This window comes from Ischnura elegans, chromosome 5 (assembly GCF_921293095.1).
Source record: "Ischnura elegans chromosome 5, ioIscEleg1.1, whole genome shotgun sequence".
Classification (NCBI taxonomy): domain Eukaryota; kingdom Metazoa; phylum Arthropoda; class Insecta; order Odonata; family Coenagrionidae; genus Ischnura; species Ischnura elegans.
Genome location: NC_060250.1, coordinates 11,581,117 through 12,681,674, shown reverse-complemented (window position 1 = coordinate 12,681,674; position 1,100,558 = coordinate 11,581,117). Strand labels below are relative to the sequence as shown.

General features: G+C 38.8%; 5 protein-coding genes, 3 long non-coding RNA genes and 1 pseudogene across 14 annotated transcripts; 3 read left to right on the top strand and 6 right to left on the bottom strand.

Annotated features, from left to right (window-relative positions):
- Positions 1 to 181,579: 181,579 nt before the first annotated feature.
- LOC124158505 lies at positions 181,580 to 208,129 on the bottom strand. Its single transcript, XR_006864818.1, has 3 exons — positions 208,066 to 208,129; positions 182,125 to 182,300; positions 181,580 to 181,948 (listed from the first exon to the last, which is right to left on the bottom strand). It is a non-coding gene; the product is annotated as an uncharacterized LOC124158505 (long non-coding RNA).
- Positions 208,130 to 248,271: 40,142 nt separating this feature from the next.
- On the bottom strand, positions 248,272 to 251,076 carry LOC124158503. 2 transcript variants are annotated; one of them, XR_006864816.1, is made up of 3 exons: positions 250,359 to 251,076; positions 249,535 to 249,677; positions 248,272 to 248,623 (listed from the first exon to the last, which is right to left on the bottom strand). It is a non-coding gene; the product is annotated as an uncharacterized LOC124158503 (long non-coding RNA). The 2 variants fall into 2 exon arrangements; XR_006864817.1 differs by having other exon boundaries at positions 250,363 to 251,076.
- Positions 251,077 to 273,872: 22,796 nt separating this feature from the next.
- On the bottom strand, positions 273,873 to 286,598 carry LOC124158502. 3 transcript variants are annotated; one of them, XR_006864815.1, is made up of 6 exons: positions 286,490 to 286,598; positions 286,261 to 286,396; positions 286,038 to 286,166; positions 276,053 to 276,658; positions 275,774 to 275,964; positions 273,873 to 275,510 (listed from the first exon to the last, which is right to left on the bottom strand). XR_006864815.1 is itself a non-coding variant. In XM_046533625.1 (4 exons), the coding sequence occupies exons 2-4, from the start codon at positions 286,127 to 286,129 to the stop codon at positions 275,877 to 275,879; spliced, it is 786 nt and encodes a 261-aa protein (XP_046389581.1). In that variant the 5' UTR covers positions 286,130 to 286,396; positions 286,490 to 286,598; the 3' UTR covers positions 273,873 to 275,876. The 3 variants fall into 3 exon arrangements, 1 of the variants encoding a protein (XP_046389581.1); XR_006864814.1 differs by having other exon boundaries at positions 273,873 to 275,964; XM_046533625.1 differs by having other exon boundaries at positions 273,873 to 275,964; positions 286,038 to 286,396.
- A 1,033-nt stretch (positions 286,599 to 287,631) lies between these two features.
- Positions 287,632 to 292,137, top strand: LOC124158501 (small ubiquitin-related modifier 3-like). 2 transcript variants are annotated; one of them, XM_046533623.1, is made up of 4 exons: positions 287,632 to 287,733; positions 287,926 to 288,061; positions 288,142 to 288,270; positions 290,404 to 292,137. In XM_046533623.1, exons 2-4 carry the CDS (start codon positions 288,044 to 288,046, stop codon positions 290,599 to 290,601), a joined length of 345 nt encoding a protein of 114 aa, XP_046389579.1. In that variant the 5' UTR covers positions 287,632 to 287,733; positions 287,926 to 288,043; the 3' UTR covers positions 290,602 to 292,137. The 2 variants fall into 2 exon arrangements, with proteins under 2 accessions (XP_046389579.1, XP_046389580.1); XM_046533624.1 differs by having other exon boundaries at positions 287,728 to 287,819.
- Positions 292,138 to 299,522: 7,385 nt separating this feature from the next.
- On the bottom strand, positions 299,523 to 303,142 carry LOC124158499 (heat shock protein 83). Its single transcript, XM_046533622.1, has 8 exons — positions 303,028 to 303,142; positions 302,761 to 302,910; positions 302,560 to 302,678; positions 302,314 to 302,472; positions 301,458 to 302,229; positions 300,982 to 301,363; positions 300,453 to 300,886; positions 299,523 to 299,951 (listed from the first exon to the last, which is right to left on the bottom strand). The coding sequence occupies exons 2-8, from the start codon at positions 302,908 to 302,910 to the stop codon at positions 299,784 to 299,786; spliced, it is 2,184 nt and encodes a 727-aa protein (XP_046389578.1). The 5' UTR covers positions 303,028 to 303,142; the 3' UTR covers positions 299,523 to 299,783.
- Positions 303,143 to 303,235: 93 nt separating this feature from the next.
- LOC124158500 lies at positions 303,236 to 305,119 on the top strand. Its single transcript, XR_006864813.1, has 2 exons — positions 303,236 to 303,655; positions 303,746 to 305,119. It is a non-coding gene; the product is annotated as an uncharacterized LOC124158500 (long non-coding RNA).
- A 7,649-nt stretch (positions 305,120 to 312,768) lies between these two features.
- Positions 312,769 to 342,492, bottom strand: LOC124158498 (phosphatidylinositol 3,4,5-trisphosphate 3-phosphatase TPTE2-like). 3 transcript variants are annotated; one of them, XM_046533621.1, is made up of 11 exons: positions 342,408 to 342,492; positions 329,047 to 329,253; positions 328,308 to 328,535; positions 325,976 to 326,092; positions 323,208 to 323,427; positions 320,640 to 320,782; positions 316,764 to 316,995; positions 316,148 to 316,354; positions 314,944 to 315,039; positions 314,366 to 314,439; positions 312,769 to 312,982 (listed from the first exon to the last, which is right to left on the bottom strand). In XM_046533621.1, the coding sequence occupies exons 2-11, from the start codon at positions 329,250 to 329,252 to the stop codon at positions 312,868 to 312,870; spliced, it is 1,638 nt and encodes a 545-aa protein (XP_046389577.1). In that variant the 5' UTR covers position 329,253; positions 342,408 to 342,492; the 3' UTR covers positions 312,769 to 312,867. The 3 variants fall into 3 exon arrangements, with proteins under 3 accessions (XP_046389577.1, XP_046389574.1, XP_046389575.1); XM_046533618.1 differs by lacking the exon at positions 342,408 to 342,492 and adding an exon at positions 329,601 to 329,703; XM_046533619.1 differs by lacking the exon at positions 342,408 to 342,492 and adding an exon at positions 329,388 to 329,581.
- A 9,789-nt stretch (positions 342,493 to 352,281) lies between these two features.
- On the top strand, positions 352,282 to 375,033 carry LOC124158497 (annotated as a pseudogene).
- A 60,537-nt stretch (positions 375,034 to 435,570) lies between these two features.
- Positions 435,571 to 1,095,599, bottom strand: LOC124158495. The gene is made up of 8 exons (XM_046533617.1): positions 1,094,090 to 1,095,599; positions 512,992 to 513,238; positions 504,518 to 504,782; positions 475,643 to 475,867; positions 453,392 to 453,591; positions 444,786 to 444,985; positions 442,844 to 443,053; positions 435,571 to 437,129 (listed from the first exon to the last, which is right to left on the bottom strand). Exons 1-8 carry the CDS (start codon positions 1,094,151 to 1,094,153, stop codon positions 436,783 to 436,785), a joined length of 1,758 nt encoding a protein of 585 aa, XP_046389573.1. The 5' UTR covers positions 1,094,154 to 1,095,599; the 3' UTR covers positions 435,571 to 436,782.
- Positions 1,095,600 to 1,100,558: the final 4,959 nt, after the last annotated feature.

Sequence of the window (1,100,558 nt, the reverse complement as noted above, 5' to 3'; positions counted from 1 at the left end):
ATGATCGCAATCTCAGTACTACGAAATATAAAACTACAATGGATGCGGTCTTTACAAGACATTTAAATAGATTTGAATCAAAATTGTTCATTTCTTATTTTAGCTACCATAAACCTATTGTATCAGTTTTACAAATTGATGATGATGGTGCTGGTCGTCAAGATGGTGAAAGTCTTGTTCAAACTGTACATGAAAGTTAACTTTTCAAAAGTATAAAATGTTTTATGTAAACTAGTTTTAAAAATATTGTAAAATAGTGCAATAAAAGCATATTACATTGTAACATAAATTATAGATGTAAAAATTTTGTACGGTAAAGAAATAAAAGCATATTATACTTTAACAAATAAATAATGTTACTTTCTATTCACACACATCGTATTTTTAATATTTATTTAATAATAAACAGACTGCTGAAAAAAATAATTTGAATTTTTGTTGAATAATGAGTATTACTGGAAAAATTAGTTCTTTAATAATATTAAATCTATATAAAAAATAAATGGATAATAATGATTTCAGTTTTCACTTCTGTCGGCCAGTCCCACGACTGCCCCGTTTTTTTTCTGTGGTTCTTTTTCAAATGGTAGGTAAAAAATGATATTTTGTAATTTGAAATCAACGTAGAACCGTGAAATAGAATGTGATTATCAAACATGGAGAACATAGCTATCGCTACTAAAATCATTTTAATCCTTCCGATGCATCATTTTTCATGAAATATGAATTATTTATGTAAACTATGAATGTTTTAACATTGTTAAGCTTTCAAAATAATTATATTGTTACTCTAATTAGTGCTAAACGTATGAAAATCCGATGACGAGATACACTCGTCATTGCGCGGTTTGGCGTCGCAAGTTCATGACGAGCTAAACTCGTCATTACTCCCGCGAGGGGTTAAGGCCGTTTTACACGGGGCGCGTACTTGCACAATCTTACGTGCGTACGAAGGCGCAGTCAAAATTGCGTCGTGTAAAGCGGTGACTTGCTAGAACACGTGCGAGAATGCGTGGACGTGAGATGGCAAAATAGATCATGTTATAATTTCGTCCATGCATTCGCGCAATTCCACGCCATTTTAGAAATTATTGCAGCTCTAACCTGCGCAATTCCGTGCCTCGTGTAAAACGGCCTTTAAACCTGATTCACGCGATCATTTTCTACGCACAGATAAAGGTATGGCGACAATGACGATTCGATTGATTGATTATTGAAGTAGGGATAACCGTACCTATTTCCACCATATTTATGGCGTCGAGTTTTCCACTCCTGAACAGTTAGGTGAAATACGGCAGCAAATAATCAGCGAACGAGACCAAAGGCATATCGTGCGACGCCATTGAGATTTGTAATAAGAATCATCGTAAACATCAAGTATGCCTCAAATGACGGTGAGATACAGAAACCGATCGCTTGAGCTGACAGATTTCCCTGTCATTGAAAAGCATAGCTGAAATGATCGATGAAATTGCTCCCGAAAAATGATTGTGTGATTGAGGCTTTATCCAAGGTGGTTATCGCCGGTTTTGATAAAAGATTCGTGATGTTATGCTACTTTTGCTGCTATTCCTGAGACGCCCGAGTAATCAATCGTTATCGTCATTGTCGCCATACCTTTATCTGTGCGTAGAAAATGATCGCGTGAATCAGGTTTAAAGGCCGTTTTACACGGGGCACGGAATTGCGCAGGTTAGAGCTGCAATAATTTCTAAAATGGCGTGGAATTGCGCGAATGCATGGACGAAATTAGAACATGGTCTATTTTGCCATCTCACGTCCACGCATTCTCGCACGTGTTCTAGCAAGTCACCGCTTTACACGACGCAATTTTGACTGCGCCTTCGTACGCACGTAAGATTGTGCAAGTACGCGCCCCGTGTAAAACGGCCTTAACCCCTCGCGGGAGTAATGACGAGTCTAGCTCGTCATGAACTTGCGACGCCAAACCGCTCAATGACGAGTGTATCTCGTCATCGGATTTTTGCCCTAATTATGTTTTTCTACGGATACTAAGATGACATTGATTACCTATGCAGAAACAAGGCCAGGAAGTCAAGAAGTAAGCATGATCTTAATGCATTTTGTTATCACCGAGGCTTCGCAATATTTCCCTCTCTTCAATTTTGGATCTTATTTAAGGAGATCATCTCAACAGCTCAGAATATCATCACGGCTGATGCGAGCATAGAGCAATCATAATAAGGTTCATCTGTAAAAAGGATATACATTCAAGTCTTCGGTATAAATCAGTGGCTATAGTGGCCCTACAAAAAGTTAAAATTGCATAATTTTATGAACTCACTTCACTAAAATATTTTGAATTTTAAAGTAGTACAAAATGAATCATTTCTTTCATGGTCAGTCAATTAGTTTCGCTACATAATCCCTTTTAATACAGACTATCATTAAAAATCTTTCTGGCGTCATTGAGATAAATTTCCACATTGAGGATCGAAGGATTCATTCTTGATTTTTCGGTGCTGCTGCGTGTCTCGGTGCTCAAAACAAACGAACGTTTTCTCCTCCGTTGAAGGAGACATTAAAGTCGAAGTTCGACGCAGTCAGGACATGAAGATTCGTCGAAGCAGCGAAAATCAGTAAGAATCTTCAATTTTGTGAACAAATATTTTCTCCTTCTCCTAACCACGACTTTTACGTAGAAGGATTCTCAACTCGGTCCCTTGATGTGTTTTCACCCACCGCGCATTTTAATAAGGAGACTCCAACTTTTATAGGGCTAGAAAACAGTCACAAAGGCGCAGAATACAAATATAACATTTTTATGAAAAGGAAAAGAAATGGGTTAACATAAGTCGCCACTTGCGTGTGATAGGCAGATCAATCTGAATTTCATGGAGAAGAAAGCAATAGTTAGGGTTTTTAACCGAAACACATATTCGTGATTGTGCGAATTATCAATTTTCGATGTTACCTCTAACGAATGCAACAATTACATGGAATATCCGAATCACGCGGAGAAGTAAGTTATAATTAGGACTGTTCACCAAAATGAATACACGTAATGGTGTAACGTATCAAATTCATTAAATTTCAATGCAATTCACCTCTATTTTAAGTATTATACATATATTTTTTCATTATAAATCGATCGTCCTCGACTTATCACCGTAGTGTTCTTGAAAACCCGAATAAAATTCGCCCGATGTGGCGACAAAAATTAAGCTTCATTAAGAATGCTCTGAGGCCTAATGTATTTTGTTCCCAATGATTCTAACAGTGGAGTCTCTAATATCTCATGACTCCTTCGGTTTTTCCCTTCCTCTCAACCTGCAAAAGCATTATTCAATAATCTAGGCCATTCCACTCTCACCATTACTGTTCGAAACCAGGAATACCACGTCACTTTCACGTAAATTTTTCGTCATTCCAGATTCGGTCCTTTCACACGCTCACTTCTGACTTTGTGCCATACCTTCTACTTTCGATCATCGCAACTTCCAGATATCCTGTTCACACAGAAATGTATGCTTACGACATTATGCCGAAGAATGTCCTAGGAGAAGATTGAGGGGAACACACGTATGAGAAATATTTGCGGCAGAGCCCTGAAGGATTCGTCAAGCGTGTGGTGGTAAGGTATTCGATGAAATAGTAAAGGAGAGGTGCCATTTCTCACTCGTCAGACCACAACTTGAATACGCAGCGAACGCATGGAATCCAGCGCAGAAAGACTTCATCCGTGAACTTAATTAAATGCAAAGGTAAGCTGCGCGATTCGTCACAAATTGCTATGGGCGAACAGACAGCGTTACCCTAATGTTAAGCGAATTAGGCTGGGAGCCGCTAGAGACTCGGTGGTTGCGCCATAGACCTGGATTTCTTGAGAAATTGAGAATAAATGTCTTTCAGAGATGCAAAGAGAACATCATATTGGAACCCCACAACAATTCCAGGTCCGACAGAAGCGATAAATTAAGAGAGATATTTTGCCGAGCAGATAGGTATATTGTTTTCCCCCGATTAGGGATGGACTTACATAAAAGGTGGAGGGAAGTTAGTAAGCGCATTCTCTTTTTTTACGGCCAGTGTACGAACATCCCCCGCCACACGCCTGTTGAGGCGTCTTGCGGGGTAATATGTATATGTGGTAATGTAATTGTACACAATGTATAGGAAGTGAATCATTTGATACGCCCATATTGTGAAGTAGAAAAAATTCCCAAAGAAATATTTATTTTCTACAACAGATTGGTGTATACTTTAGAATAATAACATGATGCGGATGTGCAATATTTCTCTGGAAATGCATTCTGTTGATCCTAAGATAACTAGGTACGACTTTGAAAATTAAAACTCAAATTTCAAGAACATTACATGCATCTCGAAGTCCTCTATGTCCTAACATTGCCACTATCAATGGTTAAACCCCTTCCCCGGAATGATTAGTGTATGGAGAGAGATTCCAGGAACAAGTTGGTGCTTTTTGAACTTATGTAAGTCTTTTATATTTCATTATTTTTTATTCAATGTCACTGCATCACATTAAGTCGCAGTGAAAATTGAAGATTGTAAATCATTGCAGAGCTGACATCCCGATTCACCTTGATGCAGTTGTAAGAAATCTTAAAATTTCGTTCTAAATATAATAGCGATGTACAGGACTATATTTCATTCATTGACGTAAGTATTAGCATACAATAAGCATCAGCTGTAATACAAAGAAATTGGGAAAACCAGAAGATCACTCTTTTGATGAGGTTAACATCCGATCCATATGCTGGTACAGACGAACAAAAACATATGTTGACGAATCGCGCAGCTTACCTTTGCATTTAATTAAGTTCACGGATGAAGTCTTTCTGCGCTGGATTCCATGCGTTCGCTGCGTATTCAAGTTGTGGTCTGACGAGTGAGAAATGGCACCTCTCCTTTACTCTTTCATCGAATACCTTACCACCACACGCTTCACGAATCCAGGCTCCTTCAGGGCTCTGCCGCAAATATTTCTCATACGTGTGTTCCCCTCAATCTTCTCCTAGGACATTCTTCGGCATAATGTCGTAAGCATACATTTCTGTGTGAACAGGATATCTGGAAGTAATTTAATCCGGTGAGGTGAACCCAAGAGCAGGTGGTTTGCATGTGACTAAACAAAACCTCATCGATAGAAATCCTCATCCAAACCTCAGGAAGGATATCCTCACCCTTTAGGATAGAGAAGACGGAATTCACTTATCCGCTGGGGTACCCAAGTGCGGTGTCATAAATAACCAAAGTCTCATCAAGAATATCCTCATCCAATCCATTTGAAGGACATCCTAAGCCCCAGGGTCTAGCTTCTTCAAAACGCCTAACTTTTTGATCAGAATGTTGTGTTTTCGGTGGTTCAAGAATAAGTTGGTCAGTAAATAAATTACTTTCGATTTTAACCCGGCGAAAGACCCGAATACGTGGCAAATAATACGGGGAAACTGTGTGGGCGAGGGGGAGGAGGGATGGGAAGCGAGCATCGCAGAAGGTGAGGGCGAAAAAGGAGGAAAGAAAGCGAAGAGAAGAGCCAAGGACGGTGGGAGGGCGAAATAGGGTTCGAGGGGTTGAGGACGAGCGGGGGGACGGAGGGCGGGAGGGCTGCGACAAGGGCGGGGGGGATGAGGGGGTGGAAATGCGTGGAAGAGGTGCGCAGGAGCAGGGAGGGGAGGGAACGAAAGGGTCCGAGAAAGTAATGAGTCGTTCGTGAATGAATCGTTCAACCGAACGACTCGTTGGAATGCACCGAACGAATTGAATAAGTGAGGACAGTGAAGAGAAATTATTAGTGGGGCTAGTGATCAATTTGAAAGGTGGATAAAGTGAAGTAGAATCAACCAAAGATTGCTCGTTCATGAACGATTTATGTTCAGCGGAGTCAGACTATGATAAATTTGAACCGAAAATTACAATGAGAACTGGAGGTTTATTTCTGTTTCGCAATTTTGAAAGGCGGGGTGAATGTTGGCAGGTTTTGTGGCCGATAGGAATGAATTTTCAAAGCCGTGAACTCATATTGACTTAGTTTGGTACACATTTGACGTTGATTGCATTAAAATATAGGTACAAATTTTCCTAGATGTTTCATGTGTGATGAAATTGGAATCTCTTGGATCCTTTTCTGCATTCGTCATGGATTCGTGGATTTGGTTCAATCCGAAGAAACGAGAATCGCAATGAAGAATGAACTATTACTTTCCCGGCGCAAAGAATGAATAAGTTTCCTCGGGTTTTCTGCCGGATTAGATTGTCAATTGTTTCGTTTCAAACGTTTCGGGGTCCCACACTAGGTGCCATGAAGGTGGCCTGTAACTATACTTACAACGCAGTTCTGGTCTTTTCTCATTTTTTGGCGCCCATTTCCGTTCTCGAATAGCTTAAAAGTTTTAGCACTGCCACACATCAAGGCATATTAATCATTTGAGGGTGAAAAGCGGTTTCAACCAATGGGAAGAGACCACAATTGCGATTATAATTATCTAAAAAGAATATTGGGCGGATCTACTGTCTGTAAAAAAGGCAAGATACCCGTGTTTGAGGAGCTCTAGCGTCTAAACAAAGCTATCGATTTCAATGCAACAAAAAGCATACGAAAGAGAATTTATATTTACGTTGTATCATGTACTTTAAAAATCTTCGGCAAAATAATATTTCCTGTACTTAATTTTTTCTCAAAAAAGTACCCGTTTTATGCGCGTAAAATCAAGTTGCCCAACTTTGAGCGCTTTGCTTTCCCGTAGTTTTCGTCCCTATAACTTGCAATTTTGATATAAAGAAGCCACATGTATTATTAGCAGTTTTCCGAAAACAAATTGTTTATACTATAAAATTTAACAGAGTTGTTGTAAACAACGCAAAACTCTGCTAACTTCGAGACCAGTGGGTCAATTGAAAATTGATTGGTACCGTTGTATCCAGTAGTATGATAGTAATGCATACACGTAGATCATACACGTTAAATGTAGAAAGCGAACGTGCCCCCGTGCCCCCAGACCCTTAAAAAATATGCAAGATTTTTAATACGGTCCCATTATCATTGCGTTCGTTTTGTATTACGAGGCCCAGAATAAAATCCAGGACACGGCCTTGTATGTGCCCCCCACCCCCAGAAAGAAATCCTAGATCCGCCCCTTCTACCGATTAAAATATGTTTCCATGGAGAACTTAGAAGCATTCTGGGAGCCTCCCCTTTCTTCATGTACTTCCCTCTTTAATTCACAGTCATTCTATCTAAAAATCCTATTCGCTTCCTTTCTCTTCCTCCGTTACCTAACATTCTACCCTATAGCACGGTTTTCAAAATCCCCGCCCCGCTCAGTACTCCTTCCATCCATATCTTCTGTCTCCTACGTATCTCATCTGGAAGCTACTTCTCCTCACCCACCATGACCACAACTGCGATATTACCATAGTACTCTACCGATTAGGGTAGGTTTCCATGGAGTTCTTGGGAAGAAATCTGGGTTCCTCCCTCCCCATCAACCACTTCCCTCTTCAATTCATTATGAGGCCTACTCCCTCTCATTATATCTAAATATTCTATTCTTTTCCTTCTTCTCCTTCGTTTATCCAATATTCTTCCCTCTAACACTGTTTTCAACATACCCTCCCCGCTAAGTACTCCGTCCATCCATACCTTCTGTCTCCTCCGTGTCTAATCTAAATCTGCCTCTCCTCACCCACCATTTCAAGCATTTCATCGTTCCTCTTCCTCTCGGTCTAGTTCACCTTCTCCATATCCACATCTCGTATTACTCCAGTCTTTTCTCGCCCTCCTTCCTAAGTGTCCGCGTTTCTGCACCGTAAAGCGCCAACAAGAATAAATATAGTTCATGGTTTACAAGCCGCCGCATAGAATCTTTAGCGGTTCTCTCCGGATAAACGAAATTCTCCCTCTTTTCCGTTTTCATATTCCTCCTCGCCCCTTACGAAATAACTCTCTGCTTCACAGTCTCTCCATCTCTCAACGCTCTCTGTTCTACCGAATCCCATCCTTACTTAACTCCATAGCTTCAAAAATTCCTTCCCTGGACCTATTTTCCTCTGCAAGTTACAAATCCTCCTTAAAATGCCATCTCAATACCTACCATTGCCTAATCAATAGTGCCCCTTCTTATGTTAAAAAAAATTTTCTGTTAGTTTTTACTTATTGTGCTATTGTTTGTTATCTTTTAGGTATTATTTATTTAATGAACAGCCAATGTAAAAGCCTTTGTGCCGTTTTTGGTGATGAAATAAATAAATAAATCATTCCCTGATGAAGAGGACATTGTCGAACCTTGAACCTTTGGAGAAAATGGTCACTCTCACCCGGATGGAAACTTAATTCGAAGTATTTATATGATTTCGTTCATTATGAACGATGTGAAGAATCGAATCATTGTCATGAATCGAACGACGTGAACCGAATCCTCGGAATGAACCAAAACTCCCACCTCTAGCGTGGAGGGAGGAAAGGATATTGAGATGGAGGGGTGCGAACCCTGGGGAGGGTTCGCTGCTATGTGGGGGCGGCGCAAAAGAAGAAGACGAAGAAGGGAGAGAGAGGAAGACACCCGGTTTGAAACGGAGGAGGGATGAGGTTCACAACGCACACACTTTTCTCGTCGCAGGCGAAGAGATCTTCCTCGGCCGCCTCGGGACATGGTTTTTCGAAGGTTTTTCACGCCCCCCTCCCCCCAAACCCTCCATCGCCCCCCACCACCCCAGAGACAACCTTATATGGAGCTGCGTAGATTTACACGCGAAGGCCAAGAGAGAGAAAAGCATCCCTCTCCCTTTTTTTATATATAAATTCGGTGCGTACGAAATGGGAGGATAATAATTGTAGGGCTTAGAGAGAAGTGAGTAGGTACCCCTCATTTGTACGTGAGAAGAGACTTTCTCCAGCGCCGACCCAGGCAAAATCCTTGGCACTTTTCGCGAGGAAAATAAAGCTTTGTTCACTTTCACACTTTATTAAGACAGAAACCGGGGCAGAGTGCGTCGTTTCAAGGGATTTTAAAGAATTATTTTGTAAAGGTATAGGTGACTTGACAGCGGATTAATGAGCTTGATCCAAGGTCGAGTTAACTAATGTAAGTATGAATCCCAGCACATAATGAAGGCTATGCGAGGAAACTGGGATTGCTGTATAATACGAGGAAAATCGATGGGTAGCTGCTACATGGTCAAAATCGATTTGAAATGTTATATTTCATGTAATACGTTTAACTTTTGTAAAATAACGTATCGATTATCTTCCTCAATTCAAGGCTTTTTAAATTATCCATTGCCTGTATTTTTATTTCCTTATTGATGAATAAATGGCGTCTAACGCGATGTGTCAGACGCCGCTGCAGCGGGAAGCCAGCTACACTCAATTCTTTTCTTTCTTAGAAGAGATGTTAACACTCCAATTTTTTTAAACCTGTAAAGTAGGCTTTTACCTACAACATGTAACAAATTGAAAAATCTTCATTGTCAAAAGTCAATGCGAAATTTGAAATCTGTTATAAACAATATTAAAATGTGTAAATTTAATAACATTATTCATTAAAAATTTTCTTAGACTAAATACCTTTAAAATAAGCCATTGCATACTTGTATATCATAATTATTTCCGGAGATGTTACGTCTAATGCGCAGAAGCTTTCGTAAAAACTCCATTTTACGACATTGAAATATCTTGTTAAACGTTGCATTATGTTCGAAAAGACTTTGGAATTTTCGTTTTCTAATCAAATGAAGACGGTTTGCCATATTTTGTCGAAATTGGAGACCTAAGGGACAAACACCTGGTCGAATTCTGGTGGAATGACCCATGTAAATGAAAGTGTTCTAGCACTCACGGTAGAGTTACATGGAGCATTTACGCATTAGTGCAGCCGTCTCCCATCACGTCATGAACATCCCTCTTCAGTTCACAATAAAGCCTATTCCCCGTTCATTCTACCTATACGTCCTATTCTCTTCTTCCTCCGACCCCGCTTGCCCTTGACATCTAACATTGTTTGCAACTTCCTCTCCCCGCTCAGCACTCACTCCAAAACCCTCCGTCTCGTCCGCTCCTCATCTAGGAGTATCGATTTGAGTGCATAAAAATCACCACTGAACTCGTTTCACATTTTCACCTTGATTTTTCCCAATGAATCGCTTTAAAGTCATCCTCAGTATCTTTTTGACCCGATGATTACGAGTAATATATTTATAACTCATCCTCTAACCTGGTGATTTTTCCATCATAAAAATAATTCTCCGGAGTGTTCCAACTGTATTATATAAAACTAATTATAACCTTAAAATTGGTAGAATTCTGTGAAACGAATAAAGTAGCCCTCTCTATCTCATTTCCCTTTCATCATTGGTTTCCATGGAAGAGATTATCTCCTCTTGCAATGTTCCGCGAGTGATATTTCCAGAGATTTCTTGCGCCCTCTGAGCGCTTTGAGCGTTTCACAAGGAGGATCAGGGGATCATCCTCTTACAAGGGAAAACGAAAGAGGATCAAATAATTATATCCTGCCAGTACCAATTCAATTTTAACTGGCAAACATGATTTTCCACAAATGATTATATTTTATTTTATATTAATCCTTCACAAAATAGGGGGGTGAACAGTGTGTTCATCCCTTAAAAACTTTTCCATTAGCTACCATATCATCAAAAATAACTCAATAATTCAATGTCATAAAAAACGAAGAAAAATGGTTATTTTAATATTTTTTAAAGTTTTTTTTTTTTTCAATTTTCACCCCCTAGATCTTTTCAACCCTAGTGAAGTTAGTCTCTCTCTTGACCCTGATAGCCTTAAAAAGTCAGTTTTTTTCAATCAGAAGAAGATAACATTAGTAAAAGTCCCTTGAAGAGCGATAAGTTTTGATAAGGTGTTGTTTTCTCCAATTTAGGGGTTGCTCGTAAAAATGGAGGGGTGATAGAAAAAAACGGAGGTCATTTTCGGATTCAGCGACCCAAAATTAGCCAGAAACACCCTAAATTGTTGCCAGGCATTTTTTGAACTATTTTTTTGCAGAACAGTGTTACCTGATTAACGGCGTCCATAGAATGGCAAATACGGATTGCCGGAATCTTCCGGGTTCTCCTTTAGGTCAGGTTTTTCACGGCCGACGTTTCGATGCTTGATCCGTGCTACTTCACCAGAGCAGGAGAGTGTTGACCTGAGGTTCCGCTCGTCTTCAGCTGGACACTATTCTGCCCTAATAACGATGCGAGAGTCTAGAATCAAAACGTCGGTCATGGAAAACCTGACCCGGTGGAGAAACCGAGAAACCCGCTATTCAGTATTTTATGCCGCACGATATAACTTAAAATGAACTTCCTATAGATATTACTATGTGTGAGAGTAGACAAAAAGTGATATATTTTGAAAAAATAATTAGAATGTTGTTTTAAGAGGTACTGAATATGACACACCAGGATTGTCAATTTTACAATACGTAAGAATGCTTTCCCGGCGAATATTGTCAAAAAACCCCGAAAATGTTTTTTTTTAATTTAGCAATATTTTTTCCTCTCGTGCAACACATAAGTATAACATTCCATGCGTAAGACCATCACTCCCTAATGCCAAAGAATTCTTTTCCGTATCTGCAGCCCATCATTGTTCCAGCAGCGAAATCGATGCGCAGATAATTAACGCCCAAAGATTTTCGCGGTTCACCACGAAAATGACGCAGTGATGTCGCCGATATTGACTGGTTGCAGACAAATTACAATGCGCTTCCCTGTGTTTTCGCGATCAACTATGAATGTCCACTTTATTACCATCGCTGAAAAAATGGGTTTTCTTCGCGTTCCGATTGATAACCCTCCACGCTATTCCCTCGCATTTGCTCGGTACATATTTTATCGTTCCCTACATTATGTATGTGCCGTGATTGACCACCTCTTCAATGAAAGGAATTTTTTAACTTAAATAGGCGGCGGCTTAATGGCTATTTTTTCCATCAAGCCTTCGTGAAAGTCAGCTCTTTGTTTCATGCATACTTTTCCTTTTTGGTAATTTTAACGGAAAGCACGTTGAAAGCTGGAATTAAAGTATTTGAGTACGAAAGGCATCAATAGCGTCTAATGATAGTCTTTATCCCTTCAATTTCCCATCAACGCATACTTTTTGTGGTAACGGGTCAGAAAGTTCTTTGTTCCCAGGTTTATGTGGCATACTGTTTCTATCGAAAATGAGAGTGAGAAGCACTCATTTTGGTTCTTTCTAATATCGTTTCTTTATTACGGAGGCATTATCATTATTGATTTCTTTATTATATCATTTCGTCAATTCTAATATATTTTATAGGCGAATTTTTTTCACGAAATAAACGAAAGAAATAATGTTTTGAGGTTAAAGCTCTTTCTTTAATTTGAAAGATCTGAAGAAATCACAATAGCAAATACCTTTAATGAGGGGACCTACTACAACGCTCAATGTTTTTCGAATATCTCATGAGTGATTTTCTCATTCTCTTCGAGGAACAAACACATCGTTTTCCAATATTCCAATTTACATGACTGAAAATTGGATGGCTGTATGCATAACCTTATGCAGGAATGGGAGACTAGACGAAGAGGAATTGAGATTTTATCAGGTAAATATCGAGCCTTCAATTTTTCGCAAAAATATTTCTACGAGGCACACCAGCAGAAATCACAATTCGATACCTCCACTGAAAAAACGCTCACCTCCAAGCTTGGAGAATAGGAGGTGAGCGTAATTCATCAGTTTTATTTAACGTGACAATTATCCTTTGACACGTTATGGATAATGAGTCATCAACATCGGAGCTGAAAGGAAATAATGCGGATTTGGAAAAAAAATTCAAGTAGAACATACATTGCAATCCATGAACCCTTTCTAAAAAAATGAATTTAGAAGAAAACTTTTCAACTAATTTGTTTTTTACATTAAAAGTTAATAGCAAACTACTTTTCATGATTTAAAGAAAGAGCTTTCCGCACTTCTTCGGCTTAATTGCAAGAAACAAACATTATCTTGCAATATGCGCTAAAGAAAAATTGTTCAATCCTGACTCAGTGAATTTGAAAAATAATTAAATAAAGTTATTGGATTTAATTAAAACATAAAGCTGAGGATAGGCTGCATCTTAAAAACCCTTGACTGAAAACTTGGCTCGAAACGAAACGTGAAACTTCTCACGCCAGGAATATTCCATGGGACACGCAACATTAAGTTCTACGCATAGTAATAATAATAATATATGTTTTCCTCCATACATATGTACAATGTATACATACAGGTAATTATTTCCATTCAAGGAATTCAGGTAGCCTGAAAGTCAATACTCCTGTTATTAGGGTAACTTCGGAACTCTTAAATACGGAAATGAAAAAAAAATTAAAACCAAAAATACTAATAACCTAAAGAAGAACATTGAAGGAATTTAGTGCGTAAAATAATTTAAAAACTGTACTAACTGCAAAATGAATTACAATGTAGATTGTTAAATACGTATGAAGTTAAGTATAATATACTTACGCAATAAATAACAGACCCTAATTTCAATTGTATGCGGCGTTTTACAACGTTTATTGATTTTCAAGTAGTTAAATTAGTTTGGTGATGTTTTTTATGCAGTACAACTATGAAAGTCGTACAACTGAACGTCGTACAATGGAGAGTGACTTCCCATAGAAAGGCTTGCATATGCGGCGGAAAACCCCACTTCCGTCGTACAACCGGGGGAGTCGTTCAACTGAAGGCTGATCAACTGATGTTCCTCTTTTAGGATTCCACCAGATTAAGCCTGAAAAAAAAACCCCAATGATTCATTTCCAATGTGGCCTTCACACCCCGCAACTACATCACGCCCGGAGCATTGAATGCGGCGGTCGTGGGACGACGTAAGCGCTGCTGACAGGGCCTCAGGCGATCGCCTCGTCCCATTGTCAGCCGGCACGCACGCACGCACGCACGGGGCAATCCCTCACCGAACTTCTTTCGACTTGGCCACAAGAGCAGCCGTCGTGACAGCGGAGGAGATGAGAATCCGGGGAAAGAGATTGGAGGGGAGAGCCCGAAACTGGAGAGAGATACTCTTTTCGCCCGGGAAAAGAGATCCGTCCCCATAGAGACGGAGGAGTTCGCAAGAAATGGAGGAAGAGAGCGTTGTTGGGCAGGGAGGAGAGAAAGGAGGGAGAAACCGAGGGACACAATGGATAGAGGGATGGATAGTGCAGCGCAGTGGCGGTGGGAAGAAGGATCCGACGACGCGCGCGGAGTGAATGAGGGGGGCGGAGGAGGGGGTGGCAGGTGCCATTGAAGCCCCCCACGGCCAGGGTTCAATGCACGAAAAGGATTTCCAGTCCTCATTGCTCCACTTTACGCCAGTGGTGCGTCAAAGCATGTTCACTGAGCAGCACAGTTTGTGTGCATGACCTTTTATGATCACTTGGGCACCGAATTTGCGTGTCAAAACAAATACCTAATATTCATAATGTGATTATTAGGTACCTATTTGTTTTGCCTTTACTTTTCACTCTTACATAACGGTCCGATATTATTATTATTATTACGTCTTTCATCCGATATTTTGTACTTCCGAACGCGTAATTTGCTGCCGCAATGGTTTTCCCGATGATAAAGTGTGAAATAGAACAAAGTAATTTTATTTTATTCTATGATGAAGCAATTCCACAAAGTATCGCCTGAGACCGTGTCTTATAATATGATTATTTGTTCTAATCCACTAAATTTTTATTGGTGATACAACATGTTTCACCGCTAAGTGGCACCATCATGTAAATTTAGTTCATAGAATGTTTCAGCACCGTCATGTAATCGTGAGTTTGTTTTGTCGTCGTTATTTTATTAACGGATTACACAATTATGACGTTTACTCTACCTTTTTGTTTAATGTGAATGCAGTGACTCAGAAAAGAGGGAGGTGGATTGTTGACATAGATTTTCATTGCATATGGTTGTGACTAGGATCTACGAAGAATCTTTTGATTTAAATGTGTTCACGAGTATCCATTTTCATTCCTTTGGGTACTGTATGCACGAATTCTGGGACGTAATCGCTCGCATGTTTTTCCTTTAATGTGCTACCCAAATTGTTGAATTGCTTCACACGCTCTAGTTTGTGCCAAACTACTTTCATGTTTAGCCACGTTTTCCCATAATGGTATACCTGAATTCGATTCGATTGCTCACAACGTTGATGTCGCAGTTATGCAATAATATACTTTCCAAATAATGCTGTTTTCATACATAACACACTTTCAAATCCAATGTGCCTAAGTCACGTTGAAAAGCCAATTATTATGCAAGAACTTTCTTTTCAAATAACACTTTTCAACTGCATTGCAATTTTGATTCAAAGCGTAAGAGAATGAGACGTCTTTGTTCAATGTGGTGAAAAATATTTACCCCTGAATAAAAGTATTACTTAGACTAAATATTTTGCTTAAAATACCAGTGTTTATGAAACTAAAACCATATACATATTATAAGCGTCATACCCTAAAGCCATGAGTAATTTTTACTTGGAATTTACAAGGCAGAATGTCATAGGAGTTCATCTTTGTGAAATTCAATAGAATCGCTCGTGTAGGCCAAGGGTAAGTTTAAGTTAAGTTTTTCATATACGGATAAAAACTATTTATATTCTTCCTTACGTTGTATTAATTTATTATATGAAACTCTATTTTTCTTATGAGTCGGAGATTAGCGTAAGTTCTTTATGTCGTGAGCTATATATGAAAGGTCCTACAGCCCTGCAGTGCCAAGCAGAGAAGAGTTCAGATGAGCTGCTAAAGAAAACTTTTTACCACAGGGAGTAAGTATAATTATCTATCTCTGGCCTATATCGATGGAAAAATAACCGAAAAAGTTTTGTCATGGAATAACCAATCAACCAATAAAACCTCATATCCTTCATCATTTACAATGCATTATAATGCATAACAGCAAAAAATACTAATTTTTGAATAATCGTCGCAATATCCTACTATGTCCTTTATCAGGAGCCTCCCTGACAATTTTCAACTCGGAATTATAATTGCGAAAATTATAAATTGAGCACAACTTTTATTACTTTCGCATGATAAGAAGGAGGTCTATTCGTCTCATCACTTAATGAGCCTCAGGCATCTTAATTGCTAATTAATATCTGCGGCGGAATAACTTATTGACATTAGCGCTCCCATCCGCGATCAAAGCCACGCCAATGGGATAAAACCATCAAATCTGTACCGCAGCGCTTTGGGGGAAGAATCCGACGAGACAAAGGCGGAATTCCGAGGATACAGCAACGAGAAAGAGAGAGATAGAGAGAGAGCAGGAGGAGCGCCCTTGATTAGCGGGGTGGGATGGGGTTGGGGAGGGTGAATAACATCCCCCCTCCACTGGATGACGAAAAGGCCAAAATTGGAGGCGTGCAAACAGAGAGGAGGAAGAACCGAAAGCCGCGGCGCGGCGTCTTCTTCTTCCTTCTCTCTTATCACTCCAGTTGAAAACTCTCCCGTCTTCCTGAGCTCCCGTCTCCTCCTTTGCATACTAGTCCCTCATTCTCTCATGTCAGACAAAACCTAGTACTAAACGCGTCCAATACCAAGTTATTACCAATATAAATCTTTCAGAGCGAAAATATCTCTATTATATACAGCCCTTGAGGTAACTGACTCACTCATGGATACAAATTCCCGACCACTTCCAGAAGTGCTGGAGAGCTGAAATTTGGCACGCGTGCGGGGAACCCGAAATGATCCGGAGGAAAAATCCGAAAACCGGAAGTTTCCGCCACGTGTCGTCGCCAGGACGACAAAATGGCCAAAATCGGGCTTTTTCCGGGGACCGTCTTTCGGTTTTTATTTTACTGCGCGCGAACCGTTCGTGCCACATGGATGTTTAATGCATTTTTCAAAAGCTGATAAACGTGGGCACGTAATTACGTAATGTTGTTAATTTCTTTTCAAGAATATTGCAGCCAAAATGGCGTCCAAAAATTCGTTTTTCTATTAAAATTTCATAACTTCCGCTCCCTTCGACTTAATTTAAGGTATAGGATAACGAAAATGATTATTATATATGCTCATAACATAGTCTACGAAATGTAGGTAACGTTTTTCTTTCATCGTCCTTGGTTACTGAGAATAAAATTAAAATATTCCGAAAATCACCGAAAATTACGGTTTTCAAAAGATTAACACAAGGTTTTGTCAATTTTAACTCAACCGATTTCTTTCAAACTTTGTAGTTACATACAGCTTTGCATTGTCTTTCAGAATACATAAACATTTTAATAATTATTTAATGGATTTAACCGCGAAAAAATAAAAATGGCGGGCACTGCTAACATTTTTCAGGGACTGGTTTGCTTTTAATTGTATTACTTTCGAAATATGGATGTCATAGGGCGCAATTCTTTTAGACATGACAGTAAATGAATGTGACTATATAGTACCGTCATCTTTTAACCCCCCGAAACCCCCTAAAAAATTAAAATTAGCATATAAGTAGCCTTGTCGGCTACCTTTCGTCACAATTCCGCCGCTTTTCCAATCCTTACCACTCATCGCTACGGAATTGATGTGGACGATTGATGACCGCTGGCAGTAAAAACCTATAAACCCCCGGTAAACCCACATACACCCCCCCCCCCCAAAAAAAATAAAATTTTCAAATAAGTCTACTTTTTCGGTACTTTGCGTGACTATTCCACCGCCCCCAACGACTCATCCCCCCGAAATTTATGTGAATGGATGGTGACCGCCAGGAGTACACACATTAAACCCCCGGTATCCCCGTGAAATCCCCCCCAAATGTAAAATGTGTCATTAGGTCTCCTATTTGGGAACTTCTCGCAAACATTACGCCGCACTACCCGTACCCTCTGAGCCCTAGATCCGGAATATTTGGTGAGGGCGAGCCACCGTAAACCATACTGGAAAAAATACCAGAACACCCCCGATTACCTCCTGGAACATCGCAAAAAAAAAAAATAAAACAAATTTAAACTCGCCTTTCCGAATAGTTTTCGACACAATTTAACCGGTGCCCCTACCACTTATTAAAACCCCCGATAACCCCGTGAAACCTCCCAAAACATTTCTAATAAATAGCCTCTCCAGGGAAAAGAATCGTAAGACCACTCTTCCGGTCCCCTAGGACTTATCGGCACGGAATTTATGAGAACTATTAGTGACCACTGGTTTAACACAAGTATAAAACCCCCGGTATTCCGTAGGAACCCCCCGAAAAAAAAATGAAAAACTTGCCATTAAGTCTTCTTTTATGGGTACTTGTCGCCACTATTAATCCGCAATGCACTACCTTTTACAATCATCGCTACATGATCACTGTGGACTTTTGGTGACCGCATGCATAACACATTAAAATCCCCGAATCCCCCTGGGCACCCCTCTCGGTGGGGAAGACCATTTATAAGGACTAGGCGGAGCAGCCGCGGGGGGCTCCTCAACCCCAAGGCGGCGAAGCCGCCCCACAACGAGGAACTGGCGTAGGCGAGGGGGGGCTTCAGCAACCCTCGGGCGGCGTAGGTGCCCCAATGTTCTAGCGGCGCAACCGCTGTGGACTCCCCCCACCTCTGGGCGCCCTCTGGCACACTAAACCCCCAGGCGGCGAAGCCGCCCTTCAGCGAGGAACGGCGAAGCCGTTCCGAGGAATGAGTGGGGCACCTCCCTACCCCCTGGCCGGCGAAGCCGGCCCCTAGCCGTGTTGAGATTATTCGAACTTTAAAAGTCTTCGAACGACCACAAATGTAGACGGCGAAGCCGGAACCGGGGTTTTAAGGGGCGGAGCCCCTTAACGAGCGCGCGGAGCGTGCGAGTTATTTATTCTACAATCCACCCTGTATTAATTATAAGGCATAAAATAGATTGATTGGGTTTAACCTCTCCACAAAACACGAGACACACCATTACAACCCGGTATCGGGTTGGTGTGGTGGCTAGAGTGTTGGCTTCCCACCCGGCGGGCTCGGGTTCAAATCCGAGCGGTGGCAGAGAATTTTCAGAGACTGCCCGATCCCTGCTTGAGTGCTGTGTGGATGACATTTCAAGCGCAATACTCCGTCCTTCGGCTGGGACGTTAAGCCGTGGTCCCCTTTGCGTCTTTTGTCAGGAGCAGGCTAATGCCGACGCCGGGTTTCTCTCCACCTTTCCTTCCCTACCCTACCCTCATGGCGCAAATAACCTCAGCTGTCGGTCGCCTCCTCCACGTACCATACCTACAATTAAAAACACTTCGGAATTACAATGGAAAAACCAACACTACAAATGCAATATCTAAAAGAGCAATAACGCATCTTACACAATAACTCACGGAAAACAGCCAAATAACTTTATACCGCCACAGTACAAGAATCACGCCACAATTCGATTACTAGCAATAGCAGGACATTCCTACCAAAATTGCGATGCGTAATTTTTAAATTACACAGATAAGGGCAAAAACCTCTAAATTTTATCCCTCACGTTTTGTAATACACTTCATTCTTCAATACCAAGGAGATTTTAGCTGGCTCTTTATAATCAATAGTTTGAAGCGTAACTTGGTGCAATTGCTTCATTTTAAATAAAACAAAATATCAATGTCAAATATTCATATATTATATTGACTGAAATTACTTCGTGTTGTGAGCAGCTCAGTAAGGTTGCTGCTATGTTGATGCGCGCCCAATCTAAGCGGGGCGAATGCCATCCACCCCACACCCTCCCCCTCTGGATGACGAAAAGGCGAAAATTGGAATCGCGCAAACCGAGAGGAAGAACCGAAGAACGCAGGGATCCTCTTCCCTCTTTCCGCCCCAAATGAAAACTCTCCCTGCGCTCCCGCCTTCTTCTCCTTCGCCCGCTCGTCTTTCTCCGCTGCCTCCAATTTAGCCGGCGATAAGCATGGGGACACGGAAGGGAGAGAGAGAGAGGGAATCTTCGCCAGGGGGAGCGAGCGCGCGTCTTCAGATGAAAGGTATCTGCAGGGGGACCTTGGGGACGCGAAACGCCGCAGTTGCGCTGCTCTCGTTTCGAAAATACGACTGATAACTGAGCTAATTTACCTTCCAGTGGAAATACGAAGGTAACTTTTTAAGAAACAACCGCGGACTAGCTGGCGGTGAACCTTTAAAGAAAGAAACCCCCTGTGAACTCATGCGACCTTGTCCTGGATTCCAGGGATCCTGGTTCGAGTATTATGGATCAAAATTCCCTGCAAATAGATTGGCGCCGCAATAGCTATCGTTGAAAAATCAACTTCATTCCTCACGCCACATTATTCCTAGTGCCCGTAGAGACGACACGACGGAAATTCAACACTTTATCGCACGAGAATGTTTTATTGTAGCATTTCGTAGTCTAGTTAACTGACTTACCATATGTCATGTTAGATAAAATAATTCCTTTGCCACTTAAGTACCCTCTCTATTACAACACGATAATTCCTCAATAGGTTTTAAAACATTTGTTTACGTAGCAGATGAACATAGTAACGCGTGCATTTGTTTACTTTTCACAGCAAATGTAGATACTGAGAGTGATTTTTTCATCTTTTTTACTTTAATTTATTTTATTTACTTGCTTATCCATAAGTGGTTGGCATTCTGTGACTGAAAATAGCATAAATATGGACCACAAATAAAATTGGGTATCGCCAAATTAATCTGCCGTTCCAACAACTTATGGGACTGGCTTGCTAAGGAGGACATAGAGCTTGGGCTTGGTAAAAATAATGATATTCGAGACAGAGTATAAAAGTATCTGTGACAACAATTTCAAAGAAAATAAAAATTTAGATTACACCTCCTTTTTTAGCGAATTACCAAGATTTTTTCGGCCGGTCAGGAGTAACCTGAATGTAGTGACTGTTTATAGTTTCTTCTCAAAGTTACTGCGTCAGAAGCCACGGGAAAGGATAATATACCGGGAACAGATCGTTTGACACTTAAATACTTTTAATTCTAGAGAACAAAACAATCTCAAGGTTTTCCAAATAATAAATAATATCTTATGACTTTTTTTTTGGTGCGTGTGAGGGACTTTTGGGATGAAGACACTGTGATGATCTTCATCCATCAAGAGCTTAGCAAACTAGAATTCAAATCCACCCTGACCTAGCTTCTCCGGTGTTCCCCCACTCTAGTAGCTATAGAGCTTCCTGTTTGACCAACAGACACCACTGAGTATCCCTAACCGTTACAACAAGTAAACACCACTCCATACATTTTCATATGAGCCTTATCTTTGGAATTGATTAATAAGCTGAGGAATATTGCTCCAACTCTTTTCCTTTCCTAATTCTGAGAAAATTGATGCAAAAGAAAAGGTAACTTTATCAAAGTTTAGGTGAAAGAAAATTTTGATAATGGTTCTCTTTACATATGCAAAAAATTCCAAGTTGAAAGCCTAAGTTTTGTGCGAAGCAATTTTATTCCACTTATCGCGATGTGGTTCCACAAATTAAAGCCTCAGAATGTGGTATAATATTATTTTTGTCTCGGCTTGAAGTAACATTAGCCCCGAAAATGGGAATCGACTCGCTTTCGAAACGTAGGTAGCCACAATGTAAACACTGATCAGGTGGAAAACATGAGAAGTCCTCCAAAATAATTTATAGCTTCTAATTATCTTTATTTCTTTCACGCACGACAAAATTCGACTCTTAAAAGGCTATCAAACACAGAAACTTCTTTTTCCACCGATTTAAAAGGAATTTAGTTACCACTATATACATCTGACGTAATTCGATTTCAATTACATAATTCATTGACGAACAATGAAAAAACCTTTATTTTCTTAAGCAAATCTTATCGCATATTACAGGACTGTCTTGAAGATACTATTTCAACCTACATTCAAGCAAAGTTCTTGCTGTATTTTTACTAAGGGCGTTTAAATATGAATCAACTGTGTGAAACGGCCATTTATGCATGTACCAGAAATTAGCTCATTAATTTGTGTTCATTCTTTTTTCCTTTGTCTGAATTTGCCTAAGAATGAATGTAATTTCTCCATAGCTATATTGGTAATTCAATATATACTGGAAAACCCAAAGGGTTTCACTACAAAAGTAAGCTGAATCATTTTATCATAATGAAAATATATCTTTAAATGCATGTAATCCTGATGAGATATTTGGACATACATATATTTTGTGTAGGGAATTTTCTGTTACTATTTTGTAACTATTCCTTAGAAGGAAATCACAAACCTATTGTTGCCAAAGTGTTTTGTGACAATAAATATTATTATTATTGTTATGTTTTTGTTAGGTGACTTGGTTATATTAGTTACTTGTTATGTTGTTAGGTGACTGATATTGCCTATAATATTGCGAAATAACTCACTTTGTAGTGTTCCACAAAACATTTTCATTATGATCTTGGGTTTCAACTACTAAAAAGCCATTATCAAGTTATCTAATGATAATAGAAGTCGAAAAACTATCTGATAGTTGTAACCCAGGGTCGGAATAATAAAGTTTTGTGAGTTATCTCACACGAAGATATGTGGTTCCATGAAGTGTAGCCAGAACACTTTATATGTATAATTTTACCTTAGTAGTGATGTTAATGTATCGAACGATCAATCTTATGGCCCCTGAAAACCTATCGCTAGAGCTATCACTCTCAGGGACGGAAAGAAAATGATCGTCTTATTCAAGGCTTTACTATAATCTCTTCCTCGGACAAATCCTCCTCCCCGATTATGTCTGACAAGTCTGCAGAAAAAAACTGTTTCGGAGAATTTAACCCCTTCCACTTAAATTAATTTATTTTCTGAATATCGTGCTCTATTAATTTTTTCTGTGGTTATTTTAAATGGAATGGTAAGTATTGAAAATATATTTTGTAGTTTGAAATAAAAGTGGAACTAGTAAAAATGATTATTTTCTCATATTGTAAAGTATCGAGTTAATTTCATCGAAAAAACAGCGATCGCTACTCGTATATAATCATTATATTATTTCCATAGCATCATATTTTATCAAATATGAGTTCTTTATTTACATAACGGATGTGTTTACGTCGTTCCACTTGCAAAATATTTATATTTTCCTCTAAAAAGTGCGAAAATTATGAGAATCTGATGACGAGGTACACTCGTCATTTTAGCTCAATCGTTGTTTTAATTGGCTTAAGGACACGCACTTCTACCTTACGGAGAGGGGACTTTGAAAAAATTCGAGAGATGGTTTGCCGGGGAAATAATCTGCAGTGGGGGACGGCGGCCGCGCGAGTGCAAACGTGAAGAGAGTATGTAACTCGACTGTGGGAAGAGCTGGAAGAGATGAAAGGGAGAAAAGAGGGTGAGCGTGGGAGGATACGTTAGTTGAGGGAAAGGAGATAAAGGGAAGAGAAAGAAGTGAGGAAATGGGGAGAGAGTTATGGGGTGAGCACGAAAACAATTGTGAGCGAGGGTTTTTTTTCATGCGAGGAGGGAGGAGGAGGGGTTGCTGTCGACGTGAGGGAGGAGATAAAGACAACGAGATAGATGTGACCCCAGGGTGGAGCGAACCGAACCGAGGAAAAATATAAACCCAAACACACACACACACAAAGAAATATATGTATACAGTGAAACCTCGGTTAGCGAACGCCTCTGTTAACGAACAGTTCTGATGAAGACCAAACATTTCGCTAAAACGTTTCCCCCGATAGCGAACAAAATTTAGGTTAGCAAACAGATGTGTAGCGGCCATGTTTTTGTTCGGTGCTGTGCGATCCCAAATTGATACAAAGTATCAGAATGTCTACAATAGTAAGTCTACAAGTAATACAATGTAATGCAATACCTATAGAGCCTGTAACTTTCATATGATAGCGAGTCAATAGGAGCTAGGAACCAATGAGGAACTTGCATGGGTCGTAGATTGCTCTAAAAACTATTTTGAATAAGTGAAATGGATACATTAGCTCGCAAAAATACCTTCAGTTTCTCCATTCAACGTCAAAAGAAATAAAAAAATTGCATTTAAAATCGAGAAAAATTTCTCTGAGCCGACCACTGCGCGAAGACACCCGAGCGTTGCCGAGGCCAGGCGTGACGTCATAGGTGCCTAAACAACCGTAGGGAGTAGGGAAATACGCTGAGCGCATGGTGTAAAAATTTTTTTGAGGGAGTATTTAGGCGTTCATCGTCACTTTATTTTGTTCTGTTATTCTTGGGAAAGTTTTCCTATTGCTATTGTGCCTAGATTATTACTTGGGATATTAATAATGCGGCATCGGGATGATGAAGTACCAGCGTTTCACTTCGTATGTTTTAGTGATCAGAAAAATGGATGATAACGTTGCCACTCGTTCGAATAGTACACCTGAAATCCATCTGCATCTACATAATACCCCGCAAGCCGCCTAAAAGGCGTGTGGCATGGGGTGTTAGGACACCAGTCTTTTTTTAGGACACCAAAAATTGATGCCACGACCCTCATGAAATTTGTTTAGGCAAATTATTGCTATACGTCGGCGGCAAATCGAGTTGTAAAAGAAACTTTTAATACTGGAGGATAACGATCGTAAGCTGTGCTGTTGAATTTGGCAACACCGAATTAACGGAGAAGGTAGTCCTATACGTCCTACGGTACGAATTCACAGCAAAACAGTCTGCTCACAATCCACGTGTGAGATCGCGAATCGGTTCCGCTGCCAACACACACACAAGCTATAACCTATTTCAATAATATAGGTAAATCCATAAACAATACACTAGCATATACCATAAAAATATAGTGGGAAATAGGCAAATACTCTTATCAAAAACTGGATGTCACTGTCACATTCTTATATTCATCACGTACAACTTACAATAACAGAACTCGTTATGATGAAAACAACTATTTATTCACTGATTTAAACACTTAAATTAGCCCACACAAGTGACACAGGTGACTTTTCTCACTACTATTCGTTGAAATAATGGAATAACAAACTTCACTCACAGTTTTTATTTCAATAGCGTGATCGTGAAATGTCATATCTACGGTGAACAACGGAGATTAGCACGCCACTGACAATTTTTACACTACTGTTAGACATTTATCGATAGCGTAATAGCACTTTTTACAAATTCAATCACGATGGAACACTGATAACTCTTGGCCGATATTTTTCAACCTTGTCAAACTTTGTGCATTACAACCACTGGCACTGTGATTATTAGTAGTAGCTTAACGGGAGATGTCACGTTGAAAATAACACTATTTTGGCACAAAAATGTTCCTAGATGTCTCCAATCAGCGATCAAAAGTTGCATTGACTGGAATTCACCCCATAATACAAGCACATACAGTCCTAAACGACGAATTCTCCGGTACCTACGAATAAACGGATGAAGTTATTGTATATAAAAGCTAAGCGGACATTAGTAAACATCAAAATCGTTCTAATTACATACTTAAATGAATGATATGCCGTCGATAACATCAACTTACAATTAACGTATCCCCCTTCCAACGGCCGTGGCTCAGACTACTACAACGATGTTACTTACAATTAGATATTATAAAATATTTGGTTTCACTTCTTCATTTTTATATTTTATGTCCTTACTCAAATATTAATATTATAAATAATACAAAATATGAGGCTTTCGAGTCTCTATTGTCGGATATTTATCTTTAAATAGAAAACAATCAACACGTCTCACAAACGGAGCTCTCACAACGGCAGGCAACTATTACAAACAATCACAACAATAGCTTCGTGTGATGTTTAGGCACCTTTGACGTCATCAAGGCTTCGTCGGCAGTGGCTTGGGGGGTGAGGGAGTTTTTCCCGCGCTTTAAAATTCGTTATATTTATCATTAAATATCTCGCGAAGGAAAACTCAGATTTACATGCGGTTTTCTTTGTTGTATTCAGAAAATAATTTTCTGTCCACCTGTGAAATAAAAAAAATTCATGCACGTTCCCCATTATTCCAATTGCCTTTATTTCTAATGGGGAAAATTGTTTCGGATAGCGAACTTTTCGGATAACGACCAGCTTACCTACTGGAACGGATTGTGGTCGTTTTCGGAGGTTTTACTGTACATTTGAGCGTTAGTGTAGATAGCTAACGTGCCCATACAGAATAGAGGTGTCTGCAGGAGGCGTTATTGGTTATACACCTCCTATTGTTGGCAGGTGAATGTATGAGGTCCGCCATATTGTTCCACCACGGATGAAACAGATACACTTACGAAATACGACTTGTTACTTTCCTGGCAAATGACATCCAGGAACTGCTCTCGAAGTTTAAGCCGGGTTAATGTCTCCATAGCCTCCAACGTTTCGGCTCTCGACTCGGGCACCGTCTTCAGAGAAAAGAGTTCGGAGTGTCACGCACTATTTCATGACTGACCTCTTACATAAACTAGACTGAGAATCTCTGTCAGACCGTAGATTGAAAAATAGACCAAACCTTTAACGTTAATTCAAGAGCAGTGCATTATATGACGAAGTTAGCCATATCTTACGAACGTCAACATAATACTGTAGATCATATCATATATAATATGTGAGATTGGTTGTAGTGCCGATGGATTCAGAATGTCGATTTTTCCGCGATGGATGAGTGAATACATAGGCCGCGTTAGGACTTACAAATAGATTAGTTGACTTGTAGTGTAGACTAACTTATTTATTCTTCAATGTATGATTCTGAATGTTCTTATTATTTCTAAAAGCATGTTTAGTATTATAGCTTTAATGACAGATAACCTTAATGAGTAGTCGGCAAGTTTTGCCTTCGAATGAACGTGGTCGTATAATCTGTTAGTATGCCTAACGTTTTTTGGACCGTGTGTTATGAATGTGGGAATTCTATTGCAAGCTACATGCTGGTGATTGATCACCCCCCGCCAAACACCCTTGAGGTGGCTCGTAGGGTGATATTTAGATGTAGATTGCCGGTCAGCCAGTTTACATAGAAAATGAAATTTGTGCGCATATATTTGCGTTGTTAAGTGTGGTTTGCATGAAAAACTAAACGTAAATCTAACAATTTGGCAATTAATCAAGAAAATATTTGTTAAAATATGGAGGCATAAACAAATTGCAGTTAAACAAATATTTATCAGCTGACATTTGATTATTAATTATTAGTTCGTTTTCTTTTCAATATCTTTTTATTAATTTTCTTAAGCCAAACCGTTCTGTACTTTTACCTTTGATTATCTTTTTTATTTGCTTTTAACGGAATGCAAGATATTTTATCATATTTTTTCCTTATTTTCGAAGATAAAAAATTATTCAAGCATCTAAGATTAGAAGTAGCCTTGGACGAGGGATAGACTCGCAGAGGACTAGGTGTCGAGAGTGATTACAGGCCATTATACGTATTTGTCTCAGTCAGACTCCTTGTCTCAGTCAGGTGCTGCGTGTGCTTGGCTGATGTCTCTTTCGGCGTTTTGGAATTATGATGATCAGGATTTCTGCGAGGAGTATTCAAAGCGGGTTTTCAGCTGCCACATTGTGTAAGGGCCTGAATCTCTGCTCGCATTGTTCTTCTCCAAGCTAATTTCCATGCATTATTCACCAAGCGGTCCAGCAAACCGGACGAGCAGTCGAGTATTTTGATTTCGCAAAAATTATTTGTAGGTCGAGTTCAATGCAATATTCAGCCATGACAGACCTGACAGAATCGTGAGCATAGACATTAACCCAGCCGTAAACCTGAGAGCTATCCCTAAAAGAAATAAGCATGCTCATCACATAAATACGGTTATGATAAATTGATAGTTTCTCTAAAGGCAATACCACAATCCGTTTTCTCCACATATTTACTTGACGAATGAAAGTTAGGTAAGTTGATGCGTAGTTTTCCGCGGCGTTGTCTAGATGATGTCTCCATGCTTCTGGGTTTCACCGCGTGGATTTTCTTTGCGACGACAGTTTCTCCGGTATGCCAACCGGCGTCTTCAGGTCGATGTCGGGATTCGATTTTTGGTGACTTATATAGTGCATTCTTGGCGCCATTTTTTCATGCTGGATGCTGATTGGTCCACCTCCTTTTTTCTCGTATGACCCTCTTCCACGAGTTGTGGAGAGGGTAGCCGTCTTCTATATTAATGTTTTCAGGTGTCTTGAATATTTCAATAGTCTCAAGTTGGATAATATAATAGCGGATCCCTTCCTCCAGTCCTTCTACGACTGTTTTCACCAGGCCGTCATGAGAAAAATGTTTACAAATATTCAACTGCTTGAAAAAAGAATCAATAATTTGTTATTTTGATGAGATGCATGAGGTGAAGTACCTTCTGAATGCTTCGGAAGTCTCAGATTCCAGAAAATTGGAATGATGAAGTATGAGCTACTAATTGGCTAAAGGGAATGACTAAACTGAAGACAGGAAATCCAAGTACCAATTAAAGTCGGCTGGATAAATATAGGAAGCGTGGTAGCCTAGTGGGTTGAGCGATTGACTGATGTCGAGGGGTCCCGGCTTCAAATCCTGGGTGATCCCTCCGAACAGCCCCAAACAGAATTCTCGAAGAGCGAGGTGACACAGGAACAACCCTCTTCCCTGAATGTGTGGAATACACGGGTCTTTTCCATACTTCGGGGTGAACTCTACCCTCACATAACCAAACCAATCACTAAAGCCGTATCCCAACTCGTCAGTCATTGGAGATCATGGATTTCGGCGGCCAAATTTTGCGTAGCCAACCCAAAAAGGAGCATGATGTGGAACATCCTAACGCAGGTGTTGCCATCTGCTAGGCACGAAACCAACTAAAAAAGGGGAAATACGGAATGATTTGAAAAAATGACGCAGGAAACTTTTCCACAATATATATGTTGTTGGTAAACTTTTCTCGGGATTCCCACCGGGTTAATGTTTTAATATCGGCAAACGTTTCAAGTACCGTCTCGGCACTCATCTTCAGGGCTGAAGATGAGTGCCGAGACGGTACTAGAAACGTTGGCAGATATTAAAACATTAACCCGGTGGGAATCCCGAGAAAAGTTTACCCACATTATTCTCCGGGAAAGCATTAAATCATATTTCAATATATATGTTGCTAACGTTAACGTAGGCATGTCTCGTGCAAGTGATTTAAGAGCTTCGAATTTCGGAGAAAAGCATTTTCTTATACTTTTAGTATCTTAGGAAACCTTTATATTTCAGGAGTAGTAAAGTAGGGGATATTTTTTAAAATTCGCAGCTTTAGTGCGATGTTTAGCTTTTCGAGTTTCTTCAGTCGGTAGTTGTTCATTGTGTTCCGGAAGTACAAAATACTTCCCTTCATTGGCTGCCATCTTCCTCTTCCTCTAATGTCTTTCAAAATACGATTTCCACTCTTTCAATCATGGGAAAAGGATTCACTGGTCTATGCACAAATCTTGCGGCCAAGGTGGGTGCCCCAAATACCCTCCCTTATGCTGCCTAACGCTAAGACACCCTTCCAAGATGGCGTCCAGCCCAAATTCTGGGATTGGGGTACCCAACTTGCTAATTGGGATACGGCTTAAGTAAGTGATGAAATATATCAGTTTTTCGATTGCCTTAGGCAATCGTTAACTGGGAGGATAACAGGTTATAATCCGCCGAGGGCTAAGCTGAGAATGAGCAGTTTAAAAAAATATATGGGAACTATTCCACGCACACGCTTAAGGGAAAAATAGCTCAGGCGAATGGATCTCTACTGGCGGCCGAATCGGCAAAAAAAACTTAGGTTGAAAATGATGTAATTCTTTCCCGGCGATTTATTTGCGTGAAGACTTCTGGGGAGTAAAACCTGCCGAGTTAATCTGCCGTTCCAAAAACTCTAGGGACTTGCTAAGGAGGCCATTGAGATCAGACTTAATAGAAACACTTTAAATCGAGACACGGGATATAAACATAGCAATTAGTAGAATCCCATTTTAAAGAGAAAAAGTTGGAAAACCTAATTTTTCACCGGATTATACGTCTTTGTGGCCGATCAGGTGTAACCTGATTGTTGTGTTGTTTATAGTTACAGCTAAGTTTTGTTGTGCGGCCAATCTTACGCATTCGCCCCGATGACGATGCTCGAGTCGTCCGTTGAAGCGTCGGTGATATGCAACGAAATAAACCCGTGGAAATCCCGAGAGAAGACTTCACGCGAACTTCTGCTGGTTCGACTATACACAGTGCCCTCACTCACACACACAAAAAACGTCGAAAAAATGGCAAAAAGAATGGAGCATTTTTTTATTTGCTTCACCCACCGCCGTGCTTCCCAGCCTTTCGTCGAGTGCCACCCTTCCCATGATCCTCCTCTCACCGTGACATGATGCTACTTAAGCACTCATGAACATTGAATGCTTGCAACGCAGCCGCTCTTGTTTTAGAGATCGTGTGTTTTTTTGTTTTTTTTGCGAGTCGCGGAAGAGGATAAACATTCGTTCGTCCTATGTATTTTTTTGATATATCGAAATCACATATTCCTTGGCGAAAATCGATCCGTATGTTGGTTCGCAGAGACGGAAAAGAGTGGCAGGTACGGCTGGAGGAACCGAGACCGGATTTGGGACGCCCGTGTTTGATTTCAATCCATGCCGAGGAAGAGATACGTAAACTGGTAAAATTTTGAAAGTTCTTTTCGTGTGAATAAAATGGAGCCTACTGTTTGTTCACGGGGTATGTAAAAATTAAATGGAATCCGTCATCGCTTGTCCACCAATCAACTCGAGATCCTACATGTATGTTTATAAAATCTGTGTGATATATTTTCTTAATAATAACAGCAATACTGAATGGTAGGTACTTGATCAACACATGTGCCTGTTTTCCTGTCCTAAACTATACCGAAGTATTACAATGTCACCCCGCTAATGTTCCGTAAAACCATTTTCTGTCTACATATGCACCTCCAAACGACTCAGGCAAATAAGGACTTAAATTGCTATTACAAAGTTTGCATGAACAGAAACTAATTAGTGAGTTTGTTAACTTCACCATATCTTATCATACTACTGGTACTATTTGCAACATAGTAACGAGACCTATATCTGAGTCATTTTTATAGCTAACAGCGGATCTCTGAAATTTTTGTATCCAAAAAAATTATACTTCTGATAAAAAACTATACGATGCTTGTATTTTGATCGGCATGATAAGTGATTGACTGCACTTACTTATTCATTGTAATATGTCCCATTTATCTTCTTCCCAATAATAATGCTCGTTGCCATAAGAGACGTTTTATGCTGCAATACAAACTAGAAAAAAATAGGAAAGGGATTTATTGATATGTGGTTGCGATAAAAAAGGAAAATAAATATCGTGTGAAGATTTTTGCTCTCGGCGTGCCCTTGAAGGTGAATCCAAAATGGTATACCGCTGGCCGGTGCGCGATTATTGGTATGGTATGGTATTTGGAGTAGGCGACCGACAGCTGAGGTCATTTGCGCCATGAGGAAAGGGTGTGGAAAGAAGGGTGGAGAGACACCCGGCGTCGGCATTGGCCTGCTCTTAATGGCACCTAGGGGACCACAGCTTAACGTCCCATCCGACGGACGGAGTGTTGAGTTTGAAATGTTCTCCACACAACATTCAAGCAGGGATCTGAAAATTCTCTAGCACTGCCGGGATTTGAACCCGAGCCCAACGGTTGGAAAGTCAACACTTAAGCCACCACACCAACCCGATCCCCTCCGCGACTATTTCCTAGAATAATATTAAGATGATTGAAGCATGTCAATAATTATTTTATTTATCGAATGGGTAAACACTCTCTGGGCAAAATCCGGTACGACGTACTTACGTTACCGAAGGATTCATTGAAACACACCAAGGATCGCGTCATTTATTACTCATTTTTAATTTTATTTTTTATTCATTTTTTATTTTTCATTTTATAGTTCATATTCGAAATTTATTCATTGTGACCTCTGCAGTCTATTTATGATACTAAAATACATATAACTAATAGAAAAACTAATAGGCACCTGCTGACAAGCCTTGAAAGGCTTAGCGGGACCTAGACTTTTTTTTTCACATTGTATTTTCTTGTAAATGACATTTCATCTTTGATTAATGTTATAAGTTTTTGTAAAATTTCTAATCTCTGCAATAAATATTATTTAAAAAAAAAAAAAAAATATTTACTGTGCACGGCGATTAAAAAAATGTCATCGATTTACCTAAAATTTACGGCATGCTGATGGAGCGTTTAATCATTTTCAAATGATCGAGGAAGCTTAAATATATAGCAGTGCATATCATCAATCCCCATTGTGCCAATTGTTACTTCATGTGAATCAAATAAAACATTACAGAGGTAGTTATTGCATGGCATTCACGGGAGGTCGCGCAAACATTTCCTCGTATGACAGAATATTCCGTTTATTCCTATTGAGAAAAAAATTATAAATTTTTGCTGAAACTAGTTTTGAATTCTTGATAAATTACAGCTGTTTGTATGCGGAAAGTATTTTTCCAATAAATAGAGTGCATAAATCTGCATTAAGAGCCTATTAAAAACTGAACAGTAAGGTTTCAAATACCAAATCTCAATTCATTGCGTAACATCCTATCACCCGATGGGTTTCAAGTTGTCGACAGTTATTTTAATAGTGGAAAAAATTATTATTTCAACTTTATTGCGTATAATGGCTTCTATAACAATTGAAATCATTTGAAATATCGCTATTTCTTTTTCTGCCAATTTACGAGTATATTCACGCAGTTTACAAAAGCTTTTAAAATTTTAACATGTAACCAAAGGCTATCCTAATCCGAATTGCTTATAGAGGCTTCATACAAAGTTCATGCATTACGGTATTTGACAATAAGACGTGCTAAAAACACGATTAAAACAAGGGACAGGAATGTATAGTGTGCATTGTAACCAATTTGTAATAAGCGTAAATTTCTCCAAGTACTTCTTTCATTACTCTTTTATCTTTTCAAGATCAACCAAGGTTTTAGGCATTCAATTCATGTATGTGATAATAATTCATTAATTCATTCAAAAGTATGTGTTATATGAAATTTTGATAGCTTTTATCAAAAAAAATATTTCCATATCTTTTAGTTACTATAACATTCTAAACAAAATAGTAATACAATAATAATAAAGTTGAGTGCATCGTCAAGTACTATACATTCGGGTAGTGGGACGCCCTACGCCAAAAATGTTGAGTGGAGAATATGCTGAGATTCAGTTACCGTCCACACTCTGGTCCCCGCAACAACTCTGTTTTTTTTACCATGAACAACAATGAAAATTTGCTTTCCCTTCACAATCTAGACAATACTTCCGTTCCATAAAAGCTGACCTAGCATGCAAGACCAGGGAAATTCAAGATACATGATGGAAACCAACCTTACTGCTCACCCCACTGATGCCCAAACAACGCAAAGAAAAAATGCAATTTAGGGCCGGTTGTAATGTCTAGTTTTTTTCGGAGCATAAAAATCAGAGTTAGCATATCTTTCACTTGAAGTCGCCTGTTAAACTAACCGTTATCCTGAAATACTTTTGATTACTTTAGCTTTAAAATACTTTTAAGCCAAGGTAGGGACTGTTCCGGTTAACCCTAACTAGGCATTATAAAACTGGCTCTAAATGTGCTTTAATTTTAAACGAGGGACATGAAATCAAGTTCTCGTTGTAATATTATGTTTGAATTTCCGTCATCATGTTTCGAAGATTCGCCTCAAACTTTAAAAAAGCCGGAGTACATATAATAGAACACGAAGCAGCCAACTTACACAGCGATAGCAAACGCATAAAACTGAATTAATGGTTTTAATGCGTAGAGGGTGGCGCCCTGAGTCACTTTCCCCACCCTCGACCTCGCCGACGCTCTTTCTCTACCTCGCTCCCCAGACACCAACTCCCTCCCTTGCTCCCATAGCGACGCGGAAACCGAATCTCAACCGTCCGCCTTCGTGATGCATTTGGATTCAAAATCAATTTGACACTTTCTGACTATGCCTTGGGCTATTCGTGCCAGGCAACACCCCCAAAATTCCTCCAATAGCAATGAGTAAGAAGCAGTGCACCGCTTTCGGTTCTTCTTCAAAGTCCTCATTCCGCTATAGTGAAGTACGAATGTCACAGCTGTTCGATTAGCATTGTGAGACGGATGCCCTGGTGCTGAAGACTAGAGGTAGGTGCAATACTCCTAATGATAATTCCATGTAATTGCTGTATAATTAATCATTATGTTCGGAGCGCTAGGTTACAAACAGACATGTGAATGAAATTGTCGAATTGCAAGTCCTTCGCGATTAAGACTCCCGCATCTGGAAGCAGCCCATGAAACTGTTTCGGAAGCTCACCCAACGGGTAGAAGAAATAGAAATGAGTGCCTAAAAGAAAGAATCCTTTCAAATATATGAAAAATATACTTCTCATTCGAATCTAAATAAATGAGACTAATTATTTTCCATTAATTAGATAGATGGCGCTTTTGTACATGTGTGCTATTAATTCATCACCGTCTTGCATTTTACCTCCCTTAATGGGTAATAACGACTACACTTTTATTAAGTATATTTAAACAGATTTCAAATAAAAATTTGTATTTGTGATATTTTCTTGCTACAGTGAAGTCACGCATTGCATTCATCAAGTTCCGTACGGTGGGCTTCTAAGCAATGCTGTTGTAAAATATTACAAAAGTCGACGTGAAAACATGAAATCTGACGAATAATGTATTCTAAAAATTAAAAATTATTCACAATATCCTGAAACCAAAAAAGATGAAGTAATGGATGCTGAAAGTGTGAGAAAGACATAAGAGAGGTCATTTATATTTTCCAAAATTTATGGAAAAAGTGAAGCAAGAGAGGCTGATTTTTTTAATCCCTGAATTATCGCATTTAGAGCTATCAAAAATTTCGATGTATAGGTTATATATATCGGTATATGACTAAATGTATATTGAAAAAAAAGAAACTTCAATATATTTGCGATGTCCAAGTGCACAGCGGATTACGCAGTGGTTAATATTTTTCTGTATCTTATCTCCCCAGTTTTTGATTTTGCCAAATCTAATCAAATATTCAGCGAAACGATATTTCGAAAATAAATTCATGCATGGAAAACGGCATGATTGAAATTGATATAGTAAAGGAAACCACTCGTCAATTCAAAACCTGAAAAAAAAAATTCCAACTCCAATTGAAGCCATGAACTCACAAATAGCCTTAAGTCCAACTGACGGGTATTTAGCGTTAGGTAAAAAATTATAATATACAGTTGGCAATAAGATACAGCCACAATTCATGTAGTTTTTCAACCCGTATTTTTGGGGTTTGATTCCCTGGATTTTGCAGCAAGGACTGGTTTAATAACACATTTAAAATTACAAATTTACATGAGAATGCATGAGCCGAAAATCTTTGTGAAAATTTACCTCTTGACCACACATATTTTACGAATGTTTGATCATGCTATTAAACCTGTTCCAATTTTGTTTAGAATGGCTAATTAATTGCTTGAAATAGCTCCATCATGAAAATAGATTTTAAAGAATGGCTAACATTTGTATGCATTATATGCATTTTAGCTAATAAATAGGCATGAAGAAAGGTCGGTTTAATTCATTTTTTGAGTGACAACTTTAGGACAATTTCTTGTCTTCCAGATATTACGAGAGGGGATTGAATAATTCAATTCATCAACCGATTGGATGAAAGTACAGGCTCCTTTAACAAGGTTATATCGCCCCGTCCATTTCGAGCCGTCAGCCACACAGGGTCGGCGACGTTGTTAGCGGAATGCGTGTCTCAAGGAAATAATGTGATTATTTCTACTGTGTTGCCCAACGGCAGGATGAAGATTATCCAGCTATACACTGATGTGAGGATTTCAAGTTGGCCTCATGACTCCAAAGAAGTGTATTCTGAAAGAAAAAATTCGAACTCGGCGAAAGAGAGAAAATATCTCTAGCACGGGTTAGAATTTTGGAAAGATTTTGCACAGATTCGACGCTATGTCATGTTCTTAAGTTATGCACAATATGAACCTGCCTCTACCCTAGTTACTCAGATAATTTTATCGCGAGAGAGAGAGAGAGAGGGAAGAAGAAGAATAGAGAGAGGCGAGAAACGAGCCGTTAGGAGGCGACAGAGCGGGAGATATAGAGGTCTAAAAAAATACGAGGGAAGAAGTAGCAATGTGCGCGGAATAAGCGCCATTTATTTTTTTCTTTTCCCGGCCTGCGATGCCTCAGTACCTAACCCTCCACAGCGTGCACACACTCACACACCGAGTCAGGGGAGGATATATACTACAGGAGGCACACACAATGACAGCATGACTTGGCCTCTTTCTAGGTCTGTCTGCTTATTGATCAAGAGGGTGGGGGCAGGGGACTGCAGGAGGGAGGAGGAAAAGGGGGGGAGGGAAGTGAGGAGGGGGGAGGGGGGTTCAGAGAGCCGTAGGGGAGAGAGGAACGTGGCCCGATTCAAAGTGTTCCACACACAACATCGATGCTTCGCCAATGTCCTGCCATTCGCAAACTCAAACTTAAAATGCATATCACTACGCGTCATGCTGTGAATTCCCATCACAATTTTCTCATTTCTACCGAGAAGACGGGAAAACTTAGTTGGCCACATTATGAGGTATGATGGCCTGATGAATAAATCGTAGAAGGACAGGTGCAAGGGAAGAAGGGCAAGGAAAGTCATTATGGAAGAGAATACGGCCGAAGTAGTACGCAAGTGCTCCATGAAAACTTACCTTCATAGGTAGAATAGCTTAATAATAACATTCTCCTTTGGATAAAGCCACTTGAATTAAACTGACTTCTCTTGTTTATCAGTATTGTCAGATGTACTGAGAGCACCCTTATTACTCCAACCCATTTGCTCTCATATACAAATTAAATCATTTACAATTACACATTGGACACAGATTTTATTAAACGTATCTTAATAGCTGAGAAAAATACATCAATCAAATAAACATTCTAAGATTCTGCTCCCATGTTTCGTTTCTTTTGGGGCTGAGAAACATAAATAATAACTAAAATGTTGTGCAGTGGAAGTTCGGCGTATAAAAATAAAATATAAATAATTGAACATTTCCACAATTATTATAACGCGGCATACGCATCACAATTATTGTGGAAAAGTGCAATTTTATTTTATTTTGGAACGTAGTCAGCTGTATTGACCATTTATTTAAAAGAATTACCAAAACGTGAACGAGCAGAAATTCTTATCATAAATTCCGTATTGCGAGCAAAGGCACAGGTTTTAAAAATTCTCTTAAAGAGTGAATAGAGTGTATTTAGCAGAAAGATACCTCGGCGAAAGGGGTGTATCGATAATTATTTGTAAAAGCATCGTATTGGGCGTTGACGTAACTGATGGGCAGCATCGATGTGCCACCAAGTATAAATAGAATGGGGGGTAGAGTTGTAAAGTGGAGTGTTGGCTTGGGGGGTGGGGGGAGAGAGCGTGCGACAGCAGCAGCGAAGGGATTTTGGGGGGGGGGGGTGAAGGTGGGAGGGGGACGCAATAAAAACCAACGGGTGGAGAGGAATCTCGCGAGGGATATAACTTTTTTCTCTCTGGCTTTTGCAGGTATCTTTTTCTCTCTCTCTCCGGGACAAAACGATCTTTTTATCGGCGGATCCAACTCAAAATTCCGATGCCTTTGTTGCCGCGGGGGAGTTAAAAAGAGACGAGGAGAGTGGCAAGCAAGCGTCCGTGTTGATAGTGTTCCGCTCGAAGATCGTTAGGGACTTGAAGTGGAAAGGAGAGGAGAAAAATAGGGAAACAAATCCGACCATTTCGGATCTTCTTCATTCACCACCCGCTCGCTCGCTCGCTTGATATGCGTCTTCATTCCGGCGCATGGCGTCAGCCACATCAATTGACGAGCGAGCCTTGATGAAAAAAGACATTTCTCATTGCTCTATACTTATCATCACGGTGCTTGGAAAAATACATGTACTACCGCGATCTGTACATTCGCGTCATGCCTAATTTTCCTCATGCCGACTTGTAGTGCCTCTGGTGGTGAGCCATTATAGATCAGTATACTTAACAACATACAGTGCAGCATGACTGAACTTGCAAGGCTAATTCAAGTTTGAAATTTTCAAACATTTCCAAACTGGGATTTTTTCTAGCAATGGCTTTTTTGTCGCAACATAGTTATCCACTCTTATAACTTTGAGGTTCTCGCGTGGATCCCCAATCTTTGAACAGGCGCAGGAGGTACGTGATGGTATATATTTCAAACGAGGGTGGACCAATTGCTTCAAGAATTTGCTTGATATATTAGTTCTTATGTGTTCTAAAGAATGCTGAATAAATATTGTAACTTGCTAAAGGTCAATTAACACATTAAATCAAAGCATTTTACTGCGGCTTTAATCGCTCGACGCTTGGAGCGCCGCCATCGTCTGATCCACAAAAAGGGGCCCGATTGTCGTGACTGTGATTCTAGCCCGCAAGCCGCAGGAATAGTCGCATGGCGAGGGGTGTTATGACAAAAGTCGCTAACAGATGAAAGGAAATGTGCAGGATATTCGCGTAATAAATTAAACTCCTTGTTCGAGGGAGGAACGAATTCCCCACGTTCCGTTCACCAAAATATCTCTTTTAATTGATCGATTTTTTCGGACTTAGAAATATAGTGAGGTTATAATTGTAATATGATGTTCTCTGTGTCGCTCTAAAAAATATCTCTTTTTTTAATTGCTCAAGCAGTCGAAGCCTAGCGTGTAGCCTCAGAGTCCGTAGCGGCTCCCAGCCTTATTCGTTTACAATCTGTGGAACGCTTTCTGTGCGCTCGCAGCAGTATACATAATTAAAAATACATACATTACGATATATCACTCGTTGAAATATTCTTAAAATATTTATAATTCATCCCGTATTGAATCTCACAGATAGGCAGCTGAATTTTGAGGGAAATGGGACAGTTTCATACAATAATTTTAACAACTAGCAGTAGCAGCAATAATGCCAAATATGAGGAAACGTCTCAGAAGCTTATACTGCTTCATATAAAATTGTGCGCCTGTTACCAAAGCCGTAAGATATCCACGAGCCTCGATTAAATATTTTGAATAACAATAAATTTGAGTTGACATTTACGTTTTAGGTCATAGAAACTAACTTCGATTTCCTCATCAATAGAGGAATGAAACAAGGGAATATCTATAGCCCCCGTAAATGCACAACATGGTGGAAAAAGATTGAACAGCGAATAAATTTATAGATTAAATAGGCAAATGAAATGCGTTTTCCCAGGACATCAATTAAGGATTTGGACGTATAAATAAGGGAACAAGTAAATTGATACTTCTGACGGAAGTTAAAGAGGAGGAATTGCAGTAAAGCCATGAAGTTAAAGGGTCCCAAGAGAGCAATTTCAGAGGCACCGTTCCACTTTGTCGTGACAATGACGTGATGGAGAAAAAGCGAAAAAAAAGTCGCGTTTCCATCCCAGGAATGCACTTATACAACCAGACCATCCCCTTGGTGGGCAATTTCCGCCGGAACGTCGCAAACAAGGGCTGATGAAAACAAGGAATGGGGCAGTCATAATTAAAAGAAGGTCAGGAAGCAGAGAGTAGTATGTCGCACCGTCAACTGTTCGACGAGCACCACAGCTCTCCACGAGACTCACTATAGATTTTGACATTTTTCAGTACTTCCGAGACGTATGAGTAACAACCATGGTGACGGTTTATTCACAATTTTCTGCCAGAGATGGATTCACTGGAATAAAATTTTCAAATAATCTTTAAAAGCTCTAAACAAATTTTTTCAGTCCTAACTCTCCTTTAAGACATTCTAGGAGTAAATAGGACGTACAAAGTCCAATAAATCTTGAATGCTAATTTCAACCTCACCAGATTGTACCGATAGAGTGCCAAAAGATAAAATGTATTGGTGTTAAATACTAAAGTTTAGGACATAATTGCTGGAAAAACGATGTAATAGATTATTTCTTAGCCCAAACTCTGTACTTGTTTATTTTTATTCATAAAGGTAGACTTTAACAAGCTGATCGGCACAATATTAGCATTTTGCACGCCTTGATCATAAGCGGAAGCTGCCTAATTAAAACTGAAAATTAGAATATTCCAGCGTTTATAGAGGCATATCAGTTATTCTATTCATCAGCTATTTTCAGTATATGCAAAATTAAACATAACATATGATGATGAGTATTACAATTATGAAACTTTGTTCCATCACATACGCATTTTTAGCGATAACCTTCAGTTTTGAACCTGTTTATGCATCTTGAAGTACCGAACTTGAGGAATGTGTAATGATTTGCATATTTACGCAGCTTATTTCACCGACAAGCCTTTCAAACTATTCCGATGACGTATTCACGTTTACGTATTATTAAGAATAGATAATATATTAACTATAATGAATCTTCGAGGAGTGTAGAGTTTGAATCTATTTAATCTTGAGACAGGTAGAAATCACAATAGAATGTTGTCTACATCTTTTTGGACTAGAAAATTATTCACACAAATTATTCACTTCACGAAAAAACGGGGATCATGGTATTCTAAAAAGAGATTTTAGAATAAAAAAATTACAGTCACCCAGACAGGAGCAGCCCATGTGACAAGTACAAAATATAACGAACTATTTAATACTGGATATCCATTATTTTATTTGGTCATCAAAGTTCCAATGTTTTGCGTCCTTACTAAATATAAAACAACATGCTGAAGTTGATTCCGAGGGTTTTCAATTTTTTTATAAAATTCTACCCTTGAATTTCTAATATACTACTCCATTGGGCTTTTTCCACTATGTTCATCGATGTTTAGCTTCTTCAATTCTTTTGATTTGTACGCTTTTAAATCATAAGGAGAAATAAAATCCCATGACTTCTGCAAATGAAATGCGTGAAAAAGCACATATTAATGTATCAGAGGAATTTTTTTTCTTCGGAGTATCAGTATAATTATGGAGAAAAAAAACTCCCCATTCTTCAGCTTTACTCACCATAAAATCTTCGCTTTGCAAACTTTCTCGTTTCTTTCATTATAAAAATCCGCTATCAGAGTTAGTCGATAGAGTTTCGTCCATTTTTCTCCAAGATGCTGTAATAGAATCTAGATCACCCACAACAATTGAGCCGATGGTATGACCAACCTATAAGATTTAAAAAGTCAACTACACTCGGGGTACGTTGTGATAATAAAATCACTCCAAGATTGAGTTTGTGGCAGTATTTGCCTTTTGAATACATGAAAATTATGACACTTTTGCAATCCCACGAGCCCAAGTAGTTTCAGGCATGGAATAGTGCAGATGGCTTGCTTATTATGGCTGATTTAAGGAAGAAATAATTTTGATATTACCATAATTTGTACAGAGCTAGACCATAGAGTAAGTATATTACTCTATGGCTAGACTAAGCTGCAGAGAAGCTTTGTATCACTTACCCTCACATTCTTCCTTCCTTTCTATTGGTTTTCCGCATCTGTATGTTCCTGAAATTAAGAAAATTACTTCCATTTTCGAAGGTTTTTTTTTAGAAAGGTTTTAGAAAGGAACGAAATTAGAACAGGGGCTATATATATCTCGAAAAACTGAAAATATATAGTTAGTTTAATAAATAGTTCCTTGTCAATCCTAGGCTTCGTGGGTTTCCGATTTGTACAAGGAATAAATACAATAGTGGGATGCATTACAGAAATATATTCTATTATGTTCCAATCGATTTTCAATAAAAATTACATGCATATCGAAAATGTGACTTTGAAAGATACACCGATAAAAGGATACTGATCGTTCATATACTATGCACTGATTTTCAAAAAATAATTCTTTTGACTAACGTCGTTTGACCGAAATCGGATAATATACATTTCCCCCTTACCATTTCGAGAAAACTAGACCATCATGTATGTGATGAGATTTTTTAATTCCATGAAATAGGTTTAGTAACCCTAATCAGTAAGAAGTTCCTCAATCTTACTTTTGGTTATTCGCTAGCTTTCCTCGTTTTTATTCACTTTCCTCTCAATAACAGAATCCATGGTATTCATTACAGGGACGCACCCAAAGACGTCTGCACCTATCACGTAATATTTTATGGGATTATTTATTTTTTTTTTTGGTAGTCAAACATTGAATGAATATTTTTCATCGAATTTTACACATTACGTTAGGATCCGATAAAGTAATATGTTGTATTATATTAAAAATATTTATTACAATAATATAAATGTTAGTAATATACATGTATCAAAATTGGATTACCAAAAATATATGTAGATATGTTAATATTCTGGGTTGTTTATAGCCATCTCACTTCATAAAAACTTAAAGCCGCAATAGAGAATAATATTCACTGAATATAAATAGATTTGTTATTTTTGTTCTCATATTTATTTTTATTTTACTACAATATTATTTATGATGTTATTAGGAGAGCTAATGAAATAGCCCTAAACTATGAAAGATAATTATTAACAGGGCAATTTTAAGTAAAAAAAAGCCTAAATATAGGAATAATTTTGTAATGAATGATCATGTTTCGAGGAAAAAGGCTTGAGAATTCCGGAAATAATTATTAAGGTTTCAATGAAAATTGTTTTTCATAATTCAATTTTTGGTGAAAAATAATTACTCATAAGTTATGTTTTTTCTTTGAAATAATCACTTTTTGATGGTATTTTGTTTTTATTACAATTGCTGTTTTGTTTCTTATATGTTGTTTGATAAACAATCCACTTAATGTACAAGGCTTTCTTCAAAACTAGCAACATTTACGGTTATATTCTTCAAATGAAAATGTTGTATAAGCGGTCAAAAAATGTAAGTACACGTTCAACTAGAAAAGACAGATCTCTTGCTTGAAAATTGAGCGAATGGTTGATAAATACTGTACTTAATGTACAAGGCTTTCATCAGAAATAGCAACATCAACCGTTATACTATTCATATTTAAAATATCGCATTGGTGATAAAAAAAATGCAGGTACACGTTCAACTTGGAAGGAGCTTTCCCCCGAAACATAAAGGACTTAAACAAATGCTAGTCCCAACTTCATTCTTATGCGTAAACGGCTGGTGTCCTAAGACCCCCTGCCACACGCCTTTTGGGTGGCTTGCGGGGTATTATGTAGATGTAGATGAGCTAGAGCTCTTGCACGAAAAATTGAGCGAATGGCTCTGTTTTCCGGCCTCTAAAATGAGCTAAACAGGTTATATTTCGCTCACGCGTATTTACACGCTTTCGTTTTCAGCAAACGCTTTCATTACTAGGAATTGCGAATGCCGACGTTTTGTCTGTAAGTAGGAATGTTGGGTAATTGGCAAGGTTTAGGCCCGGCGAGCTACCAAGGTCTCCTCCCCATTCCAACAGTTCACCCGGATCCCCGAACCTGAAACAGTCTAATTGACATTCACAAGCTTCCATCGTGGAATCCGAAACCTCCACCTCCCAAACCATCCGTGTGGAGGGTGAGCTCGCTTACAGCTTCCGTCCCCAAAAGGTCCTGCATAATTGGAAATCAACAATTAGAAAAAATAAAAGAAAGGAAGAAGGGAAAGTGAAACGAATGCTGCGAACGAATAAAAGGAGAGAAGAGTCGGGGTTAAACAAAGGTCGAACGCAATAGCATTATTCAGAAGTTGGCGGGGGGAGAGTTAAGGTGCGGAGGCATGGGTTGGGTTCGGGAGAGATCTCGTGTGCGTGGGACAGGAAGAGTGGTGAAGTAAGGTTGGAAGTTGGTCGGAAAGGAAAGAGGAACGCCGCTCTAGCACACGATACATCGACACGCGCGATATAGAGAGGAGATAGACAAATATTTCTCACGTATCTCCCAAACCGAATGCTGATGTAGTTAAACGAAGTTTTCCGGACTTGGGGCCAAAATTCTCAAGTTTGTCAAAAATAATCACTACGAGTACGTGCATCCATACACTCCATAATAAGGTGAAACTCAGACTATTTTCCGGAAAAAATAGTATAAGAGATATTTCATCGAAGCATTTTGCAAGCCATGTTCCTTTTTTTAATAATTTTGCTCAAAAATATATAATTCTATTTCCTTGTCTTTTTACTACATCAGGACATGTACAACAGGATGTATGCATTCATACATTTTATATTTTTATATACGTATAAAATATATATATTCATAAATTTTATGTGGCAGGAGTTCTCACTTACAAAAAAAGAAAATTTCACACAGGAATCTGAACCGTATAACCGTTATTTTCTGATCCCACCAGCAGGAGAAATCATCAGGGATCACCTAAATCTCCAAACTGTGTTTGTTTCTTTGTTGGTTCAAAGCTTTATCATGACGCAATAAATATTATTATAATATTTAATCGCAATGCAATACGGCAGGCCAACATAAATTAAATTCGCGAGGGAAGCCAATATAATGCCAACTGTTAATTAATACAACTAGACGTTTATTTTTTTTAATCCGAGATAGATAATTGAGTAAGATCAGTAGCAACATATTACGATGGCTATAATGATGGTTAAAACTGTTATATCATGACAAGGCTCTTTTTGATTAAATAATATTGTTAACACCATGATCTATATAAGTGTTATTATAGTTATTAAATCATTTTGGGTCACTAATAAGAGTACTTTCGGGCAGTTTTAAACAAACCATTTGTACCAGCCGAAAGTGTAGGCATGGAATAGAAAGAAGTTTACATATTTTTCTTTTGATATACATTATTTTGGTATTGTGTTCCATAATTCCAATCTGATATTCCATTGCAATGAAATTAAAAGCCTGATAGACATTCGATGGGATACAAATGGCAAAAAGCCCTAGCCTATTAACGGCCAACTCTTTTAGTAACAGCAAAACCTAAAGCGGCTAACTCGGGCAACTTACATCAGAACGTCATCTTATTTCAACTCTTTACCAACAGCCTTCTCCCAGTACCCCTGTTCTTACATCAAATTTTCTCCATTATGATAGTAATGCAGCGTAGCATGTCTTCCCATTCAATGTTACGCCTCAAGAGTAAAGAGTTTTATCTCCTCATCGCCATAAATATATGACAGTGATTGCTCAACCACCAGGCTTCCTCCAGACACCACATCATTTACGTGGCAAAGCAATGGTTTTATCAAATGATTTACATTGTGAAGGGTGTGAAATCAAATACTCAACGCCAAGAAATGATTAGCGATGCGATGCAAAAATCACTGTGTAAAATACGATCGTAAATTATTGGATGCATTACCACAGAACTCATCGATAAGCGAACATTGTCACGTATTGTCACAGAAAAAACAAACCATTGTGATTCAAACCGAAGGTTGGTTTGGTTAGGTACGGTCACTCCAACTTTTCTTCTCCTGTTGTCTTTTCCTTCATGGTGAGATTTTGCGACACCTAGGTACTGTCCAACATCACGATGAATGGCTAATATTAGTTTCTGATGTAAGTTTTCGCGGCGTTCAGGATCCCAGAAGGAATTTTTTTCGGAAACGCATTTTCGAAATCCGTTCGCGTTTTTATTTTGATGGCGACATTTCACCAACTGATCCTCAGTCCAGGCTGAAGTTCACTTTAGGCGAAACGCCGCAAACCGAATACAACTCGTACGGAATCCGGAAATCTACCCTATTGCGAAGCTAGTATTAGTGTTTACATAGAGTTATCATAAGGAGATCGAGGTAGCTAAGTCAGTAGAGCGTTCAAAGCGGTCCGGGGTTCAAATCCCGGATGGCGCTCCCAGACAAAAAAGAAAGAAATGGCCCTCCTACCCTGATTGATATTCGCATGCGTGTGGCCACTGTCGTTTGAATAACCCACGCGCACTCAATGTAGCAGGGCCATTACCTTTCCCTGAGTCATCTCGAAATACGAGGATTTTGGAATCATCCAGCATCCTAACGCTCCATCCACTGGGCTACCATGCCACCATTTTTCTCGGTTTAAAATTAGCTACTCATCATCGAATTGAAAAAAGTGCCGCAAAATCTCAAAGGGGAGGAAAAGTCACTCGAAAAAGAACGTCCACACGCATGCGAATATCAAGCAGGGTAGGAGGGCCATTTCTTTCCTTTTTGTCTGGGATCCGGGATTCGAACCCGGGACCGCTTTCTGATCGTTCTACTGACTTTGCTACCTCGATCTATTAATGATTAGCACTATGTGGAGACTATCCAGCGATTTGATCGATGTATTTTTCTTCCTCATAGGAAAATCCTCTAAAATCGCTGGCACATTTATGGCTTTGCCTGGTTTCGCTATTTAGTTGGGCCCTTTTTGCTTCTATAGCGTTAAGTTGTTTTTCCCCGTTCAATCCCTTCCAACCCTATCCTACCCCAGAGGCGTCGTCGGGCTCCTATCGCGGCGGCGCCTCTTTCCTTTTTCCCTCCTCTCCTCTTTCCTTTTCCCCGGGTGATCGGGCGTATAAGTCTCTGACTTGGTTCCCGGCCCCGGTGCGTTGTATCCTCGAAGGGCTCCCCTGAGCCATCATTCTCTCTATGTGGTGACTAATACTAGCTTCGCAGTAGGGTAGTTTTGCGGATTCCGTACGCGTTTCATTCGGTTTTCGGCGTTTCGCCTAAAGTGAACTTCAGCCTAGCCTGTGGATCAGTTGCTGAAATGTCGCCATCAAAATGAAATCGCGAACGGATCCTGGAATTCTACTCTCCTGCGAACCTGAACGCCGAGAAAACTTACATCAGAAACTAATATTAGCTATTCATCGTGATATTGAAAAGTAGGTGTCGCAAAATCTCGCCGTGAAGGGAAGAACAACAGGAAAAGAAAAGTTGGAGTTCGAGCGAGAGAAAAACAGAACGCAGGAGAGGAGGAGTGAAAGGATGCAGGATTAGTAGTTGGTGGGAAGGAGGAGAGAGAAGAGTAGAGAGAGAGAGAGAGAAGCTTGGGGAAGGAGAGAGTCACAAGCCATTAGAGGCACAGTGTGGACGTGAGTTGAAGAGAGGGGAGAAAAGAAGGAGAGGTAAGAAGGGTTGGTTATCCAGGAGGAAGGATGAGGGAGGGAGGTGGGTTGAATAATACTCGTGCGAGGGGGATAATGGCGGAGGTGTTAAGCACGTAATGAGGGTGAAATGGAGGGAAGGGAAGGTGCGACTACGATCAGGGCTACAATCAAACGAAAGGACGAAAAAGGATTACATTCTATGCCTTATGTAAAATCTAGGCTGAAAAAAGGGTCCGTCATTTTGTGACATTATTGCACTGAAATGTAGATGGAAATTTATTTATGGCGATTTTCGATTTAACTCCCCACTGTGGGATGGTGGCAATCGGATTGCGCAATGTGCGTACCTGTTTGATTTACTTATGCCAAAGTCATTAGCTTTGCCCAGAGATATATATTCGGGTTGCAATAAATACTTCGATACTAATCTTATCACTAACCTGAGAAGCGATTTATATTGTATAACTGAATACTTCAGGCTTAACTGTGAGAAATATTTCCATCATGGAAAATAAAAGAATAACCTTGATAAGGTTTACTTATATAACATATAGTTTCCTCTTTTATTTTCCATAATATATACATTATCCTCTAGGCTGTACTCCAGAAGGGTAAGCTGGAAAAAGATATCACCGCATATCAAATTCACCTTGAGACGGAAAGTTTTGCATTGATGTCAGGATCCTAGGCACTATAGTACGAAGATAAATTATACATGTAACTGGGTACTACATTACTACCCAAACCGTAAACTTCTGTATTCTTCAAAAATTCAGCATGAAATGGAAAACAAGAGCCTATGCGCAACGAAGGCATTGAAATTGCTAGTGTCTTAGCTAGTACCTACAAAAAATAATGTCTTATTTTTGTGGGCATCATATTTTTTTGAAATATGAAGCTTACTGAAAGAGATTTATGCTTCAACGATTGCCGGTAGCGATTTAACAATTTTTAGCTAGGATACCCATAATCAACCCACGTTTCTGACGGCATAATATGGCAAAAATACATATTTCGCAATTTGAAAATAGCATTGGCCATTTCTCAAATGCTTTTTCGATCGTGCACTGGTTCATTCTTACTTTACTCCGTGTCTATCTGCTTCTGAACCTATTTCCTTCAAAAGTGGACAAAGTCTCATTCTTTCCTTCAATCTTAATCCACTCACTTTTCACGCTGACGCAGAAAAGACAACTTTTTCTCGGTGATATCATCTTGGGGAGAGGTTGGGGATGAAGAAGAAAAAAAGAGTGAGGAGGAGCGGGTCGCACGCAGGTAGAAGCGATGTGTAGAGAGAGAGAGAGAGAGAAAGAGAGAGAGAGAAGGGAGAGTCGTAGAGAAAGATGGAGAGAGATGGGAGGAAGGGAGGAAAGTTTGCTCGTATTTTCACGCCATCTCCCGAGCGAATGTTTCCACAGCGCATTATTCCGCTGCCGCAGAAGTAGGCGAGGGCGCTGTGCAAGAGAGTTTGGAGAGGATTGTTAGAGGGGGATAGAGGGGGGGGGGGAGAAATGGTCCCAAAGAGGAGCCGTAGGGTGTGGGGCGAAAGGGGAGGAGGAACACGACCAAGAGGAGGGAACGGGGTGAAGATGGCGCATTCGTCGTACCCCCCCCTGGGATAAATGCTCTCCCAAACACACACACACACACACTTTCCGCCTTGGGCACGCTTCCCTATCCTCACCTCTCCACCGTAATTCGGAGGATTGCAAGTGTTCTCGCCTAGCATTATCTCAAGAGGAGGTGGCACTCGCTCACTCAACGCTTCGAATAGAGGGTGACAAGAGACTTCTAAGAGGGGTCACCACTAAAAATACCTACTTTCTTCCCACTTTTACATGAAGAAAAGAGCCTGATTATTCTGATATTGCTCAAATTAATGGAAGACCACTCAAAGAATGCAAGTTATGGTAGTGAAATTTAGAAGTGTGTGTCCCTAAGGCAATTAAAAAAGAATTTAACTTTTCATTTTAGCTATTTGCCAGGTCCACCTAACTTAGTTGAGATATAATAGTAGTTTTACAGTGTTATTGAATTTATGGGAGATGAATCTCCAGAGACTCAAAGAGTTTATTTTGCATATGTAGTTTTTATCACTGTGATTTAAAATAAATCATATTATTTACCTTTATAATTGGCATTGAAAATTATTTATTGATGTAAAAATGTGATGGATAATATAACTGCTTGTACTGAAACGATTATTTCTACTATGTAAGTAAAATTTCCTTTAATTATGCAATATATACATGAATTTCTTGATTTGATGTGCCATATATTGGTTATATTTTTTTATGCGTCCTATCAATCATGGCAAATAAAACATTTTTATTGTTATTGTTTTTGGTGTTTTGGTTGCGCCGACAACAAAGGGAATTGCAACCGTGAAAATTTCACCGATTTATTGTCATTTCAACTATAAAATGAATAAATATTATACATTGATATTTTATAAATGAAGAAAGTAAGAGACTTCAAAACTTTTTTCATGTGAATTTCAATTACAAGTCCCTTCAGTTGTAATAAGGATATGAAAAGACGAAGGCAATCAGAACCGTTGATCAAGATACAAGCGTTGAAACCCAGCCCGTTGCGAGCAAGCGAATATTGGTTACACTCCATCAGAATATATCACACAAGCAATACGATGAATAACTTCAACGACTAAAGGCTCTACTTCAAGCACGAAGGTAAGTATTTCGAGCGTACTGCTTTTGGATTTTGTACATTAATGCTTAAAAATGACCATATCTCCACTAATCGTCCACATAATTACGCCAGAAAATTTTCATATACTAGTTTTTTCAGTTCAGAGTATTGCATGTGTTTGCTTCTACATAATTCTACTTAAAGAGCTAGCCGCAGCAAAGAGAACATAATGTATGCAACTTTATTTTTTTTGTTTAACTTTACCTCATACCCAAACAGTTTCTATTCTTCAGCGTCATTTTCATTAGTCATTAATTGTATTTGCAATAAACGACATATTTCCACAGATACACTTTCTCGGAAACCTTTTTCAGTCGGTCAACGTTAACGCATTGACAGTAAGTGCAAAAAGTATTCATTTGATAGGAAAACCAAAAGGCCAAAATAATTTTGTGATTCGTGCAAAAATTTACAAGATATTTAAATGCTTGGGATGGACGGATCCAGGATTTTTATCCTTGATTTTCGGAGCCGGATCTTTCGGATCGGATATTTTCAGATCCAAATGCATTTTCAAATTCCTGACGCTGAGATTCTCCCGATGATTGTTCAATCTCTTGGGAAGAGTCACACTATGTGCCAGTCGTATTTTGCCTCTTTTATTTTCCACGGTTGAAATTCTCCTTCGTAACCTCTGCGGGAGCTTTCAAACAAAACAGTTCATAAGTAGGACAAGAATAGCATGCAACGGCACATTCGAAGAGGGAATCGGAACTCTTTCCACCCTTATGGGGCGTTGCATTCACTGAAGCTATTATTTAAAATTTCGGATCCAGATCCGATGTCTTCCGCGACTTTGTATCCGATGTATCCGATCCGACCATCCCTAGTAAATGCTGTAAAAATAAAACTTAACGAAAGCGTCTTCGCATCACGCGTCATTTCTCCGGAAATGGGGAATAAAAATATGCAATGGCTCATTTTAAATTTCTTTAACTGAGAAAGTTAACTTGAGGATTGTTTCATGAAATTTAAACAATTTAATTAAGTGTAAGTGCAACAAATTAAAATTTTCAAATTAAATGCTGTCGATGTAGTTGCCCCTTCCATTTTCCCATCTTTATCCTGAGGCCTCCAATCAAAAATACGAGTAAAAAGGGGCAGCTAGTTGCTTCTTACTTGCGATCATCTCTGGTCCAGGGCCTCACTCTCCTACCCCTCTCACTCCCGGACTTGCAAGTACTCACGCGTCCCAACAGGGGCGGATCCAGGATTTCTTTCTGGGGGGGGGGGGGGCAACAAGCAAGGCCGAATCCAGGACTTTGTTCTGGGGGGGAGCACAAAGATACTCGTAATATAAAACGAACGCAATGATAGTGGGACCATATTGAAAATCTTGCCTATTTTTAAGTGTCTGGGGGGGGGGCACGCCCCGCCCCCTAGATCCGCCTATGCGTCCCTACTTTCATTTATCCCATTTTTTCCAGTAGCCTTTTGTTACTCGCGTCATTTCAATCACTTCACTTCTTGTCCCACATTCCAGTCTGTGCTCCTGTATTTTTATCCACACCATCGTCTCCAGATTTAATTCGCTTCTAAGAAACGCCTACATGAAAAACTTGATGTTTCTAGTCCAGAACCGATTTCTAAAAAATATTAAAAGTTACCCTATCTTTCACCTTACATGTTTTATCTTCCAGCCTCTCGCCCATTTATAGCGCAAAGTAAGTTTAGGGCTGAAAGAGGACATGTGCTTATACCTCGCTAATAGATCGACTCAAGACCTCATTCGATTGGTATCATACCCTCGCAGTGATTCGTAGGGGTTGTTCACACTAATGATGAGCGATATATCGCAAACTGTGATTGAATCACCGTTACTGAAAAGAAGCAGTCACTGTCGGTGATTGAATACTCGAAATCTGGATCGCTGGATTCGGTGAAGGCTGCTACCAAGTGATGAGCAATATGTCGCTACCTGTGATTGAAGAGAAGTAGCCGATCACTGCCGGTGATTAAATCACTAAATCCTCGAAATCACTGCGACTGTGAATATACTGAATATATCTCCGGTTGCTACCACTGCTACCAACAGGATGTCTTATTAATCTTTTATGATGAATAAGGCATTCTTAACGAAATATACCGCTAACGGTTTGAATCATGATGGTTACAATATAAAATACCTTATAAAAATGCCGACGGGATTTTAATGATTGCTACTTATCAATTCCCTTACCATATCAAATTTACTTAACTATCGTAATAAAAACTCAGATTCAGAACGATTCCCTCAAAAGAAAGTATTTAGCCTAATTTTCAATAACTGTATTATTTCCTTTTGAGGGGAGCTCATTACTTGGAATAGGAGAAAATAGCAGGAATAGCAGCGCCACAAATCACTTTGACTTTTTGAGTTTATTCTCCTCGGTGATCGCAATCACAGTTAAGAATCACCGTTACTGATGGGTATCAGTCAGAGGTAACGAAGTGATTGGAAAAGCACAGTTCCGCTCATCACTATGTGCTAGTTATATTAGTTACTAGGACATAAAGAGTACCTTTAACCACGCTATTCTGAGCATTAAAAAAATATAAAACGAAAGTAAACCATCAATGCTTAAATAGGACATCAATGTTTAATCATTTTATGGGAGAAATATAGCTTATTTAATAATATGCTTTTAAATGAGTCGGGTAAAAGTTAACCCTAATTTCTGTAATGATTTCATCGTTTGAATTTTGAAATCAAAACATATGTTTTCTTTCGATTACTACATTTCATTTATCCTTAATGCATAGTTATGGAAAATGAGCGAGAATCATCTCTAGCCATAGTGCTTTGGATGAATTTTTATGCATTGAGTAAAGTACTATCGAAACGAGTATTTCCATTTCTGAGTGCAGCCACTTCCGTGATGCCAGGACTAAAATGAAAGAAAAAACATCCTGGTATGATTAATCTCTAGTCAGCTCTGAAATTCAATCATGCGACCGTTGCCCCTACCATAGAGAGCGCCCTTCAAAGGCTGCATTCCGAATGTAAACCTTGCATGATTGGCGTTAAATTTAATCAAATGCTAAGCCGGGCAAATGTTCCTCCACTCTTGCCTCCAGTTGCTCGAGTGTAAACCCGGTTCTCATTCGAGCGTTTGTTTTGAGGGTTTTCCCGGACCGGAGTGGGCAGGGACGGAAAGGTTTTCGTCCCGAAAGAGGAAAGAGTCAGGTTATTTGCAAGTGTTATCAACCCATAAAAACCGGCGAAAGCAAATTAATGAGGCGTGCCAACGAAAAGAAGAGGAGGAAAAACGATGACCTCGGCTCCCTCGACGAGGAGGGGAAAAAAATCTGAGCCACGGATAGCCCGAGATGTAAATCATTTGCCCGTGTTTGAAATCGTGCTTTGCCTTCATTACGGATTGTAATTCACCCCACCTCCGCTCTGCAGACGGGTCGCTCTGACTGCGAGTCCACAGTCGTTCTCCTAGTCCCAAAAACTGTATGCACTTCTCTTTTATGCAATGCTCTCTCCGCTCACGAAAATACCATCGCGAAAATTTTCCAATAGTTCGTAGTTTATCGCCGGAGGGTGTTAAAGCTCCAAGTTCCAAACTTCGAAATGATATTCCGGGCATACGAAAAATTCTCAGTAAGTCAGACTTTCTGGGACAGAAAAGTCTAGCATAAGTCGTACACCCGATGGGGTTGAACGCTTTACCTCAACAAGGGGAGGCCATAAATGAACATTTTTTTGTCACTCGAAATCTCCGAGGGGAGCTGGAGAGATAAAATGAAAGGAGAATTCTTGGGAAAGGAAAGAGCCCCGAGAAAAAAAAGGCGGGATGATAAACTCAAGCTTTTCTCACTTCTCAAAGGCCATAAAGCTAAGGTAAGTAACTGTAGTTCACAAAATCACAAAAATACATTTTCTTAGTTACGAGGTAGTACTATGATTTGATTATTTCAGTTCACAGTTAAGGAGACAATCGTTTTTCGATACCTCAAACAAAATTTTTAAGATTGATCAATAATTTATCATTAATAATAATTTCAAAAGCAACGGCAACAGAGTAGTAAATAGATAATTTTTGACAAAATACTCAACGAAGCAACGAGCTTTCTAAGTATTATGTGGAGCCTTAAGCTTAGGAAGTCTTATGAAACGGATTTTGTCTTTTATTTAATGAGATGAGTTTCATGTAATATGTAATTAGATAGCACAGACGCGATTTTCCTTCAAAATGAAATTGTTCCAAAGAAGGGCAAAATTAAGCTAAGCGACTACTTTTGCGGGGCTCCATAGTGAATTGAGTCGGTATATATCTACTGCCAATATTCAACGAGTCTGTGTACCAAGCTATAACTTCCATTAATGGTATCATTTCCTTTTCAAATGGAAACTTCATTGTTTTCAAAAGAAGAAGATCATATTCTGAATTCTGGCTCCGCTCACGAAAAAAAAACATTCACTATAGTCGCACCAAGGAGTTACATCATTTGGCTGTTTTAAATAGGTACAGCCAATTAGAATCCAGGGAAGTCCTTAGATGCCGGTTGAATAAAGTGGGGTAAAGTGCCTTATGGTCCCCCTACTAAACAATTATGGCGGCTTTTATTGGCATCAGGTGATTGGGTCAGCATCGATGAGTAGAGATGCGGTAAAACGCACTTTCATTTTTATTTTATCGCATTTTGTAGCCTCTATTATTATTTTCATAATGAGGTAGATGACGATAAAATGTACTGAAACACAGTTATATGACAAAATACAGAATATTATAAATAATTATGTAATAGAACAATAATAAATTAAGGAATAGGGCATATAGAGGCGGAGGTGTAGCTTGCCCGCTCCCACTTGTAGTTCGCGGCCACGTAGAGTCCCACCCAACTAGTAGCTGGCCAGTCGCTCACATGCTTTAAAGCGGTGAGTGTCGGCGGAGCATTTAAACTGCGCTCGGCACAAAATGTACGAATTTAGCCGTCGAAAAGGTAAATTTGCGTAAAAATATCATGAAAGTCCAGTCATCGCATCTATGTCGCATTTATTTTCGAACATCGCATTTATATCGCATTTGCGATTTTCACGCATCTCTATCGATGAGTTTTAATTTACTTACTGAGAACGTGAGAATATTTAGTATTGTGTATTAATATACGCAGCAGAACATCAAATTGGAACCAATTAACGCCGATGACAAAACAATTTCACATCATCAAGTTCCACGGAATATAGATTTAGTAATTGGACTAGAATTACCAACTTGCACATAAATAGCTCACACAAGTTCGACTCAATAAGTTCGCGATGAGAAGTAAGCTCTCTATAGTGCAATAAAATACTTTCCCACTAGAAAAGATTTGTCAACTTTGCGGACTTCACCGAAATTTCACTCACTATTTGGTGCATGCTATTTGCTCTTAAATGCTCATAGCTATCCCACTCTCTGTAAGGGAAACACGGAAATGGAATTACGAAGCCTCTACGAGACAGCATGGTCTCCAATAAACTTCCAAGTAATTCTATTTTTCTTATATTATCACCCATATACATATTTGACCCATCATTACCAATCTGAATAAAAGCCATTTTAGAAATAACGAAGGTTTTAACATTGTTAAGATTATAGAACTGTCAAAATATGCATATAACGTAATTATTGAGGCTCTAAAAGGTGCGTAGATATATGTTTCCTTTGGTACAACCAATTGTTTAAAGGAGGGAGAAAATCACTAAATCACCATGGAGCAGAGAAAATCACTAAATGAACCGTCGATGAGCTCAGATACTCAGTCGAAAGGAGTGGAGTCCTCCAAGAGACTATAATCTGACAATTAATTCCTATGAAGGTAAAAAAATAGGACGAGAGCGAGTCAATGCACGTGGGATCAATTACGTGTTCTAAGGCCAACCATTTTATTAAACGTGTATTCAATATATTTTTAATTAATGAAGATTATTTCAATCCGTAAGCTCTATTAATACCAATTCAATTCAAAATAAATTGAATAGGAGTTGTAATAAATGGAGAAGTCAAATAACTATTTTGGACAGAAAAAATCTTAACTTTCACCTAAACCTTAGCCGATTTTAACCTTGATATCATGATACCTATACGTTAGCGGGAAGAAATTATGTGAATATAGCTTTTAAAAAATATCATTTGCAACATGCAATAAACCTCAAGTAAAAATTCAAATGTCATACTACCAAGCGTAATTATTTGTGGGATCCACCTCAGTCATCCATCCACTCCCGAGTTCCTGAGAGGATCTTAATTGACAAACCTGTTCTGGATAATAAACAACCCCTACGGTGAGCATTGGGCGTCAGGAAGTAAATATTCAAGCAAAAAACCGTGAACATAAGGAAGGTAGAGGACTCATAAAAAATCCTCAGTGCCATAAACAGCTTAAATGATTATCTAAACTGACTATCGACGTGAAAATAACTCTTCAAAAGTAATAATGTTCTCACTCATAATAAAAGCTAGTAAATGGTTTATAACAGCCCCGCAGAAACCCATGCGAACAGATAGTACGGATATGGATCGAACTAACTGAATGCTCATCATGAAGGGCTGGAAGTTTTATGGCCCACACGAGCCGCAATCTTTGACGAAAATTTCCCATTCATTATCCCCGAGATGACGTCATTCCCGGCCAAGTAGCGTCTCTTTCCCATAATCCTCCGACAATGTGGACCGTTCGCCAACCTGAGTTTCTCCTCTCTTCGCTGCCTTAAAAAGGGCGGACGATTCATTTATTCTTTTTTTTTCGCTGGCAGGAGAGAGAGAGAGAGAGAGGGGATTCATTGGCGAAAAGGATTAAGTGGGGGTTATTAAAACCACATTTCTTGGGACGGCGAAGAGAGGGGGAGAGGGACCCCTGGTCGGGCAGATATGGGAAGGAAAGAAGGGTGTGGCGAGAGGGTGGATATCAGGAATTGGGGGGGGGGGCGGAATGAGACTCAGTCGATCGCATTTGAAATTTTTACTACCGGTTCCAATTAAGTAAAGCGATTAATGGTCTCCAACCCCTTCCCTCCCCCCACTCGCTCTCCTGCTCGGAAAAATCCACCCTCGTGCGTCCCACACTCCATCCCTTGAAATCCAACTCACCCCCTCCCCCAATCGCTACCCGCTATCCTTCACCCTATGCCACACCCCGATTTCTCATCCCCCTCCCCCACCAACACCACTCCCAAAATGTATTTCTCCAACCCCTCCACCAAATGTAATCCCCCACTCCTTTAATCTTCCTCTCGACTCCCAAAGACTAAGGATGCGTAGCGCGAGTCAGCTAGCCATGAGGAACAGTGAAACCTCCACCAATAGTACACCATATGGTTTATAAGGTTCCCAGGAGAATAAGGAAAACATTAGGCATTAGTGAATTATAAACACTGTCGAGGTAAATAGTTAAAAAAAACTATCAGTGCAGAAACGGGGACTTTTTTCATCGCCGTGAATCCTGAAGAAGGAAATGCAACCATTCTGAAACGTTGGGTCCAAAGTAATCGATACCCCTGCGTTCGAAGACCGTACAACCAAAAATTCCAAAATATAATTTTTAAGCCGCCTGGAAGCAATTGCATGAAAAAATGAAGTTGGAATATAAATTTCACTTCACCCATTATATCATATATGGTATACAGTTATAAACTAAATTATTATATAGTTATTTTGTTTTAAGCATCAATAGCGGGCGTGATTTGGCGGAAATCCTTTATGGTAAGAGTCAAAGGAATTAAAACTTTGCTATTTCCACATGCTGTTTAATTCTTTACGATAATGATGCTTGACACTGGTACCTTGATAATGTTACTCAGTACATGTTAAAACAGCAAAGTCATAACTCCTTCAACTCTTATGATTGTGTAAGCATGCAAGAGAAACTAGATGTTGACAGTTCAAAGGAATACAATCAAAATGCTCTCTGGCTTTCCTTTCAGCTACCCTGAATCCGTAATGTCTCCCCTCTTTACTTCTTTTCTCTTCTCTCATTCTTATTTCATCTTAGGCGAGCAGCTCCGAGTGAGATCCGGTCTCTGACATTGATTTTGTCATTCGAGTGCGAAGTCAAGGTTTCTTTATGATATAATACTCACAAAACCAGTCACACGCCATTTCGTCCAAGCATATATTTTCATCTCATATTATACCAAAACAGTAATTGGAAAAGGGGTAGTATGTCATAGAAACCATTAGCCTTCTGCATTATTCCATATTTCAAGCTCACTTGATCATCACTAACTGTAGTCACAATCACAATTTATTCTTAATAATATTATCACTATTCATCACATAAATATGGTATTGGTGATTTCAAAGTAAAATGAGCAATTTTTCAGCTAAAAACATTATATCTATCCATAAAATGCGAAAGGAAAAGAAAAATCGGTCAAAACAAATAAATAAATCATTTATACGGCCATCCGATGACAAAATCCCACTCTCTATTTTGAATGGAAATAATTTTTAAAAAGCAGAGACTGAAGTCAATGCTTAGCACAATCCTTAGCTGCTAATAGCACATGGACCCCATGTGTTTGAGTACCCTGAGGGCCAGTTATATCTTAGATGCTTTAAAAATATTCTCCTTGGAATAATGCAAAAATGTGCCAACTGTCACGGTCAATGGTGAAATGGTGTGGGAGTCTATTGATCTTCTGAAAGCAAACTTACTATTTCATATAAATAGAATATATATTTTTTATATTAATATATAGGTAAACACAGATTATTATTAATAATGAAAACACATGTCTCTATCCTCATTTCATGAAGACTCTGATCAACACTATTAGTAGTAATCATTGTCAAAAACGTGATCACAATCTTTTTTAAATCGGTGTGGAACCGAGTTATTTTACTTTTATTTATTTAAAGTTTACTCATTCACTCATTAAATTATAATCAATACCTGACTGTAAGGGATTAATTTCCGTAAGAAATGTACATGGAAATCTGATAAGTAAATTATACAAACAAAGTTAACAGTTTTTGGAGGAAACAAAGGGTGAAATGGACGCGGAATTACAGCGAAGAAAAGGAGGATGGATACAATACGCTCAATATGGCACGGTAGGTTGAGGAAAACCTCAGTTAGAGCAATAAAGTGATAAAAGCAATTGAGTTAAAAATAAAATTGAACGGTCAAAGCAGAAATGCTAAGTATAAATTCAAAAGAATCTGGATACATCAAACCGTAGAGAAGTAAAGACATTTTCGTAGGATAGGGATACGAGTAAGGCTATGGTTTAATCACAATATTTTAAGTGGCTAACCTTCTACCGTTTGAATTAGTACCTCAATATCTACATCCACAGAATACCTTAGAAGCAACCTCAAGGGTGTTTGGCAGGGGGTGAGTATACACCAACATGCATCATGCAATACGCTACGCCTTCGTAGTCATCGAAGAAAAGGCCATAGCACGTGCACAGGCCAGCAGGTGGTGTGAGGTCTGAGCGAGTATCAGAAATAGGGACCTCAATTTAATATCGAGTAAGTATCAAAATCATTCAATATTAATCCGAGTAAATGTATAAGTTCAAGTAGAGCAATTTTGCTTCTCGACCTAGCAAAGTGAGAAAATATTCGAGACGTTTCACTCGGTAGGTTTTAAGTACCTTCCTTCAACGAGCACGCCGAGGATAATCGTCAGTGAACACTCATTTAAGAAATAAATAAGGATTTCATGAATGAAGTATTCTGAGGATGCTTACAGCTATTCTTAGGACCAGGGAAGGCTAATCCATCTCCCAAACTCCTCCCACTCTCCGCTCCCTTCCCGGTAGATGGAAACAAATGATATTACCATCCCTTGCGCTCCAACCCTCACCTCCTCCCAAACCCATCCCTTCCTCAGCCGCTTCCGAGTTTCGGGGGGGGGGGCGTGTAGGAGACCCTGCTCGCAAGTGGGAGAGCGAGTGGTTTAACTCCATCTCCGCCTCTCTAGTAGGTTTACCCTTTTCTCCTTTCGAGCGAATCAACAGGGCGTGGAGTGGTGCGGCCGAAGGAGAGAGGGAGAAGCGATGCGGAGCAGGGATGGAAAACAAGGCAGAGAGCACACACATACACGCATGGAATGTCGAGGGGGCCAAACGGGGGAGCGGCGGAATGACAAAAGCCTCCTCGGCGGGCGTCGCGAGGGGGGGGGGGCGCATCGCATCGCGGGAGATGATATCGCATCGAGGAGACGCCGCATGCCGCAATGCAGCCGAGCATATATCGAAAGGCAGGTTCAGAGAAAAGAAGAGCGAAGTATTTGAAATGGTATAATCCACTTAGAGCAAGTATATATCGAAAGGTAGGTTTAGAGAAAAAATGAGCGAAGTATTTGAAATGATATTATCCATTTCGAGCAAGCATATTACGAAATGCAGGTTCAGAGAAAAGAAGAGCAAAGTATTTGAAATGATATTATCCATTACAAACAAGCATATTACGAAATGCAGGTTCAGAGAAAAGACGCATTAAGCATAGAAAAATCCCCGATTATGATGAACGAATTCAATGAAACGTCGACGTTATTTTTGAAGTAAACATTTATTAATATAAAACTGAACAGCACTCCATAGAGGATATTTTTACTAAAGTATTCTACCGATTAAGGTAGGCTTGCAGGGATTATTTTGGCACAAAGTATTCTGGCAGTCTGCCCTTCCTTCATGGATGTTCTCTCTTCAATTTTAAATTAGGCCTACTCCCTTCCATTCTTTCTAAAAGTCCTACCCTCTTTCTTCCTCTCGAACGACCACCTCGGAATTTCAATACCACATAATACAATTTTGAAAGCTCCCGCGCCTCACGCCTCTTATATTCAATATGTTCTTTGAAAGAACGCAAATCCACGCGTGGGAACTCTCTGGGGTGGGTCAATCGGTAAAACCCTGCGGTGTTTTTAATCGATTAAAGCACCGTTGCTCTACGAGATTGCTTTTGCATTTTGTATTATTTGCACCCGTTAAGCTACGAAATTTGATTAGAACGCAAAAGTTTATAGTAATAGTTCCATTTCATCAGATAATCTGCTTATTCGGTGAGCACATTTCGACGAAAATGAACTATTCAACTACTATGTTGGCCCTCCAATATTGCCACTATATTGCCTAAATTCCGTACGTCAAGGGGAAATACCCTTAATCTAGCCCATGAACGTCAAAATCTATTTTCTCCCCCAGCTTGGATGGTTCAACTACATTTAATCATCCTGAGGTGACAAATTCAGGTGTACTTAAATACCTTAAACGCAATTACACGTAATTTCCCATGAAATATATTTAGAGAACATTATTAGCTTTGCGGACTTGTTCTCACAAGCAGAAATAAAGAAATAGCAAGCGATAAGACTCAAAACTCAAACGTACAAAGGATGGCGTAGCCCACTCCTTCGCATATAGATTAGACCTCTTTCTTTTTCCCTTCCCTGTACCTTGCACCACCAACGCAGGAATGGCCTTTGCTCCACTACTTCGAGGATGCTGTGCTCCGCCTCACCCGACGACACACAACACATAAAAGCTCCTTGTCGACCAGCCTTCGCCCTTGCAAGGCCTTCGGTCCGAGCTAGCCTATTGTCGGCGCTTTTTCATTTTCCGCATTGGAGGTGTGGTTTGGAAATGTTAACGCTTCGGCGTCAATCCGGGACTTAAAAAAAAAAAATGTCTCCCGGGATTTTTCTGTACGAGACTCTTCCTCTTTTTTTCCTCAAATTATGTTTTTACTTCCTTTATTATTTATTGAATGGAATAGAGAAGTACTTTGTACAACCATTTGAAGTGTGGGTTTGGATCTTTCTCCACTCTGCGCTATCTTGAAGCCATAATCATGGCTGCAGTGCTGGGGAAACCAATTACTTGGTTACGGGATCACAAAACGAACGATAGCAGAAGTCGCTTAAATTGGCTCCCTGCTATTCATTACTTACCGTTTGAATCTCTCTCATAACTTTGTATGCTTTACCCCACCAAATTGGTCAAAGCAATACAAAATTATATTCAAGCTCACAGGTAAACGAAGCATTCCATAGTTTGCGACTTCCAAAACAACTGCCAGTAGTCGGAAATATCGCTAGAATAGAAATGCACTCTTAATATTCGCACCACTGCGAATCGTATCTGCGCCGAAAATTCGGCGAACTCATTCACCGTGTAAAGCATAAGTTTCAAGCGATCATGCGCATGAATTTCAAATGCTCTCATTAATATAACTCTCGGCGTATAATGATTCATAATTTTAAACCCTTCATTTGAGAATTGAGAATGAGAACAAAATTATTTTTTCTCATTGCTGTTTTTGTGGGCACTTTGATGTTCTTCCTCCTCACTTAGAAGCTTCTTCCTGTCTGCCCCACGTATGACACTTTGCAATCGCTGTGTCTCAATGGTAGGATAAAGATATTCCAATTTATGTCTGATGATGATGACGATTACTCACTGATAACCGACTCGCTGTTACAATTTTAAGTATTATTAAAGTATTATAAATACAACTAGTAAAAATGGTATGACGAATTGCCAAAAAGCATAAATGTTTGTAATTGCAAAGTTTTTTACATATCATTATGTTAAGTCGATTCCTTGAAGTGACACCCGAGACAGCGAATTAATAAAAAGTGTTATTTGCAAAATGCATTAGTCTACGAAGATTAGAATAGATATACCGCAATGTAAAAGAAGCTCAGTTAATTTTACGCTGATTATATCTTAGCGAGGCATTTCCAACCCATTGCCAATAAACACATCGATGCCTGCTTCGGAATATCATACGTTCCCGGAACAGGGAATGTATGCGAGGAGAGCGTTGGAGAGAAAGAGGGAGAGGCGAGGAGGGGGGCAGGTATGAGGTGGAGGGGAGACGACAGAAAACAAACGACTTTATCCGAGAGGAATTGATAACCGTGCCGAGACCTCCCCTCGCGTCCAATCAAGTTACGGTTGGCAGTTACGGCGAAAATGCAGAGAGCCAGGAGGACAGAAGGGGATAAAAATCCCTTCGACTTCCCGGCGTAATTTTACGAGGAAGGAGTCCACGATCGCTTACGAGGGCCGGGGGCTATTCCGCAGCCAGGCTCTGCGACCAATGGACGAGGACTTCCTGCTGGAAAACCTTGGCCGTCCGCTCGCTGCTCCGTCGTTCCGGTCTCCGAAGATGACCCCTGGCTGCGAATGGAAGTTGGCAAGAGCAACACCGCCCACTCGAATACGTCCTGACTTATAGTATCGCAGGCGGATTAATAATCTAATCCCAGCCGGAGGACTCTGTGGAAAGCAAATCGAATTCAGTTCCCACTCCCACCAGTTAGGTGCCATCTCGAGATAACTTACTAGCATCGTGTCGGTGCCTTCTGTTAACAGTTAGATAACTCCTCCACGGTACTACCGAGCTATATTTTGTGATCATTTACAGTTTATCCATATAATTCAGGTGATTTTTTAATACGGAAAAGTTACCTCAGAGAGCATATCATTTACCTAATGCCAGGCCATAAAATAGCATGAAAGTAGGCAACACGAATGTCGTTTAGTGCCGAAACTTTTTCGCCCAGTCATTAGTGCCAACAGAATAAAGAAAAAAACTCAATTTACTCAGGTGCTTAACTGAATTCAGGAAGCGTTAAACCCAAAACACCGAATACACGGGTGACAGTTAATTCCAAATCCAATACGCGGAGGAGACAGTAGCGCGTTTAGTGACAATGACTGGGAGGTTTTTGGTGATGGAGGGGGTTCAAGCATTGCCAGCGTCTCCCAGTGAAATTTCCTTTAGATGTGCCCTGCCTAACCCAATATTATTATTGCAGCTCAAAATACCCAACCTCATTCCGTTATATCGAATATTCCGAAATCGAAGCCATTTATGCCCTACCCCCCACCATGATGAGAAATGTTAATAATCTATTCGCTTATAATACCGTTCCCTCATCAAGTCTGGCATTTCATTTCAACTTCCTCAGTTAAATCGACATCTCAAGTGCAGGCATAGCAGGCCCTTGCCTCTATTCAACTTGATGCAATGTCTTCCGTTTTCATTTTTATATACTCAACGAACAAGACCAACTTCCGTTTCCTTTCCAAACGGTCCAGACGATGCACTATGTACCTAATAGTATGTACACTATGTAGTATGCAGTACGTACTGCACAGAGTATGTACCTCAGCACGTCACTGCACTCTACATCAACTTTTAGTTCATTTCAATATATCTCTGTCCAACCAACGTAAAGTATCAATTTTCAGTCTCCTTAAATACAGCTCAATAGGAAATTGGTTGCACGACTCTGAATAAAATATCATGTAAAATATTCATCATAAAAAATATCATCAATTAAAATATCTCGTTAACCTGACCTGGGGCCGTATTCTGTATTTCGTCGGTACCCTACCGGTCGGTTTCCCTTCCCAGCCCACCGACAGCACATTATTCCGTACCGACAACGGTTTCCGTACCGACGACGGCACTTTCAGCGATTCTGTATGGTCGTCGGTTTCAATCCAGTCGGTACGGTTCCCCCTCCTTCTCAAACAGGGAAAATCCGAATATATCCGAAGTCAGAAGTCATCTAACGGTTCTCCACCAATGAAAGAAGGGTAAAAACAAGTGAAGACTCATTGGCACAGTTTGTTGTCATCATTCTCAATCTTTTTATTTGCGGAAATTACGACTTATTGCTAGATTAAGATAAGTTGTTAACAGTGCTTATATAATGTGTGGTAGTAATGCTGTACCTACAGAATCGAAGGAAACAATATTACAACATCACAATAAAGTTTGTATGCGATGGAGATTGTTGATGCTGGAATGAATTATTGAAACTATCCTTAAGATCGTAGTTTCATTTTTTAAATATTGGTTCCGTATAATGCTATTTATTCATGATTTGGTAATACAGTTGTCATTAAGTAAGTTCCGTCTAAATGTTATCAACGGAAGGTTATGCCATTGGCACCGTAGCAGACGAAAATAACATACCATGGAACGTGAACGTAGGATGCAAATGTAAATGTCATATTAGAGGAACAAGTTAGGAAATTGTTATAAAAATATGGAGCTGGGTGTAATTAAAAGAAGTGTAATGACGAGGAAGTAAATAAATTGTGATTGGGTGAAATACATATGTATAAGTTGCGCATTCCAAGTGAGAGAAAATGATAATATTGCGGTAAACCTCATACTTATTAATAAATATCTTCTTTTATGGTCAAGGGAATCAATGGCTGACAATGAAATGAAATATAGTTGCCTGTTACTAATGAAAGAAACTGATACCGTTGTGGCAAACTTCATACTTAAATAAAAAGATCTTATTTCTATGCCGAGAGAAACGCCAAATTGATGATTGAGTGAAATAACAGTCGCCTATTCAGAGTGATATAAAGTGATAACACTGCGGCAAAACTCATATTTAATCAAAAATATCTTTTTTATGTCAAAGGAGCAAAGAAATGATGATAGAGAGAAATAAAGCCTATTACAAGCGAGTGAAATTTCACTTAAGTGGTAACATAAATGAGAGAAAGTCATTATATGTTAGCAAACCTCATGTTTATTAACCATTATCTTATATTTCTGTCAAGGTAATTAATATAGATGATGACACAGTGAATTATAGAGGTGGTATTCGAAGGGGCAGAAAAAGATAACATTGCAGAAAACCTCATTATTTACTCGGTGATGAGGTAAAAACAAAATAAAACGTACAATGCGCACCGGGGAGTTCATGAAACCCACTAGTCGGTGGCCGTATCGACACCTTTTTGCTGTCGGTACGGCTACCGACGATCTCCCGTCCTCTCGTCGGTGCCGCACCGATCGGGTTCGTACAGAATCGCACGACTTCTTACCGGGAGTCGGTGTGACGTCGCACCCGACGAATCGGTGCCGCACCGATCGGTTTGGAGTTACAGAATACGGCCCCTGAAGAGGTTTGAACTCCCTCGCAACTTTGCCTCGCGATCTCAGGGTGAACAAACGGTGACTTACGCCAGCGTCGAATGCGCAAGTGATCTTTCGCATTCAATCCAGGTATCTTTCGTACCGAGGTGAAGCAGAGGCTTGTTAAACACTAATGCGTATGGATATGACGGTTATAGAAGCATTGTCATCAATATTTCCTCAACACAAGAGTTTAAATATGTGCATGGGAAAAAGGCCGAAACTGAAAAACGGACACAGAGCAACGAAGCCTCAACAAACATGAGGTTTATTCCCGGGGAGAAGAAACCTCTTCTTATTAGAAGTGGCACTATTGACCCACAAACATAGGCTCCTGGATTTGCGACCGATGGATTGCGTTCATCACGACCGACCAGCAGCAGAGTCAACGACGATCGCGGTTTTCCTCTGTCCTCCGGGAAGCCAAACAAACTTCAGTCGATTTCTGCTGAGACGGGTGAGTAAAAGGTCAGATAAGAAAACATAGACGCAGAGAAAATTTGCGTGAAAGGACTGAGGGCAACTGTTGCGAAATTGTGATATTTACACTCAGCTATATACGGGACATGTCATTCACAGGTGCTCGGTATATTGAAGTAGGTTAAATCTCCACACATTACGTTCAATTCAAATGCGGATAACATTGCATTGCTTCCAGGGAATAATCATGCAATTACGTTCTGTACTCCGGCTCGACCTTTGAGTGGTTGAAGGTAATGAGGCATCACACGCTGAATTAAAAAAATATGGTTTTACATCGAGTCATCACGGTTCAAAGCAATAAAATAGCCCCGATAAACGGAGCGCTCGTGTTTACTCGAGAGAACGCTTTCCACGAGGAAACAGGAAACGCTGGGATGGTACATGAACGAGAGTATTTACGTTATCCCAAAAGCAAAGCCAGGGATTTCTGTAAGTACCATCAACTCGGGTTTAACCTTGGCTTCTCATATTCAGAAGTAAGCTTACCTCGTCTATTGAACAGATTACGTACTGACGATCAAAAATCACCCAGTAGGCTACTCATGCACAAGATATTCACATTTCTATAAATATACTGAATGAATTTTATTTTTCTGGCCAAATAGATTTGGCAATACAGAATTCATTAGTGTAGGAGCCAGAGTTTAATAGCTTTTACGTAATTAAATCACTTAAGACTGCTGATTAGATTGAGATATGAGTCGTTTGCTTCAATGAGATTAAATTACCAAAATGATGATCCAGTAAAAGACAGTGCATAAATACAAAGGAAAGATATTAATGGATGTAGCGAGTATTTGTATTAATACCTTTGGTTTTCGGAATCGCGGAATTTAATAAAAAATCATCAATAATCTCAATGCATCATTTAAAATATTTTCATAAGTTGCATTAAATTTATGGAAAATTTAAGATAATACTTCTTGCTAAGTTATTTTCTATTCGCTAAGAGCCAATTTTTTAAATAATTTTTTTTCCATTTTTATTTACGGTACGGCGAATACAGGTGCATCGTATACCATAGATTAACCAGAAGTTTACAAAACCACAGCCAATTTCTACTTGTCAAAGTACATATATGATTACAATGAATAATATGAATACACTATTCAGGAGGGAGGAGTTATCAGACTTTCCTAAGGACTGATTCTGAAAAATTCTTAGCCATAAATTAAACTCAAGAGATACCGGTTAACACCGAGATACCTTAATAACAAATATATAATTTTCTGAAGAAAATCTCAAATATCAAAAACTCACGATCCTATGAGCAATTTATTTTTCTTATGCTTGTATGGGCTGTAATTAAATGAGATTTCGTTTAAAAAATGTCGTAATTCATTATTTTGCTATAAAAGAAGCATATAAAAATAAATATTTGTTATATAAATATATTTGTTATAAAGAAATTCTTCGACAGAAATGCAACGTTTGAATTAGAAGTAAAAATACTTAGTCCGGTCACGTCGAGTTGTACTCTAAAATTCTTCAAGCCCATTTAAATTTCAATAAGCATCAGATACACTCAGGGTAGATGGAGGTCGCAACTCCTTAGTTACTGAGCTGTGGCGACGCAAGCAGTTTCTTGGATGTAAAATTTAAGGTTTTCCCGGCGTATAGATGGAAGAAAAATTTCTCAGGATTCCGACCGGGTGTGGTTCTGGGTTAATTCTCCCAACGTTTCAATGGCTAAGTCTGCCATCGTCTTTAGGGGTTCACTTGTAGTTGTTCGAGCCGACGAATGTAGCGGTGCATCTCCTCCCCGTAGAGGCGTAACTACAAGTGAACCCCTGAAGACGATGGCAGACTTAGCCATTGAAACGTTGGGAGAATTAACCCAGTACCAAACCCGGTGGGAATCCCAAGAAATTTTCCTTCAAGTTTCTTGGATGCACTTTGCAGTTATCATGAACACGGTTTTTCCTTAATATCGAGCCTTGTCGACATTTTATTCGATACTCTGAATTTTCAAGGGCATCCAATAAGTATAGTCGGGCGAAAATGTGCGATTATAATTGTCTGAAACAATTAACCGTAAAATGGGTGAGATTGTTGATACTCGCCCAAAGCTTTCGATTGATTAAGCTTAAATATTAATTGTTTCAGAAATAATTCATAAATCATAATAGCAAATTTTCGTATCGGTTCGTATATAACGTGGTTCAAAGATCTCTGAATCGCTCTGAAACGTACATTGCCCAAACGATCTAAACTCAGCACAGAGTATTCGAGTCTTTAGCCACTCCCAGCCTAATTAAATAAAAGCTTCTTAATGCTTTCTCGCTCCTAATTTACCATTCTTTCGAGAAGCGACTCCAGAAACAATTTCCTCTATTCTCCAGGTGGCCAGTGGAGCGTCGAGTTATTATTGCCTTCTACCCGAATCCCAGTCCAAAGATCTGATGGCAGCGATCTGCGGAGAGAGTGGCTCATACCATGGCAAGGATTCATCATCCTTGCCAATGACCATTACTGGGGCTTCGTGATTTACCGATAGAAGGCAGCATGATCGATAGTTGGCGCTCCGATATATCCACAAAATGGTGCCCAATAACGCGAGGGATTAGGGGCGAAACCACTTGAACCACCTGCTTCACACCATCACATACATATATCCACACATTATCCAACAAGCCACCTAAATCAGCGTGTGCTTTGACACTTTGCGATCTCAAAACAACAATAGAAGATTCCAAGTCATTATCTCACTGAATCCCTCGTAGCATTTATAAAAGCCCTATATTTACGCGATAAAAGCAAATTGATATGCTTATCCGTTCGGCAAATTCTATCTGGAACATTATCCTTTCTGTCACACCTGGAAATATTGTGAGTTTCTCAGATATGATGGTGAGTATATTTTTTGGTTAGGTATGTCTGAAACAATTAACCGTAAAATGGGTGAGATTGTTGATACTCGCTCAAAGCTTTCGATTGGTTAAGCTTAAATATTAATTGTTTCAGAAAATTATAATAGCAAATATATCACCCACAGTTATGGAGTATTGCAGGAATTACTAAAAATAATTACGTCTCTAAATTATTAAATAATCATAATGAAGAAGAGGAGCTTTGTATTTGAGTCACTTAACGTTTTTTCTTGGTGATAGCGAAGATTTATGAAGATAAAATGGATTGACGGAGTAAGTTATGAGGAAATGCTAAGAGGAGTGGGAGAAAATAGAAAAAGTCTTCTGAAAACCCTCATGAGTGCTCAAGATGTCCTGATGAAGACAATGGGGAACTTGCATGAATTTTTTTTATTTCACAGGCGGACAGAAAATTATTTTCTGAATACAGCAAAGAAAACCGCATGTATTTCTGAGTTTTCCTTCGCGAGATATTTAATGATAAATATAACGAATTTTAAAGCGCGGGAAAAACTCCCTCACCCCCCAAGCCACTGCCGACGAAGCCTCGATGACGTCAAAGGTGCCTAAACATCACGCGAAGCTATTGTTGTGATTGTTTGTAATAGTTGCCAGCAGTTGTGAGAGCTTCGTTTGTTAGAGATTTTATATTTAAAGATAAATATCGGACGATAGAGGCTTGGAAGCCCTCGTATTTTGCATTATTTATAATATTAATATCTGAGTAAGGGCATAAAATATAAAACTGAGGCAGTTAAACCAAAAATTTTTTAATACCTAAATAACATCGTTGTAGGAGTCTGAGCCACGGCCATTGGAAGGGGGATACGTTAATTGTAAGTTGATGTTATCGACGGCATATCATTCATTTAAGTATGTAATTAGAACGATTTTGATGTTTACTAATGTCCGCTTAGCTTTTATATACAATAACTTCATCCGTTTATCCGTAGGTACCGGAGAATTCGTGGTTTAGGACTGTCTGTGCTTGTATTATGGGGTGAAAACCAGTCAATGCAGCTTTTGCTCGCTGATTGGAGACATCTAGGAACATTTTGTGCCAAATTAGTGTTATTTTCAACGTGACATCTCCCGTTAAGCTACTGCTAATAATCACAGTGCCAGTGGTTGTAATGCACAAAGTTTGACAAGGTTGAAAAATATCGGCCAAGAGTTATCAGTGTTCCATCGTGATTGAATTATAAAAAGTGCTATTACGCTATCGATAAATGTCTAACAGTAGTGTCAAAATTGTCAGTGGCGTGCTAATCTCCGTTGTTCACCGTTAATATGACATTTCACGATCACGCTATCAAGATCAAAACTGTATGTGAAGTTTGTTATTCTATCATTTCAACGAATAGTAGTGAGAAAAGTGACCTGTGTCACATGCGTGGGCTAATTTAAATCAGTGAATAAATAGTTGTATTCATCATAACGAGTTCTGTTATTGTAAGTTGTACGTGACGAATGTAAGAATGTGACAGTGACATCCTGTTTTTGATGAGAGTATTTGCCTATTTCCCACTATATTTTTATGATATATGGTAGTATATTGTTTATGGATTTACCTATATTATTGAAATAGGTTGTAGCTTGTGTGTGTGTTAGCAGCGGAACCGATTCGCGATCTCACATGTGGATTGTGTGCAGACTGTTTTGCTGTGAATTCGTACCGTAGGACGGATAGGACTACCTTCTCCGCTAATTTGGCGTTGCCAAATTCAACAGCACAGCTTACTCTAATGTCAACAGCACAGCTTACGATCGTTATCCTCCAGTATTACAAGTTTCTTAATTACATCTCGATTTGCCGCCGACGTATAGCAATAATTTGTCTTAAAAATTCCATGAGGGTCGTGGCATCAATTTTTGGTGTCCTAAAAAAAGGCTGGTGTCACCCCATAACACACGCCTTTTAGGCGGCTTGCGGGGTATTATGTAGATGTATTTCAGGTGTACTTTTCGAACGAGTGACAACGTTATCATCCATTTTTCTGATAACTAAAATATACGAAGTGAAACGCTTGTACTTCATCATCCCGATGCCGCATTATTAATATCCCAAGAAATAATCTAGGCACAATAGCAATAGGAAAACTTGTCCAAGAATAACAGAACAAAATAAAGTGACGATGAGCGGCTAAACACTCCCTCAAAACAAATTTTACACCATGCGCTCAGCGTATTGCCCAACTCCCTACGGTTGTTTAGGCACCTATGACGTCACGTCTGGCCTCGGCAACGCTCGGGTGTCTTCGCGCAGTGGTCGGCTCAGAGAATTTTTTCTCGATTTTAAATGCAATTTTTTTATTTCTTTTGATGTTGAATGGAGAAACTGAAGGTATTTTTGCGAGCTAATGTATCCATTTGACTTATTCAAAATAGTTTTTAATGCAATCTACGACCCATGCAAGTTCCTCATTGGACGAGAATAAGGCGAAGGATGGCCTCGAATGAATTACATGGAACAAGTTATCAAGGACGCATAAAAAATACGCAGGCATGAAAAGGCTAGCAGATAGCACAGCGGAATGGAGAGCTGCGTAAAACCAACCTTACGATTGTTGACTAAAGATGATGATTATGGCCACAACAAATAGGTTCTCCAGCATATACATTTTTTTTTCACTAAAAAATTTATGTATTGTTCAGGTTCTATTGGCAACACTATTCTTGGCGGGTGCGCTTCTCGACATTTCAATCTCTTTCGAAAAAAGAACCAACGGGGAAGAGAAAAAACATTTTCACGCGATGCACCCTTGACACGGGTTCGCATTCCGGAGTAGTAGGGGCCGTGTGCGATGATATTGACGCCGCTGCAGCGAGAGAGGCTAAGGCGAGCCTTCATGAGAGGGAGAAGCTCAATCCAGTGAAGAGTGGCGCCTCGCGTGAATAAGAAAAACAAAAGAAGTGGCTTGCTCTACTTAGCCTAGATCCGGTAGAGCGAATGTTTAAATCCCTCCGCAGGAGTACCTATTCAACTTTTTAACTTAACATGAAACAATGAAAGTTCACGCTATTCACTAGAACTGAGATACGATACAAAATAAGGGAGGGAACGAGGAAGTAGGGCCTGATTCAAGGAGGGGATGGAAAGAGGAATCTGGCATTATTCGGTTGGGAAATCGAGCATGACGAGGATGTCACGCTGTTATTTACACAAATCGGTCCCAAGGCCCACGAACTTACCACAGCCACAGCGAATAGACTACATCAGAAAATAACCTACAAGCAGCTTTAACGACAAAATGATGCGATTGTAAATCTGGTGCTAGGAATTCGGATTCCCAACTGTATTTTCAGAATTTATTTTTCACCTCTGGGGAGATAAAGCGGGTATGGAGAGAAGTCAATCCATTCTCGGAATAGCGACAATTTTTTTTTTTTTAGAATTCCAGGAAAAGCAAATTTTCCTGGTTTGTACCGTAATCCGCTACTTGTTTTTTTTTAATCCCTACTGAGCGGAAACTAAAAGACTCGTGACCGCTCCTCTGCGCTCAAAATGTTTTCCCATAATTCCTTTCTGCGCACGCCCTGCTATACCTGCGCTCCAATCCCAATAAAGTGATCGTATCTGGGGTGTTAGACTCATAACTCAACCATAGTGTGAGTTCCAACCATCAGACGCTATTTTGAGTGTTCCTACTTATAATATTATAGAAATGCTATCACAACGTAAATGATACAGTTTCCGGCGTTATACGGTGGAAATCTTTGATATTCAGCTTAGTAAAACCACTTGTCTGTTTCCATACACTTTTATTTAAACCGACCATGGTTTCGGCAGCTCGTGCCATTATCAAGGTACATAGCCTTGGGTGACAGCCTTTTTTTATAATTTTGTACATATAATTTTTTGTTCATATAATTTTTGTTTTCATAGGCTTTAAATAAAAGTGTGTGGAAACAGACCAGTGGTTTTACTAAGCTGACTATCACAACGTGTTTCGTTATTACGCCCGTTGAAGTATCAAGCGAAGCGATTGAGTGTAAACAGCAATACGAAGGACAAATTGTACACAAGTACACTAGACACAGCGAAAGACGTCGCACCAAGAAGGTGCATTTACACTTGATAATTTAATAACATCTACATACTACCCCGAAACTCAATAGCCATGTGGTGGGGATGATCTGCGCATTCAAGCCGATAACAGGCGTGTGGTGATAGCCTTTAAATTGAAAAGGAAATGCGCGTGCTGAGTTCACGAAGCATTTATGGAAGGTCTTTATTGCTCGGAGGAATAAACGAATTCCTATTCCTGCCTGCTTGGAAAAATGCCTCTTAGTATATTATTTCTATCAAACCTAGCAATATAGTGAGGTTCCATGATGATGTTCTCTGTGTTAATGTGAACGATCTAGCCTTAATTGCTCTAGCAATCTAACCCTAGAAGGTAGCCTCCGAGTCTCTATCAACTTCCAGTATATTTTTTTTAATCGCTTCAAAGATTTGTAGCACTTACTGCTCGCTCACAGAAGTATTTGACGATTCGAGCAGTTTTGAATTGTTTCTGTTAACTTCACCTTTTACGTCTTTCTGCGCTGGATCCCATATAATAATCGCTGCGAATTCAAGGTGTGGCCACCATTGCGAGAGAGCATCTCTCTTTACCTTTTCTATTCGGAAACCTTACCACAACTCGCTTGATGGGCCCTAGCTTCTTCAGACCCGGCCCAAAATATTTCTAATGCATTTTACCAAAGGAAGATTTGAATTTATTGCAACTCCAACAAGAAATTAAGGAAAAGGCTAGTGAAGAATCTTATCAGGAGTGGAGCGCTTTAAGGTGCAGAAACATGGACACCTAGGAAGGAGAACGACAGATGACTGGAGGCGTATGAACTCTGGGTGTGGAAGAGAATGAAAAGGGTGAAGTGGACAGAGAGGACGAGGAACAACGAAATGCTAAGCATGGTGGGTGAGGAGGGACAGCTTCCAAGTAGGTATATGAGATACGGAGAAAACGTAAGTTATGGATGTAACGAGTACTGGGCTGGGAAGGGGACTTAAAAGTATTGTTAGAGGGTAGAATGTTGGGTAAACGAGGGAGATGGAGGAAGAGGAAAGGATTTACAGATAAAATGAACCAATGGGAGTAGATATTATTGTGAATTTAACAGGTTAGTCCAAGAGGGGAGGCCGCCGGAATACTTCTTAAATACTCCACGTAAACCTACTTTAACCCTTTATAATCCAATGTTGCTTCTAAGCAACGTCAAAAATGTTTAAACTTCCATCTCTATTTAGGAAGTATCTAAACTTCCCATTATTTTGTGGAGTAAATTTTAATGACGAAATATTTAGCTGCCACGATACTTATAATTGAGTGCTAAATTTTCGAGTTTTCAAAATGAAAAATCTTCAAATTTGATTTCTCCCATAATCAGCTCTGTGTTAGAAAGGGTTAATCGGAAGAATACTTTAACAACAATACGCAAGGATAAATAAACCTATACGGCATACCTTTCAAGGCATAATGGAGTACAAGTAAGTGTGCGTGTGGAAAAGGGAGGTGGATGGAGAATGGGATAATGCGAAGAGAAAAGTGAACGTAGGAAGATGAGAGGGGGGGGGGGGAGAGCACGGTGGCTGGGAAGCGCAAGGGTAATGGATTTGCCGAGGAGGAAAGTGGCGCGGGGAGAAGCACTCAAAGCCGCGTACACTATTTCCCGAGGAAGCTGAGTCTGATTCCATTGGACCGGGACAATAGGTCTCTCGGAGCACGGGATAGGTTTTGTACTGCTACCTCTAAAGTCACCCGCGCAGAACACATTATTTGACGCTTTACAAGCTGAAATGGAGACGGTGGCATGCGCAAGAAAACAATGTAAGGACTTGTCTCGAAGAAGAATGTCGTTGCCTCGGGTCGAGATTCACTGTATCTGTGGACAAAGCAATGCCCTCCCTGCGCTCCCTGTCATGAGTTTTCCTGGCCAACGGCAAATTATACGCCCACACAACCACGAAACGCGGAAAGAAGGAAGAAATATATGGAACGGTCATAGATACTTATATTACACGCAGTTAAACTTAATTATGCATGCATCACAGTCTCATCGCTGCAAATCGTTAATTAATGCTCAGATCTGTTTTCAAATGTTAAATGAAATGTTTATGTTGAAGAGAATAGCAGATGGATTTTTGATTGGCATAATTCGATAGCTCACTCTTGAATACATTCCTTATCTAAGGCCAGAGTTAATTTCAACCGATTCAGCCATTGTACCTAGAGTGGACGTTCGATAAATTAAAATGACAGTTAGTAACATTTTTCCACTATTATTCTGTGGAAATAAGACTTTCGGAAATTGCTGTTACCTTTCGTTTCAATACGCCAAGCTTCTACTCTATCACGGCTGAATCGGTTGAACTTATTCGGAATGCTAGTTTAGCGTATCAGGCCAAACTCTACCTGGATTTTTCAGTGAAATTCCGTAAAGCTTATAGTTGTAAAAAAGTGCAGCTACATTTGAAAGGCTAAAATTATTTGCGTAACATGTAATGACTATGGCTTATGTATTTTGGTGGAATTGAGGATAGTACCGCTACACATGCGTGCGTATCATCTCCCTAGGACCTTGTGTCTACACGCGCGTGCTCCTTTCACAGCGGCTTTCACCCCCTCCCTCCCCCTTCCTATCCACACAGAGCTATTCTCTCTCTCTCTCCCTCTCTCTCTCTCCCTCCTTTTGCTTTTTCTTCCAGCCTTCCTTCTTTCGCGCATCATTCGCTCCAACGCCATCTCCGCCACTTACTCCTCTCCTCTCCTACCTTTCTCCTTGCTCTTGCTTGCCCTCCGTTACACTCACATTCCACCACTCCAGCACGCCTGCATCTCATTCTACAGTCCCTCGGCAGACACGTGGACAGGAAGTTTGGGGTCTTTATCCTACTTCTCCCCAAAAATTTTCCCCCTGTAGCGATTACCTTCGATACATCTGCTGAGAAGACCACTAGCCAGGGGCACATATCCTTGGACACTAGATATGGTTACATTGTATGATGTCTTCCAATGATCAACGATGAAAACAACTTTTGATCACTTTGCAATCGAAATGTGAGTGAATAAAATTTATGGTTTTCTAATGTGCAAATTGAAAAAGATACATTAATATCGGCAACATGTATAACACCCAAGTTCACCCCTAAGCAAATTTCAGGCTGCTTGGCTGCCCCTTAGCAAAGGACACATGTTCCTAAACCGTTCTCACAATCCGTATTTGAGTCCCATTCACCAATCTCTTTCCCACGCTGCAACATAGGATTCTGCGAGGAGCTCTTAAAGATTATCGCTTCTGTGGGTGCTCCGAAAATCTGTTTCTTAAAGCTTTCACTTTCTCTCAAAAAAATCTTACGACCTCGAAATTTATAAGCGTAAGATCATCGACGGATTGAGGTCGTTTTTTTTGGGGGGAGGTCATAACTTAACTAAGAGGGAGCCGCTAATCCGCAGGTGCATTTACGAATATGAAAGAACAGCTTTTCCAAAAAAAAGTGGATTTTCTCAGAATTTGAGCGAGAAAGGAGAATAATACCCAATCCTCAACGGATAATGTTGACGATACTTGAAGATAACTTTGCAAATAATCATAGGAAACTATTCATCATTCATAAGGAAAATATTCATCATTATATTGACAGCAAACTTAGGCTGAAAAACTCTGTTAAGAATGAAGTACCTACGAGCGGTACCCAGTAGACTTTAAGTCTTATAGCCAGTGCCTGAAATTCAGATTTAATCCCAAGTAGCTGATTAAATACCATATGTGTATAAAATAGCAAAACTTACGATGTCCATCAGTTATGCATGCATTTCCATCAGATGCATTAATAATTATGTCCTTTAAATTCTCAAGAAAAAACTTCGCCGAATGTGTACGTCATCTTAGACACAACTTTCGTTCACCTCACTATTTTATCTGTGGTCCGTCCACCCAGGATACATTCCTGGAATCGATAAACCCAAATGCCTCTCTAAAATAAAAACAATCACTGCCCCAGATCTCCACACCTCATAATATCCACCTTTGCTGAGTAAGGGGTCGTTACATTCGAAATTCCGCGAGGGAATAATAGTTTTCAGAGTAACTAGGCTGGTGTTTTACGACTGTTGTTATCCAGCGGAACAATACCCTTCAGATCCTCACGTGAATAGCGTTCGGGTTACGCAAACGACCTGCGGGCGGCCGAGGCAGGGAAAAATGGCCGCCTTTTTAATCTCCGAACGCAGAATCGAGCGAAATATTTACAATTATTGTTCCAGATGAACCGAGCGCAGCTCGGTCACGGGTATTTTCGCCCGCCCACACCACAGACGTGCGGACAGAGATGGCCTAGATATTTTGGTTCCATTCCCGTAGCAAACATCCCCGCAAAAAGTAAGCAGAACGCGATAAAAACGAACTCAGCTGAAATTTCTTCATCGCGAAGCGAAAATTCCCTCCATTGACGCTCTCGCATATGCGATCTCACGTGTTTGCGATCACTCTGCTTTGCTGCATTACTTTCGAAGCTATTTTTTTATTTTAGAGTATCGGGGCAGGTTTCCAAAGTACGTCCGCATATCCGTGCGCTCCATAGTACTATATAAGAGCGGCTAGCGTCCCCGGGGCGTAGCCACGGATGGGTTTCACGTCAAGGATTGGCAACGCTGCGGAAAATAAAAGTCGTAGTAACTTTGGATCCACGGTCCAGAGGCAAACAAGATAGTCTCTCGCTCTCGTGGTCTTTCCCCATCGTCCACCCACCTACCCCTCACCCAACCCCACCCCCACGGTGCCTCCGCTATCCGTGGTCGCTGATTCCGGTCAGGGGCTGCCTGCCCCCTCCCCGCGGCGGCCCTTCCACGAATTATCCCATAAAAAGTGTCATCCCGAATAATTAATAGTCGGCTCACTTTGGTCGCAATTTTCGGGAACTCAGCGGCGCGGACACGATTCTTACTTTTTTTTATTCATTGTGGACGACCGAATTCTAATTCCCTCGCCAATGGTTTTAAAAAGGCTCGCCTTTGTGCCGTATCGATCGCTTAAACAGCCATTCATTAAAGGGCGCATTTTTTAGGATCAGATGAGACTAATGCGTCAGCTCCGAAGTCATAACATCCGCTACTCCCACAGAGCATAACTCAGCGAAAACCTTCGCCTCCTTTCAAATGATAATTAAGCAAACGTTCCTTTGTGCGATCAACAATTTGTAACCATTTTCAAGTAAAAAAATGTACACATTTTCTATCTCAAGTAATGGACAGTTTTATATTGAAAATAAATGCATAAATCTTAGACGTTACATGTATGAGTGGGTTGGTAGCCAAGGGGTAAAATTGATTTCTCTTTCCTATACAGAGTTAGTCACAGAAATTAGGTATAGAAATCAAACGAGATCAATTAGTTACTTAGTAGTGCATTTGATTTTCCACTTGATGTCAGCACAGAACAGAGACTCACTCGTTTCCCTTGGCAACCAAGTTTTTGTGTATTTATTCTAGCAATTAACTTTACCTAACTCTGTTGCGAAAAACATCACTTGTACCCCTTGGCTTCCAACCCACACATATCGCAACTTAAAGGATCACCGAATTAATCATGGATTTTTGTGAAATTCGATTCGCGACTTAGGTGATAGAAGTCAAATAATCACCTCCGCCACTGAATTTAAAGACAGTCCAAAATTTTTTAATATCTGTACCCTATTGCTGCATATGGTTTCACGCATAATTAATGATAATCTAAATTTTTGTAGACCTTTTCCCGAGCAAAGTATCTACCTGGTACTTGGTTATGTAAAAGGAGAACAAATCCTGTTGGATTGGTTTTGATTCAACTTCATTTGGCAAAACCTTTTGGACGGTGTTTAGCATGAATTCCGATTGGATTTAATGGGGAACTTGCATGAATTTTTTTTATTTCAAAGGCGGACAGAAAATTATTTTCTGAATACAACAAAGAAAACCGCATGTATATCTGAGTTTTCCTTCGCGAGATATTTAATGATAAATATAACGAATTTTAAAGCGCGGGAAAAACTCCCTCACCCCCCAAGCCACTGCCGACGAAGCCTCGATGACGTCAAAGGTGCCTAAACATCACGCGAAGCTATTGTTGTGATTGTTTGTAATAGTTGCCAGCAGTTGTGAGAGCTTCGTTTGTTAGAGATTTTATATTTAAAGATAAATATCGGACGATAGAGGCTTGGAAGCCCTCGTATTTTGCATTATTTATAATATTAATATCTGAGTAAGGGCATAAAATATAAAACTGAGGCAGTTAAACCAAAAATTTTTTAATACCTAAATAACATCGTTGTAGGAGTCTGAGCCACGGCCATTGGAAGGGGGATACGTTAATTGTAAGTTGATGTTATCGACGGCATATCATTCATTTAAGTATGTAATTAGAACGATTTTGATGTTTACTAATGTCCGCTTAGCTTTTATATACAATAACTTCATCCGTTTATCCGTAGGTACCGGAGAATTCGTGGTTTAGGACTGTCTGTGCTTGTATTATGGGGTGAAAACCAGTCAATGCAGCTTTTGCTCGCTGATTGGAGACATCTAGGAACATTTTGTGCCAAATTAGTGTTATTTTCAACGTGACATCTCCCGTTAAGCTACTGCTAATAATCACAGTGCCAGTGGTTGTAATGCACAAAGTTTGACAAGGTTGAAAAATATCGGCCAAGAGTTATCAGTGTTCCATCGTGATTGAATTATAAAAAGTGCTATTACGCTATCGATAAATGTCTAACAGTAGTGTCAAAATTGTCAGTGGCGTGCTAATCTCCGTTGTTCACCGTTAATATGACATTTCACGATCACGCTATTGAAATAAAAACTGTGTGTGAAGTTTGTTATTCCATTATTTCAACGAATAGTAGTGAGAAAAGTCACCTGTGTCACTTGTGTGGGCTAATTTAAGGGTTATCAGTGAATAAATAGTTGTTTTCATCATAACGAGTTCTGTTATTGTAAGTTGTACGTGATGAATATAAGAATGTGACAGTGACTTCCAGTTTTTGATAACAGTATGTGCCTATTTCCCACAATATTTTTATGGTATATGCTATTATATTGTTTATGGATTTACCTATATTATTGAAATAGGTTGTAGCTTGTGTGTGTGATGGCAGCGGAACCGATTCGCTATCTCACATGCGGATTGTGTGCAGACTGTTTTGCTGTGAATTCGTACAGTAGGACGGATAGGACTACCTTCTCCGCTAATTCGGCGTTGCCAAATTCAACAGCACAGCTTACTCTAATGTCAACAGCACAGCATACGATCGTTATCCTCCAGTATTACAAGTTTCTTTTACATCTCGATTTGCCGCCGACGTATAGCAATAATTTGTCTTAACAAATTCCATGAGGGTCGTGGCATAAATGTTTGGTGTCCTAAAAAAAGGCTGGTGTCCTAACACCCCATGCCACACGCCTTTTAGGTGGCTTGCGGGGTATTATATAGATGTTGATGAATTTCAGGTGTACTATTCGAACGATTGGCAACGTTATCATCCATTTTCCTGATAACGAAAACATACGAAGTGAAACGCTTGTACTACATCATCCCGATGCCGCATTATTAATATCCCAAGTAATAATCTAGGCACAATAGCAATAGGAAAACTTGCACAAGAATAACAGAACAAAATAAAGTGACGATGAGCGGCTAAAAACTCCCTCAAAACAAATTTTACACCATGCGCTCAGCGTATTTCCCAACTCCCTACGGATGTTTAGGCACCTGTGACGTCACGCCTGGCCTCGGCAACGCTCGGGTGTCTTCGCGCAGTGGTCGGCTCAGAGAAATTTTTCTCGATTTAAATGCAATTTTTTAACTTCTTTTGATGTTGAATGGAGAAACTGAAGGTATTTTTGCGAGCTAAAGTATCCATTTGAATTATTCAAAATAGTTTTTAGAGCAATCTACGACCCATGCAAGTTCCTCATTGTACAAGAGTAATTTTATGGAAAGTTTAGCAGCAACGTATTGTGACACCTTAATCATTCGAGGCACATTTGAAGGCTTCGAGAAGATAGTCTCTCGCTCTCGTGGTCTTTCCCCATCGTCCACCCACCTACCCCTTACCCAACCCCACCCCCACGGTGCCTCCGCTATCCGTGGTCGCTGATTCCGGTCAGGGGCTGCCCCCTCCCCACGGTGGCCCTTCCACGAATTATCCCATAAAAAGTGTCATCCCGAATAATTAATAGTCGGCTCACTATTGTTGACTTGTAATATGTATTCTAACTCCCTGCCCTCACCCTGGAAGAAAATTAGTCGTACTCAAGGTTTACTCCCAAAGAGAGGTTTGCTTACCTTCGCATCAACCCTTTATAACCCAATGTTTCTTCTGAGCAACATGAAAAATGTTTAATCTTTCAGCTCTATTCAGGAATTATCTAAACTACCAATTATTTTGTAGTGTAAATTCTAGTGCTGAAATAGTTAGCTGCCACGATATTTATCATCGAGTGTAAAATTTTCAAGTTTTCAAAATGAAAAAACTTGAAATATGATTTCTCTCAGAGTCAGTTCTGGGTTATTAAGGGTTAAGAGCCCCTATGTCCTCTGCGGTGAGACACACTCAGTTCTGGCATTTCAGTCAAGGCCAGGCAAGAGAGGCCCCACCAGCAGATATGCTACCACCGCCGCACGGTATACCACTTGGCATCATTACCACGCGCTATCCTTTGCACCAGGGTCTGAGGGTTCATTTGAAAATTCCGAGCCCGTCGAGCGTCATCTCCTAGTTACTTGAAATACACATAAGATCACTGTGAAGCATCTACACGCGTTTTATCTTAGTTTTTAATGAAACCTGACGGGAACCATAGCATCCAGGGCTTATTCATTATTAATCGGCATAGCATGGCAATGATTTGGGTCTTATGTATAGAAACTATTTATTAAAACCTGTTATCATAATAAATTAATTAAATATACAGGTACGTATCAAGTACAAACGCGGAATAGTACTATGTCTATCGCTGATTGCGAAAGAAAATCTGCATGAAAGGTACCAATATCACCAGTGTAAAGTTGTAAAAAAGGTATATCTACATAAAATTGGGGAAAATATTAAAAATTCCCCTCAGATAAATCACAGCACGTATGCCGAAATAGAGTCGAGAATGAGGTCTCACTATATGATAATTTAAGGATCCCTTCCTCGCAAAAATATAAATATCATGCTTAGAGTCTCAACGTGAATCTTGAAGGGAGGTATACTCAACGTTAGGATCAGCCAATCGGAGAATGATACCTCCATCTTTCGCCACCAGTGAAGATGGACAGGAATAAGTTATTGACAGTGTAATCATCAGCTAGTCGTCACTCGCAATGCACGTTTATGAAGGGAACTAACATGCTTAAGAATACTGAATTACGGTCTTGATCTTTTCTTCTGACCCAACCCCTTATGATATAATGTCAATAATTAACTTACGCTACACCGTGAATATAGCTTATGCCTAGTGAATTAGTCTCACAGTCTAAAGCACAATATGGGGAGATACTGAAAATTATTCCTCTTCATATTCTTATTTTCTTTCCCTGACATTCATTGCTTGTTCTGTTAAATTAAAAATATTATATGCATAATAAAATAATACATGTTCATTCAAAGTTCTACAACACATAATGCATATATATTGGAGGATATGATAGGAGATAATGATTTTATCCAATCTACAAGAAAAAAAATACCTGGCTGAGGCTGGCGGATGCAATTTTTAAATTTCATTAGATGATTCCAAGTCATTAGCAATTGATGATATGATATGTATCCGAAGGTGAGAGGGTTAAAAGAGGTGAAATAGCGTAACGACATAATATCCCAATATGAGTGATGCATGATGTATTCGTTAATTTCCCACCCACTGGGCGCAGTAATGATAAAAAACAATCCACTTTTTTCATTGACTAAATCCTGCATTTAACATTGGAAGTAAAACAGGTCGCGCGGTAATTAAGCACAAAATCTAGTTCAATCGAATAACTTTCTTCATGCGGAAATATGAGGCATTATTAGGAGCAAAATATTCGACCAAACAACGGCGCAGCAATTTAACCACATTAAATCCGTGCGTGTTCCCTCTTTCTGCTCCCTGCATATCGTCGAGAGCACACGAACAGCAAGCAGGTTTAAAGCCAACCAATAAAGAATTGGCGCGTTTTCACGATATTTTTGTTCCGTTTGCTCCATTTGGAACGGCCAATAGTAAACTAATTTCTCGCAGCCTCGCTGAATTCCAATTATACCCTAGTTTGGGCTTACTTCACTAAATTAGCTCCTTTTGTTCCGCGGCGACACTTTTTTGCGGAGGTGGAAATTCAGCAGCGGAGCTTCATGTATGATTAACAAATGATTCAGACCCTCGTCATTTCACATGAAGAAATTTATTCCCGGATCGTTACGCGGTGTAAACACTTTTTCAGCCGGCCGCATTTAATTTTTTTCCTCCTCCCATCGGACGATATCGCCTCCAGTGTTTGCAACGACACACAGGCGACGGAAATTGACAAAAGCAGGCCAAAATCTCAATAAGGGTTTGTTTTTTTTAGCGGGGAAATTGAAAACATGATTTTTAGTCAATACATTACACATTTAAATTAGTATGCATAAATGTAAACAAAATACATAAATGTATACTAATTTAAATCGACTATTTTTTTAAACAAAATACGTGGCCAAAATGGTGAACGAATATCGCAACTTTCGTAGCATTGTAATCAAACCAAAACTGCACAGTTTTCTTAAAAGGTTAGACCCTATTAATAATCATGGAAAATGGTGAAATAATTGCTGTATTTGTTGCAGATAGGATGAAAAATGGCAAGCCCTGATTATCGTCGAATTTTTGTGTCTATGTAGGATTATAAAAAGACAGGGTCACCGAGTTATCTCGAAATATGTACAGCGCAAGTTCAAACAATGCCTATCGATTGTAAATCCGAAGATATCAGCCGCGACGCCGAAAATAAAATGAGATTTTTCGATCGTGCGTCCGGAGCGTAACATTAATGCGCTTTGGTTTGGTTGCTGACTGCATGGGGGGATGGGGGGGGGGGGTGCGGGGGAAACTTCTCCCTCCGACGGGCTAATAGGGCCCATTATTCGCCCCTGAATAATGTATCCATGCAGCAAAATAGCCGGAGCAGTAGTGCACCCAGCGGGATTACATCCCAGCTCCTTCCGCAACGTGTTCCCATTCCTCCTCGCAACAGCGACCCCCCCTCCCTCCCGTTGAAAATGTTCTCTCTGCTCCCGTCCGCTTTGCCAGGGCCGCCAACCTGAGACCGCAAAACTTACACCGAAATGGGAGGAAATGTTAGCAGGCCGCCTCCTCGGAATTTCCCGTTGTGGTGATTAATCCCAAGTCCTTTTGGGAAGCGGAGAGAGGGAAGAGGGCGAGTCAGGAGGCAACCAATGGGATCGCGCAGAGATCGAGAAATCTTTATGTCCCTCGCCGAAATGCATCGGTGTTGATTTTCTTGTGCCGCTTGAATTTTTCACGGAATGGTCCTTCCTCCGACCATAACCACGACCCTCTCCGCCACAACGTGTGATGGGCGTCGGTTTAGCACTCGCCAAGTTCGGAGCAGCCGGGGTTCAAGCGGGAACGCGATACTATCACAGAGGAGAAATAGACACATTTACTTCAGATGTAACCATTGAATAGTTTTTACTCTCCTTGTCTTAGCATCTTACTTTTTACTAGAATAGCTTCATGACCGTTAGTCACGATAAGTGAAGCCAACTCTTAAAAAAGAAACACTTGAAGCGCTTTTCGTTTTCAAGATTTGCAAATGGAATAACACGACCGAAAACAATATCCCATCAGAGTAAATATCTATCTAATGGCGTCTCCACGACTGGTGAGAATTTGTCTTTGTGACAGCAATACAATATTTATCGTCAAAATTATAATAAAAAAACACAACTCAAAAAAGAGCGAAAAGAAAAAGAGGTGCTTCAACACTTGGGCAATAATTGACAGCAGCGGTCTTGCTAGAATTATAGATCGCATCCCTGGAGCGTTGAAATGCAATGGAACACTTGTATCATAAACCATGAGATTCACAGTGGAACATTAAGCATCCATTGAGAGTTATTTCAAACTCAATCAGGTGGAATTTTAATTCATCATAAAATTAAAACTTGAGGGCAATTTTCCACAAATGCTTTAAGTTAACTTCACGACCGATTTCAATGTATTGCGTATTATATTTTGGTGTTTTACCTTTTCATGTACCTAAAGTAAATAAAAAACTTATTCAAACCGGTCGTGAATTTATATCAAAGTATTTGCGTAAATATGCCTGGAACTATAATACACTGATTTAACAGTCAACTTTGAAGTAGCTAAATCGAGGCGGTTATGAAAAATCTCAATTTCCGCATGATTTTCTGCTGATTTTTTTCTGTGTTGCCGGGAGATATTTCACGAGAGGCGGGCACCGTTCTTCTCCGTGCATCCTTGTAACGGGAAATCTTCAAGAGTGAGCAGCACGCGTTTCAGTAGAGCCGAATGGGACGATTAATCCTGGAGAAGTGGAGAGGAAAAAAAGAAGCACGCTTCGGCGCACGAGCGAGGCTAAACCACCATTTTCTTCCCTTCAAGTCCCGAAACTTTGCGAATCTTTTACTGGCCCGGTGAAATTTCTCTGCTCCCAAGAGCTTCCAGCGCACACACGCACAAACACACTGTCCGCGGCGTGGCAACCGCTCCCACATCCATCTTCCTTGTCTTCCCACGCACTCGACTGCTACCGCGCGCCGCCGTCTCCCAAGTTTGGGGAACAAGGCTCGCGAGCCCCACCGAATACATAGCCACCTGGGCGGTTGAATTACTCTCAAAGATGGCACACCACTAATTCGCAGGGGGTCTAATTTCTCGGAAGCGAGCGCATCCTCTTAAGGCAGACAGAGGTTAGTCCAAGCAGGGTTGCAATCTCTAGTAATCATTGCAATTCGTTCATTTCGCTCTGCAGTGCTGAATAGAAATCCGAACGTTTCCACAACTCAACATCGGCATTTTATCATCTAGGTTTACTCCATCGGTTAAGAGACGCTCGCGTCGAGAATTTGCGAATTACTCCAGCCGTCTCCCTTCCCTTCACGGAGCCACTTCTTCAATTCACAACAAGGTCTACTTCCTTTTATTTTATCTAAAAATCATATTCCTTTCCTTCCTCTCCCTCGTTTACCAACATTCTACCTACTAACACTTTTTTCAACATCCAACACCCACTCAGTACTCGATCCATCCATACCTTCTCTCTTTTCCGTATCTCATCAAGTGACTGTCTCTCCTCACCATGTCCAGCACTTCGTCGTTCCTCCTCCTTTCTGTCCATTTCACCTTCTCGATTCTTCTCCACAACCACATCTCGAATGCCTCCAGTCTTCTCTCGTCCTCCTTCCTTGGTGTCCATGTTCCTCTACCTTAAAGCATTTAAACTTAGGTCAACTTATGTCGCTGATTTTCCCGGAAAGCATAGCTGTATTATCTTAAATCAATAAATTTTGCTGATTGAATGAACATAATTTTATGCCCAATTTGAGCACGATAATTTTATAATCGTTATTTATTTATCATATTTTTAAGCCCAATATAAAAGAAATTTGAGTATTTATATACAAGGATTAAAGTTAACATTACAGACAACAAGAAACTTATTTACGCGGAAACGGAAGGAATAAGTACCTTGAACCTCTTTGGACGCCGTTTTGCGGGATAGGTATTCAGTTGGGCAGAATAGTCCGATATTAAATGAATTGAATTAGATGAGCATAACTATGCTACCTTAAGAAAGAAGCATGGAGCATGCGAAAAAGCTATGAAAACTGACAAATTAGGTCTTATCTGAGCAGTCCACCACATCTACGAAGCAAAATGTAAAAAAAAAACATTTCAGTATTAATTGCGAAGAACTAGGTGCTTTGGAGATGAATTTCAGCATAAAGAGATTGGTGAAAACTAAATTCCCGAAATTAAGCTTTACACACCTAGCAAGCTTAAATATTTTTGTCATGAAACCTCAGGGCGTGGAACAATAGAAATATTATCAAAAATTCATCTTCTAATAGCAATGTGGGCACTTACTCTTAAGATTCTTGTATTCATTGCAAGTCAGAAATTTAAATCTTTTGCTTAGCCCTTGCAGTATCTAAGGACGGGATTAATGTCTTGTTTCCTCGGTATAATTATTTTCCCTTACCTACTAGTATACTTTATTTTATTTCTTCTTGTTAGCTCCCAAATACCATACTTTTAATCTAATAAATTGGCACTCGTATTTAAATCAACGATCAATGGAATGCTGGCTTAGACTGGCTCTTCGGTTGAGGCAAACGTTACCAAGAGCAGCCTCGATTCCAATGCGGGGAGGCTATCACTCGAAGCGATTTGAATTTTAGTGTAGTTTCTATTATTTTTTCATACTCTTCATGATATCTATTATGTTGCAAAATAAATACGCGCATTTCATAAAAAGTTTGATACCGATTGTGCACAAACATAGGGAATTATTTATCAGATAATCTAATTGTCAACCAATTAAGTACCTAAATTGATCATTTAAATTATCTTTCCAGCGCATGTCTCGCGAGACATCTCTGTGAAGAAAGAGCCTCTATCGCAGCTTCATCGTTCCGAGCTGTCATTGTCAACCGGATTGCAATGTTAAAATTTCATCACTAAATCATTAAGCAGAATTTTTGGAAGTCATTTGTAGAACAATAATTTTACGGCTCGTTTAATTACGGCATTCAATCCAGTGGAATGGCCCAAGTCAAAGGAAAGTCTTAAGAAATTTTATATTGTTTAGTTTTGAGAGATAGGTATCTAAGTCGTAGACTGGAATTGTGATGTTAACCGACGGAAAATCAAGGCGTACAAGTATTAGCCGAATTATGAGACAAGACTATCATTCTTACTGTGGCTCGTGTACGCTGATGAGATGGCAATGCAGGTATGGGATGACTTAGGGGTGGGAGTTAAAATGGAGGAAGTAAGAGATGTTCGCGGATGATCGGACGTTGATTAGCCCGGTCAGTGAGAGGATTATAAGCTCTGGTTGTTTTGGCTGAACTATTAGAGGGATATGGCATGAAAATAATTCACAAAGATACCAAAGTCATGTGGTGCTGTTAAGGAATGAAAGGAAGAAATGTGAGTGAGCCTTAAAAATAATTGATGAGCAACAAGTAGATCGGAAGGAGCAGGTCAAGTATTTGGGCAACACATCAGAGGAAATCGTACACGGCAGTGGAGCATTCAAATAAAGTAATAATATCAAGGAAGATGCGAGGCGAATGATAGTACTTTGGTCGTTAAAATATATCGTCTATTGATCATTAATTTTTTAATTATAGGTCACTGCATAAGAAACAGGCAATATTTTTTTTAACTCTTCTATACATAGTATTCATTAAAGTTTCTATCCTATTCCTAAAGCTCATCAATTCTGATTATAATACTTAAATAATAATCACTTCCATTACCAAAGGAACAAAATTGCTTACGGAGAACTCGTGCTTTCTCTCTTTCCAATACCCAATATACGAAAAGTAGAAAATATTCTCTCATATATCCAGTTGATACAATGTCGTTGCTATGACGTCTCCACTTCTCATACAAGAGCCTTGATCTGGAAATGGTAATGCTCACCAGGGCAAATCTTGTTGACCCAACTCTTGAGGTGCATGGACTACGGTTGAAGGCTTCATGGCACTCCCACTCACTCGGCTGCAAAACAAACGATTCAACAGACGTAAAACAAGCTACCACAATGGCAAGTCGAAGCGTCCAAGGTTATCAGCACTGTTTTCTTATCTCGAAGGTAAACTGCTACCGATTTCGCATCGAGGACATTATGATAAACAAGCAATGCTACAATTGATAAATAGACGACACTTCCGTTGACTTAAAATCTCGGTATATAAAACCGTAAACTCTAAATGAAATCTATTTGTACGCAAGGCACTCAAGGAAAAATATAACAGTTACCTCACCCATATATTTTTTGGTATGAGCATTTCGGAAACAATGATTCACAAAGTACACCCAGGAACTTAAAACTAAAAAGTATTTACAAAACTTTTTTCGGAAGTATACAGTTCTCATACACGAAAAAGAGAAATTGTAAATATGGATCTCAAAAATAGGAATTGGACGAAGGCTTAAATAAAGATTTCAGACGGCTGAACACAGTAAATCAGTTTCCATAAAATCTGAATAAATTAACCTTAAGAAATCAGATCTTTACTTTCGTATTTTCAATTTAACGCAATTAAAATTCAAAAACTAGGCAGAGTAGTAGCTTATTTCTTCCATTTCATCCTGAAATCCTATTTGCAGATAATTTTTTAAAGTAAAAGCCAAAATTCTAAGTCTTCATTGATTATTCACACCTGAAAATATTACGCATTCAAGTATAATCAATTCAGAGAACTTCCGTTGTTGACACATGAAAAAAAAAACTTTCGAACTAGCGCCACGGAGTTTGGGAGCTGGGAATATTATGAACGGTCACTTTCCCTAATTTCTATTCGTTTATACACCGAAACCTCCGCTCTGAATTTGAACGCGTTCGCCGCTGAATATTCATTCGCCCCGTCACGCAAGAGATGCAACCAGCCACACCACTCCCCGACGCTTCCCGTTCCACTTTTATTCTTTTTTTTCTTGTTTGCGGCTCACGAGGACGTAAGCGCGGGCTCCGCCTAGGTACTGCACACAAACACGACACACCTCCGCCGTCTCCCCTTTCCCGCTCTGAAATTTAACGAAGCCATCGGCTCCGCCCACGGATTTCCCGCGGGGCACCCCTGCACCCTCGCAGGGAGTTGAGCGCCCCGTTAAAGCAGTTAACAGTTCTCGAGTGCGGCCCCTCGGAGTCGGCGGCGTGGCGCGGCTTCCCCGGCCGGCGATGCAGCGGGAATACATCGCGAAGTCGGAGAGGGCAGGCGGATTATAGGGAGCAAGGGAATGTGCTTTATTGCAGAGCATCGACTTCGTTATCGCGGTCATTCTGGGATGTAATATCGACCGCACCAAGTTAGGCGCTGGTTTTATGATGCTCAAGGGATAGTATCACACATGGAAAGGATGAAAACGTGCAGGGATCAAATCAATACTCACCATCATAAGTCAAAAATCCTAAGATTGGCTTGATCGAGCTCTCCATTCCGCTCTCCTATCAGGTAACCTTTTCATAGCTACGTATTTATTTTCTTTTACATCCTATGTAACTCATTCGAGGCCGTCCATTGCCATTCTTCCCTTCCACCCGTCTCTCGGCGATTGTTTTCATCAGGCCATCCTGACCTATAATATAGCCAACTAAGTTGTCCCGTTCTCAACCTAGGGTTTTTAGATGAACTCTCTCTCCTTCATTTTGTTCGGTACATTGTTTCCCGAGCAGAACACATGTAATGGCTTCTCATGAAAAAGCCATTGAACACCGGGATCTGCTCGCATCCTGCATCGAGATAAGTTTTGCTCATTCAAAGCCGCCTTCACGCATAGCATGCAATGTAATATTGCGCTTTTTTATGTTCTACAGTGGTTCATAACTAGCTTGCTTCTTTTAAAGGTGAAAAATCCGAAAGTAACGGATATTTTGTCCGACAATGAAGGAGATATCGGACTGGGAAATGGAGGACGAATCGGAAGAAAACTCCGCATTGTGCGTAGATATCTTTGACAGAAAAAACACATAATATCCTAATTTTCTCGACCCAAGCTAAGTTTTCTCACGTAAAGCGAAATCAGTAACCGAGATTCCTTTCATGAGTACTTCTCACTTCCGAAATTGGAACGCAAGACGTTGGAAATTAATGCACTGCAAATGAAAGCTATCGCATTTACTCGATCCATCATTTACGTGATCCAATACAACATGGAGCGATATGATGTGGCAGTGCATCGTTTGCAATGCAGATGTTTCACCCAATTCGATGTCAAACAGAGACACGGCGCGGCCCGAAGGCAGGAGTGGACTTGATAGAAAGGGTGTTGAGGAAGGAACGGACTTCGCAAACTCGCTCGCTCACCGCCGCAGCAGTAGTTCCACTACACGTATGAATAATATATCACGGGCGCACCGCATGCGGCAGCTTCTCACACACACTTACAGTCACTCACACACATACTCAACAACACCGAACTGGGTCCATGGATACGCTTCGAGATCTCCCTGCCGCATCCTCAGCGGGGAAAGAAGGACTTAACCCAGGTTTACACGCCGAAGATGACTGCTCAAACGACGACGGCGATACTCGAATCGCGAGTGCGAACAGCGACTGCGAAAAGAGCACCTGATCGATTGAGGTCTCGAATCGATCAATGAGCGAAGTTGAAGCAGTTCAACTTTGATGACTACGGATGCATCGATTGATTCAAGTTCACACGCAAAGAATATAATAATAATTTATTTTTATGTTTGTATATTTACCTTCAACGCCCCGAAAACAGTGCATTTAACGGGGGAATAAAACGAATTACTGGGCGATCAAAACCATCCATGTTTTATGTAGGAGCTACCTACCAAAGCAGGACTCGAACCCGTGACCTTCGGTTTGGCAGGACTGTATATTGCTTTACCTCACCACCTGCAGATTGCTATTCTTTACTTAATTTGTTAATAAGGTTCAACGGTAGGCTAAAATGTATTGAAATTTTACCATAAAGAAATCTAAAGAAGAAATATTTTCTACTCCGCCACCGTCACTTCTTTTGTTTCTCTACTTATGCTGTCAACAAATGCATTGGCACTCTTGGGACACTCAGGTGTTTATAGTAGTGAGGAGATGTCGCTTCGAAGCTGCTTCAATAGCATTCCACAGCGTCGTGCGAACCAGGCTTAAGGGAAAGAGGGAGAGGGCATGTCATACATGGGTTTTGCGGCTATTGGTGAGATTCCGCCGAAAACCAACGACACCTAGGGATATCGGAGAGAGCGAAGACGCTGATTTTGCTGTTTGTGGCCGGGAGATCAATGGCTTACATCCATTCCTCCGCCCGAGTTTCGGCGTTGGCTTTGCCCAAAACTTTTCCCCCTGACCGCTCGGCGCCGACGGAGAAAATAGCTGGACCACACCGTCGTCTACACAAAGCTCACGGCTGCACCCTCCCCCCACCCACTGCACTTCTTATCATTCTCCATCATCATGATATGGCCTGCGGAGTACTTACAGCACACATGCCGATCGGGAGGAGAGTGCATGGCCGACTTGGGAACCCTTAGCCATTAGCTTGAATTGCACTACTAATATGTATTCACACTTTTTTGAGCACCTGATTGGTAAATATGTGTATAATCTGATAATATTAGTTTTAATTCACCCGTGCAGTCACTTTTTCTCTTTCACAGAAGACACACGGAGTGTAGATACAGGAACCCCCGGATAGAAAGCATTGTCTACTTGGAATTCCTACGTCACCTCCGATTGCCTTGACTTAAACCAATGAACGTATGTACACTCTTTATTGAATGTGGTGCGTACATGGAAATATTCACCTGGTTTTTGGGTAGGTACCCAAAGAATTTACTCGTGGGATAAAGTTTTCTCCATAGAGTTCCCAATAATTTTTCATACACGAAGAATTTACGCTGTGGTTCAAACAGCAACGACCTGTACTAGTTGTCATTTTTATCAATTAAACCTTTAAACACTACAAAATGCCACTATTTCTGACAAAAATCACTCGTTAAAGTAAAAATCATTGCAATTTACTATTGAGCCGAAGTTACAATATTGATAATTTCAACATACACACGCGTTTCAATTTACAAAACATTATTTGGCAGTTAATTAACAATCCTTCTGGCCAGTATGATGTAGAATCTCTACTGCTCCTGTCTTTGTGAAAGTATATAGACCAAGCAAAAAAAATAAATAAAGACGGAGGAAAATTAACGATAAACAATTTAAAAAACTGAAAACTTAAAAATAATACGTGATAAAAGATTTTGAAAAATGAATTCGGATTCTGCTCGCCTAAAGGCGTTTTAACTAAAGGCATTTCTACGGCAACTAATATCAATTTATATGCTTATTAATTGATATTGATACATGGCATACTAGAAGAAATATACTCGTTGAATATTGTAAATATTCATTAAGAAGCCGTAGCCACAGTTTCACTTATTCACTTAGCTAGTCGTTGACGTAACTCAAATGATATTTGTGCCATAGATTCCTAACGTTCAGTTGCAACATTTAAGGAGGGTTAGGAGTATTCCAACGGTTTATAGCACGCGACGTTGGAATTACCCTGCACTTAAAGAGAAGTAATCACAGGTTCACACTCCTCTCCGTAGATTACTACAATGGGAGAACTCAGATCATCACGTGTGTATGCAGGGGTGCAGCGAAAGAGGGGGATTGTCGCGTAAAACTCCCTCCCGATGCACTATAAAAACCTTCTATTTTTAGCATTTGATGAGGCCAATAATGACTCCCGAATCAAACACTGCAGAGGGATTGTGAGGGACAGAGAGGCCCGGGAAAAGGAAGATACAGAGAGAAATGACGGAAAGAAGGTGACGAAAATTGGACGGATCTGATTATATGGAGATTGCGAAATTTTTTAATTCTTCAAGTAGGGATATATATAATAAAACAGAAAAAATAACATCAATAGGATTCAATATCTGATAAATTTAAATTTTATGAGCAATTCACATATTAAAGCGACGCAGGGGTGGACCGCCAGACATACTATAAAATACACTCGAACCCTTGAAAGATACTCTTGGATATGCTCCAGAGACCACTTAGATATTATCACAGTAATTGCAATTCATATTGAACCTCACACTTCAAATAATTATCTGCTTGAGATCTTATCAATCTGATAATCATTAGTAGTTTCTAATTACAACAGATTTTGAAAAATAACTTTAAATAGTCTATAATTTTAAGAGATATTTTACAAAGACATCATAAGTTCCTCATCTTGTGAGCATTGAGTTTTTATTTGCATTGTACATAAATGTAAAAGTACTTTTAATTTATGGAATTAAATACTATAATATTATTTTGATTTCACGCTTCATAAAGAGCGGTCTAATGGGTGATTGATGGTACAATAAAGAGGGAAAGTCTCCAAATTAAAATCCACCTCAGATGGCACCTGCTAGCCAATGCAAATTCGGGGAAAAATTACATTAATTTATTCACGTCCTTCGTAATTTATGAATAATCTTATTTATATGCCGTTATTTAAAATGACAAAAATGAACAAAGAAAAACACATTTTCGCTCAAAACAGTGAAGGAGGCATTTCAAGCATTTCGCTTCATAAAATATTTTAGCACCCATTCATTATGACTAGACTTTGGTACACACCCGCCAAGCTTATTATTTTTATCCTTCTCCAGTTACTTAAAATAAATAACCCCTTTACTTCGCTTTAATTTGTTTGCTACTCAAAATCGACCTAATTATTGGCTTTACAAACAAAATTATTGAGAGAGTATGGTCATTTAGGGCCGGCCTTAGAGTCGTTTCAAAGGAAGGCTTCCAGAATACTTCTAGCGTTGCAAGCCCAATAATAAATAGCCTTAAAATAAACGAATTTCCGATAAATATATTATAATTTAAAATGCATGAAAGCCACATGGGGTTTACAAAATTTCCCACCCCAGTTTATTTGCGGTTATATATTTGTGAGAACCTTGACTTATGCCTGAGGATGACCTCACAAATGGAAACTGGTCTCAGAAAAATTTTATATGGGATAAAAAAGTTTTCGCGTATAATTTATTCATATTTTATTTATTTAAGATATATTAAACTAAGATTCACCGGACACAATCGAGTAAATCTATTTTAATATTATTATTACCAAAATTATTAGCTTCCTAAACATTATCTTTTATTATCAAGAAAATCTCCTTATTGAAACAATAAAAAATAAGGAGAATTTCCCAAAATTATAATTAGCAATTAAGTTCGTCCAAAGAGCTGGCACACCTGATTAAATGTGTGAGTCAGTGGAGAGTTCATGGGAGCTGCTGCTGCTTTGAAGTTTGACATAAAGACGGGGCAGTCGGTGTTGTGGGGATGAAGAAGGGCGCCGCCACCTGAGCGCCAATCAGCTAATTCCGAATACGCTCCCTCCCCACCCCCGCTTGATTTCCGATGGATCAGCGAGGCTAATAGCTTTCTGTACCTAAGAGGCATTCCACGTTGTTGTGCATCCAAGATGTGTTTTCCACGAGGGCAATCAATTAAACCCTGACAACCCTGGTGGGGTGGGGCGTGAGCATCGCTCGCATCATCCTCCCGGCCGCGCCATTCCTTATTGGCCGATCGATCACGTCGAACGCACGGAGTCTGCACACACAGCAGCCGCGAAAAGAAAAGATGCCTTCCATCCAAGTCATCCACCGCAAGCACCACCTTCACGGATAGAACTTCATCAATAAATCGTTATCAAAATTAAGAAATTAGTTATTATGGCCTGAAGATAAAGGCATCAAGGATAAATAAGATTAAATTATGGTATGATTTTGGTTAAGGTTCTGGATTAAGGATAATTATTTGACCATTTGGTTCATAACTTCAAGTTCATGCTTCAACTTCGAGCACAAATGATAGGTACATCCCTTTGAGGCATTTGGTATCACGATCCATGTGACTCACAGAAAAATTGCCTAAACAAGCCACTCTTATAGGAGTCTATCCCACCTATCTAATTTCTAATCCTGAATATTTATTTCTTTAACCAATGTCAAAAGTTAGAAAAATATTTAAATGTAATTTTTTTATGAAAAACAAAAAAGTAGTTCCAAGAATAATGGAATAAATAAAAACAACATTTTAATCCTATTTACAATACATATTTGACCATTTGGTCCATGATTGGTCCCGGCTGAAGGGCACTGATGATACACTCCTTTGAGATAGTTGGTATTACTATCCAAGTGATTTATTGAGGCAGTGTTCAACGAATATACATTGACTCAATAAGCCAGTCTTCTAAGAGACTTTCCTATGGCTTGAAATCCTTCTAATATTAGTTTTTTAATAACCAATCGCAAAAAATAAAAAAGCTTAACTGATTATAAATTCTCTAACAAATAGGAAAAAACTACCACTTTGCTACAAAAAATGATAAAATATTTAAAATCCACGGCAATTTTTTTCGTCATTAAATCACTTGTAATTGTGACGAATATTTCTCGGGTTTGCAGCCAGGTTAATGCTTTTATACAAGCCGACGTTTCGGGAGACAACTTGTCTCCCATCCTCAAGGCAGTGTTACTTTATGGAAGTCCAATTTTTCACTTGTAATTGCTTTAAAACTGTATATGTGATGAACGTAAACTAATGTCCAAGAATGCTGGTTTTCATTTTAATTTTTTTTAAATAACCCAACACTACACTGGCAACACAAATATGCGGTGAAAAATCAGTTACTCATTTAAACAGGCTGGTTGGGGTGAATGAACAGACTCAACGGAACGACAAATACAGCCGCCTGCTAAGCGCGATAATCCTGAAAGTGACATGATTACTTTAATTTTTTAACGTAATTATAGTGCTCAACATAAGCTGTCAATTTCAATTAGCTCAAAGCACGAACAGAATGGCTAACCCAATGGAAGGGTGACCATTTCTCTCGGAGAGCCTCATTCCATACTTTCTAACATATCTGGTGCACATTTTTAAGGGTGACATATTTTCTAATGCATTCCATAAACCCTATAAAATTAAGAAAAAACTCGAGGGGGCAACATAAAAGGGAGATCTTTTCACTTCGGATACGACAACATACATACCCCTGCCTTAATGATTGATTTGAGTAACAATTGCCTCAGTTGATTTGAGTCGATAATTTGCATAAAAATCGAAAATACGAATAAAATTCCTGAATAAAAATTTTGTTACAGAAGCAAGATAAATTATATATTGCCGTCACAGTATGCAAAAAATGTTTCCACATTCAGGTTGTAAATTTATTCATCCACGGTTACTGACAAGCAATAACAATTGGTAACGTAATTGAACTATTGAGAAAAATGAAATGCTAATACCTCTATATTTGAAAATATGAAATATGTTTCACCCAAAATTTGATTAAAAACAGCTAATATTTAATACCAATCAACTCAATTTATGCATCTACAAAAAAGGGTGATTTTTAATGTTTCAAATTTACTCTGAAATAAATGTGTTATTTAAATATAATCCTTGCCAATGAGGTTAAGTCTTCCATCGAATTTTTTTCAACTTATCCCATACTTGCAGAAAAAAATTGGACAAGTATTCTCCTCAACTATTTCCAGTAGTTTTGATTCCAATAAAGATGTTCCGCGGGGCTAACCGAACGAAATTTATTAAAAGCAGGATAATTTTATCAAAGGCATTCAAAATACCAATGGGGATTTCGATTTCAAGTTTGAAATGCGTATCATGTTAATTTCATTGATGTCATCGCGGAAACTATTTTCCGGTTTTATCGAGATCTCATTTATTCTCAAATCGATTTAACCATGCTATTTTCCTCGTATTAAATCATTGATGCCCCAAATTCCATTCCAAATCGCTCCTTTTTTAGCATGAACCCTGCATAGACTTTTTAAAATGTGCTATTGGTGGAAGGGAAGCGTTATCGACATTAAACCTTCACGTTTATGCGATGGTGCAATAGGTTCAATATTTTCCGTGATTTGGGATTATATTAATGCTAATAGAATATTTTTAATTAAAATCATTTTATACTTTTTTTGCAATTTTATACCAGTGCGTGATAGCGAGAAATATTATATTCAAAATATTAAAAAAATTATAAATAAATAATATAAAAGCACGCTGAATACTACCAGAATTTTTTACAAAAGCTTCATTCAGGAAAATACAAAGATAATCATCAAGAGTTTAAATGATTGAAATCACTGCGAGGGGTTTTGATGAGATTAATAACGTCGCAGAAGCAAAAGCTAAGTCACAAGCGGAATATTTCAGGAGCAGACGCAGTGGTTAGCCCGCCACCCCGTTAAGCTTAGAGTGATGGGTCGGGGAGGTTGTAAAACGCCTTTCACCTCCCATACGTACCGTTGTGACGCGTTTATCACATGCATCATCCACGCTCCCTCACGCCTCGTTCCGCGTTTTAAGCCGCTGCGGGAGTCTGCGACACCGACATTGGCAGCCTCATCCCTTCAGCGCTTTACTCCTACCATGTGCCTGGCGAATGGGCGGACCCGTCAATACTCGCACCCCACGGCACTCCGTGCGGCTGTCCCGGGTTCGTTCCTCCCCCGCGCCGAGTTAGTGCTATCGACCTCCTTCCTCCGCTCGCCCTAAAGGGTCCCATGCCCACCGAACAAACCCCTCACAGAGGCGATGCCCCTGCAGGAAGACTCAAAGCGAGGATCAAATCATTTCGCTACCCTAGGTGTGAAAGAGAGAGCACGTCGCGGCCGTGCCGTGATAACAAGTGGGACAACCAAGAGGAATTCCATCCCCTTAAAACTTTATTCATGCTGCCATTCAGGACATGCATGTTTATGGGTTTTCAAAAGCGTCCACAGAGCGGCGATGAGAGCAGAGACAGGCACCAGGCCAGATAGACATTGCTTTCGAGAGGAGCTTGGCTGGTATGCAAGCTGCGTGTGCTGGTAATTTGTTTTGGTCAATTCGCACGTATCGGACTGTTGATTTCATTAAAGCATACATTTCGTTTGCCTAGTGCTGAATGTTCTATTCATCGTTTAGTTATTGGTAGACTTTAGGAGGCGTAGCAATTTCGAAAATAGGAGTGACTAGTTGAGTCGTCAGCAGATATATCGCGGGTTGTCGTACAATTTATTTTCAGTTTTGCAGATGAGAATCTGCATTAGCAAAAACATTGACAGGTTATGAATTAAAATAGTTATCACGGATATATATATATCGATTATCAGCCCTAACTATAGCTTATTCATCTGTGAAATACAAATCGATCTGCCCTCAGAAACACGAGGGGCGAATTTTGAAAACCAAATTTAATGCGCGATTGTTGACATCACATTAAGCCTTTGACTGGAGAGATCTCCACTGTAATTTTCATATATCCGTGCAGCTGACCGTCGAGGGCACAATACTCTTAGAAAAATTTTTAAATGAGAAAAGCTGACCTATTAACGAGAAATTTCAACGAATAGGCTTAAAAAACGTTCTAAAATAAAAATAACCAGTTTTTAGAGTGGAAATGTTGATGATCTACACCAATCGCTACGAAAAATCTAAGGTAAGGAGTTCCAAAATTATCACGCTGTTCTCCAAGTAAGTCAGATATGAAGTAGCTAAATGGGCAGAGAGTAATATTATAGATTTCAATTTGTTCGAAATTGAGACTGAAAAGATGCAATAAGTCTTTATCAAGGGGGAATTATTAAGAAGACTGCCCAATTGATTAATCAATTAAGCGGTAAAATTTCACTAAATCACTTCTTTCAGGCTAACCATCCATTTATTTATATTCTTATATCTGCATATAATTTTAATTGTCGTGTATCAAAATTTTATTAAATGATGATGCAATTGACAGCTTACTAAATGCACAGAAAATATCGATTACAACGGCAATTTTCGATATAGTTTTAAACTTACGACTCCGTAACCTCAATTTCTTCAATTTATTAGAAAATTTAACAGGAAAAATTATGAGACTTCTCATTTCAAGCTTCCCCGTAAGCCATGGATCTATTAAAAATATTCAAGAGGATCAAAATAAATTTAAATATTAAATAAATCTAGATTTTCTAGTCTTTATAAAAATAATGCATTCTATCCTGGAAGGAAAACACGCAATCGTCGTTTTTTATGGCATATCAATGCGGTTAACTTTATAAGCAATGTCAATATTTTACTAGATTCCTAAAATCTTCCTTGTTTTTAATAGCCATATCACCGTGTATTCCAAATACTAAAATAGTATATAAAGTTGCATTTCAGAAAAATTTTCGGATAATTTTAGTCAGAATATTGTAGTGAAAACAATAAATTACAGGTTATAAAAAACAACATGTCTTCAGGCATGTGGGTGCTATAAAATATCCACACCTTTCACCGTCGACTGCCTCCATCTGGACCATCGCATTGAGCGCCACCTATTGAAAAGAAATAAAAAATCCACCATCACTAAAACACAATATAATTCCATATTTAATAAAAGGAACTGGCCACCGTACTCAGAATGTGTGAAACTCACACTCCTGTAGATTATTTCGAGATGAGCTCTACCCTCACCTATCCAAACCAACCTTCAGGTTGAATCACTGAGTGAGTGGTATAAAAAATGGTACCTCTTGTTAACATTAAAGATTTTTTCATTAAGGTGGATTTTAATCCATTTATCATAAAAATATACCCAGAAAATACGAAGAATTTGATATAAAACTGACCGTTTCGCTGGCAAATATTTGTTGCTCCTTCTTAATCGTCATTTAAAATGCAATGGAAAATAGTGCGAAAATTAAAGTGTCAATGCAAGAAAAATACAAAATGCTTGAATTGATTGAAATAATATTTTTGGAAACGACAAATACTTATACCTTAATGGCGTTAAAAAATCCTTCCGCAAACATATAGGTTAAAAATTACGGTTGTTAGAATGATACTTGTGGATAATTCAAAAGCAGAACATAGAAAAAACACCGCCATAATTATAAACCACATCTGGTTATTTTAGTCGCACGCATTAGGATTCCATAACAGAAACTTGCTGCAACTGGCAAATAAATTCATCCTCAAATTTATGAGCATGCATATGAAATAGCCATTCACCATTAATGCTCAGGAAAAATGTTTTAGCTCATAAGTGATTCACCCAATGAAATCAAGTCACAACCACACATCCTTTTTTTTCAGGACATTCATTAGGTTTTATATTTCATCCGAATGAGAAAAATTAATTTTAATGGGGAAAATGCTAATTAGAAGTGGCCCACTAAATTATCATCAATACAAGTTCATAAGCACATTTTGGTACAGGAGACATGTGAATAACAACGCTTAGAGAGGAAGCTAGAAGCATATTTTCATGGATAATAATGAAAAAACTAATGCGTGGACAAGTTTTACATGATAGCAGAAATCGATGTTTCTACACAAACATTTATCGCTTCATCATTTATTTTGATGGCGTGCTTCCAAAAATGGTAAATAAGATTTCACTTACTTTATTTAGCGCATAAAAAGTAGCAGAACGCTATCTACGTAAAAAAATTCATTAAAAATAAAAAAATACATGATGACCTAGAAAGATTAGGCGTAAATAATTTCAAGTAGTAATAAAAAAAGAAATTTAGGAGAGAAATATTTGTTTTTCAGCAGAAAAATATAGGGAGAGAGTCAAATATATCCATCCAATAGGTATTCAAACACATATGGAAAGTTCTACATTAAAAAGTTGTACGACAATGAAGTATCTCCATTGTTGATAAAATTAATTAAAATTCAATATGAACATGCTAAACGGCACGAAAACATTAATCTGGATTTTTAAAGCGATTAGATTTCGCGTGGCGAATAGAATCGTTGTTTTATTCATCAAATCTGCTGATTTCTATGAGTCTCTTACTTTCTAACCAGGGGCCGTATTCTGTATTTCGTCGGTGCCGCACCGGTCGGTTTCCCTTTCAAGCCCACCGACTGGACATCAAACCGTACCGACAACGGATTCCGCACCGACGACGACACTTCCAGCGATTCTGTAAGGTCGTCGGTTTCAAACCAGTCGGTACGGTTCCCTCTCCTTCCCAAACAGGGAAAATCCGAATATATCCGAAGTTTCACGTGTCTCCACCAATGAAAGAAGGGTAAAAACAATAGAAGACTCATTGGCACAGTTTGTTGTCGTCATTCTCAATCTTTTTATTTGCGGAAATTACGACTTATAGCTAGATTAAGATAAACGATATTGGATAAGTTGTTACCAATGCTTATATAATGTGTGGTAGTAATGCTGTACCTACAGAATCGAAGGAAACAATATTACAACATCACAATAAAGTTTGTATGTGATGGAGATTGTTGTTGCTGGAATGAATTATTGAAACTATCCTTGAGATCGTAGTTTCTTTTTTTAAATATTGGTTCCGTATAATGCTATTTATTCATGATTTGGTAATATAGTTGTCATTAAGTAAGTTCCGAATAAATGTTATCAACGGAAGGTTACCCGTAGCAGACGAAAATAGCACACCATGGAACGTGAACGTAGGATTCAAATGCAAATGTAAATGTCATATTAGAGAAACAAGTTAGGAAATTGTTATAAAAATATGGAGCTGGGTGTAATTAAAAGAAGTGTAATGACGAGGAAGTAAATAAATTGTGATTGGGTGAAATACATATGTATATAAGTTGCGCATTCCAAGTGAGAGAAAATGATAATATTGCGGTAAACCTCATACTTATTAACAAATATCTTCTTTTATCGTCAAGGGAATCAATGGTTGACGATGAAATGAAATATAGTTGCCCGTTACAAATGAAAGAAACTGATACCGTGGTGGCAAACTTCATACTTAAATAAAAAGATCTTATTTCTATGCCGAGAGAAACGCCAAATTGATGATTGAGTGAAATAACAGTCGCCTATTCAGAGTGATATAAAGTGATAACATTGCGGCAAAACTCATATTTAATCAAAAATATCTTTTTTATGTCAAAGGAGCAAATATAAATGATGATAGAGAGAGATAAAGCCTATTACAAGCGAGTGAAAGTGGTAACATAAATGAGAGAAAGTCATTATATGTTAGCAAACCTCATTTTTACTAACCATTATCTTATATTTCTGTCAAGGTAATTAATATAGATGATGACACAGTGAATTATAGAGGCGTATTCGAAGGGGCAGAAAAAGATAACATTGCAGAAAACCTCATTATTTACTCGGTGGTGAGATAAAAACAAAATAAAACGTACAATGCGCACCCACGATTCATGAAACCCACTATTCGGTGGCCGTACCGACACCCTTTTGCTGTCGGTACGGCTACCGACGATCTCCCGTCCTCTCGTCGGTGCCGCACCGACCGGGTTCGTACAGAATCGCACGACTTCTTACCGGGAGTCGGTGTGACGTCGCACCCGACGAATCGGTGCCGCACCGATCGGTTTGGAGTTACAGAATACGGCCCCAGAACCTGTAGGAATCCGCATGAAGCAGTAGTGGATACAAAAATGCGGGATTCCAAATTCTTACTCGTTCGATTACTGCCCATTGGTTATTTACAAAATAGGGGCGGTTTTTCAGGTATTTCATGAATAACCCACCAATCCCGGAAACAGATCCCGGTCTCAGCGTGCGCCCGCCGTCCAGCGCTTCGCCATCCCAGGGACGGATTTGAAAAAAGCAAGCGCGGATCCGGCCAGTAGAAGAGAGAGGTGTTAACCTGCGATTTCCTCCGACCGGATTTATAGTGTACGTTTCCCAAGCACCGATGGCTGCGATAGCAACTCGGTGACTGTCACGACAGCCAACAAATGCATAATTTACAGCTCTTCGCTACTTGATCACAATGTTCCATCATATTGTTATGGCTGGAGTCTTAAGCGTCGTCGGCCGGGTTTATATGAACCTCCCAATGAAGCTGTTGGGAGTAATTACTTATATGTATTAGTTCTGAAATCAGAAGCAATTCTATTTCATATATCTTCAGGTATAATGGATAAGGCTTGGTAGTATAATGCAAACATAGTCAAAGTAAAGTTACTTTCACCGGAGAAAATTTAATTGACCATTAATGAGCATCAAAATCAGCTTTAAAAAGCTTAAATATAATCATCCGATATAATTAAAATGCTTGGAATTAGTCAAGGAGTGTTCAGCCGAATATGCAGTTTCTTTACATTCTGCACTGACACTTGCATGTGATGGATGATATTTGGAGGAATATATAAGCTTGATAGGCGCAGGAACGACTTCATCATTTTCGTCCTCTTACGGTACATACACGCTTATAATTCACACTGATGATCGCAACCGCACGAGCGCACACGCACCACGAGAGGGCGAACAACATATTCTTTACTTTTCAGGAAGCATTTGCTGCCACTAGCCGGAAATTAGGAAAAGGGTCACGAATAAAAAAAATAAAATTTCAGAGGGATCTACCCTGATTGCTCTAGATGATTGCTAATTAATAAGTGTACTGGTGAAGGATTAAGTGCTTTGCCGGCGAATTTGTTGATGAAGTCTTCACGGAAAATCAGCCGGGTCAGGATGGACATTGCTGCCAACGTCCTTCAATGTCCTTCTAATAATGGCCTTTTAATTCACCCTGAAGATGATGGCAGAGAAGGCCATTAAAACGTTGGCATCCTGACCCGGCTGATTTCCCGTGAAGACTTCATTGACTGTACTGGTTGCTATTTGCGAGGTGAACCCAACAGATGGCAGGGCTAGACAGGGGAAACGCAAGAGATTCCTCGCCACTTTCTGTGAAGTTGTATACTCTTTTGGGGAGGTACACCGAAAAGACTTCATTTATTGAAGTAATGGTTTCAATTTTTCAACGGATCGCAGTGTTTCTCTCGGAGAGGAAAACAAAATGACCGCAGGGTATCGCGCAGAGCAGGGGCCTGTGGAAGCACGGCGCGTGAAGGCGTCACGGTCGGCTGCGGCCGCGACCGATGAGATGCGGTCCCTGCACAAGGGCCCGGGGCCTACAATTGATCTTGGCGCTTGGGGTGTGTGAAAGGCCATACAGTCGTCGCTCCTTACTGCCGTAAAAATAAAGGATATAGTGAGGAGCAGCGTTGAGGGTCGTGCGGTGTAAAATTGCGGGGCGATAACGCGATTTCCGTCGTCTCGCGACGTACTACACCCAACAAAACAGAGTGCATCGCCTCGGGACCCAAGGATACAGCGAGGGAGGGCGGATCAACAATTGCACGGCACGTTCCAATTGACACTTCCCTGCGTTGACAATTCAGCGAGAAGATTGCAAAACTCAAATTTTAACTCAGAATACAGGTTCCATTTGGCTAAATAATGAACTTTCCATGCTTTTAAGTAAGAATACTACCAGTGATTATAATCTGAGGCTTCAGGCGAGATGGAGTGGAAACGGAACATAGTGAAGAAGCAGGAGCAATTTCGACAATTTAAAATATTATTGGTACTACCGGTTTCGCTCACAGCATCATCAGGTACAATATATCAAGGTGTCCAACGTCTTAAATAGGACACACCCCCATCCTTCCTTTCCTATTTAAGACGTTGCACACCTTGATATATTGTACCTGATGATGCTGTGAGCGAAACCGTTAGAACCAATAAATTTAAAATTGTCCAAATTGCTCCTACTTCTTCATTACTACGAGTGATGGTTTAAAAACTAGATTTACAGGCAAATGTCGCATTAAAATTGACTCCCTATTTACCCGCGTCATTATATGTAATAACACCCGCAAAAATGTTTAGTGGCTTTTTCAACTTGATAAAACCATTAGTAAGATTGGGAATTGTTGTATTTCCACCGGGTTTTATTTTGACACGGCGGGTTTTGTTGATACAAACAATATTATAGAGTGCTATGTTCGTAACATCGAAACGCGTCGCGTTAAAATAAAATCCAACGGAAATATTGCAATGTCTCATTTAAATAATATTAAGAACTTCCACCCCATCGCGCCTCACATCATACAAGATATTGATAAAACCAGCTTTCCATAGATCTCAGAACATAAAAATAATTTAAAAGCTTTATAATTTAGAGCATTTTCTTTAGTATTTTGGTACATAAGAGATAAAGCAAAGGATACGAAGCTAATAGGATATTTAACAGTATAAATTTGAAAATAAACCATTCAGGCCACGGATTTTTGTTAGCAAGTGTTCAAATTAAAATAACCTTCATTTGATAAATTCATCTTTTGGAAACGGTCTCAATTATGTGTGATGCTTTTCAATCAATAAAAAAAGTTAGAACACATTGTGACTCAAAAGGGACATACTGAACGAATATATTAGATATTCGAGATACTTCTAGTACTTCCAAGCGTAAATCCAGTTTAAAAACGGATTACATTTGTAATATATAAAAAATTAAGGGACAGCAATATATGTAACCAGTAGAATGATTTTGGTTCCACCAATTATTCAGAATAAAAAAATTGGTCACCACTATAAGATAAAAAGAGCCTGATTTGAGCCGGAGACTGTGAAAACTGACTCCAAATATTACGAAATTATGGGATTCATTGAGACATTTTCTGATGAATTCGACATTCGGTATTCATTTACTATTAAAAACCACTATAAAATTCAAACCGGAGTAGAGGAGGAAGAACCATTAGCTAATTACAGAACAATATAATTTATTTATCTCTACTTTGCTTGCTTTAAAGGCTTTCCGTTCGAATTAACTTTCATATTTTCGCATGGCCTCACTTCAATTCAATTATAATTTTGACATAATGCATCACTCAAAATACATCAACTTAGATTTACTTTCATAAGCATAAATTTAATGCCTAGGAGTACAGCTTTTTAAATTAGCTACATCAGTATATCATGAGGTGAAAAACGGAAGTAATGAACTAAATATAGTGGGGTAGTTGGATAGGACATCACGGGAGAAAATTTAACATGAAATTTAAAAGAAAATCGGCTACCAAGCAATGAATATTCGAGGCCAGTACGTTTCAACCTGCATACGTTTCCGGGATTTTTTTCGCAATGAGAGAAACAACGCGGTTGCATACGTGATTCTGAGCCAACCTTCCGCATCGCCAGGTTATCAACAAACGAAAAAAAGCGAGCACATAGCCACACAAAGGGAGTAACGCGGCGTGACCTTTTTTCATCGGGCTTCTTTCTCGATGTTTTCCGCGCTCCATTCTAAACTGGCACGAGCGATGTCGGTTAGCGGGCCTTGGGTGGAACGAGACGCTAAAAGGTTTCCGCGGCGAATGAACGCAACACGTGCATCTCAGAGTGGCTGGGGCGCCATCAAATAGCCTCCTCCCTCGACGGACGAGTGCCTGCCTGCCATACGAATGTGTGCGGCGGTGAACTCACTCCTCAGCCAACCCACATTACAAATGCCTCTGTACGCATTGTAAAAAAATACTACATACGATGGAGAATTTCAGCGGTTCGGTGAATTTTCCTCACTCTCTTATTTTTTCGAAATTGTCAATCCACTAAAATACACACCGGCGATAATCCACATACTCCCTAGCATTTACACCTGCTTCGAGAGCTCTTTGAGCCACGGAAATTGGTACAAACCGTAGATAAGATAGCAGTACGTAAGTTTAACAATTTACCGCAAATTGACTGGAGAAAGAAATCTAATTTAAGATAAATGCATATTGTGCGAAAAATCCACAGAGAAAAAATCATTCGCCTTACGAATGATTTTTTCTCTGTGGATTTTTCGCACAATTTGTGCATTGCGGGTGACTCCCGTAAAAGTTATCACCGCGGCTAGTCCCGGTATACTTTAAAAAATAAATGCATATGTTTATTTTTCAAAAACTTATGTTGTTTTTAATTCGCTCAATAACCCCCAGAAAAGTCACTAATTAAAGATGATCACTCGCTACTTAAATTACAAAAATGGTAATGCTTATAAACATAATATTAACGTTAGCAATATGTTTGACTTCAACTGCATCATATAGGTTCCTACTGTTCATAATAGCTGATGGTGGCGTGTAAGCAACGGTAGTTTCTTTTACTGGATGATAGCATTGACTTTGATCATTGATGGTGAGATAATTACGAGGAGAAAGACATCATGGATTTTTTCACAGTAAGTGTAGAAATGCTACAGGAGGCAGTTTGTTAGATAAAGTTTGGAAACGAAAAATTACACTCAGAATTCGTTGGAATACATTACTTCTCTTTCTTTATCATGGCCATAACTTAAGTCACTTTCATTTTACTTGTTTCCCAATAATTTTATATACACGGAATAGAGGTCACCAAATGGAAAACTAACTAAAAGGGAAATGAAAAATAGCAGCATTTAATCGAATTAAAATAAACCTTTACGGTTTAAGTTAAAGACTTCTGGAGACGCAGTGTCTTCTCCAACTGTAAGATCAAAAATATTAAGAAACGGCCTCGGAACTCACTGATCAATGACTCAAAAAGAGTTTAGTCAGACGCGGACTGGAATTTGATAATTGAAAAAATGATTGAATTTTGTCAGGAAAAATATTTTCCAAAAGTATTTAAAAGCCTGAAAAATACGGAAAAATCAATTATTTACAGAGTGCTTCCCCCAAGAATGGCATGAAAATTACTTATGTGCATATCAATACATTTATTCATGCATACAATCCTCGTGCGAGAGAGAATTCTGCGCTCAATTGTGAAATTACAATGCACATTGACTTAACTGCAGTATCCCGGTTTTTGTAGATCAATAAAGCTAATGGTGGCTAATCCATCTGAGGCATGATTATCTCATTATCAAACTCACAAACAACAATGCACTAAATTAGAAAATTTTGCGTTAAAATTTTCTAATCATTTCCAATTATAACTATTTCATAATATATCACATTCCCGTGCATGGCTTTCACGCAATGAGTCTGAATGAAAATATTTTGTCACCGGGAATGTAGACATGAGCGTAACTTAAAGAGTACACATATTTCATTCCACGGATATTTGCCGATGGAACGTTAATCATGGGGTGAGGTTGACAAGAGTAAGAATCACTTGGCTGAGATTTGGAATGCGCACTCGTCATCCCCCGGGGGGGTGGGGGAGGGTAGGGGCTCATATTTTCACTTGAGCCACGACATCCCGATTAGCGAGGCAACATTACATTCTCCGAAAGTGGAAGGGAGGGGCGACCAACTTGGAAAATTCCTCTCCTTCGCAAGGGAAAGAATGAGCCGAGGGACACTCTCAGCCGCCCCTAGACGCGAGATTTCCCCTCATCCCTAATTCAACAGGACTAAATAGAATCCTCCTCCCCCCCCCCCCCCCCGATTTTTCCCTCTCTCCCCACTCTCGCAAAACAAGAAGAGCCCACGGGGGATATCCATTCTTGGAGACCCGCCCACGACATCTAAATTAGCGCCAAAATTCAATTCCCGGACTCGGGCGTCACGATCCATCATCGGGAGCGGGCGATGAATCCATCCGAGGCATAATCGTGGCAGCACGCCGGGCGGAGCCCTATCGATCCATCGCCGAGATTAAAGAAGGACCTACCGGCCGCCCTTGCCCGCCCCCCCCCCCCCACGACGCCCGTGGGCACGTCCAACACGAGTCATATTTGTTTAATTGCGTTAGACGTTGAAGAGTGGCAGAGAATTGTTGCAGTTTGGTGCCTGTCGATGCATTTCAACCTTTGGTGAAGATATAACATGTGCGTTAAAGTGGTCACACGGTAGAGGCGTGGAGCGACTTCAAACGTACTTTCATGTTTAACCATCGATATATATAATATAATAATATAACTTTACTCCATTTACATTCAAACATATTACATCAGAAAACACTTTAACAATTGTGGAATATACAGGTACCCCTTATTGAATAGTTTTGGGGCTACCACCTTACACTTTTTGTACAGGTCTGGTGCAAACATACATGAAAAGAAAAATTATTTCTTTGTATTCAGCGATTTTTTATCTTACCGATTGCAATCACTTGTGATACTTCAAAAATGTACACATGGATAACTAACTTTCTTACATAAATGCTTAAGAATTACATACATACAATGTACTATATATATTAAATAGTTATTTGATCAATAAACTTAATTATCGGCTTCAAAATTTTAAAAAATTAACATTGCAAATAGAAATAAAACCTTCCACCGTTTATTGTTTTTCTGAAAACCACTAACTAAGAATTAAGAAGAAGAAAATAAGAACTAACGCAATATAATTTTGAAACTGTGCAGCTGAAGTCGCTCCTGCGAAGAGCGGAGAATGAAATGTACCATTTATTACTCTACCATCAATATCATTCCTCTCATTTGTAACAATCATAAGAGCACTATTGTTTGTTATTTATTACGCTAGTAACTGATTTCCCCCTCCAATTGGGTGCTTGGCAAACCCTCGACGCGAACAATTTTGAAACATCTTTGTTCGCTTCAATTTCTTCGCCATCATGTAATTATGGGTTTTGAAAGATATAATTTAGAATACATATTTAAGAACTTGGTAGTATCAGAGATAAATATTTTCTTTCGACAGCTTTGGATAATTTTAATGGGCTGTTAATCGCAATCAAGGACCTAAAAAGCTCTAAATAACAAATACACTACAATTTAAGACCATAATTTTTCCAAAAATACAAAATTTCCTATGGGGAAAATTAAGAATAATATTCAAATTTCTTACCGCTTTCTAAATCCTTGGAACCAAGTGGCCTTGCCTTATTGTCAGACGTTAAACTAGCTGACGGACACTCATCTTGCGGAGCACTTTGCTATCGTCAACACCATCAGGAAAAGTGGAAAAGTCTGTTTCAAGCAAGCGTTCTATTGAAGGCATTGCAAAAGAAATATGCTTATTGGGAAAAATGTAATTAGCTTTCCCATGAAAAGCCTGTCACACCTAGCGTAAAATAAAATCAACGAATAGAAGTTCTCAGGTAGGCAATGTCCGGGTAGTTCAAATTTACTTCCGTCATTATTTCTATCAAAGGACGGAAGGACGATGCCTTCATCCCCATGCCGAGAATTTTCTTCCCGCACAGAATTTTCAAATTTATTGACTAATGAGTTATCCATGTCACTAGGATGTTCACACTCTTCCCTAAATAAAAAAAGTTTCCTCCGATATTTTTTCCCGCGAGGTCATTGACGTGATACGTCTGCAGAAATTTCATTAATACGCCCAACCATGTGTTTTTTATTTAAGGCTGCATCGACATTTTCCCGGAGAATTTTATTGCCATCCTTTACGACGTCAACAGCTCTTTCCGGTAGCTCTGCGTCATACCTGCGCGCGCCGCGCCAAACCCTCACCGGTCACCCTCACTTAGTTGCGTACCACGTCGTTCGGCGGAACTAAACTAAGTTACGCTATGCGTTATATTGCCCGACATAACTTCCGCACTTCGACGATATTCTCCAAAACGATTGGTTGTAAATGTGCCTTTTGATGGAATGCAATAGTAATCCATTCACATACAACCAGAAAATTGCATAGCAGTTTCTTTCGCGCAATTAAACTCGTCGTGTAACTTCCGAGTCGAATAAAGATTACCCGAACGTATCGTATTTAAAGGAAATGCCACTCATTGTATCATCTGTAGGTCCTGACGTCTGATTACCTTGAAGTAAAACGCAGAATTCAGAAATTAATGTAATGTACACCCAGCAGGCGTATTTGCGCGAACTCATCCCTTCCTCCACGGGGATATGCGCGTTTACAGTATCTTACGGGGGTGTGCTAAAAGCTGTTGATTGGCCTAAAAATGTGATAGAAAAAGTCTCACCTTAATATTATATCACTAACCCGTGCCCCAAAGAGAATTTTTGGAAAAAATACAATTTTTATCAAAAATTCGTAATATTCCCCACTTAAAAGAAAAACCATGCTTTATAAACTTAACTTTTTCTTTAAATAAGAAGCAATTTTACTGTATACAAGTCTGTAAATACAAAACGGAAACATACGGCAATACTTAGAAATTTTATTGCATTGTAGTGTTGCATACCCTTCCATTTTAGTTGAAATATTGACGCTTAAAAGCATCACAAACTCAATTTCCCAATACTTTCCAATTTTTTATTTTAAGATCTGTAAAATTGGAAGCTATAGATGTTTTAAATATTTTTCTTGACATAGGTTTAGACACATCAGCGGAATTTACCACTATTTCACTGTAAGTGTACTCCGGCAATTGCAAGAAAAAAACATGCACGTACGATCGCTCTAAAATGCTCGCCCATTCTCATCTTTATGAAATCATTCCTCAAATGGACAGTTGGCATCCTTCCCTTACCAGTCTCTCCTTCGCTCAGTTAGGACCACGTTCCATTGCTATGGGCGTTGAATCTCCCTTCCAATCATTTGCAGTGGTAGTCTCACTTGAAGTGGGTGAATATAGATTTATTCCCATTGTGCTTTCTATAAAATGTCAGAAAATATTTTATAAAGAGCTAAATAAAATACTGATTTCATAGCGCTGTGCTAGCTAAAATATCTGATTCAGTGATCAGAATCTTCGCAGGAATTGGGTTGGCATGGTGGCCAAAGAGTTGGCTTCTTGCACATCGGGCCGGGGTTTAATTCCAGGCAGTGAAAGAGAATTTCCAGCGATCGCGTGATCCATGGTAGAGTTACGTGTGAGGGAGACTCCTAAGGCAACACTGAATCCTTCGGATGGGACGCTGAGCCGTGGTTCCTTTAGCGCTTATCAGCATGGGCAGGGTAATCCCGATACTGAGTTTCCCTCCATCCTTCTCACATGGCTCAAGTGACCTTAGCTGTTCGTCCCCCTCCAAATACCACGCCATAACAGAGAAACATCACTAATACGTTGTAAAGGAGAAACGTACTTTCGATGGAGCTGCTGCAGCTGAGAGTTTAATGAGAGCAAGTGATACGCTTCCCGAAAGGGAATGCTTCGCGACGATATCGCGATCTTTAGGTCTTAGGTAATTAATACAGAAGTCTAAATAAAGCTGTTCACCACTATTCCGTATTTTCCCTTTCAATTGTACCCCGTGAGTTTAGGCAACCCTCATCACGTTTAAGTCTTTAAGCTCAAGTCTCGCCTTTACCTCCGTGGAGCGGCCGTGGCGTAATAGACTAAAACGCACCAATTTGACTCGGAAACTGCAAAAATATACATGACCCTCGACTTAAAACCTATAATATAATAATTCAAATGTACTTTAAAGGTCGCATATTAAGTTACATTTATCTAAAATCGACTATATCTGCTAGTCTGGTGCTTTGCTCTCGACATGTCCATGCTCTACGGGTTACACAGCTCAAAGCAACCATCACGAAGACGTATTAGTTGCTAAATATTGTTGACCATATCCTGAAGAATATAAATGCTCTTCATAAAACTTCATAGTTAAAAGTTGAAAATATGACTATTGGCAGGTTTTTTTCGAAACGGGACCACTGTGCGCTGTGGCATATCTCCACGCTTAATTCGCGAAACTACGAATTACTGATGGGAGAGGGTATTAAGATATCACTGTGGCCCACAGATTAAAGACGATGGAAGAAACACTAAGAAGAATAAATTGACGAATAAATATTTAAGTTGGCAAAGATCCCAAACAAAGTGCTGAATTGATGCTGCTTACACATAATTGGAAGCAGATTTCTTTTGTAGAATTCAAATCTGGATAGTTTTTAAGGTTCGATTAACTGTAACGGATTGACTGTTATCTGTTCCTTCAGGGTACTATTTCACCATTTAACTAGCCATTTGATGATATGGTGTTTGATGATGATATGATATGATGATGATATTTTCACTATATTTGCTAAGAATTTTTACCTTTAGAGACCGAAAGAGATTTTTTATTATAGACTCTGTAATTACATGAGGGCAAACAAGGGGGCAGAAATCCTTATTTCTTTTCGCTAATTAAAAATATTTTATGGGCCAAGTAAAGTTCACAAGGCGCATTATGATAAGAACCATAGCTTATCCTCTTTCTCACCTTGAATTTCCTTCTTTGGAGAAAAACTTTACAAAAAATGGGAAGAAATATAAAATTTTTTCAATGACAACGCAGTCTCAAATAAAATGCTGGAAGAATGCGTTGCTGCAATAAACGTTCAAAGGTGATTCCTATTTTGAAATTCAAAGAAGAAAGTATTTTAGGATCGGTGGGGGTAAACAGATTTATAGCAAGTTGCAATATTTTTACCGTTATGATGCTGCTTAATACACAATACCTCACGACCTTCCCTCCCCGCGGCTGTCCGGGGATCGAACGCCGAGAGGATGGTTGGAGATAATCGCACTCACATACATACATCCATTGATATGAAAGTGCCCTGGTAATGCATTTGGTCGAGCATTCGACGCGGTATCGGAATGTTCTGTGCTCAAGTACCTTTAAGCATTTAAGCACATTTTTACCCCCTGATTTTCGGCTTCTACCTTCTTCCACGTCATCTTTGTCCTTGTCTATTATGCGTAGTGTGTTTCCTCTTATCCTTTTATGTGTATCCTTTCGTTATCCACTTATTAATTTACATATATTTCAGTAAAATAAATAATGTTTAAGGCACATATACGATGGTAAATAAATAATGGGCTTTAATAAAGTAATACATTTGATAAAAATATTTTCAATGGAATTGTAAAGCCTGATTTCCCAGATGAAATTAAAAACTATTGCTACAATTTTATAAATGGGTATCCAGAGCCGGTGATAAGAATAAATTGGAGAGAAGAGGGATTTTTACGTGCCATTTGTCACCATTTATTTCGTTAAACCCTTCTAATACATCCTCGTTATCTGGTTGGTGCACATTGCGGATGCCTCAGCATAAATATATCATTATTTTTGAAACAAACCTATTTCTTACATACCAATTATCATCTCATCATTACATCATTTCATTCATACACATTTCAAAAAATTCATATTATAATTGAATTTCGGGATCTAGTTTATTACTTAGAAATTTACCGCTTTCTATTTTATGTCACGCATGTGTATTGGCAATGATCAATGTGACTTCACTCTCTCCCGGTAAAAAAATTCGTGACAAATATTATAAAAAAATGATTTAAATCAATATCAGAAACCGTAAAATCAAATATTATAATCTAAAACGTCATGTCATTTGTTTTTTTTGCATTCCATCTGCCGCTATTTCTCTATGAAAATTTGGTGTAGTATGAGTTGCGGACAGTCAAGGAAATGTAACTGGATGGGGAAAACGAAACAGCTCAAGAACGGCTCTACTATGGAGGCTCTACTCCCTTAGTTACCGAGGACTTCAAGCAACTTACTTTCTCTTTTCCCTCACATCAAACGCTTTCATGTTTAAATAAATAAATTTCAGAAAGAGTGTATGAGGCTTATCACATCAAAAGTTTCCTTAGTGCTTAACGTATTTGTGTCTGAATTTACTCTTAGCTCTTATGCTTCAAGAAGGTTCCGCAAAGAGAAACTGTGAAAGCAAAGGCCATCATTTGCGCTTATTAGATTACCAACTCAACAAGCACCAATGAGAAACAGTTAGTTTACTAACCCTTAACATTCCACATTACGGGACTCCAGGTCGGAAAGAGTCATGAAGTCGCACAGTATTAATTTAGTTTAATATTCAACGGTAACATTAAAATTTTCCACCCCGTGTGTGACGGGAATCCATCGATATAATTATGTATGCGCATTTTCCAATTGACGCCATTAGCTCCACATTGTGTATAATGTTTCTATGAAATATTAAACTTGATGACTGATACTTCTGTGGAAGAACATAGACACATTCGTTTAAAAAACAAAATATTTTATCGTCCATTTTATTTCTTCTGCAAAGTTTCCATTGTAGCCATTTTCCGCGAAATTACATAAAAAATATTAACGCGCATAACAAGGCATTATACACATTTATTTTCATCCACCCACGAAAGCTTGACAGTGCTGGTGAGTGGAAAAGGGTTTTTAGACCCATAATTCCGGTTGCGATTTAGTGCTTTAATGGAGATGTTTAATAATTAACGATTTTAATTTATTCTAAACATTTAATGCTGAAATTTTCTCTCAGCTTAACACTTACTTTACTTTTACTTCTTACTTAACTTTTACATTACCTCTTTCTGTAATACCTAACGAGAGAAATATCTAAGAAGCTTTTGTGCAAAATTTCGCGAGATGTATGAAAAAGAATATTTTCCTTCCTCAAATTAGGTTCCCGAAGTGAGGGACTAATCCCCTCTGACAATGAGTGTATCCATTGGCTTTCGGACGGAGAGAAGATCTCTAGTTTCTGAGAAAAGCAGCGAAATAAGAAAGCATACTGGCGCATAATGTAGCCGACGACGATAAATGGAGTGAACTCTTCTAAATGGAGGCATGAGATGACAGTGGTCACTAGAAAAATTCTGCTGCCAATTCAAGTGAATAACGTTGCATAAATGGTTACTACTCCACAAGTAGACAGGCAATAGAAATAGTTGAAAATTAATCGTGAGATGTAGCAGTTAACCTGTATCTTTCAATTTTAATCTTTTGAATTAAAATCTACAATAAAGACCTCTTCTGTGAAACAGCTTCAACACAAAAAACACGACTATGGACTCCAGGTTAGGGAGTGTATCATTCTTTTATGTGCGCGTAGAGATTGAAAATATGGAATTATTTGGATGATGGGTGACCTCTTAAAGTCAGATATGGAGTAAATTCGAATTCCTACATAGATTTGATACAGATTTACCCGGAGAAGAAGGTCTATAAGCATTAGGTCAATAAATTAAAATATATATATTTCTTGAAAAGAGAATCTATCGTAAGTTGATTTCGTTAATATTCCCGCAATCTTTCTTTACGATATGTAAATTTTCTAGCACCTTGTCCTTCCCCACATTTATTAAGAGAAACTTTTTCCCTTGGAATGTTTTCTCAGAAGTTTTCCTACTTAACGAATGCCATTTATTTTTATGGTTTCAGAGTGTATCTGGGTATTTAAGGCAAGCAATAGGTTAGTTTCAATCAATCATTTCACCAGCTTCATAATATTTATGTTAGAATGTTTTTTATCTTGTTCACCTTTTATAATATTTTTAGATTATCTGTCTGATCATAGGTGACTGTTTTTTATGAATTAATAAAAAATTTAAGGCCAACGTTTCGGAACTTTATTATTTCATTTTCTTACTTTTCAAGGCTCTCATACAAATAAAAACCTTACTTGCTTTATTGATTAATTTATAGAATTTTTTTAAATATTAGATACCTATACTCCATGGAATAGCATGCAAATAGTAATAGTTATATTGTTGAGCCATGAACCAAAGTACTTCTAGCATGGGTAATTAAGAAAATAAGTATTTCCCTTACTCTTCCACCATGGCTTTCGGCGATGATCCTCTACAGACGACTAAGATAAGATCGTTCTCTCATCTCAGTAACGAAACGAGCGAAAAGTGCTTTTGGGAATGAAGGAGAGGGATCTGTGGGAATCGGGATTTAGAGTGACGGGATGGGAAGCGCTTGCTGAGGGGAAGAAGAGTTCGCCGAGAAAGAAACGAGGAAGAAAAATGTCTGCGGGGGCGGAGTGAGATTCGTCAAGCTGCTCAGCGACGTGGAAAGGCTCACGCCCGCCGCCCCTGGAAACTGACGTATCTGCGATCATGAACAAAAATGACGGCGCTTGTGTTTCTGCCAAGATGGCGGCGGAGCGCACGGATAAAAAATTGAGCAAGCGCCCGGCCCCCCTCCCACCCGACTGTTCAAGTGACGTCATAATCTAATACAACCCCTGGTTTACAGTGTGAGCGCACCTTTCACATTTGCGAGAAGCTTACCGTTTTCAAAACTCCTCATGCAACTTTAAAAAAGCGCATGTTAACAAGAGATTTGAGAAATCGCTCTCCACGCTTCAAAAGAAATTTATGTCACCGACCTGGATTTCAACTCAAACAGTCGTTATCAACGTGAATCCACTGCTTAAGTTGAAGCCGAGGTCGACGAAACAAGGCTCTGCGAAACTTCGCAGGGTGATATCATTACTATATATCGCTTTGTGGATCCACAAATTAAACTCTAAATATGTCCCATAAGAGGAAATACCATTTGTTTTTAGTCCTGTCGATGTTTTGAAAAATTACTCTTCATATGCGAGAAAACTTAAATGTTCCATTTTCAATCAACAAATATATTCTATTCAACAAAAGAACATAACGTAACTTAGCCACACCTGCTTTTTTATCTCTTTGATGTATTCACCAGCCTTTCATAGCTTTGATAAGTTTTTTAAATAATTGTTCAGCAACATACTCATATACAACTAACACACTACAGATTTACAGGATAGAGCGTTGCTTAACGGGTCTGCTGATCTAAGGGCCAAGGGTTCAAGTACGAGAAAAACAGTCAACCGCACCTTGACAAGTTCTTGCGGTGCAAGGTGGCATTGGACACTGACACATTTACCCTGAATTCGCACGTCAGTCGTCCAGTCCGCGGTGAACTTCATTCTGACAAATTCAAATCACCTTGACGATGAAGATCAGAGAGTGATACGTTTCATTGTGGATGCGCGACCCGTTTTTCATACAATTCATTAATTATTACGCAGCGTAAATGATATAAGGAAGAGTGCTATTAGCAACTAGACAAGTTTTTGCTGCCAAAATAGCAAATTAACTGATTAAAAATGTTATGCTGCAAAGTGCAATTGACTTTTGAATGAAAGAAACATTTGTTGCTTATAAAGTTGTCGATGAGAGGCTGAAATGTCATAAATTAATACCTATACTAAGAAAACGATGGAAAATTTGACAAGCATAAATGAGCAACTTCAACGTCATGAAATGCGAAAGAATCAACGAAGAAATCCCTTATTTTATTTCAAGAGAGGCAACATTCATTTCTGTTAATTTCAGGTCGACTTAATTTAGCGAAAATAAATCAGGCCCACGCGAATCATTCGAATGAAAATGAAACTACGCACGAAAGAGAAAGAGAGCGGCTTTCCATCAAAATGAACACATCGCTCCCTCGGACCACAATTCACGATCTTAAGTCATTCGGAAAAGAAGAACGCGACGGACTGCGTCACTTGATGCTCAAGATGATGCCCATCACGAGCACGCGAATTCCGATTGCTCCCGCAGAAAACTCGCTGAAAGAGGCAAAAACTTCGCTCCCGTCCCCAGGAAGGAGGCAAGTGAAGGACGCGATGGCGAGAAGGGACGGGGGCGATGCCGGTGAGGAGACAGGCGGCCGGAGAAGCGCGGTTGACGGACGGGCGAGGGCTGACGTCGGGAGATATGGAGGGTGACGCAAGGCCGCCCTCTCCTTTTTTGTCTTCCCAAACTTTTCCGACACTGACAACGTAAGACACAGCCACCCCCCCTCCTCGACCTCCTTTTTTTTATCCCTTCCGTGGCACGCATTCTTGCCCACTGAGGTAACCGAAATGCTGACGCTCGTCCCATGAAGCGGAAACAAAACCCTGTTTTTGAGGACAGTGGAGGGTTTCCGCTGCATAGAAGTTAAAAAAGATACCCTCAGATCAGCAGGTTTTTATGATAAATTGCTTTATTTCCCAGGGTGATATGCATTCCAAAACATTTTTGAGCAATATTGCTCATAGGTCAAACATTTATGACCACAGAACAGTTGAAAACTCATTTTAATGCGCGTGAAAAATATTAAGATGATAAATAATGATTTACACCAGTTAGTATTTCCAATTAAACGAACAAACCTAGATATTCTATAAAACTCAGTTGTCATAATTACACATGAGCAAAACACAGCACATGAATTAATGCATTGCCCTGATCTTTTCAAATACTACCATAACACATTTTACAACATCCCAATAGATGCCTCATAAAGACAGTGGAATTGACACAATGAAATATTCCAAATAGGAACTGCAGTGACATAGATCAGCAATCCAGCAACCAAACAGTTCCCATAACTAGTATCCAAATGTGAGCTCCAATTAAGTGAATGTGTGAAGAATATCAAGATAGAAACTATTCCTCTTATGGAAAGTAACGAGAAGAAAGCTTTGATTAAGGGTAATTATATTTCAGGGACAACTAGTATCAAAATCTAATAAAAATTACCCCAATTTCGCTTTGCTTTTACATTTTCTGGACACTAGACGCGACGGATGCCGAGTTTTCCAGGGCAATTGCACCATTCCCTGAGTATTCGAACCGAAGGTATTCCAGGTTTTCCTGGATTTCCAGATTATCGGACACACAGGCAATATAAAATTTCGAGGCGGATATGCTGAAGTTAAGGACAGAAAGAAGAACGAAACACTACTCATTAAAATCGCAACATATAAGTGGTGGCCCAGAAGATAGAGCTTTGGGCTATTGATAGAAGGGTACCGGGTTCCAATCCCGGGTGAAGCTGTCACAAACGTCAAAACCTAAGTCCTAAAAGTGCGAGGGCTCCCCACCTCCGACCTACGAAATTCATTCAAATGTACTTTTGTCTGAATGTCAGTTTACTCTCTCTTATCCAACATAAACCACCGTTGAATTCTTGAATTGGTAGTGAAATATGTTTATTATATGAAACGGGTACATTCCTCTTATAAAATTCCATGAGATACCTCTTAAAGTCCAGCATCAAATGGAAATGTGAACGTCTTTTCCAACACAAACCTTAAGGTTATGTCCAGGCATCTCCGAATATTATAAATTCAATCTTTCCCGTATTATAAAAGAGCAAATAATAATTTTCCCATATTTCAATGTTAATCACCAAGTACAATGCTAGGTGAACGGTGAAGATACCGTTTCGCTCACATTAAGCTTGAATAAATCTAACTAGCGGTAGTAAATTAAATGCAATTGTGATCAGTACAATAATTACGCTAACAAAAGATATAAGGATGAAAAAGTAAATCCAGCAATTTAATACGGGACAATACTTTCGTATTCCAGAAGAAAATATCGCTCAATATTTTGTGAGGTAGTTTTGGTTCAGAGCAAAATTAGAGCAAATGTTTAATTGATATACAAACTCGTTTAAATGAAACTCAAGAACCCTTTACCCGAAACATTAATAAACATACATTATATTTCTCATCGAACATTCTCAGGCGCTACTGCGAATACATTAAAAAAATCATCTGTAAGTAACAGATACGTGCTAAATAATTATCACTGAAATCATTTCACTCGCATATGAAGAATGATTACGATAAATTTTTTATGAAATTTTATTAATTTTGGATGAGTTTCAACAAACCACCGACATATTCTATAAAACTCAGCTGTCATAATAACACATGATCAACACAATGTACTTGTACAGTAATTATCACATTATCCTGATCTTAGTATAATAATACTAAATAATCTGAAATAGCACCATTACGCACTTCAAATTTTGGATTTCAAACTAAGCTGCGTGATAATCGCTATTATATTTTCAAAATGGAGCTATTAAGACTGAAATTTTCATGATTTCTCAATGAATTTTATCCTCCATTTCCGAAAATGACAAGGGAAGCCGAACATAATAGAATTCACCCGTAGCGCATGACCACAGTATAGATAATTCAGAAAATTCAATAAAAGTGCCACAGCGACGTATCTCTCGTCATTCTCCACATATATACGGTAAAAATAAAAAGAAAGCATTAGGAGCAAAAATTTTAAATTTGATTTAGCACACGCTAGAGATATAAAGGCCAAATTACGTTAGCAATTTATATATATCCAACCCTTTCAAAGGCAACCTTTTCCCATAACATGCAATGGAACGTACTATGATATTTATATTAGCGTGAAAATGAAACGCTAATCGTGCATTTTAATACAAAATCCCACAGGAAATTATGCCAAAATCCAAGGATTGAAAAGTCGGAAAAATTGAGGGGCACAAAGATTATGATATGAAAGGCAAATGAAGGCCGAGGGGAGCGAGAAACCCAAAGGGCACTTTTCCAGCAAGCCATCTGAAAAGGTCCGAGCGTCGGGTGCAGCTGGTTGGACCAGGAAATGGATTTTCTCTCCGCCCTAATTGAGGTGGAAGCGTTCACTCCTGCATTTAACGCGCGTAAAATGGCTGTAAGAACTTTCGGGAAAATCGAAAAAAAAGTGAAAATTATGAACAACTCCATAAGGGATATCTCGGTAAATTAGGCTGAAAAAATTCTGAATAGCATTAGGACGCCGAGGTAGAAGTTTCAAGACCACATTTTGCAAAAACTTTTGGCCTCGTTTTATCAATTTTACAGAATCCGTAGCCGTAAAGCCACTAAAAGCACATCATAATATAAGCCTAAAATCAATGGTTAATCATGACCACCTTCACTCTAATAATAATATGCATTGGGAAATGACAGATGCGAAGCAGGAGAATGATGTCAATGAGAAAAGATTAGCTGATGGGATAATAGTGGAGGGCTTCGTAAAACCAATCTCGGTGTTGTAGCAATGAGTATTTCACAATGTTTTAAATCAATGATTGTGTGAAACAATCGGCATTGATATTGGGCTGCTCTCAATGAAAGGTTCCGAGACCTCCAAATCTTGACGTCCTAGTTGACTGAAAGAGTACTCTAAATTTATGATCCCAAAGCGCTAATTTCAGCGGTATTCGGCATTCAAAATAAACATTTTTTCTTCGAAATCGCGGGTCTTTGGCATATCACAACAAGCTTTTTCGTAATTCCCACATCAAGTAATGGTGAATCACTTTCCTTGAAAGTAAATCAAAATAATCTTCAATCCCATGGTTAGTCTCGATAGCTTCAATTGCATCTTTTTAAAAAATCTCATAAAACACTTGAAATATAATAGTATTACCTTAAGTAAATTAAGTAAATTCACGAAAAATAATTTGTTATTGCGGCATTTCATGAAGATGTATCAGAATCATTCCCAACTACCAATAACGAAGAAAAAATACGACTAATTACACCCATGCATTCTGATTAATAAACTGGGAGATCGAGAGAGGATAAATCATTTTTTCGTGCCTTCCTTGCTCCTCTCCATGCTAGAGTCAGAAGCGAGATCAACTTCGTCGAATTCCCCTATGCTCCGCAATCAGAGAGAAGGATAACCCAGCTCCAACTTCGGAGTCTCGTGGACGGATTCTCGATTCCTCGCTCGCAGAGCCCTCTCTGCAGCGCTGCGAAAACAATACTTTCTCCGTGCCACGTGTATAAATATAGATGGAGAAAGTAATAAAGAGGTCCGCGCGAGAGAGGAGACTACGTGACCGGCGTGGAGAAGAAAAGGGCGTGGGAGGGGGGGGAGAGACAAAGGGGGGTGCAGGAGAGAGAGGGTGTGGCGCCGCAGGGGTGGGAACGTTTGCCCCCGGGGGCTGGAAAAGGCAGAGGAAGGTGGCGGATTCATGAACCCAGTGAGGATGTGGAATTAATGGGCGCCATTCTAAGGGGGCCAAGGGGTGGCGAGGCTGACTGATAGTCGAGATTCAGCGCTGGGTCGTGATATTAATCCGGTATTTGCAGAGGGAGGCGATGTGGCTCATATCGATTCAAATCGCAAGATATCACAGCTTCATCACACATCTATTCTGCGTTTGGCAGTCTGCGGTCAACTACTCCTTTCTGCACCAATCTCATTCTTTTTAAACCTTGATCGCTCTTCTTTCAAACTTCCCGTATAACTCATTCATTATCTCAAGTCACGTTCCCTCTTGGGAGTTAATGCTTTCAATGAGTGGCCAATATTCTATTTTTCAACGTATTCCCCATTTCAGTTATCATCATACCCTGCCACTTATATAATGCTGTCTCCTCAGATCTATTTCAATCAACATCCAATGGGAAAGAAGGTGTGTTTCATTGCTCCAACTATCGAGGATGCCAATAACATGCACACCAGCGAGCGATATACCTTCCACATTGTCGCTCTTGTTTTCAATAAATCCCTGTACAAGGTCACAAACTTTCGTAGTTCATGATAAGATAATGATTTAAAAGAAAAGCAATCAAACTTTATCTAAAATCATGTTTTGAACTTTGAACCCTTTATCTAAAATCATGTTTTGAACTTTGAACCCTTTCTTGAGGCGCATTATCTATTTTTTAAATATTCATATCGACCTTTTCGCGTATTGACATTTTTTATCAATGGAAATATCCCCCATCCGAAGGCAAATCGATTTTTCTTGACTCTATTTTCGTCGAAAATTTTCATATCGCAGCGTAGTAAGTATCGCATGTCGCACTCAGCACATCACCAATCTTGTATCGCTGGAGGGGACGGATGGCTTTTCCAGGGTATAAAGAATGAGAGCGGCCGGGGGAAGAAAAACGGACCCTGGAACGTCGACAAGCTCATAAACACTCGCCAAACCTTGGCAATTTTCTCCACCATGATTGAGCGGAAAGGTGGAAATGGGGTGTTGATGTGCCCGAGGGCCGATGCGACGAGCAGGGCCCAAGTGTTTGGGGCGAGGGGAATTGTGGGAAGGGGTGGGGAGGCGGGCGAGGCCATTTCGGCTCCGAGGGGCGCGATTAGGATAGGCTCAGAACAAAGTCATTCTCACGCAGCACCAGCCTTGAATGATTGCTAATGCGGAGGACATATTAAGTGACAGGGGCTGCAGGCCTCTCCCGCGCACCCAAGCTGCAAACCACCTTCGTCACACTGCCTTGCATAGCTCCATCATTGCTTCAGAGAGTGGTGCCACCGCCAAACATAAGACTAAGTATGTATCACGTTCTCTCAATTAAGACTCCCTCGCAATTCAGCCTGGATCGTATTTTCAACTTACGTAATCGAGCGTCAAATATTTTGCCTATTGCTCAATTTTGCATATATTTAAGAGGCTGCATTGAGCTCATCAATTATAAATAATCAAATAGTTGCATTAAGCTTGGCCGAAGATATTTCTCTTTTTCGTCGCTATCTTTAGCTCTACACCTAAATTGAGGATGTAGGTTGGTAAACTAAGGAGATGGAATAATTATGAAGAAGCAAATTGTGTTTTATAATAAAGAGTGTCTATCTACGCATGGATATCTCATTGTTTAAGGCATAATTATTTCCAAGGTCTCTCTCATAATTAGCAATCAGTTATAGGTGAATAGGCAACAGAAGGGATATCGATGTCTAAGTTCAAACAACACATCTCAAAAATAGCAACTTTTTAGGAGAGCAAAAGAAAGATTTATTTTTTTAATTGTAAACTTAAATTAAGAACCAAAAATTCATAGAAATGAAAAAGAAGCATACATTTGCAAACAAAGAGTTGTTTTTTCTTGAATTTGATTTTTTTAATGTCATTAAACTTTGTTTCAATTGCCTGTCTCAAACCGGGCAAATTTTGAGATGCGCGTCGTTAGAACTTAGCCATCGATATGTCTCTCCTCATTTTTACCGCACTCCTGAAAATTCATTTTTATGTTCTTTTCCTACATTCACAAAATATTTAATCCCCAAAGGTTGCCTACATTAAAACTTATGTTAACGTTCCAGAGGCCAGATCTAACGAATTCCTATATTTCCCGGTTAAATTAATTTTTTGCCGCCCTTCACTCACATGGAAGACCATTTAATAGGAAGCATATTAATGGGGTTAACTGGAGAAGAGGGGACAGAAGTTCGACAGCAGCAGTTAAATCATGTACAACAAGCGTCGGGATGCTACTCGGATTATTATCAGCAAAATAAATGAGATTGGTTCGCCGACTTACCCATTAAGCTAAGAAATACTCAAATTATGGAATTACTCAACTCAATTGAGAGATTGGTAACTTTTAATCTCCCTAGTCTGCCTTAACATTACCCATTTGGGTTTAATGGACATTCTGCCCTGGAATAATATCGGCTTAAAAATAAATTCACTTTATATTTAAGAGTTCATCAAGAGTTTGCAAAGGTGCAAGATTCGAACACAACACCACACACAAAAATCTTAAACGACTAAGAATTTTTCCAAGGAACCCAACCGTAGATACTATTTCCAGAATTTTACTTATAAAAGATCAAGAAATTAGAGGGTAATTATTCAAATATCGTTTATGAAAACAGTCTGCAGCCATTGTGCTCTTAATTCAACATGCACTTAACTGAAGAGGATGCATGAAATGAAATCAAATATGATTTACCGAAAAAGATGATTGCTGAGTAACTGGACACTACTTATGGGAGAAAAGATTTTCTATCCTATGCTTTTTATGATGAATCCAAACACTAGTGCCACAGAATGCATATTCAGCAAAGATCAGAAAAAAATATTAGCGGCCATGAGATTATTTGAATACATAATGAGACTAATTAATACCGAGCCTCCAAACTCTCTGAAAACACGAACTTACGCAAAATGTTTTACGCAGGCAGTGCGACAATATATCCAATAAATTGGTGGGTTAACTGCAGGAGAATCGAGTCGTCAATATTTAATGAAGCCAGTAATCAAGTTTTTCCACGGATTCACGGCACAACCCCGAATTACAGAACCATATCCCTGAGCATGCATGATCTAGTTAGAGAGATCGAGCCTCCCGAAATATCGCTTAGGCCTGAATTATGAGGCAAGCGGGGTCAATCAGCAATCCACTTCCGGTCCTATTTCCACTAATGGACACCAGATTGCACGCGCGGCAGAAATTTTACCAGCTATAAACTTCGAAACCGAATTACACAACCCGCCCCCTTGAAAATTGCTGAGCCCGATTATATTCTAGGCAAGAGGGTATTGCCTTTTGACCCGTATGGATACTAATGGACAAATAATGAATGATGCGACTCAAACTATTAGCAATCAGTATCCTTCCCTTAAAGGCATCGTTGATCCATGTCTGATCCAGAATGTCAAACCCATATGGGCGAACATAAGCATCATTTGAATGGCGAGCACAAGGAAATGGTCTTAGCCAATTATAGGCTTGGTCACTCAGTGAATTGGGAACTTTTGCTATTATTTCTGGTTTAGCCTTTATATTGCACGCGACAGATGTCTCTTTGAGGAAAGTTTTTGAAGTAGGTCATACCGTCGAGATTATTTAAAAATTTCATATGTAAATACCCATCGGCTTAGACCAAAACTTGAACTTTCGGATTTGGTATAATAAAATAAATGTGTGGTTGTTGAAGAAATTATTCAATTTTAAATATTAAACGTTTATTCACGAAAATATATTTTTGTTATATCCATCTATCTAATATATCCCTTGGCGCCGAAATATTTTTGGCAGCCTCAAAATTTACTCCTATCACTTTCATTTAATTTCCAATGAAGATTTCGCTGAAGCTGGAATCTAACACATACAGGGTAGACTAATTCCACACTCTCTCACGTTTAGTATTTGTTTAGTGAGCCATTTTTCCGCATTTCTCCGACCCTTATTTTCCTGAATAAACCAAGAGTATTGACAATGAAGCTGCAATGTTGAATGCAAGCCAAGTTGAATGCAGAACGAATTTGAAATCAGAATCTTAAGCTCTGATAACGAGATTTTTGTCCGCGTTTACATCAGTAATTTGGGAGTAATTTGTAATAATTTCACTTTGAAAAGTAAGTGGCGTAATTAAGGTGAGTACAACGCAAACTTATTATCCAAATTTTTTTAAATGGCGATCCATGCTCTGGTTTTGGCTAGGCACGTGACTTAGCATGAAGCATGCGCCTCTGGAGGACAATGGTGACCAAGACTCCTCCCTCGTCTGAAGGGGAGGGGGTGAAGAGAAGAGATGGGATTTTGACGCTTGGCACATGGTAATGTGACGCCTCTTTAATTTATGCGACGTTGACAACTCGAGCCAATCCCGTTTGAGAGACTGTCCCCTCCAAGTTCCCCCTCACCTTCCGCTGCCTCGATGAACGTGGGGACTTGATTTTTTTAGAATGGTTCCAAAAAGAGGGAACGCCGACAGAAAATCTAGAGAACCAGTGCCTAGGATAAGTGTTGAAGAAATAAAATACCTATTATATTCTTAATCTCCTACTCCTGGACGATACATCTATTTAGATTTCCTGAAGTTTCCAGATATACCAGATTAAATGCAGCTGCTGTGATTCCTACGTCGGCCAAAAATCACGAGCACTGAAATGCCGAGTCCAAGAGCACATAAGGGCCGTAAAAAATAGACATTTCACCCGGTCAGCGGTGGCGGAACACCAATGGAGTGGACCGACACACAATATTGACTTAGACAACGCCTCTCTTTTGAACAAAGAAGGCCGCTACTGCCCGAGAATAATCAGGTAGGCAATTGAAATCGCCAAAACAATTAAGAACTGCAACCGTGAAGACGAAGAATACCCGGAAAAACTCTAAATATCATAAAAGAGCATGTCTGCTTGTCTGTCCGCTACACGTCTCCATGCGGCTGCATTGATTGCGACATAGTACATGGGTGCATCTCATGCTCCCGAAGCCCATAGTTCTACTTTAAATTGCCTCGAACGCTTCCTTTGCGCCGTTATCCTATTACCGCTCGCTGAGACACGTCTGCGGTAGGACATCCTGTCGAGTAGGTACATCTCATGACAGGCTCAAAGGTAAAACATAACTCAAAGGATACCCTTGCCTATTAATCCTCTCGGTGCAAATTTTATTGCAGTACGCGGAAATCGTTTTTTCCATATTTTGCTGTTCAGCATCTTCCGCTCACCGTCTTACTCAGGCCAGCCGTGGGATTCATTAGAGAAAGGGTCAGGGTAATCATAATTGCGTGTACTATACGGTCACCATACCTGCTTTGTTCCTTTACCTAAAAATCCTGCTATGTGACACTGAATTCAAAGTTTCCTACTTCTCTGGGTACTAGCCTTCCCTAGCATCACTGGGTGGCCAGATAGTACACGATAAATTCGACATATCTCTGGAGAATTCGGTGATTGCTGTTGTTAGTGCAAAGTGTTGTACATTCGAAGACAACAGTCCATAAATAAGGACATGAGTACATCGATCACGTTGATTCCTGATCTTCAATGTTTAACTTAGCTCTTCACCAACTTACCTGAATATTTTCCGGTAAATCCCCTGATGCATTGAATGGGGCTCAGATAAAAAGATAATGGCAGCCAAAGTGTTTCGGTGTGATGAGAATGCCTAAACAGAAGACACTTTTCTCAACCTTCCCTACGGTAAAGAAAATTTAAAGTGCCCGAAGATAATGATTGAAGCTTTGCTACATTTTAATGAGAGCAAGGGAGGAAGGATACCTCGCACAGCTGATCGTGACGCAAAATAATAAATGTCGATTTCAGAAAACGACCACCGTGAGTTTTGATAGCACCCTAGACGCAGAGTTAGAGATGGTTGGGGTAGATCATATCCGTCACATTTAGTGGAAGATAAGAAAAGACTATAAATCAGATTAACAGAGGAAATTTTGGGATACTATTCTTCCCATTAGCCTAAGTTGGATGCGATCGGAATTAAGTATTACTACTTCCCTCTATGGTAATAGGGAATTCTTATGAATTGCATACAGATACCACCTGACATAGGGCTGCTGTAGGACCGCATGGGGCCAGTTCAAACTCGGGCAACCAATAAGAATGGAAAAGAATAAAACTGAAGAGCGTATATATATTTAAAAGACATGCTGCAATTAAAAAAATAAAATAAAAATGAGACAGAGTAAAAATAATGCGAAGAAAACGTGGCGAATTATTATACCATCTCGGTGATATAAGTTATCCCGTTGCCATAAAAGGTGGTTGTAACAGAAGGATCTTGATATTTTTAGCTGATTTAAATTTGATAATTTTGATTCAAAATACTCTTACATGTCTTGGAATAAAATTAAGTGGATTCGATAATATAGAGAGCTACTTCAGGCTTGATACGGTGAAAACATTTTGGTTAATTGAAACCAAAAACAAATTTTCTACTTATACTCCAATTTCCTTTCCACAACTGATTTCAATAAATATTGTTGACGTATTGACCTGACGATAATAATATAATTACTGAAACTGAACTTGTATAGGAAATAGCAGTGTTGTCGTAAATAGCCAGTAGGTTTTTATTTAACAATATGGTCTAGATAAATCATTTTTACCTCTCATCAAAAAGCTGTAGAACTAATTTTGAATGAATTAGGAAAAATAATGGTTACGTTTGAATTCTTTTGATGAATCTATTGCAATGTACTTAATCGAAGGAAAATTTCAACCAACCCTGTTGTGTGCGAATGGACTCTAATATGGAATATCAAGTCTCAAATATCCTTCAAATCGACAATTTCTCATTGACGGCAGTCACAATTAAATCTTAAAAACATAACATAACAAAAAACTTTCAAAAGTTGGTCAACTGAGGCCAAATGGTAAGTTAAATATTTAAAGAGCCAGCGAAGAATGAGATTTGACAATAATAGGATAAATGCATGACTTAGAGATAGGAAAATCAAATTGATTCCTTAAATACAATAAGGGATGTCAGATTTAGAATTACTGATAGGTTAAGAAGACGTGCTTGAAAGAAACTTTTGTCATAATTGGCCTCTGAACTTTACATTGAACAAAGCATCGATTAAAGAAACTCCTGATTATTTTAAAAAGTCAAGCAGTTATTCTTGTTCCATATCTCGATTGAAAACTCTGTCACTACTTTTAAGTTACGGCCTAGAGGTAAAGTTATACATCCTCATTGTCCTCTATTTCTCAATAAAGTCGTCAGTATAGGCCACAATAATGAGAAATTCATACATAGTCACAACTAAAACTTCAATTTACCCTTATTTTGTTTCCGTGATCGAACACAGGCTTTAGGTATTTTCCACGTCTTAACTCAGACTCTGGCTCCAATGCCCTTCAAAACCATATTACATAGAACTCGTCAGAATACAGCTTAGGTTTTTTTTAGTTTTGTGAAAGTTTTAGGTCAATTTAACACGTTTTGCTCCCATTTTCAGCAGTAACTGAGAGCTAAGATATTTCAGAGAGCGAATCAGGGAGAAGAACGGTAAGAGAAGAGCAGGCGAGACGTGTGCGATAAATCAACGCGGAGCGAGAGGTTTTTCACCCGAACAGAGGAATTCCTGGGAGATGGGAACTTTATCGGAAGAGATCGAGGGAATTCACGGTAGGGCGGCTTCCTCGGCACCACGAGGACGAAAAGGAGAGAACGGGAACCATAGAACCAGAACCACGCTCTTTCCCGCAAGCCATATCAATAGGCATGTGTCGGGGGATAGATGTAAGGACACCGAACGTATACAAATAGACGAGAAGTGAAGATGGGGCAAGTTGAAGTCGTTTGATGACTGAGTTTTAATCGTTTCATTGTTCGAATAAGAAACTAATTCCAATCCCTATCCGTTCGGCAAAATATATCTTTTATTATACCGTTTCCCCCTCAAAACCCTTTCGGAATTAGATTGATTACTTCAGGAATACTTGCCTATCGGTTACTCGCTTCTCCATCACGTCACAACTCACGAAAAAAGGACGTTCGCTTTATTTTGTAATAAACTGGAGAGAGGATGGCTGATTGGGGAGGAATTTTCACCGAAACTTACCTACATTTCCCTTCCAACTTTTTCCGAATTCTTTCAATGAATTGCGATTTCAGGCCTCGGTGAACTTTGCATAAAAAAAACTGCCCGCCTTATGGTAGAAAAGCAGCAACTTGAATGATATATGTGTAAAACATACTTTCTAGGAATTATTTTCATAATTTTTCATTGAATGTCACTAACGTCATAGATTGCAACAGTTTATGCCAGCAATTTGTGATGTGGAGTCAGGACAAAGTTCTAGGATTCGAATTTCAATTTCTAATACGAGGAGCACATTTTTGCGCAAATATTTATTTTTGCGTACTTGATACCGGATGGCAGGATTTTATCCTAAAGGCTGAAGTAACGTTTTCTCATAGTCCATAAGATGCAATAATGTCTTCTGTGTGACTTTTATCGGCATAAAATACTTTTGGCTTCATATCAAGTTCTCCATTTGTCTCTTCAAAATTCTTGGCCGTTTATATTACTCATTCCTACACTGGAGACATCATTTTTGGGCTTCAACAGCATACATAAATACTAATCATTATTCAAATTGACATAAACAAGGCCCATGTACTCAATAAATTACTGCTTTTTCAATGGACGTACGAAAGGGACAACATATAAAAATCAATAACTTATTACAATAGCTGAATGGAAAATCCGTAAGTGCGTAAACAGGAAGACATGCACCCTATATGCTTAATTTATAAAATATAGCTTTCCTTCTTTCGTTCCATCTTCAAAAAAATAACACTGGTAATTTTTGTGCTATAAATTTAAACTAAGTATCTTTTAGACTTAAGCGGAAGGAAAATTATCGTTTCACTGGTGCAATGACTATTTTAATTTTTTTGGGCTTGTCTCTGTTGCGATGGAACGCCTACAGCAGTTTTCAACGTAAGTTTGAATCGTAAACGCTTCCCTTTGTAATTTATTTTGTTCACAGATAAATTCTTCCAGCGCCAGATCCCATACGCTCGGCGCCGAATCAATGTATGACCTGGCGAGAGCGAAAAAGAAATCTCTTTCGCTTTTTCCTCCGAAAACCTTCCCACAGCGTGATCGACGCATCCCAACCTCCTCTGGGCTCTGCCACGAACATTTCTCTCGTATTCTCCACTTATTCGTTTGAAGTTATCGTAACTCCCAGATCGGAGAGAGAGAGGCGGTGGCCGATGGCTGTTATTCCCTCATTAAGGGGGGCTTTCTAGGATCGAGGGAGCTGAGTTTAAAAGGGAGGAAGTGAGAATAGATCGATTGGACAGGGGCCGCTGCGTGGGAGGGATAAGTATCGCTGAAGAGAAGCATCGTTTAATGGATGACACAGCCTCCCTCTCTTATCCAATCATTAATATTAATAGCTCTATTCTTCCTCGGAACCGCCGTCGCCGCCGCTGCAGAGCTTGAGTCAATAAAAAGCAGCCGTCACTCCGCGCCCGGTGCTCGTCCCCTCCGTCCTTCATGATACGCCCTCCTCACTGCACCCCCATTTGCCCTCCCACCACCCCATGGCCACCAGCAGGCCAAAAACCTGCAGCAACACAGTATTGTGCCAACGGACTACTCCCAAGCTGTCGCCCGTATTAGGTCATTGCTCTTCACAACCTGACTGGGGACACCCTGGCAAAATCCTATCGTCCACATTTAAATAAAAAGTAAGGAATTGCGTTGTGTTAGAGCAGTCTAAATTCAATTGTCAAGTCTTCCTCTGAGAAAGGAACCAAAAGCTGACCGTCCATACTGGACTTAAAATTCCAGAGAGTGCTTCAGACTATGGTCACAACACTGGTCAGGTAGCGGAACTCCGAAGAAATCAGAACAGGACATTAAACTGTTCAAATTTCGTCCTTGTTTTTCATATATCCTGAAATAAAATGTCACACTACATATAAAACTCCGGAGAACCTATTCTCAATAAAATCACAAAACATCAGATATTGCCAAAATTTTTATGGAATTATGACTCGGCGCTTAAAAATTCCGTAAAAATTTTACTTTCGCACATAGATACATAATACAATCTTTTAAGCTGCAATTTTGAGTAGAAATCAATCGCGTAAATGAAAATCATCCATTAGTATAATTTATGTAAAGGCCATAACTGAGTCACGCCGTCTCGTCCTCAATCTCCCCCATTATGTGGCACTCAGGAAGACACTATGCACACACTATTCAGATAACAGTTACATACTCGATTGTTCGGTGTTTTTTATTTTGTTATATTAAAGAAGCGTAACCACATACAGCAAAGGCGCCAATCCACAGTGGCAAGATAACAGTACATAAGTTTTAAGAAATTCACACACATATAATTGAAGATTTCAAAGTAAGTTCTTTCATTATAGACCTCAGTGTTTAGCCCGTAACTAAGTTAAAAACACCGTAAGGAATCGATCGATCGTAAGGAATTTATTGAATGATATAATAAAGAAGCACAAATTTAATTTTAATATCCATTGCTGAGTAAATAGTAACATAGTTACCACACATTGGGAGAGTATTATTATCCATAAAACAATTATTCTTTGTCCCATACTCGCGGTCTCCGCGTTATACAGTGCTCCTAATTTTGCTTCAATGAAGAGCTAAAAATGCTGTACTTCATTCCTGTTTTGCATATTGAGCATTAGGGTCACGTTTATGTCAATTTTAAAAGCATTACCACTCAGAAAGTTATCTACTTCGAAGGAAAAGTATTCTGCACCCTCCAAAATATAACCGTTCAACACATCATAATGCAAATTGATTTCTTAGATAAAGTTTGAGAGCAATCTCTGGAGAGACTTTTTTCGTCGCAAACTGAGCAATAAAGAAAATAAGAGCGCAAACTCATTTAATAAAACCTGAAATTCATGATTAAATTGATGCACATGGGGCATTCATTTTGAAACATCGATAATAAATTAAATAATTTATTAACTCAAATAGACGCACGAAATCTAATGAAAAACATTCAATTATTTGGCTAAAATTTCCGCGATGGAACATTAAGAGCATAAATATGGTATAAAAACATTATCATAGATGCAAAAAGTGGAAGTACATTAATGAATTTAAAAATGTTATGATTGATCAAAAAATATTTCATCACAAAATATTAAGATCACCTTCAGTAAATTTTCGACGTAATAGCCTCAGCGATTGAGGAATAGGTAGTGCCTGAGGGCAAGGTTTACTATAAGTTCTTCACAGAAGGTTGCCGCCAATGACTTTCAATTGTTTTAGAATATTTCAGAAGCTCATTGTTAGAAGATAAAATACGAAATTAAAGCACTAAATTTTATTCGACGGTAACCGATTTATTACAGGTCCCTCAAAGTGAACCCGAGAAATTCCGGTATCTTCCCGAGCGGTGATAGGAGGAAATGATAAATGAATCGTTACAATATAAGGAACCAAAACAGATATAATAAATAAGATGGACCTCTAGTGGAGGTGATTTTTCTCGGAGGGGTCAAATAGGGCAAAACTAGCAAAAACTAAACAAACCGGTCGCATTAATGCAATAATTCAGACCGAACAACGGGAACTTAAATCATCCATTTTTATTCCTTCAGACTAAAGTTACCATGTCTCAATATCTCCATGTAATTGAATCAAACAGAAACAAGCTCAAACAGTAATATCTTATAGGATTCACTCGCAAAAAGATTCCACCCAAAGGCTGGTTGACGGAAGACCTCGGACTGAGCCCCAAGGCGTGTGAATTCCACACATATCTGGTAGGGAGTACCTATTTCTTTCCTTTTATCACCTCGCACTTCGAGGTTATAGATTTAGGATTCTCGAAGGCTTCACCCGCAATCCGAACCCAGGACCTTTCGATCAGTAGCCACGCCTCCAGTTTAGTTACTATCTGCGATGTATCTGAAAAATTTCCTCTCGGAAATTAGAAATAAAGGAAGTAATATCTTCCAAATGCGCTAATACTTATTGCTTGTTCCCATTAAGCACATTAATTGTATTGAGGATGAAGATAATAATTTTCATGGAGAAATTTCTCTTTGAACCCTTTTCAGGCAGACATCTCTTTTAACATGCATGTTAAATATAAATAAAAACGAGACGGACATCCATTGGGGTTCCTATTACCTTCATCAGGATAAAGACAAAAACCGTCTACACCATTGTACGGAGAACAGTAACTTCATGCGAAGTAATATTTTTCCCGACAGGATAACAATTGACATATTTTTAAGCCTGGCTGGACTAAAATGTCAGGACCTCCGACTGATTTTCCTCTTTATAATCATTAACATGCCATGTAAATAAAGATTGTCGCCAAGCTAATTTTTAAAAATTGGTATTTCACCGTAAAACTTCCGCAGTTATTACGTTGCCAAAAGAGAGAGGGATTAAGACCCTTCACCAAAATTTTATGAGCTCAAGTGAATAACGAAGCAAAATTTATTGCAAACGAGAATGCCAATTATATGGCCCTTATTTTTTGCCGATAAATTTCAACGCTGTGCCGCATAAAGTTTATAGATAGGAGTTAAGTTTTGAGAAAGCAAGGGTTTCCATAATCGTAACCATAACCCTAAACTACGATAACATTGTCCATGGCTAAACGGTGTCATTGAAAACTTGTGTGGTACTAAAATCATTGATTAATATTAAAATTTATATGAGGCAATACTAGTAAAACTTTTATCCAGTAAAAATAATAGGTGCGTTTTTATACATACAGCTACAAAATATTAACGCTGTCTCATTTTTACCGCTTGTGCATTTATGAGGAGCTGTTATTCGTGGCATTACCACTGTAGACAATAGAAAAATAACACTTCGGAAATTACAGAATACTGTTCCAATAACTTTTTTGTTTGTTATTGAATTTAAAACCAAGGTCTGTTTAGATATGTTCTCTGAGATAAGATATAATCTGTTTATTTTTCTGCATTTATTTAGACTACATCTTCCATAGCTAATGATTTTCAGCCTGGTTCCAACGTATCCTCATCCTTCATTGAGCAGAATTCTCAAGTACCTAGTGGAAGCATGAAATCGTGATTGCTATAATTTCTTTCATCGTGCAAATATTTTCTACAATCTCATTATTGCGGGCAAGCCAGCCTCAAAAGCAAAAAATCAACTTGTATTAAATCTATAGAATAAATATATAAGAAATATTCACATAATTTGAGATACACTAAAAATATTGGAATTGCAACACGGTAATGATTCTTTACAACACAACATTGTAATGGGGTCCTGAGTTGCGATTAATTCAGCTGAAATGGAACATTCCCAGGCATCGTAATTAACAGAGTCAACCTGCTTCAAAGGTGTAAGTTAGTATGAAGTATCAGTAAACTCAGGAATGTGACCTGTCACGAGACGACACTGCAAGGAAAGCAAGTACGTCCAGATTTCTAATTCTGATGAGACGGTTGAAGTATGACCATTCTTAAAAAATGGGCTAGCTATTCAAAATTCAGTGGTGCGTGGTGCCTGGCTAAATTAACGGAAAAATTAGCCCGGTGCATGGTAGATTTTCAATTAACATGTAAACTAGAGAGAAACTTCAGAACGCGAAATATAGTAGTCACTTTTTTCATGCTCTCTTCATTCGTGTTTTTTTCGCTCGGACCGTGAATAATGGAAGGGGGCATGTCGGGACTAAAATAACAAGTACATTTCATGGAATTGAGAAGAAAACTCTAGAAAAGACATCAGCTCAGAAGTAGCTCAACCCTATTTCGATACCTAATGTAGGGAGGTTTGGTATTAGTTCTGCAGAAGATGATATAAGACGTCAATTACAGGTAATTTTTTTTTCTAAAGACGCCCCAAAGCTAATATTCTTTATGCTGAATTATAATTTAGAGCTAAATTTTCTAACAGCCTTAAGTTTCGCCACCTTACGAAAATCTAGATCATATATAGTATTATCCACGATGGTGACATGTGGGTTAGATTCCGAATGCTTGCTAATGAGAGATCCGGTGATACGAGTGGGAAGAGCAAGCCGTTATCCTTAGTAAGGAGGAGGGATGATGCCAGGGAGAAAGCGTGGATATCCCTCCCCAGCAACCTCTCCTCTCTACACGCTACAACACGCCCTTTCTCCACCTTTCTCTCTCTCCCCCTCCGCGCACTCGCCCACCCTTGCGTCTCTGTTAATTTATAAGGCCACGGCCTGCTACTTTTTTAATGCTTTGGGGAGAGCGTACGGGTAGTGCTATTTTTTTGGCGAGGCCCTCTTAATTTGTTTCTCTGGGAAATGAAAAAAAAGTCATTCACTATAGAGCCACACACCTATATGGCAGCGAGGTTGGCTGCGTTGCGAAAATAATGGCAGGCCGAGGAGGGGCAGAAATACGCATAACATAATGCTTTTGCAAAGTACAAAGTCTTGCTTGCATAATGTATTCCATACCATTCGTTCATAACTAAATCTTTGTTTTTCATCCCTCTCGCCCTCACACCGATGTTCAACTTTTTCCACCATTCCTATTCATAAACTTTTTATAAAATATGCGCATTTTGCGTCCCGACGCCTCTTCAGTGCTTATGCCGGGTCTTTGCACGCATTACGCGTTGTCACGACAATATTCTCGTCTCGTCTGCTCCGTTAATTACGACGTGCCTCCGGGAATAAATATGTATGCGCGCGAAGGGCCTTGTAATTAGAAAAGCTATGACCCTAATATTTCTGCCGGCATAACTGGAGATACTAAACCCAGTACCAACCCTTCGCCTCCCGCTTCGCTTCTCCGATATAACATTCGCATCGATTATTGAGGCGTAAGTACGGACGTAAAACGTGTCATTCTTGTGAGGTATTACACACCCCTAACAACGCGAGAAAGAGAAAAGGCTGCCGAAGTTCTTTTCTTTTCCCTCCCCAGAGAAACTATGATCTATCGCTAAAGACGCATTAGTGTTGGCTCGAGGGATTTAATTACTAAATGCACACAGTGAGTCTAGCGGAGGCTTTTGGGCGGGTCGATAAATGAGTCTTTTTAGAAAGGAGGCGCCGCATTTGGGATCGGTCTCTCTGCTTGCTCCACAAGCTGTTAATAAGCGAAGTTTTTAATACTTGGCTCAGAATGCTGCCCAAGAGAGTTTCACTATGGTGGAGCGGCGGCTTAGGGGAAACGCGGAGTTGGACGACAAAAAAGGAAGAAGAGCGAAAGGAGGGAAGGGGGCGGGGGTTCGAGGCCCTTTTGCACTACACCAAGGGAGCGCTCAGCTTCATTACCCTCCTCCGTCCGCAAAAAAAAAAGAAATTAAGACGGCGCCAGTATTCCTAGTCTTCCCGCCATAATAGCCGCCGCCACCGCTTTGATAACTTCCTCGCCTCTTTATTCCGCCAGAAAGCGAAAACTCAGATGGGTAAACTGTTTTCGGTGGCAAAGGGAAACTTCGATGACAAATATGAGTCGTTCTCCACTTCCTCAACAATTACTTCAATTGCGGAATTCTTCTCGGGTTCTCAACAAGGTTAATTTAGTTGTACAGGCCGACGTTTCGGAAGATGATTTGTCTTCCATTTTCAAGGCGTGTTACCCTATAAAAGTCCAATAGGGTGGTTTCCTATTATTTTTTAATTGCCTAAATGGAAAGATTATTACTCCTGGAGTACGTATTTCACGCTTTAAGATTTTTAAATGACGATATCTATTTTTCGCGATTAAATGAAAAGTGAAAATTTTCAAGCGCGCGAAAACGCGACGGTTGCCGGGAAAACTCCCTAGTGACGTCGTTCTGGTTCCCGCTGCCGCAAGTGAGGTGACCTGGGGCGAGGTTTTGAGCGCTGATACGACGCAGGATGCTAGCAGGTAGCCGAGTACCCTTAGCTGGTAGCGCTTGGCTTAAATAAGGATTATTAATACCTTATCAAACGAGGAAAACTTTCCGACCTTGGCCAGTTTTAATAGGTGATTACTAAGACATGTTTCCCGCAGCTCTGTGCCTCATGCATGCATTGGTGACCTCAGACGATGTATAACTCCTATCTACTCGTATAGAAACTAGGTCCCTGTGACGTCACGTGGAGTGGCATCGCATGGGCGCCAATCTGGCCTTTTTCCAATGAGGATAAAATTGACCCTTACCATTCGTCTAAACTGGGATTTCTAAAACCATATACTTTTTATACTATGAATACACTAATGGTGGGTAACGAATCGCAATCAATGCCTTTCGTTTTTTTTTTTGATGAAGGAAACTACCATATTTCACACTGAACCGAATCGACCGTTTAGCGAGCTCAAAAATAAGGCTCAGGTGTCGTCCGATTGGCTGAAGGTCGTTTGAAATTCTTTATGCGCTTCCCTTATGTTTTTTATGCAGCTAATTACAGGTCTCCATGTATTGCCAAGATGTAAGCCAGCATCGCGATTAAGTTTTTGGGATTGAGGCGGATCCCGATGTCGGAGGCGGTTCCAGAAGCGTTGTGCGCTGCAAAGAATTTTTGCATCTCCCCATCTGATGGCATGGTCTTCATAAAAGCTGTTTTCCGTCACGGCCGACTTCTCTGGTTGCGATGATCTGAATTGCCTTCAGTGCTCTTTCAGCCTCGTCTCAATCGTTCGGCCTGTCTCCTCTACATATTTTACCGCATTCACTAAGAACCTGATAAACACCTTGTATCTTCAGGCCGACAGGATCTTTCGCCCCTCACAAATCGGTGCCTTAATTTAGGTGGTGGTAGATGGATGGCTTTGATCTTATACCGTGGCAGAATGTGGTGGATCCTACCACATATGGTTGACACATATGGTATTAAGGCTTTAAACAGCAGTTTTTCAGGCGGCTCATCGGGGCAACTATTTTGTTTCATGTTTGATCTACTTTGGGCCTTAATAATTTCTTGTTTTCCATAGCCGTTCCGTAAAAATGTTTGTTTAAGGCGGTGCTCACTATCTTCGAGAAGCATCAAATTTTCGGCTTTTCTTTTCTACTTCTACCGCCTCTTCTTTTTAATATATATTACCCTCAGACTCTCTCTCTCTCTCACTCTTCGCTCTTTCCCTTTTCTTTACCTAGTGGATCAATTATTAATTATGTGCACATAAATATTTGAGTTACACTATCATCATATGTGCCTTAAATATGCTAATTAATTGGCATAAACATACAAATATTGAAGCTTTTCAAGTATTTCTTTCAACTGCTATGCAAAGAGCCGAAAATGAGCAATTTTTTTTATCCGATTCCCCAAAAATGAGTGCATTCAATGTTAACTGGGAATTCTTGATGGCGTATTACTGAAAACTTCCTAAAAATTACTCCAGTGATACAGTGATTGCATCGACTGAAGTATTCAATCACAGTAAAAGATATTCAAATCCGCAATGCATTTAACGGTTGGCTAATGCATTTCCCGCAAGAAACACTACAAGAATGAGGTCAATGGCAGTTTTTAAAAAGTATTTCTTGATAACTTCCCATGCCGCTTGAAATTTTCAAACTTACTGCGATCGAGCTCATATACAAACACATATTACTTCAAACGAGCTGAAAGAATTTTATTTATCAGATGGCCTCGGAACGGAGGGGCCAAGATTTGCTCACAGCAACGCTGATAAATATTTCAAAGCACACATTCGTTCTATCTGTACCAGGTTTGCTGAGATGAAAGAGTCACGAATATTCCTGGAGTACTAAGATTTCCGGCTGATCATTGCTCCATGAAATATGAAAAATACAGCATTATTACAGAGGCCATAACCCACTAAACATTAAAATTCGTATTACAAGGAAAGAGAGGAGAAAACACACGATCTCACATAAAGTAAAAGCTCGAATCAACTTATTCGGATTGTTTACTATGATTATGTACTTTGATTTCAGATTCCAATTTTGGGAAACAAGCCCCGATGAGATAACTAGAGTACTGAAAATATCTAGTGAAGCGATTTCTCCTGAATATTTTTTATTTTATTACATTAGCTTTATTTTAATTGGTAAAAACATTTGACACGTTTTCTACGCCATCAAAAATTTGAGACTTTTAATTGATTTTGCAAATTCCACAAAAGTAAAACGTACAGTGGAATTTTTTTTAATTTTTTTCATTCAATAATGACAGTAAAGCTTTTCAAATGTTAATGAAATTACACAAATATGCCAAAATTATTTGAATTTTTACAAATTTCCGTCGTAACAGTGGTATTTGGGGTTTAAAAAGACGAATAGGGGGTAGGGTGATCGATGATTTGAGCGACGTTCGATCAGTTCGATTTTATGAGAGTCAACCTGTGATACAAAAAGGTGAAGAGGAAACTCCAGTAGAAAGAAAGTTAAAATACAGCCACATTGGTGTATGCTTACTTCTTGGAATTTATTAACACATTTGATTAGTGGGTGGTTTATATATAACGGAAATTCTCAATAAAATAGGGGTAGACTGTAGGGATGGACGTACCATTCGAAATCTGTACATGGCGCGGACTGAACACGTGAGGATAGCCGGTGGATAATCGGGGTGATAATCATCGATCCAGGATATAGAGATAGGAAGAGAGACACATAGTCCATCAGAAAGACATGGCTTTTGAATTAGGAATTCTAAAGTGTGCATGATATACCCCAGGATGGAGGAGATTAAAATAACAGCCAAGGAAAGAACCCTTTCTTGAAAAGAAGCCATTCTTGAAAAGTGCATCTTTCGTACACGAAAGAAAATGTGACTCTGGAAACGATTACACTCTTATTTGAGGTATCAATTAGTGAAAAAAAGTGCTGCTTGGATATAAAAAAAGGGTTTCGAATATGCAGATCATTACTATTTTGGGTTTGGGGGAAGAAAAACAGATTATTATCCTATGGGGGTACAAAAGTTTAAGAACATATTTAAGATAGGGTTCCAGCAAGTAAATTCTACAAAAAAAATTATGAACTTCGATACATTTTAAGAGATTGCGCACGTAATCGCTATCTGAATGTATCAGAGAGCAAACATTTCAGAAATGAATCTGACAAAAGGAGCATATGATCATAAATACATTCAAATAACAAGAAAATAGAAAAAACTTTTTAAAATTTTTAAAATATAAATGACTGACAGAATCAGGATTTAAAACTGCCTTTGAGTATCTTCATTCGCTAATAGGTCTCCTTCATTCGCTTTGATAGGGTATTATCCTAAAATATGACATAAGCGACCCTCACGCGGTATTCATGTTTTCCTTCTCTAAGGTTCAACAGCCTGGCAAATTCAAGAACAGCTGAGCGAACATTAAATTTGACAGGTCTCGTTTATCCTAAGTGCGAGTTTCCCAAGGAAGTTAAAAAATATAATCAGCCAAAGTACGAGGCATTAGCCTCTGCCTCTCGGAGCGAATACAAATTTCCAGTTCCCATCGTGACTAATTTCTTCTGAGATCCACTTAGGCAGCGAAGGAATGAAATATTTACTCATACTAAAACACTCATTTCGTGAATAATAACGTAAGACTATTTTTTTAATCATTCGCTCATGACAAGTTAATTCCAAACCTACTGTTTAACATGCCAAGAACGGGTTACATTCATTCGAAATAGAATACGGAGAGTTAAAGATCATTAGGCACAATAGGTTGGGAGAATTAATTAGCTAAAATGTTATGCCCTCGGCTTTGAAGACTATAAATTTGTTTTATTCATATTTACTTTGCCAAAATAAAGAATTTTTAGGATGATAGTTTAAATCATGATTTCTTATTCATCGTGATGGATATAGTCTCTTTATTCTAGTCAGAATATATTCCCATGTCAGAAAAAAAGAAAAAGGTGATTTTAATACGAGAAATTGGCCTATATATAAATAATGAGTTAAGAGTTTTTAAAACATTTGTATTCAACTCTCGCCCATAGCCAGAAAAATCAGTAAGCCTCTAGGTCGATATAAATCGGCATTATGGCGCCATTAGTCAAAACTGTTTCGTTCATAAGAATTTGGCGCACGGTGCTGAAAAAATAATATATATTCGAAGTAGCATTCACGGTGCAAACTTTCAATTCTGTGGACTGGGTCAAGTATTTGTATTGTAACACAATCTTAACCTTATTTCTACTAACGAAAAAATGGCCAGGATATCAGAAGAGAGCTTTGTTAATTTATTCCAAAGAAGGGCAACGATCTTCAGGGTGTTGCACCATTTATTTCTTCTCTCCTTATTCCTTAGCATTGAGCACGAAGGAAGTAGCTCCAAGACTAGAGTGCGAAGCTCATCCAAGTTTGACAAGGAAGCGGATCCCCGCCTACACGCAGCTTCCATGAATTGCTAAGGAGGATCGTGGGCAACGAGAATATTCATTTGGCGAGGAACGGGAAGTGCCATTTGTACTTGAGAGAGCTAATGCGATAGTGCGGAATGACGAGAACCTGTCTCCCAAGCCACAACGATGAATACAAACTCATCACAAGCACATCATTTGACCTCAAACAAGTTTTTAATCCATATTTTTTTCTCTTAGCTAGCCAATTGAGTAAGTAGAATGAATTAAAAAAATAAAACTTATCATATCTTTTTCACGGATAATTTTCGTACGATTTACTCCGAGTCAGCCATTTGACATATTTATTACGTTTCAACTGGGTATTCCACCTCAGGCATCTCGTTGCAAAGACACGTTCTTCACTGAATATTTTTCCGACATTTTCTGCCCTGAGAGACTGAAGCACCTGCAGAGAGGACAAGGCTATGTTTCTACATGCGCTATTTATAATTTCAAGGCCTGGCTTACTTGACTTACATTCGCGAAGAACCCATAGAAATTCTATCCTTTACTTCACCCTCTTTCCTTTCTTGCTCAGAGGACTACTGCGAAAACGCATTTTTAGTAGCCAGGGATTGAGAAACCTGAAATTTTCAGTCAATATTTACAAACATAGGATATAAGTAAGTCTTAGGTGTGTACTTGACACAAGTAACAATTTAAAATATGAGGATGCATTAATTCAACTCAACACAAGCTCGTATATCAACATTTGAAAATGATATCTCAATATTTTTTCAGATTTGAAAATTTTATATTTTAGCTATTTTTAGGATGAGTCTAATCAATGCTCCCTGTAGATTTTCAGAAAATAGCGTAAATTTTGTACATGAATAAGCATTACGTTAAACTGATACTTAGGTTGTAAATTTTATAGTGATTAAACTAGTCGCAGCAATATCAAACGCGCTCTATAGTATCTCCGATTTCTCATCTTCACCACTTGAGAGAAACCTCGAAGGTAGCCAGTCCTTCGCGCCGGCATGCTTAATCCCAATATTGATGGGTCAAAGTACATTTTGGCTTGGGGAGCACCATGTTACAGACAAAAGTATAATGCCCCATTCATAGACGTATTTGTGGGTGTTTTACTGCTATTTGGTGTCCTTTCATGTTTTATCTTTCATATCTGAAGGATGTTAAAAACATAGACATATATTCAACAAATTTTTTCCAATTAAACCATAAACCATCCATAGACTATTGATTGAGACACAGTGGCGGTCTTGGAATGCTTCTTTGCATTAATAGGCCGACATAGCTTGTCAGAGTTACATTCACGAAGAACCCATCAAAAATTGTATCCTTTCTTTTACCCTCTTTCCGCTATTGCTCTGAGGAAAACTATAATAAACATAAAAAATAATTACAGAGGAATAAACGGGTGCTCTATTTTATTTTCCATCCTTGTCACTTTGTCGCAAACATCCTACTTGCCCCTTGCTGTATGATGGCCCAATTGAAGACGCTTTGGTCATTCACTGACGGTGCATTCATATTGTAGCCGTCCACGAGAGTCGAAGCGCGGGCTAGTACCACCGAAGCGTCTCATTATTCGTCAGTGCTATCGCCCCTATTCGTTTAAGTTGATGACTTAATCAATTGCTAATTTAAATTAAAAGGAATAATCAAAAGGGTTATCAAGAGTTAAGAGTTGTTGATTAGTTACAGGAAAGATATATCAGTTAAAGAGACAACAACGACGTGTATAATTTGAGATTATTTACATTAATACTGTGTCTAACAGTTATTTATGGAGCAAAAGAAGAACTATTTCCAATATTCATATCAGTTCCCCTTCTTTCCGAGGCAATAATTACTCACTCAGTGTTTTGACCGGAAGGTTGGTTTGGGTAAGTGAAGGTAGAGCTCATCCCAAACTCAGCCACAGGTGTGTGAGTTTCACACACTTAGCAGTAGGTGGACAGCTCCTTTCCTTGGGCCACTTCGCTCGTCATGCTTCTTTATTTCAGGGTATCCGAAGAAGTCGCCCGAGGACAGCAATGATTGTTGTTGTCAAGTAGTCGCCAAGTGAAAAATACGTGTGTTAATTTTTTCATATTCTACTCGCACACATTCAATTTTTGTTGAATTTGATAAATTCCTTAATGCATTTTTAAATCCAATAAAATCTGCCTAAGTATTTATAAATATTCGCTTGAGTTATTCGATACCTGGCACAAAGGACAAAATCTATCAAGATCTAACTAAAATCTACGTTCGAGTTTAAAGTATACCGGGACTAGCCACGGTGATAACTCATACGGGATTCACCTGCAATGCACAATCGTGCGAAAGGTCCACAGAGAAAAAAATCATCCACCTTGATCCCGGACAGATTGCGAGCAGATGCCCATTGCAGAGGCACAATGGATGCTAGGGCATAAGGATGTCCCGTTTGTTTTTCATAGGTTTTACCATTTTAAAGCACAAATACTGAGATAAGTCTGGTAATAAATAAATTTTACCTTCAAACTTTTTTTTGGCCTTGCACTCAATTCATATCGGACATTGAACCACTGCTATATAATGATTGTTTGAGGTTTGCAGCAACAGTAAGTTCTTCTCGGAATGTTTTCAGTCTAGTTACGCCATATTGGCCCTGGGAGGCTATGGAACCACGAGGTGCGGCGTCTCACCCGTAGAGAAAGGGAGAGACGCCGCAATGAACTTCGGAACACATGCCGTATTTCTCTCATGCGATATATACGCCGCACAGGATTAAAAATGATTTCAAATGAATTATAACACATTTTCAGCAACGTTATAACTGTTTTAGTGCGTATGCTAGCATTAAACATTTTTGCGTTGTGCAGTATTTAATCATTTGCACGCGTATTTTGAACATTACTATGCTAAGTTTGTAGGCAACACAAAGTTTTGAACTTAAATAAATTGTCTTAACTTATTTTTCAGCTTGTATTTTGGAATTATTAGAAAAACTCCTAAATTAAGTTCCTGTTGACTGAACTTCCTAGGTTCAACTTCTATTTTTCAATAAAAATTAATACACCCATGTTAGTTAAATTTCTTGGTTTTTACATATCTATGATTATAATATAATGATATAAATATAGCTCTATTTCTACGACCTGCATTTCAGGTGCTTTAAAATCGTCAACATGTACGATTAATTGAAAAAATAGTTAAATATGACAAAAGTATTTGCATATTTTATTTTCCTCTGAATTTCAATAATGCGACAATTTTTCTTTTTTAGTGGTGCTGCAGAATACAGAAATCAGTATTAGTCGGTTTTAATAGCATGCAGCGTATCACCCAAATAGGTTCGGAGTGTTATCCGCAACCAACATACGGGATAGACGCCGCGAGGTAATGTTTTTACAAAAATAAGTCTTACAGCTAAGAGAAGAATGATATAAGTATATGTTTTTGTGTCTACGTCAGAAACATGATTAGCCACCATATTTACTGCTTCGTTTAAGCGGAGAAACAAAGTAGGACAAAATATAGTTATTTTAAAAAATGTACGGCACCTCTCCCTAATTATTACCCTACGCCAATGAAACATTCAAGGGATGTATTTTAATTTCGTAGATAAGGGCTTGAAAACAAACAAATTAGGGAGCCAAGGGAAGCTGTGTAAATTTGAGGAAAAGAGAAGTCACATCTTAAGACCGAACTGGCTCTCAACTTATCTCTGGAGCTTACTTCTCGTGAGGTAATTGATACTCGCAGGGGAAATGAAACCAAAGTCAGATGCATGGCAGTTTTTTCATAAACAGCTCCTTACGTGGGAGGGAATCTTCAAAAACTAGTGAGAACTATATTAAAGTGAAAGGGAATATTATTATTAGGTTATTATATTAATAAATATACATAAAATATAATTTACAAATAGGGACTAAATAAATCATTGGAACCATTTCATTCATATTATTTAGGCCGTTAAATTATGTTTTTCACTGCCGAACTATAGCTTCAAAATAAGCTCTTTGATTATAAAAAACTACAACAGAGATAATTTCAATTATGGCAGCACGTAAATATTGCTAAAATTTTATTGAGATATTCTCATCTCTCTAATTAAGCGTTATTAACCACAATTCTAATTGAAACCAGAAATTAAAATTTTATCCGGTGTTTTAGCCCTATAGGAATGATGAACAAACAAACAGGATCGAAAATATCGCCCGACCATTTTAAAATTCAAAATTTCCAGTTTCTACATCAATTGTTAATCAAATACAAAATAAATACAATATTACATGAGCAAATATATTACTTTTTTAAACGGAAAAATATGAGCTCGGCATTATAATATTAATGCGCCTTCCCGCATCGTTTTGAATTCAACGCAGAAATATGGGTCTGAGGCTAAATTCAGTTTGATGATCATCTCGCGCTATGAGCAGGAAAGCTCAATAAATAAACGGCCCACAATACTGTGGCGAGCCTGGAAATAACGCAAGCACTTCTTCTATTCTGGAGACACGAGTGTTTAATTTGAAAATACCTCAGCGAGGAGGGAAAGAGTCACGAGTGCAGCTGATATTCGGCCGCAACGGCGAACACACTAATTTGAGTTCTTTGCAAAGAATGTTAAGGAGCGCGAGGCTTGCTCTCCGACCTCACACGAGTGGCGCTCCGCACTCGTCATTTGTTTCCTACGTTTCATTTATTTTTTTTTTCTATTTTCCGCGCGGCGGCGACACGCGAGCGAGGACGGATGTGGCTCATGCTCAGCCTCCTCCTCTGGGATTTGAGCAAGGAACACGCTCCGGCTCGGCGAGTGTTTACGTTTGATTAGCAAGAAGCGTTGTAGTGCACTGACCACGGCGGAGCGCAGAAGTACGACCCTCATGTACACGTAATGGGCCGACACCGCAACCGATTCCGCCGGCCAAGTAGGCCACCTGCAACGGGGACAAGCGAGAGGATTAATGCGATGGAAATACCTCCATCCTGAGCCTGCAATCCCCCCCCCCCCATGATAATTCGCCCTCTTCATACTCTAGAGCGGAGAAGCTTTTCTCAGAATTGCGGCAGATTTCCAACTCTATAAAATTCTTACAGCTCCTGTGCTCCACCTCATGAAAACGAAGGCCTTCCGTATTTTATTGGATGCCAGCACACTTATGGTCGTGGTTCACATTATTCCATAACAATTAAGCTTTATTCACTATAGATATTACAAAGCAGCTGTCTTCCGAGCACTTGTAGCGCCGTCAGTAAAATATATACATAAATTCGAATGGACTTAAATGAACTAAGAATCGTCCAAACATATATAATATTTTTGTGCGTCATAGTCTTCAGCTTTGGCATGAACAATAAACAATCAATTTCACCTGTCGCCAAGCAAACTCATCACCTTCTTTGGGGCTACAAAATTCGAATTCCAGTTACAAACAAGACAGAAATTCAAGCATTGTAAAGTTGACAGATTGTTTTTTTACCGAAACGCAAGATAAAGGTATTGTTATATTGAGCGTAGTCAAGAGCACCATTTTCCATTACAGATAATACCACCTAATGTTTGCATCAAATTACTTCATACCCAGACGAAGTATGCTGGACGATTGGGAATAATTACCAATTTTTTCGCTCGGAAAAAGGGTAATAAATAGAATAAAAGACTGCAACCGTATTCCCTACCTACTGATAATGGGCATTTCCATGAAAATGTCAACTTGATATCTCATGTTAAAATTAAGACTGGAAATATTTAATCTTGATAAACCTACAGCTAAATGATTTAATTTTATGAAATCAGTATTTGAAACATTATTCAGAGCCTTATTAAAAATTTTCAAATTATACATCGATTCAGCGAGTTTTGAAGAAGTTTGAAATCATTACACGTAGGAGGTTGACCAGGGAGTAATTCCGTCACGTTTTAATTTTGGGCTTATTTTGAAGGTATTTAGATAGTTAATTTTGCTTCTGTATATGGCCATCACCTTCATAAATGTTTTTTGATCATGCATAGTTATAGGTTTGACCTTTATTTTTGTATTTTACAATTTTATCGAAATATCCGGTTGCATATTTTTCTCTAACGGTAATTCCGTCACAAATGACACTGCCCTAATACAAGTAAAATGTTATGAAAAGCATTATATTTATTTTGCTCTTGACCTCTTGTTCATATTCAAACATGAAATCTTGAGGTTTTTGAATTTTCAATTGTATTGCCCATTAAAGTACGAATTTAACTTTTAAAAAATAAAATATAGTGAAAGCACTAACATCTACAGCTCAAAATTTAAGCGAAAATTATTTTCGCCAAAGACAAAAAAAGACTGAAAATATTTTAGGAAAAAAAACATTTTCCCAAGCAACTTATTCATTCAATTCTGTACTCTAAAAACAATTTCTGCCCAAGTACTCCAAATTCATCATCTGAAAATGGATTTATCAAATACAACACTATCTAATATCTATCTAATACCCCATTCCATGGAACTGTTTGTATAAAAAAATATATTCACAAATAACAAACATTTTCAAAAAATAGACTACAAAATAGCTCATTAGAATCATAATACTACGGACAAACTTTTGTACACGAAGCTAAGAATCGATAACCACTTAAAATTTTAAATGTAACACAAAGTAAAACATCTGTTGCCAAAATTGTGAAAACTTTGATGGGGCAAACATATAAAAACCTAAAAAAATATTATATTAAAACACAAATCATCTTTTAAAAATAACATGCAGTTCTGTGCACTTAGTAGCCATGGAATGAACAAAATCACCACTTTCTATTTTGTTTAGCACCAAATTTTTAGCTACAGAATGTAATTTATCAAAAAGATTATTTAAATAAATGATTCATCTATGCACACAACCAAAAAATTAAAAGTAATAAAATATTGACAAAGATGATGTAAGAAAAATATATTGTACTCTAACTAACCAAAATTGATGTACCTATTTATAAAAATTATAAATATTATGCTATAATTTAGCAGCTATCAAAAGAAACAATACGTCAACAACAAGCACGTCACACAAATTTTCTTAATTTACTTATAGCTACCCAATTTTCGTAATTTTTCTCAGCAATATCAGGCTTTTCTCATCTGGAGAGAGATGGTTTTGTGGGGAGAAAGGCATGAAATTTTCTAATGGAACCCGAATGTTTTATCGAAGAAAAATACCTAAGAGACCACATTTGTTGGTAGTGCCATGAATTTCATTTCTGTACATAGAAAAAACATCTTTAAGTTCTGCCCATGTTTAGCAGTGTGTTACAAAATTTTACAAACAAACCTCAAATCCGTATTGAAATCAATTGAATGAAAAATTTTCCGATAAGTAGGAAAAAAACTCCTAAAACTTTCCTATATAAGCCCTTTTCAAACAGAAAATGAGAAAACAAATAATAAAGCATTTATATATCAAGAACAGATTTGGCTGTAAATCCACTAGGGAAAGTACCTCTTTTGATTCAGAAATATTAAGTGGTGCCTTCAAAAACAAGTTTTATCAATTCCAATCAAGTACACATCAGGTAAAATTACCTTAGTTTCTCTGCCAAGAATAAAATTTCCTTTCTGGGCCCTAAAATAAGCTATATCAGCAGAAAAAAGCATTCAAAGGGAAAGTAGCATTTTTACGCTTCAATTTCGTCATAAATGATCCTAAACGTACTTAAAACATCATAAAATTACAAGGTTGAGTGAAATAAATGCATTTTACGGGTTCCGCTTAATCATCAGCTACTTTTTCACTTGACGTAGTAGTTTTTCTTAAATTGCATATACCTACGCGCAAATGAGGATGAGGTCAACTTCCTCCATCTCTCTGTCTGCCAAGTTATCATAAAAACTTCCTGCCTGAGTTTCCATCTTTAAGTTTTTCCTCTCGTTTTGGTAAAGTTTGAGAAATTTTAGAAATCCTCTCTTAATATTCTGCCTTACCAATGTCATCCTGGACATCAGGAGTAAGCAACTGATATGTTATCCTGGCCCCTCATCAACTCAACGTCGTTGTTCCCTTCGACCTTTCAGAGAATTGCGTTATTTTCCTGATTTTCTCACCATTTTGGACGCCAAAAACCTTTTAGAGTATAGTCATAGGCAGTAAGATCTTTATGAAAAACATGGCTTTGAGTGTGATACAAATAAAATTCCACTCCCGTAATAAAACATCGAGTTTGATACGCGCCCCGTAAACATAAATTTACTGTTTCCCGCCCTACTTAATTTACCACATAAGAGTGAAAAGAGCAAAGCTATCTCGTAAGCATCGTCGGATGAATGGGCCACCGAAATGCGAGGGTATACTCTTTGCTTCAAAAGGGGTCTCGTGTCTTGAACGCATAGCAAAAAAAAGAGCAGAGCAATAGATTTAGTGGAAGTGAATGTGTGGGCTGAGAGAAGCGCTGGATCACCAAAGCTGCATCGCAACTCAGCGTGCACTATAACACCAGAACATCGATTACGCGGGACGATTTCGCGTCCATTCTGAGGCCTATGTGCGCTACAATGATATTTTGACGAAAATATATAAGAACGCTCATTCTAGTCCATTTATTCGCGTATTTCAATGAAGAGCCAAGTAATACTCAAGCAAGAATGGCTAGTTTTTGGTAATTTTGGTAATTACGAGGGATGATTTTTTTCAACTTCCGATAGCTCAGCAAGAACAGCACAATACAAGCGACCGGTGGGTACTGCGCATGTAGGGCAATTTCGCGTACTCCGCACCTCACGCTCAAGTCATTTCTGACCGTTGTTATTTTAAGGCACGTGGCAACCTCATTAACTACACTACCTCAATTGATTCTCCCTCCAAGTGTGCACTGCTGAGAGACAGCCAGAAAACCCGCCGAATGTGTTCAGTATTGACATGTCTTGACTTTTATGACGTTAAAATAGAATTTTTCTTTAATGCAATGTGGCTAGAGTGTGAAACAGTGTGAAAAATTACGTTCATTTTCATTCAAAACAAAAGAAGAGACATGATAACTTCTGGTTTCTGACTGAAGAGTTCTGATCCATGACAACGCCCGTCATCTCAGCGCTGATGTAGCCCAACTGCTCCTTGAGCAATTTCAGTGGGACATTTTCGATCACCCGCCGTGCAATATCGACATAGTGCCGTGTGACATTTTAGGCTGAAATGAAAATTTGGCTACGAAGAAAGTATTTTCAAACGGGCGATGAGCTTCAAGACAAAAGCATGATTTTTTTGTGTCATTGGCGGCAATATTCCATGAAGAAGGTATAATAAATCTTGTCCACAGGCATGACCAATTCCTCAATCCCCGAGGCGATTATGTCAAAAGGACACCACAAGAGTGGTCAACATTTAGCAATGAAATCATTTTTAATTAATCACTCCGTTATCTCATCATAACCCATCGGAGGTTGAAAATAAAACGGCCCTCGTATATCTTCAATATGGTTTACATAATGTGATTTCTAAAACATTATTAGTAGCGCCACACGTTTTAAGCGTCGACTAGTGAAAACACGACCTTGTATTCAGCATGTATCCCAGCCTGACGATGGTATTTCCCAAAGTCCTGAGAAAGCATTTTCTGGCGTGGTCCCTGACACACTTAAGCGTATGTTCTTTAAGATAGGGTACCGTAAAAATTATAGCTTGTGCCAGGATAATTTAAACTGCTGCTAAAAGTAGCGCATGCCCGGGTAAATTTTGACGACAGGGATGTTTCCATACAAAACATTTAAATAAATAAACTAAATGTAATAAAATCTTCAATAATTATTATTCATTTAATATTGGAAGAATTGAAATTTTTAAAAAATATCTCTGACTAAACAGTAAAAACAATTACTCTGCTTATCTTAAATTTTAGTATTTGTATAACTTCGCGACGCTATATACGGATAGGAATTGCCAAACGATGAATAAGATCTAGGATTTACGAGAACTGGAGGAATTAAAAAGGTGTGTTACACGATAAAAACCTTCGTGACAAATTAAGAGAGAAAATACCAGTATTAAGAAAAAAATGCAAGAATGAAAGTAAGAGAGCTGCATTGACGAGAATGATGTGATGAGAAAAAGGAGAGTGAAATTCAATTGACACCGAGAGAAATTAAATGAGAAAGGAAAAAAATAATGAAAATAAAATTAAGCAAATAAAGATTCAGCTGTATTCAATGCAAAAAACCGAAGTATTCATTAAATATTGGTTATTATATAATAATTAATAAGGTATAATGAGATAAAAAAGACGCTAAAGATATTGAAATAAGTATTTAAGTGTTTGATTATCTAAAATGATCCGTAAATGTAAACTATTTTCTATTAAGATTTCCATTTTTGGATAGCCGTCACGAGCTTTCTTCGCGGGAAAGTAGGCAATTGCTCGATCAAAGAAAGATGATGATAACACTAGAGAAATAACTCTCGAATAATACGTAAATTTCCCTCTTTGGCGATTAATTCCATTAATATGGTAGATGGTAAGTGAATGCAAATCGAACTAAATATAAGCCATTCAGAAACGCGCGGATATCATCAGACTCTCGTAAGATTCTGTAGAAAATATTAACCTAGTAAATTCACAAAATATAAACGTAATGGAAAATCTTCGACGCCGAAAGCAACATTTTATTTCATCGCCCGTGGTACCCTTGACACTGCGGGAAATAATTTTGACGGACTTCCATTAACGTGCGACACACATTGGTTAATCAATACAAATGACTTATTTATGAGGCAGGGGGCTCAGCTCTCCGTAAACATGGGCTTCATTAATGGAAATGTATTGTATGGATTAAATGAAAGTAGAATAGCTTTCGATATGCAAATGCTTAACCAAAGTTACATTAATTAAAAAAGATAAAAAAATCGGTTCACACGTTTTAATTAAAATTAACAATGCCTGAATGTTTAAAAGAATACGGTTGGGAATTACCAGTTCATCAGAGGCTATGATAAATTTATTTAAAGACCTGCTTTCTTTCTCTCCTTTACCCATGAAAAAATTCAACATCATCAACGACAGAAGGTATATAGCCGTAGTTTCATCTAAATCATAACGTAATCATTAATAGATACACTAAGTAAAAAAAAACCACTCCATCTGTTTTAGGTATAAATTTTAGGGTTCAAGAGCTTAGTAATTGCTCACTTCGTGAGAATCTCGTATTATCCGTGGAGTACAAATAAAAAATCCCCTTGGTTTAATAGCAACGGTATTAAGAACAAAAACTGGTGGCATACGTTTTCTGAAATTACTTCCGAAACACATAAAAACAATTACTTTGCTTTACAAAAGAAAACATAATATTGAAAAATCATGAATTTACAAAATATTTATTGGAAAAATGAAGTACTTTTATTATTAAAAGGGTTAAATTAGTTTAAAACCTCTACTTAAGTGCCCTGTTTTTCAAAACTTTTCCCCCTGATTTTGGACCCCCCTCCCCCAGAACGAAATTCCTGGCTACTCCACTGGAGATAACAAAAGACGAACCGAATATTTCTTTCTTTGCGCAACAGGTTGATATGACTAATATGACCTTAGTGATTCTAATTGAGGATGCGTGTTAGCCTAGTAGGTAGATCCTTTGGCTGCTGATCGAGGGGTTGCAGGTTCAAATCCCGGGAGAAGCCTTTGGACACCTCCAAACGATAGTAATTCTGGAATTGCGAGGAGGCCCAGGGAAAGGAACACGCCCCCTACTGTGAATGTGTGGAATTCACGCATCTGTGGCATAGTAATAGCGTAACCTCTACTTTCACCTAAGAAAATCAACCTTCGAGTTGTACCACTATTACGAGAATGTTGTTCAAACTTCCCTCCTTCCAGTACTACAGTAAATGCGGAAACTCCATTTCCGAACTGCGGTGAAAGTGGCGCTGCTCAATTAGTTGCTATTCTATTGGATTCGACTGTACGTGATGTTAACGAACTGCCATGTGTCATTCAATAGCCCTTCAGCAAAATTATTATCCCAATGCGAAATCAATCAAACGAATGCCAGCTGCGCGACTTCATCCCTCCCAATATTACCCGAATTTCCGCCTGAGGCTTACAGGTCGCTTTCCCCGTACTCTTTATTTTCTCATCAAGACTCCACCTGTAGATCTCTCTCATCGGATTTCCATCCCACTCGCCCGAAATTACGTTCCTTAAGATTCCACCACCCGTCACGAATCGCTCGACGAGGTAATCCCTTCATCGTCCTCATCATTCCGTGGTGGCTCCACTTTTATCAATGCTCTGTATCCATACGTACGATTTTAACCGGCAGTCCCAACCTGTGGTAGGTAAATATAATTACTTCTTACATTAAATGATCCATCACACTGAATTACTCCCATTCCCTGGCTAACAAATCGGAAAATATAATTGTTAAATCCTGCAACATGGAGAGGACAAATCGAATAAACAGTCCTATTTAACAGTACCGTTGTTGCCTCAAAGCTGTGGAACGATTTGCCGAAACATGTGAAAGGCAATGCATCACAGGAAATATTAAAAAAAAAGGATTGTCACCCACCTACTTTCTGGCGACCCATGAATACTGATCACCATTTATCTGCTCATTGATGTGATTAATACCTATTGTTTTGTGAGAAGTAGCAATTTCGTTATTTTTTCATTTGTTAAGCTAAATTTCCTTTTTTAAAGTCGTGTTATTTGTTTCTTGGTATTTTTAATGTTCGTTTTTCTGTTAGAAAAAGAAATTATTCTTTTTCATTTCATTGTTAAATGATAAGATTGTATATGTCTATTGGTAGCAATGCATATGACCACTTCCTTTATTTGTTTCCATATTGGTTTATTACTATGCTAATTGTACTGCGCACCACTTTAATAATTTCTAAGTTTCAAGCGTTTATAACTCAAGCTTTTGAGACAACACGATGCTCCACTACCCTGTGAGTCACTAATAATACTGTAAGTCACTAGTAATGCCGAAGTCCTACACATTCAAACAGTTCTGCAAACTATAACCAGTGATAGAAAAAGTATATGAATACTACAAGAAGCTTTGCTTATTGTGTATATCTCTCGTCATACTCATGATATTCCATAGAATTACACTCCGTAATTAATTAAATAAATAATCACTCACGGGATGCATTATTTCTAGCTGTAACCTATACTGCGTAGGTGACTGATTATATCCAAATCGCAATAAATGCAAAATTGAAAGTTCGTGCAACAAATTTTTGATTCCATGTAAGTACAATTTGTCTAATGAATTTATTTGAGTTTCAAACTTTAATCAAAAACATTTCTTTACTTCAATTACGGTAATAAGTTCATGCTCTCATCAGCTAGAAGAAAATAAATTATCATTGAACAACAACCAAGAAAAGTAATAATTAGGAAATAGACGCAGAGGAAATAAAAGTCATAAAAGATTTTTATGGTTGGAGTCCACTCGGCTAAGAATGATGAATGAATTCAAGCAGAGGAAGACAAGAATTCCAAGACGTCAAAAATATAATTATGCGACACAAGAATATGGGAGGAAATGAAGGATACGCAAGATGATGACGAGTGGCAGGGGTATATAGAGGGCCTTCTTCGACTCAATGAAATGATTGATAGCCCCAGAGGATGATGAAGATGGAAATGATGAGAAGGGATGTTTTACTGATGTGTCTGTAATTCCGCCGGTGGAGAATACATAATTCAACGATTACTAATCAAGGTTTCAATTTCTTCACAATTACTCTAGGATGAAAGTACTGTATTCAGTCAAAATAGACCACTGATTCGACAGGTTTTGAACATTATCCTAAGCACAACGAACTAAGAATAATGGAATACCTTAGCGTTGGGTAAGTTCCTTCCGCAAAGTGCGACCAATAACTTTTGACGTGAAATCACGACATTAAAGGGCAGAACTGTGTTTTGGTAGAATCATTTCGCTCTTTTATCACTACCACTCCAATTTCTATGCAGGCATTTCTTCAATTTGTTGGTTTCTGCCGTGAACGCTTAGACGATCTAAATTCTATTTAGATTCAGGTAGCGTTTTTTCTATCACGTCACGTTTCGATTGAGTTACCAACTGTTAATCCATGCTTACTCCATCAATTATGTATTTCCTTTTCGGTACTTGACCATTTTGTAAGTGATGGGAACCACAAAACAGGTTCTCCTTAAAGTTACCGACCTAAATTTACTCCAGTACATATGTAATAAAATTCCTACACTACACCTTCTTTGGAGTGTTAAGCAGTTAATTATCAAATTATTATTAACATCATCATTACTATTATTTTCATCATTAGTATAATCATCATTATAATTATTGCTATAATTTCAAAACTTCAATTACGAACTTATTACCGCTCCTTATTCCACGACGAAAGCTAGGGTGCCGATCATCATCATCATTACGATGATCGATAAAATATAACGAATGAGGTCAACTAGCTTATGTAGATCTAAAGTTAAAAACACGCACTAATTATTTTCAACGACTTTATAACACTACCGCAAGTGCTAAATTAATGTCTTTCCCTAAAAACTATTTTTTCAACAACTAGTTTTTTTTTAATAATCTTCGCCATGGAGGCCTAAATATATAATAAATTAAATAAAAATAAGTAAAAGTAAAAAAATAAAATAATATAATGAATAATAAAGGTAGCTGCAGTTAGTTTTTTAAACCATGTAACAACGTATGTATCACTACAAATTGAAATTTTAACTGGCATGAGTATCGCATGACATTAATAAATTCCTTTTATTACACACGCCTTTTAGCAAGGCACAATTGCTAGTTCAACCTATTTTAATTACAATGTGCTGACGTTTTCATTCATCGATTTCAAAGCTTAATGCGAAAGATTGTGCTGTATTTTTTGTGTCTGCATCTGAAAACGGCCTCGACGACGTTAATTCAAAATCGCGTTAATATTTTTTTTTCAAATCTATTTTTCAAAAGCCAAGTAGGATCTTTTGAATACTCCGGTTGTCGTAACTTGTGCAATTACGACTGGAAACGGGAGCTCAAAAGTAACCATAGGTACTCTGCTTAAATGGATCGAGCACCATTGCAAGCGAGGATCGCGCGCTCGACTAAAAATAAATGGCTATTTTTCAAAAGCGGAATGGCTAGAGAGGACTCTGAAAGGGATGGAAGAAAAAATATAATGTCCTCCGGATTATTATTTAATGAAAGGGCTGAAGATTCGACACGAATTTTTTCAGTCCCTTTTCCAGGCAGACGTGAATATTAAAACCGTTAAAATATTACCGGAGGAGGGAAGCGTAAGGAGGAGTTGAGAGGGGGGGATGGCGTACAGCACGGTCAAAACTTTCCTCCACCGCCGGCACCCACCCAGGCCTTCCCCCGCACCCCACACATCCACCCACACCCCACCCCACAACCCCCTTTTCCATATCTCTCACGATAGAATCCCAGCGGGGCAGTTGGCGACACGAGCCCCTCGAAAAGCTGTGTGGCCGGCTGGAATGAGCGACGACTCGCGCGCGTTAAAGGCAATATGAGACAACGGCATTGTGAAAATTTCAGCAGCGATGCAGAAAAGGACGGGGATGGTGGGTGGGGGGAAGGGGGTTAATTCCACGAGGCGATGAAAGACCACGAAGCGGACAGGAGGGGAGGACTTTGGGTGACCGGCACGCCGGATTACGACGAGAGACAAGAGTCGCTTTTATCGTCATCATCATTATTACTATTATTATTTCTCTTTGTTCGGCACGGTTTGTTTCGGAGTGAAAATATTTTGATATCGTCGAGCACTGTCGTCAGGGCAAAGGGAATTTTCCGCAGGAAATTCCGGGCGACACTAAAACAAGCTTGTCAATAATGAAAAAAAAGATTTTTTAAACGTTAAAAACAATTGCCTCCGCATGTGGAAGCGAGAGAAGAATTTTTTCACAAAATGGGATTGGTTTATTTTCCTCGCCGTTCCCTCCAGCAATTCAACTCTCCGAGAGCAGACTTTACGAGAAGAGGCATCGCTTTAATCCTCAATTTGACTATATTTTAGCATTTTGATACAACCTTCTCAGATGCGAGACAAAATATTTTCGCCTATAATTAAAATAATTAAAGCGAACAAACTTTGCATTAATCCACCAATTTATTTTCGTGGTACGACTAGTTTCGACGCAGCGGCGTCATCCTCAGGTACCAGAGAGATTTTCGCCTATATACGCACCAGCTGTATATCAGTATAAAAATATGGAGGCGAACGGTAATAACAATGTTTTAGGTTGGACAACTAACGACATTCTTAGTACTGAAGAAAAAGAGAAAAGACCGACAGTGAAATTTTAAAGGAAATCACACAATAAACGCCCATGAATGTACTTGAAACTCTAATTTTTCATTTGAGGCTTCTTCTCTGGTTCTCAACAAAGTTAATTCAGTTGTGTAGGCCGACGTTTCGGAAGACGACTTGTCTTCCATTTTTAAGGCGCGTTTCTCTATACATGAGCAATTTCACACTGAACCGAATCGACCGTTTAGCGAGCTCAACAATAAGGCTCAGGTGTCGTCCGATTGGCTGAAGGTCTTTTGATATTCTTTATGTGCTTCCCTTACGTTGTTTATGAGGCTGATAACAGGTCTGCAAGTATTGCTAGGATGGAAGCCGACATCCCGATTGAAATTTTTGGGATTGAAGTGGATCTTGATGGCTTCCTTAATTATGACAAATTGGACTTTCGTAGAGTAAATGCCTTGAAAATGGGAGACAAAATATGTGTTTCGAAACGTCGGCCTATACGACTGAGTTAAGCTGGTTGAGAACCCGAGAAGAATTCCTCAATATAATTCACCAGGAGAAATTATAATCGTTTAATTATTCCTTTTTTTCTGCCGTAGTTTTAATGAGCAATTGTACACTTCGTTCATTTCATAAATTTATTCTAATATATTTATAAATAAATTTATTCTATAATAATCATGAAATAATGCGAACGCTCAATTTTCAGTCTATTTCAAGGAGGCTAATGGAGAATATTCAACGATTCTTTTACATGTTGCCACAAATCCAAGTATCCAACAATGAGAAACACTGATAAGAATAATAGTAATAGAATTTCGTAATAGACATTAGGTACCTGATAAAACTTTAAAAGGAAATATCACCTGTTTAGGAAATAAATTGAAGAGCTGAATCAAACCAATCTTGGCAGATTTGACCAATGATAATGTTGAAAATACGAATAATAATGTTAGAAAGCATAGATAATAATATATTAATGAGAGTTTTAATTACTAAACACGAAAAATATTTTGAATCAATCCAAAGTTTTTTCTTGCACGTCACTTTGGCCTCAGTCAGGAAGAACAATGTGAGCAGAAAAATGAAAGTATTATTACATTATCCTTTCGGATTTTATCCCTAAATTTCACTTTAATTATCATCAGAAGGGAGAGCTCGCGCACATGGTTTACAGTACAATCAAATGCACTGTTAAAGACTATTTCCCTGTTCCCACCGGAAAGGGTTAAATAATTATTTTGTAACAGATCCACTACTATTTTCTCCTATGGAACGAATGTTGTCCAACTTAGTTCTTTTCATACCCTATATATTAGAGTCAAATATCAATCAAAGGTTAATTAAGCATCATCATGCAAACTTCATCTATATAAATTGTTTCCATTTCCTATAATAATACGGAAGCTCAGAGTAAGGAAGCTCAGAGTAAGACCAATCCTTACTCTGAGTACGGAAGTTGCGGTAACAACGCTTTCCCGGGCTTTTCGTCACCGCGCAACCAGCGTGAACTCCCTTGCTCACATTTTGTTTGAGGTTGTGCCGCATTCATGCGACCATAGTGGGATACACAACATTTATGCAGACGATCTCGGTAACAACCAACGCGCATTCACACAACAGTCGAAACAAATAAATACCAATTCACCACAAATTACTTTACTTGTAGTTCTTGAAAATCACCTCCACTAAGCTAAATCTTCTTTCCCGATCCATTTTCGCTCTCAATTACTCGAAATGATTATATTGCCCTTCTCTTTATACTCCATTTCTCCGCTTTCGGTCGCGGCAGAAACGCTGAAGATGATTAAGTGGTAGAGTAAACAAGGACTGATATCTCAGAAAGAATGCACATTCAGACCATGGTTACGGGCTACCACGGTACGGACCTCCGTTACGACCGAGGTTGTGTGAGTGGAGCAGGAAACGAACTACTAAATCACCAAAGGATACACAGAAAAACACAAAAATAGCACACATTATTATACTGACGAGCATTAATTTCCCACTTGCACAATTCTGTATTGTTTTTGGGTAAACTTGAACTTTATAAAACCGCTTGAATGAGATGTATCGCGATTTTAACGAAGAGAGAGCTCTTTTTAGAGTGTGTTCGAACAAACCACCAAATTTAACAACCCATTGAGCTCTTTGCACACTACACGTTACACGCATGACTAATAAAGAAGTAATTTCATTGCAAATAAAGCATTGTATATGTTTAATTAATATCTATGCTAAAATTCTGAAAGTTTCAAGCACGCCACTTTTCGATTAAAGTAGCTGTTATTAAGTGAGTGAAATACAAGCATGATATAACCGTTGTTTATATTGGTTTCTCGTAGTGATATAATTCACCTGTCCACAGCAAATTCTAATATTCAAGTAAAATAGTCTACAGCTTCAGCAGGAACAATTTTAAGAGCATCTTCCAAAAATATAACGATGGAAATGAGTTTTCTCAGATGGTAATCTCCGAAAACTAATAGTAAATTCAGGGTGCATCGTAAGTCATTTTCTCGCAATATCTACTATCTCCACGGTCACAGGCAGCTGAAAGGCGATAGCTTTTCAAGCTGTATTCACAGTTAAGCCAAGGACAATTGCCAGCCAAAAACAGTCAATTCAGTCATTCAATAAATATAAGCCGGTTACAATCAAAATTCGCACAATGTTTGCACCGACAGGAGAGCACAGATTATTCTTCCGCACGTAAAACAAACTATACGAGAACATCAAATTAGACGTCGAACTATTTTGTTAATTATTATCTTCACGGAAAAAGCAGCACACGGCGAGCGAGATATGGTAACGAGGTAGTTTGGGGTCGTCGCCCCAGCCCAGACAAACGCGCCCTTTCAGACGCCGCCGCACCTGTAACGCACGGCGACCGTCCGTGCTCCAAATGAAGCATCGTAAAGAGAAAAAAGACGCCGTAAGAGGGCGAAATTTGCCAGTCTGGAGGAGAATATTCTCTTTTCTTCATCTCACGAACCGTGAGCGCTAGGTGTCGTGCAAAAGAAGAAAGAGCCCGCAGCCCCTCCTTGAGTTTACTTCCTCAATTCAGAGTGACTCCTCCGCGGGGGTGAAGGAGAAGAGCAGATCGCGGAGGCGGGGCCAGCTAGAGCGAAGGGAGGGGAGGCGGCGCAGAGGAAAAGACGTAAATTTTTTTATCGGAAACATTTCGTGGACGTGGCCCCGGGGTGGCAGTGGTTAGGGAGGAGCGATATGTACATCGGTATTCCGGTATATTTTTCCAGACATATCGATATATATCGGCATATTTGCTGATTCCTTAGGCAGGCATTTGGTATTATTTTCTACTTACCATTCTGCGATGCATTTCATAATGTAAATGTTATGCATCGAAGTCTAGTGAGGAATTTAGTTCTCCATGTTATTTTGTAGAGATTAATAGTTGAAAATTTACTCCACAAAGGTAAATAAGGAATAAACCTTTCATAATTTTTACTATTCAACCATCAAGTATTAACAAAAGGTATTCCGATGACTGCTAATTTCCGGGTTCTTCAGCCGCGTCTGTCGTTTTTGGTTGACAACAGTTTCGGAAGCCATCCTGCTTCCGTCTTCAGGTCGAAGGTGAGAAGTTTTCATTTTTTGCCGTCTTATATAGCACTGGCCGATCTCCTCCTGTGCGCTGATTGGTCAGAACTCTCTTCCAAACGTTGCTGATTGGGTAGCCGTTGTCCCTGTTAATATTTTGTCTTTTGTAAATTTCAATTGCTTCCCTGATTTGCCTTGGGTAGTAGCGACTCTCTTTTGCCACTATCTTCGCTTTTTCGAATTCAATGTTATGGCCGGCCTCACTCCAAACATGCTCTGCAATGGCTGACAAGTGCAGTTGTTTTTTATTGGTAGCTCTCACATGCTCCTTCATCCTTGTCGCCATTCCTCGGCATGTTTCGCCAACATATGACTTTCCGCAGGAGCATGGCACTGTGTACACGCCTTCGCATAGTGCCTGCGGGATACGATCTTTTGGTCCAGGTACAATGTTTTGTATCTTGGTCACGCAATTGAACCTTGTGACCACGTCATGCTTCCTTAGTATCCTAGCAATGCATTCTGACACTCCTGCTATGAATGGAATTGTAAGCCGTGCCGTAGGTTTGGTCAATTCCTCCTCCTCTGTGACCTGGCGTTCTTCAGATGGTCGTGAGTGCATCTTTTTGACCTTAGCGGCCCTTTTGAGGACCATTTTCCGGTCGTAGCCATTCCTGATTAGTGCTTTGGTCAGGTGCTTCTTCTCTGAATCTAATGATTCGGAGTCGGAAATGGTGAAGGCTCGGTGGAGTAGAGATGTTACCACCGAGGCCTTCTGGGCGGGATGGTGGTGTGATGCTGCGTTCAGGTATCGGTCCGTGTGCGTTTCCTTTCTATACACCGCATGTCCAAGACTGCCATCGTCTTTCCTCTTAATCATCACGTCCAAGAAGGGCAACTGGCCTTCGCATTCCTTTTCCATTGTGAAGCGGATCCTTCGGTGTTGGTTGTTGAGATGTATTAAAAATTTGTCCAATTCCTCTGCACCGTGTGGCCATATGATGAACGTGTCATCAACATACCGAAGCCAAAGCTTTGGTTGCTTGTGGTAGGTATTCACGGCCTCCTCCTCAAACTTTTCCATAAAGAGGTTGGCCAACACAGGGGAAAGGGGCGAACCCATTGCTGCTCCGTCTGATTGTTCATAATAGTTGTCATTCCACAGGAAGAAGTTGTTCCTCAGGCAGTGCTCCACAAGCTTGGGGAAGTCCTTGGGAATTCCTGAGCTTGTCAGCTTTTTCACAATATTAACAGGGACAACGGCTACCCAATCAGCAACGTTTGGAAGAGAGTTCTGACCAATCAGCGCACAGGAGGAGATCGGCCAGTGCTATATAAGACGGCAAAAAATGAAAACTTCTCACCTTCGACCTGAAGACGGAAGCAGGATGGCTTCCGAAACTGTTGTCAACCAAAAACGACAGACGCGGCTGAAGAACCCGGAAATTAGCAGTCATCGTGAACAACGCCGCGGAAACCTACGCACGAAAAGGTATTCCATCCTCTTGAAGCATTCCTTTCACTTAAACTCAGTACTTGCTTGTTGAGGTGCTAATCCTAATGGGCACTGCTACCACCTTCCCATTCTGTAAACCAATGTGGCATAAAATAAGATGGCCTTGCTTGGAGCGAGGGGTCAATAATCTAAAAAGAATTCAATCTGATTTTAGTGGAAAAAACCAATGCTCCCAAAACTAATATTTCAAACAAATACCAAACTCAAAAATATAAATTAATAAAAATTAAAGTGCCTGTTTACCACTCGTTTCATCAATATGCTATGTGTCATTCAACCGTGCTTCGTATTTTAGAGAATTAAATTTAATAAAAGAAAGATACTAGGAAATAAGAAAAAACAGTAGGTTGGTGTAAGAAAAAAGGCACGATTATGTACGTAATGCACCCGTATTAAGGTTCACCGGTTTATTTTTATCGATGTACCCATCGAGCATTCCATTATTTTTTTAGATATCGGATCGCGATGCACGGGCACATTTTATGGTACCATACATCCATGGTGTGCGGCCAAAGGGTTGTAGGATCGCGGGGAGGACGAGAGCCACTACAGGGGAGGGGATGGTCACGTGACGGGCGGCGGGGGTGGGTTTTTAGAGAGCGAACATGCTCATGAAATAATCAAACGACACCCGCCCCCCTCCCCAACCTCCGACATTTTCCTCGCCACATTAAAGAAGTGATGCTCTTGCCACGAAGCCCTCCCCCATAATGCAATATAAGAGGAAGGGATGGGTCCGTATCGGCCACTCTCCACAGGAAGGAGAACGCCTTCAACACGCACAGATCTCTCACGCCGCGTAGTCCACAATTTCACGGTTCAATTTTTCATAGAGACTTCTTACGAGTTTCACCGCCCACTTCTTTTACGACAAGCCTACCACATCATCAGAGTATCACTGGGATCACAACTTGGCCTCTAGTGAATTGTACCTTGCAAATTATCACCTAGGGCTGTTCTTGTTTGCTAATCAGCAGTGTGAATTCTTAAGGCATCGTGTCCATAGAAAATGTCTTCCGCTACATATTGTGAACAAAAATTTATATGTACATTAAAATTTTTTGTGAAAATCACTCTTTAAGGATAAGGAAATCCATATAAAATTGGCGATGCAAACTTTAATAAGCTGTTGGACAATTGAAAAACTGAGGATTCGCGTAAAATCTCAAATAAGATACAAATTTCTTAAAAAGAGACGTAATATAACAATTTTAGATACAATTGTTGAGTAGCAGCGATGTTTTACTAACAACAGCGATATCGAGAAAAGATATCTGAAGTATTGATTAATGTCATGTCACTTAAATACCACCAGTGCTAAAAAAGCATAAATTTAACTTAAAATGTGCATTTCAGGGAAAATTATTCAACAGCTGTGACAGATATTTCAGTACCTTAAGACATCGTTCGAAAAGTTTGATTCTGCACGAAATCAAGAAACTTAACTCCAATATCATAAACAAATAATTGATGATCAAGATTTAATCAGACACTTAATTTAATCAGCTTATTATAATATTGATGGAATTAACTTGATATTTCAAATATCTGCTGACCATTAAGTATTTCTCTAATGAAAAACAAATTTCTTAATTACGTAAAATTTGCATAATTGGTGCGTTATTCCGGACATAAAAAATGCGGTTACTATTTTATAGTTACCACAGCTATCGGTGTACATAGTATGGTAAAAATTGGCTTGGAACGAAAATTATGGATCTCGAAGCGAGTCAGCTAAAGGGAGCAAATTTCCCGATGACTTATTACTATTTGCTACTCTCATTAATTAAGAAGTCTCCTATAAGCAGACATTACTGAGTTTTTCTACTCCCAATTGATAAAGGTGAACGAAAATTTCATATAAACATTGTAGTATCTTGAATGCAACGTCGTTAACTTATTTTTCCCTGAAGTTTTCGAAAAATTATCCTGAGCACAAAAATGTTGTTAGGGTAATTTTAAGTAAAGAATAGAATGTAACTTCCTTTAATTTCATTGCGTTTTACTCGATATAGTATAAGGGGACCAGGAGACTGATTTTGGGATCTAAGTTTCTGACCCGTAAGGCAAGAATTATCTTTTGAAGAGATGTCATACTTTTCAAAGGCAATATAAAAAATAATAGTAGCTTTACAATTATAAAAAAATGGTACGGAGGATTTGAATGAGGTTAGATTTGCTACATTTCATCATTAATTTCAATAACGGAGTGCTATGGTAATCACAATAACGTAGTGTCGCAGAAAATCATTAATAGCCAACCAAATATTTCGCTGAAAACAAATTAATATCGCCAAACAAGTGATGATAAGGTAATATAAATAAAATCTTACCAAGCGAATTTATTGACAGAAATGAATAAAGGGCAGTAGACATACCTAAATTACGCCGTCAAAAGCCTTCGTTGTCATTATGCTCTCGATCAAACCATTTCCGAATTAAGGAGAGTAGTAGGAGGCTTCGCAGAGACGGATTTTCAATTTTGGACATAAAGATCTCGTGACCTACTTCTACTGAATACTTTTCCCAGATAATTATTTCGTCAAACCATAACTCGGTAGGGACATAAAATAATTTATAAACTAAACGGACACTCAACGGGCACATTCATACTCGTAATAAGCGGGTACAGGTCGCACCACTACGAATGTGTGTACCGTCCGCTATTATATAAAGCTAAGTGACTCTGCACAGATTGTGAATTCCACATTGTGGAATCCACAATTGCAAAATGAATAGGTGTGGATATTGACACACCTTCCGCTGACTGTATATACCACAGGGCGTTTATGTTTTTAGCACCATCAAGACACTATCATTACTTCATTCTTGTAAATATAGATTATATATAATAATAGAAGCCTTCATGCGGTGTGCTGTATTTGATAAATCCTGAATCGCATCTGATTAAAATCGGAGAGTAACCTGCTTAAAAGTAATTTCCGTGCGTGTAAATAAAATAATTGAGACTAAAAGGACAGGAGCATGTACCCGAAATAGTAGTGATGTCAAATGGACATCGATTATTTATCTCCCACTCCTCTTCCCTTTCTCATATTCAATTTTTTAAATCTAATATATTTCGCGACAAAACAGGATGAATCTTCCGTTAATAAAAGTCGAGTTTCCACTCGAATAAACATTCGAAGTCATAGTGGTTGATTTTGGAAATTGTAGTTTTAGAGTTTTTTATCCATCATGGCAAACTTAACTCATTGACGATAAATTACACTTTCGGTGGGAAGATAATGTAAAAAAGAATCATACAATTTTAGGCAAACGGGGTGAAGTATGCATGGCTAATCCTTCATCCTGCACTTCCCCCATCATGTCCACCTTGAGAAATGCTCAATAAGCGCTCACCCTCGACGCTCTGAACTCCAGTTCCGCGCACGTTTTCAACTTCATCATCCTCACATGGCCAATATCCTTTTGTCCACCTTCAAATCATTCCATAAATACTGTGCTCGTATTTTGCACACCTTTTCTGCCTTACTAAGAGGCATAATAGTTTTCTTGATAATATCATTGTGGGAGAAAAACGAGAGGCCATTTCAAGAAATTGGGGGAATTCTAAAACTGAGAATCTCTATCACTTAATTCTAGAAAGTTAAGCTTTCCACTGCGAAAACTATATAAGAAAGCTGGGCTGTGTAGAAGACATTGCCACTATAAGAAGTAAGGCGAAGTTTTCATAAAAAATTAATTGGTGATAATACATTTCCGATTTTGATCGCCACTTTTGGAATTTGGCACAGAGTTAAATCACGGAAATTCAGAGAGACATCAAATTCATAGCAGATTAATGGGGCAAGGCAACAAGATTAAAAACTGCTGACGGTATTCGAGTAAGGGCGTAGACAACAAGTGATGAAAGCAGCGCTATACACAATAATAGATTATTTTTATAAATTGGCATAACTTAACAATAATTCACAGAAGGACTAATTTGATTAATTGAGATAAATGAAGAAACTAACGAGAGCTTTGATCGCAAATAAAGTGGGTGAAATAATTGAGAATTAAGCCATGAATTACCTTGGGAAAAGTAAAGAGAACCATAACAACGGTGCAGGCTACACATATCAGTATTTTTTAAATTTAAGACATCGATGTGAAGATGATATAAAAAAAGAGTTTACTTTCCGGTTCAGTGGACGGAAGTCTTAAAGAAGCGCTATAATGCATTGTTCACGCCTGCAAGGTAAGCGCCGTAGAAAAGTATTCATAACCTTAAACCTGGGACATGAAGCGAAATACGATAATCGACCTCAAAATGGTGAGGAAAGTAGGGCGTTCGTAATCAATTATAGGTGCTCCTTTTTGCTCGAAGTCAAACTCTGTTAGCATAATTATTATTAAACTTTATAAGAGCACGAGTTATTTCTTCTGCGGAGCGCACCATGATAAATTGAAGATGCATGATCCTAAGAATAAAAATCAAAAAATTGACAAACTGCATATTTTCCTCAATATTCTCTAATACTATAACGCGCGACGACCTGACTGATTTATTACCCTTATAATTTATGTTTACACCATTTAATGATTCAAAAAAATATTTATACATAATCATTAATTTCATCCAATATCTCCACATTTAAAATATAGCAGGCATTACAGAGTTATCCAACTAAATATTATATAAAAATCAGTGAAAACAGGCAACTAAGCGATTGAGTATTCCATTTCTTCCCCATCAGCTAGAATTTACTTTGGCAATTGGATGCCATGATTTCTACATAAGCAATTGAATAAAATCAATCTATTTACATCAAGATCACAGAAACATTAGATCAAGTTTTTCTTTTTGGATAAAATCAACAATATTCAATATGTTAGGGGCCCCATAGTTGTCAAATCGATTTAAATTTAGCATTAAACTTGCAGAGAGAAGTTTTAATTCCCTTCCTTATTCATCATTACTGACGCCTCATTACACAACCTTTGCGTGCATTTTAAACGAACGTGAAATTTTGGAATTCACTGCATGAAATACTAACGAAGAAGGCTAAGGTAATGCGGTTTTGTGAAGCATCGCGAGCGAGGAAAATGAGACTCAAGATAAAAGTAGGTGGAGAAACTTCAGCAGGTAGAGCAATTCAACTACTTGGGCAGCATATAGAGGAAAACGGACACAGTAGCAAGGACATCAGGAAGCGAATTGCACTAGCAAAGGAGGCGTTCATGAACAGGAAGGAGCTTCTGAGAGGATCGTTATGCAAGAGTTTAAAGAAAAGGTCAGTGAAGAGTGTGATCTGGAGTGTAGCTCTCTACGGTGCGGAAACGTGGACACTGAGAAAAGAAGACGAGAGAAGATTGGAGGCATTCGAGATGTGGATATGGAGAAGAATGGAGAGGGTGAAATGGACGGAGAGGAAAAGGAACGACGAAGTGCTGGATATGGTGGGTGAGGAGAGGCAGCTTTTAGATGAGATACGGAGGAGACAGAAGGTATGGATGGACTTAGTGCTTAGTGGGGAGGGGATGTTGAAAATGGTGTTAGAGGGTAGAATGTTGGGGAAAGAAGGGAGGGGAAGGAAAAGAATCGGATTTGTAGATAGATTGAAAGGGAGTAGGCCTTACAGTGAAATGAAGAAGGCAGTGCTGGAAGGAAAGGGAGGCTCCCAGATCACTTCTTTAGCACTCCATGGAAACCTACCTTAATCGGTAGAATACTGTAAATAAAATAAAAACTGCATAAAAGCATTCATCAGAGTGGGCACATACAGATTCCCTTGAATCCCTCTTTAATCACCATTTTTAGCAAAAATATCTCCAAATACGTTTTGGTAATTATTATTATTGTTTCAATCAGAATAAATACGCTGACAAAATTACAACCCTCGCCAGTCATATGACGGTAGCTTAAGAATGCCATCTTTGAAAGATATCATATTTATAAAATATCTTTTCAAAAAATTTGGCATTGGCTGAATAATTACATCTTCCAATACAATCAGCCATAATTATATCTTGTTTCAGCTCTTTTATATCCCGTTGATATGAATTGACCCTGTCATGCTAATGTAAGTGAATTATGAAAGCCCAAAAAAGTCCGCTTTGAAATAGGAAGACACTTATTGTTCCAAAAAAACGGCATCTAAATATGTGACACCGGCCTCGATAGCGGCGGGGTAATGTCCTCACCTACCAAAACGAAAGTCACGGGTTTCGAGTCCAGCCGGGGTAGGTTGCGCCTATCCAGGACATGGCTGTATGTGATCGTGCTACATTGTTATTCGTGAACTTCTCCAGCTGTAAAGGCCTTAATTGCACCGTTTACGGGGAGATAAAGATAAATAAAAATGGAATAAAAAATGTAATATCGTAAAACCTGAATTTCAGATAACTGGTTCGAAAGTATTGACTTTAACTCTGGAACTGTATCACAGAAGGAAGGCGCAAGGAAAGTGACCTCAAAGCATATTTCCTTGGAGTAAGAGTAAGGGAAATAATAAACGACATTGATACTCGCCAAGGAATTCGGAACAAAGGGAGACTGATGATAAGGGAGAGCAATGAAGACGTGGGGTGGGGGGTGAGGGGGATGGTGTCCTGAGGGCGGAAATAGGGTAACTGAGGGATGGGCTGCTCCCCTGGGAACCTTTCGACCTTCTCCTCCCCCATCCCATGCCCTCTTCATGAAGAAAATCGACCTTTTATCCAAGAAATGGTGGTGGGAGGAGTGAGTGGAGAAATGAGAAGGAGGAGGGACCCTTTCAGAGTGAAAGAATGAGGTTAGCGGGGTGTATGCGTTGAACGGAGAGGAGGAACCATGGAGAGGAGCGCGGGAGATGGATGAGAGGGAAGCAACTCAAGAGACGAACGAGACGGTTTCCACCCAGAAGATGGAGATCAGCCTCCCTAAAAAATTGAATACCTACTTGCGAAAATTACGATTAATAATCAGGCTTTGAAGTATTCCAAGCATATATCTTATCCAAAAGTTTGGGAGATAAAATAGTAAGGAGTTCATCATGGGATACCTCTGTAATTTTTATTAATGTTCATATTAGATAATTCAGGATAAGAATTACCTCTCATTCATTTTTGTATTTAAAGTCAACACATCCTGCGGAAATACAGAATTCTAGTTATTGCTTGTGGTATTTTTTGTTACTCTGCCCTAAAAATTAACTAATTTGGGATCAAAACTTTTCATGATTATTTAATGAACGCGTATTCCTCAGCCATAAGTGTATGTTTTTAAATGTGCTCGGCCTAATTTGATGTTATAACTGAATTAAATTTGTATATGAGAGCAACTGGGCTGGGTGAAGATTTAATCGTCAAATTTGACCCACGATAAGGAAAATCAAAACAAGTCAAGTTTTTGTGGAAGATTACAAATATTTAAAGAACGAAGATTCATTTTGAGATTTGTTTAAAGATTGGAATTTGGATTGTTCTGCGTCCTGTGGAAAATTACCCATACGCCTACCAACTTCTGAACCGTTGCACCGAGTATTACGAGTAAAAGGAATGTGCATTGGTGTGAATGCGGCTTCGAATGTGATCAAGGGATTCGCGCCAGAAACCTCAAGATGCTCGCGTTCAGTGCCAAAAGAGGAAGGTTGGTTCGGATGATTGAAGATAGAGCTCAGCCCGGAACAAGCCACATTCGTGTGAATTCCTCACATCCTAGACACCGGAGCCAGTTGTTTTCCTTGCACTGCCATGAAGTTTACTCGGGATAACACTAAGACTTCACTCAGAATTGAACTCAGGGACCTCAAATCAGCAACCCAAGAAATGAGCCCTTTATGATCAAGGATCATGAATATTACATTAGATCAGGGGTCTCCAAAATACGGCCCGCGGAGGGCTTTCATCCGGCCCGTGCACTCGTTTCAAGTAGCGCGCGATTCTCGCTCGTTTAACTCTGTGAGACTCCGCTAGGAGCATTGCAGCGCTGTACTGCTCGTCAAAGTCGCCTTCAACTGTTCGTAAATGAGAAATACGCCACCGGATTCTTCAGTAGACGTTGGTATCGAATACTTCAGTCATCGGCAAATTTGCTATCCGTCCCGCGGGGCGATTCGGAACTTGGAATGTGGCCCTAATGGCCTAGTAAATTGGAGACCCCTGCATTAGAAGATTCTCCTGAAGACCGCAAAATCTACAGTCACCCACCGCGCAGTCAATGGGTTCACACTCTCAGCACTGACAATGGAGCGACATGGGAATTTCGCATCGGAATAAAGTACAACAAGGAATTTTGATGGAAATTAATTTTCCTGATGATTTAATCAAACGAAATCATAAGATTCCAATGCATTACCCTCGGGTGAAAACAGTGTATTTGGAATTAATAAATTGGGTATAATTGGATCGCTCAGCGATCATCACCGCGCTGCGGATCTATTTAAAAATTGAATACAAAGTGCGCGAAGGGGCAGCAGAGGATGGGGTTGGTGTAGTGGCTAAAGTGTTGGCCTTCCACCCCGTGGGCTCGGGTTCCAATCCTGGCGGTGGCAGATATTTTTCAGAAATTACCAGATCTCTGCTTGAATGTTATGTGGAGGACTCAAACACTCCGTCCGTCGAATAGGACGTTATGCCTTGGTCCCCTTGGCGCCTTTCGTTAAGAGCAGGCTAATGCCGATGCCAGGTTTCTCTCCGCCCTTCCTTCCATACCCTTCCCTCATGGCGCAAATGACCTCAGCTGTCGTTCGCCTCCTCCAAATATCATACCATACCAAGAGGCAGCATAAATGAAGCTTTTACGGAACGAACTGGGGCCTCCTATGAGCAGGCCCCTTAATTATTAACGACAACATCACCATGGTATCAATTTTTTTCTTCCGCAGGCGATTAGACGGAGCGAATGAAAAAAAAACTCGAAGTTGCCGCCCACTTTTCACGACTTGGTGACGTCATTCGAGTTTCGGTCCATTTATTTGATCAGGAAAACTCTTTCGCAGAGTCTTTCAATCGCTTCTGAGAGTGTGAACAGCAACGAGCCACGCGAGGAACAAGCACTAGACCGAGGAGTAGCGGGGGTCGCGGTGACACTATGACCGCTGAACATGAGTTCGTGACGACATTAACTTATCTCTTATATGGTAAAAGCCTATTGAATTATCATCGCGAATAGCTCGAGAAGTAGGCATCGAATAGAAAAACGGAAAAACCCAAGTCTCTTTATTACCACGTTTTAATTAAGTCACATTTTTATCTGATTGCTTGTCCGTCCGGGAAAATCTTACAAATCTAATGTAACCCACTTCCTAATTGACTCCAGACTCAAAATTTTCAGTAGAGATCAGAACCAGATTATAATGCATTCTCACGCTATTTATTGTTCTTCAGAGACAATATGAGCCGCCATTTTCCACAGTTAATGTCTGTATTAATCGCTCCGCTACAGCATAAATTTTATCGATTTGCGATGATTCAAAACTGTTGGACTCAGATATTCGGCGCTAGGCAAATGTAAAAAGTTGAGTTTGGAAATAACACAAGAAATTGTGGATGTAATAGGTTGAAAAATATAATATTAAAAAACACGCTTTGTAACAAAAATGGAGCAAATACTGTGTTAAATAAAAAATAAATTCCAAAACACACATTTTCATTAGAACTAAAAAAATTACCCTGCCTTGGCCCAAGATCCTACGTTTAAATGTTACACATAAAGACTGCATGTTCAAACCAGAAACGTGGTGCCGAACAACTTCAGTATCTTGTATCAAATTATTTCTCTGCAAGTACTACAACTAAAATATTAAATATACTATGATGAATTTATATCGATAAAATGTCAAATGTAAAAGTATGCGCGCCACATTTATCGTTTTGAAATTGTATTCTTTTATCTTCAATGTTTAAAATGGGGTCTTATGCCAAGATGTGCTGATTTTATTCTTTATAGTTCGAATAAAAGCGCGGGTTTATCAACAAATTTTTTAGAAATTTTTTCAACGCTTTTACTAAATCTATCACAGTAAAAGAAAATTGGTGAGCATGGTCCAATGGAAGGCGAAGATGACCAACGATGAGTCAAAAGCCGTGCGCTCTTCACATCCGAACGGACACTACCCAAGGTCACTGAGCTCAGTGGGGTTGGAGGTTGGATCTCGGCTAAATTCCAGATATTCGCACTTTGAGAAGCGCTTCGTATAACAATTGGACAACAGCACGTTTCCACCTATTTCGATCACGACGAACACAAAAATCACTGTCATCTGAACAAGCCTAGAAGTGACATAATCCAGATGCGACCAGGACGACAGTGATGCTCGCAAAAATCTAACATGCATTAGAGGATAATTAGAATTGTTTTCGCTCCGCGCATATTTCATTCGGATTTCAAAATCGCCACTAGTGGCGCCACCGGTCATTTACATCAACTTTTCACGAGGAAACACACGGCATTAATATATAACTGAGCCAATAAATCATAATAAAATTCGAATAAAATTCGTGCGAAACGGCAACAGATATAACGCTTAACCGCCATGTTCTTGGCCCTCCTCTTAGATGCTCTATTGGTACGTTAGTTTCCAATTTTTATTGCAAGAGCGTGGTTCACATTGTTATTAGCCACCACATCACCCGATACCATTTTTTCCCCTTCCGCACGCGAGTGGTCGGATCGAATTGGGAAGGCCAAGACACCGCAGCGATGAGGTCCCCCCCTTCACATCTGAACGAACACACCGCAGCGCTCTCCGCCACTGAGTTCAGTGGGGTTGGGGGGAGGGCGCGAAGTGTGGGGTCGCGGCGAAGAGCGGGTGGCATGTGGCCGGCGGGAGAGAGAATGGTGTCTTTGCGGTCGGGACGCTTGGCTGCCGCTCCCTGCGGGTGCGGTGCGGAGCCAGGGTGCAGAAAGAGTGGGAGGGTGCTGTGAAATGGGTTAGGACAGCCCACCGTCCTCTCTGCTCCCGCACATTTTGCCCATTACCCGCGAGGCGCGTCCGAAATTCGAGCACTTGAACCTCGTTAGAGTTCCCGTTCGGAAATCCGTCGTAATTGAAATGGTAGTGGCAGGAAAAGTAATTACATGCATTTTGACACTTTTGTCACAAAAGAGTGGTTAATAACAGCACCACTATCACGACTGATCCGTCAATATAAGTAGGATTTGGAAATTTAATTAGCAATACCGAGCAATCGTCGCATTTGGGGGACCAAAAGGCAAGGTATGTCACCAATGTGAAATCATTTCGTAACCCTAAAAACTTGCCTTTTGAAAAGCGATTCCTCATTTTATGAGCGATATGGCACCTCCCTCCTGGTGACTAACTCTGGTTAAGTATTTAAATGTCGTGGAAGATTGTTGCGGCCTCTATTTCCTAACATTAGAACAAGGGTCTTTTTTAAAGTCTAATGAAATGAAAAGCGCTTGCATGGAAATGATTCTTATAAGGATTTTTTTAACGTAATTTTATCCCATTTTACTCTGCGGGTCTGAAATAGACGAGTAACATAATAATAAGTATCCGTGAAGATTACAGGAAAGCAAGTAGGATTCTTTTCGAATCAAAATTTTTTTTAATTATTTACATCTTCCATGAAAACATTTTTAAAGTTTAACCAGACATATACAGAGTTTTCTTAGAATGAAAGAAAAAAATTACGAATACTAGTTTTATGAATATACTTCATTCCATTGGATTTGTGATTTTTATCTTGATCTTTTTGTTCGATCCAATCTTTCAGCGCAGCGATCAACTGAATGCGACCAAACGAGAGTGATATAAAATCTCTCTTTAATCCTTTTGTCCTTCCCACAATTTGCTTGATGAATCCCAATCGCTTTAAAAACAGGGCCGAAAGGGCTTTGGGGGCGGCGGAGAAGAGGGTCGCGTCACCAAACCCCACTCCTCCTCCACCCTTCCCTCTCCCGCCGCGAGTTGAAGAATGCGGGCAAAAGTTATGCCCGGAATCCTTGCCTTCCCCAGTTGACTTAACGATGACCCCCGCAGAGGATAATGGGGTCCTCGCCGAGGTTTGCGAATAAATGGACCGTTTCCGGCTCGGACGTCCGCCCCCCCGCGGGACCATGGACCCGTGCAGACACGGCACGGTTCATCGGAAATTTCGGGCCGTCCGACCGCCGCCGAGCGTCTTGGAGGTCGTTTGCCCCATCCACCCCACACGTGCATGTGGGGCCCAAGAAGACGTTTGATTTTTTGGTCGTCAATACGGCCTGGATTAAAATATTTAAGAAGGATTGGTGTACAGCTTTTTGCCTTTGATATGCTTCTACGTCATGAAATTTACTTAAAAACGTTAATTCAATTTAATGATATGAACTTAATATGATATATTTCTATCTATGTCGGAGAATTTACACTGATTTCCATTCCATTTGATTTTGATCTAGACAGAGCACAAAGTAGTTTGAATGCACTATTTGATTTAAAAAATAACATCACGTAATCATGTAATATGTAAATTACATTTAAATTAAAAACATTTGTAAATTAATGTAATATGTAAATTACACACTAGCTCTGCCATGCATAAATGATGTTGGTAACCACAAACAGGATATCCTTTGGGGAATCTATGCTCATATATATGAATCCCGTAAAATAATATGAGTACTCGTACACTAAATTAAAATGTAGGAATAAAAATATTATTATAATTATTTATAAATTGACATGATGTGAAACTTACGCTCACTCCAGATAAGGGACATATATACTTCTCAAATCTTCTTTCCACAAGTCAATTAACGATATTCTAATGGGCATCGCTCATTCACAGGAGACTATTTATAAGCTTTATTTTCAGTTCTGTCATTTATAGGACTTCGAATTGTCTCCCATACATTGGGTCTAACTATCAGTTATCTGAGATAATTATTTAGATATAAACTAAAACCGTGCTGGAAATGATTTCTGTTATTTTAGACAAATGTAACGTCCATCCCATGAACAAGTAAATAAATTGCTCAAATTTCACCAATCTTTCACCGAGGTCATATCGATATGAACCAAATTTTCAAACGGATTTTGGTAGATCCCATTGATCGAATCTGCCTGCCACACCAAATTCGACGAGGATGTTTTCCATTTCTTAATTAGGGTTTCATTTATAAGGCAATAGATAGTAACAAATAGTTTACGAATTTTGATTGTATTTTCCAACAACAGGCTAAGGCAACTCTTTTAAGGACCTAGATGTAATTGCACAAGCCAAAAGCAGAAGAAGTATATGGGTAGATCATGAGTGGAAAATAGGAGAAAATTATACAACAGGAGGTGTATCAGTAGGCATGCCAAGAAGAAAGGGGCCTTTGGGACAACCTAGACTACGCTGGAAAGACCGGATCAGAAAGGACCTGAGATGAAGAGACGGAGAAGAGTTGTTGATGAGGCCACAAAACTTCTGAGGTTTGAGTGGCCTATTAGCTAATATAAGACTTTATTTTCACTATACAAACCTCACATACTTTTCAAAGCATCATTTACATCTATAAAAATCCAAGGTGTTGTGTATTATAGAGAATAACATGTATGCTAAAAGATTTTATTTAAATTTTGATATCAAGTAAGCGGCTCAATTTCCCATATAAGACCGCTATGAACTTGACTTCGTTTAGCTCTTTTCAATTCACAACATAGGAAGAGTTTCGTATCCACCAATTTTCAAGAAAAGCTTCTTCTTTACATCTTGACATATGAGAAAACGAGGATGTATCAATTGTATCATCCAGAAATCCAATTGAGAACCTTTCAAAACATCTCAAGGATGACGATGTGAAAGAAATGAAGTATTTTGGGAGGGAAAAAATGACTAAAGTCTTCAAAATGCAATTGCGCAAATTTTGAAAGAGAACGTTGAAATAAGGGTCTAGCTCCAATATATACCATTGAAAAACACCAGCGTTACCTCTCAATCATCGCCCTATTCATACTAGATAAGCATCTTTGAAAAGATTCAAATTGAATGAGAGGCGATGTTTGCATGCGGTTTAAGTTGTTAGTCTTCCCATTGAATCAAGGAGAAAAAAAAGATGAACGAAAAATGGGCCAGCATATATCGACATTAGAAGCGTGGAGGCAGGGACATTCCGACAGTTGAAGGTGTTTCAGAGAGATTCAAACAGAATGGATTTCTTGCCAATCACATTCGAACTATATTTCCCAAAGGATTAGAGAACAAGCTGTACTGTTTGCAAAATTTCAGAGGAATATTCTCGACAATTCAATGATAAAACAAATTTTTAATTGAATTATTTAAATTCATACGGATATTTTGTGCAACTTCATATACATTTTTATGGGCCGTTTGACTGGATTCACCACATAGCGGAATTTTCAGATAAAAAGAAATTTTTTCTGTGCGTTGATCAAAAATTTAATTAAAGAGTTACAAATGCATGAAAAACAAAATTTGCGTGCAAAAATAATCATAAAAAATAAATTATTTTATACAAGAGAATAGACGAAGAGAACGGGATAATAGTTTGTGAGCAAGCCAGGTTGGATGTTGCCGTGTGGTTACATTACATGTTTTTATGAACTCAGATATGAATAAGATGGGCTGGGGAAAAAGAAATTGCAAAAAAATATCCCCATAAATATAAGAAACTCTCATGAAATGAGGTCTACTATGGCTAAACATAAACTTAATTCAAAGGCACATTTATCAACTCTAAAAGTGCTACTCCAATCATTGAAGGCAGAAGAAAATCATAAAGTATTCAGTCACAAAATTACATTAATAGCTACCTTTCCCAAGCTCACATTAGAATAGTTTTCTGAGTGCCTACAAAAAGCATTAAAAAATTGAGGCAATTTTTTCAAGATGTCTAGAAAAGAAATCTACACAGCAAAAATGAGACTTTTACCGTAAAAATAATACCATAAATAAAGAAATTCTGAAGTAGCATTTCCCCGAGAAAATAGTAGGGTACGCAACATCAAGTAATTTGTATGCAAAAAAAGACTCAAAATCAACGGTGGAGCTCGAACGAGAGAAAATAGGACAAGTAGAATCATCCGATTACTTTAGCACTCGTATTTCAAAGGAATGGAAGAAGTACCCCATGCATCAAATGAACGACGACAAAAGGTAAGAAGCCGTTTCTCATTAATTTCAGCTTATTACTATGCTCAAAAAAAATAGGAATCCTCAAGAGAAATCAGTAAGAAATCTATCTTTAAGGAACAATATCAGGTAGATGATAAAAAATTTCGACTTTAAAAAAACGGGTCAAAGAATAAAACAACAAATAAGTTACTCGAGTAAGAAAAGATCGCTAAATGGTATATAAAATAAGATTTAAGCTTATAAGAAGCGAGAAGGTGCACGAAAGCCTAAAGAACTCTAAATATAAACTCGCAATAAACAGACAGCGTACGCAAACTCAAGGTGAAGAGTTATGAATATTTAGGAATAACTCAATAGGGGAGTGAAAAAACTTTGGAGGAAGTGCAATTGAAAATAATGAGAAAAGTACATAAGCCGAAGTAAAGGCTATAAGGAATCAGTAAGTAAGGAGTTATAAGCATGAGGCATAGACATTAAGACGAATTAGTTCCACTGTTATCGTAGTTGAAATGCTGACATTTATTATGGTGATGAGCATTAATTTAATTAAATATAGAATAAATTACCTGCTGGCGTAAGGAATTACAACGTCACATACAGGAATGATCAACGCCCTCCTACGACTACAATTTACCGATTTCCGTCGCTTCCAAACGAGAGATTATTCCCACACTTAACGTCGCATGCCTCATTCCTTGCAATTCGCGACATCTGCCATGAAAATTTAACCATTTATCGATTTTTTCTGTCGTAAGTTAGGAACTTACTTAGAACTCTATTATATTCGAAATGTTATGAATTAGGTACAACTATGTAGTGTCCTTTTGCTCCACAGCGATGGGAGAATGGTGGAGAGTAGAACTATGGTCACATTTTTTCGTTGGAATACCATTAGAATCTCGCATGATATTAAGCTTCAATGACCTAATGTTGGCCATTAAAGGCTGAATAATCGAGAAAACACTTATCTACCTCAGATATTCAGTTCAAAATACTAATTCATTTTTCCAAGTGGAGTTCGCTTTTTAATAGCCTTCGAAAGAAAGGCCCAAAATATTATATTCCTTATGTGTTCCTCCGCGGCTACAAAATCTGGCCAGAAAAAGAGTTTCAAGTTCGCACGTGTGAACTGCACCGAGAGCGATTCATAACGCATTTGAGTCGATGAGCTGGTTTGAGTTTCATTGGTTATTTTATAGAGGATATTCTACATACTATAACCGTAAAATGCACATTTTAAATTGAAAAGAAGGAGAATAAGAGATACCTGCGGCGCCTAACCATCATAAAGTTATTCCGTGGTTATAAAAAATTCCAAAGACGTTTTTAATAGTTTCAACGATAAAAGTGGATTGCTTACGGTAAAAGGCCAAGGATCACGGGCCCAAAGCATTAGATGGACAAAAATGAATAAAAGTTAGATATCCAATCCATAATAAACAGAGATGACAAGCTGTTTTCGTGCACTGGAGAGGGATCACATTAAACATAGGCCTGTCAACTCGGATGGCAAAAGTCTTTTTCCCCGGATAAACAGCCGATCGAGCAAATGTGTATTTTGGGCATTTCTGAACGTCCACTCGTGCGTGATAGAGTGTCGCTGGAGAACAGGGTGAGTGATCGAAAGGAAGAGTGAAAGGAGATTCACTGAAGATGGGAAAACGTGGAAGAGTCAAGTCCCCTATCTCAGACCCCAACAACGTGACGTATTACAAATACGCCTAAGACTCCGAAGCTGACCCTGATTTGAGATGAAAGGTGGGAAAGTTACAAAAAGATTAACCGATTAAAGTTAAAGTTAATCTCGGTAAAAAACTAATTAGTGAAGGTTAAAATTTACTTTTCTAAAACATGCAACGTTTACGTTAAAAGTTATTTTTCGGTTAATTAAACGACTAAATAAAGTAGCTTTTAAAATCTATTTCTTTGAATGGTCTCGCGTCTGAGAGTGCTTTCCGAAGCTTAGGCGGCTAATCCACTCAACCCCGCTTTAGTTTGAATGTATTCCCCTAGGCCTATCCATTTAATTCTTGCACAACTACTTGCCATATTGAATTCTGAGATACCGACCTTTTTATTTTCCTCTTTAACTATTGGAAAAACCTTCGTATCCAATTACGAATACATCGAAATTCACCAAGAATTTACAAATAAAATTAACTGACGTTAGTTTTGAATCCATCAATATAACCTTTAATGAATAATTGGTAAAATTTGCCTTGGACAAAAAGTAAGGAATAAATTAAATTCTTTACAAAATTTTAACGGTTAATTTAACCGTTATTTTTATTTAGCTTACTCCCAAATATGGTGTGACATATGATTATTATTCAACACACAAATCAGTCTATTTCCAATGATAGAGAGCATAAGTAAGGTGACCAGACGTCTGGATTAATTCGGACATGTCCACCTTTCTAGATGTCCGTCTGGTGTCCGGGCGGATTTTTTAAGCTCGGAAAACGTCATCCTTTTAGAAAATCATGATTATATATTTATAGCAATCTGTTAAGGGCCATTCAGAACTTCTCAAAAATTCTAAATATTTCTTAAGAATACCAGGGCACAATACAAATGCAGAAAGGGTATTTTCTCTAATTTCATCTCAGTGGACTACTGAAAGAAACAAATTAAACATTTCCTTCGTAAAAATTTATAAAAGAGTTGTATTAAAAATTCAAAAATTGCTTGAAAATATTATATCCACAGAAAAAATATACAAAATCATAGAGCTAATAAATTTTTCTTGTTCTTCAATATGAAATATTCCCGTTATTTTTCAAGTGCCGTACCTTTTCTCCCTTTACCCCTTTTTTCATAGGGCGCTGTCCTCTTTTTCACCTCTTGGCATCTGGTCACCCTAAGCATAAGGAGTTGTAAATATGGTTTAAGAGTTTACAGCAAATTTCTTAGTTTGACGACAGAAGTTTAAGCCGCATTAGCAGAAGCCGCATTTGCAGAATCCAATCTGAAATTGTGATCCGAGGAAATATTAATAAAAATTAGGGAATTCACGGAAAATACCACAAAAATTAAATGATCGTTGTCAAATATTTATAATCACACATTTTTTCTGAGTGAGTGCACTTTCACTTAATCATTAGTAATCCTTCATATACTTTCCATGTCGCCTGACGGAAACATTAAAAACCCGCTTAATAGTTTTCTTCTGGCTTAATATTGCTCCGACACAAAAGCGTATCGCATTGCTTAGAAACTACCAAACCAGTGAAAGACAGTCCATTATCACGTCCATTCCATTAGTATTAGTAAGCCTGCGAAGGAGCTCACAATGGTTACATTACTGTTCATGAGGGCATAACCTCCAACACTGGAGGAAGGTCATTATCCCCGCCCTCTCCCACCATCTCGTGGGACTAGGCAAGCTGCTCCAACCCACACGGAGAACTTCCGATAGCAGTCGTCCCTGCTGGGCCAGCGGTTGCTTCCATAGAATGTAGTTGAACTGGTGCGACGGCACGTTCCCGTGAACCCCTCCCCGCGACTCCAGCCACCCTTCAAGCGCTGTAATGATGAGCCTTATCCGCTTTCATAGTCTTCCTCAGAACGGATATTACTCGACGAATATTCATCCTCCCTCCTCCTTACTTTAGCTTCCCTCTCGCCGAAATTCAAAGTCCCCGAACGGGTATTTGAACAGTTTAGAAATCGCTTGTGTAACTTACTGCAATAATCAAACAGAAATGAATCATACTATGCCGCATTAGGTTAGTGACTGCATCTGCACGACTACTACTAAAAAATCATAAGTCCTTTGCTTAGCACTTTGAACTTTCTAGTAGTGCTGTATGTTTGGGAAACTCAAGTGACTTTATGTGTTCAATAGACTAGTTCAACAGAGTAATTTCATTGGAAGGGAGACTAGTAAAACCTAAGATGGAAAAAGAATATATACACCTACATGATAACGCTAAGTTTGGCAAGTAAGTAAGACACAAAATAGAAAATGTTCACAAGTTACAAAAATTTTATACACTTTCGGGATTTAAAAGCCAATAATAAATCCTAAAACGAATCACACTAAAATTAGCAGTATTTATACATGGCATTAAAAACCAATTATTATCGCATTAGACCCTCAACAAAATATAAGAGTTAGTATTCACGTAGAAAATATCAACCATTTAGATTGAGATTTGGTAGCATTGTTTTGTCGGTGCAGTGCATGTCACACATGTATTTTCTCCACGTGAAAAATATTTCAATTCAAGCATACGTTTAAAAGATGTCCATTTTCCCAGAAATTAACAGGATTTCGTAGGAAGAATCCACTCCGCTTGCATTTTATTTCCAAAAATAAGACGACATACACCTATTTCCCTCGACAGAAAAAAAACAGTTTTATACGAGTAAAGTTAAATGTATCGATAATTTAAATCGTATCCGCCATACACAGATAAATTTAATCATAATTTACGAGCTGAGAGGCTAGTTATCCCAACTGCGGCTAAGTATTCGTCGACCTATTCATTCCCAATCATTGGAGATATATCGACTTCAAACTACGCCACATTTTGCTTTCTTGCCCGCCTCAGCGAAGACCAATTTTCGCACAGCCGCGTCCACATTTCACGGTAATTTCCAAACTTCCTCGGTCCGCGCCCATTCCGGCAGTTTTAATAGAGCGTTAACAGGAATAACTACGAGGTTTATGAGGCGTGTTGATCCGAACTTATAAAAGGAAAGGAACGAAAGAGAACCGTAAGGGAGGCCCTTTGGAGGGGGTGAAGATAGAGGGACGCCCGAGGAGATGGGTGGGGAAGGAGAGAAAGAAGATCCAGCCGAACCATTGCTCACACCCTTGCCTCAAAGACTTCGACCCCGAAAGATGGAGGGGATGAAGGTGAGGGCAGCGGTGAGGGGCAAATAACCTTGGAATCATGCGGCACACCGCCTCAAAGGAAGAGTTTGCACACGGTAACAACGGCGGTGACGGTAAGTAATGCGAATTATATCTTAAAGTACTTCATTACGGTAGTGCGACATGGACGATGGCAGCAGCGGAGACATCAAGTTTGGAAATTCATTTCTTCTTTCAGCACTTGCATCAATCAACGTCTTTGAGCCACGATCAACAGTAGTAATTTTACTTGCATGCAAAGGTTATTTTACAGATGAAGCCATGCCCGTAATTTGCTAATAACTAAATATAGCACAAACTTTGACTTATAGTTCTAGCAATGACCGCATGTTATCACTAAGAGGGAATATTTAAAACTAAACCCTTTGTCCCGATTGTTGGCGGATGGACAAGTGAATGCTAGTAACTAATATGCGTGTTACGCGTCTAATAATGTTCGGAGAGCGCAACAATATAGTCATGCATATTGCGGAGAATACAGCTCCAGTTAACTTTCGAATGACTTTTTCTCAGAAACGGTAAATCTTAGAGAAAAAAGTAAAATGACAATTTTGTATATAATTTTGTGATCTACAATTTTGGTCAAAGCAATTTTTGTCATAAAACTAACCGTTTGGCCAAAAAATGCAAAAAAAAAACTCATTTTCGTGACCTTTGGCCTTGAAAAAAATCTTTTGCACACACGGGATCGATGGGGACTTTTCAGTATTTCATTAGAGCGGTATCCTTAATGTTCATACAAATTTTCAGCTTGTTGGGAATTTATGAAAGGGTCAATGTCAATTTTGACTGGGCTATTAAGTGAGTGAAGATTTTACTTTTAAATGCGTTCAAACTCGTGGAGTCATTTGTATTTTTTGGGAAACTTATTCCAGATGCTTAAGCCTACAACTGAACGGAGTTTTTGAATAATGTCCATCCTGCTTGAGGTCCATATATATGAGATATTTCGAATCAATACTGGTAACAACATTCAATGCCTCAGTGCGATGCAAAATTAGCTGCAGTTCAACGCTCAAGACCTCACATCGTTCAGTATTAAGTGGGAAGAAGAGAACTAGCTAGGAGAAGGCAACGCTGAAGATTTGGTAGCTACGAGTGGAATGTTATCGTCGAGAAGGAAAAGGGACGCGAGAGAGGGAGCAAAATGGAAACGGCGACCCAGATAGGAGGTGTGCGGGAGCGCGAGTCGAGAGGAGCAGATGACGCCGCTCCTTCCGCTCAAGTCTTACGACTACTGAGATGAACATCGACACACGAAGATAATGTATCAGTCCAACTGAAAACCAAGAATACATATTAAAACGCGTTATCAATAAGAAGAGTGGCTTACTTAGGAGGTAAAATGGTCCAGATGAAGTAAAATGTGCAAGAACTTGGAAAAATTGCAGCCCAAATGGTATGTCCTCGGGTCACACCACACACCAGCGAGGCGTCACCCTACGTACGTACTCGAATCGATCTTACGGTAGAACTAGTGAATACTTATGTGGTATTTATTAACTAATATGTTTCATACTCTAGATAATTTTTATTTACGCCAAAGAAACTCCGAGGACCAAGCGGCGCTAAAAACTTTATTGGACTTATCATCTTAAAAAACGCAAAGTTTTGGTAAAAAACGCAACAGTTTTGAGAATAATAAACAAAACAAACTCCAATGAAAAGTTAATTATCATGGTTTGCTAGGGTTTATGCTTGTATGTTAAAATATTTTTTGGCAAAATATATTGTATGAAAATTTTTCCTTCGTTGAGGTGCACATTTCCTAAACTAACGAATTTTAGGCGACTAGCATATTTACACTGCATGCCCCATGTTTTACGGGTTCTAGTTACCAGCGTCATAAAGGCAAACACCAATTTTTCATTGTGAATTGTACATCAACTTCTGAATCCGAATTAATCTCTCAAAACTTCCTAACATAAATTCGAAAGAATGAATTTTTCCTCGCCTTTTTCGGTTTGGGACAACAGCGTGGCAGATCAGGACGGGAAGGAACGTGGTGAGGCCACAGAGGAAATATTTACAAGATGGAATATCGACTTCCTCTCATTGGATCAAAATCGAAATGGCTTGGTCCGTGATCACGCGATGGGTCTGATTGGCCCACTACGAAGAAAACTTTTTTCATGTGTTTTTGACTTCGATTTAAAATTTTATTTTCACTAAATTAAACCCTCTCGAAGTAGGGGAAGCATCGAGATTAAAACAAAATCTATTTCTTATTATTTCAATTTATATCAATTCCATTTCCTTAAATTATATTGAAGTTGGAAGCTTCATTTTTGGCATCGGGTTCTGGTTACTGGGTTGCCATATTTGAATTCTCTTGTTCCTCCAAATCTACGAACTAACTCGAAAGCCGCCACATTAGGCGTTTGGCGGGGAGTGTTAAGACATCAGCCAAAAAAAGAAAAGGGAATTCGCATAATGAGTCCAAACTAGCATTACTTTATTTCATTTTCCTCCTTTTTTGTGTCCTTTTCTGTATTGTTAGAGGCAAAAACGAATTCCGAAATCTATCCGTTTGGCAAAATATGTCTCTTCACTGATCGTTTCAGCTTACTCTGATGCTAATTTTATTTCCACTGAATTTTAAAAAATGTGTTGAAGTAGAAGCACCAGGATTTTAATAAAATTTATTAGTAGGTAGGTTTATTATTTTCAAACTTTTATCCCATTTCCCTGAGGTTGAATGTATTGCATTTGAAGTTCCAGGTTCCGCCTCAGCTTTTGATGACTGTGCAGTAGGGCGTTCGCAAAAAATCAATGCATGATTTTTTTCCGCGAGACCCTACTAAAAGTTGTCCAATGGTCTAAATATTATATTAAAAAAGCTTCAACTCAATATAATGACGTTAAAAAATATGGGAAAAGTTTACAAAAATACGATTTTTAGCAAACAAAAAGGAGTTATTCCTTAATAAAAGGAGAACCATTTATCGAAGGAGCTAAATTCATGAGCCAATGTGCCATTAAATAGTTAAGTTAGTTCTTTTTAAGTTTTCTTCAACGAATATTTTTTATAAAACCGATAGATTTGGCATTATTTATCATTGTCCAGTGAAGGTCGTTGAACACTAGTTGCATACCCTGTAGAATAACTTGCAATGCATGGGACGAAACAATGCATTAATTATTATAGTATTCTACCGATTAAGGTAGGTTTCCATGGAGTGCTTAAAAGAATTCCGTGAGCCTCCCCTTCCGTCATGCACTTCCCTCTACATTTCACAATAAGACCGACTGCCCTTAATTCGATCTAAAAATCCTATTCTTTCCTTCCCCTCCCTCGTTTACCTAACATTCTTCCCTCTAACACTGTTTTCAACATCCCCTCCCCGCTAAGTACTCGCTCAACCCATACCATCTGTCTCCTCCGTATATCATCTAAAAGCTGCCTCTCCTCGCCAAAAAAATCCAGCACTTCGTCGTTCCTCCTCCTCTCCGTCCACTTCACCTTCTCCATTCTTCTCCATACCCACATCTCGAATGCCTCCATTCTTCTCTCTTCCTCCTTCCTTAGTAGGTATCCACTTTTCCGCACCGTAAAGCGCTACACTCCAGATCAGACTCTTCACTAACCTTTTCTTTAAATTCCTACACAGCGAACCTCTCAGAAGCTCCTTCCTGTTCATGAATACCTCCTTTGCTAATGCAATTCTCTTCCTAATGTCCTTATTACTGTATCCGTTTTCCTCTAACGTATTGCCTAAATAGTTGAACTGCTCAACCTGCTCAGGTTTTTCACCACTCACCGTTATCTTAAGTCTCACATTCCTCGCTCGCGATGCTTTACAAAACCGCATTACCTTAGTCTTCTTGTGATTAATCCTCATCCCATACTCCTCGCACCGCTCGTCTAACGCATCCACTAGAGCCTTCAGTCCCCTCGCTGACTAGCTGACGAGCGCCTGATCATCCGGGAACCTTACCGATTTAAACATCATTCCTCTCACTCTCACCCCAGCTTCCAACTCGTCCCACGCTTATCTCACCATTTCCTCAGAGTATACGTTAAAAAGCAGCGGCGATAAAGGACAACCTAGTCTCACTCCCCGGCCAATACTATAGCCCACCCAGATTCTCCGTCCGCTACCCTCACTTGCGCAGTCTGGGGCATAATTCTTGGGAAAAAAAACATCTCAAAATAAATTCACCACAGCTTACCAAAGGTGTTTTCCCATTAAATCAATGTATATGTTACTAAGGTGAACCAACAGTTGTTTTAAAATAATTTAACTTTGATAATTGATCCACTATCAGCAATATTTAGAGTTTTTAAGGTGGGGCCATGTCCTTCCAATAGCTCTTTCGACAAAATATCTGGACACTGAGTCCAACTTGGTACAAGTATCCACCTATTATTAACATCCCAAATTAATATGTCTTCAATTACTGGTGAGTTGAGTCAGTGTAGTTTACTCATGGTTAAATAAATATATTGACGATTTTGTCTATTTTGCACACTTTATTAGGTACAACCTCGACCGGTTTCCCGGTCTCGCGTCATTTTCAAGGGAATTTGGAGGTATTTTCTCGACCGGTTGAGGGTGTGGAATAGAAAAGGTCTTCAATATATGTATTTATTTCACCATTGCGTATAGGCAGAAATGTAGACATGCGCAGTCTCCTTGAGCGCTCTCGTACATTTTCCCACTGGGAGTGAGGCTGGATGCATCACGAGAAAGGAAGGCGCGAGGACCAAGAGGTCGAGAGGATGAAGAAGAAGAAGACAAAAGGAAAGAGATGGAGGGGAGGGAGCACAAAAGATCCTTGCCGAGTTTGTTGAGGTTTGCGTGAGGCGAAGTTCGTCGTCGAGCCACGAACAATTAGAGGCGGACGGAACAATCGGAGAGGGAGAGAGAGAGAGATGATGAAAGGGAAGAGAGGGAAGAGGAGGAAGGTCGAGCGAAGGAAACTGTGGAGAAAGGAACTCGGCAGCCTTCTTTGCTCTCCAGTGAGATTAACCGTTTTGAAGCGGCGTTCAATGGGGCGGAAGCGCTGGGCCGGGTGCACGACCGCCCAAAGGAAATCTCCTCTTTGTAGCGAAAATTATCTATCCCCTTTGCAATATTAAAGCTCAAATTTAATCAGGCAACAAATAATCTTCAAGAAATATAAGCGGCCCAAATAAATATCAAAGATTCTTAATGCGGCCACTTTGTATCTTCAAGCGAATATATCGAAGTTTTTAAAAGATTTGGATTTCGAGATTATCATAAGAATACATTAGAGAGATATCATAAATAGATATAGAGATTATCATAAACCAAAATTATTCACATAAAGATCATAAATCTTTAGGAGTTTAATGAAGTGTGGCCAAACCTCCATGGCTATTGGAACCACGACGTTTGTCACATTAAATAAATGTTTCCTTTCCTTTAACTACCTGGATTTTCGGATATTTATACGATATTAAGATTTTTTGGGATTATATTTAGGATTCATTCCTACAGGTTACTTAAAATTCTCCTTTCAAGTGAAAACGTTCGGAGCATTTAGATTAAAGGGCTTACCTTAATCCTTACACATCCACTTGACGGAAACGGAGAGATCTGTTACAAAAATAACTCCTCTTCCAAATATCAACGCCTGAGCCTGAAGTAGGAGCCAAAAAAATCTTCAAGGGCCATAAAAGAGCAAAATCACAAGCTCTAAGTCCCTTTATGTGGCTCCTTTGTGACTATCTGCGACTCGATCGCCCCAAATTGGAGAGGCACTGAAATTCGGCAACGATGTAACTTACGCAGCCCAAAAGATCTTGATAAGAAGGGTATTATACCTCGAGGGGGAAGGCATCTCTGCATGCAAATATGAGCAATTCCGCATATTGCCCAACCCTTCAATTCACCTACTTCCCGTGATCAATGCTGCAATCCATTTTCAACCCGAAACACCATGCATTCCAAAAATTGGAGTGCAGTCACTATCTCAATTCATGCCATCGCCGTGCCAAGCACCAATGTAGTTCATTTCGTGTAATTACCACAAAGTATTCATTTTATATACCGGAGGATGCTTGCTACACATATTATAGAACTGAAATAATAGAGAGCCGATAAAGAGCCGTTCATTAAGTGGAAAAAAGGATCCAACAGATTAATTAATTTTTACTACCGGCGAATGTTTGACATGCTCCAGAAAAATATCAAAATAGGGAACATAGCAAATGGTTACAATGAGAACTAGGATGTTCTCGAATCGTTCAAGAATAAATCCCACAGGGAATAATGCTAAGCGCTCCTTAAATCCATTATTGGGGGAGAATTTGGATTCAGATAAACCTCGCGACACCATTTTGCCGAAGCCCACTTATTACGCAGATTCCATCTCCTAAATGCAGACGTATATCAAACATATTTCCTTTATAAAAAGAGTATCCACTTCATATATTTCGATTCAGTGTGAAAATGCCATAGTGATATAAAAATGTAGGCATTAAACTACCGGTAAACCTTTGCCCCATAAAATATGCTCTCCACGTGATAAATTTTCATAACGGTGTCCAAAAAAATGTCATCGTGGTGAGTGAGGCAAGGATGGAGCCAAGCATCGCAGGGGGCTGCCATCGTGGCTCGGGGGCAAGGTTGATTTATCACGTCTCCGAAAACGCGGAGTAAGAAACTGAAAGTCTCCATCTGACCCGCAACGTTCCATGCATGGGCATTGAATTCGCCATCCTTCATCCTTAACCCAATTTATTTGGTTTTGAATTCACGAGGGAACGAAAAAACTACGGGAAAAGAAGCTTACTTCAACGCAAGCACTCTTATGGTCCAGGATAATATTCGACTATTTATGGAGCGTATAAGCAATAAAGGCGTGCATCCTGCCCCCATTTCATGTCTACAGCGTAGAGAGACAAACTCTCAGTCCCGATGCGACAAGATTACGCATTCTCGAAGCATTATTCAAGAGATAAGATGTTCCTTCTCTCAAATCTCGAAGGTCTAAGAGCTTGGATGAAGTAATATGCTTCAAATGTTTTGCGTTATAAAATGCGCGCATATCGCCAATTTTTATTTACATTCTTTGATTTGTAATAAAACACACTGTGTGGTCCTGGTGTGAAATATGCGTTCCAAATTGTCCCAACATCTAGTCATTTTCTTGAGAAAAAAATAATTACATTTTGTAAGATTCTCTTGTGATCTTTCATATACACAAAGAGTAATTATATTATTTCCCGATTTCAACAAGTTACCACCTACTTCGACTACGCTACATAATATGTTATTTTCTTGGATAGCAACAAGTGGGTTAACAATACACACTCTGAAATGCTTCCATTCAAGCTCAATGCGGTTAGAGATGCTTTGTCCCAGGCAGACTTAAATTACGCAGGTGAATAGTAAATTTCCTGCTAGAGTGATTTCACGGCAATGCATAAAGGGCTAAGTACTTAAACCGAAAAGCAATATAATCACAACATATGAACTCCATACCACAGTTTTAAAAATTCGCCACAAGAAAATGAGATCCAATTTAACTCTGACATAAATAATTCCATTAGCAGGGTAGGCAAGCATGAGCAAAAATATATATTCGAGCAAAACTTAAGCAAAATAATCTCCATGAAGAGTCCTAAAAACTGTCTCCATGTGTAACAGCCCCTTTTTCTTGTATTTTTTCCCCTGAACCAGCTCCCCTTGAAGGACACAAGGGTCGGAGGATCTGACCCAAAAGAGCACCCGCATTTCAACCCCAAAGCATTTTTTCAGTTTTCATAATTCCACATCAAAAGGTTCTCCAGCGCCGTCGGGAAGCGGGTTCAACCCTACGCGTGTTACGCACTAGTAAAAGCATAATTTCGCCTTGGGACAGAGCAGAGAACGATATTGTCCCTGATTTATCCCCATGTCAAACACGCCGTCCCGACCATTTTTTGTTTCCTTCCCTTTAAGGAGCATCGGCTGTGTGTGGCCGGATCGACCCAGCCACGGATGCCAAGGGAAAGTGGACCGCAAAACGATTGTTTATTCCGGAACTATCTCATCCTCTTGTACGATAATAATCACCGTAGTGAAAAGGAGAGACGATACAGAGAGAATCTAATAGTGACGGCAATGATAATAAGGCTTCGTAGGCAACGCCCTTTGGAGCTCGTTGGTGCGTGGAAGGTGGAGGGGTTAGAGAAGGCGCAGCCTGGCTGGCGCCCTCTGTAGCGCGCATGCGCCATGATGCAATCGCATATTTAATGCTGCTCCCAGCGAGTGAAATAGCATTTCCGCAGGAAAGGATGGGTGGCACGGCACGGGAAATGAACTTTTGAGAGATTTACGTCTGCATCGCAGAATTCTTTCTTTTTTGCGGAGTGTGTGTATTCATTTCCGACCAAAAAATCCAAAATAAAAGAAAGATGGGAGAAGAGAAAGGATACCGAAAGCCAAGAGCATTTTAAATCCATCGTGTAGTATTCATAAGCAGTGGCGTGAAGTCTCCGAGAGCTCAAAAACGAAAAATATTTTCGCATTAAATAGTTGCTGCATACATTTCCCTCGCCTTAGTAAAATCATATCTGAAAACTAAGCGACAGCGAGATAAAAATGGAAGTACATTATACGACGCCAGGAGGACGAATTAGGTAGGTACAGCTATTTTTGGGTCATTGAACGGCTTTAAGTCAAAAGATACACGCACTGCAAATTAACAGCGCTATTGTTGATGTTCAAGTAGAGGACGCTGAGTGCAATGAAAGCTACAAAGGAGAAGCATGAATCTTTCACGTATGTTAGGTATCTTTGCACTTATTTCCAATTTATGGGAGCACAACTAATTTTATATTTTAAAAGTATTTTTTTCAATTATGTTTTAACTTAAATACAACTTTGAAACACAAAATTATGATAACATTACATAACTTATTAGCTCTTTCAGAACTGAAAAGAATCATATTCCGCGCAATGGATCATTTCAAAGAAAGATTCAAAAAATTATCAAATGATTTTTCTTAACAAATTTTAGTTTCGAAAAGGAGGGTGTGAAAATGATGTCCAGATACATACTACAAGTGAGGAAATGTATTAAAGCGTCTCCAACACGTGGCGTCGGACTTGATTATTTCTCAGAAGAGTATTAATTTTTTCTGCCGAGGCAAAATGGGCGCAAATAATATAGACGTATAGCAAATAAGTTAGCGCAAAATACAAGCATAACCATAACAAGTATTTCCAGGATCCCATATGACTGATTAAAGCATTTTTGGTGCACGTGAAATACACAGTGGTTGCAGATGTGTTTTCCATCCTTTGTAAACTGGGAACGTAATTTGTATAAAGACCTATTATACAAGAGTGAAATATAATACTGCTTCGGATTATCAAAACATCTCAGCGCTTCAGTTTCGTCCTCACTGCAAAGATAAATATATTCGCGGGAGCCGTGTCTATTCCGGAACTTCATATGCTGCCATTACATCTCAGTTTGGTTTAGACTTCAAATTTAATTTGCAAAAAGTTATACTTTGGTTTATATTAATTTTAAAATCCATTTCTTTGAAGTTTTTCGCCATTTTTGAAAAACAAAACATTTATTTCCCCCTGTATTTAAATCCAGGCCCGGACTGGCCCGCCGCGGCGCGCCGCCCGGTCGGCCTGGCGGCAGTCGCCGCAGCACATTGCACCGTTCAACATAAAACCATCTTGAGGCCATAGTAGCAAATAGTAGCAAGATTTTTCTTTTGATATAGAATCTATAGACTATATACTTTCAATTCGCGTCAAAATTTCCGGGGGGCTCGGAGGTGCCCAAAACGATTTTGCTATTTATATTTCAAAATTCAAGTAAAAATAGCATAAAGTTTAAACATTTTTATTTCCAACTATAAAACTATGGAAATATAAGAAATCACCAGTAGTTGTACACGAAGGTACCAATTTATGCTCTGTATTTTTTTAAAGTTCATAAATTGTCTGAAACCTTCTTTATATGAAGGTGAACTTCTCTAAAAATGAGTGATTTTACGCGTCAGGCGTTTTTATCCCGGATGACTCATGTTTGACCATTTATACAAACTACAATGAGCCACAAAATAGTCGTAGTACTAGCCAGTATCATAGATCAGATAGTGTAGAATACGAATAGTACCTTCAAAAATTCCTCCAAAAAAGTTGAAAAAATGACTTTCGACCAGCTTTTTCCGATTTTGAACCACTGTGCGCCGGCCCATCGGCCCGTGGGCCGGTGCGCCCTTAGACCAACGTGGTCTAAGAGTGCGCCCTTAGAAAAATGCGTTCCTGCGCCCGCAAGGCGCAAGTACGTCTTTTCTAAAAGGTGCTCCAGTCAATTAAAAACCCAACACTTGTATACAAAAACAACTTATACTGACAATACAGTAACTAAGACGACAGCGACATGCCATGATTGCAATGACACGCTGCGCCATTGCTAAGGTTTGCGCGTTACGAGACAACGTTGACAGCTGTGGCGGCGCTGAATGCAGACCTATGATGCAGACGACATGGCGCCAAACGAGAGGCGATTGTTCTTCGAGTTTTTCCAGCGGCTATTAGGGATTGCTCGGTAGGGTGTTGCCTATTTTTTTATATTTTCTCTGATTTTTAATTTCTACCTCTTAAAATATGCTCTGAGGTGCAGAATGGATATCCTAAAAATTTCAGCTCAATTGTTTAACATTTAGAGGTCACTCAAAGAGCATAAATGCAATAGCATTAAATATTCCCGATTTTTTGAAGTAACATCATTTTCAGGGGTAACGCACGATTTTGCAGATCATTAGAAACAAAATTCGCTCCATTTTAACGTCCGCTCAACAGTTTTCCAGGAAAACAATACTTTTCCGCGAGCTACAGCAGCGCGTCACACCCCTGACGGCGAGCTGGTCGCTCGCAGGCCGCATCACGGTCAACTGATAAGTCCTGCGCCCCTCACTGCCTCACGCCCCTCCCGCCTTTACAAGCGAAAGTCGGATTAAGAATGTAGGAGTCGAATACTATGTTGGCGTTTTTCATACCGAGTGTATGCTGTAGTTTACCCTTTAAAATAACTACATCACCGTTCTTCGAGCCTAATTAATGATATAAAAAAGAAATTTTCATGTTAAGAATTCAAAAAATATGATAGACTGAGAACCTAAGATATGAAAGTAGTTAATTTGCGCTTATCGAATCAATTGAAAGTGCTTTAATATATTCGCTAATCTCCACTCTTCAACGCAGGCGTGAACAATCTCAGCAGTGGCCCGGCCACCCACTGGCACCGGTGAGCTATGGAATCTTTAATGTTGTTTTTATTTCATCAATCGGCCATGAGATTAATAGAACCATTTAATGTCGTAATATGCTAAATAATATTTACTTACTTTATTCAACGAATGAGTAAATATTTCCTTTAGTAGACAGTAACCCCTGTTACCACAACATAGCAACAACAGGAACCGTTGCCGCTCCTCTCGCGCCAAAGCCCAAGGCATCAAAGATCAGTGCAATTTGGGGAGTAATTAGGATTTTCCTACCCATCTATCTTCCCTTCTATCTACTCGTCATATCTTCTCTTCCTCTCCACTCGACGCGCCAACTTCTCTGACTCCTCACTCTCTATTAATTGCTAGATAAGCATCTCATTATTTAGCAAGCCAAGGCGCGTTATAGCTGTCCTGGTAAACCAATTCCACCCCAAACAGCCAGTTTACAATGCATTTCATAATGTGCATTTTTCTATGTCGTGGGAGATTAGTTTTTTCGTGCTATCAGAAACTGGAAACTAATAATTATAAGAAAGTTTTTCTGAAAGAAAAATATTTTGAAAACACTCTTAGTGCTAACTTAGTATCTTTTGAAGCGGATATCCTGGTCGCCTCTTTATTTTCAAGAGCACTTTATCCACATCATTTTGAATAACTTCCAGAGCACTTACCGCGGCAATATCAAACAACCGATCCAATTTTTCATTCAATTCCATGTCATTCGTTAGCTGTTGCATAGGTCGCCGCCAAAAATAATTATTGAATTATTACAGCTCACTGCACAGTGCCACTATTTTAGATATTCCACGTATTTCTTGAATGATTTGAATTCTCGACATAATACTCCTGAATGGAACCACGAATCTCATCGTTAGTCTCGTATTTTGCACACACTCCCTGTTTCAGGGTTAAGTGGTGGTGATAGAACACCTGCAGCACTTCGCGAATCAAAGGCAGCCTTTTTTCGCGAAACAATCGGCTATAGCTGCTTGGACACCGATTAGGAACATTTCAATATATTTGCGTGCGATAAACACTATTTTATCAACAGCGAGCGCCTCGACTCCGAAAATTTGCTCTACGCCATTCAAAATCCAAGTGCGATTAGGCTAAAGGGGGCGTGAAAAACGCAAACTCGGGTAAGAAAACAAACACATAGTTGTCTCTAAACATCATTCTCCATGGTTCCATCTATTCTGCCTAATCTCAACGAAAGTCTCATGAATTTATTACAATGCAAAACAATACAGGCAACTCCTCCCTTCTTCCACCGACTCTCGTTAGGGAAGGCGCGAGGGGGAGTAATGCAGTGAGGACTTATCAGTTGACCGTGATGCGGCCTACGAGCGACCAGCTCGCCGTCAGGGGTGTGACGCGCTGCTGTAGCTCGCGGAAAAGTATTGTATTCCTGGAAAACTGTTGAGCGGACGCTAAAATGGAGCGAATTTTGTTTCTAAAGATCTGCAAAATCGTGCGTTACCCCTGAAAATGATGTTACTTAAAAAAATCGGGAAAATTTAATGTTATTGCATTTATGCTCTTTGAGCGACCTCTAAATGTTAAACAATTGAGCTGAAATTTTTAGGATATCCATTCTGCACCCCAGAGCATATTTTAAGAGGTAGAAATCAAAAATCCGAGAAAAAATAAAAAATAGGCAACACCCTAGCTTGGCCTCCCGGGCGACAGAGGACCAGTACTACTCCGACCACTGCCACGAACAGTCCTCCATTGTGAATAGTCCACGCCGAGCGCCGAAGGCTGAAGTGCAGACGTGCCGCCGCAGCCAATTTGGTGAGTCAAATAAGATATTTTGATAGAGATGTGCGAATAGTATCCGCGAATACTCGAATATCTCAAATACTAGAAATTTAATTAAATCCCATTTCAGCCGCCAAATGATATTTAAATGACCGCCTTTTTCGCATATTATCATTCAATAATTTATATCTTTTATGATATACGACCAGTATCGTTGAAAATGTTTGTGAACTTGCGTCGTATAATGCGCTACTATATATCAATTTTTCGAGCGATTTGAATAAATATTTATTATTCTATGTATCTCCTTCCTTGAACTATTGAATAAAATTTCAGTTTTGAAAGATTTAAATTTGGTTTCGAATAAGCCGCGAGACTTCTAACATTCCATTCATTTTCAAAACACAATCAAATGATTTATTTTAGTTATTTGGGGTTGAAATTTTCATTATAGTTTGGATACCGATGCGATAGGTTTACCCGTTTCGCCTACTTGAAAATTTATCACTTCGCCCATTTCTCTGACTTTATTCTCTTATTACCGTATCATTTCATATAGGTAATCACGTGTTAATGTTTGAAACGTGAACATGTGAATATTCAAATGATTTTATCTTACAATTAGAAAATCTGCTTTCTGCGACATGATTTGAAGCAATCCAAACATAAGCCCACTGCATTTTTTTCACACCAGTACACGCTGTCTCTTCATTTCCCATATTAGGCACAAACTGCACACCTCCTTTGGGACTTTGATTTCTTCCCAGCTGCAGGAATTTTCCTTAAGAAATGCATTTCTGTGAGTCTTGGTACTAAATTGTGTAAGAAAGACGGCCCTATCCAAACAGTCCTTATGAAGTTGGATATTTCAAAAATATTACCTCGACCAATTGCACGCGAAATGATAAGTGCCAATTTTTTATACGTGTTTTTCCTGTGAACAACGTATGAATTTAGGACTGCGGCATTCAATAGTTTCCTAAATAACTTCATACACCACTTTTAATGGCCTTTTCTTTCCATTAGGTACGAATGCAATATCAGGTCCTTGAAATTCACCCCACCAATGAATTTATTTTAAGCTAACGCACAAACAGACTTCCGAGTCTCTTTTTTGCCTTTCAATACTATCCCCTTTTCGAAGGATCCCCAATGGGGAACTTGCATGAATTTTTTTTTATTTCACAGGCGGACAGAAAATTATTTTCTGAATACAACAAAGAAAACCTCATGTAAATCTGAGTTTTCCTTCGCGAGATATTTAATGATAAATATAACGAATTTTAAAGCGCGGGAAAAACTCCCTCACCCCCCAAGCCACTGCCGACGAAGCCTCGATGACGTCAAAGGTGCCTAAACATCACGCGAAGCTATTGTTGTGATTGTTTGTAATAGTTGCCAGCAGTTGTGAGAGCTTCGTTTGTTAGACGTGTTGATTATTTTATATTTAAAGATAAATATCCGACGATAGAGCTTTGGAAGCCCTCATATTTTGCATTATTTATAATATTAATGTCTGAGTAAGGGCATAAAATATAAAACTGGAGCAGATAAACCAAAAATTTTATAATACCTAAATAACATCGTTGTAGGAGTCTGAGCCACGGCCATTGGATACGTTAATTGTAAGTTGATGTTATCGACGGCATATCATTCATTCAAGTATGTAATTAGAACGATTTTGATGTTTACTAATGTCCGCTTAGCTTTTATATACAATAACTTCGTCCGTTTATTCGTAGGTACCGGAGAATTCGTCGTTTAGGACTGTCTGTGCTTGTATTATGGGGTGAATTCCAGTCAATGCAACTTTTGCTCGCTGATTGGAGACATCTAGGAACTTTTTTGTGACAAAATAGTGTTATTTTCAACGTGACATCTCCCGTTAAGCTACTACTAATAATCACAGTGCCAGTGGTTGTAATGCACAAAGTTTGACAAGGTTGAAAAATATCGGCCAAGAGTTATCAGTGTTCCATCGTGATTGAATTGTAAAAAGTGCTATTACGCTATCGATAAATGTCTAACAGTAGTGTAAAAATTGTCAGTGGCGTGCTTATCTCCGTTGTTCACCGTAGATATGACATTTCACGATCACGCTATTGAAATAAAAACTGTGAGTGAAGTTTGTTATTCCATTATTTCAACGAATAGTAGTGATAAAAGTCACCGGTGTCACTTGTGTGAGCTAATTTAAGGGTTTATATCAGTGAATAAATAGTTGTTTCCATCATAACGAGTTCTGTTATTGTAAGTTGTACGTGATGAATATAAGAATGTGATAGTGACATCCAGTTTTTGATAAGAGTATTTGCCTATTTCCCACTATATTTTTATGGTATATACTAGTATATTGTTTATGGATTTACCTATATTATTGAAATAGGTTATAGCTTGTGTGTGTGTTGGCAGCGGAACCGAATCGCGATCTCACATGTGGATTGTGTGCAGACTGTTTTGCTGTGAATTCGTACCGTAGGACGGATAGGACTACCTTCTCTGTTAATTCGGTGTTGCCAAATTCAACAGCACAGCTTACGATCGTTATCCTCCAGTATTAAAAGTTTCTTTTACAACTCGATTTGCCGCCGACGTATAGCAATAATTTGTCTTAACAAATTCCATGAGGGTCGTGGCATCAATTTTTGGTGTCCTAACACCCCATGACACACGCCTTTTAGGCGACTTGCGGGGTATTATGTAGATGTAGATGAATTTCAGGTGTACTCTTCGAACGAGTGGCAACGTTATCATCCATTTTTCTGATCACTAAAACATACGAAGTGAAACGCTTGTACTTCATCATCCCGATGCCGCATTATTAATATCCCAAGTAATAATCTAGGCACAATAGCAATAGGAAAACTTGTCCAAGAAAAACAGAACAAAATAAAGTGACGATGAGCGGCTAAATACTCCCTCAAAACAAATTTTACACCATGCGCTCAGCGTATTTCCCTACTCCCTACGGTTGTTTAGGCACCTATGACGTCACGCCTGGCCTCGGCAACGCTCGGGTGTCTTCGCGAAGTGGTCGGCTCAGAGAAATTTTTCTCGATTTTAAATGCATTTTTTATATTTCTTTTGATGTTGAATGGAGAAACTGAAGGTATTTTTGCGAGCTAATGTATCCATTTGACTTATTCAAAATAGTTTTTAGAGCAATCTACGACCCATGCAAGTTCCTCATTATAAATAACAATACCACCCACAGGAAGTACACCCGATGAGAATTTCAACACACTGCCTGAAAGAAAACCACCGAAGTAATGAGGGAAGCAGGATATCAACTTGATATCAACAACTGCATTCCAACTCATTTGATGAAGCTGCAAGCATGAGTGGTCAATATAAGGGCGTTTCAGCCAGGCTGCAAGAGCAGATCCCACACCACATTCATACGTGGTGTTATTCCCATTCCCTAAACTTGGTTATGGTAGACACATCACAAGTTGTGACGGCTTCGATTTCGTTTTTTGGCTTACTGCAGCAAACTCGAGTGTTTGTAAGGGAATCTCACAAGAGACTAGATATTTATTTGGAGCAACATCCAAGTTATAGGTTGGGTGCTATTGGTGCAACTAGATGGAGATCAAAGAGTGACGCCACTTCCAAGATCTTTGGCTATTTCCATAACTGGATGAAATTGGCGGAATATGAAGGAAAACAACCTAAAACTGTGTACATAGAGTTGATCATTTCTCTTTCTATCGTGGCAAATGCCCAAGAATTCAGTTCCAAAACAAGAAATGAAGCAAACAGTCTTCTTCAAAAGTTTTTGTCGTTTGAAACAATCCTAACTGCTATGATGTTCTTGATTATTTTCAAATCAACAACGCCTTTGTCGGACTATCTTCAAACAAAAAATTTAGATTATGCACAGGCTTGGAATTTGATTTCATCAGCTCAAGACAGTCTTAAGAGAATAAGAGAAGAGTTTTCAGGCATTGTCCATGCTGCAAAAAACTTTGTCAAGTTCATGTCAAAAAGTCTGATTAATAAAATCGAAGAAAATCCAATTTTGGATCAATATTCCAACAACATCAGCATAGAGAGTGAATTGCCAGCCAGAAGACAGAAAAAAAACGGAAAAAAATGCCAGATGAAACAAGTGATGAGGTCGTAGAAACTCCATTCAGCAGTGAAGAGAGTTTTAAAGTTAATGTGTTTTATGTGGTTGTTGACCAAATTAACGCCAGTATGGCAGCAAGGTTTTCTGATCAAAATCGGGTTTATCAAGATCTTTCATGCTTTGATCCTGTAAGATTCTCTGAGTTAAGAACAAATGGAATACCAGAACATGCATTGGAAAAAATATGCTCTGTGATCCCCAACATTGACAAAGGCAAGCTCCAGGAAGAACTGGAATCATTTATTGAGCAATGGCCAATCTTTAATATGAATTTACAAGACCACTTTCAGAAGAATTCCAGTGACATTGACGTGAATTTAAGTTCTAAATCAGAAGATGAAGATGAAGAAATAATTTGGTCTAAAAGCAACAACAAATGCCACTCCTGTATTAAATGTGCATACAAGATACTTTATCAGTACAATATGTACTCATTAATGTATCCGCAACTCCATAAGGCTTACAAGTTCTTTTTAACAAAACCGATGACCCAAGTGAGCAGCGAACGTGCATTTTCAAAGCTGAAGCTCATAAAATCGAGAATTCGTTCATCCATGAGCTATGAGAAATTGGAAGCTCTCCTCTTGATGCAGTCGGAACGAGAATTAGTCACAAAGATAAGCAATGAAAAAATTATAGATGAACTCTGTTTCCGAAGCAAGGAAATGAAGCGCCTACTTTCCTTCTGATAATTAAAGTGGGCTCCAAAAAGTGGCCTTCACAATAATTAGTTATAACTTCAGTTTTCAGGGGCTGTTTTGTATTTATACAAAGATATGTTTCATTTTGTATTAGTTTTATTTCATAGAATTTCATATTTAGAATATATCCATCTTAAGTAGAAGCCAATTACACATGATCATTTGGAGTATTCGCTTGTTAAATTAGCGTACCTTCTATCGCATACGCGTTGTAATAGCTAAATAACTTTTTGAAACCATTGCAAAAAAATACCCTATTTTTTCAAAATTTACTTTTTAAATTTCAAAGCAATATCCCACAGCACTACCCTCAGACTGCGCCCTTTCTTAAGTTGAAGGCAGCGCCCTTTTAGAGGTCCCAGTCCGGCCCTGTTTAAATCACCCACTTTGTAAAAAACAAATCACCCACTTTGTCGAAAACACTATGAAATGGATCTATTCTAATATCGAGGTTAGAAAGCTATATCCCAACTTCGTCGTTCCAATTACAAATACTAGCAGTAACAAAGAATGTTCAGAGACAGCACGATTCTTACTTGAGCGCTGTGTGGAATGCACTTCAATCTGGTCGTCACAAAAGACGTTTTACCCTTTTCGTAAAGAGCTTGAAAATTCTGACGCTGGGTTTTTCGCCATCTCTCCCTTTCTCACCCTACCCATTGGGCGTCAATGATGTTAACGATGGATCGCTTCCCACAAATGCCTGCGAATACCTAGCAACCATTATCAGAATGGCTTCAGCCAATAGATAAACACTATTTCAATTTAATCTAATATTTTAGCATATTGCATTGAAAGTTGAAAGAGAGAAAAAATTCCAGTATTCATTTGTAAATTAACTAAGTCATTGAGATAATTTAACAGAGGATATACTGAGCTTAATTGCTTTTTAATGATCATGAAGGTGAGATGAAAAATTAATTGCATTATATTCGGGAAAATTACAAATAATGAGAAAATAATTGCTATAAATTTGGAGTTTATTTGAATTATGTGTTCTGAAACTGAACAAAGCAAATATACCGCTTGGATGCGTGCCTAAACAATCACTTTTTTTAATTTATTCTCTGCGCATTTATAATGAATCGAGGTAAATTAAATGGTGATTTTGTTCTGCCAAAATAAATGCCCCTGACGCCTTTCATTTACTTAGTTAAACATGTTTATCGGTGTAACCTTTTCAAACAAATGCCTTTACTAACTAAAGTGAGCGGAAGATTTATTATTTGAGATACGAAAATCTCCGAGAGAGGTGGGTGGTCCCGTCTGGATTTTTGGTCCCTCTCCAATGGATGTTTTTAATCGTTCACTGTTAATTAATGAATGTCAACCGCTGCAAAAATCCATATTTCTGATGTTTTCGGGGCCAATGGTTGGTAAAAAGTAAATAAATATTGATTGGCGGATAAAAATTCACATAAATAATGGCCTGCATACTTAATTATGACAGATTTCCAATTTTACGTGAATATGGCAAAAACATGAGTTTGAGGGGGAAAATTTTCTTGAATTAATGTTTTTATTGGTACTCCTTGAGGAATAAATATAGTGTAGTAGAAAATACCAGTGAGAGTAGTAACTAGATCGAAAGATGGGCTTATTAATACCTACGTATGACAGAGAGAAGGCTATTAAATTCAAACGTACCATACTTTCCAACGAGATAGACGTCTGTACGTCCTAGAAGCGAGGACTTGAAAAGAGCTCTAAAAAACAATTGCTCAACGGTAACAGTACGAAATATTTATTGATCCCCCAGGTACATATCATTTCTGATTATATCCGATAGCATAATGCTTCCATTGAAGATCAAGACTCAAGAGCATTCTCTCCTTTCAAAGGATTCTCAACCGGCTACTTCAGCGATCTCATCATGGAAACGTCCTTGTAGCTATCAGCACGACGGTAAGCGATGTCGCTTCCCCTGGATGACCCTTATAAATGGCGCGGAAGGAAACTAACCCACGCTAAGCTATGAATTCTTTATGGGAGAAACTCGAATGCTCTCGTGCTCACCATATGTCTGTCGCCTCCAAATTTCCTAACGCTTGCGAGATGTGTTCAGAAAATAACGGGAATTAATTTCACTCTTGTACCGCAAGTTTGGAGGGTCCCAATGTCATTTTTTTTAATTTTGGTACATACCCCTGAAGTATGATAAAATTTTCAGCTATATTCATAGTTTACTTTGTCTGTGGCAGCCGCTAAGGTTAGACGTGTTTTCACGAGCTCGGCAATTTTCGGTTCACACTTCATTGCTTGTTCGTGAAATGTTGGCCAAAACAACAACGTAACGATGCCCCAGCCTCCATATTCGCCAGACATGGCTCCGTGTGACTTTTCCCCATTTCCAAAAATAAAGAGAACCTTAAACGGTCGTCGTTTTTCAAGCACAGATGATATTAAAGAAATCGCTGACAGAGCTAAAGGCGATCCCAAAAATCGAGTTTGAGAAGAGTTTCGAGGATTGGAAGAAGCGCTGGCAAAAGTACATAGTATCTTATGGGAATTACTTTCAAGGTGACAGCATTAATGAATAAGAATAAATATTTTTTTAAATTCCCGCTATTTTCTCTACACACGTATTTCAGGGTTTGTAGGCCGAGGAGCCATTTGTTTCCTTAACCTAGAACGACTGAATACGGCTGCAATTCTATTACTCGCCTGTTGAAGGTGTAAAAATTATCACTTAAGTTTTTTTTACATTTCCTGAACCCTCTTCATCCTAAATCATTCGCATCCTTTTTTAAATCATCATTATCATTTCTAAAACAAGTTCATGCGAGAGTATTTACTACAAAAACCATTTTAATAGCTGAAGAAAAACAAAATAAACGAAATCATTTTACTATAATCTACGTTTCAGAGGCTTTTTGCTATGAGAGATTCTATATCCCACGTAAAATGAACTAGTGGCGTGTATTACCATAAGATGAAATCATTACGTGAGGTAATCATTCAATCTTTTGGCAAAGAAAGAAAAAATACTTTAAGAGAGATATTTTGCCGAACGGATAAATATACCAATTCGTTTTTCCACCGAAACAGTAAAGTAATTTTTAAAAATGCTAAGTGGGACTTCGTTAGATCCTTTCCTTTTCATTTGTTAACCGCTGGTGTCCTAATACCCCCCGGCACACTCTACACGGTTTGCGGGATCGTATTTAGCAACGGAGTGGAGTACAGGAGAAACAGGTAGGTTCATAAATTCTCTCCTTGGCTTAAACTTCAAATTTTCTGCTTAATAATGTGACTTCAAATGGGGTCACTTCTAGAAGCATACGATTCAAAGTACTTTTTTAGGTACAACCTACGAATGAAAAAAACGGGAGCTAATCCAAAATATATAAAAAATCTAAATTTACGAAGACAAATCTTGGTACGATCTTACAACGCAAGGCACACAAGTTTCACCACCAGATCGTGTTCAAACTTCGCAGTGTCGTAGAATATGAATTTTATAGAGATACGTATTTTTGCCCAGGTGTACAATGGGCCTAAGTTTTAGAGGTGTAACTTTGAAATTAGCCGAAAAAAACTTGTATCGTAGTAACAAGGGAGACACTTGTGATTAAAAATTAGCTTTGGAATGCGGATTACAGACCTGACCACACACACACACAGGATTTCGTGCCTTCGCAGCGCTGCCGACCGTTTCTTTTTCACTGTGTGATATCCTTCGCTGTTTACTGGCGTTTCACGCCTAAACACTGATTTGCAGCCTACTAGATCAACTACTGCTGGTCTACATTGCGTTGTAACTTGGATCCTATCATCACATACACCGATTTACTACAAGTGCCAATACTTGTGTGATTTCCACGTCTTGTCGTCGGTCCACTGCTGCTCGCCGCGGCCGGTCCCTACGGCCTGGGCGGCATGGACGCCCTCCAAGAGCGGGTCACGACCTCGGAAGACCCTGGGGTCATCACCACATCCACCACGACTGCCTTAGATTCAATTATCACACCTACCTCTCCCATAACCGAATCTCCTGTCGCCAATTGGACCAGCCAGAACCCCTCCCCTGTCACCGCTGAATCCGGAGGGGGGTCTCATCACTCCCGAGATGTCAACTCTTCATCCACCACAATTCTACGGCGTTCAAGAGGGAAACTTCAGGTAATAAACGATCCAATAACTAACATTAATCGCCACCAAGTACAAGAAGAAAAACCTTGCCCTTCAACTTCAGCTAGGGATGTATTACTTTCCCAGCCCGTCACGTATGCGTCCAAGGTCGCAGCTCCGACCAAAACCTCCGTCAACCTCTCCCACGCCATGAGTCACGTTACTAAAGCCGTAAACAGCCCTCAAAATCCGCCCAGGTTCTTTGCCGACCCAATGCTGCCGAGCAATAAAACTGCTATCATTCTCCCCGCAGTTCCTAACACGCCACTTTCTGAGTATGTTTATGTAGTAGGCGATCTTCTCGGTGGTGGACACTCAATTACTCACGCCACCAAACTTTCCCATGACAGAATATGCGTATTGCATATACCTACGAACGGAAGATTTAGTAGACAAGCTTTTAGAGCATGGAGGACTGACAGTGAATGAACAATTTATCCAGGCAACACATCTACATCTGCATAATACCCTGCGAGCCACCTCTAAGGTGTTTGGCAGGGGGTGATCAATCACCAGTATTCAGCATGCAATTGGACTCCAACATGCACACCACACGGTCCACAAAACGTCACGCATACTAATAAATTATAATACTATATGATGTTAGAAATAATAATAAAATCAAGAAACAAGCATTAAGTTTTATATAGGTTAGTTGGCTACACTACAAGTCATGCAATCTATTTATGAGGTCTATCGTTGCCGTTATAATCTCTTATTGATCGTGGAAAAAATGACATTCGGAATCTGTCTGTTCTACAATCTGTCTGTTCTACAATCTATCTCTCTCATTTTATTTATATGATCTGATCTTCCGTAGTATGTTGGCGTCCGTAAGATATGGTCAACTTCGTCAGAAAAGACACTGCTCTTGAATTTATCTAAAAGGTTTAGTCTATTTTTCAATCTACAGTCCGACAGAGATTCCCATCCGAGTTTATCTAAGAGGTCAGTTACACTAACAAGACTATCGTAACGACCTTTCACATACCTGGCAGCTCTTCTTTGCACGCGTTCTAACTCTGTTATTAAGCCTTTTTCATGAGGGTCCCAAACACTGGCAGCGTATTCCAAATGTGGTCTAACGAGGGAAAAGTAGCTTATTTCTCTCACTTTGTCGTCGCACTTCCCTAATATTCTTTTAACAAAACCCATTTTACGATTAGCTTGACCGGTTATTTCTCGAATATGTTTATTCCACGATAGATCATTAATGAGTCTAATTCCTAGATATTTTACGGATTCAAATGTCTCTAATTGGGTACCCCGATTATATAGCTACGTTGTAGGGAATGGAATGTTGTCTTCTCCGCAGACTAAACTATCGTGGGCGAAAAGCGCTAACTGGGTTTCGCACGATCTGCTTTTCCTGAATCCATGTTGAGTTCTCATTAATAAGTTTTGCGCGTCTAGGTGTTTCATTACCGAGCTGACTACGATGTGTTCAGGGACTTTGCATGAGATGGACGTTAAAGATGACGGCCTGTAATTAGATGGCTGTTCCTTGTCTCCACATTTGAATATTGGTGTTACATTAGCGATTTTCCAGTCATTAGGTACTTCGTGTTGCTTAATGGATTCACTGAATATTATTTGCAAGTAGGGGGCAATTTCTGATGCTAGTTCTCTATATACGCGAGAAGGGATTTCGTCTGGACCAAGTGATTTATTTGGACTGAGCGATTTCAATATATTTTCTATTCCGTGCGTACTAATGTCAATAGGCGGCATCTTTCGTATGCAAAGATTGTCAACGGTGTCGGGTGAGTTCTCGGAAGGCTCGGTGAACACGCTCTTGAAGTAGGAATTTAATAAATTGGCTTTATCGCAACTGCTTGTCAACACGAGTGGTAGCCCAGTCCGTAAGGCTTGTATTCAGCAATGTGCCACCAGAGGTGAAAGATTCTGACTTACTATCGCTCATAGCGCATGCCGCGAAACCAGTTAGTCGCGTGATCCCTCTTCTCATTAGGGCTGAAAGGGAAGGATATAAGCATGTCAAAAGCTTCAGACGACAAGTTTATATAGTGTGAAAGCCAAACACATGGCTCCCTGACTCCTATCTCGTCACGCTTGACGGAAAATTTTTACGAGTCTTTCTTAATTTTGACGATGATGCCTGCTATCACTGCAAGGGAACAGGGCGGTGATTCTCGTTCTCCTTTCGCTCGGGTCCCCGCTTCGCTACGGCAACTCGAAGCGTAGCGAAAATTTTCCCCGCGATTATTCTCGTTCTTTTCGCTCCTCCTATCGCTACAGTTCGGGTAACTTCGTTCTCTTAGCGAAATACTGTGATGTAGGTAATAAAGAATACCCGTAAGTGGATAATTCTCATACCAACAATTGAACGCGAAAAGTGAAACAAACGAAAGTCGGAATTGGAAAATCGAGTGTGGAGTATGGTGAAGGGTTTGTTTACGTTTGTTTTGAAGTGATGGTTAGCCTTAAAAACGAAGATGAAGCCAATATTTTCGGTTTTAATCGTTGACGATTAATATGGTCAATCATCTGTGTGTCGTTAAATAAAAGTACTCGCGTCGATTTGTGAATATTTAGTAAGTAAAAGTGTTAATTTTATGAGTGCTGCGATACGAGTGAACCATAAATTACACGGAGATAATGAATGACTATTTGTGGATCGAATGAAATTGGAGTTCCTTTGCAAGAAATAGTGGTAAATTAACCCTGTTTGTGCTTATTGCACGGGAACGAAGATTCTCATTTGTATTGTGAAACCAATTGAAATGGCTTTCTATTGAGTAGACCACCAGAGCGATTTTAGGCTACAGTGTAATCATAATGATGATAAATTTTAATCATACTTTTGCAGTAAGATATATATTCTTAGCGTAAGTTTGGCCCCTACGCTATCATATCATCATCTCTGCGTTCCTTACGGAATTAAGAACACCTTTCAAGTTGTGAATAATCAAAGCCTTTCCTGTTTTCAAAGTACTCACCATGGCCATAATTTCAATAACAGAATTTATAACCAACCACCGTCTAATAGACAAATTAATCTGTGTTCATTATAAATGATAACGTGCAGAATGACTTCTGTCACACTGAAGATGTCATTGTTATGAACAATTAATTCATAAATAATTCATTGTAATTCCTTTGATTATTTTGTGTTTTTATAGAAACATTTTCAGTTTTATTAAAATGTTCACAATAAGGAGGTATCTTTAGGCAAATGCCACTCATGTAACAGACACGAAGAGAATTGAGCCATATAATAGTCAGCTAGCAGCAGATATTTCATAACTTTAAATTATCTCATCTTATTTTCGACTATATATATATACTGTTGAAATCCATAATATCTGGCAAATAAAATTTAAATAAGGCACAGAACTAAGTTTAAATTTCTTCATTAGAGAGACAAAAACCTGTTGAAACTGTTGCACATACTGTGAAACGTTAGAAAATATCAATGATTCTGATAAATATTCTGAAATATTGTTACTGGGTAATTTTTACTTACCGCAGATTGTGTCCTGGGATTTTTTGGAATCTAATGATTTAATGACTAGAACATTAATAACTCCACCTGTTAGAACTCTACCATATGTGTTGCGGATATCATTCACCTGCTTAAGCTGTAGATAGTATTAGAAGGTATTTGATAAACTACTTGATTTAATTTTTACCAACACATGTTCAGTGACAACTTCCCAGGAATGCTGCTCTCTTCTTAGTTGTGACGTCTATTATCCTGCACTTAATATTTCCTGCACTCTTAAGAGTCACATGAAGTATACGGACTTTGTAGTGTCTACTATAACTTCAAGAAATGTGATTTTGTCTCATTGAACAATTATTTACTGAAAGTTAATTGGTGCAATAAACTTGAAAAGCTCTCTACTAATGAGGCCTTTGATCATTTTTACTCAATAATATATCAAGGTCTACAACAGTTTACTCCAATTACAACTATTAAGTCCAGCAACTATCCCCATTGGTTTAGCTATGAACTAAGAAAAATGATTAGTGTAAAAAAGTCACTTTATAAACAAACTGGTTTACATTGTGATTATGTTAGATTTTCAGAAATTAGGTCTGAATGTGCCAAATTGATAAAAATCTGTCGCAATAGTTATATGTCTCAATTGGAGGCATCAATTACTGGTAATATTAAGCGCTTTTGGAGTCATGTAAATGCAATAAGACGTACGGGTAGATTACCAAATTTAATGTGTTTTCAAGATCAAATTGTTGACTCGAGTGAAGGGATAGCCAATTTATTTGCTAAATATTTTTCATCAGTGTATAGGAAACATGATAATGCTCCTATTCCAGGCTACTCATTACATTCTTCTTTTACTATAGCATCGTTAATGATTTCAGTTAACGAAATTGAACATTAACTTGGTAATCTTGATCTAAACAAAGGCTCTGGTTCTGATGAGCTTCCTCCCCTATTTTTGAAGATGTGTCTAACCCCATTACTGTATCCACTAATCATACTTTTTAATAAATCCCTCAGTAGTGACATCTTCCCTGACTCCCTAAAATCCACTTACATAATACCTGTGCATAAAGAGGGTAAAAGAAATATTATCTCTAATTATCACCTTATTTGCCAAACTATCAGTATTGGCCAAAGTTTATGAATCTCTGGTTGTAGATAAACTTAGTTCTACTACAGCATAATCATTCCAGGAGAACATGGTTTCATTAAATGTCGCTCTACTTTGACTAATCTTCTTACTTTTTAAAACCATTTGCTGAAAGCTATGGAAAATGGTACTCAAACAGATGTCATCTATATCGATTTTCTAAAGCATTTGACTCGGTCAATCAAAAAGTTCTCCTGGTGAAACTGAAGTCACTTGGCTTTACAGGCACAATAATTACCTGACTCGAAAGCTATTTATCTAATAGATCACTTGTGGTTAATATTAATTCCTCAAAATAAAAATTTTTTATGGTACTTCTGGAGTTCCACAAGGCTCTCATTTGGTTCTGATGCTTTTCAATGTGTTTATAAATGATATCAAGGATGTCCTTGACCCTGTTTCTTCTCTACTCTATGCAGATGACCTAAAGATTTTCCAAACCATTCATTCTGAAATGGACTCTGTGTCTTTACAAAACAGTCTACAAAGGCTTGAAAAATGGTGTAGTCTCAACTATCTGAATTTGAATATTAAAAAGTGCTATACTGTTTCCTTCCATAGAAAAAAAGCCATTTCAATTTCAATACAAATTAAATGGAATTGCTCTTTCACAACAATCCCATATAAAAGACTTACGGGTAATATTTGATTTCAAGCTTAACTTTCTGCAACACCTCAATTATATTCAAGCAAAATCGTTTAGAGCTCTAGGCCTTATTTCAAGATTTGTTAAAAACTTTAATAGTATTGAAATTTACAAAGTGCTGTATACATCTTTAGTCAGATCAAACTGTGAGTACAGCTCTGTTGTATGGTCTCCTTTCTATGTCTCTCACATTAATACCTTAGAGTCCATCCAAAGGAAGTTTGTTTGAATGGTTTCGATAAAGTTTCGACTATTTTATAAGGACTATAGCTATTCTGCCATATTGCCTTTGTTTAATGTTCCATCCATGTTTAAGCGGAGACAGTGCTCTAATATTATTTTCCTTTATAAGCTGTCAAATAACCTAGTTGATTCCCCTGTCCTATTAAGAGAAATATTCATGAAAGTCCCTTCTTACTCCACTAGATGTGACACTCTTTTTGACATTAGCCATCAATCACACAACTACACCTACTTTTCCCCATTGCAGCAAATAATGCGTGACGGCAATTTAGGTCTCAAGGTGGACCTATTTTTTGATTCTTTACCTTCTATATTGAGGTACCTGAAAGGAATACCAGATAAGATGTTACCTATTACATAATGAACTATTACAATATGTATATTTTTGTCACTGTTATGATATTTTATGAAGAATTTTATGCTTTGTAATTGGGCCTTGGCCCCTTAATTAATAAAATGTGAAATATGACACCAAGTAGCCCTTACCATTGAAATATAAGGTGAAATATATTTTGATACTGGCAGTCAATAGTGTAGTTGATAGGAAACAATGAAGATACACTTTTGTATGTTCCACAAGAGTTTTAATACCGACCCAGGTTTCGACAGTACACTATGTCATTATCAAGGTGAATATACACAAGACTTGGGAGCTTATATATACCTTAGGGAAGGGTGGGGGTTAAGATAGGGAGGAGGTGGTGATGGTGGGAGGGGGAAGAGCTAACGAGGATATAGGTTCCTCAAGGTCAGTGGGTTTACTTGCTGAGTCCAGGAGAAAGTGTAGTTGATATTGTATTAGGGAGGACAGTGAGTCTTAATGGTAATGCCATTGAGAATGTATTCATTGCCATCATAAAATTGAATTGATGTTCAGAAATCACTGATTATGAACATAACTTCACAGTCTAAAATTAAAATTAGAGAAGAATGAATAAAGTTTGAATAACTTATGCATAAGCCTACCACAGTTACTTCAAGGGCTCATGGCCGAGTAAACTTGCCATCCAATTATGTACAATTTGCAGCAAACCTTTCATACTTTACAAGTAGGCTGCATGTTGTTGTAACAATATGCATCTGTAACAAAATATTGTTGCTCTCTTTGGCTCATAGCTTGGGATGGGGGGTATATTCTTTATGTAAAGACCATTTTTGCAAACCTTGTGTTAGAATAAGTTTTAAGTGCTATCGTAACTAGACTTCATATCTAATCAACTATCAAAATATACTTCAATTTATAAAAAAATCTGTTTAAAACGTATCTAATCAGAATGAAAGCATTAAATTTTAACTCTCAGTGGTGTTTATGGATACCATACCATACATGTGATACACATTTCCTTTTATTCTCAGCCCACAACATATGAAGCTTTCATTGACCATGTTTGAAATATTTACCTGAGTACTAAATTATACAAAGACAGTAGTGGATCCAGGATAGGGACAGGTGAGGTTAAAATTCCAGCTGTAGTGGGGGTCGGAAAAAAATCACCATTCTATCTAGTGTAAATTGGATACCCAAGGGGAGTAAATTGGATAGCCCCCTCAGCTCCCCCCCCCCCCCCCCCCCCAATAGATCCGCCTCTGTACAAAGATAGATATTTATATAGCATTTAAAGAATTTTTTTGTATCAAATGTAAAGCATAAGGATTCCATGATGATGACTCCTTCATTGCACCTGTCTTTTTGGGATATGGGTTTTCAAAGGAATTATGTTGTTACCTGTAATTTTTTTACTACCTACTTCTGGGGTCATTCTTTCAAATGCTGTACCAAGTAATCTCTGAATGCACCACATTGACATCACTCACTTATAATTAATGTATGTGCTTCCATTATCATAAATGTGATAATATGAATTCCTCACAGAATTTTATCGCACCATGAAGTTTATCGCACATTTATGAAGTGATTATAGAAGCAATTTCCCTCACATCCACTCCACTTTCATAGATCTATTAAGGCAATTTGCCTTTGTGACATGATCATAGACTGATTCTCATTACATTCGTTACAGCTATCATGTTAAAATATATCTCCAGCAATGCAGATCGGGGCGAGACAGATAGGGAATAAATAAAAAGAGGACAATTACAGGGAAAATCACAGCACCTAAGTGCAAATAGAAGTCTGGTTAAGAGATATGGAGTAAGGTTTAGTATGCAACTGGTATTTTTGACCCAGAAGAAGGATAAGAATAGAGGTATACAGGAATGTATAGATAAAATTGACAGAGGAAAAGAAAGTAGGAAGTGCGATAAGTGAGGCGAGGGAATTATTGCAGGAGATGAATTAGATATAAATGATGTAGATGAAGTGCACATCAAGCTTGAAATGCTGACAACAGTGATTAAGGTAAGGATTTTGAGTAACAAGCAAGGACAGGGAGATAATGGTCCTGGAATTAATGGGAGAACTATTTATGTTACAAAGAACTATGTCAACCTCAATGAGAAGATCACTTCTAACAGTATGTAATGGAATGAGATATCTAGTCATACATTGTTATAAGTGTTGAAGATATTTTACCTAATGTATTTTTGAACTAGTGTACTCATTAGTGATAGTCCAATGGATGGAGAATGAAAAAATTAATAAAAGCTATGTATGGGATTGAAATCCCAAGAAACTAACATGTGTACCAGATATGTGATGTAAAATGTCTGTTATAGGAATATGTCTTCGCTTATCCTTTTGAAACTTATTAAACTTATTAGTTAGTTAAATGTCGACAAGTAGTAGTAAAGGTTAATATTTTAGGAAGAAACCACATTAAGAATTCCATTCAAGACTTTGAAAGAGTTATTAGTAAAATTAGACATTGCAATATTTCCACTGAGTTTTATTATGATAAAACTCAGTAGAAATATTACAAAGTCTAATTTTACTAATATGAAGAACTTCCACCATATCTTGCCCAACATCATACAACATACTTTGAAAATCTTATCGATGAAAAATTATCAGTGGTCACTTATGAGCATGGAAAATAATGGGTGTTGAATGCAGTCATTCCCTGTAAATTCAACCTCATTAGCAAATACATAGGTACACAGACAACAGCTTTCCCCAATAGCCAGAGTAGCCCAGCTGGCTCAATATCATAAGAAATACACCTGATTCTGATTGTTTCAAACATTCTGTTAGCAGACAATGCTTTAGAACCTTAATATAATAGTTCCTTGATTAATCTGACTTTAATGATCTAGAAGTCTTCAGGTGTAAGGGTCCAAATTCTCTCCTTGAATTAATTGGCTCAAATGTGTGGAATAAAATCAAACTTTTTCAAGATAAGTATTGATTTGTTTATTATCACTATATCAAAATATTCAAACCTGAAATAAGATATCTAAGTATTAGTGACCAAACTGGCACTCTTATGTATTAACCTGAGGTATCTAGATAGGCACCACTGATTCTATGACTCTGAAGCTACTTTTGATGGTAGATAATTTGCTATGTTTTAATAGTACATAACCTGTGTTTGGCTACCAACAGCATTTATTTTATAAAGTCACTATATTTTCCGTTGAAGGCAATACATTGGAACATCCAGAGAAGGGAAGACTTCTCTTGCTTAATGTGCCTTTCCAAGTCTTTTTCCATCAAAAGGATGAGAGATCATTACCTTAGTCGCAAAAGGTACAATAATTAGTAAACTTCAGCACTCTAAATACTCATTTGCCAAACGAGTTCATTTATAATTAATATGTCAATTGACATATGAATGGTTTACCATCTTAGGAGGAAATCAGTCATTCTTACTTTTTTTACCCATACGAGCTGTATTGGCTGCATCAATTTACATTTTTCAACTTCCAAGGAAAACTCAAACAACATCTTCTATATACTACGTACGAAATGTGCTAAATCCTTTCTTTTTCACGTTATCTTTCACTTGCCACACTCATTCCCATATATTTATCATCAAGAAATACCAAGCCGTACGCCACATATTGTTATTGGAGTTACCTGCAATTTTTATTGAAGTACTTTGACAAACATATCCTTTGGAAAAGGCAATAGAAAAACATTTTAACAGCTTACCCCCTTTCACTTCATAACATATATCCTCACAATTAATTATGAATTCTATAGTGATATTGGTGATATCGCATGCTAGTAAATCAGAATGCATTCAAACTGTCTTCGTAATCACCGTCACATTTTGAATTCGTTAATGAAGTCAGCAAAACCAGGTAATAATAGATTTCTAAACCCACACTCCTGTTTCACCTCCTTCCTTTCCTCCGATATGTAATTCTAGAATTTTTCACCAACTCACTTCGGCTGGCACAAAACATAACAAACGCCTCCTTCGGCACAAATATTGCATACCTTCAACATTTTCAGGGGTTGATCACACTATCTCCGACTGCAGTCCACAAAATAGACAATTTTTTAATGGATGGTGATTATTATCAAACTTGAGAGGCTTGTAAGGATCTAGTAGCGTATAACCCACTTTAGATCCCATCTATTGAATTACGTAGAACGATATGACGGGTTAAACTTCACACAGATTGTACGCCAAGCATTTGAATAACAATTAAACTATTTGGGATCAAAAATACAACATAATGATGGTGTATAGCTGTAATTAAATCACGAGTCGTTCTCTCATCAATTCTTTCGCCGAGTCGCTAGAGCGACTTCACTGTCGTCGTTAGCAAAATTCGCTCTTGGCGAATGTTTACATTCGATAATTGCTCGCCAGACAGAACGAGAATAACTTTTTCGTCGCCAGAGGAACTAAGCGAAGCTTATCTGGCGAAATACCTAACGAATGAAAACGAGAATATGAATTTAGTCACCGTTCGCCAATTTTTCCGATAAATCGCGGTTGCTATAGCCAGAAAGAACCAGAATAGACCCCCAGGTCACCATGCGGCTGCGTGCCCCACTTTCCTCGAGAGGCCTTCCTCTCAGCAACAGGAGCGCAGTCGAACGGAGGAATCCTCCCAACCTCAGCCCCAGCAGAAACAACCACAGCCCCCTTCGATAGAGTCAACGCAAACGGAGAGGCAACGGCTAGAAGACGCATTCGCTCTCCCCAAACCTCTTCCTTGGCACCTTCACCTGTGAGCGATGTCACTCACGTGTCGCCCTCACCCTCCATTCACCCCTCCCCATTAATCACTCCATCGATGGTGAGGAATATCATCCAAGAACCAGAAACACCCTCCATTTCCTCCACCCCGCTGTTATTCTCAGATACTGAGTCCACCTCCACCCAAGAACCAGCGCACAGTGGGCTGAAATCGAAAAAAGCTGGACAAAAGTCCAAAATGACGTTTTTTGAGATAAAGACTTCAAACTTGGCGTAAATACTTATAAATGATTACCAACTATAGATGTATATGCCATTTTACATCAATACGATCCGTTACTGAGATACAGTGGCCCAAACATGACCAACTTTTTAAAAACACGCGCGGTCTCGTTTTTCTTCAGAAACCTTTGAATTTAAGCAGGTGGTGTTGCGTTGGCATGATTTTTATGGAATAAAAAACGCAATATTCCTTTGACTTGATGCTTTGCCTATACTTTCCATGAATTTTGAAGATTTTGGTTTCCGTTTGACTGGTTTTACAACGCAAAATGGCGGACCCGTTTTTCACGTGAAATTTGACATAAAGTAGACATTATCTTTCGTTTACGAAATATATAACTCAGGAAACTCACATCACGGTGTAAAGAAGAGATTTCTTAAGAATGCTAAGCAGAAATCTTGGAAAAAAGTCTGCGACGAAGGAAATGAGAGCGATTTTTCGATCGCGAGTCAAGGCTGAGCTCCACGCCGCGGGACCCTGACGCTCGGTAACCGAGGTCGATGTTTCAAGTTTTTTGAAACTTTATTCTAGAAAATCGTCATTTTAAGCACAGAACCTAGTCATTAATGACCTAAAACACTATACTCATGACATTAGCAAGGATTATGGATCGACCGAATTGACCATTTAACGCGTTACTCGAGTGGAAATGCTTGGGATTGGATATTTGTCGGAACCATTCCACGAATAAGAAATATGCTTCGGGTATTGAAGTAGGGTTAAAAGATTGACTTGGAGAGAGAGAAAAACAAACTGTTTTCGCGAAATGCAACTACCGTTAACATTTTCCATTTCCACCCTCGCCGAGGTGGTTCGCGTGGAAAATGGCGTTTTATGACGACGCACAGCCTTTGAAGGTATTTAACAGATCGCTCAAGGGTTTTTAATTTTTTAATCTGACCAAGATGTATGCAATAGGGGAATGTTTTAGTGAAAATGAAAATACCGTTAAATTTAAACTCATTATTTTTATATTATTATAAAATATAAGATGAAGAGGTAACCTGACCAGGTAAAATTTCACTTTCGGTCGTCCATCTTAAAGACAATATACGTGGGAGCAAGTCCAATAAATGAAAATTCAGAATCAAATCATACATATGTATTGGAAAAATGTTTGATAATGTTTGGCTCTATCCGTAAAGGGATATTTAAATAAAAATACAATATACCATCAATGGAAATCCATGTATTACCTTAAACTTACAAATAAAATCAATCCGGAATCATAAATTGCGATATAAATAGAAAAGATGTATGTCACACATAAATGTTCTTCCTTAAAGTTACTGAATTGTATTTATTTTCATTCATAGAGTTTCTACCATCAATCCTCCGATGAACTTATTCCGTCACTAGCGTCTGATCCCTCTTCTACACTACCATAAAAAATCAGCAGTTCTCTTTAATCTTTTGGTATTTCCTTCGGTCTCCTCGGACTTGATACCAGGATGGTGAAAAGAAATGTATCAGACCTTATTAACAGTCATTTAAAAAGGTCTTCATTCGTGCCCTATCTGGATTGCTTTCTGTTGAATCTCAGGCGGAATTTACGCGTGTCCTTATTCTGGGCTCGTAATGCTTCTTCAGAAAATTTTCCCATAGGAAGAATCAACTCTTTTGCAAAATCGCTTCTATGCTGAAGCTCCTTATGTACCGTGGTTGTTATTTAACACCAGGGATACATCTTAGTGAATAACTCTGCAGTTCTCTGGCAGTAGTCCGAGAAAGCTGTATAATTTAGAGTTATTCCACTTGATATTGCTCTCAGAATGATGGAAAAATGTTTGATTAGGTCAACATTGATGCCTGTACTTATGAAAAATTAATTTTCTTCTGATGGTACATTACACTTTCCTGTGAAAACATATAATTTAGATGAAGTATTTAACCATTTCATTTGCAAACATGCGTGAATGTTACACTTGCTTTACAGTGCATGGGTTACAAACGCTATTGCAGTCTACATTTACTCAATTGCCCGTCAAATCAGCGGCCAAGTCTGGGGAATCGAAGAGACGTCTTGCGGTATTACCGTCATTCAAGTTCCCTGATACAGGCCTTGGAACATCAACAATAAACCCCATCCTTCCTCTAAAAGCATTCTGAAATCTAAATTTTCTCTCTATAAGGAGTGTTTTCAGGTATTCTCGGGCCTGTAAAGAATGTTAGCCGTAATTAGTAGGCATTTTCACCATTGAACTCGATTCCAGCTTTGTTGTATTCTTCCTTACCTACATTTTTTTTTAATTCTATCTAGTACGATATGTGTAGCACACATTAAAAAAATCGGATGTAGCAATGTGAGGTTGATAATCCAAAACAATATTTGGTCACACCTACAAGTCGATTCTATATTGCCCTCCAATCATTCATCTCCATAGTTGTTGATCCGAATATGTAGCACTAAAATCTTTTATTGCTCCAGTAATATTGTCTCCACATTTTTTCGTAATTAGACCAGAATCTCAACTTAAGTAATTCACGGAGACCATCTAGAGCAGCCTCGTAGCTCTCAACATTTAATCTCAGCTACAAAAAATTCAACAAGTGTATTTTTTATCTTGATGCAATTCCCTTCGTTTCTAATAATTCATTAATAAACTCAAAACGAGTTTCATAATGGTTTGAATACATTTGTACGTCAAAAAGCACTCGAAACCCTGCGAGGTGAATCGAAAATTATAAATATATGTTAGAGAACACGAATCATAATTGCCATGGTTACTGAGAGGCAAAAATAGTCAAAATTCATAAGTAATTAAAAGATTTCATTGAAATTGTACTGTAACAAACGCATCTTTGAAATGAAAAGAATAAAAAAACTCACCTTACGAAATTCAAGCTGGTAAATCAATGCGCCGTCAAAACGAACTTGACAATCACACTACTGAACGACACGAAACTAGGAGAACTAGAACGGCACTTCTTCACCGATTTCAAAATAATACTGCAAGTTGAAGTATTTTTGTAGAGAAAAGGGAAAAACCCTTGAAGAAGAATCTGTTAAATACCTTCAAAGACTGTACGTCGTCATAAAACGCCCTTTTCCACGCGAACCACCTCGGCGAGGGTGGAAATGGAAAATGTTAACGGTAGTTGCATTTCGCGAAAACAGTTTGTTTTTCTCTCTCTCCAAGTCAATCTTTTAACCCTACTTCAATACCCGAAGCATATTTCTTATTCGTGGAATGGTTCCGACAAATATCCAATCCCAAGCATTTCCACTCGAGTAACGCGTTAAATGGTCAATTCGGTCGATCCATAATCCTTGCTAATGTCATGAGTATAGTGTTTTAGGTCATTAATGACTAGGTTCTGTGCTTAAAATGACGATTTTCTAGAATAAAGTTTCAAAAAACTTGAAACATCGACCTCGGTTACCGAGCGTCAGGGTCCCGCGGCGTGGAGCTCAGCCTTGACTCGCGATCGAAAAATCGCTCTCATTTCCTTCGTCGCAGACTTTTTTCCAAGATTTCTGCTTAGCATTCTTAAGAAATCTCTCCTTTACACCGTGATGTGAGTTTCCTGAGTTATATATTTCGTAAACGAAAGATAATGTCTACTTTATGTCAAATTTCACGTGAAAAACGGGTCCGCCATTTTGCGTTGTAAAACCAGTCAAACGGAAACCAAAATCTTCAAAATTCATGGAAAGTATAGGCAAAGCATCAAGTCAAAGGAATATTGCGTTTTTTATTCCATAAAAATCATGCCAACGCAACACCACCTGCTTAAATTCAAAGGTTTCTGAAGAAAAACGAGACCGCGCGTGTTTTTAAAAAGTTGGTCATGTTTGGGCCACTGTATCTCAGTAACGGATCGTATTGATGTAAAATGGCATATACATCTATAGTTGGTAATCATTTATAAGTATTTACGCCAAGTTTGAAGTCTTTATCTCAAAAAACGTCATTTTGGACTTTTGTCCAGCTTTTTTCGATTTCAGCCCACTGTGCAGCGCCTCGGAATATAACCTCTGAGCCTTTTGCCCCTTCTGACTTTCCTCTCGTAGACGCCGATTCCATGCTACTCTCCTTTCCGACTCCCTCAACATCATCCCTCATTGATAATGCCGCCAATCTCAGTCTACCATCTTCTCCTCCTCATCTGAAACTGGAAGCCCTAAGAATTCCAAGAAGAAAAGGAAACTGGGAAAGAATCCAAAGTCTCAATCGACTCTTCGCGGCTGGGTAATCAAGGCAACAACTCAGATGATCAGGATAAGCTAGAGATATCAATTGCCTCACAGGACGTCAACGTCATAAAAAGTATATTCGACGAAGCAGGAGATTCGATCTCCATCTCCTGTTCCCAGTTTCTCAAGTTCCTAGACCAAACAAAAAGGAGGAGGGATCCCTTAAAATGCAGTGAAGAATTTTCACAATCAATACCAGAGATTCAATCTTCACCTTTTAACGCTAGCGGAAAAATCTCAAGTGTCTAGAGCACTGAGTGTGCGTCTGGCGAGATTTCACGCCAATATAAGGAAAAAAAACTTTCAGCGCGTAGTTAGTCACAATCTTGAGAACGATTGAAGAGACAGATTTTTGTCTAATTTAGCCAATTTCTAAATCATGGAAAGTCTTCATATCACCACACTGAACGTAAAATCTATAAGAAGCAGCATCAAGTGGGCCCACTTAATCACTTTTCTCGATCGAAATAACACAGACATCATTCTACTCCAAGAAGTAAACACCGAAAAACCTCCTTTTCACGTAGAAAATCTAGATTTTCTTTTTTTCTTTAACGGACCTACGTCCCAATATTCCGGGACAGCTATCGGTGTTAGAAAAAGCCTCCCCAATCTTTTTCAACCCGTAAATACTGAGATCTATGAAGGCTACGTGCAAGCGATCGAATTAAGAAAAGCTTTTCCCCCACTGTGCGTCATCACGGTGATAGTGTTTTACGGCGCACATTCAAACGAAGAAATTCATTGAACGCTCTGGACGATTATTGGGATATTATACCAGACTCCCCTTTAAAAGCTCTAGACAAAATATTTTTAGCTGGCGACTTCAATGTTGTACTCTCAAAGGAGGACAGAACTAACCATCAGGAAAGAAGACCTAAAATGGAAAAAAACTTTGTGTGCCATCATACAGAAGCACAACCTAGTAGATATTTGGCCGTCAATGCATCTAACCGACAAAGGACACACCTTTTATGGTCCCAACTCCAGTTCTAGGCTAGACAGAATTTATGTTAAAGCCAATCAGCTACAATGGGTGAAAAATATAAAACTAATTGAGTCTTTTTCTGACCATAAAGCCCTCACAGTCGAGTGTCGACATTCATAACCTATCTCTAAGAGACCGTATTAGAGATTTGACAATAGCTTTCTCCTGGACACCTAATATGTAGAGAGCATGAAATCAATTCTGAAAATTTGCGCCTCTCAACTGGGTAAAAATTCGAAACTATCTTCGATATGGTCGAGAATTAAATATCTGATAAGAGAACATACGATGGACTACAAGAAGAGAAAACTTAAAAAATACCTTAATCTTTTCTACTCAAAAGAACAAATGGACATCGAAGCGGAAAAAATAATTAGTTCTATCGTGTGGGAGCAAACAGTTCAAATGGACTCCCCTATAAAAGGAAAGCTGGCCAAATGGGCTACAAAATGTAATCCCAAGCGTTTAACCTCCCTGCGTATAAATGGAAAGATCAGTAATAACGCAAAAGAACTCCTTACATAATGCGCAAGAAGTGCTCAGCGGCATACACTCGGAAGTGCCCACGAATACTCAGGATATTTTTAACGAAGATTTATTTGACAACCGTTTGCCTGAAATAGAAAATTTGGCCCTGGAAGACCAAATATCAATTGAAGAACTTGCTGTCGCCATGAGAAACCTAAATAAAAACAAGGCTCCGGGTTTTGACGGCCTAACACCGGAATTCTACCTCACATTTTGGCATGAGCTGAAGGACCCCTTTCACGATATGGTGGTTAACGCCCTCGAAGAAGTGTGTTTCCTCCATCCACCACCTTAGTGGACATCACTTGGCTGCATAAAAGAGGCGATCTTCTATATCTATGTGACTGGAGGCCTATTTCACTTCTCAATACAGACTAAAAAATAATAGCAAAGGCTCTCTCCACGCGGGTTTCAGCAGTAATGGATAAAGTGATATCTTCGGAACAAAGTTATTGCGTACCTGGTAGATCAATTTTCGATGGAATGGCTACAGTGAGATATAGTGTCAAACATTGGAACGAAGAAAATGAACCCCTAGCTATAATATCCCTCGACCAAAGCAAAGCTTTCTACCGAATATTCCTCTCCTTTCTCTTTTAGAACGATGAGAAGTATGGGCTTTGGAGAGAAATTCATCAAATACATCAAATCTCTCTACAGTGGAGCCAAATGCGTGATTAATGTTAACAACTCACTGACGAAAAAGATCCCATTCTTTAAGGGGATCAGACAAGGATGCCCTCTTTCAGGGCCCTTGTACTCCATTGCTTTGGAGCCCCTGTTAGCTTCGCTGAAGAAAACACCCAACGGAGTGAGAATGCCAGCACTGGACCCAGAGTTACCACCATCCACTGGGAAATTGCTAACCGTCAGTGCGTATGCCGATGATCTGGTGGTATTTATAGAGGATGATGAAGACCTCAAAAAATACTACCCGCCTTCAACAGATACGCAAGTTTCTCAGGAGCCGTCCTGAATGAAGAAAAATCGAAAGGACTCTGGGTGGGATCCTGGCGGGGAAGGTCTGACTTCCCTCTAGGTTTCTCTTGGAGCAATGAGTCCCTTAAAGTGCTGGGTATTGAGATCTTCAATGGTGTCGACAAAGGGAACGAGGTCAATGAAAAATCCATTTTAGAGGTCATTACGAAAGGAGTCAACCTATGGACGCCCAGAGCTGCTGCACTGTCACTCAGGGGAAGGGCATTGGTATGCAATGGTTTTATAGCCCCGAGAATATGGCATACTCTCCATTCCTTTTGCCCGTCGGAAAAAATATTAAAAACTATCCAGTCATTACTAACGAACTTCGTTTGGTCAGGAAGAAAGCATTGGGTGAACAATAGAACAGTGACCGCCCCAGTTAGGGAAGGAGGATTAGGTCTGGTCGACGTCAACACCAGACTGCAAAGTTTCTTTTTCCAAAAGGTGCAGCGACTAATATACGGAGATGATACCTCTCCCTGGCATTCATATGCGTCCTTAAGGATAAAGAAAGTCTTGAAAGAGACTGATGTAATTAAAGCCCTACTAACTCGATCCTATGACGTTAGCAAAAAAAACAGACCGGTACTACGAAAATCTCCTAACCTTTTGGAAAAATGCACCCATACTCTCTGAGCAAACCACGCAACGCAGATGCAACACGCAATCAACTCCGACCAGAAGTCTATTTATATACAGCACCTATCAGAAGAAATTACTCGACCTCCCAGTCAATAAAAGTGATGTCTATAGAGAAGTTATATACGGAAGCCGCTCCCGCGAGTGGCCCCACAAATGCAATCGTACCGAGGATGAAGTTCTATGGCGGGAGTTTCGAAAATGGCCGTCATTTGGACACAAAAGTGATGTGGCTTGGAGGATAGCACACGGAGCGGTGGCCAACACAATCTTCCTGGAAAAAGCCGGCATGAGGGAGTCATCAGACTGTCCATGGTGTGAGGGAGAAGAAGGGACGACATATCACCTCACTTTCGACTGCAGTAAAACAATGGAAATCTGGAAGATCATAAAGAAAATAATCAAAAACTCACAGGAAGACCTAAAGTCCTGAGGCAAGAAATATATGCAGGATTGAAACCCACAAAAACTGGAAGTACAAATATCGCCATCAGGCTTGCTAATTTCGTCATTACCACAACGAAGTTCGTCATTTACAGTGAAATTACTCTGTTTCTTAAGGTAATTATTACTGATCTTAACATTTTAGAAAAGCTAAATTCAAAAATAAAGAAAAGAATTGAAAGAGAGAAAAACTTCAGCAAAATAAATGGCATCCAAAAACATTTTGATTCCTTCTGTGGTTTGAACGAGGTTCTCTTCATTCCAAGTGTGGAGAGAATAGTTCCTATCTCTTCCTAATTTTCCAGCTAACACTACATCACTTCTCCTGGCGGGCTATCAAAGGCGCAGGGGGGTGAGAGCTTGCGGTAACCAGCCCCTTGGAATCGCTCCCCCCGGTGCCTGCCCGACGGGAGTCAGAAGAGGACCACGCAGCCACGGGGAAAGGAAAATATGAAAATATCAAATGATGATAATGAAGAAAAAAATGATGATGATGATGATGATGAAAAGTAAATGAGGTGACGATGAGAGCATAAAAACTATCAAGCCTTCTACCCCAGGAATAAATAATAATAATAACACACACAGATCGTTTTCGTTATCATTCACATTCGCGGAGTCTTCTAGACCGTCGCTAGGCTTGAGGTAGAGTGTATATGAGAATATCCAGTAGGTATATCGTGGGTTGCATACAGTTTGGAGTGGTACAAGTTCTTTATTTCGGTAATATTTTGAGAACTAAGGCCGATTTGACGCTTGACTAAAACTGCGGACCCCTTTAATTTCATTTTCAATCACACAGCGAAGTTTGAATACGAATATTGGTAACATTTGGGTACCTCCCCTTGCTAAATGTAATTTGTTGCAATAGCACCACGCAACAAGATGCTGAAGGAGTCCCCAATGCCAAAAACTGTCACCCTTTGTAATGCCTGATCAACCATTTTTCGCCTTCAGAGTCCATACCTCACCCACCGCCCAACAAATAGTAACAGAGATAACACAGATACGGATCATAATTTCGCCCTTCTTTCTCATGCCCTTCGGAAAACGAGCCGATCATGAGGCTAAATCAGCTTTCATGATAGTAATATAAACAGGAATTAGCCATTGCCGAATTGAAAATACAGTGGCTGAGCGTAAACTCATATTGTTAAGACAAGAAGGGGAAACGAAATGTACTCGTCCACTACTCTAGCAAATACCTCAAACAGCGACAGGATTGACAAATTACATTTTAATCGGAGAACGGAGAAGATAAATCAGCATGCTTCCTCCCCTTGCCATTCAAAATAACTAACTTGAGTTTGAACCTATTAAAATTCAAATTGAATAAAGACGTCTACCAAACTGTCAAGCATGTAGACACTGTGAGTTAAATGTACTATAGATTTTACAGTCATACGCCATAGTCTTCGTCTTAATTACCCGGTATTTGGTGACATCACTCTCATAAAAATAGCACAATTTTAATCCACGCACGAGATGAAATATTTTGGTACGATTCAACCGTGAGGAATACATAAGATCCACTGAATAACATTTGCATAATAAAGCTAATGAATGAGGAAGTTACACACCGTTGAAATATTTAAATTCACAATGATACCAAATTCTCTGGTATATCACTTCTGATAGCTGTACTGACTTCCGGTAAAATAATCTGAATTATGTTCGACGAAAGATGTTTTTATTCAGACACAATCAGCAAAAAACAGAGCGCAGTTTTCAGGTGAGTTAGAAAGCAAAATCATTAAAAACTTGACGAGCAGCAGAATTAATTGCTATTTTCAACTTATTCAATAAATTTCTCACCCTAGTTATTCAACCATAATAGAAGCACTCGTCAGCGTTAAACTCAGCAAATATGAATTTCCCAAACTGATTTCTGTTTGCTGTGCCGTGTGGGTTTATTCCCCACGGCGCGCCTCGGCGTAGCGATAGAAAGTCTCCAACATTATATAATTTTCAATTTCCACTGCCACTCTAGTGGCAGTTAAGCGGTATATCCCGCTAGGATTCCTGATTTGGACCGATGAATTAAAGAAATTTCTACTTCATGTGTGCTTAACTTCGTGTTTTCAGCACCAAGCGCAACAATTCAAGCTGCGAAGAATAAAGAAGAGGTCTTGCTCATTTTGTACTTTGCAAGATGTAACCGCACTGAAGAGTGGATTCTTACCGATGAAATGTAACTTTCCTAACTACTACAAATGAGAAAGTATGCTAGAGTTAAGTGATATTTCATTGTTGTTATAACAAGCAGCAGGTAGATTTAGAAACTTTAATGAACTACCTACCAAACTAGTATAGCTAGCCAGTAATCCATATTCATGCACGTAACCTAAAAAAGTAATTTGAAAAGAAGCTAGCTGGATAAAAGTGCCCGGAACGAAAATATTCAAGAAAATAAGATGTGGAGATGACCTCTAGATATTAGAATACGAGTCGTGACTTCACAAACAAAAAGCATTGGTGGCATTCCCAGATTGACAAATCAATACCAGAGCAGCTTCTCCAGCGAGTACACATTTCGCATAGATACCTACTGTTTTTATTTACAATGGATGATTGAAAAAAACCGCATCTGCAAAAATTAAATTGTAAGGAAAAGTTAATTCAAAAATCAACCCCTGAAAAGTTCGAAATGGAATCGATAACATTTTCCATCATTTGGATGATTTATTTTACATTTTTTACAAGATATTTATTTTCCTCTTCACTTGACTCATTTTAATTTGATCCATTCTTCATAAGAATATCAAAACATTCAGCAGCTGAAATAAAGAACCATCCCACGACTATTTTGTATACAATGAGGTTTTCCATATCCCTTTCACATGAGATAATATTAGGTTTGACCCACAAATTATTCAAAAATTTACTTAGGAACGCTGTGATTCATTTAAAAAATATTATAAGCTATATTAATTGAATAGAATCTTTTAACATAGGAGGGGAAAATGAAGCTCCACGTCACCAGAGTTATAGCTCTCGCCGCGAAGTCCATAAAATGGGGCTCTTTTTTCAATTGTAACGCAAATATATAAAGTTAAAATGCAAAAAATGAGACCAATCATCAAACGCTGCATCAAAAAACCTTTATGCTACTCCGTGCATTCGTCTTCGTCCAATCATTTATTATGGAGGTATAACCTTTCAAACACGGGTCGCTTATATTTTATTACGGACAGCAGACTTCGTCTAAATTTTCATCTGGTTTTAGGTATCTCCCAGTGGCGGTTTGCCCATAAGGACTCTCGGACGCCGCCCCTCCCAAATATTTGAAAAAGTAAAAATAATAAAAATCTATTAATTTATAATTATACATCTGATTAATCAAAGTGTTTTTTCAGTCCCATACATCGAAAGTGTTGGAAAAACACGAAAAGAAATAGCGCGAGAAGTTCGTATTTGTAGCCGTGGGGCGCTGGCCAGAACGTCCCAATCCATCCCCATGCAGTTATATGGAGAGTGGTAGTGGTGGGGGCCGCTGGTGCTATGACGCGTCTAACGTTGTGTCTTATGGAAGTCTTGGGACGTCGCGACGTGGTTCAAAATCGGAAAAAGCTGGTCGAAAGTCATTTTTTCAACTTTTTTGGAGGAATTTTTGAAGGTACTATTCGTATTCTACACTATCTGATCTATGATACTGGCTAGTACTACGACTATTTTGTGGCTCATTGTAGTTTGTATAAATGGTCAAACATGAGTCATCCGGGATAAAAACGCCTGACGCGTAAAATCACTCATTTTTAGAGAAGTTCACCTTCATATAAAGAAGGTTTCAGACAATTTATGAACTTTAAAAAAAATACAGAGCATAAATTGGTACCTTCGTGTACAACTACTAGTGATTTCTTATATTTCCATAGTTTTATAGTTGGAAATAAAAATGTTTAAACTTTATGCTATTTTTACTTGAATTTTTAAATATAAATAGCAAAATCGTTTGGGGCACCTCCGAGCCCCCGGGAAATTTTGACGCGAATTGAAAGTATATAGTCTATAGATTCTATATCAAAAGAAAAATCTTGCTACTATTTGCTACTTTGGCCTCAAGATGGTTTTATGTTGAACGGTGCAATGCGCTGCGGCGACAGCCGCCAGGCCGACCGGGCGGCGCGCCGCCCGGTGGCGGTATTGCTAGCACGAGAAGTTTTCCGAGGAAAGGTGCCAGGTTTATTTCATGTTATAGTGCTACTTGGTTTGCAATACGGGATCTATTTATAATAGATTTTTCATTCCTTTAGTGCGTTTAGGGCTTTCCAGTAGCCCCAGCGTATGATATTTAGTGAGGCTCGACATTCATCAGAAATAATCTTTAGAACAGCAATAGTGACGAATATAATCGAACTTATGGCCTGTGCAACATATGTTTCAAGAATTTATGGATTTTTAACTTTCACAATATCCAGAATACCCTTTCGTCGTCACCCGTTGGGGAAGGGGACTCTTCAAATGTATTTCATAGCACGCTAATTCACTGGAAGCCGCCGCACGGTCGATAATGATTATTATTGCCAAAAAAAAGGGTAGCGCCCGGCCGCAGTTTTCTTGCTCTTCAACGAGGTTTACCTGATCTCGTCTTTGTCCTTTAAGTTTGCTAAAGTGGAAGCTAAAGTGTTTAAAGTGTGCTAGGAATATTTTTCTCTCAGACTACCCTCAATGTCGCCGCATACCATCTACCAATATGGAATGGTCAACTAAGGAGGAATTAAGATACGGAAGGGACCGAAGGCCGAAAAAAATAAAACCGCCAAAGGAATGTAGGCGTGAAAAAATCCTAACCCTAAGAGTCAAACCTCATAATTAAGATATAAGATCCTGGCAGGTCTTCGAGGTTCCGAGAACCAATGAGTGGCAATGCCTGGACGGTCCATGCCTTCTCTATCATTGCCACGATGAAAGAGAAAGGAAACGATGAGCCAGAAAAGCAGATGATAATGATGCACAGAGAAAAGCATTCAGCGCCCCCACACAGAACGCACAATCGCTAAGAAAGTACATAAATCGGGGCGTGAGTGGAAGAAGCATGAGCATGGGCCATGAGCGTCCGTCAGACGCTGCTCAGAGCAAGCATCCTGGCATCAGCTGGAAAAATATTCGAAAAATACGAGCATACAAACAAAGGCAATTAAGAAGCACAGAAAGAAAGCAGGCAGATATGTCTCGCCCGCGCACGCTCGAGGCATGGCATTCAGAGGACTCAGACGGTGCATCGCATTCGCTGAGAGAAGGACCACGGGCATTTTAAGTCACGCCTAAGGCGTTAACAACGCATTTGCTATAGTCACAAATTCATGAGTGAGGACAAAGTTTGAGTGTGTGCGAGTTATTTAGAGATATCCTTCGTGAATTTTTCGCTTTGAGTAATATTGAGTTCAGTCCGAAATTAGTCGAACTACGTGATCGATGGAAGGGATAAAAGGGACGAACATAAATATCCTTATTTATGTGATATCCCATAGCCTTAGTCACAATATTCAGTAATTTAATTAAACTGGAAAAAAAATATTAAGAGAAAAAGTTAGAATGCCTAAATATTTGCTTTCAATCCTTGTACATACCTCACCAAACAACTTGAAGGTCACTGATGCGACTTTCATCTACGCCTTGCCTTGAGGGCATTGACCATATTGTATTTATTTTGAACTGTTAAGCAAATTCATTTAAAAAATTAAAGTATCGTAGATTATGCATAAAAATTTTAACTTAGGCAGAACAGATAAAAATTGTATACGAACACAAATTACCGTTGCTTTAAAAACGGTCAACTTTAATTGTTTATATAATTTATAAATAATATTAAATTTAACAAATAACAGTCACAGATATGAAAAAATACCTCGATTTATTTGATGCGTATCAATCTTCACCTTGAATGAATAATTGAATACAATATCTATTTTTAATATTTAATTGTTTAAATAATAGGCCATTTAAAAACAATAATATCAAAGATACAACAAAAATAACTTCAAATTCGTATTCAGCGGACAAAATTCTTCTAAATAGCTTCTTCATAATACAACAGTGACTACGAATAAGAGCGGTAATAATTTCGACCACCTTTTTTCGATTTTGAACCACTGTGCGTCGTCCGAAAATGCGCAGAGCGACGTGTGAGTTGACATCGCTGCGCAGGCCGGCGGGCGTATAATTCTGGCGTCTACTTGGTGCTGCCACAGAAAATGGACGTACGGAATCAGAATGATCACTGTACTGGGTGTAGTTATACGATTTTAATTTTTAATTACTGGTAGGTATTGCTACAGAAAATAAATTATCCCATTATGCTTGCGTTTTTTGGTGTTTGAATTCCGGAACACATAAAATCCAACCATTTAAAGGCCGTATTGATGTAGGAAAACCATTCTCGAGTATTTGCCACAGTTCTATTATGATTACGGATTTCAAGAACCTTGGGGAAACTAATATTATAATGTTTAGGCCTGAACAATGTATTCATATCTTCCCGATGTTTAGAAATGCGGTACCTATTTTTCAGATAAATTTATCAAAAGACCTGCAGTATTAGAAAAAATCAGTTAACATTCCCCACTGATTTATAATTTAAGAAATAGGCGCGTGCGTGATAGGGTGAAGGATTAAACATGATTTAACCCGTAAAATGTGACTTTAAATAGAGTCATTCAATGACTGTCAAGAAGTGCCGCGTACAACGCACCTTTTGTGTGTAGGTTCATCATTTTTCTAGCCGTCCTTGTTTTTTTAGTACATGTTCACCTAATTCCTCAGCGGCAGAGCGGTAGCTGTCTGACGGAAAATGTCCACTTCGGTCTGATTTAAATGGCTTCGAAGAGTTCATATCAGTGCGGAGATCCTTACAACTCCTATCTGTGGCTCAGAGTCGTCGTCTTTTACGATCTAGAATTTATATTCTATTATATCATGGCAATGATTTCGAAGACATGGTTATTCCAAATGCGACCCGTTGGCGTCTCGTGTGTTTGCCACATATGAATCTTAGACTCAAGGAGATGGTCCGTGACGTCCTTGTTTGTTTGAATGCCTTTGCTGACCTTAAATTCGTCCGTCAGCTGAATCAGCATTAGTAGACCACGACTTCTATCTCCCTTGAGTCGTCCTTATAGTAACGGCAAGACTCTCGGAAGGAACGGAGTGAAATGAGTTCAGACATCATTTTCGAGGAGTTAACTGTGCGTAATTGCCGATTAAGAAGTTTCTTAGCGCTGTGTGTACATTCAAGAAGACAATTTTGAATTAATCAACAGTGCTCGTTTTTTTTAGGGAAATATAGGGAAAAATTGTCCCAATTCTGTGTCCAGGCACCTTGTTCTTTTTGGTCGTATTTTTCGTCGGCCTATTTTGTGTCGTCCCTTGTTTATTTATAGACTAGTGCCCTTGCCATGCGTTCAATGGGAAAGAAATTGTTGTCCGGCGCTGATTTCAACGAACTTGTAATTGATCACTTTGCTGGACAAAAGGAAAGAAGGATGGACTTCTGCAATATAACTAAAGGCATGTGAGTATTTCAGATTATGTTAAAAATGTGTGAGAAATGTTTAATTATTGATTTTAAATCATACTGTATTCAAGAAACAACGCGAACACCGCCATCAAAGTGTACATCTGCAATAGCAAAGCGCGCGCATTCTAGTAGTGTTTTTTGCCTAGTGGAAGTCTGTGACACTCCCCTCCCTCCTCAGGTGTTATAAGTGTCATTGCTACCTAAATCATTGCAAATGTTGTATAGATTTGACAAATAACGCATTATGATTGCAAAACGAACAACAGAAGTGTATTGCGGGCATATCCGCACGAAGAATGTAGGCGCTAAAACGTATTTTCGTTTGTATTTGCATAATATCGCAGCAAATATATTTTTATTCTTCAAGATCATTGATCAGTATAATCGAGAGTCCGGACTAAGCCGATCCGTATGACCGAGAGTCTTCTGCATTTAGTATTTATTAATCAAGCCTTATTAGGAGAACTAGGTATTTTTGTTGAAAAAAACGGAACATATGGCATCACAAAATTTAATTCCTAGATTGCCGTAAAAACTTAATAAAATACACGAAATATTAAAAAATTATGACCCCCCGGTGGAGTGCGCCCCCCCTAGCATTTGACTCACGAGCCGCCACTGGTATCTCCATTACTCATTAATCCCATAGAATGGCATCCGTCACTTAAAGAGACGCAAAATAGCTACCGACATTCTCTTCATTTCACATCCGGAGTCGGAGAGGAGATTTTATCTTATCTCCGCGAAGAGCTGCTCTGCGCTCTGCTACAGACGCCGTGAGCTCTGAGACGCAGGGTTGTCGTCCACGGCGAGGCATGCAGGCACGCTAAAACCACCGCCCGACGCTAATACTTGCCAATCAATCGGAAGAGCACGACTCCGAGGGATACTGAGCGGCGTCACACACCGCACACGTCCCAGAGGGAAGCGCCGGCAACAGCGACGTCAAGATGGACGGGTCTCCCGCAGACCCAAAGGAGTCGTAACGCACACGGCGAAGGGGGAAGGAGGAAATGAGATAGTCGACGAGTCCCCCACCGACAAGGGAACTGCGGGCGGCGAGCAAGACGTAGGGAATGCAGCGCACGAGCTGCAGCATCCAGGCAGGATACGTTTGGATCCGCGAAATGTGTGCCCTCCAACACAGCAATTTTATCTTCACATCGACGCTAGGGTGCCTTTACTATCGGTTGCGAATATTAACCCGTCAGCAACCAAAGATTTATTTGTTTCAGAAATTTTTTTTTTCTGCATTTTAATGTGTGTGCAAAGTAAAGGTTCATTTTTCCGGTGAGAGACAATAAGAACCTGCCTTTGAACATGAGACCTTTGATTCACTGGGAAATGAAATATAATATATATGCGAGTATTTCTCTAAATTTACTTACATAAGTTTACTTTAAATCATGGTTGAAGGAAATTGCATTCCAATAAAATTCGGAGCTGAAAATCTCAATCATGCGAAACGGCAACTAAATCCGCGCAGCCATTTGTTACAGTTAACGCTAACGCTTAACGGTCCAATACGGATATTTTTACTCACCTGGAAATACGCCCATCGGATGAAGTTTAAACGAAACAGGCTATTCAATTCTAATGCATTCCCTCAAAAAACAAAGCCATTATTTCAAGGCAACCTTAAAAAATAATGTATTTATCATACAAAACGTATCTCGCAAATAACTTAACTTGAAGTAACCATAAGGGGAGCCACCACCAAAAGATCATGAATCTACTCATTATGAGACTATTGTTATTTTAATATATTAAAAAATGAATGGTTATTACCTTTAAGATCAAATCACTCCATTTAAGACACTCGGCATCACTGTCCCGAGCATTTTTGCATTAATTGTCCATGAATCAATCACTATCTACTTGTTCGATGACACGTTTCTTTAAGTTTAATTTGTGTCTATAGTCTTCCACTACCCGCCAAAGATATCTGAAAGTTTTATGCATCTTTCTAATATGGTGGCTTTTGGCAAGACGGATATGGGCAAAACGGATAAGTATTCGTTTCGGAGGAGAGATACAACTTTGAATTGACTGCCATATTTTATAACATGGAAAAAGAAGTGTGGAGAGTAGCACAACTACCACTACCAATCTTTTACCTGTAACAAGCAAAAGAAAACTAATTAGTGAGCAGTGCGAAAGGGTCCACTAACCACTGTTATTTGCTGCTGCTATTCAGCCGGTTGCTGTTTTCTCATAATTTTTGCAAATGTTTTAACCTATTTTGGCACATATTGATCAATTCTACGTTGTATTTTTTAAGGCTAGTTTCTTTGCGTTTATATCCCCAAAATCCCATGCCGACAACTATCCACAATAGTTCATCGACGATTATCCTGATCTCTGTGAAAATGAGGTACCGGTAAGGTATAAAATGCCTTTATTATTCCACCATTCAGGAAAAACAGAAGGTTGATCGAAAGCAGCACCTTCGGCGAGATTCACACCACTGCAAATCAGACCCATTCCAGCTGTGGCCGCTCCCAAAACAAAAATTAAACACAAGAGTCAGATATTCAGAGATATTGACGTCCACTTCTGTTAAAGCTGAGCACGCTAAAAATATGATAAATTAAAGAACAAAAAGACAAACAGAGCTCAATTTTCGGGACGCAGCAGAAGCAATAAGAATAAAAAGGCCATATCAGATTTCTTTAGCTTGGCAGGTACTGAAAAATACAGTGAGCCGATTATCGAAGATAGGATATAGTGCAATCAGTGCCAAGGATGGTCACACGAAAACTGCACCTCTCATGCAGTCAGTTACTTCTGAAATGATTGTCAAGACTAATTTTTAAATTTTCGAGGTATCCTATTTTCCCTTATGGCGTATCCGTTTTGCCCGGACACTACGGTACGTTATATTTGTACGTAGTTGGTACGTTTTTATTTAAGTTCTTATTTTTTATTAGATGAGTCCAAAGTTTGCGGAACAAAGTACTGATTAATAATGAAGAAAATTTTTTTGATCATAATTGTATCTTTTGTAACTGTAACATAATTGTAACTTTTTGTCTTTACTTTCCCTTAACTTATGCTTCTTTCCCGGGCATCCCCAACGTCAATGAAGTGGAGAGTGTAATAGGAAAATATAAATCAATTCAGTTGTGTTAAAAAATAATTGAGATTGAGACTCTTAAGTAGATTGAAAACTGATAAACGGAAACTGTATAACTTTAACTGAAAATAGCTTGAATGAAACTATTCAGCTTTGATTGAAAATTGATTAAAAATATTCAAACCAACGGGTCACCGATAGAGAGCATGGAGAGAGGACAACATGAATAAACATGTAGGATACCCTCTTCATAGCACACTGAAAATGAAGGGGGTTCTTCGAGAAAGAGGCAAAATTATGTTGCATAAAAATTCCTAACAAAAATACCTTTCATATTTAGGGCTATCAAATCTCCACTCGGCACTCGACCTGCAGTATCTGGTTGGAATAGACTATACCAGCGTCAATTTCCATGGAATCTCAAAATACCAAGGTCATGAAATAAATATAATTTGCTTCTTAACAGCTGCTTAGTCAGAAATAAATTCTGCGAATAGTAAATAAACGTTTAAAAAATTTCTTTAGTATTAAGAGAGAATTTTCCACAAACTAAAAATTACTCGTTGGCCGACAAATGAAACTTAACAAGAAAGCAATATTTCCTGTCAGCTACATAGAATGAGCGATTTCTTAGTAAATCAAAATATTCAATAACAAGAAAATTTTTAAAATTTATATGACAGTAATAATAATTTCATTTATTTTCGTGAGCACCAGGCCCATGAAAAATTAGCTATGCATCACTTTTTCAATTTCAGAATCGATACATGAATTAAAGAAAAGACAAAAGAATGTAAACTCGAACAAATATAACAAGCTAAGTTTCCGACTATCATTAAGAGATGCCCTTACAATGGCAATCAAACGCCTTCTGTTGTATGTGGGCTTTCTCATGAATTTGGTTGGAAAGCGCAGGCCTAAAAACACTTTGAGGTATTCGTGAAAGCGCATGCCTGGATCCGCAAGAAAGCAACATAAACCCCCCCCCCCCCCCCCCCGATTGACTATGTAATAGACACCCATGTTATAGGTTACCGTAAATATCAGCTTTTACGATCCTTTCGTATGACGAAACCTGGAGTAGGAGGATTCCATTTTAATGTATGCCCTAAAAACTCCAAGGCCAGACTCTCAAGTCGTTCGATACAACGCACCTGTGCACAGCCGACATAATAGCCGACACACCACCTGTGCATGAAAATTAAAAAAATAATTGCGAGATTTAGAAGCATTTTCAGGAGTAATACATAAAATCTTGAATTTTTGGAAATATATAATTCTCCTTTTGAAAGTAGTTTAGCCACTTTGGTTCTCGATTAAAGTTAACCTATAAATATTAAATGAATTTAAGAATACTTTTGCACTTCCTTCACGCTTTTTTCACCACATGTATTAACTCATTGCCTCATCAGATGAAATGATGAATATATTATCATTAAATTCGTTAAAAAAAGGTAAGTTTTAGGTTAGTCCTTTTTTTCTGGTTAGGTAACAGCAATCTTTCGACACATAATCACTCATTCACTGCTAATGGATGCACAGGTGGCCATTTCTTCACTCAATACGGGTTGCGATAATGATATGAATTAAAACTGATGGTGGGCATAGGCTATCGATGTGCTCTCAAAGAGTACATAAGAGCGGCAACTTCCGCGATCGAACAAGGCCGAGAGGTTAAAAGCGGTCACCGAGGGATGCCGTTTAGAGAGAGACAGGAGCATTACTCCCACCCAATAAATGGCAGCTGAAAACTTGAAAAGTATGCAGGCACATCAAACGGCCAGTATCAGCACAAGGGGCCTCTACATCCATCTCGCATATTTATTAAATCTAGAGCAAGCTCTTAGCTGCATTTCAATAGTATCCTTTTGATTACTTTCGCTCAAAAACAACTCTCCCATCAACGAAAATGAAGAATGACAATCTAATTAATGAAATATTCCAGAAATACCCGTTTGCATTCGGATATAGACATGAAAAATTGTAACACATAGGTTTTCAGAGGACATGAAAATCGTGGAGGATTAAACACGTCTTAAAAACAACATTTACTAATAAAATAATCTTATCTCGATAATTTTAACATACCCCTCAATGGAATACAACTTCCCCCTCTCACATTTTTAGACATGTATTTATGACAGCCTAATATTTGATTCCTTTTGGCGAAGATAAGACAAAAAGGACCTCATTTTTTGCTACGCCTGGTAATGTGGGTAGGCTTTAGCACTACCCTAAAGTTACCTGACCATATATACTTATGCCAATCGAATTTGATTAGCACGTTTCTAAAGCCATATTTCCTCGCCAAAATAGACTGCAAATGGCAGTACCTCCAGAGCGACATCTCGCTATTGCTATCAAAACAGAAGAGTCCCAGTAGTGGCAGTGCACTTCAGACCGGTAGAGGTATAAATACAAAAGAAAAAATGGTTGCGTAGGAGAAATAATTCCGTCTCCTTTTCTTTATGAGAAATGGGAGAACGCAGAGTTCAAGAATGAGAAGAATCAATGGTGGTTGCAGGATTTCCAGGATACAATATCCTTCATTCCCGCCTTACTCTAGTGAGCAGCTATGCGCCAAATTCAAGCGAAATATTGGATACCAAGCATTAAAATTAGGTGGGTAAGATTGGTTACTGGTTAACATCGATGAATACGTCCAGATGACTCGCACGTACTCATAAATGGGTATTTATTGAGTATCCATGGATTTAATTAGAAAAAGGCGCGATAACTTGAGTTTAAACACGGTAAATTGAAAGTTGTGCACAGGGAAAAAACAGTTGTATAAGATTTTCTCCTGGGCAAAAATATGCTATCGGTCCGAGTTGGAGTGTTTTCATACTTCACAGATAAACCAATTCACCGGCAAAACTCTACTCTATTTCTTTATTTTTCCTATCAGACACTAAATGAGAATTAAAATTGGTCACGGTGTCCAAGTTGCAATCCCAAACTCGTATGTTTGGTTTCAATTTTTTAGTACGGTAGAATCACGTGAATGGAGTTTTCTGTACACTGCAAATCTCTCTCGGCAGTCTCACGATTCAAAAAAATGTACACTAAAATTTTGATACGTAATCGAATGAACAACTCGCATTAATTAGTATTCGACACGTAAAAACAGAACTGCTCCACCACCCATTCCAAAACCTACATTTAACTTTTCCCACGCCTTTTTTATCATTTCCCGGCAACATCTTGGATACAGTTCGCCGTTTGAGAACAGTTTTAATGAAAGTAAGAATATCAATTTCGATATTTTACAACCGCGAACGTACTTTCTCCTCATATTGTTACGGTATAATATTGATGTGCGAGTAGGACTTTTTGACCTCGAGTCGAGTGTCGAGTCGAGTATGGTAATTCTTGAACTAGACAATACACACTGAATGCCCCAACATTTTCTTTCTATTTTGAATGCTTCGCTTGATGTGAAAAGGAGAAGATAATGAGTAACGCTGAAGGTAATTGAGTCGCAATTAGGAGATGAATGAAAATTAATGTGTCTTGAACAGTTCCATAAGCACTATTGAAATTAATTAACCTCTAGTAATATGTCGTCAATATATGTATCCAAACTAATCAGAAGAACCCTCAACAAAGATATTTGTACAATCGTAATTAATTTTGTATACGTAAATGCACCATGTAATAATTGATCCTTTCAAATTCTCATGCAACATACTCAGGCAGCAAGTTTTGACGTCTCCATGTTACATTATTACTGCCTGCAGAAAAATGTCTTTCGCAACACACTTGTGTAGCAGGGCAAGTACTTTCTTTCCAAAGACGCTAGGTTTGGGAACGTTGAGAAGTTTTATTAAAAGTTATAAGGTGCTCGGGGGTAACTGGGGCATGGGTAGATTATATGCATATTTATGAATTTTGAGTTTATCAGGTAGGCACACCTACTTCTTCTTCTTTTGTTCCTTGAAGAATATGCCTTACCTCATTTGGAGCCATTTTGTGACCTAAGGCTGCTATGGAATTTTAGGTTGGAGATTTTTCAAAGCAACGATCTGTAACAGTGAGATTTGCTGGTTTTCATTGTAATGTGGTGAGTAATTTCATTCTATTACCTACTTTAGGATAAGCATGAAGGTTGATTTAATTCCTGTATATGGTTGTTATCACCATTAAACTTCCGGTAGATTTTGTAATAGGGGTGCTCCAGTTGCCTCAAAATGTTTTCATAAATGGGGTAACTGGGTATTGACGGACTCAGTTACCCCAACAGTTAATAAGAATGAAAATTATACGGAGATATTTATTATGTAACTTTCTGAATCTAGCTCTGAAATACCTTAAAATTCCTTTAACAAAACCTCTTTGCTCAGCTGCAGATAATGGTGCGAAAATACAAGGAAAATTCAGAAGGGTGCTGGACTAACCTACTCAATTGACGATCTTTAAAATGCTGTAAATGATATAAAAATCGGGAATAAAACAACTTGTAGAGCAGCATTGTTTTATCCCATTTCTAGGAGTACAGTCCAATATCATGTTTATGAAACTTGAGGGAAAGGGCTCATATCTCAACGCCCAAGTAAGGGAGGAGGGTATGTGGCTTCTTATTTCTCTGCTGCTGAGGAAGAGGAATTTTCCAATGCAATAAATTCTATGGAAAAAATGGCTTTGGCCTTGCTTGTGAAGAGGTATTAGATATTTTACAGTGTTACATTGTCCTAAACAAACTCGATACAAGATAAAAAATCAGCAACCTGGCCCGGGCTGGTTTTTCTCGTTTCGAAATAGAAATCGCTTATCCGTTAAAGTTTCCTCAAAGCATTCAGTACTCTCGTTGCGACCAATCTAATCCTGGAGTAATTTGAGATTTTTTTTGAAAAATTAACGGATTTCGTTCAGAAACTTGGTTTGAAAGAGAAGCCAGGCCAACTATTCAATTTTGACGAGACTTCCTTCAGTCAAGATCCCTCCAAAACCTATCGGCGATATTAATTAGAATATCCAACGCAAAACAAGCACCTCTGGAAGAAAAAAACACAGCAACATTGCTTTGTGTTTCTGGTAATGGTATGATGCTTCCTCTATTATGTGTTTTGAAAGTAAAATCCGCGAGGTCTCCGTTACTGTCCTAATATAACGGCCTTAAAATTCATATTTATTAAAAAAGCTGCATAAACCAATACTTTACCCCAGTCACCCCGGAGCACCTTATCAACGATTTATATGGTCCTTGAATATTCATGGAATTTTAGTGGACGAAGCGAACGAACTATAGCACTTAGCTCTAGCTTTTTAGATCAAAAAAAGAAATTTTCTTTATTTCTTACTTCGTTTAATGAACCATAGCAACAATTTTCTGTTAGTTCAGGAGTAAAACTAAATGCAACAAAGGAATAAACAAAAATTAACATCGGACGTCATTAGTGCTCAAAAAGGCTGAAAGATGGCACTGCTTGAGACGTCAAACACCGGGAAAAACCGGCATATCCCGCTAAAACCTAAAAGTTGCATTTTTTCCATAAAAATCCTCACAATGTTTACGTACTCCCTCGACGTTTGAGTAAAGAAAGTATGATAACGTATATAAGTATCGCATAGGAAAGTATGAGCGATGCTGTGGTCCACTCCGATTACTCCAAATACGCTGGCGGAAGACGGTCAGAAGCCGCGGCTGACGATAAGGTATTCGGTACCCACGTCGACTACTACAGTGGTTGACGGCTACGCATACAAAAGCTGAAACTCCTTGGCCAAGGCATTAGAACGACTTATCAATTTTATTAACGATATTACTACATGGAGTTTTATGGTAGCGCTCTCTGTCGGCAGATTTCTGAACATACTGGCCTCCACAGCTCTGTAATCGAAACTACTCGACTCGACATTCGTAATACTACTCGAATCAATCGAGTCGAGGACCAACTACTCGACTCGAATTTTCGAGTACTCCCTGCATCCCTACGGTATACGCCTTTCTTTAATCAATTCAAACCATGAAATTTCCGACGTGAGGAGTACGAGGTCCTATGCCTCAAAAGTCAAAAAAATTAATGAAGCTCCTTCGGCCGTAATTAGTTTCCGCACACCTCGAGGGCAATTGGGACCAACTTTAGAAAGATCTGCCACACCAAATTCTCTTCCCCGCTTGGCGTCATAAACTCTTCCCTCAATAACGAGCATCGCCCGGCCGTCGCCTCTAAGTACCTGCTCCAACCACTCATTCGGTCCCCTCTTTATACCTGCCAGAAGTTTACCCTCTTTACGTACGAAGCAAGCCGAGTACCGCTCGAACGCTCCCCTCTTCGTTCACCACAACTCTTTCTTCTCTCCACCACGCTCTAATGGCTGGAGTTCACTTCCATCTTTCTTACGCAGAGCCCATGTTTCTGTACTGCAGTGGAACCTCACTTGAACTATCGTCAGCAGTACGGCTCTCGCGGTTGTATGACGAAAGTGGATTTGGACGGCGCACAGTGGGGCCAAATCCATAAAAGGTGGCCATAATTAGAAAAATAAAAGTTCGGGGTTATGATTTCTTTTTACATGGTTGGGAAGACGCTTATTTGAGCTGCTGAGAAATAAGTTCGAGAAGCAGGTAAGTGTGCACCACTTCGTAAAAATCACTTTCAAAGTGACAGGTGCGCTGCTGGGATACATAGTCTCCCTCTCGCTTCGAAATACCCTCATCTTCTAGACTCCTCCTCAGCTACCCAATTGGCTAAATTTAAAATTAAAAAAATAGAATCAACGCAGCAATGTGCATAGATAACAAATGTTGCTTTACCATAACATTGAAACAAAATTAAAATTATTATTAACATAAATATTAACCAATAAATTGCACCACTTTTATTCAAAAATAAAAATACGAACATCATTAAGTTATATAGCAGCGCTCTGCAGTGCTCTTATATAGTTATATTATTGTAGCCACAACTCTCGGCTATCAAAACAAAAAAAAATTAACCGCCCCAACCCGCCCCTTCGTAAATTAATAAAGAAATACGTAAGTAACCTCCAACCGTATGGACGCCGAAGCGCGCAGCTCGTTGACACGTTGCATGCAGGAGGGAGCACTTACTTTATAATCAGCGTAACAAAATGAGTTCTTTTGCAATAAATTGACGCAAATAAGACTCAAGACAAAGTATATACAAATTTGATGCTATAATATCTCGTCCAGTAAAGAATGCTATCCCTAATGTAGTTTAACCACGTTGCATACATGGATTCGAAATTTCGAATGCTGCTTGCAAGTGGCTTTCAGAATGTAAGTTAAAACCTGGCAGATCTGCAATACAAACGCTAAAAAATTGGTGGAGGAGCCTAAGAAGGAGAAGGACTTAAAAAGGAGCTTAGTTTAAACCGGCCAAAGCAGGTGCATGGTAGTAGTAACGACAACACAGCTCGAGAACTCTGAAATTTCCGCCAATATAACAGGCCTCAATTTGGAGCTTCTTCACAGATTTAATACTGCTCTACAAGCTGTCTTCTGGCTATAGAATAAATATAGATATCTGCGAAGTGTATTCTATTTAAACAGCACGGCTATTGTTGAATTATATCACTGGTTTTGCATGCCAACAATGTTTACCCTAAATACTGTTGCACGAAAGGAAGGCCATACAAAATTCATTGTTACCAATCGGAAAAATGTCAGAGGAAGCGCAGGAAGCGTGCAACAAACTTGAGGAAATTCAGGGAAGATTTTACCCGAAAGTGCTCGAGGAAAAAACTGTAGTGGACTTCGTCGTGAGATTGATGTTACATTCCGACTCGATTATTGTAAGCCAGATTGTGATGCGGTCCAAGTCATCGACAGTTTTATGTTCCGGAGCCGTGAATATTTTTTATGAATCCTACCTGATAGAATCAGGATCTTCATCGGAATCGGTAGACGATTCTTTGGATGGAACGAAGTCTGATTGAAATTTGTGTTTACGTTTATGAGCCTGTGTGCGCAGCTGTTTTCATATTCAACGTAGAAAACCTACTATATAATAATGTGTGATGTAAATGTGTTTGTTAACTTTTTATATATTCTTATGAAGACATCTAAGTTATTTTTTTTCATTTAATATTTAAAATAATAAGTGGGTTTATTCAATAATGCAGTTTTGTGCTTAGATAATTATTCATGGGACGAATTAGAGACGGATTATATTTAGTGTTTGCATTTTTTTAAGTGAGTGGTCGCGGGCCTGTTCATATTCTACGCAGATTGACTGTTATACAATAATTTTTTATAATTTCTTTGCTACCTTATTAAATTTCAGGATATATTTTTAAGCCATAAGTATGTTTACATGCTTATAACGTGTACATTAAGATACATGTAACAATATCGGAAATTAATTCGTTTAGAATGTTTGAAAATTAAAAATAGCCATAAAATGATGATATTTATTTAAAATAATGCATAAAATTATTAATCGATTGCCTTAAAGCTTTGAAATGTATTTCATATAATTTTCAAAATCAGTTTTATATTCGTATAATAATATAATTAAAAATATTCCCCCCTTTTTACTGGACACAAGGAAAAATTAATGTATTATTTTAGCAAAAATTCCAATTTTTTGGAAAAATATAAATTTTATTTATATTTCAATATCATACTCGGAATTAGCGACCTCGAAAACTGTTATATTCCAAATTTCAAACACATTACATGATATTTAATAATTATGACCACCTTTTGAGCATTTGGCCCCACTGTGCGGCGTAAATTCATGCATTTCTATTGGAAGCGACTGTGAATTGCACGACCTTCGGATGTACCACAAAATAAGCCTAACTACACCAATCTATTTACACGTAAATTAATCTTAGTTGCACGACGCGACTAATCTACTGACATGAATGTCGCGCGTCCAGTAGCCTTTCGATTACTTCACGCCTTTCAAGCCAACAGTATCAATCAAGGGTTATGCCAGGATTAAGCAGCCTATCCCCACCTTTATGTTTATATTAAAGCCAATAGTCTGATTTTATTATGTTTTCCATTTAATTATTTAGGGTAGAATATATTTATTTTACCAAAAAGCCCATGATAAGATTAATTATCCTCATTTATTCCAAAGAAGCGAGCCAACTGCTTCTTTTATTTTATTTGCGCTTTGAAGAAAAAATATTTATCGGAACTGTTCAATACTGAAAATTCGGCAGTGACGTAGAACACAATACATTTTTTTTATTTCTGCTTTTATTCTGAGAATTTATTTCTAAACGCCAGATATCTTAAGCTGGAATAATATCGTTTGTCACTTAAGATTTTCTTGAAATTATGTTAACAAGACTTCCCAAAGAAAGACTTCTCACTTACACGATTCTTTCACTAGAACAATTTTTTTCTTTGTATTTGGAAAGTTGTGCGACTGAAGTTATATAGCATCACGAAATTTTATAACCCACCTTAGCGTTCTATTAACCCTGTCCAACCCTGTCCATTCATTATAACACTCTCGGCATTAATTTCTGTGACGGCTTCATCAATTGTTTTCGGTGTTTTAAATCCTATAATTTCATCAGGCATACTTAAATAAAAAATTTAAAAGACAGGTACTTTTCCGTACTGACTAGTAACCAATGGCCTCGGCCGCGTCCTTTTTCGCACATTTTCTTACACGCCGAAGAAAAGCAATGCCCGTAAGCCGGACTACTTTTTTATTAATTTGGCTTGTGTTAAAAATGGCACGTAACTTTTCAAATGGATGAGTATTAAATAAACAAGAAACGCTAACTACGGTAGAAGCTCATGAAGTAATCAATGGATTTCACTTCGGGAAGGCCAAAACCCTTTCAGTGGTTTTCCGGATTTCGTCGCCTAATTACGAATAGCTAGTAATTATTGATTGCACTGTTTTCTGTAATTTATAATCTATTAAGCCCGATAAAATTTGACAAGTAGCACTCATTACCACTCCTTTGGGTCATAAAATTTCTAAAACAGTGTTCTATAGAGAACAGGTTCTCACCACCAATAGAGTATTACATATTCCCCCATACTTCGTATTTCACAGTCCTGAAATGAAGTTTTAGGATGATCCAATGATCATGGGAAAATGAGGAATAAAATACTTAAAGGTCACGTAGGAGGGTATTTGGAGGAATAATGAACCGAAAAATCAATTACATTTCATGAGATCATCCTTTTAAAAGTTAAGAGAGATGCTAACCATCAAAACTCGCCTGAATAAATCGAGTACCAACAGTATTATCATCATAAATTAATTAAAGTAATTCACGATTAAAATAAAATTAACAGTAAGTCTCACTCTTTAAAATCCGTTCGTACGGCATACGTTTTGTCAAATATGGTGAAATTGACAAGTAAATAAATGTAACAGACTAAAATCGACTAAAATAAAGAAATGCAGAGAATCGTCGCAACAGCCGCTGAGTCGGTAGAGAGGTAACGGTAAATGCAATTGGACGCAAAGGCCTCCCACACAACTTTCAGAGAGTCTGCCACGACTACCTCCAAAATGGAGTCGACGAAAACGGCCCCGGGACAAAATCCAATAAGGGATGTCTCGCATCAATTTTCACGTAATTTCGCCCCATTTTTGTCCTCCCTTTATTTCCCCGGCTTGCGAGGTGGCCAGACGAGGAGAGCGAGGATGGGAGGGGTAGCATTAAATCCACTGCACATGAAGGTAAATGCCGGGGCGGGGACGACTTAAAACTCCTCTGCCGCCGCCGTCCCACGGGACAAGGGCGGCGCATCTGCATACGAGCCGAAGCGAGAGAGAGAGAGAGGTAGCTCGGGTCAAGATTTAGTTGGCCCCCGGTGATGGGGCGGTTAGAGGGGGGGTGGGTTCTACTCGGAAGTATCCACTACCAGAGCACACTTGTACGCACCAGGGATAAGCAAGATAAATGTGCCATGAACAGAAGACATTTGCGCGCTAAACATAAAATCACTAAATTCGCCCGCCAAATTGTCTCTGGGGGGCTCACCCTCTCACGCAACACAGTCCTGGGGGGTTGTGTTTGAATCGCTCGTAATAATCTCACCCACTCACCATCACGAGCGGTCCATTACGAGTGGTCACCAACACGAAGGGTAATTGGTGTGTTTGAAAGTTTTCGTCTCGAAGTCGTATTGGAGCCTTCGTAATGAGATGGATCACGAGTGGTGGTTGTGGCAACGTTGTAATTTCCTTCATTTGTTTACGAATTCCTCAGTAGCGCGGCGTGAATTTAAGTAAACAAAGACGTAAATATGAAGGTTATCGCTGAGCATAAATACATGCTTCTGCAATTCATTCTGAAGGTACACTATATAAAATGAAACGTATTGCGACATTAATGATTAATTCATTATTAATAAACCATTAAGCGTATTAGTTATTTATATTTACGTAGCATTAGCCTCTTATTCTTCCATATATGATCCATATTTTTCGGTAAATGATAGTTTTCGTATATAGTAATTATTTTTTACGGAGTGATTAGCTTAAATGAGACGTAAAAATAACTACTTACTCAAAAATAGAAAAATATGTAGCATCGTATATGTTGCTGATAAACTATGCTTCCATAAATTGCCATTTAAGAATCTCATAACATTTGTTGTGATTAATAAATTTTCCCTCAGCGTTGGCAATATTTGAAATCTGCCTCTATAGTAGCGTGTTGCATGCGTGAGGGCACCCAGACTGGGAGTGAAGCCCTTAAATTTAGTGAGCTTAATCATATTAAAAAACGTATGATAACACTGATAGGGAAGAATGCGACACACGGGCATGAAGACTTGCAGGAAATACTAATCGTTTTCGATATTGAGGTAATACTAACATTAGCGTAGCAGACCCCAAGTATAACTAAGTTGAGTATGTCACAAAATAGAATCATTGGTTATTTCAGCAACAGAATTCATCAGAAAGCCATGTAGATGAAGAAAAAAATAGTCAATCTGTAGATTCAAGTAATCTTTCTTCCTTTGACCCGATCCCATCAACCTCAAAATCTCCTTCCACATCTACTAAGAGTGTTTCAACACTTATTTCCACTTCTAATCCACTTTCCATAATTATTCAGACAGTCTCAATTTCTAATCCCCACTCAAGCTCACTCCCTCAAATCAAACTACCACACCAAGCACCATTGTTTCAATTCTAAAGACGAGGCGGACCACCCTAAAGCAAGTCTTGCATAATATCCCAAGAGGAAAAGCTTATACAGCCTGTATGTGCGACTACATAGTATGTGCAGCAAAATGGCCTAACTTATGTGACCATTTCCTCTTGGGATTTTAGCCTGAAATTAGCTCTGAGCTCTATTTTGTGTTTGTGTGAACTTTCCAGCATATTGTTTTTCATTGAAAGTTATTCTGTACCATAAGAATTACTACTGCTGTGCTGAATCCACTTTCCATAACCTAACACTCATACATGTTTCTCCCTGCACATTTTAATCAACTTTAATTATACCAAGGGCAAAAATTAATGCTGGAAGATAGGAGCAATGAGAGAAATGCCCATTTTTCAAAGTTCAAGTTGAAAAAATTCCAGTAATGAAAAGAAAATTAGAAGATGAATAGGAATGGAGGGAGGTTTAAGATGTGAAAAAGATAAAATAGAATTTGATCTACATAGGGGATTTAGTATCCAATAAGACCTGCAAGAATATCCTCAAAGCAGTGCATATATACTTCATGCCCAATTCTAATTTCTTGTAATTAAATAGGGGAAGAAACACAATATAATTGTTACGAAAAATGTACTCTCCTATTAAAAAAAATTCTATAGCCTCTTGCTTAATCCTATTGGTTCAATCTACGACTCATCTTGGTTTCTAAAGGATGCTGTTATAAAATTAATTCTATTCTAATCCATTAGCTTTGTCACTATTATAGGTGAACATTTAAATTTATCTTATACAAGGTCAAGGTTATATAAAAAATAGTATCAGTAACATGCATCTTGGCATTGAATTGTCTTTATTTTCAAAGAAAAGTACAACACACAGTATCGTTGATGCACTGCAATAGAAATAACGTTTTTTAAGGAGTTGGTATACATCACATTCATGGATCACATTAATGTAAAGTTGAGAAAGTACAGCATATCATAGAAACATAAAATGTTGTATGCCATAATTGATTTATTATTGAATATTGAGTATTAACAACCATTATGGATGGAAAACCTATGATCCTCATTAATCACTTTCATAAAAGACAAATAATGCAAGCAATCATCAAATTTATGAGTAATTCCATTCCCATTGGCAGAAAGTAATCTCCGCTGCATACCATTGTGGACATACCTACACCTAAGTAGGGAAACCAAATAGAAAATGAAGCAGGAATGGTATAAGCTAAGGAAAAGTAAGAAAAAGTAGCAGTTGAAGGAGTAAAAACATTGCTTTTACCACATGGTGATTAATTTTGTCTACCATGATCTCATTACAGCTAACCATTTTAAAGGTCTCACATTGAACATGTTACACTGTAACGAAACCATGGTCAGACACAATAAATCACCATATGGAATTAATAAAGTTTTTATTCATTCATCTCCTATGATAAAGCATTTCCACCGAGTTACACCCACTACTATTAACTATAGTAAATAAACCTAGACCACACATGAAAGACTGTCATTCAGACTCCTGCTTATTGTACAGTGGGTGTGCCTTGGGAGGCTCAGTATGAAGAGGGCAAAAAAAAAATGTTTCAGCACATTTGAAAAGAAAAATTGGCTTGGACATCAAAACTGTTGGTATTGAAAACCAATGTTTGTTGGAGAACCCTAAAAATTGATTTAACTGTTTGGATTAGTTTTAGATTTTGGAAGATGGGTTCAGTGAAACAAGGTACATACCAAGCTTGTTGTGATAAAAAGTCACCAAGGAGTCAAGCAGTTTATCCGGCAATCTGAAGGCCTGGTTACACGGTACATAAACACATAGTTAATGAGTGAAATCATGAACGATTTTGGTGGAACAGAACATATACAAATGCATGAACCACATTAGAACAGGTTCTATTTTCTGTTCCTGCGTTCACACAAGTCTGGTGGTTATACAGTGCATTTTCATGTTCATTCACGCATTCAATCATTTAAGCATTAACTTGTGCATGTTAATGTATCATGTAACGAGGCCTTTACAGATGGTAGACTTCCTAGTAGATCTAAGAATTATTATTTATACAAAGATTCAATTCTGAGAAAAATGCACACCAGAGTATTTCCATAAATAATTCGTCAACCAAACAACCACTGAACAGCATCCTTTGGATTAGTATTTTAAATGTTATGATTTAGTAGGGGTTGTCCAGAAGCCTCACCCAAATTTGAACCTGGGAGAATCTGGTTGAGTCAATCTGAAAAATTAAAAATATAACAGTAACAGAAAAGCAAAATATCAAAACCTTCAGATTAAAAAATTGAACAGAAACCATTAAAATCAAAGCAAGGTAAGATGAGTCAAAATAATCTTATTCTAACATGCCTCCTAAGGCTATTCATAGCTATTTGAGGATCTATTGCTTTGGGGATATATTGCTATAAAACATAGCAGATATGCATGGTTTCAATTTGTATAATCATGGATATATAATAATTATATTCTATTTCGGAAAACCAGTTAGGTAAGTCAATGTAAGAAGCTCATTAGGCTACTCATTGACACTTAAAATATCATTCAGCAGGTAATGGGTTACAATGTAAATTTCTAAAAAGTAATTGACCCTAGTTGCTTCAAAATAAAATATTATTAAATCACATGAACTCACCACTTGCATATTAATCAAATGATATATGTTATAATTTAAATAATCCCTTTCCTTTAACACGACATGATTTTTTTGGAGATGCCACCATGGCAATGTGAGTTCCATCTATTACTTTGATTTTCATAGGGAATACATACATCACATATAACCAGTAAAAACCAACCACTTAATGCATGACGCATACATACTTGCCTAAGAAATATAGCATTCAGTGTACTGCGTTCACTATTCACGGATGTTCATAAATTTTTAAACTAAGTTAGTATATACCTACGCCAGCGCTATGATATTGAATTTGGGCTATGGTCCACGGTCACCCATCGTTAAATAGATAGTCATTTATAGTTTTTGTCACCTCTTCCACACTCCGGCACAAAAAGCTTCTCTCCATGTTCATTTATGCATCATAAGCTATGTATGACACTTATTGTCCAACAGCATTGACGGTAAGAGTAGCCAATACCTGTAATGAAATGAGTGTTTATCTTGAGGCAAAGTTGAACATTTGTCGACACACACGGTTACATGCGCGAGTGAGAAACAACCTTAATGTATTTATATGGTTATCTATTAGGCTATTTTAAGTTAGAGATAAGCTAATATGTAATGAGGCCCATGTTACACAATTAAATACAAGATACCAATACTCGGAATTAGTAACATGTGTTTGTGCAATAAAACTATAGTAATGAACGTCCCGTCTACATAAACTAATGACCGAGGATATTTTTCGCAAAACTACCGTTCTAATACGAAAGATCAAAGCCAAACTTGAAGAACAATAAATAAACTTATCCTAAAATAGCGAAATACGGTAACGGAAGGACATTAGCACTGTTAAAATACTTTTAAACGAATTATTTAGGATGAACGGTAAAACAATTCAATTGCACTTATCGAGTCTGAGTAAATAATCATTCCAGCAAGGCACAATTTGCTTATCAACAACCAAAAGTCGGCTCTCCACCACATACCACTCCCTGCAGAAATGTTGAGAAAACAACAAGTGAACGTATTTATATTGTACGCGCTTTGCGTACGGCAGTATTTGTTTTGGGGGGAAATTCAAATACACCAATTTAAAATTAATGTTAATATGCCAGCACATCGCTTTTCGGAGTTCCTCATTACCTTTCTTTACATGAAACATGATCTTTTTTAATGATTTCTTAAACATTCGCACTCCAACTTAGCAGAATAATGTTCTGAATTTATTAACATATTGCAAGTTAGAACAGCGGTAATAAAGTTAGGCTTATTCGCGTTTCACATCTTATTTAACGTTGGATCACCACCATAAATCGCTGTAAAATTTCTATTAATAAAAAAATATATATTCATGCATGAAACTTGTGTACTTACTTTGTTTACATTACTTACAGCTGATGTCCGTGAAGCTTCGGAGATGTATGGCGTCAATCAGATTTTGGGTTCAGCGTTCATTGAGGCGAAAAAGGTTTCTGAATTCCTTCTCACTCAGTTCAAAGGCGTCTCCTCTTCTCCTGAAATTACACTGTGTTCTCTCCGCAGTTAAATCCTCGTCGCCAAAATTCTCATGCGCGTACATTAACATCATGAAATCCGCCATGTTGTTTACTTGGTATCCATCGTAGTCAATCCTTCGTAATCATCCCGACCGATAGCTACCGAGTCAGATAATTACGAAGGGTTTTTACGAGTGAAATTTTTACGAGTGATTCAAACACACCAAAATCCCGAATCGCTCGTAATTGTACCACGTGACTCCTTGGGGCCGATTGTGTAACTTTACGTTCGAACGTAACGATCCGGTTCCCGTGGAATTTAGATCAACAACTCGAAAACAATTGAAGGAGCGATTGTGTAACTTTACGTTCGAAAGTATTCCGGCTCTCGATCGAAAGCATCTCTTCGTCAACACATCACTTGGCGATAAGGCTATCGAATCGTTCACAGGTGAGGTTTGGGATGGAATTTAAATGTTTATTACCTTTCATGGCCACGTTTTATGTCCTTTTTTTTGGGATTAAGTGAATTATGCAATCAATTATATTCATAAATCGCAGTGTTATGTTGTTGATTACGTGAATTGTAGTGAATTGACATTAATAATTGCAATTTATGCGTATTAGTTCACTATGGTATAAAGATGAGCATGTTTACATTTGCTTCGCTATGTAATGTGTGTGCAATTGAAATGAAATTATCTCATGTGGAATTAAGTGAATTAAACATTCTATTTAATTTATACATCATTGTGTTATGTTTTTAATAACGTGAATAAGTAGTGAAATTACATCGATAACTACAATTTGTACGTGTTAGTTTACTATACGATACAAAGATGAGGACGTTTACAATTGCTTCGCTATGTAATGTGTGTGCAATTCAAATGAAGTTATCCTTTTTGTATGCTTGATTTAAACGTGGTTCCACTATAGTATATTAGGTAAATTATAGTTGTGCTATAATACATTGCCAAATTTATATTCTCTACGAGGTTTAATTTAATTCGGATCATCGGGCGGTTATTGACAAGTAAATGATTTAATTTATGTATTCAAATAGTTTATTTTAACTTCTCAATGACGTCGTAAATTAAGTTGAATTTATAAGGTTTATGTACTTCAATTAATGTCTCTGATGCGATATGGTTTCCTCAAAAAGGGTAAATTTTCGAACTGATGTTCGGGTGTTTGAGACGAGAGGAGATATCAAAGATGACTATGCATATTTGCTTTTTCTTTCAAGTAATAGGTGAAAGGTTTGTGATGATGAGAATGTTTTTGATTGAGAATATTAACGTACTTATTTATTTCGTGAGTTACATGCTTTTTTAACTGTTTACCTTACGACTTATTATTAAGACGTTGTACTAATTCACACTCGTCAGTTTTTATTTCTTGCAAATATTCAATATTCTGCGGCATTGCTCCTTGCAGACACACAAAGGCGAAGACGAGAGCCTATCAATATCGAATATCCGTTCATATATTTGATCTAAATGACTTTAGTCAATTACAAATGATACAAGTTATTATTTAGCGAATTGCAAAAGTAACGAAACGGAGACTTACCGCGGCATTTCTAAATAGTCAGCGATATCTAAGTAAAAACTACTTATCCCAAATATCAGCTACGCTCCAACGAAAAGGAGGAAAGGAAATACTGAATTGAAAGAGATTGATTTATACGCAAAGTTAAATTCTTTCATTAATATAAACTTAATTGGCCAATTGTCTCTGAAACCAATATTGTTAAGTTAGTTTCGCTATTCAAAACAACCACAAGCACTCTCAGCCTTACTGCGCATGAGCAGAAAGAAAACAATCGCGTAACGTATTCCCAATTCCAAGTAAATATGACAACGTCGTAACTTTCGATTGCTTGTTGACGATCGTCCATACACAATCGCACATACGGCTTACGTTCGAATACCGGGAACTCAATCGAGAGTGAACGGATCTCTAACGATCGTTCGAACGTAAAGTTACACAATCGGCCCCCTTGGTTACGTGCTCGGAATAATTACGAGCGATTCAAACACAACCCCCCTGGCTCACATCTTTTCCCAGATTTTGAAATTCAAGCATTAAGGTAATAATAATAACTGGCTAAGAATGTATAAACTTGTTATGGACGAAAATTTTCAGTTTAATACTAAAACTTTACTGAATATGATATCATAATTTAAATTTTTACTGGAAAATACTGAGTACTTATCCATTAAATAACCTAATCATTTTTAAATTAATAATTCATTGATTTGAGCTATGAGAAAATAAGCAAAATTAAATACTGTCACAAAAAATATCTAGCAATTATTCGCACAAGAGCGCGTCTAATATTCCGGGAATGAGCGATAAATTTATCGCTTTAAAGCTTTGGAGCAATGACCTAAAAAAATACAACTCCCCAATGATTATTTTTTAACCAATCCCATTCGAAAAGAAACTATTTTAGGGAAAGAGGAGACCCCAGAGCGGACGCCGTGTATGATTTTTTGTTTTCACTCACTTGCCAGATACATGGCGCACATATTTATTCCAAAAGGCTTTCGCGCCGGGAGATAATCTGTCGTTCATAATTTCACGGATTAAAATAATCTTCAGTCACGGGGCAGGTACGTGCTCAATACTGCGAGAGAGCATCTCGTACCGAAATCCCATTAAAATTGATAAATCTTTAAATACTTCATGCTATGAATCCATTCCACTTTCAAAAGTCACTTCCATTACTTTACTCCATTTCATACGCAGGTATCAAACAAGAGGTGAAACCGCAACCATAACTATACCAAGAAATCAATTATTCAATTCACTCTTTAGTATATTTAAATGACCTGTATTTCTTTAAAACTTGAGAATACTTCATCAAAGAAAAAATGAGTACGTTAACCTCTGTAAAAACATAAGCCTCCTCTTACTAGTCATGCCCGGAACTGTGTTGGATTCAGCTGCGTTCAAGGCAGTCTCATAGCTTCGACTCACCTGCGAATGGCAGACGGCTTGTTCGAAGTCAATTGAAAGTCATTAAGATATGACAGCGAAGTACTGATCAAAAACACGAAAAATATCTATCAAAAATGACGCATTCTTAAGAAATAAAAGATGCTATCTGCGTATGTGAATATGTAACTCCCACAAAGGCTAAGCTCAACTGACAATCTTCCACATCAGCTGACAATGAGAGTAATCCCAATGAATTTTAAGATCGGAAATGGAGATATAACGTAAAAAAATGAGCTGATTTAACTTTGAAAATTGGTAGTACATTTAGCTTACTGTGGTATAATTGAAGGGATTTCTCTGCGTGCGTAATACTGTCGTTTCCAAAGTCTTTGTACAGCTCTGCTCCACTCACCAGCTGAATGAATTCTCACTCACCAGCTGAAAGGGGATTTCTGGGCAAACTCTGTAGGTTAGGCACACGATGCACAAGAACGCAAACCCTCGCTGGAAGAGCCTTCCGTCGCCGAGAGTCCGTGTGGTGCTAGCGCGCACCCGAGGTTCCTCAGCTCCACATTCCCTCCGCCGCACAGTGTGCGGAAATCGGAAAAAGCAGGACAAAATTTTGAAATGGCTTTTTTTGAGTTCGAAGTTTGAAATTGCCCATGTTAACTCGAAAATGACTGAACTTCATGGAAATGTACCTGGTTTGACATGATTCTTACCCGTTATTGAGATGCAGAGGCTTTCCCTTTCACAATTTTACCGAGAAATATAGTCAGTTTATCTTTGTGAGTGCGAAAGGATATCAGTGCTTGTGCTACGGAAGCGAAAAACCAGGGTTTATTTTCCCTAAATCGCGAAATTTCAGAGCTAAGGCCGAACCACCCCATGTAACGAAGGATATCTCGGAACGATAAAAAGGTATGTTTTTCAAGTAAAATATCTCACTTAGTGAATGTGCGTGCATTATTCAGGGAATTTTATTCCAATTGCGATTTCCTTGTACGGTGATTCAGGCTGTTGATATTTCGGATGAAAAAAATGGAGCGCATGAAAGTAACCCGCAAATAAATTCATGACGTTATTGTTTATGGAAGTGGAAATTCGTTGTCTTTAAAACGTAAATTGGCCTTTCGATATCTTCACCCATAAGTTAAAATTGGGAAAAGACGTGAAGACAAAGGAAATTTTGAAGAACGTCATAAACAAATACCTTTTCAAGAGGTATTTTCGGAAATTGGAGGAATGCAAGAGAACTAGCGGCAAGTTTGAAATAATATTTCGATGTTGGCTAGAGGATTAACCGTTCCCAAAATACATGCATAAATCTCTTCTTGAGACTCCTTGCTCAGGTTGGTACCTGTATTTTTTAATGCATTCGTATTGAATTTTCCACCCGAATTTTTTTTTTTTTTTCCTACCGCTCGATCCGGCTTTTATGCCACGCCATGGAAATATTCGAAAGAGTGATTGATGCTAGGCTCAGACAAATTGTTCACATCACACCCAACCAGTGTGGATTTGTAAAGGGGAGTGGCACAACAGATGCAATACACGCAGCTAGGCTGCTCTTGGAGAGGCACCGAGAGAAGAACAAGCCAGTGCATATGTCTTTCCTTGATCTGGAGAAGGCCATCGATCGCGTGCCACACGACCATATCTGGCATGCCCTCAGATCTCACAACGTCCCTGAAGTCTACGTGTCATGGGTGAAGCTTCTCTACACCAACGTCACCAGCTCCGTCCGTTGCCCATCAGGAATATCACCGCCTTTCCCAATCACTGTTGGCGTCCACCAAGGATCGGCCCTCTCTCCGCTCCTTTTCATCCTGTGCATGGACACACTCACGGCCTGTCTCCAAGAATCACATCCTTGGTCACTACTGTTCGCCGATGATGTCTTCCTTGCCAGCACCACCAGACCCGAATTACAGCAGCGAACTCAACTATGGAAGGTACGACTCGACAACTATGGGTTGCGATTAAACATCAAGAAGACTGAGTACATGGAGTGTGGGCCTCAAACCGATGGCACGATCAGCATCGACGGCGACGACCTTGAAAAGGTCGAGAAGTTTAAATATTTGGGCTCTGTCATCAGCAACGATGGAAGCACAACCGCCAACACACGAGCTCGAATCAATGCAACATGGCTGAAATGGCGCCAAGTGACTGGCGTATTGTGCGACCGTCGAATGCCCGAACGATTCAGGGCCAAAGTATACAAGACCGTAGTCCGCCCAGTGGCCCTATATGGAACAGAATGTTGGCCAGCCACAGCAAATCAAGAACAGGCCATGCATGTCATGGAAATGAGGATGCTGCGATGGATCCTAGGCATCTCCCACTGGATCACATCAGGAATGAAGACATTCGGAAAAGAATGGGAGTTGCATCGATCACAGACAAGATGCGGGAGGCTCGACTGCGGTGGTATGGGCATGTGGTGCGTAGTGATGAGAACTCCGTGGCCAAAACAGCAATGCGGCTGAGTACTGAAGGACGCCGACCACGAGGACGACCAAAGATGCGCTGGCTCGACAAAATTAAGGCGGACATGAAGACCATCAACGCCACGCCAGTAGACGCCCTGGATCGAGCCAAGTGGAGAAGGCTTTGCAGAAAAGCGGACCCTGCAATAGCGCGGGACAAACGCTAGGATGAAGAAGAAGAGATTGAATTTTCCACACGCGAAACATTTTGCCCTTAGCTAAAATGGGAGATCTTTTCCGAAGGCTCCTCCTTACTTCGGATCCTCTTATATCAATAGATATGTACGTGGAAATGTTTCAAAGGATTACTTTTACTGGAGGAGCCAATTTCAGATCAGGACAGTGACGGTTGGGAATCCGATGAGAACTGGTAGTGGGCTGGTAAATTTATTCTTTATGTTCTCTTATGTTTTATGCATTTATGTTAATTTATCACGGTTAATAAATTATTTTAGGTGTTAAGTTTTCAATTACATTTTTTCAATATATAAATCGTTTGCTAGGTGATTTCTTATGTGTGTTCTCTCAGAAAAAATGTTGACACAAAGTTCAACTGTTAATAGACAAAATCATTAATGACGTTTTAAGTATTTTTTTACGTATTATACATGAAAAATCCAATTAATTATATTTAATGTGAACTTTTTACTTTTATATTGCTAACTATTATTTTCAATGAAATGTTTCATCTCTACTGAAGCGGTCCGAATAGTCGATTTTTGATTTTTTCAATTTCCACGAATTTGTTTAAAAAACTCTCCGGGTCAATTTTACGGCAAAATATCATTATATTCCTGTTAAATAGCCACAATAAAAATAGATAGAAAGATTTCATCGAGATAATTATAAAAATATGGAGGATATGCTTTTTGGCCAGCTTTTTTAGATTTCAGCCCACTGTGCGCCGGGGCCAAAGGTCTGCCTTCCTGTTTCACTCAAAGTTCTGCAGCCCCATCGCAAGCCGTCCTCCATGACTCTCGGAGACGCAAAGCTCTTTCAGCGGGGATCAAAGTTTTTGTGCATTTTGCGTCAACCCTTGCGAGTTTTTTTTCGCCCCATTCATTCAACTGGTAAGTGGACTGTATATGGACACTGACTTTTGGAAACGATAAAGCATTTAAAATCTTATCCCACTGAAATTCTGTGCTCCTTTAAATAATGAGAGGAAATAACGTATAAATCGAGCTGATCGATCTGACACCGGAAAATTTCCAAGGAGCGAAGTCAAAGAAGATGGGTTAAAAAAAGATCTCGTGAATTCGAGAGCTCGCGACGACTTCAATTGAAAAAGGAGAAAATATATAGACATCGATTTAAATGGAACATAACTACATGGAGTTCAGGAATTTGGATTTGCAACAATAACTAGAAGCATTAATGAATAATCTAGGAGATACACTAATAAAATAACTGTCCATAATTTGCCTTATATCATTTAAGGGATACTATTACGCAATGGTAGTGAAACCTTTGGAGATGAGTACTGTGTACTTTCCGAGTCATTAGAGAGAGGAAGGGCGGGGGGGCAGTGGATGGGGAACGAGTGGATGGGAGTTTTCGGAGGAGAGCACCGGATTTGCATGCAAGAGAGGGAGGTCCGCCGTGTAATGGCGGCGGCAGCGTGTTAGGGCCTCTTCCGAGGGGGGATCCGCTTCTCTTCCCCTCGCTCAAGAGACGGGAAAAGTGCGGGAGGGAAAAATAATAATGAAACTCTCTCGAGGGGACGAGCGCTCACGGGGGCGAGAGGTACACGGGAGTTGGTAATGAGAGGTTTTGCGGGATGAGAGGAGAGAGGAAATAAGGGGAGCACCGAAACTTGCCCACCCCCGCCAACTGAAGGGGGAGAGGGAAAAGAACGAGAAAATTAGACGGAATAATGGAAAAAATGCCACCTCGCCCGGCGCCAGAACAACATCTTCTTGTCGCCTCTCACTCCACGCGGAGCAGCGTGTGCATGTTGCAGGATGGTGGAGAACGGGGTAAGATAAGCCCTCGGGTGCCTCGAAACAACTGCGTGCTGGCGAGCGGAGAGTAGAAATGACGGCGGAAGCAGGAGACGAGGAGGCGTGCTGTTGTTTTCCGGCCGTCCTCCGTGCGGGAGCACTGCTGCCAGGAAGGAATAAAGGCGAAGTGTTTATTAGGGTGGTCGCAACGGGCGTAGAGCCGTGATGGAGAAAGAGATTCCGGGAGAGACCATGTCTCGCGGGGCCTTCTCTCTCCCTGGGGCCTCGAGTTTCGCGGACTTTCGACCTGTCACGTTGTCTTACGGAAGAAGGCTTTCCTCCCAAGACTCCCAAGACTTCCTCGAGTTTTTCCAGGTCAAATTACGATATCGCGTCCGCTACGACGACCTTGCTTCACCTTCAATCAATACACCCTTTGATTTTTCATTTTTCGCGTTTCACCGCGTCCAGCTTTGCCGCTGACAACAGCTTCGTCAGTGGTCCTCCCGGCGTCTTCAGGTCGAAGTTGCCGCTCTGCGTTTTTCTCAGTCTAATATAGCCATTCTTTGCCGCCTTCTCCTCTACATATTTTAGTCATGGACAAAAAAATTAGAAGAAGAACTATTTTATACGGAGAAAAACGCAGAACAACTCCTTCGACCTGAAGATGCCAGGAGCATCACTGGCGAAACTGATGTCAACAGCAAAGCTGAATGCGATGTAAACCGAAAAATGGAAAATCATCATTCACTCCAAGGAACCCTGATAAAGAACAATGGCCCTTTACTTTGGTATCCAACCCAGGAGTATAAGAGCCTCGGTGACACTTTTACCGCAGTGATGCGCGAATCCTTCGAGTTTTCGCATTGTGGCGGCATTATGAAAAATTAGACACCAGCGCAGGATAATGCTCGAAAGAATATTATTTTAATTTTAAGATCATACTCGATTTTTTGGCGGGAAATTAAAAATCTAAACTAGTCCACTTCCTATACAGGTTAACAGCAACAGCATGCCACGGAGTTAATAAACTAGAGGGGATTCAAATGACGAGGCTGCAGGAATTTTGACTACCAATTTTCTCTACTTGGATTTTTAAGAGCTACGATTGCTTGAGATAGTCGTAGTTCCTATTCCGTCCCTAAGAGAAAGGAGTTATTGAGGAATCTATCCCTCTTCCACTCCATTTGTGAGACAGAATTCTACCTCCCCCCCCCCCCAAACTGTAATTTTAGGGAGGAACTGAGTAAAAATATAGTTTCCTCATTTTTACATTTCCCCGAGCGAAATATTCTTCGTATAAACAACTTTCATGATTTCTGGTTGGCTAGTAGAATACCCACTCAAGCTTGACTCCTGAGATATTGCATTTTAAAATAAGGGAAGAGAAAAATTTTCTAAGAAGTTTTGACTCAAGAATAAAATAAATCAAACCTTTATAGTAGTATTTCATCACGTTAAATATGTATATCTATGGCCCTGATAATACGGGAGACCTCAATCAAAAAGTCTAGGATCTTCAGCTCTTATAATCTCCAATAAAGCACACATTTTTACGCTATCCCAATCATTTTCAGCGATTCGCATTCGAGGATTAAATCCAGCGGGTTAGAATTTAAAAAAAATATATTGAATAAAATTATCTCTTTCAAAATAGGAGGTCGAGTAAAAATGCTCTCAATCCGAATACCATACATGGTGCAGTAAAATCCACGAAGGACAGAAAAACAGTAAATAACTAATACCTCTGTACCAGTCATTTATACCTGATTTTTCTAAATAGACTCAGAGAATTTGTGCCTAAGCAACATGTACTCTCTTTCAAAAGAGACTATATCATAATGTATGGCAATAAAAAAATTGAAACCAATTGTTTCAGGCGTGACGTAGTGGAAGGTATGCAATCAAAGTAATTTTGCTACTTACACTTAATATTTCTTAATTAATATTTCACACTAAGGTTTCGCCAGTGCTGGCATCTTCTAGTACACTACTAATGACGCAAAGTGAACTTGATAATGCCATAAGTTGCTAAAGTGGAATTACTCAATGCTACAAGTACTGAGGAAGAAACAAAGTAACCTTGGTTTTATAGCCAATAGAAAATTTACCAAATATTCAGCCAGAAAAAATAGACCAAATGCAATATATGTTGTCATAGGATTTAATAGCAATTCCCAATAACTTAATTCCGGAAAATATTTGACACCAGTTACTCAGCTCCAAACTTAATTACATTTTGGTCTGCTTCCACTATCTCATGCCCAACCATTTAAAGCGAAAATCAAATGAGAATGCATTAGTATTCCATGATTTCTTCTTCCTAATCGACTTAAGTTCATGAAAATCCCCAGGATTAATGGCTCTACTAGGGTAGCGCTCAGTGAACTCGGCAGGAGCTCTTCCCACTCTGAGAGCGTAAACATCCACTTATCATCATCATAAGAGTTTAGAGGATGAAAAATCGACGAAAGTTGGCCTGCTTAGAGAAAGGCGGCCGTGATGATGAGTCCGGTGTGGAGGATGGGTCCACGGCCAACGGCGAGAATTTAATTATAAAGTTTGACGGCCGCTGATGTTTTGAAAGTGCTTTGCTTTCAAAGAAGCTGGAACATCTTCTGTTATTCTAAAACTCCGCCAATCCCTTCCATGCGAAATCCCGCGTCGACGGCGCTCATCCCTCCGCAAATCGAGGAATTAAACTCGAACCGAGAAGGATTAACGTCTCTCGCTCTCCTCCGCCCGGCCCGTTTAAAAATTGAATCTAAGTCGTCTCGGCGTGAGTGGGAGATTTTCGAGGGGCGTTGCGGAAATCCCGGGTGCTTTCCCTTCTTTCGTGCTCCAAAACACTCCCATAACTTGGGCGAATAGTCTTAAAAACGAGGGCTGCCACGCATGCAAAGCGGCCGACCGGTCACGTCGTAGCTCGGGCCGCGTCATTAACGTCACGGGCCATAAAACTAGGAACTATCGGGTACAGGGAAGACAGAATCGCTTATGATACATCTAGCGAGTGGGATGGACTGAATTCGTGATCGCGCTTCACAAAGGGATTTCCGCGCCATTTCACAATGAGTGGAAACGCTTTTGAGCTGAAACCGTGGACCACAGATGGCCATTTTTGCATAAGTTTGCATACGAAGGGATATCAATTACGAACATCCCCTTTCACATCCACTGAAGGAAGCATGTTTTCGGCATCACAGAAGCGGGAGTGACTAATTGATTGGTATATTCATATTAACAACGAACAATAAGTCACGAGAATAAAAATATAAGTAATATAAATAAGGAAGTCCATCAGCTCGTTTAGTAAAGCATTGATTAATCAACGAGGTAACGGTGTGCAGTACAATTCCTCGTGTTTTACGGCTGCAGAAATTCACTCGCCATCTTAAAGCCTTTTCTTTCCCGCTTTTGTCGCCAGAATTTATAATAATATTTAAGAAACAACATTTATTATATTTAATTTAAGAATCTAATGGGATGCCGCAAAACTTCTTACCGTAATCTTCTCAACACTCCTCTGTCCACTGAGCCATGGCTAAAAATAACATTAAACGGCTAGTGAGGATTTCTCATTACAGTTTATTTCATCATCAAAAATCATATCATTGCTTCGTCTATACATCACAGAGTATGAATATAATACTTCATTTACGGGAAAAAAGAAAACAAATTTTACGACCCCTATGAGCCATCAATAATTTACCTTCGTCTTTCGACAAAGTTCAACTTCTCTTCGCGTCAACGAACTGATGGAGCTAGTTACTTAATCTGTACCCCGAACCACTTCCGCGAAGTCCTGTAACAAGCTATCGGGAGAGCAGCCTCAAGTATGCAGCCAGAAGGAAGTTGGCTTTTGTCACTGCTCCTCATCATCGGAGCAATTGAGTTACTGCAGCCTGATGGAGTTCGCGCAAGGCCATAGGTGCACAGCTACACGACCTGATGACATGAATTATGACCCAAACGGTAAGTTACAAAAAATATTCAAGACTCTCAAGCAACCCGAATAGCTATTTAAATAAAAAATAAACCATTTATCCTGACGGTAAAAGACTTTAATAAAAAAAACTTCGCAGTTTTCTGATCACTTTTCACGGCCGCTCTCGATGCGAGGAAACCAAACATCGAAATCGATCATTAAAACAATTTTTAGTACATTCTAAAGTTGCCCCTTTTAAAATATCATCAATTTCTATGAATTAAGCATGTCTGCGATCTCATATTGAAACGGAAGCAAATTTTAGACTAAATCTCTTATCTCATTGAAAATTTTTCATGGGAAGATCCTTTTCACCAAAATAACAGCACACAAATCCCGCCAAGAACGAAAAACCGAAAGCAATATCCTGCCATTCTTACTTTCAAAGAGACGAATTATTAATACAAAACAAATATTATTGAGAACTTATCCCAACAAAGAAAGGTCAAGTCTGCAACACTGCAGGCAATAAAAACCGAACAGAATTAGATGAGATAAAGTGACATCCGCTGTCCCACGAGGATGCGCAATCGGCTCCATTTGTTCATTATACATAAGAATATCTGCTCCCGAATTAGCAGTGAAGTACATGTACTTGCGGACGACGCTGTTATATATCGCGAAATTAGTAATTACTCTGACTTTGAAATTCTATCCTCAGATTCACACAACGTTCATTCGAGGAGCCAAGAGTAGGGACTAGAATTTAATCTGAGCAAATGCACGGCAGTACCTATATATCTGGCGTAGGTCGTCCAACAATACCCATGTTGTATCGTATGTAAATATTTTATATGTTGTTGGTTGTGTTAATATGTGGGCGACAGACATATGTCACATATCTGGGAGTTACCGATAATTTCATACCTATCGTGGGGAACACATATTTCATGGGAAATATTTGTGGCACAGCCCTTAAGCGGCTGAGATTCATTAAGGGACGATATTGTGGGACGATTTTTCGATGAAAATGTGTAAGAGAGGAGCAATTTCTCAGTCATCAGGCCATACCTGGAATACGCAGCGAGCGTATGGAATTCGGCGCAAAAATACTTAATACAATTTATACAATATACTTAATACAATAACAACAATAATAAAACTTAATTGAAATACAAAGGAAAGCTACGCGGTTCCTTAAAACCTTCCACGAGCGAACTGAAAGCGTGACACAGCTTTTAGACGATTAAAGCTGGGAGCCGCAAGAGACTAGCGGGCTACGTGCTGGGCTTAGATTCCTTGAGCAATGGAGTGCCACGGATAACATCACCTTACAACCTTGCAATATTTCTAGGTCCGATATGAAAAGATAAATTAAGAGGGAAATTTTTCCCAACGAAGAGGTATAGGAATAGGGTAGTTTCCTTCACCAAAGAAAACGAAAGGCATTGATTGCGATTCGTTACCCACCATTACTGTATTCATAATATACAAATTATTTGGTTTTAGAAATACCGGTTTAAACGAATGGCAATGGTCCATTTTTATCCTCATTTGAAAAGGGTCAGATTGGCGCCCATGCGATGCCACTCCACGTGACGTCACAGGGACCTAGTTTCTATACGAGAAGATAGGAGTTATACATCGTCTGAGGTTACCAATGCATGCATGAGGCGCAGAGCTCAGGGAAACATGTCTTAATAATCACTTATTAAAACTGGCTAAGGTTGGAAAGTTTTCTTCATTTGATAAGGTATTAATAATCCTTATTTAAGCCAAGCGCTACCAGCCAGCAGGGTACTCAGCTACCCGCTAGCAGCCTGCGTCGTATCAGCGCTAAGCCTCGTCTCAAGGTCACCTCACAGGGCAGCGGGAACCAGAAATACGTCACACGGAGAGATTTCCCGGCATTCGTACTTACGCGTCGCGTTTTCGCGCGCTTGAAAATTTGCACTTTTCATTTAATCGCGAAAAATAGATATCGTCATTTAAAAATCTAAAAGCGTGAAATACGTACTCCAGAAGTAATAATCTTTCGATTTAGGCAATAAAAAAATAATAGGAAACCACCCTATTCATTTTTTCTCCGAACAATAAAAGACTTCCATTAATGCTCGGTGGGAGTCAGTACGCATATCTCCTTTTTTATAAACGACTGGTATCCTAACAATATTCTCCTATTAAAGCTGCTAGCGTGGTAATATTTATATGTAGACGTAATTCGTAGTACTTGATAAGCGTTTAGTGTGAAATTTCCTACATGGGATATTGAATAAAATTTAGCAGGACTGTAACAGGCATAAAATTCTAAAAATAGCTCGCAGGCCTTTCCATTTCACGGCGCTTAGGAAAAGAAAACGACTGTTGGAGGAGGTTAACACGCGTAATCAGAGTGAACCTACTGTTAGCCCCAGCCAGAAATAAAAATGCAAGAGCACGTAAGAGGGATGATAGACGAACTGGGAGCTGAGAGGATGCGAGGGGGGGATTGGGTTGGTGGAGTGTAGATGCGGGAGCAGTGGGCTGGGGGCACGAAAGAGCCCGCGGGGAGGGAGGGGGGTCTCTTGTCGGGGAATTGATGGAACGACGGGTGGGAGAATAAATTGGGGAGATGACGAGGGAGGGGTGGAAACTGAGAGCGGAGGGGGGGTGGGGAATTTTTCGGGGAAGAGAGTGAGGTAAGACTTTTTAGTGGGCCCCGAAGATTGGACGGCTTAAAAGCCTCGCTGGAACGACGAACTCGGGAGGCAGTTGAGGAGGATATATGTATGGAGGAGGGATCGGCGGTGCGTGAGGGGCCCAGAGAGTGTGTTAGCACTAAAGACTTGATCGAAATTTCCCTTACGGTTGTCGGTGTTAAATGATGGCCGCTTTATGTACTCCGCCGCCGCGGAGCAGAGCGGGGGTGTCGGGAATTAAGTGAGTCTGGGCCGGATAGACGAGGGAGGAAGGCGAGGCAGCTTTTTGTCGATTTCGAAGGGAGCGAAACGAGGGTGTGAATGGAGGTGCTCCTTCCTGCTCGCCTCCCCCTTGCTCTTCATTGTGATATCACCAAGATGGAGTGCCATTACGAGGAGATTCCCCAGGAAATAGACTCGCAGGGCCTAATTCCTGCTTTCAAGGTCGCCGCGGTGCAACATAATTCCCCGTCCCAGTCACCGAAATCCCGTGACTAATAATGAGAGAGAGAGAATATGAGCAAGTAATCTCAAAGACGTCACGGCAACGGGACCTGAAATGCGACTGAACGGTGATAATAGGGTAGTTTCCTTCATCAAAGAAAACAAAAGGCAATAATTGCGATTCGTTACCCACCATTAGTGTATTCATAATATACAAATTATTTCGTTTTATAAATGCCGGTGTAGACGAATGGCAATGGTCCATTTTTATCCTCATTTGAAAAGGGCCAGATTGGCGCCCATGCGATTCCACTCCACGTGACGTCACAGGGACCTAGTTTCTATAGGAGAAGATAGGAGTTATACATCGTCTGAGGTTACCTATGCATGCATGAGGCGCAGAGCTCAGGGAAACATGTCTTAATAATCACTTATTAAAACTGGCTAAGGTCGGAAAGTTTTCCTCGTTTGATAAGGTATTAATAATCCTTATTTAAGCCAAGCGCTACCAGGCGGCAGGGCACTAGGCTACCCGCTGGCAGCCTGCGACGTATCAGCGCTAAGCCTCGCCTCAAGGTCACCTCACCGGGCGGAGGGGGAACCAGAAATACGACGTACGGAGAGATTTCCCATCATTCCTACTAACGCGTCGCGTTTTCGCGCGCTTGAAAATTTTCACTTTTCATTTAATCGCGAAAAATAGATATTATCATTTAAAAATCTAAAAGTGTGAAATACGTACTCCAGGAGTAATAATCTTTCGATTAAGGCAATAAAAAAATAATAGGAAACCACCCTATTTGTAAAATCATCAAATATCTTATTACCCATAACTCCACAAAGTGAACCCAATAACTCCACAACCTGAAGAGTAATTCGAGCGGACGAAAAGGGACTGAATGAAAATTTAGTTTATCTTATTGGCAGGTCATATTCATTGCATGTAACCTAGAATAATCGTTAAAATGAAAACAGTAACTCTTGAAAAATGGAATGCAAAGACTTTAAAAACAATTAAATAAAATCAAATGTGGAGCATTGATAACAAAAAATAAAAATTTGGGTAGATAATATTTCAGAAAACAGGGAATCTACAAAGATTAATGGGATACATAAAACAGTGATACAACCTAAGATACCAACAGAGAGAAACAAGAAGAGTTCAAAACCGGCAACTACAGTCAAAGAACTTGACAAACTCTCCAATGCTTTTTACATTAAACTATCATCATGAAATTTTGAGCTAAATATTTGTTGACTACTTGAAATCAAATTAGTTATCCTCTTAGCTTCTTAATTTAGCCTTCAATGAAGGTCTCCTCTAAGAGAAAAATAACTTTAAATTTTTCATCAAAACATAGTGGGAGCCAGTTAAAATCTCATATCAGAACTACTACTAGAGACTTGGTACATCACCACCAAGAACTTCTTAGGCAACCTCCGAAGTTGTGCTTCACGGATGCTGAATGAGCAACTGCTCACAGGCAGCAATAAGAAATACCTCCACTCTCCTCCTGGGACTTGCAGTTCAGAAATACAGACAGATATAATTAGATGATGCCCTCCAATCATAAAATTCCACTCCAAATCACACCATGCCATTCTATTTGAGGAAAAATCTTTTTCTAAACTGACAAGCTCTCCATATGTATGCTGTGGATTTCAAAAATTAAGCACTAAAACATTCTGAGTATAATATACTTAAAAGTACCTGAGGTAGGCATTATGTAGTGGAACTGCAACACAGCTTAAATAAAAGAGATGGCACTCATTCACAAATATATTGAGTAAGGTATGTACAACAGTGGCACAGCGAGGGGGGGTTTTGGGGGTTAAACCCCCCCCCCCCCCAGAGCTCAGAGAAATATTTAAGTTTTACCCATTTTATTTAATTGGATTGATGTTACTAATAGAACAGCGTAAGGATAAATAAAATATCCATCAGAAAGCCGTAAAGCTCACCATTTTACACCGTTTACCTTAAAATTCTGCAATTTATTAATCTCGCACCTGCCGCTTATCCTGGTGGGTATTCCATACCCCCACACACCCTGGTATTAGTTGCTCCTAAATCCCACCCAGCCTTAATTCCTGGCTGCACCCCTGATGTACAATGCTTTTCAACCACAAGACAAAGTGAACTTGATAATGATCTGACAGTCAAAATGCGTAGTATGCAACTCAATAAATATGTGAAAAGTGCCTTCTCTTTGTCATGAAGTAAATACTATATTCTTCATTTAGCCGTCTTAAATACCAGCTACTACCATTTATTATTCAATAAATGGCATTCCTCTAACTGGCCCCAACAAAATATGCCCCAGAAGAAAGGACTCACTTTCTCTGCCTATCATTACATTCTACAAGGATCATTGGACCACAAGATGAAAGGAGAAACGCTTGAGCTTCAATCCTTATGTAGGCTACCTCCAACTTATCGATCATGTGGTGCTCATCATGATAGGGGCCAGTTTATTTTTCAAAAATCGTTCATTCCACCCATACTCCTCATTCCACCCCACGACAAGCGATAACTCATAGATATGGCAAAGGAAAGTGTCATCAGCATGTATCAAAACAATTACACTGGTCAACAAAAAAAAAACTTTTTTTGCGGTCCTAGACATGCTGTTGGGTGATCCTTGGGGTTTTTTTCGTGTTGATTCCAAACCTGGAATCAGATTTTTTCCATCACGTCTAGTTTTATTATGACAAGCAGATTAAATAAGGACTCAAGGATGTCTAAGTAAATAAATCCTGATTTTCAAAGGTGTGAAAAAATAGGTACTTTCTTAGGATCTTCTCACATATTTAACATCTGGCAAGTCCCTATTCAGTGTCCAGCAGAAATCTAATAGCATGTTTCTGAATTTTCCGTTATGCCATTCTCCTTGTTTCCATGTTAGTGATTAAACACTCACTGCGTTCATCACTCACAGTGCCGAGGTTTGGTGGAAAAAAGTCAAGGTGTGAGTCGTGAAAGTGAATCTTAAGAAGTCTAAAAAAGAACATTTTTGGATCCAGGAATGAGTGCTTTATATTCCAACTAATTTTTTTTCAAGTACCTAATTTTCAAAATTAAGAGTATCCATAACAGAGAGAACATCATTGCAAAAAGTAAAGTATTTTTCTTGAGAAAAACTAATTTAAATTCGTCAAGGCGAGATCGATGCATAGACATTTTCGTATTTGGATCCAGGAATTTCCAACACTTTAATCATGATCCTAAGATTTCACTTTGCTTTCGGGACAAATTCAAATCACACCCTAGATCATTTAAATCCACTCTTGTTATAAAATACAGTCCATCAGATGTACTCAGTCCAAAGTTTGTGATCTTCCAAATCTTTCATTCTCTTGTTCTTGATTACTTACTGAATCTTCACTAAGATTAACATAACCGATTGGTTCCAGTAATGCTTTTAAATTTCAGAGTGAGGGACCTGCAGTATCACTGATCCCAAGTTGTGTGGATATTTTACTGTGTGTTTTAACTATGGAGAAATTCCTTCAATTTTTCAAACAAAAATAACAGCCTGAAAAATGATCCTCAGGATCCTGCCAAATCATGGGGAAGGCAAAATTCTTATGATGTTTCACATCAGTCCAACCAGTAAGAAGCCTTGCACGGGTGCCACACATTACATGGGGAACCCATTCTTTATCTTGGTGAACCAATAGACAGTCAAAATAAAGCTTATAACCCTGTCTCAAAAGAGGAGTAATGTTCCGCCTTTGAGCCTTAAAAGAAATTTCACCGCACACGTACCAAAAGTCATCAGGATGGTTCACGCACTATCTAGACCTGATGAAAGCTAAGCCACTACAGAAAGATTACTATGCAGTAAGCTGTAATCTCCTGCGAGCAATAAAATAACCAAACCATCTTCAGAGAAAAAGCAAATGTCTTCCCACACAGACAGTTGGTCATATACTGATGTGAAGTGGCAGCTGATTCAGCATTACTTTAAAAAATGATATGATAGTGCAAATTTAAACATTTTTGACAGGATAAGTAGGCATAACATCATAGGATAGCATGTTTTGGCAGGAAACTTCTCTTTTCACCGGCTCATGCTAACAAGATATTTAAATGAATTAAATTGCATATATGTACCTTTCGTAAAATTAAAATTACACATTAAGCTGTCCTAAGAAAACTAGACGTGGTAGAAAGAGTCTAACTACAGATTCAGAATCAACACAAAAAATACATCTAAGATCACCCTACAATGTCTCTAGGAGAAAATTTATGTTGACTAGTGTTATATAATGTTGAGTTATGCCAATCCACCATTGTTGGGACATCTAAATTAGATTCCACTGCATTACCTCACGCAACTAAACTCCTTTAATATTAACTCAATAATTTTAGTTTTCCATTTTTTTAAACCAATTTGTTACTTAGGATCTATCTGTTGTGGTGGCTGGGTTCTAGGCTTCCTATTCCAATAGACTATGTATATAGATTCAAATCAAGTGGTGGAGATTATTTCATGGAGCCTCTACACCTACATCACTAATGCAGGAACAGCAATTCATCCTTATACATAATGGGGCGTTATGCTAATGCCTTTTCCTAAGATCAGACAAATGTAATCACAAGATTTAATGACAGGGATGACCTAAAATATTGATCACCACATTCCAATGTCAACACTGTTTGCATTTTTTAAAGTAATCATCATTTTGTCCCTAATTTACACCACACAAAAACCTTCATGGCAAACTTTTCATAATGATTTAAAAATTTTCTTGTGAAAATGAAGAGTTGAAGATAAATGAAACAAACTGACTATGTATAGAACTATCCTATAAGGCTCCCACCATTGAATCAGCCTCCAAATGAAAGTTAGAATCTTTTGAGAAAAAAAGAAGATACATACATACACCATACATATATTTAGTCTCTCCTTACTCAACTAGGGTGAACTTCATGTTAGGTAATTAGGAACACATGTTTCACAAAACCTTTAAATAACAGGGATTTCGTCACAATAAATTAAACCAAGCTGGAGCTATGTGTGTATAAGGTATCAAATTTTCTCACACATAACAAAAATATCCAAACTATAGACACACAGAGAAATTATCACTGGACAAATGTTGGCCAGAAATTTTAATAATACTTGGATATAAATAAACAAATCCTGAGTTTTCCAGTACATATAGAAGATAAACAGAATGCTGGTTGAGCCATGTTTCTGACTCCAAATGGAAGCCTCTTTTGGCTTGGTATGCATATAGAACTTTTGCCTTTAGAAGCATATATATGGAGTAGGAGAAATAATAAGGAAGAAATTCATCAGATGCTACATATGTTCCTCCATAAGAGTGAGGTTTGGACATTGACAGCAGCAGACGAGTCAAGAGTGGAAGCATTTGAAATGTGGTGCTACTGAAGAATGATGAAGAAAAACTAGATTGACTGAGTACATAATGAGGAAGTGTTAAGAAGAAAAGGAGAAAAGAGAAGTCATCTAAAAACCTTAATAAGAAGACGGGACAGCTTAGCTGGCCACATTATTAGGCATGACCTGATGAAAACAATCGCAGAGGGACAGGTGAAAGGGAAGAAGGGAAAGGGATGGCCCCAACTCAGTTGCACCCAGACCAGTGGCAGAGCATGAATTTAGTTTTAGGGGAAGAATCATCCTGCAACATATGCAACCCACAAGGCTTTGTTTTCTGTGTCACTAAGCATTTGAAACTCCATTAATATAATCCAAATACTAATGAATAGGCTTCAATTGAAAGTATATAACCATACATAAACATATAGTAAAGTAACCATGCACAAGTAAATACTAAATATTGAATCTCAGGTATCATTATTTCAGTAGACATTAAAGAAAACATTTTCAGTTATTTTTTGCCTCTAGACTAAATTTTTCTTTCTTTTGAGAAGGGAATGCGTAACTTACCTGATCAAAAGACAATGGTTCCCTATCATAACAACATATCTTTGTTAAGATCATGTAAATGACCAATTTTTCATTTTTTCAAGAAAATTTGACTTTTACATTCACACAGCTTAGCCACAGAAAAAATAGTTAACCCATAAAATTTCACAGATATAGACTTCAAGGCCTGTTGCCAATGGGGTAGTTTCCTTCATCAAAGAAAACGAAAGGGATTGATTGCGATTCGTTACCCACAATTAGTGTATTTATAATATACAAATTATTTGGTTTTAGAAATACTGGTTTAGACGAATGGCAATGGCGAATTTTATCCTCATTTGAAAAAGGCCAGATTGGCACCCATGCGACGCGACTCCACGTGACGTCACAGGAACCTAGTTTCTATACGAGTAGATACATTTTTTTTTTTTATACATTTTTTCAGAGAGTTTTACATCGTCTGAGGTTACCAATGCTTGCATGAGGCATAGAGCTCAGGGAAACATCTCTTAATAATCACCTATTAAAACTGGCTAAGGTCGGAAAGTTTTCTTCGTTTGATAAGGTATTAATAATCCTTATTTAAGCCAAGCGCTACCAGCTAGCATGGTTCTCAGCTACCTGCTAGCATCCTGCGTCGTAGCAGCGCTCAGAGCCTCGCCCCAAGGTCACCTCACTTGCGGCAGCAGGAACCAGAACGACGTCACACGGGAGTTTTCCCGCATTCATACTTAGCCGTCGCGTTTTCGCGCGCTTGAAAATTTTCCCTTTTCATTTAATCGCGAAAAATAGATATCGTCATTTAAAAATCTTAAAGCGTGAAATACGTACTCCAGGAGTAATAATCTTTCGATTTAGGGAATAAAAAAATTATACGAAACCACCCTATTGTTGCAACGGATTCATTTTGTCCTGTTATATACTTGTGCAAGCACTTTGAGTGCCATGCCACAGCATCCATCCTTTGCTCCAGCTAATGAGCCCAATTTTAGCTTCGAGGGTGTTTGTGTGGTATGGGAGTTGCTTATACTGCTAATTTGTAGTTAATTTGCACTCATAGGAAAACCATATATTGCATCAAACCAGCGAAAAATTTCTCCTGCATAGAGTGCTGAAATGTTTAGGCATCCTACTGCAATGGACTTAGTTACGGCTTTGTTTCCACATGCATTTATTTCTAAAATTCCCCTGAATTTTATAAAGTGGTTTGAATTCCATTACATTCAAGCAGACTGCTTTCAGAATTCACCCTGATACTTGATGCTAACTTCTTTTCTACCAACCGGCTCTAATCCCTCCATCAAATTATGGTGCCAATCCTGCAATGTTCTTGCAATGTTTATTGTTTCTTTTTTCCAAATAATTCCCAACATGGTATTTATTTTTGACTTAAAATGGCCTAATAAATACAATTTTACTTCTTTTCAAACTGGTCTGCTCCACCATTCCTTCATCAACACACACTTTGATTTAGCAGCAATTACCAAAGGAGACGCCAAAAACTGACCGTGAAGGTGAAATACAACTGTGCAAGTGACAAAATTTTTCAAGATACATCTGGCAATGTATAGAAAGATGTATGAAACACCAAGAAAGCAACTATCAAGTATGTACCACTTATACAAGAATTGCCATGGGAATTAAGGAACCTGGATAGGGAAGTAGTCTGCGCAGTAGCCCGGAAAGCCAAAGGTCTGTGGTTCGATTCCCAGTCCAGGGGAATTTTTTCTCATAGCAATTCTTGTATATTTCACCGCCATTCACACAGCAGGGTTAGAAATGTTACACATATCTGCCACTTGTCAAAAGAAGTCCCACCTGCTTTTTGTGAAAAACTCATAAAAAACTCAGTCAAAAAGGCACTAAAATTGCAAAGAAATCAATATTTTTTATCATTGCATCTTTACATAAAATGGTTTCACTGATAGTTTTAGAGAAATGAGTACCTCAGTTTTTGTTGAAACAAACTTAATTTGAACATCAAAAGACACAATATCAGTTTAATAGCCAGATATCATACGTAGGTTTGCAATACAACCATGACATAGTGATTATTGCCATATGAATGTGAAATTCCATCATATAATAAAATTACTGGCCATTTTTTTCCACCAATATATGTACTTCAATATCCGTAAACATGTAAAGAAGCCAGCTAAATATGGCAGGGAAAAAATTCCAAAATTTTCTTGAGAATGTGTGTTCCCATATATATTATAATTATACATTTATTTCAGAGGAAAATTCAAAAATTAGCTTTGTAAATCCACTCAACATAATTTATTCTATCTTCTAAAGTACTGATTACGCATGGAGAGACAAAAATTGATGAGTATGAACTGTAATAGCCTGAGTGTCTACATGGTTGTAAATTCTAAATTTTTTTCTGCTTCGCCAAAACTTGAGGAGTTTGGGAGATTGAGAATGGGCACTGTAAGCAATACAACTCACATGATATGCGAATGGTTTCGGTGTTGTGAAGGATTTGAGTAAAGGAGTGCCAGGGGATAGGTGACCCTGGGCTAGAGACCCACTCAGCAGATGTACTGCGGACAGTAATTAGAGAAAACATTTCGGGGGGCTGAAGTCTTCAAAGCCCATCACCCTGGCCATGTGACTACATATAAGACTTTTGACTGGGACTGGTCTATAAGCACAGTGAATCTCTGCTTCCTCTCAACATGCTGTATAAAGGGAATCATAGCTCCGCATCAAAAAGAATCATCTTTTGAGGGTATAAAAAATGGCACACCTAAAAGTGTCATTCTAAGGTACCTTGAACTTATTAGGGTCTAAAAGGCATGAAATGTATTGATTATCACCCTTAAGCCTTAATCCAAAGTAGAGAAATGTCAAACGCACCACATATTCAGTCTTATTAAATGAAATCAACAGGTCCCAGTGCTTCCAATAAGAGAGTTGCATTTAATCTTAAAGAGCCAGAAAGGCTTATGCACAGATAGTGTGCCTTTATGAGATGCACCCACTACTCACTACCACTAGACTACTCAGGAAACGGATGAAATATCCTCTCCTTGTGGGCAATATAAAGCAGATACAAATAGGAAAAATTCCTGCATTAAATATTTATTACTTGTGAACTCCTATTACTATTATTATTTTCTTTGCATATTATTATCATTTTTTTTACTATTTATTCCCACTTACAGTAGAAAACCACTTGTTTATTTCACACAAAAAATCAAGGGAATAGGACTTATTACCTATACTTCTTATAGCGACACTTTTCCACTGACTCTAACTCAAAAAACCTATCCATCAATGATGCTGCTGAGGTTATGTTGTCAGCTTCTCATCACTATGGGTTTGAGTAGACATAGCTTAATAATTTCATCCTAACATACAATTTTCCATGAATGCCCAGATGATGGACATAGAGGAATAAAGCATTAATTAAACAAAAAACATATTAAACCATTTTTCATGAGGGGGAAATATAAATCAATTTACTTTACCATCTTAAAGTGGCTCCAAAATAGTACATATGTATCTCATGAAATCAAAATATAGAGAGAAACATGGATGTGTCACATAGCATAGGAGGACGATGCATATATTAGCCACCACATACAATTGATTAAACCTGTAAGAATCATTAAAAATTGATTTTGGCAAAGAATAATCCCAAATGTGCATTTCTTCAATATCTACTGAATGAGTCTATGGCTAGGTGCCAAAATAAATTTTGAACAATTCATGCACTATCCCTGTGGCCAGAGTGAACATGTAAAGGTGACATGGACTTTAACAATGTTCCACATCCTAGATGAAGATAGTTACAGCTATGAAACATATTTTCTTTGCTAAGATTAACAATATATTTAAATATGGCATGCAAGCACCTACTCTGCAGTAAACTTGGTCCTTCACAAGTTCACTTCATTTTTCCTCAGCCCAATGCCCCTTTGAAAAAGGGTGCAGGGACCATTACAACAACATTAACTAATTTTCAACTGTTGATCATATTGCATAACTGTTTCGGTTGAATTCCATATTGATATCGATGATCTTGACAAGGGTGCTGATAACACGGCCTTCTAGCACATAGAAAAAAGAAGTGGAGATTTAATTATTCATTAAATTTCTGACATAAATATTCAAAGTACTTTGCCAATAATTACTCACTGGTCCAGCCTGTCCTCAATCATTTTCGACAGTTTTGAGCTGGTTGAATAATTTTCAACTGGGTAAAGTGAATTATTCAACTCTTCACGCATAGGATCCCCTCCCACACACCCACTCCAGCCTTTCAATCCATGCACATCTCCTGGAATGTACCCTCTCATTGAGCGCTCTTTTTTATTTGGAGAACATTTATCTTTGCCTATTACCAAGGCTGTTCCTCTTCCCAGAATATTTTCCAAAAGAGAACTATGGTACTGGCCAACACAACGGGGATCTGGTAATGTGGTGTCACCATATCTCTTGCTTGCTTCCGGAATTTCTAGCTTGCAATAACAACATAAATTTCTATTTTCATTTTGTTTGTGGCTCTCTAAGAGGTTTTGGCCCTTTTCTTGAGCTAGAAAATGGAAACCACAATGACCAGGAAATTTACATTTCAAAGTAGTGGGCTCTTCTATGTGCCTGCATGAGCACGGCTGGTAGCATTCGATGCATTTACAATTCTTCATGGAGAAGTCTTCCATGCTCCAGCACTGCCAAGGCCACTTAGGCTCATGCCTCCCACCCCACCAGAATGGAGGCAGGTGAAGAGCAGGCGAGTATTCCCTTCAAAATACAGAAAATTACATTTCTCAAAAAATGACCATGTTCAATTGAATATACATCAAAATCCTTTAAAGAAATTCAATGCATGAATTTAAGATATCTTTGTTCAATGCAGCATCATGAGAATAATAACAGGCAGATAATGGCTTAAATTTCAGTCTCCAGACAGGTGGTAACTTTTTACAGAAAATCAATTTATAATTTCAACTTATGATGCATAATCCCCAACAGCACACATTTGGATATACATAATGTATTTATATTGTATTTTCATGGGTCACATACATATTTATTTTTGTTATGTATAACATGTGTAATACATATGTATTATTGGATGTATTTCCTTTGTATTCATACATATGTAAAAGTGGTACGTGTTACACGATAAATACATTTGTATTTTTGAAATTTGAATACTTATGTAAATGTGGTCAAAAATACAAATGTAAATATCGTGTAACACTTGCTACTTTTACATATGTATGAATACAGAGGAAATACATATGTAAATGTGGTCAAAAATACACAAAATATACATTATGTATATTTCCTGTAATTTTTGAGAGGTGGATTTTCGTGGCGTCTAGTAAAATGTTCAGAAACATTTCTGCAGAAATAATATGTTCACTGCAAACGCCAGATTTCCTCATTTCAATGATCATTCATCCATTCGAATTTATACCCAGGAAGCTTAAAAATAAATCATATACTGATCGATGTGAGCAAGGGTAGTATGGCGACCATATTTATGTTAATTTGTAAATGCACGCGAAATACAGACGTATTACATATGTAAAATTCAGTTTCCATCCGCGAAATATACACATGGAAAATGGTTCACAATACATGAAAAATACAAAAAATAGTTCTTGCACAGCGCAAAAGTAAAAGCGAAGTTTAATTTTTTAAACAATATTTTAAATTAACTGTTTAAACAAAAAAATTAAATTCTCAATTCTGTCGCAACAAGCTAGGGAAGTGAGTGGGAGTGATAATCTCGTTAACAGTTAGCTCGGCATTTCGTTCGAGACTACGAGAACGTCAAGAACGTGCTGTAGGAGGAACTCCGGCTACTGATGTATAGTTAATTTTATATTTGTTTGTATTATTATACGTATTGGAAGAATTGACATAGTGTTTTAATCCTCGATAACCGGTGCGTGTGGATGGTGCGCTCAAACCGAAGCTATGTTTTGCTGGAAATGTGCTTCAATCCCGCACGTTATTGCGATTCGTGCAAGCCAGCTCCAACAGTTTCCTGTCACTGGATAATTAAGGTAAGGTATGATTTATCTTTTATTATATTGTACGCATAAATAGACTACATTAATTATGTTATTTGAGTATATTTGGATACAACTACCACATTGACCACATTGCGCCAATAGAGGTAATTATTTTGTTTATGTTTGGCTATTGTTTTCCTTTTTTGTTGAGTTATGTATCGAGGAGACTGGTGTCCATTGAAATTATATGGTAAAACATAGTAATGTCAATCTTGTACGTATAAATTAATAGATTATGCGTCGTATAGTAATTCCGTGCTTCGCGGCTGAAGTTACATTTTTTCTTCTCTTAATTAAGAGCAGAAAAAATTGTTTAAAGGAATGTTTTCGTTCACGTGTAAGTTGTTTTATCGCTGTTTATTACCACAACCTACTGTATTGTAGTTCTTGCATTCCTAGTTATCCTATGCTTTAGTCATAACATCTTTGACCTTAGACTTATCAGCGTAGCCTTGTCACTAATAGATTCCTCGAGGTTCCGAGCGGTTTTGCCCTCTACTTCTAATTATTTAACGAGCAAGAAGTATTGGTCGTGTAATATCGGTTCCCTTAAAGCAAAATGTAATATTTCTTTCATCTTGAAATGCAGTCAATCAAGGTGCATTTCGTCATTATTATTAACACAAGATAAATACGTAATTTTCATGCGAAAGTTTGTCATTATATGTAAGAAAGAGGTGCGTATGGGCCAAATTAATTAATTATAATTTTATTTTCATGCTCTTTCGCGCATACCCAGGAGGCGACGATGTAAATAGCTTGGCCTGGACAAGAGGAGAATGGATTACGGAAAAGACGACGAAGCAAAGCCAGAAGACCAGGTGGAATTGTTAATACCGAGGTAAGGTTTGAGGGAAAAAAAATTTTTTATCCATGATGGAGAGGAATCTTAAAGTTAAGCCTGAAATTATCGGTTATGTATGAAATTTATTTGTTTGAAAATTTGATATCACAAGTTTATATTTTTTCAGTGTGAATCATCCGATACTAAATCATGGTACTAATAAATTAGTATAATGTACTAAATAAGCATACCAATGGATTCACGTTTTCCCTAGTTAATTTATATTTAAAAGTAGTCATATGATCTTTTCTCATATTTCTCATTCTTCTTAAGAGAAAGGCTATTAATTTTGTAAAATGAAAGCATATCCCCAAAATATATGATTTCTCAAAGGACAATGTCAAATCTGTGCTAGCTGGGACCTCGACATAATTGGTAAATGAAAAGATTTAAAACTTATGTCTGGAACCTAGCAGAGAAGCCAAACTTTCATTTGCATTCAGAATACAGAATTAGTACTAAAATTACAGACTTCACAGAATTCAAATTGAAAGGCCTTGAGCTCCTATTCAGATCTTACAAAAAGATATATTTTTGCATGACTTTTAAACTTGACTTCTTCTTTTCTCCTTTCAGAAAGTGGTTAATTGTGCAGAGTTGGTTTCCTGAATTCAGGTTTCTTCTTGTGCAATGGGTTACAACGCTTGTTCCATGCTAACATTTTTTTCTATTTTCCAACTCAAACCATTGTTTGTACTTGATTTATCTTTGTGCCATTTTTTTAAACTAAGTTTCACCTACTGTTTGCTGGCCCTTAATGCGTGTTAGCAATATTCATGGCCGCACTTGTTCTTTGTATGAATTATTTTATTTTTCTCTTTGAATAAATGTTTTATTATCTGTATGTTCTGGTTTCCTTATATTTATTCATCCGTTTGATCCATATTGATATTAAGTGGATGTGGGTCAGAAAATCAATATGTATAATTCGTGTACGAGGGCCTGCAGATACATATGTATATTACATGTAAGGATATTCAGATTTCCAATTTGTAATACGCATGTATACATCCATCCTGAGGGACTTTTGAGCCACTTTTACGTGAAATATACAGACGTAATACGATTGTATTCCTTTGTATACATATGTATAAATCATGTATGGGTATTCAGATTTCCAATTTGTAATACGCACGAATACATACATCTATAGGGACTTTTGAACCACTTCTACGTGAAATATACCGATGTAATACGATCGTATTCCATCTTATACATATGTATTTGGGCACGTATTTTTTGTGTATTATTGATGTAATACAAATGCCGTGTTATCTGGGATAACTTTTAGACTCCTACCCATACAATTGGAACCTGACAACCAGTACCACAATTAAAAATGAAGGATTAATAAAGACAAGTCACACAATAACATTACAAAATACCAATATACTTTTTCCAGAAATGTTAAATTCTTCAACAATGTCGATTTCAAATCAAACCAATTATTATTCTTCAAAATTTAATGATCAAAGATTTGCAGTCTCTTTCTATGCAGCAGTGAGACCATATTTTATGGTAAAAAATGAAATATGAAGATGAGAAAAAAACTTGGGAATCAACTGTGTAATAGCTCTTGGTAAATCTTTACAGAATCACCAACAATTCACTCTTTGGCTCACAGGGCTAAAATCCAACAGCAGGAAAAGGTTTCCACTTTTCCTCATGACCAGGGGAACAGCTGTAATTGTTCAAGACTGATTCCTACACGTACCCAAGGACTCAACCAGCAATGAAGTCATTGGCTTTCCTAATCATTCCGTGCTTGAATAGATCTCAAATGAGCCCCCAAGGATTTGAACCTGTCTCTTACAAATAGGGTAGTTTCCTTCATCAAAGGAAACGAAAGGCATTGATTGTGATTCGTTACCCACCATTAGTGTATTCATATTCACTAAGTATTTGGTTCTATAAATCCCAGTTTAGACGAACTTTAATGGTCAATTTTAACCTCATTTGAAAAAGGCCAGATTGGTGGCCGGTCGCCAATCTGGCCTTTTTCAAATGAGGTAGAAGTGAAAAGACACCAGATAATCTCTGAATTCCCTTCGGGTTTTTACCGAGTCCATTGGATTTTGGCGACAACAGTTTTACTGACACTGCAGTCAGCATCTTCAAGTCGAAGGAAACAGTTGAAGCCAAAAGCCAACGGATGCGGTGTAAACCCGAAGAGAATGTAGAGATCATCTGATCAACGCTGAGAAAATCTTTGAACCTACATTGGATGCCAGATAAGTCAGAGTGACATTTGGTTATTACCCCTAAGAGAAAGAGAGCAAAACATGTATGTACTAAACCAATTTTTTGTTCCTCCAATTTAAAATATCCCAGAGGTAAAACAGACAGCCAATCAGATATCTTGGTCAGAGTGTACAAGTCAAAGATGGCTGCGGACAACCGGAAAATGGCCATTTTAGCAAAAGTTAACTAAATCGTTATTTTTCATCGAAGACACTCGGTTCAAAGATGTACTTGATTGCTTGATTTGCAGGAGTGCAATGAAAACAATCATTTTTTGATGATCGGATTGATTGATTGATTTTCAAATATGCAGTCAGAGAGGTCACTTTTCGGGAGGTAGGCTGGTAGGGTCGAGGAGACAGTCCTGCGTGGGTGAGCTGGTCGAGGATTCAGGGTCCCGGATTAGCAACCTTTCGGAGTGCTTCGGCGAAAGTGCTGACTGCATGGCAGGGACGAAGAAAAAGTAAGTCCACAGCAGTCTGCCGTGCGGACGTACTAGGTACGTTCACAGCAGTGAAAGGGTTAATGACAAACTTTACATGTATTTCTTATGTAAATGATTCAGGGCCTCATGGGCCCTGCAGAATAAAAACTATTTTACATCCTATTCTCAGACCTACTGAATATACACACAATTTCATTGGAGGAGTTTGGCTACAAAAAACTGTGACACGAGAATTTTATTTGTTACATAAGGTCTTTTAGGACCATTTATGGCAAAATAAAGGCCATTTCTCTCTCTCTAAAGATGCCTATTTTACTTTTTGATGCTTTTTTCTGATGATAATGGCTATTAAAGGGCCTAAAAATGAAATATTCTTCTTAAAATAACCAAATTTCTCTTTATTGTGAGGCTAGTCTGTTATTTCAATTTATTTTCAATAAAGTAGAGTTCTACGTAGCATCTTATAATCAACAGATGCTACAAAGGAGCATGTTCCTCCATTGGAACGAGGTTTGGATGTTGACAGTAGCAGAGAAGTCTAGAGTGGAAGCATTCGAAATGTGGTACTACCAAATAATGATGGAGATTAAATGAATCGACGGAATACGTAATTAGGAAGTAATATGAAGAATGGGAGAGAAGAGAAGTCTTCTAAAAACCATAATTAGAAGACGGGACAACACAGTTGACCAAAATATGAGGCATGATGTCCCAATGAAAACAATAGTAGAAGGACATGTGGAAGGGAGGAAGGGTATGGGAGAGCCCCAAATGAGTTACACACGTTACGAATGATATAATGGAGAAGAAATACTTTACCATGGAAAGGCTAGAGGTTACGAGAGCAAAATGGAGAGCTGCGTCAAACATGCATGTAGGAAAATAATCCATAGTTCATACTATTAAATTAGGAGTACAAAATAACAATGAAAATTTCATGTGATGTGTAGCTGAGATGGCTTCGGCTTCTTTCTTGTCACTTACTTTCCAAGGCACCACTAAGGGATGCTCAGATAAAAGAGATACTTGTGGATCCACAGCCAGCATTGATATCATTGGGAACATTGCAAAATTCTTCATTATTAGTCCCCCATACATATACTCAACAAACAGCCTCAAAAATAAAATTTTAGGATAGTTTTGATTCTTTCCCCTCTTTTCTATTTGAGACAATGAATCATAATCAGGTGTATTAACCCTTTAGCTCCGCGAGCGTCAAAATTTTTCTGCTACTGTGTGCGGGACATGAGCGGGGAAGATGTTTTGCCGTCGACCCAGGGCGTGTCTAAATGGTAGTGGACCCTCATAATCCGGGACTCGCCACCCTACCCCCTGACGACAGACCATGAATACAATTGAGCCCTTTCTAAGAATCATAATTGGAATTTAAATATTTGAACGTGGCTTTTTGTAAATCGAATGTAAATGAATTTTTCCCCCAAATTTTGCCAGCATGATATTTTTACGTGCAATTTGATATCAAACAGTAATAAAATCCATTGATTTTTAACCATATTCCTGGATATTTCAACCACATTTCAGCCAATTTGAACTTTGCAAAGCATTTCACACGCATATTTGGATGTGGCAGGTAAATGTAATGGATAATAAACTTTATAATAGGCCTTCTTATAAGAAAATATAGTATTTTTTTGATCTATAAATCAATATCTGAATGATAATCTCTGAAACAACCTACACATAGAGCTTTCTGACAGTCTCTGCACCAAAATCATGTGTCTTTTCTCTTTTGATCCTTTTCTTTTGTGTTTTTACACACGAAACATACTCTCTGGGGTTTTTTTCTGCTCTCATAATCAGATATTTTTTCAATAAAATGCCTAGCCTTTAATATTTTAGGGACGTTAGCACCAGCCCAGAAGTTTTCTTGCAATATTGTGTCGTCCGTTCCTAAAACACTATATTTTTTTAGAAGCTGATCCATTTCACTATCCATAGTGGAAATAAATGAAGAGATTCACAAAATATCTTTCAAGTAGGTACTGGATTAGGAGCAAAATAACACCACCGAAACTCTGGAAAAACTTAGCAAAGATCAATAGAGCATGTGGAAAAGGCATGATATTCGAAGGGAACCCCATTCAGTGGGAAATGCAGAACGAGATTATAATACTCAAAGGAACGAAATTTCCTTTGTAATTACCCAGGGGTGAGAGACCCACCACTGAAAGTATAAGAAAGCGAGACCAATAGTTTCAAATACATTTCCCCGGCTAATTGACAAGGACAAGATAAATAAATTCCTAGGAAAGGCAAGGATTCGGATTTGTTGGAATATTTTTATCATGAATGTGCCGTAGAGAGAAGGGAGCTCTCTCTCGGAGAAGGGATAATCCGGGGAGGGGTTCCTATGGTGAGGGTGCCCAGTCCTCGAAAGATGCCTTTGTGCTCTCTGCCATTAGGTTTGGCTGAGATCAAGCAGCCACGGAAAGGATGGCAATAAAATCCCACGAAAAAGAGAAAGTCTGAAAACATGGAGAGGGATGACCACGGCAAACGTAGGAGCTATGTTTGCCACAGTCTACCAGGAATGTAGCAGATACGTTCATAGCAACAAAAGGGTTAAAATTTTAACTCACACTGAAAAAATATTTTTTCCTATTTTAGTTTATAGCCCAACTACACATAACCCAGTTTTGAGTTTGAAGAGTTGTTTCTGTTTTTCTGTACTGTTCTGGTTCAGTTTTAAAATAAAACAAATGTCTCGTTCGGAGTTTTATTACCCATGAACATCCAATGTAGTAGTCTTTGTTATTCATATTTTTACCACAGAAAATCTTCAACATATACACTACATGTTTCAATAAAAATTGACAAACTTAAAAGCATTATATTCAAGAATAAAACAATTGTACATGGTTTGATGTTTAAAGTAAATACTAAAAATTAAAGATCAATGGAACAATACCAAATGTTGATTATAATCAACCGAATCTGTGTTAAGGTAGATGGAATTTTATCTCATTCTGTTAAAACATACCATAGCTTAATAAATGAGACTATAGCATGGTGGTACTTGTGTCTACTTATATATAACATCCATAAATTTATTCGGGTTACTCCTACTTCCCTTTGATAAAATTACTATCAGGCTACACTAGATTAAACATACCTAACATCCACATATTATCTACAGAAATTAACCTCTTCCCTACGCAGGGCTTGATTTCACGACCTGAATTTTCTGATGCTAAAGATGGAAGGCCGGCTTTTCACGGCTTGAATTTTTCGATGCAAATGGCCAAAGGCCGTGTTTTCACGGTTTCGCGGTATAGCATGCCAAGTGGGTCCCAACCGCCATTAGGGTGCCTCGGCGCCAGAGGTCCGACCCTTTCCTATTGTCCGTGTGGGGATTACCTCGGCCCATTCTGGCTCTCAGTGTCCCACTCAAGGAAGGTGCTCATGATCACTTATTTGTTTATAAGGTGGAATAACTAAAAACGTAAATGTTGCATTTTTTTAAAATCAATGCAAGGAGTTACATTCTGGATGTTCTGCTGATTGGTTCCAAATTTTAAACGGAATTCTAGCGTTCATATTAACGGAGTTGATCATCACCTAGAACAATTTTTGGAGACGCTAAGGTTAGATGTTTAATTGTTATTTTTATAACGTACTAGCAAGTTTATAGGAGCGATATTGTAATGATTTACATCCAAAAATATACATTACTCTGTTAGCTACATTCTAAGTGTACATTTGCGGTGAAATTCGATAGAATATCCGATTTAACTTCTATGAAAAAAAGCCCTCGTAATGTAATAAAATTTGATTCTCTCAGTTCTTTGTCGTGAGCCAAAATTACAGCGGCTTATAAACGAATTTCGCTATAAATACTGATTATTGCATATCCAAAAAATTCGTAAATTTAATGTACCAATAGGGAATATTTTACGTAGACACATGTTGTGAGAAGCATTCCATACCATTGCAGGAATAAGAACTGCTCTACCCAGGTAATTACTCTCATATTGTAAGTACTCTCACTGGTGTAAGTATTCTCCTACTGAAATATGTACGTGGAAGATGATAACCTCACTCTTCTCGGAAAAGCTCATTTGGCTATGATATAGTGCCGTTTTGCTGAAAACCCTAAAAATAACCGTAGAACTTCGTTCAAAAGTTCTACAGGAACTGCAAAATGAAAGGAATACATTGATGAACTGACATTTAATGCAACAGTAACAATTTAAAAAATTAAATTTGCACTGGCAACAATAAACTGACCGCAAAAGTACGCCGGGATGGGCTGCCTTCGGGGAAAAGGGTCGAGGATTATATTTGCTCAGTAAGGGGAGGAAGCAATCGCTATAGTCGACTACCTGGTCAGTCCCAAGCCAAAAAAAACTCCGTACGGAGCGAAAAAGAAAATCTCAAACCCTTCGTAGAGCCAAAAGCAACTTGCCGCGAAGGAGCTCGGCGCTAAAAGGTTAAGAAATAGCATACAACTTAAGAAAATCTTCCTATATAACTCAACCAAAAATATAAATTATTAAAGGATATAGTATGCCAGCAGAGAGAGTTTGTAAAAATTAGAAATACCCATCATTGTTGCTCTCGGATCTTTTATCCAAGGATAGTGGCTTCCGACATAATCCTTTTATTTTTTTAGTTACTGCTTCTCTGCAAGCCATAATGCGAATAACATTTGTGTTCAATTTTGCCACTTTCCTAAAAAATTATATGAATAGGAAATCATTCCAAACAGTGTCAATTCCTAAAATATAAAACTTTTAAACAATTTAAAACTTATGATACACGTAACTCTGAATTTTTAAGGTAATTTTGGCCTCATTATCGTGGGCCGACGGCCATCACCACTTTTATCGCGACAGGTTCATTATTGAAGTGACAGCCACAGCAATTATCCCATGAGGTTTTCCTTATACCCTCATTTTGTCCTGAAAATTAAAAAAAAAAAAATTAGTATAATCATCCATGCATATAATAAATATCCTATTTAAGAGATAAATTCAATAAGGGGCTCACACTACCTGCTACTCTAGTAATTTTGAATCTCCTAGGAAACGAATTCACGAATTCAACAAACAAAGGATGTACGAATTCAACAGGCAGGGCCAAATGCGAATCGTTCCGGGAGTGATTTTGGCATAAATACTCTACACTACTTTATCGTTATTTTCGTTATTTTTCGTCGCAGAAACACGGTTCAAAGATGTACTTGATTGGCAGGGGTGCGACGAAAACAATCATTTTTTGATGATCGGATTGATTGATTGATATTCAAAATGCAGTCAGAGCGGTCAGTTTTCGGGAGGTAGGCCCCCGCTGGTAGGGTCGAGGAGACGGTCCTGCGTGGGTGAGCTCGTCGAGGATAGGGTCGCGGATTAGCGACCCTTCGGAGGGTGTACCACACCCATTCCGGAGGTACCTCATGCTCCATGGGCCCAAGAAACGAATTTCAACCTTTTCGCCGCATGTGAGGAGAAGGTTTTCGGAGAGAACAGCAGCGAATGGGTTAAAATCTCCACATAGAATCATACTTAGGAGGAAAACGAACTAAGGGGGGAAACGTTCTAAGGAGGAAAACGTACTAAGGAGGATAACGTGCTGAGGAGGAAAACGTACTAAGGAGGGATACGTTCTATGGAGGGAAATGTTCTAAGGAGGAAAACGTTCTAAGGGTGAAAACGTACTAAGGAGAAAGACGTACTAAAGAGGAAAACGTTCCAAGGAGAAAACATTCTAAGGAGGAAAACGTTCTAAGGGCGAGAACGAAGTATGGAGGGAAACATATATAGCTATGACGGGATCCATTAAAAGTTACTAATAAAGGAGATAGGAACAATCTAAATATTAATTGATAATTTTGTAGAGGAATATGCCTTTGTTGGAGGATCCTTGGTCGTGCAAGAGTTTTCAAATTAACTAGGGAAAGAATATATGAAGTGTTGTAATCGGACAAAGAGATTAATAAATCGCAATTATTTAATTTGAAAAATTTATTTTGGACACGTTCAATCCGGATTGAGTCGATATTATAATAAAGTGACCAGTTAGCAAAATATTCCAATTTGGAACGTAGCAAGGAGACATATCTACTGTCTTTACCGCATGAATATTGCTAAACTTTAGACAGATTCCCATAAAGAAACCTACATTCTTTAACGTTTAATGCGCGCGATAGCGTTGACGGCGGCGACAGTGGTGATATATCGGTGATATGAATAACTACGAGAAACAAAGAAAAGCTTGAAAACAAGAAGGCGTCTGATATGTAAAGTATTTCTTCATTTCATTGACTTTTAGTTTATTATTTCTCTGTAACTCTTGCTTTTAATCTTTTCTTTTAGTGTCCCAAGGGTACTTAATATTTTTAACTCATTATTTACGTGGTTGATAATTTATATGCTGTCATCAACACCTCAAAATAATCCGAGGTAACTGAAATGCTTTCGATTTATTTCAGGGTTTCAATGTGTTTTGAAGAGTTGCTGTGCTCAGCATTCAAATATATTTTTCGGTGTGTGTAAATATTTAACATCAAACTGAGACAGTGATACGGTGACGGAGAAAAGTAACGAAATATGTCAGAAGACAAAAAGGTGGCTATAATTTTGAAATGGTTTTGAGTAAGTTGACAAGCCCGTTAAGAATACCATATTTCATTGTTTTTTTATTTCAGGATGTAGTCCAGCCCTCAGTAGAGCATATTAACCTTAAGGTTCTTGGTCAAGATGGGTCTGTGATCCAGTTCAAAATAAAAACACGCACCCCTTTGAGGAAACTTATGAGAGCTTATTGCATGCGAGTGGTAAGTCCGCCGCCGTGGCCGAATCTTCTTACTATTTTGTATTAATTTTGTGTTACGTTATCTTAAAATGAAGTATCATATATGATTGTCTCAAGAGGAAGCTTGAGCGAGTAACTGCCCAATTACCATCCGTTACTTGTGAGGTCTGTGTATACATACCGGTAATTGGTTCAAATAACTGATAAACCGTTCAGAATGTTATTGTTATCTATTATTTCACCAGTTAATTCTCTGTGATTTAAAGGCGTTGTCAGATTTTTGGAAAAGACTCTCTAGTAACACTGATACATTACATGAGTAACTGGTGGTAATGGACTACTATATCAACAAAATTCATTCAAGAGAGTAAGGTCCCACTGACCGAAATATCCCTTCAATGGCTTGGAATTTGTTTCACCTCATTTGAGGGAGATGACCAAAGAAAACATTGTAGGATAACTCTTTTCAGTTAATGAATGGAACAAAATGAACTGGGTACTTTATCTCGAAAGGTCTTAAGTTTCTAAAGTATGTTGCATAATAGCGATCGCTGTTATTTTTCAATTACTCAGAAAGACGAGGCAGTGGCACTTCTCAAACTTTTAGTAAAATACATTTTACATTTTTATTGGAAAAACTTGCTTGTGAGTTTGTAGGGTTATTTTGTGTATATCTTTTAATAATGTCTTCTCATTGTAATCCATTTGAATGGGATGGTGAACCATGAATTCAGGATGTTTCAAAGCTTTTAATAAGGAGAGGAATTCATTCTGAGATAGCTTTCAGAATTTTGATTTTTAAATGAAAAATTATTTGTTCATGAAAATAGCTTTACCTTGAATCAGTTCAAGTCTAGCACAAAATAAACGGAGGAATAAATGGTTTAAAAAATTCTCTATTATCCTCAATTTTAATTTCTTCCAAATAACTCTATACAGCCAAAAATTTCTAATATTTTATGAGTTGCTAAGTACTGTAGCCTTTTCTTTGTGTATTCTCTTGTTGGATGTAGGCTTATTTGCCTCTTTCTCTGCATTGTATCATTTCTTGAGGGTCCTCATTCAATATTATTTATACAGAGTCTGAAATATCCCACTGCTCTTCAATCAAGAGACTTATCAAAGTGCCATTGTTATTCAGTCTAAGCCTATTTTGCTTTGGAGTTAAAGAAAGCTGCTGTGAAAATATGAAGATTTTTGATTCCATTCCTTTTCATTAAAATCCAATCTGTCCCCCAAGGGTGGTCATTTTACGGAGGGATTTTAAAATTTTGCTCCAACTTACCTGCACTATCGTTTTAGAAAATAAGGGCAGTCATGCGTTTGGTCTATAATTCTGAAGTTTCTTGGTTGTCCCTTTTGTACATTTTGATGACTGCAATCTTTCAAGCTCACCTAAATAGTCCACCACATAGGATGGAATCGAATTGTTTGCGTTGAACTGTCTCTTTATGTATAAACTGAGTTTCTGAGCTCCACTGTTTCCCATTTTGCAGTTCCCTCATCCTATTCTGGGGGTTCGCCCATCTTCTTCATCCCATTTCCCACTGGAAGCATTGTCCATGTTATCCCTTTCTCCTCCTTAAAACACTCCTTGCCGCGTGGCCCACACCCAACTGCCTCCCCATGCTTTACTATTTTACATGCCACACATTTACTATTTTTCTTCATTTTGCAGATTCCACTATTCTTTGAAATCAAAAGTTGAAAACACAACTTGGTGTTTCTACACTATAAATTTTGTTTGTCTTTGAATAATAAAAATAGGAGGGCTTTCATTACCTTCAATACAATTTTGAAACTAATACAATACCTACCCATAAAGTTATCCCCAGTGATATGCATTTTTAATAGAATGAATTTACGTTTTATGAACTTTCATTCTTGAACAAATATTTTTTTAAATTAAAATGAACTCTTTGAGTTTCAAAAAAAAACTGGCCTTACTTAATAATAATTGGGGTATAAAATTTGTCGATGTAAGGATGAATATCAGATTATATTGAAAAAGGTAGAAATGATTTTCCTTTCATTTCGTTTTATTACGACCAATCGAGTTGTTATTAAGATGAAACTCTTCAAACTTGGTGTGTCACATGTTTGCGAGAGCAATAGTCTTGTGTATGTGCTCGAATGTAATTGTTATTATTTTCAGGGTCTTGCTAAGGAGATAGCACGTTTCCGTTTTGATGGGCAGCCTATTACTGAAGCAGACACACCGTCTCACCTAGAGATGGAGGATGGTGATACAATTGAGGTGTATACCCAACAGACTGGGGGCTCTTGTCCCGAAAAAATTCCCAGGAAACAATTTTTTTCAGTATTTTGTACTCTTAGAAAACGATTGACATGATGCAGGTTAAATCCAAGCAAATTCACCCTCTCATCAGCCACTATTCTTGTATTTGACTGATAAGTTTAAGTGTCATTGTACATAAAATATCGTAATGGGTCCCATTTTTGTCATATTTTTTGTTCGTCAAAGCCCATTTAGTGTGTGCATCCTTCCTAACTGGCAGAGAATACAGTTTCTTATGTTGTAATAAGGAAATGTATCATCTTCGTTTCAATGCCACAGAAAGCGTTACACAGGAACTGACAATGTCTGCATGTCAGGCTTTTATGGGAAATTTTATTATTCTTGACTAAATTTTGTTCTTCTAGTTCTGTTTTTTATAAGGTTTTCATCGTTGCCTCTTTGAAAAATGAGGTTTCTTTCCTGTTATTTAATTGCATGAGAATTCTTGACCAATAGGAAGTGATGTATTGGCCTTTGATGTATGTTGACTTGATTTGTATTTTATGAAATTGGAGGTGTCCCCTACTTTGTTTCAGAACATTTGTTTTTATGAACTGTATCGGTGCTATGGTTTGGGATTTGAGTATACCAGCAAGGTTAAAAGAATATGCTTGCAGAGAAGTATCCACTAAGCAAAATTTTATAAAAGCTGATATTGCTTTTGTGTACCTATAGCTTTGAGTAACGCGTGTCTCATGAAGTGAATTAATATGGTTTATGATGTACTCATCACTAGATTTTTGGCTCATTTCATATCCTTGTTCTTACTAAGGTAAGTGAACTAGCATGAACAGTAATTTGCTCCCAGTGGTACTCTTAGTGGTATGAAAGGAATGTTGAACATTCATCAACATCCATACCCAGATGGCATATGAACCTCAAAGTCACATCAATTGTCAATATTGTGTTGTGAAAGTTTGTGGCCAATTCTATGTAATCTCGTTTTGCAACGGGAGCAAATTCTTTAATGTGGGGTGTGATTCAGGGATTTGATTTTATAACATGCCCAAAATCATGACCTTATTTTGTACCTGTGACTTTTTTTTTTTAGTATTTGTAAATCATTGAGTACAACATTCTGCTCTTGTGCTCATTAAATTTTAATACTCGTCATGTTTTACCTGTGTTGTCAGAGTGTCTTCAAAAGTTATGAGTCATTTTGTGAGTAGCAGAGTGTCATGCAAGTTCTGGGACCACTTTTTTGTTCCATGTTCTCTGACCTTGTATATCTTTTTAAATTTGTTCCTAGATTGTGAAATTAGAAATACCCTTTGTAGTGAAATGGCCCAGCAAATTCATAAGTTTTATCTTAATTTTGGTCCTTGGCGGTGGAATGAGTGAACATTGAGAGTGAGGATTCTCTTTGAAAATAAACTTGTCATTTTTTTAAGTTGTGATGCAATACTTCCTAAGTATTGAAAACTAGAAGAATCATTCAGAAATCATAACATTCTGAAGTGAAGTAAGTTTTTTATCCTTGCCTTATCCATGGCAAATTCTTTGTATGTTTTACATACATCATTTTAACATGTTGATTACTTTTTATGAAATAAATTAAGGAATGGTTCTGTATTTGTCATACAAAGATGATTGGTGGTTTTTATTTCCAAGTATCAATAGTATTTTCATCTTAAATATGTAGGAAATTCCAGCAACTATATCTCTTTCTGAGTATGCAAAATAAATTTTTGAGCCATGGGTAGGCCTCTTAATCAGTACCAAGGTAGGAAAGAGTCACTCAAGCAAAATCATTGTACAAACTAGGCAATTCCCTACAATGATAATAAATTCAAGATGAAAAGTTAAGCGAGGGTAAAATTTTAGAACAATATGAGAGTTGGAGCAAGGGACAATACAAAGCAGGAGATGGGGAAAGAGGAAATAGATATTTTTTTAGCTGTGTAAGGTCATGTGAAAGAAAAATAGGAACTACTTGGATGATAGGTTGACTGTAAAAATTCAGGTTTATTGGAGAGTTAAAGCATTTACAGTAATCTATATATATAAAAGAAAGTCGAAAATCATGTTAGTTAGAACACTTATAACTCGAGAAAGGCTGCATCGATTTTAATGATATTAGGTTCTTTGGATTCGTCTCAGCCCCGAATAACATATAGGACATTAAAAAAAGGATAATTTCAAAAAGAAATTCATCTCTTTCTTAGTGATATGTTTTTAGGAGTTAGTAACGCAACAACAATTGATAAGTCAGTCAAAACTACAAATTAATTTTTTTTTTTTTTTTTCGTTTTTACCAATTTAATGACTGAACTTTGTTGCTATGTAACATTTAGTTCCTAAATATATTCAAAATATTGAAATAGTATTTAAAAAATTTGATTTGAGCTAATTGTGAGCCCAGCTCTGATAGGCTCTTCACTACTGTGTTTGTAAACAAATCTAAGCAATTGTTGACAAACGGTAATGTCCATGTTGCATTCGTGATAATAATTAACAAATTGCATGGTCAATCTTTCAGTTTTTGTGATGTTTGTGCTCATGTGCTAATGAAAACCCATTTTTTTCTCATGATCAATTAAATGTGGTATGTTAACGAGTCGGTAAACCATCCGCTGTATTTCTTCCTTCTCTTCAAGAGCACAGCTAGGAATTAAGGATAGGGGGGTTTTAGGCGCAGCTAATACTACGGGTCTTTAGGGTATAGAAAACTCGCAGAGGTAAGCGAGAGGTGTGGGGGCCCTCCCCCAAACATTTTTTAAGATAAATGGTTCAAAATAGTGGGTTTTGTGGCTGTGTGAATAGTTAAATATGTTTTGTTTGTTACTCATCCGTCCCCAGATATTAGTAACATTTTTTTAATAGAAACATTCTCTGATATTTGGGGGGGTTTTATCCCCCAAAAACCCCCCTCTCTGCGTAATTGCTTCGCTTCGCTATATATTTATTTAGCTTCATCCGCTTTTATGTTGCGCCTGAAAACAATACAAAAACTGCTGTATATCAGAAGGTGCTTGATGCAAGACATAAAACCCGAATGTGTAGGGCACACCATTGTGCATTTACGCATGCATCATGTTTGCGCAGTGCATTTTTTCCATACAGAGATACTATAACTGGTGTGCCTAAAGTCATTTGATACGAATGCTGCTTCATAGGGGCTTTTCTTACACGATTTTGAGCATCAGTCAAGTGTCGGTCTGGCGTTGTGTTAACCTGCTCCGTGAACGGGACAAGTTTACGCAACAGACTTGGACCTAAAAATATTTTTTTACGGTTAATAATACAAATAGCCAACAACTGAATACGTATAATTTTTATTTCATTAACTGCTTTATAAAACCACAATGCCCAAAATTTCTTAAGCTAAAACATAAGAAAATTCATTGGAAAAAATCCTTGTAAATGTGCTCCGATCCACCCTATGTAGATTCAATAAAGAATATGTCTTTCTGACAAACAATTTTGATACTAATTCAGGTAGTTTTATTGAATTTGTGTCCTTATTTTATTATAATAAATTAAACATGATTAAAAACGATACAGCCGCTCATTATTTATAAATGCTGTAACTAAACTGTAAGTTCATTGATTATTAGGCGGTACGAAGTTCGCTGGGTCAGCTAGTATGTTATATTGTAAACCTTAAGCCCTGATGATGCAAAGATAAAATTTATGAAATGTGGCTAGAGGATTGGTTGATATTTCTTTAAATACATACATACATACCTATCTCCAGTAACATCAATGTATGTTTATTCATAAGGTAAAATATAGCAACTGAGATAAAATAGGATGTGCTTTGGTGAGGAATGGTTGGTAGGTTAATAATTTGATGTGTGTAAACAAAGCTCATCCTTCTCATACGGCTGTGTTCTAAGTTTACATACCAGCTAGCAGTTGTTTCGAAAAAAAATCTAGTGGGTGTATGATTAGCTGCATTAATTTGGAAACCCAGCATCAATAAAATCTTGGAATGATGCAGGACTAAAACGTGGCATTTGGGGTAGGGATTAATTTAAATTGAATTGGAATATGTATTTGGAATAGCAAAGGAGCAAGAATGGAGTTTTTCCATACAGCTTAACTAAACTTGCTATTTTAATCTTAAGTAGGTTTGACTATTAATGGATTTATCATGCTTGTGTGTTTATTCTTTCCGGTGGCATGAAAAAGTTTAATGTGATAACTCCACGTCTATTTCGAAATATTCATCATCACTGGTCAACAATCCTAGGATTGGTTTGACGCAGCTCTCCACTCAGTTCTCCTATCAGCTAATCTTTTCACTCCTACGTATTTCTTCTCTTTCACATCTCTCTTTACTTGTTCCATATATTTTGTTCGAGGTCTTCCTTTTCCATTCTTGCCTTCCGTCTGTCCTTCGACGATTGTCTTCATCAGGCCATCATGTCTCAAGATGTGGCCTATAAGGTTGTTCCGTCTTCTTATTAAGGTTTTCATGAGGCTTCTCTTCTCTCCTACCCTTCTTAGGACTTCCTCGTTACTAACTCGGTCGATCCATTTGATTTTCATCATTCTTCTGTAGCACCACATTTCAAAGGCCTCTATCCTTGCTTTCTCCGCTGCGGTCATTGTCCATGCCTCACTTCCGTATAGAAGCATACTCCAGATGTAGGTTCTTATAAATTGTTTCTTTACATCCATATTTAAGTTTCCCGCTGTAAGCAGGTCTCTCTTTTGGTGGAATGCTCTCTTCGCCTGGGCTATTCTGCTGATAATTTCTTTCTTGCTTCTCCCGTCACTAGTTATCTTGCTTCCCAAATAACAGAATTAATCCACTTCTATCAGTTTTTGCCTCCCTATTTTAATGTTGGTCTTGACTTCTTCTCTTCTGGTGCATACTAAGATCTTGGTTTTCTTCGTGCTTATTTTCAGTTGATATCTACTCATTACCCTACCCATATTAACCAGAATATTTTTCAAATCCTTCTCTGTTTCTGCTATAACGGCTATGTCATCGGCAAATCTTAGCATGCTTATTTTTTCTCCATGGATATTCACTCCCAATGCCTTTTTCAATGTAAACGTTGAAAATTACGGGTGACAATGTACAGCCTTGTCGCACTCCTTTCTTAATTCTTGCTTCTTCACAGCTGGGCCCTGATTTTATCACGGCTATTTGGTTTTTGTATAAACTGTGGATGATTCTTCTGTCATTATAAAGAACCCCAATTTCCTTTAGGATTCCAAGCATTGTGCTCCAATCCACGTTATCAAATGCTTTCTCTAAGTCCACAAACGCAACGAATGTTGGCTTGTTCTTTTCCATTCTCTTTTCTATGAGCAGTCTTAGGGCCAATATTGCTTCCCTTGTGCCTTTGTTTTTCCTGAATCCAAATTGGTCCTCATCCAAGTACTCTTCTGCTTTTCGTTCTATTCTTCTATAGATGATCCTTGTCAGTATCTTTGATGCATGTGTAGTAAGGCTTATGGTCCTAAAATCTTCGCACTTCTCCGCTCGTTTCTTCTTAGGAATAGGGATTATAATGTTCCTCTCGAAATCCTTTGGTATCTCACCTGTCGTATACATTTCACTAATGATTTTGTATAGCTGGCTCAACGTCTTCTCTCCTGAATTTTTGATTAGTTCTGCAGGAATGTCATCAATGCCAGACGCTTTATTTATCCTGAGGTCTCTTACAGCCGCATCAAATTCCGATCTTAAAATTGGGGCTCCCATGTCATCGGCATCCACTTCCCTCTCGTTTTCGATAGCATTCGTTCTGAGGCGACTTCCTTTGTACAAATCTTTCAGATATTCCTTCCATCTCTTCCCTTTTTCTTCGTTTTCAATCAATAGTTCTCCGTTTTTGTCCCTAAGGGTATTACATCTTACGCCCCTTTCCTTAAAGTGGTTCCTCACTATCCTATAGGCGGCCTCTACTTTTCCATGTTTAAGATTGTTTTGCACGTCTTCGCAAATGCTTTTCATCCACGTTTCTCTAGCCTTCCGCGCTTTACGACATATTTCGTTCCTTATCCTCTTGTAACGATTCTGTCCTTCCTCTGTTTTCGCAGCCTTGTATTTTCTTCTTTCTTCAATGAGATCTAATACTTCCTGCGTGTTCCATGGTTTTTTCATAACGACTCTTCTTTTACCAAGAACTTCCTCAGCTGCCACCTGCAGACCACTTCTAATGGTTTTCCAACTCTCTTCCCTTGGTTTGTTGGTCGGATCCTCCCCTATTTTATTTTCTACAGCCTCTTTAAAAGCCAGTTGATGCTGAACCTCCCTCAATTTTTCAACCTGCCATATTTTTTTCACGGCTTTCTTCAACTTTTTAAATTTAAGGTGGCATTTCATCATAACTAGGTTATGGTCACTATCGATATCTGCCCCTGGATAGCTTTTGCAGTCCTTCACCTGGTTCCTGAATCTTTGTTTCACTAGAATGTAGTCGATTCGAAATATTATAGAACTTAAAATGGTTTTATTTTGCACTGTTCACTCTGTACCTACTACAGAATAATGATTACCTGGCTTCCTGAACATTCATGTCAAGTACACATTCGCTCAATCAGAAGATGGTATTCATCAAGGCCTCAAGAGAGATATGATAAGATAAATTTTGATTTGCAGGAGGTTATAGAAGTTCATGGAATTTGAATTTTTCGTTAACGCTCTGAAATATGTTGCTTACATTGAAGTAGTAGCCCAGCCATTGGAAAAAAGCATGGACATTAATTGTAGTTTTAAATTTTTTCTGAGTAATTTTCTTTTTAGTTTCAAGTAAAATATTTCCTCTGTTTTCTGTCTGCATTTTTTCCAATTTTTTGTGCACACAGGTGACTGCAGAATATTTGTAAATTTGATTGTAAATGACCCCATTTCTAGTTGCATGCGATTTACAATCCCCTGTGTCCTCACCAGATTCTAAATCTTACGGCTTCATATTGATTCATAGAAGCTGGCTCATTGACATCAAAATTATCCAATCAGGTACTTTTTCACAAGATTCTTATGTTTGTGATAGTTCCTAGTGTGATTTGCAGATAACCCTTCCCCTTTAACCTCTCTCGTGAGGTGAAAAATTAGACGTGAACATGATGTCACTTGTTGGCCTTCAGTAATGACCCACGTATCAGCCTTTATATTTCAATTATTCCTTGCGCTGCATATAACCTCTAGGTTTAGAACACAAGGGGAACATTCATTATCACTAAGGAGAGTAAATGCAAGATGTGACTGAGTGTTTTATTGATGGTTGATGTTTGAAAAAAATCAAATACTACTTTTCCTCAGAAACTCTCATGAGACTACATTTATTTTCCTTAAATTCCTTATCTTCTTCCTTTATTTTGATATTAAGTATGCTGCTTGAATTTCCTTCATTGCATTACACATTCCTCTAGCACATTTTTACTTTTAAGCTTAGTATATTATTAAGAACACGATCCCTAACATTCAATGTGATGCAAGGGGGTTTCAAATCCCTATCTCTTCTTCATTCAATTAATCGTTACCAAGTTACATAAGTTTTCATCTTAGGAGGAATTATTTGCCAAAACCCAAATCCAGGGTTGAATCCCAGTCGAGGCTAATGCACTTTTTATCTGGTCCTAGTTATCTAATATTTTGTTTGCATCCTGGTAAGTAGCAGTATTTGCAGCATTATATATCCAGAAGCCATTTTGGGGTATGGTTTGTAGATTTTGATATTCTCAATGTGTTATGAGATGAGATTAGAACTCGATTAAAATATTTTAGCAAATTGAATACATCGAGAAATGAGGTAATATGAATTCATCTGCATAATACCCTGCTAGCCACCTAAAAGGTATGTGGTAGGGGGCAGGGGTGCAGCCAGGAATTAAGGCTAGGGGGGGTTTTAGGCACAACTAATACTGGGGGGTATAAAATAGCCGCAAGGATAAGCCGGAGGTGCGGGGGCCCTCCCTCAAAGAAGTTAAATAAGAGAAATGGCTCAAAATAGTGAGTGTTACGGATGTGTCAATAGTTTGATGCTTTGTCTGTGATTCATCCGTCGCCCTAATATTAGTAACAAAATTTGCCATATTAAAATATTTTAATAAAAAAAATTCTCAGAGCTCTTGGGGAGGTTTTATCCCCCAAAACTGGTAGGTGGTGTTAGGACACCAGCCGTTTACACTGAAGCCTTTCAACCCAATGAGCAAGCCAAGCCAATTCATGTCTCCTCATCTCAATATTCGTGTATCTGAAGAACATAATTGGGCAACTTACAATTGCTTCAGGATCAGATGAATTATTTCAGGGGACATTTGAATGCAGTTTTGACCAATCTTGTAGTTAATGCTCAAATTCTCTTTATTACTTGGAATTTTTCCTACTATAGCATCACATGCCATGGAGCACACATTTTCATTGAATGCTCTTCTGAATGAATAGGAAATTAAACCTAGGAATAACAATCTGAGTTGAAGAGCTATGAACGTCTACGATTTGATTCAGAAGTACAGTCGATGCTATTTGTTTCATCAACACAATGTTGAATTTGAGCATTAAATTAGTTCTGCAATTAAGAGATAGACTACTTGATTACATACTACAGCCAAGTACTTAAAGTAGGCAAATCCTGTGCACATCCCAGCAATAGTGGGTTTGAGTATGGTCCAATCAAGTTATGTACTGAAGTAGAAATCTCTTTTCAAATTAGTGCAATGCTACAGTAGAGTAAGTCTTTTCTACCAATTGTCTTCATGAGTCAATTTCCTCAATAACTCTGCAATCTTTAACTGAAGATAGGTAATCCATCTACAGGGCAAAACCTAGCTGAACAGTTTGTGTGGAGTTTGAAGCCTTACCTCTCTGTATCAGTAGCTACAGATGAAATAAGGAATATTAATTTGCAGAATATTCTCCAATGCGTGCCATCTCCTCCCACTGCATCTTATATGAAGAACAATTCCAAGAGAGAAATTCCCACTCCAGTTTGATTCCTATAAATCACCCACACTACACGTCACACCTCTGATAGAATTTTTCAATGCTTAATGGACACAAAATCACAATATATAAATAACGCTTTTATTAAGATGAAACTTTAATAGACATTATATGTCATAAACAGCAATTAAATAAGTCTCACTGAGAATTTCACTTAAACATATTCACAGACAACTCACTCAAACAATAATGGCAACTAGTACCCACCACTTCTCGGGCCACACAATGGCCAACTGGGCAAATACTGATCAATGAATGAACAGGAATGTGAATGAAAGAAATGAAGATGAAATTGTAAAAGTAGTCCACATTAAGCACATAACACAGCCTAATCCACTTCTTCCATTCTTGAAGCATCTTCAGCATCACCTTCCAGTGCTGGCATCTCCTCATCCTTCTTCTCGTCAGAAGCACCAGCAGTCATCTCCTCCTCGGCATCGTCTTCATCAATTCCAAGACCGAGCTTGATCATCCTGTGAATCCTGGCAGCATGGACCTGCAATTTGGAAAGCCACCCATGGTGAAGATTAAGAAATCAAACCAAACATTACACCCTTGAAGCACCAAAGAACTAGCCACCAATAGAGCATTACTATAGGAAATCCACGACATGAATTCTTCAGAGATAGACTACTTGAGTACGTACATATAAAATTTTTGAACAATTTCAGACTGGTAGTTTTGTTTAGAAAGAAGAATAATAAACGTAAATTGAGCACAATTACTAATCTCCGGAAAACATTTCATGCTTGTTTCGACGTTACAAGCTCATTAACACATTATAAAGACACGAATTTATCACAATTTTCAATGATTTAAGATTGATTACAATTTCATTACAGACTACGTCCAGCTGGCGTTCTACTACCACAAAACTCAACACGACCAATAAAGACCAAAGTATATCCAGTAACGACGGTACCATTTAAGACTTAAAATCTAAATCTCCTAAAATTAAAATTGGAACATACCTCCTAAAATTAAAATTGGAACATACCTGAGGATCCTCGAGAGAAAATCCTGAAGCCAGCAGGGCAGTCTCAAACAGGAGGAGGACGAGATCCTTAACAGCCTTGTCATGCTTGTCCGCTTCAACCTTCTTCCTTAGAGATTCAATGATGGCATGATCTGGGTTTATTTCGAGATGCTTCTTGGCAGCCATATAACCAAGCGTTGATGCATCTCTGAGAGCCTGTGCCTTCATAATTCTCTCCATGTTAGCAGTCCACCCATATTGAGATGTGACAATACAGCAGGGAGATGCGACTAGCCTGTTCGACACGACAACCTTCTCTACCTTCTTGTCAAGGATGTCCTTCATGACTTTGCAGAGAGCCTCCAATCTGGTCCTATCCTCTTCCCTCTTCTTCTTCTCCTCTTCGTCTTCGGGAAGCTCAAGACCCTCTTTGGTGACTGATACCAATGTCTTTCCTGAAAGGGATATTAAGTAGTTTTAACTTAAACACGCCATAAAGAAACCTAATAAAAAAGGGCCGTGCGCATACTATACATGCATGACTACTTACCATCATATTCCTTCAGCTGCTGCACGACGTACTCATCAATAGGCTCAGTCATATACACAACTTCGAAACCACGCTTCTTCACCCTCTCCACAAAAGCAGAGTTGGCTACTTGCTCCCGGCTCTCCCCAGTGATATAGTAGATACTCTGCTGGCCTTCCTTCATCCTACCAACATATTCCTTCAATGCGCAGGCCTCATCCCCTGATGCGGAAGTGTGATAACGGAGGAGCTCGCTAAGTTTCTTGCGGTTCTGGCTATCCTCATGAATACCCAACTTCAAGTTCTTGCCGAACTGCTCGTAGCACTTGCGATAATTCTCTTTATCCTCTGCAAGCTCTTCAAACAGCTCCAAGCACTTCTTCACCAAGTTCTTCCTGATGACCTATAAAACATTCACGGTAAAAATCAGATTACATTGACGACCACAAAATTTCAATTGTCAAGAGAAATTCAGACAGTTAATCAAGGTTAATTACCTTAAGAATTTTATTCTGCTGCAGCATTTCACGGGAAATGTTAAGTGGCAGATCCTCAGAGTCCACCACACCCTTGATGAAGTTGAGGTACTCTGGGATGAGATCTTCACAGTTGTCCATGATGAAGACCCTCCTCACGTATAGCTTAATGTTGTTCTTCCTTTTCTTGTTGTCAAACAGATCAAACGGTGCCCTCCTTGGAACGAACAGCAAGGCCCTGAATTCCAATTGCCCCTCCACCGAGAAGTGTTTCACAGCCAAATGATCCTCCCAATCATTGGTGAGAGACTTATAAAATTCGCCATATTCTTCCTGGCTAATGTCATCAGGATTACGAGTCCAAATGGGCTTGGTCTTGTTCAACTCTTCGTCCTCTGTATACTTCTCCTTAATTGTCTTCTTCTTCTTCCCCTTCTTGTCCCCACCTTCTTCCTCGTCATCTTCAACGTCTTCTATCTTGGGCTTCTTATCCTCTTCTTTCTCCTCTTCCTCTTCTTTCTTCTCCTCCTCCTCGTCGTCAGAGACTTCCTTATCACGCTCCTTCTCCACCATCAATTTGATGGGATAGCCAATGAACTGAGAATGCTTCTTTACCACATCCTTGATTTTCCTTTCCTCTAAAAATTCTGCTTGATCTTCTTTCACATAAAGGACTATCTTCGTTCCCCGCCCCAATGGCTCTCCCGCATCCGGGCGCACGGTGAATGAGCCACCAGCAGACGACTCCCAAGTGTACTGTTCATCATCATTATGTTTCGACGTTACCACGACCCTATGTAAAATGAAGAAAACTAATTAATAGTGAGCACATTTTAAGGACCTTGAGCAGACATGTTCGAACACGTTTCAAACTTACTTGTCAGCGACCAGATATGCAGAGTAGAAACCGACACCGAACTGTCCAATCATAGAAATATCGGCTCCGGCCTGCAAAGCTTCCATGAAAGCCTTAGTGCCGGACTTGGCAATGGTTCCAAGGTTGTTCACAAGATCGGCTTTGGTCATACCGATTCCGCTGTAAGACAATACGATCATGTTACTTACAATAACTCTGACCACTGAGATACCCATTCTACATTCAGGAATCAGCTTCCCTACTTACGTGTCTATGATGGTCAGCGTGCGATCATTCTTGTTGGGGATAATCTTGATGAATAATTCTTTGGCGCTTTCGAGCTTCGACTGATCCGTAAGGCTCTCGTAACGAATCTTATCGAGGGCCTGTAAAGTTATTAGTACAATTAGCAATTACTTCAAAAAAGTACGACTAAGGTTCAATTAAATCACTGGCAGCACCACTTACATCTGAAGAGTTAGAAATCAGCTCCCTTAGAAAAATTTCTTTGTTCGAGTAAAATGTGTTGATGATCAACGACATAAGCTGAGCGATTTCAGCTTGAAATGCAAACGTCTCCACCTCTGCATCGGACTGCATCTGAACGTCCTCCGGCATCTGTAATGGAGGAAAAGCACCTATAACCATCTACAATTCCTCTGCTGCTGTCAAGAACCAACCATTAAATCTCATCAATAATAACACAAACAAATACAAACTTCAAATACAACTTACTCTGATGAGATATCTCTCTCAACAACGTAACAAGGGAACACAGAACCACTGGAGTATCCACCAGCGACCAAGCACAGCGAATGCTGAATCAAATATGACACCGGGAACTGGCCTCGCTCATGTATAAAGGCTCGCGGGACGATCTTTCTCGAAATCTTGAGTTGGTCTGCACTTCCGGTTTAGGCTCCTCCCACCTTCCAGAATTTGCTCTCAACCTAAAGACTATTTTCTTTACAAGTTAAAATAGCAATATAATTTCTTGAATGGTATATTTAAATTATAAAAGCTCTTATTTATCACTTTTTAATTGTTTTTTTGTAACTTTAAAGGAAAATGACTACAAGATTTAAATTTTTTAAATGTATAAAACAGCTATGTTCACTCGTATATTCTAAACTTCCGGTATTGACCGAATCTTTCTGGAAGTTTCTCGAAAGTTCCAGAGTTGCGGCGGCTATGGATTTTGTGGACATGTGCGCTCTTCACAATGTTGCCAAATTTACTTTTATGACACGAGTTTAATTTTCAATTCTTTATTGCAATTATAACACAAATGAAGAGTTTAGCGTGTCATTAAGTGAATCGGAAAATCTGAATGAGCATTTCAGAAAAATATCCGGGCTTTCAAGTGAGGAATTCTTGGCTAATTTTGTGTGAAAAGACATGTTTAATTTGTGCCTTCACTTTCAACGATTTTAACGACTAAATGCTTTTTTAGTGACGGCTATCATGCCCTGTATTTTAATTTGATGAATGTTGCCGACTAAGAAATGTATCAGGTAATTAAGAACATGTATGTTTAATTTAGTCGTGCTTTTTTCGCGACTAACTCGGACCCTTTTTGGGGTGTCAATTTTCTTCTCAAGTTATGCTTTTCTGACTTAAAACATGAAAATATAACTAAGTAAATGTATCTATCCGATGAACATTAACATTATTAGTTATATTTTTTCGGATAATCACCAGATTACTGTCTCCTTTCTCATCAGTCTCTATTAGCTCTTCGATGATTTGAGAGTAAACTAAATGTGTGTCAGTAGAAGATAGCTACTGTGGAGTATTGAAATTTCACTTCTTATCATTCCCAACATAATTCGTGATATTCCTCTCTTTTAACAGAAGAGTTCTCGGAAGGCCATGCTTATCCCTCACAGGGTGTGATCCACCGGTTTCATAAAAAAGTGTGCTGTTTTTTATGGTTACTTCTCTGCATGCTTATTGGGCTATCTATCGTTGAGAGGATTCCCAATTTTCCATGATTTAGATGCGTGTTACATGTGCATTCGTGATGTATTTCATATTTGCGGGATTGGGCAAAATCTCGATTGATTTTGATGGCTGACAGTGGCCATTGCGTGTACAATTAAATTGTACGTTTTGATTTTGCTTCGTGATATCCCTTTGTGTAAGGTTTCTTGGCCATAACTTGATTTTTTCCATCATATCGGTCTTCTGGATTATTCTGGAACCATTTCTAAGGCACATTGGCTTCTTGCCGTGCATATTAAATTTTAAAATCTACGTTTCGTCAGTTGATTTTACGCTACCTATCATGTGGAATGATGAGAATTCACTACACTCTCAAGAAAAACTGCATCCATTTTATGGATATAATGACCTACTTTCGATGCCGCCTAGAACATTCACGATTACATCTCTGCATTGCGCATGCCTTATAAAAATATGTAATATTGGAAATAGGAAACCGTTTGTCGCCATAGTTCCCCTGACTTTCCTTTTTGGAAGTATCAGAATGCAAAGTTGTTGTCGCTGATAGTTTTGGCCGGGTGTCGGCATGTTACATATTCCGCTCCCTGTCATTGTGGTAGCATCATTTCACAGAATTAACGTGAGTAACCCCGCCGGCCTTGTATAATGCTTCCCACCTCATCCTGAACTCGGCGGGAAGGAGGAAACGAAACGAAGTTAATTTTTGTTTAAGTCTTATGATCTCTGGATTTCACGCATTCCTCATCGATCTCAGTGTCGTAAAGTAACCTTCACTGGCCTATGCTTAACAGTATATACTGTTAAACATATGTCATCAGACCCCAGCATCAAACTTTATTCAAGTGTCAATTTATGTAAAACATTCAGTTTTAAAAAGGCCTAGTGTTTCATGAATTTCCCCTGTAAAGCTTCAACACAATCATTTATTGGACATTGTTTCACCCAAACCATCTTAGTTGGTTCCCTAGTAGTTGTTTTTCTTATAGAGTGGATCCCAACATGATAAGTGCTAGGGGTGCTGCGCTTAAGTTTGCATGGTCACCAGTAATAAAATAACAGCATAAATCTCAACCTTCTCTATTTTTGTGTGAAACTGATGTATAGGTACATAGTACATACACATGAATAATGAAGGTGGGGCATAATGAACTCTTTCTCACTTTTCAATCTCCAAAAGATAAATAGTATTTCAACCAACTTTCCTACATGTATGAATTGTTTGGATATGGCTACCGGTGTAGTTTATGTTTGTTCTCCTAGCCAGAGTGTGTTTTTTTATCTGCCGTTATTAGTTCTTACAATTATAATCAACAGATTTAGGCGTTACTTGGTGGAACGATGAGATATTCATGGTTAAATAAAAAACACAGTACTGTTCCACAACCTTATAATTTTGCAGTCTACTAGTTTCAACGTTACAACGTCATTATCAAGACTCTTGTCTTGATAATGACGTTGTAACGTTGAAACTAGTAGACTGCAAAATTATAAGGTTGTGGAACAGTACTGTGTTTTTTATTTAACCATGAATTTCTTACAATTAGTCAAGAAAGATTCTTTGAGTCAGGTCATAAATCTGCAATAAAGTTTACTCTTTTTGTAGAAGCCCTCATTTTTGTTTGAAAAAATGTCATGCCCTTATTTTGTGTTCTGATGTGATGTATGAATGAATGGATATGTCTGAAGCAATGGAATTTAGGCTGTGACGGTTAGCATTTCCAGGTTACGATGCTCTCAATAGTAAATATGACTTTCACCTAGAATTACCCCAATACCACACCCGGTGGGAGTCCCGAGACTCAACGTTACAACGTCATTATCAAGACTCTTGTCTTGATAATGACGTTGTAACATTGAAACTAGTAGACTGCAAAATTATAAGGTTGTGGAACAGTACTGTGTTTTTTATTTAACCATGAATTTCTTACAATTAGTCAAGAAAGATTCTTTGAGTCAGGTCATAAATCTGCAATAAAGTTTACTCTTTTTGTAGAAGCCCTCATTTTTGTTTGAAAAAATGTCATGCCCTTATTTTGTGTTCTGATGTGATGTATGAATGAATGGATATGTCTGAAGCAATGGAATTTAGGCTGTGACGGTTAGCATTTCCAGGTTACGATGCTCTCAATAGTAAATATGACTTTCACCTAGAATTACCCCAATACCACACCCGGTGGGAGTCCCGAGAAATTTTTGATCAATAGATGTATATGCCGGGAAAACCTAAAATTTTACATGACTTGCACCAATTTTAGTAGACATCATCTTTCAGGAAGTTCTACCTTCCATGCTTTCAGTTCCCTATTGAGGTGCACATAAGGTTTCTCTCCTGGTGAGTAGGTAAATGTTTGACCCTGCTCTGCATATTCAGTATTTAATGCTACGTTATTTTCAATGAGGGGGCAGCTGCCCTGCCTCTCTTAGTTATGACTCTGAATTTAGAGTGTATAAGGACTTACACTACTCATTTAAGGTTGTAGATTATATCTTGGAATGTTAGTCTTTAATTTTTTTCTAATTAAAAATCATACGAGGCAAAAATTTCTGAACCTTATTATTCCATTTTAAATGCCATCATGCTAAGAGTTGTTTATGTTAGTTGTGAACAGGTGCTTAAAATAAATCGTTGTGTTTGGGAGCAGCAGTCTCCTTTTCTTAAAACCTTGCCAACAACTATGTTCTTTATATTTAGTACTATGGACAGATTAGCCTTTGGAGTTAATAGAATTCAGTGTAATGAATCCGGCGACCTAACATTAAATCCAGTCCCGTACTAAAAGTTTGTATTTTTGGAAACTGACCTTTGGCTTAACATTTTGGTAACCATTTGAGCTTTGCATGAAAACGTTGAAAATGGAACGATAAAAGTTCAGTTACCTTGGTCATAGATTATTAAAAATAATAATTAAAAGGCCTATACTCCAAGAAATAGTTTCCTAACTTATCAAAGGTCAAGGAGAATCGTTCTATAAGATGAAATCTCCTTATAGTTTCCCTTTTATTTTTAACAACTTATTAATTAACTAATGGTGGGACTTCTGCGTGGATACGAAATTAGTGTAACTTGATGAGAACTGAACCTTGTTGAAGCATTATGAGGAGGCATTGCACATGTAAGTGTTTCAACTCTCCCCCAGATTAATCTTCCACAAATTCTCATCAGCCAGACTTTTAAATCCTTAGTGTGGTGCATGTATAATTTCACACTTTCCTCTCTTTACTAATGAACAATCTTTGAATTTCTTCTCAACCAAAGCCCTGAGGAAGTAGTAAACAGAAGATAGGATTGCTTGCCTACCATCTCCTGAAAAATTATGTTATTCCTAACTATATCTTGGGGTGGATTCAGCATCAAATTTGCCAGGGGGGGTCATGACTTTGGTCCAGGGAGTATGGAATACCCCCTGGGAGAGAGGAGCATTTTTAAGGTAGGGAGTAGAATTGTGTCGTTCGTGAATGAACCGTTCGAAATGAACTATTTATGTAGAAGATTCAAAGCCAAACCACTCAATAAGACAATTAGAATTGGGCTTGCCTGTGTTGATGCTACCCACGAAAGGCAGTTAATTATCATTATTATGAGTAACAGCTATATAGATTGGTAATAAAAATGAACTCTTCTCCTTTACTACCATTGACTTGACAAGTAGGTATGCTGATTGCTAATTTTGTTGAACTTTTCTTCTATGATAAAATCTTTATCACAGAGTAATCAATTCTACAAGTATTCTGAAAATAGCAGTGAAATGAAAATTCTTGAGGTATAGAGATTTTTAAGATGGAATTAAAATGAATTCCTTGTTCTCACAGTTAAATCTTTTAATAAGTGTAATATTATTTATGAAATAGTTGCATGCGATGGAACAGTTATAAATTTTCTATAATCTGACTGATTGAACTTTGTTTTGGGATTATTTACATTAAATGCATTTCACAATAAATTTAGGGTGGACTACTATTTTTGTGTAGCATAATATTCAGACAAATTGAAGAGGTTTTAAAACCTGAAAACAATTTATTAAACATGACATTAAAATAAAAAATAATAATCAGTAGGAATAGTTACCTCTCTTAATATTTGAAATGCTAGTAACCGATTCACATGGATTTGAGATTCACACGGATCATTTGGTTCATTATAACGATTTAAGAACCAAATCATTGCCACAAATCAAATCCCATGAACTGAAATTCCCTCCTCAAGTAGGGGTTGTTACCATTCACGATAAATACAATACAAACTTTCCTCATGTTTGGGACTTGTAAATTTGACTTGAACTTGTAAAAATTAAGAATTTTTGATAAAATATGGGGATGGGTCATGACCACTCCCTCCCATAAATCCGCCCCCAATGTGTTGACTTCGTATTTACTTATTTGGTGGCAAGACAGACTAGAGAAAATACATGCTAGAATGTTCTTCTGTCTTTTCTAACCTGCTCTCCCATGCCTACCTTATTTTTTTAGCCCAATTTTTTTTATGAATGGAACAATCAGTATCTCCCCTCTCTCACCCAACTATTATCTGTTCATTTTATGTTTTGTGGGTGAGCCTTCGTGAGAGCCCGGACACACTCCGAGGTTTTCGCTGATGGGTAGGGGTAGTACCGAGAGAGAGAGAGATCAAAAGCGAACTCATGTTGCCAAATGCACACAGCAGCCCTAGTTTGTAGCTGAAAACATGCGAGTCATGTGTGACCACAGTTATTTTGGGCCCAGTGCCGAGACAAAATACCTACTCATTCGGAAGGTGTTGAGGATAATCCCTTCTCAGAAGCCCATGACATTGCCAGCTACCACGCTCAATGTGGCACTGTTGGTGAAAGGCATGCTTAACCCTCAACCACCTGGCGAATATTTTTGTCACACAACCACCTACCTTGGGTCTGTCAGACCTCAGAATAAAATAATGCAATTCTCTAAAATGCTCGCAGAAAGATTTGGTTTTTAATCAATAGTCGGTTTTGGAGCATATGAAACTATGTACTAAAAATTAAGAAACATGAAAACGGACTTTATTTTTTGCCTAATCTCTTTTAAGTGTAAATAACTGGTATTTTAAGCTTATACACGCACATCTTTGAAAAATTAAATTAAAAAAACTTATCGCGTAGTATAGAAATTTCTTTGTGACTTTGTTACAATATTTAATGAACAATGAACTTAGAAAAAATATTAAATTTTAAATAAAATTAAAAACTCAACGAAATTGCAAACTATTAACTTAGAGTTTTCATGGCAATGAAAACACAGCTTTTTTGAGTATTTGAGGCGTATTGCTGCTTTGAATTCGAAACACATGTATTATATTTTGCGGCTCTTACTGTATTGTGCAACAGTTTTTGTGGACCACCAACCTTTCATCTGCATTACTGCTTCTTGGACCTCCTGATAGAGTGGTCAAGTCTCTATGGAGGATGCGTAGTATATCAATCCGTATATCACGCTGCAATTTCACATTGCTTTCACGACGTTTCATGTAGTCTCGTCAACTGTTCGGGACTGTTTCTTCAAAAACTTTAACCCGCTTTCAATCTTTTGTCCTTTTATATGATGCTGTAAAAGTCCTTTATTGTGAATACTGTGAGACTGATAACCTATGAAAGCAAATCTTGCTGAAATAACACTTCCTCCTTGGTCTCCTTCGAATGCAAGATAAAGGTTATTTTATCTTCAGATGAAAACTCTTTGTCTTGAATTAAATTTGAGGAAAAAATATCGTGGGATGATAAATTCTGTTTATTGCTCAGCAAAGTTCTCTCTTTGCAAACAGAATTGACCTCAAAACTCTCTCCCCAAACATGATCTAGCCCAATATCAGACTCCATATAGCTATTTGTCGTTAGGTAGGTTTTCATCAACTGACAGATTGTTCTCCAACTAATTTGCAATAGAATCATCAATTGGAGCCATTCTTAACTTTAAAAAAATGACAAATAAATAATTTAAGAAAAATCACATAATCACCTAGCATGGGTCTCTCAGACTCAACGAACCTCATGTAATATGTATTTGTTTTTCACTAACCTCTGACAAACGTGTGTGACCCCGGCAAGCGGTTGTGCAACACTAAGGGGCGAGAGGAAAAGGTACAAGCACGAACAATTCAATACAATAATGGGGTACCAAAGTATTTATGATTAAGTCGTTGAGGTCTGTGAGGCCCATGCTAGAGAACGCATGAGGTTTGGCAACACTGCTCCACAAGCAGATTCACGATGTTTACACAATGGAGGTGTTTACACAAGTGACTGAATTTCCGAAGTGCTAGGCTACGCCTACTGTCTGTTGATTGGCAAATGGAAAGTCACGTGTCAAGAAACTTTCCCTCCCCTCACCGTCACTTTAGCCACATCAACTCACCCACAAAGAGAAAATAAACAGTCTATTACCTTCTTAGCTTGTAAGCAGTCGTATTCCAATCCTTTGAGGATCTAGGCTGTCCTATTATCCTCCCATTGCACTATGGAGACTGGATAGGAGAATGGAAGGATTATAATCAGTGTGGGTCAATATCAACCAATTGCCTTGGTGTTTGGTTACAAGTCAAGTAGAAAATTGCTAACGAACTTCATGAAATATTTGTTTTGTAGATTTTGGCCCATGAAAATTTTTCACCTATTCACCAGATATTCCACCAATTTTCCCTAAGTTGTTGGGATCCTCTCTGCAGGCCCTCAAGAGAAGGGCTGGGAAGGCATTACTAGGTTTATATACCTGCTCTGCCCCTTCTGGCAGAAAAAAGGATCTGGCCTCATTGGCTAATTTTTTTCCACCAGTGGGAGACTTGCGATCTAGGTATCACAGCTGAAGGGTTAAGGATTAACAGAAGAAACAGCTAAATCTGCAGCATAAGTGGTGTTGTTTTTCTCTGCCCCCCCCCCCCCCCAGCCCTAAAATTATTTTCCGTTTTGGCAACTACCTGCTGTACAACTGCCAAGGAGCCCACCCACTCCGTGGCACATGTCCTCTTGACACTTTTTCTATACTTGCAGTTAACATTACCCGAGGGAACCAAAGACAATGATGATGATTCAAATTCCCCTCTAGTTGACTGTCAATTATTATACAAAGGCCATAGGTCACTGAAGGTTGAGCCAGATAACAGAGCAATCATTGTGCCACACAATGCATCTTATGATTTTTCCTTTGCACATCTTGTTAGGCCTTCTTCAATGATTCACAGTTGGTGGATTGTGAAATACAATCTAAGCCCATGCTAAGTCTCCAAGCACCCCCATCCTTTCAGGCGTCCCCCAAGGCAGTGTTCTCGGACCTCTTCTCTTTTCCCTCTTCATTGACGATATTACGAGCTGTGCACTTTCTAACGCATGTGGAATTCTCCTCTTTGCAGATGACTGTAAAATATTCAAAAGAGTTGAGAATACTTCTGACTCTCAGTCTTTGCAGTCTTCCCTTCATTCCCTCGAGGCCTGGTGCCTTCAGTGGCAACTCAAAATTAATACAAGCAAATCAAAATACATACCCTTTTCTTTAAAACGCACCCTCAATCCTCATAAATATACTATTTTTAATGAAATTGTTCCCATAGAGTCCACCATCAATGACCTGGGTGTTACTTTCGACCCCAAACTAACTTTTCTTCCTCACCTAAATAAAATGAAAACCAAGGCCATGTCAGTCGTGGGTGTTCTTTAACGACTCACTTCTGTTACTGATCCAATCACCATGAGAGCTATTTTCACCGGTTGCGTTCTCCCAATCCTCGAGTACTGCTCCGTTATTTACTCCACTGCCAGCCCCTCCAACCTTAAAATTCTTGAACGCCCAGTTAATTTCTTTATTTCAATAGTCCGACACCGTGTACCTCACCTCCGTAATTCTTCTCGCTCTGAAGTAATGTCTGCCCTATCATTGGTCCCACTATCCTCCCGAAGGAATTTCCACGATATTTCCTTCCGATCTTCAGATATGCTGCCTTTCTTTTCACTCCACATTCCCACCCGCTCCGTCCGTAATAACCACCTACTACACCAACCTAAATTCCATCTTTCTCTCTCTCAGAGATCACTTTTTTACAGACTCCCTACCTCCTTCAATTCCATTTCGAGTACTCACCCTTCCCTGGATCTTTCAATGCCCATAAGATTATTCAAGAGGCAACTTCGAAAAGCCATCTACTGAATCCCTTTTTTTTCTTTTTTATATCCTTTTTATAGTTTTTTTTATAGTTTGTATTTGTTAAAGCTGCAGATTTTATGTTTTGTATTCAATGTAAAGGCCATTATGGCTGTGTTTGAATAATTTAATAAATAAATAAATAAATAAGACTGCAGGCGGCTCATGTTAGCCCCCTTGAGAGAGCAGAGACTTAGGTGCCTGGGTACGTTGCAATAATATCCATTTGCAGGAGAGAGATAGATGACCTCCCCTCTCTTAAGTAGGCTCATGCCATGCTCAAATAGGCAGAAATTTATTCTGCACTTCAAGCTAATTACAATGGAACAAATCTAAGGTTTTTAGGTATTATACAGCAAACAAAAACTAGCATATTTTGCAAAAACAAATTTATCAAAAATGTATAAAATTTACAACAATGTAATAGGAACAGGCTCATGCAATGTGGCATCTTGTATAATTTTGATTAAATTAATGTACAAGTTCAGGTTTTTCAAATAAAAGTTCTACAGAGAATCCTTTCCGGAATGTTTTCCAAGTTTTCCGCTTATGGGGATTATCCAAATCTTCTCTGGCTAGATATAACCTGAAATGCATCAACATTTTATTAACTTCATTTCTATGGTTCTATCTTTTTTATTGTTATTTCTATCTTTCAAATGTTTTACTCTTTAAAAGAATTTTTTGATTCAAATTTTTAAAGGAGTGGAATGAGTGATTAATTTTAGTTACATATACCATTTGTTAATATGTATTTTATCTTATCTTGTACATGCACTTTGCGTAATTCATTGACGTGCCTTATATTGATGCACAATGCTGTTATCAATCTCTGGGCAAATACATAAATGAGTACCACACATAATTTTTAGGCTAGAGTGGTTCTCTCTTTTTCCTTTCTAGCTGCCAATTATTCAGAAAATGTAATGTATATGTTAAGTAGTAATTTATTTTTCAAAGAATGGACATAATATATTAAATCTTCCATCTTAAAACTAAACCATAAACAAGCTGAATAAATAAAGAATAAAAGTTTTAAATACCAGTCAAAGAAGGACATAAAAACTAAACTGAATTGTGAAACACCAAAAATATAAGAAAAAGTAGAGATGTAAAAGTTAGGTATTAGATAGTTATTGGACATTTTGCATTGAACAACTAATTGCCTTGACCTGGGAAAACCAGTAATTATTATTGAATTTTCACTGCCATAAGAAGGAAGTGGATTCTCCATAAATTCTTACCCATTGTAAGTTAGAAAAAAATGCTAGTTAGTACATAGTTAATTCTTTTCAAACCATCAACAATGACTTTGAGATACATTTATCATCTGGCATCTGTGCTGCTTGTAATTAATTTACCATGGAATTAAGCCTCAAAAACTTAGAATTATTCTTAAATTAAATATTTTCAAATTTTTGACACCCTATTAGAAGCCAAACATCTTTAACATTGATGTTTGAAACATAGGCAATCCTCACTAGAAATTGGTATGTGTAATTTTGGGATAGGATGATCACTCTTATATCTGCATATACTTTTTATTGCGTCTTTCGTGCATCTAAAAAAATCAAATGCATTACAAATTGTTTGCGGATAAGCGACGTTTGTACATTTTTATGGAATATTTTATTTGGTGCGACATGATTTGACACAAAGGCATCGTTGTTGAGTACAGAGATATTTAGTGAACAGTCCCCATACGTTATTTGCTTGGAACCCATTATAGTCCCCATATGTTAATGAACAGTCCCCTTATGTTATTTGCTAGGAACAAGGGGGAAAGGTAATGGAAAGGTTGGGGTGGAAGCCAAATATATATATCAATTTCATTGCATTACAATTCCTTTAATGGTAGAGGGAGGGATTAATTGGACATCAATGTATAAAATAAGCACTTCTGTAGAGAATATTTTTATAATGATGTTAACTTATACTAAAGACACAATACATATAACTATTTACCTACCGGTTATTTTCAATGAATGCCGTATGGAACCAAAAGTAGAATGGAGCATTTTCATATCCTTTTGGGATACTTTTCTGAAAGAAGAGCAATGCATCACAGATAAAGAAAGTCATAAAAGAAATGAGGACAAGAAATGCTCATCTTGCCCTAGTCATCTCAAATGCATCTAATTCCAGTAAAATTCCTCCAAATTACTGAAAAGAGCAGCTATTCCTTAGCTGGTACCACTTTCATACCCTGCTGTCTCCTTCACCTTATGTTTTTCTGTTTCAGAGCAAGTGATCTTCAAAGCTGTGAAGACCGATACATATTATGGCATGAACTCCAGACTGGATAATTAGCTCTTGCTTTTTGGCCTCTAAAAATTACCAGCCTTTAACTTATTAAATTAATATTCATTTAATACAAGTATTGCTTCCTGTGAGGCTTCCCATCAATTTATATTAAACTTATTGCTTAGCCTTAGCTTTCAATTTTTATTAAACTCTTTGCTTTCAATTATACTTAATGCCCTCCTACCAAACCTAATGCTTCAATCTTGTTTTCCTAAGGTTTTAATGATTGAAAATTTTACTTACAGATGAGCATTGGAATAGAAGTCTTACATCTTCAGTTAGAATTGGGCTGTTGATAAGGTGGATTTCCAATGTGTCCTCTTGAAAATTGTGATTCACCTGCAAGAAAATGGTTATTGCAGCATTAATTAATAGGAATTCTATACCTATAACTGCATTACATATAAAGAGAATGTTTGCATTATTTTGTGTCACTCCCCTGACTTGAAGATTACAAACTAGAGGAGAGGTATGGGAGATACTTCTTAGCATATCTTTCTGGAAGGTTTTTTAAACATTCATTTTGCAGCAATCACATATTTCTCCATTATAATTTAGTAAAACTGGTCAGTTTTACTAAACTGATGTGGAAAGATACAAATAATGGTAGGGGCATCATCTACACATATGAAGAAATTGATTTAACAATTGCAACTTATTGACTTGGCATTCCAACTCCATTGGCAACCAATAGGTTGGTTGTCTTGTTTATGGGTCAATCTGTCTTTCATTCTTTGCTCAAATAGAATTCACAAAGTAATTCCATCCTCAAAATATCTAGTTTTCTGTGCTTAATGAATACATAGAACTAGGCATTAATTCGACAAAGTCCAACTTGTCTTTCACACCATAAGACCTTCCTCATGTCTTATGCATTCCCCTATGAAAAAATTGTATAAAACTGTTTCAAATTTTTATACATTGCCATGACAATGTATAAGAATGTATAAAAATTGGAAACAGTTTTATATTATTTTTTCATAGGGGTTTGCTCTCACCATGGGAAATAGCCGAATCTGCAGTGATCTGTAGATTCATTGGATATGCAGGAGAGATCAGTCGAAATAATTGAAAGACTGATAATCCATTCATAGCCATTTTATTTAAAAAATTTACTTTCATATTTACGGTTATTTATCTCTGAAACGTTAGGTCCCATTTCTCTTTGAAAAACTTGTTGTTTTGCCGTAAAGCACCAGAAGTATATTCCACTGGTTTTTCTACCAATGGGATGTGAACACATGCCCACAAAATGGTTTTCATGCAAATGCAAACCTTGAATGATAATTCTGTATCCATTTTACCTCTCTGGACCTTAGTCATCCTGTTCCGCAAAAATGGTTGACATTTTCAAATACACTGCTGTTTTAAGTTACGATTTTGGAAATATTCCAGTATAACTGAGGTTCTAGTACCTCTGACACCCATCATCATTTCAATATCTTACTTGGCAATTCCGAAATGATCCCATGTCAGCAGTAAACACCACGTTATCTCTTCCTAATGAGATTTCCACTGAAAAATCAGATCCAGTTCCATTCCCAACTCCTGCCATTTGGTCAATTTTAATGGAACGCAGAATGAGATTCTTTTTAGGAGGTAGCTTGCCACCCCATTGCTTTAGAGTTTTTTCAAAATACCGGACATAACGACTCTGAAAGAAAAGGCAAGTAGGTGTCATTAGCCGCCATTAACTTCAGAAACCTCTTCGGCCAATATTCCTTTATTCTTTTTTTATAATTTTTTTTAAAGTGATAAAACTAGAGCACAGAAAAAAATCTATCATCAACAGACAGCAACTCATATTGCAGTGGCCAAAGTTTCATTCATCCCGCCAAAAATATTTAAGTCTAGCTACTCATTGGCTTAAATGACAACGTATGTAGTCAGGAAAATCTTAATGCCAATTAATGTTGAGTAGATTACATCTTCTAATGCTGGGAAAAACAATTAAGGATTCCAATGGGGATAATAAGTTTTTATAAGGTACATTTTTCTTGAATACTAACAAAATTAATTCATGAAGCACAGGTAAATTCAACGATAACATGATTTAAGATTACCTGACTAGGGGTCTCCACTCCTTGAAATATGCTGCCCACCTCCAAATCAGTTCGTCTGTCTCCAAAATAAGTTAAGCAGTCATCTGCTGATGGTAGAAGTCCAGCCGATATTAGCCAGACACACACCATTGTCCCAGTTCTTCCTTTCCCTCCCTTGCAATGCACTGCTATGACATTCACTGGGTCCTCATCTAACCATCTTTTTACACTATCTTTGAATTCTAACATTTGTCTTCATCGTTCATGAAAATTAAGATTTTAGTGATAATATTTATCGCACACAAGCACAACTTAATGGCCTCCTCATGACACACAGTAGAAATGATTTCCCTCATGGACTGCATGGGATTAGATCCTTTTAACTATAAATGTACATAATTTAAATTCCTTAGCTTCAAAGTTCAAAGGACCTAGAACTATGTATGAAACAGACAAGCACCACGAGATGATAAAATAGGCCCCCAAGCTGTTAAAACCAGATCAGAAATTTTAACCTACTGTGGATTCAGTACACAATCCAAGGTGATTTTTCAGATTTTTTTAAAATTTCAATTTTGTTCCTTTTGCTCAGAGTGTAATTAGTCAGGAAATTCAATAGCGTATTCAATAACTAAACATGTTTTTTACAAAACCGAGATTACAGGCACTGATGCTCTTAAACTGATTCCTCATTTGGAAATAATGCAGATCCAACATACTGAGGAATTCATTTTGCCATCTGTCCTCCAGAATGGATTAATATCATAACACAAGGGTCTACTCTACGAAGATTTATTAATTTTAAATGCAAAACTTAACTTCACAGAAGAATTTAACCATTTTCCAAAATCTGCTTTTCCTTCAATTTCAGAGTCAGAGAAACTCAAAAAAAGAAATGAAACAAAGAGTACCAATACGTCTACATAATACTACACTAAATTCTCTCAAATATTTTGAAAAAGGAGAATACAGTACACTCCCAATTATCCTAATGGCTAATGACGGGGAGAGACAGCACAAATAATCGGAAAACATGGATAACTCAAACTTTCACTTAAATGTCTTGCAATGTTCATTATTATTATAGTACATATTCTACCGATTAAGGTAGTTTCCATGGAGTACTAAAGAAGTGATCTGGGAGCCTCCCTTTCTTTCCAGCGCTACCTTCTTTAATTCACTGTAAGGCCTACTCCCTTTCAATCTATCTAAAAATCCTATTCTTTTCCTTCCCCCCCCCTCTTTTCCCTAACACTCTACCCTCCAACACCATTTTCAATATCCCCTTACCACTAAGTACCCCCCCATCCATACCTTCTGTCTCCTCTGTACCTCATCTAAAAGCTGCCTCTCCTCACCCACCATGTCCAGCACTTCGTCGTTCCTCCTCCTCTCCGTCCACTTCACCCTCTCCATTCTTCTCCATACCCACATCTCGAATGCCTCCAATTTTCTCTCGTCCTCCTTCCTTAGTGTCCATGTTTCCGCACCGTAAAGCACTAGACTCCAGATCAGACTCTTCAATAACCTTTTCTTTAAACTCTTACATAACGATCCTGTCAGAAGCTCCTTCCTGTTCATGAACGCCTCTTTTGCTAATGCAATTCTCTTCCTAATGTCCTTACTACTGTATCCATTTTTCTCTAACGTACTGCCTAAATAGTTGAACTGCTCAACCTGCTCAAGTTTTTCACCTCCCACCTTTATCTTAAGTCTCACATTCCTCACTCGTGATGCTGCAATTTTGGTAGCTGAAAAACCGTCTTCACGAAATCTTCCGGCCAACATTCCTCCTCATTGATCCTGCGTACTAGTTCGAAAAACCTTTTCTTATCTTCCTTCCATAGATTCTTCAGAAGCTCACATGGGATATTTGGCATTCATATCACGAATTGCATTCTCTATTTCTGAATCTAATGTCCCTGGCCCAAGATTATCCTCCCCCACTTCACTTTCATCCTCTAAAGTCAATATCTCCGGTCTGTTCTTTCCTTCATGGATATCCTCCACGTATTCCTTCCATCTACTCTGTACCTCTTCTCACTTGGTTAGCATCCTTCCATCTTTAGCCTTAATTTTAGGCATGGTTTGCCATCTTTTGCTGCCCGATAGCGACTTAACTTAGCCATATAACGTGCCTACCTCTCCTTCCATATGAAACTTTTCCATTTCCTCAAACTGTCTTTTCCTCCAAGCCCCCCTTGCTCTCTTAGTTTCATGTCGTAATCGATTATTAATTTGTTCTACTGTCAACGTAACCAATTGACTTCTCAGCCATTTTGACTATTCCCATTTTAATATTATCCCATCTTTTCTCAACAGTCTTCGTACTTTCAATCTCCCGTATACTAATGTCCACTAGTTCCTGATATTCTATCCTCATACTCCCCTTCAGGGCTCCTACGTTCCATTTCTTCGCCTTCCTAGCTTTCATAAGTCTTTTGAATCTTATGTTACATTTCATAAGTACTTGGTTGTGGTCTGAATCCGCATCTGCTGCTGGGAAGCTGTGCCAGTTTTACACACTATTCCTAAACCTCTGTCTTACCATAATGTAGTCTATTTGATATCTCCCTACATCCCCTGGACTTTTCCTTGTGTACCTTAGCTCTTTATGATGTTTGAACCACGTGTTTGTGATGAACAACTTGTTTCTCCTGTGAAATTCTGCTGCTTTCTCACCTCTGTCCCTGACTGAAGCGTTCCACTCCCCCATCACTATCAGATTTTTCTTACCCGGTGTGTCTCTAATTATTTCCTCGAGCTGTTCATACACCTCATCTACTTCTTCCTCCCTATGATTGCTAGTGGGCATGTAAACTTGGACCACCACAAGGTTGGTGGGCCACGCCTCAATTTCTACCACCAGAATCCTATCGCTTACCTGGTCTATACCAACCACACGCTTAACCATCTTCCCGTTTAATACTAAAGCTACCCCATGCTGGCTTTCCTCCCCTCCACTATATATAACCCTATACCCATCACTCCAATAGTCCCCCCCCATCCCTCAACCTCACCTCGCGTAATCCTAAGATCGCTATCTATCCTCCCTTTAACATTTCCCTTGTTATATTTTCTAACTTCCCCGCCCTTATCATAGTCCTCACATTCCACGTCCATACATTTATAGCCGACTTCTTCTTCTCCATCTTCTTAGTCTTCTTTTCTTCCTTCTTCATTGCTGCTCCTGGTGATGATGATAAGTCTCTGCAAGGATTTAGCGTGTTTACGACCCCAAGGACCTTGCCAACCTTGCTGCCGTGACCGACACCCGCCCTTTGCGGACGGGTCCTTGTTGATGAGATTCCGAGGCTCATTTGGTTGTACTCCATGTTTCCAGGGAAGAGATAGTTGGTAGGGTTTCCCACTTCCATTGCAACAGTGTTTTTCATGTGACACCATCACGTGGACTACCTTTCGTCTCGCTCCTACCCTTCCACCCCACGTAGTCGCGTCTCGCACAAGTTGCCCAGGTTGCAACTGCTGTGGGACGTGTATCTGTGATCACGGAGCGCGGTTGCGCACTGCGAGGCTTGGAAAACAGGAACACAGTGCTCCCGTGAATGCAGCTAGCGCGGGATTGCTTCCGTTTAATGAAGGGGATTCTAAGGGAAATAATAAGCCCGGTGTATCCTAGCAGTAATGCAGTAATTCCTGATAGTTTTGCGTCGGATTTTATTTTTTTTAAAAAGATCACGAAAGAATTGAGCGTGAGTGAAAATCATGCACAGATAATCCACAACCTGGATAAACTGCAGCCGGATAATAGGTATTCTGCTGTATAAGAATTATAAATCAAATTCTACAATCATAAATCATGGACTATGAGACATGATAGAGCTCCCTACAGATTCAACCCATCAGTACATATAATAAAAATTAATGTGATCTTACCGTAGAGTAGGCACATTATGGTCATCTATAGAGTATCTCTCCACCCTTCCATGAAAGAATGAAGTATCATATGATCGCTCACTGCACAAGTTATAAACTTTGTAATGTCCTTCATGTTTAGTGTCCAGAAACCTCGCCACTTCCTATGGATAAAGTTGACAGTCGTTTATTATTCATGCAAAATTTAGTCCAAGTAGTAATCTTGGGGAGATATTTCCACAGCAAAATTTCAACAAGGTTTGGCATTCCTAATATATAATAAAACGAAGGAAAATTACATGCTATAGGTACTGGTATGAAATAAGATGAGCTAAAATAATCAACTTTGAAATGAACATTGTTATGTAATTATGTAAAATCACAAATGTTCAGTATCCAGGGAATATGATTTTCCATTACATATAAGGAGAGTATCATCTAAGATCAAAAATTTATATTTAAAAGAAAATCCTCTGATGACCACTGTAATGATCAAATACAGGACCTTCAAATTATATAACTTTTAAGTAGAACACCATACCACCCCTTCATCATTAGTTGAGGGCATCTCATCTTTGTAATATTGGCTTCATTAAGGAGCACCTAGATTTTAAAAAGCCGGAAGATGGACAGCATAAGTAATATTAAATTGAAATCTATTCGACCTACATCCATATGTAATGGAGCCCAAATTGTAGCCCCCTTAACCCTTTGCACTGAAATGACGAGACTAGCTCGTCATGAACCTCCGTTGCCAAATTGCGGAATGACTAGTGTAGCTAGTCATCACATTTTTATAATTTTAGCACTAATAAGGGGATTAATATAAATACTTTGAAGCTTTAACAATGTTAAAGCATCCATAATGAACAACATAAAGAACTTATATGAGTGGTTTGGAAGCCAAGGGGTTCAAGTGATTTCTTTTTTCTATACACAGTCAGGTACAGAAATTAGGTATAGAAAGCGAATGAGAAGAATTAGATATTTGATATAGTGCATTTGATTTTCCACTAGAGGTCAGCATAGAACTGAGACTCGCTCGAATCCCTTGGCAACCAATTTTTGTGTATTTCTTCTAACAATTAACTTTACCTAACTCTGTTCAGATAAAAATCACTTGTACCCCTTGGCTTCTCACCCCCTCATATTTCATGAAATATGAATCATTAAAAATAATGATATGATTTTATACAAGTAGCGATAGCTGTGTTCTCCATGTATTTAACTTTGCAATACAGAATAATAATAAGAACTTTTTATTTCACTGCTCTATGTTGATTACAAACTATAAAATACCATTTCATTATCTAACATTCCATTTAAAAAGCACCGCCAAAAAATAAATACATAGAAGATAGGAGCACAATATGCATAAAATAAATTTAAGTGGAAGGGATTAACACTTTCGCACCAAATGCCGCTCATATGTGGCAAGGATTTTCTTTGCAAAAGAATGAAAGCCGCTCATGTGCTACATCAATTTTCCAATGCAAACAAACCAAAGTCACATATATGCAGCACACGGTTGAGGCAAGTGACAGCCGTGGACACAATAGACCCAGGTATGTGGTCATCTCTCAAGGCCCAACTTAGCGCAAGCCCAAGCCCTTCCTAGGCCGCCCAGATCGACCATTTCCTAAGCCCTTTTCGCTGTCACCCATTGCTATTTGCAGTGTTTTAAAAAAAATGTTTATTGCTTATCTGATAAATCTAAAGTTAGAAATGAATTCTCCTTTTTCGCTTATCACATGGAAATTTCAAACAGAGTTCTTGCATTTATATCAACAGTTCAGTTCCACATAAGTCGATACACAATATAAAAATACTAAAAATCCATTAATATGAACATTAGAACTTCACTCATAATTTCTTCAGGCTCAGAAAAACACAGGGAATTCATTTCACATATTAAAAAAATTACGGGAACAACAAATATTTATTTATATAAAACACAGCTATTTCATTTAGTTTACAGTGGACTCACTCCATGAAGGAGTCTTTTAATCCTTCTAGGGTCTCGGACAGTGGGGGAGGAAACGGATTGGCATCCCGCTGAGTTGAGTCCCCACCTCAGGACGGGTGCAAACCTCTGCCTTCCCTCAACATGAGAGAGTTTTCTACTGGGGAGTGCAAAACATTTTCAAGGGACTCGTTTAAGGAATGCTAATTTCAGGGGCGCAGCTAGGAATTAAGGCTGCGAGGGGGTTTAGGTGCAACTAATACTGGGGTGTAAGGAGGTATGGAATACCCACCAGGATAAGCGGTAGGTGCAAGATTAATAAATTGTGAAATTTTAAGAGAAACGGTTCAAAATGGTGAGTTTTATGGCTTTCTGAGGGATATTTTATTAATCCTTACACTATTCTGTTAGTAATATCAATTCAATTAAGTAAAATGGATTCAACTTTAAAATTTCTCTAAGTTCTGCGTGGGGGTTTTAACCCCCAAATCCCCCTCGCTGCACCACTGGCTAATTTAATTACTTGTTGCATATCAGTAATTTTCTTTAACAACCCCAACCTTGGTATGTATCACTTTTAATCTAGTTTGGATCTTGACAATGAATTTATTCATAGAATAATTTACCTTTATTGGATTTCTATACATAGACATCCACCCACTAGAAGGAAAACTCATGGCAATGACTCGAGTTGTGACGTAGGTGAGATCAAGATCAAAGCCATCCTTTTGGTAGCGCCGTTTATTTTGCGACACTGCTTGCCTCAAACCTCTCTCAAGGTTTCTCCGCTCAGTAATGAGACGCACCATTCGCACAGTTCGGAGCAACCGAAGAGCTAATAACATCCTGAAATGCAGTAAAAGACAGTTAATGATCAAATACAAATGTAAACAGTAAATTCACAGTGAAAAGGCAACAACAATTGCACCAGAAGTTAATCATTCTCTCAGTAACTTTAACCTGAAGGTTGGTTTTGGATAGGTTAGGTAGGGCTCACCTCAGACGTAGCCACTGATATGAGAATATTCAGGATTTGAACCCGGGACCCTTGGATCAGCAACTACCCACACGATCCCATCACACATTTATAACAACTTTGATTCTGACAAATAACACCCTACCACCTTCAGATCACAAAGGATATCAAGAGTTCCATGTAACCTCAACACAAAGTCCATCCAATATAACATTTCCCTGAATATATGTAAGGATGCTCATCAGTTTTCCCAAAAAGAACCTCATATCTTTTAAAAACCTCGCATGTAACATTCCTCTGTTCTCCACAAACTGTTAACAATAATTTCAAGATTCGCTTGTAACTTCTGCTTGTCTAATGAATCTCAAAGCTCTTAAATGGCCCCTCAACTTCAATTGTGGAATATCGTGACAACCACCCTTCATCATCCCCCTATTAATAATCTGCTCCCCCAACTTGAAATACATATTTCACTTCCAAAATCGGTGCGCACTTGGTGACCTCAGGTTTTTCCAATGAATAATGAATGCCATGACTAATTCACAAACTCCTGACGTTCTCCTCTTCGTCCCAACCCGTTAAACACAGAACTATTCTCTTCCATCTACCTCACCACTGTTTATCTGTGATTCACAGATCCCTTACTTACAGGCTTCCTTTCACCATCAATTCCCTTTACACTAATACAGTTTACATATCTATTTGGCGATGCAGTATTTGAAGGAGGCGACCGATAGCGGAGGTCATTTGCGACATGAGGGAATTGTAAAGAGAAACCTGATGTCGTGCATAAGCCTGCTCTTAATGTAAGGCATCAAGTGGGCCACAGCTTAATAGCCCATCCGAAGGACAAAGTGTTGCACTTGAAGTGCCTTCCACAAAGCCCTCTGGGATTGGGTTGGTGTGGTGGCTAGAGTGTTGGTTTCACATCTCCTGGGTACGGTTTCAGATCCCAGTGGTGGCAGAGAATCTTCAAGAAACCTCCTGATCCCTGCTCAAATGCTGTGAGGAGGAAACTTTAAGCAAAACACTCAGTCTGTTAGATAATGGGACATTAAGCCGTGGTCCCATTGGCAACTTTCATTAAGAGCAGGCTAACGTCGATGCCAGGTTTCTCTCCACCCTTACTTCTTTCATGGTGCAAATGACCATAGCTGTCGGTCAAATCCTCCATATATTATAACAGACCATCCATTTCCTTATTCACAACCGCCATAAACAAACTTTCTCTCTAATTCCCCTTCTTCTGTTCCTCCTCCCTCCATAATTGTCACTGTGGATGTGGTTGTCAATTCAATGGTTTTATTACATAGTATCTCTATTATACATTTAGTTGTTGAGTGTAATATGTTGTTTTATTTCATGCTATTTTACTATTTGATCCACTGTTTAACACCTAATTTAAAGATCTTCTTTGACGTGCATGGATTTCATGTTGAATAAATAAATTAATTTTCAGCGTACTTATCAAAGATAATAGGCAGATTCCGAGTTGCTTCTACACCTTCAGATTATTTTTTCAAAGTGAGGGTGCCATTAAAAGAGAAAATGAGAAAGACAAGAATTGACCCATTGAAGCCAAGCATATGCTATGGTAGCAGGAGATATTCTAACTCGAAAGGACAAGTGTAAGGTGTAGTCGCCAATCAGTGAAATGTCCCGCTTAGCACATTCAGCACAGAGCACGCCAATTGACGTGGTCCCATCCAAGCCGAGATACGGAGCACGTCAATTAAAGTGCTCTGCAGGTCGGACTTTCTCCGCCTCCGTACGTGACTAATATCCACTTTCGAGTCTTCCGATTGTATGCATGGCCTTCAGCAAGCTTCCTTCTTTCGACTCGTGAGCGCCATTTGTAAATAGCAGTATTTGAACGGAAGTTATGGCACAAAAACCACTTTCTATTTTTCTTTCTTATTTTATCGGCCGATTCTGTTGATGTTCATGAAAATCGGGCCCGCATTAAATGTGTTAATGCAAAAACCATAAGGCCTAAATTAAGAGGAACAGGAAAAAACAAGGAGTAGCTAACTTCAGGGCTTCTAATGGGTGGTGAATCTACTTTAAGAAAAGACACCAAATAACTTTCCAAAAATTATCTTGAGAGGATATGAATGCCAAGTAAGAGTTAACTCAGGCACATGGCTGAGGGTTAGGGGGAGCTTCAGCCCCTACCCCCAACAAATTCTTCCTTGTGGTGACAGTATATTTTCACTTATGGCTGATATGAATAGGGGCGCATATTTTCCTGGTTTTTTATTTTTTTTCTGACAAGAGGTTAGGATTTTTCTTGCTGATTGGAACTTTAACACCCCCAGAACTGATTTGAATCTGGTCAGTAGCCAAAACTTTATCCACTTTGTAACCATACTCTCCTTAATGAACCAGAAACCGTGCAATTAAACAAAAGACACTTACTTGAAAGGTCGTATAGTGCTGGACTCAACAGCAACATCAACAATGGTTACAACGAAAGTAATTGCTACTACAGCTGTATCGATAATATTGTAAATGGAATCAAAAAATTCTTTCCACCTGTAAAATGAGTTGAGATTACAGATAGGTATGTAAAGGAAAAATTTATAATCAATTATGAGATAAGTAGTACATATAAATAACAAATAAATATAAACATAAATCTCTTTGAGACCCTAACTCCCCTTCCAAATTTGGAGAATTGGCAATCCCTGATTTTTAATCGAACTTGTCCCTTCCCACTATTTAAGCTTGAATCACATGATAACGTCCATTTCTCTGATGGATGAATCCATGAATAGCTTTTCTGAGGCCATAAAAATGGTATCTCACAAGCTTCCATTTTTATCATCCCCTTTTCCATTATTTTTGCTATTCCCCTCAAAGTTCAAAACCTTCATTTCACAGCCAATAATGGTATTCCTTTTAGCTACCTTTGGGTTCTACTTCGCTATGTATTTTTGGGGAAACATAAGGTAGCATCCTCAATACAGATAAAGGTATAAGGATCTCTATCACAGGAGTGATCTCCGCAGCTACCCTCTCCGCAACGTACAGAAAAAATACTATTTTGTGATTCAGACTCGACTGTTTGAGTCCATCCACCTTCCTTTCTCTTTAGCATGCACCACAAAAGAATTAATTCTCAAATAATAACTCTCGTTAATGGAGTCCATAAAGTACCTAAATGAATGGAATGAAGTTATATTATTTTAGTTTGAACGATAGGGTATCTTATAACAGCAGGACAAGAAATCCATTACAAACTAAGGAAGTTTGTTCCCAGGCCACATTCTTAACCACTTCAGGGTTTGATTCGACGTGAGCTGCCATTTAGGAATGCAGGACTAGCTCATTAGAGGTTAATGGGCCCTTCAAAACCAGTACCAATATTATTAACCCTTTCGAGACGGTGGAGTTTTCGTCTTAGCATGACTGCTGTACTGAGCTTCAAAAGACTTCTTTCTCATGGTACCGAGCATTTTTGGAGGACATTCGTTAAGAAGGGTCTCGCGGAACCTTTTTCGACCCCTCCCCGCTAGGACTCTGCATTATCTCAGACTGCGAGAGTAGTTGTGCTCCCTCTTTTCCGGGTTTACGACCATACCTGCGGCATTGGTTCGCGGTCAACTTATGTATTGCTTATATGTATTTAGCAAAATGGATAATTGTTACTTGCACGTAAATTGTAGACTTTGAATTGAATTCCTCATTTTTTTCTGAGTATTGTCAGATTTTAAAGGAAATTCTAAGGTCAATATTAATGCATTTAATGCAGCAACAATTTCCATGTTGATGTTTATACATAACTTGAGATATAAGTTAACATTTATTGTAGAATTTTGTTTAAAAACTGTAAACGCAGCTCTAAAGACAAAAAAATTCAATTTTTAGTTTATTTCTTATGAGAAATGAAGAAATATTTATTTCGAAAACTAACTCGATAAACAATTGTGCAATCGCTGTCCCTTACCGCTAAGAGGGGTTATAAAAGACGAGGGGTCAGGGCACCTGCTCCCGGATACCGAGGGTAAATCCTAAACCCCGCAGAGTTGGGTCCCGAGACAAATACGACATAAACCCGCGACCGTCCTAAAAGGGGGAGAGCTAGAAAACGTATATATATGGCTTTCGTTCCCCTGGCCAGGAAAATCTCACAGGTAAATATACAGCCGTCATCTCCCGGGTCAGGAAATGTCCACACGTGTATTGTAGGGAAAAGGTTAAGAAGTATTAGGCTTTTCTCTTGACTAAAAAAGCCCAATTCTATGGATATTCCTCAAGTTGAGAGCCGGGTCAGATTATTCATGATGTCTGACAATTAGGCTTTTGACTCTGGTAATGTCATCAGGCAATGATGTCAAGTGACTGCCTCAAGCACCAGTCCTATTTTAGTCTGGTGGTTGGTTGCCTAGATTAAAAGCATATTGAAATAACCTTAAAAAGAAAAATCTCAACTGAGACTTGTCCCTTTTGTCGGGCAGCCAATGCAAATCCATCAAGGCCATTGTTCAAAAGAACAGGGAAAAAAACAGAGCAGGACAATAATGAACAACCCAACTGTGAAGGACCCTGGTCCCTCACAGTTGGGTTGCAGCATGGCCTGCAGGCTTTAATTGGAGTAATACGAAGGCAGTCATAGTCTACTCCGGCATCATTCTTTGATGGCGGGGCGGACTATAATAATCTTAAATCTCCAAAGAATAATGTTCTACCCAAGCATTGTTGTTTGATATGTCTAGAAGCAGTGATAGCAGAGTGCATTCATACTCACCCTAATGCAAATATCCTGAGAACTATCTCAACAACAAAATAACATGAGAATATAATTTCAAGAGCTGTAAAAACTATATTCCGAACAGGAATATCTCCTTCAAAATTTCTGTCCTTCAAGCTTCCTGCTACATCAGTCACAGCCAAGCATAAATCAGTTATTATGAGGATGTTGGTCACCAGTCGGAAATACAAACCCTCGACAAATCTTCTCAGCTGGCGATTAAAACTGAAATAATAAAATAGTTCATATCAATAGAATGTTCTGCATGTAGCCAATGATGTGAAAATAAAAGTGGATACAATAACATATGGAATATAAATATTACTTTGCTGATATACATTGTGACTGCATATTATCTCAAAGTGAAATCTTACACCAGCTATTCAGCACTATCGTTACAGAACACTGAAAAACAAGCTCTTTGTAAAGATCAGTTTACATTCCCAAATATATTTAGGATTATGAAGAGAACATTTACTATTGTCATCGTCATCACTTACATGAATTTGATCTCTAAAAGAGAAGGGTCAAGGGGACTTAGGGGCTAGAAGACTGCAGAAATAAAATAGGTAGCGAACCAGGTACACGATTATATCATCAGTAATTTCAATCGAAAACTGAAAACTACTTCATGCTAATTTTTTATATGCCAGAGTCTAATTCTAGGTCGAGAAATTGAACGGTGGCAATTATGCTTTAACTGCAATAGCTTATAAAAACAAAGAAATTTACTTACGAGCCATCATCGAATATGTCTTCATCCTTGAGAATATAATCCTCCGCGTTCCAAAAGAAAACCGAAGCTCTCTGAATGGTTTCCTCTCGGCTGGATACAGGACTTATGGAACTATTCATTTCCTGAGAAATGTTATCCGATGCTTCCGAACTGGGTTTTGCCTTAGACTTCTCCCCTTCTTCTTCCATTTTCTGATACTTCGGCATCCTTGAAAGAAAATTTCAAAAACACGCTTCCGTATGTAACCTCAGACCCAAGCATTAGAAGATCACCCGTTTCCCTCGATATTTAGCCGCATGTACGATGAATAAAAAAATCAGGTAAACCGTTTAATACCCTACTTTGAACAATATTGTGAACTATCAATCAATTTAGTCGGTGAAAACTTTGTAAGTCAGGTTAAATATCCCTTTAGATTGTGATGTTTTCAATGACAACTACTAGATATACAAATATGTTCACACAAATTAACAACACGCCATCGATTAGAGAAGTAATCGAACGAGATGATTCATCAAATAATACAGTAGTCTTATGCACAGATATTTATTTACGTGATTGTTAACATTTGGAGCTAGCTGCCCTGTTAAAGTGATTCTTGTTGACACGACCCCGAGATTGACACACCCCCCCGAGTCCTTTCAAAACTTTTGAGAAGAGATGTCAACGCCACCTTTTTTAATATTATATAACATTCATGGAATGCTGTTTTACGAGTTAATTTTTTTTCCTATTTTTCATCACGATACTTTGACATTTCACTGGAGAAAGGACCGATTTATTTAATCACTGTTTCAGTTAATAGATTAAATTCTTAGTTTTTTCTTTATTTCATGGAATAAACCCGGGAGATTCAAAACTTCTTAAAAAGGTGGCAAAATGTATTGTAGTCTAGAGGCTGTTATTTGCAATTCAACTGTAGAAAATTTTCATCATCTGCGAAAAATTGCCATTTTTTCGATTTCAAATTAAACTTCTTCTTGTCATAGAGTGGGCAAATTAAGGAGCAAGGAGAAGTTTTATTAATGATGCTCGTGTAAGTCACTTGAACAAAATACCATATAAAGGAAAAAAATGTCAAATTTTTCGCAGATGATGAAAGCTTTATACAACTCAAACACCAATAAAGGTAATTAACGGTAACGGACATTAATTTACTTTCTGTAAATGCTATAAACATCACTCTTTTTACAATTCTTGCGCAAAAACAGACGTATCCTCATGTTACATATATTTTCTTTCCGAGCCGGTCGGTTAACTTGAATGAGAGTGTTTATTCGATAATTGAAATCGGAAGAGAAACACATTTCATATTTTATTTACAAAGATAATATATTACAAAAATGAAATTATTACATCCCTGTGCAAAAATTAATGAGCTGCAAAAGTCGCACAAGCATATCTATTACCCCGAAGTTCCAATCACTATATTTATGTCTAAATAAATGATTGAGAATTATTTTTTTCTCTACCACCATTTCTGTAGTAGCATTCAGCTGATATTTTGGAGTCCACCATGATAAAGTGTCAGAGAGAAAATGGGCTTGAAAGTGACTGATGCGAAATGCACCTGTTGAATCGATCATGTTCCCATATCACCCTAAATTTTTTCCCGACCCGCTTGGAAATAAATGTATAATGTGAGGAGATTACGTTTGGTTTTACGTAAGAATTGTGAAGAGAGTAACGTGAATAGAATTTTCATGAGGTAAATTAAGATCCTTTTGGCTAGGGAGTTTTCCCATTGGTTGGAAATTTGATTACAAAGACGCAAACGAACGAATTTTAAAAATTGTGGTAAAATTAATAAATTGATTATAATTCAAATTAAAATCTGTGGAGTGGGTGAGCGAAAATTATTGCTAACAATAAATAGAAATATTTACTGGCGGGGAAGTTCATCTCGTCCCTCTCCCATGCAGAGTATCTTCATTATTCCCGCCACATCTTCACTATCGCTTAAATATTTGCATAATATTATTGAAATGAGACATTGCAATAATTTCACTGGATTTTATTTTAACAATACACGTTTCGTTGTTACAAAAAAACATTATCAAGTGCAACATATGTCTGATATGACTTAAGAGTTCTTCCTTTTATACGTCTTGGTGCTTAAGGGGAGTGGGTAAGACGGAGGATGGGGTTTGAGTGTCGAGAAGTGGGGATGTTGAAGATGGTGGCAGAGGGGGTCGTTTAGGGTCTCGGAAGAGGAGCAGGGTGGGTGTGGGAAGAGAAAGGTTCCAGGTTGGGTGAGGGTACCACGAATGCCTTCACTATCTTCCTAAACCTAAGATCGTGCTTCACTATCTTCTTTAGCGTTGTGGTCTTCCAGATGGAGTCCTCGTCCAGATGATCTTCTTCTCTTGGGAGGTCGACCCCGTGTCCTTATTCTATGGTGTGAAGGAGGGAGGGGGGAACAGCGTTTGGGTAAGGTTGTGTGTAAAGGGTTTATAGAAAATTTAAAAAAATAAACTGGATTCCAACAATTTTTCGGGGTCAAAGGGGACGGTTGGAAATCTAGGTCCCACAGATATATAATTATATATATGTGTCTGGGCCCAACCCCCATTTTTGTGGAGAAATGGGTTCGGTGAAGAATGTTTTTTATCACTTCATGGATAAAATTGCTATTTTATGTGTGTCTCGGTCCTTGAAATTGTATGGTCAAAAATGACGAGGGAGAATGAAATAGATTTTCATTCATCAGGGGAGTGTTCTGATTTTTTAGTTTTTGTATGTCCATGATTTCCAGGGCGTATAAATTTTTTCCCTTTTGATTCTAACTGAGTGATGTTGCTTGTAACAACGAAACGCGTCGTGCTAAAATAAAATCCAACGGAAATATTGCGATGTCTAATTTAAATAATATTAAGGACTTCCACCACAACCTGCCTCATATCATACAAGACGTTTGGATAATACATTCAGGTCTCTCTAATTCAGCAGATATTGCGCAAACGGCGACCATGACCGTGCCGTACCAGCGATGGAGGTCTTGCAAGTCTTTTTTGCTATCGATAACGCGGCTTTAAGTATGCGCCTTAACACGCAATTGCAGATAGTGAGTGACTGTTTAGTCTCAGAGGCTCAGAAATACGGGAATCGACCTTTGCGAGAAGGCGTGAGGAGAAAGGCATGGCCAATATAAGACAGCATCATGCAAGATAATAATGCTGTAGATACCTCAAATATGAATTAAAATGGCAGGTGTAAAGAGCGGAGAGAAAAGAGTGTTCTATTATTTCAGTCCTCTTATCCTATGACCGTGCCTGATATCGGGTACATTTCGAATAAATGCTGCCGAGGTCTCAACTCGTTGAATTTATGTATAACGGCTTTAAATTAGCACTTTGCCTTTCAGAATGAAGAGAGACCACCCGGCTGGAAGCTAGGAAAGCCTTTTTCGGACCCTGTCTTTCCTTTGAAAAATAAACCGTAATTTTTTATAAATTCGCCGAATGCGTTTCAAAATCTTTTAGTAGAGTTTTAAAATAATAAACAAACGACAGAGAGGGTACTCTGACCAGAAAGGAAATAACTTCATTTTTAATTTTTGCGATTCATAAATTGCATCTCTCGAGGTTTCATTGGCATAATGAATGGGTTATTTTACTATATTCATATTTTTAGGGGCATAATATCTTATATTGGGACGCTTTATCACCGATAGGGTAGTTTCCTTCATCAAAGAAAACGAAAGGCATTGATTGCGATTCGTTACCCACCATTAGTGTATTCATAATATACAAATTATTTGGTTTTAGAAATACCGGTTTAGACGAATTTCAAGGGTCAATTTTATCCTCATTTGAAAAAGGCCAGATTAGCGCCCATGCGATGCCACTCCACGTGACGTCACAGGGACCTAGTTTCTATACGAGTAGATAGGAGTTTTACATCGTCTGAGGTTACCAATGCATGCATAAGGCACAGAGCTCAGGGAAACATCTCTTAATAATCACCTATTAAAACTGGCTAAGGTCGGAAAGTTTTCCTCGCTTGATAAGGTATTAATAATCCTTATTTAAGCCAAGCGCTGCCAGCTAGCATGGTACTCAGCTACCTGCTAGCATCCTGTGTCGTATCAGCGCTCAGAGCCTCGCCCCAAGGTCACCTCACTTGCGGCAGCGGGAACCAGAACGACGTCATACGGGAGTTATCCCGGCTTCATACTTAGCCGTCGCGTTTTCGCGCGCTTGAAAATTTTCACTTTTCATTTAATCGCGAAAAATAGATATCGTCATTTAAAAATCTAAAAGCGTGAAATACGTACTCCAGGAGTAATAATCTTTCGATTCAAGCAGTGAAAAAATAATACGAAACCACCCTATTCTGTTCATTTCCCACGCGTGCTTTGTATGATTTTCAAACTATTTACCTTTTGATTACTAACTACCTGATTGATGACTAACTACCTGATGGATTTCAAAAAGGCATTTGATAAAGTACCCCACGGAAAGTTAATAATAAAACTGAAATCTTATGGTCTAGACGAAGATGTCATTTCCTGGATTAGAGAATTTTTGAGCGACCGCGTCCAAAGAGTAGTATTAGACGGTGCAGTCTCCAATGAGGTTAGAGTCACTTCTGGCGTTCCTCAGGGTAGTGTCATTGGCCCACTCCTATTCCTTCTTTATATAAAGGACATTGGCGAAGTAGTGCAGAGTAAGTTACGATTATTTGCAGACGAAGCTGAAGTTTACAGAGTAATCCATTCCAGCAAAGATATAGATGAACTAACGAATGACCTTGCTGCTATCCAAGCTTGGTGCGATGCTTGGCAGTTAGAATTAAATTTGGAAAAATGCGTCGTAATGAATTTCTGGAAGAAGAATAACTCCCTACAGCGTAACTATATCCTTCGGGGCACGCAGTTAAAGGCAGTTGAATCCGTGAAATATCTAGGGGTTAGACTCAATAATGATCTATCGTGGAATTAACATATTCGAGAAATAACCGGTCAAGCTAATCGTAAAATGGGTTTTGTTAAAAGAATATTAGGAAAGTGCGACGACAAAGTGAGAGAAATTAGCTACTTTTCCCTCGTTAGGCCACATCTGGAATACGCTGTCAGTGTTTGGGACCCTCATGAAAAAGGCTTAATAACAGAGTTAGAACGCGTGCAAAGAAGAGCTGCCAGGTATGTGAAAGGTCGTTACGATAGTCTTGTTAGTGTAACTGACCTCTTAGATAAACTCGGATGGGGATCTCTGTCGGACCGTAGATTGAAAAATAGACTAAACCTTTTAGATAAATTCAAGAGCAGTGTCTTTTCTGACGAAGTTAACCATATCTTGCGGACGCCAACGTACTACGGAAGATCAGATCATATAAATAAAATAAGAGAGATAGATTGCAGAACAGACAGATTCCGAATGTCATTTTTTCCACGATCAATAAGAGATTATAACGGCAGCAATAGAACTCGTAAATAGATTGCATGACTTGTAGTGTAGCCTACTAACCTATGTAAAACTTAATGCATGTTTCTGAATTTCTATTCTATATTCTATTTCTAACAGCATATAGTAGTATAGTTTGTTATTATACGGGACGTTTTTTGGACGGTATGGTGTGCATGTGGGAGTCCAAATGCATGCTGCATGCTGGTGATTGATCACCCCCTGCCAAACACCCTAGAGGTGGCTCGCAGGGTATTATGTAGATGTAGATGTACCTTTCCAAAGAAATCCGTTGAGATAGTTGTGTGGCTTGAAGGCAGAGCACTACGGGTATCACGTTGGTGTCGCGGCTAGAGTGTTGGCTTCCCAGCCCGCGGGCCCAGGTTCAAATTCCTACGGTCGCGGAGATTTTTTCAGTGACTGCCCGAATCTTGATTGAGGTCTTTGCAAAGGGCATTTCAAGTATGTGCACTGTGCAGCACTGAACGTGTTTACTGAATCGAGTGCTAGCTATCCTCCCTAAACTAATCCTTATTGTATAACCGATGGTTCATTTCTTTGGAATTTACCCTCGCAAAGGATTGCTGGAGTCAGTTGGCGTCAGGCACTCGACAGAGGAAGTCGAGCGGTTATCAGTCAGTATCAGAGCTCAGTTGACGCATATCAATGTGGAAAGGCACGCAGCCGAAAATTCGAATCAGGGGAAGTTTGGATTGCATGCGAATTGGCTCTGTTGATATTTTTTATCAATTGAAACGCAGTGACATACAGCAGCTAAGTTTGAAACGTGATAGCAGGAAAGTTTGACGGAAAATTCCCCAGAGCATTAAGAACCCTTGCACTATCATAGCCCCACCTCCCCTCGCCCCAAGAATATAGTTTATATAGCTTTAATAGTATAGCTACATAGCTCTACTATATAGTTTAAGCTTCTACAGCTTGCCTACTGAAATATGGGTCCTTGCGTGAAGAGTTATTGGAATCGCCACCATATCTGGAACTACATCCGATCCGTTTACTGCCGACGCACAGTGGGCTGAAATCGAAAACAGCTGGCCAAAAACCTCAAAAACGAATTAATTGAGGTTTTCAAACTTGGAAGAAATATTCTCAAATAAATTGTTTATAACACTATCGTTCTTCTTTACTATCCTTTATACCTACCTAAAGGAGGATTTAAAAAATCTTGTTAAATCCAAACTTATTTCCACTGTTCTAATACTCTACGCCGTAGCGTTGGTGACATTCTACTCCAAATTGATTTCCTCGTGATGAAATTCCACTTAATATTGTATGCCGGAGGTTCTGCCAGATAAAACATTTCCTCCAAGTGAACTACAAAATTTCCTCCATATTCTGCAGTTGGATTTTATACCAAAATCGCTGGATAAATGCCCTTGACATCAAGTAAACAAAAAACGTAAGGATATATAATATTACGCTAGACGGAAGTGACAACGCGACGTTTCGATGTCCGACTCGGCCATCGTCTTCAGGGCTATGACGTCCTCACCAACTACCTCTCGAGATGAAATTCACATATTTTTGGCTTAGTCTGGGTTAAACTCTACCTTAGCCTATCCAAACCAACCTACGATTTAAATAAAGCACTGTGTGAAATTATATCAGTTGAATTAAGTATACATAGGACAGATCAAGAGGGATTTAGGGAAGAAGAGCTTCAGGGAAGTAAAAGAAGTGGCATAGGAGAGATAGAGAGATATAGATGACTGCAGTACACGGATCTTAGGAATGAATGAATGTAAATAGAATCAAGTTCATGCCCTATTTGTCATGACGCACTAGAGCACGGGTAGCTTCCGAGATCGTTGTGCTTGCGCCGACGGGATGTTAATTTTATCCTCAAACTTGGAGCTTAGAAGAAAATGCGTCGAGGCGCAATAGACCACGTCCTTCGTCTCTTTAGCTCGCGTGGGAACGAGGAAGGAAAAATGCCAACAAGAAGCACGTATGACTAGACATGTGCATGAATTCTGAATGCTACGGCACGCGTGTGCGGTGGCTATACGTGTCCGAAAATACCTTGGTGAGGTGAATGTCATGGACAGTAAGCATGAATCCCTGGGACCAGCAATATGTGACAATACGGAAAAACAACAATTGCGATTTATTGGCTAAAAAATCATAGTTTTTCCAAGCATTACCGACCATGAGGAAGGGGTAAACGATATTATATAGAGTTGACACTTTGTGCCTATCATTTTTATACCGTTTGACCCCCGTCCCACGTCGGATACTGCGGAGAAAATATTTTCCCACGTTCATATTTTGTGACCATCCTTATGCGGTATGTCTGCAGATATACAATTTCACGTCTCAAACGAAAATAACCTAGCGTCCATGAAATAAGTTAACGCTCTTTAGCGTAAATAGATGAATATATCTGCAGAAAATTTATCATGAAAAAGCTTTCAATTATGTATTATATTTCAAGGAGCGTATGTAAGACAGGTATGAGACCATTCTTAGCGTTCAAAGCTACAGAACAATTTCCTTTTCGCGATCCTCTTCGTCAGTATAACATCGCTTAAACTCTAGATATAAGTACTGTTTTCCACATTTTCTTTAATTTTTAAAATTTCACATGGACACTGAAAAATTATCACGGAGTGTTATTATTTAAAATGAAGCATCCTAACCTTGCCTTAATGTTTCCTCACTCCTTCCTCTCCCCCTAAAAGATAGAAAGCCTCTATACCTTGCCTGCTGATGGAAGGGTCCCCGTTTCTATTCCGGGTGGGGTACCCCGGACACCCAAAAAAAGCCTTACTGTGGATGTGGTGTGGAAGGAACTCGCCCCCTACCCTTAGATGTGTGTGAAAATCTCACATCTTTGGCTTAGTCCGGGATGAACCCTACGGTAAGCCATCCAAACCAAGCTACTTTTTAAAGCATTGAGAGATATTATGTCAGCAGCATTAACTATACCAACAATGCTATCTAAGGAAAATCGTAGAAATTTCCTTCCTCATAGGAAATTTTTTCCTTTCTGTAGAAACATTAAATCATGGTTTCGCTAGTAGTAGGCCCTGGTCACTCCCATAGCGGCGAGGGTATTCCATATCCCTCCCTTCCATCCCTATCCCTATCCTTATCGCGGCTGCGCCTCCCTCCTTTTTCATTCCCTTCCACTCCCCTCACCGGAAGCGCGGGCGTATCAGTTGTAGTACTGGGTCTCTTTTTCATGATAAATTTTCTGCAGATATATTCATCTATTTACGCTAAAGAGTGATAACATATTTCATGGAAGTTAGGTTATTTTCGTTTGAGATGTGTTTGAAATTGTATATCTGCAGACATACCGCATTAGGTTGGTCACAAGATATGAACGTGGGAAAATATTTTCTTCGCAGTATCTGACGTGGGACGGTGGTCAAACAGTCTAAAATTGATTAGCACAACGTTTCAACTCAATATAATATCGTTTAACCTTTCCTCATTGTCGGAAATGCTTGGAAAAACAATAATTTTTGGCCAATAAATCGCAATTGTTGTTTTTTCGCATTGCCACATATTGCTGGCACCAGAGATTCATGCTTTCTGTCCACGACATTCACCTCGGCAATATCACCATTATCTTTGTAGCGAAGAAAAGACACAGCTGCATGGTTATACAGACTGCCGGTTCTCCGGGCTGGTAGAATTGAGTGCAGCCTTCGGTAAAAATCAAAGATGATTATAAATTTCATCATCGTGCGAACGAGACTTACAGGAAGTCCGGAGTTCAGGCGAGATCCCAAATTTCTGGCTACGTGCCAGCCTTGTTCCTCATCGTCGTTCAGCGTGCGTTAGCCCGTAAATTCACTTTATGATTTTGAGGGGAGTGGGAAGAGGAGGCAACCGCCTCATTTGGAATCTGCAGTAAATGTGACATTGTTCTACGGATGAGCGGATTTAGGAAGGGGCAGAGGGTCACGTGACGCTTAAAATTGACAAGATTTTTAATACGGTTATCATTACGTTCGTTTTTTTGTGTATAATAGAGCACCAATCCTTTAATATCATATTAGTACCGCTCACATTAAAATAAAGAGAATATTTCGTTCATTAATTGTTGCATGTTAAGTTTCCTTGGTTATATTACACTATTACCTATACCACTTCTTTTTTACATAACGCGACCCGCGTTTCGATGAATTACCACCATCTTCAGGCGCAAATTATGATATATTTATCTTATTATTGTTACCTAGTTACCTGATGAATTCTAAAACGGAGGTCAGAATAGGGGAAAAGGATGGGTAGGTAAAGATATTCATTCATCAGAGTACTGTCCTGACTTATCCAAGAACACTTATAATGGAATACCATAAAGTTAATAATGAGTTAGTGAATTTTGTTGCATGTTGTTTTTAATGTCAAGTACGAGAAGATTGTTTGCCTGTCAGACCCTTGAAAACAATCCTGAATCCGCCCTAGGTACTACGTGCGATCAGTGCAAGGGCTCGAAAGGTGTGATCAAGCATCTTTTCTTTTATTGGGGGGCAATCGAAAACAAGTGCTTGCTGGGGGGCGTGGGTCAAATATGGTTCTATATATACATATAGCGGCGGAGTTTTGGTTTACGTCTGGTATGGTATGGTATGTGGAGGAGGCGACCGGCAGCTTTAGTCATTGGCGCCATGAGGAAAGGGTGGAGGGGGTCTTGGCGTCGCCATTAGTCTACTCTTAACGGAGAGCACCAAGGGGACCACGGCTTAACGTCCCATTCGACGGACGGAGAGCTGTACTCGCAGACCCTTCCACAAAGCGCTGAGTGGACATCTGGAAGTCTCTGAATCATCTCTGCCACCGCCAGGATTTGAACCCGAACCGCCCGGGTGGGAAGCTAGCATATCAGTAACCACGGCAACTTGATCGTGGCTTTAGTCATTATAATTTCAGTCCATTGAATGGAAGGGGTATCTGTGCTGGGCAAAAAACATGCTTATATTTGCGTCTTTTGGTAGTGCTGGAAATGAATTGCGTGTATTCAATAATATCCTCCGGGCATGCAGGCAAAAAGCGGGAAAATATCCATCTAGTTTTCGTGTTATAAAACAGTGAATGACGCTTGCTTCACACATTTTGAAAATTCCGAACGAATATATATACATTGTTTGTTCCTTCAGATATCAACAGAAATATTTCACTCACTCTGATACTCCCAGTAATTTCTTGCTGTCGTTCCTTTCTTTAACTCATGCACGAGAAATTCGCAACATGCATTTGTCTACAGCTAGAATGTCGAGACTGAATATCAAATCGATGAGAAGGCAAAGAAGCTAAATTCATGCCCAAGTTGCACATTTCAGATTTTCTTGGCGATACCAAACTGACTATGCTAGTGAGGAATTTTCATGAGGCGACATACTGGGCTTATCAGTTTCCAAGTGGTTATCCGATGGCTACGGCAGGGACGTTTTTAATCGGTCCCAAAAGGCAAACCTCCTTCATATTGTGAAAGAAAGCGTTTAAATGAGCATTTTGCAAGGTCAAAAGGTTCCGTTTAAAACTAAGGTAATAATTATCCTGATGTCCGAGTAATTATGTCCAAAACTTTTTCTACGTGGAAAACTATCCTTTTTTCCCATTCCAGGTGAGCTGCGGAGGAGACGGAAGGTTTGAATGGAGCAAGTACTGAGCGGGAAGGGGATGTTGAAAACAGTGTTGGAGGATAGGATGTTGGGAAAACGAGGGAGAGGAAGAAAGAGAATAGGATTTTTAGGCAGAATGAAAGGTAGCTGGCCTTATTGTGAATTGAAGAGGGAAGTCGAAGGGGGCTATAGCCCATAGGGTTTCCAATATTCACTTGATAAAATGGCATTTTTGTTCAGTTGTCGGATATGCAGGCCGCTCACCGAGACCCCCTCCCCTTGTCCCTATCCTGGATCCGTCACTGAGCACATTTGCATTATTATGCAGGTGAAATACAGGCTGTGGGCCCTCCCTCGTGGGGGTTGGGGGTCACCGCCACGGGTGATTTCCACCCGCCGACCCTGGTCAGTCCGCCCCTGTCCGTTCTCCTTATTGCCTTTCTATTTATGCTCACTTGCCTGGTATGTGGTTGCATGGGCAAATATATATGTTCTATTCTTCCTTTAATCGGGATCCTATGAACTTTTCGGGGTCTTGTGCGCATATCTCACTGAAATAATGAATGTTACCATTTTTTTAATCGTGAGGAAAACCGCCGTGAGTGTCTAGACAGGCGACGACGGAAACCACCGCTCTTGACATCACAACAAAACCTCCACCTTCGTCGCAACAGTGAGATAAATGCAAGAGATACGAGGTCAACGCCACCAAATCATCTGATCCTGAATCCGATTCCGAAAAAATTTATTTCGGGGAAAGAGGAGAACTTCATACAGTAGCGTAGCGAAGGGGCGGGGGTCCGGACCCCCCCAGAAATGTTACAACACAATTAATTTGCTTCAGCTTAAAAGAAAAAAAATGTTGAAATATCATTAATTTACAAAAGATTAATTAAAAAATGAATTTCTTTCGATTATGAAAAGTATTAAAATTATTTTAAAATCCTCTACTAAGTACACTGTTAAAATAAATCCTCCTTTTAATGGACCCCCCCCCCCCCCCCCCGAACGAAATTCCTGGCTACGCTACTGACTCCATGCCTTTCGCATTTCGAATAATTTTCCGCGTGTGACCCCGGATTACTTTCTATTCGCTATCTCGTTCTGAAGAATGTCTGGGACCGACTTGCAACTGCAATCCTCAGCTAACACATCGCCAATGCTCATTTCCGTAATATTGACTTCCCTCCCACTCAATAGAGGCAACGAATATCAACTTTCATTTGAATTTAACCAAAGTCTCGCATTATACGTGCATCTTTCTGAGCTCAACCTCTACTCAAAATTGTGCGCAAAACGTCACGGTCCCACGGCTAAAGCCTGCTTAATCCATCTCTAACGTCACTTGGTTAAAACCAAAAAATCAATGGCCCTCTAAAGCAGGGGCGCAGCTAGGAATTAAGGCTAGGGGGGCTTTAGGCGCAACTAATACTTACGGGTGTGGGGGTATTGCATAACTACCAGGGTAAGCAGGAGTTGCGGGGGCCCTCCTCCAGAAAATTTTGAAGAATAACGGTTCAAAATGGCGAGTTTTACGGCTTTCTGAGGGATATGTGATAATTCCTATCTTTATTCTATAAGTAATACTGATCCAGATAAGTAAAATGGATTCAACTTTAAAATATCTCTGCGCTCTGGGGGGGGGGTTTATCCCCCAAAACCCCCCCCTTCTCTGCGCCACTGCTCCAAAGCAAACTTTACTCCGCAAAGTAAGATGCCTTGGCATTTCCAACGGCGGGTATTCGAAAGAGCCGGATTGGAATCCCGGGGAAGGTCGGCTTGTAGCCTAGGAGGGTGGGGGGCTGTGCGGTTTTCGGCCCCCAGCCCTGAAATTTTTTGTAACCCAATGTGGTGGCTTCTCGCGGTACATCTGCTGAGGAGATCACCAGCCCAGGGGGCACTTCAACAAAGACACTCCATTTTTCGATAAATTTGCATTTCGTATTCTCTCCCACCATATCACTTCGGCGGAACATATAGGTATTTCTGGCACAAGAGTTTAAAAAAATTCCGAAAAATCAGATTGATGTCGGAAACTAACGCATTTGAAGACCAAAGTATTATAATGACGTCTGTTTGTATAAAAAACACCGATGACTAAAAAAAACTCATCACGGCAATAACAAAATTCGAAGATAATTAAATAAAATGCATGCTTTCCGATGCGTGCGATTGGTAAACAAACTATCAGCACAGGAAACACGCATAGCACCCAAATACACCAAGAGGAAAATTTCTATCTTGGTAGGTCTGGGAAAATGAAAATTATTTTGCCCCTTGTGGAATTTCCGCAACACCGTCGCGTGAGTGTATTTACTATGATACTATCGCGGGTGGCCAATTAAATGGGTGCACTTACCAGCGGAGCGTTCAACCACATCCTTCGCCGCTCCGGGTGCAGGTGAATCTCGCCGCTCGCCGCGGGGGCGCTTTCCGCTCACCTTATCAGCTCGGCAAACAGCGATGCGAAGGCGCGTCCATGACATCCGCACGCCAAGGTGCTCCTGGGCGATTTAAAGCGAAAAGCACCATTAGACGGACGGGGATAATTATTGACGTCACCGTGGTGAGCTAACATCCATCGTAATGGCCCGCGACTTCCGCGCTCTCCCGCAAAAGCGATCGAAAGTTTTAGAAATCGCTATAAGTATGAGCGCGGTGATTGGAAACCTTATGACGTGGTGAAGAAAGATCTGGTGCTTTCCCAGCTGAATAAGGGTTATGATTACTCATAATTCATACCCTCATGACGAGAAATGTTTCGGACCTTGAAACGTTGGAGAAAAATGAACAGTCTCACCCAGATGGAAACCCGGGAAAACCTTATTGTGGTTACCTTTTATGTTGACTAGTACAACTGGTTTCGACGCATTCATGCGTCATCTTCGGGTATGCCTCAAGGTGCCGGGGTAGCGGGATGTTTTACATCTGGTGTAAGCATAGACAGGGGCAGGGACGGGGAGGAGTGGTTTTACTCATGCAAGAGGGATGGTACCGGGGAATGGGCGCTATACTTGGCGACGGAGGAGTCACCGCTCGAGTAGAAGTTGAAGAACGCAGCGAAGGCATTCTTTCAGGGGACCTCTCCTGCAGAAGTCGACAAAAATGCCGTCCTCGGCGATGTCAGCCACGACCACCAAGACCACCACAAAAACATCAGTGTCGTTTCAACCTCAAGATCCTTCACGTCGAAAGGAAAGTACGACGGTTGGATGGATGTCGAACGGTGGGAAATCGCCAAAGTGAGGAAGAGAAAAAAAGATGAAAAACAACCTGATGAATGATATTTAATATCAAACCCATTTCCCACAAGTTGATTTTTCACTTTCTGCCCCATTCTCTGGAATCGCTATCGTCGACCGATTTTGTCAACAGGCGAAGCCAACCACCAGCCGCCGTAGCGAACCAAATAGAACTCAATCAGGCGGAATGAAGAGAAAAGACACAAATCAGCTTAAGGGGAATTGGTTTGACATTCAACATCATTTAACGGGTTGTTTTCATTAGTCTTCCTCCAAAACCTATCGCTTGACACGTTGGTTGTCATGATTGCCCGAGGTTTAACCCTATGACCTTTGACCCCCATTGTGACCCTCGGAGGTCTAAAAATCAACACTACGGATCTATGAACTGCTTAACCGACTTTGGCACCCTTCAAAACCTATGGTTTGACACGCTGGTTATCATGATTTCCGGACGTTTAACCCGATGACCTTTGACCCCCATTCTGACCCTCAGAGGTCAAAAAATCCACACTACGGATCTATGAACTGCCTAACCGACTTTGGCACCCTTCAAAACCCATGGTTTGACACGTTGGTTGTCATGATGGCCCGACGTGTAACTCTATGACCTTTGACCCCCATTGTGACCCTCGGAGGTCAATTAGTGAATAATAAGGGTTTTTGGACTTTACCAATGACTTGGGCACCCTATAAAACCCATGGATCGACACCTTTGTTGGTATACTATTCTTTTTGCCACCTTTATGACCTTGACGGTGACCTTACTGGGTCAACAGTTGAATTTTCGTGAATAAAAGTATTATTTTCGGGTTTCTCGTGTCCGAAAACCTAAGAATAATCATCTTGGTCAATGAAATTCAGACTTTTTTCTATCTCGATTTTTTAAACATTGAAATTAAGGCAAATTTTGGTTTGGACCCACATTGTGAGGTCAAAAGGTCAAAATTGTAAAAAAAATTTTACACTCAACAAAACTTAGGACCTTTTCCCATAAGTACATATGCTAATTTTAATGAACATTGCTCCATGCAAAGTTACTAAATTTACAGGTCAAAAATGACACACGACCCTTGGGACAGTCTGTATTTTCAAAGCCCGGCGAAGAATGAAAACGAGCATAATTTCTATTTAAAAAGTTGCAGAACTGTAATTTTTTGAAGCAACTAATTTGGTTTTTGCGTATTTCCCTCCCAGCCATATTAATCTAAGTTTAAATTATATTGCGGAAGTAGCAAGGAAAACAGTGTTTTGAGAGTTACAGGAAGGAAGTGTGGACACGGAATCAACTCGCACACCTTCCCATTTCATCACTTCATCAGGAAATTATGGCGTCTGAATACACGAATTTATCTTTTTTTTAAATCTTATCATCATTATTTTCATAAATCGGCCTTCAATTTAAAATTCGGCTTATAGTGTTCGATAGAGGGTAAATTCAAGAACTCGCCGCGGTAAGCAGTTAGGCCCGCGGAAAGGCTAGAATTTGAAATGGCGCTGGAAGTTGGGTCACCGTGACGTCAAGCCAATGGGAGCCCGAGTCGCGAATGAGGCAACCTTTACTTTAAGAACCTTGGGTTTCCGTTATAACTCACTATAACTCCATTCTTAATTGGTTAACCGCTTTTGCCATGCTGAAACTCGGAATAATTTTACATATCAAAAGAATTTCCATGAAAACAGGCGAATCGAAACTCCCAGCTCTGATCGGAGGCTTTTTGGCTTGAACAACCTGACAAGTCTGCAGTGGATAAACTAATAAGTATCTCTCGGGACCACAGGATGAAAAACTGCGAAATACTAATCTGCCGTTGCAACAACTCCTGGGACAGGCTTGCTGAGGAGACCATTTTGATCCAGCTGAACAGACATTTTTCACAATAAATTTCGTCAAGACACGGGATATAAACTTAGCAATTTATGGAATTCCAATTTAAAGCAAATAAAAAAAATGATATGTATGATCGTAGGTTTTCTCGGCGCGTCAGGTGCAGAAAAGTTTATCGGGTTTTCCACCGGTTGATGTTTTCCATGGCTCCCGGCGTTTCGAACAGCGACTTGCTGTTCATCCTCGGGGGATCTTCCGAAGAAATTCCGGCGTCGGCAGACATGTAAAACATCAACCGGTGGAAAACCCGAGCAACCTTTCTGCACAAAAATTATATATCTCTTTCTTTTTATTAAAATTTCGAAGTTTCTTTCGACCAATAGGGAATTATGGGAGAGGGAGCCTGATAGCTGTAACTATTTATGGATGCAGCTCAATGACTTTAATCAACTTTCTCAAATTCAATTCCGTTACCTTGAAGGCGATGAAGGAATCGTTCGTGGAAAGTTTTGATGATCTATACATATATTAACCCGGTGGACATCCCGAGAAAGAGTGCCGGATTAAGAACCTTGAGGCCCCAAAGCAAGATAGGCAAAGAGGCCCCCAAACTAACCTTTAGCCACTCCATCAAGGCAAACTTCTCCCCCCCCCCCCCCCATTATTCTGTTGTTGTCAATTTACTTTAGTGAAAATTTTAAACCTGACACCGTAAAACGCGAATATAAAACTGTAGTATTATTTTATGTATGCTTTGTAATTTGTCCTACCCCCTCACCAATCCAAGTTATGTTTTACGAAATTTGAAAATGCACATTAACAATAAATTTTCTTGCTATTTCAAATTAAATTTCAATATCTTTCTTCTGCCTGCGGTCGCTTCACTCTAGTGCTAAATCCGAAGCTGCCTATAAGGCTTCACCAGAATAATTCGCCGGGAAAAAATTAAGCCATATTTAAATAGTTATCTCTATTTCCATGGAAATACCCTTTTAGTATATTGGACTCGCACCCTATTTCACCGAAACTAAACCACCGAAAGGCCAATCCCGTCTATAGCAAGGCTAAATACCCCCAGCGATAAGTATCTTTGGGGCTAAATCGGGAGCGGGGGTAACCTAAATTGAAGTGGCGACTCTTTCGATCGGATATCAACCGCATGTGCGACAGGTGGGCTGATAAAATTAAGAGTACCATCGGGTTCCTTATTTCTCGACCCTCCATAAAGATACGAGTTCTGCGTATAAACAAGACTCTATTCGGCTAGCCATTAAGGGCTACCACCGAGTTTCCATATACTTCCCCTTGAATTAGACTTATCCTGACCGTTTTTTTAATCATGCCTTAGTATTAAATGGGCTCCTTCGTTAGGATTAATTTATTTTGCTGCCAGAGTCAAGTTGTCTGCGTATGAAAATTTTTTTGTGTTAAAATATTTTTATTTTGCATTCATTCATTGATTGGTCATTTAATACTGAGATTGGTTGACTGCAGCCATCCGTCCCACACTATATGAAGCTAATAGGGTGGTTTCCTTTTGTATTTTTTATTGCCAAAATCAAAAGATTATTACTCCTGGAGTACGGATTTTACCCTTTTACATTTTTAAATGACGATATCTATTTTTCGCGATTAAGTGAAAAGTGAAAATTTTCAAGCGCGCGAAAACGCGACGGCTAACTAAGTATGAATGCTGGGAAAAGCCCGTGTGACGTCATTCTGGTTCCCGGCCGCGCCGTGTATATCCTCGCCTGTAGGCGAGGATATACACGGCGCTGCGATATATCGCCGCTGCGATGCAGGCTGCTAGCAGGTAGCAGAGTACTCTGCTAGCAGATAGCGCTTGGCTGAAATGAGGATTATCAAACGAAGGAAACTTTCCGACCTTAGGTAGTTTTAATAGGTGATTATTAAGAGATGTTTCCCTGAAGTATGTGCCTCATGCATGCATTGGTAATCTAAGACGACAAATTGACCGTTGTCATTCGTCTAAACTGGGATTTGTAAAACCAAATAATTTGTATATTATGAATGCACTAATGGTGGTTAACGAATCGCAATCAATGCCTTTCGTTTTCTTTGATGAAGGAAGCTACCCTATTGGCTATCTCCCTCGCATCTCTTTGCGCTTTCTCCTTTATTTCCCCATGTATTTATTCCCGGGCATTTCTCTCGAGGGTTTTCGCTCTGATTTTCCATCAAATACGAATACATTGTGCCTCAGCTTGTGATCAGTCCAATTTTGCCTCCGTGATGGTGGTCTCCTCAGCGGATGTATCGCGGGCAGTCGTCACAATGGACCGCGAAAACAATTAAGGGGAGGGAAGGTAGGTTACTTTAAAATTAATCGATACCGGTCGTGATTTGAAATTAAAGTATTTTTGTGGAAAATTGCCGGGAACTCTTGGTTTACAAACGCCTTGATCTGGTTGATGCCTCCAAAATTCACGACCAGTGGATTCACAGATGCACTCACCATCCTAAGATGTCATTTTCCCCAAATAGATTTTTGGTACAAGGATTTCTCGGTGCGGATACGTTGGATGCCGTTTCGAATTCCGGTCAGAGCGAATGATTTTTCCTCTGTGGAGTTTTTTTTCACTTCTTTTGCCCTCGAGTGATTCTGTAAGGCTTAACCGATCTCGGGATTCGTCAAGGGTGTCGTGGGCAGATTTTCGGATGAAAAAATTAAAAGAGAGATGCTATTCTTCGCTCTTTCGGCCACACCTTGAATATGCAGCGAGGGCATGAAATCCGGCGCAGGATTTATTCCGAAAACTTAATTAAATGTTAAAGAAAGCAGCACGATTCGTCAAAAGCTGCTACTTACGTAAACAGCTTACGGCTTACAGAAAGCGTTGCATAGACGTTAAAGAATAGGGTGTTTTGGTATTATTTTTTAATTGCCTAAATCGAAAGATTATTACTCCTGGAGTTCGCATTTCACGCTCTTAGATTTTTGAATGACGGTATCTATTTTTCGCGATTAAATGAAAAGTGCAAATTTTCAAGCGCGCGAAAACGCGACGGCTAAGTAGGAATGCTGGGAAAAGTCCGTGAGACTTATTTCTGGTTCCCGCTGCCGCCGTGTGAGGTGACCTTGGGGCGAGGCTTTGAGCGCTGATACGACGCAGGCTGCTAGCAGGTAGCAGAGTACCCTGCTAGCAGGTAGCAGAGTACCCTGCTAGCAGGTAGCGCTTGGCTTAAATAAGGATTATTACTACCTTATCAAACGAAGGAAACTTTCCGAACTTAGGTAATTTTAATAGGTGATTACTAAGAGATTTTTCCCTGAGCTCTGTGCCTCATGCATGCATTGGTAATCTCAGACGATGCAAAACTCCTATATACTCGTATATAAACTAGGTCCCTGTGACGTCACGTGTAGTGGAATCGCGCCAATCTGGCCTTTTTCAAATGAGGTTAAAATTGGCCATTGCCATTCGTCTAAACCTGGATTTCTAAAACCAAATAATTTGTATATTATGAATACACTAATGGTGGGTAAGGAATTGCAGTCAATGCATTTCGTTTTCTTTGATGAAGGAAACTACCCTATTGGGCTGGGAACCGCTAGAGACTCGAAGGCTGCACGCTAGGCTCAGATTGTTTGAGTAATTGAGAAAGTATATCTTTCATAGCGACACGGAGAATATCATATTAAAACCCCATTATATTTCCAGGCACAACAGAAACGATACATTAAGAGAGATATTTTGCCGAACGGAGATGTATGGGAATTCGTTTTTCTCCCGAACAATAAATGACTTTAATAAATGCTAGGTGGAACTTCGATAGAGCATTGTTATTTAGGGCTGGTATCCTTACACCCCCCGCCACTCGCCTGCTGAGGCGGCTTAAGGGGTGGTTGATGGTTCGTCTAAGGTGATTCCTATGAAATTTTCACTGCTGCCTGGAGAGGTGACCTTTATTCGAGCATAGATAGCAGCAGTTAAGTGATGCCACATGAAAGAGTACTTCACGGACTCCATCGGAGAAATATTGTCTCTGAGAGGGCGAAAAATCTCCTTTAAAAACCTCGCGTGCCCCGCTCGCTATCCATATGGCCCGACCTTATCTCGCCCGCACCGAAGTTGGCAAATAGAAAAATGATGGGGCTTGAATCATGACATGCGTAACACGATATTTCGGGGCTGCGGTCTTTCAGCCAGCGCTTGATAACACTTCCCCCCACCACTCCTCCCCCCACATTCCAACTTTTACAGTAGCAGGTGCAGTCTGCTGAAAACTCGATGGCCCTGCGCGGACGTCGATTTTGGGCATGGGCGAGTCAATTTTGAAGACTTAATTCTGAGGAGATGGTGGGTGAGACGTGGGGAGAGCTGGAAGAAAAAAAGTGTGGAGAATATGATGCGGATGAGAATGACAATTTAAAACAGCAAAGTTCCCGGATGATCAGGCGTTGATTAGCAAGTCAGCAAGAGGGCTGCAGGCTCTAGTGCAGTGGTTCCCAAAGTGGGCGCTACCGTCCCCTGGGGGGCGTTGCTGTATGTCTATGGGGGTGAAAAGTGCCAAGGGGGCGGGAGGGGGGCGCCGGAGGGTCCTGACAATGTGACAAATGCGAAGGTTCCGTAACCTTCCTTTTGTCTTAGTTTTCAAGCTTCGCTTCTCGAGTTTACTTTGTTTCCCGCGTATGGAAGTAATTTAAACCATATTTTTTCTTACATTTTAAAGTAAGAACTGTATGAAAAATATTTCCAAGCCTTTCTTGCTCGAGGGAAACGTTTGAAGGGGTTTAGTTTCATTTGGTCTATCGTTGATAGAACCTCACGACACAGAGAACTTAATTATTTATTAGTCATTTAATTAGTCATTGCTTTTTAATTTAATTATTACAATGTTCCTCATTTGGTTAATTAGTATATGATTCTGATTATTATTTTAAATATACCGATTAGGGGGGCGTTGAGAATAGGTTTATGGATCCATGGTGGCTCGAAAAAGTTTGGGAAACACAGCTCTAGTGGGTGCGTTAGACAAGATTTTCGAGGAGTATGGCATGAGAATTACTCACGTGAAGACCAAGGTTATGCGATTTTGTAAAACGTCGCGAGCTTGGAATTTTGAGACTCAAGATAAAAGTAGTTGGGAAAAAAAGTTGAGCCAGTTAGAGCGATTCAACTATTAGGGCGGTGGTGTGATAGGACAGTTAAAGTGATGAAGCTGCGAGAAAACATCTTGGTGCAAGTCATCTCCTATTTATGGAGAATAAAATGCCATTCCCGTGTACAGTGAGTATCCTTTGGGCTATCTCAGTATCAAGGCCCTTATCTGTAGCTGGCTAGTAAAAAATTAGGCGGTACTCACCAAAAATTCCAACAGCTGAACATGTATTTTACATTCGGCCGCGAAGGTATTTTAACCGGTACGCTTATATGTAACGAGTTTGGATTTTAGGGGGTACGCCGTACCGGCCCAACTACAGCACTGGGGTATCTTCTTCCTTATGGCACTTAAATCACGCGTTAGGGGAAAACGGATACAGCAGTGAGGGTCATCAGAAAGAGAATTGCGTTAGCAAAGGAGACGTTGATGAAAAGGAAAGGACTTATGAGATAATCGTTGTGTAAGAAAACGATGGTGAAGAGTCTTATCTGGAGTGTAGCGCTTTATGGTGCGAAACAAGGACACTTAGGAAGGATGACGAAAAGAATGGAGAAGGTGACGTGGACGGAGAGGAGGAGGAACGACTGGACATGGTGGCCATCGCTTTTTTCGTCGCTTTCCGGATTTACAACATTATTCCATTAAAAGCCGAACGTGGCGTTCACTGGAGATATCGCGCGGATGGGACGGAAAAAAATTATCGTGTGATTCAGGCTCAGCATTCGCTGCATCCTTGAAGCTCTCGATTAAGAAAGAGATGTCATAGATAAAGTGATGAAGCTTCGAGAAAACATCTTGGTGCAAGTCATGTCATGGGCGTACCCAGCGAGGGGCAGGAGGGGACAGCTGCCCCCATGGGCGGATCCAGGATTTCTTTCTGGGAAGGGCACAAGCACGGCCGTATCCAGGATTTTGTTCAGGGGGGGGCACAAGGATACCTCGTTATACAAAACGAACGAAATGAGAATGGGACCGTATTAAAAATCTAGCATATTTTTAAGGGTCTGGGGGGAGGGGGGGGGGGGCGGGGGGCACGTGCCCCCGTGCCCCCCCCCTGGATTCGCCTATGGCTGCCCCCCCAGAAGCAAAAATCGCAAATATCTCTAAGGAAAATAAATTTTTCCAGGAAATAATTTTAAAAACTTATAAAGAGCTGTTACAGTTTCCTTAAATGTTGATTGCATTCACCTTTTTCATGCTTAAATCTTACCTAGAACTTGAACGAACATGGCTTGCCCCCCCCCCCCCCCAGTTTTCATCCAAGGTTCGTCCTTGAGTCATGTCCTTTTCATGGAGAATAAAATGCCAATCCCGTTTACAGTGAGTATCATTTGGGATATCTTCTTCCTTATGGCACTTAAATCACCGTTTTACGTGCTTTTGGTTCAGCGTCTCAAAACCTGACTGTCTGAATCCGTCTCTGAAAGCGTTGGCGCTCTTGTCAGGAATTATATCCCTAAGGCTGAGAGGAATCTGATTACTTGGGTGCAGATGATGGAAAAGGAAGCATATGCAAATTTTGATTTCAATTTTCCGGAAATGAACAGTGATGACTTGTTTTATCATATCTCTCTAAACTATTTTCTGTCAGAATTTTGAGAAATTCCAATATTTAATAGTAATTAGATCATTTTATAGGAAACACGTTCTGAATGTAAATATTTCAAATAAAGGAAAAGTTGAAAAATATTATATAAATATTTAGGATTTTGTATTCTACAGTATTACAAATAAAAAAGGAATGATATCGATTAAAATGAATTTTTTTTTGTGATTTTCAAATGTTACCGCCCTTTGTTTAAGGTCGATATCGATATCGTAAGCCTAGAGTAGCAATTATATTTAGGATTTTGAATATATTGAGGTTTTTTTCATCAAAAAATCCTCGTTATCTATTTATTTGAATTGAATAAGTCGTGTATTTGTATTATTTTACTATCGATTGTCATCGTCCGAAACTCAGCGATCTACAGTCAGCGACTGATGAAGTGATCAATCGTAGAGGGTCGAAGTACCGCTGGGTCGATGGATGCCGATCGAGAGATCACACCGGTCGAGATGGTCAAGGTCGGATGCCGGTGATTATTGTACAGGACGTGTGCTAATCTGTGTGAATTTAGGAGCAAGCTAGTGTTGTTGTAATGCGTTAAAGTATATTCCAATTGGTGAATATTTTTGTTTGTAATAATGGGCGAGCCGCAGCTGATTGAAACTGTTCAAGTACCCGTTGAAGCCTCTAAGCAAGTAGAAATATCTTTGGTGGCCGACGAACGCCTTTGGGGTGAACACCAACCTTTCGATCCAGTCTCACATGATCTTCCAGCAGATTTTCGGTTAACAAAATTTGCTGATCTGCGTGGATGAGGCTGTAAGGTCCCCCAGGCAGTTTTGTTGAAACTGCTGGAGGGGATTGAAGCCGATGCTTCAGAAACTGCCGGTGGGGAAAAGGGGATAGGTATGATGCAACTTGATGGATTCTGTCGCTCATGAAGTGATTCTTATGGCACAATTGTGTGTTATAATCGATTTTGGATTCAAATTTAGTTTTTGTATCTTTGATCATTCTTTTCCAGGTATTGGGCTAGATTCTTCCGTCACACCACTTAGACACCCAGGTTTATTCCTGGTTCAAACTGTTGATTTCTTCTATCCCCTTATTGACGATCCTTACATAATGGGTAAGGGAACTGTTGACTTAGTGTGTGATTTGTATTTAATGGTCAATTATTTCCTTTTGTTTATTTATATGTTTTATAATTTAGGGAAGATTGCGTGTGCCAACGTTCTCAGCGATGTGTATGCATTGGGAGTTACCCAGATTGACAATATGCTAATGATACTTGGGGTGTCCACCAAAATGACGGAGAAGGAGAGAGATGCCGTGATTCCATTGATGATGAGCGGCTTTAGGGTAGGTGGTTCTTTATATTAGTTTCAAATAACAATGAGAATATACCTCATGCATGGAAAAATTTGTTCAGTCACTTGTTTGGGAAGAGGGAAAATGGATTATTAGCATTAACATATCGCTATGATATCTGCATCGGTATTCTATTTTATATTTTGTCATTAAAGTTTCTCATGTTGTACATCAGATACTCTCAAATGTAATTTGCAAGTAGTTGATGTTAGTAGAGCAATTAAACAAACGAAATGAAATGATGAAATCGGTGATAGTGAGTGTACCTTTTTACGCTCTACCATGTTCTGCTGATTATACCCTACTCTACTTGTGAGTGGTACTAGTAGTATAACTTTCAAGTCTCAGAGTTATTTCATGTGGAGTTGGTCACTCTGCAATTTGGCTACCTGTTTTCTTACGTTTGTTTTCATTTTCACCTGCTGACATTGTAATCATAATTTCGTATGGATCAGTTTCTTTCTCATTCCTCCAAAGCTTTATTTTGAATATCATGCTCGCATTTTGTGATTAAGACCAGCAAATAAATTTGAAATCCTCGAATCCTGCATCTTAACATGAAGAAACTTAATAGGTCATGACTTTCATTGATAAAAGGGACCTTAAGGCATCTCATAAGTGCATAACTATCAAGAATCTAAATTCGTGTTTACCTGATGCATTTACCTCTGTGGTTAGATAGTTAAACATATTCACCATGTGTACACCGAAAATAACTCAATTGCATATCAAGGAAATAGCCCCTTGTGCGAAATCCACAGAGAAAAATCATTCGCCTTGACCGGGATTCAAACCTGGATCCCCCAATTTCCGGTCGAGTACTTTAGCCAGTTAAGCTAAGGAGGCGTCATTCTCCCCTGTGGAAATTTGAGGTCTAAACTGGACAAGGTAGTATCCAGGGGATCCGGATTCTAATACCTGTTAAGGTGAACGCTTTTTTCTCTGTGGATTTTGTGCTCAATTTGTCCATTGAGGGTGACTCTGTGAAGTTATCACCGTGGCTAGTCCCCTTATACTTAAATGAAAAAGCTCCATTTGGCATTTAGTTCGTCAATCCGAGATCTTATCCAGCCGCATACTTGCATGGGTAAATGCTTCCCATAAACAACCTATATTTGTTGGATAGAAATGTCTGTCATTACTTTGTATTATTTTTCCATCTTGTTTTTAGGATGCTGCTCACTTGGCTGGGGTCAAAATAACTGGTGGGCAGACTGTTATGAATCCATGGTGCACCATCGGTGGAGTTGCATCTTCCGTGTGTGCTGAAGGAGAAATCATCATGTGAGTTTGTTGGAATCCTCACGGAATTTTATTGGTTGGAAGCATTGGACGAAAATTTTGCTAGTTCCTTGTGCATTAATATTAGGAAACCATAAAGTAATTAATTTCTTTAGAACCAATGCTATGTTGATAGCAAACCATGCGTTAAAGTGGCTTTAGTTTTCCCTCCATGGCAGGGTTGGTAACAATTAATTGCACATTATAGGGTTCAGGTTCAGTTTGTTACCTATTATTTTTTTCAGCCCAGGAGCTAAAAATTTATTTGTCTTCCTATAGCTTAAATAAACTCTTATAATATTGGGTGTTTTGCATCAATTATTACATTAGACCCTCGTTATTAAGAAAAATCACCGGACTGAAAAACCGGAGGTTCGTATGAACGTTTCTGTAAGGAATCATCGAAAGGAAGAAAAACATACTTTGTCAAAATTTCCTCTCTTCTATCTCCCGCTCTTATAATTTTCAGAGTCAAGTGTATAAAATACACGATTAATTTATGTGAGAGACCTCAATATATGAAGATGTGTTCCGAGACTTTGCTGGTAAGTTGATAAACCTATACAAGGCATCGAGGAGAGTGCTTATCCTGCAGAATGCAACACTGCATAACAATCGTACGTTAACTCACAAGAAGAAAGAATGGGCGAAACACTGAACAGTTCCCGACTTCACAACTGGTTAAATGATACTTCGTTCAGATTAAGCCCAAAGTGTGAGTTCCTCTATGCCACCTCGTGTCGCATTGGCAAACTCCAAAGGTGCCAGATTTGAAATTTTGGGCGTACTTGAATTTTTCTAATGTTCGTATCTCTGAGAGTTCGTAAATCAAGGAGTAGGAAGAGGAGTAACTGTACGTCCAATTTACGAGAGTTTATGAGTGGGTTACCATAATTCCACAGGTATGAAGCTTATTAGGTATTAGGTTTAGACGGTATTCCAGCAACAGTTATAAAGAAGTCAATCCTTACTATCAGTAACCATATATTATTTCTTATTAATGAGTCATTAATACTTGGGATATTCCCTAATGCTCTCAAAATTGCCAAAGTCATACCTATCTATAAAGGTAAAGGCTCTAAGCAAGAAATGAATTCATACAGGCCTATTTCTCTATTGAACCAAATTGGAAAGGTATTTGAAAAAGTTTTCTATGCCCGGCTGATTTCATACCTTGAAAAAAAACAACCTTCTCCATACCTCTCAGAATGGGTTCAGAAAATCAAGATTACATCCACGGCCACTTACTTCTTGGTGAACCAAATTCTATCCAACCTAGATAATAAAATTGAGACACTAGGCTTATTTTTTGATTTCTCAAAAGCGTTTGACCTAGTAAACCACCAAGTACTTTTGAATAAATTAAAAAGTTACGGGTTAAGAGGTATTCCCTACTTGTGGATAAAATCTTATTTGAGTGAACGCAGCCAACATGTTGTCTTGTCAAAAAATGGCTCTCAGTTTGTCTCCCCCGAAAAAGCAGTCACCATTGGCATTCCCCAGGGCTCCATTCTTGGCCCAATTTTGTTTTTGATATATATTAATGATCTACCTGAAATAGTGAAATCAGTGCCAGGAGCAGAACCTGTGTTATGCGCAGACGATACCAGTACATATTATTTTATCAGCACCTTCGGTTAATATCCTATCACAGAGGGCGGACCGTGTCACAAATTTATTGTCTGATTGGTGCCTCCAAAATAACTAATACTGAATGCCAACAAGTCTGGTCTAATACACTTCACCACTAAGAACAAAGCCGCTGCTCCGATTTCCGTGGACGTTGATGGTAACTGTATCCCGCAAATCCTCAGTACACAATTTCTTGGACTAAAATTGACCCATACCATTTCTTGGGATGAACACATAAACAAACTTCGTAGTAAGCTAAGCTCATTATGCTTTCTTAGAAGAAGCATAAGGAGGACAGTAAGTCCTGAAGTACTGCTAGACATTTAATATGGTGAATTTTATACGCAAGTGATGTTTAGCATCCTGTTTTGGGGTTCCTCTCCCCATGCAGACATTATCTTCAAGTTACAAAAACATGTAATAAGACTTAAGTGCCACGTTTCAGTGCATACACCATGTCTCCCGCCGTTTAAGAGACTTCGGTTACTGCCAATTCCTAGTTTTTATATGTATGCTGTTTGTGTGTCTGTCCAAAAAAATCTAGTAGACTATGTGATGAATGATAGGATTCATAACTATAATACCAGAAAGCATAAGGATTTTCACCCAAATTTTGTTAGGACTACTATTGCAAAGCATGGACTAATGTCCATGGGGTTAAATATTTACAATCATTTACCCCAGGACCTCAAAATTAAGATAGGTACCGCAGTATTTAGGAAAAAGGCGTTGAACTTTTTCCACTCCAAAATGTTTTACTCTTTAAAAGAATTTTTTGATTCAAATTTTTAAAGGAGTGGAATGAGTGATTAATTTTAGTTATATATACCATTTTTTAATATGTATTTTACCATGCATGTACCATGTATTTTATATTATCTTGTTCATGCACTTTGTGTAATTCATTGACGTGCCTTGTATTGATGCACAATGCTGTTATCAATCTCTGGGCAAATAAATAAATAAAAATTATGTATATATGATGTTGCGTGCATATTGAAGTATCTCCTACTGAAGAAAGAACCATAAAATGATGCTCTTGGGCCCAATAAAAGAAGTGAGCTTAAACGTAGATCAATGATGACAACGTAGCGCAGTGTATATCCACCTAAATGCTGTAGCTATTGTGTTGAACTTCGTAATAAAGTTCGTTTTGTAACCATTGGGATCAGGACTGAGGTTCGTAAATTCGTAATAGTGAAAATTTCATAGTAACATTTCTTTTACTATGGATTGGATAGGCCTTTTTGTCGGGACCAACGATTTGCTTTGTAATAACGAGAACTTCGTAGTAACAATGTTGGTATTAATGAGAGTCTTCTGTGTAATAGGAATTTTAGGTCGGAAAATTGACCATTCCAGTCAAGGCATATATTTCTCATATGGCTTATGAATGGAATGAGTGTTTCAGGTAATTAAATTTTCAACGAAACAGGGAATGCACTTCCTTCAATATTATTAGGTACTCATTGCTCTTGGAGAAATCAAATGATGAAATAGCTTGGATTTTGAAAACATTCCAAAAGTAAGGGTCTTATATATTTATTTGCTTTGATGTTTTTTATCTTCTTTGCTAGGCCTGGGAATGCTGCAGTGGGTGACGTCCTTGTGCTGACCAAACCTCTAGGAACCACTGTGGCAACGTTGACCTACCAATGGTTCCATGCCCAAGGCGAGCGCTGGGGACGACTTCGTTCTGTTATCACTGAAAAAGATTGCAAGCTTGCGTATGCTAGAGCCATGTCCTCCATGGCTCGACTCAACCAAACTGGTAAATATAGTTTTTTTTATCTCTTTCAGAGGACATTTTGTGTGAGGGTAAACTAATGATGTAGTGCTCATTTATGAGCAATATTAATAGGCTAGGTGCTGTATGTATTATTGAATCTCTTGCTGAACTCAAGGTTTATGTTCGGAATATGTATCGCACGAAGCATATTTGATGTTAATATCAGTTTACAGAAAAAATGGCAATAATCATGAATTAGGATTACCAATAAAATCGGCTTCGCGGTTCATAGCAAAAGTTAGCCTTTACTGGATGTGTCATTCCTCTGTCGAAACTTAACAGCAAACTACAGGACTCTAGAAATTGAATATGAGTTGAGTTGTTTCTCAGCTGCATCAATCTCTTTTCCAGACCGAACTTCTCGATTCCATGTCATTCAAATGTTATTTTTCATTCTGAGTTGTATTCTTCCATGACTCACAGTTAGAACTAACACAACACGGTTTCTAAGCACATTTTAGACATATATGCCCTCCAGGTGATCAATGACTGAGTGGGCCAGTGTGCATACCTTTACCTCATCCAGGTACTTTATTTTTTTGAATGGCAATCTATTGAGGGTGATTGTGCGAAATGTTATGCCCTTTTGGTCCGTCAATGATGGCAGCACAAGGGAGAATGGTCTTCAGAGAAGCACAACAAGTAATCAGCACATGTTTGCTCTTTTATTTATTTAAATTTTTTCAAGCAGATGCCATATTAAAATTTATTGCATACAAAGAAACTTCGATTTAACACTTTTAATACAGGAAGAAAACAATAAAGGAAAAAACTGTGCCACCATTGCTGGGTGTAAAGCAGGATAATAAATTACCCTTTGAGGACCCTCGTGGGCGAAGGACCTGCTTCAGGCATGATGGGAAAATAATGAGCCTGCTGGATATATTTTCTTTTTTCTGATTTCATTGTTCTGTATTGGTCTCAATATATGCAAAGTTGTGGTAAAAGTAATCTTGGTATCTTGTAGTGTCTGATAGGGGTATTATTCAATGATTTAAATTTTAAATGAATCATTCTTTTGTGTGTTATAATTGCTGTTTATAATCAAAGTTATTTATAGTATTGCACTCTTCATTTCTTTTTCAGTGATTCCCTAATTCTCTTTCACCATAATTTCAGTGTATTTTATTTGTTAAAATAAATTATATTTAAAGGGTAAACCTTTTTACAGATTTAAAACTAAAAGATTTGAATTGATTTCAAGCTGGTCTTAGATTTGTGTATCATGATAACATGAACTAAAAGAAGATAAGTTATTGAAATTTAACAATCTGAAATTAACAGGTATTATAGAATTTGCACATTGGTGGATAATTGCAATACGGTAAAACCTCGCTTTTACGCCCCACAATTTACGTTTTCCCACAATTTGCGACATTTTCATTAAGTTACAATGATTTCCACATATCCACAGAGTTGTGTCTTCCCTGTATTTACGCTTATGATACACTAAAAAGTCCACCGTTTATGCTAGGCCACCAGAAGGAACATGGTGGAATATTAGGGACCTAGAATTTTCGCGGTCGCGAAAATTCGCGAAATTCCTTGATTTTTGTGAAAAAACGCGAAATTCCTTGATGTCTGTGAAAAAACGCGAAATTTCTTGTTTCGGGCAATTAATCAAGAAATATCTTGATTTGAAACAAGTAGTGATGGGTCGATTCCAAAATTTTATCGATTCCGATCCCGATTCCAATTCTGACATTTCGATTCCGATTCTACCGATACCGATTCCATCGATTCTGGTGCCATTGGCTCCAAGAAAAATATCACTTAATTCCAGGCAACAAGAAAACCACTTAAAAATATTACTCTGTGAAAGAGTCAGTTGACAAAAGCATCTTTCATATCAGCACTATGTAATTAAAATATAATAGTTAAATTTCAAAACAGAACATACCTGCAAAGTGGTGTTACATGATGGGTATTACTTTAGAACATTGGCACTCATATTTATGTATCCAAACTACAAGGGAGAGCCCTGAGTACATAAATTTTCATAGCTATAACAAAGATTACATACTACGTATATGAATCATGTAATATTTGCCCCTTTCAAATTCTCAAGCAGAAAAAACAATTATTCTAAATGCTCAGCCAGCAGGTTTTGACGTCTCCATGTTACAGTATTACTGCCTGCAGAAAATTGCCTTTTGCTACACACTTGTGTGATTGGGCAAGTACTTTCCTACCAAAATTGCAAGATTTCTGAGACTTTGGAATTTTTATTAAAAATAATATCAACGATTTTTTTGGAACTTGAATCTCCATGGAATTCAAGTGGACGAAGCAAACGAACTATAGAACTAAACTTTAGTTTTGTAGAGCCAAAAAATTCTATACTTCTCACGTCATTTAATCAACCTTAAAATCTCTTGCTTTTTTAAGTTCAAGAAAGAAACTAAACGCTACTAATGAATATCACATTGGACGGACGCAGTAAAAAAAAGGCTAAAAGAGCCTTGTGGTGTGAAAACTCCCCCTTCCGCGCAACTCACCTCGGCGAAGGTGGAAAGGGAAAAAGGGTATCAGTTTTTGTCTTTCGCGGAAACAGTTCATTTTTCTCTCTCTTAAGCATGCTGACTAAATATCTTCACTTTACTTCAATACTCGAGGTATATTTCTTATGCGTGGGATGGTTCCGAAAAATATCCAATCCTTAGTATTTTCACTCGAGTAATGCGCTAAATGTTCTAGTCGATCTATACATAATCCTTTTTAACATCCTCATTTTAGTGTTTTAAGTCAATGAAGACGATTATCAATGCTTTAAATGACGATTTTCAAGACTAATGTTTTAAAAAACTTGAAAAATCGGCCTCAGTTACCGAGCCTTAGAGTTCTGCGGCGTGTAGCACAGCCTCGACGGGCGATTGAAAATTCGCTCTTATTTCCTTCGCTGCAAACTTTTTTTCCAAGATTTCTAATTAGTACTCTTTAGAAATCCCTACTTTATATTGTGGTTCAAATTTTCCGAGTTATATTTTTCGTAAACGAAAGATAATGTCTACTTTATGTCAAATTTCACGTGAGAAACGGGTCAGCCATTTTGCGTTGTAAAACCAGACAGATGAGAGCCAAAATCTTCAAAAGTCATTGAAAGTATAGGCAAAGCACCAGATCAAAGGAATTTTGCGTTTTTTATTCCATAAAACTCATACCAACGCAAAACCACTTGGATAAATTCAAAGATTTTTTGAGGAAAAACGATATCTCGCGTGGCATTGAAAAATTGGTCATGTTTGGGCCTCTGTATCTCACTAAAGGGTCGTATTTATGTAAAATGGCATTTATATCTATATCTGGTAATGATTTATGAGTATTTACGCTGAGTTTCAAGTCTCTATCCCCATAAAGGTCATTTTGGACTTTATTCCAGCTTTTTCCGATTTCGGACCAGTGTGCGCCGGGTAGGAAGACGATCGGCCGCCGCCGCTGGCGTAAAGGTATTCGGCGCCCACGTCGACAACTATAGTATATTCGTCAAGCTGAAACTACCAGGCCAAGGCATTAGAATGGCTTATCGGCTTTAAAAATTGCATTATTACATGAGTTTCATGATAGCGCTTCCTGTCGGCAGATTGCTGGACCTACTAGCCTCGAAAGCTCTGTAACCTTAACTACTCGACTCGACATTCGTAATGCTACTCGAAACGTTAGAGTCGAGTACCAACTACTCGATTGACTTGAATTTTCGAGTACTCACCCATCCCTAGAAGATATGTGTTTTGTTATTACGATTACGTGGCGCAAAAATTCGAATTACTGTTGGAAACGTGGTCGTATATTTTGTTGTTTGAAGTACTACTGGTATCGGAATCGATTTTTCACCTAGGCAAGTACTCGTTTTTGATTCCGGTTCTTGGTCGAGAATCGAGGAATCGAAGAATCGAGGAATGGAACCGAACCATCACTAGAAACAAGGAAACGTGTAAGTTGATGTTTAAAATAATCAGTACTATATCAAACCCCCGAAATCATTTCTGCAGGTTTTTTTTATGTTCATACACTTCTCAATTCCACTAACTGGCGATGAGTATCTATCAGAGAAACCTTTTTTGTATTAAAAAATCGAATTACTGAGCGTAGTTCGTACCTGGCGGGCGAGCGCAGCAGAAACTCTAAAATAAACGACTGCTACGCAGCGACGGAGCGGCCCAAGGTCACGCATACGATTACTACTATTCCACGGCCACGCTATCAAAATGCCGAAAGTTGTAAATGTTCGTTCACGTGCCAGTGACTTTAAACGTGAAGGCTTGTACACGAGTGACTCTTCCAAGTTAATTTGTAAATATTGTAATGTACCAGTGATTTGGGAGCGCGTAGATACAATTAAGAATCATATAAGTGGGGAGAAACACTGCAAACTTTGAGAAAAATCAGTGGGTACCAAAGTTCAGGCCAGTTTACCAACATCTTTTGCAAATGTTGAAAAAAGGAGGAATGCAAAGGAATATTTCGGTAGAAAAATAGTGGAAACTTTTTTGAGGGCCAATATCCCTTTAGAGAAAACTCAGAATGAGTATGTTAAAGGGTTCATTAATGAATTCATTGAAGGAGCTGGTGATATGCCGTGTGTACAGCAGATGGGGGAGAAGTATGTTCCTTTATTGTCTGAAGAAAAGAAGGAGCTAAATAAACAAAGACTTTCGGGTAAAAATATAGTTGAAAAATATAGTAAAAATATATTAAAAGTATAGGTAAAAATATAGTAAAAGTATAGTTTTTCGCAAAAATATAGTTGTTCTATGTGATGAGACCACAGACAGAGAAGGCTCGTGTGTTTTTGTGGTACTCTTCAAAATTATGGATTTAAGTGAAAAATATGACCAGCTTGTTGGAGGAGTGCACTATTTAGAAAGAGCAGATGCCAAATCGTGTAGCCGAGCAATACTGGACAGTCTTAAACTGTATGACATCCACTTCGATAATGTTGTTGCCTTTGTTTCAGATTCTGCTCGCTACATGGCCAAAACTTTTAATACCCTTAGGGTCATTCTTGGGGATCATGTTATAATTATTCAATGCTGGGATCATAAACTGAATTTATTGTGTAATGTTTTCATGAAGCACTTATCAGAAGTGAATGATGCAGTCTCGAAGGCAAAATCACTTTTCCTAAATGCAAGAAAGAGTAGACATCTGTTTAAAACATTCTTGAGTGAAAAGTACAGTGATACAGAAGTGACATTATTCCCTATGTCAGTGATAACTAGATGGTCATCGTGGTTTAGATCAACATTTTATATAGCTGACCATATTAATGATATTGTTCACTTTTCAAAAACAGAGGAAATATTGAACTGTGGTAATTCTGGAGCGGAATATTTCTCTGGTCTTAGTGAAGATGAAATTAAAGTGATAGAAATACAGGCCATAAAATTACCTAAAAAATATAGGAATCAACAGCAAAATCAGTTTTCATATCCTGGAAAAATCGAATTTTTCCCCATTTTATTTGACGAATTTTTATGACGAAATCTGAGAATTTATTTGACGAAATTCCTAATTTTTATTTGACGAAAAATCTAGGTCCCTATGGATTATGCAACACTACCAAACAAGAAATGAAATGGAAATTGGCAGATAGTTTGAAAAAATTAGCTAGCAGAAGACTTTTGAATAGTAACTTTTCTTATTTGTCCTAAATTCAATGGGTAAATCAGGTAAAACTATAACAATTTACTGGTTGTATTGGTTCCCCAAATGCCTTATATATTATGTTATGACTGGCAATTATGTGGTAAAATCATTAAGGATATCTATCTGCCATCATAATATTGTATTCTGGGAAGAATGTGGCTGTATTTAACTGAAATGAAGGGATGATATGCATAATATGTAAGAAAAGTTACTATAATTCAAAAGTTTCTGCTTGCTAATTTTTCCAAACTATCCGCCTATTTCCATTTCGTTTCTTATTTGGTAGTGGTGCATAATCCACCATGTTCCTTTTGGTGGCCTAGCATAAACGGTGGACTTTTTAATGTATCATAAGTGTAAATGCAGGGAAGACATAACTCTGTGAATATGTGGAAATCATTGTAACTTGATGAAAATGTCACAAATTCTGCCTGTGAATAATTCTACTTTACTGGTAAGCATTATGTTCTGGAATACAGCAGACTTCCTATTATCCGGGCTGCAGATTATCTGTGCATGATTTTTCTCTCTCGCTCAATTTTTCCATGATCTTTATAAAAAAATAAAATCGGATGCTAAATCACCGGAATTACTGCATTAATGCTACGATACACCGGGCTTGTTATTTCCATTAGAATCCCCTTCGTAAAACGGAAGCGATCGCATGCTAGCTGCATTCACGGGAGCACCATGATCCTGTTTTCCAAGCCTTGCGGTGCACATCCGTGCTCCGTTATCACGGATACACGTCCCACAGCAGTTACAACCCAGGCAACTTGTGCGAGATGTGACTAGGTGGCGTAGTGCCTGACAGTGTAGTTTCCGATGTCGAGCAGTGGTTTTGAAGCATTCGTGCAAAACACGTTATTGTATCTGTGATCTCACAGCCTCCGATGTGTGGCTGTGTGAAACCTGGCCTTACATGGAGCAGTAATAATACAAGTACAACCATGTTATCGCAGCTAACAAGATTGCGAACTGGCGAAGAAAGCTCTCATCGAGTCTGGGAAGCCCCCTAAAATAACAGAGTACCTGCATAAATAATAATATTTTGTTTGTTTTAGGTAAATTATGAACATTACAAGACGATTATGTGAAAGTTTGGGTTATCCGTGTTTTCCGATTATTCATGCCGTCTCTCCCCATCATTAGCCATTAGGATAATTGGGAGTCTACTGTACATAATTGGACACTAAGTTTGTATTCTTAGTCATTTTCATGATGATCTACACACTTAGTTTTATTCTCCTCTTACATTATGACGTTCTGCCATTAATTTTTAAGTTATTCCATACGAAATCACTTTTTCTCTGATTTTTTACCGTGACAATGTCAGATAATGTGAACAAAAAAATGTCCCACAAATGAAAGCGGAAAATTTTGTCACTAGAAGACAAAATAAAAATTTCAGGAATGGATGATCCGCAGGTAATGTTCACACATTTCTCTTGCCAGAGCCCTTGGAATTCCAATATCCACATTGAACACTGTTGTTAAAACATGCCAAACCATTCAAACCAGTGCAGTGGAAACAGTGCAATGATGTGAAAAGACGTTAGTTATTCAAAATATGATGAACTGGAAGAAATTCAAAGAACTTGATGACTGAATCACCCCCCACCACTTATGTAGGGTCGACTGAGAACGCATGTAGGGGCTCTTGTTATGTAGGGATGAATATGTAGGGTCGAATAAGAATATTGCCCCAAGTAAATGAAATTAAAATCTGAAAAAGAGAAAAAAACTTCTGTGGTGGTTAAATTTTTTAATAAGTCATTGTGATTATGCATGTGCTTCATTATTTTTCATCATCATTTTCAGCTGCTCTGTTATTGCACAAATATCAAGCCCATGGTGTAACCGATGTCACTGGATTTGGTTTACTTGGTCATGCTGAGAACTTGGCTCGTCATCAGACTAGTGAAGTGTCTTTTGTTATCCATAATCTACCAGTGATAGCCAAAATGGCTCTTGTGGCTAAAACCTGTGGATCATCTCTGAGGCTTCACCAAGGGCTATCCCCTGAAACTTCTGGTAAGATGTTCTATATTTCACTTATTTCATTAGATATTTTGTCTTATTTGTACCCAAGATAATTTTGTCAGTTTTTAAATTAGGTAACATCTTTTTCACTTGTAGGGTACTATTATCAGAGACTAAGAATTATGGTGAAAAATATCTTTTTATTACATCACAAAAAATCATAATTTTATCATATATAAAATGGGTTTGAAGGTTTCCTCAATGCCATTAGAAATACGGACCACCCTAGTTTGCATGTGTATTCCCAATCTAGACATGAGAGGGAGCTATGGAGAATAAATCACTGCCACTAAACCCATTTTGGCCATTAACTGTGACAATTATAGCATTCAAGGTTATATTGATGAGGTGTAAAGTTAATGTAAGGAATTTTATGGTTTTGCGATGTGTGACAATAAGCAACAAATTCTGAGCGTATGCAATCTGTATGTCACCCAAAATGTCTGCCTGGGATGGTGCACGCTCATTCTTGGTGTGACATCTAAGGAAACAAAGGTCAGAAATGAAACATGTATGAGGTGATATACTACAAATGCCTAATGAGTTGTGTAAAAAACAGAAAAGTGATAGAATAATCCGAGAGTGACTTCATCTTCAGTTATGTCCGAAAAACACCCAAAAATACCAAAATTTCTAAAATTTAACTGTGATGTGACACGTTTTCCTGGTATCCGATAGCAAGAATAATTTTCACGATTTATCTAATTCTAACAAAATCGAACAAATCTGGGTGGCATCCCTAAAGAAATTCAAAAACTTATTCGAAATAAGGACCACCGAAGTGGCGCATCCATGTGGTGGAGCAGTCATTCAAGGTGCGGATTTGCTGCTTCACCCATTGGTGATATATCAGGAAAGCAAAGATCACTTTTTGAATTGTTATATGTACCAAAGTGCACAAAAAAATGTACTTTTATTTTCTACCATGGTTGCTCTTAAGACGACAATATCATCAACATATAACTTCACAAAATTAACGTCTCATCCTTAACCAAAAAGAGAATTTTTTTCCTCATTATCTTTATAAAAACAAGGCATCTGAGTGCAGCTATGCTAGGAATTTGGCTGATTAAATGTGTTAAATACCATAGCAGTCATTGATATGCATATATGCACTCTTATGTAGAATGTCTGGTCCATTGTTGTCTTTGGCTCATCTTAGAATGAGATACTAGCCATAAAATGCATCCTTTCGGAGGGAAGAAATAAGTCCGGAAATGAGGAACCACTCTTACCCATGAATGGTGACATTTACAGAGATATATGAAACGTTCCACAGCCTCTGGCTGTAACCTCTCTTGGCTGTAGTCACTTGGTCAATCAGCAGCCGGTCCAACTCGGCATGTCCCTTTAATCTACCCCCTGGGAAAGGTCAAAAACCCTCTCATCAACATCCCACACATCATCTCCTAGGGGTCAGTTTGGAGGGACATGCGATGCTCACACATAGCTCAGCCTTTAGACCCACTCTCAATACTTACGTGCACATTCACATGTAGTAATGGATGATGCATGCTACATTATGTCCATCAAATGCTTACCTCATGTCAAATTTGCTGCAGTTTTTTCTGCTTTTTACGTAGAATTAATATGATCTGAGTGGTAGATGGCTGAATTTATTTCGCAACCAACTCCAATATCTCACATTATAGGGTTTCTCACTCAGGGGTCAGATCAACATTTTGCGGAAGAAATACCTAAACATGAATTTTCTGTGTAAATTTCACGAAACCTAGTAAACTTCACTGTATAATTATGTATTGGGGAGCATGGCAGCCTAGTGGGTAATGCATTTGGTTGGTGATCTGTCAGGGTTTGGAATCCTGGGTGAGGCCTTCGGAAAACCACTTAACAATCGTCCAACTGTGAGGGTTTTTTTTTCATTAGGTAATAATGATTTTATTTGTATTTTTCACATCTCATTATGTTGCCTCATTGATATTATCTGCAATTTGTTACCATCATGCAAGCATTAGTTAATTATTCTTAAAAAAAATCTTCTTCTTCTTCTTCTTCTTCTTCCTTCCAGGATTAGGCTACTAAGCCTGTTCCGGCTCCACATCACCATCTTTTCCTTGGTCTTCCTATACTTCTCTTGCCAAATGGTTGATATTCCATTGCTTGCTTTGGAATTCTTTCATTTGGCATTCGAAGTAAATGTTCCTTCCTTCTATGTTTGTAGTCTTTTAGTTTGTCAGTGACTGCTTGGACACCCAGTTCATCTCTTATTTGAGTGTTTCTTATTTTATCCAATACTAGCTGACCCGGCGAACTTCGTACCGCCTAACAATCAATGAACTTACAGTTTACTTACACCATTTATAAATCAATAGCGGCTGTATCGTTTTTAATCATGTTTAATTTATTATTATAAAATAAGGATATAAATTCAATAAAAATACGTAAGTAAATGAGTACCAAAATTGCTTGTCAGAAAGACATTTTCTTTATTGAATCTACATAGGGTGAATCGGAGCACGTTTACAAGGATTTTTTCCAATGAATTTTCTTATGTTTTAGCTTAAGAAATTGGCACTGCGTAATGATTGCACTGCGATTTGAAATGCACTGCGTAAACGTACTGCATGCGTAAACGCACCACGGTGAGCCCTACACATTCGGGTTTAATGTCTTGCGTCAAGCACCTTCTGAGAAACAACAGTTTTTGTTTTGTTATCAGGCGCAAGATGAAGCGGATGAAGCTAAATAAATATAGCGAAGCAAAGCAGTGACTCAGCGAGGGGAGGCTTTGGGGGATAAACCCCCCCCCCCAAGAGCTTAGAGAATTTTTTTATGAAAGATTTTGTTATTAATATTAGGGGGACGGATGACTAACAATCAAAACATATTTAACTTTTCACACAGCCACAAAACCCACTATTTTGAACAATTTATCTTAAAAAATTTCTGGGGGAAGTGCCCCCACACTTCCCGCTTACCTTAGCGAGTTTTCTATACCCTACAGACCCGTGGTATTAGCTGCGCCCAAAACCTTCTATCCTAGCTACGCACTTGAAGCGAAGGAAGAAATACAGAGGATGGTTTATCGACTCGTGAACATAGCACGCTAAATTGACCATGAGAAAATCATGGGTTTTCATTAGCACATGAGCACAAACAACACAAAAACTGAAAGAATGACCATGCGATTTTTTAATCGTTATCACGAATCTAACACGAATTGTAAATTGAATACGTTTAAGCTCAAAAGGGCATATGAGTTGAGATCATGGAATCTACGGAATGAGGACTTCCTAACCTTTGAATTTTCCTTTGAGTAAAGTTGCGTGAATCACATTCATCACCAATTTTTTTAATGATCAAACACGTTCCGTTGGATAGTTATGGTTGGTTTAGGCTTCGAAAGATCATGAGCACAGAAACTACATTTTTCTGTAAATCGTGCCTTGGTAAGCCAGGTACGTCCAAGGACTTAAAATATTCAGAAAGATAGTTGGTGATTTCGTCTTCGTTTGTTACACATTTAAAAGATTCGAATCCATGCAGAGTACGAACTATTTGAATTTACCTCGTTTTAGTCATCCACATCTTCGTTCTTGCTCGCTAAATCAACCATCTTTGATTCTTTTGGTGATCAATCATATTCTGGAACTCTTTGTTGATGAGCTCACTGAAACTAATTTGCAATCATTCCAAGGAAATGAGTTAAAACTACTCGATTCCTCGTCAGGAACACGGACATTACCGTTTGTCAACAATTGCTTGGAGATTTGTTTACAAACACAGTAGTGAAGTGTCAACTTGAGCTGGGCCACGGCTGGGCTTACAATCAGCTCGAATTAAATTTAAAAAATGTAATTTCAATTTAATTAATATTTTGAATATATTTAGTAATTAAAATGTTAAATTGTTACTAAATTCAGTTATTAAAGTGGTAAAAACAAAACAAATTATTTAATTTGTAGTTTTGACCGACTTATCAATTGTTGTGTTACTATAACTCCTAAAAGCATGCCCATAGGAAAGAGATGAATTTTTTTGTGAAATCATCCTTTTTTTAATAGCCTATATGTTAACCCCGCCTGAGACGAATCCAAAGAACCAAATCTCATTGAAATCGGTGCAACCGTTCTCGAGCTATAAGTGTTCTAACTAACACGATTTTCGACTTTCTTTTATATATATAGATTGTGCAGCCTTTTACTGATCTTAAAAATTTCATTTCAGACGATTCTATCTGCCTTAATTCCTTCTTTTTCGGTACCCAACATTCTGATCCGTAGAGTACAGTAGGGATTGCCATCACTTTGTAAAATTTTATTTGTGTTTCTTTTCTTGTTTTGTTCTTTAGAGTTCTTCTAATAGTGCCACATATTCTCTGGAAAGTGTTAACCTTATTTATAATATCTTTTTCCTCGTCATATGTTATGTCGCATCCTAAGTACTGGAAGTGCGACACTTGCTCCAGGACTTGATCCTCAATAACAATTTTTGTTCTTATCGGGTTGCTTCCTAAAAATGCCATAGTCTTTGTTTTGGTTTTTGAAATTCTCAGGTTGTATAGCTTGCTCAACTCGTGTAGTCTGTGTACTGCCATCTGGAGTTTGTCCTCTTTATCTTGTGTTATAACCCGATCGTCAGCAAACAGCATTGTATTTAAATATTGAGATGGTCCTATTTTTATGCCTGGTGATACATTATTCTCTTTCCACATTCTTAGAACGTCATCTATATATGGATTAAACAAGGTTGGGGATAGGTTGCAACCCTGTCTAACTCCTCGGTTAATGATAATTTCTTGGGTGAACTGTTTCCCTGTGTCAATTACAATTCTGGTGTCTCTGTATAGACTCTGGGAAGCTTTTATCAGATGTCTAGGAAACCCTCTTTTCTGCACAACTGACCATAAAATTTCTCTATTTACACGATCGAATGCCTTTTCAAAGTCTATGAATGCCAGATGCGTTTCCAGATTGAACTCTCTTCGTTTTTGAATGATTTGTTTTAAAGTAAAAACATCGTCAATGCAAGATCTTCCTTTCCTAAATCCAGCCTGTTCTTCTAATAAAATGGTATCAGAGATAGCTTGTAGTCTAGTATTTATTATTCTACTGTAAATTTTATATGCAGTATTTAGTAGACTTATACCTCTGTAATTCTCTGGATTATTTCTTTTTCCTTTTTTAAACAATGAAACAACCTTAGCCACATTCCAATCCTTCAGGATTTCAAGCTTTTTCCAACACATGTTGTATAGATGGAGGATTCTTATTTGTAGGGATCTACCTCCATATTTTATTAGCTCTGATTCAATTCCATGTATGCCAGCAGCTTTCCTATTTTTTGTCTTATTCAGAGCATACTCTAGTTCTTTCAAGTCAATAGGGTCTACGGGTCTACTCCTATTGTTTCCTCTGGAGTGCTGATCGTACCATCTAATGTTAGATCATACCATAATCTCCTATAGTGTTCTATCCATTCTTCCTTCGGTATAACATTTAGTTGAGCAGTATCTTTCTCTACTTTGTTGAGCTGTTTCATCAGTTTATATGCTATTTCTTACCTACCATGAATATCATCTTCTACTCCACTTATAAATCTATCCCATGATATCATATGTGCATTCTTTATTATTGCTTTCGTGCGGTTTCTGACCCTGTGATATTTTTCTTTCGTTTCCTCTGCTTTTCTCTGTAGGTATTCTCTGTATACTTTGTTTTTATTTTCGATGGCCTGTGCTATCTCTTCGTTCCAGATTTTTAAACCCCTTTTCCGTTTATTTTTATTTCTGGTGCCCAAAACTTCATTAGCTATTTGTAAAATAGCTTTCTTAAGATTTTCACATTCCTTATTGATGTCATGTTCTGGTTTTATCTGTTCGAGCAGTTGTGTAATCCTGTGTAAGTACAGTTTTCGAATACTACTCTCCTTCAAAAGGTATGTTTTGAAGATTTTCTTTACTTGACATTGTTTCTTTTCCGTATTTTGCTTTTTCCACCTTGCCCATAGTTGTATTTTTGCCTTAACAAGGAAATGATCGGTGCATATATTTGCTCCTCTGTATACATGTGTATCTGTTATCCTTGAGGAAAATTTTCGGTTTACAATTATGTAATCAATTAGGGATCGTTGACCCCTGGCTGACCAGGTGAATTTATTGATATCTTTTTTCTTGAAAAATGTGTTTTTCACTTTTAATTCGTTGAAAGTTATAAATTCTCTTAATTTACTTCCATTTTGGTTCAGAAGGTCTTCTCAATGTACTCCAATCAATTGTGGAATTGGCTCTTTCCCAATAGGGTGGTTTCCTATTATTTTTTTATTGCCTAAATCGAAAGATTATTACTCCTGGAGTACGTATTTCACGCTTTTAGATTTTTAAATGACGATATCTATTTTTCGCGATTAAATGAAAAGTGAAAATTTTCAAGCGCGCGAAAACGCGACGCGTAAGTAGGAATGATGGGAAAAAGTCCGTGCGACGCATTTCTGGTTCCCCCTCCCACCTTGTGAGGTGACCTTGATCGAGGCTCTGAGCGCTGATAGGATGCAGGATGCTAGCGGGTAGCTGAGTACCTTGCTGGCTGGTAGCGCTTGGCTTAAAAAAGGTTTATTAATACCTTATCAAACGAAGAAAACTTTCCGACCTTAGCCAGTTTTAATAGGTGATTATTAAGACATGTTTCCCTGAGCTCTGTGCCTCATGCATGCATTGGTAACCTCAGACGATGTATAACTCCTATCCTCTCGTGTAGAAACTAGGTCCCTGTGACGTCACGTGGAGTGGAATCGCATGGGCGCCAATCTGGCCTTTTTCAAATGAGGATAAAATTTGACCCTTGCCATTCGTCTAAACCGGTATTTCAAAAACCAAATAATTTGTGTATTATGAATACAGTAATGGTGGGTAACGAATCGCAATCAATGCCTTTCGTTTTCTTTGATGAAGGAAACTACCCTATTCTAGCATTAAGATCACAAGCTATTATTAAGTAGTCCCTGTTATTTAACTTCCCTATTTCTTTTTGCAGTTGCTCATAGAAAATCTCCGTTTCTTCCTTTTTCCCATCTTCAGGTGCATATGTTCCAAGTATTGTTAAATAACCCCTATCAAATTTGAGTCGCACAGTTATTATTCTTTCGTTTATGAAAGTGTATTCCCTGATATTATTTTTCCATTTTTTGTCTATTAAAACACTCACTCCACAACATGCTCTTTTATTCTGATCAACTCCACTGTATATCATTACGTAATCTTCCAAGTCTTTTGTCCCTTTGAGTTTCTTCTTTGTTTCAGTGATGACCGCCATATTCACTTTGTATCCTTTAAGGGTGTTGTTAAGTTCTAACTCGTGATTGCCTAAGCCTTGTACATTCCATGTGGCTATGTTTAATATATCCGTTATACCCGTATTCATGTTCTTACTTTTGCCTAGTCGTCGTCTGTTGAATCCTAACCTGTTCCGAGGCTCTCTGTGAAGCTTATGAGTTAAAGAAGGTTTTACATGGGCAGGTTACCGGCCTGTCGCATAACCCCCAACCTGGAGGACCAGTGGGCTACACTTAGTCAGTCCCCTACACTTCGACCTGTCTGGCTTGGGTGGCCCTACCAGGAGCGTACGCTCCTGGTAGGGCCACCCAATTTCGCTCCTATGTAATTTTAATGTTTTAGATAAAATTTATTGCTTATGTAATTAATTAGTCAAGACCTTGTGTGCTAACTTGCACTGCAGGAGCGGGTAGAATGGTTGTGTTTTTACTGAAATTCACTGTTCCACTACGCTAAATGTAGTCATAGAATTACCCATAGTTAAGTGTAGTATCCTTTAAGTTATGTTTCCCTTTGAGTGAGTCAAGAGGTTTGCCTATCCGGCAGGATGGCAAAACAGCAGAAATTGTACGTAATGTGACAGAAGGTAATGAGAAAACTACACAAAGGACCAGTCGGGTGCAACCGAAAGTAGCACTATGGGGTTCAGGAAAATGAGATGCACCAGTGCACTCTGGTTGCAATCTGTGGAATCATGCATAATGTACAGACAAAGAGACATCCTCTTTTATACATTTAAATGACCAGTAATTATCGATGCCATCTAAAATACTCTTGCTTGGGTGATGAGACTAAATATTCAGGATTCAAATCACTGATGTTAGCAATTGCATAAATATCCAAGGTGGCCTTGAGAACAGTGGTAAAATGTGAACGAACAAATTTCCATAATGCTATCTTATTTTTAGGTGGTCTGCTGATATGCTTGCCCAGGGAGCAGGCTGCAGAGTATTGCAAAGAAATAGAAGCAGCAGAAGGCTACCAAGCATGGATCATTGGAATTGTGGAGAAAGGCATGAGAACAGCGAGAATCATTGAGAAGCCGAGGGTTATTGAAGTACCATCCAAAGAGAGGGAGGGATTCTTGTGGTAGAGGCGATGACCATTTTGATTTCTTGCTCAAATAAAGGTGCACTTTTAGTTGAAACTTTTTATTAGTTTTAAAAAATATGTTCAATGCATTTAAAAGGAAAATTTTGAAGAGATTAATAATTAAAAGGACATATGTTAGTCTGTGATGATAATTATTTTACTGCAAGGAAAGACTTTTTATTTAATTTCTCAATCTTTATTGGGAGGAAGGGATATTAGCTTTGAACTCATATGGTTGCGTCATAGGGGTACATATTATGTGTCAGTTATTCATTTATGGGTTGAAAAATAATAACAGTGCGGTTGTCTCTATCATGCATTGATGATAATAAAGGGGGTATCTATGATTAGCTTTGCAATAATGCCAATTTGAAATCCTTAAATAGTCTATCCCGTCAAATACTAGCGTAAATTATTCAAGTGAGATCATTATTTTCACTGTTCCTGCAATAAATATTTCCTCCTTACTTAATGGTCAGTTAAACTATAGATTCCCTTTTGGATAATGTCCATTTTGATGGAAACCCCTGTTTTTGGATCTAACTTTTGTCATGATTGAAGTGATTTTGACTTACAGTTGAAGCAACTCATCTAGTGTTATTTTCTGCCTTTATCCTCTTCCCTTTTTTGTGCTTCATGAAGGTTCTTTCAAACAATTTTTCTAATTACTTTAAATCCTGTTATGGGAATCAGCTATTTACGTTACTGGATAGTTTGAGCGATAATATGATCACAATGGTGGTGATTGCTGAGGCAAGGGTCTGCCTCAAAGTTTTTGTGTTGTTATTTGCTGGATGATGAATCAACTTAAGTGATGTCGGGACCATTTATGTTTATTGTCATATTCCCAATATTTGTGATGCTTTCAGGTGAAATTTTTCACCTCATGGAGTGTTTGTACTTCATGTATGTATTTGTTAATTTTATAGTTTTAAAGAAGGGCTGTGCTGAATTTGTCATGTTAACTAAGCTTATGACGAGCGTGAGACAAACTTGAATCATCAAGGCCTTACTCTTCGAGGTTTTCTTGGTTATCATGGTAATCCTAGTGTATGTTTCGCTGATGTGCCTTCAAATAAAACAACTACAATCAATCAGGAGAAATTTTTTGTGCCAAGTGATACTTAATTTTTATGTCTCATTTTTATTTTATTTCGTAATGGAAAATCTGCTTATTATGTTCGATAGAGGCTCCAAATTATTTGTGTGTACCTCAGTAACATACTTCAATGCAGCAGTGGTTGTTTCCATGTTTGTCATACACTCTTCACGCTATGTTTTCATATTGCATAAAATATTTCAATTTCATCTGCATTTTGCTAATACAATCAAAAGTTGTTGAACTGAACTGAGTGTATCATGGATTCTAGAAAATTAAGTGACTCTTATGATAGAATTACTAAATACAGTACTCTCTCGATTATACGAAGTCAGTGGGACCGGAAAATTGGCACTTCGTAAAATCAAGTTTCGTAATTTCAAACCTTTTTCATAAGTCACGAAAAAATGTTCGCTTTTGTTTCTTCCGCCCTTTTTTTTCTTTAGTGGCCTTATTTAAATGTTTTCGGTGGTTATTCACGGTAGAATTCTTAGTAAAGGCTTTTTGTTATCGATTTATGCAGTGAAAGATCGTTAAATAATTATACCACCATAAATTTCTCATTTCTTGTACATACTTCAATATCAACTATCAGAAATTCCCGACCTGTTTAGAAAACGTAATCAGATAATGAATTGCAAAGTTAATTATAAGAATTTAATGTTATAAATTTGTGGTTAGGAGCGAATAGAAACTATTAAGTAAGCGTAAGATAGATATTTGTTTCCAGCACCCACGGAAATATTAGCGGCAGCCGGCCTAAACATACTCTGAGGGCCTAACCGCCATTTATGTCGCCCTCTATCGCTCAGTGATGAGAAAAAAAAAGAATAACGAGGGCCTTAACCCGTTTCCAAAATAACCTTCGTAAGTTAATATTTCGAGTTACTCCGTATTTTCAGCTGAATGTGCTATCTTTTCAATTAGTTATTTTCATTGAGATTCAGTTTCGATCATAAATTACGTAGGATATGATTATGTTCTGGCGAATATTTGAAGTAAATTCTGTTTGAGTTCTCCGTCCGGCTACTGTGCTCCATCATCTTTGCAGACGTTGCTATGAAAGACTTTATTCTTCATCAGGACCATATTCTTCATGCTGGGTGTGAAGTGCTATGTTCATATACATAGTATGTCTCTCTTATTTTATGCCGACAGGAGCAAGGTTCCAACCGGAAAACGACAGGAGAAACATCTTCCATTATCAGAGAAGTAAAGAGAGAACCTTATTATCCACATTGATTGTTTTCCTACAAGAGACGTTTCATCATTTCTCAACGTGTGTGAAGTATTGGTTCACTTGCCGGAATTCCCTAAAATGACACGCAAAAACTTGTACCTTCACCTCATTTAGTTTTCGTGTTCCTTTCTCCGCCGTTTAGAAAGTTATGCAAAGGATCATTGACATAGAGAAAAAATTTTCTAAGTTTTAGCACTAAAAAATAGTTGCGCCATAATCGTAAATAAATATAGTGTTGAAAGAGCAAAGAAAATAATTTAAATTGAAAAGTCAGCAGAGAAGAAGAGAGACAATTATAAGCACGGCACCATTTCCCCGATAGTGGAAGATACTTCTTCAGCCTCTCTCCGGTTAAAAACTTACCCCCGTTGCAGGTAAAGATGAACCATTACCTTCTCCACTGTCAGAGAACTTTCCCAGTGGGGGGGGGGGGGGGGTTGAATAAGAGTGGAATGAGGAAAGAAGTGTGGTCAGCATATAACGAGGGGTGAAGGGGCAGGAGAAAGAAGGGTGGGGAAAGGGCCTTCAGCTCTGCCTCAGTCTACGTTTGGGGGGCGTATTTTTTTACGACGCACTCAAGCTCAGTCACCTTAGGGAGGGAGTGAATGGGAAATGCAGGGGAAGGGGAGGGGTGTGGGCTGCGTAAGGTGGGTGTCAGCAAGATCTGCAGAAGGCCGCAGGAGGGAGTAAACAAAGACTTGGAAAGAAAGATCTCTCGGCATGGGAGAACGGGGAGGTGCGCGAGAAGAAAGTTCATGGTTAGAGTTAGAAGTGCTTCTTCATTACGAGTAGCCTGAAAAATAAGATGGTGGTAAATAGAGCCCAATACTTAAGATATTTAAGTTGTTTATTCAGGAAGGCTAATATATACACGAAAAGATATTGCCCAGAAAAATCCGTTATTTTTTTGCTTTTTGCCCTTCTCCATCGCTGCTTCCACCATGGTTTCTCACTTGCATAAATGGGAATTAAATTGGGGATCTAAATCGTTAGCTAGATCAAAATATCTTAATGTGTGGAGGGCAGCGAATACTTCTTTTTTATTTGGTGAAATTACTTCCTCACTTTCATCTTCGTCGTCACTGCTATTATGACTAGTCCCGGCCGCTGCTTCATCCGATGTAGGTTCTGGCGCACAGTGGTCCCAAATCGAAAAAACCTGGCCAAAATTAATAACGTCGCAATTTTAGCTAAAACAGCAACCAAATTGGATGTCTCTTACTGATTTTGATCGTCTGAATCTGATTTTGGCATTATTTTTACGATTTCTCTTCATTTTATCATTATTTGAGCTGTTATTATTTAAACAATTTTTAGAAAATCTCGATATAGATGTCATTGCGATTGGCGATAACTTGGTGTTCATGGAGAGCTTAAAATAGTATAATTTTAATGTAAAAGATGCATAAATTGTTGTTAAAACCCATTATAGAATTTACGACATGAAATTGGTGAGATTCGAACCCGCGACCATCAGCATAGTTGGTAAGATACCAAAATCGGAAAAAAATACTCACACTCACTCATTTTTGGCTTCCATGTATTTGATAAGTCACATAAGATGAAATAAAATGACTGATATTAAGAACATTGAGGAAAATATTGTTCGAATTGCAATAAAATTGCTTTCATTTATCACAAAGAACAAATTTAAAAATAATCGTCGTCCAATGTCACCCCATCGGACTCATTGTCGCTCTGCGAATCACTTAAAATTAGCAAATTTTCACCTCACCTGATAGGCTGGCCTCGTTTTTTTTGTAACTCCTGATGTAATTAAAATGTATGATTCAGATATTTAAAGGAGTCTTCGAAAGATATCTTCATAATTTAACATTCTTGGGTATTTTCTTGTATAATGCTCTCGGAATTTCCTCACGTCTATGTTCCTGGCCTCCAATTATTCCTCCGTTAAAATTTCAATTGTTAGAAAGGATTCTTTGGAAATTGCTGTTCCATGTATCAGCACTTTATGTACCATGAGCAGAATATAATACCAACCATAATCGATACACAGCTCAGCTATTTCAATGCAATACTGGCTGAAGGCTTCATTATTTATCTCATAGCCGCAGGATAGAGATTTTAATATCACTGAAAGTCTATGAATAAGTCTTTCATCGATACCTGTCGTGAAAATTACAAATCACATTAATAATTACATTTCATACACATAAAGCATTTATTCGTAGATATTTCAAAATTATGGAAACGGGTCCAATATTTCTTACTTATTGATCATAATTTTATATTTATACGTAATTTCATCTTGTCTGGAATGAAATCCTGAATTAAAACTTCACTTTTAAAAATATGATGATTGAGATTAATGAGTAATTATTTTTATACACCGCGTATATTTGCCGACTGTGCATGCACGGTAATCATTTGCACTCACTAGATGCGAGAGGGAGATATTTATATGCTTCTGGAGGGAATTTCATTTCCTTCTGCAACCAGCTTTTGAACATCTTGAAATGCTCATCTGTCCTCAAGCTTTGATTCCACTTTCTCAGGTATTTCGAGAAAACATTCTTCGCACAAAACGTGTCAGAATATTTTTTGCGTGCTTGATTTCATTCAGTCGAAATCTTGTTTTCAAATATTCCACGACATATTCTTTCTTCTTCGCTTTTTAATATTCTTTTCTCTCTGTATTTTTATTGTACACCGAAAGGTACGAAAAAATTTGCGGCACCCATAATTCAAATTTAACACGAGTATTTACGGCTGAAACGATGAATGTGATTTCTAAAAGTTCTCTATTTTTAACCAATAATAAAGCGGAAATTATGAGTTGACATTGAATAAAAGATATACAAGCTTATATAGACTTGCCTCTTGAGTTTCCGGCATATCCTGAAATTTGAATGCCAAACATTGGCAAACCAAGTGCTTTAATTATCTGAACAGGAGAAGTTTCTTGAGTTAGCCGTGTTAACACAGTTTGGAGCACAGCACTTTTTCACTAAGAAATTCATTGCGTAAAACTGAGTGGGAAATATTCACCACATCCATGCAATGGCTCTGGTGAGGGAGGCCGTCATCCTCATTCCATTATTATTAAAAAATGAGCTGGCAAGATTCACGCTCCATTGGTGGGTTTAGACGAATTTTTCCCTCCGAATTCAATCCTATCTACGTCTATGGGCTGTTGAAATGATTCTGTGAACAATTCTTGGCATTAGGGAGCATTAATTTCTCTTAGCAACAAGACCTTATTTCGGAATAACGTGCTGACAACGCTGTACAGCATGTAGAGGATCTCTTCTCTATAAAAATTTTTGCAGGAAAGTTTTGCAGAAAAAAGCATCTTGTGGTTACTCTAAGGTTCTCGCATAGTGACTTAAGTAGTCACTTTAGATCACTCATAATGTTTCTCATTAAGAGCATGAAACCCGGCCCTCATTGGTTTCATGAATATTTGAAGGTGAGTGCACAAACGAGAAGTGTGCATACGATAGGAGTTAAGCACTTGATTTATGTAATCGTACAGGATGTAGAATTATGCTAAGTACACACCATGCAAGTTTGACCACCGATACCGGAATATTTGAGCGATAATGCCACTGTCTCCCGCCGGCCAGCCACCCTCAGCGGAGCGGTGCACCGTTCAACTTAAAACCCTCTAGATGTCTGATAGGCAAGTATAGGCAAGATTTTTTTTCTCCATCTTATTGTACATACTCTTCCAAAGGATTCAGCATAGGAATCTTCGAGGGGCATGGAGGGGCACAAAACTATATCGACGCATTGACTAAAAATAGGCCCAAAGATAGCTAACATTATAAATAATTAAATATTGTTATAATAAATTGTGAAATGAACAAAAAATACTACAATTTTGTGAAAAAATATGCAAACCTACCGCATTAAAATTGACGGATGAATCCCATGAAATTAAAATAGTCATTTATTAACTTAAATTACCCTAAAATTGACTATATCTACGCCTCGGGCGTTTTAGGCTGAACGTGCCCATGTTTGACGGGTTACACAGGTCAACATAATAATCACACAGACCTATCAGGTACGAAATATTATAGGCCAGATCCTGTAGAATCCGAATACATAATTCAAAACTTCCTCGTAAAAAGTCGGAAAAATGCCTTCTGGCCAGCTTTTTTCGATTTGGGACCACTGTGCGGCGTCGCATTGTCCCAAGCCTGGATATCATTGTCTTGGGCAATATAATTGTTTGATGTTGCGTGCTGTGCTCATCCTGCTTTGTCCAAGTATTTTTCAAAATCATCTTTTAAGCCTCTATAATCTCCTCCGCAATTTCATCCGCTGCAGCTTCCTGAAGGTATAACGTAACGAATCAACCATAGCCGTGATATTATAGCGGTAGAATTTCCAGTAGGCTCGTTGTATCAATTACCAACCTCTAGAACATGCTCATGATGTGCTATCAAAGGGAATCCAGCCGATTTCCAGCAATTTGCGATTGTAGGGGAGGAAATCAAGTACGTCTTTGAACCGTGTTTCTGCGATGAAAAATAACAATTTTATTAACTTGGCCATTTTAGCAAAGTTAACAAAATCGTTATTTCTCATCGCAGAAACACGGTTCAGAGACGTACTTGATTGCCTGATTGGCAGGAGTGCGATGCAAACAATTATTTTTTGATGATTGCATTGATTGATAGATTTTCAAAATGCAGTCAAAGCGGTCACTTTTGGGGTGGGAGGCCCCCGCTCGGAGGGTCTTAGAGAGGGGCCAGCGAGGGTGAGCTCGTCGAGGAAAGGGTCCCGGATTAGGGACCCTTCGAAGTGCTTCGGCGAAAAGTAGTCAAGTAGTCTTTGAAGTACGTTCACAGCAGCCTGCCTTGCGAACGTACCGCGTACGTTCACCGCAGTGCAAAGGGTTAAGTAGGAGTGTACGAAATACCTCGCGCGACCTTCCTCACATGTTAAACTACGATGTATTATCGATGCGATGTTAACGAATAGGCACGTAAATAGGGGCATTATGTCAGTCGCGATATTTTTACTGAACTCCTACTTTCCCTAAATTCCCACCGTGGGGTTTTAGGCGAACCCTTTCTCTCCAAAGTTGCACTATCATTTACGATTTCACACTTTTGATGGACCACAGTCGGAAGCGCTGATTTTTTTGGCTAACTACGCCGGCGTAACTAGTTTTGTTGACAAATATTTTGCCGTAGTTCGTATAAACGAATGCCATTTGCTCCTGGGGACCGTGCCGAGGTTCGTAATTTCAAAACATTTCTTATAATCGAATTGCACCATGTATGTATTTAGCATAGGCTTTTCGCCGGGACCGCAATATCACTTCGTATAATCGAAAACTTCGTAAAATCCTGCTTCGTATAATCGAGAGTTTACTGTATGTATTTAAACTAGGGATGGGTCGAATAGTAGATTTCTCGAATTCGAATATCGAATTCGAATATCAAATCATTGCTCGAATATTCGAATACCTCGAATTTCGAATACCTCGAATACTAAACTATGAATGTGAGAATGTTTGACTAGGTCGCCTATGCAGCAGGAAACCCAAGATTTTGGTGAGTAATTGTGATTGCCTTTAAAGGATTCAAACAGGAATTTAGCTGATTAATGGAATATTTTACTTTTATGTAAACAATAGGGTAGTTTCCTTCATCATAGAAAATGAAAGGCATAGATTGTGATTCGTTACCTACCATTGGTGTATTCATTATATACAAATTATTTGGTTCTAGAAATACCGGTCTAGACCAATGGCAATGGTCAATTTTATCCTCATTTGAAAAAGGCCAGATTGGCACCCATGTGATGCCACTCCACGTGACATCACAGGTACCTAGTTTCTACACGAAAGGATAGGAGTTTTACATCGTCTGACGTTACTAATGCATGCATGAGGCACACAGCTCAGGGAAACATGTCTCAGTAATCACTTATTAAAACTGGCTAAGGTCGGAAAGTTTTCTTCGTTTGATAAGGTAAGGTTTGGTAAGGTATCAGCGCTAAGAGCCTCGCCCAAGGTCACCTCACAAGGTGGGAGGGGGAACAAGAAATGCGTCACACGGACCTTTCCCCATCATTCCCACTAACGCGTCGCGTTTTCGCACGATGGAAAATTTTCACTTTTAATTTAATCGCGAAAAATAGATATCGTCCTATAAAAATCTAAAAGCGTTAAATACGTACTTCAGGAGTATTAATATTTCGATTTAGGCAATAAAAAAATAAAAGGAAAGCACCCTATTTGAGCATTACGCCAAAATGCTAAGCCCCCGTCGTATTTCTTCGTCTTTCCGGCATTTATTTTCCTGCGTAAAATGCTTAAATAAAGTCATAAATATGTCGTGTTTGGTCTTATTCTTTCTTAAAATACGCGCATATTACTAATATTTCAATCCAATAAAAGTGTAATGTCAATTGCCGAAAGTCATTGATAGACACCTTTCGGGCTAGTAGATGACTCATGCAGCAGTTGACCTCCAGTAAGGGGGAAATTCGAAGCAGGTAGGTAGAAAAAGGTCAGCGGGTGAGAAAAGGGGGTGGGTGCGAGACACGTTATTATTTTTCTCGCGTAACTTGATATTTTTTTCGAAGCTAAGGTCTTCGTAATACGATCCCTGCGCGAGGTATGATCTTTTGTTTGATATCGGAGAAGAGGAAATCGTCAGAGTGGGTGAGGCTGGGTGTGTGCTGAAGGGAGGGGGATAGTGGAGATCGTGGGAAATGCGCCAATGTCACCATCCCACGGCACTGAGTTCCTCCTTGTGGTAGTTTCATCTCCTGGGGAAGATTCAAAATAATTGCCTGTCGTTATTAGCCGCAAAGGAGACATGGTAAACACCTCGTCTTATTTTTATCAAAAGACGAATGCGTGAAAATGGTCAGTGGGGGAGAAAGAGTGAAGGGTGAAACGCGATTCTATTATTTTCCGGTAACTTGATATTTTTTTCGAAGCTGAGGTCTTCGTAATACGATCCCTGCTCGAGTCGGGACCTTTTGTTTGATTTCGGAGAAGAGGAAATCGTCGGAGGGGGTGGGGCGAACGCTAAATGGACGGGGATAGCGGATCGTGGGAAATGCGCCAATGTCACTGTCCCACGGCACTGAGGTTCTCGTGATGGGGGACACCTGGGATTTTCGGATTTTTTTCACCCGATCAATTTCGGTTCCCCACGTCGAACTCTTTTCACCGCTCTAACGGCTCTAACCCGCGAATTTGATATAGTTCGTAAGGTTGCCTAAAACGCCGCTGCATGCACTAAACTACTAAAGTTCTCCTTTTCCGAGCCAACTACCAACGACGAGCGAGCGACAGTGTATGACGCGAAATTCAAAGTATTCGAGGTATTCGAGACGGCACCTTTGGCATAACTATTCGAGATCTCGAATATCGAATACTTTCTGGTATTCGAGGTATTCGAGTATTCGCGGATACTATTCGCACATCTCTAATTTAAACTATGGATCAAGGCGTTTGGTAGTGAGCAGTGTAGTGGATGAGTGAGTATAGCCGTTGATTACTGAGGAAAGGTTCCTGGTTTCAAGCGTGAATGAGACTTCTTGTGCAATTTTATGGAAATCAAAACCTAGTGAAATATTTCTGGTGACTCGTGAAAAGGAACAGGCTCCTCCTTGAAATGAATGCCTTGTCGGTGAATCCATTATCTACCCTTAGCTATCCTGACCATCCATCAAGTTAACCCACTGATTGAGTGAAGATTTTCAGAATATTTGTTCATATATCATTACTGGTTCATTAGATAGCTTTATATAGAATTCCTACTTTTATTATTAAAATATTCTACTGTTAATGGTAGGTTTATATGGAGCATTTGCAAATCATTTTGGCAATCTTCCATCATCACGTACATCCCTCTTCAAATCACTATAAGGCCTACTTATTTTCATTCTGTCTATTAATCCTATTCTTTTCCCTCCTCCTCCTTGCTTACTCAGCAATCTACCCTCTGACACTGTTTTCAACATCCCCTCCCCGCCCAGTACTCGCTCCATCCATACCTTCTGTCTCCTCCGTATCTCATCTAACAGCTCTCTCTCCTCACCCACTATGCCAAGCACTTCGTCGTTCTTCCTCCTCTCCATCCACTTCACCTTCTCCATTCTTCGCCACACCCACTACTCGAATGCCTTCAGTCTTTTCTCATCCTCTTTCCTCAACATCCATGTTTCTGCCCTGTACAGTGCTACACTACCGATCAATCTCTTAACTTGCCTTCTCTCAAATTCGAACATAATGATCATCTCATTAGCTCTTTCCCAATCATGAACTCTTCAATTAGATGAATAGAATTATTTCCCACTTGGCAGTGTTCTATAGTGGGCAAGTTATGGGATCCGGTGAAAAGGAAGGTAATAAAGTAAAACAATTTGTAAAGTATACAAAGTGTAAGGAAATAAACAGTCAAGCACTTACCAACCTTGAAGGTTTCAAATGCTGCCAGTAAAAAAAATACTCCCAAATTTGTGGAGCTCTATTATGTAAACAAAGTAACTGATTTCGACGCAATGAAAATCATAAGAGTGTCCTTTTATATCAATGTTGGTTCACTTGAAAAAAATCCTCCAACCTTTTGTAAAGTGGTCGAAAAAATTAATGTAAATGCTCTGTCATGTGATTGTGGCCTACTCAGTAACTAGTTGAAGACGTCCGTTGCCAAAATTTTGTCCTCTTGATGTTCTCATACAACCGGGAATTTTGAAACTACATTCTCCTCTTACCAAAAACAGTGGTATAGTAGCAGTGAGAACGCATAAAGACCCACCCACAAATTCTACCTCAAATTTTCCAAAGTTTGTTTTTGCCAAAATCTGACTTAAAATGGAGTTAATTCTGGCTAGGATATGTGTGAACACAGCTGATATTTTGGATATTGAAACTGATTAACCCTTTTGCGCCGGATGTTGGGTAGAGGTGGGCATTTTCATATGTAGAAGACCTGATGTTGGGTTTAGCTGTCGTAGATATTTCAACGCAAACAAGTGGAAGTTGGCTCTGGCAAGGAAGTTAATGGAAGTGACCGCTGAGGTAGCAATTGTCCGATACATTCGGGCCCAGCCTGAGACCCAGCTCAGGGCCAGTCCTCTGCAATTAAGCCCGACCCTACCACTCATTTATGATCATCCTCACCACAGAAGTCCGTTGCGAAGTGGTTTTACTGTCAATAGTTTTTTCAGTGATGTATTTTTTTAAACAACAATTTTTTATGCATTGAAATGAATTCTTCGTTTTGTTCATTGCATTAGTAATTTTTAAACAAAATGTCAGCTTTGAAAATATTGAACTTCCAGACTTTTAGCCTTATTACCATGTATTTACTAATTTAGTTGTTATTAACACTAGAAACCCGATTAAAATTCCACAATGCTTAAAAAATTGTTAGTAATTCTTTTAGAAAATTAAATGATTGAAAATCAAATACAATGTTTGGTTAAAAAAACACTAGTAATGCTATTCCGTGGATTCGTGCAATGACAGGGTTAGAGGGTACATAAAGGGCAGTGGCCGGGGGTAAGGGGCAGGCACCCCATTGAGCTGTGTCCCAAATCTGAGGGATGAAAACACCCAGGCAACTCACCCCCCAAAAAGAGCTCCATACGGAGAGGTTTATAATATTCTCATGCTACTCGTAGCATGAAAATATTTTCCAATTATAGGCGCCAGCAGGAAAGGGTTAAGAGAACATACGTTCCAGTTGTGCACAGGGTATAGTACATATTATGCCATGGACCAGAGGTTCTATGAATGCAATCTTGGTGACAAAAGATTGGATGCTGCACACCCACTGTGGACTTTTCTTGACATTAGAAACTTAGCAGAACCTTGAATAAGGCGGAGAAGATGTCCTACAGCTATTGAATTCTTAAGTGGTAAGTTATTTGTTGAAATTTAACTCCTACCTTGCGTAATCATTTGGATTGTTGACTGTGTAGTGAATTTGGGCTAACGTTTCTGCATCATCCAGCCTTTCTTTCAGTACCCCTTAAATAATGACTGCAAGTGCAATGTGTCATGGCTTCTGTTTCCTCCCCCTATTTTAAGGGAAATCTCCTTACAGTTTGCCTCGGCAGAGTGGAAGAAAATACATATTTAATATATCTTGAAGCTTTGGAGAAATCTGTTTTCGATTCAGTATTTTAATACTCTGATGCAATATTTTATTTCCATTAATGCATTCCAGTAATTACATTGTAATAGTTTAAAATACTTCCACTGTTAGTAAAAGCCAGGTAGAAATGATTTGGTTTTAAGAAAATGTTGATCGCAAAATTGAGGGTCAATAATTTCTTTCATGCAGTGCCCAAAGCAATGTATCAACTTGATCATCAAGTGATTGTTCATGTTGTAAACATGCTCTAATAAAATATTAAAATCGATCTTTGTGAACCTCTTAATGTAACAGAAATTTATTTTTAATTACAAATGATCTCCAAGCCCTTGTAACAACAAGAATAGAATTAAAAATAGGAGCTTGATAATGAAAGATATATCTGAGCTTAGCTGTAAATGACTTACAAAATTCTTTAACCTGGCATCAAGCGAGAATAGGAAAAATTATTTAACGTGATTTTGATCAATAGCCAGCCCATTTAGTGAGAAAAATTCAAATATTTCTGAAATTTAATTAGGTGGGAAGTCACTTGGTGGAAATTGACTCCGTGATTGAAAAAGTAGGATTAATTTTATTTTAAGAATTTTTTCCGTTTTTATCTAAATGTAATTAATATTCGCCTAGGTTGGCTTCGGTAGAACTTGTGGACTAATAGGGTTTTCCATATAAATGTCAGCCATTATCTACTGACTCGTGGATCAATTTCCTCCTGTGCAAGCAGAATTTTTTCTAGTTCAAATCCAATCTTTGCTGTTAACTTTTTTTCGAACCTAGCGTAATTCCCCTATTTTCACTAGAACACATACGCTTTACCATATTGCCACCTGGCTGTCTTCTTTCTTGTATCTGAATGGCTTCCCACAAATCAATTATGGATTATCAACAATTCATTTCATTTACGTTTATTTTCTTTCAAAGTAGTCTGCTCCACCAGTTCATCTTCAATGCGCATTTCACTTTTGGCACCTATCACATGTGTAAAGGTCTCAAGAGGGAGAGGAGAAATATTCTGCTATACATGACGAAAATCTTTTAGTATGTATTCATTTGGTGGCTTACCGGATAGACAATGGCAAGATTCAACCAAACACTATTCATGATTCAAGAAATCCCTGATAAAAATAAATTCCTCCATGGTGGGTAGCCTCCATTTAGGGTATTTCAGAAGGTAGTGCTACCCTTCATCAAGGTTAGACTTGAGGGTATTTTAGATCATCGGAGGGTAGGCCTTACCCAGGGACGGTCTGGGGGTCATAATAGAGCCCTCCTTTCTGGGGGTAATCAGGGGTCCTACCCTGGAAAATTTCATGCCAATTTTGACACTATTCTGGCTATTAAAACCTAGATAAAGTTAAATAAAAAAATAGCAAGCTCGTGAGAAAAATTACCTAGGTACTATGAAAAGTGAGAATTTAACTTATAAAATTTAATAATATACTATGGTTCTATTATCTATTTAGAGCCATTGTTTCTTGAAACTGCGCTGAAATCTAAAGAAAGGACTAAATAACCTTTTCGAATGACCCCTTCAAAAAAGCATCTGGTTCTCTTTTATCTTCTGACACATTTATTTTATTATTTTTACATAATATTTTTACATTAAGTATGTAGTAAATATGTCAACTATTCAAAACGCAGAATTTTATTACAGAAAAAGAACTTTGGTTCAATCTGAGGATTTTTTAAATTCGCCTTTTATGTATGCTACACGGTATACGCGGGCGTTGTGGGGGGCCCCCTATGCTCAGGGCCGACCAGACTGCCCCTGGCCTCACCCATCGTGGAGAATGGACAAAGGTAAGTTATCCTCAACGGAGGGTAGACGAAGGGGAGGGCTACCCTCCATTGAGTTTAGAAGTAGGGTAGGAATACTATCGCGTTTCACATCATATACAGAGTAGTGCATGTATTTCAAAAGTGTAATAATGTATTTGCATGTATCCCGATTCTTCAGGCAGTGGTACTCTACATTACCAAGAGCAATGGATAAATATCCAATACAAGTTTAACAATTTCACTGAGTGTTTGCCTAGTTTCCTTGGCATTCAATTTCTCAAGCAGGTCTCTTATACTTTTTTTACATGAAAGGCAACACAGACTTTAAAACACGACAAATAGTGGAATAATGACTGCCAAAGTCATGGGACAGAACCTGCAGGGAATCATGAAATTGAATATCGTGCCTCTTTATTGGATAAGGAATATTGGAAATTCAGCTTAAACAGAGAAATAGTTGCAAAGAAAGGTAAATCAAATTGCATAATATATTCTCTTCACAGTAATATATTAGAGAAAGGTAATGCTTTACTTATTTTTTTGCTATATTTTGGGTCGTACCGGATACTTTGGAACTTAAAAGAAAATCAATATCAGATATTGAAAGATGTATTAAATTGAATCGCAAATTAACATAATTAGATTAGAGTGGCATTTTTTGTCGCGAAAATTCCCGCTCATAAATAAATAGATTGTTACTAACGTGTACCATCCGAAAGTAGGAACTAATGAAGCAGCTTAAAACGCCAGCGTTAATATATATTTATTATACTTCGAAATAAAGTTAGTTCCTTGATAATAAGAACATTTAGAATGCTATTTAGGTGTAATTCACTTTCGTCAAAAATTTAGGCGAAAGCCTAAATTTATGTTCACTCTATCACTTAATCAATGGTTCAGATGAGAAAAATTTCAAGATTGAAAACTCAGGGTTTAGGTGGTTAGAGCCTCGGCTTTCACACAGTGGTGCCGAGGAATTTGCCCTGAAATGGGGAGGTGGAAGAGGCCGTGTTATGTACTTACATCGCACACAAAATAACGGGCATTGGGAAGTGGGGCCTAGCCGCCAGTGATATCAACGCGTGGAAAGTAGCTGGTAACGGAGCGATGAATAGGCCTAATCATGGGCGGATCCAGGATTTTTTTCTGGGGGGCACCAAGATCCGACTGGCCAACGGTCTTCTCATTTTTGGAATTAAAAATTACATAGAGCAATTACTGTACGAAATAAATTTTTTATATCTAATATAAAAGTTATAAATGTGAATAAGATGCCTACAAATATAATAACGACAGTATTGTTATATGTTCCCTTAAGACAGCTTATATGTATTTAATTATTAAATCGCGATCGATAGCGGATGAATCAGTACGGATTATTTTCATCTTTGCATGGGATGCTGTATGTCGCCCTATTGATTTTCTGAATTTCGCGTCACGCCATTTCGGTTCGCTGCCTTCTTTTTTTATTTTACTAGGGATATAGCTTTAAATACCTGAATTAACGTGCGAAAGTAAAGTACCCTTTATATTTAACTCTATTACTCATTACAGAAAACAAAGCGAACGTAATGATAACGGGACCGTATTAAAAATCTTGTCGACATTTTAAGCGTGCAACTTCTTCCTTAAATCCGCCTATGGGTTTAACACCTCACAATAGTTAAAATTATAGAGAAAATAAGTTACATTTACGTGAATTGGAAGTATTCCTCTCCTAAATGGGCCACATAAATTCCCTGCAGTTGATTATTGCTCTATATTAACATTTTCGCCCCACAATATTTACGGTAATGGCAATATATATGCTATGAATTTTTCTCAGACCTTCGACTGAGTTACACGCCCATCGAAACGCAGTTGCTCACCCGGAAAGCATCAAACACTTCTCAGTTATCGTAAGTTTCAGGTTTTTTTGCCCAACTTGGTGAGGTCGTTGACTACTCGAAAATGTTCACTCAAATTGTAGAAAATATTCATCAAGAGGGACAAAGGATTTTGAGGGATTTTAGGATTTTTTTTGAGAATTGGCATGGAAATTAGTGTAATTCGACACTTTAATGAACACGTAGAGGGCATCGCACGGGTGGTACTTCAGGGTTTGGGAGGGTTACTTTATTACCTTTATCGTTATTAAAATCAGGGCCGTAGTCCGGTAGCAGATTAAGGGGGAAGGAACCACCCTCGCAATTAATAGAAAAATTGATAACATTGTAATCTTTCATGTGGATTAGCAATGATAGTTTTTTTCTTCCGTTCCGTTTGAACAGCTTAGTAAACTGTGTTTAAAAATAATTGATGAATACCGCAAAGCCACTTGTCTGCGCACATCAGACCTTAGACGCAATTTCACCGAGAGGCATTGCACACCACCAATGCGCCATGGATATTAATGAACCCCCTAAAACAAGGATTTTAAACCGCACCTACCATAGCCATTAAACTTTCGTGGGAAGAAGGAGGAGGGGTTTATTGGGAGGGATTTCGCATGCGACCATTCTCTCCAGCATCGGAGAGGTATCGGGAGGGAGGGGGGTTGAGTCTTCCCCCATCGCAACGACAACCAACTAACCTCTAACTCTCTGCTGGTAGCACGCCTGACCGACAATCGGGAGATCCGGGTTCGAATCCCGGCTAAATCAAATATTTTTTCATGGCGAACTTCATCCTTTGGCCTCTAACTTCATTGAAACACTAGGACGAAAAACGCATACTCGTATATGTGGATGGTGTAAGCTTTATCCTAAAAATGCTTAATGTACGATAAAGAGCTACTCATCAAGTGAACCACAAACGGATGGAAATCCATCACCAACACGAGAACAGTAACGCGATAGAATCTTAACGTTGGTACAGCTCAACCACCCACTTAAGATGCAGCAAATAAACGCATTTGAAAAATAATCGTTTTGGAGATTTCAGGCTTTTTAACGAGAGCAGATAGCTGATGATTTTTCGTCCGTTAATTGCACTGATATTTTGATGACGAAATGACATCTCAAATGCTAACATCTTTCAAATGTCTTTTCATTTTTTCTCGGCTCTTTCCGCCTTAATGATAGAACCAGTGAAATAGCACGAACATTTCCATGAAATCGCCTTCATGGCCTTTTTTTGAGTAATTTCATTTAATCAACTGCTATTCCACATGCATTTAATATTGTCGCATCCCTAGGCACCAGGACCCTGATTCCTAGGGAACAGGACCCTGAAAATCGGGATCGCGGACCGTCCGGGCTACAACCGGGGGAGCTCGGGAGAAATCTGAAGACTTCAAAACACATAACGGATCTATTACCGTCAAGAGCTCGAGTCTCTCTCTCTCTCGTCACATGGGAGGCTAGTGCTCCGCAGGGTGCGTTCCAACGTTGGAATAGAATGCTCGCCCTTTTATACCCGGAACGCATCCTGTTTTGCACTAGCCCTAGTCGCGCGACGGAAACCAGGCGCAGGCGCACTGCGTGCGTCCGCACCGAGGACTCTCCTCTCTGTCCGCACTCACGAGCCGCCACGAGTGCGGATGGACGTCTACGGACACAACAATATTCGTACTCAGGTCCACGGCCATCCGAAGTGTTTCTCCTTCTCTTCTTCGTAGCCTCCTTCGCATCATCGACTGTTTTCTTGCACAAACTCCATAACCGCTGAAGTAGAAGGTGATCCCGACGAAGAAGGTTAGAAATTCTTGTGAAAGAAACCCAAGAAGTTGGACTGAAAATCAATGGCGATAAGACCAAATTTATGTCCTTCGGTCGAAACCCTGATAACCCCAGGAACATTACAATTTAGGATTGAAATATTTAAAGAGTAAATACTTTAATATGTAAATACTTTGGCACCATAATCAGCTCAAACAATAGTGAATCACATGAGATACAAAACAATGAATTCAACCAATTGAATGACCTGAACGAACTGCTAACATCAAAAATTTTATCCATCAGAACCAAATTTAAAATTTATAAAACCGTAATAAGACCTATCCTTCTATATGGAGCTGAATCATGGGTTATCGACAAAAGAACGGAAAAGAAATTTATCGTCTTTGAAAATAAAGTGCTAAGGAAATTTTTTGGACCAACAAGAGAAAATGTAAGCTGGAGAAGAAAACGCGACAGGGAAATCAGGGACCTTTTCGACTCGCCAGACGTCGCACCTGAAGCAAAGAGCCGCAGATTGCGATGGGCAGGGCACATAATACGAAGAGAGCAAGAGGCTCAGGTAAAACAAGTACCTACCCTGACGGAAGACGAACTCCAGGAAGACCGAGAAAAAGAAGGAAGGATAAGGTGCTGATTGATATGGGGAAAATGGGAGACAGCGAAGCGGATGCAGAAGTTAGAAACCCTAGTGAAAATAAAGTATGCAGAAAACCGTGCAGAAAGTGTTCAAAAAGTGTTCACAGAATTGTGAAAAAAGCGTGCATGAAGTGTGCACAGTATCCCAAAAGTTTGCGAGAAGTGTGAGGAAAGCGTGAATTGGGACTACTGAAATGTGCAAAAAGTGTGAGAAAAGAGTGCAGGAAGTGTGAAAAAAGTGTGCGTAATGCCCTAAAAGTGTGAAAAGAATGTGAGGAAAGCGTGAAAAAGTGTGAGAAAGGCGTGTAAAGAGAGTGAGAAAAGATTGAAAAAAGTGTGCATAGTGTCCGAAAAGTGTGAGGAAAGCGTGAATTGGGACTACTGAAATGTGCAAAAAGTGTGCATAAAGCCCTAAATGTGTGAAAAGAATGTAAGGAAAGCGTGCAAAAGGTGTGAGTCAACTGTCTGCCTCCAACTCTCAAGAGTTGGAGGCAGACAGGGAGGCAGTTGGCGAGGCTAAATACCAGCTAGGGGGTTAAGTATCCATCCAGCCCCATTGCGGTCCATTTTGAGCTATAGTACAGTTCCAGTCATGTTATTCAGCCCAGTCACAGTGCAGTCGGAGCTCTAGCTCAGTTCCAGCTTAGTGATTCAGCACTGATAAGGTACAGTTCTTCTCAAATTCCAGCTGCCATAGTACAGTCTAGCACAGAAAAGTTTACTGTAACTGTGCTAAACTCAGGGTTTAGTCCAGTTACAGTGCAGATTAAGTGCAGTCACAGCACAGCTTTTTTGTATGGGTATACACTATACAAGGCTATGGGAGTATGTAAGTAAGCAAGTATTTACCCCAACAAATGGTTACTTTAAGGCAGGGAATACCTAAATTTGCATAGGATTTGGGTTTTGATGACGATTTCACTTTGTCTTATTCCATGTTCATTGTTAATTCCAATCTGGTGCGTAAACAGTATCATTCTATAACTCTGATAAATCAGGCTTCTTGTCAATTCAATTGGGTTGATAATATGTAGAAAGAAGATATTGAGACATGGAATTCCTAAATTTGCATATGATTTGGGTTTTGATGGCGATTTCACCTTTTGAATTTTTCCATGTTAAATTTTTAATTCCTATCAGATGCGTAAAAAGTGTCATTCTATAATTCAGATTAATCGCGCTTGTTGTCAATTCTATTGGGTTTATAATATATAGAAAGAGGACATTAAGAATTGGAATTCCTAAATTTGCATAGGATTAGGGTTTTTATTGGAATTTCACCTTATCTTTTCCATGTTAAATTGTTAATTCCAATCAGGTGCGTAAAAAGAGTCATTCTATCATTCTGATAAATTACGCTAATTGTCAATTCTATTGTTTTGATAATATGTAAAAAGAAGATATTGAGACATTGAATTCCTAAATTTGCATAGGATTTGGGTTTTGATGACGATTTCACCTTGTCTGTTTCCATGTGAAATTGTTAATTCCAATCAGATGCGTAAAAAGTGTCATTCTATAAATCAGATAAATCACGCTTCTTATTAATTCTATTGGGTTGATTTTATGTAGAAAGAGGATATTAAGACATTGATATACTAAATTAGCATAGGATTTGAGTTATTATGAGGATTAGACCTTATCTCTTCCTCTATGTTAAATTTATAATTCGTTTTAGGTACGTAAAAAGTGTCATTCTATACACCCGATAAATCATGCTTCTTATTAATTCTATAGGGTTAATAATACCTATATACCTAGGGGGAGGATATTTAGACATGGAATTTCGAAATTTGTATTGGATTTGGGTTTTTATGAGGATTTTACCTTATGTCTATTCCATGTTTAATTTTTTATTCCAATTAGGTGCGTAAAAAATGTCATTCTAAAATTCTGATAAATCACGCTTATTGTCAATTCTATTGGGTTTATAATATCTAGAAAGATGATATTGAGACAAATAATTCCTAAATTTGCATAGGAATTTGGTTTTTATGAGGATTTCACATTTCGTCTTTTTCCATGTTAAATTGTTAATTCCTATTAGGCGCATGAAAAGTGTCATTCTATAATTCTGATAAATCGCGCTTCTAATTAATTCTATTGGGATGATAATATGTAGGAGGAGGATATTCAGACATGGAATTTCGAAATTTGCATAGGATTTGGGTTTTTATGAGGATTTAACCTTATGTCGTTTCCATGTTAAATTTTTTATTCCAATAGGGAAATTGCATACTTTTTATAAACAGTATGCTGAAATACTACAGTAAACACTTAGTACCGCAAGATACTTTTTTCCGCTAAAATTTCAGTTTATACACTAGAAAATGACTCCCAAAAGTCACCCGAGTTTCGCGGGCTAAAAAATACCGCCCCCACTAATCTTATGCCCGAGACGTCATAGTTCAGTAGGAGTCCAAGATCCAAGCCCAGTACTGCAGGTTTGGAAGAGCCGCGTTGCGTTTAAAGGAGAACATGGCTGAAATAAGGAAAAATTACAAAAGGTGCATTGTTCCTCTGTGCAATAACACCCCAGAAAAAATTTTCGCCTCCATTCCCACGGAGGAAATTAGAAAAAAAGCCTCTATGCATGCCGTCTGTCGGGATGAGCGTTACGGAAAAATAAGAGTATAATCATAGAGTAAGTATTACTTACTTACTCTATGGTATAATAAACGGAATGATAAACCCATGTGCTATGTGAGCGAAGATAACTTTAATATAAATAATATTTCCATATTTCATTGACTGAATGATTTGAAACTGAGATTTTTCGGTAATTCGGCCGCCGTAGAATAAAAACTCAACTTCTCAACAAAAATCGAGATAGGTGTTTCTCGATGGTTACGATGGACTCAAATTATTTATGGCTGTTGTTCAATTTCAGTTACGGAAGGACATAGGAAATTCCATGATGTTTAAAATCAAGGGAGGAAATATGAAAATATAGAGCAACGTTGATCCTCATGCATTCGAGTGCCAGCCAAGAAGACAGCGTTTTCTTATACTGTCGGCGTCAAAATGATGTGCCGCTGTACTTTGCAAATTTATATCCTGGCTTCACTGCATGCTATAATAATGAACTATACGTCACTTTAAAGGAAATTTTATCCTAAATTCTGATTTATTTTATCACAAAAAAATGGAAAAATGTAGACACGGCCAGTGCAATGAATGACTCCGCGCACCGAAAAATTAGCCGTTTTATCAACTTCATGAACTTTGCAACTCAAGCTAAGGAAAACTACTACGTCTACAGCATTCATCTTCCACATTAATTTACACTCATCAGTGCGGATTAATAAAATGGCTTTTGGGTATTTTTAGAACTTATATTTTGTTATAAATTAATGAAAATATTTAAACATTATCTTGTCCCATAGTTTACCCCGAAAGATAAAGGAAGTTGTAGATGGAAAAAGAATGGAATCCAGAGGTGGTCACAAAAAATGAATCGCAGCATTCTTTGATTTTATTCTACGCCGTTGCTTGCTTTTCAGAAAAAGTTGACTCACAAGAGGAATGCTCCGCGGCCCTTGATTTGGAAACTCTAGAGATTGAGGAAGACGTGTGGATCAGCAATTTCCATTTAGTTGGTTGTCAGGATAAACCAAGGATCCAATTAAAGGTTGTCAGGCCATCGTAAAAAGATAGGACTGATGTGCACCACAGGGGAAATGGGGTGTTTGAGGGAAAGTCTAACCCAAAGTTTCCCAAAGAAATGTGCAGTTCTATGTTGATCTTATTTCCCCAGTTAATACCAAATAGAAATTGGATTGGGATGATATTTTCACCACGGGTTCCAGTGATAGTGAGTGTGCAGGTGATCATGGTTATCGTCGAAGGTCATCCCTCTAGGATTTCCGATACGGAATTTTTAAGTGACAACCGATCGCAATGACGATGAGCTCGCCTTTAGAGTAGGTTTCAGATATATCGAGAGAAAAGCTCCCAAAATGTATTAAAGACTCTGTTTGGAAAACATTCACATTTTAATGCTACTTTAGGAAGGATTTCATTACAAAAGTAACTTCTTAACACCTGAAGACGTTGTGTTTATTACATTGATCGAAGTGCGATTGACCGATTCTTTCTGCAGAATAGGAAGTGGCTTCGGGGTTTTTGAGTCACAAGATGGTAGATTGTGTTGGAAGTTCGTCTATATTATCGCTACTAAATTGAAACATTAATCGTCTGGCTTCCTCAGAGCTTCCTGTCGCCCTCCAGGCAAGGTATTTTTAAGTTGAAAGCATCATTGACTGCTTCGAGCTGAAAAATAAGTTCACCATAATACTCTCTACCGGACTGCCAAAAGAATACACATTTCACATGAGTATACGCTTTCGCCAATATTATACGCAAGTCTCACTTTGTTATGAACTATAAAACATTTCAGATGCACATCAGCTACCTTTCCATTTCTTGGCATCGACTTTCGGCGCCGACGAAGTCAATTAAAATACCCTGTTATCATGATGGAATCAATAACAGGAAGCTTGATAGGATCAGCCTAAGAATAACCATATTCCTTCATCTTTACGCAATTTATCGCTTTCAATGGAGGAGAAATAGATCAAATAATAGCCCTGAAGTCACATTGGACAACTCCGATACGTCTGCACTTCAATAAATGAATCATAACCACGCCGTCGCATGTATTCAAGTATGCAACATCTACTATGGCCGTGCCGCCGTGCCTCCTCGTACTGAACTATGACGTCACTTTTCTACCAGCCAATCATCGGGCGTTTTCGCTTCTCACTTGAATTTGAAAATTCTCGTGAACTTTGATGCATTAAATATCGCAAACCACCTCATAAAATAATAAAAAACTTTCACCGAGGTATGCAAACATATATTTTTATATAATTTTGGGGCTATTGATTATATCTGAATTATATGCAAGTTCCCTATTAGGATATTAAAAAGTGTCATTCTATAATTCTGATAAATCACGCTTATTGTCAATTCTATTGGGTTTATAATATGTAGAAAGAGGATATTGAGTCATTAAAAATCTAAATTTGCATATGATATCGGTTTTGATGAGGATTTCACCTTTTGTATTTTTCCATGTTCAATTATTAATTTTAATCAGGTAAGTAAAAAGTATCATTCTATAACTCTGATAAATCAGGCTTCTTGTCAATCAATTGGGTTGATAATTTGTAGAAAGATGATATTTAGGCATGGAATTTCGAAATCTGCATGGGATTTGGGTTATTATGGGAATTTCACCTTGTCTTTTCCATGTTTAAATGTTAATTCCAATAAGATGCGTAAAAAGTGTCATTCTATCATTCTGATACATTACGCTAATTTTCAATTCTATTGTTTTGATAATATGTAAAAAGAAGATATTGAGACATGGAATTTTTAAGTTTGCATAGGGTTTGGGTTTTTATGGGAATTTCACCTTGTCTTTTCTATGTTAAATTGTTAATTCAAATCAGTTGCGTAAAAAGTGTCATTCTATAATTCCTACAAATAACGCTTCTTCTCAATTCTATTTTTTTGATAATATGTAGAAAGAAGATTTGAGTCAAGGAATTCCTAAATTTGCATAGGATTTGGATTTTTATGGGAATTTCACCTTGCCTTTTCCATGTTAAATTGTTAATTCAAATCAGTTGCGTAAAAAGTGTCATTCTATAATTCTGATAAATTAAGCTAATTGTCAATTCTATTGTTTTGATAATATGTAAAAAGAAGATATTGAGACAAGGAAATCCTAAATTTGCATAGGATTCGGGTTTTTATGGAAATTTCACCTTGTCTTTTCCATGTTAAATTGTTAATTCAAATCAGTTGCGTAAAAAGTGTCATTCTATAATTCCTACAAATAACGCTTCTTCTCAATTCTATTGTTTTGATAATATGTAGAAAGAAGATATTGAGTCAAGGAATTCCCTAAATTTGCATAGGATTTGGGTTTTTATGGGAATTTCACCTTGCCTTTTCCATGTTAAATTGTTAATTCAAATCAGGTGCGTAAAAAGCGTCATTCTATCATTCCTACAAATAACGCTTCTTCTCAATTCTATTGTTTTGATAATATGTAAAAAGAAGATATTGAGACAAGGAAATCCTAAATTTGCATAGGATTCGGGTTTTTATGGAAATTTCACCTTGTCTTTTCCATGTTAAATTGTTAATTCAAATCAGTTGCGTAAAAAGTGTCATTCTATAATTCCTACAAATAACGCTTCTTCTCAATTCTATTGTTTTGATAATATGTAGAAAGAAGATATTGAGTCAAGGAATTCCCTAAATTTGCATAGGATTTGGGTTTTTATGGGAATTTCACCTTGCCTTTTCCATGTTAAATTGTTAATTCAAATCAGGTGCGTAAAAAGCGTCATTCTATCATTCCTACAAATAACGCTTCTTCTCAATTCTATTGTTTTGATAATATGTAAAAAGAAGATATTGAGACAAGGAAATCCTAAATTTGCATAGGATTCGGGTTTTTATGGAAATTTCACCTTGTCTTTTCCATGTTAAATTGTTAATTCAAATCAGTTGCGTAAAAAGTGTCATTCTATAATTCCTACAAATAACGCTTCTTCTCAATTCTATTGTTTTGATAATATGTAGAAAGAAGATATTGAGTCAAGGAATTCCCTAAATTTGCATAGGATTTGGGTTTTTATGGGAATTTCACCTTGCCTTTTCCATGTTAAATTGTTAATTCAAATCAGGTGCGTAAAAAGCGTCATTCTATCATTCTGATAAATCACGCTTGTCGGTAATTCTTTTGGGTTGATAATTTGAAGAAAGATGATATTGAGACAAGGAACTCCTAAATTTTCATAGGAAATGGGTTTTTAAGAGGATTTCCTTTTGTCTGTTTCCATGTTAAATATTTAGCTATAACCTTTCGTTTGCGTAAAAAGTTTCTTTCTATAATTCTGATAAATCACCCTTCTTGTCAATTCGATTTGGTTGATAATATGTAGGAAGAGGATATTGGGACATGGAATTTCTAACTCTACATAGGAATATGGTTTTTACTAGGATATCATCTTTTGTCTTTTTCCATGTTAAGTTGTTAATACCTGTCGGGTGCGTAAAATACTGTCTCTTTATAATTCTGGTAAATCACGTTTCTTTTCAATTCTATTGGGTTGACAATATTTAGAAAGACGATATTTAGTTATTGAAATTCGAAATTTGAGTGAGCATGGATTTGGGTTATTATGAGGATTTTTATCTTATGTCTTTTCCCATGTTAAATTGTTAATATCTCTAACGTGCGTAAAAAATGTCATTCTATAATTCTGATAAATCACGCTTCTAGTCAATTCTATTGGATTGATAATATTTACAGAGAGGATATAGAGACATGGAATTTCAAAATTTGTATAGGATATGGGTTTGTATAAGGATTTCACCTTGTCTTTTTCCATGTTAAATTGTTAATTCCTATCAGGTGCGTAAAAAGTGTTATTCTATAATTCTGATAATTCAGGGTTCTTGTCAATTGGGTTGATAATATGTATTGAAAACGATATTTAGGCATGGAATTTTGAAATTTGCATGGGTTTTGGGTTATCATGAGGATTTCATCCATATGTTATTTTCCAGTTTAAATTGTTAATACCCTTAAGGTGCGTAAAAGGTGACATTGTATAATTCTGTAAAATCATGCTTCTTGTCAATTCTGTTGGGTTGATCATATGTAGAAAAAAGACACTGAGACATGGAATTTCTAACTTTGCATAGGCTTTTGTTTTTAATGAGGATTTCCCCTATTGGGTTTTTCTATGTTAAATTGTAAATACCTCTCAGGATCGTAAAATGTGTCATTCCATAAGTCTGATAAATAACGCTTCTTGTCAATTTTATTCGGTTGATAATATGTAGAAATAGGAAATTGAGACATAGAATTCCTAAATTTGCATAGGATTTGAGCGATTATGATGATTTGACCTTATGTCTTTTTCCATGTTAAATTGTAAATGCCTCTCAGGTTCCTGAAAAAGTTTCATCTATAATTCTGATAAATCACGTTTCTTGCCATTTCTATTGGGTTGATAATGTGTAGAAAGAGGATATTGAGACATGGAATTTCAAAATTTGCGCAGGATTTGGGTTCTAATCAGGATTTCACCTTTTGTGTTTTTCCATGTTAAATTATTAATACGTTTCAAGTGCGTAAAGAGTGTCGTACGTGAATTCTGAAAAATCACGCTTCTTGTCAATTCTATTCCTTTAATAATATGTATAAAGAGGATATTGAGACATGGAATTTCTAACTTTGCACAGGATTTGGGTTTGTATGAGGATTTCACCTTTAATCTTTTTCCACGTTAAATAATTAATACGTCTCAAGTGCGTAAAAAGTGTCATTCTATAATTCTGATAAATAACGCTTCTTCTAAATTTTTTTCAGTTGATAAAATGTACAAAGAGGATATTGAAACATGGAACTTCAAAATTTGCATATGATTTTGGTTTTATGAGCATGTCACCTTTTTTATTTTTCCGTGTTAAATCATTAATACGTCTCAAGTGCGTAAAACGTGTCATTCTATACTTCTAATAAATCAAGCTTCTTATTAATTTTATTTGGTTGATTGAATGTAGAAAGAGGATATTGAGACAGAGAATTTCTAAATTTGCATAGGATTTGAGCGATTATGATGATTTGACCTTATGTCTTTCTCCATGTTAAATTGCTAACTTCTATATCTTGGGCGTAAATAGTGTCATTGTATAATTCTGATAAATAATGCTTCTTGAGTATTCTCTTGGGTTAAAAATATGTAAAAAGGAAAATATTGAGACACGGAATTCATAAATTTACATAGGATTTGAGCTATTATGAGGATTATTGACCTTATGTCGGTCACCTTTTGATATTTTCCATGTTAAATTATTAATACGTATGAAGTGCGTAAAATGTGTCATTCGATAATTGGGATAAATCACGCTTCTTATTAATTCAATTGGGATGATGAAATGTAGAAAGACGATATTGAGACATTGACTGTCTAAATTTGCGTAGGCTTTAGGTTTTGATGAGGATCTCACCTTATTTCTTTTTTAATGTTAAATTTATAATTCGTATCAGGTGCATAAAAATTGTCATTCTATATTTCCGATAAATCACGCATCTTTTTAATTCTTTAGGTTGATAATATGTAGAAAGAGGATTTTGGGACATAGAATTTCTAAATTTACATAGGATGTGGGTTCATGTGGATTTCACCTTTTGTCTTTTTCTGTGATAAATTTTTAATACCTCTTCGGTGCGTAAAAAGTGTCTTTCGATAAATCTGATAAATCACGAATCTTGTCATATCTATTCGGTTGATAATATGTAGAAAGAGGATATTGAGACATGGAATTCCTAAATTTGTATAGGATTTGGGTTTTTATGAGGATTTCACCTTGTGTCTTTTTCCATGTTAAATTGTTAATTCCAATCAGGTGCGTAAAAAGTGTCATTCTATAATTCTTATAAATCACGAATCTTGTCATATCTATTCGGTTGATAATATGTAGAAAAAAGATATTGAGACAAGGAACTCCTAAATTTGCATAGTAATTGGGTTTTTATGAGGATTTAACCTTTTGTCTTTTTCCCTGTTAAATTGCTTATTCCTATCAGGTGCGTAAAAAGTGTCATTATATAATTCTTATAAATAAGGATTCCTGTCAATTCTTTCGGGTTGATAATATGTAGAAGGAGGATATTGAGACATAGAATTTTTTAAATTTGCGTAGGATTTGAGCTATTATTAGGATTTGACATTATGTCCGTCTCCATGTTAAATTGTTACTCCTATCTGGGTCATAAAAAGTGTCATTCTATAGTTGCGATAAATCACGCTTCTTGTCTATTTTATTGGGTTGATAATATGTAGAAAGAAGATATTGAGACATGGAATTTTATAAATTATCATTGGATTTGGGTTTTTATGAATATTTCACCGTGTCTTATTCCATGTTAAATTATTAATAGGTACGTCTCAAGTTCGTAAAAAGTTTCATTCAATAAATCTGATAAATCACGCTTATTGTCAATTCTATTCGGTTGATAATATGTAGGAAGAGGAACCTGAGACATGGAATTTCTAAATTTACATAGAAGACTGGTTACATGAGGATTTCAGCTTTTGTCTTTTTTCATGTTAAATTATATAAATACCTCTCAATTGCGTAAAAAGTGTCATTCTAATAATGAAAAATCAAGCTTCTTATAAATTCTATTGGGTTAATAATATGTAGAAAGAGGATATTGAGACTTAGAGTTACTAAATTAGCATAGGATTTGAGTTATAATGAGGATTTGACCTTATGTCTTCCTGTATGTTAAATTTATAATTCGTTTCAGATACGTAAAAAGTGTCATTCTCTAAACCCTATAAATCATGCTTTTAATTGATTCTATTGGGTTGATAATATGTTGGAGGAGGATATTCAGACATGGTATTTCGACAGTTGCATAGGATTTGGGTTTTTATGAGGATTTAACCTTATGTCTTTTCCATGATGTTAAATTATTTATTACAATTAGGTGCGTATTTTATTCCTAGGTGCGTAAAAAGTGTCATTCTATAATTTCGATAAATCACGCTTATTGTCTAGTCTATTGGGTTTATAATGTGTAGAAAGAAAATATTGAGAAATGTAATTATTAATTTTGCATGGGAATTGGGTTTTAATGAGGATTTCATCTTTTGTCTTTTTCCATGTTGAATTGTTAATACCTCTCAGCAGCGTAAAAAGTGTCATTCTATAATTATGATAAATCACGTTTCTTGTCAATTCTATTCAGTTGATAATATGTAGAAAGAGGATATTGAGACATGGTATTTCAAAATTTGTATAGGATTAGGGTTTGATGAGGATTTCACCTTTTGTCTTTTTCCATGTTAAATTATAAATACGTCTCAAGTTCGTAAAAAGTGTCATTATATTATTCTGATAAATCACGCTTCTTATTAATTCTATTGGGTTGATAATATGTACAAAGAAGATATTGAGACTTGGAATTTCTAAATTTTCATAGGATTTGGTTTTATTAGAATTCCACCTTATTTCTTTTTCCATGTTAAATTTATAATTCGTATCAGGTGCGTAATAAGTGTCTTTCTATACTTACGATAAATCACACTTCTTATTAATTCCATAAGGTTGATAATATATAGAAAAAGGATATTGATACGGAATTTTTAATTTTGCACAGGATATGGGTTTTTATGTCTTTATGTTTATGGTTTTTATGTCAACTTATGCGTCTTTTTCCATGATAAAAGCCTAATTTCTATCAGGTGCGTAACAAATGTCATTCTAAAATTCAAGTAAATAACGCCTCTTGTCAAATCTTTTAGGTTGTTAATAATGTAGACATATAATATTGAGACATCGAATTTCTAAATTAACCAATGATTAGGGATTTTAATAGGATTTCACCTTATGTCTTCTTCTATGTTAAATTGTCAATACCTCTCAAGTGCGTAAAAAGGGTCATTCCATAATTCTGATAAATCACGCTACTATTCAATTCTACTCCACGGGCCGTGGTCTGGGGGCGGGGTTTGAAAGTTTGGAAATTAATGTGCCGCGTATAATGCACTTCGTAATGGGGTCTGAACCATTACAATATTGACACATGGAATTTCTTAATTTGCATAGGATTTGGGTTTTTATGAGGATTTCACCTTTTCTCTTTTTCCATGTTAAATTATTAATACGTCTCAAATGCGTAAAAAGTCAAATTCTATAACTCTGATAAATCACACTTCTTGTCAATTCTATTGGGTTGATAATGTATAGAAAGAAGATGTTGCGACATGGAATTCCGAAATTTTTATAGGATTTGGGTTTTTAATCAGGATTTCTCCTTGTGTTTTTTCCATGTTAAATTTTTAATTCATACAGGGTGTGTAAAAAGTGTCATTCTATAATTCTGATACCTCACTCTACTTGTGAATTCTATTGTGTTAATAATATGTAGAATGTGGATATTGAGACATGGAATTTACTATGAATTTTTTTTTACAGGATTTCACCTCATGTCTTTTTCTATGTGAAATTGTTAATTTCTATCTGGGGCGTAAAAAATGTCATTCAATAATTCTGATAGTTCACGCTTCTTGTCAATCCTATTGGGTTAATAATATGTAGAAAAAAGATATTGAGACATGGAATTTCTACATTTGCATAGCAATTGGGTTTTTATGTGCACCTCACCTTTAGCCTTTTTCTTTGTTAAAAATATTAATACCTCTCAGGTGTGTAAAAAGTGTCATTCTATAACTCCTATAAATCAGAATTCTGGTCTATTCTATTGGGTTGATAATATGAAGAAAGAAGGTATTGAGACAAGGTATTTCTAAATTTTATAGAATTTCAGTGTTTATGAATATTTCACCTTATGTATTTTTCCATGTTATATTGTTAATTCCCCTCAAGTGCTTAAAAAGTGTCATTCTATAATTCCGAAAAATCGGGCATCATGTTTATTCTAGTGGGTTAATAATATGTAGAAAGAGGATATTGAGACATGGAATAAGCAAATTTGAATAGGACTTGGGTTTATGTCAGGATTTCACCTTATGTATTTTTCCATGTTAAATTCTTAATTCCTATCAGGTGCGTAAAAAGTGTCATTCTATAATTCTGATAAATCACGCTTCTTGTCAATTCTATTAGGTTGATGATATGTAGAAAGAGGATATTGACACATTGAATTTTTAAAATTTGCATAATATTTTGTTTTTATGAATATTTCAACTTGTCTCTTTCCATGTTAAATTGTTAATTCACCTCAGATAAATAAAAATTTTCATTCTATAATTCCTTTGAATTAGGCTTATGTTCTATTCTAGTTGGTTATTTTTATGTAGAAAGAATATATTGAGACATGGATTTTCTAAATTTGCACAGGATTATGGTTTTTATGAGGATTCCACCTTATGTCTTTTTCCATGTTAAATTGTTAAATGCTCCCAGGCTCGTAATACTTAAGTGTCATTCTATAATTCGGATAAATGAGGCTTCTTGTTTATTCTTGTAGGTTGGTAAATGTAGAAAGAGGATATTGAGACATGGAATTTTTAAATTAGCACGGGATATTGATTCTTATGAGTATTTCACCTTATGCCTTTTTCCATGTTTAATTGTTAATACCTCTCAGGTGCCAATAAAGTGTCATTCTGTAATTCTGATAAATCGCTCTGCTTGTCAATTCTGGTAGGTTGAAAATGTAGAAAGAGGAGATTGAGACATTGAATTTCTAAATGGCACAGGATTTGGGTTTTTATGAGTATTTCACCTTTTGTCTTTTCCCATGTGACATTGTCAATATTTTTCAAGTGCGTTAAAGGTTTCATTCTATAATTCTGATAAATCAGGATTCTTGCTTATTCTAGTTTGTTGTCTTTATGTAGAAAGAATATATTGAGGCATGGAATTTCCAATTATGTACAGGATATGGGTTATAATGAGTGTTTCACCTTATGTCTTTTTCAATGTTTAATTGTTAATACCAATCAGGATTTTAATCTCGTTGCGATGTTCTTCTTCTTTAGGATCCTGGAGATCATCAAATGCGTGGCAAATATAAACCAGATTATGCCAAAACCAAACGACAAGATTCCAAATAATCTCAACGAAGGGGTATACTGCATACCATGCTCATGCGGTAAATCATACATCGGTGAAACATGCAGATCCATGAAGATCCGCCTGCAGGAGCACAAGAGGGCCTCGCAGAACAAGAAGGAAATTCGACCTCTCAGAAGTTGCCGAGGATGCATGGAGTGAGCCTGGGCATAATATAATATTTGACGAAGCGAAAATCATTGCAAAAGAAAAGAGGTATACCCCAGGCTGATAAGGGAGGCTGTCGAGCCATTGAGAAAAATTTTATGGAATGAATGCGAGATACTGCCATGGCGTGAAACCGAACTTTTTTTTGCCTCCAACTGGGTGGCTGGTGGCAGTGTCCCATTGGACGCAGATTTTTAAAATGCCTTGTTTTGACACTTTTTTCAACAGTTATTCCCATAAAAATTTGGCGACCCACGCTGATGCCTCAGGTCTCAGGATAATGGGAAGTGGCATGGAAGTGAAATATTATTTTGTGTGTTTTTTTATTACATGTTATTATTTGCATTTTATTACAATTTTTTGCTATGGTTACGAATGTATACATTAGAAAGTTTTAGGCACCAAAAATGAGAAAAAATGATTTAAAGTACACCGGGACTAGCCGCGGTGATAACTTTTACGGGAGTCACCCGCAATGCACAATCGTGCGAAAGATCCACAGAGAAAAAATTCGAACCCGGATCCTCCGATAACCGGTCGAGTGCTTTAGCCAGTTAAGCTACCGAGGCGTCATTAGATATTTTCGGACACTGCCTGTCTAGTGCGGCTAGTCCCGGTATACTTTAAACTAGTCTAGAGCGAACATCCCTTGTGTTCTATGTCCGGGCCTGCTCTCCGGCTGTGGCGCTGTGCGCACGATTTGGACTGCTTGTGGCATCATATGCTCAGCAGTCCAGCAACACCTTGTCCGGTAGTGTCCGAAAATATCCACAGGGGAGAATGACGACTCGGTAGCTTAACTGGATAAAACACTCGACCGGAAATCGGGGGATCCGGGTTCGAATCCCGGTCAAGGTGAATGATTTTTTCTCTGTGGATCTTTCGCAAGAAAAAATGATATTTGAATGTTGTGTTTTTTGTTTACCAGTGCCGGAACAGGTTAACAAAACCAAGACACCATTGGGTAAGGGTACTAAAATATCACGCTCAGTGGTCTGTACCGATAATTTACGACTTCATTTTTTCCATAAAACATCATTAAGGAGCAATGTTTTGTCGGAGTCTTCCGTGGCGTACAGAATTTCTGGATTTCTCCATTTTCCGGGTTATCGCCGCGTTTCGTTGAAAGAGGTGACGACAGTTTCGCCAGGATTCCACCAGGCGTCTTCAGGTCGAAGTGGTGCTTTCGGTGTTTTTGCCGAGTATATATAGCTCTCCCTCCTGGCGGCCGCGGTGTTGTTGGCCGGTTACCCTTGCTGCTGCGCCGTGATTGGTTGGATTTCTAAACACTCTCTTCTAGGCGTTGGTTATATTGTATCCGTCTTCTCTATTGAAATTGCCAACATGCTGGAAAACTCAACTTACAGAAAATTAGCATCGGATCCCACTGCTAAAACAGAGAGGAAAACCAGGGAATTAATAAAGAAGTCATCAATCCCAAAGGAAGAACAGAAGCACCTGTTCCAATCTGCCGCCAAGCCACCAATACTATATGGATTATCCAAAATTCACAAAGAAGGGGTTCCTCTCAGACCAATAGTCAGCCAAATAGACGGACCGACGTATCGACTGGCCAAACATCTCGCGCAGTCACTTACCTCTTCGTTCGTGAGAGACTCAATCCATTTCGTCAAAATATTGAAGAAGACGACTATCACCCCCAACGACATCCTGGATAGCTTCGACGTTGCATCACTATTCACCAGCGTCCCAATTCAAGAATCATGGATATCATGAAAGAGCTCACAACCTCCGGAATCCCTGAGGATTATCCCCAACTGATAGAGCACTGCCTACGAAACTCATACTTCCTTTAGAATGGAAGTTTCTTTGAACAATGCGAAGGAGCAGCAATGGGGTCCCCCTATCTCAAGTGATAGCAGACATCTACATGGAAATATTCGAACAAATGGCGATCGGATCCTACGAAAAGAAACCCAAATTATGGCTAAGATACGTGGACGACACATTCGTAATTTGGCCGCATGGACCCGAAGAACTGCAGAGTTTCCTGAAGCGTATCAACTCCCAACATCCAGCAATACAGTTCGCAATGGAGATGGAAAAAGATCGAAGAATCCCATTTTTGGATGTGATGGTGAATAAGAGGATCGACGGGAGTCTCGGCCACGAAATACACAGAAAGCCCACCCACACTGACCGCTATCTGAACGCTTACTCACACCATCATCCATCCCAGAAGGCTTCACTGGTGGCAACACTATTGCACCGCGCTTACAAACTCTCGGATGCAGAATCACTGGCCAAAGAAAAGGAGCACCTGATGACGACCCTCAAGAGGAATGGATACAACAGAGAAATGATCCTGAAAAGGACTGCGCACGTAGAGAAACACAACAGGACACTAGGCAAGGAGAAGCAGCCAAATGATAAGCCATAAACATACGCTACCATCCCGTACGTCAGCGGCACAAGTGAAAAGATCTCCAGAATCCTAAAGAAGAAGAAGAGCGTCGTCACGAGATTCAAATGCGTGAAAAAAATAAACCAGCTTATTCCAAAACCGAAAGACAAGATTCCAAATAATCTCAACGGAGGGGTATACTGCATACCATGCTCATGCGGTAAATCATACATCGGTGAAACATGCAGATCCATGAAGATCCGCCTGCAGGAGCACAAGAGGGCCTCGCAGAACAAGAAAGAAATTCGACCTCTCAGAAGTTGCCGAGCATGCATGGAGTGAGTCTGGGCAAAATATAATATTTGAAGAAGGAAAATCAATGCTAAAGAAAAGAGGTATTACCCAAGGCTGATAAGGGAGTTAATAGAGATCATCAAAACGCCCAAAAATTTTAATAGAAAAGACGGATACAATATAACCAACGCCTGGAAGAGTGTGTTTAGAAATTCAACCAATCGCGGCGCAGCAGCAAGGGTAACCAGCCAACAAAATGGAGAAATCCACTGATTGTATTTCCAAAATTGCATTGATATGTTTTTTATGTGCATTTCATCTATTTCTTCTTCCATTTCAAATTATAATTTCCCATCTGCAGCGTAAAGAGTGTCAATCTATTAAACTATTACATTGGGATTTCGCTTCACGCTAGTGGGTTGATATTCTGCAGAGAGAGATTATTGGGACATTGAATTACTAAATTTGCATATTATTTGGGTTTTTATGAGTATTTTTCCTTATGGTTTTTTCCTTTTTAAATTGTGTTTTCCGCCCTGGTGCGAAAAAAGCGTCAATCTATAAATCTTTTCCATTGGGCATTCTCTCCACTCCAGTGTGTTGATATTGTGAAAAAAGAGGATATTGGGACATTAAATAGCTAAATATGCATAGGATTTGTTTTTTTTTTAGTATTTCGTCTAATGCCGTTTTACATTACAAATTTTTATTTCTCCTTTGGTGCGTAGAAAGCGTCAATCTATAAAACTATTCCCTCGGGCAGTCTCTCCACTCTAGTGGGTTGATATTGTATAGAAAGAAGATATTGAGACATTGACCCTACAAACACAGAAAGGATTAAATCTGTATTAAATACGTATTTTGAAATCCACGAAATCTCAATTATATCTAGATTTAATCTGTTGCAAAGGTGTTGCTATGTCCTCTTTTTCTCATATTATATCTAGATTTAATACATGAAATATCTTGCCCCACAATACAGATTTTTCAGGGATTAAATCCAGATTTCAGTATCTAGATTTTCCAGGGATTCATTATAGTACTGCTTTTCATTTGAACTTTTATCAAGGAACCTTTGCGTTACAATTGATGAAATATATTGAGGAAGCTTCCCTGAAGGGAAAACCCTCTGACCACCACAATAAGATCTCTACCTATTCACCCCTTAGCTCCAACAATAATTATATCATCAAGCACCCAATAAGCAAAATCTTTAAAAATTAACTAACCACTATGCAATAATTAACTGACTTGAAGGAAAAAGATTGTTTATTTGGATTGAGAAAACATGACTCATAATAATTGATATTTTATTAAAAAGGTACAAATATCTATTTATATCACATACAAATTCCAAGCATTTCAAATTAAAGTGAAATTAATAATTTATTAATTCAACTAGCTTTTAATGTGCCCTTATCAATGTCATAGATTTTTAGGTGGAAAAATACATTAAGTAACCACTTCGCAATAATACACTGACTTGAGGAAAAAGGTTAATAATATGGATTAAAAAACATGAGATAGAGTAATTGATGCTTTATTAAAAAATCACAAGTATTTTTATTATCATTATATATGAATTCCAAATTACTATGAATCTAATTGATGTTGAGCATCATTTGCCTCCTCCTGCCCCTTGCACTGGCCTGCCACAGCCAGAAAGGGAGGAAAGATAAACACAATATACTACATATAGAAGTGGCAGGTGGATAAAGTGAAAGGCTTTGCAGTCAATATAAAATAAATTTTTAAAGTACTAGTTCAGGGAGAAAGCAGATCAATAAAAACAAAGGCATTGAAATCAACAAACATGACGACACTCACGGCAGAGTTAAATGCTTATAATACAAGGTTAAGATAGAAAGCAGATTCATAAAAACAAAGCCATTTAAGTCAATATAAGTGAGCCCATTGAAGTCACAGTTTAACCATGGGCCCAATAACGGTCACTCTAGTGAATTTTTAGGGAGAGAAATGATAAAATTTTTATATTGCAAGGTTCAGTTAGAAAACAAGTTCATAATAACAAAGCCATTGAAGTTAACATACCTGAGTACACTAAAAGCACAGTTCAACCATGGGCTTAGTAGGAAATAAGTTAATGGAGAAACCAGGTTCAAAAAGAAGGAATCTGAAGAGAATTATGGAAACGGAGTTCAGACTTCAGGGTTCAATAAGCCCACCGAATAACATTGAGAAACGAAAAATTTCTCCTCGTCGTCGTTTTTGTTGCCAAGACCATCCCTCATTACTATTTTCAGAGGCACTTTACAAATTGAAACATTGCGATACAGTCATAAAATGAAGCTCATAATGAACCAACGTAATAGATAAATGTGCACCAACGTAATGGAATATAGTTTTAAAAAAACTATGCATGTATATTGAATGATAAAGTTCACTACACACGGAAGATCCAGGTTACTTTGAGGTGCAAATACGATACTTATGCACGATGGATATTAAGGAAAAATATAACAGATAATGGAGCAAATAAACCATATGCAGCTCGTGTCGGTCAAAACCAGTCGTTTAGTAACAATAACAAAACACACTTTCACAGTTCATCACTAATGTTTCGGCCATTTTGCAAAATTACGTCACCCACGCTAGCGCCGCTAGTGGCGCAGAAACTTCGGAAACAGATTTAATCCGTATTTAAAAAGGATTTGGAAATCTAGATTTGATGTATTTTGAAATCTCCCTGAAATACAGATTTGATCCTTTTTGTGTTTGTAGGGGAATTTCTAAATTTGCATAGATATGGTTTTTTATGAGCATTTCATCTTATGTCTTCTTCCATTTAAAATTATAATTTCCCATTTGCAGCGTAAAAAGGGTCAATCTATAAAACTATTCCATTGGGCTTTCGCTCTACGCTAGCGGGTTGATATTGTGTAATAATAATAATAATAATAATAATAATGAACATGAAAAATATAAATATCTTGGCATACTGCAGAACACTCAAATCCCACAGAAAGAAATTAAGGAAAAAGTCACAAGAGAATATAAAAATAGGCTTCAACTTATACTTAAAACGCAGTTAAATAGCAGGAATACAACAAAAGCCATAAATACATTTGCTGTTCCAACTTTAACGTATACATTTGGTGTAATTCATTGGACTAATACGGATTTAGAAGACCTAGATAGATTGACAAGGAAAGCATTAACAAATTACAAATCACATCATCCAAATGCTGCTGTCGAAAGGTTATACATTAAAAGAAAAAATGGTGGTAGAGGTTTAATACGCATTAAGAACCTACATTACAGAATTATAGATAAATTTCGAAATTACTTTTTCCAAAAAGGCGAGACGACTAACCTCTATAAGTCAGTCGTAAAAAATGATGATAAAGCAACACCACTCCAGCTTAATGTCAGAGACAAATCAATAGATGAAGAAAAAATAGAGGAGCTAGAAGACACATGGAGAAGCAAGCAAATACATGGCATTCATCACAAATTTCTTCATCAGGAATGTGTAGACACCTCACTATCAAATGCCTGGTTAAAAAGAGGTGAGCTATTTAAGGAAACGGAGGGGACAATGGTAGCCATCCAGGACAGAGTAATTGGTACGAAGAATTATAGGAAATATATAATCAAGGACGGAAGCGTATTAAATGACTTATGTCGCAAATGTAACGCAAAGAGTGAGACGATAGAACACATAATTAGCGAATGTACGAATCTAGTAGGTAATGAATACACCAAAAGACACAATAATGTCTGCAAAATTATTTATTTAGAAATAGCGTATGTTACCGGATTAAAAGTGGATCATGAACCATATTACATATTTTCACCCCTGCTACAGTGCTGGAAAATGAAAATTACAAATTATACTGGGACAACACAATTTACACAGACAAACCTGTCCAGCATAACAGACCGGACATAATCTGGATTAAAAAAAAAGAAAAGCAGACCTTTATAATTGAAATAGCAGTTCCGGCTGACCACATAACCTTAAGAAGAAATACGAGGAAAAGAAACAAAAATATCAAGACCTCGCAAGGCAAATAAAAACTATCTGGAAACAGGACGTGGTCACCATCATCCCCATAGTAATATCATCAACAGGAATAATACATTCATCACTAAATTTTGGAATTGAACAATTAAAAATTAAAAGAAACACAATATATAACATTCAAAAATCTGTAATACTGGATACATGTAGAACAGTTAGATTGTTTTTAAATGAATTGTAACTTGAGGCAGCGTCTTGGCAAGGCCCGACGCTGGCAGACCTCCAAGTAAATCTTGTGGAATAAAGAAGAAAATAATAATAATAATAATCTTTATTGGTCAATAGTATTCATTAAATACACAGACCTCGTCACAGATGAAATTCAATTGCACATACATAGAGAATGTACAAGAAAAGATAGTCGCAGTTCATAGGCAGTGTACAATTAATAAAAATAATAAAAAAAAGGAATATAATAAAAAATATATGAATATATTAGAATACAATATCACATGTGTTAAGAGTAAAATATTCACTGACAGAATACAATGGCTGTGAGGCTAGCCATGAGTGAATCACACTCTTGAATTTGGTCAAGCTAGCCATTCTGGCTGAGATAGGGAGATGGTTAAATAGCTTGATACCTAAATTATGTATGGAGAATTGGGTTTTGGTTAATCTGCACTGATTTAGTGATAAGGAATTCTTATTTATTAGGCTATGGTTATGAGTTGTACTTCTTATAGGGAAAAGATCAAGGTTTTCTTTCATATATAGTAAAACTCTGTACACGTACATACTGTAAATAGTTAAAATGTTCAATCTAATAAATAGTGGGCGACAGTGTTCACGAGATGGAGAATTAGTTAGTATTCTAACTGCCTTTTTTTGCAAAAGAAACACTGATTTTATATCAGGGGCACTACCCCATAAAAGTGTAGAAAGTGTAGAAAGAGGATATAGAGACATTGAATTTCTAAATTTTAATAGGATTTGGTTTTTAGGATTTGGTCGTCTCTCGAACCCCAGTATCGTCTCGGTCTCGAGTCTCGGACGAGACCCGCGTCTCGTCTCGTTACCCCCAAAATTCATTTTGCACCATAAAATCCGTTTCCTTTCCATACTTATTCGCAAGCCATTAATAAAAATGTACATATATCTGGACAACAATCACGTCAATGCTTGTAAAATTATTGATTTTATTGGTACAAAATGAAATAACTCGTAGCTTAAAATCAGGGGTGGTCTGTGGTAATTGGGGGCCCTCGGCTAGAGCTCATGATATGGACCCCCCTTACCGGAGGATTCGCTCGCCTCCACTCCCCCGCACCCCCCGGAAAATTTTAGGATTTCGCATGCCCGGAAAAGGATTTTGACGCTATTCTGGCTTTAAAGTACAAGATAGCAATAGCAATTAAGGTCAATTCTACACTCTTGACATTCTTTAAATATTGCTGATATTAGACTCGATGCCGAACTTGAATGCAAAAGTCTATCCGAGAACTCCATTCAAGTGGCAGATGAGTTAGGGTTTGGAATATCAACACGGAGAACATTCATACGTAAAAGAAACGGAAAGCAACGCGTCTGCAGAAAATCCACAAGAATAGTTCAGGAGATCAATTTCCTAACTTTTTCGGATCATTTTATTTCAAAGATAGACTTAAAATAGACGCCAGAGGTTTCCGTGGAGTCCGTCCTCTCGAAGGCCTCATTCCCTCCTAACTATCAAGATTCGGGACTCGTCAAAAACTGCTGCTGGTGTACAGAAAGCGTAACACGGATGTTAAACGAATTTAGTTGGGAGCCGCTAGAGACTCGGAGGCTGCGCGCTGGGCTTAGATAGCTTGAGAAATTGAGAATGGATATCTTTAATTGTAAGAGCGACACGGATATCATCATATTAGAACCCAACTACATTTCCAGGTACGACCAAAACGATAAAATAAGAGAGATATTTAGCCGAATGGATGGATGCGGGAATTCGTTATCTCCACCGCACGACAAAGGACTTAAATACATGCTAGGTGTTATTTCGTCAGAACATTTCCTTTATAAATGGATACGGCGCGCCGCCGCGGCGGGTGTCCTGACATCCCCCGCCACACGCCTATTGAGGCAGCTTGCGGGGTAGTAAGCAGATGTAGATGACTACCTACCATAAAACTTTTACTAATGAATCGGCTTACTACGTGAGCATAGTAGTCTTTATTTATGAAAGAATTAGTCTTGAAAAATCCCATATATCTTATATCCTCAAACCCCTTCGGCAGACCCCCGCCCCCCCTCTCCTTTGGTCCAAACTTAGATCCGCCTCTGGTATCAGGTATATCACGGCAGATTTTGCAGTAGTAGATTGTATCTTTCCTTTGTTTGCGTTTCGTATACTTATTGAAAATAGAAACTAAGCTCACAAATAATTAAAATACATGTACAAAACGAACTAAAAAATGAACGCAATTGTTAAGAGAAGAAAAAACCGCACGGGAAGTTGATTCGAAGCGCGTCACAAGACGGTATTTTTCTAACTATTAAAATGAAAATACGAATATTCCAATGCACTTGCATCGGTATATAAACTCTCTTTGTGTAGTAAACCGATGCAGGAACCACTGTTCTTGTTCAGCCAAGCACGGACGTTTTTGAAATATTATTAATAGAGAAGAGTTTTTTCTTCTTCTCATTTCTTTTCGGCGCACCACTTTCGTGAACACGTTTCTTATTAACACTTCAATTGAGCATGAAACCCTCTCGCTTGTCAAACCAGCATTCACCATTGGCATTCACTGAACTACTAAGGATTCTTAAGTATTTCGCGATCTATCTGAGTGAAAAAAGAGAATATTTGTGCTGTGCGCGCGCAACCTTCCCCCTCCAATAATGCTTCCTTCCCTACTTCCAGTCCTGGGAGACCTACTTATGTTAGCGCTGATTCCCACGGTAATAGATACCCCCTTGTCAAAAAATCAGACAAGTGAGATGTGTAACTATACCCGGACAAATTATCTGATATTTTTTCTGGATGAATGAATTACTGTATCCACTATCTGCGGGAATATCGGGTTTCGCTACGGAACTGAGATTTTGGGAAGAGTGGACGAGGGAAAAAAATGGCATGTCAAATGATCCGTAGTTGTCCCCAATATATATACTGAAATATACAAGGTCACACTTGCGGTTGCCACCGTGGTCTCATCTCACGAAGGATATTCACACGAACTCGTCGTCGAATTAGGCCTCAGCGTGGGACAGGAAAGAGAGAGAAGAGACGCCATCAGTCGTAAGTCCTCTGAATGGCAATTCTCTACTAACCTCCCTCATAGCGTTATAAATTTTATGCACTATGTCATGTATTATCGGTAATCCAGAGGACTCTGGGGGCTCCCTGAGCTCGGGGCCCTCGGTGATCGCCGACCAGGCCACCTGGCCAGACCGCCTCTGCTTAAAACGAAAAATTTCTAAAAAGGGAATGTGTTATATTCTACGCCTCACCTCGTTAGGGAATCTCTTTTGTAGTTCATTACTGAAACCATGAATGAAACACACGAGTTATTTGTCAACGGTGGTGTCCGCCATGCCACGGGAAGGGCGCGAGGTAGACTACTACGAACGATCGGGAGAAGAGGGGAAAGGAGGGGAGGCATGAGCGAAGTCACCAATCGCCTTTATTCTGCAACAATGTGCATACATAACACATTCCTTCCCCTAATTTTTGACTTCCATAACCAAAAAAAAAAAAAAATTGTAACATAATACATATCTATGATTATACAATCAGCACATCAATCACATTCAGATAGGAGAAAGAAAATATGATTTCACAATAAACCACAGAGAAAATAACTAATAATAATTTCACAGACACACTCTTACAAGTTCAACCGAGAGATTGGCTTTCTCTCTCTAGCTGGATAGCGACGTATTGGGCTTTTTGAAAGTTGCACTTGTTCAACCACCTGATCAGCTGATGTTAGGGGCACCCCTGCAGTGGATTCACCCGATGTTTTCTCCACAATGGAAGTGTTCTCTTGTGGTGGTGAACCATGTACCATGCCCATTGGTGATTTAGGCAAGTCATTACTTGGTACGGTACCAACATCATTTTGGAAAGGCAAATCAGGGCTTTTGACATCAATTCCGTCTAACCAAGATTGGACGCCAATCAACTGGTTAATATGGCGCTTCCAAATGATGCCGTTATCCAGTTGGACTAAATATGACACTGGACTCAATATCTTTGAAATTGTGCCATCTATCCATTTACTTTTGCCTCTATAATCTCTACAGAGTACCGGTTGTCCAATGCATAATTCTCGGGTGTTATGCACATTTGAATTATGAGTTTGCTTCGTCTGACTATTATGAACTGTTTCTTGTAAATTGGGTCGGATCAAATCTAATCTGGTTCTTAAATTACGATTGAACATAAGTTTAGCAGGTGTCTCTTTTGTAGTGCTATGAACTGAATTCCTATAGGCAAACAAGAATTGACTTAATGCCATGTCTGCATTTTCTTTACCCAATAATATACATTTTAAGTATTTCTTGACAATTTTTACTGAGCTTTCAGCTTGCCCATTACTAGCTGGATGGTAGGATGGTGTGAACGTATGTCTCACTCCATTCTCCTTCAGAAATTGGTCAAATTCACTAGACGAAAAGGGTGGACCATTGTCTGTTACACAATGCTGCGGAAGACCAAATCTTGAAAATATGTGTCTCAATTTGGAAATGGTTTGCTTTGCGGAGGTGGAAGTAACTTCTTCTACTTCCAACCACTTGCTATATGCATCCGTAATAACCAGATACATTTTGGCATTGAATGGCCCTAAAAAGTCTAAGTGAACTCTTTGCCAGGGTGTCTGTGGGTATTCCCACACATGCAACATACTTTTCACTGGGTTTTGCCTCTGTGATAAACGCGGTAAACAGGAATTAGCCAGTTGTTCAATATCAACATCAATACCCGGCCACCACAAATATGATCGAGCTAATGCTTTCATTTTTACGATGCCTAAATGGCCAATATGGAGCTCATTTAAAATCAATTTTCTTAAGGATTTGGGTATTATGACCCGGTGACCCCACATTAAGATATCTTGCTCAATGGTGAGCTCACTAATCCTTTGAAAATACGCCTTCAAGGCATCATCGACATTCCTTGGCCAGCCATACAAAACATAGCCTAAACTCTTACTCAACTCAGGGTCCCTTTTAGTTTCCACCCTTACATCCTTAAAATTAAGGGGTATATTACTCTCCTTCAAACACTGTAAGTAAGTTCCCTCACAATTTACATCTATCCACTCCTTTTGATTTTTGGGGGGTTGCGTTAAATCCTGTAAATTCAACGGTAGTCTAGAGAGTCCATCAGCTGGTCCATTATATTTAGAGGGGACATATTCAATATCCAAATCATAACCTGATAGGAAGGGTGCATTACGCTGTAGTCTACTGGCTGCATAGGCTGGTAAGCCTCTCTTAGGACCGAAAATAGATAATAAAGGCTTATGGTCAGTGACCAGCGTAAATTTCCTACAAAACAAGTACTGGTTCCACTTTTTGATACCAAATACAATGGCTGTTGCTTCCTTATCAATCACTGAATAATTAAGTTCATTTGGGGTTAACGTCCTGGAAGCAAACCCAATAGGTTTTTCACATCCATTAGCTTGAATTTGAGTTAATACACTTCCTAAACCATAAAAACTACTGTCTGTGTACAACTTAAGCGGTAGATCTGGATTGTAGTGAGCTAGGATGGGTGCTGATATCAGCTTTTGCTTAATGATCTCAACAGATCTTTTACAAGGCACACTCCAAACAAAGGGTACATCCTTTTTTAACAAATTATACAACGGTGCTGCAATAGAAGATAGCTTAGGCACAAACTTAGAGTAGTAATTAACCAGGCCTAAAAAACCTTTGAGTTGGGAAACATTTTGTGGAATAGGTGCTTTAACAATAGCTTCAATTTTGCTGGGTGAAGTCTGAAGACCCTCTTTACTTAGTACATAACCTAAGTATTCTACTGATTTTTGAAAAAATTGACATTTCTCTTTGCTTACTGTCAATCCATGGCTACTTAATCTAGAAAACACTTCCCTTAACTTGGTTAAATGATCATTCTGGTTTTCCCCAGTTATGAGAATATCATCTAAAAAACAAACTACTCCCGGTATTCCCTGTAGCAACTGCTCCATTATCCTCTGAAAGAGCCCAGGAGCGGATGCTATACCAAAGGGCAGGCGATTAAATGCAAATAGTCCTTTATGAGTGCTAACAGTGCACAGCTTCTTAGAAGCTTCATCAAGTCTAAGCTGGGTATAAGCTTGAGACAAATCAATCTTTGAATAAAACTCCCCCTTTTGTAAACCGTTCAACAGATCCTCTATTCTAGGGATTGGAAAACGATCAATTTCCAGGTATGGATTCAAGGAAACCTTAAAATCCCCACATATTCTTAACTGACCATTCTTCTTTAAGATAGGAACAATAGGCGTCCCAAATTCACTGCTTTCTATGGGAGTCAAGATTTTATCTTCAACTAACCTATCCAGTTCTTTTTCTACCTTTTGCCTCAACGAAAAAGGGATTGGCCGGGGTTTGAAAAACTTTGGCACAATATTAGGTTTTAAGTTTAGCTTAACTGGTTCACCCTTGTAACATCCCAGTTTGTCTGTGAAAACAGCAGGAAATTCATTAAACAAACTCGTTACTATCTTTTGGGAACTGATCTTAAGCTTACTTGTCTCGTCATCTTCCACCTGGTTCACCATCATTGGAATGCTGATGGTAACATGAAATGCCTTGATCCAGTCACGACCCATTAAAGGATTTGCACCTGTTTTGAGCACAAAAAGATCAAGAGTTTTTTGCAGATTATTATGTTCCACATTAACAGATAGTTTACCAATTCGTTTGATTTTCTCATTAGTATATGAACTCAAAAGCAAATCAGTAGGCTGCAAGGTAATATGATTGAAATATAACTCATAAAATTTCTGAGATATTACTGAGACACAAGCTCCACTGTCCACTTCAAACATCAAGGTTTGACCTTCTACCTTTAAATTAACATGAATGGGTTTGACTCGTACTTGATTGATGGACATTTTAACATTTTGCAAGTTAAACACGCCACTCAAGTCAAAATCATCATCGTCATTCATATCAGTTTTGTCCTCCTCAACATAATGTTGGCGATCTTTGGCAAATTTAGTACCCTTCTTTTGTACATGCTTTGAACATTCAGCCTTAGGTTTCTCATAACATACAACGTTTGATGGCGAATTAATAGACTGCTTCTTACAAATACAAGCCTTCTCCAAATGGCCTTTCTTACCACAGTAATGACAACTGTTGAAGGGAAAGGTTAGGGTTGCGATATTAACCTCGCCTCAATTAACACACTAGGTATTTTCGACCACGTTTATTGCGATGGTAAGCGATACACGTGTTTAATGTCTCTCACGCGAGATAGTCCATCTCCATTGCCCTCTCGTAAGCGTCTCTCTCTCGCGGCGCCTTGCTGGCGCTATCTTCCGCGTACCCTGGCGGCAGCGGCAGGGACCTCAGGGTCCCAGGGCAATGACCTCAACCAGGTGCTGACCTTGGTGACGGCGCTCGTAATGAAGGGCTCCACCACATCACCCCCCTGGCAGTGAGTAACCCTAGCGTGGAGAAGAAAAAAAAAGGAAAAAGAAAGAGAAAGCAGAAAATTGGTCAATATGTGGAGGAGAAAAAAAAATGGAGAAGGTTAGAGGTGGTAGTCCAGCAGATGCTGTGGGAAACGGACACGCCTCTTAGGGCGGCCACTGGGCAGCGTATATTCTGCCCCTGGAGCTGCGGGTGCAGGAGTTGGCCCATCAGCTGGAGGGATGCTGGTAGATGGCAACACCTGGGTTGAAGGCTGCCTCCTGGTGGTCGGAATGAGGATTTCACTCCTCTCCTCAGGGATGATTGGCTCCTCGGAGGTGATGTAGGCAGGTTTCAAACGGTCAATGGCAATGTTCGCATCACGGTTTGGCAAACGCACTTTGTAAGTTTTACCATCCCGCTGTAGGACCTTGTATGGACCGTTGTAAGGGGCCTGAAGGGCACCGTGACTTGCGTCATGACGCACAAAAACGTGTGATGTTGATGGCAGGTCCTTAAAGATGAAGGCATGCCGTGTGCCATGGCGTGCTGCTGGTCGAGGGCTTATGCCTCGAAAGTGCTCCCGGAGCTGGGAGGTGAAATAGGTGGCGTTGGGGGTGGGGCCACTGGTTGGGGAGAGGAACTCGCCTGGAAGTCTTAGTGGTTCGCCGTATACGAGCTCCGCTGGGGTGGCTTGAATATCCTCCTTCAGCGCAGATCGGAAACCCAAGAGGATTGCCGGCAGTACATCCACCCACTGCTGCGTTTGGTGGCAGCGGATGGCAGATTTCAATTGGCGGTGGAAGCGCTCCACCATACCGTTTGCTGCCGGATGGTATGCTGATGTCCTCAAGTGGACTGCACCGGCTATATTGGACAGCTGGCGGAAAAGGGCACTCTCAAATTGCCTGCCTTGGTCCGTGGTAATTCTCTGAGGCATGCCGAAGCGGGACAACCAATCCCGAAGGAAGGCACGTGCCACAGTTTCGGCGGAGATGTCCTCCACAGGAATGGCCTCCGGCCACCGTGTAAAACGGTCTACACAGGTGAGGCAGTAACGGTAACCACGGCAGATGGGGAGGGGACCAACAAGATCTATGTGTATATGTTCAAATCTCCTTCCTGGCAGAGAGAAATTAGAAAGAGGTGAGGATACGTGCCGTGTGATTTTAGATCGCTGGCAGGGGATGCAGGAACGAGCCCACTGGCGGCAATCTTTTTTGATTGATGGCCACACAAAACGAGTTGTCATTAATTTGGTGGTGGCTCTCACTCCAGGGTGTGAAAGGTTGTGTATCGAGTCGAATGCTTGGCGACGGAAAGCTGGTGTGACATATGGTCTAATGTTTGAGGTAGATGTATCACACATTAAATGTACACTGCACCCGGGGATTGGCACTTTCTTGAGAATTAAAGTTGTTTCAGATTTGATAAGGGAGGCCAGTTCCTCGTCAGTCTCCTGGGAACGGCCTAGTGCCTCAAAATCAATACCACGAGCCACTTCCTCAATTCGGGACAAGGCGTCCGCAACGATATTGTCGGCCCCCGCTACATGACGGATATCCGTTGAAAATTGGCCTATCAGGTCAAGGTAGCGGAATTGCCGGGGTGAGCACTTGTCGGACTTTTGTTTAAATGCATATGTTAATGGTTTGTGGTCCGTGAAAATCGTGAAAGTTCGCCCTTCGAGCATATGTCGGAAGTAGCGAACTCCACGGTAAATGGCCAATAATTCCCTATCGTATGGGCTATAATTCTTTTCTGCAGCATTGAGTTTTTTGGAGAAGAAACCCAAGGGTTTCCAACCGGTGTCAGTTTGTTGTTGCAGAACTGCCCCCAGGGTAAAATCCGAGGCGTCGGTGAAAAGGCCTAGGGGGAGGGAGGGAACTGGGTGGGCGAGGAGGGCAAAGTTGGAGAGGGCGTCTTTGCACTTTTGAAATGAGAGGCGCAATTCGGGCGTCCATGTGATCTCGTCCTTTCCTCGCACTCCACCACGTAATAAATCATTGAGTGGCGCCTGTAATGACGCCGCGTTGGGTAGGAAACGTCTATAAAAGTTGACCATACCCAAAAACTGACGTAACTGTTTGATTGTCACCGGCTCAGGAAATTCTTGAATGGCACTGACCTTGTCTTTTAATGGCTTTGTACCGTCAACACTTACGCTATAACCTAAAAATGTCACTTGTGACACACCAAAAACACACTTGAAGGGATTGATAACGACACCGTAATCACTAAGCCTAAGGAAAAGTTCGCTTAGGTGGCGCTCGTGCTCGTCCTCGTCTTTAGAGGCGATCAAAATGTCGTCCAGATAGGCGTAAGTGAAATCTAGGCCTCTGAGCACCTCGTCAATAAACCTTTGGAATGTTTGCGCCGCATTGCGGAGTCCATATGACATAAAAGGAAATTCAAAAAGTCCAAAGGGTGTGGTGATGGCGGTTTTGGGAATATCTTCCTTGTGCACAGGAATCTGGTTATATGCCCTTACTAAATCTATAGTTGAAAAAATTCGGGCTCCACTAAGGGAAGAGGAAAAGTCTTCTATGTGAGGGACGGGGTAACAATCGGGTATAGTGCGGGCGTTCAAAGCGCGGTAGTCACCGCAGGGGCGCCACTCGTTACCTTTTTTCGGGACGAGGTGGAGGGCTGACGACCAGCTGCTGTCTGAACGGCGGGCGGTACCCATTCGCACCATCAACTCGAATTCCCTCTTGGCTGCTTCGAGCTTATCCGAGGCCAGGCGTCGGGGTTTACTGCATACGGGCTGGCCGGGAGTGGTGCGTATGAAGTGCACGGTTGAATGTTTTGTCTTTCCGGGGGTTCCTGCCGGGCGAGTAATCTCCGGGAAACGGGACAAAAGGGTGTGGAAACGGGACTCACCAACAACCGCTTTTATTTGGTCCCCGGAGTAGACGCCGATGCTACCGATGGCATGCAGTGAGGTGGTGCCATCGATAAGTTTGGCGTTTCTCACGTCCACCAAAAGTCCAAAATGGGTTAAAAAGTCGACGCCAATGATTGGCTTCGATACGTCGGCAACCACAAAACGCCAAGTGAAGTCACGACGAAGGTTAAAATTCAAATTTAAAGTTTCCCAGCCGTAAGTGTGAATAATTGAGTCGTTCGCGGCGAACAATTGATAATCTGTCCGCGTCCGTGGTCCTTTTACATATGAGCGCGGATACACTGATAGGTCCGCTCCGGTGTCCACCAGGAATTGCACCTTAGTGCACACGTCGGTCATGAAAAGGCGGCTGGAAGTAGGGCAAGGGTCGGCAGCCGCATTTACAACCTGCCCGGGATGTTTTCCGGAGTGTAGGAGCAGGGGGGAATGCACTTGTGAGCGTCCTTGCCGAAGCGCCAGTGGTACCAGCAGACATTCGGGTCGCGAGGGCCTGGTGATGTAGGGCGTGAGGCACTTTTTCGGGAGCGGGAACGGGATCTGTGACGGCGATAATGAGGGTGCCCCGAGACGGAGAGTGCGCCTACCTGCCTGGTGAGCTCGTCCATTCTGGCGATGAGGGAGGCCATTATCTGCGAACAGCCTGCGGCACAGGATTGAGAGGTGGGGGCAACTTCACTTACACTGAGGGAAGGGGGAGGCGTTGCACGAGGGACCACTTCGTTTATGCGGTCCGCTAAGGACCCAAGGGCGTTGAGGTCTGGGGCATCGTGAGCCGCTAAAATAGCGTGCAAATGGCTCGGTAGACGTGAAAGCCACAGCGATCTTAGGAAATCGTCCGTGACGGAGTTACCCGCTAAATCCCGCAAATGTCTCAAAAACTGGGATGGTTTCCTATCCCCCATCTCCTCATGCTCTAAGAGGAGTTTTAATTTATGCTCCTGCGATGCGGAGAGTCTTTTAATTAATTCACTTTTTAAAGTATTGTACTTATCAGAGGTCGGAGGGCACGATATAATGTCTTTTACCTCCTGCGCGTAGCGGTGATCTAGCTGCGAAACCACGAACCAAAATTTGGTTTCGTCCTCCTTGACGCCAGCAAGATAAAATTGTCCTTCTAGCTGGGAAAACCATAGAGAAGGCTCCTCCGGCCAAAATGGTGGTGCTCGAACGGCGATGCGGTCCGCGCCGGGTTGCGATGCTGGTGGATCGGGCATCTTCACAAACACAATATAATAAACACAAAATAAGGAAAACTATTTACACACGCACATAGCACAGGATCACAATAAAAATATCAACTTAGAGACTTGATGGCCAAGGATTCGCGCGATGTCGGCGGCATGGCTAACGGAACTCGGCGTGGTCGCGCACATGGTTCGAAAAAAGTTTTTTTTCGAGAAAATAATTCGCGCCGGGGGTCACCACTGAAGGGAAAGGTTAGGGTTGCGATATTAACCTCGCCTCAATTAACACACTAGGTATTTTCGACCACGTTTATTCGATGGTAAGCGATACACTTGTTTAATGTCTCTCACGCGAGATAGTCCATCTCCATTGCCCTCTCGTAAGCGTCTCTCTCCCGCGGCGCCTTGCTGGCGCTATCTTCCGCGTACCCTGGCGGCAGCGGCAGGGACCTCAGGGTCCCAGGGCAATGACCTCAACCAGGTGCTGACCTTGGTGACGGCGCTCGTAATGAAGGGCTCCACCACAACTGTAACTTCTGAACTTACAAACATTAGTCGTGTGACCACTTTTACCACAGCAAAAACAATTCACTTCTTCACTTCCGATTCCCTCCTCACGGCGGAAAGGACGTTCCTGCCCCCCCGACTGCTTCGGGAAATGCTGAGGACGCCTTGGAGTTAATGCCTGAAGTCTAGATGATGTTGCCTGGCCGGCCGTATGATGGTAGGTCAGGGTAGATGAGTCCCGGTCCGCAGCCTCCAGTGAAGTAGCCAACTGCACCGCTTTCTCGAACGTCAGCTCCAGTTCCCCTAACAGACGTTTCCTGATAGCCTCGTTACGTAATCCACTAACCAGACGATCTCGCAGATAGTCAGAAAGCCTATTACCGAATTCACAATGAGTAGACAGTTTTTTTAGTTGTACTAAGTACTCAGCCACCGTTTCATAATCGTGTTGATTACGTTGACTAAACTTATATCGTTCAACTATGAACGATGGTTTAGGGCTTAAATGCTCCTGTAACACTTTCACTATTGCCTCAAAAGACTTAGAACTTGGCTTTTCGGGTGTACATAGGTCTTTTAACAAATTGTACGTTTTCACACCCACGACCGTCAAAAGAGTACTGACTTTCTTTTCCTCCTTAATGTCATTACATTCAACGAATAAGTTAAATCTTTCGATGTAAGATTCCCAAGATTCATCTGCTCCCTCAAATGGGCCTAAAGAGCCTATAACGCCATGTGCCATTTTTGGATATCTTTGATAATGACGCGCGTACCTTACTACGCGTAACTCACTATAAAGTTCAATGTCACAGTCATTTGCACACGCTCTCCATTACTCGTCGCCAATTGTTATATTCTACGCCTCACCTCGTTAGGGAATCTCTTTTGTAGTTCATTACTGAAACCATGAATGAAACACACGAGTTATTTGTCAACGGTGGTGTCCGCCATGCCACGGGAAGGGCGCGAGGTAGACTCTACTACGAACGATCGGGAGAAGAGGGGAAAGGAGGGGAGGCATGAGCGAACTCACCAATCGCCTTTATTCTGCAACAATGTGCATACATAACAGAATGTAGCCCCAAATTAAATACTGAAAAATCCACAGAAGGCTTAAGAAAATAAACGTAAAATAATGTTAACCCCTCAAGCGCAGCGGGCATTTAATAAAATCCTATCCCAGCGGCCGGATGAGATTTAGATAACTTCGCCTTTTTGGCATGCTATCATTCAATTGTTTATGATTTTCATGACACATGATCAGTATCGTTGAAAATTTTTGTAAACTTGCTTAATATAATGTGCTTATTAAAAAAGAACTCTAACGCGGTTAAGGTAGGTTTCCATGGAGTACTTGAGAAGAATTCTGGGATCCTCCCTCCCCATCAACCACTTCCCTCTTCAATTCACAATAAGGACTACCCCCTTTCATTCCATCTAAAAATCCAATTTTTTTCCTTCTTATCTCTCGTTTACCTAACATTCTACCCAGTGGCGCCGACTCCATAGGACCTGAGGGGGCCCGAGCCCCCTCAAATATTCGTTATGGGCGGGAGGAAAAAATGTGTCAGGCTTGTCGATTTTCCCCGTAGTGTCCAGATATCCAGCTTCGAGTCATCAGGGTTCTAATGTTGATCATATGACTCTTCTAAAATTCTTAAAAAACTTTTAACGCACTACTTATAAATTTCCCGGGGCCAGATTCCCGATTCGGGCCCCCCAATACTTTTTGCAAGTCGGCATTCCTGATTCTACCCTCTAACATTGTTTTCAATATCCCCTCCCTGCCAAGTACTCGCCCCATCCATACCTTCTGTCTCCTCCGTATCTCATCTACAGTCTGCCTCTCCGCACCCACCATGTCCAGCACTTCATCGTTCTTCCTCCTCTCCATCTACTTTACCTTCTCCATTATTCGCCACATCCACATCTCGAATTCCTCCAGTCTTTTCTCGTCCTCCTTCCTAAATTTCCATAATATTTATAAGCGCTACTCTATGATAAATTTTCAAGCAATTTTCATAAATAGTTATTGTTTTATGTATGTATCTCGTTCTCTTAAGCTAAAGTAGCTGACCCATATTGACATCTCAAAAGCAGAATGGGCAGTAGTTTTCAAGATAGTACAGTTGAAGAAAGAAGTTGATATTTAGGACTAAATCGTCAACTCGCTGGTTTGAAACGGTATATCATCGAAACATTTAAAAAAATCTGAAGGCATAAAATCACTATGGATATTATATTGAAAATAATTAAACATTTCTTCAAAAAGCAGAGTAATTAGTAACTTGGCCGCAAATCAAGGGATATGGGTTCAAATCCCGGTTGGGGCAAATGATTTTTCCTCTCAGAAATTTTGCACAAATCTGCAAATAGGTTTTTTCTAGAGGTTTCTGGCCCCTTTTAGAATGGACTGCAGGAATAAATGCCAATCAGATGATCCAGTATGGACTTTTTGATTAAATGGAATTTTTGCTAGCAAAATAAGACAAAGGAAAGCCAATTGTAGTTATCTTTTTAAATAGTAACATCCTCAACACAATTCAGTGACATTATGCTAAATATCCTCACAAACCGCGGAAGATATATTATAAAGGAAAAGGTACATAGTTATTTCAATTACCATCCGTCTTTCTGCGGAGATAATGTGCTCTCCACAATTAGAAATGGGCCATCATTTTCCCCTCAAGCAAAATATAAGAAGGATTGCAAGCCGCTGAGCGATTCTTTACACACATGCGAGTATTAACCAAGATATTTTTTTCGTAGGATTAAGCACTAAAAGTTTCCTGTTTAGAAAAATTTCAGTTTTCGCAGGATAAATTTTCCAAGGTTATCATCGCAGGAAACAAGGAAAAGTAGTCAGCCATTAACACTCCCTAACATGGCTCAGAAGTCACGCTCTTGTATTAAAAAATTGACATTTTGGCAAAAATTCTTTTTTTATAGTTAGATAATTTATCTAGAAGTTTTTATTGAATTAAATTTAAAATGTAATACTTACGAAAAAAGTAATATTTACCTCATCTCAACAGTAGGACATAGTTTTGGGGTTAAAGCTATAAAAAATACTAATGCAAAACATACATCTGTATTTCGAGACTTTCAAGATTCTCGTGGAAGTGATATCGTCTCGTCTCGTCAAAAAGTGGTCTTGTCTCGAATTCTACCCAATGGTCTCGTCTTGAGTCTCGTGGCAACACTATGAATGAGGCATCACTCTAACAGGACTCTATAGTATCAGTGACGACTTTTGAAATCCCATTTTTATGTGCGGTGAGGGACAACACATTTAAAGGCCAAATTGACTCTCGTCTGAAATATTTGTACTCATAGCAAATCCGATAGATAGGGCGTTGAAGTTAGTTGTATACGTGGTCGATGGAAAGGTGGGTAAACCACAAGACAATGGGTATGCTCATTTTTTCCCCTATAAATTTGGTGCAGATTATCTATTTTGAGATAGTTGGGTTCCTTATGATAGTATATTAATGGAGTTAATTTTTTCTGTTTCCTTTTCATGAATCTTTTTCTAGTTCAATTTTTTCCCAGATTTGCGTTTCCTTACATTATATTTCTTAGATTTCTTAACACCTTTCTTTATAAGTATGTTAGATTGTTAAGGTGTGATACCCTGAACATTACATTACCCAATGGAAATAGATAAGCACAGCAGACCATTGAAATGCAAAAATCATGATATAATTAGGTAGTTGTTTCAGGTGTGACATTATGGAATCTACTTAACTTTATGAAGAGTAAAAAATACATTGTAATTCCTCATAAATATTTAATGTGTCAACTGCGTTTTGACATGGTGCGTACAATCAATGGCTTCAAGCAAATGAGACAGATAGAGGATTTCCATTTAGAATATCCTGATTTTAGCTCAATACCCTATCCGTGATTAGAAAAATATTTTTACGGGGTAAAGAGAATGGATCCGCAAAGAAGGCCATAGAACTTCTCCTTGATGAGGAGGAACTTTTAAATATGTTGAAAGAGATAGTAGAGGGGAAAATTGTAAAGGAACAAGCTTTGAGAAATTTATTTCACAGCCATGTCAGTGCTCTGTCAATAGATAAGAGATAACTACCCTTCATCGATTTTTACACATATTTACTTATTTAATCAATTTTTAACTATTTATTTATTTATTCATACATAGCATTGGGAATAGGAAGGGATGCACGAACTTACATTCATGACTTGAACGTGCGTTCAGTGTGGAGCCAATATAAGTGGGCTCAGTTGTCTTTGTTTATGAATAAGCATAATCCCAACATACTTCTCATACAAGAGGCTGACACTGACTTTCCCACAATCCATTCTTTGCCGAACTACACTTTTTGCTTTAGCACACCTCTTATTGCTCATGTCGGTGTTGCCTTTGCGATTAAAAATAATATTGGAATATCTTCTCTTTTGACTGAGGTTATTTTCCCAGGTCATGCTCTGGGTTTATGTATGATTATCTTTACCCGTCACACCTTTTTGCTAGTGACCCATTATGGGCCTCATGATTAATACCATGCAGTAGAGCTGGTACATGAGGTGAATAGGTACATTGAAGCTGCTTTAATTTTCACAATCAAGAAACTATAACATTTGGGTCGTGGTAGGGGGAGATTTTAACTGTACCATGGTTCCTTTTATAGATAGATCATCTGGAATGAAATTGAGGCAGATGATTAATCAACATCGACTTGGGCAGTGGCGCAGCGAGGGGGGTTTATGGGGGATAAAACCTCCCCCCCCCCCCAGAGCTCAGAGAAATTTTTAAGTTAAATCCATTTTACTTAATTGCATTGATATTACTTATAGAATAGTATAAGAATTTATAAAATATCCCTGAGAAAGCCGTAAAACTCACTATTTATCCTAAAATGTTTCTGGGGAGGGCCCCCGCACCTCCCGCTTACCCTGGTGGGTATGCCATACACCCAAACATCCCAGTATTAGTTGCACCTAAAACCCCTCCCAGCCTTAATTCTTAGCTGCGCCCCTGGACTCGGGGATTATCACCGAGGTGTACATACTGCATGGAGGCTGGATAGATTTTATATGACGCACACCAGAGTGCAGTCAGTGCATGAAATATGCATTGAATCCAGCTTTTCAGACCACAGAGCTGTGTCAATGCCCGTCATCATTTCAGATAGGAAGAAACATATTCCTTACTGGGGATTTGATAATGCTTTGCTTGAAAATGATAAATATTGCTCCTAAGCAAAGCTATCGATCAAATCAATAGTGGACACACAGGTCCATAAAAATCCATGCATAGCTTGGGAGCTTCTCAAGCATGAAATAAAAGAGCATGCTATTACTTACAAAAGAGGATTATGAATGAACTTATCTGTTGAGACCGAAGAAGGTTACTATACTCGTGAGGCAAAAGCCATTGTGGCAAGAGCCGGTTGGGAAAACACCCTCAGCAACACACCTGGCCAAATGGGCTTCTGGAACGCAACCAAAGCTAATCCAGAAACTAAAGATTGATGGCCAGTGGGCTGACGACCCAGAGGCATTGGCAGCTACCTTGTGTACGCATTTAGTAAAATTTTTAGGCCAAGAGTTAAACATCTCAGAAGACGTCTCAAGTCAAGATAATCTTTACTCTACTCTTGGTCTCTTGATGTGATGGAGGAAGATAACTCTTTTCACTTGGATGCTCCTCTAGAACCCAGTGAGCCATTTAATGCTCTCAAGGGTCTCAATAAAAACAAGTCCCCTGGAATAGATGGCCTAACAGCAGAATTTATTTAAAATTCTGTAGGGATAATAGGAAAGCCCTTTTTCTCCATGTTGAATGCGAGATCTACACGAGGAAAATTGCCTCGTTCTACATCTACGGCCTTATACTTCTAATGATACCCAAGATAAAAAATATTGATACTCTAAATGACTTAAGACCTTTGTCAATCACAAATTGTGATTACAAAATCATTGCAAAATGTCTGTCCAATAGGTTGTCTCAGATGATTTCCACAATTATATCTGCCAAGTAATACTATTGTGGCCGGGTAGAACCATATTCGATGCAATTTCGACAACACGTGATATTATTCGATGCTATAACAAAAGTGGTGAACCTCTGGCTGTGCTATCCTTAGACCAGGAAAAGGCCTTTGATAAAGTCTGCCAAAAACATCTTTTCTGGATATTGACCATGATTGGTTTTGTTTCTTCATTTATTAATATGATACAGACCTTGTGTAATGGTGCAGAATGCATGGCCAGGGTGGCTAATTGCATATCTACTCCATTTCCATTCAAAGTAGGGATTCATCAGGGTCAGCTCTATGCTTTTCAAGTCAGCTTTTGATCCTTTCATCAGAACGCTCAAAGCTGACTTGCAGCCAATTGAAGTAGGGAATATTATGAAATCCAGAATTATATGTACCGTCTACGCTGATGACATTAATATTCTGATCACCTGGGAATGCAATTTCAATAAGGTGTTAAGCATATTTTAGGCCTTTTCAAACATTTCGGCGGCTAAGCTAAATCTCAATAAATGTAATGGTGTCTGGGTTGGTCGATGGAAAACCCCGGCAGACTGTCCTCTAGGTGTTACATGGTCGACTAGAGGTTTGAAATGCGTTGGTGCCTGGATTGACACTGACCCCGTACGCGGAGATGCCAAAGTTTAGGAGGAAATAGCTGTAAAGTTAAAAGAAACAATGAACAGATGGAAAGTGAGAGTTGGTTCAATGTCCTTGAGAGGGAGAGTTCTTGTTTGCAACCAGTTTATTGCTCCAAGAATATGGCACTTACTCCAGTGTTTCACCCCAGGATCAGCCATGGTGAGGAGACTACAATCATTACTGGTGGACTTCGTGTGGAATGGCAGGAAGCACTGGCTTCCTGCAACTGTAGTGACTGCCCCCATAAACGAAGGTGGTCTCGGGCTCGTAGACTTGGCCACAAAAACAATGGCATTTAGATTCCTTACAGCACAACGTCTATTATTAGAAAAGGATATCAGCCCTTGGAGAGCTCTTGCATTGCGAAGAATGGAAGCAACCTCGGGCACTGGAAATACGTACGCTCTCCTCTCTGGAGCAAAAACAATCAACCCTAATCAAACAAGGGGCAATTATTACTACATATTCCCTTTTAGAATCTTGGAAATCTTTTGATGTACAGCCCCTGATGACAAGTAATGATAGAGGTTCTGATCGGCCTTGTCTGACTGGGTGGCCTCCTCCTGATTTAATGCCAACCTTTGTGTTTCACAGCAAGATACACAAAGTATTTATAAAATTGCCTTTAGTCAAATGAAAAGCATTCAAAGAAACTTTATACATCTAAAGTCCAGAGACATAGCCTCTGAAATCAAAGGAGTCTGATGAAAATGTGCATTGTTTGGGGATCAGAGGGTGGCCAACCCTTGGTTTGGATGCTGATGTGTCATGGAGACTCTGCCATGGTGCGTGGGCGGTTGCAGCCTTCCTACACCATATTGGAACAATTCGGACATCAGCTTGTCCCTGGTACCCTGGTTAGGAGGCTACAGCCTGGCATTTGACTTTTCTATGTAGGAAAACGTGTTTGATGTGGAAAGTTGTCATATAAGCAGTAAAATCACTCAGTCTGGATAAAAGCAAATACCGCTACTTTACTTGTGTTCAGGTTTATCCAGGCAAAGCAGATTCGATGCTAAAGGAGTTACAATAGCAAATTTAATTGTATATCTAGCAAAATCAGCTTTGCACCACGATGTTACACTGCATTTTAGAGAAAAAGTAGATTTTGTGAATTACTTAGCTTCTTTAAAAAAGAAATTATTGAGAAGGCTAAAGTCTGAAGAAAGCCACCACTGGGCTAATGATTCAATGATAGAATATCTAGCCTTTTTGGGGTATAAGGATTATCTCATAAATTCAATGACTGGAGAGTATAACAGAAAATTCTCTATAATTTAGTTTACTTATAGTAAAAGAAGGCAAAAAATTGCTCTTTAAGAAGGGATTTTAAGTTATTGGAGGCATATCATTACTTCACTTGATTTGATGCTTGGAAACTAAGCATTCCCATTCTTTGAGAGTTATAATAATGGTAAATCTAAGCGTCCTGGTAGCGCAACTGGTAGAACACCTGGCCAGATCAGAAGGTTCTGGGTTCGAGTCCCAGTCAGGCTGCATTTTTACCCTCTGATTTCTGACTTTTTTCCATCTAGCACAGCACCATTGTCCTCGCCATTTTCCCATTATATGTTCCTATCCCTTTCTTTCCTTACCTCTGAATTTTTCATCACCTCCATCCACAAAAAGCCCACCAACCATGAACAATACCTACACTACACCAGTTGCCATCCACCTAACACCAAACACGCAATTCCCTACTCCCTCTCAGTCTGTGCCCATCGCATCTGCAACAATTCACTATCCCTGCACCGAGCCACACAGAACCTTCACCATGCTCTTCTTAAACGAGGGGTATCCAGAACCCCTGCTTAAAAAGAGAATACTTTTCCCCACGCATCAAAAAAGATAAAAACTGGCAAACTTAATCTCACCACCACATTCTTCGCAGGCAGTCAAAAAATTAAAAAAAAAATATTAAAAGATCTGTACCTTATCATTAGTAACAAACAAAACCACAGCCGCTCTTCTTCTATTCTGCCCTTCCATCGCCTACAGAGGAGCTCTTACTTAGGTAACATTTTAAGATCCACCCGCCCCCTCCTCCACCACACACTCCCCCCACCTTCCTCCCTGTCTCCATGCAACCGCTTCCATTGTAAATACCCTGCTACGCCCCACCACCTCACCGCAGTCATCAATAGATCCTCCTCCACACCGTTTTGTTCTTCCTTCAACATTGTTTACAGACTGTATTGTAATTTTTGCCCGTCATATTACACAGTAGAATGTACCACACCCATTTCCATCAGAATGAATAACCATTGACAATCTTTCAAAACTGCCCCCTTTCTTGAACCCATCCTCAATCACACTGCCTCACATAACAGTTGTTTGGACAAATGTTTTTCTCTCACCTTCATGGAAGTCCTGCAAAAGAGAGCTACAACCATCGAGGTGAGAACTAGGGAGATGGCCCACATCTGGGTCGAAAAGGCATTTGAACATCCCGGGCTAAATATTGCCCATTAACCTACCACCAGAGCCAACCCTATCCCTCCAATCCCTTCCCCCTTCTTGGAACTTCTTCCACCTCCACTACTTCACCAAGGAGGACAGCTGGAGGAATTTCCCCTGCCTACAGACGTTCACCTTCGGCACCGAAGATAGCGGGTCATCCCGTTGAAACGTCTGCTGGTTATCGTGAGTCTCTTTTGTTTGTGTTTCTGCGTTATTTAACATTCAATTTTGTCCGTTCTTTTCGATCAGCCATATATATAAATATATTCTTGAGAAAAGGGCACTACGCACCGTATGTATATAACTGATTGAACGACAAAATTTACTATTAAAAATAAAACACAGAAACACATAAAAAAGAGACATTCTCATAAACTAGCAGACGTTTCAACGGGATGACCCCCTATCTTCCGTGCCGAAGGTGAACTTTTTCAATAGTAAATTCTATACATTTATATACACATTGTATTCATCGGGTTATCAGACCATAAATTAAAATTCATAAATGTTAGATTGTGTGGACTTTGAATAATTTCAGTTTTTTCATGCACGTACCAGCTAAGTTTTTCTATATAATTGGATTTTGAAATGGTAACTGTGCCTCCTACGCTCATCAGTTGGTGTGGTGTAATGGTTATAGCGTATAGAGCAACGGATGCGTAGGTCTCACGTTTGGTTCTCCCAGGTATTATTATTTTTTCCTTCTGCCAAAAGTATAAAGTACTTGTATTATGCTTTGTATCTTTACTGGCTAGTCACTTGCAGTTGTTCATTTTTTTCTATTTATGAGAAAATCTGTTATCAGTTGTTAAGGTCTAATAAAGACTTGCTGAATTTCACTGGTAGGCTTTAAATTCTTGTCAGAATGAACAGCGTAGCATGTGTAGTACGCCGTTCAGCCGCCTTTGGCGCTCCAACAGAAGCGATGTATGTTATCTGAGATATTTGATGGCATTCCTTACATACTCTTCCCTGAAATGTTACACATGCCTTTAGCTTACGCTAAACTGCTTATCAATTTTTTCCATTGGAAAACTATAAGAAAATGAAAAGGAGACTTTGTTGATTTCCACTGATTAATTTCGTCCGTACGACATGTTTCCAACCATAGTGGTCATTATCAGGTAATGATACTTGATAAAGGTACTTGATGATGACCTCTATGGTTCGAAACATGTCGTACGGACGAAATAAATCAGTGGAAATCAACAAAGTCTCCTTTTCATTTTTGAGCATTAACTTCCACATAGTGGAGCCTAATACCATTGAACCATAAGAAACAGATAACTCTCTTACTTTCTGGGAGTCAATAATTACAATGATAATCAGGATGTGAGAAAAGAAAGAAATACAATTTATTTTGTAACTTTATTGTATATACAGCATTGAACTAGGTCAAGCCTGACCTGCAGGCTGCCTTGAAATTTGATCATAACTTATTAATACCCCAGCTGAAATAAAAGAAATGTATAATTTTCCGAGGGCTAATTTTCATTCCTCAAGTTTATTTAGTTAGTTTGCCTGCATTGCTCCAATTTAATTATCTATTGGTCATATTTAAGTGATTACAGTAACGCAAAGTGTGTGAATATTACTGAGTTTGAATTTGTCGCTGAACCCTTATTTTAGCAAGGAGGAATTTTGAGATGAGCATAGTCATTGGGCATAATCCGTTGGAGTGCCTGCTAAAGAGTCCTCGTTCAGCATGGGAGGGGACCGTCAGGTGGAATATTCTCAGCCTCACTGATTGGAAAATCAAATGAGTGCCACTTTTGAAATCTCATAGTAGCACACCACTAGCCACCTAGAACTAATATTTTTGCTCCTCCCTATCAGGGATAAGTGCCCGCAGGGAAGTATAGGGGCCAAAAACACAGCTCTGAGATTTGATTGAGGGCCCTCCCTTAGCTGCTGTGTAGGGGTTTCATTCAGGAGGAAATTCCTCAGCTGTTGTATTAACGCTCTTGTGAGCACTCACTTCCCCTGAATGTATATGACTAATAGGTTGATCAGTTTTTATGGGGGATCAGGACTTGTCACAGGAATTAATGTTTGTGGTGGGAAGAATGATCTTTATTTGGAATTTATTCAAAACCAATATTCTGAATTTACTCAATAGCTTCCTAAGTGGAAGGGCAAGCGTTCTGGCAAAAAATATATCAATTGGTTTCATGGCATTTTCATCTATTACCATCAGCACTTGTTATCCACGGACGCAATTTTACCACCCGTTCACAGTGTACATCTACAAAAGATATATTCTTCTAATTTAAATTCTTTGATACACGCAGATGATGGCAGTTAATGTTGCATGAGCTAATATCTGGGCTTTTTTTGTGCTTTCTCGTCTACATTTTCACTATTTGGGTTAACGCTTTTGCCACATTGCATCAAAACCATTCAATGATGATGTTAGCTGGATCAGTCAGGCGATAAGTTTCAAATGGATTATAAAAGTGTTAGTCACATTTATTTACACACACACTGCTCATAGTCTTTATCTTGTTTTGAGTCCATATCAGCAGAAATGACGCACTTGCTGCAGTTAGTTTCCTACCCTGCCGCTTCTTGAAGTGATAGAAGACTTTGGAAGCATTGTCTCCTGCACATCCTCCACAATTTTTTCACAGTAAGGGTCTGCTGCCGTCGACCAGTCTCCGCCTCTTAAACACTTTGTTGTTGCAAGATGCCTCTGTATTGGAGGGATCTGGAATCCTTCGGAGCATTTGTATTGGCAAACAGTTCCCACCGGCACAGTCTCCCTTTCAGTGCTGTCCTCTTCATCGTCGCACGATATGGTTCCGTCAGAAGGAGCAAATGGCATGGCACATGTCTCCTCTTCGGTAATGTCAGAATTCGTCTCTGCTGCTTCCTCAGGCAGGGGTGAGGGATCTAGAACATTGGCAATTAGCAAGAAGTCTGAGATTATAAATATATTCTTTCTATGTCTACAACATTATGGATTCTGGAGGATTTAAGAGCGTGATGGAATTAAAGACCTTGATTTTGTTCAAAATATGTACATATATGTATTAGCAGTTAATGGTTGCTTTACCCATATATGGCTAAAGGTGCGAAAATGCACCATTTTTCAATTAATTTGTGAAAAAATATCTACCCCATTATTTAATAGTTTTTCCATGGTAAATTATTCATTAGATAATAAACTTAATTTTAAAACCATTTTCTTTTAAAATTTTGCTGTGGTTATTTAGTTAAAAATTTTCAAGTTTACTAAATTTCTTGCACATGGAGGGCTATCAACTTAATATTTTTTTACAAGTGCACTGAGAATATTTATGAATCCTAATATGTACTAGTATGTGCTTTGGTTAACATACCGTGAAAAACTAAAATCTTTTTCTTTTCCACTGTTTTATTTATAACCACATAGAAACACATAAGTTAGTATCTAAAATCACTAAATAACCATTCATACTATAAAAAACCCTTTTATTTATGAAAACTAGGAAAGTGTTTTGGTTATAAGGGTTATATATACACATAAGGACAAGGTTATATTTTACCCAAAAATATGCATTGTGCCTATTACATTACCTGCACCTTTTCCTTGATACCTTTTTTTCAATATGACCTACATTATCTTCTTTAGTGTCTGTTAGTAAAGAATTTCGAGAAGGTTTGTCTTTTTTCGGATTTAATGGTCCTTCTTCATGTACTTCTTAGTGATTGCCATTACTGAATTGGTCACCTTTGATTGACGTTAGAGCGATATATGATTTTTGAGAAATCAATTGGACACATTTTGCACCCACTAGCCTTTCTATAGATTTTCCATTAATTAGTAAACACACTATCCAGTAAATTGGTAAACAATGACTACCACCAATTTTTCCCTCTGATTTTTTGATTCTATAATTCGCATTTGTATTATTGCGATATATACTCCACCTATGGGCTTATTGCAATCCACAATGACAAGAAGCTGGGGAATCGTTGTCTTTTCTTTCTAAACAGCTAAATCTATTTGCACTTCCTTAATGGAAAATTGACAATGTGTTTCCGGCCACAATTACAACAGAGCTTTCATTCCATTTGACCACGGACAATTCAGATTCCTTGTCAAAAGCATAATCAATTGAGCCTCGAGGTTTTTTTCCAAGAGCTTTTGAGTCTTCAAGCAGGCACTTTCCAATTCTATTTTCCCGAGCGGTTCAAGTTGCAAAGGATAGCCTTTCCTCCAGTGTTTGGAACAAGGGACAGGAAGAAGAGAAGTTGTCAAAAAATAATCGATGCTGAGTAGTATCGGGAATTATTTTCAAGAAATGTTAAATCACAATAGCACCTAATCTTACCTTCACTCCATGAGGGTTTGACTGATTTAGCCCCTCCATACGAAAAAAATTGGATGAGGTAAACATCTGAAGAGCAAAGACACCACAATTTGAACCCAAATCGAACCAGTTTATTTTTTATGAACATTTTTGCTGAGCGGCATCCAAAATACAGAGCCCATTGCTCATCCATGTTAAGGTTATAAGTAAAAATTTCAAACTGGAAAAAATTAGCATTCAACATAGTAAATATATTGGTCTCAGCTTTGCAAATTTGTCCGTTTTGTTGAGAAAATAGGTGGATATTTCCCTTTATATCTTTCTGCTCATAGTTTGATGAACTAATTCAACCCATTTGTCTTTATAATATCTTTAGACAGGTACATGTCCTCTTGCATGAGCACAAGATACCCAGAGAGAATCAAAATCTCAAAAAACTTTTAAAAAGTCTGCAATACTAATTTTAACCCTTTTGCTGCTTCAATAGATTTTTCATCGGTTCCATTATTTTGCCTATTATCCAGAAAAAAATGAATTGAATCATTCATTTGACGTCGCTGAATGTCGCCGCACGAATGGACGTAGTTCCGCTAGAATTTCGAGCAGATGACAGCACCTACGACCGAAGGGAGGGTTTTTCGAAAACGTAGATATTTACCCGCATGTCGTGTTGAAAGGAAAAGTTTTTTGAAAGTCGTGGAATATCCCCGCATGTCGCAGGAAATAACCATAATGTTTTTTGCGGGTATTCCTGCTTGTAGCAGCGAAAGGGTTAAACTAATGCCTATTACTATCAGTAGCATACTTTTTTTGAAAAATATACCATTTCCTCCCAAACTTGTCATCAAGAAACAGGAGGAAAATGTCAGATGGAGACATATGCCTCCAAATTCACATTTTATTTTTGAATCATATTCCTTCTCTTTAGATATTGGACGGCACGAAAACTTAGCATCAATATCCTTTTTCCATTATGGAAAATTAGTCTCTTTTATCAGATGACTGGATACCTTTTTTTTTAGGTACAGTGGTTGGTTTCCTTCTTCCTCTTTTGCACTCAGCCGGTGATCCACTATGCCATCTCCTCGATGCATTTCCAATATTATCGCGATGTCATTGTTAATCGGCTTCACAGTTCAAATGCTATCATTGATGTCTTGTACATTAGTCAAGTTGTTAACGTCTAGCGGTATATAGACAACATCCGTGGCTTCAAACATAGAATCCATGGTTTCCTCTAAAGTGGCCAAGATATCTAGGGTAGATGTGTACACCTTTTACTATCCATCTGCAGTAGTCTTGGAAATTTGATGAAATGAAAAAGATGATTTTTTCACTCCTAGGTTGCCTTAAATGTTGATCTTGAAGCTGTAGGATCACCCAGTTACACCTGTCATACCTTACAAATGTGTGTAGACCTATATAGGTCATATGAGGACCTCATATGAGACTAACTTCTTGAAGCTTTCTTCTAGAGTTGGAAGGTAAAATCCATTGATGTCTACATAGCAGTGATCCATTTCTGAATGAACCGGCACTGTTTGAGAAACTATACATAACACACAGTGAAAAACCAACAGGTCTCGTGGCAGGGAATCGAGCTGCTCATTAGTACACAATGACTAAATGAAGCCACATTTTAGAAGATGACTGCTGTGAGCAGTGGCACCGACTCCATGGGGTTTGAGGGGGCATGAGCCCCCTCAAAAATTCCTTATGGGTGTGAGGAAAAAATGCATCAGGCTTCTTGATTTTCCCCGGAGTGTCCAGATATCGAGATTCGGGTTATCAAGGTTCGAATGCTGATCATATGCCTCTTCTAAAATGCTTAAAAACTTAAAACTCACTACTTATAAAATTTCCCAGGGCAAGATAACTGGTTTGGACCCCCCCAACATTTTTTGTATGTCGACATCCCTGGCTGTGAGACCTATTAGATAATAAAATAAATTTTATGGTATTTAAAACCCAATAGTGCTTAAATTGAATCACTGAATAATTGCAGGGTAGTTTATAATATTAGTGACCAAGGTTTTTGAGATTTCACACTCTGCACAGTGCCTCATTCCTAACCTGCCATACCCCCAAACGCCAAAAGTGCGAAAATGCAGCATTACATACAAGTGTCAAAATTGTACATCTCTAAATATATTATTTGATTTTTAAAAAATCTGATTGATTAAGCATTAATGGTACATTTATAGTACGTACCCACATTCCGCCAAAGGTGCAAAAATGCACCATTATTTTTCTGGTATAAATTAATTTTTAGGGCCTCAAATTTTTCAAAATTTCTTTTCTAGTACCTATTAAGACTAAATATGATGATAAATTTAAAAATGTCAACCGAATATGAGCCTCGGCCGTTAATGGGTTAAACAAAAGTTTTCTATCCGTGAGCCACCCACCTGTCTTTACATCATTTTTATTCTCAACCTACCTTCTTTACGCTGTGATTAATGTTATTAATTTGTCAGTCATTTGGCGCAATAAATTTGCATTACAACACTATACATAACTCTTTCAGATATAGAAAAATTGAAATACTTGTGTCTACAGCAAAAGCAAATTGGAATATTCTAGCATTATTGACCTCAGATGCTCATTACATTTTTTCTTCTAAAAATAAGGGTCTGAATTCTGGAATTCCATTTTTCAACTATCTGCTGTTTGAAATAAAGTAACAATGCTTATAATAGGATGTTTCATTCAAATTAACTGGATCTAATAAAGGACTAAAAATATTGGAGACCTGGGTTGGTACATACGTGAGAGGTGGAGTAAGAGTTTCATGTCAAATTTATTTTACCTTTTTTTTTTATCTTTCCTCAAATTTGAATGAGATTATAATAAATATAATATTAAATAAACATATTCATCCCATAATTAAAGTGGTGGATAATTCTACTTATGAATTTAATTGTTCTTCTTGAGATCAATATAGGATCTAAACTTAATTTCTTTAGGACTTATGGTAACCCAGTGAGAAATGGGTGGTGGAATCCACGTGGAACCCACGTGGAGAATTAACGTGGATACCACGTGTTTTTGGTCGTGGAATGAACGTGGAACCCACGTGGAAATTTGGTGGAAAAATTAAAACAGCAGTAGGTGCTGTCCTAAAACCATTAAAACCTCAACCACTCTATATCTAAACCTTCTATATATGTGTCTACGATTTTTCATGTGCTCTCATGGCTGCCTTTCCACGAATTATATAAAAATAGAATGTGCAATACATTTTCACATAACTAGCGTGGTTTCAGGATGATAAATGACGCAATGTCACCAGAGCGTTAAGTTCCACAAATTAGAAATTCTGTTTAACATTTTATGATATTCACCACAAATCCACTTGAAATCAACGTGGATTCCACGTGGGTCCAACCACTCAATATCCACCACCACCAAATATCCACCACTCAACGTGGATTCCACGTGGGTTCCACGTGGATTCCACCACCCATTTCTCACTGGGAATATCTCTAAGAATCTGAATCATTGTGTCTAACCACTGGAATTGTTTCATCTTTAGTATAAAGCTCAATTTTATTGGTTACTGATGGTATTTCTAAATTTAGATTAACTTGGAGTTATAGGTTACTGAATGAATTGAATAAAGAACAATACCTTAAGTTGCCCTGCCACAAATCTCGAGAATACCTTGCTATTATTATTATATGTAGCATGTGGGTATTAGAGGTAGAATGGTGACAAGTTTGGAAAATGTAAAGCTTGTGTATTATTCAATTTCATTTGGATTTCCTCAATGCTAACTTCCAGGCGATAGAGTTGGTAGGCATAATGGAATTGAGGCTTTAAGTTAATTTTTTTTCATGGTCTCCTTATTTTACCATTGCTTGAGAGTGAATTAAAAATAGTCTGTTGCACTCGTCATCTTATAAAAAAACCACTTTAAATTAACGTAATCGATTTTAATTGAGCCATAGTTATTGAGTAGATGTAAGCAGTGATATCATGGCAAAATTAGCAGTGCCTGAATGCACTTCCCTAAACTTTCTTTAAAGAGAAATATTACTCTGTGTGAGTTTTTTGTTACAAGTCATAATTTATATTTTATTACTAAATTCTTTGTGTTGGTTACGAATGTATAAATAAGAAATTTTGAGGCAACTAAATTGATAAATGTGTTATTTGACCTTTGTCTTTAGTTAACCAGTGTCAAAATGGCATTCCTGCCCGTTCTGGCACCATGACACCACTGTAGATAAGGGATGTGTTGGGTGGTGAAGGAAGAGCATTACGCTGAAATGTCACCAGCATTGGGGGATGAGTGGAGAGTTTGATTACCTTCCAAGCACTCTGGAGGCTCATGAGACCATCCCATCAGGCCGTTGACATTCATCATTTCACATGTCGTTTCTTTGACGTCTGCAGGGATGTATGTTGACTTGGAATTCTTGCTGATGCATTGAAACTCACACCTGGAGCCCCATGCTGTCTCCTGTGAGCACCGAGCCCTCGTGTTCGGTGGGAGAAGTAATGGCTTGCATCTCTGAACTGCAATGAAAGAAGAATAGCTCAGTAACATTTGAAGCTCTGATTTAATAATTACAGAAAGCGAGCACTATTGCATGATTTTTACCATAATTCGAGAGGAGACAATGTGATCTCTCTGAATTCAACAGAGCTAAAGAGGTTTTACTGTACATGGTAATTTTCTCTAGTTTTGCAAACCTTTAAACTGTGTATGTAGTAAGGGATGAATTTAGGCTGTTGTTTTGGGGGCATGAAGTTTATTACTTTCCCCAGCACCTTAGTGATTTGCTTTACCTCTCAGCATTAGTGCATCTGAGGTCTGATGTGCGGAGAAAAGTTGCTTTTAGACATTCATCAATTAATTTTAATCACAGTTGGTTAAGCTGATGAAATAAAAACTTTCATGGGAAAGCCATCTTAAAATTACCATATTTAAAATTTTTCCGGAAATAGGTAATAGGGAGCAGCCCCCAAACCCCTCTCTAATTCTACCATTGTGTATAATATGGATCTTCCAGTTCCAGCCAAGGTCTATGTGGGCTTCACGCCCTCCCCCGAAAAGGTTTTCCATTATGGCAAATACCCGAAATACATCCACAGAGGATATCACCAGCTCAGGGCACCTCTGGAATCCGGGGGGGTTTAGGTGCAGCCAATACTGGGGTGTGAGGGGGTATGGAATACCAACCAGGATAAGCGGTCGGTGCGAGATTAATAAATTGTGGAATTTTAAGATAAATTGTTCAAAATGATGAGTTTTACGGCTTTCTGAGGGATATTTTATTGATACTTACACTATTCTATTAGTACTATCAATCCAATTAAGTGAAATGGATTAAACTTAAAATATTCTCTGAGCTCTAAGGGGTTGGGGTTTTAACCCACAAAACTCCCACCTTGCTGCACCACTGCCCTTAGGCACTCAAAATGTATACCTAGATGAGATTTTTCATACAAATATTAATAAATTTTATATTTTAATATAAAAGTTATAAATATATAGATATTAATAACTTTTATATTAAATTTAAGAGTATATGTGGTAGAGTAATTGTTGCATATTATGTTTAATCCCAAATACGAGAAGATCGTTTGCCTGCCAGACCCTGGTCATCCCCACCCCCAGAAAAAATACTGGATCCACCCTTGGTTTAGACTGTTCTTTTGGTAAAAACCCTAAAACAGTTATGTATTTCAGCAAACAAGCAAACAAAATTTACACCTTATCCAATGAAATGAATGAATTTCCAATGAGTGCGAAATGACAACAAATCGCTCATAAAGAAGGCCGCAAACTTTCAAAATAAGGATTGGACTTTCCTCCCCACAGGCCCTTGGGGATAGGGTTGATTGGGGATTACAATAGCTTTTTACCTGCTCTACTCTTCCCAGCAGGAAAGAGGCTGTGGCCTTTTTGGCAAATTTTCCTGTACAGAATTGAAGACTTGCATTCTAGCTATCACAGCTGAAGGGTTAAATGAATGATCATGAAGAAGGAGCTTGGATGAATGCTCAGTAATTATTTTATTTAGATGTTAGAGCTTTTTTCTATTCCTTTTATTTGGTTTTTTGGAGTAAAGTTTACCTTTTATTCCAGACTTTGGTTTTTCAAGGCTAATTTTATGTGTGGGTGCCATAGCAAGAGTTTCCCACTGTTGCTCATGCTTTACGCTGCTTCTTTTCTATTTATATGTGGTTGTAATGAACTTATATTTGATATATGATTGCTGCTATGCAAGTCATTATTCTATACCTTTCACAACCATGGTGACATGACAAGTTTCCAAGGCCCTGTTGTTATGAATGAGTGTGAAAACTGTCATGTGCCTTCCTTCCTGAGCCAATGTTCCAAGATGTGGACCCCAGAGTACTTCCAGTCGGACGTTGTCACCGTCGTCTTCCACCAGATTGCTGCTGGATCCCCTGTGCTCGTCACCCTGAAGACCCCTGGATCTAAACAGGCATTGAAAGAAAGGAGAAGCTGTGGTGAAATCTGCTGGAAAATTATGCTCTTGCTGTGCAGATTTATTGGCTTTGGTCACTGGGATAATTCGTTAATTATACATCATATAATAAGTACAGTACATTATTGTCGATTAAGATAGACATTGAAAATGAAGAAAATCTCATTATTCCGTTAAAAATCCATTGCCCACTTAGCGAGGTATTAAAAGTGAAAAATTAACGCTCTTCAATCCCTCCATAGATAAGTTGACTGAGTTCATACCAATCAGGGAGGTCAGGAGAATAAAAATCAAGACTGCAAGTCATTGAAGTATGAAGAAATTTGATTGTAAGTAAAGAAATTTGATTTGCATGATTTTTAAAAATCTAAGTTTTTTGAGCTTAGACATATTTATTTAACATTAAGTTTTTATTTTGGATTATGACTGGAATGGGTAAAATTCCTGGAACACATAAATTTTTAGTTCATATCATACCTGTTCGCATGTTTGCACAACTCCAGAGGTGCAGCAAAGAGATGAAAATCATGGTTGAAAGCATGGAGTATTGATGCATAAAATTGGGAGGAGTTTTGTACCCATTATGGTAATGTGTCATGGGGTATTAGTGCTGATTTTGATGCTTTCACAGGCTTGGGATTTGGCTGCTCATTGTTAGGCAATCACTGCCATAATGACAAGCTTAGGATAAATTTCTTTTCATGTGATTTGCATGATTATTATCAATCTAAGGTTTTTAAGCTTAGACATATTTATTTAACATTAAGTTTTTATTTTGGATTATGACTGGAATGGGTGAAATGCCTGGAACACATGAATTTTTAGTTCATATCATACCTGTTCAAATTTTTTTACAAAATCCCTGAGTACAACTGCCTTATTTGAGTGTTTGAGTATTTAAGTGTTTGATAAAAAGTTTGCATCCTTCAATCAGCAGTTATCCCTAAATGAGTTAATGAGCCGAAACTCTAATGACAACATTGCATCATGAAAAGTGGTCAGCAACTCATGTATTGTTTCATTTTAAAATTATGAGGAAAAAGTTGAATGAGGAAAATTATTTGATGTAACTAACCTTTCCCTTCCAACTACCAAATTCTTTCCTGAATCTGGATATTTGGCTCAAGTGAATGAAAGGGAAGCATTCATTTTTGAGGAGCAAGAAATTGACATTCAGGTGCATGCCATGTGATGTGCTGAGAGATTTCGTCTGACATTTCTTGACACACCGCTGATTACTTATTCATGAGAAATATTTTGATGGGATGAAATAATTCAATGGTCGGTCATTTATTCATGGGAAACAATTTCCAATGAATAAGTGATCAGTAAAGGGTCACCAAGCATCAGCCCAAATATCCCTGTGCAGGCCCTCTCCGTTTCTACTTCAAGTCAATTTTGGTATTTGGGCTGCACATTAACGAAAAATAGATTCAGCAGTGAGGAAATCAAAGAGAAAATTGCATTAGCAATCATTAGAAAATCCCACCCAGCATTAGAGCCCTGCAGTAAGCTATTGAACTGTTGGTAGCAGAATACCTGACTTGGTGGGAAACCAGAGAAGATTTCATCTTATTAGTTTGCCAGGAAAAACTTAAGCCAATAGAAGTGAGAGTTTTGGTCTATTTTGAGGATTCTATCCACATGGTTTGCAGTCATGACAATGATTCGATCCTTCAAATCGTTCATAACGAAAGAAATCGTAGAAATTCTTTGAAGTTTCGATTGGACCAAATCACAAATCAGTTAGGCATGGGTATGGGATCCAAGTGATGTTTCATTTCAAGGACTTTGATTTTTTCAGGAAATCAGTGTGTTTTAATTATTTTGATCACAACCAAATACACTGAATTAAGAAAAAACCACTTCACCATGATGAGATGTAACTCCTTTCAAAAACCAACCTGCATTTCCTGTATCTACCATGCCTTTAAACATAGCAAACAAAGATAAACCTCTTGTTCCCCTAGTAATTTCCTGTTCATGGTTCACACAACGTCTAAATCTGCTAAGATCTGAATCCACTGAATCTAAAGTGTTCACGAAGAACAAGTTATGCTTGGTGGATTGGCCACATCATCTAATTCTCTAGTAACTTAACCAACCACAACCAACTCAACTGCATTTGGATTCATTACACTGTTCTGCAAAAAAATAGTTCAAAAAATGCCTGGCTACAATTTAAGGTGTTTCTGGCTAATTTTGGGTCGCTGAATCCGAAAATGACCTCCGTTTTTTTTCTATCACCCTCCATTTTTACGCAACCCCTAAATTGGGGAAAACAACCCCTTATCTAAACTTATCGCTTTTCAAGGGACTTTTAATAATGTTATCTGCTATTGATTGATAAAAACTGACGTTTTAAGGCTATTAAGGTCAAGAGAGAGACAAACTTCACTGGAGATGAAAAGATTTAGGGGGTGAAAATTGAAAAAAAACTTTAAAAAGCATTTAAATAATCATTTTTCTTCGTTTGTTATGACATATGATATGGTAGCTAATGGAGAAGTTTATAAGGGATGAATACACTGTTCACCCCCCCTATTTTGTAAAGGATTAATATAACATAAAATATAAGAGGGGAAGGGGGGTATATGAGTGGCATAGGAGGGGGTTTAGGAGGTGGTATAAAGAGCTGCCACAAAAATCTGGAATATGGGTTTCCTTTAAAACAGTGGCATATCCAACAGGAACCGAAGGTAAATCGTGGCCGTTGTTCGGTAAAACAACCATTAAACTTGTCTTCGACGAGTCGAAGAATAGCCTCCATTGGTCAGGATCATTCTTAATTGCTAATTTCCTCATCAGTCCTTCAATATCAGTGCACAAAATCAGATCATCAGTTTCATCATCCGTTGAAAAAAATTGAGTGAGGGTTGACTGTCTGCTTCTGTGGTTAGAAACATTCATACTATTGGCCAAAAGATTACACTGCTGCAAATGTGAGCCAAGAGGTTGTGCTTTACCCTTTGGTAAATCTTGTATTAGATCACTAAGGTCCTTGTGTTATGGGATGAGGTGCCCGTTTTAACTAGTCTGGGGTTCTTCTACATCAGGTCTGTATCTCGATTGCCAGGACCTGCTTCCACTTCCGGTGTAGCTTCGTTCACTAAGACATAAGAATCATCGAGGGTGCTAGTAGCTTGAGCTTAGGGATAGGAATAGCATCAGTATGCTTCACTGGGCAAATTGCTGACGGTAAATTCAGATAAATCATTTTAGGATTGTTTTTTTAAACCCATAGAGTCGGTTTCGGAAAAATAGCAATTCGTTAAATGGCAAGTGGGTTCAACTCAAACATTCATTGGCACTCCGAAATTTAGGGAACGATTTTCTCAGTTTAGCCATTCACGAAGACTTCTATGACAACCACTGCAACAGAATTTAGGGGCCCACGATTTGCCTTGGTCACCAATTTTACACCCAAAATAAAGTTCATAAGATTTTCGCACAATTGCAGTCATTGCATTCCTTTGGTCTTTAACACATTCAGTGCGGATGACATATATATATGTCATGAGGGCTTTTTCACTCAGGCGGATGACATAAATGTATGTCTTTGGGAGTACGTTTTTCCGCTGGTCACTAGGGTGCTCCGAGCGCGCCTAGCGTTACTTTTTCACCCTCCCGCAGTTCGGGAGTGACTTTACACCATTGCAGAAGTGTCCGTTTCTAGTTCTACGTGTTCCTTCATTTTTAGTGTTTTTTTGTTTACTTTACTGCTTTTTTTGGAACAATTTGGCAGGTTGAGATTTTTCTTTTCATTTCCTTCGTCTCTTTTTCATCATTCATATCGTAAATATCATAATCATGTCTTACATATGGATTATTTTTTTTAATTTGTTTTTTTACCTTCATTTTTAATTTATTCATATTTTATGCGCTATCACAAAAATTATAATTAGACTAACTTTTTTATTAAAGATATTTATCCCCGTTTCGTACTCACTACATTATAAAAAATGATCTTAGTGCGGTGCTTCAGTTAATGATGTTATATTTGAATTTCTTTTGCTAGGAACATTTTTTATTAATGCAAATTACGTTTATCCTGGGTGATTTTTTTTTGGTTCTTTTTCCTACTTTTACGGCATACTTTCCCATTTGTTTCCCTAGTTCAATTACCAATCCTCCATTCATTTCGATTTTATTTCATTTTCTGAGTTATTCATACGTGTTGGGTTAGTTGCAGATTTTCTTCCTTTTCATAAAAAAATAACATATTAATGGCGTATGCAACACTGCATTACATTATCTACAGTATTGGTCTGTATTTTTTTACTCGTTTATTTGTTTCCTTAGCTTTGTAAACGAAATTGCGGAAAAGAATAGACTCAGAGGTATTTTAAGCATTACGGCATTAAACCATTATTTATTCCCTTGAAATAGTATTTTTATCTTATTTTTTAATTTATTCATAACTTATGTGCAACCACAAAAATTATTATCAGACTTAGTTTTTGTTAATAACATGTATTCCCGTCTCAAAACTTACTATTTTATTCCAAAATGTTTCCATGTGGTCCAAAAGGTCGTATTTTATACTTTATTAATAATTTTAAAATAATTATTGCAAATTACGTTTTTTTACATAATTTGGGTTTTTTCCTAATTTTACGGCATATTTTCTCAGTCATTGCTCCGCATCAATTACTTGTCCTCTGATCATTATGGTGTTTTCATTTTGTAGGTCATTAATACATTCTAGTGTTAGGTACAGATACAGTCTTAGTTTTCATAAAAACTAAGGTATTAATCACATATGCAACACTCCATTACACAAATTGTACTATTTTGCTGGATAATTTTTAAGGCTCAAGGTTGGAGTCCCTCCCTACCAGCGGCACTCCCAGAGATTATTTCAACTTGCAAATAATATTTTCTTTGAAATAATCCTCTCATAGACGGAGAAAAATGCAGAAAGCATTTTCCTCCGAAATACTTCACCAAGGACCTTCACTAAAGGCATAATGGATTGGAAGCTGTTGGACAGGGAGAACTGGAAACTTGGCTGGGCCTTCTTCTCCACATGGGCACAATTAGGTTTAACACGATTTTTAACGATTGGAGGTCAGAATTAGTGTGAGTACCGATATTCGGGAGAAAATGTGCCGTGATAGGTTTTTAGGAATGATGCAGGCTCTTCATTTCTCCGCTAACCGTGAAGGCATCCGTAGGGCAGTGACTGCAATTTGCCCAGAATGTGAAGGTCAACCAGGGCTCTGTCTAAGGTCTTGCTTTCAAATATATCATAAAAATTTGTGAGAATTTTTATTGAAATGTTTCAATTTTGCAATAACTCTGAGGTTTAGAACAGAAACATATATTAAAAAAATGTTTATCCCATAAATTTATATTTTTCTTGCCGTTCATTGTGTGTTCTACTTCTGTGACTTGAAAAAATTAAATCTACGGCCGTTGAAACAAAAAAAATACACGTAAAGACTAATTCCAAGATATTTCTGCCATTAACCCAAGGAATCAATGGTAGAAGAAGTATTATAAACGGAAATATGAAAAGTTCACTCCTTCATACAAGGAAAAATTGCATGTGTGTAATGCGGGTTGCGTGAATTCTCAATTACTGGTGACGGGTGGCATACATGTATGTCATTAGGGTTTTTTACAAATTGCTTGAAATAGAAACAAAAAAAAATTGCAAATTCTGTAGTATTACTTCCAAGACCACCATTATGAAGGAAAATCACCCATCCGTCACTGGAGGTTTCGGTGAAAATATCATCCGCATTGAATGTGTTAAACACTAAATTTCCACAGGTGTTGCAAAATGAATTGCGATGATTTTTACAGGATCGCTGAATGATTGCGAGAAAACACTTTATCGCTCGCAAAATAACACGCTAAATCAAACACACGCTAGATTAATAAAGAAAGAACTTGGAAGATTATAACCCGACACGCAGGAAAGAGTGTGACGCAGTGAATAGATCACTGGTTTATTTCATAGATGAACATCAGTTAGTGCGACTGCCAAGACACTTGAAGGCACGTTAAAACGTGTTCAAGCGTGTCAAAACATGTGGTGAGTAACTTTTACAGTCTATTTCCCAATTTTTCCCAATGTATTTACAATGTATTTCCCAACGTTTTCCAATGTATTTTATGGAAAGGTCTCAGCTCTTACTTTAAAAGTAAGGAGGACAACGAAGTCAAATCATGAGCCCCCAAATGCTGTTACAATAATATTTTGACAAACCTGATTTGTGTTCAGATTTTTTGGCATATCTTCATACCACTTCCAAGAGGGGAAGGGGGGTATACGAGTGATACCACTCATAAACCCCCCTTCCCCTCTTTTATTTTATGTTATATTAATCCTTTACAAATAGTGAACAGTGTATTCATCCCTTAAAAACTTCTCCATTAGCTACCATATCATGTGTCATAACAAACGAAGAAAAATGATTATTTTAATGTTTTTTAAAGTTTTTTTTTCAATTTTCACCCCCTAAATCTTTTCATCTCCAGTGAAGTTTGCCTCTCTCTTGACCCAAATAGCCTTAAAATATCAGTTTTTTTTTTTCAATCAAAATCAGATAACATTAGTAAAAGTCCCTTGAAAAGCAATAAGTTTAGATAAGGGGTTGTTTTCCCCAATACTGGGTTGCGTAAAAATGGAGGGTGATAAAAAAAAAACGGAGGTCATTTTCAGATTCAGTGACCCAAAATTAGCCAGAAACACCCTAAATTGTAGCAGGGCATTTTTTGAACTATTGTTTTGAAGAACAGTGTTATTCATCATGAATGACTTTACTCATTTTGAATGATTTCAACAGAAATTCATGATTTATTATTGATCAATTCTTAGTGATTAATTGGTCAGTATCCAATGCACCCCTATCATGCATAAGATGAGATATATTTATGTTTATTTTGTATTATTTCCCTGTTTTCTGTACAGATTTAATAGGTAAGTACATGTAATGTTATTGCGTATTCTACTATTTCAATGTGAGGTAAACCAAGAAGAAGGACCATAATTTTATCATGCCAATGCATGATGATCACGGATGCCGACTTACAAAAAATATTGGGGGGGGGCCAAACCAGGGGTCTTGCCCCTGGAAATTTTATAAATAGTGACTTTTAAGTTTTTTAAGCATTTTATAAGAGTCTTATGATCAACATTAGAACCCTGATAACTTGAATCTTGATATCTGGACACTCACGACAATTTTTCCTCACACTCATAACGAATTTTTGAGGGGGCTCGGGCCCCCTCTGGCCCCATGGAGTCGGCGCCACTGATGATGATCCAATGACTAATAGTCAAAGGGGGCCCTTTTGTATATATTTTTCCATTGACCTCCAGCTTTTATTTCCTTTGTCTCTTGAAATGTGGGAAAAAATTTCCCTTGCGTTTCCCTGACAAAAAATGCTATTCTCTCAGACGTTATCGCAATAGGGAAGTTTCCTTCATCAGAGAATACGAAAGGCATTGATTGCGACTCATTGCCCACCATTAGTGTATTCATAATACACAAATTATTTGGTTTTAGAAGTCCCAGTTCAGACGAATGACAATGGTCAATTTTAACCGCATTTGAAAAAGGCCAGATTTGGAGCCCATGCGATGCCACTCCACGTGACGTCACAGGGACCTAGTTTCTATACGAGTAGATAGGAGTTTTACATCGTGTGAGATTACTAATGCATGCATGAGGCATAGAGCTCAGGGAAACATCTCTTAATAATCACCTATTAAAACTGCCTATAGTCGGAAAGTTTCCTTCGTTTGATAGGGTATAAATAACAGTAGCGCCGACTCCATGGGGCCTGAGGGGGCCCGAGCCCCCTCAAAAATTGGTTATGGGTGTGACGAAAAAATGTGTCAGGCTTGTCGATTTTCCCCTGAGTGTCCAGATATCAGGATTCGAGTTATCAGGGCTCTAATGCTGATCATATGACTCTTCTAAAATGCTTAAAAAAACTAAAAACTCACTATTTATAAAATTTCCTAGGGCAGATTCCCGGTTTGGGCCCCCCCAATATTTTTTGTAAGTCGGCACCCCTGATTAATAATCCTTATTTAAGCCAAGCGCTACCTGCTATCTGCATCGTATCAGCGCTCAAAGCCTCGCCCCAAAGTTACCTCACGCGGCGACAGCGGGAACCAGAATGACGTCACTCAGGGTTTTCCCAGCTTTCATACTTAGCCGTCGCGTTTTCGCGTGCTTGAAATTTTCACTTTTCATTTAATAGCGAAAAATAGATATCGTCATTTAAAAAAACCTAAAAGCCTGAAATACGTACTGCAGGAGTAATAATCTTTCGATTTAGGCAATAAAAATAGTAATAGGAAATCACCCGGTTAACATGGCGCTCACGAGGGGTAGGTGGACATTTTGATGGTGCTATAGTGAATCAGTTTTACCTTCCTCCGTGTCTGTTGACGATCTGCCTCCTCGCCTTCTTGCCCCTCAAAGCCTTCCGCCCGGGGCATCGCCTGAAGTTCTCGGGCAGCTTCAGCACCGCCTTGGTCTCTCCGCGAGCCGCAACCAGCGACACCTTCTTGCGAGGGCAGCGGATGCAGAAGGACTCGTCGCTAATCCCTTCGGAGCTGCTCGTGTCCACCTGAAAAATCGCCCAGCGGTGAAGATCAATTGTGGGCTCGAATAACATCAGGTATTCACGATTACGTTCCGGTTTATTCAAGTATACCGGAACTAGCCACGGTGATAAATTTTACGGAGTCACCCGTAATGCACAAATTGTGCGAAAAATCCACAGAGGAAAAATCATTCGCCTTGACCGGGATTCGAACCCGGATCCCTCGATTTCCGGCCGAGTGCTTTAGCCCAGTGGCGCAGCAAGGGGGGATAAACCCCCCCCCAGAGCTCACAGAAATTTTTAAGTTAAATATATATTACTTCATTGGATTAATATTGCTTATAGAATAGTGTGAGGATTAATGAAATATCCCTTAGAAGGCCGTAATAATCACCATTTTGAACCATTTATATAACTTTTTTTCCTACGCAGGGCCTCCGCACCTCCCGCTTACCCTAGCGGGTATGCAATACACCCAAGCCCCCCCAGTACTATTTTCGCCTGAAACCCCCCTAGCATTAATTGCTAGCTGCGCCCCTGCTTTAGCCAGTTAAGCTACCGAGGCGTCATTCTCCCCTGTGGAAATATGTGGACTATAGCGGACCTGGACTGCTTGTCCCATAATATGCTCAGCACTCCATACCACCTTGTCCGTTATAGTCCACAAATTTCCACTGGGTTAATGATGCCTCGGTAGCTTAACTGGCTAAAGCACTCGGCCGGAAAACGAGGGGTCCGGGTTTGAATCCCGGTCAAGGCGAATGATTTTTCCTCTGTGGATTTTTCGCACAATTCGTTTGGGTTTTTTTGTCGCTAAGGGGGGGGTTTATCTATAGCCGGCCTCGGTGGCGCTGGGGTAAAGTCCCCGACTGCTAACCTAAATGTCGCGGGTTCGAATCCCGCCTTGACCACCATCCAGGGCATGCATGTTTGTGAACGTTAATCAAGTAAATTGTAAGAGAGGACAATGTCGTCCTAAATTCGCTTGAATAATAAATACGAAATTACTGTTATCATTTGGGAGCCCAATTGCATGCTGCATACTGGTGTTTGGTCACCCCCTGCCAAACACTCTAGAGATGTCTCGCAGGGTATTATGTTGATGTAGATGTAGATGCTCGCTATATACATCCGATGATAGCATAAAAATCGTGGCGTGCATCACTGATATCATTACTAGCTTGAGTTACCGACTTCTAATAATAACTATCATAAAAGTACTCTGAACTCTCAGTGCGTGCTCCTAATATCCGTTTAGAAACAACAGTACTCGGTTTGAAAGCTTATTACATCTAAGTAAAATATTATTGCGCGAAGACAAAACATCGGTTGTTTGGAAAGCGTGTTTTTTATACTCTCGATTGTTGAAGTAATATTTTTTTAAATCTTAGCGATTTAAATCTTATGTTCTTGCGCCAAGGTGTGATAAATAGCCCAAGTTCTCGACTCCGCGGTGGAAAGTAAACACTAGGACACCATTAAAAAGGAATTTCGAGTAATCTTCGCATGTATTCCATTATTTCTGTCATAATTCGTCCTCCGTTTGGCACTCCTCGATTCGAAATACATACAGTGTAGAAAACGAGCAGAGGCACACTCTCGCGGTTGAGGGGACGTGAGGAGACTTTTTTTTACTAAAATATAGTAAATGGCACGGTGTACTGAGATATAATATCAAAATAGATATGTCTTGTCTACAGTATAAAGTTACAGTATAAAGTTTTTTATAAGTCCATTTCTTTGAATTTTTGACGAAGTTATGTATGAAAAATGGTGGAGGCGCGGCTGACCCGACCGTAATTTTGTCAAGAATGGCAAAGATGGTAATTTTTAAGTTGGTTCACTAGTGATACTCAGTCAGTATAGTGACAGTATTTATTTCACCAGATTAACGAACTTCTCTAAAAAAGTTGATTAACGTTTAAAATTCGGCACCGCGGGAAGTAATGATCCTCGCCCGCTCCAAATAACGACCTTAAACCGCCCAGCTGGTACTCTACCCATGAAAATAAAATAATAATGTCTTTAAGAGGTTTATCTGTAACGTATAACTCTGTCTGCAACTTCTTCTCTTGTAATCTCTCTCAGTCGTCAATAGCCTATTTCTGTTTTTTCTTCTTTAATGTCCCAAACCTATCCTCCATATGTTATCATACTCACTACCATTAATGGTAAGTACAATTGTTTTTTATATTCTTACTTTCGTGTTTCTGTCAATATGTTAGTGCCATAAATTGTAATTTAGAGTTTTTATGTTAGTCATTCCCTTCGTCATTGTTATTGATATCTTAGTAACTACTTCCGCTCTCATCCAATATCACTTCTAAGAATTTTGAATGAAAACACTTTTCGTGGTTAAGAAAATGTAAGGCAGCCAAAATTGGCTGCCTTAAATTTTCTAACCCCTGCGGAAACTCGAGAAAAGTGCATTCATTCCATTCGCCGGGAAAGTGATAAATCATACATCCTAAGTACTGTGGTTACTTCCTTTACGCTCTCGTTTCATACTGGTAGATCTAGTGTTTCTTCACTTCCAATAACTTAGTATTCTATTTTGTTTTTGTTAATTGTGAGCCCATAGTGCTCATACGAATCCTTAAGTTTTCATTCGCCAAAATATCAGAATCAGCACCATTTATATTTGTGACTAATGTATTTTACTGCGTCCACATTCTTCTAATTAGTATCATCTGGATTAGGCTGTTAAGTACTGCTGCAATGACTTTACCACACATCTCCTTCATGTGATTCAGCTTGAATTTTCGCTCGAGAGGGTTTTTAGAAACTTCGCAAAAAAAAGCGATGTGTACGGAATAAATATTAATGCAAGTCGAGGGGAAAAAATGGGCGAGAAGAGAAAGTCCCACAGCGAACGTGCTATCATTCCTCGGTTTTTGGTTTTTGCCTCTCGGCGGCAGCACCAGGCGCTGTATTATTGTTGAAAAGGACTGCGCGTGTTTTGGGAGAGAGCTGTAAAAACATAGAACATCACTGACTTGGAAAAACCGAGGCTGTGTGAGCGAGACGCGTTGGAAACAGCGAATCGGCAAATGTACCGTTGCCGCGATACCGCTGTTATTGGTTCGAAATTGAAAAGTAAAAAAAGTAAAGAACTTGTTTGCAAATGGCGTCGGTTTTGGAATTGCAAAAAAATGCATAAATCGGGAATACATTGTATATTCAGGGCAAAAATACCACCGTTGGGATGAATTCGTCGCTATAGGTGTGCGATGGTGAACGCAATCGTGGATTCCCCCGGTCATGACTTTTTTTTATACCGAAAGGCGCTTTGTGGGCAATAACCTGTTGGGTTAAGTAGACGCAGAGGAAAAGAGGGAATTCGCTTAGAGAATGGAACATTTAATTTGCATTCGAATTTCGTTCCCTTTTCTGCGTTTAAGAAGAAATATCTTCCCAAGAAATTTTAATTAGTTTTATGAAATAATAATTTTGGTAACTCCACTCAACTTCGAGGAGAAATTTGACTACATTGACCCTTTAGGAAAGCTATTAGGACGAAATGTGGTAAATCGACCACACTTGATTACGAGAACGAAGACCCCAAAGTCCTATTGTGGTACATGAAACGGTTTACGAAATATTGCAATGTTGTAAAACGTAAATTTTACGAAAGCGTTTTTGCATTCGGCGTCATAACTCCGCAAATAAGGAAAACATTAAGACATGCAACGGATCATTTTAATAGTTTTTGCATTGATGAAGATTATAAATGGATTATTGAATAAAATTCAAATCATTTTGATAAGTTTATAACCTATTTAAATTAGTAGTTACAATAGGGTGGTTTCCTATTATTTTTTTATTGCTTTAATCGAAAGATTATTACTCCTGGAGTACGTATTTCACGCTTTTAGATTTTTAAATGACAACATCTATTTTTCGCGATTAAATGAAAAGTGAAAATTTTCAAGCGCGCGAAAACGCGACGCTTAAGTATGAATGCCGGGAAATATCTCCGTACGTCGTATTTCTGGTTCCCCCTCCCGCCCGGTGAGGTGACCTTGAGGCGAGGCTTAGCGCTGATACGTCGCAGGATGCTAGCGGATAGCCGAGTACCTTGCTGGATGGTAGCGCTTGGCTTAAAAAAGGTTTATTAATACCTTATCAAACGAAAAAAACTTTCCGAACTTAGCCAGTTTTAATAGGTGATTATTAAGACATGTTTCCCTGAGAACTGTGCCTCATGCATGCATTGGTAACCTCAGACGATGTATAACTCCTATCCTCTCGTGTAGAAACTAGGTCCCTGTGACGTCATGCGGAGTGGAATCGCATGGGCGCCAATCTGGCCTTTTTCAAATGAGGATAAAATTTGACCCTTGCCATTCGTCTAAACCGGTATTTCAAAAACCAAATAATTTGTGTATTATGAATACACTAATGGTGGGTAACGAATCGCAATCAATGCCTTTCGTTTTCTTTGATGAAGGAAACTACCCTATTCAGATGAAGATTATAAATGGATTATTGAATAAAATTCAAATCATTTTGATAAGTTTATAACCTATTTAAATTAGTAGTTACAATTCAGATGAAGATTATAAATGGATTATTGAATAAAATTCAAATCATTTTGATAAGTTTATAACCTATTTAAATTAGTAGTTACAATTCAGAGTTTCAATAGCGTATACAGGAACACCCAAATTTCATTTGCAGTGTTGGAACAAAAATTGTTTAGCCTTCTCTCATTTGTGACTGTGTGTACATTTAATTTGTTCAATTGTAAAAGTGACCGCCTTAATATATTTTGAGTAGTTAGCAGATGCAATAGGTGAGATGGAAAATAGACTACCATAAAAAATCCGAGGCATACCTTGGCTCATATAAATAAATGGATTTTTCCGAAGAGAAGACATTATGGAAGTGGGCATTTTGAAGTGCTCTAACGTTTATTGTAGGTTTACACGTAGTGGTTGGCGAATTAGCTGAGCTAGACCAGGTTGGACACCTGACGTCATTTCCAAATTTGGCCTATTCCTTTCGTGCTATCTAAAAATCCTATTCTCTTCCTTCCTCTCCTTCGTTTACCCAACATTGTATCCTCTAAAATTGTTTTCAACATCCCCTACCCGCTGTATACTCGCTCCGTCCATATTTTCTATCTCCTCCGTGCCTCATCTATAAGCTTCCTCTCCTCACCCACCAAGTCCTGCACTTCGCCGTTACTCCTCTCCGCCCACTTCACCTTCTCCATTCTTTACCAATCCTCTTCTTCGAATGCCTCGAGTCTTCTCTCGTCCTCCTCCCTAAGTTTTCATTTTCCGCTCCGTAAAGCGCTTCACTCTAGATCAGGCTCCTCAGTAGCCTTTTTTAAAAACTCTTGCATAACGATCCTCTCATAAGCTCTTTTCTATTCATAAAATCCATATTTGCTTACGCAAATCTCTTCCTCATTTTGCATTAGCATTTTGAATAGGGTCCGTAAATTAATATTTAATATTAGTGACGGTACTAAGAATGTCGAAGCAATATTACTATGGTCGATGATGATGCTGTTTTGTACGCAGCCGGGCAATGATGGTTAGAAGATCGATCATGGTGTTATCCCAGCTATGCGACAACTCTTCCTTTGCGTAAGTTTTGTATTCAATATTTACTAACAAGGAATTATTTTGATTAGCCTACATTTTTTTAAAATATCTAAAGGCATTTATACAAACCTCAAGTTTTTTATTTCTTCTCATATTTAATCATACTTTGATTCGTCATCATCGCCGGTCAATAATCCAGAGATGCATTTGACGCAGTTCACCACTCAATTTTTCTCTTGAGCCGTCCCTCACTCTGAGTGTCTCGGCCTGTGGTCTCGGCAGTGCAGTTTGGCGGGTGATTTCATCATCCACCATAGTTCCGGGCAAGACACCTGTCAATGGGGACCTATGATATCTGGGGGCAAATGGGCCCAAGATATAAAAAGCGACGTAGTCCCACGAGCACTGGGCATTTTTGTTCCGGTGACTCTATCGTCGAGGGTTCAACGCTGAAAGAGACAGAACCGGATAGACGGACCCAGGGCGACTTCTTGAAGACCATCGCTGCCTCCGCAGTCAAGGTAACTATCTTCCCTTATCTCTCGAGTCTGGTTGCTTTCAATGAGCCGGATACAATTCGGGGTATTCATTAACGACCGTTATTTTGTTAATGTTTATATATGTAGAAGATGCTGCCTGTTCGATATGCATTTCCATGTGGCTGCACGGATTGCGAGAAAGTTAGTGAATATGGGCATCTCGTACTCCCGAACTCCGTGGTGCTACTTCCAATTGTGTCCATCGCGTCTTTTGCGTCATGTTCTCATTGCAGTTCGTTACGTCACGTCATACAACTTCTGCGGTTGGGCATCCTGACGGATAGGCACATCTCTCGACACCAGTGGCGCCGACTCCATGGGGCCTGAGGGGGCCCGAGCCCCCTCAAAGATTCGTTTGGGGGGGCGGAGCCCCCTCAATAATTCAAGAAAATAATTATGCTATATTATGCTTTGTGAAATCACAAAAATATATTGGTAATTTTTATTTCCCATATTTGATGATAGTTACCTTTTAAAATAAATTCAACAATGTGTTAAAACAAATAATTGTAAGGTTAAGCAGGTTAACTGAATCAAGTGGTGTGAATCATGGTAGTGTTTGGGTGCTGCGACACACTTTGAATTTAACCTCTTCCCGGGGCAAGACCTTCGATATGGGCCCCCCCAATATTTTTTATAAGTCGGCGCCCCTGCTCGACACGCTCAAAAAGGAAACGTTAAAATCCTCTGTGATCATGAAATCCAAGTTCCAAATTTCCCACTTCTCTGGTTGCTATCCATCCCGAGCAACGCCGGGTGGCCTGATAATAATTCACATTTGTTTTTCAATCGGTTTCTACCTCTTAAACGCCACCGCACTTCGCGGGTCTTTACGCACGTTTCACTGTCATCCGTCCTTTTCACACCTACGTGTTTCTTCTCCTTCAAATCCTTCTCCATATATTTTATTCGTGCTATTTCTTTTCCGTTCTTGCCTTGCAATTGTCCCGCGGCGATTGTATTCATCAAGGCATCATGCCTCAGGATATGGCTCATTAAGCTGTTTCACCTTATTATTAATGGCTATTACTTCTGGATAAATTAATGTACCTAATACCACATTAATTGTCTAGTCAACGAAAATTATTTCAAGGAGAAATTAATATACTAAAAATAAAGTTATTGAAATTTGCCACAAAAAATGGCATCAGTATTTCTTTCTGTAGAAGTTGTAGTTTATTGGTTACAGAACAATACAGCAGCGAAGGGCATTTCATCTCTTTGAGGTAATCTTAGGAGATAGAATAGCCATTGATATCATGGTGAATAGTGAGCTCAAATACGAGCTATTCGTTAATGAATATTCCTTCATTTTTGGAGTTTATTTCAGGAAGTTAATCAGGGTTAGAAACATGATGCACGGCAAGATCATTTTGCCTCAATGAAAGTTACCAACCACCACTACCGAGAGCGCCAAGTTCAAATTGCATGTATGCCATAAATCAATGGGTAGTTTCATTATGTTCATTTTATTTACTCAAGTTGTGGTGTACTCAGTCGTATGATATGGTGTGATCAGCGGAATAATAAATGGCAGAGCACTCTATGACGGAATGCTGGAAATTATTGGATGCTTCGTGTAGGATCACCAATTAATCGTGATTCGGCAAGTGGGCGCATCAGTTTATGCGTAAGCGGTTTTGGTTGCTTTTTTTTTTTAAAGTTGGATGTGATTACGTTTTTGACGAGAGCCAGTTTTCGGTCTACATGACGTTGCTTTCTCATTAAATGCCTGCTTTCCCATTAGCTCATCACATGTAAAATCATTCTAATCGGCTTGATTGGATTTGATTTGGATGAAAATTTCATCTGCCTCGCATTCTCCGTGCGTAATTCAGTGTGTATCCTATACGCTTGATAAACGCCAAAATAATTATCGATAGCAATCCAATGGACCGTGGTGATTTCTTCTTCGCTAACATTATCAATTAATACTCATAATTTATATATTTTTTAATGGAGCTCTTATACGCAGCGATGTTATGTAATGAAGTAAAACTAATAGAATTACTGTTAGCGATTACATATTTGGTAATATTTTCTAGTAATCTACTCCAAAGATCGTGCGGGTAATCGTTACATTTCAGTAATAAAAAATGAAAATATGAATTCCACATGGTCCAATTACATTAACCTCATCCATAGGTGTAAGTGTTTTTCCAGGGCATATTTATTTATTCTTCTATTGTCAAAATTCAAAAATCATCATTATTAGTTAATGCAGTGGCATTAAATAATAGTTAAAATGCTGTTTCGCATACTAGTAGTCCCTCTCAGGGAAAATATCGACAGTGATTGCATCATTTATTGGAGAAAAATTAAATGTAACTGTAATCGTAATCCTACTAGTTACTTTTTCAATGAGTAATTTCTTGCGGTATTTGATTTCAAACTGAACTGTTTAATTGTTATTGAGCCCGATTACATTTTGTCAACACATTTCCCGCCATTGGTTATATGTATCTCTGCCTTAAATATCATCCGATAAAATACCGTCTTGCAAATCTTAGCAGTATTTATATAGTGCACTAGCGATAACTATCTGTTGAAAACCAACGGATAGTGAAAACGTAAATATGGCTCTGTTGTTATCAAAGGAGTGGCAGAGCATAATACTCAGGAAAATTTATGATTGTTGCAATTATCGAGAAAATTACATTGGATAAACAGATTGAAGAAAATGATTGATTCAGAGATGTTGTGGAAAAAATGAACGAAGTTCTTACTAACTTTTCAGTGAGGAACTCAGCCTGAACTTAAAATTTATTCACCACAATATCAGTTAAAATTTAATAAATCACTTTTGAGTATGTTTTGATTGCAACTTGCATTTGCTTAAGCCTGGTTACTAAGGTTAGTTTATATATGATTGGGATGGTGCGTAAATTAGGATCTAAAAATGCAATAGTAAGATGAAAACGAAGCTTAGAGAAAAATTAAGAAAAATAAATAAGTACTTTCTCCATGTAATAATTTGAATTTCCTACCAATATCTTGAGTGTAAGTTACTCAAAAAAGCTAAATTTAAAATGTTTTTACGGTACACAAATTTTCATATTATGGGAGTTATGGTACAAATGGGGTATATAATAGTGGGAAGATTTTCGAATGAAAAAGCAAAAGAGAGGAGCTATTTCGCACTCGTCCGGCCACAAATTCAATCTGCCGCCAGCAAAAGAGATTCGGTGTAGGAAGACTTATTCTGCGAACTTAACACGTTAAACACGGGGTATTTAAAGTCCTGGGAACGCCGATTCTGGGTGGAGGTGTTGAGATTGGAAATATGTGCCTACTAGGGCGTAATGCCATTTGGTTTAAACATGGTTAAAAAGCTAATGCTTAGAATATAACTTTACCAAATCAAACGTTATGATGCACCAATTCATTATGAATAACGAACAACAACTGAAAACGTACTAACGAAGACATATTGTACGCTTTAAAATTGTTTAGGTTGACACGCCTAAATGACGAGAATCTTCGTGTTCCATCCATAAAACAATGACGAGAATTCTCACCATCCGTACGCAACGCGTTAATAAAATACAAATGAAAGGTGCGGGAATCATCAAAAACTGCTACAGCCGCAGATAAAAAATTACACAAATTTTTAACGAATTAAGATGGTAGAGACAGGGGTTGCGAGCTATGATTAGATTGCTTAAGAAAAATGAGAATATATATCTTTTAGAGCGATACGGAGAACATCTTATTGGAGCCCCTCCATATTTCCAGGTCCGACAGAAATGATAAATTAAGATATATATTTTTTGTCCAACGGATAGGAATGGGACTTCTTTTTCCCCCGCACGATAAAGGACTTTAATGAATGCTGGGCGGAACTTCGATAGAGCATTTCCTTTTTATGTGTTTGCGACTGGTGACATAACTACCCCTGCCACACGCCTATTGCTGCCGTTTGCGTGGTTGTATGTAGATGCTCTAGATCAGGGGTCTCCAAAATACGGCCCGCGCACTCGTTTCAAGTAGCGCGCGATTCTCGCTCGTTTAACTCTGTGAGACGCCGCTAGGAGCATTGCAGCGCTGTACTGCGCGTCAAAGTCGCCTTCAACTGTTCGTAAATAAGAAATACGCCACCGGATTCTTCAGTCGTAGCCTACTTCAGTAGACGTTGGTATCGAATACTTCAGTCATAGGCAAATTTGCTATCCGGCCCGCGGGGCGATTCGGAACTTGGAATGTGGCCCTCGTGGTCTAGTAAATTGGAGACCCCTGATATAGATGAAATAGCCCTGAAAATTGTGTCTCAAAAAAATTATTTTCTAATATCACCTTCATATGGCTAAAATTCCTGAAAATGTCACGGCTGTATCTTCATTGGGCTGGGTTTTGTGATGATTAGTGAGTGAATCAATCAATGAGGGCACGCTGTTTGACATAAGAGATTATTCTGTACCTAATCTACCCACGGTTAAAACTGAATATCGGGGAAATGTCAGGGAGAAGTAGTTATACTCATTCGGTTGTACTCAATATTCGCTTTGTGTTGATCAAGTTCAACCACACCAATGAATGTTGGTATGCTCCATGTACCACGCTGGAATCAGTGCAAGTTTATGCTCGAACGTTTCTCGTGCTCCCGAACTTTTGCGTAAGCACCTGCATGCAAGCGATTAAGTGGTAGGCCGATCGAAAATGAGATTATATAAAAAAATGGAATCAATGATGGGTATTAGCGTTTGCAGCAGCGAGCTTTTGAAGGAAGACGAGGAAGAATTCGGATTTCTGGCTTCAAACGAAATTGTTTAACCGCCACCAGGATTAACGTTGGACGATGAAATTAAAATCCGCGCCGATAAACTCATTCCACGGGGAGCGGGAAGAGAGCGGTGATTTTGTTTTTTCTCCCTTGGCTCGGCTTGAAATTTTGTTCCCTCGATATTTGATGTTGTTTTATTATTTTCAATTTTAACTGGTTACTTTGATGTCGGTGTTCATTAGATGCCAGGCAGCGCGGCAAAAATGTTCGCACCGGCAAGGCAGCAAAACCTCTGTGATTTTGAGCTTCGGATTTTTCCGCCCTCCAGTGGGTATGTGTTCGTTGGGTGCCTACATGCACATTATTTTTTCTCGGAATTTCATTAGCAGAGCGCGGGAGAAAACTCCGAATGCGGGTCACCACTTGATTCCGGATCAGGAGGCGATGATGGCGTTTCGAAATTAGTTTAAATGCATGGGAAAACGATTGCCCGAATCTGAAATGGACAGAGAGAGATAAGGAGCAAACGGATGAGGTTGGAGCTGTTATGTTGGAACGATTTGGAGTTAAGGGCTATTAAGTTTCGTTTTCAAACTGTCAAAAATTGTCAAAAAATGTCTGAGTTAACGAAAAAGACATGCTGAACTTTTCCACAAGTTCATTGCGAACTCCACAACTCGTTTCCACAGTTAGGTCTGCACTACAGTGTACTTGAGATTGACATAACGGTCGAAATGTGTTCTACGGTACGAAATAAACTTGTGAAAAAGTGCTATTTCGTTTTTGTTACTTCAGTATGTCCTTTCACTTTATCTCGCCTGCCTCAGTCATTCAATAAAATTTCTCTTGGTTTCCCTCGCTAAAAACGAATGGCTTCAATTCCGAGAGCCACAACAGTTATAATTAATCACATTTTTTATTCAACCTAGTTCAAGATTAATTTTACCCCTACTGTGTATCAGAAACGGTTAAAATTGAGGCCTGACAACCTCGAGAGAAAACAATGCAATGAATTCACGTATTACCTTTCATTTTTCATAGGCAACAATTGCAAATTTAATCGTTATGAATTGCATACCCAAAAAAAAACATTGTATAATTGATTAGCGGATTCGGAAGTCGGTATCATAGGTCATATTCCTCATAAGGCAGTTTTTTTCCTCTTAGGACACATTCCTTATATGCCAATTGGCCAATCACATGCCAATACTCAAGCTCTGAATGCCTCTTTCAAATAAATTTCATTGTTAAAAACCTCATAAGAACACTAAAATATTTTTCTATTATTTGCGTATTGAATGAAGAGCCTTGGCTTTCCGTCTATAGTTGAAGCTGCCAGTATCATGTGAATCTCATGTAAAATTGTTCGTATTTAACGGCTTCGATGTGCCGCGAGAATTAGGAACTAATTGCAGTTAAGTGTCCTCGAGTTTTGAACACACACGAAAACTCCTCTTTATTTTGAATATATGTCCACATTTTCTTGTCCTGGATCGAGGAACGCCGTCGATACGTACAATCTGTTTGAATCATGCAAGCACCCGGGCTGCGAACCCGGAATAATTTAAATCTAGCCAACCATATTTCTCTCCATTTCAATTGATAAGTTATGGAGCGCCTCCCTCACTATTCTCAATAGCTACGCATTCTGTGCTTCTCAAATGCATTCCTTATAACTCTCCTTAGAGCAAAGAATAGGAATTACTGCTCTACAGATGAATTATTAAATCAAGTTCCACTTTGTCGAAGATGCTTCTAGAAATTCCTTTCATCTCCTTTTCCGGTGAGATAAACAGCCGTCATCATTCACAGGAATAATAAATAACAATCATCTTTAAATAAATCATCTTTAAATATCTTCTTCTCTAAATCTTCTCTCCTTAGAGCAATGAATAGAACTTACTGCTCTACGGATGAATTATTAAATCAAGTTCCTCTTTGTCGTAGATTCTTCTTGAAATTCCTTTTATATACTTTTTCCGTTGAGAAAAACAGCCATCAACATTCACAGGAATAATAAATAGTAATCATCTTTAAATATCTTTAAACCTTCTCTCCTTAGAGCAATGAATAGAATTTACTGCTCTGCAGAAGAATTGTTAAAACAAGTTCCACTTTAGCGGAGATTCTTCTAGAAATACCTTTCACCTATTTTTCCGGTGATAAAAACAGCCGTCATCATTCACAGGAATAATAAATAATCATCATCTTTAAACAAACATCTTTAAATAAATAATCAAACAAGAGAGCACCTATTTGTTTATTTATTTCGTCAAAGGAGACCCTTTAACACCACGTTTCTTTTCTGTGGATTGGAGAGTACGCGGAAGTGATTGAAATGAAGAGCGTTGGAAGGATGAGGGAATTATTTACGACCATTGGCAACGTGTCTAAGAGCGGGCACTCATGATCTCAAAGGAGAGGAAGAGTAGCTTTGAACAACCAAGCAACCATAACATTTTACATAAATTCCATTAATAAGTGTACAGATTAAAAAAATATAGTATTTGTTTCAATAATAGATATCGTAATTTTTCTAATGAAATTTAATTTGAAATTTTCTAATTTCTTGGCTTCTAATGGCTAGTTGACTTGCAGCAAAATATCGGGACCGTTTAATTTTTTGAAAATTTCTATTCATATGGACACTTGATTCACATTTATTCGTATAAGAGATTAAATTTATGTCGGGATGGAAATATGGAAAAAAATTATCTACTCAAATATAATCAATCCGGAAAAAGAAACTGGTAAAAGTAACTTATATGATTTTCAATAATGGTTCTTAGCATAATCTTATAAGTCAGACAAATGACGTTTTCGCAAATACGCTATTAGATGATACCACTAATTTCCTTTTTTAAATATACCAAAACACCATATTTTGATATCGTAGACAACATTAAAAGTAAATACTTCCGTGAAAATAGTTCTCATCGACCTATAGTCATCTTTAACCAAAAGTACGATCCACTTCAGACGATTTCTGTGAGGTAATTTCTTGTCTTTTGCCGGCACCTGTCGCATATAAAGGTTTCTGGAGAGCGCAACCTATTGGTCTGAACTATAAATGACCTCTGCTCTTGAAGTACTTGTGAAATACGTCAATATACGAAGAAATCCTAAACACACCTATAAATGAGACCAATTGAGAACCATTTTTTTGCGGTGGCGTCCAAAAAAATCAATTGTGAGTGAAAATATATAAAGAGGTTTGAAGGAAATTTGGGTGAAAATACTAGTTTTTTTTCCTTCCAAAAATATCCGCAAGCATACGCAACTGTAGGAAATAGAATGGAATGAGAACTGCGCCATGTGCGGTGGGTTTATAGTCTTGAATTCGCCATTTAGGTCGGCCGTAAAAAATCGCGTATGGATCTGGTTGCTCTCAGCTGGAAGAAATCGTCACGTTCCCCGGGCAACGATGTTTTCTGACGGTCGTTTAAGTTGCAATTCGGACGGGTGTGGAAGTATGCACTTGCATGCTGCAGTGACGTGGTGGGATACGTATATATTCTCCCTTCGGTACGGCGTAGCAGCTGCTTCCTATTTCAAATCGCACGTTCCTCAGTTTTTATGAGCCATTGGTCGCAGTGCGTGCCGCAGGTGACGTAGGCTTTGTTCGTTCCATTCGCAGCATGTCTCCATAAATCATCCACGAAGTTGTAGTTTAAGTGGATTCCAAAATAACGCGAATCAACTTAGCCTCGAGCTGTTACCAGTGTGTGAGTGAATTATTGAAATCAATAGCCGTGGCTTAGGGTAAGATTGGAACATTTCCTCTCATTGTCAAAAATCATGTTTTTTTATTTAAAATTCGAAAAAATTGGGGAATATTGACTAATTATCCCTATACAATTACGCTTATATTTAACACTTATATTTTGGTAAATTCATGCCGAGTACTGATAAAATTAGCTTTAAATACGATAAAGTCTTTTATGCAGTGACGAAATAAAATTTGTTTGAAGATATAACTTGAAAAGAGAACATTTACTACTCGTAATTTCAAGGGCCAAAAATACTTAAAAGATTCTCTTATTAACTTCAATTAATGATTTCGCGTAAAAATAAGATACTCTACTCTCTCGTTACTGTTAATGGCTTTATCACGTCCTAGGCGCCTCGTTTACAAACGTTATCCATATTTATATTATTCGTATAGGGGATATTAGAACCTTTGACAACTTTGGCATTCTTGGACATTTGGAGAGGCTTGTTAATTTTAAACGTAGCGAGGTTAAAACGGCTTTACAACCATATTTTCTCCTGCATGTTGAATTATGTCACTAATACCTCTGCGAATTGAGAGTTTTTTTTTTAATAAGAGAGAAAATTTTAATGTGCAAATATATATTCACTGATACGAAAACTATTACCAGTGTTGATCAAGCACGAGCATGACCGGAAATCACCACAAACTAATTTGAGATGGAATGACTTAAAGCTTGCTTTGGGAGTTCTAAGTCGACTAGCAAACTGTCTCGTACGGCTAACTCATCCGAACGTACTCTGCAGTGAGAGCAGAGACCATTTCAGAACCACTTTCGAAAGTGGGACCAATTTTTGTACGCATACAGAGTTGAATTGACCAGCTTTCATAGAGGGTGAACTAATCGTTTTAAGAGGATGTTTGCTGACTTTTTTTTTTCTTTTGAAGCGGTTGTTAATTGCGAAAATCTCTTCGCACGCGCATGGTTTTGATTTCGTCTTCTGTGCGGTGTATCGCATGCCGAAAGAATCCATTGACCCGCTCCCAATTTAATTGATGAGCGAATTGGTGCGTGCGTACGTTTTACGCTCGGGCGAAAAAGAGGGAAGATCAGTCGAGGCTTTACGGTCGGGAGGACGTCGCGATGTGCGTGTCTACAAATTGGCCTGCGTGGAAAGAAGATATGAGCGGCTTTTGAGATTTGTGCGTGGAAAAGGGTGCGTCGGACTGGCCTGAATGGGAAGGCAAACACTAAGTAGGTGTTGTGTACGCGGGCGTTGATTTGAAAGCAGTCGGGATGGACGGGTGGATGTCCGTGGATGAAGGATGTGCGAAGTTGAAAGGGAATATTAAGAGTGAATAGCGGGAGGGCGAATTCGGGAGAGGGCTGTATCGAAATGTTGAAACTCTTGCGTAGGAATGCAAAGCGCGAGATGAGTTTTAAAGGAAGCGAGAGGAGAAAAGCAGATATTTGTGTGCCGCGCGTGTTGAGTCTTCCGTCTGTTCTACATCTACACACTCCCCGCCAGTGGCGTAGCCAAGAATTTCGTTCGGGGGGTGGGGGGGGGGGGGGGGGGGGGGGGGGGGGGGGTCCAAAACCAGGGGGGTAAATTTTTGAAAAACAGGGTACTAAGTAATGGGTTATAAACTAATTTTAACACTTTTCATAATCCAAAAAAACTTCATTCGTTAAAGAAATATTTTGTAAATTCATGATTTTTCAATATTTTGTTTCCTTTTATGGAGGAAAATAATTGCGTTTTTATACTTTGGGAGGAGGAGAGTCCGGACCCCCTGAACCCCCCCTGGCTACGCCACTGCTCCCCGCAAGCTGCCTCAATAGGCGTGTGGCGGGAGGTGTTAGGAAACCAGCCGTTGACCTGTGTGAAAAGAAAGGATGATATTCGCTGTGAAAAAACCGTTTAGCTTAGTCGGAATTCGAATACGGGTCTGCCGGTTGGCGGTAAGGTATGCTGCTAAATAAACCACGAAGCCATCTTCATCCAAGGTGAATCTGAAACTGGATTTACTGAACTAGGTATTGACGTCCAGCCCACTTCGTGGTAAGGGAGACGGAGGTCGTGCTTACTAAGCTAATGTCGGTGAGAAAACTCTTCTTGGTTGATATTCTACGACAGAGGTTTTTTATTGCTACGCAGATTTAATACACACATTGTAAGTGTTTTTACCGAGGCCTAGAATCTATCAAAGACTTTGATTGTTCGAAGAGGAAGCATTTCTCCTATTTTCCTACCGGAAAAATCCCTGTAACTTAACATAGCTCGGCAAAGTACAGTCACTTTCAAAAGTTTTAGGACAAAGTTTGTGGCGTCACTTCTGCTTCCCGAGGAATTTTAGTTTCCCTTACTCTTACTGCTTTTCTTGGTTACTCACCGAATATATTTCGTTTGCGCGTGAGGATATATTCACTCAGAGATGTTACTTGCATATTGATCCTTCTGTTGCGATTTACGTCGGATTTAATGATCATTTCTTGTGCATTTACTGCGTGCCTTCCCCAGTATTCACTGTTGGTTTATATTTTAGGCATTATAAAACTCTCTTTCCAAGCAGTGGCGTTGGCCTAGTGGAGTACTCTCTCGACTGTGATGGTAATTGCTGTAATGTCGAGTCCCCGGCGCGGAAAATTTTGCTCTTACTAATTTTTTTCATGTCGTTCACTAGTTTTGTATTTCTTTATATACTTCGAATCGTTTTAAATTCGCTGCAACAACTTTATATACTTTTTTAACTAACTATAATGAGTCGTACAAAAGTTAGGAATTGGCAATGTGTTGTCCTGTCCTTTTTAAGAGTGGGTACTTTTAAGGGCAAGGGATTCGGAAAAGAGGGTCAGTCGGTGGTAAAGGGCGGATTAAAACCAGTAAAGCGGGTAAAGGGCGGATAAGAGTTTGCGTTATTGAACAGTTATGAAACTGGTGCAAGGAGTCACACATTTCGTTTTATTATTAGGAACTCGTTATTCTTTTTCGATTAATATTTATCTTAATTATTTGCTAGAACTCAGTTACTTAGCATTTCCTTTTGTTGTTAGGTACTTGTTATTATTTTTCGATTATTTTTTATCTTAATTATTTGCTAGAATTCGGTAACTTCGCAGTCTCCTCGGTTTTCTCTGTTGTGCTGTCAGATTTGAAAATTTATTTCCACCTTTCGAGCGCATTTTGTGATCCTCGATATTGGTCAAGTAATTTAACTTTATGTGTGTCGCACAAAGGTTAAGAAAAAGACTTCGCTGTTCCACAAAATAAAATATATTTGCGACCGGTTTCGATACAGCGTATCGTCATCTGGCAGATCGCTGTATCGCGGAGTTCCACCATGTTACGCCAACCACCATCGCATTTTTATGTGTGTCATTATGTGATGCCTTAGTTGAGTTATGTAGTGTAAATAGACTTCATAATCATTACATACTACTTCACTTGAGTTTCAGGTAGAATGTGTCCTCTGACTCTCTATTAATGCAACTATCCAACTAATCTATCAGACCGGATTCGTTCAATTAATCGGTGGGCTAAAAAAAAAACTTGTTGATTTCATACACTATTGAGAAGCAAAACCTAGAAGGCCTGAAGATCTCACCACTTTTTGTAGTGACACACCTTTATATCGTAATTACGTTAGGTCGAGAGCATTTTTGGGCATTTCAAGAATCATTATTTTTGTAACGACTTTAATTAATATAGCTTTTTGCATTTTAGAACATTTTTATGGAATTATTTAAAAAATCCATAACGTTTCCTTTCCCATTCTTGATCAATCAGTTCGTTGATTCGTTTGCCATCCCTTTTCCCTTCCGTTTCGAAAACTGCGCGCGATAATATCTTCATTACGTAAAAAGACTACGCCAAAATAACATGATAAACCACAATTCAATACTGAAATTTTATTTTTAAAATGTTTTTTATTCCCAAATACCGAATACAGATCATATTGAGCCATTTTATATTGGGCATTCGACAAGTTTAACAATTAATTACACGAACAACCAACCTCTGGATAAGGGAAACCTAACCAGGTGGGACTCGAACCCGCGATTTCTTGTTTGGCAGGCGAGGACTTCACCCAGCCGCCACCTAAGTCTATAACATGATTTTGACGAAATGCCTGCTTACATAATGTAAATAATATCGTCAGCAATTTCGGAAAAGGTGTGAACTCATAAGGACCTTCGCATCCACAGGCCTATGTTTTCAGCGCCTGAGAAAGGAACACGGCCCCCATAAATTGGCTTCTGCTATTTTTAATTGGCTCGCCGGCATTTAGGTGTCACGTATCAACTCCGACTGAGACCCCTGATCCAGCGACCCGTATCATATTTTTCATGAGTATCAAATTTCTCCCCGGAGTCGTCGGGGGTGAAGTTGGGAGGGGAGTTGCCTTTCCCCCCCCTTTCTCTCCCTCGAGGCGCTTCGGCTTCGGTCTCCATGTCCCGGCGCTGCGGCTAGAGGCCTTCGTGAGCCGTTAAGTTGGGAAATTCAAATGCTAGGGCGCCCCCTTAATATACGCACCTTGGTCCCACATTTTCCTAAATCCACCATTCCCCACCCTTCAGCCCTCATTCCACCCCTCTAACGTTTCACTCCCCTCAGTCTTCCCCCAGCAAAAAGCCTCTTGCACCCCAAATAACTGCTCGCTCAGGTTTCGTGTTACGAAGACCACAAATCATTCGAAATAATATATCATGTTACAAGAGAATAATAGAAACGTGTTTCACCCCTCCCCCTTTCTCGCCAATTAACCTTTTTCAGTCAACCTTTTTCAAAGCTCCCAGTTTCTTGAGGCCAAAAAAATGAGTCGCCAAGTGGGCCAAAAGTGTCTAACCATGTCTTTCGGCAAATGATGAGGTTTCTTGATTGGATTGAAATAATCGTATTGTGCGCAAAATTCAGAAGAAAATGACTCCAAACACGGTGTATTTATGACATTTTTGAAGCATTTTAAGCGCGGAAGTAGTTCCCCGTGAAAAATTAAAATTGGAAGTGATGGAAGTGGAAATGGAGAGTAGGAATGGATAGAACTCGGAGTTAAACAAAAGGAGAAAATTTCACTGAAGTCTAATAAAACCGCATAGCCCTTTCTTCAAGTTATGAAATTATAAAAAAAGTTACCGGAGGCATTTTCTGATGCATACGGTGAATTTGTTATAAATGAAAGTCTAATTCTGTAATTTTGGTTATTGACTCTGAACAGGTGAGCAACCGCGTATTGTTTTGTTGACGGAAGAAGGTTTTTCTATTTCAAATGAGGGCGCTTTTGTTGATTTGTACCATCAACCGGTCCAATAACGATGCATATTACTCTCCTGTTATCGTTTATACCATTTTCAATAAATAGATGTAGAAAATTCCGCATGCATTACAAAATACCGTTAAATTGACTTGACCGGCCCATTTCAATATCTTCGCCTGAATTATTAGATTAGAATTAAACATATTATTACCTTGGAAATGGTTTTAAAACCATTAATTGGCATTAACTATAAGACAATTAATTTAAAAAATGCTCACATATAAATGGGGAATTGATTTGATATTAATACAAATCGCAAATTATGGAGATAATATTTAAAGTGAAACATTTAATAAACTTTTCATGGCGAATTTCACCCTAGGTGCACAGAAAATCACATAATATGTTAAGATTGCTTACTTAAAAATTGCAAGATGTTTACATACAACCGTTTAATTGCGTGAAAGCACGAGTATCTTTTCAAAGAATGAATATTATTTTTAAGTTGATTAGGGTTGTTGGAACGGAGGCCACTACTATTCATTGCTAAATTCTGTCTCCCTATTAAATAAAAGCGAACAAACTATGTATAAATCCACCAATTTATTTTTGTGGTACTACTAGTTTCGACGCAGCGGCGTCATCATCAGGTACAAAGGCTATAAAGAAACAAACATCCTTATATATCATGTGGTATCGGGAGGAAGAAGGTAGGTGGAAGGGGTGGCTGGGAAATCTGAGGTGTGTGATTGGGCGTTGTGGGAGGGTGGTGAGAGTTGGAGAGGGGTGGTGTGTGGAAGACCGTTGGTCGGGAGTAACGGAAGGTTTTTGGTGACTAAGGTAATGACGGGGGTGTCCGTGGGAGTGGGGGAAGGGGAAGGATTATGGGTTGTTGGTTTTTCCGTGAGGTAACCAACAACCCATAATCCTTCCCCTTCCCCCACTCCCACGGACACCCCCGTCATTACCTTAGTCACCAAAAACCTTCCGTTACTCCCGACCAACGGTCTTCCACACACCACCCCTCTCCAACTCTCACCACCCTCCCACAACGCCCAATCACACACCTCAGATTTCCCAGCCACCCCTTCCACCTACCTTCTTCCTCCCGATACCACATGATATATAAGGATGTTTGTTTCTTTATAGCCTTTGTACCTGATGATGACGCCGCTGCGTCGAAACTAGTAGTACCACAAAAATAAATTGGTGGATTTATACATAGTTTGTTCGCTTTTATTTATTAGAATGAACCTCCACAAAGTTGAGCCTGTTACGATAGAGATTCTGTCTCCCTATATTTAAAGACCATTGTGTCAATGACCACTCATTCGATTTAAAAACGAAGTACACCACAATGTTAAAGAAGTTTCCATTCTGAGTTTTCTGATGACACGCAAACTATTTTGTTACCGATAACTATTTCCTTATGCGTTCAAAAACAATTTTAGCAAAATTTTCTGGTTGTCGCAAGGGTGCATAGCGTTTGCGGATTTGTTGCAAAAAGCGGATTGGGATGTCAAAATACCTCTGGCATATGTCGTACCTTTCTGAAGGCTTTAATAACCGTCATGTGAAGTTTCATGTTATTGCGCTCACTTGTTTGTACGAAATTGATTGATTGAAAAATTCGTTATTTTCAGATCCGCGCACTCGTCCAAATCGCCATTCGGACTCTTTTCTTGCTTACGAGTTCGTCGTCACACATCCGTCAATCCGGAGGGTTCATACCAGTACCTATGCAAAATCTAGGAAATATTTAAGGGAATAAAAATCGGGTTTGGGAGACCTGGAGATGAGATACATTTAATGGATATGTCGGGTCAATTGTATTATTGTCATGTAAAACTTCAGGGGCCCAGCGGAAATGAGAAAGTCGTGGCTGAACTCGCGCTGGATTGATGAGTTCGAGCATTGACGTTAGTATTTTGTTTCCTTTCTGGCAGGGTATCCCACGGTAGCACCAACTTTGCAACCCTGGACTTTATTTATATTACTATTAATTTACTTGATTACCACTACTCGACTTCATCTTTTCACAGTATATCTAGCCGTTTTTTTCTGTAAAATCCTTAAACATGACTGCTTTCCCAATTATATTAAGTCAAGGGGGAAAAATGAACTGGAAATCAGGAAAAATTAGGAATTCATAAAATATGAATTGATAATGGATAGTTTGTATGGACCTCCTAATGATATACTTTGTTAGTAGGTCGACATCGTTAGCCATATATTTCGGGTGACGAGTGCTGTGAACTGCAGGAATGCTGGCACGCGTAGATAGGTAACATACCTCGTTGTCGATGTGTGGCCTTCTTCCTCCGATTCTCTTGGTGACCACGGCGGGTGCCCTATCCCCATTGTGGTGCGATGAGGAGGAGGATGGAGGTGGGGGGCGCTGGTGGTGGTTATTGCTATTGTGGTGGTGTTGCTGCTGTTGAGAGGGGTCGTAGTGCCTCGAGTAAGTGCTGAACGTGCCTGCAGGCCACACGGAAGTCCTTATCGTCCCGCTGTGCGCCTGCGACGTCATGCAAAAGAAAGAAAAGAAAAACAAAGATTAGTTAGGATCGGACGAGAAACTAAGCACACGTCATTTTCGTGAAATATTAAAAAATATGATCTTCTTTTATGGAAAACTCTGCAGAATACTGTTGCAGAAAAGTTTCTCGGGTTTTCCACCGGTTGATGTCGTCCATGTCTTCCGACGTTTCGATCAGCAAGTCGCGGATCGGAAGACATGGACGACATCAACCGGTGAAAACGCGAGAAACATTTATGCAACTGATACGCCGGGAAAACCTAAGATCATACATCTGCAGAATACTCTTCATAATGAAACAGAGGTAGTAATTTATGTTTAATGTCATAACAACCGATCTGAGTGTCGTCGGTTCAGTGCATTTCTCTAAGAAAAAAATCCTTTCGCGGTTGGATATACATATAGTTGAAAAGGTGGGAGGGAGAGCTGATGAAAGAGAGAGTGATGAAGGGGTAGGATTTCGTCGGGGTAAAACAAGGAAATGGAAGGTGATTCACGTTGGAGTAGTGCTTGTGGGGAAGTATGAGCAAACAGGGTATGCGGTTAGCTGGAAGCCAGAGGGTTGTGGGAAGGGCGATCACTGTATTTCGGTGCGAGGTAAATGAGTGGAGATATTTTTCGTTGTATAAAATTTTTTCACAATGTAAAATTTCATGTTATTCTACATTGCCCAGGTAATAAAATTGGCCAGTTACTATTTGAGTATTCTATCAATTAAAGTAGTTCTCCATATAGTATTTAAGAGTTATTCTGGCAAACTCCCCTCCCTCCATGGATTTCCCTCTTCAATTCACAATAAAGGCCAACCCCCTTTCATTCTATGTGAAAATCCTATTCTCTTCCTCCCTCTCCCTCTTTTACCCAACATTCTACCCTCTAAAATTATTTCCAACTTCCCCTTCCTACGCACTTGAAGAACCTAGAAGATGCCCCTCCAAGCCGTGCCTATGAAATGGTATTGAGCTGCCATCCAGGTTGATATTATAGCTGTTTGCTATTAACTTATAGGGCTTAGTTTTTAAGTTTGCACGAGATTTTGTAATGTGCCTGTTTGATTGATGGGTACCAGGAGCCATTAAAATTCATTTTTCCTGAAATACACTTCACACGGTCATAAATGAAGTTTATGTCCGCAGCATCGCATCTCCAGGGTGCATTAACAATGATCTCCAATTTCATTCTCATTAAGTGTTACGATTGACACATTGTAGTTGACATTTGCTCCATGATATGAATTAAATATTCCAATCTAAACGTTAACCTCCTCATGTAAGCTTCCACGAGTGAACAGATATGTGATAGTGGTCTTCCGAACTTTACTTAAATTACTGTTATTTAAGTTTTTAAACTTAATAAATTTACTTAAGTTACTTTAAATTTATTTCGGACGACGGTTGCGCCGGCATTGTAAACAGCTTCTTCAGGTCCTTGAAATCTCATGCATCCCTTTCGCCGCCGTCTAAATTACTTCATTCATAACTGTCACAAAAATTATTCGCAAAACAGAATCTAACCTCACATTCAAAAATTAACCTAAACTCCATTACATACTTTGTTGCTGAACCTCCTGCCTGTTTGGCCTATATAATAAATGCTACATTCATCACCTTTAACTTTATAAGTATCCCTCCTGTCGGTAGGGTCATACAGGTCTATAAAATTTAATAAAATTCTTCCTACTGTCATAAGGTCATAAGGAGATTTGTAAAACCACTTGGTATAATTTCTTCAATTTCTATTATTGTTCCGATGTAATCCTTAGTCGATAGAACTGCAGAACTCAATCTGTCAATAAATTAAAGCTTAATGGTTGCGGTTTTTTAAATGGCCAGTTAGTTCTGGCGATTTAAATGAAAAAGATAAAAAATACAATTTTTTTGCGTAGAAAAGGAGAAAAAAAAACAAAAGTGGAAATTACACGTTGAAATACCATTTGAAGGATCTCCACATATTTGTAATCAAGTTAGTGTCGTTTTTCAGATTAATAATCCATTATATTTTTAAGTATTTTACCGATTAAGGTAGGTTTACATAGAGTATTTAATAAGTATTCTGGCAGTTTCCCTTACCCTTCAGGGATCTCTTCAATTAACACTAAGGTCTACTTGCTTTCATTCTATAAAAAATTATCTATTTAGATAAGGCAATTCTCCTCAAGGAAATAAAAAATTCATGTTCTCCTCAATGGACAGTCTTAAAAATTAAATTCATAATTGATGTTTTAACTTTTATTTAAATGCATTGATTATGATGAGAAAATCAGGTGTTTTAATTCACGGTTTGAATTAAACTGTTGCCTATTTGATGATGCGGCTCGTCTTCTTTCAACAAGCTGGCGTCTTGGCTTAAAAGGTCGCTGACCCCCAGTCTAGAGGACTCTGTGAGGCTGATTACCTAGCGAATGAACGGTGGCATAGAAGTAAGGAAGTGAGTACCTCTTGAAGGGGTTTGAGGTCCCGTCGTTTCTTTTCGGTCGAGACGCACCTTCAGGGACCGCAGTTAACGGCCTTCTCCCCCAAAACCATTCGTAGAGCGTGGCGGTGTAATTTCAAATGGTCTCCCCCTCTCACGAGTGAACACAAATGGAATTCCGGGGACACGGTGACATTTGCATAATTCGCCACCCCGCGGGAATGGATCCCGGACGCCCTGCTAGCAGAGAGAGGGAGAAAGAAGGGAAAAATGAATGAGGCTGCTCGGTCCATTTGGAATTCGGATCCGTCGTGAGATCGCGTCAATCTAATTCCCGACTCGTTCCGTGGTCGTTTGAAAGCGCTTCATCATGTTGCTCTTTCGCGAGTATTCACCGAAAACATGTTGATCTTCATGGACGAGCAAAATTCATTGCTAAAAAGGTTTCACATTAGAGTGGCCGTAATGTGTGGGAAAGTATATTTTTTCTTCATAATATCTGCCGTTTCAAAATATCCTCTCTAAATGTGTTACTTAAGTGGTTTAACATAGAAGGATTACCATTTAAAAATTAAGTCGGCACAGTACGAATAGTAAAAGGTGCCAAAGAGTAGAATAGTAGTCTGAATGAGAGGAGTAGTCTGATGAATAATGCAATTCACAAGGCATCAAGGAGTAGGCTTGGATTGACGTTGTAAAAGCTTTTAAATCTGATAACGATGACTTCAAAGCCTTATGTTAATTTTTTTGACATATTTTACTTTGGAGCTGTTGTGTTTTGTTACCTCATTCAATGTATTATTCTTAAAAAATGCATAATTTTTTCTGAAAAAATATTTCTCTTCTACAGTAATTAGTGCAGTAATACGACTAGCGTGCCTGTTTTTCCACTTATTTTTGTGGGCGGATTGGAATATTCATAAAATAGTTGCGTGCCTCTATCGCATTCGTGGAATGCTTGAGAAACTTAGAATATATATATTTCAGAGCGGCGAGGGAAACATTACAACAGATCCTCACTAATATATTTCCAGATCCAACAGAAGCAATAATAAATCTTCATCATCATCATAAGTCAACAGTCCTAGGATTGGTTTGACGCAGCTCTCCATTTCTCTCTCCCATCCGCTAGCCTTTTCATTTCGACGTATTTTTTCTCTTTTACATCCTTTATAACCCTTTGTCCTACGTAACTCATTCGGGGCCGTTCCTTGTCTTTCTTCCCTTCCACCTGTCCTTCTACGATTGTTCAATAAATATTTGCGTGATATTTTGCGGAATGGATGGTAGAGGAATTCATTTTTTCACGAACAATTAAGAATTTAAAAAATGCTTTGCGGAACTTCGTACTCGCATTTTCTTATATTTTTTGTGAACGACTCATATCCTAACAACTCCCGCCTCTCACCTGTTGAGACGGCTTGCCGAGTTGTATATGTAGATGTAGATATAGATGTAACTCTGACTCATGCTCCGTGATATATTGCGTTATTCTGTTTCCAAGCTTGAAAGCGTCGACTGTGAACTCCATCATTGCATTCTTTCTTTTTCTTTTTTGCGTTTCGCCCACAAATGTTTTCGTATTTGAGTCCAAGTTCACCGCTATGATATAAGCTTCTTGTGATTTGTGTTTACCAGGGGCGCATCTAGAAATTAAGGTTGGGGGGGGGGGGGTTTAGGTGCAACTAATACCGGGGTGTGTGGGGGTATGGAATACCCTCCAGGATAAGCGGTAGGTGCGAGATTAATAAATTTCGGAATTTTAAGATAAATGGTTCAAAATGGTGAGTTTTACGGCTTTCTGAAGGATACTTTATTAATCCTAACACTATTACATTAGTAATATCAATTCAAATAAGTAAAATGGATTAAAGTTAAAATTTCTCTGAGCTCTGGGGGGGGGGGTTATCCCCCGAAACCCCCCCTCGCTCCGCCACTGGTGTTGTTTACCTTCAATTGAAAAGGTGGAAAAAACTTCATTACTCATTTATCGTGAGATTTTTCCACATTGGTGACTAATTTTATCTTACGGGCTGGTACCTATTTACTCTTACTATCGACTGTGATACAGCTTAAAAAATGGAAAGGAACCGTATTTTATGTTTTCCATCACGTCGCTCACCTCCTCATTGAGCTATTCGCGGAAAACATTGACGGCCTTGATCCTCCCGCAAAAGAGTTGAGATATGTCATGATCTCATACCTAGGAGTTGTGGAAAGAGATATTCTGGGTAGTTGTAAGTATGAATTAGTCGTACCCTGAGGAATGAGTGACTTTAACAAATAATGAGTGGAATTCAGTTGTCAAATCATTCCTGTGCACACCGATATTTTTTTGAAACGGCTGGTGCCCTAAAATATTTGTGTTACCTTTTTAACCCTTTTAGTGCCAACCGATTTTACTAGGTACTATGCAAAAAGTGCCGAGGCATTTTTGCTGATTTTGCAGTAGGTTAGGGAAAAAAATTAGATCTCAAAAACATGTAAAGGTATATGTTCAAAAACTTTAGTAAATCTTTATTACATGTGGTTTCAACTTTTTATTATATTATTTGACAAATTTTTGGTAATATGAGTTAATTTTATAATTTGAAGAAAATAGTTACTGTTGAAATAAAATGAATATTGACAATTGTATGAGTAGTTAATTATCAGCATCTAAGAGTGACATTGCATGAGGAGTGCTACCGCGCTCCTGGCACTCTTAAGGGTTAAGTAGAGAGATGTCGATTGAGATCATGAGCAATACCTTCGTTCCAGGGAAAATCACCACTGGTTGTTTTTAGCGTGGCATCAGGGCACTAAAAGGTTTCGGGCCGTTCATTTTGAATGCCACCTTCTAATTCGTTGAATACAAATGAGAAGATATTCCCGTTGCTAAACGGAAGTGAAGTAAATAAAGTGGTTTCATCTCTCTTTTTGCTGTCAAGTTAAATAATTAATTACTACTATGAGCTTAAAAATAGATTTTCCCTACTTTATCCTCTATACGCATATTTACAGTGGATTTTGTGCGTTAAAATATGGCACGAATTCGTCGAGTGATGTCCATTTAGTCCATCCTTGATCAAATATTGAGTCCATCAGCAAAATTATTTGTGATTATATTAGCAGGTATTATTATTTGATGGTTCGTGTAGTAAACTTTTAATTTACATCTAATGAAAACTCACGAACCAATTTTATAAAAAAACTCACCGTTTTAGCCACGGAAATACCTCTGTTGTGATCGGAAATGGTGATTTCCAACATTTAATAATACCTACCCAAATATTGCTGGCTTCACCATGACCGTATTCCATTTTAGTTTTTGAAAATGGACTGTGAGATTGCAAATGCGTTTAATTACGCTAATAGCGGGGGATGACAAACGCATCAGCAATAATTTTAATTGGCTGATGTCTCGTCATTTTGGTGACTCCGACGATTTTGATGACTTGGTAAGAATTGAACTCTATTTTTGCCCTTTGCCCTAAATTTTGCTACGGCAGTTATCGATTTATGAATCTCAGTAACCCTTGGACTTCATTTCCGAAACACCAGTGGAACCCTGAAATTTTATTGGCAAAATTTTCCAAAAAGAAATCTAATGTAATTAAGTGATTTTGAGGGGAAAATAAGCATTTTCGTATTCGTTTTCGATTGCCGATGGTGGCAGCACTATCACCGGCGGAGCGGTAATCGGGTACCAACAGTATTTCGTGTTGACAACTGTGGTTATTTAATATTGAAATTTAGCGATGGGCTCGATAATGCAGTATAAGTGATAACTCGTCTGCAGGATTATCTCTCTACAGTTGTTTGATCCAAACAGGTATATTCAGAACGAAACCTCACGAGGATACATTTTTGACCTTGTCTGCGAAGAATGTAAGCCTCAACGCTATATATAAGTAAATATTAAAATTTTCTCCTAAAAGGTTTAAACATATTGTTAAATGCCCCGGAAGGACAATGAACGTGAAAAATCCATTCAAGAATGAAATTGTAGAAAGAGTTATATATTGTGGCGATACAATTACAGATATTTTGTCTCCACTTTTAATGTGACGTTTCTATTTCATTATTGCAAGTTTTTTAAAAATCTCCTTTCCTCTAATATCACCTTTGTTTTTAATTCTATGCTAATAAAAGAAATGATTGCGGGAATATGTGTTGGAGTCATCATACTGATATTCTAATAGCCTATTGGTATAATATAATCACAAATAATATCGTTGATGGATTATGTATTTGACTTAGGATGGACCTAAAAGGACATAACTCAATCAATTCGTGCCATATTTGATGCATAAAGCACTTAATAGTCTAACCCTCAGCTGATGCATCGGGTCCTTGGGTATGCAGGTTTCCACCCTCTACAGTTGATGGTTCTTTGAATATATACGTAAGAATCTATGAATTACCAAAATGTTTACGAAACACTAATATATCCCATTGATTTTAGTTTCGGACGGAATGTAAATATGGCAATATTTGAATATCAGTCTCAACGTGCTCTTTGCTTTTACTTCAGGACTGAAGTTACTTCCAGCGTGGGATAAAACTCGTATTAATGAGGATGAGGATCAGTGTTGAAAAATTCGAGACTCTGGGCCGGGTAACCGCCGGATGTTGGACGAATTCACGCTCTCACTTCAATCAGACGAATTCACAAGGATTCACTTGAATCTCTAGCATGGGAGGAATTCTTCAACTTAGGTAGGGATCGTCTCAACGGAATACCCCGTCATGTTTTTAATTCAAACTTTCGAAATCGCTATACACACATTGACGACGCCAGGGTTATGAAGTCGTTATGTGGTAGACTCATTTAAATTGAGTAAATATTTTCGTTGTCATGAAGTTTACACATTTGGTACATATTGTGTATACCATATTTTGTGCATCTCTTGCTTGTTCTATTATATCGCTGCGATTTAATTTTGTAATTGAGTTTTTTGCTGTTGACACTAGAATGTAAAAAATAGTTTGCGCTTATTTGTTGCATATTTCATTGTCGAGCAACTTCATTAAAAGTAATACAATAACATCACAATATTAAAATAAATTTTTCTAAAAAAGGTTTTTCTCGCGACAATTTTTCGGTAACCTTTGACGTAAAAACATTTTTGTTATGATTTCCCATCATTTTCTTTCCTTTTCACAATCGCAGCGCTACCACCGGATTTTAGTGGCAATTTTTAAAAACTAATCTGCATGTTTAATTTTGAATTTTGATCAAAAATCAAGATATATTTCCAATCACAATTAAAAGTGCTAGAATACTGCAATGTCATTTGGTTCTTAAGTTAAACAGACAATGTTAGCATGATGGCTAATCGGATAGTGGGCTAAAATTGAGTTGAAAAAGATTTGACACGGAAAAGTTAAGAAACAGAAAAGCGAGTTTATAAAAAGGTTGTCAAATGATATCCGTTGCTTACTGGATTCTGTTAGCACGCACAGAACGCCTGTATGGGTGAGTTCAAAACTCACCAGAACCATTCAATCGGTTTAAAGAGTATTAGACCCACATGTTTCCGTTATCTGTGCAAGTGAATTATTTGCTTGAAATATTGGCATGAAAGCACGTGAAAATATTTTAGCGAGCTATTCAGAGATATAATATGATGAGAACCATTTGCTGCAAAAAGCCAGACATTTTTACTTACAGTATAGCAAGAATTTGGCCATAGAATTGATTCCTCAAGTTTTTTTTAGTTGTTTTGCCTTATTCACTAATTGTTAGTCTTTAACCTTTTCAAAATTTGAGAAAGTGTGAAATGATCTTTATGTTACTCGATGCTTTATGAAAGTAAATTTTTCCATTACAACATCCTGATCTTAACCTTTTTATGTATCTAAAACCGGCAATAGTGTTGATATCAGAAGTATAAGTTTCAGAGGTGGGGGAAAGTTCGCGATGACGGACAAGCCAACCCTGGTGATTCCAGATACAGAACATAATTTTACAAATGTTTATAGCTAGATAAAGGAACTGAAATTATGCTTGTCAGTAAATTTATTGCAATATCATTACCAAATTAATTTTAACAATGAGAATTAGCAACAAAAAAAAACGAATAAAACAACATTTTGCCATCCTGAGGAATAGCCCAGAGTGGGAGCTCGAAACGTCGGGTAAAATGGAGAATTTAATGCGGTGGCATTCCCGAGAAACTTTTACCCTCTGTGTTAATATTATTTGGACATTGCCTCTGTGGCCACCTAACATATTTTTCTCACTCTTTTCGAAATTGTGTGTGAGGTGATATAAAACTATTTCAAGTAATTCAGCGACTCTGCCTCGAGGATCTCTCGAATTAGTTTGTTACATCACTCAACTAAAAAGGATTGGAGTGGTGGTCAGTATGCAAAGCGAACGGGAGATGTCGATAAGCCGGGCTGAAGCCGTCCGGTCCCCCGAGCATGGCTGACTCCCATGTGTTATATACAGGGGTCACCAAAATACGGCCCGCGGGCCGGATCCGGCCCGCACACTCGTTTGAAGTAGAGCGCGATTCTCGCTCATTTAACTCCGTGAGACGCCGCTAGGAGCATTGCAGCGCTGTACTGCACGTCAAAGTCGCCTTCAGCTGTTCGTAAATAAGAAATCTAAGAAATACGCCACCAGATACTTCAGTAGATGTTGGTATCGAATACTTCAATCACCGGCAACCTTGCTATCCGGCCCGCGGGGCGATTCGGAACTTGGAATGTGGCCCTCGTGGCCTGGTAAATTAGAGACCCCTGCATTATAAAATGGGAAACCGCGCGGAATTCGATTGCGGCGTCCATAAATACATGGCGGCGTCCCTCACTCTGAGGGTGTCGGTAGAGCAGCTTGGCGGATGGTCTAATTATCCGCCACAGCACCGGGCAAGACACCGGTCAATAGGGGCCCGAGATACCTGAGGGCAAATGGGCCCAAGATATATAAAAAGCGGCGTTGTCCCGCGAGCACTGGGCGTTTTTCTTTTGTTGACTCTATCGTCGAGCGTTCGAGGCTGACAGAGCTGCTCCCTCTGCAAAGGCGGACCCACGCCACCTTGTTGAAGACAACCGCTACCTCTGCAGCCAAGGTAACGACGCGACGTACCCAAACTCCCTTTCTTCCGTTATATCTCTCGTGTGGTTGCTTTCCCTGAGCCGTTTATAATTCAGGGGGTATTTATTCAAGTATACCGGGACTAGCCACGGTGATAACTTTTACGGAGTCACCCGCAATGCACAATTTGTGCAAAAAATCCAAATCTTTTCACGATTGAACCAATACATTTTGAGGTGAAACAACTGTCTTCTGGGATACAAAAAAAGTTATATTCCAAGTCTTAACCTCATCCAAAATGTATGGGATGAGATAAAATCATATAGCGCGATTTCCCATTGATTCAAACGGAGTGCAAACCTACTAGTAGAGGTTTCCTTCTCAATATGGCCAGATGCGCAATCCCTTGGATTCACTTGGTTACGGGGTGTCAGATTTCCATTGTTCATAGCTCAGTGTTATTTGATATTTCCTTAAACGTTCGATAATAACCAATTTTCAACTCCTTGTTATCAAGTCTCAGCGTGATGTGATGCAATTGCTTGTTGAAGCAACTGAATTACTGTTAATGGTTATCTTTGGTATTTTTCGCAGGAAATCGATGCAATAAAAGAAACTAATTATTACTCGTAATCTACTCCAGAGCTCGTGAGAATTATCGTTGTAATTGAGCGGTCGGTAAAATGGCGTAGCCAGGAACTTCGTTCCAGGGGGTCCAAAACCTGAAGTGAAAACTTTCGAGAGACAGGGTACAAAGTAGAGGGTTTTAAACTAATTTTAAAACTTTTCAAAATCGAAATAACTTCATTTGTTGAAGAAATATACTGTTAATTCATGATATTTCAATATTTTTTCTTTTGTGAAGGAAAATAATTGCGTTTTTATATTACGGGGGGGGGGGGGGGGGGGAGGGGCGGAGGGGGAGAGGGCAGAACTCCTGGGACCACCCCTCTGGCTACGCCACTGTAATTGAGTAATAGTTACAATTACTCAATTACAGTGGCGTAACGCAACGCAACGAGTAATAAGAAATCAGAAGGTAAAAAATTGAATTCCACGCGTACTGATCGAAAGTTCGCGTACAGTTCAAGCTGCATTAACGTCATCCACAGGTAATAATGTTTGTTAGAACATATTAATTCATGCTGAAGAAGACTATAACAAACATTTTTATTATTATTTTATGCAAAAAAATAGCTATTTATATGTAGCATTGAAGTAATGACTGAAATGCTGGTTTTCATGATGTTACTCCGTGTTTGAGAAAATATTTGCTACGATTGCAACATGCAGAGGATGAGAGTTAATAGTGACTGTGACCCCACTGGTTACTTGGTCAAAGACTAATTTGTAGTTGTAATTTCATGTACAGTGTAATTTTCATTGAGTACGATTTCATTTTGTCAATGCTTTTCCCATCACTGGCCTCGTTTTATTTTTAAGTTTTTCTTCCAATTGACATGTTCCCATTTTCCAGTCTCACGTATTTTCGCTTTTCTCGTCTCGTCTGTTTTCCAACTTTCATCATCGTCCCCAGCATTTCCAGCGTTTATTTTTACTCTTGTTGCCGTCGTCATCCTAGCTTTTTGCTCATATCGCATTCACCTTGTCCTAGTAACGTTTGCTGTTGCTGCTCAAGGCTTGTTTTTGACGAGGGTTTGTTTTTCCCCGCTCTTGATCCTCACGTCTGTTTCAGTGAGGAGGGTGTCCCAGTTGCTGGCATACAAATATTTTTTGTGACTCAAGTTCATCATTCACATATTTCATGTTAGGGGACTGTGTAGAAGAGGCCTAGGTCCGTCTCTTACAAGTTTGATACATATTACCCTTTTTACTCGGGCGCATTTTAAGCGGTTTAAAAATGTTTATGCCTAGCGCGGCAATGATTGTAGAGCGATCTCAATATATCCTCAATGTTTTCAATGCTGATTGACAGCTCAAAGTAAATGTCCAAGAATTATATGCAAAATTGTTTGCCAACGATTCCATACATACTTAATATGTATTTCAGGGTTTATTTGCAAAGATTTGTTCACTGAGAAATCTCATAAAATATCAGTAAATTTTATTTCAGCAAATCTCAGTAAATTTAATCTGAGTGAACAAGTCTTTGCAAATAAGCCCCGGAGAAGATATAAAATATGTATCGAAATTTTGGCAAACAATTTTGCATTGGAGATGTTAATCCACATTAAATAATTGAGGTCAAGAAAAAGAAAAAAAGAAATCGAAATATCTTCAATGGAGTATTCCGTATGGAATAGCATTGGAAGATTACAAATTTGTTAGATGATGTCATCTTGAATGTAATATTTTAGTTTGGTATAATGATAATTATAATTCCTTTCCCTGGATCGCTCCGCTGTCAACTAGCGGCAGTTGTTAGTAACCCATAAAAGTGGTTGGTGGGTGACAGCATTTTGAGTGGCTCACTGGAGGATCCTGTGTAGTAATATCCGTGTATTTATACAATCATCTTGCAGGGGTTGAAATTGTGGATGAATTGTAATTACTTACCTTAACGGTATATATTTTTCAGCTGATATTTTTGATTTCATAATCATAATTTATACATCTATCTAGGGATTAAAATTGCTGATAACTTCAGGCCTTACTTTGTTAAACCTCTCCATTGGAAATTGTTTCTATTGGATACTCCTCTCTATTGGAAACAAAGAAATAAAACTTTGTAAGGTTCACTATTATTTTAATATGGGCACCACACGGGTTTCGTAACGTGGTTACATCTTCAGGTGACTGATCATCAGTGGCGCCGACTCCGTCGGGCTTGAGGGGGCCCGAGCCCCCTCAAAAATTCGTTATGGACGTGAGGAAAATATGTGTCAGGCTTGTCGATTTTCCCTAGAGTGTCCAGATATCGAGATTCGAGTTTCGAGGGTTCTTATGTTGATCGTATGACTCTCCTAAAATGCTTAAAAGACTTAAAACTCACTACTTATAAAATTTCTCGGGGCTAGATACCCGGTGTGGCCCCCCCAATATTTTTTGTAAGTCGGCATCCCTGCTGATCATACATGCATCTGCATCTTACATTAGATGCATGCAAGATCAGTCACCTGAAGATGTAACCACGTTACGAAACCCGTGTCATGCCTATATTAAAGTAATAGTAAACCTTACAAAGTTTTATTTCTTTATTTCCGATTGAAATTGCAGAAATCAAAACGATGGAGGCAGCCGCGAAGCGAAAGATGCAATGCAAAGGCAAAGAGGGAATTGCACTTTTGAGTAGATTATTATGGGACCATAAAATATTCATTGCAAAAATTATGAGGACAAAAAATACAAAAGTGAAAATCATAGTGATTTACAGCTGTAAAGAATGGAAATAACAAAAAATCACGAAACCTACCCTTGAGCACGGAAATAGAATTCTGGTTAAGAGAGGCCGGCAAATCAAGAAAGAGAAGGATGAGGAATTTATGAATAAGGGGAATAATGGTACACAATTGTAGACGGAATTAAAATATAGCTACTGAAGTGGTTGGGACATGTTCAACGAATGGGAAATGAAATATTCCCGAAACAAATATTGCAGCGGAACTCCAAAGCGGAACAGGCCAAAGAAAACCCGTTTACATGGGGTGAAGAAAGAATTGAAATGAAATAGAATTGAATGAGGAATTGCGCAAGGATCGGGAGGCATCATTAACAAATACTTTAATGGATATCCCCTCAAATTATATGCCACTGGATCTTCCTAACACTTCACTTATTTTGGATTTGGTGGTCGCATCGGGATTAGTAATCGTCACTGCCACCGATTTGATTGAACGCGCTGACCTTCTGCTTAGTCAATATCCATTCAGATTTTTGGGAGTACTTTTTCTTATATTATCTTGCATACCTGCCGTTTTTCACCTAACGTGGTCGGGTGTCAGCGGCACCTATTACTGTAGGGTTTATTTTGATTTCTTATATACACAATTTGCTGATCGATGACATATATGCCTAAAATTTCGAGGGTATACGATAAGTCTAGGGTAAGGTCTTCTTAATCTACCCAAAGCAGTTTGTATTGCTCCGTCTTTGTAACTTATTTCGGCATGGCTCCTGATATCTCGGATTTTTTGAATTGCACTAAAAATTCGTCAGCTTTTCTTCCACGAATTTGTCGTGATTTTGGTAGCGCCGGTAGGGCTTAATGAATTAAATAAATTAATTTTTCAATCTCTTCGCTATATTTTCGAATTATATTTATTTATTTCTGATTCTAGAACGTACCGACTCGCTTTCATATTTATTGTCTGCCTCCTCGAAACTCTTTTTCTCTCCATTCCTTCTCTGTTACTTTCCCTTGCATTTTATTTTTTTAATTTCGTCCATCTCTCCACTTTCTCCTCGTCTGTAATTTTTCATCCGCATTTGTACGGGTCAAATGTTTTCTCAATCAATGGCTGGCGCCGTCCGAAGCCGCCTCTCAAACAGCACATCGATTCGCTCCATTCCAGGATATTTGTACTTCGAGGGGAGAGACGTGAAATTCCACTCTTCCAGCCGTCCCCCTTACCCCCTCTCCCCACCCTGCCCCCACCCTGCCCCCATCCACGCTCTCCGGACCTCATCTGTTTCCCCGTTGCCCTGGATTCGCCGATTTTCATCTTCTTTTCGCGGCCGCCGATATTAACTGGCCTCCGGACCGGAGTGGGCATTAGATGTGTGTGCCTCGCTTTGCCACTTTGCTTCCTCTGAGGGAACGGTGATGCCAGGCTTGGAACTTACTGGCTTGCGTCCATTTTTTCCGAGTGTGACTTTTTTGGTAAAAAAAATCGAATGAATCCGGTGTCAAAATGTTTGAATAGAACTTCCGAAATCTTGATAATGACAAAGAAATTTACAAATTTAATAATCCGCCAGTGTGACTTTATTTTTGGGCTGATACGCTACAGCATGAAGATGAATATTGGCTTCTTAACCCAATGCAACTTAGGTTTGGTGCCCAATTTTAATAGGTTAGCTGACTTAATACGTTTCTCCTTTACTTTATCGTCTCTTTGACTAAAGGCGACTATTCTGTACTTGGACTACTACGGTATTTTTCGGAAAAAACAATTTGATTGGCTTATTTCAAGCAGAGATACAAATAAAAAATGCGAAGTTGATTTTTGGCTAGCCTACTGAATACTCTTATTACTTAGGAGGGATCTAAGTTCAGTAAATTAATCGTTTTGAATGTGTACAAGCCTGTATATTGACACGAAGCCAATATTGTTCATGCGGACACCTAGTGAGTAGAGCCCTCGACCTGGCTTGAAGGGTCGCGGGCTCGAATCCTGAGTGAATCCTTCGGGCAACCCAAACAAAAATCCATGAAGTGCGAGGTTGCCTAGGGAAAGGAGCTGCTCCCCTACTCTAAATGTATCAATTTCACACGGCTGTGCCTCAGTTCGGGGTGAGCTTTACCCTAGCTTTTATAAACCAACCCTTGGGTTATGTCACTTACCGAATGATTCATCTTAAGAAATGTCTCCTTCTCTATAAGATGGTAAATCTGTCCCTTTAAATAAGTGAAAATCATTTTTTTATTTATCTAAAATTCTTGGCAAATGTTCTAAAGGCCGCTATACCCGGTGAATGATCATGCTGAATGATCACGTGATCATTCACAGGATCATGCGAGAAAAATAGAACATGTTCTAATTTTCACTGAATGATCATGCGCAAGAAGGTTCATTCGCGAATTGTTCCGTCATACACGGTGAATGATCATGCGCATGATAATGCTGAATGATCATGCGAATGAAATCATTCGCCGTGTATAGCGGCCTTTATAAAAGATGTGAATCGGTTTGGGTAAACACAGACCTATTTATTTACACAGGTGGACAAGTTTTGTCGGATATTGCAATTCGAACTGAAAAAAGGTGCCAAAAAAGAGGAACTCTATGCTGGGCATACCGGTACGGAGCCTCTATTAAAGTATAGAGGGAATAGCAAATCATTTTAACCTTCCCACACTCCCGATTCCCGGACAGGAAAATTCCGCGCGCATAAAAGAGCTTTACTTTTTGTATTTATTTTTTTCTTCTGTATCGACTTAACATATGTTGCTTGCCGGCCTCGGAGGCGGCGGGGTAAAGTCCTCGACTGCCAGACCGAAGGTCGCGGGTTCGAGTCCCGCCTGGCTAAGTTACCCTTATCCAGGGCATGGGCGTGTGTGAATGTCCTTCATTGTTAATTGTTAATTCCCCATTGTAAAGGCCGTAAATGTGCTTTTTATGGGGTAATGGAAATTTATTAATTAATTAATTAATATGTGATATTAATATCAAACCAATAAATACCTGCCGTCATAAATTTTGAATCAAACTTTCGTAATTAAAACACAAAATTTGTCCATCATAATTTTTCGAGAGAATGAGCGTATTTTCGGGCAAAGTACATTTGTTTGGTGGTGATGAATGGCATTAAAAGTTGAGTGTGTCACATTCAACTTTTAATGCCAATAGAGTCCATTTTCAATCAATTAGTGGACTACTCGATATACCGTCATTTCTATCTTCGCCAACCAAGAATGCCACGGTATGGGTAGGAGAAAAGCTTTCTTCGGGATGTTCCGAGCGGAAACGGAAAAATGTGAAAGTGGGTCAGGAGTCGCTTACTCTGCCACTGCATGCAATAGTGGCTTAGAAGGACTGAATTTAGTCAAGTAAGTGGTTAAAATGATCGTAACTCATATATATTGAGGTAGTGACTAGTAGTGGCTGTGAAAATGCCTCTTTTTTTTAAAAAAAAAAGGTAATCACAGAGTGAATAAAAATGACATTTATTTTTTTTTGCCGAAATTTTGATACTTTTGATACGACGAATATATTAGTAGGAGGTAAGGATCAATTACGTTGAAAACCTTATTAGTGATATTTATGCAAGTTTTTCCGGGTATTACGACTCAATCCGAGAAAAAAATTGCCAAAAATCGCGCGCGCGGGGGGCCCTGGAATGCTGGCTGGGAAATCTAACAGAAATGTGGATTGTGGATTCCACAATGTGGAAGTGTGTAAGGGAGATTCGACGGCAAAGAATCAAAAATCCCGCAGTCTCGATTTCCAGACCGGAAAAATTCGCGCGCCGAAAAGAATTTTCCTTTTTTTTTGTTTATTTTTTACCTCTCGAATGATGAATCATACTCGCACTGTTCTCCGATTCTTCTCTTCTTCATCTTCCCCTTTTGCCATTCGACCTACTATTTTCGTTCTAAGAGTTTTTCAAGTACGACAGATGGCCCTTACTTCCCGTATATACATAATAGGTATTTTTTTCTATTTCCGTCTTCTATCTTCAATTTATTCTGCGCATTGGTACTTTAATTGCTACTTTCTACGAGCATTCCCCTTTATACATAGTATATTTGTCTCTGGAGCTTAAGATTCCGTTCACGAGTGCTCAGAAGGTAAGTCGTGAGGATGTGTAATATAAAACTTTTCCGGATAAAAAAAATTGAAATGTTGACGTGTGATAAAGGAGTTGTAACGTCTTTATTGGCGTTTCAGAATGAAAAATGGGAAAGACTGGTAGATATTCTCGAAACTATGAGAAAAGGCTCTTGGGTCCCCACTGTGCAAGTGTAGAGATTTCGTGTTGAGGTGCCTCGGGGTTCATGTTTCAATCACTATCTCCATTTATCTTTAGTGAACGATTTCAGGAATAACTCTTGAAATAAAACTATATCTGTAATCCTCTTGCATTATTTCTCTTCTTCTTTACAATGTTTGAGGAATTTAGAGGAAAAATCTTCTGATGGCCACCGTACATAATGAAATTGATGGAAATACATGAACAGAAGGAATTTTGTTGGAATTATAGGCAAGAAGTAGCCGGAGGGTAAGGGATACATGAGTCACAGATAAGCGGTAGTGAGGTAGACCGAAAAGGGGCGAGTTACGTGTTTTACGCGAAGGGACACGGAGTCGACACACCTGAAGTGGCCATTCATGATTCGGTGGAAAAACCTGATGTCACTAAGAGCTTTCAATACCTGCGATAACTTCGTAAAGGAACTATTTCAATTCAGGAGAGAAGGTCATCATTGGCTAGATTACGTACAGAAGGGCAACGATTTTTTGAATTGCCATGGAAGAAGTTAAGAGGAGCTATTAGGAGCTTTGAGGTTCGTGAGACAACCTGAGGACCATATGGGCGAATGGAGTAATCTATCAGTGGAAGAACACAGCCGGAAAAGACAGATTTAAGAGCTAGAGGACTTTGCATTTCTGTAATTTAGTATAGCAGTCAAACTAGAGCCATTGGTTTCGAAGAGCTATACCTGATAAGAGAGAGAGGGAAAGGTGAGCGTGGAGTGAAAAAGAGCTCCTAGATCGCTGTGGGATGTAACTTTTGGAATTGGTTGGCCAGAGAAACTATCGGAAGAATATGCAGGATTAAAATGCAGTGAAAAAAGTCAGGGATTTGGATTTTAGCGGTTCCACCTTAATATTTGTGGTAAGATCAAAATTAGTATTGATCCATTTACCTTATCTACTAAATTTAAATATGATAGCATCAGTTTTAAGGCAGTGATACCCGCGTCACCAAAAAAAGACTGGACGAGCGGTAGGCATGAGTCATGGTCAAATATTCTCCATGGATTCTGGTTTTATTTCAGGTCGATCAAAAGGTTTTTCATGCTTGGAATTTAAGCACCAATGACATCACGATTTTTGACAACTTTTATATGGTTTTACTGCGTAAATATCCTTTCATTTCCAAACAGTTTTAACATTTAAATTGGAGGTTATATTGGCTTATTTTGACACCGTTCGATATGTGCCATGAATATTTAAAGGCAGAATAAATATTAATTGATTATCACTTTCCCATCGCAATTTTATCCTCCCATCAGCGACTATTTTTCCCAATAAGTCAGCCTTTTAATTTCCGGGCAATTCTCTCAAAGCGTATGTTGTGGGCATTTATTACAAATGCCAATGATGAAAATAACGATGCATCCAAGATTAACCCGAAGGGCTTAACATTTTATTCTGGTAATTTTTGGCTTGATAACGCATCATCGTTCACTATTTTGTTTGAGTTTTAATGGTGTATTCGAATAAATACTGAAATAACTTTTGTTTACTCTGGTGGTTGTTTTACAACCTTTTTTATGCGTGGGATGCAATAATTCCATCTTTGTTTTTCCTAGCAGATTGATCAGCTTATATGCTGATGCCAATTTTTTTTGCGATTATTTGCTGCAATAATTTTCCCCATTCCTTTTCACGAGTTTCAAGCCCATTATTTTAAAAATTGTCGATATAATCGTGATTTTTTTCATGCCTGGAAGACCAAGTAAATCGCTATTTTTTTGGTTCGAAAAAGGTGTAGCTTTCATATGTGACTTTTATCTGACGGTATTCAATATAGGTACTGCGGGATTATTTCATTCAATATGAAGTCCCTTATATGCTCAAAGATTTCAACACTGTAAGGATTTTTTCTCAGAATTTGCCATTGTATTTGTAACGGAACGTTTAGATAGGAGCCAAGAACATTTAACTATCAAATTTAAATTTGAAATATACTACTCTAACCAGTTTTATGAATACGTTAATGATATTACTAGTCAAAGATATACTAGGCAAATACGGCAATGATATTACTAGGCAAAGATGCCATTATTGCATAACTTTTCGGTTGAACCAGTTTAAATTGGGATGACAGGAGATCAGAGAAAGATGTCAATTTGTTGCGAAACTAATTAAATGAAAAAAATCATCTGGGAGTTGTGAAGTTTCATTCCTGCGTTAAGCTAAACATTTTTGTATATTTGTCATGAAATCAATGCGACCCACCCTATTTTATTTACGAGGGTGACTGATTATTTTGACCTTATCCTGCAGGAAGTATTTTTGCGTGCACCCAGCTGAAGCTCTGAACAGATTCTTTACTTTCCTGATCATTTTATCACTATGGAGGTGGTTGGTTCAACCTCATAACGTGTGCCGATAAAATAGCCGATTACTTCGTTGTCACTCCGTCCTTTTGAGTTCAGCGGGCTTGATATTGGATTGGTAAATCGATCGAATGCCTCGCGTCAGTCTGCTGGGAAAATTTTACTCGTGTGTGTGCTTCGCGTTATAACAGTCTCTGCTAAATTAATAAAGATGGCGAGGGCGGTGCGTAGATGCATGATAATTGGCTAAATTTCGGGTTTTGCGTCCGTTCTATATCCGAAATCCTCGCTCCAACGATTATTTTGCAATCCGTGAAGTTCATTGGCTGCACAGGCGATTGCTAAGCGAATTCATTACTGGAAGCACCGTTGTTCGATTGCTCATTTGCAGTTTTCCCGCGTAGAAGAGGAGTCCGAGTTTAAAAAAAATGCAATCGCGAAATCTTCGCGCATATTTCCAAGCGGTCGGTCCGAAGTCATTTGTTTATTTTTGTAACTATGGACCAAACAACACCATCCATTTTTGTAGCAAACGATAGCGTCATTGAGTTTGCCGCGAGTTAAAAAAAAAGAATAATTTTTTTCCTTCTGTTATTGTTCCAAGGTTCCAACGGGAGAAAATATGAATTGTAAAATTGATTCCGCATCATTGTAAACGGACTCTTGACCGCTTAATTTTATCTGGGCATATTCGGGCATCCGCACATTTTTGTTTGATTCAAGTAAAAATAAAGTTTTCCGTTGGTCTGGTTTTTACCATTTTGATTTTGGAATATATTTCCTTCGAATATTTGACTGTTTTAATTTTTGATTTTTGCATTCGCAGTATAACGTTCTAAAGGTTTGACGTTCATCTGCCAGTTATTCATGTAGTTATTGAAGTGTTTACTCTGGAAGGGGAACGATTGTCAGCTGTCACAATAATGCCATTTAAAATGTACAAATTTCGACTCACTTTGCTGAAAGTCACTAATATGCTACAAATTTCCCATTCCACATTACTTAAGGACCGCTCGATTAGCTACTTCCATTTTATTCAGTTCTATTGCACTTGATTTCAGTTAGTTGATTGCATCCCAAGGAATAAGGGTGAGGGAGGAACAAATATTTGTGGTGCGAGGCAAAACATGAAGCATTTAATCCTCTCCGCGACTTGAGTCAAATATACCTCCAACAAAAAGAAAAGAATGTTAAAATCAAACTGTCTGAGCCTGGAAATAAGAATGCGATAATGAAAAGTGTATGTTTGGAGTTTTGTTATATATTTTGGAGAGCAAATTAGATATCAGGAAAAGGAGAGATTAGGAGGATTATGGCTTTTGAGACTTGGTGTCTGAGAAAAATATTGCAAATAAGTTGGATGTAAAAGGCTAAAAATGAGTTGGAGTAAAGAAGAGGTGGTGGAGATAGAAGTATCAAAAAGCAAATGAGAAAGTAAAGAGCCATTCGACACTTTGGGACACATTCTTCGTTACGGTGAAACTGTAATCATAATCATTAAAGGACAGATTGAGGGGCTAAATTGTCGAGTAAGGCCACGACAGGACCACATATATTAATGCGTGAGCGGCGTGAAATGTTCAATCTACGCCGAACTTAAGAAGAAAGCAGAGAGACAATCAAGAGTGGAGGTCTGCTGCCAACCAGCGTAACGTCTGTTGGTCTGAAGAAAAGGAGAAAGAGGCTTGTGTACTTCCATTATAAACATGGAAAGTAGATCTACATTCGTAATTATCTTCCATAAAGTGTGTTGTCTAATGAACTACAATTTCATGTACCATATTATTGCTCTAAGAGCTGAAACTCATTATACACATTAAATAATTGTGGAAAAGTGAAAATATCTTTTTCTTTCAAAATGTCGAACTTCCACTATATTGTGCATGAATCGGTTGATCGTACGGTCGAATTCATTTCATTTTTCGATTTTATGGATGAAATCGGCAGGAATTAATTGATAATGTATTATGCAAGTTTATTTAGCGTAAATCGGCCAATATTTATGTATTTTTGATTCACAAAAACCCTTTCTCATAAAATTTATCGACTTAACAATGGCTAGTCCATGGTAGCTAGATGAGTGTTGATTTTTGGAAGATCCACTGACAACGTAGCTATAAAAGTCCTCATCAGGGCCCGTTTTAGCTTTCTAAGGTTCAAACCTGGACCTCAAGGTTTTTATCCTTCTCTGGCTTGGATTTTTTTCTATAATAAAAAATAATTTACATTGGACTTACCTAACGCTTCCCCTGCAATTCAATTTAATTTAAAATAATTCCTTATAAAATGGTGCCAGTTAGACGTATTAAAAAAGATAAATCTCTTAATATTCATGGGAAGCATGGCGAAAAGTTTAGCTTAATTGGATGAGTGTTAGGTGTTTTGAGAGCCCGCTTGCCACAGCTTTGCTCCAGTGCATGGATTGGAGGCCCTCATCGAGCTCAATTGCAAACCATTTTTTCCATCCCACAAAGTGGTATTCGTGTCATTGAGTTTTCGTTTTAATTAAACTTCTAATGCGCCGAAAACTACTGGAATCGCTCTTTATTTTGATACAGGTATTTAGCCAGTAAAATTCGTTCCATCCTCAGTTTTTGCTGGACTTGTGTGTTTGGTCTAACGAAAACACATAGCTATTCAGCAAACCTGGTATCTTATAAGCACTAATTTCAATGAATATCATGAAATCGGAATGAATACTTATTTAACTTATAAAAGAATAACTTCACTATATTCAACGAGAATGAACCAGAAAATTTGTAAGTAAAACAAGATACCGCATTATTTTTTCACTTAATTTATTTTCACACGACGCGTTTCGTTGTTGCACCAAAATTTTCAAGTGCCATTTTCAGTGTTATAACAACAAAACGCGTCGGGTGAAGATAAATGCAGTGGAAAAGTTGCAATGACATATTTTATTAATAATAATAACTTCCATCACATCGTGACACATATCAAACAAGAGTATAATGGGGAACATGCATGAAATTTGTTCATCATGCTAGTTAGTCTCATTGAATAGAAAATTTTCTCTCGATTCCAAATATGTAAGTCAAAACTCTCCTGGTACTCCACAAACGTCAATAAATGCTAATTAAAAATTATCGAATATATCTTGAAGTCACGTGACCTGAAACGCCTTCTGACGTCATCGCACGGTACAACAGTCACTTCGCTAAAAGAGTAGAGCGGTAGAGCCTTGATTGGAGGATATCGAAGCAAAAATCATCAACGTGCCTTGTAGTAGTTCCTAAAAGGACAAATTGACTTAAGAGGGATTTAAGCTCAGTTTAATTTTGGCCGACTTCCTTATGGCGGCTGATTTTCTGAAAAACAGTGATTGCTTCGTCACTAGCGCGATGCGGAAGTAAAATAAGGCAGGTATATAATTATGCGATTCATGAAAATTATTTTACAAACGTTTTTAAATATTTATTTATTGTCCATTAAAATTTAATCTATCCATTGCTAGCTGAAAATCTATCTTATGTATTTACTTAGTTACCTACCATGTTGATAGTTTTCCCTAATCGGCCGGAGTTGAGATCCTAATAAGGTAAAAAAAGAATTTGATAGACACAGAAATAAGTTTCAAATACTATTTACTCTGTACTCAAGTTCCTGTTTTTGAACTGAAACCCACTGCAAAATCGAAACGATATTTTAGATTTTGCATTGACATGCAGCGAACTTTATCGGCATCACAGAAGCAAATACTTAGTTTACTTTACCAAAAGACCCGTCTATCTGGTATATTCTTATATTTCCCTGTGGTTTAATCATAATCAGTCTTTAGTATCATGAATAGCCTCCTTCCTTTATAAATCATTGTATAATCGGTGGACCATTAGGTACATTTCTAGGGTTGTTTACAAAGTGAAATGAGTGAAATATTCTAAATTTGGTGACCATCCGAGAAATACTAGCGATTCGATAAAACGCTACGGTAACCCTAATTCAAGAGTGTACTTACATTAAGAAATATGCCGTTGATAATGTAAATAATACATTTAACTCCTTTCTGTTGGTCATCAACCACTTTCTTCTCTTATTTTTGTCCTAAGGACACAAGCATCAACCTTCTCCGGCGAGAAAATAGAGGCACTTGAGTGGCAAGCCACTATACGTGATTAATATGGTTTTCATAAGTTTGTCTATTGTACATACATGCTGCAATACACTTATTCCACTAAGCAAATGATGTAGATGTGTAGCGTAGATTACAATCTGCAATAAACTTATTTTTATTTAATCTTTCCTAATCTCCTCAATCAATCCCCTTTATTTGTTTCAACAACGACTTGGCAACTAAAAATATTCACAGTCTGCATTTTGACGTTAAAACAGCAATTAATTTCGCCAAATTTGCATTTGAGTCCTCGTAGATCAATTTTCTATCCACTTTCTAAGTCGGTCATCAGTAGATACCGTGCCGTGACGTCACGCTCCGATGACGTCGTGTTTTCAAGCAGCCGATGAAGTTCTGTTTTTAAAGACTCATAAATCAGCTAAAAAGCATTATTCATCCGCGAAATTTTCGGCGAGTACATTTGAGGCAGGGACCTTATTATTCTAGTAATTTAAACAAATTGTGCATGTTTCCCATTGTTGCCTGTGCATAACAGGGCCGGATTCTGATCCCAAGTAACTCTACTAATTTAGAATTCGGCAACTTGCGCAAAAGTAATTACTAAGTAATGATTTGAAAATTTCAGATGGTGAAAATTCATATGAAGATAATTTTACTCTCTAAATTTTGTGAATTAGTTAATTATTCATATAAATAAGCCATCAAAATACAGGGGTTTCTGTCCCAAACGAGATAAAATTGCTGACTACTACATTGGGATATATCATGGATAATTTTTTCTAATTGAGGCTGAAAATGTTATTGTAATATTAAGATATACATTTCTGAACCTTCGAGATAGAGTAATGTTTTGGTATTTGCTAGTTACTTCTACTTTCCAATAATTGTTAGGCCTCACTGACAACGACGTGGGTTGACTAATAAATGCTAGGCGGAACTTCGTTATAGCATTAAATTTTTATTTGTTAAAACGGATGAAGTAGTAAGGACATCAAGGAGAGAATTGCATAAGCAAAGGGGGAGCTCATGAACAAGGAGGAGCTCATGAGAGAATCGGTATGTAATAGTTTAAAGAGAAGGTTAGTGAAGAGTGTAGATTAGAAGTTAGAGTGTAGAGTTAATGAAGATTTGGAGTGTAGCTCTCTACGGTGCGGAAACGTGGACACTAAGGAAGGAGAACGAGAGAAGACTGGAGGCATTCGAGATGTGGGTGTAGCGAAGATTGGAGAAGGTGAAGTGGACGGAGAGGAGGAGGAACGACGAAGTTCTGGACATAGTGGGTGAGGAGGGGCAGCTTTTAGATGAGATACGGAGGAGACAGAAGGTATGGATGGGGCGAGTACTTGAAGGGGAGGGGATGTTAAAAACAGTGTTATAGAGGGTAGAACGTTAGGTATACGAGAAAGAAGAAGGAAGGGAATAGGATTTTTTGATAGAATGGAAGGGAGTAGGCCTTACTGTGGAAGGGGAGGCTCCCAGAATACTTCTTTAGTACTCAATGGAATCCTACCTTAATCGGTAGAATAATAATAATAATAATAACTGCTGGAGTTCTTACATCCCCCGCACCCCTCTTGTGGACGTGGCTTGCAGGGTATTATGTAGACGTAGACTAAACTTGGCTTAATTACGGAGTTGTAAACTTGAGATTAGCGTCTATCGGTCTCACAGCTCCTAAAGGCGGCGTAAATCGACAAGGAAAGTCATTTGAACAACCAAGAATCTCTTAAATCGATTTCACTGTAGATACACGCCTAACCTATGGATCGTGGAGTATTTTACTCAGAGGTCATGACGATATCAAGACAAAGTTTTTTGAGCGAAGCTTTAAAGAGGATGCCGAAGGAATATTACTTTGACGTAGTGATAAGCGATATATCGCTGACTGTGATCGAATCACCGTTACTGAAAAGTAGCAATCACTGTCGGTGATTTAATACTCGAAATCACTGTGATGGGATTGGCGATGAAAGCACAGGCTACTACCACGTGATGAGCGATCTATCGCTACATTGATTGAAGTGAAGTAGCCGATCACTGCCGGTGACTAAATCACCGAATACTCGAAATCACTGCGACTGTGAATACGAGGAAGATATCTTCGGCTGCTGCCACTGCTACCAACAGTATAGTAAACGATGTCTTATTCATCTTTTATGACGAATAAGACATTCTTGACGAAATATACAGCTAACGGTTTGAATCACGATGGTTTGAATATAAAATATTTTTAAAAATGCCCACGGGATTCTAATGATTGCCTGCCCTCTGTCAATTCCTTTACCATATCAAATTTTCTTAATTATCGTAATATAAACTCAGAGTCAGAACTATTCCCTCAAAATTTTTTTGCCTAATTTTACACTTGTCAATAAGTTTATTCTTTCCTTTTTCGGAGAGCTCATTCATTTGAAATGGAAAAAGTAGCAGGAATAGCAGCGCCACAAATCACCGATGACTTTTATGAGTGATTCTCCTCGGTGATCGCAATCACAGTTAAGAATCATCGTTACTAATGGGAAGCAGTCACAGGTAACGAAGTGATTGAAAAATAACATTTCCGCTCATCACTACTTTGACGCGAGCTTCGCGGGAGATTATTTGGACAGCTGATCCTGGGTGTTATGCTAAATAGTGTGCACCGGAGCTATGCGGGATGTCTGTGCCTGCTGTCCCTCACTTGCTACCGTAAAACGGGGTGAAAAGAAACATTGGGGTGAATAGAAACGAAACTTCTTTTTTTATGTATAATCTATTTCCTACATAACTATGGGTAAATAGCAGCAACTATTATTTTTTTTAGGTTGGTACACTTTTGGCTGAAAGTGAAAGAATGGTTTGTTTGGTTGGCAGCACTGGTTCCTGTTTGTTTGTCATGTTGAATTTTACCACGTGATTCTTTTTTTTATCCACTTTGAACTTTCTACGTAAGTCAGAATACGCAGTGTTCTTAAAAGTAAATAGCTGTAAAAAACATAGTTTAATTATCCATATAAAAGATTCAGGCTTATTTTAAGCTTTAACTTTAACAATATTATTTCCAAAAATTATACATATTTTTTAGGTTAGGGTTTCAGAATTTATTGGGTGAATAGAAACAAATCATTTTTAGTGTTTTATTCACCCCGCAAGAAAATTTTTTCAAAGATGACCGGTCTGATCTCACAATTTATTTATCATAATTAAACCTAGTAAATACGGTAATTGTCTACCTATTCAATTTGTTTACTTACAGTTATGTAACTTGTTTTTTTATGTGCTGAATTAAATCATTATGTTGAAAAATAAATTTGTATTTATCCATTACAAATTAAAAATACATTTAACTGTTTCCATTCACCCCCATTTGCGGGGTGAATAGAAACACCATGTTTTATTTTTTTTTCTTTAAAATCATATAAAATTTTAAAAATGAAATACTATAAACAAATAGGTCTAACAGAGACCTGTGTTTGGGCAAAAAATTGTTAATATGGAACAACTACAAATATGCAAAATTTCAAACTAAAGTTGAAAATTGTTTCTATTCACCCCGTTTTACCGGTAATTATCAGTCATGCACCATTTGGAAGCAAGCACACACAATATTTGAAAACCACTGCAATGTAAAAGTCGCGACCCAAAATATACCCGTTGAAAATTTCGCGGATGATCAATGCTTTACAACTGAAATAGCAGTTTTTAAAAATGACTCTTTATTGGCTGCTTGAAAACATGTCATCGGAGCGCCCGCGCGTGACGTCACAGTCCGGTACAGATACGGACTGAGCAAGAGAGCGGATGGAAAATAGGTCCACATAAGAGCTTAAACGAATCTTTGGCGAAAATAATTGCAGTTTTAAAGTCTGACGGCTAATTTTCTTAATGTTTGGTTTCGAAGGGAATGTTGAATGAAAGGAAGGGGTTTGTTAAGGGAGATTTGGAAAGACTTATTTGGAAAAAATCGATTGAATTGACTAACAGAAATTTATTTACCAAAAAGGTTTCTTGTGGCATAAATTACATAGTAATATTATTTCCTCTGCGCGATGCAGTTATCCAAAAATATGAATTCTTTGGAGCAGCATGAACCTTCAGGAGAAAAAAAACGAACGAAAACCGTATAAATCGTGGGTTGCGCCCCGTTCTTAGGTAAATAAATTTCAACGGGTGGAAAAGGTTTTTGTTTATGCCCATGAGGACAAAAATAAGAGAAGTATGTGGTTGATGGCCTGGAGAAGGGAGCTTAATTCTTTATCTACATTGGCAACTGACTATTGCTCTGAGGATGATTTTAACGACGGAATACCTTCATTGCAATACCAATTAGTCACCCCAATGAAGAATTAAATAAAGGTATTTAGCTTCAAACGGATATAAACGTGATTAAGACTGACACTGACTCATCTGTGGAGGAAAAACGTAAAATATTCGCGAAAATAAGAGATTTTAGGCAAAGTGAGCTCAATACTTTGCTATTATGATCCCATGGCGTTCGCTGCATGCATACTCAAAAAATTAAAATGTCGACCCGTTTTTTCTGTGGGTCACTCTTCAAGGAAAAGAATCTGAGTAAATAAAGCGTAAATAGTACATGGAACTAGGTTCTGTTCATGTCAACTACTTTATGATAGACCTTAAATTTCAATGCTATCATAGTAACTCGGTTTTTATCGCGTATTTCGAAGTCTGGTGACGACAGTTTCACCGGAAAATGCGCCAACATCTTTCGGTCAGATGTAAAGTTAGATCTAAAATTCTTGTCCTGTATTTATAGATCGTTCTCTGTCTGAACGTATATACGTATCACTACAGCGGTGCGTAGACACAGGGCCATTTTGAATCTACCTGTATTGCTCACCCGGAGATGCTGGCGAAAGTGTTGTGATCAGACTTCAAACAACGCCTAAGCTCGGAAACCATGACTGCATCCCAAGGCCGTTTTACACTGTACACGGAATTGCGCAATCTGACGTACCAACGAAGGCACAATCAAAATTGCGTCGTGTAAAGCGGTGACATGCTAGAACACATGCGAGAATGGATGTATGCGAGACGGCTAAATAGCCCCCGTTCTAATTTCGTTCATGTATCCGCGCAATTCTACGCCATTTTAGCAATTAATGTAGCTCTAAACTGCGCAATTCCGTGCCCCGTGTAAAACGGCCTTAAAACGCATCCCAAAACCTTTCGTGAGAGCCTTACCTTTCGCTGTCCCCAAGTGGCCGGGACTCGAACCGAAGCCCCCTCGTACGGGATGACGGCTGATCCCCTCCTGTGCGTCCTGAACACTTTGGTAGTGTACTGCCTCAGAGGGAAGGGGGCGGGGTGGTAGAATACAGGCGTGGCGTGGCCGTAGACTGGGATCTGGACGGCCCTGGCGTCGTGCACTGGCGCGCGCCACCCCTGACCACTCACACCGTTCGACGCTATCCTCGTGTCCGGCTCGTAACTCTGGTGGACGTCGTAGCTGCAAGTAAGAAACGATACAAGTTCAGCGATGCTCATTTGGGTGCACCGAGATCACAATTAAAATTTGTGTCTACAGTTTCATGATTAAAATAACTTGGTTTCAGTCCACATTAATCTGCTGCAATCACAGACCTGATTTCCAACACCTTGGCAGCCATATCTGAAGTGGCCAGGATTTATACGATTGAAAAGTGGATTAGGTTGAATTTAGGTGGATTGGTATTGAAGATAACATACAGTTAAGGCGTATGGGTAAGGCCTATGGGAGAGGTGAGTGGGTCTAGAACTGTTGAAAATTTAAAATCGATCTGTAACATCAAGGTCAGCACCTTTGTCATTAAAATGAAAAATTTTAAAATAGAATTCAATAAATATATTAAAAATTATATGCATGTTTTCAAACTTAAAATTCCTTCCGCATTTAATATGAAACACCTGTATTCTTTGACTTGGATTATAATTTTCTTCTCTTTTGAACAATATACACTGCCCACATTCATTGCAAAGAAGCGGTAACGAAGCCAGGAATTTCCAGGAAGCAGTGACGTAGCCAGGGGTAAATTTTTTGGAAAATAGGGTACTAAGTAATGGGTTTTAAACTAATTTTAATACTTTTCACGATCAAAAAAACTTCCTTTGTTAAAAAATACTTTGTAAGTTCATGATTTTTCAATAATTTGTTATCTTTTATTAACGAAAATAATAGTTTTCTTCATTAAAGAAAACGAAAGGCATTGATTCTGATTCGTTACCCACAATTAGTGTATTCATAATATACAAATTATTTGATTTTAGAAATACCGGTTTGGACGAATGGCAAGGTTCAATTTTATCCCTCATTTGAAAAAGGCCAGATTGGCGCCCATGCGATACCACTCCACGTGACGTCACAGGGACCTAGTTCCTTTACGAGTAGATAGGAGTTTTACATCGTCTGAGGTTACCAATACATGCATGAGGCACAGAGCTCAGGGAAACATCTCTTAATAATCACCTATTAAAACTGGCTAAGGTCGGAAAGTTTTCCTCGTTTGATAAGGTGTTAATAATCCTTATTTAAGCCATGCGCTACCAGCTAACATGGTACTCTACTACCTGCTAGCATCCTGCGTCGTATCAGCGCTCAGAGCCTCGCCACAAGGTCGCCTCATTTGCGGCAGCGGGAACCAGAACGACGTCACACGGGAGTTTTCCCGGAATTCATACTTACCCGTCGCATTTTCGCGCGCTTGAAAATTTTCGCTTTCCATTTAATCGCGAAAAATAGATATCGTCATTTAAAAATCTACAAGCGTGAGATACGTACTCCAGGAGCGATAATCTTTCGATTTAGGCAATAAAAAAATAATAGGAAAGCACCCCATTGTGCTTTTATATTTCGGGGGGAGGGTCTGGACCCCCCGGACCACCTCCTGGCTACGCCACTGCAAAGGAGTGTGCACATCAATTTTCTCTTCATCTGCATACCTGCCTATTTCATTGAACGTCACTTGGGCCAGCGGGAGGGGATGTATTTACAAGACACACCAACAGTTGATTCACATAGTTTCAGGAAGGGGGTAGAAGCGTGATGGGATTTGACAGTGCCCTGAGTTACAATCATGAGATTCCAAAACTCCATTTTTAAATTTTGCAAAAATGAACCCTTAACAGTTATTAACGTACCAAAGTAAAATGAACTTGCAGCAACTGATAATTGGCAGGTGAGTGAATGCAGGCCTAAATAGTCCACTTAGCGCTAGTGTACAACACAGAGCATTAGGGTGGGAGAAAATTAACCACGAACTGGTTTGGCAGAATGACAGGGCTTGCAATATTCCAATCTTGGAATTGCAGAACTATATATAAATGTGGAGTAAACCGCCGGATAAAATTAATTGATTCATAAAAAAGGAACAATGGGAAACCAGTAGTAGTAAAAATATTTCCTCACTGGGTATGGTAATGTTTTTGAAAACACAGCGGGAAGTTCATCAAATATACGCTTTATTACCTCATAACTCTTGCCACCGATTTTTCCTCGCTTAAAGGATAGAGATCGCCGTTTTGGGAAAGTGGAATGCGTGCAGGAGATCACGAATGCGGATGAAAACGGTGATATTTCAATCAAAAGGCCGATGGACGTCACGTCAGAAAGTTTGAATGCCATGCCATATCGCTCGATTAAAGACAAAAACCGATTGGCTCCATTTGTCCGTGCGGCTAATTTTCGCATCGGTTCGGTGGGAATTCGGGAGTATTGGGCTTAACGCTCCTGCCCGCAATAAGTAATATGATTGCAGGGGAATTCATCCCGTCTAACCAAGTTTATTCGATGGAAGTAGCAACCTCGTCCATGCTGTTCCGACTGCGGCACCCGTGGGAAATCTATGCCGTGCTCGCGGAGGGGACCGCCGGCCCTGCTGGTAGGGCCCACGCTAACGTAATAATCCAGTATTTAACTGTCCAGAGGCCTTGTCTTTATGAAAGTAACTCGTAATAAATTCAGACGGCGCTTCGGGAAATTTCTTTCTTTTTTTCCTCGCCTCTCCTGATGTGCAATTCATAAAATGATTTCGCTTGCCCGTGAACTGTTTCACGGAGATTGAAAAATGATCACTCTAGCTAACCATACCTAAATCTCGTTTCATTCGTAAAAAAATACTTAATGGAAAACGTCAGAGATGGTAACCATTCAAACGGTATCCAAATAAAGAGAATACGTGCTTTCTGACGTACAGATGTACCTAAATGCTCTTTTAAGTATTCCGTAATGAAACGCTTGGAAATGGCACTTCTATTGATATAACCTGAGTATCATAATTGGTTAAATTAAAGCACCATTATAATATTATTTCATGCGGGATAAGCGGTTAGGAATCACTTGTCATGGAAGGTAGCCGTGGTGTGGATGTTTATTATGCGAATTCCTTTCATCAGTTCCTTCTCTTTCGACTCCTATTCGAGGAAAGTAATCTTTATTTAGTGCCTTTGTATTTAATATTTCTAGCGAAATGACTCATTCAAAGATAATCCTAATTTATTTGTTTAACGCTTATTTGAATAACGTAGATTTGAATGCTTTTTATGGTTTAGAAGTTTGTTGCCTTGGAAAAAGTGATCAAAAAAAGTGTTCGAGACGTGGTGCTGGAGAAGATGCTGAAGATAAAATGGGATGATAGAGTGAGACACGAAGTGATGTATGTAGAGATGCATGTATAAGAAAGGGCACTATGGATCAGAGTACGCAACAGAAGGTCAAGGTGGGTTGCCACATAATGAAACATGGCTGATACGCGTGAAACATAATGGAAGGAAAAATTGATGGAAAGGTCGCCAGAGGATGATTCAAGAATTACTGAGGACGAATCAAGAAGGATACAGGGAAGAAGATTATCAGGGAGGTACAAGAACTACCATGGATAGAAAGGACTGGTGGGTCGCAGAGTACTAATCTTAGGAATGCAATACTATGAATGAACTCGAGGCTGATGAAAGTGAAGTAATGGATATGCTTCAACAGCAGTCCATGTGCCTTAAACCAAATCGATCAGGGGAAATGTGATAAAGGGTAAGCGGTCAAGGAGTAATTGATAGCTAGAGTCCAGGAGAGTGTAGCTGACACCTATGCCTTTAGGTTCTTTTGAAAAATACGTTCTTTGATTGTTGCACCTCAATAACGCCATTCTCTATTTCCATGCGTAAAGTAGCACGTGACAACAGAAACCTTCAGGCCTCTGGGATCCCCATCCACAAAAGGAATATAACCATCATAATATCCTACGTGAGGACCGCAGTTTATCGAAATTGCTTCAACTTGGAGGTTGAAGATACTCTGAGAGGTAGATGTCAACCTAGACTAAGTCGCAGGCGTACGAATTTTCACACAATCGGGATACGTTGCACGTTCCGTTCCACGGGCTATCTCGCTCTTCGAGATTTATTATTTTGTATAGAATCGTATAAGTACCTACCGTAATGTAATTTTTTATGCTCGATTTCTGATTTTTTCCGTGGTAGAAAATTAGACCACGTGTATTAACAGTAAATATTTGTACTGTCATTAGTAGTCAGCGAGAAAATTGGCCTCCTTTACCATGGCCTGTTAATCTCATTCCAGATTCATGACGAGGGAAATTCAAACACGTCAAATCGCCGTCATTTTTTTCAGCGCTCAAGTCGGTGACGAAATTGGCGAAACCAATGGCCATTGCGGCGGCACCATCACCGGCGGAGAAGTGGTCGGGTTGAAAGGTCACATGCATTACGTGTTAACGACTGGTGTTTACTGATGGGAAATGGTGCAATAACAATCACCTACTGGTACAATTTATTTTAGCCATAATTTATTACTGAGAGCAGATCTGTAAAAGTTAATCAAAATCTTAACAAATAATATTTCTTTCCAAATTAATCTTTCCTAACCTTAGTCTTTACGCCGCCAGGTGTCAAACCCTTCGTTCGTAGTCGCGAATGTCAGTGGTTTGCCTACTCGGAGTATAATTCCCGCTTTTTGCATACAACAATGCGTATTTAGTGCCTTTGAAACGTTCTATTAAACGTAAAACGATCTCTAGTCTCAAAGGTTTACTCAGAGTAAATCGATGAACCCTGCTCCTGAGTAAGAGTTGCTTCACCTGAAGAGTTAGGGGAACGAATGATGATAATTTTTGCCCAGTTATTTAAAAGTAACGTTTTAAAGGCATTAATTAAGATCTGTTTATTGCTAAAATATTTAGCTGATCAGCTCAAATGACGCTCAGGGTAAGCTAAGCTTGGGATATTCCGATACCAACTTTTACGCTGAAAAATGGTAGACGACGGTACGTACGCTTTTGATTTTTCCTCGCCGTAAATTTAGCCTAAGGAACAGCTCTTAGTAAAGAGGCTTTTTCCCGTAGAAATTCAGATTGCTTTGCCTTTTCCAGCGTGAGTGATGACTTTAGTAAATCTGTTTTAATGCGCGGGGGGTGACAGTTTATATTAAGGGCCAACTATTGTAATATGCGTGGTAATATCCCTCAGTCCTCCGCATGTATGGATCATTGCAGCCAGCGGAGAGCGATTGCAGCTAGGAGGAGTAAGAAGGAGGTGGGGTAGGTTGTGCTCAGGAGGAGAATATATGCACTTTTACGAGTGATTCATGGCCTCGGGAACAGTGGCGCCTTCCGTCCTCGCAGTAAAATGCGCCCAGGACGATCGGTGATGCATTCGACCCAGTCATTAGTGCGCCCACCGCCGGGCGTTTGTTTAATCCCTTCCTCTTCTTCTCCAGACCGTAAATTTAGCCGCCCTGACGGGCCCGCAGCGTCGCCGTCGCCGTCATTCCTCGCTCGCGTCTCCGATTTCGCATCCGGTGGGCCGTGCACACACGTTCAAGCGCTCAACGGACGTTTTCGCAACGAGTTGTGTTTTTGTAATTGGCGCGCGGCGGCAGTGAAAAGGGCTTTCCGGACTGGCCTATCGCGCAGGCGATGCTTTCTTGTCATGCTCTCGCGTCGTGTGTCGATTATATCGCGCGTCGAGGCCCATGGTTTTCCCCGCACGTCCGAACTAGGGATGGGAGGGATCAATGCCGAAGTGTTTCTACAACGGCAGTTAGATCTAGATGGACGGTGATAGGATTTGGGAATTTTTGGATTTGGCTTAATTTAGAGACGAATCAACAATCCTCTGCGTTTGAACAAAGTTTCATTCGTGAAATATGAATGTGGAGCATAAGTTGCAGCTAGTTAACTTGATTACTTGTACTCCCTTAGGCCCGGTTTTTGTAATGCCAGGTTGACGTTAACCATAAGATGATACAACCTTCTACTTTATCTAGAGTTGGTTGAAAGGTACGGTTAGCCTCTGTTTAAGATCAGATTTCATGCTAATCAGACCTTTCATCCACCGCCGTTTAAAGTGGAAGGCTGCATTTTATGGTTAGCGCTAACCAGACGTTATCAAAGCGGCTATTAGTCAACGGTGTCTAGTTTATCCTCTCAGATGTGATAATTTTCTCATTTATATAGGAAAGGTAGTTGAGTAGCTGGGAAAGGTAGATTTTGAAAGCAGTGATGGTTAATACAAAGAATTAAAAGTATCTACCTAATGGGGTAGTATGCCTCCGTACGAATTGCTGAGGAAAAAAAAGATGCCCAAGCAGATTGTAAAAGTGAATGTGAAAAGAGGGAGACGGGCAATAGTAGTGAATTTAGCGTGACAAGTTTCACGAATAGAACCGTATTGCGCCTTAAATTGTGGACTTCTATAATGAAAGTATTTTTTACGCCTCAGCCCATCAAATCCCAAGCATGTTAATAACTTAAAGATTCCAAATATTTTGATGAATCAGCTATATAATAGACTCAGTACCAGGGGGCTATTGTCAGCAATGGGAAAAATTCCATTTCTGGCAATAGAATCAGTAGAAAATAACATGTCAAAATAAGAAATTTTTAAAATACAATAAGCATTTCTTGGGACTTCAATAAACTTTGCCGGGCCAACTACTACCCTTTCCCCTAAACTCAAAGAGGCATCGGGTTTTTTGGGATGCACCCCCATGAACAGAAAATTCTTTTTGAGGAAGATGTTATACACCACAGATTAAAACCAAATCTTACTAGTTTTCTCCTTATAAACATTTTTCAACGGAACGGCGGCCAAAGTGTGGCATCATCTTCTCGTCAATACATCAAACCATAGAAATATTCGTTTGAGCTGGTCAAAGCATGGACGTATCTTAGAAAATTTATCCCCTTGTCCAAACTTCTGTTCTCTTACAGGCGTAAGAACATTTTAGCTTAAACAAAATGGTTCTGAGACATCGTTTGGTGTACAATAAGAACGCCTTTATCAGCGTCCTAACTCCAGTAATATTTTTTAGGTAAGGTGTGATAGCCACTAAACATCAGAATGCAGTGGCGGATGCAGAATAGGGAAAATAGGGGGACTAAGTGGGGGTTAACCTACCAGCAGTAGTGGTGGTCCGAAAAAAGTACATTTATATCTAGTGTAAATTGGGTACTCAAGGGGGGGCTATAGCCCCCTAAGGCCCCCCCATAAATCCGCCACTGTCAGAATGGAAGGAAGACCACGCTTTCGCAATGTTTTGTGAGAATTTCACGCACTCTGATCACTGGCGATAGTGAGCAACTTAGGCTGCAAATGTGGTTTCTAGTCATCTGGTGGGAACAATTGTTCAACAGACAACCGCAGATATAGTCGAAGCAGATGGAACAGGGCATCTCCCCTTCTATATACCGTAATGCCCAGTGTTCAAGCTATCCCTTTGAGCAATTACCTCAGTCAATTTACCAAGAAATATTTTTCTTGGAATCCCAATGCATTCATCGTCACTCATAGTTCTAAAAAAAATCCCACCAAATGACCTGCGCCCTCATTTAGTGCCTGACCAGATCATAACGTTTAGCAGTCTGTGTGCATGAATTTCTCAGAATATACCGCGATCCCTTTTTTTCAGCATCCTTTTTCCTCACTCATCAGCCCCGACGAGACACATCTGCGCCGGTTCATCCCTGCCCAGCCTAACTATGTTTTTTTCCCTCCCACTCCCTTCCCTTTGAATCTCATTGTCAGTAAACAACACCTCGTAACTACGACCATTCGTTTCCTTACCCTCACATACTCACTTGGTTTTAGGATACCTGTCAAATGTAGTAAACAGGGGCGGATCCAGGATTTCTTTCTTGGGGTGGCACAAGCAAGGCCGTATCCAGGATTTTGTTTTGGGGGGGCACAAGGATACCTCGTAATAGAAAACGAACGCAATGATAATGGGACCGTATTAAAAACCTTGCATATTTTTTAAGGGTCTGGGGGTGGGGAGGCACGTGTTCCCGTACCCCCCCTAGATCCGCCTATGGTAGTGAACATATCGTTTTTACCTTAGGATAACAGTATATCTTAGAATTGCAGACGTTCACAGAAATCGTTTTATTTTCTGGACGACTCTATGGTACAGTTTTTATGGATTTTTCGTGTTTAGGTCACTGTGAATCTCACTCCTTATTGCATTCCGCAATCATTCTCCTTCTATTGCGGTCTGGGGCGAACTCACGGTCACTGTGGATATTTATGCGTCGACGGCACTGTAAAGGGCGTTTGAACACGTTTGAATGCCTCGCTGAACAGATTGGAACTGTTTGGGCGCTTGCTCGTGTTTGGACTCGGCCTATCATTATCGTCGCTTTTCGCGATTTGAGTGCAGGAGCTTTGCTTACCGTGGGTAGTGGCGCCTCGCGGCGGCGGCGGCCTGAACTGCCTGGTGGTGGGGCGTGTGGAGCGGCCGGTGGTGTAGTTGCGGCTGCTGCTGGTGGTGGCGCTGGTGGTGGTCCGGGCGCTGCTCGGCTGGCGCCACTGCCCCTCCCGAGGCGCCAGGCGAGGGTCGGGTGTATATGGGCTGGTCCAGCTGGGCCTCCTGCTGATCTTCGGCCACCTCCTTACCCTCCTCAGAGTGAGGAAGGACTCCTGTGAAAAGAGGAGAGAAATTGTTTTAATACAATACCACTGTAAAGGCCGTTTTACACGGTACACGGAAATACGCAATCTGACGTATGTGCGAAGGCGCAATCAAAATTGCATCGTTTAAAGCGGTGAATTGCTAGAACACCTGCGAGAATGCGTGGATGCGAGACGGCAAAATAGCCCATTCTAATTTCGTTCGTGCATTCGCGCAATTCCATGCCATTTTAGAAATTAATGTAGCTCTAACCTGCGCAATTCCGTGCCCCGTGTAAAACGGCCTTAAGAAGCAGGAGAGCAGCTAGGAATTAAGACTGGGGGGGGGGGGAGTTTAGGTGCAACTAATCCCGAGATGTGTGAGGTATGGAATATCCACCAGGATAAGCAATAGGTGCGAGATTTATAACTTGCGAAATTTTAAGAAAAATGGTTCAAAATAGTGAGTTTTACGGCTTTGTGAGGGGTATTTTGTTAACCCATTCGCATAAAGAGCCGGCGATTCGCCCGTCTGCCTCGATTTTCCTTAAGGGATAGAGCCGACAAATAGCTGACTCCGTTGTTAATGTTGCATTTTAAAAATTGTTTGTAAATATTTTTCACCGAAAAAACTACATTCATTCCAAAGAAAATAAAGATATAAGTCATGTAATTAAATTTTATTCAGATTAAAATAACACATAAATGAAATTTTTAAGAAATTATGGAGAGGTTTAGGCCGAGAAATTCCATGAAGAATTAAGAAGCGAATGGGTTAATCCTTACGCTATCCTATTAGTAAATACAATCCAATTAAGTAAAATGGGTTAAAGTTAAAAATTTCTGTACGCTTTATTGCTGCCCCTTCAACGATTTTCCGCTAGATAGCAGCACGGACAGTCGCCCTTAAGAAGCATTGCACGCATTCGGCAATCAACGGGAAAATCCGTTTTGTACCAATGTATGAACATGATTGAGTGATCAGTCTTACTTGCTAGTATTATGTAATTACAATAGTGTAGAAAAGATTTATTCCTTTGATTTGTGAGATCCGAAAAATACGTACTTAGGAGTTAAAAAAAAGGACTTGGCTATGGAAGTCGTCGTTGAAATTGCTACCGTAGCAAGACCAAGCATATAGGAGTTTTTTGCATTCGTTTCCCCATGAAAATAAGTAATTAATTGGAAAAATATGTATTTCCCAGTTGAATTCTATAGGTTTTCGAAGAAGGGCTTAATGTACCTGCTGCCATCTATCGGGTGATCTATGCAAAGGGCGAAAATTCACCCCCTTGTCCAATGCCCACCATTTAAGTCTCTCAGATTACTTTCTTTTAATAGGATCTTGTGATTTCCCAGCGAACTTTCTGAAAGAATTTTGTGAGATTCTCCACTGGGTTAGATTTTCCATAGTTTACGTTCCCGATGAGTCGAAGGAAGGGAACTGTTTACCCTACCCCGACAGTTTGATATTCGCACGTCTCTAATGTAGTCCGGGATAAGTTCTACCCTTGCCTTGGTTGTATTACTGCGTATGCTAGTGAGTAAAAACAAATTCTTAAGATTCACGAAATATTTAACTCAAGATTTAGAATAGGGTGGTTTCCTATTATTTTTTATTGCCTAAATCGAAAGATTATTACTCCTGGAGTACGTATTTCACGCTTTTAGATTTTTTGATGACGATATCTATTTTTCGCGATTAAATGAAAAGTGAACATTTTCAAGCGCGCGAAAACGCGACGGCTATATATAAATGCTGGGAAAACCCCGCGTGACGTCATTCTGGTTCCCGCAGTCGCCGTGGGAGGTGACCTTGGGCCGAGACTTTGAGCGCTGATACGATGCAGGCTGCTAGCAGCTAGCGCTTGGCTTAAATAAGGATTATTAATACCCTATCAAACGGAGGAAACTTTCCGACCTAAGGCAGTTTTAATAGGTGATTATTAAGACATATTTCCCTGAGCTCTGTGCCTCATGCATTTATTGGTAATCTCAGGCGATGTAAAACTCCTGACTACTCGTATAGAAACTAGGTCCCTGTGACGTCACGTGGAGTGGCATCGTATGGACGCCAATCTGGCCTTTTTCAAATGAGTTTAAAATTGATCATTAACATTCGTCTAAACTGGGATTTCTAAAACCAAATAATTTGTATATTATGAATACATTAATGGTAACGAATAAAGAATAACAGAGGTAACGAATCGAAAACTATGCCTTTCGTTTTCTTTGATGAAGGAAACTACCCTATTCCTATTGAACCTTGATCCTTCCGCTCGAAGTCATCAAGATATGGCAATTTCATATCGATAAACGTATGGTCTTTGTAGTTTTAATAATTCACTCCTAAGCTTGATCTTATTAAGAACTCTTGGCTCCTCTATAATATGCCGAGTGAAGTTGATGGTGACTTTATTTCTGCTTTTAATACAGATTGTCATAGGAAATAATTTCATAAAATTTAAACCCATAAAATAAATTAAAAAGGATAAAATTCAAACGTGAGCCGAATTTTCATTGAGAATTTTTCTTTAAAATCTTATGTTTTGAATTTCTTCGACTGCTCTTTCTTTATAATGTTTTGTCTCATTTAATAAGTTTCATTTCAGTTTTTTCCTGCATTGTGGTTGGCATAGAGAATCCTGAAGCAGTCGCTGTAAACTTTACCGTGAACTTTGACGTGTTTGACCTTTAACTTTGATTTTACACAAGAAAAGGACAAGAAGATCGCCACGAAACATGTTCATTATTCGTTTAACTAATTCAGAATGTGGTGCTTAATATTTTGTATTCATTGGTTTTTTACATTGAATTAAATCCCACGCTCTCGTTAACCACATGTCATGTATCGTGCGTTCCATCTATCAATGAAATTTGCTCTTAAATACTGGAAATTAGGGTTAATAATATTAACTAATGGTCGGTGATTGAGTTTACGAGGACACTTGGAACGATTCGAAATGTCCTTCGGATTCCGATCGGATTTAGGGCGTGACCGCGGAGAGGAGGAATTCAGTTCATCTTGGCCCCGTCGCTCGAATGAATCGCAACCAACTGGTCGGTCGTGGGAGTGAGTGAGTTGGGGAAATAGCTGCGGTCGGACGGAAGTCATCCCTCGAGGAGGTCGTGGGCATAACAACTGCGAATGAGCGAGGCTGTTTTCGAGTTTCGCGCGGGAGGCAGGGGAAATCTGGAATACCCACTGTTTGTGCGAGTTGCGTTTTATGTCTCAATCGGTTTACGAAACGGAAGGAACGCGCTCTGGTATTTGGAGGAGGTGACCGACAGCTGAGGTCATTTGCGCCATGGGGGAAGGGTATGAAAGGAAGGGTGGAGAGAAACCCGGCGTCGGCATTAGCCTGCTCTTAAGGCCGTTTTATACGGGGTACGGAATTATGCAGGTTAGAGCTGCATTAATTCCTAAAATGGCGAGGAATTGCGCGAATGCATGAACGAAATTAGAACAGGGGCTATTTTGCCGTCTCGCATCCACGCATTCTCGCATGTGTTCTAGCAATTCACCGCTTTAAGGCCGTTTTACACGATACACGGAATTGCGCAGGTTAGAGCTGCATAAATTTATAAAATGGCGTGGAATTGCGCGAATGCATGAACGAAATTAGAACAGGCGCTATTTTGCCGTCTCGCATCCACTCATTCTCGCATGTGCTCTAGCAATTCACCGCTTTACAAGACGCAATTTTGATTACGCCTTGTAAAGCGGTGATACGTCGTCGGATTGCGCAATTCCATGTACCGTGTAAAACGGCCTTTAACGAAAGGCGCCAAGGAAACCATGGCTTAACGTCCCATCCGACGGACGTAGTGTTGTCCTTGAAATATTCTTCACACAAAATTTAATCAGGGATCGGGCAGTCTCTGAAAATTCTCTGCCACTGCCGGGATTTGAACCCTAGCCCGCCGGGTGTGAAGCCAATACTCTAGCCACCACACCAACCCGATCCCCTATCAAAGACTATCTCTAACTAGGCGGGAGTATTTCGGAACTGCCCGTCTCGCGTGGCTATAGAAACGATTCGTCCTCGGACAATGTTAAGGGTTCTGTGGGAGGAAGGCGTGTCCCAAGTGGGAATGATGCGTGTGGGTGAGAAAGACATTAGGAAACAGCGAAACAAGGTGGGGCGATGTGCTCACGAGTTTGCTTGAAATATAGCCAGCTAGTGCGAATACAGTCCTTGATGGCTCACGCTCCAGAAATAAAAGCATGCATTTTGGTTAAGCTTCGTCCTACAAAATGGAGAAAGAGTATTCTTATGACTTTGAAATGACACCCCCTGGCGTAAATAGTATTTACTCTGCGTGTTTTCAGGATAATTGGGGTAAAGCATCTAATATTCGTCTTGAAATATAAAAAGATATGCATAATGAAGTTAATAGGAGTTTTTCAAAATATATTTGCAATGTCATAATTGAAAAATGCCTATTTACACCACATTTTGTCTCCATTGGCTTTATAATCTCTCATTTTCGTGGTGAAATGGGAAATGACATGCAGAAAGTACTTATTCACGAATATTTTTTTCTCAATATTATTCATTCCATGATGGTAAAAGATAATTTTCATTTCCTCCAACTTCCTTTGGCGAATCTGCTATGGATAATTTTCGCTAAATTCTCTGTTTTATTTAAAATCTTTTGCTTTAATGCAATGTATAATTGCAAAAACTGTCGCGAATCAGGTGGATGGTAGCTGTTGTAGGTAATAGTTTAGAGAAAATTTTGCGAAAATGGGTATTTGATCTTATGGGAGGGTTAAGGAGGGTAGCAATAGGCTTTTTTCTCTGTTTTACAAAAAAATCAAATTCCCATTTGCTAGAATGACCTTAAATTGGCCTTAGTAAGCCACTTAAGAAAGGGATTAAATTACTGATGTAGACTGTTTTAAAGGTTACAACGGTTTTCAAGGTTATTGCGTTCTTATTGGATGACTTTCATATGTTTCTTGTGAAACAGAGATACTCAATTGGGTATTTTCTGTATTCGACAAATTGCATCATCATTGCGAAATTATACCTTCGTAAGTTAAGGTTGACTTTTGAAAAGAAACAGAAATATTTTTTTTCTCCATATACGGTCGCAACTCCGATTATTAAAAAAGTATTTATTAGAAAGAATTTAAGGTCGACCTTATTCCACTTACTTTCACTCATTACTTAGCAGTTAGTACTTTAGGTACCAGGATATTTAAGTTCTTGAGATAATTTATAATTTTTCAGTTGAGATTAAATTTTTTGACAAAAAGTTCCACGCTGAATTTTAAGGGATATTTCGAAGCAATATTTCGGATCCTGCTTGAAAGAAAGTGCTCTTCTTCTATATAGAGGGATGGAACAAGTTGAAGCTTAGGTGAAGTAAAATTTTGGATGAAGTTCTTTCTGTTGTAAAAATTTCTTATTCGAAACATATTTGCAGTCATACCGTGCACATCGCTGTATTTCCATCTCGAAATGATAGACAATTTGTACAAAGCATGCTAGCAATGGAATAGCGTGATATAAAACTATGAGCATCTTTCTAAATCTCGGATGTGCGGATGAATCTTTACGCCTCCATGAGATGCTTTTATGGAAGATTTTCCGCATTTATCCGATTTTATCCGAAAGAAAATGCGATTGCTAAATTACTGCTGATAATCACTGGAGTAGATTCCACTGTCGTTCCTGTTATTGGTAAAATTATGGCCGCACGCAAGAGATAAACTATTTAGGCCGATTAAAAAAAGCATCATTGCTAAAGTGAATAAGCGGGAAATTCACATTAAGAAATTGGATGCCTCTACAGGTTTACTATTTTTCTGTCAGGTCTCATGAGTCCTCAAATAGTAATGGACTTGTCATAAGTATCATTTAAACCCCAAAAAAATGTACAGTTTCAATGTTTTTTATGTAAAAAATTCCATTGAACTTTGGGGGTATGCTTCTTCTGTTAAACAAGCTTTAATGATCCAAAAAAGCATTAAACTATCAATGAAAAATCATGTGATAATTGTCAGTAACTTTTTTCACGGCTAGATATCATGCCCATGGATAACCTATTCGTTTTCAGAGCACGTTGAGTAAAATCAAAACACACGCATAAATCTAATGTTCAAAACTATAGCGCGACGTGCTGCAAAAATTTGAGCTATGAATATTGCAGGCTGTCCGCAAAATTTAATTCTTTCCTTAAGATTAATATCAGGTTCTTCAACAATTATTAGAGTAGAAAACTTCTCTAACTTTGAAAGGAAATCAAGTGTTTGGCTTTATATTATTTTCATTGAATGTCAATTTCAATAATGTCATGTCAATTTCATAAATATGATTTAATTTCATTGAAATTTGATTATGAAATGTGCTTGTAGTTGAGAATGTATATAATTATCTGTGTGTTTACAAAAATAACGATGTCTTTGACGTCACCTAATATGTTAAACACCATTTTTCAGGGTGAATTACATTATTATTATAATTAAATTTGCCCACATAACATGTCCAGCTTTCAAAATCATGAGCTGTTCACATTTGACTCAAAGGCGTCGGAATGCTGCGGCAACATAACATTTTACGCCGATGACGTCTCACTCTGTCTGGTGTACCGTTGCTTCCTTTTCATTTCCTCTCGCAATATCCGCTCCTGCCCTAATTCCATGCTCCTTAACCTGCAGAATTGTGCGCGCGAACGTGATACCGACAACATTGCAGTACTGGAGTTCGTTTGGAGTTCTTTTTTTTATATATTATATTAAAAAAATATGACGGAGAATTCCTTTGATGGGTCGCCTCTTAATCCAAAAATTCAACTCTCTATATATATATTCTCTCGTACATTTTTTTTGTTTAACGTGGTGATTGGTCGGTCGATCGTGCGAGTCTAGCTGGATTTTGTCGGGAAGGCGCCAACGGATGACAAACGCCGGCGCCCTCACGTACGTACTGCGTTCCGGAGGAGGAGGGCGTAGCGGGGGGGGGGGAGGGAGTGTTGAAGAGACCCCCACCCCTTCTTCCCTACTGTCTTCCTCCGCGGCAAGGAACGGCCGAGGAAGAGAACGCCTTCCATTCGTTTTATTTGATATTTTTTGCGTCTCTCGGCTCCTTCTTTTTATCAATAACCAGCTCAGCAGCAGCAGCAGCGTGAAAAGCGCCCTCTCCTCCTCCTCTTCTTCATTGCCCGGAGTCTGTGTCCGTGCGGTTGAAGGAATTCACGTGCTCCATGCACAAGCGAGCGGGTCCGCGCTCCCTACTTGTTTATTCTGCTCCCAAAGTTGCGGACGCGCTTTAGTCACTTCCATTTCCTTCGCCTTCCCTTCCGTTTCCTTCATCCGAGGTGAGCGAGTGTATGTGATGCCATGGGTGTATGTATGTGGGTGGCTGGCTCCGTGATATGGCCACCCCGATGGGCGAAGACAGGCAGGTAGGGTAGGTGTGCTTCCTCCCTCGGCCACAGAATTACCACTTTCCTCATCACAAGCAAGCAGCCTTGGATCGCAAAGACTCTACTGTCGGATGGAATGGGAATGGCAAACTAGGGGATAGACGTGTTAATGCCGATGTCATATTTTTAACCTGCAATGGCATTAAATGAGACTAGACTATTGTTTTCGCCACATTTCAGCCACTTTTACTTGTTATATAAACTCATAAATGATACTTTATTGACAGAGTTCTCTCGGCTACTTTTGCATGCAACGGATTGGCGTCAAAATTTTACTTTTTTAAATGAAAGTGTAAATGCTTAATAGTCATAGCACGTGTAATACATCAATAGTTGCATTAGGCCGACAAAGAACGTAAGTAAAATGGTTACCACGAAATGCCGAGTACCTCCGGAGAAAGTACGTTATAAAAGTCATCTTAAATGTAATGTAACTAATTTTCATGAAAACCTAATGTACGTTTAATTTTCATTTTTATAATTATTTTAACCTGCTTAAGTCCCCAAAAATATATTTCACTCCATGTTCTCCCTATTTTTGAAAGAAATTTCAAAATTCATGAAATATTGTATAAATTAGTTATCAAAACTACTTTTCTACAATTTTTCATTACAGATCACTATGTTGCATGTGGGAGAGGAAGCTTAAAGGGTTTGGCTCAAGAAAAAAATTCACGTCTTATCAGAAAAATTTCAAAATTTATTCATAACTCCGTTCTTTATGAACCATGGGCCAAAAATAGCTAATACCAAATATGTCATGAGGGAAGTCCACGAGATAACCATTAACTTTTGTTCAGACTCTCACAGGAACACTTGTCAAAGAATGCAACGTGTTGATAAATTTTAAAATATGTGCAGGTGATTCAGAAAAAAGACATGGAAAATATGAAATTTAGGCTTTCCTGACTACTTTTTGAGATAGGCACTACTTTTTGAGATATTGGAAAGTTACTGCTGTAGATCCTTAGCTAAATTGAAATGGCTCTACAGTCTGCGAAAAAAGCTCGAAAAAGTGGTAGCTTAAGAATATTATTGAAGTATTCTAGGAGATTTACGCAGATCACACCAGACTATATACTCTCTTGTACTTCTCAACTTGTATATCTCTCTTCGGTTCACAATTTGGCCTACACAATAATATCCTATGTTTAAATCCTTCCCTTCCCTCCAGCATTAATCACTCTTAATACAGCTTTTAACCTATTCTCCCCGCTTCAAATATAAGGATTGAATTATCCACCTTCTGTTTAACGTAATTTTGAATTTTAATTTTGATGGTATCGTAAATTTATGATGGCAAAACCTTAACCTTAACCAAAAATAACACTCTCAAGAAGTATTTGTTTTCAATTGTACAATCACCTTCTTAAGCGTAGGAGAAAGGGTGCATATGTGGAGCGGTGAGGGACGTCGTGTGTGTCTTTGGCCGAGGGGGAGGAAAAGGGGCGAATATATCCCGGGGTGTAGGAAGTGGGGGCAAGGGGAGGGTGGCGACGTGGGGAGGGAGGGTGGGGTTATTTGATTAACCTGGTTGCAGCGTAACTCAATTTGAGCCCAAGCCAAATGCAGTTTGAAGGGGGATCGTCGCTTAGACATGGGTCCTTGGCAACGGCCCCTTCCTTCCTTCGCTCTCTTCTTCAACTGCTCGCTTTTCCTCCACGTCCGTCTCCGCTTGTGCTCCTCTCTCTCTTTTTTTCCTCTCTTCTGCACCGGTGGCCGCTGGGAAGAATGTGCTCCCTTGGTCTTCATTTTGCGGTGCGGGCAGGGGCGGGAGGCAGAAAGCTCAACACATAAGGATGCTGGAAGGATTTCCGGAACAGGAGACCTTGCGGGAGTGCCAACCGATGTGCACTTTGACGTTCGCTACGATTTATTTCTCTCCCACGCTCTCCCCCCTCTCTGAAACTTGCGGTTCAAAATATATCGCCATCGGAAAAATATATATTTTCCCCCCACCACACACACACCCTTGATCTTTGGAGGAGGATTTGAAGAGTTCTTCTTTGGTGGTGTGGAGGTTTGGGTGCCACCAATGACCCTCTAGAGATTTTCATTACTTAGGCCTCATTGCATTTGATTGATCTGGGTGCGCCTCACGTCGAGAAAAAATACTTCGTCAAAAAATCTGCGTTCACCCCATCTATGATTTCTTTTGGTTCTATCGACTAAAAATGGAAATTTTATCTCAACAGGAGGATGTTAGCTTATGCAGAATCGAATATCAAAATGTAAATAGGTATGAAAATGATTAATTTGATCGTATAAGTTAAAAAATAATAATTCATTCCAATAGAGTGAGGCAAAGTTCTTCCGGATCAAACGCCAAATTTACAGGAGAATAAAATCTTAAGTATTCAAGCGTGATGGAGTGGAATTGTTCCACATTGAAATTGCATATCGCCGGAACTTACATTTTATGAATATCGCATCTATTCATTTCAATTGCTTTCTTCGTCTCGTAACTTACAATACCCTCGAGACTGACCGATGCGGAGATGCGTTAATAACGTCCATTGATAGGAGATGTGCTTGCAGTAGGCATAACTAGAAATAGGTTCGCGTTGAATTTCAACGCATGGTGAGGACCAAAATAAGGAATTATTATCATTGAAACATTGGTTTACTGTTTATTTTAGGTGTAGGTGAAAGTAAATACACTTTTTGTAAATGTGTGCTCCTGATTATTAGGGTGATTTTCTATCGAACCATTTATCGTGATTTTCTATATATACCATAAAACTCTGTCATACAAGAAAATTGTTTCTCTATAAAACCCTTTCTAAGTGCGCATATATATGAAACCTGAAACACGATGCATACATCCTAAAATGTCGTGGTTGCATTCTCTGTTGCTAGGGCCGTGTGTTGATGAGTGAGTGAAACAGTCAATTATTCTGGAACGTTCCTTCCTGGAAAATATGAGATTGGCGAGGTAGTTCTCCTGAGACACTAGGTGCAAACCATCTTCTCCGCCATTGGAAGCATGAATTGATCAGCGAAAGCTGTAATTAAAGTGGTTTTTGTTTTTAATTTCTTCGCACTTTCAAAACATTTACAGTTGTAGCATTAGCAGTTACAAATATCTTTCTGTTCCACCTCGCGACATAGGAATTTCCACCTTAGCGAACCTTATCCCTGTTATAATGCCATGCCAAGTCGCATACACAAAGGAGGCCCCAGTCCTTCTCTTAGACGATTGATTCTTGGTTCCTCTTTGCAATTGGTTACCAAATGTGTTTCCAACGCAGCGATGACTGCGGAGCCATCCATTAATTCTCAAAATTTACTCAGTATAGTATTTCTTTTCTCGGGGAAAGGCATGTAAAATTCATGGATCTCAGACAAACCATGATGAATGTACCGGGTGTTTGAAAATTAATAGCGGAGTTTCAACGCTTTCTAATACGTATCACACTACACTTACAGCTATGGATTACGCATAAAATGAAAGAGAAACTAAAAAGTTTAAAAAAGAAACCTACAAGTATAAAATATGAGCACCATTCGTTAGACAGCACATGTAAAGATGATATGCGAATTCTTCCCAAACGTTGATTAGTGTCTCTCGACTAATTGTGACAGCAGCTTTCCATTTTCTCAATTCGGAAAGGTCAGCTAGTTGTTCAGCGATATTCATTTTGAAAGACCCGGATCTAGCCTGATCACCAGGAGGATCAGAACCGAATTTAATGCCGCACTCACGTTGCACAGTAACTACAGATTCCGTCTTTGCAAACAGTGAAGCACAAGAAGATTTCTGCTCACTAGTCGCCGTCTTTGCCTTTGCTTTGCGCTTTCTAACGGATGACGCCTGAAACATTTGATCAACATGCGCATTCTCGGCCTCAAACAAAACTGCTTGAGTTGCTTTTTTATTTTATGCATCATTTTTAGCGATAAGCTAAGTGTAATGAATATTATAACGCGTTAAAACGCCGACATTCATTTTGAAAATAATATATTAATAATAGTAAATGACCGATCAATCATCACCGATAAAACAGTCCATAGCACTAGACCTGATCTAGTAGTGCAAGATAAAATTCACAATGAAACGTACTTGATTGCCGTGGCTAATTCGCATAACATCACGACAGCCTACACCAACAAAATAGAAAAGTATGAGGAAATTAATGAGATTATGGAAGAGATTAAGAGATTACGGAAATCGGGTAAAGTACACATTATCCAATCATTATATACCAAACTAATATATAAAACCAATCATTATCTCAGCCACAGGAATAGTGCCTCATTCAATCCATCAAGGTCTTAAAACTAGTGGACTACCGAAAAAATTGTTCATTACAATACAAAAGGTAGTAACTTTAAATACATTTCGGATTGTTAGAAAAATTTTCAACACAGAGAAAAAAGACGAGAGTGCATGGTGATACCCGTTCCTCGCCTAAAACCAGAGAAAATGCTGTGAAAAAATTATTTAAAAAAATAATAATAAATAATATAATTCAGTTGGCAGCCCTAGTTGAAGTTTTATTTTCTGTGGAATTCGGATCACTCTGACAGTCATCGACGCGAGTGAAGACTTTTGGAAGCTCATTGCAATGCGCGATGGATGGCAATAAATTTAACAGCGCTCGACTGGACAGTCCTCTGCGTGTGCCATGCTGTTCGGAAGGAAGTCTAGGGGAAATGCCGAGCCAAAAATAAAGAAAACGGTGAGTCACCACTTGTCCCCTCTGGGCGCGTCTTCTATAACTTTTTTTTCGCTCTAGGCTAATTTATTTGCTGGATTCCTTGTCTTATGTTCAGACTCAGACAGAGTTTGCGATGTTTTCTCGGCTATTTTTCATTCTCCTCCGTCTTATTTTTTCTCAAAGGGGCTTTTAAATAGTATGACAGCCGCGCTAATCCCTGCCGATGATTCGCAAAGGCTCTTGTTTATCCCCGGCATAATTATGGCGACTAGTTTTGTCACATTGTGGACCACCTAGTGGACGTGTCGGCTATTTTGCTCATGAGTTGATTCTTCAAGAAATATTGCCTGGAATTTCTCTTCCATGGCAGTGCGGTGGTGTTTTTTCCGGAGACAAATCGCGCGTGTAATCTCTCAAGAGAACCGCTACACCATGAATCACCGCGATCTTTGTCGAGTTAAAAATATATTTTATATTGGTTTATGTTGAAAATTAGAAATTTTATAATATTTTTTCAGTCATCGTTTTTCGTGATAAGTTTGAATTGTGTGAAAGAAAATCGATGTTGCGTTATCCTTCACATTAATTACCTTTTTAAATAACTTGGAAAAATCAGTGTGGTTAAAGTAGATGTTAGCTTGTCACTTTAGGTATTGTGCCATTATTGCCAGTAGTAATTGGAGTAATCCAGGGAATCAACTTATTCTCGGTCAATTTTATAATAAGCAGTCAAATAATGAGACTGATGATTATTAGTCAAAAGCATGCCTCTGATATTGATTGTCTTTCCTTATTGGGAGCGGGACGCTATCTGATGAAGTAAATAAGAAGTTCATAAGTAAATATTGTTTAAAAGATGAACACTCATGTTACAAAACAATCTTTGGTTTGTAATATTGAATTGTACACTTAACTGCCAGTATGTATGCTAAAGTAAGCCTTAACATGGATTTCGTTGCTATTTTTGCATTGTCGATTTTAAAACAACTATATTGCTGACCAATACTTCCATTTTAAATCGCTCCAGTAGTTTCAATATTATACTATTGGGAGAGCTATATTTTACTGTCTGTCTGTCAAGCAAAGCGGGGATTAGAACGCCCTATTAAAAAAGTCGATTAGTTCGGCGAATTTTTTCTATGATCCTATATGGGATCAAGTCAGTCATTAGTTTCAGAGGGCTGTATACTTTCTCGATTTCCATTTATGAGACCGTCGACCCGTTGTAAACCCTCGAATTTTTCTCGTTCCGAGCTGGAAGTCTTCTCGAGCGGAAAACGCTTCATTGTATTCGTTCCCCTCACTCTAATAATGTCAAGGAGGAGAATGAGTGTAGTTAAGCGAATTTTATGTGGCATTTTACTTAATAATTTCCTGCGCTTACCCCTATTTTTTATGGGTGATATGCTCCTCGGAGTGGCCACCTTCCGTTGGGTTCCCCGCTCCCGTAACCGTTCGTCCACGAGATAATATTTATAGCGGCCGGAAGCCGCGACTCCCCGAAAAATCTGCAAATTTACAAGGATACTTTTGCCTTGGGAGTTCTCTCCTTCTTTGAAGACCCGAAACAACCAATAAAAATGCCTCTCTTTGTGGTGCCGAGGGAATTCCTGCGGGAAAAACCCCATCCCACGCTGAAAGGGAGGCAGGCAGCATTCCGGCCTCTGCACCACCCAATGAAGAATTGAGAACTCCCTTAAACTCACTGCCAACACCCGCTTTCTCGTCTTCGGGCTTTTTTAAATTTTTTCGTGTTTTTTTTATCATTCCCTCGAGCATTTTATCTACGTTTTTCTTTACTTCACTCGAATGTCTGTCTTTTACGGTGGAATTTTGCAATCGATTTTATTAACTATCTTCTCCGTAAGCCAGAACTCCAGAAGTTCAAATCCCGGTAACAGTGAGTAAATGGTTTCAGTTTAATCCGAACTATATTTCCCGAACTTTTAACAGGATAAAATTAAATTTGGAGATGAGGTCCGAAAAATTGTCTCAGAATTAATAGTGGATATTTATGAATGGAATGAATTTATATCAATTTAAAATTTAAAAATATCGAATAATAATAAATTATATCGAATATTTTTTAACATTGATTGAGCGGTTTTTAAAGCGCCGCGACCTGGGAATTTGAGACTCAAGATAAAAGTGGGTGGGCTAAAACTTGAGAAGGTAGAGTAATTCAACTATTTTTACCGTATATTAAAGGAAAACGGACCCTGCTGTGAGGCCATCAGGAAGAGGATTGCGTCAACAAAGGAGGCGTTAATGAACGGGAAGGAGTTTAACAGAGGATCATTATGCAAATGTTTAAAGAGAAGGCTAGTGAAGATTCCGATCTGGAGCGTAGTGCTTTACGGTGTAAGAACTTGGACACTAAGGAAAGAGATAGAGAGAAGACTTAAGACGTTCGAGATGTGGGTCTGGAGGAGAATGGAAAAAGTCAAGTGGACGGAGAAGAGGAATAACGATGAAGTGTTGGACGTGGTCGCAGAGGATGAGAGAGCTTCTAGATGAGATACGGAGGAGACAGAAGGTATAGATGGAGCGAGTACTGAATCTAGAGGGGATGTTGACAATACTGTTAGGGTGTAGAATGTTGGGTAAACGAGGGAGACGAAAGCTGAAATTAGGATTTTTAGATAGAATGAAAGTAGGCCTTATTGTGGATTAGTAGGTCTTTGTGGTTTTAGTAGGCCTTATGTAGTAGTAGGATTTATTGTGGTTGAAGTGGGAAGTCCATGGAAAGTCACTCACTTTGAAACCATAGGAAACCCATGAAAATATAGGTATTGAGAAAACTAGCTGAAACGTGTATGTGCTAAAAGTGTTGTTTTTTGAAAACGCTCTACTTTGTAACTTATTTCTCCTTCAACTTCGCTATCGCCCCCTCTCTTCTCCGCCCCCCTCCTCAACGTTCCTTCCCATAATGCGATTCAGAATGACTTTTTTATCCTCGTGTTATTTTCCCCTCCCTTTTTTTTTAGATCATCTCTCCTCTCTTACCTCAACTCTTCTCAATAGTTTTTCTTTCCGCACCCACCCACCGTCATGGGGAAAAGATAAAAAAATATATGCGTGGGAGTAGTAAGTAGGACGGGGGAGATGAAAGATTAAGGGTTTTGGAGATGCAAGAGTTCAGATGGGGATCGCTCCTTCTTATTCCAAGGGGGCGCGACACCCCTTATTTTTCACCCCCTCACGACCGCCGCTCCGAGGCATAAACAAGGCCACCCATCATCTCTCGTTCTCTCTCTCTCTCTCTGCTTGTATCTCTCTCTTTGTGTCTGTTAGTGCGCATGTATGTGAATGAACGAGATAGCCGTTTGCTCCACTTACATCCTCTGTCCAGATCCATATCTTCCTTCTATTTCATGCAATAATCTCAATCGGACGCAAGCGTTATTTGGAGGACTGAGAAATATATCAGTGGAAGACAAAAATAAAAGTTTTTCAATATTTAAACCTTTGAGTTTGCCATTGTTCTCAGGATTATAGCTCTTATCTTCATCGGTACCATCACTATCTATCAATAGGTGTAACAGTTCTTCACAATTGGGTTTCATTATGCAATGTTTTTCGTCATGCCATGGGTGACATTATGCTGCAGCAACCAGACTCAGCTGCTTAGATACACAATGGTTCAAGTCAGACTCACTTCACTACGATTCGCTAAGAAGTTGGAACTGTGCTGAGAACTCCCAGTATGTGCTGCTACCTGGCGGTCCCACGTGTAACTGTCCTACTCCATTGGGTGCTTTCCATTCATGCGACTCACGCGTCGACTTGTGACGACTCGCGGTATCTGTTTATAACTCTGCTATTCCTATGCGTTACCGTTTGCTGACTTGTGTCACAGCAGTCATGGAACACACAGAATGGAACACGAAAACCGCGACGCAAGTCGACTTGTGTCGGCGTATGTCAATGAATGGAAAGCACCCATTGTTTTCCTAGGTATGTAGACTATATTGGAGTCGGTTCCCTTGGATATATCAAAATCAACAAATTTGACTCATACCAACATGTTTCTCAGCCCTCTTCTTTATAGGTGGAGGATACAATGGATTGAGGGAGTATAGAGCGGGGAGGGGATGTTCAAAAAAGATTTAGAGGGTAGAGTTTAGGGTAAACGAGGGAGGGGGAGGAAGAGAATAGGATTATTAGATGGAATGAAAAAGAATAGGCCTTATTGTGAATTGAAGAGGGAATTACTACATGGGAGGGGAGACAGCTTTGGATAATTTCCGAAGTGCCCCCTTCAAAACTACCTTAAACGGTAGAATAATTAAATAATAGTCCGAAATAATACATTTCGCTTTCAGGGTAATGGTGTGATATGGAATGGGTCTCCAATTTTTCTCATCGTCGATTTTAATTGAGCCGGTGGTGGTGGAAACTTTCCGATCTCTTCTTGAATGTTGTGTGGAGGGCGCTTTGAGTGCAGCACTACGTCCGTCGGATGGGAAGTAAAGCCGTGTTCCCCTTGGTGCCTTTCGTTAAGAGCTGGCCAATCTCTCCGCCCTTCCTTCCACACCCTGCCCTCGTGGCGAGAATAACCTCAGCCGTCGGTCGCCTTCTCCAAATACCCTTTCATTTTCATTGACTTAAAAACGTAGAGATACTCGCATTTGTTCGTTTCTCGTTATATCGCCCGCTTTTAGCGTCGAACAGTCGGTGGCCTTAAGCCGCTTTCGTTCCTAAGCGCTTTTATGACGTCACGTGCCGTTGAGGATGAGATCACCTTCTATCCGCTGCTCCTTATCTTCACGCTTCTGCCTCACGTACTTCGTTGTCTTTAGCACTCATTTTGAGCGATTACAATCAGTGGTACTCTCTGAAGGCAGTTTGAAGCTCTCTTTTGTTAGTGAGAGTGTGAGACAGTACCTTGCGTATAAAGTCTTCACGGGAAATCAGCCGGGTAAGGATGGACATTGCTGCCAACGTTTCAATGGCCTTCTCTGCCATCGTCTTCAGGGCTGATTTCCCGTGAAGATTTTATTAACAGCATTTGCCCGGAAAGCACAAAATCCTTCTTCAGTACCTTGCATAGTTTGGAGGAGAAAGTACTTTTATCGCTTTCATCTCCAACGGCTACTACTTATTGAGAAGAAAATTTGCGATTTCAGTGATCCCCATTTCCTTGACTGGGAAGACCACTCCGTTGGCTGGCTCCGTTAATAGCATTGTTCTGCTCTAAGGTTTGTTTATTTCGAGACAAATTTTATTCCCATTCAATCTAAGACGAAGAGGGATAAGTATCTTTACTTTAAGTACGCTTTGAGTAGTAGCTTTTTCTTCCTCTTCTTCTTCTACCTTTCTTCCTGCGGTTTTGGTAGTTTCCTTAGTAAATTTCCTTAACACATGCAGCTTATCCTTCCACCTTTTCCTGAGTTGACCCGAAATAATTTGCCTCATTGTAACATTCACTGAGCAGTGGGCCGTAATCGAAAAAAGCCGTGCCTAAGTCCAAAATGACTTTTTTTAAGATATGGAATTGAAACTTAGTGTAAATATTTACAATTACCAATTATACATTTATATGTCTTATTACACAATAAATACGACCCGTTTCTGAGGTAAAGCAGCCCAAACATGGCAAATTAAAAAAATGTGTGCGATCACGTTTTTCTTCGAACATCATTGAATTTAAGCAGGTGGTGATGTGGTAGTATGATTTATAAGGATTCAAAAACAAATCATCCCTTTGACCTGGTGCTTAGCCTACATTATGACTTTTGAAGATTTTGGCTAACAACTGTATGGTTTTGTTTCGCAAAATGGCATACTTGTTTCTCAAGTGAAATTTGACATTACTGTAGGCAGGCATAATCTTTCGTTTGCGGAATATGTACGAAATAAAGGGAATAAAGGAATTAAGTCAAGTAAGTTAATCTTTAAACCTCGAATCATTAATAATTCCTTGGTGATAGAATACAGGTTTTCCATTGATTTGTCTAGACCTCTATAGACATAATATTTGTCTTGTATTTATAACTTTTAAGTTAACGCGTCGTTATTGGTAAATGGGGTTTACAATAACTACGATTTTGGCTCTTTCGTGATGAGCCTTGTTAGCTTGTGGGAAGAAATGGAACAGTTGACGAGGGCGTAACCCAGTGGGGCTGGCGTTAAGAATTAAGTTTGAAAAATTTCATCTATTGTAGAAATTTAATTTAACAGCGCGCTGAGGTTCGCGGATGATTAGGCGATGATTAACCAGTCAGCAAGAGGCTTTAGTGGATGCGTTAGATAAGTGTTTTAAGGAGTATGGCATAAGGATTAATCACAAGAATACCAAGGTTATGCGGTTTTGTAAAGCTTCGCGATCTGGGAATTGGAGACACAAGATATAAGTAGGTAGGCAAAAACTTGGGCAGGTTGAGCCATACATTCATTTGGACATCAGGACAGCAGTCAGGAGAGAATTGCGTTTGCAAAGGAGGCTTTTATAAAGGCCGTTTTACACGGGGCACAATCTGACGTACATGCGAAGGCGCAATCAAAATTGCGCCGTGTAAAGCGGTGAAATGCTAGAACACATGCGAGAATGCGTGGACGTGAATTGGCAAAATAGCCCCTGTTCTGATTTGCTTTCATGCATTCGAGCAATTCCACTCCATTTTAGAAATCAATGCAGTTCTAACCTGCGCAATTCCGTGCCCCGTGTAAAACGGCCTTAACAGAAAGGATCTTATGAGAGGATCGGTATATAAGAGTTTAAAGACAAGTTTAGTGAAGACTAAAGCGCTTTACGGTGCGGAAACGTGGACACTAAGGAAGGAGGACGAGAAAAGACTGAAGAAGGTGTTCGAGATGCGGGTGTGAAGAAGAGTGGAGAAGTTGAATTGGACGGAGAGGAGGAGGAACGACGAAGTGCTGGAGATGGTGGGTGAGGAGAGGCAGCCTTTAGATGAGATACGGAGGAGACAGAAGGTACGGATGGTGCGAATACAGAGCGGGGATTGGATGTTAAAAACAACGTTAGAGGGTAGAATGTTGCGTAAACGAGGGAGAGAAAGGAAAAGAATTGGATTTTTAGATAGAATGAAGGGCAGTCGATCTGATTGTGAATTGAAGGGGCAAGTCCATCAAGGGAGGTGATACTGCTAGAATACTTCTTAAATACTCCTATTTTTATCGGTGGATTTCTTTAATGAAATGACTTACAGTTATTACACATCGTAATTTGGATTTTGTGGTATTACCTTCATCTTTGCTCAATATTACATATATGTGGACTCTCGAATATTTTTCCCTCTCCCGCCCTTGTCACACTGCACCCCCTGCCACTTCTCCTTCACCCTCTCCGCTCATGGAGGAGCGATCATAACTCGGATACGAAGGACTGCCATCAATTCACCCAATTCCCCTTCTTCATCCCCTTTGTCTCTCCCTCCCTCGTATTTTTTTCCTGCATTTTTGTTTCATTCTAATTTCTCCCTCGTCATAACTTCCGCCGTCAATAGTGCGTCCATGTTTGTGTCCTCATCGTCCTCCATTCGCTATCATTTCCCCCTTCTTCCCCCACTTCCTCCTTCCTTCTCTCTTTCCAGTGCCGTATTCCCCTCATCCATATCTATCTCTGCCCCACCCATTACCATTCTTCCGTCTGTGACGATTTGGTGACTCTTGGTTTCTTTTTGGGGGTTTTTCTTGCAAATTACCCGATTTATTTTATATTATCTCGCTCAATATAAAGGACTCAAGCATTCTCGGAAGCGACGTGCTCGACTTAAAATTCTTGAGCTTTTTTGAGAAAAAAGCTATTTTTTTACCGTATGTATTTTGTCTATTACTATGTATAACTTTTAAATGTCCTAGGGTTATTATAGTTGGTATTTTCAGAATTTTCTTGCATTTAAGTTATAAATAATTACGCGCGAAAAATGCAGCGGTATAATTTTCAAATTCGATATACAGGCAGATGCTATTCAGGGACGAATTCACTCTGCCAGATCCTGGGTACGCCCTTGGTTGTGCCTATCCCTTACGAATAAAAATGTAACTACTTTCTCATTGCCTGAAACGTTTATCATTCAAGTGGCTAAGAAATGTAAAAGCAAATTGAGAGGCATGAAAGGGGATACTAGGATGGCGTTAGCCCTTTAAGGTCCATAAGAAATGTAGCCATAATATTAAAACAAAAATTGCGTTTTTAGGCTAATATTGGTGCGTAGATTCCAAAAATATCAATTTCAAAGTGATATCTCTAATGCCCTATGCCCTATGCCCTTTACGGTCGGAATTGAAGCTTGATTTTGTCGACATCTTGAGCCGGTCATTGAACGAAGAACCGCCCGGTGAACCGGTGGCGTATAATTTACAAGTTGTGACGTCATATGGGGAAATGTCAAACCTTGATGACCGAAATCTAACTAGTCTAAGTTACCGCATGCCCCCTTGGAACAGAGGTCTCTTTGACCGGTACTGAGATTTCATTCTATAATCCAATCCAATCCAGGTCCGACGGAAACGATATAATTTGGGAGATGTCTTGCCGAACGAATAGGTATGGGAATTCTTTTTCCCCTATGTCGAACTAAGATAGTCGAATACCTCACAGTGCGCCCCTAATCAATTTCTTTTTCCTTATAATGTTCTCGCATAGGTCGACGGCTAATGTCCTGACGCCAAAAACTACTCGTCTGTTGGAGCGGCTTGCGGAGAAGTAAGTAGATTTATGATCCAAATTAAAATGTTTCTTGGTTTGGTGAGAGTAATGGCCATACCACACTAGCCACACGCGTTTGAATGTAATGTGTTCAGCGTATTGGGGTTAACTCTTTCCCTTGACCCACTATGTCGATCGAGTATTTTTTCCAAGGTTGTCCGAAAGCGTTACCAAGGATTTGAACCCAGGATCCTCCGATCATTTGCCAATAGCTCTATCCTATAGGCCACCACTCTTAGAGAGGCAACACTGTAATGAAGTCGGCACTATGGGAAAAGACCAAGGATGGTATGTAACGAAGTTAAAATAATGGAATTGCGGTTAATGATTACTTATTTGGTAAATTTTCAATGCAATTGATACATTAAAAAAGGAATTTTTACTTGTAATCTACTCCAAAACTCGTGGGAGTAATCGTTACATTCGAGATATCAAAAGTGAAAATTTGAATTCTACGCGCGCTGATCGAAAGGTTCTTCCAGTTAAATTAACCTCATCCACGAGAGTATATTTTTGCTGAAACATATTTTTTTGTGCTTATAGTGCCAAAAATCAAAACATTTCAACTATTACGTTATGCGATTATATTAAATAATAATTAAAATGCTGGTTGTAATTTTAGTACTCACTTTTCGATAAAGTATTGACAACGATTGCATCAAGCGTAGAAAAAAAGGAACAGTAATTGCAGTCGTAATTGTAATCCTAGTATGTTCTTTTTCAAATAGTGATTTGGAATTTCATATTTGTATATGTAATTTAAATCGAACTCGATTACATTGTTAAATTCTATTCCCATCACTGAAAAAGACAAAGGCTCATATCGGTCTTTACCGTTCTTTGGTGCTGTACGTTTTCGCATTTACATTTTCATATTGACTTTTGCTGCGTGAGCTTTTTATTTTATGCGCACTTTTTGCACGTCTAGAATAGATAATGTTATTTACTTTGTAGATGGCAATGGCAATCTGGATGGTGTTACACATTAAAAGGTTGTAATTCAATCAGAATATAATTATGCTGTTATTAATATTTCGGAATACACCATTAAGTGCCATTGTTTTATGATCAAGTCTTAATAAATCGTGTATTACTGATGTTATGTTATAGCTGTTAAGCAAAGCGCCGAAGCCTGAATACTTGCGAATTTATTTGTCTACGAATTCATGAAGGGTAATATACTCTCAGCTATTTTGACGTGCATGTTAAAACTTCGAAGGAACTTTATTATGTCATATAACTATCATCAGACTGTAAAGCATATTAGCGACGTCTTGATACCTAATAATGAAGTTTCCAGCAAACTTACCTCTAAGTAACAGTGATTTAAAGAAGGGGATTCGTATCTTTCAGCATATCTAAATTACTTGAAGAGTTTTTTTTGAAAGAATATTACGAAAACGATATGACATTTAAACTTTATAGTTCGAGGCATGGTTTTCTCCGAAACAATGTTATTCTGAGCGCTTGAGATGGGTGAAGCATGTCGCGGGGTCGGCCGTGAATTCAAGTTATGATAAGAGGAACGAACGCGGCGTCGTCGTGATACGGCTCTTTGGAGAGGTTCAGGTGTTTCCTAGCCACTTGAGGCAGGAATGTTTTAGAGGGTCGTGTTTTGAAGAACTCAAGCGGGCGAAAGCCGAGTGGTGTGACATCGCTGGAGCGCTCCGGGAGTAAGGTCGCTCATAAAGGCTGAAACTACTCATCTTCCCACACAAAAGGTTAGGCATGCACCTCGCCTCCTCTCCCTCTTTGGGAAGTAGGAAGCTGCCGGAAGGGTTGAGTTTACTTTAAAGGATGCCTCTTGTGAGGAGAAGGAGAAGAAGAAGAAGGAAAAGGAGAGAAAGGATTATATAAAAAGGGAAACTGCGTGGGAAACTAAGACTGTCTGGAAACTGTATGCTACCACTACCTCCACCAACCGGGAGAACACGAGTACTTTGCAGCGGTGCAAGTTCTTGACTTATCTACGGCATCACCTCCATAACGTTTCCCTACGGTAACGAGTGCTCTCATATAGCCTCTGCAGGCAGGCCGGTTGCTAGGTACCTGTGCACCCTACCTCATCTTACGTTATCCGGCGAGTAATCACGGAGACCTGTGGAGGATTGGTCGTTTGAGCTCACACACAAGTACTCTTCCACCGAGCACTGACTCGCCTGTCCATTCGTTTTTTTTTCATGCGAAACGAGCCATTCATGACCTCTTGTTTTTATTCTTTTTTTTTCTATATGTATTTCGGAACAAAACAAAACCTCTCTCCATCTCTCCTCGGAGGGAGTTTTGAATCCATTAAGGGCATTCGGACGACCGCAACGGAGTGAAATATTACGACGGCCATTGGGAATTCCGCATGAATATAAGCACGCTGATCGAGCAATTGGATCGACTAAAATCGCACCGCACTCAACGCAAAATACAATGGCTTGATTTACGATTTTCCAATGGAAGGCCGTATTTCACCGCTTGGAGAATATCGCGGAGAGGGAATTTCCTTCCCGTACGCATTTAAAAAAAATAAAGGCAGTCGGTTGGTGGTGGTAATAAAAGACAGGGGGTGGGAAGTGGACAGTGTTTGGGGGGGAGGTTTTTTTTATTTCATCGGAGAATCGTGGGTGCATGTGTGGAGTGAAAGGGATTTTAGTGTGAGAGAGGTAAGGGAATAAAAAGGGTTGGTTCGGTGGGGTTACACGTCTTGGGGAACGAGTGTACCGCTGGGGTGGACCCTGGCAGCGGGGAATATATATAAAAAAGAACGGGAGGAAAAAAACAAAAGAAGTCGGAATCGCAAACCAATTAATTCGCTCTACTCAACGTTAGTGGGGGTCGTCGGGCGTATCCCTTGCACCTGCCCGCGCTCGGCGGAAAAGTTAGAGGTTTCTAAAGGGAGAGAGGACGAGGAGCCCCTGAAAATGGAGAGTGTGTGTTGGAAGGATACGGCCCTTTTTCCAATGCCTTTTTTATTCATTTTATAGAAAGGGGCTATGTGAAAGGTGGAGACACGTTAGGTACGTATCTACGATTGAATGGGAAAGGCAGGAGAGTGGTTGCTATGGAAGTTTTACACAGTGCAAGAGAAATCGTTGACCACGTAGCGATTTGCTTGTCTTTGCCAGAAAAAAACAGGGTTGTAGAATAGGTAGACCCCGTCTAAGCTAAGCTAATATCACTAATTCTAACGTAGTAAACTGCGTGTTTTTTTAGAACACGCATCACTAGGGTCTGTACTTGGTATTTTTTCTGACTAATTACTTCAAATTTAAAAATATGATACTTATGTGATTAATGTCAACCAAGTTTTTATTTAACATCGTTTTGTAACTTCCATTTAATCTTATAACCAATTTTGGTTTAACTTTCAGCTGATTTATTCGCATAAAGAATTGATTTAGATTTAGGAACGGTTTTTAAGTTTCTTGTCATCAAGATTAAAATTTTGAAAATTTTTACTTTGTCTTACACCGTTAAATTTGTTTCGTTTCGTCAGCCTTGAAGAATGATTACACCGAAACGTGGACTTGGCTCAGAATGTAAATTTATTTTCTCGACTAAAACTCCAAAATTTGATTTAAAATGATTGTATAATCCTACATTTTTGCAGGGTATATAGCCAAGACATTAGCAATCATTTAGGTGCATCTGAAATTTGGAAATATTCATCGTGCACAAAAGGGAGAAGGATGTGAGAAAAGGAAGAGAGAGACGTTAGAGGCAAGGGAAGTATCGGCGATCGAATGGCAAAGAGAGAATCGTAAGTGGAGTGTTTGTCATGGAAGATCTACAGGAGCAAATGCAATCGATGGCTATCATAGCCGCCTTTTGTGTGCGTAGCGATTTGCTTGTCATTGCGAGAAAACCAATGAATGTAGAATAGGTAGACACCTAAATTAACCTAGTAGACACAGCATTGTTGCAAAGGAAAGCTGCGCGTTTCGTCAAAAACTGTCACGGGCATAAGAAAAGTGTCACAAAGATGTTGAAAGAATGAGGATGGTAGCCGCTAGAGACTCGGAGGCTGCGCGCTAGGCTTAGATTGCTTGAACAATTGAGAACCCCGCTATATTTTCAGGTGCGAATGAAACGATAATTTAAGTGAGATATTTTTCCTGACGGATAGGTATGTTAATTTGAGCTTCCCCTTGACGTTAAAGGCTTAAATACTAGACGGATTTTCGTTAGAGCGTTTCCTTTTGCATGTTAGCAATTGTGTCCTAAATCTCGCCTCGCGCATATTGAGACGGCTTGCGGGGTGGTGTTTAGATGAATGTAGTACCAACCTAGTAAAATGTATGTTATTAATGCGAGGCAGAACTCGCGCTGACATCTGTATGTTTTAATTTTTTTTCTAACGAATCACTTGTTTAAACATTTAATAATAGCAAAACTTATGATATTGCGTACTGCAGCGACTAAGCTCAGCTCAAAATGGCTTCATTTGGGCATTTTTTTTCTGAGACCGGTCGAGGACCGAACTTCACTTTCATTTTCTTTTATGTGACGAATAGAAAGAATATTTTGATGTGGCTCAAAATGCAAATAAATCTCTCACATTGGTGGCATTCCAATGAAACTATTTCATGATCCAAGTCCCTCCTCATCGATACCAGTAAAGTTTAATTATAACTTCCATAACTTAATGACACTACTTTTACCTTCATTTAAAGACGCATCCGGAGATGTTAAGTAAAGGTTTACGTGAAGTCTTGAATGAAATGAATCTGATGACGATAGACTAGTGGTCCGTTGGGACGTTATTGATATGCAATGATTTTAACCCCAGTATATACCGAGAAAACATAATGAAATTGAATTTCTGGGAAAGAAGAACATTGTAAAGTGAAAGATTAATTTGAAAGGTGAAGTTTCTCTTTCGGTAAAGCATAAAATATATGGTGCCTTGAATACCTAAATTTTGGAGTAGTACAGTAAGGAAAGGCATTGGCAGGAAACACAATTATTTAATATATGATACATAAAAAATTACCGATTACATTTCAAAAATAAAATATTATTTGCACATATAATATATATGTATGCATAAAAATAATCGTGAAAACTGCCGAAACCTTTCATTTCTGTATTGTCATGAAGGAGTCCCATCGTGTAGCACCTGACATAATTGAAAATATTTGTTTAAAAATACTATTTAGAAGTCTGCATCTCTACTGTGTGCTATGCTTACGTTATTAAATGTTGAACGATTATTGAAACACTGGTTTTAAATACGGTTAGCCATTAAATCGAGTTATCGAGCTCAAATTGTACTCATTCGCAAGCATTCATTAAGTGGAAGACAGAAATACTGTAAATCATGTCATATAAAGTATGTAAAGTTAAATCTGAGCATTAAATGATTCTTTAACTCTTCTCGATAATTTTATGCATTTGCGAGATTTATATTGTCCTATTCAGCTCTTAGTTCCCAACACTTCTTGCGTGAGATTCTTAATTTTATTTATTTGCGTCTTGAAGCTGCCATTGATTTTTTTTAAGAATTCTAACTTTGTAGCATATTTATTTTAATAACGTTTTGCAAGAATGCCAAGTGTTTGGATCGCCTCGATCTTTTGATGGATTGCTCTCAGACGTGCTTCCGGAAGTTATGCGTTGGTATGTATGTTCTCGTTGGCGGAAGTAGGTATTTAGTTTCCGCTTAAGAGGGCGGATTTGTTTTATGGCTCGTGAGAGGAGAATGTGTCTCTCCGAAGCCAGGCACCACTGTGGAGGTGGCGTTGGTGTGCGAGATTTACAGAATCTATCTGGGGCCGTATTCTGTAACTCCAAACCGATCGGTGCGGCACCGATTCGTCGGGTGCGACGTCACACCGACTCCCGGTAAGAAGTCGTGCGATTCTGTACGAACCCGGTCGGTGCGGCACCGACGAGAGGACGGGAGATCGTCGGTAGCCGTACCGACAGCAAAGAGGTGTCGGTACGGCCACCAACTAGTGGGTTTCATGAATTCCCCGGTGCGCATTGTACGTTTTATTTTGTTTTTACCTCATCACCGAGTAAATAATGAGGTTTTCTCCAATGTTATCTTTTTCTGCCCCTCCGAATACGCCTCTATAATTCACTGTGTCATCATCTATATTAATTACCTTGACAGAAATATAAGATAATGGTTAATAAAAATGAGGTTTGCTAACATATAATGACTTTCTCTCATTTATGTTACCGCACTTTTCACTCGCTTGTAATAGGCTTTATTTCTCTCTATCATCATTTTTTTGCTCCTTTGACATAAAAAAGATATTTTTGATTAAATATGAGTTTTGCCGCAATGTTATCACTTTATATCACTCTGAATAGGCGACTGTTATTTCACTCAATCATCAATTTGGCGTTTCTCTCGGCATAGAAATAAGATCTTTTTATTTAAGCATGAAGTTTGCCACAACGGTATCAGTTTCTTTCATTTGTAACGGGCAACTATATTTCATTTCATCGTCAGCCATTGATTCCCTTGACGATAAAAGAAGATATTTGTTAATAAGTATGAGGTTTACCGCAATATTATCATTTTCTCTCACTTGGAATGCGCAACTTATACATATGTATTTCACCCAATCACAATTTATTTACTTCCTCGTCATTACACTTCTTTTAATTGCACCCAGCTCCATATTTTTATAACAATTTCCTAACTTGTTCCTCTAATATTACATTTGCATTTGAATCCTACGTTCACGTTCCATAGTATGCTATTTTCGTCTGCTACGGTGCCAATGGCATAACATTCCGTTGATAACATTTATACGGAACTTACTTAATGACAACTATATTACCAAATCATGAATAAATAGCATTATACGGAACCAATATTTAAAAAAAGAAACTACGATCTCAAGGATAGTTTCAATAATTCATTCCAGCAACAACAATCTCCATCACATACAAACTTTATTGTGATGTTGTAATATTGTTTCCTTCGATTCTGTAGGTACAGCATTACTACCACACATTATATAAGCATTGTCAACAACTTATCCAATATCGTTTATCTTAATCTAGCAATAAGTCGTAATTTCCGCAAATAAAAAGATTGAGAATGACGACAACAAACTGTGCCAATGAGTCTTCACTTGTTTTTACCCTTCTTTCATTGGTGGAGACACGTCAAACTTCGGATATATTCGGATTTTCCCTGTTTGGGAAGGAAGGGGAACCGTACCGAATGGTTTGAAACCGACGACCTTACAGAATCGCTGAAAGTGTCGTCGTCGGTGCGGAATCCGTTGTCGGTACGGTTTGATGTCCAGTCAGTGGGCTTGAAAGGGAAACCGACCGGTGCGGCACCGACGAAATACAGAATACGGCCCCTGGTTCGGAAAGATTGGTGAGCATATTGGGGTAGCAATAAGTTCAATGTGGATGGTCAAGGATATGGGATGGTCCGCACTTATGTCTAAATAGTAAATGCTGTGATTAATTTCATGTAAGTGAGACGTTGTTGTAACATTAAGGGCCAACGGATAGTTGATATTATGACGTGTCTTTGGCATCGCTTTACTAATTCCTTCACTTTTTTACTTACATCCTACTGTGGGCAAACTGAAATATTATGTATCTCGCGGGTTAGCTTAGAAATGGAGTTATATTTAAGTTTTTTTTCCCAGCATCTGTGGTTGCAGTGTTTTGCATTGTAGCGCTTGTAAATATAGTCAGTGATACACATGCTGACGTTCGGAGTAATCGTTTTTAAATAATTCCCTATTAACTGATGGCCTTAATATAAAGCCTTGATAGTTGTTCTTTTATGATATTTTTCGCCATCAAAATATACTTCTTTGACTTGGTATTGGCCATCCGGAAGCTAGGTTTTTTCACAACGTTGGGGAGCACTGAGTTTGTATTTGACGTTTCAATTTCTAGTGTATAGTGCATTTTCTTACGTTCCCCTAAAAGGATATAGGATGCTGAGAATAAAGGGATTGAGCACGCATCTAATTATCTTCCGACCGATCTCCATTTTTATCTTGTTTTAATCTTCTGCAGTCTGATATTTAATGCTTGTTTAAATAGTGCTCCCATCCTAGAATTATTTAGTTGCTTTGTTACCTTTCTTCTTATCCCACGCCAGTTACTTTCTATCCCCGTATTTCTTTTCCTTATCTTAATTTACTTTCCCCAAGTTCCATTTGTCTCTAGCTCAACTTTGAGGGACTTTCCTTCATAACTTTCCTGCATGTTATTACGTGTTGAAGGGGGAGAGTAATACGTATCCTGTGGAAGTTCAAACTCATCAATTTCGCAGAAAAATCTCTGATGTCAGTTTGAAACGCTGAACTAAGAACGCGTTTAAATTACGAGGGAATTTGAGTTGAAGCAAGGTTGATGAGCTTTGATTATTGGTGAATGATTTCTTGATAGTCATAGTCATTACGTTTTTTCTTATAATTTATTGAATTAATCTGTTTGTTTAATGGTAGGATGATTCTTCACTTTGAGGCAGGGTGGCTACTCTTAGGAATAAAGCGGATATATGGAGTAATTGAGGCTTGATCAATTTTAGGGCTACCTCAATTTCCAGGTGTTTTTCATTCATTTCGCTCGGTGTTGAATAGGTACATGTCAACTCATTTTTTTTCGTACCGGCCTTTGTTGCAATTCCTAGAGATAATTTGGGCGAGAGGTTTTTTTTTAATTTCCCCACGCCTTGGGCCTCGGAAGGGATATCAGGAAGGTAAGCACTGACCTATTTATCGCCTCCGTAGGTCGCTAGGTAATTGGTTTTCGTGGAGGACAAATTGATACTCCCTGCTAAAAAAAAACAATGGGAACGGGGAAGGTAATTCATTAGCGTCTCTCTTGCCCTTCAACAATTGGAAATTGCTACCATAGGTACACTCACCGTTTAAATTTGCTCCTCTGCACCGTATCTCTGAAAACGTTCATTTATATTTTTCTCTATTCGAAGGGAAGAGATAAAATTTTAGCTCGTCGCATATAAATACCTAATGTGGAGGACTTCTGTAGCCATTATGGAAGTTTTCGCAATGAATAGGAGGATATGCGTATCAATTGAATCGAGATTCGAATCAATTAAAGTCAATTATTAAATAGTGATTTATCATCGCATAAATTATTCGCAACAACTTTTGTCGTAGGTAGGGGAGAGCCTTAATATTGCAAGAGTGAGAGTGATAGCAGGAGAGGCTTTTTAGCGCGGGGAATGAAGCTTCGAGGGACTTAGTAGTTGGGGGATGGACGAACATGAACGGATGGCGGCGATGCAGATGAGTAGAAAATTATAGCACAAAGAAACTCGATATAAAAATTTGTATCAGCGGCAGAAAACGTAAAACTATTGTAAACGCACGTATCGTCGTTAAAAATCAGCTCTTAACCCCTTCCACTTCGATTAATTTTCTGAATATCGTGCTTCTATTCTCTATTTATTTTTTCTGTGGTTCTCTTTTCAAATGATAGGTAATGCAATGATATTTTGTAGTCAATGTAGAATCGTGAAATAAAATGTGATTATTAAACATGGAGAACACAGCTATCGTTACTCGAATAAACTCATTTTAATCCTTCCAATGTATCATGTTTGATAAAATATGAATTATTTATGTAAACTATGAACGTTTAAACATTGTTAAGCTTTTAAAATAATTATATTGTTCCTCTAAAATAGTGCTAAACTTATGAAAATTCGATGACGAGATAGACTCGCCATTGCGCGGTTTGGCATCGAAAGTACATTACGAGCTAGACTCGTCATTACAGCGCAAGTGGTTCATGGAGATATCACATTAGAATATTATTTACTGGAATAAGTTAACGATACAATGACAACCAATGTTTAAATATGTATTTTTGATAATTTTTTGACGTACTTTTACTGTGGGCACCTGGATGTTAATCAACTGTATGTTAAACTATCACTTATTTAATTTGTTTAAGTATACCGGCACTATAGCCACGGTGATAACTTTTACGGAGTCACCCGCAATGCACAATTCGTGCGAAAAATCCACAGAGGAAAAATCAGTTTAATTGCTTGAATTAACATTAATTGGCTAATTGGTAGCTTAAATGGCTAAAGCACTCGGCCGGAACTCGAGAGATCCGGGTTCGAATCCCGGTCAAGGCGAATGATTTTCCCTCTATGGATTTTTCGCACTATCACTTCTGCTTGCACCAGAAATCCCCTCCTTCCATTGTGTTCGTTATTTTTTCTTTATGTACAGTTGCGTATGAATTATGGTATTTTAATGCATTGTCTAGAGAATATACAGATGTTGGTAATTGCATATATATGAGTGGGTGAGAAGCCAAGGGGTACAAAAGATTTATATTTTCTACACTGAGTTGGTTACATAAATTAGCTATAGAAAACAAACGAGATCAATTAGATAATTAGTGGTGCATTTGATTTTCCACTCGATGTCAGCACAGAGCAGAGACTCACTCGTATCCCTTGGCAACCAATTTTTGTGTATTTGTACCAACAATTAACTTTACCTAACTCTGTCGATAAAAATACCACTTGTACCTCTTGGCTTCTCAACCCCTCATATATATTGGAAAAACCAATGGGCTTTGAAAAAGTATGATCAATCACCGTGATGATTTAATAAATGCAATGCATAACTTGGACGTTTTGATATTTTTTAATAAATAATTTTCTGTTGCTATTTTGTGAAAAGTCATCAACTGACTGTAGCTTAAGTCTACATATAAAGTAAATGTGACGCCACAGTTAAAATTATTATTGCTACGAATAACTATTTTTGGAGTGGTAAATTATCCAATGATTTACTAATGTATTAATTATTTTATAACCTCCGACAGATACTCTCATCCAATATGTATTTAAAACTTTGAATGTAATGTGTTAGAGTAAAGTAAATATGTTCTCAGGTTACTATGTAATTGACAACAATAATGTTTATATATGTGAAGTAAATAAATGTTTATGGATTCCTAGTGAAGTCCAGAGTCTAAGTAATTCTACCACAAAGTAAAGTAAAAAACCCAAAAGGTTATGGGCCCAGGCAAGAATTGTAGTAAAAAAAAAGGAAAATTTGAAGAATAAAAGAAGGAAAAAAAACGGAAAAAAGAGATGGCGATGTCAAGCGAAGATATTACGCACATACAAAAATTGAAGGACACAACAACTTACTCTATGTGGTCTTTCCAAATTAAAATCCTGTTCCGAGCCAAGGAAATGATAGAAGTAATTGAAGGTGAAGATTTAAAGGAGAAAAAAGATATGAATCAAGAAGAGACGCGGAGATGGAACATGAAAGACGCCAAGGCCCAATATTGGATAGTCTCAACAATAGATAGATCCGTGGTCCATCATATAATGACCTGTAAAACAGCTAAAGAAATGTTCCAGAAACTTAAATTAATATACGAAAAGGACACAGAGACTCAGAAATGTCAACTCCTACAAGAATTTTACGCATACAAATATGACAGTTCGAAGGACGTCATGACAAACATGAGCAATCTGCAAAACATTGCTTATAGACTGAACGGACTAAAACAACCCGTCGACGATCTCATGATAATGACGAAAATGATGTCCATCCTGCCAGACAATTTCCGGCATTTCTCGAGCGCATGGGATTCCGTGAGAGGACCAGATAAAACAATTGAGGACCTTTGCGCACGTCTTCAAATAGAAGAGTCGAAGCTGAAGACGGAAAACGAAACAGATGTGGTATCATTCGCGGCAAATTACAAAAACGGTAAAATTAATTATAAAATAGATACAGTGTGTTTTTTATGCAAAGAAAAGGGTCATGTAAAATCCAGATGTCCTAAAAGAGGGTGTACAATATGCAAACGCACAAATCATAATGAAAAGGACTGTTTCTTTCGAGAAAAATCTTGCAAAATATGTAAGAAAACAAATCATGACGAACAAATTGTTTTTTTAAAAATAAGGGTCAGAATAATGAAAAAAGGTATAGAGACAGGGACTCAAGAAAAGATAAATTAGCATTTTTTTGCGGATTCTGAGGCTAACCTTAATCATAATAATATCTTTGAATTTGTGATCGATAGTGGCGCAACGAAACACATGGTAAATTCCATCGAAATGGTTAAAAATTTGCGTAAGTGCAATGAAAATGTAAAGGTTGCTAAAAAAGATTCAACTATGACAGTCAAAGGAGTAGGAACTCTAGATCTAAATAAATGTAAATTAAAAGAGGTGTTGTGTGTACCGGAACTTACTAAAAATTTAATGTCTGTTTCTGAAATCACAGAGAATAATGGAACCGTATTATTTACTAAGGATAGTGTTCAAATATTAACTGGTGAAATACCTATGCCAAAACAAAATATTGTAATAGAAGGTAAGAAAAGAGCAAATGGAATGTTTGTAGTTGATCTCAATGGAACTGATGAAGCCATGTTAACACAGACAGTTAATGTAGGTATGGATTGGCACAGAAAAATGGGCCATTTAAATTTTAAAAGTCTTAAGAAAATAGCATCATTATGTGATGGTGTGCCAAAAGAAATTGCTAATATAGACGAAAATAATTTTTGTGCTGTTTGTGTGAATGCTAAACAAACCAGATTTCCTTTTAAAACTGAAAGAATGAGAGCAACTAGAATAATACAAATAATTCACACTGATGTATGCGGACCATTTGAGATTGAGACTCATGATCGTAAAAGATATTTTGTAACTATGATAGATGATTTTTCACATTTTTGTACAGTATTTCTTATTAGATATAAGAGTGAAGTGTCTGAATGTCTGAAGCAGTTTGTAAACTCTGTTGAGAATCAATTTAACAAAAAGGTTAGCGTGATACGATGTGACAATGGAAGAGAGTACTGTGCTTTAGAGTTACAGTCATGGTGTAAGAACAAGGGTATTGTGCTAGTCTAATTGACATCAATAATGTTTATATATGTGAAGTAAATAAATGTTTATGGATTCCTAGTGAAGTCCAGAGTCTAAGTAATTCTACCACAAAGTAAAGTAAAAAACCCAAAATAATGTATATGTCACATTTTATATGCTAAAATTCACGTTTTCATGTCCTTCTTTTAAACAACCTACAAGAGGAATCACTCCTCTCCATCGTTCCTACGCTTTCTTTAATTACTGCTTATCTTAATTGATTTTAATAAATAATAATAAAAATAATTTCAATAATTTTACTACTGTCCTGTAGATCATCGACAGTTTGAAAATGCTGCCACAGTCACATACTCATTCATATCAGTGGAAAGATGGAGTCATTTGGTGCTTAAGCGAGATTATGAATGATCGAAAATGTCGCGATGAAATCGCTCAAGGAAGTAAACTGCGTAGTAAGGTGATAAGCGGTTGAAGTGCACCAGCATAGTGATGACGGGCGTTGTGATTGATCAGAACCATTCCAGAATTCCATATCGATGGCTAAGTTCTAGCAACGTGTATCTGAAATTCGGCCGGTTTGAGACTGGTATCTTAAACAAAGTGTAATAACATTAAAAAAATAAAATACAAGCAAAGAACAACTCTTTATTTGCAAACGAATGCCTCTTTTTCAGTTTTATGAACTCCTGGTTTTTAATTTCAGTGTGCAAGTAAAAGAAATTAATCTTTTTTTTTGCTCTCCTGAAAAATTGAGATACGTGTCGTTAGAACTTAGCCATGGATATGCCTCTAATTTCCTTTTTAATTGCACACCGCCATCGTCCCTGTCTGTCAACTGCATTCGATGCATTCATAAAAACCCCGAATGCATGAAATCTTCCAGCAACAATCATTTTTGTTGCTTAATTACAGTAGCCATAACCGTTAGATTGTTGAAGGTTCGTTTGAATTTTATTGGTTCGCTTGGCGATTCTTATCTGAATTCCTTGTTGTTATTGTTGCTTTGTTTCGTTTGCGTCATACTGGAAACATTTATAATATTTAGCCAGAACTGATCCAAAATAAATCATCTCTTATATCGACATGTGAGTCGAGAAGTGACAATGCTGAAACCATTAGACAAGCTTTGAGGTTGTCGCTCCGGAGTGGGGGAATCCATTGACTCGGCCATGTTTATGTGACCCCTACTCAGCTAAGACTTGCGGTCTTTGCCCGAAAATGGCATAGAGTGTGGTACGGAGGACACGAAGCATTGTACTGCGCACACTACCGGATTCTATGGAGTTATACTCTGTTCATTTTATCTCTGCGGGTGAGCTGGTGTGGCCAAAGCAAGTGGAGATGATGGGAGGGAAAGTTTCTCGACATGTGACTTTGCCTTTGCCAATCGGAAAACAGTAGGCGTGGCCTCAGTGAGTCGCTCTCAGACCTCCGCCGAGATTGAACATCGTGAATCTGCTCGTGGAGCAGTGTTGCCAAACCTCACGCGTTCTCCATGTATGTGACTAAGTATGCCTTCCACCAAACGCTGCCTCATTCAGCGCTGTAGCTGACAATGTCATGGGCTTCTTTGAAAGGATTATCCCCAGTGCCTTCCGAATGAGTCGGTATATTGTCTCGGCGCCAGATCCAAAATACCTGTGGCCACCTGAGACTCACACGTTTTCAATGACAAAGTAGGGCGGCTATGTACATTTGGCAACGTTATGTTCGCTCCTTCTCTCCCTCCCATATCAGCGAAGCCATCTGAGTGTGTCCGGGATCTCACGAAAGGTCACCCGCAGACATAAAGTGAACAGACTATAATGCGGAGCGATCGGAGGTTGAAAGGGAAAACTCGTAGATTCGAGGCTGTTAAAGGAAGACACAGAAGATGAGGATCGATGACTGGAGACATCAGCGGTATTAAGGGTGGGGAAAAATGGAAAGGAGGGCAGTGGAAGGAGGAATATTTAGGTGGGGGTGGGTTGATGCGAGAGCATTGATGCTGAATGGAGTGAGAGGGGGGGATGGAAATGAATGGGAATGGATGAGCGAACGGCGAGGAGATTTTATTCCGGAAAGGAAGGAATATGTTAAAAAAAGGGAGAAAGGAATGCGCCGAACTTGATCGCGAAGAAGTCAAAGGGTGAGAAACTCTGTGAGACCCGCAATAAATTGCGTGCGTTGAGTTATTTTTCGGCTCCCGAAAAATATGTACAGATAGCGGCGGTGTTGATGCGTCTGCGTGAAGGAAAAAAACACTGTCGAAGACGCCGGAGGAGGAAAAAAACAATGACGCCATAGAGAGTGGAAATGCACGCCATCATACAAATTGTTTGGGTAGTTTGGAACTGAGGCAAAAAAACAATTGACGCTCTTGCGAAGTCTTATGCGGTAAATGGTCGATGCAATCATGTTTTCCGGGCTCCCCACAGAGTCTGATGACGACAGTTTGGCAGTCAAGTCCACCAGAATCTTCTGGCTTGAAGATTACCGGCGAAACTGTCGTTTTCAGACAGAAAATGACTCGGTGGATGCCCTGGAAACATGATCTGATCAACCATTGACCCTGCTGTTATTGTTCTCTCTATTACGAAGGTGCGTCTTCGAAGATTTTGATGCGATGTAAGTCATTGTGGTCGTGGATTAGATTTTTTAAAAAAATAGGATGGGAATTCAGTGTTATTGGTATTCGAATACTGCTCCGTGTGGAACTTTACGGAGGGAAAATAAAAATTTTTACAATATCGCAGAAAAGTATTCAATTGTAGATTTTTGGTAGAATCTTTTTGTCGGTAAGTAAGGTTTTCATGGACCATAGTGCCTCACATAATTTTTTTAAACCCCGGATATCTCGGCGTTTTGCCTGCCAGGCAGAAAAAAAACAACAAAAAAATTAGGTTTGGCTTTCAATGAATCGAATATGTTTCTTGAAATAGTTTCCTGTTAAATTACTTATCGATATAATTTTTTTTAGCGAGAGTTGCATATTGATTTAAAAGAATATATGTATTAATTTTTGGCCTGTCTTTTTTGGAAGCGGATTAAGCCCATGTTTTCAGCCTATCATTCATTTTAGGAAATAAGTTATTTTTTTATCGGTGTGGAAATATTCCGTACGTTCTGCGGCCTCTCCCAGGGTGCGCTATGTGTTTTTAAACTTATTTTTTGCCTCCTGGTGATGAATTGAGTGAAGGTTTACGTAATGAGAACAATTTTGCCGTGGAACTCGCCATCCACAAAAAAAAATCCGGTCCACCAAAATGGGTCTCTGTTGCTCGAGCTTGGAGATTTTTGCGGCCGTGGATAAAAAATATGAAAATATGAAAAAAAACGTCGGGTAAAAAAAAGAAGAAAATGAAAGCTCTTCATTTTCCTTGGCCGTTACACCTGCGGTGTCACCTGTGAACCATTTTCCTTATCCACCCCTCGTGTATACATATATGCTATGGCTCTTCTGTATCCGTCCAAGTTTTTCGGACGTCGTCGCACGTGCTGCCATCTCATACTTCCTCTCCTTGCTCGCCCCTCAACCATCTCATGTTCCATTTACCCCCAACCCCCTTCCGTCATCCACACATCCCCTCTAAAGAGTGTACCACCTGATTTCTCGTAAAAGTAGAGCATATGGTATGAGGGGAGTTTACCCTCCAAAACACTTTGCATCCTTATGAACCGTAAAAGAATATTATCTTCCGGTCATAACAATTTAAGACCGTTTTTTATGCAAAATGTGCAAATGAAACCATTCGTGGTATCAAATTATTTTTAGAAAATTCCCCGTAACTTTTTTATGCAAATAATTCATAAAAAGCAGGCCTCGGTGGCGGCGGGGTAAAGTTCTCGCCTGCCAGACCGAAGTTTGCAGGTTCGAGCCCCGCCTGGTCAGGTTGATGCTATCCAGGGCACGCATGTTTGTGTACGTGTAATTATAAAGTTTTATGATAACCCCGATTTAAAGGCCAAATAGCGCTGTTTTCGCTGGTATGACAATAAATAAATGAAAGTAAATAAACAAGAAACAGGATGACGGTAGAAATGAAATTGCACAGTGGGTAACTTGTAGTTAGTTGTGTGATACTAGCTGTGAGCCGTAATCCATTACGAATAAAAAAGAGAAACCAGTTTACGATATCGATTCTATTCAATCGATGCAATAGAGCCGTTTCGAAGGTAAGGAAAAAAAGGAAAAACCGAAATATAATCAAGTGACAAAAAACATGAAAAATAATGATACCAATTAGATCTCGCTTGCGGCTTGAGAAAGCAAATGCCCTTTTCATATTTTATTTGGTCTTGTTGTGTTTCTTTGTGAGAGTACTCTATCGGCAAAACTATAAAGTACAATTAAAACAGTGTTTTAATTGTTCTGTTACACACATGAGTCTATTTTAGTCAGCAGCCGTTATTTTCACAGATTTTCAGATAGGATATACACTTAATATCATTCTTTGATTAAGGATATTCAACTATTAAGATGTTGGAATTTCGCCGGATTAAGCGTGGCTCAACTCTCAATGCCTTACGTCAATCGAAGGACAGCCTCAGACATCGCCTCATGCGTCACCTACAACTATCCTTCCGCCTTCCTCGAATGAGTTGGAACTTGCATGTCGGAGTCGTGGATGACGCTCATCTTAAGAATACGGTTAGCGGAACGCGTGAGTGATTCTGGTGCCTTTTTATGCCTGCGCCTGAGTTTGAGCTCATCAAGTTACTACATCACTCAATCAGTTACTCAACTCGAAGGGATAGGTGATGATAGAGCTCACCCCGGACCAAGATATTTATTTTAATTTTACGCATGATATTATACGCATTCTTGGTAGGAGTTCGAGTTCCTTACCCTGCTTATCCTAGCTTATCCTTGGATTTTGATGTCCAAAGAATTCACCCACGATCAGAACCAGGAACACCTCAATGTGCAACTAAGCTCTCTACTCAATACGGGCTACCACGTCCCTCGTTAGTGCCTACGTAACATGAAGTCAGGCAGATTCCATTAAAATTAACGATTTTCTCCATGCGAGTGACATCGCCTACTTGATCTCTAATCAACATGCACTTCCTCATGCTCAAGAATTTATTATTGAGGGAATTTATTATTGAGAAAGACCTATGATTGCCATGCCGTGTGTTGCTAGTGATCGGTGGTACACACTATTGGAAATAGAAATCATCTCTTAAATGTAGATATGAGGACAAAAAAGACACTCATTTAAACTCAATTGTCTTAGAATATAGCGCACTTCACGTAGTTATCTTTGGTGATAATATTTTCACTCTTACGTAGTTATAATTTTTCACACTCTTCATTAGCAGTTCCTTATATTTCTTATGAGATCATAGCCGACATCCGCTTGTCCCTTAAGCGATTGTCTTCATCAGGCCATCATGCCTCAAGATATAATCGATTTAGTTGTTCCGTCTTCTTCTTATGGTTTTATCTAGACTTCTCTTTGCTGCTACTCGTTTTCGAACTTCATTTTTACCATTCTGTTCATCCCTTTCATATTTGTCATTCATCTGCAGCAGCGCATCTCAAGTACCTTAAAGCACCTGTGGTTTCCTGCTGCTTTAAGTGTCCACGCGTCACTGCCTCAGAGAAGTTCTGATGAATTATTTCATAATTCGTATAGTTTTTAAATCATTATTTTGTATAATGGCCCTTGGGCTCTTTTGCTGCAGATTTCATACCTCCCTCGTTCATAAACGGATGAACGAATCACGAAGTGAAAATGAAAAATTATGCCGTGAAAAAAGTCAATGGTTGTCAATGGTAATATAAGTACAATTGATTTTCAGACTTTTCCCGTACACTGTGGGAAAATATAACTTAAGAAGTCATAATTTTTTATATTGTGTATACTTTAATGATTGCTGGTTGATCATCAAACCTTGCTTATACTTTATTGGGAGAATTGCGCGCTGCGGCACTAACTATTTCTTATGAAGTAAGATTGGCTTTAATTTTAATATATTTTATTTTTGTATGTGAAGGTTATTCTTTGGCTAGTTTTTATATATTCCAGGACCACATATGACTTTCTTTTTTATATTTTTCTTTCATAATTATTTGATTTGCTTCCTGTTTAGCTTCCGACTTCTTTTGATTTTGCTGTAGCTTTGCTGAAGTCAGAACTTGTCTCTGGTTTTAATATTAAATATAGTATCGCTGATTGATTTTTGATGTCGATTTTTATATCTGAGTATGCAAGAATTTTATTCCTAAGTATAGTATTTTTAATAGAAGCAGAGCCGAAGATTCTAAATGCCGAAATATTATCGTATTTCGTCTTTTAAACATGAATTTGAATTTTTGGTATTTTTCCAACCTTTAATTCTTCCACTATTCTTTGACGACCCATATGATTTTTTTTACGATATCTCCTTTAGTAATTTTCCTCGCTCCATGCTCTACCATGACTTTAACCGTGATTAACGTGAGGGAGGATCCTGAGATGATTGAATGCATGTTCCTTTGTCTGTGTTTGCTCGGTGCTCGTGAATAGTACGTCGAAAGAAAAAAAAATCAAATCAGCGTGCCCGTCTTTTACTCTATGTGTACCTACGTCTCCCATTCGTGTTTCCATTGTTTGACCTACTGGTAAAATCTGTGCCTTCGTCCTTTGCTCCTAACTTCAGTCATACAGTTGATCGGTAGGTTCAGCGTTCGCATGAATGATTCAGCTCCGAATCTTGTTTTGAGAATCACGTGATTAAATCTGCCTCCCCCCCCTCCGCGTTCTCTTCCCGTGATTGAGTTGTTGCAAAGACTGCCTTTAGACGTACCTACGTCATGGGTTCAATTCATGATTATCTCGGTTCATACCGGCATGACTCTTGCATCATCCTCAAGAGCTTCAAATTCAAGATTTCGTGCAATTACTTAAGATTTTGCGATATTCCGTCTATCCTGCATAACATGAGAGGCTGTCTGTTACGTTTTAAATCAACACTTTTGATATTACTTCTAAAGCCATCGGATACGGAAACTGTAGTTTAGTTGATTCTGCTTTTTTCTATACGGATGGCCCAGAAATCATATTTGAAAATACAATTTAGGTAGGTATATGAGGATATCTTATTTAGAGATGGTGGAATTTAGGTGGTTTGGTATTAGCCTACAGAGTGAACTGAACGCATTTTAGCTCTTGACACCACACAGATATTGAAGATCGAATTCCCTACAATATTGATTTCCTCACTACTATCGAGGCCAGCATGGATGAATGACCCAATGCATATATTCTAAACGAGCGTTTCATTCTAATGTGGCAAATATCGTAAAATTGACATCCAAAATTTCGTAAATAAAGGACATTTAAACTCGCTTTGCAACTACCGGAAATTTAGTAAAAATGAAGCAGTATTATCATATTTATTGGCGATACCATTTTTCATCCCGTTATAATATTATGTTGTGAAGTAGAAGTAAAAGTATTAACAATGTATTGTAATATAAGGAACAAGTTTGATGGAAACATAAAAAATAAAGCCTTAAAAATAAAAATTAAGTTTTAGAAACGTCGGCACGTATGATTTTCGTATAAAAGGATCTAAACCTCAAAAATTAATACTTAAAGAAAGAGAATGCATTCCAATAGCGTTTCGTAGCTACTTTCCACTTTTTAGCATGAATTTGAACTTGTGATATTTGTCCAGAATTATGCGTCTTTATGTTTATGATTTTTCAAGATTTATTACCCCAGAAAACGCAATTTATCCCATTAGTGCATAAAGTTATTTTTTTCAAATATTAATTTCAAGAGTAATTATTCTGGTTAATAAGGTTAATTGTAACTTATCTCAGCAATTTTCAAATTTTTAAAATCAATAGTTTAAATAATACAGCCCTTCCGATACATCGGACTGTCAGTTTTCAGTGTTGATTACAGATTCAAAATAGTACAGAAAAACTTGGTAATGTAGAAAATAAAAAGATCAACCTTCAGAAGAAAAATGAGATAAAATTTATCAACATACTGAGCAAAATACTACAGTGAAAAATAATTTACTTACCCTGTGCGGGTGACTGAAAATTCTTTCAATGCCAAATCTCACATAAATGCTTCTCAAGTCTATAAATTCATGGAGTCAACTAAAATATTAGCGGGGCGGTGAAGACAGACATCCATTTGAACTTAATATAGTATCAAAATGTAGCGCAAGTCAATTAGAGCCCAGAAAAAAATTAAATACGCGCGTCCTTTATATCGGTCGCTGTGCAATACTTTGACCACCATTTCCCGAGGCAGGTTCACTTTGCATTGGTTGATACTTATTGGTAAGGTAGGGTAGACATTAAAATACGTAATTTATTTTCAATATCATATTTCTAGCTTGGTAATTATACATATTCTACTGTAAATGGCGTAAAATACCTGGGTAGTTTACGTAAATAACCATGGTATTCGTCAAAGTGTCCATTCTCTGTAAAAGGCAAATTGTTTCTGTCTCTTATTTCTAGTTGCAGAATTTATTTATTTATTTAAGGACCTTTGTCCGAATAGACAAAGGTCAGGTTGCGCTGCAAGGTTATGTCGGCAAATACCATGCGTGGAGAAAAATAATCGGTGTTTGTGTTCAGAAACATCGTGGACCATAAGCATTGTGGGAACGGGTTGGTGCGTTCGCTAGTATGCCGGCTTCCCACCCTACGAGTCCAGGTTCAAATCCTGGCGATGAAGTGTACTTTTCAAAGAATGGCCAATCCTTGCTATATTGCGTCGTGGAGGGCACTTCAGTTCAGCACACCGTCCGTCGGATAGGACGTTAAGCAGTGGTCCCCTTGGCGCCTTTCGTTTAGAGCAGGCTGATGTAGACGCCGTGTTTCACTCCAGCCTTCCTTCCATATCCTTTCCTCATGGCGTAAACTGTTGGTCGCCTTCTTCCATACCAATATTAACGTAGTCATTAATTTTTGCATGCGTTTATACGGTGAAGTCCCGCTATTCCGATCTAATAGGGTGGTTTCCTATTATTTTTTTATTGCCTAAATCGAAAGATAATTACTCATGGAGGACGCATTTCATGCTTTTAGATTTTTAAATGACGATATTTATTTTTCGCGATTAAATGAAAGGTGAAAAATTTTAAGAGCGCGAAAACGCGACGGTTAAGTATGAATGCTGGAAAAACTCCGTGTGACGTCGTTCTGGTTCCCGCTGCCACCGTGTGAGGTGACCTTGGGACGAGGCTTTGGACGCTGATACGACGCAGGATGCTAGCAGGTAGCAGAGTACCCTGCTAGCAGGTAGCGCTTGGCTTAAATAAGGATTATTAATACTTTATCAAACGCAGGAAACTTTCCGACCATAGGCAGTTTTAATAGGTGATTATTAAGGAATGTTTCCCTGAGCTCTGTGCCTCATGCATGCATTGGTAATGTCAGACGATGTAAAACTCCTATCTTCTCGTATAGAAACTAGGTCCCTGTGACGTCACGTGGAGTGGCATCGCATGGGCGCCAATCTGGCCTTTTTCAAATGAGGATAAAATTGACCATTGCCATTCGTAAAACTGTGATTTCTAAAACCAAATAATTTTTATATTATGAATACACCAATGGTGGGTAACGAATCGCAATCAATGCCTTTCGTTTTCTTTGATGAAGGAAACTACCCTATTGGGACCGAATCCTGTTCGGATTACTTGACTGTTCAGATAAGTCGAAATAATAGTATGACACCGGTTTGAAATGAAAGAGCGAATAGCAAGCGTAAGCAGTGCATAGTAACGCGTAAATGGACAAGACTGTACTCGCCTAAACCCCTTCTTCGACGCACCGCAATCACCCCGGGAACGTTCGGTAGTCATCACTCTGCATTACTGTAATATATTTCAATAATAATATTGAATATTGTACGCAGTTGATAGTTAATATTGTGATGGTTTCAGTATAAATTTTCCGTGTTAATCAAATGCACGATCAGTTGACTTGTACAGTAGGGCGGATCGCAAAAATCGATTTTTTTCAAATCCATCTGGCCCAATGAAAAAAAGTTGTGGGACCGATCAAAAATAAGGCCTGAAAAATTTGAGTCCTCTAGGTGAACCCCTGACCCTCGCTCAAATGCAATTTAGGGGGGAAAGGTCGAAATTCGAAAAATATAGTACTTGATGGTCATTTCCTATAGATTTTGCCGAGTTACTGCCCTCCTAGGGCAAAAATTTCGTGCATTTTGACGTATCTGCCACCATTTAGCCACAAAATGCCTAATTTGAGTCCGCGCCCGCGAAGAAAATATTCCAACGCCCACGCAGCGTCGCGGATACAAGAGCCGCAGGCCGATCCCCTTCCCTCCCCGTTCGCTTCTACCCCTCCCACGCCTCAAATACAGCAAAATTCATCCCGCGTAGGCTGCTAGGAGGTCATTTATCTTTGATAATATAAATCGGAAGATGGTAGAAGGTAATAAAGGAAGCTTAGTGAGACGACTTGTTCCTTATTAGGCGCCTCGTCGAGGTTAAACAAATCGATGTTACCAACTTTTAGAGAAGTGATGAAATATTTTTAGATCCGAGAACGCAGGAAATGAGCCTACGGTCCATGAAAAGGCCTCTAGAGTGGCTATAAAGGTGTGCGAACTATGGTGACGCTTCCCTTCCATTATGTGTGTGACTAAATAGATTTAGCGGTACAACAGGAAGTACTAAAACTTACGGAAAATGCGAACATGCCAAAAGTAGTGTTTTTGCTTAAGTACAAACCTGAAACACTTTTGAAAGAACATTTGAAATTATGCGATATTTTTGCGTGTAAGTGGAAGAAGGAGCATAATGTTTCCCAATCCTAATGAAGAAGTATGTTGAGAAACCAGCGGATGAAACCAAAGATGATGGCTGCTGGATTGAGTCCTAAAGAAACTCGACAACTGAGGAAAAAAAATAGAATCGTCGGAGAGTGTTGAGTTGACATCGTCAATTCTTGTATGGGGAAATAGTATCAACAATTTTCTTCATCAATTCATCCGAAGAAAATTAAACTAAAGAGAAATCGTCCGATTTTTATCTCTACGTTCCTCATCAAATAAAAATTCAGGACTAAACTCAAACTGGAACTTCTGCGTGGAAAATGCGTCTGCCATATGTGATAGAGCGATATGCAAGAACCAAGAAACAGCAATGACCGTCCCCGCAACTTTAGTTGACGCAAAAATCATAGCTTCGTAAGAAACATCCAAGGTAGTTTGCAAGAATTACTTACGTAGACAGAAAAAGATGCTAATTATTGTGAATACGAAAAGAGAGGTATCAAAGGGTGTCAACAAAGGGCTACATTTTTATGGAGTGAAAGACTATACTTTTGTCTGATGAAAAAAGGCAAGAGCACTTATCAATCCAAGTTTAGAGGGGAATGTGTGATGTTAGTTGAAGAAACAGGGTCCCACTTTTGGGTTTGCCTCCCCCGTCGGAGGATTAGCAAAAGTTATAAAATCTGCGATTCTCGATTCCTTTCCGAGTGAAAATTAGATACACAAAAATAAAAAGAATTTGAATGCGATGGTGATTACCGCCCAAAAAAGGGGCATCATCCCTATGCTACAAGCATAATTCCAACATCCCTTGCTATGTGAGTAAACTTTCAGGATTCCCACCGGGTTAAATTTTCCATAATGGCAAACGTTTCAAGCTCCGACTCGGGGCTCATCATCAGGGATAAATTTCGTTGAAACCCGAGAAGAATTTACCGACATCATTCGCCGGGAAAGCATCAAATCATATTTCATCCCTTATAGAGGTCTATTTGCTAATTGCACTATGTTGACTTAGATTTGCGGCATAAACATTGGGAGGGCAATCTAAGGACCGAATTTGCGTTGTTGCAAGTATGCGTTTGGCGGCCGATCCGAGATTTTTTAAAGTGCTGGATTTTAATATCAACTTTAAGGACTACTCGCTGATGACATATTGGAGATAGACCACAGTACCTCCGGCTACATCTGACCGTAGTGCTGTGGATTTTCAAAAATCTATTGATGAAATTTCAGGTTTGAAGTTAAATATTTCTTTTCATTATAGATACGGACGAGAGATTCGTGAAGAAATTCACCAAAACTTTGTTGACAACAGCGAAAGACGAGGAAAGACACTGACATAAGAAATAGAGATTGGAAAGCAAGTAATTGAAAAAATCTTTCGTGATTATTCCTCCAATGACGATACTGACACATTAAATATTTAGACTAACGAAGTAAGACGCTTTTGGTGTGAATTTTGGTGCATTTGGCGCGTGGGAGAAGCTTGCGGGGAGGGGACGCGAGCGGCTTTCGCCCAAAATCCATTTAATCACATCTGTCGGACAAAGCCGAAATTGGAGCGCATATCCGAAGTTAGCACACCTTTATAGCCACTCTAGAGGCCTTTTCATGGACCGTAGGCTCATTTCCTGCGTTCTCGGATCTAAAAATATTTCATCACTTCTCTAAAAGTTGGTAACATCGATTTGTTTAACCTCGACGAGGCGCCTAATAAGGAACAAGTCGTCTCACTAAGCTTCCTTTATTACCCTCTACCATCTTCCGATTTATATTATCAAAGATAAATGACCTCCTAGCAGCCTACGCGGGATGAATTTTGCTGTATTTGAGGCGTGGGAGGGGTAGAAGCGAACGGGGAGGGAAGGGGATCGGCCTGCGGCTCTTGTATCCGCGACGCTGCGTGGGCGTTGGAATATTTTCTTCGCGGGCGCGGACTCAAATTAGGCATTTTGTGGCTAAATGGTGGCAGATACGTCAAAATGCACGAAATTTTTGCCCTAGGAGGGCAGTAACTCGGCAAAATCTATAGGAAATGACCATCAAGTACTATATTTTTCGAATTTCGACCTTCCCCCCCTAAATTGCATTTGAGCGAGGGTCAGGGGTTCACCTAGAGGACTCAAATTTTTCAGGCCTTATTTTTGATCGGTCCCACAACTTTTTTTCATTGGGCCAGATGGATTTGAAAAAAATCGATTTTTCCGATCCGCCCTATTGTACAGTGATATATAATCGTAGGTAAGGATTTAAGCTGCGGAATGGGAAATCATGGATGCCCTTAACGGAGACATTCACCAAATGGAAGAGCCTTATTCTTAGGAGGACGAATCCTTCCCGCTTCACCGGATATTTTTTTCGGCTAATATTTACTCGCCTAACTCGTGCGCCATCGTCTCGAAATTCTAAGCCTACGTTCATTAGACCCTCCTCAAAAATTTGCCTATCTGCTTTGACGTTCAAATTCCTCAAGCCCGCACCAATATATATTTCAAATCTTTTCATCCACCTGCGTCTAGATTCTAGAACTCTCACCCACCAAATATAAAGACGTCACAATCACTTCAGTCATTTAAAAGAAGGCTGTGCTTCTATTTGAAGTCTGGGGCTTAATTCAGTCTCCTCAACTCATTAGAGTTATCATCTTAAAGTTGTATTGTTATCAAAACTCTCTACAAAAATGTGTATATGTATGCGTGTGTTCATTACTGTCAAAGTTAAAACTTATATTTTTGTGTTATTATTATTGAATATTTTACATTTTTTGTACAAATATCTACTACTTGTTAGCCTAGCAATAATCTCCATAATGCCTTATTTTTGTCAAAATGCCTTTTATTAAGAGTAGAACATTTCCTGTATTTTCTATTTTTTGCTCTCATAGGTTTTACCTAGAGCATAATAAAAATATTCTATTCTATCTTTTAAATAGCGTTAGTTATACGTTAGGAATACGGGCTACCAATTGGACATAATATGTGTGTTCATTTCTTTAGGTGCATTTCCGCTACCCACAGCAAATATTATTTATTTATCTATTTATTCCAAAAGCCCACTTACAGCAATTATTGCCAATTTACAGTGGCGCAATAACAAGGGTGTAAGTGTTTTCTGTTGTTATCCCCTGTAACAGAAGATATTTCTAAGAGGAAGAAATCATAGCCTTGTGATAAGCATACCCTCGATCTTCCAATCTCACCCTTCGAATGTCTCAATGACGGTTGCTCTAATGTAATCCACACATCTCATCCATCCTCTTCTCTGTCTCCACATTCTCGTGTGTGACCTCCTTCCCTTACAGAGCCGTTAAGAATCTTTTCTTCGACTCCCTTGCAATCTTTACCTCCACATACGAGACTTTTTCTTTGCCTTTCCCTTTCTATCTTTAGGTTCAGCCCTTTGCTTTTTTCTGACACGTCATTTTTCTCAAGTTTTTCGCGCACCCCATTTTTGTTCATTTTTTTATACATTCCTGATGATTCCTTCCTTTTTGTTTTCCGAAATCAAGATTATGCGGCTCTGACTTTCTCCCTCATTTTTCTCTCCTTTCATCTTCCCAACGTGACGTGTTATTTGTGGTTTTTATCTTGATCTTGCGATCCCCCCGAAATCTTGCAGAAGTCTGTCGTTGAGAAAGTTATTATGGATCGTTGCTGACTAATGTCTTTTACCTTGCTCGAAAACAATGCATTGCTTTCATATGCTAAACATTGAAAAGGGAAATGCTTACGTGAGATCAGAAGTCTTCTAACTTTTAACTTTATTTCTATTTGCGGAGTTATATCAGAATCAGCTACAGAATTGTGTGCCGTTTATTGCATAATAAAAAAACTGTTTTACATTCAGCAGTTTCTGGTTGAAAAGAGCAAAGATCTTCTGCCCGCACTTAGACGTGATTTGTATTGTTAGATTGTAATCGACTTTCGTTTTCGCATAAGCATTTTATTTCCTCTCTCTCTCGTACGGTATGAAGAGAAAAACTCTCTAGTTAAAAAAAAAAAAGAATTTGCTGCCTTAGTAACTCGCGCTTTAAGCTACGGGTAACCAAATCTGAAGACTTGATCGCAAGATCCACCTCAAAACGTTTTCCATTGGGGACTATTTATATCCATGTCCCAGCCTCCGTGACGTCTCCGAGACTCGATTCTTGGAGATTTATCTCAACAGTGTGTCCACTGAAGGAGAGTAACGGAAAATTACGCCGTAATTAGTATTCTGAGATTCGTCTCAGAGGATCGAAGTTGTTTCGTATTATGATACTTTGCCTGTTAAGACCTCGTTACACGGTGCAATACGTACGATTTAATGTATGAATGTATGAAAGATTTTGGTGGACCGGAAAGGAATATGCACGGATACACGAACGAAACTAGAACAGGTTCTATTTTCTGTGATTTTCCGTCCTTGCGTTCCCACAAGTTGGGCGGTTACACGATGCATTTTCGTGTTCGTTCACGCGTTCATGGATTTATATATTAAATCATTCGTGTTAATGCAAGTACCGTCTAACCAGGCCTATAGAGTTGGAAAGTATTCTTATCAACCAACTGAAGTCTCTGAAACTTCTTATTGCACGTTATCACCAATAGAGGCCTCACTCCTATGTTAAACTTGAGACTCGATTCACGAGAATCGGTCTCGAGACTTTTAGACTCCGACGAAATTAAAAATGTTTCTGAGATATAATAAATAAGCAATATATAAAAGGAATATGTCTTTAAATAAATGCCATGTTTACCCTTAAATTGTGTGATGAATGAATGGTTCGTAAGCTTTATATCGTTTTGCGCAATAGAATAACCCCTTCATCTGGCCTTTATTCGGATAATATGAACTCGTTTTTTGACTTGTTCCTTCCTCCCCGACGTGTCAGTTCTTTTGAGCCTGGCCTTCGCCTTGGGACACGCAAATCCTCTTTGTTTCATTCTTTGGCTTTCGCAAATTGGAGGAGAGACCCTTCAACCCTTCCGAATCCATCCCTCCCCTCATTTCATTTCCGCCTCTCTTTCATCCCATTTCCTCTCGCCCCGTCCTCCCTTTACCGAATTTCCCACCTCCCCTTTTCATCTCGCTTCATCGCCTCCGCGAGATATGCGGTGGAGCCAACCGCAGTTGAACGACCTTCCGTAGCGCATGTCACACGGCAGAGCGACGAAAGTAGTGGGGTTTCCCACCGTAAATAATGCGTCTGTTTCCATGGAAAGTCTCTCTCGGTTGTACGACCTTAAGTTGGACGACTCTCCCCGTTGTAAGACGCAGAAAACCCAAAGCCGAAACCTATTTGCGCGTTTATCAATCTAAGCTGCACAAGGCCGCTCCTCTCCTGATAAAAATCTCGCGCGTCCAACGGAGGCCTACGGTTAGCTGTCTCAATTGTCGTTTTATAGCCAACAGTCAAGAATTATACCCGCCAAGTCCAAAGAAATCAGCCACGTACTTATCATTAAGGCTATTTCCCGTTGAAAATAACATAATACACGGATTTATTCACGTTCAAATAATATAATTTCTGGTTTACGATTGTCTTTGATTTCCCTCTATGTTGAAGACCGTTTTGGCTGCCCTCTGAGTCATCGGGTCATGGCAATCAAGATATGCGGAGCAATCAGATAAATAATTATCCATCGTTGAGCTGTCAGTGGCAATTCTTGCAACTTGATAGGGTATGTATGGGACAGTTTGAAAATTGCTTCATCTTTTATGAGTTCGGCAAAGGGCGATTATAAGGTATGTAGATTAGCTGCCTTCATTAATATTTAGCCTTCACGATGTTTTATTTCCGTCATCAAAAGGAGACCTAGGAGTAATATACTGCAAGAAAAGAAGCTGACGTTTTAACGATAGCGATTGTGGTGCCACGTTATTTATTGGGATATTTTTTGGCACGTTGCACATTCTTCCGGTCATTCCTTCTCCTGTTCTCTGTTAAAACCGTTTGCGTTATAAGTTAGCGTTTAACCTAAGGTAACAGTCAGCCTTTATCTATTGAATGGCCAATTTTGTCGGCTTTTCCCCAAATTTAGAAAATTGCACTTATTTTTCTTTCTAAAGAATCCTAAATATGGAAGAAAGCGATACGACAACAATTGAATAAATTATCTAAATACTAATTATATAAATGAGGGATGGTAGAGGGAATATTGCCATCAATAGCGGATGACAAGATACGATCGAATTTACAAGCAGCTAAGTAATAAAACATTATTTTATATATTAATTCGTCCGGCTAAATTGCGTAAATTATTATATCCGAGCGAATGGATATCGATATGACTTGGGCGTGTCAGAGTATGATGTGATGGGTTGGGTCAAGTCATAGTGTTTGTCAGTGGCGCAGCGAGGGGGGGAGGGGATGGTTTGGAGGATGAACCCCCCCCCCCCCCAGAGCTCTGAGAAATTTTTAAGTTAAACCCATTTTACTTAATTGGATTAATATTACTTATAAAATAGTGTAAAGATTAATAAAATATCCCTCAGAAAGCCGTAAAATTCATTATTTTGAACCAATGTTTTTAGAAAACTAGATATACCTACTCCCATTAAGGCATCCATTCATTTATAAAGCCCTTAGAGTTTTCTATAACCGTAGCGGTGAAAAGGCCCGACCACAAACTTATTGCATCATATCTTGGAGAAACTTTGATATATCTAGGCCGACAACTGAAATTTATCGACAGTCATACAAATACTTCAGGCCTAAATTATTTAGTATGTCGCCAAGTAATGTGACAAACTCGGAAAAAAGGTGGGGATTTACATCCACTGTCAAAAAATGGCTTATGAGTTATGAAGAAGTACAGTTTCTGTTAAGAAAGGTGAAATAAAAGCGTTTTCAATAAAAGGTGTATTGTATATTGCAAGTATGTAATTCTTATGCGTTTATGTAAGAAAGTTAGTTATCCATGTGTACGTTTTTGAAATATCACAAGTGAATGCAATCGGTAAGATAACAAATCACTGAATACAAAGAAATAAATTTACCTTTCATGTATGTTTGCACCAGACCTGTACAAACAGTGTAAGATGGTTGCCCCAAAACTATTCAATAAGGGGTACCTATATATTCCACAATTATTAAAGCGTTTATTGATGTAATATATTTGAATATAAATGGAATAAAGTTATATTACATAATTATCTTAAAATTTTCTTTGGGAGGGCCCTCGCACCTCCCGCTTACCCTTGCGGAAATTCTATACCCCCCCATCTCCAGTATTAGTTGCGCCTAAAACCCTCCCTAGCCTTGATTCCAAGCTGCGCCGCGCCGTTGGTGTTTGTTGAAGGACATCATTTCCTCTCATATATTGGGCAACTTATGCTTGCTTTATAATAATAATAATAATTATAATAATGATTTTAAAACGTCTTTATTGGGCGAGATTGGGACTAGAAAGTCCCATCTTCCATCTAACCCCACGTCAAACATGAAATATATGCATTTAAATACATAATGAAGTTGCTCATGAAATTACACGCAGAGAAGAAATTTGCAGAAAATTACAAGAAGAAATTACATAAAGAGACATAGAAGTTCCATTTTCAATCAACAAATAAAATTATAAGTTAAAAAAGTTACAATTTACCAAGTGTAAAAAGATGTTAGCAAACGTGGGAAAAACCTAAGGATATTGACTGTCGTCCTTAATGGAAAAAACCCACTGCAGGAAAACGCCCACACAAGAAGGGGGCGGAAAAAACCTGTGAAACCCCACTGAGAGAGCTAATGTAAACCTATCTACAAATACAATAAATTATAAGGAAATATCACCCAATAACTGTAAGAAAAAGATAATCAGACAAAGCCGGAGGAGATAAGTGATGAATCTTTCCTACTGTTCCCATGATGTTACATGTCTCGTTGTTGTTCTCGAAGAAGTTTTACGTGTAATGCCTTTTTGAAGGAGGCGAGTGATGATGATTTACGCAGCGGTAAGTCAATGTTGTTCCATTCACGCCATGCAGTGACAATGAATGATTTATTGAATCAGACTGTAAATTTATCAGAGAATTTAAAACAAGGAGGTTCAATTTTTAGCATAAAAAATATGTAGAGAGGTTTTGGCTGTCTTTTTTCGATTTCAGTCTACCGTGCGTCTTGTTTCGTATTGGATTTCGTCGTGCCTTCTCCCTAGCTAGTGTAACGCACGCGTGGCGGGGGGGCACAGAGGGTCGGGGGGGGGGATCGCCCCGGGCGAAACCCCATGCATGATTCACAGAGCTTGGGTCGCTCTCTTGGTCAGAGGTGACAGCACTGGGTTGGACATCCGAGGGTGGGTTTCCTCGTCGGCCGCACGAGACGTAGTAGATTGGGAAGCACCGTCGCCCCACTGTGGATTAGATCGGTCTCGCCTCGCTCAAAACTACTTTCATGCATAGGTACTCCTTCCCCCCCCCCCCACCTCCCAAAAGGGGTCGCAGTGGGGATTGGTGCAATAGATGACCGATGTCGCTTCCTCAAAGTCCCCAGCCGATTACTCGGACGCCGTGATTTGAGTTGTGGCCTCCTCACTCGCAAAGTGACTTATGGAGTGGTCGTTCTCCTTTTGTTGAAGCTCGTTCCTCATTGGCAGAGGAGTGGTCAAGCGTTGCGTAAGCACATTATTGGCTATTTTTGACCCCCCCTCCCGATCCTCTACTTTTAAGCAGAAATATGCATTTGACCCTTATTATGCATGCGTATGATTTTTAGATTATTTTATATTTGCTTCTAATGAATAACATAAAATAATTTGAACTATTTTAAAGTGTTTACACAGCAATGCTCACGAATGCTACACTAAAGTGGACATTTTAAATAATTCGATATTCATAATTATAATAATGAAAACCAATGGCCACGAATCATCACCAGTAAAAAATCCTAAGATTGGTTTGACGCAGCTGTCCACTCAATTCTAATATGAGCTCATATTTTCACACCCACGTATTTATTCTCTTCTTCCCTGTTCTATACATTTCATTCGAGGTCATCCTTTTCCATTCTAGTGATAGTGACACTTGTCCCTCAAAAATTGTCTTCATCAGTTAGGCTATGATGGCTCAAGATTAAGTTGTTCTGTATTCTTGTCAAGTGTTCAAAAGACTCCTTTTCTCTCCTGCTCTTCTTGGGACTTCATCATAACGATCCATTTGATTTCATCATCTTCCTTTGGCACCAAATTTCGAATGTCTCCACCCTTGCTTTCCTCGCTAATGTCATGTTCATGCCTTGACTTATAGCGTTTATTGACATATTGCTAGAGCTAAGTACATTGCTCTATGCTATCTTGAATTTCTGTACTGTGCAGAAAAATGTTTCTTTGGCCTTAAATTCAGTCCAAGGGTGAAACCGAACAGGCTCGAGAAAAGGCGAAAACATCGCTTCATATAAAATATTCTCGAGGGAGAAGCGCTCCGAAATTTAATTCAAGCATTCTTCACAAAAGGGTAAGAAATGCTATTAAACCCTCCTCCCACTTTTAAGCAGAAGTAACCTCCCAAAGGGATGTTCGGTAATAATTGAACGTTCCTTAGGTAGTACATGGCTTAACCCAATCCACAAATACGTGAGTGTAGAGTAAGTTATATTTTTTAGAGATATTGTAGCGTTACAAAAATGATGTCCCGGTCTTTGTCTAACGAAAAATTATTGACATTATGTTTTCTACGTACAGAGACAGTTTGATAGCCGTGTGTTACGGCAATAATATACCTAATTTTAAATCCCAATCAATAGAAGTATTATTTAATCGGAGAGGTGGATTTTTTGTAAAATCTTATTTTTTCCAAAATTATGATTATATCATTGCTTGACCATCAAAAATGCATATATCCCATCGGATTTAACCAAATCAATGAAGAGCAACTTGTATGTTAAATAAAATATTCTGCCATGATTAAATAACCTATTCGTAAATAAACTATTTTGCCATGAACATACTATAAAGTAAGACCTGGCCTTCCTAAAACTTTTCTGAAAAAATTTTTTATTGGATGTTGATGCATTTTTTGCATTTTCTTTGGGAGGAAAGTATTTGCTCGTTAGTATATGGTTCGAAAGTGTAAGTTAATTTGTTTAGTAATAGGTTTTATTTATTCGACGCCACCAATAGCCATTTATTTCCCCTTTTCAAATGTCTGAATTGAATGCCATTGGCAAAAGAGGATACATCACATGTACACACGTTGCTGAGTCTCTGGTAGTGAAACAGAATAGAACCAATCGGTTGATTTTACTCTTCAACCGCGTCCCTCTCCAGCGGTTGTCACAGCAGTTGACGAGAATATCCACTCCCCTAGATTAAGTGTTCCCTTCCAATGTCCTAAAGGTATCGGCTCTTAGGTAGAAACATGCCAGGTTTTGAATGACAACGCCTGCATTTCACTTCAAGCTAATCAAACGGTATGGATTTCCTGACGATTGGCAGCCATCTCAGGCTTTATAATTTTTTGAAGCTGTTTTACAGATTTATCATCATTTTTTAGTTCTGGCGATTTGAAAGTCGGTTTTCTTTCCGTAACCATATCCAAGAATTGTAACTTACGAAAGAAAACTTCCACTATAAAGCTTAGGCGGAAGGAATAAATTAAGTGTAGGCCAATTCCTTAATTAAAAGAAAGATTAAGGTTTTCATGAATATGATAATTTGAATTTCACCGATCCAAGGCTCATTTATATTTTCATTGTGTTCTCAATCAAGTGCTTTTATTAACATATCACGCAAAGGGAAAGTCAACAGCATACTTTCAATGTACTTGTAATTGTCAACAATTATTATGGAAATCAACGAAAGCTTTTACAGCTTAACTTTGACCCTGAACAAAACATGAAACTCAGCATGTTTATGTTTTCCTACATTATTTACGTGATTTTCATTACATTATGAATCATATCGGCTCTAGGAATAGCTACACAGATCATTAAAGTGTATAAGAAAGTTAGGTTTATTAAAATAAGTTCAACATTAGTAATATATAGCATAATTTACATGCGTAACTCTCGTAAGGGAGTATTTTGACTAATATTTAAGTAGTTTAACATACAAAAAGCCTTTAGTGAAACATATTTTATTTCACGTTATATATACACTATATTGTTTAATTATTTCTGTAGCAGCAACGGTAGAAGTTGATTTATTTTGAATTCCATGGAATAGCCTTGCGCCATTTTATTCGCTTACCATTGGCTGTCATTCATTCGTTCGAGAGGGAAGAGTTCCAATTCCACGGCACAGTTTCTAGCACATTCGAGTGGTAAATAATTTCCAGAAATAACTTCATTGAATCAGTCGAAATTTCGTTACCTGAGAGACGCAACTTTTGATAAGCCAACAATTGAATCATGCCATTCTTGGGCGGTGGCGCCTGCCAGGAGGCGCCAAATGAGCTCAATTAAGGCGCGGCTAATTCAATGGAGGCAATCAAAAGGAACGCCAACAAGTTTTTCCAACTTCACCACCTCCTTAAGGAATGACTGTTCTCGGAGAAGAAAACATGCTCTGCTTCCAACTCTCACTCCATCCCTTTCCACCAAATCCCCTGATTAAAAATGTATTGCCACCCGACGTCAATTCCGAATTTATGGTTGTCAAGTTGGAAAGTTGAATGATTGCTTTTCTTGAAAATTCCTTTCGTTCCTTCATTCGAGGAGAGGAATTCAAAGGACGCTTACCGATTAAAATCGCATTTCCTGGTGACGTATTACTCGCGTAAAGCTAACGGCGTCATCTTGAAATGTTCGGTCTACGTACAGTAACCCCTGTACAATGTTTACTTGCATCTTAAATATAAATAAATACATCCGAGAAAATAATGAAAAGGTAAAAAGTTAGATTTTCAAACTATAGATGCATGCTTATGTTTACATTGGTGTATTGTATGTGCCCTGAAAATTTCACGACGAAGCTATGTGTATTGAGCACCAGAAGAGGTTAATTGAACGGGAACTATGAATCATCATTCGCAAAACAGGAATGTTTTGCCTGCACTGCCGTAAAATAACACATACATGTATGTATGTATGTACAATTATAACGTAATAAATTTCTTAATCATTGTAAATATTTCGGTTTAAAAAGAAATAATATCTAAGACTATATATATATATATATTGTGACGAACGGGTTTGCGTCCGTTATAAAATAGAGCAAGAAACACCTCAGAGCGGGGGCGACGTAAAAAACGAGTAATTTTGAGGATGCGAAACGTACGGGATAATTGGAAGGGGAGGTTGAGGGTGAAAGACCACACGTATTCCTGGGTTGCGAACACAAGAAATGCATTTATTGACAAAGATCGCAATAATTGAATTTAACATACAAAAATATGGGGAGTAGCACTTGAAAAAAATGTTAGTAGGGCCGGATTGTCAAGGATCAAATACAAAATACAAAGAAACCAAAAATCAACTTGATAACATGAAAGTAAACTTGAAATGAACTGCATTTAAATCTTTTCGCAAGGTTTAAAAAGTCCTCTGCTGCACTTTTGAGATTGAAGATTCACTAATCGTTCCAGCGCTTTCTTGCAATGGGAAAAGAGAGGGATAGGTGGGAGAAACGTTCTCGACGCTGCTTCGACCGGGGACAGTGGTGGGGACACGGTTGATTACTGCACCTTATTCGGGAACACGAGGTGATGACGTGGCCGAGTAGACTTCTCATGCGCTCGTGATGGTTCCTCGTTGCATTTTCCAAGCCGACGACTGGGGAGTTGCCAAGGTGCTTCCTCTCTATCTCCAGTAGCCTGTGGCTCCAATGCTCCACCGCCTCTCTCCAACGTTGGTGGCTCGATCAATCTCGACCGTCCTCTCCACCGTCTATCTCCGATGTTGAGTGGTTCAAAGACTCTTCGACCGACTCCTCTCCACCGTCTCTCTCCGATGTTGAGTGGTTCAAAGACTGGCTGTCTCTCTCCGATGTTGAGTGGTTCAAAGACTGGCTGTCTCTCTCCGATGTTGAGTGGTTCAAAGACTGGCTGTCTCTCTCCGATGTTGAGTGGTTCAAAGACTGGCTGTCTCTCTCCGATGTTGAGTGGTTCAAAGACTGGCTGTCTCTCTCCGATGTTGAGTGGTTCAAAGACTGGCTGTCTCTCTCCGATGTTGAGTGTCCCATCACTGACTGTCTCGTGAGAGGGGAAGGGAGGGGAGGGCAGTGGTTCCACTAGCGCGCTCTGTCGGGTCGCGATTCACCTTGTTTGCGCGGTATTTAAAAAAAAATGCTATTCACACGCACACACGAAACAATTACATTTATACCGAATACACTCAAATAGTAACAAAAAGGAAAGGGTAGGAATTGTGACAAGTGCTACTCTTAAATGATAATTAGCGCTGCCGTTACATTGCCCCCACGACGAAATTTCAAAATTTTCGTACAGAAATTTTGAAATTTTGTCTGTCGGACGGCTAGCTGATTCCAAAAAGAAATTTAAGGCAAAGATTGTGAAAGAACCCAAGATCGCAGGTTTAGGAGGTCAGGTTGGGATCAGTGCGGGATTACAGGTGGGTATCCGCTCTGAGATAATCCTCTGCGTCATGCCTCAAAATAAGGCCTCAGGTTATGAAAATTGAATACTCCGATATCTCTCCCTTCAGAGTTCGTTAAGTGACACGCATTTGGACCAGACATTCTCGAAATTTGAAACGGGCCGGTATATAAGTGGAAGAACTTCCGGAACAGTTTAAGCTCCGTGCTTGATTCACGAGGCGTTCGCAGGAGTACCTTTTGTCCTAACGAAAAGGTGCGTGTTTTCCCTCTCTGGTTACGGATGCGCGTCCTAGCGGCACGCCTCAGACGTTGGGAAGCAAATTTCAATAACACTTCTTGGGTGGCGGAATCTTCCATATTCTGGAGGTTCACGCCATCGGGGAACTCAAGTGCAGGTTTATGGCCAAAATGCAGTTCTTGAGGGGTAAGATGTGTGGACTCACGGGGACACAAATTGATCCACTTATTAATCCAGGGGATTAACTCTGGCCAGTTATAGTGTGGCCTACTACAATAAACTCGAAAGAGTCTGGATAATTCGCGCATAACGCGCTCACTAGGGTTGGATTGTGGGTGACGAATGGAGGAATATACAACTCGGACATCTAATCTTTCCAAATCCTCGCGCCACCGCCTACTGGTAAATTGCGTACCGTGGTCTGACAGCACCCTTTTGGGCACGCCAGACAAATTAAAATAATGTTTAACGAGATGATGGAGGCAGTTCTGCGCCGTGGGTTTGTTCAAGGGATATGTTTGGGTGAATTTGGAAAATACATCAATTACAACTAAAATGTACTTATTTCCTCTTCTTCCTTTTGGGAGGGGGCCATACACATCAATGGCATACAAATCTCTCGGTCCTTCGGGGAGTATTGGTGCGAAAGGGCCGCAGAATTGTTTATTCGGAAATTTTGTGCGTTGGCATATATCACAGGTATTTAAAACTTTCCTTACGTCTTGGCGTAGGCAGCGCCAAAAATATCTGATTAACAGGATGGCGCTGGTCTTTAGAGCACCAAAGTGGCCATTTTCGGTGTGAACGGAAACAATAAGTTCCTTTCGCAACGTTTCCGGAACCCATATCTTTGGTTCCCACACCAAGGGATTGACTTCGTTACGCGCACGACGTAACAAGATGCCATCAAAGATTTCGGAAAACAATGCGAGTCTACGCACGCGCTCAAATTTAGGATCGGCGGTATCCAACGTACCCTCCAAATAGTTAATAACAGTGGTCAATTCGGGGTCAATACGCTGGAGCACGCGAATATTGCGAAATCCTTCTGTGGGGAAGGGGGAGACCATTAAATCTATCCCTAGAACGCGAAAATCTTCTGCGTGAGAGGGCTCATCTCTTGACTCACTAGACGGGTTCCGACTTAACCAATCAGGTATTTTATTCATAGACCCCGGGATGTACCTGATTTCAAAATCAAATTCTTGCAAGTACAACGCCCAGCGTGATAGTCGACTATTATCCAAGTGGCACGTCATAAGAAACGTCAGCGCGTGGTGATCAGTAATAATTATTAATTTCTGACCCAGAACTAAGGTTCTGAACTTGCGCAACGCCCAAATTATCGCAAGGGTTTTCTTTTCCGAAGTGGTATAAGCAATTTCGGGTCCCTTTAAAACACGACTGATAAAGGCTAAGGGGACTTCTTCATCCGCGGTTGTTTTCTGATATAGTACGGCACCTACGCCGCGATTGCTAGCGTCGGTCTGTAGATAAATTGGCGACGAAAAATCGGGGTATTGCAACACCATAGCGTTAACAAAGGCCTCCTTTATTTTAGCAAAGGCTTCCTGATGTGATTGGGTCCATTTCCATTTGGTGTGTTTGCGCAACAGCTCCAAAAGGGGTTCAAGTAAGCGGCCGTAATTCTTGGCAAACCTAGCATAGTAATTACAAACGCCCATGAATCCTTTTAGTTGTTTCGGGTTTTGAGGGGGTGGAAATGATTGAATGGCTTCTATTTTCATTGGATCAGCACGAATACCTTGGCGGGTCAACAGATACCCTAAGAAAGGGACTTCTAGCTGACAAAATTGGGACTTTTCGAAGCTAAGGGAAAAATTCGCCGACTGAAGTCTTTTAAATATCGTCTCCAGGTGGCCTAAATGTTCCTCAAACGTTTTTGAAGTGATAAGGAGGTCATCAACATATGCGGTGACGTAATTTCGTGTGTCTGGACCTAAGACATCGTCCAGACATCTAATAAGGGCCGCACCACTGTTTCTCAAACCAAAAGGTACGCGACAAAATACATACGTGCACGACCGGTAAATGAAGGCCGTGTATTTTTGGTCTTCGGGGTGGATGGGAATCTGCCAATACGCAGATACGAAATCTGTGGTTGAAAACCATTGCGTGCCATGTAATTTATACATGATCTCGGGGATACGGGGGGGTTCATCATGCTCAGGGATGGTTACGCTGTTCAACTTTCGTGCGTCAATGCACAAGCGCAAACGGCCGTCTTTTTTTTTTACAACCAATAAGGGACTTACATAGGGACTTGGGGATTTTCGTATGATGCCTTCCTTTAACATTATATCAATTTGGCGATCTACTTCATTTTGGTGGGCAATGGGGATTGGATATGACCTTTGAAAGAAAGGTCTCTCATCACTCAAGCGGATCCTATGAACAACCTTGTGAGCGACTGAGGGGGAGGGGCTAAATACGCGCTCGTATTTTACGAATAACACGTTGAGCTGATGTCGCTGCGCGTCATCCAACACTTGGGGAAGGGGGGGTTGTGGCTCACCTTGGAGTTCGGTCGGGCAACTATACGCGATTGCTATCCCTTCGTTTCCGGGGGATCTGGGGGGGGGCTTCATGACATACAAAATTAAATATCCCTTTCGAGAAATCAAGAATTACACGGTACCTGGATATAACGTCCATACCAAAAATGACAGGAACAATTAGGTCTGGGACTACAAGACAAGTAACCGACAATTCCATTTCATGGACACGGCATGTTAACAATATCTGTTTCGTAATGGGCTTAGATTTTTTGTTGTTCGCACAAAGAATTTGGGATCTTCTAATAGGAAATACTGGGAGAGTGGGATCACGGGATAATAAGGTTTCGTACATGTCATATGATACGACTGAGATTGCACTTCCTGTGTCAATTAGCACGTCTAGGATTGTGCCTTTATAATTTACCTTCACTTGGGGGGTTAATAGTTCGGGTCGTGCGAATACTTCTTCGTGCAACAAATCATGCGGATCATTCCCTACTACTTGGTAAGGTAGGACCCATTGGGGTTCACTACCTCTCGTCTCTCGGTTCGGTTCCCGGGAATGCTTGGTTCCGAACCTACTTCGTTTAAAGTCGACGAAGGCCGGCAGGCATCACTGGGTCGTGTTGGGTGACGGGGTGGAAAGGGGAGCAAAGGTGGAGGTGAAGAATGAGGGGTGGTAAATGGAGGGATGGGCCTGTTTGTTCGACCATGTGGTCGTGAGTGAGGAGACTCGCTCGCTGGCGAGGGAGGGGAATGAGAGGAGGGAGGGGAATGAGAGGGGGGAGGGTTAAAAAACACGTGGTTCTGAATTCCTCGTTCTGGAGGCGCGATGTTAAATGACTCGTTGGTATCGCTTCGGGTAAAGTTTCTGCGTTGGGAGGGACGTTCCTCGCACATGTAGTTTACGCTGGATTTTTGCTCATGACGATCAGACCACGCGGGCAAACTCTCTGCGGAATGGTCATACCAACCTAACAGCTGTCTTAAACGTTCAATTGATACGGGACCCGCCGAACGTATTAAATCTTGGATGTTTATCGGGAACTGCTTAATGATAGCGGTTAAAAGATCGGGATCGTTCAGGTCGAATCCGCTTAATCTAGCTAACGCGATCTTTCTCGTGAGGTATTCTTTCATGGTCCCATGGCTGGGGCGGTGATATTTCCCAGTCGTCACCTTCATTTTATAAGAATACCTGGTGTCGTAATCCCAGTAATTCTCCAAGAACTTTGCCTTAAACTCGGCGTAAGTGGGAGGAATTGGGTCTAGCGAATCACTCCACATTTTTGCCTTGCCTTCCAGCAAATAAATAGCAAGACGGGACTGATGTTCGGGCAGAGCATTAGTGAAATTGAAATAGTCCTCCAAATCTCTAATAAAAGCCAAGGGGTGTTCCGATTGCCTTTCTCTAAAAACAGGTTTAGCTATTGGGACAGGAGTCACGGTTTCCCGGAAGGGGACGGGTCGCTCGGTACCTAACTCGTTGATGCGCCCATTCAACTTGGCTACTTCACATTCAACACGTGGTATAATCCCTTTCAAATCCGCGATTTCGCGTCCTAAGTTCACCGTTACCTCTTCGTGAACATCGGAAATTTCCTTGCGGCATGAATTTATTTCTGTGGTTTTTGCCCGGGACATTGTTTCGAGTTGGCTTTCAAAATTATCCTGAACTCTTTTTGTTTCGTGTCGTATCTCGGCACGTACATTTGCAACGTCAGACCTAAAGGCTTCCAATTTGGTATTAATACAATTAATACTCTTCTGATGGGACGCCGCGAAGCTAGAGAAATTGTTTGTAATCTCGTGTTGGAACGCAATCATCTTCCCTTCTATCTGAGATTGAACACGATTCAAATTGTCTGACATCTTCCCTTCTATCTGAGACTGAACATGATTCAAATTGTCTGACATTTTCCCTTCCACAGCACTTAAATTATCAGACATTTTTTGGACTAGTGCGAGCAAACTGTCGAGTTTATCAGGGGAAGTGACGGATGGGGGGGAATTCATCGGGGATGAGGCGACGATAGGCGTCTCGTCCTCCACTTCAGTTGTATTCACCACGGAGCTCGTCTCCCCTTGAACCGATAACGTCTCAAAATGGCTGGCCAAGGATTTAAACGGGGTCTGCTCATCGCTTTCGGAGTCGTCATCCGACCGCATTTTGGTCGTCGCGTCACGGTATTTAGTGAATGCTGTCTCCGAATCACTCATCTTAAACAAAATTAATTATCCTCGTCGTTCCTTTTTTTCTTACTCGTCCGTCTCACACATGAAATTAGCAAATAAATGGTAATGACCACAAATAGAAACTGCGGAAAAGAGCACAGAAATGGCCTCTGACTCAAAACAATGAATATAATGTTAAGTTGACGATTTAACACGTGGCGCGGAGAAAAGTTCCCATTCCACTCAAATAGGTATGGAGAGGCCACGCTCCACCAAACAAGAATGACGGCGTCAAATGCGTGATCAGGCAACGGCGTGGTTGCGGTGCCACTAAATATCTCGTCAAACGAAAAATCGGGTGAATTCGTGATCATGCAGAAATGCGTGATCGAGCCCCACACGTTGGAGCGCCAAAAAATGTGACGAACGGGTTTGCGTCCGTTATAAAATAGAGCAAGAAACACCTCAGAGCGGGGGCGACGTAAAAAACGAGTAATTTTGAGGATGCGAAACGTACGGGATAATTGGAAGGGGAGGTTGAGGGTGAAAGACCACACGTATTCCTGGGTTGCGAACACAAGAAATGCATTTATTGACAAAGATCGCAATAATTAAATTTAACATACAAAAATATGGGGAGTAGCACTAAAAAAAAATGTTAGTAGGGCCGGATTGTCAAGGATCAAATACAAAATACAAAGAAACCAAAAATCAACTTGATAACATAAAAGTAAACTTGAAATGAACTGCATTTAAATCTTTTCGCAAGGTTTAAAAAGTCCTCTGCTGCACTTTTGAGATTGAAGATTCACTAATCGTTCCAGCGCTTTCTTGCAATGGGAAAAGAGAGGGATAGGAGGGAGAAACGTTCTCGACGCTGCTTCGACCGGGGACAGTGGTGGGGACACGGTTGATTACTGCACCTTATTCGGGAACACGAGGTGATGACGTGGCCGAGTAGACTTCTCATGCGCTCGTGATGGTTCCTCGTTGCATTTTCCAAGCCGACGACTGGGGAGTTGCCAAGGTGCTTCCTCTCTATCTCCAGTAGCCTGTGGCTCCAATGCTCCACCGCCTCTCTCCAACGTTGGTGGCTCGATCAATCTCGACCGTCCTCTCCACCGTCTATCTCCGATGTTGAGTGGTTCAAAGACTCTTCGACCGACTCCTCTCCACCGTCTCTCTCCGATGTTGAGTGGTTCAAAGACTGGCTGTCTCTCTCCGATGTTGAGTGGTTCAAAGACTGGCTGTCTCTCTCCGATGTTGAGTGGTTCAAAGACTGGCTGTCTCTCTCCGATGTTGAGTGGTTCAAAGACTGGCTGTCTCTCTCCGATGTTGAGTGGTTCAAAGACTGGCTGTCTCTCTCCGATGTTGAGTGGTTCAAAGACTGGCTGTCTCTCTCCGATGTTGAGTGGTTCAAAGACTGGCTGTCTCTCTCCGATGTTGAGTGTCCCATCACTGACTGTCTCGTGAGAGGGGAAGGGAGGGGAGGGCAGTGGTTCCACTAGCGCGCTCTGTCGGGTCGCGATTCACCTTGTTTGCGCGGTATTTAAAAAAAAAAATGCTATTCACACGCACACACGAAACAATTACATTTATACCGAATACACTCAAATAGTAACAAAAAGGAAAGGGTAGGAATTGTGACAAGTGCTACTCTTAAATGATAATTAGCGCTGCCGTTACAATATATATACTTCTTCTGATTATTTACCACCTAATGAGAATTAAATGAACCCGTTTTCAAGAAATGTATTTACTGCGGACAAAATGACCACTTAGTCGTTCCAGGTTGGCTGACAAGTTCAGGCATTTTTGTTGTAAGTTTCTCCCAATTAAGAATGGTGGCCGCTCGCAATGGCAGCGAATTTACTTTTGTCTATAAAATAATTAAATGCGTTAAAAAAGGTCCAAATGTATGGATGAATCGTAGTTGCTGTACGATTCAAACGGTGACTGTCCTCATTCCCTCACGCATACATATCTATGTCTTCGATATTTAAGCATCTAATTTTTGAATGTACCTAACTCTCTTATATTTGTTTGAAGGATACAAAGACTGATGGAGGTTGGGGAAATGAAAAATATATCTCCAAGATAGGAAAAGAAAAGAAGCCTTTAATGAAAATAAACCTTGGATGAAATATGGTGTTTATTTTCGCACGAATTCATTTTATTTTCAATATGTCGTGAGGTAAGCAATTTTGACCTCTTTTTTTACTTTTCTCCGTCACTTTTTGTCGTAGTGCTTGGTCAAAGATTTGACAAATAGTGCGTACAGATAAGTAATGGCGTACCGGTCGTCACACAACCGTGGGGCAGATGGAGCTCACAACTACCCGTTGTCTCATGAAAGCAGGGTTGGCAAGTGAAACGAAACGAAAATGTTTCGTTTCGAACTGGAGGGAAACGAGAATACGAGGCCGAGGTTTAGTTTCGACCCAGCACGAAATTAAAATCACCAAGGAGTTTAATTTCGACCCGGGACGAAACTTTACTTTCGGGAACGATACTAAATTAATCGAAACTCCTTTGTTCATAGTTATTTTCGATCTCAAAAGTAGATTGGAGGGAGATAAGAGGGAAGAGTTTCGACCCATCACGTTTGGCTAGCGTGTAGAGAGGTTAAATCATTGAGCTTAAAAATCGAATGGCTAGTTTGCGTTCACCGTTCTCCTGTTAATGGTAAAAATATGAGTGTCCCGTGCATTTAATGGCGGTAGGCCGAACCTCTACTTCATTCCACCATACTTCGTTTACTCTGCGGCTCGAAACTAAACTCTTCGATGGCGAAGCTCGTGGTCCCTCTGGTGCGAAACATTATCTGTGTTTCGTTTCGTCCCAGAGTTTTAGTTAAGTTTCTACCCGAAGTAGTTTTGACTCCGATTTCGTTTCGACCCTGAGTTTAGCTCCCGGGGTTTAAATGCATTTCGTTTCTATATCCGCTCCCTGGAACGAAACTATTGAAATTTTACCGGTGTTGACTTTCGTTTAGTTTCACTTGCATGAAAGGACTTGAGCGGGTTAATTTTATTCCTCTTTGACAATCTAACCGTTGTGCGTTCGTACGCAACTATAGGGTTGCCCTTGACTTGAAGGCACACGGTCAACAGTGACGCGCTGAGTCAAAATAGGTACCGCGGAACTCGGCTCAAGTGAATATTGCCCTCGTGAATTCATGTCCAGTGCTACCCCGTACCCCCTTATGCTTGATCCTCGGAAGGTAGGCACTTGGCTTACGGCTCCACCTTTGTGAAAGGAAAACTTCCTCGTGGAGGTCTCTGCTTCTCTCGCCGTAAACTCGTTTGCCTTTTGTCCCTCAAATAGCCACCTATACACGCTTTAGCTTTGGGTCATATGTAGCTTTCAACGTGACCGCTCTCCGAAAAAATCTGGAGTCGCTGGGTTTGTGTTTCTCGAATGTTTGCCCGTCTCTCTGCTCACGCGATTTCCGTTTCCAGTATTGCTTTTGGTTTTGTCTCCATGGATACCTGCCCGTCGTCTCGTGAAAGGACGTAAGCGAGTCTATTTTGCTCAGCAACCTTGGCTGTCAGCACGTGTTTAACTCCAGTTGCTTGTCTGACACTTCAGTGTTATCAGTAGAATATATGCTATTCATTTGGATGAGAATAATACCGTTCAATAGTAAGAAATCCGCTAGCGCATCAAGGTATGAAAGGTATCACAGATGTATATTGAAAGCTACTTGTACTTCATTTTAATGATGGTGGCTGTATCGCGACTTTACCTGTCACATTTAGTTACATGTCTCATCGATGCAGAAGATTTTTTCACATTTCCAAATTAACGTGACTCTATTTTATGTGCCTTCGTTTACTTCGCAAATATCGGCTCCAGCGTTTTTTTTGTACCTCCGTTACCTCTGACACATGCGTGTTCGTACTATGGTTGAAACGTATATCCATGTATGAGTATGGTACTTAGCTAACTTTAATAGCTTCCTTAAGGAAACATCGCATTTTATATCTCTATTAATCAATTATTTAGTTGATCAAATGATAAGTCCCATTTTTGTATATATATTTTATATTTATTTACTATGACCTGAGACCTAAAGAAGACCTGATGATGACATCTAACGTTGAAACCATGGTCGTAAATTTGTGAATAAATATTAATGTGAAAGCACAAAGTTCTTCTCTTTAATTTTAATAATGAATCGCTTTCACCAAGTTACGCCTCAAACAATCAATTCATGTACTAGTTTAATGGAATAAGTGTTCCTCATGTACTTTTTGACAGCGTATTTGAGAAACATTAGTATTCGTCTTATTTATAATTAAGGGTATATTCTAGGGATGTGGGAGTACTCGAAAATTCGAGACGAGTCGAGTAGTTGGTAACGACTCGAGTGTTACGAATATCGAGTAGTTTCGGTTTCAGAGCTGTCGAGGAGAGTAAGTTTAGAAAACGGCCCACAAGAGGCTCTATCATGAAATTCATTTAAAAATGTTGTTTTTAATGTCAATCTAATGCTTTGGCTTGGGAGTTTCAGCTTGCTGTATGCGTAGCAGTCAATCACTACAGTAGTCGACGCAGGCACTGAGATGGTCAGCCGCGGCCGCCGATCATCTTCTGACCCGTCGGCGTATTTGAAGTGGACCACTGCTTCATTTATTCATACTTTCTTATGCGATAATTTTATACCCTAATGCCTTTAATCAAAGACCGAGAGAATACGCAAACATTTTTAAGATTGCTATGAAAAAAATATTTAACTTCTAGGTTTTAGTGAACAATTCCGGTTTTTACCGTTGTTTGTTGTCACAAATGGTGCCATTTTTAGCCTTTTTGTGCATTACGTGCGTCCGATTTCAATTTCCGTTTATTCTTTTATTTAGTTTAGTTTATTTCTTGAACTTACATTAAAAGAGTGGCTAAGGTTAATGAAATGAAGTGGAGAATAAAGAAAACACTTTTTTTGGTCTGCAAAGCTAATGCTAAGTTCTATAGTTCGTTTTCTTCGTACACTTCAATTCCATAAAGATTCAAGAACCATAAAATTGTTAATATGATTTTTAATAAAAATTCCCAAGGTTCCCAAATCTTGCATTTTGGCAAGAAAGTACGCGTCCAGTTACACAAGCAAGTAGTGAAAGACAATTATCTGCAGATATTAATACTGTGACATAGAGACGTCATAATATCTGCCTGAACATTTAGAACAACTGGTTTTTCTACATGAGAATGTCAAAGGATCAAATATCACAAGATTCATTTATGCATATAATCTTTATTAAAAACTTGCAAATGCATTTACTCTCGACTCCTCATTGCAGTTTGGACACATATTAATTAAATTGTCGACCTATTACGAGAGGTTGATTCATTTCAATTGCACTTGAGGAATCAGTGGTGCAGAGAGATTTTGGGGGATAAAACGACACCCCCAGACTCACAGAATTTGTCAAATTAAAATATTTTTATAAAAAAAATTCTCTAACTAATATTAGGGGGACGGATGACTCACAAACAAAGCATACAACTATTCATACGGCCGTAAAACTCACCATTTTGAACCATTTATCTTTAAAAAAAAGTCTAGGGAAGGGTCCCACACCTAGCGCTTACCCTGGCAGGCATTCCATACCCCCAGACCCTACCGTATTACTTGCGCCGAAAACCCGCCCTAGCCTTAATTACTAGCAACGCCCCTGAATGGAACTATTTAAGACACATTAATTTTAAGTCATCTCCTAATTCTGACTCAATTGCCACCAACGTTCCTTATTATCTTTACCTTTTTACATCAGGATCAGGAATTAGAATAGAAAGTTAACCATGGGATGGGAAAAATAAGAATATGTTGGAGCATGCATTGTTGTATTGCCTGGTTCAGAAATTATAATACTCGACTCGATACTCGCGAGTAGTTTTCAACTCGACTCGAGATCAAAAAGTACTCTTCGCACATCCCCAGTATTTTATTTTGACTTTTGTGGGCAATGAATAATGAACGGCCGCGTCGGATGATTTTTATGATCGGAGCATTAGTAGGGATTCAAAATTTACATCGTTTTTTTGCTTTAACAAGCTTGCATTTAATTTTAAATCGGGTAAACTTTGGTCTCGATACCTCTTTACTTCCTCATTCTTTCGGTGACAGGAACGTAAGTGAACTCCGACGAGGTGATGAATAGGTTGTTGGGTGATTGGCGTATAATTAACGAAGGAGACTCCAAAAATAAACTCATCTGACAATACGCGGAAGTACTCCATTGTGCCGTGGGGTGATTAGTGTCTGGTTATTCGGGGAGACTGAACTTAAAGGTCATTTGTAGCATGCAGGATAAATGGGTTGGTTGGCAAATAGGATACATTTTCGGATAGTAATATGAGTGTAGAAATCGTCGGGAGGCAATTAAAATATCGCATGGGGGACTTTGGTTTAATGTCCCTGCAGCCCTCAAAATGAAAGCCTAGACGTCTCACTCGTTTTGGTACCATGTGATTTTAATGGTTCTATAAAGAAGAAATGAAGAATGTTCAATGAAGGCATACATCCAGAAATCAAATCCGTTGGGATAGAACTTCCGTGCAGACCAAACATATCTCCGCGGATTTATTAATTAGAAGGAACCGAGTACCTATAATAAGTATGCATTGCAGTAATTGCATTAGGGGAGAGACCGGTTGAGGGCGTTGGTGTCGAATATTAATGAAATTAGAAACGTACTAACGGAATGGTTGTTATTATTCCATGTTATGTTAATATATTTTTTCAAACGTTGCAATATTGAGTTAATTATTATTCTTACCATTTACTCTTCTCACGTACATTATTCCATAATCAGACATTTGACATTTAGTACCATTGTAATATAATTAACAAAATTTCTATCACTTTTGGCTATGAAAGACGTGGTATGCGACACCTCTCTACTCTTACATCGCCTCCACGCGTGGCCAACTACGCCGACTCTTATCTGTCGACCCCTAGATGAACATGTAGCAACACGAAGACGTAATAATCTGGAATTTCTTACGCCTGACTTTATCGTCAGAAAATTCTTTCACAGGTTTGTTTTAATCGATTAAGTACTTCACCACTTATAAGTAGGATATGATAATAAAATACAAAAAGATAATATAATAATAGAATGCACCCAAGAGTAAAGCATTTGCTTTTCATGAGTCGGAAAATAAAGCGATGGTGCCAATCCACACTCACTCATCAAGATCTGCCACACTCATTTCAACTAAAACTAATCACCACGATTCATTTATCAAGTGATGAAAAGCTTATATTTCTCACTTTTCAATGAATTCTATACTGTTTTTTTTTTTTTTAAAAGCTTGTTTTTTTAAATCTTTTTTCACTTTATTTTTTCTTCTTCTAAAACTCTAGACCAGCGGTTCCCAAACTGGGGGTCGCGACCCCCAGGGGAGTCGCGGGCCGTTCGGAAAGGGGTCGCGAGATGTATACGAATAATAAAGTTCTATGTACTTAAACTTAGACAACCATTTTTAGGGGGTCGCGGCTAAAACGTATGGGCTAAAATGGGTCGCAGAAAGAAAAATTTTGGGAACCGCTGCTCTAGACTGATCCCCTCTCCCTATGGAAATGGGACGTATGGCATAAGAGATATTAATGTTCCAACTGGCCTCCGCATGCATAGGGCTATCATGCAGCGCACCGTATAAACGCAGACCACGAGAACTTCTTAGCGTCCTCCCCTCGGGCTAATACTTTGGCAAGTGGCGTCTCGCTAAGGCAGTCGGACACTTCCCTTTGCGTGGATATTCCTGGAGGAGAAAGCACGCTTCCTCGCCCCGTTCGATAACGATGATCTAAAGGCCTTTGTAGTCGCACGCATCGCTTCCATCCACACGCCAGAGTTTCGTAGGCGATCCAGTGGATGCAGACGTAAGCAGAGGAAACGACGAAGCCTACGGAGTTGGCTCGAGTCGGAGATATTAGCCGAGGACCGCAATCGTGGAGAGTTCTAAGCACTCGTGGGTACAATGGCGAGGACTGCATCAGAAGTTCTGCCCGCTCTTTATCGCTATTAAAGCCCTGTAATTACTCGACCGATTCCCATCTCTTGGTACTCCATCCCTTTGTCCTTTAGACTGTCAGCAGTTGGCGTACGAATACCGATTTTATTTCTTGGAAGGGACCTCTTCTATTTTTGTGTGTTATCAGGGGCTAGAGTGTATAAGTTCATTTACGTCACACCCTCAATAGGCGTGTGGCGGGAGATGCTAGGATACTAGGCGTTTACAAGAAGAAAAAAAGCGCATTGGAGTGAGTGATCTGACTTCATTGTGTACCTAGAATTTATTAAATTTCTTCTTTGTTCTGAGGAGAAACGAATTCCTCTTTTCGGCAAAATATCTGCCATGGTATTTTCTGTCGAACCCAGTAACATTGAGAAGGTTTAAGATGATCTTCGAGTCGTTCTGAATTACGAGGGCTGTTTTTTTCAACCTCCGAATGCTAAGCGAAAACACGGTACAAGCGACATACGGGTACTGCGCGGATAGGGCAACTGCAGGTTTTCGCACCACACGCTCAAGTCAGTTTTTGACCGTAAGTTGTTAGTTTAAGGTCAGTGGCAATCTCACTAACTTAACTGCCTCAATTGATTCTCCCGACAAGTGTGCACAACAGAGCAAGAACCTGAAAACTCGCATAATGTCTTCAGCGTTGACTTGTCTGAAGAGAATTGTGTTAATAATTAACGTTAATTCAGCTGCTCAGAGTGAACAATTACGTCCATTCCCATTAAAAACAAAAGAAGAGACGTGCTGACTTCAGGAAGTGTTGGGATCCATGACAACGACTGTCATCTCAGCGCTGATGCAGCCAAACTGCTCCTTGAGCAATTTCAATGGGACATTTTCGGTCACCCGCTGGGCAATAAGTGCCTAGCTACTCCCATCTTTACGCCGAAATGAATATGTGGCTAGAGGGAAACGTTTTCAAACGGGCGATAAGCTTCAGAACAAAGACAAAATTCATGGCAAGTCATTGGCGGCAACATCCCATGAAGATGGTGTGGTACAGCTTTTCCACAGGCAGGACCAATTCCTCAATGGCGGAAGCGATTATTCGAAAGGACATGACAATTGTGCTCAATATTTAGTTATGAAATGATTTTTAATCGATCACTTCGTCTTCTGTTCATGACCCATCGGAGGTTGAAAAAAAGCCACCCTCGTTTATGAAAGGCAGAAATAATAAAAAATGAACGAGTCAGGGGTGGCGTCGAAGCTCTTCTTTTATATTGAATAGAGATCGGGCTTCATCCCAATAAAATGGATGGAGATCAAGGACTCCATCTAAGTAGCACTTGGAACCCGAACATGAAAAATGTCGAATGGCCAACAACAAGGAGGAGGATGTTTATATCGGAACTCTACCGACATCGGCATCATCAGCCCTCAAGATGGTGCGAAATTCTCGCTACTCAACTTCGGTCAACTATATGCAGACCGTTTGGGAGTCCGAGAAGAATTCGTTCAAGTCATTTACTCGAAAAAAATAAGATTCTTCATCGGCTAAATATGTTTTTACTCCCTTTAATTGATTTTGGCAAACGGTTGTAAAGTATTGGCCCAAAGTAAAGAAAGCTTCATTAAAACGAAGTAGCAAAGCATTAATATATAAAATATTTATTCTCAGATAGTATGAATGGGGCTCAACCTAAAATTTTGGGCTATTACCACTATGACGCTATCGTAACCTTAGGACTTAAAATCGCTATAGTAGGTACCTAATTGCGATTGCTTTTAGAGCTGTATCTGCACGTTTCGTCATCCGCAAAGGTGGGTAGCTAACCAATAAAATTTGTGTTAAGCATATAATTAATGTACATATAATAAATGTAATCATACAGCTAATTAAGAATAGTATGGGACCTAAAACTGCTCCTTGGTGCACTCCAGAAAAAATATCTTCAGAATTGGAATGGCTATTGCAGTACCTTACAATACTGCAAGCGCGAAGTTAGATAAATTTCCAAAAAAATTTAGAGAAATTCCACGAAATCCTGTCAGATTTTATTTATCTAATAACACCTTTTGGATTATTGTATTGAATTCTTTACTGATATCCATGAATACTGCGGAGGTTTTTGTTACAATTAATTTACTGAAAAATCAGGGTGATTAAGTTTTCCTGAGCGTCTGCAACACGTTTACTGATCCTTAAACCATATTTAAATTCAGAAAATACGCCATTTTATCAAAAAAATTACTAGTCTTTATTTGTCCAAGGTTTTCAAGTACGTTATAAAAATCGAGGACAATGACATCGGCCGGAAATTTCGGGTATCTCCTTTTTTGTGATCGGGAACAACTAGAGGTACCGGCAATCGGGAGATCCAGGTTCAAATCCCAGTGGAGCCAAATAATTTTTTCATTGCGAATTCTTGGTGTACCTATATAACTTCCTACTCATGCGCGTGACTGCGTTCAAAGTTGCTCCTTTCATGCAGTGCTATAGTTATTCCACGTATCAATTTCTTAGAAATACTTAGGCTTACTACTTCATTTTTTTACTTTCATGCATTTCATAAATATTCTTTTCTCTCAAAAGCTCAGACTTCGAATGCGACTTGTAAGCATTATTTTATTCTTTCAGAAATTTTGTGTATTAGCACCGAGAGTAGGTTTGTAGTCCTCGGATTCTCATTCTTTAGGCAACTGAGTGGGTTCATAATAAAATTAAAAAAATAACTGGCCGTGAAATATTTTCACTTTAGCGCGAATAACCTCATCTCACGGCGATATAAAACCTTCCAACGCCAAGTTTTCATTTAATCTCTTCTCGAGCATTTCCTTCCTGCCTTGCTCATTTGTGAAGTGTGAGGAGGAGTTCCGAAAAGCCCCCGCCCACCCCCACTCGGAGCCGGACCGAAATGAGAAAAAAGTAATGCCCGCGAAAAGGCTCGGAATGAATTCCTATGGCAACAACTGCCCGAACAATCGGAAATAGTTCAAAAAAGGGTGCGGCCGTGAAAGGGTATGTGGTGTGGGAGGGAGAGAACGTTAGGGTTTTTAGAGCTAAGGGTAAAGGGGGGGGGGGGAAGAGGGGGCTATGGGTGACGTTGGAACGAGGGTTGCGAGATTGGGAATAAAAAAATAATAATGAAAATAAAAAAAGGCTCGAGAGGAGAGTGAGAAAAAATACATGGATACGGCTTGATAACTGAAATTTGATTCATGAATTCCGAAATAGCTTTCGCCCAACCGCCCGCGTCGGAGAGTGGCTGTGTGCAGGTAGTTATGAGAAATTGAAAAGGAAAAAGCTGACTTAATGCGAAAAAAATAACGGAGGAACCGTTGTATGTGGGCTTTAGAGCTTACTCGCCAGTAAAGGAGGGGAACAGGCGTACGTAGATGGCACGGCTCGGGCGAAGGATGTTACGTAAAAGTAGCCAATGAATCAGATGGGAGGAAAAAGTAGCCACAAGTTTTTCTGGGTGGTGTTGGAGGTATTTTTTTTGGTAAGAGTTGGGAATCAGTGACGTTGGATCTAGAAGTTTGGGGGAATTTTTCCTAGAACTAATTTTTTTCGAGGCCTTCTTTTTCCTCTCGACTTATTTTGAAGTAAGGTTTAATTGAATTTTGCATGACTTTTCTTATGCGATCTTAACATTTTAAGAGGGCGAGATGTAGTCAACTCAGTAGAAATAGTGTTGGTTTTCCCAAAGATAATGTAAAATATTACCTTAATTATCTGGCAAAAATGTACCAAGGAAGTACGGTATTAATAATTCAGTGCAATGAGAATTAATATCGGCAGAGAGCATGTCGCAGACATGAGCCCCATCTGGACTGATAGTCCTACATAAACCACGTGACAGCTGGAGGGTTGGCGTAAAGCACAAAGCATGGATCGCTCCAATGTTATTCCGATGTATAGCAAGCACTTTTGCGTGTTGCGAGGCAGAAGCGATATAAGTGAAAAAGGAGCACATTATTTTTGATGCTGAAAAATATTGTGCTAATATTTGGTAACTGTTAAGAATATAGAGAGTTTTTTCAGGTCATGCTGGTGTAATTCTAACATTTATGTAGTTCTGTGTACGTAGTTGTTTGAAATTTGAAGATAAAATGGATCGACCGAGTAAGTAATGAGTGAATACTAAGAAGAGTGGGAGAAAAGAGAAGTGTTCTGAAGACCCTCAGCAGATTACTTGTTGAGCCTCATTTTGAGGCATGATGACTCAGCGAAAACACTCGTAGCAGAACAGGTATGTGGGCAAATGGGAAAAGGGTGGCCCTGAATGAATTACATAAGACAGGCTATTATGGGTATAGAAGAGAAGAAATACGTCACAAACAATAGGAAAGTAGGTTTGAGAACGGATTGGAGAGCTGCTTCAAACGAAACTTAGGATTGTGGACTCATGATGACAATGTTTTTTGTTCTTTGATTAATATTTTAATTTCTCTTCACGGCCGATTTTAATGCATTATGTCTAATCTTCAGATGATTTATTCTAAAATATTTCGTTTAAATACTCTGGAGGGTGAGGCAAGAAGGGGGAGGAAAAGAGGTGAATGAGAAGGTGAAAGGAGGAAGTGATCTGAAATTGAAGTATCTATTTATGGAAAATTCCGGTTAATTTTATTTTACTATTATTCTGATATCTTTAATATTTTTTTTGAAAATGTGTGACATAATTCAAATGTATAATATAGTCCTTTTACGGTAGTTTTCTTTTTCGGTTTCTGACTGGTTTTAAGCTGCTCCATAGATATTCATCCACTTAATAATTTTGTATTTTCCCATGGTTGGTGTCAACCTGCATGAATCAATGCATGAGCAGTGAAAGCTCACACTGCCTGCTGGCTTTTGCATGCGTTACAGCCTTGTTTTTCGATGGTTACAAAGAAGAATGCTGAATGCTGGTTTACACTCACCCCCTACTAAACGCCCTTGAAGTAGCTCGGAGAGCATTATGCAGATGTAATCCATAAAAATTCTTATTAGGCTTTGCAGTCTTACATGAATGTATCATTGGTAACCTCTCGAGTAATTGTTTCGATATTTTACCTACAATCGATGATTCTACATGATTCAATGTTTCTAATTGTACATTACAATCCTCTGATATAGATTCCAGTCGAGTTAGCATCCTTTTTGTCGATACCATTCGTCTTCAAACAATATTACACACTTATCGGATGTATTCAGCTTATGTGATAACATACGCGTCATCATCAAACTAATATTTCATGTAATTCTTGCTTAAAGTGAAATATGACGCGTTTGTCAACCGACGAAAAATGGACCAGATACAGCGTTATTTCACTCAATCATTCCACCCTAATAAATTTTCACAAGCATTCTTCCGGGATAAATTTTCACGAGCATTCCACCCGAATAAATTTTCACCATGGGCGAGGGGTCCGGTTTAATCGCATCAAACCCTCTCTAATTCTCTTCGGTAAACAAGGTATTCCCCAGATTGAGGCTGAGTTGATTGCTGAGGGCAAATCTTGCCTCCGAGTGGGCCTTACGACGCCAGAAATTACGCATCAGTGGTAGGCACACCACGAGGAAACGGTACCGTCTCGCTGAAACACCCGATTCCGGGGAAATCATCGTGTCGACGTCGGGTTTAGTTCATGACGCAAGAAGGGAGCGACAGTCAAAAGCCCAACCGCGTTCTACTATCCTGAAATCCAATTCCCTTCATGCTACGTAACGCATAAAGTATTCTACTGGTTAAGGTTTGTATAAATGGAGTGCTCTGCGTGTTAGCTGAGCCAACCCAGATTGGTCCTCTCTCTTCATTTCACAATAACGTCTATTCCCTTTCATTACAGCGATAAATCCTATTCTTTTCCTTCCCTCTCCCGCTTGCATTCACCTAACATTCTTACACTATTACACTATTTCCATCATTCCCTCTCCGCACAGTACTCGCTCCATCTATACCTCCGGTCCCCTCTGTATCTCATTTAAAGCTGCCTCTCTCCTCACCCACCATGTCCAGCACTTCGTCTTTCCTCCTCTTCCCCGTCCACTTTACTTCATCCATCCTTCTCCCGACCTGAATCAATAACACCGCCAGTTTTCTCTCGTCTTCAATCCTAAATGTCCACGTCTTCGCACCGTAAAGCGCTTAACTCAATATCAGACTCTTTACCTAGCCTTGATTTATGTAGTTAGTTGAGCCAGGCGCCATTTTATGGAATATACTTGACGTGATGAAAAGTAAAGCACGCTTTGTTATTCCACATAATATTTAATAATATACGACCTAGGATTCGACGTGGCACGCCATGGTCTTGTACAGATGCATTTCTATGTCTTCTGCGCATCTATACCAAACGATTATGGGCCACGTCGAATCCTAAGTCGTATATTATTAAATATTTATGTGGAATTATATAAAAACCTTCGCCTTGCATTTAGTCTATTTTAGACTTTTCTTTGCACTGTTAAATGACGAAAAATTATGGCGTAACTACCACTTAGGTCGTGCAGTATTATATGGAATTATGAAGTTTTTTTTGCATTGCATTATGCACACGTATTTTTTGTTATTATGCGTAATATTTTTATGTCCTTGTGGTGCGCTGGTGGAAACCCTGTTCTACGCTGCATGCTGATGATTGTTCAACCCCTGCCAAACACCCTAGAAGTGGCTCGCAGGGTATTATGTAGCTATAGATTTATTTCAAGCCGCATCGATCAAAATTCATTTTCATTATCCATGGTGTAAAACGTTCCTATCACCTATGTTATTCAAAAGACCTAGGAGTGGTGATCTGCTCCCCTTCGTCATATGCGACGCTATTAAAATTCTGCTGTTAAATTCATGGCGGTGCGAAGGCAGAATTTTTCGTGTACGAGACAATACCATGCAAATTGCACCAGCAGTGGTAATTAGATAGTATCCTTGCGAAGAATCGTGATCCGAAACGTGAGTTAGATATTCACTTTCGCGAAGGTATAGCATGTGAAAAAAGTCCTGTGGCGGCAGGATAAATATGATCCTCGCCTCCCAAACCGAACGTCGCGGGTTCTAGTACCACTTGAGTGGGTTGCACCAATTTCGGGCAATGCGTGTTTGTGTTCGCCCTACTTTATTATGCTTTAGATTCCTCCGCTGCAAATAAAAAAAGAAAAACAATTTCTCGGGCGATGAAGATAAATGTGTCAATGAAAGACTAAGATTTTCATCATAATTTGGAGGCGGCAATGAATCACTCGTAGTTGAGCCATAGAATCGTGATTTCCAACAGGTAGATCTCAAGCTTCCGAACAGCAATGTTAGAATTTCAATGTATTTTCAATAAAAAAATCCGAGTTTTTTTCCAAATTTCAGGCATTTTTGACCCCTGGGCCCTTGGATAGTCACTTTACCCCTGCTGTTCGCTTCCAATCCCCAGTGTAATAAGGGCATGTCTTTTTCTTGTAAACAGAATAGTATAGGTACTATCCTTCGCTTAGTGCGTAGAAAATTCCGTGGATTCAGATGCTTTAAGGAAAATAATTTGGATTTAAAATGATTTGGTAAATTAAAAAGGACTAAAAGTATTTTTTAGTCGATGGCTGCAACGCTTCGTAATAATTATATAGAACTCAATTATCTGTAAGAGGTACGGGGAAAATGAGTTTAAAATCGTTTGGCACTATAATATCCCCTGAATTTGTAATGATCCGATAATAACCTTTATACAATTCTTGTTTATGTTATTTATTTTACTGGATCCTGGATTAATACGGCAAAATCATTGGCACTCATGGGGTCATTGAATCCTACTGCTTTTTCCAAACAATATTTAGAGTGATAATCGCAATTAAATGATGTTTTCTTTGAAAACGTGCTTATTGAGTCACTTTCAACCAACATTTCACGGAGCGCCAGACACCCTTCACCAGAGATGTGCGATTACATCATGCGTTCACCGGAGATAATAGCGATATTTGTTGGGTGACGTGTTGTTTGTTTCCTCGCCCCCAACGCGTTCGCAGGTGCTAGTGATAATATTTATTGTGTGCCCTATTGTTTACGTTCGTGGAGGCGTCCATAAATACCGTCACGGATTTTAGGCCTCCTCCTCTGATCCCTTCACTCAATTAAATTATTACAATCTCTCCCGCTGCCATGCACCCTAGAGTTGCATCGCAGGACATCATGTAGGTATGTGGTGACACTCTAGTCAACCCCGATGAGTTGACATCCACGCCATTTTGGACAGAGCCTGGGCAAAAAATTGAGGTGGGTCACCACGAGACGATTCCTCCACTTGCTACGTGATGCTTCGTGACCTGGCCTCCGAATAATTTGGTCTAGTAAATGGAGAAAAAAAAATTAATAGACACCTCAAACGCTTAAAAAGTATCACACGTAGCTTAGTTGTACTATCACAGCTCGAAGAAGCTTTCTAATTTTTCGTTCTTGCAAAGAAGCATGCGTATTGAGCAACCAAAATATCAAAATTTGACAAGGAAATCAAGCCTCGCTTTATATATGTATTTTTTTAAGGAAAAGAGAATCAAGTGTTATTAAAAATCGGGCATAGCAGACATGCCCATTAAAATGTTTAGAATTAACTGTGACCACGTTATATCACTTCTTATCAAGATTCTTGCAATACGAGCATGACAGTTTTCACTATTTATTACTAGTTAGTAATAATTTTGGTACCAATGAAGGATGGTAATGTTGTGATGGTAAACCCCTCAGAGTAAGATACCATTCGCCGATTACTTAACAGTCGAACTGAAAAAGTAAGCAATGCTAAGCATGGTAAATACATCTCATCTACTAATAACTCTCATTTTACGTGGGTATTACATTTGATGGTATTAATTTTCAGTCGAAATAAATAACTTGGAATTAATCAAATCAATCGCATGATGTCTGATTTTGAAATTTCAGCAGAAGACGAAAATTGCTTTCTATTATTTTCACTCTTATGTAAACGTTCCCATAAACTTAGAATTCTTTTACACGTTCGGCATATCCTATTGTTTCAATTTAATAAGTATTTAAGATAATTCGTAAAAAAAATTCTGCACACAGTGACTCTTGGAGAATAACAGATACAGTTTCTGATCATAATGTCACCTGATTATCTTCATTAGAAATAACAAAATACCTAGGTGATCAAAGAATAAGAGAATGTTGTGGAGGTGCTGAGGAATTTCGTATTTCATTTTCTTTTTATTGTATCGTCTTTATTGTGTTGTACGTGATATTATAAAATGCATGTATGGTACTCGAAGTTTAGTTTTTTTATCCATTTCTCTTATCTCCCGAAAAATCTTTCTCATCTCGGGGAAAAAAAACTTACACTTCTTGATGTACGACTTTTATTGAAAAAAATATTGTTCCCAAAATCTAGGCTAAAATTCTCTTCGGACGAATTACAGTCGACTGTATTTCTATTGGTTGTGGACTATTTGAAGACAGTGTGATTATGCAACCACAAATACGACTGTTTACATCATGGTAGCCAACCTCAAAAAGTAAAAAAATCCCCTTTTTTACCAAGTAAGATCCCAGCCCCAAGCATGAGCGACTGACTGTACGCACTCGTGATCTCTATTCTTTTAAATAAAGCTAATTTGGGTGAGCGATTTCAATTCTTTTAACCCTTGCATAATTGCACCCTTAATGATTCTTTGTGAGGAATAACCGTGGAAATAATTACGTTTATTCCGCCTCCACAATGCGCTCAACCTCATTATTTTCCTGTCATTTTAGTCATATCCAAAGTGTCCGTTCCCAGAGCGAACATATTCCTTTTTTTTTGGCTTCCATCCTCCGTCTCTTAATTACTCAATGCGTCCTGTTAAAAAATTCCTTCGCCGAGCTTCCTCCTCCTTTTCTCTGCGGCGTCGCTCGTTTTGTTTTGAGTCAGACTTTTCAGGGATTTGAGTAACAGCTGTGTTTGTTATGCAAATGGTGCCAATTATTCCTTCCCGCGGAATAGGGAAGGAAATAGCGTTCGCTTCGTTTTTAATGTCCGCTACACGGGCGTCGGAGTCTCGCTCACGAACGAATCACCACGTTTGGCGGCTCCATATTTTATTTTTTGCCCAAGGAGGATGAAGGGTAGGTATTGAAAAAAAATAGAAAAAAGCAGTGCTCGAAAAACAACAACGAGACGACGAGGCCAAAATCCGTGCCTATTATTATTCCGATTTGAAATCAATGTGCGTTTTCGTCCGATCGATGGGAAGTTTAATATAATTTTTTTCTTTTTTCCATTCTTTTCGTTCAATAGGATCCCTCTGTTATGATGGCGGTTGTGCCGCCGTCCATACGGCCGTCCGCGTCTGCATTCGCGATTCCACCGAAACGGTCCAAATTTCCTCCCACAAGGACGGAGCACGTTCGTGTGCACTCATTTGGTTAAAAATAAAAATCTCTCCGTCCGTCTCCTTCTCTCACTCACTAATTTATTTTTTCTCTTTCGGGAGTGAACGACACGTTTCATTTCGGACCCGATAATATGAATACTCGTGGATGTAGTGAGTGGCTCATGTTTTGCGAGTGAAAAAGAGAGGAACGGATTCAGGGTTCAGTGTGGGTGGTGCAAAGTCCCTTATTAGGAGAGAAAACGTACAGGATATGGAAATCCTGCTTTCTGTGATGAGAAGAGACTTTAAATTCGTGATTGAATAAGTATGATTTGTCTTCTTAAATCATGTTTTGAAAAGGTACGATTGAAAGATTTGAAAGAGTGGACTAGGTAAAGTGAGTTGATGTTCTCTAGGAAATAGGGATAGATTGAAGGGGTAGGTGGCTCATTCGTGATCTCTAAATAGCCCAGACTGCGCAAGTGAGGGTTGTGGACGGAGAATCTGGGTGGGAAAGCATTGCCCTGGGAATAATGCAAGACTGTTCCCAATCGCCCTTGCTTTTTAACGTGTACACTGAGGAGATGGTAAGAGAAGCGTGGGATGAGTTCGTAGTAGGAGTAAAAGTGGGAGGCATGACGTTTAAATCATTGAGGTCCACTGGTGATAAGGCGTTGAATAGCTAGTTAGCGAGAGGCCTCCAGTGAAGGTATTAGACAAACGTTGCGAGGATTATGGGAGGAGAAATAATTACAAGAAGATCAAGGTTATACGGTTTTGTAAAGCATCACGAGTTGGGTTTAAGAGATCAAGATAAAAGTAGGAGGACAAGAACTGGAACAAGTACAACAATTCAACAATTTGGGCTGCAATGTAGAGGAAAACGGATATGGTAAGGATGTCAGGAAGAGAATCGCGTTAGCAAATGAGGCGTTCATGAAAAGGAAGGAGGATCGCTACGAAGAGTTTGAATAAAAGGTCAGTGAAGAGTATGATCTGGAGTGTTGCGCTTTACGGTGCGGAAACGAGGACACTAAGGAAGGAGAACGAGAGGAGACTGGAGGCATTCGAGATGTGGGTGTGCAGAAGAATGGAGAAGGTGAAGTGAACAGAAAGGAGGAGGAACGACGAAGTGCTGGTTATGGTGGGTGAGGAGAGGCAGCTTTTAGATGAGATACGGAGGAGATAGAAGGTATGGACGGAGTGAGTACTGAGCGGGGAGGGGATTTTGAAAACAGCGTTAGAGGGTAGAGTTTGGGCTCATTGCCCAGCCTCATTAAATACACCCCTAAATATTTACATCGGTAGCTTTTTGGAATAACCGTCCCTGAATATAAATATTCTCTCCTAGTTCCATTTAGTTTCCTGCTAAAAGTTATAAATTTACACTCTTTAACATTTATATTCATTCCATTTTTGACACCCACACTGTCATTTTACTTACGTCATTTTGAAGCACTTCTCGATCGCTCTCCCTTTCTATTTTTCTGTAAATAATGCAGTCATCTGCGAAAAGTCTAATATGGGAGTTAATGCTATCCGGGAGGTCATTTATATAAATTAAGAATAAAAACGGTCCAAGGACGCTACTTTGTGGGACACCCGACGTTACTTGTGCTTCTTCGGAGCACATTTCACCTACTTTAACCTTTTGCGTTCGACCCTTCAGGAAATTTTCAACCCAAAAATACAGTCTACCGTCTGTTTGAGGTGGTAATTTTCTCATTTTTTCCAAAAACCGATTGTGCTCTACTTTGTCGAATGCTTTTGACAGGTCAACAATTATTGCATCCACTTCTATCCCTTCATCCATAGAGTCTGCAATTTCTTGGCAAAAACCCAGTAGTTGCGTTTCACAGGAGTGCCCTTTTCTATACCCATGTTGAAAATTGAACAACCAGTCGGTGCTCTCCCATAGTTCCCAAAGATAATCAGCAATTATATTTTCTATTAATTTGCACACTGTTGACGACAAACTAACCGGTCTGTAGTTTTCAACCAATCCTTTATCTCCTCCTTTAAAGATGGGTGTTACGTATGCTTTTTTCCAATCCTTGGGTAGGAATTTGTTATTTATCGAATAAATTGAATAAATGTTTCACATATTTTGAAATTTCACTACCTCCCATTTTGAGTAACTCTATTGATATGCCATCTGGTCCAACTGATTTATTCTTCCTCATTATACTAATTTTTTTATAGATCTCAGAATTAGAAGTTTTAATGCGTTTTACATTTGTATTACATACCACGTTTGTTTCTCTCTGAAAGTCTTGGAAGCTGAGTTCCAAGCCCAAAGTGTCTACTTGCTTTGCTGCATCTATGAAAACACTTGCATACCATTTGTACCGAGCATTTGACTTCTCCTTGTCGTTAGTGACTACATTTCCGTCCGTATAATCTTACCCGCGCGGTATCCCGAGAAGAGTTTTTACAATTACTCACCTTCACATGAAAACAAAATATTTAAAAATCATGAATTTACAAAAGATTTGGTAAATGAAGTTTTTTCGATTATGAAAAGTGTTAAAATAAGTTTATAAACCCTTACTTAGTACCCTGCTTTTCAAAAATTTTCCTTCTTGGTCTTTGATCTCCCCGAATAAAATTTCTGGCAATTACACTGACAGACGTATATTTTCACTCAATTTATGACGTTGACCGATCGGGTTACGACACTTTGTGCCATCATCGAGGACTAATCACACATCAATTATGACCTTGATAATGACAGAAAAAGTCGAAACCGGGTCGATGAGCATTAAAAATTGTGTAGAAAATAATTACCGTCCTTCATTCTAATTCCATGGAGATAAGGGATTTCTGAAAAATTTCGCAGGATACTCTTATGTAAAAATCAATCAAAAGTAGCTTAAGACGACGATCTGTGCAACCCGTTAGTTTTTATCTTCATTTATTTTAGCAGTCTGGCTCTGTTGAGAAAAGTATTTCTAAAAGTACAGATACAGTCCAGTAAAGTTACAGTTCAAAAATACAGTAAAAGGTCAATTACAGTTACTTCGTAAAAAGGCAATCAATTAAGAGCACAAATCAATCATTTTAAAAAGTGATCAGTTAAATTACCGCTACAGCTACAGTTAACTCTTGTAAATTTGTCCTCTCTAGAGATTACCCAGCCACTGTCAAATACTGCAGTAAAAATGTTGAATAATTGAGTCATAGAAATTGCAAGGTCACGTGCAGCTGAGGTGGCGGCCGTACGCGACCTTGAACTCTTCCCTGTTCAATCTTGTATACCAGCCAGCGAATCTGCTAAAAAGTAATTCAAGTTTGTTCATGAATGTGCGTAAAGTAATTACGAGCAAGTACAATTCATAGCGAAAGTAAAGATTCCTCTTTCAATTCAATAAGTACACTACAATTAAAAATAACATTTCGGTAAAATGTAATCTTTATAAGAACAAATTATTGCCAAAGCAATCGTTACAATTAATCCGATAACTTTTACTCAATTACTTCCCAACACTGATTGAGTGGCTCATGTTTAGTAGTAGCTTATGTGAGATAGAGGAATGGCTTTGTTTAGTGTGGGAAGGGGTGATGTAAGTACAATGTCCGTTTATGATTGAGGAGGAAGGCTTGGAAACCCTTTTTTCCAGCAATTAATCGCAGATCAATTAAAATGAACCGACACTTACGTTATAGAGGCATTCGAGGCGTGAATATTGAGTAAAGCGGAGAATGCGGGATGGAAAAGTAGCGTTAAAGTGCCGGGCGTGGTGGGTGAGGAGAGGGAGGGGAAAATTCTGGGAGGCGCGTGACTTAAAGCTTACGTGAGCGAAATATTAAATTTATGTAAATGCGAAAAGACTGTATAATTATGTTCATATTGTCATCGCTTCTGAAATTCGACATTTGATTTAGTGATTGAAAGCAATGTTGGTGTGTTTTCCCGCACTTTACCTACTAGCAGTAAGTATTTTCTGTCTAAATATTTCTGTATGAAGGCTATACTGCTTAGGGGAAATGTCAGGGAAATTTCTTTCACCATCTTATTATTCTAGTGATAATACTGCTGATGAGTGGTTACAGTTTTGCGCAGTTCTCTCTTTTGTTAATTAAGGAACTCTTTGGAGGCATTTCGTGGTGCAGCGGGGAGAAAAAAAAAGAAACGAAATACAAAGAACGAGAATGCGTATCGAACGGGTGTATGTTTACGCAAACTATCTCATGGATATGCGAATTCGACTGCTCCCCTCCCTCCTGATTGGCGTGGGGGATGTCGGAGGGAGGGAGGGGGTGTGGGTGCGCTTCCGTCCCCCTCCTTGTGCACCCCCTACGACCCACATGAAAGCCCGCATCTCTTGTTTATCGCGGGTACGAATATAATATTGCAATGGTGGATTCTCCGATCGGCCACTGGCTGTGTTGTGAATAACCTCGCATATAAATGGGTTAACGTAAGCCCTCTCGACCTCTTCATGGAATGTCTTTTTGAATCTCGAGGATATGTACGTCACCAGATGAAAAATGTGGGCGAGTCTCAAAAGGCCTATACTCTAAATATATAAGAGGAAGGGGAGTAGAACCCGCTAGAACTCATCGCCTCCGTGTCCTCGCTGCCATCCGCCGACCAACTGCAGAGACGCCAGCGATCAAATTTCCCTTCCATCTACCTCCTTCCCTAATCTCGTCACCGCCTTCGATGTCAGGCTGTGTGGTTATATTAGGCTGTGAAGAAGGATTTGGTGCTTTCCCGGCGAATGCTGTTGATAAAGTCTTCACGGGAAATCAGCCGGGAAACGTTGGCAGCAATATCCATCCTTACCCGGCTGATTTCCCGTGAAGATTTTATTAGACTGTGATCCAGTGTTAAACTCCACCTTCACCTAATCCACGGGAGTACACATACACGCCACCTATACAGGGTGGAGAAAAATTGTGTCACAAAGTTTTAACCCTGGATAGCCGATGCCAGTAGGGACCAAATTTACCAATGATGTTTGGATCGAAAACGAACAATTTTTAAACTACAGAAACTTTGAGCCAAGCTCTGCGATTGGCCGCGAGTTTGCCCTGTTGCCGGATGTTCTGACAACTCATGCCTTCGAATGATTTTCCTGCCGGAGATCGCGATGTATCTAAGTAATCCGGCAACAGGGCAAACTCGCGGCTATTTAGTGAGCGTTTAAGTCAAAGTTTCTGTAGTTTTAAAATTTTGTGTTTTCGAGCTTAAATTCATAGGTAATTTTTGCTCCTTCTGGCATCAACAATCCAGGATTAAAATTTCGCGACACAAATTCTCTCCGCTCTGCATGAAATACACTCGCCCACGCCCAAAACAGACGTCCGCGCAGGGTCCACCAAGGTTTAAGCGGAATGTACAAGTAATCTTCTTCCGTCCCCCCATCTCTCTTGATTGGCGTGCTGTGGGGGATGGGTGTGAGTCCCCTATCCTCCCCCTCCTCCTCTTCTTGCACACTCCCACCACCCACCAACCCCCTTGCCCCGATGCGTCGTCTCCCACATCCCTTGTTTATGGAGGGTTTGGCTGTGGTGGCGATGGCAAATACCGCGCGGCGAGCGTCCTCCTACGGCGGGAGCACTTACTTTTGAGGGCAAACATTCGACTGGGATCGAGTCCCAGGGTGATCTGCTGGGCGGGAGAGGCAGAGAGAGAGGGAGAGGGAGAGAGGCCTTCCCTTTGATGTGCATTTGCGATACACACACGAGCCGCCGCTTCCCCTGGGCCTTCCTCCCCTCTCACAACTCCCTCTTCCATCATCCCTCCCACCATCCTCTTCATTTGCACTCCATTGTAGATAAAAATAATGATGATATTTTATTCCTACCGAAATCCTAATCTACATGTACATAATACACTGTGAGCCACCTCTAGGGTGTTAATCCGCCTTCTCATGCCTTTATCTCATTCTCTCCTCACCAGGGTTCATCTACATAACCCAAGGCCACCTCAATACAGAAGCGTAGCCAGAAATTTTGTTCGGGGGGTCCAAACCCCCCCTCGGGGGAAATATTTGAAAAACAAGGAACTACGTTGAGGGTTTTTACTAATTTTAATTCTTTTCATTATCGAAAAAATTCATTTTTCAGAGAAATCTTTTGTAAATTCGAGATTTTTCAATGTTTTCTTTTGTAATGCAAAGTTAGTGTGCTTTTATATTTGGGGGGGGGGGTTCCGGACTCCCAGGTCCCCCCCCCCGCTACGCCACTACCTCAATGGGCGCGTGGTGGGGGCTCCAACCACTTACAAATTAGTTAGTTGCAAATAGTTAGGGCACCCGCAGTGAACAAATGAAAATAAATGCTCTGAAGAATTTCCGTCTGGAATTTATTAAAGACCGTTATTATTAAAGGGAAAAAATCTCATTCCCATCAGTTCGGCGAAATATCTCTCTTAATTTATCGTTTCTGTTGAACCTAGAAATATACCAAGATGATGGCCTACACCTCGCTATGATGGATATCATTTCTTACTTGCTCAAGCAATCGGAGCCTAGAGCGCAGTCTTCGAGCCTATACCGGCTCCTAGCCTAATGCCTCGTTCACATTACGATTGACCAAGCGATCGTCCAAACGATAATAGGCCGAACTAGCCGTGTGAATGCATATCCTGACAACAGTTACTGTAGTTCCAAACGTTGCCACTTTACGATGGTTAGGCGCCAGGAGATCGGAAAAGGAAACGAGAAAAGAAAGACGAAAAGCTCGTGAAGCTCTATTTTTTTCATGGATTAGTCCTAGGAAGAAATAATATGGGCGGAAGAAAATTATTCGGTGAATACACGTTGAACACAGTAATATCTTGTACCTGCTTAACTCAACAGCTTTGCTAACCGTCAATTTCCCACTCACTTTAGATGTCAGCACTAGAGGGCAGCACAGGTTATTACCATCGTCGTGTGAATGCACGGTAGTTCCGACAATCGCTGGAACAGTCGTAATGCGAATGAGGCTTAAATCGTTTAACATCTGTGTAACACTTTCTGTACGCCCGTTGCACTTTTAAGGAATCACTGAGTTTTCCATTGCATTTGATGAAGTTCACCCAGACAGTCCTGGGTTGGATTCCATATGCTCGCTGCGTATTGAAGGTGCGGCCTGATGAGTGCGAAACGGCAACTATCTTTTTCCTTTTCTTTCGAATATCTTCGCATTTCACGTTTCACGAATCCTGCGAAATCGTTCAGGATATCGAGCAAAGAGAGTAGCAACAATAAGTTTATATACAGTAAAATAAGGTAAAGAAGATTGAAATTTTAAAGTGGAAGTCTACCATTTCGTGAAAAATGAATTTATATCATCATAAGAATTTGTTACTTCAAGATGTATTTGAAAATGGTGTAATAGCCGAAACCGGTAATAAATAGAAACTCTGTGAATTTTGTGGAAGTAACAAAGTGTTTTCCATTATTAATATGGAGCCCTTCCACCACGTAAAAGCTTCAAGTTTCGATTTAATTTCATCATAAGAAATTTTTATCTCCATGTGCGGAAGTGTACAACACGGTAAAGCCTCGAGCTGTTTGTAAGATAAATGATCTCTATTTAGCCAAAGATTATTAGATGTAAGCACGCAAGATTGCCAGCCAGGATTCTTAGAACGGAACCGAAAAATGCAGTCTCGCAGAAATCCCCAAAATTGATTTCCCATTTTACAGAAAATCGATCTTTCGCCATTTTTTCCTCTCAAATTTCAGTTCTACACTAGTTCACCTCTTACGTTTGAAGGCTGGTTTGAGGAAAGAAATTGCAATAAAATATCCGTATGAAGCACGTAAGATTCAAGGACCCAAAATCAATCATACGTTCGAAAAAAATAAGGGAGAAACTTTGAAACGCGCGGTGTTTTTTTTCATTCGATTTTCCTCCAAGTTTTGTTAGCTATTACCCTGAATCATAAAAAGTCCTTCTTAGCAATGTAAATTGCATGGAAATGATATTAAATGGAGATGTAAACTGCGGAAAAGACACATTCTGCTAAAAAAGAATTCGACTCAATTTTAATGCCCAGTTTGCAATTATTTTGTAGAGGAATTGTTGAGTTGCAATAATTTTGTAAAAGAATTATGTCGTTGAGTACGAGAGTAAATTTGTCTATATACGCTCCAAAGTTGAAATGCTAATTTTTCTTTGAATTCGGAATTTAAATGTATTTTTTCTATAGATTAGCTGTCACTAATCTATAGAAAAAATTCACTCTTGTTTCCACTAATTATCTACCCGGCGTATCCTTAGAAAGATACTTTGCTTTCAGTATGATAGCCGTATATTTTTGTTCCCATGTGTGAGCTCCCTCTTTCTGTTTCCTGGCAAAGTGATGGGCACGGCAGTAGTGGCAGAATTTAAAAATATTAATTACTGAAACCGTATATCGTGTGATGAAATTCTGGTCGTTAAAAATAGACGTATGTAATGTACCTCCTGGCTACAAAATCTTTAATTTCTGTGGTGGAGAATTCACCGCGTTTGTGATTGGAAAATTGATGGCGAAGGAATAGTTGTGCCAAGAAAAGGCAAAATAAAAGTTTGTTCCGGAGTGTGGCATTTAGCGGTGGGGAAAATGTGGACGCTAACGAAAGAGGGCGTGACAATGACTCGAGTTATTTGATGATGCTCATGTGGAGGAGATTGGAGAGGGTGAAGTGGACGGAGAGGAGAATGGACGACGAAGTGCTGGATATGGCGGCCGAGGAGAGGAAAATTTTAGACGAGATACTGAGGAGACAGAGGGTTTGGATGGAGCAAGTACTGAGCGGAGAGGGGATGTTGGAAATCGTACCAGAGGGAATAATGGGTCGGAAGAGAGACGGTTTCATAGATAGATTGAAAGGGAAGAGGCTTTCTTAGGAATTGAATTGGGAAATTCAGTTCGGAGACGCAGGATCATGCGGGTTGGTTTGCAGAATGCTCAATCTTAGCCTATTTTGCTCCGTCTTAACCTAATTAAACGGGTAGACTTCCTTCAGTGATGGAGTTATGCCTGTCAGAAATGAATCAAAATTTTAGTTTAATCAATGACGTCACTCTTTACTTGCATTAGCGTGGCGTTGTTCTGAGCCAGAATTATGAGAACTCAAATACATATTTATCCTCCAAGTGGATCTCACTTGCTTCGTATAGTCTATTTCTGCTTATGGATCCCCCTTCATTCTCTTGATTTTTTTCTTCCTTATTCATTGCGAGTGCTCCAATCCTATGAATTGTATACAGCATCAATCCTTTTATTCCATCATCCCATCACTTCCTTCATGTAAAACTGCACTAAATTTACATTTAACACCTTTGTGGAGTCTAGAGTTGTTAGAATAGCTTAATCAATATCAATTTTGCTTTAATATTCGTCTTTAATCTGATATAAATCGAGCCAGAGTTATCTAAACCGAACTCGCAGCAAACACACACATCTTCCTCGTAGAACTGCCTTACATAGCCCCGCCTGCTCTAAGTCTTTGTCTCTCATCATTGTGTTTCCCTTTCACGTGTTCTAGTCATTCGTTTTCCTCTTCTTTCCTTTTCCTATTGCTCTTTTTACTCTAGCCAGCATGCAAAAAATGCTGTTTTCATTCGGTCTCTCCTAATATTTTTGTTCCCAAACAAGAGCCTCTCTCTAGAGAGCCTCTGTCTCAAAATGAAGGGTTCCGTTGCAGTTTGAGTGGGCAAATAATCCTAATTTACATTTTAATTTTAATGGCATATTGCATGTGCCTACCTATATGATCAGGCGTTTTCGTGGTGAAATGTTCAAGCGATGAAACCCTGTTTTGTCGGACGAGTCTCTTTTACCATACCATAACAATCTTTCCTGCCAATCAATAGATGTATGGATCAGTGAAGCCTTAAGTTGTTAGTGATGCAATAGATGCCGATTTTACTTCAGACTTCGTCTTAAATCATGACATAAATGCCTTCCAGAACTATCGGAACCGAACTCCCAATTAATTCATGCATCCTCCTCGCAGATCTTTCGCCATTTTATAAACCGGTATCCCTTCTCATTTTTTACTTTTCACATTTTCTAGTCATTATAATCATTCGTCTTCCTCTTCCTTCCCACTCATTTTCCCATTCCTATTCTCGCCAGCTTACGGAAAAAAAGAGTTGTTGCCATTTCGTCATCCGTCTAATTATTTTGTTCCCATACTCGATCTCTCTTCTGTTGCGTCACGAAGCAAATGTTTTTTTTTTTGCGCGGCAAAGGAAATCAGCGCTGCGGGGAAAAAAATGTGAGCATCGTGAAGTGACACGAAAATGGTGAATGACGCATGGACGAAATCCATCGATTCTCCCTGTGGGGAAACCGAAAGAGAGAGAGGTATATATATATGGAGAGACAGAAGCGAGGGATATATCCGGGATTCTGTGAAAATAAGTAAACAACGCCAGGGACCTCCGCGGTACTTCTTGCTGCTGTTATTCTTTTCTGAACTCCCCTTTTTTTGAAGGTCTCTCCGCGTAAAAAAAATCCCTGTGATATTTGACCTATGTTTTTGCTCGACGACCTCCCGTCGATGTATATGTCTATGGGTGTCTTTTTACTTCCGAAGGCTTCCGACGGGGTCTCTATCCCGCGGAAATGTTGCTAGGTCTTCTCATATTTGTATTTTCCCTGCAGTGAAAGATGTTTGAAAGCTTCGTGGGTTGCAAAAAGTGTAGTAGTTGGTTTTTTCTTTGATATAAAAGCCACGTGCTTCTCGCATGTGAATTCGTCTAAAGAAGATTTGCATCCCTCTCCTGACTTGTAGTATATATTTCCATCAGCGTGAAGCCTTATACGTATCACGAATCACATGTAAAAACTATTGGACGAGGTGTATTGTAGATGATTTCATTTGATATCCGAGAAAATGAAGGGCAAAGAGTGTTGAGAGGTATAATATTTTTTCGCCGATTTTTGTTGTTTAGCTGATAGAGAGAATCAATTGAATTTTTGATGAATCCTTTTACTTGTGGGAATCTGACTTCAGTCTGATAATAAAGATCTCGATCGCTACAGAACATCAATAACAGAACCAGTCAACCTTAATATTATAAAAATTTAAAGTTACCGAAAGTTTTCCACATATTGTAAAATATTTCTGCGCGGCCGGTTTCAATACATATTATGTTATCATGATTCTAAATGATACCTTTTTACAAATTTTAATTCACTAATACGTTAGAATTTCGACAGATAAAGGCTAAACAAGTCTCTATTTTTGTGAGCTTTAAATTATTTCGGTTGCAATTGACGAATTCTGATTTTTGAATGTACAAAACTTGGTATTTTCCATAGAAATTAATCTAGTTCACACAACACGCTTCACGTATGTGCCACAGTATCGCAGTACAGGTTTTTATCAAGCTCCATTTCATTTCACAGGTTTTGAATTTGTACTGGCGTATATCAACGTTGTAGTAAGACTCATTGCTCTCCTTAATACATTTCGGGCTTAATTCGATTGCTTAACGACCCCGGAGGAAACTAACACGTGGAACAATTGGAGCAGATTTATGTTGGTAAGTTCTTAATATTACGCTAACTATTATTGATCATGTTTTGATGGAAATATTTATCACATATTCATCGTCAATGCTGCTTTAAATGAGTGTTTTCTGTCGTACGCACACGGTGTCTTTGTCACGTGTTTAAAACCTTGAGAAGTGGATACGGTACCTATGTTCTATCTTTAAACTGCATTTTCTACGCAATTTTAGTGGTTGAAATATCGGATATTGTATCTATTAGTAATAAATATTAACGTTCTTTGAGTAGCCAAAGAAAATCCGGAAAAAAGTCAACCATGAATTTGATGAGTAACTCAGGCGGCAAATTATAATTTACGTCAGTACAGGATAGTTAGAGATCTTGATTTATAAAATAATTAATAATTTTCAAACCTCTATTTGAGAAATTTCCTTGTCAATCATAGTGTATTTTGTACCTCCGTTTACGAGCGGTTAATATTTCAGAGAGTGCAACTTTTTCTTCTTTGTAAACTATACTAATTTTCTTGCACCAATCCATATTTATGACGAGAATTTGTTTATATACCTAGGCGTAAGTGTGGGTTGGAATAATTATGTACCAAAAATCAGTTTCTCGATTGAGAACCAATTTTAAGGAAGAGAAAAGAAAAGGAATATATTTGTTCTTCTTAAATTGCATTCATTTTTGATGAACCTATCCCTTAATTATGATGAACATTTGTTTGGATATATGTTGGCATGAATGCGGGTCGGAGGTAATTTATATCACAGGAAGTTTCTCCAGGGAGAACAAATTGAAAGATTGCGAAAGGATAGGAAATACTGAATTATTTTAGTTACCTGCGATACACCCACATCCCTTAATTCGATATCCCTTCATTAAATCAAGCCTTGTGCGAGGGCCTGCGTCTTGATGATTGCTATTGAGAGAACGTTTAGCGTCCATTGATTGGTGTACAATTGCCGCTAAGTGGTGTATAAACGAGATATCAAAAGCCACGACGCTTCTTGACCGTGAGAGCAGCACACTAAAGAGGATTGTAATTGCGGTGTTTCGATGCTTTAACGTCCACTTCGCAAATGGCGGCGAATTACTTTTACTTTCACGCTCCTGTGTTGCTAAACCTTTTCCAATCAGTCGAAACTTCATCTATCCTCGCCACCTTTTCCTTCTCCGTCTTTCCTGTTAGATCTCCGACCTGAATTCCTAATGGATTCTCATTGAGCTATAATAGTCTCTGATTACTTGCATTCAAGCCTTTGGTTGGAAGTGCTTTATTAAATCATGGACGTATTCTTGGTTTATATCGTCTTTTAATGAAAGAGCAAGAGTTCTCTCTCTGGGATAATTTGTCGCCGTTGGTCATTAAGGATGTATGATATTTTTTTAAGTCTTTTTTATATCTTCCGTTGGTTGGGCTGCAGTAATCAATCAGTAAGAGCACCTTGCTATGTATCAGAGATGAGTCTGAATGAAGTTGGGGGAATAATTTAATTGTGGGGAAAAGGGATGTTGAAGGATACGAATTCTCAACGAAGACTCAAAGAAGGGATTCACACGAGACATGAATGAAGCTACCCAGGTACTTAGGTAACAAGACTGGTCGGTTAAAGGCGTGGATAATAATAGTAATAATAATAAATTAATAAATACCAAGACCCCATACCAAGAGTACCTGAGGCGCAAAATGACCGTCGACTCACCCTAGTCCTCAATTCTATCACAACTGTGAATACCACCCAAAAAAAGTTTATTAAAACAATTCATAAAGGCAATATTACAATATGCCGATCCATACAGAATGTACTATTGTCAACAATAAATCTGATATTACGTTGATTAGCAAAAAAAATAGAACTTGTTACATAGTTGATAATGCTGTATCACTCTCACATAGCATGGAAAAGAAGATTGCCTGAAAAATGAACAAGTACCAGAAATTGGCAGTAGAAATAAAAAGAATTTGGAATATGGAACAGTTTTTTATACTGTCTATTGTCATCTCTGCTACCGTTTGCATCCCAAAAAATACACTTAATAGTCTTACAATACTCCAACTTTAACCGAAGGCCTACATCAAACCGCTAAAGGCCATAATAATTTCAACTTGTGACATCACGAGAAAATGTCTCAACTCAACAGAACAGTTAGGAGTTTTTTGTGAGAACCCGTACTCCTTACATATAAAAACACTCAGTGGAAACTAAAGAAAATGAAAAAGATAAATGATATTTATATTTTTTCATATGTCCAAAGGTAAAAAAAGCAAATATAAGACAAATCTAAATGAAAGCATAATGCAGTCAGACAAAAATACATGAGATACAAAAGAAAAAATATATGTATGCATTCCATAGCAATTAGTCCTTGAGATAGCATTTAAATACATTATGATATTTTAATGACTAGAGGGGAACAGGAAAATTATTATACAATCTAATACCAACGGCTAGGGGACAAAAATTAATAGCCAATTGTATTTTTTTACCGTCATAAAAAAAGCTCAACCAAGTAAAACTTGAGTCAACTGTTTTCTTTCTTCTCTATTAATTTTCGTATAATGCGACAATCTTCCTTTCCTCTTTTATTCCGATACAAAAATTTGCTTAACTCAGCATCCCCCTAAAAAAATGGCGAGTTCTCCACCGTGGGTGACGTCTGGCGCAAAGAATTATAAAAATCGTGTGCCGTGAGGAGTCTTTAGTCACTTCTCCCATGACACAGCGGCCAGCGGCTACTATTTTCACGTAGCGCTGCTGCGGAGATTATTCGAAGGGAGTGGGTGGATTCTATTATAAAGGGCCATTTTCTTTTCGCTTGCTGCTGGTTAAAATATAAGCCACGAGATAATCCGTCCGTTCTGCCTGTCCATTGCTTCAGGAGACGCATCCTCGTTCGCGGAACAATGGGCATTGTTTTAGAAACTGTATTTATTTCAAAGAGGATTTAACTCTTTTTTACAATATATGTATATTCCCACAAAATTTTGCCTGCTTTGGTTGCGTTCACTTTTTATGATTGCTCTTAAATAATCCAATGAAATACTCCTTTATTGCACTATAATGAACGTAGAGCCGGTGGTAAGAACCTTCCGCTATCGGTTCGATAACTATAAGTCTCGTAAAGTTATGGAACTCATAACTTATTTTGAGTGGCAAGAAACCATCAGTCTGCTAACAAAGCAACCGATAGTTATTGATTCGAGCACGTATTTGCTATAATAATATAATATAGATGACACTACCGTCATGAAGATATAATCGTTGGCAAAGGCGAATTTTCGGTTGTAAACACTTATCATTGAAGGGCAAAAAAAGGCAAAGGAAAAAAATTAATTTAAATATTCATATTTATTGTTCGGAAATCAAGTAGTATAATTTGAAAGTTTGAATGCTATTTCAAAAACAAGTAACCCGCTCCATACCTACTCTGTGATTAGCCAAACAAAATATCTGGAAGTGTTAAAATTCTCGAGTAAGTATAACTTGAAAAGAGGCGCTTCATTGCCATTGTATTTATAGATTTGAATAGTTACATTATGCCCTTACCATTAGTGCTCCCTACTTTGAAGGAAAGAATCCGATAGTGAGATAAATCACATCGGTATTTACATTGTAGTGACAGCTGGTTATTATCGTAAAGAATTACGTAACATGTAATCGCGAAGCATAAATGAAATTATAACTGGCCGTACTCCCTGAAATGCAAAAAAGTAAACATTTTGTTTCACTCCAATTTTTATGTTTATAACGGCTACATAACTAAATGAACCATTACCATGGTAATTTTCAGTACGAATGCTGAATATGCTGATTTTGTCGTTAAATTCTATTCTCACCTTCTAGATCACCCAAACATCTCATCAGCCCAGCGCCATTTTTTTATATTTATCGGAATCATAACTTATTTCACCCGGAATAATCGGTCAAAGAAATTATGAGACGGTTTATTTGACGTATAAACTTCACGAGCGTTCCTGCAACCCATTTTTTGTGGTTGTCATGGCTTATGAATCTCATAACTTTATCGATTAGGTATCTATCGTTCTTGGAACTATCCATAAGTTGATTGACTTTAATACCTCGATGGTTCGGTAGATGAAAACTTGGATGTTTCTTGAATGAGCGTGCTTGATTCTTTATCCTTAGCTTGCGTGAACACCTCCATTTATTATTTAGTCGCTCGTTTATATCGAATATCTGAGAACGAAAGAAAAATTACCATTTTTAAGTACTTTTAAATAGTTAATTTTACCCTTCCCTATCAATTACCCCCTCCATAAGGTAAAGCATTTAAGTGCAACTGGTGAAGTGAGAGAATATTAAAATTACTTCTCCCCATATTTGTGTTACAGATGAAAGAATTTACTTCGAAAATTGAGTCGGATGCTGAACTTTCCCCCTTTTCCCTGGAAATAATTTGGTAATGTCGTATAAAAATCTGGTCGTCCGCAATGGGAGTTTTGTACCATTTTGAGAGGGATATTTGCATTAATGTTGTATTTTCTTCTTGGCAGATAAACTTAATGCCATTGATCAATTATCAGTTGTCAGATAGTGGTTGAGGTAACTCTGTATGAAAGCAAAGATAGCACTGAGTCGATAAGCTTCGTGTGACCTCATAATAGATTGGCCATAGAAGTATGAGAAATTAATTTGGCACTAAAGACGCGAGGTCATAATTACGGGATCGCTAACTCAGACCCGAATCAGCAATGCATTATGGGATTTGATAGATGAAAGGGAAAGATGAGTTACGACCGTGAAGTAATCTTCTCCATCGAGGCAATCTCTCGTATAATTGCAATTTAATTCCTTCTGGAGTTTTGGTCACTTTATGTTATATACTAAACGAAAACCACATTTTCTCTTCGTCACAGTTTCGCCATTTGTTATTGAGAAATCCTCAGGGCCGAAAAATACGTAAAATTAAGAATTATGCAGCCAAATAATTGAGCAGCCTTTTCCCAACAATACAGTTATTTAAGTAAAAAGCAATTTAAGAATATTATTTTAAATTGACAACGTGCGTGAATGCGCAAGGCGAAAAGATAACATATGTAGGGAATGTGGAATCAAACAATCACCAACACCTTTCACCCGGTGGTGTCTTAGTGATCATGCGATAGCCACTGCTTTTCTCCACAAGGGATTTCTGTGAGCTCACGGAAAAGCATCCAATTGAAGGCGCCCATCATCCGAAAATCAACATTTTTTGGTGTAGTTGTTCTATTTCCTCGTAACTGTGTTCGAACCTTTCACCCTTTTGTACGCGGTGTTTTCAGAAAATAAAGAAAAATTTATTTTTATGAAAAAAATATTTTTTGTGCATAAATTTTGTTACTTTCAAAATAGTCCCAACATGATATTATGCTCTTGTGCCAGCGCTTCTTCAATACCCTCGAAATACTTCTCAAACTCGATCCTCGAAGCTCTGTCAGTGATTTCTTTTAATGTCACCTATGCATGTAAAATGACAGCCGATTTTCCCTTTATTTTTGGTAATAAGAAAAAGTCACACGTAGCCGTGTCCGGTCTGGAGGCTGGGGCATTCTTACAGTGTTGTTTTGGCTAAAATTCACGAACAAGAAATGAAATACATATAAACATAAAATTGCGAATCTCATAAAAACACGACTAACATTAGCTGCTGCTGCAGGCTAAGAAAACAATAAATATATAGGAGAAACTTTCATCATGCTTAAGGTGAATGCGTGCCAACTTATTTTAAAGTTTTTGACTATCTCACTTCAACGTCGCGAGAAATTTAAAAATTTAGTGACCGTTAATCTCTGAACACACCTTTTACACTTACGGTTTGCAGGATATATTAGAGTATGAACATATAGAATTGTCATTAATTGCAAATATGTGAGATTAATTCGATATCTCCAAACTTTTCCGAGAAAAAAACTCCTCTGGCTTTGTTGCTAAGCGTAACTAACAGTGACGTCATGGCAAAATGGCAGTGCCGGAATACACTTTCCTTAACTTTTTTTACGAGTGAAATGTTACTCTGTGTTTTATTTATTACGAGTCATTATTTACATTTTACTTCTATTTTTTTTGTTTCGGTTACGAATGTATAAATTAAAAATTTTGAGGTAACGAAATGGATTAAGGTGTTATCTCACTATTATGTCTTTTGTTGAACCAGTGCCGGAGTTCCGGCGTTCCGGCATCATGACAACACTGGTAACGAACGTACCTGCATATCGCCATTAAACATCTTACTCGTGGTTTTCCGTTGCATTTGCAACGGCAATCTCCAGTTGTTTGGAAATACCTACGGACTTTGCGCTCTCTACGGTCAGCGTAACAATTTTTGAAGAGGATTATTTTCCACGCATTAAATTCGTCGTTTTCATGTCGACTGATCGCTCGCTCCGCGGTCATCTAGTCGCTTCGTTCATTGATTCCGTTCCTTCGCCACCCACGCCGTTATATCCCAATTTGCACCACTCAATTTGATGCGCACTCAGATTTTACAGTTTCCGAGACCGCAGCATATACGCCCGGGGCAAATTGGAATACATTCGAATTTTTAGTGCTCCCCCGGATTTCTGCAACTACCATTTGCTCCCTGCAACGCGAACATTGTCAGACAAAGCGAAGCGTGATGCACTTACTATTTTTATTATTCGCGTAAAAGACAAAATCGTCAGCTCATGAAGCACCAAACAATGTACCTGCCTACAATTTCAACCGCAGTTTTATTATACTCGCTGAAAGGTTTCAACGTATTTCATTTTTGCCTTGATCTCTCCATGTCATTATTATTATTCTGCCTAGAATTAGGTGTATGCATATGACATCTCACGGTAAGGTTGTTTATAATTGAAATTACGTTGTAAAAATTCGCTCTTATTTTGCGAGAGATAGTGGAAGTCGCATATATTCTTTTCTAAATTTTATAAATATACACAGCATGGAGCTGCGTGTCAAATGGTACAAGCAAAATATTACCAGATATTTTCAGGTTTCCGCAGAAAATAATTAAAATGATGACTTGTTTCATACCGTATTTTATGCTCGAATTTGATTAAATTTGTTGAAATTACTCTCATTGATTTTACCCGAATGTTAAACGTGGGCGTATTGATTTTCCCACAGTAATTATGCTTGAATTTTATTAAATTTATTGAAATCACTCACTCCGCGATTTAACCCGAAGGTTAAACTGTGAGGACAGGGTAGAGCTCACCTCATACTAAGCTAGTTCGTACTCATGGATATTCTAACATTCCGGTCGGCACGCGGCTTCCCAAGGTTGCTTCGGTGGTATGGGGGTTGCTTACGCCGGTAATTTTTGTCAGTCCATCGGAAAACCATACATTTAATTGAATAAGCAATTGATTCATTTTGCGTGATACTGTAATTTATTGCCATCTTTGTTTCTTTTACCAAAGGGAGAGTCTGCTCTGTTTCTACTTGCCTGGATGCACAGCAGTCAGTCTAAATATAAATTTGCGCGTCTATCCTTCGTAACAAAGATTAATCTCTCATTCTGATTTACATTCCTCATCTTCACGCTTTCCATTTATTTTTCACTAAAACATATCCTAAAGCAGAGGGAATTTTGCCACGTAGTTTTCTCTTCAATGTGATTCGGCTGCAATTACGTAATATGACCTTATCGATTCTGGAGTGCCAGGGTACAGTAGGCCCCGGACTATTTGTCTCCTTAACGGTTGCTTTATTATAAGAGAGCGAATTCGAACGGAGGTCGGGGGTTGGGGGTTTATTCCCCGAAGTCCCTACTTCTCCCGTGGCTTTCGGATGTGGAAGACGTCGTTAAAATTGTCAAATTACCAAGGCAAAGCAAGAAGAAGTGTGTGATATCCGTTTTTCCCGTGAAAAAATAAAATAAATGGGAATAGTAGCATTTCCCCCTTAAATTCCATAACATATATGACGCTTTCCATGGACGAATGCCATCGTTCGAACGACCGTTCTGTCATCTAGCAAACGAACTTTCCATAGGCAACTAAAAGGCGTACTAGTTTTAACTCGGCGGGTATAGGGACGTTCACAGGCGAGACGAAAACGTATATTTTAAAGTATAATTCCCTCCCATTTTGGTCTCATTTCATAGTTTTTTCAATAAATTCCATTGGTAAAGGTGACAGTGGTTTGTTTTCTAAGCGTTTATTCACACGTACAGTTTTTAATTCTGTAATGAAGTTATCTGTATGCAGGATGATACCAAGCAGGAAAATCCCAGGGGGAAAACGTAGGGGGAATTATTTTCAACGACGTTTTCAAAACTCAACAATCCAAACTACACCTACATAATGTGTTGAAACCACGGCTGGTCTTTGAATTTTGACTTAAAGCGTGGAAATAGCTGTTTGTGCTTCTTTTAACCATGGATATATCGAACTTCCATAAAATCAAGCCTGAAACAATTTCATGTGTAAAATTAACTAACCGTAAGGCTCTAAATTCATACCTAGGAATACATTTTGTTCACAGGAATGGTATGATATGTACATGTGACCACTCACCTGCTGAGAAAGTTCCTTGCCTCACCGTTCACATCCTCGCGTGGAATTGTTTTCCTTTTGAGGAGATAAAGCGGATTATAAGATGGAAGCGGACTGGAAGACCCGGCTCCTTTTTGAATTCACTCCCATATTATCGGTTTTCTTGCTCGACGCCCGTTTTTTTTATCCTCTGCTCGTCGCAAAGGGAAGAGGCGTCTCTGTCTCTCTCAAAGGTGTCGCTTCGCGTTCGAAAACGTGTCGATCTTTTTGCCTACCCGCGCGTCGAACAGTTCACGGCGCGTTACTTCCACCCTATTGGGCCGAAGAAGACGTCCTGGAACTATGAGCCAAGGGAGGAGAATATATCATGTTTCTCGAGTCCTTTGTTTTCTTCCCATCGCGAAAATTATTCTTTTGCTGCCCCTTTTACTCTTACTGGGTCCAAAATGGAATATTTTCACTACCGTCATCATAATCATCATATGCAAAAGAGAATTAGTAAAAATAGACGCAACGGCTCAATTGAAATGTGTTGATGAGAGGAAGATAGTTTATACATTACTCTGTAGAAGTTAAGCAATTCAATTAAGACAAGAATTTCAAATTTTCAAATTGATTTTTGATCGTGTAGGTTTTTCCACCTGTATTGATAAAAATTCAACAAAGGGAAAAATCGTGTTTCCTGTCCTGTCCTGCACTACTACATCCTGTCCGGAGTGGCTCAACACAAGTATGTTGAGAGAGCTAGATGTAGAACCAATTGATTGCTTGAAAAATTATCGCGTTAAGGCAGCTTATGATGACAGTCAGACTATTGGATTTTTCACGGGTAGTGTCCATAGAATGTGTAAAACAATATTATTTTTGTGTTTCCTGGCATCAATTCTAAATGCGACTGACGTTACCTCTCTGCCGGAGGCTTAGTCAGGGTCAGAAGGTAATTATCTTTCCTGCATGGCGCCTATGTATAAATTTTAATGTAACGCCTCGTAATAAAATAAGTAAGATTCGTACCACTTGGATTTTGCTATGTTACGGCACAAGCCTGTATTAACTTTTATGTGACGTTGACTGAGAACCTTTCATAGTCGTTTGTGTAAAGTATTGTTAAGATGCAGTGGACCTGATGGAAGTCGTTGAAAAGAAGCATTGTCCTAGTTCTCAGATATTTGTTAAATTAGCGCAACGCGGTTCATTGTTACGTAAAAATATCTCATACATGTCTTTCAACAATAGTCTTTTTTGTTCGTGGGAGCCAACGGGCGTATCAACTAGCTCACTATTTTTACCATCACGTAAAAAAAGATAAGTAAGGCTCAAAAAAATGCAATCTCATTGTTGTGCTAGCTTTTAATCGTATAACCCTTCGAATACCTCTTTGTCTTGGCATTTCAGACTACTCGGCTTCCTTGGTGACCTTTGTAAATACTTCAGTCTGAATAGAGGAAAGCCTGCCTTAACGTCATACCTTATAAGTAGAGAATTATCTACTATTTTTTTGGCGCTAATTAGCTCCATCTTCATCCCAGGATAATTATCTTCCTCGCTAACTCATTATTTGATGGAAGTATCGCGGCTTACGAGATAATTCAAAACAAAAGGCGATCAATTTCCATTTAATGATGCAGGAGCGAATTCCAGTCGCCGTAAATTAAGAAACATGCTTTGTTTGTCGTCGATACAAAAGGATAAAGAAACAAAAAAATATTCTGGTCGTCTCTTCGTGGACGATTTAGTTATTTTGAAATGAACTGGACTGTTTGACGGAGGTATGTCATTGATTTTCCCCCTTTCTGCCATCGTATCCTCGTCAAAATAACAGATTTTTTCGCTCTCATTAATGGTGACAGCCAATAGCAAGAGGCACTCAATCCATCATCAATGGGAGAGGAGCCGATCGAAGCAGTCGTTATGATTCTTATCGCTAAAAGAGAAAGAGAGAAACTAACTAAGGAGGGAAAGGATTTTAACCATTAGCCTGCGTATTCTGTCTGTGTCGTTGAACGAATGAATCATTCAGAATGAAATATTCCTTGATGTGAACCGAGTGAATTGAATCGTGATTCTTGACTGACTCGATTAACGTAGCACTAATTCATATTACTTTATGTAGCAACAGTTATTCTCTATATGACGAATGACATTTTTTATTCAGGAATTTGTGAAAGATTATCATGATTTTCTGAATGTAACCCCATCAGCAGACATGTGCCTTTGGGTTCATCTAAACCTTATATCTGTGTTTGCTTCTCTACTGATGCAAAAATTTGCTGTGGAGCACTAAATATTATCAGATCTAATCCCCTCTTCCCTTCTTACTTAGGCTGTTAGATACACGCTCCTCTCCCCCTCACTTGTTCTTCCGGTTGGAGCTGTGCCCGTCATGAATGATTCGCTCACAACGAACGAATCATTATAATGAACCGAATTAATCGTGATTCTCTGGCAAAGTCGTTCATGATGAAAGATGAATCCAAATCCAGTTGTGTCCGTGGTATTGCTAGGGAGTCGAGTGAAGCAACTGCTTGCCGAATCTGGAGAACACAAAGCATTGTTGATGAACGATATTGTTGGAAAATATGAATACATAGATTTGGTAATGTATATATTACATATGTATTTGTGATACTGGGTGCATCGATACTATCGATTGTTAATTGTCGGAATAGTTTGGTTGGTAACCAAAATAAATAAGTTGGTGTTCTCGAAGTTTGACTGTTTCTCTTTTCCGCTTGTGTCACGTCGATGAACGCAAAGTCACGCAGTCTATATAAAAAATCATTCAACAGATATATATCTAGTGGATTCAGATTTTTTTTGCAGATTTGAATTTTGTGTGAGCCGTGAACAGGAAAAACAGGAAACAGGCGCTGCTAGTGATAAGCGATATATCGCAAACTGTGATTGAATCACCGTTACTGAAAAGTAGCGATCACTGTCGGTGATTGAATACTCGAAATCGCTATGATTGGATCACTGGATTCGGTGAAGGCTGCTACCAAGTGATTAGCGATATATCGCTACCTGTGATTGAAGAGAAATAGCCGATAACTGCCGGTGAATAAATCACTAAATACTCGAAATCACTGCGACTGTGAATGTGGTGAAGATAGCTTCGGCTGCTACCACTGCTACCATCTACCAGCAGTATAATAAAGGATGTCTTATTGTTTATGATGAATAAGAAATTCTTTTAGAAAAATACAGCAAACGTTTTGCATCAATATGATTTGAGTATAAAATATGTTTAAAAAATGCCAACGGAATTTTAAGGATTGCCACTTATCAACTCCTTTATCATATCAAATTTACTTAATTATCGTAATATAAACTCAGAATCAGGACTATTCCCTCAAAAAAGTTTTTTGGCTACTTTTCAATAAGTTTATTCGTTCCTTTTGCGGAGATCTCATTCATTGGAATTGGACAAAGTAGCAGGAATAGCAGCGCCACAAATCACCGCTGACTTTTATGAGTGATTCTCGTACGTGATCGCACTCACAGTTAAGAATCACCGTCACTGATGGGGAGCAGTCACAGGTAACGAAGTGATTGGAAAACCACAGTTCCGCTCATCACTAGGCGCTACAGGTTAATATTTTTTGACCATCTTTGAAAGGCGGGTTGGATGTTGACAATGCAGGTTGGTTGCTTAAAAGAAATCATTTTTATCTCCGTGAACTCATATTGATTTAGTTTAGAAAAAAATCGACGTTGATTGCAATAAATTATGCTGATTTTCTTCATCGTTCAATTATGATGAATTAAAAATCACCTGGATCCTCTACTCACGGGTCATGGGTTCCTGGATTTTTTTTAAGTCCAATAAAGCGAGTGTTTCTATAATTTCGTTCATTATATACGATATTAAGGCTCGAGCCATTGCCATGAATCAACTCGCGAGATCCGAATCCTCAAAATGAACCGAAACTCCCATCTCTACTGCCAATATTCTCTTCGCTGGGAAGGGAATACACGAATGTTTGTTGATTAACACGCCTTTGTATGCCTCGAAAAGGAATATTTATGGGGGGGGGGGGGGGGGGACGAGTGAACTGTGTGATGAGATTTTTGTGTATGATTTAATGAGGGAAAAGAGAAATGAGCATTTGTAGAAATTTTGATTAATCGCTGCTGAAAATGCGAGGTTGTCCACACAAAAATCGTTCTTGAAAAAAGAAATCAAATGGGTTTCCTCCTACTTTTTCATCAATCTCTAGTGTAAATCAGCGTATCTTGACTGACTGAATGATTCACTCCCTTAATCTATGCACAGACCAAACTAGAGAAGTTAAAGCCCTGAAAACTTCATGGCACACGAGATGAGGTCAGAAAATAACATGGTTTTTAGTTTTTTGAAAATAATATTTATTTATTCGTCTTTATTAATGTTGTACCTTTCAAAATAATCCCCATTAGATATTATGCACCTGTGTCGGCACTTCTTCCAATCCCAAGAACACTTCTCAAACTTGATCTTTTTTAGCTCTGTCGGCGCTTTCTTTTAATGTCATCTGTGCTTGTAAAACGACGTCCCGTCAATAATCCCTTTATTTTTGGAAATAAGAAAAACTCACAAGGTGGCATGCCTGGTGAATATGGGAGCTGGGGAATCGTTACAGTATTTTATTAGGCCAAAAATTCACGAACGAGCAATGAAGTGTGAACTGAAAATTGCAGAGCTCATGAAAAACACGTCTAATCATAGTGGTTGCCACACACAAAGTAAGCAAAGAAAAGAGTTTAAAATTTTACCATAAACCATGCACCAAAATTAAAATTAAAAATGTACCAAAATTAAAGTAAAATAAAAGTATGACAATCGGAATCTCTTAACTCGCGAGAAATTTAAAAATTTATGTCCCTTTATTTTCTGGGGAATATGTCCTCTAATTTTGATAGAAAAAACGTCTATGTAAATTTGACGGTGTACGTCGTTTAAAGATGAGGCGTTAAGCTCTCACGAGGAAGAATGGCAGGTGGTGGTGCCACTCAATGAGAGAAGGTAATTTGATTCATGCTATCGGAAATGAACTTAACGTCTGATGCACTCGTAATTTGAAGATAGGTGATGGATGTCAATTCGACGCAAAGGGCTGGAGCGTATGAGATGAGAAAATGGAAATTAATGCGGTCGGGAGAAAGCATAAGCGTAAGATATTGTCGATGCGCTAAAGAGCATGTAGCCATGAAAGTCCAAGATGCAAGAAAGAAAGTATCAGTGGAATTTCTCAGCCGAGAAGTGCCTAAGCAAAGAAGAAAGGAAATAATTAATGAAAGCTTATACCAGGAGTATGTTTCTACCTGGCAGTGAGGTATGGAAATGGATGACAACAGCATATACGCTGAGTAATTTTAAATGTGTTGCTGGCAAAGAATGCTTATACCAAATAGGTTGACCAAGTGAGCAAAGAAGGAAGTCCTGAAAACAGTAGGAGAGAAGTGGAGCCTCGTGTTATCCATAAGAAGAAGAGAGGACAATTAAATTAGCCATAATCCAAGGAATTATGCAATGAAGACAATAGTCGAGGAATAAGTGATAGCAAGAATGGAAAATTAATGTCTACGATAAAAGATATGGACAGGTGACGAAAGGAAAAAAATACTCAGGTGTGAAAATATTAGCTGAGAGGAGAATTGTGTTGTGAGCTGCGTCAAACTTATCTTGAGATTGTTGACTGTTGATAAAGACGTTGGTATGGGAGATAGGAAAAAGAAATTGTTCTGCTATCGTAAACCAGGGAGAGAGCATAGCATGAACGGAATACTTATGCGAAAATGATTTTTGTTAAGTATTTTAAATATTATATATTATTTTGCCCACGGATTGAAGTAAAATGCTTTTAGGCAATTAAACATTTTGTTGGCCAGGTGTACTTTTTAAGAGATGAAATACATGTTAAATATCTGTGTTGCGCTTATGTATCTTAAAATAATACTAGGGAATTGCTATCGGTAGTCAATTCACCATCACAAGTCAACGTGGAAGTAAAATAAATAGATTTTATTGTTTTCTGCTCTTTAGGGACGTTGTATTTATTATTTTAACTTTGAATTCCTTTTTTATAGACATTTTTTCACGGATTTTTATCTTTTTTTTTTACAAATGTCACTCCACCTAGTTATTCATTTTAGAAGTGAAATAGATTTCTTTATATGCTCACGTAAAATAGGTTGAACATAATGTATATTCATTAAAATGCGATCTATCAAGTTCAAAACTTTTCAATGGAATTTGCCGCGATTGAGAAATACTATATAGCATATATCTGGGATCAATGGAATGCACTCATCACCGTGCTGATGAGATTCATGAAAAACAATTAGATAACGGCCAAAGAAGCAGTAATAAATCAGCTTTCTATCGGATTGAATAGGTCCTCCAACATGCAGTAGAATCTTTGTTCAGGGCTATCGATTCGAGGTTGAATATTTTGATCGCACTCTCATTGATATTGAATAATTACAATATTTACACGCGTATATACTAAAAGGCTGCCGAATGAGAGGAAATATTTTTTTTACATTTTCCCTTGATGAACGACAGTTATAAAATGTGTAAACCAGCGCCAAGGAGAGTGACGGTGTCTTTTCGTTGCCAAGAGAAAAGGCAAGATGTCTAGGTATAATTTGTTTCTCAAAATTATCGTCGTATGTGGAGCGCGCAGTTTCCATGAGACGGACAAGGCCGCGGGTCCCTTAAATGCGTTAGTGGATTGTTTCCAAGGTAATCCCGATTCCGCAGAAATCAACCGCCGGTAATTGGCCATCTTCCAGAGCGCACTGATTTAAGTCCGGGTCCTGCAGGTCATCATCCCGAGGATCAAGATAATTAATCACTCCGCACAGTAATCAGATAATGATTTGATTCAGCGCGTTTGAGCGCGGCTTAGGAATGCAGAGCACTCACGTGCTATTACAAGGTGAGTTAAATATGCAGGACAGCCTCCACGTGACGCGCAATTATTAGTGGGGAAGAAGTCGCGTTGAAAAAAAAACAGGGATCTTTCGTCATAGCATTCAATAAGGACTGCTTTTATTCGGGGAAAAAATATGGCAAATGAAAACTCAAAATTTCCTGTAACTATTATTTTTCATTCTTATGACTCCCAAAACTGCATTGGTGCGATTAATTCTCAATTACTCCCGGTAGGGGTACCCGTGGCAGATGGGTCGAAGGGTAGGAGACAGCAATTGATTTCATTTTCAATGTTATCAATCGAAGGAGCAATGTTATTCTAGCTGTCATATTTGCAGTGAGAGACGATAATTAGCATTTTGAATCCTCAGGAAATTAGAAAGGGCCCTCCATTTAAAATCCATACTTTTCAATTTTATACTACTATATATGGTATTCAGGCCCGAAGGAAGATATTTTTACATTGGATTGAAAACTATTTACAATTGGAAAAATGCATATTATTATTTAAGCTGAAAAACTTACATTTTTCCATGAAATCATTAATAACGTATTTCATTGACAACACTTTTCAGTAGAGTTAAGTACAAAATATTCCTCTTTTGATTAGTGTTCTGTGCCGTTATTTTCAGGTGAAGAAATGTAAACAGACAGGATGACACCTTTCGGGGTTTGCTTATATTACAGTAAATAAAAGTCACAGTACCTCATTGTGGTGCTAGAGTTGAAAAATAGTTGTAGTACTCAAAGGCGGTTGGGATTCAAAGGCACGGTAAGGCTTCTTACCTGGAAAAGAAATAAGGAATACAGTATAAGTTTCATCCTCGTAAGCTTTACGTGCAGATATTTTAATGAACATTCGTGGCTACAGAGGAATCATGTATATTAAATAAACAGTACCTCGTTGTGGTGCTTGAGTTGACAAATCGTGTTCGAGGTGAGTTCTACCCTCACCTATCGGAAATAATCTTCGAGTTGAATTTCTGAGAGAGTGAATGGGCTCCATGGAAAGGGATCGGTCCAATGATGGCGGGAAAATGACAGTTTCACGCAATCATTTTTCTGCCATAGTTCTCGGGATGGAAATCCCATCCCTTTTTCCATCACTCGGATCGTCCCTTTTTCCGTCGCTGAATCCTTCGCTGGTCCCGTATTTCAGCCAATCAGAACGCACTACTACTAACAGTGACTGTAACGCCACGCTTGGATTTCAATGAAATGACAGTTATATAAATACAGACAACGATGGAATAAGCGATGAAAAAAGGGAAGGTGGGAATGTTTGCGTGATTCGGAATATGTTTCGAGCGATCAATATAGATCGATGGATCTAAATCTGTCGAGCGATCACTCTTTTGCTCCCTGAAAACCCATCGCTGTAGCCATCACTCTGAGAGAGGGAATCGTGTGGATATCGTGTGACTCAGCCGTTGTCCCTTCTTCCGTTACGAGCAGACTGACTCCCAAGGGGTTCGATGTTAAAATTGATTTCTCTCCAATCTGCAAATAGCCAACAATGGCAGGGTGGTTGTTCTGAGGAGCATCTCGAGGTCTCCAGCGGACCCGCTACATACCACTTTTGCATTTTCGAAATTAGCATTGAACTGATCTATTTGTGAAGAATCTATTAGGCCCGTTTCTTAGTCGACCCTGTAGGGCAAACCGACTCTGGATACGTCATCAGCCCCTACATAAACCGATTTCGCCCTGCATACGCCAAATCAAGTCCTACACATGGCCGTTTTTGGAAATAAACGAGCCCTACTTGATGTAGGGTACCCGAACCAGCCCTACACCCTTCAAAAACATAGCGGCCAAATATCGTCTCCTGATCATTTCGATTAAAGAATCTACGTTACAATGGATATTAACGGAGACGACCTCACAAAAGCCAGTTTAAAATGTACAGTAACACAGCGGAAATGTAATAATACTACCACTTTATAACCACCAAGTTAAAGTATAAAATTGACTGGACTAATAAGAACAATACGAGCGTGATGCGCCCGCTCCCAGTGGGCTTCCCCCGCTCTTTTCAATGCAGGTCCACAGAGGGATAGGTGCGTTTCTAACTTTAAAATGTAGAAAAAAGGCAGGGTCTTATGTACAAATTTAATCGGAATGTTCATGTACAAATTGAGGTCAGAGGATCTCTTTAAGCACAACATTGGAGGTATTTACACTATCCTCTATTAATACTTGTTTAGTGTTTTCCTTAATATTTACAAAAATATTCTGAAAAGATCTTACCCTAGAGAATGTTACATAAAGTTGGCCATGAAAGAATACAGGGTCAGGCAGGAATAAGCCAGCTCTTTGCAAAGTCTAACCCTGAGCCTTGTTAATAGTCAACGCATAGAAAACCTTAATGGGAAATTGTCTGCGAGTCAAATTAAAAGGCATGGTGGGATCCGACGGCGTTAACTGTATTCTTGGGATGAGGACAATCTTGTCGGAATCGATTGTTATTTTTTTTAATCGATTTTTTTTAAATTTTGAAAAACCAATTTAAGGAAACAGGAGCAATATTTAGGAAGTAAGTTATGCCATTGCATGTTCTCTGATAAATTCTGTGCATTTTGGTTCCTCATTTGTAGAGTTTGGTTGCGCATAAGTTGAGAAAAAGGTATCTATACAGTAGAAATAATATAGAGGATAGCGGTACACATCACCTTGTTTATACGAATATATTATAATATTTCTCACGTTTTGTACTTGGTATACTTTTGGGAAACTAATACTTCGTTAACGTACAACTATAGAAAACGTATTTTCATGCCACTATTTGCCACATAATAAACTTCACCACGGAAGGTAAAAGCGAATGACGAACCTTGATGATGCAACGTGAGTTCGGACGTCAATGATCATACTTGCTCGGTACTTATTAATATCTTGTACATACCGCTTTTGAAGTAATTTAAAGACAATAAGGCTCTACTTTTGGCTCGCTATGAGATTATTTGTAGCGATAATAAGGCACCGACACGACCTGGCGGACGACATCGATTGTTTTTTTTACCTTGAGCTGTTGCCCTAACAATACGCCCGAAAATTATCGGACGTCTTTTCTTAGTTTCATAATTAGTTCCCATTATGCAACCAGAGTGCAAAATTGGCGCTGCACCATCATCTACGTCATTTCAGAGAACTTGACGACGGAATCACCCCCCACCACTTATGTAGGGTCGACTGAGGAACTCATGTAGGGGCCTTTGGTTATGTAGGGTCGGCAATGTAGGATCGAATAAGAATACGGCCCTTAGTCACCTTTCCCTACCTCAAGGGCAGTCTAATGTCGTCGCCTGCCTTCTCTCCATTCTACCCTTCCGTCTGATAAATTTCTTTAATATGAAATGAAATCCAAAACAGTTTTTTTTAACTTCATCAAATTCAACAATAACTTCTAATTCCTTTTTGTTATTAGTTACCTAGAAAATGGTTACCGCTGGAAGATAGTTCTTAAAAAAAATGAGGGATGATATTGCTTATCGCGTATTGCATTCTTTGCGTATATTGAGTTTCTCCAAGACTCTCATAGAACAGCTAGATACCTATCGGTTGCCTCCTCCTGTTACCATACTTGAATGTGGACCTGCTTTACCCAGTTCCACAGTTTCGGCGTGTGAAGGATGTCATAACGTAATTAGCATATTTGACCTTTATTTCGAAAGATATTAATGACCTACTTTTTACAGCAAGCTTCAAGGAAGAAGCAAATATGAGTGCAGTCATTTGGAAACTAAGAGCTCTTTCTCTTTTCAAAGAGCACCTTATGATGGGATGAAATGTCAAAAAAGTGGGGAGGTTATTACTAGACGAGCAAAACTCTCTGCTGATGCATCTCGGGTAACATCAGCTTTGCGAAAGATGTTCAATGCTTATTTCGAAAATGGAAAAGCGGTAGGTGGTAGTGGGTACCATTAGAGAGCTCGTGAAGCTACTCAGAAAATCCACCCTCCTTTCGTTGGCTAATTGCAGATTGGAGGGAATTCAGGGAAATCAATCAATTTTGCCGTCTCACCTCTCGGGAGACCTTCTTATAAACCTTTTTAAACTCAAAGCATTTCAATATTTCATAAGATGCAATACCATAAAATTAGATTGAAAAAAAATTGCATTGAAATTTTGTGCTGGGAATAATAGAATTTTAAAGTGATTCCTCCCACGAATGTAATTCAGCTAAATTAGTCAACCAAGAACCCTTCATTAGAGTGTTTTACTTATAGAAACAGAATACATAATTTCCTAGAGCTTGGAAAAATTACTCACTACTCCAATAAAAGTTTGAATATTCGCGAATATATTGAAGTGTTACCACGATTTGCTCTTTTTTTGTGACTACGTGAAATTTTTCTTAATTCTATCAGTAAGCTTTGAGCTATAATGCACCTAATAACAAATCTCAAATGATTTGATTTTTCGGTAGTGTGGAGGGAATTGTAGCAGCTATGGAGTTGTAATTCAGCGACATTTTTCACCCAATAGTTCTTTTCATTGGAATAGTTCTTTTATTCGTTGCTATTGAGCCTGAAGCTTCTCCTGAAGCTAGTAGGTATCTTAGAAACCTGTATATTTAGTAGGGATCGGATAGCCTTGAAAAATCAACTCCCGGCCTAAAGCCTAACCTAAAGAACTTCCAGTATTTCCTATAAGAAAAAAACATCTTGTACATTTGATCAAAGGAAAGACCGGAGAACTGTAATGGTAGGAGATTTTGGAATGTTTTTCGAGATTTCAGGGTGACTGCGAGGGAAATACATTATTTTCATGGAGAAACAAAAGAAAGAAATTGGTGAATAAAATACTCCAGCGGAAGATAATAATATGAGAACAAGACATCATCTCGTATAGCAACTACCATCGGGATTACCGAGAAAAGTCAAAAGTCTGTATTTAAATTTCACAGCGGAAAAATTAACTCAAGTACTGGATAAGTTCAACAGATTCAGGCTTCAATTGGTGGAAGTTAGACATATTTAAATAAATAAAAGATCGTAGCACTTTTCCACAATTCGAACTCCCACAATGGTGCGGGTAAGATAGTGGGAGAGTGGTTTGATGAAAGGGATGAGTACGTATATTATTTCTTGGGTGTGAGAATAGTTTGCTATTTCGGCAGTGATCGGCATGTTATGTAACCGGTAAAATCATTACAATACATTATTGGAGACTAAGTGAAAAAAAAGATAATCCAAAACCGTACACGATTTATAAGCTACTTTGCATTTAAAGCCGCAATTATTTTTTTAACATACTATTTAGCAGTGGCGCCGACTCCATGGGGCCTGAGGGGACCCGAGCCCCCTCAAAAATTCGATATGGGAGTGAGGAAAAAATGCATCAGGCTTGTTGATTTTCCACGGAGTGTCCAGATATCGAGATTCGAGTTATCAGGGTCCTAATGTTGACCATATGGTTCTTCTAAAACGCGTAAAAAACTTAAAACTCACTACTTATAAAATTTCCCGGGGCAAGAACCCCGGTTTGTGTTACCCCCCCAATATTTTTTGTAAGACGGCATCCCTGCAATTTATCCTTGGTATTATGAATTGTATCGCAGAGAATTTATGCACGTCACTATGCCAAATTTCCGTCGTGCCAACCAGATTTTTTACGTAATATACCACGATGGCGGAAGTCAAATTTCAAACGCAGAATTGATGACAAATATTTGCCAGCGATAAAGAGCATTTTTTCAAATTTTATTTAAATTTTATTCATTATTTGCTCGTCCTTGAGTGACGGACGTCGTTTATCTCGGTTGTGAACAAGCGACATTTCGGTACACCAATTTCGATTCTTCATGAGCGCGGTGTTGGAATACCATGCCGCAGAAGAGGAAATCACAAATCGGCCACAAGCATAGATGGCGACACTCCATTTGAAGAGAAACTTCTTTGACCTGTAGTTCATATATTCTTTCATGGGGGCGGGTGGGAGAGAGGGGGTAGTTTCGGCAGCGCACTGCTGCACAGCACCGCTTGGGACAATGACGCGTTCACTCCAGCTTCCTTTTAGCAGAAGATCCTCTCTTTGCCGCCCTCCTCCTGCCTTATACTTCTATGCTTTTAACCCATTCAGCCACCCTTTCCTCTGCCCTGCCATGGTTTTGTTGCGGCGTCGCACACTCGGATGGGAGAGAAGAAGCAAGCAGGCTGGTGTGTAGAGAGGAACAAGTGAATAACGCCCGGCGTGCGACGCGCTCTACAAATGTAGGTCGCGGCGGGGTGTTCCTTCCTTTTGTGTACCGACTCGAAATAAAGAGAACGCTGCGGAGGATAAGGAAGGAGGAAAAAAAAGCAGAAACACTTTTTTCGGCGAAAAAATAATGTAGTTTTTTTTTTAAAGAGTGGGATAGGTTTAAAAAAAAAACTTTATATGTCCCCAGGACGCGGCTAGATTTCGGGACTGGGGGAATTAAAAAAAAAATATTTAATAACAACAATGGAATAGAGAAGCAGAAATTGTGCTCTAAGGGTGAGGGTTATGAGATGCCTGAGAATTGTGTAGGATAGAAAAAACATGGTCACAATGTAAAGAAGTGTCGGGGGGGAAAAAATGAAATGCTGGGATGATAATGTTGGGAGGGGGGAGGTGTAGAGTGAGTGAGTATGGATTATAGGGAGGCATCGCTTCGGGGGCATTGAGGTTGAGGCGAGGGGGCATTACGTGAAACGACGCACGAAGCAAGTAAGCAAGCAAACACGCCGGAGTCGGTCGATGGCGAGAAAAATGGTTGTGCGAGGCAGTCTGCAGGGCATGCATAAAGATGGAAGGCATCGCATCAGTAAAAACCTCCCCCTTCTCTTGGGGAGCTGTCTCCGAAGCCGCCGCCACGCCTTTGGGGCCGAAGGGGGGTGGGAATGTGGAGTTATTCTACGACGCTAGGCATACGCTAGAGGCGGCTGGCTCCTCACTCACCGCTCCACGCCTGCTTTCCTTAAATTCCGTTTCTTCTCCCGACAATGAAGTTCATTGAGACAACAGGCCGCGGGTGGGGGGGGGGGGGGGGGTTGGAGGGAGGTGTTTCCAAGGCAATGCTTATTGAACTTTATCCTCGTGACCCGCTTTCTACGACATTGTCCATATGCAATCGAAATATCTTTCACAAGTTAAGGCGCGGAACTAGTAGTGTCTTGGGGGCGGCATATGAAAAATTTTATGATCTTTACGCGGCTTGGTGCGGTGACTACACAGTGTTGGCTTCCCACCCTGTGGGACACAGTTCAAATTCCGGCCGTGGAGAAGATTTTCACCGAGTACCCGATCCTTGTTTGAGTGCTTTGCGGAGGGCTTCATTAACACAGCACTATGTCCGTCGCATGAGACGTTTAAGTCGAGGCCCCCTCGGCGTCTGTCTTTAAGATCAGGCTAATGTCAACGCCAGGTTTCTCTCCAAACTTTCTTACCTACTTTTCCCTTATAGCGAAGTACCCTTAGGAAATATTAAAAAGATTATCCAGGGAGGATATCTGAGGTAATCTAAGATATCCTTATTCAGCAACACTGAAGTGAAAAATATTTTAGCTGGCGAAACAGAAAACTACAGTAACAAGAGGATACAAAAGACCAATCGAGAGAATTATTGAACCCTTAGCGGCCACTGGGGATACTTAGCTCGTTACCGCAGAATATTAGTCCTTAATATTGAAGAATAGCGGAGTAGAGAATTTTTTTCTGAAAAAAGCCGTTTTTTTTGGGTTCTCATATATATGGCTAGTTTCGAGAGCGCCATCCATAAATTGACCGATGAAAGTCATTAGGATTGATGGAGAACCGTTCAACAAACATGAAGCACCCGTTTAGAAGTGCTAAAATAGTCGTATGTTTTGCACAACTTGGTTTCTTCGGCGTGGGGTGACCAGTTACCCCACGTGGCTGCGATGTGGTCGGGCTGAGGTATGGACGCCAAGGGATAAATTGATATTTCAAATGATTTTATTACGATAAATTGAAGCTCGGGGGCATTCATTATTGACGCAGGACAAAAGCTAGCTGAAAAACTCGATGATGATTCATAAACATTTATTGACGTGGCAGTATCAAAGCGAAAAGTCCAACAAGAAAAGACAACATGATTCTATTCCATTTTTCTCAAACGAAAGCCACCCCAGAATTCTCTTTGGACTCCTTAGTCGGCCTCCATCCCTTTGAGTGATCAGCAGGGGGATGTTACCACCCTCATGGGGACATCTTCCACCTGTGACCACCCCCGCCAGAAGTTTTAAGCAGATGTTCTCCGCCTCTAAGAGACCCTGTTACGGTATCCTTCGGCGTTAATTTAATATAGCCATTAAATTTAAGGAGTTAATAAAATTCCAGAAGTTTGTCGTAGTTAAGACCGCAGGTAAATTTCTTTTCCTTACACTATCTCTTTAAACTGGAAACCATGTTGAAGTTTATCAGTTTCCAAAGTTAAGGTATTCAATTGACAATTCTGCTTGATATTTCTTTCCGACAGGCCACAATTTCCTCGGTAAAGTTCATTTTATTGATGCATGAAAAAATCTTGATTTGCTTTTTGTAATCTTTTTATGCCTTATGTTTGATAGCTCGTACAAATTACTATTTATCAGTGTTTACTGCATAAGAGTGATCTTGTTTGTAAAGTGAAGGATATAAATTTTCACAATTATTTGAACTCCTTAACATCAACTTCTATCCAACTTTTACCATGGTAAACTTCAGTTATCTTCGACTCTGTCTTCTCCTAGCGCATTTTGGATTTAGTAAGGCTTTTGCGAGAGGAAAATTTGAAATTTGGAGGAATATTTCAGTGCTTCCGTTTCTTATTTTGTTATATTTTACGTGTTTTTTTGCAGATCCACTGTGTGAAAGAATTGATTTTTTTCCTCCGTATTTGCTGACATGGGACTCACAATAATTCATGCTGGCTGCGTGTTCGGAACGCTACTCTTTGAGTTACCTACTCCGCTCCGTGGCTTGCGTTCCGCTGTTGTTTTTGCTGTGGCAGCAGTCCCAGTTCAATGTTGATTAAAATCTCCGTTCCAACTCCCTTCTCTCCCATTCCACTTCTCCTCCTCCGATTCCCTTCGAAAAAAGGTGTCTCACGTCGACCATTGCCTGCGTTTTCGATGGAGCCGAAGCCATGTCCACGCCACCTGACTCGCTCGTACGGATAACAAGAAATTTTATTTCTTGATCTAAACTTTTGCGCAGTTGTCGTCACGGCAAAGTAAAGCCCTTAGGGGACTTTACTTTTCCAACTTGGAAAAATTTTCTTCATTTTCGTGCAGGTGAAGTTTATGCGGGGATTTGTTTCAATCGGCGAATCTTTTCTCTTTGAGATCCGTCCGTAATTCTGAATAAAATTACCTCAAAATATTACCATTGAAGGATTCTCTATAAGGCCACTAAATGAGCTTTCATCCGACACAATTTTGAATAGGTTAACTTTAAGTCGTCTCTCCCGTCGTTGAAGGAATGAAGATAATTCCTACATGACTGTCAGCACGGCATCCAGAAAAGTGGATAATGCGAAACAGCTGGAACTCTTTAGGTATGACGTCCTTTAATCTGTTGAATCGGAAAGACAAGTTGACGCATAGTTTGGCGATTCAAATAATGCTTTCGATACGGTACCTATCTCACAAAAAATGTACCAATTACGGTCATACGGGTTAAAAATATTAGTTGTAAAATGGATACGGAACTTTCTGAGTGGTCCTTAGTAAACAGCAGTTCAGGCTGGAATTAGATCTGATGCAGTGAAAGTGACATCAAGTGTCCCATTTTGTTCACCATATATAAGTTAAATGTAAAAAAACCTCTGCTCACGAATTAGCAGTAAAAATAACTGATACGGGCGTATAGAAAGCGTTAAATTGATGTTGAACAATTTAGGCTGCGAGCCGATGGATACTCGGAGGCTTAGAATGCTTGAGCAATTGAAAATAGATATCTTTCAGAGCGGTACTGAGAACATCATATTAGAACCCCACTACATTTCCAGGTCTGAGAGAAACGATAGATTACGAAAGATATTTTTCCAAACTTATAGGTATGGGAATTCTTTTTACCCCCGAACAATAAAGGACTTTAAGGACGAGCTAGGCGCAACGTTGTTAGCGCAATTACTTTTTATGTGTTAACACCTGATATCCAAACAGCTCCCGCCACTCACCTGTTGAGGCGGCTAGCGTATGCAGATGTAGGTAAATTTCACGACGAAATAAGCTGTATTTAGAGTTTCAGGCCGCAATGTATATTCATGATGGTATGCCCATCAAATTCATATTTTTTCAGAGCTATTCCTCGTGATTGTACTGCGCGAAATCATCAAACAACTTTTTTCGAAATTCAAAGTTCGACATATGTCAAAATGTAGTCAGAGGTACCAAATGAACAGAGTAAAAATTTTGTTCCTGTAGGTTGACATCCTACGATGGCACTAGGACAATTTACGGTGAGCGTAGGCAAACCGCAACACGTGCTCTCTTTTTTCGCAATTTCGGTGATAAATGTCTAGATTTAAATGATTTTTTCAGCCGATTCTACACCAATCATACCTGAAATTGTCGAGGTAAGCAAAATAGATCGAACAATTACGATTTTTACATTATCACCGGTATTAAAATGCCAAGAAACGTAAAAGCTTTAAAATTTCTTAATGAATGGCACATATATTTTAATTTTGTGTATTCGTATGGGCATGATCGCACTAATATGACCCTACCGTTTATATAGAACAACACTTTTCCCCTCTCCCATCCTAAGGTAATGATCTCCTCATCTCCCTATGGCCCGTCTATGAACTAATGTCAACACACTCAGGGATGTGAAAAGCCCTGATGCTTTCCTCTGGCGAACTTACTAAATCTATTTGAAAAAGCGCTCTAAGTTGCCGTTATAAATCTTAGTTAAGGGGCGAAGAGAGGCGCCCTTCCCTGTGATTTCCCCTTGAACGCAGCCGTAAGTATGTTTTAAAAACGCCGGCCATCGAGATGGGAAAGTTCGTTCTTTGAAATATTTATCGTTGACGTGGAAACTTCAATCGTAAACTGTCGTCACTCTCCTGTCTTCATTTTTCACGCTCACTCTGCACAATTAGGAGAGAGAGAGATAGAGAGGTGGGAGAAATTCAACGAGCGAAGAAACTAATGCGTAGAACTTGTCTCTCATTTTCGTGAGGTAACTTCAAGACTAAGGATTCGGTTGATCGCGTCGTGTCGATAGTGGCAACGTCGCACCGTAGGCAGAAATCGGAAACAAAACCTGGCCGAAACTCAATTTTTTACCAGCTCGGTTTTAAACAAAAATGGTTTGGTCTTAAAATGAATTTTCCATTGATTGAGCGACTATAGTCATTTTATATTTAATTGTATTGATTTTTTTACGGGCACCTATCGATGTAGCGGAATTGAAGTCATTTCAGCAGTTATTGTTTTGAATATATAACTGATCATGGTACCAATTGAATATTTGAAAAAAAAACGGCATAATATTTTCGGCCATTTGTTTTTCACTGGCTATTTTTTTCATGGAAACAAGCATCTTATGCGAATTTCGGAGCACAAATTCGTACACAGTGGAAAAAAGTTGCTTATTTGTCATAAGTTCTACATATATATAGAGACATAACTTTTGGTCAGCTATTTTTATTTCCTTCCGCTGCGCGTTTTATCTTTTGCTTCAAGTTCACTCATGAGATTATTTTCTGTGCAGATTAAAGCTTCGAGCGATCATACCAATTCTTACTTAGTGCAAGATCTGTGCCGCTGGAGAAATTAGAATGAGCACATGAGATGGGTACCATCCTCAACTATATTCATATGCCTTCTTAATAATCACTTGGTAACGTATTTTCCGGGGTGCGTATGGTTCTTTGTGGCTTATAATAAATTCCCTCGTTAATATTCTGAAGTACGCGTAATTTGTGACGCAATAATCAATGACTTTGTGTAGGCGACAATATTTGACTCACATTCTAAGGTGATAGCTGGGATTGAGAGCTACCGATATTCACTTTCATATTTCGTGAGTATATAGTACCACCATTCGGACTGATTCGAATTTCTATGGCAGCGTTAGGCATTCCACTCCTGCATTTGTGAATAAAAACGGAATTAGTATCATGGGGCAAAGAAAGTAATAAAAAAGGAATTTATGCTGAGGGTACCGTCGATAATCCATTTCGTTCTTCTGCAAAATATCAATGTAATTCATCGTACATATTTTTATGTTAAGCTAGGTTATACGTCGGAGTAGACTGCCATGACAGTGGTTCAAAAACGATATCTCGCCACTGTTTTTACGCGTAATAGTCCCTTTGAGTGCTCACGCACTTCGTAAATGCATAGGTATAAAAATGTTGAGGAGGGGAAATAGTTTCATCTCCTTTTCTTTGTGAGAAAGTTAAATCAATTTTTTAACACCCTCGATCCATAATAAGTAAAAGTATCTACATACTATAAAGCCCATTTAAGACCACTCACGCATACAAACTCCAGGAAAAATTATGAAAACAATCAATTTTCCATTATATATCCGTCTATTCACTTAAAATTGAGTATGGGGATTAGTTCAAAAAATAGCCATCAAAATCCAAAACCCGAGCAAAAGCGAGTCTATTAATATAATATTTGCCTGTGAAGTTAAATCATCAGTTTCAGTTTGCAATGTATCCATATGACTATCGGCACTTGCTGCTCAAATTTCTACATCTACATCTATACACTACCCCGAAAGGCGTGTGGCGGGGGTATTAGGACATCAGCCCTTGGCAAAAATTGACGAAATGCTGTAACGCCTAGTGCTTATTAAAATAATTTAATATTCGTGGGAAAAACGAATTCTCACACCTATCCGTTCAGCAAAACATCTCTCAAAGTTTATCGTTTCTATCGGACAGGCAATTATGGTGGGTTTCTCATATGGTTATCTCCTTGTCGCTCTTTATTGCTCAAGCAATCTAAGCCTAGTGCGCAGTCTCTACGACTCCCTCCTCCACACCTACGAGTCGAACCTGATTATCGTTTACTATAGCAATCAAGTGGGACGTGTAAACCCAGCTTTAGAACAATATTTTATCCCATCTATCGATCGAACTTTAAAAGCCGCGAGAGCAGCATAATCTTCGACAGTAGCAATTCTGATACTTAAGCGTATAACCTTTGCATTTTACACTGTGGATGTTCTTTTTTCCTCATCGCCGACAATTTCTCAAAATAAGTAAAATAGGGTGTTCCAATCGCGAATACCTTAGCTTTATTTATTTTTTGGCATTTTTGCCTAGAGAATAGCATCGCGGCGCTCTTCGAGACTTCTTTTTCTTATTTTCCCATTCCGTCTTTTCGGTCTTTAGAAGAAGTAGTCTCCAGTTTAAAACATTTTTTTTTTCAAGGAGGGATTCCAATGCCGTCCTAATTACTACTCGTGCTCCACAAAAGAAAATTTTCAGCCTTGAAGAATAACTAGGCTGTCTTGTGTGTGCGAGCCAGGGATATAGGTAGAGGAAAAGAATTTAGAAGGGGAATGGGTTTTTTTTGTAGGGGAACGGTTGCGGCGTTTATTCCTTTTTCCGCCGGTGAGTAGTTGCGGAAAATATGTAAATTGCTGAGAAGTGGGTTAGGAGGAGAAAGGAGGAAGAGGGGGAAGAAGAGAATGGGATGAGAGGGGAAATATCGAGGAACGGGAATAGGAGTGGGAGGTGAAGGAGTTTTGTGGTCATGAGGAAAAGGGTTCGAAATTGAAAAAATAAAAAAAATATCGTTGGAAAAGGATACGTGGGATGCGGGCGGTATTGAGGATCAAGGGTTAAGGGTGGATGCGAAGGCAAGAAAAACGAACTCTTTAATCTTGTTCGCTACAACTTAAGTCGACTTAGCTTTCGCGATCATTTTGTCCATGGTCTCCGAACGATAGCTCCAGCAATCGCTCCAATGAATGAATGAATGAAACTTCCGTGAATGTGGGAATTTCACATTCCTGTGGCCTAGTTCGAGGAGAATCCTACCCTCACCCATTCGAAACGACCTTCGGGTTTAATTTCTGAGTGAGTGAATGAGCTCCATGGAAAGGGATAGCTTCAATGATGGCGGAAAAATGACCGTTTCACGCAATCGATTTCTGCGATGGCTCCAGGGATGGAATTCCAGCCTTTTTTCCACCACTCGGCAAGTCCCTATTTCCGTAGCTGAAGTCATCGCTAGCACTGAGTGTCTATCAGCCAATCAGAACCTACGACCGTAAACAGTGATTGTAGCACCACGCTTGGCGCTTAATTGAAACGATAGCTGTAAATACATAGAGTGACATAAGCTATGATAAAAGGGACGGTGAGAATGACCTTATGATTCAGTAAATGATAGGTCAAGGGATCACTCTTGTGGTCCCTGTAAACCCATCGCTGTATCTCTGAGGGAGGTAAAAAATCATCACGTGATTAAGGATTATGCATTTTTAATCTGTTTCCTAGAAACAAAATGCCTGACATCACATGAAAAGAAATTTTACAAATTTTCAAAAATATACAGTACTATTTATGGTTCATCAGTATTTTGAAAATTTTGAATACATATATGTGTATACCGAGCTGGTTTCCAAATTTCTTTTGAATTCTTGGCCTAAGCGCCACCGTTAATGTTCTGGATGATTTAAAAACTAATATCCATATTTAATTTTATTCTTTCGAGAATTTGATCGGATTGAGCTGGAGCTTTTTAAAATGTTCGTTATCACCGGAAATTGGTCTCTCTTAAAAATTCCAAAGTTATAGCCAACTGAAAAGTTATAAGCAATTGAAAAATTTCTCCCTAAGACACAATTGCAAAGTAAAGTTGAGAAAAACTTTGCAAAAAAAGAATTTATTAGTTCACAACAACTGAGATTGGCATAAATTGACTCAGGATCGTCATTAAATGAGACAACCTTATATTTATCTCGACCTTAATCAATAGAATAGAATATAGTCTATCGAGAGACATAAGTTATATCTGAAGCCCTATAACATCAATTGAATGATAAAATTGATAGTTTGAGGCGTGACTTGATCGAATTTTCTCTGTAACTTCAAGCCTTCCCCCACAGACCTGCCTTTTATCCCAGAAAATCATTAAGAAGCTTAATTAGCCACGCCAAAGACAAGATAGACCCATTGCAAAAGAGTGGTGTACATAAATTCACTTGTGATATGCGCCAAAAAATAAAGTCTCCGTCCGAGAGCATTCGGAGGTGTACTTGTATTTTTGCCGTATTTCGAACATTCTGGGCAAAGTCTCGTCTAGAATTATGGCATTTTTTTTTAAATTTAACGAGTGTAGTGTTGAGATATTTTATTTCCTCTACTTATGTCTGAGCATTTAGAGAGTCATTAGCGGCATTAGTCGGAACGAATTTCCTTACAGTTTGCAACACACAAGCTACGGCGACTTGTGATGCCACAATGTCAAGGTCGTATTAAAAATCGGAATTCATTTCATTTTGTATTGGGACTAATTATGATTTTCCTGTTGATGACATATTTTGAATTAGAACCAAAGGTCAATTGGTTTGAATTTCAATGAAGCATGGCTTAAAAATAAATGCATGTGAAATATTCAATTTACAAGTGGAAACAATATTATATTATTATATTATAATTATTGTTTCAATGTATGGGGGATGGGGTGAGAGTAGTTCAGTGTGGATTAGTCATGACTTAAAATAGAATTTGGAAGTTCACTCGTATTTATGAAAGAATTAACTTTATTACCGTCAGGATGTGGAGTCTTTGGTTGCTGGGTGATAGTGCGGTTGCCATAGCGAACAGCTGCTGTGAGGGAGGGAATGAGAAGGAGGCTGGTTGGTTTGGAGGCGTAAGGGTGGGGCGTAGGGGTGGAAAGTGGGGGTTGGTTTTAACCCCCTCCGCGTCTTTCCCACTTCAGCACCAGCCCCTTAGGCGTTTGAAACTTGTCGCCTAAATACCAGAGGAGATAGCGGTGCATGATGGAGGGAAATTCGATACTTGCTGTGCGAAACTCGAATCCAATGCGAAGTTTCGGCCATTTTCGATTGCCGGAATCGAACTTACAGGTCGGCCTCTATTCATCCCGATTCTAGGAAACCGACTGTGTATTCCTTCAAGAAATTTAAGCTACTCAGAGTGCCGTATATTGAGGCATAACGGCCTGAGGAAAACAACCGCCATGGGACACGTGGATTGTAAGAACAGGAGAGGGAGGTCTCGCATAAAATATGTGGAGCTGATAAAGAAGAAAAACGTTGTTTTGGAAGAATAGCTAATAGGAGAGTGGTGAACTGCATCATATCAATCTTAGGATTTTAGTTGACTCTGAAAGATGGAACTAGTGATAGAAATGGCATTTGAATTGGAAAAATTAAAATTAGGTCATTGAGTGTAATTTCAAAGTATTTAGGAATGCAAGCACGGTGTTTCCTCCAGGTGATACACTTTGGGTTTTCAGAACTTAACCCTTTCCTGACTGTGCGGGGTAATTCAGTTTCCCCAAATTATGTTAATGTTGTATCATTTTGAAAAAAATTGTCCATTTGATAATTTTTTGTGTTTGAGGTCAACCAATTCGTCGTTATTAAGGTGACGAATGATTTTTTTACATTTTAACTGCTTTTGAAAACTTCAATTTTTTATTGGTGCGGTAACTGAGTTCCCTCGCACTGCTGTTGGTGGGAAGAAAACAAATTATTTTTTGTTAATTGAGTGTAGGGGTAAAAGTTGAATGCAATAAATTATATTATATTATAATTTCAATAACGCCCAAATGGCAAACATACACGATGGCACCTTTTGTACTTGTTTTTTCATAGCATGTTAGTCAATGTACAGTTACGATAGCAAAATGGGAAAGATTCCTGCCATTTCGCACAAAATCAATGTTAAAACCAGAATGAAGCCATCAATGTATTTCGATGGCTAAGTTCTAACAACACGTACTTCAAATTCGGCCAGTTGGACACACGTATCTTAAACAAAGTGTAATGACATTAAAAAAAACTTTCTGTTTGCAAACGTATGCTTCTTTTTCAGTTGTATGAATTTTCGGTTTTTGATTTTAGTGTACAATTAAAAATATAAATCATTTCTATTGCTCTCCTGAAAAGTTGTTATTTTTGAGATACGTGTTGTTAGACCTTAGCCATCGATTTATAAATGATACAAAACTAGATGTTATATCATTGTAAAAAGAGCCATGGTGTTGAATTAAAGAAAAGACTAAAATACAACACATATTTTAAGAATTACAAATAGGGTACCTCAGATACCCACACAGTCTTTTGGGTAAGTTTTCTAGGCACAGTCACGGAAGGGTTTAATTTATTTTCTATATCAATTAATATCCGAATTAATGCTCAATCTCGTCCTACTTAACATATGTTTTGGGGGTTCTATTCCCGCAATAGGATAACCTAATATGTTATAGGTTTATTTAATTTATTACGATTCATTCCTTTCCACTAAGTTGTCTTTCCGTCTCCAGATTAAGCGAGAACTCTATAAATCTCAGATGTGATATAGGGTATTTGGATACAAGAGCACATCTTATCACTTTTAAGGGGAGTATGTATTAAATGGAATATATTGTTCATCTATGTCTACATATTAACTAGCAATCCGTCTAAAAAAGCTTGTGGCAAGGGGTGTTAGTACACAAGCCGTTTACACACAAAAAGCAAGTGCTCAAACAAAGTTGCGTATAGTATTTATTGAAGTTCTTTATGGTTTTGGGGAAAAACGAATTCCCATATATATCCGTTCGGCAAAATATCTCACTCTCAATTTATCGCTTCTGCCGGCCCTGGAAATATGATTGGGCTCTAAGATGGTGTTTTCCGTGTTGCTCTTATATCAATTGTTGTAGTTGTGTGACAGCATTTACTTGGACTCAGTTGAATTCACTCTGTATTTACTTCAAGCATCATAAATAAACAAAGATTATGTCTAATTGATGTTGCACTGTAAACCTTTAAATAGTTTGAGCGGCCCTTTTTAGAATTCAATCCTTATACCGTGGAATATAGAGATTCATCGACCGCGATTATGGAAGAGCATAGGGAAGTAGTTTAAAAAACTTAGACTTATATACATTATTTTTTCTTAATCATTAGCATGAAAATGAATGATTATTTTCGTTACACTACTAATTAAAAGGGCTTCGAATTTAATACTACCCGATAAGTTACATAAAAATAACATACAGCAAATAATTTCATCGGTTCAAATCAAGTTAATTTCATAGAATTCCCAGATTGAAATGACGTTTGAATGATTGGGTTTGATTAAAATCTTATGATACTTGTTTATATGGTGGTTTATACACTGATGTATTTAAAGTCGTATTTTTATACCATATTTTTCAAATTAGCTTGTACATATATTTACTGGTATCCGGCTTACCCTTATATGACTTTTCCGTATTGGCCGTATTAGGTATTAAGGTCTCTGTATTTAATTTAATACAAAGGTAGATAGATTTTTTTCAATTTATTTTCATTAATCGGGAGCTTTTTATTTTTAGAGTGATCGAATTTCAATGGAATTATATTCATGTATTTTTGCAGCCATTGAAATACCGCCGTATATGCCGGTGCCCTTCTATTTTTATGAATAAATTGATTGGTTTCAAAATTCAAATTTTCCACTACAATTGACATTGACCTGAGGCTCGGGAAAATGAAATTGGGAATAAAAATAGAATTTTTACCTAGCAATCATTCCTCTGACATTATTTTGTGTTGGCCGCACCTTGAATTGATGCCGATCGAGGTGAATGCACAACTGTGTTTATGATGGGTGATTGAATTCATGAAACTTTTCAGAGCGTATTGTGCTTGTGCAATTTGAAGAGAAGAACTAGATATTCTGGGATACAGTGAAACGCAATAAAATTCCGAAAATTCAGTTAAAAAAATAGGGCTGAAAAAAATCATGAGATAATGAATGAAAATAAATAACCATGTCTCTGCAATGATCAATGCAATGACAAAGCAAAAATGGTGAAAAAATTCTATTTCCTCTTGAATTTTGTAATAATGGTCGTCTTCGAAAGATTATAATGTCAGGACAAATAAGATTAGGTGGCAAAGTTGAATAATAAAATATCCATGGCTAAGTTATAACAACACGTTTCTTAAAATTAGGCCGGTTTGACACAGTTGTCTTAAACAAATTGTAATGACATTTAAAAAATAGAATTCAAGCAAAAAACAACTCTTTGTTTGAAAATGTCTGCTTCTATTTCAGTTTTTGAATTTTTGGTTTTTAATTTCAGTGTACAATCAAAAATATAAATCAATTATTTTCCCCTCCTTAAAAGTTGCTATTTTTGATGTATGTGTTGTTAGAACTTAGCCATCGATGTAATAAGAAATATAAAGGTGGCGGACTGAGTACGCCTTTAATTCAGGAAAGATAATTTTCTGGTATTTGAAGTAATGATATGATAACAAGATCACCATCACCACCACCAGTCAACAATCCTAAGATTTTTTTCACGGTGTAGCTCTCCACTCAATTCTCCCATCAGCAAACAATCTAAAGCCGATGTAGTCATTCTCTTTCACATCCTTTGTTCAATATATTTTAATCAAAGTCTTTCTTTCCGATTCTGGCCATCCACTTGTCCCTCAACGATTGCCTTCATTAGTCCATCATGGCTCAAGATGTGGCAGTGTAAGTTGCTCGCCTTCTTATTATGCTTTTTTTTCATGAGGATTTTCTTCTCTCTTACTATTCTTAGGACTCCATCGTTACTCCTTTGGTCGATGTATTTGACTGTAATCAGTTTTCTTGGATATTACACAATTACCTATGCCACTTATTTTTTACAGAGCGCGACCCGGGTTTCGATGAATTATCATCATCTACAGGCGCAAACAACAAAGTAAAATAAATTAGTGTAATTATTAGGGATGGTCGGATCGGATACCTCGGATCCAAATATCCGCGGATATTGCCCTTCATCGGATACATCGGATCCAAAGTCGCGGAAGACATCGGATCTGGATCCGAAATTTTAAATAATAGCTTCAGTGAAAGCAACGCACCATAAGGTTGGAAAGAGTTCCGATTCCCTCTTTGAATGTGCCGTCGCATGCGATTCTTGTCCTACTCATGAACCGTTTAGTTTTAAAGCTTTCGCAGAAGTCAGGTAGGAGAATTTCAGCCGTTGGAAATAGAAAAGGCAAAATACGTCTGGCACATAGTGTGACTCTTCCCAATAGATTGAAAAATCATCGGGGGAATCTCAGCGCCAGGAATTTGAAAATGCCTTTGGATCCGAAAATATCCGATCCGAATCCGGATCCAAAAAAATCCTGGATCCGTCCATCCCTAGTAATTATAATTGGTGTAATAATAAGTATTTGCGCCGGTAGATGATGATGATAATTCATCGAAACCCGGGTCTCGCTCTGTAAAAAAGAAGTGGTATAAGTAAATGTGTCATATCCAAGAAAACTTATAATGGAATACCACATAGTGAGTAATGAGTTCGTGAATTTTGACTGTAATCATTCTTCTGCAGCACTACATTTCGGGTGCCTCCACCCTCGAGTTCTCCACAGCCGTCAAAGTGCATGCTTCATTTCTGCAGAGGAGCATTCTCTAAATGTAAGTTCTGAGATTACAATATAAGATTTAAAAAACCACGAACTAATGAATTATAACAATGATTCAAAACATTATTTTATGCTATCATTGAGAGTAATCCAGCGATAGTTAGTGAACAATCGATATGGCGATCGAGGCGTATTCACAACTGTTTTTAAGGATCATGATCGAATTTACGTAAGTTTTCAGAGAGTAAAATATAAAAAGGAATAAAGATAAAAAAGGTTGTGCAAGGTCGAAGAAGTCTCCAGTTTATCCCGCCCAGCTGGTCACTTGACCTCAGCATGTAGAAATGATTTTGTGGAGTGTGTATTTTTGTAATAATCATATTTAGATTATCGGCGGCCTAAATGATTGGCCATCAGGAGTTTAACATTTTAGTTCTCTATCAGTAATTGTAAATTTTACTTCCCCAAAACAATCTTTGATTCGACCGGCATTATATCATTATTTTTATTGCTAATGCATAAGTAAAATTTACTCAGTTACAAGCCATGAGGATTGGTGTTGGAAAGGTGAATTTGTTTAATCGTATTCCTACTGTTTGAATTTTCAATCGAGTATAGTTTTTTTGTGGCAGAGGATGATGACATTAATTATACGTCAAATGGGAATTTTCTAGGACTTTATGTAATTTACATGCCGCCGAAGTTGTTAAATGGATGATGATGTTTAATATTTCCTGCGATTTGAAATATTTAACCTCTTTTTTGTGAGGCTATCCTTCGTGCACTTAAAAAACGCGTAAATGATTAAGCAAACTGCTTCCTCATTTTAAAGGGAATATTGAGCCGCCGCTTTAGCATTCTATATGATTAACTTGTATGAAAACTGTTTTTGGGTCTAATACCTGTTAAGCCACTTCAAATTTCCGGCATTATTTAATCTCATTTCCCTACTCTGATCATGAGTTGGGTACGTAACTCTTTTAATAAACGTTAACTGCATTTATGATCACCTTTTAACGATCAAAACGATTTTTCTATTCAAAGTAAAAATTATTACGCGGTCTATACCTTCCTGAAACATACTTAAACATAGTTTTCCAAGGCATTGGGTAAACCTGGACTATTTCGTTCATTACAGCATCATTATGCTGAAGACAGAGCCTCATGGAACATAATCATATTAGTTACATAGGTAATGAGTCGTATCTTGGTTGCAGGAGACCTTCATCAATATTCTGTTATATTACTTGTGTGCTATCATTAAGTTTAAGGAAAAGATATTCTCTAAAGTAGAAATGTGAAAGCTCATTTTAGTAGACCAGAAAATTACATTAGTACACGATAGTTAATTTGAGCTTGTGCTAACACTTTTTATGAGGATTGCCACGTAGATATTGACGCCGATAGCTTCCGTAAAATTCGTCTCAATACAATGGCAAATCTGAACTCATGATATTTTGTTCTGTATGTTTATTTACTGTTTAGTCGGTTTAAAACTCCATAGTCGATTTACCTGTTTTCCTTCCACTGTCCATTTCACAGGCATTTAATTCGTCAAGCATATGTCGACTGTACTTGAAAATATTTAATATCACGTATTCCAAAATAATAATTCAATGTCAGGTAAAAAATAATAATAATGAGAAACATTGGAATATATTTAAAGAAAAATTAATTCCCCAAGGCCGTACTCTTTGATGGGCAGATTGCTAAAGGGAGGTAATTGCAAACGGGAGGTAATGGCAAGATAAGACACTAACTGAAAATACAAACGTGAAACTCACCCACGCACCTCGCGGATTTGCTCAAGGGAACAAATGACCGCGTGGGACACACGCACTCACGCACTCAGGTTTGTGGAGCCCTCGCTCACGACAGTGACCGTCACACAAACAAAAGAAAAAGACAAAATAAAAACACGCTCTCAGTCACGCACCTCGCGGATTTGCTCAAGGGAACAAATGACCGCGTGGGACACACGCACTCACGCACTCAGGTTTGTGGAGCCCTCGCTCACGACCGTGACCGTCACACACACAAAAGAAAAAGACAAAATAAAAACACGCTCTCAGTCACGCACCTCGCGGATTTGCTCAAGGGAACAAATGACCGCGTGGGACACACGCACTCACGCACTCAGGTTTGTGGAGCCCTCGCTCACGACAGTGACCGTCACACACACAAGGGAAAAAGACAAAATAAAAACACGCTCTCAGTCACGCACCTCGCGGATTTGCTCAAGGGAACAAATGACCGCGTGGGACACAAGCACTCACGCACTCAGGTTTGTGGAGCCCTCGCTCACGACAGTGACCGTCACACACACAAGGGAAAAAGACAAAATAAAAACACGCTCTCAGTCACGCACCTCGCGGATTTGCTCAAGGGAACAAATGACCGCGTGGGACACACGCACTCACGCACTCAGGTTTGTGGAGCCCTCGCTCACGACAGTGACCGTCACACACACGGGAGTTGGGAAGGTAGAAGGGTAAAAGTGCCCAAGAAGTATCTCCTGACACCAGGTGTTTCTTTGGACATTCTCCTTTGAGGAGGCCTGCTTGGCAGGAGAAACACCTGGTGTCAGGAGATACTTCTTGAGCACTTTTACCCTTCTACCTTCCCAACTCCCGTGTGTGTGACGGTCACTGTCGTGAGCGAGGGCTCCACAAACCTGAGTACGTGAGTGCGTGTGTCCCACGCGGTCATTTGTTCCCTTGAGCAAATCCGCGAGGTGCGTGACTGAGAGCGTGTTTTTATTTTGTCTTTTTCTTTTGTGTGTGTGACGGTCACTGTCGTGAGCGAGGGCTCCACAAACCTGAGTACGTGAGTGCGTGTGTCCCACGCGGTCATTTGTTCCCTTGAGCAAATCCGCGAGGTGCGTGACTGAGAGCGTGTTTTTATTTTGTCTTTTTCCCTTGTGTGTGTGACGGTCACTGTCGTGAGCGAGGGCTCCACAAACCTGAGTGCGTGAGTGCGTGTGTCCCACGCGGTCATTTGTTCCCTTGAGCAAATCCGCGAGGTGCGTGACTGAGAGCGTGTTTTTATTTTGTCTTTTTCTTTTGTGTGTGTGACGGTCACGGTCGTGAGCGAGGGCTCCACAAACCTGAGTGCGTGAGTGCGTGTGTCCCACGCGGTCATTTGTTCCCTTGAGCAAATCCGCGAGGTGCGTGACTGAGAGCGTGTTTTTATTTTGTCTTTTTCTTTTGTTTGTGTGACGGTCACTGTCGTGAGCGAGGGCTCCACAAACCTGAGTGCGTGAGTGCGTGTGTCCCACGCGGTCATTTGTTCCCTTGAGCAAATCCGCGAGGTGCGTGACTGAGAGCGTGTTTTTATTTTGTCTTTTTCTTTTGTGTGTGTGACGGTCACTGTCGTGAGCGAGGGCTCCACAAACCTGAGTGCGTGAGTGCGTGTGTCCCACGCGGTCATTTGTTCCCTTGAGCAAATCCGCGAGGTGCGTGACTGAGAGCGTGTTTTTATTTTGTCTTTTTCTTTTGTTTGTGTGACGGTCACTGTCGTGAGCGAGGGCTCCACAAACCTGAGTGCGTGAGTGCGTGTGTCCCACGCGGTCATTTGTTCCCTTGAGCAAATCCGCGAGGTGCGTGGGTGAGTTTCACGTTTGTATTTTCAGTTAGTGTCTTATCTTGCCATTACCTCCCGTTTGCAATTACCTCCCTTTAGCAATCTGCCCATCAAAGAGTACGGCCTTGGGGAATTAATTTTTCTTTAAACTGTTTAACGGCCGTAGTTCGTTCAATCCCTTATATTGGAATATATGATAAGTGGACGCAGCGTACATACAAATAAAGAGTATTAAAAGCGACAAAACATATTTAAACAAATATTCCTTGCTTTTGGCCGGAAATCAACTGTTTCACACGATGAAAAGCCTTGGTGCCGAATGACACCGCCGCCGCACGGATATAATGATGCTGTTTTAATTTAACACTGCAGGAATGTCATAAAGGGACTATTGTAGCCCGGACATTAGACTGGACGTAACTTTTCGATTTCATACCATCGAAAAATATTTCATGGCATAGAAAACTTTATCACTAATCACTATAAATTAAATAGTACTCCCCTATCTGAAGCGATTTTGGAAATATGGAGGAAAAAATATGTTAAAATCGTCCCAATAATAAAAAAGCGACAGGTTTTTATGCCGACGATCCTGTTACAAAGTTGGTAAACAATATAATTAGATCTTGGAATATACTACCGACAAGCAAATTGAGAAAACTTCCCAAAATCAATACATGCTCCGCAGTAAGAAAGTTTTTCGAATGAAAACGTTTGATAACCCATTCGGCGCATTGCATTGTGGGTTGGCAAATGCTCATCAGCCTCCGCGCTGAGAAGTGCAGACTGCGAATCATAAGAACATGTAATGTTTTAGATCACTTCGTAAAAAATGTTGAAAAATTATACTCGTATTATTCCCTGGGATAGATTTCCAAATTTCCATTCTCAGATCCATCGATTCTTTGGTTAAGAATCGGAATCGAGAATCGACCGCCTAGAGTCGATTCCGATGCTATCGATTCCGGGAAGATAATTAATTTGAACAAAGACTATAAGCTTGTAGCAAGGAGGCCGCCACACTCCTGAGCCTTGTAAACAGTACTTTATTGACATTTATATCTGAAACAGTTAAAGTGTCTTTTTATTTTATTAAAGCTGAGGAAATATTGCTATATAACTAAATTACTATTTTTCAAAAAATATACGCTTTGGGCCTCTTAATTATCTTTGTTAATTGAATCCCTAAGTTTCTTGAATTTTAGTGAAAGCAATGTCACAGAAAAATTAATATCCCACCTGTTAGTATGTATAAGAAACGATGGGATCGGTATTCGATTTGAAAGAATCGAAATCGGATTTAAAATCGAAAAAAAATTGAATCGATTCATTTCTCGTCGTAATGATTCATCAGAGTGATGCCCTGTTTCCATCACTTTACAAATTCATTTATTCACATACTTTATAAATTTACTGCAAGAAAACGTGTCTGCGATGGAGATTATTCGATGAAATCTGGGAATCGAAGTTGAATTTAGGTTTTACACAGCCACCCGTGTTTGTAAATTTTTGCAACGGTGGCTTTCTTCTCCAGGAATGGATACGATTACGTACATAGAGTACTTGAGCATTCGAGGATCAGCGATAAATTTGAAGTGGCTTCAAGAGCATGTTTGCTTTCTTTTTTTTGGGCCCAAAAAAAAAACGGAAAGATAGAAATTTCGAAACTTGACTGGAGTTTTGAGCACCACGGTTCTTATGCACGGGAACGTGCGTGGCGCCATCTCCTCCTCGTCGGATTGAATACGATGGAAGGCAGAGCGCACGAATGTAGATTGGCGTGCCTTGGAAGCCAAGCCGCGTTAGCGAGTACACACACGTAATACCTCGCGTCAACCCTCTTTAGAATTTCCGGCGTAATGCCCTCCTCATTCATATTTTTCCCGCCCCATAGACCTGGGAATCTTGACGTTTTTTTTCCTCATACCGCGTTCGTGAGCTTCAAACCCCATCACTGCGATAGTTCGTTCGAAAACAGTATTTTAAGGCCTCGCCTCGGGGGCCTTGTTTTCCACGTATCTTTTGTCTTTCAGCCCTGCGGGAGGGGGCAATGCCCTCAAACGCGGACGAGTGGCACAGCAGGTCCCAAGAGTTAAAGGCGACTTGTAACCAATAAAATTCCCCTCTCAATGCTTGCACGTATGCATAACTCTTTCAAGGACTTCCCTAGCACCAACTATCTTCTTCTCCTTACCGTAACATTTTCAAATGTAAACTGGGTGGTTTCCATAATAAAACTCTTAAAAAAGTACTCAAAAACACTTCTTGGAATTTTGATGAAACTGTAGATATTTATGAATATTTACCGCAATTTACACCAGATTAACAGGTATATGAATGCAAAACAGACTGTCATTTCTACTGAGATGAGGCGGAGCCACAGGTGACAGTGCCGTCCAGACTATATTATCGCTTTTATAATTATTTTACCTACCAATGTAAGTTTCCATGAAGTATTTAAGTCTGGTGGTACCATCATGGACTCCGCTCTTAAATTGACAAAAATAGCCCTACTACCTTCCATTCTATCTAAAAATGTCTTATTCTCTGACTCCCTCTCTCTCGTTTACCCAAATTCTACCCTCCAACACTGTTTTCAACATCCCTCCCCGCTCAGTACTCGCTGCATCCATGCCTTCTGTTACCTCATCTAGAAGCTGCCTCTCCTCCCCACCATATCCAGCACTTCTTCGTCCCTCCTCCTCTCCGTCCACATCACCTTCTCTATTATCCTTCAGACACAAATTGCGAACTCCTCCAGTCTTCTCTCTCCCAGTATCCTGTGTCCATGCTCAGCACCATAAAGCGATACGCTCCAAATCAGAATCTTCACTAGTTATAAACTCTCACGTAACGATCCTCTCACAAGCTCCTTTCTGTCCATAGATGAATGGAAATTCATTGAAATACCATCGATTTACAACGCACGGGATATTGAAATACCTCAAAGAGTTCCTCTCATCCCTCGTTGGAAATTATAATCATTTCATAATATCTCGCTGAATAATTTATAAAAATCATATAATGCATCCGTATTATCTCAGGAGGCATTATGAGGCAATTATAAATCTAATGACTTCATTTGAATGTCGGGATAACGTCACAAATACGAGCTAACAGGTAATTGAAAAGTATTAAAATTAAAATTAGATGAGCCTTACTTTATTATAATTATAGTATTTGATAAATACTATAATTATAATAAAGTAAGGCTCATCATCGCTCAAACATTATCCGGACGATAATATATTATTCCGATTAATCTTAGACTAGAAAATATTTATTGCGACTTAAATTGATATTAAAAGAGTAAATTCAAGCTAAAATCCCGTCGACCATGTCGTTCCGTACAGATTTTAAAAGTTCATTGTAAACGTAAGTGCTTTTGATCAAAATCTCATCAATTTATAATACGACATTTTGAGACTGTGATAAAATTATTATTTTTATTTTTTTTTGAGATTTGCAACATGCACTTCGTTTCACTCGGTTCTTAACCTTCATCATTGATTTAGCAAGTATTGAAACATTTTGACATTTTGCAAGCATATTTGAAAAATTTCTTTAGATCGATCATTTATGTCAGCCCATTTCATGTTTCTTATGAAGCGTCAAAAGTTAAAAAGAATTAATTGTTCCACTGAATTGAATGAAGCTACTTTAATCTTTATTGAATGAAATAGAGAGATTATTTTGATCTAACAATGTAGAGATTAATGTATATAGATAAACTTCATTAAACTATCGAGCTCAGCTTGATTATAAATTTCAGTTGAATCAAAATACATACTTTATGAATTTATTCTCTCACGAAGCATGAAATATTCTCGGGATTCACATCAGGTCACTAGATTTATGATTGACTTACTATCTCTTGGGCTAAGGCAGATGCTTTTCAGGAGTTTTGAAAAAAAACTATTCCGCGATCTTTATGTGATTATCAGGGTGATAGGAAACCTTTGAGATACTTCGACTGTAGGTACAGTTTTGGAGAGACATGAAACCCTAAAATATTTGGGTACTTTCCCTTCATTGGGTACTTTCACGGTCAAAAATGTTCAGATCCTGAGATAATGTCTGTGACTAGCGACATATTTAATGAACTAATTTGATGTAATTGATAATGGCCTTTATACTATATGTGTATTTATTGATAATACGTTTAAATTGATAATATGTTTAATGTACTTGATAATGACCTAACGGTTGAAATGCGTCGTTCTCTAAATTAAACCTGTGGGAAAATGCCATCTCCATTTTCTTTTAATTCTTGCAAGATGTCATTCCACTAAATTTCGCCTGCTTCTGTTACTTTAATTTGATGTATTTGATTCAATCTGAGGGGATTGGCTGAGTATTCCAAGGTTCGAACATTGGTGTGTAAATACCTCGCTCCCACCTTTTAACTTTGCCTCAGGGTCCTCGTTTTCCATGTGTCCTTTATCTGCTATCGCTTGGGGCAATGCCCTCAAACGCGAACGAGTGGGACACTATAGAGTCCATCAGTTAAGGCGACGCGCCACTAATAATTTTTCCCTGATGGTACACGCGCGCGTACGTAACTCACTCTGCCTTTTTTCCTGCCCTTCCCAGCTGTGGCTCCAGACTTCTTCTCTTTACATTTACCTCTACCACATTTTGATTTTGGAGCAAACTGAGGATTTATTTTTCAAAACGATAGATAAGAACTCTACAACGATTTATTTCGATTGCGGCAAAAGTATGGCACTCTGATGATTCGAATAAATTTTTGTAGCAAAGCCCTTTGTAGCAAAATACACTCCTGGAGAGGAAATTTTACTTGTGATAGAGGCTTAAACTTGTATAACTCACTTATTCTCCCTGTAGTTCTTTATAGTTGCCAAAGATAAAGCTCAAGGAAATAAGACTAACAAACTGAGTTTTAGGGAAGAGAGTGCTTAGCAAAATGTATGTTACAGTCCAGGGCGAATATAATCTGTATGGGGACGGTACAATAGAGATATTATTATTAAGTAGGAGATAGGATTGGATGGGACATTCGGAATGGATGAGTGACGAAATGCATCCTAAATATATATCACCAGGCATATGAAATCGGGACCCGATGGCTGGAAACTAAAAACACTTAATATGCAAGGCCGCAACATCTTCCCATCATTATTTATGAGGTTGATTGTTGAAAAAACTATGTGCCGCTAAGGAAAAGAGAGGATCAATTTTCTCAAAACGATACCTAGAAGAATGTATCATAATGACGCAGAAAATATAAATTCCTTTCATAATACATAATGGTTATAAATAGTGTAGCGGTCGCAAGGTTAAGCTGTTTTTGATTTCAATTTTGCTATTGAATTTGTTTGAAATTAATTATGTCTGCTATAAAATTAACAAATTATATGGCTCCGTAAGGAAAGAGACCGAAGCAAAGGTGAATGGATAACATAATAGAAGACGCGCTACGAAGGGAAGCCCGGGATAATTGGAGGGAAGTGTGTGTGGCCAGAAGAAGAGGAGAAGAGATGAGAGAATGTCGCATGATCCGCAGGGCCTGATCACGTTAAGTAAAGTAACGCAGAGGCTTAAAATTTGTGAAAATTCAATGGCTTGGTCCATTAATTTTCTTATTTCTTTTTGCCAAATGAAACGTCGAAAGATATTTTTCCTCCATTAGGGGTACCAATCCAGAACGAACCAAAATGATCTCCACCCATAGAAAAAAAAACTTATCGGTCTTCACCTGTCATCTTCTTCTTTAAACTCTGTTTCTTAACTATGGATATCCCATCTAATTTCAGCAATAAAACATTAATTTGGATCGTAATTTGCTTTCATTCCTCTCTGTTGGGGTGGATATGTTTTATCTGCCAGTCTGCGATGGTTCAACTAGGTGGTTGGTTTTGACAGTTAAGGGTAGTATTTCTAGGACATTACGATTTCACCACGCATATAAAATCGGGACCCGATGGCTGGAAACTAAAAACAGTTAATACGCAAGGCCGCAACATCTTCCCATCATTATTTATGAGGTTGATTATTGAAAAGACTTTGTACCGCTAAGGAAATGAAACTGCCAATTTTCTCAAAATGATACCAAGAAGGCTGTATCATAATGACACAAAAAAATATAAACTCCTTTCTTCATATATACTGGTAATAAATAGTGTAGCGGTCCCGCGGTAAAGCTGTTTTTGATTTCAACGTTCGGCCGCGTCATGCCGCTAGGGAGTCGACATGGAAATAGGATTTAGTTTTGAATTGCTGCTTTATTGAATTATTTCCAACGCCAGTAAGTAACTATAAAAGGATGTTAACTATTAATTTTCCAAACTCAAAAGGACTGAAAGACATTTACAATCATTGTGAACATAATGAGCACTTGTAGCATCAACCCTAGAGTAGAATGATAAGGGAAATTATGCGAAATATTTCAAGTGAATCGTTGTAGCTGATATGAAGCATGGAATAAAAGGGGCAACAAAAGCTCCACGTCAAAGGGGAGAGGCTGAGAAAAAAAGCACCCCCTTCAGGAAGGGTGAGGATAGTGAGTGTGGTAAATGCACATTCTCCGCTCTTCATCATTCTCGTCTGCGATGCATGCCTTCCATTTCCCCTCCATCTTTTGCTCGTCGCCGCCCGCATTACACACGCAGCTCCGGGACAATTTTTCTTTGGAAACGCGGGAATCACTTCCAACGTTCTTTTCTACTTTTTTTCGAATTTCCCCGGACGATGTAGAGAGGTTAGTGTTCCTTGTGAAGTCGCTAGTGTGTGGAGGACTGGAACTTATCGCATTGCAGCTGATATGAAGGAGAGAGAGGACCCTGTTTTCCCTTTGTGTTTCCCCCCGTTCCTCGCTCTGCCCCTCCCTTTCCTGTCGAGCAGTAAGCTCATTTTGCTTCCTCTCGTTCTCATTGGCCATTTTCTTCGGGGTCTTCACCCCTCAATATCAGTCATCTGCGCAATAAGGTTAATCATGTCTTTTCTATAGCATCATGCCACTTTTATTGCGTATGTAAGTTATCTTGTTTCAATTGCAGCTATTTGAGCTCACACTTTAAAGTGCTAGGTCTACTAATTTCTGGTTCTTTCCTGGCGAACGCCTATCAGCAACTCACCAATTTTCTTCATGGATTCATGAAAATTATATTCCTGAATCCCTGAAGACGATGGGCGAGTTGCTTGTCGAAACGTTGGAAGGAGATATACAGGAACTTACGCAAAGTGAGACCCGGGAAATCTTCACTGCAATCATGGCATGCTTTCGTGAAGCCTTCTCCAGGTTACCATCGATTTTGTGACGACGATCGTGTATTGCTAACGCTTCAACCGAATTTATACATAGTGGTTTATCTTGTCCTAGTAAATGATCTCTTAAACATTTTTTTGTTTTCCATTGATCACGTCCTTCTGATTCCTTGCGGCGCAAAACTATTTTTTTTCATTGCGTGGTGTCGTGGGAAGTTAATTCATTGCGTATGGAATAAGAAAATATTGAATATCATCGAATGTGAACTAAAAAAGCGGGATAGGTGTCCGTAAATGATTCCTTTGATGGCATAAGATTCGCAATAATATAGTAACTGCCGACAGTAACCTTTGTGCTCGGATGAAGTTCGTTAAAAGTAAATCCGATATTTCGCGTCAAAATTGTTACGATTTATTTGGGTATCTAATTTGAAATTATTTTCCTTCTAACACATTTCGTCAGCCAGTAATCAAAGAAAGATCGATCCTTGGATACTCCGATTTTATTACAGTATTTTGTGGCATATATGCAATTTTTTTGGTAGTTGAGTTCTGTCATGGTCATCAGAGTTGATAGACTGAGCTAGCAGATACCCTGTATGAAAATATTACTCGGGTCAGACGTGATTTGCGGTAATTTTTGTGCCCACAAACGCAATTGGAACCCAGTTGAAAACCTGTGAAGCTGTCATTATTCCAATCGTCATCTCAGATCAATAACCCTAAGATTGGTTTAACTTAGCTCTCCACTCATTTCTCCTGTCAGAATATGTTTTCGCACCGACGTATTTCTTATCTTTCACATCCACCCGCTCCACATTCCTATTCTCCCTTTTCCGTTCTTGCTATCCACTTATTCCTCCACTATTGTTTACTTTATTGGCTTTATCGTTGCGATGTGAAGGGCTAGGGCAACTTAACTAATAATAGTCGCGAGGAGCCGCAACTGCTCCACCTGCTTTTTATTTTAAGACTAGATTATTCCAATACGCCGAGGAAAAATACGATTTTTGATTCATTTAGAAGGCCTTCGCTCAATCTTATATTAAATTCCAACTCTATAGAGTTTAGAGAAATAAACTATTGAACGCTCGCATCTCATTCGATTCACCATTTTCACAAATCTGATTTCTAACTGATTACTAGGAATTAGGAACAATTTAACAACTGCGTTGTTTGTTTAGGATAATCACATCCACGTTTCTAAGAACTGCGCACTCTTTAGAGTCACGGATTTCATCTCTCGGTAACCACCCTTCTCTTGGACTTCAATTTGCGGATAAGTCCTTCCACGGAAAAAAAGAGTAATCGGTGGAGAACGTATTTATTCCGTTTGTGGCTGTGAATGCTTTCGGTTCAGCCGTCGTCGTGGAGAAGGAGGGAGTTACGCTGGGACGTACTACCACATCCATCGCGAGATAAATCTGTTTATTTCCCGAAAGAGTCTCTCTGTTGATCAAACATTCTTTCATCTCTTCCCCGAAGTCTTTTCAACTCTTTTAATTATTCCGGGTGCCGTTTTGGTGCTGCTAAATGGAAAATGAGATTTCTTCCCCCTGCTTCCTCAGGGAAACCCTCCCTGCCCATTTTCCGACGAAAAGAAGAGTCCCAATGTTTTCTTTTTCTACGCTTTTACCGCTCCTCTCCATCGGCTTCTTCCTTTTTACACTTCAGCATTATCGTCGCCTTCTCTTCCTCTCCCTCAGATCTGTTCTTTCTGCTTTTTATCAAACTCTAATCTGCAAATCTCATCATAGATTTACCTACCTCAATTTGCACGGCAATGACTATTTCGGCAGTTAGGCTTTTATTGCTTGATTGCTCCCCACACTCCAGTTTTTTTTCTCTTTCGCGGTTGGAAATCGTGCGGAGTTCATCTTGACCGCGGTATTTTCCATTGCATCACTCAATCATATTCCCTTTTTTTACCTCAGTTTCACGGTCATCATCTCTCCCTAAATTCTGTTATTTCTACTTTATATCGAATTCCTCCATCCCGCCAATACTAGCTCAACCCATACCGCAGTGCTTGGCGGCTGACTATTTGATGACTTGAAAGACTAATTTAGTAGTTACCCACGTTCCTTAATAGCGTGATAGCTTCACCTCTATCTGCATTTTTTCTCTCTTTTGCTGTAAGAAATCATTCGGCGCGAATCTTGGCGAAATGAGTTTTCCAAATAGGATTTGATGGTCGAAAGAAAAAAAGTGACGAATTAATTTCTCGGGTTTGATAAAAAAATAATCCGAAAAAATAAATTGAGGGTCCTGTTGATGTAAATTTCTTCCAGTCCCAAAGAAAAGGGAAGCAGAAGAAAACGTGGAGGGGGAGAACTTAAAAATCTACTGCCGCCGAACCGATTTAAATAGGTTGTAAAAGTGTGGACATCATTGGGAGACGTATTTTTTTGTGGCTTTATTTTCAATCATTCGTCGCACGCGTATCAATTACGCTTTTAATCTACCCAGCCATGAATTTACGGATCTGAACAACTCAATCAAGTTTTTCGGGAAGCAATGAAAATCGGATGTTTCTTGAGAAAATAAGACGGAAATCGGTGCGGGACATTAACTTGTGATTTTTACGACTCTCCCAATTAAAAAAAAAATCTTTTCCGGTCGATATGCTTCGAGGGTTCTTTTAGCATTGAAATGATGGGACCCGGCAGACAAGAGGATACATTGCAAGTTGTCGCAATCCGAGCCCCGGTTTATTTTCAATTCATATCGTCGTGAAAGTTTATTTAAATTAGAATCCGATTTTATTTTGTAATATAGGTAACCGTTCAATTTGACTCGAGTGTATTTTCATTCTGTAATTTATCCGCTCTGTTCTCTTCTGTGTTCGATGTGACCGTAAACAGTGGTGACGCATAACTTCGATATTCGTTTTCAGTTATCTCTTTTCGTTCTTTTTTTGGAAAAAAATATCGTTCGTGTGCGGCGGTAACGCCCGAAGCGGTCATTAATATGCTGTCATGATATGGAAACATGCCATTAATCTGGAGTAACGCCATAAATATTGAATATTTTTCAAATAATCTCTGGAGCAACCTGATGATTCATACAGAATTTTGACTTGGAGTTTATGTAACGTACGCATCCGACAATTGTTCCAATCAAGATACAGTGGTATACAATATTCCTGGTTAAGGGGAACTTATTTTTTTTCTGACTACTGGTAATCCCCAGTGTTAGGCCAAACTGTGACAATTAATAGTGCAAAGGATTTATAAATCCATTGGCTCTTGAAACCGATCCAATTTCTTTTATTTTTTTTATAAAACTTGCCTAAATGCAGTTTTAACGTTGAATCTTCCCAGTTTTCTGGAGGCTGGATTTGATACGTCACTATGCCATGAATCTTCATTGGAATTATTAAGAGTTTAAAGAACAGACTTTTTATAACTTTTTTGATTTCACTTCTGGGTTTCTCTGTTGTTCTCCCCGGTCCAATTATGAAATCGATTTTTCGACTATTCGCGGCTAGCTAGAGCGCTATAATTTGAAAAAAAAAATCAGAACCAGAGAGAAATGTAATGTTCATTTACTTTTATCATGTTTGGAAAATGCGCCCCTTAATTTTCGTTGTGTATGAAGCAATTTATTCAGTTATATTACCAGGCTCACAGATTTATTTCTTCTTTTTATTTAGTCACAAAAACGTTGTTTTATAAAAGTTTATTTTGTAATTATTCTATGCTACATTCGTAGCTGATATAGTGATTTACAAGAGCATTTTTTTCTATAACCGAAATATCTATCAGTTTTTGCTTTCTTCTCTCCTTTAGTTAAACGAAGACATCGTATTATCCACGATTTATTGACAGAGCACTACACGTGTTTCAATTGTTATACAATCAACTTCTGGTACTAATAGAAAGTTTTTCTATTAGTAACTTTGTATGATTGTATAAAAATTGAAACACATGTATTACTTTGTCAATAAATTTCGGGCAATACGATATCTTCGTTTAACATTAGTTATGTTTTACCACGATATCTCTCTTGGGAGAGTTGACTATACTCCTATATGCTATCGTTTCATTCATCATACAGAGAATAAATTTACTGGTATGATATTTCGAATCCCCACTTTGGAGTACTATGGCTTTCATTTTTGATAACATGACGACTACACAGAGTACTTTTATGCTTACTATGTGATTGGCTTGCGGTTAAATGACTTAATTATTAAGTTATAAAATGAAATACTAGAAAATGAAAGGCCATCGGTTTGTGACATGTTTAAGTAATTGAGGAACGGAGAAGGCTGTACAAATTTGGGTAATGATTGAGTGATTCTATAAGGTATTCTACAAATAAAACTTAGAAGAGGAGTGTTCAAAGGAGGACAAAAATGAAATATTCTAGCATTTTTCATGATTAATGGTATATTTACTCTTCAAATCCATGTTTTCAGGTTGATAAGACTTGAGGAGGTTAGAGAATTCTAAATAGACTGATACTAGAAAGAAATGAGGTAGGTAAAGTAGAAAATAACTACATGTCACCGCATACTCGAATGTCTCACCGTATGGATATTTAACTCGAACATATTTTGAGTTTAAATCGCAGTTTCCTTTTGGAAAAATCCATCGAGTTGATAATATTGTTCTCCGCTATTTAGATTTGGTCGAGAAGATATTCAAAGCATCAGCCAGATCGAGCCTTCTCTCTTTCGGCAATGGAAAATTTAATGATATTTAAGCTCTTTAATATTGGTGAAAGTATAGAAGCTGATATTCACTTACGGTCACTCTCAAAGAGAATATCTTAATAGGAACCAAATATCAAAAATTTTCTTTTGCTAGTTAACTTAACTCGTTGGCATTCAACGAGGTGGTGAAAGCAATGGAATTGAATGTAAGTAATTTTGACCATTGAAAATTACCTACTTTCGATATCAATACCATAAAAAATTTAAATCACTTTTTGGTTTTAAATGAAAATTTACGCCCGGTTGCTACGGTTAATTTATATCGTTGAATTGGAAGAAACTTGAATAAATTTGAAACTAAGCTACAAATATAAAAAAAGACGATCCATATGGAAAACTTAAACAAAAGAAGAAAGCGTAGCATTCCTTCGCCGCCCATTGAAATAAGTATTCACTCAATATTTTGAGTGAAAGTAACTGAAAAAGCAGAAGAAAAGAAAAGTTATACACGGAATTTAATAGCATTCTTATGGATGTCAAACTGTAAATATATATGGTGTGAGAAATACCTTTCTTCGACAAAGCTGTCTATTCGCCTATAAATGACAATCTCCGTTTCTCTTACGTACTGCATTGTGATTAAAATTGCCACAGAAGGAGGAAATATTCTCGTGTGCCGATGTGGACTCACGATTGGGTTGCGTAGTTTATCTGAACAAGGGCTTACCCAGGATCATAAATTGGGGGCGGGGGGGTGCAAGCCATGGTCTAGAAGGGGGCAAGCCAAGTTGCGACATTAGTTTATGAGATTATTTACACGATAAAATAGTTATATTTTAGTTACATATCTTATACTAATACATATCTTCATCTTTCGCGGGTTAAAAGATAATTTGTTCAATGCTTTCGTTTCAAGTCAGTACCGATTTGGCAGCTGCCCCCCCCCTACCCCTAGCTGGGTACGCCCATGTATCTGAAATAAATCATAAAAATATGGTAGGTTTTTGGCAAAAAATAGGAGGAAAGGGTGCTTTGGAAGCGACTGACTGAAATCTGGAGATTGTAGATTTATAACATGGAGGGCATGCCTCTACGGCGAAAAAGGTTAGGGCAGAGAATTGGGATACGACAATATTTCTTGCATTTAAGTCATAATTTTTTCCCGTTTAAATGCTCATTATATAGTTATTAAGCGATAAAATGAATGAGTTTTCAGATAAGTAGGCACACCAATAAGGCGAATAAGAAATTTCCACCGTTGTCACGAAATTGCTCCTGCCAAATTAGGGACGATTTCTCAATTTGTTGCGTGCTGTCACTGGTGGGGCTGGAAATTGTATTTCCGTGCTACCGTCCAAATCCACCGCAAGCCTATTTTATCACGTTAATGGATCTGCACGCCTCCACATATGTCTGACGTGTTTTAATCACGCTGTTCACGAATATCATTAATGAGGATTCCAATGTTGCCACGTTGACAAATTATTGACATCGTTCCGGATTCACGGGAACGCGGTCGTAATACTTGATGAACGTGAGGGAATTCGATTAATTTACCTCGCTATAGGAGTTTAAAACCCATTGTACTGCATTAATTTTCCATTTACACGCGTTTCGGATTAACTTTTTTGGCAGATTATTACTTCTATATTTCACCTAAAAAATATCAACATCACAGATCTCAGGTCATCGAGTTCTTTTCAATTAAGAGTGGCAAAATTACTTGCTATATTACTATCTTCCTCTGAAATTGCCTCGATCAAGCGTTGGTAACGGGAGCATATTTTCGATCGAGTTGAATATCACTCATATTTCAACGAGCGTGGCGTTTTACATGTGAAATTAAGTCTCATTGAATTCCTCTCTACGCCTGTTATCTATTCTTGGTGAAATTAACTTAAAAGCAATCGCGTTTCACTCGGAAAGTATATGATTGAGAGAACTTTAGTGTCTATTATTTTAACCGTGAATTACTATGATGACACGTGGATGAACTCGCACTGGCCGCCACGGTGAAGTGACTTGGTTCAGTGAGAGACTTCATTTTCCAATTCGATGCGATGGATGATGTATTCTGGATGATGGATGATGGATGATGGATTCTGCGTTTACATTTTTCACGGAAAACTAATGAAATGGTGCCTGGATAAGGCTTTTAGGATCCCTCTATGGTTAATAAGTAAGCCGGGGAAATGAGGCAATATTGGTGGAAAGAGATTTTTAAAATGGCACGGATTAATTCATTTCGTTACGGAAAAATATTATTTCCGCTAATCTGATATACTTTATCTTTTCGCTCCTTCCTTTCTCCTTTCCATTTAGGTATAACACTCGACTTAATGCATAGGATCACGTGGTTCTATTTTTTATATATTTTTAGGGCCAGCGTCTATGTAGGTATACAATCCGAACTTGCAACCCCGGAAGAGTTATACCAAAAACTGCGAAAATTACGCGTTATTTTCAGATATTTTTTTTCCCGAACTCTATCCCCGACTTTCTATTGCCTTCGTTAAGGGTGGCGTAGATATTAACCGGCGAATATTCGCATCTGGGACTATCAAATTTGAAATAATACAATATGGCATTAAAGTTTCAGAAATTTCGATTGTATTCTTAATTTTTGTGCTGACAAGTTTACATGAAAAAGAAAATCGCATGGTCATGCTTAATGTTTCCCTAATTTTCTACCAAATTCACGCATTCGGTTTTTGTCATTTTCGAAATAATTACTTATCATACATGTAAAGCTATGTTCTAAAATTAAAGGTGTATGAATTTTAAATACCACGGTGCATTATTATAGTTTTTGTGATAGGAAAAATATGCCAGTATTTGGCTTAAAATATTATTAAAATAATAAAAAATGGCTTATTTTTTAATAGCTGTATATCCAGAAGTATTACTTGTATAGAGCTGAATTAAACATGCACACTTGGGAAGGTATACGAGAGAACACGGGAGGCGTTCAAGATGTGGGCAAGGAGCAAAATGGAGAAAGAGAAGTGGACGGAGAGGAGGAGGAACGAAGAAGTGGTGACATTAGAAGTTAGACATGGTGGGTGAGGAGAAGCAGCAGCTTGATGAGATACGGAGGAGACAGAAGGTATGGATGGAGCGTATACAGAGCTGGGAGGGTAAGTTGAAAACAGTGTTGGAGGATAGAATGTTGGGTTAACGAGGGAGAGGAAGGAAGAGATTAGGATTTTTCGATGGGATGAAAGGTAGTAGACCTTACTGTGAATTGAAGAGAAGTGAGACGGCCAGAATACATAAGCCGATTGAAGCCAAATGTTGACCTGCGCGTTATGCACGAGGGCTCATTATACTTGCTACCTGAGATTATTTTGAGAAAGTAATATTTTAGAGTGGAGCTTCTGCTCATATCACTTCTATCACCTTCGTCGTTCGTCTCGTAGGTTAGTGAAGTGAGAAAGAGAGCATTCCTGCTCCTGTCTCTCCCTCCTACTCGCATGCCTCCCTCTATGCTGAACGTAGACCTTGGCTTCCCTCCTCCCTCCCTTTCGTCCCGGCACCCGCGGGTTTTCAGCATTAGCGCCCTCTCCTCAAACGCCAATTTAGTTTCTCATCGACAGATGTCTCCACCGGCGGAAGCGGAGTCTCCCTTGTTTGTGCTCGTCTGTCTCTTTGTCACCGTGGCGCAGGAATTTCGCTCTCCGTCCTCTCCACCAACCCTCTCTTCCGACCCATCCTTCCTACTTGTCAGTGCATGGCCTTGCCTCCTGGATGTGGAGTTACTGGTTATCCAAATACTATATCACCAGCCGCCTTGATAGGTGTGTGGCGGGGGATGTAGAGACACCAGCCTAAAAAAAATCACGCTCTGACTGAGTTCCACCTAGCATTTATATTGATCAAATATAAGAGCATATTTAAGATCTAGATCGATCGGGAAAAACCGAGTTCCTATACAAATCCGTTCAGCAAAATATTTCTCTCATATTTATCTTTCCTGCCGAGCATTAAAACTAAGGAAACGATATAGGGTGATGCATTGGCGTAACTATGGGGGATGGATAAAGGGATGGTTCCCACCCAAAGCCTCGGAGAAATTAAAAAAAGTATTTGAAACTATTTTCTAGTTTAGACATTTAATAACTGTGTATGCTTAAGTTAAATATTTAGTGTCAAAATGAATTAAAATGTATTTCCAGGAATGCCATTTTTCACAAATTTTTCAGAACCCCCCGGGAGGACCTGGTTACCCGGTTACCTGGGAGGAGGGTCGCCCGCCACCCCACGCCATCCCGTCGCTCCCAAAGCAAAGTTCTAGTTACGCCACTGGGGTGATGGTGTCCGTGTCGCTGTGAAAAATATGCATTCCTAATTGCTAAAAAAAAACGCAAGCCTTACGCGTGCGCACCGAGTTTCTAGCGGCTCCCAGCCAAATTCGAGTAAAAGCTGAGTTGAGCTTTCCGTTCGTTCGAATGGCACTTCGAATAAGGAATCGTACAGCTTTCCTTTGTGCTCTACTGAGTTCACGGATAAAGTCTGTTTGCGTCGGATATTAAATGATTGTCGCGTATATAAGCTGTGGCCTGACGAGTGCAAAATTGCAACTCAATTTCACTATTTCATCCAAAAGACTTCCCACCACACGATTCCCACGATATACTGGGAATGAGCGTCTGAGCTAGGGCAATTGTTACTTTAGGAGAATATTTACTCGCAATCGTTTCGTCAAGACAGTATTTAGTTTGGTTTTATTTTATTTCTTCAAGTATCGTACTAACAAGTTGTCTGAATCATACCTAATGCCTTTATCCGTACATTGGTTGAGAGTAAAGCTTGCCTCGGAATACAAAACATTGGAGCGTTAATTTCCATTGGATTATTTCTTTTCTTTTGTCACCTTGCTCCATGAGAATTTTACATTGCTAGGTTTCAAAAGCTCTCCGAGATTTGAACCTTGCACCCTTTCATCAGTGTCCAAACGCTCGCAAACGCTTTTTATGCAATCGTTTCCCTTTTAAAATTTCATTGATTTAGAAACTAGTTGAAAAATAAAATACTTACTGCAACATTTTTTGTTAATGAACTGTAGCGGACTCTCCAAAAGTAAAAAGCCTCAATATCATATTCAATTTTTATTTCAGCCAGAGCAGAAAATTATGAATGTAGCGACCTGAATGTCACAGAATTACCCACTCTATGGAACATTATACCTTCAACATATCTCTCTTAGTTTTAGCAATGGTAATCCGGAATCTATTATAAATTCTTATTATCTGATAGCTTTGATAAAACGAATTACGGCTTTCTTTAATATTGCTATCGCAGGCAAAAATGGCTAATCCATAGCATCATTTTCCTTTATTTTCTTATTTGTTGACATTATTTCGTTTACTTTGTTCAATTATTTTCTTTGTTCATATTTATACACACTTAACCTCAGAAATCAAGGAATACCTTTTGTGTGCTCTTAGCACACCAAGGTGTCCAACAGCAACATAAATACCTTTCATAATATGTGACTCTGGTGACTTTTTTGAACAATAATCATTTCTGACTGCGGATTATTAATGATTGGGTATTAGAGAAAAAGGAGTATAGAGTCATGAAAGCTTATTTAAGATTTAAAAGAACAGGGTTGGGTATTATAAGCAAAGGCACCAGGCCCCATACTCTATTAGTGAGAAATTTGCACCCCCTTAAATTAGTTTGGGGTGAGCTTTACCATCGCTCCTCATTTAACAACATTGTGGTAGAATCATTGAGAGGACTAAAGTTACCAAGAACAAATAAAAATTTCTTTCTTTTCTTAACTGAATCAATAGGGTGGTCTCCTATTATTTTTTATTGCCTAAATCGAAAGATTATTACTCCTGGAGTACGTATTTCACGCTTATAGATTTTTAAATGACGATATCTATTTTTCGCGATTAAATGAAAAGTGAAAAATTTCAAGCGCGCGAAAACGCGACGGGTAAGTATGAATGCCGGGAAAAACGCCGTGTGACGTCGTTCTGGTTCCCGCTGCCGCAAGTGAGGTGACCTTGGGGCGAGGCTCTGAGCGCTGATACGACGCAGGATGCTAGCAGGTAGCAGAGTACCATGCTAGCTGGTAGCGCTTGGCTTAAATAAGGATTATTAATACCTTATCAAACGAAGAAAACTTTCCGAACTTAGGTATATTTAATGTGTGATTAAAGAGATGTTTCCCTGAGCTCTGTGCCTCATGCATGCATTGGTAACCTCAGACGATGTAAAACTCCTATATACTCGTATAGAAGCTAGGTCCCTGTGGCGTCACGTGGAGTGTAATCGCATGGGCGCCAATCTGGCCTTTTTCAAATGAGTTTAAAATTGACCCTTGCCATTCGTGTAAACTGGTATTTCTAAAACTAAATAATTTGTATATTATGAATACACTAATGGTGGGTAACGAATCGCGTTCAATGCCTTTCGTTTTCTTTGATGAAGGAAACTACCCTATTGGCAAAAGCACTGCATAAAACAAGTTAATTGGTACATAATCACGCGCACGGGTGCCAATTTATTTGAATCAAAGATTGAGTTCACCATTAAAATAGTCATGTTGCCTAGCTGGTATTCGAACCACTGATTCAAGCCTTAGACAAGCAAGGATTCAAACACGGATACACCGATTGCCGGTCAGGTATTCTGCCATTTTTTTATATCACTAGCTCATTTCATCAGAGCAGAAAAGAAGGAATGTTGCGACCTCATTGTCAAGGAATTGAATCAAATTATACCTTCAATGAATCTTACGCTTTTTAAGGAGAATGTTAGACGGGCTAATAAATAGACTTGATGGTATGATTGGTAGCATATGCACCGGCTATCGGGAAATCCAGGTTCGAATTATTGCTAGGTCAAATGATGTTTTCATGGTCAATTTCCATCTTGTTGTGTTTGAAACTATTTGCAGGTATTTTTTGTGTGCAAACACCAATCTGATTGTTAGTTACTCATAATAGGATATTAGAGAAAAAGGGGAGATAGCTTTCGCGGGAACTGAGGGGATTAATATGGGAAAGAGGCGCTTTGGAGTGGAGTAAAATGGGACAGGAAGTGTAAGGAGGACGGAGCGGGAAAACGAATGGGCCGTGATGGGAAAAAAGAAGAGTAGCGCCGTGCGCGCGAGCGAAATAGATAATGAGCGCGAAGTGACTTGATGGATGGGAAAGAGGAGCGAGTGTTAGGCGCAGCTCGTGTTTGGGAGGCGTGGTCGGGAGGCGGTTATTCTGCGGTGGGGCGAGGGAGGAAGATGGACGTGTTGAGGGCGTTAGCGCGGAGGGTAGCTTGTTTCTCAAGTGGTGGGAGTTGGTCGTTGGCAGGGGTTGTTGTGGAAGGGATGAAGCAGACGAGGCGGCGAAATAGACAGAGGCGGAAGGAAGCGAGAGAAGGAAGATTTCTCGGAGGGAGAGAAAGAATTCAGCTTTTTTAAAAGCTTCTCCCATTCCTACTCTTGTGTCTCGCCCTTGAGTGACGGTCTGGACAGCAAAATGAGGTCCTGAGATAGCTTAAACGCAGCTCTCCAATAAGTTCTCCAATCAGCTGAGAATCTCATGTTCAAATCTCATGAGTCAAATGAGCGACTTATGTTCATCTGATGAACAAAGATTTTTGGGTCTCAAACTTAGTAAAGTCCTCCATATCTTCTCCCAACATTTCGATGTGCAACTCGCCCATCGTTCTCAGGGATTTACGAATCCAACCGTATAGGAACTAATTATAATATACCTCAGTGAACGAACTTAGGAAACTGATATTGTACTTGGTAGCTGTAAAAGTATGTCACACGCTGAATACTTTTTTTCCGAAAGTTGATTCCGGATAAAGTAGGCCTTGAAATACAAAACATTGTAGCAGTATTTTCCTTGGGAGAATCCCTTTTCCTAGGCAGCCTTATGTCTTGGAGATAATAAAGCGGTGGCTACCAAAGAAGGTTCAACCCGGGATTTGAACCGGGCACCTTCGGTCTGGAGCCAAACGCTCTTAATGTAATCCTTCTTTATTTTCCTTCGCATACGTGACTGAGACACTTCTTTTATTTCTTTCTGTCCTCTGGTCCTTCAATGACTACCTTCATCAGACCAACATATTTCACTATGTAGTAGGTTGAATGTGCCGAATACTGCCGTCTACTTTTCATTGTTTTCAGAAGGCTTCTTTTCTCTCCCACCTTATTTTTTAAGACTTCACAATTATTCACTAAGTCTGTTCATCATAATGTTTGCGGAATAATAAAATTCACTGATGCATGTTTTTATTTTAATGAAGTGAATGAGGTGAATAATCACCATCATGAGGCATAAATTACGGTCTGATTATTTTGTTACTGTCACCCTAGTTACGTAACGGGAGATACGAAGTTTGAAACGAAAGCCAGAATATGGGAATAGGAAGGGTAAATGTAAGTAGTTAATGAGGGTGTTTTCTTTATTATTCAATTTTTTTTAAATTTCCCAACTGCTCTCTTGAATCTAACTACATCTAGATCTACATAATACCCTGCGAGCAACCTCAAGGGTGTTTGGCAGGGGGTGATCAATCACCAGCATGCAGCATGCAACATGACTCCCACATGCAGACTACTCGTTCCAAAAAACGTTACGCATACTAACAAATTATTCTACCACATTCATTCAAAGTCAAAATTTGCCAACTTCTCATTAAGGTTTTCTGCTAATAAAGCTGAAACACACAAGATATGGTGTCAGAAAAAATAAGAAAATTCAGAAACATGCATTAAGGTATATACAATAGGGTGGTGCGAAAAAACTCCAAGTTACAAATTTCGTGTCGCTATAGCGCGGAAAGGTTGCGATACGTTAGTAAAAGAAAAACAAAAAAAGAATTATTAAAATTGGACGCCATCTTCCGATCCCGCAAAGCACCTGAAAAAATGACAAAAATGAAAAAAATTGTTTTTTTTTTTCGTTGTAAAAAAATGAAATAAAATTAATATCTTTTACACTACTTTAAGTAATACTGATCCAATGCATAATGGATAAAACTTAAAAATTTATCTGAGCTCTGGTGGGGGGTTTTATCTCCCAAAACACCCCCTCGCTGCGCCACTCAATGACGTCACCTACCCTCTTGGAAATCTTACTCCACTGTTTTGACTGCCGAAGTATCGTCTGTTTAATTATCGATTTCTATGGTAGCCATATGGCGGCTATTAACCGAAATTGTTAAAGAACACACCCTGCGTTTGCAAGCTTTATATTTTACTCGATTATCGTCAGATTTGTAGAAGAAAAATATGTTATGCCCCACTCTACGTATTTATGCTGCAAATTACAACTCATAACAGCATGAAGTAGCTTTTTCAAATACTTGAAAACATCACGAAAACACGCCAATTTTAATAAACCGTAAAATAAGCATATCTTGTTATTTTTATGATTATATAGTACCCCTAGCTGTGGACTGACCTCCCTGGGAACGTTGGCTAAACTCATCCTTCTTCGTATGCATCATTTTTCACGTCCGTGGGCATGTTTTTCGCCGCCAGTCGCGGAGAATCTAAAGGCGCAATTTCGTGGCATGCAGGGAAGGCACCCAGATATCTAAACGTGAATATTCCTTCGGGGAGGTGGCGGCGGCACCCGTTCTGACGTGAGTGAAAGGCGAGTTAAGGTAGACGTGTGAACACACGAGAAAGTGATGTTATACTGGGTTCAGCCATTTTGGAGCTAAAAGGGAGTAGGGGTGTGGAGAAAGAGAACGATTTATGACGTGTGTGCAAGGACGTTGAAGTCTAGAAGGGATGCCCCGCCCCCACTGTGCTGTCGAGTTCATAATGTATCTGTAAGGTGCGTTTACACTATGTAACATGTGATATAAAACAAGTTATATGTAACATGCTTTACGAAAAAGCTACAAATACGTGTAACATACTTCATGTAACATTGTGTTTCAAAACAAAAATCCGTCCTGTACAGGGTGGGGCAGAATAACTTCCTTGTTTGTAATTCGCGGCATTCGGTCGGTTGGTGTCGCAGCAGAGCGCTTGTGGTCTTGTTCGACAGGCAGTGATATAAAGATTTATCGAAGCACAACTCAGTCGCCATTATGCGTTGGAATAGTGAGTGGAAGCGTGCGTTTGCCGTTGAGGCCTACTTTTCGAGCGGATGTTCTGTGATCGCAACCAGTGGCGGCGCGTGCGTATACGCATGTTAGCAAGTGCACACCCAAAGATGAATGCATTATAAAAGAAAACTATTCCTTTGCAACGAGAAGGATAAAAATCCTGTCTGCATATGCTAGAAACATGAACGCTACAGCTATCTCCTTTTCGAATTCACCGCTCTACAAGTGTGCGATCCAGTGGCATCGCGCCGGGCCAAAGGCATTGACCGGGCGCATTTTCGGTCTATGCGATCGCTTGAGGGTGCTCTGGCGGGACGAAGTATGCGGGGGGGGTATATGCAGTTCAAATGGGTGATGGGAGCAGACTCAAAACGATGCGAGTGCGCAGGCGCATGTTTTTGGTGAGTGACTCGCAGGTAGTGTAGTGGTGTAGCGGGTGTAGCCGCCACGTACACTACCTGCGCCCAGGATCCTAGTCCGTCTACAGAGTCATCTGTATGGCCGTTTTCTACACTACTTCCTCATAGAGTGTAAGGAAAGGAGAATGAATTTCGCCTACCGTCACTTGTAAAGGCGTGTTTAGAATAATTATTTTCATTCATGCTAATATTATTTCTGTTCATGCAATTTTAAGGTTAGAATATGCCAGTTATATGTTTTGCTTGCGATGTATTCTATTACGACGAAATATGATGCTCATGGATTAGCATTAACATAATATAATTAAATCATCCTATATCTGCTCTAATGCACACCCTAGATAAATTACCACCAGCCGCCACTGATCGCAACCCTGCAGGAATGTTGAAGGAATTCTTTTCCCCACGTCTTTTATGGGTTGGACTTGGGGGACATGTGGTTCCAACAAGACGGTGCAACAGCACATACTGCAAGAGCATTGATGGCAGTTTTGAGGGAACAGTTCCCAGAACACCTTATCTCAATTAGGGGCGATTTCCATTGGTCAGCCTTATCTCCCGATTTGTGCCCTTGTGATTTTTTTTCTATGGGGTTTTCTGAAATTCGGTGTTTATGTGAACCGTTCAAGGACCCTACCAGAAAAATAACATCAAGGAAGAAATTGCCAACATAACGCCTGTTTTGCTTGAAAAGGCCATGAAAAACTGTAGAAATCGCTATGCTCAATGTATCGAGAATGGAGCACGTCATCTACATGATTTGATCTTCAAGACTATTGAAAACAAAACTTTAAGTATGCACCTATATTTTAAAAACGAAATAAATATTTTCTGATTCATACAATGCGTTTCATTAAGTTTAAAAAAGGGAGTTATGCTGTTCCACCCTGTACAACAAGTTTTTGGTTTCCAACACGAATTTTTGTTTTAAAACACAATGTCACATGTAACATGTTACACGGATTTGTAATTCTTTCGTAAAACATATTACATATAACTTGTTTTATATAAAATGTTACACAGTGTAAACACACATTTACTTATATCACTGCAAAAATCGGTGGATAAAGTGGCTATAACCGTTGAAATATACTACAGTGCAATTTCAGTAAGGTGGCACAAATACAGCCGTGGGATAATAGCAGGATTATCGGAAACGTACAAGAAAGGAGCGCTATTAACAGAAAAAAAACTTTTCAAGCTATAATTTTACAATTTAATACTGTGGCAGTACACGTTGAGTGCGGCTTACCTGTGTGTCGCCGTCTCGGTTGCTTCGCCAAACAGAACTTACTGCCGGGACTCAACCCCCACGTTCCTCCCCGCTCCCTTGCGACCACCTCGCGAAAAATAATACCGAACAAAGAGAGACGAGAAAGGAAGGTGACACACCCCGAACAATCAGAGCGACTAAGGGCTCCAACACAAAACCGTTACCTAGCTACCAGTGAGTAGACTACTGAGAAAATATCTTCTAAGGGAGGGACCTCTTTGAACTTTTTGTATTCGCGATGATGGTTATATAAACGGGATTTGAATTTAGAAATATGGGGATGGCGTGTCGAGAGACGACTCTGAATTATTTTAAATTGCATGGACAATTTATTCACAAAATTAAAATAAATTGAATAACCTTTGACACACGTAACAAAAATATTCCTCAATTCGAAAATTACCTTCTAAAAACTACTGATGGATGATATGACTTATGATTTAGGAGACAGAAATGAATAAAATAAAGCACTGAGTAATAGCCCTATTCACAAAATACAGCAATTAAAGCAATATTAAACCTTATAAACACTATTTACAAGCTCCTCGTCGTTTAAAGTAACTGTCTTTAATTGGACAAATGACGGGAGATCAATGATACAATAGAGAGTTAGAACTCCGCGTAAGAAATATGACGTGAAGAAATTTTCTATCACAGATTTCAGTTTCTTTCGACTCGTGAGAACTTATTAGATCGTAGATTTGAGCATTGAGAACTAGAAATCACACTGCCCTGCTCGACACCAGGTGACGATTTTTACGATTACTTTGAAATCAAAATCACTTCACCTTTTCATGGAGACAAATGGACTGATTTGTGACGCGGCTGAGGTGACAGAAGACAAACACTCAACAATTACTATTGAGATGATGGAGGGAATGGGAACGTGGCCGTAATACTTAATTCTTTTTTATGCACATCGGTTCGGCAACTAGTAGACGTCGCTTCACGGATGGGTCGTAACAGATTCCGACACTCAACACAGGATACTCGTTTCCAAATGGCTGATGTCTATGTACGCCTCCGTACGTCTCGTCGTCCGATCGCATGCTCTTGAATCACGTGTCGTTCCGTCGGTCTCATCACCGACCTTCCTCTCCAGTCGTCACACACAGCGTTCTCCAAAAAAATACTTTCTTCCTCAGGGTCAAAGTAATCAGAGGTCAGATAGTAGAGAGTGAGCTTGCCACCTCGACACCGGTATTTATAGGTTTTTGAGGTAAACCCCCAACGCCACCTTTATGCGATCATAACCACTAACAAATGAAATACACAAATACAAAGGCGGTAGTTCAAAAAATATAGTGAGTCGTCTCTCCGACAATTACTAGCGTAAATATTCACGGGGATAACAACCAATAAATGGAAATGGATATACGAACGGTATGTCACAATACATATAATGGCGCCAATTCCCCCTACTGCTTAGGATGAGAGTGACGGAAACTATCCAAACTAATTATAACGATTATGGCCGAGAAAGGTAACATATACCCTCAACACTACTGCGTCTCTACAAGGAAAATTTATTTTTCCTCTTCAGTGGGTCACGTGTTGAAAACATTAATGCAAAAAATGAACTGACGAGCACATACATAAATATTAATAACAATACCATCCATTAAAAATATTTTGTTTAAAGCTGACAAAATTATATTAGCTGAAGGTCGCCAGGAGGTTTCCGGCCCTGCACGCCGGATTACTGGAAGCTTCGGATTACCACAAGGCCGGATTGCATGGATTTTACTGTATTGGTTTTCGAAATATTTTGTCGACAATCAAGAGCATTTTAAATACTAATAGTGACGGGACTGATGTGGAGCGAAGCGCCTTACGGTGCGGCAACTTGGGCATTTTGGAAGGAGGACGAGGAAAGACGTTGGATATGTGGGACGGGAGAAGAATGGAGAAGGTGAAGTGGACGGAGGGGAGGAGGAACGACGATGTGCTGAACGTGGTGGGTGAGGAGAGGTTGTTTCTAGATGAGATAGGTAGGAGACAGAATGTATGAATGGAGCGAGTACTGAGCGGGGAGGGGATGTTGAAAAGAGTGTTGGATGGTAGAATGCTGGGTAAACGTGGGAGAGGAAGGAAAAGAAGACGATGTTTAGGTAGAATGAAATAGAGCAGATTTTCTGGTGAATTGAAGAGGGAAGTACACGAAGGGAGGGAAAACTGCCAGAATACATCTTACATACTCCATGCAAGCCTCCCTTGATTGGCTGAATACTAAAATTATAATTTAAGGAAAATAACCTCCACTATCGGAATATATCGTCATATCGTTATATCCCATTACAAATGAAAAACATACATTTGTTTTTCGCGGTTTTAATGTTCTCCAAGCTGAATAACACTTTACCTCAGAAATGAGTATAGTCAAATACTGAAATGTAATTGAATGTCCTATTACGAATAACTCGTATCATCGCTTAATCAGATGTAATTATTATCCAATAAAATTACCCAAGTGGACAATAATTCCATTCGTAATGCCTTCACATTCTTCGCTTCAGTAGTACAGTAATATTTTGTATTATGTTAGACTCTGAATTGACCGTGTAGTTAGTTGTTATTTACGTATATTGTGTAAAATTTTCGGTCATATCACTAATTGTGAATACCTACCTAGTTTTGCATGCTTTGCGTTACTTGAACCATAGCGAGTTATCGGCTTATCCCCATTTGTGGGAGAAATTAAACCTTTATTAATCCGTTTGAATGCTCCTGTAACGGTCTAATTAATATTCATCTACTTAGAATTTTGAATTATAGGGCATTGCCAGGCCAATTACCGTTGCTGAAATAATAGGAGCATAAGTAGCATTCATACGATCAGCTATGTATATTTTTTTCTCCATTTCCTATAATTTTGGGAATTCAATCAGAAGGTAATTAGGTTTACTTCGATTGAGTTAGCTAGCCGATTAAAACTTTGTTCCAAAGTGATATGTATGGGAAATCAATTAGAGGGATTATAAATTTTTTTGGGTTTTCCGCCGTTGATAGAGGAGATGAAAGAGTCAATTGGATTATGGTAATTGGGATGATCGTGCCGAATGTCACATTGTATTGAAACAATTCTAGTCGCGATAGTTTTTTTTAGCCAAGTAATGGGTTGTATGCAGGTTGATGCATACTTTGAATTGACTACAGTGGTGCTCCTCTGGATACTACTTCATTTAAAAGTTCCAAAACTGAGGAGTGGGATTAATTCATAAAGTTTTGGTTATGGTAGCCTTGGAATTAAGACGCGCTCATAAGACCGAATCACGGTAAAATTGAAAATCGTGAGGCCTACGATGAAAGTTTTTTCTTATCGGTCTTCTTAAAAAAGTAACGGGAAAATTGCATCAAATGTAGTCGACCACGAAGAGACACCAAATTCGTTATCATGCATGCGAGCATGGCTGCCGACTTATAAAAAATATTGGGGGGCCCATACTGGGGTTTTTCCCCGGGAAATTTTATGTATAGTGAGTTTTAAAGTTTTTAAGCATATTAGAAGAGTCATATGATCAATATTAGAACTGTGGCGTGGTCAAAATGGTGGTACGCGCACTGAGACCCTCTCCACGCACGGTGCCTCGTGGTCCTTAAACATGATCACGTCGGGGTCACCAATGTGGCGTGGTAGTCACTCGTTGTTGGTTAGATTAAAAAGAAAAGACCTTAGCAAGGTAACGGACCGCTCGTGGTGAGCGTTGTTTTATTGCGTGAAGAGACACTACAATCAATCAGCTTTTTACACCAGCAGAAGTTTTGACCACGTTAACGACTTGACGGTAGGCGTAGAACTCCCCGGGTCTGGTTACTCTTCGTGACCAGCCGTCTCCGCTCCCCTGGAGGAGGCGAGCGGAACTATAAAACAGTTGACGATCATTTGAGCGCGTCGTCTGCACTGACTCCACAGAACCATGAAAACTCGACTCTCGATATCTCGACATTCCTGGGAAAATTTACAAGGCTGACACATCTTTTTCTCCCCCCCCCCCCCCCCATAACGAATTTTTGGGGAACTCGGGCTCCCTCAGGCGCCATGATGTCGGCACCACTGTATGCGAGATGCGATCAAGTCGTAGGTTTTGAATCCTCACTTCCTATTCCTTAGCAAAACCTGTATCGTGCGATCATTTTTTCCGTCTCTCAGAGTCATCGTGATATCTAAATCCAGCGATAAGTTTTCAGGGTCCAAAAGAGCGATAGTTCGACCCATCATTTTCCGATTTGCACGGCGATCGTCACCGTCCTTTATTCATCACTTATTCCGTCACTTTCCGTTTTTACAACTGTCATTCGGTTAAAATCCAATCGTGGCGTTACAATCGCTGTTGAATGCCGTGCGTTTTAATTGGCAGAAAGACGGCAACAGAGATATTTTCAAAGACGGTAAAAGAACGTGCCAAGTGATGGAAAAATGGGATGTGATCTCATAAGTGGAAAAGTGTCCACTTTCTGGGTAAAATAATCATTTTGAAAATGGTGAGAAACAACTAAAGCCGTGTCTCAACTCGTTAGCCATTGGGCATCATGTATTTAGCCAGCCAGATTCTGATTGTGAGCAGCCAACCACAAGGGAGCTTGGATTGGGACATCTTTACGCAGGTGCTGCCATCTACTGGGCACTAAGCCAATAAAAAACCCAGAGATAATCGGAATGATTTGAACAAATGATGATCAAAACCCACATTGTTCAAATGTGATGTGTCAAATGAGTTTTAGATGTCGGAGAAGAGTATTTTTTCATGATTTTAGTATCTTAGACCACCTTTTTGTTTTTGTAATAGTAAAGTAGGGGTATACTTTCAAATTCGTATATTTAGTTCCGTATTCTTTCTTAAAGTCGTAGTAGCTAAATTTGTGGCGAAATGTTAGCGTATATTCCTTTTCATTAGTTTGTAATACACATTTCAATCGTTCCCTCAACTAAGTAATTTTTCGATTTCCTTATATTTTAGTAATTTAATTTCTAGTTTTGTATTATTAAGGACAGGTATAATTAAACGGTTACCGTGTGACTTCGGAATTATTTCCTAAATATTTTTATAGTTTTCCATTAGATTTTTAGCCAATTGTTTAAACAACTAATATTTTACGTACATAAGTCAGGTTTCGGTATCATTCTTATAATCACTACAGATTTTAATTTTTGTTACTTATTCCGATTCCAATTTCGGAACTGTCCAATAACACCGCCTTCTCTTTCACTAAGTCCTCCGTAATTCCTACACTTCTATTAACGCAATTTCATTATTATATACAAAATAAAAATTACCATTTATACGAACAAGTCTCAAAATATCCACACTTCTTGCAAACAAGTACTATCCCTTGTTGCCAGCCATGATGCCCTTTCTCTGATTTCTTCCTGAAGACGCTTTGCACGCTTTGAATCATGGGAAAAGTGGGGAGAAGGATGCACTCCTCGATGCCTAAATCTGGCGGCCGCGTTATATAGCTACCTAAATTCCCTCCCTTATGCTGGCTAACGAGTTGGGACATCCTTCCAAGATGGCTTCATGCCTAAATCCTGGGATTGGTATAGCCAAGTGGCCAATTGGGACACGGCTTAAGAAATTATCTTTCAACTTTACTATGAGGGCGAGAGAAGCTAAGGGAAAGTAGTGATTTTTTTCTCAACAGAGTTAGGTAAAGTTAATTGTTAGAATAAATACACAAAAATTGGTTGCCAAGGGATACGAGTGAGTCTCAGTTCTGTGCTCACATCGAGAGGAATGTCAAATATCTAATTCATCTCGTTCGTTTTCTATTCCTAATTTCTGTACATAACTGTGTATAGAAAAAAGAAATCACTTGCACCCCTTGGCTTCCAAACCACTCATATTAAAAAATTATGGAAAATACAAAATTCACGATATTGCAGAAAAACTGGTTTATGAATGAGCTGTTAATTTACAGTTATTCAATTAATTTCGATAGCTTGATGTGTGGGCCACATTAACTCCACCTGTCCCTGTAGTATTAAACAAGAGTAGCGTTGGTGAAACGTCATAGGGTCCGTCAGAGGGTTGGGCCGTGTGTGGATATGTCTCGGTCTCATATTAATCCATGACGCCGATGTGTGAGATGAGATGAAACGTTTGCTATGAAAACCCTAACTCAGTGTTAAAAGCGGCAAAGATTATATTTGTGTCAAATATCAATGCTTGTAATAATTTTGATTTTGGCTATCCACTCTCATGGAATCAACTGTGAGAGCAGTTATCACAAAGTCGCGATAATCTGTGACTCTTACGGGCGTAATAAGGTTTAAGACAGAGGAGATATTAGCCATAAATGAATTTTAATATGAAGGAAATTAATGTAACTCGTAAATTTCACTTTGTTTATATGAACTATAACACAACCCGGGTTCCAATATTAAGATCTGGATTATGACGTGATGATATAAAGTCATCGCCAAAGTGAAGATTGGTAATCAATCGTCGTAGTCATTTTCCGAAAGTACAAATCGTATTCCTTTTTGCTTTTTAGGCCCTGGTTCTAAGCAAAGAAAAACGTAAGTAAAGATTCTGCGCAGATGTTTCTATTTTTTACGGATAGCTTTATTATTGCCGTATATTGGTATGGTATTTGGAGGAGGCGACCGACAGCTGAGGTCATTTGCTTCATGAGGGAAGGGTAGGGAAGGAAGGGTGGAGAGAAACCCGGCGTCCTCATTAGCCTGTTCTTAACGAAAGGCGCCTAGGGGACCACGGCTTAACGTCCCATCCGACGGACGGACTGTTGCACTTGAAATGTCCACCACACAGCATTCAAGCAGGTATTGGGCAGTCTCTGCAAATTCTCTGGCACCACCGAGATTAGAACCCGTGCCTCCAGGGTGGAAAGCCAAAACTCTAACTACCACACTAATCTTATATCCCCCTTTTTTTACATATATATCACATGCGTATTGTACCAGTGGTCGATGATGTTGGTAAGGTATTACAAATACATCTACATCTACATATTACCCTGCGAGCCACCTCTAGGGTGTTTGGCAGGGGCTGATCAATCACCAGCATGCAGCATGCAATTGGACTCCCACATGCACACCACACAGTACTAATAACGCCACGCATACTAACAAATTATACTAATATATGCTGTTAGAAATAATAATAAAATTTGAAACATGCATTAAGTTTTGCATAGGGTAGTAGGCTGCACTGCAAGTCATCTAATCTATTTATGAGTTCTAACGCTGCCGTTATAATCTCTTATTGATCGTGGAAAAAAATATATCCTGAATCTGTCTGTTCTACAATCTATCTGTCTTATTTCATTTATATGATCTGATCTTCCGTAGTATGTTGGCGTCCGTAGGATATGGTTAACTTCGTTAGAAAAGACACTGCTCTTGAATTTATCTAAAGGCCGTTTTACACGGTACACGGAATTGCGCAATCTGACGTACGTGCAAGGGCGCAGTCAAAATTGCGTCGTGTAAAGCGGTGAATTGCTGGAACACATGCGAGAATGCGTGGATGCGGGATCGTTTATGCATTCGCGCAATTCCACGCCATTTTAGAAATAAATGCAGCTCTAACCTGCGCAATTCCGTGCCCCGTGTACAACGGCCTTAAAAGGTTTAGTCTATTTTTCAATCCGACAGAGATTTCCATCCGAGTTTATTTAATAGGTCAGCTACACTAACAAGACTATCTACATCTACATGATACCCTGCGAGCCTCCTCTAGGATGTTTGGCAGGTAGTGACAAATCACCAACATGCAGCATGCAAGAGGAAATAGTGGATATGGATTTGTGACGACACTAAAAATTGGTATAAAGTATGGCAATGTGGAGGACGCTGAGATGCATAGCGTCTCCTGGGATTGTCATTCAATATTACGGACCGCCTACTCGATTCCCTTCCTCATCGAGTTTGCCCGGCAATCAGGTTCGTGGGTGTGCAGAGCCGCCCCTGTGCGCATCATGGCGTCGCGTCGCTCGCATTCCAGGACGGGCGAGATGGCGGTTGTTATCGTTTGAATGCCAAATTCGGGGACGAATAATTGCGGTCCCGGGGATTCGGTAGCTTGAATACCAAGGGAACAGCTCGTCGCCTAGACAAACAGCAAATCTCGTTGCCTGAGGAAGGGACAACTATGTCGGATATGCGCAGGTATTCCAGTTAATCTCCGGATGTTTAAGGCGTTTGTAAAAGATTTAAAATAAATGCTTTGTAGATAGGGTTAGAGTAAGACTCGGACGTTTAAGTTTGATCATTGTCTGGGTTATGATTTTTTTTGTAGTTGGTTAAGAGTATTGGATTTTTAATTGCCAAATATTTTATTGATGAATGAAATGGTATATTCAGACCCGAAGTCGCAGTTTATTAAAACAGTTCAGTGTATGGAAAAGAAGTATTATGCGAATATTATATATTAAATATTATACAACGAAAAAATTATGTTTTAATATGGCCATTCCCAAAATTTAATAATAATTTATATAAAATACGGGAAAATTGCTTCCCACTCTCCGCACACTGGAGGGGTAAAAAGAATGGGAGGAATGCGGAAAAATATTAAAAGCCCCGGTAAAATAGGTAGGAATGACTAAAAATTCAATATGAAATGTCGATCTCGGAGGACCAAATTAAAAAATATTGGATCCTACATTAAATGGACAATGTGGGATTGGAATAGACTCCCTGCAATACTGTTTCAGCCCTTTCCCGGTAATTTAAATATGTACAAGAACGTAGGGGACAGATTAATTTCCATTTAATTAAATTAACATTTTATTAATATTAATTATTAATTAATAAATAATAATTAATATTAATACAATGTTAATTTTATATTTTGGAATTGAAGGGTGATTTTGTCTCATTTTGCTTTTTGTCTTTTCTTAATTTTACTGTCACCACCGGGTAGTAGTCCGAAAAAGTATGGTATGGTAATTTTGAACGTTAGGTAAGTGAAGGCAATGCATAAAATGTTTGATTTGATATTATTTTACATATCTGCATGCAGAATGCTTCAGCTGTTGCGAAGCATATGTGCTATTTTCATTGTCATTGATGTTTAAAGGCCGATCGACATACTCATTGGAGTTGGGTATGTGTAGGGCAGTGGACAAAATCGATTTGTGCCAACATACCATCGCTATCGTGCATTAATTTGGAATTCATCGTGACCTGATCTATAACTTTTATAACATGCCTGTCTTTTCCACTTTCCAATTTTGCAACTTTTCTGTTATAAATGTCGTTCCATAGCAATGCATGTATTCAAACACAATTAATTATTCCACCCCCTCCAAATTTGATGCAGTGCAACATTTTAAGTTTATCCCATTTCTGTTCAATCACATCCGTAATAGACCATAACTATCTGTTTTCTCTCCTGTTAAACTCCTGTTAAACCGAGAAAAGAAAATAAACCGAGTATTATTTTAGTACTTTTATTCTATAAGTAATAAAGGTATTCCATCCTTCTTTTCCGAAAATGAAGTGTTAAAAATAAAGCAAAATTTGCCGTAATTTTCTCAAGTTGACGGGCCACTGAATCATCGTCCTCCGCGTTGGGGTGGATATCCCACTGGACTTGTGAGTCGAAGAAGTTTTGACACTTTGTCGACAGACGGCAGTGCGAAGTCAAAGGAATGTGAAGAGGGTTGTGTCAGGGAAGAAGATGTGCAGAGAACTGAGAAGGGTGGAGACGAGAGATAGGAGAAGTGAAGAACGGAGTGTGGAACTGGTGGATTCAGCCTATGGGCATTTGGACATGACCTCTTACTAAGGACATTTAGCACTAGAAGTGCCTGAGGGGTCTTTTGGACTATTTTTGAATTTAAATTCCCTCTTTATGGTAAAAAATTGCTGATATTTCGTGAAGTTTAATGAATTTTCGTCCTCATTTCGTCCACGCCAAAATTATATTATGGGATGCATGAATTATGAAATATTTGCTGATATACAAGCGCCAAAGCAGTCATTTCGACTTGTATCATTAATGTTCTGCTTATTATTTGTGTGTTTCAAATCAGATTTAAAATAATCAAATCACAAAATCAGATCTAATTTGCAGATTGAATTAATAACTCATCATTTCCATGTTTCTTTGAAATTTCTTTCTTTTTATCCTATGCAGTTTTCTCATGGGGTTATTGCATAGACTACCTCTGAGTTATCATACCAAAGTATTGGTTCGATTTGAAAGACGTAATTGTTTAAAAACTGTATTCATAATTTTAAAATATCGTAAATTTCAGTTAATAATAAAATAATTGTATTTAAAATTATAATGTACGAAAGAAGTTATTTACACACACCACCACAACGAGAGAAAACACCAAACGATCATAATGACCGCCGCAGGCGCTTCAGGAATGGGAAAAAGGTGGCGCCTCTATTGTTAAGGTTGAATTTCTTGGTCGTATATCTCGCGGGTCGTTGTAGCTGTTGGTGATGTTTTTTTGGGTGTGTCCAGAGTACTTACTTATTTTGTTTGTCGCTCGACGTTTCGTGGCCTATTGCTGGTCACTTTTTCTGCGAGGAGTTGGAGACAAAGAAATACGGCCAGAATGTCAGCCGGAGCCGTGGTTTAAAAATCAGCCACACTTGGGATCCTGCTCTAAAATTATATAGATATAAATTGACAACTCCTTCACCCAATCTCCTTTCATTCTCCTTCCCTCCGTGAATCACAATAAATTCCCTTCACGGAAAAATTATCTTCATTCCCTGAGAAAAAGTGACCAGCAACGGGGGCGAGGCAGACCCGAAAGAACATCACCAACATTTATGGTTTAAGTCCTGTAGACTGAACAGTTCAGAACTGAGTGGTCTCCCTTTTGTTGGTGCACCATGTTTAAGTAAAATTTTTATGCTTGTGAGCAGAGGTCGAAAAGTTTTGCTTATATCTACTCCGAGCTTCTATTAGTACCAAGACCCGCCCTTTACTCTTGTTTACTGATTTTATATAGATGGATGAAAAACTCCACGTTACAATATTACGGAGGGAGCGAGGTAATGACGGAGGCAAGCGGGTAGAGCGATCGGTTTGGGCCGAAGGGACCTTGGTTGAAATCCTGGTCAAAACCTAATGTCACCAATGTCATAATTGTTATCGGCGCGAGGTGGCGCTGGAAAAGTAAATCGTCATTCTAAAGATTATTTCTGAACACCTGCTGTTTTTAAGCATCTGTAAGAGAAAACTGTATATTTTATGTTTATCGTGAAATGATTATATTCAATTGGTAATCGTGCCTAGATTAGCCATGGCTGATACCGATAGAAAAGATACCTAATACCTGATATTTTTAAGTCGTTGAATTGGAGCATTAATAAGTCACTGGATATGAAATTCAAAGAATTAAACTAAGGAGAATTCTATGGAGCTTGGAAAGAGTAAAAATTTAGTTCTTGATACTTCGGTTTATCTAACTGTGATGCTTACCATGCAGAATAGTAGTTAATTGATGGATTTTACGTTTATTTTACGGAAGCAATAAGGACTTCAGGGAAATGAGGTAGTACATAGGAAAAGCAAGAAGATGGAGCATTGAGAAATAACGGTTGAGGTAATTCACTTAATATCACGAGGAAACGATTCAAAAGCTAATAAATACTCATGCCATAACTCGAAAAAACCTTTGATAGAAAAAACTATAATATTTTATACATGGTTGTATTCTTTCATGAACTTATCAGGCATACGCAAGTGATTTGATTATAGCTTGTGTTGTCTTGTTTTATTTGAACGTTGCTCATATCCAATATCGCATAAGGCATGCTTTTTGTGTAGACTTCGAACTGCTCTAGGCTATGCGTAGAGCCGGTTCATCATTGCTATTAAGGAAATTCCAATTTACGCAATACGACGAAGATCAATAAATCTGTACTTTCCAATGGTATTTTTTCAATTACTTGGTAGACTTTTATTGGTTCATCGACTTCTGACGGTTTTGCAATATTGGTTATCCCTGTTAAGAATCTATTTCACGATATTAGTTGCTCGTGGCATTTAGAGATCACAAATTTTCTTCCTAGAGTTTTTTTTCGAACAATGCAGTACACTTTCAATAATAATATTGGAACGATTATTCAACGTGCGCCCCTCCAGGCTTGCCGGACTTTGGGCCATCTTCATAATACAAAATGCATTTATTATACATATTTTCATTAATAAATAATATAGATAACATGCAGGAAGTACAATAACAATAGATAATACAATAATCAATTTGGTATATGTATTTATATTTCACAAATTATAACCGTTAAGAATTTCTCTGGAAAGAATTTATAACATTTATTTACATCTAGGAATTAAAAATGGTTATCCACAATTTTGTACTTGAAATTAAACTATAAAATAAAGACTTAAGCCATCAGTGTTCTGGATATCTTTTTGTTTATTATGGAAATTTTTGGTCCCATATAACTATATCCTCGTTTGATAACTGATACTGTTGGTCTAGAATTTGTACAAAAATATTATTCGAAGACTGTAGGGAAGTGTCGTACCAATAACTATTGCACCTTTTGTACACTTCTTGCAAAATAAGTTAATTTATTTATTTAAACTCAGGTGTCTTAAAGGGGGTATTTTTTATATATTTTATATAAAGAAGGGTTCTTTCAGTTAGAATTTATTTTTTTTGTTTTTTAGTGAATTGCTGTACGCACAAACCCAAAACATGATACCATAGCTTAATGTAGAAGAAACCAGTGCATAATCTAAAGTTATTAAGAAGTTTAGGAGACACTTTTTTAATTTTAAAAACAGCTTTGAAAAACTTTACTTCAGAGTTTTTGCAACACATTTCAAATGTAAATTCCTCTGTAATCTGCCACGAATACCAATTATTTGTAACTTATATTCTGCAACCCGTTCAATAACGTTGATCAGTCCCTGTAAGATATCATTGAGCAATTTGGTGAATGACAGAATAGATACCATTCTAATGAATAAAAGTGTCTGAAATCATAGCCCATATATTTTGTCTTATCACTTAGACTTAGCTTCTTTTTTATCTGTGAACCATTTATTTAAAAGGTAGTCATTTTCGCATTTCCTCTTTCCAAGACACTTCTTCATAGCTGAGGGCAATGACATTAGAAAATGCTCATTTAAATAAAGTAGAAAAAATCAGTGGATCAGGAACAGATCCTTATGTTACACCAGGAGAAATAATTTTAAATTCATTTGACTCATCTTTCACTCACACACATTGCTATCCATTATTAATATAACATTTGAACCAATGTAAGCCACGAATAGCTGCTTTGAATTTCTATTCCATTAAAATTTGATGGCTGATCATGTGAAAAGCTTTTTTTATATCAATTAAATGTAAATTTATGGCTGTTTATAGCATTATAGATATGGGGCATGTAATCTTTAAAAAACATCTTCAGTTCCTCTTTTACTTCTAATTCCAAATTGAGGTGAACTGAAATGCTTATGTCTGTTCAAAAATGACAGCAACCTTGTTCTCGCATTTTTCAAGATGTTTGAGAGTACAGATTATAGTTATATAGGCCAATAATTTAGAATTGTTCGGCGATCTCCTTTCTTAAATGCTTGAACTACCACAGTTCTTTTCTTTCACAACGAAATTAATCCGTTTCTAGACTTAAGTTAAAGGCTTATATGGGGATGTCAGTTTCATCCACTTTTTTGGCTAAATGTTTCAGTTGATCACACTTTCCATAGAAGAATTTAGATTATTTAGCTAGGGGCGCTAAAAAAATCGTGCATATGCGTGCACCTATCCTGTTACGATGCTTGAGTCCCTTTATATCTGAATTCTTAGGATATAATTACTGGTGATAGTCGATAATTTTTTCGGAAATATGGATTGCGTTTATTTTCCTTTCGTTTATTTATTTGATCTTCCCTCTGAAGTTGTATTATAATTTTATAAATTGCAAATGATAATTGATGACATTTTTCTTAAACATGGGTTATATTTATTGCTATTTAGAGTGTTATTTCAAATACATCTTGCCTCTTTTAATTTATTCCAAATTAATGTTTATTATTGATAACATTTTAATTTCCTTTCTGAAATATGAGTTGCCCTTTTTATATTTCTCTAATGTGTCCATTCAGCTACTTCTTCCGTCTGTTCGGTTCCCGTCATTAATTTGAAGTCCCGACATATTTACGCCTTTGTTTGGCTAGTTCAGCTGCTCCGGGACTCATCTCCGGCAATTTTCGGAGCGATGGAGGCAGTCTTATAAATCAAACGCTTGACGAAGCCCGTCGTCGCCTTTTCGAGCGCAGTGGGAGGAGTGGTGATTGGCAGCGAGTGAAACGAAGCGACGCCGCTGCTACGGCACTCCCGCGGATTGGGGAACTCCTTGTGTGTCTGAAGGAGGAAGGCGAGTGTGTCTACGGGTTGCGACCGTACAGCGAGGGGATGGGAGCTGAAATGGCTGACTGAAATGCACCGCTCGCCGGAGACAACTCTGGCTAATTAGACCCCTGGGAAGGCGAAGGAGAGTCTCGCGGAGACCCTCCTCTTCCATAACGCGCCTCCGAAAACCCCTTGTATTTCACCTTCCAGCACTTCTGTAAAACCCCTCCTCTCACTAAATACACGTCCAACCAACCGTGAAACAAGATTACCTCCCTCCTCCTTCGAATTCTAACCCCCTCATCCTCCGACTTGGCTTTCACACCATCCATCCGCTGCTCCATAGCTTATCCGGGAAATAGGCGCTTCGATCTTTTCCGAAAATCTCTCCTCCAGTGATTTCATTAGTCCCTTCGAAGGTGCGAAGCATCTCGCACCCATCCCCTTCCTTATTCCATTCTCACGGCAATCACCTCTCAACTCTCGTGTATTTTTGCTCACCCTATGCCCCCCCCCCCAACCATCTCAGTTAAAGCGACGTCGCCTTGAAATTGATTGAAACTTAATTTTTTCGAAGTTATGTCACTGAAAATTTCTCTCGCCTCGATAAATAAAAAAATATTCTATCATTGCCTTCTATTTTTGCTGATATGTAAACTTTTACTCAAGTCTGAAAGGCCATTTAGAGTTACTGTTTCGCAAACAAATGCTCTAGATCATTTTGTACAAACGAAACCATACCGTTTCGTTCTAATTTTAATAAGTAACGTTAAAATACTAATTTTAATAAGTTTTTCGAAAAAAAATTTCAAGCACTTCTTGAATGTTTTTTTTATTGAACTTGATTGAGTTATTTTTTCTACAGTCTTTGATTCTAAAAATGTGCTCTCAAAGAAATAAGTAGATATTTTTTTATTGTCTTCGAAGGGGTTCGAAGCGACGTGATAGGCTTTTATTTCCTTGTAGATATTCACTTTAGCTTAATTGAAATTGTATCCGATTCATACGACAATACTTCAATCTCTTCTTTACGATTAGATCTGGAAATCCGTCCCACGTCAATTACCTTATACACCCATCTCATATTTCCTCGTGTCCTCTCATGTTTTCAGCCCATTCCTTCTGGGTATTTACCTCACCATCGAATTCACCACCACGGCACTTCTCAATACTTGTAAATTGAGGGTCCTATTATAATAATTATTAAGCTACTCCAACTTCAGATTAGATCGATTAATTGTTGTCGGCCACCAGCGAAAAAATTTTAATTACCTTTAATGAGATCCTGAGAAAACCCTTAACCTTCTTGTTATTAGCCTTAAGTTTATCTCCGGCAGAGCGATCGTGTACCTTTTGACATTACAAACAAATAACCTGCTTTCACCCCACGGGACTGAAAATTGAATAGGTGATCCACAAGTTCTATACTAATTACCGAAAAAATATACCTTTGATGATGAAGGACAGGTCATAAACGTGTAGTAATAACAGGTCATAAACGAGTAATGCGGTGATTTAAATTCGATTATACCGGTTAAAGAAATTAATTAAAAATAAATAATCCAAGTTAACACACATTAAGAGATGAAAATCGTTCAATGAATTTTTATGAATATTGACCGATTTATTTATCCTCTACTGCATTACAATTTTACTTGTAGACCTACCGGGCATATTTGATAGTTTTTCATGGCGGATTACTTGTTACGCCTTCATATGTTGGACATGCAGAGTACATCCTTGTCGAAAAATTTCTGGGCCTCAAATGATCAAGAATTTACAATTCAGAGAATACTGCGGAAAAACTTGAACTTCAACCTTACACTCAGATTTATGCTGACGATGCCCCGTTATACCGTCATCATGACTGGCCAACAATCAAAAATTAGTTTTGACGCATCTCTAGACTCAATTCTTCTTTCAGCAAATCTTTTCCCGCCTCTATATATATTGTCTTTCGCATCCGTCTTAACTGGTTCCATGAGTATATTTTATTTGCGGTTATCCTTTCCATTTTCCCCATCTACTTGTCCCTCGACGATTGTCTTCATCAGGCAATCCTGCCTCAAGATATTGCTGATTAAGTTTCCCTCTCTTCTTATTAATGTTTTCATAAAACTTCTTTTCGTAGCTGCCCTCCTTGCTCACTCACTCCTATGTGGTTTTCATCATTCTTCTCTCGCACCACATTTCCCATGCAACCACTCTTGATTTATCAGAATCCCATCCCTCACCTGCGCAGAACAGCATACTCCAAATGTTAGCTCTGATAAATTGTTTCCTAACATCTGCTTGTAAATGTCCTGCAGTCATTCTTTCTGGAGGAATAATTTCTTCACCTGGGCTATTCTGTTGATCATTTCTTCCTCGCTTCTTCCATCGTTGCTTATTCTGCTTCCTGGGACACGAATTGAGAAGGGACAACAACAGCACGATTAAATAAATAGGTTTTTAATGGTAGGAGACCTCTGCGAAGACAAAGGAGAGACCAAGAACTGAAGGATGTATGAGGACATAGAAATAGGAATGAAATAGGAAATAGAAGTGACGGAGGAGGGTGGGGGCGGGTGTTTGGCGAGGCCAACAATCATCTTGGGTTTACATGACCACAGGAGTAATTGAGAAAGTAATATGACAAGAGAAATTGCGCGTCGATTGGGATTCATGCGTTCACAGCGAAGCAAAAAGGCTGTAGAATGAGATAGGAGTGTAAAGTCGGGATGCGATATGGAAAGTCCTCGAAGGCGTACATGTATATATATAGGAGGAGGAAGCAGGTTAGGGTCCTTGGCTGGTGTTTGGGTGAAAGGGTACGATTTGTGATTCTCACGCCTCAACGGGCGCTTCCGCAGCGATGGAAAGAGCAACCAGGGGCAAGGGGAGGGAGGGGGGCGTGGGGGTCAAAGACAAGGGAGGGAGGAGGGGGTGTAATCCGGGAGACTACATCAGCTGGCTTCCTCCTTCCCGACACGGAAGGAGGGCTCTGTCTCCCTTCTCTGGGAGAGATGGGATGTGGAAGGTGTGGCTATACGGAGAGGCGTTAAAGGACGAGAAGAAGAGAAATAGAAATAATCTATAACGTCACCTTAAATGTAAAACCTCGTAAATATAAAATTTCAAAATTTACGGTAAGAACCGAAACTGTTTATTTTTCTTGTCATACAACATAACTGTTTTGGATTTAAATTCAATTTTATAATAGATTTTTTCGGTTATCTTATACGAAATACGAGGTTTTACCACTGATGGCATAAATACTTAACTCATAAGAAATTTTTCATTTACGAGGTTTCGCATTTAAGGTGACGGTAAGGGAAGAACACTAATCGTGTGATCCCAGTACCTATTCGTTGATTCGCGACGTACATAGAAAGATCAGAACGGAAATTGGTGAAATTTTTGCATAAAATAGCGAAAAGTTTGGCCGATTTTAGCAAGGAACTTTGAAATGCGCAGTGTCGTAGTTAACTTTCTTCCTTCACATTTTGTTAGCTCTTGCCGTAAATTTTGGAAAAAGTCATCAAATCATCGGAATGATAAATAACTTGGACGTGAAGTGGAATTGAGGAATTAATTCCTGAAAAGACATCGATGCGGCTAAGACACAACTTCTCAACTCAATTTCAAAACTTTGGGTTAGCTTAAGGTTGGATGGCGATATTTGGTGGAACTTGTTCGCAGGAAACATAATGAAATACACTTTTGTATGTTCCACAAGAGTTTTTAATCCCGACCTAGGTTTCGGCAGTACACACTGTCATTATCAAGGTGAATATACAAACATTTTGCGAGCTTATATAGCTTAGGGAGAGGGGGCTAAGGCAGGGAGGAGGTGGTGATGGTGGGAGGGGAAAGCTAACGAGGAATACTTTCCTCAAGGTCAGTGGGTTTACTTGCCGAGTCCAGCAGAACTGATAATAAAGGGGAGGAGTTGGAGGGGTACAAAAGGTCGTTAACCACCCTTACATTTTTGTTTCGACATGCTCTTAAAATTTCCAACTGCTCAAGAAAATCCATCTTTCTACCTTTACACACATTGTGGAGAACCTTGACATTGAAATCACTGCTATGGTTGCTTTGGGTGCGGAAATTTGATGTGTAGTTCTACGTAAGAATGAGAGATAGAGTCGAGTGCACGTACATTTTTATCTTTTAACCCCCCCTAAGCTCTGAAACTAATTTTTCATGCACGATTAAATCTAAATTAATTGCTATTTTTTTTGAACCACCGTTGCGAAAGTTCTGAAACGATTTACTGTATAAAGATGAATGCGAAATGCAAAATTTATTTTCGTGGTGGTACATTTCCATATTTTGCACTCTCTCCTGAAAGTCACTTTGAATACAAAGGTTTGGCATCTTTTGCTTGGGTAATTTAAAACGGATATCTTTCAGAGCGGCTCGGGGAACATGCTCATGGATCGTAACTATATTTCAATGAGAATTTAAAACTGGAATTGTTTGGGTTAAGTACGCGTCTGTCAAACCTAACCGAAGGTCATGTGTTCGAGTCCCGCTGTGAAATAAATAAAATATTTTCAGCATGCGCTTGTTTTTTTTAACAATCGGTGTTCCTTCACCCTTCGCTACACAGCTATTGGGGCGGCTTGCAGGGCATTATGTACAAGTAGTTATTTACAGATGCCAGCCAAGCCAAGCGGAGTTTTCTTTTATACTGTTGGTTCGAGCTCCCAGCCAATCAGCTGTCTTCTTGGAGTTTCTGGAACTGGGCGGTTTATTATACTATAGTTGGCTTCTCACTTGAAGTTTCAGACCGAGTATTGCGGGGGTTAGGCGGGTAAGAGAATATGGGAAGGGTTTAGGGCATGCTTGGGTTTGGTAGGAATTGCGTAATCCCATAGATTCTTAAGTAGCTCATTATTAGTTTTCCTAAAGGAATATTGAAAATTTCCCACTGCAGCCTTAAGGAAAGTTAAAATTGGAGTAATTTTCAAAGCGTTTCTAATTTGGCGGTTACTGATAAATAATGGAGCTCCTATTATTTTTCTAATTAATTAATTTTTACATGTTTGATGTAGATGGATGGACGAATCACGCCAGTTCATTTTGATGTGAACTTAAAGTCACCCTTTTAATTACTCAGTGATAAAAGTTAGCTCTTAACTAGTTATGATCATAAATTTATAGTTGTACCCTTAGTTAAGTTAAGCCAATTTAAGGAGCTATGAGCAAGGCTTTATTCTGGAAGAATTTGAAGGTAATCCAGAGGCGCTCCACTTTGGAGTCACCACGGTAACTCACTCAGTGATTCAACCAGAAAAGTCATTTGGATAGGTTAGGTTTGAGCCCATCCTACACTTAGGCAAAGGATAGCAAAGTATCACACATTCAGGGTCGGCTTTTCTTATCCCTGAGCCACCTCGCTCTTGAAGGATTTTGTGTCCGAAGTCTTCACTCGGGATTTTAAACTCAAGACTTCTTGATCAACAACCAAGTATGTACTCTTCCCACTAATAAGCTTGCCGCATAATTTACGATATAAATATTGACCCCTTCCATTTAGGTTTCCTCATTTCATCTCTTTGATAGATGGTTACGTATTGATATGTATTACTGTGATCAGAATTGTTGCTTGAATAAGAACACAGCGTACGTCTTCCTTTTGAAGGCATCTACTTCGTTTACCGAACTTAGTATACATTGTTGCGTCAAATCGGATTAATAGTTGTGATTTTCTTTAATCTAGAAATTCCATTTAAGGCATTCGATTCGCTACTTATCTAACCTATATTGTACTAAATTAAGAATAGAATTCTAAGGGGATTGATGCATGCCATGCTGCGTAGCACGAGAATATTACCAGGACCAATTTCATGTTGAACTCGTTGCTATGAGGTTATTTACATGTTGCGTTTTTCGATTGAAGTTTTCATTTCCGTTTGATTAAAAATCACGGAGAAAGACTGGTTTTTAATCAGAATCTATGAGCATATTTTTACCAGCCTTCTCCATTTTCAATAGAAAAATTGAAGCTAGGGACTGCATTGTTGTCTTGAACTTATGCCCACTGCGTAGTCACCTCGAGCACTCTGCATATATTATCCCGCTGAGAGTAGGGATTAGCTTCACCCCTATGACTGGTCCCATGTTTGATCAGAACAGGAACGTCTCCCTGTGAACCTTCCCACGAAGAACCCGCTCCTCAGCGTACTACATACCTTCCTTGTCGTCGGTGGATGTCGCATCGTGTCGCTTGTCATCACCGCCCCTCTATTTCAACAGTACGTTCTCGTTTAGCTCCTGACGAAGTCGATTGATTCTCGTACGAAAGGTTTTATTAAACCGTTCTCTCCTTGGAATGCAACCCACTGCGGCTGTCATTGTCTTATGACCTTATTTATAACCTCGTCTCCTTTTCTTAGACTTTAATGGATCATCACTTTTCTGAAACAAAGAACTATCACAGGTATGTTATTCATTTGCGAATGCATAATGACATATATTCTTCCAATAATTTATAACAAATTGCTTTCCATATCCCTTGCAGAGCAACCATAAATATCCTATGTTTTAACTTACCGCACCCCTCTCAGAATTACGCATATTTCTCACCAATAACTTCGATATTTACGCATTTAAATAAACTTTTATCTGAAATAAAGATTTTATACGCACATCATTGTGCAGAAAAATTAACTTACTGATTATTCATTTGTTATTAAAAGAGTAAAAGCTTGTGCCGTCATTATATCAGTTGTATTATATGTATTTTTTTTAGATGCTAGCTTTACTAGTCAAAATTTTGTAATCAAATTATGTAATCTTTTGAATTTTTACTGAAGGGATACTAATTTCGTAAAATAAAATTAATCATTCAATGAAATACTTATTGGGAATAGCCTATCAGAACGAGTTTTATTACCGTCAAACCATTTCGTTGTTAAACTTTGACGTTTTAAAAATTGCTTTTACAAAATTCAATTTTTAAGAAATACGCGCGGTACAGGCACAAGTTATATTCATTAACCTGAAAGTGGTTTCAATAGTCCACTGGCAAAGAAGGCATTGAATTTTGCTTAGAAAATCGGATTACTATTAGAACTTGTTGCTATATCAACGGGTAATTATGATATTAATAATACCTCCTAAGGCCTTCTGCGTTTCGTCTTATTTTATTACAAATGTCACAGATCCTCCATTTGACAAATGTTCCAAACAATTCTGTATTGCTATTTTGTAGAATTCAATTTAATACTATATATATACTATCACCTCGCGTTACCTAGTTTGCGTAGTCGCTTGCCATCCAAACTATGCCGCATTTTTTCATATCGGCCATATTATTGTTGACGCCTTGGTAGGTACCTGGGTTTACGGTGAAGACGCTCTGCTATGTGGGCAGATTTGCGGAGAGAATACCTTGGGGGCGGGGGTGAAGAATTTCGTTTGCTTGTCCAACATTTCTCTCGGAATTCAGAAGGGGGATTCAAAGCAGATGCCAACACCTCGAATCTCCGAGTTGCGGAGCGGAATCAATTATTTCTGTCGCTCCGCTGTCTCCCGTCGACTGCGATGGGATGAGGGTTGCAGATGAATGTGGAGATGACGAAGGAGAAGAAACAATTATGCTCTTTCGCCTCCTGTCTTGCCTCTTCCGATATCTCCCTCTTCCTCTCTTTTAATTAATGATTCAAATATTCGTCATCTGTCGCGACTCTTGCGGATTATTAAGTCGCAAAAGGCGGTGGGTGTGTATCCTGTGAACTTGGACCAAAACAATTTCTTCTCTTATCGTCAAAATACTTTCTTCTTCGCTTCATTTCGTGGCTTAGGCTGCATAGCCTGTGCGGATAACCACTTGGTCAACTAGTCGTTTCTATCAGTGGCGCAGCGAGGAGGGGGTTTTAGGGGATAAACCCCCACCCCAAAGCTCAGAGAAATTTTTAAATTTAATCCATTTTACTTAATTGGATTGATATTACTAATAGAATAGTGCAAGGATTAATAAAAATATCCCTTAGAAAGCCGTAAAACCATTTTTGAACCATTTATGTTAAAATTCCGAAATTTATTAATCTGGCACCTACCGCTTATCCTGGTGGGTATTCCATCCACCAGGTATTAGTTGCACCTAAACCCCCCCATCCTTAATTCCTAGCTACGCCCCTGGTTTCTATGACTCATGGCCATCCTTGGTAGAGAATTTTGTACCATCCTTCCCATGTTTTTTACTTCGATCGGATCCCTACTCAGTCATTTTACCTTATATTTAAAAATATGTATTTTCTCACTGGGAAATGTGTACCTTGTTTTTACCTCATGCTGCCATTCTCTAAAACTTTTAGGAATTTCATATTGGCTGATTTAATTTTTTTCACATAAATTTTGCGACTAAATTTTTCCTTGTTTTTGGATTTGAATTTTCAAAGAATGGGAAGTTCGGTGAGAAACATTCAAATTCATATTACTTCTAATGTATTCACATCTCGTGCTGACTCCATAGGTGAGTTGAGCCAATCTTTGCTATCCTCTCCAGCGTAAAAGAGAAAGTCAAACAAAACCTTTCCAGAATGTACCGTATGGAAATTAAATGGTTAGCGGCAAATGTGACCAGAGTTTATACCAGTACCGAATCATGAGATAAATTAGAACGCACCAGAATGGGATTACTTTTGTAGCGTTACGTCGCTTAATCTTGGAGATTGTGCACGTAAGCCCCAGACATAGGGAACTCTAATCGTCGGTCACAAGCTGGTTCAGGGAAAGACTCCATAAACAAGAAATCAGAACTCAAGAAAACAATTACTAATTATTTGGGGGGGTACACTAAAAAATGCCGCTCTTTAATGGACATAAGTGACTTCTCTTTTTAGAAAGTAATTGTTAATCTGTACCGAAACAAAGTTATTTCTGATTTTATGTTTCAAAACTGCGTCACTTATATGACATTCGTTTATTCTGCCCTTGACTGAATTTCTCATCCCAGAGGACATTTTCGGCAACTCCTTATTGTGTTGCTGAGATGAAGAGTGGAGTTTACTGACAAAATATAAATATATTATACAATAAAAATTCATGTTGTCGTATGAAAATTTGCGAAGTAAGTTATTTAAAATATTTAGGGATCATCCCTGACCAGTCGAAAAAATGAGACCATCAAATAACTTCTTTTTCCTCAGTCTTGAGAATTTTTATATCTAAATTTTACCTTTTCCCAAAAATATTTATTTTGAATTTTAAAAAGTTATTTACCATCATATTTTACAATCCGAGGAAAGTTATGGGTAAGTGTTGGGAACATGGTATGGAAAAATATAAGTGCAAGTTGTACATATAAGAAATTTATCCGTAAAGCTTGCCTCGACAAAGATTCCTCTTGGAGGCAACCCAGCTTTCTTTATTGCTAACACGTAAAAAAGAAATTGAATTTTTATGTAATAAATGCGATAAAACTTAATATGTATTCGAGCTTAGCCGTAAAAATAAGTGTAATCCTAGAATGTATGTTAGTTTGTGTCGGAATAGCATCAGTTGCTTGTATTGTAGGTATGATTAGGTTACCTATCTCTTACTCATACCTCTTTCCAACCACTTATGCAGTTAGGTACCAAATCAAATCTCTTCGGAAATGTACGCTATGTAGAATAATTGGGTGGTTTCCTATTACTTTTTTATTGCCTAAATCAAAATATTATCACTCCTGGAGCACGTATTTCACGCTTTTAGATTTTTAAATGAAGATATCTATTTTTCGCGAATAAATGAAAAGTTAAAATTTAAAGCGCGCGAAAACGCGACGGCTAAGTATGAATGCTGGGAAAAGCCCGTGTGACGTCATTCTGGTTCCGCCTGCCGCTGTTTGAGCAGGTAGCAGGGTAATCTGCTAGCAGGTAGCGCATAGCTTAAATAAGGATTATTAATACCCTATCAAACGAAGGAAACTTTCCGACCTTAGGCAATTTTAATATGTGATTATTAAGAAATGTTTCCCTGAGCTCTGTGCCTCATGCATGCATTGGTAATCTCAGACGACGAAAAACTCCTGACTACTCGTATCGTGTAGAAACTAGGTCCCTGTGACGTCACGTGGAGTGGCATCGCATGGGCGCCAATCTGGCGTTTGTCAAATGAGGTTAATATTGACCATAAACATTCGTCTAAACTGGTATCTCGGAAACCAAATAATTTGTATGTTATGTATACACTAATGGTGGGTAACGAATCGCAATCAATGCCTTTCGATTTCTTTGATGAAGGAAACTGACCTAATGTAGGACTGTTTTAGAATGTATTGGCGGGAATATTTTATGCACATTTAAGAACTTTACTCAATATTCATCGCTGAAATTGGTAGGTAGGTAGGTAGGAACCCATTTGGCCATCGTCAGTCACAGCGAATGCCTAACATTTATACTATTGCTGACAAACTCGAGCTTAGCCGTAATAATAAGTGTCCTGCTAGAAATTAAGTACCTGTCTCGTGATTGCATACAGAGGCAATTGTTTTATGCTGTACTTTTCGGAAAGTACATAGTCTATAGTGCTTTTTTGATAATGAATTTCTTCCATGTTACACCAAAAATTGCCCAATATGTTCCACCGTGTTTCATTCTACTGTAAAACATCCAGTCATTCTGAATGAATTCCAATTCGGGCGTCATTAAGTGGAAGCTCTGCATGTTAAAATATTATGTAATTGCATTTTTCCAGAATTAATTTGATGAGTCCGACGCGTGCGACTTTTACCAGATGATGACTCTGTGGGCCGAAACGCGTCTTACTCATTGACCCTAGAACCGCTGACCCTAGAATTGACCCTAGAATCTTTCCAACCCCACCAAAATCGCGGTATGGTACTTTTTGTCCCATTGACAAAATACGTTGATCCTGTCATGTTTAAGTATAATTGACGGTTTTTTGTGGCTTGTGTGAACAAAAGAGGTGACGCAGCCGGCGCTGCGTGAGTAGGCGGCCGGCGCAGTGCACAGATTATTCCCTTCTGCGCATCTAACTGTCAGAATAACGTTATCTGTGCATCGACCCCCTTCGTAATAGACTGTTATTATGCTAAATACAAAATAAGTGTACAAAAAACTGTAATTGTGTGATTTGCCCACGACAAAAAAGTCCCATCCCGCGGTTTTAGGTAAATCATCGTTTTTCTCGCGAACCAAACATCGTAAAATATCTTCGATATCACCATTCGAAAGAGCATAAAAAATGAGTAATAGTCAGTAACTTTCAAAGGGATCAAACCACTAGTACATGAATGGCAAACATTTGCAAAGAGCGATAGGACAAAAAATTCCCGTCCGCGGTTCTAGTGTTAAAGTAATTGTGGAAAATTGCAGTAGAATTTTATTTAATCCATTAGTTATCTTGATGTGTGAGTGAAGAATAAAAATTCTTATAATATCACCCGTCTACTTCTTTCTTCCGATTTAGGCACCTCATCTGTCGATCACCTCCGTCGATAATCGCCGAACAGAGGGATGGATGATTCGGATTGTTCACGAGGAAAAAAGCGTTACCTTCTCCGCAGCTGCTGGTGGTACGTGAATTGATTCTGACACGTGCTCTCCTCTGAACACGTCATAGCGAGGTTCCAGTGCCCTCTAGGTACGCACGTATATGTGTCCGCTGTGACTGCATTCGTTTCGTGTTTGTGATCGAGTCCCCCCGGATTCGATGTTTTGCCCTTTTCCTTGTTTACTTTTTTATTCTTTCTCCGGCGGTTGTGACAGGCTCACAGCCATCCTCCAGCTTTTGCAAATAAGTTCCGCGGACGAATTTTTAGAGCGCATAAACAAAACTGAGCTCAAAAACACGATCGCTTCGCTTGCGGGAACCACCGCTTACTTAGCGGAGATCGCGTCTCTTTTTTTATCGCATTTGTTTTCATTTTCCGACGAAAACATCGACATTTCGCAGTAATTTGAATTGAAGTTTGCATTTTATCCTCCGAATGTAATCGATTCCGGACTTTTCTATCACTTTTACTAGTTCTGTTTTTTTGCGATTTCTTGCCGAATCGAGTGTTAATCCTAGTTTTTCTCCTGTGATGTCATTACCGGCTATCCTCTCAATATTGCTTTTCGGAATTCTAGGAAATGGTGAAGAGAGTATTTTCTTTCCCCGCGTAAAGTCTCCGTTAAACACTTAAAGTAACTTTTTCATGTCACTTCATGTATTAACCCTTTCTAACCCAGAGTTGTTTCTGGGAGAAATCAAATTTCAGGATTTTTCATTTTGAAAAATTGAAGATTTTACACTCCATGATAATTATCCTGGCTGCTAAATATTTCATCACTAAAATTTACACTACAAAATAATATTTAGTTTAGATATCTCCTAAATAGAGCTGAAAGTTTAAGCATTTTTGACGTTGCTTAGAAGCAACATTGGGTTATTAAGGGTTAATTGGCCTATTTTCAGCAATAATTGCCTTGGTTTTATGATACCATATAGTGGAGCACAGCGAGTTGACGATCTTTTTTTTTATTATTATCGATCGATTATTATTATACATGCGTCTAAATTTTGACTAAATAATATTTAAGTTAACGAAGCCCTGTTTGCCTTTTATAATATGTTCCTATTTTGAAAAACATAAATTAATGAAAAGCACTACTTCATATGCATACCTGAAGGCATTATGGGACACTAATAGCCTTTTAACTCCATATCCCTTTATTCTAGTTCAAACTCCACGTCGATTCTTCCCTAAAAATTGACGATTTATTTCACTCCATGCTCGTTCCTGAATTGAGTTAGGAACTAGATAATGAGTTCTGTAACCGCAATTACTTCTCGAGCCTGGGTTAGTCTTTCAACGAGTCATTCGGGAGCGTCTGGCCGCGGAGAAAATAGACGACATTTCAATTAAAAATGATGGGAACGCTCTCTATGAATGCGAAGGAAAAGACGTAAAACCCATTAAAAATAGATTTAAAAATTTTTCTCAAGGATCTGATAACACGAAGGTCGATTAATAGCGTTGAAATATTTTTTATAGCAAAGTACAAATATACAAGTCTTCTGTCGTGGCAAAGATTAAAACACAAATTGAGTTAAACATTTTTTCAATTCTTATCATTTATACTGCGTTAGTGAATTTTGGACTTGGCGAGTGTTTCTAAGTAATTTTAGGCTCCCTAACCTAGTACCCAAATAATTTAATAAGTGATTATTTTTTTAACCTGTCAAGTCGTCGGGCAAGTAATTTGTATTATTGCCATTAATGTCGTATTATTTTGCTTATAGAAGATAAACGCCGTGAGTCGGCTGGGTTTTGTGTTTTTTTTCACTCTAATAGGTAACTTAATGGTACGACTACTCTAATTCTAATTTCATTAGCTTTATGCAATTATAACAAAAACCACGTTACTTTCGAGTTTGAAATCTTATAAATACTTTATCCCTTTGTGCTTCATGACAGAAGATACTTTATGGAGACAATATTGGATTCAGAAAATCGTTGCCATATTCAAAGGAACCGATTACATAGATAGTGGGGATGAATTAATACAACCTCGATTTATCACATGAAATTGATGTGGAAATTTTAGATATCATTACTTAGGTGATGCTTGTCACTCTTTTACACAAATAATCGCTTGATACTTCAAAATCTATCCGATTTCCTCATTTATAAATTTGCTATTTCCCCCTTATTTTCATCTAAAATTCGGGAAAAATCAGTTTTCCATTTATATGGGTATCATTGATCGAAAAAGTTTCCCTAAGATTATAGTGGCGTCACACTCGGGTGCGTTTAAAATGTAACTTGTTTTACGGTGGCATGTTATTCTTTGATCTCTTTGCGACGACAAAAGCTCTCTCGTGAATGTGAACGGCAGGCTTATTAAGCCTGTCGTTCACATTATTTATTTTTCAACTGTAGACTCTCTCCACCTCAACCATGGCCACTCAACGACGGATTTTCGATGCGTTTGTTTACGTAGAGGAGTAACATAGCAACAAGGGTTTATGTTTAATTTTAACTCAATGTATTGGGTGTAGAAAGTGCAATTTTTCATTTTTATTTACAATACATTAATTCTTTGCTTTACTTACATTTTTTGTATTGTTAAATTTGGATGCAACATATCTCAGCTTAGAGCATATGACCTTATCAATATATTTTCTTTTAACTCAACTTTTTTGGTATAGAAATTGAAAATTGTCATCTTATTTCAATTTTATCTATCAATTGCCTTTCTTATATTATATTAGTCAAATTAAATTTGGATGTCGTAGATCTCGACTTACTTAGAGCATATTACATTACAGTATCAGAAATTCTATCTTCATAGAATTACTTATAACAAAAAGTTAGGAAAAACTCGTCCGCAAGCATACGTGCCCCTATGAAAAAATTGTATAAACCTGCTTCAAAATTTTGTATACAAATTTGAAACAGGTTTATACAATTTTTTCATAGGGATGACTTCACTCCATTTGTAGGAAAACTTGTATGATCCATAGCAATGTAACATGTAGTGAGCATTATTATCCCGCATAAAATCTTTGAATGAAATTCCGCTCAAAAACGTTGGGGCGATCTCCAACATTTATCTCCACTGAGAGAATGAAATCCTGTGCCTAGTCTGTTGGTCCACAGGAGTGAGAAATCCTGATTTTCATTGACAGTCATTTCACAATATACGATTCTAATAAATGCCCGGTGAAACTTCGTTACAGAATCATATTTTAATTTTTTCACAGCTTGTATTCTAACATCCTCTGCCGTACGCCTATTGAGGGATATTGTGTAATTGTAGATGTAGTTTGTTAATAAATGACCTCTTGGAATATATTTCCCTCTGTTACTTTATTTCTTGATTAGATCTCATGATTGCATTTATTAAAGTTCGCATTAATATTGGCACTGTCAAGATGTACCCATTTCTCAGAGCGTGAGTGAAAGAGCCTTAGCACAGGTTTTCGGGATCTCCGCTGTTTTATGAAACCCCAGTAGAATCGATGTGCTTTTGTGCTAGGATGAGGGCTCTAGCTAACCACTATTTAATGGGATCGTTATGCCTGCCTCGTCCATTTTAAAACGTGCCTCCAGGAAACGGAGTATCATCTTTTCCCTAGTTCCCTCCGCCGCCTCTCCTCCCCCGAGAGAAAGAGACCTGAATATTTGGGCCGGCAGGTGGATCCTGCGAGAAGGGAGGAGTTATTCTTTCCTTCTTTTATTTATCTCTCTCCAAATTCTTTTTTCGAATGAGAGATGATGGGGAAGACGAGGCGGTCGGGTTGCGAGGTCGCTGGCTTTTATAAAATGGGACGACGAGGAAGTATTACACGCGGGGCGAGGGTGGGTGGATGGATGGAGATGATGGGGTTGGTGTTGTCTAGGAGGGGGTTGGATGAGGCCGAGTTCCCTAGGCATGTAAAACCCCGCGGGAGAGATGAATGGAGGTAGCTCGCGAGTGAGACGGATGCTTCTTTTTTTATTTTTGACGTGAGGAGGGAAAAGGGGGGGGGGGGAGGGCGCAAGTTTCAAGATCCCTGAAATACGGTGGAGGAGGAAAAGGGTTTGCGCCTGATGCCCACCCCGTGGCAGACTCCCGTTCCTTCCCATCGAATTTACCTCCTCAATTCGTACTTACCAAAGGAGGCAAGGTATGAGTTGGAATCTGAGGAGTTGAAGTGGAGAGAATGTTGTTTGAATCAGTGAGGTTCGCGGACGATGAGACGTTGATTAGCCAGTCAGCGATGGGCTGCAGACTCTAGTGGATGCTGACAAGCGTCGCGAGGAGTATGGCATGAGGATTATTCACAAAAAGACCAAATTCATGTGGTTTCGTGAAGGTATGAGACAGTAGGTATGGGACAAAAGATGTGGTATAAAAGTGGGTGGGCAAAAATGTGGATAGGTTCAACTATTTGGGCAGCACAGAGGAAACGGATACAACGGTGAATACCTAGGAGAGAGAATTGCGCTATCTAAGGAGGCGTTCGTGGGGAAGGAATTTTGAAAAAAGTGGTAGATGGTAGAATGTCGGGTAAACGAGGGAGAGAAAGCAAGAGGATATGCTATTTAGATGGAATGAAATGGAGCAGGCCTAATTCTGAATTGAAGAAAGAGGGGTCCATGAAAGGAAGGGGAGAACCCAAGAATAATTCTCATGGAAATCTTCCGCAATCGGTACTTGAAGTATCACAGACGATAAAAGTATAAAAATAAAAACCCTAGCGAAAAAATCGCAAACACGCCGATGCTAGTGACTTCTTTCTCTCCTTCACCTTCCCCTACCTGCCGGAGATGAGAGCTCATTTCGTCAAATACTTTCTTTCCCTTCTCCCTGATGCTTCTCTTCCCGGAGGCCAGATTCTCCAATCCCCAAACAATTGTAAAGCCATCCGCAACCTCACTGCTACCCCTTTCACTTTTGTGTGCTACATTCATTGAGTTTCTACCAATAATGAACGTATTCGTGTAGTGGTATTGGTGTATTGGGTGTCGTAAATTAAAGACTCAACGAGAAAGTGATAAAAAAATGGATATGGCGAAGCAAAATGACTAAAAAAGCATTTCAGCATCAATCTCTCTGTCTAGCCGTGATCATTCTATTTTTACCCATTCATGTGCATTTCCAGTGATACTCAGAACTTCATTTTTTACTATCAATTCTCACTATCGAACGCCTTGCTACTTCCTCGTTCAGTACCACCTTAATTTTAGTGGCACTACATAAGATGCATTCAATCAAGTCTTCAATCACTTTTCACCGGTCTCGTTATTTCTCTGCAATACTCCCTTCAAATGTATTTTCCGGCATCTCTTTTAAACGTAGACTCTTTTCGTATCTAACCTAGTGCTATTACATTTCTCATGTCCTCTTTTAATTAGTATATAGATATATAATATACATCTGCATGTTAAATCTGATACACCGGCATAGTTGAATATTTGATTAAGTTGTCGCCACTTTATGTGGAGAAGATCGTTTCAAACGGTAAAAATTTTTTTTATGTTATGTTTTTCTTTATACCAACATTTTCTTTGATTTTATTTTTTTTTTCGTTTTTGCCAACATATTTATTATTTTTTCCTGAGGAGAATTCTAATGTGGCTGGACTAGGAGCACTTGCTGTGCACTTCTCTAAAAAACTTACCCTCCCCTTTTCTCGATTTAGATTTCCGTGAATGCCGAACAGAAAGCGTACAAGGATTATGCTGATCCAATGCTGACTTTCATATTCTCAATCCTTATCTTCACGGATAGTGTCCTAAGAAGGCTAAAATATGAATGAACATGAATTAAAATTTTCCATTTTCATGATGGTACTACGATACAATTGCCGATCGCTTTTAAGTAGCATATTTTTGACTAGTTTTTTTCCATTGGGAGAGTTAATTAATATTGCACTTTATTTGTTGTGTATGCTTTTGAATACGGATTGCAGTGATTTGGATTTGTTCTTCTTTCTTCCGTTCGTTGCGTGGCGTGATGAGTTTGGAAAGGATATTATGAGAGGACCCGAAAGTGGAAAACGGGGAAACAGCTAGCAATAACGCTACTCGTGATAAATGGCTCGAGAAGAGGATTCGGAAATGGATTGATGATCGCACTGTAGAAAGTAAAAACAGGGGACAAGTTATTAACTCGAGGCGAATCGATTTTACAGTCGGTCCCAGCAGAGACTAGTGAGATGCTTTGGCTTTAAACATTAATAATCCCGTTTCTCTTTGGAGACGAAGTTAGTTTTGGTCTTCCAAATCCATCATGTTTTCGTCAGGAAAATTTATGCATGGGATGTACGTTAAAAATGGACGAAGTTGCGAAACACTGGCTGCCACTCCGTCAAAAAATTAAATCAAAAAACAGAACACGATTTTTCAGATTTTTTAAACACATACTGTTTTAGCTCTGCAGGTTCATTGCAATTAATCGTAACTCCTCTAAAAATCAATATTTGCTAGTTATAGTGGTGTAATGCTACCTAATGTATCTGTCCATGGTTGGTAAATTTTCCCCTTGGAGAGGGTGTGATCTAACCTCTATTTTTTCTATAATCTTTGGTTTTTTATGAATTGCTACATAATTTTTGCAGTCAAAACTGAAAAACGTTTAAAAAACTCTTCTAGTTGAAATAGTATGCAGGATGAAAGTTGAGATAAGGAATTTACCCTTTACATTACGCGAAACTATTTTATGTGCACGTAATTATTGAAGCCCTTTATACCCGATTGAGTAACGATGGAAATAATCTAATGATATCAAATAAGACCAACTTTATTTAATTTATTTTTCTTGTTCATATAATTAAAAAAGGTTTTCAGTCAAGTTTTATGCTGTCGATTTATCTACTGAAATAGCAATAAAATTGTTCTGTCTTCTGCCCCAGGTTTGCAAAAGACTTCTCTTCTCCCATGCAATTCTTAAAACTTCCGCAATAATCACACGACCTGTCATTGTATATGCACTTTTCTTTTTCTTCACATTTTGATATTTCCTACCTTGATTAATCCCTTGAATTATATTTATATTTTTTTCTAAATAAGGCGACTTTATTTGGTGCAACCTCGACCGGTTCCGCGTCATCATCAAGTGGGAATACCACGGTACGATATGATACGATAGAGTATTATGACACGAGATCATTTACTTTGTCCACCACCTTGGTTGAAGCTATTTGGAATAGACCACGTTATTATTTATAATATTAAATTATTATTATTAGATATTACATTTATTTAGAAAGTGAAATATTCCCGTTTTGAAATAAATATTTACAATTTTCAAAAAATATAAAATTTATTACGACCTTGGTTTCAATGTGACTGCATCATCTTCAAAGTAGTGAAATAGTAGTGGGAGCCAAGGTAGTATATAGTATACTAACATTGAAACCTAGGCCGTAATAAAGTTTTTGATTTTGGAATGATTGCAATTATTTTTTCAATATGGAAAGATTCCACTCCATAACGCTTGAATCTCCGGATTTTATAAATATTCCCGTGTTAATTTCGGTATCAGCATCGTTCAAGACGGGAGAAAATTATTTTGAAGAAATTTATTTGCTTCCCCAATTGCAATTCCGTCCTAGAGGAATGCTTACTCGCAGTGTTCATGGAGTGGGTAATGGGAGGATTGGTCGGTCGCCTGTGTCCCAGGGAGTCGTCTTGGGAAGGAGGTTAGCTTGTGAAGGAAAGGTGGAGGCGGGACGCTGGGGAATGCAGCTGTCGTCAGCCGAGGGGGAGGGGGCGTTGCCCAGGCGTGTGTGGGGGGGGGGGGGGGAGCGGGGGTAGGTACCGCGCGGAGGTATGGAGGTCATTTTCTGTCGGAGGAGGAAAAAATTAAAGCCCTTTTAAAATATGGGATGAAACGGGTCGAAAAAAAATTGGAGGGAAGTCCCTTCTTGGAGCAGGAGAGGCTAGAAGAAAAACGTTATGCGCGTTTATTAAAAAGGAAGTGTTTTTTTTTACTTTCTTTTCTACATTTTTTCTTCCTTCTACTCCTCAGGAGTCTAGCGGCTGTGTCTGGCTGGGAAATAGGGGTTAGGAAAGGAGTATTAAGGGATAAGGGTAAGGTGTAAGGGTAGGAGAGGTAAGATATAGGGTACGGCCGGCCTTCTTTCTTTTCGGGAACTCGCGAAATTGGTCGCGTCATGGAAACAGGCCGTCGCTGGTGATATGGGCGGTCCCTCACATGTGCGCGAGGTGTTATAGTGGGGCGCGCGGGGGATGATGGGAAAGAATAAAGGGGTTATTCAAAGTGGGAGGCGTTGGGGGGGAGGGGGACGGGACGAGGAAAATGTGCGGGTTATCCTTCACCGACACATCTCCGTCCTCGGAGGACAAGTATGAAAAGTTGTAAGGGTGTCGGAACTGCCTCCACGAGCACCGCCGTTGTGTTTGGCGTCGAAATTTCAATATATCATCGCCAAATTAATATGGCGTCAAAAATCGGACAGGTGATGAATAAAAAGGGTGATTCTCCAACATTATTATTATATAGAGTGCACCGATTTTGGGTCATGCAGGTCATTATTTTCAGCGATTTTGTAGGTATTTTATTTTATTCGAAATGTCCACATGCAGCGATATTGAAAATTTACTGAGACATATTATCAACAAATATGTAAATAAATTCATGGAAACTAAAATATAGCATAGGAATATTTAGTAAGAAACTGAATGAAAGAACTGATTCTAGTGATTATATTAGAGTGACGAGACGGAGCCAAGTTTGTAAATGCTTTCGGGCATAGAGAGAAGAGATTCTAGCGAAGGGAATAACCTAAGATGGTGGAAAAAATGAGGGTTGAATAAGCGATAGTCTGGGAACTGGAATATGGATTGTGTACACGTAGTGCGGAAGGGCACTCGGTAATTTAGAAAAGTACGGAGACGGTCTGTGATAGAGTGTATGATGTTGTGGATTAATATAAGGCAGTCGAAAGACATAGAAAAGGAAGATTGTGAATGAAGAAAAAATTCAAGATGTCGTTAGTAGGCATTTCGCGTGTATGAGGGATCTCGCTGCTGAAAAGGGGTTTGTAATGTATGATTTCGATCTGCTTGCGTCATACGAAGGTCAACATGCCATTTCATAGGAAATGTGATGGCGCCTGTTAACTTGTGTCAACATGTAATACATCTTTCCTTTTTTCACGTTGCAGAATCGTATGCCAGTAGGCGTCACCTTTCAGGGAATTTCTGGAACTCCTTAGGATACGTGAATGCGAAGTTTAAATTTTAATATATTCTTTGCAATATAAATTTTGGGTCGATTGCCGCCCAGAAAAAAAGTTAAACTACCGATTCATGAACGGGGATCAATAAATGCTAAAATTGACCTCGTCATGTTTATTAACGCAGAGTATTTTGTTCGTTTATTCTAAAAAATGCCTTTTAGACGCTGGTTTTGACCCTTACATATTTCACTTGATTCCTCACCACACGTTTTAAGGCATAAAAAAGAGTAAATGCACGTCACATATTTTTAAGTCAACGTTATTTTTCAAACTGGTCCTACTCGATATAAAGGGTATCATGTTTATAGATATAATGGATATTTTATTTAGATAAATTCTGGGCCAATCGCCGCACTTCAAAGAGCGAATCGCTTACACTAGTGTATTCCATATTTCCTATTCAGAATTGATGGGCCGAGGTCCTTCCCAAAATGTCCACTTTGGTTCAGGTAATCCCGCACTAGGTATCTGGCATTCCTCATTCCATTATGAATAGTTGGATGATATTGCTGGATAAATTATCGAATGGTGCCTCCTCTCGGCGGGCCAAAGAGTGTGTGAAACATGTTAATTAAAAAAGCACCTTGCCGTCAATGCATTTGCAATATTTCCTATTTTTCTTGGCCATGTTTTCAGGTTTTTTGGCTTGGTAGATAAAAATGGCAGAATTGAAAAAAAAACGTCGACGCGTGAAGATATTTATCACACCCGACCATAATTTCCAAGTTCAGAATATTTAATACACGAAGCCGTAGCGGTGGTTTTCCTTCTTTTTTTTTCTTGCTTTGGATGTCAAGAATATTTCTCCGTTTTTGTCATCGAACGCCGGAAATGTGTTGACGAAATTAATATGAGAATAACCAGCTCGCGTGGCATTTATCTAAAGTTGGAAGTTATGAGAAATACGGAAGATTGATAATATGGCACCGGTTGAAGTTATATTTGTATAAAGGAGATAAAAAAGCGACGGTGAGATTCGTTTGGTGATATGTCTTCATGATCACAACGACATCCCCGCGACATTTGCCGCAACTTTCTCTAAACAATTTTCCTGCCGAATACCCGAATTGTCTGGCCTGTTTGTGGTTAAAAGAAAAGTTTTCCATTATTTAACTTAGAATGACAAACGTTAAAGATTCTACGCTATCAGAAAGAACACAGAGTATATCTACTGACGTTGTATTGAAATTATGATAAACTCGTAATCTAGCACCAAATTTTTATGATATCACACCGAGTTATCGTATTATTCTTTGTGAATTTTTTCCCCGTCTTTTAAAAAGTTCTTGTCCGGAACCACTTTTTTCTCCCTGAAAACGGCCATCGTGTGTACTCAAAAATAGACATATCAATTTTGAGAGACCACTGTAACTCATCTTTTCGGCGATATCAAAGACATCAATTTGAAAAGAATTCTTCTAAAAGATTTCTTCATAAAGACTTTTATCCCTCAAATTGAAAATACTTCCTAGAATTTACTTGTCCTAAGTTTTAATGAATTTCCAACCAAGATAAAAGAACGATGGGATGCTTAAGCGATAAAGTGTGTTTTCTAAAAGAAAATTCCTGAACAGGTTTAACCCTCGATTCTCAGAAGGTTCAAGAATTCATTGTCGTACGTCTTTGAGTCGTGGTGGATTTCCTTTTCGCTTGTACACTCCAAAAGCCACTTTAGGTATTGCGGCTTCGCTATTCTAACCTTTTAGCTCTATGCAGCCCACGGATTCGACTTCTTCCGTTATATTCGTGTGCATGAATGGGTTTCATTCATATTATCATGGAAAAGGAATTTTTTTCGCCTTTTATCACTATATTATGAACCTCATTTTGGAACCAATTTATGTTTTACAGCGATAAAAATTACGACTTGATTGGAAGGAAAATGTAGTTTATTATTTTCACGATTTAGAAGTCGCCTTTATCTATTTATCTACTTGTATGCCAGAATTCTATTCTAGGATCACCTTAATAAGCAGCTCATCAATCATCGCAGCATCATATTTTTATGTTTTGAATCGATGGTCATCTCTTTACATGAAATTCAGTTTGTATGGTTCACCATTAGCAAAGATATATTCGTAACCAAATACCTTGTTGGTGCTATTGGTAATGCTTGGCGTTATTACTGAAACTTCTTGATGACATATTAATTTCATGAGAAAGGCTTATCCATTAGTAAGCTTCATGAGTAAGATTTGGATCTTTGAAAATGCTTATTTAAGTAATTGATTGATTTTTATCCTTTTCATCATTATCTCAACCGAAGATGTACTATAATGAATGTTTTGACACTCGGCAGGAGGAAGTTTTTTAAAATAATAAATTAATCGAGTTTTTTTTTCTCCTGAAATTACATCAGTATTCGTAATGCGACTTAAATTTACCGATGCATAAAATACGTGGTATCTTATTGTGCAATATGTATCGGTTTCTCATGGAAAGAATCGCAAAATTTGTTCCCCAAGCCTGTTTTGCTCCCTTTTGCCTTTAAGACATGAATCGACCCCTCTACCGCAAATATTCTCTCCGCTCGAGGCGTTGTTTCATCCCATTCGGGGAAACGCGTGGTGATAGTCTTTTTGCCTCGTCCTCGTTCGCTCGAAAACCGTGGAGATGGTGCTGCTGTCTATTCCTTTCTGCTCCTTTTACGAGGAGAGGCGAACAAGGCTCAGACCGTCGTCTTCCTCGCTCTATAAGACTCCACTAAATCCGCGGGCCAACTTCTCCATGGTTCCTCTCCCGCCCGCACGTCGTCTGTCTTTTGTTTCCCAGCTTGAGTGATAATCCACTCCAGGCGTGTGTTGGAAGAGAGGAGAATTGGAAGTGGGGGGAAGGTTGGGAGGGAATGAGTATTTTTGAGATGTAGTACTTCAGCCATTCTTTTTGCATCGGATGTGACAATTGTTTAATTTTTATCGGCAATTTTTCTTCAAAAACTTTTTAGCTGAGTAATTTATTTTGGAGTAATTGTATTACACCGTATCGCACCCAATTAATATTTGTACGTCAAAGAATTTGACTTTTTTGTGATATCCGTAGGCACCAGTGTTTTTTATTCGTTTTAATCGCAAGAAATTTTGTTCTCACCTTTAATAATGCTAAGTTCTTATTTGGAAAACTTTAATAGTCTTCTTTGAGCCCACATTGTAATCGATGATAAGATATCACAGCTATTCAACTTGTTATTGAACATAAGCTTATCAGTGGTGGCATAGAATTTTAACATCGAATTTTTTAATGATTCTACACGTATTTGCTATTGATGTTGATATAAAAAGTAATCAAAATAAACACCTATCTGCTATCCTCTTGTGATATGATCATTTAGGAGATTACAAGTTCCCTAGCCTTTCGAGGTCCGACTCCGTCCTCTCCATCAGGGAATGATGCTGTGCTGTTATGCGACGGTGCTACAATCATTTTATTTGCGCTATATTTTTATAAGTATCGATGTTATCTTCGATTTCTAGCTATTTCTAACTTCTTTCTTCCCCGTCTTGGACTACTTGGTCTTGCCTAAATTTTAAGACAGCGCTCGATCCTTTATACCTATCCAGACTGTTACTTTTAGATATAAGGGATTGATATAAGACGCTGATGATCAATTACTCATTCATTTCTAAGTCTTCCAAATTTTTGTCGACCGTTCCCGCATACTGTCTGCGATATTTTTGATTCCCGCCATAAAAGGCCTCGTTATTATTGTCATCATGACATCTTGTTATTTTCAGGATTGGTCTCAAGCACTTTCGCTCCGAGATATTTATTTTTTCGAGGTAAGTTAGTTTTGGCCTTATGTACCTATGCATTTTAGATGCAAACAAGTGATACTGGTGCCGTGACCGTTTCCTGAATTTATTCTATTTTCGCAGTTATAGTCTCTTCCCATTGGTGAGCGCCGATTTTCGTCCTCTAATGACTTAATAGTTGTCAGCACTGGACCGCAACTGTTGCTCATCGCGTACCCGGTGTCCATAATGAAATGCCGGTTTCCCTATCGCATTTCAGTTGCCTCTTTCGATATTCAGTCCAAATGAATCTAATCAGATTATTTCGGCAGATTAGATTAGATTAGTTCGGAAGATTATTTCCGCTTCATCAAAATGGAAGTATTTTCTACATGTTGTTCAATGGTTTATAATATTTATTCTCCACAATAGTATTGAAGAAGTCAGAGGTTTGAAGTTATCGTACCTGCTATATATTTGACTTGATCTGTCACATTTTAAAAAACTTTTGAGGTTACACATGACAGCATTGAATAGTCACAGTAAACTTGGTTGCATAAGTACAGATATGCAGTGAGAGATTGGTGTAACTACTAAGCGCAAATGCTAATAAAATAAATATCTGTGGGTGATTTGTAATCCGAGACGTGATACAATGCTCTACTTGCAACATGGTAAATTCAACCGATTCTGGCATGTTATACGGGAAGTTAGACACATTCAAATAAAATTTAATTTCACTTTTCAACAAATATTTTAATACGCACCACACGTTTCGGACCATAGAGCTCTCTCCCCGGGTAATGGATCTGTGGACCGGAAGGCGTCGTACGCATTAAAGTAATAGGGTGGTTTCTAATTATTTTTTTATTGACTAAATCGAAAGATTATTACTCCTGGAGTACGCATTTCACGCTCTTAGATTTTTAAATGACGATGTCTATTTTTCGCGATTAAATGAATAGTGAAGCATTTCAAGCGCGCGAAAACGAGACGGCTAATTGTAAGTATGGATGCTGGGAAAAGCCCGTGTGATGAATTTCTGGTTCCCGCTGCCGCCGTGTGAGATGACCTTGGGGCGAGGCTTTGAGCGCCGCTACGATGCAGGTTGCTAGCAAGTAGCGCTTGGCTTAAATAAGGATTATTAATATCCTTACAAACGAAGAAAACTTGCCGGCCTTAGGCAATTTTAATAGATGATTATTAAGAGATGTTTCCCTGAGCTCTGTGCCTCATGCATGCATTGGTAATCTCATACGATGTAAAACTCCTATCTACTCGTATAGAAACTACGTCCCTGTGACGTCACGTGGTGTGGGCGCCAATTTGGCCTTTTTCAAATGCGGTTAAAATTGACCATTGCCATTCGTCTAAACTGGGATGTCTAAAACCACAGATATATACAATAGATTGGCAGTGGGAGTGGGGGGGGGGTGAAGCCATGCCTTTCTGCTGGCGGCCATGTTGCTTTCACCGACCTATGCGTTTGCGTAAGTAGGGAACTGGGGGAAAATTACATTGTGAAAGATAATGGCGCATTGATTAAGGCTATGAACTATAGAAAACGTTGTCATTTTCGTTTAAGATGTATCCAATTAAAAAGAAAGGGACCGATCGTGACACTTACGTGGTAAATTAACCAATCTTTGAGCGGAACATAACCGTGACGAAGTTATGAAATTGGTAATATAAGCTGAGCTAAGATTAATACTAATTCGGTTCCTGCTCAATATTATGGAATTGTAATCCAAATGCATGAGTTATCTCGAAAAAAAATATTGTGTCCCAAATGTAGAAGGGGCGTAGCAGATGGGGAAAATGGTTAACTACGTCGTCTGCTAGTGTAGGAAGGTAGCCTACAATCGTGAATACATGGTATTGTTCACCCTTAGATTTACCAGCGACATTGTCATACTATTCACACAAAATAATTCGAAAATTCCAAAGGTTTGATGCCTCCACTTACTGTATTTTTGTTGTCAAAGAGTTGTTGCTCAGTTAGAGTTGTCAATTAGACGAAAAACGTAGAAGCAATGCTACCTAACCTTTCACTGCCATAAGTAATCGGGCCAAAAATATTACGTAATTAAATTTGATTCAACCTATTTAAACCCATTATGATCTAACTTTCTGAGCAAGGCATGCTGCTTGGTGCTGTAAAATGCTTTTCTGAGGTCGTAAATAGTCAATGCGATCGAATTCCTATCCTTAAGCATCAGAAATATAATTTACATTATTTTATATAGGCAGTGTTTTGGATTTCCCCTCACGATCACCCAATTGCGAACTTAAAAAGGAGCTATTGGCTTAAAAAACTCAACGATTTGATCCATTATCATCAATAATGAGTTTCATGTTGTTATAATATTCGGAGGGGAAGCAGACTATAATATAAATCTTACATCATGAGGGGGTACGTTTTTAATTACAATTTCTATCTTACCGGGATAAGTGATTATAACAGACACCATGTTCTATATAGAAGCCACAAAATGATCAAATACCTGATAAGTACTACATGGAAAGGTTGAATTATGATGAATGTGACCGCGTCATTTCACCGCGGGCACATGCAAACCATTATTTAGGCGTTCAGTTTCTCGGAATTTCACTCAATAGATATTAAAAAAGTCAAAACTTATGCTTTTGAAAGAAATTCGTTAAGTTTCCAGATAGAGTTAAAGGTTCATAATACACGCTCTACATGTCTAAATAAATAATAATACTACAACGGAAATAAAATTCCGATACAATGTAATGATGCAACAGCGGAAAGTACATGACATAATGGAAACTGGAGAAAGTCGACTTTTCGAGAAAAGATCTTTTCTTGGTAAACACAGAAAACACAACTGAAAACACCATGATGATTCCGTCATCAAAACACAGACACCGAGACAGACAATGCACATGTTATTAATTACCGATCCTAGAGATATGAAGCTACTGCATTTGAAATGATATCGCTTTCAGAAACTCCGGTAAATATCCGCTTCCGTCACACACCTTTAGAATTTGTTTTCGAGAACAATTTGCATTTCAGCAAAAATAACGTGTCACAGTTTCATGATTCTATTTCTACAACTATGTGAATTTTGCCAACAATAAATTTAAAAAGGTAGAGCATAACCTGCACTTCACGTGATATAAATTTCGTGGCGATACGTACAAAAAAAGGCATTGGAAAATATTTTCATGCTCTTTCAGATGGAAGCGGGGACATTACTGAACGCAAACCATGCTTTCCTTATATCTATTATTTACGCGTGTAGAGACACATTTTCGCCCCCAGGAAAATTTTCCCTCGTAGTATACTTAAATGTGCACCCCCACATAACGCAGTGGTTCACCATTCTTCTTTTAAAAAGCTCCAAAAGCAGGAAAAGTAGCCTCTCAAATACACGTGTGTTAATGGCACATGAGCAACGGTCGGTGAAAGCAAGATGGCTAGTTGCGCAAAATTCTTCTGCCGGCCGGCTTCAGCGCCACCGTGAGGAAAGCATAGGCACTGCCAATCTATTGTATATATCTGTGTCTAAAACCAATTAATTTGTATATTGTGAATACACTAATGGTGGCTAACGAATCGCAATCATTGTCTTTCGTTTTATTTGATGAAGGAAACTGCTTTATTGTGGAAAATTGTGAAATTACGTTTTTTTACTTGCAACATAATGCCTGGTGTCGATAATAAGTTTAATCGCTTTATTTTAAGGAGACATGGCGAATTTAACATTCAGTATAGGAATTGGGGAGATGTTTCCAATTCTTCTTTGTCTTAGATGCATTTTTTATGTCAGTGTTTTGGGTCATAACCTTCCAGCAAATTTATTGTCAAATTTCCTGAAAAACTGAGGATTATTACAGAGGAATGTGCGTTTATACCTTTTATTCAGCACTCAAGGACATACTTGCAGCTGAAAACTGATATGATATAGTGGTGTCGGTATCTTGAGACTAAAAACTTGTGGGGAATTTGATACCCCGAGGGTTGATACTTGCATGCCAGAAGAAGGAATCCATCGATCAGGATAAGGAGTCGGAGGTGCCTTTGATCTTTCAATGATGGGAGTGATGGTGAATATATATATCCTTCCTTCGAATCCTTCCCTTAGGTACCTGCTCGGGGAAATTTCCTTGAGACGCTTATTACATCCAGGGTCAACCATCTTATGAAAGGCAGAGTATCATTATCTTATATGAGTGGTGAAACACTCGTCGCGGAGATGTGCCTACCGCCTTACCAAGTCTGAAAATTTCCTCGGTTCTGAGCGGTGAACTGGCAAAATGACTTAATATGTTAGCAGGCGGTTTTCGGAGCGAGGTAGCTAGGAGCGGAGGAAACTTTTGACCTCAACACAGACGTCGCTTCAATAACTTATGAGCTAGAAATCCGTCTCGAATCTTGATACCGCTCAGTTAACTAATACGAACTATATTCCCCTTTTCTCAATGCCGGAATTTTGTATTACGACCCTTTTCTTCCTTTGGAAATATTGGAGGATGGAGAAATTTTGAGATGTGAAATCGATTTAAGAAAAAAGTAATATATTCGACCAACCGCGCAGGATGAGGTATCGGGAATGCTAGATGGTATTATTTCTGGAACTTGTTCCTTAAAATAAATAATATACTGATATTTAAGTCTCTTAGAAACTCGGGGAGTATTAAATACTTCGTGGAGGCGTAAAATAAGAATTTTCGCTTGAGTTTATGGCGTGGAACGCGAAAAAATGCTGGAAGATTATAATCCAAAACTCTGGTATTTCTAATGCATCTTATACAAATAAGAATGCGAATGTTGAACTTATCTATCCTAAAGATAAAATGATAAAACTTATTATCAAAAAGAGATATATGGTATTTCATCCTAACCTTGACACTTACTACTAATATTCAATTTATACGTCTGATGAGCCACTTATGATGTATTTATACATTCGTAATTGCATAAATTAAATTTATCTTTCACCACTTGTTGCCCGTGTTTGAACAGCTTGAAAGGTCAATTCGCCATAGATAAAAACTGTTTCAAGACAAAAAATATCAATGTTATTACACCAGCTATTGCGCACTATATTACTAGATTTTATCCTTATATTGAGACTAATTCATACAATTCCATTTGTTTTTATTTCATCCGCCGGTCGTTGCAGTAAATTTATATATATTCTATAAATTATCATTTATCACAGATAACACTTGTACCCGTTTCACGGGACCGTAAGGATATGAGTGAGCCTAAGGATATGAGTGAATTCGCTACGCTTAAACGGTAAAAGTCACAACCTATGCTATTAAATCTGTCCTCATCTAGAGCGAAGTCTTATGTAAAAAATGGGCGTCTGTGGGAAAAATTAGGGCGAGCATTGCAGTGGAAGAATGACTTTTTAAAACTGAAATGGAACTGCGCTAGCCGAAGAGGCGCATTCCTTGAGGAGAAAACTGATATCGAGAACTGCGAGTAAAAGCAGGGATTGGAATCTATTTCAAAACCATCCCGTATGGTGCATTTGAAAGTGTAATTAAATAATTTAATTCCATCTTTTTTACTGACTTTCAAAATTCAATTAGTTAGTGGTATGTATCACCCGAAGTTTGTGAATAAGTATGCCATCATCAAATAATATCACTCCTCAAACAATTTAATGATGTCTACTGATTTCAACAACTTAGCCTCATTATGAAGACAAAAATCTAGGAATAGTGATGCTAAACCGTTAAAACAACTAGATAGCATTATTTGTGGACACTCCTTTATTTTTGCTTTGTTTTAACATGAATATTTCTTCGTTCCACCATGTTACGGTTACAGCTCACTTTAGAACTACATAAAATAGGGTAGTTTCCTCCATCAAATAAAATGAAAGGCATTGATTGCGATTCGTTACCCACCATTACTGTATTCATAATATACAAATTATTTCGTTTTAGAAATACCGGTTTAGACGAATGGCAATGGTCCATTTTTATCCTCATTTGAAAAAGGCCAGATTGGCGCCCATGCGATGCCACTCCACGTGACGTCACAAGGACCTAGTTTCTATACGAGTAGATAGGAGTTTTACGTCGTCTGAGATTACCAAGGCATGCATGTGGCACAGAGCTCAGGGAAACATGTCTTAATAATCAGCTATTAAAACTACCTAAGGTCAGAAAGTTTCCTTCGTTTGATAGGGTATTAATAATCCTTATTTAAGCCAAACGCCACCTGCTAGCAGGGTACTCTGCTACCTGCTAGCAGCCAGCATCGCAGCGGGTGTACATGCGGGATGCTTCATCTCAGCGGAATACATATCCTAGCCCCAAGGTCACCTCACACGGCGGCAGCTGGAACCAGAATGACGTCACACAGGCTTTTCCCAGCATTCATACTTAGCCGTCGCGTTTTCACGCGCTTGAAAATTTTCACTTTTCATTTAATCGCGAAAAATAGATATCGTCATTTACAAATCTAAAAGCTTGAAATGCGCACTCCAGGAGTAATAATCTTTAGATTTGGGCAGTAAAAAAATATTAGGAAACCACCCTATTGAACAGGCTTAAATGAGATGGGCGAATTTTCTCTCCTGTCGCCTCTTCTCTTACATCCATCTACTATACTTGCGCGCTGCGGTATCTTTTGGCAGCATTGTGAGGGGCAAGCGGCAGAGAGAGAGGGATACGGGCGGTGGGTTCAGAAAGGAGAGACTGAGAGAACGGCTTGGCCCGTGCAGGGAGAAAGACCACATACGCGTGGAAATGCCGGCGCCTTGTTCGAGGTGCATACCGGTGCGTGCGGGAGACAATTGGGGAGGCCTGTGAAAGCATCAAAGGAGATTTAAGGAGACCAGCTCACTCATTGGAACAAGGGAGTGAGAGTGTGCGCGTGTCTTGAAGGAGATTAAAAACAGAGAGGAGGGATATGTGGTGGTTGGAGGAATGATGTAGATAGAATGGGAGTATTCGGTTCATTTTCGAAGATTCGGTTCTTTTATTTTTTAGATTCGGTTCAATGCTAAAAATTCGGCTCTTTTTTCAAGATTCGGTTCATTGTTAAAGATTCGTCTCTTTTTTGAAGATTCGGTTCATTTTGGAAAATTCGATTAATTTTTGAAGATTTAGTTCCCGTGATCTGATTCGTGACAGTCATTCGATTCCTCAAATAGATGAGAATGAACGACCATACTTTGGATCGGAAGCGGATTTAGCGGGGGAATGGTCACAGGAGTAATGACCCCCCCCCCAAAATTTTATGAAAAAAACTTTTGATTTCCTATTAGTCACATGGTTTTTGAATCCATTGTTAAATTTCAACCAACCGTTGTCAACAATAAAAATGTAATTTTAGGCTCCAAAATGACCAAAAAATGTGATTAAAAAATGTACACTTGTCCCTTCCTTCTGGGGGATATCATATGGTCTCTAGACAGGTCATGAGCTCCATTTAAATTTGATGGTGAATGCCTTCCTTCCTTGCTTTGGATTGGACGAAATCCACGACTCAACATGCCTAGTGGCTCCAAGAGATTTTTGATTACATCATACATGAAGCATATAGGAAATCAGTACATATATTTAATTCATTATACATCATTTATGCATCACAATTCGGTTTGGGAAGTACATATGAAGTATTTGTTCTTCGATGGAATGAATATGACTTATCCAAGACTATCGGGCTATTGCCACTGCGAAAGTAGAATAACCTCAACACCCCGTAGATGTATAAGTGCTTCAACAGTGGTGATATGAGATGGGGGTGGAGGAGTAGAACTTGATCGTGAGAAGGGATGAAAGGGGTGATGTATGTTTAGTACGCATGAGAGGTGTGTGATATTATTATTATTGTGTGTGGAACTTAATCAGTGGACTCTTTGACTCTGGAATTGCACATGGAGAAGCGTCTGAGCTATTCTCTCCATCTCCCGCCTCTGTCTGTCTCCTCCCTTTGTCTTGCCCTCTTTATGGCCCCCTGCCGAAAGTGCCTTTGAAATCTCCTTGGCCCTGCCTTTTGCCGCGGGTTTCTACATGAGGTGGCGGGCGCGTATTTATCAATGGGAGTCGTCTTTGCGAAAGCCAGGCTAGTCCCGTATGTCAATTTCAAGTTCCTCTGCAAGCGCGTCCTTAATGGATCCATTGTTCGCGTGGTATATGGGCTGAGATAGAAATGGATTTTTTTAACCGTTCACTTATTAAGTATTCGTATTCATCTTATTGCTGTTTTTTCAGGGAAAAGCTGCGTCTGATTTCCGTTTCACTCCTCTTACCAGTGCTGTAGTTGGGTCGGTACGGCGTATCCCCTAAAATCCAAACTCATTAGAAGCGTACCGGTAAAATGACCTTTTTAAATCTGTAAAAAATAGCTCTACTGTATAATTTCCAATGGATTTCAGAAATAAAAATCGGAAATGATTATTTACTTATTCAGAGTTATCTCATGGCACAATTTGGAACTAATATAAGAGTTGGAGTTTGACATTTCAATCGCGGCCGGATATAAATTACACATATTCAGCTGTTGGCAATTTTCGGTGAGAACCGCCAAAATTTTATCCCAACTGCAGCACTGCCTCTTACAGGGAGCGTTATCAAGAGGCGAAGTACAGTGGCCCTTGTGATTAATTAAGAGGGCATTCAAAGTCGAAAGAGAATCGGAAAATGAATGGAGCACAGCATTTCTCTAAATAAACAGGTACATTTAAACAATCCTGAGGTAACCCCCAAGCAATACTGTAAGTAATTATTTTTATCATGTCTCAAACCTTGTGATTTGATGCGTCACCTTCTAGTCTTTGCGTGTATAGAACATAGCGTGCATACAGTGGAAAATAGATAAATATTAAAATTTATAATTTGGCTATGATGGAACCAGATGGAGTGTTCCAATTAACCGAACATTCCATTTTATAACTAAGAGTTTCTTGGCGAAATTAAGGCGGCATCTGCAATTCGTATTTTTTGGGACTGAAGTTAAGTTTGCCCTAAAGTTAATCATTAATTTAATCAATGGTTACTTTATTCAGTACCCCGTAACCAGTCCTTACACGAGTTCCGTGCCCTGAATCAGGAAATGCGCGTATGGATTGAAAAATTTAGCGCAGAAAATAGCCTCCTCTTCTTCCTTCACCGTCAATGTTATCAAATTCTGCCAATTAAATATGACCGCATCGAATTGAGATTCGGACCGGCTTCATCCAATTTTAGAAACAGAGGCCATTTCGGTTCTTCCTCGAGCTATCTACAAAAAAGGCTCCTACTCCGCATCTCACTGTATCACGACAACAAATGATATTACTCATAAAAATGATTCCTGTTGAAATGCTTCGGTGATGAGTTACTTAGATTTTTCACCCCAAACCGATACAAGTGGAGAGTGATTAGTATATGTAGATATGGCTCATGTGTTTTAAATTTGGTGTGCAAGTAAGGCAACAGATCCCATCACATTTATATTCTTCATTGAAGACTATTTAATAGTTTTTTCTGGGTGGGTTTTCATTCATCTACACAAACTACTTCGCCCAATACGACTACGATGGATGTGAGAGGTCCACTCCTCGAATTTCCTTTTATTTCCGTTCGCCCGAGCTCTTTCATTTCCATGCATTAATGATAACAGAATCTCAACTGAAATTTAAGAGTTTATTGGGAGTGTTTTAGATCAAAGGTTTTCTTTTGTTCTTTCATTGGCGGTTGGGAAAACAATTCTATTACTCATCAATGCTTCGGGTTACATTTTTTATGTTATTGTTTAAATTCACCCTGGAAATAAAGCTTTGTCCCAAAATTATGCCCACCTAGTCACATGAACATCTGTTTGCTCTTGCTCGTTTGAAGGACATAAGGCCTTGGGTATTCTGTCATCATTTATATGTGCCGCGGGTTCGAATCCCGCCAGGGTAGGTTGTCCCTATACACGGTATGGTTGTAAACGCAGGCGAATCAGTTGAAATGTTTAATAAACCCCGATGTAAAAGTCTAATTTATGCTGTTTTCGTTGGTATCGAAATAAATATTTAAACGAACGTTTTGAAATGAACGGCTCATGGGAATGAACCGCTTATATTTGTTCACTTTTCTTTTATTAGAGGCTTCCTTGCATTCACGAAGATGGACATATACTGGTGGTCATGAAACGTGAGATTTAATTGGTGCTTCGAGGAATAATTCATAAATTCACGAATAGTATATCTTTACGTGATAATACAGAATTTGACTTTTTTCCGGGATAATAGGACGAAAACGTTTATATTAAAAAAGGAGAGATATTGAATAAATTCAACCAATTGAGGTGACGTGTAGTGGAAGTTTGTCGCACTTTAATAAATATACCTAACAATTGCTCTTTCCACAGTTACAATGGCAACTATATTACTCCCTTAACTGTGGAAATGTGGAATTGTTATTTTTATGAGAAAACGGAAGGATTCCCTTTGATTCGCATGTGATTGTAGGAAATTATCCCGTTTTGACTATTTATTTTAATATTCCTTAAGGATGGTCTTAATTAACGATATTAATGAATGCTTCCTGCCTTTGCCGGAATCTCTTGATTTGAAATTTAACGCCTGTTTGCCCTCCCGCTTTGATTCGCCAATTTCACCTTCTGTCTAATTTCTGATGCAGGCACACATTAATTTCGAAGAACTCAATTGTTTTAGCCTCTCCCTTCGTTCAGTTTCAACATAACGACGGCGGAAATTGAATATACTCATTAGCTTGATACCATCCCTAAGTGAAAACCTAACTTTCGTAATGTAATGAACTTCTGCCGCGGGATCCCGTAAAACGCAGCTTATCAAGCTTCGAGGCATTCACCCGAGGGGGCAGGTAACGCGTCTCTCTGTTTCCATAGTTTCCCCCGCCCCCCCACCCCCTGCCACCTTTTAAGATGTATTCAACTCGGCAGATGTGCTGTGCTACTTCATTAAAGATTGCGCACGCTCCCGGGTGGCGGCGCGGCGGGCGGAAACACGGCCCCTGGCGGTGAAGCAAGCTCTGTAGCAAGGTTAACATAAACAAAGGATTCGGAATGAATTGTTGAATTTCACGAGGAACGTGGAGATGTGAAAAGGTTATTCTGTTCTTATCATGGAGAATTGGTTCTACCTAAGCGTCGTTTTTCCTTGTGCTGCAGGTGTTACCATTTGAAAAATTACATTTTTGGCATTTAGATTATCTAATAGCGTAAGCAAAATACTGAATAATGAAAAAAATATAAATGCGTCGTATTACTTCCATATCCATTGTTGAACCTCGTGTACAAGATGTGTGAAGGTCATTTTACACGGGGCACGGAATTGCGCAGGTTAGAACTGCATTGATTTCTAAAATGGCGTGTAATTGCGCGAATGCATGAACGAAATTAGAACAGGGGCTATTTTTCCATCTCACGTCCATGCATTCCCACATGTGTTCTAGCAATTCACCGCTTTACACGACGCAATTTGGACTGCGCCTTTGTACACACGTCAGATTATGCAAGTACGTGCCCCTTGTAAAACGGCCTTGAGAAAAGTAATCAGATTGATTTTGTACTAACTTAAGTTTTTATTTTTTTCGAGCAATAATGTTATCCGCTTCAAACTAGTTCTCTTGGGCAGCTATATACCGCCGGAGTCGTTGTTCCCACTCTTGATAGCAGCGCACTTGTAAGTCTTGAAATGACGTGGCTTTTCACTCGTCGGTCACTGCCTTTTTAATATTCTCCAGAGTTCCAAAATGATGCTCTTTAAGTACATATGTTTCAATTTCGGGAAAAGAAAAAGTCACAAGGACTCAAATCAAATGATTAAGGGGGGTTTAGGAGCAACAGCAATGCATTTTGAGTTTCAAAAATTCACCAATGGATATGGCCGTGTGACACGGGACATTGTCATGGTAAAGCATCCACTTGTCTGCACATGAGTGTCTCTTGGCATTTCAGAACACTTCAATGAAAATTTCCTGATAAATTTATATTTTCCTATATGTTAACATTACATTACATAGGTAAAAAGGATAATAAATTCATGATGAAATGTGATTACAAAGGACTTAGGTGAAAAACTTTACATTCCTTAACTGGACAATGGGAATAGATGCAGAACTGTTTCAGCCCTTAACAGGTAATTGAATATTTCCAAGGAAATTTTAGCTGCCAAAGCAAAGTTCCAGCTGCCAAAATTTATTTCGGAAAATTAAGTCGAACACACTTTCTACAAGGCTAACACGCTTACATTATGTCGGAACAGGTCGCGTAACCATTTGCACATATAACCTATTTCTTCCCTACTTTTGCATATTTCCTGTCCAAGTTAACTTGTTTTTCCTGCAGATCATTCGCAATAGACTAATTATTCCTTATAGACATCATTTCTAGGATACTTATTTATCGTGTTCGAACTGAATATGAGCCGTCTTCGTTTCCAGAAGCATTTTTATCGTTATGCTGTTTAACATTCTGTCAGGTAGCTGCTCATCATACTCCTCGTACCCTTGGTCACGATTGAAGAGAGAGCGTTTTCGAAATAGCATAACGGGACCTCTCCTTTTTCATTTATCTGCGTGTTCCCTTCGCTTGAATGAGCCTATGACTTACTCCCGCAGCAAAGAGACTGCTTGAAAGTTTAGAAAAGTTCTGCTCCATGAATTAGGTGCCAGTCGTGTATGAAACTCATATGTGTCCGGTTTTTAAATGCCTCCTTAGATAGTTACGGTACACGAGCGAACAATCTATGCCTGTTTACATTCGTGCAAGAAGGAACCATCTTTTCATCCTAAGTTTTCCGTCCCGAGCAAGCTCATAAATTACCTTGATCATTATGAGTCAGTCGTCTCTGAACTTAGTTTTTAGACGTTTTGAGATAAACGCACGCAGAATTTATTGCCTCCGAAATGCTCCCTGCCATTTTCCCGTTCTTCTGCCACGAAAAAACCACTCATGTATTACTCATGTACTCAAAGCATTATAGCGCGTTCCAGGGTGGAAGAGAAGAAGAAGATGCTCTCTAATATGAATGTGGTGAATAAAGAGGGCGGGGTGGAATTGAGTCGATGACAGTGCCTCGCATCTCTCTCCACCAATCAGATAAACTGCCCCAATTTCCCGCTTCTCTCTCCTCAAATTCAACTCCCCCCTTTCCTCCTCTGCCCTTCCCCTCCCGTTCCAACCTTATCTTGTCTTCCAAAAACCCCCTCGCTTTACCCTCGACCCTTCACCTCCACGCTTCTCCAGTCCATCTCGCGAGGGTTGCGGTATGCCAAAATCCATTTTCAGAAAGAGGTAAGATATGTTGCCTATTTACTCCTGGGTTATATAATCCCATGGGGTACAAATAAATGGCATTTATTTTAATTCAAACCTTGAGCTCCTGCTGTTGGTTCAAGGAAAGAGAGTGAAAAAAGAAATTAATGGATTGTTCTTGGAATTATAGTATCCACTAAGAATATATAATTAATACATTGAGCCAGAGCTCAAACAGTATATGTAAGCTGAATAATTATAAGAGATACGGATATATATTTTGAAAAAGAAAATAATAATGCACTCAAAGTGAAATAAAACAATAATTTACCTTTCAGAACGAAGAGGTAACGAAAGTACCTTTTTATAAAATTAAATGATGAAGTAGATTCTCTGATTTCACGAGAAATATTGTTATGTTGACTTATCCCAGCCACCTCAAAAGATTTTTGTAGGCATTAATCCTACATTGCGGGGAGATAAGATGATCATGACATATTCTTGTAGTGATATTGGCTTTTTTATGGCAAGTAGGGAGTAGACGAGTCAAATTATACTCAGGCTCAAAGTTTAATAAAAAAACATTAAGTAACAGCGACATAATTTCATACAGAAAACAATATAAAAGGGACAGGCTCTTTGTTAGGATATATGACGTAAAAAATAAAAGGCACATACTTACAGTACTTGGCATATACACACAACAGTTCCAAATATACCAAATCAAAACAAAGAAACTACCTAGGGTTTCATTTGATGCACCAATATTTAGAGTATGAATACTGTTTCAGAGCCCTCCTGAATACGTATATAGATGTCAAGGTCGAAAAAGATGGTCTCGGAAAAAAATTATTCACACAAAAAAATCCTTTGCATATTAAACTTTGTTTTGCCTGAGTTTCTGGTAGATACACGCACAAAAACTTAGAAAGATTTGTTCGTGCCAAGTTTCAGCCGGATCGGCAGACGCATGACCTTAATACAGGCTGTCAAAATACAGGCAACTAAACAGACGCGAAGCAATAATCTCGAATGAGGTCGAAGTAAATAAATCTTGCAGTGAAACATTTGTCTATTCACTCCCTGTTGACGTTAAAAGGAATGCTTGGAATATGATCTTGTTCATCGGTAATTTCTTCCGCATAGTTTGATGCTTAATCTCACAATCTTATGTAGTGAATTCGCAATGCTCAGATAAATTTCTTTAAAAAGTTTAAACACAGCAAATACGTGTTGGTAAATGGCATTAAATTTTTCATTTCCAACAAAGTCATTACCTAGCTTGTAAGTATATTTTTAGTTGTACACCTCTGTCAATAATTCTGCATATTTTTGCTTTCAAAAGTTCCTATTTATTAGGGAAAAACAACATACTTTTCTGACATATATGTGTTAGACTGGAGCAAATGTGGTCCTCTTTCGTGTACAAATAAGTGTTCGCGGGAGATGGTAGCGAATTCATAGAAGCCTGTTATAGCCAACGTATTTAATAGTTATATGTCTACAAACAGACTAACGAAATTCTTATCAGAATAGTGCGCTTATTTTTTACTTTACTTTTCTCCTTATTCGCAACCTGTTACAGCACCAAGGGCTTCCCAAGGCTTGTTGGTGTAACTGGATTATAAACTTGCCCCCGTGAGCTTTAGTGCGAACGAAGTCATTTGTTAAACTGTGGCTGTTTCTTCCGGGAAGTGCTGAATTCGATTCGTTTTACACTCGGCGTGTCGCTCCTCTCACATGGGAACATTATCAAGAAAAGCGTTGAGTATAAAATAAATCAGACCTTAAATAAAACGAAACGGACCGGAATATAAAGCGAAAACTTTCAAGCAAAAAAAAAAATCATTTGTTATAGGCACAATTTTATAGTTTTATATAATTTTATGGTAATATGTGTTGTTACGTGTGTGTAGTAGTATAGTACTATGTAATATAATAGTATTATGTATTTTTAAAGTGTATAATAATATAATTGTTACACATGGGGTATGCTTCTCTATGGAATCGAGGTTTGGACGTTGACAGATTCAGAGAAGCCAAGAGTGGAAGCATTCGAAATGTGTTGCTACCGAAGAATTATGAAGGTATAATGGATTGACCGTGTAAGTAAGGAGGAAGTGCTGAGAAGAGTGGGAGAAAAGAGAAGCCTCCTAAAAACCATAAGCAGAAGAGGGGACAACTTAGTTGGCCACATTTTTAGGCATGATGTCCTGATGAAGACAATCACTTAAGGACAGGTGGAAGGGAAGAAGGGCAAGGGACGGTTCCGAATGAGTTACTAAGGACAAAGGGTTATAAAGGATGTGAAAGAGAAGAGACATTTCGCTATGAAAAGGCTAGTGGATAGGAGAGGGAAATGGAGAGCTGCATCAAACCAATCTTAGGATTTTTGACTAATGAGGATGAATAGTATAATAATATGTACTGTTAAAGTAAGTCATAATAATATATTCATAGTAAAGGCCTTCATTAATTATCTCGTAAAAAGCCAGTTAAATAAATTTCTTAATGACAAATATGGCGTAGAAACGACGTGGGAATCAACTAATCGACCACCGGTCAATAACAGAGTTCATATGGTCAAACAATATGAATAAATGTAAAAAATAATTTTTAATTATACATAAGTTTAGTGCAAAGGACACATCATCGTCGTGCCATGTCGAAACCAAGGTCATATATTACGAAATTTATGCGTAATTACAAAGTTTTTTTTAAACATTTTATTATGTTAAGTCGATTCCATGAGACAACGAATTACATGGTCATAAAAATGTCGCTCTGTTTTACATATTTTCAATTCGCATTGCGCGCACACCTCATCTAGTAAGTTAATAGTACCTGCTACATGTCTCCTAGGGTGTTTGTGGGTGGTTTCCCACCCTACTTTATTGCGTCTCAACAGGGTGTGTATTTGCGCGGGGGCGCAGTGGCGCCACTCCGTTCCTCGCGGTCGTCAATCGAGATCGATCCCTCGCGGGCGTCGTGCGGTTTTTGTTTCCGAACTAATGCCTCTGCGTGCGCGCCGCTTCGTGTGTGCGTCGTCGGGTGTTCGGAATCGCTCCGGGCCGCCCCGCCCTCGGCAAGGTGCGGTGATGACGCAACACTCTAAGGGGAGCTGCTCAAGAGTGGAGGCGTCTCCAAGGCTAAAAGGCTTGGATCGTCAATATGAGCTGGGGATATAGAAGGGACGGAAGACAGTCATTTATGGGGCCTATTCCGTAACACTCACTTCTATCTACCTCCACGTTTTACGATACAAAGTAATGTTACCTTTGCATGTGCACTTATCTAACCTACAGAACCTTAGACTGAAAATGGATCTAAAATTACTTCATATTACCCTAAAATCGACCTCTGACTCTTCTGAACTTCTTTCGCTATTAAATTTTACAATACTAGCTCAATCAATCTGCTCGCTCTCCCCATTCCATCTGCCTACTCCCAGGATTTCCTTAACCTTTACATCGTCTTCATCCCATCTAAAATTATTCTATCCATCCATCGATCCTTTTTGCTAATCATGCAAATATTTCACCGTAAAAGCTTTGTAGCACCTGTCAGCTAATCGAATATTTTCCTCTCTCCTCTGCTTTACTCTTTGCAAGTTTTCTATATTGTTATTGTATTTTTTCTCATTTCATGTTTATGTTAAAATTTTTGCTTTAAATTGAAATTGCGGCTGTATGGGAAAAATAATTTTAATAATCAGATATATATATATAACCCTTTTGTAATAAATGTAATTGTGTGAAATAATGTAATTAAATAATGTTAATTGCCAGAGTAAGGAGAACTTATTGGGCCCAAGTTTTAACCCTAAAAATTAACAACCGATATCGTCAAAATAAACATTTATCAATGGTTTAAGTTTTTATTGAGGGTCTGTCAGAAGATTCAAGTGCTTACCTCTTAAACCTCACGCTGTGAGATATCTACATAGACAATGAAGGATTATTTTATTATTGATACTTCTTAATCAATCTCGGGGTATTAATGGGATACCATGACGATGATTATCCCATGGGGTATAATTACCATTGTTATGATAACGATCGTTATCCTCTTTTTCTCTGCATTTTACACCTAAAATTTGTTAAAAAGTCTGGTACTGTTTATTTGATTTCTATCGTGGTCTTCGTCCATGAATTGAATGAATTTCAAGTAACTCCTTCTCCTTTCATGTAGTCCTTCTTTCACCTGTTCTCCCGAATCTGCAAATACCAATTAGAGAAATAAGCCCTCTGCTTCAATTGTAATCCGTAAGTTTGGTTAGGTACGACTAAAATTAAAACCGCTCATTAAAATGACTCATTTGATTGCACACAAAACTAATGTTCCTAATCACCATCATTGTTTGTCAGCAATCCAAAGATTCAGTGGTGCAGCGAGGGGGGCAGGGGGGTTTGGGGCATAAACCCCCCCCCAGGGCTCAAAGAAATTTTTGAGTTTAATCCATTTTACTTAATTGTATTGATGTTAGTAATATAATAGTGTAAAGATTAATAAAATATCCCTCAAAAAAGCCGTAAGACACACCATTTTGAACCATTTATCTAAAAATTCCACAATTTATTAATCTCGCTCAAAAGGTTTATCCTGGTGGGTATTCTATACCCCCACACACCCCGGTATTAGTTGCACCTAAACCCGCCCTCCCGCAGCCATAATTCATAGCTTTGCCCCTGCAAAGATTCACATATATAGTTACTGGAATTTAGTCCCCAAGACCAGAAATACAAGCAAGTCCCTTTGGCTTTTCGATTCCGACTTCGAATGAGGAAATTGCCAGGAGAATAAAGGAGCATGAATAGCGTTTTATTCTTCGCAAAGGCCCGGAAAGATGTGTCGCCGCTGGAAATTAGGTCTGTGGATCGATTTCTGGTCCTAGATAATTTTGACTCTCTACTTTGTTTTACTTTACTTAATTTTTACTTTTACTTTGTAAATGTATATGAATTTCTCCTCCGTCACGCGGCAGGCCTGACAAATAAAACGATCCTAAAAGGGGCGTTCACACTAAGTAACATGTTATATAAACAAGTTACATATAACATGTTTTAAGAAAAAGTTACAAATCCGTGTAACATGTTGCATGTAACATTGTGTTAAAAAACTAAAATTCGTGTTATATAACAAGTTTTTGGTTTCTCACACGAAGTGGGAAAATGTGTAACATGTTACAGATTAGAGGTGAGGCGCATGGCAGGGATAGCCAGTAGACGGGATCTTTTTGGCTCCGCTGGACTCTTGTTATAAAACTAATGCTATATAAAACAAGTGTTACAAGTAACTTGTCACATATAACATGTCTGTATAACATGTTACACAGTGTAGACGCACCTTAAGATTGGCTCGACGCAACCCTCCGTTCCGCTCTTCTATTATCCCGCTAAACTTTTCATACCGACGTATTTTTTATCTTTTTTATTCTCAATTTTTTATTATCCTATGCCATCTAATCGGTTTTGTCCTTGTTATGTATTACTAGGATTCCTCATGGGAAGTGAAAATTGAGAATCTTTGAGTTGTTGGAAACCCTTGCAGCAACACAGAAAGTTGTAGTCCCCCTTCCCTCGCGGTACGGTGATGCAGCCAGGCTGCTTATAACTTCGGGAAGGTGTTTTGGCTAAAGTGTTGAACTGCGGATCTTCGATATGAACTTAGATGGATGTACAGAATGGGAGATGGAAGATATGAAGATTAAATCCATTCCGTTTCCTGCCCGAGGGAAACGATGGAGAAGCAGGATGACGCGACGCGACGCCTTGCCATCCCGCCCTTTAGAACTTGGTGGTGTCTCTTGGTTGGGAATTCTCCATTTCATCCCCGACTAAACGATAGTTCGTTGAAAGCTTCAAGTCCTCATTAATTTTCACGTTTCAATTCAATTTTTTAAACAGCACTGATCTATGCCATCCAATAAATAAACAAATAAATTATTTAAATATTGTACGTGTTAAGGTAGGTTTGGAAGACTGGAGGCGTTCGAGATGTGAATCCGGAGAAGAATGGAGGATGTGAATTGGACGGAGAGGACGAGGAGCGACGAAGTGCCGGGCTGGAAAAAAAGCAAATAGAATCTTATTGCTTAACCCATTATAACCCGATGTTGCTTCTAAGAAACATCAAACATGTATACATTTTCAGTTTAATTGAGAAAAGAATCAAATTACGCGTTCTTTTGTGCTATGAAGTTTAATGGCGAAATATGTAGCTGCCAAAATATTGATGATTGAGGCGACAATTTTCACCTTTTTAAAATGAAAAGTCTTGAAACTTAATTTCTCCTAGAAGCAGCTCTGAGTTAGAAAGGGTTAATATTTTACGTCAAATTCAGTGTTATAAAATAAAATTTAAACATTTCCCTTTCATGTTTGCCTAGCTAAAGAAGCTTTAGTAGAGAGCTGATTGGCGCCCTGTGGCGAGGCTTATGAGTGTACAAATCCCATCCTGGGGCAGATCTCAATGCAGAATTATTATCCTCCCTCGCCTGTTGTATGGATATCCCTCCACTGAGTCTTATGTCCTCGGGACGTGAGTCACTCTGCTTTCGCTTCACAATACTGCAGTGCATCCGTCTCTTAGCGACGTGAGTAAGCTAATGCCAGCTGGTGTCTTTATCTGCCTTTGTTCCATTACTACCGAAATAAGCATTGCTCATCCTCCTCTCCCGGCCATTGTGTGTCCCAATGCATTGCCGTCGTATGCATTTTCAGCGAAGAAGACAGAGCAGATATTGAGTGGAGAGGAGAAATGAATGGTAAAGGCTTCCCACGACGAACTTCAGAATTGAAAGGAAGCGGATTATATGTTCTAATCCGTGGTGGCTTCTTGATACAGACTGATTTGAAGTGAAATTTACCTTTAAAGGATTCGAATCGTTTGTAATAACGCGAACCAAACAAGTATGTACTACTTAATACGTTTGGTCATAATCTTATACCGGAGGTTGGGGGCATAATTTATGGTAGAAGTAATTTTTATTATCTAGCTTTTGAACCCCTGAGCACTAAAACCCCTTTGACATCAGTAGGTATTTAAGTTATAGATAAAATTTTACACTTATATGCACTCCAGACAACACTTATTTTGAAATCTCAGTTATACTATTTTACTTAAGTTGTGGAAGTGTCACCTTTTCTTTTAGGCACTCTTCATGCTATTGATTTTCAGGAACGAAATCTGACACTAATTCTAAATAAAGAAATCTCTTTCATTGGATTTGATGTCGGTGTGGCGTGTCCTTACATTGTTTTAAAAAATGTGCATGCAACAGTTATCGGTTATTCATGGGGTCAAAAAGGTGCTAAAAACTGAAATCGGACTCCTATTGGAACTTATCTCGGACCATTTTCTTCTGCTGATGTATCGCTTCGTGAAAATGGGTTATTTTAAGATCCCTTGGTTTAACAGGTAGCTTTATCGTGCTCCAGCGAATCGAACTCGCAGGGTTATTAGTGAAAACCACGGCACGAGCTTCAAATTATTTTTTGTAAGAATAGATCTGTTTTCTCTTTCGATCAACAATGGTTTTGGTCAACTTCCGACAGCTTCTTGATCTGGCGAAGACCTTTTAAAATTTAAATTTGATCAATTTATCTCTTTTTGCCTTTAGTGTAGTATGGTATTAAGTGGAGGCTACCAACAGCTTAAGTCATTGCCTCCGTAAGGAAGGGTAGGATGGGTGGGGTGGATAAAAACTCGGCGTTGGCATTAGCCTCCTCTCAACGAAAGGCACCGAATGTGCCACGGCTTAACGTCCCATCCGACGGACAGAGTGTTGCATTTGAATTATCCACCACATTACACCCAAGAAAGTATCGGGTCGCATCTAGAAATTCTCCGCCACCGCCTGGATTTGAACCTGGGCCCAAAGGGTGTGAAGTCAACCCTCTAACCACCACACCCACATGATGCCCTTTTTGCCTCTGGGAAGTCATGGTATTAAAGAACAAAAACGTGCTATTAGTACTCTTGAAGCTGGAATATACTCCCATTTGCCAAAACGATTAAATTATTTTAAAATACAGGTTTCAATATTTTAATTCCATATATCCGGTCAAAACATTTTAAACTTGATTCAACCATTTGCTACATTCGCGAATTATTGGAATGCAAAACGAGAAAGTTTAATCGGATTATTTTCATTTGATGTTTAAATAATGATAAGAGATAGTACTTTATGTATCTATAACCGTCATAGCAGAAACAGAGAAGGATCTGAAAAATATTCTCGTCAATATGGGTAGGGTAATGGGTAAATATCAACTGAAAATAAACAAAAATAAAACCAAGATATTAGTGTGCAGCAGGAAAGACGAAGCCTTAAAGGCTAAAACTAAAATAGGGAAGCAAAAATTGGTGGACGTGGATGAATTCTGTTATTTGGGAAGCAGGATCACTAGTGACATGACGGGAGAAGCAAGAAAGAAATTATCAGCAGAATAGCCCAGGCGAAGAGAGTATTCCACCAAAAGAGAGACCTGCTTACAGCAGGAACTTAAATATGGGTTTAGGGAAACAATTTATAGGAACCCACATTTGGAGTTAGCTGCTATATGAAAGTGAGGCGTGGACAATTATAGCGACAGTGCGAAAAGATTAGCTGATACGAGAATTGAGTGGAGAGCTGCGTCAAACCATTCTTAGGATTGTTAACCTGTGATGGTCATGTCTTACTCAGGGAACTATGCATTAGTCCATGTCTTGATTAGGAAAAATGATGCATGAATGTAGGTCACTAAGCCTTAAACTGTTGAACATACACATTTAGACCCATACATTAAGCAAAATATCTGTCCACAGAGTCAATATCGTAGACTTTAAAAAATTGAGTTTAAATGTCGTGGGGTTCATGGGGTAAGGCGCTCGTGGAAAATAAGAAGGAAAAGACAGAGAGAGAAAATAACTCCGACAATTTTTCTCCACTTGTCAAAGTCTGGGGACACGGCGCGCTTCAGATTTTCGCTGACTAACTCTGACTCGCGCACTTTAGAAGGCGTCTTGACACTCGGAATTGAAGCGAGACGCCTTGGGGAAAAAATAATTACGAATGAAGAGGCCCGTGACCCCAAATTATGATCACGAGTCGTGACGCGGAAAATGGGTCACGACCGCTCTCGTGCTCGCTCAATTACGGATTCGCGAATGTAAATGTCTCAGGGCGAACGTCTCTGGCCACATCATCCCATCTTAATCTCGTTCTCACCAAGTGTATGTGCATAAAAAAAATCCTCACGGACTCCCGCTACGCTGGTCTTTTTAACGCCTCTTTCAAAGAGAGATTAGACACCGCCCTGATTAACGAGTCTTGCCATTTCAATATCCTCAAAATTTCCAGTTCTCGCATTGTATTGTCGTACTGAAATGTTTAATATTAACCCTTTCTTACCCAGCGTTTTTCCAAAGTAACATGAAATTTAAAAGGTCGGTAATAACAAAACCGGTAAATTATTAAGCTCCATTACGGTAGCTATGAACTAAGAGCTCTTATTGTTGTATAAATTTAATGATCAAATATTTGGCTGCCGTGATAACTATGATTGAGTTTAAAACGTCCAAATTTTAAAACGCAAAATATTATAAATTGATTTCCTTCGGAAGGAACCCTGGTGTAAGAAGGGTTAAATAAGCTGTTTCTACGACGTTTTGGGACTTTTAAATCTCCTATTTTTCACAAGTTATATCCTTTCTATATCTCCAGATCCAATTCTCGATTCGCGCCCCGCACCGTACAGCTCTGCAACATAGACACTTACGAAGGAAGAGAAAAGACTGGATTCTTTTGAAATGCAGGTGTGTAGAAAAATGGAGCAGGTGAATTGGACCATTATTGGAGGACTCGAAACATTAGGATTTTAAATAAAACATAAGTTTAATCACTGCATCTCAGCGGAAAATAAATGTATTTCCTAATGTTAGAGTGAGGAGCGATAAAGCTGATAATAACAGGGCTGGTCCATCATTCTGGGCCCAAAGGCTCTGATTGTTATTGGTGAACCTACTATTAACATTGTTCTTGAATTCAGCTCCAATGGATTCCATGGCGATGACTTGCTAATGCGTTCGTGATGCGACGGTCAGTCGTTGACGGGGATGTATTGATGACCACTTCGGCGTTTTCATTGTTATCGCGTACCGTGCATCTCGTGGTTTGTCTCCCCATAGTGCAGAAATGCATTCACGCGATAATGGAATTTGCCCACCTAACATTCACTGAAATTGCTCGTATTTGTTTTGATTTTTCATCGGTTCGGAACGAGTTCAATATTTTAAAGGGAACGACCTTTATATCTACTGCCCTTAGGAATCCTAAGCGAGATGAGCTACCTGCATTTTGTGCTTTAAAAATGGGATGTAGCTATATATAAGATGCAAGTTATTTGTAATAAACCAAACACCACAGCTTAGACGATTGCCGACAAATAGTGATCAAAGGAAAGAACAAATTGAAAATCATCCTGTATAATTTACCTTCGTTTTCTTAAGCGCACTTTTATTTGAATCTTTGAAAATTTTCATTTTGTCTTGGTGTTTTTGTGCATAAATAAAGAATCTGAACTCGTCTGAATGAAACTAGAAATGGGTTTATTAGAGAGTATAAGCCCAGTTCAGGTGTAGCCTTATTAAAATGCCAATGTGCCTTACTGCCTAGGTAACCGCATATTCCATTGTTACATCACCCTCATGTCTTCTCCATTAGTTGAAAAAATTAAAGTACTCATTTGTAACAGCAAGGATTTACCGAGGAAAATAACCTTAATGTATGTAAATCTTGAAAAGTTACATCTGTTTGCATGAAAAAGGCGATAATGCAGCAGAGAAAATAATTTTTCAAACTTTAACATTGAAAATCTGGAGCTAATCTTAAAATTTTAGCAAGTAACCTTTGTGGAATTCCCGTACATGGGCATTGCATAATTGCTATCCATTAAAAGCTCTCATTTTTACATTGATTTTTGTCGCTTTGAAGCAATGGTGCATTGAGGATTTATACATTTGTATGTCCGGGAGTTAGGGTTAAACCAGTGGGGCGAGATGGAGCATTTGGATCCATCAAATTTCATATTTTTCTCTCCGTACCTCGATGCCCCGAGTGTTTCTAATGCTAATAAAATGAAAAAGGATTGGTTTGTTAATTTGCATCTACGAAAGATATTTTCATTCTGAATTTGCTAACAGGTGAAGTTGTTCCATTTAAATACCTTCATGTAGCCCTGAAGCTCCAGCAATATTCTAACATTATTGATCAGAGATTGGAATGCGGTTTGTGAAAATTTCCAAACGTCTACAATAAAATTTAAATGATTTTGATTTATGAATGATGCAACTTTAAAAAATAAAATATGAATAAATTATATTTACGCGTAAAAGAATTTCCCATTACCAGTTTTTGTCTTGAAGAGTATTGAATGGCTTAAAATGCGCATAGTCAAACATTTGAGAGATTTCAATTAAGTATTACCACTATTATTAATCCGTTGATTTTTGTGAACCTTTTAAGGGCCCATGAGATAGTTGTTGTACATAATTCTTAGCAGCTAATAATAAGGCTTTGCTGTTAAAAAGGAGAGGAATAAAAATATAACACATGCACTGACATGCACATTTAAACAAATGTACAGATTGTTGATATAGGAACCACTATCAAAATAGACTATCGATTAAAATTAAAAATATTTCAATGATACATTTTACCATGATCATTCAGTATGCAAAATAAATAACACACTATTCATTACATGTACTAGGGGCCGAAAAAGTATCCTAATTTATAAAGTGGCGCCAAAACCGCTATCGTTAAAAATGCAGCCTTATCTTTCGTGGAGTACTTAACGTTGGCCAAAGAAAACGACGCGCAAAAATTTGAACGGCGAATATAGTTGTTCGAACTACCAAATCACATAAAAGATGAAGGTATTATTCATGGTGAAACAAAAACACAGTACTGTTCCACAAAATTTATTTTAGCTGTCTACTAGTTTCGACGTTTACACCATCATTATCAAGACTAACTAATTACTAGAGTTAGTCTTGATAATGACGGTGTAAACGTCGAAACTAGTAGACAGCTAAAATAAATTTTGTGGAATAGTACTGTGTTTTTGTTTCACCATGAATATTTCATCGTTCCACCAAGTAACGCCCAAATCAGTTGATTTTATGAAGGTATTAGTTTGCCGCAAAAATGTTCTCTCAAAATGATCACTCCACGGCACGTTTTCAATGAATGTCTTTCCGTAGCATGGCAACATAGCAACAAAGAGGGCATTTGTTTACTTTTCACTCAAAGCTTTGAGTATCGAAAGTGCACCTTTTCATATTTTATGTAAATTTACTTTTTAACCTGTTTTTCCTAAAGCGTTGAACGTCAGGAAATTCAGTTAAGAGCATATGACAGCACAGTGTTTCAATTTCGACCCTCAACCGAGTGGACTTGGAATAGTGAAAACATACAACGCCGGAAGAAATCATAGATGGTCCACAAACGTAAGTAGCCCCACCCCATTTGTTGGGAAACTTTTTAACCAGTAGGAAATGTATGATAAACAAAGATATCGAGATGCCCTCTAATTTTCTTTTACAGCTCACAGCACGTGTTTTGATACAATCATCAATGGTTGTGTGGCAATCCAAACGATGCACGATCAGTACCTGATGATGATTGTATTGCAATAGGGTAGTTTCCCTCATCAAATAAAACGAAAGGCATTGATTGCGATTCGTTACCCACCATTAATTTATTCATAATATACAAATTATTTGGTTTTACAAGTCCCTGTTTAGACGAATGCTAATGGTGAATTTTAACCTCATTTGAAAAAGGCCAGATTGGCGCTCATGCGATGCCACTCCACGTGACTTCACAGGAACCTATTAGATAAGAGTAGATACGAGTAGATTATTTAAACCAAGCGCTACCTGCTAGCAGGGTGGTGAAGGCTATTCGAGTTCTCCACCGAACTTCGAATAGCCTTCAATACCAGCACGCGCCGGAAAAGCATCCGATCTTTCTTCTTGCTAGCAGGGTACTCTGCTACCTGCTAGCAGCCTGCATCTCAGCGGCGCACATACCCTCGCCCCAAGGTCACCTCACACGGCGGTAGCGGGAACCATAATGACGTCACACGGGCTTTTCCCAGCATTCATACTTAGCCCTCGCGTTTGCGCGCGCTTGAAAATTTTCACTTTTCATTTAATCGCAAAAAATAGATATCGTAATTTAAAAATCTAAAAGCTTGAAATGCGCACTCCAGGAGTAATAATCTTTCGATTTAGCCTGTAAAAAAATAATAGGAAACCACCCTATTGAAACACGCGTTGTGAGCTGTCAAAAATAAAATTATTGGGCTACACTTTATCTTTGTTTATCATTCCATATGTTGCTCCACGATATCTCACCGCAATAAGTTGACTTCATAGCAAATTCAGGAAAGAAGATTCTGTATAAATGATTAGCTGTTAACTTTTAAGTTTGATCGTGCTCGATGTGGGAATAAAATGATCCATTCCGCCTTTCTACGATTAAAATGAGTCATATTTACGGTTCTCTGAACGGCGAAACGAAGAGGCTTCAGGAATTTCGATTTTGAGGCTTCGTTTCCGAGCGAGCGTTTCCGGGGCAACTGTCGCCGACAATCACAGGTGACCGCCGCGGCCGATCCACTGACGTGACAACCGCCTCTCTTTCTCTCTCTCTTATGTCCGGCCGCGCCATTCCAACCGGGCTGATGGACCGTGGATGTCAAACGACGCCGCGACAGCGAGAGAGGGAGAATATTTGGGATGTTTTTGAAGCGTTTTTCGGCGCATGCAAATGCAGTGCGTGATTCCGTGCGCGGCGCCGAGTGTGTCTGGCACGGCGCTTTAGGGTCACCGTTTCGTGGAGAGGAGTTGAATGGAGGTGAATCGCTCTCGTCTGGCCTTGACACCCACTTGACGATTATTTTGGAACGACGAGGATTGGTGCCGAATCGTGGTCGCCTCTGAGTGTTGTGCGCATGGCTGCTGATCGAAGGGCACCGGGTTCAGATCCCGGGTCATGCCATCGGCTACTCTTCCCTCATAAAATGCAACGTGTCTGACACTGACTGACTTTCGCTCACTTATCAACGCAAAGCCCAAATCACAACAAGATACAACCATAAAATGTAGAGGATAAATCCCTTCTGTCATTTATAGGCGTACTAAAAAAAGGATTTTTTTCGGGAATTTTTTTTTCATTTTCCCACTGTTAATACTTTTTTGACTCTCTTATTAAAAAGTTGAGATCTTTGCAGACATTTTTATCGCTCCTTTTTTTAGAGCACTTCCACTGAAGATATAGATTGTAAATTTTTATCAATTCGAGGAAAAAGGAATGCATTTCCAACGTAACTTTAATTATTTTATTCGTTGTTTTACTATTCTCTTTTATCTCGTTATAGTACTTTCGAACCAAATTTATCCATTTTTCTTGGATTGCGACCGTAAGAATTAACCGCAACGACCGGGGGTGAAAGTGAGCTTATAACATGTTCAAATGCGACGCTATTTTACCTAAACCGACTGTTAACAGGAAACCACTCCTAAATAGTAATTTTAAGCCATATTTTACAATTAGTCTTCACTTCCCGATGCCTTTCATCATTTACCTTTCACCAGTGATAAATAAAAATTGTAGCAGTTCTAGGTGGCATAGGGAGGGTAAGAGGTCCCCCCACAAATGCAAGTGCAAATTGCACGAGAATGAGCTCAGTGTGACGTTTCCGGCAGAACTCTGTGGAACGACGGTGTACAGGAAAATAAAATTCACCCTGATATCATTGAAATTTTTTTCACAGTTATCAATGGTTAACGTTTTAATTGAATTTTGATTTTCTTACTTCCTTTTGCTTTAATATTTTGTGGGCTCTATTCAAACTGATCAGAATGAGCCGCTGAGTTGAAGCTGCGAGTGAGTATAGGAAGTGCGTGTGATCAGGACGGGCATCAGAGTTTCCTTCGATTGAAAAAAGAACCTGTCAATAGCCTGTTTTTAATGATCAGGCATAAAAGTTTTTATGGATGCATTGAATCATCAGCAGAAGTAAATGATACTTCATAAACGCATACTTCGATAAATATTATTCTAAAATAGCCGTGAAACAGTACCATATTGCAGGTCACCATTTTGGAGAGGAGGATGCATACATAGAAGTTGACATGCTTTGAAACCCTTGTGCCCATTATTGTAATCTAAAAGCCAATTGTAATGATACCTTGAGGCGACAATAAGGTTCTACAAACCAAGGACAGTCTGGGTCACTATCTAGTAGCGAGATATGGGTACTCCGAGAGCGAGGAAAATGAATTGGATGTAAACGATTCCCTATTCCTAGAAAATATATCAAGTAGTTTTTAAATCTTCTGTTGGACAATTATCAGACTTTAAAAAAAGTAAGTAGGAAAAGTTAAATGATATATAAAATAAATTTACCTCATGTAGTGCCATGAACCCGTGATATAGATATGGTTCTCTCCAAACAAGGCAAAAACTTTTGAGGGCTTGATTGAGGTTTCTTATGGCAGTGAAGGGTTGTAAATGGGAGTGGAGTTGCAATTTCTTGTTTGTGAGTGTTAAGAAAAACATGCTTTGAATTTGGTCTCTTTTTCTCTTCTGAACAGTTATTTGAAAAGATCAACTATTATTTTCATCTACTTCAACTTGTCAGTCGAGAATTGTGAAAAATCTGGCAACAGATGAAACGAAACATTCAGTGGAATCAAAACCAGAAACTCGCAGAAATGTTCTCTGGCTTAGATTTTGAGCCAAAAATGCATGATTCGTCTTTAAAAGCCGTCATATGAAATATTCTTTCCATTCATTTCAACTCGGGACACGCGATCGACTTCGAAAAATCTAGAGTGAAAATATTTGTATCCAGGGTGATCCGCCGGGCGTTAGACTTAAGGAGATGCAAGGAAAACTACGACGAGAACTTTTGGCCTCTAATTCAGCCATTTGTTGGGGTTCATGCTTTGAATTCTGATGAAATAATATGTCTATCTAGTAACTGATTCATGCGTCTGATCTGGACTTCCGTGACTCATGTTAAGAAAAATATTTGAATTGCAATGAAATAATAACTCCTTCTACCCTTGCCTTTCCAGCTTCTGCCACTGCATGAATGATTTTTCTTGTCCCCCTTTGAAAAGCTGTCTTATTCTCTCAGAAAATTTGATCAGAAACGGCCACAAAACAGCCGATGTTGCAGGGATGCCGACTTACAAAAAATATTGAGGGGGGTCCAAACCACCGACCTTGCCCCGGGAAATTTGATAAGTAGTGAGTTTTAAGTTTTTTAAGCATTTTAGAATAGTCATATGTCATTAGAACCCTGATAACTCGAATCTCGATTTCTGGACACTCCGGGGAAAATCAACAACCCTGACACATTTTTTCCTCACACCCGTAAGGAATTTTTGAGGGGGCTCGGACCCATGGAGTCGGCGCCACTGCGATTGAGTATGTGGGGTACACCCAAAAGAACTCAATACACAAATTTCACATAGCAATTGTTTCATGGCTGGAAGTGCAATATACTGGCGAGTGTGGAGAATGGGAGATGAAGGTGGTGGTGGTGGAAGTGTAAGGACATGATCGGAACTTCCGAGTCTCATATTGAATAAAGGAAAAAATAGGAGTGGAAGCCATAAATGTGAAATGCCCCACCGTAAAGTTACGATCCTCATTTTTTTATTGGGGGGAGGGGGTCCTTCCATCGAAAGTGGTTTGTTTAGTACGGTCGTTGGAGTTATCAGCGTGGTTGTCGGGAAGGAAAGGGAAGGGTTGTCATGGTTGCCACGGTTGAGGGAGGGCGTGCTTGGAGAAATGCGAGACGGGAATTTGTTGAGAAGGGATAAGATATGAAGTGGGTCAGGAGGCGTTATCGATTGATGCCGGGACAGATATGGTTACGTATTTTAATGCCACTCAATCCAGCGGCGTATTTTCCTTATTTTGCGTGGGGTGGTGGGGAGAAACTCCATTTATATTCGCCCCTGAAGGGACTAACGTTAGCTACCGGTGAACCTTGAGGGGACTACTTTTATTAAACGTTGTAAGCACTGCACGAAACAAGTAATTTTGTACGCACTCAGGCGCACGGGTGCAAAGTTATGCGGACCAAGACCTTGTTCGGTAAAAGGTAGTAGATTCGTTTTGGAAGAAGTTGGCTTGGTGTTGTAAATGGTAGCATAACTGGGAAGTTACCAGGCACCCTTTGGTCAGCGCCCAAATGCTCCAACCATTAGGCTACCCCTGCAAATGCAATGGTACTGAAAAGAAGTCTAGGGGATGGTGATTCAGATAAAGCATTCAATTCTGTAATATTTCTATGCAGTGGAAATAAAGCCTGGCTCACACGATCATTTTCTTTCGTCACGAAAAGTGATCACTTTTCCCGTCGCGAAAAGCGATCGCTCTAGTGATCATTTTTCTGAATCACACGGTCACTCCCGCCGTCGCTTTTCGCATCATTTCAGATATCACAGCTCGTTGTAATAGGACCCGCATCACGAAAATATATAGCGTGTTTAGTGTTTACCTATGTCGTTCCCACAATTGTCAAACGTTGCGCTGCAATCGCTCCATACGGTCATGCGTTCTGATTGGCTGATATGGGGTTTAGCGACGGAAAAAGTGACCGGACGAGTGATGAACAATAGCAATGGGAATCCTCATCGCGATCGCGAAAAACAATTGCCAGCGACGATCATTTTGCGAGTGATCACTTTCGCAACGAAAAATAATTATCGTGTGATTCAGGCTTAAACGAATTTTTCAACAATGATGCAGTATAGACATCCCCAAACTGAGCTGAAATCTCAATACACAAAAATGAAATGACGATAATTTCCTCCGCTGGCACCAATATGATAATGCCTCACTCAGTCATTCAGTCAGTTAGTAAGATAGATGAGGTCACGGCCCACCCAACATTAAGTCACTGACGAGTAAACTTCACACTCCGAGGACGAATAGGACTTATTCTAATAGAATAAGCAATATGCATCATGTGTAGCGTCTTTTTTTTTAACGTAAAAATAAATATTATTTAAGCCGTTGCTCATGTCAAGCACCTCGGGCGGCAACATTCCCTTAATTAATCGAAATAAATTTTAAAGTCTGTATTAGCAAAACACTTCTTTCGCATCATTTATATCCGCAAAGTCTTTTTTAAGTTCTAGTTTAGGTCAAGTACATTTTTTTAGTTGTCTATGGAAGTGTGGAATGAATGCCAGCGAGAAATTTAAGGGATATAAATGGATCCGAATGAAAAAGAGACAAGGTAACCCGGAACTGTTGGAGAATGATTCGGAAACAAAAACATACGAACTTCAGGGCACTTATTTTTAGAAGGGACTCTCGTACGGACTTATTTTTAATGAACTATTTGAAATAGACAATGGATTTAGTAATTTTTTATGCCATAGTCCTGGTCCTTCTGGACAAAATGGGTCACATAGGCCCTAAAAATCCGCCCAATTATTGTGAATGACTTGGATTGTACCTCAAAATAAATATAACGAGGGCACTGTAGCCAAAAGCTGAGGATAATATTCTGTCCACATGCATCTCAATAATTCTGGCATAAATTGTGGAAACTGGAAATAGTCGAACAAATCCTTTAAAATTATTGTTACTATTTTAAAGTAATCCTTATACCTCTTGTTTTTGTGAATTACAATATATTGAAAATAACAGAAAATTTATTTCACCACTATTAATATGTTTTTTTATTAAATAAAATTCCACTCAAGATCATCATCAATTGAAAATCATCAGCAATAAATGATGATGCTAGTATATTACAGTGTAAAATGTTGACTGGAATAAATTAATAATATATTGGGGGGAATTTCATGCAAGTATTCACTAACTGATTTAACGATGTTTTGCAAAGTATAGGCTTCATCAATCAATTTATAGGGAACAACATACTTTCTTTACGCTGTCATAGTAAAATATTTGCAAACAAACTTACTGCTGTGAGTCAAACGGAAAGGCCGAAGGTTGACGTTGGGGTGATCTGTGGTATCGTACGAAGTAATTTTCCCTAAATGGTCTGATGGAATGGGCCTCTCAAAAGATGACTGTGTGTCGGGCGTCTTTTCAACAAGGGCTTCGGATCTTTTATCGGGACTCTTTCAGACGGCGGAGGAGGAAAGTGGCGCGATCTCGAGGGTACAAATGAAACCCTCTCATAGGACTCCACCGTCTCAAGTGCTTCGATACGTGGAGAGTCTGTTCCGCCTAACCGCCTCTTCCTCCGCTCGTTGAAGAAACGCCCCAAGGGAACTTTTCTCTCTTTGCCCTAATATGTTTGATTATTTTCTTTTTTTTCGATGTACTTCTGCATTCATGCTCCAAGCGTCCCTGTGCATCGTCGTAAAACATCTGTTTACATTGAATCCTTCCCAAAAAAATGTGAATTCGAAAATTATCTTCTCACTCGAAAACTGTTATTTTGATGAAGGACGTTATTTATTTGTTTTTTTTTCGATTTTGGCAAAAATACTTTAAGTGGTATTTTTATTTGAGAGGGCAAGCTTGTCTGCCAATTATCATCAGGATTTGTGAGGTCATGGGTCAGCTCGAGTCTCAGTTGGCATGAGATGACCCGTGGGCATAACAACTGTTAACATTTTGATGCTATTAACTCATACTTGAACAAAATTTCAATTTGGACCTGGGTGAATAAATAGATAACCTTCCTATTTAGATAGATTGAGGCTGAAGAGTCTCTCACGACGATTAAATGGTGCCCTTAATTGTTTTGGAAGATGCGTTTATTGCTGAAAAATTTATTTTACTTTGTATCACCGCTCTGGTTGCAGTGCTGCAGTTCAGAATGAAACCGCCAGATTGAAGCATACGGTTGGGCTCACTGTAAATAGAATTTGGGAATAAACAATGGTAATCATCGTCAAATAAATGAATTTGATTATTATTGTTGATATTGATCCAAAGTTCAATATTACCCTGCATTGTTGCATTGTATCAAGATTATTTGTGCAACATTAAGTCAAAATTCACTGGTAACAATGCTTGTAAGACTAATAATACCTATTGCAAAATCCCTAAACTTTTTTTCAGTTCAGGTTACTACTTTTTCCGGAGATAATAAATAAAACGCTGAAAATATAAATATTATATTGATAAACATTTTATGCTGTAATATTAACTCGTTGCAATAGGTGGGGGAGAACTCTCTTCATTTTCTTCCCGAGCGTCCCGGACGAATGGTGGAGATTCTCTTCATTTAGATGCGAAAACTTAAAGCAATTTTAAGCATACTTTAAACATACTTCAAGCATACTGCTGGTATATGGCAGTACGTTTTCAGTTATTGATTGTCACTCATAATGAACTGACGTATCGTAATGTTTCATTAGGCAAAGAGATATTTTAAACATTAACTTTTTAACCATAGGAATAGATGGAATAATGATTTTGCTATTTCCTATTTACTAAGGTGACCTTGACAATGTTACGCTGTAATGAAACCATGGTCGGTATAAATAAATTACCATGTGGAAATAACAAAGTTATTATTCCTTCTATTCATACGATTAAGGATTTCCACCAAGTTACGCCCGCTACTATTAATTTTTAACCATGTTTAAACCAAATGCAGTTTGCCCAAATTGGGACATATTTTCAATCTCAACACCTCTAACCAGGTACATCTTTCCAATACATTAAAATACTCCGGTACGGAACGTGTTAAGGCGTGTTTACACGATAAATTAACAAGTACGAGTTAATGTCTGTTTGCATAAATGATTTTGGTGCACTGAAAAGGAACATTTACGAATGCAGAAACCGAATTAGAACAGGCTCTATTTTAAGTACCTGTCTTCGCACAAGTTGGATGATTACACGATGAATTTCCATGTTCATTCACGCGTTCATACATTTAGACATTAATACGTACGGGTTAATGTACCGTATAAACGGGACTTTTAAAGTGTGGATTCTTACTATTCCTTACCGAGTGTCGCTATCGTGATATCTGACTCCGAGACGAAAATTTTTGGCGTCTTACAGGGTGGGTCGGCGAACGGAAAGAAATGGATGGAAGAAGTCGGGGGAAGGGGAGGTTGAGGTGTGGCAGAAAAAGGCAGAGGAAGGGGAAGGGGAGGGGGGGAGTCGGGATAGGGGGAGGGGGAGAATATATACGACTTTTGGTGCGGGAAGGGGGAAGCGATGAAAGGCTCCTGACCTCATCGTCAATTTTCCGGATATTTTAATATTCTATATTTACGGCCTCCTTTCGGGTAAACTTGCGTCGGAGGAGAAGTCGCTTTTCTTCCCCCCCTCCTCCTCCCTTTGGCAGCTACCCTCCCCCTCCCTCGGAATGACGCTAGCGTGCCTTGTGTCACTCTTGAAAGGAAAAGCGTTTTCCGACAAAAAATAACAAGATTCCTTCACGCTTTCCGACGATTGAAATTGGAGGTGGGTTTTTATTTTCCCGGCACTTCCCGGCTCCCACCATTTCCAGGGCCTTCCTTCCACCCCTTAAAAAAAAAAACCTTCAGGTACCCCTATTTCCCCCCCCCCCCACCCCTCCATCCCTCGCCTCCCGTTATTACTTTGCATTCGGATGAATTATGGGAATAATGCCCGTTTCATTAAAAACCCTCTCCAGATCTTTCTCCTGCCGGGTAGGAATATTTTTTTTTATTCAATAAGTGCGTGAATGCTTGGGGTTGGGGGGTGGGGGGAAGGTGGGGGAGAGACTTTTGGAGTGTCACCGTATTATGGCATTATTTAGAACCTCTCTCTCTCCCTCTCCCCTCTCTTTCCCCTCTCTGGGTTTGTAAGTTTTCATTCCGTTTCTGCCGCTAGAGAGCACTGCGTTCTTTATGGGCCTGACTGCTCAGGAAATATCATAGAGAACGGGAGGCCACATTAAGTGGCTTTGAGAATGGCTTATGACTGTCACGCGAACGGGGAATAAATGTAATGATTTAGAGGTTTATCTTCGGATGGGTTAAGCTTGTTTTTGAATGGGTTGACGGGATGCTGCGTTCCGCGACAACCTGGTTTTTTCATCGGCGTCTCTTTGAGCCTGGCTGATTTAGGAATGAGGACGATATTAAAATGTCATATTTCTATTTAAATCAATTTTCATTCATATTTTCTCTGAATTAATAGTACTCCAAAATCATTCCAGTATCGTAGTTTTCGTGATATTTTAATATCCAATGAAGGACAAATCGATTAAATAACTTTCACTGTTGACTTCTCGAAATAAGACTAGCTCATAGCTGAAATGATTTTGGTTGCGACAGCCAAGTTTCACCGCATTATTATTAAGTACAATGGATATGATAATATGGCTTGGAAATGTTGGATACTGCCTTCAATTAAGTGATCATTCACTAGCAGAAGCCGTTGAAGATTACAAACCTGAGAAAAAAAGGTATGTCGCGAGGGAGAACATGAAGTTGGCAGTTATACTCGGCATCTTCGTGAATTTCATAATGATATGATAAAAATTTTATCAACTTCTTAATTTCTCAGCTGAAAATAAGAAAATCAGAGTAGCAAACCATTGTTCTTCAGTTTTGAAGCCTATACGCTTTACAATCAATAATTCATCAATTGATAATAATTTCCAAATGATTATCTGAAATTGATTAATCACTATGATATTCATAATTTATTTTGTTCTCTTCATTGTATTTTCTAGAGTTTTTTTTTGTGTCGCTAGTACTAAAGATGGCAAATGAATTCGCCACAACTTTGGTTATGCCCTGAATTTAATTTTTTCCTCGGCAGAAAATAAAATAAAAAAGACTGATAGACACTTTCCTCATGATCAGGATGATTTATTTTAAAAATCAGGGAAAAAAGTAATATTTTAGTGCCTTTTATTACCATTCATGGTGAACCATGGGAATCTACATCAACAGTTCCCTAATCCTTGCGTTGTTTTCCGTTGCTGCATCTTTGTTGGATTTTTATTTTCGAATGTTGATGTGCTGTATTGAGAGGATTTTTGAGTATTTCCAGATGACGATCGGCCGCAGTAATGAAGAGTGATTAATTAGCTGCTTGGCGAGGGTGCGTTATAAATACGGTTATTCCTCTTGTATTTTTGACAACGGGCTTTCCCGGAGACAAAAGCAGTCGGAAATATGTGGGTGTAGCCCTGCGGCCATTTTTCCGAGTCCCGAAAACAGATTGTTTTGCATGACGCGAGAAACGCATTCGTTCTCTTTTTTCTCACGAGGAGGCGCACTATTCATGCGACCTCTTGCGGAGTGAATTACGCGAATCCGACGTTGGTGCATGGCCCGTTCCCTCTGAACTCGACTAAGCCGGGGATTTTGAAAGGAAAAAAATATATACTACGAAGCGTATATCAAAAGCCGAAAAAGTATGTTATCTGCTTCTCTCGCATTTTTTCTTTTATGCCTCTTTTCGTTCTTTAGACGATTGTTATGAAGCCGCTACGGAGTACTGGTCAGTGGAAAAACAGAAGCAGCAAACGATAAAATATTGCATTACCTTTGCGGGGGCTTTGTCTCTTTAAAGTTGGGGAAGTGGCGGAAATTTTTTTCACTCCGCGATAGAAAATGCCGAGGCAAGCGAATAGGAAGGAGGAAAAGTGGTAAAAAATATTCGTGCGATATCAGTTTCGCGTACACTCTTCAGTAGATCGAAAGCAATGGTCCGCCTTTTATATGCCTATTTATCACACTATGTACCTCATTTTATGTTTTAACGCTAAGGTTGGTTTGGATTGTCAAGGCGAGAGCTCATCTCATATTAAGCCTCAGGCATGGGAATTTTACATGTAGGCTAACTTGCATAATTTATACATGCATTGGTATATTAGGAACGTGTGTTTATTCGCATCCGAAACTTGGGCTCTCAGGCAAGCAAAAAAAACTACAGGCCTTCGAAATATGGTGCTGGAAAAGATTTTTTTAATGCTGGGCAGTGAGGTTTGCCATCTTGAATGTAGTAAAATATTAATGAGAAGGGGTTCTAATTAGTTAACTCCATGTGTAAAAGAAGAGGAATGGTCGGTGTCCTTCTTCGTCATCCATGGTGGATAACATCTACATCTACATAATACCCTGCGAGCCACCTCGAGGGTGTTTGGCAGGGGATTACCAATCACCAACATGCAGCATGCATGACGACTGCCACATGTACACCTCACGGTCATAGAAATATTACGCATACTAGCAAAATATGCATGCATATTCATTTAAAAAACTTACTAACGTTAGTAATTTCTAGAGAAAATACATGCAAGGTTAAAATTATGGAAAAAGACATGCAATCAGTCATCCTAGCAAGCGACGCCATTAATCCTATCCATTGAGACAATGTCGCTATCCTTAATGGTACGAGGGAAGAATGACATTTTAAATCTCTCCGTTTTGCAGTCTAATTCTTCTATTTTCTTCTCATGATCACGTCTACTACAGTAAACGAAGGATATGATTCACGTCGTCTGAGAAAATATCTTCTTCGAATTTATTAAGTAATTTAAGCCTATACTTTGTCTACGCTCCTGTAAAAATTCCCATCCTGACTCGTGTAACATAATGGAAACGCTGCACTTTTGCAACTCATCACAAATCTGGCCTCCCTGCGCTGTATTCGATTGATCTAAGCTATCAGTCCTACTTCATAACGGTCCTGGCTGCATATTTTAAGTGAGGCCTCACTAGAGTCAGGTAGCTTATTTCTTTCACCTTTTTGGGGCATTTAACGTGAATTCTTTTTATGAATCCCAGTTTACGGATAACTACGTTAACGGAGGGGGGATGGAATTGAATATTCGTACTGGAAGAGGTTGACCAAGAAAATATTGCCCAAAAGAGATGATGGCCGGTAGAATAAACGCGAATGTGAAGAGACAGCCATTCGAAAAACGATTTGGAGCTGTGAGTCAAAATTTCTCCGGCAGCCAGGCGAATGTGACTTTGCTGGACGATTCGTCCTCGGGTGTAGCCGCACTCGACCGCTAGTTTCCGATTACTCCACTAGAATGCGCACACTTAGTCCATTTCTCCGTAAAAAATGTGGAATGGAAAAAACCACGAATACTACGAAAGAGGATCCTCAAGTCGTCCTCTGAATGTGTTGTCATCCACCGCGCATTTAAATGGGTTTACAAATTCACCACTCGTATCGCTGATGGACAAATGGATCCGAGTTTAAAGGGGAAATAAGTTATAATCAGGGGTGTTAACCTAAGTTTACATATATGATGATGTGTTATAATACATTTATAACTTTTCAATACTACTCCTCGCAATTACAAACGTTGTAATGCAAAATTTTGGAAAAATTGGATCGTATTGCACTCATCACCGCCCCGCGGACATTTTTGAAAACCGATCAAAATTGGACAGAAGTGGCAACAGAAATAGGCTTCAGTGGGATGGAATTGGGTCTGATCTATGCAATAGTCCCTTTATAAAAAACACTTTCGAGGCCAACCGATGTGGTTCGAATGCGGAAGCTATGGAAGATATTTTCCCGGGCTCCAATCTGAATTGGCTTGTGCACTATTTCATCCTATTTTTCGATCATAATAAAAAGACACATATTTTCCGTTTTTCCATCCAACGCCTGCTCATTAAGCAACCTACCGCGAATTATCTACGACATTAGCCCTCTCGCAGATTAGTTGGTGACGTCACGAACTTTGTCGAGCTACTGCTCCCAGGAGTTGTTCATGTTCCTCCTGTGGTTCGTAGTTGTTTTACGCTCTTGCTGCCGACTCCTCCTCTCCATGAAAGGTACTTTCGGATCGAGTTAACGGACCAAAAATTTAATGACGCCAACAACTCTTGAAAATTGAGTGAAAGCGATATTTTTATTGTAAATTTATAAGCAAAAGATTGGATGAATAATTCACCTCCGCCATAACTTATCCTTCTCGTACATATAACGAACACATCAAATTATATCCAATTCCGTTTCTGATTGAACGACTCCATTCTTCTATAAATTTTTAATTTCATGCGTGGAAGAATATACGTATACTTGTACTTATATAGTTCTAATACATTATTTGTATTGTATTGTAACAATTGCGGATCCTTCGCTACAGTTTTGTCCTTCTACCTAAAGGGTCAGTTACGGTAGGTCTTTGTGGAGGTAGGTCATTAAAAAGGCAGATGATGCACATATATTATGAATAGTAGAATCGCTTAATCTGGAAAATTAACTGGCCTGAATACTTATCACAATGTCTGATATCTGCGAGCTATCTTACGGCCTATAAATATTATTTTCCAGAAGTGTTGATCCTTACACAGTCCATTGCAATTGGTTAAACCTTTTGGATTGAAATCAGTAGTTCTGCCGGTTTGCTGATTTAAATATGCCAGGTAATAATAGATGACAGGCAAGATTAATGGATGGCTGGGTACAGCGCTTGGCTGTTGATTGGAAGGTTCCGGGTTCGATGCTCGGGTGATGGCTTCGAACATCCCCAAACAAACTCCTCATAGTGTGAGGTGGGCCATAAAAAGGAATTGCTCTCTCCTACTCTGAATTTTACACGACTTTGGCTACATCTGGGGTGGGCTCTACCCTCGCCTAACCGATACAACCTTCGACTTGAGTCACTGAGTGAATGAGTGAGGCAATATTGAACAACTAGTTACCGTTAATATGAAAGGAATTTAGTCGATGACCCTTCAGGCTTTTCTTTCTATCAGAGTGCACACAGACCCTTTAAATCCGTGAATAATTCGAGATTTTCTGCTCCAAGTCGGGAATTTCTTTTACAAGTGCAGTCTTTTACAAGTCTAAAATATCACAAATTCAGTGTGAAAAGTTATGAGAATTACCAGTTTTTCTGCACGTCTTCAATGCTGCCAAAGCAATTGTTTAGTTTCCAAGATGGATAAATCTACCACAATATACTGTATGCATTCGTAAAAAATGAAGCCACACATCTAATAGGCCTAATATTAAACATTAAAACTTTTTGTTCCAAATTCCAGTGAATTAGCATGTGCCGTTTTTGAATCCATGCGGGCTGGACTATTATCATTATTTTGGGCCACCTGTCTTATGACTCATCGTCATAGCCTTTTAACTAGAGAAGATGCGAGTACCTATAGGCATTCCTTTGATTTTATCTTCTGGAAAACTGTGAATGTGAAACTTAACTGCCGATGAAACTGATGTTCTATTACCTTGCCAATTATGCGACTTATTTATTTTAATATTTCCAATGCATTTATTGTTGCTTTATTTAAATCATGAACTAGAAATAGTTTTAAAAACATATTATACATTCGGCCTGTAAAATTAAGTTTTGTTCATACAAAAACAAGGGTAATATGAACAAAAATACAACAAGGAAATTCGTAAAACGTTACCGCTTAAACCATGGACTTATCCGTACATTTTATGTTTTAACTTAAGCAGTTAAAATATCAATAGAGTTCACATTGATGGATTTAGGAAATAATGTCTAAACTATTGCAACACGTCAGCGGCACTGAAGTAGTAACAATTTTATCCCATCGGAAGATAAGGAAAAGAATTGACTGGACCGTTGAGATTTACGGCAGCAATGGTCTTCCCCAGGGAGCTTAATCACCTTTATCTGGAGCAATCGCTACAAGTTTAATATTTGAGGGCGCTCGCGAACTCTGTAACTGGAATTTATGGATGGGGTTTCGGAGGATGATATCTGGGGCCGCACGTTAATGCCGCGGCGGCCGTTAACGTAACTGCCAACTCCCCAAAACTGCATCGCTCCCAGTGTAAAGCCCACGAGTGAGGGGTGAGTGATATTTCGGCTCTCTTAAAGGCTTCGGCCGCACTCGAGTGCTTGCTTGAGATTGATCTGAGCCTAAAACGCTCTCAGCTGAACTTTAAGTGCGACGAGAAGCCACAAAAGTGGCCAGTGCCCCGTATCCAATGGACCTATTCGCCCACTTCCCGAAATATCTCCTGTAAACATACGGGTTTTGGACCGAACAGCGTGGATGTTATGGTTTTGAAGAGAAGATTTGTCGGAAATAAAACGATATGGCAATCTCGAATGTTATTGCAACTCGCCCTGATGTTTTTAAACCATTATTTTCATCTTGAGCTTCCGAGTGAGAACACGTTTATTGTTTCTGTTTTGCCAAAATGTATTCGTTGATGGAATGGGGAAGTCTAACCGTTCAATAGGAATTATTCAGTTTAAATCTATTACGGAAATTTCAAGTAGCCTTCTGTTCAAGGTACTTTGCGAGAACCTAATTACCGTGGTTGATACGATCACATGGATGAAATGAGGAAAATAGACTGCAGAACCGAGTGACTTAAGAATCTTATTCCGTGTACAATAAGGCACCGCAATGCCTACGATAGTTTAGCGGTAGAATAGCTTGACTCAGACCAAGTAGAATAGGTACTTGTGCAGTTAAGAACTTATTATATTTTTTTAAATAATTACAATTGGAATGAATATTTTGGCATGTTATAACTCGTGAATAAATCACTTGCTACGCTAAATTTTCTTTTTTATACCACTGACTAGTATTTTTGACTGCATGGAAGCGTGTTTGTGTCCTTAGCCTTCTCTTGGTTATTGGTCTGACCGCGTGTCGTTGTCCTGAGTGCTTGGCCCGTGTTCGGGGTACGAGCGCGCGTCTGATTGGTGGCTAGAATAGTGCTGCATGCCTGATTTTGAATCACCCCGTACCACACACCTTGGTGGTGGCTTACAAGGTACCTCGTAGATGTAGATTTCACTTTGTGCTGCGATCAATGCGCGTTACCCATTATAAGAGCCGCTGATAAAATACGGGGCTCATTCGGTGTTCATGGAACTCAGCTCACCGGTTTAATAAATCACTCCCATCATTAACATTTCTCTTCAACGATGTATGCAGTTAGTGATGGAAAAATATATTTCTATTGAAATCGAAAATCGAACTTAGTCAAGGAAAGATCGAAGAAATTGAGATCAAGCCATGAACTTAATGTTTCGATGCAAACTCGATTTTTAAATCGTGACCGTGTATGTATCACTACATATATTTTAGTCAGTAATCAGTATATATTGGGGACTACTACGGATCGTGTGACATTCCATTTTTCCCTCGTCGACTCTTCCTAAAGTCTCCAGTTCCTTAGCGAAACCCGATATACCCACAGGTGTATCTGGGTATTTGATACCCGAATTCATTCATCGAGAAAAAATATCAGATTACAATTTATGGGTATAGTTTGGCATCTCACATGTTTGAGTCTTTGACAAAGGGGTATCATTTACCGTTCGACTCAGTGGCTAATTTGCATTTCCTGGAGAAAACGATAACATCCTGGAAAACGACAGTGTTGCCATATTTCTGCAGTGGGACAGCATCCTCACACAGTACGCTCTAAAATTAAATTTATTTAATAAATTATGAGAATAACAGTTTTAACCATATAAATTCTAAATAAACTATGCATTTATTAGTTTTTTTAGTTACACTTTTTCACACTGTGATAAAAATGGACTCCGTTGCGCCCTGTTGCTGATTTTGCGTATTTGATGTTGCTAAAATATGGCTTTCGGTTCCAGTTCGCTGTCTTCTTTTGCTATCACTTTCTATATCCACTTTTTCTTTTGCTTACTCAATGCTTTGAAGTAACTTCCGAGTGTCGAGTGAAACATCTGAGGGTAAAGTATCGGGCCTATAAAACCAAGGTTTGTATAAAACTCAGTAACAAAAAAAAGGCTTAATCGGTGTAATCAACTAAAGAATTCCCTTAAGCGAGTGATTTATTTCTCCAGGTAATTCAGCCCAAATGCCACTAAATCCTGCACTAACGACTAGGGTGTGTTCATGGTTCGTAAATCATGAGTTTAATAGTTGTCTGCTCGACTTGAAGTCTGCGGTTATCGTCAGCTAATTGAGTTGTCGACTCGTAACTATCATTGCCTACCTTCAATTTCCCTTTCTTTCCACTTTTTATTTGTTCCTCTTTATGGCTAAACAACGTGATTTCTCTATTTTATATGGCTTTAATTGAATCCTTCTGTTGTAATCTGATCACAGCGTTGTTATGGCTGTGATACTTATTCCAAATGTTAATCACGAAAGAAAATAAGAGTTTTAGAACTCTTGAAATAAAAACCAAAGTGCATAGATAAGTGATTTTTGATTTAGTATAGGGAGATAAATAGGCTTGCGCCATAAATTTCGATCACGAATTGAAAATCCTTGTTTTTTTTTCATGCTAGCTTGATTTCTCTATAGTGAAAATATCGCAATGATGGCGGAACCTCCAGCTAATCACCGCTACGAAGTGTATAGCCAACCGCTTTCTCTCTATCTTCAATAGGCTGGTATAATTCGCTATTTTAGTTACAGAATAAAAACTTTTCGTCTCACCTTGCGCGGAGGCAGCAGAATTTGGAAACTATATAAACATTTCACGTGTGATCATGGAGGCTTATAATTTCAAAGAGAACCAGTTATTTACATTTCTTGGTATACAGCATTAATTAATTAGTTCCGAATATTGAGTTATTTTCCTTCTCTTAAACTCTATGTTTAATGCCAATTCAGCGTTTTGTAGTAAAGGTCTTGAAACATATACTCCAAGACAATGAATCGACATTCCTATTATTGTAATCTTTAGATAGCACAGTCTGCCGGCCTCTGCTTCGGTGAGGTGAAGTCTTCGACTGCCAGATCGAAAGTCGTGGGTTCGTATCTGAGCTGGTTGTCTCTTCTCAGGGCATGGGTGTCGTCGTGCTTAATTAATCGTTAGATTCCCTCGCTGCATTGCGCAGTGAGCGAGCGGTGATGATAAATTAAACTCTAACACTCCATATCCCCCTTTCCTTTAACGGTTCCTTATGTTCATATTCGACGTTTTAGGTCTTAACAAAACTCAAAACTGTGTCTCAAATTTGAAGCTTATATCCCATCGTAGGATTATTCCCGGGTTACCCACCGGGTCAGGTTTTCCAACGCCGGTGATTCGTTAATCAGTTTGTCACTCATACACCCTAATTTCGATGCGCAATTCGATCGATACGTCGCGTTGGCACTTAAAAACTGGCACGGTGGACAACCGTGCCAGTTTTTTCATTTTGAAGAATTCATTGCAACTATAGCCGGAATCTACGATTACCTTCTAATTCTTTTCACATATATCTATTTGATACTTATCGTTAAAACTAACAAATTGAGATGAGATTGCTATGGTAGATGACTGTTGAAATATTATTGCGGCTTTTCTGAGTATGTAATCTTTATTTGAGCATAATAATGGCATTCATCCTAAGGACATCATCGATAAATCCGAAAAAGGGATTTTGAATACAGTATTCCCCTGGAAAAGCTTTCTCTTAGATTTTTTCCTTCATAAACTTTTTTATCTAGTGAATAACTCGCCTACACTGAACACGCTCAATTCACTTCATCTGCTTTTAAAGCTATATCCAGCTGAGAATACTTGCGTTACTATAGTAAAATTGACGTAACTATGGGGGGATGAGGGGATATATTGCCCCCCCCCCCCAAAGTCTCAGAGAAATAAAGATATTGTCTAGTTATGACGCATAATAACTGCATCTGCTGAAAGGCAAAGAGAATTTATTAATATCATGGCCGTGAGACGCGTCAGTGAATACCGCCCGGTGACTAACCCCCACAACTTGGGGGGGGGGGGGGTCGCCCTCTCAACCCCCAAAGCATATTCCCAGTTACGCCACTGTACAGTAGCATTACAAGATATCAAATCCGTTCCACAAAATACGTGTCTTCTTTTCATCGACTCCGTCGGACCTAGAATTGTAATTAAGATCGGAGAAAAATTTTTCTGTGTCGCTCTGGAAGATATCTTTTCTCAATTTCTCAACCTTAACCTGCAAAAGTAACAGAGATATTCCAGAGTACTCGAGTCTTCTCATAGTTTTTCAAACTTTCTCTACAAGGTGAATAAATTAGAAAAGATAATGAATAGGCCATTTCCGGTTTTTCTTCACGGAAATAAAAAAAGCTACAAACAAATCCGCAGCTAATAATTCTGGGCATTCCTTTCGCAGTATGATAACGATCAAAACGTAACAGAGAGAATTCCTGCATATTCATGGAGAAATTAACATTCCCATAAAGTGCCTTAGTTATTTTTAATATTGTGATTGTTTGGTTATCACAGATAGTAAAATATCCTGCAGTAAGGGCAAAATATTTAATGCTCTCGCGGGATACTGTTTTGCAAAATAAACAGGGAAAAATTCCGTTCAACGAAATAACAGCGGGTGGAGAAATGTCGCGTGCGTTAAAATTTGAACAACCATTTTATGAAATCTTAACGAGTTAACCAGCGCTGTTATGCCGAAGGGATATAAGCATTCCATCAAATATTCAACGGTCAACAATTTAAAAACAGCGAATCTTCAAATTGAATAATTCATAGCCACCGGTGGCATCGGTAGACTATGGTTTATGCAATTCTCATGCATTAAAGAATTATCACGAAGAATATTGATAACTTTAACCCTGATTGCAACCAAAATTAGATTCCATTAATACTCAGGAATACATCGCTTACAGCAATTTACGGGAAATGCATTGATTGAATGCTATCATTTGAACATATTTGATACAATTATCCTCCAGCAAAACCGGAACAACAATCTAGAATTAGAAACTACAACAATAATAGTAATGTCATTAAACACGCTTTAAAAACACCTGATGACACGGAAGTTGAAAAATAATATCGCTTCTATCGATGGTGATGAAGAAAAATACTAGTCACACAGATAGAAAAGGAGAATCTAGCAAGGACAGGAAGCCGCATCTTGAGGAATGACAGCCTGATGAATACAGTAGTCAAGAGAAAAGTAGCTGGCAAGAGCGGAGAGGAAGACCTCGGATACAAAATTATGGAACTGGTACTGAAGGATTTGAAAAAGAAGAAATACTTAGGTGTGAAAAAGATTAGCTGTTAGGAGAATTGAGTGGAGAGCTTCGTCAAACCAATGGTTCTTAGTGATTGTTGACCGGTGACAAACTTTATAAAATGGATTCAACTGCCTGGTACAATATAGCTCGAAAGAAATGAAAGGTGTGAAATCGGCGATCTTTGATGTAATATCGAGGAATTTACCGAAATTGGAGGAAGAAGGAGAATACTTTGGCCGTATCTTATACGAATCATACGCGGCAGGAGAGAGATTGAAGAGAGGTATTTGCAAAAGTGCTATTGACTGCCAAACCAAAAGTACATGTAGCCGAAAAGCGAAGGATAAACAATCACTCTACCCTCACTGTCCGCAGGAATACTAAGAGTTTTTGAGCATACTCTCGACTACGAATTCCAGAGATAAATTTCAGAGACAGTTCTCATGCATCAAACCAAATCAACAGAGAGACAGCAGAAGAAGCCAATCCAAGATGCCACTGCGGAGGTGATATCTCCCATACCATGAGCAGTGGCGCCGACTCCATGGCCCGAGCCCCCTCAAAAATTCGTTATGGATGTGGGGAAAAAATGTGTGAGACTTGTTGATTTTCCCCGTATCCAGATATCGAGATTCGAGTTATCAGGGGTCTAATGTTGATCATATGACTCTTCTAAGATCCTTAAAAAACTTAAAACTCACAAGTTATAAAATTTCCCGGGGCAAGATCCCCGGTTTAGGCCCCCCCCAATATTTCTTGTAAGTTAGCATCCCTGACCATGAGATTCGATGTATAATTGCAGTTTAAAAGATTGTTGGTTGAGAGAGGTCAACGTTGGAGGCATTCCAAATGTGGCCTTACAGGCGAATGATGAAGGTGAATTGGACTGATAGATGATGCCACGAATATGTACCAATATAATCTCCAGTCACCCTGTACGTGTATTTCTCTCTCGTGCATTGAAAAGTCGCCACAAAAAGAATATTTTATTTGATGGGCTTTAGATTCCAAAATCTTCCAGAATCTTCTGGCCTGCCTATCACGAACTTTCTTCTTTCATCCAATTTAAGGGTTATAAGTTATTTCCTACTCCCTTCCAATCTATCTAAAAATCCTATTCTCTTCCTTCCTCTCCCTCTTTTACCCAACATTCTACCCTCTAACACTGTTTTTAAATTCCCTTCCCCGCTCAGTACTCGCTCATTCAAACCTTCTGTGTACTCCGTATCTCATCTAGAATCTATCCCTCATCACCCACCATCCCCAGCACTTCGTCGCTCCTCCTCCTCTCCGTCCACTTCACCTTCTCCATACCCACATCTCGAAAGCCTCCAGTCTTCTCTCGTCCTCCTTCCCAAGTATCCATGTTTTTGCACCTTAAAAGCGCTACTCTTCCAGATCATAGTCTTAAAATAAAAGAGCCCAATTATGCGTACACAAGAGGAGAACTGGTCGACACATCCTATTTATTTCTCGGAAAGAGGTCCTTCGCCTGAATAGCTAGCGCGCTTCAACCACTAACTTCCAAACTCTACGTGGGCGCTTTTAATTCCGGCTGTCGCGGCGTAAAAATCCATCGGACCATTTTATGTGCTTCTCCCCATCTTGGCTGCGCCACCATAACTACAGACCGACCTTCCCTCGGGTCGGTTGCCAGCGCTGCGAAAAAATCTCCCAATCCATATCGGAATTATGACTAAGCGAGCGTCGTCAGAGAGCGTGCTCTTCGAAAATATGTCGTAACTAACACCTGTAACACCAGAACCCCTTTTTTCTAAAAACCATCATTTTTTTGTATTTTTTCCTCCCTTTGTTTCCACCTCCTTTGCTCGTCGCCGGTGGCAACCGTAATCATTCACACCAAAGGGCACCAACATGCACGGACTGCTCTCAGTCGACCGGAAAATAAGCGATTGAGCGCCGTTGCGCGAGTGAATGGCCCCGTAAAGAGCGTGGAATCATGCTGAAAAAATAGCATACCCACTCCCTCAAACTTCTACACTATTCCGGAGCTACCAGTTACTTGCTTAAGCCTTTTACTGCCACCGGGCCGATATATCGGCCCTCGCTGGTTGAGCGAAAACTGCCAGGGGCCGATTTATCGGCCCAAATTATTTCACATTTTTTTCGTGATTGTGGCCTTTTCAATGGCTGTAATTTATGTAAACCCCCATAATCTATCTATAATTATAAGATATAAGCATACCTTAAGAATTGGGAAAAAATTTAGACGTATTAAATAAAATTAAGTAGCTGAAAATTTTTAAAATCTGAAATGTTGCTAATTCCGGAAAATAGCCTTCGCAGTCTCCGTACATCCCACCTGAAATGGGCTGGCAGTAAAAGGATTAAAATATACTTCATCACAATCAGGGGCGGAGCTAGGAATCGAGGCTGGGGGAGGTTTATGTGCAACTAATATCGGGGTGTGTTGGGGTATGAAATATGCGGTTAGCGGTATAGATAAGCGGTAGGTGCGAGATTAATGAATTGCGGAATTTTAAAGATAAATAGTTCAAAATGGTGAGTTTTTACGGCTTTATTTTATTCATCCTTACACCTTTATATTAGTAATATAAATCAAATTAATTAAAATGGATTAAACTTAAAAATTTCTCAGAGCTCTAGGGGGGGGGGGTGTTATCCCCCAAAACCCCCCTCGCTGTGCCACTGATCATAATGAAACTCTCATGGTGTCATGAAGTACACTTAAAAGTTTCTTGCGCATTAAATAGGAAGGGGTTAATCGAGGGCTTTCTGGGATAGAATCAAATAAGATTTTAGTATTTTTTACAAAAAGGAGAGGTTGCTGCAGGGGAGCGACGTGGAGAAAATCGTCTCAGGACCTCACTATATTTCTAGGTTCAACATGAACGACAAATTAATAGAGATACTTTGCCGAACGGATTCGGCATCGGAATTTGTTCATTCGCCGAACAAAGAAAGACTTTAATAAATGCTTGGTGGGGCTCAGAAGTCAAACCACTCCAACAGATACATTATTTTCCTTTAAGAAACAAACACTCGGGGTCCTGACACGCCCATTTAAACTGCTTTAGGCGTAGCAAGGAAATGTCATTCTCAAAATCATGATGATGGAGATGTAATGGAGCTACATTACGTTCACTAGGCGACCGATATTCCTTTCACCATTTTGTTTGGATTGTGAATGTTTAGTGTACTTGTTGAAATCATCAGCATTTTTATTATTTAATCAGCATCGTGCGAATATAGTTAGTAATGGCTTGAGGACCTTAATCCTATCATTTGTTCTGCGAGTGAAGGTACACTTTCCTGGACCTTTCAGTATATCTGTGGTTCATGAGATTTTTTTGTCAATTTACGCTACTCGAGAAACTCAATGTTGTATTAATAAGAGCTGGAATTATTCCATTATTTATCTATCTAGCTGAGTTATCCATGCCGTATTGATTTGACTATCGTTTTGAATTCAGGATGAGTATCGGATGCTCTACCCTACATATCAAGAACAACTTATAGGGGCTATTTTATGAACATGATAGGAAATCATTTAAATAAATTTCGAATGAACGTAGCTGTCATGAATTCGTTTATATGCCATGTTTTGCTATTTACGAACTTGAAATAGAATACTGCGTTTAATATTGCTCCGGAAAGAAAGTGATTTTCATAGAGAATTACAATATGATAAACAATAGATTTGCAGTAGTTGTGCTACATTTTTATCGGCAGTCGAGTTCATTTTGAACAGTACTTTTACTCACGTTTGGTCCTCTAATGAGCCGAACATCAATTGAGCTGGCGCAAAACACTTACCTGAAAAGAAAAATATTCCAATTAAATTGTGTTTTTTAAGTAATTACACAGCGTACACTTAAATCTGAATTTTCATTTAAAATCTACCTTCGCCATAAGTTTTACTTTTAAATTAATAAACTGCCGCATATGTTAATTGGTATGCTTTTGTTGATGAAGTATAAATTTTCTTTGAAAATATTCAATTTGTCCGGCAAAGCTAGTCAAAGAGTCTACTCTTATACTACTACTAGTCTAGTCTTATAATTTATTATTGTGTTCTAGTATTTCTATGAAACTTTTTTACGAAAGCAACCAAACAACAACAGTCAACAAAAGTGTATACATGCTTTATCTTTATGGACCTGTTCCTTTCTTAATGTATTTATTGTGATGCTCTAAAGGTTTTTGTCCAAATTATTAACATTTGGATGGGCAACAGTCTACGTTATTAATGTTACATTGGAAGGTGAATTGTATGGATAGGTGGAGGAACGGCGAAGTACTTGAGGTGGTGGGTGAGGAGAGGCAGCCTCTACATGAGATACGGAGGAGACAGGCCTTATTGTGAATTGAACAGGGAAACACATGGAGACCGCCAGAATATTTTTTTAATACTGCATGTAAACCCACCCTACTAGGTGGAATACTTAAATAAAAGAAGAAAGAATTTTTAAAAGACAATAAAAAACACGCTGCGGAGCGTGTTTTTTCTTCGGTCTTTGAAAATTACATTTCAAAATAATAATGCACCGTATTTAATTTTTGCTTCTTGAAATTATTTTCACCTGGTTGGGTTTCAGCCCTGAGGATGCTATTTCATATGAAGCGGAACCTTGGCCAGGCTAATTTGTGAAATCATTGGACCAAACCTTTGTGTATCTTACATAATAAATATTTACATACTCAGAGATGAACTTCGTTTGGGATACAGGGAGCACAATACCTTTGAGTGGGATCGGATAAATATTTTTACGGAAATCCAATTAGCCAAACCGCAATTGCGGAAAATCGGGCCGTCATCTCACTGAAGCGCAAGGTTGTGATTTGTCCATTAAAATTTGTTATCTGATTCACCAAAATTAATCGTATCAGTGACAAAATAGCAACAATAACCGCAATAACTCCACGATTCCGGTACGTGTATTGTTGTACAGCTCAATTTAAAAAAATACTGTTTAGAATATTGCATGTAATTTTATTTTTGTAATATCGCTCATAATGACTGTACGCATTTTTTCCAATTTAATAGTAATGCATTGATGCTCTTAGAAATAACATTAAATGTTCTAAACGCAGACGAACTGACGTATTTTATTTATAGACCAACACCTGAAGATATTGTCTGCTCATTAAAATTTGTCCTCATTTTCTCGTTTCTGGAAGAACTTTTAAAAGAGTGAAGGAATTACAAGTTTTCTTGGATATTACACCATTACTTATGCCACTTATTTTTTAGATTACAAAAAGAAGAAGAAGAAAAAATATTAAAAAAAGAGGTGTTCTAAGTAATAGTGTAATATCCAAGAAAACTTATAATGGAATGCCACGAAGTTAGTAATGAGTTAGCGAATTTTGTTAGAGAAGGGATTATTCACAAGAGTCAGTGACACCACATGTGAAACCGTTGGGCGAGCTTCGGGAATTAGCAGAGTGCCGGTGACGTCACTACTTTGTTCCAACATACCTCGAGCGTCACAATGGTAACGTGGATATTTTGTCATGTGACTTTTGATTAGCTAATGGTGGAATATTGCTGTACTTTTGGATACCAAGAAAAATCAGCATCGGGAAACTCAGTGACCTTTCATTGGCGAATAATGTTTGGTAATATTTTAAAATATTATTGCATTTCATTTTGATGTGTGCCTAGTTGATACCGCCTGGGCTCGCTGATATGTAAATTAACCACGTCACGTGATAAGTGCTTACGATGGGTGCACGTGTTTACTAATGAGCTACCCGCCCCCACTACTTTTATCCCTACTCAAATTGTAAGTGGGCGCGACCGAGGATAAAGAGGGAGGTGGTGACCCTCTTGGCAGGAGTTGGTAACGTCATCAACTTATCTGAGAAAGGGCCTAGGCCGTTGATTTTTCGCTCCGAAAACTTCGAGGGGTAGACGACGGACCGAAAAAGTCACCGGTCGAACGTTTTTTTGTTGAACCAACAAATGAGACTTTCAAAAATCATTGAAGTTGGCTAGCCTATTCTTATTTCTATGCTTAGAAGAATTGCGATGCTTTCAAATTACGAAATCTCAAGAATCACGATGACCGGTATGTAATACTTCTCGGTCTGCCGTAGGTATGGATGGATGCAGAGCGTAGAGAGTGATACCAAATGAAAGAGGCAAGGAGGTGGAGTAGGTTAGGATTCTGAGGGTAAAAACGCACCGATCCGAAACGCTAATACTGTATTCATGTAAATACATCGATTACAAGTAAAATTACTTGAGATGTAATCGTTTATAATAATTTGATTTCTTTTATTGTAGAATGGATCACTTGCTCCAAGTCTGATGGGAACGATAAACTATCAGAGAAAAAAAAACCCGGCGTGGTCTTAAACAGATTTTCTCGGTTCCAAATCCGAGATTATTTTGTTGTACTGGGTTGATTGTCAGGTCGGATGGAAATTATTTTGTTACCACAATCTTAAAAGAACATGCATTCTCCGTTGAAAAGATTCACACACACTGTAAACTAATATTTAAAAAAATCAACGAAACAACAATGCACATGGTAACTCATAGAAATTAACATTGAAATTGCATTCACAATATACATATACCAACATATTTCAACATTAGTATATGCCGATTCTTGAGTTCATTTATCAGAGAGACTTTGGCGAACAGATAAGTAACAGAAGCAGGTGAAATGTAGTACAATGACATCCTGTAAGTATTAAAAGAAAATAGAGATGGCACTTTTCCACAGGCTTATTTAAAGTACGATGCGTTTCAACTGTTAGGCCATTATCAAGTACAAGGAAGGCCTAAGTAAGACGAACATATAAGTGTAGGAATTATTTTTTTTCTAATTAAAATTATGCTATTAATAAATCCTTGGCGGGACTCTGTAAACTCATCTCCATTTTTTTGTTAACGTATGATGACCTGAACCCCCTTCGTCTCTCGTATGCCTATTGAGGCGGCTTGCGGGTTAGTATGCAGACGTGGAATACCATCTACCGGTAACCTATTGTACTCACCTCCTTCCGTTGAATGCCTTCGTCTCTAAGATGTCTTACGGCTGCATTCGATTATGGTTACACGCGGGCTCGCGCTCACAATCAGTAGTTGGGGAAACTACCGCCAAGGTAGCGCGCCGTGACAAGTGGGAAGGTGCCCAAGGGCGATGGAGTGGGTGGATATATTCCGCGCCGCTGTCCTGTTCCCGCGGCATATGGCATCGCACCGCAGATCTCATTGAGCGGATCAAATCCAATTTCCATCTCGGCCGATATCAACGCGGGGGGCAGGGAGACCACGTTCCCACAGTCTAACCCGTTCGTACCCGACATTCCTACCCCTTTATCAAATTCCTAGCAACACTATAAGGCGAATGAATGATTCTGGAAGTGCCTGCACCTGTTCCCTCTCCATTCGATTTCAATTACTCCACCGACTGTTCCCATCCATTTCGTAACAATAGGAACCTTGAGCGTAATCTCTACTACTGCTGAGAAAATATCCGAAGACGATCATAGTGCAACAATCCTAATATTATGTATGATTTGTGGCAAGATGTTCTAATATTGCTATTCTGAAGTCCTTTATATATCCCTTTAATAACCCCACTTGCTGAAAGGGACGGGTGAAAAATCGGCATTTCATTATGGATGCCTGCTGTCTTTAAATAGTTGATAGAATAATATGATTAAAAACAGAAAGACGGTGAAAAGATGATTACAACTTTCCTTGACCCTTCCCTGAAAATATAATCCTCGGTAGAAAATATATCGTATATGATTTTGAGACTGTCACGGCCATGTAGCCAAGTGGACACGGGTAATTCTGAGGAAATTACGACCGTAGGACAAACCACCTAAATATCTTCAAAGGCGCATGCAGAAATTTGACTGGGCGGAAAAGGGTGAATTATTCGTATGTTGAAGAGTTGCATGACATAGTATGAACTATTTATATATATTTTATAGTCGTTTACTTTCAGCTCGTAGGAATGAACTCGTTAATTTCAAAAGGTATTCCTTTGATTAACCAAACGATCGCGAGCCGAAATTTTTTCATTACTCTTATAATTTTCATACTCCTATACAGTTTTACGATTCCCACTTCATTTAATCTAAAAATATAATTTCTTCATTAATTGCTATATACATTTTTATGATTACTACTTCATTTCATCTAAAAAATGAAATTCGTTATTTCAGCAAATTGCAATTTTCATCTGAGTAGCTTCCTCACTTGACTCGAGTAATATTAGGCAATTATAATTTACAAATTTTAATGCGGTTGAACCCTTATTTTTTTACTCATTAACTACTTATTCGAATCATAGTAACGAGATATACCTACTACTTACCATGGAAAAATGTAATTGCATTGAGGAATTTTAGAACATATTTTATTGCGCTTGTAACAGTGCCCGCTTTTCTGCTGGAATACAGAGGTTAAATGCTTTGATTTATTGCATCGCACTTATGCTGAACGTTGGAATTGCTTTTTTCTTTCTTTGCTGCCCTCGGTCGAGTTCCCAATTTTCCACCGTTGTGAATTGCAAATATTTTTAAACCATGTGTCGGTGTTTTTCTGAAAGCGCAGGGATAAAATAAAATGTCTATTCGCGTATGTCAGTAGAGAAATGTATAATTTATTTTTTTTAACAATTTGAGCGAAAAACTCTTATAAAAACTTTTCTATTTGTAAAAATTATTAACATTATTAAGTATTTGAGGCTATATCATAGGTATTATACTTAAAACTTATTTAACCAATGGAAAAGAACTTCACCTTATAATAATGATAGTAACAATTATAGTATAATTGAAAGTAGGTAATAATGATAATAAAGATTAGTCATCTACTGCGAGGATTCATGATAAGCACATGAGGATTTTGTCAATTATTGTAAACGACACATTTACAAAACATTTAAAAAACATGTATACTACAACAAAACTTTGAAAAATCAAAGTTGAAAAGTCCAGCTCAAAGTATTTTGATTAACATCACCGACATGACATCACGGATTTAGACAAAAGGTAACATCTCAGAATGGGATTTGACTCAGACTATTATTTCAATATTTTCTCTTTTTAACGTCTGTATCACTTCGAGATCGTCTCAGTGTATATTTACAGTGAGCAATTTCCACAAGAATAATCAAGAGAGTTCCCATTTAATTTTCCGTTCCATGATTATTATTATTGATTAATTGGAAATTCGGGCGTTTTTAATTAGCTGTTGATTATCATTTCATAGCTATTATGCTGAAGTATCCGACTTTTTTTGAGAGTATCTTCATGAAAAGTAATAAAATTTAGAAAGTAACTCTTCTCTCCATGTTAGTAAGCAAAATCGAACAGCGGATGAGAGAATAACTATTCTATCAACTGTTTTACACTGCACAATTACATTGTATTCATTCGAGTGAATATGTGCGAGATACGATCAAGAAATTTAATGTATAAATTATTGCCCTGATGAAGATATAAGAAAATATCGAAGCGTCGGCAAACATTTTTTGCATATGATTTCCCTGACCTGATGGGGGAGGTGGACGAGTATATTAATTGACCACCGAATTCCGTAATTTCATTCATCGCCTGATGATGCGTCCTGCAACGGTCGCGAAAGCTTGCACGACAAAGCGCAACACGCAGCTGCACCCGGAAGCCATTATCAACGATGCCCCTCGCTGCGAAAACCTACGTTCAAAGCTATCCAGCCTCTACGGGGAGGAAATTCACCAGAAGACTCGAAGATTGGAAAATCTACGGAAGAAGAAATTTCAGCTACTTTCGTCCCTAGCCTTTCTACAGCGTTGCCGTGATTCTGATACAATTCCCATCTGTGTGAAGGTGACTCATCACATCCAGAGCCCAGCAGCCAAGAGGATTCTACATCGAACCAGTTTGGCACTTCTGAGGGAGCGCGTTAAATCTACACGCTACTCTCTCCATTGCTGCACCATGGAGCTGTATTCTCTCCACCTGGAGCTCTCACGCACTCTGCGACCGGAGGATTGGAACCACATCGATCGTATCACCAACGAATCCGCCAGCAGAACCTTTTCTTCGTCTACCAGCAAGCAGAAGAAAAAATTTCAACATCTCCACGAGAGACAGCATCCTCAGCCACCCAACAACAAGGAAAAGTTAATTTGCAACCTTGCGGGCATTCAACTGAGTGACGCAGCCACATCGGTTCTCGCGAAAGGATTAAACTTTGCCTTCTCGCCACGCCATATCCCCGTGGAAGATATCATTACCGGAGTAGAAGTCGCCCTGCGGAAGCTTCCACATCAAGATGCCGAAGAGATTCGGCAAGATGTCGCCAACGTTTTGACGAAGTCTAAGCCTCCACGTCCCAACCTACCTTTGGACCAAAGACGAGCGCTCGACGACCTGAAATCCAATCGTGACATCATCATTCTGGGAGCCGACAAAGGGAATTCCACAGTCGTCATCAACAGAAAGGATTACCAGGCCAAGATTAAGTCACTATTGGAGGATCCGACGTACGAAAAATTGAAGAAGGACCCGACTGCTAAAATTGAACGAGAAGTAAGGGAGCTAATTAAGCGCTCTTCCATTTCTAACGAAGAACAATTTCAAATTTTGCCTTCGTCCGCCAGACCTCCTCGTCTCTACGGGCTGCCGAAGATTCATAAAGAAGGAGTTCCGCTTCGTCCTATCGTCAGCTGCATTGGGTCACCAACCTACGCATTGGCACGCTATCTCGCCAACCACCTCCAACCCTTCATCGGACAGACGGGATCCTGCGTGAAGAATTCGAAAGAATTCATCGAAGTTCTGAAACAACTGAGAATCGCTGACAATGACATCCTCGTCAGTTTCGACGTTGTTTCACTTTTCACAAAGGTTCCCATAAAAGAGTCTGTTGACATCATAAAAAGGCTCACCAAATTCGGGCTTCCGACGGATTTTCCGAAACTCGCGGATTTCTGCCTGAGGAGCAACTACTTTCTTTGGGACGGAGAATTTTACAAACAAAAGGATGGAGCAGCTATGGGGAGCCCCCTCTCGCCTGTTGTTGCCAACTTATACATGGAGCATTTTGAAGAAGACGCCTTGGCCTCGAGCAAGCTTCGACCATCTTGCTGGATTAGATATGTCGACGACACATTTGTCATATGGCCACATGGAAAAGACACGCTAAAAGAATTCGCCGATCATCTGAACAGCATCCACCCATCCATCCAATTCACCATGGAGATAGAGATGAATGGAGAACTACCCTTTTTAGACGTACTGGTGCAGAGAGGCATGAACGGATCGCTGAGACACGCGGTGTACAGGAAAGCAACACACACGGACCGTTACCTCCACGCGCACTCCCACCATCATCCTCAACAGAAAGCATCGGTCATGAAAACACTCCTTCATAGGGCCAGAGTGGTTTCTGACGATGGCGCTCTGAAGAAAGAAGAGGATCGCGTGAAAGAAACCTTCAGACAGAATGGATATTCGGAAGCCTTCATCCATCGCCAGGCAAGAATTCCGAATAAACGCCTACCTGAAGATTGCGCGGAGAGAAGAGAGAAAAACAAGCCAGTGGCCTATGCCACCATCCCATACGTCGCTGGAACGTCTGAGAGAATTTCGCGTGTGCTGAGAAAAGCAGGCATCGTGACGCGCCACAGAGCATTAAAGAAGATGAGCGACTTGTTTCCATCTGCCAAGGACCGACTACATCCCCTCAACGTGGAAGGCGTTTATAGAATCCCGTGCTCATGCGGGAAATCTTACGTCGGGCAGACAGGGCGCTCCGTGACTTCTCGTGTCAAAGAACACAGCCGTGCGATATTACATCGTGACACGGAGAAATCGGCGATAGCGGAGCATGCCTACTCAGAAGATGGACATCGAATTTTAATCGACAAGACGCAGGTTTTAGCCCAAGAAAAATTTTATCATCGACGACTAATTCGGGAGGCTATTGAAATTGAAAAATGTCCCCAAAATTTCAACAGAGTGGACGGCGTTAAACTCAGCCAGACGTGGAAAACGATTTTCCGAAAGAGAAGACGACGAATATGTTACCAACAAGGTTATTCGCTAGACAAGAAGAGTCCGCTCGTCGCTCAAGGACAGGGGTGAGAGTTCTGCTGACGTCAACTCCGCCCCCCTCCCCCACTACTCCGGTGGATGGGGGAGGTGGACGAGTATATTAATTGACCACCGAATTCCGTAATTTCATTCATCGCCTGATGATGCGTCCTGCAACGGTCGCGAAAGCTTGCACGACAAAGCGCAACACGCAGCTGCACCCGGAAGCCATTATCAAAGAACTTACTTTTCTTTTGAAGTTCGCGTTTTAGAATCTAACAGGATTACTTACATACAATGATATCATCTTCCCGCTTTAAAGCAATACACAAATTGAAATAGTTATTGCCTATTTTCCTAAAAATTTATTTTTCAATTCCAATGCGTATTTCCCTGGTTTGTCATTGTGATTTGCTTTTATTTCCTATTATTATTACTCTTAGGAATATTAATTTCTCATTAAAGACGTCAATTACGCTAATTACGAAGCTTTTACCGAAGTAATGGAGAAAACATGGAACTAATTTCTTCCCCAATAGAGCCGTCTCTGATATACAGGTACCCTGTACGCTTTCTTCGTAATCCTCTCGGGCCGTAGTCGACAGAGAAATGAGTACCTATCGGAAAACGTGCATAATTTTCATGGGAGTATTTGTCAGGATCTCACACCCTTACCGCCATGTACAAGTGTAGATACATACTCTCAGCAGTTTTGAATAGGCTTAAATCGATTTTCTAAGTATAGGTAGCTTATTAAGGTCCATGATATATTATATATTAGAATATAGTGGTGTGTACCAATGAAAAACTCGAATAACGAGGAAAACGTTAAAATTCTTGTAAGTTTTCGGAGAATAGTGGTCAATACGAAGCTTAGTGAGGCGATTGATTCATCATAAAAAGTAATGCAAGTACGATAAACGCCACATATATCCTTTTATCAAGGCATAATCTAGTTCTGGAATCATCGACTTAGTGTATATATTTGAGAGTATTAAGGAGCTGTTCAGTGTTATCCATATTACCGATTAACACGAGTGCTACTTTACAGGAAGACAAGAATTATTTTCGAGTAATTTGTTCATTTATTTTCCGTATTATGTGAACTGAAGAACCAAGTGGCAAACAAATTTCATAGTTATTTAAAATTTTCGTTTCCTTAATAAAAGATAAAACCGAGGAGGTGCTGCATTAAATCAGAGTATTAATTTCGATTCTAAAATATTCGTACTCTATCTCTTTGGTTTTAAAAAAAATTATGTTTATGGAATTTTGGTGTTTTGAGTGACATTTTGTGCACGTTGTTTACAATTCAATATCGTATGCAGCCCCTGTTATTTGATGTTATTAATTTCAATGAAACCCATCATCTGCGGAAGAGTTTTGATGGATGTTTAATTGATTCTTATCCCTGCTTGTTTTCAACAATCGTGTAACGTTTCTAAGGAGCTAAATTTAGAGCATTCATCTGTTTCCGCATGTGCGGATGTTTCCTATCGCTACATTTTCCCTATCCAATTGTTTTTGTGATTGAAAGTTTTGACATTTTGAGGATCGGTTACTGGGTCGGAAAATATTGACACGTGCGCGACCCAGTTGTTTTCTTGGCGTGTTTGTCTGAGAGGTGCGTTTATTTGATAAGGAAATGCGATAATTGGAAAATTATATACTTTACCCAGTTTTATTCATTCAATCATTGAGAAAAATGCTGAAGCTTTGATTTTATAAAAGCCTGGAAATTTAGCTTTTGACTCGTATTGCTTAAAATCAAGTCGTTTGATTGTTACTTTTTCCTTTTTCTGTGAAATATTTGTTCTTGATACGATTATCATCAAAATCTCCGTGTACCATTCGTTTTTTTGCATTTGAGGTATTTTGGGTTTTACGCAATCAATCAATTCAAAAGCTCTCTTAATTGGAAGCCGAGATAGAAAGTGTATAAAAAATATTTTAGAAAAAAAGCATTCGATTGATATGTGTAAATCTCTAGTACGTTTTCCCTTAGGTGCTGCTACAGATAGGAATGTTGTTAGACGAAATTCTGGAAGCACGTCGCCCTCATAAGCTCAGAAACATGCATGCGCGACAAATTTGCAGCTTCATAACGAGCGATAAGAACATTCGACTTCCTTGTTTCAATCTTGCGGATTTCAATCGTGCATTTATCGAACATGAAAATCACCGCTTCAGAATTGCTTCAACTGGATGATGGATCTGCTTGCGTAAAAAAAGTGAGTCTTTTCAATATGCATCTTTGATGTGAAATAACTTTTAGTGACTTCTGCCTTTCAAAGGACTCGATTGCACACCCGAGGTTCATCTTTTTCAGTCGAATTAAAAACCTCCGTGATTGAGGTATTAATTATATTTCCCCCAATTTTCTGTGGAAGCATTTTTATTGCATCTTACGATCGACAAGGTAAGTTAAATCACCCGCTTATGAGGAAGTGTAATTAAAAAAAGGTGTGTGCTTTGAAAAAAATTAAGACATTCTGCCAAAACAATGGACGATAATTTTTATGTGATGAAAAACCTTTACAGCGACACATCCTTGAGGGATCCTAAAATCTCAGAGAAAATTTCATTTTAAATACCTGAGTGTGTCTGGCGACGTACGTACCTTTAGTTTAAAAAAGTTATGACTACAATTTAGACGTCCATTGCTTTACTTTATTTTTTCTAGAAAAACGATTCATATTATAAATCTCGCTTTTTGCCCTGGAAATTATCGCAATTGAGCCTTTTGAAGGATTCATATGATTTTATTAAATTCAGCGTCTTTTCAAATTCTAATTAAAAAAATGCACGCTTGGAATCCGTTACCGTGTTTTCAGGGTGAAAGCTGGAATAACAATTAAAAAAGGACAGTGTAAAATACTCACGGGAATTTCATTTTCGACGCAAGAGATACGTCCTGTCATTGTAATCACGGTAGTAATTACGACCTGACGCCATTGCAAATGTATCAGCCGCAGGCGGGTCTAAAATCTTTGAGTTTCATCCGCCACCTTCCACTCTATGTAATGATGTAATTTTTATGTCACTATTATTGACAGCAACAAACGCAAATAAAATGGTACACTAAAATCCGTAATGGCAAAAAAAAAGCAATCAAGTAACTTAACTCCGACAAACATTGTTCAACATCGACCTCCTCCGTTTCCCTTCCATGATTTGAAAGAAATGAAAGACGTATTTAAAATGAAAACAGCTTAATCGCACTCCTTTCGGACTTCACTGACCTTCTGTTTAACTTTCGTTTTAACGCGAGCGGGTCTGAAGAATGAGCGAGTCTATTTTTAAAGCCCTTATTTGCTCTTTGGATTCGCGAGGGGAAATAATCTGATGGGATGTAAGGGATACATAGGCAGGCGAAAGTCGGTTTGTCGGTGCAACTTAGGAGGTTTGGAGAGAATAAGATGGTGGAGTGAGAGACAGGTGCAGCATGGCGTTGGAGGCGGAGAGATAGTCGGAAAGAATACGATGTTAAAGTATCAAATGCGAAAATTATCCACGTAAACAATGGCGGAGAGATTATCGGGTTGAAACGGTCTTCCTTTTTACATTTTCACCACTAGTATTTTTTTAAATTAAAATTCAGCGATGGCTTTAGATTAACTCAGTAGGAAACCTCGTGAACGTAAATTATAGTTTTTTTCGGCGAATGATGCCTGAACTTACTCTACATCAAATGCTACATTAAATGTATGCCTGTTCAGAGGAGGTGGTAATATGTTGTCGATGTCATGTTCAGCTTGAAAGATTTTCATTTTCTCTAGGAGTCTGCAAATTAATATTTTCTTCGGCCATCTAGTCTCATCAATTCTATTAACATGACCAAACCAGAGAAGTTGCTTCCTCTCCACCTCGTCGACTGTACCTTTTTCCTATTCCATCATCTTCATTATTTTATAATTTCCAACTCTAACATCTATAATTCAATTGGAAAAATCGAAGGTAGCCTTAAACGCCCAGTTGTCTTTTCCGCCGGATATGCGGTAGGTACTTACGCTCTTGTCCTTGTACGTGGGCGTGGTATTTGTGGAATGAGCGAAGGAGCGGATCCGTATGGTTGGTTGTGCGTGAGATTGGACATTAATCGGGAGGCGTTTGCGTGGATGATGAAACTGTATGCAAGGGGAGGAATGTTGGGCGTGGGAAGAGCCGAGGCTATTTCGGAAGAAGGGGTTGTGGAATGAGGCCTGTGGATATGAGTGAGTGCCTGGCGAGATATAAGGGATGGAGCCAGGTGGGCGAGAGCGAACGGAGGCTGGAGTGGAGGAGATTGTTGGAAAGGGTGCGTGTGATGGGAAAACAAAAGAATACTTAATGACCGCAAGTGGCTGCAGATTGCACGGGAAGGAGTGGGGAATAGGAGATAGCTTTAGCCATGTCTTACCTATGTCAACACTTCTATACCGTACCATGTCGTATCTTCAGCCGGCCTTCGTGGCGGAGGGGTAAAGTGCTCGCCTGCCGAACAATAGATCGCGGATTCGAATCCCGCCTGGGTAGGTTGCCCCTTTCCAAGGCATGGTTGTTTGTACACGTGTAATTGTAAAATTTGCTGAAAAATCCGACGCAAAATGGCCAATATGTGCTGTATTCGGAAAAAAATGAATAAAATACGGACGTACAGAATGTTAAACGGGCGTTACTCTAAACGTTACGTTAAACGAATCAGGATGAGAGATGCTAGAGACTCGAAGGCTGCGCGCTAAGCTTAGACTGCTTGGGCAATTGAGAATGGATAACTTTCAGAGCGACACGGTGAACATCATATTAGAACCCCATTATATTTCCAGGCCCGACAGAAACGATACATCTACATCTACATAATACCCTGCGAACCACTTCTAGGGTTGTTGGCAGGGGGTGATACATTGAGAGAGATATTTTTCCGAATGGATATGTATGGGAATTCGTTTTTCCACGCGAACAATGAAGGACTTCATCAATAAATGCTGGGTGGAACTGCGTTGGAGCATTTCCTTTTTATTTTTTAATCCTAAAACGCCAAAATACGAATATGGAGACTTCTTGCGGGGTGGTATGTAGGTGTAAAAATGCATATACATATGTAAGCTTATTCACTATGCATGACGAAACAACAGAGTAACACAGAGACGCGCTGTCAAAGTATTTTCCCGGAGATTTCAAAGCACACTGGATTTAACCTCTGAGGTTTTTATTCGCTTCAGTCTAAAAAGGCCAATGGATTAGAAAACTCCGGGAGAATATTTCTAGAGTATGGCCTTTTAATTGATAGTTTGTTTTTGTGCTCCAAACCGTTAGACAAACATTATGTTTGCGCTACACCTATCAAAATCTACTCTTCTGTGTGGTGCATATATTATGTATCTAGGGTTACCGGGCATCACAATCGAATTTACAAGAACAGAGGAATGAATGGCCGCGGCAACGTACGAGCAGCTCGATGGTAACGCCACCTGGCAGTAAATAAATGAGGGTTCATTTTTTATGCCTTGATTGCCTAATAATATGGTATTCACACCTTAATCTGAAGACCCCTCAAAAATTCATTCTTCCGCCGTCGTCAAAATGTTGGGTGGGCTCAGTCTTCATTGTAAGTATTATTATTTTCTTTTAAAACTTGGCGCGAAAATATTTGAACTAACCCATGTCCTAGTAATTCTTAGTCTAGATGGCGTTGCAGCAGGTATGTCCATAGGGTAAGTATAGAATATATTTACTCTATCGTGTGCCTCATCAGAAACTGCGAGAGTGGTAAGGACACGAACAGGCCATCGTTCAAATAAAAATACTAGTTAGTGATTGAAAAACGGAAAGTAAGCGTACAAGTGACTGATGTAAGATGTATAACATACCAAATACTTCATGCAGATAGTTTGTATTTACAAATATAATAAGTTATTAAGTACAAATGCAGGCCTAATATGCCTAGTCGGATTCAAACTATCCAAGTGCTACTATCTTCCTGGGCTTTGGTGGCTATGCACTTAAGGGTACGCAAATTGTCACCCCCAACCTGTTGCAGTAGATAGTAGGCTAGCTTCACGCGCATTCGGTTCCTATCGGAAGGGCACGTTTTCGATTCCTTTTCGCTGGAGTGCGACGTGTGTAAACCGGCGTTTAAGTCATGCGTTCAGTACCAGATACACACCGCGTACCACCGAACACCCCTACGACTCTAATCGGATTCAAACGATTCCTAGAAGTCGCGAATTTGTGTCAAGGGAATTGAATGTGCACATTAGAAGCAAAGAATATAGAAGTGAGGCTTCAAAATTAATTCCTTTTTGCCTTATTCCAATATGTTAAGCGAGTTGGAAAGGGAATCTTTAATGAAAGGTGGAGAAAAGTATAAGCTAAATACAATAAGTAAATTCGGAGAAGACTTTTTCTCAGAGTACGTGAAACATAGCTATTCTTAGTTTATCATCATCTACATCTATATAATACCCCGCAAGCCGCCTAAAAGGCGTGTGGCAGGGGGTGTTAGGACACAAAAAAAAGTACTCTAACGAGGTTTGTACTAGCGTTTATTAAAGTCCTTTATAGTTCGGGGGAAAAACGAATTCCCATAGTCATGCTCACTGATCATCATACTGTAGTAGATGTGATTACGAGAAGAAAATAAAGGAAATAGGCTGCAAAACAGAGAGATTTAAAATGCCAGTGCTTCCTATCATTATCAGGGATAACGGCGGTGTCTCGATTAATGAAATTAATGGCGCCGCTCGTTAGGACAATTGATAGTATGTCTTTATTTTTATATAGGTCTAATTTTGTTCGATATCACTGAGGTAATTACTCTCCGTTGGCAAGTCTTACCTTTTCATGAATGCACAAAAAATTTTTTTATTGTGTACAATTTTTTTATGAACATGAGGTGTGCAGTGAGCGTGAGATGCACACTGTGCATCCTCTTGCATGATACATGTTGGTGATTGGCCACCCCTGCCAAACACGCTAGAAGTGGATCGTGCGATATTATGTAGAAATAGACCATAATAACTGAATCTTATTGCACATATCTACATCGCAAAGTTCATTTTAGCTCGCTGATTCCAGATCTCGCGAGGAAATCATTTTCAGTCATTCGGAGTTCTACTTCGGAGCATGCTTTTCCTTAGGTTTCATTTTGTGTTTTGCACAAACAACCTTTGTGCACGCTTTCGATTTGCCGAATCCGCTCCACGGGACGTGTATCCGTAAGTAAGCCCTCCGGGACGGTTGGGTTGTTTTGACTGCAGATCTGAAGGGTATCGCGGAAAAAAACACGAGTCAAGAGTGCTCGGCCGAGAAAAAAATCTTTCTGTGAAGTAAAAAATTGCGTGCAAAGAGTCCATGGAGTGTTTGGTTGTGGCGTGGTCCTTGGTTTATCGTGGAGATTTATTCCTGGAAAGTACGAATTTTTAAACCTCTTGAAAAAAAGGGTAAAGCGTCATTGAAAAGAGGCAGCCTCTTCGGAACTTCATAACACAACCAAGTTCAAGAGCCCTTGCCTGTTTGAAAGGGGAGTGAGTGTTGGCGAATTGTAATGGCGGATGGATGCGGTGTGAACTGGATGTTTATCGCCGAAATATAGCGGAATAATATCCGCTGGAAGAGCTCTTATGCTTAAACGCAGTGCGATATTTATACCCGTGGAAGAATCTGTTTGATGCTTACGACGGAGAACAGAATCCAGCCTACTGTGCTGTGCTGGCGTGAATGCGAGACATTCCGATTAAAAATAGCGAAAGGATTAATATTTAGCGTTTGTATGAAGAGAAGTGAGAGGGTAATGTTTGGTTCCCAATGGTTCCCGAAGAGTTTGGGAGAAAATGGAGCTGGATCATTTGTATATCAGCTTAGGACTTCGAAGATTTATACCGCGAATTGGGACCAAGATTGATTGACGCAAAAAGTTATTTACACAGGGAAAAAAAGTGTTACTTTATTTCTTTGAGCAAACTTAGGGTGCAAAAATTCTATTTTGTGGAAGGTTTGCGTTTTAATCCATTCGAGTAAAATTATAATTCATAATCAAACAAACTTTTAAACTTAGTATTGTTCTCTCTGGACAAATAGCAAAGAGAATTAAGAGAGACTTAAAGAATACCAATGAATTTATTCCTCTGCCTCAAGTCCTGGAACTATAATTTTGGGGGCTGATAAAACAAATTGCTATTTTCGGAATTTACCTCAAACGTTTTTTTGAGATAATAAGGGTAGAATTTAATTCCTGTCCTGAAATGCAAATATTACATACAACACATTAGCGTCACTGGAATAGGAAGACGGTGAACTGAATTCATCTATCTTCACATTGGAAATAGGGTACACGTCCGTCTTCATTTTAATTATGAAACGTAATTGTAAACTCAAAAATTATTTTGATGTTAACTGCCACGGGTTGCGGAACTTTTCCCAAGAAAATATCACCATTCTGCCGAAACCCGGGTCTGATAACATTAAAAGAAATATAGATTTTACAATTGTGCAAATTTATTGAGATTTATTGCATATATATTAAGAACTCATAAAAAGAATTGTCTGAGATTATTCCTTACTTTTACCTTCTCACCTTTTGTAAGGTAGGAATTATTTTATAAAATCATTCAGAATAATAACGACGTTTAGTTAACCTAATATTGCATCTTCAGAGTTTGATACTTTTTTCATAAAATAATAAATAACTGAGATTTTCCTGCCTTTCAATAAACTTGAACTTATAATTACGTAGGATCACTGAATATGCCAATTGGATGAGAACAGGAGAAGGTTGGTTTGAGTGGTGTGTCAGATTGAAATGGACTGGGCCTTTGTTAGGAGTCACCCTTTGATATAACGACGGCACATAACGTGACCATAATGTGAATAATTGATTAATATTCACCGATGCGTAATCAACTGACGGAACGAGGGTACTAATCTCTCAAATGGCTGCTGGTTATGGTCGTCATGCCTCGGGTCGTGAGATGGAAAAGAGACTTTGCGATCGATCACATTAAGCGACTTGACCCAATCATTTTGGAACCAAATCGTAATTTCAGGTCGGAGAGAAATTTTAAAATGAGTGAAAATTCATTATGCACGCATTTATGACAGGTAGCTGTAGTTAGTTGTTGTTTCTGTGGAAAATAATTCAGTATAACAAGAACTTAGCCTCGCTCAAAAACTTCCAATTCAAAAATTTTTAAGGAAATGGGTTCTCTCAAGGTTTATAAAGATTATAATGCATTAAAAACTTATTGCTGTTCACTCAGGACAAAGACCAAATAAAACGAAGGGAGACCTAAAGTTAAGATTAAAGGTTTCTTCAATCAAGTCCTGAAACTATAGTTTCGAAGGGATAGATCAAATCGTGGTATACAGGGAGGAATACATTGAAAAAAGTAATGAACCATTGTGTGACTGTCTAATTTATCAGCCTGCCACCAATATTAAGAATCCACAATAATGGCATTTTGAAGAAGTTAATTTCTGACGAATAAAATGTACGTGATTCATTCGATTTGCATCAGAAATTTTAATGGAAAACGATGCCATAAAAGAGTCCAACACTCCAATGTGAACATAATCAAATAGAGTGGAGTTCCACTGATCCGAACTAATTGGGACCAAATCCGATTTGCTAAAATAAAAGTAAAAACCGGTTTGGAATGGGGAACCAAATTACAAGCGCTCGCAGTGCATAGGACCACGTAACTGGGCAAGACTTTACTCACTTTAAACCCCTTCTTCGACGCTGTTAATCCATAGGCGCGCTGGGCACACTTTCGGCAGTCGTCACTCCCCATTATTGTAATTTACTTTAAATAGAATATTGAATTTAGTTTATTTTGTTTATTATATGTGTACTAGAAGAATAGAGAAGGTGAGGTGGACGGAGAGGAGGAGAAACGATGAAGTGCTGGACATGGTGAGTGAGGAGAGGCAGCTTCTAGATTAGATAAGGAGGAGACAGATAGTATGGATGGAGTGACTACTGATCGGAGAGGGGATGTTGAAAACAATCATGGAGCGGAATATTTTGAGTAAATGAGGGACAGAAAGGTAGAGAATAGGATTTTTAAGTAGAAGGAAAGGAAGTCGGCCTTATTTTATGCATTGAAGAGGGAATTTCCATGAAGGGAAAGGAGACTGCTTGAAAGGATACTTCTTAAATACTCCATGCAGGTTTACCTTAATGGGTAGAAAACTGATAAAAAGGTAGTTTTGCACGAGGCAGTGAAAAAAAATCTGGTCATCCTTATCTTGGGCTGCCTTCTCCAAAACATTAACACGTTCGCTGCCGGGCCCGAATTCTACTGTCATTCCGCGTGTGCCAGGCGAATATTTTCGAACCTATTACCAAACGGCAATAACGATATTGAGCCTATCTCCAGGTGTTACTAATATTTCTCGGTATATTTGGACTCATTATGTGATGCGCTATCGATTGTAACTTAAGTCACGTGCGACGCCATAGGGCGTCTCCCCACTTTTGACAATACCTAAAATTTGATGAGACGCCATTTGGCGGCTCAGGTCATTGGATCTTCGTTCCAACGTTTTAGTGTACACTCAAAAGCTATGGTTGAAAATACTGTTAAAACAAATTTTAATTGTTGATAATGCTTTTAATAATATTTGCTATCGTATCCGGAGATGATTAGTGCAATGATTTATACTTGGGAGGCTTGGGTACGGCTGATCCGGAGAGATCATAAATTTTGTAGAAACACGTTTGGCTTTACTGAGGGCAACTTTGCGACTCATCGTCTGCAAGAATTATTTGTAACATCCACGACAGCCAACACGGGCTTTTCTAAAATGAAGAAACAGCGCTAATATCTAATAGTGCGAAAAATACTAATTCTTGATTTTATATTATGATAATTTTATCCTCTAAATTACCAGACTTCGAAGGCTTCCTTCAGTGTTATTTGTATTTACCAGGTAGTGCGTCAATTTATTTAGACCCTATCAACGGAATCCCGAAGAATATGCAGCCATTCTTCTATAATTTATCGTCTTAACTACTGGAGAGAGATCATGTGGGCACCTGGATTCCGTGTTTCATTCCACAGTATAAAAGCATTAACAATGCAAGTCCCAAAAAGAGCATCATCGGCCACCTTGTGATACCACCTTACTTTTTTTCGATGGGTGCACTGATACAACGAAAGGGTCTAAGCAATGTCAATTCCTCCCTTTATTTTATTGTACTCAAACACCATCTTTGGCTTAGTAACCATGGCCCTCTTCGATTTCTTTCCCCGTTGGGATTATTTCCTATCTGATGGTGGTGGAGATCATGAATACGTCACGCTGATCTTTTCATTTCTTTACCGTTGCTCCACAAGTTTTTCATAGCACTGAAATGCCTTTCTTTAAGTTAGCAGTCGTTATTTCTCTTAACAGCCCTTTCCTATTTTTCCTAATGGTACCCACAAAATGAGACTTATCTCACAACATTTCTTTCCATAAGCGTGGGATGAATCAAATCACTAGAAGTATCTAAACATTACAGCAGGAGTAGGGGTGCCGACTTACAAAAAATATTGGGGGGGCCCAAACCGGGGACCCTGTCTCTGTAAATTTTATAAGTAGTGAATTTTATGTTTTTTAAGCATTTTAGAATAGTCATATGATCGACATTAGAACCCTGATCACTCGAATCGCTATATCTGGACACTCCGGGGAAAATTGACAAGCATGAACATTTTTTCCTCACATCTGTAACGAATTATTGGGGGGGCTCGGTCCCCCTCAGGCCCCATGGAGTCGGCGCCACTGAGCAGGAGTTATTAGATTGTGAATAAAAAAATGGAATAAGGAATCATACCTGTATTAGAAGAAGAAAGATTACCTGACTCTGAGGATTCATACGACTCCTCAGACACCCTGAATTAGCGGTGTCTCCTTCAGAAAATCCTTCAAGGTCGTTGGTGGAAGCCGAATTGTCAGAATGAAACATATGCTCGATTTCTTCTTCGTTAAAACGTCTTTTTCCCCCAATAATGCGTGACGGAGTACACATGATATATTCACTAAACTGGTTATCACTTCCGTATCGAAGGCACAGACACAGAGAATACATTTGGTATACTGATACGCTCCAAACTCGGTTAGGTACGAGGGACAAGTGAGGGAAGGAAAAAAAACGAAAAAAGCTCTGCAAATGTAATTTGAAACATTGTGTGGAGATATAATACCTCGAGCTTCCACTTGAAGCATAGAAATTGAAGCATAGCCATTGAAAAATGGCACTCTCGAAAAAAACATGAGAAACCGAAGACGAAAAAAAATGAAATTCGAGCTGAAATGTGTTACCAATACCCTCCCTTCACAGAAGATAACATTGTCTCGTCAGTGCATAAGGAAATGTAGCTTAAATTTCAAGTTCTATACATCGCTTGATGATTCAAGGAAAACGCTACTTTGACGCCCATTGGCGTCTCACTAGTTGCGTCCAGCAGCTATGCGAGACGCCATATGGCGTCTCACTAACTCGAATTTGAAGTTATGTGAGACGCCCTATGGCGGCGCGTGGCAGGGAACGTGTTAAAAGGTCTGCTCCTCTGCATTCTGTATTACGTATAATCATCTGTAGGTCATTTTGTGTTATAATCCCCAATAAATCCCATTCGAAATTTAATTTTCGAAATTTTGTTTTATGTTTGCCAAGATAGATGATAGGCTCGAAAGTGTTTAAGCTGTCCAATAAGTTAGTTTAAAAAATACAAAGACCCGTATATATCTGTTCCTCAAGATGTCGTCAACTTCACGGTAGAAGGTTAGTTAAACGAGGAAGAGGAAGGAAGAGAATAGATTTTTAGATAGAATGAAAATCAGTAGGTAGGTATTATTGTGGAATAACGGGGGAGGGGGTAAATATAATAATCACAATAAGGGAGTAGGCCTTATAGGAATTGTAGAGGGAAGTCCATGAAGGAAGGGGAGATTGCCAGAATACTTCATGGAAACCTACCTTAATCGGTAGAATACTTTAATAAATAAATAAAATATGTGTTTAACATTTTAAAATTTTAAGATAAAGGAATTATTGCAATGCTTTTAAGGCCTAAATATCAAAGAGGAGAACTGTTGATCAAATAAAAAAAGGCTGATGTTCTTTAACTTAATTAGAAAAAAAGTTTAATGAAAAAAGTTCGTCTGGGGGCGGTCGGATGAAGCGGATGTTTGAATTAAACGTGTACGGGTTGTCGGAACTCCACTGCATTCAGGAAATATTTATTTTGAATTTCATATAACGTTACAAGAACTTTATTTTACACTTGAGTGTAGTTTGCTGAGAAATCGTGATGTTTCCACAAATTATCATGTTCGTAAGCGGCTCTTGTGGACGAAGTTTCATGTCGTGAAAGTACGTGACGTGAATACAGCTTCCGGCGTGCATAATCGTCCTTACATGCAGAATAGCGATGTAACGAATGCATTTGCGTAATTAACTAGTTCATTCCTGGTGCTCTTGCGATACAAACTCAGCCAGTTAATGGCTTGTGTTAGAATCGGAATTGCATTCACGTCGGGGATGTCCGCCTAGACCGTCACAACTTCTCACATGAGACTACCTATTCCAACTCACTCTGAAAGCTGAAGAGCAGGTAAAACACATGTCACCGTGTACTACTCTTTCAATTCTTCTCTTTGAGTCTGAGAAAAGGCTCTTTTATGCTTACTTTTTCTCCTCAGTGTCATGGTAAAAAAATAGAATACTAATTTAAGTGGATCGAGACAAAGCTCGGAATTACATGACTGCGATAGTTTCTCTTGCTAAATGTGGCCCAGGGCATGTCATCCCCTTCTCCCTTTCCGCATGCAAAATTCCTTTATGATCCTGTTTAAGTTGTTTGTTTTCATACGCATTCCGAAACCTTTTACCGCTGTGAGATGCCTTCCGTGTTGTTGAACGTGAATGCATTTTATCTCCTTTTGTTTTTTTACTCTTTTCAAAATAGATATTCTTGGCGAATGAATGCAATTGTCCATCTACCTGGTTCCTTTTAGCCAGGTTAAGGGTTTTTTGTGAGCTCAAGACCCCCCTGAAATTGTTTGGTGTATTTATATCCCGAGATGTGTTTACCCACACTGCAAGGGATGTTGGAATTATGCTTATAGCAAAGGGATGATGCCTCCTTTTTTAATTTTGTGTATCTACTTTTCACTCCGAAAGGAATCGATAATCGCAGATTTTATAACTTTTGCTAATCCTCCGACGGGGGAGGCAAACCTCCAAAAGTGGGACCCTGTTTCTTCAAGTAACACCACACATTCCCCTCTAAACTTGTATTGATTAGTCCTCTTACCTTTTTTCATCTGACAAGAGTCTTTCGTTCCAATAAAATGGAGCCCTTTGATGAAACCTCTCTTTTCTTATCCACAGTAGGCAGGGCTGGGTATTATACAGGCCGAGGAGTATTTGAAATACAAAATACTGCACAAAATGTATTTGAAATGCAAAATACCAAATACCTTGGACTTCGGTATTTGAAATTCAAAATAGTATTTCAAATACTTTTTAAAATACAAAATACACTTGCAAGGAAACTAAGACATCTTTTAAAAAGTTCTCACACACAAATAAACATAAAAATTCTAACATACACATATACATTTGAGATTTTTCAATATGAAAATTATCAAATGTTGCTCTCTATGAATGAAATATTCCCCTTGAGGAATACAAGTTTTTCAAAAAGTTTGTCTGACAGAGATCCCCTCACAGGGGAATGTATAAACCCAGCAAGTGAAAATAGTCTTTCCACTGGTGAAGATGAGCATAGGCTTGTATTAAATCTGATGAACATTTTCTTAATATTCGGATAATTTTGTAAACTCGACAGCGATTTGTCAGTAGGTAGCATCTTTTTCTGTGTACGTAAGTGATTCTGGTACACTAGCTTTGATGTATCTTACGAAGTTATGACTTTTGCGTCGGCTAAAGTTGAGGGGACGATCGTTGCTGCTTCTTGGTTCTTGCATATACCTCTATCACATTTGGCAGACGCATTTTCCAAGCAGAAGTTCCAGTTTGAGTTTAGTCCTGAATTTTTATTTGATGAGGAACGTAGAGATAAAAATCAGATGATTTCTCTTCATTTTAATTTTCTTCGGATGAATTGATGAAGAAATTTTTTTATACTATTTCCCATACAAGAATTGACGATGTCGACTCAACGCTCTCCGACAATTCTCTTTTTTTTCCCCAGTTGTCGAGTTTCTTTAGGACTCAATCCAGCAGCCATCATCTTTAGTTTCGTCCGCTGGTCTCTCAACATACTTCTTCATTGGGGGGACATCATGCTCCTTCTTGCACTTACACGCAAAAATATCGCATAATTTCAAATGTTCTTTCAAAAGTGCTTGAGTTTTTTACTTCAGCAAAAACCCTACTTTTGGCCAATTCGCAATTTCCGTAAGTTTTAGTACTTCCTGTTGTACCGCTAAATCCATTTAGTCACACACATAATGGAAGGAAAGCGTCACCATAGTTCGCACACCTTTGTAGCCACTCGAGAGGCCTTTTCATGGACCGTAGGCTCCTTTCCTGCGTTCTCGGATCTAAAACTATTTCATCACTTCTCTAAAGGTTGGTAACATCGATTTGTTTAACCCCGACGAGGCGCCTAATAAGGGACAAGTCGTCTCACTAAGCTTACTTTATTACCTTCTACCATCTTCCGATTTATATTATCAAAGATAAACGACCTCCTAGCAGCATACGCGGGATGAATTTTGCTGTATTGGAGGCGTGGGAGGGGTAGAAGCGAGCGGGGAGGGGAGGGGATCGGCCTGCGGCTCTTGTATCCGCGACGCTGCATGGGCGTTGGAATATTTTCTTCGCGGACGCGGACTCAAATTAGGCATTTTGTGGCTAAACGGTGGCAGATACGTCAAAATGCACGAAATGTTAGCTCTGAAGGACAGTAACTCGGCAAAATCCATAGGAAATGACCATATAATACTATATTTTTCGAATTTCGACCTTCCCCCCCTGAATTGCATTTGAGCGAGGGTCAGGGGTTCACCTAGAGGTTTCAAAATTTTCAGGCCTTATTTTTGATCGGTCCCACAACTTTTTTTCATTGGGCCAGATGGATTTGAAAAAAATTGATTTTTCCGATCCGCCCTAGCGTACATCCAAGCCCTGGATGGAGGGAAAGTGAACCAAGGAGGGAATCGGAAATCTCTGGGTTAGCAGGTGAGGACTTAGCCTCGAAGCCACAGAGACCGTTTAGGGGTTGGATTTTAAATGTTCTTTTAATAAAGCAAATGGTGTCTAATTCGTTATTTTCAAAGAATTAGTATATATTTTACCTCTCTTTTCCCTCTAAAACAAGCAATATTTGTAAATCATTTAACTATTTTTCAGCTATAAAAGTTAAAAATAATAACAGTAGAACCACTACACGACGATCTCCTATACAGCACAATTTTAAGGAATCGTCTGCATTTCGAAGTCCATGGTCCGTTACCGGACCCTTACAATGGACAATGCACACAAAATACCTCAAAAATACACACTGCGACGAAGTCTGCGCACAGAGACATGAAAAGTACCCTTCCAGAACGAATTTTTGAGGAAAAAACGTAATATTGATGCATTTATGCGTACATTTTTCCACAAAAATGTACGCAATGAGCTGGATGTAGAACCGCAGCAGAGGGTACCGCGTCGTAACCGTACCACTGCGAGTTTCGAAGAGATTCTCTTCCGAGACCTACATAGCGGAGGGCTTGAAGGAAACTTGACGCTCTGGCACAATGAAGGTCGTAGTCAACTCTGATGGTTCCCACCGTAAGAAACGTTTAAGGGAAGCATAAGCTCGGCTCCGCGCGTATCCGTCTATCGCTCCGCCCCGACCTTTGTACTCGGAGGGCTTGATAATTAAGCTCCCCTCTATGAACCTGCGCCCCGAGACGGATCAAAAGCCGAACTGGTTGGAAATAAAATCCGCGGAGCAGATCTTGTTAAATTAAATTTCAATAATATCTCATTGAGCCTCCCTTTTACCAAAACAGTCTTCCTTTAATCACTCCTCATACTACTCTGAGCATTTAAATATCAGTTGTTAAATTTTATTTGGCTTTGTAAGATGAATGAAAGGTAGTAAGCGAATGCGCTGAAAATTGCGGTTGTTCATTGTCCCTATTCCGTTTAAATTTTCACTTAACGATTCTGTCAGATTACCATTCGGTATTGGGTTACACTTGCGAAGTCGCAGTTGGCTAGGATGGTGCTCAATTTTCCCTTCGTAAATCGTTTCAGATTACGTTTCCGTATTGAGTTACATTCCCGAGACACGAGAACAGCTGAAGCTTCATATTTTTTTTACCGTGGTTTCGTTTATCTTTCGGTATCGGGTTTTATTTTGAATGAGGCAGGTGGATGATTATCGCAAGACTGGGGAGAAATAATTTATTGGAATTGCGATCATTTATTGGTAGGTGTTCAACCAATGAGTGCAAATTATTTATCATTGTACCGCATCCCAGGGGAAAATCTGAGATAATAACCTCTCCACCCTGACCAAACATTTCTAATACCGTTTTATCTTTGATGGATTTTGCCTATTAACCTGCAAGTGGTTGTCGAGATAATCCAAACATGTGCTCGATTGTTGAGAGTGCCATTTTCATTGTGAAATCAGATCTAAAAGTTTACCCACATCTTTCTTTCTCTATAGTCTATTCCCTGGGTGTTCACCAACCTAGAAAGCCGGAAAAGTCTGAAAAAAACTCGGGGAAACTCGAAGGATTTAGCGAGTGCCTTTGAAAAATCTACTTCTGTCGCACGCAGCATCCGGCTCATTTTGCTTATACTAGTCCAAGCGCTAAGTTCTCCTGTGGGATCTAAATCAGAGCAAAAAGTTAAGTTTTTATGGAACTTAAGTTTTTTCAATTGCAAATATGAGGCTTGACATTTTATAGACATTGCATACGGTTCATTGAAATTCATCAATTAGGGTAACTTCTATGTGTTGATAAATTTCTTTCATCTAAAGATTTTACAACCAATATTAAAATAACTTTTATGTGATCAAAAATTTCTACCACATCATTTTTTGGTATCAGTGGTATTTATTCACGACTATTTTTGCCATATTGTAGCATTATCGAGAGGTAAATTAAAAGTTAAATAGAATACGTGGATGCATATCCTTCACAAGGATTTATTTGGTCAGAAAATCCACTCTATGAACAATATTTCCCCTTTATATTTGAATCTATTCAATTTACTAATTCATGTGATTGTCAATCAAATATTTCTTATATCTTGACCAACTTTGCAGAGAGGACTTATCTAAATTTGATTTTATTTGTCAAAGTATTGATTTAATAATTCTCAGAAGTCAACCATCTCGTTTATTTCATTCGAAAAAAGAGCAATAAATGTCGATGGCATTTTGAAAATATGAATTGAATTTTTGGCGAACGGAAAATCAAGGAATACCTTGAAGCAATTACTTAAATGGCAATAGTTTTGTACTCACAAAATGCACATTAACGCGACAGGAAAAAAAATTAGAAAGGTATATTTAATATTTATAACTGGATAGTAATCTGGAAAATATAGCAATCCCAATAGAACACCTGGAAAATCAGAAAGGGGAATGTACAAATAATTTTGTTTTACGTTGAAAACTGGCTATTACCCTGGAAAACAAAGCGATAATCTAGAATAACTGGAAATCTCAGTATTTTTTCAATTGCTTAGCGGTGGACACCCTGAATCAAGGTAATGCTTCCTTAAGGCCGAGCCAAAATTAGGTATCCTCTCTTTATTATTCGTAAGCAGTGGGGAGATATTTGCGGACGCGTGCTAAGGAGGGGGAGGGGTGGGAAGGAGAATGAAATGAAAGAGGAAGAAAGAATGATGAGAGTAGGAAAGTGGGAAATGTTTTGGGAAGGGGAGGTCCAGTGTTGAATGGTGTTGGGAATGGGAGGGGGTGAGTGAGGAGGGGGGGTCGAATTGGGGTTGGGACTGTTGCCTCCCGAAATAGAGCGAATGCTTGCGGACCACGTGACCAGCAATGGAACCATTATAGAGCGTCCCGACATAAACTAGTGGCCCTCGTCCCCTTCGTCCGCATTACCTGCCCACCCCCTCGCCTTCTTTTCTGGCTTCTCAAAAAAACTTCTTATTACAACAACCCCTCCTCAAAACTTAACTCCTCTCTCCCCGACTGCTCGGGGCATGCAGCCAGATATTATCTTCGGCTGGACCTTTGGTGAGATGCGGGTTGCCTGATAATTAGCTGTCAATTCGATGAATCATGCATTTCATTTTCCGTGCTGTGCATTTCGTTTCCGTAGCGATGAAAGTAAAATTAATGTTTGGATACTTCTTAATTATTATAAATCCAAGGACCTTTGTAAATCAGACGGTTATCTGGCCTCGCCAGCAAACCGTCTTCAAGAACTTACGTGTCACCTGCCGAAAAACCTAGTGTTGGCTCACTTTTTGATGTAAGTTATATGTAGTGTAAATATGTGGATTACACCAAGTTGAATTAATTTCATCGAAAATGAATTATTGAACGTTATTCATTAGAGAATTACATCTATTTCGTAATTTTGCGGGGAGATTTTCAATGTACCAAATATATTCATTTCTATGTGAGAGAGATGTCTCCATGCCACAATAACCATTTTGAAGTAAGGTATTAAATCACATTATTATTACTTTTAAAGATAATTAGTTCATGAAATGCATATTATGAACCGGAATGTAATAGTTGGGTAATTTACATTTTACGTTTGAGTTGTTCTTCCGTGAGTATTACTGGCGCTGCTGCATCTGTGATGGAATGGGGAGAAATTTGAAATTCACGTTTGAAGTTTGAAATAATTTGTATTAATGTAGTTTTTTCAGGTACTTATCTGCATTGATAATTTAAATACAGCACAAAAGATTGTGAATTTTTTCAGAGCGAATGAAAAATGTTAAATTAGTGTTTATAGGAGGTCAATCCATGTGGGTGGGAATTTAATTAAGGCGATGATAAATTAACCTTAAAAATTCGGTCCGGTCGATGACCAACGGCACCCTTAATCCTATGTGTTCAATGTCTTATTCCCGCTTATTTACTGATATATAATTTTGCGATTTCGGAAAGCCAATTTTTCAGAATTTGCCGTAAGATTAGGATATAGTCTAATAGACTAAGTTATTTCCTTTTACTTCGTAGGAAACAACTGCTCGAAAGTTTATGGTCATGTGAATAGGAGAGCTGATGGAAAATCACAAGATATATCTACCACAGAATAAATTAATTATAAAAATGTTTAGTACTAAATATGATATGATGATTTACGGACGACGTATTCCTTGAGAGATGGTGATAAATGACAAGCAACGGCTACAACTGAGTAAATGAATTACAAGAAATATTTACTACTGAATATGGTTGAACCTATAATTCTCCATTCTCAATTAATTAATTTTTTCTGCCGTCAGTTCTTTCTTGCTAGATGTGAAGAACAAACAGAAGGCGCGTATAATTCAGGGGGGAGAGTTGTCATCTGCCCAAGGAGATGCGATTGCCTCGTGAGAAGATGTCCCCCTTCAACCCAACATCATTCCAACTTCCCCCGTCCCCTCTCCCTTCTCCTCGTGGTTCTTTCTCCGACGACCGTGCGAAAAGGGATTATTTTATAATGCGATTGAGGCCTTGTGTTTTCCAAAGGGATTTAATTATGCTTCGACCGTTTCGTAAGAGGATTGGCCATTTATTTGTCGTTTTGTCGAAAGAAAAAGGTCGAACACGGCCCGAAGGCAGTTTAAAAAAGGAAAAATAACACCCCATCCCCGGTGACGGATTTTTTTTCTTTGAAAGAGGTGGGGAATTGTGAAAAAAAGTAACCGTGAATGTTTCTGGAGCCGTTGCAAAACAGTTGACATTGATACGTGGGGTTCTACAAAAAAAACCTATCGTCTTTTTTATTCTCCTATTTCCTCAGCCGCAGCAAACTTTTTAAAGTCACGATTGGCGGAGAATGTTGTGGGAACTTGAGCGTCACGCACGAATGCCAATGCGGCCGTTTATATCGACTTAATTTTGAAGGTATTTACTTTCTTTGAAATTTCCAATTTACCGCGACGTTTCCTTGTTTGTTTTGCAGCTGAACGAGTGTAACTGATTTGACGGATGATGATGCTAACAAATGGGTGCAACAGCGGCCATGCTTTCATGTAAGTACTTACATTAAAAATTGCCGTAAAAAGATTTTGGGAAATTCCTCTTTCCTTGCTTGTTGTAATTAAGTTGCATGAAGTTTCTTCTTTATCCTCCTTTTATTATTTCAAATTTCAGGTACGTGTCTGTAAATAGTTTGAGAATATAATTTCATTCTAAAGGTATTATAAATGTCTTCGTTTTCATTCGCGGAATCATTTTGACGATTCGTAATTCATGATTTCCAGTTTCCACCTGATCCAAAAGACTTCCATTGAGCGCCTCGACTCTAAAAATTGCTCAAAAATAGATAGTAGATAGTAAATTAAGAATTTATAATACGAATCAATGGCATAATGAAGCCGTTCCACGTAAAGCATTTTGTCGAGTTACGCATGGAAAAAATATGCTCACAAATTTATGGACTTTGTATCCCTATAAGAGTAGGAAATGTTGTGTTATGTCACAAGAATTTACGCTTGGAGCTATTTATATTCATTAAACGCTCGATTTTTCGCCGTCCGCTGCAACCGTCAATGAGCTGTCACGCACGCGACAGGAGCGCCAACTGGCGGTTATGCGTGGAATTGCCCATGCAAATAAAGCAAAATAAATGTGATCCACTGCCCAAGGGGGCGACATACCCATAAGGATAATGCGTATAGGTTTTGATACATCAGTGCCATCTATGCCAGTGGTCCAATGCTGCCGCGAAGTTTGAATGCACATCTCGGCGTGTGTTTCAATTTTTTTTTACGCGTCACGATAGGGCGTGCTATTCAGGCTTAATAATGATACTGCAATTGCGAGAAACTTAAAAGCAATGACTGTAAGAAAATCTTCCTGAAGAACTTCTCCAGGTTACTAAAGCAGTAACCATAATACAAGATTTATGTACTTAACTTACTTCAGTGGACATTGGTATTTATTGATAGAATAACTGGTAAAAGAAATACAACAATAACAATTTCAATGTGACATACTAGAGATAAAATCTGTGGAAGTTAACAATTCTACAAGCACATGAGATGCACATGCAACAAATATCAATTACAACATCAGATGAGCAGCCTTTGCGTAATAGGAGAAAGATTCCATTACTTAAGTAAACACTCCACAGTTAGAGACAAAGAGGGTGACTCAATTTTCCTTGACGTAGATGTATCTTGCAATAGCTCTGGTACAGGGAAAATAATGCTAATCCTGAAACCATAGATCATAACAACACTTCACTAGAAATAAGCGCGCAAGTTTGGATATCATTTCATGGAAGATAATTATTTAATTAAGAAAGGAGGACATTATTTCGTAGGAAGTTGTTCATGATGAGTACCCATTAAGATATACAACATATCTTGGCAGAGGAGTCTTAAAATGAAAGGTTCTTATAAGTTAATATCCATCACTTATACGAAAGAAAGTATTCCAAAAGTAGAAAACGAGAAAAGTTAAGAATATTTTATGCCAATGTAGTAGAAATTAAGTTCTTACTTCAAAAGGAAAGAGATTAAAGTTTTAAGAAATGTAAACATCGTAGACCACTTAATGAATAATGCTCAATTAATGACAATTAAACAGTTGAAAGGACAGAGTTGAAATAGCAAATTACATACATAACCAACAAAATGATTAGCATTAAACAAACCAAAGCATAGCACTAGCGATAAATGAGTAGTTTGAACACTAGAAAAACTGCAAGTACAATGAAAAACATATTGAAATATAATGAATACAAGACACCATACATTTTTGAAAACATGAGAAAAGGTTACCTTATCACAGGTTGAAATCAAAATGGAATAATGAAGGAAACAGAATTACTCACATTTTCATCACCAAATACATTTCATACCCACGCAATTTAGCAATAAACAAGATCACTGAGACTCACATCCTTCAACGAGCAAATTCCAAAATCGTAAGGGACACTGTAAGCAATAAAAAAAAGTCTGCAGTTAACACTAATGACTATCAATAAGCCTCAATATCACGTTTGTTTACAGCGAGATTCAATATGGCAGCCCCCAGTTCATAACTGCTCAGAAAAACAGGCTACACCAGCGCCTCTATGTTGGGTAGGCCGTTGGACCACTGGGGCTCCGGAAAAATCAAAACAAAAGAGGTTTTTCATACGATGGCTGCTATTCTGGATGGAATAGCATTATGCTATTCTCCGATATTGCAACCGATGTTGCTATAATATAGCGTATTGCAACGCCTATGCTATTTGGTATTCAGAACGGTTGCAATTCGTGTTTTTACTACACCGGAAGACGTAATTCTCAGAATAGCATAGGCCCGTAGCAATTCACTATTCTGAACGGCGAATTGCAACGGTAGGCTTGCTATAATATTACGCAGTCTTCGAGGCCGAGCTATTCGGTATTGCAACCCTGAAAACGTGCGCATTGCGATGTCGAATTGTTTTTCTGAGGTTAAAGTAACATAATCAAGCATTGAAAAATGGAATAATAGCCAAAAATAAAATGTTATCTGCTTTATTTTAATTAAATGATAGTAGCATACGTGATGAATATTTCACTAGTTAAGTGAATTGGTTAGAAATTAACATTCGAGCTTAATATATGAAGCTCAAGCTTGCTTCATCGACAGTACGAAAACAATAACAATTAATGCAAAGAATTACTACGATTAGCCCAAATTTTCCGTGTTTCATTCATATTTACAACTCATAATTTTATTTCATCACTTGACTTGCTACTAAAAATATCCTCAATGTAGGCTATCAGGTCGATTCTTGAAAATTTTCAAGCTTGTGTGAACACACTAACTCGCCAAATATAATAACAGTTATAGCTTTCAATGAAAACCATATATTACCATAATAATACCATATACTTTGATCAGCCGTTCATTTCCTCAATTGGACAGTATATACAAAAACATGCAACGAGTCGAAATTATTTTCCCCACTATTCGCTACCTTCTACAATTAAAACTTAAAATTTACAAACTTATAACACAGGCAGTCGACTTGAATTACTTGCTTGAAAACAAAGGATATCTCCGAACACCAATAAAGTTTCCGAACAAATATGATTCGCCACAAACGTTTAATGGAATATCCATGTACATCATTAATGCAATATGTATCATGTGGAATTCAATACAAATTGTTTCCTCTATAGGCAAGTAAGTTATTCACACAATTAAGTTTCAGTATATCGGCACAGTTCAGGGTCTATCAAAAATTTCAGTGAGCATATTAAAATCAGCTGATACGAAGACAATAATAAGTGACACAACAGCACTTTCCACACGATTCACTTTTTCACAGTTGTTCCATCCATCCTCAAATTCACCATCACATCCCTCTGCTTTTTCCAAATCTGCAGCTGAAATATTGATACTATTCCATCATATAACATGAAAGCACAGCGGTGACGTTGCCACCTACTTCATTTCCTAAACAGAGAATGAATACTGAAATTAGGGAGTCATATAATATAAAGCTAGTATTAGAAACGAAAGCTTCTAGTTCATACAGTAAAGCTATATCGTCACGATCAAAGCAATAAAAGTTGGTACATATTTATTTTGACATGCAACGAACAGACAGACTTCGAAGCCTAAGACAATTACGAAGAAAATCAAACATATTTAGGTTTCAATGATTATTTCGCATAACATATATCTCACGATAAAGGACCGATCGGATATAGGTAAATGATTCAATATTTATGCCCGATAAATCATCATTATAACAGTAAAATTATGACCTAACCCACCTGTCTGACTGAAGCCATTGTGATATTATCAAAACAACAACAATCAGCTGATTTCCTAAACGAGACTTTCAAAGCATATTATATAAATCCACGGTTTAATATAATTTTTAAATGCAAATGAAGCAATTATTTGTAATTGCAAGTCAATATTCCATAAAATACAGAAAAATATATAAAATATCTTCTCCCTCATTGGTTGCGCAAACTGTTCAGAAAGTTTTTCATACGGGAAGGGGCGGAGCTTCCAAATAGCACGCGCAAGAAATAGCATGCTGCTATTCCGAACATAATTATTACTACGCTTCATTCTGAATACGGGGTCGTTGCAATAATGACCCGCAGAATAGCATATGCTATTTTTTGCAACGCTTATCCAGAATAGCAGCCGATATATCGCAGTTTTGTCGCCCCCTTGCACTGCCGACGTCTTTGATTGGGCAACTTAGACCAAATACGAATGAGTAGCACAGTTCCCATGACAACGGGATCTGCCTCCAGGAGCCTCGAAGTCATCTGCATTGATCCTCGTCGGGAATTTGTAGAGTGGTTTGAATTGGAACTCACGCCACTAGATGGAAAAATTGGTGACTAATGTAATTTCATTGTTTTTATTATTATTTTTAAAAGAAAAATGTCCTTTCTCTTGGGCTACAAACTTGCCGCGGAGGAAAGGCTAACGTGTTCCTATGACCCCTGGAGTTGCACTGGCGGGGGTAATTTTAAATTACTCCCGGTGGGGCCACCCATGCCAGATAAGTCAAAGGGTAGGGGCCAGACGAAAGGTAGTCCACGTGATAGGTCACTTAAACATAACTGTTGCAATGGAAGTTTTAAACCCTAACAGACAATCTGTTTCCTGAAAACATATAATCCTATAAACTCATCGAACGGGGCCCGTCCACGAGGGGCGGATGTCGTTCACGGCAGCTAGTTTGGCCAGGTTCTCGGGGTCGTCAACATGAGAAATCCTTGCAGAGACTCATCATCGGCAGAATCCAAGAAAGAGGGAAGAGCATAGGAATTTTGTATAGCTTGAAATGGAGTAGGACTTATTGTGAGACGGAAGTAAATGAAGACGGATGAGACTGCCAGAGTAATGTTTAAATACACCACGGAAATATACCTTAATCGGTAAAATACTTTGATAGTAATAATGATGAAGGTAATACGCCAGTTAAGGAATGTTTGCGCATAAAATTTTGCGAATTATCCCAGCCTGTGTTCTCTCTCAACTTGGACCTCTCTATTCCGTTAACAATAAGACGTATTCGCTTTCTCTCTAGCTGTAAATTTCATTCAGTTCCTCCCCGCCCCAGAGTTACCCAACTTCCTTCCCACTAGCATTGTTTTTCAACATCCACTCAACGCTAAGAAATCGCTTCATTCATACCTTCTGTCCCTTCAGCATCTCATATAAAAGTTTCCTCTCCCCGCCCACATTATCTAGCGTTTCGCTGTAGCTTTTCCTCTCCATCCACTTTTTTCTCCGATCCGAAATTTTACCTTATTTGTTTAAAAACATGCTTTGATATTATAGAAGATAAAATTGGTTCCACCAAACATTCATTTTCCGCATTGAAATTTTTTTATGCAACCTGGCTAATTATCGGGTTAAATATAAATTTTTAAAAATATTGCGATGCTGAACGGAATGCCGCTGTGTACAACGAAACGCGTCGAGTGCAATTAATTAAGTAATCGTATTTTACATTATCGAATTTAAATAATGCTAAGAATTTCCATCGCAAAGTGCAACAAATAGTATGTGATATCCTATAAGCAAGTATTCTACGTGATAAGGTTGTTGCGGTGATTAGAGTACTGGATTCACACCGCGTGAGCCTGGGTTCTAATTCCGGTTGTGGCTGAGAATTTTCAGACTGCCCTATTCACGTTTGATTGTATTGTGCATGGGAACTACGTCCTTCAGATGGAACTTTAAACCGTGGTTCCCATAGCGGCTTTCGTTAAGAAGATGGTTATGTCGAAACTGTGTCTCTCTCATTTTCATCAATGGCGCTAATGATCTTATCTGTCGGTCGCCTCCTCCAAATATATTTTATTGTATTCATCCCTTAAAAACTTTTCTATTAGCTACCATATCATATGCCATAAAAAAGTAAAGAAAAATGGTTATTTCGATGTTTTTTAAAGTTTTTTTTTTCAATTTTAACCCCCTAAATCTTTTCAACCCCTGTCAAGTTTGTCTCTCTCGTGACCCTGATAGCCTTAAAAACATCAGTTTTTTTCAATCAGAAGCAGATAACATTAGTAAAAGTCCCTTGAAAAGCGATAAGTTTAGATAAGGGGTTGTTTTCCCCAATTTAGGGGTTGCTCGTAAAAATGAAGGGTGATAGAAATAAAGGGAGGTCATTTTCGGATTCAGTGACCCAAAATTAGCCAGAAACACCGAAATTGTAGCCAGGCATTTTTTGAACTTTTTTTTTGCAGAACAGTGATACCATAATATACCATACCATGATATAAATTACCCCATTTCATTGACACAGAACTGAAAGAATGGTTTCAATTCTGTGCCAATGGAATGGTTTGGTTTGAATGTTGCTGCTTCCTGCAATGGTTGTGTGTGATAATTGTTGTTTCATGTTATACCCTCCGATGTAAAAGGCCTTGTGAGCTGTTTTCGGGGCGATGGAAATAAATAAATAAATAAAATAAAATATAAATCTTGTGATTCTACTCTGCAAATAACGTGTTCGAACCCATATTTCATCACTGACTTAACAGCTGAAAGAGGCATATCGTAGTTGGATTATTGAGGTAGGGGTAATATACGGATTTTTTTCCAGTGAGAGAGAAAGTTCTCTCAGTCATATTCTAGGGAATCAACGGATTTCGTGTCTTGCTATGAAATTGTGCATATTTAAAAATTGAATACGAATTTTGGGTGACATATTATCTTTATAGAGTGATTGCTCGTAGTCGGAAAATTTTGATGAAATTATTTAATTTTAACGCTTTTTATTAGATCGTCTTAATTACCATTATTTTGCTTGTTGCCACTATTATTCCCGTGAGTTTTTGCGTGATATTTTGGATGCTCTGCATAGCTACAGTATCGCTGAACTAAAAAATCCCCTATTATATGTTTTTCCGATCTCGCGCAGTTCTCGTTTTTGTTTGCTTTTTCAGTGAAAGAGGAAAATAGCACGGTGAAAAACAGTCTTGTATCGCTTTTCATTGGATCACGTCTTGTTTTCGTCTTAAATTGTCGCCGGAAATGAGGAGAATAATCTTTTGTTTTCCACTCTGAATATCCTCCGCGGAATGTCTCCAAATGTATCCGTTAGAGGGAGGCTTGGAAGTTGACGTTCTATTGTCCCTCTTTATTCCGTGTGGGCATGTCTCCTTTTTTTTAAAAAAATAAAAAAAGAAGTCGTTGAATGCCGCAGCTGCCAACTGCAGTGCTTATCTCATGACTCCCAATGTATGCGTTTAGAAAGTGAAAAGAAAAAAGCGCGTGAATAAATAAATAAATAAATAAGAACATGAGAAGTAAAAGATATTTTTTTAATATTAACAACCCCTTATTCCTTCCATTCGGCGGGAAGAGAAAGAAAGACATGGGGAGAGTGAGTGAAAGAATTGTTAAGTGAGAGCGAAGAGAGACAAAAGCAGAGAAATGGGAGCGAGGGGGGTGGGGGGATAAACAAAAGAAGAAGCGATCCGCCCCCCACACCCCGCTCCCTTTGGTCCGCTAATCCTAATGCCGGCAGCCAATACCCCGAGGGATTTGGAACATGAGACAGGAGAGAGAGAGAGAGTGTTGAGAGAAGAAACAAGGACAAAAAGAGAGTCCTCGGGGCTAAATCTTCACTGCTCAGCGAAAGCACGGCTATTTCCAAAATAATGCTCTCTCTCTCTCTCCCCCCTCCCCCACCCTTACCCTCAGAGTAAGCCTTTGGGCCTTCTCTAAAACCACTCCCTCCCATGCCCTGCAGCCTGAAACAACCTTCTCCTCCACCGGGATTTCGACGTAAGATGGAGTTGTGACATGTTTAAAAAAAAAACTAAGTCTTCAATTGTTTCCTAGCGTCATTTAATGGTATTAATAGTGATTTTGGTGCTCGGATAGCATAAATGTAACTTAGTAAATTATTAATAGTATTACTTACCATGACGACTCAATGGGTGTTATCATTTTTACAATTTTGGAACCTTGCATAATTATTCTGTAGGAATTATCGTTGGAAATTTTTCCTTCGAATGAATGTTGACGCATATTTTTGTTATCATTCGTAATATTTTTATGACTTTGAGGTTTGTAAGTAGGGATCTTCTTGCATGATGAATGCTGGTGATTAATCACCTCCTGCCAAATACCTTAGAGGTGCCTCGCAGGGTATTATGTAGATGTAATTAACAGAATTGCAATGAAAAAGGCATAAGTAAACGTAGTTCCCAGGAATTGGTGAAACATTTCATACTTTAGGAAATTATAATTAAAGAAATATTCGAGAGGACCAAACGGACACTATAAACATGATAAACGGAGTCATTTACAACTGAAAACAGTGATTTTCCTCGGGAAAACGGCAGCACTGGCGGCTTGCCCATAAGGACTCTCCCCCCCCTCCCCCCAAGGATTTGAAAAAGGAAAAAAATTAAATACCCATACAATAATAATTATAGATCTAATCAACAATAGTGTTTTTTCAATCGCATACCTACATCGAAAATGTGGGAAAAACACGCAAAAATAGCGCGAGAAGTTCACATTTGTAACCGTGGGGCGCTGGCCAGAATGTCCCAATCCATCGCCATGCAGTTATATGAAGAGTGGTAGTGGGGGAGGGAGCTACTGGTGCTATGACGCGTGTAATCTTGTGCCTTATGGAAGTCCTGGGACGCCGTCCGAGCATGCGCAGAGCGACGTATCTAGTGAGATGACATCGCCGCTACGGCTGGCGGCATTATAATCTGGCGTCTACTTGGTGCTGCAGTGTCGCAGAATACCTTGTTTTGAATAAGTTCAACAGATTCAGGCTTCAATTGGTGGAAGTTAGACATATTTAAGTAAATGAAAGGTCGTAGCACTTTTCCACAAGAATTTTTAATTCGTACAACGCGTTTCAGCTCACTGAGCCATCATCTGGTACAAGACGCTTGAACACATGTGAAGATCCCTTTTATACCCTTGAGAGAGGAGAGTATTGGAGAAGGAGAGGATTTGACATCTTTGAGGATGGGGGGGGGGGGGTGGGAGCGGGTGTACAGAGTATAGACAATGGGGAAAGATACAACTACGGGATGTGGAGAACCCACGTTGGAGGGAGGGTTCTGGTCATAACTGTAAAATGACGACACGTGCGGAAGACCATAGCAAAACAGGAGGAGGGGGTGTTGAGAAGAGTGAAAAAAGGGGGGCTTAGGGTAAAAAGAGGCCGCGTGTCTTTTGAAAGTGAGAGGAGTAAGTAGCGACGCAGAAAAGTGAGAGGAGTAAGTAGCGACGCATTTCTGCGTCGCTACTTACTCCTCTCACTTTCAAAAGACACGCGGCCTCTTTTTACCCTAAGCCCCCCTTTTTTCACTCTTCTCAACACCCCCTCCTCCTGTTTTGCTATGGTCTTCCGCACGTGTCGTCATTTTACAGTTATGACCAGAACCCTCCCTCCAACGTGGGTTCTCCACATCCCGTAGTTGTATCTTTCCCCATTGTCTATACTCTGTACACCCGCTCCCACCCCCCCCCCCCATCCTCAAAGATGTCAAATCCTCTCCTTCTCCAATACTCTCCTCTCTCAAGGGTATAAAAGGGATCTTCACATGTGTTCAAGCGTCTTGTACCAGATGATGGCTCAGTGAGCTGAAACGCGTTGTACGAATTAAAAATTCTTGTGGAAAAGTGCTACGACCTTTCATTTACTTAAATACCTTGTTTTGGTTTAAATATTATTATTATAAATATTCAAATTATATTATTTTAAATTAAACAAATTTAATACCTAGATAGCCTTAAAACCTATTTAAAATAAACAAAATATTTAAAAAATTTGACCCCCCGGTGAAGTGTGCCCCCCCGCGAGCATTTGACTCACGAGCCGCCACTGACGGCAGCTTAGTTTTCAACACATTCTTAAAAACATGTATATTTTAATATACATTTTTGTGAAAGAGAAATTAATAAAATGCCTCATTAGCAGTGCGCTATTCTCATAAATGCCGTCTGGCGGAAATACCGTGCGTAGCCTCGTCATGTTACCTTTCCTTCAGTTCCAAACGACTCCGCTCCTCCTCCGTTTGTATTCTAAAAATTCTCCATCTCCCCATCCTCCACTACCCCTCTCGCGATCTTCTCCGTCCTGTACCCCGCACTCATCCGTTCACTCCCTCCCCCTAAAAAAAGTTCTCTATATATATTTACATAAAAAATGAGCCATCTGCCTGCACAAGACCCTTTCCCCATTGAAAGGAGGGGGAGTTGGAATATGAGGGAGCAGAGTAGGGGAAGAGGTACGTGGGACTTACTTACGTGTGTTTTTACCACAACTTCTTTAATTTTAGCAGCATTAACAACATGTTTTGGACAAACAGTTAAGAATAGATTTACCTACCTTATGTAAAAAAAGCACAATATGAAAACCAAAACTATGGGAATTTTAAATAGTTCAATACTGATGCGTGGACATTTATGCCCTAGCTAATTTTGTATTATTTTCATGATTGGTGTTAACTTGCATGGGTCAATACAAGATCGGTAGGAGCTCACACTACATGCTGGAATGTGAATTTGTTATGGCCTTTTTTTCGTTGACTACGATGGCATATTGCGTGCAGAATTCTGTTGTGACTCAGCCCTTGCCAAGCGCCCTTGTTATTATGGATATTGTGTGGATGAATATCAAACGCTCAGTGTTGGGAAACGGAATTTTAGCTACTAAAGTACAATTGCTATTCATAAAAAAATAAGTACAAGAAATACGTCTGAGGGGATCGGGTTATTGGGGTGGTTAGATTATTGGCTTCATATCCCGTGGGCCCGGGTTCAATTAATACTGTTGGTGATCAAGAATGTTCAGAGGTCATCCGATACAATGTTTGTGTGTAATGCAGTGCAAGGGCGCAGCTAGAAATTAAAGTTGGGGGGGGGGGGGGGGGGGGGGGAGTTTAGGTGCATCTAATACCAGGGTGTATGGGGGCATGGTATATCCACCAGGATATGCGATAGGTACGAGATTAATAAATTGCGGAATTTTAAAGATAAATGGTTCAAAACGGGGAGTTTTACAGCTTTCTGGGGATATTTTATTCATCCTTACACTATTGTATAAGTAATATCAATCCAATTAAGTAAAATGGATTAAACTTAAAAATTTCTCTGAGCTCTGGGGAGGGGATTTATCCCCCAAACCCCCCCACCCCCCTCGCTGCGCCACTGATGCAGTGAACACTTCAAGCGCAGCACACTGTCCGTTGGATGGGACGTTAGGCCGAGGTCCCCTTCATGCCTCTCGTTATGAGTAGGCTAATGCCGACGCCGGATTTCTCTCCACCCTTCCTTTCCATATTCCTCCCACATGGCGCAAATGACCTTTGCTCTCAGTCGCCTCCTTCTAATAGGTACCATGCCATACCAATTCCACGGGGCAGAGGATTTTTTAAAAAAGAAGTATGCGATCCAGCGTAGGAATTAACGGTTGTCTAATGGTTTCTGTTGATTTTTGATTAGTTTCTTCATTTGAACGATAGAGCTCCTAAAACTTTGGTGTCTTACTTTTTTTGCAGACAGTAGGTGAGTATATAAGAATAGTCTTTTGGGAAACGGGTCGGGTTGGAGGAGAAGTATGTTTAGCGCGAGGGATGGCGAGAGATGAAGAGTTTTTTTTCCGATGGGCTGCGTATAGGGTTTGGTTTACGGTGGACTCTCTATTGTTGTGGGCGGCAGGGTGGTTGGGTTTAGCGTGAGTGGAGAACGGGTTCGAATAACAAGAATGCTTCTTTACACTGTTCCTTTTTTTAGTCAATGGTATCATTAGATTCTTAAAAAAATAGATAGGGAATTGGATGAAGTAGTTTCAGTAGCATTATTAGTAGTTTTAGTATTAGTTAGTAGCATCGCCACTCTAATATTTCGAATTTAGTAGATTCCATGTCATTTTTATTTCTACACACAACTGCTGAAAATCCAAATAGTTTTTCTATGAATTGGCATTTATCAGTTCATGTACGATATCCTCAGTAGGTTATTCGCATGCCAGAGGTCACGGGATATTTTCACCTATACAAGTCTCAAGATTTTGTCTGCTAGTAAGCGTAGCTGGAAAAAGTAATGCATTCCTGAATTCGATCATTCGTTGAATTTCAGAAGAACTTCCTGAAACTTTCTCAAGTTTAATTTTGGAAACTTTGATCATAAATAAGTAATCTTCTAATGATCTTCTTTTGAGACGGCACTGCTGGTGTCGGCTTAGGCATTTAGGACTCGAGGATAAATTGACTAGATTTAAACATAATAAAGAGAGAATTGGAAGATTTATACTCTCATATAAAAGAAAACATTCCTATATGTCTCAAAAATCCCAATAAATTAAGATAAGTGACAAAAAAGTTACATTTAGCATTGCGCAACCGGCTGGTACCATATGGTACCTCTAGGCGTTAACGGGTTAACGTATATAATGGATTGTTTGAAATTGGTTTATTGGGACAATGTTAAGTTCTTAGTTGCATGAGATTAGAATTAGTGTATTTTTTTACCATGGATATCTATTCTAGTTCAACACTTTGTATTAGATAGATAGAAAATCGGTAAGTACATATTTGTTATTCATGTACATACATCTAATGCTGCCACCAGGCAATAGCCTACTTGCAGCAATGTATAATAATAATAACAATAAAAATATAATGAATTTAACTTCGACGTCGTTAATAATTATGTTTAAAGTTCATAAAAACCATGGTCTTGGTTCATTTATAGGATATGTTGTCATAAATATAGCATTTCATTGTGATGTGGTTAATTAGAACGTAGGAAGGCATATTTACAGCAGTCGCGTGTCCTAGCCCATCTGAGTTAAATTCCTAATATACTGATATTCTCTATCCCTTTATGGCTCTTTGAAAACTTTTATCCTGATTGACGACCTAAGCACTCACGCAAAGATGATTTTCCTAAGTATGTTTCATACTCTATCGCTTCTAATTATGAAAAACCTAAGAATTGAGTGGTTACTGGCGATATTTTGTGGAATTTGCTGAAAATTTTGACCTTTCTGAAAATCTGATGAAAATATTAACCTTTGTTTTTACACAGATTTTTTTATTTTTACACTACCATAGCTTCGAAGCGTCTAAATCTTGGTAAAGTGTTAATAAAGAAAAATATTTGGAAAAACAAAATTTAATATTTTCATCCTCTTAATAATAGCAAAATGCCATTCGTTAATTTGTCAAGTCACATTGACTTCATTTCATCGTTCGTAACGTTTTCGATTCCTCATTTATTGTAAGTCCTCCTGTAATTGCTTACGGATTACTATTTCCTCTAAACGGCCATTGTATCATTCACGCCATATTTGTCTAATGCTGGGGTAGCCGCAACAACGACGTTTTTATATAATACATTGTTAAAATGTTGTGGAAATGGGCAAATAAAAAAGTGTACATTATTTTTAATAAAATAATTCATTGTAAATGTTATGCAGTTTTCTATTACACCAATACTGCTAGTGTCGTATTAAGAGAAACGAAACGTTTTAGTGCTATTTTCATTTCTAATCTCCACCCAGCTATTGAGCCTTAAAAGCAAATCTAATCAAAAGAATATTGGGTCGAAAAATGCCCTTGGCCGCTTTGGTACCGGCTAAAATCCAATATAACGACCGAACGCTCCATGTAAATTAAATATTTTGACTTTATTTCGTAGCTTTGATTGTGAAATATTCGTTGAATTCCTATTTCAATGGATATTTTCGTTTTTTTTCCTCATAGAATGAAACAAGCGCTGCGATGCGTGTGACCTGCTCTCAATATAGGATATCAAAATCTAGCTATTGGCTTTATTGTCTCGACCTATAAAGGTGATTTTACAGTAATTGGGTTATGTTTCACCGGGCATAAAATGGGCTATAATACGATCTTCATGTTACTAAAAATCAGTGAAATTACGAAAGAAATAATACCTCTACAATACCTACATCCTCCCTATACTAATACTCACGAGTACTTTCCGAGGCTATTTCACTGACAATATTTTAGTTTTTTTTACTAGCTATTACGTATATTGCATATGAATGACTATAGAATTGACCTCAGCAGTATCTCCAACATTTAGTCCAATTTTTGCTAACATAAGTATTGTCAATAAGGAAAATTGAGACTCTTAGTTAATCGGTTAGAATGTGAAAACTGGCCTCAAAAACTTTTTATCTGCATTGCCATTTGTACTGTCATGCATAGTTGCATTTGTCTCTGTATTTTTTATTATGCTTATTTATTCCGTAAAAGATGGTTGGATACTGTATAGTGTATACTTATATTTATCTATCCGTCCTTTATTAAATTTAGGTGCCATTTGATTATTTACTTGTAGCGTTATATTTTGTACTTGTGCACCTTATTTATCTTCGATGAAACCTTACAAGTAAAAAACATATATAGCTAGAAATTATATAAAAGGCGATTCAGTAGTGAGAAATAATTACTAACTTTCTAAAATCGGTGTGAATAACAGTTCTTTAATCCATTCCAGGGAGTATTTTGTCTCACTATTTCAATCTGTTTTATAGCCCTGATAACTAGTTAAATATATAAAATATATTTAGTACGTGTAAATAAATATGGATACGACTTAAATAGCGGATCAAAATTGTTACGCAATCGTTCGCATGCACAAATTAGTGTGGCCTAGTCATACTATAAATTAAACTGTTTTTATGAATTAAATAAAAACTCTTAGATTTATATTTGGTTGATGTGCCAACTGTCTCTTAGAAAATGCCTGACTTAAATACAGACTGTCTCACAGATCGTGTGTCATTTTTGAACTCAAATTTTTGTAACTTCGCATCGAGCGATATTCATGAAAATTGGCATACTTATCCGAAAGGTCCAAAGACAAAGGTCCAAAGTTTTGCTGAGTGCAAGCAAAATTTTTACCTTTCGACCTCATAATGTGGGTCCAAACAAAACAATTGAATTTTCCTTATGGGGTTTCAATGTTAAAAAAATTGAGATAGAAAATAGTCTGATTTTCATTGACCAAGATGTCAATTCTTAGGTTTTCGGACACGAGAAAACCGAAAATAACACTTTTATTTACGAAAATTCAACCGTTGACCCTATAAGGTCACAAACAAGGTCATAAGGTTGGCAAAAAGAATAGCATACCAACAAATGTGTCGATCCATGTGTTTTAAAGGGTGCCCAAGTCAATGGTATTGTCCTAATACCCGTATTATCCAATGATTGACGTCCAAGATTAATAAGGAGGTCAAAGGTCATAGAGGTAAACGTTGGGCTATCGTGAAAACTAACGTGTCGAACTACAGCTTTTAAAGGGTGCCGAAGTCGGTTTTGGAGTTCATGGATCCGTATTACTGATTTTTTGACCTCCGAAGGTCATTGTGGGGGTAAAAAAATCATAGAGTCAAACGTCACCATGAAGACCAACGTGTGAAACCATAGATTTTAAAGGGTGCCCAAGTCAGTTTTGCAGTTCATAGATCCATTGTCGATTTTTTGACCTCCGAAGGTCATAATGGGAGTCATAAGTCATATAATTAACCGTCGGACCATACCATGTATATTAGCAAAGAGATCAAAGATTTAATTTAGCTGATTTGATCTTAGTAACGATTTGATATAACCCTCCCTTTTCTCAATCTAAGGATGGAGAAGCACTACTTTTTTTCACTTACTTCCTTAATTAAAGTAACACTCTATAGCGTTTCTAACACGGCAACTTTTTTCTCGAGGGCCACCTGCCTTATTCTCATCTTTCGTGGCATTGTAAGATTTAGCGAGACAGGGTTTTTCTTTTCCAAGGAGACCTTCTTGTGAACTTGCCTCATTTTCTTCGCGAGCACTCAGGTGGGCGGAAAGGGATAAAAAGAAAACTTATGGCCAACACCCTGCTAAATTTATCGAGCGCGCTCTATCGGTGGGAAGAGGAACTTGAGTCCCACGAGGCCGCCGTTGCATTTCATAGACTTCATAAACTTTCCGCCATTGCCAACTTCGGTGGCCATGGACACGGTTGCTCCAGCAACTTGCCCTCAGGATTGAATCGCGTGTGCCTCGGCCAGACTCGGCTCTTTGTCGATGAACGGGCCTTTGTCGATGTCCGACTGTAACGTGATTGGTTTTCCTTTCCTCCTCGCCCGTGCGTGATTCTGCGAAAACTTGAATTGCGGTCAATCAAAGCCTATGTACACAGTGGGTCGTCCGAGCCTCATGCTTTCTAACCTGCTAACTGCCCCAGAAAAACTTCACCATCATTTTTATTTGGTTTATGACTCTTCTCGTTTGCTTTATGAATGTGTCCGTTTTAATTGACGTTACAACCGAAACCAGCGTTTCCCCTCCGCTTTTTCAATTGGATTTACGATCTAGGTAACGCGAGAAAGTGTGTCGCAAATCTCCAAGTCGATTCGTGAATGCATTTATTTACTTTTTACTATGTTCGAATTTTTTGACGGCTAAAATTTGAAAAGGAAATCGAGGAATTAAAAGCCTTTTTAATTTGCATTGCCATTTGTGCTTGGAAATTTCCCTATATATTTTTCCAAGATAAAAAAGCACAAATGGTAATTTCCACTCCATTTAATTTAACACTCAATGACCAACCATGGTTTCAACGCATTGTATCATTTTCAAGGCCTAAAAAGTGGAAAATGACGCAATGTGTTGCAACCATGGTCGGTTGTTCAGTTTTGAAGTAAAAATGTGTAAATTACAATTTGTGTTCTTTTATTTTGGGTATATCGAACTTCCAGAAAATCAAGTCAGAAACGGTTTTATACTATATATTTTTTCATTCTGATATTTGAGTAGCCATCCTGCTTTGGGAGCATAGAGCTCTGTTGTTGCCTTGTGTCAATTGGATGCCAAAACGGCATGAATTTTACAAAGTGACTCACTGAGCGAGCTTCCTGAGGCCACTTGCTCGCTGCATTCTTTGTCTATTTTCGTCAGCCCCTTCTCAATCCTGGGGAGGATTAAGGCCTTATTTTATTAGATGGGTCCTTCTCTACCTTTATCGTCGCCTTGGTGATATGCCACGCCTTCAGTGACGCTGCGTCTGCCATAAGACAAGAGGTTTTTTTTTAGATATTGTCTAATTATCTTTAAACATTATTTCTTATGCTGCTGAGATAGCGAAATGCAATGGAGAACCACCTTAACTATTACCGTCTTTCCTGGAATTACGGGGAAAGGTGGGGATCGGTCGAACTCCCTAACCCCCCAAATAAAATTATGTACATCTACGAGGTACCTTGCAAGCCCATAGAATGTGTGGCAGGAGGTGATTCCGCAGTAGGAATGAGACTCCTAGGGCGGGCTCGCGAGGACACACTCCCGGGGCAGGGATGTAAGCGCGAGCTTTTTACCTCTGCACCCAGAAGGGGGAGGACAGGAAGGAGAAAGGAAGGAGGCGCCGCCGCGATAGGAGCCCGACGACGCCTCCTGGGATAGGATGGGGAGGGACGAGAAATCCCGCACCGTCACAAAGGTGGGCGGACCCTACCATCAGCGAAACCAGGCATCAGCCATTGCTATTCTAACAACTTTGGAGGATTATCCTATGAGGAAGAATAATCCAACGATCAAATCGTTAGATAGGTGATTTCACACCAAGCATATTCAGCACGCATCCTAGCATTATTCAGAAACGCGCTTGTTCGCAGGACACAAGCCAAGAACTCAGGACATCAGCACGCGGTCAGACAAGAAACTAGGAGCGTTATGAGTACACGAAAGTGTTGCCATGCAAAGATAACTACAAGTTAGTAGCAGAAAAACAAAATTAGATCTAAGGTTCCCGTGGCGTTTCTACGTATGAGTCTCGGCTTTCGGGTGTTCTTCCGCGTTGAGTTGTCCATAGGTGACGACAATTTCTCCAGCCATCCTGCTGGCGTCTTTGGGTCAGAAGTGACTTGAAAGTGACTTACACAATGTTTTCTAATGCTGGAGAAATGTGCATGGACGATGACAGTGTCATCACCGATGAAAGTGACTTGCACTTCTTACCTGAAGACGCCAGCAGGATTGTTGGAGAATCTGTCGTCACCTATGGACAACTCAACGCGGAGGAATACCTGGAAGCTGAGACTCATAAGAAAAACGAAAAGTTGACATAGTAAGTGATTCATTCATGAGTTATAACATACGTTAAAATCTTGCATATAGTTTGTACTGACAAATTTAACAAGTTAATACGTACTCATTCAGTCTTTTTTCCCCAGCCTGAGTCAAGCTATTCTACATCTAAACTATCGCAAGCATTTTATGGTTCCTTATTGTCTTCTTAGCGATATCTTAAATCTATCGATTCTGCTGTCATTTCCCTAATTTATCCATTTGATCGTATCAACCAGCACAATTAGGCTCTCTTAAAAATATCTTAAACATCAGGGAAAAAGTATTTCACTAGAAATTTCCCAAAATTTTATTCCCTGAATTTTTCCCTTCGATTGATTAAATTTTACCATTCTAGATTCCTATTTAATTCAGTTGCGCTATCATGTTTATCGTAATATTTCTCAAGATCTCCCTATCACCACTTGACCTGATTAATGCGCGTCTCCTTCGTGTGACGAAAATGGCATTCGCTTTTCTTTTACGGCGAGGCCTCCGTAATTCCCCCTCGACCTTGGCCGACCTTCTATGGTGCTCGGCTCATCAATGAGAAGGGTGGGACTTATCTTTTGGGTATCGTGTGTAAGGGTGAACCGGAGAAGGTGTCGTTCACGGCGACGCGTGAATTTGCAGCCACGTAACTATGGAGTGGGGAGGAGAAGAAAGAGTAACTGACACGCAGGGAGGGGGGACGCGGGAAGTGTTTTGGCAACCGTTCCCTTGGCGAGGCATTCGCGAGTGGGCTGGAATTCAGCTGGGTGGGTGGAGTGTTTTAGGGGGAAGACGAGGGAGATTCGCGACTTGGAGCGCATATTTCTTGGCGAAAGTATTTTACGCGGGTCTTTTTGTGTTCCACGCCCAAGTGAATATCAGAATCGTCCTGTGCCGCCTGCGGTGGTTAAATTGTAAATCCTTCCCCTCCTCTCTCGATTTAATTGCACAAACTACTATAATAGACTGCTGATATTCATTTTTCCTTTACGAAAAATCCTACACGTTTTACTCTATTTAATATGGCTTACTGTAAAAATCATGAATCGACTTATAAAGAGACGAAATGATAATGTATTATTCATTCTTTCCATCTTGAAATTTATCTAGTTTCTTTTCACATTTGCAGGCGTTATTCTCTAATTTTACTATTACCGAACCCTTACTCACTTATATCTTTAACATTTTGCGAGAAAACTTTTTGGAATTAGTTTAGGTAGAATAATTTTTTTGACGACTTAGTGAGACTAATGAAACTATTCCACTTACTTATTTGGTACAGCTTCGATCGATTTCAACACAACCTTGTCATCATTGCTTTAGGAGGTATTTTCTGTTGAAAACGGAACGGGAAATTTAAATCGGTTGAGGGTGCACCGGATAAAATCTTTGTGGAACAGGAAATTTTCGTAGTTGAAAATTATTGTACATTAGCGACTTACTTTCTTACAATCGACATGCATAAATTGCTCAAAAATGAGCCAGGAAACGTAATTTTAATGCAAAATTTCCCCCCAATGAGGTCGGGAGAATGTTGATTAAGTCTGACAACCTTGTCCTCCAATCAGACTCCGCAGAGGGTTTAAGAATTTGTGTGCCTTGGTAGTAACGTTCCGAATGCAGGCCAAGTGATCGCCATCATCACATGTCAACAATCCTGACGTTGGTTTGACTCGGCTCTCCGTTCCTCTCTCCTATTCAGTGGCGTACACACGGGAGGTTTCCGGGTTTGCTAGCTCCTATTTGAGCTCTTTAATGAGGCGCCAAAAACGCATAAGATGGCCTCAATTAATAAAACGATAAAATGCCTACTGCTTTTGAGTCCTAAAAATCACGTTTTCTACATCAAAAATCCCAAATTTCTCGGGGAGGACCGCCGAACCAGGGGTGTTTTCCACAAAACCCGGAAGGGCCCCAAAATCTCCGGCAACCCTCACCTCCCCATTTAAAAATCCTGGCTATGTCACTTCTCCTATCCGCTCGTGTTTTCATAGCGACGTATATCATCTCTTATGCATCCTTTATGTTCTATTTAACTCATTCGTAACTTATTTATGTTGAATACCAGCTTATATCAGCTCATTTTTCTTTCCATATTTGTCAAATTCTTATTCAAATCATTCTCTGTCTCGGCTGTTACTACTATGTCGTCAAGAAAACGCGGCAAAAAAAGTCCTTCTCTGTAGATATTGGCGCAAAGAGCCTTTTCTTTGATTTCATCGATGGATTTATCGATTTGATACTAAAAATAGATTCAAATCACGGCCAAGGCTAAGCCAAGTCTAGCCAGCATGTATTTATGTAACAGGCCGAATTCCTGGGGGAGCGTTTTTTATTCTCACCCCTGTTATAACTTTCCACTCCTCCGAACTCGTGTATTAAATGTGCCAAGACGGATTTTAAACGGTGCGACGCAGGCAAGTGTGTGTAGTGGGAAGGGAAGTAAATGTGAACAGCTAGTCCTAGCAGGATGCGTCGTTTGCGAGCATTTTGGCGTTGATTAGGAAATTAGCATAAGTTGATTTGACGGTGTGCCAGGCGGGCGTATGAGGTGTCATCTGGAAAATGATGCAATAATGCTCGCGGAATCGGGTTAATTGTTCAATTTCGTAGAACAAAGAGGGTGTGGGTGGGTTGCTTGGGGACGAAGGGAAAATAAATACGTACAGGGAGATTTGCGGCCGCGTAATCAAGTCGCTGTGGCAACATAAAAATATCTATCCGATGTCGATGGCGAATAATATATTCTGTTAGCAGTTGTTTTTACGAAATTTGGAAAATTCTTATTAAATCCAAGAATGTTTGTTGTACCATTGAAGGCAGTGCGTGTCTTTTGGATTAAACTCCTCGTATGAAATTCGCTGTTTTAGGGAGATGAGTACACGAAAAAAAAAAAACGATTTAACCTTTAAAGTCTGAGGATAAACTTTGTTTTCATTCGTATCATAAAGAGCGTGGAAAAACATTTTTCAATAAATTGATAGCTGAAGTTATTTTATAGTGTACCGTATTAATTTAGTACCATGATTCAATCGCTCTTTCGAATCATTGAGAATCACAAAAACGAAGTGATTGAATAATCACATTGATTCGTAAAGGTCTAATCTTTGGAAGGAACGACTTTGCTCGCCTCTGCTACTCTCTGCCTCCAACCGAGCCCACACGATCTCACTCCCCAGGCACCTTTCTCGCGCACACCAACGCAGGCTAATAGTGTCGCATCCTTTTTGCAGCGAGACTTGTACCGAACGGAGACAAGTGGTCGCCCGATGCCAGAACACCCTTCCTTCCCCTCTCGTTTATTTCTTCTTCCTCCATCACCGCTCTCATTTACACTCTCTCCTTCTCTCATTCCCACCGACATTCCCTCTTCCATTCTGCCACTCATTAAAGGGTCGAGTATCCTAACCCTTATAATAGCATCCTCACCTGTTCATGAACATTAGCAACGAAACGGAAAGCGACGGCATTTCTGTCTGCATCCTAAAATAAATATTAAAAGACCAATTTAATTACTGAATATGTCGTATACTTTGAGAGAAATTTAGGGAGCGTCATAGTATTCTTTCCGTCGAAAACTTCTGTCACCTGAGTTAGAGGACCTATATTTTGAATACCGCTCATTAGATTTTTAAACAAAGAACTTCGTATCACAGCTCTTTTATTTGTGCGTTGACTAATTGCATCAAAATTACTTTGATGATAATACCTATCTCGCTATTCACTCAAAAATGGAATATTAGTGTATTTTTCCATTTTCCGCACAGGTGCGTCGTATTTACGGTCTTATAGCAACAAAATGGATTGAGATATTCTTCGTATACGTTTTTAACAAAGGAATTCGCAATATTTATATAAAATATCATGCTATTACGCTCAGCAGTATTAAAATTTTAGATACAAATGTAAAACTCGCTATTTTCCTAACTGCGCATGTTAAAAAATTGTAGTGGGTTTAGCTTTTCCCTTTTCACCGGACGGCTCTGGGTTCCAGTTTCGGTTGAAGCCTTTTTAAAAAATCCTCGAATTGCGAGTAGGCCCACTTATTCCGAATGCGCTCTCCTCTGGCTTAGTCTGGGATGAACTCTGCCCTCTACATCCATACCAGTCTTTGGATGAATCACTGAATAAAAGTAGAGACATTTGAGCTCGTGGAGTTATTTCACGAGGGTGTCTGCACATACAGGGGCCGTTTTGCAGTGAAGGAGAAATGAAACCAGCGTGCGAACAGTCCCTAGCCATTAAGGAGGCGGTAAATGATGATGTCTCGCGCGGATTTTGCTTACTTTTTTGTTGTGGCCGGCTAAATCAGCATGCATGCTACGGAGAAACCGATCTTGCAGATCAGAAATACCCGCGAGAAAACGCCAGATGAGTCATAAAAACAAAATTCGCGAAAATCTGCCGCTTCACTCCTCGACTCATTCCGACCATCTTTCCCATTTTATTGCATCCGCACCTGCTAGTGAAAATTAGCAGCGAAAGTGAGCGAGGCAGCATTAACGTCTGAATTTGAAGATTAATAATGTGAAAGCAATTAAATCAAGAAGTATACTTTGCCCTTTGGAAGTCGTTGGGACGAATACGAGAAATTGTAAGAATATACATTCACAGACCGTTTACACATTTGTGAAGGAGACGCAGATTAGCATTTAAATTCATAATGAAACGTTAGGGAAAGGGAATATTATCCAACTTGGTGGAAATTTTGCTTTCTTTTCTAAAATGGAGATCTGGGAGATTATTTGAAATGCTGGATGAGAAAAGCATTGCTATTCTATACTTCTTCAGCCTTGTTGAATCAAAAAAATTTCACAAGCATTTTATATACCAATTCGTTCATTTAGCCGTAGAGTGACCCTATTTTGAGTGTAATATTCTTAGCTGTCTCACCTGCTAAGCTGAGGTGAAAAACGATATGGCAGGCCTTTCTCTTCTTTTCTATTCTTGAGAAAAGGTAATGTTATTGCTATCGATTTTGATTTTAAGTATTAATTATTTGAAACTATAATATTTTTAAAGGAGAATACGTCGATTATAATGGGTAATTTGTAGGTGTAAAATTTGGTTTGAATACTGAGGCAAAGATTGTAGTCCCGGCTTGCTACTTTTTAATCTATATACTCGTAATATAACAATAGTCATAAGCAAATATTTAAGTGTGTATTCCTATATTTTTCCGCTTCTGCCATCACAAATAGTTTCGGTACTTTAGGACACTTCTGTTCTGATAATGGTGGCGAAATATCGTTTTTTTGAGAGCGTCAATCATAGCAGTCAACTTCGACGCCTATGCCCAACATTGAACTGAGTAGGTATAGATGTCGACTTAATTCTGTTGATTTGCATTCGGAGTTTGGTGGCCAAGGAGTCACTTCGTAGATGAGTCACCAAACCGTGGCGTAGAATTCGTTTAAAATATTGACTCATTCTCTGTCTTCGATGCAAATGTAGCGGGTGATTACGTGCCACGTCGAAACTTAGGTGTTATTATTAATAAAATAAATATTAAATAATTATGTGGCATTTTAAAGTTTTTACAATTTATTTCGTCCCGTAGAAGCCTATTCAAGTAGTTTCTACTCTTTTACTTACGATTGATATTTACTTTTATGACCAAAGCTGGTTTTCAAGAATATAAGCAACGCGGCCATGAGAGTAATTCCTTCCTGAACTATCATGAAAGAGTTCCATCATGTCTCGCCCGACACTATCGAATATATTACCTACTCTTATTTTCACATATGGATATTAATGTACATGAACTAAACTGTTTCGTCATGCATTGACTCATCACTTTTGTGAGACTGATAAATAACATTCATTTTCGAGAAATAACAAGAATTATATTGGAATGGCTATCATACGCACATTCATTTGAGAATTTAGAACGCGTTGGACGTCTTAAAATACTGCCCATTAAATTGAATAGAGGTGCATGTAATTTTGCGACGCAGAATGAGTGAATTTAGTTTGGGGCTGCTCATGTTTTTTACCGTATAAGAAGAAAGTGATAGTGAAGAGAATTCGCGTGAGTGACTGCATAGAAGGTAGAGAGAAATGTTCTTTTTCATGATGGCGGCGGCGCGTCCATTCCACGCCTTCTTCTTCCTCCCATGGGTCATCCTTTGCTCCATTTCCTTCCCCCTGGCGAGACTGCCTGCCTTTGTCGGCTAGATTAAACTTTTCGACCTCAAGGAGTGAGTTGTGGGCGATAAAAAATCTGGGGAAAGTTAAACCAGAGCTGAGGAAGTAAATGAACCGTGTTCAGATTGATTGAGCGTGGGGAGGTAGAGACAGGGAAAAAAAGGCATTGATCGTTGAGGTCTTGGATTACACCGTGGCAATTACTAGGATTCAAATAGTCAAATCAAATCAATGATGTGATATAAAGTCGTGGACGTAATCCATTCGGATATTATTCCCTTAACTTGCGGCTGTAAGTAATCAATTGCTGCTTTTCTACCTTAAATCATTTTGCTAGCGATAGAAATTTCCGAGGTTCTTTATAAATTGAGTGAAAAACTGTCTAGTAATTAAATGGTTTTTTAATTACATAATCAGTACGTAATCACCGTTTCAGTGGTATTTCTTCAATGAGGGGAAATAACAGCAGTTTCTTTATCCTTTCTCAGGACTTTAATGAAAATTGAATAGATATAATAATTGGGCAAGAAGAGGCATTGAATAGAGGCAGTAATAGGGAGATAATAATAAAGGTAACGTAATAATTTGCTGGTAATTACATCCCTTCTCGTTCAGACTAATCATCGCTGTTTACCCTTGAGCGAAGTTCAAATTGTATAGAGAAGGGTCTAGGGTGTGGAGGTTAATTCGCAACTGAATAAAATCAAAATGAATCAGTCGGTCTTGTTTTTATAGCTACTCTCGGTAAGTACTAAACCGTATAAATATTCTTAATTCACATAAGCATGCCCTAGAACCTTTTCATCTTTTTCATACCCCGTTAGAAACTATATATACCTTTTAATGTAGAGATCAGAAAAGCAAAACTAAAATTAAGCAGAGGAAAAATGATTTACTTTGACCGGAATTCGAACCGAGTGAGGCCCCATTAATGAAATCCTTACTCACTTTGTATGTAGTAAGCCCACTCCCATAGTCTGCTGAATATTCAATTTTTGGTGTATATAAGTTTTATCGTTGTCTACTATGCGATTGATTTTCTTTACACTTGGATAGAGGAAAGATTTCCCCACGTGTACGGGCGACGACTCAAGGTCGTAGTGCCTTAAGTTCTATTTTTAATACCATATTTATATTTTTCAAAGCACCTCGCATTCCGATGGATGAGTGGTCTGCAGTCGAAGTAGGCTGAATGAGGAGCGGTTTATCCTTGAATGCATTTCCTTGGAAGAATAATAATCAATGACGGAGCATAACTAGTGCAGAATGCAATGCATGAATGGGTAAAGAAAAATAAAATAAAGAACACATTTTTTTCTTTCTTCGCTAAAAAGTTTGCTCACGCGCACCACAGACGGACTTTCTTTAGATGAAAGGGAGGGGGGGAGCGTATTCATTGGCGGAACGTCTTCATCAAGATGAAAGAAGCGCGACTTTCCTCTCGTAGATCCCTCTGCCCTTGCCATGTAAATGAGTTTGGGAGCGTGTGTAATCTTACTGTCGACTACGGCGCCGACCGACCACCTGGAGTTGGCGTGAAGTTTTTTGAGGGAAAAGAAAGGAGAAAGGAAGAGAGGAGAATGGTGCTTGAGAAAGCCGGAGAGGATTGGATGAGCTGAATCCATGTGGGAGGGGGGGGAAGAGGTCTTTTTTTATACTCTCCCTTGTTTTAAAAGTTTGAGTGATGGTGGGAGAAAGAAAAGGACGGTTTTGGCGAAGATAATGCAGGGATAAGGAAAGGAAATGGTACGTGTTGGACGGCCAGAATCAGAAAGCTGGCTATCAAAATATTTTCATTTGCGGTGCAATCATAATACACTCTTATATATCCTCGCGCCTTTTTTGATATGCCCTTGCTACGCCTATATCAAATATTTATGTAATTACTCTTTATAAAACAAAGCCGTCACTTTTTTTAGTCCCATGCCAATCTCTAAAATCATCTTATCCGCACTTTTGACCATATTCATAAGAACCATTATCTCTCGTCATATACTCCAGACAGTCCCTTAGCTATTGGTATTAGATTGTATTATAATTTTCCTTTGCCCTCAAGTCATTAAAAGTACAATATTTATAAACGCTAGGTTTAGGACTAATTGTTTAATTTTTTTCTTGAACTCAATTATATCATAAATAATAACGCCTTGGAGTATAGATCTGAGAATGAAATGAAAAATTGTTTGCTTACGTTTCCATATGTTTGTTATATCTTCTTCAGGCCTATGAACCATAACGGTTACAATATATCAATACATGATGGCATATAACATTGTTGAAATGTGTTTATAATAATGAAGTAAAATATATAAAATAATTCAGCTGTAAATAAATGGAAAAGGAGAGACAAGAATTTTCACATGCCTTTTTTGCCTTTACCATAATTATGAATTTATTAAATAAAAATAAATTTTACCGATGCTGTAAATGCCTGATATTTTATTGTAGTTATTTTTTAGAGATATGAATCATTTATTTAAATAATCTTTCTTTTTAAATTACTTTCATATCCTAAAGTTCCAGCATTATCAAAGCCAAAGGATGGAATAATTTTTATTAAATGCATTCTATAGTTTGGATAAATTCATTGAAAAATTCAGATACCAATCTACTCTTTTGTTTATTTGCTGTTATGTGTCTCCACTTTTATTATGTTATTATTATTTTTTATCCCATGCACTTTTACGTCTGGCTATATTATGCGTATCATTTTTACGTGCCCTATGTTTGCTTATACAAATCGTAAGGAAAATAAAACTAAACAGACAATAAATGAAATGAAATTCTGTTTACATAATGGGCGTAGCAATCAACATTAGGTGCATTCTTTCCTTTAAAATTCGATTTAAAAAATATATATATTTGGCCTAAGCTTATTGCTTCAATTGACGATTTTTCATTACACGAGGCTGTAATTTTTACTAATTTTCATCATAAATCCTTGAGTTCAAGGGTGAAAGCCAGCCTAGAGTTGTCATTGAATGAGCCAGTAGTCCGTGCGCTAGATGAGAGAGATTAATGCACTCACGTTTGCCCGCAAATGACCAGCTCGCCCATTGGTGCCAAGAAATGGAGGAGCACTTACCTAGAAAGAGAAAATCATATTTTAGTCAAAGTAATGAAATTATCGTTCATAATTCATTATTTTTAAATATTCACATTTATCTTCACATGGTACACTGAATTGTCATCGATCACGTTCTTGATTAAAAATCTACATAATACCCTTCGAGCCTCCCTTACGGTGTTTGGCAGGGGGTGAGTGTATCTACACCAGCATGTAGCATGCAATCCAATATATCATTGTAGCCGTAAAAATGCCATAACACCAATAGAAGCACTTTGATTACCACAAGATTTAATGATAAATTAAGGCACTGCAACGTTATATCTGGGAAGAAGCTTCCGTTAGATGCAAGAGTCTTGTTTCCGTTAGATGCAAGTAGAAAGGCGTTTGAATGAGGTGTGTCCAAGAGGGACGTGGCACTCGGCTTTGAGCGGAAATGACGCCACGAGTGGCCCCTTAACTCTAAGTATCGAACTCACCACCTTAAACCCAATTCGCGCACCGCTCGATAAAACCAATATCGATTGCCTTCGGGAGTGCGTTTGAAGCATTGTTGCCGATAGTGTGCGATGAATCGTATTGCCTCCACAGCGCCTGAATGCCCCCTGCCACCAGCCCTTATCCTTAAAAGGTTTGATCGGAGATATATACATATATGTACATCGATTCCAGCGGGCGATATTCCGTGGAGGAGGAGAACTCCCCTCTCAGCCTACCCCTAAGCTATCCGGCACGTGGAATTTATCCGGGTCCCAGAAAACTGCTCCGTTCTAAGCCGAATGAGGAAAATCCCAACATATTGATTCGATACCCGAGAAAAGAGCATATCTTTAAGGTGAGCATGTCTTTTTATTTTGTATTTTCAGCACTTTTTCATAGGAAACAGGCTACATCTGCATCTACATAATACCCTTTGAGCCACATCTTGGGCGTTTGGCAAGCAATGATCAATAACCAGCATAGGGATGCCGACTTACGAAAATATCGGGGACGGGGCAACCGGGGATCTTGCCCCGGGAAATTTTATAAGTAGCGAGTTTTAAGTTTTTTAAGCATTTCAGAAGAGTCATGTGATTAACATTGGGACCCTGATAACTCGAATCTCGATATCTGGACACTCCGGGGAAATCGACAAGCCTGGCAAATTTCTTCCTCACGCTCATAATGAATTTTTGAGGGGGCTCGGGCCCCCTCAGGCCCCGTGGAGTCGGCGCCACTGAACAGTAAAATACAGTATGCAAGGCAATCCTTCCATGCAAACCACAAGGTCATAAAAATAGAGTACGGTGTTGCGGTGGATGTATCACTAGCTTTGCACTCCGTGGCCTCGGGTTCAAATCTCGACGGTGGCAAGGAATTTTCAGAGTTTGCCGTACTCCTACTTGAGTTTCCGTTGGTAGAAATTTCAAGCGTAACACTCCATCCATCGGACAGGACGTTAAGCCGTGGTCCCCTTGGCGCCTTTCGTTAGGAGAACTACTTTTGGGTTGAATAGAATTGGGACAGAATGTCTTTTGACCACTGTCATCACAGTTACCTCCGGCGTGTAAACCCGATTACTAAAACCGATACTAAAAATTTGTGGCTAATCGTCAAGTCAAAAAGGACTGTTTATTAGTCTTGCAGTTATTATTTTTGGAGAGTTACGTGCCATTAGTCTTTGAATTGCGTCACGATATCTACATAATACCCTACAAGCCAGCTCTAGGATGTTTGGCAGGGGGTGATTAATCACTAGAATTCAGTATTCAAGAGGATCTCCATCACCACGCGGTCATAAAAATATGACCTACAATAGCAAAAAGAGTCGTCCGAATTCATGCAAAGGCTTGCCAACGATTAGTGATTCCTTTAGTAAATGCATGCTAGGTTGGAACAATGGAATAAGATAAACATTTAATGATTTAACCTAGCGTAAGACGCCATTTATTTTATACACGTCATCTGCCGCTGTCCTTATTTGAACGAAAAAAGAATTGCATTTTAGATCTCTCTGTACTTCTGTCTATTTACTTTATTTCTTCTCGTGAACTCGTGTAGCATTGTGCAACGGTAAACGTACTCCGAGAACTCTACTTTTTCTACGCGCCTGTACATATTTCCATTCTAACTCGCTTAATATATTAAAATAGGGCATAAAGGAGTTAATTATGAAGCCGCTCTTCCATTTCTTACTACTAGCATCCCTTTTATGCCCTGTCTTGGCATGAATTTTTCTCTTTTCCTTCTTTTCCCTCATATTTTTTCGGCTTCGGTTCCGATTGAATTACGGTATCGATTAATTGAGTCATTTTGACTTATTGCTGCGAGGGTATGGGGTCGTTTTTATTCCGTCGTCGCGGGATAGCCGCCAGAGCACACCACGCATCTCGCGAACGCGGTCTGTTCTTTTTTTTCCGTTCTGTCTCTCTCTGTTTCCCGTTGGTGTTGAGAACGGTGGGTCCAGATTGAGTGTGCTGCCCTCTGTTTTATTGGAAGTTTCGAGAACGTCCGGAACAAAAGAGGAAAGAAGAGCGCAAACGAAAAAAATGCATAAATACCTATATACGAAGAAAACAAGTGAGACTTGTCCTGTCCTGAATTATTAATGAACGGCGCAGTAGACCTTTATTACGTAGATGGGACTGTGGGAATGGACGAATTTCCCATTAGCCAAAACTCAACACGCCCTCCTACCACTCAGACATGTAAGGACGAAGGTCAATGGAGTGGGGAGTTTGATGCTGGAGATAACCCTCGTCATGCCTCTTGAGTTTGGACAATATTTGGCGTTTCTGGAATTTTCCGGTTTGTTCTTCCCGATTCGGGCGTTTATTTTTGGCTGAGTGAGAACAAACAAGAAGAATATTCTGCATTTCTTGCGGTCTCTTCCAATGAAATGCGTCTGCCTCTTTGGTGACATTTAATATCTGCTGAGATACCTCGAGACGATCCGAAATATGCGGGTTAGCGAAATTAATTTACTTGCCAATTATTTTCCATGCGACGAGGAGTCTATTCAATACCTCGCTTGGTTATGGAAGACTAGGTACCTGAATTGGTACCTGCTACCGGCATCATAAAACCCAATGAAACGCAAGCACATATTTATTTAGAATTATTTTGAGACATTAATGTTGTTTATAATAAGTCGTTTTTGGACCACTAGAATTTCACATAAATCTTCGAAGAATGTAGACGCCTTGAGCATAATATAATGTGCGAGAAAACGGTGAGTATTTTTGATTGTGTTTAGTGATATTAAGTTTTTTTTATTTTTTAAAAATCTAGGAATAGTAAATTAATACGAACTTACTCGAACTGCAGCCATCTGGACTGGCGCGTGATCACCTCTTACTTTGTTTCTACTTTGAGCAAGTGAAAAGAATAATTGTGATATTTTGTCGACCCTAATTTTGATTTTTCTTTGCGTGAATACCCACAATAAAAGATAATATTTACAAGTAAACTTGATTTTCGAACTGCTTACGTGACTGCTTTCGTAAAGCAGTAATAAAAATGGCTGCCCGTTTGAAAGTAATAAAAATGTCCTCTAAATCTGTCACAGAATACTTTTTAATAAACTGCTCTATCGCTAGGCTTTGAGAAATTTTCCAGCATGAGAACGTTCTATTTAGTTTGCTGGCGACTGCTGCTGACATTTTGACTACCGTGACGGCGACATTAAGAAAATACGATCCCATTGTGCCTATGAAAACATTTTCCTTCATCTTGGTGCCATCCAACGCCTCGTTTGGGGAAGTACAGTGCGATTGCGATTCATTTTTAGGGATAATTGAATTTAAGAATAAGAAATAGGACTTTTTTGAGCTTCTTAATGCATGAATTTCTAATTTAAAATACGCCCAGATAAGCTACCGTGTTTAAACCCAAGTCTGAAATATAAGATGTTTTTTATGCGTTACGATGAAAGAAGCAAACACCAATTCCTCGAGTTTTCTTATGCCAGCGAAGAAATTCAATTTAATCCTCCTATTTGGAATATGTTTTTACAAACCGATCGAATTATTTAAGTATCGGTTATCATCGACCTTGCATAAATATGTTTTGTTATTGATAAAAAAATTGGAACGTCATAATGCTGTAAAGATATTTTAATAATTTGGCAATTTCTGGAGTAATAAGATGTACGAGAATACATGAAAATACTCGTCAAAGTTCCAGTCATTAGCTACTTTTTGTCTTGTTAAATCAAATGGTTTTCTTATTTATTGTCGCTTATTAGCCGTTTATGGTTCGCTTCTTCAGCACCGAAAAAGTGGATTGATATGTTTCGCCGTTGTAACTCATTCTCCGAGTTAGTCTTTTCTTACACCTGAGATCCTGAATTTATCGTTTTTATTTATTTACTATAGCATTCCAATCGTTTCAATGCATTAGTAAAATAATAGTTTCAATGTACACGAGAATTATGCAACTAGTGGTATGGTAAAATATCTGTTAGAGTAATTGGAATGTATGAACATGCGACACGCTTCAATAGTAACAAGCTTATCCATTGACGAAATGATTGTGATATTCTGAATGTATATTTTTTACTATACCCTTGGTTTCAGCACATTTATATTTTTGAACTCATTTTTGGCTTTTTTTGTTAATAACGCCTGTCACTGAGATCTGCGAAGAATTTAGATGGCTCGGGAACAATAAAATATGCAAGAAAATGAAACATCATGACAGAATGTTATTTATATTTCCAACCTCATTCATCCTTGCGCGTGATGAAATAAAACCGGAGCTGTAAAACGGCGATGACAGACTCTTTCTCATTCTATTTCGTACAACCCTGGCTCTTCCAGCTGTTAATAATGACACCAAGCGTCCCATTTTGGCATTATAGGATTTTTCAGCTTGTAAAATGAGCTCGGGAAAATACATTTTTCTCCCGAGGTGGAGGGAAACTGTCAAAGTAATATATAAACTGAAGTATTATTTATATATGACCTCTTTCGGCATTGAATAAATTTCATAATCTCACTCTAGAATAAAACTCCAACTAGAGTTATCAATGTGCCAGTTTATTTGACTAGTGTTACTTGCAAACTTAAAAATGATATAGACAAAAATATAATCCACTCTATTTGTACCTACGCTCTGAATGTTGACTGGACTTTTGGCCAATGTTGGTAAATATTTTTCTACAATGTTGTCTCATCTTACTTACTTACTTTGGTTTTATTTTACCTGGCTCAGATGAGACCACAATCCATCCCCCTCTTCCCCTGGGTCAGGGATCTTTTACAGAGTTTCAGAAATTTAAGAGGCAATACACATTTGATATGAGTTTTGCCACGCAGGCCAATCTCTTTCACTTTTGAGCTTATTGTAGTAGGCCTTTTGGACTTCCAGGTTGTGCCTCCCTCCTTCCACCAGTACACTCAGTCATCTGGCAACTATTATTTTGTGATGAGTAGAAGAGTTTGGAAACATTAATAGTTATTTAATAAGGTACTATATTAAATCTTAAATGAATTTATATTTACAACCTTGTCACCTGGTAAAAATGATTGAGAAGCCATATGTAATGGAAATTTAAATCAATAGGCAGTACAAAAATATACACCTGAAATCTGTATGCTTCCATATAATGAGTCGTTGTTATTATAACAGAATAATAATTGCATTGGACACTGCAAAAGTGATAGTCATTTTTGGATTTCAATATCTGAGATCCATTAAAAAAATGATATTACAAAATTGATAAAAAATATGAAAATCCTTTAAAAGTTTCTAATTTATATTGAAAAAATAATTATATGTTAAAAAAATTGTCTCATCTGTGTATGAAAGCATTTTATTTTTTCCTACTCCGAGGTCATCATATATGCCATAAGTGCAGTTGGAAGTTTTCAATAACGCGTTGCAATTGACATGCGAATGTAATAAATTACGATATGAATTTTTATTATCGTAACATTTATCCTTACGTATAAAAGACCTTAAAAGTTGTCACAATTTTGCTACTTTTTAAAGAGTTGTGGAATTTATTGCCGTTGAACATCAACTTGGAATATTTAAAAAAATTAATCTCTCGGCAGAATTCGGTTGGCAAAATCATAACAAAAGTTGATGAATGTATACCAGATTGAAATATGAGAGGTAGTGAAAATTCATAAAATGATTGAGCGTTACAAAAAACAACATGAACAAGAATAAAAATTTCAACAATATTTGTTCATCCCAGGAAAAAAATCACCGGACCGATTCCGTGAAAGTGATTGAAAAGATTAATTTTGGATCACTTTAAACTCGGGAAGTCCTTGATAGTTTTGGGCGTGTTATTGAATGTTGCATATGTATACATAGGTTCTAGCTTCAACAAAATGTGTCCACCCGAAGAAATTATCTCAGATGAGTGGACCCATTCTTATGGTGAGTGAAAATATTACTTTTGGATGTGTTGAGTTTTGAGTCCTTCATTGTTTGGGGCGTATTCTTGCATACTTTTAGCATAAAACCGTAACTGAATTTTGGTACAACGAAATGGCCCATAGATGGCGGTAGAGAGATATATGTATAGAAAATTTCTCAATATTTCTCTGCATCGCTCTATTCCTTTCTTATTTCCTCCGAGCGCATTCGTCTATCTTTTCCTTCCAGGGGCGGGCCCCCTGCCGATCATAGTCCAAAGCCATCATCCAAAAGGAGGAGAGAACGAACGGCTTTAGAGAAGAGCGAGATTTGCTTCTTTTTTTTCCTTCTGCCTCCGTTCGTATCGTTTTGATTTTCCGAGCGTTCGCTCCACGGGAGGAGTCGGCAAATAAACCGTTTCGACGATGACTGAAGTTGGAGATGGGATTGTGATCGCGCTGGCTGGCAGGGGGATTTCCCCAATCCTCTGCGTCTTTAAAGAAGGAACGAATGAATATATATAGAAAAAAAACTCGGGGAAGGGATGAAGTGTTGACCAAACTCCTCCCGCCTCCTCCCGAACTCCCCTCCGCATCCCTCGCAGTCGCCCCTAAGCCCTCCATACCCCTCTCTCAATTCTGTATTTCGACCGACAACACTGCCAGACGCTTTACCCCTTGAGTACGTATATTTATTTACTTGAGTACCTGCATATATATGTGTAAAAAGACGATTGACTATTCGTCATTCATGTCAAAATTCTAAGCTCACAACTAAACGGATAGGAATGGCATTGAATTCCCCTCTCCAATTACTTTCCAATTTATGGTGCGCTAAGTGTGTTGACGAATGAGGTGTCATCAATGACGCCTTTAATGAGAAAGAGAATAGTATGCATATTTTATAAAAAAAAGAATATTTATTCTCATAATCCTCCATTGCACTCACCTTAATTGTAATTGAAATAGTGTAATATGTATTTGTATTAATTAATATTACTGGTTGTCAAAAGAATATTAAAAGAAAAGATAAGACTTCCAAAGTGTTATGATGGAAAACAAGATATATCAATATTCGTTCCACTACTCTATGCAATGTTTTTGCGACTGCACTATTGGGGATACAAATCGCCCCTGACCGTGAACATTTTATTTTTCCCCATTCAAACCAATAGATAAGATTGAAGGAACAAGAGCAGAGTCAAGATCAGCTGTTTTTCAACACACCTCTCCAATGGTCAAAACATTCCACACAGCGATCCCTTTGAACCGTAGTCGAGCAGACACTTCTAACGGAATGGATAGGATCAAACAGAAAATCAATACTAAACGTATCCTTTGTAAAGGCTTAAGTCATCTATCACACGAAGATGAAAAAGGCAAGGAAACTTTGTAAGTACAAGATCGATCTGAGAAACTTGAAGAGCCCTAAGCTGCGGTGATTTGGGTACCATGAAGTTGAAAGTACCACACACAGACACACACTTTGCTGAAGGATGAGATGCTAAATGTAAATAAAATAACGCTTTCAAGGTTTGTTGTATATATTTACCTTTCACCCAGTTCTGGCCTAGAAAGCTACTTTTCTTAGGCTTATGATAACGAGAGTGATAAATGAAATCATTACACACACGAAAGATCATTAATGAAATGAAATAGGTGGTATTTACAAAAATATTGCCGCACATATATAAATGGAAAGAATATGTTGGAAGATTGGATAGAGTTAACTTAGTAAAAGTCGTCAGAATTATCAAAAAAGAGGAAAAATATTAGTGGGACATTCAGACATAACGCCTCATTAAAAAGGATTAGAATTCGTGAAGCCGCAAAATTTTCATTCCACTCCGTCTACATCTATATAACACCCAGGAAGCCTCTATAGGCGTATGGCAGGGGGTTTTCCCTTAGGAAATAAAAAGGAATTGGTGTAACGACGTCCCGTCTAATATTTATTCAAGTCCTTTATTGCTCGGGGAAAAACGAATTCCCATACAGGCGAAATTCTTAATTCATCGTTTCTGTCAGACCTGGACATTTGGCGGCTTTCTAATAATATGATTCATCCTGTCGCGCTGAAATACAGATACCTATTCTTAATTGCTCGATCAATTTTAGATTAGCGATTAATAGCTACCGAGTGTCTAGCAGCTCCCAGCTTTAACTTCTTTGCAACACATTCTATACCCCCGCAGCAGTTTTTGACCAATCGCGCAAATAAACCGTTGATCTATCGCGACTATAGCGACTGTAGCCCTATGATAAACAAACTCTCAGTTATATACATAGGGATAGATGTAACTCTCCATTCCCTCACGGCCTTGTGTTCCGCCATGCGATGTAGGGCGGAAGGACCAGTGATTTCCACGCCCTCCCTCGGGAAGCGCCTTCGATTTCGTGCTGCCTTCCGTTCCGTTTCGATCTGAATATTAATGAAATGAGGGATGAGAGGGGAGGGGATGCCTTCCTTTCGCTCCTTTTCCAAGTGTTTATTTGCGTTGGCTTAAGAGTTGGAGAGCAAGGAGAAAAGTCGGGTCGGAAACGGGTGAGTATGAATAACTTTTTTTTTAAGCCGGAAAATTCAATTAAGAATAAAAAAAATTTCGGGTAAGTGTTGGGAGGGGAGGAGGGGAAAAAGGTTGGAGTCGATTAAGTGGCCAAGAGTTTGTTTCGTTTACGGATTGGGGGAGAGCAAAAAATGCGCCGGAAGTGATCGGGGGTCGTCTAAGTCGTTTTTGTTTTATTTTTCAGAGAATGCCAGAGATAACACAGGAAAAATTCGATGAAGCCTGCAGAAGTTGCATGGGGCTGAGGATGCATCTAGGCGTTTGTTGGGAAACCTGGACTGAATAGTTCAATCGAATGAAGGAACCTTTTCCCATCTAGAAAATGGGTATTTTGTCACCTTCGGGCGGATGCTATCTGAGGGCTTAATGCCCTGTGTTCTCATACTCCTCGAATACTGCTGCGGTATCTACTCCTCTTCCCGTCTCTCCAACTTGAAAATTCTCGAACGATCAGTTAATTTCTTCATTTCACTTGTCCGACACCGTGGTTCTAACCTCTGAAGTGCTTCTCGCAATGATATTATATCTATTTTTCATTTTCCCCACTATCCACCCGTGTGAATATTTATGATCTTTCTTTCATTTACCGATCGTTTGAAATGCTTCCATTCTTTTCACACTTCCAGTCTTTCGCAAAAATTTCTTTGCGCCTTTCGTGATAATCACCAACTAAACCAACCTAAATTCTGTATTTCTCTCTTCCCAGAGATCACTTTCTATTACAGAATTCCTACCTTGTTCAATACCAGTTCGTCCACCCACCTTTGTCTAGATCTCTCGACGTATTTTGAAACATTGAAGATGCAGCTTCAAAAAGCAGTCTTCTCGTCAGTTTATATTTTATATCATTTTTAGTTTTTTTAGGGTTTATATTTGTTGAAGGTGGATGTTATAAGTTTTATACTCAATTTAAAGGCCAGCTCTGTTGCTTTTAATCATTTAATGGATAAAATTAAGCGATAAACAGCTGTAGGGATGATATCGCTCATGTACAAGAAAAACGTCACAACTCAAAAATTTTCAAATTTGGTTTGGTAAAAGCCCTCACCTTTACCGTAAGTTTTTTTGTAGAAAACCGTCACGAGTCTACTTAGACTGTAGTCAGTTAATTGTATAAAAACGTGACAACTCAAAAATTTTCAAATTCTGAGTTGTGGTTTCTTTTTGTGCATGAGTGATGTAACAGCTGTCATGGTAGGACGATGTCGAATAAACCTATACTAAATCGCTTACAAAGGAGATACTTTTCCATTTTACGGACAATGAATAACGTATTCAACAATCAACACAAGAGGAAAGGAAATGGCCGGCAAGTAGCCAGGAGGATAAGGGGACTTGAGGGGCTGCAGTCGACCCTCCCCCCCCCCCAACTTTTCCCCTAGTGACGATTACCTGCAATATATCTACTGGGGAGACCTTTGGCACAGGGTCAATCATCAGGCACTCCTGTTTTCGATTTAGTAGGTACTAATTAACTTTCAGAATTGAGCAAACGGAATATATAGCTGAAACAAATTTAATGAAATTCATATTTTTCCAATGCGTGGGAATTCAGAACAAAATAATAGTGTGTGCAACCCGTATAACACCTCAGCTCTCCCCGATTCGAATTTCTGGCTAAGTCCTTGGCAAATAGCACTGCATTTCAAAATCAATCAGGTCTTACTGATTAATTTTCGGTTCAATGTGTATGCTGATTGATTAAGAGTCCCATCATCATTTTGGGGATTAGGAACTATATGGAAAGTTGTTCAAACTGGAGTATTCAGTTCCATAAATCGTTTCCGTTAGTCGAAGCATGCTTTCTATCGCGTCATTCTTGAAGCAGTGAGGTCATACATGTAGATTCCCCTCCAAGACTCATGCTCTTTGCAGGATTGAAATTCTTCTCCTCTTTGAATGTACTAATTATTTTAGAACGCTACGGCCTTCACCACGCGAGAGGCTTAAGTCTTCAAACTCGGCGCGAAAGTATCAACCGATGACGATATTATTATTTTGACCCCTGTATCTTAAAAAATTTCTGCATTCCCATATTTTTGATTCGTAACCGTTGAGAGGATAAATGAAAAATTTCTGGCTCCTCCGATTCAAAACCCTCATCTTCATACGCATCTTTAATCCGTTTTCAATAATGAAGGCGTCAAATATGATTTCTCAGAAATATTCTGCCTCTTGCTTTATAGTTCTAATAATTTTTGCTACGGTAACTCTATCCATTCTTCAGTTGCGTTGTTTCCATTCACATCTGTGCGTCCATTTTATTTATATCTTGAATTCCAAACTGTTGCGGCATGCTAATATTTATGTTTCTTATTTGTACGGTTCTCAGTTATTATTCCTGTTATGTGAAACCAAGGAAACGTAGCTTTCGAGGCCAAAACTGGAATATAGGCATAATTATGGTATTTTTTCAGTGTCTTTTTAAACTTAAATTTAGCATCACGTCCTTAATAAAAGTGGGTGTCGTAGGTTGTTTGCTACTTTCAACTCAACGGGACTCAAGATAAGACTAAGCTGTAGACCGTGGCTTAAGGCTCCGCAAGGATCTCAGATCAATATCTTACTTAAAGGAAGTTTCTTTACCTATTTCATCTTCGTGCGATAGGTGGCTTTAGCCTTTTTAGAGGATGCGTTTAAAATTTATATCCTGTTTTATTCTAACCAGTCCGTCAGGCGTTCCTCCCCGACTAAATTTCAAAAGAATTACTGGAGGGAGTGCTTTGACCATTGGAGTGGTGAGTTCAATAGCAGCTGAGCTCAACTTTGCTCTTGTTACTTCGAGCCTATGTTCTGTTAAAGGATAAAAAAGACTTTAATGGTCAGAGGCGATTTGTGTTCCGTCTAGTGAAGTGATGAAAACGTATGAAAAAGTAGTGGAGTGAGTGTTGATAGTTCCTGTCTTCCATCATGACAGTCATGATCCGCGGGGCTATGGATTTTTTCCTATCCACCTCGCTTTCTATCTCTCTCTCGGCGTCTTCTTTTTCAACGGAGCTGTCAATCTGCGTACGAGAGAGCCGTCTCTCTATTTGGAAGCCATCGCGTGAACCATTATGTCGCCACGTAGAATTCAATCCCTTGGAAACCTGATTTTTGTTGCCACTTCATACACATCTTTAATTCGTTTTCAATAACGACGATGAATTTTGAGCGATCCATTTATTATAATACTTTCAATGTAATATTTGCAAGCACGATGAACAATTTTGAAAAGTCAGGAATAAGATAGTTTGAATGGTCACGAACCAGGAATTTTGGTTAATAGCCCTGATATAGTTCTCAGTAAAATTCGGATCGCTCTGACCGACAGCGACGTGAGTGGCGGCTTTTGATAACCCTTTCGAATGCACGGCGTGTGACTTTACTCATAAAAGCGGACTGGACAATCCTTTAGTGCAATTCTCGCGGTATCAACATTTAAACGAAAATGATGGAGAAGTGATCTATGATCCGATCCGCTATGATCCGAAATAACCCATGGGAGCTGCTCAAGTCAGACACGCCCGAGCCCTTTGAATATGGCCGACTCGTACCTATGGCAAAATGCGCGAAATTTGATCGAACTAATAATGGATTTTGAGATAAAAAACTGTCGACTGGATCCAATCAATTTATCTTTCAAGTCATAGACCTCATCCGAAGCGTATGAGCTGGGAAAAAAATTCAGAGTTGCGTCTAACTCCGAAGGCCTCCTTCAAGATGGCCAAATGCGCAATGTCTTGGCTTCACATGGCGAGGGGTATTAACATTCTATATTTTATAGTTTATTGGGTTTTGAAGCATTGAGGTTTCTTGAGAGGGCTTTAGTGCACATAATTGAAGCCAGGAGAATCTTGTTATCGGATAAGACGCCAATTGTGACCGACCGCGTCTGTTGCATTTTTCGTAAGCGTGCGTGTTAAATAAATTGTCACTGCGACCCGAGACTGCAGAAGAATTCATAAGGCACATTGGAGTTTTAAATTGATGAACTTAGTGGATGATTACTACCCTTAACAAGCAATTGAAAGTATTCATAACATTTTTAGAGACACAACCTTCGTCTGGTCTGTGTTAAAATGTGATTGGCATACTGCCATAAGAGAAACTATTGAGTTTTCGTAACCATATCAGTCATAAGAGCCCTTTTCTTCCTGCTTTTATTCCAGCTGAGATAGAATTAAATTGCTTCCAGTGCTTAAATTGTTTTTGCCAGAAATGTAAATATGCCGAATGGATGTGATAAATATAATTTAAGGAGTGAGTCATTTATAGTAGCAAACAGACCTAAGTTAACATTATATAAACGCTGTTATCTTTACATGGGGCCATAGTTATTCCATTTACTGCCCGCTAGAATTAAACAAATAAATCCTCAAAGGCAATGTTAAGAATTGATAAAGACTGGCTTTTCTCACAAGAAATAATTGAAAATTTATTTTGATGTTAGTTATTTAACACACTCATGTATCACTAACTGCATTATTATTTTTTAATTGGCATACATTTTGTTATTTGATGGTGGCTCAATTCTGGTCCTATGACCTTGAAGACCACCTGAAGCTCCTTCTCTTGTTATTTTTTTGTATTCAGATGCACATGAACATGAACAGAATGTAGGAGTAAATAAATTATTATTATTATAGAACAATATGGTGTACCCTTTGCTTCACCTGCCAACAATAGACAGTATAGCTTACGCCTTCTCTTGTACGCTCTGCTTTCTTTTCTATTCGCCTCCTTTTCTTACCTAACGTCTTCTTTTTCGACTGTGCTGTCAATCAGCACATGCGACTGAGAGAGCCGTCTGTCTGTTCCAAAGCCGTGGTGCGGATTAAGCGTTCATTTCAGCAACGTGTTATAGTTCCATAGAAGTGCTGCCACGTGCTGAACACGAGGCTTAATTAAACTCCGTGAGTTTCGTCCTTTTGTGCGGATTTCATTTTATGGGACGTCATCGGAGCGTTATTCGCAAGAGCAGATTGCATTCCATCGTAGAATTACGTCATCGTATTAGCTGGTCCATTGCCTGGAAATGAAGCATAACGCAGTGCGTCAAACCTTTTAGATCCCAGAATCATATCGCGCGAAGGACTAATAAATATTAGACCGTATCCATATCCTCAAATTATCATTGTTATTTTTTTACGTTTTCACTGATTTTTTTCTGGTTTTAGGCGTGGTACGGGAATCACTAAGCACTCTCGTCTTTTTAATCTGTGTTGAAAAAATTTCTGAAAGTCCGACTTTTAAAATTGCTGCTTTTTGTATTGTAATGAACAAGTTTTTCGGCAGTCCAATAGTTTTGGATTGAATAGATGGATTGAATGAGGCACTACTGTGGCAGAGATAATTATTGGTATTATGTGTACTTTATCTGATTTCCATAATCTCTTAATTTCATCTATGAGTTCTTCATACTTTTCCATTTTGTTGGTGTAGGCTGTCGTGATGTTATGCGAATCAGGTACGGCAATGTCTATCAAGTACGTTTCATTGTGAATTTTATCTTGCATTACTAGATCAGGTCTATTGCTATGGAATGTTTTATCGATGATAATTAATCGGTCATAATTATTATTATTATTATTGAATTGTTACAAGTAGCCCAAAAGCCTGGTGTTAACATGAACATACGTTGCAAAACCATTGGAAACATCATAAGAAACCCTTGTTCCCTATTTCATCAGCCGCTTATTAAAAATATGCAAATTTTTCAGGAAGGGCTCAAATACTTTTGCTCGTACGTCGTTCCAGTCCCTTATGGTCCTATTCGAAAAGGAGAACTGCTTTGCATTTGTCCTTTTTTGATCGGCACTTTATCTTGAACTGGTGATTATTTTTCCCCAACAAATCTGGGTTTCTCAATGTACTTTCCAAACTCCTTCCATCAGGGGCGCAGCTAAGAATTAAGGCTAGGGGGGGTTTTAGGCAAAACTAATACTTCGGGGTGTGGGGGTATTGTGTACCTGCCAGGGTAAGCAGGAGTTGCGGGGGGCCCTCCTCCAGAAAAAAATGAAGACTAATGGTTCAAAATGGTGAGTTTTAAGGCTTTCTGAGGGATACATGATTAATCCTAATGCTATTCTATAAGTAATACTGTACCAATGAAGTAAAATGGATTAAACTCAATAATTTCACTGAGCTGTGGGGGGGGGGGGGGTGGTTATCCCCAAACCCCCCCCCCCCTCGCTGCGCCACTGCCTTCCATGCTTTTTCCCCACTCATTATTTTAAACATGCCACATAGCCTGCTCCTTTTCCTCCTATCCTGTAAACTCTCCCACTTCAGAACTCTGAGCATTTATGAAACGCTCTCCGTTTTCTTGTGCTTTCCCAACACATACCCAGCAGATTTTCTCTGCACCTTCTTCAATTTCTTCACTTCTCCTTTATAATGTGGGCCACAAACAGGAGATGCGTACTCTAATGTTGGCCGTACTAGAGTTGTATAGGCCATTTCTTTAGTGGCTCTGGTGCTTCCTCTGAGGTTTCTCATCACCCAGTGCAATATTTAAACGATTTTTTGATCGCGTGTTCGACATTTAAACCCCATCCTCAAATCCGGGCGGGCATTCCAATTAAGGTGCACATCGTTCGTTTCGTTGGAGGTGGAGTGCCAACCGCAACCCGTTTCCTGGTTCCTGTGTAACAGTACATGCAGACACCCCCCCATTCACTTAGTGATTGAACCATAAGGTTGTTTTGAATCGTGAGGATAGAGCTTCCCCCCGGGATATGCCACAGTTTTGTGGCTATCACACTTCAGGGTAGGGGAACCAGACATTTTCCCTTTACCACCTCGTACAGCGGATGAGTATTACTTTGAGGAGAATTTACTCATTCAGTAAATCCTGCAGTGTAGCGATGCATCCTGACTGAATCATACTCAAACTTTCATTTTTGTTCTCAATATTTCTTTGCTGAATTGTAATTACAAGCGGGAGCGGTCTTTCTAGGTCGGCTGGTCGGCAATCGCCGAGGGCCCAGAGTTAGGGGCCCCCCACAACACTCGCGTCTATCGTATTACGCATGTGAAAGGTGTCATAAAAAGCTATAGATAACTTGAAACAAAGTTTGTTTGCAATTATAAAATTCTACCGTTTTATCAGTTGATTTTTTACCACATACACAGCGTAAAAAGATTATATAAAAATAAATAAAATAAAGGCGTGAGAAGAATGAATAGTACCTGATGATTTTTTGAAAGGGTTACTCGAAAAGGTTATTTTAGAGGTATTTAAAATTCAGAGTAGTGTCAAGGAACAAATTTAGTAAAAAGATAAAAGAACCATAATACATTACTATCTAATAAGCTGCAAAATTCTCACTTTTCATATTATTTTCTCTTACGAAATTGATATTTTTATCAACTTTTCTCTAGTTTTAAAAGTCAGGATAGCTTCAAAATCCATTTGAGGCCGTGCAATTTCCAAAAATTTCCCGAATGAGTAAGTAAGGTTCAGGCTTCCTCTGATTACAAGATAGATTAATTAGGAATACAAGAGTGTTTCTTTCGTATTAAAAGAACCTTATCACTCTAGTCTTTGAAATCAAATGCGCACGAACTGCTTTTTATGCCAATATCGTGATCTTTTCTGGGGAAATATCTCCTTCCGATTTTTGCGATGCAATAATCTTTACTTCACATTTTTAATAATTTTTACTCCACTACTACAAATGAAACCTCTCAGGTCTCAGATTTGCATAAATAGTCAAAAAAGCGATGGAGTAAAACGCGTTTAACAAAGTAAAATTACTTGTGCGCATGTTACTCAGGATACTTGAAGGTAAATTTAGTTCGTCTAGCCGGGTCCAAACTGTTGACTTTATTTTCCTCACTGCATCACGTAATTTTCGGCCAGCAATCAGTTTCCTCGTTCCCGACTGCGCATCAGTTGAGTTGCGTGCGTCCATATTTTGAGCCTTTTTCCTCCGGCAGACAATTTTGGTACTCGTGCGTGCGCGATTTGGAAGAAGCGTGAAATAATTCAATTCCTCTTCCTCTGCGGCAGTCATTTGCTCTTCACGCTCCGTTGTGAAGAGCGTCGGCCATTTGGCGGGCAAGCTGCCTTTTTGAAAACGAGTTTCGACAGCATGATCCATTAGCATCGCATCCTCCCTCCCCGTGAAAATGGGCGCAAAAAGAGATGTGCCATCGGGACGACCTTCCTCTCCTGCTTGCTTTGCTCTTCTTGCTTAATACTCGCTTTCGCGGATTTCGACTGCTTACACATTTCACTGCATGAGTAGGCGTACCCTTCAGCCACTCCTAAAAGTTTCCTATCTGTTAAACTGAATAGTCCGTGATGAGAGGATCGGACCAAACCTTTTCTCTTGTTAGCTCGTTCCGTTATGCTCATTCGGAATGTTTGGAAACCAGAGTATAGCGCGTTCTTCCATCACCATAAAATGGTGGCCATTTTAGTGCTGTGCGGCTCCAAGGGCGTTTAGTGCCTGAACTAAAGTCGCACCTGCAGGTATAGTTGAAAGTCGGGAGCAGGGGAAAGTGCTGTATAAATAGGCTATACATGCCTGCACTTCCAGTTCCGTGCTCTACTTGCTTCAACAGTCATTTCTCTCGAATTAAAAATCCTCATCATCCTAGTCTTTGAAAAAAGTGCGCGCGAACTGCTTTATGCCAATGCTATGATCACTTCTTCAGGAATATTTCCCTATAGTACCTTCTCGTCAAAGTTATTCAAACCATTTATTTCAACTGGATAGGGAATTTAGACGGAAATAACTATGGCCAGAACTTTAGTGATCTATTCTACCAGCAATTAAAATACTTTAATGTTGTCTTTCCTAGCGCAATTCTAATACTTGCGTTGGCGGGAAAAAGAAGTAATAAGCGAATGAATATTATTGAAATATTGAAAACGTAGAAACATCACAAGAAATAATTAGGGAAATTGCTGAGTATATACAGTAATTTAAAAAATTATTAGGATCCAGCCTCATGCTCCATTTACCAGCTCAATGGGGACAAGTCCATAAAAAATTGTACGGTTGGCACTCAATATGCAAGAAGTGTGCCTATCCTCTGGATATCTCCTTCATCTTTCATTCGGTTTAAGGGTCCCTACGTTTACTTTTTGGCTTTCAGTAGTGCGTAAGAAAGAGACGACGGTAAGCCGAGGTTAGAATGTGTATTTGGTCGCGAAAGTTCTTTTACCTTGTTGTACGAGTTCTAGTTCAAACAATGACAGTTGTTAAATCATTGTGAGATTTACTACTTCTGGCTGGTGCTAACGAAATTCTTGAGATAGTGCTAATTTAATCATAAATCATCGCTAAATCTAATCTCCGAATTTTAAAAGTTCCATAATTTAGTTTTGGAATAATAAAAAATGAAAATACAGTTATTTCATCGTAATGAGAAATGTGTGAGACTATCAAGAAAGGACATGAACAATTCAAGAACGCTATTTTTCATAATCGTTTTTGAGGATAACAAAACGAGTAGGCAAATATTTTATCCACTCAAATACGTCATTATTAAGTGGAAAATGGGGTTAAACTCTAGCGAAAAGAACCTTAGCAGTTCATGGAAAAATTTTCCATTCCGAATCATTCCTTTTACTGGTGGAGACAGATTACTCTCAAACCCTACCTCGAATACTGCATGGTGTCGTTGTCCGCCTATTTTTTTTCGCAACCATGCCTCCCTCCGTTCCGCGATTAGATGAGAGAGCCAATCCAACTCCACAGCCGTCGATAAACTAATCAGTCCGTGTGCGCCGCCGAGAGATGTGATGTTTGGGCGAGGGTCTGATTGGCGGGGAAGACTTAGCGATGGGACGCAGAGAAAGATGTGGGCGGGCGGAGGTGGAATTCCCATGTTGGAGGCGGAATGCGGGCGGTGTTGGTGGTGATTGGTCAACTGGGGCGGGGCGGGAGGGATGCATTGTGATAGCCACTCAAATATCAATCACCCATCGGAATCTATAATTAGATTTATCGCTTCCATCCCTCGATCCATAACCACGCGGCGCTGCTCCCGGCACATGAGTCGCCTCCGCTGAGTGTGTTTGTGAGTCTAGTTGCCATGGCATCGTCGAGGGTATTGGTTTTTTCGTGAGAATAATGGGACATGGATCTTTCTAACTTCTCTTTTTCAATCTACCCGAATTTCCCCTGATTTCCTGTCTAGACGTTTAAAAGTTTCCCATCTAAACAGTTAAAAATGTGAGATTCGTTGTCTCGTGCGTGACCTCATAGAATCGACTTAACATGAAATGTAGAAAAGAAGAAAATGAATGAAATGTAGATAATTGCATGGCTTTATATCATTCTGTATCTTAGATGCAAAATCTTCAGATGATGACGAACCAAGTAGAGAAATAGGTCATTAAGTATCAAATTTATGTGAAATTATAAATGTTTTTACATTTCAATATGAATGCAAGAGTTTTATGGAAAAATGCATGTATATAAGTTTTGAAATAAATTCGCATAATGAAATATAAATTCAAGTACTGCTAATTACTAATAGGGCAGAAATAAGTACTAGCTATTGGCTCCGATTTGATAGTACTCTATGCCTCTAAGCCAGGATGGCAACCTAATGCATCACCTCGCATCTCGCCGTGGCACCGCCTCCCTCTAGCCCTTCAAACCTAGCCCTTCCTCCTTTTCATTGGACCTTTGGAGTTTATCTCACTCCTGACCATAATATAATTTCGTTGACCTTGCCAAGGCTATCAGTCCCAATTTTTATTTAAGCTGACATTTCCCTGACCTCCAAAACTTCCCTGACCGGTATAAACCCTGAGGGAGAGGGAACAAGCCATACTCTGCACTATCATCACAATCCCAAATCAAAATCCTCGGAGTGCGTGGTGGTCCAGGAAAATGAATTGGCCGCCCTACTCTGTATGTATGAAATTCACACGCTTGTGGCCTAGTACGAGGCAACTTCAACCCTCAAGTAAAAAACATTCGGGTTAATTAACTGTGTGATAAATCCCTTATAACTTTGTCATGCTAACTTTCATTCAATAGTCCCCCAAATTATCTACTCTACGAACGCACTACATTGCAGATGTGTGTATAGCCAGAATGTGTTGTGCAATACTATTTTTAAAAAGACTTCTGAAAATTGTTTCCTCCATGAGAAATACTTGCGTTTGTCTATCGTCACCATTGAATGAAGGAATTAAGGGAAACAATAGCTATATTTTCAATTTTCGAATGTGTTATTTTAATTCGGAAATAATAACTATGAAGGTGCGTATAAAATTTAGATAGTGTCTACCTTTTTTCCTCAAAATTCATTCCATATTTCTCTTGGAAACAGTCATTGGGCCATGTAATCCCTTAGAATTACACGTAGTCCTATGAGGGTTATGAGTTGTATTGTTGCGATCTCGAGTTTCCCACAGGTAGTTGCTTTTCTATAATTATGAAAACGAAGCATATCAGAGAGAAAAAAGAGCGAAATGTACGTGTCTATAAATGGTTATATGATTATTTAGTATGGAATATGTGCTTATATTGTTTCATGCAACCTGGTTGCAGAGTTTTAGCCGTAATTTGGACCAAAAATAAGCCTCTGGAGGAAAATTCTGGAGATGAATTTCACTGACGGAACGCTTAGTGGACTCATAGAGGCTTGCCATGCACTAGTAAGGATTAAGAAAGGTAATGTGAAGGAATAGTCTGTCGATGACGGTGAGGAAACTTTGCGTACAAAAGAGAAGTAATTTAAATGATAATGGATGGTATTTTTTTAATTTACTGAAATTAAAAGGGGAACAGAGTTGATGAGGAAGTATCAAAATTCAGTTGAGAGCCGACTTCAGGACGATTAAAATTATTCATTTGAATCAAGAATATTCCTGATAAGTTTCATTGTAAAATATTGCTGAAAGCTCTTTCGCATTTGTTTTTGGAAAATACGAAGTCGAAGGTATGACAGAATATGAAGAGCAAAAAAAATTTCTTGACCATTTTAATTGATCCCTGGAAATTGTAATTTAAATTTTAATAACCTCTTCTGTTCTTGTATCAAAAGAAGATTTATTAATGCAATACTTCTAACTCAAAGGGAAGATAGTTTTTCCTAAAGATGACACTGACGACAGTTACGGTAGGGAAGAGAATTCTTTGCTTATACATAATAAGTTTTTGAAGAACTTAATTTTTATTGGAAGCAGGCAGGGAAAAAATATAAGAGGAAATTACGAAATGTCGTAGATAAATGAAGGTAATCCCTTTCGCGCTAAGGTTGACGCTATTGTCTAAAACGGCTCTGCCATAAAAATAATTTTTAATCAACCTAACCAATATTGTCCTATTGATAGGAGAATATATTTTTGTCCCATCGTGATTTCACGCAGCGCGTGCTCAGAGGGAAAGATACGTTCGTTAAAACCGTTATCTAAAAGAGAGATAGAATTTTGTTCGCTTTAAATTTGCTTCTCCTTCTCTGAATTTATTTTCTAACTATTTTTCTTCCCGGCAAGCAGTAGTCACATTTGAAATCAAGTGACAGACTGTAAGTATTTGAATGCATGATTTGATGAGAGGATGTGATCATTAATAGAAGATTATAGGAATGGAAGATCTCAACAAACATTCGATGCGACAAAGGGAATGAGTGCGAGTATAAAGGAGCAGGGAAAACAGAGAAGAAAAGAGAATTGAAATAGGGAAAATATTAGTGGAATATCGTCGGGGGGATCTTAATAGTCCCTGAACTATTGTATTATTTGCTTACGTGAAATTTATACGTGTGTGTCCAAAAGCAAATGAAAATTGAGAATTAAAAGTCTCCAAAATCGGTTTTCGGTTGGCATAGCAAATATTATTTGGGAGGAGAATTTCCCCCCTCGAATAGGTCAAGACACGTTCTCTCTCCCAACGATGGTTGCCTATCCAACCGAAAAACCGATTTCGGAGACTTAATATTTTACTGTTAATTGGCATTTGGACATCCACTCATAATGAAATATGATTTAATGCTTTCCCGGCGAATAAGTGCCGAGTGCCAAGACGGTACTTGAAACGTTGGCCGATATTAAAAGATTAACCCGGTGGGAATCCCGAGAAAAGTGTACCCACATCCACTAATAAATTTCACGTGAGCAATACCACCTAATTTTGGTTATTTCTGATTATTTAACTCTGTTGGGAACGTTAGGTAATCTCTTTCGTGCTAAGGTTGACACTATTGTTTAAAACCGTTCTGTCAAAAAAGAAAGACACAAATCACGCTGCTTTTTTTACCCCTTAATTTATCCTTAAGTGTATTTTTGGAGAATTTTATTTTTAATCACCCTAACCAATGATGTGCTATTGTTGGGAGACTATTTTTTGTCCCCTCGTGATTTCACAAGCCGTGTGCTCGGAGGGAAAACTTAGTTCGTTAAAACCGTGAAAAAAAAAACAAGTTGGTTCGTGGTCCGGTGCCGATGGATCCACTTCACCCTTTTGCCCGTGAATTTCCGCGCTCGCCGCTGTGTGCATAAACTCAGACACGTGAGGAGGAGGGACTCCGTTCAGCAGCTGGTGGCGTGCATGCTCACGCAGAAGTTTGGCGCGGCGAATTACCGCACCACTGCTGCGGTGCATCATGGGAACATATGGCGCGTCGGAAAATGCAGGCGGACCAAAGAGTGGCCGGCTGGTATGCAGTGCGCGCCATTCTCAAATGTATCACTTCACTACTATTGTTCTTGGTTTTCCAGAAAAAAGAATCCTCCGATGTTGATTTGATGCGGTTTATGCTCCTTTTTTTCCTAGCTGAGAATCGCAGTGTGCAGTTCATTTTTCTTCCATTCCCAATGACGTTGGATGAGCCCATTCCATCCTACACCATTATCTCTAATACATTTATCACACTAATACATTTATCACTCTAATATATTTATCACTGTAATACATTTATCACTCTAATACATTTATCACTCTTTCATATTTCTCTTCACATCCGCCACTGTTCTGATTATTGTATTAGATAATTTTTTTCCCTTTATCAAAAATACAGAATGGCTGCGGGGTAAAATCTCCGCCAGTCAGACCAAAGACTTGCGGGTTCGAGTCCCGCCTGGTTAGGTTGCTCCTATCCAGACCATGGAAGTTCGCGTACGGTTTTGTGCTGGCTTATTATAAAAACGGCGCTTTGAAGGCTAATAAAGTGCTGCTTGTGGTGGTATAGTCATACATAAATAAATAAAGGGTAATATTTGAAAACATTATATGGGAATCTAGTTTCATCATCAGCAGCCGTCAATCCTGATATTAGTTTGAGGCAGCTCTCCACTCAATACTCCATTCGGCTAATCCATTAGTATATGCTAATTACTTCTAATTAACACAATTTATATCTATGTATTCCATCAATGGCATACCTCGGTGGCGCCGGGGTAAGTCCCCGACTGCTAACGTAGAGGTCGCGGGTTGGAATCCCACCTGGGTGGATTGACCACCATCCAGGGCATGGATGTTTGTGATTGTTAATCAAGTTAATAGTAAGAGAGGACAATGTTGTCCTAAATTCGCTTGAAAATAAAAACGAAATTTTTATTTTTATTACCCCTGCCGCTCCAACTGTCCTTCAACGATTATTTTCATCACACCCTCGTATCTCATGGTGAGGCCGGTATTTTTAAAACTTCCCTTCTCATCTTTACCTCTTAGAACTTCCGCATTACTCACACGATCTATCCATGCGATCTTTATATTTTTTCTATGGCGCCAAATTTAGATGTCTCCCAACCTTGATTTCTTTGCTGCTGTCATCTTCACACAGAAGTAAGCTCCAAATATAAGTCCTAATAAATCGCTTCGTGACTTCAATGCTTACATTTTCAGTAATAATAAGGTTCCTCTCGGTTATCCCAATAACTGCTTTTGGAGTTTAACGAAAGAATTTTGTTTTCAGAAGTAATTGCAGTCCTATGATACTTAATATCATCTAATGGAATTTCGTTTTTTATAAGAAATATTTGACACATGTTTTTAAGTCAAATTTCCCGATATGATGCGATATTTTTGTGCACAGTAAGAGAGGGTTAAGTATTTGAAGGCAATAATTTTATGACAAGATGTTGTTATCTGTAAGATCGAACGAGAAATATTTCCAAGATTTTTAGTTTCGGACAAATGAAGTCTAATTTAATTGCATTGAGCTGAAAGTACCAATCGATGACACGCACTTTATTGAAGGATGTGATGCTAAATGTAAGTTGTAAAGAGCACTGTAAACATATACCATATTAATCCATGTCGTCCAGTTTTTAACTCGAAAGCTATTGTTTCTAGGTTGAGCATAGCGGGAGTAATAAATGAGAAACATTACCTTTAGTACACATAAGAAATATTAACAGTAACATAATGTAAGAATTCGGAACTCAAGGCATAAACAAACTTTAATGATCGCACAGGAATGAATGGATACCGCAATGAAACATGTTGGAAGAATGGATAGAGATACCGAAGCAAATATTTTTAGAAGTATAAAGAGAGGCAGAAGATTGCTGGGAAATCCAGGCATGACGCCGTATTCAACCATTGTTTGCAAAACGACATCGAGAGGAGTCATATTATAAAAGGGTTTTCCTTCGTTTCCCAACAGCTTGAAAATTCTTCCTAAATGCTTAAGTCTTTGTGCCTAAATGTAGTAAACTGCTATGCACAGCCAGCACCGTAAAAATAGTCCCTCATTCTACCCCTGTATTAACCACTCTGAGCTCACAGTTTAAGTCCGGGGTTTTTCATTGTGGGTGACATAAATCGTCATGGCAATTGCTATTCCCAGCATCCGTGCAGCCTCTCTGTGCCCCTCACTATTTCCGTGATTTACGATTAAGCAACGGACTTCGGACACTTACTGCAGCTCTGAAAAACCTTCTAAAAAGCGGTAAGAGTAATACATCAAAGCATTTCGACCTTCTGTGTCCTTTTTTCCCGTCATAAAACTTCAATCTTAAAACACACAAAATGACTCCTGGCTGCTTAAAGTGACGCGATACTAAATGACCGTTCTTAAGTATTGATCATTCGTGACAAAATGACATTGGATTTCTTTCGCATGAATTTATTGCCAGCTTCCTCTATTCGGTATGTCAATTTATGGTTTTTTCCTTACCATCTCGGGTAAAAATATTTTTTGTTTGAGTGTTTGATATTCTCATCTGAAAAAGACTCCAATGGGAAATGAGCAAGTTTTAGACTCATTGCTTGATGAGCCTGTTTATGAGGAGTCTAAATGTCGCTCTATTCTTATGTTAAACGTAGTAATGCCGATAAAAGTCTATCAACACATTCATAGTCATCTAATAATCACAAATAAATAACAACTGCCACTTCCATCGCGTCCGAGGACATTTATTTAAATTTTGAAATCCTACCTGTGAAAATGAAAATGACTACATGCTATCCTACATGCATTTGAGTTTCAGAATAGTACGAGGATTGCCCAAAGCATTTATTTGTTGCACAAATGTGATTTACTTACACGAAAGAATGGTTTTTCAACTACACATCCTATTTTTCCTCATAATCTCCGTCTCTTTCTATGGCTCTCCTCACAGTAAGTGCGTGTTTTTACCCTGCTGGTACCAATCCTTTTTCCGGTCCCCGACCGTTGCAAATCCCGGAGCAACAACGCCTTCCGCCTCTGATGCCCTCGTCCTCTGAGCCCAGCGACTAACTGTACACCTGTAGACAGCAGATACTCCATAGACTTTTTACAAACGTTTTTGAATATTCCATATAGTTTCTTTCTCTGTGGTGAGAAATTCGATGACGGCACGTTGCTTGTAGACGGCACTTACAACCTCCAATTTAAAACGGTCATGCAGCTACACTAAGTGTCGGAAGTGCCAAAAATAATGCGCGCACACCCATCAAACTTCAGATAATGAATGCACATCCATGCATAAGCTCTAACAACACGTATCTCAAATTCGGCCGATTTGAGACAGGTATCTTAAACAAAGTGAAATAACATTAAAAAAATAAAATACAAGCAAAAACAACTCTTAGTTTGAAAATGAATGCTTCTTCTTCAGTTTTATGAACTTTTTGTTTTTATTTTCAGTGATCAAGTAAAAGAAATTAATAGTTTTTTTGCTCTCCTGAAAAATTGCTATTTTTGAGATACGTGTTGTTAGAACTTAGCCATCGTTATGTGAAATTTCGCATTTGCACCATTGTTGTCGGATGATGAAAAAATTGTGGTGCATTGCTTCTTCGGCAACTCTCGTTTTCCATATAATTTCTGAAACCCAATGTCCTAAAGTAAAATATGTTTTCATTTATTTATATTCCTTCACGTAAAGTAAGCAATAGTCGAGGTGAATCGTGAAATTATGCGATTAAATCAGACGTAAGACTGTTAGAGAAGCCGCAAGGCATTGGAAAAATTCGCGAAGACACCTGTGGGATAACAAAATGAAGTCGTTATTATTTTGTCATTTGATATTGACAATTAGAGAGGAAAAAACATGTATTAAGGCTGCTTATTATAAAGATCAGTAGTTTATCGTTTGAAAATCAACTGTAATTAATAGTTGCTTACATGATGATGTAATTATAGTTTTTAAGTATTTATTTAGGCTTAAAATTAATTTTCAAAACTTTGGCAAAAATTGAATTACGTTGAAATGAAATTTGCCAATGTTAGAACATCTTTTTGGTCGGACTATGTCCAAAATGTCGCTGCAATTTGCGAATCTGACTGTCAGGAGTCAGGTGAAAGCCTAAAAATTCCTGATTCCGATATGAAGATCCACGGTGCCCTCGCATTTTCTGAAAGATGATGCGTTTAAAAAGCAAGAACTACATCCGTTTGAGACGTCAGACCTCTTTTCGACCCTCTCATGAAGGTTCTCGTGGGAAATTGTTCTTGGATGTATATACGTCATGCTTTTTCATCCCTTCGCTAAGTTCACGCCAATGCACGTAAGAGTGACTACTTAGTATTTTTTTACTAGTGAGTTTGCTTATTTTGTAGTGGAGAAACCTTTAAATGTATGGAAGAATTTTTTTACAAGAATGTAAGCAATGAAACGAATCGCACGCGCACAGGGTCGAGGTGTGAGGCCTTAAACCACTCTGCATGAGCTGGTGACGTCATTAACTCATTTGTGGAAGAGTTGACGCCGCCAATTTCTCTCCGCGAAGATCTCGATTAGTAAAGTGTCAGACTTGTGTCCCTTTACATATGAAACTCTGACGCAAAATTTATTAATAAAAATGATGAACGAATTCATTATTGTACCGGCGGGCTCGGGTTCAAATCCCGGCGGTGGCAGAGAATTTTCGGAGACTGCCCGATCCCTGCTTGAATGTTGTGTGGAGGACATTTCAAGGACAACACTCCGTCCGTCGGATGGGACGTTCAGCGGTGGTCCCCTTGGCGCCTTTCGTTATGAGCAGGCTAACGCCGACGCCGGGTTTCTCTCCACCCTTCCTTACCTACCCTTCCCTCATGGCGCAAATGGCCTCAGCTGTCGGTCGCCTCCTCCAAATACTTATTCAGTATTTTAGGCGAAGCTATTAACGGTTGTCTATGAATTTCGAGGCATTAAAAAAATCCAAAGAAGTCAACAGATTTCTTGGTGAAACCAGTTTGAGACTCGCTTCGGCTTGGTGGTGACAGTGTTGGCATACCCGACAGGCAATCGGGAGATTCAGGTTCGAATCGCGGTGAGGCCAAATGATATTTTCATGCGTATTTCATATTTGGTGTATTTAAGAAAAAATCACCGACATAAATACTTTTTTAAATTACCCAGTCCTATTACCCAAGTGGCCAACCGTCCAATAGCTGCTTATATCATGGAATAATTTGGTGGGAGCTTTTTTTTAGCCTCCTTTACTCCCTATGCTCTTATGCCGCAAACCCCTTGCGATCACGTCCCCTAAAGAGGATCAACTGCAGACGGCCAGCGAGCGGTCAAGGAACATATTGCTGGCGATGAGGTCAGCTGCGATGGAAAAAATGACCAAACTGCGAAGGACTTTATGCACGAACCGCCTCTCTGCTGTGCCGCACTTTGGGACAAAAAATTTGCCCTTGGTCCGCGCGCGTCAATGCATATAGTAAAATCCCTCCCGATGCTGTCTTGATTTTTTTAAGCTAAGGCTTGGTGTTTATTTTTGTGCTTAAAGAGAGAGAGAGAGAGGGGGGGGAGTCCTGTGTATATTTTTTTGTTGTGTCGTGGCTCTTCTGCGATGCATGCCCACAAACCCACGGGGGTTATGTACGCTTTCGCCCGAAAACCCCTTCGCATTCATTTTTTTCTTCTTGTTTGATTAATCGACGCCCTCGGAGGTCCATCGCTTTCTTTTTGGGACCGACCAACATTCATCTTCATCACCGAAAATTTCCGCACGAGATTTCCGTCGCACATACATACATACATACCTACCGCCATACCATACGAACGTATTTATATATACACTCGCCTCCGTGGATTCTTTCTCTCCGGCGGCGAAATAATGTTTTTAATAACTTATCACCACCTCCAATCATTCCGAGGCGTGGCGCGGGTAGGAAATCCTCTTACATGGGATGGCGAGAGGTAATTTATCAGCATTAGGTACTTGCCGGGCTTCCCCCCCCCCCTCCCCCCCACATAAGCTCCATTACTAGCAGGTATGTGTGTTACCTACCCACCTTCATCGCCCCCAACGGGAGTTGATTAATCGATTGTCGATGCATCATTCGATATTCGACGCCGCGTTCGATTTATCCTCTCCCTCATCGATGTAAATAGGTAAGATAACTGGAAACAATGGAAGGGTTGTCGCTAGGCAACAAGGCATAAGTTGAAGCCGGGCTGCAGCTCGTCCGGGCTCTCCAATCGTGGACTACTGCCGTTAATTATTTTATATAGGAAGACTGCGAAAGGATTGATGCATTTAGATGTGAAAAAACCGTCATATGGAATCCCAGTAATTTACCTTACTAATTGCACCCTCATTCTAATTATATAATCTGAGAAAAAAGATATCAAAGTAGCGCGATTTCCCTTGTATGTAACCATTTGTTGGTCAATTTATCTCTTACGTTGCACAATGCAACATGGCTAGCATAAGAGATCTCCACGTATTTCTTTGCACTTCGAGCGATATATCGAGCGCGTGAGGAAGTAACGCGTGTTACAATGGCATATTAAACTACCCCATCTCTCGGAATTTTACCGATCTACGTAGATGCTTCATGAATTTCAACTTGCCACTGAGTATATCACTACCTCGTGAATCTTAGGTAATTCTGGTTTATTTTATTTATCGTTTATGGACATGAGGAGGCCCACGCTATTATGTCCTATGTTCATTATGGAACCTGTTTTGAATTTCGTTTTTACCATTTCAAATTAATTACTTATTAATGGGAAATGTATCTCATAGGATACATTGTATTAATTAATAAGTAAGTATTACATTTTTTTGCAAAAAAATTCATTTTTATTGTCCTTTATGTTATACTAACTGTGCTTCAATAAAAAAAGAATAGTGTGACCTCCAAATATGAAGTAATAACCGATAAAGGGTTTGAGTGGTCGCAACTCTGAAGGTTGTTCCAAAGATGGCGAGATAAGCAATTTATTGGCTTCACTTGGGGGAGAGGGTATATTCAGTATTCCATTGTTTAGCGTTCAGGCGTCATTGTTCATAGCGCAAACAGTCGATTGCTTTGTAGTCATGCGGCAACCAACATCGACGGGTAAACAAGGCTGTACTACGTTTCTCTAGACGTGACTTATTTGCTTATATACCGGGACTAGCCGCGGTGATAACTTTTACTGAGTCACCCGCAATGCACAAATTGTGCGAAAATTCCACAGAGGAAAAACCATTCGCCTTGACCGGGATTCGAACCCGGATCCCTCGATTTCCGGCCGAGTGCTTTAGCCAGTTTAGCTACCTATCCGGTATAGTCCACAAAATTTCCACAGGGGAGAAGGACGCCTCGGTAGCTAAACTGGCTAAAGCACTCGGCCGGAAATCGAGGGATCCGGGTTTGAATCCCGGTCAAGGCGAATCATTTTTCCTCTACGGATTTTTCGCTCAAGTGACTATTTGTTTTAAAAATAATAATAATAATAATACGTATTCACTCCATCACGTCACCATTCATGTATTCATCGCTACATCCCCATGGTAACCGTGTGTCGCGGGCGGAGGGGAGCTCTCCATTTCTTCCCTTTCACTTTCTTTATCGAAGCATGGAAGCTATTTCTCTGATTGTGAGTGGGCAAGAGTCGATTTTCTATTTTCACGTAGAAACATTGTCCTTTTCGTGTATAGAATTAATTATTCTCCCTTTACTTTTACTAATGAGGAATTTTCATTTATTAATTTATTTGAAATTTCAATTAGAACATATCTGAGGACGTTAAAATTTTTGGAAGTTGTATCAGGTGTAACATTTTGGTTAATATTTTTCATTCTTAAGCTGAAGCGGCGTCGTCGTCATTAGGGATTGATTAAGATAATAGATGATTTTTATGGAATTATATTAACCGCAATGATCCGATCACAGCCCTTGCTGATCCTTTAAAAGTTATTGAGCAAAGGTTGAAACTGATGCTCAATTAGGTTTTTTAATCCAGATATTCTTAATATTTATATTCCTATGGTAATTATTTCTGAGGTTTGTTTTTTGACCCATTTGCTACTGTGTCTATTTCCCTGATGCCATCAATAATGTCGTCACCAAATATCAGCAGGTGCGCCGGCTTTGGCTATTAAATCAATATAATATGGAACCTATACTTTAATTTTATATGATTAGTAGCTTTTTATGCTTAGGACTGCTGTAGTATTCAGTAGGTGCATTGAATATGGTTGTTTTTTATAAATAATCCTGTTGCAGATTTTTTTTGCGATTGACGCTAGTAGAATTTTGCATTTGCAATAGGTTATAGCTTTCGCATTCTCAATAAAAACGTCTGCCCATTGTTATCGATCGGCAATTTTGTCGATTGGATCTCCTCGACTTTTCGTTTCGTGTCCTCACTTGCGCTTTTGCGACGGTGGCGATGGTTGGGGTGTTTGGAGGGCGACGAATGTTAAAAGTTAAAGATGGAGTCGGCGCGCATGGAAGTGTGTCTGGTGGCAGTGACGGAGTTTGCGCCCGAACGAGAGAATAGGGAGGAAAGAGATGAAGAGAGATGGGCGTAAAATCAAAGGAGCCATTCATCTCGTCGGCGATCGGCTCTTTCGCTGAACGAGGATGGGAGTCAGGAATGAGGAATGGACGCAGGGAATGGGAAAATTATGAGAAAATGATGAATGTTGGGGAGGGGGAGTGAGAGAAAACCTGAGTGATTGCTGTTAGGAGGAAGGAAGTATGTCTTGAGAGTCCTTTTTTGAGAAAAGCTAATGAATTTAGAGAGGAAAATAATTGCTATTGAAAAAGAAGGTAAACTTTTGAACGGTCCTCGAGGTGAAAGAAAAGGACCATTAAAATTGACTCTCCAAACGCTTGGAAGAATATTTAGGGAATGGGTCTGATTCCCTCGTGATTATTTCAGCTGTCACTCATCTCCCGAGGGTTGGGGGTCCCCATTTTAGTGCTGACAGGCATTTTAACACACTCGTATCTTACCTCACTCTTATTTACAGGCTAGATTGCATTGTGCTTGGAAGTAATGAAATATTCCAGCTCAGATATATTCACCATATTTTTCTTTGTCGGATACATATTTTCCCCCCCACAAAAATAAATAGAACTCGAAATCTTTGTGTTCTATCTTTATAATTCTATTGTATTCACTGCTTGACAAGCCGAAAGTTTTGAAAATCCATCAGCAGTTTCATACCACTATAGTGATAATTTCCTGCACGCTAGTTGTGGTGTCATCATTATGTGTTTTTAGTCGGGAATTAGCAAAATTGAGTGTAAGACAGCATTATATTTTTCTCATATAATTTCGTTACATAAATAAAAAACACCTTCATAGTTATTACTGAGGGTACCGTTGTTGGTGTCGCCTTTGGGGAATATTTATTTTGTTAAATTGCGTAGGAAAAGTTGTTAATGGCATTTGAAATACGACTAATAGCTTTGCTTGAATTAGCTGAAATAGCTTTAATCAAAACATGTTCGTTCTGTTTCTTGCACATAGAATTTCAATGACATCGAGATAAATTTGTATCCATGTAATCCACCCTGGAGTAACCACATCAATTACAAATCAGCTGCCAATAATTCTGTCGGAATCCCACCCAAGAACTAGTCAAGCAGGCTACCAGAATATGATAAATGCCATAAATATATCACACCAGTTATTTTTATTCAAACTACTTTCATATGTTTGTATTTTTTATCTTTCTGAAGGACTGGCCAATTTACTTATTTTTATTTTGAGCTGAGCCAATTTGTTGGTACATTTAATTACCATTAAAGGGGATACCTCAGTCATTTATAATTATTTCATTCAATTATGGTGGAAAAAAATTCCTGAGAGGGACCGTGTTGAAATTTTAAAATATTTGGACTTGTCACCCTAATGCCCTAATATTTAATGCCTTTGATGATCAAGTATCGTTTATTTATATTCCATGTTCAACAGATTCAGGCTTCAATTGGTGGAAGTTTGACATAGTACAGGTCTTATACCAGATGATGGCTCAGTGAGCCGAAACGCGTTGTACGCATTAAAAAATCTTGTGGAAAAGTGCTACGATCCTTTATTTATTTAAATATTCCGTATATAATGAATTTCGAAGTATTTTTAAGATCTTACAAATAAAATTAACTATTTTTTTCGCAACCTTTGAATCCTTGCGAAAGATCTATATAATATCCTAGTTCAGGTTTGCAATTACAAGTTTAATGTGTTTAACACTATACACTGGAATCTCATTTTTATGTACCCTATTTTGCCATGGCGGAGCATGGTAGCCTAATGGGAAGAGCGATGCTGGGTTTTAATCAAAGAAATTTCTCGAAGTGCGAAGTGACCCATGAAAAAGATCAGATCTCCCCCCCCCCCTTCCCTGAATATATCAAATCCACACTCCTGTGGCTTAGTTTGATGTGAGCTCTACTCTATCCAAGCACACCTTTAGGTTGACACACTGAGTGAGTGATTTTGCCTTAGAAACCTGCTCTTATTAACAAGGAAAACTGCTGTTGAATCAAAAATTGAAAATGCTTTCCTGTTGCATTGCATTGCTGGGACTACAGTTTATTACAAGGGAAGTGTGATTATCGTTGCGGCGATGAAGTCAGAAATTTTGAGGCACTATTGCGGTTTTGTTTCGCGCTCTCCAGCGTGGCATTTAAAACAGATCGCATGGCTGAGCAGCAGACGCGGGGACATTATTCACCATCCCTAACGCGTGCTGGGAAGCTAGACCGAATAAGAAAGTCAGCAAGATAGATTGCGCAGGGGTTAAGATTTAAGAGCTCGCTTTCCCCAGAACAATTTGGGAGCAGAATGGAAAAACAGGAATAGGAAAGGTGGCGTGGAGCTATTTCAGAAACCCTCACTGGGGTTGAACGCATCCTTAAACATATTTCCCGTTGTTTACATCCATGGTTGAGCGGTTCAGCTGCATATCGCCTGTTCTTCTCCTCTTCGCAAGGTGAGATGCTATGAGCAGGTGTCGGTTTGTCTACATGTACTTCATAGCTAAGTCTGAAATTGATGGCACATCTATACTTCTGAAGAGGTGATAGTGTTTGGATACTAAGATAGCCGAATTAACAAATAAGGACGAAGAAAGGAAGAAATAGTCAGTGGAATAGCACAGGAGAGGAGGGCCCATTACGGAATGAAGAATATATTTAAAAGTGAAATACTAGGTTAGGAAACAATTCATCAGATGCTATAGATGGAGCATGTTTCTCTTTGGGAGCTAGACTAGGACGTTTACAGGTGCAGAGGTTTCAAGATTGGAAGCATTCGAAATGTGGTGCTACCGAAGAATGATGAAGTAATGGATAGACCGAGGAAGTATAAATATTTGTACAATGATTAAAGTAATGATGAAAGTATTATTAGTATGATTTTGTGAACTTTGCCGTCATAACAGAAGTCTTCTAAAAATCTTAAGGAGAAGACGGGACTTAAGAAGTTCGCCACATTATGAGGCATAACTGCCCATACACTGGTGCTTAATTTAAATCGATGATGCTCTGTAGCTTATTCATATACCTCGAGATAAATAACCAAATATGACGATGATATCCAAACAAGTCCAAATTTTCAACCCTGGTGTTGTGATAAATTTATCAACAATTCCAACATAAGGCTTAAGTATTAACTTTTACGATTAAGTTACAGGTGATTTTTTAAGAAATTTCAGCAGTTAGCAAAAATAAAAGACTACGCATAAGTTCAGAGTAAGGTATACAGATACGCCCAACTGCACCTCTATGAGTGTGTGGGTCACAGTAATTGGATGTGCAATGGAAACGAGAGTGGTGGAGCATAAGAAGTGATGGATAGGAGGTGAATCTTCCTCGAATTCCTTTTGGTATTTGCCAGACACTAAACACAAGTGTGAGTTAAGTTTTAAGTCTCTCCACAACCAACGTAAAGAGAAAAGGTTGGAATTTTTTGAGCATTTTGAAATTTCTATGGCTTGTGAAAACGAAAATGCGTGCGTTATAAGAATTCTTTTGTATCCTTTTCACTCCTCGCCTCTACTGCCGTGTCTCCTCGAGTTCAAACCTGCCACGTTATCTCTTTTTTACCGAGAAAGTTGTCCAATAGTCTCTTTTCCTCTCCGTAAATTTCAAACCACACTCCTCCACCTCCAAAAAAATTGTGTAAATTCGATCGCATCATGCGTAGCATAATATATTGAAAATTACAAAGAATGTCGAAACCTAGGTCGGTTAATATTAAAATTCTGTGAATAACAATGCAATTTTCTCCTGTTATTATGTTAACTGCTACATGGCTCCACAAATTAAGATCGTTCAACCTCAACACGTCTGCAAAGTGCTTTTTGAAGGGTAGATATCATCACTACCGTCACCATCGCCATGGAGATGAAACACCCGAATCGTAAATATGAAATAGCAAAGAGGGAGGGATCAGCGAGATATATCGCAGAGGGAGGGAAAAGCCTGAGAAATGCGACGCATAAAACTTTTCAGCGTCGACGCGCGAAAAACAAATGACGGGCACGGGCAAATAAGGACGGGCGAAATTTTTTGCTCCGGACAGCACGGGAGTCATTTGCAACAGTCGGATGCTGCATCGTGGACCTCCAGCGCGGATATCACACACGCTTATCTCCAAAAGAGCCTTTCCGACTCCACGCACCCAAAATCCCCGATCACGTGACCCTCTCGGAGACAGAAATGCCCGCAGTCCCTACATCAGCCTCTATTCGCACTCCTTGGGCATCGCTCGCAGACGGGAAATTGTGCAGCAGTAAATCAGTTTTCTAGAATAGCAATAACCCCGCGTACCTTCATAACCTTGATTCAATGACCATAATTGTCATCTATGTGTATACATAACATAGAGTATGGTAAAATCAGTGCTTTGGTGACATTGTCTATTCCAACAGCTTTATTAGGTACAACCTCCACTGGTTTAAACTGCCGTGTTACCATCAAGAGGAAAGAAAAATTAACAAAGGTATTTCCATGATAAAAACACAAATGGAAATTTCCACAATTTAATTTAACACTTAAGGACCGAAACTTAGTTTAGACATTTTTTGTCATTATCAAGGAAAAAATCAAGTGTACAAAATTACCTTGATAGTGACAAAAAGTGTCTAAGCCATGGTCGGTCGTTAAGTGCTAGACTAAATAGTGTGGAAGTTACCATTTGTGTTTTTATCATCGGTATAACCATAGAGAAAGTATATTACTCTTACTCTATGGTATAACAATATTCCACAAAATCAACCCTGAAACGATTTTAAAAGTATTTCCTCTTGATATTGACCAGGAATTGTCATAACAGGTCGAGGTTGTATCGATTTAAGCCGAGTGAAATAGACAAAGTAATATATATCTTTAGTAACCCATGAGCAATTTTATCAAATATCTCGCAAACAATTGAAGATAACAATAGAGTATATTGCAGCACGGGGATTTATTGAATTACACCGCATTTTACAATGCCACCGCACGATATCTCATGAATATCACGCATCACTACGTCTCATACCCTGCTCCCTCGACCCTGAACCCCTTCTCTTCCTGCTTACCCTTTTTTTTGAGTGCATCAGATACCCCCACCCCATTCCCGAGTCCACCCCCAGCCACCAAAGAGCACAATATACACTCATCCGATCCAATCTCTTTTGGGATTCCGTAAACGCGCTTCCCCTTTCCCACGCATACATTCGTGTTGTACCTTCATACATCTTCTTCTTCTTCTTCCGTCCTTTACACGAGACGCTCTCCTTGGGTCTTCAGAGCCCTTTCAATCTTTCTCCCCCGCAGAGAGCGAAGCACAGTCAGTCAGCTCCCCTCTTTTCCACAAACGGAAGGGGGTCGAGGTGAGGGTGGATAAGGCAACTTCTCGGACGGAGGCAGCGCCACACGACAAACGTGATCAAACAGCTACATCTACATAATACAGTGCAAGCCACCTCTAGGGTGTCTGGCAGGGGATGATCAATCACTAGCATGCAGGAGGATTCCCACATGCACACCGCACGATCTTAAAAATGTTACGCATACTAACAAATTCTGCTTCCACATTCATGCAAAGACAAAACTTGCCAAGTACTTATGAAGCCAGAACATACCAAACGTGCCGTGATAAATAATAGGAAAATTCAGAAACATGCACGAAGGAATACATGAGTTAGTAGGTTACACTACCTGTCAACTAATCTATTTGTAAGTCCTAACGCGGCCGTTATATTTTCTCTCATCGATTGCGGAAAAATAGACATTCTGCATCTATTTGTTCCACACTCTATTCCGCGTAGAACAACCCAGCGGTACAAGTCAAGGGGATCCCACAAAACCATGAAATTTTCCCTTTCCGGATAAAAAGTTTGAGTGGCAATGATCTTTAGGGGACTCATCACGTCATTAGTCATGTTTCCTTTTACTCCGCGGAGTTTTGCTCGACTAAATTACTGTTCACAGCAAAACAATTTAGGGTGACAATTTGGTTCAGGTTCTGAATGCACTTCAATCGATGGATCAATTTTGCAGGACACTTGTACTTTATGCAACTCTAAATGTTCACAATTATATTATTTTCTACTGGGGTCTTTCGAGTAATATTTGAAATATTCTCTCTAATCACAATTTCAAGATTCGGCACTTACAGCCATTAATAATTAGCCTAAGTTCCTCTCATATTCTGAGCTCCTGGGTAACGCCAATGTGGGTTGTCGTGAAAAAGGTTTAAAATTTATGTCAACATCTAAAAATTTTTAGGATGCATAATTTTGAACACATGACACCTATTTTAATGCTTGCCTCATTCTGAATTTCGAATATTTTCACGTTTGGGAAAGCTACTGGAGATAATTATCAACTCACAGGCACGGGAAAATGTTAAAAGGTCCACATGCAATGAACCCTTCAAGACGATCGCGTATGTTTTAAACAATTTACTTGTCATGAAAAAAACTTTTCGAGCGGGCTGAAGCATCCTCTTAAGTAACAAGATACTTAAAGGGTGGGGTCTCACATATATATGTGAAACTGCTCCCGACATGATTCCCTAGAATTATTGACGGTGACATATGAAAAAATTGTTCTGAATTTGTTCTTTACCCAATTTATTACTAATGATAAAAAGATCAGCTAAACTTAAGCATCAAAGTCAACAATTAAGTAAAATACAAAATTAAATAAATTTAAAAAAAGTAAGAAGCACGATCTGAAGAGCATAGTGAGAATTGTTTGCTTAAAAACCGCAGATCTATGAGCAAGAAGGAGAGGAATTTCTTCCATCCTACTTTTACAGAAGAGTGATATTTTCTAGTTTTGTTAGTCTTCATTCCAACGATTATCTTGTCAGCAACACTAAATTCCGTTATTTTCCAGAAATGTTGCCGCCTTCAATTTAACGGAACAATTTTTTTCACCTTCAAAATTTAAAATCAATCCAAAGCTTTCTCTGCTTTGTGAAGGGTTATCTTTCTGCATTATTATTTAATTTGTGGAAAAGGAATGCATATTTATCGAGACTATTTTGCTCAGTAACGTCTAGGAATGGATAATTATATCCCATCACTCATCGCTCCTTATATTTATCAAACTTTCCACTAGACCTTAGGCATTGATTGATTTTGTACGGATTGATTCCAAGTGTCAATTTCAACTGTCGTAGAGTTTTTTTCGTGTCTACGTGCCATTTTTTTAAATCGTTTTTTCGTGTATCTGATAAATGTTGTCATCTCGTAGATGTTAACTGCATCTCGTTGCACATTGTCTTCGTGATTGAGGACTTAATTTGAGTTTGATAGAGAACATTTTTTCCTAAAAAGTACCTTTTGCTATACGATGAGATAAGGTTTAGTTTAATCTGAAAGACCTTTCAATCACCTCGGAGTATGCTTTTAAAGTCGATTGATTTTCGATGTACTTATTGTAAAGGCATGGTTCTGTGAATAGTAATAAGGTACTAGACGAAATTTGATGATACTAGAGCACTAATTCTTGAAACAACACGTTCACTTTCAGTCCACGCTCGTGAAATCGAGCATTATCTTTACTTTTACGATGGAGAACGCCTCTACCGCTCTTTTATGACTTTGTCTGATTTTATGAATTTTTTCGAACTCGTATATTTTGCTAGACTGTCAAAACTTTCCCCTGGTAAACTGGCAATTACTGCTAGGCGTAAAAATAAATGAGTTCGTCTGAAATGCCACAAGCTCTAGAGCAATTCAAAATGTACGGGAATGAAAACTAGGACTTGTAACAATTTTCTTTTTATTCTCTCCTTAGAAGTAATTCTAATACTTCTGGTCTTCGCGTCTGAAGTTGACTATTGGGTTTAACTGAGGAGGAAGATATTGAAGGGAATAACTATGAATGATGGAGGGAGCTCGTGTATCTCTAAATGGAGACAGCGTGCGGGAAAAGAAATGGCGAATGGTAAGGCATACTATTTAGTTGAAGTATTCTCACGATTCACGTGAGCTTCTTGCAGTGAATTCCATTCGTAGAATTCCGAGTCGTATTAAGTCTTCCCAGCGCCTTAGGCCTTGTAACATTCAGGTGAAGGTAAGATTTGAATCCCTACCAAGGAGCGTTCCGAATTGGGGTAGTGAGAGGGTAGAAAGTAGGTTCCCCAACGATTTAATTAAAAATTCCTCAGCTACTCGGGGAAGAAAGTGGTTCCTTGGGTTTATCATCGGAATGTGCATTAACTCATTAGGTCACCAGGAATTTGGATTGAACAACGGAGTGCTTCTTAACTGGTTTTAATTATAAGGTGTTCCCTCGCTTTGGGGAATTGGGGGAAGTCGCGAACATTTCTCCACCCCCATCCTCCCCCCTTCCTTCCAACCCTTCCTTCGGCGTCGTGGTGCCTGCTCACTACCGCGATGGAGAGTGTCGCTGCATTGTAACCTTTGCTGGAACTTAAGAGGGGGCATCACTTCCGCCCGATTGGTCTTCATTCGTAGCTCAACTCTTAGTTAAAACTTACGATACCATCTAGATATTTTCAAGTTGTATAATTCCACCTTTTGAAAATTTGCCTTTATCTTAAATAAATGGTTTAATTTATGGACCTCTATATTATTAGTTAGCCAACAATTTCTTTACGTGTATGTTTATTAATAAAATACATTACGTTTTTTTTCAAACATTAGACCTACACTTCAAGAAATTGTCCGCTAATTATACCTTTAAAATTGCCAAAATTTACCTCAGTATTTTCTCGGAGGTAAAGTTGTGGCGCTGAAATAAATTACAATGGTTTATGATAACCTTGATTATGTACTTTTATATCAGTCAACATGGTCTTTTTCATTGGTATGAAATTAGTTTGCAGAAGATAGCTGATGAATCTGAGCTGCGGTTTGGAAAAAATGAACACTTGCATTGAGTTTTCTTCGCTGAAGCACCTATTTATGTAATTACTTTATGGAAATAACTCGAAATATGCGTTCTAATTTGGAACACCATGTGTTTATATTTAAAATCAACATAGGAGAGTGGACATTGTTTTGGCGTTCCAACCGCGTTACTATTGGTAACACAGTACTACGTGTTTTTTTCACTCAAGCATGGAGAGCCAATCGCCGCTGCTATTTTTCCGGCGAGACATATTTTTACTGAGGAAGAAGTGAGCGCATCGCAAGAGGGTGCTGATACCTTGGTGGTCGCAATTTTCATAAATGGGAAAGAGGGAGGGAGAGTTTTTCGCGTAAGATGGCGTCGGTGTTGGGTGACGAGAATTTGTCACGGCTCGGGCGGGGTCGCTTCTGGTCTCTGAGATGGAAGGAGGGATGGAAGGGAGGGAAGGGGTGGTTGGCAGCAGAAGAGAGAACAAGGGAAGATCAATTAGGAAGGAGGGTGGCGGAAGACTTGTTCCTTCCTTCGGAGGTGTGTCTGGTCGTTTGTTCTCGCGTTGGAGGACGGCTGATGGCAGGAAGGAAGGAGGGGAGAAGGCGTTGGGAGGGGCGGTGCGCGTGAAAGGGTGAGGGTGGGGGGGGGGGGGGGGGGTCGTTCTCGGGCCTTATAACGTTTCCAGCAGTGGAGAAGGAAAAGGAGCTGGAATTGGAAAGAACACGTTCCCTATCCCTCCACGGTGGCATGGAGGTTGTGATCCTTTCATTGTTTTTTCTTAACAGTTTTTAAATGAAAAAATCGTATCTATTAAAACGTTGAAAATTGTGTTTTTTTTTGATTGGTGGATAAGATAAATTTACATGGAGCATTTCACAGTTTACTCCACCCTAACACCCCTCCCAAATAGAACTTAACTACATCCCCAAATCACAACATGGCCTCCTCCCTTTCCTGTCTATAAATATATTTATATCTAGAAAGTACTTACATCTACATTTATGCTACCATTCCTCGCTTAACTAACATTCTACCCTCTAAACCTGTTTTCAACATCCCCTTCCCGCTCAGTACTCGCTCCTTCCATACATTTTGCCTTATGCGCATCTCAACTAGAAGCTTCCCCTCCTCACCCACCATGTCCAGCACTTTGTCGTTGCTCTTCCACTCCGTCCACTTTACCTTCTCCATTCATCTCCAAACCCACATTCCGAAGGCCTCCTGTCTTTTCTTGTTCTCCTTTCTTAGTGTCCATGTTACCGCACCGTAAAGCGCTACAGTCCACCTCTCTTCGTTATCCTTATCTTAAATTAACTGATAAGGACCGCTTTACTCTCGATCGAGATATATAGTCGATGACTCGGCTGATAACCGGTCCTTATCAATGCAAAAGAAGGAATTATTGACTGGTGATGGTGGGATATGATACTTGAGGGGAGATCTCTCGTCGCTTGCTGCAAAACGGCAATGTTTTCTGGGACTGCTGATTCATAGCCAAACTTTTGTAATATCTACACGCCATCTCTTTGTACGTGTATTGTCATTGACTTCCTAGTCAAGTTATAATTTGAAGGCACATATCTACCTCTTCACTTTCGCCTTGCGTTGTTTCATTTATGACAGCTTGTTCACTCCACTCACTTTCAATGATTTAACTTGCATTCCATTACTTTCCTTATTGCTGTTTAGCCTGATATTCGCATGATAAATTCTGCCCTTATTTTTAATCAAGTATTCTAATTTGTGTTTTATTTCTTATATATTTATTTTCAAAGGTAATTTAGGTCCATGAAGGAAGCATAGTTGTGTAAGGTAAAAGGTTGATTACGTTTAATGAAAGATTAAGAAGTGAAAAACACGGCCCAGCCCCTGCGGTCGCCTGGTAGCGTGGAAGTTGGCTCTTTCCTTCATTGTCACCACTACAACCCCAGCTACCTCCTACATATCCCTGCCGTCGCCGTCTCCACCATTTCTTCCTCTAGTACGCATACCTGAATGTACCTTTCTCATTCCTTTTCTTGTTAATTACTAATATTACGACTAATTATTTTATGTTTTACGACCGAGAACTTGGATATTATGAAATTTTTTTTCAGTCTTATTACTCTGAACATTGATCAACCCGGATTGCTTAATAAGGATAATTATTTTTATCTAGAATAAAGTGATACAGATGACAAATTTCGACTTAATATTTCACTGAAATGTGTAATTAAATGGATATATTTGCTAAAAAAATCTATTAGGTGAACATGTCCCCATAACGTATGAATAAAGTCGAAGTGATGCTTAGTTTATTGCCAATAATACGAAAAATCATTCTGTTACGTTTTTTCGCACATTCACACTGGGATTTGGGTTACTCATTGATTATAAAAAATAGCGTGTTATCCTAAAATTCCCAATTACTCTCTACACTTATGATGAGATGTTTGTAATGCTTCAGAAATGGATTTGACTTTGGCAATCGTGAGTGGCACGGTATTCATCGATTAACGAGTGGAATAGTATCAGTTCAATGTTATTAATTAATGACAACCCTTAAAAAAATTTTACTAGTGATTATTGAAATAATATTTCTGAAAAAGTAGTTACAATTTATCTACATCGTTCACTGAGTTTACTCTGTTGACAAACCGTGTCATTGCCTATATCCATGAGTGTAATAAGTTATTGAGGGGCAGCAATTATTTTTAACCTTTCGATTTTAGGGAATTTGAGTATTATTAAAAGCGCTCTCACCCTATCGCCATCGGTGTCAAATCATTAATTACTTATCGATATTCCGTAAATTATGATTTTGACCATTCCCATTTCCACATTCCGGTGTCATTATTAGAGAAACTAACGGATGATGTCACGGAAACTTTTAAGCCGGCCTGGTTGTAAGAGAGCGTTTTGAAAGCTGAAAAAGTCTTAATTACTGGACAATTTGAAACTCCAAACCAGGTGTCTGCAAAATTGTGTCTAGGGGAGGGTGGGTATCTAGGACAAGTGTACCTAGGAACGATTGAAACCATCGGCAGGTGCTGCCACATAGGGGCTTAAAATTGAGCTATTACGTGAAAGAAGCGCTAGAGTGTAGCATAGGTCAATTTGAGTTAATTTGGGTTATGTTTACAAAGACTACGCTAGTTTGAAGTTTTTGACGCTGAAAAGAAAATATTTTTAGTTGCATATTTAGCTAATATCTCGTATTTAAGTACATGTTCCTCGGTACAGAATGTGCTTGTGTTCCTTGATACAACAGTTAGCTATTTTGAATGCCGGCTGATTTGTCAGGTTAATATTACATCTGAAATACCGAATAAGCAGCTAACACTACTCACCATTGTGTGTCGATTTCACCCGTGCTATGATTACCACTGCTGGTATGATCGATTTATGGTGAAAGACTTCGACATGAATCGATCATACCAGCAGTGGTAATCATAGCACGGGTGAAATCGACACACAATGGTGAGTAGTGTTAGCTGCTTATTCGGTATTTCAGATGTAATATTAACCTGACAAATCAGCCGGCATTCAAAATAGCTAACTGTTGTATCAAGGAACACAAGCACATTCTGTACCGAGGAACATGTACTTAAATACGAGATATTAGCTAAATATACAGCCAAATACATTAGCAGTGGTTTATGATCTTAGGTTTTCCCGGCGTGTCAGTTGCAGAAAAGTTTCTCGGGTTTTCCACCGGTTGATGTCGTCCATGTCTCCCGACGTTTCGATCCGCGAAGATCCCCTGAGGATGATCAGCAAGTCGCGGATCGAAACGTCGGGAGACATGGACGACATCAACCGGTGGAAAACCCGAAAAACTTTTCTGCAACATTAGCAGTGAATTTAAGACTCCTGGAATTTTCCCTCTGGATCGCGGTATATTCACATACTTCGACTTCATGCCATCATATGTTAGTAATCGGTAGTGGCGCCGACTATATGGGGGCCTGAGGGGGCCCGAGCCCCCTCAAAAATTCGATATTGGGGGAGGAAAAGATGTATCAGGCTTGTCGATTTTCCCTTGAGCGTCAAGTTATCGAGAGTTGAATTGTCAGGGTTCTAATGTTGATCAAATGACTCCTCTAAAATGCTAAAAAAATTAAAACTTGCTATTTATAAAATTTCCCGGGGCCAGACCCCCCCCCCCCAATTATGGGCCCCCAAATAATTTTTTTAAGTCGCCACCTCTGGTAATCGGCCTCTTCAATGAATTTCATCTATCATGCCTGACTCTGGCAACTCTATCGATGGTCCTGCTTGTCAAGTAAATTATGCGGCCTTATTTGTGCCAACTTTACAGCTATTATACTTTGATTTGCTTCCATTATTTGTTAGGTCTACTTGCGAGCCGTTGCCAAGATATTTTACAGATCTACACTTCGTTTTGAGTCACAAATAATTTTCGACACTCCGGAAGGATCGAAGTTAAAATCTCAAAGTTCGATTGAAGAGAAGACCTGTTCCTATAACCCCAGAAGAGGTGCAATCATTTCCGAAAGCAGGTCCTAAGAAAACCACTAGAAAGCGCAGAAAGCCTGGTGGGACCAGAATCATAACGGATACACCTGAGAAAAACGAAGAAAAAGACAAAATTAAAAAGGCTTCGGAAAAGCAAACCCTCGCTTTGAGGAAACACGACAAAAAAATTGTAATTCCTGACGGATACATAACCCCTAAAAAAGCTAATGTTCTTAAAAAAAGAACCAAAAAAAAAAACTTTGACCAAATGAAAACTTTTAAGACGTGAGTCTTCAAAATCTTCTGGGGGTGAATTGGTTCCATAAGTCTATACTGATGGTGATGACAGTTCAGATGAACAATGTGTCCATTGAAAAGAACCCTACAGCAATGACAGAATGGGAGAAACGTGGATCAGGTGTACTGCGTGTCTTCACTGGACTCATGAACTTTGCGCTGTATCAGATAGAAAGTCCCATAAAACTTATGTTCGTCATTATTGCTGTCAGTCATTATTTAGTCTATTACTCTTTCATTTGTTTTTTTTTTGTTTTGCATTCATTCCATAATTGGACTAAAGGGAATGCTCTTAATTTTTTTCATATGGGAGCGTTTAACTCAAGTTATAATTTGAAATTCAGTTTTTACCTAAGCTACATTAATTTTCTTTATGTAATATTTCATTTGCCTTCAAATTTATCGAGCATTCTACGTATTTATTTTCATTCTTCAGGTGTTTCTTTATTGTTCCCACCAATCTTACTCGTGCTCCGAGGTACATGAACATGATGTGCCCAGGAACAGTTGCAAACACTTTTAGAAGAGTTAATTAGACCAATTAATGGTAAAGGTACAAGTCTAAAACTTAAAAATTATGTGAAGTAATCCTGATGGATTGAATTGCTACTATTAGACTGAATCTTCAGCTAGTATATTTTGGTTTATATTAAAAAGTTGAAAAAGTACAAAACCCTCCCCTACCTATTAATTAATGATAGAATGGCGATACTTGTTTAATAATAAAAAATACTCTCGATGATTTACTGAGGCTTTTAGTTGAGAAATGGATTAATATCCTTTCGTCAACGATACATAAACTCGATGAGAAATCACAAAAAAAAACACTTTTTTTAACCCTCAATCCTTCCGTTCGGCGCTCTGGAAATTAAGACGTGCTCACCGCAGAAGAGATTTCATTTGTCTCTCTCTGTGTGTGTGCGTGGAATGAGTGTGAGGGGGGGCTGTGCAGGAGATTGAAACTTGTGACCGATCGTCGTCTCAACAGCGAGTGTCCTTTACAGAGCCTTGTGTGCCTCTCGTTGTATGGGAGAGGGTTTTCATGGGAACGGGAGACAATTTGTGCGGTGGAGCACCAGGGCGTGAAGGTCCTTGCCAACTCCCATCGCAGCGACGCAGAGAGAGAGAAATAGGAAGGTCCATCGGGTTTTTGCTAACGATGAAAAATGAGAATAGTTCATGAGAGGAGAAGAGAAGACACGTATGCTTTTCGAGGGATGCTCATTCGCTTTGAGAAGTAGTGGGAGAGATACAGACCTCAATTGTAAGTGAAAATAAAATAAATGATAACTGATAACTTCAGGCTTTACTTTGTGAAACCTTTCCATATTGGAAATAAGGAAATAAAAGAAAGGTTTCTCGGGTTTTCCACCGGTTAATGTCGTCCATGTCTCCCGACGTTTCGATCCGCGACTTGCTGATCGAAACGTCGGGAGACATGGACGACATCAACCGGTGGAAAACCCGAGAAACTTTTCTGCAACTGATACGCCAGGAAAACCTAAGATCATACAAGGAAATAAAACTTTGTAAGGTTCACTATTATTTAATTATGGGCACGACCCGGCTTTCGTAACTTTCCACCTGACGATGTAACCAAGTTACGAAACCCTGGTCGAGCCCATAATTAAATAATAGTGAACCTTACAAAGTTTCATTTCTTTATTACCGAAAATAAATGAGGTTGAAAAAACACGAATTTCTCAAAAAAAGCCACTGCAAGATGCTCTAAAAAGTAAAAAGAAATAGCTTTTCATCACTAGGAGATCAAAGCGTGGGTGCTGAAAAAATTTATTAGAAGTAGATTGTAGTGGTTTCTGATCGGATTTGCAAGCAATAGTAGTATCTAAACCTAAGCAGCACCCGCGCTTTCTACTTTGAGGGATGAAAAGCAAATTTTTTAACGCTTTTGTGAAAGTGTCATGAAAAACGCCAGAGATCGGTGTACTCAAGTGTATGGAGAATGGGAATGTCACTTTTCTGATTTCATCTTCATAACTGTGTAGAACGGAACTTTGTGTATGTGCCTACATTGTAAAAAAATGTCTGAATCATACAATTAGTTCTAATAGCTGTTGATATAGGCTGTTAGATTGCGGCACCCTGCATGAAAGCGAAAGGGCTTTACTGGGAGCTCGCGGGGAGTGTGGTAGTCTTCTTAGTAGGGCGTTGGGCTGATGATCGTATAGCTTCTCGGGTTAATATTTCGCTTGAAGCCTTCGGACACCCCCAAAAATCCTTCAATTGCAAGGAGGCTCATGGGAAGGAGCTGGCCCTACTATCCTGAGTGCATGAAATTCACATGCCTTAGCTTAGTTTGGGATGAGCCCTTCCCATTCCTATCTATACCACAAGACATACCTTGAAAACGCAGCGTGAATACTTATGTGATCCGGCGCTGGAAGATTTAATTCATGAACTTAATAAAATACTACGAAAACCTACGCGTTTCGTAAAAAAAACTGATTCGTGGCGTACGGAAAGCATTACACAGATTGTAAACGATTTTGGCTGGGAGCCGCTAGAGACGGGGTAATACACGCTTAGTCTTAAGCAATTAGGAATAGATATCATTCTGAGCGACTCGGGGAAGATCATATTAGAACCATTCTATGAATCAAGGTCTAGCATTAAACGGACAATTAAGAGAGATGTTTCACATAGCTGTATGAATTCAGTTTTCTTCCGAGCAGTAAAAGATTTTCATAAATGCTAAGCGATAATCGCATTTCCTTTATTTGTTTACGATTGGTGTGCGAGCACCTTAGGTTTGAATCACTTAGTGGCGCAGTGTTGGGGGTTTGGGGAATAACCCCCCCCCTCACTGAGAGAAATTTTTAAGTCAAATCCATTTCACTTAATTGGATTAATATTACTTATAGACTAGTGGCAGGATAATATATCCTCCATAAAGCTGTAAAACTAACAATTTTGAATCATTTATCCTAAACATTTTCAGGGGGCGGGGCCCTTGCACCTCCCGTTAATCCTCGCAGGTATTCCATACCTCCAGTATTAGTTGCGCCTAAACCCCCCCCCCCTTAGCCTTAATTCCTAGCTGCGCCCCTAGAATCACTGAATGGGTGATGGAATCGAAGAGTTAACTTCAATTTTGGCTTGAGTCAGTGGCGCCGACACCATGGGGCCTGAGGGGGCCCGAGTTCCCTCAAAAATTCGTTATGGGTGTGAGTAAAAGTGTGTCAGGCTTGTGGATTTTCCCCGGAGTGTCCAGATATCGATATTAGAGTTATCAGGGATCTAATGTTGATCATATAACTCTTCTAAAATGCTTAAAAAACTTAAAACTCACTACTTATAAAATTTCCCGGAGCAAGGTCCTCGGTTTGGGCCCCCTCCCCAACATTTTTTATAAGTCGGCACCCCTGGCTTGAGTAATAGTCGAGGTGATGCTAAATATGCTCCATGTAAACTTACCTCAACCGCTACAACACAGTTAAAAATAAACCTTTTAGTAGCGCGCAAGCTCGTTCGGTGAAGTCGACTCTTTCACGATGAAATATGAGAATAGTTGACGAGAGGCGATGAGGGTGTATCTGCTTTTGGGCGGATGTCCCTTCGTTGTGAAAGGGATAATGTAGCACGGTGAAAGGAGTGCAGAGAGACAGAATGTGGAGAAAAGGAAGGAGAGGAAGGTAGGCTGCGTTTGGAGAAAGGAGAGGAAAAGAAAAACGCGTGCCGCGCTTTCATTTTTTCTCGCGTCGAGTCACTTCGGATTTGTATCCCTTTCTATGCGTGCCAGCGTGTTGGGAGCGCTCCTCTTCGTATAGCACCGAGAGAGAGAGAGATAGAAAGATGCATGTGTACATGAACACATCCAAGTGAAAGGGTGGGAGTGTGAGCAGGAAGGAAAAGGACGCGCGAAAAGAAGGGAAACAGATGAAGCGCGTATTTCGAAGCGGACGCGATTTTTATGTAGTGTGGAGGCAGTCTAAGAATGCGATAGAAACAAGGTGGGAGTGAAAGTATTTGAAAAAAAAATAAAAATTTGGATAAAATGACTTTAATTTCTCGTGACAGGACTGGAGGTTATCAATACAAATATCCGGATGCAGGGGGCCGATTGTGTAACTTTACGTTCGAACGTAACGATCCGGTTCCCGTGGATTTTAGATCAACAACTCGAAAACAATTGAAGGAGCGATTGTGTAACTTTACGTTCGAAAGTATTCCGGCTCTCGATCGAAAGCATCTCTTCGTCAACACATTACTTGACGATAAGGCTATCGAACCGTTCGCAGGTGAGGTTTGGGATGGAATTTAAATGTTTATTACCTTTCATGGCCACGTTGTATGTCCTTTTTTTGGGATTAAGTGAATTATGCAATCGATTATATTCATAAATCGCAGTGTTATGTTGTTGATTACGTGAATTTGTAGTGAATTGACATAAATAATTGCAATTTGTGCGTATTAGTTCACTGTGGTATAAAGATGAGCAAGTTTACATTTGCTTCGCTGTGTAATGTGTGTGCATTTGAAATGAAATTAACTCATGTGGAATTAAGTGAATTAAACATTCTATTTAATTTATACATCATTGTGTTATGTTTTTAATAACGTGATTAAGTAGTGAAATTACATCGTTAAATACAATTTGTACGTGTTAGTTTACTATACGATACAAAGATGAGGACGTTTACAATTGCTTCGCTATGTAATGTGTGTGCAATTCAAATGAAATTATCCTTTTTGTATGCTTGATTTAAACGTGGTTCCACTATAGTATATTAGGTAAATTATAGTTGTGCTATAATACATTGCCAAAATTATATTCTCTACAATGTTTAATTTAATTCGGATCATCGGGCAGTTATTGACAAGTAAATGATTTAATTTATGTATTAAAATAGTTTATTTTAACTTCTCAATGACGTCTTAAATTAAGTTGAATTTATATGGTTAATGTACTTCAATTAATGTCTCTGTTGCGATATGGTTTCCTCAGAAAGGGTAAATTTTTTGAAGTGATATTCGGGTGTTTGAGACGAGAGGAGATATTAAAGATGACTCTGCATATTTGCTTTTTCTTTCAAGTAATAGGTGAAAGGTTTGTGATGATGAGAATGTTTTTGATTGAGAATATTAACGTACTTATTTATTTCATGAGTTACGTGCTTTTTTAACTGTTTACCTTACGACTATTATTAAGACGTCGCACTAATTCACACTCGTCAGTTTTTATTTCTTGCAAATATTCAATATTCTGCGGCATTGCTCCTTGCAGACACACAAAGGCGAAGACAAGAGCCTATCAATATCGAATATCCGCTCATATATTTCCTCTAAAGGAATTAAGTCAATTACAAATGATACAAGTTATTATTTAGCGAATTGCAAAAGTAACGAAATGGAGACTTACCGCGGCATTTCTAAATAGTCAGCGATATCTGAGTAAAAACTACTTATCCCAAATATCAGCTACGCTACAACGGAAAGGAAGGTATTTATTACTGAATTGAGAAAGATTGATTTATACGCAAAGTTAAATTCTTTCAATAATATAAACTTAATTGGCCGATTGTATCTGAAACCAATATTGTTAACATAGTTTCGCTTTTCAAAACAAACACAGCCACTCTCGGCCTTACTGCGCATGCGCTCAAGGAAAACAATCGCGAAACTTATTCCCAATTCCAAGTAAATATGACAACGTCGTAACTTTCGATTGCTTGTTGACGATCGTCCATACACAATCGCACTTACAGCTAACGTTCGAATACCGGGAACTCAATCGAGAGTGAACGGATCTCTAACGATCGAAAGGTAGCCAAGTTACACAATCGGCCCCCAGGTCAAAAGTGATCATGCATATGTTCATGAGGGGAAATGAGAACATTTATTTCTTCTTCGTTTATGTGCCTACTCCTCGCTGAAGGTTGGCTGTCATCATGGATACCCTCTGCCTTTATTTGGATGACCGGAACGGTCTAAGGTTGTGAGTTGTGCTATAATTTTAAGCTGCCCAGCCAGGAAATGTGCTTTATTCCCCTCGTTCTCCGGCACAAAATCTTCTCTTGCAGAATAACTTATGATATTTTATCACTTTTTCCTCTCATAATATGTCCAAGGTATAGTTATTTCCTACATTTTTCGTGTAATGCACACATATGTTTCCTCCTATTCCTCTGAGGACTTCTGTAATAGTGGTTCTCGACACCCAACTAATTCTAAGGATTCTTCCCTAAATCCACGTTTTAAATGCTTCTATCGGCTTTATGTCTCTCTTTTTCAAGATCCAGCCTTCAAGTCCATACAACGCAGTTGGAAATGTATGGCTTCATAATAGCCTTCTACTTTAGTATTTAGACTAAGTTTATCTTAAGCAGAAGAAACTCTACATTTTGTCAAAGATTCTTCTGTCCTGGCCTATCCACGCTTAAATCTCCTCCTAGCTATCACTATCCTCATTCACAATCGTTCCTAAAATTTGAACTCTGAACTGGATCAACTCTCTCCCTGTATATGTCGAGTATAAGATAATCATGCTGATTGATGGGTTTTACATAGCCCATCAATCAGCATGATTAGCCCAATGTACATAATATTGCTTGCATTGATAGTCAAAGCAGTTTCGTCGCTTTTTTTCTGCTTCTTTTTTCAGAAATGCTGGAATTCTTATTGCTTTGAAGCTAGCAGTATAGTATAATCAGATTGCCTGGTGTTGTTTGTGTTCAGTCCATTTACTGTGAGTATTGTGGGAAGATTTTCGGATGAGAAAGTAAAAGAAAGGTGCTATTTCGCTCTCGTCCGACCGCACCTTGAATATGCAGCGAGTGTATGGGATCCAGTGCAGAAAGACTTAATCCGCGAGCTGAATAAGATACAAAGGAAGGCTGCGCGTTTCGTCAAAAACCGCTACGGGCGCACAGACAGTGTTACCCAGATGTTAAGCGAATTAGGCTGGCAGCCGTTGGAGACTCGAAGGCTGCGCGCTAGGCTTAGATTGCTTGAACAATTAAGAATGGATATATTTAAGAGCGACACAGAGAACATAATCTTAGAGCCACACTATATTTCAAGGTCCGATAGAAGCGATAAATTAAGAGAGATTTTTAGCCGAACGGATAGATATAAGAATTCGTTTTTCCCCCGAACAATAAAGGCCTTTAATAAACGCTTGTCCCAACCTCGTTAGAGCACTTCTTTTTTTTTTTAATAGGTGTAAACGGCTGGTGTCCTAACACCCCCTGCCACACGCCTTTTAGGCGGCTTGCGGGGTATTATGCAGATGTAGATGTAGATATCACCATGAAAAGGCAGCTTGCGTGATGATTTCTGAGTTTATGTTAAACATCAAGGGAGAAAACGCAACCTGTCTAATATCTCTTTAATATCCATACTATTTTAAAATTATACTCGAAAACAGAAATCGCTTCTGGCCACTACTCATTGCAATCAGAATTTGAACAGAGAGGAAATATGACGAATGAGAATAAAGGCAATGTTTGTTCATTGCAAGAGAAAGTAAGACATCGTCATATCGGTGGTAGACCGAAGGTAAAACTCTTAGCAATCTAAACATTTGGAGTGCGAATTATAGAGGACATTAAGTCAGGGGACAGTCCACGATTGGGTTTGGTATCGCAGAATTCACCTTCGAAATTCGATGAAGGCTTAACAAGAGAGAAGAGTTTTTAGGGGTGGGTACGGCGAAATAAAAGCTATGAAATGAATCGTTGATATAATATCAGTATGACCGGCGAACAAAGTTATTTTAATGAATAGCGCCTTCCCTAGGCAACCTTACGTATGGAACAATGTCATCATGTTTATGAAAACTATTTTGAATAATCAGTTATTTGATTTCGACTTCAAAACTCTCTGTAAATCATTGCATCAACCCATTATGACCCGATGTTGCTTCTAATCAACATCAAAAACGTATAAGTTTTTTTGATATATTCAGGAAAAATGTCTTAACTGCATTAGTTTGTGGTGTAAATTGTAATGACGAAATATTTAGCTGCCACAATAATTAGTCCAATTTTTCAAAATGAAATATCTTGAAATTTGATTTCTTCCGGAAATAGCTTCCAGAAAGGGTTAAACAAGCATGCTGTGCAGCAAAAACCACCTAATTTTAATGCTAAGAGTATTTCACGTTTTTTATTACCTAAAAAAATCAACGTCTCTCGATAATACGCAGGAAAAAGCTGCGCTGGTAAATATCGTAGGCTGGAAGAGGCACCGGAAGTGCCACCCCATTTTGTGGAATAGTTGTGGGAATTGAGAAGGGATCAAGGAGGTGGCGCCTCTCACACGAAGAACTCTCTTGCAATGAAATAAAATTGAGGTAATGAGACCGTTGCAGAGCCTTTACTATTCTCCGCGGAGTGAAAATGAGCTTCATTCTGAGAATTTGGAGCCGCTTTTGGACGGAAATTACGAGGGCAGCGAGGAAACTCGAGCACCGTTCCGCGTGACGCAACGATACATTAGTCGTCATGGTGACCATGTAACTCTTCCCAAGGTGCTGTGAATGTAGGTATTCTCTCTCCTCACGTTGCGTTGTAATGCAACGCCTCCATTCAAGGAAAGAACGCGGTCTTTTCACAACTAAGCTTGTATGACAACACTTTTGTGCGGTTAATGTATTGCTATTCAAGTACGTGATATGTTCACTGAAAACAACAATGCAAACGTGGTTTATATCACTGCATTTAGCCCTTGCTGGGAAATTCATAAACAATCGCACATTATTGCAAAAAGTATGGTACATAGAATTGTAATTCTGGGTCTTCAAATGTTTTTTTCAAGGGCCGCGTACGAATTTTAATGTTGAGCGTTGGACAAACTTCTAACACTTACACTTGGTTAAAAGTCTTGCATTTTTCTTCTCCTTCTACGTTTAATAAGATACGTTTTCGACGCTCTTTGATCACTATTCATGGGCGATTAATAGAATAAGATTGAAATGAATGCGGGGATCGCGTTGGTGTGGCGGCTAAGGTGCTTGATGTCCCACGTTCGTATCCCGGCGGTGACGGAGAATTTCTTGAGATTGGCTGATACCTGATTGAGTGTTTTGTGGAGGACTCTAAATGATAATCACTCCGTCAGTCGATTGGGTCTTGAAGAAATATTCCTCTTGACGCCTTTCGTCAAGAGCAGATTAATGGCGACGCCGAGTTTCTGTACTCCCTCTAATGTCGGAAATGATCTTAGTTTTTGGCCGCCATACCCAATACCATACAACACTACGAAATAAATCTAATCGGAGAAAGGAATGAAAATACAAAAAAAATTGAAAATGAGGAAATCAGGGAAAGGGTATTAAAGGAATACGATTTAAAGATGAAATGAAATGGTATGGACCCTTTTGAGAATTGAAGAGAGAATTCCATATGGGGAAGATAATAATAATATATTTATTTAACGGGCTAATTGATAACCCTTTATATCGTTGTACATTGATCACAAGTATTCAAAGTAAAAAGAAAGGAAAAAAAGAGATACACCATAAAATATCATGGCAATAGTAACAACTGAAATAAGACAAATTTTAAATAAGAATATAGATATTACATTACATAAAAAAAGGCAAAACAGTCAAGAAAAATTCCTTCTCACGTATCTTTTGAAGGTGCTTGAAGAGGAAGTAAAAAAGTCAATGTCCCTTGAGATTTCATTTGCATCTCTCATTGCACGGTATAGTGGTATGTAAAAAGAGTAATTATTCAGTAGATAAGGACCATTAAACAAATTTCTCAGTCTGGTATTCACCAAAGGTACTCTTAAAGAGAGAAATGATAATAAAGCTGAGTACTTTATATAATTGTTCAAAACATAATATAGAAATATAACACCAAATTGTTTTATTCTACATCGAAGACAATTCAGGTTTAAGTAATTCTCCGTCATATTCTCCTTTCTTTCTGGACATAGAAAACTGAATGATGAATAGGAAAAGGAGAGGACTTAATAGAAAGATGAATAAGAAAAGGAGAGAGGATCGTCGTGTAAGTGTTCGGAAAAGGCCAATGAAGCGTAGCGTCCATAGTATCCTACTCCACGTTGTGGAAACGTGGACTCAGAGGAATGAGAACGAGAATGGAGTGGAGACGTTCCAGGTGAGGGTGTGGAAAGGAATGGGGAAAATGAAATGGACGTGGAATGGAAGCGGATGGAGAGGAAGAAGAAGGCTAACACCACTTCAAGTAGAATAAAACTTCAAAACGAATACTTTTCGCAAATATTATTTGGTACTAAATATATCAGTAAAGGAATTAAATTAGATAAAGAGGAATTCATGAATAGGAAAAGTCTGATGAGAGGATCGTTATGCAAAGGAGTTGAAAGAAAAGGCCTGTGTAGAGTCTGATTAGGAATTTGACGCTGTACGGAGGGAAACATGGAAACTTACGAAAGTGGACAAGAAAAGACTGGAGGGATGTGGGCCTGGAAAAGGATGGAGAGAGGGAACTGGACGGCGAGGTAGAGAAGTGAGGTAGTGATAGAATAGGGTAGTTTCCTTCATCAAAGAAAACGAAAGGCATTAATGCGATTCATTACCCACCATTAGTGTATTCATATTATACAAATTATTTGGTATTAGAAATTCCAGTTTAGACGAATGGCAATGGTCAATTTTAACCGCATTCGAAACAGGCCAGATAGGCGGCCATGCGATGCCACTCCACGTGACGTCACAGGGACCCAGTTTCTATATAGGAGTATATAGGAGTTTTACATCGTCTGAGATTACTAATGCATGCATGAGGCACAGATCAAAGGGAAACATCTCTTAATAATCACGCATCAAAAATACCTAAGTTCGAAAAGTTTCCTTCGTTTGATAGGGGAATAATAATCCTTATTTAGCCAAGCGCTACCTGCTAGCTGGGTACTCTGCTACCTGCTAGCATCCTGCGTCGTATCAGCGCTCAAAGCCTCGCCTCAAGGTCACCCCACACGGCGACAGCTGGAACCAGAAATACGTCACCAGGGCTCTTACCGGCATTCCTATTTAGCCGTCGCGTTTTCGCGCGCTAGAAAATTTTCACTTTTCTTTTAAAAGCGAAAATTGATATCGTTATTCGAAAATCTAAGAGCGTGAAATGCGTACTCCAGGAGTAATAATCTTTCGATTTTGGCAATAAAGAATAATAGGAAACCATCCTATTGGAAGGTGTGCAAGGAGAGGCAGTTTATAAAGATGAGATACGGAGGAGACAGAAGGTGGGGATGTTAAAAACATGGTACAAGGAATTATATTTGGTAAACGTTGAAGAAGGGGGGAGTGAGGAGAATTAATGGATAGAATGAAAGGGAATAGACCCCACTACGAATTGAAGAGGAAAAAGGCGTGAGTGATTCGCAAATGCCCCAAGCAAGCCCTCCCTCACCGGCAGAATACCTTTGATAGTAGTATAATATGCTTCCCATGCAATGGTTCTTCATCATAACGCGACATAACCACCATTGTTACCATACGGTGCACCTCTTCTCCATATGAATACAATGATGGCTTGCAGATTTAGGGGGCGCAAAACGACGAAAAGCATGTGTGCATATGGAAGAAAGAAAGAAAGAAAGAAAGAGGAAGACATTAGGGGAGAAAGATGAAAGGGGGATTGGAGGAGACGCGGCTTATGGGGATGTTCCGAGTGATGAAGACGGAAAGGGGTTGCTTTTGGGGCGGAGGGGGAGGGGCGGGGGCCTCCACGGATTATTTACGACGGGGCACACGTGGCTTCTGTCCCACTCCGTTAACTTTTCTCTTCCCCCATCCCTCCCTTCGGTTGCCCCGGGCGGATTTTGCGTGTCCCGAATACAACCTCCCAATACCTACTCCGCTTATTTCTTCTACTCGTACTTTTGCGCGGGACTTTGTTATCCGAGTACTATTCAGGTGTATGAAAGCCATGGCGATTGACTTTGTGCAAACAAATGATATCTATAGGAAATAAAACTAATACGTGTAATACTTCGAATCCTGCTGCGTGAACGGTGGTGAAATATACATGAATTGCCAGAAAAAATAATTCCCCTTACACTGGGAATCCAACCACGGACCTTTGACTTCCCGAGCCTCTGTGTAGACCACTACCTGATCCAGATTCCTCAATTTGCATGGCAATTATAATCTTCCACGAATATGGATAGCGTAGTAACTAAGAAAGATGACGTCACGAACTATTGCCTTACGGGTCACGGCTCATCTCTCGTGCACCTCGCCCATCGGCCACTCGTGGTCCTTTAGACTCTTGTGCCCCTTCCTTTCCCTCAATGAGTGGTTCTACCTGAACGGGTCAATGAACCAGAACTCTAATGACGTCAGAAACTCGTGAAATATGGGCGGCAGGTCTCGCTTTATTTCAATTACTTCTGGTGAGAGAATGACTATGATGAATGGATAGTGTAGTGTAGTGAAAGTGATGTTGACGACCTCTAGGACCTCGCTTCTGTGAACGAAGAAAAGAGCAATCATGGTATTTGAAATGAATTCAACAACTTCTGGTTAAACTGCGAAAGAAGGAGCATGTATTGCTCAAAGTGGATTCCAAAAAGAATGGTATTCAGAAAAGTTATTTTATATTATCCATAGATATCTTAGGCTCATTTCCGCATTCAAACATTCACCAATTTTTAAGTCTACTATCTGACGCAGTGGAAAACTCACAAAGAAGAAGATAGCACACTAAAAAACGATTGCAATAACATCATTTTATGCACCACTTTATCCGAGACTGACGTCTGTCTCCTTAGCAACGGCGAATGAAATGACGTCATGGCTAAAGAGGACGTTTTTCGATTTGCAGAATAGTATCAAAAAAAATAAATAAATATTAACCTAATTGGCCTAATCACTACTAACTGTGTGTGTAGTGTAAAATAGATATTTACTCTCTTTGTGACGTACTTAAATAAGTTTTATGGTAATGCCCCATTACGATTATTTAACGCAGTGTACGGTCGCTACGAAGTATTAGGACAAATTCCATTCTGGTCACAATACTTGCATTGCAACCGTGTCTCACATCAATTCGTTGCTCTTTCAATGTCTGAGGTGATTGCAGTGCAGTGGCATCCAGCGTGGATGGTCGTTATCAGGGGCGGATTCAGGATTTTTTTCTGGGGGGAGGGGGGCACAAGCAAGGCCATATTCAAGATTTTGTTCTGGGGGGGCACAAGGGTACCTCGTATCACAAAACGAACGCAATGATAATGGTACCGTATTAAAAATCTTGCATAATTTTTAAGGGCCAGTGGGGGCACGTGTCCCCCCCCTAGATCCACCTATGGTCGTTATTCAAATGTCTTAGCAGCGCAATGCTGAGTAGTTGGCTTGGCAGGTGAGTAGGTACTGATAAATACACAGCGTTTCTTTTATCAACCAATCATTTACTTTACGTTTAAATCCCAGGAATTCAAGTTAAAAAGGATAAAAAGCGCTATCAATTCACGGAACTGATTAAAATGCCAGAAACATAATGTGAGGTATGTTGTTATTACTAAAGTTTAATTTTATAACTGTCTCCTAAATGTGGACGATCCATTTAATTTTGACTGTAAATTATCATAATAATAACTCTAAGCGTGATGAAATGTCTGGAACTATTGCCTGCTGTTGAGATGCGAGATAGTAACAATAAAAAATTTACTTTCACACCAAATTTTGATGTCTTGAAACGGCATTCTGTAATATCATTTTATGGGTCATATTTTTCGTCGGAATAATTAGAATGATAGTTGGAAAAACGGTATGTCGAAATTGTGGCGTCGGCAGGCGTAATTTCGCTGGAGTCATGTCCATGGCTAAAAGCTGATAATGGCACCAGCAAGCCGGCAGGGAAGGAATTTTATGCACCCTGGTTAAGACTTATTTAACGGCAAAGTGCATTTTGTGTTTACATCGTTCCCGCCTATGCTGCCGTTGGAACTTTTTACTACAGGACTGTGCTAACGGAGATAGTTTTAACTACCACCGCCCATGCGGTTTCATCTTCGCGCGAAATAAACTCGTTCATGATGGAAATTTTAGCACTTTACCCCGTAAATGGTTATATAAAATTACTGCGGCCGAGTTCTCTATGAAATATTCCATCGCGAGGAACGGAATAATTTGCTATGGGTGGCGAATCAACGGACCAAAAGCGGATTGCTTCATTGTTCCGAAGTTTTTTCACCTCGTCTTGAGTGTTTGATTTTGCGTTAGTCGAAAATGTGTCTACAAGTTGGTGTTACGTAGACAATAATATCTGGGAAAAAGGATTAAATTTATTGCGAGCACTATTGGGAATGGAGTTGGGCACGACATTTTTTCAGCGTGGGAAACGAATTATATTACGTCCATGGAGGTAATGAAAACCTTGACGAGTACTTTAATTCCTAGTCCTGAGTACGTAGTACATGGAAATTGAAATTATCCCGAGTGAAATCATTGTGTTGAAATATACTGAAGTTCACAGACACATGGTGTGAATCTGCCCCAAGAGATGGCACTACCATAGGGAAATGCTCAGCGCCATATGATTGTAACTACGTCGCACATTTTCCAAAATCCGCCTTCCCCTTCCCGTCAGCCCTCGGCCCCTCTGAAGCTTCCCACCTCTGCGAGACCGCCCAACTGGCCCCAGACACCCCAAATTATGGCTCGCGCAGGGTTCATATTACGATGACCTGTATCACTAGCTTAGAAAGAAAATATCAAGTTACACAAGGATATTAGAACGTTTTTCACCCCTCCCCTTCCTCGCCAGCTGACATTTTTGAGCTTATATTGGGGGCCAATTGCTATATGAGTCACCGAAAGGCCGAAAGGTGTCTAACAATGATTTTGGGCTACTGGTACTTAAGGAGAATAAGTTTGAAAGAAATAAAAATTGTACAGAAGGTGCTGGCGTGGGTCATCAAGCAAATACGTCCGAGGTTCAGTGACCGTTACGATGGAAATGACTCTTGATTGCCTTAGTTAAATTATTATTCGAAATGAGTACATTCTCTTAACTATGACCACTACATGTGTCGTATAATAACACTTCATAATCTTCAAAAAATCAATTTCACCAAAGAGTAGATGTTATTGTGATTGTAGTATTCTTAAGGTATGAGGGCAGCTTCTAACGATTCCAAGTTATCCCGTTGAATTATACATTTTTACATTCGAATTCGGCTGAGATACTGCATTTAATTGTGCGCATCGGCGAAGACTTCATATTTAGCGTAAACGTGAGCTGATTAAGAAATCGTTTAAAGTGCAAAAAAATTCTCAGTTGGTATCAGCCCACTAGAAATAAAAAAAAGTCGCGTGCGCTTAATAGGGAGAGTACGAGAACAGAACGCACTCAATTACGGGAAAATGAAAAGTCCATCGAGAATAATGCTTGTCCCCTTGTATACTCCGAGAGCGAAACTCCTCGTTGAGACCCGCGTTCTATTAATTTATGCTCCCTAAAAGTGACGTCAGGCAGTGACAAGAAAAACCACTTTGGATTTAAAACCGTGTTTTTGAGGCGAGGGAAAAGCCGCGCGCAGCCAAAACACGGAACAACTTCATGACGAAATTTTCGCCCCAAAAGGGTTGAGCGGACTGCGATACCTGCGTGTCAGAGGAATACACGGACTCCTTTTATTCCTCACGAGAAATATAAAATTTTGAAAAAAAAGGAGTGATAGAAGAAAACAGGAGAGTGGGTAGGTACTAGATGTATTATAGTAGTTGTGTGAAACCAGGTAATGCACGACATACGCAACGTGCAAGTAGGTGATACAGCACAGGGATTTGAAGGTAGGTGGCAGCATAAATAAGCGAAATAAATGGCGCAGTGAGTGCTCGCTGCGGAGGGGAAAAAAATGAATCCCTCTCCCTCACTCGTACGGTGGACGTCCTAAACTTCACTAAACGCTCGGGAGTCGTGTTTTTGGGTTATGGAGAAGTCCCTCTTCTCATGCGAGCATGCTTTTCTCATCCTTCTACCTCATTCCGACTCGTGTTCGAAAAAAATTGGAGGGAACAAGGTTTTTTTCGGAATTTTCGGAGGAGGGAGGACCAGTGTGTGCGGGGAATATTGTTTTTTATTTTTTATTATTTTAAGGGTAAAGGGTTACGGGGGAATAGATGTGACATGGGCTGCTGTTATAAGGGAGTTGGGAGGCTACTTGACCATGTTGCGGCTGGCTTTTTGGAAGAAATGGACGGGCCTCGGCAAGGCGAAGACCCAGCAAATGCAAATTCGCATCACGTACCCTTTTCAGCCTCATGCCGGACTCAAAAGAAGATAGCGGGATGGAAAAAGTTTATTTTTTACAACCCGTCCTTCGTCCCCAATCTCTTCTCTCACCCTCTTGCCTCCCACTATTTTTTCTTCAAGTCCGGAGTAAAAACAACGAAGCGATTGAGTTTGGAAATGTCTCTATATAGGAGCGATGGAAAGGAGGTTGCTGTTTGATTCTTCAAAGTAATTTAGGCCGGTTCATAGGAAAGAAATACCCATTAATTTAAATTCAGCACTTGAAAAAAAATTAGCTTCACAGATTTGGAACGTTCACAGGAAATAATAAACGCCCACTTGACGCTGTCTGTCGTTCTTATTCAGGAAAAATAACAAAAGGTACTGAAATTAAGATGACTTGTTTCTTTGCCGCCGCCGATGTCTTTTCCGTTTTTTTCTCAATTCCACGTTATCCCCCCTTTTCTCCTCCTTTTTCTTTTTCATCTCGAAATGTTTTCTTCCATGATTCACTGCTAGAGCTAACAAAACGAGGATGATAAGAACATGAAAACAAATGAAATCGACACTTCGCGTTCCGAATTTTCACGCTAGTTTCCGCCGTTCCTTAGCCACGTTCAACGCAAGTTTTTCCTATAAACGCCACCTCTGACACACGGATTCTGGAATGTTCCATTAAAAATTCCTTAAAATGTCCTTCTTACGAATAATTTATTTCTAACTATTTTTATGGACTACAAATAAGAATATATGAAGTAGCTTTGTAGGCATTAAATCACCTGACATACTTTTCATCTTTTTATTTTTGTGATGAGCTTATGTGAGCATTGGATGACTTTTACATTATTTTTTACTCTTCTTGAGGCATTTCTGTCATGAGTATTTCAGAGTATTCTTGAACGTTAAATTATGTTGTGTGAGATTCTATTATTTTGCCATGCACACACAGCATAAATTAACAAAAAAATGAGGGTGAAGGTTACGGGAGAAGATTCTTTGTCGTTGTAATTCCGTGTGACATGATCTGTGTTTTTCCTCTGCATTTTTTGAAATTTGAGGCAGTAGTACTCCTAAGTACTTTAAAGCGATATAAGCGACTTGTTTCCCAGATATTTCAGTGTCTCGCTGGAAATTCTACTGCACAGAGGTGAGGGCGGCCGACACATAACGGATTTTTTAGGATCTCAGAACTTTAGCATGAACGCGTTTTGTTTTATATGCAATCGTTGGTATTGTAATGCTTATTTCGGGATTTCATGAGCAGCTTCAATTCAGTTTAAGCTCTTTAGGTCATTTCCACGAATGCTAACTGCAAGTATCAGAAATTATTTTTCCTATGACCTAAATATTTTCATTCTCTTATTTTTCCCAAAAACATTCTCTTAATTAGGTGTTGAATTTTGTCTCCTGATTAATACATTTTGGTTGAACGCTGATACAGTAAATTCAATCTGCTATGTTCTTTGTGTGTCGCCATCCCTTAATCTTTGGCAGAAAGACTGGAGACATTGGAGATTTAGGTAAGAATGGAGAAGGTGATGTGGACGGAGAGGAGGATGAGCGACGAAGTGCTGGACATGGTGGGTGAGGAGAGGCAAGTACTGAGTGTGGAGAAGATGTTGAAAACAATGTGAGAGGGTAGAATGCTGGTGAACGAGGGAGAGGAAGGAAGAAATAGGATTTTTATTTAGAATGAAAGGAAATCGGTCTACTTTTATGCATTGAAGAGGGAACTCTAAGAAGGGAGGGAAGACTCTGAATAATTCTAAAATACTACATGGAAACCTACCTTAATCACTAGAATACTTAATAATAATTGAGTAACGAGTGAATAATATTAATCATGCCCAAAGCACATACTTACTACGTTCCATTTCGGAAAATGGTCTTTACTCTGTCCTCATTCGTGCAGAGGTTTTTGCGTTTCTTATTTTAGGCTATTGGCAGAGGGTGATCAATTTTAGGGTAGTGGAAAGTTGTTCGAAATTATGATCCAGACTACTATAGTGAAGAGTTATTTGCGCGGTGCTTTAATTTTTTTGCGTCCCGCTCAACGATCGCGTGCTTTTTCCTACGCTAAGACTGGCCACTTTCGAATGTGTGTATGTGTGTGTGCCACCGTTTCCCTGGACTGCAACCAAGGCCCAGACTCGCCAAATGAGTTGGGCACGCGTTGAAAAAAGGAAAAACTTCATCGCTAATGAGTTCCGTCTATTAAAAAGTTTCGGGTACCCACTCGCCGTGCTTCCCAACCAAAATTCTGGCCACGAAAAATTAATTCGTGTGTTCTCAAAATAAAAAAAAATACAGGCTTCGGAAAAAGTTTGCGATTCAAGTAGCATGCCGAGGCGTGCCTTGGCGTTTTAACGAAAATACTCACCGCGCAATGGGTCGGCGAAAAGGTGCAGCCATATTTTCGTGCAATGATGTGCGATTTGGAAACTTTCTAAGCGGATTCCTTTGCGAGGCATATGCTCTAAATTTTTCCCATGTCAAGTAGAGTGAAATCTTAGAAATTTGTGCGATTGAGGAAACAAAAGATGAAAAAAATGTACCACTTAGCAAGTTAGAAAGAGAAAAGGGATGTTTTTGAGCATTGAAGACGAATTATTATCTAAAACACAACGCGACTACACCTCAAATAGATTCTCTTTATTAAAACTATGACCTAAAACAAATAATAACAGCTGTTATACCTGAACAACTGGAAATGATTAATACATAATGGTTACGTACAACATAATGGTTGGCAGACCAATGAAAAAGGAACACTCAGAGCAATGCCCGACGAAGAGTTCACACAAAGCAATGGTGAACAGACACATAACAAATCATGTAAAAAAAACGACATAAAAGAAGCTAGTTTGTGATGCCCCATAATTGGTGAATTATGAAGGAAGTCCAATCAAAATCTTAGGAATTAGATATTGTTGCTAAGTTCCAAGATATGCTCTTGATGAGCTTGCAATGGCAAGAAAAACCTGATATTCTCCTTTTAAGGGACACTTCCCCCCAATCGACCCTACACGACATCGCAAAATCCTTTGAAAACTCGCTAAGAAGAACACACAATGCTCTAATACATCCACTATGGAACTACCAAGAAAACCCACAGTTCAAATACAACAGATTGAAAAGAGCAATTGCTCACCCTGAATGATAACACGCACACAAATATCCAAATAACAAATTAACGCCTGATTACACGAAAACGCCAAACGCCGATTACCAGCAACAGCTGGATATCATAAAAATAACTGCTAAAGACAAACAGCGTAGCATAACCGACTGGTACTTTTTTGTGAATGTCACTGGCTCTGTAGTTAGGCTACCACCTTGAGAATTTCAGGGTATTTAAAAGAGACCTTTGTGAGAATATATTTTCATTTATTTTTTTTTAAATCTTGAATTAATATCTATGTTAAGATCTATTTAAACTTTAAATATACTTACTTTAAACGTTAAAATCCAATTTATAAAAAGTTTTCTCTCGTTCTTTTTTAATGCATTAGGCACAATTCAAATGTTGAAAAGAATCTACTTCCAATCTGTGCTTCGAAAACCTCAAGATGATAATAGGGTTGGGGGTATTAAAAATTGCGTTGGAGGGAATAATGTTAAGCAATAGCGGAAGATAAAGGAATTTTAGATATAATGAAACGGAGGAGGCCCTTTAGTAAATTGAAGAGTGAGGTCAGAATGTGGAAGGTGAGACAGACTGACACGGGTAATCTGCAAAATACTTCATGTACTTATAGTTAAGAATACTTTAACAAATACACTCAATTTTCAAGCCACCAATACGCCACGAAAAGTGAAAATATACGAATAGTTGAGAGATTGTGAGGGGTTTTCATTTCATGGGTTCATGCGTTTTTTCGTGAGTGCATGACCTGAAGGTGGCACTGCTATATATCGCCGCCGCAGGGTCCTCGAGAATGGAGCCGCGACCCCTGGGGCAAAGCATAACAGGTGCTGGCATTCCTGTGGCCATGAGCGTAGGCATGACCACGAACATTCCAACATGTGACTCTCCAGTCTGCTGCTAAATGTGTTGTCACCAAAGCACATTTAAATAATTTTACGAAAGTCACCTTTAGCGCCGTTGACGGCCACAACTATTCGTTAGTTAGGGAGAAATAAGCTATAATTCTGGGTAAAATATGATGTAAATCTTTCCCGACGAATTATTTGGGTGATGTTTTCTTGGTGGTTTTCGCCGGTTTAAATATTTCTACAGCACCAAACGTTCTGCGGTCGACTGGTCCATCGCCTTCATTCCTTCAGTCACCCTGAAGACGATGGACGAGTCACTTGTGGCAATGTGGGAAGAATATGACATTTACCCGTGTGAGAAAGTTGTAATTGCGAGAAATAACATTGGCAAGTTATAAAGTTTGATAGATCACATCATCAAGTATGTAAATTTCGGTTAATACCCCTAATTATTTTTTTTAGAGTTTACTAAGTTTTTTAATGTATTTCATGCATTTGCTCGATCGGTTATGTCATAAAATAAAATATCATTTGCATCATTTATTATTGTAATAATTTATTTTGAATTTAATGTAATATGCTATCAAAATTTAATTTATTTATGTAATTTAGCATTGCTTTTCTTGTTACGGATTTTTTCCTGAACAATAAATATTTTTCTATCTCTCTATCTAATTATACCTTATTTCCTCGTGAAACTCGGATCAATTTGTACGTCAGCGACACGAGTGGCGACTTCTGCAAACCCATTTGAATGCGCGGTAGTTGACACAGAATTTAGAGGCCGACTTGAGGATCCTCTATTGTAATATTCGTGCGTTGGGGATTCAAACTACCGCCCTATTCCGCCCTCTCCTTCAGGCTGTCCTGCACCGGAATGTCTTATGGTCATCCATCTCGCGAGTGGTTGCTCGTTGACTGTTCCGATGAATTATGGATCTCCTCGCGAAATACGACGTTCGACTTTAAATTGGAGAATGCCACCTTTCTCCGCTGCGGCGTGCTAATCTTCTTCCAGTGCCCGTGGAATGTGTCGCTTGATTCACTGGGTATTGTGCTGTTTTCAGGAGGTAATTGGGATTTGTCAAAACGGACGCGATGGCATGAGTTGTTGGCGTCATTCGAAAACACGAAATTTCATTTGATCAGGGTCTACACCCTAGAGGGGGCGTGCGCCGCATTCCGGACCATGTTCTTTGTCTAATGGTTTACTTGGTACACTTATCCCACGAGCTGATAATGTGCTGTCCGCCCACGTGTGGCTCTACCATTCCATCGCCCCGCACGGTCAGCGTCCTGCAACTTGGAGACATCCAGTGAGATATGGCCCATTGTTGTCGATGTTCCGAAAAAGTCCGAGCTCGTCCTTAAAGAGGGCACATACCTCCCTAGCGACTGGTAGTATCTTTTTCTTTCTCTGGTGACATACACCTTCTTTAAATTTCATGTTGTCATCTTGAAATTAAGGACTGGAGGAGTTCGAGATGTGTGTGTCTGGAGAAGAATGGACAAAGAGAAGTGGACGAAGGGGAGGGGAAAAGACGAAGTGCTTAGAAGGTGTGGCGAGGAGAGAAAGCTTCTAGATAGGTTATGGAGGAGACAGAAGGTATGGATGGAGCGAATACTGAGCGGGGAAGGGATGTTGAAAAAAGTGTATTAGAGGGTAGAATACTAGGTAAAAGAGGGAGAGGAAGGAAGAGAATAGGATTTTCAGGTAGATTTAAAGGAGAAGGCCTTATTGTGAATTAAATATAAGTAATATGCCTTTCAAAACCTCTACCGCTAGGAGCCGGTGACCGTATCAAAAACAAGGTCGGAGGGCAGCACACTTCATCAAAAAGACATTTAGTCAAAAAATTATAAATCAACAAACCTCAACGAATTGCTATGCAGTCAAAATGGAATATCAATTCCACAAAAACAGATGATATTACCATTGGATATATGAAACTTACCAAAACAGAAAAAAATCCACGCATTCGGTTTCCAAGAAAGGCAGCTGAAATACAGCAAAAGGAACCGTTCGACATCGCACCAGAAGCACACCTAAATGTGAAAGAGCATATCGCTAAAAAAAAGAGAGCATGCCTGCGAAAATATCAGCAACAAACCCCTCGCGTGCAACTTGTCGGCAGACCTTTAAGTAGGTATGGGGAGCTAGGGAATAGCACATGGTCGGGTCGTGCCTAGAAAGAGTTTTTTTGTCAACAAAAGAAGTACGTTTCCCTAACTTAGGGACACGTTGTAATATCATTCTCCATAGTAGTTAATGGAATGCACTTAAAGAAAGAAGCCTTTCAGTATATCTGTTGCCGAGCCCAGCGCTTGAATAATAAGTATCATTCGAGGCATGATTTAGTAATATGAATTTCTGGTGACTATTTTCTATCACTAGTATCCATACAGAAAAGTGAATTTGGCCATATCGCATTCACACGCTTGCCGCGTCGCCGTACTCTTCGCCGCCGCCAGCCAGAACCAGAGTCGACCGCACGCTACAAAAAACGATTTCAAATTCGGAGTTGCCAGTTGGATTAGGTTTTTACTTTACATTCACAATGTAGAAGCTTCATAAAACGATGTGGTATACGTCACATGGTGGAACTCGGCGGTAAAATCTACTTTTTCTCTACGTTTATGTAAAAAAATTGGCTGAAAACAGGGTCCGCCATTTTGTTATACATCTATGGTTATTAGTAAAAAAATCTTTAAAAACCCTCCAAATGGAAGAAAATGAAGTGTTCATTGGGATGGTATAACAATTTTTAAAATAAAGCTATTCATGAAAGTGATAGTTGAGGATAAAGTAGGCAATTTTCAGAAAATACCGAAAGCGATCGTTTTTCGCTAAATTTGTGCAACTTTGACCTCAAATTCATTGCTAGCGTGAAGGCACAGGAATGAAAAAAATCTGAAAAATTATGCGAAATTTATTTGAAAATATTTATGCGAAGTTTCATTTCCTAAGATCTAAAAAATATTTTTTGAGGTTTGGACTAGCTTTTTTCTATTCTAGCCTACTGTGTGTCATTTTGAGACATTTTCATTGTCCATTCCAATCTAAACCTAGCGCGCAAACTCCGAGTCTCAAGTACGTGTGTCTATGTTATGCAGTTGAGGATGCAGAAAAAACTAAAAGGGGGGGAGGAGGACGCGAAATATATCTTGAGTTGTCTTTACTTTTATCGTAATAAAAGATGATCAATTCACAGTCAAAGTATGAGAAAATTTTATTTAAAGTGTTTATACACGTGTAAAATAAAATGCCATCTTATGATTTAAAAATGTACAATTGTGGTTTTGCAATGTTCATCAATAGAGGTGGACCCGCCCCCCATATGTATCCGCCACTTATGTAGTGTTTACAGAAGCAATAAAACGAATCTATGCATTTGATGTGTATTAAGGGTTTGTCGTCTCCCAGTCCCGTAATTTATGGAAAAATTGAAAATATGGTAACATGTAAGATGGTAAAATGTAAGGGTGACTCTCCAATTAACGTCATAATTTCATCAGCTCAATAAGCGATGCTCATTGATTATGAATATCTAAATGCCAATTTTCTATGCATTTTAATTACAGACGAATTTAAGTGCCATAACACTAAGGTACTGCATACCACCAAGGCTCTGCAGAAAGTGATTGACCGCCGGAAAATGAGGGCTCCACTCTGCTGTGTCTCCTTCAATCCCTTCAACTCAGCGCATCACAGCAATCATTGAAGCAACCCCACCCCCAAAACAACGACCTTAATCCGCCCCCCCCCTTGTACGAGGGGTACCTGTTGCATGCTGCATGCCGGAGATTAGTCATCCCCTGCCAAACACCCTAGAGGTGCCTCTCAGGGAATCATGTAGGTGTGAGGCGGTTGAGGTAAGAGTTTTGAAATAAGGAAAACGCCGATCTTAGCTCTACGTCAGCTGTTGTATGTAACATTGGTGAGATAAATCGTATCCTTCTCTTTTTACAGGAGGTACGTATTTATGACGCCAAAGATATGGAAGGACATGGAAAGATTAAAACGCCCTCGTTCCTCAAATTACTCGGTGTCGCAATGAATAGAATCGCTTCTGCGATGAACGCTGTTGAAAGGGTTAACAGAAGCGAGACCGGATGCTGTGCGGCAACACATTTGGATACTTAAGATTTATTCTTAATTGTTCTTGATAGTGTAAAATAAAAATCCTGGTAGTTAGTATTCATTTAATAATCGGTTCTTTGCAAGGAGAAAACGTGGAGGAGTCTCCAGTCCGTTTCTTACAAGCTTTACATGCACAAAATACCCTATGAGCCACCTCTAGGGTGTTTGGCGGGGGGTGATCAATCACCAGCATGTAGCATGTAAGAGGACCGTCACATGCACACCACCTGGTTATTAAATACTACGCATAATAGGAAAATATCCGTGCAAATTTATGAACAGGCAAAACTTCCCAACGATTTGTAATTCCTAAACCAAATCCATGCAAGATTGTGAGTGACGCCATTAATTCTATTAATCGAGACACCGTTGCTATTCCTGATGGTTTTGTCGAAAGAATGACATTTTAAATCTTTCTGTTTTGCACTCTATTAATTTGATTTTATCCTCGTGATCACGTCCACCACGATGCGACTGTGAACGAATGATATGCTTCACGTCGTCTGAGAAAAAATCTTCTCCTAATTTACCAAGTAAATTTAGCCCATATTTTGCTTTACGCTCTTGTAGAGATTCCCATCTTAATTCCCATAACATATTGGAAACGCCACAATATTTGCCATAACAACTCATGACGAATCTGGCCGCCCTGCGCCGTACTCTATCGATATCTGCCATCAGTTTCACGATAACTGGTAAAACTGTTACCAAACAGTTAGCTGGTTAGGTTTCGCTGGCGGTAAGAGCGAATTTCATGGAGAAATAAGCTAAAATTAGGGCTGATAAATAAAATTTATAATCGACATGATGCATTCAAAACTTGTTAATATGTTTTGCGGACGAACCTGGGGGCGCCCGTGATTGTCCTTAGTGTCTAGTTCTGGATGACAATGAGTTTATGAAATTTGTATTATCAAAGGAACCGCAGCAGGCAGGATAACCATAGGTTAGAAGCGGCCGGATCATGGCCGTGTACAGGATCGACTTTTGGGAACCCATTTAAATGCGCTTAGGGCGACAACACATGCAAAGGCCGAAGAATCCTCTTTTGTAATACACCTGGTTGTTTGCGCCATTTTTCTTAGTTCTTCAGATTTTCCCGAGACCTTTGAGATTGGTTACGTCAGAATTTTAGCGGTGAGAGTCTCCTTGAAAGTGCGGACGGGGAGCACTGACTGGATGAGTCAGTTGGACACCGCAAACCAAGTGCAACCGTTCTGTGTATTTCGAACGAGCTAGTGGAGGAGGTAATCGGGATTTTTGCGCCGGCGTGTTTCAAATATGTGATGTAAGTAATGGCTGATCGGGTGAATGGGAATTTTTCGCGGTGATTTAATTGTTGCTGAAATTTAGCGGAAGGATTGTGCTGCCTTCGCTTGAACCCGTGTAGTGGTGGTCGCAAGTGCCATGTTGACTAATTCCCGTTCGAGCTAATGGAAGGACCACATCCTTGGAGTAATTGGGTAAGTTTTTTGATCTTGTAAAGTTTCAAGTTGTTGGTGTTTGTACACTATTTCAATGTTTTCAAACCGTTTCTTTCTAAGTTGTTATTATATTAGTGTATGGGGAGCATTGAGCGATTGGCTATTGATCGAAGCGAGGGTTCCGACTTAGGGTGAAGCATTGGGACACTCTCAAAAAATAATCCCGTTAGAATCATTAAGTGAGTGATATCAGTTCATCATGAACAACACCTTGGGTGCATGGTTACAGTCTTGTGTGTTGAATAGAAATTCTTCCTAATTTCCTTAAAATTATTTTATTATATTTGGGTTTCGCAGTTGCCCTTTCTTGATTGTCCTTTTCCTCAAAGTTTTTTCTTGATTGTCATTTGTTGAATGCTTCATTTAAATCCACACGATACACGGTGGTGGATTTCTTTCTCAGTATTGCCGAATAATATGCCTAGCAGTCCTAACAGGTTGATCTGCGCGTTTCATTCCTCTCATGCCTTTAGATTTTGATGCAAGCAGATTTACATCTAAGAACAGTCGCAGCGGAATGTACGGTGCATTATTTTTGATAAATTACCCCTGACTCAAACTTGTGCGTTTCATTGTAATTACGTTGGCTGCAGCTCCTAAGATGTGCCAATGTATACCGTTATATTTCTTTATCACTGGATTGGAACGACTGGGTGTCAAAAATATCTTCCGTTATACTATTTAAGAGTGCTTTCCGTCTTCTGCCATAAGGATTCTCCACATCAACCCAAATGAATTAGTGCTTTGCCATTGCAGTCCCATAACTGTATGTCGTGAGAAATTCCGGCCTGCACAGAACAATGCTGTTCTTTTCCCGCTCGGATGCTAAGAACGGTTTCATTAGCACTTACGGAAAAAAATATTTTGTGTCCTCCATTAAACGGATTTTCGTCGCCTACTCTTTTCATTTTGAAGTTCATTGTTAATAATTATGATGCTGGTCACTAGGGTTACAATTGTTTCCCAGTTAATTACTTTACTACTGGAGTGAATTGCATTAATTTGATTTTATTTTATGAAGATAAATCACTCTAGCGTCTCACATCACTGTATGGAATTGCTTTATCTCTTCGAATTCCTTTCTTCTCGTCACTTTATTTCTGCTCACGCTGGTCAAACCATAGCCAATCTTGTTAACCCGTAAGAGTTTTGAGTGAAACGAAAACATTTCGTTCATATCTTTGGTTAGAAATTAATCTAGTGTTTCTCCGTCAATGCAGTTTCTTTCACGTCCACTGTAGGGTTATTTATCACATATTTTGTTTCGAACTTTATACCTTTCGAATAGAATAAAGTAATACCTTTTGATTTTGTACAATCGACAGTCTTAACTGCTATTGTTTCAAAGGTTGTTTCATTGTTTTATTTCAACATTTGAACTTTTAAAGGAAGTAAATATATTCTGAATGAGTGAAGATAGTTCATACTGCATTGATGCTGAATATTGATGCTTATTAAATGTTCTTTTAGGCAATAGTTAATTATCGCTAATTATAGCTGATATTTTATTTTAAAATTTACTTAAATTTTTTTATCTGTTTCTCTTCTGTCGCCATTATAAAGCTAAGATAACTTGTTTGAAAGGTTAAGACCTTATATTTATTCCATCCATTCTATCTCATTGAGAATAATGGGATATCTCACTGAAACGTATGCAGCAAATTTGCTAGTGTCCCTTTTTATATGTTTCTATTTTTAAAATCTAGTTATTTCTTCGTTAAAACTTTCGCGGGTGCTCGTCATGTTGAATTAAAACTTTTGGGCTGTGTCGCCGCGTCAGATTTTGGGTGGCCCCAACGTTTCCCGACCGATGCTGGTCGCTTTCTCAAGGGAATCAGATTCCCTTGAGAAAGCGACCAGCATCGGTCGGGAAACGTTGGGGCCACCCAAAATCTGACGCGGCGACACAGCCCAAAAGTTTTAATTCAACATCTAGTTATTTATTAGCGTCATCAAAGAAGCCTTTTCCTCAAGATTGTATATATATTTAAGAATTAAATAAAAAGTCCTTTTCTTTAACCATTTCCATTACGTTCCCACTAAAGAAGTATTTGGGAAGTATATCACTCAACTTGCAACACTGGAGCGAAACGTAAGGATTTCATTCATATCCAAGGATAGAAATTTAAATAGTGTCTCGTCCGCTGCCCTCTGCGCGGAATGGAAATAAAATTCGATGGAATCCCGTGGCACATACGTCGTGCGTTCTGGGCCCGTTCATGCGGGAGACAAATAACTCCGGCGATAACGTTTTTTTTTGCGGAGGGCAGTTGGGAGGCCACGCCGCGCCGTCGTCTTCATTCAAAGGAATAGCGCGCGGCTGAGTTACGGCGACAAACGCGCGCGCGTCCCTTTGGACTCCGCTTCGCTTTTAGCACTGCCGGGTTATCAATCTCGCTCCTCCTTATCCTTCTTTTATTCCTTTATTTATTTATTTATTTCTGCTGGCGTCGCGCTCTCTACGGCTCACACCTTGAAACGCTCGTCCGCCCGATCCACTGCACCTTGGCATATCAGCCGTCGAAAAGATTCCAATTTAACGTCCAGTGAAAGAGGTATAGGTGCTCAGCGTAGGTGGCTGGGAGAGGAGAATAAAATGCTGGCCTTGTAGCAACGGAATAATGTTTTGGTACCGGCAGCGGTGGATGTAAATAGGTTTTTTTCAAAGCGTCTCTCCTCTTACAGTAATTCCTAAGCTGCATAAATGGTCATAAAGGTTTCTTTTGTGCGTTTTGAGGTAATTAATTAAGTTTATACACATATGCGCGAAAGTTTTCAGACATTTGACCTCTGAATTTTCGTGCTAAGAAGATATTAGCATACATCTTCATCGTGCACTGGTAGCCGTCTCATACGGTTGGACGGAAGAACAGTGATATCCAGTTAAACCCTGGCATAACTAATGTACAATTTCACCTCTTTGTGCTAAATCTTGCTTGTATATAAAACGGGGAGTGCATTAGTATAATATATTTGTTATTGAATTAAACAATTGAGTGATTGATTTCGCACTAGAAATGCATCGCAGTATACTTCCTTTTGCTCCTTATCTCCACCCCAATAGAATTACAGCGGGGTTGCCAGGGGAACAGCCGTATAACAAACCCAGCAACAAAAAATAATAAAAAGAATACACGCATATTAGGTCCCAATTAGCATTTATTGGAGTCCTTATTTATTTTGGGGAAAGTAAGAATTCCTGTTCATATCCGTTCGGAAAAATATCTCTCTAAATTTACTTGAGAAAAAGAGTGAGATTCTAAGATGAGGTTATCGGTGACGCTCTGAGAGTTATCTATCTTTAATTGCTCTTGCCGTTTTAGCCAAGCACCTAGTCGCCAAGTCTCTAATAGCTCTAACCCTAGTTCTTATAAAAGGTGGGCAATGTTTTTTTGTTCAGTCGTGCCAGTTTTTTTTACGAATCACGCATATTTCTTTTGTGCTGCATGATAAGTTTACGGATCAAATCTTTCTGCTTAAGATCCCATGCGCTCGATGCGTATTCAACGTGTGGCCTGACGAGCGCAAAGTGACACCTCTGATCTACTTTTTATCGTTATGGGGTGCAGAATATAATGTGCATGGAGTCATTACCCTCGTAATAACCTCTATGGTGTTTGGCAGGGGCTTTTGACCCGATTCGTTCATGAGTTTGCTAAATTTGTAACGCCTACATTTTTCGATGCTGCTTATTTCATAGAATGCATGTTTACGACAACGTATTTCAAGTGCTCTCGTTTGAAATGAATAGAATGGCCGAAGTTTCGTCTAGGTAAGTCATGTTCAAGGTGGGTATTAACCATTGCGAGAAAGCAAATACGCAGACAGCTCACGAAAGCAGACGGAAGACAATGTTAAACAGAAGAAGTTTGTCTAAATTGCTTTTTTTAAAGTTTCTCTCCTTCCGCAATCATTTCAAAGCTGCGGCAATGGGTTGAAAATGCCGTGTGTGTCTAAGGCGTAATTGCGTTGGGTTAAAGTTTTACAGGATTGATTGCATTTCTGACGCCCCCTCTTTGTTTTCAAACAAATGGGAGAACTGCGTCTACTTCTACATCGTACCTTTACGCATGATCGTGTTTCTAGAGCGTTTCAAAGTAGCCGATTTCGAGTTTCTCTCAGAATACGCCGTACTGAGTGTTAAACTTTTATAATCGGCTTACCCTATAGATGCGTGGTTCGCACAGGTTTGAACTTTAAAATCATGATTTGTTTGTCATTGTGCAAAAGCAGTGTTTCGGTTGTTTAGAACTACCTCTAATGGAGACTTATAGTAAAATCATGAGGATATTCCTTTATTCTTACAATATAAATATTAGTAAGACCTCATTTGTCAAGATACAATAATCATAACATGACTATATAGCCAGACTGCTTTAAACTATAATAATTTATTTAAAATATTTGTTAAATTTTAGATATGAAGTGAAACACTTTGCACTTTCCACATAAAAATTTATTAAACTGCAGTCGACATGTTTCGCGAGTCTTGATAATGCTGCAGTGCAGCGAAACATGCCGAGTGTAGTTAAATAAATTTTTACGTGGAAAGTGCAAAGTGTTTCACTTCATATCTCTTAATGGATCTCCACAAAGTATCTGCCTCATCCATCCAATTCATGTTAAATTTTACTTACATGGCATTGAGCAGGCAGAGGAAAAAATGATTTGTTTAATGCCTTCTTTCTGGAATCTTGTTCGAAAAACTTTTACCGTCATTCCAATTGAGTCTTATCGTAATAGCCTGTTTTCAGTGACTAAAGAATCGGCAGGAATTGAGGTTAGGTTGAAGGAATAGAAGTAATATGCTTTCATGACGCTGGGAATTGGATTTCTCGAACCTGCGAGGTGATATCATAGTAGCTTGAAGAGCTCGGAAAGGTGATGATTTTGTGCGAGGGGCACATCCATGGCCTCCTAACTGTTATTCGGAAACTTTTTTGCCCTTAACGCATACCACTCACTCCGTGGGTTATTCCTGTGTCTCAAGCAGAGGTCGGCTGAGGAACGATTTTTGTATCTATTACTCAACGTCAGTATGAGCACGTTCTTGGGTCTAATTTTGCCCATTGTTTGTTTCATGTACCAAATTTTACTTCTTGAATAATCTCTAGACGATGACCTCATAGCTATCAAAATTTTTCCTGCTGATATATAGACCAGTGCCATCTTCGTATTAAAAACGCCATGTGAACCTGGGATGACATAAAAATGACCTTATGAAAGCTCATTTATCACTAAATTTTAAATGCAAAGTCATACATTTGTTGAATTTCATTGTCTTCTTTCATGAATATTTTTTGAGAGTAATTTTTTGATAACTTGATTTTCATGTATGCAACCATCGTTTCTCCATTTCATTAGAAATTCTTTCAAAATATCATTTCAAAAATGGTAGCAAGGATAGAAATTCATTTCAAATTCATTTTTTTTTCTCTCCATCCGCCCATGAAATTTTCATACGAGTTGGTGACAAATCAGTGAGTATTCGTACCACCTTTGTCTCACTTGAAAGTAAGGATCTGCCAAGCAAATGTAAGAACGCTTTATAACTACATAAAATCTTAATTAACCACGTGAAGTACAGCTCAAAAGACTAGAATTTGGCGGAAATATTTATTTAAGTTTTTATATTGTTTATTAAAATTAAAATACTTTTTCACACAAAATGTTTTATTTTATTTTTTATTTTTTTATTTTTATTTTATTCTCAAACCACCGGATACAGCTCTTATTGGCCATCTTTTTACTTTTTTATCTTTTTACTTTTTTTTTGGTAAACTCCAAGAAGATACCCAAGAAGCAATAGCAATAGTTATTGCTTCTTGGGTATTTCCGTTTTCATGATACATCTTAATGTGTCATTTTATACAGAAAATATCAGTAGCGTGTCATGTCACTGTGTTGCCGTAATCTGCGAGAAATCTCTTCTTTCCACTTGTTTATGATGACCACTACACATCTATACATCTAATTTTCAACAGGAAACTGTTCCGTAAGAACAGAAAACACTGCTTTTAAGTTTTTTCCTCCAAGATTCCAGTTTTGAGAACAGAGAAAAATACGGTGTAGGCTATTTGATAAAATATCTGTGGGGCTGCTGTATTCTCCTAATTATCGATTCTGCGTAAATCATGCAAAATCATAATTAGTGAAATACAGGGACTTTTCAAATGGGCATAACCAGTTTCACCCACTTGAGTTACCATCAATACACTGATCACGTTCTCAATCTCGGTTGTACCAACGATTAATGTCAGTGGAAATTTATTCAAGCCAAGTTTTGTTATTAATTTCCACCAAGTTAGGCCCGAAAGTACTCAGTCCTTGTGGTATCATCATCAGCAGATATCATTCCTGAGATTCTTTTGACGCAACTTTATTCTTATTTCCTCTCTCATGAAAAATTCCCATATTTACGACTTTCTCTTCTTCTTCCAAACGGATATGTGTAATTTAAGTAACACATTTACTTGGGGTATAAAAAAGAAACGCGTGAATTTCGGGCCGTAGAGGAAAGTGATGTGGAGAAAACGTCGGATGTGCAGCCGTTACCGCCGTAGTGTGGCGTAGTAGAGGATCCTAAAAGGGAGAAAGATGGCGAGGAAGCTCTCATAGTTACAGGGCCGGATGAAAAAAGATGAATGGGAAGAGTGGAAAGGGAGGAGTTTGAAGGTTCCGCGCCGTAATTTGGTAAATGCATCATTCAATTTGGCTCTTTTTCGGGCTCAAGTTTTCCCCTTTTTCCTCCCCTTTCCATAAAACATTCTCTTTATCCGCTCCGCATATTCTTCCCGCTCGTGTTCTGCATTTTTCCCTCCCTTTAGCGGAATATAATGAAAAAAAAGAAGGCCGACGCCCACCGCTGAGAGGGGTTTTTTGAAGGAGGCCTCTACCGAGCAGAGCTCTCTACGGAATAGCTTCTCTCTCCCGTCCGGACCACTACATTCGGTCTGCTGCCGGCCCTGGCTCCTCATGCCCCAGACGCCGCCCCTTAGGAAGCTCTCCCGGCTAATCCTCATCGAGTATTCTGCAGATCAAATTGGTCTACGGTTTTTTTTGTCCCCCCCCTGCCGACGTGAACTTTCCCCTCTAAGGGTCAAGTTATAACTTCTCCACACGTGACTGCACTTTCCACGTCGGTAAACCTCGCCTCGTAGTTCCTGCAATCCACCTAATTTTTCTCTTCATATTCATCAATTTCCCTCTTCTTGAATATATTCTTACAAATGTAAAACTGCAGTATTTTGTGGAATTTCAGTTTAGAAAATATCTGGTGTTTTTTATGTTATTTGAAATACTTAGGATAGAGAATGCGTAAGAATGTGGCGTGGCTTAACATTGGACATAAGAAGTTTTTAATACGGAAAAAAATGCAGAATAATCACTTGGTCGATTGCATTTTTCCTTGAATTCTGATATATTTACCAAATAATTTGTAAGTACACCTCAAACATATTTCCCGCTTCAGTCATTATAACAATCCCTGCTACGCAGTACCTGCCCGAAAGGTATGTTTAAAAATATAATTTGAATCCTGTGATAGTTTTCAATAGTTATGGGTCAAAATTGCAAAAAGAGCATTAGCCGTTATCATACATTATCATTGAGGTCATAATCGAATTCACTGGGCGCCAAAACTTTTGACAGCCATATTTTATTTCAAAATCACAAAAAAAATTCGATCTCAGGAGGGATTTCCCCTTTTGCGTAACGGATTTTTCGACCACTGTTCGGCGTGAATGCTGAATATTTGCTCTTGATTTTGATTCTGGACAATTTTGGGACATTACTGTGGTGTCAATTGAATCCATGATCTTGCTGAATTACTTTCAAGAATTCAAGGGTGCGTTCCGATTTTTGTCTTATTATATATCCTTGTGCGTTTTGAGAGCCTCTGTTAACCCCTTGCGGAAAAATGTCGAGTCTAGCTCGTCATGAACTTCCGATGCCAAATCATGCAATTAATGGCATCGGAAAGGAATGGAATGCAATGAATGATTTGGCATGTTCTAATTGCATGCTGCATGCTGGTGATTGATCACCCCCTGCCAAACACCCTAGAGGTGGCTCGCAGGGTATTACGTAGATGTAGATGAATGAAGGGTGTAGCTCGTCATCAGATTTTCATAATTTTAACACAATTTTAGTGCAAAAATATCAATATTTTGAAAGTTTAACAATGTTAATGAAGAACATGAAGAACTTGTATTTCATGAAATATGATGTATTGGAAGTAATCAAATGATATTATGCGAGTAGTGATAGCTATGTTCTCGATGTACGTAACTAGATACCTAACTCACCATATGAAATTATAATCACTTTTTATTTCATTGTTCTACGTTGATTGAAAACCACTAAATATCATTTCAATACCTACCATTCCTTTTAAAAAGAATCAAGTATAATAAATTGAGGATATGAGCACGATATTCATAAAACAAATTTAAGTGTAAGGAGTTAAATAGTGCCTTGTACACTATAATTCCGAAGTCACGGCTTCAATGGTAGGTCGAGAAAGCCTCCAGCAGACGTTTGGACGCCTTGGGAGTAGGTATGTGGGATCACCTTGGAGACAATTATATCTTGAGCCAATTGGAATAGCGCACGATGAAAGGGAAGTAGTATTTGTTTCCATCTCCAACGTTCGCCACGCCCTGTCTACAGATTGTACAGGCGAGACTTGTGAAAAACGAAGGAGTCAAATAGCGCTCTTTGTTCCAGCGCGTCTGTTCGCGTAACTCACGGCAAATGGCTTGGATGGGGGCCGAACGGAACGGTGTCAGGGTACGGCAGCGGTGCCTTCAAAGAGCGCTTACTCATCAGATAGCGCTTTGCCAGTAACGCGCCGAGAGCATTCGCTTCAGGGCATGAGCCGGAAGAGACGGTATTTGCTCTGTAATATTTTTGTTTTCAATTTATTTCATGCCAAAAGTAAAAATTACAATTCGAAGCTTTAGTTGATTCCCTTAGGCAATTGCCTGTTGATTGTTTACCTATAGCATATTTCAATAACACTGATTCGGTGCTAACATTGTGCATCCATTCGGAAAGCGAAGGAATTATTTCAACAAAAATGTACCTGGTAAGTGTAAAAACAATAAATATTGATTAATTAATATTCATGTTCCGTTAAAATAGCTTTAATATCTTGTTTTCATTATAGATAGCCTCAGATTAATCAGGTTTAGGAAAGTTTATACGCTTGACTTGAATTCTCCGAGGTCAGCTCTTGAAATATTTTGGTACACAAGGGCGTACCCTGGATCATAACTAGGAGGGGGGGAGCCATGGTCTAGGGGTGGGCAAGTCAAGCTGTGACATTTTAGCATGGAAAAGGTGAATGAAACCAACATTTTAAGAAAATTAAAACAGCGCTTTATTAGTTTATAAGATTATTTCCTCGAAAAGATAATTTTATTCCAGTTACATATCTTATACTAATACATATAATTTTTCGTGGGTTTAAAGAAAATTTGTTGAATAATTTCGTTTCAATTCAGTACTGATTTTGCTTAAAGACTTTTGCGATTTTTGCTTCTGGGGGGAGGGAGAGAGGGGGGGGGGTGGGCAACTGCCCCTCGCTGGGTACGCCCATGTTGGTACAAATGAAAAAAAACATCGCTAGAAAAGAGTTGCATTTCGTGCCGTGATAGCTCAAACTGTTTTCTTTGGCACAGATTATGAGAAATATTGAGAGGATTTAAAGCCCTGATTTCCTCAAAGGCACACGTTTTTTAGGATTCAGCAAGATTTTGAGACAAACTACTTTCTATTTTGACGTTTTAACAAAGCCTTCGATCCAGACACAAACAATGAGTTGATATATATTATATCTTGTCATAGTCATTAATTGAATCAAATGCCCAGATGTCACGAAAATATACAAATAGTGTTAACTCTACATAAATTATAATGGAGAAAATGGAAGCACGGACCTTCGAACTTTGAGGCCATTGTGCAGATTACTCATTCATTCACGTTCCTTAATCCCCAAGTATCTTTTCCATAAGTCCCTGATTCAATTTCTGGTCGAGAGGAATTTTTCTCACGGCAATTATGGTCAGCTTCACCTTCGTTCTCGTGACAGGATTGAAATATTCCAAAAAATGTACCCTTATTAAGAACGCTTTGGAATTCATGGCTGCGATTGGGTCTAGATTTTCATTTTTATGCTAAGATACTGATTGGTTATTCCTCGTAGTTGCGTTAAGGTGGAACTGCTGGCAGTGGATGTCTCCCTAATCCTAGAGAGGAAGGATAAATTATCTCTCCAGCTAGATAACCTCAAGTAATCACTTTCATGTCAGCGATTAACTTACAGCTCAGTGCAATGAGCTATATTCTATCAATGAGCGATAGGTTCCTTTGAAAATGATATCCGGTAACGAAACTATGCTCGGAAAGAATAAACCACCGTGTGGAATAAGCCACGTTTTTTTTCCTTCTACTCCTACGAAAAAGGATTTCTTCCGAGTCGCGCCCGTTACTATTACTTGCCATGAGCCGTAATTATTTAGTATTTAATATAATAAACTGTGGTAACAGATAGGAATCATAAACGCATGTTGTTCAAGAGGGAAAAAATAAATATGAATGTAAACTTATCACATACCCTACATTTTTCTTCTGCTTCTAAATATGTATTACGGTTACGTCCACTGACCTAAATACTCTCCGGGTAACGAAAGGCCACGTGGAGGGAATTATATTTCCATTCCTAGAAATCTACAGACACGATCTGTTTGCGTTTCACTCGTCTGAGGCCCAATTCATATTCAGTGCTGCGAGTTGAGGTAAGCTTCTCGAAAAACCCCTGTTAAAACAACTATAAAGGGACGCTTTTCCAAATGGCCTTAATCCAATTGTAATAATTTATCTTGGACTTTCGATTAATTGTGCAGCTGGTTTTACGGACAAAGCTTATTATCTGTTTAGGACTTAGAAGCTCAAGATGACGATATGTCGGCCCCCTGTGTAATCCCATGTAAAAATGCTTGTTTACTATATTTTGAGTTTTAATTTTTTACTGGATATTATATAAATGTTTATCACTCCGGAGGAAATAGTATTTACCTATTATACAGTATTTAGTCTTCTGTATTGCCAAAAAAAATTTCTCTCCTCCTTCAAACACCTGACGCGTTCTTGAATTGCTTTTGAGCTTTCTAGGAAAGTGCCGTGATAGCGTAAGCGACCTAAAAGTTTAAGTTTTTTTTACTTCTTTTCATGTTTTATGCGGAGTGCTCATGAAACCATAGTTAAGTTACTCCGTCTCGTAGTGTTTCATTGCACAGCACCGCATGAGCACTGCCACGTTAATATGCAGGTGCATGGCATTGTACGCCAAGTCTTCTTACTGACATACTTCGGTGAGATGGAGTTCACGAGAGCCTCAAGTTGGCACCTGCGTTATAAATGAAGATGATTCAGTTTTGTACTTGGTGGCATAATTTCATTTGAATAACTTGGCTAGAAGACGGGAAAATTAAAGTGACCTCGTCAATGGACACGATTGCTTGATGAAAACTATCGTTGAAGGACATATTTAAGGGAACTAAGGCAGAGGAAGGCGATGAATGAGATAAATAGAGCAGATGATGAAGCGGAATAATTTTGCTGGTGTTAAAGGATCAGCTGATAGGAGAATTGAGTGGAGAAAGGTGTGAAACCTATCATAGGATTAATGAAAGCTGACGATTACGATGATGGCTTGCCCGAAAAAATTTCATACATGTGACATGCCGATGTATGCCGCGTTGTATACCGGATTTTTGCCCAGGCGCGACGTTTGGTGACCAAATAACGGTCACTTTTTCCAGTGAAATGGTGGTGGAGTTTGGCTAGGCTCATCCGTGAGGCCATTTGAAGACAAAGAGAAACAAGAATAATTTCAACAGACACCGGATTGAGAATCAGTAATACACGATCATCCACAACATTCCTTCCCTTTACATTCCTTACTCCTCACCCCCTCCGACCACCTCTCTCACTTGAAATGAAAAGTCAGTGCGCCAAACACCATCAAAAATGCCTTGAAGAAGTGACCAGCAGTCGGTCACGAAACGTCGGGGTAGAAATCACCTATATTACACGCGGCATTCGCCCGTCCTCATCCCAATCATCATCAGCCGCGATAGCTTTAGTAAAAAAATTCAAACATATTATTCACCGGGAAGGTGTTAAAATATACATGATAATTAGCTAGTTTTTTTATTGGCACTTAATTTCCTGAATTGGGTGCGATTGATGTTTTCGCCTCGGGGTGGCTATTCGGCATGTGGATTGCGGTTCGTGGGCTATCCCTCGAAGTGCCCGCGATGCGGTGTGATGAATCTGGCGGAGAGTTGGCGGAGAAATCTGTGCGCCACTATTCTGGCCGGGGAGTAATGAACGTTGCAGGTGTTTCACTCCGTCTTCCCCCGTGGTTCGTCGTCCCGTTCGCTATCTCCATCATCTACTCTTAATTATCCCCCTTTCCCCCGCTCCTCCCCAAACCTCCCTTCCCGATGGCTGTGGGAAAATCCTGCTTCTTTGATCCTCTTTTACGGTCGAACTCATCGCGGTGAAAGCTCTCTCATCTCGCGTTTTCGGCGAAATATATATAAAACGCGGCCAGCGTGAAGGTATGCGCTGCCTACGAAATATAAAATAACATCGTATGCTTACATATTTACTCGTAGATTCCGAGAGGGAATACAACGTCTTCCAACACTGCGGTCTAACCTAGTCACTCTTATTTCAGTCTCCTTTTCGTTTTGCCCTTTTTCGCCAGACTTTGACTCCTGTAATATTCATTAGGCGCCTATTGCTTTGATGTTTTGCATTTAGTAATGGGATTTGAGAATTCCCATTATTAGTAGACTTAAGGGAGTAGGGTTGGTAATCTATGTAAAAATAATGTGTTCGCTTACGACCAAGAGCAAAAAAAATAAATTCTCTCCTTGCATAGTAATTTATTAATTTTAACTGCAGTTGTAAGATTATATATTAAATTTGGGGAATCCTCTCCTATGTATTGACGTTAAAATATAAAATAAAAATTACTAAAATATAAAATATTTTAACATCAATAAATAGGACTTCTCAGTTTTAATGCAAGGTCATTTTTAATCTTGTAAAATTGTATCATTGGCTCATTTCATTTAGTTAATTTATGCATTCCGCATTTTTCTATTTCTTAGATGTTCAAATGACTTGATTTAAAATCCAAGTGCCCTTGAAGCCTGGAACGAGGTCTGGCAGAGGGAGAGGACAGCCTTGAGGTTATAAGATTGAATTAAAGTGTTCATGTCTGATAATGCGATGATTATGATTATCCAAATTCGTAAAATCTTTCTGGTATCTCTGGGAAATGAATTGATTTCCTTCAAGAATGCGTGGAATTTACACGTGACTCTTAAACCTTCCTTTTGCTCTCGCTAGTCTAAATCATTCCTTCGAGCTAAAATATCTACGGCCGTATTAATAGATTTTCGCTAAAAGACGCTAGTAGGGCGACTAACTTAGTCGGCTACTAAGACCTTTAAGTCGCCTACTAAGATATGGTATTCATGGATTCTTTTAAGTTAGCTACGTACTAAGAGCTACTAACTTAGTATGCTACTAGCCAACTCGGCAGCCGATACTCGGCAGCGCTTTGTGTTCAACCCGCTAGGCTACACTTGACAACACTGCATCCGACTCCTCCGCGGCGCGGAAAATTCATAAAACCATCAAACAAAAGAAATTGATTCAGCAAAATGCATCGAAGTTTCTACTTCATAATGGACAATTCGATGTGACATCGCATAGCAGATATATTTTTTGATTGCTGTACACACAAATTATGCTATACCATTGGGAAAGGATACATGCATGAGTACTACCGAAGCATTTGTACGTTTGAGATGCAGTTATTGTTGTACAAACGGCCGTGTACTCACTGATGATATAAATTGCATGTTTTTTGCACTTTCGATATTTGTTTTCATTGGTGTATGCGTTATGAGTATGGAAAATATAACTGTAAACGTCAGTATTATACACATTTATATTCGAAAAGCAGAAATACACCTTAATGTCGGAGTAGTAACGAAAAATTTTACAATGTAGAAATGAATCGTAAAGAAAATAACGTTAAGGTAAATGTGTGAATGACACGCATTAGTTATGTTACAAATACCTACGTGCGAGCAATTAGTAACATACGTTTGCACTCCTAAAATGTTATAGTTAAGGAAACAACAAGCTGCCTCGCCTCATTTAAAGTTTTCAAATATTGACAGCGTAGAAGTACGGAAACATAGGGCATATAGTTTACTAGAGGTGGTTAATGTAAAAAACAAAGCATAATTAACCTAACTTGTTGTACTTATTTATTGCTGATAATATCACAAATAGCGCTACAACGCACACAACATTTCACTTTAGATTTCACGAGCTGTTTTAATGATACTTATAATCTGAATCCGATTCAACTGATTCTAAGAAAAATTTGGCTCATAATTAATTTAAAACACTATAACGTATCACTAATAAAGCATGATAATCAGTTTTCCAATCACTCTGCACGCACTTAAAGAATTTGCACTCCTTGAAGTTCGAAAGGATTCTTCACATCTCACTTCCCACTCGTCACTAGCAATTTAGAATCACTTCATGTTATTTCACATTACCATTACGTAGACAATGAAATGAATAGGCTGAAACAAATTGCTAAACCAGTTATTGTAACATCAACACACTTCCAATCTCACAATCACTCGTACCGTAACCAAAACAAAAACAACAAAACAACAGCGCAACGAAATGCGTGAAATGTAAACACTGGTGATATCTCACGATGAAGTGACCAGAATAAATAATAAAATCTAACAGAACTTGTAAGCGTACAAACGAATGAAAATTAAGGCGCGTTCGCTGTATTACTAAAGAACAACTACTTCAAATACGAAACATATCCCCTTCGTAACAGTTAGATACATTTGATGGAAATGTATACGATTGATTAAACCAGTATGGAAGTAATAAATAATTTTACCGAAGCTCATGCACTCACAAATCACTTCACTTGTCGCTTCACTCTGTACGTCATCATCTCAATGCAATCAATTCACTTAGGAGCGCACTGAATGTACAAATTGTGTTCACTTACACTAGAGGCACACGTTCACTGCACGTCGTAGCTTCCTCGCAGCTACACAAAACTTTCAATTCCTGTCAACAATTACACTACATACGTTGCCTGCCTTACTTGAAGAATGGATTCTCGTATTCCATTTTAGCACAAATGCGTAAAAAATCTATAGCAGTATACAAATAAAACCGGAGTTCGATCATCCACAACGGTCCGCCATATTTTAGTAGCTCCCTTAGACAAGGTCGGAGGGCGACTAAGAGCCGGCTACTAAGATAGTAGCATACTAAGCTTAGTAGCCCTTACTAACGATCTATGAATATCATTGTGCTAGTATGCTACTACTTAGAACGCTACTTAGGCGTTAGTAGCTTACTAAGGAAATTATGAATACGGCCGCTAGTGATTGCTCATGAAAGTGTAGTCTGACTAGGATATGAATTAAATGCGATAACTTAACTAAATGCAGTAGTGAATTTTTCCATGAATGCCGTATACTTCGAATAATCTTCTAAGTGCAACAGTTCTCATTGACATTCTGTGATTTCTAAGTTGTGAATTGCAAGGAAATGATTATTTTTAACGGATAGAATTTCACGTTCGTATCTGGTCCAAAGGTTTAACTTATAAAAAAAATTGTTATGCATTGGAATTTTCATTGATTATTTTACGTGCCATCTCGTTGTTACAGTTTTTAACCAGAAAAGGAATTTTTCAGCCAGTTTATGCATTAAAAATTCGAGGAATCAAGCGAGATGGAGTGGAATTGATTCATAATGAAAGATGATTTGCAATTTTTCCACAAAAATAAATTTAATCCGACCCGAGTTTCGATGTTACTACATCATTGAAAATGAAAATAACATCAAAACTCGGGTCGGATTAAATTTATTTTTGTGGAAAAATTGCAAATCATCTTTCATTAGTTTATGCATTAATCCTCATACCCGATTCTATACCATTTGTAACAAAACATTTTAGTTCATTAAATCATTCTTGGTAAAATTAAATTGATACATATATTTCCTATTTTTCTCTATTTTTTATTATGCATAAAAAGCTAGGTAGAGAAAAAGGCGCCCCCGTCAATCCGCCAATGGCAGTGCGGTATTCCATTTAATAGAGATCAACATCTTTACCCATACTCATACCACTGCAGCTATTAATTAATTGCTAGACTCTTTTTCAAATTTTGATGCGGTGATTCTTATAAGGCTGACGAATAAATATCAAATTAAAAGATCTTTTGAGTAATATTGAAGTTTTAAAATGTCTATGAAAGAAGTGCTTTGGAAAACCATTGGTAGACTGGGGGGAAAATTTATTCGGTCACAGTGTGAGACAAGATGATACGATGAAAATTGTCATTGGAATAGAGGTGGAAACAAAGAACGCCGGAGATAGACCTCAGATGAGATATACGAGGTTGGTGTTAAAAGAATGGCTTACAGGGGAAATGAGGGAATATTTGCGTCAAACCATTCATTGATTTTAATAATTCTATTAATATTCTTCACTTGCCACAGTAAGCAATGCATACGGCCGCTTTGAAATCGTTGTCATTATACATCAAGCAGCAGTTACAAAAAAAGTAGCACATGAAAACCCACCTCTACTTGAATTTATAACTGCACGTTCTTTTAATCATTATGAAATCTATGAAAACTTTGAATACAGTGAATTGGAAACCGTAGAGTGATACGGAAAAGCCATAAAACATAAGGGAAGAACAGCCATCGGGAAAAAAGGTGATACGTTTGAGAAAAATCTCAATTTTTGAGGAAAGGATCACGTGCAATAAGTATATCTTACTGGAATATATTTTGGCGGAGGAAAAATCCATTTTAAACGAAGACTTGTTGGCACTAGTATGAAAAATAGCAGGATTTATGAAAATAGCAGCCTAATTGGAATTTCCCCGAGAGTCAACACATTTTCAACAGTGTCAACACCGATTTCCCTTTAATGAACTGTTGCTTGGGTTCGTTTCATCAGACCTCTAATAGCAGTTCCTTAAAAGAAATCGATGTAGACACAGTAAAAAAAGTATAAGATAAAAAAATTAATGGCACTATAATTGCGCAATAGCCTCACTGATATAATTCCCTCCGTCCCGATAAAACCTCGCGGGCATCTAAATTCAATCTGTCATTCAGTACGATGCATCGGCCTCTGCTAAAAAAACAATCTATTGATGAGTGATTTCGGCATCAGTTTCTGGGAGCTCAGTGGAGTTCATGGCGCTAGTGTATTATTGAGCCGAGGGAGAGTGTATTATTAACCCAAACAGGAGAGTAGATTTGGGAATGTTTTTCTTTTTCCAAAAACTCCACTCGCAGAAAAAAATAAATGTATTACAGAGAGGAAGATATCCATCACTAGAGGGATTCCATAAGTCCATGAGAGATAAAAGGGAAGCGAAGTAGGTGGGTGGTCACGCACTGAAGCAAGAGAAGCGAGGGGGAGGATGGACCAAAGGATGAGGGTGGAGCGTGCCCGAAAGGGATGCTGGATGCTGAGGTGGCTTTTGCGGGAATGGACCGCCGTCTCCTCCCATTTGCCCTCAGGGTACGCAAAGGTTGAGGATTGCGAGGGATGAGACGTGAATGGAGACCATCTTGGTCCAGATCAGTTTGGATGAAAATGCAAAGATCCGCGAGGGTAGAGAAGGACGGGCATATCTATTTTCTCATTGGATTGGAGTATTGAAATCATATCTCGAAAATAAAGAGATGCAGCAAAGAACCCAATAAAATTTTCATTAGACCTGCTGAAATGTCTCTGACCTCATATATCGCTAGTTTTAAAAATTAAAGCGCTAATCGACTCGTTTCTATGCATACGACTGGAATATTTAAATCATGTTTCAAAAATGAAAAATGTAGAAGGAAGCTTAGGGCCCAATGCAATTCAAGAAACACTTCAGTGGCAGATGTATTAGTGATAGCGTGGATAGGGATGTATTTACCTGAATTGATTGCACCACTGTATTTGGTCCTCCATGTTCTTTGCCTTAAGGACATGGAAAGGTAAAGGATTGAGAGGGATAAGGTGGGAAACAAAATAAATGGAGATCATCTTGTTCCGAATCAGTTTGGATGGAGATGCAGGGACCCGAGGGTTGAGGAAGGGTGGACTAACCAAATTCTCAAAAGCGTAGGGGTATTAAAATCTAGGGATGGTCGGATCGGATACCTCGGATCCAAATATCCGCGGATATTGTGCTTTATAGGATACATCGGATGCAAAGTCGCGGAATAGATCGGATCTGAATCCGAAATTTTAAATAATAGCTTCAGTGAATGCAACGCCCCATAAGGGTGGAAAGAGTTCTGATTCTCTCTTCGAATGTGCCGTCGCATGCGATTCTTGTCCTACGTCACTGGTCAGTGGTTTATCCTAAGATTTTTTCTATTTTCATTTCCAAACACAAGCGTAACAGTTAAGGTCCTGAGCATGTGAAGATGTTAAAAAATCCACTTGAAAGCCTATAAAAATGATTTTTAATTTATAAAAATATAAAAATGTGTATGAAAATCTAAAAAGTATTCCTGCGATTGTACGTACCCAGAATAAACTTGAATAATTACTTCGTTTAATAGCAGGAATTGCAGGAAAATGCATTTGGATCCGAAAATATCCGATCCGAAAGATCCAGCTCCGAAAATCAAGGATCCGATCCGAATCCGGATCCGAAAATAAACCTGGATCCGTCCATCCCTATTAAAATCATATCTCAAAAAGTAAGATAAGTAGAAGGTTGCATCTTCATTAGTCTGCTACTCAATGATTGGTTTCACGAAATCCTCCTCTAAATTCTCCTACAAGTGAATATTTTACCACCTACATGATTCTTCTACTTTACATCCTTCATCACAAGCTCAATTTTTTTCATCCGTGTCATACCTCTACCGCTTTTTCCCGTCTACTTGTTTTTAAAGCACAATTTTCATCGGAACATCGTTTCACATAGAATGGCGAATTGAATTGTCTCTTCTTCTATCCGAGGTTTCCAAAGGACCTCTGTTCCACTCTTCTTAAAACCTCCAGATTGTTCAAGCGATCTGTCCATTTCACATTCATAAATATTAATTCCACTGCCGTATTTTATCCGTCTTTACTATTCCGGTACGGAAAGGTTAAGTATTGTAAGGATGAAGCGGAGAAAAAATGAATGGACACTTTCTCGGTCTGAATCAGTTTGAATGACGATGCAAAGAAGGCATAGAAAGGATTGGAATATATATTTATCAATAGGATTGGAATAAAAAAATCACATCTCAAAAAGTGTGAGATGTAGAATGTAATAGTATCATCAGTCAGCTATCACATGACGCTTTGTTTACACTAGTGCCAACAATACTTACAATTAGAGTAAAATGGATTTTTCCTCCGCAAAAATATATTCCTGTAAGATATACTTATTGCACGTGGGCCTTTCCTCAAAAATTGAGATTTTTTCTCACAAGTATCACCTTTTTTCCTTATGGTCGTTCAACCCTTATCTTTTATAGCCTTTCCGAATCACTCTATGGTTGAACTATGGCCATCTGGCGAATATTTTCTTTTCCTGTAAATGGCTCGAGGGGTATTATTTTCCAAATTTTTATGGATTTCATAGTGATTTCCCTATAGCTGTTCTTCCCATATCTTTTATTGCCTTTCCGTATCACTCCACGGTTTCTGAATCACACTATTTCAAAGTTTTCATAGATTTTATATTGATTAAAAGAACGTGCAGCAACGATTTCAGGTAGAGGTTGGGTTTTCATGTGCTACTTTTTTTGTAACTGCTGCTGGATGTATAGTGACAGCGATTTCAAAGCGTCCGTATGTTTCGCTTACGATATCAAGTGAAGAATATTAGCAGGCAAAAAATAAGGAATCACGATTCTGATCTCATATGAGGAGAACGTTTCCATCACCGGTCAAAATCCTTGGTCACTTAGATTTATTTTTGCACCAACCAAAATGCTGTGAAGCTGTGGCTCTCAGTGTCTGCGACTTTAGGATTTTAGTGATATTTTCCGAAAAGATTCCTAGTTCTGGTGGGTAAAATAGAAAAATAATCCTTGGAATGAAAATAATTCAACCGGTATTTGTATTCGCAGCTAAATTTTGTCATTGATTCAACCTTACTCATTCATCCTAGAGTGAAAAGGGACTTAGGTCTTCTTATGTCCGGTAAAGTGGATTAACCAACCGAATAGAAATGAGCTTTAGAAAAGCAGATGGAAAATATAAAGACTTTTATTATGAATGAACTTCCACTACTTTGGAAATGAGGAGGAGAAGGATTCGAATAGATTATAGAATTAGTTTAGGATGGGCTTTTCAGTTCTCACGCAGGATGCGTTCCACGTATCCTGCGCTGAATTATGGACTTTTAATGGACCGGAATTAACGTTCTCCAGAGAGAGCCGCTAATTTTAAGTCGCACCTTTTCGCTAATACCCCGCCGAGGTGCTTTGCTTCCTACTCTTCTTACCTTCCCATGCCTTTCTCAAATTACTGCCTTGAATCTCCCATATCTCATTCCTCTCCTTTTCTCTATTTTTCTATTTAACTTTCCACGTTTTATCTGTAGGATACCTTCTAAGAATTTATTTGATCTTCTTTTCACCTGAAAACTTTGCTTCGCTTGTGTACCTAGACATTGTTATCTGCAATTCCTCGAAACAAAATGCAAATTTAAGTATGTTTACATTATTTTAATTGTCGTGATACATAAATGGTTAAAATATGTATATCTTTTCTGTGACTAAGCAATATTTGATGTAAATTGAATTTTTTCCTTCCCTTTCGTAATCTGTTTCTAAATTTTTCGTGTAGGCCTCTTTTTATTTAAGCCTCTACTTTCGTAAGTCACTTTGCTATATTTTTCTTCTATCAACATTTAACGTTTTCTTTCTTGCTTTTTGTCCTTTATTTATTATTTATGAGTGGCCACGGATACTTCTTAAAGAGTTTTGCATGCAATTACCCAATGCAATGAAATATTTCTTCTTTCGCTAGGAATCAAATCAAAGGAGAGTGCAAGGTATTGTTGAGGTGGTAAATAAATTTTCTTTGCGGATTTTTTTTACAGTGGATTGATTTTCATAAACTTACTTCACGGTGTAATCTACTTCGGTATCTAAGGGTAACGCATTGCCAAATCCCTCTCAGTAATTCGGACGCGCATCATAGATAGAATTTTTTCAATTACAGCATAACTCTCCATTTTCATAAAGAGTGTAATCGATAACTCTATGCCCACAAAATATTCCTTCATGTCATTTCTTTATTTCAACGACAATGTTTTATATATTTATCATTTTTGAGATATAAAACCAAGTTAATAGAAAATAGATTTTTCTTGTTAATAAGGTGAAAATATAGGCACAACAAATGAGTCTATGAATGTGAGCTTTAGGTAGCTTCGACAATATTTCTGTAGGAAGATATCATCATAGTGAGAGAGCTATCCGTCAAAAGCATGCATAATTTAAAATCAGTTAGATAATATTTTTGTGTAATGGAAAAAAGCTTGAACGAAATTCCAAATTCTGAATAATTTTGAACAAGAAAAACAAGAAATCATATACCAAAATAATGAATATGAATTTTTAAACAATTGAAGACAAAATATTTTCGCGTTTACCCAAAATATAATTCCATATTATCGAAAGAAAGCAACCGTTCCTTAACTATCTTTTGAGAAACGACAGCTTGTCTACATGACCGCTTTCAGAAGGTGGTAATAAAATGAAATATATAGGTCCAAGATTTACAAAATATGCATTGAAAACAGCTTATTGAACCTTCTATGAAATGAACACCATAGATACATTCTCCAATGTTAGGTTTATCAAACAAGGCTGCTTTGTCGCCACTTCTTTCAAAGAACATTTTCAAGACTTTTCAAATGTACAAATGCGACATTGGGAGCACAATAAACAAAATATATAATAGAAACCTCTGATAACGTCCGTTTTTCCTATAAATAACGTAATAGATGTTAACTAGGTGTATGCTATTTTACAACTCAGTCATTTCTATTTTATGCAGATGCTTCTTCAAAGATCGTTTTTCTGTGCAGCTAACGTTCCTGCTAGATGATCTGTTTTGTCCTGTCACTGCTTGTTCACGTCCGTCTCTTCTGTGGTATGCCTTGTCAGTCCTTTCTCTTGGTCTGGATCTGGGACTGTAATCTTCTCCATCAAATCCATTCATTCCCTTCCATACTATTCCTCTTCTCGTCCTTTTGAACTCCCCACTTCTGCTTTTCCCATCATTTCTTTTGCGTTCACTTCCCACTCTCCTCTCCCTATATTTTGGCTCTATCCTTTTTCTCATCTACTTGAACGAAAGGGGTTGCTGAGCGGATATTTTTTATCCATTCATTTACCCTTAAGTCACTTGTTTAACACTTAAACAGGACCAATGTTCGCCGGTAGATAGTGTGTAAATCTCCAAACCATTGCGGGAACTGGTCGTCCATTTTTAAAATGAAAACTCTGCATTGCAGTATTTCACTGAGCCAATAGTTAAAAATGTATTTTAAATACCAAAGCATTTCATTCTTTGACAATGTCCGTCGGACTTTCCTCTTAATTAACTCTAAATATAATAATATCTCGTTAAGATTGGGCCGACCACTCTTTTTTTTCACAATAATTCCTGGAACTAGAAATTTGCTAGTTTCAACGTTTAGATAAAAAAAACGGTAAATCGTGATGGTCTACAACAAAGCTTTTTGGCGAGATATTAATCCCTTCCTTCCTCCTTCTCCACTGCTCTTGCTCCTCATTCTCTTCCATACTCCTCTCTCATCTCTCCAAGCCCATTTTCTCTCTTTTCCTCCTCAAAAAAATCCTTTATACCCTCTCACGAGCGAAGTATCCACCCTTTCTCCATCAAAAACTCGCACGCCCTCCATGGAGTCGCAGCACGTTTTGCAGACGCTCAGGAACGTATGTTACCACGGGAACCCGTTTGATGTCCGTTTACATTTAGGGATTCCCCGAGGGAGGACCCAAAACAGCAGACGTAATCCTATAAATGAAGAGGCCAATGTTTTTTTTTGTAGTTTTCATCTTGTGTTCCACATCTTCCCAATATGGTGATAGATTGTATGGGAAGCGTTTGAGGCATTGGAGAGTGGCGAAATAACATGGCAATCCTTCGAGGGAAGAAGGCTAGGCACAACATTTTCGGGGAAATTGGTGAGGTTTAAATACACTAGAGGCACGTAAATAGTAGAGATACCTGAACCTCATGTCATACTTTTCAAATTTCTATGCATTTAAACATACCTTACCAGCTAAACATAACTTCTATTTTGATACCACCGAAAGTAGCTCTAGAATGGCATCTACCATCGGGAAACAAGTATGTAATCTATAGATGAGCGAATAAGTTGAGGTTAATGTCGATGGTCAACGCGAAGAATTAAGCCACCAAGTATTCTGAAGATAAAATTTTTAGGAAATTTTATTAGCATCAATTTGGAACTCGACGCTTATTCCTCAAAAGTTGATAGATTCCGAAAAAAAACAAGACACACAAAAAATGTACAATTATAGCAATTCTCCCAATTCAATGACGATGTTGCGTCTCAAAATTTGCTTAACAATCCTCAGATTCGAATTTAGAAGCCCGAAGTGCCTGTAGTACAGAAAAATTTAAACTTTCAGGGAAAAACACAGCTTTACTGGAAAATTGCCCCTCCCACTTTTTCCGCCGCGTCAATTCCACATATTGGAAGTCCTAATCTATCTCAATAACTTGAAGCACTTTTAAAAAATTTAAATCACTTTGAAGATTTGATTGGCATTATTAAAATGTTGTAGAATACATTAATATTAGTTAAAATTCCTAGTTACGCGTAACCCTGAGTGATACAGTGAAGGAAAGGGTGACGTTGATTCCAGAATCTACTCTCTTTCTCTGCCATTTTTCCAATCTCTATCGTTAAGGGATGCATCATTGCGATCACGACTCTCTTGCAATTCCATTTTGGCTATTTCGGTGAGATGAGGGTTTCCGTAGGCCTTTGGGGATGAAGGAGCCTGCGAAATGCGGTAATGGAGAGGAATTTCTCTCGCAATTTCGGTCAATGCAAGAGAGAGAGAGAGAGCGGGGAGTGTTTAGTCTAACGTAGCTCTGAGAAGATATTCTCGCGTAAAGCATATTGGAGGGTTGTGAGACGGATCAAAAGGGAATCTGTAGGAGAGAACCGCAAGGCCACTCAACGGCGCATCGTGAATCATGCTTGACGTCACGTGTATTAGGAAGGAGTTGTAGTATTGTGAGAATGCCCTCAAGGTTTGGCATGATCAATGCCATCGTGGGAACTGCCTTGCTTTGGAGATATATTTTTTTCATATCTTTTTTACATTTGCGTTTCCTATGTCTTGTTTTACCGTATGACTTATTGGTAATAGGTATGCGATCCTGGCAGTAGGAACATTCTAGCTCTTAACACTCCACAGAAGATTGGCATTAGCACATTGCCGAAGGTGTGGTCGATTAATACTTACATTCGTGTGTGGAGCACATATTTTCTTTCATTATGTGTGAATTAAACAATTTCCACCTGGTGAACCCAAAGGTGTCTTACCTACAGTTCCCAAGACTTTTTGATCAAAAATGTATCTTAACTCTTGCAAAGTATCAGTTGTTTTTAAATCTACTACTATGTCTCCGTTAGTTTCAATATAAAAATCGTTTATTTGTTATGATTGGCATCAAATATATTTATATTTTATTAATATTTCTCCTTTGCGAAAGGTCTGTCACTCATGAAACCCTTTACGCATTTTTGAATGCTATGAAATAATTTAATATTATGACATTAATGAGAACAATACATTGTCCTCAGCTAAAATAATAAAATTCCTCGGATGTGTATACGAAAATTTCAGCATGTAATTTTATTTTTTATTTTAACTATAGGTAATGGGAGGTGACACATCATGAAGCGTTTGAAATACAGGGTGGGTGATATCAAATTATCATTGCAGGAAAGCATACTTGTCGTGTAATGAACTGACAGATATTTCCAGGATTGTGTTTTATCAAAATTTTATGAGAGACAATGAAGTTCAGTCAACGTGACTCATGCATCTTTATTTTGCATTATTCAATGCATGCACATCGTTCACACGACTTTTATTTAGTGTCATGCATAATTGATAGAAAAATAATTATGAGATTCGTGACAGCTGTTAATAGACACGATTGGATTGTGCAAAATCGCTTTCTACGTAATTTGACATCGATTTAAAGCTTTTCAGGGGGTAAGAAGTGACGGATACGATCACAATGGGAAGCATAAAACAATCGTTGATGCATAGATATCCGAAGGTTTGACTCGTAATGTATATGCATACCCACACTGATTATGTGCTTGTCTATTTTTGGTGGCACCTTTTCTAATCATATCAAGTTTAACGGAAGCAATTATTCGCTATTTACTTGAAAAATTTCCACAAAATTTTGGTGGCCTAATCAAAATAAAATATGACTAAGTGGCGATTACCTTCACTTCTTGCGCGGGTGCTATAGTTACGTTTTTATGGGATTTGACTTAAGTAAGGAAATACTTGCATCTAACTATCTGTGTTCTTAAGCGCCTTCCTAGTAAATCTATTTTGCTTTTTCCTATTTCAGTAGATGTGAAGTTACTCTTTATTTGTTTTTGGAAAAAGTTCATTTCATGAAAATCATTGGAGTAACGGTACTGTGCTGCTAATAAGTGTTGCACCACTCTTTTTAAAAACTATTTTACAACCTTGTTCAACAGCTAACTCTTCAGTACAGGAATAAATGGCATAAAATATAAGAAAATGAGGCAGGTGAGATGTAATGGAGGGTCATCTTGGCAATAAAGAAATGGTACTTGTCCATGAATTTATTTATTTATATGCAACGAGTCAACAATCAGTTCATTCATTTTAAATTTAGGTCACTTTGAAATGACCTAAACGGTCGAAACGCGTCATTCGTCACATATAAATGTGTGTAAAGTGCCATCTCTTTAATATTAACTCAATATGAAGAAATATTCCCGTCATTGATAGAATGAATAATACTTTTTTGCGAGATCAGAGTAAACTTTCGTGTCCTTGAATGCTTTTTTTTTCTATATAACAAAGAACCATATTTGGCGATGCTTTTCGTTTTATGAGAGAAAGAATGATTGGTGGTGTATTGCGTCCCCTATTACGTCTATGTGGTACCTAAATTGCCTCGCACATTTTTACGATAATATCTTTCCTTTCGTGGCGTGTCCGTTGGAATCCTTCAAGACTCACCTCTTGCGTTGCCCTATCATATAGACGCATGCATCCGTCAAAATCTCATTACCCCATATCCTCCCACACTATGCCCTTCATGTCCCAACATGCTCCTCCCGTTATAGCCTCTGAGAAGTTCATTCGGACGTAACAAATCATTCTCATCGTTGTAAATAGCCTAACATTTGTGTAATATTTTGATTTCTCATGTTAGATTCTTTTCTCAAGACGTCTTCTGCTACATTTATTCATGGAATTATGAATGATATAGGGTGCTTTTCTGAGTGGAATTGTATTCCAATGAGCGGGTGAATGATTTGTGGTGCATTATGCCTGTGATTTTCGTCGTGCGGCGCCTTAAGCTTCTTGACACGCAATAATTATTTGTTTCCTCAGGATACGAATATGTCACTCTCGCACCTTATGTCATTATAGCATTAAGAAATAGCATGTTCAGCAAGCTCCTCGTGAGGTTTAGTTCTTCCCTCTTACACTGTGAGTTTACCTTCTGATTTAGTTTCTAACATAAGTCTCTCACAATAAAATTTATAATAAAGTCAAAATTGTATTAATTTTTAAAAATTGCCATAATTTTCTCTCTATTTTTTTTGTTTCATGTATCGTATTTATTTCCTGATGCATTATTTGGAACTAATGGCAATGGGAGGATGAATGCTTGCTAGTAAACGCAGCATATTACGTGCATTAGATACAGAACGGCATGTCATGCCATATTTACCAATATAGAATATTTGCTTCCTCTTGTGGATAATCCAACTGTATCTTATCCACAGCCGCCTCGTTTATAGACGTATATTCAGCAGACGCTTTGGAAGCTTATTGAATAATTTTAACGTGTCAACCGGAACTGCACCTTGAGGAATTTCCATTGTAATGAGAAGGTAAATGGCAGGTAGGTTACGCTGTTTATTAAGACTATAAGACAGGTTATCGCAGATCATCTTGCTATAAGTTGGCGATGCATATTGTATATTTATTCCCTTCCGATGTGAATGCGTAATTTTTTTGACTAAGTCTGGGCAACGCATTAGTGAAAAACGGACACAACATTACGCATCAGGAACATTAGCAAAGAAGGCGTTCGTTAATTGGCAGGAACTAATGAGAGGATTTTTACGCAATCCTATGAAGAAAAGCATCAAGAAGAGTATGATTTCGAGGGCGTTGAAGAAGAACGAGAAGAGACGAGATGTGTGGGTGTGGAGAAGAATGGATTAGATGAAGTGGGCGGAGACGAGGAAGAACAAGGAAGTGCTTGGCATAGTGGGTGAGGAGAGGGAGCTTCAGCTACGTACAGAGGAAAGCTGGGTGATTCGTCAGAAACTGCTACGAGCGTACAGACAGCGTTACCCGCACTACCCAGCTGGGAGCCGCTTAACACTCGGAGGCTGCGAGCTTGGCTTAGATTACTTGAGCAATTGAGAATGGATATCTTTAAAAGTGACACGGAGAACAACACGTCAAACCCCCACCATATTTACCGGTCCGGTAGAAGCGATAAATTGAGGGAGATACGATACTCGTATTTTGCCAAACCGGTAGATATGGGAAATCGTTTTTCCCCCATTAAGAAATTTTATGAGTGCTAGTCGTAGTTTTGTTTGAGAATTTGCCTTTAACATGTAAGCGGCTGGTGTCCGAACACCCCCTACCACTCGCCTTTTTAGTTGGCTTCCTGTGTAATATATAAATGTAGAGGAATACAATTTGTAGACAGAATGGATGTGAGTAAGCCGTATTGTGATTTGAGGAGGGAAGTCCAAGATTTGAGGAATTGACGAGGAAGACGCCCGGAGTAATTCTAAAATATACTCCATGCCAATCTACCTTAACTGGTAGAATACTCTTAATATAATAACACCTCATCATATTGAGGGAGATATGCTCAGCAGAAAATGTACGAGTCTTATGTCCCTCCAATTGCTATGTGCCTCTCTTGTCCAACGTTGTTCATCAGCCATGCTCCTCTCAGTATGATTAATTGCGGAAGAAAACCAAGTTATTATTTTTTCAAAATGGGCACAAGTTTATCACCATGTTATGGTTTATGTTATTGCTTCCTTTTCCCGCTGTTCTCTTATAGATTTTCTCGTTGTATAGTAATTAATTTCTGTGGCAATTAAAGAGTAAATTATTGTCGGTGATAGATCCGCTTGTTACGACTAATAGCTATGCGACAGCATGACACACGCTCGTGATACATAACTATTGCTTCCTCATGAGTTGAATCTATTAGTATTGCGTCGCAAGTCATCTCATCGTAGCAAGCTGCGTGTTATACCTAATACCCTCACCCTCCTCTTTCCACCTTTCACATGCGTATACCATCCCTTTTAGTTACTAGGCATAGTTTCCCCACGTTGATTCAGAAATTAGTTGGCAATAGAGAAAGCGTTCTAATCATTTTAAAGAAAAAAGAAGGATTTACGATAGCAAAAAAGTATATATTCTATATATTAAGATAGATATAAAATCAAGGACATTACTTAATTACGGCATAAAAACGATCTTGAGGTCGAGGAATTTAAAGGACTTAAAGGAAAGCATTTAAAGGACTCGCTGAAAAATGCCCAGGACAATAATAAAATGAAGAAGGAAGGAGCACAATAGATTATATGCAAGATATGCGAGAAAGTCTACGTTAGAGAAACTGGAGGAACAATCGTAGCGAGACTCAACGACCACAGCGCCGACACCCGAATACCAAAAAATCCGCTGCGTGTAGCGACGCGCCGTGAAATAGACATGGAGAAACTTAACAAGGTAGAAATGATGCGAAACGAGAATATTTGAATCAACGCCCAAAATCAGTTATACATATATTGGCTAGCAACATGGGAAAGGAAATATGAAATCTTTTCATGGTCGGTATATTTAAAATCTTGCAAATTTCACTTGTGAATTTTAATTATAAAATTACCAAGGTTTTAATACTGTGTACCATTTTCAGCTGATCTTCAAGGCATTGCCAAGATGATAAAAAGTTTTGAAACTCGGGTGGTGTTACAATTAAAATTCTTGAGTTAAATTTGAGCTTTGATTATTTCTATCATAAACTATTATTATATTATTTTAGAGCTTACATTCTTGCGAAATAGATTTTATCCATTTATTTACAGTAAAAATCGCTTATATCGATCACGAATTTTAAGAAATTTGATGGATATAACATACCGAGGTGACTTCCCGGACCCTTTAACTTTCCTATGATAGCCAATGTTAATTTCGCAGCATGTAAAAAGTTCGGCTGATATCGTCGCTATTATGACCTATTCTCTGGTCCCTCGGGAAATTGTTACGGATCTTTTGCTTGAACAAATACCGGGATATAAGGATAATCCTGTGGTGTATTTAAAAAAAACCTTTTATCAAGGCCTGGCTAAACGATACATTAACACGTACGGATTAATGCCTAAATGTATGAACGCGTGAATGAACGCCGAAATGCACCGTGTAACCTCCCAAATTGTGCGAATGCATGCACAGAAAATAGAACCTGTTCTAATTTGGTTCATGCATTCGTACATGTTCCGTTCCGGTCCACCAAAATCATTCACGCAAACGTACATTAACGTGTTAATGTACCGTGTAACCAGGCCTTTGTGGATATAACGAAATCCCGTTTGTAACAAAATGGAACGATAGTCCCCTGAAATTTGTTATAAGCGAGCTTTACTGTATTTATTTCATCCAGATGCGGAGCCGTCACTCCCGCACCCGTAAGCCAACCCGTCACATATGAGCAGCAGTCTCCGTGCACGCGGTATTTCCCCTACGATGCGTTTCCCCCCAACCACCTGCAGCCTCCTCATAGCGTTTGTTTATCGCCGCTGCAGCCGCTTATCTCAGCGTCGCAAGCGTGCCGAGCGACGACGACAGCAGCAGCTTGGATCTGCCGCCGTCGCGGCGCCTCTTGGCGTAAATTGTGACGGCGCCGTCCGCGTGTGCATGCTATTAATTGATTTACATTGAATAAATCACTTAGGCGGCATATCCTAGCGAACCGTTCCTCATACGCCTCGGGAGAGCGGAGGCCTCCTATCGATTATGGCCCCATCTCGCCGTTGCGATGGCACATGGGTGGGTACATAATGCATACATCGCACCTACGACCCCTGGTCTCCCTAGGCGCATTCCAGTGCCTGCAGGGGTCGCTTACGTGAAAGCGTTTTTGTAGCACATGGCCACGGACGTATTTGTCATGGCTGGCACCGTTAAGGGATACATGGGTGACTTGGATCTAACTGTAACTGGATGAGTTTATTTTTCGCTCTTTTTCACACTATGCAGACGGGTTGGGGACGGCATGTAATGGCTTTTTGAGAGTAATTGAACTGCAATATGGAAGTAATCTTTTTGAGATAACACGCATCGAAGTTTTAGAAATTACATTTTGTCTGAAAAATGAGTAGGTTATGAGGCATTTACAATTTTAAGTACGAAAACATTAGTCCTATAAAAATCAGTAATTTTGTTTTTCTGTACTTTATTCCCGAGAATCATTAACGAACACTAATATGAGTGGTTGACGATATGACGAATATAGTGCCGTATAGAATCTAATTAGGATGGTTTCACGGTTTTCGGCGGTTAAGAGACGAATAAGGTATGCCAAAGGTAAACTTGTCTTTAATCTAAGCATAGTCAGTATCTATAATATGAATTCTGAATTCATAAACATTTCAGCATTTGCATAACGCTTCTCAACTTCTACATTTTTATTGAGACCAATGGAAATATTTCTTGGATGAAAAGGAAAAAAGAATTTGATTGAAGGTTCCTTCATTTCATTGTAGGTATGTTCAGAGATTAAAATTTTTCGGTGGGTGTATTTGCCATTTATTTTACAGTGACAGCTAGCATTGGCTGCCCTCATTTTAATTCTAAACGTAACGGGGAAATTCACAGGAGGAGGGAAGCTGACGGATGATCTCAAAGGCTAAAAGAATTCGCTCTACCGCATGACATTCGCTCAGACACGCCACGCAAAAAAAAGCAATCTGATATGTGGCTCGTCAAAATACGCGTCCCTGTCTTTCTCATTAATTTCCTTTTTCCATTTCTTATTACCTTTCTTGATGACGATGATGACAAACTGCCCCCCTGCCGCGCGCGCTTTTACGTGGCCATCCACGATTACGTGCAAATATAGAATTTTTATCGTGGGGAATAAATGAAATCCGTCGAGACAATGTTCCACTTGTCGAGCTGCAACTGTCACAATTCGTTGTGCATTGCAATATTTCTAAAAGCCCAAGCGTCAAGCCGCCTATTCTTGCTTCCCAGATTTGTATCATCCCCTTCTTTCGCTCTGTCATGCGACGCAAAAGGAATTACATGGCCTGGGCACCACCACAGTCCCTCTATGGGCATTTTTCGTGGTGGCGATCATCTTCCCCAATCCCTGCTTCGTCTCTACATGCCAATAATCTGTATCCACCCATTATTTCGCATGATGGAAGGTTTTTTTCCGCGATTATATTGATATTTTGACTTGTAGATTCTGTAATAAGTTTTTTCGGCAAGTTTTATGCCGGCATTTCCTTTAGTAAATCCACGAATCTAATTGCCTCCCTTTCATGAGAAACGAAACCTGGGCCCCTCATATAATCCCTGGGCCACTCTAATGAGAAGTGAGGCGTTTAAGTAGCCTTAATTTGGATTATGTACCTACTAAATATGGGGCCTATGGAGTGCATTTTTGGGATACCTTATCTGAACGACAACTTTCCTAATATTTCAGTCCAATATAAACAAATCCCTCGGAAAAATAAGTGCAGGTAAATATCATTAAAACTATAACGTCCGTTTTCTGTTAAGGAATGTTTTAAAAGTAGATTAAATTTTAATCAAGAGGAATCTAAGACACATAGTTAACATTGAACAATAGGGCGGATCGGAAAAATCGATTTTTTTCAAATCCATCTGGCCCAATGAAAAAAAGTTGTGGGACCGATCAAAAATAAGGCCTGAAAAATTTGAGACCTCTAGGTGAACCCCTGACCCTCGCTTAAATGCAATTTAGGGGGGGAAGGTCGAAATTCGAAAAATATAGTATGTTATGGTCATTCCTATAGATTGTGCCGAGTTACTTTCCTTTTGACCAAAAATTTCGTGCATTTTGACGTATCTGCCACCGTTTAGCCACAAAATGCCTAATTTGAGTCCGCGAAGAAAATATTCCAACGCCCACGCAGCGTCGCGGATACAAGAGCCGCAGGCCGATCCCCTCCCCGCTCGCTTCTACCCCTCCCACGCCTCCAATACAGCAAAATGCATCCCTCGTGTGCTTCTAGGAGGGCGTTTATCTTTGATAATATAAATCGGAAGATGGTACAAGGTAATAAAGGAAGCTTAGTGAGACGACTTGTCCCTTATTAGGCGCCTCGTCGGCGTTAAACAAATCGATGTCACCAACTTTTAGAGAAGTGATGAAATAGTTTTAGATCCGAGAACGCAGGAAAGAAGCCTACGGTCCATGAAAAGGCCTCTCGATAAAATTGTTATGTACAAGAGCGAGAAACCCGTTTTCTCGCACGGATAGTTGTATGTAGCATTTTATGGCGTTCGCACTTTACGTGATTTTTATGTTTGTGTTAAAGAAACTCATAACCAAAAAGTTACAGACGGCAATTTTGTTACTTCTAATATTGTCATTAAATAAGTTTTGAGTGTCATTATTCAGTAACAGACGTCATGATTGTTCCCACTGATACCAAACACTCTTGCCAGTATTGTGTTTATATGTTTTGTGTATTTTTCCAAGAAAACAAGTATTAAGAAAGTACTTCATGAATTACCCTCTCCTCTATTTAAACCCAATTACACCGTTTAATTAATATACTTATGATCTGATAGGGTGAAAGTTCATGAAAATGAATTACTTGTAGGAATTATTAACCGTCGGCAAGTTTTACCTTTGCACAAATGAGGATATATATTTTGTTATTATGCGTAATATTTTTATGACCGTGTGGTGTGCATTTGGGTATACTTTGGAACCTAGCATGCTAATGATTGATCACTAGAGTAGATATAAGGACAGGAGTCATGACCTCCACAATTTTTTCAAATTAAAACAAGTGTATATTACTTCAACAGTTTTTGTATCCTTAAAGGTCTAAAACTGTTCAATTTTATCTATTTTTAAGAATGACAATGAAATTTTAAGCTCCAAAACGCGTAAAAAATGAGCATTTAAAAATATATTCTACTCGTCAGAACGCCCCTCTCTCCCTGAAGGTATTCATTACTCTCCGGACCATGGTCATGACCTTTCCCGCCTAACTTGGTGCTACATCCACCCCTGCTGATCATCCCAAAACATCCTAGGGGTGGCTCGCTGGGTATTATGTGGCTATAGATATTTACAGAGTGTTTTGGAGAGTATCACTCTTTACCTTCTAATTGTACGGCGTGTAGGGTTTGCATGCGATCTCACTTGGACGATTTTTTTTCGGTTCGGTTCGGACAATGAGGATCCACGTGGATCGTTGTGCAGTGGAGATGGTCACCACAGCGGAACGAGAGCGATGTCTCCCTCTGCGAAGAGTTGTGTTCCATGGCCCCATTATGACCGCTATTATCGGCGTCGGATAATTGACGCTGTCCCTGTTAATCGCTCCCAATCGCCCTTGGACGGAGCGAGAGGATTAAAAAAAAAAAGAAAATAAAAATAAAGAATCGCAGTGCTCCCTCCGAATTCGTCTTTGTTGTTCCATCGTGGACGAGCCGGCTGTGCTGATTGGAGGTAGTCGGAGTACTTTTGGGCCGTAGTGGATGGACTCTGTACCTGCTGAATGAATGAGAGACTAAGGAGAGGAAGGATGACGGTTGGGACTGATGAACGAGTTGCGGTTCATCTCTCATGCATGCGCGTGCATTAGGTCCTATCCAGCATCTAAATGGCTAGCTGTACTATTCATCTTTCCATTTCCTTTCGATGGCACGTGGTAGGAACGGGTCGGTTTCCATTCGTACCTCGTGTAGGTAATCAATGCAGTCGGCTGAGTTATAAAAACAAGTCACAACATGAAAAAAAGTCTCACGAACAAAGTTTTTCACACACAATTACTTTAACTATATTTTTTTCACGATGAAGGTTTAAAGTGAGCCAACTAGCAATCAATTTATAGTTTTTTCCTAAAAATTAAAGTTTTTGATAGTTTATTATTTGTTTTAAATCGATTGATTGACTGCCATAAATGCTGTGGAAACCGTTGGAACTAATCTCTATTATTAATTTTATTATCTCCGCTATTAGCTATGAATATTCGATGGGGATTGAGCCAAAAGTATTTAAAACATACAATGTCATTTAAAAATTGATCTTTATTTAAAATTTCAGAATTATAGCTCACCGGGAAGTTATAAAATCGCTTGCAGTATTCCTTCTATCTTATAAGACAGGCTACAAGTAAAGTAAAAGAAAATATTGTTAAAAGAAGACTTCGCTTCGAGCTTGAAGCGTTGATGGTATTTGTAATTTAAAAATTTATGTTGCCCTACGCAGGACTTGTGGGTCAATATCATAAATGTATGGAGTAAAATGAAGCTATAGTTTCGTAAAATCAAACTTAATTCGTACGGCTAGAGGGTTTGAGCTACAAGAAATTTTGATGTATATTTTTTAAATTTTATCTTATTTCTTCTAGTAGCTCTTTTTTTGAAATACTCTTTGAAGCTCTTTCTTTGATAGTAAAATATATTTTATTTACAAGGTGTAAAAATATGTAGCTAATGTGAAGTTGCGTGATCCTAACATTTAATAAGTTCTCTTCCCACCATGAAGCAATTTCTCGTAGTTATTATTTGAAGTGATGGCGCGATTTAATTCATTGATTTGTCAAGCGCTATTTTTTATGGTGTAAACTACGACCTAATGGTCCTGGATTATTATAAATACCATAAAATTCTAAGTAGCATTTTATTAAAATGCCGGTAAATTGCTTCTTCTGTTTTTTTTGTTGTTATAAATTGAATTAGTTTGACAAGTTTTGCTCTCAAAATATTTCCGAGACACGATTTAAGTCTGTTCATTTTTTTATAATCGAGATTTATCAAAAGTTATCAATCCTAATATTATTTAGACGCAGCTTTCCACTCAATTCTTCCTTCGACCAATCTCTTAGCAGCCTCATAACTCTTCTACTTTACACCCTTCATCATGTGCTCTACGTATCTTAACCGTGGCCTACCTCTGCCGATCTAACCTTTCACCTGTCCTTCAATGACAATTTAATAAAATTGATAATTTTTTCATATCACTTAATATTTTACGTATCTCAATTCAAGCCTTCATTCAATGGTGCAATCAAGTTCCGAAACTCAGAGCTTGAATTTTTTTCATTGAAAAATAAAAAGACTTATGCTCCAAGAAATAGGCAACGAATTACAAATATCCACAAATTGTGAAATTAGGTCGACAGAACAAAATAAAGAAACCTTTAGTTTACCATCCAACCTAGAAAATTAGAAAATTTGTAGCATTAGGATGATAATTCCGAAATTCGAGCCATTTTCTTGTTCTTGCGTTGAACGAGCTATATTGAGCTGACTGTGGTCATGCCCAGTGTCGATTGATGATCCAGCCCTAGCTGTAGTATTTCAGGCAGGTTCGCCTCGTCACTCGTACGTCAGCAGGTCCCATGTCGTTCGCAGCAGGACCGCTTTCCCGAGCAATAATGCTCTCGCGAATTGGATTGTTTCGCCACCACACACATCTCCGCCTGACTGGATCGTTTTTTTCCCTGTCCCATCATCATCCTATTTTCGTCGGTCCTTTTCGATTGGTTGGGATGTGAATATACCTGCTGAGAATGGAGAGATGGACATCGAGGCCTTTCTCTCTCTACCAACCCCCCCTCTCTCTTTCTCTCTCCACGTGTGTACGACGCTGAAGGCCCGGATCATAAAGGTCCTCCACACACCGAGATTGCGCTACTAGGTGCTCTCAGAAAAGAGCCAGTCGGTGCGCAAGTGCATAATTACCCGCGTTGGTCGTCGTCGTATTCAACGGATGCATTCTCGGTCGATATGCCACGTCGATCTCTCTCTTTCGTCCTCCCTCTGCGCCTGTGCTCGGACTGCTGTACTGCACTGTACTGTGCACACCTACCTTTCATCCTGCCTTCCTTGGTGTGCCCACATTACAATTTCGCGTTCCTATTATCATTCCCAGACTCTAGCTCACCTCTGCAACTACATCTACATACTATCACTCAAGCAACAGGCGTGTGGCGAGGGGAATTTGCCCACCATAACTCAATGCTGTTTAAGTTAGGAAAAATAACAAACTTTGCTTCCTACGACTTAACCTTTAATAGTCCATTATTATTATAATTATGTAATTATTATTAATATAACTTTTACTTGTATATTATTCAAGGTTAAGTTGTAGTAAGAAAAACCTTTTTTTCCTAACTTAAAACGGGATTCTTGAAAGTTAATACCTGAATAGTTGAGTGCATCTTAGCAGCATCATATTAATCCATCATTTCAAATAGTGTGCGTTTTCAGCTCTATCAAAGATTGATTTAAACTACTTGTCATTGCATATTGGAAACTTAAATAGTCTAAAGTTAAATGATGTTGCCAAATGATGGAGTTGAAAATTTACAAATGTTTCAATGTGAAAAACCTTCAAGTTTTTTCTTTCTACGAAGTAAGGTTGAGACAGAATGAATTTACTCATAAGTCCATTATTAAAACTTTGATTGAATTAAAATCAACAAACATAAAAAAGGGCGCGTTGAAAATGGTAGGACTATTAATTCCCACGTAGCGTTTAGCCAAGTCCTTTACTGGTCGAGGGAAAAGACGAATTCCTGTTCCCATCCGCTTGGAGAAATATCTATTATTTTTATCGTTCTTGGACCGGACTTATAAATAAAATGGTGTTCCAAGATAATGTTTTTCCCGTTGCTTTGAAAGATAACAGTCCTTGTTGGCTTAACTGCTTAACAGCCTCGCTCGTAGCCTCTCAGAATCTAGTATAAAGCGGCTTCCAGCCTAATTTGTCTTAAATCTGAGTAACGCTCTGTGTTCGCTCGTAGTAGTATTTTAAGAATCGCGCAGCTTTCTTGGGTATTTTATAAAGTTGACGGATCACGGATTACTCGCTCCGTGCCACGTAGGGACTACGGTACTGTACCCAAGAATCTCAGTGCGTCTTAAATGTTGTTCTGTCGGTGCAACCAAAACACAGATATATACAGAAGTATATATTTGTGAGCCAAAATATATTTTTTTAAATATATTTTAACATGTCCATCATATTTTCTAGCTACTTATACGTACGTTCCATCACGCTTGCCACTTCAAAAGGCATCTGGCACGAAGTGCTAGGATACCAATCGTCACCAAAATAATTGTAAAACTGAAATTTAAAGAAATAAAAAGTGCGCGTTAGAGATATTTGGATAATAATTGTAAGTACCATTTCATTATCCCAAGGATGAATTTTTCTAATGAATTCCAGGCTGGCGGGGAAATATATCCGTGGGTCTGCGACTCAGCAGAATGATTGGATTTTCCATTAAACCTTTTTATTGCGCCTTTATTATCGTTTATCTCAAGTTGAACGCGGTAATGGCATATCTGTTCACGCTACTCCTTCCCTTTGATTTGAAAGCCTAGAAATACGAGTATTATATCGCCAATTCCTTTTTTTAATTATAGCTGGAGTTACTGATGTTAAATATGTAGTATTTTCTTCAAATGAAGCACATATCAAAAATATAATTTTTTTTTCAGATGATAAGAATATATGCATATTTGAGCGTTTTCATAATCTTTTCTAGACTCAAGCTTACCTCCACAGCTACTCATACGTAATATATACATAAATATATACAAATCTTTACAGAGTCCGGTCATCGTACTAAGAACCTTAGACTTTCATGGATAATGCGCTAATAACAATGCTGCTCAGCATAATTCGATATTGTAGTTAATAACAATAGGTGATATGATAAGAGAATAGAAGAATAAAGAGAAAAGAATAGAGAAGAATCAATCAGCGAATTAGACATTTAAAGGCCCTTGACACTCAAACGCTTTAATTGCTGTTAATTTCATTCATTGACTCTTTTATCCCACTGTTACATACGAATAAAGGATTGAACTCAACTTTAATAAGTCAATGTTTTCTGAAATACCCATTTTCAGTTATTTTCAAGCAAAGTGAATAGCTTTCCAACTTTGCTTGTTAGCTAAAACATTATTTCCTCTTTAGTTTGACTATTTATAATGATATAGGGACCTGTGGCTCCCAGATAATTTCCTCCAAGGTAGTGAGAAATAGTTTTTGCTTTGCCTAGTGCTTCTCTAGTTGCCTTTTGAATTCATCTTTTCCTATAATTCAGTGTTGATGCGTCCATATTGGTTTAATTTTCCTTCATTTTAGAATCCTTGTCGTTTATTTGGAATCAATTCAAATAAATTTCGGCGCTGTGAAGTTGAGATGAAGAGAGAAGTGAAATCACCAAAGTGCATCTATTTGGAGGAAGGTATTGGAAGCACAGCTTAATGAGGTGAAATGCTTGTACATTTTCTCTAGGCATAGGTTGATGCTATTTATCTGTTTCCAAATTCAGGCATTTGTTTATTTAAGTAACACTTACTGTGGGTGAAAGCTGGCTGCATTTGTCGTTCTCAAATATGTGGAGAGAAGGTTTCGTGACTTAAGTATGCTCTCTGTACGAATTAAGTACACGATTACAGTAACGGAGGAAAACTTCACTTCCGTTGGATCCAATGCCTACAAATTTCTTCCAACCTGAGGAGGAATGCAATCGCCACTTTTGAAGTGAAGGGCCATCAAGAATACAATTGGAGATACTCAATAGTAGTGGCCCTTGTCCATTCGATCGCATTTTCTCAAATTAACTTTTTAAACCAATCCTAAGTATTTCAGAGTTTATAGAATCTTCTTTGTTTCATCATCTGATGAAAAAGCCCGGTCAAAGAAGTCAAATACCTTTATTCATTGGTATTAATTTTTAAAGTCCTTTTGCGTAAAGACTTTTGAGCTACGGGAAAGTTTAATTTGGTTATTTTTATGGCTAACAACATGTGTAGATGAGAATAATAACAAAAGAATCACCACAGAGATTTCCAATATGCCTCGTCTGGCATTGAAGTGTGCAAAGCGAAAATTTAATATTGAAATAACTCTAACAATGCGTGAAACTATAATTGGTTTATTTAAGTCGTCCTTGAAAAATTGACTTCGGTTAGTGCTAATTTAGTTTCAGCGGAGGTTATGCTCCTCTAATCTATTCATTGAACACAATCTATATTTTTATATAGATTGTACATTTAATAAAGATAATAAATTTTAACTCTATTTTGTTTATACTCACGGAATTAATAGACTCTTCACTCGAGGGTATCACTTACCTGGAAAGAGAGAGAAAAACATTTTTTAATCGATTGAACCAAAATTTCCAAATCTGATTTGTATAAGATTTACATTGTCAAGCGGAGCAAGGTAAAACCTTTTAGTAATACATCAATAAATATTTATATTTCGATAACACATAACTCCTAAAATTAGTGAATATTACACATTACCTGCTGATACTAGGAAAAAAGTATAAAAAGAAAATATATATAGAAAGATGAATTTAATATTTATTTAATCCCTATGGATGGAAAGTCAACAGTTTTAATGCCGCACTCGGTATGTCGACTTTCTCTTGGCTCCTCAATGTCATATTTTGGCTTTTTCCTTCGTTATCAATCCTATTCTTATGAAAAATATCCCTGTATCCAACGTGTGGCGTGATTGCAAGGTGACTTTAGCCGGCGAGTAGACGCGAACATTCGCTATCAAAATTGTAACTGGTAAACAGCCACAATTGCATGCCCTGTTCTAATTTCGTGTGCATCAATGTGAGCATTCGTTCTACCACGCACTTACACGGATAATTGGTCCATGTAATCACGCATTTAAAGTACCTATCCAGGATGTAAAAACTTGATCCCTTTTGTTTGCGTCTGACCCGAATCAAATACAGTTTTATATGATAAGTGATCACGAGTCGGACGAATATGAATGAAACTTGGAGGAACCTACTTTCAGTTATGTTTTTTCCAGACGTAAATATTTTTTATACTCGCTTCTCTGTAGTGTACCGAACCTGTCGTTGCGAGAAAGACGCCTGATGTTACCCACAACCACTTAGAAATCAAAAGCTTGCCTATTCTGCAATATAATTTAGCTTTTACTGTAATTTAAGTTTTTTATTTTTCTGATGTGGCGATTTTTTGCTGTGATACTACTGGCGATGTTACGTTTCTGCACAACAGCGCCTGTCATCATCATTATAAATCATCAATCTTAGGATTAATTTAATATTCTTAATTTATAGTGTCACTCAATAAAAGAAAGCGCAGACTGCAGTCGTTACGTATTGTCAGATAGAATAAAATCAACGGCCGATTTGAATTTCTAGTGATTCATTCCGGGTATCATTATTGCTTCAAGGAAAATACTTGCATGATTTCCAATAAGCAGGAGTTGACAGAAATGAAAAGAGTGCTATAAATGAAAGACGACGAAGATTATATCAAATCAAGGTCAAAGAGGAGGATTTGAACTTGAATATATTGCAATAAAGTTTTGATATCAGGTGTAATCTGGAGGAATAATTGTTTTGAGGCCTAACTATCATTTTATAGTTCATTTACATCGCCATATGCCATTGAAAAGCAGTGGTTTAAACAAACAACAGTTTAAAGCACATTACGTAAAGAGGAGCGGGATGCTGAAAGATTTTTTTTAACCTTTTTTTATCTATCGAATGAAAATATTTTTCAATTGGAATGAGTGAAAAAATTTATTTTTATAACTCTTTTCTAGCTTTTAAAATCGCAGCTTTAACTGCTTGTCGTTGCATTTTGATTCAATCGGTCGGCGTGGTGCTCTCCGCTCGCAATTGCAACCGGCCTGTATAGCAATAGCCATTGTGAAGCACGCTTTTTTATTATTTGAAGGTTTTATAGATTTTTTTTATAAATGCCGCGCCAGGGATCGCTTTTTCTTCCACGTTGTCATTATCATTCCAATGGCAGCAGGATCGCCGTGAACTTCGCCCATCATTCCCTCACGGCTGCGTGATTCGCTGCGTTTCACTAGTGCTTAGCGAAGCGATCGACAGTGAATTTTACGAGCCAAAGGATAAAAGTATGCTATAATAAAGTGCCACCAATGTTTTTTTTACCATGGTCGGAACGAGAGACTACTTTTTAACATTCGATGATGCAATTCTCTGCAGTCTACGCTGAGGAAATAAAGGATCGTTTTCGACGCAGGTATTTTGATGCGGAAAATATCCTTATGAATGCAATATGCACGCTTTTCAATGTTCTAAAAAGAGAACTTCCAACTCGAACACTCGGAAAGGAGTGGGTACTGGCCGAAATAAAGAGTTTTTACCCGATATTACGGGCGTACTACGAGGGAATAAACTGCGGTGGAATTCATGTAATGGGTACCTACCTATTATCCATCTGGGGAACCTATTGACCTTGTTGGATATTGATTTTCAGGCATTGGAGACGTAGCCGTAACATTGTTCTCTCACTGATTGGAAGTTACATCAGTGAGATCCTTGTTAATTCAACCTAAATATTTGATATCTTGGTTAGGTTTCAAAAATGTGTCATTCGAAAGTTTTCATTGAAATGCTTAATACGTAACATTTATTCTATTTGAATAGGAGATGTTATTGCTATAATCACCATGCATCGAAGTTTTATATTCAAAAAAAGTATGAAAGTGGGTATACATAGGTATATATTGGTGGCAGTAGGTACTAACGGTATATAGTTCTAAAAATGGTATTGTCTTAATAGTAAGCAGTGGCGGATCCAGGATAGGGACAAGGGGGGAGCTAAGATTACGATTCTATCTAGTGTAAATCGAGTAACTAAGGGGGGTGAGGGGGGAATAGCCCCTACTAGACCCTCTCTGGATCTACCTCTAGATTGTAATATATATCAAAAGTATGTAAAATAGGCCCTAAGTTTAGAGGTAATTGTTAACTCAATTCGTTAAAGAAGGTAAATATGTAGGAAAATATAACTAAACACTTTTGTGCAAAGTGGTAATCCCCAAATACTTCGATTTTACCTTGTGTGTGTTTCGACCCAATGTGGGGGGCCCCTTAGCTGCCGCCCCGTAGGTTCGCCACTGATAGTAGGCATTGTTTTACCTTGTTAACTCTAGCCTTTTTATGGATTTCTGTAACTAACGATGTTCCATGCATCACATAGAATATGGAACCATAAAGTGGAGCCTTCGTTTATGATCACACAGGTGATGAACACGGGTCGTAGCAATAACGGTTTGTATTGGAAAACAAGTGAAAAAAATGGATTTGGCTATATATTTTTTAAATGATTCCACTTAAGAATAGAATTAAGAGAAGTCAGTTGAAAAGTATGGCTAAGGGTGATTTTCTTTTTGAGACGGTCGGGAGCAATGACAATGGGTGGGCATGCTAATTCTCGATAGGTCGACCCCGGCAAAGTAAAATTAGTCATTTTAGTTTTAAAACTTGTTATTTTCATTATTTATTAATTAAAATAAACATAATAATTCATTAAGCCTTCACATCACTGTCTGTTGAAAGATATTTCATGTAAATCAGAGTAAAAGTTTTACGTCCACATGAATGTTGAAGCATTGGCCTTAGATACGGATGGACAAAGATGGAATTGTATGGAGGAGATAAAATGGCAATAGAATTAAGATGAAAATATAGTTTAAATATCCAACTAAAATAATGGAGCATATGAGAAATATGATTTGACAAAAATTGAAGGAATTTCTTTCTAAGGGAAATGGAATATTCTTGAGGTGATCATAGACACATTTTACCTCTCTCAAGAAAATGCTTCTAACTGGCACTACTATTCGATAGTAATGCTGCTACATTGAGCAATTATTCTCTCGCAAATGTATTCAAATGATGATTTAGCTTGACTTAGCTCTATTTTGTTTTTGAGCCTAATTTTCATAATTGAAACCGTGGTAGCCTAGTAGCGAAAGAGCTTAACTGCCGGTCGAGGAGTCTCGGGTTCGCATCCCGGATGAAGCCTATGGACTCCCCCAAACCAAGTCCTCGAAGTGTGAGGTGTCCCAGAGAAAGGTATTTGCCCTTCTTTTCTGATTACGTGATATTCACTCGCCCGTGACTTAGTTCGAGGTGAGCTCTAACCTATCTAAACCAATCTTCGGTTTGAATCAGTAAGTGAATGATTGAGCTAGTGGTTTTGATAACCTCTCTTTGTTGCCCACCGTTTGTGGAAAATTTACGGGTGCTTAATTGATGTCACGGAAGGAGTTTGCAATAGTTTCACTTCCAATTTCGCATTCGCATGCATTCGTTTTGATGGCCTTCATTATTTTTCAATGCACGGGAAGTTGAGTGAAGCAGTGCCTGTGTCTATGCACAATTCCATTTCCGCCTTTTTTTAATTAATCACGTGCTGCTGCTAATCGTGCTCTTCACGAATGTACGCAATGCGGATGCATCGGATACGTCCTCACGAGTCACTCACAGACTCAAGGCTCTCCCTCTCCTCCGAATATTCTCCAACAGGGGCCGCCTCCGTGAATGCTCACCATTTTCTCTCATTATCCTTCTCCCCCTTCAAACCCTTCCTGATATAGGACGGCATTTCAATTCATTTCTTTGAACCAATTCATGCGATCTGTTTATTGCAAATGATAAGTTTTTTTTCAAAAAGTTAAAAATCATTAAGTTCGAGTTCTTCGTCAAAAACTGCTACTGGCGAACAGAAAGCGTTAATCAGATGTTAAAAAAATCAGTCTGGGAGCTGCTAGAGAGTGCTAGGCTGCGCGCTAGTCGAGCAGTTAAATTGCTTGAGCTATCAAGAATAGATATGAATGGGTGAGAAGCCAAGGGGTACAAGTGATTTCTTTTTTCTCTACAGAGTTAGGCATAGAAATTAGGTATAGAACAAAAACGAGATCGACTAGATGGTCTGGTAATGAGTTTGATTTTCCACTCAATGTCAGCACAGAACTGAGACTCACTCGTATCCCTTGGCAACCAAGTTGTTGTGCATTTCTTCTAACAATTAACCTTACCTAACTCTGTTGAGAAAAAAATCACTTGTACCCCTTGGATTCTCACCTCCTTATATAAATTTCAGAGTGACACATAGTAGTGGCGCAGCTATGAATTAAGGCTAAGGGAGGTTTCAGGTGCAACTAATACTGGGGGGGAGAGGGCTTGGGTGTATTGCATACCCGCCAGGGTAAGTGGGAGGTGCGGAGGCCTTCCGCCGAAAAAATTAAGATAAATGGTTCAGAATAGTGATTTTTACGGCCTTCTGAGGGGTTTTTATTAATCAACACACTATTCTTAATATTAATCATATTAATTAAAATAGATTTAACTTAAAAATTTCTGTGAGCTCTGGGGGGGGGGGGGGGTTTATCCCCCAAAACCCCCCCTCGCTGCGCCACTAACATATAAAACATCATATTAGAACCCCACTACATTTCCAGGTCCGGCAGAAACGATAAATTAAGAGAGATATTTTACCGAACGGATAAATGAATTTGTTTTTCCCTCGAACTATAAAGGACTTCAATAAATGATAGTTGGAACTTCGTTGGGGAATTTCCTTTTTATTTTCAAACTGCTGGTGTCCTAACACCCTCCGCTAAACGCCTATTGAGGCGGCTTGCGAGGTAGTACGTAGATGTAGATGATAATTACTGATATGTCTTTGATACGTAGTGATGGGATGCGAATGGGATTTGACCCACAGGGATCGAATCCGTGAACTAGATAAAATACAAAGGAAAGCTTGGCGATTCGTCAATGACTGCTACAAGCGAGCAGAGAGTGTTGCAAAGCTTTTAAAGGAATTAGGCTGCGAACCACTAGAGACTCGAAGGCTACGTGCTGGGCGTAGAATTCTTGAGCAATTAAGAACAGACCTCACAAAGCAACGTCGAAAACTTCTCATTAGTGACTCACAATGTTTCTTGACCCGGAAGGTACGATAGAGTAACAGAGATATGTTTGGTGAATATTCAATGCTTCTGCGAATACACTAGACCTTGAAATCTCCAGCCGCTCACCTTTAAAATCTATAGTTGGAAGTAGTTACTTGTAATAAGTCACGTTCTATGAAGTGAATTCTGTGAGCAAAATTCCGCCGACAGTGCGCGAAAAATTACTCACTATTAACTTCTCCTTGCACCATTTCTGAAGTCCACAAAGTAAAGAGAGGCTCAACGCGATGCAGGGAATACATTGGGAGCTCTGATCTGAGCACTTCTCCGAGAACGTATTCTGATCGTATTCATGAATTTATTCGTGCTCGCCTGATTCAATAGATTTATATTTTGAAAAAAATATGTCCGCTCATTGGTAGTATGTAGGAGTAATTAAGTATTGCCAAATTGATGGATGTAGGAATGCATTTATCTCCTAAACATTAAAAGACTTTAATAAACGATAGCTGTGAGGGTAGATTTACAGTATGTTTCCAACACGTACCTTCTTTCCATTTATTTCCATAATTCATAGTAAACCGTTTTAAATGAAGAACGAGATTCATTTTATGGCAATGAATCGTCAAGATGGACTTCAGAGATTTATTTATTTTATTTTTATTTATTTATCCCATCCCTCGTAAACAGCACATAACGGCCTTTTAAACGAGGGTTTCCAATATTAACAAAGTACAACACAAACATCCATGCCCTGGATAGGGATCACTTACCCAGGCGGGATTCGAACCCACGACCTACGGTTTGGCAGGCGAGGACTTTACCCCACCGCCACCGAGGCCGGCGAGAAATAGAAATAACCTATATTTTTAGTTAAATTCTTAAAGTTATATTTCCGCAAAGCATTGATTTCATTTTCTTTGGATTAAGGTTTCTGCCGTGAAGACATTGCTACCATTCACACACTGATATATATGTATGTGTGCTACTCTTGGTGTGCTACATCTCCGACTCGATCCAACTCCCTGGTCGACCATTCAGCCGGGAAAGGGAGGGGATGCGTTGAGGAGAGATGAGGCGTGCGAGATGGAAGGGAAGAAAAAAAACTGTATGGAGAGGCTGCTGGAGCGCGCTTTCGCAAAGCTTTTAGGGACATTTCCTAATCTCCTCGCTAATTACTTGTCAAGGGTGGCCTTAATGGGTCTTCGATGATTTCCTCTTCCACCTTTCTACCAAACTACCTTTCCAACCTCCTCCCCTCTCTTCGTCTCAATGTCTCTCTCTCTCTCTCCTTCCCTTCAGATCCATTTTCGTCATTCCAACCACTCCCGTGTTCTTCACGATGAGTCTTTGCGTCCCTTCGACCGCCGTGTAACGAGACCCTGGAGTGGGCTTCCGCAGGCATATATCCCTATTCTGCCTCCACTTCCACATCATCTTCCTTCCCTCACTTTAATGTCGTTCCTTCTTTTTTGAGCAGCCATTTTCGAATGCCCATCCACGTGTCTCCTTCGGTCGCCGCGAATGTTTCCCCAGGTGATATCCTCCATTGGGAGCGTCGAGTTGGTCCGGATTCGGGATTTCGGACTCTCTATTCAAGGGAACAATGCCAGCGAACCCGCTCTGTTTCACAATTGCGTCTCTTACCACTGGAACGTTTTCCCTTCAAGCATTAGTACTTACGTGCATATACTTATTTTTTTTACCGATTGTCTCCACTCAGTCACTGCCGCATTTTTACAAAATCTAATTATTCGTAAAATATAGGGCAGTTGCGCTGAAGAATTTATTTAGGCGATTGCGTAAAGTGTGCTTTAAAGCACTCGACCGGAAATCGGGGGATCCGGGTTCGAATCCCGGCCAAGGTGGATGATTTTTTCTCTGTAGATCTTTCGCACGATTGTGCATTGCGGGTGACTCCAGCATAAGTTATCACCGTAGCTAGTCCCGGTATAATTTAAACGATTGCGTAAAGCTTCAATACTCTTCAGGGGACTGGGCTTGTGTGGAAGCGAGCTGTGTTGGCTTCGCAAACTGTGGGCCCGGGCTCATATATAGTTTTCAGAGATTACCAGATCAATGCTGAAGAGTTTTGTCGGGGGTACTTCAAGTGCAGCTGTCCGTCCGCTGGATTGGACGTTAAGCCGTGGTCCCCTTGGCTCCTTCCGTTAAGAACAGACTAATGGCGACGCCGGGTTTCTCTCCACCATTACTCAGCCAACTTTCCGTGTGGCGGATATGACCTCAGATATCGCCTTCTCCTTGCCGTGCCATCGCGAACGACCTCCCACACTTCTATTTGGTCACGTCAAATTCCTCGCTATCGTCAGAGAGTGTTATCGTCAGAGAGCGTGGAGTAGGATAGGATTTGGGATTCCGAAGTCGCTATCAAACAAGGAGACAATACCAGCTACCTGTTCAGATTCCCAAGGATGCCTCTAACTCCACAAATGTGCACGTGTTGGAATTTTAACGACTATTTATTTACAAATGATGGTTTCAGGCTTAAATCTGTGAAACCTTTTCACAATGGAAAATGAGAAAGAAGATCTCGAACAAAATATATGGAATAGGTAGAGAAGGACGTGAAAGAGAAGAAATACGTAGGTGTGACAATATTAACTGATAGGGGAGTTGAGTGGAGGGCTGCGTCAAACCAATCTTAGGATTGTTGACCAGTGATGTTGATGATGATGAAACTTTATTAGGTTCACTAATGCATACATAGTAGTTGCAATAAAGAATTCTTTGAGGGGTCGGTTTAATTCTCGCAAAATGCCTGATTTAAGAGCCATTATTTTCGAATAGGCAATGCTAGCGACCCGCTCTGATTCCCAAGCGTAACCTGTTTCAACAGAAGCATATCTTCCAGCATTAGTACGAGTATTCATATGTTTTCATGAATTACCTTCGCTCAGACACTGCTGCTCTTGTACCTAATCGAATTACGCATTTTTTGTCGCAAAATACGGCACGCCGTTATGTGATTTAGTTGTGGCTTTGAAGAATTATTATCACGGTATTTATCTCAAATGGAATGGTGTAAATCTCCAAATTTTTTCTTTCGCTCACCTCTTAAAATAACTTTCCTTTTGAATCGTATCCATTTACATGCACGCTCAGAAACCTGCAGTAGTTTGTGAAATGCCCACGCGCTTAGAAAGTGAACAATAAAAACGCATTAAATTTCTGGATTTAAGTTATGAATAAGTGCATTTTATGCAAATAGCCTCACTATACGATGCAGTTTTTGCTGCGTCTCAGCTTGTACATAAGAATACGTACACGTAGAAGCCTTATTCTAAAAGCCAATGGTGTTTTGGAATATGCTGAATATGGCTCCATAATTAATACAGCTAAATTTGAAACGGAATAATAAGACAAATCGTTAGCTTTCCTAAAAAATTTCCACAATCATGATCTAGCGTCAAGAATGCCCTAAATGAGCCGTGATAAAATCATGACATCTGCCTGCTCCTGAAGCAATGAGATTTTAGAATCTCCTTCGATACCGCTCAATTTTTTTGTGATATCATCACAGGTCTTAGAGTATTTGAAATTTCAAATTCTCTGATCAAGGTGAAAATGATAGATTCTGTTTCCCAAGTCTCTCTCTTGCTCCTTAATTGTATACCTTTATATGATACTTTGATACAGAAACTGTTACCCTGATGTTAAGCGAATTAGGCTGGGAGCCCTCGGAGATTCGGAGACTTCGCGCTAGGCTTAGATTACTTGAACAATTGATGATGGATATCTTCAAGAGCGAACATAATTTCTTCTTCTTCTTCTCTTCAAGAACATAATAGAGCCCCACTATATTTCAAGGTCTGACTGAAGCGATGAAATAAGAGAGATATTTTGCCGAATGGGTAGATATAGGAATTCCTTTTTCCCCCGAACCATAAAGGACTTTAATAAATGCTGGTCGTAATTTCCTTAGAGCATTTCCTTTTTATGCAAGAATGGCTGGTGCCCGAACACCCCCTGCCACACGCCTTTTAGGCTTGTGGGGTAGCATGTAGATGTGGATACGATTATGAACTTGTTTTTCATCGATTATCTGCATTAAATCATTGAAGTTCTTAAAAACATACTATAACGTTACCCATCTCACAAGGGATGGCGCGGAGCTCGAAATGTCTGCTTTGCAAGAGCAAACCAATTAAAACCATTTTCCTCGTGATGCGTACCTACTTACGTCATCATTCATGATACATGCAGCCGTTGGTGCCATTCAAACATGGCCGCTGCAAAATGCACGCGCTAATTTTCCATGGTGAAGTTATGCATTAGTGCATTTGTTGCTAATATTTGTTTCACGATACAATATTTGCTGCGCCTCAGCTCGTTTAGCAGGATAATACCTGCGCAGCATTACCTCATGAAAAAAAGATTAAAGGACATGTTAAATAACTCTGTCTAGAATGAAGCGGAGTGAAACAAAAAAACGTTTTCTTGTCCCAAAAAAATAAATCAAGAGCATCATGAATAAACTGTAACATTTCATGGTGTCACAATGTTGAATTAAATTTGTATGATATTGCTCATTTATATCTCCTATGTTTGCAAAGTTTTCGTGAGATCGTTATAAGATGCGTGGTAGAGGTCGGGAATTGTGATTCCGGAGGCATTTATTCATGGAGACAATGTCAATCACCCGCTCTGCGGCAAAGTTTTGTCTTGTGCCCTTAAATTGCTTTCCTTCAAGCATTTGAACGAGTATTTATTTATTTTTCCTTCGTCCACTTCCTCCACTTTACCCACTGCCGCTCTTTAATTAAATAGAAGGATGTATTTCTTTCATTAAATTTTGTTCAATTAAGCTGAACGATTCCTTCAGGCGATTGCGCTAAACTTCATAGCTCAGCTGAGCCAAACAGATTCCCTTCACTGCATCATACGCATGGCACGTAACTACTGAAGTCCCTGTGCTCACAGATACCAGCGGCCATTTGTATCAATCTGTCGAGCCTTAGAAAAATAATCAGGCTGTTGTAGAAGCGTGTGGGTTTGGGAGAGAATGGAGAAGGTGAAGTGGACGAAGAGGAGGTGGAATGAGGAAGTGCGAGATCTGGTGGGCAAAAGTGGGTGAGAGGAAGGGTCTAGATGAGATACGGAGGAAACAGTGGAGAGATGAATGATAGACAGGGGGAGGAAGAGAATAATAGCATTTACTCATAGATGGAATGAAAGGGAATGGGTCTTCTTGTGAACTGAAGAGGGAGGCTTGAGATGGGAGGCGAGACGGCCGTAGTGATTCGCAAATGCTCCATGCAAATCTATCTTAACCGGTTGAATACCTTAATGATAATATTTAGAAGCGTTTCAACTCTCATGCTAGAATGTATGTAACGGCACTAAAGCCCTCTCGTAAAAAGGACTTTTGAGTGTTTTATTTGTTAAGGCAGTTCTACGTCGCTTAAAAAAGAATCCATATATGCGGCGTAAAATAGTCAGTTGTCAGCATCAGCTGAAAACATTTTTCCTTTGCTATTTTATGGAGCACTCCCTATCGTCTGCTACCGTTTTACCACATTTCCATTTTTTGAACAATTTTTATAGGATTTAAAGCCTTTCAAATCCGTCTTATTTATTTGTCAGCAATGGAGTCAACATTAGCAGTCAAATCTGTGGTTCGAAAAATTAAGGACTTGCTAAGCACCTAGATAGTGGGGCATTTTTACGTAGACGAATTCTGCAACTCTGAATTTAATGGAGTTCTAACCAATCTGTAATCAATACCTATATTTAATCTATCATAATTTAGTGTCCCTCGTACTGTGATTTTTATAAGTATTACACATATTGGCAGCTCATTGATGGGTTATTGTGATCGCATAACCAATGAATTTCGGCGAGTTTGTCTACTGGTTGAACGCCGCTAATTCCGTCCGCTTTGAAAAAGTGCTATTTAAAAAAAATGGATATTAATGCTTTAAATGTGTATTATCTTAAAAGCTTCATTATTTTTTTCGGGTATATGAAGAATATACAGGTTAAGGGAAAACCTCCCTCTTTTTCTTTTACTTCTCCCTGAAGCACTAAAAATCTGTGGCGATTATTTAACGATATGACGCCCTCGTGATTTTCACGGAAATGCGTGAAAAGGAAAATGCTGAATGCTGCGGAAATGTATTCATTAAGCTTTTGATAAGCGCATGTTCCCTCCCTTTTGAGTGTGGCGTTGCGAGAATCAGTGGCACTTATTGCTGTTCTCTCCCCGAGAACGTTGAACCTTTTTTCTTGAGCTTTTGAAAGGATTCTGAGGGCTGCCGTTTTTTTTGATAATTTTTTTCACGTCCGGACTTTGCCCGTAACATAATTTTCACCTCGAGGCCGTTCTTGTTGGAAGAAAACGTGAGTGGTGTAATGCGCAGTGGCGCGAATAGAATAGCAGGTTATTTTTTTTTGCGCGCGCGAGACGCACCGCGTTTGTTTTGCAGACGATGAATGGCGCCGGTACGCATTTCAGAATGTGGCTTTTCCGCGCACGGCGAAAAGATCTTCTTCAATTCAAACACGTCATCGTTTTCTCTCTCCCGCGAGTGCGTGCGGAAATATTTCCGTCTGCAATTTAAATGTGGTGCAAATCCCAACGCACGTTATCCCTGTCATCATATTTCTTCGCTTGCTGTGGAGTCATTTTTTTATTTGTTTCCGGGCATCACGATTCCTCTGCACTGGAATAGTAAACGTGAAGAGAAATTTTTTATGATAAAAAACTTCAAGATCTGACCTCCATAGCAGGAATAGGATCAATATCCCAAAGTGAGCCTTAGTCATCCCAATTTAGGAAGAAATTAATTTGACATTATTTTTTTGCCAGCAATTTTTTTTGACTGGCAATGATCACGGTTTGGTCGTTGAATACAATTATGGAATTTTATAAATTTGATGACATTTTTAACTCTTTTAACCTTTTTATCATATTCAATGGGGTCGTTCACTCTGACCATATTTTCCAATTCAATAAGATAATTCGGTCAATTGATGGGAAAGATAAGGCCTTTAGAAAAAATAATTCCTTCAAACTCAAAATTGAGCGGTGAATAAAACTGATGCTCTATTTCCGGGATAGGATCAGCATGTCTTTGTGTAGGGTAGGTACCGTTGGCTTTCAAAATTAGGAACTATCTTTTAAATGTACTGAGCATGAAATCTAATGCGCTCACTTTTTTTGCTGTTCAACATTAGTATTTGGCCTCCTAAATTTAACTATATATATTATCCTCTAATCGTTTACGATTTTTTCTATGTGAACGTTTTTAGAAAAAAATAGATATGTTGTCAAGGAAACGAGTGTTCCTTGACATTATCTACGCCTATTCTACATTGGGTTACAAAAGGTCTTGTTCAATGAAAAAAATTCGATGCTTACTACTTTAGCACGAACAGTGTCTAGATTCCACTGCGAAAGTACCTTAGTGGCATTGGTAGTTTCCGGAGATAATTTGTGGAATTTGCAGAACATTTTTGATGAATAAAATCAAACTTTGTTTTTCCGCAGAATTTTGATTAAAAAACTACCATAGTTTCGGCGATTACCGCCATCTTCTGAAATTATATTATTAAGTAAATCTCCATTAAAAATTATTTATTAAATAAATTAATATACCATTATTGAATGAATTGCCATTAAAATTTTAAACTACTATTAAATATTTACCTTTCAATTAATTTGTTTTATGGGCTTCATGCCGCTTGATCGCTGTTGAAAATCATTGTGTCTTTATTTTATAAAACACTTACGGTGGAAAAAACACTTCATCTGTATTTTCATAGCATTTCAAATAATTAGAGGAAAAAACCCTGATTTTTTGGAAAGGTCAGGGATTTGAATTGATTCTGGTATTTAATTTGCGATTTTGTGATGATAATATTTTATTTTCAATTATTAAATGTTAAGACGTTATTATGTTGGCATGCATTTCAATGAATAGTCAGAAAAAACACGTCGGGGATTATTGGAATTGCAGCTTAAGATTTAATTGGCCATCCTCATTGAAACTTACATTTTTTCTTCCCACTTTCCCTTTAGGATTCGTAGAAAACTAGTTTGTTCACATCTTTCTTTCCAGTTGAAGTTGCCTGGAAGTTGTGAAATTCAAATTCTGAAATATCCACGTTCTCTTTTGGGAGTTTTAAATTTTTTCATATTCGATCAGCATACTCATCTCGGACTCGAATAGTGGATTTTTCATTATATGTTTTCCATTTAGTGTAGTAGTGGGGAGCGTGGTAGCGTAGAGTGCAGAGGGCTTCGCAGCTGATCGAGGGATCTCAGGTTCGATTCCCCGGTGAAGCCTTCGAATGTTCCCAAACAAAATCCTCGATGTGCGAATTGGACCAGGGAAAAATACTGGTCCCTGATTGTGTGGAATTCACACGCCTAAGATTTTGTTCGAGAAGAGCTCTAACATCACACATTCAATTGAACCTTTGGATCGAATCCTTGAGTGAGTAACATTATATTATTCACTTAATTTATATGGTGAGGTTATGAACCGAGATTAAAATGAAAGATTTTGTAGAATATTGGCGATTCCTCATCTTCATATCAATCACGCACAGATTAATGACAGTTGAAATTAATTTTGCGTCTCTATTTTTACTTTCTTCCTATATTAATAAAATAAAAATATATTTTTACATGATGTGTTTAAGATTTAATATTTCTCACGTTCTTTTTAAGATAGGTACAGCTCGCAAAACGTTGTCGAGGAAGGGTGGGAATACGAGGAACTGCAGTTAAATTGATATTTTACGTGCCATCCTCATTCCAAGGGTTACCAATATTTCCCTGATTCTTCCCACTTTCTCCTTAGGATTCTTGGAAAGACCTTGCCTGTTCACGTCTTCCTTCCTGATTCTTCTTCCTCTTATTTTTCCCGTCGTCACCTTCGCACTTGGCCTCCGAGAGCGACACCCTGTTCGGGGGCGTTAGCAGGGGATATGGCCAACGCCCCGACACCTCGTTAACGCGTGGGTGGCCAAAGACTCCCTCTTCTTCCCGAGAAAACCGGTCGCGGCCGCCGATGCTTCTTCCCTCTCTTCTCGCGTCGCGCTGGAGTCGATGCTTTTAGTGGACGGATTCGTGCCCAGGCATCTTGATTCCGAAGGGTCGACCTTCCTCTCTGAGTGAGGGTGCGGCGACCGACCGCCTGCGTCTGCCCACTCGCGAAGGCTCCTCGATCCCACTCACCCGATCGTCCCTCCGAACCCTTTCCTCCTCCACCTCCCCCTCCGACAAATACTCCTCGTGATCTCTTTTGGAACGAGTAAATCGAATTTGCAGGATGGGCTGCTGCTCCCATGGCGACGACGTCTCGCAATTTCAGTCAGCTTAAATCAGCTTCATGAACGTATTTTTATTAGAATAAGCGATAGCGCGTTGTCATATCGACACCTCCACAGCACAAACGCTCAACAATCGCCTACCGAATCAAATGCACTCATCTGCGATCAGTGGCGTAGCCAGAAATTTTGTTCTTTGGAGGGTGGGGAGGGGTCCAAAACCAGGAGGGAAAATTTTTGAAAAACAGGGCACTAAGTAATGGGGTTTCAAACTAATTTCAACACTTATCATAATCGAGAAAACTCCATTTGTTAAAGAAGTATTTTATAAATTCATGATTTTTCAATATTTGTTGTCTTTTATGAAGGAAAATAATTGTGTTTTTGTATTTCGGCGGGGTGGGGGTGGTCAGGACCCCCCCGATCTCAAACGCGAATCAAATCCGCTCATCTAGTAGCCCAACAATACGAAGCCGCTCAGTTAGAGGTACCCGGAGCATAAACGCTAACCTCCAATTCTGCAAACTTCGGAGGTGAGCATTTATGCTCTGGTTACTTGAAGCTGAGCGCATCCGTATTGCTGGGCTTTTATATGAGCGGATTTGATTTGGTTGGCGGTTGTTGAGCATTTGTGCAGTGGAGGTATCGATATTCATCTCTCTTGTTAGTCATTCACAATGTCAGGAAATTAATACAATTTAAGAGATGTGAAGCCAAGGGGTACAAGTATTTTTTTATAAATAGAGTTAGATACAGAGATTAGGTGCAGAAAAAAAAAACGGGATGAACTAGATATTTAGAAGTGCTTTTTGATTTTCCACTCGGTGTCAGCACAGAACAGAGACTCACTCGCATCCCAAGTTTTTGCATATTTCTTCAATCAATTGCTGCACTTAACCCTGTTTAGAAAATGAGTAGGTAGTGCCTCTTGGTATCTCAAACCCTCAATTGAAATACACAACTCAGTTTAAAACAACCACTTACCATGAAATCTTCCACGTTAAAAAACGCTTTCTCACTGGCTACTTCAAAGTTCTCTCCCCATCACGAATCTTAAAATCATTTTGCAATATTTAATTAGTAAGTATTAGGAATGGGCTGGGTAAATCGTTTCATTTTAATAGTAGTCAAGCTATTTTCGAACAAAAATAACGATCACGTCAATGTGAAACAAATTTCGGCAATTGAAATAGAAAAAAAAAACTCAATTTATTACCAAAATCTGTCATTAAATCTTCTTCGTTGTGGAACACTTTCTAAGGCTGGTAGCCACTAAAGTATATTTAAGAGAACTAATAACCTACTATATTGTCATTCATAGTGGACTACTTTAATATATTTGACTATCAATCTCCAGATCTCTTGAAGTTCTTGTGGATATTACCGATTGATAATTACGGTGAAGTGAGTATGGTAATCCTGTTTAGATTTGACAAGGCAAAGGTTCTGTTTTATGCGGAATAGCAGGTTGAAGATTTATCTGCAGGGTAGTGCGAGGAGTCTCTATTTTTAAATGAGGACATCAAGAATCTCTTCAAGGTAGATTTGAAATTATTCTTGTTGCAAGTGTCTATAGGAAAATTAAAAAGGTCCTTCTAGGTTTTTAATTGTACTTTTGGCAAACACCAATCCCCTGCTCCGCTTTCCTCAGGAGATGCATGGTTTGTTGCATATTTGTACTTCAAAGCTGCTTATCATAGCCTGATACAAATGTAAGCAGTCTAATTTTTAAAGGCATCGGAAGGAGAATACTGTACTCAGAAAATGAGGCCCTAATCGACGAGTTTCTCGAGGCCAGATGTACAACATCTACCAAAACATAAACACAGAACAATAGATCCAAGATTTTTAAAACTGTTTTCGATTGAAAATACATTTTTATCACAACTTCTTTGCTCACATTAATCTCTCGTTGAAGATGAAAAGAAGTATTCTATGAAGTAAACTTTAAATAACAATTGTATTCATCGTGGTTACCGTGAAGTTTTTTTTCAAAAATTTTGCATGGAAATGTAAAATATAGGTTGATAAAGAATCGAGTCCGGGAGCCACTGTATGATGGAAATCAATGAGAAGCTGGTACGGTTTTATTTGCTCATTTGTGCTCTTAAAAAAAATTGGTTTTCGAATCACCAATCATGCAAATACCTGCAAATACCCGCGTTGTTAGTGGCTGTGTGTCAGGTCTGTCTGTAGTGTTCATTCAGTTCTCCTTTCCTTGATTAATTGCCACTCAGTTAATTGCTTTTCGGAGAGTTCCAATTGAGTGAAGATTTTGACGAGTTAGTAGCCTCTGATGGCAATTAATTCGGACCTCATTCGCGAACAATAATTTCATCGCGGTGAATATGAGTTTGATTTTCAAGCGTTGCAGAGTCCCAAATCTCCCATTTCTGTATTGTGCCAGGGATTGTCAAGCAGTGCATTCAACAAGGGCTATTATCTGAGGAACACTGATTAGTTATTAGCTTGAATTTCTAGGTTTGTTGCATTGATTAAAATGGCCGGGATATGCTGGATCTATAGGAAGGAAATCAAAATACCATAGTGTCCACTTGATTATTCCCAAAAAGCGCATTACAAACGCATTCTAGCCGTCCTCATTATTCCTGAACGTCAAAGAGCACGTTTTTTTCACATATCGATGATGCAGAGCGCAATCTGACTTTTAATTGGTGATTAATTGGTGCGTTAAAACTAGTATCAATCGTCATTATTTCACCCAGTTAAGTGGAAAAAATATCAAGGAGTTAAGCTCATTCCAATGCTTCTGAACCTCGCCTACATCAGAATAGAACTCCGTGATTTAATGACTGGTTTGGAAAGGCCAAACGTTTTGATTTCCAGCAATATTTTTGATTGAGAAATATATTGTTCACTCCTCTTATTTTGCTTGCAGACTCATGCTTAAATGAGCTCCATGAATAGAAGAATTTTGCCTAATTATGTTAATATATATTTTCAATGGCTGACAGGGTCTAGATTACGAGAAAAAATATTTTTCCAGTTTGGATATCCAGAATGTTGGAAATATTTTCCCATGCGCGTGCGTCCCTAATTGGGGCTAATTCTGGGATAACTGCGGGGTAAAATATTGAGTTACAATTCACTCCAAACTGCTTTCAGCCAATTTTTCACCATGCGTATAATTTCTATTACGGTATTTTAGCGTGCTGTATTTGTGGATAGGAGTAGATTATTTCACAGAAGATGAAGATTGATTTGCCTTCACCAGTTTTTTAATGGTTGAACTGACAGGGGATCCACTGCATGAGATGAATTATATTTTCATATACCAACCTCACCTCAACCATTTAAATACTGGTGAAGACAAATATTAATATTCATCATTGAATATTAAATGCTCACAATCATTTAGGGTTCACCATTTTATCTTCACCTCCTCCTTCTTGGATCAAACCATAGTTCGGTTTGGGATGGTGAGGATAGAGCTAACCCCGAGATAAGCTTCTTGCAATTCAGCTGTTGTCATTAGGAAGATAATTTACTTTCCCTAGGCCATTCAGTGGTACAAGAATGTCGTGGAGTGGGGTATCCAAAAATACCCCTCTCCTCGACATCCTCAAGGGCACATCCCTCGATTTTCCGTAGATCCTCGGACCTGCAGTATCTTTTTCCGGGTACTCAAATCTCTATCCCATGTGATGTGAAGTGAGTTCTCTCCTACGAATCCTTGACGGACTTACTTCCTTAGCCAAGATCATCGCAGAGTTCCCCCGAGTATACTCCCACTTTTTTCTTTTCCCGTCTTGACTCTTCACATGCGTTACATTCCCAGGGGTATAATCATCTATGCGCACCAACTCGTGATTTTGTGTTTTCCACGCCCCTGGACGCCTTTCGATTTTCGCTTACCATTCGATCTTAATGCTTAGCTCTTCTAATATGATAGTTAACACGATGCAATGGCGTATTTATGCATGATTATTTTAAAAATTCATTCGTAAAAAAGCAGTGGCATCCGGTTATTGGCTTCGCTTTTTATTTTCTAACAATTTGGAAAAATGCATGCCGTATACTGCTTTTGTCATTTAGTTCCGGGCAAAAAGACATAAGTATATTGGAACTTATTTTAAATATAATCAGTAGTGTCCAGGTAGATAAAATATGTATTATTTGCATGTTTTATCTGTTGAGGATGGATGGATGGATGTAATTTGCACTGAATTTAGCGGAGCCCAAGGAAGCGAGACGGACGTGCCCCATCGGAGGGAGGCTCTTATCGTATGCTTCGCATGTGTCGAAGTGCGCGTTGAGCGTAAGCCGAATCTGCAGTCACTTCTTCCCGGTGCTTAAACGTTTCCCTGTAAACTGGATACGAGGTGAACTCCATCCCGCGAATCCTCGAAAGGACTTACTTCGCCAAGATCACCGCTGAGATCCCCAGAATTCACTCCAATTTCTTTATTTTCTCTCACGACTCCAGCCATTCGTTACATCCTCATGGGTATCATCCTCTACCTTAGGGTGCTAACGTGTAATTTGACATTTTGAACTCCCCAGACGGCTTAAGAGGTGTTGTATGCGGTCACTTCTTCCTTGCTCTCAAACATACAGCTTACCTATCTTAAAATTTGACGTCGACTAAGGGATTTTTATGAGTAAAATCTTAAAAAAATTATTCGAAAAATTATTTGGAATTCAGTAGCCTAATTGTTTTTTATCAAAGTCATTTTTGATGCTGATCGTATTAATGTGACTATATATATTTGCCTTGATTATATGCCGCTCATTATTTCAGTGTCTACCTTCTTAACCTCTTGATTTATATACCCAATAAAAATATCTAGTGTATGTCGTCAGTCTGGATTACTGAAAAAATCATTCCTTGCTCACGTTTCGGAATTTAACGAATTCTACAGTCAAGACCTTGAATATGTTACGTGGTTACATCATGATTTGAATTAGGATGAGTAGGAATCATTTTAATAATAATAATAATAATAAGCATAATAACAGTAATAAAATAGTAATAATAGCAGAGCTTTGATGACTGAAGCACGAATCGGGGAACTACCAAAAAAGAAATCTCTTGGAATGATTTTATGATAGCCCAACTTCTCTCTAAAGAATGTATGAATATACGCTAATTCTCTCGGATTTATTGAAGCTAAATCCACTGAATAGACGTAATGGAGAATGGTTTGAATATATCAAGGGCTTGCGTGCGTATTGACGTTTTGAATAAAAGCCGAATCTGTATTCACTTATTCCTGGGGCTCGACATATTCTTTATACGCAGAATATGAAGTGAATTCTCGCCCGTGAATCCTTGTGAATGCTTTATTGGAGATCGCCAGATCGCGGAGATTCCAAGAAAACTCCCATTTCTTCCTTTTTTCTCTCCCGACTCTTGGCGTCCAATACTTTCCCGCAGGTATCATCCTCAATGCGTGCTAACGTGCGATCCGACATCTTTTCAGGTCCTCCCCCAGGGGTGGGGGGGTCGCCACGTTGCAGTTTTAAAGCAGCCGGTCCCGGAGCCGGTCGGCGCCACAAGGGTTTTTCGCGCGGGCGAAGGATGGGGTCAAGTGAGGATAACTTTCCGAGGACTGGAGCCGCCACCTCTCTCTCTTGCTCTCGGAATCGAACCAGGCCAGCCAGGAGAGAAGGAGGGTTGGGAGGGGGTTGTGGAGAGGAGGGGGAGCACTGGACCGAACCCTACCCACGCCCCCTCCTTTGGCATTGGTCGAAACTATAATCGCTACGCCCTACTTTCGCGAGGGAACCTTTCCGATGGACCGTGTGTGTGAGTGTTCCCGGATTCGCAAAAGCAGCGGGAGGAGAAAATCCCATGAAAAAGTTTCCAGATGTATCGGATGAAGTGCTTCCCGTGCCCATTCCACACACACACAGGACACAGGAAGGGAGAGTTCTCGCCGTGAATCTGTCTGCCGCTTGGACTTGGTAAGCGCCATTCCATCTTCTATTTTCTTTTTTTCACCGAATCCATTCTGAATGTGAAAGCAGTGCGGGTGGTGGTGGAGCCCTGGGGGAAATTTCGCGGATGAGAAATTTGCATTTCTGCCAATTTTTATCCTTCATATTTCCCTCCCCCCTCCCTCTCACTCTTTATCCACCTACTTTCCTCTCTCTCTCTCTCTATTTCTACTTCGTCGCGAGCGCGCGTATTTTCGGCGAGTACCGTGAGGAATGAATGTCCCGTGAAGGATTTTCGTGGTGGTGTCCCAGAGCAGTCGTATTGTAATGGCACACCACCGCATCTTCCCCCCCCCCTATCCCTCCGAAATGTTTTATGACCACCTCCAATATGTAGTGCCCACCAATGCATTTTTATCCTGTGTGGGAATCGGCGAGGGAATTTTAAATGGAATTTTTTTTCCTTAACTATCCCGACGCACGCCGGAGTTTCGGCTTACATGTGTCACATGCGTTACGAGACCCCGGTTTTCAGTCCATGGGAAAATCTCAACAAGATATTTTTTTATTATTTTCTATGAATCGAAATAGCCGTTTGCAGTTGGCTCTAATGGCCCTCCAAAATATTTTCGTCGAAACATCTGTTGTGTGTTGAAGTAATATTCACTAATGTAAATATATTAAATGCTTGTATTGCATTTAATTCCATAATCCTAGTAATTTACATAAAAAAATTCTTCAATCATAGAGACTGTAAAGCCATAAAGTATTCCTAAATATTTATGCCATCCATTCTGAGCATCTTCCTTCTCATATTGCTCTGCTTATCGTAAAAAAATAAGGAAGAGAAATCGTTCTTCACTGATGAATATTTAATTGAAGTGGTATAAATTTGGATACTTCTTTCCGTTGTGAAACTAGGTTTTCTACAAATAGACAATTTTATTTTTGCATCAAGAAATTTTAGTTCCTAGGCGTCTTGTAAGAATTAATTGTGATAAAGAACATGACATTAGACGCACACGCCTAATTTAAGAATTCTTAACAGTTATTTACAACATACTGGAAAGGGCCTCTTCATTTTAAAATAATTACGAGTACCTGTGCAATTTGGTAGGAATAAAAAAAATAAAAAATCAAGAAGCTCGCATTTGAAAACTTAGACAACTGAATTTATTTCCGTCAAAGTATTGTCTCCCTCTTTTTGTTCCTACAAATGAGAAGGTTTGTTGCTCGGTCTTGTGGGTAGAACAATACCATTTACTGGGTTTAAATTTGCAACATTTAGTCTGCGACTGTGGCTTCTATCCTTTTTTGTTTACTTTTATTTATATTTTTTTGGGGAATTGGTTGTGAAGTCCTTAGAAATTTGGTGACTTGATTTATTCCGCTCATTAATTCTCTCAAAAACAGCAGAGCCAAAAGTTTTAATATTAGAACATTAGGTCGAAGGTCAACTAATAGCCAATTAGTACAGAGTATTGATTGGACGGGCTGCTTCAACACTTAATAGTGTTTCATAGCTTTTCCATCGATAAAAAAATCGTTTCTTTTTTCAGTCGAGTTTACACCAAGGCGTGTAATTAATCTTGGGGAAAAATATGAAGCTATTCTATTTTTACAAAATAAAAAAATAAATAATCGAGCTCCGAATTTTCTGCAAAATTGTGACCACCAAATTACTTCTCGTGAAATGATAAAAAGTTCTAAATATCCTCCCACGCTTTGTTTATTAACGGCATGAGGAAAATGGAGATGATACCAGAATGCATAATCATGGAGTCGTAGGCAAGCGAAATGGAGGGGGAAGTAGCAAATAAAACGAATGGTTGAATAATTAATGTGCTGGGTGCACTCCAGAATTGGGACAACTGAATGATTAATTTTTTTTCCGCACACGGTCATTCATGTGTCGCACTACGAGGCAACATGTGCTTTGCGGAAAATTATCGCGTTTTCAGGAAATAGGTTCGCGGCTGCGAAAAAAAAAGAATGGACTGCTGTGGATAATATAGCCAGCGAGTCCTCTCTTTATCAAGCCATTGAATGGTCATAAAATAACCTTTTCGAGGACATCAAAAAGGGCTGTAATTACGTAGGGGCTGCATGGGATCGTATTTGTTTCTGCACACACTCTCACGGGCGTATCTTTTTAATTAATCATGGCGTTATATCGTTTTGTTATCCAGCGAGCCTATCCTGCATCTATTTGAAAATAAAACTGTTTGCTCCTGTTTCCGCAACATTTTTATGGGGGCACCTCTATAGATATTTTCAGTAATTATACACGGTGATAACTTTCGGGGCATAGTATAGTCTTAAGCAATTTGGATTCGTGAATATTAATGGAAAATTTTACCGCACATTATTGCTTCTCCTAAGGCCATTCGAATGTCGAGTGTTTTCACGTAGCGGCGAATTTTCCGACATCGTTACCGTTAAATTTGTGTACCAAACTAGTGGCCGTATTACTTTCGCTTTTACTTCCACCCAAACATACTCGTATTCGCCCAGGTTCCCAATGCATATGCATTTAGCACTAATGTTTTCTCTGTACTCAGTTATAGAGGCAAATGTGATTTCCTAAAGATCTTCTTTAAAGTTCATCGTGGCCAAAAGTTTCGACTCCCTTCTTGCCAACAGCATTCAATATTTCTGTTTCATGGAGCATGATTTCATATCTAGTGGCAGCCAATGTCATCCATTCATTCTTCGGTAAGTCTAAATTGTAGCGCCTGTAATAAGATCATTACTCTCCTGAGTTACGCATTCACACCGATTTCCCTCCCCTAGCCTAGCTAGGGGGCGCGTAGCAAGGCGGCTGGCGGCAAGAGCACGGGAGGGGCGCTGGCGAGACCTCTCTCCACCTTATTGGAGGGGCCCTTGGGAGAAGAAAGGTGCCGTCGACAATAGTTTCCTTGATTATTCTGTTAAGAGGAAAGTTCCAACATTATCTTCACTGGTCTTCTCTGCGTAAATAGATAGGATACCTTGGAAAAAGTGTGTTTTGCCATTGTTAAGGAAAGTGCTTTTCAAGATTATCTAGCACAATTTTTTATGCTTTCCCGAGTAAGCCTTGCACTTAATGCTGCATTGGATATTGTACTTCAGTAAATATTCTTGGTAAATTAGATCGAAACTTAATGCTCATGAGGTCTCCTATTGAATTTACTTGTTCAGGAGCACTTACCTATCGATCGACATAGACTCCTGCAGACAAGCTGCATATAGCTTAGTGATTTCAATTAGTGTACTATCGGAATTTAACACTTTTGTGCATTCAGCATACGGCTGCTGTTCAACACGTATAACACGGCTGTAACGTATTTTACATTGCCAAAAGCTTCGATCATGAGTGAAATCGCTAAATAATTATTAATTTACAGCAATTACCTACACGTAATTAATTTGGCCGATTGCTACAGAAAATATCTCCGTCGGCAATTGTGCTGCTGCAATAGACACTTTATTTGCAAATTCTCGAAGCTATGGGGTACAGATCATTCATTAATTTCTTTTAGAGAGTGGCACGATTATTTTTAAGTTCTTTAGTAGCTTGTTTTCTTTGCTGCGCGTATTCAGTATTGTTTGCAAAAACGTGCCTCATGGATTCGACTTTGATAATATATTGATGACAGGGGAACATAAAATTTTTCGAACCGATATGCGACAGTGCGTAGATCTACTCGGTATTTTATACGATTGGAAATTCTCTTACCGTAAATATTTTCCCTAACGAAACTAATTTGTGAAAATCTTATTTAATTCAGCATCACTTTGCTTTAAACCCGTTTTCTCCTCTCTATTATCATTTTTTCTTACAATTTTTGAGATATCATACCTTTGTTTCAATTTAAAATAACTTGTACGCACATTTCCATTTTTGCTGAACAGGCAATAGCCGTTTGTTTGCATCATATAGGATGCGAAGTCTCTTGGGTTTCGAAATTTTTCGAATGAACATAAAACTATCTCGGAAGTTGAGCATGCCATGAAATTTTGCTGATAAAGCGAAAACAGATCCGAATTATATCCCGATATGAGGTTATTCGTCTGGGTTGGAGGGGTGCGGATCAAAGGGGGCGTTGGGTTGAGGTGGATGGCGAATTGCGGTCTGCGGATACGTATCGCTTCATTTCGAGAGGAAACATCTCTTAGTTCGAACAAAATATATCCACCCCCATTGTAATAGACTGACTCTTTTTCAGAAAACTTCTGTTTCCAATTGTGTGACAGTTTTCATGCCACCGTTCTGAAAATAATGCTTTTGAATTTCTATGATTTGCAGCTGTAAAATTATCAGTTGAGAAATTGAAAGTTTTTCAGCTATTGTTGTAAATTAAAATTGTTGTATATATCACAGAGCTGTAGGGCATGCATCCTGAAGTGGTCGAATGAGAATTGATTTTATGATGTATTGCTATTGAAATGAAAAAATTGAAAATTTAATTTTGTGCTGAAATGAAATTGGAAGTGTTGGACTTAAAATTATCGTCGCAATTTCTCAATATCGCCTACATTTAAAATTCATTAAGACAATAGTCAGATTTGGCCTATAACTTATCCATGCGGTTTATCTTTTACAAAATTATTAATCCTGTTGCATAATTATTGGGTCAGTTGTAACATGCAACTAATACTAGGTCTTGTAGACTGATTCAAAGATATGCAGGTTTAAAGATTTTGTGGCATGAGTATTGCATTCTAATATTTCGTACTTTGTACGCTTGTTCTTTGAATTCTTGGACCCTTTCGCCTAGTGTCATTGTCCTCTTTGCAAAAGGGGAAGATTTTGCGTAACTAGTGGGCCAGCTGCTTTCGCATGCCTTGTATTTGTACACGGGTCAAAGCAAGAGAATTGAGAGAATAACGTTCCTTGGCGACCGCTGAGGGTTTGAAGGGTTTGTGGAATTTGCGTGAGGATATTCGAGAATAATTCGTTTTTAAAACGGAAATAGTATAAACATTAGGATATGATTCCTGCGACTTATATGGAGCTTTTTCAATTTGATGAGTAGTGGAAAAGATTTCCCCTGCCATTTTTATATTCGGCCTATCTCCTCCCATTTGGCGTGGGCACTGTCCCCCGCGAGAAGAAAGATTAAGCGGCCTAAATAAACCGTTGAGTAAGAATTAGTAGAGGGTGGGTGACGTCACTATCTTGGAGTCAACTTACCTCTAATGTCTCAATGTAACGGGTTGTATTGTCACGTGACTATCAAAATGGTAAAACATTGCTGTGCAGTCAATAAATAAAACTTTTGGGTAAAACGCGTATTGTGTGTTAAAAGTCAACGCTTCTTCCCTTCTCCTGGGGATCTCTTTCAGGACTAATGTGCTTTGCAAAGGTTACGCATCTGTTTATATATCGTCACAGTGGGGGGGGAGAGAGGAAGAGGGAAGTTGGAATGAAACATTACACTATTTTCTTCCTTTATTTCGAGATATTATTGGGAACCACGCATTGCCAATCGTGTTGTTCATATCTGTTGAAATTCGTTCGGTGTTTCCGATATTGCAGTCACGATAGATACTCGATTTGTAGAATTTATCCTTGACCAGGATAAACAACTTCAAAAATTTTAGTAACCACACATTTTTCTGTATTTGGGTGCCGAGAAAAGTCATCAAGGGGAAGCTTAGTTAACTTTTATTGGTGAGGTAAAAATATTATATAATAATTTATTGTACTTCATTTAGATGCGTGCCTTATTTTTCCTTCCGGGCGAATTGATGTTTGAATTTCCCTCATCACGTGATACACACGGGAGGAATGCATGTTTATTGAAGAGGGCGCTATCTACCCGGCCGTTTTACACGGGGCACGGAATTGTGCAGGTTAGAACTGCATTGATTTCTAAAATGGCGTGGATTTGCGCGAATGCATGAACAAAATTAGAACGGGATATTTTGCCATCTTACGTCTACGCATTCTCGCATGTGCTCTAGCATTTCACCGCTTTACACGACGCAAATCAGACTGTGCATTCGTACACACGTCAGATTGTGCAAGTACATGCCCCGTGTAAAACGGCCTTAAGAAGTCAAGGATATGAACTGTTGTCGTGCCTTCCCATCAGTTGCCCTGGAGACAGACCTGTTGAAAGGGATCGGCGGGAGTGGAGGTTGGCAAGTCCCCTCCGTGATGTGGCGTTAACGAGCGAGTTGACATGGAGGGGAAATTGGGGGTGGAGGCGGAGGAGGGGAAGCGGTTCAGACCCTTATAAACACACGTATCCCTTCCTACATTTCCCCTCCCATTTTAAATTCGGTTTTTTTTACAATCGTCGCCTTGGTTTTGAACAAAATAAGCAAGATAATAATACACAAAGTTTATTAAAAGAAACTTTGTGTATTATTATATTTTCTCACACTCTTCGTCAACACTATCATCAGGTAAATCACTGGAATGAATATTAATAATAATTTTAATATTCCTGAAATGAAATCATACTTAGGGAACCGCGTGTAAGGATAACGTATGATGCGTTGAAAAGACGCGGTCTTTTTTGTTAATCAAGCACCCTCCCACTCCGCTGGCGCCGAAACCAATTTTTTTTTTCCTTTCTCGCGGAAAGGTGTGCAAATAAAAACTATCTCCGCGAGCGCGATAGGGAAACCCGAGGAGAGAAAGAGTGCGTGGAGAAAGAGTGCGTGGAGAAAGAGGGTGGGGAAAATATGAGCGTGTTTTTTTAGGTGATTTACGGGGATATTTATTTAACGCGTGGATATTTTCTTTTGTGCGGTGGCGAGCGCGATTAAATGCTCCCATTAAATATATATTTTTTCTCCTTTCCCATTAATCCGCGTGCGATGCCAATGAGGGACGCATATTCGCACCCACGTCCCCCTTAACCCCATCTGGCGGCCTTAATTAGAAATATGAGTTGCGGCAGCCGCCGTGGCATTACGTTCGAGCCCTGCCTGAAATATTGCCCCTTGATTCAATATCTTCCCTCACGAAATTTTAAAATTACCCCCAGATGCTGGTGGCTTGCTTGCTTGCGTTATTACCATCTACCATATACGAATGTCAATCCTTTTTTGTTTTTATATCCCGATTTCCCGAAACCTTCGCGCAATTTTCCTTTCCCTATGGGGTTGACATTTATTTTGCTCTGCACCGTTGTGTGAGCGGCTTTTGCGTATTGGAATCGAGGTATTAATTACGTTGGTGGTTGGTTTTGTTCCTGAATTGAAGGCAATGCATACCTGCATCTTTTTAGTTTTGCTCTTGTGGCCTTAATTTTCAAATTTTAAAATATCGCACTCATTGGAGATGCACATAATATTCGATTAATCACGGAATACATTGCGGATTATATATTTCACGGATAATAGCATTTGTATGCAATTTTTTACGCACTGTATGATTGCCAATACCTGTATTTCAGTTCAGGTGCAAGCATTTTCATGTAGAAAAAGTAGGTACTAATAATAGCTAACTTGTCTTCACTTGCTGTTGAAATTTCAATAAAAATTGATGGGAAACATTTTCAATCTTCCCTGATCCAAGACCTTAATTTAAAAAGGATTAATGAAAACAATTAGATTAAAATAATTTAAAGTTCTTAGTTTAAAAAGAACTCATGATAATAATTCGACTAAAATAATGAGATAAAATGAGAAACCGAATACTTTCTTCAAAATAAAAGTTAAAAAAATATTAAAAGAATTCCAATCCTGTGTACTTCTGTGTAGATTATCCTGACTGGATATACTTCCTGTCAGAAACTACATACACAACTTTGTGCATCATTTTTGTTGAAAATTTCAATTCTTGTCAGCTTTAAAAGAATTTTAATCTTCCTACTTTATTATGATATATTAAGGGGTTGCGTATTGCCTTCGCCAGGTCATTCTGCCTCATGATATGGCCAACTTAATCATCCCATCTTTTTCTAAGTTTTCAGGTATGGTTCTTAGGAGACTTCTCTTTTCTTCCACTTTCCTTAGTACTTTCTCATATCTCTTGTATTTGATCTATTAAATCTTCATAATTCTTCGGTTGCATTTTTATGATATCCCCTATAAAATGAAAAATGACGGAAGTTTAGCATTTGATATATTGAAAATTCCGTGCTTTATTGTCCACCTTTGTTTTAACTCCTAATTATATTTGATTTCGGATCGTTGATAGCTCTGCCAACCCATAAATAGTATTGCCTCACTCCGATGTTGAATTTAATGTTGCCTTTGTGCATAATTTAAGTATTTGTCTCGTTTAGATGATATACTATCCCTGCAGAACATTACGTGTCCAGAGTTGGAACCCTGATAGAAAAGCATATAGGTAGTAACCCTTAATCGAGCTTACACTTCTTCTTGCGCTAGTGGCCCATACGTTTACCTTATATTGGTCAGTGAACCATGGACGATAGGAGCAAACTGCTTGCCTTGGAGGGCAGAGCCTGTTTATTTTGACCGTTTTTTCCGGGCCTATCTTCATCCTCACAGAACACTCGGCTCGAAAGTTCGTTGACGCTGTCAAATATGTCAGCGACTGTCACACGGCAAGTCGGCTGCGCCAGTATGGCGCATGGGCGTGTTCATATTTTTTAGAGGGAAGGGTGGGGGAGGAGGGATGCTGAGGTGGACCGCGGCGAAGGGTCGTGAGTCGCAGGGGGTGAATTAGTGATAAGCAGTTTTGTTCCTTCGAAGGAGTCGTTCATTTCCGTCTCTCCTTCACTAAAAAGAACGAGTTCAAGTATTTGTTCCTTCAGCCTCTTTTCAATATTCCACGTAACTCTGCTATGCGTACGGAATTCAACCTTTTGGTGATGGTAATTCCAAGTAATTCCTTTAATTTTAACCTCTTGTTAAACAACTGTGCGGGGATTCTCTATAGCGGATTTTCGAATTTTTTCTAAATGAGAATACATTCTGTGTGTCACGAAGTTGAATTTTTTCCTTACGTTCAAGCGTCTTTGAATGCAAAATAGAACCATAATTCACTAATACTAAAGAGTTATGAATGTAATTATGGCATTCAAGATGGGTCTTAAAAATTTATCCCTTTTTGTTGCGATTTATATTTTTATTTCCCATTGTTGTAATGCATCTGGTAGAGGGTTTTACGATAAGGGGTCTGTGCCTCGTCTTGCCTTATTCGAGGATCATCCCATTTTCAGATTTCCTCTTGTTTCTCTAGTTCTCGCCACAATCTGGAAAAGAAAACTCAACGAAAATAGGTGGGCATCTCACCTTGTATATGCATACTTTAGTTCGATTTAATTGTCTGACTATCAATAATGAAGGAGTGTTAGGAAGAGTGGTAGAAAATGAAGTCGTCTGAAAGCCCTATGAAGAGGGCGGAACAACTTAGTTTGCCTCATTATTAGACATGGTGGCTTGATGAAAAAAATCGTAGAAGGGCTGGTGGAAGGGAAGAAGGGTAAGAGATGGTCCAGAATGAGTTACAAAGGACAGGTGTTAAAGAAAAGAAGTATGCTACTATAAAAAGGGAAGCTGATAAGAGTGCGGAATGGAGAGTTGTGTCAAAATAATCCCATGAATGTTGACTAATGATGACCCAGTTCATGCATTCACAGATAAGCGAGAGAAGGAAGCTCTCGGTGAATAATATAACCTGAGCTTAGTTTCGTCTAAGGCCCTGCGTTCCATAAAGCTTTCTATCGCTAAAAATTGATATTCCTTTTAATCTGAAAAGGGTACCTAACTGATAATGTATATTTGAACTAATCGGATTCTATTAGGATATTAGAGAAAGTGAGAAAACCACTTATTAGATGCTAAATATGGAGCATATTCCTCTGTGGGAGCAATGCTTAGTCGTTAAAAGGAGCAAAAAAGTCAAAAATGGAACCATTCGAAATGTGGTGCTACCGAAGAAGGATGAAGAGAAAATGGATCGATCGAGTAAGTTTTGAGGAAGTGCTAAGGCGAGGGAGAGAAAAGAGAAGTCTTACAAAAAGCTTCAGGAGAAGACGAACCGAATCAAGAGCCACACCAAAAGACATTGTGGCCTGGTGCAGACATTCCTCGAAGGACAGGTGGATGAGTACTTCGCCTTACTACTCATTGAGTAGTAAAGCAAAGTTTGGCCCCGGATTTTTAAAGGATGTAGTTGATGTAAAGCGGGGGTGGAGCTGGATAAAAGAGAGTGATTCTTGGCTTGGGAAAGCTTCCTTTCTTTCAGTATTAATTAACATGCTCGTAATTTTCAAGGAATATATTGAAAATGGAACAAATATAAAGACTAACTTCCTTCCCTGGCTATCTTCCTCCGCTCCATGTGTGCGAACCCTATTCGTACATTAATCCGTAACGAATAGGCTGTGAGCCGCTGGAGACTCGGAGGCCGCGCGCTAGGCTTAGATTGCTTGAACAATTGAGAATGGATGTCTTCAAGACCGACACAGAGAACATATTATTAGGGCCACACCATATTTCCAGATCCGGTAGAAGCGATAAATTAAGAGAGATGTTTTGCCGAATGGGTAGATATGGGAATTCCTTTTTCCTCCGAGCCAAAAAGGACTTTGATAAATGCTGGTCGTAATTTCCTTAGAGCACTTTCTTTTTATGTAAGAACGGCTGGTGTCCGAACACCCCCTGCCACACGCCTTTTAGGCTTGCGTGGTAGTATGTAGATGAATGTAAATTGAAAATATATATTATCTCCTCCTTTTTTACCTTATAGTACAATATGATCGTTTTGTTTAAAGATGTCTCGACGGATTGTACCCGTATGTGCAGCATTGAGATACTTCGCGTTACTCCAACTGATTCGTTCGCATCTCATGGACCGAATCCTCCTCTGTGAGTTCGGATCCCAAGGGGGTTGTGTGTGTGTATATACGCATGGATGTGCTTTGGAGGGAGGGTTGGGAGTGTGGGGGTGATTTGGGAAACTCTTGCGGCCTGGGTGCGGCACGTAGCGCGAAGGGTGGGTCTGGGAGTGTGGCGAGGGTCCTTGGCTGTGATGCGAAGCAGAATAAATGGTTTTCGGGGTGGGGGTTTGGGCCCCCCTCCCTTCCTCTCTCCCTTGTCACAAACCCCTTTTGTCTCCAGGCAGCGTGAATGTGTGTGGTAACCATGGAGGTACCTCGATGACGATGGCAACAGCCTCTCTTACGACGACACTTCTCCTCTTCTTCCTTCCGTTGCGGTGACATATTTCAATGCTCGAATCGGTTTTTAAGATGTGAATGCCATGCAGGATTACTTACCTAGGAAACAATTCTACTCGTAAGTTCACGTGAACATGACTCAAATGTGTATAGAATAATGTTATATTATATTTTTTAAAAGTTAATTTTGAATGTTGATTAATTTAAGTTTGCATTCAGCTCATGGCCGGAGTTTCTACAAATTGATTTGTTTTCATCAGATGTTAGAATTTCATACGAAAATCTTGTAGATAAATAAAACTGCCATTTTGTAGTTTGCCTACTTTTAAATTGATTACTTTTTGTTTTAGCAACTATTTTAGATTTTATCTACAAGTTTTCAGATGAAGTGCGATGACCTAATGATGACTATTATATGATGATAATTAGTTTGTCGAAACGTTTGAAAGGAAATAAAGGAGAAATTTTATTGACCAAACCTCAATTTCAGTAAATCTTTTTTATTGACCTAGTGCTAAAAAAACCTATCCAGCTCATATTAGTTAATGCTATTCAATGATGACGAGTTCTCTTGGTTCTCATTATAAAATTTAATTCTCAGCAATTCCAGCTTCAGATTTCACCTGATCAATGATCGTATCCGGTTTTCTTAACTATTAGTTCCCATTTGCCAATAAAATCCCTAATGATATACGCTGATGAAAGTCAGTATTTCCACTTTCAGGAAAAAAATTCCAAGTACCCTACGCACTATTTCGATTTCCATACGATACGATGACCACAGTTGCAATTTGTGGAGAATTATTTTTGTCACGTTGTACGCACAATTTAATATTTTTCATGGGCTCACATTAAATGGAAGTGATGCTGCTCAAAGGACTTTCGTAACGGTTTGCTATCCGCAGACGCGTTTTCTGTCCGCACAAGTTGATAAAGCGTATCACTCCCGACACATTGCCCCTTCTCACACCGCCTCATAACCCACCTAAGCCGCACCGAGTAGTACCTGCCTCCTCCCCAAACACTTGCCAAATAGCCATCCCCCGAATACACCCCCTTTTCGGTGTTCGTCTCCCGTGACCCCTCAGGGCTATAACCCTTCATCAACGACCCACACGGCACAATCCCTGCACCCTTTAAGCCTCTCCTCGACAGAATATCCTTTGCTCTCCACCCCCCCTCCCTCTGTCTTAACTCTCCCGAAACGAGAGAGCCCCTCTTTCCCCCCCCTCCCCCCTCTCATCATCCCTCTCACTTTAGTGATTTTGCCTCCGGCTTCAAATGGTGATTGTTCCTCTTTGATGCGACTTATCCCCACCCTCCCTGCCCCACCCCCCAGCCTCCGTCTCCCTCGTTACCGACTCCCCTCACATAATTCAATCGTCGCCATGGGTTATTTACGTGGTCGCAAGTGAGTACTTTTGCATGTATCAGCAACGCCTCCATCATCTTTTTAAATCTATTTTTCATTTACTTCATATACATATTATTACTAAAGTGTTATACCGATTAGGGTAGGTTTCCAGGGAGTACTTAAGAAGCAATGGAAGTTGGAAACCTTACTAGCTCTCTATTCCCTGGAAACATGGAGCTCAACATACTCACATAAGCACTTTTTCATTAGGCGTAACCAACTTGCCTCATATTTTCTTTCGCCTTTGCTTTGAGTTGCTGTCCATGTGTATGCACATGTTGCACAGCCATTGCAAGAGAAATCTCGGCGCATTTTCAGTTTTTCTTCTTTTATCAGCTACGATTACTCATTCACACATACATACTTCAATCGTTGCCATGGACTGTTTACATGGCGACAAGCTGGAGTGGGTATTAAAATCAGTGACGCCGTCGCAGAGTAAGGCTATACATGCCTCAACCAGAATTATTTTGGTGCGAACAGCTTTAATTTTTTTAGCAGGCTTTGTATTTCCTCACTTACTATTTCTCTTGATTTTTCATTGGCATATTTTTTGCTTAATTGTGTCTGCTTTTTATTTAGTTGAATGTCGCTCACCTAGGCTTGTATCTCCTTTTTTGCTTTGTTTCCATTTGTTTTCATTTCTTAGTACATGCATTTTTTTGGCATTTGAAAAGAAAATTAATGGGATTTTCAGTGTTCAGCTCCTTTACCTTAGATTTTGCGTGTAAAAAATATCAAAAGTTTCGCAAATATTTAATTTACTCGTATGAATAGCCAAAGTTTTCAAACTTTCGTACGCCTACAGCGCAATGCAGTCTCCTGCTTCTTCTACAACTTTTAATTTTTACACTATTTTAAACTGCGTTAATAATGACGCAATTGTCTTATATTCATTATCTCATCCATAGTTGTCAAGTAAGAATATTTCTATTATCGTCTATTCCGGGCTATATTTTATGTCCCTTTGAATACTATAGACAAAAGTTCCAATGTGTGGGTGTGGCTAATGCTTTCTTGACACGAAGCTATAAAGATCTATTGGGTTCCATTTTACGAATTATTTTGTTGAAGAAAGTAGGACATATACATCGTCCGCCTTGACAAAGTGAGAATCCGTAGCGACCTTTATTTTTAGCCGGCTTACACGACAGCATGGTTGATATTTACTAATGAATCAATCGGAGAAACGAATTCCATGGCACAATTCTATGCGAGAAGAACCCGTTGGAAAAGATGTCTTAAAACAGATGTTGTACGCTCTTCTGGCTGCTATAAAAAATTCATAAATATCATCAATTATGATAAATATAAGAGTATTCATTTCCATTATCCGTGGAATCAAATCGATCGAGCACTCATAATTAACGATGCCTAGCTCATTTATATATCGTTTGAAATGAGGACGAAAACAAAGTTTTCAATGTATAGGCTAGGCTAAGGTTTTCTTTTCTCAATATTACGATTTATTGGCGTTATGAGTTGAGAAGTTGAAATCTCGCTGTCAGTAGACCAAAGTAAAACTTCATGCATCAGAACGTGAGGTTTATTTTTAGTAGAAGTGCACGACAGTATAATGGATGTTCACTGATGTAGAAAAGTATTCTCTCGCTCGCTTTTAAAGAATGCCTTATACTTCGCGGTAGTGATGCCTTAAATTAGAAATCTTACACCCTATTTTGAGTGTGATAGAACTGATGCTAGTAACTTAGATTCTTATCTCTTTCATCGTCAGATAAAATCTTTGAAGTGCCATTAAGTTTGATTATTTCCAATGCTGGGCTATTTTTATTATTCCTTGGAATAATAAAGAAATGAAATTTTCAATATTTAGGTGCGGCTAAGATGTTCTTGACATAGTCCATTGTCTCCCATTGGCTGAATTATCAGGCTGAAAAGATGGTATTATTGGTGACATTAAGTTTCGCAAAAATATAATTTAGCCGTATGAAGTGCCGAAGTTTCTATACATTTCACTGAAAAATTTGATTCTAAGCAATTTCCGCCTTCACTTAGCCTCACATTTTTTCAGCAGTGGTACAAGACAATACTTATAGGGAATGTTTACTAATGACTCATTCGGAAAAGTAAATTCCTTCGGTCAATTTTAAGCAAGTAGTACTTCGTTGAGGCGGTGTCTTAGAAACAGATGTCCTTACGCGCTTTTTCGGCTGCCATAAAACTGTCACTACACCTCTTAGCTCCTTGGCCCCATCCTTCGCGGGACGCGCCGATCCAAAGGAATGGCATCTCAGGATGTAAATACCTCCTCCTCGCTTGCTTCCCTGTGTGGACCCTCTCCCCAACACTAGAGCGACGGGAGGAGGTTTCGAATAGCGCGCATACCGACCGAAGCTCTCCCTTGGACCGGAGCCCGGAGACTGGGATCAAAACGTCCGGCGGACACGTCGTCACTTCGCCCTGGGATTGCGATTGCGGCGATTGATGGCCCCAGCTCAGTTTCCGTGGCGCCCTCTCTGAAAAATGCGCGTACGAAGGCGATATCTCTCGCACATATCCCAAGAAAGGCGCCACTACTAAGCCTTCGTGCCAAACTTAATCTAAGTCTATCTCAAACGGCATGGATTGTTTGATACAATTTTATTATTATTACCCTTTAATTTTCTTCAGTTTTCACGGCGTTGTTTCAGTGTAAAGAGCACGGGTTCTCACCAAGGTAACTCTTTACTGTTGAATTGCGTTGAGAAATTTTCTCGTGATATGACAGGTTGAAATTATTACAACCTTTTGCAATTTTGCAAGGTTGAGTATTTTGAAACTGTTTTTTATATGATTTGGGATGACACCGGTAGCTGAGATGACAATTAAACCTGTTCCATATTCCATAAAATTTTTCAGAAAAGTTTCTCGGGTTATCCACCGGTTGATGTCGTCCATGTCTCCCGACGATTCGGAAGATCCCCTGAGGATGATCAGCAAGTCGCGGATCGAAACGTCGGGAGACATGGACGACATCAACAGGTGGAAAACCCGAGATTCTTTTCTGCAACTGATACGCCGGGAAAACCTAAGATCATACATATTCTTTTTATTTCTATTGCCAATTCTTGGTACTTATTATTATTATTGTCATTATTATTATTATTATTATTATTATTATTATTTTTACTACACATTGCTGCAAGTAGACTATTGCCTGGTGGCAGCATTAGATGTAAACACATGAATAACAAATGTACCTATCCAATACAAAGTTTAGAAACAGAAAAGACACCTAAGGTAAAATATAATGCATTAATTCTAATCTCAAACTAGTAAGAATTTAATATTGTCCCAACAAACCAATTTCAAACAATCCATTAAAATTGCATGATATCGCTTTCAATCCCAGTGGTAAAAGTACCATTAAAAGAACACGAATGCAATTATATAACTTGCTAAAACGTAAAAGAAATAAGAAGAAGATAAACAACCGTTGTATTCCAGAATCACGCCTTAGCTTGTCGAAAAGCGTCGTATCAATGAGAAAAGCTGTGAAAATTTACGAAGGTTTTTAATCTTCATTTAGCGTGAATTTTTACCAAGAGGAAGCCGAATCTATCGATTTCAAATGGTATAACCTGCCTCATTAAAAAATAATGAGTTCTTTGACAAATGACAGAAATATTATGTTAGTGTAATTCGCGGGATACATTCTTTTATTTGGATACATTTATTTTTTTATTCGTAAAGGTAAAATATAATTTAGACGAGAACAGAATTCTCAGTACCTATTCAGAATTTATTTTGCGTGAGTAAAAAATTATAAAAATTGCCCGAGTCTCCGCCTTCTTGGCTATTAAGTGGTGTCATCATGGAATTGGCCTCTCTCTTCAACTGAACACAACACATGCCGCACAAATTCCAGCTACGTGACACACTCATTCCAAGTCTATCTATTATGATGTTTGCCATGGACTGCTTGATCAAATTGATTACAAATTGTTTTCCCAGCTGATGGTAAAGATACCACTAAGGGTACGCGAAGGCAATGGTGTATCTATCTGCAATGATTTAAGAAATAAAAAAAATAATAAAAGATTTTAAAAACACGCTTTTCAGAAACAGTATAAAAAACACTTAAAAAAAGCTTTAGAATACTCGGAGGATAAGGCGTGGGTCCTGATTATGTTTATTAGAAACGGGTGTAGAAGCGCCAGATAGGTGAGTAAGGATTGGCACGCATTATTAATATCTAAGCCTAATCAACGCCCACTTTGCTCTCCGGGTGATGAAAAGCTAATTTCTCATTCTTTAGTGCATTTCATAGTGTTGAGCGATACATCGCTAACTGTTATTGAATCACCATGACTGAAAAGTAGCAATTACTTTCGGTGACTTAAGTGTGTGACTTAAGTGATGAGCGATGTATCGCTACCTGTGAATGAAGAGAAGTAGCAATCACTGGCAGTGACTTTAAATACCCGAAATCACTGCGACCGTGAATACGGTAATGATAGCTTCGACTGCTACCAACCGCAGCAATTTCACGTATAATAAAAGATGTCTTATTCATCTTTTATGATGGATAAGATACCTTTTACGTAATATACAGCTTACGATTTAAATATAAAATAAGTTAAAAAGTGCCGACGGAATTTTAATAATTGCCACTTATCAATTCCTTCACCATACGGGCGAGCCCCCCCCCCCCCCCCCCGAAATTTTTTGGGGAACTACGACCATTTCGGGAGGGGACGACCCCTACAGGTACAGCCGTTCTTTAAAATAACAGAATCTGCATCAAAAACTTGAGGGGGCACGGCCACCCCGGATTTTTCTGGGGGACAGCGAGGCTTATGGGGGACCGGGCCCCCTTAATCTACCAGCTACTACGATTTCGCAAGCATGCTTAACATAACCTGATTTTGTACAAACACCTAGGGGGGTCCCGGCGCCCCCCGAATTTTCAGGGAAGCTACGATCATTCTGGGGACGCTGGGGCCATTACCTGAGGGGACCGCGAACCCCCTTTGATGCATTGAAAAAAACCTATACCGCAGCGATGAGCAGCATGGTTTCCTCGCTAGTGTTCAGGCGTCCGGTTATTTCTACTGGTTGTTTAGATATAACCCACATACCTGAAAACTAACCGAGTACTCGTTCCATTTCAACTTGAGACCCGTTTAAAAAAACCTTTCCACAGCGATAGGTTTCCCCAACGAGTATTCACTCATCCAGTTATTTCTCTCCCGCCTGCCATCGGTTATGCCAAAGAGTACTCGTCGCTCAGGTTTTAACCGGCCACAAGGTTTTTCGGTTATGTCAGAAATAACCGGTTTTAATGTGCTCTGTGGCCGGTAGAGACGCAGGAAAACCTCAGCCAATGGGCCGTGAGGCAGCGGCAAATAGTGCTTGTAGTTCCAACGGTTCCCGAGAGAGTGCGGTAATCAGGAGTCAGATTATTTTTCTGTTTTTTTTTTCGATTGTGCAAAAAATTAATCTAATACTCAGGTTAACGGGCGTATAAAAAATACCGGTTTTTAATCGGCTAATCTAATAAAACAACTAGCAGGTCTCAAGGATATCCTACTCATATCCACTCACATAACCGACAAATACCTTTACACAATTATTTCTGCTCAGCAGTGATAACAGTCCTCGGTTATTTTCTAATGACACTAGGGTTCTGCACCATCTTCAAAGTGCCCGAAAGGGTGGAATGAAGAAGCACAAAAAGACTCAACTCGCCAACACTAGGGATTGACGGTGATAAAACCTATGAACATACTCTTAGAGCATAAATCTGTTGAGTGCTCGCTCCTTTTCTGCAGGTGAATTAACCTGCTATACTCTTTCCGCACAGTCTATAGGACTGTTGGGACTTTTGGTTATATCCTTGTGCAACAGATGTAAAATCTTGCGGAATAACCGATTTCGGTTTTCATCTTCGCGAGTGATAGATTATTTCCTGAACGACCACGAAAAAACCCGGGAAAATTAACCGGATCAATGCCTTCTGTCGTAGAATCTAGGTAGGTTTGATTGCTTGCTTTTGGCTATAAAACCTAAATATAACCGGTTTTTTTCATCCGATTTTTATACTCAAGTACTCTACTCCCTCAAAATAACCGGTTAACATAACATCAGTTTTTTTCATAACCGCCCATCCCTAGTCAGTAATCGCAGTTAAAGTTAAACCGTTACTAATGGGTAGCAGTCACAAGTAAGGCTGTGATTGGAATGGTTGCCACAGTTCCGCTCATCATATGCATTTCATTCTATTATGGAAAACGTGTAATTATAATAACATATAATTTTTCCTCCTATTATAGTAGTGCTGAATAATGTAATCAGTATTACATGAGCTACTTAACACAATCTTCAAGTCAAGACATGCAGAGAAATGATACAAGTATTTTTTCTATCTTACCATAGTATGCGCGAATTCGAAATATATAAACTGCGGAATTCTTCAAATGCGCGCAGATGATAACTAGATAAAGTATTTATTTTGGAAGATATTTTACAGTTACAAGTTGTGGATTAAACTTCAGGTTATATCATGAAAAAAGTTAAAATTTGAAAAACAAAATTTTGGAATAAACTGGACGACTTTGGACGAGTTTGGAATAAACAGTGCTAAAAATTCTAGAAGATTAGCCCCATCTATTAATAAAATTAGGAAAAAATATGTTTCCATATTGAAAGTTATTTGATTAATTATAACACAATGGAAAAAATCAAATGCATGATAATTGAAAATTATATTGTCATCATAAACAAGCAATTGTGCTAAATGTCAAGTTGATCCAACAATGGGAAGTGGATAAAAAAATTGCAAGATACCATCGATGAAACACAGAGGAAGCAAGCTAAGAACAACCGCGAAAAATAAAGTTATTGATTGTTAAATTTCCCCGCCTCATATGCACCTTAAATATTGGGGTGCAATAATTGATTACATATTTTCCAGTTTACAGTGGCACACTATAAAAAACATAAAAAAGTACAAGCACAATTAAAAATTATAAATTTAAATAAATAACAATCTATTGGGTGTAATCTTATTGACCTTAAGAGTTTCTATTCAAATAGGTTTGTAAAAAATGTGGTTATGAAAAGAGTACGGGTCAATGTGGTCAAGAGGAGAATTTATGAAGGATGAGAGGCAGAAGAGGATTGAACGTTTGGTAGGAGACAATCTGGGAATGGGCATATGGAGGAGCGAATGGGGTACAGGTCTGCATGGAACTTTAAAGATTAGATTGGAGATGCGATCGGGACAGTCTACGGCAGAATTTAGATTGCTATGTATTAGTTTTAAAACGGATTTGAGAATTAAATTTGGAATATTAAAATAGAAAATGTAGGCAAAATAGTATCAGCTGGCATGTTACGAAAATGGGTGACTCTGTACTTAACTATTTTAGTGAAAAAATTTGTCACACTTTTTAGAGTCAAAATATTGGATGGAGCTGAGATGGTCGAAATGGGGGAGCAATTCATGATAACTGGAACGACATCAGTTGAAAAATATGCGCGTAATGCAAGCGGGTTTGTAATGTCTGAGAAGCGGTAGTGGAGGCTAAGTAGAGACATAACTTTGTTTCTAATTTTCATGATGCGTTCACTGTAATTTAATTTGTGATCCATCAAAGCGCCTAGGTCTTTGATGGAGAAGACTCGACTACGAAAAAAGGAGTTTAAACTGTACCTGAAATCATAAGGGGATGCACTAATTAAGTTATTACCTTACTTATTTTCTCTAACATAAGCATTTTATCGGGTCCATAACATTGCTTTAATGCAAAATATGATTTAATGTTAATTGTTAGACGTTTTTGCCTCACTAAGCTAAGATTTCGATGGCTAAAATAGTCCACTTGTTAACGGGATTTGATGGTTTGAAACTTAGTGGTGCTGCTAGCGGCTTAGTACTTGAATTTGGGGAAGGGAGGTTGAAACAGATTGAATAGCATATCATACCGGGTAATATAATACATGACGATTCGATTCACATCGAGTGCGTTAATTTAAGGTAACTTGTTATTATGCTTTAATTATACAAATAAAGTACTAATTTGAATGAATTTGAGATGGAAAATCAAAACTATATAATTTAATAATTGTATTTCAAGCAAGTAGGATTTCTGTGACACGATTTTTTTTCGGGTTTTGGGGAGGGGTTTTATATCCCCTTATCCCACCCGTAGTTACGCCACTGCGTGATACCAACCCCTCATGTACGGCGATGTATGTTTTAAACTTTTAATTCCATCAATGAGGTAATGCTTGATGTTTAGACGCCCGTTGTTCAGTTAGGGTTCGCGAGTGCGCTGGAATGCCTATCTCCTTTATTTAGTCCCTGATGGAACGCGAGCATTTAGAGCCGTTGCGATATGGAATGGAAAAACTTTGTGGGTCAGGGATATCATTTAGCGAGAATTGGTCGTGGGATTGATCGGGGGCGCGCGAATCTCTCTCTCGCGAATATTAATCTCTCTTGTTTTTGGAAGCATTCCCGAATGGGATTGCTTTTTGCATTACTTCTGGACGCATTGTGTACATACATACATCGTAGGTGAAATAATGGGAGTGGATGCTCTCCCACTACTGCTGCTGCGCGAAAATTTCTCTTCAGAGCCATGGTGATGGATGCGGCAGAAAACTTTGCATCTCTCGGAGACCACCCTATTAATTAATGAAAGAGCGCATCGCAAAAAACCTGCCACGCAGAGAGCATATTTTTCATCCATTTCGTCTTAAGAGAAATCGCATCGCCGTGTGCGTCCCGAAATGGCTTCATATGATCCTATTCATCTTTTTTATCTTCTGCTTGCTTGTTGCACTCTTTTTTGCAGCCAAGTTTAGCGTATAAGCTTGCTTGCCTTCTGAAGTTAAAGCTAAAAGCGTCATAAAGGGGCCACTTCTTGTCCCTCCCCGCAGTTCTTCTAATCTCTCGATTTCCCGGATGCATATGCTGACTTTTATTTCGGTATGAACTACAGTTTTCACGTAGAAAATAAACTTTATGCTCTCAAAATTTTCAGCGAAATGCTATCAACCGTAAGAACCTGAATTCTCTTTTGATTTTGTATCTCGAATTTTGTTGTCATTTGAAAATGAGTGCTATCCAAGGTTTTTAAGTTTGGTTGACACATCTTTACGAGTCTTATTTCTCAACATCCCTTAAAGAGCCTTTCTATTTGTGCTAAATTACGCAAATTCATTCCAATTTTCTGGCGAGTAGGAAAAAGGTGTCTCCTTAGGACTTTATAGCATATCGATGAATGTATAGTATTCCAGAATGTAAAAATGAATGATCTTTCTTTCCTTCTTTTATTTAAACTGTCTCAGCATATATCGTCCAGAAAGACTCAAGTGTTTTTCCTGGCCTCAAACAAATGCCTCAGACTGGTTTTCGGGTATCTGCTTTGAATGTAAACATTTTGGCACTTATTTCCAGTCTCATTACTAGGCATTATATTTATCAAAAGGTTTGTTAATCAACCTTAGCCTACAATTCTATTTCCTTGACATCATAGAAACATCTTTCACTTTTCATCCTGTATATATTTATCACCTATCTTCTCTCTATCACTATTGTTATGTTGAGTTTGATTTCATAAGAGTTTTGGTGGACTTCAATTTGAAGCCTGATGCTAACCTTTTTTAAAACTTCTGCTAGAGATATAATGCCGGTTAATCCGGGGAAATTGACGTTATAACGTTTCGATACTCTGTGAATTTTTTTATACGTGGCATTACAGTCTTGAAGGTCTTCAGTTATCGTAGGCCAGAGCGCGGGGTAATAGGCGCTAAATGTAATACTTTTTCACTCTACTTTTATGAGGTAGCATTGGTCTAATTTTTTTCTCAAAATTAATTTCCGCACTCATGTGGCTTAGTCTTGCTCATAGGCGGATCTAGGGGGGGGGTTGGGGAAGGCCCCCCCAGACCCTTGGATTGAAATTAATAGTATATTGGTGCATAGGTACTTTACTCTCAAATCTGAGGAATACAGCAGGATTTCAAATTTGTCTCCGGTGAGGTGTATTGACTCGCAGCTATGATTAAGATTGGGTGAACTTTTCTCGAGTCTCGCTGGGAGAGTAACTTCATCTCCGTCTACGTTTCAGTCACTCGCTCTGTAATCATTTTCCAGACTTTTGAACAGTACAGAAGTTCTGAGGATGATTGCCGAGTCGGTAATCGAAACTCTGACGGAAATGGAGTTACTAAGACCCGGGGAAAAATTTTCGAAATTCATTCACCGAGAAAGCACTAAATCTTTCTTCACCGTTTTAATTATATGAAACTTTACCATTGATTAGGAACGTTTTTGTCATTTTCATCGTTGCAGTGTGACGAAAAGGTCTTTGGATAGTATTTAAATTATGACGCAAGCATATTGAGTCCCCGGTAAAGTATTAAGGATCGTAATATAATTTTTCTTTGAAATGGATAATATTCCTGTAATTTTTTTATGCTGCATTCATTTAGCTCAAAATAGGCCCCTCAAGTTAATTTCACTAATTGTAGCTCTAAAAGCCTTCCTATATCCCTCGTTGTATTCTTCTATCAAGAATATTTCATAATATTTTTCTCCTAAACAATAATTTTGAAGGACGAAATACTCCTCTTCAACAAAAAATGTCCTAAAAAATTATTGAAACAGTTCCGTTTCAACGCTTAGTCTCACTCAACTTCAAGTGGCTGTATTCATCTGAAAATTGCAAAAATAAAACTTTCATCTGCCTCTTCCTTTTTTTCCCCTGGAAGTCAGCCGGGGACATTTTTCTGCTGAGCAGTGGGTAATTGGTCGCATTTATTCAACAGCGCATCTTAGTTCTCGGGAATTGAAATGGGACTCCATATTTTTCGCTGAGCATCTACTTCCAATCGTGCCTAAGCTCATTATGGGATGGTAACGACGAACATCTGGTTTTCAATTTAGCGAAGTGGATAGCGTTTACGGGACGTCGAGATACCCCGCATGGAATCCACGTTCCATATGATCGTGCTCTGTTTCACTGGCCCCAAGCGGTTTAAGACAATGTTACGTTTTTTGTGGCGGAAAATAGGTTTTAGAGCAATAAATAATTATTCAGAGAGATAGTTCGTTCAAGTTTATTTCTGTACGGCAGTGGTGTTAGATGCGTAGGAAGCTATTAGCTTATTATCGCAGCATTTACGTAAAATGAAATGATTCCTCTGTAATCAGATATACCTACCAGTTTTTACTAAGTGGAGATTCATCTCCTCTTCAGCTTAGAATGACCTCTTTGGATAATTTTTATTTTTAAAGATATACTAATGCCACTTAATATCTCTCTCTGATATATATCATTTGGTTTAGTTTATTACCAAAATGCTAAAAAGAAGATTTGAAGCGTTTTTTTATTCCTAACCAGTACCTTGTGGCTAACATCACTCTGCTAACCATTTGAAATGAATGAAATAATCTGTATCCGGCGTGAAAATTTGAAATGAACTCCAGACTTATGATGTTGAGTTTGAAACCGAAAACGGTTGAGCACGTACCCTACTACTAGCTAATGCTTTTCAAGATTAGTTTAATCTGATTCGCCTTCAAATTTCTCTTTCGGCAGTCGAACAAGTTTTCTCGCGAGAAGAATTTCGCTATCTCTGATAATGATGGTATCTATTTATTATTATTATATGGTTAATTTTATAATTACCTTCTGTGTCTTGCAGGTAAAATTGCATATTTACCGACTATTGATGTAAAGTTGATGATTCAAAAAATGAATGGGCACGGACAAATGTGAGAATGAAATTATTGTCTTTATTCAATACTTAATTTTATAATGAACTGCTCTGCCTTGCTGGTAAAATGGGTCCTTACGACGTGCTATTCAACGATATTATCATGAGGCCACTTCGCAACTCGATCGGGAAGTAGCTATCGGGCTAACTTCTTTGCCTTGTAAATAATTCCAACTCGTGCTAAGTGCACTTGCTTTTCTCCCTCCAAAGTTCGACTCCTGGAGAGGGAACAATATAATCTGATCCTTAATTGGGAGTCCTACGCCTGGGAGAACACTTCACGAGTTCACGTAAACCGTCCGCCAGATGAGACGCCAGCTGTGTGAACCCTTAAAAATCCCTCCCCCTCTGTTTGGCTCTCATAAAGGCGAGAACTAATGCCCCAAGTGCAGCGGTTACTCGCTAAACCCTTTACGCCCTCCCTACTTTCCTCGCTTCTCCTAATTACCCACCCCTAATGGCAGAGAACGCCAGCGAAGCCAGTCACCCAGCCCGCGACCACCACATTGTGGACGAGAGGGCAAGCAGTACGGATGGCAGTATTGCGTTCTCCCGCGTTGATTTTCCGAAAATGATGGCGTATCGCGTCTTCATGAAATTGGTCCCTAATTGCTGATGTGCGGCGCGCGGGGCGAAGTTTCCTTCCCCCGCCCACCCTATTTGGGCGAAGTGGGTGGGGGGAGGAGGAGGAGGAGGGAGAAGGAAGTGCGAAAGGCCCTCGAGTCTCGGTCGAGAGAGTTTGTGATACCACTACGACTGCGAGTCTCGGTTTAATGGAAAGGGGGCAATAACATCCATCCCCTCCCCCGTCCCCCCCCAAAAGCAACGTTGTTAGATTGCATTCCTAAAGTCAGCACTCGTGTGCTTTGTGGACCGCATTCTTTCAGGCATAGAAACGCACCCTCGGCAGTGATGCGTTTCGACCGTTGAGCACGTGGCGTTGAGGCTGAAAATATGGCGGGAAAACCGATCGGTTAATCGGCGTCGGGTGCTCATCTACTCTCTGGATGTGAGGGATTTTCCGAGATATCATGTGCACCAAGATGTAATTCACCATGAAAAAATCATATACCTTAGCCTGGATATTCATGACCTTAGGCTTTTGACCTTACTCTTCTGGAAAGGTATTCGGGGAGTACATTGAAATCGGTTGCTTACTGACTCATTTTATGTTATTCTGCTACTAGTAAGTGACGGAAGACGCAACCCTCTGAGATTTAAAATGTTTGCTGATAATTTATGAATTGTTTTTCTCTTGCAGCCACTGAAATAGTATCACGTGATCTATGAATTTATCATGGGTAATCAAGATATTTTTCTCCAGCTCCTTGCCAGCTAGAAGTTAAATATTACTTTAGTACCATTTCGTGCTACTAGCCAATGCTATTTTGGGCCAATTTTGCGTAATTTACGCGTATATACAAGTTTTTTCTCTAATATAGTTATCGTAAGTACTACTTTAAATGTCATCTTACGGACAGAACACTTTGATAATAGCTAAAATTAATATTATTTTGTTATAATATTTAAAAAAAAGCAATAATTGAATTAAGAAATGGGATTAATGTAGATTTATTTTTATACATTTAACTTTGTAACTTGGCTGTATTTATGATTTTTTTGTATTAACTATTGCGCCATATTTCAGTATATTAAAATGGACATTGTTTTTTTTTTGGAGACCGCAGGTATAAATGCTGCGTAATATTCTTAAGTTTGCTATGGCATCTTTATGGCCGGTCCTACGGTGTCTAAATAACATTTTGCGGAGTAAAAAATTTGGACTTAATGAAATTACCCAATTAAGGTCACCGGTTATAGTTATTTAACATTCTGAACTTCTTTGCCTTGCACCAACATAGAAAAAAAATTTCAAGGAAAGGTTAAGGATGTATTATGTTCCGGTTAAAGCTAATTAGACATTTTAAAACCGTCTCTTAGTAAGCACTTTGTATAGAAGATGTCGCCATTCGTGAAAATACATATAATTTGCATAAAAGTATATTAATTCTACAGTGAATGTAAGAATACATGGGAGGCATGCAGCTGTAATTTGTATCTACTGATAAGCATGATTATGGACGCCTCAATATACCTACTTTGGCGCTTAGGGAAAGCGGTAATATAGAACTGGCATCGAATATCGTGGCTCACCGTCGTCCGCGGTTTCGTGGCCATACTCTAGGGGAGTCCCAAACGTGCAAATGGACCTCTTTATAGAGGGAGGAGGTGAGCAGAGAGGGAGAGAGAGAGATTTCGACCCCACCCCACCCTTCATTCGTCCGGTATAAAACCACCCGGCGGAACAGCACGGCGGAGACGGGCCCTTTATTATTTCCCAAATGACAAAACGCTGTCGCCTATGCCGCGGGGTGGAAGGGCCTCGGCCGTAGTATAAGCAATTCCAATTAGGCGGAACATTCATTGGATGGAGGAGTGGCAGCCATTCCATTGCCTCGTTCTGTTGTTTGTCTGTGTGTACCTATATGAGTGCATTTGGGCCGAGGGTGGGCGGGGCAGTGGAAGGGGGAGGGTCGAATTGAAAATGGACGCTGGCGTGAAGTGTTTTCCTCTCGTGTACCGGTCCAAGTGTTTTCAATGCCCAACTCGCCTTTTGCGTTTCTCTTGTTTCAACTTCCGCTCTCGATAGCGTGCTACCAAGGATGTGAAATGTATTGCGATTCTTTTAGGTATACGTGGCTACGATTGAAAGGGGATATCCTCCAACCAATTTAAAGAGTAGATGGCGATATTTTTCGGAAGTGTGTAAGAAATAAGAAATAAGGCAAAACAGTGCCTTAATGACCCGCACACACGAAAGAGAAAAAAAATTCATTTAATTATCAGCAATCCTTTAAAACTCAGAGGGTTGTATATTCCGTCACTTGCGAGTAGCAGAATAAGTTAAAATGAGTCAATATGCATCCGATCCCATCTACCACGCATACTTTTTTCTTTAGACATGCCTCAATTTTCTAACCGAGTTTTAGAAAAACATTGTCATTTTAGCACTACACATAATGAAACTTAGTACACAATAATTTTGGAGGTGGAATTGTAAATGGAGTATCGGAAAACTTTCTCAGGGACGAAGAGTTTACGTGCTCGGCTTGAAGAAGTGGTAAGGGTTTCAGTATCACATTTACCACGCATATTTTTTTCGTTTAGACTTGCCTCAAGAATTTCAAACTGCTCCACAGTATCTTGATACTTGAAATTAAACTCACATTTGTATTCAGAGTCTAGCAAATAGAGGTGGGATCACCCCTTACCCAACACTTTTTATGCTCCACCACCCTCGTTTCAGTTCCACGTTCCATTATTTTGATCCTCACACAGATTTGCAAATGGACGTGTTACAGCACAGCTTTTATGCCATACTCTGGTCCTTGTCACTGAATTTATGTTGTAGTGTAAATAACATATCACCAAATGTGCCAATAGTCCAAAATTACTTTTTCATATTACTTTGCTACACTTTTACTATCTTTCACCGTATATTTAGTCCGACTTCTAATCCTATCCAATAACCACCCTACTGACTGCCTCATGCAGACAGTAGCGTTTCTTCCATCGAAGCACTTTGTGTCTCTATTCACAATGAGTGAATAATTAAATTTTTATGTCACGAAGGAAAACCACCTTTTAGACTTGGTCTATGAATCCAAATTTGTTCATTCTACACAGCCTTGTTCCTGAATTAAAATTTGTATTCGTGCCACGAGGCCTTGGGGCCAAGTTAACGGAGGTCTATGCCATCGAGTTAACGATGTCAAACTAGGGATTTCTGACGATTAGGATCCTATAGGGTTTTCATCCTCAGCAAACCTTTCTGGTCCTCCAGTGCGGGCTGTTTCCCAGTAATTATAGGCAATGGCCGGCCCACTTGATTAGGTAAGGGTATGTATGTAAGCGCTGGGGCTGGGAACAGAATCAGTTGAGGCTAGGGCTTGCGATAATTGATGCTTGTTCCCAGTGTCCAAGGCTGATTACTATTCTCCATTACTATTCAGTGGTACTGTGTCACTTCACTCCATAATTATTCATCTATATTTCCTTGATGCACATTATATTACGGCGAATTCAAAGCCACCGATGGTTCGGGGTCTCAATCATTGAACCTTTGTCTCCAGTGTGCGTGAAATGTGACTAAATTAGACTAAAGCTCTAGTGTTTTTAAATATTTTTCTTTAGCCTTTACCCGCCGATGGATTATATCGCACTAATTCGCTATTTAAGGAGAAGGCTGTGATAGCGTGGCTTGTCTGGGGAGCCTTGTGAGTCGAGCGCGTTGTCTGCTGACCGAAAGGTCTCCGGTTCATGCCCCGGACGAAGTCTTCGGACACCGTAAAAAAAATAGTCGAGGTGTAAGGTAGCACAAGGAGAGAAACTGACCACCCACCATGAATGTGTAATATTCACTTGCTAGTGGCTGAGTTTGGGTGAGCTCTACCCAAACCTATTCAAACTAACCCTCGGGTTGATTCACTAAGTGCGTGTAACGTAAGATATAAATAGAGATTGAAACACCACGTAGTTAAATAATAAACAGAGAGGTTATAATGATAGAAAAACATTGGAGATGAAGGTGAGGGAGGGAAATAAAATTATTATTGGCGGAAATGTAGCTGAGCGCCATCAAAATCTGTAAAAGTTATTCATTTTTTTATTGCCATCAGCGAATGGGCAATTCCAATAAATGGATTGATATACGGAGAGCAAATATCCGAAAACCTGATATTGCGTTCTATATAATTATTTATAGAATTTATGTAACCCGCGTTGTAATCAAGGGAAGTATTAATTTAACGGAGGATATTGTTCTAATCGAATTTTTAATTTCAGCTAATTTTAGTATTTTACCGATGAATCCTCGTGATAATTGATTAATAATTTATCACTGGCTTTATAAATTGCATGTGAATGAATATTTGGACTTTGTTCAGTGAGAATTATAATTTGATAATAGCGTTGAATAGGGAAAGATTTTTTAAAAATATTTATATAAGCTAACAAAACCAAGCAATTAGCCATATTTGTAATAAAATTTCTTTTAAATTGCAAATAAAGATAACTTATTTTCTATCGTATTCTATACGATGTTTGCGATAAGTAGTAAGGAAACAGTCAACTCTTATTTTAATTATCACCGCGAAAAGTCATATCCATTTTATAAGTCACGAATTTAACTTAGGTAACCTAAGGCAATAAACAATTTATAAGTATAGTGTAAAGTCATAATCCTCGGTGACATAGATAGTTTGATAAGAGTAATTTATTGTACTAAGAAATTTCTTCAAAAATAATATAAAAAGTACCAAAAGTAATATGAAACATTTATTTTTTCCAAATTTACCATTTAACTCTTTTAAAGTGAAAATCAAACTTGCCTTAATTATTTTATATTGTCTACAGTCAACATTTCATTGGTCTAAAGTTAGCACTTAATTTTCTCAAATTTATCTCTTGATTTGCTCAAATTTAACTCTTAATTTTCGTATATTTAGCATCTAATTTTTATAAGGTTAACTTCTTCTTTACCTTAAGTTGAAATAATATTTGTCTAAAGCTATCACTTAATTTGTCAAAGTTTTCGACACAGCAACAGTAATTCATCCATTAAAATAAAATGATTCAACTAACTGCATGCAAAGAAAACTCGGAAGTTGTATTTTTCTTTGGAAGGTAGCTCGGGAGTTGAATAATGAGGGTAAAGGTGGGGAGAGAGAGGCTCTTGGGTAATCGGGATACATCCCAGGGTCTCATGTGGTCCGTCTTCTGTCGCCCTTTCCGCGAACGAGTCGAGACCGAGACGAGATTTACATCCGAAATGAATCGATTCGCAAACACACACACCCCTCCCAACACAGCTGTCCCCAGTTCAACCCTTTTCCTCTCTCTCTCCCCCTTCGCCCCCATTCACCTCCTCCTTACTCTTTCCTTCGCCCTCTCTTGTTAGCCTCTTTCGTGCGGGAGCATTTAGTCCATCGCACCAGCTGCTGCACGACAAGTGTGGAGTGGAGTGGGAGCGGTCCTCTCTCTCTCTCTCACACACACACAAAACAAAACGTCCGAACCCATGCGACCTTGTCCATCCTTCCCCCCACTCGCTGTACAACCCCCGCTACCCTCCTACCCGACCTAGTTGGTCAGGGATATACCTACTCTTCCTTCTCCGCCCCAGATCCTCACCGAAAGGTGTGTTGAAGAAGTACTAGTGGTTAATTTGATGCTTATTTGTTAATGTTTCTATTGCGTGTAATTCATTATCATTTCATTTTTTTAATTTTAATCCTCCCAATCAAGTGCAATATTTAGAGCAACACATAAGTCTCACATAATCTCTAGTTCATCACTGAGATCGAAGCTTGTGTAACCGATTACTGTGCAAATATTTATGAGAAAAAGAATGAAATATAACTGTGATAATAATGGTACAGAATTTTTCAACAGTAAGCATACAGAAGAGTTATTTCAAAGAAATACAGATATTTTTATAATAATTATTAACGTATTCTACCGATAAAGGTAGGTTTCCATGGAGTATATCAGAGGAAAATCATGTTAGTCCTTCCTTCTTTTATGGACTTTCCTCTTCCATTGGCAATAAGGGAAAATAATTTTCATTCCATCTAAAAATATTATTTCCTTCCTTCTCTCTCGTTTACCTAACATTCTACGCTCCGGCACCGTTTTCAACTTCCCCTCCCCGCTCAGCACTCGCTCCATCCATACCTTTTGCTTCCTCCGTACCACAACTCATAGTGTCAAGAAATGTTAGAAAAACTATTCACGAATATGAATTTAGCAGCAAAGAGTAGCCAATTTTACCGTTTTGCCTAAAAGTTTACCAGATAATCGAAGTAAGTGTACCGTGTTGAAATAATTTTGTCGGAAATCGTAATTTCACTGTGCCAAATGGCTGTGAAGCATAAAATGTATTTTACTTGTGTCAAGAAATTATTTTAACTCAAAATCCCTCAGCGTTACAGAATATGCTGTTGACAGGCTCAATTATTTTATTCGAGGGCAATAAAGAGACGGGATGTAAATGCTTGCATGCAAAAAACAATATGAATAAACTTTAATTCAACCCTTTGCTCTGTTGCAATCACGTTGCTGTCAAGTATGTTTAATTACTCTGATGGATAATGGATCACTGGGCTTTGTAATTTTCAGTCAATATTACATGAATTTATTGTGGCTATATTTAATCTTATGCTATAAGAAGGAATCGAACTTGATAATTAGAAATCTAGCAAAATTAATGCCAATGTTACTCAAAGCTATTAAGTCATATTCTTCCAATCTTTTTCAAAAGATCAAGAGCCACTCTGTTTTATTCTCCCATGGTATTAATCTTCAATTCATTATCACATTCATCTTCCTTTCTAACTCAAAGACCCCATGCAATGGTCTTTATACTGTCCAATTCAATTATATTACACCACGGATTGTTTTGGTTTGTTAAATTCTTTGCTAACATAACAAAATGCCTTTATAAATTCCAATAGCCTGTGTAGGCGGTTTCTTTTCATTTCAACGCCTACAAAATTATATGTTGCTTTGTTAAATATTTTGATGTCGGCATTGTGAATTAATTCCACTTCATATTTACAAATAATCTGTAACGTTATAATATGGCCATATCTCAGTTGACATATCAGGAAATAAAGATTTAAACCGAAAAAATTGACTGAAGAAAATGATATCTTAAAATGAAAGAGAATTGAAATAGATATTCTCCATTTAATGCTAAAAAAGCCAGTATTTGATTAGTTACAGAATTTCAACTTAAGAATTTTCTAATCATTCCCATTAGTTTGTATATTTATCTCTTTGCAATAGCGAGGGTCTCTGGATAGAATTTAGTTTCACGCCGTTATTCGTGTGAAACGAACTGGAGCTCGTAGAAACATACGTGTCAATTTCCTCATAGTTACATTGGAAATATAATAGCTTGTCTTTGCGGAGTCTATATAATGTTTTACTTGGTTTATTTTTCGCAGTGTTTTATTTACTCTGCAAGTCGATCGATGTCTATGTTCAATGCTACCTGGTAAACACTGCCCCGCCCATCTTGAATGGTAGGCACCATCCCTCCCTTGTGCTCTCAAAGTCTCTCCCTCCTCACTCCACCCTACACTCTTCTCTCACTCTGTTTCTCTTGCCATGGCGATCTCCGCGACCACTTGATTAGCATCGCCATGTCCTCATCCCTCTCCATCCCCTCTATCCACTCACCCTCCACTCCAATCACAATGCAATCAAGCATACTTTAAAGTTTTAATTTGGCCTTACTCCTTAACAATCGTCAATCTACGCTACATACGTTTACTTTGTACTCTAAATGCCTTAAAAATGAATTTTTTCGCTCTCTACGGTAGTATCTCTCCCACATTATAAAAGAAGAAAACTTCATTTAGTTGAATTAAAGGCGGAATTTTGCTACGAAAGAATAAAAATATGATTTACAAGAAGTGAAAGAGTACAAACGGTGATTATTATTCACTCTAGCAATCAAAATTGATATTCTTAATTTTACATAAAAATGCCAGTGTTATGACAGTTTCAGGGTTATGGTGCCGCGTAGCATATTTCTTGCACTTTAATGGGAAATGTATTGAATACCTTATGTGATTATGTTATGAATTTTAATTATGTTTATAACATTTTAGTAGGCCGGATACCCTGACAATTGCCAGTGATCACTCAGTGAATTTAATTTGCAGTCTTAATTTCGTTAAAAAATAAATTTAATATTTTGGTACGGACGTAGTAATTGCTCGCACCATATGATCACAAAACTTATAGCACAAATAAATCATAGATAACTTATAATGGTATAAGTAGCCGTAAGACATTAATTGAGGCATGCAAAAAATATAGAATAAGTGATTTGAAAGTGAAAGAAGAAAATGATTACAATATACCGATCAGGAAGAGAGCAATAAAAGTCGATAAAATTCACTGTAAAGTAACAATTTCCCTTATTTAAATGAATGTATTTCATTTGGTACTATTTCAGATTTTAAGCGAAAACGACGTCTTTGGAAAAGGAATGTAATTGAAATGATCAATTGTTCCACTAGGCTGTGTTAAAAACAGTCCCGCCCGCCTTGAAATGCACCCCCAACCCACCCCCTACCCTTGTTCCCGCAGTCTCCCCCCCCCCGTCCCTCTTCAACGGTCCACTCTTGTCTCACTCTGCTTCTCTTGCCAAGGCGGTCTCCGTCGCCACTTGATTAGCATCACTATCTCTCCACCCACCCTCACGGTCCACTCCAATCGCAACCGATAACAATGGCTTCTCTCTCTCTCCATTCAAACGCCTCTCAAAATTCCCACCATCATCCCCTTATATACGTACGTTCTCAGTGTGTGCCCGTCTCCCTCCCTTCCACCGGTTTAGAGGGACAGACGGACACAGAGAGCCGTGGGTATCGCACTCTGGGACTCCGCCCATTTGATCCTTTTCCCGCCCTCTCCACCTGATCCGAATGCCATCGCTTCAAGCCTCGCATTCCTCCGCCTCTCTTTCATCCGACATCATTCTCCTGTCTCCTTTTCATCCCTTCCTCTCCTCGCCTCTCCTTTGACCTGTTCGTTATCTGTCTCGACTCGTGTTCCTTTTTCCTCTCTCTCTCTCTCCACTCCGTGACAACCCCCGCATATCACTCGCTCATCACCATTTGTGCGTTTCGGATACATTTGTTTCCCTCCACTAAAAAGGATGATGGCGGGCCTTTCCTCTTAATTTAGCGGCAAAATTTTCATTTAGTTCTCGTCAGCAAAGAAACTGTTTTGAATTTGAATTGAGATTCCAGCCTCTATTAACGCTGCGAGAAAATAGAAGTAATGCTCATAATGAACGGTGCCAAAAAGTGATACTGATAATGAATTTGTGTACCATTATCCTAGAGTTTTACTTAAATAGAATGCGTTTTATGAGCTTATTTGAAAGTATGAAAAATCGAAACGTATTTCATATTTTTTGAATACCTAATGTACATTTTATACTGACATTCTCTGCCCATATAAAACCTACGGTCTAAACCCGAGTACTGTCCTTGTCAACCAAATGTTTTGTTAAGAGATTAGAAGAAATTTAGAAATTAGATATTTGTAAGTTAATGTTTTGAATTACCGCTTAACATAAACTTGCGTTTAATTATTCTTTGGGTTATGTTGCGAGAAATTTTGCACTATGCTGGTTATATACAATTTCATTACGCCAAGCTACATTGGCAATGACAGGTCTTTGCCAAGTTCAAGTTCGCAGTTAGTCCACAAAGAGCTCAGACAGACAGATGAAAAGTAGGTGGGGTATTTTGTGCTCTGGCCAAGTGGGAATAGAGGTTCATGCCAGTATAAAAAAACTGCAGTTTGAAATTTATCTTTTCTCCGCAGTGCATCTATTTCCCAAAATATGTTTTCGCAATGCTTTTAAATGCCAGGAAAGTGATTCGTCACAATTAATAGTGCGTCGCCTTATGACAGAGCCTTCAGATTCCTGCCTCTCACGCTAGGATAAAGGATAGCTACTCCTCATCGCTCAGGGCGTAATCAGACAGTGCATGTAAATAGCTCCACGGATGCTATAATATTGCGCTGTGAGTAGTTTTGCCAAAATACTCTTCAACCCCAGTTTGAAGCACTAGAGAGGTTTTTATTGCCCGAGGACATAGATAAAGTTCGAAATAGTAATAGGCGGGACGAAACCCAAATAAACATAAGCTGCTTTAATGTAAACATGATATTATTGCTAACTTCACATTGCTGGTCGAAAGATAATGTGCTTCAAGTGACTTGAGATATTTAGTAACCCCATATTTGCCAGGAGGGTCATTTATTTTGCATTGTGTGAATGGGAATTTCATTTTAAATCATTATTTTGATACTTTCTATAATTGGTGGACCAAAGGTTTGTTGTAGTTTATTGTTGATTTGTGAAAATAAATCAAGAAAGGTATGGATAAATAATACAAAGTGCCAATAGATTTTTCTCGTGCTCTTCTGAAATCACTGGTTCCTGTGCTACTACGCAGCTATGAACAGCATTGAGGGTAAAATCAATTTACATTTTGTTGGGCACCAATACATTTTCAAAATTTTAAACTGATGTGTGAATAAAACGTGTCACGAATAATATTATTTGCAGAGAGTGGTTGAAATTAGGGCTCCAATTTTAAAAGAAGTGCTTACTATTTATTTGGGGTAAAACCTGGTCATTACTCAAAGCTCTAATCACAAAATTGCGTGCATCGCTCATCGTGATTAAAAAATTGACCACAGGAAAAGCAATGTGCTTTCATTTACGAATCTTGTATCGAAAAAAATAATAAATGGGATGTTGGTCAATTATTGCTTCTGCAGCTGAAATCGTATTTGTTTTTGTAATTTTTTTCGCTCTTTCAATTCATTGCAGTGTAAGTCAAATAATTTTAACATTTGAGTAATGAATGCTATATTGTCATTTCACTCCAATTATCAGCAATCGAGATGGATATCACTCCCGTTTAATATTTCGGCCACTCGGATATTCAATTTCTGTTGTAATCCATTCAGTAGGTCAGAATTCCATTTATAATGTTGAAAAGTGATTTTTAATAGCAAGTAAGCTATTATTTTTATCGGAGATAACATATTTATTTACCTTTTCTAGTTCAAATATACACAAAAGCCTCAATTAATTTGATTTTATGTTGATTATATTCGGCTTTGTGAGGACTTTAAGCGGGGGGAGGGGGGGAATTGACCTTGTTGTTTCGCAAAATGTTCCAAGAATACTTTTTTAATTCGGCTGGACACCTTACTACAGTTTATTTCATTATTACATCTTATTTATTATCAACTGGTTTTGTATTTGATAATCATATTTTTATGCTGCCAGTTAGAATATTAACGAAAATTTTCGATTTATTTTTATTTACTTCTATTTTTTAAGGCATCTATTAAGGTTTTCATTCATTATGATGGAGTAACTTAGGTAGGCTAGCCCTTATCATACAAATGTTATTGTTAACTCTGTTATTTTCTATAAGCGTTATCTTAGCAACTTAAACGAATCTCTTTTAAATATTGCTGTTCCCAGTTCTTTTTTCAACCTTCTTCATCTTAAATAAGATGGTGACTTTCTTTCTAGTTGGACCCTATTTTTGTCCAAATTTGTACCATGGATTTGAGAAATTTGGACAAACAAAATTGTCATTTATTTTTTCAGTGAGCGTGACCATCTGTTAAAAAAAATAGCATCAGTCTTCTTGATAATTAGTATGTTATAGGTAGCCGGTGACCTTCTAAGATGACCTTTTAAATGGAGGATAATAGCGAATAATAAAGTTAATAAGCTTCAATTTTCTGAGGGTAAGAAAATTCCACTGGGTACAAATCATTTGCCTTGACCAGGATTCGAATCCTTTTCTCTTAAAATTGATTGCTGTTGTATTCCGCACACTAATTGCACACTTGTATCTGTTTATTTTCTGAAATTCGCTCCAAGTGTTCTACCACTTCAACCACAAAGGCCTCTCTTTCCCCTGTCAAGTTTTTATCCCGGTAGATCCGGGTTCACATCCCGGTCTAAAGAAATGATTTATCCTGCGTGGAATCTTCGCAATGCACCTACGGGTGACTACAAAAGTACATCACTCGCAAGAATACGTCCGTGGACATCCCGTGAATAATTCTCAGATTTTTCTCAGCAATTTATATTCATCATCATCATCGGTGGTCCACAATTCAAATATTGATTTTAATCAGCTATCCACTCACTTTTTCTATCAGTTTATCTTTGCACACCCACGTATTTATTATCTCTCACATCCTTTTTCCTTGCTCCATAGATTTTATTAGATGTCTTTCTTTTCCGTTATTTTCATTGCACATCCATAAAATATGAATCTTCATGAAAAAGAGAACGATAATGGTCTAGCGGAGTGTGCGAATGAATATATTTATCATCGCGATTTCAGAATAGTGTATCCGTATTTCCTGAATTTTTTTGAAGGCGAATCTTGGCCGATGTGATGCGTGCATGGGGGAATCTGTGACAGTGGTTCGGTGTCGTGGTTTAGTGGATTGGGTTTATTTATGGAGAGATGAGGAGCTGCTAACACTTGGAGAGTGAGTGAGAGTGGCGAATTGAATTGTGCCGACTCTTTTGCGGAAAGTGGTTTCCCTCCACCATGTTTTCCGACCTGTTTCCCCCTGAGCCCCGGCCGCGTCCTGCCTTTTGCATATTCTACGCGACGCCCCCCCTCGTTCACAGACAACCACTTTTCCAGCATCTTCCCGTCCTCGTGCTGAAACAGGGCCCGGAGAGGTGGTGGTGGGGGGGGGAGGGAAGGGATGGTTTGTGCCCTTAAAAAGGGTTTTACGAGGATTTCATGGCCTTAGGCAACGGGTTCTCGGATGTCGCTTCAACCCCAGAAGGGACCTCTCTCACATTCTCACCCTGCTAGTGGACTCATGCCTCCTGATTCCTCCCCTTCGGAAAAGACAGGGGTCAAAGCAACTCCCCTAATGTTTATACAACATTCATTCACCCCATACTATCGCTGTCGTGGAAAGTGGATATTTCAAACTTATTGTTGAACGGTGAAAACATTGTTCTTTTTTAATATTTCATTACCAGATAGCAGTTTAAAGGTGTATCTACTTACTGGTTACTCAATTTATCATGTTATTCTACGTCTTATCTTTTGGTACTTCTTTTTAAAATCACTTTACTATTTAGGACTGCGGGATTTGAGGGATTTTATTTTTGGTAATCGCTTTATTTTTCGTGGTAAATGTGCGCATAATACCCACATTAGCTGGGAAACACATGGCGTTCGTTCATTGCAATACATGTTACTCTGCTTTTATATTGCTGACCAATACCGATATTGACATATGCAACATTTGTACATGGGATACTTTATTTATTCCACTTGGACTTTAAATTCTGTACAAATTTTTAATTATTAAGTAAAAAACGCGGACTAGCATATCTGTGCAGTGTTGTAGCTGCTATTACCGACGAGTTGCAAAATTTCCAGGAGTAAGAAAACCTTTTACTTTCCCAAGTATTCGAGTTCTGAGTAGAATCCAAGTGAAAAAATAGTTTTTCCCCCATGAAATTTTTTCCTTTCGACTTTGGAAATGCGTTTGTTCCAATCGCCAACTTCAAATTTTTTTTCCTTGCCCTATTTCGCATTGATTTCAACTCATTCTTATCTCGAATGGAAATGGATTCATTTCCTCTCCATTTCCCGATCCGCACCCACGAAATACCGAGTGTATTGCGCTTAGTGCCCTAGTGGTATCCTCTCGCATTTCTAGTGCTGCCCGCTCTTCAGCTTTCCAGAGGCTGTGTGCCGTTGATAGGATTACGGGCGTCTGTTTCTCCAAACCTAAAAGCATTCGGCGAGCACGCTGGTCTTAAGCCTAAACATCCTCTCCGGACCACATCCACCCCTCTTCACGACGACGCTTCAATATTTTATTCCAACCAGCAAGACAGTACTTCCGAAGGCACTCCATCCACTGTACTTGGCAGCATTCATTGCCTCTCACGTGTGGCAGTTAGTCATGGTTAGCAGACAATTAACATTGTATGTTGAACTCGTGATATTGTGAACAGCTCCTACGCACAGCTCAAATCTTCATTTCCTATCAAACTGCTGCACCGAATTACGCAATGGAGCGTAGATCACGGAGCGTAGATTTACAGGAGCGTAGATCGAAGTATAGGCTTAACTTACTTAGGAAACTCGAAGAAGATATTTTCTCAGACGACGTGAATCATATCCTTCGTTTACCATCGTACTATAGTAGACGCGATCATGAGAATAACATAAAAGAAATAGACTGCAAAACAGAGAGATTTAAAATGTCATTCTTCCCTAGTACTATTAAGGACAGCAACGCTGTCTCAATTGATAGGATTAATGGCATCACTCGCTAGGAACACTCATTGCATGTTTTTTCATAGCTCTAAACTTGCATGTATTTGCTCTAGGAATTACTAACCATTAGCAGTTTTTTTAATGAATAAGCAATTATATTTTTCTTGCGTGCGTAATATTTCTATGACCGTGTGATGTGCATGTGGCGGTCCTCCTGCATGCTGCATGTTGGTGATTTTTCACCCCCTGCCATACTCCCTAGAGGTGGCTCGCAGGGTATTATGTAGATGTAGAATTGATTCTGCTCAGATTCCGATTCCAAAACTATAATTATTTAATGCGACATTAATATTTTTGTTGTGTGGCTCCTACTCTAGCAACGCAGAGATTAAAATTATGTAATACATACTGACCACCTGATTCTCAATTGTTTTAGAATTTGAAGTCCACAAGGAAGAAGGTTTCGTACGCTTCAGGCTAATAACCCCATAGTCAAATTACTTATAACCTGGATTTCATCGTCAGAGCCTACTTTGTTTGCCATTATGCCGTTATTCATCCAGCGGATCCAGGATTTCTTTCTGGTGGGGGAAACAAGGCCGTATCCAGGATTTTGACCAAGGGTACAAGGATACCTCGTAATACAAAACGAACGCAAACGAATTACAAATATCACATATTTTTAGGAGTCTGAGGGGGGCACGTGCCACTGTGCCCCCCCCCTAAATCCGCCTATGATCCCAACGGTATAATCCAGAAGTAGGGTAGGAGAGTGACATGAGGGCAATAGGGCAGTCTCAGCTGTTCTCAATTCTCTAACATCGCATTCCGTCTATCAGCTCGGTTTCATTTTAACCCAAGTACTCATCCAATAGAATGAAAAATGAGTAACAATACATAAATTTCATATAGCACAAAGTTGTCCTTTAACTACATCAATGTATCAGTATTCGTTTTCGCATGGTGCTTAATAGTATTTTAGTTTCAAATATGCGTTTGCAATTTTTGACCTGGCGCTGACGCTGATCTGTATTATTACCATCAAATCCTCGATACTATTATTCTTGTATTTAGCAAAAGCTTCAATTTTCGCATGAGGCAGTTTTCTCTGCATAAATAAGATTTCCCTTTTCATTTCACATCTATTCATGTAATCAATAGGTGCTTTTAATTCCAGGTAGCTAAAAAATATTATCATGATAAATAGTGAAACTGTAATTATCAAGTTTCAATCAATTAAAAACATAAAATCTTTCTTGGGAAACATGGAGCGTTCCTTAATCATCGAGACTTCTGATGAGAATAGGATATCAACTAACAAGGGTCTTTGAATTTGGGGTGCGCGATAGACTCTTGATAGAATAGACCCTTGTTAGTTGATATCCTATTCTCATCAGAAGTCTCGATGATTAAGGAACGCTCCACCTTAAAATATTTTTAAATTTTTTTCTATTAAAGGCATCGTACATTATTGCCTTGCTTTAGGGTCAAGAAAAATGCTTATGATGAACAAAATTTCTGCGTTGTATTAACTTGTAAGGCGTGTTAATATAGACTTGGAGAGAAAAAAATCCGAGCCGAGTGCAATTTTCAAGGCGGAGGCAGAGAGTATATCCTTACGTAGGAGCTCCCTAGTGAAGGAAGGTATACGAAATATGAAAAAAAAATCTTAATTTGCTCTTTTTGGCTTGCATCAAGCTGTGTAGCATTACTGAACGCTGAAATGTTATTTATCTATTAGGTCATGTGAGATAATATTTAATTCCGATAGAATATAATACTAAATTAAAGATTGTATTCTCAATAATTCCGATATTGGTTTTTAAATAAAATTCAGGTCAATTATGGTAAGCAGAAGTACAGGCTATACTTTTGAGGATCATGAATAATATTCGTGAGTAAATCGAGTAAATTGGTGTTCGTTCAAAATTTTTTCCATACTCTATATTAACCTTAAATAGTATATCATGAGTTTTGAAGACTAACATTATGCACAGAATATTTATTGCACACATACCGCCTTATCTTTGCGAGAAATACCTTTTTGCTAGGCCTCTGGCGCTTTACGTACGTTGCCTCTATTTTTATTTACGCAACACGGAGATGAACGATATGAATGGCGTGTTTTCCTCCACATGAAATTACATTTCTTTATTACCATCAACGCCGTTGAAAATCATGAAATTTGTTTTGCGTAGATCAATACTCAATTCTGCTGTCAGTTAACATTATCATTTTTCCACTATTAGATTATACTTGCAAAATCGCCTTTTAAATACATTCCTAGCTGATTTTTAATACCATCATTCCTTGTTCATTTTGGCCTATTTTTATCGCAATTTCTCATGCCCTTCGAGATTGGAATTTTTTAAATTATTGACCATCAATTTTTGTCGTCGTCTCTTTATTCCATATTGTCACCAGAGGTATCCAATCAATTTTTGTTCTTAGTTTCTTTACTCTTTCCTTCATTCAGGAACGTTTGCTCTGCTGATCATGTTACCTTGTCTTCCCTCCACTTGACGGTATTTTCCAGTAGGTATCGCTAGTCACTATTTTAAGTATTTTTTGGGAAACCGTGCACCCGTGGTTTTCTCTTTTCCTGAAGAATCGTGGAAGTAACTTCAGCAATAACTCGCTCTGAGCTACGTTCTGGTGCAGGTACACAAAACGTCGGAAATACGATGAAAAACTCATTCGTTTGCAGTGAGTTTCACAGGGTTTTGCAAGGTTTCATGGTCTCAGTTTATGGACGAGGAAAACTTCAGTTCTGTGCCATTGTGAGAAAATTATCTATTTTTTTCTCTCTCTATTCCCTCTCTCTCTCGTGGCTTTGATCTTCATGAAAACTTCTACGTCGCGCCATAGTGTTAATTTTTATGCCGTAGTTTCCCCCTTTTCATGGCCTCCATTTTGACGAAAGCATTATTTTAGAATGCTCTCCGTGTGATATCTACCTTTTTTATGCGTTATTTCTGATGACCTCTTTTTGGCGTGATTGCGGTTTCGTTGATATTCGCTCTTTATAGTATATCATTTGAGTTAGCGCGAAGCCATGACGACGAAGTTGCTCTCATATAAGGGGAGGATAACTTATAACGCTAATTGCCGCAAGATCGCGCCTTGCGATTACCGTTGATATCCGTGGCGAAACGAATGTGCCATTTCCACGGATTTCAGTTATCTGCTCCGCTTTGCTCGACAAAGAAAAAGAAAAAAGAACTCGGTAGCCAACGGGTTGTCCTCCGCCTTTGGATGCCATTCTTCGCCTGGCGCCTACTCCATTCCATTCCTTGGGAGTCGTCTGCGCGCGAATTAACCCGGAAAATTGTATAGTTGCGTGGAAATGCGACTCGTTGCGCGAAGCCGCCAAATTAACGATAAATAAGTCTTCCTCCCCCATTTATCTCCATTCCTCTTTGCATGTGACCGCAAAGAGTGGTTCAAGTCGTACCTCCTGAATTATTAGCAACAACTGAGATCTTTCTGTAATCAGATTTCAGTGGGTTTAATTCATGGTGGTCTTTTCTCTTGCTGATAAATGCCTATCTACCTGCGATCTGACGTATATTAAATTAATTTATGTTCATTCATTCTTCAAGAAACAGGTCATACATTTCTTAAACATTCTTCCGATGATAATTATTTTTTTTTAAAGTTGTTAAGAGCTTAAAAATATGGATTTTTTGTATATATATATATATATTTATTACTTTAAAACTCCCCGGCCGGTAAAGGTAAGTTTAAAAATTTGCTTTGTTTTCAAAATAATTACCTACAGCATCAATTTTCGTATGCGCATATCCGTTGCTAGGTCATCGGCCAATAAAATTGCAAGTATAAATTTAGGCAGGTTGTTATCTTCATAATTCGTCCCACAATCATAGATATTGCGAGTTATTGATTAATTGCAGACTTAAGAAGATAAGAATACCTTCGGTGAATGGTTGTGTAAAAAGTTTTGGAAAGCAATAAACAAGTCTGAAGAGTGAAAAAATCAAACAGTGATGCGTAAGTTAAAATTATATTCATTTTATCCCCATAGCTATGTGGGATGATGATGATTTTATTCGTTGGTACTTATTGAAAATAAGCAAAACATCAAAAATCAATCTTAGAATCGTTTAAAACATTTATGAACACGGATCTTAGTTTTCTGTGAACGAATAATTTTCATCAAATCAACTATTTATTCCATGTCCACCATTTTGAAATAGCAATTAATTAAAAATTGTTTGTGCTCATGCATATATGATTCAAATATGTATATGATTTAAATGCAATTGGCAATCGTATGGCTTCTTTACAATGTAGTCAACAAGTTTGCTGTCTTATTCTTTGGAGTTCTGTTGCCATCAATTATTTTCCCCGCGTCCTGCGTGTCACTCAAAATTTGAATAATTTTGTTTCAGAGAAATTCAACAGATTTCAAACGTATGTTTTTCAAACCTGTCATGAAGTGAAATTAAAGTAATCTCGAAATTTTCCAGTAAAGAACCTGTTAAAATTCTAATAGATTAAGTCTGAGATAACTCTTTAGATATTTTTGTATATATATGCCAATAAAGTTGATGAGTGAACATGTCATGGTGTGTATTTGCCATCTCATAAGTATAGCTGTAGGAAAGAGTTAACGGCTGAACATTAAGGAAAATACTTTTTTGTCGGGAAATCGAATATGAAAAAAATATTACAGTATCTTGTTGAAATGATGCATCAAATTAAAATACAAATCTAAGATGTGACTTTTATGTAATGTTTTTGTCTTAAGTTTGATGAATCACACGATTGTATACGATACGTGGCTCATCTATTGCTCACAGTAACGTTTTTGGGTTTCTACATTTCCTGGATTTTCGGCGCCGAAGGACTTAATCCATGAACTTAATAAAAGTCAAAGATAACCGCGAGATTTTTATAAAAACTGCTTCCGAAACCATTACGCGGCTTTTAATCGAATCAGACTGTGAGTCTATGGAGACAGAGACTCGGAGGCTGCGAGCTACGCAAAGATTGCTTGAGCAATTAAGAGTAGATTCATTTCAGAGTGACGCGACACGGAGAAGATTATCTTAAAACCGCATTACATTTTTAGGTCCGGCAGGAACCATAAATTTAGAAGCATATTTTACCGAATAGGCTAGCTTAGGCATTCGTTTTTTTTCGAGCTATTGTGGGCTTAAATAAACGATTGGTTGGGCTCTGTACGCATATCTCCTTTTCTCTCTTATTTCTTCTTTTGGTGTACGACTGGTGTCCTAACACGCCCAGCCGCACGCATGGCTTTTGGGGTGGTAACTAATCAGCAGAAGTAGATTAACACCATGGTCTCAGCACATAATGCGATTATGAATATCACACAATGGCTGAATATGGAACTCAATTCCTATTCATTCCAATGGGGAACGTGCATTTAATGTCATGCTGTGGAATGCATCGGGTGCAGTATCTTTTCCAGCTCATTTCCATTCCCGGATTTTGGCCAGACAATAAAAGTACGCTTTTTAAGACGCGGGAGACGACCGGATTTTTTTTATTCCCGAGTTCTTATCCGCTACATTCAGCCACCGCGACAACCCGGCGGGGGGCTTGCATAATTGCTGCTTCGTTGATTGCCTGGTCGTCGTCTCCCTCGTTCAAATCAATGGCTCGCATTCTTCTGCCCATTCGGTGGCTGCGTCACAGTCGCGGACGAAGCATTATGCACGGATATCCAGCTGCAATTTTTTTTCAATATTTCGGATGGCGTCTAATTATCCAGCGACCGCGTCTGTCTGGCCGTCACGCCGACTCTGGGGACCGTTTTGTGGAAGGGAGTATGGCAGACGAGTCATTTCAAACGGAGGGAGAATAAAAAAGGATACGTCTGCAGTGCCACCAGGCGGCATTCGGGGAAACTACCAGTGAACTATGAATACAATGAACGTAAATATTCTAATTATTGCAGGAAATGTAAGATTAAAACGAATATTTCAAATCGGGAGTTAAATAATGATTTATTTACATGTTGCAACTGATTGAGTTTAGAAAGCAATGTTGTTGAATTGGGATGAATCCGTAATGATTATGAATACTGGTAGTATTCTTCCTCGTGTAAACGAATCTCATTCAAAATGAATTGTATTTATAGTATACGTATGAAATGGTATTATAGATTACAAAGTCTATTCCATTATAATATGACAATATTATCTTTCCAATGTTTCCAAATTATAGGAATTTAGCTATCCCGAAGGAACAATATTGTGGATTCCGTTATGATTAACTTAAACAAGTTAGGCAAGGTACTAATTCAGTCTCTGCAATTAAATCATACACAATATGATACTGTGATGAAGAAATTATTATTAGAAAGATAATGTTGTGCATTTATATTAAAAATATGATTAGTTATGTATGGATGAGATCATACTTATTCTCATTATACCCTTGTACAAATTGACATAATTTATTGACACTTTATAAAACCTTTAATATTCATATCGACGGCTCACAGCCCACTACCAATCCCTCCATCTCTAAAATCCTATGGTGGTCATTTTGCAATGAATGGCTGCTCAGCAGTGAGATGGGAGACGGTAGATGAAAACGTGGATTTGTCGCGGTCACTTCTCCCTGAGTTTATTTTTAATCTTTTCCTTTGTGTTTTCGAGGCGAGGCGAAATGCACTGCTTGACGAAGGAAACCTTTTCAATTCTTTCTTTGGGTGCGAGGTTTTCCTCCGCGCTGTCTCGTAAATCTTCTTCTCGCCCTATTCTTCCGTCACTTCTCTTGCGCGCCGCCGCCGCCTTCACGCACCACGACTCCGGTCGAATTCTCAATTAAGATTGTCTGGAGCGGTTGTCGTAGGTCATCGAATGCGCTTCACCTTCTGCGTTGTGATGCAATGCGAATCACCTTTAGGCTGTTTGGCTGGGAGTCACTACGCACCAACTAGTAGCTTGCAACATGTGCGCGCTGTATGATGGAACATCAAAAATATGAAGATAATAATTGAAATGCAGCATAATAATCCGTCCAGGTGGTGTGACCTCCCACTATACATGAATCTTTCCATGAAACACAAGAATTCAACACAAACAGGTACACTTAACTGGATATTCAATATTTATTCTCAAAAATCTTTCTAATAAGATCAATTTCCCTATCAATGGTGAAAACGATATGATGAACTGCAGAAGGCGCTGCACTTACCCTGATGCTAAAACGCTTTTTGTTTACTAATCTAACGTCATAGATCTAATGCAAGTATGAAGCGATGGATGACTAATTTTCATGGTAGGTACTCCCGTGAGTAAATGCAATATCATCCATCCCACTGACATCGGATACGCCATCAAAAGGAACTAGGAAAGCAAAAGATCAAACAGTTGATGGAGGTAACTCGAGTTATTTTAACTGATCAATCAATAGGTTGGTTCAAGTATGCTCTTTAACTACCTAATCTCCCGCGAGGAGGTGTATTCAATGCAAGTCTCCATTGATGGAGCACATTTTCCTTACATTTATCTTATAAATGGAGATTCCTTCGATGAAATCTCAAAGGAAATATGTTCGTCTGTTGGACATAAACGTGTGCATTCTTCGTTTCCTTACCTATCTCTTCCATCAATGCCTAAACGGTATCTTTCTATACCGCTGGAAAGGAAACAGATATCGCGATGATACGGGCGGGCAGCAACAACTATTACGATTGGATATCCCTCGACCGCTTCGAATATATATTCGCTTCGGTGGCCGTACGGTGGCACTCGTTGTCCTACGATCGGCACTTGTTTATGGATAGAGATAAAAGTTCCGAGGGGGGCAATGGACGTTGGATACAGGAGTCATTTATCGGCCTCGCAGTTGCGGTAGCCGGCGCAAATAATTTGCGCGGGCCCATTTTAATTGTTTTCTGCAAACTCTCTCCCTCCGCCACTGCTATTCCTACCTCGGTTTCCGCCGCATCTCCGTTTCCATGGCTAGCTTCTCTCTCCATCGCTTCGGTAATGGGGCTTGCTCCAGAGAATGATTTGAATCCTGCAGATAACCCCCCGGAGCCCTCTGCATCGCCTAAATCGCTTCCTGCGGTGGCGAAGGTGTCTGTCGCTCGTTGCTATTTCATCCGGCTTAAGCGCTCGCCTATCCTTGACTTCATTTCCTTCGCCGAGGTTTGCTTGTTTGCTGAGGAAGACCAACTTGCAAACTGATCTAATTTTCCCCATGATTCATGAAGGCTGGCCGGATAGTTTATTGAGAGGACGCGTCACTACCGTTTGAACGGTCGTATTTTGCCATTTATCCTGGAATATTACTTGATTAAACTTACCCCATTATTTGCATGAAGTTAAATCTTTCTATATCACCAACGATTACGCAGGCGACTCGTCCATAGTCATCAAGATAATTGAATAAGTTATGATAAAATAATGATAAATAAGAATGCATAATCATCATAACGATGAGAGATTCCTCCTTTGTAATGTTAGTGATAGGCAACGATTAAAACCGGTGGAAACCCTTAGGAGAGTTCACGCATGTAATTCGCCGGGAAAAATTATATCATATTATACTATTATCTTTTAATTCTGATGGTAGTTTATAATCAACTCTTATCAGTATCATCGTCATCAGAAGTCAGCAATCCGAATGTTTGTTTTACGCTGCCCCTAGCTGAATTCTCTGTTCAGCCAACCCTTTTTCTTTTGTTTTTTTCGTACTTCACCACCTGCTCCATTTCTTCACTATCTCTTATCCGACGCCTTCCTTTACTGTTATTTTCGTCCATCTGTCCTTCAACCACTATCCCCTTATCGGCATTTTTCTGTCTCTATAAAAAGAGAATATTTTTACCTCAAAGAAAATACGCGGCTAAATTTTTCATTCTATTGATGAAAGCAAATGATGACTAATAAGAATAAATATATTTCAAGGTGCAGATCATCTTCGTTAGGGTGTTTTATGAGCACCTTAAGGTATTAGCAAAAATATTTCAGTTGTAAAGCCTCAGGAATCCAAATCAAAACATCAAGAGTGATACATTCTCAATTACAGAGGTTATTTAAATTCTATGCATGGATAATAAGGATTGAACAAACATCATAAGCTGTTAAAAGTAAATCAGTCTTCACTACCTATATGATTTACAATTGGAAATGGCATATTGGTATCCACTTTAACCCGTAAATGTTTCGATATTTGATTATAATTAACTCCTTAGCACCTGAACCCTCAAAATGCACGCCGGCTTCTTCCTCCACCCTTAATTCCTCTTCCACTCCTTTGCACAAACAGCATTAACTATTTGTGTCCTCAACAAGATATCAATGCCATCATTCCGGAAAAAAGGTTTAGTACTATGCCATTCCGAACAAACACTTTTTTATCCACGTCTCGTAAATGTTGTTAAAAAACACTGATTCAATACATTCGCACAAATTTTTATGAAATTAGAAAAATTATGAATGATAAAGTAAAAAAAAAACAAGTGAACATGATTTTATAAATAACGCTTTTCCGAGCCGTGTTTGGTGGTGGTGGCGAAGTTTTCATTCAGAACCAACAATTTTTGTCTAAATTTATGGCCGAATTCGTAATTAATAAGACAGTGGTTTGATTAAGTTTCTGCTTCTCATTTTTAACGGATTTCTGACTGTATGACTATCTTTTTATTAGTTTACTGGCAAAGAGATAAATATATTCTGACCATTTTTCTACGCAAAAATCAATGTCAATCAAAAACAGCAAAGTATGGTTTTGGTCCCCTAGTAATTTTTGCTTTTATTTTTTTTAATGATAAAAGTTTCAAGAAGTATAAAGCAGGTGAATTGGGAGGTTTAGAAAACTAGGTGGAGTACTAAGAGTTGTGTTCTCTTGAAAACTTGCTCGAAATGCCATTTTATTCCCGTCTCAGAAGATCTTTCTTAATTTTGCATTCGTTCTCCGTTAAGGGAGTGTGTATAACTCATTTATTGATCTAACTGCTTTCATCCTTTAAACTGATGGATTATTTATTAGGTATATGCAAATTTCGATCTGCTTGTTTGAAAAGGATGGAAGCTTAATGGATTTGCGAGATATCCACGTTATTCAACCGTTGGTCGTATCTCCTGCCGAAGCTGCCCGCGGTAAGCCCTAAGCGTTTTCTCACCTCGAGTCTGCTTTCCGTTGATAAATATTTACATTATTCTCGAGTACTGAGATTTTTGCCTCTATGTGTCAGCTTTAGCTTATATGGTTCCATATTCCTCTTCACAAGAATGAGCCTTTGAAAATCTATTTCATACAGCTAATTAACTTATGCATCGTAAGATTTTATTTTATTGCTATTTGTCAATGAAAATACTTCCTTAACAAAGTACTCATCTTAGATCTGTGTATCAGGAGCTTTAGGGGTTCGAAAATTTTGTTGTGCATGCGATGAAATTGACAAATAAAACAAATCAAAAGAAATTAGTCACCAAGGCGACATGTATTTCCTGAGGAATTACATTCGTTTTTTTTTCTTTAGCCTGAGTACAGCGAAATTTCCTGTTAGTATGCGTTGAAGAATATTTATCAATGATTAATGAATGAATGACTTCAATTGAGATTTATTTGTACCGACACTCCTTATTAGCATATTACCCACTAAAAATCAGCATAAGCTTAGTATAAATTTACTACTAGAACTCCATTTACATGATTTTTTAGGCTTGGAAAATGGGGATTTCACATGGCTATTTAAAAAATCTATCGTTTCTTTCAATGCATCAACCTGAGGTCAGTAGGAATGGCACATGAATGCCACCAGCAGAAGTGGCTTGACCCGATAGAAAAGTAGATTCATTTGCTCCAGAAGCTCCTTTCTTAATGTTGTTTGTATCGAGAAAAAGTCACGAAAAGGTATAGTTCAAATTGCTTTTCATCTCCTTTTACTCTATGCCATTGAATTTAGTTTCATTATTTGCTAATCGTTGCTGCACGTCAAGTCGGAAGAAAGTCGATATATATTTATTTTTCATTAATATCAGTTTTGCCTTAAATGGTAAAGAAAGCAGCGATACCCTTGGAGCCTTGGCTATTGATTATCTCTAGGCAATATTTTTCAGAATTTTTTATACACTTCTTACAGTCATCATTTGTCTACTTCATTGATTTTTACATTATTGACTATTATTGAATATTCTCGCTTGTTTTTAAAATTGAACCAGGATTCTCCTTCCACACATTTCGCTGCGAAGACAGAAGGTGGAGCGGTTTAATATGCTTTTCAATTTTTTCTTTAATTTAATGATGCGTATTTTCTCCATCAACGTATTTAAGAGATGCAGTGTGCATATATTAATTTTATAACCCATATAATGGTTATAAGGAGAAATATTCGGGATAAATACAGCGAAAATTATAGCGTAAAGAACGATACCAGGTATAATAGAAAAGTTGGAAACTCCGAATAGAGGAAACAAAGGCAAAAAGAAATCTTCTTTATTCGCTATGGAGTACTTATTTTTGTCGAATCTTCCTTTTTCGTGGGATGGATTAAGAATTAGAGACCTCCAACGTGTAAACCAGGAGATTCCCCGCAATTTGGCAACGTCGGCACTAATCGACAGGCGGCTCTTCATTTTGTCAAAGGCGCGGACTAATAGGTTCGGACGTGTCTCCGTCCATCTGACCGTTGGATAAGGTGACTATGATCGCGCACCCGCTGTGGTGTTGCGAAGATATCAAAGGAATGGCGGGCAGCGCTCAGGGGGTGCGGCCAAGTTCGGCAACAAGGTGTGGCGAGGAAGGTGGTGAGGCGGGGCGGAGAGGAAAGGGATTATGCGGAACATTAATCGGAACGGAAAGGGCCGGCCCTCAGCACTGTCGGGAAGCGAAGAAAGGCCTTCGGTTTGTCACGCCACAAAGGGACAAACGAAGCCTACGAGATACACACACACTCACTGAAGTTTGTGAGTGATGAGCGATGCTTTGCGTGAAATTCATGGGAATTACTTTCCTCAAAAGTGGCTTTCAGCTAATTTTTAGTCAATTTTAATGATAAAGATTCATCAGAATCCATAAATATTCTTCGGAATGAAATAAAGAGCGGAATTCCTGTTACAAAAAGGAAATAGAGATCTTTTCACGTGAGCTCCTCTCTTCATAAACATTCACTTTAAATGCAATTAGCTGCTCACCATTACTAATGCCCTACATAAAACGTATAACAGTACGTTATTTGAAAAAATATCTTTCTGTTAATGTTTCTGTTACCAGGTACGTTATATGCCGCAAAAATTGAATTTGCGAGGTTTAGCAATTTACACTGCTTTAGTACTAATTACAACTCTGAGGACACGTGTTACGCTAAAATTGCTTGAGCAATTAAAACCAGATATTTTTTAAAGCGATACAGAGAAAATGACCGCGGGAATACAATACCTCTCTAGGCAGGGCATAAACGATAAAACATCTAAAATAGATATTTCGCCGAAGGTATAGGTGTTAGAATTCGTTTTTCCCCGAATAATGAAGGGCTTTTAACATACCGCACGTGGAGATCAGTAGTAAAATTACCCCAACACTCATCTTTTTTTCTTACTTTGTGAAAGGATGATGTTCAAGCACCCCCCGCCACACTCCACCCCCACGCCTGGCAGCCTGGAAAGGGGGGGCGGTGTGTAGGTGTAGATGAATGAAAGTCGAAGAAAGGTCAAGGCTAGGCACACGTACCTGATTACCATCTCTTCGTCGCATTTAATATTCATCGAGGTTGAGTGGCAGAAAAAATGTAAACGTTCGCCTTTTGATTGAATTGGATTGTGTCCGGCTCGCGTGTGGGCGGCAGGAATTGACAAACACACGCTTACATCGAGACGTTTTGAAACGTTAGTTTGTTCTGGTGATGAATTCAGCAGGAGCAATTGTATGCATCTTTGCTCATTAGCGGGAGATGTTTGAGGGATGCGGGGCCAGCCAAAGCCAGAGCTCCTATCCAGTCGGTCCTTAACACTAGAAGGATCGGGGTCGTATGGCTTTCTAGAAGAACCATTACCCCTCGTTTTGAATCGTAGAGATTATTTTAAAAATTTCTCCGTTTTTGCTTACATTAATCGATAGCTTCATTAAATATAATACTAACCAAAGGTAGGCAACTTGAGTTTTATTTCAGTATCAATCCATTCATCACCTACACAATGGGACAACATTTAAAGTGCACCACTAGCCATCAAATTTCAATGACAATTACACATGCCTTACATGGGGCAAAAAAATGGTTTTGATTGACATTGAGAGTGACTGAAAGGTCACAATCATCTAGCACCAAAGTTCGATGATGACTCAACTGAATAAAAGGATATTAAAGTATTAACGCAGAGAATTTATGATTAATTTTATTCGAATAGTTCGTCCTAAGAGGGGATCGGGTTGATATGAAGGCTTGAGTATTGAATTCCCAATCACTGGTCCCAGGCTCCAATCCGGAAGATTTTTTTTATGATAATGCATTTCTCCACTCCAGCCGTTCGTATTCCATCAATTATCCTGGCGTATTGGACTTAGATTATGCGGTTTTGGATTAATATATATTGAATACATCTTCTTTCACATTAAGTGTACGGAACACATGAAAATGTTACCTCATAAACACTCTGCGGTAAAAGTTTCATATTGGAGACACATACATAATGCTATATTATATAACCTGGAATTTCAAGTCGGTTTAAGTTTCAAACAAGTAGTGTTCAGCCCTTTCCAACCCAGATCTGATTACGGGAGAAATCAAATTTGAAGATTTTTCATTTTGAAAATTTAACACTCAGTTACAACTATTGTGACAGCTAAATATTTCGTCATTAAAATGTACTGTACAAAATAATGGTTAAATTAGGTACTTCCTATTCTTATTGCCTGTTCTTGACGAAGAGTTGGAGCGTGTTAAATGTATTACATATTTGCATGAACGAAAATTGTGGTTGATGCTAGTCCTATATTTTACTGTGACAACCGGCTAATGAATCTTCCCCTGAAATGTTTTCCGTATCCAGTGCTATGAATTCAAATGTACAGTTCTTATCGCTAATAATGGTGTATGCGATTCAAATTCGTAGTTCGTACATGTTCCACAATTTTTCATTTTACGATTCTTAAAATGTTAGAATCGCAAGGAAGAGTATTCGCAACTCCCTGACCCGTGAATGGCTAACTCTGCCATCGTTCTCAGGGTGTTGAAAGTGACCTGGAAGTTTTAGAGATTAGCTCATTTCCAAACAGGATCATCTCAGTGAATAGTTCGTTTCGGCAGTCAGGTTCTTCTTGATCCATCTCTACTGCCATGTTTCCTCATGTTTCTATTAACTTTCACTGTCGGTCACCCCCTAATACCACTCCACATATACAAGTATATTTGGATGAAGTGAAAAAAAAAACTCACAAACTCTTGATTAACTTTCTGGTATTCCCTTATAAGTTTTCCTGACTGTCATACAATTACTTATACCACTTATTTTTACAGAGCGCGACCCGGGTTTCCATGAATTATCATCATATTCAGGCAAAAATTATGATTTGCACTAAAAAATCATTTTCAAAATCATAATTTCCGCCTGAAGATGATGATAAATCATTGAAACCCGGTTCGCGCTCTGTAAAAAATAAGTGGTAATTGTGTGATATCCAGGAAAACTTGAAGTGAAAAAAGCATAACGTTCGCCATGATTTCGATCCGTTTGAAAGAATTTTGATTTAATTTGTCCGACTTGCGTGCGTGCTGCTGGAGTTGACAAAAACCATCGTTCCAATTCGATCCAGGCTTTCCTGATCGTCCGCTCGCAACAGGAGCAAATGAATGCATCGCTGCCCGTTCGCCGAGAGGATGAGGAAGAAATATCCTGAGGGCTTCGCAAGAATTGTGGGACGGATTCATTGCATGCTGACTCTACCTATTTTGCATACCGAAACACAAAAAATATAAATAAAAAAAGGAATGCTCAGAACACACTCTCACACACGTGGCCACAGGCGGCTGTCGCCATGGCCAATAGGGGGCCATGGATCGCACCTCGGCAATTTTTCCGGGCCGCTCGATCGCTGTGTTATCGCACGGTTTTCGTTTCTTCTTTTATTCCTTCCTCCTCTCAGTGTTGTGCCTGGCGTTTCGGCTCGAATGACGCGAGGCCGAGGCGAAATGCAGAATAGACGGGCTAAGATATTCGCCTCTAATTTATTTCAAATAGGAGAGTAATAGGAACAAGTCACAAAATGAAAAAAGTAAAAAAATATACGTAGAACTATATATTTTCGGTAATAAAGAAACAAAACTTTGTAAGGTTCACTATTATTTTAAAATGGGCACGACCAGGGTTTCGTAACTTGGTTACATCGTCAGGTGGAAAGTTACGAAAGCCGGGTCGTGCCCATAGTTAAATAATAGTGAACCTTACAAAGCTTCATTCCTTTATTTCCAATGTGGAAAGGTTTCACGAAGTAAAGCCTGAAATTATCAGTCATATATGTTTTCACTTACTCTTTCCTAGCTTTGTAGTATTCCATTATAAGGCGTCTTGGATATTTCACTATTACTTATACCACTGCATTTTTTACATAACGTGACCCGGGTTTCGAAGAGTAATCATCATCTTCAGGTATTAATTATGATGTATTTATCTTATTATTTTTAACTTGTTATCTATTGGAGGAAGAGAATAATTTCTAAAAGGAAGCCAGAATAAGGGAAAAGGATAGGTATAGATAATCGTTTATCTTTTTAATGAATTGAAATTCAGGACAACAATGTGAAAAACGAATAACGAATATCTTTACCCATCCTTTTCCCCTATTTTGGCGTCCGTTATAGCGTACATCCCTTCCTCTAATAAATAACTAACAAGAAATAATAAGAATAATACATCATAATTAGCGCCTGAAGATGTTGACTAGTCAAATCCACTGAGGAAAAATCATTCGCCTTGACCGGGAATGATTTTTCTTCTGTGGATTTTTCGCACTATTTATGCATTGCGGGTGACTCCGTAAAAAGTTATCACCGTGGCTGGTCCCGGTATACCTTAATAATATGACTAGTGAATGAAACCAGGGTCGCGTTATTTATAATAGTGGCGTAAGTAATAGTGGATTGCCGAAGACATCTTATATTTATTTTTTTTGTTTCCTAGCCGGTCCGCTTGCAATCGACTGTAATTCATTTCCTAAACATAATAAGTGGTGCCACGATATAAACATAATGTTATTGATAAAAAAATTGCAATATAATTTATTTTCCCCATTTTCCTTAATTATTCCTAATTTTTTTTTAAATTTGGGAAATTACTTTTATGCATACACCATGCTTCTCGGTTTCCACATTTCTTTGGAGTTCCAGACCTAGCTGATATCTTCCGACTGCAGTGCCATCTGTTATTTTGTGGCAGTAACCTAAATTTTTACATTTATTTTAGCTGGATAAAAATTATCGAATTAAGCTGAAACCATTTTTAAATATGCGAATTATATCTGGAATTGACCTTTATTTAAAATTTCAGAATTCTATCCAATCGGAGTGTTAGTTAAAAATAGGTTGCAAAATCCACCGAAATAGACAGACATCTAGCGAAGTTGAGAAAGTTGTTCTAATACAGCATTTTGATATACTTAGGTGCGTGGTGGTGTTGGGTGGGGCGTGTTTACATTTGCATATTTTCTCCGTCCTTGTGTGTTTGAGGAATAACGATTGTTTTCCACTCGATGTGATCTCTCGATTAATCCCGCCAAAACCCTCCGTCGTCGTCGCTACCCTTATTGTTGCCGCCCCTGACCCACAAAATGCAACCACCCCTCGACCTAGTCCTCCCTCACTCTTGCCTTCTGCCCGAAAGTGGGGAATTAGGCGGGTGTCCTCTCCTTGCCAACACAGTATGTCAATGCATTGGAAATGCATCTATGAATAGGAGAAGTAAGTGTTTAGGGAGCATTTTCAATGGTCATTTCCCGGTCAGTAAATGTGCTTTCTGCCCTCATTAGGATGTGGTACTGCAGGAAAATCGATGCCATAGAAACCCAATACAAATCTTGGCATTAAATGGCAAAAGCCATTTCCGGTTGAATTTGAACGAGCTTTTCCATTTGTTTTTTTGTCTATGGGCCGAATTTTATCGTGTATCGAGGCCGAAAGAAAAAAATGGCAAATTTATTCCTTTTTTCGTTACAATGTATTCAAATGCATACCTACTATCACACTTTCAAGTCCTTCAAGTCACCAAACGTGAATGGAAATAAACATGCCGGACGAAACTGCGGAAATGATTTTACCGTTTATTGAATGTAACTATGGAATGCGATATGCGTGCAAATGAAATATTTAATTAACTAGTTCACTAGATCATTATGTTCTTCCCCCTTTCTTCGCAAAATCGAGTCATTGGGCCTAAATATCTATGATGCTGTTCATCGATTTGATAGGACATCCAATTTTTTTCATTTTACTCCTGGAGTACTTCGTTAATGGTTTCTTCTCAGTGCCCTTCAAAATGTGTTACATAATTCTATGCGGGTTGGAAAAAACTTATGACTTTTATATTAAGATCGCTTTTATGCTGAGTATTATGGCGATGAATGGCAATGAATTGAGATGAAGCCCAAGTGATTATAAAGATGGACCAGAAAATCAAAATGAATATGAAGGAACGTAGAACCAAGTCAATGCATACTAATATTTATTTAATGCGTCAAAAAAGAGAATAGCACTTTGGCTTAATTATTTTTGGTGTTCTTGTCGCCTTTCTATGATTTGATAAGTTCTGTTTTACCACGAGGCAACGGTGATGAGAATGTAGTAAGAGAGGGTATTTTGTTGCAGTAGCTCGTCAACCTGAGAGTCGCATTTGAGGAAAATGACTCCGAGGTGTAAGTGTTACCATATATGACTGTTGATCGCGAGATCTAGGTTCAAATCCCGGTTAATTCAAACGATTTTTTTCTTTGGCGAATTTCATTCTTGGTTTACAGTGGTACATGTGCGTCTAACGGTCATGCTACGCAGTTATGCACTGCCTGCGTTCGAGCTAACTTATTTCATTCAGTTATTTGCTTGAGTGGGATGTTAACGCTGAGAGGCAATCTTCTAAAAATCTCGGGAACAGACGGAGACGAAGTTCCGAGTCCCGATTCTGTGTCGAGACACGACGCGTTGTTAATGGTTGCAAGGATAGGGATGGCAGGGAGAAGATTCTGTCGGGGAGTCAGTGAAATGTATCTCCGGGCGACTTCCTCTGCATTTCTTACCTTTATCTCCGGCGCTATCCTTTGCTGTTTCTTGCCCGCGTCCAATTTAATTACTGGGATTGACGAATGCCGGCTCAGGGAGACGCGACAACTGTTGTGACACCACAGGGAGGAAAGGAACACGATGCCCTACGGTCCTGAGAAACGTCTGAGCAACACAAGTGCAGCGAATTGACGGCGTTTGTTTTAGTGCAGACCTCAGGGTCCTTTTCCACCAGCAAAGGCTGGCCTCCGCTGTGGAAACACTGGGAACAGGAAAGCTAGTCGCCTCGCAAAAGAGCATCAGCGGCTCCAAATGGAAATGGCTCTCAGAATTATTTACTGAGTGCGCACGTACTTCAACGATAATTCCGTGATAGTAATTAGTTTCGTCGGAGTATTGCGTGTTGTCCTTTTTTATGCGACGGCAAATGTTTGAACGTTTCTTGCTCGCTTCCCAAAGGAATCGCCAAAAGCAAGCCTTAATTGCGTGTGCACTTGGTTCCCTACGAAAGACACGCCTATATTTGCTCAATTTTTTAGTTGGCCAAGTTCTATTTCCCTTCTCGTGCGCGTATTTTCCGAAAATTATTGACAAAAATTAGGTTTTTACAATTAAAAAGCATTAGAATTACAAATATCATCATTAGGGAATACCTAAACTGGAAGCTGTGATTTACTAATCCCTCAAGTACCTCAAAATAAACAGTATTTTATTTAAAATGTTTCATGGGCTTTCATCCGGGGATTTGGTTTCTTTCAACACCAGCGTTTCGTAGACCCTGATGGTCATAGAAGACTATGCAATCGAAATGTTGGTACCCACAAATGCCATAACCTGGTTGCAAAACCCGTTAAATCTTCATTATCACAGTTCGTGGGGAAAATATGCGATGTTTTATTCAAATTTCTCTTTACCTTTGAATTCCTATGGCCTGGTAACGCGGTTCATTTATCTGTAAGAGTTAATGTGGGAATGCATGAGGAAATTTGCAGAACCGGGCCGGAAAATGTACCATTACATGAACCAAATTTGTACAGATTCCACTTTCTGTTCATGCATTTGCTCCAGTTGTTCGGTAACACGTTGCATTTTTGCGTTCATTCAAGCGTTCATACATTTCGACATTATTTCGAACGGATCGATGCATGTACCGTGTAACCAGTCCTATAAGAGCGCTTCATAATGAGGTATAATCACATTTAATTATTTATATTACGCGTAATTAGCGATAACCTGATGTCCAAAGTAGATATAATTAGTGTTAGGGAATCCTAGTTTAAGGCCAGGCAAAAGGCTAATGATATTTTCCTCTGTGGATAAGTCGCACCTAATTTTATCCGTTCCCAAAAAAAGAGAGGTCTTTTGCGGGGGATAGGGATAGGTAATCCAGGAGATAGTCCGGTCTAATCTTCTTCATTTCCTCCCTGGGAACAAATGGCCGGCGGTCGCCGCACTCTTTGGCACACCCTCATATTTCAGCCGGTCCTTATCCCGAAACCATTGCTGCTCTCCTAATTGGCCCTCGCCACACAAACAAAAGCGAGAGCACCAGACATCTCCAATGGCAACCCTCCACTCTTTTATATTTATTTTGCAAATACACACTCTCTCTGCGCCCCCTAAAAGCCCATTCTCTAACCAATACACACATATAGAGTAGGTACATGATGCTTTCCATCCTGCCATTAAAAGGGTTGCTGGGTGTTGGTGGTGGTGTTGTTATTATTTCGTATCCCTGCGCGACGTGCCAATATGTTTATCTCTCCTCTTTTATTTTGCGCTCCCGTGGGCTCGTTCTTCATGCGCGTTATTTTGGCGATGCGCCTTTTTTATGTTTATTCGTTTCGATCCATTCCACCAAGCAATTTACTTCTCTCACTCGTATTTTTTTTAAGTTCGGGCGACTTTATGCCATCGAAGAACGCGTGCTGTTTTTCCACTTTCATTTTCGCCCGACAAATATTTCTCCTTCTCCGCCGTTTTACACTCTGTTATCCGCGAAATGGAGTGAGGTTTGGTTTAATGTTTTCTGACTAATGTTGTTTCCCTTTTGGATCGCTTGTGAATCAGCGCGGTCTTTCGGGGACTTTTTTTTCATTTTTTCGGTAGATTCATCGCAAGGGTTTTCTTAATATATGCAACCATGGAACATAGCGTCACTCGGTTTTAAGTGTATCGTTCCCACTGAGCAATCATGCATAATTACTAGCTGCATCAAGTGACGTTAGTTTGTGTATTGAAGGAGAAGCAGAAACATTTCTCCGTCTTGAGTAATGTGTAACGTGATCATAAATTTATTCAATTTTGTTTTTAAAAAAATAGGGCAGTCTGTAGGGAACAAAATTATTTGCATTTTCAGTAAAAAATATGGAAAGTGTAAAAAAAATGTAAGTCAAACACACTTTGGGTGTCTTCGGCAATCCTTTCAATTACGTGTTATCACCATTAAATGCAAAATAGTATTGGTAATACTGCAGGGTCTTCTAAATGTGTTTAGGTAATGAGAATTATTTTTCTCAGAGCATTACATAAAATCATTGAAATTTACTAGAAGATGCTTTCGTGAAAGATGAATACTTCCTCCTCTGATTGCAAGGGGATATATTTCCTTTTGTAAGTGGAGTATACACGGCAACAGCCTTATGTCGTCGTTTTAATGGAGGGTAGTCATGCAAATCTAATAAAATATGTTTGGATAATTGCGGCACTAAAGGAAGTTGTCATTGAGAGTACTTAAAGCGACATTTGATGATATTTATTTCTTATCGGCAATATTGGCACGTTTCGCTGATTGAGTTCCAGCAGAATTATGTCGCCATTTATGAACCAATGTAATACGCAGAATTAACACTTGTCATTATTCTCCGCATTGACTTGCTTTATAGAGTTAAAATGAATATTTTGGCATGGTTCGCCACATGGACAATTTATTTGCGTTAGTTGCACTATGATGCATTTTGCGGAAGTATCCATCTATAAAATTTATAAAAATTATTTTTATTTAGCTGTTTTTGTTTCTAGTGCGTTTCCTTATTAGTGTGGAAGGTACTGCTTTATCTATTAGCGATGATAATTTTGCAAAAATGATATTTCCCCGAAATTATACAGTCACTTTCTCCTTAGTCACCAACGGCAAGTTGCTTAGTTTGCAAATATCACTAGAGGGTATAATTAATTTCAATGTATTTTTCATTCATTTCTAAGAATGAAATTGGTGAATGAAAAAAAATTCACTACTTTCAATTACTTTTTAGTGACTTTTCTGCGCATATTTCATTCCGGTCCCGATAGAAATCAGGATTTAAACTTTTTGGTCAATAATTACCACCCAAAATTACCTCGAAGTAGCTTTTGTATTTTTCTCTCTTAGATCTGATTTCCTAGTCTTATTACTAAAATGATATAAAAATTCTGGCAAATGTGTGACATGGTTTTCCAGTGCAATTGCTGCGACACAATTTAAATGTGATGAAATCCGAGGGGTTTGCGTCGTTCCCAATAGAGGTCTAATTAACATATTTGTGAATATTGAGTAAAATATATCCTTGTCGACGTGTTTCTCAAACATGCTCTTTAGTAGTTATCAGCGACGATAAATTTTCTTCCACAATTTATCTTTCACAGTTTTAATAGCGCTCTTACGGTTCGTTCTAATGCCTGCTCGGACGAAAATATTTTGTTTTTTTTTTCCTTTTTTGTCGTTTGCCTAACTCAGTAAAGAAAATGAGTGGAATAGAGATTTGTAAACATTTGTAATTTTTTTTATTCCAGAAGTTAGTTTTCCGGTCGAATTGTGGACATTTAAAAGAAGACACTATTCCCTGTGGACCAATTACTCTGCTTTATCTGCTCAAATCGCCGCGTAATAGGACACCACGGAAGCCTTTTGCAGTAAAGTAACAGCTTAAATTTATTGCATTAAATATACTTACTGTTCGGTTCGCAAGTACTGTGGTTAAAACTAAAGTTTTGATAAACGAATTCTATTATCGTTTGTGGATGATAAATGTGTTTGGGTGCAATGGTGAAATGTGTAAGCTTCCACGACGCTTATTAGGCACATCTTTATGTTGTGTGTTGTCGAATTCTGCTTTTAACGTATGTGGTTTTATAAATTGAAGATGGCTTCCTGTAAGTAAATGTTATTGGCGTCCCACAGTTTTGCCGTTACGTATTCTACGTGCTGTTTGAGGATTGAAATTGCCGCCAGCTAATAACTTTAGATTACCATGTAAAAGTTTTAAAATACGTCCGTAATAGCCGCTTGGATATTCCCCAGGTGTGAAGGGTATGCGTAGGGCGATAAAAATTTGCACCCCATTCATCTTCCAGAAAGACTTGTGACTGAGGGCTGCATGATTTTGTTTCAGTAACACCATGAATAAATGGGTATTGTGCGAGGAGCTAATTTACGGTATTTTCTCTAAAAATTCATTATTTTGGCACAACTTGTTTCGCTACAAAAATATTCGAAAGATTTTTACCTTAACTGTAGAAAAATATTTTGGAAAATGCGATTGGAATCACTGGCTTTATGATTGCCAATGATTTGTCTGTATTGATTCAATCAACTATGAACATATAGTTTAGAGGTATAAATAAAAAAATTAATTTCCAGCAAGATGGATGGATGATGAAATGGATCGACCGAGTAGGCAATGAAGAAGTGCGAAGAAGAGAGGAATGAAAGAGAAGTCTTCTAAAAACCTTATGCTGAGGACAGGACCATTCAGTTGGCACGTTAAAAGGTATGGTGGCCTGATGAAAATAGTAGTGAAAAGACAGGTAGAAGGGCAGAAGGACAAGGAACGGGTGCGGCGAATGAGTTACATACTATGTAATACATAGGCCAGGTTATAGAGGATGTAAAAGAGATGGAATATGGAAAGTGAAAAACCAATCTCAGGATTGTTGGATTATTGTGATGATGATGGTAAAATTTCGCAGATGATTCTGAGTTTAATGGCGCAGTTACACTTCCACATTGTACCCTGCGAGGCACCTCTTGGGTGTTTGGCTGGCTCTAATCATCAGCATGCAACATGATCAGAAAGCCCAGGTTATAAAGGATGTATAAGAGAAGGAACATATGAGGAAAATATGAGGGAGCGAAATGACAAGTTACATCAAACCAATCTTAGTGTTGTTGACTAATAATGATGATGATGATGATGATGAATTAAGATGTTCAAATCGATAAAGCAGTGATTACTAATCTCAAAATAAAATAAATATATAAAGTGACAGTTATTTTTTTAGATGTAGTCCTTCTTCCTGAGTTTATTTCCCATATCACTCGTTGCATTACGGTTCAATCCTTGATTCTCTCTCTCTCTCTCCCTTGCTTCCATTACGTCTTGCGATCGAGTAATTTCCTTCTCTTACGCGATGTTCGTGGAGTACTTCGCCAAGTCAACCCAAGCAATGGCTTCCCTCAGGCAAACTCCCCCTCTCTCCTTCTGCAGTCCCTTTAACAAACCCATATAACCCTTTCTCTTCCTCTCCCTTCGCCCAAACAGCCTTCGCCTCGTCTCCCCGGGGACCGTGATAATGAAAGCGGGTAAACGCAAAAGTCGCTTATCAAGTGACGAGGGTAATCGGGGAGCCCGCGTTCTTGTCTGCCGAGACTCCCTTCGCGCCAGCCATCACCACTTCCCCCTCCCTCCAGCAAAGGGAGTCAAGACAAATGCCAAGGGAGGGAGAATTTCAATGTGGCGGCCTCTTATCCATTGCGAGTGGCACTCACCCTCTGTGTCCATCATTGCTGTGCCCTTACCATTAAATCTCTTTATGTTCTTGAATGTGTTTTTAAAACTCTCGGTTAGAGATTGAATTGATGAGCAATTTTAGTATCCATGACGTATTTTTATTAAAATGATTTATATTCTGTTGTTACTGTGCACTGATTTTGACATTTTTGAAATAATTTACACTTTTCTGTGCATTAACTTGCTTTGATCCTCAGATATTTTTGTTTGTCTGTGATGCCATATGTATTGGTGGTATCCCTACCAAAAGAGTGCTCTTCTGAGGTGCCTAATGTCATTCCATTATAGCTGATGCTCATTGTAAGCTATATATAATGTAAATGAATGAAATTAAGTCATCTATTATATTATACTAACTAACACTTTCAAAATTCGGTCCGCCAGACCACTAAAGCTGAAAAATATTGCTCCTTTCGCTGACCGCGAGGATTAACTAGGGAAAGTGACTGTACATCTCACAATCGTCCCACATACTGAATCGCAATCATCCGTCCCCTGAGGCCTATAGATTGAAAATTTCCTAATTTAACCGCACGAATATCGAACAAATACACAGAAAATTCGGGATTACGGATCAATTTTGAGCCATATTTAATGAGATATATCGCGAATTCCAATTTCTTTCAATTGACTTGGAATATCTCTGCATGTTTGCTGTTGGTAAATTTTGAATGTTGGAAATAGTCAAGTACGCAATTATCCTGAAGGACTACTTACGCCAAATGCGTTTACGTAATTTATGGTATTGATTTATAAAGCTTATAATATGATATAAACCGTCTTCAATAATCTCCAGTGTTTGCCATTACTGTCCCGTTACCTTTCAGTTTTGATTTACGAATTGATTCTTAAGATTTGGAACATACAATGTATGATTGAGAATTTTCTCATTATATCGTCGGAATAACGAACATATAAATTTCCAATTCGGTTATTTGAATCGATATTAAATCATTTTTAAGGAAATTAATTGGTTCTCAACTTGGAATGTTACTGCATATTGTTTCATATTTTTAACATTCGGAATGGTTTTAATATAAAACTTAAAAATATCCTCAATGCTTCACAATTAATGGAATCGATTTCCATAGAATAGTTCGTATATAACTGCGGACGTGAAAAAGTTATTTATAAATCTCCATGACAGATTTTTAGTTTGGTTCTCTAAACGTGTACTTAAGGACAGTCTTTTCATTTGTTCAAGTGGTTTCAGCCCTTTGTTTAATTCCCTTCATCCAATAAAATCCTCTGGGAATGCAAAGGAAGTACCAAAAGCGCACAGGTACATAAAAAGAATGCGGTATAGTTCAAATTTAACTTTTTCAGTGCTAGGAATTTTCTTAAATGACAGTCGAGGATGTCTGTACGTAATAATTGTATATTTTTTTTACGAACTTGCCGTATAGAAAGTTATTACTCTTCACTGTATTCACTAGTTCGCGTTTTAGATCTTATCCTCTCCTGCTGATGTATCGATACTAGCGCCACCACCACACGCGACTTTGCTTCATCCTCCCTTCTCCTATCTCTGTGAGCGCTATATAGTTGATGACGGCCTTGGGAGCGGTTCCGAGTGTCACCCGAAGGAGTGCTTGAAGATCCGTCTTCCGTCGAGGGCATCTCCTTTCACGGCGCTCACGATGTTCATTTTTTTCACGTGTTATCTAAAGTTGCTGCAGAAGGTGTAGTAATTCGAAAGGGAGGTTGTTCGTGAGATTCGGCTCTTCCTTCGATTCCCTCCTGGGAAATTAAAAACTCGCTCCCGCCCCACCCGTCCCGATCATCTCACCATGAATATTCAGCGATTTGCCCAACTTCCCTCCCGCCTGGAAGGAATACGTTTACCCGTCGACACTTTCGCGAGCCGGAGCCACGCTTCTTGCTGACGCCGGAATCTTTAAGACATCCGCGATATCTAGATCTGACGCCTTAATTCCGCGACGGAAACGGTTTAGTGTTGTACGGGACGCATCAATTATGGGATGTCGCAGGGAGAAGTGCGCCTCGAAATGAAGCAAGTGGAATGTGTTCCTCCCGCGCTCTATGGCTTTCAAAAATTGGTTCCCAAATGTTTTCTAGGATACAGTCGACTTTGATAAAGTGTGATCTAAGTGTAATCATTTAATTAAAGTGCGTTGTGTAGCTCAAAAGCACTTGTTTCGATTATTTTCATTATTGGTTCCGTTTATTTTTTTATCCTCTTTTCTATTCTAATTGAAAATTATTTGCTCTAGATAGATGTGTTTGGGATTGTGGACTGAAAATTTTAAGCACTGGATTTTAAAGCCATATTCTTCATGCTTTTAGTGTTTTCCGAACTAATTTGCAAATATTTGCGCAAGTAAACGCCCGTATACCTTGTATTATGCCATTATTCAAGGCTTATCACTTAATTACGGGGGTAATTCTTATGTCAGTACCTAAATGCTGTTGATTAATATCGCCTTATATTGGAGAATATTACTTTTGGAAACGCTCGATTCCCTCTGTTGAGAATATTATTTGCAACAAATGAAACCTTTGGGACATTTTTAAGCCTTGGTTTTATATTTACGATTAATGCTACGAACACATGTATAAAACATACGTCCTATTTTGCGTCCGTTTTGTACAATTATTTTTTATGTTTATTTTTAATTTACAATTATTGAAATGCTTACTAAAATATTAGCTGCATCAATAGATTTAGAAGCGTAGATGATTAAGCAAGATACAATGACGCTCGTTTTTGGCATGAGGAATGTCTTTCCAAGGCTGGATGAAGAAGTTTTCCTAGCCTTTCTTTGCTGCAAGGGTGCTTAAACCGTGTGGCACTTGCCAGTAACCATGAGACGGCCTCTTGATATTTATAAGCGTTGCCTAATCGCATGACTCAAAGCGCGGGTGAGTACAGAGAAACTCAATTTGTGGGACTAGCGCCCTAAGTGCCTGCCGGCTGCTTTGTCGCCGGGCGCCTATTTTGTCCGCGCAAGAAAGACCTATTCGTCTTCTCGCACTCACACACACACAAAAGGCCTCCGCCGTGAACCCATGGCACCGCACTGACCCACACAATCCTTGTCTCGAGTCTTCGCTACTGCAGAAAGAAAAAGAATTCGATGCTATCCGTTTTCTGTTCTCCTTATCTCTTCGGCTTAAAGTTAGTTTTGGTGGGCCTTCCAGATTAGGATAGAGATTGGTATATGTTTTTACCTCCACAAATTGATGGTAAATGTAGTGATTTCTTTTAAAGTAGAATTGCAAAATGAATGCAGATTTTTTCCGAAATTTTATACTTTATTTCTTTGACAGCAATGTTTCACTACGCCATAAATATTGTCAGAGGGTTCCTCATACATTCACACATGGCGGCACAAAACCAAGGCATGCTATAAATATATTTTGGATGAATACGTATTCAAAATTTCTTGTGATTAAACAAAAATTTCCAACACAAGTTAAAAATATATACCAGTGCTATACATTCAATAAATTTTACATTACAATCTAAAAAATTGCAAATTCTCTTATCCCTCAGCAAACCAATATGTAACCCTATTTATAACGTCTGCCACTTCAATTATACATTTCAAGTGATTTTGCTCGCAATTTATTGTGCTGGGCACAAAATATATTGCAAGCCTTTTAGCATAAGAAGGCAGTAATTTTAAGTAATAAGTAATTAATAAATTAAGTAATAATCTTTCCAATTTGGGGCTATACCTTCTTGAAATGTTGTCTGATATCCGAAAGTTGACTAAAAAAGACAGAATGTCGAAACCATGTTAGGCAGTGTTTTATGTTAAACGGTGGAAATTACCATTCGTTCTTTACATTTCATCATAGATATATCGCATTTCCACGAAGTAGAGCCCGATTCCATTTCATACATTCTTTTTACGATGATTGCTTCCCGAGAGAAATGTGATTAATGAATGTGATGTAAATATCGTGTCGTGTAAATATCGTGTCCACGATAAGCTACCTTTTCGAAAATTCAAGTTATTTAGCTGTTTTTTTTTTTAAGTTTTCGCTGAACGCATGGAAGAGTGTCATATTTTCATTTGAAGAGGAAAATTTGTACACCAATATTCACCGCACTTTTGATGAGAGAGATGGGTGTACTTACGTTTTTCCTGCAGGTTTGCAGCTCACCCATATGAGGCAAGAAATCGAGAAGCACTTACCTGGAAAGAGAAAATTGTATTTAAGTAATAAAATATTAGTTAATGTATTTACATATCGGATCATTTTTAAGTTCACCTCTCTTTATTTGATCAGTTTTTTTTGCAGGTCTAGCTAATATTTTAACTCTAAAAGGGTAAAACTGAATTTTGACCCAAATATAATGCTCAAACACAAAAGAAGTTGCTCATGTATTATCTAATCTTCCATATTTTGTGACAGTGCACATGCGTGCTTGTTTGTCAATAATATAGACAGAATATTAAGCAAATTTTATTGCCAATTATCGAATGTTTACTTAAAAGATTTGCCCAAATATTCTATCATTGTCATCCAGTATCACCTGTCGCCTTCAACTCTATATTAGACTAGGCATTACCCATCAGTCTGATAAACCAAGTGTTGGTTATGATTGCTGAGGATCGATTTCGTGTCATAATAATCCACAGATACTGGCCCGTTGGTCACCTCACACGGTGCCATAAGATTTTTACTTGTGGCATCCTGAGTATTTTTCCAGGATTCAAACCCAGCACCCTTTTTTCTGCAGTCAAGCGCTCAGCATGATAGTTTACCTTGATCGCCATATTAATGGGCTTTAAAGTGATTTAAAATCCTAGGAAAGATAAATTAGATTCCCCGCCATAAAAACTTTTTGAATGTAAGATCGTAAATCTAGCAATCAATTTCGTGGAATTAATAACCTTTTCTGCATTCATTAAAAATTTAGCCAAATTTATATCACTCCAAACAAGGTAAAAAGTTGGAAATTTATGCATGTTAATATTTCAATACGAGCTCAGGAGGTGGTTCAGCGAATAAATAACAAAGTTTAGATAAAAAAAATCGTTTTGATGTTTTATCTAGACTTGTTCGTTTAAACCTCGTAATTTCCTCTAAATATCTAACTGACAGCAACGGATGATTGAATCGATATTTTGTTTATCAATTTGTAGATATTGTTTGTTCTACAACTCCATGGCATAGAAAGATAAGTATTCTCTCTCAACTAAGCAGTCGAGAGGATAAAAGGTTAAGTTAACTTTTGTAGTAATTTATCTACTTTCTGCTAATCAATGCATCCGTATTTAGGATTAAGGACTGTTAACAATCCATCCTGTAAAGCAGAGGCCTTCAACATGTTTAATGTAAGTGCCAAAAATCGATATGAAATCGTCCGGAGGTCCGTAATGCTGCACATCACTTTACCACCACATCGATAAAATAATAAAAACATGTAATTTCAAAGTACAATAATATTTATTGTCTAAAAAGTTCAATCATTTAATGCGATTTTTGACATTGTTTATTTTTGACGTGTGTCGGTATATATTTTACATTGTGTTGCGCGATACAATATTTCCTTTAGCCAATAGGCCGCCGCACAGTGGTTCAAAATCGGAAAAAGCTGGTCGAAAGTCATTTTTTCAACTTTTTTGGAGGAATTTTTGAAGGTACTATTCGTATTCTACACTATCTGATCTATGATACTGGCTAGTACTACGACTATTTTGTGGCTCATTGTAGTTTGTATAAATGGTCAAACATGAGTCATCCGGGATAAAAACGCCTGACGCGTAAAATCACTCATTTTTAGAGGAGTTCACCTTCATATAAAGAAGGTTTCAGACAATTTATGAACTTTAAAAAAAATACAGAGCATAAATTGGTACCTTCGTGTACAACTGCTGGTGATTTCTTATATTTCTATAGTTTTATAGTTGGAAATAAAAATGTTTAAACTTTATGTTATTTTTACTTGGATTTTTAAATATAAATAGCAAAATCGTTTTGGGCACCTCCGAGCCCCCCGGAAATTTTGACGCGAATTGAAAGTATATAGTCTATAGATTCTATATCAAAAGAAAAATCTTGCTACTATTTGCTACTTTGGCCTCAAGATGGTTTTAATTTGAACGGTGCAATGCGCTGCGGCGACAGCCGCCAGGCCGACCGGGCGGCACGCCGCCCGGTGGCGGTATTGCTAGCACGAGAAGTTTTCCGAGGAAAGGTGCCAGGTTTATTTCATGTTATAGTGCTACTTGGTTTGCAATACGGGATCTATTTATAATAGATTTTTCATTCCTTTAGTGCGTTTAGGGCTTTCCAGTAGCCCCAGCGTATGATATTTAGTGAGGCTCGATATTCATCAGAAATAATCTTTAGAACAGCAATAGTGACGAATATAATCGAACTTATGGCCTGTGCAACATATGTTTCAAGAATTTATGGATTTTTAACTTTCACAATATTCAGAATACCCTTTCGTCGTCACCCGTTGGGAAAGGGGACTCTTCAAATGTATTTCATAGCACGCTAATTCACTGGAAGCCGCCGCACGGTCGATAATGATTATTATTGCCAAAAAAAGGGTAGCGCCCGGCCGCAGTTTTCTTGCTCTTCAACGAGGTTTACCTGATCTCATCTTTGTCCTTTAAGTTTGCTAAAGCGGAAGCTAAAGTGTTTAAAGTGTGCTAGGAATATTTTTCTCTCTGACTACCCTCAATGTCGCCGCATACCATCTACCAATATGGAATGGTCAACTAAGGAGGAATTCAGATACGGAAGGGACCCGAGGCCGAAAAAAATAAAACCACCAAAGGAACGTAGGCGTGAAAAAATCCTAACCCTAAGAGTCAAACCTCGTAATTAAGGTATAAGATCCTGGCAGGTCTTCGAGGTTCCGAGAACCAATGAGTGGCAATGCCTGGACGGTCCATGCCTTCTCTATCATTGCCACGATGAAAGAGAAAGGAAACGATGAGCCAGAAAGCAGATGATAATGATGCACAGAGAAAACCATTCAGCGCCCCCCACACAGAACGCACAATCGCTAAGAAAGTACATAAATCGGGGCGTGAGTGGAAGAATATCTTCCATGAGCGTCCGTCAGACGCTGCTCAGAGCAAGCATCCTGGCATCAGCTGGAAAATTATTCGAAAAATACGACCATACAAACAAAGGCAATTAAGAAACACAGAAAGAAAGCAGGCAGATATGTCTCGCCCGCGCACGCTCGAGGCATGGCATTCAGAGGACTCAGACGGTGCATCGCATTCGCTGAGAGAAGGACCACGGGCATTTAAAGTCACGCCTAAGGCGTTAACAACGCATTTGCTATAGTCACAAATTCATGAGTGAGGACAAAGTTTGAGTGTGTGCGAGTTATTTAGAGATATCCTTCGTGAATTTTTCGCTTTGAGTAATATTGAGTTCAGTCGGAAATTAGTCGAACTACGTGATCGATGGAAGGGATAAAAGGACGAACATAAATATCCTTATTTATGTGATATCCCATAGCCTTAGTCACAATATTCAGTAATTTAATTAAACTGGAAAAAAATATTAAGAGAAAAAGTTAGAATGCCTAAATATTTGCTTTCAATCCTTGTACTTACCTCACCAAACAACTTGAAGGTCACTGATGCGACTTTCATCTACGCCTTGAGGGCATTGACCATATTGTATTTATTTTGAATTGTTAAGCAAATTTATTAAAAAAATTAAAGTATCGTAGATTATGCATAAAAAATTTAACTTAGGCTGAACAGATAAAAATTGTATACGAACACAAATTACCGTTGCTTTAAAAATGGTCAACTTTAATTGTTTATATAATTTATAAATAATATTAAATTTAACAAATAACAGTCACAGATATGAAAAAATACCTCGATTTATTTGATGCGTATCAATCTTCACCTTGAATGAATAATTGAATACAATATCTATTTTTAATATTTAATTGTTTAAATAATAGGCCATTTAAAAACAATAATATCAAAGATACAACAAAAATAACTTCAAATTCGTATTCAGCGGACAAAATTCTTCTAAACAGCTTCTTCATAATACAACAGTGACTACGAATAAGAGCGGTAATAATTTCGACCACCTTTTTTCGATTTTGAACCACTGTGCGCCGGTGGGCCGCATGCGGCACGGGGAAGACCCTTGCTGTAAAGTATTAATACAGAGGCATACTGCCTAATTTGTAGAGAGGACTATAAGAAAACGCCGAAAAACAGACTTATCTTTCATGCGGGAAATACAATTTTGATATAGTGAGCCATAGCGCTCATGTAGGTATAAATACTATCTGTTGAATGCATGGAATAGAGGTTGTTATGCATATTTTGTGTTTACAGTACCTCAAGTTGAGTCCCACAGCATTTTTCATTTTAAAATATTCTTTCGTAAAATATTGTAGAGTGAAAGAAAATATTAGGCCTTTTTTCAAATATTCACGAATGAAGATCAAAATAGAACTGAGCTATGTTTTCCTAAAACGGGAAGTCGGGTTGGCAGGGTTTGTTTAATCACCGGCATGCAGCCTGCGATAGGATCCCCTAATGCACACTGTACGGTCATAAAAATATCACGCATGATACAAAATATCTGTTAGCATCCATGCAATGGCTCAACTTTCCACCGATTAGGAAATATTGCAGAGAATCCATTTAAGGTCCGAAAAGTGGAAAAATAAATTCATGCGTCCTCCTATCGAGTGACGTCATTAATTCTATTAATCGAGAAGCGCTGCTATTCTTAATAATGCGAGGAAAAAATGAAATTTTAAATATCTCTGTTATCAGTCCCTTTATTTTCTTCTCGTGATCGCGTCTTACATAGTACGAATGTGTACGAAGGATATCTTTCACGTCGTCCGAGAAAAAAATCTTGGAATAAATTATGAATACTTTCCTTTTTTTTTTAATCAAAATCATAGTTTAAATCTGCAACATTATATTACTACTAGTTACCACTTTTCGATCATTTATTGAATAAAATGGATTCCTAAAAATGGCAGAGATAATAAGTGGTCATTCCATTCGGGTCCATGAGTATATCCTACGGTCGTTTGGTGAGGGATGCCAGTTTCGCTTAAAATGTCTCTTTCAAAGTTATTTGAATGCACACAGCTATACCCCCACGAAATGACTATAGAGTGGAATTAGTGGAAACTATGATTCGACTCATGGATAATAGCTTGGGAGTGAGTGTTATTTAGGCTCATGAATTGTTCAGATAAGTCTATGTTCTCACAATGACTGTTCAATAATGCTCAAATTAATGATCACGATTGGTCAACTTCAGTTTGCGATTTAACTGTATTCAGTACGGTGAATAGTGCTGCTTTGTAATCTACTATTGCTGAGAGCTCGATGTTATTAAACGTGGAGAAACTGGTTCTCGCACGCTATCTGCTGCTGTCAGAATGTTGGAATTTAGTACTAGGCTTTCATGTGAGCTCAATAAAATGCGTGTTATCCCCACGAGGTACATTTTAAAAGGTCGATTGGAGAATTTTCAAAATGACTGGCACATTTGCTTCGGTTATATATCTTCCCGGTGCTGAGCATGATTTTAACTAACGTTGCGGCTTATACATATAAAGAGTAGCTCTTATTTAACCTATTAATGGCATTACTGTGACGAAGCATTATTTGACAAGTATTTTATCCTAATGGAAGTTCTCACTAAAGCATTTTTTCTGATTTCAATCATGATAACTTCTATTTTTGCTTACGCATAGTTTGTGTTAAGCAAATTCCAATTGTGAATGAAAGAAAGTTGCTTCTTTTGCTACATAATACCCAGCGAGCCAAATTTGGGGTGTTTGGAAGGAGGTAACCTTTTTGAATTTTTGATTGTTGCATTCGTATTCTACAGGATATGATCTGCAAAGTACGCCACTTATTTGAAATTTTCGTTGATCAGGGCGGCTACAGGGACCCTTCAAACATGGAGTATTCGGCGTAAAAATAACAGTTGCGAGAAATCGTACGATTTCGAAGTTCGTTGAGGGCAAACTTTAGGCTATTTATTTAGCCAAACAACATTTATACTCATAAATATAAACAATAGCGCATTGTAGAAAATATATTTCATTCGAGTTTCACCATTTTTGCTATTTTATATATGTATTTTATTATGCTTTTCTGTTTTTACCCGAATTTTTAAATAAAATGTACAATACCGTTTAAAGCGTCACTTTGCGTCGTGGAGTCTTTCGCATTAATACGAAGGGGATAGTATATGTAACGTAGCAGTAAAAAAAATTTAGAGAGACATACGTGAGCGCGCACCGGGAGAGAGAAACCCGGCGCACCGGGTTTTCATTCTTTCTTTGATACCCTTCCCTCATGGCCTCAGCTGTCGGCCGTCTGTCTCCTCTAAATACCATACGAAGGATATTTTTCTCGTAGACTAAGTAAATTTATCCTACATTTTTCTCCACGCTCCGGTTAAGATTGCCATCCCAACTATCTGCGTTGATTGACGTTCAACTGTCAAGGGCACTTGTCTCTCGTCCCCCTCGTAGCGATGGCAAACGAAGCCTCTCTTCAATAATCGCGGCCACACGCCGGCGCGCGCGAGTTTCGCCTAATTGTATTTAAGCGAGCAGTGTGAAGAGCAATTAAAAGGGATTAAAAGGCAGGCGCCGCCGCCGCTGCCACCCGCGAGCCTTTGCTTGTCCGGAGGGGAAAATACGGTTGACTCGTGTCACGACAAGTGCCTGGGATTACGCAAGCACTCGTTGTTGCGGGTGTCGCGGTTCATTTGTTCCTCAGATCGTTGACGTTTATGCCGATTCATTGGGCCTCCTCCATGTCCAACTTAACATTTACAAGCATGCTTTTGTCTTTGGATTTCGCGAGGGATTTCAAGGCTTTTCTTGAAAATCTAAATCAGCAATGTTTTGGCAGCCTGCCGGATAATTTAGGACGACGATCTATTACATAAAGTTAGCTACTACTAAACTGCGCATATTTCAGGACGAAGGTGTACTAATCTCAAACCTTAATGGTAAAAATGAATGAATGCTCAAGAAAATGTCGTACAATAGTGATTATTTAAATTTGATGGGCAATTTAGAACATTTTTAGACAGGATAAAACTATTATACCTACTCGTTAAGAGTAATTCGACTCTGTTATACATTAAATAAATACGTCAGCCTTAAATATGGGGGATTGTCTTTTTTAAAGTGGAAATCACTGTTTGAGCATACGACATTACGTTACTAATTATTCTAAATTAGTTACCACTCTACAAATATTTTTGCACAAATGTGATAAGTCCGCCTATATCGAATAGTTTTGCATTAAACTTCAATTTTAAACTAACTTAAATATGTCTAACTTCCACCAATTGAAGCCTGAATCTGTTGAACTTAAACTTCAATTATTGCATCATCACATGGCCTTTCGACTTCTTCAGAAAATTTACGAATTTTCTTGAAAATCAAATTGGCTTTGTTTTGGCGGCTGGCCTAAATTTAAAGAGAGCAATCTATGTACTAATTATATTTACTGCCTAACCGCGAAACTTGCCAAACAAACAGCTGTAAAAACAAGGGTGAACTAAAGATGTGTGGGTGTTTCATACAAATTGTTTTTGACAAAGAAAAGATTAAACATGATCGACCTTGCCGATGTTTAGTCTTCCAAAATTGACTAGAATTGGAATAAAAATGTAGATACGATAGCGTTACCAGATGAAATTTTCTTGATTTGCCTTCGACCTTCGAGAGGGACTATGGTACTGAAAGGGAGAAAATATGGGACTATGGTACTGAATATGATTTTCACGCGTAGCCCAATATTTTTGGCTGCATGCCTAATAATGAAGGAACATGCGTTTATGAATGTACAGTTGATGCTTAACCACCGCGTTGACCTCTGAGATAAGCGATGATGTGCGAGAGGATACGTTCCCGGAATTTGAATGGAGTTGCCGTGCTCAAAATGAGAAATTCTTTGGCAGCTTACCTGAAAATATGGGACGACGATCGATCCCCTTGGATTGGTTAATGCTGCAATATGAAATTTGCTTGAGCGAATTTGCCATTCGATCAGTCTAAAACATGAGAAGTTGCAACCTTTTGAGCAATGGTAACCTTAAATCTATTGGTTACCCATAAATGTCGTTTTAAATTTTTTATTATCTAACATTTGTGCATTCGTTAGAGATAACGGAAATTAGCTATCCATAATCGAGCGGAGTTGAAATAAAAACATATGATATGGTTACGAGCAGGGCATTTTATGTACTTGGCTTTCGGTCTTAATGAGAAAATACCAGAGTTATTTTTGTGACTCGAAATGAGTTATATTTTGGCATCTTGCCTAAAAATAAATAGCAGCCATCTATGAAGTGTGCATAGTTGCTGCTTAGCTACCGCGTTGACTTATAGGCGTTGATGATGCGTGAGTGAAGTCATCTCCCACAATTTGAATGGTCGCCTGCGTCGCAATGAGACGTTCAATATTTTTTCTTGTCTCTCTTTTGTTTTTTTATTACGTTCCCTTGTTTTGTCGCCGTCGGCCGCTGCTGTAGAGAAGGCGACACCCGATAGTGTCGCATGCCGACCGACGCTGGATGACATCTAAAATGCATAAATTGCGCAATAATGGACGGGGCTGTAAACGTCTTCGGCATCGCCGGGTAACGGCTTCTCTTCTAGGAACTGTTGGCTTCTTCTCCGCATTTTTCACGGGCGCATCAAGGAGCCTCGCGCGCCTCAGAATACGCAGGGGATGAAATCATCGCTTGCCGCACGTTCAACATTATCGAGGAATATGTCCTCTGTTAATTACCGCAGGATATATCCTTTGTCCCAATCCTAACGCCCACGCCTTTCGGAGAGGGTATTGTAGAAAGAAAAGAGTATTTTTCTTAAATGTTACTAAGCTTTAGTATTTTTGAAATATATATTGCTTTACGTTGTGTTTATTATCAGCGTACTAACTACAATATTATAAATCGCTGGAACTTAAAATAAAATCCGACAGCTATATCCACTGTACAGTCGTCAAAGCTAGAATGAATGTTTATTTTTAATAAACAAAATCCTTTGCTTAGCAACAAAGTACACATGACTATAGATAAACTTTACAAATTCGATATACTATAAAATAATGCAGTTATAAACATAAGATATCGATGGCTAAGTTCTAACAACACGTATCTCAAAATTTGGCCGGTTTGACACAGGTGACATCTTAAACAAAGTGTAATAACATAAAAAAATAAAATTCAACCAAAAAACAACTCTTTGCTGGCAAATGTATGCTTCATTTTCAGTTTTTTTTAATTTTTGGCCCTTAATTTTAGCGTACAATCAGAAAAAATAAATTCTTTTTTTGCTCTCCTGAAAAGTTGCTATTTTTTAGGTACGTGTTGTTAGAACTTAGTCATCGATACCCTACATTTATAACTGCATTATTTCCTTGTATATCGAATTTGTAAAGTTTATCTATAGTCATGTGTACTTTGTTTACTAAGCAAAGGATTTTGTTTGTCAATAATAAACATTTTTTCTAGCTTTGACGACTATACATTGGATATCGCTGTCAAAATTTATTTCATGTTGAGGTTTGTTGTTATTATTTCGGGATTATATTTTGAATCATGTTCTAGGAACCCTCATTTGGTGACCCCGATGCAATATCGTCGTTACACGAAATACGCGGAAAGAAGGGCGCTGAGATAAACTTGCTCAGCATCAAAACCGACCTCTCTGCGTTGATCTGTCGCCAGCCGTATATTTAGCGTCGCTGCAGTTTTCTTTCCGTTTAACCGAGACTTAACATTCTAAAATGAGCATATTTCCGCAAAAATGTAGGTATGTACATACTTTAATTTCCTGGTTCGTAAGCTTTAAGAAACAGTTGGAATCCTCTTCGCATCTTGGATATTTGGCTATTTATAAAATAATTCTTTTATCTAACAGATATTCTAAGCTATTTCTCTTTAATTTCAGATTATTTAGAAATATGAAAAAGATGATGCAACATTACCCACGCCATAGTTTTTTATACTGACGTCTTTGGGAATGGAATTATTAGTTTTAATTACTGTTACGTCCGAGTATTTTGGAAAGATTTTTGTTCTACCTTCCGGTCTTATTGGCCGTAGGAAGCATAGTGGAATTATCGTCGCGGATAGAAAATTTTCAATGCTTTTCAAATGTCATTGCATCCTATATCTTCCATTCTTCCAGCATACATGTTGATATGTTGGTGCGATTTCCAAACGCGTTTTTGTGAGTAATTGTCGACAACTGGCTACCATAAAAAGCAATTAAACCGGAGAAAATTATTTCATGGAAAAGAGAAAAATCTTATAAAACTATCAGTTCTCTGCCAAATATGTAATTAATAGTTTCTATAATTCTAATGTAATAATTCAGTTTTAATTTCAGAATGAAACTTAGTATTTCAATGTTACATTACTACCACTATCCTTATTTTTACACTTTACGCAATCGATTCCTTGCTAGCAAGCATATTTGTGTATCAGTTAATTAATCTGCTTTGGTTTTCGTAATATTTAACCATAAATTCATTCATAATGCTTTTTATCTCTTAAAATGAAAGATTATTTTATGATTTTTATGTCATTTTAATTGTAAGTAAAGTAATATTTTATTTGTATTCATAATTTAAATACCATCGAATGCAATTAACTATTTAAAATATGCAGACACTATTGCTTACATAAAGCCTTGCTACTTTTTAAATCTGAAACATGTGCTCTTATTTTCCAACTGAGTGACGCCGAAAATATCTGCGTCGAGCTTATATGTTGAAGATTATATTAAGCCGCTTATTTTCCCTATTTTAATAAGTTTTATTATTTTATATTTAAGTTTATTCAACCAAGAATTATTTTTTCTTAGCCCTTAAGTGAATCAGATTATATGACTTATTAAGTGAAAAGTGGATTCATAATTTACAATATATTTTCGCGTCTTTTTAGGGGTAAAACATGGATCGCGTAATTTAATTTTCTTTCATACCTTTAATCTAAAAAAAGTGCTGCGGATTTGGCTGCGGCAGAGTGTCACAGAGCACTGAAATATTTGGCCTCGGCTTTGAAAGTTATATTGGGAAAGTATTTTATTTTCAGTGGAAAGAAGGACGATTTTCTCAATTCTCAATTTCCGCCAGTGTCTCACAGCATGTTCAGCGGCGTAAACGATTTTTCCTCTAAGCCACACTTGGCCCTTTTAGCGTTTAATCATAGATTTGCTTCTGGAAGATGGGATAGCACCTGCTTCGAAGAAATTTTGTCTCGAGTAAAAATCCCACGAGCTTTAAATTCAAAAAGCATTGCGCTTTATATGAAAACTATCATCCAAAGAATTTCTCAAAGCTGAAACACCACCGCATATACGATTTCTTTAAAAATTGAAAATATTTTATGCCCTGAAAAGTTCCTTGTCATTTTTCTTATTTATTCACCAAGAAAGCACAATCATAGTGGTTTGTGTTTTATTCGTACTAAGTCTTTATTTAAGGCAGTGGTTAATGATAAGCTTTTAATTCTATCGGTTGATTTTATTTTCTTGTGCCTAAATGTCCATTCCCGCTTGAGTTTTTGGCCAGATTACATCAATGATAATTAAATGGCCAATTTATATCATAATATAATAAATATTTTCTTTTCTTCTTATCCTGAACTCGTTTAATACATGTTTAAATATTTCCATGAGTTAAGGTCAACAGAATGACTTGACCTAAACTCCAGGAAATATTTAAACATACATAATATAATATATCATGGTAACTTTCATCCCCATATACAGTGGAACTTGGTTATAACGGCATCGGCTGAAACGTCAACTCGGGTTTAACGTCACATTTTATACAGACCAGCCAAAATTGAACATTTTATATTGTACGAAAACCCGTTTATATCGTCGACATATATTGCGACGCTCGGGTATAGCGTCAAAAATTTTGCGATTCCTAGGTTGCAAAAGTGCTTCACTGCTTCAACACTCAGCGCGCTTCAAGACGTTTGTTGCCCAACGGTGAGGATTTATATTTCTGAAAGGACCGTTCAAAAGAAGATAACAGATTTTTTTTCGACAGTAAAGTAAGGTTTATATTAGGCTATAAAATATTTAATTGTGAATATCATTTTTTATTAACGTTTTTTTTTATTATACATATTCCAATGTACGAGTGGATTTCAATAAACAGTGTTGCATATAGCAGAACATTTGCGTCTTTACTTTTTCCTTTAACGCAGATTAAAGGCTGCTTTTTTATAGCGTCACTCCGATATAACGTTAAAAATCTTCTGGTCCCTTTTATGACGTTATAACCAAGTTCCACTGTATATCCATTTACCACTAGTCCAAAGTTCCTTATCAAACTGCTACTGGCGAATTCAAATTTCTCTTCTTGCTGTACTCTTAATTGTTAATGATGATTATAAGTTGATAAGTACCAAATTGCATCGCTAGTGGCAATTTTCAGCTGCCCAGGCTCCTAGATCCTTCTGTATCCTTTATGACAACAGCATTTTACCCTGTCTGCGAATTGTAGACAACATAAAAGAACGGCTAACGTATAAATGGCGTTGGTCAGCTATCCCACTTAATCGGGTTCAGAATTGCTTAGCATCTGAGATCAAATCTTCTTTGGTGTTCATAATGTGATTCGGACGCATAATTTTGATACAGACGAATGCTCACTCTTTCGTATTCTGTGATCTTCCAGAGTCTTCGTCCATGTAATTCTCTACGCATTACACCCCTTCATAAGTACTTTTTTCGCTCACCCGAGCGTTCTTGTCGCTAAATTATAGCCCTGAACTTAGAGTCCTGCCCGCGAGTGAAAATTGCTCTCCTTGCATCTTCCACTTATCCTAATGCGTGCCCACCCGCGTCAATACTCAGCTCCGCCTTTTACACACTCCGATGAGCTTGTTACTTCCCCATTTTAATCAACTGAAATCCTTTTTGCAACGCTCAACTTTTTTAAAAACGCCCTTTATTTCCAGCTTTCCCGTTATCTATCTACCTATGCACTGTAAAGCCCATCACTCACTCATTTACTCACTCATACAAATGTTTGGGGTGAACGAGACGAGATACGACGAAAAGTCTTAAGACGACCCCCTCTACAATTGTCTGAAACCTTATAGAAAATCGTGAAAACAAAAAATTTCCTATTATTTGACTATCTATTCTTTTCAAATTGAGTATAGGGATTAGTAAAAAAAATGGCCACCAAAATTCAACGACGGCGCGGTGATCATTGGAAGGAAGATACAAACAAATAATTATAGCAACATATTTGTTTATGCAAATGTAATGAGCAAAATTGGAAAAGAAGATAGAAGAATTAAAACGAAAAGATGATAATGATAAGGTATGAAATTTACGATGCAATTTTTGGAGTCAATTTCCTCATGGCCTTTTTCCAAGTAAACAAAAATTTGTTTACATCAAAGCTTTCTCTTATCCTAATGCGTGCATTCAAACTCAAAGAGGAGAAATATAAGGCAGGAAATTATTATTATTTTTGATTAATTACAAAATTTCGGTGTTATCAAAATCGAGAGTGTGTTTGTTGTTAATTCTATGGTTAACAAATGCACATAATGCCATTTTTAAAACATAAATGACTTTTTATTCTTATTTACGTTCTATTTTCTATGAATATCCTTTATAATGTGCGAGGATATCCGTAATGTGGTGCATCAAAGGCAGTGAATAACAGAATATGGAGGATAAGTGCAATTATGGGTATTTCTTATTCAATTATTTGCCTTACAAAAATCACGTTTCATTGAGTGGCTAAGTTATTTACCAGTAAAAATTATGGAAATCATAACATTTTATAACGTCTGGTTCATTAAAAGCTGTCATCTGCTACTCACCAGATGATTTTATTGCTCATTATTTTGGACATTAAAGCTGTTAGGAGATGTTTGTGTATTCCGACTCATTAAAACTTAAAAAAGAGGTATTCATGAAGTGGTATCATTCGCGATCATGACAAATAATCTTTCGATTAAATTCGTCATACTAGCCACAATTCATGCGAAGTATCTCCACTTCATCTCCACACATTTGCACTAGGTATTCTACTTAATTCTATCGTGTGAATCATCCTCCCTTAAGCTTGCGAAGGGAAACTGCAGTCACACCTTATTCATATTTCAAGAATTTGTTGAGTAATTTGAAAATAATTAATGAACGTGTTTTAATATTTAAGATGCAACCGATTAGCCTAGTCGATAGAGGCTGTCGTTACATGTGGAGGCCTCTGTTCAATATCCTATGCAGGCATATTCTTCTCCACTTTTTTGTGTTTATTTTGAGGAAACCTACATTGAACCCCTAATTTTTTTTGATTTATAATCAGAAAATGTTTTTCTGGGTGGAACATCTTTCTTATGCTCACGCTACGTCGCGTTTATTATGCGTTTCATGTTAGTTGTTTTATCGAACTGATGGGTGCTATTTGAATAGTATTCATAGGCGCATGTAGGGAGAGGGGGGTCATGGGGGCACGTGCTCCCCCAGACCCTTAAGAAGTAAGCAAGATTTTTAATACGGTCCCATTATCATTGCGTTAGTTTTGTATTACGAGGTATTCTTGCGCCCCCCAGAACAAAATCCTGGATAAGGCCTTGCTTGTGCCTGCCCCAGAAAGAAATCCTGGATCCTCCCCTGGTAGTATTTATCGAACTGCATTTATCAAACTTGTCTGGTAAAAGTGACAGAAATATTCACGATGAATATTGATATCCTAATGAATCCAAATTGTGGTGATTTCGACCAGAAACTGGTATTTCCAATTTTTTTTTCCAACTTGTTTACTCGCTTTATGCATTGCTTTATGAATTAAAATGTGGTTGACTGTAGTTCATTGTATTTCGTAAATTCGTTATGTAATGATAATAAGTATAAAATGAGTGTTATAATGGAACAAGCACTCTTCTTTTTTTGTATTTGAATTGAATTTAGACACTCTGTCAGATTCGAGGAAATTTATTTAATTTTTTAGCCCCTCAGAAAGAAATATGCACTTCTATAAAAATTTATTTTCATATTGTAACTTACGTACCACACGCTCGTTTTAATTGAAATTGGAAATATCGCTTGTATCTAATCTGGCCAATTGAAAAATAAACTATCCTTAAGTAACAAACGGAAGACAAAAAGTGTAAGACCTTCCACAGTGACCATAACAGGTCGCAAGTATGTACTGCTCTATTTCTTTGTTGTTGATCATGTGTTTCAATGGCGTAGCTTTTAAACTGACCAAGGATCTTTCTTTAGTCTTCAATGATCTTTTCAGAATTCCTCCCCCTCGGAATTCGAATAATTTCCACCTTCCTCTTGACCATTATTTTATTCGCCCCTGGCATTTCTCTTCACGCATCATTTGTGCTAAATTAGAGCCCTCTGGTTCAACTTTACTCGCTAATTCCGCTCTCCTTGCACTAACTCCAACGAGTGCCCGCCCACGTCAATAATCAGCCCCGCCTTTTAAACCTCGAGAAGCTCAACGCCTATTTTAGTAAACCACTGTGTGATGGGTGTAAAGAAAAATCTCGGCCAACTTGTTTATTGTGCTTTGGAAATGTTATGTCCTCCGCCCCACCTCGCGTGCGCACTTGCCGTAATGAACGGTTGACCTTGGGAGAACACGGGAGTTGGATTTTGCGGCGTCTCTTGAAATGACAGGGCGCGAGGCAATTGCCGGATCGCGGCTCGGCTTTCGCGATCTCAGCTCCCATCGGACGAGTGCAGCAGTTTACTGCCTTGTCATCATTTGCCTCCTCTGTGGCTGCTTCTCGTCCGTTACACCGCCGAAGGGTAAATGCTGACTTCCTGTCAGTCTCCCATACTTAACATCCCCTAGCTGCGATTTTCATATGCCTCACTCACTTCTTTCTCCGTCTTTAGCGTATAGGCTTTCAAGGTTAGTATTTTGAAGCGTGAATGGAGTCAAGCGGAGAACTTCATCTTAAAACCTCGCTATTTTTTTTGATGCGATACAGGAGAGAGATGAATGTTTTTCGATGCTTCCTCTAGATGATCTTGTCGGACGGCGGTAGTTAGGATTCGTCAAGCGAGTAGTGGGAAGGCTTTGGAATGAAAAAGTGAATGTGAGGCGCTATTTCACTCTCGTACAACCACACTTTGAATATAAAGGATCTGGCGCAGAAAAACTTATTTCGAGGACTCAATAAAGTACTAAGGAAAGCTTCGTTATTCGTTAAAAGCTGCTACGGGCGTACAGAGAGCGTTACACAGGAGACTAATGCCGGGTCTACACTAGTACCTTAAATGACCACTTAAGTTGGCTTTCTATTTAAGGTGGTAGAGTAGGTGTCACCAGATTCATTTAAGTACACCTCCACTTAAGTCACTTAGAACCCATACTTAAATTGCGTAGGCAACTGTTTCCGCACGGTTGACGCTCTTCAAGTGTTGTACATGGCACATAATAATACCCATCCCACCCTTGAATCATCCCGTTGACTATGTTTTAAGTTGTGCTGTATTCCATGATGTGGTTATTGAGCGTTCTATTTCGTTAGTTAACTTTCTAGTGTTGGGGTTATTAAATCGACGAATTCATGTCGTGGAGTTTCTCATCGTATTGTTGGTTTTATTTCCGTGAAAAGTAATTGCTATGACTGTGGCTCAGGGTGACACCCGTTTTTTAAAACTTAGAAACGTTTTAAGGAATTTTAAGGCTGAGGCGACAGCAGAGGATCCGATGAAACATTTAAGCTTCCTCTGGCTCCATCACCTCTCGCCAAATAGGGCTCAGGGACTGAAATCGGTCTTCCCTTTTAACCTTCTAAATCCAAAATGGTTAATTCACGGAGTTTGGAAGTTTATTTCAAATATCTGTGGCTTTGTATCACACAATCACTAACTGCTCTCCTAGATCTTCATCTGTCAACATAACTGTTTCCCAATATAGACAATCACGGCGCTGAAGTCGACTTAAAGTAGCTACTGCACCACACTTAAGATTAGACTTAAGTGAAGTAGACAAGCCATAAACGAATTAAGATGGGAGCCACTAAAGACTGGGAAGCTGAGCGCTTGCTGGAGCCATTGAGAATTGATATATTTCAAAGCGATACGGAGATCATCATATTAGAATCCCAATATATTTCCAAAGCCGGCAGAAACGATAAATGGAGAGATATTTTGTCCAATGCGTTAGGTATGGGAATTCATCTTTCCCCCGAACAATTTTAATTAATGTAGACGGTACTTAGTTAGAGCACTGTCTTTTTATTTGCTAACTTTCTTTGGTGTCCTAACATCCTCCGCTGCACGCCTACTGAGAAAGCTTGCGGGGTAGTATTTAGATTTTATTCGAAATGAAACAGTTACGTACTTTCCACGCAGCGGTGGTAGTACCTCGATTGGTTTTAAACGGTTAAGCTTTTTGCCAAATAAATTTTAAATTGCCAAACTCTGTATCCTCTCAAATGTCTTTAAAATCCTACTTGTGCCTTAACGTCAATAGTGCTGCTGTCTTTGACGGCACGCAATTCTCTCCTTCCCCTATACCTTTTTCTCACCACTCCACCCCGATATTACGAGAAGGTTGTTTCCCAAAGCATTCTAAATTAATATTTTACCATTGTGGATTGGAGTTGGAGTAAGTGGAAGGAGAGCGCAATTTACATAAGCGATTAAAGTTTCACCAGAGGTCTCCCATTTAGCAGTAATAATAATGCACGAAGAGAAATATCATTGGCGAAAGATCTCTTGTCCTCTTTGTCGTATCCTGGCCTGACTATCTTATTATTCAATGTTAAGTACTCCATAACGTTACCTTTTCACGGGTGAACGGGTCAGACTTTTCCGTGGTATCCAACGGATACCAAAAACTGAAAAACTCCATTGAACGTAAATTTTCATTCTTAGGCATTGCTCAACACAGGCTATTTTTAAATTTCGTCCTATGATGATGATAGAATACTAACAATTTTTCCTCTGAGAGAGGAAATTAAGATTCTCATGTTGAGAGATCTTACCGCCTGAGTTCAATCTAGAAAAAGCTTTTATTGCTATTGTTCCTTGGAAAAACTAATTCCTGTGGCATAAAAATCTATCTTTTGTTTTGCTGATTTGAGGTCGTGGGCATTAGTTTTATATAGTCATTGATTGCAATGCTGATATAAGGACACGTAAAGGTTGGGTTTAAAATAAAATACGCTGTTGATAAAGGGATGTGAATTTCGTTGTTGATACCCTAAAATCGTTCTAAAACTGAATTGCATGCTCGTCACTATCCTACTTTTCGAGAATTTGTGAATTTATAGTTGAAATGGAGAGGGCTTAGTTAGGCAGGTAGGAATGGCGTTGCGATCTACTCAGAAAGCTTGAAAAATCATGAGCTAGAACATGCAAAAATAGAATTTTCCTCATTTCATGTGCCACATTTTGAAGTAAACACATACCATTAAAAATCATATCAGCAAATTTTCTAGCAAAAAGATGAAAAGTACTTGACTTTTTTACTTATTTATTCGCGATAGATCTTCTTTAAGTCAACATCTGCTCATTTCCTTTTTAACAAACTTACTTTCTAGTTCCGTGATTTCGCATCAGTCTTTTGGAAACACTCGTCCGAAGCGACATGCAAGGTCGCTCTCGAAAGATAGCGATCGAAGCCTGAGTGGCGCGGCGAGTCTGTCTTGGTTTCTTCACCGTGCTGCTTCATCGGGAGCCAGTCGTTAAAGTATCGCTACTCCTTTGTAATTCGATCGCCAAAGATGCCTTCAGCGTGGAGGGAAGGCGAATGAATCCATCAGAGGAGGCAGGGATGATGCGAGCTGCTTCGCGCTGCGGTGAGCCCCATAGTTTCGGGTGGTCTGTCTACGAGTGGCTTCGGACGGGCCGTGAAATATAACCGGTTGCCGAGAGTGGCACTTTGGCCGAGAGCCTTCGTCTCTGGAATAAATATTTTAAGGATAAAAAAAAAGAAATCGATCGAGCGCCTGAACGAAAAAGACAGACTGTTCTAGAAGGGGGTTTCTCTCAGTGGCCAAGGTGCTAACTTTGCCGTGCGAGTTTGTGCAGGTTCTCATTCTATCTTGTAGCTTAACACCATGTGATCACTTTTTTTGCGGTATCAATGGAATTTTCTATGAAATATTGGAGATCGCTATTTCATTGTCTTTCTTTTCATGCTTAGGTGCACCTCGTCAGGAATCCAATACCATTTTCGCAAAACATTCTGTCTGTCCACCAGTGATAAATTTGCCATCATAAGATCATTTGACTTGGCCGGAATTCGTACCCGAATTTCCAAATTGGCGATCAGGTATGCTGCCAGATATATCTAAATGCCAAATCACTCCAAGGTGAATCTTAGACTCTCAAATCTAACTGATAATCCTTCGGTATGTCCAGTCAGAGATTAGACTTAAAGAAAGATGTTTTGGGTGTATAACTTGTACCATACCTGGCAGCGAATCCAGTCCCCGGCTCAGACAAATGATATTTTCGTGGAGAATTACATTCCTTGCGTATAGTCGCACTTTTTCACTTGACTGCGAACAAAGTCAATTGTTTGATGCAGTGCTTTGAAATTATGTCAGTCTTGTTTCTTATTGCCAACTGCGGTTCAAAATATGAAGCCTTAGCATGGTTTATTTGGCAATAATTGAAATTAAAACGCCAAATATTTATATTTAATGTTACCAATGGTGATTAATGTCTATACAAAAAAAACGTAGATTATATGTTAAGTATTACAATTCAAATGTAGCAAACAAGTGGAATGAAGGACACCAATGTATCAATGGTCATATTAAAAAATTGAATGAAAGCATCTTACTTTTTACAAATTTATCAGAAAATTTTGCTAAACAAAGACTGATATGGTGATCAAATGAAAATGGTTTTGCCATTGCCTCAAATAGTTAGAAATTCAACGAAATTCCCTCATCCTATTTGTAATTTGTATTTTTTTTACCATGAAAGCTGAATTTTAGGGTAGCATAAGAAAAGTTGCTAAGAGTATTCGGTTTTGAGTCACATAATGACAGTGAAATATGCTTATCTCTTCCATTGATGTGAGGTTGTCCGGCGACATTGCTACCGTAAATCTTTTTCTGCCACATAGGCTTTTAATTCTTAAGGTAACTTGACGCAGTTCCTTGGTGTGCCTCAACTGCCCTTTGTATTCATTTCTTCCCTCATCTTCACTTATTATTGTATGCATTGAATTCATGTCCCAAGAACACAATGAAATTCGCCTGTTTTATTCACCTGTCACCTCTAATTGTAGGTAAGAGTAAAAAGTGCTGCACATATTATATCGCACGCCACATCAGCTGGTTTAAGTAGAAATTCGAGGAAATGACTGTCGACTTGTCTTTGTTCGAAAGCGCACGTAATAAGGGCTGTCAAGTTGGCCTCGGCAACGGTTCCTCTTCAAATCTTAAGTCAGCTCGATTTAACAGCTAATACGGATTTGGCCGAACAATTGTTGTTCATAAGCAAGCATGCATTGACTCATGAGATCTGCGCCTTGAAACCAATTGATGAATACTGCACTGTTTATTTTTCGAAGAATAACTTTTTTTGATTTTATTTTGCATGACTGCCCATCACTAATAATCCAAAAAAGTAACATGATTACATTGGCAATACTTGATTGCAAACCTGTGAAAAGGCCTAATTTGTTATAACCAATTCTTTAGCAGCAACTTATAGGCGTTTCTTGGACAACTAAACGCAGGAATTTTTCCAGTTTTTTCACAGTAAATGACGATTTGTCCAAAAAATCCTTAACGACAGTCAATCAGGGGTAAACCTAAATTCTCGAATGGTCTTTGAAGTCTTCGGAGGTCGGGGAGAAAATAAAATTTTGCCAAAAAGATATTTCTGATTTACGTCGTGTACGACTACATTTGGCGAAAGTGGATTCTACACAACAGGGAGCACCTCTTCGTTTTTTGCACAGCCTACATTTTTGGTGTGAAAGCTTACTGCATATAATTCAATTCAATACCGAATCAACACAATACCGAAGAAAGGTATAAAGCTGTGTAAGAGCTTTTTCAAGTGTCTGCACAAAACAGTAGGTTTAACACAGACCTGATGTGGTTGGTGTTGGAACAAGTGTACTTTGTTTCCAAGTATGGAAATTGTGAACTGTAAACAAAATTAGAATTTTTTCGTGTTTTATTTCTTATAGATATCGGCGCCATCTTCGGGAAGCGTGGTTACGTTGGTTCTTCTTTAAGACATGATGCACCCTCCGTTGAAGATTTGCTCATTGCTCTAGCTCGAATGTGTGACACCTAGGAATGCAGCAAATACTCTCTTAAACGGCCTTCCGTTGCACGACGAAAGTAGGTTTGCCCGGCGAAGATACATGCATATCTATGAGTAGTCACCCTCAATTGTGCGTCCTTCACACGTACGTCTTTCCCAGCTATGCGGGGAAAAATGCCTATCCACGCCCATCTGTTCGCACGTGAATCAATCTTTGTCGCACGCCGCCGCCAATCTGATGACAGAAATGTCGTGAATTCCATGGAGGAGGCTTGTGAACATGAACTGTTTCAAGTCTCGTTTTAAGCCTGCGGTATTTAATTGAGATTTATTTTAAGCAGCCTCTCTCCACCTCTATGTTACGATTACCGATTTAGGGTCGAATATATATTTATTTTCACACAAAGCACGTGGTAAGGTTCTTTTGAATATTTACGGTATTCATGCCAAAAAAGCGCAAATACTATGTGTCGTATATTTAATTTTTATTTGCAAGCAAATATATTTATAAGTACAATTAAAGACAACCAAGAAAGAACTGCCGTAAAATTCAGTAACTTTTTTTGTAGTTTTTTTTCTGTAGGTTCATTATCATGCCATTAAAATTATTCTTAAAATAATATAAATAAGCATCTTAAAGTAAGGATTCTCTCATGAACGACACTTTCACTTGTACGGCGTATTTTCTTTGGATCTGGAGCATCTGAGAAACTGAGGTTCTATTGTATACCTTGTCGATCAGATAAATGAATTAGTTTGTCCTTGCATTTCTAAGATAAATAATTCCATGACTCTAAGTATACGGGTTCTAATTAGTGACATTGATCATTTACCTGATTTCCGGTCGCCTTTATTTCATAACCTTGGGATGAGTGGTGTTTACATTTAATTCGAAGCCGGTATTTTATTTTGCAACTAATTTATAGGTGTTTGGCATTTATGTTTGTGAATTAAAGTAAAATGAGGGCTCCTCTAGAGAAAAAAGGAGCACATTGACCCTTGGGGTTTTTACATTTGTCTGACGTCATATCACTGACTTTTAGCTACTAAGACTCTCAAGCGGAATTTTTTGAATTTATTTTGAGCTGCCTAAGTCCTGTATTTATAATGACCGAAGGAATTAATTTCTTTCAAATCAGTTATATGTGGTGTAATGTTGACCTGAAAATTTCCTGAAAACTGATGATTTATTCTCAAGAAAATCACTTAGGAAACCCTACGCCTGTTAACAGGTTGATGAGTCATTAACATTTCGCAGAATGCGGTGTTTCTCGGGAAGATATGTTCTTCTAATCCTCTCCCGCCGTTTACTTTTTGTCATCCTTGCCGACATCGCCCAGGAATGAGAATCGATTAGTTAGTCTGCGTCATTAAGGCTGAGCGCCGTGAGTTATTATTATTTCCGCTAGGCTTTAAATTTTACGGGAAATTAATAAGCGGAGGGAGGGCTAGTGGGAGGGGGAAGATGATTAAGCGATGCGTTCGTTAGCCACTGCGAGCCGACTCCGAAAATAGAAGTTGATGTTTACAGACTCGTATACATTCGGTATTGGTATTTTTACCAACCCCATGCATTCCTACCTTTGAAATTCTTACTACTCCATTAATGATAGTGGATTTTTGTAGGTCATCGCCCCTTCAGGCTTATTCTAATGCATTACAAACGCATTCAGCATTTTGTAGTGGTCAATTTTAACACTCAAACATGGAAGATAACATTTCCATATGTAATAAATATGCTGAGTGACAACATCCGATATTCACAAAACATTCGTGATATATTGGACTACAATGCCCTTGTGCAATCAAAATTGAACCACGAGGGCAATTAATGGGAAAGGTGACGATTTATTTTAAACAGATTGGCATTAGTAGTGGTATTATTCTTTCTTTAACATCTGCAATAGGTTTTCGTTAGAAAAGCAACCTTATGCTATCCCTCATTATGGTCTTAAAGGATGTTTATGCTATTTTTACTCTTTATGTCATATTCGCATCGATCTGCCTCCTCCTGATCGGGAAGTGTATCAAAGCGTTGATGAACGACTGAAAGTTCTTATTTAGAAAGTTTTAATAATTTCATTTATTCTATCAACGTAATCAGTTTGTTTTGTGGTCGTGGAAGGATCAACATTTCTTGTAAACCGTTATTCTATATTACCATCCTGTTGCCTGTTTGCATAAATGCCACTAACAGTAACATGGTAACAGTTTAGGAAGGACAAGTGATTTTTTCAGGTAACGTGCTGATTGTGTATCATATTTTTGCAGTCGTAGTAGTGCAATAGCAGTGTACCAGACTCCTCTGAAGAAATCTTCTGCTAATTGGGTGCATTTCATTCAAAGGAAATCGTTCAAGAAAAACTCATCTACTTATATAGTTTCAATTCATTGCATGCCAATATATTTCCTTTAATATATAACTTAAGTATTTATTCACGAAATAAAGTGAAAAGAAGCACTGCTAGTTGAGAACCAGTGCTGTTACACGCATAAAATGCAGAAAGGTTTGGCAGTTCCCGATCCGGTTCAGGGATAAGTTTAAAATCCGTTTCGCTCTCCGGCTTCGCGGTCCCTTAAGTGGCGATTAAGTGCCGATTTAGCAATGACTGGTTCTTGCATAGGAATCGCGCGCATGATTTTCGTCTTATCTTTGTGGAATTTCAAAATGGTAAAATAAATATATCTACTTGGTAATAGTAAAATTTTTCCCCCAACCGGTTTTTGGTCTTGTTGCCATTGGTTGACGACTACAGATTGTCACCATGTCCCTTTGTAAGTTGTTGAAACAATACGAGCGAAAATAAAAAGAGTGCGAAATATTGCTGAGTATATTTACTTAGAAATTTAATGCATAAAATATTTTTTTGCCATCGAGTAATGAGAACCTTGAGGTCGTGGATTTCAGTCCTACTTGGATGGGTTTACATTGCCTTGAGATTTGGTATTTGTGATTTGAAACTTAGTTGGTTGTTATAAAGGGCTATATTATATATTTCCTGAATTTGCGAGGCTCTAATGTCAAATATAATTGAATGAAGTTAAGGAGTTGTGTAAGATGTAATAAGTCATGGAAATGTGGTTCAAATGATATCCTTTACGTCTTGGGAAACCCTTGATATGCTCTTGCTCATTGCTATCCCTCCTTTGAAAAATTATTCTTCTGGCTGGTATTTTCTTTCACCGCTGCTGTTAGGCTAATACCCGATGGAACACCCGGGAAAATCCCAACAAATTACTATAAATTCCTCTATGCATTCCCTGTTCTGTTTCTTGAATTGAATTTTCCTTCGGCGTTAATTCTACACTTTGACCCGATTGTAAACCCAAGAAAAACCCAAAAAATACTCTCCCTCCTCCGAGGTGATACATTCCTTGCCCTATCCAAGTATTTTCTTCCGGCGTTCCTATTGGGCCCTTAAGCGATGGCGGAGGAAATCCCCAACAAATTACTGTCGATTCCTCAATTCATTTCCTGTTCTGTTTCTTGGATTGACTTTGCTTCGGCGTTCATCTTTCACCTTGACCCGGTGGGAAACCTTGGAGAACCGCAAAGAAATTACTCTCCCTTCTCCGAGGCGTTTCATTCCTTGCCCTTGGCTTGTATTTTCTTCCTGCGTTCCTCCCCATCAGTGCCTCGCCGCCCCCTTGTCAGCCATCCATTAGCCCCCGCCCACCCCACCCCCCTTCCCCGAACACACTCGCAAGATGAGCAGCAGCGGGTGTCCACCTGCCCTCCGCACCTCTTGCGATGCCTCTCCCATTTGCCAAGTCACTTTTCATCTTTCTCTATCGCCCACTTGAAATCGCGCCAACAGAAGTAGTTCATGATGTATACACCCACCCACTCGCCTCCGTTTCCTCAGTGCCATCGCAAATATTTGGCGAATGAAAACATTCCTTGTTTACCGAGTTCTATTTTTGAAACAAATCTTTTTGGGGAGTAATTATGAGTAAGCATTTATGCCGAAGCGTTTCATGGAAAAATTGTTTTCGCGGAGAATAGGGAATGCTTAGGGGATTCTAGCAAATAAATAAGGTAGGAACGAGATAAGTATGCTCACGTGGTTCCTAAAAGGAAGAAAACATTCTTGGGATATAGGACTAAAACAGTCGGACGAAAAACTCCATTCAATGACGGATGTGTTTTTTTCTCCATTGGTACATACGCCACCGATCAGTATTTATCATGAATGATTATTGAAATTCATATCATACTTTTACCAAGAAAAAGAATCCATTAGCTATATGGTTCCAATAAATTTATTTAAATGGCAATTATATATTCATTACTGATATACGTATAGTATTTATAATTTCGAACTAATGGAATCATGCATGATAAAATATTTTTCCGGTGTATATGATGATTGAATGTTTCTCATGCTTTCCAATGGGTAATAATTATAAATGCAGTCTAAACCGGATGGAAAACCCAATATTATTATTATTATATGAATGTATCAACGTCTGATAATATGAATCGTAAATTACTGTTCCATCTTTCAAAGCCCTTAAACTAGCTTATTTCACATTCCTCACCCTACCATATATAATTTTTATAGTGTATTTTTCTATAAGTGGATAACATTATTAAAGAGTCAAGAATACACGCCTTTTATCGGATAAAGTATATGTATGTCTACTACTCTGATGTAACTGAAGTTGTGCCCATCTCAAATAATCAATTGCGCATAGTTTCCTCTAGGAATTTAACGCTTACTTCTTCCACGTGACCTTGTTGCATAGACGAAATGGCCAACTGATTTCCTCACGGGAATAAGCTGAAGTAATGGCATCTCAAACATCTGAACTTCACTTTGAATTGCCACGCATTCTAATTCAACGCCAAAGAAGCCTTAAAACGCTTGTATGCTTGACAAATTTGCTACCTCCGGATGTCGGAGCTATTAGAAGTACCTACGGAGACTTATAAGAAAATTTCCTTCGTGGATGTAAAGGATGTTATACTCCGAGTGGAATATAAATTATATTCTCTCGACGTCCGTTTGGGATACATATTTCAGCGCATGTGACTTATTCATTAATAAATATCTCGAAATCCCTTATCCCCATTACTAATTCCTGCATGATATTGAAGGAAATGATTTCACAGGCTGAAAATCACTTGGGTTAAATCCTTGCTTTATTACGAACCGACCTGGGCTCCAGCTCTGTTGCGCCATCATGCTGGTGTTTAACCCGTGTTGGGACATAAGTGCGGATCCATAGCAAGTGACTTTTAATCGTGAATTTGTTTGACTTTTACAGAAAGAAATTTCGACATACAGCGGGCAATTTTGACATGAAAGTTAGGAAATAATTTATAAAAAAGTACGTTTGAAGAATGTCTTATGGAAGTGAGGCATGGACAATGACAACAGTGGAGAAATCACATGTGGAGACATGCGAAACGTGGTTCTAGAGAAGAATGATGAAAATCAAATGAATAGACTAATTAGGCAATGAAGTAACCCTAAAAAATATAGAAGAGTAAGGGCTTTTTTCCGTCTTTTTCTTTATGCCTTATAAAGGCATAAAGAAAAAGGCGGAAAAACTTGATCGGACACATCATGTGGCATGGTGGCTTGATGAAGAATAGCGTCGAGGAACAAGTGAATAGAATTCATGGAAAAGGAAGACCTCGAATAAAATATGCAATGAAGAATTAATAATCAGGTGTCATAGATAAGCGCCTAACATAATATGGTGCAGGCTGCGTTAAACCAATCTCATGATTGCTAACAATTGATGATGATGATTGAAGAGGGGGTAATTACTTAATACTTCTGTAATCTGGCCACCATGAAGATTTTAAGAAAGCTGTTTAACTTTCAACTCTGCGAGCGTCATTTGGTCATAAGTCACCCGACGAAGCTTGAAGTCACTTGAAGACCAGAAGAAACTTGCAGGGATGCAAGCTGGTATTCCTCAAGGTGACCAAAAACCGGGAAAAAAACAAATGAATAATCGTAATTTGCTATTTCGTTTGTCGAAGCTTTTGCTTTTCCTGGAGAATATGTAACGGAGACGAAATAGAGTGTGGGAATGATCAGCATTGTTGGCGGTGAGTGGAAAATTTTGTACGAAGTATGTTGGAGATTGTGCGTCTGGATAGGGTGGGTAAGAGGGAATGTTAAAAACCGTATAAGAAGGAATAATGGTCTCTAAGTGGGAAAAGGAGTGAAAGTGAAAATCCGATGAAACAAATATGTGTGAGAGGGAAGACAGGCCGGGGTGGTTGATACAACCAATAATTACGGGGTGGTTGAGTTGTCCAACCCACGGCATAATGATAAGGTCCTCAACAATTATCACAGGTTTTCCCATATGCCGCCCGTACGTGCCTCGTATTACATTTCTTAGACAAATACACATTTTCATCAATATTATCACTACCTTTTCCCAGATTTTTAAGTTTTTTCTTGTTATACCTTACTTCACCGGATTTTCCTTCTTTAATATTACTCATTCTGCTCGTCTCCTTCCCGCTCGCCTGTATTTTTACATCTTCACTCTTCTAGTTGGACTCAGTCGCCGTCAAAAATACTTCGAATTGATAAAGTTGAAAAGTTTCCAGTCGGTCGTAATCTGGTCCGAGATGGTTAAAGATTTCGGCGGATAAAATGCCATACTTGGATTCCTTGCCAGTTCTTAATTATAATTGCAGTTGCTAATTTATCGTTCGACCGACTGCGCCACGTAGTATTTCTATATATTTGGAAACAAATTAATACTCGTCTTTCTTTAAAAATGGATCGCAACCAACAAAAAAAATGCATTAACAAGCATCATAGCAACACACATATTCATAACACTCTTACACACAATAAGTGCTTAAGGTAAACACACTTCATCCGGTAGAATACATTCATTAATTACACGTGTATAGTGCGTGTCATATTTCCATCCATTATACTGTTTATTGGAGTTCCACTGTTGCCTCTTGAATTAAATCTAAAATCCAGAGTTTCTTTCATCTGAGTCTCCAATTTCTATGTTCAGCGACGCTTTGCGCTCGTGTCAGTGCCAATCACACGCATGCACTCCCCCGTAAGTCTGGGACCACCCGAGTGTTTCGTGTCCTGCTCAACGGTTGAAAAAGTAAAGAGTAGATTCCTCGTTCTATTTTCGTCCAACTTGCCCTGCTCCACCATATTTTTGGTACCGGCTGAGATTTTCATTTTTTTCCTTTTTTTATTCTACGTGATACTTGTGGTTGCATGACATTTGTTCTTTGATACTCTTTGAACTTCAGTACCATTTACTAACTCCTTGCACTAAATTTCACCGTTCAAGGTGAGTGTGGGAATGAAATGGTCTACCTGCCATACTGTGAGCTCCATCCTGGCCTTTTTAAAACCAACGACCAGGCCTGAGAACTGGATGAATGAATTTTAAGACGGTCTCCGTGGTTATACCGACTTCGGTGTGCTGTATTTTTGGTCGGTACGAGGGCTTCATTGTGTCAACTTGCTTTAATTACAGCTGTTATTTTTACTAATTACGTAATTGCGCTGTGCGGTGCCTCTCAGATCTTCGAATTGGACAAAAAACTGGTCAGATATCTCGTCTGGATTTGTTTTGTTCTTTTAATTGTGTAGGAAAACGGACCCCGAAAAAAGGATTCTTACACAGGGAAAGAGTTGCAAAGGAAGTTAATGGACCGAAAAAAGGAGGTGAAGGGATCATTCTATTAGAATTCAAAGATAGGGGAATGTATAGAGTGGAAAGTTTGATTCGAAGTGTAACGATTTACGGAATGGAAACGTGGAAATATTGAAAGGAGAACGAAAAGACACTGAAGGCGTTTGAGACATGGGAGTGTAGAACAATGAAGAAGGTGAGGTGGATGGAGAGGAGGGGGAACAACGAAGTGCTGGACATGGTGGGTGAGGAGAGGCACCATCTAGATAAGAGACAGAGTAGACAGACGGTATGGATAGAGCGAGTACTTAGCGGGAAGGGGATGTGGAAAACAGTGTTAGAGGGAAGAATGTTAGGTAAACAAGAGAGAGGAAGGAAAAGAATACGATTATTAGATAGAAAGAAAGGGAGTAGGCCTAATTGTGAATTAAAGAGGAAAATTCAAGTTGGGAGATAGGCCGGGATATTCTCTAAAGTATGTAAACATACTTTAACCGGCAAAATACTTACAAATTGTAATTATAAATTAACGACATCTGTCATTAATTTTAGATAAAAAAGTGCGTCATTATTTATCCAGCAGTATTTAGAGTAAAATAAATTATTATCCTCTCTCTAGTATTATATTGTCTTAGTGGAATTTTTATTCTTGTTATACGACTGAAGAATGTAGTTTAGCTATGATTAATTAATAATCTCGGTTGTATCGGGATTCTGGCTCATTATTTATGGAGGAAATACGAGTGGTTCGCAAATTACCAGTGACTAATAGCACATCCCGTTCAAAATGTTGGATCGAAATCGCGTCGTCTAATCTTGATTAAGATATCTCGTATTCGAATATAATTATAGTGTTATGCATGGGGAATTGTGATTAATTCGAGCCTGCTGTAAGTTATTGTGACAATTAATCAATGAGAGCCTCAAAATTCGCTCTTTTTATCATTCGTTTGCGTCTCAATCTTTAATCAGAGCCCTTAAAAATTCGATTAATTGGATGCGAGATGAGAATCAGCTTATCCGACTAGGAAGTCTCCCGAGATTAATTGTGACATCAAGATCGGCCAGCATCAGTTCTTTTAAGTTGTCCAGATTTGTAATCCAGCTCGTTACTTCAGGGAGCTTGCAGTGATTTGATTTCAAATCGGCTTACTAATGATTGTAAAAGATAAAAGCACGGCGGCGTTGGGAAATTCTTGATGTGAATCACTTCAAGCGTAATGAAGTTGTATGAAATGGATTGTGGCACGTTACAGACGCTGTTATTTTAACATTAACTAATTATGATTATACAAAATGATAGCCTGAAATGTAAATTATCATATATTTATTTTTACTCGCATTGCGGAGTTCTCTACTTGGCATTTGATCTTCCTTTAGACAATGCATTTAGTATTTTTTCATGAAAGCATACTCGAAGGGCATTTTTTCACAGATTATTATATTTTACCTGTTTGGTAATTTTATGTATTTCCACAATAGCCTACGTACACGATAAATTTGTATTACAATCATTGTTGACCATGAGTTTCACCGCCGAAATTTTTAAATAGTTATTACATTGTTTCATTATCATTCCCAACGTATTTTGAGTTGCGCGAGAGTTGCGTTGAAATCAATAGACCTCAATCTCATTCTTGTACATTTATCGTACACGCTTTCATCGTTTATTGAATAAAAATTAAAGTTTACTGGAGATAGAGAGGAATATTTTATTTTGATGCAGAAGATTGTGGCCAACCTGTGCATCTGAAATAGCCTCAAGCACTACTTTGCAATAGCAAGAAATTGCGGATCGAATAATCTAAAATAATAGTATGTATAATTAAATCAATTTATATGGGGATGACGAATACTAAAATTGTAATTCGCATTGTGGGTGAAAATAATGAAATTGAGCTCTCGCTCCAAGAATTTTTTGATCGATTTTTCTTAAGTATTCAGTTAATTTCTTATTGTAGAAAATAAGGATGCATTTAATTTATCCCACGAACTTCTATTTTGGCTTAAATATCTCTGTCAAGGTTAGCTAAAACCACTGGCTGTGGTTTTTGGCATTTAAATTAACGTGCTCATTCTCTGATGCTCAGCGTAATGAGATGGGGCATTCCTTATCTCTGATCACCTGTCAATTATAGTAGGTCGGTGGCCGTGATTAAATGGGCGACCATTAGACAAGATCATTTGAGATTTTTGTGCATTGGACTCTAACAGAGGAGGAATATTATACGAGGAAAGTCTATGAATAAACTTTATTTAAAAATAGTGCTCCACCCCAGCACGTGTGCGCATTTTTTAAAAGGAGCTCTCTGAACTTATCTTGATGGAAGTTTGATTTATCAGTCGGACAACGCAACTATTTTCTCGCACGAAATTAATTTTAAATTCATCAAACCAATATCGTGAGAATCATTAAAATCAGTATCTTATACTGCTAGAAAATAATTTAACGTTACTACTGGAACCATTAAATATTTGGGTATAAAGTTATTATACTACAGACGTACCTCAGATGGTTAGTCTGTATCAGCTGTCAGTTATGATAAGTCTGTTTAGTTTTTAGTATTTTTAGCTAAAGAGGCTATAGAGATAAGGCTGGAAAATAAAAATGTCAACAGAGACAGCGGATATTCGAACAGCAGCTCTTGGAATAGAACTCTAAAAAGAATTATGATTGCCGGAGTTAAGTCTGCGCTGGTCCACGATTCTCCGCGACAACAATCGGGACTCGACTTGTCCTGCCGCTCCTGATGCTGAGCTTCAACGGTCACTTCAAATATTCATTCAGTAGCCGTGAGAATGGGTGACGAGTCGGGACCCGAAACGTCGGCGCTCTAAGTAATAATTTGCGAACCACTGGTACTTATGGAGGAAATACGAGTACTCGAATATCTTACTCGCGCGGAAACCCGAGAAAATTTTAAATACCAGTTTTATTTATCTTGCCGGAGTTGGTCCCTCTCTTTAATTTTTTCTTGCATGCTATTCGTTCCATGTCTTTGAAGTACTCAGTCCATACACATTATCGTAGAATCCCCACTTCATGCGGTCACCTCAGCTGGTTTATTGTTCTTGTATCGAAAAGTAATGCTTTGGGAGGAAGACCGTTGGTGGGAAAAGAGCGCAGTCACGGTTTGTAAAGTCCACGTTTGTCCGCGCAATCATCCGATGCAATTCGTCGTTGCGAATCGGAGCACTACTAATGTGCGCGAGCTTTGAGGGTGCGAATCGTTGCTTCGGGCGAAGGGTGAGATTGAGTGATAAGGATGGAGCTGGGAACGCCCACCTCTCTTGAAAGATGCGGTCGACGCCTCTCTGCCTCCGATTCACTCAATGGCGAATTCATTCCATTCGCGCGCTCCACATCCCCCGGCTGTCATGACTCGGGTGTGGTAACGATGTGTTTGTGGTTTGTTGGGACTCGTAGTGGACGTTGAGGTGAGTAAGTCTTAATTACCCTGGCGTCTTAAACGATTCGTGCTAATTCAACTTGAGCCAGACATCGGCAGCACGATAGCTTGAGTACCCATGCATTAAGTGTAGAGTATTTTATATGAATGGCATCATTCGTTTAAAAAAATGTATATTGTAAGGATAGGTAATTATCTTTACTGTCCATATTTGCGTTGAGGTGAGGGAGTTTCAATCAGCTTGGCGTCTCTAACGAGTTGTCCTAACTCTACTTATGGCTGATGTTACCTCGTAGTATTTCCATGTTATATGCGCGGCGATATTTCTATGTTCATATTTCATGATGTTCATTATTATAAACGTTTGGGTTAAACTGCGTCTTATGGATTCAGTACTCATTAGTCCTGAAGAGGTCATGAAACGTCTACTTTCGGAAGAGGGCATGAAACGTCGGAAACCACGAGACGCGGGTCAACCCAAAAGTTTTTATTAATTAATAGCATATGGACCTTGAAAGTTCTGACAACTTCCTTAGTTCATCATATTTTCGATTGGGTACCTATGGTTTTATTAAATTGCGCCTCACATGGTAAGTTTTTACGACGCCTTTCAGTGTCGCTCGACTTCCGTCCAATCGCACTAATCTCTGTAAATAAATAAACCAAACACGGTTTTTTAGCATGTACATCATTATGCGGAATTCCGATCGTTTTCGCGGAACTTAGGTTGAATTCAAGTGATTCGCGCTTGATATAGTGGAAGCTCGAAGTATTGAAATAAAAGGTGGTTTATGGCCGCGTTATGGCTGCCTCGCGGAAAAATATTTAGCTGCCAAGAGAGCTGATGAATTCCTCATCAGTTGGGTATAAAAAATATTACAAAAATATAATGAAAAAAATTAATATATAATAATCGGATAACATATTATAAAAATGTATGAAACACGCAATTTATTTATGTGTCCACATTTTTTTCAAATATTCTATTGTTCGATTTCCAAGTTTGAGTTTTTGAGTTTCCTTTGTCACACAAACCACACTGAGCCCCTTCAAGACAAAAAGAAGCGCTAAAAATCATTGTTTATGCGAAACGGCTTGTTGGGGTGATTCATTGGACTCACCGGGACAGCAATCTCAAATGCGCTTTCGGCGCGGTCATGAAATCCTGAGTGGATGAAGTCCATAATAACAAACTCTTTGTTATTAGTAAATCTTGTGTTCTTCGAAATTTGTTTTGAAGTATGAATATCCAACCAATTATTTGTTAGTATTTGTTTTTGAATACCCAACCAATCTAGGACTATTGATGATGATTATGATGAATATCATTTGGTATGAATCCACCGTTACGTCACGCCCCGATACGGGATGTTGTCAAAACTAGCCTGAAACCCAGGTTGGTTCGTGGAGAATGATTTAAGATAACCTTCATAAAATGGTTACAATATTAATTATAATTCCAGCGCTTTTTTAGAAACATTTCCGTGTTATTTATTGTGCGAAGCGGTGCTTTTGTGAAGGTGTGAGCTTTGTATTCCAATCTCGAAGGCTACCCTTTGATAAAATAATCAGCCACTTGTGTGGTAGGTAAGCGCCAATTCGCCGTTTATCCTCACCTTTCGTCCATGGGCAACGTAAGTACATATATTTCACCTCCCCGGTACAGTTGTCTGGCGCCTTCTCTAATACCATTCCTGGCCAACTACTTATTATTTCAATCTAAATTGCCTCCGGCGCGTGGTCGTTTGCAGTCGCGTCAAAGAAAACTGGTCTATTTTTATATCGATTTTATGCGTCATCATGGAAAGTGGTACTCCTGCCTCGTGGAGTTTTATCCGCTCTCGTTTCCGTAAGTGGTGAGGATGCCCTATCACTGATATTATGCACTCTATGCCTTTGCATGCCTAGCGGATGATAGGCTGGGCAGATACGATGTGAGGAGGTCGCATAAAAAATGAAATGGAACTGTTGCATTCAGGGGAAGCATGTGAACGTTTAGTTCACGAACACAATATTGCCGATCACGTCTTTGACCGTAGATTGACCCGAATTTCACGGGAAAATATCCTCTAAACAGGAATCCGAAGCGTTCATCGACCAAAAAAACTATTGTCGAGGTACAATCGTCTGAAAGGATAGCCTATCGCTTTCAAAGGTAACAGGTAATTGTCTTCCGGTCAGAATTCTCTTTGCAGGAGGTAAAACATATTCACGATGAAAATCTAAGGGAAGAAGGGCAAGGAACGGCCCCGAAAGAGTTACGTAGGACTGCTTATAAAGGATGTAAAAGAGAAGAAATACGTCGCTATGAAAAGGCTTAGAGAGGAATGGTGAGCTGCGTCGAACCAATATTAGGACTGTTGACTAATGATGATGATGTTGAATATCATTTGGTTTGAATCCACCCTTACGTCACGCCCCGACACGGGATGTTGTGAAAACTAGCCTTGAACCCAGGTTGGTTCGTAATGAAGTATAGGTTCAACCCAAGTTAATTACAAATGGAAGTAAACCATAGTTAGGGATGAAAGCAAAAATGCATTATCGCGATGATCAAGTTCACAAATTTTCAATGCTGTTCTTCGAGAATGAAATTAATTTTTGCAAATAGCGAGAGCAAATGAATCGCTCTACGCTAATTTCCACGCTATGCACGTTTTCAGAAAACCGATTTAAATGCGGCAGCATAAATCTATCCTCAAGAGAACGGACTTGGGCTTGCCTCGTTGTAGCCCACCTGGTTGAGTACACAAAGAGCAAGCGACAACTGTAGCTCAGTTTCTATTCCCTTACCATCTCACGCAGACGGCTTTTGGAGAACAAGATGTGACTTCACAAGTCCACACTATGGCACAAGTGGTGAGGGTCGTGCTCACTAAGCCACTGTCGGGGTGAAAAACCCCTCTTTTGTCGCTGGTCGGTTCCTCTTGATAACACACACTCCGATTATTTGTGGATGAATACTCATATCTTTCAATTACAAAGTATGTTTTATTTCATCGGCCAAATTTTGACATATTTTTTGATTTTTTATCTTTCCGTGGACTCAGCGTTGTGATACGGAGGCACTGATACATCAACTACATGTTTGAATTTTTTATCTGATTTGTGGATAAATGAAATATCAAGTCTTTTGTAACCCATAGTTTTGTCCGCAACTGTCGGTCGATCCCAGTATAGAAAGTGAGTATCTGTTTCTAGTTCTGCAGGTGGTTGGTATATTTATTTTGTGGGACTATATTTTTCAAGTCCATAAGTAGTTGCCAGGTTATGGTGAATAATTTTTGCAAACTGGTTGTGTCTATTTTGATAGTCATTCTCAGAAAGAGCTGAGCAGCCTGTTGTTTTATTACGATTATTATTATTATTACTACACATTGCTGCAAGTAGAGTATTGCCTGGTGGCTGCATTAGATGTATACACATGAATAACAAATTTTCCTATCTAATACAAAGTTTAGAAACAGAAAAGACACCCATGGTAAAAAATAATACATTAATTCTAATCTCAAACTAGTAAGAATTTAACATTGTCTCAATAAACCAATTTCAAACAATCCATTAAATAAATTAATTCTAATACTATAATACAACTAACAAATGAAAATTGACCCAATTTCACACTCTCCCTTTTAAACCACTATGTAATTAACCAATGAGTGAATAACACTTCTTCCTGAAAATTTTCGCATTTGCAGGGAAGATCTTAAAAATAACTTCAGGTAGGTCGTTCCACTCCTTTATTCCTCTCTGTATTATTATAATTAAACAATATGTGCATTAAAATATTGATTGATCGCTCTACCCTCATCGCCACGCTGCGGACGATTTTAAAGACCGAATCAAAAGCACCCTAACAAGGCAGCAGCAAACATTCAGGTTAGACGAAAGGACGGATTGGGGTCTCCTCTTGTGTACTCTCCGTGACCACTTCCATCCGGAGGCGGAACATAAGGAGCGGAGAGCACGGAAAGCAAGCAAGTGACACCGCTGACTCAGCCATCGCTCCCTTCGTATCGCAAAAAAAGGTTTTCTTCACTCGACGCAGGCGACGCACGGTACGGCGCGCCGCGGCGTGGACTCAAAGGCTCGTGCTAAATCGGCTGCTTATTCCGTCTCCTCTATTTTTATCGAATCAGAAGGAGGAGAGGTGCTCGTCTCTGTTGTGAGTACAAAGTGAACTGAAAGCCCCTGAGCAAACAATGCTCACGAGGCGATTCCTAAGAGCAGCTGTTAGACGTGAAGCTCATGACTCCTATCCTGTGATCTCCAGCTCAAACGGTTGTGATTGCCGTTATGTTTTTGTACTTCGTGCTGATAAGTTGATCAGTATTCCTTTTACCTGTATTTATCTCAAGAAATTAAGAGTAACTAGTCCTCCTTTTTTTTCTTCCATTCGTTATTGAGCGGTCTCTATCGTCTGCTTTTTCTTTTTTTCAAATTCGATTCTTTAAACTTCTTGCTAATTTCCACAATAACTGCCATGGGGATAATTCTGAATTTCATCTACCGCCAAAGCGACAGGTAGGAAATACGTCTCACTTACCTCGATGCGTGGCTCAAGCGGCGTGCAAAATAAATGGTAGCTTTTTTTAAAGTCCTTATTCCCTTCTTAGCCATCCTCGATGGGAAAAAAGCCCTACACATTAAGTGACCAGTGAAAAAACCGCTGCCAATTACTGTATTGGTTTATTTGACCCTTGGATTCCTCGCGTAAACTGTTATTATTCTTTAGAAAAATCTTCTCGGGATACCGCGCGGGTTAGATTATTTAAGAGCGCCAGATTATTTAGATTATTCTGTTTCCTTGTTTTTGTTATTATAACTCTTACCCTTCGGATTCTGTCATTGTCTTATCAAAAGAGAAGTTGGAGATGGCCTACCACTTGATTTTAAAGTTTTGTTAAATGCCGTATATTTTTAGAGATTTCTGAGTAAAAACCTGACCAACGATAAGAATTTTTGTGTCATTTTCAGTATGGTCAAGTATTTTGTGGCGTGGTGCATCCATTATCCACAAATTGGGCCTATTATACTAAGTTGTGTTTCACAATACTATGGTTCACAATTTTTTTTATTGCTAGGGTTACAAGTGACATATGCTTCCCATTTTCGCCTGCTTATTTTAATTTTGAATATTTTGGGACTCACTCTTTATCCATGTGCGACATGCAGTCTAGCACATTTTATTGGAACTTGCTATGTATTTACCTTTGAACAGATCTGTTATGCTTCGTAGAGTGTAACGAGCCTCTTAACCAGTGCAACGTAATGACACCAATTGAAAAAAACTCTTGTGCCAAAACTTTATTTGTGTGCCAGTGTAAGTCGTCGTCCAAAGTGAATCACGATGAGATGGATGAAACGGTTGTGTGCCTTATAAGACTTAATCCGCTGAATGTGGAGCGAGAGACAGCCGGTTGAAATTAGCTGCGTAATGTGGAGGAATCAAAGACACCCTAGCGGATTTCGCAATGCTTTTGTCTGTGAAGATGATGGATGTAAATGATCCATCTCCATCAATATATATCGATATGGAGCAGACATATGCCCCAGGATACATCAATATGGCTCTCACGGAATCCTTTATCAACTCGTATAATCATTTCCTCTGGGGTTTCTTCTGAAATGGTGCGAAAATGACTAAGTAGATAACATTCTCTTATTATGGACATAAAATTTATGCCTAAAAGCTCATGTCTATGTTTAATAAAAAAGAACATTTTTTATCCCTTCGAAACCTTACATTCAACCAACTTAAGGCTGGACGGTGATATTTGGTGGAACTTGGTGACAGGAATACTATGGGTTACTGTGCATATGGAAAACTAAAATCATCATAAACATAAAGAGAGTTGTACTTTCCTGTAATAAAAAATGAAGGTATACGCCTCCCCCACATTCTGAGCATCCATCATGCCATATGCATAGCTCAATTATTGATAAAAAGTAATCGTAGTTGTGATTACAAATGGCCACGCCTACATCATAAAATGATACCCGTAAAATGATTTCTTCAGGAGGTTTTTCATGCTCCATGGAGACACTATTTTGGTGCAATGATTTTAGGATAGGTAAATTAGTTTCTCATAAATAATTATAGCAAGAAAGATGAAGCGGAAACTGACTGAATGTGATTGAACAAGTGAAGATTGATTTCTTTTTACTTTGTTATAATCTATCTTTCACTGACAATGAGTTTAAAAAATATATTTTGGTTGACATGCTATTTTATGGATTTTATCACTAATAGAAGTATTCATAAGCCATTATGGATACTCAGAAGGTTGGATAGGTGGGATGATAAAATTAAAGTCAAGATCAAAGCAATTTGAGTAGACACAGACTAGGTAAGAAGAGTATGATACATTTTTTCACTTGCCAAAATAGGTACTTAATAATTATTTGTATGATTTGCATTTAAATATTATTTTCTCGTTCATGGAAAATCAAGCCGTAATATTTAACTGATGGAATGAAGAATAATTTAGTCGTGGCTGCATTTAAGTTCTTGGGAGATCGTTGGTGTATAGAGTGGTACATCGCAGCAATTCAGGGTTTCATTCGCCCGACTGAGCATTTTATTTTGGTTAATGTGGGCTGAAGTATAAATAAGCGTGCGTAGGCAGTCCGCGAAAAAAACCCGCATAAATGAATTTTGGAGCGGTGGTTATTGAATCAGTCGCCAGCTACGTTTTGCATTCCAGATTTATGCAGGGACGAGGTTTATACTCTTATTTTTTGCAACATGCTCCCTGTTTTTGGGCCGGTGTTATAAATACGAGAATTAAGCGAGATATATTTCATGGGCTGTTTGCTTGCTTTTTTCTGCTTTGAATGCGTCTAGGGATCCCTCTTTTGTGAACTTTACTATGGTTATGAACGTATTTGAATTGGACTGTTTGAATACCACAAAAATATGAACCCGAAGATTTGACGTTGGCATCCGCCTTTCAATCGATATACTTGTAGTCGGTTTTATCTTATTTCGGTTTTATGCCTGGAACTCCCCTTAGTAACGATGGGATGTAGTACGAAACAGCTATATGGTACCGCAATGCCGTGATGGCCAAGGCTTTTCCAGTGCCCTCAAGTAACATACCGGGGAACTTCGAGTGGAGCACTTGGCTGCTCATACAGGGGATCCGGGTTTAAATCCCGGAAAAGTCCTGAAAAACCCTCAGACAGACTCATGCAAATCAACGAAATCAGACACGCCCTCAAAGTAGTATAAGTAAAATTGTTCTTGGGGAGTCGTGAAGTGTAAATGTATTTTTGTCTTTTTTCTTCTTCTTTAACACATACATTTTTATCGCTGAGGCATTTCATGCACATTTTAAATTATATATCTATGTTTTCTAGCTTTTTGAGACGTTTTAAGAGATGATGTGCAGCTCCATTTCTTAGGCTTGTAAGGATTTGAGCAGAATTGATGGTGGTACAAAATCAATTCCAGCCTTTTTCGCCTGCATTTTGATTCGTTTTGAAATTAACCGTCATATTTGGTCTCCGCAATGGCAGTTTCATGGTGTAAACATACGAGTTGTAAATGCGGGAAAGATATTACCTATGATAGCGGGATTTTTCGCCTAATAACTTTTTGGGCATTACGACCATTTTTCTTCATTTTATGAAAAAAATAAATCATTATTTTAATCATACACTTGGATATGACGCTTAATTTCAAATGTGCTTGAAGGCCGGGACAAATTGCCGTCCTAGAATTCCCGAGAAAGCATATTTGAACATCAAAAATTTTTTTAAGCATTGAAAATTTAAAATGCCGTCACTTTGTGTCTCTAAGGTCACTCTGCCATGTAATTGAACAAATATATTTAATATTTCCGGTTTTAATACAATATAACAATGTAATTGAACATCCTTTGCTGCTTTCAGTACGAAAATAAAGATTTATAGTGAAGAGCCTTACAATCGTTCAAAATCCTCGACAGTATTTCTTGAATGACTTTAATGTACAACTTGTTTGTTTTAAAAGTGCTGGACAGTGCTTTTAAGTTTTATAATCTGACGATGAACCTTAAACTCGTATGGCATCCAATCAATAGATAACTGTACCGTTGTACCCGAGGAAGTCAGGAAGGCTACCTTGAGCTTCTAAGGCTAATTAATTCATAAAAATATGAAGTAATTATCACAAGTAGGCTAAAAATTTAATTACTTCGCCTTAAGTTACCGAAGGAGTGATAAAAAATGATCGAACAATTAATTCTAAAACAAGTAAAATGCAAAGTATTCAAAAAGATTTCCTTGTGAATTTTGGTATTAACGGTAGAATATTAATTAAATTGTAAATCGCATGATTGCTTTTGATTCGAAATTCTGCGGAATTGATCAAGAGTTGATCCAGTTGAATAGCCTTCGCTTTCGGATGATCCGCTGTAATCCCGTGTGTCACCTCGTGTCATCGGAGAGATTTTTGACCCGTTATTTTTGAGACTGGCGGCTTTTTGTCATCGACCTCTTCGGGATCAGCAGGCTTTCAGCGGAAGAGCTTAAAACCGGCTTACGGAAATTTGACACTGCTCTCGTTGAAGTTGAGCTGCTGATGCCGTACTAATCTTATGTCGGAGTTCGCTCTCGGCTGCTGTAATAGCGATAAAGATTATTACGTTCGCCCGACATCGTTTGTCCGGTCATCCACTTCCCTACAGAACACTGATTGAATTCGCTGCTGGTCGACACCAGGCGTCTTTTGTTTCCCGTGTTACATTTTGTTTGCGGTAATCGCTTGTCATATCCAAGAGTCCCTATCCAAGAAGAAAAAAAGAAATGTCTTTCCATTCACTTTCCTGTCGATACCAGCGTGTTATTAGAAGAATTACATTATTGCAGGGTTAAAGTTGGTATCGGTTCTATAGTTTTTCCCCGGAAAACTTGTGTATTTTGACGTATTTCACGAAATTTTGATCATGTTTTCCCTTCAGCGTAATGTTGTTTTGCAGTGTTTGGGAAATATTGGACGTAAATTGAAAACCTGCCATCCGAAAGGTTTCGTATAAACGTGAGGTAATGCGTCCAGCAGGTCAATTATAATGCTTTCGAAACGAGTGGGGTCATTGCGCCTTGTAAAGGCAAAAACCTCTCACTTGATTCGGTACTTGCTATCTTCGATGAATCAATATTTAATCTCCCACGGTGACATGCGGTAGATTCAACTGCTAATTGCATGGCGATTGAAAAAATGTTTAAATTGATGTTCGCGCAGTTCAAGATAACCTTAATTTTTCCCTAATTTGATCTCGATATCCTTTGGTTTGGGATTGTTTAAGGATTACGTAAGCAATAATTAGAAAAAAAGGGGGTTAAAGAATTTTCTTTCTTTCACAGATAAATAGGGTGTCATCTCATTACTTACGTGAGACAGGATAGTCGTAATCTTTCTCTGGTTCTTTTCTTTACATTAGTAATTAATAAATAAATAATAATGGAGAAGTTGTGGAGTAGATGGTTCAGCTGCTTTAACAGTTAAAACAATATTTTTCTCAACTGCACAGAGCACCCAGATCGTACACACCATGCCGCGTATGAATAGAAAGTTTTTAATAAATGCTTCAATAAAATGAATTCACTAATTAAAATCACTTATACGTAATTTATTGAAGAAATTTTTAATAGGAATGGTTCGACATTGGTATAAAAACACTTAAAAAATGGAATGAAATGTTTGTTTAGAGAGAGTTTCCTCAGGCTTAATCTGGTGGAATTCTCACATATAAATTAACTAATTAATCAGTAAACTAAATGGAATTTTTTTCATACTGATCTAATAAAGCTATTGGCAGTATTACAAATAATACTTTTTCCTCATTTATTTATTTAAAATTGCTAGTAACTCTTTATTTACTAAAATTTTATGGTTATTCTAATGTATAAAGAAGAAAGAAATAGAGGAACATTAAAAATTGTTAAGTTAAGTCGGGGGAGAGGTCTGGCAAATGCTAATTTTTACTCATTCTTTGAGAAGAGGAGTCAACAATTTCCAAAAATATACTTGATATTTCAACGCTAAATTTGTACTCAAGTGCTCTACCCGCAATCCGCGATGCAGCTTTTCACCTAAGACTACGAGACTTTCCTTCACACTCATCCGTAGATTTCAGAGAACTGAAATGACAGATTATGTAGCAAAATGTAAGTAGGTTGCAGTGATATTACTACCTTCCAGTGTATTTTGCTAAATTTTTGCTAGGCTATCCCGTCAGCCTCATGGTGTAGCAGGTTGTCTGGACAAAATCGAGTATAATTGAATTTCTGTCAAGGGAAGCGTAGGGTGTTAATGCGAGGAAAATTAATCTGCCCTTCACGGCAATTAATGAATTTTAAATGAGCGAGTTCATTTCGCCTTGCGGAGTAACAAGCTTCTCACTGGATTTGATGGTTGGAATATTCGATGAATTAACATAGAATTTAGTCTCTCGCAGTGATATTCCGTTGATTCATTTCCCAATTGAACATTGCACGTTCATTTTGATAGATTTTTGTTTGAATAAAAATAACTGCGCTCCAACGTATTTGAAAGTGTTATCACTAGATACTTCAACAATGAGGTTCTTGTGCATAGGTAATCTAGTGGATGTAGATCTAGCTCCGGGCTAAGCAAAGGCTGTGAAATTACTGCACATATGGGATTTGAGCAAAGATCACTTTACTAGGCCACGTTATGTGCTTTTCACTGTAGGGGTTTGTTTCATAAGGCTTCCCCGGAATTTGAACGCATTGACCCAGATAGTTGTTTCAGAATTCTAACTTTTTATTAAATGATATACTAGTACTGAAATATTTTCAAAAATAATTTAATCTTTATGATCGATTTTGTGTGATGCAATGAAACGGATCGTGAAGTGAAATTAAATAATTCTATCATGTCTTTCTAAATTCTACGTTTTCTGCGTTAAGCGGCTAAGCAAATAATTCCTTTTCCGCTTTATGGTAAGTGCAGGAAATCTTTTTCTTTACCTCATGGTTAGCTTTTTGAATTTGAATGTCTATTTGATATCTCGTTGCTAGATTAAAGGTTATTAAAAGTGTGTCGCGATTGTACTCGTACTTCTCACTACGGGTATTTCACGCAAAACTTGACTTTGAACGAATTTTCTTACTAGTTTTTTTTAAGGTTTATTGATTCGACACATTCGTCTCATACGAGCCATAACCGCCAACTGTGGATGGAGGGAGTAACCAGTTCAACGATTATGAGATCAAATCTCATGTTTAAAATGTACATATGAGATGATATCCATCAAGCGATATGTTTTCTTAGGATTATTTCTTGACTATAATGATCCATGTGTCAATACATTCGAATGCTTTAGCCAACGTTTCATTCATCTTCCATCAAATACTTTAATACTGCTTGGATACTCTATTTTGGAGCCCGAAGGAAATTTATGGTAGGCATTCATTAGCTTATCTATAATCGCACAAGCCTGGAAAAGGCTTGGCGGTGTGACACATTCGTTTCATCCGAGCCATAACCGTCAATTGCAACTGACGGAAGGGGTTCATTATGGATTCAATTTGGGAATGAGCACTTTCGGAAAATGAAACCTCCTCTCTTAATATTTTTTTACGATTCATCCGAGCAGAGCTCTAAAATTTTTGGAGGGATGGATATGGCGGTGGATTTGATTTACAACTCCGTCCACGACTCTCGTTCACGCTGAGGGAAGAAGAAATAATAAACAGGTCTTGTTTTTCGGCCGGCTATAAAGCGCGGGAAGGATGTTTGTCTGAATATCACTCTTTTCACTAAGAACTCTTAACGAAGAGGAATTTCGGGAATGGAGTGGAAGTTTTATTTTTCTGATAGACATGAAAGGAGTAGGAGTTGAATTGACGTCATCCAGGATTCTCTATTTTCCTCGAAGGCCTTCGGCGCCGCCAGACTATTCTCGATGCGGACATTTGCGCGCCTTTCTATAATTACACTTTATCTTGGGACAAAGGATTGAAGCTATTAATGGATCTTCCCCCTTAGTTACTCACTCCGAGGGGCAGTTTCGGCTTTCATGTCTTTTCTTTACTTTTATTGTTCTGAATTACTCACGGCCTATGTTTCTAAAGAAGGTGTTGCGTTCAAATCAATCGAAATAGAAGTTTTTTTTCAGCAGTAGAGTACAGTGGTATCAGCCTTAATTACTGCTGAAAATTATCACCTTACTTTATAACGATGGAGAGGAGATATTGAGATTTAGTATTCATTTATATAATTCATATTGTCGTAAGTAGGTTATCGCCTGGTGGTAACAAAAGAATTAAAATAAATGAATTAAAAGCCTACATACCTGAGATCAATATGAACAAGGGGACAATACACCTATAATAAACAAAGAGTACACTTATACAAATACTTTATCACTGTCAAATGAAATTTAAACTCAATAATAACCCAATTTCCAACGGTAACCAAAGATCACAATGAAATTAAACAAGAATCGAGGAACACCACCTCTTAAAAATTTTTAAATTTTGCCGGGAAGATCTTAAAAATGTCTTCAGATAAGTAATTTTACTCCTTTATCCCTCTGTGCAAGAAGGATTCTTTCAAAGCGTCCGATTCCTACATCTTGAACTTTAATTTGAATGTGTGATCACTTCTTTCTATGTAGCACGGTGCGTGCAGCTTTTTTCCCATTTCCTTCCGAGCCCTCTCTTTTACAACCTCTTTGTAGAGCCCACATAACTTTTTTACGGTTCTCCTTAATTTCAATGGCTTCCGTCTTATTCGTCAACTTTTACAACCAACGTCATGCATATTCGTGAAATGATTAATATGCATATAAAATGTATGTTACGTATAATGTTTTATATGTAATATACTACAATAATTTTTACTGATTTTTACAGTATTTATTTCCATAATTTTATATCTTACAAGCAAAGATACCTAATGTTTTAGCATGAGGTATTCGATTTTTTTCACTAAAAAAATCTTAAGGTATTCAAATGTTTTAATAATTATTGTTTTTATTCAGTCATTCATGCAATTTCATAAAAATTGCCTTCCTTAAACAGTGCTGTACTCAGCCTAGAGAATGCTGGAATATAATGGCGTAATATTGGTGGTAACAGTGGACGAATCATTATAACATAGAGATTATATGATCTCCATGAGCCATAGAGAAAAAAGTGGTTAACAGTGGGGGGATAGTTGATGTTTTAATTTCGTTAAATGCATTTTAGTATTTTTTTAAATAAAGAATTATTTTGTTTTATTTTTTAATGTAAATAAAAGCAATAGTTTTAGTTAATGTTTCTTGCAATGAGTGTTTATGTAATAATTGACGGGAAAGGTTTTGGGCGGGAACATTCCTTCAAAGCAACCTAAATTAGATTGTTGAATTATATAGGTTTAATTAATTGTTTAATTAACAGTATTTTAGCCAATTAAAAATGTAATTGACGTTCATTCATAAGAAAATCTCAATGTTAAATCCCAAAAACATTAAAAGAATATGTTTCAGAGAAACAACTGCAAATGAACCCCCCCCCAAATTTTTCTGGCTGCAGCCTACTTGTGTTTGAAGGTTTGTACGCTGAGATAGCTTAGTTTTAATTAATAGAGTTTTTGATGCTACTATCTAAGGATGTTATTCAAATTTATGAATAATTTACTTGAATTCTCCTCTGGGATATTTTCTCTTTTTACAATTAGACTCGGCATCTCTTGTGGCTCTCGCAAAAATTGGGAGAGGGCGTAAAATCCGTCCCACTAGAATAAAAACCCTTTAAATTACCATGGCGGGCAATGCTATACCAGAGAATTAGATTCACCCCTCTCTCGAGTCGTCCCTTAGGAAATGTTTTAAACATCTCATTTCGATTTCTGTATCACGCTGCTTTCTTCAGAAAAAAAGTCAACGCATTTATAATATTCGCAGAATTTTTAGTAGACTTAGTCCGATGCATTTTACCGATACCGCAATACCGGTACATGATACTTGTAGTACCTATCATTCACCCATGCCTTAATTAGCTCTTTTGTATTTAATTGGAAATTTTTTCATCCTTGTGTATGCTTCTCAATGGTCAGGAATAAGGTGGAGAATAAGCTAGATCTAACGATGAGTATAAACAGAATGCATGCTATGCGTAATATTACGATCCTGCCGCATGAACGGAGTTGAATTTCTCATTAATTGACATGAAAAAAACCCTGAACCGGGAATGTAACAATTCCATTCGACAGAATATAATAGATACAACTAAATAAGTATAATTAAAACTAAATAAAATTTCCATGGTACCAATTTATGAACCTGGATAGCGTGGTGGCCGGGGAAGCAGAAGATCTGTGGTATCCATTCTGGGCCAGGGGAATTTTTGTAATGGAAATTTATGAAAATATTTCGTTGAATTTTACATTTCCCTAAAGTATGTATACAGTGTAGGAGCCGGAAGTTTACAAAGAAAAGCATTGCGGACTCCATCCTTTCCCGGAGATATTTGGTCTTCGTCAATGATTTTTATTATCAGGGAATTTAACATTATTAAAAAAAGTTATATTTATTTATTTATTGCCCTTATTTGCATATACAAACTTGTTCCTTCTAAGCCATATGGCTTGTCAGAAGGTTCCAGTTATTCAATACAACATGTGGCACATTGAGAGCATAGCATTTATATTACAAGCTTTTGTTCTTATTTAAGGTAGAAGGGCAGATTCAGATCCACTTTATCAGTTTTAAAACAGCTTGGAAGTTTCTTCTGCTCAGTAAGGTGAGTGCAAACTATTTGAAAGAAGAGCGAAATATCCTGTAAGTGTACAAGCACGAGGTGTGTTTGATCGGCGGAGACAGTGGTAGCCAATGCTGATTGCATAAGACTTATCATAAATTAAAATTATCGTTGGTGGTTTCTGGCACCTAATTCTGTAGACAAATAACATTTAATTTTTTTTATCCAATTAAAAATCATCGTTTTTAAAACTTGCTGGCCCAGCAGTAAAAGCACATATTTAATTAATACATGATATGAGCGTGAGCTTGGTGGGTAGACATTCGGAATCCTGACAGAAAGATAATGGGTTAGGATCTCGGAAAAGTCCTCTGAATAATACTGAAGGGGAATAATAATAAACCTCGATAAGTGATACGTCTTGGTGAAAATCGTTACGGCTTGAGAAGCCTCAAACAAGTGAATGTGCTCCTGCGATAAGAAGGGCACCACTTATTTAAATGAAAAGGGTGTTGTAAAGTGCGCACTTTACTCGCCTCTTATTTAATTCGGGGAGGCTGTACCCCGACCTATCGTATCCACCCTTTTGGGTAAAGAATTCAACTGATTTTGGCGTGACTTGGTAGAACGATGATATATTCATTGTGAAGAAAAAACCCAGTACTGATCCACAAACTTTTATTTGCTGTCGACTAGTTTCGTCGGCTTTAGGGTCATTATCAAGGCAAACAGAACATTGGGCAAAGCTGCACGTGAAATATGACTCTAATCAAAATATTCTACCGATCAACGGAGGTTTTCACGGGGTGATTTACCGTCTTTACTCATAATGTGTGGGTCTCTCCTCAATTCACCCCCTTTTAATATATCGAAAAGTCCTAATCATTTTCTTCTCTTCCCCCACTTATCTGAAATTCTTCCGACTTACGCTATTTTCTACATCCACTCCAAGCTTAGAAGTCGCTCCATGTAAGCCTTTTGTCCTCTTCTTATCTCATGTAGAATTTTTCTCTGCTCTTTCACTATAGCCAGTATCTCATATTTTTCTCAGCATATCTCAGCTTTCATATTAAACATTTCAGAGTGTATTGATTTCAATATACGTCTGACCTTATATACAAAAATTTTATCTCGAAACTTAAACTCGAAAATTTAAATATGATAAGCAGTATGCGCGAAGGATACTACTTTCAATTCCGGAGGACCGATAGGATCACGATGATTAAAACAAAAACTTCAGATAGATGCTGAGTAACGAAACAAAAGGAAGAAATCTTGGATTAAACCATTCTATAAGACGCGTAATAGCTGATTGCCTGCCCACAGCACCCTGTAACGTCTGATTTTTGAAAGTTGTTATTTTAGTTGTGAAGGGTTTGTTTTTGGAGAGAGGGGGATTGTTGAGTGGGATGTGGAGTATTGTGGAGAGGTTTTGTGGAGTATTGTGGAGAGAATTGAAGGAAATAAAAAAGATTCTGAAAATTAATCATCTTACGTTACAGACGTAAGTGTGAGCCCACGTTTTTTCTGGCGACGAGGATGGGATGTTTGACACAGGTTTGGAAAAATTAGCCTGAGTGAAATTGAGAAGACGCAGCGGCCGGGTTGAGCGTTGGAACGGTTGCTGGTTCGAGGAAGCGGACTGGAGATGGTATTTGCTTCAAGGAAGGACGCACATTGAGAAGTTGGAGCTGCAAGCAAAGACGACTTGGTGTTTTTCGGAAGAAGTGGAAGTTTAATTCGCTGGTGTGGCGTTTTTGCTTCGGGAAAGGTGAGTACCCTTTTTGCCGGATGGTGTGAGCATACTGGGTGCTGTTTCTGACTTCCTCATTTTAGTGAGTTGTTTAGGTGATAGATTTGCGGAAAAACTTAAACAATGTCGTATTTGGCTAGAGTCCCTAAAGATGCATTGTGCAAAATGGCATATGAAGTAGGAGCTGACGTGGGGAGGGAAGCTAGAGTCGTAGAGTACAAACAAGCGATACTAAAAAGTAAAGATTATGATGAGGAATTTGTTAAAGAGATGCTGAAGTTTTTGACTGAAGAGAAAAGATTGGAACGGGAACGAGAGGCAGAAGAGAGAAGATTGGAACGAGAGGCAGAAGAGAGAAGATTAGAACGGGAAGCGGAAGAGAGAAGATTGGAACGAGAAGACGCTGAAAGACAGAGAAGTTGAGAAGAAGTGGACAGAGAAGACTGTAACGTCTGATTTTTGAAAGTTGTTATTTTGGTTGTGAAGGGTTTGTTTTTGGAGAGAGGGGGATTGTTGAGTGGGATGTGGAGTATGGTGGAGAAGTTTTGTGGAGTATTGTGGAGAGAATTGAAGGAAATAAAAAGGTTCTGAAAATTAATCGTCTTACGTTACAACCCGAACACGTAGGGCAATATCAAAATTTTACTTCTTTAGTCAAGATATGAATAACGAAAAACCTTTGGTGGGTAGCCATTATTGAATAACAAAGATTTCAAGTAGCGAAATTTTTATGCGAGCAATGCGTCGCGAAAAGTTTTCAAATACTACCGGTGGAGTAGAAGTGGAGTTCTCTTTAACGGTGTTTGCCGTAAATACACCCTCTGAATGCAAATATAAATCCTAGACTTTATTTTCATCCACTGTGCGTTCAACAGAGAGCGCGAGAGTTGCAAAATTCTTCGAGATGCAATAAATCGCGCTGTCAGTGACGCATCCGAGTCGATTACACAATGGCACACAGGTCGCCCGGACCGCATCTGTTACATAAATTGCGTGCTAAATGTGGGATCGGAGGGAGGGTTGGGTTACTTTTTAAGGATCGCCGCTTGCCGCCCTTCTTCCTCTCGGCAGCATCGGTGGCGGATTTTTTCACCGCATCTCGCGCAGAAGGCACCGCAAGAAAAGATCGGGACTGTGACCCGCATGCCTAAATGCCCCTCTTCGCCGGAAGAATTGATAATGGAATGTAAATGAGAGCCCTGGACCTGGGAAAGCAACCGGCCCGGATTAAAGTGGCACACCCTCTTAAGATACTACTAATCTTTAAAAAGGGGGAGGGGGGGGTGGGGTAATTTTACTTATTGAAACGCCCACACCGAGTCTCGGCGATTCACGACAGGAGAAAGTACCCATTGATATTTTTTTAAATAATTTTTCTTCAATGGTTGACCAATGTTGGGTCCCATTAGGTTACTAGTCGGTAAAAACAAGGAAATTTTAGAAAAGCCACATTTTCTTTTCATTTATTGATAAAGTCAAATTGTATGTACAAGGAAGTTTGTTCCTTTTCTGTTAAAATACTCTTATATGCAATGTACCTAATACCCTTGCATCATTTGAGCAATTCATGTGAAAACCTGTTGGCACCCTAAAAACTTTTTTGCTAAGTTGGGCACCGAACTTCCAAATATATTTATAAATGTTGAATGAATGCATTCGTTTTTATGTTGGAAGAATAAATTATAATATTATTTTTATTATGCAAATCCAAAATATGTATGGGAAACGGGAACAAAATTTAATTATAAAAATATTCATGCATTTTCTCAAATTTCAATTGCTTTTCAAATGTTATCTGCTCTCCAATTCTCGTGCAACTAGAGGGAAGTGACAATTTTGGTATGTGGTACGCCCTGAAAATGTGAGGAAATATCTGTCTTTTACATTTTTTTTATTCAAAAACATTTTGAATGGCAGATGGAGTATTTAATTAATTTGATTGCTGTAACGGGAAGGTGACTCACGTCAAAAAGTAGAGGTTATCCATGTTTTTTAACAATTTCCCAGCGATTGTAGATTGATGCAGATCTGTTGTCCCCATTTGTGGCGTTTTAAATCAGAGTAATATCAGGGAACAATATCATAATGTCTTCCAAACTATTTCCCGCGCATGGAGGAGACTTTTTCACGGAATCTCTAAAACCACGTATGACTTCCGCCAGTCAGAGCTAACCTGGCTGAAGTATGGCCGCAACTACCACCGAAGCGAAGCATAAGCAAGAGGGACATAGCCAGGAGGGGTTTTAGGGGTCTTCACCTCACCGGCGAAATTTTTTCCCTTGCGGCAACTGCACCCGAGGAGGGATTTCCGTATTACCTCAGGAGTGTCTATCACACTCCATTTTTCGATTTAGATGCATTTTATAATGACTGCCATATCTAGCAAAGAAGGTGTATTAATTATAACAGAAGCTTTTATTATAAAAGCGCACTGAGTAATGGGTAATATTCAAATTTGCATAGTTAGATTAAAATAAAAACATTATGCCAATAAATCACAGGATCCCGATATGCGAACTCAAAAAAATATAAAAGAATTGATAATGAAGTTAAACTCAGTGAGTGGCAGCTTAATTAGTAATCATTATAAATGCAAATTTAAGAACGCTTAATTATAAAGGAAACACGTCATCAATCAATTAATGTATAGGCTCGTTGTGAATTATTAATGATATGCGTCAGTAACGATTCGGTTTTTTGAACGGGCTGTTTTTATTTTAAGCATCATGAAGATATAATTGGTCTTCTAGTGCCCCAGGGTGGCAGAACTGCCTGCTTTTTGTACGAGCTTAGTTGATACCTATTTGAAAAATTGGCAGGAGTAGAACAGAATGCAGAAGGATAAATTATTAATTATTGAATTATTAATCATTCATTCAAGCATCCATAGTTTAATTAATTGCTCGATTTAAACTTGAAATTTGATTTTTTATTGATTATTTTATTACTTGAAAGTGCATTAGTAGACGTTGCAATGCTGAGGTGACCTACCATCTGAGGCACGTTATTTGTTTTAATACTGGGTTGCTTTTCATGGATTATTTCCTCTATATTTTCCGCTATGAAAAGGGCAAGGCAATAATTGGGCGTGAATCGTTGTTGCTGAATTCTATAACGATTTACCATTTCGTTTCTAAACCATGGCCGAGGTACACTTAAAATCTTAACTATTGGAATAGATCGGTTAGTGTAGTGGGTAGAGCGCTTGGCTTCTCATCTGAGGGTTCCGGGTTCAACTCTCGGGTGATATTTTCGGGCACCCTCAAATAAAATCCAGGTGGAGGTGGAGGTGGGTGGAGGTGGTCCAGGGAAAGTATCTAGTTTTATTGCGAGTTGAATTATTGTAAATTGTAAAAGTGTACAGCACTACATGGAAGAAGTGACTTAGATCGCGGCCATTACGGAAAGGGACACGGAGGGAGAACATTGAAAGAATGTCGTTAGACCTGAAGTGGCCATTCATGATTCGGTGGAAAAACCTGAGGTCACTAAGAGTACGTCTTCGGCTTAAGGGAGCGATGTCAAGTTGAGAGAGGAGATCATCAGCAGTGAGATTACGGAGGGAAGGGCTACGGTTTTTCACGATGTTTACGAAGAAATTAACAGGTCTATTAAGAATTTTGAGATTTGAGGGGCAGGCTGAAGGGAAGTTCTTCATGAATAAATATTAGGCTTAGCCGGGACCCGGATATGCTGATCGCCAGTCATACGTGTTAGCCAATTAAACGACTAATTAAAATTAGCACAACCTCCGTGGCATGTGCCACACAGTGGACTTGTAAGGTCAACACCTTGTTCGGAAAAAAACCACCCCGAAGTTCGCTCTGGGAAAATGGCTTGGAGGTATGATTGGCTATTAAGCCTGACCAGCAGAAGCGCAGTTGGCGGCCGATGTGCGCTCATTTACATTCCAAAAGGGAGATTCGGGTTCGAATCCAGGCTGAGCCAAGTATTATTTTCGTGTTGAAATTCATCCTTGATGTATGTGAATATATAGTTTAAAGTGATTAGAATTATGGGGCACAAGGTGATAGAAAATGAAACCTGCACCTCAATTATGTAAATGTGACAGCGACGACGGCGATAGATGACCATCACGTTCTCCTATCACGTTCCGCTCTATCACGCGATCATGTAAGCCACCGTCATCGCGCGTATCATACAGGTACGAGCGCGTGAGGTTGGTATCATTGAGAAATCTGAAGAGCCAATGAAATCCTTCGACACATCTCTGTCCGAGAATGCGTCGTCTGCGGAGAGTTTGAAATAACAATAACAAACAACTAAAACATAAAATGGAGGCAGTTCAAAGCTAAGTACTTCGCTTCGCCAATAGATAATATTATAATTAAGTACTCGTATTATGGTAAAGTTATGGGGAAAGTGTAGTATTACTTTTCGATGTGTGATAACGTAATCTATTATGCAACTCGCCGGGAGATGCAGCAAATTATTTGCTATATTGTAGAGAATGGTCGAAAAGTCGTGACCTAGGATTGAAACTAATTAATGTTGAAATGATAATGGAAGTGTAATCGCGCTAGCGATTTGAATGTAAATAGTTAACAGTTGATTTATGATGATTAAAAATCGAAAAGGAGGTTAACGATGTTGATATGTTGGAGAACGTGCTTGGCAAATCTTGATAATTTAACTTCGATATAAAGTAATTGACGTTTGATTCACGGATGTACTTCAATTAGCAATACTTTCCAATTTGCTGTGTGAAAATAAAGCTGCTCAATCGAATTTACCACCATGCGCATATAACAATTGAACAACGTGGACAACTATAAAGTCAACAGAGCACTCCAGTTGAAATAATTAAGAATTACATCGGTTTTTAATCGATTATAGGGCATTTTAAAATTAAATAAACAATAATTTATTTGCTAATATTTGCATTTAGTGCTCGTTTTTATGTCAGCATATGCTTGTCACCATGGGTTTCGAACGTGATAGGCCGATGACGCTCGCAGCGTGATAAAGAGAGCGATCACGGTTTCATAATCGCTGCTATCACCTTCCGTCGTGGGAATCGCGTTGCCCCTGGCAACGACATCGCTTTCACCCTTCTCACAGTTACATAATCATGGTGCTGAAAGTACTGACGAATCCGAACTTAAAGAGATTCAAAGTTTCGTGGTACTTGGTTTGTTACCAGGAATTCTTACGGTATGCAGGGAGATTAACTGAGGTAATCTGAGTCGTAATCAACGTATTCCCTTAATTGTCTTCTTTCTTCCACGCGTGATAAGTCAAACTATGCGAGCATTTAGTTGCTACAGATACACCTCCTCTCGAAGTATGCCGAATTCCCCGTGTGCTATCCAACCGTCACTAAAAAACAAGCGAGCGGCGTGACGCGTGCCAAAAGTTCCTTCGGAGCGTGAACCTCACCTGTCTCAAGCACGCGCACCTCCTCGCCAAACAATGACGCACCGATATTTCCGTTCCCCTCCGCACCCCTCTATCCGTTTCGCGTCGGTCGCCTCTGAATCCATTCGCTCTCTGTGTTGCGGCCCTAGCGCACTCATTGGCATTCCAATTGCTCCCCCCACCCCCACGACACCTGTCCGTCTCTTTGACGCTATCCTCACAGCGGATCCACATCCAATTTACCTCCCGCTACACCCGATTCCGCGATTTACAGGTACTCTCTTACTGGTATTCATTTTATTAATTTAAGTGGAGGATGCATTTAAAGGAATGAACGCCTCCTGGTCGACCGACATTATTTAATGACACATTACATCTACATACTACCCGCAAGCCACGTTAGCGGCGTATGGTGGGCAATGCTAGGACACCATCCGTTAAAAAAATGAAGGATATGATCTAACGAAGGTAGCCAAAAATAGATGAAAGTAGGTAAATAGGACCGGCGCAGCGGTCCCTTTTATTGCCACTGTCCCTTAAAAAGGTAGTGATGCAGAGTAATCATTTCAAATTCCATTTCTGATATCCACAGTGTAGGCGTTTGCGCAGAAGATATAGTATTATCTCTTATATATATTATATACTCTTCATTCATTATATATTTATTTATTCATATATTTATAGTATTATATAAGTATTTATTCATTAATCGTCCATTGTGCGAATTATTACATTAAAGTAGCAATTTTTGCCAATTTAGGATAATGATGCAGATAAATTTAACTTTATAATTATAGGGAAATTAGATGGATTACTAAAATAATTTGATTATCTGACCCATCATCATCTCTTCAGTTCTCGTATAAAAACAAAGGCAACAGTCATCATACATGAAAATCAACGCGTTCTATCAACAAGGGGTGTAATTTTGATGAAAACTAGATAAAGAAACCTACTCACATATTAGAGACTCTCCTCTGGAATAAGAGTAGTACACGTCCACAGTAGCCATTGACACAAGTATGAAACATTTCTGTCTCTCGTTCGTTATCTGACCACCTCGCCCAATCCTAAGTTTAACCATCGGACAAAGAAGTTCCTATTTTCGCCGCCTATCCCATCGGCGGAGTCAGCGTGTTTGTACTTGTATTCCCCGAGATTTATCGTCGAATGGTTTATGGGGTTGATTGTTTGCTCTGCGTGACGTCTGTGTTTGGAGTAAATCTCTTTAAGGGTGACTTCTGTTTTGAGTGCAATGTCCGGTTGTGTGTGCAGAGGCACTTTAGTGGGTGGCAATTATGACACTCTCCCTGGAGGTAATAACAAGGTGATTGCCCTCGCAATCTTGAGTGAGGCTAATGCAAGTTTCTTCATTAATGTGGTCGTGTTTGCCAATGCAGTTAGGCAAGTCCTACTGTTCCCACTACATAGTCTCATCGACCTCTCTTGATTCCACCTTCCGTGGCGTCAGGGTAATTTCCTCACCTGCTCATCAAGGGGTCGCGGGCTCGAATCTCGCTTGCGTGGGTTTTCGCCTCCCATGCATTGGCTGTTTGTATATGTCTATCGATTCAATTGTAAGGAGGAGCAGTGCATTCATTAATCCGCTTCAATGATAGAGACGTGTTTCCGTCTCAGCCTCGGCCGTGGGTTTCAATTTTCGCATGATACCATTTGCAAAAGTCGTCGATCACGATACAGGAAAAAGTGGTTTGAGAGAGATTTCTTATTGCGGCGATATAAAAATAGGATGGAATCAGTAAATCTTGCCTGTATCCTTCTTGTCATGCCCTTTCTCCATCCCTATGTATCCTCATCGCTATTACTGCTCAACAATCTAAAGATTGGTTTGATGCAGGTCTCCACTCAATTCTCTAACAGCTGAACGTTTCACACCTACACATACTTCTCTTCCACATCCGTCTTTACAGTTCCATACATTTTCTCTGTGTCTTCCTTTTCCGTTATTGCCATCTACATGTCCCTCAACGATTGTCTTCATCGGGGCATCATGTCTCAAGGTATGGCCTATAAGGTTGTTCCAACTCTTTGTCAAGGTTTTGTGAGGCCTCTTTTCTCCCGCAAACGAATTATCAAACGGCGAAACTGCGGAACGAAATCAGAGCGATCTAATGTGTAAAAAAAATTCCAACTCTTTCCTAGTTAATTATTTTCTCCAAGTCTTTTAGGGATTCAAATCATTATACAACATCAACGTCTTGTGTAAGTTCCAATGTATGGTATTCCTGTGACCCAAAATATGGCGGTAAAAAACTTGATATTTCTCTACGGTAGATCTGGGAATTTTAAATTAAATCCCACAAATTTCTATAGGTACTCATAGCGCTATTTTTCTATGCGTTTAATAAAAGTATGCAACTATTCGTAACAAGCATGATTTCGAGGAACCCCTTCACTATAGGAATAATGAAAGCAATTCATAGGGGAGAGTTCCCTATATTTTACAACTTTTTCATTTTATGTAGCTCAAATAATACGTTACACAATGATTGATACTGTTTTATCTTATTCAGTGTGATGAAGCGCATAGAATACGGTAGCAAGATGTTCAAAATCACACCGTTAAATTCAATATTTTTCTGAATTTATAAATATCTGCAAGTGGTACAAATTAGGAAACTGGTCTCCTAATTTGTATCACTGGTCTCCTAAATTGGATCACACATTTACTGTTATGAATCATGTGGATGAAGCTAAGTAAATCCATTGCAGTTCAGATCAACTCTATTAATATAAGCATTTTACTGTACATTGCCGGTCAAAACATCTATTTACAGACATTATAGAAAAGCTTTTTCACTCCTCTTCCCACCAACGTGCTTTTAGCATGACCCCATATTTCTTATTTCGTTCACAATATCATCTCTTCCATTTTATCTTCCTCGCAAAGTTCGTAATACCATTCTACCTCACTCCATCCCTTAGTTTCTTCGTTGATTTCTCTGCTGTATCACAAAAGAATTTCCTTTTTACCGGAAATTTTGCAGGTTCGGCTCTCTCCTCCTTCGCTAATCGGAATGTTTCCCTTATGTGGGCTACTTGTCAACTCATAGGCTCCCTGTCCAGGCCATGGAGCTCTAGTAGAAGCTACTCTTGATTTTGCTGTGGCAATTGGAGATATCCCCATGTAAATATGCTGCTACGGCTAAATGCAGTTCATCTACGCTCCACTTTCTTTGTTTGCCTTTGGAACCCGCACTGCATTGCAAAATAGTTACGAAGAATAGAAAATTATCGACGAATAACAATAGCAGATAAAATAAAAATATTTTTACATGTAAAAACAGCTAAATCGTCATTGAAATGCATTACGATGTCCTAAATTGTACCGATACAATATAGGCGACTGCTAGTGGTACTTTAATGGAAACTCCAGCATTTTTTCTTCGTTAATCCCTTCCAAACTAACTATAAGATTTACAGATTAATATTTTCGTAAAAACTGAGGTAATAATGCATTGTCAGCAAATGAGTCATACTACTTGTTTCCACCTAGCTTATTATTGATGATACCTTGGCCCCGTGGAGAAAAACTTGCTTCAAAACTACAAAATATTATACTCTCTCACACACCCAGAATAAGCTGGTGACTGATATTTTGGCGTTTTGTACGACCTTGTTGAAGCTGCACACGACAGAAGTCTTAAGCTTCCACGTCCTTCCGTTTTACTGAGGTGGTACGGATTAGGAGCCAGTACAACATAGGTAACTCTCCCCTATCTTATTTTTTTCGGAATTTCACTTTATTTTATTTGAATGCTGTCACTAATGAGTATATACGTGAAAAATCAAATTTGATATTGCTTAATTCCATTAGAACATGTCACAAACTTTTAGCAGTATTTCTATAAATATGTTTTTAGAAGTGTTGTTAAGTGTTTGTTTTGAATCTCCTAGACTCAAAGGGAGCCTCCCTAGCGATATACGATCTCCCCTCGCCATTCGAACTGTCGCGTAGAATGTCTTTTGAGTCAGCGCATGCTTCGTTGTGTGACCCTGACTATTCTTATCGTTCTCGTCATACATTTATAGATCGCTTCACACTCGCGATGGCTTTATACGATGACTCTCTTATCGGGACGGATGAAAGAAATGTAATATATCGAGCCTGATGGATTTCCCAGTTGCACATGGGACGAATCTCTATTCCAAATATTTCATTCCCTCCGTTTTCTCTAGCCTCGCCTCACTTCAATTAAGCTTATCATTATTCTTTATTGCTATATTCTTTTTATTTTCTTATTACTATAAAATTGAGAGAGAAAGCGTGGTACCCTGTAGGGTAGTATAGGGATTGGATGCAGACCGATCAAATTCCGGATAAAGCCAAATAAATCAGATAGATCAAATTCCGGCACCCCCAAATAAAATCCTATAAATGCGAGATGTTCCAGGGAAAAATGGCCCTATTCACTAACCATGTAATATTCACACGCCTTTGGCTTAGCCTGGGGGAACTCTACCATCACCTAATCAAACCAACTTTTGGGTCAAAATACTCACTACGTGAGTGAGTGCTTCTGTATGTGCGAGTTGACACAAGGATATTGGTCCACCAATTCGAATGTGTGAAGTTCACACGACTGTGGTGAGTCTGGGGTGAGCTCTACCCTTACATATTCAAACCTAACTTTGGCTCGAATAACTGGGTGAGTGAGTGATGATATCGAGAAAATACCTATGGCTAGTGGAAGGATCGTGGTGATCGTGGTGCCAAAAAGTGAAAAGAAAAATGAATACGAAACGCGTTACTCGATGCTCGACTCGACTCATAAAAAATTACTTCATTATTCGCTGGAAAAGCCTTCGATCCTCAAAGTAGTAGTTTCCAAATCTCTTAATATTCAACAAGATGATGAAAAATGAGGAATGCATAAGATTTGCGACCATACGTAGAACTAAACTTTGCATTTCTTTCAGTTTACTTGCTTGTATTCTATTCGTGTTTCTTCAAATATATTGCAAGAAAGCGCCACTCAAGTTTCGTATTCTAATGAAAACCCTTATTTTCCGAAAATAGTACTCGCAATTTATAAAAAGTGACTTTATTTCATTCATTCACATAATTCATAGCATTAAAAAAACATCAGCGATGGTAGGATGAAAATAGACGCCCCTTTTGGTGGGATTGTCATACGATAAATATGGCAGCACATACAAACTAACATATCTTAACATCAAGGCATATTTTTGTACAGAGGAGTGTTCAATTGATTTCGCTGTATTAAATCGATATAGTATATTACATAATCAAATTATAAAGGTTTAAATTTTCTCCCCGATTCACTGTTAAAATATTGATATTAGTTTTGAACATGTAACTAATTTAGCAACAGTCTAGATCTCTTTAAAAGCCTTCTTTTTTTTTAGGTTGAATGAATTGACAAAGCACTATTTATTTCATTTGAAGTTGATTTGCATCAATTGTACAAATGCGGAAAGCCGCTCAATCTCGTCTTTCGAAGTGAAACTCAGTGGAACTAGGAATGTTACATGTCGGCTTTAGCGCGAGACCTTTCCGAAAACAGTGCCTTTATCTCCAGTTTGGCGTGTAGATAGCGGTAAGCCTATTATCGTTTTTTACTCTATTACTCGCGGTGTTTTCCTCGGTGGGTGGTTTTGAGTCCAGAGTTTGACATGTAACAGTGCATAACATACTCTCTCACACGTGCCAAGCGGCTTAAACTTCATTTCTACCTCAGAGGCGAAGGCTGGTAATATACTTTTTTCACGCACCACTTCCTATTTTTTCTCCACATATTATTCGTTAAAGATTTTGCTATCTGTCTGTTCTGGCGTAATTTTTCCGCGCTTTACACTCCTTCCATCGTTGGATAAACTACCTTTCAAAAGGCATTCCGTGTTCCTTTAGCTGGTTGAGAGAGATTTTGTTGCGTAGAGTTCCTAATTACTATAATCTTATTTTCTGCCACGGGGAATTGAAAATCGAGGTGCTTCTGATAATTCCTGTAAGACCAAAATGATGTGACAAGTTTTTTTCTAGAATTTCCTAAATATGCGTTGTGCTTGGCTATTATTTCAGGCATCGATTCGTTTTCCTTTTAGGATTTTAATAACCCAGTAAAATACTATTCTTTCCAATGTGAGGACTCAACATCGACCCTAAGCACAGTTAGATGTTTTCTACTGCATTTAATTACTTGCATTCTTCTCGTAATCCCTTGGTCTCTTCTTAATTTTTGTACGACTTTTTGTAGAGTGATTTCAATCTATTAGAGGCATTATTCACATTATTGCAAATATTTGCGGATGATACCATAGAAATTATATATGGTACCCGGAGACGTAATTACCCAAGTAATTCAATTTAGCTCTTTTCTCATCCTTTTACCATTAGTTGTATGCTAGGTTGGTTCGATTATAGTGCTTCTGGAATTATTATTACTGGAAGAAGTAGGGTAAACCGTTAGATAATAGCACTACCTCATCAAGTTGTGTATCTCGCAATGGAAGTAACTTGTATGATTGTATTTCTTCACCTGTCACTGTTTGTTTTAATATCCATTGCTCGTCGTTTGTAACGTGTCTATCCGCCTAAAATGAACTCATTCAGTTGGAGTGAGCATCCAGGGCTCTCGCTTGGTAAGGAAGCGGACCGCTGTGTTGAAGATTGAATGAAAGTCAATGAAGGGCTACGCAGGGGCTTTTGAACCATCAACCAGCATTTAATGGACCACGTAGAACTTGCATTTGAGTGCTCAGGCAAGTAGCGGCCGAAAAGATCGCTTCAAAAAATGACTGAGCGCTTACCCTGCGCTGCTACATAGCGTTTACATTCCACAACAGTTCTGACAGTGCTCTGAGCGCTGACTCTCCCTGAATGCGACCAATATCCTTTTTCCTCTCCCCTCCCTGCCTTCCGTTTGTGCTCCCAAGTACCAAAATCACTTTCGACAATTTCCTCCGCCTCCTCATTGTTAAAAATAAGTATACTATCGAATGAGCCCTACCAAACTATTATTAAATTTATCTAGCACACGGGCGTGTATTATGGGATGAACTAGGGGTCCATGGAACCCCAAAAAATGCGTAAAAGTACAATGTTCTAAAATATCTATCGCCTGCCGCGTAGTGCCCTCATATGTTCCTCGTATTCTTCTTCCGGTGCTGCCGTATTCTCTTAATTTCCCATTTATTTTAAATATTTAGTATCATGGAGTTCCCTTATTTAAATAACTTAGCATACATTTAATTCGCCCCCTTCTCTCTCGTAAATATCGACACCATATGCGCCACTGATGTGGCATATTGCTGGAGAAACGTTATGAGGTCTAATCAAGTACAGAAGTGATAGTAAATGATTTGAGAACTGTTAATATTGTGCGAACCACGCATGATCACAGTCGTATCCGGTATTATTTGAGTTCTGCATGTATCCATTGTTGTTGAGCGTCGTCTATGAATAGACAGGCCCGTATGCTCGTGGGGAATCGAAAGAAGTCTAAGAAATAAATCGGATACTTCTCATAACTTCCGTTGCTTCTTTCTCGAGCGTTTCTCCATTGTCTTTTGCCCGCCATCGTATTTGATTACGTTGTATCATTTCGATTTGAGTCGAGAAGACTCACTGTGTTGGTAAAGCCTTTCTCCGCACGCAATTCAAGTGTTTATCTGCCACGGTTCACCACATTGCAATTGCAATTAAAGAGGGCGAGTGGGGCATTGTCCGTCTCCGAATGACATCGGCGACCTTCGCAAGGGCGATGGCAGAGAAAAGAGAATGAATGCATCAGGATTTGAGAGGAAGTTGATTCACTCCATCATTCCATGTGGATCATAAGACGAAATTATGTGCTTTTGATTTTTAAAAGAAATACTCAATTGTCGGACTCTAATGAGCACTTCTCCATCCATTATTCTATCAATTTTACGACTTATTTGGGCCGTTAAAATGGGAATTTCAGACGTATACGTATTCATTTCACCTCTCGCTAACGCGTAGTCTCCTTACCGTTTGTTTAGTGTTAAGAACGCGTGCGATCAAAGTCCAATAATTTTTAATAATTTGTTTTGACTCCCTCACTTAAATATTTTGTTGCAAAATATGTCTCTTCTCACAAAACTTTCTTATCCTTAAAATATAATTGCCTCATACATTTGCAAAATGTTTTCAAGAAGGACTGATATTTTAGATAATTGTGCTAGTAGTTTGATATTCATTGAAAGTATTACATCGTCCATTTTTCAGGTGTCATATTTCAATATGTTTAAAAGTTGATGTTGTTTGTTATTCAGTTATTCGGAATATTCATTTTACATATAGCTTATCTATCGTGATTTCAAGTTGGTCTCAAGATTACCGCTGTAAAAGACAGCATGATATTGTAGGTAATAGTCATCTCAGCATGTACTCAGGTGCTGTGCAACAAAAAATTACCACAGCAGTAGCCTGTACCTTATTTTTGTGCTCTATTGCTGCTTCCCAGAGGTAATAAACTTACATCAATCTCTACCTTTTATTTTCTTACGACTCTCTTATGAGCCTTTGAAGAAGTACTTTCTCTAATAGGATAATTGAATTAATTTTCACCACCTTCACTCAGTGCGATGTATCAATACAGTGATACAGCTCCTACTGAGGTAGTCGTGGTTTACCAGTTCTTGGTGTTCAGGAAAACCTTAAAAATCGTTTAATGACAAAATTGGTAAAAATATGATTGAATTCTTTTTCAAATAACCAGTAAATAATATAGGTAGTGCCCTTTAACGATAAAGTTTTAGTCTCCTTTCACAGCTTGGATGCTGTAGTCTCCTTTCATGTCTTTATTGTAATCATTTCTCACTCAGGAATGTTTCCTTAAAATAATCAGCTTTACAGGTTGCTCTAAAAATAAATAAACAGCCTAAAGACAGTACTGGCACAAAAGTGGACCCTACACCTTGTTAAATGAACTTTTAACGCTCATCCGCTCTACATGGTATCCGGAGAACCATTTTGATTTTTAATTGTGAAATTTTTTCATCGACGACTTTGTACGTGCTAGAAAATTTCTTAAATATATGAGGAGTCTTAAATACGACTTTTCTTAAAGTCCGTTGACGTGTTTAGCATTTCTTTTTGTTTTCAATCTAGAGTATATGCTATTATTTAAAGCTAACGATGAGGTACCCAGGTACCACTGGTTACCTCGTTCAGATATTTATTGATATTAAGTAACTTATATTATTGTTTTAATTATATTATTAAGAAACTAATTTTCGCTAATTTTCCATTCAATGAATTTGTAGTTAGGTTCTATTTCATGATCAAATGTTAAATGAGCAATTGAATCGTTTCTTCAATTTATCAACATCAATTCAATATAAACAAGATCTTCCTTTTTGGAATTATAGATATGTTCATATCCACTTAGGGTCTTCGTGAGGGCCCTAAGATAGATCACTGAATTCATATCGATATTCAGAACGCTAAGAGAAACAGTGCTTTTGTCCATTTGCCTAAATTCGGAAAATAGCAACAGCGTAATATTTCGTGAGGAAGGAAATACTTAAAATCTACATCCATATCTATGTACTACCTTGAAAGCCTTATGGACTGGTGTGTTTTTGCAGGCGGTCAAAACTTTCATTCCATCCGTTTTATCAGGGGAAAAACGTTTATTTAAAAATTTTCCTCTATAGTTAATTTATATTTTTTAATTGAACTGTGGCATATTTAATGCTTGAGGTTGATTTCTAAGATTCATGTTTGATCTTGAAAGTTATTTTCTGACTACTTTACTGGATTGATAGATTTCAAACTGTGCTGGGAAGATTCTCGGTGCATTTTCCAGCTCCATGTTTATCCTGGTTGTCACTCGCAGACAGTTGACAAGAGCACCACGGTTAAAGCGTCAATAACCACTCACTCAACCTTTATCCGGGCCCATCATCGCTTAACGTCGGTGGTCTTACTGGAACCGGCGTGTGAATTTGGTTAGGCCCTTGATAGACACGACTGCCAAATACTTAGTTAATTTATAATTATTAAAGAGTTTAATTTGTCTTCATTTTTGGCAGATTTGAAATGCTGCGTCATTACCCTAAGGCCCGATTACTCAGAGTGGAAGGTGCCCTGCTTCACTTTTTGGAATCGCAACGTATGGATATTAAATTTACTTTGCTCGTTCCACCCCGAATATTTATCAACATAGACCACGGATTCAATCCGTCATATCATTATCTAGATCTTGATATAGCTGTATCATATGCATTCATAGTCATATATATAAGATATTAATACTCTCGTCATTACGAATAAATATTCATCAAAGAAAGTAAAAATGAGTTTTATTTTCAGCTATTACTAGTTGTTAATAGTTTGTAGGGAGATAAGCCGCGTCAAAAGTGAAAAGATAACTTCCTATCGACATGCATGAAAGAATGTAACATTTCGTAATATACCAAACAGGTAATGTGGAAAGTGAATTCACTTTCGCACATGCAAGTAAGCGTAGCTAGAATCTTCGGGAATTTTAATATAAATCTATTTCGATATGCATGAAAAAACTTATTTATAAATGGCGCATTTAACACGCTAAAGTCCATGAGTCTCTGATTCCGTGAATCTGCTATTGTTCCAAAAAGTGTTCAGACTAAAGGCCTGACTCACAAAGAGATGTTTTGCTTAAATTTGGGGATATGAAGTTGCAAAGAAATCCTTGGATGCTGAAATCCCAGGTTTATTAATGCTGGATTTCATGCTACACGTTTCTTTGATCAGGACAAGGAAAAATGGTGTATTGCACAAGAAAAGGTCTCCTGCTTGCTTTGATGTTATTTTTCTGGTTTTCATGCACGAGCAAGCTGAGCAATCTATTTTTAGTCGTTATTTTCCGCTTGGATAATTCGTGTTTTTGCTCATGGATTCCGAAAAATACAGAAAAATATATTCAAGGTAGGTTATTATCTCGATCTTAATAAGGATGCTTAACTACGGTGGATGATTCATGCTTATAATAAAAGAGCATGATTCATGGGATTTGAGAGCGATACTGGGCTTAAACTGAATCTTCGGTTGATTTCTAATGCTTCACTTCACACCTGTCGCAGGGAATCTTTGCTATACGTTGCAGTCACTAAATTTGTTCTCGTATCTCTTAATTTTTTATATAACCGCGTTCATATTGCTGTTTAATCGCATTTCTGAAACCCGGCCTCATAATTTCACTCCATTGGTCTGAAAAGTTTGTAACTACAGCCATGTTAGTTTCGATGAGTTTGCCTTACTGCCTATTGTTGAAGTTAATGAATAAACTAATTGCTAAAAGAAATAAGCAAAAGGGTTGCCAAAGGTCAAGAGTTGTTGATCAGTTACAGGATAAGATGAATCAGTCAAAGAAACAACAACGGCGTGTATAATTTGAGATTAAGAAGACCATTATTTACGTTAATACTGTGTCTATAGCTATTTATGGAGCAGAAGAAGAATTAATTCCAATACTTATGTTTTCCTCATGACGAAATCAAGTCAATATAAGTATTTTTAGATCACTTTTCCTTCTGTGTATCGCCAATTCGTAAGAAGCGTCAGAATTATATGTAGATTATTCTTAAAGTGTGATTCCCATCATATAACGCATAGGAAACTTATAACCACCAAAATATAGGAACCTCATCAAGTAGAATCGTCATCATTAGTCAACAGTCCTAAGATTGGTTTGACGCAGCTCTCCATTCCGCTCTCATATCCGCTAATATTTTCAAAGTGACGTATTCCATCTCTCTTGCTTCTTTTATAACCTGTCATATGTAACTCATTCGGGGACGTTCCTTATCCTTCTTCCCACTGTTTTCATGAGACCATCGTATCCCATAATGTGGCCAACTAAGCTGTTCTTATCGGCTCCATGAGGTTTTTTGAAGGATTCTCTGTTCTCCCACTCATCTTAACACTTCATCATTACTTACTCGGTCGATTCATATTGCATCACTCATTCATCGGAAGCACCACATTTCCAATGTTTCCAGTTTTTGACTCCTTTTCTCCTATCAAAGTCCACGCTCCCTTACCTAACAGAAACATGCTCCATGTGCAGCATCTGGTGAATTGCCTCCTTAGTTCTAGACTTGCGAAGCGATTTGTAGTAACTTCTTATTGTGACCTTGATTGAAACATTGATCTTCAGGTGGTTATAACCTGGGTCAAAAAGTTAAATGTGGTGTCATTTCGATTCCGTTCAATAAAATCCCGAGCAAGTCGTCAGGCTACTTCTAGAGTTTTAAAAAAATTTGCTTTTTGTATTCGTATTCTGAAAATTGGAATTCCTAGCAGAATCATGCAGGCATTGATCAGGCGTCATTCGTTTATATAAATTGAATTCACACCCAGGAAAAACATGTATACGCGTGAACATATGCCAAAGCTAGAGCAAAATTAATTTTAAGCCTCAAATATTAAATTAAAGTAAATAATGAAGCAAATGAAGTCATGCGGAAACATATGTGATTTATGTAATATAAATTTGCATATTTTAAACCGTATCACGAGGTCTCACAGGTAAAAGAAATAAATGCATATTTTAATATTTTATCCTCACTTGTTCTAGATCTGGAGGATAAATGAGGAGGAGACAGAAGGTTAGAATGGAGCTGAGCGAGGAGAGGATTTTAACTCTCCAAGGGCCACTGAAATTGGGTAGTGATACTGGTAAAGGCCAACGTAAATTTAAGAGTTCTGTAGCACTTTATGAAAAAAAAACAAGATATGAAGTCACTACAGTTAGTTATCGACGGAATATTTTTTATTTCGCTAAAAAGTAATTATTTGTTGGCTATAATGTTCAAATGCATTTAATAGGGGAAAATTTATAACTGAATTAGCATTTTTAATCCGGCCTACGCTCGAGGTCATGTATTGGGTGGTGAAGTTTCTCGCCCATGGAGCAAAAGCCGATATATCGGCCAGTGGCACTGAGATGGTTAAACTCAGTAGTAGAGGGAAGAGTGTTGGCTAATCGAGGGAGGGGAAGGAAGAGAATAACATTTATGTTTAAAATAAAAGAGAGTAGGCCTTATTGTGAATTGCAGAGGGAAGTTCAAGTTACGATGGGAGACAAATCGGGGTAATCAGTAAAATGTTCCACGTAATCCTAACTTCACCGGTAGAATACGTTAATAATAATAATTTCTCAACGGAATTCAACAGTAAAGAGTTACCTTGGTGAGAACGCGTGCCCTTTACACGAAAACAACTCAGTAGATAATATATAGGAAATATAAAGGAAAAAATATAATAACAATAACATTCACCACTTGATATTTCAATTTGCATACCTATACTTGTTGTTGAAGTCTTAAGTCGTTAGCTGAAGTAACAGGAATCGTTTTCCTTCCTCATTGGAAAAAGCGCTGCATGAACTCATGTTTGGACATCCTAACGCAATCCGGTAAAAATATTGACGCGGCGAGGGCGCCTTTTCGGATTATAAGGGCCTTAAGCAACCAGGAAAGCGGTTTAGTGCCCGCGCGCGATATTTCCCTGTTTTTCTATTTGCGTTGGCCAGATTTTCCGTTTTCCGAGCGTAATTGCCCCACTTCGCACCCCATAAACACCGACTCCCATTTCTCCCTTAAGCGATCCGGGATTTGCAAGACCACCTCCCGTTGTATATCGTTGGGGTCCTTGAGGATTAGGGGGAGTGGTTTTATGCGTGGCTTTAGTTTATACCCCTTCGGCAGCGCACTGCGCGGTGCAATTGTGGGTCTGCAGGTGTGGTTTCGGGCGAAAAAAGTTATTTTCGCTCGCATATTTGACGAGAACACGGAAGAGCGGACATATTTTTGCCGGGCAATCGATGCCCCAGGACGGGTTTTAGACGCCCTTTTACACGCCTAGTCCCGGCTCAAGTGGTGAAATTGCCCTGCGGAATGACATATTGACGGTTCTTTTCGCGGTTTTTTGATTATTTATGAGATAATTTAAAACAATTCATTCTGAGATAATTTCTGATAGTTGTTCTAAAAAATATAAAATGTAAATATTGGTCTTGTATTGCCGTTTTTTGGATACATGATAACAATATATGCTTCAGAATAAGAAGTGCGGGATTTTGAATAAGGTTTGCTTTATGTGCCCAGTGCTAGCTCATTCATTTTAAGTTTTATTGTTAAAATAAGTATATAAATTGCAATTTGTGATATGCGTGGTTTTATTTATGGCTAGTCATGATATTATTTCGAATTCGTTCAGGAGTAACGGTATATAATAGCTATTACAATTTATTCATATCACATATAGTAATTTTACTCCTTGCCTCTAAATATGTGCGGAGAACCACTTGCTTGAACTGGTATTTGGTATCTAATCATAAATCTCGCCTAATATATTATAATATTTTTTTGTTAACATCTCGTTCTGCTCCAACTTGAGTAAGGTTTACTGTTAGAGAGAAAATGACCACTGCGATCCGTTGTACTATTTCAAAAAAGTTATTGTTATTTATTTTCATTAGCATTTCAGATTTTCATAAACTCTTTTAGAATCGCCCACGTTTCGTTGAGCCTTAACGCTATTATAAATTGGAAAATGTACAAATGTTCTCAAAAGCACTAGTCAAAGCGTAGTATATGTGCAAATCTATTAATAAAAGAGGATAAACATGTGTTGGGAAAACCCGCGTAATTTTATGAGAAAAAAGAGTGGGCAACGATTGTTAACCAAAAAAAAATATAGAATTTTGTAAGTGTAACAGTATATTCTCCTTCGATAAATGTTTTCATGGACTTCCTCAATGGAATTTGAGTTTCGTGGCGAATAATGAGATAACCGTGGGTAAAATCTTAGTAAAAGAGTAAATTAGATTCTTTGTCAGTTTATATCGTTTTTTTCGTGTATTTCATCCTACAATGCTATACTTAATTAATGCTTATTAATTAAAACGTTCTGCATCTTCGTAAGACCCTGACGGTAATACTTAATGTATTGGTCGTACAAAAAAATTTAAGTATTTATTGAGAATTGCTTGACATTTCCAATTTACCAGTATTTTGTAATTCCTCCAGCTTGAGCCTGAAGTCACTCTCTATATTTCTCTACCCCCGTTATGCAATAATTATGATTTTCTTTTTGCCTATTATTTCCTATATTATTTAAAACATTTAAAAAATACATAATGTGATTTTTTATAGTAAATTTGGAAACTGAGCGAAATTGTTCTAATATTGCCTTGTACACTTTGAAATTTCTATCGCACAAGGCCTTAATCATCCGAAATACGTGACACTGCGTGTGACTGTACAAAATTCCAATTATGTCACTCATATGGGTGAATGTATCGACACCGGTTATTCGTGCGTGCATGACGAATGAGTCTCAGGTGTGAATACACCCTCGGAATTTTCTCTTGGCCTTTTCACTTACCATTACGCATCGTTGGAAGTGTACTGATAGAGGAAGGGCAAGCATGAAGGTTAGAGGCGAACAAGAGTGGTTCCGTGGGATGACGGAAGTTACTGTACCGACCTTCACTGATGGGGTACTGAACAGAATAGTTCTAGGGTATAAATATTCGTAAAAAATGTAGTTTATTACTTAATTTTCCGTTAATACTTTTGATGGGTCAATGTTTAACGATAAAATCAATTATGAAACTATAGAACAAGCTTCATTTGTTTGAAATCGTTCATTTTTTTACGCGTATCGCCAGGACCAAATTCAAAAGAAATTTCCAATTCAAGTAGCTAAATAATAGGTTTCCTATTCATTCATTTTGTAATACATCTACATCATACCTTAAAAATGGGTTTGAGTGGATTGGTGTTAAAAATATCTTAAAAGAGAGTCTTTACTTATGAAATAATCTTAAACTGAACAAAAATAACTGTAAAAGGCTTTTTATTACTAGTCACCAATGTTTCTACTTTACTATATTGTATGATTAAGAAAATATACTTGTAGTTAAGAGTGGTTATCATTTTAAGTTTGCTGTGATTGGGTAATAGTCCGTGGAGGTGATATAATATCATTCCTCTAACGTCTAACTCCGTTTTTGAGGAGGTGATGGGCTTGAGGTTAAATAGCTTACTCAAATTCTACAACAAGCCCTGAGGAATAATAAATAAAGAAATCAAATGCTGAACAAAGGTGATTGCATAATTAACTATGTACTCCACATAGACCCATTTCATTTACCTACTAATGCTGTCCAAAAACCTCACTACGGTTTAACTTGAATAGTTAGATTTCAGAGGGTACTTTCCATGCAAAAAATACCGCGCACAATATTTAGAACGTTGGCACCCCTGACCAAACCGAGAGAGGGGGAGGGAGGGAGAGCATTTTGCCGGAGTTGGAGGGTGGGAAGGGGTTGGCATGAATGAGCCTGGCGATGAGAAAACAAAACACAATCGCATTCGTGCGCCGTGCGGTCACGTGCGAAAGTGGAGTCACTCTCTTTCTTGCCTTCTTCCTTTTTGAGAACGGCGCCACTGCACCCGCGGCCTCACCGCACACCACCGACCAGACCCACTGTGTGTGTGTTGGGGGGGGGGCGAAGGGGGAGAGATAAACACGTACGCCCCTCCCCTCCCACTCCTACTCCTTCTCATTCCTCGGGCTGATTACTTGCGAATTGCCGACGCACCTGTTTCTCTCTCTCTACATCTCTTTCTCTTTCCCTAATTGCTTTCAATTACCTCTTCTTCCCGTGAGAAGGAACCTTCAAATTAACAACGTCCGTGAATCTAGCCTCGAATTTGACTTATAACGGGAGGAGAATAATTTGTCACGAAATTTTAACCCTGGAGAGCTGATGCCAGTAATGATGAGTGGGAGCCAATATTACAAATACTTTTTTTGGCCGGAAACGCACCTCTTTCAAACAACAGAAACTTTAAACGAAGCGCTCCGATTGGCCCCGAGTTTTTCCTGTTGCCGAATGCTCTTGGTAAACGCGCAAATGTGAAGGCAAAGCATTCGAGTTGTCACTTCACGAATGACCGTTAACCTACTCTGAGTTTGTCTTATGACGTTATTGTTTCGGGAAAATAGAAAGGTTTATACTTTCACTGCATTTGTACGGCTATTTTATGAAGTCACGCTGAACATGGAAATAATAGATCCGTTGAAGCGTTTCACGAAATTATGATTCCATATTTTTTCATTTCCCCTATTACATAGGTGTTGTTACTGACGCTGGAAAATCGTACAACGGTTAAAAAGTGCTATCATTTTCAAAAATTTAATTTCTCCCGTGATTCGATGGAAATTATTAAGAAATTATGTTTACTTACAATCTGTAATATCTATAACGATAACAAGCAGGCTTTCAATCGTAGATTTGCGGTACTCAAACTTAAATCGAGAATTAATATCGATTAAATTATCCATGTGAGGTTCTCTGAAATTGTCAAGGAGTTATAGAATCATACCTAGTGATTATCAGATTTATAAATTGTGGTTATTTTCTTTTATTTTCTAAATTTTATAGTTTAAATGGATCAAAACATTTTCACAGACAAACTGCATCGCTAAGCATTCATTGTCTCAGTACCTAACTTGAGGTAAAAAGTCACAAAGCAGAAAATTCAAATGCGAGTTCCGGAAACCATCTACAATTATTCTTATGTTGGGCATTGCCAATCGCTTTTGCTGACAAAGCTATTGGGGCGTATGATTCTTCTTTCCGGGCGATGACGGAATTCGTCCCGCTCCGAGCGATCGGGACGTAAATGTCTCGATGATCGACTATGCGGTTTGTTTGACGCGATGGTGCGGGCAGGGTAATTCTTCAACGATCGGGCGTCGCTGCATTTCGCGAATGATCTTAGGGTGTCATTTCAAGGTTGGGCGTGATACTCGCCTCGAAATAAAGAATGGGTAAAAATCAAAGTGTGCTTATCGCGTGAGTGACTTTTCTCTTTCAAATGTACCTGTATCATCCTGATACATCCACATACTACCCCGCCACAATTGGCGTGCGGCAGAGGGTGATAGGCCACCAGCCGTTGAAAATAAAAAGTTGAATGCGCGTACTCAGTTCCACCCAGAATTAATGAAAGCCCTTTATTGTGCGGGGAAAAATGGAATTCCCATGTCTATTCGTTCGGCATTATATCTCTTCTAATTTATTATTTCCGTTTGATATAGAAGCATTTGAGGCTCTAGGATGATATTCTCCGTGCTGTCTTGAAAGATATCTATTCTAATTAGCGCACATTGTACTAACTAGCACGTAGTACTAGTATCAAAGTACTAAGGTGTGAAAAGACTAGCTGATAGGAAAATTGAGTGGACAGCTGCGTCAAACCATAGAGTAAGTATAAACCATTCTTAGGATTGTTGAACGGTGATGACAAATTGTGCAAGGAATCTAGGCCTATCTATGTAATCTATCAAGGAATCTATCCTTTCTATGTAAGATCTCTGTCCAATCGAAATAACCAATTTAATTTAAAACAGCAATACGCGAGAAACATGGAGCTGAATCATTTAGGGGTACGTAATGGGGAGGCCTTTAACTTGATTTTGAAATTATGTGTTTAAAAAAATGTTTTTTATGCTGAAAACTTCAGTTTTACAGCGGTAAATTTTAAGTTTCAGGTGTCTTTAATTAGTATAAGGAAACATTGAGAATTTCGCGAAGTGAAAACCGAGTAGAAGCTTTGATGCCATTTTTAATGTTTTTCTACACTCTCAAGTTGAAGAGTAGGTTTTTTTTAGCTGGTTTTCCCGTGTGACAGTTTGCATTGCTTTTGCAAGAGGATATTGGAAAGCACAAACAGTACAGAAAGTGGGACGTCCCGAAATTGAGGAGAGAATTTACCGAGGACGGTCGATTAAAGTTCATTATATGTAATAATCACCTTTAAATCGTAATCACGTTTACCTTTTGTGAGAAAATTGTTTTTTTTTTGCTGTTAACATTAACTGCACTAACCGGTCTCAGAAGTTAATGAATCTATCTCGTTCCGAGCGATCAAGTCATAAACGTCTCGATGGCTGACTGCGCGGTTTGTTTGATGTGATCGTGAGTGCAAGCCAATTCTTTAGTGATTGGGCGTCGCTTCTTTTAGTACATGATCTTAGGGTGTCACTCCAAGATTGGGTGTGATCTTCACATAGGAATACATTCCCACCAATAATGGGTAAATAATCAAAGAGTGCTATTCACGAGAGTGGCTTTTTCCTTTTTAAACGTACAATCTTGCTAATGGGACCATTGAATACATCGCATTGAGTTCCACGAAGAAGGCAGCAAATTTATTCTTGACATACGGTCCATTATTGTCAGACCTTTGGGATTGGCTTTCCATGAGTTCCGAGAACTAAGCCTCACTAACTTTAAAGATGGCCTTTTTCAAGTGATTTAGGTAATTGATTTTATGTGAAATATTATGTATTGCACACCAATTAGCTCTAAATTCCTTCATTATCATTTACTTTATTGGATAATGGTGATAATTCTACTCGTTTCTTTTTTCGAACACCTTGCCATTGATCTAGACAATTGTTAACTTTCTATTCTTATTTAGAAAGCATTCCATGAAACAAGTAACTTTGAACGTAGCCATGCGCATGGGTGCTAAAAGATGTCAAAATATTGTTCACTAAACTTAGTCTGAGGTTTGCGTTGGAATAAGGTGGCTTGGTGGTGAACAGATCCGGGATTGAATCCCGGCTAAGGCCAATGATTTTTTTCACGCTGAATTTCATCATTGTTCATGGTTTTATTTGAATTTCCGTGGCTTTAGGAGGCGAGGCATATAATAATAGCGTGACAGAGTGGAGGAACGTGAAGAAATTTAGAGCTATTTCGATGCGTGTTGAACACACTTTTCTTTCATGTTTGACCAGATTTTTACGTGCTACCTTAGTAGTTCTTTCATAAATGGCACATCTGATTCTTGTAATGCTCTCTAAAATTTAAGAATTCTTTTAGTTTCCGTGTATCACCCTGGCTTCTGGTTCACTATAGTCTCCTACAGAATTAATTTAAAATTATATTTCACGATTGAAAACTTGAGGAAACGTGTCCTTAGAGATAAAAGTTGACATTGCGCATTGTGTTAGTGATTCTTTTGAAAATTTTAATGTGTTAGCTACAGCTTAACGTTCAGAGAGTCAAAAGATAGGAATATTTTCTGTGATTTTACCACCAGATATTTGATGAACCTGTCTTTCATTTCATTGAGTGGACTTAAAATGTTATAATAGACAATGGGGAGACGATTCAAAACAAAAGAAAGCATTTTTTAAATATATGAGCGATTACAATCACGTAAACCAGATTAAAATCGTTTCATGTGGGTGCCACATTTACATCCTTAAAAAGATGACGAACAATCGGCTGCAGTTTATTTCTTATATACGACATCAAGTATAGAGAAATGGACAAAGGAAATCACATTGTACATTGGCGTTCACGAAGTTTTTCCTATCTTTCTGGTTATTTAAATAATTTATTCGCTGTGATTTCTCCCAGGAATATATTAAACTTTCATGCGGTCGCTCCGGTCTTCTCACAGTGTGGTCTGCGTTGGGGGAATCCCTCGGGTGATCTTGAATTTAAATTTAATTTGTATTTTAAATTCCATTTCGGAGTAGTTTGACGCTTGTTTTCTTGTCTTGCAAGTGAACAGTTCGTTGTTTGAGTCGATAAAATTTTCACTAAAGCATTTCTATGGGGAATAAAAATGCGCATCAATGAAATATCTTTTCAAGGTCCTTCCAGGTAGGATTCATTTTTTACGGAGAGTCATTAACAAAAGGTACTCTTCATAGCAGTAAGTAGCAGCATGAAAATACTGCATGTAGTAATTTATTTGGATTTGTTATTCTTGTGAATCTGTCGAATCAACTTATATTATTGTGCTTAATGACTCCTCATCGTTTCCATAATCTGGAATAATCGGTATATCCATCGTCATAAATGAAATACGTGGGCTAAATAGAGATGGCCAGCATTCAAGGATTCTCACAGTTGCTTACATATGTCCTGCTGTCAATGCCTCTTGTCAAATTAAGGATTTATGCAATTGACTACCTTCGCCAATGTAAGTTCACTTGCGTTTCAATTCCGCAATTCCGCTGCATGTTAAAATACATAATTAAATAGAGTACTCCTTGCATCCTATGTATACATTTGGAAAAAAACTAAGAAAAATTTGTTAGGTCCTGCATTATTTGCAAAGGCGTCACGCTTAAAAAATCTCACATTTCAAAATGCATTCTTTCCTTATGTTAATGACAAAGAAGTTTTTTAAAGCTGAGATGTGAATCTATCCGTAAATTTTGTTTTTTTTTGCATGAGTTCTATAAATTTGACCCGCAGGTAACACTGTAAACCTCCAGTGCTAGCGTTGGAATTTTGATGAACGCCATTTTAGCGTACACTGACTTATAAATTTTATAATGTTTACATTTCTCACCTCAGTAAGTAAAATATTAAGCTTGTAAATTTTGTTTTTCGCAAATTCTACGCGTTATTTCGATTTTTTTTCATGCTCGAATTGGTATATTTACATTTATTTTTCCGTAAAATGTTTGGTGGAATATTTGTTTATCATTGAAATATTTTTCAGCAGTATTAATTGTTTACCAAATCATTAAATACTTATATTAGACTCGATGACTTGAAGGAGTTTATTATTGGAATGGCGTCTTAAAGGCCTCTTAGCGGCTAATGCAATTCCGAACTACTATCTTTCTTGCAATTAATTTGAAGGAAATTAGTGCAAGCCCTTACAATCGTATCAATCCTGTCCTATAATTGCCTTAGATTAATCACAGAAGAAGAAAACACTTCTGCCAATAACCCAGTGAAATGTACTTATGCCATTTTGTTATTCTCTTTTATTAAGAACCATGATTTTGGAAACATTTAAATGAATACGGGCTTATTATTTATCTAACCTTGATAATAATAACTTGATCACTTTATTGTCATCTTCTTGCCTTATTCAAAATTTACATCCCCGTACGAAAGGTCTGCAATCAGCTATTGCATCATAGCATTCATGGCCTCTGGAATATGTGTGTAATTATGTGACAGATAGGTTCAAAAGTGTGGGCCAAAGGTAGATTTATATTCGGGTCTGATTGTAAGATTGCACGCCTCACGATGAATTCCTCACCCAATTCCAGCTGGCCCATCAATTAGTCGCCCAATGTCGGTCAAGGATCTTCGCACCACCCTCCGTCGTTGCAGTGAGCCGTACCCTTGTCCAGCCATCTCTCCTGTGCCTTCTTATCCGCGACGGATTTATGTCCGCAACGGGTCCCCGCATTGTGAGTGCGAATAATATTTACTGCTCGGCCCCCGGCAGCCGCCACTGACGGAGATAAAACAGGGTGAAGTCGCTTCTTGCGCGCGTCTTGACGATGGACGCAAACCTAATCCTTCGACGGAAGCGTATGTTGAGACTGAAGCGCCAAACGTATAGAGGGAGAAAGAGTCTTTCATGTGCGAATTGCTCATTTAAAATCAAATCAACCGATTTGGGCGTTACTTCGCGGAATATAGTAATATTCATGGTAGCACAGTGAAAAAAGAAAGGACTGTTCCACAAATACTTTTATGCTGCTTACAGGCTTCAACGACTTAGCGTCTGTTTGCTCTGATAATTACGCTAAGCCGTGAAAATCAGTTGACAGCATTAAATTGTTTGTGGAACGGTACTTTGTTTTGCTTTTTTCTACCACGAATTGTTCATTTTAACCAATTAATTTGCACGGGACGAATGGATTGAATCAAGTTATTCGTTTTCATTGGTTAGTAGGGGAGACCGGGGCACGTTGGCCATAGGGGCAGGATGGCCCAGTCGAGCTAATTCATACAATAGACACTGAATCGGGCTAGGAATCTATCAGAAGGTTGGTAGCACACTTCCCCTTTCTCCACAATACCATTATGACTGACGGAGCAGTTTTTGATAAGTTGTAGCGATTAATTGTATTTGCGCGTGTTTCAGTAAAATTCTACTCCCAGGTAAAATGTGTGTTATTTAAGTTTTGATCAATTTGGGCCCAATAGTTGAGTACTATAATTAAAGCTCATAGTTTAAGGATAACTTCTGTGTGGCATACAATCTAAATTGCTTCAGTGAGTTTTGTAACTAATAGAATTTATTGTAAAAATGGCGATGGGGCAGGTTGGCCCAGCGACGACGGGGCACGTTGGCCACCCAGGCCAACATACCCCGCCCTATGCATTCCTTCGTTAAAAATGGCCTAATTTTGAATAAACGGTCACTTCCATCATCAAATGAGCTGTCATTCAGGTGTAAATGACTTAACATTGTTTCAAAGTGGTTACAATGCATGTTTGCCGACAAGAGTGTGGGGATGTACCTTTTGTTAAGTTTTGTTACCTTTTTGGACCAACACATTCGTTTATTTGGGTATTTATCGTAGTACGACATTAGCATTACCTACATGTCATATTACCTGATTTTATCATGTCATACGTTCCTCCTTCTCCAAAGCTAGATTTACATTTTTCTGGTCAGCATATATGTCACTGTTTATGCAAATGTGCTTAAGCAGCTCGTCCGAGAAAAATGGAAAAAAGTCGAGTGGACTTACGCATTTGATTGCCTCTTCAGTGGGAAGAATTACAATTAAAATTGAGCTCGAAAGCTGGATTACCCCTTCCTCACTTACATGAATTATTTTCTGTTACATTTGAGGGTAAGCTTGTATCAATAGTCAACTCCAGAGGTTCCGCTGGGTATGGGATTAGTCGTCTTTGGGAGCGTTGGGTTAGGTCTGAACCGCTTAGACACAAAGACTCAATTAAATTCACAGAGGCTACTAAAATATAAGCGCAGTGGTGAAGACAGACTTCTATTTGAACGTAACATAGTATCACAATGTAACGGATGTCAACTGGAGCTAAAAAAAATAAAATACGCGCGTCCGATATAGGAAGATGAAGATTCACTGTGCCTAAAGTGTGCCTTTTTCGACGGTCAGCCTGGAGCACAATGTATTTAGTGCACAAATTGCAAGCATTGGGCTCTTTAGACATGTGTGAACAATGAAATCCGCGTACTATTTCACAAGAGCAATAATTGTGCTGATCCTTTGTATCTAGGCAGTCACGAAAGTTAACTGGTTTGTAATAGTACGCCAGAAATCCTAATAATTTTAAGCTTTCCCGTTGTTTTGGTAAAATGATTACATATATTGAAATATAGTTCGTAATAACTATTAGTTTTATTTTGATTTTCTAAAACCATACTAGTTCAGCTTAACAAAAAATACATGGGCCAACGTGCCCCAGCCGCTGGGCCAACTTACCCCGATGTAGGGGCAGATACCTGTCATATGCCCAGTATTTATTTATTTTTTTAAATTTACAACTCATATATTCATGTTTAATTATTGCCATCCAGATTTAGAAAGACTGTTCTATAATTTAGCAATAATTTCATAAAGTTAACAATACATAAATAAAAAATATTTAAAAATGTTACAAAATCGGGCCAACGTGCCCCGGTCTCCCCTAATGAATGAAAATAACCATGCGGTTCATGTCGTCAATGAGGCGTGGCGTTGCGTGGAGGGAAATAGATTCACGCCGAAAAGAGTTTAGCTTATGCTAGTATCCCACATTAAGGATTTTGGGCCAAATGCGATGATAATTAAAGATTTAACAATCATACCGATAATATTAGGGGAATTTCTAGCATGATACGATATTAATAAAATTAAAAAGTATCAGACAATATTTACGCTTATTATTGAGGTGAAACATTGAGCAAACAAATGAAAACTATTGCATTAGTTACAACTTAAAATGTTTCTCTCGAAATAAAAGAAATGCAGTTTAAAAAATTCAACTTCAAAATCTATATATTTCTATAATCGTTTGCGATTCACCATCCATGTAACATTTAGCTATACAAAGCAATCCTCTACGGATTTTTTGCTCGTCGTATAATTTTGGATCGATGAAATCATTTGGTTCACAGTTCAAACTTCGGTCGAAGAGTTCCATCTGATCTCCCGTGTTAATTTTGCTCGCGTTGTTCTTTGCGCTCATTTCTACATCTACATATTACACCTCGAGCCGCCTCAACAGGTGTGAGGCAGGGATGATAGGACACCAGCCGTATACAAAATAAAGAAAAGAAATTGGATTTTGCCATTACTTGTTTATGAAATCCCAAACCAAGGATTTTTAATGCAGTGATAGTTAAAACGATAAAAGCCAAAATAATGGTACCATGAGAATTTCAAGTATGGTATGCCATCAAGAAGAGAATTGAAACGAAGTCAGGCAAATTTTGACGTAAGGTGTAAAGGTAATAGTTTGTTAACTTAAACAATTACACCAGCAAATATTTTTTCAAAAATCCCAGTAAGGCCGCAATTTTACCATGGAATGTCTGGCTTTTTTCCATCTTCCTCAGCGCCCTTGTCCTCGTCCTTTTACTATTATGTGCTTCTCTTCCTTTCCTTCCTTACCTATGAATTTATTTGTGTATTTATTCAAAAATAAAAATACATTACACAATTACTCAATTCTGATTATTCTTCGACTCTAGCGATTCACCATCGACATAGCCTACAACGATACGAAGAACAGTCTTCGATGGATTTGCTACTTGATATGTTGGGTATTATCGCTATCATCAATTGGTTCGCAGTTTTCATTTTGATTCGTAGGGTTCGTTCTTGGTTCGATCCGTTTTGCAGTTTTCATTTATTCCGCATGGTTCATTTCAATTTCTATGAATTCTGTCGGAACAATGGAACATAGTGAAGTTCTGAGATGGGTTTCTCCGTGTCGCTCAGAAACGTACACGTTAATTATTGCTCCCTCCCGTACACGTTAATAGAAATTGAAATGAACCATGCGGAATAAATGAAAACTGCAAAACGGATCGAACCAAAAACGAACCCTACGAATCAATTGAGCAATGTAACCCTAGAACGTAGCCTTCGAAGAGTCTAGCGGCAGTCTCAGTCTGATTCGTCTAAAAGGGGTTGCTCGACTCTCCCTTCGCTCTCAACAGTTTTTTTTATGAATCGCGCCGCTTCCGTTTGCTAGTTACTAAGTTCACGGATTACATCTTTCTGCGCTGAATCCCATAAGCTTGCCGCGTTTTCCAGTTGCTTTGTTAGTTTTGAACCATTTGTGAGAAAGATTCATCAAGTCACTCGAATCAATCGAAGAGACTGCTCCAAGCCCTCCACATCCCTCGTGGTCACTATGAGCTCCGAAATTCGCATATCCTCCCTCCTCAAAAAGGGATTCTGCGTGGGAAGGATGGTCGATTCGTTCCAGAAAAATGACGCGCGGAGTAATTTCGGCATTTCCGGTCGGAATCGCTGTCATCAACCACCCACCAGCGATGCCCAATCGAGGGTGCAAAAATATGGGTAAAATTTAGATTGGTGTTTCATGTAAATATTTATCATCGGCTTCACAGAGCGTGTATACGAGAGCGAAAAAGACCAAGTCAGCTGAAAATATTGGTTGAAATGGAAATATTTCATGAATTGGATGGATGAGGTAGACACTCTGTGGAGATCCATTGTGAGATATGAAGTGAAACACTTTGCACTTTCCACATAAAAATTAATTAAACTACAGTCGACATGATTCGCTGCACTGCAGTCTTAGTCTTGATAATGCTGAAGTGCAGCGAAACATGTCGACTGTAGTTTAATAATTTTTTATGTGGAAAGTACAAAGTGTTTCACTTTATATCTGGAAATATTTCGCCATAAAAAGTAAAGCTTTGTGGAATTATTCGTGTGCGTGGAATTAATTATGTCTATTTATTGAACTTTTACGAAGAAAGTCCGAAAAATCGACCCTAGTGTTAACTTTTGGACTTTCAATTTTCAAGGTTCCATTACCTTGAAAATACTCCATGCTAGATTAAACCTAAGTATTTCATACAAATAATTTGAGGAATCCTTTAAGTTATATTTAAAAAATGGGTTCAAATACACTCATTCTCACTAGATCTCACTCCACATTTATCCCTCCATTTTTCCTACATGATTTTCTTGATTAGCCACAATTTAGTCCTTATTGATACATCTATTATTGATAACTGCGAACTGTTCTAGCATTTCTACTCAACTTGCGGACGATAAATTCTAACCGTCGTGAACACTTTTTTTTTGTGTTTCACATGAGGTAGGAGACCAATCTTCGTGTGGACTGATGGTACACAAGTTAATAGCCATATTAAATAAATTTGAATACCTACTTTTCCATGATAGACAATTGTTTTTGGCATGAAGTTATAAATCAGTATGGCCCAGTAAAAATTGTTTTGTTGGTGCAGAACTAATAATTATTCGATGATGCAGTTTTCCGTTAACACCTTGGCAAGTAACCTGTAAAGTCTTACCGTAGGCCTTCGTGGGAGTATTCAATGCGTGGGTATGAAGAGGTGGAACCGTGAATGGAAGATATATACAAATTTGTGCGCAAAATCGACGGCGAGATTAATTAACCATTCAGCAAGTTGAATGCTGCTTTCTCGACGAGACCCTTTCGGCCCATTCTCATGCAAATTCATAACGATAATACCCCCATCGCTCGGGTAGGTGGGATTACGACCCCAGGTACTGCGAGAAAAATGTGCTGTCAAGCGAAGGTACTCACCTACTACGGCACCGGAAACCAAGAGGAAGATCGCGGAGAACAGGACTGTGGTCTTCGTATCCATTGTCACGGCGCTTCGCTGACACCACGTGGAGCGACGGAGTAGGCCCGTTGTCTTGGAGGCAGTGGAGGCGATTTTTCTCTAAGCCGTCCGAATTACGAGTCCCGTTTGGAAGGGGACAAATGTGATCCTCTCAGCGGGTTTCGCGCCCTCCGAGTGGGGGAGAGTGCGTCCGCGAAGATCAACAGTTGGGGTGGGCGAAAGATGAAGGGAGCTAAGGCTTGGCGCCTCCAATTTCAAGCCCTCTTTCGTGGTCTTAAAGGATGAGGGCCGATTTGCGCAGATCACACAAACACTCGCATACAATCCAGGATTCTCCTACCGAAGTTCTATCAAATTTCCGACCGCTGTGGTCCAACAGGGAGATTGGTGGCTATGGAAGATGGGGAGATCGGGCTTTGGGTTGGGACGAATGTAATGCGAGAAGGGAGGCTTCTCAGGAAAAGAAAATAAGAACGAGGAGACTTCTTTCTTCGATCCTTGAAATTACTGTCCTGTGCGGTGATTTTCGAAGATCCCTGCTAGCAAATTCCTTTCTTATTCGCATCCAATGAGTGGGGTGGAGGTTTAGGAAGCGAGTTCTGTGCTCTGGGATCGCAGATGGCACCGATAATCGGGCGGGAAGTCGTTAAGAGGTCCGGCCACTTCTTCCTATCCGGCCTCCTATCGCACTTGTTTTATCACTCCTTGGAATAGTCAATCTTGCCACCTGATGAATAGTTGAGCGAAGCCGACACTTGTCGCGCTATCCACCTTTCAACACGCTCTAGCGCGGAGATATATATCCACTCGCCTTAATCGTGAAAATGGAGGAGTTGGCGCTTCTGGTTAATGAGACGACTTCGTAGATGACCGTACGGCGACGGATGTGCGTAATAAAAAAAATATAAAAAAACTTCGCTCACTTGGGCTGGAAAACGGGTTTTCCGTAAGAAGACGACGAGGTGGATGGGGAGATGGGAGAAGAAAAGGTGTAATGTATTGGAGGGTAAGGGTTTGCGCGCACAGACTTGCGGTTGTCTGCTGCTGAAAAACACGTCGACGGCGGCGCTCCTCAAAAAAACAACCAGAAGCCTTGCTTTATCCCGCGCACTTCATAGTTCGCAACAGCGGGCGATGAGACACGGAGATGGGGGAGGAGCAGACTGGATGTCGGGCGGAAGCGTGCCTGGTCGAAGACGTGATTGCCGCTGCTCGCACCGCGATCTTCTTTTGTCCTTCCCCCGCGCCGTCCTCACCAACACTACGCTGCGCTCCCCACTGTGCTCTGCTCTATAACGAGAGAGGAAGAGAAAGAACGGAGGGAGGCACGCGTTTGTTATGAAGACGTCGCGGTGTGACCGTCCGCTTCCTTAGCGCACGGGTATATGAGCACAGGGGGAGAGAAATGTGCGTGTTATAATGAGCGTGAATGTGTGTGCGTGTGTTGGCCGGTCTCTCACTCGCGTGTGTGTTCGTGTGTGTTTCTCTATACTACTACACAGTGGTGCTGGAAGGAGGGGAACTTTTAGGAGTGGGGGAGCATAGAGGATGGCATATGAGAGTGGGGATGGGGGTGTGTGTGTGTGTTTCTGGTCTCGTTTGGAGCAGGAGGGGGAGGAGGGAAGAAGAAGAAGATGGAGGAGGAGGAGAGCGGAGGGGGTGGAGGCGAGTGTGGAGTCTCCGTGTGGAGCGCTGTGCCAAGACGCTGAGAGTGGTGGCGCTGAAGGGACATGCGAAAAGAGGGAGAGGGGAGGGGGAAGTTATGCACGGGGGGTGGAGGGGGGGGGGAAGGCTCTTAAAGTGGACGCCAGAGGAGAGGGGGTGGGGGGCAAGTGCTGAAGAAAATGAAAGTGGAAATCACTTACTCGAGCTCGAAGGTTGGTTTGGATAGGTGAGGGTAGATCTCACCTCGAACCAAGCCAGAGACGTGTAAATTTCTCACGGGGTGGGGCAGAGGGGCAGTTTCTTTCCCTCGCACTTGGGGAATTTTGTTTGGGAGTTTCCAAAGATCTCATTAATGATTTCAACCAATAATGCTCACTTTTTTTTAACTTCGAGACTAGTAGCTATTCAAGAAGCGGCAGAGCACTGATATTACCTTCTTCTTAAAAAAGATATCTAGTCGATGATGAGCAATCAACTGGAAGGGTAAACATTGAAGAGAGAGCAAATACAAGAAGGGTTAAAATCATTGTAAATACACTCACGATCAGTGATTCAACCTGAAGGTTGGTTTAGTTAGGTAAGGATAGAGCTTAAATTAGATTAAGTCACAGTTATGTGAAATTGAATATGTTGGGTTGGGCGGTCAGTTGCTTAGCCTTGGCCACCTCACACTTCGAGGCTGATGTTTGAGGGAATTCGAAGGCTTCACCCGGGGATTGAACCAAGGACCTCTTGATCAGCAGCCAAGCGCTCCTCCCACTAGGCTGCCACGCCCCCCTGAAAGTGGAAATGAGGATTGATGTAGCTAGTGGCATCTACCGGTGGCGGACGATTGAATTGGCGTTGGATGGAAATGGCACACATTTGGGGGAAACTGGAGTCATTGCGAGCAGGATAGAACGAAGAGCTTAAAAGTATGATTGGCCAAAATTTTACCATTTGTTCTATTAAATTCACCCTAATATTACCCATTCTTGTGGATGAATGAAAACTGGTCCAAAACCATGCCATAGCATAAATTAATGTTCCAATATTGCCCATTCAGGTTAATGAATGGAAACCAGTCCATGATTTAATTTTCAAATTGGAAATAATATAACCGCTACCAAATCAATTCCCCAAACAGGATCTTAATTATTAATGTAATTACTGCTTAAGGCATGATGCGTGCTGAATTATTAAATTAAGATAAAAATATAATGTGCTTCAGTTATGACCTCTCATTGGCATGAGGAATAACGTATGGTAGAAGGTTTACCCATGCTATTATTAAACTAGGATATTTTCTTTCCTTCGGAGATGGTGGTAGGGAAGGGACTTGCGAAAAAGAAGGGGAGCTCACGGAGACGAAGGAGAAGTTACGTATGGAAAGAGATGGGGGGGGGGGAATACAAGCTGCAGAAATGGACGCTAGAGGGGGAAGTAGTTTGTGTGGGGAGAGAAATGAAAGTTTAAATTAAGAAGGTATTTGCGCCATCTACCGGTCGCGGCCGATCGAATACGAGTCGGAACCAAAGAGCACTCGACAAGGGTTTAAATCGAGTTATTACAAAGCATTCTCTGCTTTTTCCACGGCTTACCGCGTCTGGGAAGGCCACTCGGGTTTTCTACCACGTCAATGTTGTCATGGCTGCCGAGGTTTCGGAAACCGGGTCTGGTCACATCCTTTGGGGTGAGAAAATGAACCGAATTGGTTTCCGAAACAGTGGCAAGCATGTCAAAATTGACCAGAGTCTAGTTATTACGCTTAGCGTAGGGCCAAGAGCAATTTAAAATGTGAATTACGCGTGTTTACCGACTGATACTTTTTAAATTGCATATATGTGAAATATCCTCCGTGCCAATATTTCAATAAACCGGAACTTAAAAATATATTTTAATTGAATTAATGGACCAAATTATCTAATCAACCTTCAAATTAGGGTCTTTAGTTGTTACCATCATTCAAAACTTCATTCATGACTTGCAAAAACTATTGGGGGGGGGGTCCAAACCGGGGATCTTTCCCCGGTAAATTTTATTAGTTGTGAGTTTTAAGTTTTTTAAGCATTTTATAAGAGTCATATGATCAACATTAGAACCCTGATTACTAGCATCCCGTTATCTGAACATTCCGGGGAAAATCAACTATAATACTTGGCCATGATACGTGTTAATTTATTGAAATGAAGGAATACTTCCAGCACATTGATCATGATTTCACTAAAGGGTGAGGTGGTTGAAAATTGTACCAGTGCTGCTAGGTATAATTTCAGCTTATGTAATAGAGCTTAGTTTTTTAGTTTATCTTTTTGTAATTATCTATGGAAGCCTGAAATTAATAATTGTCTTCATTATTACCTTGACATTAAATATGGTAAATCATTAAATCAATTCGTATTATTAGCAGTTGGGGCCGTAGCTTTTCATAAGGATGGGTTGCTGAAAAATCATTCAGTTTCAAATACAAAAGTGTTATTAACTTAGTATGTAATTAATTATTAATCTAGTATATTTTCAGTTCATTTGTCATAGTGCTAAAAAAGGGATGTGAAGTGAATGAAGAGAGAGAAACATTACCGTTTGTTGGTCCAAAACCGTTGGTCCATTACCGTTGGTTGGTCCTTGTCATAGCATAAATTCATTATACATGAGCATTTATTTTTTTTAGATGCACGATGTACGACCAATTTAGTCGGTTAGTTCTTAAACTGCGAAGTCATTCCGAAGTATTCCCCACTCTAGTTTATCAATGTAAACCCTCTAACTCGCCCCTCGTCTATCATTATCATCAATTTCTTGGTAAGGAAAGTGGTAAATTAAAAAAAAAGACATTTCTCGTAGTTTGGGTCATGATTTAGCAAATTATTATTGTTTCGTAGAAACTTGAACAGTTTCCTTTTGGTGGAAAAAGTAGAAACTTGATGAAAAATTTCTCCGGATTCCCACCAGGCGTGGTATTGGGTTAATTCTTCCAACGTTTCAATGGCTGAGTCTGCCATCGTCCACAGGAGTTTACTCTTAGTGGTACTTTTTTACGGTACTTGTTTCATATCATATATATATCATATAGTATATATATTCATATCCCTGTTTGCCGTTATTGTTGTTTGTGGATGTAGCGATTAATGATGGCATTCCAGGCACTGCTCAGTTGGATACAACAAAAACCAGGACCAACCAGGGATAGGAATAAATAAATAAATAAGTACCGTAAAAAAGTACCATTAAGAGTAAACCCCTGAAGACAATGGCAGACTCAGCCATTGAAACGTTGGGAGAATTAACCCAATACCACACTCGGTGGGAGTCCCGAGAAATTTTTCATCAATCTAAACGCCGGGAAAACCTAAAATTTTATAAAGTAGAAACTTAGTTATTTCATTGTTAGTTTCGGTATGAAATAGCCCTTTTCCTTTCTGTAAATGCAATAAATAGAAGTAGGTATGAAAAGATTGGAGGGATGAAAGAGTCAATTTAAACGTTTCCTTCTTTGAATTGGATTTAAGGCGCTTCCAGTTGTCCAACTGTGCGTATATTATTGTGCGTTTGGAGAATAATTTTCTTAGAAGATGAAGTGAACGGATAGGAGGAGGATCGACGATGTGTTGGACATGGTGGGTGAGAGTGGGCAGCTTCTAGATGAGATACGGAGGAGGCAAAATATGAAAGTAGCTGGGACTGAGCGATACTGCGATATTTAAAACAGTGTTTGAAGGTAGAATGTTGGGTAAACGAGGGAGAGGAAGGAAGAGAATCCGATTTTTGGGTAGAATGAGAGGGAGCTGGCATTATTATTAATTTAAGAGGAAAGTCCGTGAAGAGAGGTGAGGCTACCGGAATACTTCTTAAATACTTCATGCAAACCTCCCGTAATCGGTAGAAAACTTCAATTACGATGTCATCCATAGCTCAAACTTGAGCCACGAGTAAAATTATCGTGTTTTTTAAGGTAGTGAGAGCTTTTTTTGACACTCGGATGTGTGAGTAAGTCCCCTAAATCGAGTTAATGAGTGGTATCGGAATGGAAGAATCCCATAGACGGTTCAGTCCCTGCTCAAACACGTGCTAATACAATCTTCTTCCGTCTATGATGACTGCATTCGGATATATCCCTAGATGGACTCGTATGACAGATGCGAATTCTTTACCCAGCGTCATCGTTTATATTTATACCGCTTTATAGCGCGCGCTTGTGTAGTTAACGACGCTGTCAGCTGTTGATAAGCTCGTGACAGATACATTAATCTTAGGCACCGATAGGCGATAAATAGAGTCATCGTAGGGGGAATTATGTTTCGGTGCATGGCTGAGTTGCTTTTCCTTAGACTCATATGATGATCTCTCAATATTTTCATTTATATTTTTGAAATTCAGCCTTAGGCTTCGTCTTAAAAAAAATCAATACGGCATCACGAGTCCATGGGAGAAAGTGAAAGAAACTACGGTATTCGAAAGCCTAAAATTTTTGAATTTTGATATTTAGTTATCGTACAAGGTATTAGATGGAATAATAGATCCCTCCCATCTCAGTGACCACAATAATCACGTTTTTAAAGTCAATTCCACGCTTCTACACCATTCAAAGAATCTTTAAATTTTTGATGTTCTAAATACGGAACTTAATGCCTTTCATAAACTATCAGTACTGCGTTCTGAGAATTTTTTTTTTACATGCAATAGTTTTTACGTTCGTAATGACCATGTATAAGGAAAATCGGATCAATTTTTCTTTTATCTCGGAGTTTTTTGTGATCTTGGATTCTTTCTGCCATTTGGTAG

Excerpts from the sequence above, each read along its gene's own strand:
- LOC124158495 (XM_046533617.1), bottom strand. The coding sequence starts at position 1,094,153 with ATGGATACGAAGACCACAGTCCTGTTCTCCGCGATCTTCCTCTTGGTT. Across the intron at positions 475,868-504,517 it reads CCACTTGGGGACAGCGAAAG|GCGCACAGCGGGACGATAAG; the intron begins GTAAGGCTCTCA and ends ATGACGTCGCAG. Across the intron at positions 453,592-475,642 it reads GGCCACACATCGACAACGAG|GTGGACACGAGCAGCTCCGA; the intron begins GTATGTTACCTA and ends GCGATTTTTCAG.
- LOC124158499 (XM_046533622.1), bottom strand. The coding sequence starts at position 302,910 with ATGCCGGAGGACGTTCAGATGCAGTCCGATGCAGAGGTGGAGACGTTT. Across the intron at positions 301,364-301,457 it reads AGCAGAATAAAATTCTTAAG|GTCATCAGGAAGAACTTGGT; the intron begins GTAATTAACCTT and ends AATGTTTTATAG. Across the intron at positions 299,952-300,452 it reads TTTCTCTCGAGGATCCTCAG|GTCCATGCTGCCAGGATTCA; the intron begins GTATGTTCCAAT and ends TCCAAATTGCAG.
- LOC124158498 (XM_046533618.1), bottom strand. Across the intron at positions 328,536-329,046 it reads GACATATTCGATGATGGCTC|TTTTAATCGCCAGCTGAGAA; the intron begins GTAAGTAAATTT and ends TTATTATTTCAG. Across the intron at positions 314,440-314,943 it reads TTCTATTCCAATGCTCATCT|AAAAGTATCCCAAAAGGATA; the intron begins GTAAGTAAAATT and ends CTCTTCTTTCAG.
- LOC124158501 (XM_046533623.1), top strand. Across the intron at positions 288,271-290,403 it reads GAGCTTATTGCATGCGAGTG|GGTCTTGCTAAGGAGATAGC; the intron begins GTAAGTCCGCCG and ends TATTATTTTCAG.
- LOC124158502 (XM_046533625.1), bottom strand. The coding sequence starts at position 286,129 with ATGGCTTGCAGAGAAGCAGTAACTAAAAAAATAAAAGGATTATGTCGG. Across the intron at positions 276,659-286,037 it reads TCCGAGAGCAACAATGATGG|GGAATACTCGCCTGCTCTTC; the intron begins GTATTTCTAATT and ends TGTATTTTGAAG. Across the intron at positions 275,965-276,052 it reads ATTGAGGACAGGCTGGACCA|AAGGCCGTGTTATCAGCACC; the intron begins GTGAGTAATTAT and ends TCTATGTGCTAG.